A 975,175-nucleotide genomic window follows, 5' to 3' on the forward strand; every position below is an offset into this window, starting at 1 on the left:
TGCTCAAAGCGCCTCATTCGGTTAGTCCTTAACACTCTCCCATCACCCCCACAATCAGAAGAAGAAAAGGAGCCCCATAGCTATCACACCCCCATTACCTTCTAAAAGCCTCTCGGCTCAGGGCTGAGTGGCTGAGTAGTCACTTTTGATGTAGTATGGTATTGCCGTAGATACTCTGCCTCTTTGCTCTCTTCTGGCTTCTTGGTTTCAAGTACCAGAGATACAATCAAGCTAGTTGAAGGAAAAACAGCACTGGGTTACATGGAACATAGAAAATAAAGCAAACAGGAACCCTTAACCGAGGGTTTTATTTGGGTGGTACAAATAGAAGGAAGTGAAGGAGAAAGTGGAGAAAGCACGTGGAGGCTGGTGGGCGTCAACAGACAGGAAACACTACACTCCGGACATGGGCGCTCTGATGCGAGCACAGCTAGGCAGTCAGCAGGTCCTGTGGCTTCAGACAGGTGATAGTGAGCACTGCATAGACTCCAAATAGAGAGTGGTTCCTCTGCCTGGCTCCCTCCTAACTAGCGTGGATCACAGCTCTCTCCACAGGGTGTTAACTCCATCTCACTCTCCTACATCTGCAGTTTGCTTAGACCTTTTCAGTAGTGGCCTGGAGCATCCAAGAAGGCCTCCCAACAGTCAGGACTGTCTGGCAGCTGAGAAGAAGCGACAATCTGAGGAGGCAGATGAGATTTATGTTACAGTGACTTTTCTACCAACTGCTAGAATTGGATATCACAACTTCATCAAAATCCTGTGAGGTATCTATGAGATTATGACTCTCCAGTTTAGAGGTATAAAATTAAAATAAGGAGTAGACTGAGATTCTATGGAGGCCTTTGTACCTGAGAGGCTACGTTTTGACTGGTATATTTTGATTTTGAAAGCATTTAGAGAGTTTAGATTGGCAGTTCTCAACCTTCCTAATGTTTCAACTCTTTAATGTAGTTCCTCATGATGTGGTAACCTCCAACCATATTTCATTGCTACTTCATAACTGTAATTTTGCTACTGTTATGAATAATAACGTAAATAAATATCCATGTCTTCTAATGGTCTTAGACGACCCCTGTGTAAGGGTCCTGTTAACCCCGAAAGGGGTCAAAATCTATAGGTTGAAAACTGCTGGTTTAGGAAGCTTAATAAAGTTGATAAAATTCCAGAAAATTTTTTTTTCTGGAAAATGTCTACAGTGGACTGTAGACAGTAGTTTATGTCCTTTCTTGTCCTTCAAGCATTCAGTCACGAATAAACACATAGAGACTTATATTAATTACAAATTCTTTGTCCTCTTAGCTCAGGCTTATTACTAACTAGCTCTTATGACTTAACTTAGCCCATAATTCTTATCTATGTGGCTTGCCACTTTTTCTCAGTAGGACATTCTCATCTTACTTTCTCTGTATCTGGCTGGTGACTGTCTCTGCCTTTTCTCTTCCCAGAATTCTCCCAGTCTGGTTGCCTGCCTATACTTCCTGCCTGGCTACTGGTCAGTCAGTGTTTTATTAAACCAATATGAGTGGCAAATCTTCACAGTGTACAACCGCATTATCCCACAGTAGTGGACTGTCTTGAGAAGTAGGGCTGGACATTTCCCCTGGGATCCTGGACAACTGATGTGGGGGTGTCATATATCAATCTGTTGATTTCATTGGTTAAGCAATAAAGAAACTGCCTAGACCCATTTGATAGGCCAACCCTTAGGTAGGCGGAGTAAACAGAAGGGAATGCTGGGAGAAAGAAGCTGAGTCAGGGAGTCCCCATGATTCTTCTACCCCAGGCAGATGCAGGTTAAGATCATTCCTGGTAAACCAGCTCGTGGGCTACAGCAGATTATTAGAAATGGGCTAGTCCAGGTGTGAGAGCTAGCCTAGAAGAGGCTAGATAGAAATGGGCCAAGCGGTGTTTAAAAGAATACAGTTTCCATGTAATTATTTTGGGTAAAGCTAGCCGTGGGGGCGGCCGGGTGCCGGGGACGCAGCCCCGCTGCTCCTATTTCAACAGACAACTGTACAAAGTGTTTATACTTTCAGGGCATCTCTGTTGGTAGCTATGGCACAAACAAAATGAAATTCTGATAAATATTATAAATGAATTGATTAGAAACTATAAGTAGACGGCAAAACATGTATCAGGGAATGTGGGTTTCTGGAAATTCTTAGGAGCACGCTATGTGTGTACCAGCTCTGGAATGTTCTGTTTCTGTGTTTCCATAAATTCAAAGCTGCAGGAAAGAGGGCAGGTTGTCTATGAGTTATCGAGGTGCTGGCTTTTAGGTTGTAGGCAGTAACAGAGAAATCAGTCAGAGGAGTCTGGAGTAATGTCTGGGTTTGCTTTCCCATTGCCATGTACCAGAGAAGGCATAAAATTACATATAAGGACATTAAGATGCTGTAGGGACTGGGATGAATACTGAGCAGACACAACCACAAATGTTCTCATGCCCTTTTTATCCTTTCGCTTACCACAGCACATGGCTCATCATTCATTGACTATTTTTTTTATATTTGCACCATTCTAATTCTATAAAGATGCAGCCAGCCATAATGCATTTCAAAGTAAAATATAAATGACTTTTAGGTCTTCTGTTCTGAATTATTTATGGCATGACTTCCTTCTTTTTGAACAGTCCACATCTGATCATGGAAAATGGCAGTATTATAACCTTCTATCAGTCAAAATGTTAGCTTTGTATTTCTTTATTTACAGACACTATGTGTGTGTCTGTCCTGTATTTACCATTGTAGTGGGTGCTGTGGGAGACAGCGGAACTCTGTGCAAGATGGCATTACTGTAATCTAGTTGGTAATGGATGTAGGGAAAAATAAACTAGAACAGATAAAGGTTTATAAATTACACAATCAGATAAAAATATGTCCATGTGAATAAAAGTAGTATGGTTGATAGTGTAGCTTGTGTTAATATGTGGAGAGTTAGATACAGAATACATAATTAGATCTGAAAGGATATATTTGATCTGAGAAAAAGATAGATTTGTGACTGACAGCTAGTTGACCTACATCTAGACTATGTTCATCTAAATGACAATTTCTGCTATTCATTTGTTCCAGGACATAGGACAGAGATTGATTTAGACATCAATTATCCTTCAGTGTGTCATATAAAAAATTGATTCCAGGGTCATTCCCCTTGGCCATCGTCCTGGTATGTAGCCTAGCAGAGAGATGCTGTTATTCTGCCCTTTGTCGCCATTACAGACTTGGTCCACCTGTCTACAGCGATCTTACCACTTGTTAATGTCATGAAGTGCCTCTGGCAGCATAAATAACTTTACTACTAAGCTGTAAAGTAGAGCAAGGGATTAATATTGTATGGATTGCATTCCATTCAATATTTTCCCCTAACAGGAAGAGACCTCAGTCTAGTCTAGAAAACATATCCTCAAAACTGCTGAGTAGCATGTATTGAATGAACTCCATTAGCAAGCCCCACACCTACTGGCGATTTTGATTGCAAGGTTGTTTTTAATAAATTCAGGTTTGCTTCTGAGGTCCTCATTTTCTTTAGGAATTCAATTGATTAAGGCAGCCTAACTCTCAGGAGGAACTACAAGAAATTAGATTTGGCTATGATTTAGCTTGCTAATCTTTTAGTTATGAAACAAGACCTTTCCTTTCGTGTGCAGAACCGTCTGGTCTGATCCTGCACTTTCTAGCTTGTGATTTCTTGAGAATGGAGCCAAGATATAAAGACGCTTGCATCCAACCCTCATAGAGAACCTTTCTAGATGTTTAGGCTTGTCTCCCCAGCTGAACACAGTGGGGTTTCCTGAGATCCATTTGACAGGCTTGTTTGGTCATCTTTGTTTGGTGTTATGATTTCCCATTATGGGGCTTTCCCAAAGCTTTCAGGATACATTTGGCAAGAATCAAACCTTCATTTCTGCCACACTCACTTTAAGATGTAATGGAGTTGTGAACTTAAGACAACTGGTAAAATTGATGATACAATGTGGGAATAAGACAGTAGGGCTGAGAAGCAAACATCTCAAAGGGGTAAATGAAGCAGGTAGCTGCTCTGAACAGTGCCAGAGAGCCACCATGGTTACTGTGTCCTTGGTGTAAGCCGATCTTTGAGAGAGTTCATGAGAAGCAGCATTTACTGATCTGCTGACTTGGTTTTCATAAGTGTAGCATTCTGCCTTTGCATTTTCATTTGTGTGGGAAGGACAGACACGGCCATATAAGGACATGCACCACAGTGTGGTGGGCTGTGGTAAAGACATGGGGGTAAAGAGAAAGGAGACAAATTGGAGCTGCTGCTTAGAACAGCAAAGGGTTGAAGGTTCTGGTAACAGAATATTTCAGATTTGAAGCCTCTTCCAGTTGTCCAGGGGTCCAGATTATTAAACACCAAGGAAAACATAAAGTTCTTTAAAATTGTTGCATATTGTAGATGTTTAGATCAAGATCATTCATACCTGCCAGATGCTGCTCATAAGTCACCAAGGACTTTATTTCCAAAAGCCACCTAAGCAACAGGGCTCATTGAAAAAAGCATGAATGATGAATACACTGTAGAATATTCATGTGGTTCTATGAGTACACATTGTTTGGTGATAATGCCAGCATCCCAACACTGAAGTAATTCTAAATGCTAAACTGTGGCCAAATGGTTTTCTTCCATATGAGCTTCCACACTCATATGCACTTGGATATGGCATGTTAGGAGGAAGGAAAAGCAACCAGTGTGGAAGATATACATCCTACCTCATGTGTGTGTGAGTGAGAGAGTGTGTATGTTTTTGAGTGTGTGTGTGAGTGCGAATGTGTGTATGTGAGAGTGTGTGTGTGTGAGAGACAGTATGTGTGAGTGTGTATGAGTGAGAGTGTGTGTATGAATGAGTGTGTGTGTTTTAAAGTACTACAGTGACTAAACCATGGGGGAAAGTGAAAAAAATCATGCAGCACCTTCACAGAACTTTAGAATAAATGTAGCAGAAAATCCAATAATTCTCCTTCCCGAGAAAAACAGCTGGCAATGAGCAGGCAATGCTTGCAGTTTTCCATTCTTTATATTATTTTCGTGTCCGGCTGTTGTCTCGTCTCAAGGCACTGAGTGACCTTAGAAGTAAACACCAAATCACTGTTTGCCCATCAAACCAGATAATAAAACACTGGAAAATGGCCTGAGTTGAGGAGCTTGGGATGTTGAAAGATTTAGCCTTAAAAATGGAATTGTGGCTTATGTTAAACATGAAAAATGTTGAAAGAAAATACCCAATACAGTAGGTTTGCACGAATTCTGACCTAAATAAAGTATCTTAGTATCCCACAGACTCGGAGAGCTTCTGCAAGCTCCCACCTCCATCACTCATCACGACATAGTCTAAAGGGATTTGGCCAGCAGTGACTCTCCCTCCTATGCACTGTGCTTTTGCCCGGCAGGTACGGCTCTCAGTGATAGATGTCATAAACATGCACAGCCAGCGTGGACATAAAAAGGCTGTGGTGTCTCAGAGGAAAAAAATAGCAGGGAAAGTGATAAAATGTGATGAACAAGCCTATTTTCTCACAGTTGCTAGCCACTTCACTCTTAAAAGGAAAAAAAGAATTGTATGTTGGGAAACATTATTAGGAAGAATAACCTTTAATTGAGGGTGATATATTTGACAGTAAATTGTGGGTGGGTATTTAAGGGGATTGAATGCCATTTTAATGAGTTCCCATAAACTGGGAGGAAAGAATCATGAAAGAGTTGACAGTTATTCCAGCATGACAACTTTCCTTTTAGCCTGAGTCACAGAGTTTGATTCTTTGGGCTTGACCAGGCACTGACAGGACTAATGTGTCGATTTAACACAATTGACTGAGTGGATTAAAGAAGATTCGAAAATATAGTTGGCATGTCCAAAGGTCATGCATACACAAAATTTATTTGCAATGTTTATTTATTTATTTTTTGATAATTTTGTTCTTCCTATGGGTAAAAGTATTGACTTAAGTTCTAAAACTACAGGACTGATTATTGATCACTCGTGTGTAATAAAATCAGAAAGCCAGTACAAAATTGTAGATGAGGTAGAAATGATGAAGTGTGAAGATCACACTGTGAGATGTAGCATTAACATGTAGATTCAGATAGCTGAGGCTGGGGCTCAAGAGATGCAGTTGCACACCTGCCCTCAGTATGACAGTTTGCTTCAAGCTGAGAGTTTCTGATTCTGCCCAGTTCTGTATCTACTCTGCAGCCTTGTGTTTGGATCCCCAAATGGCGTGAACGGAATCACAAAGAAACATTTACATTATGGATGTGTTTCCTTTAGTCCTATAAGTTTGAAATCATAGCTCTCATTGAGGTAATGCATCTTTAATGTTGAATGAGGAATTGTATATTGCTGCTCATAGATGGACTTTATAAAGTAATCCCACACTAGTCATAATTGAGTATAATAAAGGATTCTTTATTTAGGGGTAGACTCACAGATCACAGTCCTCTGCATGAGCCAGGAACAGAAACCTGAATCCAGAAGTCAAGAGAAAGAGAGACGGCGGGGGGGGGGGGAGGGAGCATAACGTTTACATCAGTATTTATAGTACAAGAAACAACACCCAAGTGGACTGGTATCTTAAAGGTTATTGGCCAAAGAAGCTTCCACAGCATCTCCCCATTTTGTCTAAATAAGAGAGTTCTAAGCCGGAAAAGAACCCTCCATCTTTTCATGATGTTCTGGAGAAAATTTGGTCAACTAAGTTTAAATAAATTATCTAGAACTACAGTAATTTGTTATGAACAAGGAAGATAATGGAATAGGATTTCATGATCCAGGCATGAACATTGTCATTAAAACACAGGTAACAGCAGTTGGGGACCCCCATGAGTCAAACAGCTACTCTTAAGTGGCGATGACTATAGATGCAAATATCCTTGGGATTTGAACCCCAGCTTTGAGCTCCTCAGATCTCAAGGGTCATAGACAAGTATTAAGTCTAAGAATCCAGCAAATGAAAATGTGATTACTCAGAATTGTATGGGGAGTTTCTGGAAGAGATGAAGCTAGACCCACGTCTATAGCACCATGATACTTATTCAATACAATAGATTTATAATTCTATTGGTGCTAAAATAATGCTTCAAAATGCAACAAGTCTCTTCATCATCCTAATTAATATGATGCTCTCCAAAATAAAAGCACACTTTTTATTGGTCATGAGGCACGGCTACAGCTATTTGATCCTTTGCTCTGGAGCTCATATTCAACCAGCAGTCTGTAATTTCCTGAGGCACTCCCTTTTCCTTTCTATTGGGAAGGAGAAGCATTTCCCTTATTTCATCTTCAGAGATTTTTTTTGTGTCCTTTATAATTCTTCAAAGTGATTGAAGAGCGCTCTGTAGTGACAGCAGTAAAGCAATATGTGAGCCTTCAAAAAGATGTAGCTCAAGTAAAATTTATTTTTCTGTGTTAACAAAGTAACACATGATATCTAATATATCCTGTCCAGGTCCTCCTATTCAGAACTCTGGCTTTTCCAGAAAGATGTCTCTGAAAGTGTGTATTTAAAATGTGAAAGAGATACTGGTAGCACTAAAGAAAACCTTTTTTTATCCCTTTCTGTAAGAGCTAGTAGGATTATGAGAGCTATTGGTTGGGTGTACTGGTCCCACACTAAATATTGCATTTCTCTTTTTGGGTCTCTATCAAGACCCTGGTGAGAAGACTTTGCAATTAACAATTAAGAACTCTGATTTGGCATAAAACATTAGAGTAACCATTATCACACATGTAGACTACCCCATAAAATTACTGCAACAAAAGAGAGTCCTTCAATGAAAAAAAAATGGTGCAAAGCTGTAATCCTAGCAGGGGGTAAACTGAGGCAGGAGAATATTAAGGTCAGGGCTGTTGGGAAGTGCTACTGATCAGAGGTTGGAGTCTACAATGGCCTGGCAGCTCTGTTGTAGGAAATCATACAGCCAATAGCCTTTAACCCAGGGGGTGTGGCCTCTTATACTACTTATGCCCATGTAAAGCATGTGTCCGGCCTCTTTTCCGGCTGAGGGATTGGTTTCTGTTCTCCGTTCCAGCAGAGGATTCTGATCTGTGAGTCTACCCCTAAATAAATAACCATCTATTATTCTCAATTCTGAGCGAGTGTGGGATTTCTTTTAAGCGTCCTTCTTCATCAGCTCTCTCTGAGCTTGGTGCAACATGGAGGATTCCCCCCCCCCCCCCCCCCCCAGTAGAGGCTCCCTGCTCTATCCCTGACCTTATCTGGAGAATGTCTCTAGGACTGAATGCCTGACTTATCTCAAGAATGACCCTTGGGGACCTCAGCTTGGACATGGCGAACAATGAGGGCTGATGAGACGCCAAGGACAATGGCACGCGGTTTTGATCCTACGCAATGTGCTGGCTTGGTGGGAGCCTAGCCAGTTTGGATATTCACCTTCCTAGATATGGACGGAGGGGGGAGGACCTAGGACTTACCACAGGGCAGGGAACCCTGACTGCTCTTTGGACTGGAGAGGGAGGGGGAGAGGAGTGGGAGGAAGGGGAGAGGGGTGGGAGGAGGGGGAGAAGAGTGGGAGGAGGGGGAGAAGAGTGGGAGGAGGGGGAGGGAAATGGGAGGCTGGGAGGAGGTGGAAATTTGTTTTTTTTTCTTTTCTTTATTCTCCTTTTATCAATAAAAAAAAAGAAAAAAAGAAATTAGAAAAAAAAAAAGAATGACCCTTGGCACAGTTCGCTGCTGAAGCATCCCCTGCTGGCCATGTTAGATATTGTGCTAGGAGCTTTATGATAGGCTCATGCTTCCACATGCGACAACTAAGACTTGTACTAGGAGCCTTATGATAGGAGCCCGCTGTTTAATGCAGATTAGTTTGTGCCCCAGACACTGCCCTAACCCTGAATTTCTGCCCCCACTCTTGAATAAAGTTGAGCTGTAGTACTACAGCAGGGTCCTGAAAGGCTCTTTTCGTTGTACCACAGGCAGGACAACGTCCCCACTTGTTGCTTCTGCATTCTGCCCTTGTGGCCCGTTAGCCAACAGACCATGAGGAAAGAAGGAACCCCCAAAGGGCCATTTTGGGATATGCATTGAGACCCCTTATCAAGATATAATTGAACAAGAGAAGAACTTGGACTTCCCACAGGACAGGGAACCCTGATTGCTTTTCGGGCTGAGGGGGGGGGGGACTTAATTGGGGGAGGGGGAGGGAAATGGGAGGCGGTGGCGGGGAAGAGACAGAAATCTTTAATAAATAAATAAATTTTAAAAAATAAAATAAAAAATAAATAAAAAGAAAAGGTATGCTTTATAATCTGTCTTCCTCCTTCCCTTCTTCCCTCGCATGTGTGTGTGTGTATGTGGTGTATACGTGCACATCTATACAAGCATTCCAGAACATGCATTTTGATTCATGATATAAAGTATGCTCCTTTCAAATGGGGCCCTATGAGCTACTGAGAGGTAAGGAACTCAGGAACTTGTCGGACAGGAACTTCCGTGAAGGCACAAATTCTGCCTTGTTGGAAGTGAGTATCTGATTGTCATAATCATAAAGAAAATTTTGATTTCTACTTAAAAAATTTTAGCTTAGTTTTAACTCTCCTCTGGTGTTTCTTCCTAGCATCCTGATCTCCACAGGAAGGCCTCCAAATAATTCTTTATCTTCCAAACTTAACTGGACACAGTTCTTCCACATATACATTGTCATCCCACCCCTACACAAGAAAATCTTTTGAGGTTTTCAAGAATTAACTTGGGCTGTTCTATCTTTACACCATCCTTCAGCCTAACTAAGTCCTGAGAAAGAGAGATGGTAGAGGAAGAATTTTTTTTTTAAACTAAGGAATGGTCCAAACAGACTCAGCACATTAGGGGGTAGAGGAGAGAGTTATGAAAATGTTCTTTAGCTTTTGGGGGCTCACTGATCTCTGCCTTCAGAGAAACTTGCTGTTCCCTCAGGGACCTGCTCAGGCCAGCATCCCCTGGATTCGGTGTTGGCAGTCTGCCATTCAGCTGGCCCTCTCTGTGGAAATGTTCTCCCCCCATTTAAATGGAGCGGAGAAACAAGACAGTCTGCTTGAGGGTGGACATAGAGCACGTTGCTGGAGCTGGCCGCAGCAGAGCACGAAAGTCCGCAGGTGTCCAGACAAATTATCGATTCCAGTTCACTATAAATATGCCACTTGATTCAGGGGACAAAGTTATTGCTTTTTGAGAATAGTCTCCTAGAGGGAACACACCATGAGGGATTGGCTTTTCAAAGACAGATATTAGAAAATTCTCCAGGGTAGGGCAGGGATGTCTCCCTTAGGAAGCCATTACTTCCAGGTCGAGCTATCAACGAGCTATTCCGGGGCCTTAGTCTAATTAAAGTGTCCACATTTTAGGGGTGTAAAAGAGAGATGCTGACATGCCAGCACTTATGCTGCTGACACAGATGTTCTGAGTGTACTTGATATAAATGGTGCTGACATAGGCCTTCTCCTTGAGAACAGCTGCTGGAGGTGCCTTCTGCCCAAATCCCTCGGGTTAGCTCAGAGCATTGTCTAGGCTGAAAAGGGGAGCATCATCTACCAAGAGTTAGTCCCTAGTCTGAAAGTTTGACCTACTGATTTCTCAATTACTTAAATTGCTCATATTAGTGAGTTCTTCTGTTGGGGCCTGGCTTCTCTTGCAGTCCACCCTTAGAGGAAGATACTCATTTTCTTCACACAACAGACTTCTTTTTTGAGAACTTCAAAGAGTTTGGGGTAGAAAAGGAAGCCGTGATTATTATTGTGAAAAATATGCTATTTTATGCAGATTCACATTACTCTCATTTGAGATCTACCATGTTAGCTGACACATTAGCCACCATTGCCGATAATTTAGCAGATAATGAAAGATTAAGATATTTATAGAAACTCACAAACAGCTTCACTATAGTATACACTTAGACAAAGGGTTTAAGACATTCTGTCCCTGTGAACAGATCATGAGCCTCCTTCATTGATCCATTGTGTGACCAGAACTTGTGCTTGACCGCATTGGAAGCTGCAGTGATTTTTCGAAAGTGACACCTTCATCCACAGTGTTTTTCTTTAGTGCCTCTCACTGATAAAGCACAAAGATCTCTGTATGTTCCATGCTTGTCTGGAAGAAGCTCAGACGGAGCATAATGGACTTGAAAGAGCTGGACCCAACCCTGTCCCCATGCAGGGTCTCTTCAGGAGATTCAGGTAGTGGTCTCTGAGGCCACCAACAGGGATCTTTCCGTGTACAAAAAAACAAAACAAGACAAACAACAACAACAACAACAAAATGAACTAGAAGTTCCTTTCCTCTGGCCTATCTGTTGTGCTACTATGGGGCCATTAGGAGTCCATCAGGCAATGCTCTGGGGACAAGTCATGGAATATTAAATGTATGGCTTTACTTCTTATCTCTTTCAGAACAAGATCGTAGCCACGGTGATTGTTTTGTAAGGAGGGAGAGCAGATGGGCATTATCCACAGTTTGGGTAAATCCTGAGACAGTATATAAAGTTAGATGAACCATAAACAACCAAGAGCAAGAGGCTGTGTGCACATTCTCTCCTGCTCACTTCCTGAGGGGAGGATGGGTGCATGGAAGACCCTCTTCTCTGAGCAGGGCAGCAGTAAATGAACCGCTCCCTCTGAAAGTCAGGGAGAGATATTACAAGCACATGGTGTGGGGGCAGAGGGAGGTGTTCTGCGAAGGGGAAAATGGCAACAATGGGAGGAAGCTTTAAAGAGAGGTTTTCTGAGCAGGAAAATGTCAAACTTGTAGAAGATGAGAATTCTTAGAAAAATCACTCACTTGGGTAACAAAACTATGGGTCGGGTAATGTGCCAAATACTGTTGTGGGTACTTGGGGTAATGCAGAAACAATGCAAAGATTCCTTCCCCCAGCAGCTTAAGTTTTAGCAGGGAGACACTAACATGTACATAGGCGTTATAAAAGACCCACAGGTAACCTATCCTAACAAGTTTCACATAGTTTTTTTTCGGCAGGTCTTTTGGCAGGAGTGCCTCATGTGTGATCACTGGGAGCCAAGTCTGTCCCCAGTTCCCCTGGCTCCTCTTAAGGTTTTCCCTGAGTTTCCTATGGCTTCTCCGGGGAAGGACTCACCTCAATTGCACAAGTTTATCAACTGTAATTTCTAGGAAGTCTCTGGCAGAGTGAAATGGCCCTGGGTATCTTATTCAGTTAGTACATTTGATCTCTGCTAAAGCCTCACATTGAATTGGATTTTAATTGTCTTTCCCCAAACTGTTTCAGAGGCTATATTTAAAATGACATAATTGACTATTACCAACTCAAAACACACCAGTCTTTAGTGGTAAATTTAATGGAATAAGTCCACCAAGATGGCAATGTCACTAGCTAAAAAGAGTCATGAGCTTTCATGGCCATGACCTAAAATGCATATATCTCTTTGGTAATAAATAGCAGATGACACAATAAAACGTCTTTAACTGCAAGGATGGAGACATACCAAGCCTCCCTTTACTGCACTAAACAACAGCCCATGATCTTTGTTGACAGGAGGAGAAAGCCACATGTGACATAAAGACTTTAAGTGTGAAGGGTCACAGTCAGACCCTGACCCCAGCTGGAGCAGTAGACATATATAATTTTTATTAGCTTTAGTGATAGTCTGTGTCGGTGTTTCTTTGGAAGGAATTTTCTAAAGATCTCCTTGGTTTGTCTTTGAGTAAAAACAAAACAAAGCACAAAACAGAATAGCCAATTCATAAGAACTGTGACATACTTTAAAAGGGAGCAAAGATGGCTAGGGTGGTGGTTGAACACGCCTCTAATCCCAGCACTTGGGAGGCAGAGGCAGGCAGATCTCAGTGAGTTCGAGGCCAGCCTGATCTACAAAGCAAGTTTTAGGACACCCAGGGCTATAGAGAAACATCTCAAAATACCAGAAAGGGGGAGGACCTAGTATACTAGTAGTATCTAGTATAGTCTTGTAGTCTTGGGCTGGGAAAATTGAGAGTTCATCCTCTCTGTCTGTCTGTCTGTCTGTCTGTCTGTCTGTCTGTCTGTCTTGCCAGCAATGATCTCAGGACATGGAATACATCAGCAAGTGATCTGTCACTAAGCTGTATCTCCAACCCCATAGATTATAATATTTAATTATGTAATAATAATTACATTATTAATTTCTTAGAGAAGCAAAACTTAGTAGCTCTGAGCAGTAGAAGCTTCAGATGGAGCTTGACTACAGTAACTCTCAATTATAAGATGGTAGAGGTGACAAATTACAGAACTTAGGGTAACACTGCCCATGCCTGTTACAACTACTATTCTAGGAGCAACCACCCTCACCATCTTTACCCTCCTCCGTAGCTCTTCTGCATTCTGCCCCATCATCTGGTGAAGCTGCATTTGTGGGGGTCAGTATAATGAGGTCTCCTTTGCTCTTCTTTAGTTTGTACTCAACCTTATACAATTTTGGTCTTTTTTTCTGAGATCATATGACATCCCATGTTCTTGGAGCACGTCATTGGTTTCTTTTCAGATCCCTTCACTTCCTTCTCACCAGCCCTTTACTTTTTACATAGAGTAGTATCCTGCCTAGTGATTGCCACATTTCTCTTTAGTAATCTCCAATAACCTCCACTCTGTAATTTCTACTGCCATGCCCTTAGAGTCTATAGCATTTCTGAAAGCTTCAGCTTCAAATACACTACTGTTTGCTAACTTCTGTCAATGGAGATCATCTGCTTATCAGTTTTAAAAGGCCAAAGCAGATTCATGTTCTTTTTCATCTGTTCTTTCCATGTTTATTATATCCTATAGATTTTCTTAGTCTTTTTAGCTAGGAAATGTGGCTATAATCATCTCTCAGTTATTATTATCTCTTGTTCTATATTTAATAACTCAGCTAATTGAATCTATTGTATAGTAATGATTTTACATTTCACCCATAGTTCCACTTTCTGAATTTAGGAAGACTGGACTATCACAAAAGCCTGTCAGCTAGAATCTCTCCTTTGCATGTTTCAGGAAATGTTAATCTATTTTTTACTATGTGCCAACATTGTGCTAGGAGCTGGGGATACTGGGGATATAAAAGGAATTAGTCCAGCCATCTAGGAATGCACAGTACTGTGGGAAAGAAGGATATAAGCTACGGTGAACATCAGGCATATGGTTCGAAGTGAGGAGTGGTTACTTTTGCTTGCAAGAGGTAGGCAGAAGTTAACCAAAGCTTAAATGGAGAAGGTGGTTTAGAGGCTAAGGGTTTGGGCCACACAGGGTTTCCTAAGGTAGAGCGATAAGAAAGGGCTTTTTGGTTTGGGGATATATTACATCACAAAGACTCTAAGATTTGAGGAATGCTCAGCTGTCCATTGATCATGTATGTAAGGCAGATAATAGATAGAAAGGAGGTTAATATGTGGTATGGACCAGATAGTGAGGTGCTCAACAAAATATGGGGGCTATGCTTGACAGAGTTGGAATGATCAATTTCAGCTCTTACATTGACCAAATATTGATGGTTCAGTAGGTTCAAGAAACTAATATTCAATGCATTTCCTGGTCTGAACTTTAGCCAAAGTCCTTCTCATAAGAATGAACAAATGCTTATATCTCACCTCTACCTTTCTTACCAGAAGCAAATAAGACTGGCGATACAGGATGTATGCAAACATCTTAGAGAATAATCTCTGAATACTGATTTCTTTTTTCATTTTTACTAAGTTCCTAATAAATCTTGGTGTCCGGCCTTTTTGCTAGTTTGCTGTTTTAGTTTGGTTACTCGGCAGTGGTAAGTGTCTTCAGATGGGACTAGCCTTAGGTAACATTAGTGGTAAATCATTTTCTTCCATATAATGGAAGTAGTCAGAACCCTCATCACTGGACTCGGATGTGGGGTGTCAGCAAGCGAAGTTCTCCAGTCTGTCAGCTCTGTAGGAGTTCCTGTGTCTCATCAGTGGGTCAGCAGCAACTCAAACTACTGAAGTACTTCACACAGGAAAGGGTGTAAGTGCAAGGCTATAGATACCTACCTATTGGCTCAAGTGGAAAATGGGCAGATTAGTATGGAATTGCGTAACAAAGTTTTTATTGGGTTTGGAAATGTTCTTTTGTGTCTTACAGCTTTTTGCTCACATTGACCCAAGCATATCACATAGACTTTCTGTACTCTGCCCCCAGAGATGTAGTAATTGTGTAATTTGAACCTCTCTTGCTAATTCTTGACATGTCTTTTGTGGAATCTACTGATTGATTTCTGAAGGTCCTCAGGCCTCCTGAAGTGGATGCTCATTTTGAGTAAAATGTACATCTTAGTAATAGCTCCATATTTTTTTTTAAATCAAAACTCAAGTGGATTTTTCAACTTACTAGAATAAGAGTCTTGATAAATGTGCTGAGAAGCAGGGTACAGATCATTAAATCTCATAGAATAATACACAGAGTAAGAATGGATGATATTGTAGAGTTGGTAATAAATAGAGAACTTCATTTATAAAATGTTAAAACTGAGGTCCAAGAAATTGTAGTGATTTTCCCAAGGTCAATTATACATGGAACAATATAATTTAGATTTAATTGTATATTATCTTCTTTGTCAAGTTTTCTCTCACATTTTCATGTTTAATTTTAACATTTTTAAATTGATTTTTATTGAGCTCTACATTTTTCTCTGCTCCCCTCCCTGTTTAAACTTTTGAGTTAAAATTACATCATTTCAACCTTCCTTTTCCTCCTTCCAGCCCCTCCCATATTTCCTCTTTGTTCTCTCTCCCCTTTAAATTCATGGCTTTTTTCTTTAATTATTATTATAATAACAACAATTCTTTAGTGATTCCTTGGAAATTTCACATCATACACCCCAATCCCATTCGCCTCCTAGTTCCTCCGTATCTGTCCCTCGATCCTACAGCAACCCCTTCTAAACAACCTCCCCCCAAAATTAACAAAACAAAAAAACTTGCTTCTCCATCATTTTCCCCACATATTGAACCTCACATGATAGTGATTCTTTCATTTTTGTTTTTATTGTGCTATACATTTTTTCTTTGCTCCCCCTCCTTCCTCCCCTCTCCCCTTCTACTCTCTTCCATGAACCCTATGCTCCCAATTTACACAGATCTTGTCTTTTTCTCTTTCTTATTTAGATCCATATATGTCTCTCTTAGGGTCCTCTTTATTGTGAATTGTAGGCTTTTTCTTTGCTTTATGTCTAAAAGCCACTTATGAGTGAGTACATTATTATATTTATCTTTCTGAGTCTGGGTTACCTCATTCATTGTTTTTTTTTTCTAGATCCATCCATTTGCCTGCAAATTTCAAGATGGCTTTCTTTCTTTCTTTCTTTCTTTCTTTCTTTCTTTCTTTCTTTCTTTCTTTCTTTCTTTCTCTTTCTTCTTTCTTTCTTTCTTTCCTTTCTCTCTCTCTTTCTTTCTTTCTTTCTTTCTTTCTCTTTCTTCTTTCTTTCTTTCTTTCCTTTCTCTCTCTCTCTTTCTTTCTCTCTCTCTCTCTCTCTCTCTCTCTCTCTCTTTCTTTCTTTCTTTCTTTCTTTCTTTCTTTCTTTCTTTCTTTCTTTCTTTCTTTCTTTCTTTCTTACTGCTGAGTAGACTCATGTGTAAATGTACCACATTTTCTTTATCCATTCTTTGGTTGAGGAGCATCTAGATTGGCTCCAGATTCTGGCTATTACAAATAATATGGCTAGGATCTTAGTTGAGCACATAATCCTTGTGATATGAATGAGCTTCCTTTGGGTATATACCCAAAAGTGGTATTGCTGTGTCTTGAGGTAGATTGGTTCCTTATTTTCTGAGAAATCGCAATATTGATATCCAAAGAGACTGTACCAGCTTGCATTCCCACCAGCAATGGAAGAGTGTTCCTCTTATCCCACATTCTTTCCAGCATAAGTTGTCATCAGTGTTTTTGATCATGGCCATTCTTACAGGTGTAAGAAGGAATCTAAGAGTTCTTTTGGTTTGCATTTCTCTGATGGCTAAGGATGTTGAGCATTTCCTTATGTCTTTCAGCCATTTGAGATCGGCTGTTAGTAGCTCTCTGCCTAGGTCTGTACCCCATTTTTTAAAATTAGATTACTTGTTCTTCTGATGTCAAGTTTCTTGAGTTCTTTGTATATTTTGGAGATCAGTCATTTGTCTGACATGGGGTTGATGAAGATATTTTCCCATTCTATAGGCTGCTGTTTTGTCTTCTTGACTGTATATCTTTCCCAACTCTCTAACACCTGTTCATTTGGCCTAGTGGCATTGGGAGGTTCAATATGTCACAAATATCTTTTTGTTCAGTCAACCCCACCTACAAATGTTTATTGCAATGAGTCATAGGTCTGGTTCAAGACCTCAGGCCTCTGACATACCATTAATACTGGACTCTCACCAAAACTCCTTTTGGAATTCCTATTGTTGCCCAGAGTCAAGGAGATCCCGTGGCTATCGTTATGTACAACCACTCCTTTCACTTGCTCCAGCAAGCCATAGATGGGGTAGATGTTAGGGAATGTCAACCCAAGGCCCAGTATGTGGGTCTGGGTAGTAGCTGAGCGAGTCAGTCTGGGCCTCTGGGACTAAACACACCCTCAGGCGACAGGGAGGAGCCAGCTCTCCTACACCCTTGGTGAGGGGTGGGATCGTCTCTCCCCAGTACAGGGAGGTCTAGCTCTCCCATCATGGGAGGGCCCAGCTCTGCAGGTGTTGTGTCAAGCAAGGCACAGAGCTGTTATCCCAGTGAAGGGTGGGCTGGCTCAGCATGGCCCTCAGATTTCAACATGCATGATTCCAATGGGCCCCTGTGGTAACATGGACATCAACATAGACCCCAGCTTCAGCAGGACGGCAAATGCAGACACAGCCCTTGGCAGCAGCTTGGGCCTGGACATCTCCATAGCCCTGGTGGCAGCACAGGCTACCTACCCAGATCAGTATGGCCCCAGCGGCAGCATGGCCTTCAGATACCAATATGGCCCCAGGTGGGTGGCTCAGATTCCTGGCATTGGCATGGCCTTAGATGGTTCCAGGAGCTATAGACATCAATCAGCACAGACCCTGGCAACTATAGGGCCACTGACCCAGACATGGCCCTTGGCAGTAGCCCAGGCCCAGATGTCACCCTGGCCCTGCATAGCAAGCAAGCCACCCACATCAGCCTGCTCCTCACTGCCTTCGCTTCTTCAGTTCTGCCTCTTTCCACAGCACATGAACCGCTCTTCTCTTTTTCTTCCATTTCTCCACCATATATTTGCTCACCATAACAGCACCTACCCACCTGGCACTGCAAAACCCTGGGTGGGCCTGTGTATGTGTTCAGCTAGTCCAGACTCTTAACTGTTGTTACATGTATATGCATAAATATATCAGTACAATCCCATGAGCCCATATAATATTGCTGGTGTGTAGATAACAGTAGAATAGATTTGTAGGTGGTACAAGGAAGTGCCTGTTCCATAAAATAATGATTAATGAACAAAATGATAAAGAATGATTCTAGAGGAAAATAAACATTTCTACATTCAGGCCAAACATTAGGAGTGTCAAACCAAAATAGAAAAAAATATACTCTGTTACTTACCATTACTTCTTATGCAGCCAGAACATGCAAATTATGTCTTCAAATTCTGGATAATGGGAATGTCATGATTAGTTTTTGTCGCTGTGACACAAACCTAGGGATACTTACAAAGAGGGAATCTTAAAGGAATTGGTTTTATCAGTTTGGTGTGTGGGCACGTCTGTGTGGGCATTTTCATGATTGCTAAGTGACACAGAAGAGGCCAGCCTAGTGTGGGTGGTGGCATCCCTAGGCAGTTGGGACGAGGCTGTATTAGAAAGGGAGTTAGCAAGCCAGAGGAGCAAACCAACAAGCAGCATTCTTCCCTTAGATTCTGCTTCCAGCTCCTGTCTGGCGTTCCCTCCTTGACTTCCCTTGATGATGGACTATAACCTATGAGCCAACAAACACTTTCATCCCCAAACTGGTTTTGGCACTCTTTTATCACAGCAAGACACAACAACTAATGAGCTTGCTTATTTTTTTTGTTTTTATTTTATATTTATTTATTTTGCTGTTGTTTTTTTCCGAGACCGAGTTTATTTGTGTAGCCTTGGGTGTTCTGGAACTTGGCTGTTGTGGAACTCGCTCTGTAGACCAGGCTGGCCCTCCAATTCACACAGATCCACCTACCTCTGCCTCCCGAGTATTGGGACTAAAGGTGTGTGCCACCACTATCATGCTCAATCTTACTGATTTAAATCAGAAACATTTAGTATGCCAGGCAATTTTGAACTGAATGTGAGGTTTTTTTTTTTAATGAAATATTCTTGAAATGATGGAACCTCAATTTGTAGTCCTTAGAATAATTTTCCTTTTTCTTCCACAGGGCAGCCAATTTTCTTATAGGCCTGACTAAAGAAAGATACTTCAGCTAGCCTGAGCTATTTTTGCTTTGGCTACAGCAAGTGAAGAATCTTGTTTTATATCTTTCTTTAAGCCTACCATGTTGTCCAAACTGTATCCTCTATTTTGCTGATTTACAAGATTTTGTAGCAATTTTGTTAGAGAACTAAAGTGCCCTCTACTGTTTATTTCCTATCATTACAGGTCATTGTCTGGTAAAATCATTTAGATGCTCTCTAGAAATACAGCAATGAATTTATTTCTGATAAACTGTAACGATTTGTGAAAAAGGAAATTACTAACTAGCGTCATGTGAGTTATTTATATCTTATAATTTGATCACTAAATAAAACCCAAGTATTTGCCTTAGTGATGTATTTAAAATTTTTACATTATAGTGTATACAAATAATTTCATCTTTTACCATCAATTTCAATTCATTTTATAATTTGGTTTTCTTTCTATGCTATTTGAAATACTTTAAAAATGAGAAAACAGGGGTTTCCAATTTAAATTTCCCTAAACATAAAATTGTGAAAGGTTAATTATGACATTCTCAATAGAAATTATGAAATTTATTGAAAAAAGTCTTACAGTGACACATGGTTCACCAAACTACAGAAAATCAAGGAATACCAAGAATTGGAGAAATAGTCTCCCGAGGAGGGCACATCAACATTCCAACCAGCACTTGAGTTGGTTATCCAGTTCCAAATGGTCAGCCCTGAAGAAACAGAAGCAAGTAACATCATACAGACTGATCAGGATGTACTGTGCATTGAGGAATACATGTATGTATGTATTAATATATGTGTGCACACACATATATGTATATAACAACAAATGAAAAAAGAGGCTATAAATTTTAAAGAAAGCAGCAAGGTAGGTATATGGAAGGGTTTGGAGGGGGGAAGGGGAAGGAGAAAATGATATAATTATATTACAATCTCAAAACCAAAAAGTTTCAAAAGAATGCCATGCAATTGACATTCTGAATAACAGAATAGCCTTTCAAAGTTATGTATTTGTTCATTATAAACATTTTTTTTTTTTTTAGCCAATAGTATTGGCTGCCTCTCTAAAGGATCCCGAGTAACTTCAGGTTTATATTGTCTGCACCATACTAGCGGCATCTTGTAAATAAATATCCCCTGGCCTTAACATTTCAGCCAGCTAACACTCAAAGGCCCAGGCTCATGAGAAAACTTTCTTTCAGAAGCTCATAAATCTAATTCAGAGGCCTTCTCTCTTTTTCACTCTTTTCATACGACTCTTGCATCATTGCCAAGCATTTAAAGTTTTTTTTCTAGCTTTTTAGTTCCTCCACAAAGAGACAAATCTTGGCTGCTGGCCTTTTGGCACTGCTAATATTTTCATAGACCTAGACTGAACTTTCGGTCTGTTCCTGGAACTTCGGAGGTTGACAATAGAAACAGTGTCTATTTGTCATTTTCACCCATGATTCCAATCCCTTTCACAAGCCTCTTGAAAGTACAGTAAGAGAAAGTTGAGGGACAGAGGCAAGAAAACCTGTGTCCACTCCTCAGCTGAGTCTGCTGCCATTTTATCCAGAAAGAAGTGAAGCAAATAGGCATTATAACTGGTAGTGGCAAATGCATCTGACTGGACTGTCGTCTGATGAGCCTTGATCTCATAATGTAGTCACTGGAGCCTCTTTCCTTGTGCCAGTTACACTGCAGCAGCAGCCATGCAGGTTCACGGAAAGAAGGGGTGGGTTAGCAGTGCATGGCAGAAGCAGGAGGTGCCTTACAGAGAGCAGGGGGTTCACATTTAACAAAACTGTAGGGCTCAAAACTCCCTTGATGTATGGTCTTTCTTGGGCCTTAAAACAGCACTTTCACTTTTTCTTTTTCTCAAGCCCAGGAAAAACAGCTTTAGGTGCCTTTCCCTTAACCTGCTGACTCTTCTCCAGCGGAAGAGGCACTGGCTGCCTAACTGCTCTGAACTTTGGTTCCAAAGTTCGATCCTTCTGGACAAGAGCTCAGCCTTCTAGAAAGGCTTCAAGGCTATCGGCCTTGTATGGCTGTGAATCTGGGTAACAGCAACTCCCTCCAGGCAGGTTGCACTATCATGGCTACCTTTCTAAACTGTAGTCATCATTTAAACCCTACTGGTCATAGAAATGTCAGATGGATAGCTGGAAGATCACAAAAGGATAATTTATTGTAAGCGGGGTTTTTCTGATAGATTTTCATGCCCAGGTTTTTATTGTGACACAACCTAGAGTCACCTGGGAAGAGGGAAGATTAACTGAAGAATTGCCTAGATCAGATTGGCCCATGGCCATGTCTGAGAGATTGTCTTGATGATTGATGTTGGAGGGCCTGCCCACTGTCGATGGCACCACCCTAGACAGGAGGGTCTATGCTGTCTAAGACTGAGCATGAGTCAGTAATATTCCTCTATGTTTTCTGTTTCTGCCCTCAGTGATAGATTGTGACCCCGAAGTGTGAGCTGAAATAAACCCTGCCCTCCCAAAGTTGCTCTTGGTCATTGTTTATCACAGCAACAAAAAGCAGTATGGAATAGTTTGTCTAGGTATATTCTTGGTTGCTAAGTCTCAGCACATCCACAGTGCAGACAATCTTGAGTTTTCCAGTGAGCCGTACTGAGGTAACTCATCCTGCTGTTGCCTGACATTTTGTGTTCTAGGAAAAAAATAACTTTTATATTAGTTACTTTTCTGTTACTAAAAATATTGACAAAAGTATTCTAAGGCTGGAGGGCTTTATTTTTGGTGCAGTCTGAGGGTATGGCCCTCTGGAGCATGGAGGGCATAGTGGCAGGAGCATGAGGCAGCTGCTCACACTGTGCTGTCAGGAAGCAGAGGGAGGTGGACGCGCTTCCCTAGACCTCTTTGATATAGGTTGGGTCTTCTATCTATCTATTGTTTCACTGGTTAATTAATAAAGAAAACTGCCTGGCCTGATAGGTCAGAACATAGGTAGGTGGGGAAGACAGAACAGAATTCTGGGAGAAAGCTGAATCAAGTAAAGATTAGAAATAAAACGAAGTAATTGTGGCTGGTTTCTAGGATAGAAAGGCAATGCCAGTGTTAGGAGCCATATGAGCAACCCTGAATTGCAGAGTCTGATTTTTAAATTCCTGGGTTTTATGAGGTTTATAGCTATTTTATTCCTGATTTTGAAAAGCTATTTAATCTCCATACAAGTTGAGTATTGTGAATCACTGAACATGACTGCAATTTAATACAGCCTTGAAGAGACATTGTTTCATTGTTATTCCCACTCCCTGTTCTACAATTCTCTCTTAGGATGCCCGCTCCCTGTCCCTGACACCTAGGAAGGGGAAAACATGACACTGCCAAGGAATTAGGAGCTGAAAATGACCTGCTGCCACCATCACTTTTTAGATTATTGTATCTCTCAGCAATGTCTACTCATGACTGTATCAATAAAGACAACCACAGCCAGGGGATCTGAGAAGACTGGAGGAAGGAAAACCATAAGCAGAATATATTGTATGAAAAAATTCTGTTTATTCCTATGAAATTAAAAACAAAAGAAAAATTAAAATCAACACACACATATAAACTACAAAGAAAACATTGAAAGTAAAATAAGAAAAACTAAATATAAGGGAATGAAGAAGTACTAAATACAAGTAATGACACAAATTATGAATGAGGATATAAAGCTAATAATAGTTCCTTTAATTTTATGGACTTTTTGTTTTTGGTGGTGGGTAAGTCCACAAAATATATACAATACTGAAAGTTATGAAATATAATGTAAAGTTCTACAGCTTCAATTTTAAATGTCATTTCTAACTGTGTAAGTTCATAAATTTGTATAGTTTGGTTACTTTGGGTGTGTTTTTTGTATATGCAAATATTTTATAACAAAGTTTACAGTATTAAAAAAAGACAACTACGCCAGGTGGTGGTGGTGCACACTTTTAATCCCTGCACTCAGGAGGCAGAGGCAGGCGGATCTCTGTGAGTTTGAGGCCAGCCTGATCTACAGAGCGAGTTACTGAACAGGCTCCAAAGCTACAGAGAAACCCTGTCTGGAAAGATCAAAAAGAAAAAAGACAACTGCAGTCTACTGTTTCTGCTTTGGGGGTGGGTGGATATACACCAAAAGGGCTCCTAGCTGCTATAGAAGGCCAAAGGGAAAGGGACCAATCCCTTTACATTACAATATAGTAATTCATACGGGTTTAGATTAGGATAAGAAAATCTCAGTCTAATTTCACTTCCTTCAAATATTATTCCAAAATAGTACATGGTTGGTTGGGCTAGAGATAGAGCTTGCTTCCCTTGTGTGTGAAGCCCCAGGTTTGACACCATCACTAGAAAAAAAAAAAGAAGTCTAACGAATACAGTGGCAATAATATGCTCAAGCACAAACATACCAAATAGTTGATCAATAGGACTGTGAACTCCACTGGCAGTCAATTTGAATTAATGCAATTCAAATGTCACATCAACACAGATTTTAAACTATGTGGTTATGAGAAAGCAACCAACTGTCTCTTAAAGGTGGAACCTTCCGTCAAGAGATATTGCCCTGAGCACTGCACAACTTGTGGACAGTTGAATATTTTAAGAGTTATGTGAATGTCTTCTTTTGTGAATTATTATTTCATGTATCTGTTAAAGTCTGTATTGTGGCAAGAGTCTTTCACACACTGCTCACTTTCTCTTTAAGTGTCCATATTTGTCTTCATATTTTATCCCAGTATGTAGTATATTCATCTACGCCTATATGGCTCTTTATTGTAGTTTTAAAATCTCTTAACACTTGCAAGTTTTCCGTTTCCAAATAATACAGATATTCCACATTTGACCTTTTAAACATTTCACTCTTCAGTATGTCAGTTGTCACTTTCCCCATTGAAGCTTATACAATATTCTACGTCCCGATCACCGAGAATAAGAATGCTAATCGGGACACTATATTATCCACAAATCAGAAACTATTGGACACTAAGATTCATGAACGGTGGTATAGTCACATAATGATGTATTTCTGAGTAATCAGTATTGAACTTTTAATTTTCAAATACAAGTAGATTTCTGCCTTCAGGAAGTTTCTGGTCTGGTGAAGACAACTTCTGTGCTTTTTGCTAAATATATGCTACAGTGAACCATGTAAGATTCTTCATGAATATCAACTTGGCTCTTTGGCCAGGGACAAGAATTGAGGCTCCTGTCCCTATAACCCTGTCTTCACCAGAATCTGATCAGATTCATGTGTGGGTGGTGTGAGTGTATGTATGTGTATGCGGGTGCATGCCTGCTCACTTTAGAGGACAGCCTTGACTGTATGTGTATGCGGGTGCATGTATGTGTATGCGGGTGCATGCCTGCTCACTTTAGAGGACAGCCTTGACTGTATGTGTATGCGGGTGCATGCCTGCTCACTTTAGAGGACAGCCTTGACTGGCAGTCTTCACTTTCTATCTTGTTTGAGACAGGGTCTCTTGTTCACTGCTGCCTTGTCTATGCTTCCCATCTTACCAGGGGAACACTGGGATTACAGATACCCACTACTGTACTTGGCTTTTCTTAGTTCTAGGGATTTGAACACAGGCCCTTCTATTTGTGAAGTAAATGCTTTGCCAGCATAAGCCATCTCTCTAGCCCCAGGATTTAGAATCTTAATGTCAAGTCAATGATAAGAAGCAAGCCTGGCTTCTACTATGGCATTAACAGTCACCATAGTCACCAAAATCATAGGAGACATTACATTCCAGAAGCCTAGATGGGGTCCATAGCAGATAATTGTGACACTTACTGTGCAGTGCATATTATCAATGTGGTAGATGCCATGGCTCAGCAAAAAAGTGGTGGAGTGGATTGGGATGGTACAGCCCAGCATAACTGCCGACTGCAATGCAATTAACCATGTCTTATCTTTACCTTTCCACGCAGTGCAGAAACATGCCACTCCCTCACCCCCAGTCTTGTTTGTTGTTTATATTAATCAATGCCAGAGTTACAGATACTGTAATTAACCTATTTATTATTTCAAATTAAAGAGGTTGATTATACTCAAATTGAGAAATTTAAGTCAAACCAGTTTTGTAGACATAGATCGCCTCTAGACATACAATTAATGGATTAAAGATTTACTCATTTAAAACAAGAGATAATTGACAGATGAATGAAATATGCAAACCACTTATTTTTATTGAGTTTTAAACAATAGTCTTACAATAAGTTGTTGATTAAAGTTTGTTTTATTTTTCCAATAAAACATTACCTTTATTTGTAGTTTATTCTTTTAAAGTATTTACAGCATTTTTAAAAGAATATATACTTATGTGACAATAAAGCTACAAATTTGAAAACAAAGGTTCAAAGTAATTAAGTTTACTTGTACAGTTACAATATTTGCATTTATATTACATACACTAAATTTAATACAATTTTTATATAACTGGTTGACAATATCTTTTCAGCAAATACATGTGACATGTATATATAATACATAAAAAATCCCCACTGACCTCTAAGCATGCTTACTTATACAAGTGCCACGTCACACTCAGTACTGTTACAATGAGAACCTAAGAGGAAGAACATGGTTTACTCCTAAAGGCAGACCTAGAAAGGTTAATGACTCATCCAAGCTGAGTTGCTTATCTAGTACTTCAACAATGTCCATAACTGATTCAAGACTAGTTTGTCTAAATTCTTCTTTGAACTCTCATACTAAAGTCACTATATTTACATACATTTTTACTAGACCTACATGAAGCAATGCTTCTTAATGTCTTATATGCTACATTTAGGGATCAGGGGAAATAAAGTATTCTAATATATTTAAGGCAATAGAATGTCTCTTAGTTTAAATGACTTAAGTATGCTAGTATACCAGTTATATATGTAAACAAATATGTACAAATAAAATTTAACATAAATTAAGTATTTTAACCTTTTAAGATCTTGCTGTATAAGAACACACTTTATTTACATTATCTCTAAAAAGACTTTTTTGATATTGATTAGAACAAAAGCAAAACTTGGGCTTGGGATGTAGTTCAGTGGCAGATGCTTGCCAGGATGCCTAAAGCAAAAGATTCATATTTTGGAGAAGTCTAAATTCTAGATGAAGTTAAATGACTTACTGGAAAAAGAATCAGGTTTCTATTTTTCAGGTTAAAATTGAACCTGGATGTTAGTTCTATAGATTGATTAATTCTCTTCTGATATGTTCTCCAACTGTATCCCACAATCCTAATTTTTCTGGAAAAGTATAATTATATTCTCTTTAAATAGCAGGCTTTAGTTGTATTGTTTATCATACCATTCTTTCTCTATGACGATCTATACTGACTCTTCCCTGATAAAGTAACAAGTTCCAGACATCATAAAAACATTCGGTGTATAAAATGCTAGCCAAGTTAATGAAAGACTGGTGGGCTAATGTGCAGGCATTTAGTGTTTTATTGCTTTTATACAGCAGACTACCATAGCAAACCATGAAATGAATACGGGTTAACTATTATTTCATCTTATGATTCTATAGTAATTTTTTATGAGATAAGTTTTTTTTTGATATATCCCAGGCTAACCCCAGGCTAGCCTAGAATCTGACATAGTAGCCCAATCTGGTTTTAAATCACTATCCAATAGTCTCAACCTCCTAAGTATTGGTATTATAGGGACATACCACCAAACCTGTTCTTCTTAAAGAGTTAAAAAATAACCGATCTCACAAAGTGTCATGCATTTCTTACCATGAATGAGTTAGTTCACCCTGTTTACCTCTTAGAGTTGATCTCATAACAGATCAGTGATAAGATTAGTTATAAGACACAGGTCATCTAAAATTCATTTCTCTTTAGTTGATTTCCAAGGCAGAGAGAGTAAACAGCCTTCTCCCAGCTTTCTTACTTTTCACAGCTGAGAGTGTAGGATGTTTACAGTATCTGTCACTCAGTGCTCTCTAGAGCAGGTTGGCGGCGAGCAGCACAAGCCTCAGGAAGCCCAGTAGCATTTGGAGAGACCATACACAATGCATTACAGCAGAAGTGCTTCTTTCTAGGTCTGGAGTTGGTGAGAAGCTGCAGACTGCCTATTTCCCTGGAGACTGCTCAGTAGTTCCTGTTCTGCACACACCAGGATTTTCCTGGGATCTCTTGGTTTGGCCCTAAATACTCAGGCATTTGACTAATTTTGAAATTTAATATTCTATGCTTTCCCAAAATGATTTCAGAAGGTTCTTTTCTACTAACTACTATGCTTTCTAACTACAGGAAAATAAGTCCGCCTTCTCATTGTCTTAGCTATCTGACTTTGTTCTGCTTTACTCCTGCATAGAACTGAGAACAACTGTTCAACTCTGTAGACAGATGACCATCCAAAGGTTTAATTACTGATAGCCAGTTATCGTAATTATGGGTTATAAACTCATAAATCAATCAAATGAGCAGAGTAAAGATGTTGTTGGGATACAAATTGCATGTATTAAAATGGTACACTAAATATCCTAATATAATGCTGGAAATTTAAAGTCTTACATGTAGAAGGAAACAAATCTGTAACTGGAGGCATGCACATAAATAAAGCAAGTCAATTCCTAAGTCCTTCTCTAAGAATGAATGACTCAAATGGTTCTTCGAGTTCGTTTGCTAAATTGATCTGTGGGATAGTGAGGAAGAAAATCATCACTGATACGATACATTGTAAAACAAGCCTACATGATGAGCCAGAGTGGTGCACAACTCAGGAACAGACACAAATCATTCATTCGTGCATTAGACAAAACATTTATAGCTATCTGTCACACACCAGCAATGCTATAAATTGCTAGGTAAGATGTGAGGACTATTACCAATCTTGTTCCTCAAAACACAACCTCATCTGCAGGACATATGCAACAATCTCGGTGTAGGAGGTACTGTGATGGCTCAAGGCATACTCCTGAGTTAGATGATAACTGAGACAATGCTGACTATTAAATAAAGTTGTTCAATGGAGATGTGTTATGGGGACTTGAGAGGGCTGCACACTGAGGAGAGCATATGTTGAAATTTAATAGAAAAAAGTCATGGAAAAATAAAAGTCTATATTGATACCTTCCAAAATTCAGCAGCTAGATGAGGGGTAAGAAGTGAGGCTGGTGAGACAGAAGCTAGGGAAGGAAGATGGGTTACATAAATGTCAGGCTGTGTAAATGAGAAAATGGCATAGTTTGTGGTTATTTTAATACTAAACCTAGAAAGAACAAATATGAGAACATACAAAGAGAAAGCAGAGAGATGGGGAAATCAAGTTAATTATTCACATAGGTTTTAGTGATAAGGCTTTCAGGAAGGAGAAGTGTTGAAAAGTCACATATCAAAAGTGACATCCCCCGGAGTTTGGATCGAAGGCTCCCAGACACAGCTTGATGCATGTTGGATTCTGTTGCACCTGAAGGAATGGCATCTCAAAGAACTTCAAGAAGCCCATTCTTCATTCAACCATTTTTGCACTTTTGATCACCCATCTAGCTAGTCCCATACCGTCAGATCCTAACTCAAGCATCTCTCTTCCAAAGCAGTCCCCACTGACCTTTGGCTAAATCTGTGCCCTGTCACCCTGGAGGAACTGTCCATTCTGTCCTTGCCACATCACTATGCTCTGCATGTTTGTCCATCACTAACTCATAGTTCATGACCATCATTACTATAATTTTCTATCTCTTTGTGAAACCAAGTTACTTAAGAAATTTAGTTAAGTTTCATTCAACTTCATTCTATTTGAAGAAAATTCACAACACATGGAGTCAGGGTTAATTAGGTATAACCAATACATATTTAAAGAATAAATATATGAATGTTGCCATCTAAAGTCTAACAATTTAATGACTTCAAGATAATTATTTGATTTTAAATTTCTTTTAAAAAGAACCTAAAGAAAGAGAAAAGCAACAACAGTTTCTGAAAAATTCTTTTTAATTTCCAAGTAATTCAAAGTACAGCTACTTTAGGTTTCTATGGCACTTGTGGCTAGGAGGAGAACTGACCACATCATAATCAATCTTTCCTTAAGTGACAGCAAGACCTTGTGAAAAGTTAACATTCCAAGAGTCACCTGACTTTTAAATTTTACTTCTGTAATAGATTCCAAGTGAAGAAAAGTTAGGATGAAAAATAACTTCATAGAAGCAGTCCATGTAAACAGTTTAAAAATGGAGAATGAAAGGAAATGGCCTTAACAGTTCTTGATACTGAATAATCATTTAAGAATTTAGAAAGTTCTAAGTCTAACAGTCACTCAGTAACAACTAAACACAGTTCTGAACACAAGTTCTGTTACAGTAACAAGGAATCTGGTCTGTATACTTCACAAAAGCATCCTAGAAACTAAAACTTGGCCATTTTCAGTTATAAATAAAAAGATATTCTGGTGCACATTAAATTGAGTCACATTTGATAAGATTCTGTATTCCTTTCTCCCATTCCCTGTGCTCACAACTAGAAAGAGATTTTTAAAAATACATCCTCATGAATATTAACCTTCATCAGGCGATAAAAGGAGACAGAGACAGAGGAGCACGGGACAGAAATCTCAAGGTCCAAATCAGGAGCAGAAGGAGACGGAGCACGAGCAAGGAACTCAGGACCGCGAGGGGTGCACCCACACACTGAGACAATGGGGATGTTCTATCGGGAACTCACCAAGGCCAGCTGGCCTGGGTCTGAAAAAGCATGGGATAAATCCGGACTAGCTGAACATAGAGGACAATGAGGAATACTGAGAACTCAAGAACAATCGCAGTGGGTTTTTGATCCTACTGCACGTACTGGCTTTGGGGGAGCCTAGGCAGTTTGGATGCTCACCTTAGGAGACCTGGATAGAGGTGGGCGGTCCTTGGGCTTCCCACAGGTCAGGGAACCCTGACTGCTCTTCGAGCAGATGAGGGAGGGTGACTTGATCGGGGGAGGGGGAGGGAAATGGGAGGCGGTTGCGGGGAGGAGGCAGAAATCCTTAATAAATAAATAAATTAAAAAAAATAAAATAAAAATACAAATGTAGCATGCTGTCTTCCCTGAAGAAAACACACACACACACACAAAACAATAAACTCATTTTTGGACATTATTGGATTTTTAAAAGTCCCAGTAGGATACAGTACACTTAAAGTTTCAAGATATATATATATATATATGCGCACCCTTTCTAATTCTTATTTTTACACTTCAACTACAGCAGACTTAAAATAGGTATACATGTTACACAAGAGAAAAACATGGTTAGCATTTTGAAGTTTGATGTATCTTGTATACTAGGACTTAGTCATGAGTAATTCCTAAAGAACCTCCCATCTAGATGGACAGTAGCTTCTTTGAATCAGATACCATGGGCATATCTCCCAGCTACTGCACCTTCTGCTCCTTTTCTTTGTATATACCTCACGTAGGCTAGGTCGCCTATCATCTTCTATTTCACTTCCGTCTTGACAGTATAGAAAAAGAACACTTGGGCTAGTAGGATGGCTTAGTGAGTAAAACTGATTACTACCAAACCTGAAAACCTGAGCGCAATCCCCTGGACCAACATGAAAGGAGAGAACCAACTCTAGTAAGTTATGCTCTGGCCTCCTCATGTGTGGCTTAGCACACATGTAACCCTCTTAACAACAAAACAACAACAACACAGAGAGAGAGAGAGGGAGGGAGGGAGGGAAGGGAATCATTAGCCCCTCGTTGTAAATCCAAATGTAACAATATCTCCGAGGACAATGAATTACATGGCTATTTCCAGGGAACAACTATGAAGAAATCACAAAAAAATTAATAGTACCCATTCTATTTAACAGTAACTTCAATTGTCACAATTTACATCTAGTTAGACGTTAACTGAAGTATAAATATAAAGCACCTCACTACAGTACTATGTGTGCATAATCAGCAGCATGCCACTGTAAAGTGATTAAAAACAGTATTCTTACAAAATTCACAGAGCTTTATCTTACTCAAAAGTTCCTGGGTTTAATGAAAATACCCTTTGTTCCAAAAACAAAAGTTTACTGTTTAACTTCTCATGTTCATCTCAAAGAAAAAGTTCCCTTCTCCTAGTCAGATGTGTTATTTACTCTGAACCTGTTTGATGTGATTTTCTGTCTAGATTCTTGCTATAACTGAAATCATCCTGTTTAAACCCAAGAGTTAGCAAATAATATACTGGAAGGAATAGACAAAGTCTTGGCATCTTTCTGCGAAATGCCGTGAACACATTCAAATCAGAAAGCCATCATTTTGATGCAATATATCTGATCACATTTTCCTTAGCCTTGGGCTCTTGATTCCTTCCTGTTTTTTTCTCTTTTATGCTTAACTGTTTGAGTTATGCTATTGTGCTCAGAAGAAAACAATAACAAATGAACGTGTTATAACTGATTCATATATATTTTAAAATTCTCTATTGGTGTTTTTAAGTGTGGAAAATCCAAGTTACACACACAAACACACACATTTTTGGGAAACTCACAGTACTATCAATCTTTTGGTTAAATCTTGTACATTAACTACAGGCATAGTGGTGCAACTTTAGAAACAACTGTCATTGTGATAGAATATCAAATTGTTAGTAGCATGACTTAGGATACTGAGATTACTCTGTCTCTAGTGAAGGCTTTAGTACAAAGTAGCTTGTGTTTCAAGTCTACAATCAAGCAACCAAATAAGTGCATGTGCACTTACAGAGAAAGAAGGAAGTACTGGGTCAAGATGATTTTAACATTGTCAATATTAATTTTTAAAAAGAGAATCTATTTCTGCAACATTTATACCATTTTAAAAATTGCATTAGTGAACTGGGATTAGTGAACAAACTCAGGAACTTTTGAGTAAGATAAAGCTCTATGAATTTTGTAAGAATACTGTTTTTAATCACTTTACAGTGGAATGGATTCTCCAGCATTCATTTGAAAACTCTGGCATCACTGGAAATGGAGTGAAACTGCTAAACCTGTCTTTGAGTAACCTCAGATGCTATAAAATGATAAAATAAGATGGTGACGTCTTAAGATGTGTCAGGCATCTTCTCTCAGAGTATCTACCCTCAGAAGCATTTCCTATGATACTAGTAGTATACAGGCATTTCCAGCTTTAACACACAACCATGTCTTCATTCTGTTGTTCTAATCCTCTCTGTAGGAAGAGGTTAGATCTTTCTCTCAAGATAAATGTAAAAACCAAATGTTGGTTGTTGCCTCCAGCAAAGCTGGAGTGACAGAGAGGCCTTTTATGATATTCTAACGGATTAAGTGATCCTTCTCAAAAAGTGGTCTTTCTAAAGAAAATAAAAAACATACCAGCAGGTGTCGCTACAACCCAAAGCACCTCTGCTTCTCCATCCTACAAGGAGGGAATGAGCTAGCTCGACATTGCAGAGAGGAGCTCAAGCAGAGCTTCCCGCACTGGTGGATGACACTGCCACACAGTGGCTGCGTAATCCAAACAGGAGAGAATATGCAAACCTCAGGTTAAAATACTGCACAGTAAAAAAGGAATGGATGCTATAAATAATTTCAAATACATTAAGTAGATCTTTTTGGAGGTTAAGGACTTTGGAAGCTCAGGTTTGTCCTTTTCATAGGCAAACCTGAGGAATTACTGTATGGTGATGCTTGATGGAGATAGATTTACAGGATTTATTTTAGAGGTGAAACTACCCAGGCATTTAGTAGCATTTGACATTTTCATTTAAATTCCTAAAAGCATACAACTACCTACAGAAATGTTTGTAACACTGCATTTTGGGTTTTAATGTAGATGTAATATAAGCGACAATAGCCACACAAAGGAGTGGCAAGGTAAAGCCACCTGTATGTAAATGCAAATAATTATGTGTATATAATTATTTTATCAGTGTTAAATTGACAATGATTTTAAATAGTCTCTATAGTGACTATTATAAAACTGCCAGGAAATATAGCACTAAAAATGGTAACAGAAATAAAGTGCTATGGTAAAAATAATTTAAGATTTTTTTTAAAGGCAGTTAGTGAGAGGGCTCAGTAGATAAAGTATCTGTTGTCCAATCCTAATGACCTAGTTTAATCCTGAGATACCATGTAAAGTTAAAGTAGAAAATCCACTCTATGAAGATGTCCTTCACACACATGCTGTGGTGGGCATGTCCCCCACTCAGAGTAATAATACATAATGATAAAGGGCAGGAAAGGAAGGGCTGAAGAATGAAGAAAAAATAAACAGCAAAGCCAAAGAATAAAAATCAACACCACTACTTAGGGCAAGTCTAACCCAAAAGAATAGATGTGGTTGCACAAAAGCTAGACTTAGCTACATGCCTCCTATGAAGAACACACTATTCAGCCTCTGGTCCATGGCTGCTATATTTCCTTTTGTTTATGCTTTCATCTATTCAGCTTACTTTTCATAATAGCAGTTTGGTTCTTATCAACTTGTGAGTGACAAAGCAACTACCTCTGTATTGTACTGGTTTTTAAATGTTAAGGTCACAATGAGCAACAATCAAAGCTTGTTTACTGCATTAGATGCACAATCTTCTACATGAGTAGGCATTGCACGTACTTCTCAGGAGATCATTCAATTGTCTTTATAAACTGATGCCAATCAATGTTACCACAGGCAATTGTGGAATCAAGAATGCCTGCTGCTAGAGCTATAATATGACTTACCATAGAAGAAAGTCAAATAATAAAACACAGATATTACTAGGTTTTTGTAGTGATCAAAACTGAGGTCAATAAACATTCTGACTTAGTATTTTGTAGCTAATAAATTATATATGATGCTGGCATGGCTCACAAATTTGTTATGCTAAGCAAAGACCCCTCACCTCCAAAGCAAGAAAAGAAACAGTAACAACAAAACCCCCTATTCTTGACTTGAATATTTCAAGATAATTTATTAATAAAAGCAAACTGGTAATAACAAATATCTACATGAGAATTTTAGTCAAAATGAAAGCAATTTCGTAAGCAATTTGGCATAATGTATCGTGCCAATGTAACAGTTACTTAAGTCATCCACATGATATCCATTTGTGATACTTTTTAAAATATACTGTTACTTTCAATATAACACAATTGCATGGTTACAAAAATGGGCCAGTATTGAATTTGTAAAAACATCAAACATTTATGTTTGAATAGTAGAATGGTAAAGCATTTTTCCTTTGTGGACTTTTTGTTATATGTTCTCAATGTTTCAATAACTTTTTATGACAAAGAAATACTGAGATCTCACAGACTCACGAAGCTGAGTCTATGATGAAAATTCTTTTTCAGGAGATGAAGAAAAGGCGTTTGCTGCTGCCCAATAACCAGCTGCTTTAAAACAGCGGCAGCCATGCACACATTTCTCAGGTAACCTACTATGTTTACCTGGAAACAGAGCAGAGGGCGTGTTATACTTTAGGAAACCTGACAGTGATCCTTGTCACAGCACCAAGGGCAGGATCCCAGGGCAGAATTTTGTGGCTATTGTATATTAACATGACACAATGTTTTCTTCTGATGAAAAACAGAACCGAGGAGAACCAAGTGAAGAAAAACATGCTAGGCTTATACAACAAACTAGCAGTGAAATACTTTGGGCACTGTCTCAGTGGGGAACTAATTTTTAAGTCTTTCTCATATGGACAAACATCAGAGCTACCAGTTTACCTTTTCCATTATATTAAAGTTGGAAACTCTTCTTCCTCTGGAAAAAAAATTAATGAGGAAAGGTACTGTGGCAAAGAAACAAGATTTTTATTTTCCTAAAATCAAAACTTCTAGCCCACTCCACTCTTTTTCCTCTTCATTTAAAAAAAAATAGAGTAAACGGTAATCCTGCCACTGAAATTCATGTCAGAACTGTATGTTTCCTTTCTAGTCCATCAGAAGATGGACAAACCCCTGCCTGCCTCAAAATCTAATTGCTTAAGCCCAGTGCTAAAGTGTCTTTGGGCAGACACTTGAGAGGATGTAAGAGCAAACTTAGAAATAAGCAGGCTGTGTGTCCCTCCTTACCTCTTCTCCCACAGAGAAGAAAAGAAAAACGAACATCTTCAGGAATGTGCAATTATCTTTAAAGTGGGCTAAAGGAAGGAACATATAGTCAAACTGGTTATTTCTTTAACTGGTTGATAGTGAAGTATAGGGTTGGAGAAAGGAGACTGCCTGACTGACAAGAGATCTCCAGACTCCTCTAGGGTCCAACATAGTTGGTGTGTTATCCTAGCTTTCTTTACTGATACAAGGCTGACACACTTCAGTAAGAGCTGCTTGCGACAAACCTTGATGAATTTCCTTTATGCTCATTTTATTTCCACATCTCTATGTGACATCCATACGTGTGTATGACATATGTATATATTAGTAAGAGATCGAAAGGAGTCCAGAAGCAAACACAAAGGAAACATCAGGAAACACAAAGGAAGAGTAAAACATAGCAGTGTTAAGAAAAGGAAACATTTATTTTCCCTTGGGCAACTGGGTCACACACAGACCTTCTAAATCCAAACAAAAATGCTCTAGCCTAGGATCCACAGAAGGTGCCATGAGAGCTGGGAACCTAGAACCTAGCTACTTCAAGCAGTAACCTCCAAGGGACCAAAGATTATTCTTTTCTCCAGTCTTTTAAAAGGGTTACAATGTTTTAGACAAAAGAATAAGCTGTACCAGATAAGGGAGAATGAACTGAGAGATACGTTAAATATGAGTCCTGGCCAAAGTCCTTGTGGTTTTCCACCCACAGACCTTTTGAGACCTGTGAACAGGACTGATTAACTCAGAAGTCAGCTCAGGTATAGAGTGCACCTAAACAAAGAACTTTCAGAAGATGATTAATATGACCCCTTTGAGGCAACAGTGAACAAACTGGTATTGCATAAGCAATTCTCTGAACACTCTCTAAAGAGCATCAGACTTGGGCAATGTAGTAAAAGATTGACTCATTGTTCTGCTAGGATTTTTCCCCTTGGTTAAAGAATCAAAATTTATATATAGGAGTTCTAAGTTTAAGAACATTTACTCCACACGGGAGTGCCACTTTTAGAGCATGTGAAAGCTATTGCTAGTATGCACTTGAATTACTGATATTACTACTAATCTACTAATATTACTAATAAATGTTTTAGAAAGCAAGTTGCTTCAAATTCCAGTTTCTTGGGGTTTGTTTCACAGTTCTACCAGCTACCCAAGTTGTTTATTAGACCTTGACATGACAGTTAATTTTAGACTCTCAGCAACTCAAATGGCTTCCATTTTAGCATATACAATTCTCGTCTCTGGTCTGTCCACCACCTATTCAGCAACTGCTTCTTTCCCCTTGGTAAAAGAATCAAAATTTGTATATGGCAAATTTATTCCACACAGCAGTGCCAACCTTACAATGTCTGGCAGTAATGAACAAGAGGAGAGGGCAGAGTGCCTGACTTGTTCACAGAGGTACCAATAACTCTTACCACAGAGTCCTACTTAAGAGGAAGAGATTGACAAGTATTTATGAGTGAACACATATCTGACATCCTCTGCCTTGGAGCAGCAATTATGGTTTTATTTTTAAGGTATAAGAGAGAAGGTAAGAGGAATTTATGTAATTTGGGTATTTGGTTTTTCTTTTTGCATACGATTAGTAGATAAAGAAAATGTGTTATACAACACATATTTGACCAAGTCCCTCAAGATGTCCTTGTGGAGAAGTTTAGTTTGAACTTTAACAGTTAGGGAGAGTCTAAGTGTTGCATAAATGTGTCTGAAAGGAAGTGATACTAACAGAAACCAGCCAAGCAGAGTGTTGAACTCTAGTCCTCATTGACTGAAATTAGTCTGGATATCTCCTATGTAACATGGCAACTTCTATAAGATTGACAACTAAACTAGAGAATAAAGATTTCTTCAAATGGACATACACCAAAAAAAAAAAAAAACCCAAACTTATGACTTTGGGTCTAGAAAGACACAGACTAAAGATTAGCATTGTGAATCAAATTAATGCCACTAGTAGGCAGTGTGTTCACGAAACTGCCTATGCACAAATTCTGGTAATGGAAGGACAGAAAAAGATGAACTGGGGCAACAGGGCAATTTAAGTGAGAATAGGGTGGTGTTTTTATTGCTATTAACCCAACCGAAGTAATACTCACTGAAAAAGGCAAAATTAAGGGAGAATCATGCTATTTTTAGAAATAAACCAAATATTTATGGAACCTATTCTGGAACTTTTCTAGTGCTGTGGGGATAGAGAAGTAGCAGGCACAGCCCCAGGTTTTAAAGACATAATTCCGTCATCATAGGAAAACTAGCAGTTACAGTTCCAAGCATCAGAGACCTCGATGTATTCAACAGGCACAGCACAAGTGCTGTCTATAATCACAGCCTACATCTACTACATCTACCAAAATACTCCCGAGAAAGGGGAAGGGGATCTATTTTTTTCTTTAGAGAAATCAAAAAATGCAAACATACTTAAAAATTATCTTATTGGTTTAGTTGTTTTAGTTTAAATGTGATATAATTCACTTATCCAGAAAATGAAATTATGGGGGTTAATCCCTTCTTAAAAGCACCCTCCAACCAGAATCAAAATGTACAGGCCAATCTACAACATCTGGGAAAAGAGAGAGAGATAGATAATGGTCAAAGATAAAAGGTATTCTAGATCTTTTGTAGATATGAGGGCTTTAAGGTCATGGTGCAAGCCGACTCTGTAGAGATAAGACAGGACCACAGATATGGCAGATTATCTCATAAAACCCAACATTCTATTATACTTAAGTGAGATCTTACCTTAAGTGGGGTTCCCAATATATAATGTTTTTCTTTTTTGGTGCCTTTATTTGGATTTTATCTTAATACTAGAAAAAAGCCTCAAAATGAATATATGCCCCCCAAAATTTGTGACCCTCTAGTTGGTCCTCAGTGAAGCAAAACATCTTTCATAGCCAGTTATGGTCTCTATGCCTTTCTGAATCTATGCCTCTTCATTCTCTTCATCCCCTTTAGCCGTGACCTCCCTCATTTCCTGTTACTGACAAGACTTACTGGCTAATGAAGACCTACATCATTCTTGTGTCCCAAACCTCTAACTACTTAGGTCTTGGAGAGAAAGGACTCACCGTGTTTCTTGGCAGATATCCTTTGTACTACTAACCAACTCTCTGGTACTAACCCTAAGAAACTTGTGTCTACAGCTGCCTTGTAGAACTTAGGTGACTGGGGCAAGCAGGAGACGTTACCAGGAGTTACCTTTGCCTCCAGTTTGTATAATTTTAAATTTTAATATAAAGCCATTTTGTACAAAGCTTTTAAAACTACCAGGTCTTACAGCACATCTGTGAAAGAAAATAACTCCATTGTTTTTGGCTTAGCTGAAGACATTTTAAGACCTGTGGTTGTTCAATAAAATCACCTTCCTAAGAGACAGTTACTTCCTCACTAATTCTCCTTAAGCAAAATATTTGAGATCAGTACGAAGAGAATACATACAGCTCTTTTTTTCTACCAATTCCCTTTCATGCGCATGACAAAATGGAAAAAAATATTACACAAAGTTGAATAAAGGAGGCAAATGCTCCCAAGTCCACAGACATCCTCACTCTTAAGTGCCCTCCCTTTACTGGGGGAAGAAAAAGAAAACTTCCTTAGATCCATTCAAATATAAAAACACTCATTACTACATTGAATTTTATAAAATCCCATTGTTAAATACTTCCTGTCTAACTCTTGCCAAATGGGAGGATTACTGCTGAAAGACACAAGGCATTATGTGACCTCCTCCCCCTCCCTGATGAATGTCAGGGTTACACTCTGGCATACATACAGCTCTATTTTCTACAGAGGATGCAGCTTTCCAGAGATGTGAAGGATCTGGAATGAAAACACTGGCCTTCATCAACCCACTTCCTCTATTGGAAGGGAGTCTCCCAAATAGCCACCTAAAGGAAACACTGAAATGAAGTCACCACAGTTTAGTCATGGAAAAGTAGACTGATGATGTGATTGTCTGACAGCAGTGACTCAGGTCCAGCAGTTAGACCTACACGAAGAGTCTCTGTGATATTTATTGCAATATCTGGGAATGAACCTTGTATACTCTAGACACAGACATTTACTAATTTTAGATGAACACCCGCACAAGTGCATACAAAGTCGGACTCCAAGTACTACTTTAAAATATATATATATTTAAAAATAATAGGAAACATAATAATGACTAGAAAAATATAGTAATTATTTGTTAGAGTTGAAAATTTTTCATTTAATTAAAAAGGTATAAAGTTATGTAAAATTTTCTAGCAAATACGGTTGGAAGCCACATTTATTTATTCAGCAAGAGAGTACCCTTACTCTGCTATGCAGTGCCAGGGACAGTCTATCTTAATGACTACTATGTTAGAAGAACAAATGTTTATAACTACAAAAAAAACCCCAAAAACCTTCTGAAACATTCCTTGAATATACAGCATTACATGTCTCTGAGATCTGTAAAGCATACAAGAGCCTTATTAATTCAGAAATGAATTTGACTGAGATGGCAACAGAGTACCTGCAAACATGTTAAGCAGTATTTTCAAGTGACCCGTGTGTACAGCCTCCATACTCTAATTTGAACACATCCTTATAAAATCCTCAGAGACAAAGCCATGGAAAGCTTGCACAATATCCTTTCTGACTAGGGTGCTTCACTCTGTATAAATATTTTTCTCATCACACATTGAAATTAATTCCCCATCAGAAGGAATGTAAAAGGAAAAAGATTGTGAAAGTATTCCTATATTACCATAGTTTTGAAGGAGATGTATGATCTGTGATGGTTAATCCTGGCTGTCAACTTGATGAATTTAAAATAACCATAGAAACCTCTATGCACTTCTGTATGGGATTTCCCCCAACTAGATTTGGTTAAGAAAATGAGAAGACCCACTCTGAATGTATTTGGTACTGTACCATGGGATGGGGTCCTGAACTGAGTAAAAAGAAAAAAGTAAGCTAAGGTGAGATCTAGGATTCATGTCTCTACTTTCTGACTGTAGGTATAATGTGACCAGCCTACCTCATAACCCTGACAACATAATGATGGACTATGTTCTCAAACTGTGGCCCAAAACAGGACCTTCAATTTGGTACTAGTTACTCACACTTAATTTTGCCAACAGCTAAAATGTTTAAATAATAAACAAATGGCCATTTATGGAAGAGCCATATGAAATTAGGAATACAAATAGAAAATAAAGACTAAAAAAGTGTAACTGTATGTACATCGTTTATAAAATACCTTTGCTTCCTGTACTCATCTTCTGATTTTATGTTTAACTCTGAAATATAACTTAATTGGTTAAATTAATACTTTACTGGGGTTTAGAAAAAAACATTATTTTTTTTTACACAATGGGCAGTCAAATATATTTACCAAATATTTTTCTTATGGAAATGTATGCAGAAATAAAAACCTGAAATTAATTTTTTCAGTGCAAGAGGAAAAGAACTACATGCTTTCATTGCAGAGGAGCACTTAACACATGAAAAAGCCCAAGCTTGTTAACTCTTGTGCCTGGACAGAGCTTGTGCTGGTTATGTCAACATGGAGTACAGGAGTGGGATAATTGTCTGTATTCTGTATTATATTTTAAATAAATGCTGATTGGCCAGTAGCCAGGCAGGAAGTATAGGCGAGACAAGCAGACAGGAAGTAGAGGCGGGTCAATGAGAACAGAAGAATTCTGGGAAGAAGGAATTCCTATTCCACAGTCCTGGCCCGGACACAGAAGAAGCAAGATGTGACTGCCTCGCTGAATAAGGTACCCAGCCACGTGGCTAGCACAGACAAGAATAATGGGCTAATTTAAGTTATAAGAGTTAATAAGAAGCCTCAACTAACGGGCCAATCAGTCTATATTATATTAGGTCTATAACTAATGTAGACCTCTGTGTGATTTTTTTGGGACTTAATGATTGCGGGAACTGGTCAGGACAAAAAAACCTCAGTCAACAGAGTTCTTTTGTTTCTAGCACAAAGCACTAGCTATAGCCACCAGTTCTATCAAGGAGGCAACTCCCACAGAACCCAGCCCAGGGCAGGTAAGCAAAATGAGAAGCTACTTCATGGTGACACCAGGTTTACCTTTCTAAGAACTAGAGGAAAGCTATCATCTCAAAGAAATATTTAAGGAATACTAAAGGTTAAAGTTTGAATTCAGGGCTGGGGATAGAGTTGCAATATACAATACTTGTGTACTGTATACAAAATCCTAATTTCAATTCATAGTACTGAAAAGAGAAGTTTAAATCCATGTAATAAGAGATGGGAAGGCTACATGCCTACCCAAGAAACTACAAAATAGGGGTGCAACAGAGAAACATCTTAGAGGAGAAAATGAAGTCTCATTCACATCCTTTACTCAAAAGTCTATGAAGGTCAAGGTTCTGAACCTGAAAACTCAAAGTTCATGCACAATTTTATATACCATGCTTTGTTTAAAAAATGTTTTAGAAAAACCAAATGAGTTCCCCTAGAATTTTTTTTAGAAAACTTGGTAAAGAGGGGAGTTATGGAATAGAAAAATGATACCCACTATCATTGTCCAAAGGGCCCCTCTCACTGCAGGTCCTGTCTGACCCAGTCAATTTGGCCAGTGAGACTTAGAAGTAGCCTGGTGCTAAAGACACCAAGGCAGGCAGGAGATGATGGTAGCATGAGAAGGTTCTTACTGAACAAAATATATAATTTCATTCAACAGCTGCTGAAACTCATTAACTGTGCTGGCATGAATGATTCTTTACAACTACAAAAAGAACAGACAGCAGCCTATTTACAGATGCAGTAAGAGTGCTGTCCCTTGTTTGGAGCTTTGAAGGGACACAAAACAAGTCTGCATAATAAGTTTAACCTATAATTCAACACTCTTTAAAAGTGTAGCTTGCCATTAAGTTGAGAGCTATTTTTGCACATTCTCATACTTTACAAATATTCTAGCTTATTTTCTCACCATACTGCTTCCAGACATCTTCTTACTTGCAGTAGGCCATCCAATTTAGGCACTCTCTGCAGGTAAGCACTCACCTTGCATGCCAACATTTCTCTCCACACCTTCCTTGTATTTCATTTTTTCAACCCGGGGAGAGTATGCTTCATATGCCTTCCCAGCCCTTTCAGCTCAGACCGGTTGGTCTTTATCGTGTGAGCCTCAGTAACTTACATTCTTACTTTAGATTCTGACACTTACTTAGAAGCTCTGAGTAACTCAACCTGTCTGGATCTCAGTTTCTTCATTTGTAAAAATAAAATTCCACTTATTTCACAATGCTACTGTGCTAATTTAGCTGTGACAGATACAACAAAGCACTCAGAACAGTGCTTGGCACATGGCATCTACAATTTTATTAATGCCATCAGTACTCCAGGGCACCAGGCAACAACATACTTTTGTCATAATCACTTCTATGTCATCACAAGGAAAACCCCCAGAGGCAAGTAGTGGCACTCGGGAGAAGTAAAGGTGTATGTCAGCATCTTTCCTTGCCTTTCTTTCTCCCCGACCCTTTCTTTCCTTTCCACAGCCTCCAACCCCAACAAACAACCAGAGGAGTGTGTCCATGGTAGGCTGGGTAAATGAACACTGAAGGCTCAAGAACACATGGACATTGTCCTTATCTCTTTTGTACAGAATTCCTCAATGATGCTCTTCTGCCTAAGTGGATTTTTATTTCCCTTTCATTATCTAAAATGCTTTCTTGTTCTTTAATAGTCCATTTACAAAGTGAAGGAATGTGAAACAAATTATTCCAACCTGTCTCATTTGCTTAATATATTGGGGTTGGAAAAAAAATGCCCTGCTTAGTGGTGATAGTTTATTGTTTTTCTTCTTCTTAGCATGGAATTCTTGTCGGACCTTTTCTGAGAGGACTGATTAGTCTCATTAGGATTCAGGCAATGTTGGCCATTGGTCCACCTAACACTGTCTCACTCCACCTATTAGTACCACAGGGGGAAAAGATTTTTTTCTAGGCATATTCTCACTAGCCTTCCTACATGTGAGGCATTTACGAAAGCAAACTGATAATCATTAATCTTTTTTTTTTTAAGTCACATTTTGGTAGAATTGAATTCTGTGTCTAAGGTTTTATTAAACTAAATTCAAAGTATGTTTCATAGAAACAATATTAATCTAATGTCAATTAGTATACTTTAACTGACCACTATTTCCTACAAGGATCAGGCTGCTTCTTACTTCTGGGACTCTCTTACTCACTGTATCCTTAATTACTTTTCATTTTTCTTATTGACACAAATGACCATTTACTTACAGTTTCCTCTGAATTTCACATGTTGAACAGCAACTTGTGGATAAATGAGACTACAGTATGAAAAGGAGAATAAAGGAATTCTTCACCAGGGAAATTATATATAGAACCAAAAACAAAGTATGAGTGTGCATGCATGTGTGCAAGTAGCAAGGACATTATGTGTTTGGGAGTAGCGATTGGTTTGGAATAAGAACATGCATCTGTTCAGAGGAAGGACACAGTGGACTAGTGTAGTTGGGGCTTAAGGAGGTAAGGATAGCTGAAGATTAGTACAAGCCAGATCAGACTTGGGGCTCTCAAAATGATGTTGAATAGTATTTACGTGTGTTGGTATTGAATGGTCTCAATTCTTACAACTCTAACTTCTCTGGCTCTAGTTCTACTACAGTCTCAGAGGATAACCTGAAGGATAATTTTAAAGTGGCTTTAATTAGCTAGTCAAATAAAACATTCAATAATAATTAAATATATCAACAATGTGAACAGATTCTACTGTATAAAAAAGATAAATTATGCGTTAGTAGATTGCATTCTGATTAACTGAAGTTACACCAAGGCCAGCTGGACTGGGTCTGAAAAAGCATGGGATAAAACCGGACTCCCTGAACATAGCGGACAATGAGGACTGCTGAGAAGTCAAGAACAATGGCACTGGGTTTTGATCCTACTGCATGTACTGGCTTTGTGGGAGCCTAAGCTGTTTGGATGTTCACCTTACTAGACCTGGAAGGAGGTGGGAGGTCCTTGGACTCCCCACAGGGCAGGGAACCCTGATTGCTCTTCCGGCTGATGAGAGAGGAGGACTTGATTGGGGAAGGGGAAGGGAAATGGGAGGCGGTGGCGGGGAGGAGGCAGAAATCTTTAATAAATAAATAAATAAATAAAAAGGAGAAAAAAAAGTCTCCTTAAATTTTAAAAAATCCTAAGAACTTACTATAATTTTTTAAAAATTATTTGTAGATTTAGACTGAGTTGTAAGAAACCAATAAAATCAACCTAGAATCTAAAGCTATATAGTGTAGAAATTTGGAAGATTGTTTCAAAACACAGTTAGACATTATGAGCAATCCATGCAGTTTTTCTACTTCTAGTTCATTTTTAGACTGTTGGAAACTATTTTAAGTAAAATACAGGTTTACTGATTAAAATTACATAGCTGATATGACCAAGAAAGCCATCAAAAACAAAATATATTTATAAAAATTCTATTTCCTAGGTAGACAGTCCATAATTATTAATTTCCAAATAATTTTAATATAAGGTAGTAATTAAAAACTAAGCAATTTAGCAAAATGACTTCCTTGATATGTATTTAGAAAGCTCTACTATGTCAAAACCAGATTGCTCAACAACAAACATTTGAATTTGTAAATTCTACAAATTCTCTGACTCATTTCTGTACAGTTACAGTAAGATCAAATATTCATCTAAACAGGACCAGGATATTTTGATGACATTAACTCACATATCCCGCCAGTTAAATAAATACCTACTAACTGGGGAAATCATGACTACAAATGACACTGTTTTATGACATTGGTTATTTATTTACATATTCACTGGTGGCATTTCTTAACTTGTTTATGTGAATTTTCTTTTGCTTACAGACTTCTCATTTGTATTTTTCAAGAGTTTCACTCTTTGGCTAAAAATACACCAAATCAAAAATATAGCTATTGTCGTCAGTCTTGCAAGAAATCACTGAGTGTAACAACTTAAGATACAGTACCACACTGTTTTGTGTTTTCCAACAAGAAAAATTCTGATATTACCCAGAAATGAAAGGGAACTTTATGGACTTTACTCATTAGTCTTGGTAATCATGGGAGGCTGTGAAGTCTATGGAGACAATAAGTTTACATTCAGAAATTGTGCTGAATGACTCCCCAGTCTACTTTGTTTTAATTTGCATTTTGCAACAAAAAACCCTTCATTCTAACAGTACTGCATCATTAAGCTTATATAATAATTAAATCTACAAACTAGAAAGGCAGATTAAGTATCACTTGGCAACACTAACTTGATCATCACATTCACAGTGCCAGACTTTAAGTATATATTAGTGACAGATAACTTGTCATGAATAACCACTAAGGAAGTCTATTAAAAATATCCAATTCATTGAATACCATTTGCAAGATGCAATTGTCAGTGGATTAAAAATTCCTTTTCTTAAATGTATTGACTTGTGAGTCCACAAATAAATGTTTATTGTATGCAGTCTATAGTCTGCATGAGGAACTGAGGAAACAACTGTAGGAGTCAGTTCTTTAGTGAAGCCCACAACTCAACTCAGGTCATCAGGCATGGAAGCAATCACCTTTACCCAATAAGCCATTTGGCTGCCTCCAGATTTAGTAGATTTAAATAAACAAAAGAAGCACCACCACCACCACCAAAATACCCTTTTAATTTACTGAATTTCTGCCAATAAGTGTAATAAAAAATGAAGAAAAATAATAATCATAAAAACCTCAATCTTAAATGGCTCAGTTCTATATATGCTTAGCCAGGCATACAAACTATTATATATATATATATGTATATATATACATATATATATTACATCACTAAGCTATATATGTGTGTGTATATATAATATATACATATGTAATATACATACTAACAAGTCTACTTTCCCATCTATTTAGAATCTCTAGTACTTGTTCTGTACTATTTAAAGGGCCATGTGAAAAAAATTTTTATTTCCTTTAGCAAGTCTCTTAAGATAGTTCACTAGAAATCATCTTTAGGATTTTATTAAGACACATCAAAAGTTAAAAGAAGTAATTAACACCTTATTACTTTCCCAATAGACAAAAATATCTGGCAACTTTAAATTAGCGTTATTAAATCATTAAAACCTGGTAATACTTAGGAAAGAGATTTTTCTTGATAGGTAACATTTAGCTAATACTTAGCATAAGAAAACAACACATTCTAACAGCCATGCAGGCAGATGGGGCTTAGAGGCCCAGATAAGAAATCCACATGGACCTGTCAGGTTCAGTTCTCTTGTCATCACAGTTCTCACAGCCTGCAGCTCTCTCTCAGAGAGGAAAGGAGTTACACGTGTATGCTATTTATAGAGACATTCCTATAAAGTGCAGGTTCGAGTCAGAGTTCTAGGGTCAGGAAAAAATTTTAAGTAATGTCACCTTCAGCTCTTATATTCCCCCCTTAGAAATCTCCTTTCAAAGGATGTTACAATTTCTGTTTTGGAAAATTACAAATAAAACTAAAATAAATATATACTACTTAGGGTTTTTAGGCATGCTGTTCACTCTTGAACCAACTGAGTTCATTTTCTCTAGCACCAAGGACGTTGTTTTATTCTCAGTAACTGACCGGCTACAGGCTACCTGAAGACTCCAGTGTGGCAGGGCATGTACTCAGTTTAAGAACCCTTGCCTAGCAACCACAAAGTCCAGCAGGAAAGAAGCAGGAGGAGGAAAAGAAACACTGTTTTATGTTATGGTTCATGTAAGATCCTTTATTGAGCAGAATGGATGTGAAATTGAGCAGAATACATGTAAAAATAATGAACAAGTTAATTTATATAAACTGATATGTAATCTTACTTAAGTGCACAGTAACTTTGACAATATAAATATAAATGTAATATTGCTGTTTTAAACTTAAGTTTATTTTTATAAAATGAAGGAAAAAAATCCAGATCTTATTTCAACTATAAATAGCACATTGTTGATATTCTAAAATAGCATTTTAGATTATTACTGTGGAAATGAGGAATACAAAACATAACAGGTATTAATTTCAAAATTTACCAAAATAGCTAATGGAGGTTTATATCTGCTGGCTTAGGGAATATCTATGAAAATTTACAAGTTAAAAAAATTTCATTAAGTAATTATTTATTGAAGGAAATAACCAAATAGAAGTGGGGAGTGGAAAATTTAGAAGTCAATGAAGCAAGGAAAGGAGTGTGAAATAACACAGGGGAGAATATAAAGAAAGTGAAGGTCAAAGAATTTCTTCAAGCCTAGACCATTTCCCTAGGAAAGACTACTTGGTTCCCTAGGACATAGCTGAGTTACTTAACACTAAATGTTTCAATTTACCTATTAAATCAACATTGCACTCGGTTCCAGACCCCAGGGCTCTCTAGCCAGCAGCCTGTGTTCCTGAGGTAGTCAACTAACTCCTAATGCCTGGTATGACTAATTAAGTTTTCTCACGTGATGGCTTTATGTATGAGGGAAACTCACTTCTATACACCCATCTCTCCATCCAGACAGCAACACAGCCAACACTTATGAAATGTAGCACAGTCCTTCAGTGTGTCTTCCTTTAATAAGATCAGTGTGTTAAATGGGAGAATAGAAGCTGTAGTATAATGAAAATACTATCATTCAAAAAGAACTTATGTTTTAGAAGACAAAGTTACTGCCTACTTCTCTTTTTATGGTTTCTCATTCCCACAATTTAACCTAACAGTCACATTAAGTTATAAGAAGAAAATAAATTTACAAAAAAAGCAAATTAGGAACTGTGTCCTTCAGAGATGTATGATAGGCTTCCCGTTCAGAATATCTTCATAAAGAATGGAATTTGATACACTGACTATTTTAAAGACAGATGGCTACTATATCAGTACAACTAAAATAAAAATCTCAAACAAGATCACACAGTATTTTTGACCAGCAAAACAAAGTCAAATATACTTTTTAAACATTTCATTAACTTAAAGATTAAATCAAGAAGGGATAGGTGGTTTAATTCAAGTACTATGAAGCAGTAATTAATTCTTTACTTTGGATTTTACTTTCTCTTTTCAAATAATTTAGCTACATTAACAGAATATTTTATGAATGGCTCTAAAAATATCTATTCTGAGATTTAATATAAAAGTAGTGAATCAAAGAGCCCATGCTTTAGAATGGTTTTTTTGAAACACTGTCCTAGTATACTCAAAAAATAATAATACTACATAATATCATACATTATCTCAAGAATACTGTTACTTTTTTTAAGTTCATATATTGCATATTCTAAGCACAGGAAGAACACTTCTGTGGTTTAGAAGTTGCTTAATTTATATCTTTTTCACCCAAGCTTTGTAAAAATAAATCAAAGAAAAAACAAAGTATTGGTTTCAGCCAACAAGATAATTGCTCCTTGAAGTTGGAGGCAGTAGGCAGCTGCAAACATCCGACTGAAAGCCCATTTGTGGCTTCACAGCTTCCAGTCGAGGATGTTTACAGTCGCTCACTGTCAACAGATATATGCCTTCTTCAGCATTCTGTCTCACTGACCAGAGAAGTCCCTTGTAGGTATTTCTGAAACATACAGGCAACATTTCTGTCGAACTGTAAAGCCTTGTTCACACAGACAGGCCCTAGAAAATGACTGCAATTCCAAACAGATAGATGATTCAGGAACATTTACTAAGTGTCAAACACGTTTACTAAAACAACATATGTAAATGTATTTCATCCACTACTTTTGCCATAAGAAACAAACAGGTAAGTGGTAAGGTGACTTACTAGGATTACAACATGTATAAGTTCATCAAAATCCTTCTTTGAGCAAACGTAACCAAGAAAAAGTTTAATTATCTACACAGCATAAAGTGCACATTCAACATAAAACACTGAAGTAGAGAAGCTTAGTCTATCAAAACCAGCAAAGTTTTAACACACAAAAGACTTACGGGCTGCTTCTTCTGAAATCTGCTTCCATAGGGGCCTTGTACAGTCAGCTGATGTTTGAAAGAGTAAGCAGTAATCAGGAGAAAAGCGAAAAAAAAGAGCAAGGAGGTGCAGGTCCACACGCTTCAGTCTGGGGATCACAATTTCCCTCTGGAAAAACACAGAACCTATTGCTGGCAGCAGGGGCTGGCAGCGGTGACGCACATTAACTCCACATCTGAATGCTCTGAATTCCACTCCCATTCTCTAATGAAAATAAATGAGGAAAACGGAAGGTTAAGCTCCATCAGTCACTACTTTTCCTGAAGTAATTCAAAACCCTTCTGAGTCTAGTGAAAGATTAAGCTGATAGAGAAAAGTAGGTGTGCCTTTCACTGAGATTGGTTTTAGGTCAAGTTGCCAGTGCTTTGGGATTTTATGATACAAAAATCCCCACAGAGATCTTCATGTTTGTGGAAAGTAACAAATGTGATGAGTTCCATAAATTTCCTTTTCAAAACAAAGGGTAGTTCAATCCCATTATGGTTAAGAAAGTTAATCTTCGAGGCAGCAGGTGAAAACAAGCTGAATTATGTTGTGGCCATTCTCTTTATTAACTAAACACTTTGAACTATTAAAACTTCCTAGGGAACCACAATTTCTCAATGGGTCAAGTCACACAGAGGAACAAAGCAAACTCTATCAGTGCTGGCAAGTCTACATTCCAGACATTCTTAGCACTTGGCATTCATATACCACTGCTGCCCAGAGCTGAGTCAATCCTAAACTCAGCTACAGCCACCAACCTCCTGAACTTCTCACCAAGACACCCACTTCTTTTAAGTGGCCCACAAATAGAGAGGCATGGTGCTCTTTAATTAAAACATCAATAGCAGAGCTGGCACCCCAGAGGATACTGTACATCAGTAACTATTTACAAAAAGAATTTCACTCCCATAAATTTTTCTCAAAATGAAGGATCTCAAAGTTGCCTTGGAATCTGTTCACTTTTGAGTAGTAACTTTAAATTAAAAATGATAAATCATTAATTTCCTAGTATACACTAAGCAAACAACTTCTAATAATATGGAAGAAACATAAAACTTCAGCAACACTCCAGTCTTTTGCTCAACACTTTTGAATAAACATGAAAATATTCTTTAAAACATAAAAGACTAAGATCCATAGATACAAAAGCTCAAAAATGCAAGAGCATTTAACAAGTATCAGTCTAGTATTTCCAAGCTTATGAGTGCAGTTTTTTTTAGCAAGAAGCATAGCAAAAATTCCTAACAAAAATAAAAAGTTATTTATTCAAATAAATTAGATAACTTTGCCACTTTAGGTGAAGCTCTGAGTTATGTAGTTATTTTATTGACTTAGGATTTTGTGTTTGCTGTTGAGCAGCAGAGACTTCACTTGGAACCATAATTCTTAGAGGGATGAGATAAGATAGATTATCTATTTGGTTTCTTCTAACCCCACATACCTGGATTTCATTTTGCCCCACTAATTCCTCAACTCTTACTCAAAAAGATGGGAAACTGCTGGGTGTGTATACCTGGCAAAAACTACCAAATGCTTCTGCTATACCTTTCTAGCAGAGAATCACTGACCTCATCTGAACTAAGTAAGTTTGCTTTTGACCAAAAATACTTGCCATTATCTGGAAAATATTAATATCTGTTTCTTAAAAGTATGTGTTAATAAATGTGAAGAAATAAGATTCAATTTTGTTCAGTATATCAGACTCTGATTTGTCTTACACAACCCTACAATACAGAAAGGAAACTTCCAACTTCAAAAGTATAAGCACTCCAGAGAGTCAGACCTGGGAGTCAAGGTCGCTAAGTCTACCAGCCCCAAAGTGTAGCTCTAGTGTCTTGGAATCTTCCTCCCATCCTTTTTGTTCTGGTGATTAACTCTGAGGATTAACTCATTCTGATGGAGGAGACTTTAAGCCTGGCTCTATAATCTTTTAAAAACGTTTTCTGAGCTAGTAAAGGAAATGGAAAAGTACAAAGTGCCCTGCCTCTCCAGAAAATACTTTTCCTTCCACCTTTCTCTTCCCTCACCAAGTAACTTCCCAACTTCAGGTTTGCATGTTTATAGCGGTATTCTAAGAATGAAAGTCCCCTTGTAGCACAGGGTCCAGTGCCCAGGATCTGCATCCTTCTGTCCTTGGAACCCTAAGTCTAGGAAGCTGCATGCACAGTACTGGTATTTTACCTATCTTGTTTTGATGTTGACACACCTGTAAAGAACAAACACCAACTGTCTGTTTCCTCATCTGAAACATAATAACTAAATGTAGAAACAGAATTCCGAACTTTAAATTCAATTTCCACCTTCTCCCACTCATTCTTCTATGTCTAGTTTTCCTCACAGTTTTAGTTAGTCTAAGGGTTTGTGTGAATCCTCATTACATTTCCTGCTAATCACGACACAAATGAATCTTCCTTGACTTTATTGCTGTTGGAAGCACTAATAAAAACCTACCTGCTATCCCTTGTTTTGTGAAAACGAATAGAACCATGGGAATTTACTAGGAACATGAAGTTTGTTCATGCAAATAACTGTTAAGAAACTCAAATTCTAGGAAGAAAATCATTATCTTGGATAATAAAGAATTTAAACTTATGAAGACTAAATCCTCTCCTAGTCTGGAAGTGAACATAATTATCTTGTTCAATTATCATTCTTTACTAATATGGCAGTACAAAATAAATAATTAAATGTATATTCTCAGCTTTATGACTTTTTAAATTTTGGGGTGTGTGCGGGTCCTCAGGTAACCTAAGCTGGCCTCGAACTATGTAGCAGAGGTTAACCTTGAAATCCTATTCTCTTGCCTTTACTTACCAAATGTTGAGCTGTGATTATAGGCATTCATCACGCTTAGTCTTGTACACATTTATAACCTCAGTACAACTGAGGCTCACCTAAGTATTTATCACATGTCAAGCATTATCTACCATGCCACTTTCATCAGATCCCTGTCATAGCATGATAAAGCAGCTACCCAGACAAATACATTATCAACATAATGCTGATGATGACTCCAGACTTGCAGCACTGAAATCACATCCACCATGGCTTACTGCTCACTCCTCTATTTTGGTGTTGTAGATCATTTGAGGAGAATGGGAAGGTATGCATATAAAATAAACAACAGCAAGTTAACAGCTTAATAATACTTGTATTTACATTATAAAATTAACATAAAATATTAACAAAAGAAAAGAGTTAAAAAACACCTTTTATGATGAAATAATATTGGTTTGCTCTCCAAGCCAAGTTTTCAGATATTCTCAAAGGCATCAGGCCTTAGTCTCATCATTCATTCTCCACTGCCAGTAACTCTCCTCTGTTACTTTCTCTGGTATTCCTACTAAGGTAGAACATTCCAGAAGATCAGGGCCTCCCAGTCTCCAGGCTAAAAGGGGACATTCCCACCCTATTCTATCTACCTCAGCTCCCTCCTTTTACCTCCCTGTCAGCAATTTCTGCCTGGGCAACCTCCCTCAGACCACAGGCTGCTGGCTCAGCTCCTTTCCACTCTTGCTCCATTAAACTTCTTCCAAAGACCAGAAATACCCTCCTGCTTCTGCTGAAATACATACAGCATGCTTCTAAAGGAATATTAAGTACATTTAAGTTTTATTTTAACAATCACATGACAGAAATGAGCTCAAATACTGAACTACTTTAAAAAAGAAACAAACTAAAGCTATAATTCCCACACCATAAAAACTCAGTATGATCATTAGTATTATTCCTTCAGAATAATATATTGTTTCAGATGTGCACAATTTTATAACAAATGCTGCCTTTTAAAAAAATATTTATCTTACCAGGCATGGTGAAGCACACTTGCAATCATAGCACTCAGGAGGCAGAATCTGAGGCTAGCCTGGCTACAAAAAAATATATTGAGTGTTTCAGGTCAGGCAGAGCTACACAGGGGAACTGTCTCAAAAACAAGTATATGAGTTGGGGCTGCTTAATACTTGTAGTTTTAGAAGGACCAGAGTTCAAGACCAGCATGGATAACGGAGTAAAACCTTATTTCAAATAATAATAATGATGATGATGATGATGATGTCTGTTAACCAAGATCAGTAACTGGAAAACATCTATTTTTTAACTTAGGCCATTTGTTCGGAATTTATATATATATGTGTGTGTGTGTAAAATAAATTGACACATATACACATATACATATAAATATGTGTATATTTATATTAGTAAATTAAGTAATCTGGTATTGTTAAGTAATCTGGTATTGTTAAATATTATAGAGTAGTCTACTACTTAAACTCATTTTTGAAAGTATTTATAAAGCAAAGTTAATTTAGAGGTTTTTGTTTTATTTTTTGAGACAGGATTTCTCTGTGTAGCCTTGGCTGTCCTAGAATTCAACGTTTTAGACCAGGCTAGCCTCAAACTCACAGAGATCTGCCTGCCTCTGCCTTCTGGATGCTGGGATTAAATCTGTGCACCACTACTGCCTGGCATAATTTAGTCTTTAATAATAATCAATTGCCATAAAATATCCAGAATGCCATTCTTCAAACTGATTCATTCTGTGAGTACTTATGACAATGCTTTCCAAATTATGCAGTGACACAGTATTAGCCATGTTATCAAGTTAAAAGAAAAGTCAAGACAATAACCAAGTCTGTAAATATTACTATGTTAAAAACTCACTTTCCTGCTTTTCTATATGGTGTACATGTACATGACTTTAATATGAACTTTAACACAGATATTTAGAAAGAGCTAACCAATTTCATACATAGGGACTAATATCTTTCACACCTCCCTACAAAGGCAAGTCTCTGAAAGGAAAGAAACTAGCTTTAGTCTCCCTTCTATCTACTGCATTTACTGAAGAGCCCCAAGAGGTGCCCTGCAGAAAGTGGGTGCTCGGTATATGCTGGCTGGATCTTCAAGACATCAGTATGAGAATCCTTAAAATGCATCTTAATAACAATTAGCATCTTTTGAGAGCTTACAACTCAACAAAAACAGCCAAAATCACAATATGAAGATGATGTTCCCCACTCTGTGTCCTGTGAGAATTCTCCAACACCAGCTGGTGAATCTTAAATTACAGGAAGACAAGGGGACACCAGGAGGCTAGAGGAGACCTGTAACTTTAAGACTGAGCTACATTTTCTTTCTTTTTTTTTTTTTGGTTTTTCGAGACAGGGTTTCTCTGTGGTTTTGGAGCCTGTCCTGGAACTAGCTCTTGTAGACCAGGCTGGTCTCGAACTCACAGAGATCCCAAGCTACATTTTCTATGAAAGGCAACAGTAGTACCTGCTCCTCAGACCCTCCTGGAGAAGTGACCAAGGTGTATGTAAAATGACAAAGGATATATGTTCCTACTAGATATTTTCCCATACTATCATATTTTGGTTATTATGGTTATTAGGGAAGCTTATATAGAACAGTATATACTAATGGAAACAAACTACTAAAATGTTATTTGGGCTTTAAAACCAGCTGATTTAGACCAGCTAATTTAAACCTGATTTCATTAACTACACTGGATGTCAATTTTCTCAGTAAGAGGGTTAATAAAATTTTCTATAAAATCCTTATAGCTATAAATTGCCATGATTAATTTCTTGATTTTTTTTAATTTATGAGATACAGTGGGAACAGAGTACAGGAGGGTTGAAAGATTTTAAAATTAAAAATATACAAATCATGGAGGCAGATTTTTTCTTAACTAGTGATTTTTTTCTCTTAATACAAAGTTACCAATTACCCTGAATTCATTCACCATCACTTTCCACACCCACATTTTGTTTTAAAATAGCAGCATTACACAGCTGTTTCAAAGTATAGTTACAGACACAGCACTTAGAAGCTAACTTATAAAGCTTCCTGTAGAAGAACTTATCTACAGTGCCATTTGGCAAGAAATACGGGATGGAAACAGTGAACAAAGGAGGATTACATACCTTATGCTGAAGGTAATTAGCAATAAAGTACATAGAAAATCAGGACAAAAGTCTTATTTAACAGAGTCCAACCTTTAAATCAGCTTTCACAACTATATATCATTTCATAAGAAAATAAGCAATTAATTGGAAATAGCTCGCTTACCTGAAAATTAGACTTTCAGCAGAGTTTTATAGGAAGTTAATACTTGACTAAAAATGTTTATGGTTATCTAAAGTTCTGTGGCTCAAGTAAGAATTTTTAAAATATTCAAGAATTATCTATAAATCTGCAAGATAAAAAAAAAAACTCCTATTCAAAGAATAGTTGTCCACTTAAGCACTCAGTGGATTTGTGATGAATGTGAACTGAACCACTAGGGATGGCTGACATTTCCAGTGTGACTGGCTCAAATTTCACTTGTAAAGTTAAGCATTAAGAGTGGAAGTTAAAAAAGATAGTGCAGACCAAGTGAACAGCACAGACACAGGAACAAACAGCAGCAATAAACACGCTGCACTTGTACAGCTCATGCTTCTGGGAGGAGAGTCCAAGAAAGCATGGGACCCTTCTACACGCTGGTAGGCCCAGGCCTAATGTGGAAAAACTGGGCACAGTGGCGTCTAAAGTCTAATGAGAGCAGTGTCAGAGGAGGAGAAAAGTTTCCATGACAGTAGCAAATAATGGACAAGTACAAGAATTAGATACAAGGAAAAATAAGAAAGAAAATCTCCCTGCGCCTTTCTGTTTCCTAGAGTCCATGAATGCTTGAACAGAATGCCAGGGCTATGCAATGACTGGAAAAGCATTGTTAATTCACTTTATTTCATGGATGGGGAATTAAAAAAAACCTTGCCCTGGAGAACAAACAATCACTTAGAAATTACTTTCTCCAAATCAACAGTTTTATGATTTAACTCAAAATTTGGTAAAAGGGACTATTTTTTCATAAATATGACTAACTTATTTTTTATTTTTTATACAACTAGTCAGATAAAAAGTGAGGGAGAGACATAAAATTGAGTTACAGAAAGTTTAAAAATAAGACTGACAATGTATCTTAGATTGTGTGAGTTGGTCACAATTAATTCAATTAATCTGTCCTATTACAATTATATATCAGGAAGAAACACTTTAGGACACATGATCTGATCAAGGGACCTTTATACATGACCAAAATGGAATTTAAAAATAGGACTAAAATCCCTCCAAATTCTTTCTAACTTTAATCTTATATTCTGTGGAACAAAAGTGCTGCACTTTTGCCTAGACAATTAAGAAGACAATATAAAAAAACTACTTTACATTTAAGTTTTTAAAATGTTGGACCCTAATTTATACTCTCTGAAGAAAAACTTACTTGGTAGTCAGCATTTAAAAAAAACCTAAAACTTAATTTCCTTTCTTCCTATTTTACTAAAGCTATTCTTAAAGTTGCCTCTGGTGTTTTCTAAAAGTGCTCAGAAGTCTTACTGCTCTGGCAATTTTTTAACTAGTAAAATAAACAAAGCAATGGAGTACCTGCAGTCCTTCTAACAGTATTGTTTGTATTATAAGCTCCATCCACAAAGGCTACACAGAAAATATTCAGTATAAACAAACATTACTTAGATACCAGTGACATCTTAGCAGCACACCCAAGTCTCAAAATGCAAAAGGAAGAAAATTTCCACTCCCACGATTCTCAACTCCCTGGCTCAGCACATGTCATGCAAAAGAAAGTGACATTGCCTATTACTGTGAATCTGGGGAGGAGGTGTGGGTGTGAAGCAAATCAGCAATTCTCTCCTTTCATTTCCCATCATTCTCCTGCTCCCAATTTATCTCTTCATTTCCACAGTCTTTCTTTTCTTCCTTTTTTCTACATTTAACTGCTCTCTCACCTTCTCTTCTGAATTCAAACAGAAAAGACTGCTCTGCCTTTTAGTTCTGTTACTATCAATCTCTAAGTTTCACATAAGATGCACATATAAGCAACTACTGAGTACTGTTTTCCTAGGAATACATAAGCCGCAAGGGGAGAGTAAATTGGCCTGAGGTCAAATCTGGCAGAAAAAAAAATCCCCTATTATTTCCAAAGCCCAGGCCGACAACTGAGGGAAAAGGAAAACCCTCCTGGGGCAAAACTGCCTGAGTCAGCCAGAAAATGCCAGGAGGAGAAAGACATGAGGGCTCCTGCAGCCCTAGAGCAGGAGCCTTCTGCACCAGGCAGGCTGAACCTTCAGCTGAAACCTGAGAGCTTTTGCCCTATGCTTCCAGGGCCACTGGAAGGAGGGCATGCTACTCTTTATACTGGGCCCAGTTCAGTCCCCTGTCCTTCCCTAATAGACCAGTCTTTCTCCAGACCCTGCACAACTTTCTATTGCTCCTGAGTACCAAACTCTTAGCTACTTTTCTTACACAGCTGTCTTCCCAACTAAAGATATAAATTCTTGCACCATTACCTTCTCACTATAAAATGAAGACACCGTTTTAACATGGAGAATATTAAGTAAACTAACAATGATAGAAGTGTTTAGGCCAGGGTTTAGTATGTGAAAACACATAAAGTGGTTAAATAAACCACCCGTGAACATCTCCAATTCTGAATGACAGAACATTCCTTATAACAAACAAACAAAAAAAAATAGTAAGTATTTATTTTGGTGAATGTATCACCCGCTCAATACACTTACCAAAACTAAGAAAGTTTTCCGAGGAAACAAATCTTTATATTAAAATTATATTATTTCTAAATTTAAGATATAGCTATTGATGCAGCGATATGCTGAAATCACAGCATAGAAAAAAAGGAAGTTTGAGATGAGTATCCTTACATGACTGTTCACCACTGCACTGATTCAGTCTTTAGGTTTTATTGAAATAATATTATTTAGTCTGTTTCACTGTATATCCCCTACTCCCAAAAGCGAGAGTCTGAAGGGATGTCTAAGAGAAAATGATTACCCTTTTATTTGGAGGAGGTTCTATCAGCCCTAGTGGAGGACAGGGAAAAGCAGAAAAGATAAGACAAAATACAGGACTGATGAGAAAAGAAGATCAAATTTTGTGGCAAGGTAAATGTTTGCTTTACTCATATTGTAGACATAAGTAGACGATATAACGGCATCAAAATTTATAGTAGAATGCATTTCAGATATGGAGGCACATATTTACAAAGTATAAAATTATCTCATGAAAGTGAAAAATCCAGATTAAACTTCAATTTTCTTATTTAATAGCTGTTTTAAGGTAAAAACATTCAAAAATATATATGGAGCCTCAAAGATAAAGTATCAAAAATGGCAGGTACATGTTAATTTTTCAATCATAATTTAGCAAAAAGTTAATATTTCCATAAATATTAAATTATTAATTTAGAGACTGAAGAGATGGTGATGATATTCCAGAGGCTTGTTCTATTCCTATTACCTACATGGCAGCTCACTACTGCGTAACTTCAGTCTCAGGGGATCTGATACCCTCTTCCAATCTCCACAGGCACCAGACACATATATAGTACAGAAAAATATGCAGGCAGAATGGTAGTACATACACCTGACGCTGCAGGGTCATGATTTCAAAGACAATTTAAGTTATGTGAAGATATTCCAAAGGAAAGAAAAAAAAACACGTCAATTTAGAAGTCATTTGAGCTAACCATATCAAAAAATACTTCCATAGACTATTTTCATAAATGTAAGTCCCAGAAATCTTAAAATCTTAAAGCAGTTCAACAGATATTCTCTAGGTAAAGCAACAAAAGTTATCCTTAAAAAAAAAAAGATTAGATTTTTTAAAAACCATTTGAATTGCTGATTTAAATCCACAATAGAATCGAAAGGCTCTTAAAAAGTTTGTTGAAAAATATACAATTTTAGGAGTTAAACTTGTTTAAATTTTAACACTGTATCTTGAAGAGCTCTAGTTTATGTATGAATCACTTAGGCAAGGAGTTCCCATAACTTGTGTATGAAAAAGCAATACCCCACACAACTAATGACAGGAAAAGTCTTAAATTCAAACCTCTAACATTACTTAGCCTCAAGTAAAGCTTAAGAAAAACAACCAAACAAAACACAAAACTCACATTTTCAGAGAGAAGAAAGGAAACTTTATCTAAATAAGTAGCAATTATGCCAGAGAATTTACATGCTAAGCACGACTAAACGTAAAAATTCCAGAGCAGTCAACCATGGCTTTAGCACTTTGAGTATGATTAACAGAATGAACCTTCAAAGGTCAATTAAATGTCAACACACTTTAAAGAGATAGCCCTAAAGTCTGGTCAATGTATAATAGATCTTATAATTTCAGAGTATCCTTAACTTAGGTGTATGTGCATGCGATGTATGAACATATAGATGCAGTCTACAATACTCACCTGCCAGAGGAGTGGAAATTCACCAAGTATTTTTCACTCTAGTCTAGAGTTTTTCTTTCTATGACTTTTAGTTATACAATGATTTAAAAAAGGAAGTCAGGCAATGGTGGAGTAAGCCTTTAATCCCAGCACTCTGGAGGCAGAGACAGGGGGATCTCTGTGAGTTCAAGGCCAGCCTGGTCTACAAGAGCTAGTTCCAGGACAGGCTCCAAAGCTACAGAGAAACCCTGTCTCAAAAAACCAAAGCAGGGGAAAGGAGGTATATAAATACCACTGGTTTTCACGTGACATTGTAGTTTCTGTGAATCAAAAGTAAGTGTGTGTGTGTGTGTGTGTGTGTGTGTGTAAGCGTGTGCCAAGCTCCATGTCACATGTCTCAGAATTCCAGCATTTGGGAAGCTGAGCTACACAGATTATAAATTCAAGGACAACACAGACTACATTGTAAGGTCCACTCCAGCCTGGGCTAAAGCAACACATTTTCTCAATAAATAAATAAATCAAATAAATAATTTCACTTATGTTAAACGTGTACAGACTTTTTAATCTTGTCACTGTTCCCTAAACAATACAATACAACAACCACTTACACATCGTCACATTATGTTAGGTCTAAGTCATATAGAGAAGCATCAAGAGTACACAAAATGTGTGGGAGTGATGTTCATATACTCAATTAGTCTCCATAAAGGATTTAAACAGTCACAAATTTTAATATCTACAGAGTGGTGGATCCTGGCATCAATTCCTTCCAACCCCAAGAGATAGCGAGAACTCACACCTACTATTTTACCATATGTGGGCTTTTTAAAAATTTTATCTCTAATACCTATCAAGAGGCACTTAATTTGTCCCCCAACTAATCTTTTTGAATTCTTCTGGTTAAAAGGCTTTCTAGAAAAGGCATATGGAATTTAAAGGCAACAACCTTATATTTATAAATCTCTGGGCTAGAACAGGTCCTGACACATTCAGTTCTTATAACATTTGTATCCAGGAATACTCAATCCCATCCTACCTATGCAAGGTCAAAATGTGCTAGAACCTCAGAATAAGAAAGTTGGCCGATGCTCTGTACTGGCAGATCAGGAAAGTAAGTAACCTGACTTGGCTCACACAAACACTGTTAAAGTCTTCAAACGTACTCAGTCCAGTGCTTTCTCTTATCAAGTACACCATATACCATTTATTTTGCAGTAAGACTTTATAACTAGGTTATAATTGGCCAAATGGTTTTGGCTAACAAATGAATTCAAGGAGGGTGAGATTGTTAAGAGTTTAGGAATCTGGGAACAGACTAGGGAGGATTAGAAAGTGAACAATGGACAGATTCTGGTTGGTGCAAAAGAAGACAACACCAATGAGCTAAGCTACAGCAGTTAGTTGTCCCTGTACCTATGAAGACAGGTACTTTAGAGCAGAACAGGACTCCTTTTGTGAAGCAGCAATGAGAAGAAAAATGAGGAGAAAGGATTTGAGGGGCTTGACTGGCATCTGTTAACTTACTATGACAGCATTTTAATGAGCAAACCAACTAACGCTAGAGAAAGTACTCTGACATATCTAAATGCTAACCAATGGACACGGAGTGTTAAGTCCTCGGGTAGGAGCCTCTTTGACCAGAACCCATTCTTTAGTGGCAAATGACTGTATGAAAAAGTAACTCCTAAGCTGAATTCTGGATCCATTCCTAGCATCATGGGTAGAAATATATTCCTTTTAATAATTCCAAGAGCTAGACCCCCATCTACCTCCTCACAAGAAAAAGAGCTGTTACCCTTAGCCCAGAAAGTTAAGAATCAGTGATACTAAAATCTAAAGCCAAGGTTCAAAATTTGATGCGAACCACATAACCAGTGCTTCACAAAGTGAGTGGAGAAAATATATGACTAAGTGCTAACTATGATGGCACCAAAGGAGATGAGGGTAAACAAAGTACGTGAGCCAGAAGGCTGGATCACAAAACCCAAGATATTATAGCTGGCACTACAATCTATCTTTCTCCTGCCCTCTTTCCCTCTGCTCAACAATTACTACTTAGGAATGTGACCTTCCATAGTGTTCAGATTACTTAGCTCATTCAGTGTGTACTTCCTCTTTTCCTTCTTCAGTGACTCTCCAGGGCTAAAAAGGAAAAATGAAAAAGTTACAATTAAAAATTACATCTACTTTATACAGTATGCTCATATTAGTAGATGGTATTTTAATGTATAATCTTGCATAATTTTCAAAACAACTCCTGTGAGACAGGCACTATTATCCTTGTATCTGTAGTAAAGGAGCTGGAGCATAGGTGGTCAGGGGTTCATCTGAAGTCACCTGGGCAGTAAATGTCAGCTAGGATTGGAATCAGGTCTGGTAGACTACTCAGCCTATTCTATGAACTCTCTTTTACATTCCTTCTATAATGTTTCAATAAACATGAAACTCTTCACAAGTTGGAAGACATTTGAATAGAGCTTACAGAAGCCCTTACATAAATCAATGGACAAAATGTGATACAATAAAAGGCAGGATACATGGGTATACCCACATACTGCATCTAAATCTTCAAATGTGAATGTTAAAGGGTAATAAATGGACACCTCTCTATCGAGTATTTTTGTTCTAGTCTCACAGGCTGCCATCCAAGGGTCCATTTTCAATCTTAAGCCTAAAATTTAGTTAACATGGTAAGTTCACTACATTACTCCCACAAACAGAAAGAAAGGAAGCGTCTGTGAACTCTAGCTATACTCTAACATGTCTTAACTTGGTTGATATGCAAAGACAACAGATGAGAGATGAGACTATGTTTGGTGTCACACGGAAATGGTTAGGCACTGAGCCTCTGAGAAATTATCTTAAAAGAAAACACTAGCCTCGATAACACTGGCAAGGGGAAAAAAAAACCCACTAATGCTTACAATTTTGTGTGACTAACTCTCAAACTGAAAGGAGCTTCAGAGTACAGATTCAGATTCCATTCCCAAACACTCTGATTCTCTACATATGCAGATGCTCAGGAGAGTGAAGCTTTGCTAGCTCTGCAAGGGAATTTTGATACCTGTCCATAAAGAGCACACCTTGAAATATATTGTTCCCACCTCTGGCACTGTTACACAAATAGGAAATCTGAGACAAGAACACAAATTCTACAAAGAAAGCTCCTTCTTACCAACGTTAGGTCCAGGTTGAGTGGTCACCTTGAAATAAAGCCACTCGACTTTTCCTAAGCACCTCACCTTCCAAATCGTAAGGCCTTACAATTCTCCTGACACTGCCATTACTACACAGAGCAGGTGGCACTGTAGTCCACACTGATCTTTCCTACACCCAGTGCTGTCTGGGGCAAAGACCTTTTGAAAAGATGCCATTTCTGGCATTTCATTTACATTTGATATTAGGATGGAAATAATTTTTCTCACTGAGGATTTTCTTGATTTTAAAAATATTCCTTCATACAAATAAATTGAAAGCTTTCATGTTATTTTCTAAATGAGTTTTAAAATGAGGCAGCACTCAAATGAAATATTACAGTTATGATTGGGACATTTAATTACACACCCAATCAATGCAAACAGATACTGATTATTTAAGAAACACACCTCTTCAAAGGCTCAAGCTCAAATAAAACTAGGTCACGAAATGTATTATGTTAATTCAACATTGTTATCATTCTCCTAGAAACACTACCAGTTGTCTTTGTCTCTAAATACGTATCCCTATTTTAAGCTATGAACTTTCAGGCTAGATACTAGAATTAAACTTACTTTTTCTGTAAATTCTTTGATATCTCCCTTCTTTCCAGAAAAGCATGGTGATAATTCTCTTTAATACATAAAGCGAATTTTTAATTATTTTTATCTGGACACTGGGCATCTTGTGAGCAAATATTTGCTGAATAGCTAACTTCCATGCTTGCATTGTTTGTAAGCTCCATGGTGCAGAAAACATGGCAGTGGAGCACCTGACATCTAAGAAGCACTCTCACCAAGTGAGAGCACGGTGGTACTTGACATTGACAGAGCAAACAGTTCCATTATACACTGCTGACAAAGTACATATGCAGTATGTACAGCAGTTCTGTTCGTGGAAAGGTTGGGTTTTAATTTGATGGTAAAATGTAGGTTATCGCGATAGCCAAAAGTTAAGAATTTCGTCATTTTCCACATCAATCTGAAATGACAACAGTTCAATGACAATGTCAGAACAAACGTTTTAATCATTCTTCAGAATTCTTCGCGGCACTCACACATCTCAACAATCTCAACAAAGAAGATTATGTAAGTGAGCTGACTTGGCGTCAGTGATACGAACACAGTGGCTATTTTCAATCCTTCATTAAAATTAGATCAAGATGTACTAGCACCGCTACTGTGCCCGCCTGCCCGCCCGCCCGCAAGGGAGATTTACATTACTTTTAAGATTTACTTGGATTACAGATAAAGTTTTCTTTTCCTTCTTTGTCACAAGAGAGCCCCCCTCCATACACACACACACACACACACACACACACACACACACACACACACACACACACACACACACACACACCGTACCCTTCAGCAAAACTTTTCAGCAGGAACCAGTAACACAGAAACCAAGGCCACAAACACAACACCTGCCCGGTTGGCTCTTCCCTTTGCATAATAAATACTTCGTGCTTCTTTTGCACCGAGCGCAGAAGGGCTTGCAGGGGGCACCTGCCACTTCACCCTTAGGCTGGCTTCTGATCCAGGCCAAGGACTTCAAACGTCGCAGCGAGGGAGAGGAGTCTCACGGATGGCCGATCAAGTAATGGACACCTCGTTTTCACTCGAGACAACCTCTAAGGGCCGGTGCTTGTAAGCTACCCGACTTAAAAGTTACTTCGGGAGTCAGGCTGGAGGACGAAGCCCGGGCGTCGGGAACCACGTCCCGGCCTACCCACTTCACAACTCCCGCAGCCCGACGAGGCTGCAGGAGAATCTCCTCCACCGGAGACTCTCGGAGCGGCTGTCGCCTCCCTGGCCACCCCGCGGTGGCTAGCCAAGCGCTGAAATCATTGGTCCAAGGTCAAGCCGAGCCGGTCGCCGGCAGCGCAGCTCGGCGACCTTCTAACCTCTCCACCCCGCCCCCGCCGGGCCCAGGGGCAGCCTGCGCCCCCGGAGGGTTCCCACGGCTACCGTCCCCGCGACCGCGGCACGCCAGCGCCTCTCGCCCGACCGCACTTGTATTTGTTCTCCCCGCCCGCTCCAAAAAAAGTATTAAAGGCTCTCTCCTCACGCCTCCGGCCGCGCAGGCGCCCGAGCTCGCGGGCCCCGTCCCGAAGCCGGCTCCCCCGGCCGCGGCCCGGCCCCGGCTCCGGCCCAGCCCGCGGAGAAGCCGCAAACTTTTCCCGGCTCCGCCGCTCGCGGAGTCCCGCCCGCCGCATTGTCTCCGCGGCCTGGGCGCTGCGGGCCCCGGGCGAGCCGCCCCGCACCGCCGCCACCGCCGCCGCGCTCTTTGTGTGTGTGGCGGCCGCGGCTGACAGGACGGTGGAGGAGGGCTCGGCGCGCCGGCTGCCGGCTCGGTGCCCGCCGGCCGGGGGCTGCGGCGAGAGGGGCTCGCCCGGGGCGTCCGCCGACCCCGAGCTGCCAGCCGCGGGCCCGCCGCCCTCGCCGTCCGCCCGCCCGCACCGCCCGCACCGCCCGCCGCGCTCCCTACCTCCGCAGCCCGCCGCGCAGCCCCACTCCCGCGCCTCAGCCCCACTCAGTGGCCCGGCGCGCTCGCTCAAGAACCCGGGGGAACGCGCTCCGCCCCCTAGGCTGGCTCCCTCCAATGAGCTCAGGCTGCGGGGAGGCGGGGCCGTCCAATCAGATGTCGGGACTCCCGGCAAGGAGGCCAATAGGAAGCGACTCCGGATACACACCCGCCCTGATCCTCCCAGGAGCGAGCCGCTTAGAGGCCAGAGGTGGAACCTGATCCGGCCGCCCTGAGCGAGTCCAGTCCGGCCAGAGCGGCTTCGCCGCGGAGGGAGTCGGCCTGGGCAGCTGCAGAGCCTGACTGCCCTCTGGCAGGTGACGCGGGCGGGCTCTGAGGTTCAACAGAATCCCCACCCTCAACCGAAACTCCGCCCCTGCCAGACAGTTGCACGCATAGGTGGAAACCTTATTAATTTTTAAAGTTAAGTCAGGCCTTTCCCCTTTCCAAGACTGCATAACCAGATGGCACTCAAATCGGTGTTTCTGCAGTCTTGAGCATCTGTGGTCTTAAGGAATGACCCAGACCACCAGGTATCTCAGACAGGTTAGTTTCTGTCCGGAGACCAAATCCCAACCATCAATGGCATAGCAATGATTCCCCCCCCCCCAAAGGAAAATCGCATTTAAGATTGAAAAGTGACTAAAGTACTTAAATCATTTTATTATGAAACTCATTGTTATCGTTATGTTGTTGTTTTGAGTTAGGGTCTTCCTGTGTAATCCTATCTGGTTTAAACCAGTATCCTCCCTCCACCTCGAGTGCTGGTATCCTAGAAACATCACAGTGTCCAGTTGTGAACCTTGTTTCTACAGTAAAGTTGTACAAACTACCTTCAGGGCAACTTGAGCGAAATATCCGAACTGAAGGATATAGATAGAGTAGACATGATCCTAAGATATTTCTAGCTACCTGGAAGAGGCTTGAGTAAACCGTGAGTTAATGATGTCCGTCACTCTTGCAATAAATAGAGGCTGCATAGTTATTTGCATATTTTACATGAGCCCTGTGCTTGCGGTAATAAAACACCATGACCAAGGCCACTCACAGATGCAAGGATTACTTTGAACGGAGTTCCAGGCGGATAAAAGTTCCTGACGCTAGAGCGGAGGCAGCAGGTGGCAGGTTTGGCTGCAGGAGCAGAAGCTGAGGCTGCAGGCACATCTTGAGCCATAAGTAGGAAACAGAGAGAGGGAACTCATAGAAATAGATCCTCCAGTGGGGCCACACTTCCTAAGCCTCCCCAACAGCATCACTCGCTAGGGAACACGGTTTCAAATGCTGGAGACTATGGGGAACATCTTGTTCAAACCACTACAACCAGGATAACTCGTTTTTCATTGTTTCTGTGAAGTTAATAATTGTATTTTTGAGTTCCTTTCTGAAAATGGACTACATGGTGATGGAAAAGGTATTTGGTAACACATATTTACACATTTTAGAATAAAACTATCTATTTGTATACTTCAAATAGCTGGCATGCTCATTTTATTTCTTTTGGCAATAAACTGCATTTAGGGATATTTTTACATGCGACCTGTTCCTTTACATAAATTGTTTTGATGACTGGTGTCCTTTCTGAAAGTACGATTTATAGAGTGGACGAAATGGAGAGGAAAGGGAGGAAGGGAGAGAGGGAGGAGAGAGAAGAGAGAGAAAGAGCGAGAGAATAAATGCCAAACAAGAAAAAAATATATTCTCTAGCTACCCTTATTCCATACCTGAAACTCACCATGACTGGCTTGACGAGAAAGAATGATGTCCATGATGTCCCGAACTTAGATTAGTCAAAAGATCCAAGTTCTGGCCTGATTTGGGGCACACTGGTTAATGACTAACTCTGTAACACGAGAACAATATGCCAGGCTCTGCCTGCCTCGCTGGGTGAGATCCAGCCAAGATAGTTGTCAAGCACTTTGTTTTCTGTAAGATCCTGTGCCAAGAGCGAAGCAGCCTAAAGTGTGTTATTATTCTCGACTTCCCTGTCAAAATGCTTGCCCACCAGCAGCCGATGAACATTTCCTCAGTCTTCGTGGTTTTTCAATCTAAATATTTTTGAACACATCAGTTTTTCTCTTAAAATAGATACGAATTAAGCTTCTGCCTACACGTTCTAGAAAAAAGCAGTACTTCTGTGCTAGGTGCTGCAGCGTGAGCCTGTTGCCCCAGCCGCTCTGGAGAGGAAGGGAGCATCTTGTAACTCTGCAGTTTGAGGATGATTTGGGCACCATTGATTCACCTCAGTCTCTCCCTATCTCTGTTCTCTCCTCCCTCCTTCCTTACTCTCTCTCGAGAAACAATCAGAGCATTATTTCTAACAGGTTTTTCTTCTTTTTTCCCCCTCCATCCCCACTCTTTTGAAATAGAAATGCATTAAAAGACAAGAATTAAGTCTGGAAGAATAATGAATGGAAACCTTAAGAAATATTCTTTACTGATTGCTCTTAACATACGTCTCAAAGCCAAGATGCATCATAATGTCCAATGCAATACTGTTCTATTCATAATATTTAAAAATTCATGAATTTTTCAGCATATCCATATAAATTAATATATCTTATGCTTGCTAATGTGCATAGCTTTCCATGGAAATTATAGTGGTTGTGCTAAATTTATGCCTGTATAATCAAGTACTGAGTTATTTTTGTAGGTATTTATTAGGGATTCACTTGAGGCTTTTGTGCTTCATTTTCAAAGAAGAAACCAACATTTAGATATATGTCCATGTGCTGGAATTGGCTAACTTTATTTCAAAACATGCAATCTAGTATAAGAAGCTTAATTGTTTCCTCAAACAGACATACATATGATAACTCTAGAATGTGAAATATACTAAATTTAATTGACTCCCCAGTTAATTTCAGCTAATTATCTATATGTGTGTGTGTGTGTGTGTATAATGTATATGTAATATATATGACTACATGCACATAATTTTCTGAGTGGAAATGATGGGAGAATTGGTCAATATAAGTACACTACACATGACTTATATATATCAAGGGCAGTGTTTGGTAATGTCTTACTAATCTATAAGTACACACATCATTTTTATAGGCAGTAACCCTTACATAAGTTCTCTGAGTAATTCTTGTGGTTGTACTCAGGTGTTATGTCATTTACAAAGTGGGATTTTGTACTTCAGTGACTTCCATCAGTTGTCCACTATGGAACAGGAGAGTTGTCAAGTGAGAGAGAGCTAGTGGCTTTAACATACATTTAAATGTCTATTATAAAAATTGTGACTTTCAGATTAGCATTGGCAAAAATGATTTTAATACATAAATAAAGATCTTTTCTAAGTTGAGTCACATGTTGGTAGTAGTATTACTAGCCACAATATTTTGTGTAATTATTTTGAATTTAAGGTAAAATTTTCTTGGGACTGCATCGTCAGTGAGCATAACAAACAACTGGATTTGGACTTTCTGGATCCTGATTATTGAAATGCCTCTGAGATTTTGTGTCTTGGACAAAGCAGACTTCCACATGACTTGCCTTCAATTCACTGAATCCAATACATTCATATGAAAATGATGTTGTTAGTAAGAACGAAATAATATCTATAGAGAGAATAGAAAAATAATTAGCGCCATTTTTCTTTCTATTTCTGACATGGAAGAAGGACAATTGCTTTTGTGAGGCATAGCACCAGATCCTTCAACTCTCTCTTTATGAAACTTACATTTTTCCCTGAATTCTTCAGTTTATTCATGCTGTTTTCTCCACTGTATGATGTGTTTATGCGGATAAATGGACAAATAACAGATTTTGAGCTGCATATAACACCTGGGTATGGTGAGCTAAACACAGTTTATGTGCAGTGGCAGCAATATTAAGGCTTTTTGTGGCTCTTCTTCACAGAGGTATAGAAGTCTGATAGGTAAGGTATCACCCCTCAAAAACCTTCTCAGAGGATCGTGTCACTCTGTCTGAATTGTAGCATTGACTCCTGGAGGGAAGAGGAAAACTCTAAAGATTCAGGAGTCACTGAAACATACAAGACTCATAAGCCCCCCAGAGATGATATAAGCAGCAAACCTTTGCTATTAGGTAGCAACAGTTCTATGGAACAGTTGCCAGCACATTCTCTGGGCGGGGAGCTCATTGACCCAGCTTCCATGAGGCATTATGTCGGGGTGGGCTATTTGATGGTGAACAACCTAAAATTATCTATGCTTGCCATTGGTAAACCAAGCTAGATGAGAGAAATCATTTATTTGGTCTGTTGTTGCTCCTTTATTTTTCCAATAGATGTTTATTCTTATTTCCCCAGGGAGAAAGATACCACATAATACAACCGATACCCAAACAGACTGACAGAGCGATTCTGTGCCCCATAGGGTGAAAAGACATCCAGTAGAGACTGATCTATCTAAGGCTGGCATACAAGAGTGGAGAGAGAGTCCCTGAAGGGCAATCTTCCTTGCTGTGCTGAGAAATGGTGTGTCTCCTTACTGTCCTAGTGGCTGTGTAGTGGGGTGGGCTTTTATGTGACACAGGAACCCAAGTCATTCATTGCTTCTTACTAGTTCATGAAATCAGACCGAGGTGGAATAGTTTCCGTGCTCTGTAGCGAATGGCCTTTCTGGGATGAGTAGATGTTTGACCATGCCTCTCCAGAGAAAGCACTACAACAGTGGTCCAAAAACAAAACAAACAAACAAACAAAAACCAGAAGTGCTAGACTAGAAGAAGGGTATTAAAATGAGTTTAAAAGGTTTCTAAAGTGACCTTAAAACACTTCAACTAAGTATGATAATGACTTAAAATGTTACAGAACTTCAGCTTATAATTTTTTGTTTGTTTGTTTGTTTTGGCAGTCATGTCTTTTTTACCTAGAAGTTGCACAAGGAAAATGTCAAGAGCTCCTAGGGAATAGTTTTTTCAAGGATGCCATTTGCTCTCCAGGTCAGCAGATCAATATGCAGGAAGATGTAGAGAGGGTAGGTTTCTATCAGAAGGGATAGAAAACTTAATATCACTTAAATATTAGAACTAGTTTGTTACATCACCAATTGGAGACGAAAGAAAGGAACAAAAGTGAAACAATGGGTAGAGGCAAGATTAGCTCACTATCAAGAAGGGCTGTCAAGAAAGCAACTGAAGTTTCCTGGACACGAAACAGAAATATACCAAATTAGTTCTAGATTGCAGCCATCAATCTGAAAATAAAAATGTGTTTAATGAAAACACCAATTACAGATTTTCTAAAGTGAAAGAACCATCTATACCTCACTTTATACAGCTGATGATCAAGATGATAGATGATATATAGAAATAAGGATAGAAATGTAGGGTAATTTCATCATTTAAATTTCACTTCATTTCAAAACATGCAATCTAGTATAATTTCAAATAGCAAGTCTTCTTTAGCTCTTTACATACAGAAACTAAAAGCATAGGTAGTTGAAAGATTTTTTATTTGGGAAAGTTTTTTGTATTTGAATAAGAGGAAGGTTGTGATCTTGTTAGATTTTTGTGTTATCTTAAGGAAAAGATATTTACATGAATTTATTAAAAACTAAATGTAGAATATAATATATGCTGTGAAATCGCAACTGTAGGACTGCAGTACGAAAATATGAACATGAAGAATATAGACAATGGTTTAAAAAACACCAACATAATAGATATTTAATAAAATTATTTTATGCACTTTACAAACAATTTATAATAAAGATGTGTGTGTGTGTGTGTGTGTGTGTGTGTGTGTGTGTGCATTTGTACTAGAGAACAACTGTGTCCTTGGGTCCCACAGACTTCAGGGCAAAATGAGGATGGGGAAAGTGTTTGCTAAATGCCTATTTGTTTTTTGATGAAGCGATTGTATCATTTAAAACTGTTTGACTCAGCATACAGGAAAACTCAATTGAAATTTTGCAAAGTGTGAGCTTTATGGCTTGAGAAATGAATGAAAATTATGGAGAAGATTCTGTGGAAAGTTACAAAAAGAATTAAAAATCTGGAACACAAATGGTATGAGAAATTGTACTTTTTGAGCTTCTGAGCCTCCAGATTTTCAGATAAAATTCATTGGGAAATTGCTATGCAAGCAAAGGAGACTGTTGTACCCCTGTACAATGTTTTAGGGTCCTAGGGGTTATGTTAGAATATATATGTGTCTTCGATGGAGGTAAATCAACTGTTCTGTTGGTGTGCATGCTGTGTTGTGAATAGTCAAAGGCAAAGCAAAGCAGCACTTGTGGAAATCGTGTAGTTGTGTAGGTGTGTGCACGTCTATGTGTCCATGAGACTGAGCTGAAGACTCTTTGAATCACTGTCAGTTGACAAGAAACAGGAGGGGAAATAAAGCAAAACTGGAATAAGCAAAGAAGCATGGTAGAACTGCAAGCGTGCTGTCAACTGTGATGTTTAACCCTGGCCTGTAAAGTTCTGCTATGTAACATACGTCATGTGGAGACAGAATGTGGAAACTAGATTAACCTGACTCAAAGCATTCGCATTTGATTGGATATCCTCAAAGTAGTCTAAAAATTAAGTCAGCAATGTTTCCTGTTGTGTGGTGGTTTATTCTTTTAGTTTTTTTGGGGGGGAGGGGCACCACCCAGCTCCCAGGACCTTATTTTTTACTTACAAATGCCTGCTAGCTCAATTGATAGAGCATTGGACTCTTAATACCAGAGTCATGGGTTCAAGCTCCATGTTGGATACCAAAATGTTGTGGGAAGATGTTTTCTCTTTTGGCTTTTTTGGGGGTCCACCACCCAGCTCCCAAATAAATCATACTGTGGCTTATTGCTACTTATGAATGCCTAGATTTAATTCGGCTTGTTTCTTGCCTGCTTTTATTAAATTATTCCATCTATCTTAGGCCTCATGACTTTTATGTTTCTCTGTTTCTGTATACCTTTTCTTTCCTTTTTATTTGGTGACTGACTGTGTAATTGAGTGGCTGGATGGCTGGGTGGCTGGCCCCTGATGTCCTCCTCCCCTTGTTCTATCTGCCTCTCCTTCCTCTGTTCTCCTATTTCTACTCTATGACTACCAGCCCTGCCTATCCTTGCTCCTGCCTCGCTATTGGCCATTCAGTTCTTTATTAGGACCCTCAGGTGTTTTAGTTAGGCATAGTAATACAGCTTTACAGAGGTAAACAAATGCAACATAACCAAAAATAACACAGCTTAAAATAATATTCACCAAAAGTTTCCCTTCAATTATTTTTTAATTTGGAAAGTACCTTCCTATGCATAAAGACATTGACTAGTCAGAACTTTCTCCCATGAAGAAGAGGCAGTTTGGTGTGATGTTTAGAGTCAAATAATGGTTGAGTTCTCCTATTTCAATGACAAGCAAACAGGCCACCAGTTCCTCCAGGACATTAAAGAAGTATGATAACAGTTATGGATGCTGTGTTTCTTTCTTGCTACATTAAGGATAGAAGCTCTTGTTTTTGGGAACACACTTTGTAGATGCTATGTGGGTTGCCAATGATCTTAGTTAACAAGCTTTATTTGCCATTTTGTGTGGGTTAATGGAAAGGAGATGGTATGTAAAACCAATTAACCAAGTTAGATAAGCCTCAGTCTGTTGCCTCAGGTCCTTATATATCCTAATTATGAGCCAAGTGTTCAACATACTGCTTTGAGCTATACATTGAGTGATGGTCCATAAATATAGAAGTTGGACTTGATTGTGATTACTTCAGTTTCTCTTTTGAACTAAACACCTAGGTTAGTTGATTACCAGAATCTCCTGGCTGTAACCCTTACAATAATTACATGCTTGAATCTCCATCTCCCTAGAGGTCCTAATTGCTCTTCAGGGTCTGCAGGCAAACCAGACAATGATTTGATAGCTCTGTGTAGAAAACAGAGAAACTTCCCTTGCCAAAGAAGGGCAGAAAGAAGAAGGACAAGAGGATCAAGGTGATGATTTAAAGTTGGGAGCTCCAAACCATGAAACAATCTATGAATATTTCCTAAATGTGGAGGTGGAAGGGTCACGAGGAAAAAAAATTAAAGTTCAAGAGCAAGCTCTTAATGAAATCTCCCAAGCTGTGAAAAAAGACTAGCTTGAGAAAATTAAGGATATTTATCAACTCAAATTTTGATTTAATATGCCATTCAGCAAATAATTATGTTTAACATATGAAAAGGGGTAGAAAATATGATTTCCCAAAGACAGAGGATATATAGATGTCCTTTCCTGGAGATTTCTCTTTATATTTTTTTTGTTTATTTTGTTTCATTTCATCAGGTTCATTTACAGCACAGGAAAATAAGAGGAGATTGTGAAAATGTAAACACTTTCCTTTCTTCCTTTAAAATCCTAAGGAAAATGAGCAAATCTTTGCGCCTCTGTTTCTAGATGACATATAGAATAAAATTAAAACAGAAAGCAGGACTGGGCCATAGTTCATTGGGAGAGCACTGCCTGACCTATGATAACCTATGATCCCCAGCACAGGGAGAGAATAATAGTTAATGGATTAAAATCAAGGTTTAGTTACATTTTTTGATACTCTTATCTTGCTATTATTAATGACAGAGAAACAGAAAAGTGCAGTTTACAGAGGGTTATGGCACAGAATAATTTGTTATGTGCTTTGTTGCTGTACAGTTGCTTAAGAAAGAAATTTATCATTGAAAAATTTGATCTGTATGTATCATTCATCAAATGTTATGTTTCATTCTTGTGGGATAGAGTATAGGTTGTTATTTGGCAAGAATATAGTATAGGATACATTTATATGAATCTAATAAAATCTGAAAACGTGTAATTACACATTTTTCTAAACTTTCTGACACGTTTCAAGTAAATCTGTTACAATTAAAATAATCACAAAGATGTTTTAAGGTGTGGGAAATCTACTCCTCCTTTGCTACATGGTAATTTAAACTTACAAATAAAAGAATATTCCATGATATTATATCACACTAAAAACTTCTTGCCTGAACTTTAAAAACAAAAGCTTAGTTGTACCTCTCTAGCTCCCTCAGGACTCTCCAACTCATCTTTGTTCCAATTTCATGCCCTCTACTTACTTTTTTTTCCCCTTTGAACCACTGTGTCCAGTTAGTGCCATCATATATACATGAGTGCAGGGCCAACCATGGAGTGTTGGAAACCAACCTGTGGCCACATCCCCTAAGAATGAATCTTCCACCATCAGCTACCAATGCCTGTAACTCCCCAGTTAGAGGTGGACTTTATGAGCTCCTCCCCCATATGTACTAAAATTCTGACTGACTTGATCTTTTACAGATAAATGCAGCTGCTGTGAATTTAAGTGTAATGGCCAAGCCATGTTCAGAACGCAGTATTTCACAGCTCCTCCCTATTTTCTGGCCCTACATTCTTCACTCTTTCTTTTCCATAAATTTCAGTGAAGGTTATCATACCTTATCCTTTTTCTCTAGAAACAGGGTATTGACAAGACTGATTATAAATAAGACTTATGTGCTTTTCCTGGGACCACACCTTGGCATCCAGCACTCCAGGTTCTGGGTCCTGTGTACTCTGTGCGTGGGTTAGTGCCCAGCCTAGCAACATTAAGGGGCTCAGCGCTGAGATGCACCCAGTTCCTGGCATCATGGTGTGGGTGCCCGCTTCCCCTCCCTGCATCTTGCATTTCTGGCTTCCTGAGGCACAAATTGAATGACATGGAACCCCATATCTGTTAACTTCACAACCTGAAGAGCTGAGGAGGCCAAATAGGCATGACCCTTGTGCCTTGAGCATCCAGGTGACTTCAGATAATGATTGTTGGACGTTGAAGAATATAAATAAGAATTATGACTTAGCTAAAGTATACTGATTTGTCTTTTACTACTCTTTTTCTGAAAAATATGATACATTTCATGAAAGATGGACCGATATTTAATTATTTTATCATTTATGTCTAATAAATAATTCTTTAAAGAGTCACAAAGATGTTTTGAGTAGGTGAGATAAGGACATGCTGAGGAAGGACTTAATAATACTTCTTTTGCAGTATGTGATAGAATTGGCTTCAGGAGGTTAATCAGAAAGGCATGTGTCCTGCTTAGTCTTCTTGTCAACTTGTCACCAGCTAGTGTTAACCTGAGAACAGGAACCTCAACTGAAAACTTGCTGTGGGTAAACCCATAAGGCATTTTCTTGATTGATGATTGGTATGGGAGGGCCGAGCCCACTGTGGGTGGTGCCACCCCTGGGCAGGTGGTTCTGGAGTCTTGAAGAAAGAAGGAGGATCAGCTCATGGAGCCATCTAGTAGGAAGCACTCCTCCAAGACTTCAACTTCAGTTCCTATTTCCAGGTTCCTGCCTTGGAATCCTGCCGTGCCTTTCCTCACTGATGGAGTGTGACCTCCAAGTGTAAGATGAAATAAGTCCTTTCTTCCCCAAATTGCCTCTGGTCATGGTCTATCACAGCGATAGAAACCCTAACTAAGACAACATGCAGACACTCTGGTAAATATTATGCTTTAACTGGTGTTGGAATCAAAAGAGAAAAAGGATTGCAGAGTTGGTTTGTGAATTCTTGTTTCCTTCTTTACACTTTTACGGTATTTTCCATTAGTAATACTTTCCTTCTAATCATACAGTTGATAGTTGTTCACTACTTATCACTTGAAAGATACAAAAGAAAAAAGAAAGAAAAAAACAAAAAAAAATTCAAGAAAATACAAAATGAATCTTTTCCCTCAGAGGACACCATTTCCAACATAGGTCACTCACTTTAAGTTCTTCCTTAAAAGACGGGTCAGTCTGTGCCTAACACTGACTTCAGGGCCCATCACACTGTGCAAACCATTTACCTAATCCTACCATCAAATTTCCTCCAAACCTAGGTTCAGCAAAGCTGTGCCGTGCATCTTATGTGGTTCTGGCTTCTTCTCTCACAACACAAGGAAGGGAAACTCTGCTTTGGTTACTAGGCACAGTAACCAGAGGGCACAGCTCCCTTCCTATCTTTTTCACCTGTGAAGTCTATAGTAGCAGGAGAAAGGAGATAACAACCTTCACTAGACCCTAACTTATTGTGTGACGTCTGGTTTGCTATTTTACTACTGGTGGTGACAACTTATACAATACACCTGACAGCTTATGCTGCAGAGTTTTGACATCTTGGGTTATTAACCCTGAGATGAATTAATACAGTCATAGCCCAGCAGTGGATGTAGGTCTGTGTCCTGAAAATTTTTTTTTTTGCTCCACCATAAGTTTATGTAACCTATATCATTTTATTTATTTATTTACTTACTTATATATTTGGATCTGTCTGTAAGAAATTTACTGACTTGAAGGTCACGGCACAGACTTCCAAACTTGTTTTACAGAAAAGCCCCAATTTCAAAATTGACTGAGTTAAGTGAAAAAAAAATACAATCTAAGAAAAATATTTCCAGACGCTTATTTTTAGTTTTCCTTCTTCTCTACTTCACTTTCCCCCTCCCTATCTTTCTTTTTCTTTCTGTCTACCTATATCCCTTGCCACTTTTTCTATTTCAGTTTTGAGACTCACACAGGCTTTTTAGATATTAGTTTATTATACTGTTAATTATAAATCTCCATCAAATACTTTCCTGTGTGATTATAGATTACATCTTCCCCAATGAAGATGGGGGTTTCAGCTTGATTTTTGTTGTTTTTTCTTATAAGGAAACTTAAATTTTACTCTCTATTGTCAAATTTATACTTTTGGAAAAAAATACATTTTCATTTCCTTATGTGCATATCTGTATGTATGTGAGCATCTTCATGGAGGTCAGAGGACGTGTGGGAGTGGAATCTTTTCTTCCACCACAAGGGTCCTGGAAATTAAGCTAAGGTTCTCAGGCCCGGCAGCATGCTCTTTACCCACTGAGCCATCTTGCTGGCCTGGCAGTATTTTCCTTTCAGAATCTCTTCCAATGTTCTCACGTTTAAAGAAATGTTCTCCATCCCTGAGATAAACTTGTTTTAGTCCTGAGTGTCTAGGTGCTTGGTTTCAGTTTTTAATTTTAAAAATATTTAATCACTCTATCATTATTTTTGTTTTTTATTGTGAAAAATGGGTGGTGCTATTTTAATTGGTTTGGGTAGGTCTTTTTAAAATTTATTTATTTTTATTTTGTGTGCATTGGTGTTTAGCCTGCATGCATGTATATATGAGGGTGGTGTATCCCCTTGAATTGGAGTGGCAGGCAGTTGTGAGCTACCATGTGGGTGCTGGGAATTGAACCCTAGTCCTCTGGAAGAAGAGCCTGTGCTCTTTACTGCTGAGCCGTCTCTCTAGTCCTTTATTTCAACCCGTTAAATAACTGTCTCAGACCATTTATAATGAATTGTCTTTTATGTCTTGATTCCAGTGATTTCACCTTTATTTTAGAATGAGCTTCTTATTTTTGTTATTTTGTTTCTTAGTCTAGTGAAATTGGCTTGTTGCGCATCTTTTCTTTATCACTGCTAAATTTATTTTTATATCCCACTGAGAAGGTTCCCTTTATTAAGATTTTTGTTTTTTGCTGGTTTATCCCTCTGATAAATTTTTGGATTATTTTCAAAATGCATTCTATCACACTCATTGTCCTAGAATTTATTTGGAACCTTTGATGGATTGCATTAATTTCATTTCCTCCCCGTTCAGCAGCAGAGAGCCTCTTGACGTGAAAGTCTTTTAATTTCCCTTGCGGTATTTTATAATTTTCACTGTTAGCAAAACACAATTATTTTAAAGATCAATTTTCTAATTGTGTGTCTGGTATTTTTTTTAAAATTGTGAGTGAGTTTTACTGCATTTTGGTTGAATGTTATTTTAGCAATATTGATTTTTAATTTGATCACTTAATAGTAGAGCCACTAGTCCTAGTGATTCCCGAGGTCATTTTAATTTCTTTAGATTACTTAAGTAATATATTATTTGAAAATTATTTAATCCAGCCTCCTGTTTTTTTTTTTAATTAATGAATGTGCCTTTTGCTTCTGGGTATATTTGTGTATATGTCTGTCTTGCTTGCCGTGTCTAGAATATTTGGAAATGGTGGTAATCAATAATGATAAACACTGGTTTCTTTTACATTTTTTAATTTAATTTTTGAGAATTTTACATGTGAATACTGCATTTACATTATTTCTTCCTCCCCCCATATCCTCCTTCTCAAATTCATGGCCTCTAATTCTTGTTATTGTTACACACACACACACACACACACACACACACACACACACACACACCACACCACACTTCCAAATACAACGAGCAGAGTTCATTAGTGTTGCTCATGTGGATATGTGTTTAGGTGTTATTCTTAGGATGGGATAATTTACCAGGGGCTCATCCCTGGAGAAGACTGAATCCCCCTCTCTGAGCAGCTGTTAATTGCTTATAGCTCTTCATCAAGGAGTGAAGCCTTGGGAAAATTCCTCCATGTTAAGTTTATTTCCCCGTGGCTTGTAAATTGCTATTGTCATATTTCAAAACTCTTTAGGCAGCTATATTATTGAAATGTCATGGGTCTGGCTTTCTTGTCATATACAGAAGACACCGTCCTATAGCAGACACCCCGGACCTCTGGCTCTTACCATCTTTCCACCAGTGTCTCTTTTCCATCAGCCTTAAGTGTAGGACTTGTGCTAAACATCTACCAGTTGGGGCTGAGCATGCTGCAGTCAAAATATTGACTTCTTCATAATGTATACAGAACACTACAGAATGAGATGTTGGCCATATGTCAACAATAGATCAATTTTCTTTTTATTTCTTTTTTTTATTTATTTACTTATTGAGACAACATCTTACTATGTAGCCCATGTTGACTTCTTTAGAATATGCATATGCAAATTCTTATGATAATCTTTAACTATTCATCATAAATTATTATTTCAATTATTCCATTACTTATCCTATAATGGTTGGATTACCTATGCTAATCTTTATCTAAGTTTTGAATTTTTACTAATCATTTTTAGCTTTTGCTTTTTACATTTGGCCTACAACTTTTTCATTATTGTCTCTTTCATTTGATTTTCATTATGAAGAATTTAAAATGTATTCAGGTAATTTATTTTAATACTTTAAAATTATATTTTAAAATAATATTTATATCCATTATCAAGTCCTTTCAAAATTTTATGTTCCTTCTTATTTCTAATTAATTTTTTGAGACAGAGTCTCTCTGTGTAACAGTTCTGGTTGTCCTGGAACATGCTTTGAAGCCCAGGCTTGCCTTGACCTCATAAGATCTATTTGACTCTCCCTCCTGAGTGCTGGGATTAAAGGCGTGTACCACCATGGTCCAACCTTATTTTTAATTTTATTTGCCTCCTTTTTTCTTCATGATTGTATTTACTAACGATTTTGTATTTTTTGTTCTTGCTTTTAGAAGTTCCATACTATAGTTTATTTACCAATTGCGTGTCTGTGTTCGCGCGCGCATGTGTGCGTGCACGTGAGAGCGTGCACATGCGTTTAAATGTGTACATGTGTACACAGAGGTCAAAGGACAACTTCAGGTGTTGTTTCTCGGATTTGTCTCTATCTCTTCAGTACTGTGATTACCAAATGCACCACCACACTGAGCCGTTTTACCGGAGTTCTGGAGAGGGTCATCTTTTTATGTGATAACCTTCACCAACTGAATTATCATCCTATTTGCCAATTTTACTGTTTTACACTTTCTTTTGAATTAATTTCTATATTTATATTTTACATGCTCTAATTATGATTCTATTGACATCCCTATGTTCTAACTTTTTCATTAAAGTTGAATTCAATTAACTTTTAAAATTTGAACAATAATGTTTCAGGCTGGGTTTTTGTCTTTAGATACATTTCTTTTAAACCTTGATAACGTGGGTCTGATTTTCAATACGTTAAAACAAGTTTGTAATTCTGCCTTTAAGCAGATATTTCAAAAAGCATTCAGAATTTGCAAAATGTGTAAGTCTTTGGTTGCTGCAATTTGTTGTTTGTTTGTTTTTTCAAGACAGGGCTTCTCTGTATAACAGTTCTGGCTGTCCTGGAACTCACTTTGTAGACCAGGCTTTGCCTCGAGCTCAGAGATCCACCTGCCTCTGCTTCCTGAGTGCTGGGGGTTTAAAGCCTCACTCCAGGTCTAGCTTTCTCTTTCTGCTTTCTGTATTTGGATGATGATAGGATCTCTCCATCTCCTGAGCAGTCCACCTGCTTCCATACCTTCCTTGCCCTTAGATTCTCCCTCTGGGACCAAAAACTAAACTAAACTCTTCCTTCATAGGTTGCTCTGGACATGGTATTTTATCACAGGGGGAAAAAGTATCAACACACTTGCCTTAGCAAAGAGTCATCGGGATTTGCATTTTTATTCACCTGATGCTGAGTGCTGCTTCTACTTGTGGTCCTCAGTAGGATCCATTTATTGGTCAATAAAGTACAGCCTTAATGTTTTCAAAAGCCATATGTCAGGGGTTTATCTTCTGAATTCTTGAAAACTTCAAGAATATCTCTTTGGTGCCTTTCATACCTGGAAGTCATATTATCTAGGATAACATTCTTAACTTCTGCCTCTGATTCTCCCCTTTGAGAAATATCCTGCCTTGTTTTCTATAATATTGGAGACAGCAAGTGCTTTGGTTTTTTTATTCGAAATCATTAACCCTTTTCCTTTTTAGATATTTGATCTGTCTTTACTATTGAATTATTCTCTCCCAGAACATAGCTTGATGTGGTTTCATTCATGTTTTTTATCTCATAGATTTTCACCCTGAGTATTGCAGACATGTTTGATTTTCAAGTATGTACATGAAATGGGTTTCACTGATATCTATGTGTGTGAGGAATTTCAATCGTATTTACTTATCTATTGCCCCTTTTGCCCTTTTTTTTCTGCCTCTTCCCTTCCATACCCTTAACGGTTCCTTTCTTTTCACGTTCCTGGCAGCTTTGGATTCCACATATCTGAGAAAACAAGTTGTATGCCTGTTTTACTTAGCACAGTATCTCCAGGTCTGTTTGTTTTCTGAAAACATCGTGATCTTGTCCTTCTTTATGGGTACATAATACTCAGTTGTAAGCACTTCTGTTCCTAGTGCAAATAGTCTTTTATTGATTCTATTCACAGAAAGTGTTTCACTTTTCTCCCTTTCTGGGTCATCATTTGTGTTCACAGCTGCTCTGATTGTGTGTCTTCATCCTGGCAGACAGGTGACTGTCAGGAGTTCTGGTTCTCTGTCTTCATGACTGCTCTTCTCTTGGGGTTTCCACTTGTTCATCATATTCTTTCCTTCCTGGGAAGCTTCAGGTGTGCAATTCAAACTCTTTCATAATGACTTTTAAGAATGAAGTTGCTGGGCCTTGTTGGTTTATTATGAATTTGAATTCTATCCATGTAGTATTTAAGTATCAAAACTCTTCATTTATTTTATTATGGCAGTTAAGCTACTATCAAACTTTTGCCAGCACAAATTTCTCTAATGTAAGTGTTCATACATGTAACTTCTAGGTGTATCTAGATAGGAACATGGGAAGACTTTCTCTAGGGGTACATGGCTATACATGGAATTTCTGACAATAATTTTCATTTTTATATTCTTCTATGCCCTTTTATCATGTTTATTTTAATTGTATCTCGTTTTTATCTCACCATGTAATCCAGCCTGTCTTGGAACTCAAGATGGATCTACCTCAACAGCAAGAGAGCTGTTATTGGAGGGGGAAGTAACCATGCCTGCCTGCTTTTATCACTTTCTTTAGCTTTAATCAAATTTGGGTGAGAAGTTGGGAAAAACTTCTTAGTGGCCGCCTGCCAGGTTCCCTGAAGTCCTAGTGCCTTCATTCTGGAGTACACGCTGGAATTTTATCTCCACATTACAACTTACGCTATCCATGATGAGAATGAATAATTCAAAAAATTGATTACATGCATGCCAGTCGTTTGTGTTTTTCTCAAGCTTGGCGATTCCTGCTGACCCACTTAGAAAACAACACACTTTCGTGCTCAAGCAGATGTTCCTGAAACTAAGAAAGTGTGCCCTCTGCTTCTGTGCGGGGTGTGTTCTCCAGACTCAACTCCACTCATTCTGTGGAACACAAAGCACGTCACAATTTTATGTCATTAAGTCCCCCCCCCCCAATATTTCAGATACAATGTATGAACATTTCAAAGCATTCTCATCTTACAGAAAACCAGAGCAAGGCAAAAAGGACTGACTGTGATGACAGGAAGTCACTCAGAAAAATCAACAGTGTAATGTAATTTTGATTATTTCTGGGTAGGCCATTTCTTCCTAGCATACTTTATTTGGGAAAGGGCACTTGTGGCTGCTTGTGGAGTGCTCCTTCTGAGGTGAGTCCATGCAGGCATACCACTGTAGGTCCATCCAGAGGAGGGGGCAAAGGGAAGAGCTGCTGCTCCACTAACTAGGACACCCCTAAACTCAGTGTTGTCTTCAGAATCAGTAACACTGGTTAAATATTTCCATTCTGGAAGCTGGGAAGCATGTTAATGATCTTGGAATACTTATTATATTTTTTTTCATTTTTCGAGACAGGGTTTCTCCGTAGGTTTTGGTTCCTGTCCTGGAACTAGCTCTTGTAGACCAGGCTGGCCTCGAACTCACAGAGGTCCGCCTGCCTCTGCCTCCCGAGTGCTGGGACAAAAGGCGTGCGCTACCACCGCCTGGCTTGGAACACTTATTTTTATAATTGCAGAATTTTCAGTTGCTCCATTAGAGCAGTTTGCTTGTCCAGAAAATTAGAAAATAGGTTTAATGAGGATGTGTTACCTTAGAGGGAAAACGCACGTGGATATCTGGCTTCCATCAGTGCTTCAATGGTTCTAGCGACAGGACGAGGAGAACTACATATGGCTGTAATATCTTACGAATTATTCACAGGCTGCGTCGCCAACGGGTCATCGCTCTCTTCCTGTAAAAAAGAGAGACATAAGAGTGATGCAAATAGTAATAAAAACAAGAACAGTTTACTGTTTTGTATCTTTATTATTTTCAGATTCTAATCTGCCCATAGGTCACTGACTCCTCAATCTTGTTAATTAACATTATTATTTTTGTTGCTATTCTTGTTTTTATTTTGAGATGGGGCCTCGTTGGCCTTGAATTCACGATCTTGTGACCGTGACCTCAGCCTTAGCTGTAGCTGGGATTTTTGGATACTCCCAACTGCAGGTAACAGCATTAGCTTCATTTTGTAAATGAGAGAACGGTCATGACAGGAAACCTTCTGAGGACCTCATGGCAGCTTTGGTGGAGCCAGAGGTCCCCAAGCAGTCTGCTTCGTACTGATGCCAATGTACTTCCACCCAGCCATCCAGCCATCCAGCCGGCCAAGAGCTCTTTCAACCCTGTTTTGTAAGTGAAGCTGTTAAATTTAGTTGTGGGTGAAACAACTGTGCAGATCATAAGGGAGAAATTAAGAGACTCTTGCCCTAGAGGGGAAGGACTACAGAAAAGTAATAGTGTTAAATGGACATGCTTGAGGGGGTGGTTAATGCAAAAGATGTGTGTCTTTGCGTCATCTTTCCCGATTCTTCTATTTGTTTCTGTCCATTGGGATCTACCCAGCCCCCAGTTTAACCTTTGCTCCTTTGTCTGACTTAGAAGCTCAAAGTGGGAAGTGTGGAAAGGAGCATTAGTGTCACGGTGTCACGGCAGCCAGCAGGCAGGGGGATAGTCCGGCCATATCACTGTCCCCTCCCTTCATAGCTTTTTACTTCAGTTGCTCTTTGGGATGCACAAATCCAAAACTCGGTTGCTTATGTGCACTGGGATGCGTGTGGGGTATTGGGAAAACTGTAACATCCCCAATACTCAAGCATAGCTAACTGGAGTTTGACGCTCATGGATTTCAGCAAGCGGTAGCAATTGAGAAAAATTCTGACAGTGCCTGAGTCAGAGGCTGTTGAGCAATAAAGTTGCAAGACTGAGAAAGAACTATCATCTCCTTTTCTGTGGCTTTGGGGAGGCAGTGGGCTAAAGGCTACAGAACAAGCCCCAGACACAACCGCATTGTATTGAACAAACCCGAGCTCAGAACTGCTCTGTGACGCTGGAGGGTCTAGGGAATAAAGTCAAAGCCTGTTACTTGGTATTTGAAGCATTCCGTGGTCGGATCAATCCCGCCTGTCTAGTTTCATCCCTCAGACATGCCGAGCTGTCACTCAGCGGCTGCACACTTCCGCTGCCCCATCACTGCCCTCACATACTCCCAGTGTTTGTGCTTTGATCAGGGTGAGAGCTCTTTGGTGTCACTCATGCATGCTTCATGTCCTCTGCTTTTAGGTGAACCACTCTTCATGGCTGCTGCTAGATTGTATACGTCTTAAAAAATCATTGGTTCTTTCTTATTCCACTTCCCACTTCCCACAATGCATAGATAGCATTGTGGCATTTCTGGAGGCACTAAATACATTTTTAATGTGGACTAAAGAATCACAAATGCTGGGAAAATATTCTCTGTTTCTTCTGCTTCCTTGAAAAGGTAAAACAGCTGTGGGCGACTCTCGGGGAGTGGAGGGTGAAAGAGGGGAAGACACGTGGAGCAGGAAGACTGTGAATGTCGCCAATTCTTTGTAAAGGATTTCTGGAGACTGTGATAAAACAGAGAAACTTCAGAGTGATTCTGTGCCCTAATGGCAGGGAGAAGCGAGAAGCTCAGAATCTCAGCTAGATTCTAGAAAAAAGTGGAGTAAATGGGCCAGGGAATAAGGAAAAACAGACTTTGGGACTTGGTGAGTGAAAACTGTCTAGGGGTTTGTACACAAGATCATTGTGTACATTGTTGCTTCAGCCTCAGGAGAAAAAAAAACCCTTGCCTACTGAAGAGTCAAGAATTAAAAAAAAATGAGTAAAGACACTGGCAGATAATAACAGCCCTTGGGAGACAATGGCAGGAATCTAAGGCCATCTACAGCTCTGTAGTAGTTTGAGAACCACCTGGAGTGCATAAGATTCTGTCTCAAACAATAAAACAAAAGAACAACAACAGCCACAAAAATAAATGAAGGCAAGTTATATTTATTTAATATTTATTGATACTTTCTAAAAGTATTTTAAAAGTCAACCTTGTATTTTTATGCCAGACTTCTTGTATTCAAATTTTGGTTCTCCCACACACAATGCATGCTATCTGCTTAACAGGATGTACAAAACAAAGGGACTGTAAAATCAAACACTAATCACTCGTAGAGTGCTAATAATACAGGCTAAGGCACAGAAAACAGCATGCAAGCATGTAATAAAAAGAACTGTGAATTCAGTTTCCCAGATAATCTTACTTATGAGGCACTATATGTAATCCACTGTAATTCTGTTTTGCAGCAACTTCAACATTAATGGTAATAGATGTATACTGTGTAGTTGAAAAGTTCCTCCTTTACACATCTCCCTAACTAAAATGTTAAAATACGGTCACTGAATGTGTCCCTATAATGTCTGAGACAGGACAATCATAGTAATGTGGTATGGTGACCCCAAACTAGAAACTAGAGGTGTCCTAACAGTAAAGTGTTAAGGCCATTGCTTTCTAGACACATGCAATGGCATGCTAAGTGTCAATGGAAATACAGTATCTTACTTTACTCGTGAAACTATGGGTGAGTCTGGAAAACACAGAGAGTGAAAAAAACAATAATACAGAGAGTAGAATTCCATTTAAATGATAATCAAGTTATAAATAAAAAATGTAAAAAATCAAATATCACTAAAAAACCTCGTAATGTTTTAAGTTTTTGGTTTTTGATTGCGCTGTATCCATAGCCATCCTTGGCTACATATGGGTCATGGGCCAAGGGTTGGACATGTCTGGAGCAAGCTTATAGCTCTGATAAATTCATTACGATGAACATAAGCTTCAAGCATAATGTGAACAAAATGTCTAGTTATATTGTGAGGAATTTCCTTTAAAGTGATTCGATTTGTGGTTGTAGACACATCTCAGCTCTTCTAGATAACTAGCATTTGGAAAAAGATGTAAAAGACCCATGTGAACACCGAAAAGTTGACAGCCCCCCATTAGCATCTCCTAACTGGTAGAGCAGACGATTCTGCATTCTGTGACATATTTTACATATTTAAACAATCCTTAATTCTCCTCTCTGTTAGATTTTACAAATTACTTTTTACTAAAGAGAAAAATCAAGATTCAGTAAGTAACTTGCACAGAATATAGCTCATTAATGCAAGAAGTAAGATTAAATGCATGTCTATATTGTTCAAAACTTGTTAGTTTCTATGATACAACACTGTCTGTAGATATAGTCAGATGAAAGATTACACACAGATATCTGTATCCTAATATAGAACCCCAAATTAGAATAAAAACAAACAGGTTCTTTATTATGTAGCAAGCAAAATAAAAATGATGCTAGACAAAGCATATTCTGAACCGGGTTGAGTAATAGAACATGGCTTATTTTTACAATCATTAAACTGCAGTCATTCCATTGTGATTCAGATTGTAATTGAGGCACAGTGGGAGTTGAGAAATTTTGGGTGGTTCATTTCATTTATCTCTTTCTTTGTAAATTCGCTGGTTCCTAGGAAGGATTCCCTTGTTTACACACCCCAATTCCTTTGACACCATGTCATTCCTACGATGACAGTGGGGGGGGGGCTCTTGATGAGATCTTCTTTGCACTTTTATTGTCAATGGAACTTAATAAAACAACTCTCTGGCTTCTTCAAACATAGTCTCTCAACTTCAAACGACTTCCAAGTATGTCACTACTAAATCGAAATTTCTAGGGAAAGAAATAAACCGTATGCTGCTTTTCCCCTCAGCTTATTCTAACCATATGCTACTAGGGATGGGAATGCAGCGATGCTATTAATTTAGACTCCCTGTGCTCCCAGTGCTACCATTCCCCAGCTAATTTAAAGAAATCTTTTCTATTGGGCTGGGAAAATATTGTCTTTGAAAAAAACAAGAATAGGATTAGTAGAGACCAATGGGACTGAAAGTTGTCCTCCTGTACAAGTGGCCCTAAGAACACCACACACAGAAGACCAGAGTTCACAGGGTGCGCATTACTACATTGTGATGGTTGGGATGAAAATGTCCCCCTTGGGCTTGGGTGTTTGAACACCTGTCCCCAGTTCCAGTTGGTGGCACAGTTTAGGGAGGTTGAGGAGGTGCAGACTTGCTGTAGGACATAAGAGTTCAGAGCTTTACCTGACTTCTAGTCCACTCTCTCATCTCCATGTTTGAAGTGAGGATATAAGTGTTAAGCTTCTGGCTTCTGATCCTATACCTATAGATTGCTATGCTTCCCTACCACGCTGGACTCTTACCCTTTTGGAACCATAAGGTAAGCTAAACTTTATTCCATATGATGTCTTAATCATGTGTTTTATAACACCTACAAAATATAACTAATATATGAATCTTGAAGCTTCATTTGGAGCTGTAGAACTCACAGGTTGGCTGTAGAATGAATAATAAAAGCCCAGAGACAAATATAGGAGTTCAACCTGGAGATAAGAAAAGCAAAGCAGGCAGCCACTGGCTCTTACCTCTACCTCCAACCAAAATGGTGATCCTGCCTCTACAAGTCCTCTACAAATCTCTTCCTGTCTTAAATTCCTCTCTAGTGCTGGCATTAAAGGCATGCACTACCACCACCTCTATGGTTAACTAGTATGACTTCTGGGATTAAAGGTGTGTGCAACCACTGTCTGAGATGTATGGCTGACTAATGTGGCTGCTTTGCACTCACCTTCAAGCAAACTTTATTTATTAAAACACAAATAATATACCACCATAGTTAGCCTTTTTGTCTAAAATAAAAAGGAAGGCTATAACTAATATAAGAAAACTATATGCAATAAGTACAAAAAGTATATACACTATTTACAGGCAATAAATATGTCAACAATGTCTAGTCTATTTGTATTGACAAATTCAGAGAAAATACTCCATTATCTATCTTATCTTGATGAGTCCAAAGTCTTGTACCTAATTTACTTTCTGTCATAACTTGCTTTCTGTGTCTAGTAAACAAGGACAACTATAACAATAGCTATCTGGTCTTCAATTTCCTCAAAGACCCAAGAAGGAAATAATATTAACTGAGTAAGCAGGAAGTGTGAGCAAATGACTTTCAAAAACCATGAGAGATAATAGAAATAGTTGACTGCCTGGACAGTCACCCAAAGTTCCTCTACAGGGGCATTTCTCTTTGGCCTAGGGGCATAGAATATCTGACAGACTTTTCTATAAAGCAGGGTTTTTGAAGGACTGTTCAGCCTTGTCTGGGCAAAGTTTAGCAGTCTCTTTTGTTCCCTGCTTGTCCAATTAGGACAGCATAATATCAGTAGTTGAGACAATGGTAGTTTCTTGTCCAGTGATTTACATTTGCCACGAAGAAAGTAAGCTCCATGTGGAGTTCCATTGATACCCATAATCTTTTCTGAATTAGATTGTTGCTGTGAGGAGCAGACTTATTTCATTGTCATAATAAAAAAAACCCTATGTTCTTAAGACATCTTAAATACCATATTCTGAAGATCACTGAAGTGTTTGAAGATAACCTATCTAAAATATATCTTTGTTTGACCTTGAAAACATACCTAATATATATACAAGAGTGATTATAATAGGTAATTAACTACTAATCTGCTTTTCCTTATTATCCTAAACAGTTGGTAATAATAATTTTCAAAGACTAGAAATTTGCATTACATTGTTAAATGAGTTGTATAGGCGATTCTTCTGATATGAGACAAAGAATTTGGATTTCACTTTAATAAGCATGCTAAGGGTTTAGAGAAAAAGAGACTCACACTCCAACTCCAAAGTCAGCTTTAAGTTTTAATTAGACTGGGACTACAAAAAGACCATTTGCATTATATGTCTGTAGAGAACAGCAGAAACAAACATAAGGGAAGATTTATGAAATTTTATCCTGTTGGAAATATGATATACCAACAGGCCAATTTACTCTTTTTCTTGAGACAATTTTTTTCTGGGTAATTTGTCCATTTTCTTTAAATGTCTCATTTGTCAAGTTGTCTTCAGATACCTTAACTGGATAACTTTATTTTGAATAAACAGAAATGAAACCCTTCCCCAACCCTTTTTGGGGAGATTCCCTTTGACAAGTTGTATTTGATCAAATAAAAAGCATTTGTTAGTTTTCAAAGTTAGTTTAGATTAAATGGCCATGATGTTTGATGAACTATATCTCTTCTAAGTAAGAGATGTTTCTTGTTCAAATGGAATCTTTATCAATTTTGATGGTGTCCATTGCTTTTCTTCTCCCGTGGAAACAAAAGCGAAATCACTTCCCCAATATAACACATTTTCTGATTTCCATCCTGAGGTTAGTATATCTTTAAAGTATATAAGCTGATTAATTCTATAGTTTTTCTACCATCCAATGTCTCTCTGAAGCTGTTGCACCTTGCTCATTAGCATTCAGAAAATTTAAAGTTAGTAAAGCGTTATGCACTGTATTTCTGGGGGTATTTATCATCCCTGTCTGTTTATTTAACATATCCTTTAGTGTGTGATTTGATCTTTCTATAACTGCCTGCCCTGTAGGATTGTATGGAATACCTGTAATATGCTTTATATTATAATAAGTAAAAAGCAGTTTCATTTTCTTAGGCACATAAGCTAGAGCATTGTCTGCCTTTTTTTGTACAGTCATACCATGATGACCATAATTTCTAGCAAATGTGTGATTACCAAATCAACCTTTTTATAACTCAGAGTAGTTTCCCATTAAAAACCTGAATAGGTATCAATGGTATGTTGTACATATTTTAGTTTTTCAAACTCTACAAAATGAAACACATTCATCTGCCAGATTTATTCCTTTGTGTATCCTTTGGGTTACTTCCTGCAGGCAGTGGTGTTTGGTTGTATAAAGGACAAGTAGGACATTTCCTTACAATTTCCTTGGCTTGTTGTCTTGTGATAGAAAAGTCTTTTTTAAACCTTTGCTATTGACATGTTTTTATACGAAATTCTGAGGCCTTCAGCATGATTCCAATCAATAATTAATTGATTTCTATATTACCTTGTGCTAAAGAACCTGGCAAACATGTATGGGATCAGATGTGTGTTATGTATATGGAATAATGCCTATTTCTGATTGTGTCTTGTAACCGAATAAACAATGAATCCAACTCTGTATCATCTGGTATAAAGTAAGTGGTTTCCATATGTAAATCAATTCTTTCTGCATATTGTAAATTGATAACTATGTTGAGAGGTTCTTTAAAATTCCTTAGGACTATGAGAATAGCATGTAATTCTGACTTTTGGACAGAATTGTAAGAGCTTTGATCCACTTTACTTAAATTTTCCGATTTGTAGCCTTCCTTTTCTGATTCATTTTCATTAGTATAGAATGTAGTGGCTCCAGCTTTTGGTGTAGCCCATACAATGCAAAGAAGAATGCAGTTAGTTATTTTTAGAAGTTGAATTCTCTCGATTTTGGGATAGTTGTCATTAATCTCTTTCAAGATCTTTGCCAGAGTTCACTTTCTTCCCATAATTTGTCAATTTCACTGAAGTTGTAAAGTTGACTTACCCCAGTTTCTTCACTATCATATGATAACCTTTTAGAATCTACTCCTTATTTATATGGCCACCTCTCTCTCATTTTTATATTGTTTATCATATCAGCTCAGTTTCCTGAGTAACTCTGGAGGCTCTATCTAGTTTTCTTGATTCATTTTGACGTCTCAGCTTAGTTTTCTAGTGTTTTCTCTTATTTTCATTGTTCACTTTCTGCCATTTAGCTTTATAATGTTGTTCTTTTGTTGTGTTGTTTTAAGTTGAACACACTTTGTATGTTAAGCTTTTTTTTTGTTTCAAAGCATGCCTTTAGGTTTACCTACTTATCCACAAATATTTTCTAGATTAATCACACACATTTTATATCTATATTTCATCCTCTGTGTTTTTCAGGTCTCATATCAGCAGATTCAATAAAGCATGGATCAAAAATATTCTGAGCATCAGGAGAACATGCCATTTAACCTGTAGTGACCTTTTAGTCCTTATTATGCAAATAATGAAGTGTACTAAAAATTTAAACATCATTTACATTATCCTAATTAAGGTGATTTTAATATAAGAAATTGTTATGCTATTATACACGCGAACACAATGCCAGTTAATATAATAGGTTTGCGTAGCTGTGACTTTTGTGTTCTGCTTTGGTTCTAAAGCTGATCCCTGTACAATATCACTGTAGTATGTGCACATTATTTTTAAATATTTTGTGCTTTCTAGTATAACTTCTTATTTGATCCAAAGGTAACTTGGAAATATTTTTGCTGATGATACACATACACTTCATCATAATTTTATTGGTAATTTACAATTAATATCAAGAACATGTTCTATATAATTTCTTTGCGACATATCGATTATGAATTTGGTATTGTAGATGATATTCTGAACATTATCTAATTTTGAATATATACTGATTATTTTATCTGCATGTATGTTCAAGGATGTTGTATATGTACATGTTTCCTAACTTTTTTTTTATATGTTTGCTCTTTTTGTCCTGTTCTCTCTATTTTTAATAAAAGTGTGTTAAATTTTTGTACTATGGTAGGGACCAGGAGAGTTCCTGTGATTCTATATGGTTGTTCCATTACCGCTGATAATTTTTCTCTATCATTTCAACTAGAGTTTCATCAGAGAATCAGAAACAGTATCAATAATGGTGAAGAAATGATTATTACGGGGCCATGTGTATGCAGTTATAGCCCCTTATGACATGGCGGCCTCACATTGACAGCACACACATGCTTGCCTGTCTGTATGACACCATTTATCGTACCCCATCTGAAAGAGGCATGCCAGCAGTCAAGAATGAGAATGGATGTAAAACGGGAACAGCAAGGAGGAACCAGAAGCTGGGAGGGCAAGAACAAGATGTCTGTGTCTGTCCACTGACTTTATGACTTTATCTCCTTGATTGCAAGCTATAAAATATATTCACATTCTTTTAAATGTTATTGCTTAATATATTTTAGGTACAGTTCCTTTATTATACTTATGCAAATGTGTGTGGTGTTTTGTTTTTATTTTTTTCTTTGTTTTTTAAACCAAGATTTTTCTGTATTGCCCTAGCTGTCCTGGAATTTGCTCTGTAGACCAGACTGCCCTCAAATTCACAGAGATCTGCCTGATTCTGCCTCCTAAATGCTGGGGTTAAAATGTGCACCACCACGCCAGACTATTTTTAATTTTTAGAAGTTTTCTTTGATAACTGTTGACATGTGTATAATGCATACTGACCTGTCTCTCCCTCTGCTACCTCTGGTCCCCCAAATACCCATTTATGATTATTACCCTACAAATCTATTTCTTACTTTTATGTTTATTTTTATTGTCTACTGAATTCAATAATTTTTTTATGGCTTTTGGGTTAGGAATAGCTGTTGGCAATTGATGGTTGCTGAAGGAGGGACAGTCACTTTTCTTAAAGGAAGTGACCTCTAGTAGGTTTGTGTCCCAGTGGGAGCGCCTACACCCACCTGCATATTCCCAGCACTCTGGAAGTTATTAATAGTAATAATAGTTTTAAAAATGAAGCCCACAGGAGATATGCCACATCCTGCATGGTACCAGGGACAGTCCTACCTGGGGTGACAGCCAGACACATGTACATACAGAGAAGCTGGAAATGGGTGGAGTGGGTTGTTGCTGACTGCTGATTAAGGAGTCAGAGTTATTGTACACTGTCGAACAAGGAGGCAGGAATAGTTAATGTCAGTAGGAACACCCTCCGTAGGGAGCAGTCGCCAGGCCATACATATCTGGGGGGAGGAAGCTACAGTGGGCATTTTCTTCACACACTATCAGTGTCCACACATGGACCTGAGGAGGTTTGATCATTGCTCTGAGTATTACCCCATCTTCCCTGGGTGGGGGGCAGTGTCATTTTCCCATGGGTCTGTCAGGGTCCTTGACCTGGCTGGCTCACCTCACACTTTCACTTAGGACACACTCAGGGCTTCCCTGGACCTCACAGAGATGGGTTTGGAGGTTCCCCATCAAGTTGGAAGAAGGCAAAGAAGGTATTTTGGTGTGGTGGGTATGGTAAGAAATACACTACACACATTTACGAAATTTTCAAACAATAAAAGAATTCTGCAAAGCTTCCCTTCTCCCCTCTCCCCACTGCTACTCCTCCTTCTTCCTTTAAAAGGCATTGATTTTCCTTTGAACTTTGTGTATTAATGTCTGTCTGTGTGTGTGTGTGTGTGTGTTTTGTTTGTTTCCACTTGGTTTCCTTTTCGCATCTCCAGTTCCTCTTGCATTCTGTCTTATCTCACTACATGACATCATGGGTCATGACCTCAGGAGTCTGCATACTATGGCCAGTGCTCCATATCTGTCTCTCCCTCTGCTAGCTTCTGTGGAAAGGTTTCCTGGCATGCAGCCATGCCCACTCAGTGGCATGCTGTCTATAGCTGTTTTCTTGCAACCGCAGCACAACTGAGCAGTTGTGCAAGAGACTGTATAGCCAGGCAAGCTAAAAAATAGTTATTACTTGGCACTTCACAGAAAAAGATTTATACTTACTTTAGACAAGTTGTAGTCCTTCACTTTTGGTTTCTGACAATTTAATATATACTTAAAATTATTTGTACAGCGTGATTTCTTCTGGAAGGCTGCCTGTTTATGAATTGCATTTTTTGTGTACCTTAGAACCTTGGGTTGCAGACTCATTTTAAAGAGAAATATGTTGGTTTTAAAACAAGTGCTTTTCATTTTTTCTTTCTACCAGTGTTTCTCTTTGCCAAGTCATCTTGTGGGTACCACCTTTGAGCCCCAGAGCTATGGCACAGAGATTGGTTTACAGTGGCCTTTTGTAATTTTGATCAATGAGGCTTTCTTTCTTGACCATGGGATACTTTTCAGTCTCTTCATCAAACATGGGGTACTGTGTCAGTTAGTTACAAGACCACCTTCTTTCAGTATATTCAGATTCTCAGCTTGCCTTGTCTCTTAGCCACTGGTATGGTGAGCAGTATGTTCCTAGACTCTTTAGTACAGAAGACAGGTCCACAGTAGCTACTAGCTTCCACTCATATCGGTTCAGATTTTTGACACCATGAGGAAGTCTGTGCCTATTTCATGTTTACTTTTGAACCAAAATTTGGCAGGGCCTATAATTTACACCTGCTCATCTTTTTCACTTTGGTTGTTTCTGAACTACAGAATTGTTTGCTATGTTTTAAAATCCGAGTCTTTTTTTTTTAGCTCTCTTTTTAAAAAATTAAGTACAAATACTGCTGTTGTGAGTTGAGTTAGAATAACTCCGACAGACTCATGTATGTGAACTTATGCTTGGACTCAGGGTGGTAGACTGTTTGGGAAGGATTAAGAGATGGGGCCTTGTTGGAGAAGGTGTGTCACAGTGGATGGGCTTTGAGGATCTGAAAGACTCATGCAATTCCCTTTGTTCTCTCTCTCTCTTTCTGCCTGGTGGCAGTGGATCATGTTATGCATTCTCAGCTGTTCCTTCACCCTGGTACCATGGCTCTAACTCTCTGAAATCAGAAGCCAAATTCAGTTCTTTGATTTATAGGCACCTTGCTCATGGTGTTTCATGACAGCAATAGTAAAGTAACCAAGACAATTGCATTTGGAGCAGAGGGACACATCATATCATGAACTTATAGCACTCGCTTGACTAAACATTGCCTCTTTCCCCCGATGCCCCCCCTGTATGTGTTTGCATTGTGTTGTGTGATAATATATTAGTCTATACTTACCTTATAATTGAAATCTGTGATCTAAAGAAACTTACTCAAGTGACTTATGAAGGGGCCATTTTAATACCAAGTTAAATCCAAAGTAACTTTTCTTGGAAATGTATCATATTTTTTAAATTATAGTATTTAAATAGAATTACTCCAGTAATTATAGCATTTAAATTGAATTAGTCAAGTAAATCAAGTTTCTAATTCAACATAACATCAAAATAATTTCATAGCAAATTATATGAAACTGATTTCAGTAGAGAATCTTGGCTCTATATTAATATATGCCAAAAAATACAAAGTCGGTTTTGTAAAGGTAAAGAGGCATAGGGAATTACATGGAGAATGTATATGCTCATTCTGATTTATACAGCTAACAATATTCATTAAGAGGCTCTTATTGGGCTGGAGAAATTGCTCGGTGGTTAAGACCACATAATGGCATTGTAGAGGACTCATGTTCAGGTCCCAGTACTCACAAATACTGTTAACTCCAGTTCCAGGACTGACAACCTATTCTGTCTATCTCATGCACAGGCACCCGCACACATAAACATAAACCTATACATAGACGCACATGTATGCACAGCTAAATATAAAGTAAATCTTTCAAAATTAGTTTTGCATGTAATCTAAACAGCTAATTTCATAACTTCAGCTTAATGTCTAGCTGTTAGGCTATTGTTTAATGTGTAAGGAACTAAGTAAGCATTCATTGTTGGGAAATTGGTTATTATTTTATTTTATAAATCTTTGCTCTATTTGATTTCTGGATGAATCTGCTAGTATCTGTGAAGATCTATAAAGTGGAGGAGTCTGAATCATGAACCACTGCCTGGCTAGACACATCCACATTGGACTGCTAAGAGTGAGATGTGACTTGTGTTGCTCCAGTAAGACCTGGTTGTTTGTGGTATTGTCATTAGTGTTATTGTGATGGATGCAAAACTTCATGCTACACTGGCATCTTACACTTATTCTAGTAGCAAGTAAAAGGTGAAGGGGTTTTCTCTTTAAGCATAGACCTATGATTTTCTATAACTCTTATTAGTACATGTAAGAAGAAAGCAGAAATTTTGTTATATTCATGAAATGTATTTCCACACGATCAACTCCTATGTTTTTAAAACTGAGAACAAGCTGTACTTTGGTAATGGAATTCTAATTTTATTTTCCATTAAAGTAAAATAGAATATTATTTAAATATTTTCTTGGTGATTTGTTTCTGGTCGATGACTGCTCATTTAATTACTTAAACTTGGTCTCAAAAGCTGAAATGAGATTTGAATAAAGCTTATGAGAGTCTCAAAGTTTTCATTTAAATGAGTATATGATATAGCATACCAAATCTTAAGCAACCAAGATAGAGTTCTTGAGAAGAATTATTGTAGAAGTAGTAACATAAAGGGATTTCAATAATTATGTAAACAATTTACACTAGAATTTCTTGAAATTGCTATTCCTTTCTTCTAACAGATATTTATTGAGCACTTGCCATGTACAAACTACCATGATAGTCCCTGTAGGCAAAGACGAAGAAATAAGAGCCATTGTTTCACAGCTTGTGCCCTCTAAAACCTTAAATTATGAGACAAGATATACTTAAGTACATTATAAGAAACAGTGCATGACACCTACCAAGGGTTGTAGAGCAATAAATCAGGTTGGGTGTAGTTGGCATTTTCTTTGGGCCACCAACCAGCTCCCAAATGAAGACACAGAGACTTATTGTTAATTATGAATTCTTAACCTTACCTTAGACTGGTCCCACTACTTCTTTTAACTTAATCTAACCTGTTTCTATTCATCTACATTTTGCCTTGGGGCTTTTTAATTTTTATTTCATTCTCTATCTTTTACTATCCTGCTTCTTCTGTGTCTGACTTGCTGGGCCCTGGTGTCTTTTTTTTTTCTGCCCAGAAGTTCCACCTATACCTTCTCCATCACTATTGGCTGTTCAGCTTTTTATTGGACCAATCAGAAGCCTTAGGCAGGCAGGCAAGGTTAAACAGCAGCACATCTTTACATAGTTGAACAAACATTCCAGAGAAGTAGGGAACTGAAGCAAAGGAATGACGCAGAAGCTCCATCTGAGGTAATCAGAGGGAAGTTAACCTTAGAGGAGAAATCTTGGGTGCATTTTATAGAGAAAAAGGAAGAGCGCGTATTCCTGAGAGAGGTTGAGCAGCTAGACACTAATGCTTCAAACTCAGCAAGATCATGTGGAGCAACGTTTTCCAGATTCCCAATGCCAGAGGTTAAGACATTCTCATCACATTTTGGAGAAATACAATGCTGGGGTTGGATGACAAATTCATAATCTGTGAAAATAATAAATATTTATTTGCAATTCCTCATTGAGTCAGAATAAAAATCTTTTTTGCATTATAATGAGAGGAACCAGTCTACATTTGGTTTTGGAAAACTTAATAGTTAGATTATCTATTTGTTTGTGTAATAAACTGAATTAGTAAATATTGCTGAATCTCAGCTTTTTATGTTAATTGAGAATAAACATGTCTCATTTTTTTAATGGAATGATGGATCAAATAAGAGCCAAATGATAATGTGTTTGGTGAGCTATAAATGCTATGAAATTGTACAAAGGTAAAAGAGGCATGGCAAATAAAGGATAAATGTTTATTGCAGCATATTTATAAAAGCTAAGCTGTAGAATCAGTCTAGGAGTTTATGAACAGAGGAATGGATGAATGAAGAAGATGTGGTGTATATACACAGTGTGACTTTTCTTCAACTATAAGGAGTAAAGAAAATTTGTCATTTTTGTAAGAAAATGGATGAAACTTGTGAAAACCTTACTCAAAAAAATCAAACCAGTCTCAGAAATACGGGTATTATATTTTTCTTTGATTTGAGGTTCCTAGATTTTATGTAAATACATAAAAATAGCATGTGACACGAGAGTAGAGAAAGTAGAAGTGAAACAGTTTAGTGGAATGTAGGGGTCTAGTGGGAGGGGAAGGGCAGTGAGAAGAAGGGTAGGAGGGTAGGAGGAATGTGCTAAGCAATTTGGGGTACTTCTTGGCAAACGACTCTTCAGATGTTTCCTTTGTTGCCTTCCTTTGTGTGTACACAAGGATTCTCACACAGGACATCTGACCATAGCTACCAACAGGATGGACATGTTGTGTTCTTTCTTTCTAGTCTAATTTCAATTCCTTGACAATTTGGAAAATTCCAATACATTTACCTTTAAATTCATTGATCCTTCCTCTTTGTACATGGTATAAAACAAATAAAGCAAGTTCTTCATTTTATTCCCTTATATATCAAAATAGCATTACAATGTATTTTAATCAAACTCAACCCTTTCAGTTCTTCCAAGATATCCACTCTCACCTATATAATCAACTGATTTTGAGTTTCTTTCTTTCCTTCCTTCCTTCCTTCCTTCCTTCCTTCCTTTCCTCCCTCCCTCCCTCCCTCCCTCCCTCCCTCCCTCCCTCCTTCCTTCCTTCCTTCCTTCCTTCCTTCCTTCCTTCCTTCCTTCCTTCTTTTCTGCCATTGAATTCTGTGTGTATTGCAACTACTTTTGGAAGTACATCATGTTCTGGATTGTAGTCAACCTATCAGGGGGTCACACTATTAAAGAAAACCCTATTTTCTTCTCCTAGAAGCTACTAAATGCCAATAACTAGTGATTGGATATATGTCTACCTCTCCAGACACACCCAGTTTCCATGTAAGTTCACATGTTCATCTACCCTAATGTGTCTGTAAAAACAGTTTTTTAAGGTATCTATCCCCTCTGACTCTTACAATATTTCTGCCCCATCTTTCGTGAACATTCCAAAGCTATGTGTATATGTGTGATATGTATGTTCTATTTAGAGAAGAGCTCCTCATGGTTTCTTACTCTTGGAAAACTGAACAGTTGAAGGTCTCTGTGTTAACTGTCATCTACTTTAAGAAGAATTTTCTCTGTAGAAGGTGGAGGGTTGTAGTGATCTATGGGTACGGATCATTATGAGTCATTTTTTAATACTATATCCATTTAGTAAAATAAGAATTTAAGGTTTTCCACTAAGGCCTATAGTATTCCTTGCTAGGGAATATTGGCCTCATTAACAGTGCCAGGTATGGAGTAGGCCTTTGGCCCAATTAGGAAGTGACTGGTTACTCCCATGGCATTTATGCCACTATTGCATCAGTGGGCATATCTTCTCAGGCTAGACATTATTCTAACTTACAGGGTTCTTCTCTTGGTGAGATTGATAATTACTTCTTTCCTCTGGTAGAATGCACAGCACCATCTAACTTATGAAATGTAGTAGTAAGAATTAAGTTTCTAGGTTGTTACCAGTTTGATTTCTCCATGTTCTGTAAGTGTGTGGTATCTTCAGCAATATGGTCTTACCATCAAGTCTTAGAGGATGCTTTTCTTTGCTTCTATGTTACTAGAGCTCTATTGAAATGACATTTCTCACCCATTTCTCCACGTTAATTAAGTTTTCCATAAGTTTATAATAACGGTTTTATTCTTTGTCCATTTCATACATGTGATGTATTCTGCTTGTGTGCTTGTCACTTTACCCTCTCTTACTACCTCCTATTTCTACTGAAGATCCCTCCTACTTTCATCTCTTATTTTGGGAACCACTGAGTTTAGTTATGGCTGCTCGCCTGAGTAGGGATGAGGACATTATTTGCTAGAGCATGGGCAACTTAACAGTGGTTACACCAATGAAGAAACCCCAGCAATTATTAACTGCCAAGAACTCTTTCAGGGACAGATGGGGCCACATGAGGTCCTCCCCATCCACGCTGCAATGTTAACAGATTTGATCTTGCTCAGGTTTTGTGTAGGCAACTACAGCTGCCGTGTGTTCATGAGTGCAATGCTGTGTCATATCCAGGAGACAGTGTTTCACAGTATTTTTTCCCGTCTTCTGGCTCTTACCCCTTTTCTGCTCTCTTTCCCATGGTATTACCTGAGCCAACAGAGGTACCTTAGATGGGTGGACAGTGCTGTTCCCAGAAGCCATAGGTTACTAAATGAAATCCCAGTGAAATACCTCATTGTGAGTTCTTGGACAGAGAGTGCCCAGATGCTCACTAAAGAATTCATGCTATTCGCATTGTTTCTCTTTCCCATAAGAAGTATGTAAGACTCTATTACACCACATACATTGGCTGCAGGACATAGGGAACTCAAGCTGGAATTGAGCTCCTTCCCTGCTGCACAGCTTCTGTAGCACCAGCAGGTAGAGCGCAGGGCTGTTAAGGGAGTAGCTGTGAATTCTGTGGGCTACAGTGCCAACATGCCAAGCAAGATGTACCCACTGATACCACAATGGAATGATTATTATGAAGGTAACCAGGCCATTTTCTGATTAGATTTGATACCTACTCCATAAAAGGAATTCATGCATCGTATTGTAAACCCAGCTAAGAGTCCATGGCGAGGGAGGTCATCGGCCTCGGGAAGAACAAACAGCCTCTTTTTGCTAAAGGGATAGGCTCTCACCCTGCCTTCTGAATATTGATGTTTATATCCACAGCTTAGTGCTTTCTTCAGCCTTGAACAGAGAAACATCTCTTCTCAGGAAATAGTAACTAACGAAGAGCCTCAACTAAGTAAAGTGTTGAGAAGAAGTGACTGTTGAGTGCCCAGTCCTAAGCAGGACACACATATTACCAAGTTTTAAAAATTAGGATATTTAAATATTTTTTTGCTAGTTCTGACATTTTGGCTAAGTTTGTATCTATGTCTACAGACTATTTACTGTCATCATTATGCTTGATTTCATTCCACGTAATTCTGAATTGTGTGTCAGAAATGGTGTAGGGAAGAAATATGAATAATTCCTTGTCCAAGAGCAAAGTATGCCCATGCCTCTAACAGGCTATGTATAATGAAACTGAAGTAGTCTTATATAAAATGGACTTGGCTCTCTGAGGTTTCTTGCAGCTTTTGTTAGATTAAGCTTATTATCGGTTTCAAGTGTTTTATAAAGGGGTTTGAGACTTGTTTATCTGAGCACTGGTATAATTCTGAAGATACCTTCAAGTCTTATTTTTCACTAGCAATCCTTTGATACTATCCTAAATTTTCAACTTTCTGCAGTGGTGTTTGGCTTGATAGCTTGTAAAGATAAGGACTTCATCTGAAGCCCAAGCTGACACTGATCCTGTCATCTTCCTGTCTTAGATTCTCTAGTGGAAGAATGGCAGTCATAGACTACCATGCCTGGCTCCTTTGTTGTTCTTCTGGTTCTTCCACTTTGAATCTGACCATCTGAGCTTCATTACAACTACCAAAATCTACCAGTCCTTGGCTGCTTGGCTCTTAGCTTTTGTCATACTTCCATTCGGCAGCCAGGTGGAGGCTGAGGTGGATATGGGGTGGCTTCTCAAATGTATTCCTATGCGTCCAGTGTTTATTTGCTGCATATTTAGCCCACATCTCAGTGCATCTCTCAGCAGAACGAGGATCAACACTTTCGTGCCTTCAGTCATGTGGTAGGTGTAGGCAACTTTTGCTGCCCACCTCTTCTGCCTCATACATCTGTGAGCTGTGCATTAGAAAATGCCTTCTAACTGGACTTCCTTGACACGTTTCATTCAACATGCCAGCCCCCATCATCATAAGATTCTGAACATAAAATATTCTTCACCTGATAGAACCCATCTTCTCATTGATGGAAGGTAGTTGATTTATCACTCATTCAGTCTGGGCTCAGAGGAGAGGAGACAAGGCATTTGTTCAGTAAAGGATGTGAATTATAATATGATAAGCCAAGCTGTGGGACATTGACTCAGTGCTGCTTGCCTTGTTCTTGAACACCACCACCACTAGCCATTGATATAGGAGATTATGCTTCCTTAATGTCAGGTTTCATCATGCGAATAGCATAGATCAGTGAAAAGTAACAATGACATGTCTGTCCCCATTCTGGCCAGAAGTTTTGGAAGTTATTGTATGGCTCTTCTCCTGCCCTCTTCTTCCCTATTATAAGATTAGTTGAGTCCTTGGTAACAGCAGAACCATGAACCTTTTATAGAAAAGAAGACACATGGAAAAATATCTATTAAAATCTAATCAGAAAATAAAGCACTGTTATAAGCAACTAATATTTTTTAATTGTTGTGGCATAATTAAGTTAAATTTTACTTTTAGTAATAAGGAATTTTAAGGGTTCTGAACTGTACATTGTTTAGCTGCCAAAGTCAGCATGAAGTACCATTTCTGGAAAGATTATATTACTATAAATTTCATGAAAATATATTTCTTATAAGACTGGAGGTGGAAACTTCTCTACAAACTAATTCCTCTGTCTCTCTAGACTTATCTAGATGAACTTCTTCATCTACCCTTTTCTCCTCTTCCACTTCATCCTTCTGTTTTCTTTTCCAAATATAAAAAATATTATTTAATTACTACTCATATTTGTTTGTAGGCACAGTGTCTAGCACAGCATTGAGACCACAACTTGAGCTCATACATGTTTATTCTTGTGTATAAGTGGGTCTATAATTTGAGGAAGCCGAAGTAATGTGGGATTCCCCTCTGTATGCTGTGAATTTCACTGGTTAATAAAGAACTGTCTTAGGCCTGCACAGGGCAGAATAGAGGTAGGTAGGGAAAACTAAACTGAATGCTGGGAGAAAGAAAGCAGAGTGAGGAGAAGCCATGTAGCCCGCCAGAGAAAGACACTGGATGGAACTTTAGTCAGTAAGCCACAGCCATGTACCAATACACAGATTAATGGAGGTGGGTTAGTTTAGGATATAAGAGCAAGCTAGAAATATGCTTAAGCTATTGATCAAACAGTATTGCAAACGATATGGTTTCTGTGTGATCATTTTGAGGCTGAACAGCCGGGAACAAAACAAGTGACCTCTTACAACACCAAAGTGACTAATTTGCAGCAGAATTTGACATTTTTTGACCTCATTTGACAACAGAATTTAATATAATCAGATTTATTTATATATAGCACTTAGAATGAATTAGCTCATGTAAAATGGACCTTCACAATTTTTTTTTGTGGTGGAAAACAAATTTTGTGGTAAGGGACTTATATACAATTTCTGGGATGGTAGATTACACGTTATATACATTGCTTTGCATCTCTATACTCTGATTTCTACTGGTCATCTAGCCACAACTGTTTAAGATGAGACATTGTGGGCCTCTGTCACTAATGAGTTGTGGAATGTGACTAGTACTTTTCCCTCACTGCTCATGTCATAAGTACCTTCATATTTTATTTATATGGATCTTCCATAACCGTCTTGAATACATGTTCAGCTTTCAGGAGCTGAGCACTTGTCTTCCAGAAAAGAATTGCACGTTTTCAATTGCAGCATCCATGGTGTGATTATAACAGGTCTCTCCTATGATTCAGTTGTAGGTGATACCGACTCTTGTTTGGAAAATTTGCCACTCCAGCATCAAATGATACATAGAAATATTAATATGATACTTTTCATTTGCAGAGTGACTTCACTGATTAAAAACTGCCTAATCTGGGAATTTCACAGAAAATTTAACTGTAAAGAAATACTATTTCTTTGAAGTGATTCTACTTACATCAGAAATAATCATGGGCTAAGGATTTAGCTAATTTACAATCACACAGTAGACAGCAGAGTCAAATCATTATCCATGCTTATGCAAGGACAGGAACTATGTGTTCCCTTGCATAACCCAAATAAGGATGAGCATCTATGCTACAATGTAAATAAAAAATTTTTTTCAAAGCTTTAACTGGCATGGTTTAGTTAATGCTGGTCATGCTTAGTCTATAGAGAATTATGTTTTTATCCATGTGTTTAAAATTGTATTCAATCACAAGTAAGAGGAGAATAAGATATACCCCACAAGTTTCCTAATGAAAAGCATGTCATCCATCGTTTTGGATAGAACCTGCTTTATATTCTGATTATGTTGCTGCTATGAAATGAACAAAGAGTAACATGGAATTTGATAAAGACAAGAAAACTTTTATTAAACTTTTACAACAGTGAAATAAATTATTCATGCAATTGCATGAATAATGGTCTCCATGCTGATTAAATCAGCCAAGAGGAGGCAAAATATTCACGTGCATGGCATGAGCTCCATTTTCAAACAGTTCTGAGATGAAAATGTAATATAAAACAACTCAGTAGTTGGTCCTCAAAAATGGAAAGAAAAAAAAAAGGTGGAGTACAGTATTAATTCAAAAGAGGAGGGAAAAGTTTAATGTGCCCACACTTCTGAAATCCGTGAGCCAGAAGGAATTCCTCAAAGACAGAAAAAAATAATCCTCAACTTCAAAAGAATTTAATGAAAGAGAGAAGCAGCAACAATGACTAGGGTGTAAGAGAAGCAGACCCAGGGCTTAGTGGAGGGAAAAAAAATGGGCATTTATCCAATGACCCATTCATTGCACATCCCATCTGGGGTTTGAGTAAAATAAGATTCTCTTTAAATTGAGCTGTTGGGCACATGCCAGCTTGATGAGGTGCCTTGAGAAAGGATCTGCTGCTGCAAAAGGTGTCATCCATGTCCCTTTGCCACCTGTTTTAAGATTCGTGTCTATCACTTATCCTTTCATCAGAGTGCTCACAAAAAGAAGTGCCAGGGTTTGTACCTCTCTTTCTACACCACTGAGCCTATGAAATGGAGGAGAAAAACCCCTGCCACCCACAGAATTCCAAAGAGCTGACTGAATGCTGCACAACACACTAAGTGGGAAGATGGAGGAAAATATCTCATTAATGAGGCAAGCAAAGAAAAGAAGAGGAAAAGGGCAAAGCGAGGAAGGAGACTGACCAAAATGCCAAAATGGTAGCAGTACTACCGGGAGGTATAGATCCACCCACCTTCAGAAAGAGTCTTCCCAGAGGCAGAGGTGGAGTGGGGCAGGTAGGATGTGATCTTCACTTCTAAGCAGTCCCATGGGTTAGGAATTGAGAATGAGCCAATGAGGCTGAGGAAGTGTAGCTCAGTGCCCAGGCTCTGTGTTGCCCCACTAAACCATTTCATCTGCCCATTCTGATCATTAGGCTGGATGTTTTGACTGGGAAGTCAATGGCATGTCATCTGTCCCCTAAAGCAACTGTCACCTTTACTCCTCTTTCTGGGTGCTGATGTTGCAGGGTGTTTCTGCTGTGTGTTCCTCCATGTCACACTTTCTTATTTTTCTTCTTTTTAGACTAGATCGTTGACTTCCCTGAGGCATCTGCAAGCATAGGAGACTCATAGGCCTGCCTCAAACTCTTGTGGGTGGTTCCTTCAGTATCTCTGCCTTGTTACATTTCCATTGCTGTAAAGAGATACTATGACCAAGGTCACTTCTAGAAGGGGATTACAGTTCCAGACAATGATAGTCTATGATGATCATGCTGGGAGTATGGCAGCAGAAAGGTGGTCATGGCACTGGCAATTCCAGGTTATCTTGGACTTCATAGAGACACTGTCTGAAAGCATCAAAAGTGTGCTGACCAATGAGCATGGTGGCACATGCCTGTTACACTAACAGTGTACCCACCTACAAACTAGCCCAAAGATTTTTTCCAGCCTAACTGCTACTATTCCTCTAAGTTTCCAAACACAAAAGCAGTATATGTAACCAACTAATCAGATTCATAGGATGTGAAAGGGCATTTGTTAGTATTTAGTGGACACACACTTCAAACTTTCCTGGACATCACCTCTCCAGCGTCTTCCCAGCTGTGCACAGAAGAGTGTGCATTCCTGTCAGTAGCTCCATCTTTAGGTTCTCATCCTAGAACACAGAGTCCTCAACACCCATGTCTGGGCCTATAGGAGAAAGAAAAACACATTGCTGAATATTATGATAGTCTCAGAAATCTCACCCACTCTCAAGGAAATAAAGATTAATTAGAGACAGATGAACAAACAGTGTATTAAATATAAATCCTTTTCATAAGTATGATGTATTGATGTTTTACCACTCAGGACTTTCCCAAGAACAGCGGTGATGATAGAAGTTATAAAATAATCCCATGCTTTTTTGGCAAAGGTTTCTGTCCAGCCCAGTGCAGCAATAAACACACAGAAACTATATTATTTACAATAGTGTATGGCCAATAACTTAAGTAAGCGTCTGTCTTACTCTTATAACATAAACTAACCAGTCTTCATTAATCCGTGCATCACAATGAGGTCGTGGCCTACCAGCAAAGTTTCAGCAGGTTCCAGCACACATGTTTGTCCCTGGCAGTGGATATATGGCTTCTCGCTAACTCTGCCTCCTCTCTCCTCCTCTATCTGCTTGGAACTCCAGTCTTCCCACACCACATACTAGCTCAGAATTGAGTATAACAAAGGGTTATTTATTTAGGGGCAGAATCACAGATCACAGTCATCTGCACAAAACAGGAACCAAATCCAGCAGCCAGAAGATAGAAGGAACTTGCACTTTACTTAGGCATTTAAAGTATAAGAGGCAATGACAAGTAGACTAGTATCTTAAAGGTTACTGGCTGAAGGAGTTCCTACAGCTTCTCCCCCTTTTGTTTAAATAAGAGAGTTCCAAACCCAATACAAAACTATATACAATAAGAATTGATATCAAGTATAAAAATTAGAATTACAATAAGCATAAACAATATCAAGCAAGAAACATATGCTAAATGTTTCAATAATTATCCCATACTAAGGAGTCTAAATCTTGTATTAAAAATAGTTTAGCCAAGTCATGAGAGGGAGGTAACTATGACCATCTAGACTTCAATCCAATCGAAGACCTGAAAAGGGAAATAACATTCTTGAGTAAATAGAAAGTGCAATCAAGCAACTTCGAAAATGTTCAATAAATGTCAGAGACAACTGGCTACCTGGGCAATCACCTAAAGTCTCATTTGCAATGTTGGAGCAACCAACTTTGGCTAGGGCCTAGAAAAACTGACAGACCATTTACAAAGGCAGGAAATTTTTCAAAATTGTCTTATCCTGTCTTGGAAAGATTTGGCAGTCTTTTCTCTTGTATCCTGCTTGTCCTGTCTAGACACTGTGCATTTTGTCAGTGGTTGAGGCATGGGCCAGTTGTGCCAAGAAAAAAACAAGCTCCAGGTGGAGTGTTCTTGGTACTCAACATTCTCTTGGGAATAGGTCAGTGTTACCAGGTGCATTGTGTCTCATGTCAACAGAAACTCAAGTTATTTAAATGGCATACTCTGCAGTTCTTTGAAATGGTTGAAGATTACCTATCTATACAGACTACAATCTCTATGCATCCAAAGAACCTGATTAGTCTAACTATAAGTATGATAAACACAGTATAATTCTTAATGCCTATATAACTTAAAGATTAAGACTTCATATTAGAAAATTAAACAAATAATTGTGCAACAAATGAGGAAAATGACCTTACAATGTAAACACTGTATAAGTATTTGATCAGAGGCATAAATGTATAGTGCAATATGATAAATATATCCTAAAATTGTATCAATATACAAAATGTCTTAAGCAGAGGTAGAAGCATGCATACATACAATGACAAGATAACTTTGTCTAGATGTACAAATATTGTAAACAGAAATAGGAGAATATTAAATATAACATATATAATTTGAATTTGTATTAATATATAAGAATCTATACCAATGTAAATTGCCTATAAATAATAGCTCACAAGTATTCACTCAATTACTCACTATTATTATTAGTGTGAGTAAGCTACCTATTATCCCACCCAATCCCCCCTTTTTTCAAAGAGATCCCTGAGTCTGCATAAATTCAACCCGAACCCCCAACACTACACCGGTTATAATCAACTCCTAATTGATGCCCCTAACACTGAGGGCAAACTTTGTTGGGAGATGGGAAATCAACTTCTAGAATTACTTCCAACTGTCATGGAGACAATGTGCTTTCTATAGGATTCTGTAAAAATAAAATGATGGTTAAGTTACAAGATTACTGCCTGGTATAATTGTAAATATTCTCTGAGTATTTTATAGTTTTTTTTTCTGAGGTTCCTATTTGAAGTTGTGGCCAGAACATTGGAAGAAGGTGTACTATTTAAGCTAACCAAGTTGGAACCATTTTGAGCAGATGGTACCTAAAACTGGTCTTATAGTAGCACTATCAGCATCATGCCATCAAATCAACCAGGTGGAGTCATTGTTGTGGGGCCCAACCTTCTTCCTGGAAACAAAAACTTAAACATTATTTATATGGACATATTTTCAGCAAAAGCTATAATAAAGACAAAAATAAGTATGGAGAAAAGCAAATTTTTTTCTAAATTCTTTTTTCTTTTTGTCCCATACCAAATGGTTCCTGATATGAGATAGAAATTGAAATGTTCTTTTAACAACATGCTTTGATTTAGAGAAGGATAGAGCCATCATCCAACTCCAAAGCCAGCTTTGATTTTTAAGTGAATTGTGACTCTTATTCTACCAGGCAGCATATATATATGTGTGTGTGTGTAGAAAGCTTTTCTTCTCCTGTGGAAAGAAGACCGAAAGCTCTTCCCCAACATAGCACATCTCCTGGTTTCCATTGTGAGGTCAACACATCCTTGAAATACACTGGCTGATTCAATTCAGGTGTTTCTATTGTTCAATGTCTCTCAGCTGCTGATGTTCCTTTCTCATTAGCATTAAGAAAATTCAAGGTCAATAAAGCATTATGCAATCTATTTCTGAGGGCATTTTCCATCCCTGTCTGTTTGTTTAACATATCCTTTAGAGTGTGATTTGATCTTTCTATAACTGCCTGACCTGTCTGATTGTTTGGTATACTTGTAATATGCTTTATATATATGTAATATATACTATTTCATTTTATTGGAGACATATGCTGGGCCATTACCTGTCTTTATTTGTACAGTTATACCCATAAAGGCCATAACATCTAATAAATGCATTGTTACTGAATCAGCCTTTTCTGAGCTCAAAGCAGTTTCCCATTGAAAACCCGAATATGTGTCAATGGTGTGGTATACATATTTTAATTTTTCAAAACCTGCAAAGTGGAACACATCCATATGCCAGATTTCATTTCTTTGAGTACCCTTTGTGTTATTCCCTGCAGGTAGCAGTGTTTGGTTATAGAAAGAGCAAGTAGGACATCTCTTTATAATCTCCTTAGCTTGTTGCCATGTAATAGAAAATTCTTTCTTTAAAACTTTGCTATTGACATGATGTTTCTTATGAAATTCTGAGACCTTCTGCATACTTCCAATCAACAATCGGTCAATTTCTGCATTACCTTTTGCTAGAGGACCTGGGAGACCCACATAGGATCAGATGTGTGTTATGTATATGGAACAAAGCTTTTTCCTAATTATATCTTAAACTTGAGTGAATAATGAAGTTAATTCTGTATAATCTGGTTTAAATTTATTGGCTTCAATATGCAAGATAACTCTTTCTCCAGATCACAAATCAGTAACTATATTGAGAGGTTCTTTAAAGTTCTTTAGTACTACGAGAATAGCATGTAATTCTGCCCTTTGGACAGAATTATAAGGGCTTTGTTCTATCTTACTTAAATCTTCTAATTTGTAGCCTGCCTTTCACATTTTATTTGCATCAGTGTAGAATGTACGGGCTCCAGTGATTGGTGCATCATGTACAATGCAGGGAAAAATCTAAGTAGTTTTTTAATGAGGTTAATTTTATCCTTTTTGGGATAATTGCTATTAATCTCTCCTAAAATATTAGCACAAAATCTTTGCCAGGGTTCATTGTCTTCCCATATTTTAAACATTTTATCAGTAGTAAAATGCACTCTAATCTCTTTTGGGTCTATTCCTGCTAGTTGACAAAATCACAAATTTTCCTTTTATAATTAATTCAGAGACCATTTCCACCTAAGTTTTTTTTTAATTTTTTACTTGGTTTATGTGGTAAAAAAAGATTCATTTTAAGATAATATCTTCCACTTGCATTAAAATTCCTGTAGGGAAAATTCTGAAAGGTAGTATTACTAGAATGCAATTAAGATTTGAATTTACCCTATCCACATGTGCTCCCTGTAATTTCTTTTCAATGACAGTCAATTCTTTCCCAGCTTCAGCTCTTAATTCCCTGGTGACTTTTTCACCATCTAAGGTTTTTGTTTAAATAAATTATTAGATCAGGTGTTATCCCAAAAGCCAGTTGTAGACTGGAAATATCTTCTAACAGTCTTTGAAAGTCATTAAGAGTCTGCAATCAGTCTCTCCTGCTCCATGTCTTTTGTGTTCTAATTTTCTGTAAACCTATTTTATAATCTAGGTAATTGACAGAATCTTCTTTTTTTACTTTTTCAGGAGCAATTTGTTATCCCCATTTAGGCAAAAGTTTCTTACTTCTTCAAGCATTATTTCTAAAGTTTCTATGTTTGAATCAGACAACAAAAATGTTATCCATGTAATGGTAAATTATAGATTTAGGAAACTGTTTACCTATTTCCAATGGCTCACTTATAAAGTATTGGCACAGGGTGGGAGTGATTGAGCATGCCCTTTGGGAGGATTGTCCACTGGTATCTCCTAGTAGACTGAGAATTATTATGAGTAGGCACTGTGAAGGCATTTTTGTCCTTTCCTTATAAAGGTATGGTGAAGAAACAATCTTTTAAATCAATAAGAGGCCCCCTTTTGTTTATAAAGAAAATAGAGGTATTCCAGATTATAGAGTCAGCATAGTTGAATTACCTTGTTGACAGTTCTTAGATCTGTCACCATTCTCCATTTTGCAGATTTCATTTTAACAACAAATATAGGAGAATTCCAAGGGTTGGTTGATTCTTCAATATGGTAAGCATCTAGTTGCTCCTGTACCAGCTATTCTAAAGTCTGCAGTTTGTCTTCTGTTAAAGGCCATTGTTTAATTAGTTTCTCAGTTAACCATTTTAAAGGTAGGGCCATTGGTACCTCTAAAGGTATGCTAGTTGCTTCGTGTTCTTATATTGCCTGAATGGCTAGTGACCTTTGTGTATAGTACCGTATAATATCCTTCCCAGAACTATGAGTTTCTGGGACTTCAGGAATGTTAATCTGGATATTCCATTGCTGCACCAGTCCATGACCCCATAAATTCAGTGCAGTATTAGCCACATATGGCCTCTGCTTTTCTCTCTGACCTTCTGGTCCTATACCTTCAACCCATTTTGTACTTTGTTTCACTCGAGATAGGGTTCCAATTCCTAAATATTGAACATCTGCTGCTTGAAGAGACCAATTTGGATGCCAAGATTTTGAAGTAATGATACTCACCTCTGCACACATGTCTAGTAATCCCTCAATTACAATGTTATTTATATGCACTTTTAGCTTTGGTCTTTGATCATTTATAGAAATTTGCCCAAATATATGTTTCCTATATCCTCAAAAAAAAAAGAATTTTTGAGTTTTCCTCCATGTTTATTCCATCTTCCAGATCAGTATAATTTTTTTTTTGCATCCGGCGATAGATTTTTTAAATTTTCTTGGTAAAACATGTCCTCCACAGTTACTGGATATAACTGGACCATGTTTGACTTGAAAGCCTGCAATAGGCCCCCACAAGGAGTTTCCTGATGGTATTGGGTTGCCTTGTCTGTCTTTTATTGATCTATATTCATTGATCCAATGTTGGCCTTTGCCGCACATTCTAGATAATCCAGAAGGTTGATATCTTCTATTTTTCCCATTCCCAGAGAAGACATTATTTCTAGGAATGCCTTGTCTAGAATCCCTTCTCAGATGTCCTATTCTACCATAATTAAAACATTTGGCATTTTGTTGTCTAGTGCTTGCTTAATTTCTTTTTGATCATTCATACCTTTACATTGACATTTATAGTATAAGAGACCATACCAAATGGGCTGGTATCTTAAAGGCTACTGGTTCAAGGAGTGACTACAGGACAGTCGTTAAACAAATACTGAGATAAGATCTCTGCTAAATAAATATTTTGCAACATGATGCTGAAATAAAGCATTAATTAAGGGCTGTATGGGACTTAGAGAGTTGGCCCAGTCAATAAAATGCTTCTCTGTAAGATTGAAGACCTGATTTTGATATCCAGAACTTATGTGACAATGCCTAGATTGATAACATACATTTACACTTTCAATTCTGGGGAAGCAAAGATAGAAAGATCTTTGGGGCTCACTGGTCTATCAGTTTAGACAAGTTTGTGAGCTTTAAACTAATGGGAGACCCTTTCTCAAAGGAAATGGATGGTGTCCCTGAGTATGACAGCAAGATTTTTCTCTGCACACAAACTCACACAGGTGCATATATACTCTCACATACACACATTAGCAAAAGGCAGTTGATCTCTTCTCTTCATATACCAGTCTGCTACAGTAGAAATGGCTCAGTTACATAACAATGCTGTCTTTATATAAAGGAGAATGCCCTGTACAACAAAAATACCACAATGAGAGCAACTTAAGAGACAAAGGGTTTGTTCAAGGGTACATGGTCTTTATGTCAGGGAGGTCACTGCAGCACGAGCATGAGACAGATGGTCATGTCTCAGCAGTCTAGGACAGAGACCATGAATGCTTGAGCTCAGCTGTCTTTCTCTTTTTATGCAGTTCAGGGCCCAAACCCAAAGAATGGTGCTGTCCCATTTTAGAGTGTTTGTCCCTATCTCAACCTAATTGAGATGTGCCTGGAAGCTAGGTGATCCCAGAGATTTCCAAGTAGACAACCAGCAGTCATTATTGCAGTGTGTTCATGTGGTATCATGCTGAATTTGGTGAGTATAAGGCTGAGCAACCAGCAACATTTCCATCATCCTAAACATATCAAGCATTGGGCTGAATGTTTCGGATAAGTAGATGATGAAAGTAGGCTCATCATCCTTGAGTTCTTCCACACATATAGTACACAGTGTCAGTAATAAAAATTCATGTAAGGTACAATGAATCCTGGCAGAAGTGAGCTAAGGAAAGAAGAAGACAATTCTCCCCTGAGAAGGTCATGTTTCACTTGAATGTTGATAACACCCAGGCAGATAAAATTAGGGGCATTAGGGATGAATTGGTAGTGACCTTTCAAGATGTATCTGGAGGGATGCTGTGATAAAACGCCCATGCAAGTCCTTTCTTGACTTAGCCCTTGTGTCATTGGAAATTACCACTTTAACTTAGTATTTTCAAAGCCATATAAGACTAGGAGATGGAGCGACAATAAAGACCAGAGCTTTTTTCTTTTTCTTCTCTTTTATTCCTTCCTTCTTTCTCCCCCCTCCTTCTAATCCTCCTACTTCTACCTCTTCTCCCTGCCTCCTCTTTTTCTCCCTCACTCCTCTCTCTTTTTGAGATGAGATCTTAGCATGTCTGTCTAAAATGAACTCCATCCTATCTAAGCGACCCAACTGCCAGAATTTCAGGCATGTACTATCACACTCATCTTCTATGTTCAAATATTAATTCAATTTTAGATGGATGTTCAGTATTTGTAAATGTTAATTACCTGAACATCAAATCTTTAATGAAGCTGGAGAAAATTTTAAGTCTGTTAACTATGTCAGTGATAAATCTATATTTGCTCAAAAAAGACATGGTCAAACTGCTTGTCAAAGGGCACAAATGATAATTAAGTTTCTGATCTCAGAACTCATGCAATGTACTATTTGATGAGCTGTATAAAACTTTTATATGAGTTCAGAAAGGGAACAAAGTTGAATCAATCCAGTATAATTTTACAGATGCTATACAGATTGAAGTATGTTTGAAAAATACAAGAAGACATGTGATAGAAAAATCCTAGTTGAATATATCAATACATTAAAGTTTAAACATTCCTTTCTTATGGCAGATGGTCACAGGAGATTGTAGAATGTGCATGGATTGAGAAAGACTGTACATCTCCACTAGATATAAATGTTATTGTTTTCTTTATCCCTATCACATTTTCTATCTTGGAGGCCCAGCTTTGATTAGCAGAGAAATGAATATTTCTATAAGACTTAACTATATATAAAAAGTATATAAAAAGAAGGGCTTTTATGGTGTGGGGAAACATATGTAGATATGATCGAGAGTATTCATGCGTTTGACTTGTAGAAGCTGGGGTTGATGTGATGTCCACTGTCTTTCTCAGTTGCACTCTATCTGCTTTTCTTTCCCTTTCTTTCTTTTTCTGTCCTTCCTTCTTTCCTTCTCTCTCTGTGTCTGTCTCCTCTCTCTCTCTCTCTCTCTCTCTCTCTCTCTCTCTCTCTCTCTCTCTCTCTCTCTCCATTCCTTTCTTTTTGAGATATTGTAATTAGCTGTTGTAGCTGACAAGGAAAGCCCTGATATTTGCCAGCTTCCCCCAGTTCTGGGATTATAAGCATTCACCTCTCCATATACTTTAAATATAGGTGGTGGGATCTGCACTTGGGTCCTCAAGTATGTCTGGCAAGTGCCCACTCTTCCAGCCTGTGCTCTGAAGTGTTTGAATGCCAATTTTATTTTTTTAGCTGTGAAATTTTGGTTTTAGGCAGCAAGGTGCTTGTGTTTAGCTGTGACTATAGCAGAAGATTATGAAAAACAGTCAAGAGAGAGACAATGTTTTGATTCTGCAAGGCGAACTGCTTGCTGAGCAAACCTGATGGCCAGATTGAGCCCTGTGACCCATCTTAAGGAGAGAATCTACTTCCAAAGGTATCCTCTGATTTCCTCGCACTGACCATGGTGTGTGTGTGTGTGTGTGACCTTATGTGTGCAGGTGCCCACAGAGAGGAGGGTGTCCGATCCTCTGGAGCTGGAGTTGCATGTGGTTATGAGCCACCACTGTGGGTGCTCGGAACTGGACTTCTGTACCCCAAAAGAAAAGAAAATATGCTCAGCTGCCAAGCCGTCTCTCCAGCCCTCAATTTTAGTTTGACAGACTCTGAAGTAGGAATTAAGAGAGATCTGAGAGCACCCTGCCTCCTGTGCTTCCCTGGGTTGTGTTGTCTTTCTTCCACTGTCTTTGAGCTATTCTACAATGACAGAAGTTGCGAGAAACTGATAATGAAAATCACTCTTTCCATAGATATAAAAGTTGTGTTTGTTAAAAGGCTATTGACCGTTTTCTATGGATAGACATACTTTTGTGTTTATTATTTTACAATTTCTAATTAACATATAATTATGCTATTTCTCCTCCCCTTTTCTCCCTTTAGCTCCCACATAGCCCCATTCCCTGTCAAACATTTTTCTTATCAAAGGTGATTATTATACATATGTAAATATATACATATTATCTAAAACTGTACAGATAGGGGTAGGAGATCAAAGAGCTAGGTGAGTACTTATTGAATTTCTTCCTTTTGAAAATGCCAACTTAGAGTGGAAAAAGATACATAAAAACTATTGAGTCTAGTTTTATTGCTTGTATGTATATGATTTCAGAGTTGACCCTCTGTATTGGATAATCAGATAATAGAGGACTCATTCTTTACTCATCCTTTCAATCAGTTGCAATGTTTTACTCTTTTTCTCATTAATTAATGAGTAAAATAAAATGTGATGTGGATTCATTATAAATGTATGAGTCATCATTTTCCCTTTGAAATGTATCTTTTATCAATTTCATTTCTACTACTAAAACGTGTAAAAGACCTTGAGATTTCTTGTGCTTATTCTTGTTGCAAGTGAGAAGACATTTTGGACATTATGATAAACTGCCATGGAGCCACATATGTGAGATTATGACCATGTCTAGCAGAAAGAACACATCTGGATGAAACATGAAAACTCCAAGCAACCAAAACTCAGACAGTTGACTCTCAGCAGACAAAACATCTGGACTTTGAGAATTGATTAATTTCCATCTGTCTCAACTATTTAGTCTTCATTCAGATGCAGCTCTTTCCCTAACCCTAAAGTCTTTCTTGGCACGAAATAATTTTATGTACTATGTAAAGCAGATTTATATTTATTTGTTACTTTTCTCCTTTCATTCATATGATATACACAATTGTAATTTTGTTTTTACTTGATAGTTACTTAAGCTATTATTTAGTGCCATCATTAAGGACAAAGGAAAAGAAAGAGCAGCTTGTATTTAGTGCATCTGAGCACCAATCATATCCTGGTCTTTGGCAATAATTGATAAATCATTTATTTATTTTCATTTATTTCTGTGGATTTTTTATGTGAAAGCTACAGACAAAAATAACGTTATTTTTCTGTTTTGAACTCAGTGTCACACATTTGGAAGAGAAAAAGTAACAGGGAAAAAAAAACCTCCAAACATTGAATTCTTATGACATTCTTTAAAGAGATTTAAGGAAGATTCCTAGACATATTCCACAAAGTTACAAGAATGACTAGAAAAGAAGTTAAGAGCCAAGGAAGTACAATGAGCCATGCACTTCAGCTCCTTAAATAGAGATTCGAAGTAGTGAAAGCCAAGTTGTGAAATCGATAACTTTTGCTTTTACTTTCTATTACCGATTTGCCACTTGGCCACCCTTACAACAACAAGGGGAGGGGACAATGAACACAGAAAAAAAAAACTCATGCAGTGGGTTGTCACACTTATATTCAGTTCCAGTTTATATTCAGTTTTGTCAGTTTGACCTTCACAGGTCTGTAATTACTGTAATCACAGCTTGCTGAACATGCTAACAATCAAAGCATCCCAGTTTGAACAGTTCAACAATAGCCTTTTTAATAGGAAGAAAACGGTGCCAGGAAGGTTGCTTGATTTACTCCCAACCTTTCTAAAAACTCTGGAAAATGGGGAACAGGTATCAAATAATTAATCTTTAGAAAAAAAAAACCACAAAAAGTACTACACAGAGCGTATCTATAGCTGTCACCATTAGGACCACTATGTGGTTGGAGAGAGAATTGCCTCCACCCCTTCACAGCTCTTGTTCTCACTGAAGTTGCCTAATGAGGTACACAGAAACTCTGCAGTGCTTAAGATGCCTGAAAAGGTCAGCAAGTACCAGGGAGACAGGGGACATGGCTACTGGTGTGGGTCCCTCCTCTAATTCCAGAGTGAGAACTAGGCTGACCGATAAGCATCCTAGCCTCACACTCCTGCTGCCTGGTTTTCTTTGTTGTCTTCTCACTACACTCAATAAGCATATTTACCTGGAGCTTCTACATCTTTCTCAAGGCCCTCCTAGAAAAAAAATATATGAACACTGAAAAGAGTCTAAGATGAAGAAAACAGTATTAGGCAGTGAAACAGTTTGCTGTCCATGTTTTCTGCTGTTTTATATTTCTCACTAGTTCTTATAGGAATTGCAATCTACAAATCTTTTTATGTGCATCTCTAGAATGTCAAGATTCAAGGGAGATTAAAAACATCGAGACAGCATATTTACCCAGCCCCCCACCTCTGCCAAAGGATACTTACATCAGTAGAGAAAAGTGAAGCTTCTAGTCCTACCTGCTCAGAGGCTCCTTCTTCAGCCTCCTGCTATCCTCCTTGAGCATAAATGAGCTCTAGAGGTCTATGGAACACAGTGCAGAATTTAATGGCATATGATTTCATCCAAGGTTCCAGTGCCTAGAGCTATGGAAGTGACTTAGCCAAGGTCATTCCCAACTCTCTGAGTCACACTTGTCTGACCAGCTGAGTCAACCAGAAACAAATGCTAAAAATATCCTGGTAAGCAATTGCTTGTCACTCTGAAACATTTTCCCATTGCCTCACCAAGAAAAATCAAGTACTTTCTCAGGGACTTTAGTGGTAGCAAAACCAGTCAACGCAGCCGTATAGGCCAGTGTCCACTTCCTAGGACCAGCCATGAGGCAGGTAGCACCAAATAGCAGCCAGTTTTCATGTAGGATACACAGTGCACACTTAGGGTGGGATGCATGTGCCCGCTGAGAAACACCTCCTTGGAGCCCAGCCCCTCTATGCCAGAGTGCAGACTGTGCTGGGCAAATGAGAACATTGTAAATGTTCTATTTTCAATGCCTTTGTCTGAGGGTATGGAAAATTACCCTGATTGTTTGAGCAGCTCAGAATGTCTCTGTTGAAAAGTCTCACCAGCCCTGAAGAAAGTGATCAGAGACTCAACTCACTGGAGGTCCCCATAACTTTTAATCAGGATTTTCTCCTTAGTTACTAACAGGAAAGATAATGGTTGGAATCCACTTAGAAATTAAAGTTGTGTGTTGGATCATTTCTGAGTTCAAAAGAGCCATTAAACTAGAGCAGACACAATATATTAATTCTAAGTTATCAGAAGAGGCAGGCTGAAGAAAGTTTATTGAGTTGCTACTGTGTTAACCCTTGCCTTCATATTCTTTATGACTTATAAAAATCCCACTATAAAAAATACTACTAAAGTCCAAAGATGTTGACAGAAGTTTCATTCCTCCCTGTCCCCCAGTCATTCAGTCCCAAAGAAACACACAGAGGCTTTTATTAATTATAAACTGTTTGGCCTCTCAGCTCAGGCTTATTACTAACTAGCTCTTACAACTTAAATTAACCCATAATTCTTGTCTATGTTTAGCCAAGTGGCTTGGTACCTTTTCTCAGTGAGGCATTTTTATTTTGCTTCCTCTGCATCTGTCTGGTAACTGTGTCTTAACCTTTTTTCTTCACAGAATTCTCTTAGTCTGGTTGCCCCACCTATACTTCATGCCTGGCTACTGCCCAATCAGAGTTTTATTAAACTAATATGAGGGACAAACCTTTACAATGTACAATAACATTATCCTACAGCATAAAGACACTGACAACAGGGTCACATACTAAACCTATCAAGGTTCCAATGCTGTCTGCCAACTTAGGCTACAAGTATATCATAGTATTTCAATGGTGGGATTGGCGTTGAAAGCAGATATTGCTTTTCTAGAACAGCTGAGCTTCCTTCCTAGCATCACTGGGCAACTCATAAACACCTGTAACTTCAGCTCCAAGGTGACCCAAGCCTCTAGCCTCTGTAGGCCATTCACAATCATGTACAAGCCCCCAACACACACACACACACACACACATACACACACATACACACACACCCATGCACACACACGCCCCCCATGTACATATTTTTTAAATTAAACTTACAACGTATTTCAATGGTAAGCAATTGAGTGATGTTAGTGATTTTTTGGGGGGGGTTATAATTTGCCAACTACAAAGATAAATTTTTGTAAATCAGCCTTGTTTATCTCAAGAACACGGCAACTTAATAGAAGGCATAGGAGTTTGTTCCTCAAACAGAGCATACTATTTATAGTAAGATCCATGCAACCCCTATGCCTCTCCTTTTTTTCCTTGCAGAATGAATGAGTCCAGAAAAAAATCTGTGATTATAATAAATAAAATTTTTAAGAATGTATAAACTGGATTGAAAGTGAAAGAATTCCCGCCAGTTTAACTCATTTTGTTTACTCTAAGTAGAGAATATGTTTTAGTTATGCTAAAAGGAGAAAATGGGTATGAATATCATTTGCCATGTTCCACCCTGTATCTACCCCTACTGGGGATTGCATTGTATGTCTGATTTCTCAGAGTGACAGACAAGTGGCCTACAGAAATGAGGAAAACTGATGTACAAAGCGAGGAAGGAAAATTTAAGACAAAGCAATTTCACTAATAAAACACTCAAGTAGTCTGGAGTAATTTGGGTACTTGGTGAATCATTGCTTAGCAATTCATGAACACTGTGGGTGCCTGGAATGCAATTCCATTGTCCTCTATCTGAATTGCTTTGGAAAAAAAAAGGTCACATGAGCAGGAAAGGAAGTTTTGACTTTCACATGACTGTTATTGCTAAGGAAACCACTTCCTCGGCATTCACGTATTCAGCATGTCTCTGCTTCTGGCTTCCACACAAACTGCATTTTGGTGCTGTGTTAAGAAATCAACAAGGGTGGGGAGTATTTGAAAAGCTTTACTCAACTTGGACATGTTGGCAGGACAAAAGATGCCCTTTCTTTTCTGAAGTTCTCGGGGTATCCTTGGATGGAGCCTCTCAGACCTAACAGGATGTCTGAGATCCGAGGGAAGTGGCCTGTGATCTGCCAGTAAACAAACGAGAACGGAGTGCAGCTTTGTTGTATCCTCGGATTGGCAAAGGCTCTGAACTATCTCCTAGCTCTTGGTGCAGACAAAGAAACAGGAGATGAATTACCATGTTCTGGGACTGAGTGTTCTTTTCTAATTCAAACTGCAATAAGAAATAAAAATGATTAGACATCCAGTGTGTGGATTATATAACTCCCTTCCTCTTTTTTCCCCTTTGTTTTGTTTTGTCTTTTAAAGGAGAAAAAAAAGAATAAAGCCGAGTTATCTTTTGAAAGACTAAACATATCAAGGACCTTCTTAAACACTCAACTGGGCTCTTATCTGAAGTGGCTATTTTTACCCAAGTGGTCTCTACTATTTGATGTTATTTTTATTTATATTTTTAACCTAATAGAAAGTGTGTGTGTGTGTTGGTGGGTGTGTGCTTGCTCATGCGTACTGGGGAGATGGCTCACTTTACCAAACTTGCTACAAGCATGAGGCCCTGAGTTTCATCCTTAGCCCCCACATGAAAGCTGTGTGCAGCTGTGTGCAGCTGTGTGCAGCTGTGTGCAGCTGTGTGCAGCTGTAATCCCAGTGCTGGGAGGGAGAAACAGGAGGCTCCAAATACATCACCGGGTAGCCCATTGTTGAATCACTGAGTTCCAGGTTCAGTGAAAAACACTGTCGCCAAAACTCAGGTGGAGAAGCCAACTGATGAGTCAGTTGTTCAAACAGCTTGTCACAGAAGCTTGATGAACTGTGTTTTGTGCCTGGAATCCAGGGTGGAAGGCAGGAACCGACTGTCGAAAGTTGTCCTCTGACTTCCATGTGCTAGTGATTACATGTACTCATGCTTGTACGTGCACAATAACAACACATTAAATAGTTTTTAAAAGTAAGTGAAGGGGTGACGGAAGAATGCTACCCGATGTCACCTTGTGGCCTCCACACAGGCATGCACACATGCACACACAAGAAGGATCTTGTGTAAACAACCTCTTCATCCAGCAGTCTCTAAAGGTTTCTGGTTGAGAATAGGACACAGACCGCAGTTTTGCTAGAGATGTCTGGTTCCCTAATGGCTAGGCTCCATGGTTCATCCTCTACCTCTCTGTAACAAATTAGTTCATGAATCTTAGGTACCGAACCCAACTGCTCTGTTGGGAAGAATGATTTGCAAACAACGAGGCTCTGCTGAATGCTCGCTTGAGATGGCATGGGGCCCGCTGTGGAAAGGGCAACTCTCCACCGTAGTCAGGCTGTCACAGTGCTAGGAGAGGCGCCTGGAAATCCCATGTGAGGGAACAAAGTGGTTGATGCTAAGTGGTTAAAGACACTTTGCTTCAGCAATCATGGGTTTCGTTTTGATTTTTAGCATATAAAAGAGGAATATATTTCTACAATGATGATGATTGCTTACACATAATCCCCATAAGTTTGAAAGAGTTGATAGCATAAAACGTTTGAAAACCTGCAGCGCATTTTGTTTTCAGTAAGCACTCAGGTGATGATATTTGATGTGGAGGATTGTGGTAACAATAACAGAAGTATCTAATATACACTGAGAATTTACTATTAGTCACTGGAATGAACATTTTGTGTGTTGCTTCACTTAATCCCTACAAGGACACTGTGATGTTGAATCTATTATCATTCCTGACCTTAGTATGAAGATTGGAGGCTCACAGAGATAAATAAATTCTTAATTAAGTTCACTCAACTAGTAAGGGGTTAAATGTAAAAGCTGGTGGCCTTTTCTCTCAAAGTCTGAGCTCTTTAGCTAATATGTCTCTAAAGAGAAGGCCTTTAACATAAACTGGTTTAAGATGCCAAAGGGCTAAAAAGGAAGGGAAGGACCCCACCCCTTCCTTCCTTCCCCGCTAAGCACATAGGCACAACTCTTGTATGATTCTTTTGAACTACAAGAGGTAGATAATATAGTTCCCTGGAAAAGGAGGGGGTTGTCCCTGTCTCAGTCATTCAGGAAATGGAGGCTTCGACAAGAAGAAGGGACATTTATGTGCCAGGCTAGATGAGAGCTGAGGTCTTGACCTGGAAAGCTGGAATGTGCTTGCGTTAAGGCACCGACTGTCTTCTAGCATCTGATAATACCTGCCTCCTAGGGGTAGACTAGAATTTCAGAAGAACCTTGTGGTAGTCAGCCACGCTGAGGGAAAGCTGTCTTGTTGATTTCTCACATCTCCAGTAATGTAATGCTTAGTAAAATAAGACATGTTTGAAGACTACCAAGGGAAGGTTTACTGGCCATGTTTGGATTATTAACTAAAATTACAATTTCTCTCTCTCTTTTTGTTGATTCTTTGAACCCAAGGGAAAATTTGGGTAAGGGAAGGACAAATCACGTGGTAAAACATGAAAGCCCTGAGGGCCGATCCCAACCTGTCTTGAGGAGATCCACCTGTCCATTTCAAATGAAGAGAGCCAGTTTTCTTCCTCCTTGCCCTCTTCCTCTTGTTCTGTATGTGTCTGTGCATATTCATGCGTGGCGCATGTGCACACATGTACAGAGGACAGAGGTCAACCTTGGGTGCCTTTCTTAAACATACTCAACCTTAGTTTTTAAGACAGGCTTTCTTACTGAGCTTGGAGCCCACTGATTGACTAGCATGCCAGCAAGTCTCAGGAATCCTCCTGTCTCATCTTCACACACCTAGATTTTTATACAGGTTCTGGGGATCCAAACTCTGTTCCTCCAGCTTGTGCGCTAGTAAACTATGCCCAATTCTTTTTTTTCTTCTTCTTGAAGGGATTTTTGATTCCACAATGTTTCAAAAACTCTCCTACTAGATTTGTATTTCCCCAAGGACTCAGAGTTCTGGCTTAAGACATTAAAGTCATAATTAAACGCAAATGTTGTCCACACACCCTAGCTGACATCTTGCCCAGCTTTGTTAAAGAGCACCAACCTCCTTTCTGTTGGTGAAACCAAAAATCTCGAGTGATTTCTAAACCTTTTGTCCCTAAATTCAATTACCATTAGAATGAGGCAACTTTGCCTTTAAGAAAACTGAGTCTGCTACTTTCTTTTCACCTGGGTTGGGACAGCACCTAGCTTAGCAGTCCAGATGCTTCTCTACTTGCCTCCCTGCAGTTCGTTTTCTGTCTATCAGTTAGGGAGCAGCTTTTTCACAATTCAGTGTTTATCCAAATGTGTTGAAATGTATGCATTTCAGAATAAATCTCTAGCTTCTTTTAATCATGATGGTTAGTGCCACTTGGACCTGCCTGTCCCTCAAAAGTTGCATCTCTTTACTCAGCACCTCATCTACCACGCTCCAGTCCAAGTTGAGTGTATTAGCCACTTTCCTTGATACACGGACAAAAGAGCTACCCAAAGTAACTTGAGGAAGGAAGGCTGATTTTGATTCCTAGGTCCACAACGGAGAAGGTACTGCTTCCAGCGTCTGTAGCCATCATGAGGAAGTAGAGCGATATGAATACAGGGGCTGTGCTCACTTTCTCATTTTTCTTTGTTTTTTTGTTTGGTTTTTGAGACAGGGTTTTCCTGGAGCTTTGGAGTCTGTGCTGGAACTAGCTCTGTAGGCCAGGTTGACCTCGAACTCACAGAGATCCTCCTGCCTCTGCCTCCCAAGTGCTGGGATTAAAAGCATGTGCCACCACTGCTTGGCCCACTTTCTCATTTTTATTCAACTGGGGACTTCAACCCATGGAATGATAAAGCCACGCATGAACTTCTACTCCTTCGTCAAGTCAAGCTTTCAGAGTTTGTCTCTTAGTTAATTCTGTATGTGTCAAGTCAAAAACTTGACATTTGAATAAATTATTTTAAGTCATACCATTTCACTTCTGATACCTATAGGCCCATGATTATCTCATAATGTAAAATAATCTTCAGTGTAACTTCAAAAGTCCCCACCTCTTGAACAGTTCCAACATTTTTCGAAAGTGTAAGCTCAGTGTGTCTCTTCTGAGACTCGGGTAGTCTTAATAGTGACTGGTTGTAAAAACTCGAAAACAAGTTACATAGTTCTAATATACAACGATGCACAACAAATATTCCCATTCCAAAAGGGAGGAATAGAGGCATAATAAGTAAAGATCTGCCAGGGCAAACTCAAATGCCAGCAGGGAAAAACAGCAATCCTGCAATGTCACGTTTGTTATCTGGAGCTCATGATGGAATCGTGTAGTCTCCAAGAGTCCTGGGTCATGTACTCCCAACTATGCTGTCTATAACGCATGTATCCTCTTTCTTGGGCTGGATCTACCCTACACAAACCAACAGGTTTCCTTCCTGAATGTCTCATCGTTTTGGCATTTCTAGCATCCTAAGGTTTCCATTGCAATTATACTATACCTTCCCAGACCTATGCAGTGCCATCTAAGGGTTTATCACCTCAGATTTCCTGGTGCCTTCAGTTTTCTGTAACCCTAGCACAAACCTTTGTGATCCCCGTGGCCCTAGTACAAGCCTTGGTGACCTTTGTTCTGTTGACTAAGTTTTCTGTCCTGCTCTGTTCCCACAGTTGTTAAGTTCAAAAGAAATACACAGAGGTCTACATTAGTTATAAACTGATTGGCCCATTAGCTCAGGCTTCTTATTAACTCTTATAACTTAGCCCATTATTCTTGTCTATGTTAGTCACGTGGCTCAGTACCTTTTTTGGCAAGGCAGTCACATATTTGTTTTCACATTAATCTCTTATTATGGTTTTTATTTTTTATTTTTTACAGATATATATATATATATATATATATATATATATATATATATATATATATTAAAAATTTCTGCCTCCTCCCCCATCTCCCTTTTCCCTTCCCCTCCCCCAACTCCCCATGGCACTGAGTTTTGATCCTACTGCATGTACTGGCTTTGTGGGAGCCTAGCCTCTTCGGATGCTCACCTTCCTAGACCTGGATGGAGGGGGGAGGACCTTGGACTGCCCACAAGGCAGTCACGTCTTGTTTGCTCTGTGGCTGGGGCAGGACTGCAGAAGGAACTTTCCTATTCCTAGAATTCTCATAGCCCTGTCCATACTTCCTGCCTGACTACTGGCCAATCAGCATTTATTTAAAATATAATTGACAGGATACAGACCATTGTCTCACACCACGGTTTTACTTTGGTTTTCTCCTGCTGTGATAAACACTATGGCCAAATGTAAGTCAAGGAAGGGAAGAGTTTGTCTGACTTACACTTCCAGATAACAGCCCATCACTGAGGGCAGTCGGAGCAGGAACTCATGCAGGAATTGAAGCAGATACCTTGGAGGAATGCTGCTGACTAGCTAGCTTCCACCTTTAAAAGGACATAGGCAATGCTTTAACTGACACTCCTCCCCTCTTCTCAGGTGACCCTTGGTGTGTCAAGTTGGCAGCAAACCCTGACAAGACAGCCCCTTTCACTATTGTGTCTTGCATGTCTGCGCAACCAGTGCCACACAGATGACGCTGACAAGTTCTGTGGAAGACAAAGCCGAACTCTGCAGGCTACAGCTGTAGAAGCCTCTCCATGTGTAAATGGGTGATCTGGGAAAATTACTTTCCCAGGCGGGGAACCTCTATAGTGGGATTCTTAATTTATGCTCTCTCTTCTCAAAAGAATGTACATGTTCCACAAGATGAAGCCTTTGATGACCTGGGCTTGCCTTGCAGATACCTTTTCTATTCTCCTTGGGCTGGTTTTTTTTTTCTCTCTTTCATGGCACACGTGTCTAACACTGCAACTTGTTTTTAACCCTTCTTGTCTGCATCTCTCAACTCCCTCACACGCTTTTCATCACCAAACCATATACCTTTTGCATCCTTGGACCCACTTGTACTCTTTCTTGTAGACCGAGATAAGAGAAGCTGGCAGTAACAACACCCCAGCCTGAATGGCAGTTTGTCTTGACCTTTCCTCTATGAAATTAATTAATCCGGTGCTTTCGAATTCAGCCTCACTCAGCTTCTTAGGATAGGAGCAGAGTTCAGGCAGATTATTTATCAGAATTGCTCACCACTCACCAAGGGCCCTGAGTCCAGTTCCCTCACTCTTTCTGTAACCTACGGCCGGTGTTTCTCTAGGCATTCTGTCTTCTGAGTTTTGAATTCACCAGAAAGGGCCATTAATTTCTACTTACAGCACTTTAGGGGTTCTTTAGATTCACGTTCCAAATTTTTCCACGTTTCTCCTAGAAACCAGATTCAAAGGCCTAAGAATCACAGGACCTGACATAGCATGGTAGTGGCCCCAATTCTCACTACCAATTTTCCGTATCAGCTACTTTTGTAGTTGCGTTGCTGTGACAAAGCTTTGGCTCGGGACTAATAAAGGTGACATAGAAATACAAGCTAGCAGGCATCTCCAAGAAACAGACTGACTCCCTAATCAGAACGGAAGGGCTGCTGCAGTCTCTCCATGGGAGTGGAGACGGTGCACATGACCCAAGCCTTTTAAAAGATGGGAAGCAGCTTTGGGGTTAGAAGATGCCATTTTCAGTTCAGTTCTCCTCTGCTGACTCAAAATGGTAGAGACCACTCAAAAAGGCGTGTAGATCTTCTTAGATGAATCATCCATAGGTTGTCAGTGAAATCAAGTTTCCTGTCCAGAGCGTCTCAGTCCACCTGAGACTTTTAGGTCATTAACTCTTCACAAAATAGTTGACCAAAGTAACTTAGAGAAGGAAAGAGTTGTTTGGGCGTACAGTTGAGGATATAGTGTATCAAGGTCAGAGGGCCTGGTGGCAGGAGATGGCATTGACTTCCCCATCAGGAAATAGAAGGAGATAAATGCTAGCATTCCATTATCCTTCTCCCTTTTATTCAGTCCTGAGGTAGTCACTCCATGGGATGGTTCCACCTACTTTTTATGGGGACGTCTCTCCTCGAATAAACACATCTAAAATTTACTTAATGGTCTATCTCCTAGTTGACCCTGAATCTGCCATGTTGACAGTCATGGTTGATAGTTACATGGATCTTTGGATTGCCAAACCCATTCCTGTGTTAGAGCACTTTGCACAGTTTGATCTCTTTACACTCTTGTGTTTGCTTGTCTTCTTTAGCTGGGTTTTTTGTTTGTTTGTTGATTGGTTGGTTCGTTTTGCTGTTGTTGCTGCTGTTATTTATTTTTTGTCTCAATATATCACGTCTTTGGAGAACAATCCTCCAGACATCCTCAGGGATATTTTGGTAGCCCTGCCACTTATTTTATTACATACTAATGTGGGCTTCGGAGAGCATGGACTTTACATGACTTGCTCACTGTAGTGTGCCTGAGGGTTAAAAAAAATGTGCAGACACAGGAGATGTTAGTGAATACTCAAGGAGAAGCAAACAGTTAGAACTACCTAACATGGTCCAAATCAACTCACATTACAACCTCAGTAACCTTCAACTCCAAGGAAATCCAGGAGAAAAGTGATTGGACATAGGTTGAAAAGAGACTGGAAAGGACCAGGCTGCTTCTGTGTCTCAGTCACCACAGATGAGCCTGAGGAGCAGCAGTAGAGAAAACAATGGAAAGGATTCGAAAGTTATTGTGTCCTCTTGAGTGGCTCATGCTGAGTAAGCTGTTCAGTGTCTATTCTAACCAGTCAAGATTGGCTGGGGTAAGAAGATATAGTCCTCCAAACACTCAGCGATTTCAAACAACCAAAGTCTGCTCCTTGTGCATGATCTCCTTTCATCACTTCCCTTCACCGTAGACCCCTACTCACCCCATCAGAAGGAGCTGACAGATTGTAGACCAGAAAAGGAGAAAAGAGAGTGCGATAAATTATAGGCTGCTTTTAGCACTGCCACCTAAAAGTGAAATATGTTGCATTTTATTTGTTAAAGCAAGCCATGCTACCAACTAAATTCAATTGGATGGGGAAAAAAACAGAAGAACAAGAACATATCTGATGTCTGCTACCTGCCAATTATCTGGTTAGTAAACACTCTGTTCTTTTCTCTTCCCACACAATATGTACGCTCACTGCCCTACTGAAGAAAAACATCACCTACATGTTATCCTGCCACAACAATGGACGTTCAGCGTGGTTTCTTATGAGCCACAGAACTAGGAACTATAAAAACAAGCTGCCTGTCCCCTGCACTGCTGACATAGTACATGGTATAATGATAAACACCTATTCAAAACTGGAAAGAATGGAAGTCACAGATAATCACCGATCCAGAGACACTGTATGAACCCGCTGGGTAAAAGAGATGGTCTTTGGGCGGTGGGAAGTATTTGTTTGATTAGTTTCAAATTTTTCATGCAGAAGTCATGAGAAGTTTTTCAGCTTTTGATGTGTGAAATAACAGGGGCCCCAGGGTCATCTCAAGACTTAGTGACTTCTTTAATCAAAGCCTATTCTTTCTTTGGCAGTATAAGTCTGTAAAGATTTAGTAAATTTATATGTCAGTTATTTCTTTTTCTTGACTATGAAGACTGTTCTTTTCCCACCTTCCAGTGTGTGTTCTGGTTTCTTCTGCTATGATAAAACCATGACTAAAAGCAACGTGGGGGAGGAAATGGTGTATTCCACCTTACAGGTTAGAGTCCATCATCAAATGAAGGGAAGGCAAGGCTTCAAGAGGTAACCTGGGGCAGGGACTGAAGTGGAGTAGATACTGTGGAGTGTAGATGGATTTTTCTGTCCCTCTTGACAGTTCCCAAATCACAACAGAGAGGCTTATTAATTATAAAAGCTTGGCAGAGAGCTTATGTTTGTTCCTAACTAGCTCTTATAACTTAAATTAACCCATATTTTTTTTATTGATCTACGTTCTACCAAATTACTTTTACCTCTATCCTATTTGTGTGTCCGACTCATTTAACATCTGTCTGGCTTCTCCTGCAGCTCCTGGTGACCCTGCTCTGCTTCCAGAGTTCTCTCTGGCTGGCTTTCCCACCTATACCTTCTGCCTATCTAATGGCCAGTTAGCTTTTTATTAAACCAATCAGCAGGCAACTTGGCAAAGAAACATCTTCACAGTGTACAAATAGTGGAGAGACACTGCTAGTTGTTTTTTTTTTTTTTTATACAACCCAGGACCACCTTCCCAGCCACGTTACTACCCACAGTGTGCTAGGATACCCACATTAATGATTGATCAAGAAATTTCCCCTCTGCCACACCCATACACTAATCTGAAAGAGGCGGTTCCTGAGCTAAGGATCCCTTTCCCCAAGTAACTCTACTTTGTCTAGTTGACAAAAACTAACCTTCACAGCTCATTCCCCAGGGTCTGACTTTTATAATTCACATTATTCAGACTCGCTTATCCTCTGGATTTTGTTGCTTGGTAAATGGGAGACAGCGGTGATAAAAAAAAGAAAGGGGAGATGTGAATAGAACTCCCTAGTCCACTCTTGCAATAGCCTTTGCTATGGCTGCTTTCCTCTCTTTCTGGTTCCTGGTACCTTTTGGTCATGGCTTCAGGAATCCCATACATCTGTCACTCAGTTCTTTCCCTTTGCCAGTGATTCCTGGAATGTGAAGCCCCGTGGTTGATGGTTCCTGAGAGACTCATTGTCCCTAAATAGCAACTTAGCACTGGCATACCTCTGTAAGCTGCATCATTGGTGGATGTTCTTCAGTTAAATGATATATATGCGCTGCTTCCCATCAAGCTGTTGCACACAGCTGTTTGTCCATTTGATTCAGACAGCTAGAAAAGTTTGATATGTTTTTCAGGCTTTTCTCTTTTTTGAATTAAGTTTGAAAACTCTTAGGTCTGTGGTATCTGATCAGCCTGGAAAAATTTACTATTCTTTCTAGCATACTTTCTTCCATTAAACAGTAATATGACCATTCCCTTTAAATGAATTGTTAGCAGAGGACCCTATGCTGGTGGTATGAGTGATATGCGATCCAGGGCTATCTATTTATCTATCTGCCATTAATCTATTTAATATCTATCTATCTATCTATCTATCTATCTATCTATCTATCATCTATCTCTCATCTATCTATGTGGATATTCTTTTTATCATCAATCAGTCTATCTATATATATCTATAATATCGTCTATCTATCATCTATCTATATTATTATATATTATAGGGAGATACCTAGCTATTTATAATCTACCATCTGTTTATTATCTATATGTCCATCTATGTTAATTTATCATATATCATTTATATCCATCTATATACCTATTTATCATCTATCTATTCTATCTATCTATCTATCTATCTATCTATCTATCTATCTATCTATCTATCATCTATCCATCTATCTATCTATCTATCTATCTATCTATCTATCTCCATCTGAATAAGCTAATACAAAACAGAAGATGAGAGGGTTCACTATCTGCCATGGAAAGGTGCAGTCTCAGGAAGCAAGTGGTCCAAGGTAATCTTTAATGAGTCTGTGTCTGGAGAGCTGAGAACCAGGAGAACAGATATGTAAACTCCAATCCCAGAACACATGACAGATATCTTAGCTTGTTCAGTGAGCCTCCTCCTCCTTCTTCTCTTCTCTGTTCTATTAAGGCCCTTGGTTGATTTGGTTCATTCAACTACATAGGAAGAAGACAGTCAACTTTGCTACATCCATCACTTTAGGGTTAATATCATTTTCTAACCCTCTCATATATGCAGAATTCTGCCAACTACTTAAACTGGCACCTTAGTTCAGTCATTGTTACATCGGGTGTTTCATCTCCCCTTGTAAAGGCATATTGGATTCTGTGCCTAGTCATATTGGACTATGACTTCATTTGAACTCAATCACCTTTACAGAGGCATTCCCAAGTAGAGATATATTTTGAGATCTTGGAAGTTAGCATTTCAATATGTACATGTCACGGCAGTCACAATGCAGAGTATAACCCAGTGATATGCCCTTTGAACAGTACTGTGTGGCTGTTGTCTCTAGGACTTTAGTTTTACCTTTTGTCTGTTAGGGAGATGAAGTTGCCTTCTGCTTCCCAAGAGGTAAAAATCTGGATAATTTTCATTTTATTTCCTTGTATATCATTGTAACTGCTCTGGCTATTTCTACCATCATCTCTTTCTGGGGTACCCTGTCAAATCAAAAGAATTCTATTCAATACATACCATCAGCAACTTTCATCCCTCCACTCTACAGACACCTGGTATTCGCTACCACATTGTGAGTACCGCCATCATTCTAGGCTCCAGGGACACTTGCTCTCTATGACTCAGCCCTTAGTGACTGACACCATCTCAGGATTATTCACTGATGACATTCATGACTAGCTGCTACTTTTTCTTTATTCAGGTCTGGCTGGTTCTACTGTAAAACAGCACATAGGTTTGTTGTCTGCACTCTGTACCTACCCATGTGTCATTGGTTTCTCGTAGACTGAGCATGCCCACGCATCAGGCTCCAGGGGCAGGGAAACCCCTGAGTCTCCGAGAGGGCTCCTCAGCTGAAAGTGGTGGTGGAGGACTGGGGAGGTAGAGGCAGAAGGACCAGGAATTCAAAGCCAGTTTGTGTTACGTGAGACCCTGTCACAAAACAAACAAACAAGCATTCTTTACTTGAACATATCAAACGGCTCATTTTCAGTTTATTTATCAAAATGAATTATATGGTTCATTTTGACCAACAGGGACAGGAACCTTTGGGGGAGAGAACCCAAAATTTATGAACAGCACTTGATGTGGGAGTGTCATATATCAATCTGTTGATTTCATTGGTTAAGTAATAAACAAACTACTTGGGCTCATAGCTTAGAACATAGGTGTGTGGAGTAAACAGAGCAGAATGCTGGGAGGAAGAGGAAGTGAGCTCAGACGGACAGCCCTGTTCTCTGGAGCAGAGACGCCATGCTCTTGGCTCCTGGGCAGACACACGTGATGAAGCTCCAACCCAGGATGGACGTAGGCTAGAATCTTCCCGGTAAGCGCACCTAGCTGTGCTACATAGAATATTAGAAATGGGCTAGTCCAGGTGCGAGAGTTAGCCTAGAAGAGGCTAGATAGAAATGGGCCAAGCAGTGATTAAAAGAATACAGTGTCCGTGTAATTATTTTGAGTAAAGCTAGCCGTGGGGGCGGCCAGGTGCCGGGGACACAGCCTGCCGCCCTTATTACTACAAGCACTAACTGTTATCATGCAGGATTAACCATTAGCAATCTGTATTTGGTTCTAGAAATTAAGGGGAAAAATGAGGGAAAAAGCATTTTTGATCATCTGTAAATCTGGCGTCCATGGCAGCACCTTTGCTTTCTGGATGCTGCACTGCCTTTCTCCTCCCTTCTCCCTAAGATGCTCATCCTATTCCCTAAAGCTACAGCTACCTGTGGCATGCCATGTGGTTGTTTCCCCACCTTTTCTTTCTTTCTACCAAATAGTCCAAAATTCTGTATCAAAAGAGTCATGTCTTTTATGCTTATTGAACCTGTGATATTTTGTGATGTAGTCTGTGTATCTTATTCTCTTTCAGATGCATTTTGAATGTGAAGTCATATTTAAATTTGTCATTTCCAAACACGAAAGGTATTATTGTTATGCACTGCCAAGCAGACTGGCAGATGTCAGCAGCAAATGCTAAAAAAATAAAAATTCTTCTAGGGCTCATTATTTTCATAAAATGAGTGTTTTTCAGCTATTATTTCTGGCACAGAATAGAAAGCCAACTGCAAATGGCAAAGCGGTGCAGTGGCCATGCACTCACCCCACTGCAGTGAGACATCTTTAGGAAGTTAAAGGATAAGTGTGGTTAATCGCACTACCTCACAGTCTGAAAGGATTCTTGATTCAGGGGAGCCAATTAGAGTGGTCCAGTTTAAAATAAATGTCTGCAGTGGGAATCGCTATCAGTCAGTTAAAAAAATGGAACCAGATACAACGTGCACAGTGGAAAATGTCCATAAGGTTAGATTGTTCTGATTAGAGCAGACCTTTCCTCCATACCTTCTCGAGGAATTAATTATTTTGTTTAAATCCTACCCCCATTATTTCACTCTTGTCTCTTTTTCTAAATGATTAACAAAAAATACAATTTGAATCTTGTCACCATTTTTCTACTTAAAGGTACTGTGTGTGGAACTAAGGTATCAACAGGAAAGGGTCCTCATTCCCAGGCTCCAGACAGCTTAGCATCACCTCTCTTTGTCAGCTCATTACTGGCAGTTCTGACCTAGTGCTCACATGCTTCCAGATTCACATGTAGGTATCTTAACCCAGAAGGGAAGATGTTAATATAAATGATGCCTTTGAGAAGCCCATATGCCATGAAGGAGATACATAATGGAATTATTCCTCTTACAGAAGTTCCCAGGAAGCGTGCTTTTCCTTGCTGCCACGGGAGGATATCGAGAGAAGCGGCCACCCACCAGCTAAATCCTGGCTTTCATGATACCCAGAATCTGCCATTGTATTTGTTTTGTACTTCTAAGCTTCTGTAACTGGGAAAATAATTTTCAGCTGTGTATAAGCTGCCTAGTTTGTGGTATTTTCTTACAGCAACCTCGCCAGGCTGATACTCTCCCTGCTAAAGTTCTGTCCCAGGTCCTCCTTGGAGTATTTGCCAGTCAGTCAGAACTCTGCTTGAATCTTCTCTCTGCTCAGCTGTTCTCATTGTTTGTAACTCTTGCACGGTACATCTGATGCACTCACTATTCACTGCATGTGATTGTCCTTTTCTCCCTTCCTAGATTTGGAGCAGAAATTTAATCTTATAAAAGAAGCGTGTACCTCATATTGTGACACCTGGACCTTGTGATTGACACATGGCATCATTGCTTTACAAAGGCTCCAAGGAGAACACAAGCTTCCTCATTTCCCTTGGTTTTGTGTCCTAAGAGAACTACATATGCTTTTTCCCCCCACACAATTTAGGTCATAATTCATCTACCTTATAGACAAGAAATCAGTTATTTCACTATTTTAAAGTATCTTACAAGTAATTCAAAATTATTATTATACTTGTTGTGACACACAGTTGAGGTCAGGTATCCAGAAACATTAAGCTTGTGTTTCATTCTGTGGGTTGGTGATACTTTATCTTCCCAAATTAATATCGCCAGGTAGGCTGTACACAAAAATATTCCTGAGATACACAGCTTGTGAAGTGACTCTATTTCCTGTTATTGTGAGTGTTGGGTAGTCCGAGAAAGCCTACCAGGAGGCACAGTTTCAACCTCTGCAGATAAGAGGGAAATGGTTATTACAGCCAATTCAGATTTCATAGTTGACTTTTTCAATGCTATTCTCAATCCTTTCCCTCGTTATTCCACAAGCTTTCTACACCCTCCTAGATTCCCAGGCTCCCAATCCCTTGTCTAATTAATTCTTAAGCTTCTTAATAGAAAATCAAATACATTTTCTTTAAAAAAAATACACACACACACATTTGAAAACCAGCCTTGCTTGGCCTTCCAATTCCTTAGTCTTCCACATTTGTAAACCTGTTTATTTTGTGAGAACTTTTTGTCCCACAACTGCATATTTGCTCTAAGTTCTGGTCTGGGCAAGCTCTGGCTGCTACTTGCCTTCCTGGCTGCTGACTCATGAGTTTGCTCCATCCTTTTGGGTGTGGAAGCCACTGGACTCCAGAGCATGCAGTCCCCAGCATCACTAGCACTACCTCCATCAGTACGTCGCTGGTCCTCCTATATACTAAAACAGACACACCTAATCTGTTCCATGCCTCCTCAGTGGTCCTCTACCCAAACACTAACTCTCATTATCTAAATCAGCAATCCATTTTTTTTTTGCATATGATCAGGTTATAAATATTTCAGGCATACATAGTTTTGGCCGCATAGTGTTTTGTGCTTTTGAAAGCAAATGCTTAAAAGGTCTTTGCTTTCTTAGTTTCGGAGCCTTATACAAAGAGCTTAGAGGCGGCTTTGACCAGCAATCTTACCTAACTGAAGACACGGTAGTTCTGAAGGGCTATGGGTTAATCTAAGCATGGCTCTCTGTGGAATGCCAGGAGGCAATTACACCTTATTGTCCTAAGGCATCCATTGTGTGTGATGAAGCAGCCCTTCTTGTTTGGATCCAGGTTGGTATTTTCTCCGTGCATACTTGGGATACTTGAGTAAATGATCACATGCATTTGGTGGTTTGGATGACAACCCCTGGCTGGGAAAAGCTTTGGCATACATACACTTATCCACTCAACACCCATTAAGTCAGCAGTAACTGTGTACTCAGGGTTGTATTACCCATTGTGAAATTAGCAATAAATGAGATGTGGGCTTTTGTTTACCTCAGAAGCATCATGCTCATTGGACTGTAAGAAATGATGGAAATAACTTAATTTCTCAAGTCATGCTCTAGCAGACGCAATGTGAGGACTCTAATGACTATTTCCTTTTCACCCGTGTAATGGCTGTGCCGTGGAAGGGGAGCAAGACTTTCTTTATAGGGCAGTGTCTCTGTTAAGCAGACCTGTGGATATTGGCTTAAGACTTGATCAGCAGTACCTGCCCATAAGTAGACAGAGTTACAAGTAATCTCTGCCTCCCATGGGCTAAGCAACTTTCAACAAGTGCTATTGTTGCATGAATTTAAGAGAGATGGGATGTGCAAAACACTCAGAGGACTGAGTAGCCAAAGCACAATGGAAGCGAGGCTTGCTCTGATATCAGGGCCTTTAGAGACGCATTGTTCATATCCAATGCCAGCCATGTATTTTAACTAAAAGTCCTTGATGGCAATAACATACCTATAATATTATCTAATTGCCAATGCAATTAATAAACAATCTATCCAATAGGTTATCCACAAATCTTGGAAACGTGTCCATTCTAAACTAGCTGTCTTCATCTCAGGGAAAGAAACTGGCTGCAGTAAGGGAGGAAAGGGAGAAAGGGGGAGGCGTCGTTTCAGCAAATTCCTGATTTAAACTTCTTTTCTGTTTCTTTCCAGTGCTTCTCTTGAGCAGAGCAGAACTATGAAGGTCTTCCAGTCTTTGGATTCTGAAGAAAGAATAAAGCTGGGCTCTGTATACTTTCACGTTCATAGAACCTGTGAGGCAGGGTTCACAATGTGTAAATAAGATATCTGTAACACTGTCTATGACTTGACCAAGTTCTCTTGGCTGGTGTAACAGCAGCCAGACTGTGAACACACGTGGATTTACTTCAGAGTCTAGCTTTTAAATCTTGTCCTCTTCACTTTTGTGAATTGAATATGCAATTTGAATTTTTCTTGTTTCACACTTTAAAAAAAGAAAGGTATAATGTTTGGCAAGCTGGCACATACTTTTCATGACTGCACCAGGGAGGCAGAGGCAGACAGACTGCTCTGAGTCTTCAGGCCCCCTAGGCTGCATAGGGAGATCCTGCGCAAAATGAACACCACCAAAAATAAGAAATAGAATTCAAGAAAAGAACAGGTGCAAATTAACAATTTATTTTATTCAACCACTTATTTCCAAATGTTACCATTTCAATGATTAATCATATTTATTATATTGATTTATGTTCTTTGTTTTCACACTTAGTTTGAAAACTGACGTGTAATTAACACTGCTTCTTGTCTCAAGTGCTAGCCTGAGCCGCCACACACAGCTGGAGGCTTTCGCACTCGAAACTACACCGCTAGTGATGACAAGCTGGAGTTTATATGTCTTATAAGCCATTTTAGTGTTCTTATGTTATCTTCAAAAGTAGGCAGTCCATGAGTATTAAAAGTGAAAGTAAATACGGGAAAAAGAGGAAGAGAAAAAGCCAAACAAAGAGAAGTCATATTGTCATTGTTTGGGGCTCTGAAATAAAGCTGATTTTCTCAAGTGCCTCCCATCAGATTTCTCAAATATTTTGAGTCCAGCAGCATGCCCATTTAAGAACATAAGGTTCATTTACCATACTTCCCCCCTGGCCAAGCAGAAATCTAAAAATAAACCCTTAAGCTCTTAGGTCTGACCTAACTCTATATAAATATCCATTTGCAGTTGTTACTGTACCAAAAGAAAAATCCAGGGCCCTAAGTCATTTCGTTGTAAAAACTGACTCTGCCCTGAACACTTCCTTCCTCCAAATCACACCAAAACCAGGGGTGGGGGATGGGAAGAAGCAATGTTAGATTTCGAATGTTTTCCCACAAGGGAGCAGAAAGAGAAGCCTTCCACGGAACATTACTTCATCGTCTTCCTTCTCATCACTAATTGAAGCAATGATTAGTGTGTGAAAACTTGCTCCCCTGCTATAAAGTTTTCATCTATAAACTCTGGAGAACTTGGGTCAGGGAAGCAAGGTCTTCTCTCCAAGTATGGAAACACCCTGTGGGAGACTCCACGCTGTACAAGTGCCCCTGCTGGACCTTAGCCAATGTGTCCTCAACGCTGAGCACAGGGTGACAGCAACAAAAAGGAAGTGCTGTGGCAATTAATTTAATTTATTCCATAAGATTAAAAGCAGATTTTATACTCAAAGTTTTAAAGGGAAAGGAGTGCATTATTTTCTAATATGATGGAAATATTTAAGGCAGGCCTTATGGAGTTGAGGGAGAGGGAAAGAGAGAGAGAGAGAGACAGATAGAGAGAGTGACAGAGAGAGAGGCAGACACACACACACACACACACACACACACAGAGAGAGAGAGAGAGAGAGAGAGAGAGAGAGAGAGAGAGAGAGAGAGACTGAGACTTAAAAAGAAGAAACAGCTGTAAAACATGGTTAAGGCTCCTAGACTAAAAAAGTTGCTGGACATCTACAGTTCCCTCTTTGAACCTGCCCTTAAGTGATATTTTAATATGAACAGAATGTGAAAATGAAATGCAAAAATAGAACCAATACAATAATATTATTATGCTTTTGATCAGAAGGAGAGACGTTAAATATGGCAGAAGCTTAGAAGACATTATCTTTAACTGCATATATTATTTATACAAAAGCACAGATATAGAAAAATATATTCAATAAGAATGCTATCAGAGGGCTGATAAAGGGGCACAGGAGTATAATCCGGTGTTAGATAAATTTATTTTTAGAATGCACAAGGCTCTGTGTTCAATTCCCAGGTCCACAAAAAGGAATTAGAAAAAAATGTCTGGTAATAAGTCTTGTTTGTGAAGATCCATGTGGCTTGCAAAAATAAACTGAAAATAAAGAAAATAAAAATGGACAACAAATATCCTGTTTTTTATGAGTGAAATGAAAAGTACAAACTATACAAAAATTACATGGAAGTTTTCATCCCTGCAACAAACGTGAACACAAAAAGGAAAAGATAGAGCTGGAGCAATGACTCAGCCAGGAATAAAAAGTTCTTGCACAAGAATGAGGACTGGGATTCTGATTCTCCAAACCCACATATAATTTGTAAAGATAGGGAGGCAAGGTAATCACCGAAATTCCCAGAACTAGGGAGGGAGGCAGAGACAGAAATCCCCAGGGCAAGCTAGATAGCGAGAGTGGCTGAATCTATGACCTCTGGACTCAGTGAGAGACCTTGCCTCATCAACAAAGCAGAGAGCAATCAAGGAAGACACTAGATGTCAACTCCAAGTTGATACCCATGAACACCTGCACCTGTGTTCACTCACACACGTGTGTACCAAACAGAGATGCACATACAAAGACAGGCAGAAAGCAAGATGGAATAAGAGAGAAGAGAAAGGAAGGGAAGAAGGGAGAGAAGGAGGAAGGGAGGAAGAAGGGAAGTAAGGAAGTAAGGTTGGAAAAGAGTGAGGAAGGGAGGAAGGAAGAGGGGAAGGGTGGAAGAGAGAGAGGAAGGGAAGAGGAAGGAAATCAACACCTTCCAGTACTGCTGAACTCCGTCCTCTCCATGACTTCTGGGAGAAATCACCCTAACCCTCTTAGAGGTTACTGGGAAGTGGCGATTGCAACTTAAAACGCAGAAATTCTTTTAGGCAGCTATTTCAGCGTTGCTTACCAGTGCATCAACAAGTGTACCACACTATTGAATATAAACATTCCAAGATGGCAGGAACCTGCAGTGAGCAGCTGAATGAGTTGTGGTATGGCCACAGTATGGGTTACTATACACAGTATTGGAGTTAAGATTTATATGCGCCGTACGGGAAGTCAGGGCTCTGAGCCTCTCCTGGATTTCCTCAAATACAAATTGGGGAAGGAAAGGGTGATGCTTCCTGTTGGTGCTTCACCACGTACACAGAGCCTTCTCTCCTACCCAGTGGCTGTGGTCAGCTGCTTCATCTGAGTTCCAGCAGTAGCAGGGTGTGGATTGAAGGCTTCTTTGGGGATTTCAGGACTGATTGTGCCATAGATCCGAGAGACAATGTGCAGGACGCCCGGGAAGACCTTCTGGGTCTGCATGAGAAGGGCCCTGACACGTGGTGGAAGAGGACTATTTAGGGACATGCAGCCTGGTTTTCCCATCAATTTTCTGGTTTCAGTTAGGCTGAGTGCCTGACACTGATTAGGATTCTGTTGTTTCCCCCTTTCACTTCATGCATTTTCAAACCACAACACCAATTATTATATATTTCCAAGTATCTTTCAATGCTAATTGCCTAGAAAATTGTGCGGGTGTTTAATCTAGCTATATTGTTTATTTGTGAGCTAGTAGAAATACAAATTAACATGATTTTTTAATAGTAGAAGATTTAAGAAATGTAATATAGTATATGCTGTTATTTGATTCAGAATACTTATGGAGGATATTTGTTGTAAAAATGGAATTTGAAGTGAATATAGCAGCCTTTATGGAGTGTCTACTGACTGGTATCTATAAATAGCAGCTATGCTTCTCTTCTTTGCTCAAGACAGTGGGATGAAGGATCTCTAATGACCATGTGAAGGCAAAATAAAATTGCATTCCTTGGACATAATGAGATATAATTTATGTATACTTTAAGACCCAAAGTAACATTTATTATCTCAGCAATTTGCTTTAGGCAACAAACTTAACTTTCAATGACACTTGGTGACTTCAATTAAATTCTTCCTTCTGGGTCATCTGTTTGTCATCATTCCAGAGAATATGATGCTGACATTGAAGGATAACAAAAAAAAAAAAAGAAGAAGAAGAGTTCTCAAAAAATATTTGGGCAATATTAGCAATATTAGTATAGATCAAATTAACACATCACCTGTCTACTCCAGTTGAAACATTGGTCATTTATATGTGTGAATCCTGGCACGCTTTTAAAGATTAGTGATGCTGTTGTCTAAGAGATTAAAGACAGAGTAACGAGTGGTTGAAGCAGTTTCGGGGTTGGGAACTGCATTCTCTGGCTCCTCGGGTAGTGAGTGAAATAGTACAAGTTCTAATGGTTCTGGGTTGTTAAAATCCCCTTCTCTGGCCTTGTACCAAACACCGGGCCTGTGTTCCTTTCATTATTCCTGTGCCCATGCACGTTTTCAGGTCAGCAGCTAAGTTCTTTCATTAGCTCATTTTCACCTCATTACAAATAGAACACTATAGACAAAAATCTGCTCTCGTTTACTTCCCAGCTGTTACCTTCCTGATTCCTTAACATCGATTCAAAGCAGATAATGTTTTTCAATAAAGATGAAAAATGGATATTTTGAGGCTATGGGGATGGCTCTGTGGTTAAGAACATTTGCAACTCTTCCAGAAGACTCAAACCCGGTTCCTAGCAGTCACATCAAGCAGCTCACAGCTACCTGTAAGTCCAGCTCCAGGGGATCCAATGCCTCTTCTGGCCTCCACATTCACCACACTCACATATCACATACACACAGACACTCATGTGCACATAAATATAATATAAATATATTAAGACATTTACCAAACAATGAATTTTTTTCCATATTGTTCAACCAGAGCCACTGTGTCCATCCTGCAGACTAGGGGTAGTTTGCCTGACGCTTCAAATGGCTCTGCGCCATGCTTGCCTTGTGTACTGTAAATATTTCCCATCCTATGCTGTGGCAGCTCTCTCCACCTACCATTATTTACTGTGTTTTATGTCCAGATCTTTAGGGATTAAGATCAAAGGGGGAGTTCGCTCATGGCTCCTACTAAATACTATGTCCACAGTATTTCAAGAGTAACTTGTGCCCGAGGAAATTATTTTAATAAACTGCGAGTCTACAAGGCAGTATTAATCAAATATTAAGCTCTAAGAAAATTCCACTTTGTTTCCAAAAGAAGAATCAGGAAGCCAAAGCACCAACGAATACATGCCAATCAAGGTACCAGTTGTTTGCTCTTAAAGAAAATGCATGCGAAAATGGATGGTGTGCAGAGAGATTTATATCCATGGAAAACCTTTTGATTATTCCTACATGAGCAAAGGTGTCCCAAAGCATTCATTCTGATTCAGGGCAGTACCCACCCTCCTTTGTAGGTCACTGACCTAGGTAAGTTCATGACCAAGGAAGACTGGTTTAATTTCAAGCCAAAGTTGCTGGGTCTATTTCCTTTCGCTTTCTCATTTGCTGCAGTAGTCTGGAAAGCTGGGGGCTTCAGATGACTTCAGGTAGTCTTCCAAGAAGACTTCCTATGAGCGTCCAGATTCCTATGAACAAAAATGGAAACCACTTTGTGTTTCAGTGATGAGGTTTGAGGGCCAATTTGCAATCTATTCTTAGAAAAATGACCTATGTCACTCTAACTCTATTTTTAGAGACATCATATAGTATTTATTAAATGATCTGTGGCATGGTACATAGATTCTGAGTGCAGTACAAATTTTCACATTTCCAAATTATTATATGACAAATAGCTATTCTTTTAATTATAGTAACATGTTAAATTTATCATATATTTTAGATTCTGTGTTGTAATTTATCCTATATTATAACTTCTAACTTTCAAATATTTCATATCTAAGATTGCATTTACATATGATAAAATAAGTATTGAAATTTAGTTCTAGGTACATTTGGATCTTTCATCAGGTGTGGCTCATGATTCTATAACTAGAAGCCCCTATTCCATTTTTAATCATATTAGTTAAATGAATGCCAGTCACAGTTTCTTTAAGGTATATCTCAACCTTCATGCTGTTTTATACACATTTTTCTAGAACACTGTTTTCGCTAGCATCTCCCCGCCACCACACACATACTCCTTCTTTGGATTTCTGGTTTTATTAAATATTCTGCCATTTTATTTTCTCACTATGTTCCCAACCATATCTTCTGCAATAGAGATGTTTATTCAGTGACATCATATATTGGAAGAATGGAATTTGATTTTAGGTTTTATAAGAGTTTACAATTAATTGATGGCCTTGGGTCTCAGAAAAAGTTTTGACTGGAATTTAAAATGCTATTGAGACTGTCAAAGATTATAGAGACTTCTGATCTTGGGCTAAGTGCATTCTGTGAAATGATTGACCATGAGCCAACAGGGGATGAGGAATGGAATGTGGTGGTTTGAATGAGAACAACCCCTATAGACTCATATATTTGAATATTTGGTTCCCAATTGGTGAAATTGTTTAGGAAGGATTAGGGGTGTGGTCTTGTTGGAGAAAATGTGTCATTGGGGGTGGGATTTTGAGGTTTCAAAAGACTTGCACCATTATCAGTGTGACTTTCTCTGCCTCCTACTCATGGTTCAAAAATCTGAGCTCCCAGATGTCCCCGCCACCATGATTTGTGACACTCTCATGGATTATATCCATCTGAAACCGCAAGCCCAGTTAAATGATTTTTTAAATAAATTGCCTTTATCATGGTGCTTTATCATAGCAATAGAAAAGTAAGACATATCTTAAAATTTTGTATTCCACTAGACAAGAAATAGATACATTTCTAGATACATATGGCCCAGCAGAGTTAAATCAAGGTGAAATAAATAGCTGAGACATATAAGAAACAGTGATATTTAGCAGAAATTAAAAATAACTCATCTAAAAAAAAGGCCAGATCAAAATGTATTCTGTGCAGAATCCCACCAGCCATCCAAAGAAGAACCAAGACCCATACTTTTCAGTAGAAAAGTAACATTTCTCAATTCTATACAAAGCCACATTATCCAAGTTCCAAAACCAGAGAAAAGCACAACAATAAAAGAACACTGTATATCAAGTTCCCTAATTGTAGATGCAAAAATTTTCAACAAAATGTTCCCAAACCAAACTACAAAAGCTCATCTAAAATATCATTTGCTATGTGTCTTAGTTGGGGTTTCTATTGCTGTGATGAAATGCCATGACCAAAAAGCAAGTTGAAGAGAAAAAAAGAGTTATATTCTCAATGAAGGAAGTCAAGAAGGAACTCAAACAGCAGGAACCTGGAGGCAGGAGCTGATGTTGAATCTATGGAGGGGTGCTACTTACTGACTTGCTCCCACTGTTTTGCTCAGCCTACTTTCTTATAGAACTCAGGACCACCAGACCAGGGATGGTACCACCCACAATGGGCTGTTCCCTCCCCCATCAATCACTAATTAAGAAAATTTCCTGTAGCTAAATCTTATGGAGCCATTTTCCCAATTGAGGTTCCCTTCCTTTCAGATAACTCTAACTTGTGTCAAGTTGATATAAAACTATCCAGCTCACCATGCTCAAACTGGCTTCATTTCAGACATTTGAGGATAGCCCAACACACATAACTTAGTAATTATAATTCATCATATAAATAGTATAAAAGACAGAATTCAAAAATCATCTTAATAGATATAGATTAGTCTTTGCAAAAACACAACATTCTTTCTAATAAAACCCCAGATATATAAGAGATGGATGGAGTATATCTTAACTTAATAAAGGCTATATGATAACCCTACAGCTAACATCATGTTAAATGAAGAAAAACTCAGAAAATTCCCACAAGGTCCAGTAACAAGGAAAGAATGCATACTGTCCCCAAACCTATTCACTGTTGTGTTTGAAGTCTTTACTAAATCAGTAAGATGTGAAATAAATGGATACTAGTAGGAAAGGAAGAAATTGATGACTTCAATGCATTAGTAAGGTTAATAGTATGAAAATTATTATCCTACCAAAATTAATGTATAAATTTACTGCAATACCCACCAAAATGTCAACTCAATTCCTCACAGAAAAAGAAAAACATACCTTACTTAAAGTTATACTACAAAGCCATAGTAATAAAAATAGTGTGATACTGAAAAAAGACACATAGATTAGTGGAAATCTAATATAAGACACAGGTACATGCCAATGCAATTATAGCCATTTGATTTTTAATAGAGAAGCAAAAAAATATACATTCAAGAAAAGATAGCACCTTCAACAAATAGCACTTGGGAAAACTATGTACATAGACATAGACGAATATAACTAGATCATTTTTTCTCATCTTGCATAAAAAATAACTCAAAATGGATCTAAGACCTCAATGTTAGACTTGAAACTACAAGAAGATTAAGTCATGAGCATGCTTAAATATATAGGCTTAGTTGAGGACTTTCTCAATAGGATTCTGATTACAGAAGACATGGGTAACCCTCAGCAAGTACGAACTTATGAAATTAGAAGCTTCTTCACTGCAGAGGAAACTGTTAGTTGAGTGAAGAGGTAGATTACAGAATGTCAGATCTCTGCCAGCTATACATATGATCAAGGAATCATGTCTAGGAGATATGATGGGCTTATAAAGCAAACATCTAAAGAGCAAAAATGGTCAATGAAACTGAACAGACAGTTCTCAAAAGAAGAAACACAAACAGATAAAAAATATTTTAAAATGTGTTCAGCATCTTTAGCCATCATAAAAACACAAACCAAAACTATGATGTTAACTCGTTGTATTCAGATTGTTTATTATAAAGAAAAACAAACAAAGAACTAAAAATGCTGACATGATGTGCATAAAGCAGATTCCTTATTCACACTATTGTGAATAAGAAAAGGAGAAGTAACCAAAAGGAAAGATATATATATAAAAAGAAACCATACATGTTCCTGCAATTTTATAAGGACATTAACAGTGTATAAACTAATACAGTCACTATGGACACCAGTGTGGAGGTTCTTTAAAAACCTAAGACTAGAACTGCCATATGATATAACTGTACTACGCCTGGGCATATACACAAATTATTCCATATTCTACAACATATGCATAAACTTCCATGTTCACTGTGCCTCTATTCACAATAGTGCAGAAATGGAACCAGCCCAAATGCCCATCAACTGATGAATGAATGGATAATAAAAACTGCAACACAAACACAGAGGAATTGTATCCAATGGCAAAGAATAATGAAATTATGTGATTTATAGAAAAAATAGATAAATGCGGTAAATATACCAATTGAGAAAGACAAAAATTACTAGTTTTCCTTCAGATGTGGATCCTTGCTGTGGGTTTTTAGAGCAATAGGCTTAACACTGAGTTCTGGTAAAAGTCAGAAAGGTAGAAATAGGTTATTAGAGAGAGAAGGGAAGAGGCAAAGAGACTTTAAGAAGGGAGAGTAATAGAACATGTTAATCATTAAAATGAAAAGAATACTGGGTGGGGGATTGAAAAGTCTAAACAAGTGGAGAATGGAGGGAGAGGGAAGAAAATAGAAAAGGAGAAGTAACCAAAAGGAAGGATATATATAAAAAGAAACCATACATGTTCCTGCAATTTTATAAGGACATTAACAGACATATAAATTATATAAGGAAACATGATATAATTGTATATGTTCATCTATATGTATATGAGTTTAAACAAAGATAGTCTCCATTGGTGGACAATTGTTGGAGGAGGCTGCTTGTTCATTTCCTGGCCACCCAGACTCCCAAAATAATCACACAGAAACTATATTATTTCTAATACTCTTTGGCCAATAGCTTAAGTGTATTGATAGTTAGCTCTTACATCTAGAAGTAACACATTTCCATTATTTTATATTTTATAATGAGGTTCGTGGCTGACCAGCAAGTTTCCATTTGGCAGCTCATGTCTTTCCTCTCTGGCAGCTACATAACATCTCCTGACTTCGCCTTCTTTCTCTCTATATCTCTTTCTGCCTGGCTTTACTCTGTTAAGGCATTTGCCAAAAGCAGCTTCTTTATGAACCAATAAAAGCAACACATAGACAGAAGGACTTCACACACCATTTTCCCTTTTCCGTTTAAATAAAAAGGAAGGTTTTAACTTTAAATAGTAAAATTACATATAACAAAACAGGTATCAAACAAGAATTACAGTGACAATATTTATATCTACTTTATCTTTTATCATAACTAAGGAAAACTATAACTATCTATTCTTCAACTCCATCAAAGAATCCAGAAGGATATAATCTTACCTTAGAAAACAGAAGGTGCATTGTAAGAACCTTCCAAAACTCTAGAATTGACAGAGACATCTCGCTGGTTGGACAGTCAGTCACCCAAAGTTCTGTAATGTTGCAGGCACCCATCTTCAGCTTACTGGCCAATAATATCTGGTAGACTACCAGAACATGGTGATAAGACTCCACATATGCTTTGGTCACAGGACATAGAGAAATGGAGCAGCTAAGCAACAGTCTTCTTCTATCTATCTTACCCCTTTCAAGGCTCAGCAAACATCACAGAATATGAAACAGAAAGAATTTAAGAGCCAGAGGATGGAGATATGTGTAACAAAAAGATGCCTTTGAAAAATGCCATAACTATTGTTCTCATGAACTCACTGCATAAGTTATCCATATAAGACTTGTACAAGATTGGGCCAGTCAATATTTCATCATGAATTCCTCATCATGAATGAGGAAATGACTCATTAGGACTTATCCCTTCCTTCCTTATATCCTGATAAAGAAAACAAAAACCGTGATGACTTTTAAGGTATGAATTGTGTCATTTTTTTTTCAGTGGTATAGCCATTGATAAATTGTTTTTAATCTAGGAAATAACCTTGCACCCACACTTGGGCAAGAGACTCTAACCAAACTCTGTGAGGCACACATAATTAAAAGGCATTAAAATCGGAGGGGGACTTCCTGAGAATAAATGTTGCAGTAGAAATGGAAGAAGGATGCGAGAGGGGAACTGGGTGTGTGTGAAACTGACTAAGATTCATTGTGCAAATGTAATAAACTATATAACTACAAAAATAATTGGCTCTATAGAGAGTTCATCTGCCTGTCTCTTCTAGGGCTTCTCAGGCCTCTAGACTCTAGGTTTGACCCAGGAGCCAAGCTCCTCTGTAATCAATAAGCCCCTCCTTGCTGTCTCCGCTGTCATTCAACATGAAATCTCAGCTGTCTGGGTTAAAAGGTGGTAATTTCGATAGGGACAAAAACACATCATCATCTTTTTGGCGAGAGTAAAACTTAGTCAAACACTGTAATATGTTGAAAATTCAGGGAACGCTTAGACTATTGAGCAATTTTCACAAATATCATCATTATTAGTGTCTAAAATTCCCAAGTAAACATTCTTGAAAAGCCTTGTTTAGAAGTTTGTTATTAAATTTAGTATTTAATAAAGTAATAATAACAATGGGAATATTTAAAGAACATATTCTGTGTATCAAATATATATATATAATAGATGATAGATAGACGGTAACTATATAGATGATAGATAGGTAGGTAGGTAGATAAATGATAGTTAGACTAATAGAAAATTATCTACCTAAAAATGTGACCAAAACTGTATTTCCAGGACATACATAGTCTTAATTCTTTAACTACTAAGCAAGGAAGAGCAGTAATCTACTTCTTCCAAATAGCTAGAAGATTTGAAACTAAATGGAGTTAAAATATAAAATAATTAAAGATCTACAAAAATCAGAATTTGATAATTCATAAGAGAAAATAAATTCAATTTAGTTTCATTTAAAAACAATATATTACAAAAGAAATGTGTTATTAATAAGCATAACTTTAACTTTTATGCATAGTTTTATGAACTCACCAAGAGTGCATGGAAATCACTAGCTCTGAGATCCTGTAGGAAGAAATTGTTTCAAAAGGGTAAATTTTCTCCTTTGGAGAATTAGGATTAGTTATCAATAATTTGTATTCTTAAAGACATGGCAGTATTTGTTTTCATTGGTGACAATAAACTAAACTAGACCACCCCACATCCCAAATGTATATATTAGTGCAAGAAAATATATGTTTGTACACTTTGAACTGAGTTTTTTAACTTCATGAAACCATGACAGTGAAACCTAGAAAGATAAGCCAGGTATGGTGGTACACACCTTTAATACCAGCAGGCAGTGGCGTGTGGGTCTCAGTGAATTCATGGTCAGCCTGGTCTACATAGAGAGTTCTAGCCAGCTAGGTTTACATCCTGTGACCCTATGTAAACAACAAGGACAGCAAAAACTGACTAGAAAGACATTGCTCTAGTGCACGGAAAGCATGAAATAATGGTAAGAAGAGGGGGTAAGTGCAGAGTTTTCTGTACCTCGTGGTTAAAATTGAGATCTCAGCCACAGTTGTAGAGTGGGTAGCCGCTTTTAAGTCATGTTGATAGACATACTTTTTATTTTAGCAGACTGACTAGGGAAGGAGGGTTGGTGGAGATTTTATTTCTTTGAAAACTCCGATGCCACTTAGAGACGTGAACATGGTGGAGTTCAAGGTTAGTCGTGATCACTGTGGCGGTGGACACAGGGTTAAGGAGAGTGGTGAGGACACAAGGAGAGCATCGTGCCACCAAGAAGTCCACTAAAACAGCAAGAGAGAGCGAACCATGGTCCATGAGCTCTTTGCAGACGCACTGATAGATGCTTGGGTGAGGCAGGAGAAGAGGTCAGTTTGAGTACATTACGTAGCAGAGAAATGTCATTTGGATTGTCTTCAAATGCAGTCTCTTCCTAGGCTTTTGTATAATTTACAAGCAATTGTGCCAAGTTTGGACTGAAGCTGAAAGAGGAGAATCCAAATACACAAGTTAAATAGCATGTGTGTGTGTGTGCGATATAAAGAAAGTGGAAACTTCCTGTTTTGTATTTTGAAAAAGAGTTTAAACAATCTCAAGTAACCATCAGTAAAAAGTAAGGCCAGAACCCCATCTCTGGCAGCTGCTCAAGCTGTGGTCAAATGGCTGTGACTGGACAGTGACAAGGGACGTGATGGGCAGTGAGATGCACGTGGTTTCTGAGTCAAGGGGGGAAAGCCTGATTCTCTGCTGCAGCTTTAGAGAGATTACTTTCTGAATGTGGGCTAGGGAAACAGGCACCAGCATACAGGAAAACACAGACAGCTGAACTTAGGTCCCAAAACCCTGGGAATCCCAACGGCACTTTGAAGTTGAAGGGTATTTGCCTGTACTCGAGTTGGAATCTGCTATTGCCAACTTCTGATGTGCAATCTTCCCCAGATTCCGTGAGTTTCTTGCATAAGTTGTCTTCATCTGCAAAGAAAAATAAAACAAAGCAAAGCAACAACAACAACAAAAGCAACACAAGAGTGTTAAGGGTTGAATGAGATGGTACACAAGAGCAGAATAATTTTTAGCAAGCAAAGGTTAGCCAGAGGGTGCTAGAGACTATGACCACAACAATGATCTGTGTGTGTATGTGTGTGTGTGTGATGAATTTTCCACTTTTCTACCTTTTTGAACAGAGAGAGAGAGAGAGATAAGTTAACGAAACAAACAAATCTAATCTACTGATATTTTTAGAAGCTTTTAAAAATATTTCATTTTCCCGTCAATACCAGATTTTTTATGCAAACTAGCTGCCCAGAACAAAGGTATAAAAGTCAGAACTGGGGCCAGAAATACAGATTTCACTGTGATATCTGCTTGAGCATTGAACTCACATGAGGCTGACCTGTTGACTCACATCTGCTAGCACATTGCAAGGGAAAGAACTGTGTACTAGCTAGGCTTTCAAGCCCCTCTGAACTCCAGAGAGGCATTGCAGTGGGACACTCTTCACTGACTGCGAGGAGTGAGGAGCTGACTGAGGAGTGAGGAATAGAAAGACGATGGAACTGTCTTCCTTCTGTGTGTCTCTGAGAAGTTTGGAGGTGATGTGATGGGCAGAAAGACACCTGGGAAAATGGGGGGAATTTAAACACTGGGCAGAGGCCTGTAGTAGGGATCCAACACCATAGTGATTACTTTCCCTTTGCTATTTGAAATGTTGTTATTTTTATATAAAAACTGATAAGACCCAAGGACAGGCAGTTTTCAAGGATAATTAGAAATTTATGAGATGTCTCATTTCCATTTGAAAAATGAACGCAATGCCTACTGTGTCATACGCTGTTCTAGACACTGGGCATACGATCAAGAGTCACGTAGTCATTCTGTGCTGGACCGCACTTGTAAGAACAGCGAAGGGCGCTGCACCCAGCTCATCTTCTCTGCGGGCGGAAGTAGATGATGGCTCAGAGGAGTGACAGTGAGCTCATGAGCTGAGGAACAGCAAATAGTGTTTTTTGTGTTTTAAAAGTTCTTCAATATTTTAATACTTCTTTTAAAATAAGTCATCACACATTTTCTTTCCATAAACAAATGGAAATCTTGGCAAAAAGAACTTAATAGCTTTCTGGAAAGAGCCTCATGTTTTCCTCATACACCAAGTAAATTAAAAATCTCTTAATTCTCCAACAAAAAGTCTCCATGACTTCGTTCCTGCACCACTGCTTACCCAGCCAGCGGCTTCCTTTGCTCATTTCCCCTCCTCTCCCTCCACTTCATTCTGGGCTCATTTTCCTTTGAAACAAAGGTTTGTTTGTTTGTTTTTTCAAATATCACTTTTAGCATTTTTTGAAAACATTAATTTGTGTTAGGGGAAAATATTTTTCTTTTAAAAAAAAGGTAGATCTGTCTCTCTTCCTTGCAGTATCTTGAAAATGAAGGAAATGAAAATGGTCATGGCTTTAAGGTGTGAGTCAAGTTCCTACCTGAGGAACTCAAAAGGAGACAGTGAGTCAGTCATGGTCTCAGAAAAATCTGGAAAAACTAGGTTCAGATATTCAGGTACATTCCAGGGGAAGATGAGCATGGATGAGTAACCTCAATTCATTCTTTCACTGCATACATACATACACACACAAACACATATGTACTATGCACAAGGAATCAAGATGATGGACATAAAATGTCCCAAGTTAGTCTCTGGACTGACTACAGGATAAAATGTCAAATTATTAGTAAATGCAGACCATGCTATGAACCCAAACAGTTAGTGATATCAAACTTTCTCTCAGGAAATGATTATTTTCTATTCATTTCAATGTAACTACAATGAGTGGTCTGTCTCAATGACATGTATGTTATTCTCCTGGCATCATAAGAGATATCTATTGAAGCCGGGCGGTGGTGGCACACGCCTTTAATCCCGGCACTTGGGAGGCAGAGGCAGGAGGATCACTTGTGAGTTCGAGGCCAGCCTGGTCTACAAGAGCTCGTTCCAGGACAGGCACCAAAAACTACCGAGAAACCATGTCTCGAAAAAATTAAAAAAAAAAGAGCTATCTATTGAAACGCAGAGTTACAAACTGAATTGACAGAACAGTCTCACACGCTACTTGCATGTTTGAACTGAGGAAGTTCTTAGTGATTGACACAATCCCAGACCAAGTTCTGCCCAGCCCAGATTAGAGGCCCCAACAGTGGTTGTCGCTAGGGAAGTGGAACTTGCGAGAATGATTGCAGAGTAGAGAGTGAAGTCAAAGGACACAGGAGAAATGATGGCGGGGGACGGGATAAATCACACAAATACATCATTGTGCATATCTCATTCGCTGTGTATGAAAACCTGTTCTGTCTTCTATATATAGTCCCCCCATATTAACTCTTGAGCCAAAAAAATTGCCTCACTTATAAAGTCTCAATATTCTATATTTAAATAATTTTGAAAAGTACAGTATATTTTATACAAAAATCACCATGTGTGTCATCTCTGCTAAAGATGTGTATTTCTGTGAAAATACTACAAAATTTCAATATGGAAAGAATTAATTAAAATATAAAAAGATTGCTTTAGTGAAAATGAATTAAAATGCTTATGAATTTGTAAAAATTGTGACCTTCGTGGCTGTATGATACACGGTGTTTAAAATTTAAATTTTTTGTACCTTTTTGGCTTAACATCTTATTAACAGTAATTCTTAACCTTAATCACCCTCTTAGCAAGTATAATTTGCCAAACTCGGTATATATAGCTTCCAACATTAGCTTAGTTTGAGGAACATGAAGGTGTATGGGAATGCGCCAAAATGGTCTGTTAATTGGATTGTTGGACACTGTTGGTTAGGGTCTTGACAAGTAATATTAAAGTTAACAGATGGAAACTTAACATAATTTCAAAGTTATAATTTGTACTTAATTGAACAAAATTCATTCTGCTTCCTGACCCTGAGAAAGAGCATTCTATTTATAATTCTGGAGCCAGGCGATTCTTCCAGGCTAAGGAGATGGGGGCTGTGAGGACTTAAGGAAGAACCAGAGGACTTCTTTACAAATGGAGCACACAGCTGAGATGACTGTGTCCACTTTCAACTTTAATTCCCCCAGGGAAAGGGACAAAAAAAAAGGACGGGAAGATGTTGAAACGCTTAGGAAAACCCCTCATCACAGGGCCTAGGACAGCTGAGAAAATGTGTTTCTCTGTAACAGAAATAACTCCCTAATCCTATGGGACTTGCTCTTTCAGCGTTCTTGGTGGTTCCAGCACGCCTTTCATGGTGGCTTTGAGGGATTAAGTAAGCATCAAACATGGAGGATGGGCAGTACCATGCAATTGGTAGCCCTGCTCAGCCCTGTTGTTTGCTTTTGGGTCCCACATCCAGAGCTGTCTTAATGTGCTGCCATGTTTGTTTTTAGCTGATTATAACTAGCTCCGACGGTCAAGAACAATGACAAACAAGCCCCAAAGACCCTCACCCTTCAAATGGTCTACTTCTGCAAACAAATCAACGATACTTCTCACTCCCCAAATGTTTGTTCAGATACATCCCTTACATCACTGTCTGGAACTTCACACCCGAGATCTCATTCTAAACAGTGAAAAATGGTGCAGGTTTCCTAAAAGCATGGGAAATGGGGCATTCTGATGAAATTAAAACCCCAAAATTCTATTAAGCATTAACTTTTGCATGTCTTTTTGTTTTCATATCTGTCCTTCCCTGTGCCTCCCTTTTTTGCCTGCATTTGCTAATCCTGTGGACTACTATGATGGTCAAATGAGTTTCAGTAGGCCCCAAATAAGCTTGCTTTTCATTAAACAAAAAGTACCAGTAAGAGATCTCAAATGTTAATTGTTTTGACAAAACCTACACATTTTCAAGAGGGTCCTGAAGAAACATGGACCTGGCTCATACTGCTACCTCGTCCTTGTCGATTTCCATCTGTTTTTAAAAACAAAAGCTGAGAGAATAAAGGAGATTTTAGGAGCTAGAAGTTTTAGTGAGAGTCCTCAGTATTTGGTGATTTGATGGCCCTTGAAGGAGGCTTACAGTGTAATAGACGAGACCATTCTTGGCTGAGGTCCCTGAGTATACACAGGGCCCCAGGGAAACCAAGCAGAATTTCAAAACAAGCCATTATTTATAGTATCCACAAGACACGGGTGACCTGCAGTTGGGGCTAGTTTCCTTTTCTTCATATAAAGGTGCAAGGGTGCCCTCTTGGGCCCCTGGCTAAAAAAGAAAAAAAAATCTCACACATTCTTGAATTTTCTGGGCCTTTAAGACAGGAACCTCAAAAGTCTTTGACAATGTTTTAATTAGTTTAATCACGGAGAGGTGATTGAAACTGGGTGATTGAATCACTTTGCTTTTAATTGCTATCTCTATCCTCGATTGTCCTTTGGGTTCTTTCTAGCAGTGTGTGCCATCACTGTGGGCTTTCCCCATCTCTTGATCCAAAACTCCTTGCTGATGCTGTATAGACAGGGTGATTGCACTGCAAGTTTGTCAGTCATACAGTATTTTTTATATAAATGGCAATAACCTTGTTATTATTTCTTTCTTCTTAGCAGTCTGTAAAGGATGTCAGAATATTTTCTGCTGAAACCATAGACACTTGAAATTCTGGGGCTTAAAAGAATGTTGGTTTAATCTATTTCTTTCTCTCAAAGAGTAATGGAAGATTGGGATTAACATATCACACGTTTGAAATCCCAAATTTTGAATCTAGAATCTACTGTCTTGAGACCAAGTTGAAGCTGCCATTTCTTACAACAAATTTTTACAATTCTTACAACAAATATATGGATGAGTCATAATAGATATTATGACCACTAATAGGTAAAATAATAGATGTCACCGAGACTAAGTGACAGAAGAGGCATATGTGACAAAGGTGGGTCAAAACCAGGAAGAGGCTCTGTCTTTTATGGTTGGCATTTTTTGCAAAGACATATGGAAATCAAACCTGGAAAACTGGGCCCAAATTACCTGCTAACATGGTAGTCAATGACAAAACATTCAGTCTTACTTCCTGGTTGGAGGGCACTCTATGAATAGAGAAAAATCAGTGAACTCCAGGGTGTGGTACTGAACATCCCACGTGCATCCTCCCTCAGTGGCCACTGAATGATGATAGTCACATAGTCTAGTCTCTTCTCTCTTCGACTAGGGACCTTGCTAGGATGACTGTGTGTTACGGAATAAGGTTAGAACATAAAACATACTGCGGTTTCTTGCTCACTTTCTCTTACAGCACGTGTCCTTTAAGAACCTAGCTGCTATATTGTAGGACTCTCCTAGCAGCTATGGAGGAGCCCACGTGGTGAGAAACTGTGGGCCAGCGTAACCCTGACAACAGTGCGTATCCATTTTCTTGAACCCAAGCCTTCAGAGGACTGCAGACCTGGATGATCTCTAGCTGGAGGCTCAACTAGAACTCTGATCCAGAATAATCCAGATAAACTAGTCCCAAATTCCTAGCGCAAAAATTATATGAGATTAAAAAATGCTTGCTGTTGCTTTAAGCAAGTGCTTCTCAATTCGTGAGAAGTGGCTGTGACTGCTTCAAGGGTCAAATGACCCTTTCACAGGTGTCAGCTAAAACTATCAGTAAACACAGACATTTACAATACAATTCATAACAGCAGCAAAACTGCAGTTATGAAGAAGCAACAGAAACAATTTTGTGGTTGGAGTTCACCATAGCATGAGGAACAATATCAAAGGGTCAACACATTAGGAAGGTTGAGAACCACTGGTTTAAGCTGCTAAGTTTGGGAACATTTATCATGAAGCAATTGATAACCAACAGACAGAAAATGATAGACATAATTCCTCAGTAAAATAGTTTCAAGTGTAAATATCAAAAAAAAAAACCAAAGTCAGACAAATATGTGAGAGGCATGAGGAAGATTCCTCTGAGAAGTTACGTTTGGGGAGAGCCAGGACCGATCCTGAAGAGGCAGCCATGGAGTTAGTGGGAGAAGGAACTCAGCATGGAGCAGGAGACCAAAGTAAAACAGAAGCATGTCTGGAATTAGAAAGAAAGCAAACGTGGTGACCAAAGGAGAACGTTGAGAAAGGTGAAGGAAGATAGACTCAGGGCCCCATGACAAGAGGCCCTGAAGGTTGCAGCAAACCTTTGGCGAGTTTTGAGGTGGCGAGTTTTGAGGTGGACTGATGTGGGAGTGTCATATGTCAATCTGTTGATTTCATTGGCTAAGCAATAAAGAAACTGCTAGGCCCATTGGATAGGCCCACCCTTAGGTGGGTGGAGTAAACAGAACAGAATGCCGGGAGGAAGAGGAAGTGAGGTCAGACTCCTCAGCTCTGCTCTCCGGAGCAGACGCAAGAGAGACGCCATGCTACCTGCTCCAGGGAAGACGCACGCTATGAAGCTCCGACCCAGGATGGACTTAGGCTAGAATCTTCCCGGTAAGCGCACCTAGGGGCGCTACACAGATGATTAGAAATGGGCTAAATTAATATGTGAGAATTAGCCTAGAAGATGCTAGGTAGATGAGCCAAGCAGTGTTTAAAAGAATACAGTGTCCGTGTAATTATTTCAGGGCATAAGCTAGCCGGGCAGGCGGGTGTGGGGATGCAGCCCCGCCGCGGCGCCCTTATTACTACAGTGGACCTCAGAAAGGCTAATCTGTTTGTCAGATGGGCACTAGGTGGGTGGAGGGTAGGAACGCACACAGGAAAATCAATGAGAAGCCCCTGGAAGAGGAACAGCTGCTAACTGACCTGAGTGGCAGCGGTGAAAGTGAGGAGGGTTGGCTGGAGTTTGGCATATTTTAAAGGCATCACTGGGAGAACATCTTACAGAGCCTGGGATATAAGGGAAGATGCTCAGTCGTGAGACTTGGAGCTGAGAAACCTGTTCGGCCTCACTTTGTTATTTTGTTGATGATTTTTTCATGTTCTTTTTCAAATGACAGTGCCTCAATGTGTAATCCAAACTGGTCCCTAATTTACAATCTTCTTGTCTCCCCATCTCAAGAGATAGGATTAATAGCTTGTATTATTGTGCCTGGATACCTTCGGATTTTTATATGGGGCAGGGGTGACCAAAGAGGTTAAAAACTGGACATATCCTTGTAGTCTAACATACTCTGTGGGAATTTATTTAAGAGCCATTCAATATTCTATAGCTTCAAGGAGTTCTTACTATTAATGACCTCTCTCAAGTTCATAAGGGCTGGTCTACTTTGGAAAGTCAGCAAATACCGGTATAGACTTGGCTGGCGGGCTGAACTCATGAATCAGAAGGAGTCTCTGCCAGGGAGCGCACCTTGTTAACCTCTCCACAAAATACATTGTCCCCAGGGGCCACAGGCTGGTGGAGTCTAATTCCAGCATTAAGAATGCTTTCCGTAAAGGAGAAAATAATTTTCAGATCACTAATTCCTTTACTACAGAAGAAAAATTATGTACAGTATTGCAACTTATGTGGACGTTCTTTATTTAATATTTTGTGTTATATAAACTCAAAGTTTTCTGGAGCCAGTAGGATGGTTCAGTGGGTAAAGGTGCTTATGGCCAAGGCTGAAGACCTGAGTTCTAGCCCCACGACCCACATGGTGGAGGGAGTGACCAAACTACTAAAAATTGCTGTTTGATTTATGCACATGCGCTCTGAGGTATGCATGATCATTCCCTACACAAAATAAATAAATAATGTAATTTAAAAACAATTTCTGTATATTATCTACAGTCAATGATAAGAATTAACAAGTCGTCTAAGACTTGCATTCCTTTCCCATGGGCAATACAGTTATGATAATACTAAAATCAAAAGGCAGTTGACAGTATAATAGAAACTGTAAATAACCTTCATAATTAAGTGCTAGACAGGCAGGATGGCTCATTGGATAAAGGGGGTTTCCACCAAGCCTGATAATTTGTGTTGGAATCCAGGGACCCACACGTTGGAAGAAGAGAACCAAGTCCCGAAAGGTTTTGCTCTGACCTTGACAAGTACACACACCCCAACACATCCACACACAGACAAATACATAAATACACGTGATCAAATGTTTTAGAAAAAAAGAATTAAATACCTATTTTAATGCTAGTCGTGACTGCATGAATAAAACATGGTGATTTGCTAAGACACACACCTCTGCGTACTGTTTATGCTTGGGATTTATTTAGTAAAGAATTCTGGATCTATTTAGTAAAGAGTTCCAGATCTATTTAGTAAAGAGTTCCGTTACGCTTTACCCCACAGACGAGGGTCATCGGAGGTCACCGTGGCGTCTGTCCTTCAGTCTCATGACAGTCTCTCTCTTACCATCTACATCCAGCCCCTGCCGCTTAACAGTCTAGCACATTTTGTAAAGCGAAATGAAAATTCATTCGAACACCAAACAGATGTGAATAAAAAGAAGAGGGTAGTTTAAAAATATTTCTGTTGCTATCAGCAATTATTCTGTGCCATGAATGGCACTGGCGATTGGCACGGAATGTGAATGAAGCTGTCTGGTTACCGAGAAACTGGAAACAGCAAGCCTCCGTTTTCAGTACATGAGGTTTCTGCTGGGAATTCAATAGACTTTCGAAACCATATTTTAAAGAAATCATAAAGTTTACATAAATCATGATTTTTCCCCTGTATTCTATCACAGATATGGCTTACACAAAGTGTTGCAAAAGCTGTTTCCTAATATACTTAAAAAATATTTCTAGCCAGCGTGATGGCACTTGTCTTTAATCCCAGCACTCAGAAGGCAGAGGCAGGCAGATCTCAGCGAGGACTGGGCCAGCCTGGTCTACATGTGATTTCAAGGACAGCCAGGGCTCTGTTACACAGACAAAACCTTTCTGAAAAAGCCAACATATATGATATATATATATATATGTACATATATATATGCACATATACACACACATATGTATATATCTTAGAGTTGGAGAGATGACTCAGCAGTTAAGGGTGCCTTCCATTCTTGCAGGAGACCAGAGATAGATTCCCAGAATGCATGCCAAGTGGCTTGTCTATAACCTCCCTCCACAGGATTTGACGCCCTCTTCTGGCTGTTGGAGACACTGCACTCATGCTCACAATTGCACACATAATGAACAAGGAGAATAAAGGCTTTAAAGAATATTACTTAAACCTTAGAGTAACTGCATCCCTGTTTTTATTGATGCAAAAATGTTCCATTCCAACAGACACTTCAAATAAAACAAAAATTACTTCTCTCCTAACTTACTACAATGTTACCATTAGTGCATAGGAAAATAAGGAACCATAAATATATACCGCAAACTGGTTACATAGGTCAGTTATTTGGTGACTGAAGGTAACATGAGTAAATTTTATGGGGAGAAACAAGGTTTTTTTCTGCTTTCTTGAAGACGGATGTATCTTGTGAGACTGCAGTCGCACCACTAACAGTCTTAACACTGCCTAGACTTGATAGCCTTCTCACAACTCCGAACCTGAAATAAGGACCCATAACTAACAGGTGTGGCTCAGGTTTCTGCTGGAACTGTTCTGAGGGTACTGCATTAGTCAGTTAATGCAAAAGCACCACTGTTTCTGGTTTGAACCCAAAATACTACCATAGGACAAGTCTTTTTTAAAAAATTACTTACACTTACAGGGGCTTTGAACAGTGATCAGGTTGGGTAGTGATGGCATGTGCCTGAATCAAGAGGGTTAGAAGTTTAAGGCCAGTCTGAACTATACAGATTTTGGAGCTTTTGTCTGAAAAAGAAAAGGAAAAATAAAAAGATCAATTTCTTGATAAAATTGAATAAAATCTAGTAAAACTATCACTTAAAATGCGAAGGTTACTTAGGACACGATTTATATAGATAATGCCGAACCCACTGAACTCTCAGCGTCTCTTCGGTACCAGGCCTTCTATTTCTAGACCGTTGTTCCATTTACCCATGAGCTCAACAGTCAGTCTCACCCACCCTCCATGTATATTAACCACCAGTTACTTGTCACATCTTTTTCAAACAATGAACCTTTAAATGGAGATGATGAGGATACCTAGAGAAAGCAAGAGATTCTTAGTGCATAGTGTCCAAGGGAAATCTAGTTACTGGTAGACAGTGTACTTCAGCTCTGGGAATGGCCAGAGACAGGATCTCATTCATGGTTTGTAACTTAGAGAATTCTGTGTCCTCGCTTTATACACAGGTGTCATGCATGATACACACACAAGTACGAAACTCACCTGCAGAATAATCATAACATATGGCCCTTCAATTAATTCAGAAAACTCATAACAGGATCGATGTGAGCATAAAGAGCTTAAAAGGAGGGCCAGGCAAGTGGAACGTGAAGCTCTTAATGAAGTATAATGAGCAATATTGGAAAGCAACCACGACTTTGTTTACTTATTGATTGGTTTACTAAAACCATATCTTTTGGACACATTTAATGTAGGAATTTGTATACTGAAATAATGTATTTTGCAAAATTGTTTCCCCTTCTTTGGAAGGAGTCATGAGTTCTCCTTGGCTCTAATGAGAAGGAAACAACCTGGGTTAATGGAAAATCTTTTAACATATTTGCATAGATTTGTTTCATGGATTGCAGTAGCTGCCACAGAGGAAGGCAGGGTTCAGGAATGTCTGAGCACAAAGTGCAGGGTCCCTCTATATTTCTATTTAGATCCATACAGAGTTTTTCTCTTTTGCAAAATTTTTCCCTTTATCTAATATTCTGCACAATGATAATTGTTTTTGTTTCCATTTGCTCTTATCCTTATAAAAATAGACCATGTTGTTTTCATTTTCTCACAATGAATTTACTTTCAAAATTAATTTATGGACTTTGTAAAGAATTATAGTGGTCATTGTTATAATGAAATATAAGTAACATGAAAGATAATTAAGAAAAATCAGAACCCTCGTCTAACCTTTCCACTTTTCAAATCTATAATGACAAAACACAAATATTATTCAACAGATGCTTAATGTAGAGCAAAATCCCTCATTTCATGTATTCATTAGCTTCAACAATCAAACACGCACAGAAAACAACAATCACAATGAAGACATGGTATATTCTCATCATGCCTGAAAGAGTCTGCTTGTCCTTTGGTGTTCTATTTCTTCCATCACCCCTAACCTCGGGAGATAATTGATCTGGTGTTGGTTGAGGTTGCTTGATTTGTCTCCAGCTGCCCTAATCTGAAATATTCACACAGATACTGTATTAATTACAACACTTCTTGGCCAATGACTCTAGCAGATTCCTAAAAGCTCTTATATCTTAAATTAACCTATTTCTATTATTTTATATTTTGCCACAAGGCTCATGGCTTACCAGCAAGGTTTCAGTTGGTGGCTCGCGTCTTCCTCCTCTGGCAGCTACATGGCTTCTCACTGAATCCACCTACCTTCTCCCAGGATTCTGTTAAGTTTTCCCACCTAGCTCTATTCTGCCCTATTACAGGACAGCGCAGATTCTTTATTTATTCATCAATAAAAGCAACATATATACAGAAGGACTTCCCACACCATTTCCCCTTTTCTGTCTAAATGAAAAGGAAGTTTTTAACTTTAACATAGTAAAATTACATATAACAAAACAAGTATCAAGCAAGAATTACAGTTACAATATTTATATCTACTTTATCTTTTACCATAACTAAGGAAAACTATTATAAGTATATATTCTTCAATTCCATCAAAGACCCCATAATAATATAATATTACCTAAGTAAACAGGAAATGCATAATAAGCAACTTCCAAAAATCTAAAATTGACAGAGACTTCTAGCTGCCTGGACAGTCACCCAAAGTTCTTCTGTAACATTGCAGGCATCTATCTTCAGCCTACGGGCCCATAGTATTCAGCAGACTTTTCCATGAAGTAGGAAATTTCAAAGACAGTTCCATCTATATTGGCAGTTTGTCAGTCACTTTCTTCTGTATCCTGCTGAATGTCTTGTAGACTCTTTCATGAAGCAGGAACCCTGAAGGAGTATCTCACCTTTAGGCAAGTTCAGCAGCCATTTTTCTGTGGGTCCTGCATGTCCAGTTCATACAGCACAACATCAAGCAGTCCAGGTAAGAGCAGTTTCTTGTCCATATGGCTAACAAACTCCATAAAGAGTTTCATTGATGCCCATCATCCTCTTGAAGTAGATTGGAGCTGTCAGGAGCAGATGAGTCTCATTGTCACAAAAAGTCTTAAATTCTTAAAAAATTTTAAATGCTATATTCTCTTAAGTCCTTGAAACATTTGAAGATTATCTATCTAATTGAAATATAGCTCTACATATCTAGAAAACCTAACTAACATGACTACAAACTTGACTTTTATAGATGACTATCTATTAATCTGTATTTCTTATTTATATTATTATATATAATTACTTATACATTATATTTTTAAATGATCTGCACAAACACAATACCTTAATAAAGAGCAGAAATATATATGTAACAAAATTGATCTAAAATTTGTATCAATAAACCAAGATCCATACCAGTGCAAATCTCTATAGTAATCTGGTTGTTTTATTTCGTTTTTAGGTTTTTTTTTTTTGCATTTTGTGCAAATGCAATCATGGAGTATGCAACACTTTGTGTCTTAAAGAGAGAGATTTCTATGTATAGCCCTCAATAAGTTCCAATCATTTCCCTGTGATGTTTTGTATTTTTTCAGACCCCAGTGATTTTTCTTTCAGGTTGTCTTATTTTTTAATTTTTTATGCAAAGAAAAATATCAATTTTCATTTTACATACCAATCCCAGTTCCCACTCCCTCCCTTCTTCCTATTCCCTCCACCTTCCTTCCCACTTCACTTCCATCCACTCCTCAGAGAGGGTAAGGTACATTGCTTTGGGGAAGGTTCAAGGCCCTCCCTACTATATCTAGGCTGAGCAAGGTATCCATCCAAAGAGATTGGGTTCCCAAAAAGGCAGTATAAGCAGTAAGGGTAAATCATGGTGCCTCTGCCAGTGGCCCCGCAGTCTGCCCCAGCCATACAACTGTCACCCACTTTGGTGCTATGCTGGTTCCTTCCCTGTCCAGCTGGAGTTGGTTAGCTAAGGTAGACTGTTTCAGTGGGTAAACTCATCATGGTCTTGATCTTTTTGTTCATATTCTCACACCTCCCACTCTTCAACTAGATTTTGGGAGCTCAGCCCAGTTTATATTCTTTCAGTTCTGCTTTGGCAAAAGTATTCTTGTTTTATAATCATCAACCATTGTATTCCTCTATGACTACTGAATTTTGTCTGTGTGTGTTTTGAGCTCTGCTATTAGCACATATACGTTTATGGTTGTCATATCTTACTGGTAGATTTTGAGCTTTATGGAAAATCTAATCTTCCTGATCAAATAACTTATGCAAAATCTTTATTTTGCATTTAATACTATGCTTTGTCTTAAAGACTAAGTTTTCATTGTCTTGTATATAATTTCCCTTAAGCCAAGTAAATTATTGTTAGTATTCTTTTTGTATATATTTGGAGGCAGTAAGTTCTCTTAGGATTTTTGTTTCTTGTAAAATTTGGAAAACTCTTTATTTTGCCCTTTTTTGCTGAATTTAGAATTCTAAATCAATAGTGTGTTCAGTTTAAATAAATTAAGGATGCTAATTTAATTTTTTTCTTTTATTTATGGTTTCTATTGTAAAGTATAGGGTCACTTAAATTGTTTTCCTGTCTGTAAAACACCATTTTTCCTGTGTCTGATTTAATGATGTCCCTGTATTTTGTTTTCAGCAGTTTGACTGTGATGTGCTTAGACATGGCTGTGTTTTAACTAATCAGGTTTGGGCTTCCATAAGTTTCTTGGACATTCAAATTTATAGTTTTTCTCAATTTTATGCTTTTAGATTATATCTATACACAGTTTGTGCTTTACGTTTGAAGATGTTGAGCTTCTTCCTCTCTTTCCTCTCCAGAACTTCCATTTTCCATATAGATGTTTGAAATCATTCCTCAGCAGATCTCAGAAACCTTGTTTTGCAAAGGATCATCCCTCTCCCCCTTCTTTCTCCTTCTTTTATTCTTCCCTGTTTTCCCCCTCCTTTTCTTTTTCTACCTGGATGATTTTTGTCAATTCACACTTGAGTTCACAGACTCTTTCCTCTGTTGCTTGCATTCTGTTATGAGGACCGACAAGTAAACGTTTGCTTTGAGGAGGTTGAGCAGAACTACACCTTTTGTAAAGTCTGCATGTGATCATTGCTACACTTAGGTCATCTCAGAGTAGACATTTGTCTTTTCCCTTGGCAGTCGATCACATTTTCTAGACTCCTTGTTGGATAATTTTGGGTTATGGATATTGCGAGTACTGTGCTGTGCTGACACTGGGCTCTGATACAGTTATTCAAAGAAGGTTGACATTACTGTCGTCACCGGTAATTGACTGACTAGATGCAAATCCTGTACTCAAATGAATGCAGTGATTGTCACCTGAGATGGCGACTCACTGTTGGCTGCCATTTTCTTTTCATCTTGTCACCACGTGGTTGAGAGACTGGCCAGAGCTTTGAAGGGGTTTTGCTTTTCTCTCTACCTTTTCTCGGGCCACCCAGTAGAAGACATTGTGCTCTGAGGCCCAATTCCTTGGCTTAAAGGTAAGACAAGTGGCTGAAGGAGTTTCTACCACTTTCCTGGTCATTCAGGTTTGATTGTCCGTTCGTTCACTGACAACTTTTCCCTCACGAAAACCATTTGCATCTGTTTCACAGGTACGCAGCTATGATTTTTTTCTCATCAGATTCTCTCTTGTTGACCCACTGTGTGTGTATGTGTGTTACAACCTCTGTCATGAGTCGCATGTGAAACTTGCAGCATCGGGATTTTCACTAGAATATTTTCGATGAGGTTTCTTACAAGGATTTTTTTCTTCTAACCATTCAGAGGTAAATATTTCCTACCCTGGCTCTGGGATATTAGCGTGTTGTCGAAGCTATTGAAGGGTCTGGAAGTGCAGCTTTTCTCATCCCTGTCTTGCTTATAGGGCAGCTGCCTCATTCTTTGCTGCATGACAGGAGTTCAGTTCCTGCCCTCAGTGAGTTTTCTCGATAGTGTTGTCATCCGTTTTTAAAGGATCCCATCTTTAAGTAAGGTTTTCCATTCACTTCCTGTCATCAGCTTTAACTTTGAGTTCAACTCTGGGTTTAATTTTATGGTTTTGGGTGTACTCAGTGGTTAAAACAAGGAAAGAATGTTTTACTTGGTGTCTTACTCTGTCGGGTCAAGTAGAAGTTTTTATTCTTCCACTGCTTGTGGTCTATTAACGATGCTTTGGCTTTTCCTCCACAGCTGTCATTTGTCTCTCTCTAGTCCCTGTTCTCTAGGTCCCTCTTTAGGCTTTATTCAGCTTGTTATATATTGGTGCATTTATTTTCTATTTTTTTATTGCCATTGTTTCATTTCCAAATTCATCTTAGAGGCTGCTGTCTTAATATTTGTTACAGAAACTGGCCTTGATTCCGGCGCTAAACACATGGAAGTGTTTAGTGGCTCCTCAGTGCCAAGAACAAACTTTGCTTCCAAAGTAACAATGACTTAAACCCTTCTACCTATTTGTGCTGCTATTCATAGCATGAGCCCTGGGTTTCAGGTGACGTCTCTGCACTCACTGTCTCTTTAGTTGGTCAACTTCCTCACTGCTTTTTTGTGTTATTATAATAATGAGAAATGTCTTTTCCTAGTGTAAGTATGTTTTCAAATAATATATTTCCCCTCAGACAGAGTTAAAGGTCTCTTGTTTCCAGGAACAGGGGTCCATGGACATTTAAATGTTTTCTTTGTAGGTGTTATGAGTCCCTTTCTTTCTTCTCCCTCCCTTCTTCCCTTCCTCCCTCGGTCTCTTTCTCCCTCCCTCCCTTCTTCCCATCTCTTTCCTTTTCTTTCTTTGTCAAATTTATTTTTAAAACTTAATTTTTCACAGTTAAAAAGTGCTTTGCATACCAGAAGGAGAAAGTAAATTCTGATGCAAGAGAGGGGCATAAACAGAGACAGGAAGTAAAATCATAATTGTCCCTGACATTAAGAGGAAACTTGAGAAGAAAATTGAAATCCAGCCACTTGATTAGCTATTGTGCTCAGGACAAGCCTCAGTAGCCCCATGGAGGAGCAGTTACTTAAAGCTAAACACAAACAGCAAAGAGCAAAGGCACAGCTCAGTTCTCATGCAACTGATAAATGCTTTTTTTTTTTGAGTTGTGATTTGTTTCAAGTGGTTATTGCTTTTGTTTATCCTCATTTTTAACTCCCTTACATAAAACAAGAATGAACAACCAAGAGAGTTTAGTATTGGAAGTGTATCGTGGCTAACACAGTGACATATTTTGTCTGTCAGTCCCTAGTCCTTCCTAAAGCACAGTTTTTAGCTCTGGTGCCAAAGGCTTGCAAGCAAGTCCAGGTCTCAGCATACCTCAGCTTTAGCATCAGAACCTAGGAGAGTGTGACCAAATAGGAAAAAATAATCATACTGCACTGAAGAATTCATGCTCAAATCCTTGAGAAAAGAAATACTTTACATTTCACAAGAGCTACATAGGATTTTTATCAAACTAACTTGATCCAGAATCATAATCATTTATAGTTGAACAAGTTTCTTTGAAATACAAGAACAAGGAAGGTGGAATTTCTCTCTAGTCTTCAGTGTTATGGTAGAAGCTGGGACTCATCTGTTTCCTTAGTCTAGAGTGTTATCTCCACTGACTATGTGTCCCCACTAAGAACTGGCTCCTACTGGATGTATGTAATTTTCCATATCATGGATGATGAAAATATTTCATTTATTTATTTTGAAATGGTGTCTCACTATACAACCTGGCTGGTCTGCAATTCAGAGAGACCTACCTGCTTTGTCTCCTGGGTTTTGAGATAAAAAGCCTCCTTGCCCCACCAAAATCTTTAATTGGGTGTTTTGCCTTCATATATATGAAGTGGGATGTCCTTCTGAATATGCGGTATTTTTATTAGTTGATGAATAAAGCTGTTTCAGCTAGTGGCTTAACTGGGTGGAGGGGGATATGATATAGAAATGAATTCTTTACACTGGTGTGGACTTTATTGATACAAATTTAAGGTCAGTTTTGTTGTATGTATATTCTACTCTTATTTAAGATATGTTTAAACAGCTCACTTAAAAATGTACTGTATATCCCAGGCTTTTTCAGATCCAGGCCAGCTGGCCTTGGTGAGTTCCCGATAGAACATCCCCATTGTCTCAGTGTGTGGGTGCACCCCTAGCAGTCCTGAGTTCCTTGCTTGTGCTCTCTCTCCTTCTGCTCCTGATCTGGACCTTGAGATTTCAGTCCAGTCCTCCAATGTGTGTCTCTGTCTCCTTTCATTGCCTGATGAAGGTTAAAACCGGACTCGCTGAATATAGCGGACAATGTAGACTACCAAGAACTCAAGAACAACTGCAATGGGTTTTTGATCCTACTGCACGTACTGGCTTTGTGGGAGCTTAAGCAGTTTAGATGCTCACCTTACTAGACTTGGATGGAGGTGGGTGGTCCTTGGACTTCCCACAGGGCAGGGAACCCTGATTGCTCTTTGGGCTGATGAGGCAGGGGTACTTGATTGGGGGAGGGGGAGGGAAATGGGAGGCAGTGGCAGGGAAGAGACAGAAATCTTTAATAAATAAATAAATTTAAAAAAATTAAAAAGAATTAAAAATTAAAAAAAATGTACTGTATAATTAAAATTACAGATTAATAGTCATTTATATTAGTCAAATCTGTGGTCATGTTAGTTAGGTTTTCTAGATATACAAAGCTCTATTTCAGTTAGATAGTTAATCTTCAAGATGTCTCTGTCAATTCTAGAACCTTGGAAGTTTCTTACATTGCATTTCCTGCTTACTTAGGTAATATTATATCCTTCTGGGGTCTTTGATGGAATTGAAGACTAGATGGTTATGATTACAGTTTTTCTTAGTTATGATCAGAAAGAGATATAAAACTTTAGACTCACAAAGAGAGGATAAATGATTTTTTCCTTAATTTGCCAAATTTAAATGGACTAAATACTGTAACTATAGTTCTTGCTTGACAACTGTTTCGTATATGTAATTTTACTATGTTAAAGTTAAAATTTTTCTTTTTAATTAGGCAGAAAAGGGGAGATGATGTAGAATGTCTGTCTGTATATGTGTTGTTTTTATTGATTAATGTATAAAGCTGTTTCAGTCAATGGCCTAGTAGGTTGAAGTCAGGCAGGAAATCCAAATATATATATATATATATATATATATATAGAGAGAGAGAGAGAGAGAGAGAGAGAGAGAGAGAGTAGGTGGAGTCAAGGAGACTCCATGTAGCTGTTGAAGGAGAAGGATACAAGAACTTTACCCAACGCCTGGCTAGCTCAGTCGGTAGAGCATGAGACTCTTAATCTCAGGGTCGTGCCCCACATTGGGCGGTTCATCTTTAACGGTCGGAGAGCTGGCTGACGGGATTGGAGCACCGCCTGCAGTGCCCGAGGTTCCTGGTTCAAGTCCCAGGTAAGTCTGTACTGTGTGTGTAAATGTGTCTGTCTATGTGCTGTGTATGATTGTGTCTGAATGTCTCTGTGCTCTGTCTGTGTGCTGTGTATGAGTGTGACGTCTGCATTCATAATTAATCGGAAAAAAATAACTTTACCAGTAAGATACAGCCTTGTGGCGATACATAGATTAATAGAAATGGGTTAATTTAAGATGTAAAAGCTAGCTATGAATATGCCTGAGCCATTGACCAAACAGTGCTGCAATTAATATAGCTTTTGTGTGATTATTGAGGTCTGTGTGGCCAGGAAAATGAAAGAACAGTCTCCACTTACTGAATATTTGCAGCACATGCCTGCAGTACCTGGGGAGTTCAGAAGGAGATACGTGTACCTATGAAACTGAAGTTACAGATGGCTATGGGTTGCCATGTGCGAGCTGGGAACTGAACCTCCATCCTCTGCAAGAACAGCCAATGCTCCTAAGCAACGAATCATCTCGCCAATCCCAGTGACAACAATTCAAAGAAAAGAGAACAGAAGAAAAAGGTTAATTTTCTTTTCACAGTCCTCTTACTAGTTTCATAAGTCAACCCTCATTTTACACACACACACACACACACACACACACACACACACACACACACACACACACACACACACCATGCTTATACACCAAGCAAATTAAATTCTTTGTTCCACATATGAGAGAAAGCATGTAGTATTTATCTTAGAACCTGTCAACTCTTTACCCCTAGGAATTGTACAGTTGAGTCAAATGGATCTATTTTTAGCGTCACCTAGAGACCTCCATAAGTATTGCCACCATCTATCCACTTTATTATCCCATTTCTTTGTTGGGAGAGCTGAGCTATTTGGTATTTAACTTTAGTAGTTATGTATATGTTCTAGATATGTATATGTCTAATAGATATGTTTCTGTTTTTTTTTTTTACATTTCCCCACGCTATTCTATTTTACCTGGGCCTTTCTGATGAGATGTTGTCATGTAATTTGTATCTTCCGTGTGTGTGTGTTTAGGGTACACCCAACTGCTGTGATAGGCCGATGCTGGGCACACGTCCTGGTGCTAACTTACAGGAGGAGACACTTGCGTAACTTCACTTGTGTTCTTGATAAAATGGCACTACAGCACTGACTTGGGAAGATGTAACAGGCTTTTAGGAGTAAATATATCAGTAATTAAGCAGGGAGGTGAGGAGGAGATTGGGAAAAATTTAAAAAAAAAAGAGGAAGTTAAAAGAAAAGAGGAGTGTATGGCCTCGAGGTTGGATAAATTGTACAGAAACCATTGTTATAGAATAGGTACAGAGAAGCAGAGTTAGTTGAAAAAGCCTATTCAAAAGAGATACAAGCTGACATAGAACAGCTAAACAAGCTGTCAAAGTCCAAACAAAAATAAACTACAAAGGAGCAACGAACTATGAGGGACACCCTTAATCAGTATTGCTTCCTAGTCGGGGTGAACTCGGTTTCTCCTGCCTTCTCGTCGTCTTTGGTAGTAGTGTTTGCAGGTGGGTTTGAAGCGCCATAGAGGCTCAGAAATTCACACTAGCTAAGTGGGTGTGTTCCTCTTGCTGCCAGAGGATTCTGGGTGCGATTCTGCTTCTGCTCGAATTCCCTAGTCCTAGACATCCCTCCCCCACCTTGTCAGTTACAACGTCCTTTCTGTTTGGGGGTTCGTGGGTTCCATTCGAGGTTCCTATGACTGACACTGGAGGGTAGGGTTAAGAGGTCCACATTAGCTGCTGGGCGTTCCCCATTCTGAATAGCACCTTTACTAGAACGGCTTGAGGAGACTGACTGGCATTTGCCCCTTTATCATGTTGTCACACAGCCCAGGTGGTGGTCCGAGTGGTTTCTTCTACTATTTACTCCAGGGTATATGTGTCTCAGGCTAACTGGTCACATTGCTCCATCCATCTCTCCTTGTCGGTCCTGGCTGGGCTCTCTCCAGATAGCTGTTCTTGCAGGGTCCCCAACCAGGAGAAAGCAGGGCTTCAGCTAGGGCTGCTCCTGGATGCTCTTCTGTGGAATAACTCAATGAGGCTTGGTGTTTTGGTCATCAGCTCCTCGCTTAAGAATAGAGTATTGGTTTTTATTCTATTTTCGTTTATTGTGTTGCTCAGAGGCAGTTTCTAATCTACTATTTTATTCTGAAGGCCTAGATAGGAAATTAATAGTTAACTGCAGATTAATACATACTAGTGTTTTCAACAGATTTTTTAATAAAGGAAACTATGAACATTTATTTTCCCTAATCATTGCATACCATTTCTGCAAAAATAAGGTTTTAATTATTCTGGTATACTACTTATATATGCACTTACATAAAAAGGAAGAAAATTTAAAAAGTTCTCTTTAAAACCATTTTCTCCTTTGCAGATAATATCTTTCCCACACCTACTGAGAATTCCAGACCACCTCTGACAAAGGAATTGTTTCAGTAACAGCGATGACTCTCTTTAAGATGAGTTCCCCAGGAGATGGTTGCCCAGACACCCACCAAACGTATATCCATACATGTGAATCCTGTGTAGGATGCAAATTGTACAGCTGACTTCTGGAAGATGCAAATGATTTGCTCCTGGAATACTCTTCTCTGGCTTCTTTCATATGAAATCACACAGTTCTTGCCATTTCCACATATTGTGTCTGCCTTCTTTCTGTGTGCTTCTGTGGCGAGTCTTATGGGGTTCCATCTATGAGAGTCTGCTTGCCCTTCTCCATGCATGTAACTAATTGAACTCCACTGTTATTTTTATGGATAGAATTTCCTGTTTGACCCTGACCGCCCGTGATCCAAGTGTGTACTTCCAAATGCAAAGGTGTCTGTACTTAGGTGCCCACTTGTCTTCCTGCTTAAAGGAACCTAGCTTCCCATACCAAGATTGGAATTTGTCAAAGTCACAATCCATGTGACCTGCCTGGAGCTTACAATACAAGAATACCAACCAGTGATCATAAATGTTTCACAATGGTTGACATCGCTTTCTTGTGGTTATTAAACATCCAGGAATAACAGAGTACATGTGAGTATGCCTTGAATATTTCTTTGTTCCAAAATCTTTTTAACACTTTCAGGTCATCTTTCTCCATTTCTTCTTTTAATCCTACATCACAAAAGTCTTAATTTTTCTTTAGTAATGAGACTTTACTTCATGGAGGTTAGGGAAGGGAAAGACTTTGAAGGTTCAATGTTGTCAAACTTTTCACCAAGCAGGGGCCAGCAAAATGCTAGACAATCTCATGTACCATTTCCCATCAATGTTTCTATGTCTATCACCTTACAGTGATGGGTGCTACTCCTTTCTTTGGTCGTCTTTTCAAGTTCTTCTTTTGATCAAACCCCTGGCACTCACCTGTTGGAGTAACTACCAGTAGACACACCCCTTTCTATCTCCCTCCAGAACACTGATGACTTGTTGGTATTGTTTTATAGAGATCAAAGTCTACTGTACTGATAGGCTCTGGTCACAGATAATTCGACTCAGACATTAACTGGATCAATCAACCATGAAAAATTTTTTTGATACAGAATAGAAGTTCATGTGTGCATGATTATTGATCCGGCAAGCCTAAAAATATGACACTGGCATCCATGCTGCATCAGAGTGTTGGGTCTGGTGGTACCCTGGCACCTGGTGGGGGCATCATGTGTTGACAAAGAGCAAGTGAAGCAGCTTGTGTCTCCTTTCTCTGCTATAAACCAGTATATAATATAAATTAACCACCCCCAAGAGTCAAACCTCCAAATACCATTCGATCCAAATTTATAGGTTATGTTTCCAACATATGAAGTATGTTGAAATATGACATAAGCTTTGGTGGGACACACATAGACTGTGACTCTGGGTTTCAACACTTGCCCAGAACTGTCTCTAGCAGCTCAACTCAACCTCTTACCTAGCCTCCTGTCTTCTCCCTTCCCCTTAACCATCACTCTTGACTCCATGACCAGTAACTCCAGTGTTATTTAAAAGGTAAATTGGGCTGGGCTGGGGGCTCAGTGGTGGTCTACTCTCTAGTATTCATAGCCACTGGTCCTTTTCTTTGTTTCTTTTCATATCATATTATTTAAAAAAAATTGTATTTCAATTTACATACCAACACCAGTTCTCTCTCCTTCCTCTTCTCTTGTCCCCCCACCTCCCTCCCTTCCCATCCCCCACTCATCCCATTCATTTGTCAGAGGGGATAAGGCCTTCCTTGTGGAGTTAACAAGTTCTGGCATATCAGCTTGAGGCAGAATCAAGCCCCTCCCCCACATCAAGACTGAGCAATGTATCCCACCATAGGGAATGGGCTCAAAAAGCTAGCTCATGTGCCCAGGATAGATCCTGGTGCCACTGCCAGGGTCCTCCCAAAACAGATCAAGCCACATAACTGTCACCCACATTCAGAAGGTCTAGATAGGTCTCATGCAGGTTCCTCAGCTGTTGGTCCATTGTCTGTGAACTCCCACTAGCTTGGGTCAGCTGTCTCTGTTTTTCTCCATCATGCTCTTGACTCCCTTGTTCATATGATCCCTCCTCCCTTTCTTCAGCCTAACTCCAGGAGCTCAGCCCAGTGCTTGGCTGTGGACCGCTGCACCTGTTTCCATCAGTTACTGGATGTAGGTTTGTGTTTGTCTTTCTGGGTCTGGGTCACCTCACTCAGGATGTTTTTTTTTCTAGCTCCATTCATTTGCCTGCAAATTTCAAGACATCATTGTTTTTACCGCCGAGTAATACTCATTTTCTTTATCCATTATTCAGTTGATGGGTATTTAGGTTGTTTCCAGGTTCTGGCTATTGCTATCACAAATAATGCTGCTATGAACATAGTTGAGCAAATATCTTTGTGGTGTGATTGTGCATTCTTCGGGTCCATGCCCAAGATTGTTGGGTCTTGAGGTAGATTGGGTCCTAATTTTCTGAGAAACCGCCATGCTGATTTGCAATGCATCTGTATAAATTTGCACTCTCACCAGCGATGGAGGAGGGTTCCCTCTACTCTGCATCCTCTCCAGCATAAGTTGTCATCAGTGTTTTTGATCTCAGCCACTCTGACTGGTGTAAGATGGTATCTCAGAGATGTTTTGGTTTGCATTTCTGTGGTGGCTAAGGATATTGACAATTCCTTAATTGTCTTTTGATCATTGAGTTTCTTCTGTTGAGAATTCTCTGTTTAGATCTATACCCATTTTTAAATTTTATTTCTTGGTATTTTGGTGTCTAGTCTCTTGAGTATATATTGGAGATCAGCCCTCTGTCAGATGCCCACATGGAGAAGATTTTGTCATTTGACCATATCCTTTGCCTTACAGAAGCTTCTTAGTTGTAAGAGGTCCCATTTATTGATTTTTGCTCTGGTGTCTGTGCTACTGGGGTTATATTCTCCTGTGCCCTTGTGTTCAAGCCTACTTCCCATTTTCTCTTCTCTCAGGTTCAGTGTAACTGGATTTATATTGAGGTCTTTGATCCACATGGACTTGAGTTTTGTACATAGGGATAAATATGGATCTCTTTTCATTCTTTTACATGTTGACATCTAGTTATGCCAGCACCATTTGTTGAAAATGCTTCCGTTTTATTCATTGTACAATTTTGGCTTCTTTGTCAAAAATCAGGTGTTCATAAATGTGCAGATTAGTATTAGGGTTTTCAAATTCAATTCCATTCATCCACATTTTTGTTTTTCTATAGCTTTATAGTAGAGCTTGAAGTTAGGGATGACAATGCTTCTGGAAGTTTCTTGCACAGGATTGTTTTGGTAATCCTGTTTTATTTTGTTTTCCCATATAAAGTTGAATGTTATTCTTTCAAGGTCTGTGAAGAATTGTATTGAGATTTTGATGGGGATTGCATTGAATCTGTAGATTGCTTTTGGTAAGATTGCCAATTTTATTATGTTTAATCTACCTATCCAAAAGCATGGGAGATCTTTCAATTTTCTGATACCTTCTTCAATTTCTTCAAAGACTTAAAGTTTTTGTCATAGTCTTTATTTGTTTAGTTAGAGTTACCCCAAGATATTTTATGTTATCTGTGACTACTGTAAAGTGTAATGTTTCGCTGATTTCTATCTCAACACATTTATTATTTATATACAGGAGGGTTATTTTTTTTTAGTTAATTTTATATCCTGCCACATTAGTAAAGGTGTTTATCAGCTGAAGGAGTTCTGTGGTAGAATTTTTGGGGTAACTTATATATACTATCATATTATCTGCAAATAGTGAAAGTTTAACTTCTGCCCTTCCAATTTGTATCCCCTCAATTTCCTTTTGTTGTCTTATTGTTCTAGCTAAAACTTTGAATAGATATGGAGAGAGTGGATAGCCTTGTCTTGTTCCTGACTTTAGTGGGATCACTTTGAGTTTTTCTCCATTTAGTTTGATGTTGGCTATTGACTTGCTGTATATTGCCTTTATTATGTTTAGGTATGTCCCTTGTATCCCTGCTCTCTCCAATACCTTTCTCATGAAGGAGTGTTCAATTTTTTCTAAGGCCTTTTTAGCATCTAATGAGATGATCATGTGGTTCATTTAAATAGTCTGTTACACTGACAGAATTTTGTACATTGGAGCATCCCTGCATCTCTGGGATGATGCCTACTTGGTCATGTTGGATCATTTTTTAAAATGATTTCTTGTATTCAGTTATCAGTATTTTATTGAGTATTTTTGCATCAATGTTCATGGGGATATGGGTCTGTAATTCTCTTTCTTAGTTGTGTGTTTGTGTGGTTTGTGTATCAGTATAACTGTAGCCTTTTAAAAAGAGTTTGACAGGTTTCTTCTGTTTCTATTATGTAGAACAAATTGAGGAGTATTGGTATTAGATCTTCTTTGAAATTCTGGTTGAATTCTACACTGAAACCACCTGGCCCTGGGCTTTTTTTTGACATTTGATGACTGCTTATATTTCCTTGGGGGCAATAGGTTTATTTAAATTGTTTATCTCATCTTGATTTAATTTTGGCATGTGGTATCGATCCAGAAAATTGTACATTTATTTTAAATTTTCCCAGTTTTGTGTAGTACATGTTTTTGAAGCCTGGCCTCTTTGGATTTCCTCAGTGTCTGCTGTTATGTCCCCCTTTTCATCTCTGATTGTGTTCATTTGGATATTCTCTCTCTGCCTTTTGTGTAGTTTGGATAAGGGTTTGTCTAGTTGATTTTCTCAAAGAACCAACTTATTGTTTCATTGATTTTTTTTGGTATTGTTCTCTATGTTTCTATTTTATTGATTTCAGCCCTCAATTTGATTATTTCCTCTCATCTACTCCTCATATCTTCATTAGGAAGGGTCTTCCTCCCTAGGGTTTCTATGTGGTTTGTAGGATTTAGTGTACGTTCATCACTCAATTACACCACCCTTAAGGGTCAAGTGGAAATCCTAATTATCTGGATTTTCCAAGACCCTTTGTTCCTCTTTTAGTACTCATAGCTCTGATGGAACCATCAGGTAAAAGAAAACTCTTACAACTCCCATATTTCTGTTCATTCAGCTACCATTGGAACCCCCATGCCTTTCTGTGACCACATTCCTTACCTTCACTCAGTGTCTAAAATCCCCCCACCATCTGGGGCTCTTGGACAGTCATCAGCACAACTCCATATCCTCATCACTTTTCTGAAAATTTCATAATTTTTTTCTGACTGGTGTAGTTTCTCCAGAAGTCACATTTTATCTCATATCCCTTCTGGGAGGTAGACAAACTTCCTTCTCCTCCTTGCTGCATTCAGAGCCTTGGCTCATCCTCTTTCTTAGAGCTCTCTAAATCTTGCTTCCCTCTCGGATCCCAATATGCATGCTGCTTCAGTCTCTCCTCCTTCTGAGACTTCTGGATTACTGCGCTGCAAACATACAGCTTAATGATTTCAAAACCCAACTCTCCCCACCCATTTCTCCTCTTCTCCTCCCACAAAGTGCCTTTTTAAAAAAAATCTTATTTTCCTCCTGTTGGTAAAATAGATGTAATGAATTCAGCTCAGGATTTCTGGGGGAAATTATTAAGTGATGTTGAAAAAGCAGGCTGTATAAAGACTACCTGAGGTGCCTCTGAATAACTTAGCATTTTAAATTTGGAAACTGTGCCTTAAATAAAAACCCCATGGAACAGGCTAAAACATGTAAATGTGGCGCTGCTTTTGTTAATATATAGAAAGGTGATGAGGATGGAGAGCTCTCTGGAATAAGAGCAGGTAAGCCTGGAAGTCTTGCGATAGAATTTCTGCTGGGACCAGAACAGTTAGAAAACCATAGGGAATGTGGAGCTATCTTGTTAAGTAAAGTTCCTGCCCTGAGTTTGTATCCCCAGAATCCATATAAAAAGATACAGGTATGCTGGAGTGTGTTTGTGATCCCATGCTGGGAGTATGGAGACAGGAGGGTGCCTGAAGATCAATAGCCAGCCATCCAGATGATCTTCAGGTTCAGTAAGAAACTCCAATTTAAAAAATAAAAGCCCCCCCTCTGTCATCTATCTATCTATCCATCCTCCTATTTTCTATTTGTCTGTTTATCTATTTATCTGTCTATCTATCTACCTCATCTTCCCATCCACTCTCCTATTATCTATCTACCTATCATCTATCTATCTATCCTCTATCTATCTATCTATCTATCTATCTATCTATCTATCTATTCATCTCTATCATTTATCTATCCATCCTCTTAATTCCTATTTGTCTATCATCTATCTATCTATCTATCTATCTATCTATCTATCTATCTATCTCTATCATCTATCTATTTTCTATTTTTCTGTCGATCTATCTATCTATCATCTATCTATCTATCATCTATCTATCTATCTATCTATCTATCTATCTATCTATCTATCTATCTATCTATCTATCTATATCATCTTCTGTATCATCTACATATTCCTATAGCAGAGTTCATTTCAGCTATCTGCACTCACAGAACAGAGCCAATCCCCACCCCACACTCCCCCAAAAATATTCACACAAATGTGAAGCTGGAAATCCACAAGAATTATGAAACCGACAAAAAATCAACATGGAGCAAATTTGAGAAGACAACACAACAGAACTATAGAAGCTTGGAGAAGAGGAACAACACTAGGCTAGCGATTCCATTATCATATATTGCTGCCTGTCTCTTAGTTCCCCTACAGCTAGCTATTCCTGAGCTACATAAGCTCAAGGTCAATGGAGCAACGTTGCTCTGTCTGCTCGTGCTTTTTAATGCTTTTCATTTTCTTTTGTTTTTTTTTTTTACTTTCCTTTCTTTTTCTTCTTCCTTTCACATACACTGTGTCTTTCCTCTTCCAGATACTTCTGTTTAAGTACAGTATCTAAGTATCTTTCTCTGCTCCTTACTATTTTAGATGACTACTAACCCAAACTCCCATATCTCCTCTCTTTTGCCAGGGCTTGTTTGATAAGGTAGAGGAACTGTTAGTCAAGATTAATGCTAAATCTTTAAAATATATAAATGGAACATGCAAGAATTTTGGGATTCCACAGATTGTGCACATAGGAGAGAAAAAGTTCATGCCAAAAGTATAGACAATATTTATAATAAAATCCTAGAAGAAAATTTCCCAAATCTTGGAAAAGAAGAGGATTTTATTCAAATGCATAGAACACCAAGCAGGAAGAAACTCCTTGTGCCACACTGTTGTCAAAACAGTCAAGCACAGAACAAAGAAAGTATTAGATGCTGCAAGACGGAAAGGCAGAATCAAGAGAATAACTACTGACTTTTCTATTGAAGCATTAATATGGCTTAGAATGGTTCATTCAAAGTCTTTGAAATATATAGCTGCCAACTCAGCTTAACATATCTGAAAAACTCTCCCTCTCTCTCTTTTTTTCAGAGAAACAAAAACTCTCCATGGTAAAAACAAGATAAAGGAAATGTGTCCACAGGGCAAGCCTAAAGAAAATACTAGAGGGAGCTCTTTAGACTGAAGAGAAAGATAAATATTGCCATGATACTTCAGCAGAAAAAAAATGATTCTAATACACTCATTAGGCAAAGGAAGTTTAAGAAATCACAAAAGAAACACTATAAAATAAAAACAGAATATCAGGAATCAATGCTTACTTTTCAATAGTAATTCTGAGTACTAGTTATCTCGGTCCCCCCATCAAAAGACAGATAGAACTTGGGTTGGAAAATAGGATCCTTCTTTTTGTTTCCTCCAAGAAACAGATCTCTTCAAAAACAACATGATTGTAGTGTTTTGGATAAGAATGAGCTCTATAAGCTCATATTTGAATATTTGGTTCCTCTTGATAGAACTATTCTTGGAAGAGTTGGGAGGTGTGGCCTTACTGGAGGAGGTGTGTTAAAGGACTACTGAGATTCCCAGTGCTCTCTTGCCTCCTGATTGTGACCTTAACTGCACTCTCAGGCGTTTCTTCACCCTTGTATCATGAACTCCAAACCTCTGAAACCATGAGTCAAATTAAACTCTTTTATAAGGTATGGTGTTTTATCAAGACAATAAAATATAACTAAGGCAATGATTTTTTTCATTATGCCTGTTATATCACACATTTTAAATGTATTTATGTTGTCTTAATTAGGGTTTCTATTGCTGTGAAGAGACACCATGACAGCGGAAACTCTCATAAAGGAAAAACATTTAGATGGAATGGCTTACATTTTTCGAGGTTTAGTCCATTATCATTATGGTCGAGTCATGGTAGCATGTAGGCAGATATATTGCTGAAGAAGTAGCTTAGCATTGTACATCTTGACCTTCAGGTAACAGGAAGTGGTCCGAGACATTGGGTGTTGCGTAAGCACACATGAGACCTCAAAGCCTGCTTTCACAGTGACACAATTCTTCCAATAAGGCCATACCTACTTCATCAAAGCCACACCTAATAATAGTGTTATTCTCTATGAGCTTATGGGGGCAATTACATTCAAACCATGACATATATTGTATAATTGTAGCATTTTTGTATATGTACTCTTAAATTTAGCTATTAAGAATTTTCTTAAAAACTTTTTGTGTTCATGGAAATTGAACTGTAGTATTCTTCTTTTAAAAATATTTAATTTTGAGATTATTGCATCATTTTCTCCTTTCCTCTTACCCCTTTTTGTAAGTGCTGCCATGTGCCTCTCCTTGTTCTCTTTTGAATTCATGGCCTCTTTGTTCATTAATTGTTGTTACATGTATAATTGTATATGTATATACATATATATTTCTAAATATAAGCCTCTCAGTCTGATTAATGTTGCATGTCTGTTTTTAGGAATTACCATTTGACATTGGATACTCCCTGGGGAAGATTATGCCCCTCACTGTCAGCATCCCTTAGTTGGTCTACAGTCCTTGGTGTAGGGTTGGGGCTCATGATCATTCTCTTTTACAGTTCTTCCTCCTCCTGCTTTTCAGCCTCCTCCTCCTGCTTTTCAGCCTCCTCCTCCTTCTGATTCTTCTCTTGAATCCCTATCATATTTTGATGTAAGGTAATGTTAGCGTTGGAGAATAATTAGATGGTGTTCATTCCTTTTCTAATTTACAAAATTGTTTGTTAGTTGGGCAGGCGTTCTCATCTCCCTGACACTCTTCAGATCCAACCCTACTATAGCTAATGCTCAAACTGGGTGATGTCTTCCAAATATATTGTGAGCCTGGGAGGGAAATACAGTGTCAAGATCTTTAGAAGCAGAGGACCTTTCAAGACTGTTTTAGAAAGGGTTCTATTGCTATGAAGAGACGCCATGATCACAGCAACTCATACAAAGGAAAATATTTAATTGGAGCTGGCTTATAGTTCCAGAGGACTCATCAGTTATTGTCATAGTGAGAAGCATGGTGGAATGAAGGCAGACATGGTACTGAGAGTTCTGCATCTTGGTCCACAGGCAGCAGCAGGAGGCTGTGTACCACACCGGGGGTATTTGGAGCATATGTAGATGTCAAAGCTCTCCTTCACAGTGACACACTTCCTCCAACAAGGCCATACCTCCTAAGAGTGTCACTCCCTATGGGTCAAGCACTCAAATACATTAGTCTATAGGGACCATACCTATTCAAACGACCACAAAGCCCTCCAAAGTCACTCCCTATGGGCCAAGCACTCAAATACATGAGTCTATGGGGACCATACCTATTCAAACAACCACAAAGCCCTCCAAAGTATTCATCGCTCTGCTTGAGAGATACCAACTGAATTGCTGGAGCTGCAGAGTTCTAGGGTTCTACAGCAGAAAGGTGCCTTCACAATTTACTATGTTCACTGACCCCAGGCTCAGAATGATCAAATTCTACACCTATTCTCAGCTGTTAAGATCTGCTCTGTGTATTTTCTTTTATTATAATTATTCTCCTTCACCAGGACATACAGGTGCAGCTTCTAGTCCTCACTACTACTTAGAGGTCTGAGGCTAACTATACTTAGCCTATACGGAACCCTTTCTCTCTTTTTTTTTGTTAGTTATGTGGAGGTCTTTTTAACTGGCTTTCTTTTCTTTTTTCTCTATTTCCACATATTCTTGTTTTGGTTTTACTTTTTAAATTTGGAGAAAGGATCTTGCCATGTAAATCAGGCAGGCCTTGAACTCATGATCTTCCTGCCTTAGACTGGAGGGACTGCCCCTCACAGCTGTGTGTGTCCTTGCATCTTGATAATTTTAGTGACATACCTTAATGTGAGCAATTGACATCTTTTTATTGTAGTAGAAAAAAAACCCTGTAGATTGTTGGTATTGTTCCTTATACTTGAATCACAGACTCAAGAGTCTGAGGCAGGAGGATTGCTGAGTTTGAGGGCAGTTTTGACTATACAGTGAGTTTCAAGTCAGCCTGGACTACAGAGTGTCATCCTAGCTCCCAAATCTAAAACCAAGCATAGGCTGAGTCAGAACTGTTATTACCCAGGAGATTAAGATCATCATGGTATACATGGTGAGTTCCACCTCCCCTACCCCTGATAAAAAGAGAAAACATAGGGAAAATTGAATTATTATGGAGTTTTAAAATACACTAGCACTGAGTTTTCAATTTCATGGACAGGGAAACAAAAATGATTGTTATGATAAATAAAAAATAGACACATAGAAGAAAAATTTTAACATCTAAAGACAAGTTTTTCCATAAAAATTTCTATAAAAGTAACAGAAGCAATAGGTTACAATTAAGCAATATTTGACTTCAAACGAGATAGCAAGGATTGATCTTTTATACTTATTTGAGTCGATATATATTTGGCTCATCTCCAGAAAGATTTTGGCTAGAAACAAAAACCTACAAAGAGGTCTATGTTTAAATACCATGGTTGTGACATAAACTGACAAATGCCTGGCCCTTCTGTCTGTCACTCTCCGAGGCAGAGAAAACAAAGCAGGGACCCAAGGGAAGAGTGGCACGTCCCTGGGAACACACAATTTTCTGGCTTTTGTCATTATGTCACACGTTGTTTTTCTTTTAAGATACGCTCTTTATATTTTATACAAACCTCTCACGGATCTGAGGGCAGGTGACAAGCAGTCTAGAAAATAAAAAAATAGGAAATAAAGACAGTGATGAAATTTAAAAATATATCCCTTAATCAATCACATTGTGTGACATGAGACCTGTCAGTGTGGGCAGAATGCTAATATTGCAAGAGAGACTCGGAGAGGCGTGGAAAACTTCAACCTTTAATGGGTGGTACTTGGGCTTTGATCTGGTGGAAAGTAAAGGCAGGTTTTGCAGCTGATCTCTATTTCGCTTCCATTTGTAGCTGATAACAGATAAGAAACAGGAGGAAGAGACTGAAAAAGACAAAACAGTAGCAAATAGTACAAAATATTAGCTGTTTCATCCAGGGTTTCTTCAAAATGTTTGAGGAAAAATTGTTAGAGTTGGGTAGCTGTGTTATTGACCCTGGAAGGACAGAAGTGGCATTACGCCAACCTTCACCAAAGTGCCCTTAGGATTTGATCACTTTGAGACCCATGGTCCAACATGGAGCAATGGCTGTGCAGTAAAGGCTCAGTACATATCTGGATGAAGCGCTCACCTGGTCTTTGAAATTATTAATGCATCTCTAAGTCTGTGAGATGAACTAACTTAGGATGTTTATTGCTTCATCTTTTGAAAAACTTTAGGTATCTACAGCCAAAAGCAGATACATTGCCAAATGGTGTCATTAAAAGTCTGTTTTTGTATCTTTTGGTCCTGCTTTTCCTTGTTTCCCATTTTGGCAGACAGTTTTCCCCTATATAGTAGCAAATATAGTAACTAGCAGATTCAGGATCATATCTTAACAGTTCATTAATCCCAGCGTTAAGAGACCTTCTCTTTCTAAAATTTCTAGAAGAAATTTTCATTTATCCTTCTTGAACCAGTAGTCACTAGAAGAGGACGGAAGGACTGCTCGCTCAGGCTGTGTCCAGTCACTCAGTCACTCACTGTTTCAGGAGTTAAGGTTGGCATGGATGTAGGCCCGGGACTTTATCAAACCCGCACAAACAGCATGCTGAGTGCAAAGGGCCTAGTATGCCTATGGAAAATGATAGGCAGAATCATCCTGCCTTACCATCTCTGGTACTATCCATACTCCTTATTGTCAAGATGTCTCCAGAACTATGAGAGGAAACACATTTATGTGAATAGTTAAATATGGAATTATAGTTAGAATGTTCAAGTAATGTCTTCAAGGTTTTCTCTGAAAACATACAAAGACAGCACCACAACCATTACCATTTGCACAAGTCTTATCAATTGTGCATTAGTTTCTACTCTTCAAATTAAAAAAAAAGTGTTTAAAAAAGTTAGCAGAACACAGAACTGTATGACCAGACCACCTGTAACACAGAAACTGTGAGGGAGAGCTAGTGTCCAAATACATGGAACAGATTGCTTTCTGCAAACATTTTAACTGCAAAGCATAAAGGTCTATCAGTGTTTGCCCAACTTAAAACAGGGCAATCACACAATAGGTTGAATAGGGAACATTTAGCGTAAAGAAATTCTAACTATGGCAGAGGTTAGCATTTAAGGGATAGTCAGTAAAAATCAGAAAGACTAAAGGCTGGAAGCCTAGCATAGGGAGCAGTCTCATTGCACTAGGAATGAGCTGGAAAACTCAAGGGGCAGTGCTCTTCAAGCTTCATCGGGAAGGCATCATGTCCTGGCTCCCTGGATAAAGGAGAAGTCACTATGCTATCATCCAACAGAACTTGCTAGTGACAAGCACTTTACAGAGCCAAGGAAAGTTCTTCATAAAGTCTCTGTTGTGTAAGTTTCCTCAGAAACTTAACAATTCAGAAGCTCCATAATCAGGAAAGTAAACTACACAAAATAGCTTCAGGAAGTCCCTGAAACTGACAAGATTCACTAGGTCCTTCCAGGTCAGAATAAGTAATAAAAGCTGAGAGTCTCTCTCAGGTAAGACAAACTGCTAGGAAGATTCTGGAACCAGCCCAGCTGCCTGAAAGAAGCAGACACCAGCAGAGCTGCCTGGAACAGGTTAGACCATCTGAGGCACCTGGAAGGACACTCTCCAATCTGCTAAGCTGCCTGCAGGCTGTACAGTGTGTTCCAGGTTTCCCAGCTTTTGTGAGCTGTCACTTATGCTGGAGTGGGATTTGGTGACACCACTGTCTTTGAGTCATTTCTGCTCCTGTAACTTCTTACTCATACTCCTGTAAATAACCCCCCAAAAATCTCTGGTTCACCACGTTGGATTTTGGTGGTATCTGTACTTTGTTCTGCGGAGGGCTCCCTATTTGGCATGATCTCCCCAGGAAAAGGCTTGCACACATCTGTCTCACAGGAAGGACCCCATATCAGAAGCACATACTGGGGGAAGAAGAACTTTCTAGTATCATTGTCACTTTGCACTTCCGGAACGGGACATGGCAGATGCCACAAATGCTATAGGAATTAGATTCCTTCTGCCACAAATAATCCAGAAGGGTTGGAGAACTGCAATAGGATCTACTCCCTGATGACTGCTGAGCACTCTGCACAGTAGAAACTGCACACCAGCCCTGCAAGCCCTTGGGAATGGAGCAGGAAGCTGCTGAGTGTGAGACCTGCGATCAGGAGACAAAAATCCAAACAGGAGCCACATTGCTGTTAAGAAGCCACATTGCTAGGCATTGTCATTAAGTCTCCATACCTTAACAAGCATAAGTTTCTGTTCCCTGAGCCTGATGTGTCTTGCAAACCATGTTTTCAGCCTGTACTGAACTTGTAACCTCATGATTTATACCCACTCCTTTTGCCTTGTTAAGCCCCTGAACAACTGTGACGACTCCCCTACCACATGATTTATTCTTGTACTTATCTCCCCTCCAGACAGCCTTGAGACCCGAGTGCCCCCTCTTCTGTCCAGGTGTTCCTATAGCACAAATTTACTCCACAGACAGCCTTGAGCACTGAGTCCCCCATTCTTTAGTCCAAGTGCTAAGAGTCAATTATCTCAGAAGCTGTTTTGAGGTCCCATAAAGTGGACCTCAAAAGCAAGAGGGACTGCTCTCTGAAATCTGGACTTGGGAGGTGAGCAAGGTGGACTTGGATTGGGCAGGCAGCTGTCCAATCTCTTTTGCACTTTTAAATACAGTTTACTTTAATCAGACAGTCGTGGAAATGTCTGTTTCCGCCCTAGAGTCTAACAGAAGCGAGACTCTTATCTCTTGGTGTGTGTCTTCAACATTTCATTCCCACAGAGCTTCAAAGATGAGAAACATATTTTAAAAGACTTAGATCCATTCTCATAGAGCAAAAAGACAAGGTGAACTTGTAACTGAGACTCCATACAAACACATTCAGAAGCCTGCATGCATTTCAGTGCTGTGTGTAAACACACCAGGTTCACATCCATTTCTTTCTTTCTTTCTTTCTTTCTTTTTTCTGAGCTCTCTCTTCTGGTAGAGATGGTAAAGGGTGGACATTGAGTTCTACCTCTCAGTGGGTGGGGCGAACCCTGCTCTTCTAAACATCACTGGACCAGCTAGCCATAAGGGATGAAAGTGAGAAATGACCAACCAGAATGGATTTCAGAAGCAGGAATCAACTTTCAGTTATTATTTATTCTGTAGAATAACTTTAATAATAATGCAAGGGAGTTATTTACATGTTACCGTTAGAGAGACTGGCTTTGAGTTAGCAGGAATGGCTCTCTGGCAAGCATGCAGACCTGAGTGTGAACCTCCAGTACTAACTAAAAGCCTGACATGCTGTTTGTGTCACTAACTCCAGTGCTGGGGTTGGCGTGGGGGCGGGGGTGGAGACAGGCAGACACACACAGAAGGTTCAGCTTGGAAGCTTTGGTTTCTGCATTAGAAAGTGAAGTGGGTTTTCCCTCGCTATAAGAACAGTCCACTCATTCCTCAGGGTTACTTACCTCAGAGAAGCAATGATAATAAGATAATAATAATAATACCGATCCCATGGGCTTCTTGAATTACTAAATAGCTTATGTTGTACTTTATATTTTAATTGGAGATGCATATTCAATAAGTTGATTCTAATTATAATACTTTGATTAAAATAGTACTGGATTTTTGGTTTTTTTATAACAGATATGTTTTGAGATGACTAAACAGTCTTATAAGTTTCTTACACTACATCTTCTTAAATTGCAATAAAAAATACAGATTATTATTTATATTCTTCATGGAAAAGACTCACCACAAGTAGAAATGCTAATATTCTCTATACTAAATTTATGTTATAAATTCTTCAGTATCTTTACCTAATTGGGCATTTTCCATTAGAGTTTTTTTTTTTTAAAATCATAGATGGGACTAGGAATTATTACTTTGGCCACCAGATGGAGCCAATATTATTTCAGAAATGAGATAGATACCCATAATTTTCATACTTTTCTGTTGTCTATTAATCCAAAAGTTTTATGAGATTGGTGAAGGATTTCAGAACTAGAGTTCATTAAATAAAATATATTCTCATTAACTGATTGCTATGTTCATCAATTCCTACAAAGAATCATCTAAACTTCTTAGGAGTAAAATGAAGGTACTAAGAAGACATGAAGTGGAATTCTGTAACACAGGCTGGGATTATTCTGTCTATGCCGCTCAAATGTAATTGTGGCATCTAGAAATCATTCTTTGGTGTTTCATTTTCCATAATCAAAGAATTCAATGCTGTTGCTACATATGAGAATTAAAGGTATATTTTAGGAACAAGAAATATTAATGAAGGTATCAAAATGAGATTCAACGGAGTCTTAAAATGGCTTCTGTTGTGAAAGCCTCCTGAATATCTGCACAGAGGAATGCTAAAAAATGTTGACTGAGACAATGCAAATGTGTGTGCTTGAGAGGGGAGTCTGAGGACTCTTCAAGGTCTGAATAACCCCAAGTCAGTGCCCATCAGGCAGACCTAGAAGTTTTCACAACTGTTAAAGTTCTTTGTAAAAGTTTGGATACATAAAAACTATAATGCTCTCAAATTAAACTTCTAAAAATGTGATATTCAGGACAACTTTTAGTATGTAGAAGAAGACATGCACACACATGTAGTACTAAGCATGCATTCATGAATGTTTCTATCTTCTGTTGTTTTGAGTTTACCTTTGTTTTTATTTCTCAGCAACTTTCAATATACTATGTCTTCTAAAATTTTATTCATACATATGTGCATGTATGTGTGTATATGTGTTCATGAATGTATTTCTATGAATGTCTACATGCATATATTCTTGTGTGCATGCATCCATGTATGTGTGTGTATACATATATGTTTCATGTTCTATTCACACACTCTGACCACATCAGCACAAATGTCCTATATGAACATGGTATTTCCGATATGAACACAGCATTACTGGCGAAAAGGACATTGGTATTGAACACAGAGTGGCAGGAGGTGGTTAATTTAAAACAAGTCTGAGGTGTCATCTTTGGAAGATTGTATGTGCTGGTGGCCCGTGGTGAGGAGCTCAACAACCTTTCAGAGCAGTGGAATGCACACAATTAGTGTAAGCCTGGAGTGTGACAATGGACTTGACAATGAGTTCATAGCTAAGAGGACAGAGGGTAGTTGTAGGTGAACAGTAGGGAAAGCTGGGTGTTTGATGTATCAGCTTAATGGGCATAGATTTGAAGCATCCTGTGGTTCCTAGGTGACTATCAATTATAATGTAAAAATAGGGGTTTGCTGTTGCTAGGTTTATATCTAAATAGAACTGTGCATTGATTGGGCTAATGGAAAATAAACTCCATTCGGGAAGCCCATTCTACAAATGTGAAATTGAGGCAAGGAAAATGATAAAATAAACAAAACAAAACAACAGCAATAACAATAGCAAAACCCAAGGAAATAAAGCCAGTGGTTAAGAATATGGACTCAGGAGTGAAACTGAGTTCTTAGCCAACACTGCCCTTCCTCAGCTGTCTTCATTCAGCTCTCAATGCCTACTAAAAAGTAAAAGTGATATCACTGAAAGAAGTTCTGAGGAATGATATCCAATCTAGGCTCTTTCTTACAGGAGATACTTGAGTACCATGAAACAACAGAGAGGACACCTCAGAGCAGATAGGTTTGTCCTCTTGAAGAAGGCAGTTAGCATTCTATGTTTCCGTGCTAAGTCTCCTAGGAGAAAGGTGGAGAAAACAGCCACCTTCCAGACATGCATTGACAAGTGGCTTGCTGAGGTCTTGCTGTTCAGTGGCAGGATCCTTCAAAATGATACTTTAAAATGGAATTGTGGATGAGAGTCTGTCCCGCTACAACTTTCTGAAGTCCTCTTTCAGAGACAGGATGCCTTTGTGAAAATTTCCGTGATAAGAATCTTTTATCTTTCATTTGTAGAAGAGACTTGCAAATTATCTGTTAGAAATACAACTATGTTACAAACAGGATTTCTGAACATTCTTGACTCATCACAAAGATATTTTCTTTACTTAGAAGAAACAATAAAAAATGATTGGAGGTTTCAGGCTTTGAACAGATAATATACTCTGGACAATGATCAGATTGTAAATATGGTTAAGGGAAGGGTGTTAGCAATGTGGTATCGCAGAAATTGCACATATGGCCAAGTGTATGAGCTAATTTGGATAGGAGTTCCTGAAATGAAGTCTTAGTCTTTAAGAAATATGCAAAACCTTATAGTACCATCTTGGAAACAGGAGATTGAATTTAGGATTTTAACATAAAGAATATACTTTCCAATATCAAAATGATCATGAGCAGCAACCCACTGAAGTCCCGTGTCCTTGAAACACATTGGGGTTTCTCTGCTCTCATAGAGAAACTTCAGAGCACCTAGAAAGCAGTTGATTCAGAACCCTGGACTCAGATGATAGAAAACTCAGGATGAGCAAAGGGCCCCGTGTAGTTCTAAAATGCAAGAAATCTTATTTATTATTATTATTTTTTTTAGGATGCTGAGCATAGGGCAAAAGAACAAATCAGAACCCTTAATGGCACCATTTTTTGACCAAAATGATAATATGATTAGAATGAAAGGAAATAAGTGACCAGTCCATGAAAATTCAGAATAGTAAACATAAAGGACAAAAGTCCAACAAAGAAGACAGAAAGTATATTGGTATGTGCTTTGTTTTTCTGTTTTGGTTAGTAGAGAGTATCTATCGATCTATCTATCTATCTATCTATCTATCTATCTATCTATCTATCATCTATCTACCTATCTATCTATCTATCTATAGTGTATATAGATACAATAATATCTATAATATTTATTATAGATAAATAGAAATTCCTCTCTCTATATATGTAGATATAATGGTTTTGTTATAAATTTATAATCACATAGATGATGTATTCCTTATTTTGTGTGAGCAAACTAAATAGGCTTGGCTATGAACTTTTGGTGTATTTTGATATGCTGAACTGCCCAGTCAATTGTTATCCCACATGAACCAGAAGTGGTGGTCCCCCCAATGATCAAGTAGAAAGGTATCATTGCTGGTAGTGTTAGGACAATCTAACAAAGCACATTAGGTAGCCAACAACACATGGTAGCAAGTGCCATGCCTTGTCTTCTAGGAGGGGAAAGGAGCGTTTCTGATAGCATGATTGTAACAAAGCATATGTGAGCTTCTGATGACTTAGCAGGCCAGTTCAATACAGCAGGCTGAGGTGACGTTTAGTGAACGTGCTAAGTTTTAAACACTAAGCAGAGTAATTCCCATTGTAAGGAATGGAGGAGAAAGCATGAAATTTAAAACTTACAGTGACTTTAGATGTAAGCCTTAGGTATATTTCTTAAGACGAGCCTCTCCACCTATACAAATAATTTCAATCAGACAAAATTTGACCAAATGAAAAATGCCGGTGTTTAACGCAGCACTACTGGGTGACCCAAGAATTCAAGGCAAGGGGAAGAGAGCAGGGAAGACCATAAGAAACCAGAAGACCACATGTTCCTTTTCTGGGCCACAGTCTAAATAGACTATGGGAGTAGTCCACCACTTGGTGGGCTTTTTTGACCCTCCCTGGGGAGGGATCATGGTTTGGTGGGTTTTCCCAGAGGTGGAGTCTGGACCAAGGCAACTCCCAGGGGAGGGGCTTGAAATGGAGCTTCCTGCTCCATTTATGCTCCATTGATGCTCCAAGGATGAATGCCAGGGGCTGGAGTAACACTTACAACCCAAACATTCCAGAGTCCTTGGATATAATGGTGTCAGGGGGCTGAGATCTCACTTTTGACCAAACATCCCAGAGTCCTTGGATATAGGGGCGTCGGCTCAAGTCTGGCTACTTCCTGAGGGCATGAGGCAACATGGGTGGGGGGAAGCTGGGAGTTGTTGGGCTCACTCTCAGGGAGAGGTGTAGCTGGAGTGGCATCCAGTTTACGGTAATCCTGGAGTCCTCAGGCAGTTGCTTTTTGAGGGAGATGAGACGGCAAGTGGCTAGGAGAAGAAAAATATTGTTATTATTGGCAAAATATTGTTAATATGGTATTATTGTTATTATTATAAATGGGGCTAGCCATGGGAAGTCATTAACTTCCAGAAAGAATGGGACAGAGAAGTACCCTGGTTGTACAGGTGAGGCTCGGGTGTATACTTGGGACATAATAGCAGATAAAAGCAGATTTTAGTTGGTAGGTGTCCTTGATCCAAGAGAGTTGGTACCGACGGTGAAATCCCAGGAGCTGGTGCAGGTGTTGGAGTTGTCTGGAGAGCACTTTGTAAATTAGTCTTGGCCCAGACAGCAGGAGTTACCTGTAAAATATGCTTGAAACTGGGTGAGGTTAAAATAGGCTCTGGAGACTGTTAGGTTTTTTGTTTTTTTTTTTTTTTTAGATACGCCTGAAACCTGTTGTTCTTGGACTATGAAGCCTGTGAAAAAGGCACACCTGTCTGTATTTTAGCAGCAAGCTCAACAAATGAAGTAATGATCTACCAGTATCTTAAGTCATCAAATGCCAGTGGACAAATCTGGGAAGGATACATGAGCAGAAAGGAGACAGCTTTTTTAGCTATGCAGGCAATCCCAAGTCTCTTCCTAGTCCTTGGAAAACATCATCCTAGAAGCAGTGCTTGCTGTTAGCTGCTGAGTACAAGAGGCCCAAAGATTTCCCTGTGTTGGGGAAGGTTTAGTCTACTTGTCTCGGTAGGATGAGAAGATCGATTCCACAGGTGGCATCCAGGCAGCTGAAGAGGTGAAAGGCTGCTATTTGCTGTGCGGGTGGCTTTGCCAAACGAAAGGCAAGCCTGGAGGCGCAAGGTCTTCTGTAACCATGCATCTTCTTGGAAAAGCTATGGGATGCTGCAAGAGCTGGTGTATCGTTGTGTTAGAAGGTCTTTTGTTAAATGCCATACTCTCAGATCTGTAAAGGCACTTGAGAATTGGGTACATTACCTGTTATTTTAAACTGAGCATATAAGCTAAATTTAGATGTGTATTTTATCTAATTAGTTATAGTTTACCAATGCCAGTAAATGTAAGAAGATTAAAAGGAATATTTTAATAAGTCAAAGAACACTAGCACATGTGGGTACTCTTACCCAAGACGTCGGAGAGGTCAAAATGGAGGTTACCCACGTGTTTGAATTTTTCCAGAGCTGTATTAGTCTAGAGTTATAAATTTTACCAAACTTCAAATGAGCACATATACACACAGAAACATAAATTGAGCATACTGTGAAAATATACCCACATTCTTACAGAGACATACTGTGGGCACATTATTCTAACAGACAGACAAGTAAAACACTCTTAGAAACCTGTGTCAGCTGACCAACTTAAAAATCACATGGTTGTAGTTATGCGGCAGAAACGGGGGAACCACAGAGGTGGCCCCGTTAATGACCAGGTTAGCAGACGTTGTTGGGGGTACCTGTGTCAGCTGACTAATTTAAAATCCTGGTGTCAGCAGGTGGCAGAAACCAGGACAGTGGAAGGATGTTTTAGAGAATTTTAGAGTGAGACAAACAGCAAACAGCAGGGAGGGGGCGGGAGCACGAGGCAGAAACTATTGGCTTTTGAGGGGGGGCTTGTTTGCATTAGATGTTAGCCCCAATTTAAAAGGATTTTTGTGAAAGGCAGCCCAAGAGTGTTTAAGGAATCAGCTTTGAATCACAAGAACCCATTTAGAAGCCAGTGCCAAATTGTGGGACTCAAGCCTGTTGCATTGCAATCACCGCACAGTGCTCCTGAGTCAAAAACTGGGTTCATGAGAAATGAGTGGCAGATGCCTCCAAACACCCACGTCTTGTCTCGGCGAGGCCTGGCTCACCACGTGTGTCGGACTTTCACGACACAACTGTGACTTCAATGGACAAAAACAAACGAGAATGGGTCCCTTAGCCCTACAGGCATAAAGCAAATAAAGGGGAACTCACTGAGACAAAGCTGATCTTAGCCTGGCGGAGAAGGGCGATTTCCAGCATGCGGTGCTGGGCCGTGGGAAAAACATACCTCCTCGGTGGAAACCTCCATATATTAGGTATATTTCTTAAGATGAGCCTCTCCACTGACACAAGTAACTCCAATCAGACCAAATTAGACCAAATAAAAGATGCCCATGTTTAATGCAGCGTTCCCAGGTGGCCTGAGAAAACATGGGGAAGGGAAGAGAGCAGAAAAGCCCATGTGAAAACAGAAGACCATGTGTTCCTTTTCTGGGCAGCAGCCTAAATAGACTATGGGAGTGGTCCCCTACTTAGCGGGCTCTTTTGACCTTCCCTTTGGAGGGGTCACTGTTTGGTGGGCTTTCCCATAGGTGGAGTCTGGACCAAGGCAACTCCCAGGGGAGGGACTTGAAGCGGAGCTTTCTGTTCCATTCCTGCTCCATTGGTGCTCCAAGGATGGGTGCCAGGGGCTGGGGTGATGCTCCCAACCCAAATTGTAAAGTCGAGATTAAAACAAAACAAACAACAACACAAAAACCCAAAGCGCTCAGCTGACTGACAGTTTGTAATCCTTTCACTTTGGCAGAGGCCGTGAGATTTCTCAGGCCAGGTTGACTGTTTGGTTGCCAAATCTTGGCACATCAATACCCTGAGGAATTCATGGGGGTTAGAAAGCAGGGTAGGTCAAAAATGCCAAATAAAATAACAAGGAAATATCAAATAATGAAAACATATTGAGTAAAACAATCCAGGGTCTTAATGCTTGCAAAGTAAGCAACAATATAGAAACAAATAATATTTCCCTGTCTCTCTATATATTGCTTCTCATTTTTGGAGCTTAAGTATATTCAAAAATTATCACGGTAGATTTTTGATTATTATTTAAATGATTTAAGAGATTTTGATGAAGACTTCAATCAGTGTTTAAGTGTTTAATAAAATTGCTTTCCCCAAATAAAATTTCAGACTATTTTCCAAAAATAGTTTTGGTGATCAGGCATAAGTTTAAAACACTTGACACTAGATGAAACAAAAAATGATGGTGGATATTTCTTCTTAAGGAGCAAAGAACCTTTCCAGATATTAATTAACCTATCTAATAATTAAGTTCACAGAAGCGCTGGCTTGGAGACTAGTTCAACTCCAGCAACATAGGGCTACAGAGTGAGGAGGCCAGCTGCTTTTCACGTGTTCATTTCCTGCTTCTCTTTCTTCCGAATGTACAGAATGTACAGAGTGATTCTTATGGGACTGGGACTTTCCTGCTGGTTGTGTTGGGTAAGGGAGGAAGCAAACAGGCGGCTCAGCCCACTAATGGAGGCTTCCTCTGTGTACTTGCATTTTGTCTCCTGTTCCGGAAGCTGCCCATATTCTGCAACAGCCGCAGAATTTCATTTGCATTCCAAAGCTAAGTTTGACTCATCAACCCAACAAGCAGCATTTTTACTCTCTTTCTCTCTTTTTAAAATCCTTTTCCTTGGAGTGCAAAGACTTTCAGCATTGAGCACTGATTAACAAGGAAATTCTTTTGTCAACTCAATAACCTCATTTTCTTGGGAGGAAGGGGCTTCTTTTCTGATCCCTCTGGGAAAACAAGCAAATGATTCTCTTTTTGGTATTGTTTCCACAGTCATCACTGCAGTTTGCTCACCTGAGCTAGTTTCAAAGAGTTAGAAGTTATTTTCAATAAAGGTAAAAATATTTTTACTTTAAGTCTTTATTTGGCCAAGGAGACAGTTTTGCAATGGGTACCTGTAAATCCTGTGTGCTGCAGAATATATTGAGGAATCTTGGTCACTTTGGTGTTTTTTTTTTTTATTCCCAGGGTTCTAAAGTCCCCAGAGGAAAAAGAGTAGATCAGTAAACAGAAAGTAAAAATAAACATTTACACATTCATGGATAGTGGACAAAGTTAAGCCAAAGAAAACAAGCTAGCCACTAGCCTTCTCCCCGTGAAACACACCATCAAAGGGAAACACGGGCAGAGGGAAAAGAGAAGCCACTAACTGCTGGGTTGCAGTTTCCTCTGAGATAAAAAGTTCAATATCGAATGGAAAGCTCTTTAAGACTCTGGTTGTTCTAAAGGAAGGCTCCTCAGGAGTCAGGAAGTAAGCAATTCAAAAGCTTCAGGAAGTCCCTGAAAGGGAGCAGCTGCACTAGGCTTTTCTCTCCAGCAGCTTAAAGCAACCAGCAGGGAATGCTGAGAGAAGCTCTCAGATAAGCAGAGCTCCCTTGGAGACACTAAAGCCAACTAAGCTGCCTGGAAGACAGAGCCCAGCCCAGCTGTGTGAAAGGGGCTCAGACTCACTGAGGGGCCTGAAAAGCACACTGCACTCCAGGGTTCCAGCATTCATGAACTGTTATCCATACACAGTGTGTTTTTGGAGACTCAAATCTATAAGCAGCAGCTCCCCTATATTCCTGTAAACAGCCCCAGTAAAACTCATGGGTTCGCCAAGTCGGGTTCTCATGGTGCTATTGTTACTTTGGTCTGTCATAGTTTTCCTGTCTGGGGAGGGCAGGCATTTGTTTACATCTCCCTGGGAATTGTGTCACAGGACACCACCAAAGCATGTCCCATTCTTGGGGTTTGGATATCTCCTGCCAAGATGGCGTAGTAGGGCTTTTAAAGGTCACATGAAGATCAACTGAATGAAGTTGTACAGCATACAATGGCTACTATGGTACTCAGTATAGTAATTGTTAAATACATGGTAACTGCTCCTGTGATTTTCATACACTCAATATAAAATGTTCTTTGTCATATAAGCCTCAAAAAAATAAAACTTCTTCAGGTTTTTATGTTAAAGAACACAATCAGTGCCTCCAAGTTTAGTTTGCTAGAAATAAGTAATACAGTTGACTAACCTCCAAATGTCTAAATGAGGCCAATTTTAGATGCTACTATAATTTGATTATGTAGGAATACTTGAATACTTGGTTAAGTCAGGGTACATTTACAAAGGACTGGTCATCCACTAACAGGGCCTTAGAAGTGGCTGTCTTTGTGGAAATTATACCACAGTAGAAGCATAGGTTCAGTGACCCATGTCTGGACCACTGAGACTGGACACATCTGTGCTGAGGTGAGAGTGTATGCTTTCAGGAAGACTCAAGTATAAGACAAAAAGAATAGCAGATTTACAATGGGCACAGTTAGTTTTTATCTGATACAACCTTGCCCTGAAGCAAACGTGATAACAGGCGAAACCTAGTCTACTTTTGGCTTGAGTGGGAATCAAAGAAAGATAAACAACTGGTAATGGTGACCTCTTTGGGGACTGCTGGGTACTGGATGTTGAGGAACCAGTATCTCACTCAGTAAGTAGGTTCACTAAGGTTCTCCATGGTCAGAACCATCTGAGGCCAATTTTATCCTGGAGGAAACTGAAGGCTAAAGTGGCTGTGGAGGAAACTTGGCTACTAAGAGGGAGAGCCAGGTGTTTTGTGCTGTTTTGTTTTCATGATTCCTCTATAGTCTCTCTCCTGCGCACTACGCACATACGCACAGTCTTTAAAAAATCTTTTCTAGACCTTCACAATACCTCCAGATTATAATTTTCGAGCGTCCCATTTCTATGAAATTACCGTGAAGCCACCGTCTTGCACTTGAATTCCCAAATCACCCTTTTAGCAGACCGTAGCTGATCTCCACTGTTGATCTGGTTTCTTTTCTTCCTTCTTTTTATGTATTCTGTGACTCTCACTTCATGCATCTCCATCCCATTCATTTTCCCGATCCTTTGTATCTTCCCTCTATCCTTGCAACCTCCCACCCAAATAAAGTAAAATTTAAGAGAAGGGCAAGAGAGGAGAGAGGGAAAGAGAGGGAGGGAAAGAGAGAGAGAGAGAGAGAGAGAGAGAGAGAGAGAGAGAGAGAGAGAATCAATCTTGTCATGGAAGCTGTAGTGTGACTTAGTGAGTCACACAATAAACCTTTTTATCCACGTATCTTTACTTGCAAGTGTTCATTGCAAAGAGTCATTGGTCTAGTTGAGGGCTCTGGTTTCTGCTACACTATCAATGGAACTCCTCTTGGTCCTCACTGGAACTCCTCTTGGTCATCCTGCTGCTGCACCATGCTGTGGAAATCCTGTAACTTTGGGTCTGTAGGACTGAACGTCCCCTCACACGCTCCAGATGGTCCCCAGTTTTCACTCCCCTCTTACCCTGGCCTCCATGGAATTCCCTACACATTTCTATAGTTACTCAAACCATGAACTGATTTTTCTCCGGATGGAGGCCTGCAAATTCTCTTAGTGCCTCCACTCACTTCTCAAATATCATTGCATATCAAAAATGTCTTAGCCATTCAAGTTAATAATGTCCTACCTTTGGTGGTTTGGATGAGAATGCCCCTCATTGGCTCAGACGTTTGACTACTTGATCCCCAGTTGGTGGTGCTGTTTGAATAGCTTTAGGAGGTATGGAGATTTTTGGAGGAAGTATGTCATGGAGGCTGGGATTGGGGCAGAGTTTGTGGTTTCAAAGCCCCACACCATCATCAGTTTACTTTTTCAAAGCCTTGTGTTTATAATTCCAGATGTGAGCCCTCAGCTCTAGCTGCTGTAACCAAGCACTATCCACCATCATGGATTCTAACCCTTTGGAACCAAAAGCTGCAATAAACTCTTTCTCCTATACATCGCCTTCACATTGGTGCTTTATCAAGCAGTAGAACAATAACTAGTACACTACCCTTCCTCAAAAACACCCCAATTATTTTTAATACAATATCTGTGTTCATTCCTTAAGAATTTACAGTGTATTTTGATAATACCCACACTCCCCCCAACTCCCCTGAGATCTATCCACCTCTCTCCATTCCTCCCAACTTAGTGTCATTCCTATGTATGTATGTATGCCTGTATGCACGTATGTTTGTATCTTTCACTAGATCCAATTTGTGCTACTTTAAATACTCACAAGTGTGGGGTCATCCACTGAACCATGGACAACCTATGAGAGGTCACGTCCCTGAAAAAATAATTGACTGTTTCTCCCTTGGAAGTAAGCCCCTTTCCCATGCACACTAGAGGGGTAACTGGATTCATCTAGTACAGGTCTTGTGTGGGCATCTACATCTACCGTAAGATCATGAGAACAACTGTCCTGTCACTTTTAGAAGACACTATTTCATAACAGTTCTTCCCAATCTCAACCACCTAGGAAATCTTTCTTCACTTTCTTTTGTCATGTTCCTGGGACCCTGTGTGCTCCCACTTGGAGCCAAGAACATCTCAACCACTTCTTATTTGCACCCTGGCTAGCTGTGAGTCTCCATGTCAACTGCCATCTACTGTGAAGCCCCCGCTGTGCTGTGTAGTCACCACCTCAGTACCAGAACCTAAGGGATCGGATTGCTGCGCAAATGGCCTATTTCTCCACAGGCTTCTCAAATGACTAAAGTGAGGGCGGTGTTCTCATTTCTAATCTTGACTCCATGATTTATCTTGACAAGCTCTCCACTGATACTGAGGAAAGCCTTTTATATAAGAGACGATTCTAGCATACCTAGAGTCAGCTCTTCATGGGTGAGTTCTTGTTTTGCTATGTTCTCTGAAGTCTTATCTTACACTCCAGTTTTTAAGGAGGGCCACACTTCACAGCATTTTATGAACAGCCAATATCTTAGTCATCACAAACTATGAAATCTGATGATATCCTCAGCTTTCTTCAGCCAAAATTTCCTGATATCAAGACAGCATTAATTTTGCTTTGATCAAAATTTTGTCCAGATTTTGGATTTGGCAAATGGAATTATTATATACACTAGTGACAATGTGATTGCTATTGTCTAATTGTATATTTGGTATACAATATATTGTCTAATTGTTTAGTATTTGGTATATAATATATTGTCTGATTATATATTGCCTAATTGTATATTTGGTATAGATAAGATAAACACTGGTTCCAAAAGAAGCATCCCAGACTACAAGAAAGTGGTTATATACCTTAACCAGTTAGGGTCTCACTGAAGTGAAGAATCAAAGATAAGACAGGCTTACCTGCCACCACCACCACCACCACCACCACCACCACCACCACCACCACCACCACCCAGATGTGAACTAAAGATCCTACTTGCTTTGTTCTTGAGAGCATAAAGGGCAACACCAACAAAGATTTCAATATAACCAGGAAACATTTTATTTCAATTCTGTTTTCATTTTTCCCAGAGTCTGCTTTGATAAGCAAGGGAAGTCATTAGGACACAGTAAAAATATCTAGGCAAGTTCAGTGCATACCCGCTGTTTGCTTTCCTATGTCCTGCACCCTTATTTTAGACAACACACAAGAATGCTGAGTGTGTTGTTCTTTTCCATCCAGGGAGGAGGTGACATGTTTGCACTGTGTAATCAGAGTGTTATTTTCTCCTGGACACAGATTTGCCAAGTTGTTAACATGCAAACCAAATAAACCCAGCATCCACCTGACAGACTGATATGGACATTGTGGAATGAGGTGTGTTGTGCCCATCTGGAATGCTAGATGTGTTGGGGAGGCCTAAGGTTGATGGGACTGGGGGGTGCCTTCTCAGATGAACGTGGAGAAATGCTTCAGACTTAAGCTGTCCCTGAAGAAAGCACACAAAGAAGTCAGAATGAGGAAAAGTTTTATCATCTGAATTTCCAGAGTTGGCTATGGTAGAAGTCAGCCAGCTCCTTGAGACTAATTATATGAGCCAATTGAATTTTCCCCCTCTGTCTTAAATGGCTAGTATGATTTGGAATTTCTTACTCTTTTGACTGAAAGAGTCCCAACTAATGAATCAGAGTTTCACATCTCCTAAATTATTTGAGATCTTATTCAATAACAACTAAAATTAATGTGCAAAATCATGACCTGACATTCTAATGAGGAAATTCAAATATTCTTAACTTCATATTTTTCCTTATTTTCCTCTCCTCCTTTTCTGTTTCTTCCTTCCTTCTCAGCCCTCATCTTTTTCTCAGAAAGTCCTAATGAGCTATAGGTATTGAATCAGAAGGTAAATGTTATAAACACACATTCAATAGTTAAACTTCACATTTTATAAACTTCATATTTTATAACCTCCATTCTTCTTCAAACATCAAGAAAACTAAATAAAGGAGTATTTACCCTTCAAATGCTCTACTACTTGGTTAACATATTTTTTTCTAGAAGACTGAGTCGCTTTTATGTGGTTTTTGGTTACTTTGTGTTTGCCTAGTTATACTTTCTGATCAAATTATAGCCTTTCTGAAAATTTATTTTATTATCTGTAGTGAGAACTATGATATCTTATACAAGCATGTAAAATGAATGCTACATACATGTATACACACATTACTTGCACATATATACACATATGCGCATACAAGCACACACACTACTTACACACATACATGAACACATATTGCCTCCACACATGCATACGTGTTTACTGAACACATACACATATGCACTCACTGCTTATACATACATATGCATGCACACAAACTACCTATACACATGCTCACATACTGCCTACACACATGCACACACTGTCTATATACATACACACACATACATATTTATTGCCTGCACACATACACGCTCACGCACATATCTTTACACACACACACACACACACACACACACACACACACACGCTGCCTGTACTAGGAGCAGGCGTGCAGTAAATGGTAGTTATTTTTATATTATCACTATCACATTACTTTCACCCACTATTTTTAGACTCTGGAAGGAGAATGGCATAAAAAGGTATTCTTACTCAGTCTTTAAGAATAGCTAAGGAAAATAGGACATTGCTAAGTAAGCAAGAACATTTGTGTCTCCTGCCTACATTTGCAATAATATGAATAGTCAACAAGAATAAGTTTCTTTTATGGGACTCTCCATATTTTCTCTCCTTAAGTCAATGACTTCTTATTTTCTCCACTGATTTTAAAGAGCCCAACAGAAAGATAAAGCCGTTGAGGTGTGTGAGCACCAGTCTTAAAGTCCTACGTAAGGGAGAACCTTCTTACCCGCAGGTTGAGCATAACTTTCTTAGAAGAGAGCAAAACAAACTTTCCTGGGTTAGCTGCTCATTTGGCTGCAGATGTCCTGTAAACAAGATATTTTTACTGGCTCTGATAAAAGTATATATTACTGTTTCATCATTTGAATTTGGAATAAATATATTTTTCCAGTGACTTAAAAACTCTACATGTGCAAAGTACAGAGTCAGGAAGGATGAGAGGAAGCTGGAATCAGATGGATGCAGGCCGCATCATCTAACGTTTTATCAGCTTTTCTTATGCTGGGCACTTCTGGTTTGCTTATTATTTCAATGATTTAATGACAGATAACTGTTCATGCCCATGGCAATGTTGATCCTTAAAAATAACTCAGTATTTTAAAGTACAGAGGCTTTTTGTAATCATGTACCATGGCCTTGAAATAACCTTTTATCTTTCCCATATTAGGTATTTAAACAAAAACAATGTGTTCTTTTGCACGGGTTCGGGGCTTTATAAAATGCTTGTATGTGCCTCAGATCACTTTATCTCCCACAAAGCACTAATTGACGGAGAGTTTGTGTTCACCTCGCTTTCTATTTTAAATCTGTAAAATTTGTGAAGCTTTGCGAAGTAGTTTGCCAAAGCCCACAAAGTTGTGAAAGGAGACAGTCAGGGAGAATTCGTGCAGCATTTTCTGCCATGTCAAATTTCAAGTACGGTTTTTGCTGTTGTCACTTCTTTGTTTTAAGTTCTTCAACTTGAATGTCATCATCGGGTTAAGAAGCCTTGGTTTTACTGAGTGTGGGACAATCGTCATTTTCATTTGACAGAAGAAAAGTTGATTAACTTTTCTACTAGATCTGGCTCCTATGAGATTCCCATTTGGCTCACTATCATGTAATAAGTAGAAACTACATTGGCATTAGTAACATTTCATAAATGAAGTAGGCCTCTGTCATGGAAGCATCTCAAGTAAATGATCTGTGGGCAAAGATTTGCTTGGGCCCACTCTTTCATCAATAGTCAGTTGACCTTTGGGCCAACTGAGGCAGAGCACCGTGGTGAAGAAAATGTCATAGAACAAAATGTTCTTCCGTAGCATTCAGGAAGCAAAGAGAGAGGACAGGAAGGAGTCATGGGTCCCAATTTTTCTTCAGTATAAACCCCCATAGCACAACATCCTCCCATTGTTCTCCTCCTCCTACCTCCTGAAGGTTTTACCATCTTCCCAAAGGCTACACCTGGTGACCAAGTACATAACACACAGGCTTTTGTGGTAGTCCAGATCAAAACTATAGAAGCTAGCTTATACAGTACACTTCATCTACTTTTCACAAGCTAAAATCTCCAACTTATAGATGGTGGAGGCATATGGCTACATAATAACTCCAGCACACTCTTAGTATATGTGCTTTAGAGTGGCTGCGAATGAGGAAGACCCATGAATATTTTTGTATCCTAAATAATTATAAAACTTACTAAGGTGGTAAAAGAAAACCATTCTAAATACTCATTACTTCTTTATCTTTCCTTCTTTTTCTCTCTTGTTGAGTACTGATAACAACTACATAATAGGATGCTATGCTGAACTATCCCATTTGGGCAGAATTGCTTATAGGTGATGCTGGATTGAAAATATAAAAGCTGATATTATTTCATGATTCAATTTCTATATAATTCCCCCAGAGTTCTTTGTCCCACCTCACCATCTTTTCCAGTATCATACCTTCCTCTTTTTTTTTTTTTGCTATTCAATTTCCATTTATCTCACCAGAAAAAAAAACACTAGAACTTTTCCAAAGTAAAATCTACTTACTTATCTCCCAGACCAAAGATTCTGAGGAGTTGACAGACCACCTAGGGCATACTGCGCTTTTCTCAGCTCAACCTCCGGCACTTGGTTCAGCTCTGTTACTCTCGAGTTTTAAGTGGAAACTGCTACTCTACCAGGAAACACATGGAGATGTGGCCATGGTTAGACTTAGCATTTGATGACTGAAATTTCAAATGTTGAAACAGGAGGATTCTCTGTAGAAATAACCACCAAAGGTAAAGGTTCAGGAAATGTCACCCAAACTGGTGATAAAAATGATGTCATATATAAAAATGGTTAAAATCCCAGATGAAGCCAAGAAAAGCAAGCATTAGCAGATATAGAACTGGTCTCTTTGATGAACACTCCATTTTCAGAGTCCTGTATTTCAACAACATGTCCTTGGTCTAACTGTCCATCTACTGTGAACCATTGACTTCTCTCTGCCCTCCTTTTTGTCCCTTTGCGTCTGTCTCATTGACATTGTCTTCTACCTGTATTTCCAGTGTGGATGTGTTGAGTGAGGCATGAAAATAACTCTAATTCAGTGAGCTACCTTTGTAAAGAGCTGCTCTCAGGTAGCTGCTCTTGAGAGACTGGAAGTCTCATCTGCATCAGCACCTCCCAACGTCACCAGGTTCTAGATTTACTTCATGCAGGGACAAGATAACTTGTGGAGTTCTTGGCAAGGAGGGGACGTATTTTATACTCAAAAGATAAAGATCTATACTGCCAAAGCCAGGCTTGGAATACATTTTTATAATAATATTTCCCAACAAAAATGAAACCTCCTATTTTCTAGGCACCTATTTTTTTTCTCTCTCTCTCGTTTCACTGTGAGATTGGTTGTATTTCTGGCCAGTGGCATATCAGCAAACACCAGGTGCCTACTAAAAGCTTATCCCTCGATGCCTGTGCTCTTGTAATGATTCTTTCAAATAACATGACGCAGAGGAGGACAGCTCTGGTCTGGCCATCCTGCCATCTTGAGCTGTCCCCAGGTACCTGGGAAATGAATGCAGCCTTGTGAGACTCAGCAAATCAAGTATTAAACAGTAAACCCACAGGATGGGAAATAACAAAGTATTATGGCTTAAGCAACTACATTTCAGAATGATTATTTAATCAATATTACATAAATGAAATAACAATCTATAGTCCATTTGAAAAAATTCACTCCAAAATGCACTTACATAAGAGAAACCAGCTTCCCAGTCAGGAGTGATACCTTTCTTTAATATATGTCTTAATTAAGAGAGGTAACAGGCCTGCATTTATGCATGTAGTTTTGTAATGGTTCAAAGCTCTTATAAGCAACGTGAATTTTAGACATTTCAGCAATCTTTGCCTCTGGTTATTACTAACTCTACTTTAAGAAATGTGAGTTACTACAAAAAATGAAAAAAAGGAGAGAGAAGAAAAAAACCAAAAACATCCTAAAATGGTCTGTTATCTTGGCCCTCCATTTTTCCCTGCCAAGTTTTTAATATCTGTCACCAACAAAGCTGATTATATTTATAATGTTTCTATGTACTTAGGAAAAGTTTCTTTTTAATACAATATAGGATCACATTTGGGGAACAAAAGTATTTTGGGAGCAAATCAATAGCAAGATGCACACGCAAGGGAAATTATGGGTGAGGAAACAGGATCACTTTATAACTATTTGAAGTACTTCCCAGGTTAACTCTCTGAACTCTTCCAATACAAGGAAAAATACAAGTCAAATTATATAACATAGTTTCTTAGAATTTCATGCCTGGGTTACTATCAAATATACAGATAATAGGATTCTTCAGACAAATGAAAATGCGATTTTATTAACTCAAATTTTATTAACTCACCTTTTTATACTTTAAAACAATGTGCAGGTACCAGAAGTGAATTTCACACACTTAATATTGCCCTAGTCAGCAGAAAGACAAGAATCTGCCTTCATTAAAAGCCACATCCAATGTCTCTGTCTTAGGAGAATTTACCCTTTAAAATAATGAGAGTGAGAGAAGCATTTTCCATCAGCTCTGACCTACACAGAGCTTGGAAGTCACTGCAAACCTTTGGCCCCCTTTCTCATATATACAAAATGAGAAATTAAAAATTAATTATCTTCCAGTACCTAAAATTCTGTTTCTTCCAGAATTTGAGTCAGTGGGTGCAGCAAAAGTCCAAGTATGGCTTGCCTACTTTTAGCAGAAACTTTTGGAAGGAACACATCAAAGGCAATTTGAGTGAATAATACAAGTTATATCTGGATACCTATGAGAGTGAGATGCTGATGAAATCTGCATCTCCATCAGTGTCCTCAAGAATCCTTTCAGATTCTTATGATAGAAACCCAGGGAAGTCCTATCATGGAATGCTATCTAAGTCCAGATCAGGGAAAGCCTAGAAGAGTATCATAATGAGGTGTCTTTTTTCCCCCTTTATTCTTCTCTCATATGAAACATCCTGACCACAGGCTCCCCTCCCTTCCTCCTCTTTTCTCAGTCTTCCATCTCCCATCTCCTCAAAAGTCTACTGATCATCCAAAGTTTCCCTTAAGAAAAGAATAGGACTCCCAGTAGGTGTCTCAAAAAGTCAAATATATTTCTTACAGTTCTTCAGATTGGATGTCCGAGGACAAGGGCCAGTGTGGGTGGGCTGTATCAAGGGCTCTCTTCCTTGGTTGAAGTTTGCTACTGTTTCCTATGTCAGGGAGAAAGAGACAGAAGGAAAGACTGGAGAGTGGGAGAAGGAGAGAGAGGAGGAGAAAGAAAGGGAGGGAAGGAGGAGAGGAGAGAGGGAAGAAGGAAAGAGGAGAGGGAGAGGAGAGATAGGCAGGAGGGAGGAGAGGATAGAGAGGAGGGAAAAGAGTAAGAGGGATGAGGAAGGAGAGGGAGAGGAGATATAAGGAGTAGAAAGGAAGAGGAAAGATAGGGAGAAGAAGGAGGGAGGATAAGGAGAGAAAAGATAGGGAGTGGAGAGGGAGAGAAAGAGGAGGGATAGGTAGGAGGGAGGAGATATGACTTTCATATCTTTTCTTGTAAGGATACTGATCTCACCAACAAGGCCTCATTCTCATGATATCATAGAGCCTCAGTTAACACTTCCTAGATACTCACTGCCTCCAAGTAGCATCACATTAGAGAATAAACACATGACTTTTACAATGTCGATAAGGAAAAGAAGCCAACAACCTAATATCTAGAAAACAGATTTAGATGTTATTATATTTTTTTTAAAAAATTACTTTAAATGAGATTAGTCTAAACACACAAAATAAAAACATCTTGTTCAAGGTATGGTACCTATTCAAGTCACTTGACAATATAATGCAAATTTCTAGCCCTTAAAAATTATTATTGCCAACTAATATATTAAGATAATAAGAAAGTACAAGTTAGCAATTAGTTACCTGTTACAATTGAACTTGTAGTCACATTAGATATATTTTCAAGGTCAAATAGATATATTTTAGGAAGACAGGTGGTTTTTAAGCACTTCAGAGGTCTAGAGAATATGGCATTAAAGATATTTTAATAACACAGGTAATTTTCTCTTTTTTTAAAAAAATGACAATGAGACATGTCTATTCCTGGCAGCACCAATCTGCTTTGGATAAGATGATGGGCATCAAAGAAACTCCACATAGAGTTTACTTTTTGTGGCAAAGGTTAGCTACTGGGTAAGAGAAAGTGCTCTTGTCTCAACTGCTGACAGTATGCTGTGCAAATTGAACAAGCAGGATACAAAAGAAAGGACTTCTAAACTTTGCTAAGACATGGTAGGACAGCTCTTCAGAATATCCTGCTTCACAAAAAAGTCTGTCAAATATACTAGGCCTATAGGCCAAAGATGGATGCCCAACATTGCAGAGAAACTTTGGGTGGCTGTCCAGGCAGCCAGCTGTTTCTGTCATTTCTCACATTCTTTTGGAAGTTGCTTGCTTGTGGTTCCTGCTTATTCAGTTAATATCATTTCCTTCTCAGGTCTCTGATGGAATTGAAGACTTTAGAGTTATAGTTTTCCTTGTTACCAGATCCAGAAAAGAAATTCACTAGAGAAATGTTAAGTGTATAAGGTTGAGAGACAGAAAAGATAGTTTTAGTAATGTAAGTTAGAATAGAAAGTAAATTGGTAAAACATTTGGACTTACCAAGAAAGGATGGATATGGAGTATCTTCTTTGAATATCTTTATTGTTAATGGACTAGACATTGTCGATGTATTCATTGCTTGTATATATTATATATAGTTATTGTACTTATTGTATATACTTTTTCTTATATTAGTTATAATCTTCCTTAACTTTTAGACAGAAGGGGAAAATATGGAGATACCTTGTTTGTACAAATAAAACTTGCCTGAAGATCAGAGGGCAGAGCTAGGCACTAGCTAACCATAGAGATCTGGAGGTTCTGTACAGACAGACAGGAAATGGCTGGCTGGAGAGAAGAAGTGATAAGGTGCAAGGAAACAGGAACTCAGTCTCTTTATGGCTGGGAAGATGAGAGGTAAGGTGGCTGGTGGTTTTGATCCTCTGTCTCTCTGATAGTCAGCCTTTTCCCCAATATCTGACTCTGGGCATTTATTATTAAGACCTATTAGAACTTGTGCTATACCCACAAGCTTGGATCAGCTGTTTCTGTGGTTTTGCAAATCAGATCTTGACTTCCCCCCCATTCATATGATCCCTCCTCCCTCTCTTCAACTGAACTCCAGAAGATCAGCCCAGGGCTTGGCTGCCAGTCATTGCACTTACTTCCACCAGTTACTAGATGTAGGTTCCTGCAACCAGGCAGCAGAACCTTCTCCCACCAACCATCCCCTACTGCACCAGGGACCACTGGCCCCATCGGCAGCTTGGTTCTACCTGCACCTAGAGGGACAAGTTCTTAATAAGCTTTTCATTTATTTCAGGTGTTACTCATTTGCAACACAGCAGTAGCTTTCAGAAGAAAGGCTCAAAGAAAAACCTCTGACATTTATTTTTCCGTGTCCCAGTGATCTAAATTCTATTGTATATGGTAATTCCTTTACTTCCTGTCATGCAAATTCAGTGATTCACATTCTTAATGCTTGGGAATTTGGTCATATGCCACCTACTTGTGTCAGTAAAACAGGTAGCTAGAGTGCACTGTGTGCATCTTACTTCCTACAATAGTTTTAAATTTTTATCTATAATGATTTTAAAATGTATATTACACTGTTCATTTATTTGCATGTATAAACATGCCTGTCTCTTTTTGTGGCATGGTAAGGGTACTACATGTAGTACAATAGTTGATTCTTTCTTTCCACCTTGTGGGCCTCTGGTATACATCTCAAGTCATCAGGCATGGTAGCAGTGACCCACTGTACGCTCTCCTTGGCTCTGTCAGTTTTTTCTTTTTATCTTTTGAGATAGCCCTGGTTGCCCTGGAACTTGCTTTGTAGACCAGGCTGGTCTTGAACTCACAGTGATCCACCTGTCCACCTGCCTCTGCATCCTGAGGGCTGGGATTAAAGGCATGCTCCACCACCACCTCGCTTGTCATTAAGTTTTGAGAAGTTTCAGTGCCCCACTGCAAGACCATGTTGCCTGGCAGAACAGATAGAAGAACAGTAACTGACATATGCCAAGGCCTAGGTCTCACAAAGCAAAGCCTAGAAGTGAGTAGTAACAGAGTATAGAAAGGAGATAAAGGGCTGGAGAGCTGAACATATTTCCTTACAGATGTAAATATTTTTCTGAGGTCATTTAGAAAATTGAATTGATAGTTTAGGTGTGATGGAATGATCTTTATTAATATATCCTATAACTGTAAATTTAATCACTATTACATCTCCTCAGTTAAGAAATATAAAAAAATAAAAATTCAAGCACACATAGTTACCAACCTCCAGGAAAAGACAAAATATAGAACATCCTGATGTTGAAGAATGACATCATTTCAATGAAACCTTTGAAGCATTTTGACATTTTAAAGCTAAGAATTCATAAAAGGTCAAAGGATCAAAAATTAATTCTAAATAAAGGTTGGCTTATGCATCTTAAGGCAGGCCAGCTTTATGTAACGCTACTGTGGCCACTCAAGGCTGCTAGTGCTGTGGGATTGGTCTTTCCAGAGGAACAACTTTTGTCTGTGTTTACTCAGAAACGTTCATAATGTGCTGCTGTCTCCTCCTGATTTCCCAATTCCTGAGTTTTTGTACTGCCCTAGGACTCCCCAAAGCAATACGTCATTGACATTTGTCAGTTGCCTCTTATGCTTTTTATTCCTTTATGTCTAATGGAACTGTGTTTACAACATTAAAAAAGATCAAGAGAAATTGACATTTTCAATCAAGAGGAAGGATTTGCTTTCTGGCCTAAACAACAAATGTACAACATAAATAACACAGTGATGTTGGGCATCTGGGGACGAGGCACATTGCTTCTGGAGATCAAGAATAAGAGGCAGTGAGGAACATGTCTCCACTTTGACAGACACTGAAGATGGATTCCAGGTCAGTGAATCACATGTCTGCACCATGTCTGTCCCCAGGGAAAAGCCATGGATGAAGCTGCCTTCATGTTGGTGGGCTCTGCAGCCCAGGGCAACCGTAAGTGCCAGAACTTGAGCCACAGGCCTGGAGAGTAAAATTACTAAGGTTGCTGGACAGAATGCTGCATGGGAGAATCCTGTGCACTGAAGGAGCTCTGCAGACATTCAAGGCACCCTTTCAGTATTCAGGGGAGTGTTGGCAAGCAACCACACAAGAGAACATACAGTAAGGCTGGAATGCTAGGAATCACAAGGCCACGGACAGTGCCAGTTTCAACCTGGCAGACTGCAAAACTGCATAATTAGTAGGTACATGGAGTCTTCCATTGTGGTGAATAATTCATTTTAGACTGAGTACTGCTTCCTTTCCTCCAATATATCTTAAAAGCAACAACTGAAACAAGTTATCAGTGTAACTTATGCCTTTCTTAGAACAGAAGCCAAGAAAGTTTATAGTAATCCAATACTGCTCACAGGGGCAAGACAGGACATGGCATCTGTAACAGTCACTGATGTACATAATATTATGGGAAGGCTATATTTCCAACACTGATAGGTCAATAGTTATACATGCTATGTCAAAATTATATTATATTATTATATAAATTTGACAGTGAAAAGCTATATATAGATCAATTATAGATTTGTTATTAACATTATTAAATACTCTGGAGGAGGCAGTTTTGCATAAGAATTTATAAGACTGGTTTCATGTTTCAAACCACCTGAGTTTTACTCCAGGTGTCAGGACTAGATGCTGGATGAACTGCCATGAATACAAATATTCCTCTTGCCTCTCCTCTACCGGCCCCCTCACCGGGGTCTTCCTTCCTCTTTTCTGCACTGCATCACATGGACTTAACATGGCATCGCAGGGACTAATTTAGCTTTTCCGCAAACATTAGGTCACCCAGTCTCTATTTCTGGCTCCTTTTGTAAGTTGCTGCAGTTTTGGCTTCTGTGAGTCAAGGGGATTGGGCTAGTTCACTGAGTGTTTGCTTCTCTCAGGATCCATAGGGTGTAATCTCAGCATGTTTTCTTCTCTCTTCTTTTCATTTTTTTGATGTTTTTTTAAATTCTGAACCCTCTGAAACAATCCACAAATATTGGTCATTTGTCCTCTCACAGAATCTTCTGCCATATTTTGTTTTTCAGAAAGTATGGCTCATAGCATATATTTAACTTGGGGACAAATCAAACTCTACAAATTGTTTAAAAAGTTAGAATCCAGATGAAGTTCACTTGAATATATCTGGTATTTTAAGTTAAAGATAGACGATGTACTCTTTCAGTAGTGAAATAGTTTTATAAAATTTAATGAAGTGCTTCTTCATACTGTATTTGAATAAAACATAATTCTGGCAGTCCATCCTCTCTCTCTCTCTCCTTTCTCTTTATCTATTATTATATCTTTCTGGTTACCTAATACATTTCCTTTCAATGGTGAAAATTTCCTAATTAAATGCCTTCCTATCTTATACATGAATAAATTCCCTAACCCGAGAGATTGATATAACTATCTACCCATCCATCGATCCATCGATCCATCCATCCATCCATCCATCCATCATATTTCTATCCATTAGTCTCCTTATATACTTACAGGCTTCCATATCCCTAGCTCTTGCATCTTCAGATTCACCCAATCTCATGAAAAGTATTTTTTGAAAATTATACTGTACGATATTTTTCTTATAAATAAATAGATATGCCAATAGTTTGCACTGCATTTACATTAAGCTGAATATTAAAAGTAATCTAGAGATGATTTAAAGGAGTCAGACAGGTTTGCACAGGTTATACACCTTCTTATAAATAGGAGAATGTACAGGGAGTATTGAGAACAATTCCTTGCCCCCCGTGCACAAATATCAATAAATCTGAAAGATTTACGGCATGAGAGGGACTTTGGTGGGTCCCATGGTGGTTGTGAGAAACAGAATACGCCATGCAGAGAGAATTTATGTATAGGGAGATTATTTAGAGGGAATTAGGAGGGTAGAAGTGGGGGGAAGAGGGAAAAAGAAGAGAGAGAGAGAGAGAGAGAGAGAGAGAGAGAGAGAGAGAGAGACAGAGAGACAGAGAGAGGAATGGGGAGAGACAGGGCAGAGAGAGAGAAAAAAGGGTAGAGAGCTTAGATCAGTTTGCCTGGGCAGAGGGAGCAACTGGGAGTGGGCGGAGCTTATCTCTTAAAGGGACAGGATACTGACAGGGAAGGCCCGTATAATCATAAGACTACATGTGTGCATTCTGTAACATCAGTGATAACTCTTGTTTCCTTTCATCATGCTCTTCAGCTGTCAAGTTCCTTCCACTATTTTTAACTTTACCTCTTTCAGTTTTATTTTGAACCTTCATTTAAATGTAAATAAGATATGTTAATAAAACATGATCTTCAATAAATGAAGTATTACCAATGTTGTGTTCACAGACTTAAGGTAGCCTAATATTGCAAAGGTATGTTGTATGTTGAGTGAAATAAAGCCACTTCGAAATGTGCACAGACTCACAAAGAGTACAAACTATCTTGTCATACCAAGATAGGGTGCTGAGCAGGAGTTTAATAGCTATATTTTGTGGTTTGGTTTCCCTCTTTGCCAGTAACCTACCATAAATAATTTAATATTGTGTCTCAATCTCACACTTGTGGAAGAAACTCAATATCAAACCTGTTTAAACTGCAAGAGGAGTTGTTGCTGCCCAACTTTAGAACAGACGAACCACGTCACTAGGAGTCCTTCAAACAACTTGAATCCTTTAGCATTATGTCTGGGTTTAAATACTTATTTTCTCCAAAAGATAGATCATTCATTTGTTAGCTACATACTAGGGGTGCCAATGAATACATATGCTGTCGGGAGCTATCTTTTTGGGGTGACTTCTGCCACAATCCTAGGCATGGCAGGTTCATATGTTCAAGGATAGGGGCATGAGTATTAGAAACATTAGGAGAAACAGAAACACAGAGACATAAGATAGTATCAGGAGGACAATTAAGTGAATACAGAATGATGAGTTTAATCTTCCATAAAGTTTTATACCCCAATATAAAAAGGGGGAAGATGACAAAAGATTGCTTTAACATGATACAAAGGACAACCAGAATGGTCATTTGCCCCATCAAATCAATATTTCTTGAGAAAAGCATTCTGTTGTTTAGGCAGTGAACCCACTGTAGACCAAGTATCCTAAAGGCAGCTACACCCTAAGCCAAACCTCCAATTTCAAAAGAAGAGGCAGAAGTATTCTTGAATTCTCTGACCTTTGGTCAGGGGGGATCTACCTCCAAGGGCCATCTTAATGTCCAAAACACCAAGTAACCACACCCTAGTTCAGGGTGTGGAGTCATAGTTGTTGTCAAATAGCTTTGAGCAAGTTCAAACTCTCTGACCTTCAGACAAGGTGGGACGGGATAGGGTCACATTTTTGGGTCTCCACAAAGAAAAATATTGAGGACAAATGTAGGAGACAAAAGTATTACCTAAATACACCATGTAACCAGACAGAAAGATCTGTGTGCCTCATCATTGCTATTGAGTTCTAGAAAGTGAAAAAGAAATGTCTCAAAAACAAAACAAACAAACAAACAATTTTACTCTTTGAATAGCAGCCTAAGCAGAATAAATTGAAGTGGCAAATTAAAAGAGTGAATCACCAAATATTAAAAGTTGTGCCAAATCCTCAGGTAATATTAAACCTTTCTAAAGATACTTCTTGAGAGTCTGTGGGTTGTACTTTGGGCTCCTGACAATTTACTTTCTAAATAGGGATGTTTTCAGGGTGAATGGAGGATTACTGATTATTCTAGATAACAAATGTAAACTTCAACTCTATTGGGAAACTGGGAATGTGGTATTGAGTGTCAATAACAGATTTTTTTGTTGCTTTTTTTTAGATAGAGTTTGATTATGCAGTGGTGCCTGGCTTGAACTTTTCTGTGTAAACCGACTGGCTTCAAAGTAAAATGGTATATCTGGAGATTTATCCATGCTTGCAAGCTGACAAGTCAGCCTGTTAAATAATATATATGTATCCATAAATACAAGGATACATATGTTTACATGTCCATTTGTATACACAAATACACAAACTCATACTAACAGAAATACAAAATTTCTGTGTGGACCAAGATAGGAGTCTCCTATTTTATCACAAAATATTTCAAGTCAGCTTCCCATGCCAAGACTTCCCATATGGGAATTCTGTAAGAGCTGAGCATAGCTGCACAGGAAACATAAGAAAAGGAACACCAGACTGGAAAGCTCAGAACTTGCAAAGGGTAGCTGGTATGCTTGTCTACCCTCTTTTCTGGGTGTGTTTCGGGACATGAGGAATATGGTCAAGATATATTGTATACATGCACAAAATTTACAAAGAATAAAAAAAAATGAAAGATGGTCTTGGCAATATGATTAAATGGAGGTAGGTATATCTTATTCAGAGGTATATATAAAGCCTGTCTGGGAGAAGAGGGACAGTGGCTGCTTTACCACTCTCTCTGCTCTGGATATAAATGAGTGGCTCTGGAGAGATAAATGTGTCTTGCTCTCTGGAAGTTTCTATCATTAGTGTTATTTGATGATCTTTTAACCCAGGTGCCAGCGCTCTTTGCTATAAAAAACTTACAGTATTCAGAGTCTATTCTCTATTGCTCCCTAGACGATTGACAATGGAGTGTAGGACTAACTTGTCAGAACTAAGGAAAGTTAAGGTCAAGTTCAGAGTTTTCAGTGTGAGATAATATTCTCCTAAATGTCTCAATGCCACTGAGGCCAAGTACATACGCTTGTGTTTGATTTGTACACAAAATGAAGCCAGATGGGTTCTACACAAACTTCTTGGGTAAGAAATAGAAGCATTATGTCTGCTCTGTCGTGGCCTATGAAAATCCGCTTGAACTAGAATAAAGAGAAAGGGTTTACCATGTGCCCACTGGGTGTCTGTCTTCATGTCTGCCCCCACTGCCCCCACTGCTGTGATAAGGTGTTTTGACCAAAGCAATTTAAAGGAGAAAGGGTTGACTCTGGCCCACTGTTGAGAAACTTACTCAGCTCTAACAACCTATTCTTTCAGAAACACTGTTGTTGTTAGTGAACCCTGGATTAAAAAAAACAAACCTATTAAGTCCTTGATGTTTTGTAAAATCCTTTGATCCTCTATAGTTGTAGGCTCTAAGCCTCCATTTTCATGGCTTTAAAAATGGGAATGTTGACTCTCATTTGAGAAGTGTAATGAGACTCAAATGAGTCTGTAGAACTGAAAAAGTTTTGAGGGGCTGGAATAGGTGACTAGTCGGTCAAGAGCACTTGTTGCTCTTCCTGAGGACTTGAGTTCATTTCCCAGGACCCAGACTGGGTAGCTCACAATCACCTGTAATTCAGATCCAGGGTATTTGATGCCATTTTCTAACCCCTGTTGGTACCTACATACACATGGCATACACTCACATGAATACACAGATACACATAAGGAAAATACATTTTTTAAAGTTTTGAATTGAAAGGGTAGGGGTTGACATTCAGAACACTATAAGCCTAGATAATATTACGTTGTATACCCCATGCTATCTGAATGCTTCGACTCTAAAAATCTTTCAGCATTGCATTTTAATTAGCTATATTAATTACTCTATAAGGTATATATTATTACCATTCCTGTTTTTAGATGAATTTTAATTCACCCTAGGGTTAAATGATGCAAAATTGCTAATAACATTCATCTGTCTTCAAGACTCTAATACATTTCCGTGGTAACAAACAGTATCAAAACGTGAATTCCTCCAGTGGGTAGAAAACTCAGCTCTTCATACTGTTTTGAAGAGCTAATAATAACCTTAAAGAAAACCTCTTGTGCACAATGGATCTGGCCAGAGCTTCACCACTTGCTGGTTTAACAAGATCGCTCTCATGTACTCGGTTATGCTTTCTCATCCTTTCCCATCTAGGTGAGAGGAGCTCTCTAGTCATGTCAAAGAGCCCGTGGGTGTTGCTGAACTCTGCTAGGTATATTCCCGGATACAAGAGGTGCTGGGCAAACAAATTAAATCCTTTGATCTTTTGTAAAGAAAATGCCCTGGTCATTGTCAACTCTTTAAACAAATTTAGTTCCTATCTAGCAGGCGGGATCATAGGCCAAAGCAAACGCTGAAGATTTCCCTTGTTAATACTTTGATGTATGTGTATAGATTCGAGGGGGAAAAAAAAAGATGCTGCTGCCCAGAACTAGTTCTATTAGAGTTATGTAGCTTCTGTAACTGAAAGATTAGATGGGCCATTATTTTGTTCATCTCATTTGCACTTAGATTTAAAAAAGAACTAGATGAAAGAGACATTAATAACCAGCTATTTTTAAATTAAGAATCTAAAGAGTCTTCATTTCCTGCAAATCTGTGGTCCTAAGATGGGAAGACATACGACCACATTAACTCACTCTTGTTTTAGTCTTAGTGTCTAATGGCTGCCACAGATTTCCTGGTTTAGGAAGTTTTAAGCCCCTCACAGGTATATTTGACTTAATCTCTGCAAGTCTACATGTTCTGTCTGACAGAGTTTATTGGTTTTTTTCCCCTCCAATTTATATCCTCTCCTTTTGCTAAAGCAACAGAAGTTTTAGCAAATCGTGTGTTATCTTTTAAAATTTGGTATGGTCAATGACTAGATTCTGGCCAAAAAAAAAAAAAAAGAATAGAAGTGGTATGTGTAACTTCTGAATTAAACCTATAAAGGCAGGGAAAACAAGTTCTTCCTTTTCTTATTCTTTCCTGAATAGGATATAGACTTAATGGTTCCTGAAAGAGAAGAGATTAGAGCAAGGCAAAAAGAGCCCAAGACTACAGAATTGCGCTATCACCTTCTCAGCCCTCAATATTGCCACTGGAGAGGAACAGTGAGTATTATATTCCCTCTGCTTTAGACAGTAGCTACTGTTCCTGCTTTGTTTATGCATCCAAGGGAAGACCCAGAGTGACTGATGTTATTTCCATCCTCATTTGAAAACAGGTAAGCAGAGATACACAGAAATTAAATGATGGAGTTGTAGAGCCAGAATTTGAACCAAGGAGTCTGCTGCCAGATTTTGCCTTCTTAAACAAGTACCCTTCTATCAGCATTAAAGTATCATATTCGAACGTGTATGTATACATATGCACACACATATTTATAAACAGTACTTAATTAACACATGAGTTATTGTGGGGGATGTTTGTTTATTTATTTACTTTCTTGCTTTTCACTTCCGCATTTGAGAGCACATAGGAAATACGGCTGAAATTACTTTGAGGGTGGCCAGATCTGTGTAGGAAGTAGAGCAAGGGTGATGCCAGAAATCAGGGAGAAGCCTGGAACGGGAACCGATGAGGTAAAGAACTGAATGCGATTCAGGAGATCCAATGCCTGCATGACGGACAAGGTCATCAAACAGGACAGCGCTGTGATGAAGAGGAAGTAGATAATAAGTGTTTTCAGAGCATATGTCAGCGACACTTCACAATCAGGGGAGCTCGACGTCTCACTGTTGAGACTACCAGCTGAGTTCCACTGCACAATAAATACCATCTTTTCCAAGGGCAAGAGGGATACATGGTGGTCTTAAAACTGAAGCTTTGCCAGGCAATGCTGGCGCATACCTTTAATCCCAACTCCCGGGAGGCAGAGGCAGGTGGATCTCTGTGAGTTTGAGGCCAGCCTGGTTTACAAGAGCTGGTTCCAGGACAGGCAGGCTACAGAGAAACCCTGTCTCTAAAAACAAAACAAAACAACAACCAAAGCAAACTGAAGCTTAAATGACCTTAGGTCCTTGTTTGCTTTCTATTGCAGTATTAAATTGCAAGACCAATAGCAATGTAGGGAAGAAAGGGCTTATTTCACCTTATGACTTATAGTTCATCAAAAAGAGAAATCAGAACAAGAACTAAAGGCAGGAACCTGGAGGCAGGAGCTGAAACCAAGGCCATGGAGAAGTGTTGTGCGATGGCTTGTTTCCCAGCATGCTTTCTTGCACTACACAGAACGACCAGCCCAGGATTGGCACCAACAATGAGTTACGCTATCCTACACCAATCATTCATCAAAGAAATGCCCTCATAGACTCGCCCATAGGCCAATCTAATGGAGGTATTTTCTCAACAGAGGCTCCCCCCTCCCAGATGACTCTACCTCATGGCAAATTGTCACAAAAGCAAAGAGCACAGCCCTCACCACAATGGCCTTTGGCTTAAAATCTCGGCTTCCTGGCAGGCACCAAGAAGAATAATGGAAACTTCAGGTTTCCACCTCGGTTTTCTTTGGCCTCTTCTGTCAGATTCTTGACAGCAAGGGCTGGATAAACTTTAGAGCTAGAAAGTTACCCTCCCTAAAATTAGTAGGCTCTAGCAGTGCTTCAGCGTGACCTGCTGCTTCCCACATCAGCTGACCTAAATTCTGTGTCGGAGCAGAGGTGTTTCCTCTTGCCACACTCCTTCACACCTCTGCATCTCATTTTCTGCAAGTGTGAACAGCGCCTTGAACTGAGCAAGTGGTGAGGTCATCTGCAGGAATAGCCAGCCTTCCATGGCTTTTCCTCTTCAGGAATGGTGTAAAAGAGGTCACTGCCATATGGTTTCTCCAGTATATCCCTATCCTTCCCTTCTCTAGTTACTTAGGTAATGGGAAGCTTTATGCAGTCCTGCCTTTGTGTAAGAAACCATGAAAAAGGGAATGTCTCATTAGGAGAGGGGACTTGCTTTTGCTTAGTCTGTGACTAAGGCATACAAGAATTCCATCTTTATTGACTCAGGGATAATAACAGGAAGATTTATCCAGGCCCCATATGTCTGCCGTCCATACTTGCCTCATCTCTGAAAGGAAATTTCTCAACTTCTAACTTTACAACTGTTTCTCGAGGAAAAGAGTACCAATGGCTTTCACTGTCAAAGAGTGCAATACAATTTAGAACAGGCTTGGCGCAAACTGTCATACTGGTAGTGCTCTCTGCTCTGTCTTTGGAGCAACGCTCGGTGTGAGGCCCCCTGTTCAATGTGGGTGAGATTCAATGAATTAAATATGAGCCTGTTCAAAAGGGGTCCATAAAGCTAAGGCAGAAAATAGACATATGCATAAATAATTCCAACTCAAGACACATCCTGATATGTGCTTGAAAAGAGGTACAAAAGAAACGCTAGGAGAACAGCAGAGAGGAAGGTCACAGCCCATAGCTTCTAAATGAGACCGCCTTGAAAAAGTGAGAACTTGTCAGCCCGTTGCTGCCAGCAGTCAGTGCGAAGGTTGGTTCTGATTGTCAACTTGATGGAATCCGGAATCACTCGGGATGGTGACCTAAATGAGGAACTGTCTAGTTCAGGCGGGCCTGAAAGCATGCCTGTGGAAAATTTATTTAATTGAGTTCCCTGAGCTGGGAGTACCCACCCTGAATGTGGGCAGCACTGTTTCGTGGTCCTAGACTGTCAGAAAAGGAAAGAGTAAGCTGGACACAAAATAAGGTGAGACTTGATTTGTGTATATGCATGTGTGTACGTGTCTGAGCATATGAGCACATGCGTGTGCAGGTGCCTGAGCAGGTCAGAAGAGGAAGTTAGATCCCCCAGAGGAGGAGTTAAAGGCGTGTGTGAGCTGCCCTACCTGGGTGTTGGGATCTGAGTTCCACTCCACGTGAGGGCCATCATGATAGTTGCTGAGGCATCTCTCTAGATCCATTTCTACTTTTGGCCATAGAGACAATGTAAGCAACTGTCTAAAACTCCCTCCACTGTGACTTCTTCAAAATGGTAGACTGTAACCAGTAACTGTGAGCTAATATAAACTCCCCCCCCCCCCAATACAGTAGTCTTGGAAAAGCCAGCAAGTCCTGAAGCTAAGCATCTTGGTGATGAGCATCTCCAAACATATCTCTAACCAATGCCTACTGGGCATAGAGTAGACAATAAGAAAAGGGTAGTTACAGAATAGGAGAGGGGTGGTATAGAGGGTAAGTCAATAGAGAAAGTTTCCAATTTTGGATCAATTTACCTATGTACTTTGATGTGGACTTAAGGATGTAATAAAACAAATAAACAAAAATGGAAATCATTGGAGTTAAGAAGAAATGTGCTAGGGGAGAAGAATCATCAATAGTGCCAACAGATCTCTTCTCTTTTATTTATTTATTATTGTTTGTTTGTTTTTCGAGACAGGGTTTCTCTGTAGCTTTTGGAGCCTGTCCTGGCACTAGCTCTTGTAGACAGGCTGGCTTCGAACTCACAGAGATCCAGTGCCTCTGCTTCTTAAATGCTGGGATTAAAGGTGTGCGCCACCACTGCCTGGCTGGCGAAGTTTTGTTTTGTTTTGTTTTTTTCACTTCTCTTATTTGTTCCTTCATTGATGAACATCTCTAACAAGGAAATTTTCCAAAAGGAAATGTGTTTGTAGAAGATTTGAAGACACTAAGAGGTGGAGTGGGATAATTTGTAAGTTGATTTCCCTTGAGCAGAGACCACGACTATCCCTGCTTCTTTCCCATTTCTGACTGATGGATGGGGAAAACCCTGTTCTCAGTCTTTTCCAGACAGATGGATCCAGTATGGCAAAACAGCTCTGTTCATCAATATGTTATCTTTTCAAAATCCATCCCTGGAATAATTTTGTAAAGGATCTCAATCAAAGCAATGGAGACAAAAGTTTGTCTTTATTCCAGGAATTTATTTATTTATTAAAGATTTCTGCCTCCTCCCCACCACCACCTCCCATTTCCCTTCCCCTCCCCCAGTCAAATCCCTCTCCCTCGTCAGCCTGAAGAGCAATCAGGGTTCCCTGCCCTGTGGGAGGTCCAAGGACCACCCACCTTATTCCAGGAAATTAATAGATATAAAATATATTTTAAATGTTATAGTCAAATAAAATCTGAAAACACTTGGATAAAAAGGAATTAAGCACATTTTTCCTTTCCTTAAACACTGTTTTAGGAAAATTTTGCAAAGTCCGCTGGGAATCTCCAAATAGGATGAGAACATGAAATGTTCCCTGAAGGCTACTAACTCCTTTCTCGGTAAGCATTTTATGAACCTAGTGTTTTTATCATAGACAGATATTTAAGGAAATGCTGATCTAAGGTGTTTCGTCTGATCTATTTAGTAACGTTTTACTTTAGAACTACTTTCTTATGGTTAACCAAAAATCTCATATTGGTTTTGGATAATTGCAGGTAAGATCCACAAAACACTTTAATTAAAATATAGAGAATTATAATTCCAAAAAGTCTTCAACTCAAGGAAAAGAGGCAGAATAACCAAACATAAGTAATTTATAAATTTAGAATAGATGTGTTTTTGTTTTCTCATTTTTAAAAATTTTATTTCCAAATGAAATGAAATTTAAGAATGTCTTTATTTAGAAATAGAAAATAAAATAAAAAAGGATTAAAGAGCTAGGAGAATAAAAACAAGAGAGTAGGGCACATTTTGACGTTGGCTTTCTTTTATAGGTTTTTTTTTTTTTTTAATGACTGAAATTATTGCAGTCCGTGTGTCTTGAAGTTGTTTGCGGATACCACCAGGAAGTAGGAAGGGCTCTGATTCAGACTTTAGAAGACTTAGTTTTTAATCCTGGCTCCTCCGGGGAAAAAAGTCCTTTAGCAAGATGAGTTTATGTGTGATCAGTCTCTCTTAAGTTTCTTCACTAGAGTCATGAGACGTAAGATGCTAGGAAGCCGTTTCATCTGGTCTTCCCAACAGTTCTTCTTTGTAAACATTTAATTTGAAAAGCAGTTCTATAAAATCAACTTGGTAAACGGAAGTCCATAATGGATGTTAAAACATGCTTTCAGCGTAACTATAACACGCGTTTGTTATAGAAAACATGGAACGCAAAGGAGACTGCTCAGAAAACTAAATATCCCCGTGGCCTGTGTCACACCCCGTTTGCTCTTCTGTTTCTCTGTTTCTGCTTTACAATGTCCGACCATTGCATTGTGGTCATGAGGAAGGAACCTGCCTGCTTTTCTTCTCCTGTGCCAGGCGATAGAAGAAACAGATACTTAATATATATGTTTCATAGACAGGATGAAAGTCTAGCTTTTATGCTGTCTCCTCTCACATTTTCCTATCTGTGTCACGCTGCTTCTCTCGCTGGCCTTGAAAATAGGCCCTCTTTAAACATAGCCTGCCTCACTTTTTCAGGGTTTCATTTTGGCTACCACCTGGCTTTTCAATCATCTTCCGAGGGTTCATTGATCCAGGACAGACCTTTTTCATGTGGACAGCTCAGGAGGAATGTTGTGTTTTTCTCTATGGTTTTCCATAAAAGAAACCCGAGACAACCGAGTAAATTTTCCCTAAGTAACAACAGTTGTTCTGAGTTGAGACCCGATTCACCTTGAACCTCTGATTACTGCAATCCCAGAATGCAACACGGATAATCTGATGCTCTGTTTATTCTTGAGATCTTCCTGTGTACCTGCAGAGGAGTTGGCCTGAGGAGGAGTTATATTTCTATCCTGATTCAACTTTGCTGATCCAAAGAGTGATTTAGGTTCTGCGAACACCCTTCCCTGCTGACACTGCAGAGAAGAGCCCAAGGGGTCATCTGCACACCGGCATCTGTGGACTTGAGTTTCCTCTCAGAAAAGTCTAACTTGCTTTGCTAGCATGCTTCCTATCTTAACTTATTAACAGAGTGTTAAATGCTCTGTTACATAAGGAGTGAGCAGCATCTCTCTCTCTCTCTCTCTCTCTCTCTCTCTCTCTCTCTCTCTCTCTCTCTCTCTCTCTCTCGTGTGTGTGTGTGTGTGTGTGTGTAAGAGAAAGACAGAGAGACAGTCTAGTAGTCTAGTTTTATCAATTGAATTTCCTACGAGGGAGCAAGCTAAAAGAACAAACACCAGCCATTACTGTATAGGAATTGGTGAAAGGGATGGCCTTTTTTGCTTTCTTTTTTACTACTCCCAAAGCTGCTATTAGCACTTGAACGCACCATGCCCACTGTAACAGAATTGGATGGTTTTATACTCATTAGTGTTAGTTTGGTGCACAATGTCACAAAATTCTTAAAATTAGTATTAAAAGTTTGTACATTGAACAATAGAGACTGATGAGACATAGTTTAGCCTGGAATGTCAGGGATACTGTACTTTACCTGTTCACCTTTCATTTTCTGTCCACTGTTCCTGTGAACTCTGAGTTGTCAAAGCCCAACTCTCCAGATCAGGAGTGGCTTCTCTCTGCTCTCCCTGTCCCCTCTTGCCACCTAACTCACTGTACAGTATGGGTTATAAATAAACCATACAGAAATTTGTGGAGAATCTTATTATAAACATCCCTGTATTTCTAACTCTTTGAAACTTCATAGTTGCCTGTCTCTTTTGTTTGTTATTGTTTCTTTACATTTTCCTGACAAACAAAATTGTGTCTTTACTGTATATAGCATTTCTTGAAATACATATGCATGATAAAATGACTGAGTCAAGTGAATTGACACACTTGCTTATTACTCCCATGCTTATTAATGTTGAGTACACTTGCAGGTTGCAGGTGACTTTCAAGTGTACAGTTCATTGTTGATAACTAAAGTTCTCGCTCAAGTCAGTAATAACCTGCTGTGTGGTACAGGACAATTGTCTATATTCTGTCAATTATGTTTTAAATAAACACTGATTGGCCAGTAGCCAGGCAGGAAGTACAATCAAGTAGCTTCCAAAGAGAGCAATATATGACAGAGACAATTAGCTACCTGAGCAATCACCCAAAGTCTCATTTTTGCATCGTTGAAGCAACCAACTTTGGCTATGGCCTAGCATAATTTTCAGAGGCAGGAAATTTTTCAAAACTGTCTTATCCTGTCTCGGCAAGATTTGACAGTCCTGCTTATCCATTTCTGGATATCATATACCTTGTCAGTGGTTGAGCCATTGGCAGTTCCTTGCCCAAAGGCCAGTTTTGCCAAGAAGAAAACAAGCTCCAAGTGGAGTGTCTTCGGTGCTCAACATTCTCTCAGGAATAGATTGGTTCTGTCAGAAGCAGTCATGTCTCATGTCAACAGAACCCTAAGTTATTTAAATGCCATGTTCCACAGATTTTTGAAGTGGTTGAAGATTACATGTCTGGACAGAATAAATCTCTGTGTATCTAAAGAACCTAATTTATTTAACTGTATGTACAGCAAGCATGAACAACTATTGACCTATAATAATACCTGTATAACTTAAAGACTAAAACTTCATGTCAGAATATTAAATAATCTGTAAACAAATGTGCAACAAATGAGGACAATGACCTCAAAATATAAACAATATATAAGTACCTTGATCAGAGGTAGGAGTAATATATAATGCAATATGAAAATATATCCTAAAAGTTGTATCAATATACAAAATATCCTAAGCAGAAATAATAACATACAGATATTCAATCTGACAAAATAACTTTGTATAGGTGCAAATATAATTTAAATTGTATCAAAATACAAAAACTATACCAGTGTAAAATACCCATGAATAATAGCTCACAGGTGTTCACTCAATTATGCACTATTACTATCCCCCCTTTTAAACATAGTTTTCACTCCAACTCTCTATCTAATACAAGTAATAATCAACAACCCCTAAACAGTGTTCCCAACCCTATGGGAAGCTTTTTTGGGATGGGGGCATCATCTTCTAGAATTGCTTCCTGTTGTCATGGGGGTGATGTTTTCTTAATGGGGGCCTACAAAATTAAAGTGATGGTTAAGTTCCAAAATTACTGTCTAGTATAGTTGCAAACAATTTCTAAGCAGTTGATAGATAGTTTTTTCCCCCCCCCAACATTCTTATTTGGAGTTCTGGCCAGAATGTCATGAGATGGTGCAACATTTCAGCATCTGGTACCCCCACCCTCCAAAAAAAAGAAGCGGTCTTATAGTAGTACTGTCTGCATCACTATGTCATCTCAACTAGGTAGAGTTGTTGCTGTGGGGTCCCATCTTCTTCCTAGAAACTTCAAAGATTACTGCAGGAAAAGGATCTGTAGGAAAATCTATTGTTCATGAAAAACTTAAACATCATTCATATATACATACATTCAGTGAAGAATATGATATAGACAAAAAAGACATGGAGAAAGTAAAATTTTTCCTAAAGTCTTTCTTTTGTCCTATACCACATGGCTCCCGATATGAGACAGAAACTCTGAATGTTGATTTTAACAACATGCTTGGATTTAGAGTAGTACAGAGCCATTGTCCAACTCCAAAAGCAGCTGAATATATATATATATATATATATATATATATATATACATACATATGTGTGTGTGTGTAAATGTAAGTGCAACCCATACCTGGATTCATAAACCATATTCTGTTTTCTAGATGTTCCTTAGTGGATAGTTATTTTTTCTTCTGTCAGCATTCAAACATCCAGGGTCTCTTGAATTTTTGATGATACGTATTTCCCTACAAAGATAAGAGCAGAACCCTGCTCCAACCCTATATGGCTTTCCTTACCACCTGTATGGTTGTCACCATTGTGGATCAGCTGTCATTTCTCTGTTTCAATAAGGTTTCTCCTTTTCAAAGTGAATCTTTATTAATTTTGATGGTATCCATAATATTTCTTCTCCTGTGGAAACAAGAAAATTAGAAGTAAAAATAAAGGAAATAGAGGTTAAAATAAAGCCACGTAAAAATAGAAAATACACAGAAAATGTATGTTATTATGATGAGGAAGGAACAACAGCAGCTAAAATATATTTGTTTATAAATGCTGCTGAATTAATACAAGATAGGTATATTGAAAATACCTTGACTTCAAAATTGAAGTCAAAAGGTATGTTACTTTGGAGAAGAGGATTTGCTTTTGTTTCCACAGGAAATGAGAAGCTATAGATTCATTTTAAAGTAAGAAAAATCAGGTTTGATCAAGTAAGACCACCCGAGAAATCTCCTGTAGGAGCAGATTGCCCAGATGTCAGAGTTCTACATCCAAAACAGATACAAGACTGTTGCCTGAGGTGATCAAGACTCACAGGATATTCCAGTCAGGACTTGCTCATCATTCTAAATTTTCTTTAGGTCTCCAACCAGCAGGAAGTAGCCTGGAATACTATGCCCACGTTCCCCAAAAATGTACTATGGATATTCTTGTGTTTTTTTTTAAAAGAGGGGAAAGTGGTGCAAGACAATTGTCTATATTCTGTCAATTATGTTTTAAATAAATGCTAATTGGCCAGTAGCCAGGCAGGAAGTACAGCCGGTACAACCAGACAGGAAGTAGAGGCAGGTCAATGAGAACAGGAGAATTCTGGGAAGAAGGAAGTCCATTCCTCCCTAGTTCTGCCCAGACACAAGGCAGAAGATAGGTAAATGTGACCTGCCCCACTGAAAAAGGTACTGAGCCATGTGGCCAACACAAATAAGAATAATGGGTTAATATAAGTTATAAGAGTTAATAAGAAGCCTGAGCTAATGGGCCAATCAGTTTATCATTAATTTAGACCTTTGTGATTTCTTTGGGGCTAAATGGCTGTGGGACCTGGTGGGAGGACAGAAACAAGGCAGGACAGAAATTTCTGTTAACAGCTGTGTAAGATCTGGTTTAGGACAGCCTTAGTTCTTCAGCTTAAAGACATGGAAAACAATTGCAGCTCTTTATTGGTATTCATGCGGCCACAAAGAATTCAGTTATGGGAATTCATGAGGCAGGGAAGGCAAAGGCTCCTCCACAGAGTGAAAGAATCATACAGGAAGGTCTTCCTTGCCATTTAGAGGCTATCTGGGCTTTCACAAAGTTCTAAGACACCAGGTGGATGGGGGGAGGGGTACAGAGAGACATGTTTTCCCTCCTCCGCTTCCCAAAATTTCCCTGAACTGCCTTGAAACCACCCACCATATATACTTATTCAAGTCAAGTTTATAGATTAGATGTCCTTGTGTCTAACCTAGGAAACAATTGCGCTTCACTTGGAGAAGGCTGCCTCTTGAATAAATTAAATAATTGTGTAAATAAGTTAAGCATAAATTCCCCCTGCTTCTCTCTGTACCTCTCTCTCTCTATTCATTTCTTCTTTGGCATCAAGGCTTGGGGTGGTGATAAGGTTGAAGAGGAAGAACATATTTCTACTGCAAGAGAAATATTTTGAAATATTTAGATGTCAAATCTCCTTGGCTGCCAAATTCTTAGTTCAACTATCTTTTTATTTTCCCTAAATTTGAAGGTTTTTCCTACAGACAGAAAGCAGACTACTGCCTGCCTAACATGTAGCACTAGAATTCTGTGCTGTTGGCCCAGGGCTTAGGTTAAAACAGATTACATTTTGACCATATGGTTGCCCGGGGGAGGGAGAATCGGTCAAACTTAGTTTCTGGAAAGAAACAAAAATTGAAATGGGGTTGGGGAAGTGGGGGCTGATGTCAGATGGGAATGCACACTAATTCCCAAGTAAAATCTGCAGTGAGACTGCTGGGTGGATACGGATACTTGCCTCCTAAATGTAGGCAGACTGCTGCGTGTTTTAGATGCAGGGATTACACAATCTGTTACAACATAAGTGGAAATCAATTTTAAGCTCAAAATGGATTTTCCTGGTGGGGCATGTGTGAAAGGCTCCTTCCAAATGAGGAAAAAAAAAAACAACTGTGGCTATAGTTAACTGCAGCATATTTTAGCTGACTAGAACTCTAAAAAGATTGGTTCAGGTATGTTTCTCATACAGCTTGTTTTCCCCAAAGAAGAATCGAAACGTGGGCTAGTGAGTTGGCAGAGTGGGTAAAAGTGCTTGTTACGCAAGGCTGGAGACCTGAGTTCAATTCCCCTAAAGTCACCTAAAGGAGGAATGAGAGAACTTACTTCTCAATGTTGTTCTCTGAGCTCTGTACACATATATTGCACCATCTCCCCCGCAGTGTGCATTCATGCAATAGCGAATTAAAACACTTGCCAGATTTAATTTACACACAACACATAATACAGAAGAAATGAGCGCACTATCTGACCAGCTGACTGCTCATTTGCAAAGAAATGATGGAAGAGTTTCGGCCCAAATCCCCAAAATACTGTTTTGCTGCCATTTTGAAGTCTAAGCCCATCTTCTGCAAAGGCAAAAGGCTTTTATAAAGACCTTCCATGCTCTCCTACAGCAGCTATTCACCAAGAGAACTTTGAGGGAATGCTAACTAATTTATAATTTCCAGCCACATTTAATTAATTTTCCACCTCATTGCTGTTTACAAATGCTATCACACATTGAGTAATGACTCCGTGCTTGGTTGCTGGGTCTCAGCATGCTGCAAAGGAAAGCTGAAATGCAAGAGTTTAAACTATGGTTTAAACCACAAAGAAATGTGAAGACTTGCTTACCTAAGGTTCCTAATCACACTGCTTTTATACAAATAACAGTTTCTGATCTGTGGAATATAGATCAGTTTTTAGGCTGTACAGTGTCTGCCAAATTTCTGATGTGTAAGCATGCAAATTCTATACTGGGTTTTGATTTCTTGCGTGAGATCTCTGGTTGTACAGAAACTAATATAGAGTAATCAGTAACACCAATTTTAAAAAAGGTGCAAATACTATTTTTTAAATGTTTATTTTTATTTTATGAGTGTTTGCCTGGATGTATGTTGACTGAGGTTTCTATCCCACCCAGTCCTTCAGTCATTCAGTCCCAAAGAAACACACAGAAGTCTACATTAATCATAAACTTGTTGGCCTAGTAGCTCAGGCTTCTTATTAACTTTTATAACTTATTAGCCCATAACTCTTGTCTGTGTTAGCCACATGGCTTGGCACTTTTTTTTTTTTTTTTTTGGCAAGGCAGTCACATCTTGCTTCCTCTGCATCTGGGTGATAACTGCAGACTGACTCTCTTCCCAGAATTCTTCTGTTCTCATTGCCCCACCTTTACTTCTTGCCTGGTAGCCCTGCCAACACTTCCTGCCTGGCTATCGGCCAATCAGCATTTTATTAAACAAGTACAACAAACAAATCTTTACAGGGTAAAACCATTGCCCCACAGCAGATGTATGTATGTGTACCACGTGCTTGCCTATTGACTAGAGAGGCCAGAAGAGTACACTGAGTCCCCTGGAACTGGAGTTATAGACAGTTGTGAGTCACTATGTTGGTGATGGGAACTGATCCTGAATCTTCTGTAAGAATATCAAATGCTCTTAACTCCTCAGTTAGCTCTTCAGCTCAAACTGACTTCCTTTTTTTAATTTTTGCTTTTTTTGAGAGGGAGGGGCAGTGAGGCTGGTACTGAGGACTGCACCATAGTTTTGGTCATCCAAGACACGGACTCCATCAACTAAGCTATGTCCCTAGCCATATGAATGTTAATTTTAAGAAAATAATAAGCAAATGAAACTACAGATAATCATAAAAATAAGCATATTTTCTCCAAATGTTAAGTTAAGGATATATGAAATCATTTCTCTTAATAAATAGTCCTATAAGTTTTACGGGGAAGTATTCTGAAATTGTGTCAATAGGAGATTTGGTCATTGTGCGAACGTCATGAAGTATCCTTAAACCTAGATTATATAGCTTATTCATACCTGTACCAGATGCCATAGCTTACTGCTTTGAGCCATAAAAAACAAAGCAACACAAGATAACAATGCTGCAGTGTGTCCACTAGTGACAAGAGGGAAGGCCAAAAGAACAAAGGATGAGTAATCTTCCTGGGCCACGCCCCTTCTCATCTGGGCTGCTACCAGGTAATCGCACTTGGAGTAGATCCTCCCACATCAACTAAGGCAACTGGGACAATTCCTTGACTGAAGTTCCCTACTAAGGTGATTCTAAATTGTGGCAAGTTGCCATTAAAACCAATCATCACACCGAAGTTTTGTCATGTCTCAGAAAAAAATGAAAGGATGGCTGCCTTCTCCAACAAGGAGCCGGTGCTCAAATATGCACGTGAAATAGAGATGTTGGAAAAGTGGTCAGACAATTTGCATGTCCTTATTTTGTTTTATAAAATTATAGATTATGGTTAAGTCATTAATCTGTCAGGCACACTGGTGTGCCTCAGGGGTGCCAAAGCAAATGTGGGAATCCTGCCCACCCTACTCTCACAGAATTTATATTCCACGAAGAACTGTATATCCAAGATCTAGGCTATGGCTTTTATGTATAGTAGTTTGTACTGAATATTGAAAGGTTGTGATATGACAATAGCTGGGCTTTTTGGATATGGTATACCACCTCCTTCTGCCATTAGCATCAGACAGAGAGTCCGTGCCTTTCTATTTGTTTGTGTTTTATAAAAGTAAACAAATGTTACCTCTTGGGGACTACCACGATTTTTGGTATGTTCTTCTTGGACAGTTTTGATGGGCTTTAAAGGGAGTTGTAGAGGAAAATTTAAATATCAATGAGTAGACATTGACAATATTTTTGTCTAATTTGAGGTCCCATGACTTTCGACAAAGTCTTTAATTCCATATTGGCTTAATACTCTTCACATTTTAAAATGAACAAAAAATATCGTGTCTATTCACATTATAGGATTGTGATAGATCTCTGAATAATTTAACAGGTTTATATTGATGTGAAATTGCTGAAGACAGCAATCTGTCCTGCAATTTTATTTTGCTTACTTATAGTTTTAGATTCTAGAAAAACAATCAATCATTTATAATCCTTTCTAAACTGGAAATTTTGTCTCGTTTTTTTCTTGATAAAATGTCACTACTCTGAGAAAAACTGATTAAATATGGAAGCATAAAATTCTCTTTATTGTTTGTTTATACGTATAACTACAGGGAAAAAAGAACATAATTGTGTACTCTTTTTTTAAAGTAGCAGATCAAGTTACAATTTCCATTTTGTAAGTGACAGCTATGTAAGTTTTGTGGAATTTAAAGAATTGTGCAGTTGTCAACCAAATCCAGTTTTTGAACACCACGCCTTGCCCATGATTGTTAGCTTGACTGCATTTAAAATCTCCTGGGAGACACAGACCTCTCAGTGTGCCTATGAGCTGGGTTCCTGATTGTCAGAACAAATAGGGCCCACCCTGAATCCAGAGAAAGGGAGTTTCTTAGCTGAGGACTCAGAGTGACCAACGTCTTATGTTCCCAAAGACATGATTTCCCCACCATTGTCAACTAAACTCCTAAACCATGGCCTTCTTAAGTTGTTTGCCAGATATTTTGCCACAGTTATAGAAAGATGTCCACAATACATCAATACTCCTAAAATATTTCTCAAACACATTTATTTTAAGTCCCTTCTTCCAGCTTTCACTTTTAGGGAATTTGCTCTGAGGCACGATTAACTAAACCTCAGAAACAATTTGGGGTTCAACCTGAAGATTCGAAAAGCAAAACAGCCAGCTACTGGTTTACCTCGACCTCATTCTGAAATGGCAGTCCTGCCTCCAGGAATCTCAGAATCAGACTGAGACCGAGAGCTGGCTCCTCCTGTTTTGTAATCCTCCCTAGTTCTGTACTTAGAGGCATGTAACAGAAATGGATTAATTTAAGATGTTAACCAGATGGCGGTGGTGCACACCTTTAATCCCAGTACTTGGGAAGCAGAGGCAGGCAGATCTCTGTGAGTTCGAGACCAGCCTGATCTACAGGAGCTAGTTTCAGGACAGGTGCCAAAGAGAAACCCTGTCTCACAAAAGCAATATATTTCAATATATTTCAGATATGAAGCCAACTTGGTCATGATGGATAATCTTTTAGATGTGCTCTTAGATTTTTTAAAAGTAGTTAATTGAGAATTTCTGCATCTCTCTTCATAAGGCATACTTGTCTATAATTTTCTTTTTGTTTTGTCGTGTCTTTTGTGGTTTTAGTATCAGGGTAATTGTGGCTTCATAAAAAGAATTAGGAAATATTATTTCAGTTTCTTTGTGCAGAACAATTTGAGGAGTATTGGCATTAATTGTTTTTTGGAAAATTTGTAAAATTCTCTGCTGAATCCATCTGGCCCTGCGCTTTTTTTTTTGAAGACTTAATTATTGCTTTTATTTCACTGGGTCTGCTTAAATTTCTTATTTGATCTCAACTATGCTTTGATAGTGTGTGTGTGTGTGTGTGTGTGTGTGTGTGTGTGTGTGTGTGTGTGTACATATCAGAAAATTTATTCATTTCTTTTTAGGTTTCCCTGTTTGGTGAAGTACAGATTTTGGTTTGTAAAGAATGCCCTTATGATTCCCTGAGTTTCCTGTCTGTTGTAATATCTCCCTTTTTATCTCTAATTTTACCAATTTAGATCTTCACTCTATATCTTTAGTTAATTTGATTAAGGGTTATCAAACATTGATTTTCTCAAAGACTCATATCTTTGTTTTATTGATTCTTTGTAATTTTTGTTTGTTTATTTCTATTTCACTGATGTCAGCCCTGAGTTTGCTTATTTCTTCACATCTACCTTTCTTGAGACTATTTCTTCCTGTTGTTTTAGGGTGTTCAAGTGTACCACTAAGTTACCTATATGAGATATTTCTAGTTTTTGGTTTGTTTGTTTTTCATGTAGGCAGTAATACTATCAACTTGGCTCTGAGAACAACCTTCATCTTGTCCTGTAGATTGGGTATGTTGTGTTTTCATTTTCTTTTGATTCTGAAAAGCTTTTAATTTCCTTCTTAATTTCAGTCTTGACCCAATTTCATTTAGAAGTTAGCCATATCATTTTTTATTAGTTTGCATATTTTTGTTGCTTCTATTATTAATATTCAGGTTTAATTCATTGTGGTAAGACAGGGTGCAGAATGCTATTTTGATTTTTTTTTATTTACTTATTTATTTTTATTTTTAAAATCAATTATTTTTCTTTTATTATTAAGAATTTTTTAAATACATTCTTTTCTCATTTTACATAGCTATCCCATTCCAACTCCTTCTCCTCCTCCTGTCACACCCTTCTTATTCTACCACCCATCTACTCATCAGAAATGGTAAGGCTTCCCATGGGAACTCCACAAATTCTGACACTTCACTTTGAGGCAAGGCCAAGGCGCTCCTGTCTGTATCTAGGCTGAGCAAGGTATCGCTCCAAAGAGAATGTGCTCCAAGACGCCTATTCAAGCACTAGGGATAAACCCTGGTAACACTGCCAGTGGCCCCACAAATTGTCCAAGTCTTACAACTGTCCCTCACATTCAGTGGGCCTAGTGTGGTACTATGTGTGTTCCTCCGCTATCAGTCCAGAGTCAGTGAGCTCTCACCAGCTTAGGTCAGATGTTTCTATGGGTATCACCATCATGGCCTTGATCCCTTTGCTCATATTATCACTCCGTCTTCTTTTGGACTGGTCTCCAGAAACTCAGTCCAGTACTTAGCTATGGATCTCTGCAACTGCTTGCATCAGTGGCTGGATGAAGATGCTAAGACTACAATGAATGTAGACATCAGTCTGATTACAGGGTATTTTGATTTTTCTTATATCTGTTGAGATTTGCTTTATGTCCAAGTATTTGATCAATTTTGGAGAAAGTTCCATGAGCTGCTGGGAAGAAAATAAACATACTTTTGTGTTGGGTAAAATGTTCTGCAAATATCTGTAGGGTCTGGTTGATTTTTGACATATAATACTAACTCCAGTATTTCTGTTTAATTTTTGTCTGAATGGCCAGTCTATTGGTGGGAGTGTGGTGTAGAAGTCTCCCACTATCGTTGTGTGAAGGTCAATATGTGATTTTAGTTATAGAAATCTTTCTTTTAGAAGCTTAGGTACTTTCATTCTAAGTGAAGAAACATGAAGAATTGCAATATCTTTTTGGTGGATTTTTCCTTTAATGGGTAAACAGTGTCTTTCCCTATCTCTCTTTTTTCTTTTTTTAAATTTATTTATTTATTAAAGATTTCTGTCTCTTCCCCGCCACCGCCTCCCATTTTCCTCCCCCTCCCCCAATCAAGTCCCCCTCCCTCATTAGCCCAAAGAGCAATCAGGGTTCCCTGCCCTGTGGGAAGTCCAAGGACCACCCATCTCCATCCAGGTCTAGTAAGGTGAGCATCCAAATTGCCTAGGCTCCCCCAAAGCCAGTACGTGCAGTAGGATCAAAAACCCATTGCCATTGTTCTTGAGTTCTCAGTAGTCCTCATTGTCCGCTATGTTCAGCAAATCCGGTTTTATCCCATGCTTTTTCAGACCCAGGCCAGCTGGCCTTGGTGAGTTCCCGATAGAACATCCCCATTGTCTCAGTGTGTGGGTGGAATTCCCTATCTCTTTTAATTAGTTTTGGTCTGAAGTCTATTTTGTCAAATATTAACAGGGCCACACCTTTTCCCTTTTTGGGTCCATTTACTTGGAATATCTTCTGCATTTTTACCCTGAGGTGATGTCTTTTCTTGATGGTAAGGTGTGTTTCTTGGATGACTCTGTCTTCTAATTCAATCTGTTAACACATGTCTTTTCACTCATCAAATGAGGCCATTAATATTGAGAGCTATCGATGAGAAGTGTTTATTGATTCCTGTTATTTTGTTGTTATATTGTGTTTCCTCCCATCTTTTGAATTGAGAGATTGCTTAGTCCTTGTGTCTTATATGGTATAGTTAGTTTCTTAAGACTGAAGTTTTCCGTCTACTGCCTTCTGTAGGGCTAGATTTGTAGATAGAAATTGCTTAAATTTGGTTATATCAGGAATATTTTACTTTCTCCATCTATTGTTATTGATACTTGCTGGGTATTATAGTCTGGATTGACATCTGTAGTCAATTAGAGCTTGTAGAACATTTGTCCAGTGGTTCTGGCTTTCAGAGTTGCCACTGAAAATTTGGGTGTTGTTCTAATGGGCCTGCTTTTATATGTGAGTTGGTCTTTTTCTTCTTCTTCCAGCTTCTAATATCCTTGTCTTGTTCTGTACATTTAGTGTTTTGATTTTTGTATCTTGTGAGATATTTTTCTTTCTGGCGTGTCTATCTGTATGCTTCTTATACCTTGTTATGTATCCCCTTCTTTGAATTAGGAAAAATTTCTTCTTTGGTTTTGTTAAAAGCTTTTTCTGTGACTTTAACCTAAGATTTTTTCCCCTTCCTCTATCCCTATTATTCATAGGTTTGGTCTTTTCATATTTTCTTATACCTGAATCCTTTAAGATATAACATTTTTTTCCATCTGACCTATCCATTTTTTTCTACCTTGTCTTCAAGATCTGAAATTCTTTCTTCCATATCCTTTAATCTGTTGGTGAGGCTTACATCTGAAGTTTGTGAATGACATCATAAGTTTTTCATTTCTGTTTTTTATTCCCATCTGAGTTTTCTTTATCTTATTTTTTGTTAAATTCTACTTTTGTGTCTTAAAGTGTTTTCATTCAGATATTTGTGTTTTCAAGATGTTCATTAAAGCTTTTATTCACAACCGCTTTTGAAGTTGTTGTCTTGGCTGTTCATGTTTGTGCTTTTGTGCTGGAATCCAAGCATATGAAGTTATAATACCTGAAGTGTTTCTTGGTGTGGATATCTAGTCTTCTCTTTGTTGGGTGGATGTTCTGTTCTTTGGTTGCTGTTTTCCACTCTGGATTCCAAGAAACTGTGGTTGCTATGGGGTCCCTGACAGGAAGTGTTTCTGCTGGTAAGTGGGTGACAGAAAAGAATAGAGATAGGCTAAGAGGAAAGACTGAGACGGGTGTTGGGAACAGACCACAGGTCTGCACCTACAGGCAGAGTCCACAGGCAATGGGGTAAAGTGGCAGGACAGGCTCCTGCAGCAAGACTGCAATATTTGCCTGGTTTTGAATTCATATTTTGTTGTATTAAAATTCAGGATGTTTTGTTATAGCTTTAACTTCATTATCAGATATACAGTTTAAAAAAATAACTTCTGTGGTTTGTCTGTTAATTTTTAAAATTTGACTTTTATTTCTTTAATTTTTCTTTTTTATTTTGAGGTATGTGTGATTCTGTGAGTATGTTTCGATTTTAAATCAGCTATTGAAAGAAGAGTGGTATTTGCCTATAATTTTTTCTTAATCCTGGGGATTAAATTTAATTTTTTTCTTAGAATTTTTATCTAAATGTTTGTATTTTTTTCAATAACCTATTTTAAGTTAATTTTTGCATGTGAAAGGTTTACAGAAGTTTTTAAGAGGAGGCTCCTAGAGAACCAGTTGTGTGCTTACATAAATCTCATCTTTTCTGTGAGACAACAAGAGATTTCTTTTTACAAACAGTTAGGAGGGTCTTCAAGGGGGACTTCTGCATGATAAAGTTGCAACAGTTGGGACCAGATTTATTTACCAACCTTGTACAACAACAACAATAAAAAGCAAACTACATAAGTAAGGATTGCCCAGTGTTTGGCTGTGGATCTGGGCATCTGTTTCCATCACTTATGGGATGAAGGTGTATGATGACAATTAAGGTAGTCATCAATCTGAGTATAGGGGAAGGGCAGTTAAGATATCCTCTTCACTATTGCTTAGTTTTCTAGCTGGGTTCTTCCTTGTGGATTCCTGGAAATTTCCCTAGTGCCTGGTTTCTTGCTAACCCCACAATGGCTCCCTCTTTCAAGGCTTCTCTTTCATTGTTCTGCCTCTCTGTCCTTTACCCAACTTGACCTTCTTATCACTATTGTTCTCTTCCTTGCTTCCTTTCTCTCCTCCCCACTCCCCTACCACTCTTTCCCCTTTCCTCTGCTGCCACTTTACTAAGGAGATCTTATCTACTTCCCCTTCCTAGTGGATCTATGTATGTCCCTCTTCGGGTTTAGTGATATTATGACCAAAGGGATCAAGGGCATGATGGAGAAACCCACAGAAATAGCTGACTCAAGCAAGTGGAAGCTCACTGACTATGGACTGACAGCTGGCGAACCTGAGTAAGACTGAACTAGGCCCTCTGAATGCGGGTGACAGTCATGTGGCTTGGGCAATTTTGGGGGCCACTAGCAGTGGAACTAATATTTATCTCCAGTACATGTACTGGTTCTTCGGAGCCAATTCCTTATGGAAGGATACCTTTCTCAGCCTAGATTCAGCAGGGAGGTCCTTGGTCCTGCCTTAAGTGATGTGATAGACTTTATTGACTACCCCTGCAAGGCCTCACCTTCCATAAGGAGTGGATGGAAGGGGGTGGGTTGGGAGGACTGGAGGGAGAGGAAACTGGGATTGGTATATAAAATAAGATTGTTTTAAAAATAAAAAAGAAAAGAAAGAGAGAAAAGATTGCTTTTCAATTCACTAGAATCCAGGCAAGGAAATACAGTGGCCATTGAGAGTCAGGAGTGACATTGCTGGGAAATGAGGTTTATTATTGCCTAGTTAATGCATTGAAGAAAATTCCAGGCATGGGGTAAGGATGTGTAGGCCAATTGGAGCCCAGAAAACTTACAACGACTACCTAGATCCAGCAGATCAAGGCAATTAGAATTCTCAAAGGACTGTGCACTGTTAAACATGAGAGCTACTCACAGACAATTCTAGGTATTTGGAAGTTGGCGGGGGTCCACTATGGTGTCCAATTGAGTATTTTCAGTGTATGAATTTTAAGAGACTGGTAGGACACAGAGAGAATCATCTGGTAAGATTAGAGGTGAAAAGTTCATGAATGTGGATGTGCCCCTCTTTTCTCTATTTCTTAAGATTTTTAAATTTTATTTTATATATATGGATTTTTTTTTCTTGCATGGTAGTCTGTGAGCCATGAGTATGTATGGTACAGGCAAGAAGAGGGCAAAAGATCACTTGAAACTAGAATCAGAGATGTTTGTGAGACACCATATTATATGCTAGAAATGAAGCTGGGTCCCCTGAAAGAGCAGCCAATGAACTTAGCAGCTGAGCCACCTATCCAGCTCTCTTGTCTCTGTTTAGACTACCCACTCATAATTCTGCCACTTATGTCTTTTATTCCTATAGAACTTTATTGGACAATTCCTGTAGTGAGGTCTGAAGGTGGTGAATTCTTTCATAATAGGAAATCCCTTTCTCCTGAGAGACAAGCTAAGGGCTTGTTTTAGTATACAGTTTGCTTTATATATATATGCTTGCTAAAAACACAATTTTCCAAGTTATTCTCCCAAGGAATTTTCCTCATAAATTTTCTAAATGGAGTCAAAACATCTTTTCTATGAACCCTATTGATCCGTTTAAGAACATAACAATTTAATTGATATCATCCCTTTTTAGTACACAGTTTTCAATTAGTCCTGGCAGCTTCTCTCGTTTCTTTTCTCCTTGGTGGCTGAGTTGAAAGGCTAGCACAGGACTCCACTTCTTTTTATCAAAGATCCTGCTGAAGATAATTTTAGGGGACTGATTAGTCTAAAGATGGCTCCTTCTCACTGTATCTTGAAGTGTTTGGCTGAAGAGAGACTAATTCGTTTCTGCGACAACTCAGAAGAGGGCTAAGGTCAGCTGCAGCTAATCCTGGTAAGATTGGAAGTTCAAAAGAAATGAAAATAGATTTTCATGGAGAGCCCTTGGATCCTTTCACATCCTTTTCCAAACTTAAAACCCACCTCAGGAAACCATTTTCCTGTCTTGTTTTGAGAAGGTGAGAGTTTTGCTAATATCCATTTAAAAATATTTTCTTTCTTGACATGTCTATTCGTCCATGGATTTTTGTGAGGATTATAGAGATTTTCTTGTTGTTTCTCCTTTTGTAAAAGATGGTAGAGTCTCTAGAGGAAAGTAATACAATAAAATTCTTGCGTGAAGATGCATAATCTAAAGGAGATCTGCTGGGGCTGGAGAGATGGCTCAGAGCATTTGCTGCTGGTGCAGGTGGCCTGGGTCCGGTTTATAGCATCCCCACTGTGGCTTGCATCAGCTTCTAACTCTAGATCCAAAAAATTCAACACCCTCCTCAGGCCTCCATGTCTACCAGGCATGGACATGGTTCACACATACACATGCATGGAAAATACTCATACATTAAAAAATAGAATACAAATTTAAAAAATAAAATAATAGGTATTTGTTGAAGAAGGTTATACAAGAAAGAAGGAGAGAAACAATACATACATTAAAGGTTCTTGTATACGAATGCACCCATTCAGTTCCTGGCTTAAGAATGACCGACCAACACATTAGACCTGCAATAGAGACCTTGGCCTGAGAGCCACATTGCTTGAATTTGAATATTGATTCTTCTCCTTAAGAACTGCCCAGTCTTTGCCAAGTACCTGACTTCTCTGAATCTTTAGTTTGTCAAATACAAATGGAAAAAGAATATTGTTCATAGCTTGTTATAAGGATAATTCAAGTCAACATTTATAAAGCACTTAAAATTGTTACTCATGTGCAGAAACTATTACATAAATGTCACCTAAAATATATATTGTAAATATATTTAGTGGGAAATTTTCTGACCCAGGAATCACCACATATTAATAACGATCAATTTATGCAAATATTAGAAAGGTTGAGTTTTAGTGGAAAATGTAATTTAAATATCTGTGAAGTAATTTTTATAGAGAAATCAATTGTCTCCAAACATGGTAATTTAATATAAAACATGTTTCTGTCAAAAGTGTGTTATGCACTCCTTGGGCATTAAGCAGAATGCAGTGTGTTATGAATTTAGATGAATTAGACCTCACTCTTATTTAGGGAACACTGTAGTTAATGGACCAATAAATGGATCTTTTAAAAAGATTTTTAAAAAATTTTTAATCATGAAAGGAGTGTGCATGTTAATATAATGGAACTATGGAGGCCAGAAAAGGGTGTCAGATCTCGTGGATCTAGAGTTGTAGGTGGTTGTGAACTATCCTACCTGAGAGCTGGGAGCTAAGCGTGGGTCCTTTGCAGTATCAGCAAATGTTCTTAATCTCTGAACCATCTTTCCAGTGCCAATGGATAATTTTAAAACAGTGTTCCTATGAAATATCAACACTGTATTTAAGGAGTCTGAAGAAGTGGCTCAGAGGTTAGGCACACTTGCCACTCTTGGAGAGGAATTGGGTTCAATTCCCACCACTCTGTTCCAGTCACCTGACACTCCAATTTTAGAAGATCTGATACCCTCTTCTGGTCTCTGACATCACTTGTATGCATGTGATGCAAAAAACATACACATAAAAAATAAGTCTTTGAAAAAAGAGAAGCTCATTATCTGTCTATGGAAGACCCAAGTATCAGTGTTAACACATAACAACTAGATTCCAGAGAAGCTGATATTTAACAGATGTGGTATCATGGATAGATACAGAACTCTAAATCTTGATTAATAATAGTTAACTGAACAGACATTCAAAGAACTTCCAATCCCTTCACTCTGTTCAATGTATTTAAGAAATCAGACAAGAAGTCAGAATGTTAATTGGGCGCTGGACTAAAAGCCATGTGCCCTCTTAAAGGATACTCCCATCAATCTAGATTATAAAGGACCTTCTTGTTTTCTAACTTAATGACACAGATTGTTCATTTTCTGGAGACAGCTGAATAGTTCATGGAGTGTTTTGTATTTATTTCGATACAGGCCTATCTTTCTCTGATATTATTTTCATTATTTATTTTGATGAGCTTGGCAATAGCATTCCCTAGTATCAGATTCATATTTATGTATATGTGGCCATCTTTTTGGTCAGATGTGGTGAATTCCTTTTAAAACAAAATTGTTATAAGCCTTTATTTATCACTATAAGTTACTTCTACCATGTTAATAGCCTTTATAACTCATAGAGTTGTGTTAGGTTTCAAAGAATAAGTTTTTCTTTACCTTATCTCTCAATTTGGATGTTTTTAGTTTTTAAAACTTCTTTTGTATCAGACTTAATGGGTTATGGGTTAATGGGTTTAACTACACTTCAGCCTTGAATAAATGATTAAATCTTGCATCTCAGGTAAAAAGAAAGCTGAAAGATAAAAACCAAAACACCGTGAAAGTGAAAATTATGACACCTTATTTTTAAACTTCACAAGCATAAGAGAAACCCAAGGATTCCATGTATTTCCACTCCTCAGTTCTTTCACCTTTGGTATGTCATTCACGCAAAATTAATACCTCAGCATCCTCAACACCTTCGAGTTCTTTTCTGGCCCATACACTTATTGAACATTTTCTCATCTCCTCTGGATTTTGTCTTACAGGGGATAGTCATCAGTGATTACCGCAGTCAAGCACAATAGCACCTACCATATGGGACATAAGTTATCAATAATATATCTAACTCCCTTTCACTAAATATCTCAGGTTGTCCAAAAAATAAAATCTCATGGATGAAAACACCAAATGACTTTCAGATTAAAAATCAGCATATAGAAATTGTCTTACTGGAAAATTCAATCATTTGATAATTTGCAAAAAACAAAACACAAAAACAGAGTACAACAAAACAGAGAGAGCTGTGATGGTGGATTGTTTCCGGTGAGATATGTCATGACTACTGAAGACTGGATAGGCCTATCTAGAGGAGCTCCAGGAGACAACACAGAGAAGGGAAGGGGGAAAGACGGTGTACGTGCAGCACCATCTATTCATTTCTCTCCTTGATTTCTTCTTGTTTAACTCCGGGAACTAGGCTGGGTCTAATTTCTGTGGCGTTTTAAGTGGTGAGAGTAATGAGGGGTGACTCTTTGGCGAGCCGGGGAAGGGAATGAATTTTAGCCTAGACACCTGGAGGGGATAATTTGTTGCTTAAAAATGCATCACACTCACTTCAAGGCTCATCTGCCCTGGCTGAACCTAGAAATATTCCATCCCTTTCTTACCTTAGTCCCTGGCTATGGGCTGAGTTTTGGTGGGCTGAGTACAACAGTGTATTTGATAGTTTTCTCTTCCACCTCCATTGGGCTGTTAACTAAATACAATCACATTACAGGTTTCTTTGAATTATTTGCACTTTTAATTTCTCCCCCTCAACTTTCAATATGCTTTGACACTGGGAATTCCATAAAGCAATGTAATATGTCAAAAAAAAAAGGTCTAGGAAGCGAAACATTTTTCTTTTGAATTCAGCATACAGCAATAGTTCACTAATTTCTGACTTTATCCAATATAGACAATCATTCTTTTAAAAGCGGATAAGTTCTTTGAATTATTTAAGTGCCACAATCTCTCAATTTTTTTGAACAACAACAACAACAAAATAAGTGTGTCTTTGGCTAATATATAATGCCCAAACTTGAAATTCAATGCATAGTATTATTGCCTAGAGTAATTAAATTAGTCAGGGTTTAGTCATATGGAATATAGTATAATAGCTGTTTTTAATGTCCTTTTCCATTAATTCTGTAATCTGTGATGTTTTGTAGGCTTTCTAGTAATTGATTTTTCCCCTTTATAATGTGTTATATTTTACTACTTTTTTGTATAATTGTCGTTTTTAGCTGAATGCCAGATGTAAATTTTATTCCATTCAGAAGCAATACTTTTGCTTTCCTTTGGATATTATCATATTTTATTTTGAATTAAAGCTAATTTTTTTAACTATCAAAATATCTTTTAAAATATTTGTTTCTATCATTACCTTTTGTATCATATCTCCTTCTGTAACTTGTTATATTTGGAGATTACTCTCCCTGCTTCTTTTGGTGGTTCATTCTTTGCTTGGGATGGGGGTGGTTCCTGACACACACAATTGCCCATTTGTACCCAGAACCCTTCTGCCAATTTTTGGAGTACTCCCCACACATTTCCATCTATCTGCAACTTTCTTATTGCCATGCATTTCTCTAATCCCTTAGAATCCCTCTCTCAGCCAATCCTTTGTCCTATAAATTCTATCCACCCTGCATCCCTGATTTCTCAGACCCATCTCTTTAGTGCAGTAAAGTTAACAGACACACCTATGGTACTCGTCACCAACTGTTATCCAATGTGTGGGAACTGCTGTAGCAAGAAAAAAAACAGGGAAGTATTCTACATCAGAAATTAAGGAAGCAATTGAACCTTTAAATTTAAGGGTGTTACTATTGTAAACATTTAAACAAATTTAGAGGTATAAGCATTTTGATTTGCTTTTATAATGAACAATGAGGCTGCTTTCTACAATTTAGTTTGGTTCTCAAGACAGATCATGTTTTAATAGAAATTTTATCTAAATGCAAATAAATAAAAGAAACAAAATCCCCCCCCCTTTTAAACATATTTTGGCTGGAATTCTATTTGTATAAGAATGGGGTATAAATCCATTCCCAATCATTTGTCCTGTTTGGATTTGAAAGCTCAGATATTAATATTTTATACTTGTCTAAAGGAAGATAAAAATCTAAAAATTTGTGGTGCTTGCAGCAAATTATGAGAGACTTGCTTGTGCTTAAAACTGAATCTGGAATCCTTTAGGAAATGTTCTGGAAGCTCTGCAAACTGAATGTGGATCTTGTCCAGATTCTCATTATATCTCTTCACAGCAAAACTGATGCTCCAAAACCCCGTTGTCTTATGCATTATTATCTTTGTAAGGAAAAATCTAAAAAAAGATTCCTGGGCTAGTAATCATGGAAGTCTATTAAGCAATTTTGGACCAAAATAATGGTATGCATTATATATCTTCACACGTTTAGCTTTGAATGTTGTTAGCTTGTAACTGACAACAATATGTATGTATATAAGTAGTGAGCACTGTGATTTCATCAAATTTTTGGTTAAATTGACATCCATTTTATACATTTTCACCTATGATGAGATTTTAATTTTATTTTACTTGATAAACTGAGAGATTTTGCTATAATTTGGTATTTTCCTATACATCTCTGAGGCTAGCAATATTTCTTGATCAAAGTGTCGAGCCTCAATTATCACTATATAGAACTCTCTATGTGGTCAGTGTAGATTCACTAGGTCTCTACTGTCAATATCTTGGTCAGAAAGTTAAATATAGATATATTTGAGGGTGATAGCTGGCATATAATTACAAGAATGTCTCTGAAGAGCCAATTGGGAAGGTTGTGGCTGATAGAGGCTTGACAACCAAGAACCAAACAGGAGTCAACAGGTAGAAAGGAAAATATGCTCACAAATAGAAGAGTGTTCCCTCTCAAGCAGAATGTGATTTGGATCAGACTGAATTTAAATAGCATGGATATACAAGTGGAAATCTGAATTTTAGATTCTAGAGGAGATTGTGTAGGAGGGATAAGACAGACAAAAGTCTGTTCTCCAAATATCTGATGGCCTGAGTAAAAGAGACCTAGATAGCAATAGGGATAGAAGGTCATAATAATAGAAAGCTATTGGCTAAAGGGGTACTTGTTACAGGGCTGAGAATGTAGATGCCCACAAGCACTTGCCTGTGACTATGGTTCTGTGCTGCTTACTTATAACTGATGGCGAATCTAAGACTATGAATAGTCTTAGCTGTAGAGTGCATTGGGAGAGTCTTCCGAGGGAGGAGAGAAACAGATTATTGTAATATTGGTGAACATAACTTCAACATCATTCCACAAATACACACTGGGGGTAGCAGTACTGTTGGAAGCATGCCGCACTCAGAACCGGTTCAGATTTCTTCCAGCCTGCTCACAGCACTCCCCTGCATCAGCACTCCTATCAGCTCCCAATCTTTCAACCATACTACATACTTCACATTTTTCTTTTGGTGTTGGTTACCTTGTCCCCAGTGCAGGTTCCTGTTTAGTCTAGTCTTTCAAGCATGGATTGATTATTGAATCAGTTCAGGTGTCCGTCAATAAAGGAACAGAAAAGGAAAATGTGGTTTACATAAATAATGGAGATTTTTTCATATATGAAGAAGAATGAAGTTAGATCACTGGAAGAAAATGGATGCTATTGGAGGTGCTGATATGTCAGTTGTGCCAGTCTAAAAAAAAAACACATACTTTTTCTTATTTATGGGCCTTATACTTTATAGATACATAATGTATATACAGAAAAAAAAGGTGAACTAATGGGAGAAGACAGTACGTAAGTGGGAAAGTAGGGGAACACAGAGGAGATAGATAAATTCAAAATATACTTGCGTGAAAATGGCCTCACATAAACCTGGACAGTAAAATAGAATATTGTTAAAAACTGCTGTGTCTCATAGTATTTGGCTTTGCAAACTCACTCCCTCATCCTCTTTATATGGTGAACTTTGCATGCCATCAAGAACTCTAGAAGAATGAAATGCTGAACCCCTTGAACCCCTTGACCAACGGACAGTCTTGACCTTGAATTATATTATAGAAATGATATGCCTAAGGAAATCTGTGATGTGAATTTTATTTTGTTGCAGTGGTTCAACACAGTAAGCATTTGCTGTGAGGCAAGGCACTGGCTTGCACCCTTGGAGCTACCAAACTGAACAAGTAGGCTGGGCCTTTGCAGCCAAACAGGCTGGGCTTGCCAGAGGAAACATATAGATAGCAGATAATCACATAAAAGTGTGGTGAGTGCTTTGAAGAAATCTAAACGTGTATTTTCTGAGAGTAGAGGGACATTTAATAATGAAAAAGAGGGCATTTGTCTAGTCTTCACACTAAGGGACTGCCTGGGAGACAGAATGGACAGGCATTGAGGTCATTCTTGTTTGCAAAGCAAGATCAAGTCAACCTGGACCACACAATACCTTGTCTCAAAAACAACAATCAAACGGAACAAAAGTCAAGGAAGTTTAGAGGCTGGTGTCATTTGTTTCATCTTAGCAAAAATGATGAATATGCATCCTCATATTAATTTTTATAGAGCTACTGATGAAAAGATTCAAGAGAAAATTTTTTATTGTACAATTTTTGGGTTATAGTTAAAACCTAGTTTCAGGAACTAATTATCATTTATGGCTCTGGATATAATTCATCTGGCTCTGCCATTTAGTGGCAGTATTCTCCCTCCTAGTTGGTGACTGTAGAGAACATTTACTTTGTAATAGTATTAGTTATCAATTCTTAGTTCAATATTTCCTTCAATATTTGTTTAATGATAGAATTTCTAAATTGTTTCTCATTTAAGTTGAACATAGTGCTAAATTTTCTTAAGAGGATACTGCTGAGGAGAAGGTTCCTGAAGTTTCTGGTATGTGCTGCGGACTTGCGCAGTTTGGGTGTGAAGACCTTTGATAGAGCTCATTCCAGTCAGCAGCCCCAGAGAGAGTTGCCTATGATCTTACCTCTACACACACTGCATAAAGCCATAGCTGTTCAGAGCATCCTGTACGAAGCAGCCATTGCTTCTGCAAACTCTTTTATTTCTTGCACTCCGAGGGCCGCTTCCCCAGCCACCGATTGCCGTTCACCTGCCCACTTCCTGCATTCAAAAGAGTGACCTGTCATGTACCGAAAACTTCAGATGAACTCTGCCCTGAGCAAGTCACCCACTTTCTCTGCAGCCTGATGGTTAAACCTATTCCCTGAGCACTTTCTAATTTGATTTTTCTTGAGTGCTTTCCCAGTGCCATATAGTACTGCACTGAGTTTTCGTCTTATAATTGCTGTTTGTGTCACTGTTTAATTGCCTTTTTATATTCCACTGTGTGATCTCTCTATCACCTGACGGCACTAATTGCTACAGTAAGCTTCATATAGTGAAGACTATATGAAAAAAAAAAGGAGAGGACAACTGGGACCAGATATAGGTAGCCTTGTTTCTCTCCTTCAAACAAGTTTCCTTATGAAATATGCATTTAAGAGCTCTGTGTGTGTGTGGTGTGTGTGTGAGTAGTTGACTCTGTGTGCACATGTCTATGCATGTATGTATGTTTGACTCTGTGTGTACATGTGTGTGTGACTCTGAATACACATTGTTAGTTGTGCTTCTCCTGTAGTTAATAAGATAGTCATTAGTACAAGAAATACAGATTTTATTGATGAATTTTGCATCCCCCTAGCTCAACTAATACAAAGAAATGAACAGGAACAGGTACTTGCTCAAAGTCACACAATTAATTCAGGGTGAGACCTGTGTAAAATTCTCCTGTGCTAAGGACCTGCCCAGGACTTTCTCATTAGGGAACTAATTCTCTATGAATGTTTAAAGTAAGTTTAATATAAAGTAATGTGTCTTTTCCTAAGGCTACCATAACAAATGGCCAGAGACTGGATGGTTTATAAAGCAGAGAACTTTTTATTACACAGTTTGGAGGTCAGAAGGTCAGCATCCAGCAGGGCTGTGCCCCTGGTTAGGGACTCAGGAAGACAATCTTTCTCTGCTTTTCTTAGCTTCCAATTTTAGTTCAAGGCCACATAATCAATTTAAGGGGAGATATGTATAAAAAGTAGTACCTGCCCCACCTCCACTCCCTAGCTACCAGAATTCTGGTAGCTGTTTCCATTCCTGGCTTGTGGGTGTATTGTTGACCCTTTTTTCGTATTGCCTTCTTCTCCTCCTGCCTCTTACAAATGCGTTTGTTGGATTGTCTATACTTATCTCCCTCTCAAGATTCTTTTTATTCTTTGTATATTTTTTATTTTGTTTTATTATTATTATTATTACAAATTTTCACCTTCTCCCCTCCTCCCATTTCCCTCCCCCTCCCCCCATTCCCTCTCCCCCTTCCTTTCCAGTCCAAAGAACAGTAAGGGTTCCCTGCCCTGTGGTTAAGTCCAAAGACCACATACTTATAGCTGCCAAGCTCCCTCTTCCCAGCATTCAAAGGTATTAGCTAGTGGGGAGTAATTTAGCCAACTGCAATCTAAACAATACATTTTTTTTTAGATATCTAAAGTTCTATGATTCAGTACTTAGTAGACTCAGTCAATAAAATTCAGAAATTATTTTCTAATGATATTTCTAATTATTTCTAATAATATCCATGGGAATGTTATCTGTCAATGTAATTTACTTACATTTGTAATAGCAGTTATGCTATGTGGATTTAACTTGGAAAATATTGGTCTTTTTACAGTTACAGGGTGTTGTGAACCACCATATGGTTCCTGGAATTCAAACCCAAGTCCTCCATCTCCCTCTACTTTTGGTGAACTTTGTACTGATTTCCATATTTACTGCAATAATTTATGTTCTCACTAACAAAATTTTTCCATAACCTCATCCATATTTGTTTATTTTAATGATAGGCATCTAACTGGAATGAGATGTGATTGCAAAGGAGATTTGTTGCTTTTGTTAGGGTTTCTATTGCTCCTACAAAACACCATGACCAAAAAGCGAGTTGGGGAGGAAAGGGTTTATTTGGCTAATACTTCAGCATTGCCATTCATCACTGAAGGAAGTCAGAACAGGAACTCAAACAGGGCAGGATCCCAGAGACAGGAGCTAATGCAGAGGCCATGGAGTGGAGCTGGTTACTGGCTTACTTTTTGTGACTTGCTCAACCTGCTTTCTTCTAGAACCCAGGACCACCAACCCTGGGCTGGCATCATCACCATGGGCTGGGCCCTCCCGCATTGATCACTAAATGAGAAAATGCCTTGCAGCTGTGTCTCAAGGAGGCATTTCCTCGGCTGAAGGATCTTCCTCTGATGACTCTTGCTTGTGTCCCGTTGACACAGACCCACTCAGTGCACTTGTATAAAGATGATACACAGTATCTAATGTTCTTATTGGCTCTTTGTGCCTCTTTGGGGACTTTCTATTCAATCCATTTGTACATTATTGATTAGATTACTTGGACTTTCTTACATTTTACTGTGTGTATGTGTATGTGAGAGAGTGTGCGCGCACGTGTGTGTGTGTGTGTGTGTGTGTGTATGTGTGTGTGTGTGTGTGGTATGTACCCCTACATACACGTGGAAGCCAGAGGAGGATATCTGGTGCCCTGCTCTATTGCTCTCTGCCATATTTCTTTGGGGCAGTGTATTTTTTTAACCTTTTTTGATTTTTTGTGGATTTCACATCATGTATTTAAGTCTCGCCTATCTTCCCATTTCTTTTCATCTGCCCTTTGCAACCTGTTTTCCAAATCAAAACCAGATTTAAAAGAAAACCCTCAAACCAAACCAAAGACACCAAGCAAAACAAAACCAAATACAAACAAGCAAATAAAGCATAAAATAAAAGATTAAGAAAAAATGAATTAAGAAGAATATGTTGTGAAAGGTGTAGTGTGGCCCATTGAGTCACACAGTTTACTCTTTAATCCCTTCAGCTTTAGTTTCAAGTGTTCATTGCCCTGAGTCATTGGTCTGGTTTGAAGCCTCTGGTTTCTGCTACACTACTGATAATTGACTCTCACGGGATCTTCTTGGATTTCCTGTTGTCCTGTGTCATGGAGATCCTCCTGTTTTGGATCCGTAGGTCCATCCCCTTCACATGCTCCAACAGTTCATAGATTTGTTGGATACTGGGGTGGGCCAACTCTAACCATGGTTCTGGGACTGGGTGCTAGCTGCATTGGGAGGCTGGATAATTTTCCTTCATTGTTACTACTGGGTGAGCTCTCCAGCACTGCCTAGCCTACCTCACATGATAAAGCCTGCTGCAAAGAGTGAGACCAGTTCTACTGCTCTCAGACCCTCAGATTTGGGTCCCCCTCACTCATATCACCAGGGCCAGGTTTATTGTTTTGCCAAAGCAAGGTGCAGGACCCTATCTCCTAATTGTTGTAGTAGGAATACAGGGCCAGGAGGGTGTCAGCTCTCCTACTCTTATGTCCCCAGGGCCAGCTCACCTGTGACTCTGACAATGGAGTCAGTTCTAGTCTGTATTCCAGGTGGGGTGGAGGGCCTGCTCTCCTGTGCACTGCAGCTGGTGAGGGTCAGGACTAGCTCTCCTACTCTTGTGATCATGGGGCCAGCTCTCTCACCTGCCACAGGTGTTAATCGGTGGGGGGAAGGGCATCTTTCTCTCCCCCATGCCTCCATATGGCAGATGAGGGAGGGTAGGGTCAGCTCTCCTGTTCTTATTCTCTCAAGGTAGGCTCTCCTGCCTCCAGACCACAGGGTCAGCTCTAGTGTGCTACCCAGGGGAGGTACATGCCTATGGTGAGGGGTGAGGTCATCTTTCCCAGGTGCTTGGATATTTCTTCCCCTAGGGGTAGGGTTAGCTCACCTGCTACAGTATCCAGTGAGAAACAGGGCCAGCCCTCCCAGGGCCAGCAAAGAGTTGAGGATGACTCAGCACAGCATGGTTCTAATAAACCCTGTGCTAACAAGACCCTGGACATCATCACAGATCCCAACTGCAATAACGGCTCTTGACAATAGCTCAGGCCCAGACACCACCCCACAGCCCCAGCAGCATGTCCCCCAGGCACCAGCATGGTCCAAGGTGGCTGGCTAGACCCCAGGAATCCACAGAGTCTTCATTGGCAACTGGACCCAGGCACACCACCCCAGACCCCAGCCTCCACAGGGCAATAGACCCAGACATTGGCCTGTGCCTAGACATCTCCATGGCTCCAGGTGTGATGTGGGAGTGTCATCTATCAATCTGTTGATTTCATTGGTTAAGCAATAAAGAAACTGCTTGGCCCTCATAGGTTAAAACATAGGTGGGTGGAGTAAACAGAACAGAATGCTGGGAGAAAGAAGCTGAGTCAATGATTCGCCATGATTCTTCCACTCCAGGCAGACGTAGGCTAAGATCATTCCTGGTAAGCCAGCTCGTGGGCTACACAGATTAATAGAAATGGGTTAGATCGATATGTAAGAGCTAGCCAATAAGAAACTGAAACTAATGGGTCAGGCAGTGTTTAAAAGGATACAGTTTCCGTGTAATTATTTCGGGTAAAGCTAGCCGTGGGGGCGGCTGGGTGCTGGGGACGCAGCCCTGCTGCTCATAATACAACACAGGTGACAGCATCAGCCACCCAGATCAGCATGGTCGCAGGCATGACATGGTCCTTGGACAACTACATGGTCCTAGGTGTCCAACTAGACCCCGACCATCAGCATGGCCTTCAGTGACAACAGGAGCCCTGGATATCAACTCAGCCCCTGACTGTTGGTGGTTATTTGGGAGCTGGCAGACTATATAGAAAAATCTGCCTACACTCAGATTGGCATGGCCCCCAAGGTATGTAGATCTTGGATACCAATGTGACCCCATGTGGCAACCCATACCAGAGGTCCTTGCATGGCTCTTAGCAGTAACAGGAGGCACAGACACCAACAGAGCCCCCCTAGGCTGCTCCAGTACACCAGATCAAGACCCAGCCCTTGATCATAGCCCAGACCCAGACATCTCCCTGGACTTAGATGGCTACCTGACCATTCATTTCAACCCATTCCTCTCTACCCTCACCTCTTCAGATCCACCTCTTTCCCCAGCTAATGAATTATTCTGCCTCTGCCTCTTTTTCATCTTCCCACCCTATATTCTCTCAAGGCTGTTGGTTGAGTCATAGATGGCACTTATTTGAGTACAGGGCAGTATATCTTATTAAGCCTGGAGATAATCTGATAGCCAGCAAGAGCCAGCAACTCCTTGTGGCCAACCTTGACAGTGTTGATGTTACAAGACAGAACGCAACCCACTCAATTTCTTAAAGTGGATTCTCAGGATTTGAGCCCAGGCACTCACACTTGCACAACAATCACTCTTACTAAACCATTTTCCACCCTCTTGCTTTTTAATTAAATTTTTTAAAATAAATTTTGGATATTAATGTCCTTTCAGATGAATATCTGGCAAATATGTTCTACCATTGTATATGCTACATCTTTGCTCAGTGGTTTTCTTTGGTTTGCAAAAGTCTTTAATTTCATACACCCTCATTTGTCTATTCTTTCTATAAGTTCTTGAGTTATTACAGTCCTTCCCAGAAAGTCCTTGCTTATGTCCATATCTTGAAGTGTTTCCCTCTAACAGTTTTGACATTTCAGGCCTCACATTAAGATCTGTGATACATTAGAATTTTTTTTGTTCATGGTGAGTGATGAATTCACTCCTTTAATTGTAGATATCCATCTCATGAAGAGACTAAGGTTGGTTTTTTGTTGTTGTTGTTGTTTGTCAGGGTTTTTTTTCTCAATTCTTTATCAAGAAGTCCCATGGCTCTCACTATGTAGGGTATATAGCCTAGAGAGGCCCCAGACTTGGGTCCTCTCACTTATCCTCCAGAGTGTTCAAATTACAGAAATGCAGTACCATGCTTGCCCAGACACTTCCTTACATTGTGACTAGAAGGGTGACTTGTGCATAGCTAAGAAAATTCAAACATGTAAAATATTAAAGTGGTCCATGACATTTGATGTAATATCTGGCTTTGTGCTATCTGAGATAAATATTTACATGTACATATTTTCATTATATTCTTAATCACAAAAATAGAAACATAGCCTTAAACATAAGTTATTAGATTAATATGCTATGAAATAGCTTCATAATTACTAAGTATGCACAAAATAAACTGTATATATTTAGAAAAGGTAAATGTTTAATGTAAGACATTAAAATGTTTACAAAATACAAAGTATAGTTTTCATATACATAAAAATTACTGATAGCTGAAGGGGTAAAGGGAAAAGTCAGGCAAATTTAGGAGTGTTTTTGACAGAGGTTTTTGTGCTTCTCAGTCCCACAGCTGTTCAGTCCCAAAGAAATACACAGAGGCTTACATTAACTATAAACTGGTTGGCCTATTATCTCAGATTTCTTATTAATTCTTATATCTTACATTAACCCATGATTCCTGTCTGTGTTAGCCACATGGCTTGGTACCTTTTATCAGTGAGGCATTCTCAACTTGCTTCCCTCTGTGTTTGGGTGATGACTGCAGACTGAGCCTTCCCTCTTCCAAGAATTCTCCTACTCTGTTTGCCCCACCTATACTTTCTGCCTGATTACTGGCCAATCAGCATTTTATTAAACCAATACAAGTGACAAATATTTACAGGGTACAAGACCATTGTCCCCATAGCACTCCTCCCTCCACTTTTTTCTTTTTAAAACAAGACCTCTGAATCTGATCTCCTTTGTTTAGCTTTTTTTCCTGACTTTAGTTTATTTCTGACTAGCTCTTATATCTTAAATTAACCTATTTCTATTCATCTGTGTATCGCCACGTGGCTATGGCTTACCGGCAAGTTTCAGGTGCCTTTGTTTCTTGAGAGCAGGTACATGGCTTCTCCCTGACTCTGCCTACTTTCTCTTTGCATCTCTGAATTTCCCACCTGGATTTACTCTGTTAAGCCATTGGCCAAAAGCAGCTTTATTTATTAACCAATCAAAGAAACATGTATACAAAAGGACTCCTTATGGAGTTCGCTAGTCATTTTGCAAGAAACTACTCTTGCCTGTACTATTTGATGTTATTCTGTATGAACTGGACATGCAGGACCCACAGAAAAATGACTGCTGACCTTCCCTTAAGGTGAGATGGTCCTTTGGGGTTCCTGTTTCATGAAAGAGTCTGAAAGACATTGTGCAGGACACAGAAAAAAGTGCCCGACAAACTGCCAGTATAGATGAAACTGTCTTTGACATTTTCTGCTTCATGTAAAAGTCTAACAGATATACTGGGCATGTAGGCTTAAGATGAGTGTCTGTAACATTACAGAAGAACTTTGAGTGACTGTCCAGGCATTGAGATATCTCTGTGAATTCTAGAGTTTTAGAGGTTTCTTATAATGCACTTTCTGTTAACTTAGGTAATGTTATATCCTTGTAGGGTTTTTGAGGGAGTTGAAGAAGAGATAGTTATAGTTTTCCTTAGTTATTATGAAAGATAAAGTAGATATAAATATTGTAACTGTAATTCTTGCCTTATACATGTAATATGTAATTATACTATATTAATGTTAAAACTTTCCCTTTTATTTAAACAGAAATGGGGAAATGATGTGGGAAGTCCTTCTACATATGTGGTGTTTTTATTGGTTAATGAATAAAGTTGCTTTCAGTCAATGGCTTAGCAGAGTAAAACTAGGCAGGAAATCGAAACAGAGATGTAAAGAGAGAATAGGCAGAGTCAGCGAGAAGCCATGTACATGCCCTCAGGAAACAGAGGCACCGGAATCTTGCTGGTAAACCACAGCCATGTGGCGATACACAGATTAATAGAAATAGGTTATTTTAAGATATGAGTTAGCCAGAAATATGCTTAAGCTATTGGCCAAACAGTATTGCATTTGCTATAGTTTCTGTGTGTTTATTTCTGGTCTGAGTGACCAGGAAGCAAATGAGCAATCTCCCACTACAGAGTGTGACTTCCTCATATTTTGTCGAATTTTCACATTTAGAGTTTGACACATTGTCTCAGAAGTCAGGAAGAAGAAATATTGCATTCTGTAATGGCCATTCATCTGAACTTACAATAGAAATCATTTTGCCCTAGAGCAGCACATCCTTTTAGATGCTAATAAATTATAAGTGTTTTGCTGTTATTGCTGATAATAACTCATTATAATAATTCTCCTTTACATTTCCTCTTATATCCTTCTTTAGTGGCCTTGTTCTTACAATTGAGTTTGTGTGTGTGGTTGGCTCCTATTTCAACCATGTATCTTTTAATCATGAATAATTGTCATTTTTCTCTTCCTGTTTACAAAGTCAGACTTCTGCTCACTCTGAATGTTTGCTTTCAGACCTGTTTAATTCTCTTGTGTGTGTGTGTTTTCTGTTTATTTGGAGAAGAGAAGTTGTCCTATCTAAGAACACTGAGAAAAGCCTGAGCTATTTACTATATAGCTTTTATGTTCTCCAGTAATTGTTTCCCCTATGTGACTGGCAGGCAGACCATGGTTTTTCTCAGTTATTACCCCTTTAAGCATTGCATTAAAAATAAATGCAGTGAGGTGAAGAAAGGTGAAGTCCGAAGTGAAAGAAAACGTCAGCCACGGAGTTTCCAGAGCTTCTGAAGACAGATGCAGCGTGGTCTACATACTGCTTCCTGCTTGGTTCTTCTGCATGGTCCTAACTGTGACAATGTTCACTTTTATAATAGATGTTACCAAGCTCTGAAGTTATTCTGCAAAGTAAAATACCATCCTTCGAAATATACCAGAAATAATAACAGCACAGGTGCTCAGCATGGTACATGCTTTTAATCCCAACACTTAGGAGACAGAGGCAGTTGGGTTTGTTAATTTGAGACCACTGTGGCTGGTCTAAAAACCGAGTCTAGTCAGTGCTGCATACTGAGATCTGTCTCAAAAATAAATTGCTGAGGGAAAAAAAAATCTAAAATCAACACAGGTAACATCAGAAACAAATACTAGAATGTAGGTTATATTTAGCATCACCAAATTATTGATTATAATTGCTTAAAATCAACTAATTTATACATTTATACTCTTACTGATATAATTTTAATATGACAAGATTTGAATTCTTGGTTTTCCTTCACAAACCTACCAGTGTATCATCTGTCCTGTCAAACAAGACAGTGAAACCAGGTGGCTGTTCTCTCACAATTTTTTTTTTATCAAATCCCTCACAAAACCCTACGATTTTGGTTTCAAATACCTCCTGTAAACATTCACTTCTTGCCTCTGTCACTTCTGCAAATATGATCATCCTTCTGACAAGTTCATTGCCACTCTTGGCCTTCAGCATACGGGGACAACATTAACATGGTTGTCCACCCTGCTGTGTTTATATCCCACTCCTCTTCCTCTTGCTGGCGCTTGGCCCGGAGCACTCTGTGCTCTCTCTACCTCCCCGCTCTGCTGTGTACATATGTTGTTTGTTCTGCCCAGGGTACAGCGTGCACACCATTTTCCTCTGAGCAGCTCCTACTCAGCCTTCAGAGTTGTGTGCAGCAGACTTCACTCCTACCCTGTGGGCAGCCTGCTCAGTGCATCCCTTCAAGGGAGTAAAGTCTTTATTAAATGCCATTATAGATCCATCCTCTTTTCATTTACAGTGGGATCTCTTTGCAATTTCCCATTTATTTGTGAATTTGATTAGTTTCTTATTCCCATCAGACTATAGGCTCTTCTTTTTTTTTTAACTTGTAGCATATAGAAGACACTGTAACCTTTTGTAGAATGGCTGAATCAATGAATGTGTATTTAGTATTCCACAAGTGTTACCTTTATGTCACATAGACTGCCTACATTTTCTTCTTTTGGTGCTTCTTGTTTATGAAGAAGTCTGGCTTCCATTTAAAAAAAAGTAAATAAAGCCATTTATCTTTTAGTTTTAGAGAATACTAGAGAAAACCAGTTAGCCATAGGGCTGATGACCCACAAAATATACACAATCAGAGCTCAAGAGGAGAAGGAGTGACCTATAACCCTTTTTGGCACACACTTGTTCAGCAATGTTTGCTTTTCACTACAGGAGCTCTTCCAACTCTAAATTGTTCTATTTATCATGTCTACTTCATCACATTGCCTTCGTCATTCTCAGCTATATGTCTCGCACCTGAGAAAATTGATTCTACCAAGAATCAAATCATTCCCTGTACAACACACATCTGCATCATGTCTGCCTTCGTTTATCACTCCCATATGAGACCAGTTGATGACTCTGTGTTCTCAGGCCCAGACCTCCTCTTCACTTTAGGGTCTTGCTCAATAAGTTCACCTACCTGTCTTTCCTTTTCCACCTTCTTAAATTAATCCTACCCTTTAAAAATATGTAGTTATCAGGCAATGTGTCACAAGCAAACTGTAACATAGTCAAAACCCAGGAATACCTGTTTGCAAAATGTGAGAAAATTAGATGTATTTATTCTAAAACGTATGTATATTTGAATGTAGCCAACAATTTGTGCATCATCAATGTAGGTTATATTTTCTTTCTTGGTCTCTCCAACTTCTCTTTTACACTCCACATTATGATTAATTAGCTTTACTTCATCTTTCTTAGACATACCATCAAAATAAAATTTCTACAACCTCTACCCAGATAGGCTTTTCTTCTACGTATCTTCTGTGCAAGGAAAGACTTGAATCTTCCCCATCTTGGATTTTTTTTTTTAAATAAAATTTTGAATGTCTATATTTGTTAATTTTCTCAAAAGAATTACATACACAGTATGCCCTTTTTTGGCAAAGTTTCTCACTATATAGAAAAACAACTGCGGCCTCTCAGGCTTAAACTTCACCTCCACATAAGTAGCTCTTGTTGGGACCAGTCCTGCCTTCTGCTTTCCTAAATTTCAGTTTCACTTCTCGGTCCTCATATCATTAGCCTACTAATAGGCTTCTCAGAACTGATCTTTCTCTCCTGCTCCAGGTATTTGGTCCACCTTCCTCCTAATATACTTACCTCTTAGAAGCTGCTATCTAATGCTTCCTATCTTAGCAAGTGACTGTGATTTCTGCAACGACTTAATTTAATGACCTTAATTCCAGCACTTGGAAAGCAAAAGGCATTGGATCTCTGGCAGTTTGAGGGCAGCTTGGTCTACATAGTAAGTATCAGGTCAGCCATTGCTACAGTTTGAGATCCTGTCTCAAAACAAACAAACAAACAAACACACAAACAAACAAACAAACTTTAAGGCCCAAACCTTGTTTCCCTTGACTTCTGTCTCTCATAATGCCTTATAGTTCATCAATTTTTTTAAAAAAAGTTGAGAATTTCATATGAGTACTGTATTTACATAATTTCTACACATTCCTCAATGCCTTCCCTCTCCTCCCATGAGCTCCCACTCCCTCTCAAAATCATGACTGCTCTGTAATTATTGTTACGTGCATATATTTACAAATATACGTGTACATACATAGTAATTCGGCCTGCTGAATGCATTTGCTCTTGCTCATTATGTGTATGTGTTTAGGTTGGACTGTTTGGGTTTGGATAGACTATTAGGGGGCTGGTTCCTGAGGAAGACTGGTTCTCCCTCTCTTAATGACCATTAATTGCCTATAACTTTCCATCTGTGGATTGATTTTTATTAGATTTTTTCCGCCCGTATTGACATGTCAACCAGTTTTGTCATTTTTTTATGCCTTCTTTAAGTGACCATGCAGCTTCCCTGTCGCATATAGACAGACACACTATCTCCCAGCAGGTGCTCTCTCTCCATTCTTTCTCTCCATTCCCCCGTGATGCTCCTGAACCAGTTAATGTTCCATTTGCTTTCTGAGTTAAATGGCGGGCCTGTGTTGTGTATGTACCAGCTGCGGTAGGGAGAAGATACTATTGGAATATTTATATTGTGTCTATTATTTTACCATAAGCCTAGGGGTGGGAATGCATACGGCTATAATAATAACATTTAATATTAACTAATCTTAATATTAATTTCATGTTAATCAACCATTGCCTCTTTTAAATTTGCTATAGGCCACATCCTGTAATTTGGAAATACTGCTCTCAGTTTACAACCTGATCCCTGTCCATGAAGCATTGCTTCTCCTAGTTCTACATGGTAATGGGTTATCACATGCTCCACCCTTCCTCTTAGCTGGACTTAACAAGCTGGTGGTTTCTATAGTTCTGCACATGTGGGCACCTCACTGTTTCCCCAGCTCTTCACTGATAAATCCCACCATGGCAGGCCCCAGCAGGATCCGTGTCCATCAGTTCTCTCACAACAGTGCTTTCCGTAAGCTGAGTATTAAACATTACTCAAGCGCTACCCTGTTCATCATCCCCCTAGCTTGCATCTTCTCACAAAGGTTTCCTGATCTTTACCATCCTCTCCAAAGACCATGTCTGTTCCATCTCTGATGAGGTCATCTCTTCTTTTGCCTCAGTTACGTAAAGACCAATTCCTTGATTTTTTTTCTAATCTGGAAAAGACTGAAAACTTATCATCTTGTGACGCCTATAATATTAAAACATATCCTTTTAAAAGTAAGGGTCGGCACCCAAGAGATAAACCCTTCCACAGAGGTGATCTGTTCCTATTTCAAACTGTTGTACTGTTTAATTGGAGGTTTTCAGGTGGGTGTATCTGGCTAGCACCGATTGGGTTAGAAATAACAACAGCAAGACATTCAATATTACAATACTAGTAGCTGTTAAGAAACATTTTGATGCTTCCTGATATGGGCAAACTAGGATGCGATGGAGCTGTAGTTCACAATTGCCACGCCATGTGCAGGAAGCTGCAGTATCTTCGACTCATCACCTGCTCCACACTGCCTAGTATTAGGCTGTTACAATCCACTTTTATCACCGAGGGAGGGACGTAGTTCTAAAAAGATTTGGTGATTTCTCAAGGCCACATAGAGAGTAACCACAGAGGTGGGGTAGCAAACCAAGAACAAGATGGGAAGTGGTCATCCACCCTGCCCCTGATTTAATTCATTATGCTATGGGAGGTGCTTCTTATGGGGGTTAGACATGTTATCAAAGCTTACAGAAACATCCACCCATCAGGGATGTATGCTATATTGAATTCCCTTAAACTGATCATGTTCAGATAAGCAAACCCAAATTCAAAATAAGGAAGATTACTAGCAGCTCTAAAAGTTCAAGTTGTTCCCACTGTCAAGACAAACTACAATCTTAAAACTTTTTATTCTATGTATGTATGTATGCATGCATGTATGTATATATGTGTATGCACATACCATTGTGCACATATATGTATATATGTGTATGCATATACCATTGTGCACATATATGTATATATGTGTATGCTCATAGCATTGTGGATATTGGGGATGCCGGAGGATAGACAGCTTGTAGAAGTCTGTTCTCGCCCACTGTGCCACTCCCAGGCATCAAATCCGAGTCATCAGGCTACCCAGCAAATGCCCCTCCCTGCCCAGCCATCCCCAGCATGATGTTTAATAAGGAGGTTTTGCCTATTTGTGCTTCTGATAAATGTACTCTGGCTATGATCCTGTTTCACTAATCTTGCTTATTAAATTTGGGAGGCTAATCCGTATTGCCTATATTCACTGATCATTTAATTTCACTGTGATTTTTTTCTTTTATATTAAGTAAAGGGACAAATGACTGTTTCCTTTCCTTGACACAGGAAAGTTTGGTGTTTCAAATAGAGTTTCCAAAAATATTACCAAGTATGTTTAGAAGTATTGAAAAGTATGATTAGCCTGTGCAAGCTAGAACTCAACAGAGTGAACTTATAACAGTCCCAGTGGGGGATTCTACAGTTGATTTTAAAAGTTCAAAGAGTTTACAATTGCTTGTAAATAACATAAACATTTGTAATTGCTTGCTTTTCATAACTAATACATATTTATTTTGCTTAGAGAGGATGGCTTATTCACTCCATTTTTGAAAAGAGTCTTCATATTCTTGATAAGTCATACGTGATAGAATGGAAACCCCAGAAGCAAAATTAATTATAAATATTGTCATGTTAAAATAAATCTTACATTCATATTTACAATAATAATAATAATAAATATAGGTTTGAAAAATATTATGCTGTCAGAATTTTATAATTTAAATTATTATTTATTAATTTAGGTTTTTTTCTCTTTAATAAAAAGTGCCTTCAAATAGCCCTTTCACTACACAAACAAAACCCTGGGGGAAAGTACACTTTTATATTTCATCAGCAATTCAATTTTTATTTCTTCAGATGTCCTCTGCACTAGGCTTTCCATGGTATTCCTGTAGCTCCCTACGTTCCAGCCGTAATTTGAACAAGGCAATAGAGAAACCAAGCTTCCATTCGACTCCTCATTCAAATACAGCCCCTTCCCCATAATAAATACTAAGACACGGAAAAGCTTGGCACACGGTAATTGTTACTGTGGTCGGCAGGGATTGCTGTCTTCGCCTTTCTGGGGCATGCCCAGGCTGATTCATGGAGCTTTTCCTCCTTGTCCCTGTACACAGCTGAGCCTGAGTGTGGTTTGCAGAAAGGCCAGACCAGGTTCCTACTCTTCTCTAGTGTAGCATTGGTTCTTGGGGGCAAGAAATCCCATCTCTGCACAGTCCATTCTTTTACTCCAGTGCTATGTGGAACATCTTGACTATACCTGGCTTCCTCTGCTCGGAAGCTGATAGGCAGTAGATGTTTTGGTAACCAGCCTAGGAGTGAGTAGGCTCAGGAAGAGTATTAGGGTAGCTGTCCCACCCTAAAGCATAGCTTTTCAACTGTTTGGTGAGTCTTTTTAAGTTTTGAAGTTCAGGTCCTGCTTCTAGAGATTCTGAATTAATCAGCATGAGATACAGCCTTTATGTTGGGGGTTTTAGACACATGAAACATGATTGAGAAACATCAGTCTGAAGTTGTAACATTTACCTTCCTCTTTCCTCTGAAATCCAGGGTATTCAAACCATGGGACTCATTCCTCCTCTACTAAAGCCATTCTGCTGGTGCATCTCCCCACTCCACCCCATAACTAAATTTCCTGTCTAATTCTAAGAAGAGCACACGTGCCTTCTCGCTTGGGTTTTGGTCCTGTGTCTGTCTAGCTGGGAAGAGCAGCAGATAGAAGGTGGTCAAGGAGCCGGTCTGAGAATGTCCCTGCTGGAGGCCAGAAATGCCAAAGAAGTTCCAGCTCTTCTTCTTTTGTTGGCTTCTAAATGAGCAGCTGTGCCTTCCTACATTTCTGAAAGTGAGAAGGCACAGCTGAAAACCACGTAGGCCAGGTGGATTGACTAATTCACCCTTCCGTGCCCAGGGTCCTTCCAACAGCCTCTAGACTAACAACTGAATAGTGCCCTATTTCCTGGGACTCTCTCTGCTATATAGGAGCTCCGCACTCTCTCTCTCTCTTAGCTTCCAACTTTGAGTCCACAATAAACTCTCTAAAACTCACCCTCTGGGGTCCGTGAATTTTCTTCTTTGAATTTGCTATACAAAAACCCAAGAGCCACAGGCTCAGGGCACCTGTGACTGTTGTGAAGCTTTTGGGGACCCTATACCCCTTGAAAAGACTTCACTGTTTTCAAAGACACTGCAAGACACATCAGTGGGAATTCCTCCTCCTGCCTCGTTTTCATGGTAGGACCTTCTTTACCACCACACCTGGATCCTCTCAGGACCCGGTCAGGAGAGTCCCATCCCTGATATCAGTATCAACCAAGCCTGAGTCCCATAGCTTTTCTTCTTCTGTGAGCCTTTGGGCCCCATCCACCTGTACAGCCATCTCCTCTTATACATGCCAAACTGTAACTTTCTTCTCTCGGTTCTTGCTTCCTTCTGAGCCTTGTACCTTTGAAAGGAAGAGATGTGGAGTTTGTGCAGTCCAGGGCAAACAGTAAGGGGGTGTCCACGATAAGGGTTTCTCTGTGTCAAGCAGTGTTTGTGTCTGGTTGCTTGGCTTTTTAGGTTATTGCCTTCTTTACGTCAATACATTTACTCACTGAGTATCTAGTGATTATGTTTTTCGTTGTATAAAGTAATAAAAGGTTAATATTTTGAGCCTATTAGCTAAATATTTTATCTTCAAGAAGTAAGAAAGTTCACAGTAGATAAACAAAACATCTTTTTATGGTCATTTAGCCAACTAGTAGCATACAGATATGATGGGAATATTCCATAATATTGTTGACACTTCCCAAACATATTCTAAAATCTATTTTTTTAAGCAGAGGAATAGTTAATAGTAATACAAAAGGAAAATTACCTCTAGAGATTAGTTCCTTATTCCATGCAATAAAAACTGAGTGTTTATTGTATCATAGACATATAGTTGCCCCGAGGCTATAGTTTGATGAAATAGACAGACCTTTGACTATACAATACATGCGTATAAGAGAAGGGGATAACAGAAAATGCGATGGAAACACGAGATCCACAGGCAGTGGAGGCATCGTAGTGAGGAAACAAGAGTTTTAAATTGTGCCTTGAAGTGTACATAGAGTTTTAGCAGATGCAAAGGCGTACGGACATTCCTGACACAGGATGCCAAATAAAAGCACGCAGCACAGTGTAAAGACCTGTGAGAGAATTTCATTCTTTACAAAATTAGCTTCATTAACTTGAGAGGTCTGTGGGCACAGTAGATACCCGGCCACCCAAATGAGGGACTGGTAGGAAAGATTCGTCGAGGAATTCACTAGGTGGCGCTCTTTCTTCTTTGGCAGTGGCTTCACAGTCATGCCTGAGTATTTAGAATTATTGCTGAACTGAGTTTCCCAAAGTATGACGTCATAGTTACACTGTGAGAAAGCGCAGTGTTTCTGCCCGTGCCCGTGAGGACAGTCCAGGAGTGGTAAGAATGATTCTCACGTTGCATGAAAAACACGGAGGGAATAATTGAGACTCTGGCAGGCGTGATTGCTAGGAATTCTTTTTGCATGGATACATTTTTGCCTTCATTTACAATTCTCCCACTTTATTTCAAAAGTTTTTCTGCTCCTCGGAGATGATCACCTCCTATGTATTTATTTAATTATTTATTGTCTTTCAAGGCAGGGTTTCTCTGTGTGTTCCTGGCTATCCAGGAACTGGCTCTGTAGATCAAGCTGGCCTCAGACCCAGAGGAATCCATCTGCCTCTGCTTCTCAAACACTAGCATTAAAGGTGTGTGCCACCACCTCCAGGCTGATCATGGCTTTTCATAACTTGCGTTTGAAAATCTTTTACTAATTCTAGAATCAAAACTTGTTTTACTTTTCATTCGGGCAGCATGAATAATAAAGTCCTAGCTTTGATAACCTCCAAGCCAAACAAATGAAAATACAATATGAGAGGCAATGGTTTTACAAGTAAATAACTAGACAAAATTACAATTAATTCAGCCTTCAGAATTGAAACATAGACTTCAAAAATAAAATTATGCTATGTACTGAATACTTGGTGACTTCAAAACATGCAGCGCTTCAATCAATTCATCAGGAATTATTTTTATCACTGCTTTTGACATCGTTGGAGAGAGATTGGCAGGTATTTGAGTAACATGTTCAGTGAACTGGCAATTTAAATTCAGAATTCTCCAGAATAATCACACTTCCAATTACCTTAATCGTGTTTCAGGTCACATTTTGTTATTGCTGCTTCTGAATGAAACGAGAAACATTGTCCTGGTGTACCCTTTTAAAGATGTTCATTAAAAGAAAAAAAAACAAATAGCCTATATTTGTTTAGAGAAAAAATTAAAAGTGTTTTAATAGAAATTCTTGTTGGCAAGGTGATAATTTTTATAGACTTCTAACAAAAAAATGACAGCAAAGTTTCCTAAGTTTCTACGTTTCCAAAGTATTAGTCAATGTTCTCGTAGAAGATTAAGGAAAAAAAATCTAGGGAATGAGAAAGATTTATAAAATAAAATGGAGCAAGAAAGTCAACAGTGCTGGAGTCTATGTATGCCCTGTGTGGTCTGTTTATCACATACAGTATAATGTAATGTGCAGCCTGAAAGAACAATAAGCGAACAAATTAAAACTCACCCCGTGTGTACCCCAGTGGCCTTTGAGGCTGATTTCTGGCTTGTCTGGAAACATGCTTAAGATGAAATATTTTAAGAAGCCGGTGTCCTCACCTTTGGAACAGCGCAGCTGACTTCCTCATTTCTGCCCTTGCCCCGCCCTGCATCTACATCTCCCTCATGATTGCTGGATCCCCGGTCTGTGAATGCCAGCCGAGGGCATCACATATACTGTTATTGAGGCCCAGAGTCCCTTCCTGACTGCCTACTAAACTGCTCTTTAACGCTCAAGCTGGGTATCACTTTCTTTTAAAATATCCGAGTTTTCTCTCTGTTCCTGCTCTGCTTGCATCCCACTGAATTAGCTGTTTGCTCTACAGGTTGATTCTTCCCAACTTCCTGGCTTCCCTTCTTCTCAGAGAACTAGCAAACTTTCCCCACCTCCAAGGAGGTAAGAGGGTCATTTTGATTCGAGGCAAGTACGTGTGACAGATAGGCCCACATGTTTCCTTGCATCACAAAGGGCTTTCACCCAGTTTCACCCTCTTTGGCCATGATGACTTTAAGGACTTTTACTCTGTGAGGATGGTGGAGTTACCTGGTGAGCAGAGCCTTGTTCCTATGTCACAGTTTGCACTCATTCTACTGTGTAGAAGAAATGAGGTTCAGTGTCAGGCCATACGCTCGTCTGGACTTGTCTATTGCACAAGTTAGTATTGTTGGCGTTCTCTTTTGCCCTCACTCCACTTCACATCAGTTTCCTCTGAAGCAACATTAAGACCCTAGGTGTGCTATGTATGGTTTAACACAGTGGACCACTTCAGTGGCTAAACACTTTCTTGAACACTCCATGAATAACACTGATACTAGCTAGTTTTGTCAACAGGTGGATTTGTGGGCATATCTACATGGGATTATCAAGATTGTTTGATTTGGTTTTATTGTTTATTTATTTATATACATTTTTTAAGGTTTACTTATTTATTATGTATATGGTATTCTGCCTGCATGCCAGAGGAGAGCACCAGATCTCATTATAGATGGTGGTGAGTCACCATGTGGTTGCTGGGAATTGAACTCAGGACCTCTGGAAGAGCAGTCAATGCACTTAAACTCTGAGCCAGCTCTCCAGCAATGGTCAAGATTGTGATGTGGGAAGGCCCACCTGGATGGAAGGAAGGATTCTTTCATAGGCTGGGCCCTGAATTATCTAAGACTGAGAAAGCTAGCTAAGTCTAAGCAGCAAGTGCACATCATGGGTGTGATGTGACGGGCTGCTTCACGTTCTGTCTTGACTTGGACCTTAACCTGAAATTGTAAACCAATGAAACGTTCCTCACTTAAATTGCTTTGGGTCATGGTTTTAACCACAGAAACAGAAACAGAGCTAGAATGTCACCTAGCCTTGTTAGTGAGCGTCACACAAATACATGAAGTACACCATTTTCAGCGACTCTCTGATACATAGCATGCCTTCAGCTTCTTCCTCTCCTGACCTGCTTCTCTCTCTGGATCCCTACCTCAACTACTAGTCCCACATATTCCAGCTAGAAATTTTAATTTTTCTCCTATATTAGTCCCCAAATTTTGTATAGGCATTATCAATTACTCTTCTGAGATTTTCTACATACAGTGACATTCTCCCATGCTAACAACCATCACCCTAGCCCACATTACCAGTTCCTCTCCCTGGACCAGTGAGGTTAGCTCTGATCTAGTCCCCAACATTCAAGCCGGTCTGTGTTTTGTTCCCAACCAGAACTTCTTTGATAATGTACCACTGCCCTTAGGAAAAGCACAAGCATTTTGCTGGCCTTAATGAGTCGCTCAGATGTGGTATCTTTTTAGTCTACCAGGCTGCCTTTTCTCAGCGTAGACGTCTAAGATAAAAATCTTCCTTAGCTTTTATTGTGTGCTGACTCTCTCTCCAAACTCTCATTTACACACATGCCAACTTCTTTGCTTCAGTTCTGACAAAATACTACCATTCTTTAGATAAAAGCTGATGATAATGTCTTTGTGTATGTCTGCCTGGTGTTCTAGACATTTCCCCTATTCAACCTGTTTCGTGAATTAAGTTTGTATTGTTAATATTTACATAGATCGTGACTACATCTCCAGATCTTTGTATGGTGGTTGGCACACACATAAAAAGGATTAGCAAGTTTCATTACTTACCAATCAGTAACCTGAACATTATTTTCATGCATCGTTTACTGTATTTAAAAGCTCTTGAAAACAGAGAACAAAATTTCTGCTGTTAGTGAAGTTCTACCACAATAACATAAAAATGGCTGGATTAGAAAGAAGGGCATTGTTTATCCTCTGTACTAAGCTAAAATGCATGAGTCCAATGCTATTGGTGTTATCAGGTGGACGTACAGTCTCAAGAGTCTGAAATATGTCTGTGGTCATCAGTGTGCATCTTCTCTAGAGCTACAGGCATTGCATATAAGAATGGAACATACACTACAAATGGATGCATACAGACAGGTGTTTTTTATTCTGCCTCTGAACAGGCAGATGAAGGAAATGGAAAGTGGAGGGAAATCTTGCACTGACTGCATAAGAGGATCAGCTCTTGGTGCCACACTGGAAAGGAGATGTGAGGACAGGAGCTTTGGGACAGATGCAGGAGCAAACCATGTATAAGAGGGTGGTTTGGAGGGGGAGGGTTCTGCCAAGCTGCTAATTGCAGACTCATGTCAACTGAGGAGCACATGTAATGTCTTTCCTTATCTATCTATCTATTGACTTATTTTTGAGATAGGGTCTCATTGTGTCAGCCCTTAGGTGGCCTGGATTTTGCTATGTAGGCTAGACTAGACTTAAAATTATAGAGATCAGCCTGCTTCTGCCAGGCTACCATACCCAGCTTTTATGTAGGCGCCTGGTCTCTGAACTCAGTTCCTCATGCTTTCGTGGACAACCCTTTACTGACTGAGACATCTCCCCAGTGCCCACAATATGCTTTTAACAAGTGTTCAGGTGCTTTAATTGCTACAGTTCTTTAAAAGCCAATCTATGCGGAGATGGGAACAAATAGAAAAGAGTTATTTAAGTAAGAACAAAGTTTATGGTATTTTCACCTGTCTGTCTCATTCCAGTCTTCACTGAAATCTCAGGAGAGATTTGCATTATGATAATAATTTTACACACAAGAAATCAAGACTCCGATAATGGACCTCAACAAATTCATAGCTAGAAGATGAGAAAGCTGGAATATCAGACGGGAACCCTACTTCTTCATACCACACGGTCTCCATTGTCCTTTTTAAGATACCACTGGGAGAAAAGGACATGGATAGTTTTATAAGTAAACTTTAAAAGTAAAAAATAGAAAACTAAAGACCCATTAATAAAGTATGCTTGTTTTAAAGAGCCTTGAAGAGCAGGAATCATTTTGGAAGAGTGGATAGGGAGTACGCTGTGAGATTGTGTATTCTAGAAATGTCAATAGCTATACCCACAAATTCTCACTAGTGTAACTTGCTTAAACATAAACTTAACAAGGACAATAACAACAAGCATGTCAATGTGTATGTGAGCAGAGTGGAGCTAAGGAGACCTCAACCCTACGTGAAGAATGACTGGTAACCAAAGAATGCTGGTAGATGAAAAAAATAAGTCTTCCTCAGGGAAGAACACACCAATTGGTTATCCAGATCTAAATGATCAACCCTGAAAATGTATGTACAACTGATAAGATCATTATATCAAAAATTAATATTAAAAGAGGCCTTGATTTTAAAAAAGAGCAAGAAGGAGTATATGGGAAGGTACAGGAAGGAAATGGGAAGTGATATAGTTATATTGCTTTAAAAATGGCATTCTTTTCTAAGGCTTATAGTGGCTAGAGAGATAGATAGGAAGAAAAGAGCACTTTGCTCTTGAAGGAAGCCCAAGTTTACTTCCAAGAATACATGGAAGCTTATAACCACCCATAATTTGTGTTTCCAGCTATCCAGAACTCCCTTCTGCCCTTCATAGGCACCAAGAATGCATGCAACGCACTTACATAAATGCAGGCACAATACTCATACATATAAAATAAAAATAAATACTTTTGAAAAGCATTATAAATTGTAAGACACAAATCTTGTCTTCCATATATTTTAAATAACAAACTTATGTGTTGACGACATAAAAGCCTATTTTTATTTAAGCATGCTTCTTCTTGTAGGCTCCAAATCAACTGATATTTTCTTGTTAATTAGTAAATTAATTTATTAACCCAGTCATGTTTTCAATTAACGGTTATGAACACCGATGGGCCAACAGCCCAGAGACTGAAATATAGATAAAATGGAGTCCTTGTTCTCAAATGGTTCATTCACAGTGGACAAAAGGATGTGGTGAGAGAAAATGAGACTAAAATAACAATAATCTGTTGATAGAAAATGGACCTGGTGTTCAAGAAACACACAGATAAGTCAAACAATTCAATTTAGAAGGAAAAGTGTAAAAGCTTTCTCAGAAATAGACCTGAATAGAGACAGGCTAAGAAAGGTTTTCAGTCAGTAAAGCAAACAAAATCATGGAGTGTGGAGGAACAGGAACAACACTTTGATTGGTAGCTTGACCATAATCAATTATATCTCTTGCCAATCTATTTTATATCTATATTTATAAGATAAGGCATAAAACTATTTTCAATGAAGGGTCTTCTTTGTTGTATGTCAAGGAGTTGCAACATTATACTATGAATGTACTGTAAAGGAATCAACTAATACAGGCTGTGATTAAAACTAAATTCAGATTGATGACCCTAGTTATTTAGCAAAACATGGTTTTGAAGAGCAAAAGATGGTAACTACTCGATCATTATCTATGGGCTAATTTATTCTTTGGAAAGCATGATAAATTTCACTCATATGCTCATTTGAACGGAACAGTGGCAGAAAACCTAATCACAAACATTACAGGGACATAAAAAATTCACATAGTCCTGTTTTTGTAGCTATTGAACAGGGAAGATTTCAAGAATTTGGGTTCTTGGTGTGTATTTCAGGTGCACAATGGTAATAGTATTGTAACATAACAAAAATATTCAGCAATAACACCACTAAAAGTTGACACAAGGGTCTGGGAAATAAAGGAATGGGTGAAACTGTGCCTACCACTAAACCTAATTAGCTGAGTTCAATTAACTCCCAGGGCCATCAGGCAGAGGGAGAGAACCAACACCCACCACTTGTCTTCTGACTTCTATATGTACCATGATACATTTTTGTGAGTGGTAGTGTACATGTACACATGCATACACAATATAAAATGATAAATAATCAGCTGCTCAATATGGAAATGATGCTTTTCTGTACACATGTTTCTGAAAACTTGAGAAGAGGAATTCATGAGAAAGATGTTGAGAACCTAAGGGATGAGATGACGAGCAACCAACAATGACAGATGAGAACATACGAAGCGTGTGTAACATCTGAACAACATGACCCTTGAAGCTGAAAACAAAGTTAATGTTTATTTTATTTCTGATTATGCACAAGTAGGGGGGGGTATGTGCATGTAAGCGCAGGTGCATATGGGGACCAGCAGAGGTTGTTGAATCCCCTGGAGCTGGAGTTCCAGGCAGTAGTGAGCTACCTGACATGGGTGCTGGGAACCAAACTTGGGTCCTCTGTAAGAGCAGTGTGTGCTCAAAACCACTCAGTCATCATTCTAGCCTTGCCCATGTTTACTTCTGATCCTCAAAGAAAATTCAAGCTTCACCCACACAAGAAGATTGAGAAGCCTGTCAGTGCTTTAACACCTGAGAGCCAGCAGTCGTTGGTCAAAGTTACGTTTCTCTTCTATTTTTCATATATAAGATGATGAATAGAAATACCTTTTAGAATTTACATCCTACAACGGATCTGAGCTGCTGCATTTGCAATGACAAATTGTTTGATATTGATCAGTGTATCCAGAATCAGGCAGGCTGGCAGGAGGGAGGATCAATTTCAGGTTCCAGGGCTAAGACTGACTCCCTGCAAATGGTATTAAATATCTTTGTGATAGATAATAGTCCCTCTATTATTAAAAAGTGATACTACTGAAAATAGCCCACAAAGATAAAAAATGGTGACATTTTTTTTTCAAGTTTTAGCCCAAGAATAACTGCAGTCCTCCATCACCTGTTGGGCTATTGTGAACAGAACTGTAACCTTCATCTAGAGCGGTTTCCAGAGAGTTTTCTCTCTGCAAGTTCTGTGGCCAGAGTCAGAGCTCTGAGGAAACAGTTTTTATTTGAAGTCATTGCTAAAAGGAAAGCAGGGACATTTTCTTTAGAACTAAAAATGTTATTTATTTAAAATTAACATTTTAAAAAGTCAACCATTCTGCTCACTCTAATTGTTTTGAATTTTGTATGACACAAGAAGCAATTGAAGAGTTTGTTAAGTAAACATTCCTGAGCTTTGATCCAAAACTACCTGGTCAGATATTAGGGGCTGTGTCAGATGAAGGGTGTGGTTTGTGAGATAAAAAAGAGGACTACACGTATAGTTGTTTAACTTCAGAGTTCAGGCTTCCAGAAGTGTAAAACTAGTCACAGTAATAAATAGTTGTGATAACCTGGGAATCGAAGAGTGGCACTTTGTAAAAATCTGGATCAGAAGTGGGTGAACTGGTTATAAACTTGTACCTTTGCTTTGGAACAGCTAAGAAAAGGAAAGGAAAGAGGAAATACAAACTGAGATTGTTGACAGCGACATGCAAGTGAGATCAGGGAGATGTCAAAGGTTACTGAATATTTGGTCATCACTCCCTGAGTAATACAGGGAAGCACCCAGCATCTCTTGCTAATACAAACCTCTGGGGTTGCAAATGCTATTGCAGTTGTCTATTATTTCAAAATGTTCTATATCATAGTAAGTTATATGGTTTGGGAATTTTTCTGAAGTGTTTGTTGTTTTGTTTTGATTCTATAATCAGTACATGCTCCATAAACAAACATTCAATTTTTTTTGTTTTAAAAATTTATCTTACTTGCACTGAGATGGATTAAAATCATCATTGATTTTGTAGTAATTTTTTGTTAAGATTAATTGTCTCTGGACCTTTAGAGCTTCTGGTCCATATCATGGGAAGCTAAAAAGAAAAAAAAACTTTAAACAATCATGAAATTATGAGTTCTGTACCTTTATTTGGTTTTAATAAATATGCACATTTGAACATCAGCCGTGTGCAAACCTCTGTTCTTTCTCCGTGTAATCCTTGACCAAGATTGCATTTGTGTGATATCTGTAAGATGGAGCAAACTGATTAAAAAGGAAATGACACATTTTTTCAGAACACTCTGTCATGGCCTGTGAGCTGCAGAACATCACGCTTGCTTTCCACAAGGAAAACTTTCATATCCTGTATCAGGAAAAAGAAGACAACAGTATGGTGCGGGCAGAGAAAAGCCTTTAACGATGCCGAGATGACCTCTGTGAACTTGTAAGAAATATGTTATAAAATAAGAAATGAAATGCATGCAGTTTTATGCCATACTTTGTTAACGAATGGTGCCAACACATGCAGGATTTAATAATCACAATTTTTATCTCTCTTCACAGCTCACACAGAGGGTAAGAAAAGAATCCAGGAGGATATAAAAACACGTGACTCCATCTACACAAAGGATGTACCTCTAATTTGCAGCGTGTTCTATTTCAACCCTGAAATAAGGGACACAGTCATTTCAGCTCTGTGCATCCTTCCTGCTTTGGCAAACCCTTCCTAGTCTCCGTCTGTTACTCACTTGGCTGACCCATGATGGCCACTCACTCATAGCTTCACGAATGGAACAGAATTTGAAGTGGTTTAAGCCTCTTGCAAATGCCAATGTCAGAACAACACCACTGATGGAATGACAACCTCTGTGGGAAGATGTAGTGGTCAGACATGAGGAAGATTTTAGGACGAAGAGACTGAATCAAAGGGATAATTGCCAACTGGTGAGAACAACCATGAAATGACCAGCCCACAACCACAGCTAGTAACATAATCAACATATCCCTTGAAGGACTTGCACCTTTGAGTACTAGGATTCTGCATCGTGTCTAGTAATTGTCAAACACACTCCTCTTCTGGAATAAATATTCTGGTGAAAGGCGTCTTATTTTGATTTATTATCAGCAAATTTGACTCACCAAATTTCACAGGTTTAGGATTTACCTATTTCACAAACAACTTTCAAAGTAAAGGATAATGGTTAAAGAGCACACAAACTAAGCTGTATATTCCTGCTGTGAGTGTGAGGGTCTAAAACAAATCTACTATAGCACTAGCTTTACTTTGGGAGGGAGATGTTAACATCAATTAAGTTATAGATTCATTCACTTATGGGGTACGTACTGAATTATTTATGAAACAAATATTTATTTCTTACAATGAATTTTGTATAACAAAATATAAATATTTGGTGATATGGAATAAACACTTGTCTATCTTTAATAAAAAGCAGAGCTTTAGATTTTTTAAATGGAGAGTTAAAGGCTATAACCAATATAAAAGAAATTGGAATAACGGCTATATTATTTTTAAAATGTAAAACAAATAAATAAATAACAAGGACACATATAATTTAGTTAATGAAGAAAATTGCATTAGGTCTTAGCAGAATTCAACTGTTCATATATTATTTTTGTTTTGCTGATGATATATTAATTCTGCTAAAGACGCAGTTTTGTTTCTTAATTTTCCCTGCCCATATTGCTTTTGCTATCAGATCGTATTTTACTCAACGTCTAATTAGAAGATTCTAGTTTATCTCTTCCTTTTTAATTATTTAATATTCTATGTTCACATTATCTTGTTTGTTTAATTTCATTTTTCTAAATGACTCTGGCACCCAGAGATAAAAATGATTTTGTATTTAGCCTTCTGCTAAATTCACTTATTAATTATAATGGTTTGTGGATTCTTTTGAATTTTCTATGCATATAGACCTATGTGGAATGATAAAGCAATTGTTTCCATTCAAATTTATAGAATTTTAACATTTTGTTAATCTTACCGCACTAATTAGGACACCAAGTATTTTGTCAAATAAAAGTACTAAGAGTCTGTGTACTTTATATGATGTTTATTCTTTGACTGTTTTGTGGGAACCTTTTTCTTTCCCACATTCAGCATATTTTAGAAAATTCCCTTCAGAGGTTACTTTTCTCATGGTTTTGTGATAACTAAAGCAATTATTATTATTTTTTTGTTTGCTTGTTTTAGAAAGGTGTAGTGGTTTGGATAGGAATAGTCCCTGTAGACTTAGGTGTTCAATGCTTGACTCATATGTGGCTTTGTTGGCTTTGTTGGAGGAAGTGTGGCATTCTGAAGGCATGCTTTGTGTAGTGCACCGCGCCTGTCTGCTGTCTATGCAAAGCCATACAGTTCATGAACCGGGCAAGGGGCTGGAGATTGAAACCCACAAAGACTCACAGACAGAGACTCAGGTTGTCCTTGATGCCAGAATGCCCCTTTTATTGTGTCCAGAGGCAGCTTATATAGGGATCCTTAACTGATAGCCACGCCCCCAGCCAAACCCACCAGAAATTACTCCCCTGCCATCAGGAACTCCTGAGGGTCTCATGCTCAAAGCAGCAGCAAGCTGTATTAGAGCATAGGAAAACAAGTTGTTTACAAGAAATTCAGAATCTGGGGGTTCACAGCTCCCAACATCTTTGAGGTCTTATATGCTCAAGCTACATCCAGTGTGGTACACAGTCTCTCGTTTTGTTGCTTGAAGATCTCGATGTAGAGTTCTCAGCTCCTTCTCCAGCACCATGTCTGCCTGCATGCCATCATGCTTCCCGCCATGATGATAATGGACTAAACCTCCAAAACTATAAGTCAGCCTAAATTAAATAATTAAATATTCTCCTTCATAAGAATAGCCGTTGTTATAGTGTCTCTCCAGCATAATTTGTCATCAGTGTTTTTGATCTTGACCATTCTTACATGTGTAAGATGAAATCTCAGAGTTTTTTGATTTGCATGTTTCTGATGACTAAGTATGTTGAACATTTCCTTAAGTGTCTTTCAGCCATTTTATATTCCTCTGTTGAAAGTTCTCTGTTTAGGTCTGCACTCCATTTTCTTAAACTGGATTATTTGTTCTTTTGATGACCAATTTCTTGACTTATTTGTATATTTTAGAGATCAGACCTCTGTCTGATATGGGTTAGTGAAGATCTTTTCCCATATGCTGGTATTGGCATAAGAAAAGACAGGAGGAAAAATGGAACTGAATCAAAGTGATATTAATCCACACACCTTCAAACACCTGGTTTTTGACAAAGAAGCAAAAAATATCAAATGGAAAAAAGAAAGCCTATTTAACAAATGGTGCTAGCATAACTGGATATCAACATGTAGAAGAATGAAACTAGACCCATATCTATCACCACGTACAAAACTCAAGTCCAAATAGATCAAAGACCTCAACATAAAGCCAGACACACTGAACATTCAAGAAGAGTGCTCTATTGTTGAAGGTCTGGGAGTGATTAGACCCCTCTTCATGTCTCCACAGAAAACTGGACACCTCTTAAAATTTTTCGTTGTAAGGGAGTTTGCTTGTTGATTTCTGGCTGTTCCGCCCTGAAATAATCACACAGAAACTGTATTAATTAAATCACTGCTTGGCCTATTAGCTCTAACTTCTTATTGGTTCACTTTTACATCTTAATTTAACCCATCTCCATTAATCTGTACATCGCCTTGTGCCAGTGGCTTACCAGCTAAAGTCCAAGCATCCGTGTCCGGTGGGCTACATGGCTTCTCTCTAACTCCTCCTTCTTTCTCCCAGCATTCTGTTTAGTTTTCCCTGCCTACATCTATTTGCTGTGCAGGCCTAAGATAGTTTCTTTATTAACCAATGGTGTTCACAGCACAGAGAGGGGAATCCTGCATCAAGTTTCCCCCTTTTATAAGTTTACTTTTTTAACAAAGAAAACAAACTATCTTTTTTTCATTATACATACCAATCCAAGCTTCCACCCTCTACCCTTCTTTCACTCCCTCTATATACCTTCCATACCTCATCTTCTTAAAATTTTTGAAAAAATATTATGATTTTTTTATTTTTGAAAGTAAAATATAATTGCATCATTTCTCCTTCCAATCTTTCTCAAACAACATACCCCTTGCCTATCTTGCTCACTCTCAAACTCAAAACATCTAAATCCTTAATAGTTATCCATCTATCTATCTATCTATCTATCTATCTATCTATCTATCTACCTATCTATCTATCTTCTACCTACCTTCCTACCTACCTACCTTCCTACCTACCTATCTTCTTAAGTATATAAATGCAAACTGCTTGACCTGTATCAAATCACTTGTGTATGTAGTATTTCTGGTCTGAAGGCTTGGTTTTGGATAACCAATTTGTGGGGCTCTTCCCTGGGAAAGATTATCCAGCTCTTAGCATTTCTTGGTTGCCCATAGTTCTTTGTCTAGGGTTGAGGCTTTGTGAACTTTTCATTATTTGTGTTAGCTTGTCCACTTACGTCATCCTTGTTCTGTCTAGCAATTTTTTCTAATATTTATATTGAGGCTACTTAAGTAAATGTATATACATTCACAACTTCCTCATCACAATAACAGAACACTTTTTCATTGGGGTATATATTTGATATGTATTAAATTCTTAACTTCAATCTTACTTACTTTCTGTGACATGACTGCAAACACCAGCTTTACTTAATATGTTAACATCTACTTGTTAAATCACAATCGCCATTATATGGACATGCGCCTCATTTATTTTATGTTTTCTTTAATTTATTTAGGACACTTAAATATATATATTATATATATATAAAACTATGATTATATTTGAATTAATGATTGTTGGTTGTATTTTATTACTGTATTCTGGTGTCTGATAAGTTCTGTTCTTTCTTTTTCCTCTTATTTTTTTCTTCATCATCCTCCATTTTCTGTTTCTTCATATTGAAATAAAAGAATTTATCCTTCTTAAAACTATTTAATCAGCTTCTTCCTTTTATCTTCTTTTAGGGTTACCTAAAGACCACTTGAACTACCAGAATATGGTAAAAATGAATATACTTACTGGCATATGGAGTAAGAAAAGAATGGTTTAAGTCTAGAATTCTCCCATTTGGGGAGTTGATCATGGTTGTGTTTTCTTTTCATTCAATGTATAATTTAAGCCACGCCAGAGAATTCTTTCACTGCCACATAGGCAATATGTTGGCAAATGGGTGCAACATTTAACCATTCCCACTCTTTTATGAGCTCCCCTACATTTGCCATCTTTTTTTTTATTGAGAAAAAGAAAAAAAAAGTTTCCACCTCCTCCCAGCCTCCCATTTCCCTCCCCCTCCTCCCACCCTTCTCCCCCTACCCCCACTCCTCTCCCCCTCCCTCTCCAGTCCAAAGAGCAGTCAGGGTTCCCTGCCCTGTGGTAAGTCCTAGGTCCTCCCCACTCCGTCCATATCTAGGAAGGTGAACATCCAAACTGGCTAGGCTCCCACAAAGCCAACACATTAAGCAGGATCAAAACCCCTTGCCATTGTCCTTGGCTTCTCATCAGCCCTCATTCAGAGAGTCCAGTTTTATCCCATGCTTTTTCAGTCACAGTCCAGCTGGCCTTGGTGGGCTCCCAATAGATCAGCTCCACTGTCTCAGTGGGTGGGTGCACCCTTCGTGGTCCCGACTTCTTTACTCATGTTCTCCCTCCTTCTGTTCCTCATTGGGACCTTGGGAGTCAACCTGTAGAAGAATGAAAATAGACCCATATCTATCACCATGCACAAAACTCAAGTCCAAATGGATTAAAGACCTCACTATCAGTCAGAACACATTGAACCTAATAGAAGAGAAAGTGGGAAGTACCCTACATCAGATGGGCACAGGAGATCGCTTCCTATGTGTAACCCCAACAGCACAGACATTAAAGGCAACATTGAATAAATGGGACCTACTAAAACTGAGAAGCTTCTGTAAAGCAAAGGACACTGTCACCAAGACAAAAAGGCAACCTACTAACTGGGAGAAGATCTTTACCAACCCCGCAACAGACAAAGGTTTGCCATCTTTTGATGAGCTCCATTTTATTTTGCAGACAATAAAATGGTTTCACATTGTTCTTACTGTTGAAGAATCATCATAGTTTTTTTTTTCATTTTTGCTTTTACTTTCAGGTACTGTTTTCAGGTTATAGAAGATCCAATAGTCATTTATTTTATTTAATTACTTTAATGACAATTTTCTATTTTCTTTTTATGATATAATTTCTGATGAAAAGATAAATTTCAGTATTAGTGTTTTTCTTTAAAAAAAATTTATACACCTTTTCCTCTTACCTGTTTTAGTTGAACAGGAGCAAGTAAGTTCCTAAGATCAAACACAGGTCTTTTCACATGCTAGGCAAGTGTTCTATCACTCAACTAAACCTCAAGTCCTTTGCATTTTTGAAACAAGTCTTGGGTATATTTCACAGACTGGCCTGGGGTTAAGGATCTTGCTATCTCAGCCTCTGGAAGACTAGGGCCAATCAAAAGAAGAAAAAGTTTTTGATTTTTCAGCAGTCAATTGGGATATGATATAATTATTTAGAAAACTTTAAAATAATTATTGTGTGAATGTGTAGGCATGAAAAGTATACCTGTGTGTGCATGCATGTGTACACGTGTATTTATAAGCTCATGTGCTATTGCATGCATGGGGTGGCCAAAAGACAACTTTGGTAAGTTCCCTCTGATGGGGAACCTCCTTTAGCCAATGACCTTTAAGAGGCTGGACCAGTTTGGAGTGTGACTTTTGGGTACCCAGAGAAAGCCGCCAGCCCTTGTTCCCCTGCTCCACATTTTGTGGTTGGACCCCCGTTCCTGTTCCATGAGTTTTTCCCTTAAAATGAAGAATAATCTAAAATACTCTTTTGGAGTTAGCTTGGGATCATTTGACTCACAATTTTCCTCACTGGATGTGTTCAGCTTTATCCCTCTTTTCATCTTTGCATGAGATTCGATCCAGTGATTGTACTTGGGTCATCAGGATGAGCGGTAGGCACCTTTTCCCCACCGAGTCATCTTTCTGGCCCCTGGTTGTTTTATTGTTGTTGAGCAATCCTATGAATCGACGTTCTCTAGTCAGTGACTTGATGTTTTTCTTCACTATGTAAAGCTGTGGTCGTTGTCTCTGTTGTTTTAGTCATCATCTTCTGTTGCCTTTGCCATTCTAAAACTTAAACTGTATTTATAATAAAACGTGTTACTATGCTTCATAATAGTTTCAGTTATTTTCATATTTTTTCATGCTTTAAGTTTTAATCTGGCTACTTTGTACTGATTTGTCTTGCATTTGACATTCATCCTGTTTAGGTATCTCTAGACTTTTCACATTTTTTAAAATGGTCTTACATTTTTACATTTAATTTGTTTTACAATGACTTTTATAGATTTTATTAGATTTTTTTCATGTAGCCCATATACTAAAATTCTGCATCTTTTCATTTATTCTTCTAGTATCTTCATCGCAGTCCTGTTAGAGTCCTTGTGTAATATGTCACTAGCTATAGCACTCAATATTAGAAAGTGTATTGTCACTTATTTTGGTTTTTCCTTCCGCTAGACTTTTATTTTTCTTGCCTGTTGCACTTTCTACAATATTTACAATACCATACTTAAGGTGGATTATGAGTATGAGAAAATATCAAGGTGATTTTGAGCCATCGTCTGGTTCCATCTTCTGGAAAAGAATGTAGCTTGCTTTCTCACAGGTGGTGTGGTTATGTTGTAGAAACTAATTTAGATTTGTGAGATAAGGTTTTTGTTTGTTTGCTTTTTCCGTTTTATCTTCGTTGTCCCTTCTGCTTTTCCTAAACAGTGGTGCATGTCCATGAACACTGAATAGAGTTTCTTTTCTCTCAAGCATTATGTGTTTTTCTAGCTCTCTCCATCTCTGCCTTGGGATCTTTTAATGTTTAAGTAATAGCACCTTTATTTCATGAAATTCTGATAGGATACTGCTTCCTCTAAGCATGTCCTGCTTCTGTGTGTGCTGACCTCACTGTATGCTTGGCCTACCTTAATGCTCTGAACATCAGCTACTGCCTCCCTAGCTTTGTGGTGCTGTTAAAAGTCGGTCACTGATCCTATCTATTAGCAACTTTTCTGCCTTTGAAAAATACAGCAAATTCCTCCAGTGGGAAAGTAAGAATATACTGCTTTCCTCAATGTGTTTTCTCCTCTCTAGAATTCTGCTCCTGAGGCTCTGTCTTTTCTGGTGACTTGTAGCTTTTTTTAAAGAGTTGGGATTCTGCTCTTTGGTCTCTGTCTCTGTTGGAAGTTCAATAATATTCTTGAAGATCACTGACTCTTTTTGTGGTTTGATCTGACTTTTGTTCGTATTCCTGTTAGGGAAACATTGGTCACAATCAGCCATTCTATCTTTATTAAAAAGGAAATTTTCCTTTCCTTTCTTTTCTTTTTTTTCTTTCCTTTTTTGCTATTGTATTTTAAATTCTAAAATTTACATTTTAGTGGTTTTTCTTAACATCTTTTTCTTCAAAACATAGCTTCTCTGGTTTTGTTTCAGGGGTGTTTATAGTTAATCTTTAAAGCTGCTTTAAATCTTCTTAGGTAATTCTGATACACATGCTTGTTGAATTTTTGTCTGTTTGGTGATTTATTCATTTAACTTAACATAGACCTAGTTCTTAAAATGACATGCTATCTTAATAGTATGTAGATTATCTTATTCATTTAACACTAGGCTGGGAGGACAGTGAACTCCAACTCACAGCCCCTAGTGACACCTACCAGTTAAGAGGCAGCACAGTTTGGCTTAGCTACTGTGGGGTTGTAGGGATGGTAGTTTCTACTCATCTGCCTTCTCCATCCTTGCCATTCTAATTGGAGTGAGATGGAATCTTGGATCGGCTTTCTCTTGCATTTTCCCAAGAGTTATTCTTTATTGTCAACCTGACTACCCTTAGGAAAATCTTGAGAACACACATTTAGAGATGTCGTTGATGTCATTTTCATTTAGGGTTAACAGAAGAGGGAGTACTTACTTACTCTGCATGCAGATGCTGCCATCTCAGGTACAAGGGTTTTGGACTTAATAAAGAGACAAACAAAGAGACTATGCACCGACAGCAGCATTCATCTTTCTGCTTTCTGACTACAGATGAAATGTAACTCATGGCTTCATGCTCCCGCTTGACAGCTCTCCCCCACCAGGGCTTCTCTTCCATGACAGACTATATCCCCTCAAACGGTAAGCCAAACTGAACTTTTCCTCCCCTACACTGATTTTGTCAGGTGTTTTGTCAAACAATGACAAAAGTAACTAATACCAAAAATGGGTTCCAAGAAGTGGGGTTGTTTAAGCCATAATCTAATCTTGCGGTTCAAAGGCTTTGGGGAGTGTTTTTCTAGGAATGTGGAAGAGTTTGTAGCTGTGGGGATTAGGGAAATCCTGCAGTATAAAAGGGGCTTGATAGATCATCTGGTGGGAATATCGAGGCCTAGAATGCCCAGATAATGACCTTCAATGCATACTTAGATCATGAAGTTTCAGAAAGGGACACAGACTTTATGAAAATCTGTGGGGCTTTTTTTTTGCTTGTTTATTTGGGTTTTGTTGTTGTTATTGGTGTTGCTGCTGTTTTACTGGCAAAGACTATCTGCATATCCTGAAGATTGCGAATGAAGCAGAATTAAAAAGTGATGGACTAAGTGCCTCATCAGGAAATTTTAGAACACCACAATATTCGGGTTGTGGCATGGTTACTCCTCACCGCTCTCTGTCAAACCTCCGGTGATAGAGAAGAAAATCATGCAAAAAATGTGAGGAGAGAAGCATGAGCAGGTGTAAAGGCTTAGGCACCGAGGTGCTGGATAAGCAGCTCCAGCTGTGAAAGGGGTTAGCACCATTAAAGGCAAGAAGCCCTTGACTTAGTCAGCATTGCTATGGCTGTGGTAAAACACCACACTAAAGCAGGTTGGGGAGGAAAGGGCTTATTCGGCTCACACTTCCACATCATAGTTTATCATCAAAGGAAGTCAGGACAAGAACTCAAACAAGTCAGGGACCTAGTGGCAGGAACTGATGCAGAAGCCATGGACGAGAGCTACTTACTGGTTTGCTCCTACAGAACAGTCCACTGAGTTGCTTTTCCAGTGTGAAGTTCCAAAGTCCTTCAACATGCTTCCCTCATGAAAATCTCAAACTTATAAGACTTCAAATTGATGAAAGGGAAGAGCTTGAATTGAGAATGTTGCTCAGGATTTTCTCTGATAATAATAGTAGTAGTAGTAGGTAGTAGGTAGTAGGTAGTAGGTAATAGTAGTAGTAGTAGTAGTAGTAGTAGTAGTAGTAGTAGTAGTAGTAGTAGTAGTAGTAGTAAAATACTGCCTGGATGTAAGGAGCAGAAGAAGCTCTGAATTAATGCATATTATTGACATGTCAAGGACTCCAATACCTCAGACCCAAAATGGCAAAGCCTTCTCTGCATCAGGCATAGAAAAGTGACAAGGCTTTTTCACAAACCATGTGAAGAGGCTGACAATGTTTGCAGAAATTCTCAACTGTAGCATCCTCCTCCTTCATGTTCACAGCCTGAAATTTCTTCCCTACCAAGACCCCAAGCTGAGATTAGCTAAACCTGCCTCCTTGCTCATTTGCATACATCAAAATGCCACCTCTAGTCAGATGTATAAAATAAACACTCTGAGTTTCTGGGCTGCTCGTTTTGCTTCATCTTCAGAGTGCATGGCCCACCAGATCCTAGCTGTTCTGTATATGTGGTTGCCCTTTCTTCATTCCCCATCACCCCAGTTAGATGAATCCCTAAACGAATGGGTCATGGAAACTGGAGAAGAATCTTCTCAAATTCAGCCAGTAAGGTACACAGTTGCCACTTCCAGTTTCAAAATTTTAGGTCTTACATTAAAGTATTTGATTCATTTTTAAATGGTATCTGTTGAGGGGAAAGATATAAATCATGTTATCCATTTTCATATAAATAGGCAGCTTTCTCAATACCTTTGTTGAAGAAACTGTCTGTGATGCATGTTTTTGAAAACTTTGTCAAAAATTAAGTTGTTGTCACTTCATAGGGTGTTTTTTGTTATTTATTTATTTAGTGTTTGGATGGGGGAGCAGGCCCTATTTTCTGTTCCATTGGCTTACATGCCTAGTATTTTTGTCATTGTTTTGTTTGTTTGTTTGGCCAGTACCACACAGTCCTGATACTGTTGCTCTATAGCATACTTTCAGATTAGGTATCTGTAACACTGTTCATCCTGTTAGGGATTGCTTTGATTATCTGCTGTCTTTTGTGCTTGTATTTGAATTATAGGATTGATTTTTATGGATCCATGAAGACAATAGTTCAGATTTTCATAAGAAATGCGTAGGACTCATGAATAACTTTTGCAGTATAGTAATTTTCACAATATTAATTCTGCCAGTCTATAAGCATGGACGGTCTTTCATCTTCTAATGTCTTCTTCATTGTTTTCTTTAATGTAATTTTATTTTTATTGGAGAGTTATTTGACTTCCTTCATTAGATTTATCCCTGGTGTTCCTTTTTCAAAATTTGAAATAACAGTTCTTGATTTGGGAAATTATAATATAGTTACATCCTTTTCCCCTTCACTTTCATTTCTTCTGCCCATCTTATGCATCCCCCTTGTTCTATCTCTCATATGTATGTTGCTCAGGCCTTGTTTAAGTAGACATGTTGATGAGACTTCATGGGTATTGTTTGTTCTCTGATTTCTTCAGTGAAAGCTTCATTATCAGTATTTAAAAGCCATTGATTTTATATATTGATTTAGTATCTTGCTGCTTTGTTGAAAATATATCTAGGAGTCCTGTGAAATCCATAAGACCTTTAAGCGAGACCATCACCTCACCTTCAGAAAAGAATACTTTGACGTCTTCCTTTCCTCTCTGTGTCCCTTTAATTTTTTTTTTTTGGTCATCTTATTGCTCTAGTTATGATTTCAAACACTATGTTGAGTAAGCATGGAGAGTGGGCACTTTTGCTTAGATGTTACAATAAATCCTTTCCATTCGTTTTCCAATTCAGTACATCATTGGCTATGCATCTGTCATGTATGATTTATTATGTTGTGGCATGTTCCTTCTATTCTGACTTCTTTCAGGCCTCTTCTCATTTAAGGTTATTGAACTTTGCCAACAGTCTTTTTTGTACCTATTACGATAATCATATGACTTCTGTTCTTGAGTCTATTTATTACATTTATTGATTTGTATATGTTGAATTATCTTCACAGCTCTGGAATGAAATAAACTTGGTCATGGAATATTATTTTCTTAACATATTCTTGTGCTCTGTTCTTCACGCCTGGGTCCTAGACTCCTTAACTAGGGGTGATGAGGGGATGAAGAAAAGACAGGCACATGTAGAAAAGCTGTCGTCCGGTGGGCGATGTGTGCTCAGATGGAGCTGCACCTAGCACATGCAGCCTGGAACTTGAGTGTGTTTATCATACTCTGGCTAGTCAGTCACAGTAGGAGGTCTCTGAGAGTGCAGTCTCAGGCTGCAAACATTTGTGAGGAAGAAACTGGAGCTGCTAGTTTTGGTATACATAATCATTTACGTTTGAATTTGCACCAGAAAGAAGAGCCTTCTAACACATATGGGGAAAGGATTTGCCAATTTCCCATGGGCTCAGGGCCTTAGTCCTTGTTATGGCTGTGCCCACATCAACAGTGTACGTTTACTTAGGACTTCAGGCATACTCCCTACCTTCTTGAATTCAGTTTGCAAGACTTCTGTAGACAATTTTCTATCCAAGAGGGTTGACAGGCAGCCTACAAGTGTCTGGAATGTTTGTGGTAGATGTATTGAAAAGAATAAGAATAAGAATAGGAATAGGAATAGGAATAGGAGGAGGAGGAGGAGGAAGAAGGGAATGGGGTATCTCCCTAAATCCTTAAGCTATAGAATCCATTCTTATGGAAAAGCTCACATGTAATTTGGAAAACATTCAGTTGTGGTCTCATCTTAAACAATATTGTGATAGTTGTCACCAGAAAATTTTCCCCAAAATTGTACAGTTTTTAAATATGTCAAAAATGAACTGGTCAGAAGTTTAAACCAGCACCCAAACACTGGCTAGCTAAGTTGTGTTGAGCCAGATTTCTTTCTGGCCTCATGCTAGCCATGGCATTTGGGGGGACCCCCTACACCACACAGTATCAAATTCCTAAACTTCACACTCCTCTTTAGTTTCTACCACCTCCAAGTTCCCTTGCTAGTCAATTCGTCAGAATATTTCAGTGCACCTGCGTTTCCTCAATCAGCCCTTTGTCCATTGTGGTCAAGTCTACCTCTAATTAGCATTTCAGTAGATTTTGGTATTTCCAGTCTTCTTTCCTTATTTTCCCAGTAAAATAAAAATTGTTGCTTTTTTTCTCCAAGAAGACATCTAAATTTTAAAACTACATCAGAAACGCAGCTGATAGAAGGTATTCAAGATAAAAGTAACACCTGCTTTCCTTATCCTCTGCCAGTGCACTGCGGTGAGGGCGTGGCAAATTTTCTGGAGAAAGTTTAACTCCTGAGAACATTATGTCTCCTACTATAATATTTTGACTTGCGTAAAACCCTTTTTCCAGTTCACTGCAGTTCTTTTATTGACATCTGTCAGGTCCCTTCAGGCAATGTCAGTGCCTCTCTTAAGAGGGTGAGAGAAAGCAGAGGCTTGTCAAAACGATTCTTCCACTCTCAAACTTTCAAACAGGCTGCGACACTTTATTAACGTCATAGCTTTGAAGAGAAAACGAGATACTGAGCTCTGACTCTGTGCTATCTGAGCTATGGCCTACCTTCATGATTTTTGTCTCACATTCGTAGGAGTTGAGTGATTCAGAAACCCTCGAGTCAGCCCGGCACCTCACTCACTTCCACTGTGTTAGCAACAGCGCTGAGCATCACAGGGTCATCTCACATCTCGCATCTTCAGTACCATTGTGCTACTCTGAAGTAGCAGACTCTCCTGTCTGGGTTCTCCAGGCCTGCAGGCATTGCTCTATGTTTCTTGCTTTCCTAGGTGACTCATTTCAGAACTACTTTAAATCTGCATTTAGAATCCCGCTTTTAGTAAAAGGCGAAAGATTTATATGAACTGGTCTTTGATGGCTGCCCTAATTGTCAACACAGCCTTCTTCTAGGCACTGAGGGAAGCAGATGCAGAGATCCACAGCCAAGCACTGGGCCGAGCTCTAGGAGTCCAGTAGAGGAGAGGGAAGAGGGATTATATGAGCATGGTGAGGGGCACAGGGGGAGGTTGAGGTCAAGGTTATGATGGGAAATCTACAGAGATGGCTTACCTGAGCTAATGGGAGCTCACAGACTCTGGATAGATAGCAAGGGAACCACCATGGGACCAGCCTAGTCCCTCTGCAATTGGGAGACAGTTGTGTAGCTTGGTCTTTTGTGGCGCCCCTGATGCATGAACTGGCTCTTTGGAGCCTATTCCCTCAGGTGGGATGCCTTGGTCAGTCTTGATACAGCGGAGAGGAGCGTGGTCCTGCCTCAACTTGATATGCCATGCTTTACTGATTCCCATGGGAGGCCCTGCCTCATCTGAACGGAGACAGAGGAGGAGTGGATGGTGGGGGGCGGGTTGTGTAGAGGGAGTTGGAAAAGGAAACAGGAGGAGAAGAGGGAAGAAAAACTGTGGTTGGTATGTAAAATAAATAAAAATGCTAAATAAAAAAGAATTAAGCTTTTAGAAAATAAGTATTACCTTATTTTAAAGACTTAGAACTCATAAGAAAATTCTCTTTACCTTGGAAATGGTAAGGAAAAAATGGCTGTAGTGACCCACAGAGTGCCTCAGTTCCACAGTCGCTGCGATAAAAGAAGAAAGATGATACCGTTATAGAGAAGTCTACAGTAATGGTTGTTGGAGGAGGGGCATTTGGTTCCCGGTCACCCTACTAGCTTAGACCCAAAATAATCACACAGAAACTATATTAATTAAGCCACTGCTTGGCCCATTAGCTCTAGCTTCTTATTGGCTGTTAATTTATCCCATTTCTATTAATCTGTATATCACCATGTGGCTGAGGCTTACCAGCAAAAGTTTTAGCATATCTATCTCAGACGGTGGCTCCACGGTGTCTGCAACTCCGCCCTTCTTCCTCTCAGCATTCAGTCTAGCTTTCCCTGCCTAGCTAAGTTCTGCCCTGCTACAGGTCCAAAGCAGTTTCTTTATTCATTAATGATAATCACAGCACACAGAGGGGACTCCCACACCAGATGGTAGTAGAGATACTGAGATACCTGGAGAAAAGAGGGGCATATCAGTTGACTTCCACCTGGACTTATGGCCATCGGCTCCCTCTTGTCCCACAGCTGCATGTGGTTTGAGGGGTGCTGGAGATATTGGAGTTGTAAGGCTTACTGAAACTGGTACCCCACTGCATCAGCTTTTATGAGGTAGCCATTCATGCTGAGATGGAACTGTACATTGATGAAGCTGCCCTGAGTTTGCCATGTTCCCGTAGGTAACCCCACTAACGTCATTGCTCCGTGATGGATTTCCGTGGAACTATTTCTATTGTCTGGTCTCAGCATCCTATCTGAGGTTAATAAACATTTCCTCCTGACTTCTTGGGGGGGGGGGGAAATCAACGTAAAACAAATACATTCATTTTACATAAGAAGTGAATTTATTAGTAAAACATGGCAGCAAGAATACAGTTGTGATTCTTGCTTCACTTACTGTAACATGGCCATCTGTGTGCCTGCCCCCATAGGCGGTTTGGAGGTTAGTCTACACTTAACGTGCTTTGAAGGGAAATGATAAGGAGCTGGATGTTGACAGCTGTGAGCACACCCATCAGCCTTCCTATGGCTGATGGCAGAAACCAGATTAATGAGGTGACTATAGAAGAAAAGGCAGAAGTGCAGAGCGTAACAGGTGAGCAGCTTTTAGAAGCTGCTCCGACTCCCGATACCTAATGGGATTTTATCCCTTTAAAGTAAGTTTTACCTCATAACTATTCTACTCCCCAGGCCAGAAAAATCAAAACACCTCTTTTTTGAGATTACGAACTTTTCCTTGGAATGAGAACAGAAGACACTTTCAACAAGTATTTTTCTCATGTCACCTAAAACTCTTAAATTCCTTTTCTTTAATAGTTATATTAATTTATTATAAATGAAAGATAATTTATTTAATGCCTTGCTGATGTTCAACTGACTTTTTTTTATTATAGACATAGAGTTTTGTGCTTACAGATCTTTTTGTGCATTTTAATGTATTCTATATGAGCAGGTATTGGAGTTTGGTGGGCACTTCTAGTGGCGTTCCAGGTTCTCGTGAACCCGGTAAGGAATTGGAAGTCACTCGTTCCTCTATTTCCCTGCCTCAGTTTCTGTATAATCTTTGAATGAGGTCCTGGTTCAAATATATATATATATATTAAATAAAGTTACTTATAATATGGCCAAATTATCTAAATTGCCTTCTGGAAACTTTCTGTTAATTAAAACTTCCATTAGAATGGATTCAATTTCTTAGCTTTAATTACAAAGGGGGAAATGTCTTGGGGAAAGACTCTGCTGAACAGGAACTCAGACCACCCGTTCTTCCTCCTGTACTTTTCCATCTCCCATCTACAATGGTGCTGAGAAGCCCCCATGTGATACAGACTTGGGGCACCACTTGCAGAGACTGCAGTCTTAGAGCAGCGACTGACTCCTGGTACCCTGATAACAATATTGATGTTGCTATTTCTATTTCTGTCTGATTCTGGCACAAATGACAGCCGGTTCTGCAAACGCCGGAGCTGTTTCCCACTGCCAACATGTACTAACGATCGCTGCAAAACTGCCAGCTGCAACTGCGGAGGGACAGATTTTTCTGATATTCCTGTCTTGAGGAATGGGGAACAAAAAGGAATTACTAAATGGATGTGGATTGGAAGCCAGTAACACAGAAGGCTGAACATTTCCAGTCCCTGCTGCTTTCTTCCTGAACTGGAATCCTGCACTTCCCGGGTACGCTTACGGTTTGCTCTCTTACCACGTCTTCTGTTTACACTGTAGACATCACATCACATTTTTAAAAACAGTGAGTTTATTATTTGTCTTAAGAAACCAGAAGACTCCCCATCTCCTGAGCTGCCCTGCTCACTTTCTTTCTTTGAGGTTTCTGACAGGTTTACCCATGGAATGGGTACTCCCGACAGCCTCTGCGTTTGGCACGCTCTTCTCTGTAGGTGGTTCTAACCAGAACCACAAAGGGAGTGGAAAAGCTGCTGGGAATTAGCAGTCAGAACCAAACTCAGCCAGCGACAAGGCAACTGCCTCTCTGGGGTCCTAGGGAGTGGGAGTGGGCAGGTTAATTGCACTCCACACTTCCCAAGGCCACCTGGCCGCGGAGTTCTCATTTATTTCTGCCGTGGCCCTGTCAGGTTGATTACATACTTGAGGACGGAGCTGTTCTGCATAGGTTTGGGGAGCGGGTCAGCTGCTTAGCTCTTGGGAAGCATTAATGACTGGGAATTAGAGTGTCAGGAAAGTTCCAGGCTTAGTTGCCTAGGCTTCTGAGCTCCTGGCAGTGTGTGTTTGTCTTAAAGAGGAAGTGGCAAGTGGGAAATTGGATAGTGGCGTTTCGTCTTAAATAATAAATGTGTATACCACTCCCCGAGGTCTTATTTTAGAGACCTTGAACAAAATTGCCTGCAATTCTCCAAACCTTACCATGTAGCTATTTTAGTTTCTATTTATTTAAGGTAGAAGATGCTGAGGACTTCAGGGATTTCCTCTAGAACACTCAGCTAAATCAATGAAAACCAAGATTTTATTCAAGACTGCCCCATGTCAGACCCCGGGCTCTTTCTCCCAGGAAGCATCTTTCCACAGCCTTCATCATCAGTGAGAACATTGGGTATATCTTGTCTAATAACCGTGGCCACCATGGTAGAAGAAAGCACAGCAATTTGAGCAAAGACAATGCCAGCTAGGTATGTTAGCATATGGAAAGAGATAAATCATTATTTAGCGAGAGATGCCAACGTAAGGAAGATCATTATACTTGAAGCTATTAGAGCACTGTGGTAAAGATCTAACCCTCTTTTCATTCCTGTGGGCTCCGTGGCTATAACTCTTGTCGCTCCTGGCTGCATTACCAAGAACTTAGAAACCAGACTGCGTATTCTCTTATCTACAAATCTTCCACACGGGTTCCCATCGCCTTGGTGATTAACCCCAAACTCAAGCAGCAAATTGAATTCTCCCCTTTCACTTTCCTTCCCATCCTCTCTTAATCTACCCTTCCCTTCCCAAATTGTATGGAGTCCCTGAGCAAGTCCCGCTGCTGTTGTCTCTGAGTCCTTTTGCATGCTGCTGCTTCACAGAGCATCTTCTCTTGCTCAGTCCATCTCCCGAACTCAACTATTTGCAGAAGCATTTCCTGCCTAGTCATCCTCATTACTTTTCCTGAGGCTAAGAGTTCTTTGTGTTACTCTAGGTTGGCACTGAGTGTGAGTTGCCTGCATCATGCCAAGATGTGACTCTCTGGAGAGACCGTTAGCTCCCCTTTTTACTCAATAGCACAGGTGAGAGAGTTAACATATGCTAAATTCAAAGACTCAGAGGAAGTTTGAGTGGGGCTCTTTTAGGTTACTTCTATAGTCTTCCCTTTCTTGGTACAGGAAGCCAAAAGGCTGATGGATTACTTTGCTGGAAAATACATAACTGATTTAAACAAAGATCCACGTTCAAGTATATAGTGAACGTCTCCTTCAAGCTACTCTTGGAGACTTGTTTTTAAAAGTTATTGAAGAATTGTGCATACCCCACCTGTACTCTTTTCTCAATTTTAGGAACTCCTTTCATTTAAATTAAAATATAGCTATAATCATCTCCCCCTTTCCCCATTCAACCTCTCTAATATACTATCTCCTTACGCTGTCTCAAACTGATGGCCCCTGACCTTCTTATCTTTAATATTTTATACAGATATGATATGAAGTACGCTTTATGTAAATATACATTCCTAAATATATAAATATAATCTTCTTAGTCTACATAGTGCTATTTGTATGTACATAATTTCAGGACTGACCATTTATATTAGACTTCATTAAACAGGAAAATTTAGAAATGGATGGGCTGCTAGATTCATCCAGAGCATCAAAGTTAAAAAAGAAATCAAAAACCTACACAGACCCATAACAAATGAGGAAACTGAAATAGTAATAATAAAAAAAAACTTCTGACAAAAATAAAAAAGCTAGGCCCAGGTGGATTCACAGCATAATTCAACCAGATTTCCAAAGAATATCTATATCCAGACCTTCTAAAATTATTTTTTAAAAATAGAAGCAGAAGGAGCCCTGCCAATCTCCTTTTATGAAATCAGTAGTTCTCTAATTCTAAAACTAGGTAAAGACACAACTACAAAGAAAATGACAAGCCAGCACTGCTGATGAACATAGATTTAAAAAATCCTCAATAAAATACTTGTAAGCCAAATATAGACACAGACATGATTATCCACTGTGCTGACTAATTTTATGCCAATTTAACACTAGCTAGAGTCATCTGAGAGAAAAGAACCTCAATTAAGAAAGAGTCTCCAGAAGATCAGGCTGTAGGGCAATTTCTTAATTAAGGTTGATACCAGAAGGCCCAGCCCATTGTGGCTGGTGGTCCTTTGTTCTAAAACAAAGCAGGTTGAGCAAGCCAGGGGAAGCAAGTCAGTAAGCAGCACCCCTCCATGGCCTCTTTATCAGTTCCTGCCTCTGGGTTCCTGCCTTGTTTGAATTCCTACCCTGAATTCCTTCAGTGATGAACCCTGATATGGAAGTGTAAGCCAAATAAACCCTTTCCTCCCTAAGTTGCTTTGGTCATGATTTTTCAGTATTGCAATAGAAACCCTTATTGCTAGCAAGAATAGAGTATTGCTGTGGCAGACCTGCCCATGTTGTTTGTGTGAGAATTGTGAAGAACATTGAGTGAGAAAAACCATTGATTTATATAAAGTTCATGAGCTGCTCTGTGGGAGCTTGGATGCTGGGAGCCATCCCTGATGGTGGACAGGTCCCAGTAGAGGATGTAGGGAGTTGGCAAGGGAGGGTGGCAGCCAGGCCGTGATGGTCGAGAATCTTGCAGCCTGACTCACTCCTTCCCTGCCAACTCCTCACATCCTCTGCTGAGACCTGTCCACCATCTGGGATGGCTCCCAGCACTTGGAAGATAGGAATGTTGAGGGTAATGCTGACAGTGAAAGCCCAGGCTGTGAAATTTCAGAGGGACTTTTGAGAGTCAGTTAAAGACTCTCTCAGGGTTGTTTGCTATTTTGTGTTAATTACCTGTGGTTCTTGGGAGCAGGGGTTGAAGAACCAGTTGTTTTTCTCAAGAAACCAAAACAACCGAAGTAAAACCTTTGCTTTACTGGGGTAATTGATTCTGGTTATCTGGAGTTGAGAAATCAGTGGTGATTAAAAAGGGACCATCATCATCGACACAAAATCTTCTGGGTATGTTTCTTCAGAGTCAGCACAGGCAAACTGTGTTCAGAGGTGGCCAAGGCTGAACCTTGGACTAGAACCTCAGGCAATACTGTTTTTGAAGGCAGGAAGGAGATATGGAGATTAACCGTGGTTTATACTGTGAGGCCAAGAGAGACAATTGATAAAGGTGTAGCCAGAGGCGCAGTGGAAGCCCCAGGATTGAAAAGGTCACGAAGAAAGCTGAGGTTTTGTATCCTGAAGAGAGCCCGGGAGATGGTATTGGTGAAAATGCAGCCCAGTTGCAGCAGAGACTTCAGTATTTTGGAGATGCGAATACCATGGGACCGCAGCTATGGAGTGGAGCTGATCTGAGCCTTGGAGGCAATCTGCGTGTTGCTGAGGTTGGAGCTGGAGAAGCGACCCAAGCCCTTTGGAAGAACCCGGGAGATTGTGAGTGAATTCCAGGTATTAGACACTGAGTTATTAATACACAGTTCAGTCTTGCTTTGGTTTGATTGTGACTGTGTCCTGGTTCTTCCCTCTTGAAGAAAGAAAGTATTTAACTTACTGTGTATTTAACAGGAACCCACAGTTGAGGAACTTTGGACTTTTACAGTGATTTTGCAACTTTACAAAGACTTTGGATTTTAAGAGGCTGAAATTTTAATGAGACTGATTTTTTCGGTTTTTACATTTTTAAAGATTGTGGGACTTTTAAAATTAGGAACGTTTATATCGTAATGTTGATATTCATGGATGACTTGGGGGTTAAACAAGAAAGGAAAGATTCTGGATTAACAGTGATACGGATCAATTGTGCTGGTTAGTTTGAAGTCAGCTCTCACAAGCCAGAGTCATCTGAAAGGAAGGAACCTTAACTGAGAAAATGTCTGGCTTAACTAGTGGTTAACGAGGGCAGGCCCCACTCCATCACCAAAACCCACCCCAGCATAAGTGCCAGCTCACTAAAGCTGGGAAAGGGAGCACACTGCATAGCTGATGACAGATCAGCAGATTAGAGTGTCCTTTCCAAGTGACTCTGGTTGAAACCACTTCCAGGCAGCTCAGCTGGTTTTCAGGTTCTTCCAAGCCGCTGGTCCAGGTTCAGACTAGTTTCTTCATAGCTTGACTTCTCTGAGAGAGTTCCTCATTAGCTTTGCTTGTTTCAGGGACTTTCTGAAGCTACTTCAAATTGTTTACCTTTCTGCTTAAGGAGCTTCGCTACTGGGTATGATTCAATCTTTGAGGAATCTGTTTTATATGTTTAGCACAAGACTCAAGACCCGATTTAGTCTATAAAGCATTATATTTGTTACTAGGTATAAGAAGTAAATGATACCATGTCCTGGAGGAGTGAGAAATGAAAGTCAGACCTGCTTAAATATGCAATTCTGCATTTGGAAACAATATGGGTTTGTTGGCCTTCATGTGTACTTTGCTTATGTTTTTAGAGTATAGGAAGTTAGAAAACAAGGCTGGTTTAATGAAAATGATCAAGCTTGTGATTAATATGAAATAATATCAATTTCTTCTTCATGAAAAATGTTCATAAATTCTGTTATCTGTTTAGCAAGAGTGACCAAAAATATATGGATTCATGTGTCAATATCAACCAGAAGTGTCTGAACCACAGAGCAATTCAGGAAGTCTGGATTCTCAAAACAGCCTGTCACGACTTCAAGGTCTGTTCGTGGAGTTGAGGCTAGATGCCTAATGGACTGATGAGGACCGGCGAATGGATGGGTCTCACGTATTCATGTGCAGTCCATTAAATCATGTAATTTATAATGCATGATTGCTTATATTCATTTAAGAACTACTCTAGCTGGGTGGTGGTGGTAGAAGCCTTTAATCCCAGCACTGGGGAGGCAGAGGCAGGCCGATCTCTGAAGATCTCTATAAGTTTGAGGCCAGCCATGTCTACAGAGTGAGCTGTAGGACAGGCACCAAAGTTACGCTGAGAAACCTTGTCTTGAAAACACAAACAAACAAACAAAGCATTACTCCTTTAAGTGGTTGGAAAGATGGTTCAGAGGTGAAGATCACTGCTGTTCTTGCAGAGGACCGAGGTTTGGGTTCCAACAAATTACACAGCTTGTCAAATCTGTACATAACTCCTTTCCAGGGGATCCAATGACTTCTGACCTCCATGTGTGCAGTGCACAAGATACATGCAAGTTAAACACTCATATACATAAAAATATCTTCTATTTTTTAAAAGCAGACCTCCTCTTTTTTTTAGCATAACTCTTTAATGCAGGACAAAATAGTGTATTACACATGTCTTTTTAATTTTCAGAATGATTTGAAAATAATGACATACTAAACTCTATGTCTGTCTGTTGTTCTGTGTGTATATGTATGTGTGTGTACATACATACGTATGTATTACCTGTACAAATATTCATGTCTAAGATTTGGGAAAACAAACAAAAAGAGCAGAGTTGATCAGTATGGTCACATAGTAATGACCTTTACGAGGGTTAAATGACTTATTTCTACATGGCTTAGTAAATATTCTTAACTCCTTAAAAGCTGATTCCAAAGCAGTTAAGTGGGTTCAGTCCTCGCAACTTTCCTGCAGTTTGTATTTATGTGCTTTGTGTCTTCACTGCCTAGCTGGTTTGAAAAGTGACGTGTTGACTCGTCAAAGCCCAGATATTAACCTGCACTTAACGAACCACGTGACTTTAAAGGGTGTGAGTGGGACAAGAGTCAGTCTCTGTCAACGGCTTCAATAAATGTCTCAATGTGCAGCAGCCCTACAGACCTTGTCCTGCCGCTACAAATGTCCTGTAGAGAGGACCAAATGCTCAGCCTCCTAACACTATGTGTCCTAGGAAAAGGCAGAGTTCAGGGATAGGAAGTTCACTCAGACTGGTCAGCTTTCCCTTTAATTACAATAATATATACTTTGCTTCAGTAAATGCTTCTATCAAGTCTTGAGTCCACATAAAACTTCACTTGAGAATACAGAAATTTATTTGTGTGTATTTTAAAGTAAAATCCAACAAATTCTTAAGTTCTCTACTTGGAATTAGTTACAGGATGAAACTTCATTCAGCCTAACTTAAAATAGCTAATAATTGTGATTAATATTTGATATTTGAGAAGGTAAGTATTTTAACCTTCTAGTCCTTGGGGGCTTTTAGTTTGGGAATCTGTTTGCCGTTTCATTAGGTGAGCACTGCAATCAGACACCCATAGTAGCTATAGAAATTGCTACGTTTAATGATTCAGGAATTCCCCTGAAGTGAAAGTAATAAGCGGACTGAATAATCTAAATTGATTAGTTTTGTTGGTATCATAACATCTCTTGAGACCACAATATTAAACTTATCACTTCAGCATTTTCCATTAATTCATTTCATGTCTAGTCTGGTATCCAAAGGCAATTCTGCAAATGCAGTTTAACATTTTATTATTTTTTAAATCGCATTTAGCTTTAGTCTTTGGAGACTTTCAGTACTTAGAATTCAAATTCATTATGTCAATCTCATAATGAAATCAAGAGTCATTTCCAATATGAGGGCCATGTCTCTTGTTCTTGAATTATGGGACGAACTAGTAGGAACCTTGGGCTGACTTCTGTCAGTAAATACAACAATGGCCTTTTCTTCAGGAATAAAGTTGTTTTGCATTGGGAACGACAAGATTATATGCATGTCCTTAGGGAGCTAACACACTTCGATCTTGAGAAGAAAGCATACAAAATGATGATTTTTAAATGACATGACAAATTAACAATATTTAAAAATGAAATATAATTCATGTATTTAAATTTTGTCTCCTAGTAACTGTCAGCCACTTAGTACTCTGTCAGCTGATTCTGTGGATCATGTTGCAGCATAGTGATTTTATTGTCATTTAGATTTGTTTCCAAAGTGAGATAGAAAGTGCACAGGAAGACCTCATAGTGACGTGTTTTCTTTAAACCTGAAGATACTGGGCAACTTGAATTTTACTGACTTTTGACTAATTTTCAAATCACATTTTTTTTCACAACAAGGATACATTTAGCATGTTAGAGTATAATGCTATCGAATTTCAGAAGAAAGGGGTTCAGGTAGCAATCAAAACGAGGAGGGAGGAGGGACAGAGGAATGGGAAGAAAGAGGAGGAGGAATAGGAGGAGAAAAAAGAAAAAGAATTACAGATTACCAAGGGAACTGAGAGTTTAAATGTCAATTGAAGTGTTCATGGCCAAAGACCCTCAGGGTAGGGGCCACTCATATGAGTCCCAATCGTAAAGCAATCTAATTTGAAGTTTTGATACCTGTGGTCAGATAAAGATGTAGCTCCTGCTCCCATAGAAATAGAATTCACTTGCTTGCTTTTTGTTTTGTCTAGATCACATCAGAGTAGATGGTTCTTACCTAGACTATATGAGGGTACACATTCCTGATTTTACTGAGGAAGACATTAGCATCACCTGAAAATGTTCCACAGACACAACCAGAAATACTGTTTTACCAGCTGTGTGGCTATCCCAGCACTGTGGGAAGTATCACACCAGTCTGGGTGCTATAAAAAAAAGCAATTGAACAAGCCATGAGGAATAAGACATCGAGCAGCATTCCTCTGTGGCCTCTGCACCAAGTTCCTGCCTCCGTGTTCCTGCCCTGCTTAAATCTCTTCCCTGACTTCCTTCAGTGATGAACTGTGATGTGGAACCATAAACAGAAACAAACACCTTCCCTTTCCAAGTTGCTTTTGGTCATGGTGTTTTATTACAGCAATAAAAATCCCTACTATGACAGCATCTAATGAAGTTGACACCTAAGCTAATCACACAATTCAAGTGATTTTGTTTATGTGAAATGTTCTTAATAGGTTAATATATAGAGACAGAGAATAGATCGGGCGCTTTTTGAGTGCTGTATGATACAGGAAGATGTGGTGACAGCCAGCAGATGAGACACTAAGGGTGATAAAAATGTTCTAAAGTCCAGGTGAGTGTGCATACCTGCAAGTGTGTTAAAACAAATGCAGTATATGTGACTTGCATATAGATTAGTCACGTGACTTGTGTGTCAGCAAAGCTAGTATTACAAACAATATAAGAGGCCAGTGTGGAGAGCCCAAGTCTTATGATCTGAATTCAATCCCTGGGATCAACAAGGTGGATGGGAAGAACCCAGGAGTTGTCTTCTGACCTCCACATGCATGTCATGACACACATGTCTAAATAAATACATGTAGCCTAAAAGTATAAGAATAAACAAATGTAAGAAAAAACTTCTGATCTCTTTTGGAAACCAAATCTGAGTTGGTCATAATGCTGAAGTTTCTAGAAATCTTCTGCATAGTGTTCCATCTTCTCCACCACACACATAGATGCACACATGCATACATGCACACCACATGCACATACACACCCTCACACACATAGGCACATGCACCCTCATACATATATGTACACATATAAGCACTCAGGCACACACATACTCACACACACGCACTCATATCTACATGCACCTATGCACTTCCACACACACACACACACACACATGCACACTTACACACATACATCACAGGAGCATAGCTATACCCATCATCTTCTCTCCTTTATTCTGCTTGATGACAGTTTCCTTCCTTGCCCTCAGGCCACAACTTTTGGACAGCTGGCGTATTTATATTTGAGTGTTTGAGTCCATGCCCTCTCTCTTCCCAGGGTGAAGAGCAAATTGAGAATTGTTGTACATGTAGCTTTAATGTCTAGCATCTGGGTCTATTTTAGCTCATGAAAGAAGTAATCATTTCATTCAGAGACACAGAAACTGATCTATCCTTCAGAAAGATAAAATGAAAAGGGAAGGTTCAAAATAATATTTTGACAAAGAAAATTTACAAGGCGTAAGACCCTTGTTAATTTACAGATGAATGTGATGGAATTGTAGAAGAACAGACAGGACGAAGACCATGAGGGCTTGTGAGTCCGATGCTTTGGAGACAAAGATATCTGTCTTTGACAACTGAGGCAGTTATAAGACAATTTTTCTTCTCTTTCATCCCAGCATCTCTTGATGGCTTCCGACTCTGATCTATATTTTCAGCGTAGGGTCAGATAAAACTACTCTTTCCTCCAAACATGATTTCATGTTCCAACACAGTCATTCACTTAATTTCCCACCACTCTATTGATAACCAAGAATCATAAATATACCACCACTGTTATTCTATGTTTTTTGTTAAATGTTAGATTGCTAACACGATTGTGTTACTTCACAAACATCTATAATTTTTGCTTGATTTGTAGGGAAGACTATAAACAACTTAAAAAATTGTAGCTGATAGACAATTTGCATGAGTTGGGGAGCATGATATAAAGTAAAGTCGCCATGTGAAACTAACACAATAGTCTTAGGCATCACATTGATTGGATTGTTAGACTGTTAATTTGCATAGGACAGCAACATCAGCAAATGGCTTTTAGTTACGGGTTCCTGTCACACTTCACCTGACACCATTTTAATAAGATTCTGACAGGATCCAGAGAATCCGTTTTGTTCACTGCCACTCAGCTTACCTTTCAAGCATTGAGGTAATTATTAGGTTAGCTACACTAATTATTATCATGATATTTACAAGAAGTCTCAAGAACAGTCTCAAACAAAAGTGGTCTCTACCTCTGGGTAAACTCCAGTATTTTAGTCGTTACTGGTACCCGTGCCTCTCTCTAGTTATTATGCCCTTTGTTTCTCTCAGTATTAATACATCACTTATTTGTAGATTTGTGATGCTAAAGGAGCACAGGTGAAAAAAATGAATGAAAGACTAGTGTGCTGTTTTTCTCATGGACCCCCTTTTATTTTATTTTTTAAACAATTCTATTTAGTTATTGAACTTTTTTTCTCAACTTTTTGATCTCTCATTGGGTTTCTCTGTGTAGCTCTGGCTTTCCTGGAACTCACTCTGTAGACCAGGTTGGCCTGAGACTCGTAGATCTGCCTGCCTCTACTTCTCAAGTGCTGGGATTAAAGGTGTGCACCACCACTGCCTGGCATGCTCCCCCTTTTAACATACTGCTAGCTCTGAATGGAGAGTCCTGTAGAGATGATTAAGATGAGGGTGGAGAGATGACTCATTGGCTAAGAGCATACACTGCTCTTACAGAGGAGAAAAGTTCGGCCATGCTGGCCAGTTCACAGCTTCCCCTAACATTAGCTTCAGGGAATCTGGTACACTCTTCTAGTCATCATAGGTACCTGAATCATGTATACACACACACACACACACACACACACACACACACACACACACACTCAAACCACCCAGTGGGATTTTGAAACCTCAAAGTCCACCTTCAGTGACACACTTCATTCATCAAGGCAATACTTCCTAATCCCTTCCCAAATATTTCCACTCCCTGGTGGTTAAGTATTCAAATATATGGGCCTATTGGGTCCACTCTCATTTAAAACATCACAGTCTGGATTTTCTAAATAAACAAAGTATACTTTTATGATTTGAAAAAAGTTTTGTTAGGGCTATATTGGATTGTTATTACTAAAAGAAGGGTTCCTTCAAATTAAGCTTATATATTTATCTATGTGGTCTTTCTCAAGTCAAAATCATATGTAGACTTTGGTTATCAATTTAAGCAATTACTTATTTTATGCTGAATTAGAAACTGGCTAATTTTTCTGCTTTCAGTATTTACAAATCTCAGTTTCTCTAAACAGCGATGGTTCATAATATGACAGCTTAGGATTTATAATGGATGTGGTTGTTTTTAATGCATTTATTGTCTCATGTCACAGGTGAGAAGTGTGATTTTAAAATGTTTTCTGAAGATTTTTGTATAACATGTGCTGAAATAAAAATCTGATATGGCCATAATTGGTAACAAATCTGGATCATAAAATCTTATTGCTACATTGATCTGTTGTCTAACAGAAGGAAGCAAATTCTAGGCCTCTACAAACTTCATCAAGATTCAGCATGTAGCTTGGGTGCCCCAAGGGTTTCTTGGCTGGTGAATAAACTTGGCAGATAGAAAAATATTCCTCTAACATATTGTGGGCTTTTTAAAAATAAATTAAATTAATCAAAAATAGTAGATAATTAAAGACAGATAAGTCAGTAAAGATATACTATTATAAAGGAAAACAAATCTTGTCCCCTAGCAACTCTGGAAAATAAGAAATGCAATGGTATTTCAGGGTAAAGCAAAGAATTTGAGGATTCGGAGGCTGAAATAAACAGCAAAAAGAATCAATCTTCCCTGAATGCTAAATCAAAAAAATACATCTAAAAATAGCTAGAAGTGACAGGAATTCAAATTCATCTCTGAAAACAAACTGTAATCTGTTTTGAGTTAGATTTATAGTAGCAAGATATGGTGGTACAACTCTCCTTAAATGTAGCACTTGGGAGTCTGAGGCAGGAGGATTATGGGTTTGAGGCCCTTCTGGGACAGAACATGACACAATGTCAAAAGTAAAACAAACAAAAGTTTTTAAAATTATAGCAAAATAATAATAAATATGAGAAGGAGCAGCAATTTGGTTCGCTGAGATAAATGTATTAAACCAGAAAAAAAAATAAAAGGAACCTTAAACTTTAGCAAAGGTCTGATGAGATTGTTCAGTGAGTAAAGGTCCTTGTCTACAGGCCTCAGCTGATCCTCACACCCCATGATGTGACCGGAGTGAAGCAACGTCCAAGAATTGTTTGTATTGGCAGAGATACTTTCATACACACATGTACACAAATACACAAATAAGAATATAATTGGATGTTGATGAGTGTCTTGGTTTTTTTTTCCTGTTGCTTTAACTTTAAAATATCTCATCAAAAGCAAGTTCAGGGAGAAAGGGTTTTTCTTAGCTCATGGTTCCAAGTGACAAGCCATCATAGTAAGGAAGTTGAAGTTGCTGGTCCTGGTGGAAATTAATCACATTGCCTCTCTACTCAAGTACCAGCCCGTGAAATGGTACAACCGCATTAAGCTGGGTCTTCCCATCTCTACTACCGCAATGAAAAAAAATGTCTCATAAGTTTATCCACAGATCAAACTAACCCAGACAATTCCTCATTGAGACCCTCTTTCCAGGTGGTTCTAGGTTATGTTGACAATGAAAACCAACAATCATAATAAATACACTCATGTCATTGTGACTGCATAGCACTTCATGTTGATATTCTATGAAGGCTTCTTCTTCTTTTTTTAATCTCTACTGTGGGGCCAGAAAGATGGTTTAACAGTTACAGTTGGTTATTGCTCTTCCAGAGAACCTGGGTTTGGTTTCCAGCACCCACATCAGACAGCCCATAACTGCCTGTAACTCCAGTTTTAGAGACTCCTACACTCACTTCTACCTTCTATGAATATCCACATCCACGTGTTGCAGATAAACTCATACACATAAAAAGTATATATTTTGTTTTTTTGGGGTTTTTTTGGTTTTTTTTTTTTTGGTTTTTCGAGACAGGGTTTCTCTGTGGCTTTGGAGCCTGTCCTGGAACTAGCTCTTGTAGACCAGGCTGGGCTCGAACTCACAGAGATCCGCCTGCCTCTGCCTCCCGAGTGCTGGGATTAAAGATGTGCGCCACCACCGCCCGGCTTAAAAAATAGTGTGTAAAATAATTAGCTTATTCACATCATTTCCACATACACATGTTTAAATCTAGATTCTTCCACTGAGAACAATATTGCAATATTCATCTTTCTGAGTCTGTCTTGTTTTGTTTAACATTCTATAGTCTGCCAATTATGTTTTAAATAAACACTCTTTGGTCAGTAGCCAAGCAGGAAATATAGGTGGGACAACCAGGCAGGAAGTAGAGGTGGGTCAAAGAGAACAGGAGAATTCTGGGAAGGAGGAAGCCCATTCCTCTGTAGTCCTGCCCAGACATGGAAGAATAAAGATGTGACCTGCTCTGCTGAAGAAGTACCAAGCCATGTGGCTAACATATACTAGAATAATGGGCTAATATGTTATAAGACTTAATAAGAAGCCTGAGCTAATCGGCCAATCAATTTATAACTTATGTAGACCTCTGTGTGATTTCTTTGGGACATACTGGCTGTGGAAACTAGGCAGGACAAAAACCCCAACAAGCAGGCCCTCATGTTACAATGATGACTTCTAATTTTATACACGTTCCCGCAAATGTCATAATTTTATTCTTTATGGTTGAATAAAGCTTCATTTATAATGTCTGCCTCATTTTCTATATCCATACATATGTTGATAGACATCTAGGTTAGCTCCCTATCTTGGCTATTGTGACAAGTGCTGCAATAAAAGTGGTTGTGCAAGTAGCTCTGTGGTACTTGGAGTCTTAGAATAGTTAGGTCACAATTTACTTCTATTGACACTTTTTAGTATGGAGCTTCCATACTGATTTCCAAAGTATAAGTATTGGTACTTCACATAAAAGAAAAGTAATTAATTTGGACATGAATGCAATCCCAACATAATTTCACAAATTATGTCTAAAAATGGACTCTCCATTTAAGGAATAAGTCAGGGTTTTGGCACGTATACAAAGCTAGTGTCAGCTGTTCACCACACTTCCTTTCACTGTCTCTTCCACGGCTTCCTGTCTTGCTCCTTTGCTCGGAAGATGCTGGCTGCCTCTGAGCTCTTAGTTCATCCTTACCACCTCTCTCTGCATAGCTTTGTATCCACTGTACCTTCCTACTAAGATTTTACCCACAAGTTTTGCAACAAGTTGTTTGTTGCCTTAGTTGTCTGCTCAAGTGTGATTTTTATTACTGGATACTCTCAGAGGTCGGTATTTACAATAATATATTTTTTCTTCCCTTTCATAAAATGAACTTTGTTAGGAGGGAGATATAACCATGCAAACAACTGAGGCTATGATTGGACCACGAGGAGAGCATTATGAAGGCAACGCCCCACATCAGTGGTAACACGATGGGCATGGGGTGGGAGAACATTATAGATGGCCATAAAGCCATCAGGAAAGTCAGCTTAAGGTAAAAGAACAGAGGAGACAGCACCGTGGACAGCATGGTGGGGCTGGATGGGGACTTGAAGAGCGGGAGAGAGGCAGAGAGAAAGGGTGCTTGGGGTATGCAGCCATGGAGAGCTAATACAGCCTACTCTCTACCCGTTTGTATCCCTTTGCCTTTCTTCATTTCCTTGTAGCATTTATGGCTAGCATTATGGCTCTAATATATTATATACTTACATATGCTTATCTCTAAGGATATGAGCTTATCTCTCCTTGCTCCATGAGGTCATAAACATTGTCGCATCATTATAAATTTGGTGTCCGAACAATGTTTAGAATATGACAGCAGATTTTTGATAACGATTTTCCAAATGAATAAATGACAATCAGCAGCGGCATGTGTGCCTATTCAGTGGGAATATTGATTTTTTTAGCTTGTCATAAAATAGCTATTATAAAGGAAGAATTTTTCTTGCTTAGTCATGAGAATTTCAGAATGCAAGAATAGTGGGGTGTGTGTGTGTGTTTGCGTGTATGTGTGTGTGATATTTATCTCTAGCAGCTGGCATTGCTAGTAAGAAAGCAGAATATATTATACTAGCAGACAGTTAAAAGCAAATGATCAATAGAGGGAAGAAACAGAGGCACAAATAACCCCAAAGAGCAAGTAATGCCAGAATCTTTGGACTCATGTGTAGACACATAAACACACACACACACACACACACACACACACACACATTGCAAATTGTGCCTTTGAAAGTATAGAGCACTTATACTTTCTTCTCTTCTCTTCTCTTAATGATGATCACAAATTGTGTGTGTGTGTGTGTGTGCGTGCGCGCTAGGGAGGTAGAATTTCTGTTTTTTGTTTGTATGTTTGTTTGTTTTCAACATTGGCAAAGTCACTCAGAGCCTTCTACATCCTAGACAAATGTTCAAACAATGAGTTACTCCCCGCCCCCCCAGCTCTCATTCCAGGTATTTTAACAGGGACATAGACAAACTAAGTAGCCAGTGAGACTCAATATTCTGAACCATACTTAATTTCCTTCAGACTTTTCATTGAGGTTAATTTTCACAGAGTGTATCCTATAGAGAGTAATCACATCATATAACAACAAGAATGGGGTAATTTTCATTAAAACAAACAAACATTGGGGGGGAACCCTAGGTTAACCAAAATTGAACCACGTTTTATCAGAGGAATTCCTAGTACATTTAAGGTGTGTCTCACAAATGAGGGGAATATATACCAGGAAACCCAGGGGTCCACACCATCCCCACAGCTGTGGTGACTGAACACTAAGTGTACTGCCCTTCAGATTCTCCTTCTAGTGATTGTAAAATGTCAGGACTGAAAATTACTGTGTTTTCAGCCTGTAACCTGCACGAAGGAGTTAAGCTAATGCTGAGCAACCTTGCTCTTTCCCTCATCTTCTGTTTTCAGTTTTTTTCCTGGTGTTTGTTTTGGTAATGAAGTAGTCTATATTACCACTTTTAAAAAATTATAAAGAAAATAGCTCGTATTTTGTGATCTTGGGTTTTGCAGCCACCATTTTGACCAGTCAGATGGAAAATTTGAAGAGAATCGTGTATCTGTACTGAACATGTACCTTCATCGTGACCCATAAATAAGGCAGTACTGCAGCTAGTCACATGCCCTTTGCATTGTATTACATATTACTAGAGATCTAGAGGGGACTTGGGAAGACCTGCTTTTGTTCACCGCAAACATCATGGCATTTTATATAAGGAACCTGAGCGTGGGACAGATATTTATGTCTACAGGAGCCCTTCCATGATTCCTGACGCAGCAAGGGAAGTTAAAGAGTCTGGGGAGAAAGAGACAAGAGTAGTTAAAGAGATGAGAGGGATAGAGAAAGGTTGGTTGGTGAGGACTAAGCGGTGTAGGCATATGAAGCTCTGATGTGTTATTGCAAAGCAGAGGAACTGTCGATAACATGTAATGTACTGAATCCAAATGCTAGATGTTCCATCTAATGTAAACACTATGCTGTGTGTATGCATGTCAACATATTACATGGAACCAGTCTTATGTATGTATATAATCCTAACATAATTTTAACTTTTAGAAAGTCTAATATATAATGATGGAAAACTTTTCCCAGTGAAGGAGGTGGTGAGGCCACAAACCTCTGGAAAAAGATAAAAATTGACAGGATTTGCGGTAAGTCACCCCCATGGCAATCAGCACTAGCAGGTTTTTGTGTCTTTCTTTTCCTCACCTTTGCTCACTCGTAGGTTATGTGACGAGGAGACCCGAGGCTGCTGCACACCTCTCTTCCACAGTATAGAGGCCCCCACTAGATTAGCATGTCTGGCTCCAACCTCACCTTTTACTCTGTTCCCCATGAAGGAGGTGTGTGCCTTATGGGAGCTGACAACCTACTGAAACACCTTAGCAGAGGAATCAAATTCTTCTTCTTCTCTTCAAGTTCCCAGAATGAGGTAAAGATCTAAATGATTGGATTTGTTTTTCAACCACGTTTTCATAATTACCAATCCCGATTTCCTGAGAAAAATTATACATTTCCTGTCATGAAAGGAAAATGTTATTCTGATCAACTGAAAAGAATAATTTTATGAAGAGTTTTAAGTATATAAAATGTCACAGTTCCTTTTCCTGTTGCTGTTATAAAACACTGTTGCAAAGGCATTCTGAAGGGAAGGGCATCAATCTTCCGGGATTCAAGTTCAGTTCCAAGCATTTACTTTGGGCAGCTCACAACTACCTAAAATCTTAGTTCCAGGGAATTTAACACCTTCTTCGGTCCACACATGACAGAAACAGAGATACATGCATAAAAAAGATGTCTGAAACATAATTAAGGGAGAAAGTGCTTAATTTTACCCACAGTTTAAGAAATAGGAACTCATAGTAGGAAAGTCATGCCAGCAGGAGGTGCAAGCCAGTGATCACATCAAGATCCAGAGTCTAGAACTTTATCCAGAGAATGGTGCCATTGAGAGTGGATGAATTTCCTCTTCTCAGTTCAAACAATCAAGCCAATCCTTCACAGGATTGCCCATCTCCCAGGTCATTCTAGAGTCTATCAAGCTGACAACATTCAACATCACACAGGAAAGTCACAATAGTGCAGAAAACCCATAAATTCGCATCTGGTTGCCTCTCATTTTATTACAAGAGTAGGGGTTTCCTGCTGCAACTAGTGTATAAACAATGGTCATGCTATTACCCATAGCTGTATCCGGAGGCTGCTCGTTGGTTTCCCAACTGCTCAGACACAAATAATCATACAGAAACTATATTAATTACAACACTGTTCTGACTGTTACCTCAGGCTTCTTGTTAAATAACTCTACATCTTATATTAACCCATTTCTATTAATCTGTGTATCACCATGAGACCATGAGGCTGTGCTCTACTGGTAAGGTTCCAGGGCGTCTGTCTCCTTTGGGAGCAAAACAACATCTCTTAGACTCGCCTTCTCCCTCTCTCTCTCTCTCTCTTCTGATTTCACACCGGATTTACTCTGCTAAGTCATTGGTCCAAAAGCTTTATTCATCAGCCAATAAAAGCAACATATACAGAAAAACACGGCATATCACATAGTCTAAGTACTACGCAGAGATACTTAGGTTTTTACATAATGCCACTTTTCTCCCCCCATAAGCATACCATGTTACATTTTGCCACTTTCCATTCCTCTTGATTATGACAGTTTTCAGATTTCCTTTGCTTTTGAAGACCCTGGGAGTTTTGAGTAATGCTGTCATTCTGTCTGGATTTTCTGATATTTTTCTCATGATTAGAATGTTTTGGAGATGAAAAATAAAGATGAGAATAGCTATTCCTTCCACCTCATATAAAGAATACATACTAACAATATGGCTTTTATTGCTATTTGGTTTTCTTCTTTTGAGAGAGTCTCATTCTATAGACCAAATTCGTCACAAACTTATTTTTTCATGCCAGTGTTCTTGTAGTCTTCAGGGTGCTAGGATAACAGGTGTGCACCATGCCTGAACCCTCAACATGATTTTTCATGATTGATGTTAATCTTGAGGTAGGGTTTGTCAAGTTTCTCTTTGTCCCCTCTTTTAATATTAATGGAAAGTAATTGCCATGTACAGTGCACGATTCAGAATGAGGCCCCTCCCAGAAGCACTGAGCATAATCTGATCAATTTTAACCATAGACTTTCCTCCATGTGTTCATTACTGAACAGCATTTTATAGAGGGAATATGCTGTTCTGTTAATAAAGATATTTATGGCTTTAGAAGGTAGCTGACATAATATTATGGTTTGAGCAAAAATATTTCCCAAAACCCTGAGTGAAAAAAGTAAACTTGGTACTCTGTGAGAAGTACTTTGAGATCCTAGTCTCAAATCTGATGTTGTGGGTTTCAAAAGTTTGCTTTCAATTGCTTCATAATGGAACATAATAAACATAAAATGGATTTTTAAACAGCAAATAGAGACTAGGATACATCTGAAAAAATTATTGAGAGACACACCAAATTTGTTGTCCAGCATGGAGATAAATTTCCACAGAATGGTGTCGTTTTCCAGAATAATCTACCAGAAATAGATACCATGGGCAGACTGTTCAAATATTTACCCTTTGATCCCATTGCTGCCTTTAAAAAACTGACATGCTCTTCAGTCAGCCTTTATTGGTGAGTTCCCACAAGCTCTGAGGAGAGTACAATTGTCTAAGACATATGTGAGACAGGCAATAAAATTGACTGAGCTGGTGAAAACACACCCTTAATTTTATCCGAAGGACTTTTGCACAACCTGCCAAAGTTAATTCATCTAACCTCCATTTGGAATAAAATAATAATTTTTCTTCATTTCTTTAATCCCTAACTGGGGCTTTGGATGTCCTGGTACCACCTGAGTAAGAGCTTCCCAAAGGGTATTTCTAACTGCTACCTGACAGAATGTTTAAAAATGGTGCAAAGACCATAATTTTCATAGTTAATTAATGCTGAAGTTTGTGGGTTTTAGTGACCTTAATGTTTATTTCCACTTTATTATTAATTATTCATGAAATGAACATATCTGAAACCCAAAACATTGTAACAGAGTTCCAAATAGCTTACCTTGCCCTTCTTCCGCGTTGGCAGGGTCTGATTTTGGTGTGCAGCCTTGGTCAGAATGACTCCAGGGTAAATTGTTAGTGTGACTAACTTAACATTAATATCTCACTGCTGTCCTGGGGACTTGTCTAGGGTGCACACTTTCCCATTTCTTTCTTTTTGGTTGTTACTGAAATCGCTGGTGTTTAATTTTCCACACACTATTATATCCCAATACAAAAGAGGGGAGAAGGCAAAAAGACTGTTTTAACATGATACAAAGGACATTTAGAACAGTTGCTTGTTTCAATACTTAAGACATCAAGTTATTAATCCTTGAGAAAAGCATTCTGCTGTTTAGGCAGTGAAACCACCCTAGGTCAAGTATCCTGAAGGCAGTTACTCCCTAGGTCAAACCTCTTAATTCAAAAGAGGGAGCAGAAGTAACCTTGAATTCTTTGACCTTTGGTCAGAGTGGAGAGGATCTACCTCTATGGGCCATCTTAACGTCCAAAACACCAAGTAACCATGCCCTAGGTCAGGGGTAGCCACACTTGTTGTTAACAACTTTGAGCAACCTCAAACTACCGCCATACCACCCTGAACGCGCCCGATCTCGTCTGATCTCGGAAGCTAAGCAGGGTCGGGCCTGGTTAGAACTTGGATGGGACACACTTTCCCATTTCAGACTGTGATTTTGAAAAACTTCCCGAGAGTAAAAAACTGAGGAATAAAACCACATGAGGAAGAGACATTGCAATTCACTTGTGGATCTGGATCAGCACCTGGCTCTGTTCTGAGCATTTGTGAGACTGCCAGGTGCGGCTTTGAGCACTCCGAAGGTTAAGATTGGCAGGACAGAAAGATAAAAAGAATTTTGCTTCCTATAATAACACTGAGAAACTAAATTAAGAAATTTGAAGGCATTTATTTGTTAGATAAGCACCCTTGCTTCTGATTGTTCAGGCTTTTAAACAAAAGTTATTTGTTATTTGAAACTCAATGACTGAATGAAACTCAATACATCAAAAAAAATCATGTGAAGGAATTTGGAACTTTTAAATTTTTTTTAAGTTTTAATTTACTTTTAATTGGTGTCTGTGTGTGTCTGTGTGGGGGAATGTGCCCATGAGTATATGTGCCCACAGAACCCAGAAGAAGAGGCCATATCCACTCTAGCTAGAGTTACAGGCAATTATGAGCTACTTGATGTGGGTGCAGGGAACAGAACTCTGGTTCTCTGAGAGAACAGTAAGTGCTCTTAACCACCAACCCGTCTCTCCAGTTCCAATTTGGACCTTTTATTTGGAGTAGGAGGTGGTGGTGGCAAGTATAGTTTATTGTCTTGATTGTGTTGTTTTATTTTATTTTGTGAGACAGGGTCTCATGAACTCAGGTTGGTCTTGAGCTCCCGATCCTCCTGCTCTCTTTCCTAAATGCTGGCATCACAGTTATGTATCACTAAGTCTTTTACTTGATTTTTCAATGTGCGCTGGCTTGCTTGAGAGCAATTCTTGTAAACAGGCAATTCTACTAAATGGGTTTTAGTAATTTCTTCTTGTTCTACATATATTTGAGGTACTGTCATAAGCTTTATTTTCTTTTCTTGGAATTCTGCACTACTCCATAATTGTGGGCCTCGTGTGTCTTTGGTCTTAACCTTTAGGTATGGTGTATGCTGAGTAGATACTTGCAACAAGTAAGATCACTTTTAGAGACTTAAAGGATTTGTGTGTTTGAGGTGTAACTCAGTTGTATTAAGTTCTAGGTGACCCTTATGGTTTCAATATGACATGTCCCCTCGAAGGCTCCTATGTTACTGGGTACAACTGTGCTTAGTAACAGAGCTTTTGGTAAATGAATGGACCTTAGAGTGTCTGGTTTTTTATTGTTTTTTATTATTGATGATCCATTGAAAGGTAGAGGGACCTTGGGAAGTGAGCACTAGTTGATAGATGGGTTTCCACACTTCCCCTTGAAGCTATATATTGTCTCTGATTCATATTGTCTTTCTCTTCAACCCCAGCACCCATGAGGAAAGCAGGTTGCTTCTTCATACCCTCTCCACCCAGCTGGCTTGCCTCACCATAGACCCATAAAGGTGGGGTCATGTGAACATGACCTACAACTTCCTAACCCATGACCTCATACACACAGTGTTGGTCTCTGTCAGGTATTGATCACAGCTGCTGAGCCTTGTGCATACCAAACAAAGCAAGTTTCAGAAACAGAGAACAATTAAGGAACACCAAGCAGAAATAAGAGGCCCTGTCCCTCTGGAGAGACAGAAAGTCATTTTCTCTTTTAATTATTTGGCTTCTGGATCCTTTCGCTTCTGATGGTTGATCTTTGGTTCCATGGGTTATGTTTATATTTGCTAATGTTTAACCCCTTTGTTGAAAGAAACGGAAAAGGTTTATGTTGCTTGAAACCTTTAAATACTTGATAAACATAACTGTGAATAGAATTAGATTCAGTTGGATTTGATTTTTTCTGTAATATTACAGCAATGAAAAATTTTCAATAGCACTAATTTCCATCTGCATTGAATTTGAACTACTCAGTGACTTGTGTAATCTATTTTATTAGTGTGTAATTGGTAAGAGCAAAGATTTTACTTATTCATTTCTTGAAATCTACTAAATCATGAAGTGTTATACTATATCCATAACATGAATTTAAAATATTAGTCGAAATAAACATGGTCTGAAGAGGAGATAAGATTTTTGCAATCTGAAATAACTTTATTTAAAATATTTTAAGAATATCCCAAACCACTGAATAAAGACATAGTCAAATAAAAATAACATTGTTTATCCAGTTATTGAACAAAATTAAATTCCTTTTTAACAAAAATCAACACTTACTGAGAAATGCTTCAAAATCTCAATGGATTCCATTAGACGCTTTCTGCATAATGCTGATGATTAGGTAGTTCTTATCCATACAAATGTGTTTCTTTCTAATTAACTTGAAGACAATAAATTTGAAATGGGATTTTATTGGCCATGATTTTAGCACTTTTATCAAAAGGATGCATTGCTGTAGGGGCTCTGATCACTTTTCCCCAGGCAGAAGACAGGTTGGGCTACCCTCTTAGGATAGTAAGCACCAAAGGAGCTCTTTAAAAATCCTGTGACCATGTCTTCCATGTTTGTTATAGCTCCCTAGGCTTGAAAAAGCTCTAGGCCTACTTATTTTCAATTGCAGGCCCCACCTCCCTTTAAATGTAACCGAGTCTTCCCAAGCCACAGAGAAAGCAGAAGCTAGGCCTTGCAGGTGGGAATGAAGGAACCTAGCCCCAGATTGTATCTGGAAGAGACCAGAGCCTTTCAGGCTTACCTGAGGTAGGAGCCTAACTTCCTCCAGCAGATTGCAGTTAGAAACAAAGTTACTTTTGTCTGAAGAGAGAGAGAGAATCAACTCTCCCTTTTTATAAGGCCATGTGCAAGTAAATATTCTCAATTACCCGCCTATCACTTTCATCTCTGTCTCCAGCTCATAAAACTTCTCACCATCTGGGCCTTCAGCACAAGACGGACACTTCTCAGACATCAAACCTTTAGGATTCAAGAGTCTGAATTTCTGGCCTCTCCAGCATGAGACGGCCATTGTTTGACTACTCAGATCACATCCTGTAAGCTGATTTAATGAGTTTCCTTTTGAGAGGGAGAGAGACAGAGAGAGAGAAGGAAAGGAAAGAAAATCCCAAACCTGTTTTGTATTGCAGAGCTGAATTTCAAAGCATAGTTTAGGCTCTCCTGTAGTCAAAGGATCAACGGAAGCTTCCCTAGGTGTCTTCCTCGGTCTTGTGGGTTTGTTTTCACAGTTCCATAAGAGAAAAGATAATTTTTCTCAGCATTTATAACTGCTATTGGAAAATTATCATCATTAAGTGTTTTCCATTTGACAGTTTTACATTTACATAATTTACTTGCAACATGATACTGCAGGAAGGATATGCTGCTAAGCTTTACAACACAGCCAAGGAATACCCGACTCAGATTGCATTTGCCAGGGTGGATTGGGGCGCCTTTAATTCCTGGCTGGAGCTGAGCCTCTAGAGAGCCTGTCGTTTATTTCCAAGATTTGGGTTGCACTTAACAATGACACTTCTGTAACCGGAAGAGTTGTCCTGTTAGAACTTGTGACTCCATGTCCTCTCAGTGCTCCATTCTTTTTTTTTAAATTTATTTATTTATTAAAGATTTCTGTCTCTTCCCCGCCACCGCCTCCCATTTCCCTCCCCCTCCCCCAATTAAGTCCCCCCCCCCCTTCCTCTGCCCGAAAAGCAATCAGGGTTCCCTGTCCTGTGGGAAGTCCAAGGAACCCCCACCTCCATCCAGGTCTAGTAAGTTGAGCATCCAAACTGCCTAGGCTCCCACAAAGCCAGTGCGTGCAGTAGGATCAAAAACCCATTGCCATTGTTCTTGAGTTGTCAGTAGTCCTCATTGTCCGCTATGTTCGGAGAGTCCGGTTTTATCCCAGGCTTTTCCAGACCCAGGCCAGCTGGTCTTGGTGAGTTCCCAGTAGAACATCCCCATTGTCTCAGTGTGTGGGTGCACCCCTTGCGGTCCTGAGTTCCATTCTTTAACAAGCTCACTAACAGACATGTCCTTCTGTCTTAATGATTTTCTCCCAGTTTGTTAGGGACATTTTTTAAGGGGAGTAGGAGCATATTAGGGAATTGGGTAAGGGCTAAGGTGTTTTTCTTACTTAGAAATCAGAGTTCCCTCTTCTGTGGATTCTGAGAATTTACGAATGGACTCAGGGAGGTGCAGAAGTCTTTCAGGCTTTAAGAGTGCTCTCTGCTCTTCCAGGGAACCTAAGTTTAGCTCAAAGCATCCACACCTGGCAATTCACAGTCACCCTGTAACTTTAGCTCCAAGGAGTCTGATGCCTCTTCTGGCTTCCATGGGCACACCACATATGTGCCTCATACTCACATACACTCACATAAACATGCACACACTCACATACACATACTCACACACACAAGCATACACACACAAGCATAAACATACACACACACACACACACCTTTCTCACACATAGGCTCGTACATATAAATACACATTTTTTAAATCTTAGAAATGAGCTCAGAAGGAAGCTCAAGAATCAGGTTATTTGGACTTGAGAGAAAAGAGCAGGGCAGATAAGCTGTAAATCTTGGTGGTTCCCGAGACAGGGAAAGGGAGAGGGCAAAAATGTCAACTTTGAAAGTTAGGTATGGAGTTTAGTTCAATACACAGCTGTAGAAGTAGAATGTGATTGCTTCAAAGAAACAAGAACAAACATGCTTAGGAATTTGGAATATATATGTGTGTGTGTGTGTGTGTGTGTGTGTGTGTGTGTACAGATATATACACACACACAGTCAGTCAGAATAGAAGTAGAACTCGGGAAGCAAGCAGGCTGAGCAGTGAGGTTCTGTAAGGCACTGCCGCATGGGTGGGCCAATGGGGCTGACAAGTGTACTACCTCACTAAGAAGATATTTGTGAGCCACCATGTGGGTGCTGGGAATAGAAGCTGGGTGCTCGAAAAACAACCAGTGCTCTTTACTGCTGAGCCCTCTCTCTAGCCTGACAGGTCATCTTTTAAGTAATTAAAACTACCACCATCTCATTATGCATTAAATTTCTCACGGAGCACCAATTAACCCAAATAAAGTTGATGATAAATGGAAAGAATTTCAACCCAACTGTTGGGCGAATACTACTTAATTAAAATTTAAATAAAAATTACAAAACATCTTCGGTAAATTATATTCAAAAGTGATGGATACCTGATATTTAGGAATGTCTAATAAATTAGTTTGTTGAGTTTCACGTTGTTCTTGAATGCTGAGTTAGCTACAGACTGATGCAACCAATGTCAACAGATAGCAACCTTATATGGCAATAATGTTTGCCCACCTTATGAGCCCATGTGTTCTTCCTCATAACTTTCATTTTTATAAAAACAAAATAGTTTTTTTAATTTTTAGCTTATGTGCATGAATATTCTTTCTGTTTACAGGTGTATCTGTGCATTATGTGCCACAGAGGCCAGAAGAGGGGGTCCGATCCCCTGGAACTGGAGTTACAGATGCTTGGGAACCACCATGTAGATGCCCGAAACTGAATCTAAGTTCTCTGCAAGGACAGCAAGTGCTCTTAACCACTGAACTATCTTTCCAACCCCTAAAGATATTTATTATCAAAATTCTTAATTTTCTTGGTCAGTTTTCAAGACCAACTCCAAGATGGAACTTCTTCCTGTTCCCCTAATGAGTTAAGGGGAAATCGTCTCAGAGGGAAGTTGAAGTAGGCACATAGGGATAGCCTAGTAAGCTATATGGCGTTATTGCTCTGCTTGGCTTGAACTAGACACACACACACACACACACACACACACACACACACTCAAACACCTTTCCCAACAAGGCACTTAGCGACCTGAGAACCAACCGAATCACATGAGCTTCATGAGCCCCTCTCCAAGCACAGGCACTCCAAGCACACTGACCACAGCTCCCTAGCAACCCTTAGTAACTCCCTTTTTGTAGCAAAGCACATCCTGAGATTTATCTAGGAACTGGGGGAACTGGGGGACTCTAGCCTAAACTGAATGAGCAATAATGACATTGTATCTTCTTCATGGACTTCAAGAAAAACTCCCTCTTTACCCACATATGCCTATGCATAATTGGACATGCATATAATGAAAACCAGATGCATCATGATCCACTACATGCATAATGAATCAAAACAGCAAAACTCTGATAACTCACTACTTAGGAGTCAAATCCTCCTCTTCTAGGATCCCCCAACAGCCCTAAATTATGACAGGAGCTCTTGAGTAAACCTTGCTAAGAGCCTACAGCTCTTTTGGGGTGTTGTCTCACCTGCACTCCATTTTACTTCTGAAGAATAGTCTTGCTGCTTTGTGATTTGTCTGGGCTTCTTCAGTTCCTGGAATTAGATGCTTAGAACCTGGAAACACTGGGTCCAGACAGAGACACTGGAAGTGTGTTTAAGTGAATCAAAGATACCCTCTAGCCACAACTCTTGTCGTCTATGCTATTGAGTACCATTCTTCTCATCCCCCCCCCTTTTTTTGCCAGCATGGAGAGGACAAACAACTCCACAGTGCCACACTCAGAAGTCTGAGAATGTCCTCGAAACCCTTGGAGGTCAAACCAAGATTTCTAACTTCTACACTGAAAAAGAATTTCAGGACTAATCAGTTTCTGAATTAGGGTTAGAGATTTCATTAAACACCATTTAATACAAGCTTAGGCATTGGGGTTGAGAGAAAGAGGTACTCAGAATAAAGTAAAGATATGCCCGAGGGCATAACAGTGGGCTTCTCAAGGGAAGAGTTAGAGAAAGTTAGATATAGTCAAGTACGGTGTGGCTCCTAGTGGGAGCAGCTAATTGTTTTAGAATTAGCCATAGTCCTGACATTTTGTGGGCTCTCAGGTTAAGCCCTAAAGACTGTACAGAAACCCGGGCCTTTTCCTTTGGATTCCATAATAACTCGTGTAGGTGAGATGGATCTGGAGGAGCTGTGGGTGGAATTCACATACGATAAAAATAAAACCAGAAGCCACTAGAGCGTCACATGTCCTTTCTCTGTAAACCAGAATTTAAATGTGACTTTTAGAACATAGACGGTTACAACTGAAGAGGGAGAGCGGCCTTCATCATCAACTTTATTTGGGCTAATTGCTGCTCCACAAGAGATTCTATGCATAATGGGATGATTAAAAAAATGGCTGGAAAGCTGGCTCAGCAGTTAAGAGCAGTGGGTGTTTTATTAGAGAACCCGACTTCAATTCCTAGCAACCACATGGTGGCTCACAACAGTCTGTAATTACAGTTCCAGGGCGATCTGACACCCTCTTCTGGCCTCTGTGGGCACTGCAGGCATGTGGTAAGATAGTCCTGCTGACAAAATATTCAGACACATAAAAATAAAAATAAAGAAAAGGACTGAAAATAAAAAATTCCATGACTTGTTTGCTGGGTCTGACCTAAGAGAGAAGACTGATTAAGCAATGAGTGGGCCCTGAGCTGTGTCTGTAGCAGGAACAATGTGGCTGGAAGTCCTCAGGGAGAGGGAGCATTAAACCTGTGTCAATGAGATAAATTGACTCAAATCCAGCAGATCAGCATGGCAGAAGAGGAGAGGAAGGAAGTATACCTGCTCAAGTGTGTGTGCACAGTTAGTCCTTTGACTTTGAAAGCTTCAGCAAAAGATGCTGGAAAAAATCCTTAGGAGACACTAGGCTTGTGCTGCTTGGCCTGGGCATGGTAACATTGGGCCCAAGTGTCTGATGAGGGCCACATCTGGGTCTATGGTCTTATTGCAGCTGCAGTCTGTATTGATATCTGTTGCCTGTGTTAACACTGGGGCCCATGCAAATCACGAGTATTAAAGTCTGAAGGCTATGCTGAGCCAGCTCCACCCCTCTGGTGGAGGGAGAGCTGGCCCCAGTGACCCCAACAGGGGAGACCTCCTTTAGTGTTTCCAAATATTAGAAATATTTTACTTCAGTGCTTTTATAAATTAAATTTTTGAATTTTATACTTTCTAAATAGTGTATACTCTATTGATATAGTTCAAACTTCATAACACATATATCTCCTAATCTACATTTGAAGGGAGCAACCAAAAGCACCTTGGCCTAAGTATTGCCATTTTATCTTCAGACTCCATTTTACCTGTAGGATGAAATAAAGTTTGGGTTCCCAAGCCCTAGAGGAGCTGAGAACTTTCTAATTGGCTGATCAATCTTCTCCCTATCTATAGAAATAGTCACCATACAGCTTTAGTTCCTTAGAAACATCATGGCTGTTTCAAACAACAGAAGAAACAAATGAATCTCTTTGGTTGGACTTAAAAATTTGATTGTATATCAAGTTGTATATCAGTTGATAATGATGGAACATTCAAGGAGGCCCTAATTTCTAAATCCAGATTGGTGAAAAGTATACCTCAGCAACAAATGTTTGTGATCTTTGTGGTTATAAACCTCATTTTCCCTCTGCTCAGGGTGATGTGGGATGTCCTTTTATGTGGGTTGCTTTTATTGATTAATGAATAAAGCTGCTTTGGCCTATGACAGGGCAGAATATAGCTAGGTTGGAAGAGATATAGAGAGAGAGTAGGCGGAGTAAGAGACGCCACATAGTTGTCAAAAGAGGACATGCTGGAACCTTACTGGTAGGCCACACCCTCATGATGATACACAGATTAGTAGAAATAGGTTAATTCAAGATATAAGAACTAGTTAGAAATATACCTGAGTTATCATTAGAACTATGTTGGAGTTAATATAGTTTCTGTGTGATTATTCGGGTCAGGGCAGCTGGGAAACAAAAGAGCTGTCTCTGATTACGTCCTACAGCCCTGATCTATTAGTGAGCCACTTATGTGGTGATTTATCCACATCTTTGGATCCGATAAGTGTTGTCTCTCTCCTTCCTCGTGGCACATAAAGAGCTTGGTGTAACAAGTTCATCCATATATTGTCTTTCTTTTTAATTAAAATACATAAATATAAAGAAAACTTTAGGGAATATTTACTTTTTTCTGCTGCTGCGTTTGATTCTAAAGCATGCTTTGTAGCAAACAAACAGGGACTGAAGTCTTCAGGAGGTTGCATCTGAGCCAGTCACATGACAGTTACCTCTTAAAGACTCAGTGTTGAACTACTTCGGCAGATACAAATGAAAGGGCAAGTCAGCCTGTGCACTCTGGTTCCTGCACTAAAGTGTTGGCTGCCCAAATTCTTTACCTAGTCAGGATCAACATATTCTATTGATGTAGCTCATATGTTATGGTTTGTTTTATCAATTTTATTGGATTGAGCGAGTCTAGAAGGTTTGAGGACTCCTCTGGGCGTGTCTGTCGGGGGTCATTTACAGGCAAGATTAGAGCAAAAACTCCTGTAATGGGCAAGTCCACTTATCAAGATTTGAGTAGACTGATGGGTGATGGTGGAATTGTTGAAGATGGGGCAGGTTGGATGCTGTGGATCAACAGGAGTTTGACGTTGAAGGTTTATCTTGGTCCCAGCCCTTTCCTGTTATTCTTCTTTGCTTCCTGTACACTGAAAAATGACATGAACGCTGACACATCATTTTGCACATTGAATGAGATGGCCTGCTCCATCATTTTTATAGACACCGGCTAGACATAAGTACACGAACGAAGCTTTATTGTCATAGACATTGGTTATGGAATTACTCATTTAATCACCTAATGTCTCTTCAGCCTCTCCTCTTCTGGATGCAACGGTGGCAGAAATGACATCCTCAGATTGCTCCTGAGTGAAGAGACACTGCATGACAATGATTAGGAGCCAGTCCAACCTGCACACCAACAGAAGAATTGCTGAAGTGTGGTTTAAGCACAAAGCAAGAAAGCTATTTAGATGCTGAGCGGATTGGGAAAAATTCCGACTAGCAACGTTTCTCACTCCTTACTTCCGAACCAGAGCTTTCCTTTAAAGTGTCACAAAGAATTCCAGCAAGGGCTCAGGGGCGGGAGCTTCCCTGATAACGCAGGTAGAGCGTGTTAGGGCATGCTATTTTTCTAGTAAGTTAACAAACATTAGCGGTAACATACTGGTTACAGAGCTTGGCACCTAAATTTCGGATTGGGGGGAGGCTTCAAAGCAATCTGCTTCAAAATGAAGCCAACAAGGTATTTCTGCCAAGACAGGATGGCAGTATTCTAAATGGAATCTTCTCATGATGGCACCAAGGTTTTTGAATTTTTCTCCCCTTTATGTCCGATCCTGTTTGCAGTTGGTTAGTAAAATATAAATGCAATTTTCTTGTGCACCAAGACTTTAAACAGCACTGTTTCCCAGAGAGTTTCATCTGGGGTATGTTTGACACACGTTTATTTATAGGGTGCTGCGACCCACCTTGCATGCTGCTGGGATCTCCTAGTAACAGAGCTAGTGTGCTTTAGTCAGGGCTTATGGAAAGCATATGTGTACCTGAGCAGCTGGTGTGGCTACTTATTTCATAATTTGCATTTTTTTTCGAAACAGGGTTTCTCTGTGTAGCTCTGGCTGTCCTAGAATTCACTCTGTTGACCAGGCTGGTCTAGAATTCACAGAGATCTGCCTGCCTCTGCCTCCCTGCATACTGGGATTAAAAGTGTGTGCCACCACCACCTGGCTATGATTTGCATTCTACAAACCAATCAAAGTATCCTGTCCAAGCCTAAAGACCCTAAAACCAATAACCAGAGATCTCCCCTTTACAAGTCAAGGCCAAAGAAATTTTAGACAGGGAGAATTTATAGACATGTAAATATTTGAAATTAAATAGCAATAGTAAAATTTTTGATTTTAAGGGGATTGAAGAAGTAGCGTGGAAAAAGCCAGTTGATGGACATCTATGAAGGGGGGTATGTTTTAGTCTAGGATTCAAAACCATGATTGAGAAGGGAATGTTTGCCTGCTCAAGAGAACTCTGTCTACAAATGTGTTTCTTGCTGCTTTGGTGATAGTGGGTGTCTGCTGCCTGTCTGTACTTTCATAGTTGGAGATTTAGTTTAGCTTCCTGTCTAGGGTCATTTGTTGTCTTCATTTCGTCAGACTAATATCTCTGGGCAAGTTCCGGTATTCAATATCCAAAATTCAGGAGGCTCTGGAAATATTTGTGAGTGCCTAACTGAAAAACATAAACACTCCCAACTTGTCCTTTTGCGTCCTTTGTCAGTTGACTAGTGTCTCTGTTAATATCTGTGGGGAATCTTTCTTCATTCACTGTTTTGGGTATATTTTTATTTGCCATTTATAGTGTTTCTTTTATATGTTGCTTCTTTACCTTTTGCCATTTTTCGCCTTGATAAAAATATATAAGAGGTATATATTACCCATATGATATTTTATATATAATTGTAACATGCCTGTCTTAATAAATGTATATTAATTTTTCTCTTAATATGTATATTACAGAAATGTTTCTAGGTGCTAATTGCATATGTTTCTATGAAAGGTGGGGCATGTGTAGGCTTATGTTCCTGTTGAGCAAATAGGAAAAGACATCATATGGCATATTCTACTGATAGAGAGGGAGACCAAGAATAATTGGCTTCATTGGGACATCTTGTTAAAACTGTAACCAATTTTAACCAAGTTCCCCATTGGCATTTCCTGTTCCTCCTTGGTCCTCTATTTCACAATTCAAGCTTGAGAATTATTCCGAACTCATTGCATTAAGGAAAAGATACTGTCACAAAAGTAGCAGAGGAGTCACTATTTCTGGCTTTTAAGTTTCCAGAACTCAGAACATGCATGTATAGGGGAGACTAAGGAATCCTATACTAGCCCTTCTATCTCCAAAACGTGCAGGATAGTACTCCTTGACTTTGGTGAGTGGCCGAAGCTTACTCAGTAGGACAGTGTGCATGAACAGAGGAGTCCTGGACCTCCCTTGTCAAGAGTATATTCAGGACAAGGATGATAAAGTCTGATAGAAGAGTGATTTTATGGTCCTATTCCACAGTAGCCCCTTGTGTCTGGGGCAAGTCTCAAGAACATTTTTCTATATTCCGTCTAGGAAATGAAGGTCCTAGATGTCCTATAAGCCTAGTTATCTGAACGAGTTCTTTATTATTATTTATTTGTTTCAAAGTTTTTATCATTGTGTGTGTGCATGATGAGCGGGGTGGTGGCGTATGTCCCCAGTGCCTGTGAGGTGCTCAGGGGACAGCTCTGTTGCGTCACTTCTCTCTTTCTGGTTGCCTGCAGGTTCTAGAGTTCGACTTCAGGGTGTCAGGCTGTGTGACAAGCACCTCAGCCCGCTGAGTTACCTCACAGCTCACAAGCCTTTTTTCTTGAGAGTAGAGAAAAACTATCAGAGGTTGATCATGAATCTGTAGAAAACTTACGGCTATCAACTCAGTGGTTAGTTAATACAGCACTCAGGGATCCAGGCTCCTTGCTGTTCCTTCACACTAGGTCTTCTGAATGTGCAAACTTGACTCACCAAATGAATCCCAAGGAGGCCTCAGGAATACGGCAAAGTGCAGTGTCAAAAAAAAAAAAAAAAGGTAGATCAATTTGATTTCTAAAAACAGAAAGGCATATCTTGCACATGCTCACTCTGTGTCCAGTGCTTCATTAGATAAGATGTCCAGTCGGGTCTTTGCAGGGGGAAGAGCTCACACACATACGGTGGCCTTCTGTGACCTGGAGGCCACAGTGGAATCCAGGTACAAAAGGGAATCACATCTCTCAGCAGCATCCTCAAATCTAGGACACTGTGTTCCCCTCCCGATCACCCCAGGCATCAGGCAGCTTTGTGTTAGCTGCCTTGCAAAAGCTCCCACCTCATCCTCTGTGGGAGAGGCTAGAGCACAGTTTTTGCTGAGGAAGGCAGGGAGCCTGTCTGCTCTCTTACGCCCATATCTGGTCCTGTGCAGCCAGCCGTGTATTTATAAGGCAAGCTGCTGGAGCTCCCGCTTCATCTTCTTTTAATCTGCTCTCTCGCGGACTCTCTTTAAACACTTCTGTGATTCTACAGGGCAGGCTCGCTTTAGCTGCTATTGCTCACTGACCAGAGGCCATCTTTCCAGCTCCTTTATCTGGGCTATAACTCTGCCAGATCCGGGCTCGGCAAACATTCTCTTCAAAGAGGAGACTGTAAATATTTTAGGCATTCCAGGCCATATGGTCCTTGATGCAGCTATTCAACTTGGCCACTGCCGCATAAAGCAGCCACATAAAATATGCAAATGATGAATGTGATGTGCCCCAATAAAGCTTTATGAATTAAAGTCTTCTGGAAAGATTTGACCAGTGGGCTTAGTTTGCCAACTCTTGCCCGAGTCTGCTGTTTTCTGGTTCTGGGATGATCTTGTATAGTTTTATATAGACTGGGCACATGGTGTGTACAAATATTATTTAGCATAAACTGTGAGAAGTAGGTTGAGCCCTGGTCCCAGGTATAGGAGGCAGATAGATCATAGGAGTGGGAAATGAAATTTTGGAAACTGCAGTGAATTTTATCTCATCCTTGGCATAAAGAATGGTATCTCTCTTCTTGGGATGTGAACACATAGATGTTGGGCTTAGGGTCTGTTTTATCCCTAGATCCTGAGGCGTGAAGACTCATGAAGATGTGTGATCCTGCCAGCAACCAAATGAGACTCTTAGACTGAATGCTCACTGTGGCTATTTGCACAGTTAACAGATTCATCCTGGACTGAACCTCCCTTAGCCCCAAGCAACTGGAAGGTGTGATTCTTTGAATAGGAATGGCCTTCATGGAGTCCAATATTTGAATTCTTGGTCATGTTACTTGACAGGGAGTAGGTGTGGCCTAGTTTGAGTACATGTGTTGCTGTGGGAGGGATTTGGGGTTTCAAATGCTCAAGCAGGTCTCGGTGTCTCTCTCTCCCTGTTGTGTTGTGGGGAGGCTACTTAGTCATTCCATCCTCTAGGCAGCTCAGACACGAAATAACAACACAAAAACTATATTATTTAAATCACTGCTTGGCCCATTAGCTCTAGCTTCTTATTGGCTAACTCTTACATCTTAATTTAACCCATTTCTATTCATTTGTGTATTGCCACGTGGCTGCAGCTCATGGGGTAAAGTTCTGGCATTTGTGTCTGGCAGGGCTACATGGCTTCTCTCTCACTCCTCCTTCTTTCTCCCAGCATTCAGTTTAGTTTCCCCACCACTTGCCTACCTCTATTCCCTGTGCAGGCCCAAGACAAGTTTCTTTATTAACCAATGGTATTCACAGCATACAGAGGGGAATTCCACATCACTGTTGCCTGTGGATCTGGAGGTAGAACTCTCAGGTGCCTCTCCAGCACCATGTCTGCCTAAGTGCTGCCATGTTTCATACCATGACAATAATGGACTAAACCTCTGCACTTGTAAACAAGCCCAAATTAAATGCTTTATTTTATGAAGTTGCCATGGTCATGGTGTCTCTTCACAGCAATGAGACAGAAGGTGTCAGTGAGTGTCCTGCTACTTGGCCTGGCAGATGTATGCAGAGGATACAGTGTCCTCCCCACAGATCAGAGGAATTTCAATGATGGCCATTGAGTGTTTGAGTATCTAAAGGGGTCAAGTGACTATAAGGAGGGAGCTCCTAAAAAGCTAAAGGTCTTGCTTGGAACAGGCTCCCAGGCAACACCAGGTTCTTTGTAAATAGAACCAGCTGTGGGAAGATATTTCTATGGGTCTGGATAATTGAGATCTACAAGGAAATGTAAGCCCATTTCAACTCTGAAGCTAGTATGGCCACTAAGATATTGGGTCAAGAGTTATTTCTGCATCATACATGCACACTTATCAATGCACAGACTGTAGACTGTATTCCAAAGTCCCTTTGTTGCTTATCTCTTACAGTGGGCTTCATTTGCTAATTTCCCTAAACATTTGAAAAGATACATGCTTTTCTATCTAGCAGTTTTTATAACTCTTTTTGAATATAGTCCTTAAACGACTTTCTGCAAATATATTCCTAAGAGATTTTCTGAGTTAAATTTCGTGAGCACTTCAAGATTCTTGGTATGTATTAACATTTTATATCCAGTAGTGTGTGAAAGTACCTGTTTCCTTTAGCCCAGCATTGACATAAGCCATTGCTAATTCAATAGATACTTGTTCTTGCTTCTTTGATCACTAGTAATGTTGAGCATTTATGTGTTTATCAGTCACTCATCTATATTTTATCTGGTGAACATTTTTACCTTCTTTCTTCAGATGAGGATCCTAAAGTTGAATGTTTCTGCAAATTGCGTGGAATCTGCTGGAAATACTAAGACCTTTGACCTCATTCCACTTTACAATAACATCGTGAAGGAAGGAGAACTAAGGGAAGCCCAGCTTTCTGTTCATTTTGGATTTTCTCAAGGCATTCTCTCTCTCTCTCTCTCTCTCTCTCTCTCTCTCTCTCTCTCTCTCTCTCTCTTTCTCCCTTCCCCTCTCTTTCCTACTTTCTCTTTATTAATTTCTGGAAATTACAACTGACACCAAAATCTCAGGAGAAATTTATAATAAGAGCTCACAAAGTCTTAGTCAAGGATGAAGGTCAACAGAGACAAAACAGGCGCAATTCCAATCCGTTTTAATGAATTAAGACTGATGGAAGAAAATCCCTTCTGTGCAAGGGAGAAATAAAACTATTACTGACATATCCTCTCAAAAGAATATTTGCTCAGTCTTTGACTAGCCTAAAAATGAGCATAATATTTCAAGGACAAAACACATTTTTCCAGATGTAGCAACTTCTTTTCACTTGAAATCCATACTTATTTTCTATTTAAAATTAAATTTGTCAGCAGTAGGTATGAGGTTATTTTAAACGATAGGATAAAAGACTAAGAAAATCTTGGAGCAGATGTTTCTGGAAGAATGATTTTGTGTGCAATCCTTGTCATTGTCCACTATAAAATCTTTCTAAACTTTTAAGCCCCTGAGACTTTTGACCAATTTTTTGTCTTACCCACTGATACTTCTGTCTTATACAACTCTTACTTCCTTCCCACTATAAATTTCTCATACTTGTTTCCTCTAAGATTTTTGTGTATATGAAGGGTATACAGGCTGAAGGAGGCACCATTGTGCTGGTTAGTTTTAGTTGTTAACTCAGTAGGTTCTAGAATTCCGCCCCCCTTCAGACAAGCCTTTGAGCACATCTGTGAGGGATGACCTGCTTAAAACTAGCATCTGAGAAGGTCTGTGAAGGGCCATTTTGAACAGCTTAATTTATGTAGGGAACCCATTTTAACTATGTGTTACCCTCTTTTGATTTTATCACTTTGGGTGGGGATCAGGGACTGTATTCCATGGGGAAAGCAAGCTAAATACCAGTCTTTATTTCCACTCTGCCTTCTGCTGCCTCAAGCTCCCGCTTGCTGTCTTCCCCACCATGGCATTGTGAGTGTGTATCAACTTTTCTCCCGTAAGTTCTATTTTCCAGGGAATTTCAGTACAGAAACATAAAAGTAACTGTTACAACCACAGAAAAAATGGTTACTACAGTGAAGAAAATGAACATATCTATCATGTCCCATAGTTATTCATGCATCCCTTTTAATTGCCATATAATAATGCTGTCCTGGTTAGTTTATTGTCAACTTGACACAAGCTAGAGTTATCTGGAAAGAGGAGCCTCATTTGAGAAAATGCTCTCAGTATATGGCCTACAGGCAAATATGAGGGACATTTTATTAGTATTATTATTATTGTTATTATTATTGTTGTTATGATTGATTGATTGATTGATTGATTGATTGATTGATTGATGGATGCAGGGTCCCAGTCCACCTTGGGCGGTTCTGTCCTAGGGCAGGTGGTCCTGAGTTGTGTAAGAAATCAGGCTGGGCAAGCCATAAGAAGCAAGCCAGTAAGCATTGCTCCTCTGTTGTCTCTGCTTCAGTTCCTGCCTCTAAGTTCCTGCCTTTACTTACTTAATGATGGACTGTAATGTAGAAGTGTCAGAGAACTAAAACCTCTTCTGCTTTAGTTGTTTTTGGCCATTGTGTGTTAAAAAAGTATTAGAAATGATAACATGAAAACCCATAAATAATCCTTTTCAAATGTTTTTTAAATCGGGTATCTGTCCTAGATGCTTTTCCAGTTTATTCCATTACAATCAATGGTAGGAACTGGCTTCTACAAGACACTGCTGCTGAAATATCCGGTTTTCCTGAGACTTGGATTTCTTGAACACTTTTTTTCCTCGTGCTGAAACACATTTTCTTTCCAGTGTCTTTTCTTAAGTAGTAGTCTACTTGTCTACATTGGAAGGCTTGGGGGCATGGGGCAATGTGTAGATATGATTTGGTTTGTAGGACTTCAGTCTCTCAACAAAGAGGAAGAGTAGTTAGTAATGCCCAAGAGAAACTAAAACCTTGACAGCACCCAAACTTTGTTTGAATTTAGTATAAAAATACTGTGGATACTCATGTTTAGGCTCTTTCCAAAGGAGTGAAGCCAGGTGCAAATTTGGAACCATACCAAAGTGAGTGAGAAATGACTGCTTGGGAAGGTGGACTTTGCACATAATAGGAAGATATTCACTATCTAGGTATCTGGAAGACACTTTCAAGTGTCTCCTACCCATGAAGAAGATTTTTTTTTGAGGAACATGTAACTTTTCACCCTGCTTAAGTTAGGAAGAATTAAAGGAGGGTCATACAGGTATGAAATATGTGAGTGTATAAGTATATCTTATATATGAAGAAATTACTTTGCAATTAATATTGAATATTAACTGTGAGAACCAATAAAGCAGTAGTTCTTCAAAAACATCATGAATACAAATAAATTTTAAACTCCAAATTATTAATTAACCAGTATATTTCGCTAATACATTTATTATTTTATAGTTTCTTGTTTCCTAAACTAAAACTTGAAGTTCTTAATATAAATTATCTCTTTTATATTTCAAAATATTAAAAGAATCTTCTAAACTCAAATTCTGCTTTGTATCAACTTAGATTATGCTGCTTATTTCCTGATAGCGCTCACATGTATGCACATGCTCAAACTTTATTTTAGTGCAAACTTTTAATAGTCTAGACAGTAGATATTAGTTTATTGAATAAATTTCTCCTTCCTTAAAGAGAATTTCAATAATATGTAAATAAAAGTATAAAATAAAAATTAGTATCAAAATAAAGACTAGCATCAATATTAAGGTTCAAATTAATGAATGGTCCTTCGAACCCATCTTTAGTTATTTGGAAATAGCTAAGTTATTTTCACTTTGTTACTGTTGAAAAACAACAATCCTAGCTACTTTTTCTAACTCTATTTTCTTTCTTAATTGACGTATGATACTTTTAAGGTGAAAGTATTTGAGAAAGTGGCATTCTTTAAGACACTGATAGCTGTGTATTCTCAATATTTGTTTACACCTAGAACTTTCACATGGGGCTGCTCTGCATAATAAAGTTCCTATTGAGGATGAACTCTTCCTCGTTGTAGTCAGAGCCATGTGATTTCACTCTAATTTAAATCGTATTTAAAAAGGTCCCTCTGAATGATGAGTCTTCTTAATTTAGCAGTTCCCAGCATCAATTAAAAAACTTCTGACTTTCTACTTATTGGTTTCTTGATGATTTCTTTAACTTAAACAATGAAATATCGATTTCATAATTAAGGGAAGAAGTCCTGAATGTTTCAGTTGGTAATGAGGAAAGAAGAAATGCTTCCTAGTTCATAGAAGACCATCAGGAAACATTAGAAGTGATGGACAGGGGAGATCACTGAGAGGTGTCATCACTTTGGAGTTATGAGTAACCCACCACCTTGTTATTGAACAGACCAAGGGCTGGATATCACTTTGTCCTTCATCAGCTGGGTCTCTCTGCAAGTCAGTTTAATTCACTGAGACTCAAATTTATCACCATAAACAGGACGCACAAATAGTCTTCAGAAGAGTTCTACAAACTTTAAATGTGATAATGACTATGGAATGTTATGATCTTCATATCCTAAACCAGGCATCCAACAGCTGACTTAACTTATCAATACAGAGCCGGGCGGTGGTGGCGTATGCCTTTAATCCCAGCACTCGGGAGGCAGAAGCAGGCGAATCTCTGTGAGTTTGAGACCAGCCTGGTCTACAAGAGCTAGTTCCAGGACAGGCTCCAAAACCACAGAGAAACCCTGTCTCAAAAAACAAACAAACAAACAAAAAGTTATCAATACAGTTATTTTGTCGCAAGAGTCTATTTCTATCTTACTAAATGAAGAAAGTGAATTACAAGAAGGCCAATGGCATGCCCAAATTTCTGCAGTTTATGTTTTCATTTGACAATAGATTTAACTAATCTAATCTGGTTATTTGAGGGGGAAAAGGGATTATATCATAAACAATGAGACATTTCTTGACATCTCTGTTGGCTAGTCTGATGTCTGCTTGATTCACAAACTAGAGGTATCTGAAAGGATGGAACTTCAATTGAGAAAACGCCTCCATAAGATCCAGCTGTAAGGTATTTTCTTAATTAGCGATTGATATGGGAGGGCCAAGTCCAATATGGGTGGTGGTATATCTGAGCTGTTGGTTCTGGATTCTATAAGAAAGCAGGTTGAGCAAGCCATGGGAAGTAAGCCAATAAGCAGCTTTCCTTCATGACCTCTGTAACAATTCTTATTCTCACGTCCTTGCCCTGTTTGAGTTCCTGTCCTGACTTCCTTTGATGATGAGTAGCAATATGTAAGTGTAAGCCAAATAAGGCCTTTCCTCTCAAACTTGTTTTTCCATCATTGTGTTCCATCACAACAATAGAAACCCCAATCAAGACAACATCCCTCTCTGTTCAGAAACACAAAAATATAGTTGAAGGAGGCAAATGAAACCATAGTGCCATAAAGAAAACATATATTTATTTACATTCACACAAAGAGAATCAAAACATATCCCATACTTATTTCCAGTGTCGATTTAGAACTCCTAAGTCCTGCATGATCAAGACAATGTCTTTCTCTTTATCTTTTGGAGCATTCTGCCCTGGAGAGATCAGCAAGTCCCTCAAAGCTACAAGAGCTGAGTGCTTGGAGCACCCATGATTTAGGTGTGATTTTCCTGTAAGCTATGTGACAAGCGAGAAAAGAAAGCATTTCAAGGGGCTGTGTATATTTCTACATAAATACTAATGGCTACTTCTTGGTACTATGATGGTTTCAACTCCTAAAACTGAGAGGGATTAGTAAACAAGTTTTACAACTCAGTAGCTGGAGGATAATCAGGAAGGTTCATGTGAAAACGCTTCACTTAGCATGATGGAAAGAGTGCATAGGTGCTGGAGCGGAGGGAAGATAATCTATAAGATTACAACTTTTTATTTTATTCTAATCTACTTTGCTACTTGTTATTGTAGTAATTAAGTCTGATTTTCACCTCTATAATTGTATGCTGTTTTATTTGCACTTCTGGTTTTTGAGATAATTTTATGTTTGGATTTAAACCAACCATAGAATTTATAGTTAAACATCAACCAATTCAAAAGGGGAAATATGTCAAACATAGTTTAAAGAATAGAAAAGGGAATAAAATAATGCTGCCTTAAAAACTGGAAGTGGAGAAGGTTTGAGAGGACAAATAACATCCTGAATATTTTAGTGATACCGAACTGAGTTTGTCATCTCATTGGCCACAGAGATGAAATCATTTAGTTACTGAGATCTGCATTATGCTTATTTATTATGAGGGTGTTAAATGTTTATGATAGCTAATCTTGGCTGGCAATGTGACTACATCTGGACCTAACTCACATCAAGCTGGTGGATGTTTCAGTGATGGAGTTCCTTAATCAGATTATTGAAAGCAGGAACACTCACCCTAAATCTGGACCACACTATCTGGTGGCATCCTATATAAAAAGATGTAGAAAAAGGAAACTTCACTTTCGCTTGCTTGCCCTCACTTTTGCTAACAAGGTCACCCGTCCGGTTAACCGGTTAACTGTGAACAGTATTAAATCAAACTTCTTCTAGACTCCAAATAGACCAAAGACCAGGAGCTTTCCAGGAATCCTCCAGGACTCCAGTGCCACATGAGGTCTGCCGAGACATCTAGCCTCAAGAACTGAACTAGATTCTCTGATTTTCCTTCATAAAATAGCCATTGTTGGACTACTCACACCACATCCTGTAAGTCAGTACATATATACATATAACATCATTATATATTATATACCTCATATAATATATATGTATATATAATCAGCTCTGTTCCTTCAGAGAGCCCTGACTAATACACTATGATTATAATAAATCACCCACAGCAAAATAAGGTCAGAGAGTGGGAACAGGAAACATCATTACTATGGAGTTTCTAGGCAATAATGAGTGATGAGAGAAGATAATCATGGCAATTTCGTTAGTAAATCCAAGGCAACAGTCAGGATGTGGAAACTGCCTGTGAAAGGAAGAAGACTGGGGATGGAGACAAGTCAGGAAGAAAAAGATGTGGCTGGATACAAATGTGCTAATTTAAAGGCAGGTATTTTCAGAATGCTTGGAAATCCTCCCGTTGTGATAAAATGCATCTATCTGGAGAGCAGGCAAGCCGAAATAGGGAAAAGAAGGAAGGGATGCATACAAATGACATCCCAAGCTAAGTCCCTCCACTAGATTAACTCTCGTTAGTATTTGTGAGAAAGCACCAACACACAGAAAACAGAACCTTCGTCGGCATTTTTCTCTTGTTTTCCAGGAAGATACCTTAATGAATATATTTAGACTTGACTCTGTGTATTTATAGCGGCATGTTTAGAAGCTTTTAACATTTGTAAAAGGGCTACGTTCTTAACGAGAATCTGCTAAACAAGTTCATCAAAATATTGTGCATGCAACAGGAAGAGATTATATAATAGTGTCAAGCCTGACAGTAAGATGAAATGCCATGTGTTTCCAAGGTGTTAATTGGCATTCTCAGAAAAATCACAGCATATTGGTATTTGGATTATTTTCTATTCGATTATTAAAATATCAGGCTATAGAAAATGGCTCCCAAATGGCGAAGATGCCCTATATTCAAGAGCTGCAATTTTGATAAACTTTTTACATGAATAAAACATGTTAATGGTTTGGTTTGTAAAAGCCATTAATACATGAAACATAACATTAATGAAAGTACGACATAAAAATTTATTGGAATTCATAAAGTACATTTTATTTTACATATAAATTTGTTAAATATTTATTTTACATATATACATTAAAATGATTGCTTAACAAAAGTGAAACAATTAAAAATATTAATTTGTAACAGTAAAAACAGTCCCAAAAACAATATGAAAATTACATAAAATTAAACAAAAATAAAGTCAGCAAATCACCATTTATCCATTCACTCACCATCAAGCCACGTGTCCTCAGCACAGATTGGAGGCAAGCTCTGTCCTGTGTACACCAGTAGATCCAATAAATATACTCAGTTTGAGGACACGAATAATCATCAAATAGGCATGCCAGGTAAGGGACATGGTGAAAATTTAAGCAGAAAAAAAATAAAGAGAGAAAGGGTTAGAAGTAGTATTTTATATAAGTAGTTAATGAAAACCTTTCTAAGAAAGAAATGGTAAGATAAGCCAAAGGCAACTGGAATACGATTGGAATATTCCAGACACACTAGGGAAGAATGGAATGCAGTGAATGAGTCTGGTGGGACAAGAAGGAGATGGGAAGTCAATTGAGCGAGAGAGGCGATGGGAAAGGCTAGGATTTATTTATTTCAAACTGGTAGCCATTGGAAACGTTAGTTTAGGAAGTGACATGGTGTAATATATTTGAGAAAGAGTCCCTTGGATCTTGTGTGGAGAAGTGACTGGAGGGGGACAGGTGGAAGAAGGCAGACTTAAAAAGTAGGATTTGAAAACAGTGAACAAGATTTGCCCATTAATTCATGAAGGGGATGTAGATGTAGAAGGAGCTAGTGAAGCATGATTTCAAAGCTTTGAACCCAAGCAACGGGGTAAATAAATACCAATCTCGGAAACACATGAGCGACGGTGGCGGCGATGTGGTTTCGGGAGTGCCGGGGATGCACCCAGGACTGAGTCCACGAGCAAGGTCCTGAGTGCCGATAGAAGGGGCACGAGTGTACCAATAAGAAACTGCGCACGTGGCTAAAGAGAAGTTGTCTGAGGAACCCATCCCCCCAGCGTCTTAAGGAGTCTCCTTCCACATTGCAGTCGGAAAATGTGAGAGGATCAGCAGGAGCAGTCAATGGGCCAGGAGATAAGGATGAGTTTCCCACAGGGAACAGTGATGGGTCAGGTTGAGCCACCCCATGATTGTCAGCGGAGAGGGGAAGAGAGCCTCCCTGAAGAACGATGAAGAGACAGGAGTGTTGGAGAAGTTAAGAAAGGAGCATCAACTCTTACTCATAGTTTACTGTGCAAGGAGGCAGTAAAAAGGGGACGGATTTTTTTTTTTTAGAGCAAGGTATAGGGAAGGCTGAGTTTAAGTCACTTATAATTACTCAAATAATACGTATGCCTGGGAGAGACAGTATATGAAACCTAGCTGCATTATTTTCAGTTATCCCAGGTGCTACATTTGCATATCTGAAAATAAATTTATGTTTTATGCACACAATTATGATTAAAATTCACTGGGAAAAAAAACTTGCCCAAAGGTCTGACAGCTCCTCTGTTGTTTTCAAGCCCCTCTCCTGAGCTCTTTGAATCTAAATATTACACATACTCCAGACTCGTTACAGGGAGTTACTTCATTTGCTTTTGCCAACACAACCCATCTCAATTTTTAAATAAGATTATGGTAGACATGGTTGCCTGCCTGCCCAGCAGCCACGCTCCCTTCTTTCCTTCAGACAGAACTGTATTTTAAGGTAGAATGAGAAGCCGTTCACTCCCACCAGTGCGGGCTCCCCTCCCCTCTCGGGTATTATGTCTGAAGTTGTGGTGGCCATCTTCTGATGAGAAGGATAAAACGTTACTAGTTGAGGAGAGCAGAGGAAGAGGAGAACCTTGGTGTTTGGTGACACTGGTGAGCGCCTGCCACAAGCCAATAAGCCTCCACTGCTAGTCTTCTTATTGTCTGGAAACTAATTAAATGTATCATTAATTAAGTCAGGTGTATGTGGGTACGCTGATACTATTACTAGTAACTGAAAGCAGTAATAGTCATTTTTGTATTTTAATTGGCGGCTAGAATTTGGAATCTCACTTACTCCCACTGAGGTAGGAGGCTATAATGTTATTAATAAGCATGCTATTATTAGCAATAGCTAATTGTTGTGCACACAGTATTTATGCACGAGCACTGCTCTCTGAACCTGAATTGGATCATTTCATTTATCCTAATAATGGAGGTATTATTATGTTTTTCTTTCTTTTTCATTGAGTTTTAGATCTGGAAACGGATGTTCAGAGAGATTAATAACCTCCCCAAGGTTTCGCAAGTTGTTATTAGCAGAGTTGGAATCAGAACCTATGATCTACCTCCAAAGCCTGTACTCACGCCAAGTCTCCCCGGGGCTCTCAGGAAGGTCTGACTTGGCTGTTGCATTAGCTGCCCTCCCAGTATTGTGCCTTCAAGCTGAACAAGTCCTTAACGGTAGATATTCTGTCTTAATTTGTTTTTTAAATTTATTTTTTATTTTATGGATATGGCTGTGTGCCTGAGTATACATTAGGTGTACCAGAAGAGGCCACGGGTTTGCCTGTAGCTAGAGTTACAGATCCTTTTGAGCCAACCGATGTGGGTGGTAGGAACAGAACCCTGGTGCTTTGGAAGAGTAGCAAGAGCTCTGAAGTGCTGAGCCATCTCTCTAGGCTCTGTCTTAGTTTATTCTTCCTTTTTAGTGAATTGCATAGACTCACACAAAACCTGAGTCCCCAGAAGAGAGAGGTTACTGAGATCATCAAGTCCCTCTTCCTCCTGAGTATTATTACAACTCTGCTTAGAATCTTTCCTCCCCTAGCTGTTTTCTGAGATGATCAGGCTTCATTTATCTTCCTTTCTTTTAACGAACAGCTTGTTTCCTGAATTTTATCAAACATCTTTGCCTTCTTTCACTGTTAACATGGGGTTGTGAAAAATTCATAGACTATTTCTGTGCAGCAGGGAAAAAAATAATATCTGCATATACCCACAGCAGGTCATAAAACACTTCATGTGTCTGGATGTCAAATAGGAGGGCTCAATGAGCATTGATAGAGTCCATAAAACATACTGATTGCCATCATCATCATCATCATAATATGTGATCTGCACACATATTAAATAGTTTGTCTGCTGATTTTTGTGAAATTGATGTGTCTAAACTACATTTTAAAAAGGTTCCAACAGGATAAGTAACTTGTCCAAGTTCATTTTGTTAGTGAACAGATGTATCATCTTAACACAAATTCTTTTGCCTCTCCTCCCTTGAAGTCTTCAGTTGTGATATAGATTTCTGTTATGATCTTTGATGTCCTTTTATGTTGCTTACTATTTTGTTAGCAACAATTAAAGTTAATGACTGACTCATAGTAGCTACTCATGAAATAATGAGAAAGTAATTAAATTCTAAATTTATACTTACAATGTTACTAATATTCTTGAATAAAATGTTTAAAAATATTGATGCCAAACAAGATTTACACAAAACCCAGCTTGTTTGTTGACCTCCTCTGAGGGAGGTGATACCTCCGACCCTCACTTTATACCATGCTGAAGTCATCAGCCACTGGATCTGCTGAGCCCTCAGAATTATTCAGGAGTAAAGATTTTAAGCAATTATAGCAAACCAACCACCGATGACTGGGATATAAAATGTATTTGCCATTCTGGATCTGAAAGACAACAAAAGAGTTTGTCCTGTTCTAAATTGGATTTGTTTCTGCCAGAAGCTATATTGATACAGCAGGGGAAGAAGACCAAGGATGTCAAGAACAATTATCTAACATCATCACACTTGCTCTCAGGTTCTGAGAACGAAAATTTATCTGTCTAAATGTCTGTCCTGGTGCCTAGGGTGGGAGAAACGAAGCCCATGTTACCCTCTTAGAAAAATTTCCCAGAAATCTCTCTTCTCTGTACATATTCCAGTCCATACAAAATGGTACCCCTTCACCTCCAGTGAATATGTCTGTCCGTGAACTTGTCTTCTCAGGGAAGCTGCCATCTCACTAGACTTTTGCATCGCACGGTGATTTATCTTTTATGGAATATTACCTAGTATGTTGGTCCTACATTTATTCCCTCTTACAGACAAAACCCTAGCTCAGAGTGGCTGCCAGGCTCACAACTCCCTGCTACAAAAACCTGAACATTTCCTCATGAGAGAAGCTGTCTGGTCCATGCTACCTCACCTCCACCCTTATCACAGGTGATAGAATTAAATGGAGAAATTAATGGAATAAAAGTATGGTTACAGGTTTGAACAACTGAACCTGATTTAGCTCAGAAAGTTCAGAGGAGTAGTGTTCAAAGTAAAAAGAGATGCCGAAAATGCAAAGGAACACAGAATCAGAGACAGCCATGAGGAAAAGAGCCTGGTAAGAATATAGCATTATCCTTTAGTTGCATGCCTGTTCAGAAAATAAATATTCCAAGGTATGCATGTTTATATTGTTCCAATAAGCTAAAAATAATGTTGCCTACTAATATGCTAAGGTGTTTTATGCAAAACCAATATGCTTTTTTAATAATTTCTTAATGAATTACTTTAATGATCTCCCTAGTTCTAAAATTAAAATACATTTCTTTATAAATTCCAGGTCTGGATCTTTTTGCTCTTCCAACAGTTAGTGGTAAATTGTTTTGTATTCCTCAGAAATTCATCAATTCTGAGAACTCCTCTTGTATAGCTTCCATAGTGCCCTGAAGGATAGCAAGCCAAGTGTTTAAACTGGCCAACAACGAATGAGAAAGGATTTCCAGTAGTTTAGGAAGGGGAATGGGAATGGGAGAGATGCTGCCACTCCTGTGAGAAGAAAAGGAGAGGGTCATTGGTTACTATGGGATGAGAATGGGATTTGGCATTTTCTGTCTTTATAAATAAACCAATAAGGAGAAGCACACAGATGACTTCGAGCTAGCATTTCCATCAGCAGGGTAACTGGATATTAACAAGGGGTAGCTTCAGCCTTTCAAGAAATGAAGTATGGCCTTATGTAGTATGTTGCTTTTCCTGAGAAAATACATGACTTAGTTCAGGCAAGTCAGGAAGTAGTCGCAAACCATCTCACAATAACAGAAGATGCTTGAAGAAGTTATACTGAAACTTACTTCTTTATAAGTTCTCTTACTTTTTAAAGGGAACATTATGTAGGAATGAATATCTGGCTACTTAATCATATTCATTGACACTAAAATATTATTGCTTTTAGGTCTTTATCAGTGAACGTAGTTAAGAAGTATAGTTGCTAATATATTGATATTAATGGGAATATGAGTCCACATAACTACTTGCAAATATGTATTTAGAAATATATAAATATCATCATTCAACCTGATGCCCTTGGTCCTAATCTAATTCCAGAATTTATTCTAGCCTTTTCTATTTGTAATCTATTATCTCTGACAATGAAAAATCTATCTTATGTATTTATTCCCAATTCTGATTGTATCAATTACTTTTCATTTCTATGAGAAAATACCATGCTCAAGGAAACATACAGATGCTTACTTGGGCTCACAAGTTCATGATGGGAGTTTCTAAGGTCATCACATAGGCAGCCAGTAGGGAGAGAACGAACTGAAAGTGGCCTTAACTGTGAATTCTCAAAACCTACTGAGGTTCATCTAGCAAGGGTCTCTCTCCTAAAAGTTTCTTGACCTTGCAGATAGCACCACCAACAGTGAGGAAGTGTTTAAATGTGGGAATCCATGGGAGGCATTCCTCACTTAAATCCCTTCCTCAGACAGAGTCACTGTCAGAATTGTCATCTTCTAGCTCCCTGAAATATCCAGTACATAGGTAAAGGCCGGTGTTAGTAGGCTGTGATGCCTGTGTTTTGCCATGAATATATTGCCAAGTGCATGTTCCAAAAGTTGTATTGGCTGTGTCCTTCGTCCCACTCTTTACGTATGGTAGTTAGTATTGCTCAATTGTATTTCCATCAGCTTCATTTTTAACTGTGACTTTTCATTCTGTGTTTTTCCTGAATCCTGCTTGATTTTTTTCCCCTTTTTATCTGTTTTTCTTTCTTGGGAATTCTAGCTCTGTGTGGGGCCCACCCAGACAATTCAGGGTCATCATCTCACCTCAAACTTCCTACTCACACCTGCAAAGAACCTTTCCCCAAATAGGGTAGCATTTCTAGGATGTGGGAGTAGGGTGTGAACTAACGTAGGCAGTCATTGTCAGCCTGCAAAGCTGATACCACTAGTCTCTACTTCTCCGGGAAGTTCCTTCAATGAATGAGCATGCACATTTACATTTTCTTGTGTCATTTGCTTTTTAACATACAAGTTCACATACATTGGCTCCGTGGCTAATCTTTTCTACTCTGTCTTTATTTCACAGCATATTCACAAAACATATCCTCTATCCATTCATAGAAACCAGTCCATTATTTAACAACTTATAGAACACTGTGTGTATTTATTCTATAACTTATTTACTCACTCTTCATGAATATGAGCATATAGACTGTTATTAGTAATTCTTTATTTTAAATGGTAGTTTATGTGTGGGTGCATATGTGTATTTACAAGTAATATATAGTGTTTATTTTACTACTGCTGGAAGTGTAATTTCAAATATGTGTTTCTAAATGCCATGTGGGAAGATCAAGAGACAAATATTGACAGAAATGAGGAGGGCGATCATAGGAACGACTCAGCAACCTAGGCCCTCAGTGACTTGAGCTACACAGAAACTCTTTCTCAACAATGCACTTACACAGCTGGGATTCCCAACCTGCAGAGAATTGCATGCACACCCCTTTGGAAACAAAGCAGGTCAGTCACTTAGATTGATAGTTCTACAGAAATTTTTAGTAAATCCCCTTTTGCAATCAAATACATCCGGAAACATGTCTTCATCCGAGGGGCAGTGAAGTGATCCAACATGAGCTTTTTTGGGGTGCATACACAGTAAGGCAATCAGTGTCCCCAGAGTGACTTTTAGGGGACCACTTGTTTATCATCTTATATCTATGCTGGATTGGACAGGCATATGATCAAAATCAGATGCAACATGGGAGAGGACACACTTAGTGCACAGACTTACATAACCCGAAGTGTCAGTCAATAGAGGAAGCCACCCACACCCTACTTCTTCCTAAAAACTTATCCTTCCAGGCCCCATAAGACAAGGCCCTATAAGCAATCAGATATTCTCAGGCATCTTGCTCAGAGCCTGCCGCTCCCTTGCAGTGGATCTAACTTGTACTTTTACTCTTCCTCGGGGTCAAATCTCTTACTACCTTGCTGTTTGTATGTGCTTCTTCACTTCTCTGAATAGGAGGACCCCAGGAATCCAGAAACACCCAGTCCAGGCAGAGACTGATAGCAATAGAAGCATCAGTGTCTTTGGTTTGCCTCCAAAAAGGGCTCATGCGGCTTTGCACTCTGACCTACCATGGCAGTTTGTGCTTCCCACTATCCTTGTCAGAAATACCCTGGCTGTACTTTTCAAATTTTCCACAAGCATGGTTGATAAAAAAACTTTAAAAATTTTTGTTCTTGCAACCACGAAAATGATTGGGTTTTGCTTCATTAGGAGACATTTTAGTGTCTTTTAATTTGTAACTATGTTGTGTGGATGAAGGACATTCTGTGATTATGTAAATTGTGCCTATATATAAATATAAAGACATAGATTAATAAGTCACTGTTTATTCTCTTTTAGATTAGAAATAATAAGATAGCTTTATGACTAATTTTATTCAACACCACATTCATATGCTGACTAGTAAAGTAAGTCATGAATAAAAGTAAAAGATTAAGAAGTAGGAAATAAAGGCACATTATTTATAGCTAATATTACTGTCTATGAACAAAAATACAAAGATCCCAGAGTTAACACATTAGAACTGTTGAGATTAAATGGTGTCATTGATTAATTGCATTCCACAAAACATAACTAGTAATTATGTGTGGCATGCTTGTCATTATTTTAAAATAAATCTGACAAATACCTGAAAAAATACCATTAGAAGGGAAGGTTTAATTTCTAATCACAGGTCTAAGAGGGCTCAGTCCATGGTCTCTTGACTCCTTTACTTAAAATAGTTTTAAATGGGCACAAGTTATTGCTGCAGAGATTTCCTTTTGAGCTATATATTCTAAAGAAATTATTTGATGTTTGTATTCTGAAATGAGAACAATACTTCTGTGGCCATACATCCCTGAATGTGCCCAGTTTCACCTGAAATAAGTGCAGCCGCGCTCTGAATGGCAGCCTCTGTCAGACAAAAGCATTGCCTAGGAACGCAATTTCAGGCCAAAGATGTGGATCAGGGGTAGACTGCTGTCTTGCGTTCACCAAGCCCTTGGTTTCTCTAAACAAAGTGAAAATTAAGAAAAATAAGCTAAATTTCCACCTACAGTGGAATAAACGGCAGCAGGCATAATGCTGAGTTTTGAGGTACACTGTGGTATTTTCTCAAGAACAATCTGAGCACAAACAGGACTTTAAAAGTGCACATACTCTATTGAGTTTACAAGTAAATAAAACTGAAGACTGTGTTTAGGAATGTGCTACATAGATTATATAGTAAAATTAATTTTGAAGTAAGGATTTAATAAAAATAAAACCTTTATTATAGTGATACTGATATGTGAGCTGGGATCATATACAGACTTAAGGCTACAGTCTGTTCTCAGCATGGGCTCTTTAGCTTAATTTTCTTCTATTTTGGAACTGAAGGAGAAAGTACAGATCTTATGCAGGCTAGACCTTCCACACATATCTATGCTGATTAGGTTTTTTGTCAATATAATACAATCTAGGTTCATCTGAGAAGAGATAACTTCGATTGATGAAAAATGCCTTCATCTGATTGGCATGTAGGAATTTTTTATTGTTGATTGATGAGGGTGGCTCCAGTTCTCTGTGGGTGGTCCAAGCTTGAGGACCTTGAGCAGGCTGTCTGGAGGTGTATAAGAAAGTGACTCAGCTGTTGCAAGGAACTGATTGTTCATCCGACCACCTAGAACTGAAATAATCACACAGAAACTGTATTAATTAAATCACTGCTTGGCCCATTAGCTCTAGCTTCTTATTGGCTAACTCTTTTTTTTAGCCTTTTCATATCTTTTTTTGATTTTTTTAAAAAATTATTTATTTATTAAAGATTTCTGCCTCCTCCCTGCCACCGCCTCCCATTTCCCTCCCTCTCCCCCAATCAAGTCCCCCTCCCTCATCATCCTGAAGAGGAGTCAGGGTTCCTTGCCCTGTGGGAAGTCCAAGAACTACCCACCTCCATCCAGGTCTAGTAAGGTGAGCATCCAAACTGCCTAGGCTCCCACAAAGCCAGTACATGTAGTAGGATCAAAAACCCATTGCCATTGTTCTTGAGTTCTCAGAGGTCCTCATTGTCCGCTATGTTCAGGGAGTCCAGTTTTATTCCATGCTTTTTCAGACCCAGGCTAGCTGGCCTTGATGAGTTCCCAGTAGAACATCCCCATTGTCTCAGTGTGTGGGTGCACCCCTCGCGGTCCTGAGTCTTACATCTTAGTTTAGCCCATTTCTAGTAATCTGTATATCAACATGAGGTCATGGCCTACCAGCAAAGTTCCAGCATGTTTATCTCTGGCCGTGGATCCATGGCATCCCCTGACTCCACCCTTCTTTCTCCCAGCATTCAGTCTAGTCTTCCCTGCCTACCTAAGTTCTGCCCTATCAACAAACCAAGGCAATTTCTTTATTAACCAATGAAAGCAACACATAGACAGAAGGACCTCCTACACCACTGAGCAAGCAAGTAATCAGCAGTTCTCTGTGGTCTCTGCTTTAGTTCCCGACTCCAGCTTCCTGCCTGATTTTCTGCCCTGACTTCCTTCAATAATGTGCTGAGATGCAGAAGTTGAAAGCTAAATAAATCCTTGGCTTCCAAGGTTGTTTTTGTTCATTGTGTTCATCATAGCAGTGAAAGCAAACTGGGACAGCTTCATATATATAACAATGGGGAAAAAAGTGGCTACATCATAGCTCACGTAGGTTTAGGAAATTGCTGCTATGGGTCTTGTTTTGCAGGAATGGGCACCTTCTGGGCCCGTGCCATTTACTCTTAGCTACTTGCCCACCTCTGGATATTTTGCCTAGACTATCATTCTTCACTACGAAAATCTCAGATACAACTTTTTCTATATCTCAAGGTAAGAAAAGTCCCAGATACCCTGTAATATTTTAACAGAGAGCAAGCGACTTTCTCAAGGAATAAAGAACTGAGGGAGTCATGTTAGATGAGCTGAGAAATGAATGAACAATGGTATAGTTCATTTTAAACAACTGGTTATGGGAAAGGCTCTGAGTCAAACTCAAGAAAAGCAAAATGCTGTGAGCTGCTGGAGAAGTTCATACATATCAATATAAGTCAACTTATTATGAATTTGATTTCTCATAGGTAAAGAAAGGGGTTAAGACATTTGGTTTAAAGAAAAACAGATTTCGATTAGAACAATAGTGGAAGTATTTGTGAGGTGCGCTTACTCTCTATTCTGGTTAAGAAAGGTCTAAGTGTGACAAAGAAAGATGAAGCCCCCGAGTTAATACACTGAGATATTGATCCGAGAACAAGGCTAGGGCTACCAAGGCAGGCTTCATGCGTGTCGGAAATGTTCCCTTGGGTACTGAACCTTCTGAAAAGAACTTCAGTGCACTTTGCCTGTGAGCAGGCAGGAATGGAGCCAGGCTTCAGGAGGGCTTGGGAGCTCTAAGGAACATAATGGAGCATTCAGTTCCAATCAGGTAGAGCCACTGCTGGCTAGACCCTTTGTATGGCTGTGAAGGCAGCACTGGGCCCCTGTTCTGTGGAATTATCTATTCGATCCTTTACTTTTCTCCAAGTGCAGGCATTCTTGGCCTGGCCCCTTCCTCTTCATCAATCACTGTCACCGCTGTGACAGCCGTGCCTGTTCTCAATACACTACTTCTCAGGCACTTTGAAAAGTGCCCTTAAAAAGAAATGCTGTTTTGAGATGAAATAAACCTCGGGAAGTTTCTACCAGTTGGAAATTAAACTGAAGTCTTTGAACGATTTTGCGTGCTCCTAGTCAGCTGTTCACTGTGATTACATCACAGATGCCATATTATGAGAAGTCTCTTTCTCAATTAATTTTGAGAGCAATGTGTTTGGGGAATCCTGGGACCGTTCATCATGCAGGTCCTCCTGGTCTTTCTACCAGAAGGTCCAAGTTTACTAGGAAAAGTGCATCATATTGTCCACATACATGAATCACGTGGGATGTTTGGGTGTCTTCCTCTCTACATGCCTTCCTTCCCAGCCATATCCTTCCTGATCATAGGAAAGCAGCCCTTTCCTTCTTGTTTTTAGACTAGAATTGGGAGTTGTTTGTAAAAGTTGCTGTGATATTTATTGGATATACACAAAACAAAAGAAATAATGAAAATGTATTGGATAATATTAGAATATTCTATTTACCTTCAGAAAAGACTAATAGAGAAAGATTTCTTGAATATAGAAGTGATATGTTAAAGGAATGAAAATTATATTCATTCAGAAAGCACAGGGAGGGGGCTACTATTTTAGGGTAGGCATTGCATATTGCCTAAACAAATTAAAGGTAATCCTAAAAGAGCTCATTCGCAGCCCTGTGGGGACTTGGTCATAAATGCATAGTGCCCTGAATATGATGGAGGTGTGTTGTGACACCTCTGGAATACACAGAGGAAAGCACACCTGAGCAGATTGTCACTTCTACTTAGATTCTTGTCATCCTCAGGTCATATTGTTAGCAGGATTCATAGGCTGCTCAAAAATATGTTCCCAATATAGCTCTTCATTCTTTCTGCCAGTCACCCTTCGGACCTTCACAGTCTTCTTTACCTAACCTCGTGAATGTTGTCCATATTCCACCAGTAAACTTGAGGCAAAAATAAAGAACGTTTTATCATTTGAGGAGAAATTTCTCTCCACCTCCCCCAAAAGAACACAAGTCCTCCTGTTCCGTGACACATATGTCTCTGTCTCTTTAATCTGGCAGCCAGTCCTCTTGTTTAATCCTAGACACCATAATGTTTCCTCAGGAATGTCTCAGTAATCTTTGAGTCTCTCTGTCTCTCTCCTCCCTAACCCCTCTGTGTGTGTGTGTATTTGTAGTGTATGAGTGTGTGTGTGTTTGTAGTGTATGTATGTATATGTGTATGTTGTTTGTAGTATGTGTGTGTTTGTAGTATGTATGTTTGTGGTGTATGTGTGCACATGATTGGGTATGTGTGTGGGTTCCGGTGCATATACAGAGCCAAAATTGTCAGCAGGCACTTTCCCTCGTTGCTCTTTATTTTCTGTGGCAGTCTGCCACTGAACCCAGAACCCACCAATCCAGCTCTCCTGGCAACCAAGCTTGCTATGGTGTCTCGCTGTTACTGCCTCATAAGGAGCCACCCCCAAGATTCTTGGGGTTCAAACTCTGGTTCTCAGATAAATGCTTTCTCGACTAAGTCATCTCTCTGTTTGACTCCATTCTTTGAAAACTCACCGCTTTAGCATCTCTATCTAAATGTAGTTCTCTCTGAAGCTATAATTTTATGAAAATGGACATAAAAATGTGTTTTCCTTGGGCCTGGCGGGTAACTGAATAAGTAAAATAGCTTGCCATCAAACCTAATATCATGAGTCCTACCCACCATGACCCACATTCCAGAGAGAATCGATTTGTTTAAATTGTACTTTCACCTCTGCATGTGCACCATGGCACATGTGCACACACGCACATACACGCATGCACACGCACACATGAGCACACACGAGCATGCATGCATTCACACACATGCATGCAGGTACACAGACACAGAAAAATGTTCTAAAACCATGTTTCCCTCGACTGCCATGGTTTACTAGTCCCTGGATTCTCATAAGGTGAAATTGACTCAAAGCCCCTACTTAGACCTTGAGAGCTCTAGCTTGAGCTGCCGACTTCAGTGTACCTCACCCCATTACCCCCGTCATTTACGCTGTTATAATCAAACATGATTTCTGTTTCTCCATTGCTTGTACTCTGCCCTGTTTGATTTGATAACACTCACTGTTTACCTTTCTTGTTCAGATTTACCTTACAAGTAAGAACCAAACTCTTAACTGCTTAATTAGATCCTCGCTCAGCATCCTGTACTTCCTTCCAACTGTATCCAACCATCATTGTGTCCTGTGGACATCTGTGCAATATATCCCTCCCCTTGTCCCATGAAATTGCACTTGATTATCTAGAGCTTACTAGTCAACAGTGAACTTCTTGGTGATACCGTCACATTATTTTATTTATTCCTCCACAGCATTCATCATTACCATTATGGCTTGGGTATACTTACTGGCTTCTGATTGTTTTTTTCTACCTGCTTCTTCCAGAATGGCTGCCCCTGTAAAGGATGCACTTTGTCTATTTTTCTCCATATTTACTGCACAAGCACATACTCACTGAATCCACAGTGAATGGAAGTGGTCATAATGAGAGGCTTGAGTACATCAGTCTAGTGGTTGATTTACCAAGGCAGGAGCAACAATGGGATATACAGTAGTCCTTACACACTGATGGTCCTTTTATACCAGCAATGTTTCATGTGCATTGTCTTCTTAGGTTTCTATTGTTGTGGGAAACACCATGACGGAGAGCAACCTGGAGTAGAAAGGGCTTACTTCATCTTCAAACTCTCAGGTCACATGCACCACGTGGGCAGGAAGTTGGGCAGCAACTAAAGCAGAGACCATGAAGGTGTGGTTCTTAGTGTCTTGTTTCCCTGGCTTGGCCAGCTTGCTTCCGTAGAAAACACAGGACCACCTGACCAGGGTGCACAACCCAGAGTGAGCTGAGCCCACTCACATCAGTCGTTATTGGAGGAGACTCTCCCAAATCTTCTCTACAGACCAGTCTTAAGGAGGTAGTTTCTCAACTGAGGTTCCCTCCTTGCAGATGCTTCCAGTTTGTGTCACGCTGGCAGGAATACCAACCCTTGTACACGTCATTCCCCCTAAGATTTTTAATAGCTTTGTGAATTAGTGACTACTGTGGATGATGCAATGCGGTTAGGAAGGCTAATGAATTTGTCCCAAATAGAACTGACAGCCAGAAGAGGAGGAATTCCAGCTGAGGCCTTACCTTAATATTTGTGTTATTGATGCATTTTAGCTGAGCTTCCAGAGAAGAGTTGAAGACAGCAGAGAACTCCATCAGCAATGTATCAGACTAGTGGTTATTTCTGCTAATTTTTATGCAGGTAGGACTTTCGGCCTTTTGTTTTTCATTTTATTTTATTTTTTTTAATTTTTTAATTGAAAATAGAATCTTCTCTCATACAATACATCCAGGCCACAGTTTCCCCTCTTTCTTCTCCTCCCAGGTACCCCCACCCAGCTCTCATTTTGCCCAGATCCACTTCTCCTCTGTTTCCTCTTCATAGAAGAGCAGGCCTCCAGAGATAGCAGCCAAATAGGGACAAAACTAGATCCAATAAGACAAAGCAAAAGCCCTCATATTGAAGATGGATACAGAAACTCATTGGAGGACGAGTCTCAAGAGCAGTCAACTGAGTCGGAGACACACACACTCCCACTATTAGCAGTTGCACAAAAACATTAAGCTGACTACCATAACATATATGTGAGGACCTGGTACCGACCTGTGCACTCCTGGGATTGCAACTTCGGTCTCTGTGAGCCCATGGTAACACGTTTTAGTGCATTTGTTGGGCCATGTTCTCCAGGTACCCTCTATCCTTTTGATTGCATAAATGGGGGATGGTACCACACTTGTTAAGATAGTCACTAAACTAGCTCACTTATCTAATTTGTCACTTCCCCTTTCACCCTATATCCAATATTACCCAAAGACAAGGAAAACAGGGGTAATATTATGGGTTCCTGATAGCGAGCCACTGAAAGGTTTAAAATGTAGAGATTTACATGTAGAAGTATGTAAGCACTGAGAGATAAGTGGGTAAAATTCTGTCGCTTGATATAAACATATTTCCACAAATATACACTTGGGTTTCCATGTTAAAATAACACGACCACAGATTCTATAGCAAGAAGAAGCCCATGTGAAATTACGCTGTTCTACTTCCTACCTACAGCCAGCTGAAATGCTGCCTATACTTGGGCAGTGAAAACTCAGAAAAATTCACTGTTTACCCATGTCACTGGAGAGAGAACCACATCTAAAGGAAGCCATGCTCTAGTCATGTTCTGTGCACTGGTTTGCAGTGAGATACAGAGCATGGGGTATAGTCCCTCTTGCCTAGATGTCTGTCCTAATCCCCAGAGCCTGTGGATATGCTATGTTATGACAAAAGGAGCTGGGACTGGGGACCTTGAGGTAGTAACTCTGCTGCATGGCCCAGGTGGGCCCAGGCTAGTCAGCAAAATTCTAGCCAACTGCAGTGACATCTGCTTTCCTTCCGAGGTGGAGACAAGCCTGCAGTATGCTAAAGAAGATACACAGTGTTTGCCTTTGATGATGGAAGGAATGGCTTTTCAGACATAAATACGACCAACATCTAGATGCTAGAGAAGACAAAGAAGCGATTGTCTCCTAATGCCTTTGAAACTCTAGTAAAGCCTCCAGATACCTTGATTTTAGTTGAGACAATAGGTAGCCAGCCAGGCAGGCTTCCAAGGCATAGCATACTAAATTGATGTTGTTCTATGCCAACCTTAAAATTAACATTTTAATCTTTGATTTAAATTTTATACAGAGGGGCTTGAAATAGAGTACATGTTAGTAACAGGTTGAAAGTTCTGTTGGGGCAGTCTCATCTTTTCATTGAGCACTGGTTATCTTTGCTTTTTAAAAAGAACCTGTTTGGCTAGCTTTCAAAACCCACTACCCCTTCTTACACACACACACACACACACACACACACACACACACACACACACACACAGCCTTTTTTTTTTCTTCATCAGATGATGGGTAAAATTTCATGAGAAAAGCATGTAAGGGCCCTGAGACTAACCTAAAGTTTATTTTATTTGATTTTTTGTTATTATTAGCTAGAATAGTATATCCTTATTAATTTGGAATGCTCATTGAAAATTCAGTGTTCTTATGTCAATAAAAATAGGACAAAAAAAGTTTCAAATGCAATGTGAGGTTTTCAGGAGCTACCTGCTTTGCCAGTTTCTGGGTGGTGTTAACTGTGTGGGAGCTATTGTTACTTTGTCTCCTTCATTACAGAAGGTATAATCTTCTGGTTTATGATTCATCTTGCTTCCTCCCTTAGAAGAAAATAGAAAGCAGCTATACTGGGAATTAGAACTGTTATCAGGCGCAAAACACTTAATTAAACAATTCATTTGATTACTTCTAATCATGTTGAATTAATCTTCTTAGTTCTGCCCTTATATTAGTCAGGAAAAGTGAGGTTATGATGGGGTAATAAATTCTCAGTTTAACCAATTCTCTGTGGCTACACCAGCCCAAGTTATTTCTCACTTAAACTCTGAAACTTTCCGAAATTATGTCTTCATACATAATGAGTAATGCAAGTTCGTTCTAAAGTATAGCTTGGTCTCTCATTTTGAGGCTTTTAGGTATTCTTATGTAACAGAAGACAAAAAACTGGGTCACCCTAGCAGATCCACATTTAAGTGCTTTGGGTTAAAAGTGACCTTGTTATGTCTGCCTTAAAAAAAATGGTCATAGGGATTTTCTAGTTTCATGGCAGCTAGAAATTTATAAAGATCACTAGATATTCAATTAAAAATTTTACAGTTAATCTTAATACCCAGTTTTACCAGTAAGTTCCTTGAATGTGTAAAATGTCCACTAGCAAGTTAAGGAAAGAAAATTGTTTGAGCTTTACTTTCTCATAAGATGCCAAGTTGGCTTGTTTTACAGTAAATTTCAAATGCAAGTAGAGAAAGTAAAACATTCCTGCTGAGAAAGTTAGATAAGAGATCTCATTAGTAGAAAACACTGGATGGTAGTTGCAGAAAGATAACTGTGAGCAATCAGTTGCTAATCCGAGCTCTAGCATATTGTTGATTGGTGAACATTTACATTTATGAATAACTATTGAGTGAATGATAAAAACAATCTAAATCAGCCACTTCAATATATGTTTTTAATTAAAAAAATAGATGACATTGCTTCCTCCCATTCTTCCCTCTAGCTCCTCCTAGCTACCCACACTCCCATGTCCCCCAATTTATAAGTTAATAACCTCTATTTATTTGATTATTATAGTTATATAATAGATATGTAACCATATGTATGCATATATATATATATATATATATATATATATATATATATATATTTGTGTGTGTGTGTGTGTGTGTGTGTGTGTAGAATATATAAATACAATCCACTAAGTCTGTTTTTATTGTTTGGTTTGTGTGTATATAGTTTCAGGGTTGACCACTCTGCCCTGGACAACCAATAAAGGGATTCACCTTTGAGAGAAGCTAATTCTTCTTTTCCCAGAAGTCATTAATTGCCAGTAGATTCTTGTCTAGAATTGAAAGACCTCAATTTTCCATGCTAATATGTCCATTGACATTGTCAATACTCTGGTCTTGTTTATGCAGCCATTTCTAGGAGAGACTGTTTGACATCAGACTTCTTCAACCTTAGCCCCCGGTAAAAGGCCAATTCTATGTCTATTCTCTACAAAACGAAGTTGGTTAAATGACTAGACAGGTTTCAAGTCTAAAATTTGAGGAATCATAGAATTACAGCCATACAAACTTCAGTGTAAATAATCCTAATTGTTTAGTTAAAGCAAATATTCTCCAAGTGTAATATGGGAACCCTTTGGAGTCCCTGAAGCTCTTTCAAAGAGAAATTCTGCGAGGTCAAAACCGTACATGAGGGAAAGAAAGTAGTGAGAGATAGACTGACTCCGTTTAATATCATATAATATGATAGTGAGAGATAGGCTGTTGGGTTTAATATCATATAATAAGAATACTGATCATTAAAGTTTCAGATGCATAATTCAGATAGTCTTTAAAAGATTGCATATTACTTTTGAATATAGTATTAATGAAAAACATCTGGATTACTGGGAAGAAGTCTTTTATGACTATGTACTTGTGGGAGACAGATTTTATTCATATACGTTAATAAAAGCAACACATTGAAATGGTTTGAATGATGTAACAATCTGTGAAATTCAGCTGTGGTCTATTAATCCAGGCATGAGCAAGATTAGCAAAAGTATAAAACAATGCTGTTTTTCCCACTATAATTTTTGAAAATATACTTATTTTTTATAAAAAAGAAGCTAGCTGCATTAGAATGGTTTATTATTTTTAAATTATGTGTGAAATCATTCCATTTTGCTAATATAATATAGTTAGTGTTTAGTTATCTGTTTTCTAATATTGTGTATATAGCAGTAGATATAATTCACATAAAAGATTCATGGGCTCTTCAGTGATGTTAAAAACTGTAAGGCTAGTCTGAGATTTAAAAAATAATGGCTAATTTAGAGAGTAAATATAGCATTTGACTTTGATATAATCTACCCTTCCATTTAAATAGTTTATATATACATAATATATGTAATATATACATCACAGAGAGAGAGAGAGATATAAAATTAGAGGTGCATATTTTTAAGGCGTGCCCTGAAGAGAACAGCCATGCTATGAATATATGGTTATCAGTAGGATGCTTTTCCATGTGTCTGATATTGTTAGCTTCCTAATATTCACATTCTTTTTCTTTGACTACTAGTTTGTTGGGATTTCTGCTAAATGCAGATGCTAACAGCTGAAGCCCCTTTGGTTACTAGTCAGTTCCAATGATAGAATTCATCTAACTGGAAACTACTCCACATGGCTTGGGAAGGTGTTTGTAGATGAACAGAATGTCAAGTACTTCATTCTTCACTCTGGCTCATGGTGTTCTTTTCAGTACCTCTCCTTTTCACCCTAAGTAGATTGATTGATATTATCCTGAACTCCCAATACAAAGGCAAGTTTCATACTGTCAAAAGGGGAGAGTAGCTAGCTAGATTTGGTTCTTGATAACACAGAATCAACAGGATCATCTGGGCCAGCATTATCAGTGTATTTTTCTTGCTGATGTACGTGGGGGTTTTCGATGCGTATAAACAATTGTGAAATTGACATCTAGAGTCTTCCTCCAGAGTTATCTACTTTATCTATTGAGATAGCTACTCACTAAACCTGGAACTCACTAATTCAGGCTAGTTTATCTATGTAGCTTGCCTCAAGGGCTTTTGCCTCTGTCTCCCCAGAGCTGGAAATAATTGTGGCTGCTATGCCTTCCTGGTGTTGGATTCTAGAGATCTGAACTTTAGTCTTCGGGTGTGCGCTGTCCTAAGTTATTCTTGAGTTGTTTCCCAAACACATTGGTCTCCTTTACTGACAAAAAGTTATTGTTATGTTGAATCAAGTCCAACTGAATGATCTCATTTGGGCTTGATGATTCCGTAAAGATCAAATTTTTAAATAAGGACACTTTTTGCTCTTGGGTGTTAGGACTTCCATATATATTTATGGGAGTCTCAATTTTCAAATCATGATAGCATCCAAACTCACACAGAAGTTAATTGGCAGCATTCAATACTCCAGTATTTCAATTTTTTCTCCAATTCATTTACCTCTCTAGTAATGGTTTTGATTTTAGTAGATAATCTAATTGTCGAAAATATCATTATTATATCATAAGAAAATGTCATTATGACATTTCTTATGTCATTTTTATATTCATTTTTGCATATATAGAACTATCCTTTTATCTTTGCTATAAAGCCTACTTGACCAAGGTGAATGTTGTTTTTAATTTTTATTAGTTCTTTTCAAATTTCACACAATACATTTTGTTCATATTCTTCCCCTCCTCTAACTCCTCTCAGATTCTCAGAAAGACCCCAGCTTCCTTATTTATCCAAGTTTTGCCATATTCTTTTTCAGCCCATCAAGTTCAATTAATATTCCCTATGTATTCTTGCTGTGTGTTCTTCACAGCCACTTCACTGTTGGCTTATCGGGGGCTATACTCCTTCTATTTTTATTTTTAGATTACAATACAATTACACCATTTCTTGTTTCCCTTTCCTACTCCAAACCCTTTCATATATCTCTTTTTGCTTACTTTCAAATCCAAGTCCTCTTTTTACATTAATCAGTATTAATATGCATATATGGATATTCATATTTATGAATATATATATTTCTGGATCTAGCCTGCTCAGTTTGTATAATGCTACTTGTATATACGTTTTCAAGGCCCAGCATTTGATGTTGGAAAGGCAATTGGTGTACTCTGTCCTGGAGAGACTTATTTCTCCTGCTCTCAGCATTCCTTAGTCACCTGCAGTTTTTTGCAAAGGACCTTCTGCTCTTTTTACCTCACCAACCCTGGCCTGCCTGTGGTTCTTGTTCAGCTCATGTTACTAGAAACCATAGGATAACAATGAAAAGGTTTAGTGCCAATAATAGGCTATCTCTTTGGAGGTCTCAAAAACTCCCGTACATTACAAACTATTGCCAATGCTCTCAGTTACTCACAGAACTTAATGCTAAGACTCCACTGCTCAAGCAGAATGTGAAAATATCAAGCTAGCACTGATCTAAAAGCTCTATTCCTAGTTTTCATAACCCTGGAAGGTGCTCTGCAGTCTACTGGAAGTAGATGATTTTTGTGATGTGTGCCTATATTTGGTTTGCAAAAATTTCATTGATAATTTTTGCATCTATATTTCAGTTGAGATTTGCATTGTACACTACTATTTGATCTGTTTCAGAGAAACATCCAGGGAACGTGTATTTTGCAGAGTTTGAAAGGAATATTATGCAAACTTCTGTTAGACATATTTCATCTCTGATGTTATTGAGCTTCAATGTTCCCATGTTTAATTTTTTTTTTGTATGACCAACCCATCAGTGTAAGTGGGATGCTGAAGTGATTGACTACTGTGTGTTGGCATATTCTGTGACTTAATGCCAAATTGGTGGGGATTTTTGGTATAAAATTGGATGCCCTGGAGTTGATACATATATGTTTAGAATTGTAATACCGTTTTTGTTGATGGTTTTCTTGATCAGAATGAAATGACTTTCTTTCTCTTTTCTGATTAGTTTTACCTGGAAGTCTCCTGTAAATATTAGAAGAGCACTGACTCTTTGTTTCCTGATCTGATTTGCTTAAGATACTTCTTTCCATCCCTTCACTCTAGGGTCGTGTCTGTCCTTAAAACCGAGATGTGTTTCTTGTAGACAGCATAAAGGTAGATCATATTTCTAATCCAACTGGTTAATTTGTGTCTTTTAGTTGTCAAATTTAGGGTTTTGGTATTCAAACATATTACTGAAAGGCATGTAAAAATTGATACCATTTTATACATTCTTGTGCTTTTTTTTCTTTTTACAAAAAAATAAAAGTCCTACTTTACAAAGCTACTTTCCTGGATTCATTTACCACCTCCACCTCAATAACCCCTTGGGTCTGTTTATCCTTCTCTTCGACTTAAAGCAATCCAGACAGTGTTCTCTGTAGGGCTGGTAAGGTGGTTATGGATTCTTTTAACCTACTTTTTATCATGGTATTTTTTTCTTCTTCATCAATTTTATGCTGGTTCATTTTGCAGAGTAAAGCACTCTGGCTTTCCATCTGTACTCTTTAAGAATTTGAATATTGTTGCTCTAAGCTCCTTTGGGTTTTACAGCTTCCATTCAGAAATCTGTTATTCTGATGGGGCTTCCTTTAAATGCAACTTGGCCCTTTTCTCTTGAAACTTTGAATAGTCTTTCTTTGTGCTGCATATTAGTGCTTTAACTACATGTCATGGGAATTTCTTCTCTGGTCCCTAGGATTTATTGTTCTGTGTGTCTCTTATACCTAAATGGGAATCTCTTTCCCTTGAGTAGAAAATTTTCTTTTATGATTTTATCGACAATATGTACTATGCTTCTGACCTTCTTCCATGCTCATAAGTTGTAGATTTAGTATTTTTCTATGTCTCAATGTTCCTACATATTTAAACCATAAGGCATTTTAAAAATTTATCATTTTAGTGAATGATTCAATTTTTGTGCATTGTCTTAAACCCTGATATTTTTGTTCTTTATATGATCCATTCTGTTAGTGAGGTTTTTAGTAGATTACTATATTTTTTATTTCCAGCTTCATTTTAGTTTGACTTTCCTTCAGTATTTCTATCTTTTTATTGGAATCAAGTTTTGTATCTCATATTGCATTCATTAATTCATTCCACCATTGTTTGTATTTTCTTAGAGTTCTATCAATTTATTCCTCTCCTTTTAAAACTTCTTCAGGTGTTTATTAGTGTCCTCTTAAAATTACCCGAGTTTTTTGAACATGTTTATAATGATTCTCTTGAATTCTGTGTCTTGATTTTCTTCTAGGTTGTTCATTAGGAGATTTTATTTATTTGTTTTCTAGACAGAGTTTTTCTGTGTAGTTCCGGACTGTCCTGGAACTCCTTTTGAAAACCAGACTGTCTCTGTCTCCTTTCATCGCTTGCTGAAGGTTAATATTCAGGAGGATGCCTATATGTTTTTCTTTGGGTTCTCCTTATTTAGCTTCTCTAGGATCACTAATTATAAGCTCAATGTCCTTGGTTTATGGCTAGAAACCAAATATGAGTGAGTACATCCCATGTTCCTCTTTTTGGGTCTGGCTTACCTCACTCAGGATAGTGTTTTCTATTTCCATCCGTGCACCCACACACTGAGACAATGGGGATGTTCTATCGGGAACTCACCAAGGCCAGCTGGCCGGGGTCTGGAAAAGCCTGGGATAAAACCGGACTCTCTGAACATAGCGGACAATGAGGACTACTGAGAACTCAAGAACAATGGCAATGGGTTTCTGATCCTACTGCATGCACTGGCTTTGTGCGAGCCTAGGCAGTTTGGATGTTCAACTTACTAGACCTGGATGGAGGTGGGGGTTCCTTGGACTTCCCACAGGACAGGAAACCCTGATTGCTTTTCGGGCTGGGGGGAGACTTAATTGGGGGAGGGGGAGGGAAATGGGAGGCGGTGGCGGGGAAGAGACAGAAAACTTTAATAAATAAATAAATTAAAAAAAAAAAGACAGAAATCATGCTTGGCACTGGAAATCTAGCCAACTACTCAATGCTAATAAAGACATATATCATGGAAAAAAAAAAAAAGAATACCAGACTGGCCTCAAACTCAGAGATCTGTCTGCCTCTGCCTCCCTAGTGCTGGGATTAAAGGTGTGCACCACCACCACCACCTAGCTTATATTTTGGGGTTTGTCATTCTGCTTTTGTTTTTGCAAAAGGGTTCAAGCAAAACACTCAAGTGTCTGGAGTTAGGCTGATGGATGTTTTTTAACTAATTATGTATATCTATGTATTTTGCATGTGGGGAAGTATTTATTTATGTTTATGAGCAGGGAACTTTCCTGCCAAGGTGCAAATGTGTAGATCAGAGGAAATGATACCAAATACGTTTTCTCCTTACACCTTGTGTGTGTGTGGGGGGGGGGTCAAACTCGGGTCACACGACTTGTTGGTCAGGAATGTTACCCATTGGGTTAACTTGCTAGCCTTTAATAGGAGTTTTTAGCTGGCTGGGCATAAGGTGGTATGGTAGTTTTTGGTAGTTTGCTGGAGTCCTGAGAGAGCAAAGCTGAAAGGCGCATGTCTGTTTCCAGGGCTGGGTGGATTGCTTGTGCAAGCCTCGTTGTCAGGCAGAGGGCTGGGCAGCCAGAGTGGAACCTAGAAAGGAGGAGATGAAGCTGTGGAACTGAAGTGGTGGAAGCTGGTTTCTTATTCTGTGTTGGGGACCATGTGAGCTTGGCACCTGGATCAAGACTCCTGGGTCAAAGTGGGAAGAGCTGAATTTTATCTTTTATTTTTATTTTTAGGATGCTTTAATTTTTATTTTATGTGTAAGTGTATTTATTGGCACATATGCATGTGCACCACTTATAAGTCTGGTGCCCACAGAAGCCAGATGAGGGTGTATCAGAACCCCTACATAAAGGTGTCATAGCCCCTAGAACTGGAATTAAATATAGCTGTAAGCTACTCTGTAGGTGCTAAGAACTGAACCAGATCCTCAGTGAGAGCTACAAGTTCTCTTAACAGCTGCGACATCTTCCTAGTCCATGAATTATATTTTTTAACTATGATACTAGATAGATAACTTTTAGCAAAAGATATTTTTAAAACTTTTTTGTAGTAACTCAAGTGGTTTATTCAAGGAATAAATCTATTTAGTCAATAATAAACTACATGGAAAATTGGTTTTGAATCCTCTAAAAGGAACTTTTGATACCATATAAATTATAATCAGGGTATAGAATTCTATTATCTGTGATCTCTTTTTTCAGTATTCTTTTTCAAAGTTAAATATACAATTATTGACAGACAACATGACTTCACCTCTAATAATAACTTCTGCTTTATTAACAAGATGCTTTTTGGAGCAGTTTTAAATTGTACCATCACATTATACACAGAGTGGATATTATGTATAAATAGTCGTGCTGAATAATTGATCCAGATTTTTCCCTGCAAGAATATATTATTTATAATAATTGTCACAGGCTTTTATTTCATTTTTAGGATTTCTTTAAGCAAACAATATAAAAACTGACTTGAGAGATGCAATAGTGTAAATGGAAGATAATACTAAGCCTTGGTCTTCAATGAACCTTAAAGTAGCTGGAATTGGTGTTCTTGTTCTGTGAGATTCTGAAATGCTGAAACATAGTACAGCTGAAATGATAGCAAACATCTCCAACCATATGCATACTATTAGACCAGTCTCGTCATCAGTCAGAGCACAGAAAAAGACACTTGGGTTGGCTAAAATCATTAAGAGAAAATAGCCAAAAGCTCTGCATTCAACTTTGGGTGATATTGATTTCTACCTGTATTATTGGAATCAATTCAATATTGTACATAGTCTAAAGAATAATTTGCGGACATGCAGTAGGCTCAGTCTTTCATATTCAGCAGGCTAATTGATAAATGCGAGTAGAAAAATTGATTTCTACAAAAATGTGTTCCGTAGCGTATTGTATAGAAAACTCTAATAGAAACCTCTCTCAACAGTATGTGTATTTTTTTAAAAAAAAAATTAGCAATTTATTTTTAAAAAAATACCACATTTATCATTAGGAGCTTTTTTCTATTTTTTAATTTATTATTTTACATACCAACCACAATCTCCCCCCCCCCAGTCCCGTCCTCCTATTTCCTCCCTCTTTTCCCCTTTACCCCTCCCCCACCCACTCCTCCTCCATTTCTATTTGGATGGGATAAGGTCTCCCTTGGGAATCAACAAAGCTTGGCATATCAAGGAGAGGCAAAAACCAAATTCCTCCCATCTGCATCAAGGCTGATCAGCGCATCAGACCATAGGGAATAGATTCTAAAGAGCCAGCTCATGCGTGTGGGGCAGATCCTTGTCCCACTGCTAGAGCCCCACAAAAGATCAAGCTACACAACTGTCCCCCAGATGCAGAGGGTATAGGCTGGTCTCATGCTGGCTTCCTAGCTGTCTCTGGAGATTTACCCCACCTTGCTCATATAATTATTCCCCTCTCTCTTCAGCTGGACTCTTGGACCTTGGCCCAGGGCTTGGCTAGGGATCTCTGTATCTGCTTCCCTCAGATACTGGATGAAGGCTCTGTGATGACATTAGGTAGTCACCAATCTGCAGGGGAAGGCCAGTTCAGGCACCCTTTCCACTACTGGTAACCAGTAGCCTACATACTGGGAAAATATCTTTATCAACCCCACTTCTGACAGAGGACTGATCTCCATAATAGATAAAGAACTCAAGAAACTAGACATCAAATACCAAATAATCCCATTAAACATGGAGTACAGATTTAAACAAAATTTCCAAGAACAGAAGAATCTCAAATGGCAGAGATACACTTAAAGAAGAGTTCAGGATGTGTATTTTTGACCTTATTATTCTTTGCAATAGCTAAGTTACCTTCCCCCATGTTTTTTATCCCCAAATTTGAGTCCACTAATGTTATTGAAACATTGTCCAAATCATCTTTCTTGTTGCGTTTTAGAGAAATAATACAGAGTCCTCTGGAAATTTAATATGCTATGAAACTACTAAAAGCATCTTTTTCTATTCCATAAAATGTTCTGCTCTATTCAATGTAATGAATTAAAATTTTGTTTTCTTTATCTGGTTGCCCTGGAACATTAAATGTTATTAGGGTTTTTCTTCATAGACATTTTAATTTTACATACTTTAATAACCAACATTTTAAGAATATCCAACCCTTTAGTCTCTAATCTTTAACCAAAGATTTCTAAATATGTTTGATAGTCAACACTGATACTATGGAAAAGCACATATTGTCTTTGCTATTTTAAAAGCACAGATATTACTGATGTATTTGGCTGTATACTATCTTCTTTTAATACCATTGGTGAATAAATGGAATATGATTTATGATGATTATATTAGCTTATAAGACTATGTGATTATTATTGATTGGCCATTAAATTGTATGTGTTTTTCTGTGTAATCATCCATGTGTGCGAGTGTAGAGGCCAGAAGTTGTCTAGTGTCTTCCCCCATTGCTGTCAGCCTTATTTATTTTGGAATAGGGTCCCTCACTAAACCTGGAACTCATTGTTTCACAACTAGCCTAGCTGGCCAGTGAGCCTCTAGGAATCCTCCTGTCTCCATGTTTCCAATGGCTCTAGACAGTGCTATGCCACTGCACACAGTTTTTGTGCAGGTGCTATGAAAACTGAACACAGTCTTTCATATTAATAAATCAAATTATTTCCCCAGAATGCTATTTATTCTACCCCCATTGCTACTGAATTCTACTTCATCCCTCTAAGCTTCAATTTTTGAGGTAGATATTGATTTTTTATTTGATAAAAACACAGAAAAGATTCATTTGTATTGTACAATTTTGTTATGTTAGTGTCTTGGTTATTTTTTACTGTCAACTTGATATAACCTGGAGTCTCCGAAGAACAGCCTCAATTTTATTGGCCTGTAGGCATGTCTGTAGGGTACTGTTTTGATTGGGGATTGATGAGGGAGGCTACAGCCCACTGTGGTCGTCACCATCTCTAGATAGATGAACCAAAGATGAAAAAGAAAGCTAGCCAAGCATGATCCCTGAGTTAGCCAGCAAAGTTTTCTTCTGTGGTTTCTGCTTCCAATACCTGCTTAAATACCTCCCTAAGTTACCTCTGTGGTGGAAATATAAGCTGAAATAAACCTTTTGTTCCCTAAATAGCCTTTGGCCAGAGGTTTTTTTTCTTTTTTTTTTATCACAGGAACAGAAAAGCAAAACTGTTGCAGAAAGATGAGTATTGACTATTTCTCCCTGTGCTGGGTATGGTGACTCTTGCCTGAAATCCCCAGCATTTGGAAGGCCAAGTCCAAGGAATCACAGAGTGAGAGGATCGCCTGGGGCATGAACCAAGACCCTGGCTCCAAGATTTTTTTTTTAACCTATCGTCTTAAAAATAATTTTACCTCATTTGATAGTTTCCACAATTTTTGGAACAAAATATTTGTTATAACATATATAGATCTAATCTACATGGGTAGTAGAAAAAGACAAGATCTCCTGAGTAAATTGGGAACATGGGGACCTTGGGAAAGGTTGAAGGGGAGCAGAGAAAACTGTAGATCTCAATAAAAATCAATAAAAAATAAAATGAATTTAAATATATGTCCTTTAGATAGTTCCTAAACACTACTGAAGCTCATATTAGTTACTTAATTATGAATTTCAGGAAGTCATAAACTGTACCTTAAAAATGTGTGTGTATATCTGTGTGCACCTGTGTGTGTGTGTATGTGTGTGCGTATCCAAAGGAAACTGCTCCAAATTTGATCCCAACACTTTGAACAACAATGTAAGTAAAGTAGCATTATTATATAGCTCAAAATATAAAATTAATACTTTGAATTTATACAGGTATAAAAGACTTAATAAATAAATTGAGGATAACAGAAAAACTAGGTCTACAAGAAAATCCCAAATAATGTACATAGAGGGAGAAAGAGAAGTAAATTTGTAGTGGAAAAATCTAACATGATAGTATGCATTTAATTGATAGGTGTAAATAGTGACAGACCTCTGAGCTGGCTAGTTTTTATGTCAACTTGACACATGGTACAATCATTCAGGAAGAAGGATCTTCAACTAAACACAAAGACTTGTCTATGTTCTTATGCCTCCTCCATAGACTTGTCTGCAGGTGAGTCTATAGGGTATTTTCTTGGTGAATGTGGGAGAGTCAAAACTAGAGTGGATGGTACCACCAGTCAGCTGTGGTCCTGAAAAAGAAAGTGTGTGTGTGGGGGGGGGCAGCAGGCTGAGCAAAGTATTGGAATCAAGCCAGTAAAGACTGCCGTCCATGGTCTCTGCTTCAGGTCCCACCTCTAGGTTACTGCCCTTCTTGAGTTCCTGCCCTCACTACCATCAATGATGTACATGCAATGATGTTTTAAGGTATAACAACCTTTTTTCTCTTCAAGTTATTTTTGGTCATGGTGTTTGATCATAGCAATATAACTCTAGCTAAGGTAACCTCCATGCTTTCTATGGTCTTTCTTCCCAAAGCATGAAATGCCAGTACAACCATGGGCAAAAACATTCTAATCCCTGTGAAGGAGTGTCTTATAACATTATAACATGCCTGAGAACGTCTTAAAACCTTCAAATATATAAATATATGTGTGTAATGTATATATATATATCAGAGACTGAGAAACCATCATAGGTAAGTAGGCATGACAATTGAATGTTATGTGGTATTCTCATATTCTCAGTGAGATACTGAGAAGATATAGTCCATTATTATTATGCATTAACTAAACCTCACTCTACTTTATATTTTTTAACCCAATCTGATTTAACAAATGAATCATACTGGTTAAGAGTGTTAATAACAGTTAAAATTGGCACATGGTAATCTTATGAACTAAACATATACTAAAAATTTTAAAATATATTTTACTACTCAGCAATAAAAAACAAGGACTTCATGAATTTTGCATACAAATGGATGGAAATAGAAAACACTATCCTGAGTGAGGTAAGCCAGACCCAAAAAGAGGAACATGGGATGTACTCACTCATATTTGGTTTCTAGCCATAAACCAAGGACATTGAGCTTATAATTAGTGATCCTAGAGAAGCTAAATAAGGAGAACCCAAAGAAAAACATATAGGCATCCTCCTGAATATTAACCTTCAGCAAGCGATGAAAGGAGACAGAGACAGAGACCCAAATTGGAGCACAGGACTGAAATCTCAAGGTCCAAATCAGGAGCAGAAAGAGAGAGAGCACGAGCATGGAACTCAGGACCGCGAGGGGTGCACCCACACATTGAGACAATGGGGATGTTCTATTGGGAACTCACCAAGGCCAGCTGGCCTGGGTCTGGAAAAGCCTGGGATAAAACCGGACTCTCTGAACATAGCGGACAATGAGGACTACTGAGAACTCAAGAACAATGGCAATGGGTTTCTGATCCTACTGCATGCACTGGCTTTGTGGGAGCCTAGGCAGATTGGATGCTCAACTTACTAGACCTGGATGGAGGTGGGGGTTCCTTGGACTTCCCACAGGCCAGGGAACCCTGATTGCTTTTCGGGCTGGGGGGAGACTTAATTGGGGGAGGGGGAGGGAAATGGGAGGCGGTGGCGGGGAAGAGACAGAAATCTTTAATAAATAAATAAATTTAAAAAAAAATGTTCATATAAGAATCAACCAAATATAGTAATTAAGGCACTGACTGGGGGTAACAAATACTAGCTTTCCAATCCCAACCAGAAAGAAACCTGGGACTCTAACATTGACTTGTGCATCTGCATCTAACAGACCCTTAATGAATTTGTCAAGGATAATTAATGAACATGCTATTTCATGCTGTGAACCTAAATAGAAGACCTAGTCCTTACAATCTTTGTTACTGTTTTGTTTTCGAAAGTGTCATCCTAGACGCTTAATTATTTAATGATCACATCAAGCCCATGAGAACTAAGCTTTTTTTTTTAAATGGAAAATCAAGCTAAGACAGGCAAGGGAACACAGACCAGCTGCTCCTAGCATGTGGAAAGTAAAGGCAAGAAGATCAGAAAAAAAAAATCTAGGATCTGAAACTCCTGTTTGTAATAACTGGAACTGTCATAATGTACCTCAGACTGGATAACTAAACAACACAAATTATTTTCTGATTGTTCTGGATGGAGGCTGAGATCTGGGATCAAGCCATTGACAACATTGATTTTTTTTGATGACTTTTGTTTGTATGCAAACACTAGTTACATTACATCAGAGCACACATGAGTGACCCTGTTTCAACTTTATTAAAGAATCTATCTCAAAATACAGTCATATTTTGAACCATCAAGAATCAGGACACTAGCCTAAGATGGGAGTGGGTAACAACTCAGCTGATTTCTGCCCTGCCATCTCCCCCAGCGATGGAGCTATGGTTTTCCCGTAGGTCTTTATTACTCTAAAGTCAATGCTTAATTCTCTTTATTATCACTGTGTCATAAGCTACAGATGGTTTATGTCTCCTGTAAGAGCTATAGAATAAGCTAAATTTGCATAGTTTTATCTTCAATTGTTTTTGCTTTACCTGTTAATCCATAGACAACATTCTGTTTTAAATGCGATCTAGTGACATAGTGTTATAGAAGATTTCATTCAGATAGACTTTGGTTTATGCAGTTTTCTACTATTGTAGAGCTATGCCTCTTCTCCCAGATTTGGGAATATGTTAAATGACATAATAAAAAAAGACATAATGTCTGAACCAAAATACCATGAGCAATGTCATATTCAGAGAGGACACTATCATATAGTTTTGTTTTGAAATTAAACACCAGATAAAAGAGGAAGGGTACAAGGAGGTGTTTCTGAAGCAGGAGACCTGGTGGATACTTGTGGTTTATGCTCCTGCTGACAGGAAAGGAGAAGGAAGCTGCTTCATCAGTGGTATCTATGACTACAGACTTACAGTTGAGTGAGACATAAAGGCTTCTGTAATACTGCCCCACCACTATCATCCCCCTCCACAAAAGTAACAATCTAGATGGAAGCTATCAAAGAGAATGCTTAAAAATTGTGATAAGGATGCTGAAGTATAGCTCTTCACAATAAATGGCTACTGGGAGGACTGTAGCTAAGGAAGGACTAGAAGAAGAAGAAGAAGAAGAAGAAGAAGAAGAAGAAGAAGAAGAAGAAGAAGAAGAAGAAGAAGAAGAAGAAGAAGAAGAAGAAGAAGAAGAAGAAGAAGAAGAAGAAGAAGAGAAGGAGGGGGAGGGGGAGGGGGATGGGGAGGGGGAAGAAGAAGAGGAGGAGGAGGAGGAGGAGTAGGAGGAGGAGGAGGAGATGGCCACTGGGAGTTTGACTATGCCCTCCAGGAACTGTATGGACAATACAAATTGGACTTGGTAGTTTCTTTTATGGGAGAGGCCACAAGGTACTCCCACTTTTTTGATTCATGACCTTAATGGAAGATGAGACTATGAAGGGTAGAAAAATGTCATTTCTTTGTCTATTCTAGGTACAAAGCCGAGGCTATTAGAAGACAAGTTAATAATAAGAAGGTCATAGATGTTCAAACATAATTTTTATTTATATATTTATTCATTTATTTTTCTGAGTCAGTGTCTCAAGGCCCAGCTAACCTTAAACTCACTGCAACAAGGACCTTCTCTCTACCTCTCCTCAAAACCACAGGTCTCTCCTACACCACATCTAACCTTTCCACTCAGTCAGGCCTCCCCCAACATTCCATACATGCACCAAGAAGCACAGACCCGTACACAAGCCCAGTTCCCTCCTGATTTCATTCCATCAAGCCATTTCCAACCTCTAGATGGACCTGCTGGCCCATTGTCCCTTTTCCAACCTGCTCTGATAACAGCAAAATTAAAATTATCAAAACAGGTCCACATGCATAGATCTCATTGTAAAAATACCAGCAATGTGAAAGATTTTTCTCTCCAAGCTCACCAGTCCTGTGGAAATGTTTTCCAAAGAGTTTTACCCATATAAACCCCAGAACACAGAACTTAAAAGAACAATCACAAAATCAGTCAAATAATTTAAGGAGTTTGAAGAAGACACAAAGAAACAGCTCAAGGAAATGAAAAAGAACGAAGGAACTTAAGAATAAATGCCTGGGTGATGTCCAAGGCAACACAAAGGTGTGGCTGATGAGTATGACAAAGGCAATCCAAGACTTAAGATGGAATTCATTAAGGAGACAGAAACATTGAAAAGGACTTATGTTTAAATGAAGATGGAATTAAAAAAACCAAATAACTCAACTAGAAAATTCAAGGAAAATCCTGATAAGTTGAATGAATCAAGCAGAAGATAGAATATCAGAATGTGAAGTAGATGATCTAGACCAAATAAGAAAGAATAAAAAGTTAAACACATACACACAGAGACAAAGACAAGAAATACCTAGAAAATGTGGGACAATATAAAAAACAAAACAAAATATCCGAAGAAATCTTCAAATTATAATAATAGATGAAGGAAAAGACTCTCAAGTCAATGACATAGACCTGATTTTCAAGATCATAGAAGAAAACTTCCCCAAAACATCATTGACCTCAATTCTCCAATCATAGGCACAGACTAATTGGATGGATCAGGAAGAAAAATCCATCTATCTGTTTTCTTTGGGAACCATATCTTAACTTTAAAGACAGTCAGCATCTTATAGTAAATGAATGAATCAAAGTACTCAAATCAGATGGGACCAGGAAGCAAGCAGATGTCAATATCCTAACACCTGACAAAAAAGACTCTAAACTAAAACTAATTGGAACAGATGAAGAAGGACACTTCATTCTAACCAAGGGAACAGTTAACCAGGAAGACATTACTATCTCAAATACATATGCCCCAAATTCTGGGACACCCATAAAAATTGTACTACTGGATTTAAAGACACAGAGTAACACTATCCATTAATAGTTGGTGATTTCAACATCTCAATTTCCAATAGGTATGTCATCTAGACAAAAAAATAGAGAAACATAAACATTAGTTGACATCTTCTATCAAATATACTTAACAAATAGCTATAGAATATTCCACCCAAACACGAAGAAATACACATTCTACTTAGCACCATAAGAAAACATTTCCAAAATAAACAACATCCTAGAACACACACACACAAAAATACTTTACAAATTCAAAATTATTTAAGTTAATGGATTCCAATGAATACATCTACAAAACACTTCCCACACCCAAGGCGGCAAGAGTGGCTGGAAGAAGAGGCAGGAGCTCAGGGAGTTTGCCGTGAGACTGTATCTCCTAGTAACGTCAGACATTACACCAACAAAGTCTCACAGACAACATGAGCTGAACAGGATGAGAACAATAGATATGCCAAAGTGGACAAGGGAAAGTCAAGGAGGCCTTAATCCTACACAAATAACTACAGGCAAAGGTGAAATGCTGAGGGCTGGAGAAATAGTCTTCCCCAGGAAAGAGCACACCAGTTGGTGATCCAACAACAAATTGTCTGCCCTAAAGACAAGCATGCAAGTAACATTAGACAGACTGAGAAGGTTATATTTAGATGAATGTGTGTGTATGCGTGTGTGTTCATGTGCACATGCATAGCAACTGATCAAATTAGGGGTCATGAATGTAGAAGAAAGAAAGGATGGGTATATGAAACAGTTTAGAGGTAGAAAACTGGTGAGTGAGAATTGTCTGTATTCTGTCCATCATGTTCTAAATAAACGCTGATTGGCCAGGCAGGAAGTATAGGCGGGTCAACCAGACAGGGTGATGAGAACAGAAGTATTCTGGGAAGAAGGAAGCTCCTTTGCCATTCCTGCCCAGACCACCAAGAAGCAACATGTGACCTGCCCCACTGTGAAAGGTACCGAGCCATGTGCCTAACATAGATAAGAACAATGGGTTAATATAAGCTACAAGAGCTAATAAGAAGCCTGAGCTAATAGGCCAATCAGTTTATAAGTAATGTAAGACTCTCTGTGTGATTTTCTTTTCTTTGGGGCTTACTGAGCAGCTCAGAAACCCCAACGAGCAGCCCTTCATGTTACAGAAAAGGGTAGGGAAAATGATGTAATTATATTATAATCTCAAAAAGACAAAAAACAGATGTCTCTGTGGAAAAAAAAAAGTCAATGTGAAGTCCCTGCCTTTCTCAGCCTACTTTAAAGAGGTGACTAAGATAAACGTTACCCCACTTGCTTAATTTCAACAAATAAAATCAAATGGCTATTTAAATTATGAGCTTGTGGAGGGAATTTGTTGGTAAAGGCAAAGTGTGTGCCTTCTATAGGAAATAATTACCCTACCAAGAAGCACTTGGTTTGCTTTATGAAGTCTTAGAAGCCACTTTACAATTACACAGCAAGCCGACCTACTTTTCTGTGGGGTGTTTAGGAATAGGAATGAACCGGTGGGATGTCTTTAGTTTTCCATGTCCAGACAGAAGGGTACTATGAATAGAATGTGGGGAAAAAAAAGACTAGGGCTCAGCGAGCCTGAAAATCTTGAGTGGTATAAAGCAAGCCGCTTGCTATTCTGACCTTATGCTAAAGCAGGGCCGTACAGCTCTCACAAAGGTACCAACAGACTTTCTAGACATCCATCATTAACCAAGTCATTAGTGGGGTACACCATTTATGTAAGCACTGGGGTTGACCCACATTCAGTTCTAGAATGTATTATAGAAGGGCTGAGCTCAGAAACCAACCACACCTAAGGGCACCTCACAGTGGGTTACTCCACCATAGCTGGTGGAGTCCAAGCCTGTCGCTGAGGTGGGGTGAGTGTGGCACTAACTACGGGACAGCAGTGGAAGCTGAGGTCAGAGGACTGGTAGAGCAGAATCTGGGTGGGGGGGCAGCTGTGGCAACAAACACATGGGGCTGCTGTCACAACAACACTGTGTAAACACTATTTGCTTATTTATTTTCAATTATGTGTATGTTCACGTGTGAGTATATTGGCATAGGTACCTGTGGAAGCCAAAAGCATCTATCTGAAAATGCATGCAGGGAACTGAACTCAGGTCCTCTGAGAGCACAGTATACACTGCTGAGCTATCATCTCTTCAACCCCCACCAACTGTTTCCAAAGCTTCATCTGGCTTTTCACCCCCAGGGAGCTTTATCTCTCTATTATAAGTGGTCAAAGATAATTTATCATCTTCACCATCCTTGATTTGCCTTTCTTACTACCATCAGGAGATCTGAAGAAAGTTCTGGAACATTGCCTAAAGATTTAGGTTTGGGTGTTTATCCCAAAAGTCCTCAAAGTTAACAATCATTTGAAAGGTATGTGGGCAATCAGCGTGCCCTAATTTAGGGTAGAAAGCATAACTGAGGAAACCAACTGTCATACATAAATTCATCTTTAAAATCACTGATAATAAGAAGTATTTCAATATCGGGGTAGATCAGTAGTTCTTACCTAAGAGAAGTGTTGAGCTCCAGGGGATAGTTAGCAATCATGTAGATGTTTTTTCTTTTTGCCACTTCTGACGGTGCTTCTGGCATCTAAACAGTAGAGGTCAAGAATGCCAACCCCACAGCGTGGAGAACAGAATTGTCCAGTCACAATATCAGCAGCATTGTATCCTGCTGACCAGAGTGGCCCTGAATTCGACTATATTTCATTTCAATTATTTCAGTGTAGTTGAGGATGCAGAGAGATGATTTGAGAAAGTTTTACGATAGAGAAATTATACCTAAATTAGGCTGTCGGCACATATGCTGCAGGATGTGAGGGAAGAACCCTGTCAGGGCCAAATGAGATGTGCAGCAAAGAACTCAGGGAGGAGGTGAGGCTTCATCCGGGCTTTAAGGATTACATAAGCAGAGAGGAGTCGTTGCTATTGGAGAAGAGCGCACTTCACAACTAGGGAGGTTCGCAGCTATGCAGCAGCATTCCACTGCTCTAGTTCCATGCAAATCACAGAGGATGGGGAGGCTTCAGTATTTAAGGGAGAACCAGAGTTTCCCTCTCCTCTCCCGTTTCTTCTGTATCCAATGAAGTGCATTCTGATGGTCAGACTTGCAGAGAGGAATACTGTGAGAGGACTTGCCAGTTGTAAGTAGAAAGTGTAGGAGTCTCAGGGGCTTCTGTTATGGTGGCTGTGCTGGCTGGGTCTATGTCAACTTGACCCAACCTAGAGTCACTTTAGAGGAGGGAATGCTAATTGGGAAAAGGCCTTCGTAAGATCAGGCTGTAGACAGGCGAGGCTATAGGACATTTTATTAGTTATTGTTTTGGTGTGGAAGGACCCAATTTATTATGGATAGTGACACCTTTGAGTTGGTCCATGGTACTCTGAAGAAGCAGCCTGATCAAGCCATGGGGGGGGGCAGTATATTGCACTCCTCTGTAGCCTCTACATCAGCTCCAGCCTCCACACTCCTTCCATGCTTGAGTTCCTGCCCTGACTTCCATCAGTGATGGACTGTGACCTGGAAATATAAGTAAAACAAATACTCCACCCCAAGTAGCTTTTGGTCGTGGTGTTTCTTCACAACCATAGAAACCCTAAGTCAGACAGTGGCTAGGCAGGGATTTATTCTGTAAGCACTGGGCCAGTGTATCCTAGTTCAGCTAGCTGGTTCTTCATAACAAGATGCCGTAAGCTGAGGCTTATAAGAACCAGGAATTTATTTCTAACATCTTGAGGCCAAGGAGTCTGATATTGCTGTGCTGGCAGATTAGGTGTCTGCTGAGTGTCCACTTGCTGCTCATAGCCAGGGTCTCCTCCCCTGCCTCACATGGCAGAAGGGATAAAGGTCATTTTCTAAGTCAGTAATGCTGCAGGAGAAGGTTCCACCCTTGTGACCTAGACCTCTCCAGAGGCCACACCTCCAACTTTACTTTGGGATCAGATATTAACATGGGAATTTTAAGAGGGCCTGGGTCTGAAAAAGCATGGGATAAATCCGGACTAGCTGAACATAGAGGACAATGAGGAATACTGAGAACTCAGGAACAATCACAGTGGGTTTTTGATCCTACTGCACGTACTGGCTTTGGGGGAGCCTAGGCAGTTTGGATGTTCACCTTAGGAGACCTGGATAGAGGTGGGCGGTCCTTGGGCTTCCCACAGGTCAGGGAACCCTGATTGCTCTTCGAGCAGATGAGGGAGGGGGACTTGATTGGGGGAGGGGGAGGGAAATGGGAGGCGGTTGTGGGGAGGAGGCAGAAATCCTTAATAAATAAATAAATAAATAAATAAATAAGAAAGTAAAAAAAAAAAACATTAAGTCTGTACTAGTTAATCTGTACTTCAAATTTTCCATTCCTTCAGAATGTCCTGTAGTTGAGAACATGGGACTCTTAACTCATTTGAGCTTATTAGCAGCATCCATACACATCTGTCTACATCTCTCTCTCCATATATATATAGCTTATTGCTTAGTAGCAAAAACTCTGTGACTCCCAATAATCCTGACATTTCAACCTGCTCAAAGACAGAGGACTTCCCCACTTTGTAACTCGTACATGTGGACACAGCACGGTAGGGACAAGGTTGGGAAAAGGTGCTTTTGAAACTGAGAACAGTGATGAATGTGGCTAGCCTTTTGCAGAGGGACCTCACCATAGAACACAGTGGTAGTGACATTTTCCAACTTTTTACTTATTAAGCCAGAATGGATTTTTCAGGTAGAAGGGTTTCATATCAGCAGTGGGATGAAACTTTTTTTCTGTAGCTGGTTTGGACTACATGAATATCATTAAGTTTCTGTTTAGTGGTTCCAATAGTAATTGGATCATAGATAATAGTAAATAGTAAATTGGCTGTCCAGAAACCAGTGATCTGTATGCCCACAGAAGTGAAAACCAAAAGACTTGGGAGAGTAGGGGGAGGTAAATAGATTAGTAATTCCTGTTTCTTGACTAGAATGCTCTGATCTCAGAAATCCATTACACATTCTGGAATTCAAGTAGGGACAGCCACCCTAAGAAAGGGAAACATCTGCTCAGCTTTTTGTACCTGCCTCTTTCCTCTTTTCTCTGATGCTCCTCTCTTTAGAGATCCTCCCATTTTGACTGTGTTCCTGTCAGGCCTACCTGGCAGAGAGAAATGCCCTGTGTGTGATAATGGGCCTTGGCTCTCAAGCTGAGAGACCATCACTGTGAGGGCGCTGCTCTTGTGGTGTAGCTTAAGTTCCCCAAAAGATTCTCTCGCACAGATGTGCGTCCGTGGTACTTTTTCCTTTCCTGACACTTCGCCTCCGCCCTCCTTTCACTTTCTGCTGCTACCATTTCTACGGCTTCTGTGACTTTGGTTTCCATTCAGGAGCATGGTGAGTGAGTCATTTTCTTCCCTTACTCCCCAGAGCCACTGGGGATGACATCAGAGATGAGGGGGAGAGAGACAGTGGCATCTCCAGAGACATACTTAGCAGAGGAGGGCATCCTCCACATATAGCCTGCCAGGAAATGAAGGCCTAGAAATGAGCATCAGAGTGACGTGAGGCAGTAGGGATTGGGGGACTTAGGCTGACCTTGTTCTCTTTGATGGACAAACTGCTGAATTTGACTGCTTTGGTGTTATTTATGATTCTGGAATGAGGGACGTGAGTCTGCTCAAAGAGCAATGAATTCTTTAAAGATTCTAAGGTGACTATTAAACCACCCCGTTGTCATCACATTTAATCAACCAGGTATAATAAAAATCACTGCCTACCTGTGCTGATTCCAATGAACTATTCCAATTCTATTGAGAGGGTGACAAATACAAAACACTTTTAGAGAGGGGCTTATATTTTTCCCCATCTTCTAGTATCTCATATATATGTGGCGCTAAATATACTAACACATGCTGAAAAAAAAACTACAGAAAATTCTATTTGGTAACTGTAGATTTAATCACTCCTAATTACCCATATCTAGTTAGTCAAATAATTCATTGATATATAAGGAAAATTAAACACTAACCTTAATTTTTCAATGTTCAAAATTAGACGAGAGGTTTGGGAAATTATCGGAGTGCTACAGGGTCTGTGGTGAGGATAAAACCTTCAGGAAAGGAAATCCCAGCTTGCTACAAGTTAATTACTCTTTCTTACTTAAACCTGCTAGCTGCGGCCCACCCTATCTCCACATTCCCAGGCCTCGCTCCAGAAACGCAGCTCCGCAACAGCTCTCCCTGGCGAGTCTCCGTCAACAAAGCCCACCCCAGACCCCCACTCTCAGGCCTAGCATCTAACTCAGCTCTCAAGCCAGCATTCTTGCTGAGTTTGCTCCCAATCAATCTTGCCGGTGTCATCTTCTTCCAGTCTCAGCACCGGTCACACATCTCGTGCACTCGTCCAGCCTTTTCTAGGTGACACATGATTGTTGATTGTGATGTGCGCAGCTTCCCTGTCACATAGAGAAGAAACTATCTCTCAGCAGATCCCATGGTCATCTGACTTTCTCAATCATTTACCCCTCTCTTCCCCAGTGTTCTTTGAGAATTGAGCACAGGGGTTGTGTTGTAGATTTATCAGGTGGGGTTGGGCAACCTGCAGTCTATTGTCTGCAGTTTGACCAATTGTTGAGGTCTATAATAGTCACCGTATACTGCAGAAAGAAATACCGTTGATGAGGAGGGGAGAGCCATACATTCTGTGGGTATTTAGAACGCAGTTAGAGGTTTTTTTGTGAATTCCCAAAATGTTAAAAATAAATTGACTATATCATCCAGTTATACCACTACATTAGGAATGCAAAAAAAAAAAAAAAACCCAACACCATGTGGGAGGAGAGAAGGATCTCTGGAGAGGTGGTTTTTAGGACATGGTGATATGATGGGGGGAATGGGGGTAAGAGGACTTAGCTGGGAAGAGAGGTCATCATACAGACAGAAAGAGGGAGATGGAGAGGGGGAGAGGTAATTATCACCATTGATGCATGAAAAAGCCATAGAGAGAAGCATTATTTTATGTTTACTTAACACACACACACAGTTTGTTCGTTTTTGTGTTTGTTTGGCAGAATTTATGCCACTAGGGAAGGCAATGACAATGCCCCCACCCCCACTAGCCATCTTACAAAAACCCCAGTCATTGGCGCTCCTCCGTTTGAGTTATTGTTTAGCTGAGTCAAACAGGCACCCACAGTCATACTGGCTGTTTCCATTGGCCTCCGTTTCCTCCCAGAACCAGAAGGTAAGATTCTGTTGCTAAAGACAACATACACTTCGAACACATGGTGTGGGGTTAAGCCAGTACTGACCTGGAAGCATCTGCCTGAGGACTGGCTGGAGCTGAGATGCAAGCTGCAAGTGGAAAAAAAATCAACAGTTCAATCCAGCCATAAAATCCATGAGAAGTACAGCAAGATATCTTTAAAGGGGCAGTATTGGTACTTAATGTCTTCAGGATAACCAACAGCCACCTAACTGGACATAAGAAATACCACAAAAGGAGAGTATTCCTGTTTATACTGTAAACCAGCCGATTACCCATGGCTGATGATGCCATGCAACCTAGAGGAGACCCTACTACTGTGATTTCCACATACCACTATAGTTTATAACTACAGTCTAAATACTTATTTTGATACCCAAAGCTACTTATTTTTGCCCCATATCAAAAAAAAACTTTTTATGGAGCAGATGGAGATATTATAGAAAGCTCCAGCTGATCAAAATGCAGGGGACAATTGCTTGGTGCCCAAGTCCCCCAATTACATCTGCAACATAACCTCAGCACTTTAGGCTCACTTAACTTTAGGAAAGAAGAGGTGAAAATGGAAAGATCCAAAGGAGCAGGATTTAGACTATGAGATTGTGCCTTCTAGCTGTGACACGGAAGCTACATGCACGAAATCTCTAACATGGCTGCTTAAGGAAGACCTGAACATTTCCAGTAAAAGTGGACATCTCAAGATAGAAGAATCCCACGGGGTCTCTCTCATAGATGAAGACTATAAGCAAGCAGTTAACAATTGCCAAGAGAGGGAGAATCAGTCTTTCTCTGAGACAAGCCACCTGATTGGTTATCTAATACTAAGTTCAGTTAGCCCTAAACTAGATGGACTCGGCAGGCGTGTGTGTGTGTGCGTGTGTGTGTGTGTGTGTGTGTTTGTGTGTGTGTGTTTGTGTGTGTGTGTGTGTGTTTGTGTGTGTGTGTTTGTGTGTGTGTGTGTGTCCATCCAAGAATTTGAGAGGGAGCAGGACAAACACCAGAAGAACTGAAGAGGGTTGGAAACAGTATAAATACAGTAGCCATGTTTGAAATTCTAAAAACAAATTCATATTTAAATCACAAACCAAAACAAAACTGATGCCTATCAAATAACACACTGGTCTAACAGCTTTAAGGAAAGGCACGTTTCTTTAAGGCTATAGATGTGTCTTCACATACAATTTCCCGTCACCTGGTTTCCACGCCAGGTGACTCCACTCCGTGTTTGTTTCTCTTCTCAGTAGGGGGAGGGTTGCCAAAGCCAAGTGCTCATTGCATTTTTCACAAAGCACCGCATGCCTCTTGCTGCTGAACCGCTGGCCATGCTGCAGGATGCGTTCTGTCCCTTTCACAGTGAGGCTCTGCAGAGTGGGGTCAGTGTGAGGATTTGCATCAGTAACTTGTGAATGCGTACCAGCCTGGTGTACTGTGTTTGCGTGTTTGTTTGTTTTGCTTTCATTTTCTTTGACAGAAAACAGAGCAGTGCTCTGAAATTATACGCTGATAAGCCTCCCAATACCCCCTCCCCATATGAAGATGGGAATTTAGAAGCCTCAAACCGAAAAGTAAAATGTTAAGCTACTCTATCAGTGTTTGTTGTCTAAATTTAGTTTCAGTACATGGACAGGTTTTTAATTAGAAAAGTGTGAAAACAAATGGATCCTAAACAAATTTCTTATTCGGGGGTAGTCTTGTGACTAGAGCCTGAAAAGCTGCAAGATCTTGCCTTACTTCTGCAAAACGTTTTCTAATAGAAAAGAATTAAGAAAGTGTTTCTATTTGTAATAATGCATGTATGTTTAATATCACAGAGTGGGCTCAACAGTTACTGTTTGGAAGTGGCCTAGTCTTGCTCCCGGTTTCATTCTGGATACCCTTTCAACTTAAAGTTGTATACTAACTTTACATGGCTTCCTTTTGTGAGATGGGAGGGGTGTTCTCTAAAGATCTTAAATTCAGTTCCTGACATGATCCATTATTTATGGTTTCTGTTCCCCTTGCCTTCTTCGTGTGAGCCCCAATTCTGTTTCTCTGCAATAACTCAGACTGAGTTTCAGACATCCTTCTCAATACATCTGTCTATGATATCTAAAGGCAGAGGTTCCATGACATACTCTGCCCTGGTTCACTTTTGTCCTGTTTTTCTGCAGTAGACATGGGTAGACAGCATGGACTGCTGCTTGCTGACTCTGGGCACCTGCTCTTTCTCTCATTTAGGACAATAAGAAAGCTGATACCTGGAAGGTACTGGTTTAACCAAACTGAGCCACGTTTTCCCCATTGTTGACAAAGATGTCTGGTTCCCATTTTCCGATGTTATCTGACTCCCCAGGAGTCTGGAGAGATAAACAGAATCTGCCTGCCTTTCTGAGACCCTAATTACTGAGAACATGGTGGTTACATGAACATGGTGGCAGAGAGGATGTGTGCAGGAGCTGGGACAGTTGTCAGACTGACCCAGTGGCTCATACAAATGAAAAAAAAAAAACAAAAGGAAGCTAAGTATAAGGCAGAGCCCACCTCTTGCTTAAGTATTCTTACTTGCATGTCAAAATTCCTACTTTACCCTCAATCTAGGAAAGTTCACACTGGGAGCTCATTTAGGAAGCATGGCTTGTTACTGATCCCTAAGCATCCACCCTAATACACCTTTCCTAAAAGTTGATTATGATTTATTATGTACATGTGCTTGTGAGAGTTAATGTGCACTATATACATGGCGAAGTCAATAAATGTGGTTAGCAACAAGCAAAACAGAATCATAGTGGTATACAAACATTTTTTAAAAGTCAGATGTGGTCACCTTTAGTAATAATATGCTTTGGGAAACAATGTATTTGAATATCTCAGAAAGTTAATAAAGAGTAGCCATAGAAAATATTGTATTCTCTTGGATAGAATCTTAAAATTTTTGAAATGATAACTACACACCATAATCAGTTATAAATTCTAAATAATTTCTTTTTTAGCCTTGACTTCACTTGGACGCATTCAACTGAATTCAACAGAATTTAGTTTAAAACATCTTAGAAGGCTCATAGACAATATAAAAATTAAGCTATATGTTGCAGATTCCCATAGTAAATCTTTTTGGTTTCTTGAGACAGGGTTTCTCTGTGGTTTTGGAGCCTATCCTAGAACTAGCTCTTGTAGACCAGGCTGGTCTCGAACTCACAGAGATCCACCTGCCTCTGCCTCCCAAGTGCTGGGATTAAAGGCGCGTGCCACCACCGCCTGGCAGTAAAATGCTTCAAGCACATGTATTTATTCTATTTGTTCTGCTTCTCCCTTCGTAATAGACTCAGATTCTTTGGCTAGGAGGCAAGACCTTGCACATCTTTGTGAAGAACAGATTCCAGGATCTGGATCACAGCAGAAACTAGGATGATTTACTGATAAATGTTGACTTTGTGTGTGGGGGTGTTTAGATTTCTAAAGTTTAAACAATTTTTTTTATACTAACCAACCTCACTTAGCCTGTTAAGAGAATAATAATACTAAACCAGTATCTTCAGGTCTTCTCTCCCTTAAACCAAGGATAACATCTAAAGGCAATTTGTTTCTTTAACTATGCTCTGTTGACAATGAACATCACCCCATTTTCTGTTCCTCCAATCACAGGTCGTCCATTCATGAGGACAAACAGCAAGTGACCGAACAAGAGATGTGATCCCCAGTGCCTTGTTCAATTGTCATCAAAGAGGCTTTCTCTGGCAGCTAATGGGAGCAGATGCAAAGACCCACAGCCAAACACACAGCAGAGCTTGGGGAACCCCACAGCAGAGGGGAGGAAGGAGTGTAGGAACAAGAGGGGTTGTGGACACTAGAACATGACTCTCAGAATCAACTAAGCAAGTCCCATAGGGGCTCCAATCCTGAAGGGGCAACCATGGAGCCTGTATAGGTTTGCTCTAGATCCTCTACATATATGTCATGGTTTGTTTGGCTTAGCGTTCTTGTGGGAATCATAGCCGTGGGAGTAGGGGGTGTGTCTGACATTTTTGCCTACTTTTGGGACCCTTTTCCTCCTACTGGGTTGCCTTGTCCAGTCTTGATATGAGGGTTTGGGCCTGGTCTTACTGCTGTGTTCAGTTGATATCCCTGGGAGGCCTGCTCTTATCTCAAGGGTGAGGGATTGCATGTACACACTTTCCCATCACCACCTCCCCTTTCCTCCAGATCCACTCCTCCTCCCTGTTACAAAGAGCATTCAACTAAACACATTAAAAATTATAATTTGACTAAGTATTTTTAATTAAGATTCCTAAAGTTCTAAAACTGTGCTTGACTGTTGTTGACCCTAAATTATCACTGACAGGTAAAGATACGCTAATAGTGTCATCAGAGGGAAGGCCTCACGTATAATTTGATAATCAAAATTTTATAAAATATCAAAAGTGGGTGTTAGAAAACATAGGTGGAAAAATACACCTTGATAAATGCACCAAATAAGGTACTCTCCAGCACTAGGATGTGGGATGCCGGTGCAGTCCTCTTGCTTTTTGGGAACTCAGCCTGTCCATCTGGTCATCTAATGGGAAGCCTGAAGTCTGTGGGTGATCTCACCGACCATATGTGCCACAATACCTAGAACAACTGGGGCTTGGGTAATGACACAGCAAGAGCCTAAATTTGGATTTGACTTGTTTGTGTCGAGCGGAACCTAAACCTCACAGTTATTTTTTTGCACGTTGCTCACTTTGTTTATCACTAATGTTGAAGTGGGAATGTAAAAATATATCCCTTTCCAACAGTGGCCAGCTGCAAGCAACCCGCTTTAACCAATACCGTGGTTTTGGTTCTGTGGGCTTTTTTTTTAAGTGGAAAATAATCTTGTAATTATCTTTGTACTGGGAAGTCATAAGGCCAGAGTCCATTGGGGGTTGGCACGAGAAGCGTAGCTATAAATGACCTGGACAAGACTGCCAGCAAATCTCAGTGCTGAGATAAGAAAGCAAGACGACACAGTAGCTGGAATGTGGCAGAAGCCTATAGGGAGTGATTAAACATGGAACAGGCGTAAAGAAATTCAAAACAGATGGGAAATCAAGACCTAGTGTGATGGTCTTCGAGGCTGTGGGCTAAGTGAGCTCATTCTGTTTCCTCCTCCTGTGCGTGCTCTTTTGAAAGACAGGGTCTTATTTAGATGCTGCCATCTTCACGCACACTGGCACCGTTTGTCAATACAGTGTCCATCACCGAGGAATTTGGCACTGGAGACAGCAATGTAAGAGAGTTTTCTGAACTTTGTGTCTTTGTCAAATCTGTTAAAAAATGCCAATTAGTAAATGTGTTTTATCTACAATTTCATGTTTTAATCGAGAGGCATGATTAACAAATTGCCAATAATACAAATAAACTTAGATTTAAGATTGTTACAGCAGTTACAACGATGACTCTGTCATTAAGAGCACTTTGCTACTTTTCCAAAAAACCAGAGTTGAGGTTCTTTAGCACACAGGTTGAGCAACTCTCAGCCACCTGCAACTCCAGCTCCAGGGCATCAAGCCCCCTCTCTTAGCCTTCACACCTGTAAGCATTACACACACACACACACACTTAAATTGTTTAAAAGGATCGATAAAGATTATGTTATAAAATGAAGAAAAACAATCTTTACATGGAAGGCAAACAAGGAAGTATCTTTAAAATGGCTAATGTACTCATTGTGAAAAGAATTTCGACAGCTCCGAAGAGAGAGATGGGATGTTTTCCATCTGGAGAATCATTTTCCATCTCAATATCTTTGTGAACAATTTGCACTGGATTAAGAAGCATTAAGTCTGATCCTCCCTTCTTAGACTTCACATACCAAAGAACTACATCTGATTGTGTAGAAGCAAATTGAAAGTCCAATTAAGCATTATGTAAATACCAATGTCTGGGGGTTTTGTTTTGATTTTACAGGTTAGGAATCAGAAGAATCGGGGACTCCCCTTTCATTTCTATAATGTTGCTTTAAGTTCTAGGCTGGCCTGGTTTCTAATCTAAAACCTGGCTAATCTGGCAAGGAGATGTTATATTTACTTATATGTATGTTAAGGTGGTTAGGTTTTTCCTTATTTCTTTTCCTGAACAGAAGTAAGAACATTTGGGTAGCATTAACTTTTATATTTAAAATCTACATGTCACATTTAATGATGATCACAAAAGGAGGCAACTCATTCCTTGGTGTTTAAAAGCTTCTGAGCATGTTAAACACTGAATTCTCTCAATAAATATTTTCCAGTCTTAGCTATTATATTCCCATTATAATGATTTTTTTTCTGTATTTCAGAAAGTGATATGGGAAAGAAAACTTAGCATAGACCTGATTTATTTATGTAGCAAGGGTGTCAGCTGAAAAAGGTGCTTCTGAAACTGGCTCCAGCCCTCAAAGACTGTATTTCATACTGAAAGAGGATTCTCTGTGTTTTAGGTAAGCAGCATTGGCTAAAAGGACAAGATCATACTTGAACTCAAGATGGATAGGTGCAACGGAATGGACAGTGTCTGGGAGATGGCGCGATCAATAAAGAGCTTGCCTCACATACATGAGGGCCCAGGTCTGGATTCATTGGTTCAAACTGGCAGAGCTGTGCCATTACATGTAATCCCAAGACCAGCGAGATAAATCTCAGGTTTACTGGGAGTCAGTCTAGACAAAGCAAGCCCCTGGTTCAGTCAGCGTCTCTCTCCCAAAAATAATACAAAAAGCAATTAAGAGATACTCCTGATTTTGACGTCTGACCTCATCACACAGGCACATAAATCCCTGTGCACCTGTACCACACTCTGCCTAACATGTACACACACACGCAAGCACACACACAGAGAGAGGATTAAATAAAAAATAAGTGACAATGAGTAAGTATAAATATGAAAATATGGCCAATGAACCACATGTGCAAACAAAGAAAAGACTCCAGGATAAACACTTCTACACCAACCGTACTATGGCATTTCTCTGAAGTTTGTGGCAGAATTCTAACAAAATAAATTTCTGGATGCATTCACAGATATTTACTTTACTTATTAACTAATAGCCCAGACAGAGAACAGAAATCACCTGAGTCATTTGAGTGAGAAAATTTAATAAGTAGCCAGGTTTGCAGACATTAAGTAGGGTCTAGTTAATGTCACAATTACCACAGTGAACATCAAGGGCAGAATGGAGCCCAATAAACTCAGATATAAAAAAACTTTAAAGGGATATTTACAAAGACATGATTGCCCCAGAGGCAGGATAGATTGGAAGCTAAGTTTTGTTAATTCATGTGACTCAAAGAAATTCTTCAAACGGGTGTTTAAAGACCGAGACAGAAACTCGGATGATTGATAATGGACTCCAATCTAAAGAGCAGGCCTGTTGCACTGTGATGGTCAGAGGTAGGGAAAACATGCCATACATTTGCCTACCAGACGCGTCCTACTTGGCAGAAGCAGAAGAACAGGGAGCATGTGAGAGCTTGTCACAGCATGGGTAGGGCTCAAAAGAGAGGGAACATTATAAACCAAGCTGTGGGACATGTGTTATCCTGCCGCATTTTCAGTATATGTTAAAACATTTTTTCCAGAGGAGATTTATGGTGGGAAACATTCCTTAGAGAGATAACTTTTGTGAAATGGACTTCCCAGAGAAACACAGTCTAAAATTTCACTTTTTTCATCTTTCCCAACATTCCATCTTTTCTTTATTCTGTAAATTTCATTAACCTATCAACAATGTATATAGTATATTTGGTGTATTATCTCACTTCCCTACTTGCATAGCCCCATTCTCTGCTTTTAGGCCCATCTCCAGGACCCAAATGCTTATTACCACCCATACGCTATATATATTAAACAAAAAAGCAAAAATATAATTGACAAGGCTGGGGGATGACGCAGTAACTAAATCCTTACCACAGAAGTATGGGGACCTAAGTTTGATCCCTAGCCTAAGAACCCGAGTAAATCCTAACCTAATACCCACCTAGAAGCCAGGTGAGCCTGGAGAGAGGATGATCCCTGGAGCCTTTGTGGCTAGATTGGCAAATTCTTGGCTTAGTGAGGGATTCTGTCTCAAAAATAAGTCAGGAAGAGATTGAAGGAACCACCTTATCTTTCTTTAGGTGTTTGCTCATTCATGGAAAATATTTGGAAAGTGAAGGAGTAGCTGGGATCTTTGACTCCAGGGACTCGAAGATGATACGATGATTGTGGAGTGACTTGTTACTATTTTTATGATCTTATTATGTCTGAGGAGTGCATGCCAGGAAAATCTTGCTAGGGCTTCGTTCTCTTTTATAGTAGTATAATGGGTTTTTGCTGAAACATGTTGATCTCTTAATAGAAATCCCAAAAGAGACATATGCCTACAGTCTTAGCATTCAGGAGGCCGAGATAATGAGAGTGTGAGTTAGAGGCCAATCTGGGTTACAGAGTGAGACTTTGTATTCCCCCAGAACAATAATATTGTAAAAATAATAGAAAATAAAATGGTAGATCTCCTGCAGACTTTTAACATGTTTCATAGATGCACTAATGCCAGAGAGCATAGTTGTAAATTATTCAAATCTCCATCATCAACAGCATGAAATGCATAGTACAGGTGTCAATGTGGCAGAAATGACATTCAGTAAGTGTGATTAGAAAGGACATCCATTTCAGGAAGAGCCAAATTCCCTGTAAGAGCACCTTTTTCTAAGCCTGTTATTTAAAGTGACAGTGATCTAAAACACCTTGGTGTTGACTGGGGAAGAAGTCAACACTAACAGCTGAAAGAATAGGCAACAGCAGCTTTAAACCTGCGTGCCTAACTGCTTCATGGCCAGTCTGTAATTGGCACATGCTTTTGTGCAAAGCATGAGGCTTACATTCAGGTTGAGCACCAGTTGTCTTGGGAAATTTTCAAAGCTACGATGTCCATACTGTATAGGCACAACAAGTCAGAAGCTTGAGGGGTTAAATGAAAGCATTCAAATTTTTTTAAATCTCAATATAATTTAAATATTAATCCCTCCTTCATGGGTTCACAAAACACGTTAAAAATGCCATGTAATATAGAAAATATATCTATTTTCTCAGTTTAATCTTGAATAAAGGTGCTCTTTATGTAACATTTGTACCTTTTCAAGAAACATTGGTATCATATTAGTATATGTTGAAAACATTTGTGTGGATAATTTATGCCAAACCTCTCGTGTATGGCAATCTGAAGGGATAAATATAAAATCACATCTCATTGCCTTTTTTCCATTTGTGTTTTCTTGTTTACTATGAAGTGAACATCTGTTTGGATGGTTATTTAAAGGTCAGAGAGCAGGCTTGTTCTTAGTGGTTATGGATAATTCAAATCAACGATTAGGGCCAAATGCCCTAAGAGGAGAGGGTAAAGGCGTTTGGGGAGATGAGTCACTTTTAAGTAGAATCTCGGGTTTATCTGCTCTCATTGTGGCCTTGTGCTTTGATTTCAAAGTTTACTAAGGTAGTGATGTGGACAAGTGTGATTCTGGAATTTCGAAGTCTAGGGAGTCAATATTGACCCTGCTGTCTTTTCTGGAACTGTCCTCCTGGTCTGTCTGTTCCTTGTGCATTTACAGTCTGTACACACTTGTGTCTCTGCTGTTCTTATGTGAACACTCGTAAAAGCAGCTCAGGACCTATTCATTTTAACTTGACTCTGTTTTCAAAGACTTTAAAAATCTTAAATATAGTCACAAGTTAGGTCTCTAAGAGATGGATTAAGATTGGAATGTAGCCAGCCACACTAAACCTCATAGAAGAGAAAGTGGGAAGTACACTTGAATGCCTTGGCACAGGGAACCACTTCCTAAATATAACTCCAGCAGCAAAGACACTGAGAGAAACAATTAATAAATGGGACCTCCTGAAACTAAAAAGCTTCTGTAAAGCAAACGACACAATCAACAAGAGAAAACGACAGCCTACAGAATGTGAAAAGATCTTCACTAACCCCACATCAGACAGAGGTCTAATCTCCAAAATATACAAAGAACTCAAGAAATTGGTCACCAAAAGAACAAATAATCCAATAAAAAAATGGAGTACAGACCTAAACAGAGAATTCTCAAAAGAGGAATCTAAAATGGCTGAAACACACTTAAGGAAATGTTTAACATCCTTAGTCACCAGAGAAATGCAAATCAAAACAACTCTGAGATTCCATTTTATAGCTGTAAGAATGGCCAAGATCCAAAACACTAGTGACAACTTATGCTGGAGAGATTGTGGGGAAAAGGGAACACTCCTACATTGCTGATGGGAATGCAACCTGGTACAGCCCCTTTGGACATCAGTATGGCAATTTCTCAGAAAATTAGGAAACAACCTTCTTCAAGACCCAGTAATATCACTTTTGGGTATATAATCCAAAGGATGCTCAATCGTGCCACAAGGACATGTGCTCAACTATGTTTATAGCAGCTTTGTTTGTCATAGCCAGAACCTGGAAACAACCTAAATGCCCCTTGACTGAAGAACAGATAAGGAAAATGTGGTACATTTCCACAATGGAGTACTACACAGCAGAAAAAAACGATATCTTAAATTTAGTAGGAAACTGGATGGAGCTGGAAAAATGGTTTCAGTGAGGTAACCCAGACACAGAAAGACAATTATCACATGTACTCACTCATAGATGGTTTTAAAACATAAAGCAAAGAAAACCAGACTACAAACCACAATCCCAGAGAATTTAGACAACAATGAGGATACCAAGAGAGACTTACATAAATCTAATCTACATGGAAAGTAGAAAAAGACAAGATCTCCTGAGTAAATTGAAAGCGTGGGGACCTTGGGGGAAGGTTAAAGTGGGGAGGGGAGAGGCAGGGAGGGGAGCAGAGAAAAATGTAAAACGCAATAAAAATCAATTAATAAAGATTGGAATGTAATTCAGTAACTAAACAATCACCATTCCCTACAGGACCTAGAGATGGCTTTGAGGTTGAAAAAATTATTTAGACTGAGTTTTTATGAACATTACAAACTTGATCTCTCTCTCTCTCTCTCTCTCTCTCTCTCTCTCTCTCTCTCTCTCTCTCTCTTTCTCTGTGAGTGTGTGCGTGCATGTGTGTGTGTAATTGCACTCACATCTCATATGCACATTGGATGCTTATATCCCAAAGAGAGATAAACTGCAGAGAGATGGCTCCAGGTGGTGGAGACATTTGGTCAGCACAGGAGTTACTAAATCTGAAGGAGATTCACATTTCTTTTCTTATGCTTAGTAATTCTCTTGAAGCATTATGTTTTGACTGAGAGGCAATCAGAAAATGTGAAATTGTTGATTGCCCATCCTGACCCAGACTGCCAGTAACACCTGTTCATCATTCTTAGTTTAGTAAATATACCAAATCAGTAAAAAAATTTTTGTGCTTCTTACTCTGGAATAAGCATAATTATACTTTTAATTCATTTCTGACCTAGAAGTCACCTGTCTTTTGCCAGCATCAATACATTGGTCTCAAGCAAGCTTGTTACCTTACAAACTGAGTAAAATTTCCCTTGTAATATTTCCTAATTCTATTACAAACATTTTGAAGATAAGCTCATCTAATTAATGTGCGAAGAAAAGTTTGTAGTAAAAAATTAGAGGATTTTTATTTCATAAATGGTCTGTATACAAATGGTTATTTAAATGCTGTCTCTATTATAGCAAGTCATTTAAATGTTACTATGAAGACAAAGAATATATAAAGATAAAGCCAGAGAGAGCCAAGAACCACTAAAGAAAAACAGAAAAATCAAAGTGTAGATATGCTCCTCTTAAAAAGTGTCTTACTGGGGCATGGAGGGACGGCTCAGTAGCTTAGAGTGCTCACTATTCTCTGAAAATACCTGGCTGTGTTCCCAAGGCCTTCAGGACTACTTACAACTACCTGTAATTCCAGTTCCAGAAGTTCTGACATCCTTTTCAGGTCGCTATGGGTAACCACACACCAATATAAATTCACACAGACGCATTTAATTAATTAATTAAATCTTTAACTGGCTTGCTAGAGGACTAGAATGGGGGTCTTTTATGAGCTGTTAGACACAAAATGCCATGAGGGGACTAGGGAGATGGTCCAGTGGATAACAGAATTTGCTATTATGAAAATACTTGAGTTAAAATCTCCAGGACATATATAAAAAGCTAGGTGGAACTGCACTTGCGCATTTGCACCCCCAGCACTGTGGAATACAAAGACAGGATAATATTTAGGCTTGCTGGCTCTCGACTCTACAGTTTTTTTGACGGACCTTGTTCTTGTTTTGGTGGGATAAGGCAGACAGGGATAGAGCCAGACCCCTGATGTACTGTTCAGGCATCTGCACACATGCCTCACTGATACACCCACAGACAGGCAAGCACGTACAGCACACACACACACTCACACATAAGAGATAGCACAAGGAAGCTAGACAGAGGCAGAGGACAGTAAGCGACAGTGAATAATGACACAGGGGAGTATCTCCTACTGAAATCCAACCACTTTTAACTTGTCTTTTTATGCCCAGAGCAAAACACATACACTTAATCACATCTTTTTAAAAATTTAAAAGAATTTCATCCATGCCTATAATGCTTTTTTATTAAGTCCACACCTATTTCCTTTTCTTGAGTTCCTCTCCTAACCTCCTCACCACTATTCTTTCCTGATTTTATATTTTCTACATCTAGCCCACTGGGTCCACTTAGTTCTAGAAGCCCCTCTGTGCATGGGTATATGGCCCTCTATTGGAACATGGCTAGCCTATCAGGGGCCATGTCCTTGAAAAGGCTGACTCTTCATCTCCAAGCATCCAATAGCTCCTCAGCTAGAGGTGGGACTTCATAACAAGTTCATTCCTCCATGTTGATATTTTTGTCTTATTCATGTTGTAACAGGACTGGAGACATGGCTCAGTGGTTAAGAGCACTGTCTGTTCTTCCAAAGGTCCTGAGTTCAATTCCCAGCAATCACAGGGTGGCTCACACCATCTGTGATGAGATCTGGTGCCCTCTTGAAGAAGAGATCTAGTCAGTCATCCTAATCAACTTAGACCATGAAATCTAATATGGACAAGTTCAACAGAACTGCCATATATGGACTGCCCATACATGCTTCAGCATTGCCAAGGCACAGATTGCATTTCAATTTCATTCTCATGTTGTAACAACCATTGTGAATTTTTACATGCATTTGCCCTGTTGTTTCAGGAAAACACTGCTCTGCTGTGGTCATCTACGATCTTTGCCTTTTGTACTCTATCTGGTCCCTCTTCCTCAGTGATCCCAGACACTTGGGAGTACAGGTATAATATAGATGACCCATTTAGGGCTGAGTACTCCTCAGTCTTTTATACTCTTCATGCTGACCAGCTGTGACCTCTTTTTGATTTCCACCTGCTGAAAAAAAAGCTTCTTTGATGAGGTGATGTACTGATTTCTCAGTATATAAGAGGAAGCTATTACAAGTCTGTTACATGGTGACTATTTAGCAGAATACAGTAGCAGTTTCTCCCCTAGGGCCTGTGCTCTACCTAACCATGGCAGCATCCTTTAAGTCATATCACATCATGTTTTGTGACCCTCATAACATTTGTACCACTGTTGCAAAAGTGGGTGTATCTTCCAGACACATCCTCATGGGAGTTCACTAGTTCACAGCTGGGTAAGACAGATGACTGTCTTTCTCCTTAGTAGTGAACGTAGCACCACTCAGCACTATGAAAACTAGCATGCAAACAGGGAGTCTCGTGGTTGGCACCAGCTTGATTTTTCCCTGTCTGATTTCACATCCAAGATGTCTTTGGCAGTCGAACCTTATCGTTAAGTTCTGGAGGATAACCAAGAACCAAGGCCTGTAAAGTTTGGAGGTCTTTGGGACCCCAATGACCAACAACTCCAAAGGAGTTATCTAGCACTGGATTTTTTGTTTGATAACCTATGGCATCTAGGAAAGGAATTGTCTCCTGGAGAAGCTACACACACACAACACACACACACACCCTACTTATACAACGTGCCTTCAGTGGTAGATTTCAAAGATCTTTAGTGTTAGCTACCTCTCCCAATACCCATATCTTAATCTCCTACCAGTAATCTGAAATCTGAAGGTGTACTATTAACCTTACTTTATATTCCATGTTTCAGTTTTGGTTAGTCTCTTTCTAAATTGAACATTTAAATATGAAAACCAATTAATGTTAGTTAATCATATTTTTTTTAAAAAGAACTTTCGGATATTATCATAGAAGTTTTTAGCCTGTTCTCGTCCCTTTAATTTATTGTTCACAATTTTCATTGTAACTCACTTAGAGATGTCTTTTCCTGGTTACTAATCCCTTTAGAGCTGACAGATGTATCATGAGTACCAATTCCATGATTATGATACACTAGTGTGTCCTTCGGGAGAGAGTAGGAGAGGAAAGGCATCTAGATAGTTTCTCTGGAGTGAATTCTAAATATATTATGGTCAAGACTAACGAGATGCAATCAACAGAAATTTTATCTCTAGACTTTTCATAATGCTAAAGATACTATTTGGTTGGGAACATGTTAAAAAGCTTTAAAATATATAATTTAGCCTAGAAGTTTACTTTTATCATTAAAAGATTTTAAAGTACCCCTAGGAAAACAAACAGAAAATGCAATTCGGTGGGTTTGTGTTGTCATGGATGTTGTTGGGTCTTGCCATGTTGTTCTGGCTGATCTTGAGTTCTGGGATTTAAGACATCCTCCTCTCTGGCCACACCCCATGAATGCCATGAAAACAGTTTTACATGTCTAGCTATTCACTTATCTATAAGAGTTAACTTTAAATTGCAAGAGAAACTCTTAACTGAGATACTATTTGAGTTAAATGTAACCCTATGTTATGTTTAAACAAGCATGCACCTGATTCTCTTAAAATGATTCCTTGACAATTTTATACATGTATATAATATATGTTGATCATAAATACCCCAATTGTTATCTCTTATCTCTTACCAATTACATGCCCAGATGCTTTTTTTTCACATGGTTACTTCCTGCTTTCATATATTTTAAAAAAATTATGAATCAGTGCTGAAAATCACAAAGCTATCAAGGTTCAGAATGACCATTTCAAAACTATACTGCTACAAAATACCTAAGAAAATGAATATAAGCAAAACTTCTGAATAAAAGTAGAGTTGAGGGGTGCATATGATCAGAATATTTTGTATGTATTTAAGACATTTTAAATGAATCAATTTAAGTTTTTTTAAAATTGATTTTCTTTTGTCTGAAAAGGTACTGATTTTAATGACACAGATTTTTTTTCCCAGAAAACCACTTGAATTATTAGCTTTAACCACTTGCCACTGTACAAAAAAATTTTAAAGACAATTTGTGAAAAAGACCAACTTCCATTAATACAAGATATAAACAAATGCTCATGGCCAGGGAGCCTGGAAATGGAGGCGACTCTGTTCTGGCCGGTGTGCTCCATCATGTACCCTCAGTTCTAGGCTCAGATGGAAGCAGGGGCAGTGCTGGTGTGGAGAGATATAGGTGTGTCCATGTCTGTCTGTCTGTTCGTGTGTCCATGTCTGTCCGTCTGTTCATGTGTCCATGTCTGTCCGTCTGTTCATGTGTCCATGTCTGTCCGTCTGTTCATGTGTCCATGTCTGTGCGTCTGTTCATGTGTCCATGTCTGTCCGTCTGTTCATGTGTCCATGTCTGTCCATCTGCTCTTTCGTCCTTGTCCTCCCACCTCATGCTTTCTGGGTCAGCCTCAGCAAGGGGAATGCTACTTAGCAATTCTTAGCAACCTGGGGGTAGACCACGCAAAAGGCTCTGAATATACCTGCTTTGGTTTCCACTCTATCTTCCTTTTTTAAAAACCACACTCATCTATTTTCAGCTCTCATTTTTTCTACTATGGGATTGTGTAGTTTGTTAAATATAGGAAAACAAATCTTTGCTTGACATAGGGAAGACAGAAAGAAAAAAATTGGATAATAGGAAATTTAAAAATTTGTGGCAAAATCATAATGTAAAACACACTCAGGTCAAATAGTGTGTGTGTGTGTGTGTGTGTGTGTGTGTGTGTGTGTGCGCGCGCGCGCGTGTGTGTGTGTGTGTAGTGTAATTGCTACTTCTAGCTCTGTCTCCATTTGAATCATTCCACTCAAGTCTCTACTACTGGTCGACCTTTACCTGTTGACAACTTATGATGTATTTGTGACTATCAAATGTTGAGCTATTTTTCCACTTTCAAGGGATTCGGCCTTTCTACAGATATTTGATCTCACTCATTGCAAGTTGCATGTCACCCAAGGATAAAGGTCATGAACTACTTCTGTTCACAATCGAAAAGAGAAGGTAAGTCTCCTGCACATACTAAAAAGTTCTTGGATAAGTTCATTTGTACAGAAATTGGAAGGAAAATCTATAAATCTGTTCTTCCAAAATGGCTTCTAAATTCACCTTTAAAATGAGAGTCTGCATTAAGCATAGAACAGCAGCATATGTATAGTTTTTCCTCAGCAACTGGACTTGTAAACTCTTTCTGCAAGTGAACTGCATCTTCTTTATATTACCTAATTGCAGTAAATGTCATCTGTGCCCGACAGATGTTGCTTTTTTAAAAATCTGGTTATAGGTGCTGTTAACTTCTGCTGCAAGAAACAGAATTCCAGATATAAAGCTAAAGAACAAATATGAAATCTTTGCCCAGAGATATTAAAGAAGAAAGAAAAGACCAAACATTGAAAAGGTTAAAGACATGCTGTGTTGTCTTTGAATTAGAATGATTGAAGATTTTAATATTATATGTCTCAAAATAACTTATATGTTCAATGGAATTCACTAAGAATCTTCTGGAGAAAAATTGATGATAGACAGCCAGTTCAAGAGCTAAATAAATGCATTTTAGAAACATAAATTCAAAGTTCAAGTTTATTATTACAAAAGAACCACAGATTTTTTTGACTATGTGTCATGACTGTGAAATATCCTGCTAAGCATCCAAAGTTAACTAAAGATATATTGAAAGGGGATACAGAAAATTGATATTTGCTAAGATAATCAAAACAAAAAGTTCTTCAAAAGGAATTTGTATGGCGATACTCCACGTGGATGGATAAAGCTGCTACAAGAAGTCAAAGCTTATTCACCAAAACCCCAGTGTCAAGTATAACCTGCATTGTTATGAGTTTTTGGTCAGAGGGGCCCTGAAACTTCAAAATCAACACCGACATAGGCCAATGTTTGTGATGATCCTCCAGAAGTGGTTGGTAAAACCTATAACTGAATATGGTATGCATGTTGGTTCTAGGACCCAGACAAGTCAAGAAAGAACTGGGGTAGAGTCTTCTTCCTGCTAGCTAGCCCGCAGAGAGCCAGGAGAGAGTTAGTCGACTACTGGGAGCACGTTTTCATCCACAGTCCTACTCAGAACCTGTGTGTGACGATACCAACCAGTCAGGGAAGACAGGGACACTGGTGCCATGGTGCTACGTCTGTTATGAAGGTTACTAACCCCCTTCTGACTAGATTGGGTGGCTATTCCATGGGAAGGTGTTCACATCTGGTACCGTAAATCTGACCAGCGTCCATAGCTGGAGAGTCAAAGGCCCACGTAGGAAAGCTACTGCTGCTGTGTTGTCAAATGGGCATTGTGTGCCTGTCCAGTTGCTATTTGAATGTTCATGCCAGTAGAATCATCTTGCTGCTAGCTTTGATGAGAGACGCCTCTTATTTCTTTACATTGAGCGGTCAATGGTAACTCCAGAGACTTAGGGCTTGTCAATAACAGGGAATAAATAACTATTATATGACCAACTATAAATGGGACATGTATAACTATTAATTTAAGACCCGGAGAACACTGTAAAAAGGACAGAAAGAATGTAGGAACTGGAGGAAAAACGGAGAGTAGTATGAGAAAGGTTGACTTCTGGACACGTTGCTCTACTGAGCTCACAGCTGCTTGGATTGCTTGCACAAGAGCTTCACAAAACTGGGCCTGTCAACATCCTGTCATGGAGTGGGGAAGGGCATATGGAGCCCTACCTCTCCCTGAAGATTTATATACAGGCAAAAATTGGTGGATGAGGGAGAGACTTTTCCTTCAGTAGTGTGGCTGCCAGTAAGATGCACAAGTTCTTGTAAAGAAATTCTCATACTGCAATAAACAGCCAAAATGAAACACACTGAAACACACACACACACACACACACATGTATACACATATATACAAACACACACACATACACACATGTGCACACATACACTAAACACACATTTACACACATACATACATATATACACACATGTGCACACATACACATACACAAATATATACACATATACACACTCGCACACACATATGCACACACATAAGACATGAAATTGGACTTGTTGTCAAGAGGGGACTAAGAGGTGTGGGAGGTGAGAATCCAGGGGTAAAGATGATCAAAATCCATTATGTACATAAGTGAAAATATCCTAGTGAAACTCATTATTATGTATAACTAATATGTGCTAACAAAATACTAAAATTTTGAAAGTTACATTGGTTAGAAAGGGGCTGTTCGCAGAAAACATGTAAGAGAACGTGAGACAGACTATACAAAGACAAGGTAGAAAACCTATAATATCATATAGCATGATATCCCAGACCATTTTGAAAAAAGTCTCATCATCCAACCTGGAAATAAGTATATGATTAAATAATCACTTCTTCCCAATGTTGTTTTATTACAATGGATTTCAGAAACTTTAAATAACTGAATGGGGACTGGGGAACAGCTCTGTAAGCAGAGGGCTTGGCTGGCATCTGAGTCTGGAACTCCAGAACTCACATTCAGAAACACAAAATGAAAAATCCTGAGTTCACCTGCAAGTACCTATGAGATCCATGCAGGGGAATGGAGGTGGGAGGACCCCTGGGACTGGAGCCAGCCACTCCAGCCAAATCCTCAGCTCCACGTATTGTGGAAAATCAGTCTCAAAGAATGAGGTGAAGATCAACTGAGAAAGACACCTGATTTCCACTTAGGACCTGTAGATGCATGTGTACCCACGCACACATGTCTAAACATACATGGACACAACACACACACATAAAATAAAAATAAAAGCTAACTGGAAGACATAGAACTATGATGGAAAACAGAAGCAATGTGGAAGGCTGTTTTACAGATCATAAATCCTTCATAGAAAACCATAGTTGTCAGCAAATGGCTATAATCCTAGCACATGGGAAGGAGAAGTAGGGAAGTCAAGCCTTGGCTACTTAGGAGTCTAGAATCAATCCTCGGGTATATGAGACCCCGTCCCTAAAATAAATGCAAAAAAATTCAATAATAAAAGCACTTAAAAGAAGTGTCATATTTTTATGAGTTTCATGTGTTAATACGTTCAAAGGTAAACGATGGTGTATTAGGCGACATGTTATTAGCATGCACAAGGAGCTTTTTGTCATTACTATATAAATAGTTAATAGCCAAAATTCTTAAATTTTGCAGGTAAGGTAAGCAAAGGATGTCATCACAGAGACTGCCAGCTGGGAAAACATTTCATCATTTGCTCCAAAAGTAACGCAATTGTGTTTGAATCATGGCTGAGTCTGTTCCAAGCCCCTTCTTGGTTCTAGAAAGGTATCTCTATAAGCTCCCCAGGGTAAGAGAGACAGAAATTAGCTATTTTTCTCCCCCAGTCTTCCAGGTTTTGATGGAGTTTGGGAGCTGCTCCACCACCCACTCCTGACTACTGAGGATCCTCTGGTAATGCCCAGCCTCAGCAGCAACACTTGCGATGGTAAAGCCACCGAGATCAGAACCCTGATTTCCTCAGCCTGTCTGCATTTTTGCACCGCCTGCCAACTTTGCTCTTACTAGATAATCCAATGATAATTCATTTCAGCCTTGGCTTGGCCACCACCTGCCAGCTCAACCTAATGCACAACCCACAATGCTTAAAAAGGGGAGCACAAATGAATAGCATTCACACAACGAGTATTCATCGTTAGGAAGAATCAAGAAAATCTAGAATGATGAGATGTACAGATTTGGCCTATCAAATATTATTTATCAACCCTGTAGTATGAAATTAAATAAAAGAAAAATGGCTAATTTGTGGCAAGGATTCAGGGAAATTACCATTATTACAAATGGCAACTGAGAATACACATCAATACCTCATCAATAATGTGTAATATGCATTTTGGCAAGTCTTTGAAAATTTTCATTTTTAATCTAATAGTCAAAGTAAACAATGCTGACATTAATGTATAAAGATTGTCATATACAGAATCTGGAAACAACCTAAATGCCCTTCAACCAATGAACAGATAGGGAAAATGTGGAACATTTACACAATGGAGTACTGCACAGCAGAAAAAAATAATGATATCTTGAAATTTGCAGGCAAATAGATGGAACTAGAAAATATCACATTGAGTGAGGTAACCCAGATCCAGAAAGACAATTATCATATGTACTCCCTCATAAGTGTTTTTTAAACATAAAGAAAACCAACCTACAAATCACAATCCCACAGAACCTAGAAAACTATGAGGACCCTAAGAGAGACATACATGGATCTAATCTACATGGGAAGTAGAAAAAGATAAGATCTCCTGAGTAAATTGGGAGCATGGGGATCATGGGAGAGGGTTGAAGACGATGGGAGAAATAGGGAGGGGAGCAGAGAAAAATGTATAGCTCTATAAAATTAATTTTTAAAAAAGATGTCAGCTGCAATGTTCCATATGGTAAAAATAAAATTTGTAAGTAGATGAATGCTCTCCAACAAGCTAGATTCCTAACCTTTAATGTAATCTTAATTATAGTCTCCTTTCAAATTGTGTTTAGAAAGATTTAAACATTACATTTAACTACTCATTAAGTTTAATATAAAGTAGTAGCACATGAATGGAGTATAGATAATTCATCTAGTCTTTGAACTAAGGAGTATAATTGTAGGTGTACAAGTACATACAACTTTATATATACACATTCAAAAGGATATGCCTCAAAATTATACTTAATATAAAACTTCCATAATCTTCCTTTTATCTTCTTCAGCTTCTAGAATTCTTGAAGAAGACATTCACTCAATCTATAATCAGAATAAGAGTAATTTTGAAAAGGAAAAGTGGGCTTTTGAAAAGCTGCAGTAGTTTTTGGAAATTGTATTTGTTATTACAGCAATCATTTTAACAATTAACTTAAAGCATGCTGTTATTTAGTAGACTGCATTGATTTTATTTTTGGTCTCTGGTTATGAAACGTTTTCCATTTTTAGTGCTTTAGAGAAGCTGCAGTTTCTACAGAGTAGCACGAAGCCAATACTTTGAGTGCTAAATCTTTTGGAAACTTTCAACTAAGGGTAGTGTGCACACAGAAATGTGTGCATTTAAAATGAACAGTTTCATAAATTCTCCCAAACTGAAAAACCCATATATAAGTGAAGGAACTGAATGCCATCAGCAATTAAGGGTGTTTCTTATATACTTAACACACACAGGCCAATTTGATACACATTTGTAAAGGTATGAACTGCATAGTACATTTTCTTTGACTTTTATGACTCAACCTTTGGTACACTGAAGCCACCCGTGTGCCAGCCCTTTGTTTTAGTCTGATATTCATTCTCGTTGCTATGTGGGATTCCATTCCAGAAGTTACCACACTTATTTGCACACAGGGCTGTGTAAAGTGATGAGTTCTTTTAATTTAATTTTGACCGTTGCAAATAATGTCTAGAAAGTTTTCACAGATAACTTTTCTAAGATTAAGCATATTCTTCAGTCAAGTGGTGGTGAAATGGTCTCAACAACTTGATTGTTGATTTTGTGTAACAGATGCTTGCTTTGGCACTCAAGTTTGATCGAAAATTTTTTTTCCCCATACACAATGAGCTGCAACTTAGTAAGGTGTAAACACATTGTAATCTACATTTGCAGCAGGGAACTAAGGTCCAGCCAGTGTCGAGCTGACAACTGTTGAAGACATAATCAGCTAACCGACAGCTGTATGTGCTCTTCCTCTGTCTGTCTGTCTGTCTGTCTGTCTGTCTGTCTTCCCTCTTCTCTAGCTGTTAGTATCAACTTCTCATGTGGTGGAACAATTTTTGGTGAAGACAGTTGTCCAAATCTAAAACTGCAAAGCCATTTAAGACATGTAAACCAGCCTACCAATAACAATCCCAGACAACAATGAGGACCCTAAGAGAGACATACATGGATCTACTCTACATGGGAAGAAGAAAAAGACAAGATCTCCTGAGTAAATTGGGAGCATGGAGACCTTGGGAGAGGGTTGAGGGTGAGAGGGGAGAGACAGGGAAGGGAGCAGAGAAAAATGTAGAGCTCAATAAAAATCAATAAAAAAGAAGTGTAAACCGAATTTGTTGTCAAAATTTCTTAACTCAAATACTCTTCTAACGCAAGCCAACCAATTAACATGGTTTGCTACTACATTTCTCTGTGTCTTTTAAGTATTTTCACAATCATATAAAACTGTGAGTAGATCCTGATTTTTAGAAATTTCAAAAACTTTAGTGAATTATTTTGGATTTATTTTACTTAAAGGCTTTTTTTTTTTTATCAAAACACAATGTCTATGTGGCACTTTGCTTCTGTGGAAAATTCCTCAAAGCTCAGAAAAGATGCTTTGCTCCTACCAGACCATTCTGTAGGTAGAATGGTTTCCATCTCACCAAAGCCTTGCCTCATTTGAACCCTGTCTCACCAAGTATAATCTTTCAGTTCTGGTGTCTCTCTTTTAAAAAAAATACTTTTCTGCTCATAAATTTTATTACTTAGCATGTGCCTGATTGCTCCTAGAATGAGTACAAACACGGTCTTTTTCCTATTTGTGGTCCAAAGTAGAAGAAACCAAGTCCCCCAGAGTTTGTTTCTCAAACTCCATGAGTGGCTATTTTTTGTGCTCTCTTAAGCACCTGCCAGAGTTTCCAGATATATGATATTTCTGAGTTTTTTTTTAAGAGCTGCAAAGTCTCTCTTTTGAAAAGTTACTAAGCAACCTGACTGTTGTCAATGCTCCTTTTCCCTTTTGAAACACCAGAAGAGCAAAAAGTAGGAGAACCATTAAGGTTCAGTAGAGATTATGGGATAGGAATTTTGAATTTTGTCACTGGTAAACAGAAAGAATAGATGGTCTACTCCTTCACACGCACATACACCAGATGAGATCACTTTAATATGAAAGTCCCTACAATCTTAACTAAACAAAAGCAGATGATTCGTTTAGCATTCCAATGACACTACTTCTCCTTAAGTTTCTACACTCTTATGGAAAAGTATCATCAGAGACTGAAAATGGAGAGGACCCCAGCTTTAATCTAGGCTACAGGCAAGTGAGTTTGGAGGCATAAGATTATATACTATTCAGTGTTCTCAAGACTCATTGTTATCTAACATTACTTCAGTTCTTTCTTTTATGATTTAGTTAGTCATTTAGAAATTCCTGAATCTGAGTCTTTGGCTCTTCTTATTTGTGTGTGTGTGTGTATGTGTGTGCATATCTCTCATCCCACTCCATAGGCATACAGGTATGTGTGTATTAAAGACCTTTATATATGATATCTAAGGTAAAAATCCTAAAATCATAAAACTGAAATTTAAAATTACATGCTAGAAATAAATATTTGAACAACAGCTCATTTTATTTGAAAATCTATTCTCATTTTATACATCCATGTGAAGGTGAGGAAACACTGCCAGGCAGCCAAAAAGAGGTAAATCCAAGGCTAAGCAACAAGGAGACTATGAAGACAGGCCGAATGAATCTTCTTGTCCTTGTCGATCCAAGCATAAAAGTTTAAAGGCAAGTCACCATATCAAACATAGATATTAATGCTAAATCAGAACACGAAGAAAAAGACATGTATTTTATTCATGCAGGTTTGAATTTTAGCAGGTCATATCTCTAATATTTATGACTCATTCCAGGACAAGAAACTGTGATTTGTGAAGCTCAGTTACCTAATCAGTAATATTAAAATAATAAAACTCACAGCAGTGGTGTGCTGGAGAGCATTTAAAATCGGTTCTCTAAGACTGTTAGCATATTTATACATGCATGTTTATTATACAAATTTAGACAGTTTACAAATAATAAGACATATAACATTCCTTTTTGCAAATTAAAAGCAACCGTAGTAATCTTTATATGATTTAATATTTCTTTACAAATTCATCATTTCTTTTTGGTAATCCACAATGCTGCCACAATTTTAGACCCTGTTTGATTCTAATTCAGCTAAGAAGCAGTCCATGTTTCTGATATGAATGATTATTATCATTTTTATGCTCATAAGAAGACAAAAAATGAGACAGCAAAGACAGGCTAGAATCTCATTTATTCATCAGTGAGGTAACTTTTCAAACGCTGTAAAAATACATTCTACGTTTTTGTTCTATTCACAATCTAGTAGCTATTGGCACATAGAAGCCATGCATGACTTGTTTAGTGTCTTAGTGAAACAAAGAGAAGGGTAGCCAAAGGCAGCTTTAAACTACACCAATAGCATCAATGTCTTAGATCTAGATGATCAACAAGCTGCTATATTAGAAATGATTTTCAGCAAAGCTCATTTCCACACTCCAAAGACTCCCGTGGTGACAGACTCGAATCTCCCAGTGGTGTTACTGAACCCAGGAATAGGAAAATAATTATGGCAGCACACTCTGATATAGTAAAGCCACTTCGTGATAAAAGAATTACAAATAACACTACGAACCCAATTTATAGAAAAGGTATTCAAATCACTAGAAGGCATTAAGTTCATAGGTTTCAATTTTGGATAATAATAATTTTAAGTGATAATAATAATTTAAGTGACTGAAAGTATCCTGAATATTTAAAAATTTAGTCTCGAAACCTGGCATAATATAGTTCCAACACATGTTTGTTTAGTTACAAGACAGGAGATGTGCTTAGAAAATACATAGACAGGTCTGAGAGATGGCTTAGTGATTAAAGCATCTGACATGCAAGCATCAATCTTGATAGCCCAAGTTCAGGTCATTAAATTCCATATATATTCCTGTAAAGCATGGCTGTCCACACCTCCAATGAAAGAAATAAGAAGGCAGAAACAGGATCTAACACACACACACACACACACACACACACACACCTTTTAACAAAATGGCTTTGGAGAATGGTTGTACTTGAGAGCTCTGGTTCAACCAAGAGATCCTGCCTCTAGTTTGTTTCAGGTTCTGACTATTACAAATAAAGCTGTTATGAACATGGTTGACCTTGTGATATGACTCAACATACTTTGGGTCTATGTCCAGAAGTGGTATGGCTAGGTCTTGAGTTAGATCAATTCCCAGTTTTCTGAGAAACTGCTACAGTGACTTCCAAAGGGGCTGTACAAGTTTTCACTTCCACCAGCAGAAGAGTGCTTGCCTTGCTCTACATCGTCACCAGCAGAAATTGTCATTTGTGTTATTGTTCTTAGCTATTCTGATATGTGTAAAGTAGAATCTCAGGGTCATCTTGATTTGCATTTCCCTGATGGCTAAGGATATCGAACATCTCTTTTTAAAGGGTTTCTTTCTTTTTTTAATTTATTATTTATTTTTTTAAATTTATTTATTTATTAAAGATTTCTGTCTCTTCCCCGCCACCACCTCCCATTTTCCTCCCCCTCCCCCAATCAAGTCCCCCTCCCTCATCAGCCCAAAGAGCAATCAGGGTTCCCTGCCCTGTGGGAAGTGCAAGGAACCCCCACCTCTATCCAGATCTAGTAAGGTGAGCATCCAAACTGCCTAGGCTCCCACAAAGCCAGTACGTGCAGTAGGACCAAAAACCCATTGCCATTGTTCTTGAGTTTTCAGTTTAAAGGGTTTCTTGACCAACTGAAACTCTTCTGTTGAAAAGCTTCTGTTCAGATCTGCACTCCATTTTTAAATTGGGTTATTTGGTTTGATATGTTTAGTTTCTTGAGTTCTTTATATATTTTGGAGATCAGCCTCCTGTCAGACGTGGGGTTGGTGAAGATTTTTTGCCATTCTGCAGGTTGCCATTTTGTTCTATTTAACAGTGTTTTTATCCCTTACAGAAGCTTCTCAGTTTCAGGAGGTCCCATTTATTGGTTGTTGCTCTCAGTCGCTATGTTACCGGTGGTATATTTAGGAGGTGGTTTCCTGTGTCAATGCATTCAAAGTTACTTCCCATTTTCTCTTCTATCTATGTATTTATGTTGAGGTCTTTGATCTACTTGGCCTTGAATTTGTGCAGAGTGAAAGATATGCCAAGGAATGGATAAAGAAAATATAGTACAGCCAGGCCGTGGTGGCACATGCCTTTAATCCCAGCACTCGAGAGACAGAGGCAGGCGGATCTCTGTGAGTTTGAGGACAGCCTGGTCTACAAGAACTAGTTCAGGCCTCAAAGTTACAAAGAAACCCTGTCTCAGAAAGAAAGAAAGAAAGAAAGAAAGAAAGAAAGAAAGAAAGAAAGAGAGAGAGAGAGAGAGAGAGAGAGAGAGAGAGAGAGAATATAGTACATTTACACAATTATTACTTAGCTGTTAAAATCAGTGACATCATGAAATTTGAAGGCAAATAGATGGAACTAGAAAAACGTCATTGTTGGTGGGGTAACGTAGACCCAGAAAGACAAACATGGTATGTTCTCACTTATGAGTGGATAGTAGGTGTAAAGTAAAGGATAACCATGCTACAATTCACAGACCCAGAGAGGCTATGTAACATGGAGGGTTCAAGGTGGGACACCTCATCTCCCTGGAAGTGAAAATAGAGGAGCTCTCATATGTGAATTTGGGGCGGAGGGGGCGCAGGTGGAGATAAGAACATAAGGTGTTGGGAGCAGTGAGACCTCAGATCCTGAATTTCTTGTAATCCCCTGATCTGAGTGCCTACAGCTGCTCTGAGCACGAGACCTTCAGGAGTTCCTGATGGCAGGAGAGTGGTTTCTGGTGGGTTTGGCTGGGGCGTGGCTATCTCTATATAATCTGCCCCTGAGCATTCTTGGGGAATTCAAGAATGGCCTGTGTCGCTGTCTCTCTGTCTGTGTATTTTAACCTCCAGCCTCTTGGCCAAAGCTCGCGAACTGGGTGCCAGTGCACAGAGCACAGACATGGGGGCGCGGTGCGCGGCATTTGGAGGTCTCCACAGAGATATCGGCATAAGGTATTGGATCAGGGGGTCAATGGAGGTAAGAGTACTGAAAAGTTGACTGGAAAGGAGGCATTTAGGGGTCAGGTAGAAAATTGGTGCAAGGAAAACGCCAAGGAATTCACAAGGATGACTCCAGATAAGACTCCTAACGATAGTGGCTGAGTGGCTTTAAACTGGCCATCTCCTCCAACCAGGCAAGACTTCCAGTGAAGGGATTAAGATGCTGGCCCAGCCACAGAACCTTTGACCTACAGTCCTGCCTATGGGATACTCAGGGTACCGGTTGAAAGGGTGACCTGGAGACTGAAGGAATGACCAACCAATAACTGGTCCAGCCTCAGACCCAAACTACAAGAATGAGTCCACTTCTGACACTGCTTGGAGTGCCAGAACCCAAAGGCTAGATGGCCTAAAAAACCTAGAGTAGAACCAAGCACAACTGGAGAAGAAAATGAACAAAGTGATGCTTAATGATATTCTGCTATACTCATAGATTGGAGACTCCCCCAACTGTCATCAGAGAGCCTTCATTCAGTAACTTATAAAAATAGATGCAGAGGTTCACAGCCAAGAACTAGGCTGAGCTCAGAAAATCCTGTTGAAGAGAAGGAGGAAGAATTGTATGAGCTGGGGGTCAAGAACTCACAAGGAAACCCACAGAAACAACTAACCTAGGCTCAAAGGAACTTACAGACTATAGACTGACGGCTAGGGACCTAGGTGCATGGGACTGACCTAGGCTCTCTACATAATGTGTGACAGTTGTGTAGTTTGGGCTACTTGTGGGACTCCTAGCATTGGCATCAGGGATTGTCCCTAATGCTTGAGTTGGCTTTTAGGAAACTATTTCACATGCTGGGTTGCCCCTCTCAACCTCAAAACAAAGGAAAGAGCTTAATCCTATCTCAACATGATAAGCCATGCTTTGTTGACAGCCATGGGAAGCCTGGTCCTTTCTGAATAGAAACGGAAAAGGAGTATATAATGTATGGGAAAAGGGAATGGGAGGAGAGAAGAGAAGAAACTGTGGTTAGTATGTAAACTAAATTAATAAATTTAATTAATTTTAAGAGAGGGAGAGAGACATTGAGAGAGAGAGAGAGAGAGAGAGAGAGAGAGAGAGAGAGAGAGAGAAAGACCCTGCCTCACCACTGAATAAGGTGCATAGGGGTTCTGGGAATTATTCAGCATCACCTTTGGACTTCCACTCAAGTGCACATGGGTGCCTATATACATGTGAGCAAACATACACACACACATGCATACATTGCACATATACATGTTAAAAAATAGGTAAAGTTCCTGCCCAAGGAAGATAAATATGATCACCAGAATTATGTTTAATTTATAGCTAAAAGGATGCTATGTTGGTCAGGCATTGGTGCACCTACCTTTAATTCCAGCACTTGGGAGGCAGAGTCAGGCAGATCTCAGAGTTCAAGGTCAGCCTGGTCTACAAAGCAAGTCCCCGGGACAGCCAGGACTGTTACACAGAGAAATCCTGACTCAAAGAAGCCAACCAACCAACCAACCAACCAAGCAAAAAAGTATACTATGTTGTGAAACATATCTGTGTCTGTTTTGGTGCGAAGGCAGAAGGTTCAGAATTGTTTGCAGGCCTAAAACTGTTCCCTGAGACTCTTGGTTTCTGCTTCTGTCAAGTCAGCAAGCAACCTAACATGCATCACATTCCCACTGCAAATGTGAAACACAGCAATGCATAGCATCTGCAGGGCAGTGCTTCACAGACAGCTCCTGCACTGCATTGAAGAGATACATAGCTGCAGAGCTAGCGAAGCTACTCAAAACTGTCATCTCTAAAGGAAAATGTTCCTGTCTCTTAATTTGTACTGACCCCTCCCACCTCCATGACAATTCTGCACTCCCTCCCCTGTCGCTGCAGCTTGTCCCTGAAGCTTTAAGAACATCTTCCAGACTCCTTCCTACAATGTTTGGACATGCTTATATTTGGGAGAAACAAGACATAAACAAATCGGCATCCACATTTGTGTTCTAACACTTCTCAAACTGTTTTCCCCAGTAGAACCACCCCCATTAAAATGTCACAAAGCCTATATTTGCTGTTTAGATTAATTTTTACAATTTGACTTGGTACGATTTTTTCGAAATTTACAGTATAGTCATGAGGAAAGTGAGAACACTCCCAGTCAGTGACACAGAAACTTGGCACAGGAATTAGAGTGGACAGCTTGATCTAAGCATTAGAAAACAGGGTACAGAAAGGACTGAGCATTTAGCTACAGCTCTCCACCACAGTGAACCGAGTATGTACCTTCAGTGACAGTGCCAAAGGGAGCTGAAGTAACTTCCCTCCTCTCTGAAGCCCTGTGTGGGAGGCTTAGGGATGTGGCACATGAGGAAGAGAAAGAGGAGATAAACTAGTAAATCTTCCCCATCCCCTTCTGGGGCTTCCTGGGCAGTTAAGGCAATGTATACACAACTTTCTGTATTCCAAATCTGATTTTAAGAGACTCAGACCTTCAGCAGTTGGATAAGAAGGTGGGAAATGCTAGGAGATCTCCTGTCAAGGGGCTTGAAGCGGGAAGTCCTTGCATGTCTGCAAACAGTAAGAACATCTAAGACATATGATGGTCTTGGGGACAGTAAAGATGGCTTGTCAGCCTCTTAAATCATTGACAGACAAGTGTAGTTTATGGATGGTATTGTGCTGTAGGTTTATGGATTGGTTGAGCTCAACAGTGCACACTTTATTGTTTTTCTCATTGCCCTGAAATAGGTTCCGCTAGATCTCATAGCACCTGGCTAATGTTATCATATTTGCCTCTTTCTTGTATAAGACAATGGATGCAAATACAGAGTTGTTCATATTTAATTATATTATCACCAATTGAGAGCCCACGATTGGTACATTGGGATAGCAGTAAGAACAGGGATGAGTTTTAGTTTTAGCCTTCATCTTTTCTCTTCTTTGACTCCTGTGCACTGTGCTGTTTTGCTGCTTCCTCCTACTTTTAAGAAAGATAGGCGGGAAAGAGGAAAAGGGAAAAGGAAATGGACAGGTGGAATCACTTTTTAGTTACCCAATCAGCTTGTGAATTCTCCTGCACACTGGCAAATCATAGAAGGTAAACACATAAGAGTTCTGGAAAGATGCCATCTGGGACTTCCCTACTGTGATCTTCCCCAGTATGAGTGATGCTCTCTTGCTGGACACATAATCTTCTGCCTTAGGTAATACATCTTGGCTTTTTTCCACTGGAGTCTTCCCCACTTCCCAAAGCATTGCCCATGGGTCACTCTAGGTGCCTTGAGGCAAGTTAAATGCTGCGGTGTATTCACTTGACACCAGATGAAATCAGACAACACTCTCTACAGCATCTTTAAAGTTTCTGAGTGTTCTTTAATTAGGATACAAAACAATGCATTTTCATACCTTCTTTGTTCCTGTTGGTCCTCACCCCTGTCCCCAACCCCTCCTCATCCCATGGTCCGCTTACCACCTTCGTGTTACATGCACTGTGTTACACCCCACATCTCTTTTTTCTTTCCTGTAGTCCTCATTCTAGTTTCGTGATCTACACCCTCATATATGTGCACATGTGTAAAAACTTACACATTTGCTATTAATATTCCTGGGCACAAGCTTAGATTCTCTCAATATTGATCTTGCTTTACTCCAAATAGTTTATGAGAAGTTTCCAGTTTCTGCAGTTCATCAGCTCTTTGGAGAGGTTGTACCAGTCAAGGACATCTTCCCATGTGCAGGATACAAGGAGCAAGATTGATATGGAATACCCAAAAATAAAAGTAAAACTGAAAATTATTTGAAAATTCTGACCAGAAATTGGTTATTCTAAGCAATGTCAGTGATAAAGCATTTTTTTTTTCGCAAAAAATACTTTGTTGGTCTAAGCTCTAAATAATTGCTACATTTCTTTTTTAGTATTAATTACACATGGTAGGGTTCAAATTAGCATATTGTGATTACTTAGCCTTCAGCAGACATCCTATTCTCTGAGAACATGAATTTGGAGAGCTTCAGACTCTACAGTTGCCCTCTGGCAGACATAGATTTCTTTTTGAGAGTAACTTCACGGGAGTTTGCAACGGCAGGACTCGTTTCAGGTACGGTTTGTATCTGTCTCCAATGGGATACTGTATATTCCCGATTTAAAGAGTAAATTGAAATAAACCACAGCACAACCATGACCATACAGGTTTTACACAAGAGCAGAGTTGGAACTGCTTCAATCTTTGTGACTCACTGGGATTTTAATCTGTGTGTAAAGTTTAAGACAGTGAAGCAGATATAAACGGAAGGCACACATTTTAATGGGCCAGAGGTGTCACAGCTGGCTACAAATATTAATTGCTTCTGTCTCTTGGAAGTTTACGTAGTTCTTTATGGTACTATGGAACCTAGACTACTAGAAGGAGGCTTTTGGGGTTAATGACTCCCATGATGAGGAATCTATAAAGGTCCAGTAGATGGTGGCAGTACCAACAGTTGTCTAAGTGGACTTATGTTTACTCAACAGTAGGGGAACCACGACTGGTACTATAAATCTAGACCACTACTGAGGCGTGATTTATAGACTACTGAAGTCACAGACCTTAGAAGAGAATTTACTAAGGCTACGCGGACAAACCAGTATTATTCCTTAACTACATTCTAAATATTATTCTTATACTGAAATATAAGTATAGCTGTTGCTCCTCATCGAAGAAGTTTCTCTACAGCAAATGGAAACCCTTTTAGAAAACCAAAAGTAGACACAAAGAAAAGATCAGTGGAATTGTGGGGAGCATAGCTTCAGTGTATGCATCTGCACCACAGCTCCTGTGGGGACACTGACTGACAGCAGAGGTCTGTGGAGAGGTGGGGGCCAGCAAAGCAGGAAGTCTGTTGTGAGACTGTCTCTCATAGAAACGGTTGCATAAATAAGGCCTGAACCAGGACAATACCAACAGTCACACATGTAAATGGCGACGGGGCAAATCTCATGGGGTGCCAACATCTAGACCAAGAACTACAGGCAACTAATAGTTATTGCTGAGAGAAGGAGGATTAGCCTAACCAGGAATGAGCATACTGATCAATTACTCAACACAAGGTAATCCACCTTGAAATCATATACAGACAACAAAAAGGGACTCAGCAGTTTGTACTTATATACTTATACATATATGTAACAATAATAATAAAAAGAAAAGACACCAATTTGAGAGTTAGTGACATAGGAGTAGTTGGAGAAAGAGAACTGGAAGCGTCTGAGTGACAAAAGGGAAGGATATAATTGTATAATTATATTTAAATTAAAGTATAAAAAGAAACACATAATTTCCCTCATTCATGAAATACTTTACAAACCTTTAATAACTGTATTAAAATTCTATATTTGGGCTCAGTGGTTAAAAAGCTTATGTCCAAGATTAACTATTAAAATCCCCAGAACCTAAGCAAATGCCACGTGGTCATGGTGACCATGACAAATGACACTCCAAAGGGAGTCAACACTCACAGGAAGACATGACATCTTGAAAAAGGTGTTTCAGAGAGATTCCAGGTCAAAGAGAAAAACCAAACTTTCTATTGTCTTTTCATTTGGGAGAGGGAGCAAGCAGCTGCTAAGAGGCTTGTGGATTACAGCTCTGTTCCACTAGTGTTGGCGATTTACGATGTACTGGAAAGGGAGGAGGTTTAGTTCAATGTCATAGATACTCCCTTGTGTCCTATATACACCACAAAGAAGGCCATTCATTCTGGTGGCTTTTGTCCATAAAAGTCAGCATGAAGGTGACATTCAAGTATAAATTATTTCCCACATAGCCCCTAAAGTCCTCTGTTCAGTTCCAGTGAGCATTCTCCAAATCTGACATGTGATGTTTTAAATTTTATTTATTTTCATTCGTGTGTATGTGTGGGAGAGCCTGCACGGGTCTTTGTGTACCCCTTACACACAGGAGCCCAAAGAGGAAAACCCTGAGTTGCTTGGAATTAGTGTTACAAGTTTTTGTGAGCTGCTCTTGGGATCCTAAGAACCTGACCCAGGTCAGGTCATCATCAAAAGTTACAATTGCTTCGTGTAACTGCTGCACTGTCTCCGCAGTCCCCACATAACATATTTTAATATTTTATACTTTCTTGTTAAGTGACTCTCATTCTCTGTTTGAAATCAAATGCCAGTTCATTACTTAAACATTATAAACCCCTAAATTATCTACATTTTTACTGCCTACTCGTGACATTCTGATTCCATTTTATGTCATCTTTATTTAACTCTGAATTGTAATTGATTATTTTCACAGCTGTTCTCCTCACCAAACTTTAAACTGTGTGGTGTTGGAGTTCATATCCTATGCACTTCCATACTTTCTCTTAATGCATTTAATAAAATACATTTAAAAATTTCTTCAGTGTGGCTGTGGAGACGTAGCTTAGGCAGTAAAATGGTTGTCTTGCAACTACAGGAACCTGAGTTCGAGATCCCATGTAAGAACAGACAAGAGCTGGGATTGGTGGTAAATGTTTATAATTCCAATGCTGGCATTCAAAGACCAGCATCAGGCATGTTTACCAGCCTGCCTATTCTCCTTGGTGAATTCAAGACCAGTGAGAGAATTCATCTCAAAAGAATGATTTCTTTACAAATCAAAGTTGTCATCTGGCCTTCACATCTATGCACACATATGTAGACATGAACTTGTCCACACATGTGTGCTCAAACAAATGAATACACACACGTGTGTGTATGCATGCATTATATATGCATTAAATTCCCCAATTAGTTATCAATAATATATTTGAGGAACAGTTTGAGGGAATGACAAAATAAAGACTATGTTGACTAGTGGTACTACTATAATAAACAGTAGCAATAAGGAAACACTAGGTTTCTGAAAAGTCTTTAATCTTATAGCAGTTTTACTTATAACACCCACACAGAATTTTAATGAAAAGAATGTGGAAAGAGTTTTGCTTAACTTCAAAGATTCCAGCTGTATGAGATACTGGAATGGAGTACTTAGATAATAAATGTGTCCTAGTCTGTGCTACGATAACAGGATACCTGAGTCTGGATAGTTTATGAAGACTAGAAAGGGATTTTTCTCAAGGCTCTGGAGAACGAGAAGTCCAAGACCAAGGTATTGGCATCTTGCTACTTTATATCATGGTCAAAAGCACCACACAGGTGAGAGGGAGAGAAAAGTGGTAAATCTATGACAACCAGTCTAGGCTCACAATGATGGCCTTTTTATCCATCTCTAAAAGTTGTACTAAGCCATCAAATTACCTCCCACCAAGCCACCTTTCCAACCACTGCATTAGGGATCCAGTTGCTGGCACTACACTTTGAGAGATATACTCAAGCCACATCAGAGAGGTCCCTTTCTGATGAATCACAGGAATTGACTTAATTAATTTATTACAGGCCAAAGGTCAAGAGTCCTCCAAGGCAACTGCCACACTAAAGTCTCAAACAGGAGTCAGAATCAGATTCCATCTTGAGTTCCAAATCAGGTCAAGGAGATTAGGGAGTAGAGGAGAATCAACCCAGGGAAAAGCTGACCCAAGCCTGAGACCAGGGCAAGTGGGTGGGACAGAGGCCATCTGGTTCAGCCTTACTGAATTGGCACTGGCAGGAGAACAGAGACATCACTGGGATAGTACGTACTCAGTCCACGTCTCTGTTTGTTTTGGCTACCTTTATCTCTCCTTTAAAGTCTATCCTCTATAAATTCCTATATATATATTTGGTACAGATAAGTGCATATACCACTTCACTGTCCCCTCATTTGACGGCAAGTGTTTTCTATAATTGTAACATGAGGGCCGGGCTTGTTGGGGTTTCTGTCCTGCTCAGTCCCCCAGCCGTTTAGTCCCAGAGAAAATCACACAGAGAGTCTGCATTAATTATAAACTGATTGGCCCATTAGCTCAGTCTCCTTATTAGCTCTTGTAGCTTATATTAACCCATTATTCTTACCTATGTTAGCCACGTGGCTCAGTACCTTTCAGCCTGGCAGGTTACATCTTGCTTCTCGGTGGTCTGGGCTAGATTGGGAGGAATGAGCTTCCTCCTTTCTAGCATTCTCCTGTTTACTTCCTGTCTGGTTTACCCACCTATACTTCCTGCCTGGCCAATCAGCATTTATTTAAAACATGATTGACAGAATACAGACAATTCTCCCTCACCATTTAATCAGTCTCCAATGCAGTTGTGTCTTGTTCTGTATTAGAGAACTGGAACACTCAAGCAAAGGTTCAAATTCTCAGTATGAGAAACAATTATATACTTTATAAAGAAATGTATTTAAGACATTTATACTGTAACTAATTCTTATTTTCTTTCACCAAAGGTATATTGTTTAGCTTTTATACCATTTTAGCTTACAGATCTTCACCTAAGTACACAAAGATTTTCCCAGAGTAAAATTTGAATAAGATATGAGACAAAAAAATTAATGCAGCAGATAGAAAACTAAGCAATTGAATGTTCTTTAAATCCAGGATCTGAGCCACAAGATGGCTCAACAGGTAAAGATACTTGGCGCAAGGCCTGATGCCTTCAATTCATTCAGCACATAGGACTCACATTGTGGAAGAAAAGAAAGAACTACCTCTTAAAATGGTGGCCCTGTGACCACCAAATGCACACTGTACTAAATTAATAACTAGAATTGTCTCAAGTTATAAAATCCCAAATCAAATTTTACTCCTTTAACGAAGCCTTCCCATTCCCCAGTCAGAATCTTTTAAGACATTAATTAGAAATAATATTTGAATTACTGAAGCAACTGATAGACAAATACTTCTGAATATGCCATAAAAGCAGCTATGTACAACTTCAGAAGCAAATACAGCATGTAAGTTGTATATTAGTCTGCCTTCTGCAGTAATAAAACAATAATATTGTGTCCTTCAGCATGACCGATGATGTCTGACACACCAGTATGTTTGGGCTCCAGCTTGAGTTATTCACTTACAATCAGCGCTACACTTAGGGCCTCACTCACAGGCTCACAGGTGTGACATTCAACCTCTCTTTTTTTAGAAAACAAGCTAGAATCTGACAAGAAAGCACTGAATTTTTAAGGAAGGATCTGAGCCTTACAGCAGGCTTTTTTTGATTTCAAGGTTGGTAAAAAAGTGAGGAAGTCTGTTGGCCATTCTGGGGTGTGGTTCCTTACTGGTGACAGCCCAAGGAACTACTTCACACAACCTCTATGAACATGTGAAGATAGCGTATAGGAAGCCCACTGTAGCTGTATTTGCCAGGGAATGCAGGTCAGCAAAGCTCTGCCTGCTTGGGTTTCACTTTTGTAAAGCATGTTAGGCAAGTCTACTCTTTAACTTGCGATTTCCAGAAGAAAAGACTGAAAGCACTGAAGAATGGTGTGAAGCGTGTAAGCCAGAAAGGGGCATGTACTGTAGTGTAGCATGGATGGTTAGTAGCTGGGAAGAGCTATGTGTAGATCTAAAGGGTCTAGGTAAGGCCTTCTAGCCTCAGGAGGCGCAACGTGTAGATAGATGGATACATAGTACTAAGTTTAATTACATCATTTAAAAAATTTGTTTGTGATTCTCTTCCCCCATCTGTTCTATAACCTCCTAACACACCATTGTACCCTTCCATTCTCTCCACGTCTTCCTGTCTCCTTTTATTTCATGTTCTGCTAACATCCTCTTTCCCTAACACTTCTCTTCCCCCTCTCCAGGTCTCCTTCTTGGTTTTATAGTCTGCATGAACTCATCTTACTAATGCACACATGGATGCTGCAGACTCAGATCCACATCGGCCAGAACACTAACCTTTATCTTTCTGAGTCAAGCTTATTATTTACTTCATGTATTTTCCAGGTCATTAATTTTTCTGAAAATTTTATTTTTCTTTACCAGTAAATAAAATTCTATTATGTCTATATAATACATATTTATTAACAGTTCACCTATTTATTTACACTCCTACTAATAGTAATAAGGGATCCTCTTTTCTCACATTCTGACTAGCATTTGCTGTCTCTTTCCTTCTTGTAAGAGGTAAACAGTATCTCAAAGGAGACACTAGGAAGCTCATACATTATGATCAGTTAGGTTTCATCCCAGGGATGTAAGTCTGAAATCAATTAATATAATACACTGTGTAAAATCCTCCTGGACATAAATTACATAATCATCTCAGTAGATGTAAGAAAAACATTTGGAGAAGTTCAACACACCCTCACAAAAAAAGGTTTGGAGAAATTAGGAACAGATTGAACATACCAGAAAACAATGAAGACTGTATGCAACAAGCCTATACCCAATATTATATTTAATATGGAAAAAACAGAACATTCACTTGAAAAGCTGAATAATGCAAGGGTACTTGCTCTCTTCCTTATTCAATATAGATTTGAATTTTAGATAGCATTTAAGATAAAAGACATGAAAGAAATAAAATCAGAAAAAGGAGAACTCAAATTAAAGTTGTTCACAGATTGCTGGTCTCTCTGTACTTCCACCAGAAGCTCTTAGTTCCAGCACACAAAATCTGTATTTGTAAAATGGAGGACTTAGCATAATGTACTGTGAGAGTTTCTTTGTTCTAAGACTGCCAGCTCAGCTTGTGTGATGTTGGCTTGAGTAGTCTCTGCTTTATAACCATAGCTCCTGCATCCTCTTCCTCCTTCCCTCGTCACTCTTTCAGCATTTTACTTAGCCCAGGTTAGCCCCAGTTTTCTCCATAGTTGAAGATGGTCTTGGATGTTAGAGCCTTCCACCTGGGCAAGTGTAGGAATTGTAGGTGTGAGACTCCATGCCTGGTATGCTGGTTAGTTTTTGTAAACTTAACCCAAACAAGAGCCACCTGGGGAAAAAACAAAATAAAGCAAAACACAAACGATCCTTGATATCCTTGATTAAGGAAATGTCCCATTGGGATTGATCAGTGGAAATGTCTGTGACACATTTTCTGAACTACCAACTGATCCAGGGGGCCCCTCCCACTCTGGGTGTTGCCAACTCACAGCAGGTCAATAAGAAAAGAAGCTGAGCAAGCCAGGAGGATCCAGCCAGTAAACAGTGTTCCTCCACAGTCTCTGCTTCAGTTCCTGCCTCCGGGTTGCTCCTGTCTTGGCCTCCTGCCCTGGCTTCCTTGGATGATAGATGTTAACCCGCAAGCTGAAATAAACCATTTGCTCCTCAAGTTGCTTTTGGTCATGGTCTTAGCATAGCAACAGAAAGCTAACTAGGACACCCAGCTAAGTCACTTATTTTCATGCCTCTACAACCATAAAATCTATTTTTGTTTTTATATTAAAATAAAGAGTAAAATTGCTTCAGTCTGCCATGTGCCTGTTTTATTTTGGGTCAACTACCATGTTCTATATACAAACTAGCCAATTATTGAAATAACACAAAACTATCAACATAATACTTACCTAGCCCCACCCTCAATTCTTTCCTGGTTAACTCACATCTCTGAAGGTCATAGTACCATATGGAAGGGAGTGAAAATGACTTATCAAGGACTATTAATTGAATGTGTGAAGTCAAGGTTGACTCATGATGGAAATGTGAAGTTACTTGAAGCGTCAAGAGGCTACTGGGGGCTACTGGGAGGCTACCTTTGCTGTCATGACTTGATTACAGTAGTTATGACTTCTTTTGAGAGCTGATGAGATACCAGCCCTGGGTGCTGCCCAGTGGTTTTGTTTGTGTCGGTTACTTTTCGTGCTGTTTATATTTTTTTTTGGAAAGCATCCTCTGTGCCTAAACTTGCCATCTCATTTCTTCAGTAAGTTTCTCTAATTTATATTCTAAATTTTTATCCTTCATTTTCCAAGAAATAGCCAACCTTTTCATAAGTTTCCAAAGATTTCAGATATTTTTGTAAAATTTCAATGAAATGAAATAGTTGAGCTATATACTCATGTAAAGTATCCAAGAAGCAGATTTTGCGATCACCTTTTTGTGAGATATCAAAATATGTAAATAAGAACATCTCCGATGTAAAGGAGACAAAATATAACCTTCTGACCCACTACAGTCCTCCCATAAATAAGGGCAGAAAGCTCCTTAGATGCTTCTATTTTATAATTTGAGATGACACGGAATATCTGTCATTAACACCCAGATATGAGAGGCTTGCTCAGCGCTTCAAGATGAATGGTCTAGAGAAAGCTCCCAGGAAGAGAATGAGCCTCATTGCAGAGCACTAGCAGTGAGCTGAAGCCAGCCCCAAGCTTCGACGAACATCCCCAGCAAAGCAGAGGATCTTGGGAGTGCTAAGACTCTCTGTTTGTCCAGTCTTCTCTCATATCTTCAGATAATCAATTCTAAAAGAAAAGAGGAGAAGGCACTGGACAACCAGAGATATACTCATATAAATAGACCATGAGTTATCCCCAAACAGAAGCCACTGACTGTGCTCTTACTCCCATAGTCCTCTTTTGACATTAGTTCATGTAATGATAGAAGGGATTTTATAGTACACCTCTGCTTTCACCAAGATTGCTTATAAACAAAACTAAAAAAAAAGAAAGAAAAACAAAAACTGTCTTCTGTATGCGACACGGCAGTGATGCCAAAGGAACTCACTGCAGCTGTGGTTATCTATACAAGACCTGCATAAGATTGGACTCATTTCACTGACAGTGAGGAGAGAAATCATGAGGCCTCGCTCCTCCCAGAGGGATTATTGGTAGTTTGGGGAGGAGATGTCAGTAACTTCAGCGGTGTGTCCATTGAAAATCAAGCAATTGAGCTAACTCCACTGAATATTCTCGCAGCCATACAAGGAAATTACTCAGGGGCTACACACAAAATGGAGATATGAGAACAGAAGGGGGGCTTGTTGAGAAGGGTGACAGTGGGAGAAATAGAGACTGAGGGGAGGGTACAAGACATGAAAATGACTGGAGTCCACTCTATAAATGTTTGAAACAATCAAGCAGTTTAAAAATTTAAGATCACTTAATGAAGCAAAACCATTGAAAGCCCAAACCTCCTTCTCCATGGACGCATGCGTAAATCTAGGATGCGGGTTTCAATACCAGCAAACTGCAGGCCCCGAATGACCTCTTCTCTGACATGATTTCTCACAATACCTGTAAGTATTCATGATATACAACAGATAACTCCAACAGGTAGCTTTACTTCTATTTGTTGAGAAGAGAAAAAACAAAACAAAACAAAAAACCAACCAATCATCTAAACAAACAAACAAAACCTTCAGGAATTGATTATAGTAAGACATTGAGAAATGGATTTGTTGATTTATTTTTTCAGTAAATCAAAATTCTGTATAAAATATCAGTGGGTATTCATGAAGGAGATTATTAGTGTCCCTGATAACCTGTGGTCAATGTGTGAAACAAAAGAGTGAAATAATAAAGTAATGTAGTTTGTCTGAGAGTAGAAATCTGGTTCAGAGTCATTGCCTTTCCCCCTCTCTCCTCTCACACATATGGTTCCACTCCAAGGCCCATCTCACAGTGTGATCTGGTTACAGCAAAGATATTGACGTTGAGGCTGAGAGTTTATGGCATTCCATGAAAAACTTTCAGATGAATTTCTTGTTTCTTTGAGGTTCATGTCTTCTACTGCCCCTCGTTTGTCCTGGGAGGTTACATTCACCCTGCTCTTTTCATAATTGGGTCTGTCATTGCCACACATGTTTGGACCTTGCAAAAGTAGTGCACAACACTTTTGCACAGCTACACAGGGCTCATGTTGGGAACAAGACATTTCAGGTCTGTCGTGGTTTGTCTCAACTTGACAGGAACCTACCTGAAAAGATGGAATCCCAACCGACTAATTGCCTCCTTCAGATAGGCTTGTACGTATGTCTGTGGGGCATTTTCTTGGTTGCTCATTGATGTGGAAGGGCCCGGGCCACCGGGGAAGATAAGTATTAAAAAAGGTAGCTGAACAAGTCAAGAGAAGAAAGCCAGTAAGCAGCATTCCCTCGTGGTCTGCCTCAGTTTCTGTCCTGAGTTGCTACCTTGACTTCCCACAATGATGGACTGCACAATGTAAGCTGAAATAAATGTTATCCTTATGGCTTGCTTTTCTTGAGATTTATCATAGCAACAGAAAGCAAATTCTAACAAGGTTGCCATATGAAATAGAAATTTCTTTTGCAGGGGGGCTGAAGGACTCATTTGGAAATTAGATGTTGTAAGTGTATTGCTGTGCTAGAATATCATTATCATTGCTAGTATAATTCTAAGTATATCCTTCTGGAGCTTTGATGGAGTTGAAGAATTTATAGTTATAGTTTTCCTTAGTTATGATAAAATATAAAGTAGATATAAATATTATAACTGTATTTCTTGTTTGATACCTATTTTTTATATATAATTTTAGTAAGTTAAGCTTGAAACCTTCCTTTTTATTTAAACAGAAAAGAGGAGGTGATGTGGGAGTCCCCTCTATGTGCTGTGTTTACCACTAATGACTAAAGAAACCGCTTTGGACCTACAGCAAGGTAGAACTTAGGAAGGCAGGGAAAGCTAGGCTGAATGCTGGGAAAAAGAAAGGCAGAGTTAGGGAGATACCATGGAGCCACCAGAGTCAGACATAGCTAAAGTTTGCCAGTAAGCCACTGCCACACGGTGATACACAGATTAATGGAGATGGGTTAAATTAAAATGTAAGATCTAGCAGATAAGAATTTAGAGCTAATAGGCCAAGCAGTGCTTTTCAATAATATAGTTTCTGTGTGATTATTCCGTGTCTAAGCAGCCAGGAACTAACTAGCGGCCCCTTCCTCCTACAATGCACCATTTTTGGTTTTATTCCACTTAAAATAACTTCACTTTATTTCTGTATTGGGGATTAATTCCCAGGCTTTGTGGATAACAGGTAAATACTTTACCACAGTGCTTTCTCCTCAATCTAACTTCATAGCATCTTTAATGAAAACTTAAAAAGTGTTCTGCAAACTGACACATGACTTAACACACTGGCTTCTAAGCGTCAGTCTTGGACTGCCCTCTTGATCCATCCTTGACTTTTAAATCTTTGGACCCATGCACATTCAACTCTTACTTTTCATATTTTCAGCTAGTATTCCCATCCCACTATTTATTTATTCAGAGAGTTCACCAACCGCATTTTATCTGGGGAAAAAAAATGCTGCTGACAACACTCCAGCTCCGTCTTCCGTACTTTGACACATTCCCCATCAGGGTAGACCAGTAATCTGTGTATTATGAGTATAGCTTTGGGAGCATTGCTTTTAGTTAGCCAACTGTGCCACACCATAATTTGTTTTCTTACACCAACTTTTATTATGCTGAAATTCGAACCCGGTTTGCCATCAGATTTTTTTTCTGGGCAGAGATCACTAACTTTACAGTTCTATAATCACTTCATGTCGTTTGCCATTCGGTTTCATTTTCTTCTAGAGACTTCTTTTGCAGGTCTGGGTCCTCTACTGCAGTGTGGATTGGTGTTTCCCTGTGTGTGCTCACAGCTCTCATCTTGTGATATAAACAACTGCAGGATTCCCTTTGCCTCAGTTTTGGGTGGGGCCACCAAGTGCCAGTTCCATGCATTTTTTTTTTTTTGATAACTTCTTTACTTTGTAGCTCATATCCTTGAGTAACTTTCTTGGAAAAGACACCCAAAAGATAGAAAATTGAAACTTTATAGATGTAAAAAAATCCTTATTCTACTTTTATATTATTTAATCAATGTTCTGAATATATATATATATATATATATATATATATATATATATATATATATAAATTTGAGATGAAAATTATTTCACTAAGACTTTTGCAAGTAGTAGAGCCTAGAGAGATTTCTCAGCAATGAGGAACATTGGCTGCTTTTCCAGAGAATCTGAGTTAAATTCCCAGAATCTGTATGGCAGCTCACAACTGTCTATACTAGTCCCAGAGGATCCAATGCCATCAGTTGCCCTTCAATGGCAAAGATATGGTGAACAGACATAGATGCATATAAAACACCTAAAATAAAGAAATTACATATAAAATAAGTAAATTAAAATAATAATTTTGCAAACATGTCTATATTGCTTTCTGCCTCTTAATGTAGATGCTATAGGCAGTCACAGGATGAAACTCAGCAATTCAGTAAAAAATTTTAAATATAGACTTAAGAATAGAACTTTTAATAGGAGACACAATAGTCAGTGCTCAGCCAGGCAAATGTAAAAATGAAGAGAGCAGGTAGCCCTGGGAATCAACACTTGAGAGGTAGTTAGGAAAAGGATTCTCAAAATGGATGTGATCAAGAAATGACCAGGAGAGACCAGCACTGCACATTAAGCTCTGGTACCAAAACACACTGCCTTTCAGCAAATGAGCAACATCCACCACCAAAGAGATGCCAATGAACGTGAGGGCTAAGTAGGATGAAACTGATAGACGTGTAGGAGCTCCGGCACAGACCAGTTAGAGATCGGTCGAGTGTGATCAGAGTTAGGAAAGTTTTCTCGAGTTCCTGATGTGTGCCCCCAGGTCAACAATCACACCGTTTCCTGAGATTAAGATAACAGGAGAATGCTTGATCTTGGGAAGTACAGTTTTGGAGAGTTCAAGGTACCTCTCAGACACCCAAAATCTTTCTTAATTAGCGTGATTAAGGAGAGCAATCTTGATTCCTTGGGATGGAAGAAGATAAAGAGTTTCTTCAGCAAGGAGAAGCGGTCCTTTGATGAGCACCAAATTTTAGTAATCAGGAGGAACGTTGGAGGGGATGACCTGGGGGCAGCTGGTCTATGCCACAGGCCGGCTATTTACACCCCACCCTGCTTCTCCTCACCTCTGCTCTCCCAAGCTTTTCATGAATTTCTGATCTTAATTCCATATTCATATAATATGGTAATTTCTTTACTCTTAACCTGAGAACCTCTAAAGCTACATTGGTATAATCTCTATTTTCTGCTTTACTAAGCTGTAAATAATCTAATGAAATATGCACAACTGCAGCTGGGGATTGATTCATTTTAAATATCCCACCAAGTCTGCTTTAGTTCAGATGTATTACACTACTTTTTTCCCACACTTATATCATGAGTTATATTATTCTGTGCCTTAATATTTCTATAATTCTGTTTATTTTCTTTTACTAAAAGTCACTTTTACTTAAATCAGAAATGTCTATCAAAACACTGTTAGAAATTCATGATACAAATTTGATATATGAATTAACTTATGGTACATATTAAAAGCCATGAGACATTTGTTTTGTAATCAATAAGGCAGGGAAATTACTCATTAGTAGTCTTTTTAAATAAGCTATTAGTTCTGCCCTTTTATCCTTCTTTTTTTTAATCCTTCTTCTTCTTAATTCCAGTGAAGATCATATTTTCATTTCAGGGATTTACTTTCTGGGATTCTTCAAATACTCCCTAAAAGTACCTCTCCCTGGGTATTACCTTTGCTAGTGTTGGCATCTGTGTGATAGACCCCAGCAGCCTGACTTATCTTCCTTACAAATGGACCATGGATCCAGTTTTACACTAGACTTCCTTTTCTACAGTGTGGCACTTGGTCCAGTTCTGAACAAAAATCTTGTTTTCTCAACACCACCCATTTTAATTTGCTCCTGGCTGCTCAATGCCAGAATTGCTATGACCCAAAGACAGACGTACTTTTCTCTTCTTATAATTTCTTCATGCAACTTTAACTTCAGAAAACCACTGACCTCAGGAAAGGAGAGGGGACCCTGTTAGCATTTTCTGGTTGAATTTGGTAGAATTCATAGGCTTTCATCTTTACAAATACCTTGTAAATTTCTAGTGAAAATTCCTAAACCTACATGTATATGTGTGTGTACACACGCTCCTATGCATATGTATTTGCATATGCATATTTTCTCATGTATGTGTGTGTGGACAAGTTTTAATTTCAAATTCAATTTACTTTATAGACTGCCATTTAGAGTATCTATTTCTTTTTGAATGGGCTTGGGTTTTTTGGTTTTTAGTTACATAAATCTATATGGTTTTCATGTCACTTGGACAAATTGTTGACTTTGTCATTATAAAATAAGGTTATTTATTTTCAGAATAGCCTGTGCTCAGAATCTCCTTGGTCAGCTATTAATATGGCCACTACAGTTTTTTTTTATTACAACACCATGCTATATCTTTTCAATCATTTCTATCTGACTCATCTCTATGCCTTTGTAGCTAATAACTATTTGTCCTATGTGGTGCATAGTTGGTTCATGATATTTTAAATTTTTACACTTCAGAAATCTTTCCCAAGTTGATGTTGTATCGGGTACTTTTATGTCACTGTGAACAAATACCTCAGAGGGACAGGGAGGGATTATTCTGTCTCGTGGTTTCAGGGAGTTTGGTGCATAGTTGGTTGGCTAGATGCACTCACACAGAACTTCAGGGTGACTGAAGTATGTGATAGAGCCTGCCATATTCTAGCTGGTGGACAAGAAACAGAGTAGGGGAGGCATATAGGAAGAAGACAGTAAAGATACAGTCCTAAAAGCATAGTATTCGTGATCCATTTCCTCCTGTCATTCCCACCATGCAGAAGCATGTCATCACTGGTAGAACATGCTGCAATATTTTAACAGTATTGAAATGCTGATTATGGTAGACACTTCAGGGTCTGGTTGTCTCTGGAAAAAAAAAAACAACAACAGCACAGACTCATCCAGGATATACTACACCAATACCTTAGAAATTTCTTAATTCAAACATGAACTTGTAAATCAGAAATAACTAGAAAACATCATACTGAGTGAGATAACCCAGACCCAGAAAGACAATTATCACATGTACTCACTCATAAAAGTTTTTTGAATATAAAGCAAAGAAAACCAGCCTACAAATCATAATCCCAGAGAGCCAAAACAACAATGAGGACGCTAAGAGAGACATATATGGATCTAACGTTCACAGAAAGTAGAAAAAGACAAGATCTCTTGAGTAAATTGGGAGCATGGGGACCTTGGGGGAGTGTTGAAAGGGAGGGGAGAGATAGGGAGGGGAGCAGAGAAAATTCTGTTTAAAAATATATAACTCAATAAAATCAATAAAATTGTTTTAAAAATAACTACTACCTGAGACTACCTATGTTTAATTTGGTTGTAGATTTGATTAGCTGTTCATCTACTGTCACCTATTTCTTTTCCCATTGTCTGATTGATTATATCATTTTCTTGATCTCTGGTATTTTGATGTTATCTGCTGTATTTCCTTTGGTACTATATTTGGTATAATTGATTTGTCATTTTCTTTGTTATCTTAGGGTTTGTGGTAGAGATTTTTAGCTTACCATATTTCACGTTCAAAGATGCACCGCTTCACATGTAGAATCAGAATCTTACTTCCATTTCCTCCCTTTTATAATCTTCATGATATTATTGTCATGTACTTTAATTGAACATCTTATGAATGCTACAATAACTTATTGTTAGACAATCAGGTATCTATGGGCCTCTTGAAAAATACTGGTAATGTCAGGCATTTAGGATTCGGAAGCTGGAGGATCCCCAATTAGAAGACGACTAGAGCTGCCAAACCAGTTCAAGACCAGCCTGGATGACTTAGCTAAACCCTTGCAAGCATAAAAAGTGGGGGAAGAGGAGTTGGGAAGATATTATGTAGTCGTATGATAGAGTGCTTGCCTGGCATATGAGAGACTTGGGTCCAACTCCAGGAAGGGGAGGTCAACAAGGTATGTTTAACAGGTTTAAATAATAAGAGTATCCTACTTAGCTAATGCTTTCATTTACATATGTATGTTTGTCTGGTTTCATTTGCCCTCTGCCTGGAGAGTGTTCTGTGACCTCTCTTTCAGTAGTAGTTTTCTTGTGACAGGTTCGCTCACCTTCTCTTTGTCTGCAGCTTTGCTTTTAAATTTATTTTTTATAGCTAACAAATTTCATATTGGCGGTATTTTCTTTCAGGATTGTCAATGTGCCCCATCACTGGCATATTTATTAGCTTGAGTTGTTTCCAACAAGAAATCTGCCATCAATATCCTCATTCCTTTTAACACAGTGTCTCTGTTTTCTCTGAATGCCTTTGAGATTTTTCTTTTCGTCAATAACTTTGAGAGATTTGATTAGAAAGACATGGATATGATCTCTTACATCTCCCATTAAGATTTATTTAGCTTTGTCTGCCTGTGGGTTTGTAATTTTTATCAACTGTGGAAAATTTTGGCTGTTAATCTTTAGATTTTTTTCTATACCGTCTACTCTCATGTCTATTTTGAAAGTGTGTGTTGATAGATTATTGAAAGATAATAGATAACAGGTAGGTGATAGACAGATATATAGACAGATGACAGATAGCTAATAGAAATAGGTAGATAGATGATAGATACAAGACAGATTATATGTATGATAGAAGATAAATAGATGATAGAAAGGTAGATTTGTTAGACAAATACTTTACATACGCTATACAATTTTTAAGTTATTTTTAAGTTTTTTCTAGAATTATTAGTTTAAAAGTTTTTGTTAGTATTTTATGTGTGTGAATATTTTGTCTGCCTGTATGGACTAAATGCATACCTGGTGATCTTAGGTGCTAGAAAGGGGTTCCAGATTTTCTGGAACCAGTTATGGTTGGTTTTGAGTGCTGGAAATTGAAACTGGGTCTTTTGGAAGAATGTCTTAATTAGGATTTCTACAGCTTGAAGAGACACCATGACTATGACAACTCTTAAAAAAGAAACATTTAATTGGCATAACTGACTTACAGTTTCAGAGATTCAGTCAATTATCATCACATCAGGGAGTGTGGTTGCATGCAGGCAGACATGGTGCTGAAGGAATAGCTAAGACTCTTGCATCTTGCAGGAACAGAAAGTCAACTGAGACACTAGACAGTATCAGCATAGGAAACCTCAAAGCCCACTCCCACAGTGACATACCTCCTCCAACTAGGCCTTACTCACTACAACAAAGCCACTCCTCCTAATGCTACCACTTCCTGTGAGATTATTGGGCCGATTACGTTCTAGCTACCACATTGAGCAACCAGTGTTCTTAATGAGGGAGACATTATACAGTTTTGAGATTACTAGATTTAATTGAAAATTAATCCCAATCCTATCTACATATTTGACATTTGTCAAAAGAAGCTTTAATTTTTTAATGATATATATGTCACTCCTTAACTTTTGAATTTGTAAGAAATACATTTAAATGTGCCACAATTCACTGCCAGCAATAACAACTGAATCAATTTCAATAGATTCGATTTCTACCTTATTTTGGGGTCCTATTTTCCTGCTTATTACTATGTCTACTGACTTTTGATTAGATACCAGATGTTGTGAATTCTACCTTGTGTGATTGACGTGTGGTGTGTATGTATGTGTGTGTGTGTGTGTGTGTGTGTGTGTGTGCTGTATATATGTGCAAGTCTATATACTCACATGTGGACATATAAGAAAGGGTTCTGAGATCAGAACTGGTAGTCTTTATAGGATGGCTTTTTATATTTTGAGGCAGGGCCTACCACTGGACTTGAAATGTATTGCTTTGGCATAACTGAGCAACCCACTGAGCAGCAGGGATATGCCTGTCTCCCTTTCCTCCTGAGCAGTCCAGGGCATACATGTTCCTGTAGTGCCCGTGGGACTTTTGCATAGGTTCTGGGTACTCATACTTAGTTCTCCTGGATTTCAAGTCAGGTACTTAAACGTTCGAGCCTTTTCCCCAAGCATTAAAATATTTACCTAATTATATCCCTAAATTATTTGGAATACAATGAGTTATGCTGATAATCCTTATAATGCCTCTGTTTGCTTGGTTTGGTGTGGGAAAACTCTTGAAGTTAAGATACTCTTTTGCCTCCACCTCTTGAGTAGCTGGGATTATTCATGTGCCAGTATGTCTGGTTCTTACTCATTTTTCACAGTTATATTCAGTTATCTTGTGTGTACACTCACCTAAGAATTATATTCTTGCATGCGGGTGTGTGTGCAAACCACAGTGCACCTGGGGAGGCAGTGGATAACTGAAGTTCGTTCTCACTACCACCATGTGGGTGCCAGGATTGAACTTGGACTTGGCAGCAAGTACCTAAGCCATTTCTCCAAGACCGAATAGCTTATTTTTAAAATTGTTTTTTTTTAAGTAACACAATAATTTTGTCTTTTTCTACACAGTTCCTTTCCACCATGTCATTTTTGTTGTTTGTAATTGTCTTTTAAAAAGTCTACATTTTTAGTTAAAATAGAATCACATTACTTTTCCCATTTCTTTCCTCCTTCCAACCCCTCCCAGGTCTCCATCCTCGACCTCTTGCATAGCTCCACCTACTGTCAATTGAAACTTCTTATTCTTTTATTATTATTGCTACATGCTAAGACAGCAGGTAAAAGTTTTCTCAGGGCTCCACCCACAGACAATGAATGACAAGCAGCTTCTGACTAGTGGAAGAGGGAAAATTAGCGTCTCCCAGGAATGAGTCTCCCTATCGCTTGCAGTACAAAGTAGTCAGCCCTGAAACCATATACACACAAACAGCAACAACAAAACAAATTCAGCAGGTTGTATTTATATGGGTGTGCTTACAGTATGCTTTTTACAGCAAATGATAGTAGACTCAGTTTATCCTTGTAAATCATTGATACATCTTTTCTCTCGGGTTATTTCCCTTTACTATTATATTTTGACATTCCCATCCAATCATTTTCTGATTCAGAGAAAAGTATTTGTATAGAGTATAATTTTATCATAAAAAACTCCTTGGAAGTCTGAATATGACTACCTCCATCCACCTTTTCTTTTAAAGTTTATTTTACAAATTGCATAGCATACTTTTGTTATTTTTCTTCTGTATTAACACCAGCATAAACCTTGTAATAATAACATGCTGAGCACTGATCAAAAATGGGAGTAGCCATTGACTCCTACATGTAATTTGTTATTAGTTATTTTTTATTTTTTCAGATTTCTTTTTTTTAATTGATTTTTATTGAGCTCTACATTTTTCTCTGCTTCTCTCCCTGCCTCTTCTCTCCCACTTTCAACCCTCCCCCAAGGTCCACAATCTCCCAATTTACTCAGGAGATCTTGTCTTTTTCTACTTCCCATGTAGATCAGATCTATGTAAGTCTCTCTTAGTGTCCTCATTGTTATCCTAGTTCTCTGGGATTGTGGTTTGTAGGCTGGTTTCATTGCTTTATGTTTAAAAATAGCCCATAAGTAAAGTACATGTGATAATTGTCTTTCTGTATCTGGTTTACCTCACTCAAAATAATGTTTTCTAGATCTATCCATTTTCCTGCAAAATTCAAGATGTCATTATTTTTTCTGCTGTGCAGTACTCCATTGTGGAAATATACCACATTTTCTTTATTCATTCTTTGGCTAAGGGGCATTTAGGTTGTTTCCAACTCAAGTCCAAATGGATAAAAGACCTCAACATAAAGCCAGCCACACTGAATCTTATAGAAGAGAAAGTGGGAAGTACACTTGAACACATTGGCAGAGGAGACCACTTCCTAAATATAACCCCAGCATCACAGACACTGAGAGAAGCAGCTAATAAATGGGACCTCCTGAAACTAAAAAGCTTCTGTAAAGCAAAGGACATGGTAATCAAGACAATGGTGGCCTACAGAATGGGCAAAGTTTTTCACTAACTTTGGTCTTATCTCCAAAATATACAAAGAACTCAAAAATTGGTTAACCAAAAAAAAAACCATAATCTAATAAAAACATTGAGTACAGACCTAAACAGAGAATTCTCAACAGAGGAATCTAAACTGACTGAAAGACACTTAAGGAAATGTTCAACATCCTTAGTCATCAGAGAAATGCAAATCAAAATAACTCTGAGATTCTATCTTACACCTTTAAGAATGGCCAAGATCAAAAAGACTGATGACAACTTCTACTGGAGAGGTTGTGGGGAAAAGGTAACAATTCTGCAAGCTGGTAGAGATCCTTTGGATGTCAGTGTGAGATTTCTCAGAAAATTAGGAAACAACCTTCTTCAAGACCCAGTAATACCACTTTTGGGTATATATCCAAAGGATACTCAATTGTGCCACAAGGACATCTTTTCAGCTATGTTTATAGCAGCATTGTTTGTCATAGTTATGTTTTTATTTTATTGAGTGATAATAAAGCTATTTTATCTACAATAATATTGAATTTAATGCAAGTGAGGAAGTTTTGAAAAATATCTATGTACTCTAATTAAAAACATGTTTTGCTCTAGATTATGTGTTTATGAAAGGAGCTATTTCCATCAAGTCTTTTGTTTTGTTGCAGCTGGGGTGACTCAGGGAGAGACTTCCCTGATGACAGCTACCAATCCCCTGCCTGGTAACAGTGGAGATTGTATTCATAAGTAGGTATGCCATAGGAAAGTAAAGTTTATCACATATTTTTATTGATATTTAATGATGGAAATATGCAGTGATATTTTTATCTTTTATGTTACTACATTTTTTTGTCCACAGACATATTGTAACTGCTTCTTGGAAACAATATGAAAAACAGATGGAATCGTGTTTCTGTATTGTTAGACATTTGACACTTTGGTAATGGCAAGTTAAGAGATACTCAGGTCTTTGGTGTTCTTTCATTGATGTCTTTTGGTGTTACGAAATTGAAGGCAGAGCATGAGTCATCCTTCTCAGAATGTCTGTGTCCTTTTTATGGTGCCAGTCTATATTTACTATGGGTCAAGCTTCTAGATCTTTGCACATTCAAGTGCTGATGTCTGCTTTTGCCAAATCATCTGGAAGACCTGACCTGCAGGGCAGCTCTCAATAGCCATTGCTGTAACTTTCACACGTTCATCTATGCTCACTCATCCTATTGTATCTATAAGAAACATGTTAAACAAAATATTGTGGAGGACAAGAGAAGAACTATGGCTCTTCAAGTACGAGAACAAAAACCCTACATCTCAGGATCCAACAGGAATGGAGCTTTGAATGGATTCCAAAAGACCATGCCAATGTGCAGTAATGCAGGAAGCACGGCACTGACCTCATAGACAGATGATGTAGTTGTGGCCCTGCAGTGGAATTTGTGAACCACAAATGCTATCGTTTATTATTATTATTTTTTAGTTGTATATGCTCTCCTACCTCAGAAGGTGATGAAGTATCTCTGGTGCATCCAGAATCCCATTTTTGTACTTATGTACTCCTTCATCTATGAACTGTGTATTCATGGACCAGCAAAAGTATTATAAAATGCCAAGTCTCATCCTTGGGAGATTTGCAGGCCATTAAACAAGACTGAGAACTTTGGTTTAACCTGCAAATTGGAAATGGTGAAAAACTAAGTTCTTCAAACTTTCAAAGTTCTGGAATATTAAATTAGAGGAAAATATTTTAGATGTTCTTACACAATACTAGTGAAAATTGTGAGAAGGCCAAGAAAATTGGCATATAAAAGGAATATAGACAAAATGAATATGCCACATGCCGATATTGTCAATTTGGAATACCTACTAATTCCACCATTCTAGAATATTCAGATAAAAGTATTTCTATTTTGCTCCACTCAGGTGTGCTTATAATTCATTTATCCTCTCTGTAAGTTTTCATTTCCCCATTCAACAGCTGTGTCCCTTTATATGTCTGCTGTAAAATGCAGCATTCATGTGTCATGGCAGACACTCTATGCTTCAGATAGTTTTCTACATGTTAATATAACATGTAGAAATGTGAAAAGTCTGGACTGAGTTTTCTAAAACATAGGAATGACTCGGGTGTTTAAAAGAAGATATTCTGCCCACTACCTGGCATCATCCCTGTTTTCACCTGCCCAAGGCCTCCTGGCCAATCTTTTGAAGGTTTTTTTTTTTTTTTTCAAAAACCTGGGTATAATTGGGGAAGGTAACTTAAATTATAGAGCAGAGGTTTAAAGAGACAATATTGGCATAAACTCTTGAGTCTGGCCCTCTATTTCATCAGGGGACAGATGTGAATGCTTCCAGAATATGACATGAAGAAACCCAAATAAAAATATTTATGTTGCATAGGTTTGTCCTTATGCATCTAGAAATAACTCTTCTTTCTTTGGTGATAAAAGCACAGCCTGAATATGTGTGTGTGTGTGTGTGTGTGTGTGTGTGTGTGTGTGTGTGTGTGCAGTGTAGGCGCCCAGAATTTTGATCCCCACCACCCTTTCCATATGGAATAAATGTCGTGAAGAGCTAAAATGTTTTGCTTTATGCCATTTTAAATTTTGTGACATTAAAACATTTTATTCAATTCACCACATTCATGGTAAGTCTTCAGTTTAAGAAAATCCATGTATATTGAACAGTAGCACAAGACCTAACACTAGAAATAAATGTATGAAGTAATATGTTTTAATAAGCTCAAAATTCAGTTCTTTATGTCTAAGTTTTGGAACCCAAGAATTTTTTTTAGGTTCCTCCCACTCTAAGGCTGTACATTTGTCATCTACATTTCATTGTTTACATGTTTATTTTGGGAATGCAACATTTAGAAAACTGGAATCTGCTTTGGGAATGTGATATGAGAATTCCGTCACAAAGTAAACACTGAAGTGAAGTGCCATTTATTATTCACACATCTGTTATTGAATTCTCTATTTTTGGATATTACCTTTTAGGGAGTTTGCAATGACAAAAGAAATTCATGCTTTAAATTATGGTAAAAGTTTGAAAATTAGAATTGATTTTACATAGTCTTAAAATTTTTATTAGTTCTCTGACAATGATGCACAGTGTGTTTTAATCATATTCGCTCCTCCTATAGTTCCTCCCAAATCTACTCTCGCTTCCCTTCCCATTCAACTTTATATTTTCTCCTAAAAATCAAATAAACAAAAACCTCAAGTACAGTTTGTGTTGTCCATGTATTCTTTGATATATGGCGTTCTGTTGAATGATGGTTGACTTACCAAGGGCTATACTCTCTTTTTCCTAATTTTTTCTTTTTTTTTGAGCTATATATATTTCTTTGCTCTCTCCCTTCATACCTTCTCCCCTTCTACCTTCTTCCATGATACCCATGCTCACAATTTACTCAGGAGATATTGTCTTCTCCTTCCTCTGTAGATCCATGTATGTCTCTCTTAGGGTTCTCTTTGTTGTCTAGGTTCTCTGGGATTATGAATTGTAGGCTTGTTTTTTTTTTGTTTTTTTTTTTTTTGCTTTATGTCTAGAAGCAAAGTAAGTATATATTATATTTGTCTTTCCGGGTCTGTGTTACCTCAATCCATATGATTCTCTCTGGATTCATTCATCTGCCCACAAATTTCAAGATGTCATTTTTTTTCATTTGAGGGGCATTTAGGTTGTTTCCATGTTCTGGTTATGACAAATAATGCTGCTAATAAAATAGCTGAGCACATGTTCTTGAGGTATGATTGAGCATCCTTTGGGTATATATCAAAAAGTGGTATTGATGGATCTTGAGGTAAGTTCTTTCCTAATTTTCTGAGAGATTGCCATACTGATTTCCATAGAGGCTGTACCAGTTTGCACTCCCACCAGCAATGAAGGAGCATTCCTTTTACCCCACATCCTCTCCAGCATAAGCTGTCATCAGTGTTTTTGATGTTGGCCATTCTTACATCTCAGAGTTGTTTTGATTTGCATTTTTCTGATGGCTAATAATGTTGAGCATTTCCTTAAGTGTCTTTTAGCCATTTGGATCCATCTGTTGAGAGTTCTCTGTTTAGGTCTGTGCCCATTTTTTATTGGATTATTTGTTCTTTTGATAACCCATTTCTTTTTTTTCCATTTTTTATTTTTTATTTTTTTATTGAGTAAAGGAAGAAAAAAAAAAACAAGTTTCCACCTCCTCCCAGCCTCCCATTTCCCTCCCCCTCCTCCCACCCTTCTTCCCTCCTCCCACTCCTCTCCCCCTCCCTCTCCAGTCCAAAGAGCAGTCAGGGTTCCCTGCCCTGTGGTAAGTCCTAGGTCCTCCCCCCTCTGTCCATATCTAAAAAGGTGAACATCCAAACTGGCTAGGCTCCCACAAAGCCAGCACATTGTGTAGGATCAAAACCCCGTGCCATTGTCCTTGGCTTCTCATCAGCCCTCATTGTTCGCCATGTTCAGAGAGTCCAGTTTTAACTCATGCTTTTTCAGTCACAGTCCAGCTGGCCTTGGTGAGCTCCCAGTAGATCAGCTCCACTGTCTCAGTGGGTGGGTGCACCCCTCGTGGTCCCGACTTCTTTGCTCATGTTCTCACTCCTTCTGCTCCTCATTGGGACCTTGGGAGCTCAGTCCAGTGCTCCAGTGTGGGTCTCTGTCTCTATCTCCATCCATCACCAGATGAAGGTTCTAGGATGATATGCAAGATATTCGTCAGTATTGCTATAGGCTAGGGTCATTTCAGGTTCCCTATCCTCAGCTGCCCAAGGAACTAACTGGGGACATCGCCTTGGGCTCCTGGGAGCCACTCTAGGTTAAGTCTCTTGCCAACCCTAAGGTGGCTCCCTTAACTAAGAATTGTGCTTCCGTGCTCCCCTATCCAACCTTCCTTTATCCCAATCCTCCTGTTTACCCAAGTTCCCCCCATCCTCCCCTTCTCCCTTTCCTCTCCCCATCTCCCCTTACCCCCATCCCACCCCACCCCCAAGATCCCAATTTTCTCCCCGGCAATTTTGTCTACTTCCCATAGCCAAGAGGGTAACTATATGTTTTTCCTTTGGTTCACCTTCTTACTTAGCTTCTTTAGTATCACCAATTGTAGACTCCGTGACCCTTATTTATGGCTAGAAACCAATTATGAGTGAGTACATCCCATATTCATCTTTTTGGGTCTGGGTTACCTCACTCAGAATAGTGTTTTCTATTTCCATCCATTTGCATGCAAAATTCGAGAAGTCATTGTTTTTTACTGCAGCGTAGTACTCTAATGTGTAGATATTCCACACTTTCTTCATCCATTCTTCCATTGAGGGGCATCTAGGTTGTTTCCAGGTTCTGGCTATTACAGATAATACTGCTATAAACATGGTTGAACAAATGCTCTTGTCATATGATAGGGCATCTCTTGGGTATATTCCCAGGAGTGGTATTGCTGGGTCCAGGAGTAGGTTGATCCCGAATTTCCTGAGAAACCGAAACACTGATTTCCAAAGTGGTTGCACAAGATTGCATTCCCACCAGCAATGGATGAGGGTACCCCTTCCTCCACAGCCTCTCCAGCAAAGGCTATCATTGGTGTTTTTGATTTTAGCCATTCTGACAGGTGTAAGATGATATCTCAAAGTTGTTTTGATTTGCATTTCCCTGATCGCTAAGGAGGTTGAGCATGACCTTAAGTGTCTTTTGGCCATTTGAACTTCCTCTGCTGAGAATTCTCTGTTCAGTTCAGTGCCCCATTTTGTAATTGGGTTAATTAGCATTTTAAAGTCTAGTTTCCTGAGTTCTCTAAATATTTTGGAGATCAGACCTTTGTCTGTTGCGGGGTTGGTGAAGATCTTCTCCCAGTCAGTAGGTTGCCTTTTTGTCTTAGTGACAGTGTCCTTTGCTTTACAGAAGCTTCTCAGTTTTAGTAGGTCCCATTTATTCAATGTTGCCCTTAATGTCTATGCTGTTGGGGTTACACATAGGAAGCGATCTCCTGTGCCCATCTGTTGTAGGGTACTTCCCACTTTCTCTTCTATTAGGTTCAATGTGTTCTGACTGATAGTGAGGTCTTTAATCCATTTGGACTTGAGTTTTGTGCATGGTGATAGATATGGGTCTATTTTCATTCTTCTACAGGTTGACATCCAGTTATGCCAGCACCATTTGTTGAAGATGCTTTCTTTCTTCCATTGTATACTTTTGCCTCTTTTATCAAAAATGAGGTGTTCATAGGTTTGTGGGTTAAAATTCGGGTCTTCTATACGATTCCATTGGTCGACTTCTCTGTTTTTATGCCAGTACCACACTGTTTTCATCACTGTAGCTCTGTAATAGAGTTTGAAGTCAGGGATGGTAATGCCTCCAGACAATCCTTTATTGTATAGGATTGTTTTGGCTATCCTGGGTTTTTTGTTTTTGCATATAAAGTTGATTATTGTCCTCTCAAGATCTGTGAAGAATTTTGATGGGACCTTGATGGGGATTGCATTGAATCTATAAATTGCCTTTGGTAGAATTGCCATTTTTACTATGTTGATCCTCTCAATCCAAGAGCAAGGGAGGTACTTCCATTTTCTGGTATCCTCCTCAATTTCTTTCTTCAATGCCTTAAAGTTCTTGTCAAATAGATCTTTCACTTCCTTGGTTAGAGTTACCCCAAGATATTTTATGCTGTTTGTGGCTATCGTGAAAGGTGAAGCTACTCTGATTTCCCTCTCTGCTTCCACATCCTTTGTGTATAAGAGGGCGACTGATTTTTTGGAGTTGATCTTGTATCCTGCCACATTACTAAAGCTGTTTATCAGCTGTAAATGTTCTTTGGTGGAGTTTTGGGGGTCGCTTATGTACACTATCATATCATCTACAAATAACGAAAGTTTCACTTCTTCCTTTCCAGTTCGAATCCCCTTGATCCCCTTATGTTGTCTTATTGCTATTGCTAGAACTTCAAGCACTATATTGAAGAGGTATTGAGAGAGTGGACAGCCTTGTCGTGTTCCTGAGTTTAGTGGGATGGCTTTGAGTTTCTCTCCATTTAATTTGATGTTAGCTGTCGGCTTGCTGTATATAGCTTTTATTATATTTAGGTATGACCTTTGTATCCCTAATCTCTCCAATACTTTTATCATAAAGGGATGTTGAATTTTGTCAAATGCTTTTTCAGCATCTAATGAAATGATCATATGGTTTTTTTCTTTCAGTTTATTTATATGATGGATTACATTGATAGATTTTCGTATGTTGAACCAGCCCTGCATCCCTGGGATGAAGCCTACTTGATCATAATGGATAATTTTTTGGATGTGTTCTTGGATTCGGTTTGCCAGTATTTGGTTGAGGATTTGCATCGATGTTCATGAGTGAGATTGGTCTATAATTCTCTTTCTTGGTTGAGTCTTTGTGCGGTTTTGGTATCAGAGTAACTGTAGCTTCATAAAAGGAATTTGGCAATGACTCTTCTGTTTCTATATTGTGAAATACATTAAGGAGTATAGGTATTAGGTCTTCTTGGAAGTTCTGGTAGAATTCCGCATTGAAACCATCTGGTCCTGGGCTTTTTTTGGTAGGGAGGTTTTTGATAACCTCTTCTAATTCTTCGCGACTAACAGGTCTATTTAGATTGTTCACCTGGTCCTGGTTTAACTTTGGTATATGGTATTTATCTAAAAAAGTGTCCATTTCCTTTACATTTTCCAGTTTTGTGGCATATAGGCTTTTGTAGTAAGCTCTAATGATTCTCTGAATTTCCTCTGTGTCTGTGGTTATGTCCCCTTTTCATTTCTAATCTTATTAATTTGCAAATTCACTCTCTGCCAATTGATTAGTTTGGATAGGGGTTTGTCAATCTTGTTGATTTTCTCCAGGAACCAGCTTTTTGTTTCGTTGATCCTTTGTATTGTTTTCTGTGTTTCTATTTTGTTGATTTCAGCCCTCAGTTTGATTATTTCCAGTCTTCTACTCCTCCTAGGTGAGTCTGCTTCTTTTTTTTTCTAGAGCTTTCAGGTGGGCTGTTAAGTCTCCAATGTGAGCTTTCTCTGTTTTCTTTAAGTGGGCACTTAGTGCAATGAACTTTCCTCTTAGGACTGCTTTCATAGTGTCCCATAAGTTTGAGTATGTTGTTTCTTTATTTTCATTGAATTCCAGGAAGACTTTAATTTCTTTCTTTATTTCTTCCTTAATCCAGGTATGGTTCAGTAGTTGACTGTTCAGTTTCCATGAATTTGTAGGCTTTCTGGGGGTAGCATTGTTGTTGAATTCTAACTTTAACCCATGGTGATCTGACAAGACACAGGTGGTTACTAATATTTTTTTGTAACTGTGGATGTTTGCTTTGTTACTGACTATGTGGTTGATTTTTGAGAAAGTTCCATGAGCTGCAGAGAAGAAGGTGTATTCTTTCCTATTTGGGTGGAATGTTCTATAGATGTCTGTTAAGTCCATTCGATTCATTACCTCCATTAATTCTCTCATTTCTCTCTTATGTTTCTGTCTGATTGACCTGTCCATTGGTGAGAGAGGAGTGTTGAAGTCTCCTACTATTAGTGTGTGCGGTTTGATGGCTGCCTTGAGTTTTAGCAATGTTTCTTTTATGTACATGGGTGCTTTTATATTAGGGGCATAGATGTTCAGGATTGAGACTTCATCCTGATGAACTGTTCCTGTTATGAGTATAAAATGCCCCTCTCCATCTCTTCTGATTGATTTAAGTTTGAAGTCAACTTTGTTAGAGATTAGTATGGCCACACCTGCTTGTTTCTTAGGTCCATTTGCTTGATAAGCCTTTTCCCAGCCCTTTACTCTGAGTAGGTGCCTGTCTTTGTGGTTGAGGTGTGTTTCTTGTAAACAGCAGAATGTTGGATCCTGTTTTTTTTATCCAATCTCTTAGCCTGTGCCTTTTTATAGGTGAGTTGAGTCCATTGACATTAAGTGATATTAATGACCAGTGGTTGTTAACTCCGGTCACTTTTTTAGTCGTAGAGTTTGTGTGTTTCCCTTCTTTGATTTGTATTGGTGAAGGGTCTCTAGATGTCTGAGTTATTGTGGTCATTGTTGGACTCCTTGGTTAGTGATTTTCCTTCTATTACTTTCTGTAAAGCTGGATTTGTGGCTGTGTATTGTTTAAATTTGTTTTTATCCTGGAAAATTTTATTTTCTCCATTTATAGTGAACGAAAGCATGGCTGGGTATAGTAATCTGGGCTTGCATCCATGGTCTCTCACTTTCTGCAGTACATCTATCCAGGATCTTCTGGCTTTCATGGTTTCCATGGAGAAGTCAGGTGTAAGTCTGATAGGTTTACCTTTATAAGTAATTTGGCCTTTTTCCTTTGCTGCTCTTAATATTCTTTCCTTATTCTGTATGCTTTGTGTTTTGATAATTATATGGCGAGGGGATCTTTTTTTTTTTTATCCAGCCTATTCAGTGTTCTGTATGCTTCTTGAAACTTCATAGGTATATCTTTCTTTAGGTTGGGAAAGTTTTCTTCTATAATTTTATTAAATATATTTTCTGGACCATTGAGCTGCACTTCTTCTCCTTCTTCTACTCCTATTATTCTTAGGTTTGGTCTTTTTATTGTGTCCCATATTTCCTGAATGTTTTGTGATGAAAGTTTGTTGGACTTGCTGTTTTCTTTGATCAGTGTGTTTATTTTCTCTATGGTATCTTCATAGTCTGAGATTCTTTCTTCTAACTCTTGCATTCTGTTGGTTATACTTGTTTCTGTAGACTCTGTTTGTTTACTTAAATTTTCCATGTCCAGCCGGCCCTCTGTTTGTGTTTTCTTCTTTGCCTCCATTTCAGTTTTCAAGTCTTGTACTGTTTCCATTATCTGTTTGATTGTTTTTCCTTGGTTTTCTAGGGTATCATTCACTGATTTATTCAATTCTTCAAACTTTCTGTTATATTTCTCATCCATTTCTATAAGGGCATTTTTTACATGCTGTTTAAGGGCGTCAATCACTTTCATGAAGTCAATCTTTTCTACTTCTTCTTGATTAAGGTGTTCATGTCCTTCCGTTGTGAGGTCGCTGGTTTCTGGTGGCTTCATGTTGCTTTTCAGCTTGTTGGGTGAATTCTTGCCTTGGTGTCTGCCCATCTCTTCTTCCAAACGCTCCCTTATGGATCTTCTTTTACTGGATCAGGTCTCCTTGCCTACCCAACGCTGGCTCTCCCCAATGTTGGCTCTCCCCAACGCTGGCTCTTCTGGCACCCCAATGCTGTCTCTCCTGGCACCGAGAGATCAGGCCTCCATGCTGATGGGGCAGCTCACAAACAAAGCGCCTACCCTGCTTGGTGCAGGCAGTCCATAGAAGCAAAGGAACTCCCACCCGCTTGGGTGCCCCGAGGATTCAGACCCAGTGCCCAGACAGGCTGGGCTGGGTGATGTTATGTGCCGAAAGAGGGCGGTGGGGCCGAAGTGGGGAGGGTTCTGGATGGAAGCTGGGTGGGCTAGGAAGAAAGAGGCGGTATGCTGGGAGTAGAGGCCCTGCAGAGAGCCCACGATAACCCATTTCTTGAATTCCTTGTATATTTTGGAGATCAGCCCTCTGTCCGATGTGGACTTGGTGAAAGTCTTTTTCTGTTCTGTAGGCTGCCATTTTGTCTTGTTGACCATGTCCTTTGCTCTGCAGAAGCTTCTCAGTTTCAGGAGGTCCAATTTATTAAGTGTTGTTCTCAATGTCTGTGCCAAAGGAGTTATATTTAGAAAGTGGTCTCCTGTGCCAATATGTTCAAGTGTACTTCCTACTTTTCCTTCTATGAGGTTCAGTGTGGTTGGTTCTATGTTTGATCAATTTGGACTTGAGATTTGTGCACAGTGATAGATATGGATCTATCTTTACTCTTCTACATGTTGATATATAATGTTATGCCAGCACCATTTATTGAATATGCTTTCTTTTTTCCATTTTATATTTTTTGCTTCTTCATAAAAAATCAGGTGTTCATAGGTGTGTGGATTGATATGTGGGTCTTTGATTCTGTTCCACTGCTCCTCGTGTTTGTTTATATGCCAATACCAGGCTGTTTTCAGTACTGTAGCTCTGTAATAGAGTTTGAAGTCAAGGATTGTGATACCTCCAGAAGTTCCTTTATGGTACAGTATTGTTTTGACTATCCTGGAATTTGTGTTTTTACATATGAAATTGAGTACTGTTCTTTTAAGGTCTGTGAAGAATTTTGCTAGCATTTTGATAAGCATTGAATCGAATCTGTAGATTCCTTTTGGTAAGATTTTCATTTTTTACTACATTAATTCTGCCTACCCAAGAGCATGGGAGATCTTTTCTCCCTTGGGAGATTGCTGGCTCAGGTCTTCTCCCATGGAGGTCACTGGTTTGTGCCTGCTTCGGCAGAAGTCACTCCCTCGAGGCTGATCTCATGGAGGTTGCTGGCTTGGACCAGCTTTGGTGAAGGTTGCTGGCTTGGACTTGATCTAGCAGAGGTTGCTGACTTCAACTTGCCTGGTCCCACAGAGATTGCTCACTTAGGCCTGCTCCCACAGAGGTCATCAGACTACACTTCTAAAACCAAACAACATCATCAAAAACAACAAAAAACCACAACTGACTCTCCTTCTTGCCAATAGATCCTTGGGTAGAAATGAAGCCTCATGCATGCTACTCTCTCCACGTTAGGATGTGAACTGAGCTTGAGAATTCACAGGTCTTGTGCATGCTGTTACAACTACTGTGAGTTCATATTTACAACTGTCTTGTATCTGGAAGACACTATTTCCTTCTAGTCCTCCCTTCCTCCATTCCTCCCTCTTCCCTTCCTTTCTTCTGACTTCAGATAATAAAGCGCTGATTGCTAAGAAAGAAGAAGAAACTTTTCATCCAAAACAAAGGCTGAATATCCTAAGTTGTTTATGTGGTAACTTGTGGGTAATTTGTGGTGTCATGACTTATTTAGCAACTGTATATTATAGTAAGTGGAGGGACAGCTCAGCGGTTTATTGTTTCTCTTTTACAGAACTCAGATCAAACTCAACATCCACAGGGTAGTTTACAATCAAGCATGACTCCAGTTCCCTGGATGTGCTGCCCTCTTCTGTACTTTTGAACACCAGGTATGTGTACATGTACACAAAACACTCATAGACAAAACATATATAGAGAACTTAATACATGTGTAAGAAGGTATTGAGTATAGGGTAAGAAAATAGGTAATTTCCAAATGGTTATTTAAAATAGAAAAATAATATAATAGAAAATAATAGACAATAGAAAACAGAATTACCTATGCAATTCTAATAACTTGGTTATTGATAAAATATCAGTTACTCAATTCTTTATTGCTTTTGTAAAAAAAATTATGGCCTTTTTTATGGTTTATAATTGTAGCATTGAACAGAGTCTATCTACAAAGGTGCACTGAGAAATCAATTATACAGAGTTCACATCACAAAGAGGCCTCAAAGAGGAAACTCACTCTCCCGGTGATCATTTCAAATCCAGCTCAAATAAAACACATACTAATAACAATGTCTACCTGGAAACAAATGGAATTGAGGGAACTACTTTTTGACAACTAGCATAGCATGCCAGCATCTTATATTCTTTACAGTGTATTGTATATTGCTATGCTTTGTAGTGCATTGTATGTTGCAAGCCCCCACTGAAGTGGCTGCTGATAAATATACCCTCAGTTCCATGCACCAGTTCATTCACAAATCACAGTCAAGCATTTCTAGAAGATGGAGAAGGAGAAAGAAAATGAGAAAGAAGGAAAGAGGGGAAAGATGGGGACAGAGAGAAGGTAATGAAGGAAGGGGGACAACAGCAAAGGAAGTAGAAGAAGAACTGATGCAGTTTTAGAGGGTGTCGAATATCCCCTCTTCAACTAGTTTGATAGATTAGCTCTTTGAACCAGCTGTACTGAAGGGTAGATCTGAACAAGTCCCTGTGTCCTACAAACTGAAACATGGATATAACTCAATTTGTTTTCACAACTATTACTTAGCGCAAAGCTTTCCCTGATATTAATAATGACTGGAGATTCCTGAACAGAAACAAGAGAAACTTGAATTATTATTCTACCCTCAGGTTTCAGATTTATAAATAAAACCTATGTAAGAACAACTTCCCCTGGAAAACTGGATAGAATGGAAAACCAGAGAATCATTTGAAGACAAAGAGCCAGGGAATCAGATGTGTGAGGAGGAAGCATACAGCACTTGAATAACAGACATTTCAAAACTGTCAGTCACGAAGTTGTAGTGGTCTTGGTAAGCAAACATAAAACACAAAATGAGCAGAGGGCAATGGTAAATAGAGAGAAGCCAAAAACTCAGTCAGAATCCTTACACTTGAGATGCAGCCTTGGGATGCTAAGTGACAACGTGTGAGACTAGAACCAAAGGGAGGCCAGAAGTTGTAGAGAAGATAGACAGGAAGTTATTAGGTCTCTGCTCACATCCTTCTGTGGGGGAAGTTACATGGAATGCTTTAATTTTTGTCATCTGTTTGTTTTCCAAAAGACTGCTCTGTTTTATATCCCTATGATCTTATTGATTTTGATGAAACCAACCATTTGCCATTCAAGAAATTGTGTTAGACACGTTATAAAACATCACGCTTCATGCTCTGACTTCTAAGTCTGTTGACGTGAGACAATAATGGCTGTTCACTCCTTAGAGTTGGAAGTCATCTAAGCTGTAGAGAAGAGGGGCTGGTGGCCTTGCACACAACAGCCAAATGCAAATCACAGTTAAGGGCCGACCCCATGCCCAGCAGTAGGTGGACAACACAAAATGAACTCAGTGATACATTTGCATGGTTTTTGACTCATAATGCTTTGTCTGGGAATATTTTTTGAACTTAAGTTTTTTTGGTTTTATATGATAGCTTTCAGTTTTGCAATTTTATGAAATTTCTTTGTGTGTGGGTGTGTGTCTTTGTAGCTATATGTTTCTCATGCTTTCTCTTTGGCATTTTTTTTGTTTCTTTGTTTTGTCCTGTTCTAGTTTGTTTATTTTTATTTTATCTTACACTATTATTTTTTAGATGTCTGTTTATTTTCTAATAGAGAAAGAAAATGTGTAGATTTGGGTAAGTGGGGAGATGGGAGCATCTTGGAAGTGTTGGAGGAGAAGAAACCGTAATCATAATATTCTGCACGCAAAAAAAACCTATTTTCTTTCTTATATATTTTATTTTTATTCATTTTACATACCAACCACAGTTTCCCTTCCTATTCCTTCCCTCCTGCTCTCCCCCCAATCAACCTCCATCCACTTTTTCGAAAGGATAAGGCCTCCCATGGGGAATTGACAAAGCCTGGGACATTAAGTTGAGGCAGGACCAAACCACCTTCCCATTCTTGTGGTGGGGTGCTGAGCAAAGCATCCCACCATGTGGAGTAGTCTTCAAATAGCCAACTCATCAAAGGGGGCAAAGTCATGGTTGGGAAACCCACAAAGACAGGTGACTAGTCTAGTGAGAACTCACTAACTCTGAACTGATAGTTGGTGAACCTGCATAGGACCGAACTAGATCCTCTGAAAGCTTGGGCAGTCTGTGAGGTCACTAGTTGTGGGACCAGTAGTTATCCCTAGTGCATGAACTGTGTTTTTGGAGTCCATTCCCTGTGAAAAGATACATTGCTCAGCCCAGATACAGGGGGAGAGACTTGGTCCTGCCTCAACTTGATATACTAGACTTTGTATACTCCCCATGAGAGACCTTACACTTTCTGAGGAGTGGATGGGGGCATTAGAAAGGGGGGGGTATGAGGAAGTGGGGAAAGAAAGGGGATCTGTCGTTGGTATGTAAAATGAAAAAAAAAAACTTAAGAAAAAAAGCCAGCTCATGCACTAGAGGTAGGTCCTGGTCCCATCTCCAGGGATCCCAAAAATAAGCCAGACTACAAAAGAGCTGCCCACTTGCAGAGGGCCTAGTTCCATCTCATACAGGGTCCCCAGGTGTCAGTCTAAAGTCAGCGAGCTCCCATAAGTTTGGGTCAGTTGTCTCTGTGGGTATCCCTGTCAATAAAAAAAAAAATTCAAATCTGGCCTTAAGTCATGAACTGACTGATCCTTTTGAGCGGCCATCTTCTTTTTCACAGCACAACCAATGAAGCACTAGATTTTATATATGTGTATTTATAATCTTCACAATCACCTGCTAGAATGTTAGCTAAAGGAAAGCAGAGTGGTTCGGTTTGTTACTGTTGCTATGATAAAATACTCCAACCAAAAACAGCAGAAGGGAGAAAGGTCTTAATCTCTGCTCACAGTTCCATGTTACAGCCCGTCATACATGGAAGTCCAAATGTTAGGAGATCCAGATAGGCACATGATAATCACGACAGAGAGAGCTGTGATTTCTGCATTCTACTGCCAGGAGCTCCATTCTAGGGAATGGTGCCACTCACAGTGAGCAGTGTATTCAGTTTACATAAATAAACCATTTCCCACAGGCGTGCCAAAGCCCAACCCAATGTAGATAATCCCTCAATGAGACTATTCCCGTGGGATTCTGTGTCAAGTTGACAATTAAAGCCAGCCATCACACAGGGTCTAGCCCTTTTTATGTACTTCTACACCCTTGTAAGTTTAGACTTCAGCAGTTGTTAAATTTCAAAAGAATATACAAATAAATGAACTTCTTTATTAGATATATGACATCTACTATTTTTAATTATAAGATTACTTAGAATGTCACATATAAACAAAAAGTTTATAAGTAAAACAGTATCTTAAATTCACAGGGGAAATTGAGTCCTCCAGCAATCTTGCAACATGAAGAAATGTCAGTGTATAATTAAATATCTAGCTCTTTGCATTGATATATAAATATGTCCTTAATCTATTTATGTATGTTTAAAAGATAATACCTACAGGAAAATTATTCAATGACATTATTTTCCGTGACTTTATTATAAAAGAAATTCAGGCGAAAGGAAAAATGACTAAAGGTTAAATTAAACTCACTAAATTTGTAAATTCCTAAAACTAATATTATTTTATTTCTCTAGAATGCATTTTGAAGATAAGACATTTATGATACAACATAGCATGCTATCATGTAAATGACTTACCAACCATGTTTCTCCTTTGGGAATACAAGGCAGTTGGGCAGAGTCGGTGAAGAATGCTCTGGTTGGCAAAGTCCTTCCCTAGCTGAGCACTTGGCGCAGCCATTCAGGTCGTCTGTGGGAATGTGGCTTTGTCCTTTCCTCTCACGTTTCACATTGTCTTCTTTTCTGGATCACTCCCCACACTGTGTGGTTGTGCTAGTCTCTTTCTACTGCTTTCTGAAAGCCAGGGCTCCTCCAGGAATCGGTCTTCCTTTCGTCCTATAATTAGAACTTCTAAAAGGGCAATTCAAAAGTTTCAAGATGGGATAGCATCTGATTTCCTCACTGCCACCCAGCAGGAACCTTCTTTCTCTGACCCATAATTACTAAGTAGCATATAGGACAGTGGTTTGATAAAGGGGCCCAAAGCCCAACAGCACAATTGCAGATGCTATAGCATTTCGCCCTTGCTACTATGACATTCGGGTGAGTTCTCTCATTTTTAGTGTTGTAATATCTTCATTCGTGTAATAGTTGTAATTATTACACCCCACTGATATGATCGTTTTAGTGCTTACATGACAGGCTTTGTGGAAAGAACATAGAGAAGATACTGCCCATGACTTAGGATGCTCTGAATATTAAAAGTTCTTAGCTCGGATTTTTTCTAAACCCATCATCTGAATACTCCCCCTGAAAAGACTGTGTTTTGTTTATCCCACTCAATCCCATTGCATGACTTACATCGTGATTCAACCTCAGAACCCCTCCCCCCATTTGGAAATAGCACATATGAGTATATTGATGATGCCCTTATAATTGAAAGAAATGTGTAGATCTTTTAAAAATATTCTTCCAAGAAATTAAATACCTTGGCGGTCTGAATTTATCTTTCTTCTGATTTCATAATTTGAAAACAATGCCCATATCCATTCTAGCTGCAAAGATTAAGCTATGGACAACCTTCACATAGCTATCTCTTGAGGCCCAAGACTTCCAGAAGAGTGGTCTACTCACACAATAGACCAAGTATACAAATAGTATACCACTTCAACAGTATTCTGTGATTATTGTGTCCATGAACACTAACAATGGACATCTGCACAGCATTCAGGAAATATCTATGACATGCCTCTACTTTTCTCTAAACTTTTTGAGTAGTTGGGCTTTGTTTTCTTCTTTAAAGATGAAGTATGATTGCTCTAGGGATAAAACATGATCTCCTTAATACACAAAAATATTAAGGTACAAAATACCAAACTTCAGAGCTGAAAAATAAAATCATCCATCTAATTCAAGAATTCTATTGTACTTCATTGTAGAAAGTACATAAAACCCTTCTTGAATCCTAACCCTATAGCACTCGATTCTTGCATTGTAAAACAGAGTGCTTTGAAATTGTGGAGCAACAAAGAATACTAAAACCAAAACATAATCCTTTGTGTGGAAATTCCTTTTAAAAAAAAATAAAAACAGAGAAACGTATAAATTCTGGCATACTAATTATTTGCAGTAATCATGAGTCCATATTTTTGTTATATACTGTGTATATTCCATACGGTGCGTTTCTAGGGGAACAGAAACTTTAATGCATCAGCTCAGATCACTCACGTTTATCTTTCTTAAATTTCCTAAATAAAACAAGGCCAAGCTAAGACGATTTACAACCAGAAAACTTGGGAGAAGAACATCACACAACTGTTACTTAAATCCTCTGCTACAGGCTTCAGTGTTATACAGTAAATGCTTAGCCATCTTTTCACGAACGACTTGCCAGAAACAAGGGATCTGGTAAAGGCTAAGGCAAGGCTTTTTGCTGTTATTGCTTTGTGAAAAAAGTATCTGTCCTTTGCTGTAGACTTTTTTGCTGTAGCTAACTCCTTTTCTGTTGCATATTTGGGGATTTAGAACAGTTTCCCACTCCTAGGCCTTGTTTCTCTCTCCTAGGTAAGCACAGAGATCTGCCTTCCTGCAATTATCTTTACCAGTAGGCATTTGGTCAGTGCTTAGGGTCCAGGCAAAAAGCATCCCATCTAAGGTATTCACAGCTCTCCAAGGACATAGAATTACTACCAGCTCAAGCTGCTGTTCTGGTTTTACATCACAACCAGAATGGTTGATAACTGCAAAGGCGGGAACTAACAATTTAGAGGCTTGGGTCCCTTTCTTGTTTCTACCCCCTAGAGCAGTTATGTCTAACTCCAGACCTAGGCCCATAGAAATGACAGCATGTGGTGTATGTGCTATCTGGTCAAGAGCCATCAGCTTATATCTGACTATTAGCAAATTGCTTGGTTACCTGATTGTACGCATGCTGGGAGAGGAAAACAGTGGTATGCTAGAAAGTAATGTTTTAGCCCTTTATTAACTAAACACCAAAAAAGAAGAAAAGAAGTATAGCACACTATCCTTCCCCTCTAGAATTTCCCAATGATTTAATTCCTTTTCTTAACTAACTTTCTCCATTAAGGACACCGGATTTGTACTAGCCACTCCTATGGATTTCTCTCTCTCTCTCTCTCTCTCTCTCTCTCTCTCTCTCTGTGTGTGTGTGTGTGTGTGTGTGTGTGTGTGTGTGTGTGTAAACTCTTATCGGATTTTCTATGGGGCACAAGAGTTCTGTCCCTGGAATCTGCGAGGGCTGGGGAATTACTGGTTCTAAAGGTATACATGACTGGGAACATTTGTAATGAGGAAGACAAGAAAGAACAAAGAGCTAAGAACAATGTAGAGCAAGGAAGACCAAGAAGAAACATTGAGAAATGATGGATTGAAGAGAGAAGAAAAAAAAAACATGGACAGATGATTCCCGTTGTGAGTAGATTTCTTATCCTTCAGATTTTAACCTTCAAATTTCTAATCCCCCTTTAGCTATTTGTGGTGTCTTTAATTGACCCTTGAAATGGAGTCTTAAAGGCAAAAACTTTTAAGGCTCTCAAAAATCCTCCTTTTGTATTTGGTGGCATTTTCTGTAAATCTGATTCATTTGTCATCTTTAACATGTAGATACCCACTGTGATGGGCTAGCCAGTGTTAGAACATGCATTCTGTTCCATTCCTCTGCTTGGGGGCCTTCAGCATATATTAACGCAGTAACAGAGTAGAATGTTAGACAGCCTGGCTCAAAGACTTGTGAACATAAACCCGGAAGGCCCCTAAAGCTCAAAATATTACCTATTCAGCCATGCTTGTTTTCATATTATTCCAGCATTCTACTGAAGTATTGTTTTGCTGTTGTTGTTGTTGTTGTTTACACAAACCCTTACAATTTTGGCTGATATTCTCTGTTTATTCAAGTGAATTTTATTTTATACTTTTCAATAGTAGATCTTTTTAAAACAACTCTAAACTTATTTATAATAGCAGAATATAATTGTATACAAGGTGACTTGATAAAAATAATGTGATATGTTTTTTAAAAAGTGCTTCTCAGGGTATGTGAAATGAACTGACAAGGGAGTGATAAACTTTTAGCCCAAAGTCTGAAGCACTGAGCATGCACTAGACAAACATGGTTAGCTATGCTGAACTTTCTGTACTTTTTTTCTTTTTGAGATAAAATCTCACTAGATAGTTCTAGTCAGCCTGGAACCCAATATGTAGACCAGGGTGGCCTTGAATTCAACCTTCTTCTTCTCCTTCAACTTCTAGGATTAAAGTAATATTTCACCATTACATGGCTTGCCAAACTTCCTATACTTTTGAGTTTTCCAGTAAACCTATATTAATCAAATTTGTCCAAGTAAGAGTTTGAACATAAAGTTACAAAGAAACAGTTGTTGAATCTCAAGTTAAAAGTATGGACATTCCATTTGGGGCTGGGGGGGGCACCAGTATAAATTAAAATGTTACAAGGGAAAAATTTAAGTTGATACTGTAGAGTCAAGCTAGTTAGTGAGGTTCTAAAAAGGGTTAAATTGAAGAGTTTGCTTTTACAACATATGAAGTCCAGAATCTGGGGATGAAGCCTAGGCAATGAACAATCAGCTTATCGCTTGGTTTTATTTTGAATGCAATGGCTGCATATAAGCTTTATTTCTGAAAAATATTCTCACTGGTTATGTACATCTGAATAGAGGTTACTATTGTGTCTTAGCATTTTATTACCATCTTGATCTCAATATCACTCTTGAGAAGTCACATGACAAAAGATCAAGATTTCTTTCATTTTGAGTTATTTTAAAGGAGACAAATTAAAAAATTTTGAAGACAAAAAATGGCCCTTGTGTTAATGTAAGAATAATGGATTACAAACATGAAGAAAACTTCTAGTTTTAAACCTTGACAATGAAAATTCACTTATGATTTTTAACTCTGGATGTTTTTCACCAAGGCATGATAAAAAGCGTCCACATGTTAAAAAGAGAACAAAGAATACAGCTAAAAATTTCAAAAATTATTCTTAGTCGGAAATATTTCTAGGAAATTACAGGAATAATACCAAGTTTCTCTGAAATGATTCATATACATCAGAAAAATATTCACTCAGATAGAAAATATGAAAAAGACAAACTCAGAGTAAAAACATAGAAGAGAGAGGAACATACTATAAAGATGAATAAATACTAAAAACTCAGAGACATAAATGTTGCAAAACCTTCATATTATGAAGTTAATATTCAAAATCGTGATCAATATGTTTAAATAAATAAAAAGAAGAAATTTAAAATGTTTGCGACATAGATACTTTTGAGTTAAAGTGGTAATTAACACACTGAAATGGAAACAATACATCCTTATACCTACCTGTAGTCCAAGAGGGAAAGAGATAATACATCAAGACTGTAAAGAGGGTCAGCTGAGGCCAATCTATCACATCGTGAATACTTTTTTTTTGCTTTTTAGGCTTTAAAAAATATCCTAAAAAAAGTTATACCAGGTAACATTATCACTAACTGAAAAGCATCAAAGAAACTCTGATGATCTTTTAAAAAGACTTTCAGATGTCATGTGACTCCTCTGTTGCAACATTGAGAACAAGAAGGCAATGGAATACTGAGAGAACACGAAAATAGTAACCTTGATGCAGATTTATATACCCAGTGCGAATATTTTTCAGACATAAGGCTTATATGAAGACATTGCATACAAAATAAAACGGAGCAATTTGCTACCAAGAGACACTCATTAAAATCAACTCTATTTTTTGCCATTGTGGTAAGAACACTTAATGTGAAATTTCCACTCTTAACCCTTTTTAAATGTTCATCAGAGCATTGTTAATTACAGGTGCAGAGATCTATAGTTACTCACCTTATTCCTCTTGATGAAGAGGAGTCGGAACTTTATATCCATTAAACTACAACCTCCAATTTTCCCCACTGTACACTACTCTGCCTTCTATGTCTATACGTTTGCCCCTTGTATATAACATATCTAGGTGGATTATGCTGTATTTGTGCTTCCATAACTAGATTATTTTACTTACTCCGAAAACAAAAAGCAGACATCACACAGAATATATGTGTGTATATGATGTATAATATGTGAGTATGTGCATGATATATGTCTGTATATATATCCCATATACATGTGTATAATTACATACATGCACACATACGTGTAGATATGGGCATGAGTAATATATGTGTGTGTGTATATATATATATATATATGCATGTATAAAACAAGAAAATCAGAAGCCTACAGACATGTCAGCATTTATGTATTCATTACAGCGTTATCCACAGTGTCCAAAAGCCTATAGATTATTTTTGACATTTCTAAGAGAAACAATCTCACAGTGATCTACCTGTTCCTCTGGATTTTGCAACCTTTTCATAAAGTCTCACCATCATAGCCTGGTGATGGTGGTGCACACCTTTAATGCCAGCACTTGGGAGGTAGAAGCAGGCAATCTCAGTGAGTTTGATGCCAGCGTGGTCTACAAAGTGAGTTCCAGGGTAGTCAGACCTATTACACAAAGAAAGCTTGTCTCAAAAACCCAAAAAAGAAAACAAAAGAAACCATCATAGCTGTCTAATCATGAGTTGAACACGTTTAGACTTCGTCAGCTATAAATAGGGAAACAAAGGATTTGAAAGCAAATTTTAAAGAATGATCAGATGACTTGAAGAGGAAAGGTCTTTGTTTAGCTCTGTGTACTAACAGGGCAAGATTACGTATCACTTGAGCTTACTCAGTGTGACTCTAAATGTACCAGGGAACCTTCTGGTCTACCCAGAGCTCGCATATGGACCGTGAACTTGTGCTCATCTTTCAAAAGTTGTGTCATGAAGATTAAAATTTGCTTTTGCATTTGTTTTAACAATCTGACTACCTGGGTCACTAAAAGCCAGCCAAGAATTAATATATGACTATCAAAAAATCTCCCCTATCAGAATGTACCCACAATGTCAATGTTATCACAAGAGAAGTCCTAGGCAAAAGCCTTGCTAACCCTAATTAGCTTATATCTGAATTAGGTAATGTAATGGAAATAATACAGCACAAACCCTTTGAATGTACCTGCCAAATGAACCAGCTCAGTGGAGTATTGAACCATAAAGGAAACATCTATGCAATACTGTGGAAATAAAAGCTACTCAACCTTGTGATCCTACTGTATCAAATTCTGACCTTTAGCGGTTAAAATTTTAGTAGGTTGTGTGTGTGGAGGCAGGGTACCAATAATCATTTTGAAAGGGGAGATTTTGAATTTGAGAAGGAGTGGAGGGGACAAGAGAAGAACTGGGAGAGGCTGGTGGGAGTGGTGTAGACGGTCTACCGCTCATTTGTGAAGGGTCCAAAATAATTTTTAAGTGTTAAGAGTTTTAATTAGTTTATATCGTAAATTATAAAATCTTTGTAACTTGAGTTCCCCAAATTCCATAGTCTGAGACTACTAAGGGCTTATTTAGGTAGTTTTCAGTTTTAGAAGATTGGCATTTACACTCTAAAGAAATAGGAAACATTTGCGTGCCAACTAGAGACAGAGTTTCTGAGTGCTGTTGAGTCCGAAGTCTTAGTGCTAGTGCATGATTAGGATTTTTATCACTATTGCTCTTCAAAGTGCCTTGCTTAGACATTTTTTTAATTCTCTATTGACTAAAATGTAATGATAGAATATATTGCATATCTATTTATATGCTATATGTCTATTTTCATTTCATAGACATAATAATCATAACTTTTAATTCAAAGGTGGGTTTAAGTTTTAAGGTAAAAACACGAATTAAAATAATAAATACATTAGTATTTAACAATTTTATACTATATTTGTTAACTTTCTTGGATATATATATATATATATATATATATATATATATATATATATATGGTGTAGGTGTATGTATTAGTTTTTTCAGTGGAGACATCAACTATTTCCTGTTAAAATAAAAATTATGGATGAAAAGGTTTTGCTTGTTCTCATCTTTCTCTAAGATATGCATTCAAATTTAGAAAATGCAACCATACAGAATAGTAAAAAACTAATTTAGGGCTCAAAAGTATGTTTTCAATCTTGTTTTTATTTAGTTTTTGATTATTTGTTCGTTTGTTTTTGCATCACAATCAAAGTTTTCCCTCCTTTCCCTATCCCATTTCCTCCCTGCTCCCCTCTACACCTCCCCCCCCCCAGTTCATTCCTCCTCTACTGTTTCTTTTCAGATAGAGGTGGGGCTCCTGTGACTATCATCCAGCCAAGGTTTATCAAGTTGCAGTGACGCTGCTAGAGGCTCCTTCTCTCTGTTAAGGCTAGAAGGGGCAATCCAATAGGAGGAATGAGTCCTAATAGCAGTCAACAGTGTCAGAGACAACCCCTGCTTTCACTGTTAGGAGTCTAACAAGAAGACTACATGCAATCATATGAGATAGTAAGAATTGGGATCAAAAATATTTAATCACTACTTTTAGTATAAGTACACACCGACAGGTAAGCTAAAACCATTGCTTATTGTGTTTTCATTTTTGCTTCTCCTTCCAGTAAGTCCACCTGTATTTAGGGATTGCCCATGAGTCGGAAACAATGCTCATGATCACACAACCTAGTACTGACTTAGCAAGAATCAACCTGATTCAGGCATCCAGTCTTTGTCCAGAAAAGATATTAGTAAAGGATTTTGTTTTTGCATCCCAATCAAAGCTGGAACAAGGATAGGAGAAATTTGGCCTGCCAATCAAACTCATCCACCCTCTGCTTTTGTATCACGGGTGAGCGTACAACTATCTCCTTTGTTTAAATGATGGGGGTAGGAGTAAAATGAAGACATTTTTATGTCACAAATATTACATGAAATTCAAATACAAGTGTCTGTAAGTAAAGACTTATTGGGACACAGCAACCACATTTGACTATTTGTAGTCTTCTATCTCACTGATCATGAATCTAGAGCACTCAGTTTTACACCAAATTAGATTTAATGAACCACTTATGCAGAATCATTTATACTTTAAAATGTTTTAAAATGCTTTTTTCACTCGTACCAAAATCACATTGGACCCCAAAATTTTCCATATGTCCTTACAAATAACCATATGATGGAAAGAATTTTATGAGTCCCATTACTTAAAAAATAAATAAATAAAGCTTTCTTGGGTACGTTAGTTAATTTTTTGTTGCCATGATAAAACAAAATGGCAAAAGGTACTTTGGGAATAACAGCTTACAGTTCCAAAGGGATGAATCCAACCCCTATTGGGAGTTGTTCATATTTGTCACACAGGCCAATTTTGAAGGTAGGGCTCTTTGGTACTTATTTCTGTCAAGTCGTGGTTTATCTGGCATTACTATTACTGTATCTCTTACTATTTCACATCAGTTATGTAGCAAGCTGACTGATTAGAACAGCCAGGGCAGTTAGTGGCAGTCTTGGCAAGGAGAGTAAGAAGCTGAGAGATAAATTTTTAATTTCAAGCAAAAAGCGGAGAGAATAAACCAGAAAGAGGGTAAAGTTATATATTCTTAGAGCCCACCCTCACTAATAAGCTTCCTCCAGCATGGCCACATCACTAAGCATCTTTAAATAGTGCCACCAATTGGGAGCCAAGTGCTCAAATATCAGAGCCTGTGAAGACATTGCTTTTTCAGCACACCACATGGAGTAAAACTGTAATCATTTGGGATTTTAGCACTTACGTTTTAATTATAAAATGTTGTTTTATTTTGGAGAATATTTAAGTAAAAAGCTTCAGTTGTTTGTGTAAGTAATTTGAAATTTTGTTTTGGATTTTGAGTTTTCTGCATTTGATAACTATAAATATAACTTCTAAGAGGGGAAAAGGCTCAAATTATATTTTCAAGAGTTTAACCATTTTTTCCCAATGGTAAATTTAAAAAGTTATATAATGTACTTAATAGGGAAAGATCAAAACATATAAACACTTTCCATTTTTTGTTATTTTAACTACTTACAGTCATACAAAATAAAATGCTGATTCTGAACCAGCAAACTTCCATGTCCTCAGAAGGTTGAGACAACTGGGTGTCAGCACTCCATAAGATGCCACAATAAAAGTGCTGTTCTGAATTTACTAAAGATTAGAAAATTTGGTCTTCCTGATCCTTTCCCCTCTCCAGTCATCTTCCTGAAAAGTTACCCGAGTGAAGTGGACTGACTAGCTTCCTGCACCAATTAGAAGGCACATGGGAATTAATGCAGCTCGCGTGCTGAGGGCGACATGGGGCGAGGAGGAGGAGCATGAGAAGGGCCCAGAGCAGCCTGCAGATGCTGTTGGGAGTTGTCTGCATCTGCGTGTGCTATGCAGGCCCCTTTTAAAGGTGGAACTCTTTGAACGTTATTCCAGAAGAGTCACTGTCGACATGGTATGTGTATGAGCTTCTTATGATTATTTCACATCAGGTATCTGGCAAACTGATTAATCAACATAAATCTCTCAGACTGAGCACACTTGTTTTAAGAATGAGGACAATGAAGTAATTGCTTATTATGGTAATTTATTGTGTCAAATGGTAGAAATTCACCAATTCTGTAATAGATAGGCGGCAAAAGGCCAATCCTTGGTTCTCTTTTTTTGTACATGTTCCAGTCATTTGATGACCTATTAAGTCTAAACCAATAAATTTGTGACTTTGATTTCTTTTATATATCCATCACAAACCTTCTTTGGGAACTGCACAGATATGTACATCCAACTGCCTGGTCAGTATTGCCATCAAAATACCTGTGAAAAATCTCAAACTCCATGTTTCCAAAGTCAAAATTCTGATCATCACCCAGAAGGTATTAGTGTCTCAGCAAACTTCTCCTGTGCTCAGACCGAGTGCTTGACTGCCCTCCTTAATGTTTCTCTTTGTCTCTGACTCCCAGTCGAATTGGTTGGGAAATCCTAACATCTCCACCTTTAAATGACAGCAGAATCTGTTTATTTCCCATTGCTGGGTGTCGGCCACCGTCGGACCCTGGATGGCAGCAGCTCTCACTGAGAATGTCTCTCTTCCCTTTTGTGTTTACTCTGCACTTAACAGCCACAAGAATCCACTTTGACCCTGTCAAATCACATTAGCTCTGGGTTCAAAACCTGAAGTTCTTCCTTTCTTCACTCACTAGAAACCCGTTCCTCACAGAGGCATTCAAGAACCTTTAATGACCTCTCTCCCATTCTATTTCATTATGTTAGTTTTTTCCATTTAGCCTTTTTTATTTTTAAAAAAGAAAACAAACTATCTTTTTCCACGATACATACCAATCCAAGTTCCCACTCCCTCCTCTCCTCCCATTCCTTCACACACCCTACCGCTCCAACCCCATCCAATCCTCTGAGAGGGTAAGGCACATTGCTTTAGGGAAGGTCCAAGGCCCTCTCTACTGTGTGTATATATATATATATATATATATATATATATATATATATATATATATATATATATACATATATGTGTGTGTGTGTGTGCTGAGCAAGGTATCCATCCAAAGAGAATGGTTTCCCAAAAAGCCAGTACATGCAATAAAGATAAATCCTGGTGCAACTGCCAGTGGCCCCTCACAGTCTGCCCCAGCCATACAAATGTCAACCACATTCAGAGGAACTAGTTTGGACCTATGTTGGTTCCTTCCCTGTCCAGCTAGAGTTGGTGAGCTCACATTAGCTCAGGTAAACTGTTTCAGTGGATGGTATCCATCATGGTCTTGACCCCTTTGCTCATATTCTCATTCCTTTTGCTCTTCAACTGGACTTTGGGAGCTCAGTCCAGTGCCCCAATGCGGATATGTTAAATTTTTATTTACTTTCTACAACAAACTTTTTGCAATAAGCTACCCAAAGTAAGGTGCCTTAAAAATCACACAACTTTATTTTTCATGTAAAATGCCACCCATGACCAACAGTGGGCCTCCCTAGATTGAAATCGGGGCTTTTCCCAGCTTTCAGAGGCTGCTGTTTTTCCCTGGCTCGGGGCCGTTTTTTTCAGTGTGCAGGTCAGTTTCACATCACGCCACACTCCTCTGCTGCTTGAGAAACTTGATGCTTGCCTCGGCTCACCTGTGTGACTCTGCCCCCGTTTTACAGTTTGCTGTTTAGAAACTTTCATTTAATATGCAGCCTGAATTAATTTTTGCCATCTAGTATAATATTCACACAGGGAATAGGACACAGTCATTTCAGGGGGCGTTAAAATATTTGAATTACCATTCTACCTTTACCCTCATTCTTTGTAGACACACCACAAGTGTTCTAGTCCCCTTACCTGCTACTGGGTTCCTGTACCAGTGATGGGTTACTTCTCATAGTCACACATGCAATCTCTGTCATTTTCTTGAAGGCTTTTCCCTGGCATGCTGCCTTAAGTTACAATCTACCTGGCCTCAATTCTATAGCACTCACCACATTCTAATTCATATTTTGGTTACAAGTGTTTGTTATCTGTCTTATTTTGCACTTGATATCTGTCTGTTTTATTTTCTTCATATCCCTCGTTTAGAATTCTGCTATTTACAGAGCCGCCCTCAGTCAATATCTGGTGAAATGAATAGAGGGGTATTTTATTGCTATAAAGCTTTAGTTATTCTGAAATAATGTGTAATTATGACATCATGATTGTGAGGCTTGTGGCCACCCTGAAGCTGGGGCAGAAATTTTTGATTATTCTTGCCATGTACTGAAAATTTCTATTGAAAATATAATTGTGCACATTACAAGAATTTAATTTATTAGACTCACCACCAGAGCAATTACTCAGCTTTGTAATTAAGTTGGGGCATGTATGCACTTGCTTTTGTGTTGAACATAAATCACAGTCCACCAGCTTAGCTGGGCAAGTCACTTTCTGTTCTTCCTAACTCAAATTAGTATCTGAGTCCAAGACACCAATAGACTAAAGGAGTAGATAACCAAATACCCGTCTGCTTAGATATAGTTCTAAGATTTTTATACAAAGCCAAGACATTTCTGGGAATGAAGGGGATATGATTTAGTCCATCCTCTTGGTATAACAGACGCAATGATGAATCCTCCTTACTTGGCCTCATGTCTTCTCTTCTAGAGGTGGTCTGCTGGGATCCAAGGATCTCTTGCAAGCCCATGACCAAAGACATCTCTTGAGAAGGAGCAGAAGGATTCACTTTTGTTTTCCTTCCTTCAGACCCATAAAACTGACTGTTGGTTCCACCTATGGAGCTGGCAGGAATCTCCACGTGATCTGTGTGTGTGTATATTGTGTGTGGTTTTATAGACATGCTGGATCTTCAAGTACCTTTCTCCAGTGTGAGGGCTCACCTCACTTGCATTTAGAGCATCTTTTCAGGTGCTAATCAGGTCCCACATCTTCTCTTTAAATATATGGTGATGTCTATTGCTTATTTTTCAAGCACATTTTACTATTTTAAATTCATATTTCACAACGAATTGAGGAGAAAATTGTCTTAAGTACTATATAATGCTGGGATAAAAACACATGACCAAAAACAACTTGAGGAGGAAAAAGCTAATTTCATCTTACGATTGCCAGGTCATGCTCCATTACTTAGGGAAGTCAGTGCAGGAACTGAAGGCAGAGACCTGGAGGAGGCTGCTTATGGGCTTGCTGAGGCTGCTTGCTTGAGTAACTCAGAACAACTTGCCCAGGGATGGCACCACCTGCAGTGGGTTGGCCCTCCCACATCAATCTTAAATAAAGAAAACACCTCATGGGCTACGTGTCATTATGTTATAGGTATTTTCTCAGCTGAGGTTCTTCCAAATAACCTTAGCTGTTTCAAATTGACAAAAAAAAAAAAAAAAAAAAAAAGCCAACCAGGGCAAAGGACAAGAATAAATGTTTCTGTACATTCTACCTCAAAATTCATAGCACCCCAGTCACAACCAAAATCCTATACTAGAGCAGTAAGAGTAGGTTATTGATTGTTTGATTGGTTGATTGATTGATTGATTGATTGTTTTACATTGATGAGGCCTTGTCTCTCAAAATGTGTGATTTATAAGACAGTTCTCTCTTGGTATTGCTCATTCCTCAGGTTTTGAGAAACGTTTAATGTGATGTATTTACCATTATGCTATCACACACAACAGCTTCACAGAATAAATCATTCTCCCTTCAACCATCGCAAGCATGGATAATTCATCTTCTCTGTTAATTTTCATACAGTATATAGGGTTTGCCTCTTAGAACAAAGATTGTCCTCTTTGAACCCATAATCTGCAGTTAAGTTTCTTACAAATCTTCTTGTCTTGATGATTTATGTCCCTTGAGAAATGTTCTTGAGAAGTTGAAAAGATTGCTCAGTGGTTAAGAGCACTGATTGCTGTTGTTGTCTGAGCTCAATTCCCAAACCCACATGGAGGCTTACAACTGTCTATAACTCCAGTTCAAGGGATCTGACACATTCTACTGACCCCTGTGGGCATCAGGAATACATGTGGTGTACAGACATGCATGCAGACTAAACACACATACACATAAAATAAAATTAAATCTTTTATATTTTTATTATAAGTGTTTGTGTATTTATGTAAATATATATATATGGTGTGTGAGTGTGTGTATATGTGTTATGTATATGTGTATATGTGCATGTACGTGTGTGTGTGTGTAAGCACATATATCTACTGAGACAGGTCAGGAAAGGGCAGATCTCCCACAAGTATCAACAAAACATGTCTTATCAAGATTAAGCCTCTCTCCATGAATTGGGGCTCATAAAGGTGACCCAGTAAGAGGAGTAGGGTCCCCTAAACCAGTAAAAGTGTTGGAGACAGCCCCTGTTCCCACTGATAGAAGTCCTATAGGAGAACAAGATACACAACTATAACATATATGAAGAGCGCCTAGGGAAGTTGCCCATGCAGGCTCCCTGGTTGTTGGTTCACTTACGTAGAATATTCTATTTACTGAATATACCACAATTTATTTATTTATTCATCTGCTGGAGGCCATTTTTAATGTTTCCGAATTTGGGCAATTAAGATTAAAGCTTTGAAGCACATTTGTGTTCTAGGTTTATAAGGACAAACATAGTCAACTCCTTTAAACATATACAAGTGATGAAAATTGTGGGTTGTGTGTCATTTATGTTCAGTTCTTCAAGCAAATGACAAACTGTCTCCCATAGTGTTGCATCGCTTTGCATTCCTATCAACAATGAGATAATTCTAGTTGCTCCTCACTTCCCCCAGGACTGGATGCTGTTAAGACTTCAGCTCTTTTTTTTTTTTTTTTTTTTTTGCTTTCTAATAAGAGTTTGGTAGGATCTAGTCTGCTATTTCCTCAGCACATGTGATGATGAACACCTTTTTGTTATGTTATTTAAAACCAGGTTATATTCTTCAACAAGACAGTGTTCTACATCCACTTTAAATGGCTGCCCACTTTCTCATCTGAGAATTTTGAAAGTTCATTGTAAATTTGGATAGCAGTATTCGTATATATTTTTCAAATGTACGTGTATCTCCAAGTTTGTTTCTTGTACTCCCATTTCTCGGCAGAGGTAAGTTATCTTTTTTTAAAAAAATGAGGAGTTTTTAATTTTCATAACATTTAGCTGATTGATTCTTCTTTCATGGTTATGCCTTTTGGTATTGTTGTCAGGCCCAAGTTACTAAAGTTTTAGCCTATGTAAGAAAGGTTTATAGTTTGACACTTTTTCATTTAGGTCCCGGATTTATGTTGAGATAGTTTAGGGAAGGGGTATAAAAATTCACTCTCTTCATTTCCAATTGTTATAGCTCTGTTTGGAATGTCTACCTTTGTTGTATTTCATTCTCTTTGCTCTTTTGTCAAAGATCAGACATTTACGTGGGCCTACTTCTGGGTCTACTGTTCTAGTCTGTTGACTTGTTTGCCTGCTGCTTGACTAATATCATGCTCTTGTGATTACTATAGCTTCATAATAAGCTTTGACACTGAGAATGTTTATCTTCCAACTTCTTCAAAGGCTGGCTAATCTAGATTTCACTTCCTTACATAACTCCAATCTAGTTCATTAATTACATGCAATATCTTTCTAGGGTTTATTTTCTATAGATTTATTTGTTTGCATTTTTTTATGAGTTTGAGTGTTTGTCAGCATGTATGTATGTATGTGTACCATATGTATGCCTGGTGCCTGTGGAGGCCAGGAAAGGGTATAGGATTTCCTGGAATTGAAGTTACAGACAGTTGTTAGCTGCCATGTGGGTACTGGGAATTTAACCCAGGTTTTCTGTAATACTCTTAACTACTCAGCCTTCTCTTCATTGGGATTTAAAAAAAAAAATCTGTCAGTCAAATTGGAAGAAGTAACATCTTGAATCTTCGTATCCATAAAGTATCACCACTCTCCATATATTTATTTGATGTATTTCAATATGTCTTATGCAAATTATACCTATCTGTTGATGATTCCATTAATGTCATCTTCCTTTGAGTTGTATTTTACCCCCCACACACATTTTTCTTTTTTTTTTCTTTGAATTTCAGTTTGTCTGCCTCTGTTACCCATCAGTCCTTGCAATTGTGTTATCCACTGAAGCCTTCTCAACAGAGTCTGTGCCACACTAGTTCCAGTGGTGTGAATGAGAATGGCACCTACGGGCTCATATGCTTGAACATTTGGTCCCAGTTGGTGGAACTGTTTGGGAACAATTAGAAAATGTGGCCTTGCTGGATGAAGTATGTCACTGGGGTAAGCTTTGAGATTTTAAGTCTCACACTCTTTTGAGTTAGCTCTCTCTGTCTCCTTACTGGAGTTGGAGATGGGAGTTGCTCCTGCCTTCACTCCCATGCCTGTATTCTGCCATCTTGGACTCTAATCCTCTGGGAGAAGGAAGCAAAATTGCACATTATTTTATATGAGTCACCTAGGTCATGATGTTTTATCAAAGCAATAGAAAAGCTACTAAGTCACTAGTCATATACTTCAGTTTGATGTTTTAGGGAATTCGTGTTTTAGCAGCTCAGTGCCTCATGGAACAGTGCTGAGGGTGTTCAGTTTAAAAGATGATTAGTCCATAAGAGTTCTGTCTTTAGTAAATGAATTAGTTTCTTTATAATGAGAATAGATTGTTTGTCCTAGGAGCAGCTCCTCACTAAAAAAATGAGTTTGGCCTTCTTCTTCGCTTCTCAAACACATATTTCTTATCCTTCCACCTTTCTCCATGGTATAGTATGACGAAGCAAAAAGTCCTGCCTTCATCAAATCCAGATATCTTGGTCTATGACTTCTAAGCTCCCACAGTTATGAGAAATAAATCTCTTCATCATAAAGTATCCATCTAATAATATTCTAGAAAGAAATATAGTAAGCTAAGTGTGATTGTTTTAAATTGTTAACCTAATAATTTTCACACCCATGTTGTATCTGAGGTTAGCTTTTATTCTTGCTTTGTTTCTTTAAACTGCATTTTTGTTGTATTTTTTTTAACCTTTTGGCTTTTTGGAATCGTGGAGTTTGGATTTTTTGTCCTGGAGGGCTACACCAGGAAGGAAGGGCAGGAGTAGAAGATGAGCTGCAGTGATGAGTGGTGAAGGAGATCTTCTGTCGTCTTTGATGACATCCGAAGTCTTTGCTCCTATACTGTGAGTTTCACAACTGCATTCTACATTTTCCCTCATTGAGATGAACAGGTTGACTAGAGTGGACTGACATTAGCAATTTTGAGTCCTCTACATGGAAGGCTGAGTGGAATATAGTTCAGTGATTCCCTTGCCTGAAGTTGGTGAGATTATGAATAAACCTATATAATTGAAGAACTTTGGAAATGGTTTGCTTTGAAGACAGCCTTAGGAATGCAAGCTTGCTTTACTGTATTGCATGTGATTTTCTTCCTCTCTTTTCTTCAGCCATGTGAGAGGAAACATGGCCAGTTTTCACTGTGAGAACATAGACAAGATTCTAGAAGTGATGATTGTGAAAGCCAGAGCTTTCTCATGCTCTGTCTGGGGTTCCCTGGAACTTTTAGCTCTCAGATTTATCAGATTTGAGCCTGAAATCATCACACTGGCAAGTCTTGGTATTCACTCAACAGTCTTTCTGTTTGGCTTGTAGCATTTTGCAGCCCCTCTCACGCCTCTTCAGGATCTAAGAATGATGTGCAACTTTCCTTGTTTGTTCAGCTTTGTCTTTACTAGGAAGGACAGAGAATGAGATCCAACATCCTCACATGTTAGATCAGAAACCCGAAGTGTCTTCTTTGCCTATTCGACTTTGGAGTTTTCATGAAATTTTTCTTTCTCACTTAGAGTCAAGGTAGGCAATTAGTGTGTTTCTTGTAAGAAGAGGTCACAGTTTTGCAGGATTGTTTTGCTTGGGTCAGATAGCTTGTGCCACTTTAATTTAGCTTCATACACCTTTACCCATTAGCTTTAAACCACCCTATAGCTCTTAGTAAAGCTAGAGTATTTGTTTTTTTCCTTAAGTTTGGGAAGTGATTCACGCTAAGCTTTGAGATTCGAAAGTTGCTTGTAGAATCATCATCCTCCTGTTACTAATTTTGCCTGTCAACAGTATGACAGAGAGCCACAAAGTGTGACTTGTGTTAAAGAAGCAAATTCCCCTCAGTATTTACACCCATCTTCCATTTCCCCCTCCCACCCCACGAGAAGACTAAAACATCAATATTTTATTTAAGGAGAGATGGCTCAGCAGTTAGGAGTACTTGCTACTGTTGCAGAAGACTGATTTGGTTCCCAACACCCACATGGAAGCACCAAACCATCTGTGACTCCAGGGTCAAGGTAATCACACTCTTTTCTGACCTCTGTGGGTATTGCATGTACGTAGTGCACAGATACACATGCAAGCAAAACACCAACACATAAAAAATAAACACTATACATGTATTTTATTTCCATATCATCTATCTTAACTTTCCACCTGCATTACATTTCCGATTCACAAAGGACAGCCACCCCAGCCTTAGGCAGTCTTTTTCTTAAATCTGACAAGTCTGCAATGTGGGACAGTGGTATTCCTAACAAACACCAGCATTCTCCCTGTACCCACAGCAGTAATTTACAAATAATGTGGTAGAGTGAGCAAAGCACAAATGCAGGGAAACAACTGGATTCAGGATTTTCTAGAAGGGCTTCATAATCCGTCCTTATGTTCCTGCTTATGTGCCTATGTAGCGATATCATAAAAGTACTTTTAAAGCCCGCACAATACCGTGTATATCACCAGATGAGACAAGGAACAAAGATGCAAAAGAGGTGTGGTCTTTGTTTTCCTTCATCTCCTGTCATTTTAACCATCAACTCCTCTTGCCATATATGCCCAATCTACTTTAAAGGTATAATCTAAGAAAATTTATAACACATTAAATGTATGGTATATAAAATAAGTGAGAATTGTCTTGGTATTAAACCCTATTATGCCCAAATAGTTTGACCTTAGAGCAATTCTAAGCAGATTCTTAGAACAAGTCTCCTTCCCACATGCACTTTGGGGTGTGTGCTTGGACATCCGTCTACAGGTACTAGCTCTTCTAAGGATACTCCCTCTTCCTGAAGCCCTTCTTTAAGGAGGGTGGTTCCTCCCTCCACCTTCTCCTAGGGCGGTAACATTATATAATCCTATGAGGCTTCTGTTTCACTTTCAGGACTCTATGAATCTTAATGCCTCTCATAAGAGCCTCCCCAGGTCTCTCTAGAACTGAATCCAAGCTAACTGCTTTTAGAAAGAAGCCCCTCTCTTGCCTTGACATTTGGTTACTGTTGCTGTGACTATATCACAGAATAAATCAAGGCAAACCATGCTAATAAACAATTTAAAAAGAACTGTAATAATGTAACCATTACTGAACTGCTGTTTAAATTATTCCCACATCAAATACAAAGCTATGGCAGTTAACTCTAAGGCATAATAATTTTCTCCTTCTTCAGAAAAAAAGCAACATACTAAAACTGTCATTATATGCTAAGGACCATTTCCCTAAAAAATAGGGGTGGGGGTGTGATGTCTATCTGTAATTATGCTACTTTCACAAAACATTTCTCCAAAGATTCAAGTAGCAGTATTCCATCTGGAAAAGCAGTCATTTCAAATTCAGTATTTCTGCTAATTATTATGGTTTAGGCCTCCCAGATATAATTTAAGGATTCCATAAAGCTAGCTTTTTTCTAATGATAAATTAACTATGAGTATTTTTGTTCATTATGTTTCTAAATTATGTTGTACCCATCTTTTACTTTCATAATTACTTGAAGAAATACAATACTTCAAAATAAAGATCCTAATCCAAGCAAGCAACATAAAAGTGAAGATGTATACTATAATAAATGATATACTTGTAATATATACCATCCAATCATTACTTACAGTGATTGCACAGTGACATATATCTGTAATCCCAGTTCTTGGGAGGCAGGAGGATCATAAATTTGAGGGCAGCCTGAGCAATATAATGAGACCCTGTACAAAAAAAATAAAAAATAAAAAAAGAAGAACTCCATTGTTGCTTTTAATTGTAGGTGGCCAGGGCTGATTATCTGTCATATATAATGGAAAGAAATACACATTATTCTTGCCTCCCTCTGCAACATGTCTCTCTTGTTATTAACATAATTGTGTCCATAACCTACATTTGTATTAGCACAAACCTGGGTTTCTATTTCACAGTGCAGATTTGGGTGAGGCAAGGAATGTATGAAAGAATAAATTGGATTTTAATACTTGTTTGTCAAAAACCCACAGATTTTTACCTCCTATTGTAGACCAAAGATACAGTACATTCTTGCTGAAAGAATTAAACCTTCCAGCTTTAAACCTATACAACCCTTTACCTTTTCTCTTTCTGGGTTAACAACACAAAAATGGACCCCAAATGCGGGTGAAGTTGGGAACACCAGGCGTTCGTGATGTGTGGCTTTCACTGGTGTTTTGCCAGAATCCTAGTTTGTATCCTTAGCCATATCCACTCCCCATTCCCACTCTTCTGCCCTCATTAACTAATCCCAAGAGATTCTCTTTTCCTAAGCTAAATAGGCACTTTCTCAAAGTCTACCTTTTCCCCTCCAGCTTGTACTAAATCTTTGTAACCCAGACAATTATTATCAGCTCTTCTTCCATTTTAAGACAGCACAGATAACACTGTCAAATCAAAACTCACTTGAGACAGAGACCTTACCCGTTATAAGGCTTGCTCAGGTCAAGGATCTAAGTGACCAAAGAACAGAAGAGATGAAGTCAAGAGGTACATGTCCACCTCTGGGGCTCTCCACAACCCAGCGTTTAATGTCTGAAGCCTGAAACCTTCACTGTGTACCCAGGGCTTCTGAGTAGCCCCCCTCCTAACTTTTCTTCTGTGTAATGGTGCCCCGCTATTCATACAAACTCAACTTAGGCACTACTTCTTGAAATAATCTTTCCCTGAATCCCTGTCAAGACAGACGCTTTCAACACGTTTCCATGTAACCAGGACTTGGTTGCTTTCATTGCATTAGGAGTGCTTTCTCATCTCCTCTGGGGTGGCAGCTTTAACAAGAAACTCACCTGTGTCCTTGTCTTCCATCAGGGCACCAGCAGCAGATCAGTTGTTCAATAACTAACTATTAGAAGTCGAAATAGCGATTCTCTCTGTCCTTTGATACACTATCTATTCAGAGGGACGAAGAAACATGGGAAGTGATTGTGGTGCAGTGTGACAGGAATTGAGAAAGATGCAGAAAGTAGGTGGAGGGGCACCAGAGCATCTTCTAAATCTGCCCTCGGCAGTGAGGATTTTTAAAAGGCACAGAATAAGGGAACTTCACTATGACAAGAAAACAGATTTTTTTTTCCAACTAGAGCTGAGGAGGATGTGTGAGCAGAAAGCATACGACATCTGAAGTCACGATTATCATTCTGCAAATCCTAAATAGAAAGATGAAAATTAGGTACCTCGTGACAAATTATTCAAGTTTTATGCTTTTGTTTAGTTATAGAAAGCATCTGGTAGCTCAGTATTTACAAAGGAAGTGGATTTAACCTAATGTTAGCATTATTAGATGATAAAAAGTATTTTTAAAATGATTGCATAATTTGAAGACAAGTCTTGGGTTGGTCACCGGTCATCACCCAGGGCTTATTAATGGGTGAACTGCAAATTATTGATTTGACAAGCAATTTAGTTTGAAAATTTGTAAAACCGGATTCATAAGCACTTCATTTATTTGTGAATCCTGCATATGAGTAAGCACTCCAGTTACTTATATGTGCAAGAGAACAAATATTTGGAATAATGCAGCATTTTCACACCAAGTTCCTAAAGTTCATAGTGACCTGAGAGCATTCAGGTGGAGAGTTGCCTATGAAAAAGTGTTCTGCAAAAACAAGTCAGCACGCATACACTGGTGAATACAGTTCGTAGCGGCTGACACAGATATCAAAATCCTGCATGGTTATGCATAGCAAGCAGTGATTTGCATTAATATTCTCATTCCTCAGTGGCTGCTGACATTATCATTGTTATTTATTGCTCATCCTCACTTCTGTCAAAGTTTTGAGAATAAATAACTTGGCAGAAGGCACAAAGGACACCTGGAGACGCTGAAAGTGTCTGTGCCCTTAAGTATTTACCGAGCAAGTTGTGCACTGTTTCTTGGGTCTCAGGTGACAAACAGCATGGGACTGACTCATCAGGATATTTACAGACGATGGAGGCCAGACTCTGCCTACAGAGGAGTCTACTTTCTATATCCCTGGAGAAACTAGATACGAACATATACAATAAAAATTCTGTAGGATGGAAAAAGAACCTATAAAATGGTGACTTTTAATTAGGCATGTATTTGTACACACACACACACACACACACACTCACACACACACATTCCTGCAGCAGATTCAGAGCTATGTCTAAAATATTTTTAGTTGTTACAAATGGAGGATGCTATTGGAATTTAACAGATCATGGCTTGAGATAATACTAATCACTGTATAATGACAATACACTTACTCCCTACAACGAAGAATTATCCATCTCAAAATGTCAATAGCGCCAACGTTAAAAAAAGTCTACACCAGATTGTCATTGATTGCAGACATTTTTTAAGCATTGAAGAGCAAAGGATACGGGTGTCATAGTTTGAATGTGAAATGCCCCCACAAGCTCATGAGTTTAAACACTGGGTCACCAGCTGGTGTTCTTCTCAGAGGTTCTGGAAGTGTTGGGACTTGAGGCAGAGAAGGATTGCTGGAGGTAGGCCTTAGAAATTATATACACCTCTGGTTCTAACCTGAGGTCTCTATACCCTCATCTGCCAAAATTTAAGAAACTTCTACCATGAACCCCGCCAGGATGCAGTCCTTCAGGCTCTTCCCACCATGGTGTGAAATCCTGAACCAAATCAACATCTCCTCACACAAACTGTTTCTGTCAGGGATTTTGTCTAAGAGGAGAGAGAAGTAGCTATCGTAAGGGGCAGGCAATGATTTAGCATCCCCTTTGAGATTACAAATGCAAAGAGCTTTAGAATGTATGTGAAATGAAACTTTGTGTGGCATATGCAAAACAGTAAAGGGGGAAAATGAGAATAAAAGTATTCTGTAATTATTCTACGAAGAGGGAATCACCATTAGATGTTCAGATTTATTCCTAGTCGTTTCATACAGATAAATGGGAAGGATAGAACTAACCAGATACGTTGGAGGAGAGTGTGCTATCAAGGTTAATTGATGGAAATAGCATTTAAGAAGTGAACAGGTCAATGTGAACTTGTGAAGAGGCAAATAAGGAGGAAGGAAACTTTGCATGAATTAAACAAAGAGTGGTGACTCAAACACCCTCACCCTTCTCTCTGTGGGTCTAGCAATCGGGCTAGTATGTGATAATGACATCTGGTTAAACAATAGAAATAAGTCAAATATACACTTGCAATGGAAATAAAGAGTAGAAGTGGGCAACATCTTTTCTGGCAGGGCAGAGTGTCAGAGTATGACATCTTGAAGAAATACTTTGCATTTTATGGAATCTTTTTTCAGAAAGACCTGCCTGGAAGAGAACATTGGGTTATGACACGCGTTTGTTTCTTCCAGCAGTTTGTCTCAATCATTGCCCATTACAGTAACAATTAAGAATTCATATATTTTCATCTAGCTCATTGCTGTTGTTGCTGCTCAAAAGACTTTGCACTAGGAAGTAGCAGGATGTCATTCTCCATGCTCTGTGTCAACTGGTTCAGAATCAGAACTGACAGAACACACTTCTATGACCTAAATTTACTACATAAGTATTAGGAATACTTTGAAATGTTAGTAACATGTTCCATGTGCAAAAATTATATCCTTTAAAAGTTTGAAGGCATAGAGAGTTAGCAGTATTTGAGCTTAGTGTATACCGTGAACATTTCCCCACACTATTAGTCTTCTATACATGATTTTATCATTGTCTTAGTTATATAGAATTAATCACATGGCTCTATTATAATTTACTAGCCTCTTTTGTTGAACCTATTAAGCTGCTTATAATTTTTCTCATAGCATAACCCTGCACCTAGTATCATTATATATTGATTTTTAAAATAATATATATTCTAAAATAAATTTTGTTGGACAAGCAGTACTTTATACTTTTCTTTCAGTAACAGTTTTATTGAGGCATAATTTATAGTAATAAAAGTCACTCGTTTTGGGCTCAGGACCCAATGATTCACAGTAAATTTACAAGCAATGCACAGCACCACCGTCATTCAACCATTCAAGTTCAGTACAGTTTTATCATTCCAAAAAGAATTCTCATGACCATTTATAATCCTTTTCCATCCCCTACCCTCCCTCTCTCACCTTTCTCTGCCCAGTCATAAAAGGTGATCATCAATTGGTTTTTCTGTATCTGTATATCTGCCTGCTTGAGATGCTTCATATAAATGAAACTATGCAGCATATGTTTTTCTGCGTCTGACTTCTTTTTACTAAGCATGATGCATCTCAGGGCCTGCCAATTTCATGTCTGGGCTGGAGAAACGGTCATTGTTCAGCCTATATATTGCTTTTCCAAATGTCTAGAGTTCAGTTTCCAAAACACTGGATGGCTCATATCCACATGTAACTCTCTAGAGTACTCAACGCCTCTGATTTCCATGGGTACTCCCACTCACACGCGCGCATATGTGCAGGCACACACACACAGACACACACAGACACACACACACACACACACACAGACACACACACCACATGAGAGGGGAGCCGAGAAACGAAAATAAAATAAATCTTTTATGATTTTTCATTTTGTACTGAACATTTACAGTGCCTTGTTGTCAAAATAAATATTTCTTCAGTTAGTTGACCAAGAAACTTCTGATGTATCTTGTTATCTCATTAAGAATATTGGTAATCATGTTTTATTGTCTTTATATATGATCTCCTGTCTCTTACATACATAAGGAATATAAGATCTTTAATTCAATATTTAAATAGAATTTGGTGTCTGAAAATCTCTTTGTTTTTATCAGTTGCAATAGTAACAATTTCTTGTCTTTCCTTTTTCTCTCTTTATATATGTCATAGTATAATTGTGTTAGATCTAGTAATTATTGATCAAAAATACATTTGTTTAACTTTTAACTTGAGTCTAGCTAATGGCATTTTTCAGATAATTAACCAAGAAGTGGATTTTCCAGGGTAACAGTAAAAGGCAATGCATTTTTCAAAGAATGTGTCTGCCAAACTTTGCCAAGACAAAGTCAAAGTTTTAAGACAAAATAGGACAATCCTTGAAATTTTCATGCTCTGCAAAAAATTCTGCTAGATATTCTAGACCTATAGGCCAAAGATGGATGCCCCAGAATTGCAGAAGAAACACGGGGTGACTATCCAGGCAACCGGAAGTCTCTGTTGTTTCCATAGTTTTGGAAGTTGCTTGCTCTGCATTCTTGTTTACTCAGGTGATATTATATTCTTCTAACATCTCTGATGGTGTTGAAGATTAGTTAGTTACAGTTACAATTTTCCTTAGTCATGATATAAAGTAAAATAGATACAAAACTTTGTACTCATCAAGATAGGATAGATAATGAAGTTTGCCAATCTCTGAATTTGCCAAATGCTAATGGACTGGAGAGTATGAATGTGTTTCTTTCTTTTTAATTGTTCTTATCATATATAATTTCATTTTATTAAAATTAATACCTTTCCTTTTTATTTTTTACAATACCTGACAATTTTCTTATTGTATATAGTTTTACTATGTTATAGTTAAAAGCCTTTCCTTTTTATTTACACAGAAAGGGGGAAATGTTGCAGGAGATTTGCTTGTGTTATCACTCTGAGACCACCAATGGAGTGGACCATAGAGTTCTCTGCCTGACTCAGGAAGAGAGAGGGACACAGAGATAATAAGGAGGGGCTTACAAGATGTATGGTCTTTTTGATCAGAGAAGGTGGGGAAGAGGGTGAGGTGATCATTTCTCCGTCACTTTGTGGATCAATTGGGATTACTTCCTAATATTTAACTCCATTGCTTTATTGAATAATAAAAAATTAAATAAGTTATAATGACAATCTCTAGAATAGTACCAAGCAATTGTAAGCATTCAACAAATTATGGAAGGTTGCTATTAATTATTGATACATATATATAGAGAGATAGGTAGGTACAGATATAGTCTTGCCTTTTCAATAGTCTAATCTTAGTAGATTTTATTAAAACTGAAAGTTGGTCCAAGTCACATTTGTTGATGCAAAAGCACAGCTATAAAAAAAGATATCACTAATTTTGAGCCAAATGATGAGTGATCATGGCCTAACATCATAGATGCAATGTCATGTTCCAATGTGATAATAGTTTCATTTAAGTTTTATAGTTACATAAAAAGAAAGCTACAAAGCATGGCATTTTTCAATAGTATTAGTGGGAACATCAGGTAGGTTATTATAGCAACAGGCAAAATCCACCTATTAGTTTTTAGATACTTTCTAATGTTATTCAGGGTTGGTGAAAACTCATGGTCTGTTAAGATGTTCCAAAAAGATTCACCTAGTACTCAGAAGGATATTGGGTCAGACATAAAGGTGAACAATGAATGTCTATTAAAGGGGCTAGAGATAGGCCGAGATAAAGTGGCTCCAGATCTAGAACATCCCAAGCATCCACAGTCATGGAAATCTCAATCAGTAAATGTCTTTAGTATACTTGCATGAGAAGTATAGAAAGCAACTTGGTAATGGTGGTTAGAAGACTCTTGTCCTTCTTAACAGGATATCGACAGATTGCTAAGCAGCAATCAGAGAAACCAGGGGCAGCTAGGATGAGGGGGTCCTGAAACTCAGATGCAGCAAATAAATAATGAATTAAATTTTCATAAAGCATTCTGAATACTTATTCTGCGAAGAGCGTTCCTGTAAAAAAAAAATCGTACTGTGGTCTAGGTGCCAGGCAAAGTTGGAGTCATGTGATTCAGTATTCAGGTAGACAGACTAGTTTATGTTTCAGAGACACCTTTGATTGTGGAGAATTAAGTTCACCTGCCGAGGAACCTCTTGTTAATAGCCTCTATACTGAAATAGACAAGTAGGGGCTAGAGAGTTGACTCCACAGTTAAGAACACTTGCTGCTTTTGCAAAGAACCTGGCTTCTGTTTCCTACATGGCCAAGTGTTACCATCTCTAACTTTTCTTTGGGGATCTGATATCCTTTTCTGGCTTTTATGGATGTTATAAGTGTATATACATGATGACAAACATGCTTACGCATAACAATAAAAGGATTGTAAAATAAAAGGGTTGTTTTTAAAGAGTTGTAATTTAAATTTAAAGAAATGAAGGATGCATCAGTTAGGTTTTGTTAACGTGACAGAAATTAGAGTCACCTGGGAAGAGCAGATATCAACTGAGGAAGAGCTTCTCTCTGGTTAGGCTATAGGCATGACAATGGGGGCATTTTCATGACTAAAGATTGATGTGGGAAGACTCTGCTCACTGTAGGTCACACCACTATTGAAGATGGTCCTCAGTGTGAAAAGCAAGCAAGCAGAGCAAACTATGGAAGTGAGGCAGAAAGCAACACTCTCCCATGACCTCTGCCTTAGTTCCTGCCTCCAAGTTCAGTTCCTACCTTAAATGATGAAAGTTTCCTTTCCTCACCAAGGTAATTCTGGTCAGTGTTTGATTACCAGATCAAGCCAGCAGGACAGTGAGTGGCAACTTATTCATTGTTAAATGGCTTGGGGGTGTTCTGGTTATTATAGTAGAGAGAGCTGTGAACCTTGGGCATCAGCACACAAAGCACAGTTAGGCTACTGTGTTCTGAATTAAAACTTAACTAATGATGCACAGTGCCCTGCCCCCAAGCCTATGCAGAGACATAGCTACTCAGCAAGGTGTTTGTCCCAGGAGCAAAGCCTCTTCTGCTTCCATCCAATTAACAATTAACTCAGCAGTATTCCATAACACGTTAGTGTTTAAACTCTGAGACTAACCTCTTACTCTTTTTCAATTGGAACATGAATGAAGTGCAACAATAGTTCAACTAAATGTTACCTTTTCTGTTGTGTAAATTAAAGGTTAGAGATAGCTGTATTATGTTATATAGAACCTGTCTCTTTCTGTTGTCCTTACCATGTGACATTCTTTCTCTTAATTACACTATGCGAACTGAAGCTTAGGCATCATGTCCTTGTCCCTTTGGGATCTTAAGGGGGAGGGGTAAACAAAGGGAGATGCTAGCAGAGACTGCCTTGTATTATGAAGTAATCAAGTCTTCCCTTAGATTTCTGCTGATCTCTCACTGCTTAGATTTGGACCACAGGGCACTCCTAGAAGCAAGGCAACATTAAGGCATTTTAAATGGGGATTGTCTTCTCCAACAAAATCAGAGTTTGTAGCATAAGGAAAAATATGAAGAATGCCATTAGCTAAGTAAAAAAAAGCAGATTAGGACACGCCTGCTGCTTCTCCCTTACTTCTCTCTCCACAGTATCCACAGCTCTGCTCCACTTGGTTTTTATTAATAGTTTTTTTTTAAATTGGTTCTTTGGGAAGTTCACAAAATGTGCTCACATCCGACCCCCACTCATTTCCTAGTCCTTCCATGTCTGCCTCCATCCTTATCGCCTCCCCTACAAAAGAAAAGAAAAAATAATTAAAAACAACAACAACAATATCTCACTCCTGTGCCTTTCCCAACTCTTCATCATATATTCATTAGTTGTAGTGGCCTTAGTGACATACAGTATACCCTCTTGCCCAAACAGCTTTACTAGAAAATGTTCACTGCAATTGAGTTGTTGGCCTGGTTCAAGGCTTCTGACTTCTGGTACACCATCAATACTGTGCCCTCACAGAGACTCCTCTTGGGTATCCTGCTGTTGACCCGAGTCATGAAAATCCTACAGCTATGGTTCCCGTGGACTGGTTCCTGCGCCCAACATGGTAGGTCATAGAGGGGAAAGATATTGGAGTGTGCCTACTCAAAACTCTGGATGTGGGCCCGGGTGGTCCAGCTCCCCCTTGAGGATGGTAAGGGGTGCGGTCAGCTCTCATGGTGCTGCAAGAGACAAGGGAGTTGGTGGCAGTTCTTGCAGGGCCATAGAGGGGCAAGACCAGCTCTCCGGTGCCCAGGCTCTGGGAACCAGCTCTCCTATGGCCGCTGGTGGTAACATAGGCCACAGACATCAACAGACCCTGGCTGCAGTAAGACCACATACCCAGAGGTGGAGCTGGCCCCAGCTTGGGCCAGGGCATCACTATGGCCATTCAGATTATTATGGTCCCGGAAGCAGCATGGTCTCAGATGGTATTGTTTGTTACACTTTTACTCATATTTTTGTCATTGCGTAAGACATGGGCTAGAGATGTGTCTCCACTTGGCCTCACACTGCTTTCCAATGACCCACTTCCTGTCTTTCACTCAACCAAGAGCTCTCAAGTGTTAAACAAAGCTCTCCTTCCCTATTCATGTATCCAAGGACCTCATCCCAGCTACAAGGTATCATCCGCTACTCCAGATAATACAAGACATTCTCCAAGCCAACTTGTAGTGTTGTCTTCCTTCAGATATTCACTGGGTTTTCCATACAGCTTGTGTGTATATGCGTGTGCATGTTCCTAGTGTGTGTGAGTACACTTGCGTGTGGTAATGCTCACACATATTTGTGTGCATGCATACGGAAGGCAGACAACAGTTTCTGGTGTCAGGTAGATTGGCTGGCTAGCAAAGTCTGGCAATTTGCCTAGCATTGCCTCTCCACAGACAAGCTTATAATCATGTGCCACCACGTCCAGCTTGTCATACATTTAATCAGACTACTTCCCACTTGGAATATTTCAGTATGCATCCTTCACTCCAACTGTGACGAGAATTCGCAGTTTCGCTCACATTTCTTTCCTGCCATAATGTACCCATAGTGTTCTCCAGTTGGAAACTTTCTCCAGCTGTTTCTCTTCTGGGGTTCACATAAATTTAGCACTCTAAACTCCCTGGATCTAACTTTGATTACTTTGTGTGTTCTATCCTATCTCACAGTATTATGATAAAGGCCATGCAGTTTCTTTTAATAGATTCTACTTTTAAGACAGTTTTAAACATAGAGTATTTGAAATTGTAATATAATCTCAAATATATATATATATATATATATATATATATATATATGTCCTATGCTGAGCCTACTGTTTATAGCATCTTATAGCATCTTACATTGGTGGGCACACTTACACTTGTTACAATTAATTAGTTAATGTTGATACATCTTTCTAACTGCAGTTTACATTTTTATGAAATTGCTCTTTTCCTTTCTCACACTGTATTCTTTGGAAGGAAGCCACTGTATACAACTGACAGTTGAGAGAATTTTCTTTCTCCTCCTTGAGGTTGAAGTAACCATAAGTTATTGTTAGATTTCAGCATGGTATATTGTTTGTTCCTCTACTCATTTATTGTATGATTTTATCATTTGTTTATATCTGTATGATCCATAGCTATTTTGTTTCATACTTTATGATACAATCTTACAAATGATTGAATATTGTTTCTCAACATCCCTTTATTAAATCACTTTTTCTCATTTTAATGGTATTTTTTGGAGGCGAGGTCTCTGAGAGGTAATGAACTTTGGAAGAAGTTATGGAAGTTTAGCCCCGTGATAGGTTTCATGTCCTTACCACAAGGAAGAGAAGTTAGAAACCCTTTCATCTCCACCAAGAAAGTACACAGTTAAAGGTGGTCATCTGTGATCTAGGAAGTGGGGTCTTAAAAGGAACCTCATGCAGCATCTTGCTGTTTGAATTTACAGCATCAAGAACTGTGAGAAATGAAACTATATTATTTAAATTAGAGACTACCGTGTTTTGTTATGACAACACAAGCTGATCTCAGATACTTTATTTCATTGTTCAGAATTTCAAGCATTCTGCATTAGAAACTTGTTGCCTATGACTCTTTTAGACATGGCACCATAATATGGGTTCATACTGTAGTTGTTGCTACTGAGGATGTTTTTCCTCTAGTAATAACTGATCTTGTTCCTTTACTGGTCTCAAGCATTCCTCAGAATCTCAGCTGGGTCCGCAGCCGTAGTCGGACCGGCAAGGCGCAGTGCTGAAAGGGTACAGTCCGCGCACCCAAGGAGACCTCCAGGGGGAGGTGCCGCTGGGAGCAGTCACCCCCAGGAGCCTCCGATTTGGGGCGGGTATCCGCAAAGCCCCACGTTGGGCGCCAAATGTATTGGCATGAATAAATGCAGGCAGATATTAAAGAATATATACAACTTTAATGATTAAATAAACTTACAGAACCGAGGTTCCCGCGTAGCACAGGAGGTAGGAAAGAAAAGGGCCGAGCCACCTCCCGCATGCCCGATTTATCCATATGCATTCGCCCGAGGCAAACCCGCCCCCTAAAGGGGCTGGCTTAACCCTACATCTAAACAGCTCCACTTCATTTTATTAGGTAATGGTATTAGAAGCAAATACCTGAGTCCTAGATGTTATCATTGCTGTTAAGACATTTTATGACCATTGTCACTCAGAAGTTATTTCTGTTCTCTGCTGACCAATAAAATGTATGTGTGTTTGCCTGATGTTGTATAGGCAGACACACACTCAGAGAGAGAGAGACAGAGAGAGACAGAGAGACAGAGACAGAAAGAATAAAAACTTCTCTATGTAGCCATACATGTTTTTTATTGTTTTTATTGGGCTATACACTTTTCACCACTCCCCTTCTTCCGTCCCTTCTTGCCCCATACTCCCAATTTACTCTTGTCTTTTTCACTTTCCATGCATCTCCATGCATGTCTCGCATAGGGTACTCTTTGTTATCTAGTTTTTCTGGGGTTGTGGCCTGTAGGCTGGTTTTTCTTAAAGTCTAGAAGTCGAGTGAATGTACATTATATTTGTCTTTCTGGATCTGGGTTACCTCACTCAATATTTTTTTTTTGCCTGTAAATTTCAAGATGTCATTATTTTTTTGCCACTGTGCAGTGCTCCATTGTGTTAAAGTATCATATTTTCTTTATCCATTCTTTGGAAGAAAGGCATCTAGGCTGTTTCCAGGTTCTGGGCATTACAAATAATACTGCTATGAACATAGTTGAGCACATGTTCTTGTGGTATGATTGAGCATCTTTTTGGTATATACCCAACAGTGGTATTGCTGGGTCTTGAGGTAGATTGTTTCCTGAATTTCTGAGAAATTACCATAGTGTTTTCCAAAGTGGCTGTACAAATTTGCACTCCCACCAGCAGTGGAGGAGCATTCCCTTTACCCCACATCATCTCCAGCATAAACTGTCATCAATATTTTTTATCTTGGCCATTCTGATAGGTATGTCATCTCAGAGTTATTTTGATTTGCATTTCTCTGATGGTAGTCATACAGTTTTATGTTAAGCTAAACATATCACCTATCTCTTCTGTGTTACAACCTATCCAACTTTAATCCATTACTACGTGGATTATGGATTATTCTACTCTTTTCCTCTTGCCTCTCTAAAAATATGTGTGTCAAAACGAAAGACCCTATTTTCATATTTTGCTATCCAGTGACTTTATTGTTCAATATTATATGCATACACGATACAGGTACAAACATGACAGAGTTAGAATTGCTAACTTGTACTCTTGTGGTCTCCCAGTAGCTACCTCCTTGATGGCGAGACTAGAAATGCCAAGTCCTTTGAAAAACTGGAGAATGTAATACATGGGTGGAAAAATATTCATCTGGTCGGCTAAAGGCTATCACATGAAGAGGGAGAGGCCTAGTCAGTCATCCTCATCAACTTAGACCAGGAAACCCAGTATGGACAAGTTTAACAGAAATACCTGGGTTAAAGTCCCAGAGTTTGACAGTGCCCCCTTATCTCCATATCCTAAGCAAAGGACAGATAGTGCTTCTCTCATAAAACCTAAGGGGGCAGGAGGAGAGCGAATAGAATTGGACAGAAAAGGTACTTCTTCATGCTGAAAAGAATCACCACAATAAGGACTTGGAATGTGAGAACACTAAACACAGTTGGGGGAATAATTTTGGATTGGCAAAAACACATAGGACATGAATATAAGAACTTGTAGTAAAAAGATGCTCGATTATAAACTCAAGTGGAGAGGGAAAACACAAAGCAGGTGTAGCTTTAGTCCTATCCAGTTGCTCCAAAAAAATGCATGCTCGTGTATAGACCTGTAAATGACCGAAATATAGAAGCCAGATTTCAGACAATGACACATCCCATAACTATCATACCTGTATATGTATCAACAGCAGAAGCAGAAGAGAGTGTCATCAATCATTTCTACACAGATCTACAGAATTAGGTCAGCAGGGCGCATAAGAATGACATATTAATTGTTACAGGGTGACTTCAGTGCAAGGGTAGGATCCAGAGAGAGAGAATGGACTGTAGTGTCATGGAAACATATGGATTCAAACAAAGTAATGATAGAGGGGAACAACTGCTTGACTTTTGCTATGCGAATAATTTGTACATATACAACACAAAATTCAAGCAGGCCAAACTGTCAAGATGCTGGACATGGGCATCTCCTGACAAATATGCACACAACCAAATAGACTACATTCAGCAGGAAACGCTTATCTAGCATCCAAAACAACCAATCATTTCCTAGTGCTGACTTAGAGTCAGATCACCAACTTGTCAAGGCAAACATTTAACTTAAACCTAGGAGAGGCAGGATGGGTAAGATGAACCAGAAGATTTATAGTGAACAACTGATGAACCCATCTCTGTGGAAATAGTATGAGAAAACCACTGAAAAAAATGAGGGAAGTCAGTAAACAATCCTTTACAAATATAGAAAGCAAATGGGAGGAAATCAGGCAGGCTTGTGGGAAATTCTCTTATCAGTTAGAGGATAGCATTTATGTGTTGAATTTCTTTTCTTTTTTCTTTTTTTAGTCTTACAGACTCCATCCAACTCTAAAACTACCTACACCCACATCTTTACTTTCCCTCTTTCTCCCATTTTTAGATAGCCTTGATGGTAGTTTTGAGTATTATTGATCTTCTCAAAGAGCTAATTTGGGGAATCATTAATCAAACTTTCCCTATTGTTTTCCATTTTATTGTTTTTTTACTCTAATTTTTATTTCTTTTGTTCTTTTTGCTCTAGGCTTAAATTACTCTCTATTCTCTAGTTTCATAAGAGGTATGCTTAGCTGATGTTATTCATTATGGATATTGGTATTTTAATAAATATATTTGATTCTATAAAATTCATTTAAGCACTACTCTGTTGCAGCCCACAAATTCTAATATGTCACATCCTCATTATCATTGATTCAAAATACTTTTTACATTTTCTGTTAAAATTTCTTAGAGCTATCCACTATATAGAAGTATATTATTGAATATTTAAATATCTAGGTATTTGCCAGGTATTATTGATTTATTTTAATTGGATTGATGTGTAAGAATATTCATTGCATAATTAGTATCCATTTCATTTCTATAAGTGTATATTGTGTCCCAGAGAATGATTCATCGTAATAATCTTTCTTATTTTGCTATCATTGAGATTAATCTATGATTGCCAAATTGGCCAAATTAATAGTGTTGTTCGGTTCAAAAATATTTTTACTATTGCTCTCCTTCTTTGATGTAAAAGTTTTCTGAAGTGAGTCTATTAAATTCTCCAGTTATGATAGTGAATTGATTGATTTCTTGTTGAAATTGTATCATTTTTTCCTCCCATTTGTTTTGATGTTCTGATGTTAAACTCATCTAGGTTAAAACATATTATATGTTTTAATAGTTTATGATCGTATTATTAAGTAATGTTTCTCTTTGTCTTCTATAAAGTCTTTAATTGTCAGCTATACTTTGTAAGAAACTAAGATAGCCACCAGTTTTCTTTGGAGATTAAGGTAGCATATGTTTACTTTAAATATGGGTGATTATATTTCTTTTTTGTTTTTTCAAGACAGGGTTTTTCTGTGTGGTCCTGGCTGTCCTGGAACTCACTCTATAGACCACATTGGCCTCAGTCATAGAGATCTACTTGTATCTGCCTCCTGGGAGCTGGGATCAAAAGTTTGTGCCACCACTGCCTAGCTAAAAGTGGTTCCTTGTTGTTACTTGGTAGTTAAGGTCTTTGGGGGACGGGTCTTATGTTGTTTGTTTGTTTTTACTGTCTTTTGGGGGAAATTCTATTCTTTAACTGATATAATTAGAGCATTCACATTTGGAGTTACTGATTGATGTTATTGACATAGCTCTAGTACATACTCCAATTTTTCTTTACATTTTAGTTTGGAGGTTTTCTATTGGACAGACTTTCAAATTCACTAATTTTCTCTTTATGTCTGTCTATACTACTAATTTGTCTATCAAATGTTTTTATGTTACCTTTTGTTTCTTGAGCTTCCTTTTTATTTGGTTTTTTTTCTTCTTTAAAATGATCACATTTGTTTAATTGTTTGCTAATAGGGTAATCTGTAAAGATTTGTCACTTGTATGGGTTTAATAAAATGCTGATTGGCCAATAGCCAGGCAGAAAGTATAGGTGGTAGGGCAGCCAGAACAGGAGAATTCTGGAAGGAAGAAAGGCTCAGTCTGCAGTTGTCACACAGCTGTAGAGGAAGCAAGATGAGAATGCCTCACTAATAATAATAATAATAATAATAATAATAATAATAATAATGTGGCTAATACATACAAGAATTATGAGTTAATTTAAGATGTAAGAGTTAGTTAATAAAAAGCCTAAGAACCCACAATCAGCAGAAAGTAGCCTAGAAAACTACACCCACATTCCCCCAAAATGAATTATGGATCTTTGTCTTTGTTTAGAGTGTTGGTTACAAGTTGTTATGGATAATGATCAGGAAAAAAAGCTAAACAAAGGAGATAAAATGCAGAGTTCTTGTTTTGAAAAGAAAAAATAAGGGAAGTACTGTGTGACAATGGTCTTGTACCCTGTAAAGATTTGTCACTTGAATTGGTTTAATAAAATGCTGAATAGCCAGTAGCCAGGCAGGAAGAGTAGGTAAGGTGACCAGAGTAGGAGAATTCCTAGAAGAGGAAAGGCTCAGCAGTCTTCACACAGATGCAGAGGGAAGCAAGATGAGCATACCTCACTGATAAATGGTTCCAAGCCATGCAGCTAGCACAAATAAGAATTATGGGTTAATATAAGATGTAAGAGTTAGCTAAAAAGTATATCTAAGCTATTGGCCAAACAGTGTTGTAATTAATATAGTTTCTGTGTCTGGACAGCCAGGAAATGAACAAGCAGTCTCTACTTACAATAAGGTACACATAATGGGTATTCAACAAATGGCTTATGGGAAGTGTTTGCCTTCTTCACCTTGTGGGTTCCTGGGATTCAACTGAGATGCCCAGATTTGGCAGCAAGCCCCTATTCCTGATGAGCTATCTTGTCAGGCTTTTCTTAGACTTTTCATCCTCCTATTCATATATGGTTTCTATTGTTCCCATAAAGATTATTTTATTTTTTTCCTTTTTTAGATTTTATTTTTTTAAAAAATGAAAACAAACTATCTTTTTTCACTTTACATACAAATTCCACTTCCCACTTCCTCCCCTCCTTTTATTCCCTCCATCTCCCCTCAAGCTCCCATCCACTTCAGAGAGGGTAAGGCACATTGCTATGGGGAAGACCCAATGCCCTCCTTACTATATCTAGGCTGCGAATGGTATTCATCCCAAAATAATGGGTTCCCAATTATTTTCAATTTCCCATGAGATTCTCTAAGCTGGAATCATAGCTGATTCTGGTTAGAATACAGACAGATATTTTCCTTTTATGTCTTTGCTTCTTGCTCCTTTAGTGGGTTTCATTTCTTTTTTTTTCTTCTGCATATTATTTTTATTTTTTTTGGAAAGTTTCATGCATAGGTACTGTATTTACATTATTTTGATCTGTCTTTTCCCTGGTTCAAATCCTCCCATTCCCCCCTGTTATGAGGAAGGGGCCACTTGTTGGTTCCTAGCCAATTAGTCCTAAAATAATCACACAAAACTTTATTAATTAAATCACTACTTGGCCCATTAGCTCTAGCTTTTTATTGGCTAACTCTTACATATTAATCTAACCCATTTCTGTTAATCTGTGTATGGCCACATGGCTGTGGTTTACTGGCTAAAGTTCTGTCTGGCTTTGGTGAGGCTGCATGGCTTCTCTCTGACTAGGCCTCCTTGCTCCCAGCATTCCATTTAGTTTTTCAGGCCTAGTTCTGCTTTAGACCCAAAGCAGTTTCTTTATTAACCAACAATATTAATAGAACATAGAAGTTAATCCCATATCACCCCCCAAGGGTTTCTGACCAATTCTTAAATATTGATACCTACACACATTTATATAAATAAAGCCTACTCAGTACATTTAGTGTTGTTCATGAATGTTTACTTATATATGTGGTATAAAAAACTAGGGGAAAAGCCTTTAGTTGTTTATGCCTTTTTGACCAATAGTTGAGCTACATGTTCCTTTTGTAGATTTCAGAATGCTCTAGGGTGTTCCTTTCACATATCTTATCTTTGAGATTCCTTAGGAAGACCCTCTCAAATGGTGTGAGTGATCTCTGAGGCTTTCTCTGCTGTGATTTATAAGCCCATCATTCTGGAGCACTCTTGATTTGATAATGAATTGTAGAAGGGAGTGCTCTCTATAGCTTATGATCAAGTTCATCTTTCATTGAGCCTGTTTCCCTTGTCTGTAATTTCCACAATAGTGTGCTGCCTCTTGGATGGGAGAAAGATGCTTTGCTCTGGGTGACATAAGGCTTCAATGTACCTGTTACTCCTAGAAAATCATCTCTTGTAGAAGAGAAGAAAAATCTGGGTAGTTTTCAATGTTTACTTGAAATTTTTACCCTTTAAAACAAGAGAAGATTTTTTTTTCTTGGCTTCCCAATATCAGAACCTGGTGGAGACCATAGAGCTGAAATGATAAAATGTAAGAAAACTGCTAAGAATTCAGATCCTAAGAGCCCTGCCCCTATGTTTATACTAACCAGTACAGTCTCCAGCAGTCTGTCAATGCTACCATTTGCTTGTTCCTACCAGCTATTAGTTTCAGTCACCCTACTCCAAGTGAGTTGATCTTGACTACGATTTTCTGAATTCATCTGTCTCTCCAAGTTTTAGGTTGGTGATGTACTCATAGGTCTTATATATAGAAAACACTATTGGTTTCTATTTCTTATGTTTTTTCTTCATTGAGAGGAAGAGGGTGATGTTGTCTAAGTTCTTTAGATGTCTAACTGAAAAGTCTCTGTAAAGCTTTTAATCTTTCTATTGATTGCCATTATGCATTATCTGTCCAGTGACATCATGGCTCTTCAATTAATATTGATGAAACTGAGTCAGGGACCATGTATCAATTATTGTAAAAGGCAAAGTGCAGACTGCATGGTCTCATTTTATCCTGGTTTCTTTTCCTGAACAAGTAGGACAGGACAGGGTCCTATTTTTGTGGTCAGGGGTCTTTTGTTGTGATAATGCTCACATATCTTCATTTCATTATTGACTTGTGATTCTGCATTGACTAAACTTTATGTGTGAACAGCAAAGGAATTTTTTTTTTAAAAAAAGCATCTACATACCCAGCTCTTTGCATTAAAGTATGAGCTTTCTTATAGTTCCTAGAAAATGCTTGACTCGAAACAGGGAAGATTTCTCTCCTGGTCTGGAAAACCAAGTCTATTATGATGCCACAGTTGCATGAGAGGAAACTGTAAGTCAGTTCCTTTCTTAGAAGTTCTACAGTACTGTTACTTGCTGAGTCCAGAGACATTACCAGGAAAATGATATTTGGGACTTTGTAGTCTGGGTATGCTGTTATTATGAGGATTTTCCTTTGATACAAGTAAATAGTCTACAAGATTTATTCTAATAATTTGAGTATGACTCAGCTTAAAGGCTATATTTATCTTAAAGTATATCATGGGTAGATTAATATGTCCCAGTAATTAAGCATTATCTCAGGAATGAATGGTGTTATGTTTAACTAAGGTTACTAATTAGAAAATTATTCCATTTTGAGACAAGTCTTAAAAATAGGAAAAAAACCTGGAAGGAGAAAAGAAAGTCAAGTAAGACAGACAGACAGAAATAAAGAACATGAAATGTAGAAAGGCAAATTCTCATAGTTTGAGCTTTGAAGAATAGTGGATCAGAGTAAAGATGGAGACATTTTAAAATGAAATCTTAGATTGGGAATATAGAGATAGCCAACTTGGTACACAGGGTATCAGAGGACGCTGGAGGCCCAGTATAAGTCTGTTGCCTAACCCTAAAAAGTAGAATTCAAAGGTTTAGGAGGGACTGTGGCCTAATTGAGACAAATGAGACAATGAAGCGAATATATAAAACATGACACAGTTTGCAAGTACATGTATAGTCAGCCTTCTGTATCTGTGGGGTTTCTATCTTACCACAGACTAAATGTATAGACAATTTTCGTATTATCCCTTGAATTATAGAATAGATTAACAACTTACATAGCATTCACTTTGTGCTAGTTGTTGTTAAGTAATATACAAGTGATTTAAAGTTTTTGAGATTAGATCACATCCAATATCATGCCAATTGCTATGAGGGACTAGAATACATTCAGAATTTAGTATATGAGTTAAGTCCAGGTACTAATTTACCACTGAGAAATAATTTTATCTGGCTCAATGGCTTTTCTTCTTTAAATTATTGCATGGTGATCCTTAGTGAAATCTTTGTACAATATAAGCTATCCATGTCACTACTACCTGATATTTTTCTATGACTGCCCCTCCACTTATTATAAAAAGCAATAGTTCTTCATGTTATCTACAGACCTTGGCTCTCTGGCCCTAACTACTTCTCTAGTCTCATCAGACCCTCTGTTTCCTACAGAACAATCTAGCAGAATGTCATTACAATCATGGTGATATTCTATTTCTTTGGTGCACAATATAAATGCCAGTTGTGACACATCATTAAATTTGAGGAAAAATAATTACAATAAAACAAAATTTAAATTTCAGATCTTGAGTTTCACTAGCCACGTCAATTACCCAACCACAGTGCCCAATGTATACATTCAATGTGCCATCAAGGATGAAGTCCTATTGGGCTGACTAAGATATACTCCCATTATTTCAGTTCCTCATAGATCCTAAGTTCACAAACAGAAAGTTTTCTGGGTGTCTTCTCTGCTCGACACTCTTTGGTCTACCTATCTCCTACTCATTTGAAAGGAAGATTTTCAGCATAAATTAGGTATTAGATTTCTATATATTGCCTCCCATAATACTTTTAATAGTTATAATTGCTAATTTGTTGATTATTCTTAACTAAATTGTAAGCTTCATTTGACAGAGATCATACCCACATTCCCAGTTCTTACATAAAATATGACAGTGGATAGCCATTAAAATTTTATCTAATGAAATATATAAATGAACAATGAGTAAAAGAAAGATAACTCCATTGAACTGAGGATATTTCTGCTATGATTGTAAATCTTTACTGCCAAAGATTTGGGGTCACTTAGGAAACATACCTCTGAGTGTAGCTGCGAGGGTTTCTCTAGAGGAACTTAACTAAAGAGGGCAGACCTACTCTGCATGTGAGCAGTTGCCATGTCAAGGGCTAGACACAGCACTGAAAAGAAAGGAAAACAAGAGAACCTGAATTGGGCATCAACATCTAGTCCATTGCATAATAATGATAGTCTGCGTGGGCCAGCCCAATGAAGCATTTTGTCTAGATGGGACATTGTTCAATACTGCAGTCATTAGCACTGTAGTTGGGTGATTGGCATGTGGCTAATAAAACTAAGAATCTAATTTTTGTTTCTTATTTAAAATTTTGTTTCATTTTAATTAGTTTTAATCAAATGTAACTGCTTGTGGAAATTGGATATTACATCATGACTGTCATTCCCGAAACACTGTCTGTTGTTTGAAGTTTTCACTATCACCACCATCACCACCACCATCACCACCACCATCACCACCACCACCACCACCACCACCACCACCACCACCACCACCACCACCACCACCACCAGCAAAGACCATACATGGAAACTATGAGTCTGAATGAGCTCTTTTTTGCCTAAGCTCCCTTTTGTCACAAGGTTTGTCACTTCACACCAGCCATGAAAATTACTTTTTTATATTTTTTTACTTCTGTCCTTCTCTCTTCTTCTTTCCTCCCTCTCTCTTTTGAGCAAGCATGTAATGGCCACAGTGATAACCTGATAGAGTGCAGAGAGGACCTAAGAGTCAGAAAAACATGTTTTGATAAACAGTTTAGTACTTGAGTGATATTTGACATTTACTCTTTGATGCTGTGCCTTGCTCAATGAACATGGGAACAATTTTTTGGGGAAAACAATTGGGTCAGGAAATGTTGATGTCTTTTCCTTGAATGCAAAAGCTAAACACATAATTTCATCTTGGGCTTCATGACATTCAGAACTGTGATAGATTGATTTCTCTTGTTTATAATTTACCCTGAGTATTGCATTTTGTTATAAAACCATGAGTAAACTAATGAAAGAAACAAATAGGTGAGGAATGTATGTATCTCTCTATACATGAAAGAAAGATTCTAGCAACTAGCTCCCACACTCCCCGCATTCTGTTCTGTAACCTCATAGTGATGGATAGAATCAGTTACTCACCATTCACTCGGTATTCATATTGCATTCTGGAAACTGATACCTCATCTTTTATGGTGTGCTTCCTTCAGGTTGGAAACACATTCAAAAGTCTCTTCCATTACTTTGTTGGCATCATATTTTGGATGATAGGAATACATTGCAAGATAATATTCTTACTGATTTTCTTAGTCACTATTCCATTACTGTAAAGAGATGCCATGACCAAGACAACTTAGAAAATATTTAATTAGTAGCGTTCTTGCAATTTCAGACCATGAGTCATGGCCATCATGTTAGGGAGCATGGCTGCAGACAGTCAAGCATGGTGCTGTAGGAAGAACTGAGAGCTTACATCTGATGCATAAACAGGAGGCAGAGAAGGAGACCCTGGGTCTGGATTGGGCTTTTGAAGCCTCAAAACCCTTGCCCAGTGACACACTTCTCCAACAAGGCCACATCTACTTCAATAAGAGCACACCTCCTAATTCCTCTCTAAATCACTCCACCAACTAGGGACCAAACATTCGTATGCATGAGCTTTTGGGAGCCATTCTCATTTAAACCACCACACTGGCTTTCAAGTATGTTGGTCACATCTCAACTTGAAAAACCCTGGACTCTCTTGTGTAATTTATTTGCTGGTATTAGTATATGGTTCATTCAAACCACCATACTGACTTTCAAGTATGTTGGTCACATCTCAACTTAGAAAACCCTGGACTCTCTTGAGTAACTTATTTGCTGGTCATTGGTGTGTGGTTTTTCCTTCCATGACCCAGGTTTCTAATCCTTTTCAGTTCAGATCTGATCTTGGCATAGCAGATATGCTGAGACCTAGAATTCAACCACTTACATAGTTTTTCTGGGTCTGAATCATATCACATCTTTTCTCGTCTCTAGCTTTCCTATATTCTGCTGTCTTAGTCTATTTTGTGCTGCTACAGCAAAATACCTGAGACAAGGTAATTTATACAGATCAGAGATTTATTTACTCACAGATCTGAAGGATGAGAAAATCAAAGCCATAATATCAGCAAGTTTCAATATCTGGTGAAAGTTGTTCCTTGAATCTTTACAGAGAAGGAGCCCTATAACCTTCCACGACAGAAGGTACAAGGACAAATTAATCAAATGCTATGTGAAGCTTCTTTTAAAAGGTCTTTAACCTCATATTCCAATTACATCTTAAAAGTCCCACGTAATCCCTTTGTTATCAAGGTACTTTGAGGATGGTTACTTTTCAGCCATGGCAACCAGAGCATCTGGCAGTGATGCTATTCAACACCTATGCCTGAAATTTCATTAGTGACTAGTCACTCTAAGCCAGTCAATGTTTCTTGTGTGTCTGTTTCCAATGCTTTGATCAACACTGACAGCAGCCATCCAACAGCATAGTCCATAATTATACTTCTTCCGTAACTCACAATACCTGGGATACTGTAATTGTCAACTGATTTTCCATGCCAGTTCACTGTAAGGAAAAATTTTGTTGCTTGGATTGCTGCCAAGCAGCAAGGGTTATATATTCTAAGCCTCACAGTTATGGTGTCTGCATTGCTAGTTGTATAGCAGATGGGTCAGCTCAAGTATCCCACTCTTGAGTGCACATTCTTAGTTCACTCTGGGAGCAACAGATGCAGCTCAGGTTCCCTGAAAATCAAAGTCTAATACATTATGATTAGCGTGTGAGAGTGTGTTGTGATGTACTTCTGAGAATACCCGGGAGGGAATCAAGCATCAAGAAAGGATTGATGGGAGTAAGTGAGGAAGTTTAAACTCTTTATAGTTAAATTAATTTAGTTAAATTAATTAAAATTAGTTAAATTAATTCCATCAATTGCATAAAGATCTCTGAAGTTAAAATATCCATTCTTTAATCAAAATAAAGAGGTGAATCTTTATTTCTCTCCCACAGCATTGAACAGTCACTGAATGGAGCCTCTCTCTTGATAAAGAATATGAGGTGAGTTAGCTTCTTAGCCTTAGGCCACAGCTGATCTGTGATCAGCTAAACTCTTGATGTCAGAGGCAGTTAAGCATCTCGGTAGGTGCAACTTGAAAATGCTTGCCACAACACAAATTCCACTGAAAAACACGGAAAACACTGTATTCCAAAATTCTGTTATTTGTTGAAAATACAACATTTGTTAGGTCTGGGGATTGGTAAGAGAAGCAGGAACTTAAAAATCAAAGACAATGGAGAAGAGGTTTAATCACGCGAACCACAATTCCTTTGGACTAAATAAAAACAGTGATTTTGTGGTTTTTTAATTCTACTATGCTTGCCTTTATCTTCAAGAAGATTCACTAACCATACTCACAGCATATGCTGTAACACTGTCACAGAGAAGATGTAAAATACACAACTATTGTGAGTGCTCTCCATCACTGCTCAGAACTTGAGGGTAAGACCTTATTGCTGAAGACAACACATAGTTGAACCATAGAACATGCTGTTTTTATGTTTAAACTTAATATTCAGTGCCATGAAATAAACAAATTAGGTGTTTAACATACAGTTAGGTTAGGGTAGAACCCTCATGAATGAGTTCAGTATCTTCTACGAAAGAGGATCTTGGAACCTTTTTCTTTTCCTTTGTCTGGATGTTGAAAGAAGATGAGTTCTATGTTGTAGCAAAGAGTTCTTTCCAGGTTTCAATTCTATCACCTTCATATATCATAATTATCAGCCCATGGGACTGTGGACAGTAAACTACCCCATCTATTAACAACTCAAACAGACTAAGATATCAGTCTTGATGAAGCCCTGGGAATTTACCTATCTGTGGAGGTAAAAGAGAGAAGTAAGGGTCGTGGGTAAGTGCAAACTTTCCCAGCTTTCTGACTCTTCCACTCTGATGGTTCTGAAGCACTGTAAGGATGGTGCTGGAAGCTGGAAATCTCTTAATTTCATCTGGCCTTTAGAAGAAGGTACAGTTGGTCTTGGAAAATAGAAGAAAAATATGCCAAATGAATAGCAGGAGAAGGTAGTAAAATTTAGAGAGCAAATATGAGACAGCATACTCTGCTCATTTCATCTCTCAAGCATGCTAGAGGGAGATAACCCCATGGATGGGGAGACGCCTGATCCTTATATTACTTAATAGGTATATTACTTATTCAGGGATCATTGCAGAAAAGGAGGGTGAAAACATTATAAGAGCAAGAAGGTCAGGGAGTTTGCTATGAGATTGTATCTCATAGGAATGTCAGAAGCTACATAATTAAATTCATCTAAACATGAGCTGAACAGAGACAGCAACAGACATGCTAAAGTGGATGGAGGGACAGACCATGAGGTTTTACCCCTACATAAAGAACTGCAGGCAATTAAGGACTGGTCTTCCCTAGGCAGAACACATAAGTACAAACTAATGAGCCCCGAAAACACACATACAAGAAACACAATGTAGACTGAACAGATTGAATTTATATATTTAGGAATATATACGTACCATCTATGGGGTATTAATAATGCTGTCCTTGAGTGCACATAGATATTAGGGTCCAAAAGAGGAGAGAACTGAGCATAACACTCAGGATTGAGGGAGAACAATCAATAAAGGAGGAAATAAATGGAAGAATAGGAGGGAGTTTGCTGGTTGGATGGAAAATAATTACCCGAAAGCTGTTCTTGAGGAATCAAAGAGAATATTATCTGTACCATCTAGTTGGGCTTAATATTGGCCCTAAAGATATTACTACTGCATGCCCATTATTTAAAGAGGAGATATGATAATTCATGTAGAACAATTAAAACAGGATTGGAACATGCCACAGACTCAAGAAATATTACTACCATACAAATGTTAAGAGCATTTATAGAAGATAATTTGACTTTCCCTTATAGAGATGAAGAAATTCAAGTTTATGAACATTCAAAGTCTTGTTTAATCTGTGGCACTCAGGTCTGTGGGGCCAGCACAGGGAGCCAAGTCTGTATTTTAATAGGTTTCCCGCTTCCTTGAAAGAATCTTGGCTACATTAGTAAAAGTGATTGTCTACTCCAGGACAGGCATTGCCAGCATTTGGTGCCCAAATCACATCCAAAAACAAAGGAAGGACCATTTGTTTCTATTTTATTTTGAGGTGTCTCTGTTGAAATAAAATGTTATTTTAATATAAATCAAGTCAAACAAGTCTAGCAAAATAATTTTTAACTTGTTGTAATGTAGTCGCTTACATAGCAATCTGTTTGTAGGAATTATTATCTAAATCTTTTCTGTTTATGGTGCTTTTAGATTTTTAGGTAGGTGAGATGTAACAATTTGTTTTAAAGTTAATTTGCAACACTCTTTAAGAGAGAGATCCGTCATAATTGGGAAAGGCAACTCACAGCTTGACTAGATTGATTGACATTAATACGTTGTCACTTCTGTCCACTTAATGGAAAATTTCACAAGGCATTCTTCAAAGAATGATGCTAGGAAACTGTTAAGGAATCTAAGATGGAACTATTCATAACACATAATACCAAAGCTAAAATTATTCAGTGCAAAAACAGAGTTTGGGAAAGATTATATTGTGGAGAAATTATTCTAAAACATTGCCATTTAAGCTTTCTATGTTTGGAAAGGATGAGGGTGAGCCGCCTCTGAAGGGGGCAACAGAGGCCATGAACTATGGTGGCAAGTCAGAAGATACGTACGAAATGGAGAGAAGTGAAAGAGAGAAGAATATTAATTGTGGAATGGCCTGCCAGAAGAAAAGAAGGTAAAGCCCGTTTTGGTCCTAGGGCAGAAGCATCTCGCATTTGAAATTTCTCATGAAATAAAACGACAATAGTGGAGCCTTACCAAATTTTAGATTAAAATATGTATTTGCCTGAATTTGAGCCCAAATCTGATATTCAGCCCCAGCCAAACACTTTCAGCAGCATCTCTTGCGAGCCAAACGTTCTTTGAAGCCAGAAAGACTACAATTTAGCAAATTATTATAACTGCATATAAATAAAGTGACTTTTAATTTACCACCCAAACCAGGGCATGGTTAGGTAAATGGCATCCACACCAATGACAATAGGATGGGAGCACATGCCGAAGTCCTTTGAGAAGCTAGGGCATCTTATCATTTCCCATAAAAGCCTTTCTTGTGTGGTAGATCGTGTTGGCGTTCATGGGAATGGTGTAAGGTTACACAGCAATGGATGTGAAAAGCCTAACCTCTAGGAAGAAGTCCACCTGCTAGCCAAGTTCCATGTCAGCATCGTGCTTGACGTTCGAAAATAGTGTTTTACTTGAAAAAAAAATTTAGAAATCAAAGCTAAATAATTTCAATGTATGTGTAGAAAATTGAACCAACCAAGAGTCTACTACTTATTTGTCCCTCAGAGAAGTTGCTGACTAGTTCTTTGTCCATAGACCCTCTATGAGTAGGCATATGTGTGCTAACTTCTGTTGATTGACATTAATGGAATCTTCACTTTTCTCATCATCTTAAGAATAACAAAGCCCCTTTGGCTCTCAGACCAACCTTTGATAGAAAAACCATTGGGGACTGGAGAGATGGCTCTCTTCTAGAGATAAATTCAGTTCTCAGCACTTGCACTGGAAGACTTATACCCAGTTTTAACTTTAGCTCCAGGAAATCTAGCACCCTTGTCTGGCCTCCTTTGGCCTGGTACCTACTTGTCATGCACTTACACACACACACACACACACACACACACACACACACACACGTGCGTGTGTCTTTAAAAACAAAAAGGAAAACATATGTTTAAGTTTTAGAAAAACATTTTGGATAGAATGATCGATTGCCAATTTAAATTTGTTTGTATCCTTACAACACATGCCCTTCCTGGTCATACACACATTTCTCATATCAGTAATAGATCCACAACCACTGACTTACACCTTAGGCCGAAATGGGAATCTTAATCATTCCCCTCATCACATAGTCTACGTTCCATCTCTACAGACCTCCAGATCCAGGACAGAAGGCACATCTTGAATATGTTCACACTACTACTTCACATTACTCCAGGACATTTTAATTTCCTCCAGCCAGACGTCCTGTGCCCACTCTCCCTTGTTGCCGCCCATTTCCCTGCCACCCACAGGTAATCTTTTAAAAATGTAACTCCTTGCTCAGTTCTTTATTGGCTCCTGGGTGCACAAGGATAAAATGGCACTCCTTGTTCTGCTTGACAATGTCCTATCGGAGATCGTCTCGTCCCCCTCACAGTGACCCTGCTTCGCTGGCCTACTTTCTGTTCCTCCAGGACTGGCCTTTCCTGATTCAGGACCTCGTCCCTACCACATCTATGATGATAATCTGTGCTTACTTCTCCTCATGTTGGTTCTTTTCATCCCTCAAGTATTTCCTTACAGGACCCCTACCTTAGGAATAACAATTCCTATTGCATGTGGCACATTACTGTCTTGGTTAATTATCATGTACCATTCTTGTGTGTTTGCTCAAGTTTGTCTCTCTCAGCAGCATTGTGATCATCTAGAGTAAGAGTCAATAATCTCTTTTCATAAAGAGGTGGAAAATAATTATTTTAAGCTTGGTGCACGTGGGCTATGCTGCATCTGCTAAATTCTACCACTGCAGCAGGAAGACGGGCCCAGATAACACATGAAAGAAACCATGTTGTCTGTGTTCCAGTAAAACTTTATTCACAAAACAGGACATGGATTTCCTGTTTCTATGGCCACCATTTGCTAATTCACCACGGTTCCCTATCACACATTCTCTTAGCACTGCACACGAAACAACTCCTCGGTCAATGAACAGTAAAAGAATAAAAGAATTATTTCTACGTGCTAGGCACTGTGTACATGTCTACTATATTTTTTGCTCACTGAAACTCTTGAAGGCAGATGTTGTGCTGCTTAATAGTTAAGCAAAATAGAACTCAGGGTTATCTACTGATACATCCAAATATATATCGCTACTATACTGTGTGCTTGGGGGTACTTTATAACAATGCTACAAACCATGGCTTGAAAGAATGGGCATTTATTCTTTCACAATTGCAAAAGCTAAGACTATAAAACCAAGTGGTTAATCAGGGCAATTTTCCTTTTCTGAAGTCTCTGGGATTGGCTCTGTGTTGGCTGCTTCTAGTTTCTAATGACTCCTGGCATTTCCTGTCTCGTGGCAGCAGGATTTTACTCCCAGCCTCTGTTTTCTCATGGACTTTGTTCCCACGTGTGTCTCTGTGTCTTTTTACATGGCTTCCTTTTTCCTGGGTGTCCGTGTTCTCGTCTTTTATAAGGACACCTAATCCAAAACGACTTCATCTAAGCTAATTTGGGGATGAACCTTTCCTAAATAAGGTCACCATTTGAATTTTGGATGATTTGATTTTGAAGGCAATAAGACTGACCACAGCTTTCAAAGGGTAATGAGGGGCTCAAACTGTGTCAGTGATTTTTCTACTCTATCGTTAAAACCTCAGCTAATTGAATTAAATTAATAATGAACTTCAGTGTCCAATTTTAGAGAGATGATGATTTTGAGAGCCTCAGTGGAAAGAATAGCTTCGGTTAGTTTCAGACTGTTGTTCAAAACAGTGTTCTTTTTGCCTTCAGGGACATTTGAAACATGTCTTGGAAGTGGGTAATTTTGATTTCTTTTTACTAATACTGGTCAAACAAGGAGAAATATATCAGTCCTTTCATGCTCTTCTAATTAAGGTCTGTAAGTCAAGTTTTCCTCCAAACCTTCACTGAAGCATGTTTTCCCATCAGGAAACAATGGCCCAATGCATTTGGGAAGTGGCAACCCACCACATAAAGCAGGTTTCCTTACTGCAGCAAATGATTATACCTTAGCACTTTTCTATTTGTTAATGTGCCTTGTGAATTTCTGGGAGAGAACTATTGTGCACATTTCCCCAATCCTTTGAACGTGTTTGAGGGGAGTGCTCCAGGAACCAACTAGCTGTGCTGTGCACTTGGGAAATTATAACTTACCTGTTTGCTTGCTTACCTAAGTATGGTGAAGTTCTGTTTTTCTGCATGTAGATTAAAAAAAAAAACCTATTCTTTTGTGCTCTCAAAATTTGCTTTGGATAAAGAAGGAGAAACACCATGTGCTGTCATGTATACACACACTGACATTTATTCCCTTAACTTATTTAACACTCATGTTAATGGCCTGGTAAGGTAGCTATGAACAGAAGTATATTTGAGAAGCAGTTTTCTTTGTATTGCTATTTAGATAATATAGGTAAGCAGTCAATTAATTCCCCAAGTAATTCTGACAAATTTCTATGTAATGAATTATATTTTCCCCAAAATTTGTCATGAAATCCTCCAGTTCTCCAGTTCTATTAAATACAGCTATATACAGAGACAAGAGTCATGTTTTTGTTTGTTTGTTTATTTATTTGCATTTATCTATTTGATTGTGTGATTGTGCATGCTGGTTCTTGCTTTGACCATGTTGGTCTTGGTTACCAAACTCAGGTTGTCAGGCCTCATGGTGAGTACCTTTACCTGCTAAGCCATCTTATCAGCTCCCACAACATCTAAATTAAATAGGTAAATACTGTTAAATGAGTTTATAAACATCGGGTCTTAATCTAGTAGGAAAAGTGTTCATGCCTGTGGAGGGAGAGACACCAAGGATGTATACATACAGAAGCCATCTTTAAGCCTGCTGACATCGTGCCTTGATTTTTCAGCTTCTAGAACCTTCAAATACAAATTTCTGTTACATAAGCTACCCCACCAGTGTTATTTTATTATAGCAACCAAGATAAATTAAAGCATCATTATTGTTTGCTAAATCGTTGTCGCTGTCGAGTGTTATTCCGCCAAGTCTCATCTTCACTGAGGCTTTATAATCCCTTTCTTTATATTTTAGAAGAATTTCCGGAAAACCAACGTGGATGTGAACCTCCTGTAGATGTGGCCTTTGTCCCTGGCCTATTTGCATTTCCATGTTGATTCCGCAGAGGTGGACATCTGGCCTGGTGACTGAGCTGTCTACACCGCAGCTCCTTCTAGTGTCTGAAAAATAAAAGTATTTTTCGGAGAGATAGAGAGAAAACCCAAAGCATAGGAAGTGGTTCTCACAGAGATAAAAACGCTACAAATGTCTTATCATACTCATCATCCATTCTGAGTTACATACATCTATTACATTTTACACAGACGCGGGGACGGTCACTTGTGCAGGCTCCTACTGTATGGGGTAGAGCCAGAATGCCAACCCAGGCCCGTTGGTCTTCCCATCTTCTTAAATATGTAATGGACGGGGAGACACAAGCATTTTTTTGTTTAGCGAAGAAAAGATGCTCCTCAGAGTGTTCTATCAGCTCATTGGAGGAAAGAGTAAATCTGGCTAGACATCAGCACTTACGAAAAATCAGTGGAAAGCTTAGTGGACTACACACTTCCTTCAGTGATAGCCTCTTAAGTGACATATATATATATCTCCCAGTATCAGGTGGCACAAGTAAGCATGATGACTCTAAGGTATTAATAAACACTTAGGAACCAAAGATTGTTCTTGCTTATAATACTCTTGATAAGTATTTGAAAAGGAGAGAAGGGGAGAGAGAAGGAAGACAGTGGGCACAATAAGTGTGTCCAAAGTCAGACACCTAGAAGGGCCAGAGATAGAAACAATACTGCTGCATATTGCTAGCTGGGTAAGCTGACTATATTCACTCTGGGGAAGACTGAAGCTGACCGGGTCACTGCTTCAAATAATTCCAAGAGTTCTGGTTAGAGAACGATTTAGTTATTCACCAAGTGAATACAACAGGCAATGAGCATTTGATGACAGAGAAAATTCAAATACGTGTGTCCACATTACAGGCAAAATCAAGTAAATTCTAAGGTCTTTAAATTGGAAGATGTTAGTGCCACGCACTCCGCTACTGCTACGCCAGCAATTCCTCTTCCTCCTACTCACAAAGTTAGGCTTGGAGAAGGAGCAGAGTACTGTCTTGCTTGTGGAACTCCAGAAAGACTTCCCCAGGAGAGCAGCCCATCAGCTCTTTCATCATCATGGCTATGAGAGCCTTACTGGGAAATGGCTCAATTTGAGCCCTTCTCTCTATCGATTCTTTTATAATTGCATTAACAAAATTCAGTCGCCAGGTTTCAAAGCCAGTAACATGACCCATTTTGAAAGAATTGTCTATTAATTTTTGCCTTTATCAGCAAGAGAAGCTCCTCCTTACTACCTATAGTTGCACCAGGCAATGAGCAGAAGCTTCTAAATACGATGGGATAGGGGCGGGTGTTTTTCTTCCCCTGGCATCAGTCTTGCTGAAGAAGTACCCACGGAGGCTGAGAAGTGAGTACACGATGCTAGCGAACACCACTGGAGGAATTAGAGTAGATAATCCACTGACAAGCACCAGCGAAGTGCAGTTCGGCGGTCTGATGGGGCTACCCAGTGCCCCAAATGGCAAATTAAAGAGTTACTGTGTGGTGGGGAGTCTTGAAGGGGAAATGAGGATACATAGCAGAACAACTCTAGAGAGAACCCGTCAAGAAAGAGATTGCCTTGGAGAATATGACAATTCAGGGTTCATGTTGTTGGATGTGTGTATGTGTGTGTACCAAAATTATCCAGAAAACCACACACTACTGGGGCTGTGCACACTTGACGAGTTCAGGAGAACGACATGGTGGCAGGAAGGGAAAAAAAATAGATCTAGAGGGTGTTCCATTTTGCCGTTCCAAACACTGTGGGTGCTCAAATAACATCAATGATGAAGACTGTAGCGAGGATGAAGATGATTAATGTAACCCAGGGGAAAATAGGGTTGAGAAGGATGACATGGACCAAGACCTGGAGAGGGAGGATGACTCAGGGTGAGGGGTACCTGGGGAGAGACCAAGCAGCAGAGTATGCACGTTGGCTAGCGTGGGGCTGAGGAGTGGGGGTGAGCGGCCGGGGCACGCGTGGCTCGGACCGGGGAGTGGGTGGGTGGTGCCCGTGGGCGGAGCGGCTCCGGGACTGAGTGGCTGGCAGCTTATGTCTGCGAGAGCAGCAGCATCACCCGGGAGCGAAGCTCCGAGACTCCGCCTAACTGACACCCAAACTCTCCCTCTCCCTCCCGCAGCCCCAAACTGGAGGCAGCAGAGCCCGCGAGCGAGCAGCGTCGGGTGGCCCCGGCCCGGCCCCGCCCCCGGCCCGCCAGCCCAGCCCGCGCCCGGCCGCGCTCGGGAGCCCAGCGCCAGCCCTCGCCCCCTCGCCGCGCCTCCGCCTGCCCGCCCCCGCCGGCCGAGGCTGGGTTGCGGGAGGCGGCCAGGCGGCCCCGAGCCTCGCCAGGGCGACCCAAACAAAGGCAGCATCCGGGCTCGGCGGGAGGCAGAGCATCATGAGAGACTGGGTCCTCTCTGTCCCCGGCTCCGCTGCTGCCGCCGCCGCCGCCGCCGCCGGGAGGGCTACGCTGTAAGCTTGGAAAGCAGGGGCGCAGCTGCGGGGCGTGAATCCGAAAGGTGAGAGCGAGAGCCAGCGAGCCGAGGGGGCGGGCAGGCCACGAAAATGTCCTCAGCCGTGGGGCCCCGCGGTCCTCGCCCACCCACGGTGCCTCCCCCTATGCAAGAACTGCCTGACCTGAGCCACCTGACCGAGGAAGAGAGGAACATTATCATGGCAGTGATGGACCGGCAGAAGGAAGAGGAGGAAAAAGAAGAGGCCATGCTCAAGTAAGCCCCCCCCTTCCCCCCCCCCCCCCCTTGTAAGGCGCGCCATCCATCCCTCGGTGGTGGTGATGCCTTCATCCGTCCATTCACCGCTCACTCACCCGGTCCTCTTGGCTGAGTGTGGGGGAGGGGCTGCCGAGGGTGCAGGGGTGCGGGCAGAGGTGCCCACCTTGGGGCTAGGGTCCCCGGGCTTGAGCAGGGTAGAGACTTGGGAGTCCGGAGGAAGGAAAGGACCCTACAGAGCCAGGAAACCTAGGACCCCAGGAGGATGGCTTGAGACAGGAGTGCCTAGGAGGACTAGGTGGACAGGGCTACCACCTTAGGGGGAGATATGCAGAGCTAAGTGAAGCTGATCCCACCCAATGGAAGGGCCCTGGACTGAGGGCAGATTAAGGGACTAGGGGATGAGTAGAGAAAAGGGTGGTGGTGGAGGTGTGGGGTGCGGAGGGCAAGCTCCTCTTTGGAGTTGTTGAGCCGATCTGAGTTACAACAGTGAACGGTGCTGGTCTTTATATAATAAAAATGCTTATTTTTAGAGTTCGTTTTGGTACTCATTCATTTACAATGCAAGATTGGGTCTTTTTTGGGCAGTTGCCATCTTTGGTAACCTGCCTTCCTGCTCCTCTTTAACCTCGTATTCCTAGTCTTCAACACAGAATAACTGTACGAAGACACATTTTCTTATTCATATGTAATGCCACTGGCAGTCCAAAGTTTTTGATAATGACAGAGGCTGATTGACGACTCTGGTCTGAATAAAACAGGGTTTCCTCATTATTGGCTTCCAGGAGACCTCTGGGGCCTTCTTGGTTCCCGAAGGATGCCGACAGGGATTGAGAATCGCACAGCCCTGTCTTTAGAACCCACCAACCCTGCAGGGACCTCTGCCCCGTGCCCCATTTTCCTGGGGATGGAGAGAGGCCGGGGTTGGTAGTTAGTGGTGCGGGAGTCTGTGACATAGTGCTGCTGTTTGCTTCAGATCTGCTTGCAAGTACTGCCATCCAGGCTGAGCTTTGCTTGCGCCTTAGCCTCGCCCATGGAGTGAGGCTAAAGGTGATTTCAACTCTGTCTTCCCTTGGGAAGTCCTCACAAATTGAGTAAAGTTTTTCTCTCTGGGGTGGAGGTATGTAGCTCCCCTGACTGGTACTGATGTCTTGGTATGGCCTGCTTATGCAGAAGGTGTGTTTGGGGCAGGCCATTGGCGTGAAGAGCCAAAGGGAACCTGTTGCATCTGGAGTTTGCTGTTTGCAGGGAAGTGTAGCGAGGGAGCAGGGGGTGACACCAGGGCACAGAGCACACCCGGAGTGGCCTTTCTCCCACTTCCTAGAATTGCCTGCTGAAGGGAAGATGCTGTCTGGGTAGGTGTCTCCTTCCCTTCAGGAAAGCAGAGCCACACAGGAGAACAACCGGACAAGCTGCATTCAGGCTATGGGTCCCCCAAGCAAAAGCAACTGCAGTCTAGAGTAGAGAAGGAGGGATGTGATTGTCCAGCCACTGCATAAGAGTAGAGATTCAGTCATTCTTCCTCGTTCACTGTAGACTCTGGAAAGATAAAAGGCCATTAACTTAGAAGGCCAGAGCTGGCCTGGCTTTCCAAGAGCAGCAGGTTTCTGAATTCCCTGCTCCTTCTCATCCAAAAAAACAAATACTTTAAGCCTGCCAGCTTGAGGGAGGCAGAACCCTTGCTAATCTGCTTCCTGTCCCTAGTGGAAGAATGACGTCCCCTGTGCTGCAGGCTTCCCCTCTTCTGAGCCTGGAAGTAATGGATGGTGTCTAATGGTGCCGCTGTCTGTCCGTGTGGTTGTTAGTCCATCTGTCCTCACTGCTGCAGCCCCTGCCACCTGTCCTGGACACTATCCTGTTGGCTAACATTTGCCAGATTTGCTGCTTGCTGCAGACAGCAGGTAGATGGAGGCCCCCAGCAGCTAGTGATTAATATGCGCTGCTGCCTGACAGAGTCCAGCTAGGAAAGGGAGGCAGAGTGCAAGCCGTGGCCACAATGCTTCTCCATTGGCTGTTGCAAGCATTGTGGAGAGTGGTGGAATTTCAATGGGAGTGGATGAGTTTTAGGACAGAATTGCAAACCTGCTGACTATCTAGACTCAATGATACTATTACCTGGGTTTACATGGACAAACAGAAATTAAAAACTCTGTCTGGTCGCTCATGTCTGGCATTTTCTTTTCTGGCTTTCCACGGGCTTGCCAATACTCTTCCTTTATGGCACGGTTTCACATAGTATTGCAGCATGTAATCCTGTTATACAACAGCTCCGGCTAATCCTGGACTTCTGCACTAACTTTATCAATCAGCTAGTTCTGCTAGTGCCGTGGCCTTTTGTGCAGTGGTGGGTTGGCGAGTGTTTGGGAATGCTGGTGTGCTTCCATGTAAGCCTGTCATGGTGTCTGCAATTAGTGAGACAGTGCTGTACTTTCTTTCCTAGAAGGAACTTTGTAGCTTAGAAACTAGGCATCCTAGGAGCCATTCAGATGCTACATATGTAAGGGGCACGTAATGACGTCTAGTCATGGGTGGTGGCCTTTTCTAAACTTGCCAAGGAAAAAGATCAAAGAATAAAATGTTTTTCACAGATCTTTGAAATACTTGCTAAAAAAAAGAAAGAAAAAGAGTTTTAGGGCAATACTTAATCCAACATATCACATATTTTTATGAAAGACCCAAACAGAACTAAAGTTCTGTGAACAGAGAAATTAGATTTTAATTTTGTTTTTGTAATCAGTAGAAGAGAGTCACTTTGCAATGCTCACTGTGTTTTTTTTTTTCTGCTTCTCCACAAGGTGTGACAGCGAACATTCACGGAGAGAATGAGAAAATGCATGAGTATTGTAAAGCCATCTTACAAAGTACAAATTAGAATATATTTGTAGAGTTAGCCTTGATTGAAATTGCTGCTTGACTCTAGATTTGACAATGACATTAAATAGGTATAAATAGAAAAAAAATCGATCTATTTTTAAAATGTTATATGAAGTTAGTTGGAAGGGCTTCATCATTGTGATCACATTTTTTTTCTGTAAATCTTCTAATTTTAAGTAATATTGTTTTATAATTAGAAAAAAGTTGACTCTGGAAAATTGTATTTTATGTTTGATGTATGTGTTTGTAAACAGTTCTTAATTTTTGATTCTCTCTCTCCTCTCTCTCTCTCTCTCTCTCTCTCTCTCTCTCTCTCTCTCTCTCTCTCTGTGTGTGTGTGTATGTTCTGGAAAATTCTGAAACCTCACTTTGTCAATGAATGCTCTTTCAAGTACCTGTCACTAGGCATTATGGGCCAATATATTATATAGATAGAAAACTGTGTTATCTGGGACCTAATCAGAAAAGATCTCATTAGAGGTAAAATCTTATTCCTTCTCTTAAATAAAAGCTTCCAAGGGAAATGAGCTTCAGAAAAATGAAGAGAAGAGAAAAAGAGATAGAAGTAGAGATTAAGGGGGTGATCCAATGATGTAAATTAAAAACCATATTGAAAGTTACTGAAATTGGCTAACATCTATTCTTTATTGCTTGCCAGCCATTACTCTAATTGGTCGTGCTAGCACATGGCTGACCTGTACTGACTTATCATGTGTGCTCACATCCTCACCGTAGCCTGTGGAGAAGACATGCCAGGTGTCACGAATCTCAGTGTTACCCGATTCTGAGGGTTTCAGGGGTATCCAAAAATGATTGACAGGCACGGCTCAACCAGGATGCAAACCCAGACCTTTTACAGCTGAAGCAGCTGTTTCCCCAGGCACTACGTTGTCTCTCCAAAGAGAGGCCTCTAACGTTTGTCTTTTCCTTATATGAATTTCTGGTCTTTCCTGCAATCCAGAGAAATGCTTTGACAGATTAAGGACCTAGAATATCAGCTGCTGGTCTTAATGGAGCAGGGTTGACTTTACTTACACTGGTTTACAGAACATCTCTGTGGATTGAGGGGAAGGGAACTGCCTCCAATTTAAAGATAATAAAAAATGTTATAGTCATAGTACAGTGGAGAGGCCTTTGGAACCTTACACACACACACACACACACACACACACACACACACGATTTCTATTTCTTCATCTTACTGTGTGAACATGAGTGGGAGCATTGTTAGGCTTTCATGGATTTCCATACTTCTTCTCAAGATGTGAGTTGGTCTGCAGAGACAACAGAGACAACTTTGGGCATCACTGCCTTCTTGCTGGCAATTGGGCCTTCCATTTTTAAGAATCTGTCAATATAACCTGCTTGGGGAAAAGAGATGAAGTAGAGGTTGTCATTACATTGGGTTTCCTGCTCTTCCTCTGTGCGCACATGCGCCATATTGTGCTTTGGAAAATATTAAAAGGACTCCAGAAAAAAATGTCAATCAAGAAAAGAATGAAACATAGATTAGCGAGATTAGGGAGGGGTGATGATAACGTAGGTCTGTTTCTATTGATGGAATATTTCACATGTCCTACCCAGGCACACTCGGTCCTACAGTTAAAGCAGGAATGGGTGAGAAGGAAAAGGATGAGTTGCAAAGAGTGACAGTGGCTGGATTGTGGGCATCTGAATTCCAGATGTTCTGTTAGGCAGAAAGGACTGTCGCAAAGCACACTTGCTGGCATCAGTCCCGCTCCACACTGTCAGTAAGTGGGGCCAGAGCTCGGGAAGGCGAACCCTGAACTAGGTAGTGACTTGTTTTTCACTTTCAACAAAAACTTGTCTAAACAAATGTACACACAGACACAAAGAAGTTCACAAATGTTCATGGAAAAAATATAGAAAAGAGAAGTTTAGGGCCGGGCGGTGGTGGTGTACGCCTTTAATCCCAGCACTTGGGAGGCAGAGGCAGGCGGATCTCTGTGAGTTCGAGGCCAGCCTAGTCTAGCTCCAGCTAGTTGCAGGACAGGAATCAAAAAGCTACGGAGAAACCCTGTCTTGAAAATCCAAAAAATAAAAAGAGAGAAGTTTAAAAAAGTTGGAAGAATTGTGATTGTGTTAAGGATAATAGAAAGATACAAAACCATTGGGTTTTGGTTGATCTGTGGTGGTTTATTTTTAACTTGTGTGTATTCTTTCTTAATAGATTGCTGCCATCTATGTATTTACATGACCAAATTTGGGGTACTTCATGGTATGCAAATCAGGGTGACCACTGGGCTACTGCCAACTTGAGTAATAGAAACACAACCTCTTCTGAAGGTTGTTTGTTCAACTTGTTCAACAGGAAGTCTGGCTTGTGTTAAGTCAGTCCAAAACCTCCTAGAAAGATACCAGTGTGAATTCCTGAAACACTCTATTCTCCCACGTCTATAAGAAACATATGGAAGAGCTTGTTTTGCATGGATTATAAAAGTGCCATTGTGTTGAATTTCATTTACCTCAACGGTTGATGTTCTGTTTTTAACCAACTTTGAACATTGGATCTTATGAACTGAGTTTGGATATTCTAGATTTGGTCTTGGGAGTTGAAGAAAATTTTTTTTTCTGAGACACAAAGCAACTAGAGTAATAGAACCTCAAACTCCTACACAGTGATTCCAGCCTAAACTGTTTACTAAAAGTCTATAATAGAAAGTGTGGGTATTATAAACTCTTGGTGTTGGTTTGTTTTCTCATGAGAGAACTTTTTAGGATTTTCTGGTCCATTGCTTATAGCATTTGGTCTGAGAATTCGGAGAGTAAATCTTCTAAGTAGCGGATCATTGCATGTGGCTGGTGGGGTTCCCTATGCCTTTGTGAACATATACATGTTCTTAACTTTTGTTTTCCTGACCTACATGTTCTATCTCACACAGAGGTCTCCTTAATACAGTAACATTTTGCAACTTCTCACCTTAACTGCAAGGCCCTCTCTTCTCAGTCGTACTGGTCTGAATTTTTTTTTATGAAGCAGGATATTTCTATTCATAGACTGGTGATAGTTAATTCAACAATACGACTGCATATTAGAATTTCATGTTTTAAAATTGGGACCAAGTAATGGGCTGTGTGGGTAGAATAAAACACCGTTCTTATACCTTGTTTTTGGTGTGGTTCCTACCACATAAAAACCTCTGAGCTCTGTAAGGTTGGCTACTGACCTGCTGTATAGAATACTGAGCTAGGTTTTAGTCTTGTTTTTTATTGTAGTTTTTGTTTTTGCCTTTTTTTGAGACCGGGCTTCTCTGTGTAGCCCTGGGTTCCCTGGAACTCGTCTGTGGATGAGGCTGCCCTCCAACTCTAAGATCCACTTGCCTCTGCCTCCTTGAGTGCTGAGATTAAAGGCATTCATCACTAAACCCTACTAGGTGTTGGTTGGTCTTTTTAAAATTTGATTTTTTTAAAAAAATTCATTTTACATTCCATCCACAGTTCTCCCCCATCCCTACTCCAGCCTCACTCCCAACCTCCCCCCAGCCTATGACCATTCTACTCTGCCCAACAGGTAAGGGTTCCCATGGGAAGTCAACAAAGTCTGGCACATTAAGCTGGGGCAGGACCAAGCCTCTCCCCACCTGCATTAAGACTGAGCATGGCATCCCACCATAGGGAATGGGCTCCAATAAGCTAGGTCATGCACCAGGGATACCTGGCCCTACTGCCAGAGGCCCCTCAGATAGTCCAACCTTCACCACTGTCTCCCACATGTGGAGGGCCTAGTTTGGTCCCATGGAGGCTCCACAGCTGGTATTGGTCTTAATGCTATCACTTTCTATAGGTATAAACATTATCAAGCCATTTTATGCAGTTTCTTAGCTTGCCGTATGCAGTGGGATTTGTAAGGTCTGTCCCTGTAACTCACAAGGCTTTAAGCATGGTGATGCAGGAACACATTTAAACTTCAAATTCCTGGGCCCAAAGAAACTGCTCTTACTGCCTTTACTCCTTGAAAATATAGCTGACACTCAGATGCATCCCTTTTTGTGGTTTTTGAAGATTTGGGGCTTATGGGGAGAAAGTCTTATTGGAGATGGCCCCACCCAGAGTCTCCTGAAGGCCTTGTGACCAGGATTGCAGTTACACCAACGTGGGAATTTGACAAGGGATTAAAAAGTAAAATAATCACAGAGCCTGACCTCAAGTTATAATTTTCATTATTTCTCATTAAATAACTCATAAATATTTATAGCATAAAAAGTAATGGGAAAACAGCAAATTTTGAAATAACAGCAAGGCAAACCTAATTCAAAATGAAAAGAGACATTAGCTTAGGGCAATTTCACAGGGTAGTTTTCTTATGTTTTACTAAAAAACAAAAGAGCGTTAACTTCTGTATCATGGGGTGTAATAAATGAATGTCTCATTTTTAACATTGAATGAGGGACTACTTGTCAAGTAGTTTATCTTTATAAGCTTTTGGTAGGATAATATAATAACATGCACATTTAACATGTTTAAATTTCAGTACTAAATGCCTTATGTTTTCTGCATGTGTAGCCTCACATTCTTATATCATGTTTACATGAATTTATTTTGACCTAGGTCAAAGAGTTGACAGCAAGGGACAGTACTACAAAATATGCTTGGGGCTTTCCTACTTTCGTTGCTATTTTGTGAAAGTTTCATATACATAGAAATGTTTACTTAAAGAAAAACTAGAATTGCTTTAAGGGAGAGTGGCTTATATATTGATTTGCCTTCATTTTTATACAAATTTCTTGCTATGGGTAGTGTTTCATACTGTCAATTTTAAGTATCAACTTAGATGAAAAGTTAGATTATCATTTCCGCTTTATAGATTTTTTTCCTGCACCAAATTATTTGCACCAGACCACCGAAAAGCAAGCAATTAAAAGTCTTAAAATTTATCAGAGCAGTATGCAATGCCAACAAGGAGTATCGAATTTTAAAAATCATTATTTGACTAACAGTAATGATTTCCTGAAAATGAGACGCTGCACTTCACAGAAACTCAGTGGACACCTCTTTTATGGCAAGGCTGAACGCAGTTTTTGAATCATTTCTCAAATAATAGTCGTCAGTTACAACTGCATGCAGGACTGTCTGTGAAAATTCTCCGTTGAGCCAAGCAGAAGTACAGCCTTCAGTTTAGAGACCATATCCCTGGAGTGAGAATTCATTTAAATAGATTTTAGAATGTAAAGTTTTGATAATCCCTTTGAAGTATAAGTAGTAAGATAATTTAATATTATTGAAAAGAATCTTATGTAATTTGTAAGTAATTAAGGCATTTAATTAGAATATTAGCTGTTTTAAAGAAGCATGATGAATGAGATAATATAGATAATAATACCCAGTTTAGGATTTATAGATTGTTTAGTACCTTTTTATCACTCTTCCTTAGGTTACTTGTCTGGAAGATATTATTATGTTTATATAAAGAAGGCATGTAAATTGAAAACCAATTAAAGTGTCTATGCTGCCATGTAGATATCTTATGCTATTTAGAGTCTTTTAATGGGCTGTCATATTTAATATGGATATATATTCACAAGTGAGACTTTATAGTGGCCTTTACTGAGGAAGGTTCTCTGCTCTACCATTTGTCTCACATTGTTTAATGTGAAGTATTTCACGAGTTGAAATACTTCCCAACTAGTATATCTGTACCTGAAGTATTGTTCGTCGATCTTTGAAGAATACTCTTAATTTCAAGAAACCAAATGGTCAATCTAGGTTTTGGTCCACTTGACACAATATAGGGCCATCTGGGAAGAAGGAACCTCAACTAAGAAAATGCTTCCATGAGATTTGCCTGTGGGCAGGTCTTCTTGTGGGCAATTTCTTGATTCATGAATGGTTGGAAGGGACTGGCTCATCATGTGTGGTGCTGCCCCTGCCCAGGTGGTCCAGGGTTGGATAAGAAAGCGGGGCGAGCAAGCTATGAGAAGCAAGTCTGTAAACAGTGTTCCTCTATGACCTCTACTTAGTTTTTGCCTCCAGAGTTCCTACCTTGAATTCCCTTCTTTTTTTCTGATATGAACTGTAACCTGAAAGGTGAAATAAACATTTACCTCCCCAAGTTGCTTTTGGTCATGGTGTTTATCCCAGCAATAGAAATGTAACTGCGATACCAAGTTATTTTAAAGTTGTTGGCTATTGGTGCATAATCATTTTGTTCTTGTCATTTATTCTTATTTTAAGATTTATTTGCTTCTTACTTTTATTAGTAAGTTCGTATGATGCCTGAATGAACATGTGTGTACTGTGTGTGGGTAGGTGACTGTAGGAACCAGAAGAGGAAGTTGGGTTCTCTGGAACTGGAGTTTTATGTAGTGGGTTCTGGCAACTAGACCTGGGTCCTGTATAAGACCAGGGTCTTAGTTATGTGAAGAGACATCATGACCATGGCAACACTGTCAAAGGATAACATTTTTATGGTGGCTTGCTTACATTTCAGAGGTTCAGTCCATTTTCCTCATGGGAGGGGGCATGGCGGCATGCACACAGACATGGTGTTGGGTACACCTTCATCAGAAGGCAGCAGGAAGTGGCCTGAGATGCCAAGTGGTATCCTGAACACAGAAAACTTCAAAGTCAGCCCCCACAGTGACACACTTCCTTCAACAAGGCCATACCCATTCCAACAAAGCCACACCTACCTATGAGGTTATGGGGGCCAATTATACTCAAACCACCACAAACAGCAAATGATCTTCACTGCTGAGCCATCTCTCCAGCCCCTGCTTCTTGTCATTTGAAGAAACGAAATGAGAAACTTTTTAAAATGTTAATTTTGTTTTCATTTTTCTTTTGCAGCTTTTATTTTTGAAAAAAATGGGCTATTTTTTTGTATCAATGATCCGTATAAGTAAAATATCACTTCTTTTCAAAAATATAGTGTAGTATATATAGTAATATATATGGACTGTTTTTTTTCTAAATATGAGGTAGTTTATGTAGACATTTAGAGGTCTGCTAAGGTCAGAAAAATTGCTTAGTATCTGCATAGAAATAGAGGAGAAGAACAGTAAGGTAATTCAGTGGCTTTCCCTTTTTCTATTTCACACAGCTTAGCAGATTTATCTTTCTTGGTTGTCTCTGTATTGTAATATAGTGGAGCTTAAGTATTCTTTACTAATCTCTTCTTTCTGAGGGAAAAAAAGGATAGATCTTACATCCGGGTATTTGAAGTGGAAGTATATTGAAATAAGCAATCTCTTTTATATTGGTTACTAAAACTTAGTCAAAGCAAAAGTTATAAATAGCTACTACTCTGATGTTATATCTGAACATCATGACTGTTTTTCATGAAAGCATAATTTAAAAGGTAAAATTTTATACTGGTATTATGAATTGATAGATGGTTTTTGTATCCTAGGCCAAATATTACCATTTAATATAGCAATCCCAGATAAAAACTTGATGCGAGTGTGGAAAGATCTGAGATCTGTTTAGACACTGGCATGAGGAAAGACTTTCCATGGAGTTTGGCTGTCCAACATTTTCAGCTAGTCTACACAGAATGCAGTTATGATTGATACTGAGTACAGTGGCTAGTTTCTGCATTCCATAAAGGCAGCATAGTCAACAACTCTGGGCCCTGCGTACAGAAAACCAAAGCCAGCAAACACATCCACTTCTGGACCGCAAGACATAGATACTGTATAGTTGGTAAAAACTTAGAAAAATAATAAGAATAAGGTGAGTGGTAATTGTAAAGTAAAAGCTGAAGGTCATTTTGAAGCACCCTCTTCTCTGCTGTCTGCATTTCCATTTCCTTCTAATTTGCCTTCAATTTTTCTAAATGTCTCTACTCTGCCCCATCCTGAATCTTAAATATTAGCCTTCTTAAAAGTTCTACTATAGCCTATTATCCCTTTCTTTCAGCTCCTGTTAAGTCTCACATGGTGGATTCAATTGCAAGGACATGCCAAAGATTGAAATATCTAGGGCTATACGTTCTGAATTCTCTGGTTAATTCTGAATTCTCATTGCAACATCTTTTTGATACCTCCTTAACTGGATGCCTAGTGAGCACTTTGAATTTATCGCCACCTAGCATAAATTTCTTAGCGTTTTGCCATATATGATGCTTTGAGCTTCACAGGTAGCATCTCTTCCATATCCAGAACAAGGCTGGGACTTTAAGGTCTATATCCAGATCATGCTGTCTTTCGTTTGGTCTACACAGCCCTGACTTCCTTCATCTTAGCTGATTTTCATTGCTCCTTCACTACTTGACGACTCCACTCACGCTTTACTCTTGATCAGACATTTTCCTTTGAATCTAAATTTATCTTGGCCTTTAAGATGATCTTAAATGGTACCTCATCTGCTGCGTCGTCCCGAACCTCCCAGGCTGGTTTCAGTGCTTGCCTTCTGTGCATACATTTTTCCTACCATTTCCACTCAACATTCTCGTCTCAGCACGGAATACGCTGCCGAGGGTGGCATCAATTTTTGTTGTATTCATCATAAGTGCTTATAGCAGGCGCCCAGTTATTTGAAATGCTGTATATGAATGAATGCGTAGATTCAGAAGGCGTGGACGAGAGTCACCTAAGGCTGCTAATGAGATGCGTGGGAGGACACAGTGGGATGGTTATTCTAACCATGGAAATTCAGTCAGCAAATTCTGAACGCAAAACTGCTTTCCTTTGACTAGAGAGAGAAGCAGGTTGACCAGAATGTCTGAGGAAATAAATGTTTGGCACTGAACTTTACAAGGTAAAATTAAGATATATATATTTTTTGGATGGCCTATTGTGCTCTTGATTTATCATTCATGGCTTTCTGAAAGACAGGATTTTGAAGACATTTGATTGTCAGTGTAGGTGGACATAAATAATGGATTTTTTTAAAGGTAACTCTCTAGAGAGGCACCCTTAATTAGGGATGTTTTAATGAAAGCATGACTAACTTCAGTCGGAATCTAAAGCATAACACATGTTCTGATTTGATATTTACAGTTAGACCAGACGATCACAATGTACTTATATTGAGTTTATTTTTAATTAAAAATACTTCCCAGTTAAGCCATCTTCTGTTCATCAAAGCTCCTTGAAGGTGGATGTCATCGACTGATTGCCTTTGGATTTGCATTACCTGCCCTGTGACCAACACATTATAAGATCTCAAAAGGTGTTTCTTGAACTATGTGCCACAGTTGACGTCCTAGACACAAAAGCAGATATCTTTGTACTTTGAAGACGGGATGCTGTTGTTTACAAGTGAGTGGGAAGTTAGCAACTGTCCAGTCCTAGACTGGCAAATACTTGGTTCACTGTGGCAAAGTTCAGCACAGAACAACATCGGCGACGAATGCCAATATTCTTCAGAACCTTTATGAACATAGTGCTTTAAGGAAGGGGTCAACCTAAGGATTGGCAATCGAGACAGCAGTTGACATGTTAGTCACTGAAGATCATTCCAGCTCTCTCAGGCTTTCACTGCTAATTAGTGTTAAGACCTGTGCATAACACATCCGCTAACTCGTCCTTGGCCTTCCACAGCGCTTCCTTTTGTTTGCTTATTTTTACCTTCTTTTTCTGGCATTACATTATTAGGTGGCATCACACCACTTGGTTTCAGCAAATTTAAACGAAAGTTTTTAAAGCTGATTTGATTTGCTTTCTCTCCAGGGTTATATTTGCTATAGCAAACCCCAAGGGAATTCTACCAGTTTTGCGTGTTTGGAATATCAGTGTATGGAGTGTTATTTAAAAAAAGTCGATCGTGAAAAGGGATTATGAAATAGGAAATGATTTCCTTTGCAGCGATACTTATCATGTTTACAGTCTATCAATATTTCGTAATTGTGAGAATTTTATTTACAAATTTTAATTCTTCTCTGAGATACATATTTTCAGTTTAGAGTAACTTATGATTTCAAATAGCGTATCCTATTACACTTTCGAGTTATAAATGCGTTCACATAAGGTTTTTGAGACAGGGTCTCACTATGTACCAGGCTGGTCCAGGAGGTTATGAGCCCTGTTTCCTTCAGTGCCCTAGTGCTAGAGTTAGAGACTCACACCACTATAGCTGACTGTTGTTTATTATTTATATTATTTGTTTTACTTTAAAATTGAAATCCCTTTAAGATTTCAATTACTAAGGACTCCATTAGTATTTTCAAAACATTACTCCAGATGCAGTATCATGAGCACGTTGAATGAAAGCCCGGAAAACACTTGTATAAAAATTATCTATTTTTTCAGAATGAGCAGACTTTCAGACGAGAGATACTGAAGCGAGGGTTTGGTGGTGGTGGGGAAATGTTAGGATTTGAAAGACGTTTCTGAGGCTGAAGGTGCAGCTCTTCTTCCTGATGGGTTGAACTTTAGTTGACTTCTGATTGGTACCAGCCAGTACCAGGATTAGGTGGAAGACCCTATGAGTCTCCTCGGTCGTTTGGCTTTGTGATAACTTTAAAAACACCCAAGGAGGAATCAAGTAGGTTTTGTGTCAGGAAACTGGACGAGAGATTGGTTTGCAATGTAAATATGAGTCTGGTGCCTTATGGGTGGTCATTGAGTTGTACAGTTCAGGGGAGGAAAGGTAAAGAAATAAGACTTAAGGAAAGTTCATTTTTGAGAGTTGAAAGAGGACAATAAATCGCAGTGACGGGAGATGGGAAATGAAAACCAAGAGAGTTATTATACGTACATGCATATACATAGAAATGTATGTGATATGTATGTATATATAATGTTTTACACATACATTCTCTGTGCGTCGTTTTTGAGTAGCTTAAAACCTGTGGCTCTCTATAAAGTTCTTCATACATATGTAGGTTTGAGTTACTCCCTTTCCCCAATCCCCATTTTTAACACTGAATATTTTCCCTTTCATATGTCCACTCAACTATTTTCTACTTTTTCTTCTAATTTAATTTTTCTTGGGGTGGGAGCATATATGTTTCCATATAGGGATTACATGCACACTTCATTTTGGCAAACACCTTTCACCAATATCTTGTTCCCTCATCTCCTGCCCATTGTCTCTGCACTTTTCTGCCCCCAGTATTTCCCTCTCTCCTTTGCTTTTGCCTGGTGACTTCACTTTAGTATAATTGTTTTCCAGTTTCATTTATTTACCTGTGAATTTCATCATTTTATTTTTCTCTAAAGCTGAGTAATATTGCATTGTGTATATGTATGTATGTGTACAGCATTTTATTTATTAGTTGATAGATATCTTGGCTGATTGCATTTTCTAGCTATTGTAGATAAAGCAGCAGTGCATAGGTTGTGCAGGTGTCTGTGCAGTAGGATGTGATGTCCTTTGGGTATGTGCCCGGCAGTGATGTAGATGGGTCATATTATAGTTCTATGTCTAGGTTTTTGAGATGCCCCAGACTCATTTCCACAATGGTTGCACTGGTTTAAGCTCTCTCCAGCAGAGCGTAAGCATTTCCCTGTCCCCACATCTACGGCAGCATCTGTTGTCATTTGTCTTCCTGATGTTGACTGTTTTGACTTGAGTGAGGTAAAATCTTCAAGGAGTTAAATCTGCCTTTTCCTGATAACCGAGGACACTGTGCAGTTTAAAAAGAATTTACTGCTTATTTATATTTCTTGTTTGAGAACAGTTTGCTTAGCTGTGTAGTCTACTTTCTATTTTTATTTGAAAATATCTTGAAATTAAATATAATTACACCATCCCTTTAGTCCCTCTCTTTTCTCAAAACCTTCCAATGGTTCCATATTTCCTCTCAAATTAATGGCCTCTTTTTCTTTTATTCCTGTTTTATAACAAATGCACACTACACACATACGCACATACACACACACATAAATGCAACATGAGTCCATTAGTGTTGCTTATGTGTATATGTTTTCGGACCTGACCACGTGGTATTAGATAACCAATTATGAGGCTCATCTTTGGGGAAAACTAATTTCCGTTCTCTCAGCAGTCATTAATCATCTGTAGCTCCATTGCTCATGTTTTCAGTTGGGTCAGAGAAACTTGAATTCTTATTCAATATAATGCTATAATATGGTATAACCACTTTATAAAACTGTCTGTCATTGCTATTATCCTACTTCATAGGAAAGAAAATAAAGAAATGATTTCTAACAGGGTGACACAGCAGAGTAGCCAATGTTCCATGGAAATGACAAATAAACTTGGCTGTCTTTATAAATTAATAGCATCATGAAGATAATAAAAAGAATATTCTTAATGTAAACTGTTGCCACTACTAGTGATTGTTATGAGATATAGGATGAAGTGGGAATTTCAGAATGAAAGAGGCCTAGGTTTTAATTCAGGGTTCTACCATATACTATGTAAATGCTTAGTGGAGTAAGCTAGGCCTCTGTTACCACCATTTTCTTATCTGTGGAATAAGGATAAGAAATAAGAATAAATAATAAGGAGTGGTCAGTGAGGTGGCGATGTTTATACAATGCACTTGGTACAGCTTTTCATTCCTAGGCAGCCACTTTCGACGGCAATGCTATTTTATGATGGTTTGGCTTTAGACTGTACTGTGCACCCAGTATTGACATTCCTTAGAGTATAAAGTGGGTACATCTACTCTGCAGGAGCCCCGTTCTAGCTTACAGGTTGAGGACTTGCTGTGTTGATTCTATATGAAGGAATTTGGGTCACAGTTAGAGTTGTGTTTCATTGTGCTATGTTAGAATACTCTTATTCATTGTTGTGACTTTAACACAATGTGGGAGCATGGAGAGGAAGCTGGGAACTTTCTTTCGAGATAAGGCAATAAGCCTTATTTTAGCAGAATGTCAAAATAAGTTTGCCCTGTATTGTGTTTATAGATGTAATTCTTCATATTTCTTATTTTGGCAAGGAAACGGTGTGGCTCACCTCTTCGGTGTATCATCAAAGATGAATGCATGGGCATTTATGTACATATTTCACATGGCCTGTGTGCATTGGAGAAAATATGCCATCTTCCGTTTGTAGCATGAACAATGCCTCCAACGGAGAATACTCAAAGTTTTTTCTCAGGGATTCATTATTAAGATTTCTCTAATCCATAGTAAATTAAATTCCTAAGTACACAACCATAGTATTTTCTAAGTGAAATATTAAATATAAATATTAAAATGAATTTTATGGGCTAAGTTTTCTGTGTGAGAATGATGGCCAGAGTTTGGATGCCCCGGAATCCATGTAAAGCCTTCTATGACATCACCTATCTGGGTGTCAGTGATTCTCTGGTTAGATGGCAGCAGAGACAGGAGAATTCCCAGCTATCCTGCTATTTGAGGCAGCAAACAAGAGACCCTTTTTCAGTTAAGGTGGAAGACAGACTAACACTTGAAGTTGCCTTTTCACCTTTCCATGTATACCCATATTAGTATGCACACACACACACACACACACGCACGCACGCACACACACACACAAACACACAAATGAATACACACAGAAATACACAATACACACAAAGATGTATTTAAAATGCTGTTATTTGAAGTTGTTAGGAGTAGCTAATGCCTTGTCTTCGTTAGTGTTTTTTATTGCTGTGAAATGACACCATGACCATGGCAACTCTTACAAAAAGAACATTTAATTGAGGTAGTGGCTTACAGTTTCTGAGATTGAGTCTGTTAGCATCATGATGCAGGCAGTAGTGCTGGAGCTGAGAGTACTACATCTTGCAGGTGTGACAGGAATAGACTGTCACACTGAGAGAAACTTGAGCGAGAGAGACCTCAAAGCCTGCCCCCACAGAGGCACATTTCCTCCTACAGGGCCACATTTACTAATAGTGCTACTGCCTTTGGGGACCATTTTCTTTCAAACCACCACACATTTATAATTTCAGCCCTTTGGTAGGCCGAGGCAAAAAAACAAAAAATTGCTGTAAAATTGAAGTTACATTGGGCTACAGAGTGAAACCCTGTCTCAAAAAAGTAAATAAATAAAAACATTTTAAAAATATGTTGCTAAGCTAGGCAGTGGTGGTGCATGCCTTCAATCCCAGCACTTGGGAGACAGAGGCAGGATGATCTCTGTGAGTTCGAGGCCAGCCTGGTCTACAAGAGCTAGTTCCAGGACCAGCTCCAAAAGCTACAGAGAAACCCTGTCTCGAAAAACCAAAAATAAATAAATAAATATGGTGCTAAGGTATATATCTACTGTGGATTTAGACCAAAGAAGTATTGGCATGTGTTGATATTTTCATGCAAGATTAGGAAAGATAAGGATATGTTTTAAATATTTTAAAAAAATATTCATTATAGTTCTGCATTTGCTGAAATCAAAGATATAATAAAATAATAAAAAAATCAAAGGATATATAAAAAACATTCAACATTACTACCCAGTTCTAGCTAGCTTAGTGTATGTGTGTGTGTACATGTACACATATATGTGTCAAACTGCTTCTAACTCAAGAAGACTGAATGTTTCTAATAGAAGTCTGTTTTGCTGATGAAATCATGATAGAATATATATATTTTTTCCAGACATGGTTTCTCCTGTAGCCTCAGCTGTCCTGGAACTCACTGTGTAAACCAGTTTGGCTTCAAACTCAGAGATTCACCTGCTTCTGCCTCTTGAGTGTCGGGATTAAAGAGAATATATTTCTATTTATTTATTTATTTGTTTGTTTGTTTGTTTATTTATTTATTAAAGATTTCTGCCTCCTCCCTGCCACCGCCTCCCATTTCCCTTCCCTTCCTCCAATCAAGTCCCCCTCCCTCGTCAGCCCAAAGAGCAATCAGGGTTCCCTGACCTGTGGGAAGTCCAAGGACCACCCACCTCCATTCAGGTCTAGTAAGGTGAGCATCCAAACTGCCTAGGCTCCCACAAAGCCAATATGTGCAGTAGGATCAAAACCCAGTGCCATTGTTCTTGAGTTCTCAATAGTCCTCATTGTCCGCTATGTTCAGCGAGTCCGGTTTTATCCCATGCTTTTTCAGACCCAGGCCAGCTGGCCTTGGTGAGTTCCCAATAGAACATCCCCATTGTCTCAGTGTGTGGGTGTACCCCTCGCGGTCCTGAGTTCCTTGCTCGTGCTCTCTCTCCTTCTGCTCCTGATTTGGACCTTGAGATTTCAGTCCGGTGCTCCAATGTGGGTCTCTGTCTCTGCCTCCTTTCATCACCTGATGAAGGTAAATATTCAGAAGGATGCCTATATGTTTTTCTTTGTTGGGTTCACCTTCATATTTAGCTTCTCTAGGATCATGAATTATAGGCTCAATGTCCTTTATTTATGGCTAGAAACCAAATATGAGTGAGTACATCCCATGTTCCTCTTTTTGGGTCTGGCTTACCTCACTCAAGATAGTGTTTTCTATTTCCATCCATTTGCATGCAAAATTCAAGAATGTTTTTTACTGCTGAGTAGTACTCTAATATGTATATATTCCATACTTTCTTCATCCTTTCTTCCACTGAAGGGCATCTAGGTTGTTTCCAGGTTCTGGCTATTACAAATAATGCTGCTATGAACGTAGTTGAGCATATACTTTTGCTGTATGATAGGGCATCTCTTGGGTATATTCCCAAGAGTGGTATTGCTGGGTCCAGGGGTAGGTTGATCCCGAATTTCCTGAGAAACCGCCACACTGCTTTCCAAAGTGGTTGCACAAGTTTGCATTCCCACCAGCAATGGATGAGTGTACCCCTGAGAATATATTTCTTATGCCAGTGGTCTGAAATTTTCTGAAAGAGAAGGTATTTTCTTTATCTTTGTAATGGAAATGACAGAAGACTCTTAATAGCCTTAGAAACCCATCCTTACTTTTGTCCTCAGCAATGAGATAAAAAGACTGGCATTTGCCCTTATCACACCAGGTGCAGCTACATCTCCCCATAGGATCCATAAGAAGATTTGGGGGATATGAAAATGGACATGTTCCTTTTAGCTTTTTGGACTCTAGATTCAAGAGAGACTGGTGCCACTCCATCCTTGCCCCAATTAAAAAGTGCCTTCTTTGATTTACAGTTTCTGATTTTATGCTTTTTTTTCCAGGAAGAATTATTGGGTAATTTGGGGTGCTTTGGGAATTTTAACTTCTTTCAACCCTTCTTTCTTTCTATCCCTTCACATTTCAGGAGACAGAAATATGAGAGTTTTTCTGGTGAATTTTCCCAGAAGAGAGAAACACCCATGCTATAATGCCAGTCATTTCCAGAGAGGAGTGATTTTTCTCTCCTTTGGCCCTTGGGCTCTCTCACTCCTGCTGGGAACATCCAACTCTTTGCATCCTCCCCATCAGGGCTGCTGCAAAGGGAGAGGTGCTGCACAGATGTGCGTAGACAATACTTGGCGTGAACGTCCATTCTAAAAGAGCTGGCCTTCCAGGGTGCAATCAGCCCTTCTCATTTTGTGTGAGTGGCTGCATATAGGTTATTTAATTTACTTGTAGGCTCTGAGGAGTTACAGACCAAACGGAAACTATGGATGAGACAGAAGAGCATATTTAGAAAGGCAGAGGATGCTGCGTTGGCTGTGCAGTAATTGGTAAAGTTTGAGCACCCCTATTATTTTCCCTTCAGCACGATGTTACAATATGCTTTGTTCAAGCCTAAATGAACCTTTTCATCTGGTAATTAACATTTTTACAGTGTCTCTCTTCCACCATATATTTTTGTTTAGAAAATTAAGACCCAGAGCCAAAGTTAATGAGTAAAATGTTTGTTTCGTAAAGATTGTGTTTAAACCCGCAAGAAATGATTAAAGGGCAAACAAGAGAGTTAGAAATTGTTTAATTTCAACTTCCTTGATTTCTACCATCAATATTTTGATCCTTTTCTTGTGTTTTATTTTACAGTTGATATTTATTTTAAAAGTGCTTCTGAACTGTCTTTTGTTGATAGTAAGTGATAGAGCCATTGGGTGTTTTGTGGCCCCTGCTGTGACATGGATGTTACCTGAGAGTTTGTAAGGTTTGAGGCCAGCTGACATTCCTATCACAAGCTCTTTGAGGAATTGCTGGATTCTGGTTATGGATTCCATTTTCTCTAATCCAACCCTCTAGGGTCTCTGGGTTTTTAAGAATGTTTCATTCATTGTAATTAATCAGTTGCTTAATTAAGATAGTGTTTTTGCTCTGGCTTGCACCAGGAAATACAGAGGTGCAGTAAAATTAACTACAATTATATGATTCTGTAAGTTATTGCCAAGTTTATTAAACTCTCAGGAAGCTCCATTTTTAATGTACATGTCATAGTAGTTTTTAATTTATCTGAAGTGGGTTTTAATTATTGGTAATTCTGATAATAAAATTTATATTGTTTGGATCAGATAAAAAATCAGTATGGGCTCAACCTTTGATTAAAAGCAATTTGGGCTCCCAAATGTTCTTCCTGGCACTCCCTGTATTGTTGATGCTATCCTCATGTCCCAGAACACAAAAGCAGCCTGGATGAGGAGCGAGTCCACCTCTTTCTAATCACAGATGAAGTACTATGAGGGGGATGGTCAGACAGTGTCAGCATGGTTTTTCAAATCTGTCTTTAGACTTCTAAAGGCGACAGGGGAGAGTTACTTTAGGCACAGTGAAGAACTTTTAAGTAGGAATGTTATCGGGAAGGCTGTGAGAATCGGAGAATGACACTTCTGTGCACACACTCTTACCCCAGTCAAGAGAAAATTAAAAATAACTGTTCACATGACCGAATGCCCATTAACTAAGCTGGTAGCTCACTGTTTAAGTGAAAGTACAGATTTTATTTTAAAGTTCACTATCTTAGGAGAAGGTGAAGAAAGGAAGAATTATAGGTTTCATTTGCCTGACTCTGGAAGCTTGGAACATACTGAAATATGATTTCCTCTTGGATTGGACCTATTTCTGTCAATATGCTGACTGTGGGATCCTTGACTTACTACTGGGTCTGGCATTGTTAGTGGTGTCCAGTTGGTACACAGTGTTTACTCCGTGGATACATACTGGGACATATTATGCCTACCCCTGTCATGGGATATAAAGGTTTTATAATTGGCCTATGAAGTTTTATGTTCGGTATTGATAACAATGATTAATACTGTCTATATTTCTATGCTTTAAGTGGTATTTGAAAGTTACAAAATGACCAATATATTTATTAGTGCCTGCTTGGCGAAATTCATCTGAATACTTGCTACTGATACTTCAAACTATTGTCTAAATTTTATGATTGGAATTATTCCTTACTGTTCATGTCACTGATGTGATAAGTACCTACCTGCTTAATTGTATTTCGTACTTTTGTAATCCAGGATGGGTTTTGGAGATACTATGCTGTGATATGGCCTCAAAACTCGGTGACGTGAGTTCAGTCCCTGGAACCCACAGAGTTGAAAAAGATAACTAATTCTCATCCATTGTATTCTGAAGCTCACATATGTTGCCATGGCCCAAATAAAAAATGAAATAAATTAATCAAAAATAAAAAGTATTTAGAGATACTACACATTTGCTTTTGGTATATGTGGCAGAAAGAGTAATGGTTTGGGGTGCATGCGTGCTCCGAGCCTGTAGTACAACGCAAAGGCAGGGGTGCCAGGTGATAGTTGAGAGTATTTCTGTGTGAAATCGAGTATTCCTGGAATGTTCTGCAAAGATGTCCCCCGTAGTTGAGACTTTACCCTCATCCAAAGGTTAATCGTTTACTGTCCTCTGGTTGAATAAACAACAATAGCAGAAGGAGAACTCAGGGAAGGTTTACAGCTCCCGATAGTGGGACAAGATCCCTCAGTCTGGCTCTAGTAGGAAAATTAGGTTTGAGGGAGAGGTGGTCACATCAACATGGGGATTTTCTGAAGTTCTGCCAGGGTCAAAGGAGTCAAATCTCATTTCGTCATAAGGTTTTAAAGGAAAAAGGATATACAGTGAGATTTGAATACGGTTGAATTTACCTTTGAAAGTCCCCTTGGAAAGAATCATATTGCAGTTTCACACAAGAAGTTGATTCTTCAGCACTGAATTGGATCCAAAGTAATCTTTGTGAGACTGGATTGATGGGATACTGTGAAGCCACTCAACTGGGGATATCTTCTGGGGATAAAGGAACACAAACACTACTTGAGGAGTAAGAGGCTCATGTATAGTGAGAGCATTGGTGTTGAGTGGCCCCATGCCCATTCACACTGTCTAGATAACTATCTGCCATATGACCAGAAGTGAATTACTCTAAATAGAACCTCCCTTAGTCCCTTACACACAGAGGTGCTCGTGGGTTTTATACTGAATATTACACTCAGGATGAGAAGTTTCTCTTTGTGGCCAGAGAGATGTCTTAGTGGTTCAGAGAGCTTGATGCTCTTCCGGATTACAGTTTACAGTACCCACATCACGCAACCCCAATTGTCTAGAACTTGAGTTCTATAGGATCTGAAGCTCAGTGTTAACCTCTGTGGCAATCGACATGCTTGTGGTAAATTTACATGTGACTGTAAACATATATACACATAAAATTAAAAACAACAAACAAGAAACAATCAAACTTAAATCCTTAAAACTTTGTTATTCCACCTTCTTTAATATATGTCAGTCAAAGGTGTATGTCATTAAATGACACTTATTACGCAAGGCCTCAATACCACACAGAGAGCTACAGGCAACTGTGGAACCCCAGGAGTGACAGAAACCTTCATCCGCGGGGAAGAGCGTACCAGCTGGTTATTCAGTACCAAATGGTCAACCCCGAAAACATACACATACAAGTTACATTGTACAGACTAAGCAGGATTTATTTGCCTATTTTGGAATATTCATGTATTCATATACATACACAGTGATAACTGATTTTTAAAAAGGGCATGAATTTGAAAGACAGCAAAAAGGAGTACATGAAAAAGTTTTGAGGGAGGAAGGGGAAGGGTGAAATGATGTAATTATATAGTTATATTATTTATTATTATTTATAATCTCAAAAATAAAAAAAAATAAAAGCCAATCACTGGGCCTGCAAAGTAAGAGACATCTTTGCAGTGAGACAGAATTTATCAAAGGATACTTGTTTCAGGCTTTTGTGAACTCTGATTTGAATTTGCTTTTGTTCTGATGTAGCTATGTGCCTAGAAGTCCATTGGACTCATCGGATCTGTGAGCTAATATAAAGTTGGAAGCCCCCATTTTCAACTCTTCCCGTCTATGTAAGCATACAGTAGTCCATTAATAACTTAGGTTTATATTCAGAAAGAAGTCTGTTGAATCAAGAACAAATTCTAGACTTTCATCTCATTGGAAAGATGTTGGCCTAGTGAGTGTGAATCCTGAGGTTCAGTCTTTGGTACTGAAGTGTGGGTGGGGGAGAGGGAAGAAGGGGCAAGAATTTGGATTAGGTAGGTATAGAATGACTTCACAGAAGCAGGCTGAAAACTAGATCTCTGTTGCCTGTTCCATAACCAACGAGTTATATTAAAATGGAATACAGAAATGGACTTTAAAGCCAGGGAAGCTCGATGCTTCTTCCTTCACAGGACATGCGTGTGTCGTTGTCATTGCAATCAGTCTGCATGTGTGATTCATTTCAAGAGTCTACTTCTTGCTATGTTGTCTCCAAATGACCCTATGCACTGAGAAGAGAAGTGCTAGAGCAGACTCTAAATCTTCTACTTTTATTGCTTTTTACCTCTCACATTTCTTCTTGCTTAGTAATGATTTTATCCACAAAGTACATACGCCTTCAGTGACTCTCTTTGGACACTAGCCTATCTGTTGAGCATGTCACAGGGTTCCTGAGTGCGGTTCCCTCACAGCAGTGACTTGCCCCAATGATACTGGTGCCACTTCCATGGTAAAGAAGATGTTCAAGAAGCCCTTATGAGACACTGGCCAAATATTGGGCTTTAGTAAAGAATACAGGCTTAAAAATTCAATTTAATCGAATAAATATTTACTGAGCAGGTGTTATGTATTAGGTACTGAATTACATCACCCAACATAAAATCTATCAAGAGAATAAATAGGAGTTTTTTTAAAAAATATTTTCAGTCTAAACTCAGTGGTATCAAAAAGAAGTTGGTGTTTTGGCTTTATGTTGCACACCAAAATCCTTTATTGCAAGAATGGGCTTCATGAAAGCTTGTGATAATTTACATATTCTTCTTTGTTCTCAAAACAGTTGACTGCAAGTGGTACAGATTAAAGTTTTTAACAGAAACACCACAGACTCACTCTTTCCTTGTTTGACCAAAGATTTCTTTGATCTTCTTACTAAATCTACTGTGTGCTGGTGTCTAAACACTGATCCAATATTTTTAAATTCTGTTGTGTCTTTTTATCAAAAAATTTTTTATTTGAGCTGTATGAAATAGTTGTTAGAGATTGGTAGTTTATGTTACAAAATATTTTAAATGAAGTTTGTATTCAAATGTTCCTTGTATGTGTCATTGGCTTATCAACTGATAGACAAGCGGACATAGATACTGAGACCTGGATGTATAGTTAGTTGGTAAACCAGTGAGTGTGTTTTGAGAAACACTAAAGAAGTTTTGGAGATCATATGTTGTTACGGGAGATCATTCTATCTTTTTATGTTTTGCAAGATTAACTCTGCTTACAGAATAGACTCACTGTCACCCATCCCTGGTTCCCACCACCCTATCTCCCTTTTTCACAATGTAATGTCTTGATAAAATTGCATCTAATCCTACTTCTAAGGAAATTTAGGAGTTTTGACTCAGGGGCTCCTTTGAAAGGGTAAATAAGAAAAAGGTTTTAAAAATTCCAGTGAAGATGTTGACACGTAAACTTCTGTCAAGTAGGTCTCTGGCATTCAGGAATGTAGGGTTTTTTCTCAATCTGTGGAGTCCCTACATTCTATAGAACACTGTGTACAATCTCCCAATCTCCCAAGGACTAACATGGGAAACAGGTTTACAAAGCAGAATTAGAGCCCTGTTTCCTTCTTCTGCAATTTGGGTGTGGTTGAAAAATAACCATAGGAGTCAATCTGAAACTGTACTGACCAGTCCTTAAGAAGAGCAGTTATGCTATTGTGTAGGGATAAGATCACCAGAAAAAAATGCACTCGGTTCTTTAGTTCCTATTTTAGGAGACACACTAGGCTTTCCACATTGCCCTGGATGTCAGGTTTCACCTTTTCATTTCTGGATGAATGCGTGATATGATACGTATTTTTAGATTCATCTGTGAGAGTGACTTGTATATTACTTTTTAACAAGAAACATATTATTCCAGGTTGATTATGCCTCTACAGTAAACAGTGCTTTTCATTCTTTTACTCTTTGCAAACATTCCAACATTTAGTTGATGACACTCTGAATTCTAAGCCAGGTATCTTCTCACAACCAGGAATGCACTTGCAGCGTGCAGAATGCACAGAAGTGCTGCTCCAGATCAAAACAGGACCATTGCACAGAGGAATTTTACTTAGAAGTTCTTTTTTTAAAAAAAAAGGCAAATTGGCTCTCAGAACTAAAGATGGAACTAACAGGAAATTAAATAGAAATGCTAGTAATAAAGATGACAAATTATTCTTGAATACTCTTGGATACTTCTTTAAAGAGGGATTTGTGCATTTTGTAATTTGTTTCTAGAATAATTTAGATGTGCATATACCAATGGGAATGAATGTTTGTGGATTGTAAGATGTGGATTAATTTCTATAAAATTGTCTAAATCAAATTGTAAATTGTTAGTCTCCATTGCAATTAGTTAAATAATTTTGTGCTTTCTCCAAGACACTATGGTTTATTATTTACTCTTTGAGGAGTAACCTAAACTCTTTAGGGTGAAATGACGGCTGATGGCAGCCTTTCAAATCCAAAAACAGAAAACCCATACTATGAAATAACCATCATGCTATAAATTCTTAACGACTTTTGATAGTCTGGCTGCCACAAGAGTTCTCTTAGATTGATGGTCATTGTGTTTACTATATAATTCTTGGAGTTAATAATCATAGTAGAAGCTCAGCAAATATTAGTTGTTTGGGTAAGTTTAAATATGTGAGCACATACACTACTTCAATTTAATACCATGGGAGGAGCTTGCTTTTTATTATGCTGAGACCAATTTCCATGAAGTAGCCCCTCTTCACCCAAATGATACCTGTGAGACTAAAGCCTCTCCCCTTGCATATGGATTATCTGCTGTTTTCCTGTCACTTCGAAACAGTGTATTTTGGTCACATATGTATATATAATGTTTCCTATCCAAACTTATTCTTTGTATTTTCCCAATCCTGATGCTTATACTATTCATCTTTGCCTTCATTTTCTTTCCGACTATGGTTAAGTTCTTCAGAAGAAATCAGTCTATTTGGCATATGAGAGAGTCTGCCCTCCCTCTAAACAGACCTGGATGATGTTCCTGGATGCAGCAACCAGAGTTATAAAATAAACTTGCCTAGTGTAGGTGGTCTGAACTATTACCCAGTTGTTGATACCCCTTCTATTGAAGCACCTGTGAGCCTTCTTCATTCAAGAGCGCTTCCACCTGCTGCTCTGTGGATTTGCTGCTGCCTCCTCCAGTAAGAACATGGAGTGATGTAACAGAAGACCATCCAGCTTTTCTGTACTTGAGCTAGCACTCCTCATAGAGGTGTTTGGAGAATGACATGAGTTAGTATTTATAGCACACAGACAACAGTTTTAGGTATGTAATAAGAACCACTAAGTCATTTGACAAATAAAAATAAAGAGTGTGGAGGGAAAGGTTAGTAATGGTGATATTTAAATAAACTGGATGGTTTCTGTTTGTTTGCTTGCTTCTAGGGCAAAGATTTTTTAAAATAATAATGTAGGTTAGTGCTTAGGAAAGTCTCATGGGTTCCAGGGATACCATTTCAGCCTAATAGTTAGCGTACTTCCAGAAAAATCCAGCAAGCGTCATTAGCATTCAAAAATATTATTTCTAAGATTGGAGTAGTGGTTCTCACCCCACCTGTGGGTCTTGACTCTGTTGTGTTGTTGAAGACTGAATGTCCCTTTCACACGGGTCTCCTAAGCCCATTGGAAAACATAGATATTTACATTATGATACATAACAGTAGGAAAATGGCAGTTATGAAGTAGCAGTGAAAATAATTTTATGGTTGGAGGGTCACCACAACATGGGAAACTGCATTACAGGGTCACAACATTAGGAAGATTGAGAACCACTGAATTGGAGTGTCTATGCTGTTCCTAAGGTCCGAGTGTTTTCTAGCTGACCCTAGAGCTAAGCCCATTGTCCTACCAATCCTGAAATTTACTTCTTTATGTTTCTTCAAAAAAACCACCGTCTGCTCCTTTTCCAGTGGCTAATGGGTCATTTAAACCCTTTTGTATTTATATGTCTAAGAATTCATCCTAACTTTGTGTAATACTAAGGTGACTAAATAGTATTAATTTGTTAACAGTCTTTCTAGAATCATGAGGAATCATGACTTAAGCCTTTTAAATATCTTGTTAATGCAAAAGTTTTTTTTAAAGGACATATTATCTAAAGGGTTTCTGGTTTCACATGAAACCTATTTATTCTGATCTGTGTAGGCAATGAAATAATTGCTTGAGTTAGCTAATGTTATAATTTGCTGATAGAATGATGAGGTTGTGGGAATTCAAAAGAGACATCTTAACTTCTCCACCTCCATCCAGTACTTACCTATGAGTGTCCATAATGTGGGTGACAGTACAGTAATGGCACCCCAATTCCTATGCTCCTTCAGCCTAGATTCTGGGGAAGCAAGTGTACAACACAGTGGGTTAGTAAGTGTATACAGTTTAAAGTTTGAGTACAGAACTACATTATCATTCTGCATTCGCTATGTGCTGATGTTAGATTTTTAACCTTTCTACCATTTCAGGGTCTCCATATGTGATGTGAAAATAATACAAGTACAGTATAGGGCTGTTGAGTTAATATATTCAAAGTGCTCAAAGAAGAGCCTGGTGCATATTATTATTATTGATTAGTTGTATAGCTTCACCTCGAGTAAGGGTATCTAAATAGGGAGGAAAGCAGAACAAGAAATTCAAGAATGATAAAGCTGCAATTTCAGCTAGGACAATAAGGTGGCTCTCCCTAAGGAGGGGATAGTTAAATTAGAACCTCGAATAAAAGAGAGAAATAAATAATTCTAACATCAGAGGAGAATTTCAAGCAAAAGGAACAGTCAGGGACAAGGTCACAGGGTGGCACAGTGTGTACTTGTGCCATGTTGCATGAGTCTATGGGACAGAAGTTCAGGGAGCTAGAGAGAAAGAAAGGTCTGGAGAAAACGAGGGAAGATTGTGTAGGTCTTCAGAAAGCAAAACGTTCAGCTATGGATTATGTCCAAAACCATGAAAAGCCAATGGGGCATAGTGTGGTGGTTTGGAAGAAAATAGACCCCCAAAGGAGTGGCACTATTAGGAAGTGTGGCCTTGTTGAGGTAGGTATGACCTTGTTGGAGGAAGTGTCACTGTGAGTACAGGCTTTAAGGTCTATTTCACTCAAGCTCCATACAGTGTGATGCTCAGTCTACTTTTCTGAGTGCAGGATGTAGGACCCACAGCTACTTCTCCAGGAAATGTCTGCCAGCATGCTGCCATGTCCTACTATGATGATAATGAACCAAACCTCTGAAATGTCAATGAGCCGCCCCAGTTAAATGTTTTCCTTTGTAAGAATCACTGTGGTCATTGTGCCTTTTCACAGCAATAGAAACCGTACCCAAGGCGGATGGAATCTGGCGAGAGAAGATTCTGTATAACAAACATATATTGAGAGGTCCAGCATGGAGAGGAAGAGACTGGATTGTTAAGGACTCTATTCTAGAACTCATTGTAGCTCAAGACCCAGCAGGACCAAGGATATGGTGGCACATAAAAATTGAATATAAGATGCATTTGAAAAGCAAAGCTAACAAGATCTTCTTAGATTAGATTAGGGTGAATAAAAGAAATCACTTCTGTTTCCTTTAGAGGGCTGAGCATCCTGGTGATTGCTGTGCTCTTTCCTGTGATGGTGTGTACTTACAGAGGAGGCCCAGTCAGACCAGGGCTTCATTGTGGGGGATAAGAAGTAAGGTATCAGCTAAGAGGTTTTTTTTTTTTTTTTTTTGTTGATTACACAGTGTGGGAGCCAGTCACACCCTCATCCAAAACATGCTTCTTAAAGAGTAAAATAAAACAAAATGTCCAAAATGTTAAACAGAGAGGAGGAAAATGCAAGGATGATTTTTCTTTTGAAGAATTTTGACATAAGTATAATAAAACATGGAATATCACTTGAGATCATGTGTTTTTCAAGATAAATTAAATCATAAGTTTATGCACTATTGGGAAAAGGTTTATTAAGGGTTTAAAATATTTTGTTGATGTGCAGGAGTAGGAATAATTTCAGGACTGAAATATTTGCGTAAGTAACAGCGGGTAAGCTTCAACACAAAGAAAAGTGTGGGCTATAGGGATGTTTGTGTACTCTTGGAAGTAGGTTATTTGTAGCTAGAGAAAAAGTGATAGATACAGAGGTTGAGAAATCCAGGAGAATTCTCTTTTGATTCGTTTTCTCCTCCAAAAATAATGACAAGCTAAGACCAATGTGAACATATGTCACAATAGAAGGGGGATAATAAGAAACAGTAGCTCCAGACAATGAGTAGATGAATTGAGTTGTCAGCAATACTAAGGATTTATTTGAGGCATGAGACCACACTTTTAATTTGAATATGTGTGTATTGCATATGGTGTGTTTATGTTTTATATACACACATGGGGGGTATGCATGCTCATTTCATGTGTGAAGACCAGAGAAGGGTGTGGGTTGGCCTCCTCTGTATCTCTGTCTTATTCTCTTGAGATGGGGTCTCTTGTTGAACCTGGATTTGGCCATTTCAGCTGGACAGACTAGCCAGCAAACTCCAAAGGTTCTTCTCCTTATACTTTACACAGTGCTGGCCTTATAGGCACATGTATATATTTGAACTTAGATCCTTAAGGTTGAAGAACAAGTGCCACTACCCACTGAGTGGTCTCCCCAGTTCCATGTTTTGTTTTGTTTTCATCAGTGAAGTTTAGCTGTTTGTGTTTATGTATAGGTCAAGTATGTAGTTGGCTTTAGCCAGAGCTGACAATTGGTCAAGTGGACACACCGAAAGGGAAGATGTACCAAGAGCGCATGATGTGCTTGATTCTACGGAATCACCACCAAGAGAAAGTGGAGTCAGGGAATTATAGATGCTTTTGGGTTGAAGGACTGTGTGGGGTGGATTGTTGTGTAAGTGATCAGAATAAACAAAAATGATTTTGAGAAAATAGAACGTTTACAGTTGAAAATTGACAACAGCGAAATCTGGCAGGTGACTGCCACGTGACTGACTGTGTTGCTGCAGTGGACTAAATTTCTAGAAATAGATATTTGCCCCCAGCACCTGGAAGTCAGATGATTCACCCACACATGTCTTCACACAACTAAGGGTAGTGAGAAAAGAAGCTGTAAAGAGAAAGTGAGTAAACATCTGGGTTGGGTCAGTTGCAGAAAAGGCTAAAGCAGGTGGGGGGTAAATGGGTTCACCTATCCATTTTGACCCTTTCAGGATTTCCTAAAAGAAGACAGTATAGCACCTACAATACCAGGGTAACTTTCTTTAGGGTATCAGAAGTTGCATCAGATAGCTGTTACAAGCAGTTTGAAGTCATTTTATATGGAAGATGAGAATCCTACAGAATTAATTTAAAATCATGGTAACACCTTGAGGCGTCAAATTATAGAAATATACCCGAAACATGAGGGGTAAGCCAAAAAGTTACTTTCAGATGAAGAATCTAGGAATTGCCTTGTATGAAAGAACTGGCTTTCAGTAGTGAAGAAGGAAGAGAATTCGAGCATGGGAGGGCAACTTTATACACTGGAAAGAGACTCAGTGAAGAGATGAGTGAAGACTTACGAGAAAACAGCAAGGAGTTCCTTTTTGTATACAGTATGTAAAAGAAACTAAAGGGAGATCTGGAAAATCTACCTGTGGTCAGGTAAGGATTTGAGTGAAGGCCTTTTGCTCTTAGGTGGAAGAAGTAAGGCAAGAATTAAAAACACAGCAAAGGATTTGAGAAAAACCATGACATGGTCGAACATGGGCTTTAGGAAGATAAACTGCAGCCACGTGTCCAGCACGTGGAGGAGGAGGAATATGAAGAACAGACAGGCAGTCTGGGTGTATGTTATATTAGTTAGACAAGTATTTTGTTTCTGTTGTTTTACAGGTTGTAAACACCAGCATGGCTGGTGGTAATAGTGACAACAGCACTGAAAAGAAGTGGGTGGGGACAAACTAATAAAACCAATGGATTGTTCCATAGATGCTCTGTTGATTGGAAGTGACACTGACTGAGACAAGGTCAGATCACTATCAAGGGAGTGAAAATGTTTTGACCTTGACTGACTCTGAAAAATGTGTCTTAAGGATTAGTGCAGGACATAGGAAGACCAAGATAAAATATGTTTCGAAAGATTATGAGTCTGGTTTTGATATGTTGAGTTTGAGATGCCTGTTAGCATCCCAATAAAGTTTTTGGACACGCGGATAGGAACTAAAGAAGTTAATGACATTGGTGATAGAGTCCTGTGGCATGTTTATTCTGTACGGAGCAGAAGTCACAGTTGAGGACAAGGTTAGAAAGTGCTGGTTGGGAAGCAAATCCAAAGACTACGGTGGTAGCCAAACCAAGAGAAAATGAAGGATGCAAGTGATGTGTACTACTGTGAAAAGATCCATCAAGTCTAAGAACAAAAACTGCAAATAATGCAGCTGGATCTTGTACCTAGAAAGTCAAAATTGATGGGAGGTAGCAGAACAACATCAATGAGAACCGTGGTAGCCTCGCCTTGTTCATTGAGCAAAACTTGGGATCAGAATAAGAATATTTCAGCACCAGGAAGGATACAGAGAGTATGCCATGATGAAGATGGGTGTGTACTTGTATTTCTGATCTTTTGTAACCCATTATCATAGCGTTCAAGGGTGCAACTCATTCAAAACAGCCTTGATGGAAAGAGTAAATTATGGCTTAATATAAAGGATGTTTGTAATACTGGAACATGAGTCATTAAGACAAGATCAGTTCACACTAAATATACTTAGTTGAAATATCTGTGTCACTGCATGCAACGTGGGATTCTGAATTGGTCCTAGAATAGTAAAAAGATGTTAGTAGAAAAATTGATAAAACACAAGTTAGTTTTTAGTTACACAATAGATTTAATTCCTCAGTATAGTGTAGCATATAAGATTTGTTAAGAGAGAAAGCATGGAGGCCAGGTGGTGGTGGTGCATGCCTTTAATCCAGGCACTAGGGAGTCAGGTAGGTGGATCTCTGTAAGTTCGAGGCAAGCGTGGTCTACAAAGTGAGTTTCAGAACAGCTAAAGCTGTTACACAGAGAAACCCTGTCTCAAAACATCAAGAAAGAGAGAGAGAGAGAGAAGAAGAAGAAGAAGAAGAAGAAGAAGAAGAAGAAGAAGAAGAAGAAGAAGAAGAAGAAGAAGAAGAAGAGAGAAGAGAGAGAAGATGGGGAGGGAGAGGGAGAGAGAGGGAGGAAAAGAGGGAGAGAACATTACTTGTAATGGAAATGCCAAACAATTTTTGTAATATGTCTTAAATAATATCTCAAATTTTAAAGCAAGTTTATTCTTCAGAAAAAGACCCCTACCCCAAAATCCCATGATGCATGCAATGTGAAAAATATTCTTTACCAAATAATTAAATAGAAAACGTGATCTCATGTAGAGTTAGAGTTCAGATCTTAGAAAATGTTAATTGTGAGAACTAATACATTTCAAAGGTACTTGTGTATAAATGAGGCCGTATTAGAGTTCTCTAGAGGAAGGACAGATAGAATAAATTTATGCCTATTAAATGGAGATTTATTAGATTATCTCACATTACACGATTTGGATCCAATTATGTTTGTCTTTATCTTGGAGAGGCTGTGAAGCTGATAGCCATTTAGTTCTTGAGGCTGCATGCCTCGGCAGACCCAACTCGGTGCTGAAAAACCTGGAGGATTCCTGGAAAGCAACTGGTCCACAGTCTACTTTGGAATCCTCAAGAATAAGAGTTCATGTACCAGTGAAGTGTTGCAGCACCAGCAATGGCATCCACAGTAGGGTTAGATGAATTCACAAGTGGGGTAGATGTACTTATCAGCAAGAAGCAAAGGCAATGAGGCAAAAAGCAAAGCTTTTTTCCTCTAGGACCTTTGATCTGGCTGCCACTAGAGAAATGCTGCTTGCCCCCAAATGATCTGATCAAGAAAATCTGTTACAGGTAAGCCTTACCTGTTAATTGATTTCAGATCCCGTTAGTTGACAAACAGGATTAAACCTCACCCTGGTTCTTATAAGGGCACAGTCTCTTTCATGTGTCTGTGTTCTTTTGTTGATTTCTATAACTTCAGTAGCCATATCAAGTTATCCCCTTTGCAGAATTAAATCAGTGTTTCCTTTTTATTTCTATTTGCTCATAAAATATTGTCATTGTCATTTTACTTGCTGACAAGATCAAAAGGAGGAGTAATGCCTGCTGTTTATGAAAAACTTACTGGTGTATCTCAAACAAAAAAGTAATTATTATTTCACTTTAAAAAATTAATAATGATTTCATTTTAGAAGATGATGTTTTGCCCAGATAACTCCCCTTATAAAACACTACACCATGTTTTGGAAGTCCTGGATATTAGGATGCTGTGTAGGTGAGATAAGAGTTTCCATCTCTAGCCTCCTCTCTCTGGTCTTACCTCTGGTCCCTCCAAGATTGAATGATTACAGAACGTCCTGATACATAGTCCTACCTGTTTTCATATGCTTTCGGTGTAGGCAGTGGAAATTGATTCTGATCTTCTCTTCATTTTTGTTAATTAATCATCTGCTTGTATTCTCAATAGAAGACCTTTCTCAACTGCCTTCCCTTGTCTTGTATTCTTTTACTCCCTCCTATTTTATGCTTAAGTGTTCATTGAACTGAATTTTGTCAGGTTAAATGCAGTTCATAATTGATATGGTTTATTTTATTATTGGATTAACTTGATCATCTACATATTAAGTAGTTGAAAACTAGGTTAAGGCTTCTAATAATAAGAACAGAAAACACATCTAATATTTTTAGTGTTCTACAAACCATTGATAGACAGTGGCTAAAGAGACATTCATCACAAAGAAAGCTGTTTCCATCTTGGCCTCCACAGGAAGCAGACCTCATTGACTCAGGAAACAGTGTAGTCGTGTTATCTGCACAGCTTCATTCTTGGGCTAGTTCCTGTATGGGAATGTAGAGCTATATAAAGTTTGTGGCACTGAGGTCATCACTGAGGACATCAATTGCTCCATTGTTGTATTTTCCCTTTCATCTGTTTCATGCAAATAAAAGTATTACCGGAAATCTTTGGGAGTGTTGCCTTTATGATAGCACATCTCTTCTTACCCTAATGTGTTATATTCGAGTCTGAGATCCCCAAGGAAGGTAAGGTGTAGCCTGTCTTGATTTGTGAAATGTTGTCTTGTAGACTTCTAATGAGTGCTCGTGGGGGTCTGTGACAAAGTCCGATTAATTGCTTATGGTGTTTTCTTATAACTTCAAGAAGATTAGCATGTTTTTTTGTGTGTGTTTTCCTTGCTATCTTTTATTTTGGGATGGTCATACTTCTCAACAGTCGAGGAGCTGGTGTTGTGGTAAACACTGTTCACCATTCTCAACATTTGGGAAACTAAAGCATCAGGATTTCATGTCCACAGAGTAAAGAATCTGCCTCCCACCTAACCCCTTAAAGATGAGATCAATTTGAATAATTGAAAATGCATGTGTCTGAGCTAATCCACGCATTGCTCTGCTCCCTGTCTGTAAATATTTTAAAATCAATGTGCTCATGTCTAGTTCGTAGCCCCACCTCTTACTTGTTAAAAGCAGATTTAAAATAGTGTTTATGAGGAAAGAAGCAGGAGAGGGTGAGGCATATATAAGTGCTGTCCTTCTTTTTTTATTTGAATTAGGATTTGTAGGGAGAATTCCAGTGGGGCAAATAGTCATTAAAAGTCTGCAAAGCAGGTAATTAAATATAAGTGCGATGGAGGAAAAGCACGGTAATAGATAATCAGTGTTTATTAAGTTGGGCTATTTGTTTGTTGTGGTATGTAAAATTTGGGTATGCAGAGAAAAATGTCTTACAACAGTCTTGCTTATTAATATAATAGCCCAAAGTGGTCCAGCTTTATAAGTGAATGCCTAGATTACTGGTATGTTGCTCCTGGAAGTAGTGCAGTTTAGTTAAAATGAAAGCATTGCCAGGACTTTGTCAAAGCTTTGAAAATTAAGAATAAGTCATGGTGATTCTTAGTGTAGGTATATATAGCCACTTTCTTGTCTAAACCTGTGATATTATTTTATACATATTTGTCTAGCTTTAGAGGATATATATGTGGTATGTAGTTATAGGAATCATAGTTTCTGTTGTGTGTTTAATCAGTTAGGTAGAGGGTTGGTAGTATCTAATTGATTCAGTTGATTTAGATATGAACTTCATATGATTAAAGTCTTAACCGCTTTCTTCTTTTGAAACCCTTTTTCTATTTAGTTATGCAAATATCGCCCATCGTAGTTTTACATGAGGCATGTAGGTACAGATGCAAAAATCCAGTATCACCAAGTATAAAAGCTGTAGCATATTTCAAACATCTTCAAAAGTCACATGCAAAGTGTGATCTTTAAAAATACTTTTTAAATTAATTCTTTGATAATTTCATACAATGTGTTTTGACCATATTCACCCCCAAATCTGCTCCCCCTTAGCTCCTTTCAGATCTATCTCAATCATATATATATATATATACACAAACTTCCAGTCATATATATATATATAATATATATAATATTTCTGCATGTGGAGCCTTTCAGTGTAGCACAGCCTACTGGCAAGAGGCAATACCATTAAAGAAAAACTGACTTTATTTCCCCAGAAGCCTTAAGCTTTCCATAGTTTTCAGGCATGGGTGGAGGCTCATGAACCCTGTCTCTCTCCATGCTAGAGTTTAATCTTGTGTGCATAACGGCTGCTGCAGGTTTGGGAATACAACGGGCATGGCATGGCGAGAAAACGCTGTTTTGCCCATCTTCTCTGCCCTCTGGTTCTTACAGTCTTTCTCACACCCTTGTGCATGAGGGAACTTTTAATGTTGGGGATGGGTTGTGATACAGATGTGCTGTTTATGGCTGAGCACTCCACAGACACTTATTTTCTATAGCTTTCCAGTTGTGTCTACATTAACCAAAGAAACGTCACTGTTGATATTTGAGAGATGCACTAATATAGCGGTAAAGAGAGATGATTTTTTTTTTATCTTTTTGATGTCTACAACTTTTGCTCCTCCACAGTGTACTAACACACCTGAAGCATTCTCTGATTCCTTACCAGAATTAAAGACCAAGTACTGTTGTCATTCTAAGGATGGGGTTGATGTTCCTCAAGTAATTTAATAAGCACACCTATTACAGAATTCAAATTTAATACACACGCACACACACACACACTCTCTCACACATATCCACATGCGCATATATATACATACATACATACATAATACACACACACACACACACACATATATATATATATATATATGATTATTTTTGAGACTGGGTTTCTCTGTGTAACAACCCAAGCTGCCCTGGAACTAGCTCTGCAGACCAGAATTGTCTCAAACTCATAGAGATTCACCTGCCTCTGCCTCCTGAGGGCTGGAATTAAAGGCGTGCACCACCACCGCCCCGCCCCATCTAAATATTTTTAATTAAGCAGGTATGAGCCTGATTACTTTTATGACCTTCATGATGTGCGTTTTAACTACATACATACATTTCAAATTATCACTTATGAGAACAAGATATCGTGTTAAATGCCATTTTAACAACTACAGTTCATGGGCATTGTTGCTGGCATATATGTTTCATGTATTGTCATTATTAAATTCATTTCAAAGAGTAAAATAATTGTATTTTTAAAATACTCAATTAATTGAAAAATCAAAATATACTCTAAGCCTGTTTAAATCTGAAGCAATGCCCTCTTTACTTTGCAGCATTGTCTTCCCAAGATAACAGCATTAAAAAAACTAGCAGATTCTGAAATGATTATAGGTAGAGAAATAAGACAGAATAAAATTTTAAATAAATAAATTGCAATAATATTTAGCTTTTCTTGAATAGATTCTTTTTAAGATGGTGAGAAGTTGATAATGCTATTCCTTGGTATTTTGTACTATCTTACCCCTAGTTTTAGAATCTTCTATTTTAGACCAATAGAGTTACTCTGAAGTATAAAGACATTTAGACCCTAACAACTCAGGTTTTTTTTTTACTTGTTACTGCTACAATGTTGTGCAATGGTTTGTAAAATTATTGCAACTAACTGCCTAACATAATAAAACTCAGTGTTGAATATGGATTAGTGTATCCTGTGAAGAATTAACAGTTACAGTGAATTCAAGGTGAAAATTTAGTTTTCGGTGAATAAAAGCAGATGACATTGACTGCTAAGGCAACATCCATCGAATTTCCAAAAGGTGTGCAGTTAATATCGTGAACCTGAACATGTATCTGCTAGGTCATTTTTCATTACTTATATTATTACACCATTGAATGGCACTAAAGGACAGTATTTAATTGTTAGACAAACTGCATTCCCTAAAATTCTGAGTATATACCAAGTAAGAGCTTTCATTTTGAAGCTTACCAACCATTTTAAAAGGGAATATTTTGGCATTACCATCAGAAAACTGCAGTATAACGATAAAACTCAATTGAAAAAATAGCATTTCAATGGCCAGGTAATAGAATGTGGTTATAAATTTCCTCTTGAATGATTTTTTGCAACTAAAAATCACACAGGGTTTTACCAGAATTTTACACTTGCTTCATTATTGAAGTCATAGAAAATTCTTCTTGTTTTTTTTAATGCAGTAAAAAGTTACCAGATGCCACAGAGATTGTGAAGATAAGTTCCCAACTTCTTCAAGTAAGAAATTTGTGCCTCAGAAGCACCTAATCAGTATACAAGTACATGTGTTAAGAATTCACGTCTGCACGCCAATCAGATTCTGCACAAAAGTGGTGCTTACTGAGTACATGGTCCTCTTTGCATGCATAAGCCAAATTTCGAGTGTTTTATGTATGTGCATTTTTGTGAACACATGCAGGCACATGGGAGAAATCATTTTGTTCAAATTGTTAAAATTCTGGTCTTATTATTCTTACCATTTATATATACTAATTTTTCATTCAGAGTATAGGGAACAGCATTGTTGTTTTTAATGACATCTCATTTTATGCATATACACTATTTGGTTGACCAATTCTGTGTTGATAGTTTCTCCTTTTCTGCATTTAAAATAATTCTCAAAGAACATCTTTCTTCATATACTCTCTAAAGTGATTACGTTCAAATTGATTTTCTACAGTTTTATTTGATTATCCTATATATAAAAACTAATGTGATATACTGAATTATGGAAAATTAGGAGCAAGAACATGCATAAATGAAAAGCTACCCATGAATAGCGTACATCTATTTTGATTCTTTATTAGTCTGCCTTCCATACTGTAACCCGGTGAACCTCCTTATTTCATTATACAGTTCTGGCATTTCTAGAAAGCGCTGCAGAGAACAGTGCTTCTCAATCTCAGCAGCATGTTAGGGTTATAAAATTTTGATTCTACACTGCAGCAATTAAATCAAAATCTCTAGGGTGGAGCCCAACCTTGGTGAGGCACACTAGATGATCCAGATGCAGCAGATGCTGAAGATGCCTGATTCTGAGAGTGTTTCCTGGGGTAAAACAGATGCTTAAGACAAAAATCGTCCAATAAATGCCAGCAGAAAAAAATGCCAGTAACTTAATCGGTCATCAGAAAGTTAGGACACGTGATGCACATATCTATATGGTGCTTTTTCAGAATCAGAAACTTCAGGTCTGTATTTCTAGGCTGTTTGGCTGGTGGAAATAGACGGAGATGTGGTAGAGTGTTGGTATTCCTCTTGTTCGCTGGCTCAGCTTGTGGCACTTTTTTGAAGTATTTGTCTTAGGTGCAGGTTACATGGTCTTTTGATGCCTGTCACTCCTCAGTCTGTGTTTCTCTCCCGAGGCTCCTTCAGAACCGACTCCATCCCTAGAGGTTAGGTGCAGTGCTGACACAGTTGGCATTGCCTCAGTCCTGGCCCTGTGAATTAATGATTAGCACTTTGAGAGGTAAACGGAAATCTGGGGCTAGAGATAACAGCATGGAACCAGACTATTCCTGGTTTTGCCCTTTTAAGGCTCTCATATGCCAATGTAAAAACAGAGTGTGTTGGAGTTGGAGAAATCACAAACTATTTCTGTTTTATTTATATTTTGTACAGGGAAACACTTTAAACAGTTTGGGGTAACTGTGAATTTTCATTGATTTTATATATATATACATATATATGTGTGTATGTATATATGTATACATATGCATATGTATATAGAGAGAATAACAATAGCAAAAAAGACTATCACAGAGAAAAATACATTTAATATACTAAGAAAATGTATTAGTAAGGCAAAAGATCATGAAGTTTTTTATTTCCAAAGCTGACTTGATATTTCAAACAACAATTCAGAAGAGATCTGAATCTCATAGGATTGAGAAAGCTGGTAAGAGATACACTGAAAATGGAGTGTTAAGTCTCAGCTTTGGGGAGACATTGTCAGAACGCTGTAAGAAAGTATTCTAAAGATATAAAAGTTATCATTTTTATCATGTAAAATCTAGCAGGTCTGGTATGGCTTGAGAAAGAATAAGAAATTTTGAAATTATGTTCAAGGTAACACTACAGTGTAAAGTAGCTATTCCAATTACTGACTGAAGCGTGGAGTATTTCCGGGTATTTTGTGGGTTTTAATCTGTACATTTGAGGAAATGAAGCAATGGCCTATGTTTCGTGTGCAGGTGATTACAGTTCTTGTCAGATTTAGCAGTTACGACGCCTAGCAGCAGCTCGCCAGCACACAACACACTCTCAGAGTCTTTGTAGACATTTTTTTCTCCTTTTCCTTTTTGTTTGTTTTTGGCACTGTTTTTATCTTATTGGTATTTTGTTTGTATAATTTTGTTTCTGTTTCTGTGGAATTTATGTGTAGGTATAGGTGTGTTTCTTTTATTTTTTTATTTTGTATTTATTTTTTTTAATTTTTTTAAAACTTATTTATTTATTAAGGATTTCTGCCTTCTCCCCGCCACCGCCTCCCATTTCCCTCCCCCTCCCCCCATCAAGTCCCCCTCCCTCATTAGCTCAAAGAGCAATCAGGGTTCCCTGACCTGTGGGAAGCCCAAGGACTGCCCACCTCTATCCAGGTCTCCTAAGGTGAGCATCCAAACTGCCTAGGCTCCCCCAAAGCCAGTACGTTTTAAAGAGAGAAGAAAAAGTTGGGCGAGTGCGGAAGATCTGAAAGGAATTGAGGGAGAGGAAACAGGATCACAGTATAGTGTATGAAAAAGGTTTTTCCAAAAAATAAGGAATAAACTTTCCCATTCCTCTTCCTCTTTCCCAGCCACATCATTTTTTGCCTTTTTATTTCCTTTTGTTTTTGTTGTTGGCTTGCTTTTGGAGACAAGGTTTTCCTTGTGTGACAGCCTTGCCCGTCCTGCAGCTCACTTTGTAGACCAGGCTGGCTTGAACTCACAGATCCTCTTGCCTTTGCCCCCACAGGGCTGGGATTAAAGGTGTGCATCACCAGACCCAGCCTGTGTCTCCCCTTTCTTAGTAGTGCCTGTTGAACCAAGGTCACCTTGTTCCTGACACACACATTTATTCTACCACTGGCTGAAGTCCCTGTCCCTTTCAATTCTAGTTTTAGATTCCAAAAGTTGCCCTACTAGGCCTTGAATTCCCCGTCACTCAGACAGACCTTCAACTTCTGTTCCTCCTGCCTCGGCCTCTCATTGGTTGGTGATTGAATATGCAAAAAAATAAGATAAAAATAAAAAAATAACTTTTCTCCCCCTCCCTCTCCAGTCCAAAGAGCAGTCAGGGTTCCCTGCCCTGTGGTAAGTCAAGGGGAGAGGGGTGGGAGGAGGGGGAGAAGAATGGGAGGAGGGGGAGGAAAATGGGAGGCTGGGAGGAGGTGGAAATTTGTTTTTTTTCTTTCTTTTCTTTATTCTCCTTTTATCAATAAAAAAAAATACATAAAAAAATAAAAAAAATAAAAAAGGTAAAAATATTGGTTTTCAGTTAATAATCATTTATTTAAATAAATAACTTATTCCATGTATTTATATGCATACTTTTAGATGTATACTTCTAACTTTTTTTTAAATTTTCGTGAGAAGAAATCAATCATAAAATAACTTCATGAGGTCATATTCATATGCCCTCTCTATAAAAGAATGAAGCTATCTTTGTGCAGGTTAAATTTATCCTTCATTTCAGTATTTCTTCTTTGAGCCTCTTCAGTGTCCTTGTGTTGTCATTTTTACACTGACTACAATTCTGTAAAAGTGTCACTTGGAAGCTCTCTTTCTCTCAGAAGAAGAAAGGTGATATTTGTGGTGTCAAGTAGCCATTAAAGCAGAGTGTATAGACAATACTGGCTTGTTGAGACTAATTTTCTTAAACAAATAAGCTAAACAACCTATTGAAATATACAAATACATACACGATTTAAATTCCGTAGTTTCAGTTAGATAAATGACTTTTTCAAAGACTCAGTTATGGAAGACCTATTCCCCAGTGCAATGTGCAATATTAAGAGGTGGGACCATTGCAAAGTAATTGGATTCTGATGGTCTTGTCAGTTGCTGGTTTCATCACTGAGTGGACTGTGGGAAGAGCGTGGGAACTGTAAGATACAGCCTGATTGGAGATTGAAGATGGCTGGGCCAGTGCCTCTGGGGGCTGTGTCCTGTTTCAGGCCTCATTGTCTCCTTCTGCATCTTCGCTGCCATGAAACGAGCAGATTCACCTACATCCTCCCATGATACCATTTGTCTGTCAGCCCAGCAACACCCGGCCATGTGACTGTAGATGGAAGCCTTCTAAGCTGTGGCCTAAAATAACACTTGTTTTAGCTTTGGCTTTCTCAGGTGATTTTCACAGTCTTGAGCAGCTAACACATACATCATGCATTTTAGCATGTGTTCTAATAATACCGCTTCTCACTTTTTGACTATAGAGCAATCGAATCACAGTGCCAGATGAGTATCATTCAGAGATGTGGTCTAGAGTTATACAACTACAGTACTTCTATCCTAATTTTCGAGTATTTCATGAGTTGACAAATTTAGGAATAATAAATAGTATCTTCTTAATAAACTTTAAATATAGGGAAAAATAGTATCATTTTTTATAAGGACAATATCACAGATTTTATAAGATTTAGAAATATCATTAAAGCAGAATTCTGTTGCTGGTGTACTGCCCTTGAGATTAGTCACCTGTTCTCCCATTTTACAGATGAAAACTCTAATCCCGAGAGCTAAAAGAAGGGTGAGCCATTTACAGACTCCAGAGTCTCTACTCCATGTTCACTGAGCTTTTAGTTAATCAGGGTAAAATGTTTGTTATTTATGATTTCCCTTTCAAGTGGCAAACTCAGAATTTATTTTTCTTCAAGAAACCCAAAATTATGCTCTCCTTGTACTCTGAAGCTGTCCAGGGGATTTAGAAATGGAAATGTTGTTAACACAGTCCAAATCTGAAGATACCTGGCCCAAGTATTTAGATTATATTAAGGTAAATGTCATGTCTAGAAAAGAAAGCATAGGTTTTTGTGAAACCACTGCAAGTACGAACACAGCATCCCCCCAAATACATAAAGATGGCCACAGACTGACCTTTTTATTAAGAATCCATTCAAACTAGATAGAAATAATACCTGTGTGGTTTAGTTACCTATTTTCTGCTATTTTTATTTATTATGTGTGTGTGTTTGCATGCATGCGTGTGTGTGTGTGTGTGTGTGTGTGTATGTATGTGTTTGTATGTGTGTGTGCATGTGTGTGCATACATGAGACAGTGCACACGGAGATCAGAAGACTGCTTAAAAGAGTCAGGTGTGTCTTTCAACTGTGGAGGATTTGGGGTTGAACTCAGGTCCTAAGTCTTGGCGACAAGTGGCTTTACCTTCAGTGAGCCTCTCGTGAGCCCTAACACACTTATTTCTGACTTTACTATTTTTACCACCAAGAGTAGATTTGTGTAATTACAGCTTCAGGCTTTTACATATAACTTCTATTCAAAACCTCAAATACATTGACCCTAAGGAAGTTAATTTATTATAGTTCAAAATCAGGGAAGCCCGAATAAATTCATGAAAAGGTTAGTGTGCCATGTGCCTGCATTTAAAAGGGTCATGGGAGACCTCGGGAGAAGTACTTGCTTAAGGTCATGTACTTAAATACGGGACATTTATATCAAAACTCTAATTTACATATGCTTATAAGATATAAAGAGAGAATAAGAAGGAAAACTGAAGGGTGATCTTAAATTATCCAAATAAACGCAATGTTATTGTGCATTAGGCTCTCTCAACTAAGAATAGAATCTAAGAATAGACTGCTAGGCAAAATTTCATAATGTTATCACCTAATAATAATAAATTCATTATTACTAGTGACTAATGGATATAATTTTAAGGCACGGTTTGATATTGAAGTGTTTCACAGCTTGTTTTTCTACCCTCTATAAATGTGAAGATCCCAAATTAAAAAAGAAAATGATAGTGTGAGTTTGAGAAGAGTTTGGGAAGAAAAGACATTGTATAGAAGTGGTGCCTTCGAATGAAGTTATGGAAGGATGTAGTGGGGGAAAGATTGAAGAGTCTCTATTGGGCTTCTACTTCCCTTTTAAACAGATCGTAATCGTTTATGTCCTTGTGAGCCAAGCAGCACCCACGCTATTGTAGGATCTAACAATGACCCAAAATGACAGTGTTCCCTGCCGCCATGAATCTTGCTTGTTGGCGGTATGTAGGCTACTACAGGCAACTCATCAGAACAGGATAGAGGGGGAGAAGGAAGTCGTAGAGAAAGGGGTGCAGCAGGAAGTGTGAAGGTCTGCTCTGGGTGTTTCTGTGACTCCATCTCAGGCATGAGCTGTTGCTTCATGTACTCCTACAGCTGGGTCTGTTTACTTCTGCATTCTGTAGTATCACGTCATTCTGATTTCTCATGTTAAGCCTGAGTTAACTTATCCTCAAATGAGTTCACGGAGCCAGATTTCTAATGTAAAGGGGTCTTTAATCTACAAACTCAAGTTTGGACCTCACTTACTTTTCTAGCACCCCAGCATGATGGTTACAGAAAGTGTGGCAGTGAGCCCTGGGAGGGTAGGAATTTAAAGGGGAAATGACATAATTAGGGGAGTTCATGTTGTCACCTTGGGTTTGAGTAAGGAGGGCATAGGGCAAGGTAGTTTCTGAAACCATTGATCAGTTTTTGGGCATGAAAACCCTAACAAAGAGCCATTAATAACTGACAGGTACCTTCAAGGACAGGATGCCTCTTAGGAACATCGGGACCTTGTTAAATTTTATGAACTCACTCACTCCCTAGCTCCTTAATTGGCTATTTTCGGGGTATCCGTTCATATTCTGCTATCACTGCACATTTCTGGGGCTGAGACCAGCCCACACTCATTATATGGCTTCAGATGAAGCCCCTTCATTAAAATGGAGTTTGCAAAGTCTGATCCTTACACTCACAGGTGGTCAATCCCCTACTCCTTTCCCTCTCGTTGATTCTGGTCAGTTTGGGTCACTGATCTTTGCATCTCAGAGCTCATTGTGGTCCTGATCTATGCAATGGTCTATCAATGAGCAGGGATCACAGTTTTCTGGAAGTTAAGATTAGTTATTTGGAATCAGGCATCTTGGGACTGACTATTCTACTTTGAAAAGTGAAAATGGAATTTGCGGTTGGTGTATGATTGCCTGTTAAAAGTGATACTAGAACAAGAAAACAGTTTGCAGAATGAAGTTCCTCCACTTCCCCCAAATGATATCCCTCATCTTTGAGCTCTGCCTTTTATGAACTCAGCTTCAAATACTTCATTGTCAAGACATGAACTTCCATAGGTCTATCATCTCATATCTTTATTATAATGCAGTAATTGCACAAATATGATCAGATTAATAGCTATTTTAGATCCTTTTTAAATTGTAGGGGAATCTCACTGTAATTTTTAGATGTTTTATATAAACATATTTTGAGTCACAGAAGTTTGTCAAAAAAACTGCTAGCTTTGTGGGTCTTCTTGGACATTTAAGGGAAATTCCTACACTTGACGTCTATGAGTATAAATATTCTTGAGTTAGAGCCTGGAGAACTCCTCCAGATCCTCCAGTTTCCATGACAAGTACCGCTTCAAGTTCCTTCAATTCCCTGCAGATCTGTAGTGTGGGAGTAAGAGAGTGAGCATCCGTGTGTGCTTTGTTCAAACAGTTAAAATTAAATCCCATGAGTTCCCTAGAGCAGTCTCGCGCTTACTCAACCCAGCGTCACCTCTGGTATTTGCTTCAGCAAAACCTCTTGAAACACAGAACTGCCGTGTTTATTTTAAAAACGTGTATGCAGAGTAGTTTGAGCGGTATTGGCACCTACAGTAAAGGCCAGGGATGAAAACGGAACATTCTAACACTGAGTATGGGCTCTGATGAAACACAGTGTGTCAGCTCTCATGTATTGTAATCTTCCACCTAAAGATATCCAACTGTACCGTCACCTCCCCAAGCTGTTTGCTCTGCTAGCCACTTAAGAATTTAGCAGAGCTATGTTTGTGTCTGCTGCCACATTGCCACTCCTCAGGACTTTTATGTAGCAATTATTTTAATTACCATATGACCTTCTGAGATAAATATAATAGTTCAGTAATTGCACTATTGCATGTCAGAGTCGATGAAATTGCTATAGTATCAAGATTTGTCACCATGAGCATTAGTGCTACCCATGTCCATGGAGTTATGTTAGTGATGGATAACTGAAGATGGAACTGAAGAGACAAAAAGTAATAAGGTAGACTTTGATTCAGTCATTCTGAGCATTTCAGTCACAGTCTTAATGCCACACCCGCCTTAGTGTTAGAGATCACAAGAGCCCTGCTACTGTGATGTGTTCCCACAAATAGCTACAGGATAAACATTTGTGCTTTCGTGATCATGGGATTGGGGTGCAAGTTAGTCTGGAATGTAAAAAGAATGAAGCAGAATTCCGTATTTAATCTTCCTAAATCTTAAACTATAGCTCACACTGAGTTATATATCTAACTGTAGTTAGAGTGCAGAAAAAAAGATGTGTGCAGAGGGAAAGAAACCAAAGCGAGTAAGGCGAGTCACTTTCCTGGGAGGTTTTCTTACATTTCTGAGTAAGATAAGAGATTGACAGAAAGAACTAACCCTTGTTTTTCACATCTTGGAAAAATGCTCAGTTTGGTATTATACTGAAAACTCACAAGCTCAAACAACAATGTGGAATGAATATTTTATAGAGCGACATGAGTTTACTAGTCAAATAAATTTCCTTTCCACAGTCTCTATAGTTCATTCTGTAAATCAGAAGAGAATAACTTATGTTCCAATTAACAGTGTGTCAGAGAACAATCTTACCCGATTTAAGTATTATGGATTATTTGTCTAACTTCATGTATTTCACATATGCACTGCCTTAGCTGTGAGAAGAAAGAAGAAAACATCCAGGGACCATGCATAATCATATAATTAATCTCTGGAAAATATTTTGAAAAGCATATAATTTTTGCAACAAAATAGTGCTTTGCCTTGCATATTTCTTTTACAAAGAGCACCGTGACTGGGTTGTGATGGCCGAGTAAACAATGCTGTACAACTGGAGGGAGAGAAGAGCGAGTTGGGGAAGGCATGTTTCCTCTTCGGCCAGTTTGCTATTTGCTGCTCCCCAGTTGATTGTATTCATCCTTTCTGGGTTGAGACACAGCCCAAAATGCCACCCTCCCCCCAGAAACCTGAAGAAGTGACAGCCATGACCCATGGCTGTAGGAATTGGCAGGACTTTGTCCTGCCCTATTAAAGCCATGATGATTTCAAATGTTTAAAATAGAGTGTAGACACGAATATGAATGTAGTTTTGAAGTGTCCCTTCCTCAAATCCTCCTGTCTTAGATCTTACCCAAGCAGAACTTTCTTGATGTAATCCATTCTGAACACCAAGAAATCAATCACCACTGGATGATTGAGCTATTGAAAATTAATCATCTTTATTTGTGAGGAGGCTGACCAGGTCACATCTCCAGTTCATCTATCAGGTTGAAAGGATGGGGAAGACCCAGCATCATATACTTTGGGTTCTGCTAAAAAACAATCCTGAGCTTTAAGGAAAGGAAATAGTGAGAATGGATTATGATCTGCTTACTGAAAGCTATGAGTAGATGTATTTTGGTCTGTTAATGAACTGCCTATCTATGACTCCCAAAGCAAAAATAATCAACAAAAGAAGGAAATAACATAACATATTCAACTCCACCCTTTAAGTGGAGACTGCTTTTGCATTTTCCAGCTGCCCAGACCCAAATAATTAAAATACTCTTTGGCCAATTGTTCAGGCATATTCCTTGCTAGCTCTTACATCTTAAATTAACCCAGTTCTATTAATCTATGCATTGCCACAAGGCTGTGGATTGCTGGTAAGGTTCTGGCATCTGTCTCCTTTGGCAGCTACATGGCATCTCCCTGACTCTGCCTTCCTTCCTATATCTCTGTTTGGATTTTCTGCCTTGCTGTATTCTACCCTGCCATAGGCCAAAGCAGCTTCTTTATTAACCAATGGTAATAAAACATATTCATAGCATACAGAGGGGAATCCCACATTACCACCCCTCCCTTTGGAAAGAATAAGCTAGACCAATGAGAGACTTACCATGAGAAGGAGCAGAGCTTCCTTTATGGAACTTGTCCTAGATTTTTGTAACTGGAATTAAATTCATAAGCAGTTGGGATTCGAGAATTGGAGACATACTGGAATAGTCTCTGGCTTTGGGGAATCACATGTCTTTACATGACTGTTCCTCTGATTAGCTCTATATCAATTATGTAAGACTTGGACCAGTAAGCTTGGTGAAACCAGCTTTCTGTCTTCCTCACTTCTCTCCACAATAACAGATGTTTAGCATTTTCCTGTTAACATCAATGTCTGCATCTCAGTTTAGCCTAATTCGTAGTTTTAAGGGAAACAAGAACTTTCAAAGTCAAACTAGCAGGGACTATTTGATAACACTGCCATTTGCACCTCAACATCAGTTCAAACATCCCAGGTTTTAAAAACAATAACAGGATACAAGTAGAGCTATTGGACCTGAGGCTGTGTGTCCTGTGTGCTCATAAGCAACCATGTAAACTTAAGAAGGGTGATACATGAAGCCGCCATCTTGTTTTTTTCCTTAACCTATTGAATGTAAGTGGCATGGTTGCTTCACACTGTGTCTTCTTCCTAATTTATACTCGAGTAATCATCATTGCTCACTGACCCTAGAGGTAGGTTGGTGGCCAGAAAGCTTCAGGGATCCTTACTTCTCTTTCTCTACCCAATCACTGACTTGGGCTTTTAGAATTTGAACCTAGGGACTATATAAAACATTACTACCACCTCAAAATGGTGCAACTAAATGTGAGTCATTGTGGCCTGGGCATAGGGTTCTAGGTCAACCCATGCTCCTTATTCCAAGACATTGCTGGATTGGTGGAGTTTTTATAATAATAAAACAAAGGAAATCATAAAGCAAGGTGTTTTTTTTTTTTTAAAAAGAAAAACATTAGTGAAAATGTTAAGTAGGTTGGTAAAGGCAAATCCAGAAAATCTCTGCCGCAGGTATTCTTAGCCATTTAGTTGGTAGAAACTACATTTTTGGTGAACATATGCTAAAAGGCTTTATCTGTTAGTTCCAGGATTTGGGCGTGTTGTAGAGGTGTCCAGGTCATGGTGGTTTAGTGGGCTAAAGACAGTTTAAGATTAACTATGGTTTTGCTGTGGACTCTACAAGTACCAACCTCTTCGCTTTCTCTGGAATTCTACTCAGCTAATCAGTTTTGCAGAGGTTTGAGTCAAGTGGAAATTAGTTTCTCTTTAGGACTTTTTCTCAGAGACATAATCACTGCTTCTGAGCTCAGCTCCTGACGGAAATGTGGGTGAGAATGGCTCAATAAGTAAAGGCACTTGCTTTCAGACCTGACCATCTAAGTTCTAATGACCTGATGACCAATGAACCATGAAGAAGAGGAAGACCCCACAGTGTATGTGTGGACACCACATAACACACACACACACACACACACACACACACACACACACACACACACACACACACTCACACACACACACACAAAGAACAGCTAAATGTATTGTTATTAATAAAAATGGATTGAAGTGTGTGCTTATTTCTTGGATGACCATTTTCAGTCTTGTACATCTTATGCTTTGGAACATTTGACTCTGTATTACATACAATCCTAGGCAAGCCAATGCTTCTTGTTCTGAACACAGACCCATGAACACAGAGGAGCTTGATACCACTTGCCCTCAGTACTCGTTCTGAGTGTACTTTTAGGTTCTCTAAACTTTTCTTCCAGTTGCCAACCCTCCCTTGAAATAATAAGTTCTTGGTAGCTTTCTGTGAAGGCACTGTTTGGTCTTTGGGGATTTGTGATTATGATTCAGATGTCTAGGGAAGAGTGGGCACCACAAGTGTCAGGGTGTACTGTGCATTTATTTTGCCACACAGGTCTTTGTGGCCTTCTTGCTGGAATAATAGTCTTTGCACAGGAAAGTCATTTCCTGTGTCTGTATGGAAGACACAGGCCACTCCACTATGCTCAAAGTTCAGACATATTTGCAGCCAGTTCTGTTTATTGCTCTGTTATTAATGTTAGTATTAAAAATAAACTGTAAAGTTCTGCTTTTACTAGACTCTATAAAGAAACTATAAATGCCATCTAAAAATTAACCCCACTAGATTTAGTTTATGCTGTTTTTCCTATACAATGTACATATATTCTAGTAATTGGAATTTTTTATTTGGTCTTGAAAGCATTCATAATTTTATGATTTTTTTCTAACATAGTTTGTGTGTCTTGTATATATTGTGATAACTTATATTTAATTGTAATATCTGTTAAGCAACAGGAATATAAAGATGATGTCTGGAAAACCCTTGAGATATTTTTTTGCTCGTTTCTCCTTGTTTTTAAAACTGTAGTCTTCTATAAAATAATAGTAATAAAAACTGTAGTCTGTTGCTATATTGTGAAGCATTATCTGATATTTTGTCAAAAGATGTTGGAAATAGCAAGAAGTAACTTTGAAGGTAAAAGGAGAGTGTGTCGTATAAAAATGTGATGCTTGTAAATTCTAATTTGGTCAGAACCTTTCAAGATTTTTTTCTACATCCACTTACAGTTACTTACAGTATCACTAATGTCAGATTTGCAGAAAAGTAGATATAAGTTTGTCTAAGTGATATGCAAGTCTGGTGAGACGGTGTGACAGCTCAGAAGGTGTGTGCCCTTCACATGAATGGGCAGGTCTGTGACTCTAGTGCTGGGGGCAGAGGGCAGGCAAGTCACCAGAGATCGCTAACAGCTAGGTGATGGTTGCCAGGTCCAGAGAGGGATCCTGTGGAAAATGACCAAGGAAGACATCTAGTCTCTGGCCTCTACATGCAGTGGGACATATGTGCAAGTGTGCCTATGGGCATGTGCATACACACATACTATACATATGCATACATTTAAGCAGAGTGAGTCACGTGAACTAACCATAGGTATTTAAAGACTGTGTATTAGATGGAGAATGTGTGTAGAAGGAGCAGCGGGGCTGCATCCCGCCACCCAGCTAGCTTTACACCCGAAATAATTACGCAGAAACTGTATTCTTTTAAATACTGCCTGGCCCGTTAGTTCCAGCCTCTTATTGGCTAATTCTCACATCTTGTCTTAACCCATATTTAATAATCTGTGTAGGACCACGAGGTATGGCTTACCAGAAAAGATCTTAACCTGCGTCTGTGTTGGGTGGGAGAATCATGGCAACTGCCTGACTCAGCTTTCTTTTTCCCAGAATTCTCTTCTGTCTACTCCACACACCTAAGGGCTGGCTTATCAAAGGCCAAGCAGTTTCTTTATTAATTAACCGATGAAAGCAACAGATAGATGACACTCCCACATCAAATGTGTGAGTTCAGAAAGGAAAGGCAGAGACTGCAAGATCAGGTCTGAGTGAAATACAACTGGAGGTAGCATTTTAAAGGAACAAGATATTAGATTGTTTGGGCTTTGTTTGTTTGCGTTGTATGTATTCTCACAATACTGCAATAATAGTGGCATGCATTTTGTTTTAAAAAAGACAAAATATCACTGGGTTGTAAATAATTATATTTCTGCCTTGAGCTATCTGCAGGTGACATCATAGCTTCAGTTTTAAACTATAAATGTTGCGTTTCCCTATGGGTGTTTTCTGGCTGAGCTTAATGGTATGAAACCTGTAATTTTTGAAACAAATAGAGCAAATTCCTCTAGGCAATACTGCTTTGTGTTCTGCTTAAGATGGTGGAGAATGCAGGAAGGATAATTTGTTATCTTTTTCATGGGATCACTACAGATATTGCTTACCCTATGGCACTTTTGAAGGAGCCAACTTGCAGTTTCCTTGAAAACAAAACAAACACATGGATTGAGTAAAGACCAGAGCATCTTGATGTGGAAAAAATTTGCACTTAAATATTTTCAGTTTAACCTGTGATCCCAATTATTATTGCTTTAATTGACTCGTGGTGCTTGTTATACTAATTGTTATACCAATAGTTCTGTGCATATAAAATGGCTGAATCAATCCTTTCTCTCTCTCTCTCTCTCTCTCTCTCTCTCTCTCTCTCTCTCTCTCTCTCTGTCTGTGTGTGTGTGTGTGTGTGTGTGTGTGTGTGTGTGTGCCTGTTTGACCATGTGTTTGTAGGTGCATGTGTGTGGGGCCAGAGGATGCCACACATCTTGTTCCCCCTTTGGCCATGAGGCAGGTCTGTTTCTAAAACCTCCCCATTTTTGGCTAAGTTGATAACCAGCAACTCCCGGCTATCCTCATGCCATCTTCTCCTCCCTGAGTGCTGATGTTATAGTTGCATAGTTAGACTTAGCTTTTTACATGGGTAGTGGAAGTCCAAACTCAGGTCTCCACACTTAGAAGTGCTATTACCACAGAGCTATCTTCCTAGCCCCAAGGCTAGTCTCTTACTGATATTTAAGAACAGTGAAACTTTGTCTGACACAAATAACATATAAGTAATAGGAAACATTTTCCTTCTCAAAAGTAGTGGTTAATTGTGACACATGCCAAAGTTGTGGCTGCCATTGCTGGTGACCTCTCAGATTGTTTGAGCCTGCTAGATGGAGTAACTAAACACCAAAGCTGTGACTGTTCTTGGAGCTGCAGCCCTCACATGTAAAACTGGCAGTTCATAATCTTAAATCTCTAAGGAACTGAGCAATACAGAGCTGCCATTGATGGATACAAATTGTCTCCTATTGCTCCATACTTGAAAATAGATTATTAGTTAGAAACTTTAATTTACAATATAGAAATTTTGTTAAAACTTTTGATTAATTTAAATTGTGTTTATTTTTTTAATGCAGCATTCCTATATTAAATTCAGGGCATATAAGTGAAGCATTTCAACTCTATAAACATTATACAGATTAGTAAACTCTCATAATTAATATAAATTTGAGAATTTTCAGGCTTTGGATATTTTCAGATGTGACTATAAAATGGCAAGTAATAAAGTGGTCAATTCCTGAGACAATGAATATAATATATACGTATACCTCGTTATATTCTTCAATAATTCTAAGTGAATTGTTACACACTTCACAAAAGAAAAATCTCCAGTAAGCTTATGTGTAAATATATAGCCAAAATTTGGCTTCATACAGAAAAGTCTTAACATTAAAAACTCTTTTATTTTATGTTATGTTTATTAGTGTTTTTCCTGAGTGTGTTTCTGCTTACCACATGTGTGCAGTGGCAGCAGAAGGAACAAGAAAGAGATAGCGCCTCCAGAACTTGAGTTATTGTGAGCTGCCATGGAGGTGTTGGGAATCAGCCTGTGGGTGGTGAAAGAGCAGGCAGTGTTTTTAATCATTGAGCTGAATCTCTATCTCCAACCTGGAAATGGGAAAGGCCTAACTTCTAAAGAACATATATCAGAGTATACTACATGAACATTTCCAAGAATTCTAACTGAATTGTATCCTAAGTAGTACTTTCATAGGAATCAAGGGGCATGATAAAACGGATCATTTAAAAAGATTTTATTAAAAGACTAGTTAAAAATGTGAGCAGTGTTTAGGATAGGCAACAAATGAGGAAATAATTTAGACCAGTAATAGAGAAAGACTATGGCTCCTTAAGCTTGAAGAATGAGAGGAAGATTAACACGGAAGGCCAGAAAGAAAGTCACAGCTGAGAGACTGTTATGGCTTGAATGTGAAGTACCTCCCTCAGGTTCATGTATTTAAAAATTTAGCTCCAGAGAGTGGTGTTATTTGGTGAGGTGGTGGGATGAATTTATATCTGTCTGTTTGTCTGTCTGCCTGCCTGCCTCTCTCTCTCTCTCTCTCTCTCTCTCTCTCATCTATATATCTACCTACCTGTCTACTACCTAATCTATCTACCTAATTATCTGTCTATCTATCTATCTATCTATCTATCTATCTATCTATCTATCTATCTATCTATCTATCTATTGGACCTAGCTGGCAGATATAGTCCAAGGGGTGGGGTTAGTGTCACCCCCATTTTAGCAGAACAGTCTGCTTCCAGGAGGGCAGCATGTGGCAGGCAGCTTCTCCTATGGACAGAGGACTTCTGTTGTGCCTTCTGCGCCATGTTGGACTCTAACCTCCAAACCCTAATTCAGCATAACTTCCTCCTTCAAGTTGCACTGTCATGTGTCTAGTCATAACCCAAAGGAAAGTGACAAACACAAGGGTGTCATGCTCAAGGGACACAGGAAGGTACTGTGGAGTCAAGTCTCATCCATCTTCTACCCCAGCCTTCCAGCTCTCCTGTAGCTGCCATGTATTTGCAAGGCAAACCCAGACTAGAAAAGATCGCATTGATGAAGTTCAAATTGAAGCGCCTGCTAGACCCCGGTGTACCATGAATAGGAGTTGGAATTGGGTCTCTAAACACTAGGTCTCATCTCTCCTCGCTAGATGCCAAGCACAGCCTGTTACTCATCAATCACTCACAAATCCCCTGTTGTAATTGCTATCGTATGTTAATTTTACCTAAAGCTGTTTAGATCCTTATAGAGCCTATGCTTATCTCCTTTCTTTGTGAAGAATCTCATCAAACTTATTCTCATGGCCATCTCTAGCTCTTTAACCATGATATCTACACATGATACCCAGTAATTTGTTGACAGAATAAATGAATTGTTTATTAGACAAATATAAATTTAGAAAGACAAATTTATAAATTTACAAATTTAGAAAGACAAATTAAGCCAAAGTTAGCAAAAGAAAGAAGTAGTAAAGAACAAAGGACTAAAAAATGATTAGAGAACAAGAGAACAATTTTAAAAAATCAAATGGTGTTTTTTCTGGACAAAATTTTAACTAAGGCATCAAGTAGGTGTATATGTGTGTGTATGTGTTACAAAATCAATAATAAAAAGTATGAAGCGAGCGAGGTGGCTTAGGTTACACAACTGGGTTTAGATACTAAGCACAAGCATATATGTCCCAAAATACTATGCTGTGACATACTATAAATCATAAATATGTAACATTTTGTCAATTAAAAAAATTTATAATATACACTTGTACAATTGTATTAGATTATAAATTTGATGCACACATTCATAATGTCTATAAACCTTCTTACGTGTTTAGTAGACCAGCATTTTAATTTGTAACGAATATCAGCGTACTTTTTGGCAAGCACATTATCTCTGAAAAATAGCTCCTCATTAAGTTCATTTTGAAGAACTCTGTGTCAATATATCAAGATGGAAACAGTGACTGTATACATGATAGGACTGCAAATAAGGAGATTTAGTTCTTATTACATCAACTGAAGCTGATATTAGAAAATCCTTACAATGCAGTTCATTTGCTCGTCATCCTCAAGTAGCTTTCACGTGTTATTATAGCTGGAGGACATTAAGTAAGGCAAACATTAGTGCTTTCTTCCTCTGGACACTTGATAGGATTATTATTATATGAGTCCTCAAATTATGCATGGCCATGTTAACCAAGCAGGTATAAAGAGAGGTGATACATTTCTGAGAACCAGCAATTAGGAATCACATCCTCTTCATGCATCCTGGCAGTTTATGCTATAGTAGTGGTAGGGGCCTCATGGAAGGAAGATGAGGTAGAACAGAGTCCCTGCCTCCCTGAGATGAACTATAAAGTATGAGAAGCACTGAAACCACTAAGACTTAGTTCCCATCCGTCTGGTCTCTGTTGCTTGATGGAGCCAATGCGAAGTGATGCAGGATGGGTGTGACTAAGGTGGCTCCTCAGGAGTCTCAGCAGTTTGATTCTGCCATGAAGGAGACAATCAATTATATTTATTTATCTTTTTGCTGCATTGCCCTGGCAGTTCTGGAACTTCTGGACTCCAGTGATCCACACACATAGCTGAGAAAACAGGTGTCTGCCACCATGGGCAGTAACAGCAGTCATATGAGTGGATTGTCAAACAACCCAGCAGGTGCCCGCAACAGCTGTTAGCATCTGCAGAGAACAAACCAATTTGGTGAGGTTAGGGGACAGATCCGTATGGAGTTGACACTGGGATTTGGTCTTGAAGAGGACATTAATAGATTTTCAGTCAGAACACCCTTAAAGAAGCATCCTGAGAAGAACAGTAGCATGGGCTTCGGCAAATTGGCAGAATAACAAAAGACTCAATTGGCACCATATTTATACTCACAATAGATATTTGGATCAGATCCAAAAGTGGTGGTTGCACTAGAGTTCCCATGATGGATGTGAACACTGACTTGCTATCTGGGCTATCTTGAGTATGTTACAACACCGTCTACCACTCAGTTCCATTGGCTGAAAATGAGGGCGTGTGAACCGGTCACCTGAAGTGGCCGTGGAGGTTACAGGACATGAAATGTCTTATGGTGTAACAAAATGCTTTTCACATACGATGTGACCTTGGAATGTTCAAAGCATGGGTCTTACCATTATCGCTGCTAAAACTGTACAGGTCCTAACTTCAGATGAGGAAACATCTGAATAATGACACAGATGGAGGAAACTTGGGCAATAAAGACATACGGAATTGACCAAGAGGAGCAAGAGTTTACAAAACACCTTGACCTGGGAACTCCTCTGAGCAGCCAGACGTAGGATACCCTGAGGATTAGAAAGATTCTGGAACAGTTTATGAAATGATAGCCAACCAAATTCTATCTAATTTTACTCTTAAGACTATAAATAAAGGGAGTGCTTAAGCGAATCAGTCCCCCAGAGCCGAAGAAAGGGATGATGATAGGGTCCCAAGTATCCCTGTCACATATAGAAGCCTGCCTTGTCCTTGGCAATCAGACAAAAGTGCATTTTAAACTTCCTGAATACATTATTGCAGTAGAATTTGTCTGTTTAAGTGCTTATGGGTGTAGTTTTATGCCTTTCAGTGCAATATCTTAATGCAGATGCAGGGTATGAGTAAGATAGGATCAGAAGAATGAGCATGACTTGCAGCTTTGAACTCTGCACCATATAGCTAGGTATGTTCTGTTTTGGAATCATCTCCCGTGTCTCTGGGTCTGGGTATCACAGTTAACAGAAAGACCTCCAAGTAGATCATTATCTCCTCTTCTTTGTCCAAAGACCAGGAGCCAAGTGGAAGAACAGCCGTGCATGCTGTTTACCATGCACGGCTAACTACGCTTTTGTAGGCAATCAGCCATTTTGACTACACACTGCAGTGGGCTTTGGAATCAGTACCTTGGGTGCTGTTAGAAAATGTTCACCTGTGTTAAAGGCTATGTCAGAAACAGAGTCTTTCTCATCTTCAGTGCTCTCATCTAAAAATAAAAAATGAAGATACTAAACATATCATCTTTGAAGCAACCCTGAAAGGATGAAATGATGAGGCAAGCTCATAATCTCCCGAAATTATTAAACAAAATTAAATGTCTTATTTGTCAAGTCATCAATATGGGGTTTCATGTGTGTTGTGAGAATTTCCTCCTCAGCAGATATAAACAATGCCTGACCCCTCCTTCTACGGTCCCAGTGACAAACCAAAGTAGGATTCCTCCAGGGTTCACCCTTGAGACCCAAAACGTTGACTAGGCTAACTTACAGAGCACTGAGCTTATTAATGGAGGTGGTATGGACTGGGGGTCATTGACAAAAGAAGCATGAGCAACCGCAAACCAGTCACAGTGGAAAGTCTTCCCCCAGTTTAGATGACAGCTCTTCCCATGGCCAGCAGCGCTTCCTTGTTCACCTTCCTCTGCCTGTGTATTCTAGTACCTCCCTGAGGCACATAAAATGTGGTCTTTTTTGCAAGTTAATTGCTAGAGAGAGTGTCTGGGATACTCAGGTAAGGGTCTTATTGCTGGGTCCTAAGGCTCTTCTCACCCCTCCTTCTACTAGGCATTGCCAGCAGCTGACTTATCATAATGGACACTTGCAAGTAGACATATCTGATCTTCTGGAGATGACAGTTGTTTGGCTGGAGGAAAAAGTCCCCTAGAATATGCCACTCTTTCCTCTGGATCTTAACATTCTTCCCGACCTCCCACTTCTGAAATTGTTCCTGAGTCTTGGAGGAGATAACATAGATGTCCGTTCTCCTCTAACTCCAGTGGGGAACTGAACCCTTCATCAGTCTCTGTCTCTGGAATTGGAGAGTCTTGGAGGAGATAACATAGATGTCCATTCTCCTCTAACTCCAGTGGGGAACTGAACCCTTCATCAGTCTCTGTCTCTGGAATTGGTGAGTCTTGGAGGCAGTTCTTCTACTCTAAAACACACGTGATCTAAAGGATCAAAACTGGAGACAGAAAAATATTGAAATAACCTATGAGTGCTCTCAGCCGTTAAATGTGAAGTCTTTTTGTGGAGTTTAGGTTCAAACAGATAATGGGTTTTATCCTCAACCATTCATGTCACTATTGCACTGACTGGCACATTTGGCCTGGTATTTCTATCCCATAGCCTGTGGGATCCATATATCAGTAGGATTTTGGTGGGGATTACCCTCAGCAGCCTATATAGCACCTTCTAACACTACCAAAGCTAGACATAGGGAATTCCTGGCTGAGTCCTAGTTCTGTTCCTACAAGCTGACCATAAAGCTCCAAGAATTTCACACATATCCATGGCCCCTGTACTTTTAGCAAAGTGATTGTTCCCTCTTACTCCTTCAAGTGTACTTGTTTGTCTCTCGAGGGGGCTTCCAAGTCTGTAAAATCATGTAGAGGTTGACATTATGCCAGCAATATTATGGAACAGTCTTACAGAGGATGGGCAGAACTGAAGCACAATATCCTAGCCCACCATGCCGCTACAGATGATCGGCTATGAAGATCACCCTGGGGAGGCATTCTTAAAGTCAATCTATTCCATCTATTGCCATGCATTCCAAAGAAGTGATATCAAAGGTTGATGACTAGGGAGATACTAAGGTCAAACAGAAGAAGGTCTAATAAGGACTGAAAAGATTTTATCTCTCATGGTTTTGGTCTTCTCAACATTACAATGTTTGCTGCAGTGGCATTTAGTGTTATGTAATTCTTAGTTATTCTCACCCCCCTTTTATTGCAACAAGTCATATATAAAATTCACATATACTTTGTATATGATTAGTGGTTGCCAGGAGAAATGAAAATAATATCTTCACAAAGACCCTTCTTGGATATCCATAACTACTTTTTTTTTTATAAAGGGCAACACTGAACAAAAGAAAATAACATGGTAAGCCAATGTGTAGTTTGTTCTAAATTCCAAAGACAGAGCACCAATGAACGATAACTAGAAATCAACTACCAGATACATACAAGAGTATCAAAAATGTAAAGTTTAACATGGCCAATGCAAACATCTACATGTCTTGCAATACCATTTAGTTAGTGTGTTGTAGGATATTCTTCTGTATTCTCTGAAAATATGTATTGTTACCATTGGTTAATGATAAAAGATGCTTAACCAGTAGCCGAACAGGATAGGGTTAGGTGGAACAATTGAACTGAGGATTTGGATGAGGAGGGGCAGAGTGGAGAGAGACTTGAGCAGCTGCTCAAGAAACAGCATGACAGCAGAACTATAAAAGCCACCACCACATGGCACTACATGGATTAATAGAAATGGGTTAATTTAAATGTAAGAGCCGGAGAGTAGTAAGCATAAGCTATAGGCCAGTTTGTAATTAATATTAAGCCTCTGTATGATTATTTAGAAGTTCAGGATGGGTCAGGAAAGTGAAACCACTGTTTACATTAGTGTTTTAGAAAGTGAACCTTGTAGAAATTAAAACAGACATCCATGATGATCATGGGGTCTAATGGGAGAAAGATAGGAGAAGAGCTTCCTGAGTAGCAGAAGTATCCCACATTGTGAATGTTGTAGTTACCAGGTTGTACACACGTGTCAGAGAATGTGCACTGGGCATGAAGGAGTTTTATTATATGTAATTTTAAGACCTAAGCAAAAGAATTGCTATTCCTAGAATGAATATGAGACACTAGATGATGCCACACATTTGCACATACAGGTAGCAAAAAGGACTCAGCAGGATGGACAACTCGAGGTTCAATTGAGAGACCCCGCCTCAGTGGACCGGGTGGAGAATAAGAAAAACTCCCTACATCTTTACAGAATGCACAAAGACCACACGCATGTCCCCCACACATGCAATACCGGTACCACACAGACAGACATATTAAAGAATCCTCCAACTTCTAAAATAATCTATGTAGAAGAAACCATGAATCTAGATATTAATTATGTAGCCTTCTTAATAATACAGATTTGCATATTGGAGCCTGCCACGTGAATTTGGTTATAGAGAAGCAAGACAAAATGTGAAATGGAAACAAACAAGTTGTTAGGAAGGTCGCACGTGTAGATTTACCAGGGTCTTTTTGCAAAGCTCTTCCACAGTATGTTCATATGTCCTGGGAGCTAACATTTGTCCGAACATTTTTTGGATATACTTTTCAAGTAGCTTGCAGTTTTAGCATATCACAGAAATATTTTTTCCCTCAGATTCCACCTTTATAGCTGTGTTTTAAGTGCTTTAATACCGATACATTTTTGTCAAAAGTGACAAAATCATATACATTTTATCCTAAAGAAAAGACAGCTCTAGAGAGAAGAGCGTCTGTAGCTGGCCTTTTGTGTGTTGTCTGCTTGTCATGTTTACATATTATATTAAGCTGCTTTTACAGAGAAAGCTAGTATTCAGAGAAAAGATAACATTTAAAATGAAGAATCATACAAGAAGGATCTGCAAAACTTGACATTTTAATTCTTTTTAAAATGAGCATGCAAAAGTCAAATACTGTATTGGTTAGCACACCATGGAACACTTGAAGGCATAAGAAATCAAAATTATATACATGAAGGTTAGAACACTTTTATCATTTTTCCCTTGTGTCTGTAAGGCCTATTTGGATCATATGTTCTATGGTGGATTGAACACATAGTAGAGACATTTTTCCTTACTTCTTTGTATTGTAAGACTCATCTTGGCTACAGCTTGTTTAGTTGTTTATAACATGCTGTTTTGTTTGGGCTGGGGGAGATGGCTACGGGGTTAAGAGCATTTGGTATTTTCCAAAGGATGCAAGTTTGGTTTCCAACAGCCATTTCAGGAAGCTGGAATAGGTGTCTGGCTCCAAAGGGGATTCAATGCTTCTGTGCTACAGGGCACTTACCTTCATGGGTACACACACATACTTTTTTCTAAATTAATTTTCAATATATTTTGTTTGTCTCACTCTCAGAACCATTGCTGACATCACCATCACATACTTGGCAATATGAAATTTGTTGCATTTTTACATTCAATGATATTGGAGTCTTTTTTTTCTCAATGTAGTATTTTAAAGCTAGTGAAAGATTGCCTTTAGAAAACAATATAACTGCATGATGTTTGTGTGTGCGCAATAGTCTATGCTCAATATAGTTCCTTCATTGCAAACACTTTTCCAGAACAGAGTTCAGGAATCCATCTTTCCTGTTCTGATGAGAATGAAGAAGAAGAAGTTGTTTACCTAACAGTGTCCACCCAGGGGTGTGCAAACTCTCCCTCAGTCTCAAGCCTTGTGACTTCTTGTCTGGCTGCTTCACCCCATTACTGTTAGAAGAAGGTATCCCTCCTTTCTAGTAAGATGACAGTGGGACTCTGAGGTTTGACTTGTGGCTGTCATGCTGTTGCATGAGTTGAGGATAGACACAGTGTTAAAAGAGAGGAGCGGAGTGGTAGCTCCATGGAAACCCACCGTGGGAGGACGCAATCTCAATTCCTGATGAACAATGATAATGTACAGAATCAATGTTGTGTGCAGTGGTTGGGGACCTATATGCAATGATTTATGAAAAATCCAGAAAAACAACAGTTTTATTTCCTCATCTCTAGTTTTTACACTATAGTCCTTACTCTAACTCAATTTCAGTTTTTTTGCCATTTTGGTGACTATATTAAAGAATGATATAAAATATATTCTTTATATCTATTAGAAAAAGACTTCCGCATATTTACTTGTGTAATCAATACTTAAATATTGTGTATAATGTAGTCAAGTAGTTAGAGGTGAGTAACATAAGAAACAAATGACAGCCCCTTCATGGAGTTTTGGGTCATTCTGATTGATAATTGTTATAAATTTGCTTCTCCCTAAATGAATGTATTTTGTGAGGACCTTGAGGTTAATGGAATCAGTAGTTAATAGGGAGAATATGTTCTGTCCTCAGAGAATCTGGGACTTGGGTATTTTGAGAACATGCTAGGTAGGTTTTGAACCTGCCACAGTAAGAAAAAAGGTCTACCTTGAAGCTTTACACAAAACATATTCCCATGGGCCAATCTATGACTCCCAAGGAGAGAGCAGAAACGAGTCCTACAAATTATCAGGTCATAGTATTTATTTCCCTGGTGCCTGTGTGAGGCTGAAGTGTCCCTGCTAACTGCAGCTGGACTTCCTCATGCTTCTTTGGCTTGGCGCGGTGATGTGATTTATCTGGGGTTTGGCAAGAGCCTAGCTTCAAGCTTCAGGTTGGGTCCAGGTTTGTTCCGTAGCTCTCAGGTTTGATTCACAGTAATGGCAGTTCGAGAGGGCAGGCTGTATGTAACGCTAGAACAGGTTTGCAGCTTCTCCTTGTATTATACCTGCTATCACTCCATATCCAAAGCAGGTATCATGACCTAGCTCAAATCAAGGGCAGGAGGTACTTTAGCTACCACGAGGCTACAGCAAATAGGATAGTTAAGCTGGGTAAGAAGCAGAGCGGTGAGGTGGGTGAGAAAGATAAATATTTAAACAATAATTTAATGGAAACAAATAGGAAAACCAAACTTTAAGAATCATACTATCCGATATACATTGTTTATGAAAGCATGTTAAGATTCTGGCTTTTTTACTCATTATTTTGTCTATCATCTTATAATCTCCCATTTCTGCTGTCCTTTTCCCTTTCAGACCTGGTTTCCTTCCGTAATACAAAACCACACTTCTTAGACAAATGGTACAGTTGAAATAAGCTTATTTTAGTGACTCCCAGCTGAATCTCCAGGATTCCTAAGCCAGTTAGGGCTGACTTTCCATTGGGGAAGCAAGCCTATGCAAGTGCACCTGCTTGTCTGTTGATACCGTTAGGTTTCAGCAGCTCAAAGGACACAACAATTATAGTGCTGGGACCGTCTTCACGCCTCTCCCCAGCTGAACAGACTGAAGTTCAAGATGTGTTTCTGCGCAGTATTGCCTTTTAGAGCCCTGTTTATGTGTATGCAAAAGGCACATGAAAGAGGTTCAGGATACAGTTATGGATACTCACTATCACTGATAGAATTTTAAATTTTGTTTATTTGTGTGTGTTTGCATAAATGTATACAAATGCTAAAGTATGCATGTGACTCAAGACCTGAGACTTGACAGCAAGCACCCTTAGCTACAGAGCCATCTTTCTGGCCACTGTTTCTGGAAGTTTCCAAAGTAACAGGTTAGTTGTGACTTTTCATGGTATTATTTATTTCTAGTATGTTTACAGCAAAAATAACTAAAAAATTTTGGTATGAGATACTGATCTTAAAAGCGACTAAGGTAAGAATTTCTCACAGTAAAAGCATTTGCTTTATCATCTGTCATAAGTCATGTTTTCAATATTACAGAGATTATATATTGATTTATTCAAATCTCTTTTCAAATAGATATTTCAAGTATATATTTTAGTACATTCCCAGAACTATACGGTCTAAGTAGAATTATGCATTTTTAAAAGAGCCATTTTATTTATGTGCTTGACTGCTCTGCCTACGTGTATATCTTTCCATGACATGCATTCCAGTTGCCAGAGTAGGTCAGAAGATGGCCTCGGATCCCCGGAGCTGGAGTTATGGGGAGTTGTGGGGCTTTTGACAGCGGCCCGATGTGGGTGCTGGGAAACAGCTCAGCTGCTATGCAAGAAGTGCTCTTAGCCACCAAGGCATATCTCCAGTCCCAGTAGTATAGTTTGTAAGAAATATTTCCTGGGGAATACTGTATGCAAATTTACCATTTAAATAATCTGCATATATTTTGCCAGAGGGAATGCTTTTTCTTCTGTCATGCCACAGTTTGCCCTCTTCCTGAACTCTACTTAGAAAGCTCCTTGAAGATTTTCATGTGTATTTAATAATTCATCACGATGAAAAATTCTTCTGCACGATATACTTTCTTAGCTTCAAGTATATTTACATTTACCTATCGGTCGCCGATTGTATAGAAAGGAAAACATTGTAAATTTGAAAAAGTATGTTGTTTAACTCTCATGTTTTTCCTTGGGATGACTGTTTTTTGATGAACATTAAATTATATTCTACTTCTGTGGAAATGTCATGTTCTTAAATTGTGGGGATTAGTCATTTCCTTTGTGTTTATATTTTAATGACACATGACTTACATATAATACATTTGCAGATCCGCCATGCTCAGACTGATGAGTGTTGACAGTTGGGTACATCTAAATCCACACAAATCATACAAGATCCAAAAATCTCCTTACCTCCCTAACAGTGTTCACCTCCCACCCAAAGGGACCTATTTTCTGAGTCTTTTTACCTGTACTCACTTTTTACTGCCTTTTGGACTTTATGAAAATTAAATTATACCTTAAGCAGTCCTGTGTCTGGCTTCCTTTTTAAAAGTGTTTTTGAGATTCATCCACATTGTCACCTGTCATAGCGTATCCCGTTATTTGAACACACTACTGGTCTTACATTCCTGAGCACCTGGGTTCCCTTCATGTTTACTGGCCACGATTAAAACTGTGATGAGCATTTTCTATAAGTCATTACATATGCATGCTTTTACTGCTCCAGCACAAACACCACTATTGACCACCTTTTATTATGGAGTTATATAGCTTATTTATCTCTTCTGTTTCTTTGGTGAGTTGGTATTTACTGTTTATACATTAAAAAATACTTATCTGGGAGCTTGTGTGCTGTTTATGTGTGAAGTTAATAAATAACCCTGGAGGAAAACATACTTTAAAATGGCATTTTCTGAGAATGAGTATCATATGTGTTGAGTTTTGCGCCTCTCTTCTAGACTCAAAATGTTTGTTTCTGTTTTTACAGACAGAACCTCTTAATGTAGCCAGACTGGTCTTCATGTAAGGATTGCCAATATGTCTTAATGCTCTGAACTTTGTTATGGTATAGCATCATTTGTCACAATTTACCAAACAGTGAGTTGAAGAATCCAAATATCTCAGGGGGTCCAGCACTGTCCCATCATTATCCCTGAAACTGAACACCAGTCTCTAAAAACTGCTACATGTTACACATGTATTAACTACAGTTTATTAACTTCTTTAGCAGTCTTTCCCATATCGGTCCATGGATACATTTTCTATGGTGACACTTAATTTGATCATAGGGAATGTTTCCATGACTTAATCTTTCGAAAATGCTAATCTTGTACTCCATTTACTGACTGCACTCGGAACGTTTATCATTCAGTATAGCTCTACTAAGTTTTTAGGATATTGTGACAACCTTAGCAAAAACTGGACTTTTAATTTTTTTAAAAAACATTAAGAGTTTCTGAGGTTCTTCTAAGATTAGCAATTCTTTATCTTTTTCTTCATATTATTCTTTTTTTTCCCTGCAAGTATCTCACATAAAAGACAAGGTAAAAGATGTTGACACTTAGTGTTTGAAGGCATGAGACCAGATCCCAAGCCAGCACACACACATACACACACACACACACAAAACAAACAAACAAAAACAGAACAGCAAAATGAATTAACAGTCATGACTAAGAAAAACATGAAATTTTAAAACACACATCTGTCAACAGAGTTGACATAAACCTGAGTTTTGCTCTGCGTTTTCTAACAGAATAATGCCTTTTTCCTACTGCTACATAAAGTGATTAATATGGAGTTCAAGGAAACAAAATCCAACTGTCTAATACTTAGTGACCTCACTGAGGGAGAAAATGATACAACAGCTTTTTCTTATAATGACTGTCATAAAAGCTAAGGGTGTAACATTAAAATGCAATTGAGAGAAAGCTGCTTTATGGGAGACTGTGACCATGTGGTCCAGGCTACTGAGATTTCTTATGGTTTCATTTCCTTTAGAGACTCATACATTCTAGTGCAGAGAATGTAGGGCTTACTTCTCACCAGCCTTTCCCAAACGCCGGAATGACACATTATAATCAAATGGTGAGCTAATAGGATTAAAATTCCTAAATCCAAATTCCAGCTTTTTCAGTCTGGCTTGGGACAAAGAGGACAAAGAAAACCCCGTCACAGGATTCTAATGTATAAGAGTCTCAGGAAGTAACTGATTTCCTCTAAATATTGCTTTTGTCTGTTAGTCTTTGTATGTGACCTGGCCATTATAAAATGCTGTAAAATTTGTGTTTGTATTCCTCCTGTGGACTCAGAATGACAATACTGTTCAACAAAGGATGTTACCTTTTAAGAGACTAGTTAGTTGAAAGAACTGTGCCTAGAATTTAGGTTTCTGGAGTACTTGTTTAGTGAGAAAGAATTGAACGACTGATCAATAACAAGAGAAGAAACAATAAAGGGGAGCTAAGAGCCCCAAACACAGGAGTGTGCAGGCCATTGTGTGACAAAGCCTAGCCCCTCCATGCAGCTGTTCATGTAGGATTCCTGCAGTCAGTAGTGGGATCAGTGTCCTCAAGTTACATAGGTCAGCCTTCCTTCAGCAAACACTGCGGAAGAACAATCGAGCAGTTGGAGATATTTAACTAGAGAATTAACTATGTCAAGGCAAATTCTCTGTGGCTTTAGGTTTGCTTGGATAGAGAAGAAGACAAACTCCAATCTTATCGTTTTATAATCTCCAATGCGTTTCTGCATATGTGGATCTATAACTGGGAGCTGGGCACCCAATGAGCCATAGAGTTAGTTATAATTCTACGAGTCCTGCCCAAAAGCAACATGAGCGTTAGTCATATACACAATAGTATAGTTGTGATTATAACCTCTGAGAACATTAAGTCACTCAACAGTGTACAGACATTTTAAAAGAGTAAGAAACTGGAATTTGATTTTTATAAATATACTTTATACTTAACAGATGGTTGAAAAAGGCACAGTCTTGACTGCGTTCTTAAGTCTATACTTAAATATTATTTTTGTGGGTGCAGTGAACTTTATTGGTGGTATTCAAGAGAGTGGGCCCCCCTAAGCCCCTCCCATTCTCCATGGGGTATGGGATAGAAAGAGTGAGAGGCAGTGTTGGAGGCTGAGTTGGGACAAGACTCCTCAGTAGCTGAGGGTCTTTGTCTTCCTCTCTGTTATTGCTGAAGTGATAGTCCAGGTCTTCTTACCTCTTGGAGGTTGTGAGATCCACCACCCTTTGCTGTAACTGTATTTGTTGTCTTACCAAGAAATTAACTTTACAAAGTTGTCATTCAGAGCAATGCCGTCCTCAGCATCAAAGGCAGGAAGAGTGATCATCACTTCTGAAGTCTCAGATGACAACTTGGTCCTCAGTGTAACCCAGGATGCCCTTTAGTGGACCCTCCAATACCTGCTTTTCCACCTTCTTGATGTCATCAGGCACCTTTCTGAAGTCGGCATGTCAGAACAAGGATGGACACATTGGAGATAGAACCATAGAAGGCCTTGTCAAGTTCCTTATTCAGCTATAGGAAGACCGTGCCCACAATCTTGATAGTACAAGTGGATGCAGAGATGATGTCCTGTGCAGCCCCATGGCCATCATGCCATAGCTTCTGAAAGTGGCCATCTACAGTCTTCTGAGCGGCAGTGATGGCATGGCCAGGAGCATTAAACATTTGATGGTGCAGGAAGCACTGCTGACAATCTTGAGTTAGTCGTCATACTTCTCATGGTTCACACCTTTCACAATCATAGGATCATCAGTAGAAGGGACAGACATGATGACTGACCCTTTGCCTCCCTCTTTAAGTGAGCCCCAGCCATCTCCATGGTGATGAAGACATCAGTAGGCTCCACAACATATTGGGCACCAGTATCATCCCATTTGATGTTGGTGGGATGTTGTTTCTGGAAGATGGAGAGGGCCTTCTTGTTAATCACAAGTTTCCCCTTCTCAGCCTTGATTGTGCCATGGAACTTGTCATGAGTAGAATCATACCAGAACATGTAGACCATGTAGTTGAGGTCAATGAAGGGTCATTAATGGCAATAACTTTGGCAGAGTTGACATGCCCAATATGGTGCCTCAAAGCTCTTCACCCTGACCTTCACCATCATGTCTCAGAGTTGAGACTGACACTACCTGACAAGATGCACTTGTCTCTGAGTTAGGGAAGAACAGTGCACCCTTAATATTATCTTAATTATATTTGAAGATAGTTTTTTTAACATTTTTTTTATTGATAAAAGAAGAATAAAGAAAAAAAAACAAATTTCCACCTCCTCCCAGCCTCCCCTTTCCCTCCCCCTCCTCCCACTCTTCTCCCCCTCCTCCCACTCTTCTCCCCCTCCTCCCACCCCTCTCCCCTTCCCCTCACTCCTCTCCCCCTCTCTCTCCAGTCCAAAGAGCAGTCAGGGTTCCCTGCCCTGTGGTAAGTCCTAGGTCCTCCCCCCTTGAAGATAGTTTTTAAGTAAAATTTAAATAGCTTCAACAAAATAAAATACTATAGCAATATAATAGGCATCTACTCATTCAACTAACACTCTGAGAAATCTACAAAACAGATCAGTGTAAATGTCATGCCAAGGAGTGGTTTCCTATCTGCTCATCACACGGAGTTGGTGTCATGATCAAATGAGTTAGCGAATGCAAAGTGAATTAGCAAGTTTCTATTATAAAAACTAGACGGATGTGAGTTATTATTATGGTCATGGCTGTGACTGATGGGCAGACTAACTTGCTTGCAGGTTGTGATTATAGCAATTGGCATGGAGTGTGGTATAGAACAGGTGTCTCTAAACATTCATTGTTCATCAGTTACACCAGCCTTTTGAAACAACTCATACAGATGTCATGATTGCTTGGGCATTCCAGTGAGACTTTAGAAAACCATACTGATTTCTGTCCTGTTTTCAAGTAAAGATTTTCAACTTCTTCCCAGTATTTAGGCTTATTTTATTAAATATAATATTTCTTGCCTATATATGATCTGGGTTTTTAGAAGATATTTGTAAAATATTAACCGGAGTGCTAAGGTTGGAAGTCATCATGGAGTTCTGGATATCTGAGTTGACTTTTGAGAAAGACTGGAAATTAAGAGACAGGATGTGACAGACAATTTGATGGAAGGGAAATGGAATATGGGAAGGAGATGAATGTACTGAGCACGCTCTAGAAATGTAAAGCTGACTTACCTGGGTTGGTGAATGACCTATGTTGGGAATTAAGAGGAAGAGATGGACAATAAGTGATATATATATATATATATATATATATATATATATATATATATATATATATAATCAATCGATATAGATGAAACATCCCAAAACAAGACAGTTGTGAAAGCATTGTCCATGGTAGGGAACATGAAGAGCTTTCCTGGACTCTGTGAGAGGAGAAAAACATGTCTGAAGGGAACGTTCCAGCCTTTCAATTGAGGAAAAATAAATTTGGAATTTCTAGCTGTAAGAATGAGTGAATTTGGGAGATCTTTCAAGGAAGAGTCACCATTTGAGAGCCAGAAAGAGGGCATCACAGCAGCACTGAGATTGTGAGCATCAGTTGTTTGCAGCTAGAGCTGGCGGCGGGACTGGGAGAATGAAGCCAAGTGAGGAACACTTAAGTCTCATGCAGTGGCAATGACCATCTTTATTGAGAGCATCAGACAACTTATACCCTGAGGGTTGAGAGGAGTCACGAGAGTAAAGTCTACAATCGGAAGGGCATGCCACACGTGGCAGATAAGCCACACTCTGCAAACAAACAAACAAGCAAACAAACATGTTTTTCCATAGAGGCAGATAAACAACTAGCAATAGTCAGTTGTAATAAATAATCTGAAGTCAACCCACTCTAATCTGCTACTCCTGGGAGGGGCACAAGAACACAGTCTAAGAAAAAAATTTGTGTTTTGAAGAAACTGAGATCACAAGACACTTGACTTGCTTTCTTGGAGTTTTCTTCCAAGCAGTCAGAATTCTCATAAAACTCCATTTCTGGACTGTGTTCCTACAACCAGTGACTTAATGGAGTTCCCTGAAGATCTTGGAAATTGTATGCAGATTTCAGCGGAAGACAACTAAGATCATTCTCTATTTCTTTTATTTTCTGAGATTATAATATAATATAATATATTATATATAATATAATATATAAAATTATATACTTCTCCCTTTTCTTCCTCCAAATCTTTCCATGTACCCCTCCTTCATCTCTTTTATTTCATCATCTCTTTTTTCATTAGTTGTTGCTATATGCATATACGTACATACATACATATACCTAAATACATAAATACAACCTACTTTGTAAAATGTTACTTGTATGTATGTTTTCAGGGCTGACCATTTGGCGTTAGATAATCAAGTGGTATATTCTTTCTTGGGGAAAACTACTTCTCCCACTCTCAACGTTCCTTCGGTGCTCGCAGCTCTTGTGCAGAGTTGAGGCCTTGTGGCCTTTACCCTATCCATGTTACTATGCTATTTTTTTTATCTTTGTTCAGCTCATGTTTAGACAGCCATGTTAGTGAGACTTTATGTGAGAAGCTTCTGATGTTCCTAGGAGACATGATTTCACAGCAAACTCTCTTCCTCTGGTTTTTATCTCTCTTTGCCCCTTTCTGCTGGAACTGTTTATGCTCAGTGCTTCAAGTTTGAAGCAGATGCAGATTTGACACCTGAGCGACGTGGAGTCACCTCTGCAAAGCCATTGGCTTGATAGTTCTGCTATATCAAGAAAAGGCAGAAAGCTTGGAGGATGTACCTCGGTCCCAGTGAGTTTGAGGAATCTTGTTTTCTATGTATTTGATCATCTTAAATGAATATTTCCTAAGTGACTGGGGATAACTTCATCAGCTTCTGTGAAAGGGATACAAGAAAAATTTACAGTATTTATTTGCTTTTCTTCTAAGCACAAAAATCACACAAAAAGCAATTATATTCAAGCATTAGAGTTGCTACCAAAGTGTCAAGCTGAATTGTTTTGTCCTTTTATCATATTCAGGTAAAGCAGGCATTGTGGTCTCTTGACAAATTAAATTATCATTTATTTACAACGAATGAATAGTGTCTGTTTCTTTCTAGGCACGTACGCATTCACACGCATTCCACAGTGCGGCACACATTCTTATCTGATGGGCCCCATTAACTCTTTAATTCTTAAGGCAGGTGAATCTGCTGCAAAACTGGTTAGCATTAATTGAATGTAATGACTGAAATATTTCATTAATGCCTTTGTAAATTTCACTTTCCAGCTCATTTTGTCTATTTAAAAATCCACAGAAATCCCACCAGAGAACTGTTGAGGACTCTCTGAGTAGCTATTTATTAGTCATCTGGCTGCCAGATGAGAGGAAAACGAATGACTTGTGGCGAAGAGGCATTCTTAGAGCCACACACCTACCTTAAAATGTTTCCTAAAAATCGGAAAACTTGTCAAATAACTCCAGCATTTTATTTCCCTGCTGTCCATTTTCCTTGTTTTTACCATCAGATTTCATAGGTTTGGCATAAGCACGGAGACGACGGCAAACCGTTATACAACTGTCTTTTGTTCTCGCACAGCATCCAAGCATAGCCAGACCAATCTGCTAAACATCAGTGCCTACAACTTGAAGTGCTCCGTTATAATTATAGCTGCTGGACTCGGAAGGTAGCTCATTTGGAAGAGTACTAGCCTAGCGTGCCCAAGGCCCTAGGTTCAATCCCCAGTACCGCCCAAAACAGGTGTGGCAGCACACCAAAATTCTTGCTAGAGGATTAGAAGTTCAAGTCCTGGGGAGCTTGAGGCTAACTTAGGCTAAATGGGGCTCTCTATCTAAAAAACAAACTATATTCAGTGGCTATTACTAACAGATAAATTACAAAGAAAAATATTTCACAGGTATCATGCGCTTTCCAAAACTTGTCCTTCTGAGAAGGAGTTGTGTTATTTTACAAGTCAGTTTGTAACTTGAATATCGCTGGTTTTGTTTTCCTCATAAAACACCAAGTACAATGTATAGTGTCTGATTGGATTACCTGACTGAAGAAATGAATGCCATGCCCTAAGGTTCACTGGAAACATTAAGGAATGTCAGCTAGTATTCTTAACTGCTATTTTCTAGTTATACAGTTCTTCAGATTTCACATCTAAATTCATCCCAGTTTGCTGAGTTGCCTTTTCAAGTGACTGAAGACAGTTTTAAGGTGTATACCTCTCTTTGAGACTGTTGACGTTTCTTTTTAATGTGGTGCTATTGGAGAGAAAAATGTCTTCTCTTTCACTAACTCAGTGGTGGTTTCAGTCCAATGGTGGTTTCTATAGGCCACGCTCTGGCTCTGCTGGATCACAGCCAGCAGTTTAGACCCCCGAGTCTCAACAAGGCAAATAAATCAACTGGGAATATACTTCACAAATGAAATGAAAACACTAGAGACTGTAAACTGTTTTGTCTTTAAGATAACTGATGTTAAGCCCATGACTCTTGCAATAAGATTGTGTGGTTTTATACCAATATATTTTCTTTTATTTAAAAAAAAATGTATATGGTTTTCTTTGAGTGAAGATGTTTCTGTGAGTGAATGTGGGTATGACAGGTAGCGGTTTCCAGATGTTTCAGTGGACATGAATGGGCGGACCTTAGGCTTGTGCAAATGGAGTCCAATGTGTTCTGCACAGAAGCATGATCTCCCCTGGCTTCCAGAGGAACACAACAAGTCTAGCCAGCTGGTGCAGACTCTCTCCTCCATTGCCAGATGAAATAAGATGTCCTTTAGTTGTTCCTGGCTTTCTTCCTAAATACTATGCATTATGACTTTTCAGGTTAATTTTTTTCCTTGACAAAACAAAACAAACAAACAGAAACCCCAACAGTTTCTTTAAACCTCCTCAGAAGTCTCTAGATAGACTTTGCCTCGATTGCTCCAGTGGGTTTATGAGGAAGAATTAGCTGAGGTCAGAATGCTGTTGAACATGCTCACATGAGCACGCTGAGGGGGTGGGGGCTTACCATAGCAAAATGTGATCTAGAAGGTAAAAGGTTTCTCTTGTGTGAAATAAAATAGGAACCTGCTAACTTCTTCCTGATTTCCAGACTTAAGGGCCGCAAACAGTACTGTTTGGGAGCTGCAGCTGGGAGAAGAGGCAGCCCACAGAGAGTTTCTTGGGCCTCTGGCACAGGTCAGCCGAGATGTTGTTAGATGGAGTTCTATCCCTAGGAAGTGAGAGCCATGTGGGCAAGTGGGGATGTGGTTGCACTCTCCATACCTTTCCAAAATGAATCTTACCAAGTGTTGTCTTCTAGGACCATTCTGGAAGAAGTGGAGATGGTAGCTATAGTTCAATCCAAGATTGATGGTTGATAAAATGATTACCTCTTTTTGCTGTGCTACCTCCCCAACCTCCTCAGCAACATAGTTTCTTTTAAAAACTCCTTTGTTTCTCCTTTTCTTTATTTTGCCCAGCCCTTACCCTCCTCTCTTCCTGCTTCAATTTTTGCCTTGAATTTTCCCCTCTCTCTTCTGCCATTACCTCTTTTCTCAATGCAGATTTTCATCAAATTATCAACACTCACCAGCTTCATTATTACAGAGCCATTTTTTTTCCTTCTGAACCCACTGACATTAAATTGGCAGGTTCTATCTATTCTCATCTCAAAACCAGTCTTGAGGCCTCAACATATTGGATGCTTCCCCCTGCTCCATTGACTCTTAATGCATTCACATGAGTAAGAAAATGCAAATGAGAGGACATATGTGTGGGGTATGAAATCAGATGAAATTTGTACTTGACTATAAGATTTCAAGAATGGTGAATGGGGAAATACATTGATTTTGTTAAAATAATAGCTTGGATAAAAATAGGCTGCTTGGGAGACTGGAGAGATGGCTCACTATTTAAGAGAACTTGCTGCTCTTTCATTGGGTCAGAGTTGAGTTTTAAGGCCACAGCTTCAGACTTTTTATGCCTTCTTCTCACCTCTGCAAGCTCCTGTGCACACGTGCGTGCGCACGTGCATACACACACACACACGCACACACACACACACACACACACACACACACGCACATACCAGCATTAAATCAATCTTAAAAAAGAAGTTAATTGGAAATGATGCTGATATCCTTTGAACAGAGTAGGATTTTGCAGGATGGAACTTGTTAGAATAGTGATGGCTCTTAGGGCAGGGCGTAGAGCAAAGACTTAATTCTTATTATTTTCTTCCCTCCCTTGTCTTTGAAAACAAGTTTTATTCTTCAAATGTTTCACTATTATATTAATCTCAATAGCAAATAATCTCTTTTAGGAGCCTCTTTGTCTAGTTTTCTGAATACCAATGTCTTGGCCTTTGCTGGACAAGGTCAGTACTCTTGGGGCTCATTGTGAAAGATGGCCAGATGTTTTGCTTTCTTGTAGTTAGAAATCAGCTTCACCTGTCTTTGTGGTTTTCTTAAAATAAACCCCATGTGGTTGTTGAGAATTCCCAGAAGGTGCATCCGTGGCAGAAGAGACCCTGATCGTTTCTAATTCTGTCTAGCTTCTATCTAGCATTTTAAACCCCTACATTCACATTCTCCTCTTGATATAGAGTTTCATCTGCTCCTTCTTTATCTTATGGGGAAAACCCATCATTCTCATTTCTTCAGCGTGGAATTGACACCATTATGCAAATTTTAATATGAAATGTGATTTAAGATAATACTTTTGAAGCTTTTCCTCTTTTAGAATTTGTGAATGGGAATGAAATCTCTTCTGAAGGCTTTTTTTTTTTTTGGTTGCAAAATGTGTTTGAAGTGATTTTTATCAATTGTACTCTGCCTTAAAGTGACTGATCTTTTATCTTTGATAGATTTTTGTATAAATCTTTCTTTATGTCAGATGAGCTGCATTGCATATTAAATTTTACAGTGTTCCAATTGGATTAAAGTCACTTTATATTTCTACTTAAGCTAATATGACCTCTTGCTGTCAATAATACTGTGATATTTGAAGAGTATGGTCTTGTGAGCAATGTTTTGAGAACACACACATTTGTGGAATTATTCAAAAGCTTTCAATAGTGCACCTGCATCATAAACTACTGATTATCGGAAAGGTTATTGAAGTTAAAGAAAAGGTTGAAGATGTTGATCCTCTTCTTCTACTGCTTGGGTCCTCCTTCTATTCATCTTCAGGCTTGGTGGCAATCTCCCCAGGTCTAGAAATGAAATGGTATCTCTAAAGTATTCAGCTTCTTTTTCTAAGTTCCCTTTTCTATCACACCTTTTTATAGTGATATCCACACACCTTTTTATAGTGAAAGATGAAATGTCTACACTTTGGTATGTGATTAATGTTGAATATGAAGTTCAGATCCTGTTTGGAAAAAGAACAAGCCAAAAGATCCATTCTTTCTTAACTAAAAGATATTTTCTTAATCACAGTTTTAGGTGTTATTTACTAAAATATGTTGTATAAATATTTAAAGCAGGACTTGGTCATTGAAGGGTTTTGTTTCTCCCATGGGATGAAGAGTTGGCTTGGTTGGCACAATGCTTGATGTGATAGCATGAATATCTAAGTCCCACTTCTGCATACACATAAAAAAGCGGGGCGTGGTCCTGTGTGCCTGTGTCCACCTGCTCGGGCACTGCAGATTCCTGGAGAGCACTGCCTAGCCTGTGTAGCTGAATTTCAGAGAGAAACCCTGTCTCAAAACTATAGTGAAGAGTGATTGAGGAAGACCCCTGATACTAATGTCTTGATGATCACACACACACACACACACACACACACACACACACGGACAAAAGGGGGAAAACAGAGAGGGAGGGAGGGAAAGAGAGGAAGAGAGAGAGAGAGATTTATTCCCATTTACTGTGTCATATGCTAAGAAATATTTTTGTTCAGAAAGAGAACTATATCAAAGCAAACAGTGGTGCTAATTCAAATAATAATGCTGTTCACTATAAATTATATTTTGAAAATATTTGACAGAAATTTGATATAATTTCAAAAAAAATGTTCTATATAGTTTATTCTGAGTCATATACTTTAGCGTGTTAACTTAGTTACTCAAGTTTGAAATCTATAGCGCCTAAAAAAGTATGCTGGAAAAGCTCTACAATTGAGCAACTCTTCATTTTAAGCAGCGGGAACCATGAGATATGAATTTCGTAGGGTAGGGAAATGAGGAGGATGCTTGGGAATATGTCAGTGTGCTGAGGGGGAGCACACTATAGAAGTGAGAAGACTTAGTGGGGTAGGGGACCTCAAAGACTGACACTTGAATCAAGTTATAGAAATGTAAAAGTTTAGTCGTATAGGAAAGAGCATTCCAGATAGAGTTAAAGACTGGTGCAAAGAAGGTAAGATCATTGTTGGAAAGGAGGATATCTGGGATATAGAAGGACAGAAGGTGAGCTCCCAAAGTTATGATTGGCTAGAAGATACCTTAAAGACTCGTCATTTTATCATAAAAAGACTGGGGTGCTAATGCAGAATTGTGGGTAATGGTGTCATATATGACTTAGTTTTTAAAAGAATCTGAGTCTGTGCTGAGAATAAACTCAAAGACCAGATCCAGGGTAAAGACTGAGTAGTCCATCAAAAATCCATGGGTAGGGTCAGTGAGACAGATCAATGTCTAAAGGTGCTTGCTTTCAAGGCTGATGACCTGAATTTGATGTTCATGACCTGTATGGTGGAAAGAGACAACCAACTTTAACATGCTGTTGTCTGACCTCCAAATGAATACCATGTGCTCAGAATTAAAGTAAAATGATGTCTGTAGAGTAGAGAAGATTAGATACAGATTGTAGACTCATTTTGAAAATGTAGCTGGTATACTAGGCATAGAGTGTGAGAAAAAGAGAAGCAAAGTCCAAAGTTTGGACCTAATAGCTAGAGAGAGATTTTTACTCCTAGCAAAGATAGAAATACTGGGGAATCAGGTTTGGAGGAATGACGTATCACTTAAGAGACGTTGCCGCTAAGTTGCCTGTAAGATATGCAGTGCCAGAGAGGCAATTGCATGTATGACTGGGATTAAGAAGGAGTACCAGCATAGAGATAGGAAATTTGCATATATTTATGTACTTAGTGGTAAATGATGTGATTGAGAACAACTTAGAATATTCCGAGGATAAGAAGGAAAGGAAGGCAATGAAAATGCCTCTGGCCAGCAAATGAGAAGACTGTGTTTTTGAAAGATTTAATTTTCTCATCCTTACTTTAATATTCTTATGCATTTAAGGCAAGTGTAGGTTAGTCCAGTAACCTGTCCAAAGTTGGTATAAACTTAACCTATTTCTCCTGTGCTGTTTAACTGGAATTGTCTCCACCAATAACAAGAAAATCAGGTGACTAAAACCAACATGTCAACAGCTGTAGTCTGTTAGCAGCAACGTAGAGCACAGGGAGTGGCTGCTTGATGTTAGCTATGAAACATTGAACAACTTAAAGTTTAATGTGGATAAAGCTTTATAAAGTAGTCATGGTGGTTTTATGTAGAAGCCTGGTTGAAGGTAGTGATTGCAGGCACCAAAATGGGAAGTCAAAGAAGGGTGTGGGGCAAGACAGGGACAGAGAGGGAAGGAGGGAGGAAGAAGAGTGAGAGAGAAATGATGTAAATTTGTGCTCTTTGAAAGCATTCAGAATCTTTAATTCACATACTCTAGTATCTGAAAGTACATTCAGCTGCTGTGTGGAGACATGAGAGCCTTTCCTTGGTCGCATCTGCTGGCTTGTGGCAGTGTGAGTCTTTCTCCTGTGTGTATGTGCATGCAAGGGCAGGAGTGGTTGAGTGGGCAGTTAGTTGGCAGCCATTCCTTGAATTGATTGCAATCATTCTAAAACCCAGCAGTGCTGAGGGTGGGGTCAGGAGGAGCATTCCCCAGGGGTAGCTGCAGAATGCCTTATTTGCATAAGGCTTTTGTGATGCTTAAGGCATAAGCGAATGCTTACATACAAGGTTGTAAGAGTTCAGATCTGATTTTTTTCACCATGTAATTGAAGACATTACAAAGAGTTAGAGGTCAAATGCCTCAAAATGTTGCTCAGACTATAAAGATGAAAGGAAGTGAACATCATGGCAGGATTTGTGGTCTCCGAATATATAGTTGAAGTGAATCATGGAGAGAACATTAAGAAACTGAACTACCATTGAATTTCTTAAAAAATGAAGGAACCTTATCATTATAATGTGTCTAATGTCTTGAGCTAAACAAATTCCATACACTAGTACTGTGAAAAATATTAAGATTTTTAACTCTTTAAACTGAGATTAATTTGATCATAATTTTAAAGGAATGTTAAACCTATAGGCTAACAAAAACCTTGAAAATATTATTTATTCAGTATGTCTTGTTCTGAGCATCGGATATTTTTTTTCTGTTGTTATGGGTAGCCCATCAGAGATGACCACTCAAACACAATTTACAAACTATGTAGCCCACTCAAAGTCTTCATTTCATCCAGCCGGAACTACACTCAAGTTTTCGGACCTACACATAGCCCGAGTGTCAGGAGCACAGAGTTTTTGAAGGCAAATACACATCCTGGCATCTCACTGGCAGCTGCAGGGGGCTTTGCAGAAGCAAACAGTTTAACAGAGGCTAAATTAGCTGTGGCATCCTGACCTCGGCTTCCTACAATAGAGTTTGGCCATTTTCCATGGGATTCTTCGTTGAGATGATCACATTCGAGTTAATCAAAAATGGACTCAGCAAGAGTGGAGGAACCTCTGCACGGTCTTGTTTATCACACTTTCTTGTATCTAGAAGCTACTTTGTCTAAAACTATTTCAGATTAAAAAATATAGAAATATATGTCATCATGACTAAGAGTCCTTTTAATCTGGTTGAATGATTAGCAATCTCAAACAAATAGTTTCTTCTCTCAAAACTCAGATTTGGTAACTAACTCTATCAGTAGAAGGAATGTCTTGTGAGTAAAGATGAGTATGGAGATGTGGTGTTGTCTTTTTCTTAGGAGTTATGTCTGTTAACTTTGTTTAGTCGCACAGGTCTCTAATCCCTGCTGCTCAGGAAGCCGTGATAAGGTAACAGGTTGGAGGGTCACCTGGTTTACAGAGGGAGTTCAAGACTAGCTTGGGCAATTTAGTGAAAAGCCAGGTTGGGATTACAGCAATGGTGGAATGCTTGCCTAGGCTTAATCTCCATTACCAAAAATAAACAAGGAAATAACTTAAAATGTACTCTATATTGAAATCAATTCAAAGGGTATTGTGTTTGTAGAGGGTGTGTTTATTTTTATGACTTAATGAAGCTTCAAAATTCAGAAATTCAAATCAAGTTTTTTCTCTTCCAGAAAGGTTGAAGTAGCAAGTGCAGATGGAAGAAATATGCCCCAAGTTTTAAAACCAAACCATGGGGTCTTGACATTGTATGACAGTTTTCTTCTAAAAGCATGGCTTTGTAGTTTTTTTTTTTTTTTTTTAAAGTTTGGCTTAGAAAACTACCTGTGGTGTATAATATTCTGTGATTCTTAGAAAACAGTCACTTCAAAGAGTAAGAAAATCTTCATGTGGCAGATTTATTTCAAAGCTTTCTACGAATACTTGATCCTCAAGGGAGAAAAAGCAGAATCTTGATTCTCAAATTCTTCAAAAATTCTCTAAGTTGGTGGTATTTTCAGAAGCCAGCCCGTGTAGATCAAATGGGGTGCATATGGTATTTTGGGATGAGTGAGAATTGTCAAAGATTTTCCCACTGCTATGAAATTTAAGTTACTGGGCCTTCTACCTTGTGAAAGTGAGACGAAGCCCCAAGGCTAAGAAATTCTTCTCGATGGCTTCTAACAGCTGTCTTCCTGCAATGGCGCTACATGAGTAGCTTCTTCATGAAGCCGTGACAATAACACAAGGCTTTCTGGTTCCTGGGGATATTTCCACTGTTCTCTCTTGACCATCTATTGGGCATTCAGCGAGCCCAGATTTAGCCTTCATCCCAGGAGGAAAGTGTCGAGGTTTTCACGTGACTCCTTTCTTCTCTCACCGTGTTTGCATACTGATTTCTGAGTGTTCTTGCTGGTGGGATGAGCAATGTGTGTCTGTGTGTGCACATTTTGTGTCCACGTCTACTTGTATGATATCTTTCAGAAGTGGAGAATTTTGCCACGCAGCTTTTCCTCTGACAAAACAGTTTATTACCATGGCCTCACCAGAGATCTCTTGGCATTACATAATTGGCCTTAATTTTGAGTAATGTAGCCAAATCTCCAAGAAAGTTTTTAGGGAGGGACAGGGCTCATGCTAGGGGGTCCTAGAACCACAGGACATTTATGTCTAGAAAATTCTATAATGTCAGGCCTCAGTATTTATAATCAGGCTTCTCTCTTTAAAGCTGTGTTTGATTTACAGCTTTGAGAAGTATCTAAGTCAGTTAAGTACAGTCTCAGCTGGAGGCATTTTCTGATTTTGGTCAATGGATCCCTTCGGTGCTCTAAGCCCTGTTAACATGAGAGTAAGAATATCATCAACTCCTGCTGCCCTTTGGAGCTTAGCTATCTTGTCTACCTTCTACATTTATTTTATGATGAAGGGCTCAAGGTACAGCGGCTTTTCAAGATTTATTGCACATGAATCCGTACACACTTCCCGTGTAAACCTGCCCTTCATTTCTTCCTCCTCCTCAGCTTGAAGGGAATTTGGAATATGGGGGCGGGAATCTAGAAGCCTCTAAGATTTCTTTCTGTATGAGCAGAAAAACATATGTGGTGGTTGATGATGTGAAACGAGAATCCGTATCTTCTAGTGAGACAGCCAAAGCCACAGAAAATTCTGCTTGATTTTTTTTAACCTATCCACACAGCAGCGGTTCCTATTTCTGAGCTCTCATATGGCTTCACATGGTGAGACCAAGACTTTCAATAGCTTTTCTGCTATGGGAAAAGCTGCTGACAATCATTGCATTGATGCTGAAAGGAAAGTCAGATATTGAGGCCAGCATAGAATTTGTGTGGGTGTATTTGGGCCTGTGGAAATCCAAGGAAAAGAATTCCACCTTACAGGGTCTTTTCGGGGCCCAATGCCAATATTGAAGGGGCTCACAAGATTTGCCTTTAGCTTGTGTTTTCAGTACGGTGTTTAATTGCCAGAAATGCTCTTCACTTTTATAATTAATAGTGCGTTGTGCTGTCTATCATACGCCCCAGGTGTGTTGTCAGGGACATGGCGAAGCCTGCTGCCTGCCAAACACCAAGGAACGCTGAAAGCCAGCCCCCTCAACCACCACTGTAAGTATGGCGTTGGTTTTGTTGACTGAAAATGTCACCTCTTACTCAGATCACTGGTTACAGATTTATTAATGACTTTGCATGTGGGAGTGGATACACTAGTTTCTCTGGTATATGTATAATAGAAAGACTACTGCTGTTCACTTAGATGAAATTATCTGTAAACAGAAGCTCTGGAGTAAGTATCCTTGTTAAATGATGTTTCTAATATATTGGAGGAAGTAGACTAATTAGAAGAGAGGGAAATGTATCAGCAACTCTGAGTTTTGTTTCCAGTTATTATTATTATTTATTATTATTGGTTTTGGAATGCATAGGGCCTGGATTATTAGAATCCCAGGAAGTGTGGAATCAAGGTATAGGTGGGGTGCCAAGTAGGGACTGGAGTGTGTTAGAGAAGAAATGAACAGTAGTCTACCAGCCAACCCTCACGCTATAATGTTCAAGGGTCATGGACACTCTTCAGAGACACACTTGTCTCTCTAGTTTCAGCTTTATTATTGCATTCTTAGGTGTGGGTAGAAATGATGATTAAATGTGAGCAACAAAGGGTAACATCAAGGGTGGGAGAAAAAAATCGAATATGTAAACTTTTAGTTTCCCATACAGAGTTTGAGGAGTTTTTTTAAAAAAAAAAATGTTAGAATTCTGCAGAGTAACACGACGCACTCAATCCTCAGAATATAAGTATTCTCCTAGTGAGAATAGATGAAAATGTCCTTAAAATGCATGATCAGCAGCAACTTCCTTAGCAGAAGCATTTACAGTGAACCAGATACTACTGGGAAATGTCTCCTTCCAATGTTTATAACAAAATCCTTTGAAGAAATGTGTTTTCAAATCATTTTAAAATATCTCTTCAGCTATCGTAGAAATATTTTTTAATGCAACGTCAAAATTACCTGAAGTAGTAAAAAGTCTCGGAGGAGAAAATTAAATTCTTCTATTTCTTTGGAAAGTTTGTATTAGCAATGACGAAAATTAAACAAAACCAATGTTTTCTTAGAGCAATAAAAATCTTTTCTAAGCTTTGCGTATGCCATCATACTCCGCAAGCTCTTTATGTTTTACTAATCAAAACTCACAATAACAGGCGGATTTTGAATGTCTATCTATTTGATATCATCTCTGCTCTGAACTTTTTCCTTTAGTTTGCCATTGAAATGCTTATGTTTGGTATGTTATATACAAGAACAAATAGTTGTAAGTATTGAACTTTAGGGTATTAACATTTTACAGGAAAATTTAGGACACTTAGTGTATATGTTAAAGATTTTTATCTTGATAATAGACTTGAATATCAATTTCTGCATAATCAGTGTTTCCAAGAAGTAAAATAGTTTTGATTTAACCATAGTAAAAATGATTTATAATTACTTTGATAAAAGTAAAAATTCATCAATACAATAAATGATTATGCCATGTACTTACTTTATACATAAATATTAGTGTATGTTATATAGTATTTTATTACATATATTCATATGGGAATATCATTGTTTTTCAGGCTTGTCTGAAAATCCTAGTCTTAAGCTCTCCTCCTGCCTCGGTTTCTACAGTAGAGAGACAGGCATGTGTCACCATGTATGAACTTTTTTTTTTAAAAAAATCCTCTTACTGTAAAGAGTCTTTTCTTATGATTAGTCATGATAATTCCCAGAAAATTTCTGCTCTTCTCTAACTATCTTATTTTTAAAACTAAATGTTGATGTAAAATGTTTAGCTCCACACACTGAAATAGCTTTATTTTATTTTATGTGTGTGACTTCAGATGTACACATTCCTATTTGCATATGCAAGGGTATATAGATATTTAAGGGCATAAATGCTTAGATCAGAGTATGATATCAGGTGTCTTTTGCTAATGATCTCTACCTTACATTTTTTCTCTCTCTGGGGTGTGTGTGTGTGTGTGTGTGTGTGTGTGTGTGTGTGTGTGTGCGTATGTATGTGTGAGTACACAGAAACTTGGAAAGATCCTAGTGAGTCCCTGCTCTATTCTCAGCTCTGTCTCCTTGAGACCAGGTCCCTCACGAAGCAAGGTGCTAGGCTGGTAAGCAGTGAGTCCGAGTCACCCTCCTTACTCTTTGCCCTTTAGTGCTGGAGTTACATGGCCTTGCCAGGCATTTTCATGTAGGTGCTAGGAATCTGAACTCTCCCCAGCCCATCTCCACCTTCCTTTTTTTTTTTTTTTGAGTCATGGTTTCTCATTGGCTGGGGGTCATTGTCTGGACAACAAGCTCAAAGGAGCCTCCTGCTTTGTCTACCATCACTGGGGTGTCACAAGCATCCAGCTGAATCTATTTGATGTAGGAGCTAGGGACCCGCCTCATATCCTCATGCTCATGAAGCAAACACTTGATCCACTGAAATGTCTACAGATTGCCTCATTCTATTTATTTTAGCACAGGGGAATGAACCCCAGCTCTGCACATATATTAGGCAACCACTGTATTACAGAGCTTCCTCCTAGCCTGCACAATGCCATTTTAACTGGCTTCACTCTTTCCAAAGTTCATGCTCTTCTGGATGTTAGGCACAAAGTAACAAATGTTGTCCTGTCCAATTAAGCCTTAGATTTTTTTTTATTACTGAGACAGAGATTAAGTACCCCTAGATGTTTTGAAGTTCACTGGGTAGACCAGGTTGGTCTCAAACTTACAGTGATCTGTTTGCTCCTGTATCCCCTGGCATCTCCTCAGCCAGTGCTGAGATTAAAAGTGTGATCCAAAGCTAGAAGATGATTACATTATTGCTTTTAGTTATCACTCTTTTTGAAGTCATTAAATTTGCTTATACAGCTATAGTTGTGGAAGTCAGTCGTAACTTGAGTTGAACCTAGTAAAATGGTGCCAGTGGTGTCCCTGGCTTTATTGGACATGAAGCAACAGTTGTGGACTCCTGGTATCCTTCTTCCTAGCCATGTATTTACATTGTAGTCCTCTGATTAAGAAAGTAGACTTTGTGGATTAAATCCTCTGTGGAAAAAACAAAAGCAAGTTATAAGAAAGACAGAATTTAGCTATAGATGAGTTGAAAATAGTGAAGTCATGCTGTTAGTGGGTAAAATGGACAAATATCAGTGACCAGATTTGTTGTAAAAGTGTGAATGGAATAGAATAGAAAATTATCTTAGATGAAGATTTGGAGACACACTTTATTATTCAAGATAAATGAGTCGAGATATAAATTTTAATTTTCATTGCATTAAGTTATGAGGCTTTCATTAATAGAGTTGAATTAGATTAGCATAATCAGATATGTGTATATATGAAATTGCTATTGGTAGCAGTGGGGAAAATTAAATATGAATGTGACACATACTGAACCAATGTCTAATCAATCAGCAACCTTTTGTAATAGTTCAAGGAGAGATGCAGAGGCCTAAGAGGAGAAGTTCAGAACCTGAGTCATTTCACAGCTAGAATCTAGTACATGTAGATAGTACTTTCTGGTCAATTAATTGTATTTGTAAGGAAATAATTTAGTGGACCCACCCTGTTCATGCTTGAGTGATAGACAAATCTAGGATAGATGAGCAGTAGAGAGTTGAGTATAGACTGTGATTTTGTGGTACGTGTAAATTATCCAATTTTATAAATTTAACATACACTCCCACCAGCAATGCAGGAGTGTTCCCTTTACCTCACATCCTCTCCAGCATAAGTTGTCATCAATGTTTTTGATCTTGGCCATTCTTACAGGAGTAAGATGGAATCTCAGAGTTGTTTTGATTTGCATTTCCCTGATGGCTAAGGATGTCAAACATTTCCTTAAGTGTCTTTCAGCCATTTTAGATTCCTCTGTTGAGAGTTCTCTGTTTAGGTCTTTATTTTATTTTATTGGATTATTTGTTCTTTTGATGACCAATTTCTTAAGTTTTTTTTTTTTTTTTTTGGTTTTTCGAGACAGGGTTTCTCTGTGGTTTTGGAGCCTGTCCTGGAACTAGCTCTTGTAGACCAGGCTGGTCTCGAACTCACAGAGATCCACCTGCCTCTGCCTCCCGAATGCTGGGATTAAAGGTGTGCGCCACCACCGCCCGGCTCTAAGTTTTTTTTTTTTTTTTTTTTTTTTTTGTATATTTTGGAGATCAGGCCTCTGTCTGATGTGGGATTTGTGAAGATCATTTTCCATTCTGTAGGCTGTTGTATTGTTTGTTGGTTGTGTCGTTTGCTTTACAGAAGCTTTTCAGTTTAAGGAGTTCCCATCTATTAATTGTTTCTCTCAGTGTTTGTGCTGCTGGGGTTATATTTAGGAAGTGGTCTCCTGTGCCAGTGCGTTCAAGTGTACTTCCCACTTTCTCTTCTATGAGGTTCAGTGTGGCTGGCTTTATGTTGAGGTCTTTGATCCATTTGGACTTGAGTTTTGTGTGTGGTGATAGAGTGCAAGCTGGTACAGCCCCTTTGGATATCAGTATGATGATTTCATAGAAAATTAGGAAACAGCCTTCCTCGAGACCTAGGGTGGAGCTAGAATGCATCGTATTGAGTGAGGTAGCCCAGACGCAGAAAGACAATTATCATATGTACTCACTCATAAGTGAATTTTAGACATAAAGCAAAGAAAACCAGCCTACAAGTCACAATCACAGAGAACCTAGACAACAATGAGGATCCTAAGAGAGACATACATCGATCTATTCTACATGGGAAGTAGAAAAAGACTATCCTTTAGTTAGCCTGGTTATTTTCCAAATCAAGCTAATTTCTACACAGGCTGCCACATACACAATGGGGCTGATAGAACACTGTTATGAAATTAGCCCCATCAGAAGTCTGTGCAGGCTTGTACACATGTAGGGTTTTCAGGACAGCTCCTGAAGAACATCTTTTCTTTTGGCCATGGAAAATTATTGTTTTGTGTAAAGTTGCATGAGGAGAATGGGAGACTGCCTGAGACAAAGCTTGGGCATCAGATTCAAAAGTGGCCTGTGTGTGTGTGCTCACTGATGGCATCAAGGGAAAAATGAAGTCCAAGGGGAAGAGAAGATACTCTACAAAGTAACAGAGACATTTGGGCTCAAATGTTCTCTACAGAGAGACTGAGATAGTAAGAGATGATGACCCTGAGAGACAGCAATAGAGAGAGACTGAGGGATGGAGAGCTGAGGCAGACAAGCCCTCTATCTTAAGGGTCACCGTTACAAGAACTACCCAGAACCATTAAAAGATGGCCCATTGGTATCAACAAGGCAAAAGTACTAACCAGCTCATGGCAACTCCTAGCACTTTTATAGAACCAAAGAATTAATATACAAGAAATTAAATAAGTTATTTTCTGCTGCACATGCAGAAGGAAAGAGACCCAGGGCTATTATTCACAGAGTGGCATCAGATAAAAGGGGCTCATGGAGACTTGGTGAATAGGCATAGAACGCTGTGCATTGGCCTGCAAATCACAAAAAGAAAGGAAGACTATGAAAGCCACACATTTTTTTTTAAGTTCTGTCACTTTCTAATTATAACTATGAATTGGAAATGTCAGTGTTCCTCGTATTCTTTATTTTCAAGTTACTGGCTGTTCTGATTTCATTCTAAATGACAAAAAAAATATATAATTTTCTACTTGGATCTCTTATTGCTTCGAATATCAATAGAAATTTTATATTGATCCCTACTGCACGTGGTATAAGAACTGTGACACTTATTATCCCACATTGTGCATAAAAAATGCCTTATGATTTTGACAAAAATCTTTGACTGAAAATAATGCATGAAAAATATGTCCCTGAAAAATGCATTCATTTGTGCTAGAATATATGGCTAAAAAATTTTCTGCTTTTGACAGACAAGTAAAACAAATATCAGTTTAAAGTAGAAATACTTTATCTTGTATAAATTATTAAATACTTATTTTCTTAGGAGTATTTAAACAATGACAGAATTATTAAATCTTCTGTCTCAATAGAGCAACATGGTGGGGAAAAAACACAAAATGAAACTGTTTAAAATGGAAAAAAATCTAATACTTTCTTTTTTATTTATTTTTCTATCCACACATATTTTGTTAATCTGCGAGAATGAAGTTTAACACTAAATTCCTGAAGTAATACAAATAAGACTCCTAAAACATTTAGTTCCACGTGTGTTCTACATTTGTGTGGATGTTTACAATTTTATGAGGAAATATATCAATGTAGTTGTGACTCAGAGAACACAAGGTACTCTAGATAGCACACTGTGACTGGAAATCCCCTTCCCAGGTTCTGCTAATCTTTAAGATCAATTTGACACACACTAGAGTTGTCTGGGAAGAGTGAGCTTCAGTGGAAGAATTACTCCATCAGAATGGCCTGTGACCGTGTCATCAACGAACTGTCTTGACTGGAGATTTATAGTGGACAGTGAGTGGTGTGGACCCTAGGACGGTAGTCCTAGTGTGTGAAAGAAGAGCAGCGGAAGTCGGGTGTGGTGGCACACGCTTTTATTCCCAGCACTTGGGAAGCAAAGGCAGACAGAGCTCTGTGAGTTGAGGCCAGCCTGCTCTACCAAGTGAGCCCCAGGACAGACAAGGCTGCTGTACAGAGAAGAGAGGAGGAGGACGTGGTACCAGCGGCAGCGATGAACATAAACCAGTGACCATCCTTTCTCCATAGTTTCTGCCTCCAGGTTCCTGCCCCTGAGTTCCTGCTTAGACTTCACATAATAATGATAGATAAGGAATGAAGTATTAAGTCAAGTAAAGCCATTCCTCTTCAAGTAATTTTTGGTCATGGAGTTTACCACATCAGCAGAAAAGCCAACTGGAACACTCTTTCTATTTCATTGTTTGAACAGTTTCTTGACTAAATTCCACTTGCTTCACCTTATCTCTCACTACAACTCCACGATAGTGTCCCCAGGACTACTTTACCTTCTGACAGCCTATTTGTGACTTACACTGTGTGAGGATTCTTCCTTCTGTGACTAGTTTCTCAGTGAATACTTTCCACAGACTCAAAGGCCTCCGAGCCCTCACTATAAGGCTTGCTTGTCTAATCCACTGCTGTCCTTCTTGCTTTCATATGTCTTGCTTCAACTTTTTAAACAGATACTGTACACACAAGAACTCTGGAGAGGGTGCTGTGCATGCCTTCTTCTCTGCCTGGAATTCCTTTCCCCGAATCTTTACAAGGTTGACTTCTAGTTTCCAATTGTCTCTCCAAATGCCCACCACCTTTTAGAATCTTCTATGAGCCACCTCTCTAAATAACCACCCAGCATTGCTTTCTATGCCTTCGCTCACTCAGTTGAGCTCTGTAATACTTTATGGTTCAGATTCCCTCCCACTCTCCACACTCTGCGATGACCTGGCCAATACGTAGACGCTGACATTATCTATGCAATCTGTGCAGCCAGGTATTCTCTGAGAGGAGGATGAAGAGGCCAGTGCATTGCAGAGGAAGTGGTGAATTGCTTATCCTACTGCACACGCCGCTGCCAGCTGAAGACATCCACTTCCCTTCCTCTCAATGACTCTTTTGCCTGAAAGCTGATTTAACACGATTTAACTGAAGGGGTGGACCGCATCTGTGCCGAGATAAAAAAAAAAAAAAATCAAAAGTGTTTGGGAAAAGACTGAGCAGAACATTTGAATAATTTCAGGGGTAGAAAAGATGACACAGCTCAGAAAGGACAGAGGGATGAAGGCTCTAAAAATAAGGAACAGTGAAATTCCAGTACTAAAATGGTAGTTCTGAGACTCTGGAAAGAGTCACTGTACTCACGAAGGGAAAATGTCTATAGACTAGCAACGTACCAGTGGCTTCGCCGTTCTTCTCTGTGATCCATTACTATAGCAAGGCTTAGCTCTGAGCTACTGACCACGTAAACTAAAGGTCATGTGAGATATGCAGAGCTTTACGACACAGTGATAAGGATGCCTGTCTACATTTTGGGAGACATTAGGTTTTAGTTACAGAGTTATAACAATGATGTTAGGTATATGATTTTAAGTGCATAACTATAAAACACACACACACACAGTATGGGAATAATGCCCGGTGTTATATTTTTAGTGTTTTAGGTTGACTATTTTAAAAGTAGGTTAAATATATTCTTCTGTAATTGAATCTAAATGATGAAATTGGTTCTGGACCCATATATGTTGGTCCTCAGAAGTTTCTGTGTTATGATTAAGTCTTCACCAATTTTGCTATTGCTGAAAAAAGCCATGCCCTTGAAAGCTGAAAAAAGCGAGCCTATTAAAAGAAAACGGTGATGGCGGCCTTCTCATCACTTCAAGGCTGACTCATCTAAGGCACTGGAGAAAGGGAAGGACGCGTGTGGCACACACGCCTGTATCAAAGTCCTCATGCTGGTGCTACCTAGAGAGAAAAGTGGAAAACCTGTGCTCTCAAGGTGATTTCTAGAAAAGAGTAACAGAGAGAACAAAGAATGGCCACAGGAAATTCTGAGACCATATAAATGGATTCCCTAGGAGAGGGACACTTGGTCACAGATCATACATTTAGGATATGAAGAATCCCATGAAAGGCTGGACCACCAGCCCTATAGCTCCATCCGGCCAGGAAAAAACTTTCAGTCACTCCTAAGAGCAACCTCAAGACAAAGGTGGAAAAAAAACACATAGCATTTAGTCATGGGCTCCAGCAGCGAGAACACATTCAAAATTACCCCAGTATTGCTTGATGCTTTGAGAAGCTAGTCTCTTCCCAAAAAAACACCAACCCAAATTTTCCTAACTACTTAACTACTTAAGTTCTTATGAGCTATCACAGGCTCTTTAAACCCATCCCTGGTCAAAATAAAACAAAAGGGAATAGATCAGTGGTTCTCAAGCTTCCTAGTGTTGCAGCCCTTTAATATAACATCTCATGTAGTGGGGATCCCCAATCATAAAATTAGTCCATTGCTACTTCATAACTCTCATGCTGCAACTGTTATGGATTGTAATATAAATAACTGATATGTAGGCTATCTGATATGCCATCCCCTCCAAAAGTGGTAGAAACCCCCAGGTTGAAAAGCACTGGAATAAATCATTTCTTTTCTTAAACAGATTTCTAGACTAGCAGTTACCAAGAGGAAGAATAGTTTGTTGGATTATGCAATTTCTTCCTCTTCTCCAATTTGAAAAGAAACCCTTTAAATAAGAATTCCATCTTAATTTTACATACATACCTTATACCCAAGGAACAGTGGATATACAACTTAATTTGTTGAATTCCACTAATATTTTGATATATTTGCTGCTTTGACTAAATGTTAACTCGTGTAGCATTCTTAAAACATGATTGAGTGACATTTCCATAATATATTAAATGAATAGTTTACAAAGCTATCAAAATATAAAGCATGCTGATATGTGTCTCTGCAGGTCTTGAATAAGAGAACAACAGACGTAGAGCACTCTGCTCCTGCTGATCAACCACACAGACACTAACTCTCTTGAACACATTTTGCTCGCAGGATAGTGTGCTGGAAATTTCCTCTTCATATACCATCTTCTACTTCTAGCTTCTCATTTTTTTCTCAAACCCTAATAAATACAGAATGTCTGTCTGTGTCTGTCTGCTTATTATGGAAGACTGCTACATTGATGCTATTAGTCACTTGTATGTGACCCAATCCATGGTGCATTTTTTAACTCATGTGGTTATTTCTTGATTTTATATTTCATGAACAAGTTGAATGAATCTTATGAGTCTCTGTACTGCCTTGCTTCTGGATATACTGTTTAGTTAGTCTGTGACTTCTCCACTAAACTGGATATATTCTTTCTTGTCTTATTTTAGTGATATTTTCTTACTCAAATCTTTCCTCCTGCTTTTTCTCATCTTCCTCCTCTCCCTAATTCTTGTTTTTTAATCCAAAGAACCTTTGTGATGTTATCTACTACTGTACTTACTTGAGTCCTTCAGATAGCCTCAACTATATATTAATATTTTTTCTTTTTTAATTGATTTTTATTGAGCTCTACACTTTTCTTGGCTCCCATCCCTTCTCTCCCCTTCCCTTCAACTCACTTTCATAATTCTCATGCTCCCAATTTACTTAGGAGATCTTGTCTTTCTCTACTTCCCATGTAGATTAGATCCATGTATGTTTCTCATAGGGTCCTTATTGTTGTCTAGGTTCTCTGGGATTGTGAATTGTAGGCTGGTTTTCTTTGTTTTATGTCTAAAAACCACTTATGAGTAAGTTCATGTGATAATTGTCTTTCTGGGCTACCTACTCCATGTGATGTTTCCTAGCTCCATCCATTTGTCTGCATATTTCAAGATGTCATTATTTTTTTCTGCTGTGTAGGACTCCATTGTGTAAATGTACCACATTTTCCTTATCCATTCTTGGGTCAAAGGGCATTTAGGTTGTTTCTAGGTTCCAGCTATGATAAACAATGCTTCTATGAACATAGTTGAGCACATGTCCTTGTGGTGCAATTGAAAATCCTTTGGATATATACCCCAAAGTGGTGTTAGTGGGCCTTAAGGAAGGTTGTTTTCCAGTTTTCTGAGAAATCACCATACTGATATCCAAAGGGGCTGTACCAATTAGCACTCCCACCAGCAATGGGAGAGTGTTCCGTTTACCCCACATCCTCTCCAGATTAAGTTGTCATCAGTGTTTTTGATTTCGGCCATTCTTACAGGTATGAGATGAAATTCAGAGTTTTTTGATTGCATTTCTCTGATGACTAAGGATGCTGAACATTTCCTTAAGTATCTTTCAGCCATTTTAGATTCCTCTGTTGAGAGTTCTCTGTTTAGGTCTGCACTCCATTTTTTTTATTGGATAATTTGTTCTTTTGATGACCAATTTCTTGAGTTCTTTGTGTGTGTGTGTGTGTGTGTGTGTGTGTGTGTGTGTGTGTGTGTGTGTGTATTTGGTTTTTCGAGACGGGGTTTCTCTGTGGCTTTGGAGCCTGTCCTGAAACTAGCTCTGTATATTTTAGAGGTCAGTCCTCTGTCTGATGTGCTGATGATCTTTTCCCATTCTGTAGGCTGTCGTTATATCTTGTTGACCATGTTCTTTGCTTTAAAGAAGCTTTTCAGTTTCAGGAGGTCTCATTTATTAATTGTTTCTCTCAGCATCTGTGCTACTGGGTTATATTTAGGAAGTGGTCTCCTGTGCAAATGTGTTCAAGTGTACTTCCCACTTTCTCTTCTCTGAGGTTCAGTGTGGTTGGCTTTATGTTGAATTTTGTTCATGGTGATAGACATGGATCTGTTTTCATTCTTCTACATGTTGATATCCCTTTAGATCATACTCATTCTTCTTCATTATGTGATACTCTTGCCCATGTTAGGATACAGCAAAAATTTTATCAAATCTTATTAAATGCTAAATAGATGAAAGAACTATGTTCTTGGGTATGTTAACCTTTAGAATCATAAACCAAATAAATTCTTACACTTTATATGTGACATGGATTCTAGTGTTTTTTTGCAAAATAGAAACTAAACCAAGTCATAATCAATGAGAAAAAAATTGGTTTTGTTTGTTTTGTGAACTAATGAAGAAATCTTTGATTTAAATTTAATATATATATATTATTTATTTTAAAAGATTTTACTTTTAGCCAAGGGTAATGCTGCATGCCTTTGATTCCAGCATTTGAAAAGTATGAAAAGGCAGATCTCTGAGTTTGAGGCCAGTCTTGTCTACATAGTGAGTTCCAGCACAGCCAGAAATACATAGTGAGACCCTGTCTTTAAAATATATAGTAATGTTGACAATGATGATGTTGATAAATGATAACATTCTAGATTTTTTATGTGTGTGAGTGTTTTGCCTACATGTATGTATTTGCACCAAGTCCATGCATTATACCCTCAAAAGTCTGAAGAGGATGTTGGAAACCATTCCCTGGAACTGAAGTGATGCATGGCTATGAAATATTTTGTGAGTTCTTGGAACCAAACCTGGGTCTTTTGTAAAATCAGTAAGTGCTTTAGGATCATATATATTATCACTTCAACAGAAGATTGTTATCTAGATAATAGAAAGAAAATTAATGTCAATCCATTTAAATTTTGTCAATGAAATTAAATTAATATGTATTAAAATGTTGAGTTATATGTTTGTAAAGCCCTCTATAATATTCACCTGTTCTTCTAAAGTAACAGTAGACAATCTCTACTAGTTTATAATCTCATTCATTTATCAAGATTTTACCCAGATCTTAAGTCTTCCCATACTGGCATAGTTTGGAAATAATATTTAACCAACTCAGTACAGTGTAGGTTTTGCTTTTCATCTTCGTATATTCATTATTGAAAGTAGTGAAGTAGACGTCATAGGGACAGTATTGAAAGGCATGACTCATGCTGTTGTATATCAAATTCTCCCTCCTGCGTGCATAGAGAGTCTAGGAAATGGGCAATAGGGAATTTTTCTCTAATGATTTGGGCATGCCTTCTTGATGCAGAAAAATTTATATTTATTATGATTAATTAAGATGTATAATAATTCCTTGAGTAAAAATTAATATGAGCACCACTGAACTGGACTTTATTTTTAAAACTCTTGGGCAGAGGCTGCAAAAAGTGAAATTAATATTGGCGATATTATTTTTATTAGAAAGTAATTGAGCCTCAGGGCCCAGACTGGTTGCTCTGTGAATCACAGCTAAATCCGCTGTGCCTCTACAGAGTCATTTATGCAAATGTGAACGGTCTGCCTGTGCCAAGAAAATAGATGTTTGTTGTACAAAAACAGGAAGCTTATGGCAAAAGGAGAATCTGTACTCCCTGGCTGATACTGAAGTGGCCTTGAGAAGAAAGTGAGAAGGCAAAGGAAAAGATCATCTTAGGGCCACACGCAAGTGTGCAGAACATCATTATTTGTTTAGTGGAAAAGCATGATGATAAATAGACAAATGCATTCACCTATTATGCATGCAATAAGTACATTGCAAATGTATCTGAACTCTTCATTAAATATAGATACCATTATATAGATACATTTAATTGAAATCATTGGTTAAATAAATTCAAGAGATAGAATGCCAAAGCAGATCTTTTAGGTCTTATTTAGCTTCCCATAATGTTAATTCCCATTGTTTTCCAATAACCTGTATATGTAGGATGTATTTTGATATTCATTAATTTTTATTCACACGTATTAATACATATGAAGAGCTATATCTTCCATTGAGAAACAAATAAAGAGACCATATAAGCATATCTCAGCAAGGCTAGGAAACAGCCTATGGGGTTTCAAGAAAGCATAGAAATATAGCATCCATTCTAAAACTGTAGATCAAGGAAATTTTCTAGGGCCAAGAACACATGGTATTTTGCTTCATACATTCTATGAGATATATTGTTTGACTTTTTCTTTAACTATATGAAATATAAATTTTGTACATAACCTATATTCTAGAACTATAAATTACAGAATGAGGAGATGAAGCCTCCTAAAATAATAAAAATATTTGCTTTGCCTTTAAGTAATTTATCATCATATTGTACAAGATTAAAAATGGTACAATGGAAAAAATGGGTGGCTAAGTATATGACTAAGTAGTTAGATAAGATAGAAATTGTGCTTTGTATTATAATAAAAATATCATGTCATAATATAAACACAAACTTTACTTTAATAATGAGTCATAATCACATAGATAGGAAAAATGGTGGAACCCTTGGCTGAGAAAGTAATCTGAGCACAAATCTGAAGTGTGAATGAAGCCTCCAGGCAAAGGCATCCTGGGTTCATGGTCTTGCTTACAAACATGCTGAAGTCGGTTGGGACCAGTTTATGAATGTCCTTAAAGTCTAGCCTCTAGAAATTGGTTGCATTCAGAAGGAGGACATGAAAGTGTGTGAACATGGAGCTATCCTCCTGAAAGGTCTGCCTCTGGATGATGAATCTGTAGGAAGTATACATAATGGATGAGGAAAGGGTATTCCTGGAGAGAAAGGGGCCAATTAGTAGATGATTGAAATAGACCAGACATGGTTATTAATAGGAAGGATAATGACAGTGGTTACGGAGAAGATGGATGAGCAAGATCTGAAAGGAGAAAGTGCAGACCTTGGTGACAAGGGAATGCTGCCATGAAGAAAGTAGAGTAGGCTCAGGGGATTTTTATGAGGTTAGGGCTTGGTTATCCTGGGAAAGACACTGAAAAACAAGGCGGTTCAGGAAGTCTTGCAGAGAATAGTGTTCCCTCAGAGAATTGTGTCTTTTCTTATCCTTTGAAGAGATCCTCTAGGGAGGGAGAAGATGGCATCGTGGTGGGAGGAGGACAGAACACACCTTAGCTGGCCCAGCATGACACCAGCTGAAGGTGTGAATTAGGATGGTAGCAGGTGAGCATCCAGTCTTAGCCCTGGGCTATTGAGTCTGTTAATGGGAAGTCCACCTACAAATTACTCAGTTTCAGGTACTGTCCATGTAACTCTCACAAACATTATCAAATGCCACCACTGTCTCTGTTTTCCATATAAGGAAACTGAGGCCCAGAGGTGTGATTTGCTTGCCTGTGTGCATCCACCCTCTAATGGTGAGGGTAGAATTTGAATTCAGGTAGGCTTATTCCAGAGCCTGTGCTCATATTTCAGACGTATCCCTACAGGTGATTCACTTAAACTTTCCAAGTGAGGAGCCACAGGTGGCTTCTGACTCCTTAGTCCAGGGATAGGAAATAACCAAGGTTAAAAAAAAAAAGTGGTCTCCATTTAAAGGGCCATTCTTTAAAAAAAAAAAAAAGTAGTATTAGTTCTTTTGCATTTCCTACAATTTTGATCATATTCACCCCCTTCCCACATATCTTCCCAGACCTACTCCTCTTCCCTACTCGTCAGCTTTGTGTTTAAAATCAAAACAAAATGAAAGCTTTCAAGAGTAATTTATTCTACCCAAGTATCCCTGCTTATGGTCTCTCATCCTTGGATGTCAGCTTTAAATCTTTAGTTAAATGTTATCTTTAGCTACATTAGCTACATGTTTCATTTAGAATGCCCATAGAGGTCAGAAAGTTCCTAAGGGGCTGTGATGAAGAACTATAAAGGAAACAGAGTTGCAATGCCCTGGCCTGGGGCAAATGAGAATAATGGAATAAGAAGGGTTAATACGGGATGGGGAGTAAAGGGTAGGATAGAGAATGGAATGTGGGAAGAGATAGACTGTAGTAAAGACATTTTGAAAAGAATATATGAAAACCTATTAGTGTAGAATCTTCATATATATACTCTATACACTGTAGAGAATATTCATCTATACATATATATATGTATATATACACATATATAAATTAAAGTGGTCCTACCCTATAGCACAACACTAATGTATTACTAAATAATGCCCACTAACTCTACTAAATAAAAAGCCCAATGTCAGCAATCTGTTCTTTTGGAGTTGTTGACCACTGCATTCCCTTAAGCCCCCAAGCATTACAGGCTATTGCCTGGGTTATTTTGGTTACCCTCTAGAATGTGTTGGTAAGATCCCATTGCAAAGGACGCCACATACTAAAGCCATAGATGAAATATATGAAACTTGATGGAACCAAGCTGGTTCATCCCTACTGGTTAGCTTAAATCGTTCTGGAAGGTGCTATGCTGAGGAGCATAGTAACTGTCAGTCATACTCAGAAGTGAACCCTGCCAGCTGCAGTGGTGACTGGCCTGGAAGGTCATTCCAACAGATACAAAACTTTATTCTTACGTTCTGACAGAGTGTAGAGTCAGTGAGGAAGCCCCTCTCTCTGCAATATTCAGCCCAAGGAATAGTGAATTCATAGAAGATGTGCCATCTGAGAGATGGAAGTATATAAAAGGTTTTGACTTTTGCCACATTATCTGGGACTTTTAATGAAGTAAGCAGGCATTTCTTTCTTTTTTTTCTAGGTGACAGGGGCATTACTCTTTAATCCTAAGATACTTACTCCAGTTATTTGGTAACATCTAGTGTACCACTCTGCAACATCTTTATCTCTAAGAGAATTTTCTGGAAAAATAACTCACGTGCCCACTTGTATCTTGTTCCCTACTTGCAATACGAATAATTTACATTGTGTGGAAGTCTTTGGTTTGCTCTAATACGAGTGTAATGTATGCTACACCATTGAGGTTGGCACAAGTAGTTTTTCAAAATTTGAACCACGATGTGATTAATGGGTGCCAATTTACAAATGATTATAACATAGATTCTTTTATTTCCCACATGAATAACAGCAAACAGAGACTAGGAGGATAGAGAGGAGAATGAAAGGAGAATAAAGGGGGGAATGAAAAGAGGGCAGAGAGGAGAAGGAAAGCATCTTTCCTTTTTTCCTTTGATTTTTTTTAAAAAACAAAACCCTGCCTACTCATTCAGTGAGGAAGAACTGTTTTTACCATCTGTTATCTATGAACTGGTAGAAACCTTAAAATACACATAGGAGGGCTTGAAGAAAGTAATGGGGGGGGGGCTAGAGGGAAAGGGGAGGGAAGGAGTAATGTAATTATACTTAATTAAAATTAAAAATGTCTGGAATGGATTTTGACCTCTTTGGGAGCGCTCAAGAAATCCTCCCATTTCTGAGAAAAGTTCAGACTTGAAAGAAGTTTGACTTGAAGTCTCTCTCTCTCTCTTTCTCTCTCTCTCTCTCTCTCTCTCTCTCTCTCTCTCTCTCTGTGCATGTGTGCATGCGTGTGTGTGTGTGTGTGTGTGTGTGTGAGAGAGAGAGAGAGAGAGAGAGAGAGAGAGAGAAAGAGAGAGAGAGAGAATAAGAGAGAGAATGAGAGAGAATGAGAGAGAGGTGCGCGTGATGGAAAACAGGTAAGCTTTGTGCACTCAGGATTCGAGAGCATTTGTTCGTTTTCAGCACAGTGAAAGCTCTCATGCACCACCCTGCTCCAGACAAACCCTGCCTCATCTATCAGTGTGCAGAAACACCTGATTTGATCTGCACAGAACTGAACCCAGTATCCCTTAGCACATCACACCCTACAAACGCGAGCTCAGTCACACATGCATCCTTCTGCACCTTCTGTCTCCCATTTGTGACATTTCCCTTCTCTAGTCACTCAGACAGAAAAACCCCTGAGTCATTTCCAACCTCTCACTCCCTTAAATCAGTCGCTATGTCCTGTCAGTTCTAATTCTGAATAGTCACTCACATCTGTGCCTTCTGTCGGTTCTCCCTGGCATTCCCTTTTCCGCACCGCATTTCTTCTTCACACAGAGCTGGAACTTAATTGACCTTTCTTTTCCTATCCTTTCTGCTAGTGTAATCCACGCCCTTCCCCAACCTCCAGGTTTCATCAGAGCGACTTCCTGATTAGAGGACTTTAGGCTGAGTGGTCCTGTGATGCCCAGCACCTGGGTTACCTCTTTTCAATAAAGCTTCCTTACTTTTAACCTGCCCAGAACGACCTCACCCAGTAGCCTGTGAAGATGCCAGCCACTCCTTTTAAAATTCAATTTTAAAATAGGTATTTTATTTTGGGCAAATGAGTGTCTTGCCAGCATCTGTGAAGATGCACCGTGTGAATTTCTGGTACCCTTGGAGGCTGGTAGAGGAGGTTGGAGCTCCCGGCATGTGAGTTGGGGATGGTGGTAAACTGGGACCACACCTGTCTTCTGTGAGAGCAGTGAGTGCTCTCGAGGACGTGCAAATGCACAAAGCCCATTTTGCTCCTCATTGGCACCCTAACTTTTGTGGAGACAGTCGCTTGTAATGACATGGAACTTCACACCAAAAGCAAACCAGCTTCAACTTAGGTATTCTCTTCCCTCACACATTGTGACACTAACTGTAACTCTTTTAGATGTTACATATCAAGATTCTGGGTCTCCAAGGGAAGGTCCCACCAGTGCAGTGCAATCAGAAGATAAGAACTGTTTTTATTGATATGGACTTGGTTTTTTTTCTCCTTTTCTTCTGTACTGACATAAAAGTTGACATTTGATTTCTTTGTGAGAGAGTTTCAAATTGTAAAGCTAGTTTAGTAAGTTCTTAGATAAAAATGTAAATACATTGTTAAATGTATTAAAGTTATCATAATTATCATCAACACTTAGATCATCAGAAGACTGATGTTCAGTCTCACAGGTTGTTTTTTGTATTTTTGGCAACATGTCAGTATTCATAAAATAGATTAATTTTGCCTGGTAATTAACTGGTTATAAATTACTATAGTATATTATTTCAACAGCTATGACTAGTTTGTTTTAGAATAGAAACCATGATTTTCAGTTTAATACTGGTTTTCTGTGTTATGCTTATACCTCAGATTGAGAAGACTAAAGGACAGAAATATCTTTTTATTTTGAAATGCTAAATATTTCATAGAGGTTATAGATGGAGGGAGAAAGGGAAATGGGAGACAAAGGCCATGGAAATGCCTAGAGGGACTTAAAACCAATTTTAAGAGGTCAATCCGCAGAAAACCAGCAACAGGAAAAACAACTATTGCTGAACCTACAAATTAAGAATTGAAGTTCCAAGAATAAATGATCCAGACCCAAGTGGTTAGCCTCAAAAACCTATGAACAATACTAAATGAAGTCAGCAGGTTGTATGTATAAAGTTTATTTGTGTACAAATGTAATGGTAATTATTACGAGTAAGTGGCCATGGATTTGAAAAAAGGAATGAAAGGCACAGGAGGAGTTGGAGGGAAGAGAGGGAGGCGGAAATGCTGTAAAAAAATCTCTGTATGCATGTATTGTATAAGAGAAGAATAAAGAAAAAGAAATAAAGAACCCCCTAATATGACTAAAGGGAATTTATAGGTAGATATTGTGTGTTCTTATGTGTTTGTGTCTACGTCATTCTGTAGGTGTGTGTATCAGACATGTAGGGAATGTCTCTGGCAGAGGAGAGTTTGGTCATAGGCAGGCAAGAATGATTTGCACTCACACACCGGGACATATTTAAGAAACCTGCTTGTTCTCATGAAGAAAAAAAAAATGATCAAGAAATAAATCAAAAGAAAACAACACAGAAAGTATGAAAGGTAGAGACTGTTGATTTCCAGTTGCCATAATGTGAACAGCCCTTTCAGGATAGAGTTCTCATAGCAAGTGTAGTGCTACTTAAGCATTCCAAGCATACAAATTCAACACAGATGAAATCACTAGAGAGCACAGATAATGACATCTAGAAAAAAGATAAAAACTTAGGCCATGGTGAATTTTGAGTATGGAGCCTTCCATCCCACTCCTGCCATTTCCCCTCCACCTCCTCTCTCCCCAGATACCTCAGTGGATGTCACTCATTTTCAAAGACTTGGTAGACCCTTCAGATGGAGTTTTCTCAATTAGTGATCAATGGGGGAGGGCCCAGTCCATGATGGGTGGTGCAATCCCTGGGCTGCTGGTCCTGGGTTCTGTAACAAAGTGGACTGAACAAGCTATGGGAAGCAAGTCAGTAAGCAGCACTTCTCCACAACCTCGGCATCAGCTCCTGACTCCAGGTTCCTGCTCTCTTTGAGTTCCTGTCCTGACTTCCTTCAATAACTAGCAGCAATATGGAAATATAAGCCAAATAAACCCTTTCCTCCCCAGCTTCCTTTTTGGACAGGGTGTTTGGTCGCAGCAATAGAGAAAGTTCTAACTTTGCATCAAGAACTTTAAGGATTTTAAGGTCCTTGGCTCACAGATAGTTTTTCAAAGAAGATATCTTTGCCATGGGAACAAGTGATAGAATATGCAGAATAATTGGAGAAAAATAATGGGCAATATAATAGTGTTCCTGGAATCACAAGAAGAAGTAAAAATAGTCATGCAGATAAAGACAGAAGTTAGAATTTAAAATCCTACAAGTTTTGATGAAGATCAACTATATTAGAATTGATGCCATATGAACTATGGAGCTTCTGAAAAACTATTGATTTAAGTGATAACTTAGGGGGTAGTTTATTACAATATCCACTTAGCAGAGTAATAGTATTAGGCCTTTTCTAGGCCCTGTGACTCAGCCTGTCACAGGATTTTTTTTTTTTGGTCCAATTACCAGCAGCAGATACAGGTTTCATTCAATGAGTTTTAAATCCAGCTAGAAAGTAGTTGGTTACCCCATATCTTTCTAGCATGGACCAGGGAGGTGTGCACCAAGTCCTATACATAGCTAAGAAGCTGTTAGCAATTGATGCCTGATGAGAGGAGAGTAAATTATTTTTAAGAGATGAGGCCACTGAAATGCTAATGGTGCTCCAGTATGTGATCCTGTATCCACATATGAGCAGCCAAATTAGACTGGCTGCTGCTCCTCCTCCTCCTCTTCTTCTTTGCCTGGGCCGGGGTTGGTGGGGGGGGCATGAAGTTGTAACCGAGTGTAAAAGGGGTTACATAGGTGGTATAGGAGAGAAGAGACTAGGGGTTGATATGATTAAACACATTTTATCATGTATGATAATCTCAAAATAATTTTTAACATTTAAAAAATAAATATTGTCTTCGTTTGTACAGTATAACTGTAGTAGTTGACTTACTAAAGAAGCAAATTAACTAACACGAAAATGTAATGTTTACTCTTGTCCCAGATGCTAAAATCTGAGCTCAGGGCACTATCATAGTGGGGTTCTGGTGGAGGCTTTCCATCCAGCATAAGGCTATCTGGTGCCTCTCTTTTTGGGAGAGAACACAAGGCAACTGATGCAAATATTTTTTGGTAATTTTAGAATAGGAATAATCCCGAATATCAGAGATTTACCCTTATAATATCATTTATTTCCAAGGGCCCCATCTTCCCAAACCATGACACTAGGGATAACATTTGCACATAGTAATTTGAGGTGGACAGCCATGGTGGGTACCAGTTACCACTACCATAGACATCTGGAGACCTGACTTTCCTTGCTACGGCAAGAGCATCTACTGGCTGGGCAGACTGACTCGCTAGTGACAGAGTACTGTTATCACTTCAGGAGGTCTGGTAGGACCCAAACCAAAAATATCCAGAGAAGAAGGAGAGGGACATTAATAGACAGACACTCTAACTTTACTGGCCCAGCAGTCTTTCAAAGCTTCGGTCTGTGAAGACAAGAGAGGGCTGGGAATAGGAAGCTGCCTGTGGTGTACCATTGATTGTGTCCTTAGAGGGCTTTTGCTGTTGTTATATTTCTCAAAGTTGATAATAGGAGCAATTTTGAGCTGATGAGAAAGCATTTGCATTTGAACAGCGAGAGCTGTTCTAGTTTTGTTACTAAGGAGTTCCTGAGGAAACTCAGACTGCCGAAGTCCACATGGTCTAGCAAAGAACACTGTGCTCAAGTGTGTGCAGGTCAGCAGATCACAGTTTAGGATTTTTTTTTGAAAGGGTGATTATTCATTTCTCCCATTATTGGAAATATAGCTATAATAATAATTATAAGTATTTCTTGCTTCCCATGGAAGAACATCTAAATTTTTTCAGTAAACATCAAGACCCAGGCTAGCCTACCAGCAGTACCCCATTGCTCATATCTAGATGCCCCCAAATTATACCATCAGCTTACAGCCTGAGTTTTTGATCGACACATGGGCACCTCACATCATCTTATGGGCTGTATCCTCGCCTATCCCTATCGACTACTTTCTTTTCTTTGCACTTCCTTTATTTTTTATTTTTTAGTGAGAATGTTTTTCATTATGTAGCCCATATTGACCTTGACAGAGTAAACAATCCCCCTGCCTTCTGTGTTTTGGAATTATAAGCATGCACCATCACTCATGCTATCACAAGTGTTTCTCAAATTTCTTAAATTTAATTTAACAGAATTTCTTAAATTCTGTTTTGTTTTTCCTGAAAGTTTGTCGCAAACAATGAAACTAAGTTACATATATTCCAGATCGTATTTTAAGAATTATCTTAAAAAGCTAAAATATTTATTCACTTTAACTTAGTAGTTTTATTTATAGGAATGTTTTAGGTAGTAATAAAGCACTAATACATAGCAACGTGTGTAAGACTGGTTACGTTGATGAATTATAAATCTTGGAATTACCGACAGAAAGGTAGCTGAATAAGTGATGATAACACTTTTCTGTGGAATCCTTTGTATTCTTTATAGCTGTGGGAGAGAACAAAATACCTTTACTTCTCCAATAGGTAAGTCTTGGAGAGTTGTTGCAACTGAATTCTAAATGACTTCCTGAAAAATGGCAACAAAGATCAGCTATTGCTGGGCAGGGGTGTGAAACCCCTGCACCATGAGAAAGGGTTTACAGCACCATAAAAAAATAGAAAAGGGCTGAAGAGATGACTCAGACGTTAAGAGCATTGCCTGCTCTTCCAAAGGTCCTGAGTTCAATTCCCAGCAACCACATGGTGGCTCACAACCATCTCTAATCGGGTCTGGTGCCCTCTTCTGGGCTGCAGACATACACACAGACAGAATATTGTATACATAATAAATGAATAAATAAATATTACAAAAAGAATAGAAGAGAGAGGAGGTGAGGGAGGAAGAGAGAGTTTAGCCTTTACTATTGATATCATTCCAAGGAAATCAAGTGTAGGGTTAAGACAGCCCCTTTAGGGGGCGGGGTTTGCCTAGGGCGAATGCCTGCCAATAAATGGGCACGCAGGGAGGCGGCTCGGCCCTTTTTCCTTCTTACCTCCTGTACTACGCTAGAACTTCGGTTCTGTAAGTTTATCATTAAAGTGGTAAATATTCTTTAATATCTACATTGCATTTATTTATGCTGATACAATCAAGTAACAACATGAGTTTTAATAAAATCCATTTATTGATATATAACATATTATGTGTGTATGTACATAATGGAACATTGATTGAAAAATATGAAACATTTGGAATCCTATAAGCTTATGTCCAGCAAAAGGGATACTGCTCTGTGGAACTCAGTTTATTACAGCAGAAATAACTTGCTCAATAACAGCTCAGTTTGCATAAAGGGTGGCAGAAGTATGGAATTACATATACCCCTGACATTAGTGATGATGGTCACCCCAGTTACCCTGTCTTTGATGGAATCACTAAAGTAAGATTGTATTATTTTTGTAGCTAGGGAAACTGAAATATAAAACCAACAGGTATGTAGTATTTGGCCAATATTGTCATCATTGTGACTGCCTTAAGGTGAGTTGTCAATATTTTCCCTAACAGCATCTACTCTAGTTTCTGCATTGCCAAGGCACTAATATATTACAGCTTAATTATATAGGTTATATGCCATACACTCATCGTATGCTATACCCTTACCTTCATTGAAGCTCTGCTTTGTCTCGAGTGGAGTTACTTTTTAATATGAAATCATGCTTTATACTTTATTTGCTTAATTTATCATCTTCTATTAGGAAATTTATTATGAAATATTGGCAGATATTGCTCAGTTTATTCCAAGTTGCTGAGATCTATTGAGTTATATTCTTGATTACCTTCGCTAGTAATTGTTGATCAATTGATTTGTTGGCAGATATCTGTTGAGCACTTAAGCTTAGCAATCGTCAGGCTGCCAGAAATAGAACAGCGGCCATGCAAGCTATGGGCCCCTCATTTTGGCAATACAAGGTGGTGACACTGAAATAAAACAGACCAACATTGTCAGTTTCTTAATTGCCAGTTGATGTGGAAGGTTCCAGACCACTGTTGGCAGTGCCATCCTTGGCCAAATGTTCCTGGATTGTGTAGGGAAGATAGCTGAGCAAGCCATGGAGAACACAGCAGTAGGTGGTGATCTCCCACAGTGTCTGCTTCCGTTCCTGCCCTCGTTTCTCTCAATGGCGGACTCTAACATGAAAATGTAATCCTAATGAACTATTTCATCCCCCAAGTTGAGTTGCTCAGTATTTTTCTTACAGCAGCAGAAAGCCAACTAGGACACACTGTGATGGGAATTAGGATTGAGTAGGTTCAATGATAAAGGATACCAAAGACTCATAATTCAACTGGGAATCATTAATGGCCCTCTGTGCAAGAGGAGAAGCTAAAGAACAAGAGCTCACACTTTGCGACAAGCTAGGATGTGGGTGTTGGTGGCTTGGATGGAGGATCAGGCAGAGGTGAGAAGGAACATGGCCTCGAGGAGGACAGCATAGTAAAGGTCAATGTGGCCCAAGATGACTGAGGAAGCAGGCTTAGGCCCAGCCATGAAGGGCTTAGTGATGACTGAGTTTTATTCCATGGTTGAGAGTGACAGCATCATCTATGCAGAAGATCAGATCTTAGCCTTATAGGCTTCATGAAGCATACTTTACAAGATTAAGATACAGTGTATCTCAGAGGCTTATCATTTTAAGGTGTTTCAGTGTATTAGGTTTTAGAATTAAATGATGCTTCAAGAACAAAATGAACACAGCAAGACAAGTGAGTCTTTTGCAAGGCCATAGTTACAAAACCTCTACTATATTCTGTCCCTTTCATACAGGACTCCTTCTGTAAGTCATCCCGAAAGTAATAGAATAACTGCTTTCCTTTTGCAAATTCCTTTAAAATGCAGACTCTAGTTCTGAAATTACTTCATAATTATGAGCCATTTGGCTTTTAAATAAAAAGTAAATGAGTTTTAAATTTTTGAGATTATAATATAATTGCATATTTTCCCCTCCCTCCTTCTAAACCCTCCCAGGTAAGCCCTCCTTGATCTTTTTCAAATACATGGCATCTTTTTCTTTAACTGTTGCCATATTGCATATACAAGTCTCTCTCTCTCTCTGTCTGTCTCTGTCTGTCTGTCTGTCTGTCTGTCTGTCTCTCTCTCTCTCTCTCTGTAAATACAACCTGCTCAATCTATATAATACTTGTACCACCTGGTTAACCCAAACATTATTTATACAAATTTAATTATATCTTTTATTTTTTATATAATATAAATTACATTATTTATCTCTTCCCCTTCCTTCCTTCAAATCCTCTTATGTATTCCTCTTTGCTATCTCAAATTCATGGTCTCTTTCTTCCTTTATTGTTCTTACATACATATGTGTGTATATTCCTAAATACATGTATGATGTTACTGAAATGTATATGATTTAAGCACTGACCCTTTAACTAGATAACCAGATGGGATGCTCTTCCATGGGAAAGATGATTGCTCACTCTCTCGTCATCTTTAATTGCCTGTGTGTGTTCTTTGTGTTATGTTAAGGCCTCCTGTGATTTTTCAAGTCCACTTTGGCATGTCTGTTGTTATGGTCCTTGTTCAGCTCATATTTAAGCAGTTATGTTAGTGAGACTCTTGAGTATAGCTTCAGACTTTACTAGGAGGCAGTCTCATAGCAAACTCTTTGATTCTCTTGCTCTTACATCTTCTTCCTCTGTCATCAGGATTCCCTTAGCTTTAGGTCGGGGAGTTGGATTGTAGATTTATCCATTAGAACTGAGATCCATAACTGGTTTTTTGATTGGTTGTAGTTTTCTGTTGTGATATCTATCTGTTGCAAAGAGAAGTTTTCTTAATGAAGGGTGAAGACTAAACTTATCTGTGGACATATAAAGACAAATATTTAAAGTTGAGATAAGGATTATGCTGGTTTAATAAAGTGGCAGTTGTAAATAATCCTTCAAGATCCAAGACTGGATCACCAGTCCTGTGTAGCTGGCTAACTTTCCAGTATGAGGTGTGGCTTCCTTTATGTTAAATGGGTCTTAAGTTCAATTAGAGAGTCATTGGTTATAGCCAAGGCATATGTGCCATTATTACACTCAGAATTATAGTGCCATGCGGATCATTGTGGTTCATATGTGTCATAGCTTGGCAAGACTGTTGATTTCTTTCCTCCTTTGGAAGTTTATATATTATCTGACTTTGTACCATGAAAACTGATCCTCATGGAGGAGGCATTCAAGTCAGTTCCAGCTCAGGAGCCTTTGGGGCCCACGTCTTAAGTTCAAGGTGTCTTCAGCAAAATGAATATACCTTTCACTTCTGGGTACGGTGCAGGTAGGGAACTGAATGAATGGTGATAGTTTCTATGTTTTGGTAGTGTCTTGGACAAATCTCACCTATAACTAAAAAAGGTCTTCTCATGCCAGGTTGTTGGGGGTTTTGTCAGATAGTCTTTGGCTGGTAGGGAGCATTGTCAGTCCAGATGAGAAAATTTTATTTAAACTATTTTTGTATATTTATACTCAGATTTACATGTATTATAGGTCTGTTTAGGAGGATTGTTAATAACATGATTCTTTATGACTTTTTTCTGATATCCTTAACGCTGTTTCACCCTCTTCCCTCCTTCTTTTGTATTTATTTTCCTCATGCACTCTAGTTAGACCCACCCACCCTTTTTTCCCATTTCCAACATCAGATTCCTTGTATCCCATTATTCCTTTCTCTATTGCTTCCTTTCCTCAAGCTTAACCTGGGCCCTGGCCCCCTTTTTACTTTTCTGTTTTCTGCAATTAGTCCTGGAAATGTACTCCTATCTGAAGATTTGGAGCCAGGGGACTAAGATGAGAGAGAACCTGTGATATTTGTCTTTCTGGGTCAAGATTACCTCAATAGATATGATCTTTCCCAGCGTGATCCATTTACCTGAAAATTTCATGACCTCATTTTTATTCACAGCTGAATAATATTCTGTAGTGTCTATGTACCACATGTTCATTATGCATTTGTCCCTTGGAAGACATTTAGATTGTTTCTGTTCCTTAGCTGTCATGAGCTAGGTGGCAATGAACATGGTTGAGCAGATTTTTTTATGGCGTGGGATGTCCAGACTTTTGAGGACATGTCAAGAATTTATTTTCTTTAATAATATGGTAGGTTGATTCTTAGCTGTTTATGAATTTGCCACACTTATTTCTGGAGTGGCTGTACCAGTTTGCAGTCCCATCAGCTGGATGGGACTCTGTTTCCCCTACGCGCCTGCAGCGTTTGTTGTCAGTGAACAAACACTTTGTTCTTTGTTTGATCTTTGCCATTCTGACTGAAGTAAAATGATATCTCTAAGTTATTTTGGTTTGCATTTTCCTAATTACTAGAGACAGTGAACATTTTATTGAGGTATCTCTTAGCCTCCCTCCCCCCTTTGTCTTTTGAGAATTTTCTGTCCAAGTTCCAGATCCAGTTTTTGAATTTGTCATTAAAACAAAAACACAAAACAGTGTTTACATCAAATTTCTCAGGCTGTAAGAACATACCTTTGGGGAAAAAAAAAACTAATGCTATACAATTTCTTTTGTGATTTGTTTTTCAGGAATGTTCACTTTATAGCTGCACATTCCCCCTAGACCTAGATCCTCTATGGTATTTAGGTCAAATGAAGAACTACGGCTTCAGTGAAAAATTCTGAAGTTCAGTTTTGTTCATTAATTATTCATGTGCTGATCAAATGTGAGCATATGCTATGCATGTCAGTGTACTAAAGTCATTGAAGGATATCCGACCGATTCTTTTTAGATGCTCAGTTCAGCAGCAAGCAGTCTGTCCAGCTCTCAAATGATGAGTGTAACTTCTTCTAGGGGGGTAGGGGCATGCCAGGGTGCATATGTGGAGGTCACAGCACAACTTTCTGTTCTCTCCTTCCACCGCGTATGTCTAAGGGCGGAGCTCTACTCATCACACTCAGTGCCAGGTGTCATTTCCCACTCAGCCTTCTCATATCTTAAGGGTGCTTCTAGATGTGAACATATTTATGACACAGAAGGGCCGAATATGGCACTGACATTCAGGGAAGGCAGTGATCAGGTGGAAGGTAGACATAAATCATACTGGCTGTTCATAGAGCAAGTTATAGTCACTTGAATATATACAAAGGTATAGCAATCTTAAAAATCACATAGACCAGAGGGCAAGACTTTGAACCTGTAAGAGGCTTAAAGAATCACTCCATCTTACCTACTTGCCAGAGACAGAATGACGCTAAGGTTCAGCGAAGTCAGCTTTAAATTCCTGCCCAGTGGTACCCACTGAACTCACAGAGGAACCTAGTGGAATCTCTGCCTAGTGCAAGTCTTTATTGAGTCCACTGTGTTAGGACCGCTGGTGTCGTTGGCAACAGTTGTTGTGTGTGACAAGCAGCGTTAATCCAGAGGATATGCTTTTGTCTTTTTTTGTTTTATCTCAAATAATTGTATTTTATTTTCAGCACATTGCTAATTAGAATTTAAATGAGCAATTGCTTTAAAACCAGATTCTTTTTGTCTAAGCAGAGAGTTAAGGAAAAATGAGATTTAATAAAATTAGTTGCTATGTTAATTACTCATGGATACAACTACTTAAGAAAAGATTTAAATTCTATTTATTTGTTTTGTGTGGGGTGCAGGGGCAGCACATGCATGCCATGGTGCATGCGTGGGGATCAGAGACCAACTTTGGGCTTTCTCCTTCCGCCATGTTGTATGTCCAGGGATGAAACTCAGCTCATCCGAGTCAGGGCCAGGTGCCCTAAGTGGTTCAGCCATCTCATCACAGTTTCTTCTTGATGTGATTATTCCCATATTCGTGACACAGAACAAGACACTCTGCTAAGGAAAAAGTATTTTCAATTAGAAAATAAAATAAAAAACAAAGGTTTGGATGGAGATTTCCAACTTTTTTTTTTTGGTATTACAATGTGTCTCTTTCTTAGTTCTGATCCTCCAGCATCAGCCTCCTGAGTAGATGAGATTATAAAACATGCATAACTTTCAAAATGTGAAAGAGAGACAGAGAGAGAGAGACAGAAAGAGAGAGAGAGAGACAGAAGGAGAGAGAGAGAGAGAGAGAGAGAGAGAGAGAGAGAGAGAGAGAGAGAGAGAAGAAAGAGGAGGAGGAGGAGGAGTAAAAGAGGAGGAGGAGGAGGGAGGGAAGATAGACTAAGACTCAGATATTTACTTGCCACAAGGTCTCTCTAGGCCTCTTTGTCTGCGATGTTTAAAATCTGTTTTGTTTTTTTGTTCTGAGCTGTGAGAAGAGCACAGGCTCCAGGTGGATTCTGTGCTGTGCTGACATCTTTTTGTTCTCATGCCCAGAGTTCACCGGGGCCAGAACAGAAGCACAAGGGACAAGGCGCCTTGCTATTTTTGTGTGATTGGCCTCTCAACTTCTCGGTGAATATTTCTCACATGGGAGACTTCCTGGGAAGAAGTCAATCACCGAGTAAAAGGTCTCTGTTTCTCCTTCCGATCTGTGGTCCATAAGGACAGACCAGCCACCGACATTAAACAAAACAGCACAAACGCTCTATTCCTCCCCACCTGCTGCATCGAATGTTAAGAACTTTACAGAAGTTATGTGACGAAATTATGGAAGAAGTGGTTTCCCAAGTTTATAATTACACAGAAATTATAAAGTTTACACAGTTTTGGGAGAGCATCTAAATTTTTATATAATGATGTGGGAGAGGACTATTTCCTTGTACATTTACAACTGGATTCATTCCTGAAACAATAGCTCAGTCAGGTACATAGCATGTTTTCATGGCCAGTACGTGCCATACATTGAAGATCTCTTATCCATAGCATGTTTTCATGGGCCAGTACGTGCCATACATTGAAGATCTCTTATATCACCATCAATTAAATGAGCACCACCCAAGAAGTCTTGATAGCCAGCATCAGCGCTGCGCGGGTCTCCCAAGTGCTTCCCTTTGTAACCCTGGACTCCCAGGGGACCACAAGCCAAAGACCTTAAAACTAAGTCAGCACAGCGACAGTGGTGAATGATCACTGAGGCTTGCGGTTTGTTTTATTCCAGCACTTTGTGGAGGACAGAAATGTGAATTCCCCTGTCTCCTTTTGTTTACTTTTATCTCCCTTGTCACTTTTAATACAGAGGATTTATGTGGAGAATTCGGTGTTATTACTTTGAAATTGATCTTCAGAAAGATAAACCAAAATCATTTGGGGGTTGCTAACATTTTATTACAAAACAGAGGAAGTGTCTCCAGCAGACTGTGTGGCAGGAACCCTCTTCGCTCCTACCTTGCTGATCAGCCAACTCCTGTAAATCAACAGGTCAAACGGGTTAGGGAACTGCCAAGAAACAGGACTAGGAAGGAGAGTTATGCCAACAGTACTTGCCTTAAACCGCATAAAAGTAAAACTGAAATATGGTATTAGTGTAAAACATTTCAGCAATATTCTTCATTTAAGACATTTTATGAGTATTGTGAGGATGTTTTGCCACATCCTGAACATGGTTTTGTAATTGTTCAATACACAGGCTAAATCAATATCCTTATGCTCTTCCTAGGTCTTGCCCCATTTAAGTCTAACCAAATGGTTTTGGTTAGGGGATTCCTTAGAGTCTACTAGTGTACCATCCTAACTCTTCAAAGTCAACACTGGAAATATCAGCCCAAGCATTTTCTCTGATGTGGAGGTAGCATTTTGACCTGTTCAAAGTTTGTGTGATAATTTCTCTTCAGCACTGTGTTTGTTGCCCTGGGGGCTTTGGTCACTACAAATGAAGTATGGTGTTTCGTGACCAGAAAAGGACAAAGGAAGAGTAGTGCCATCATGAGAAAAGGTCTTCTTTCTGCCTTTGTATCTCAAGCTACATCTTTTATAGTCTGAAGCAAAGAAACGATTTCAAACTGTAACTCTCATTAGAATGGAAATGGTACTCTACATTATCATAGATCCATCACATTTCAGCCATTTAACAGTCATACTGGGGGTGAAAACTTCAATCTATAAAATGTATTAATATCAAAAAATTCATCCTGTAACACCTTCAAAATGAAATTTTGTTTTTAACACATCGGTCTATATCATTTATATGTGCCAAGGTTGGCTATAAATAGCCTGTTTACCAAGTTCATAACTATATTAAAGTATTAAAACCTTGACTTTGGTCTACTGCTAAGTACTTCCACCTTCTGCCTTGAAACTCTACACTTCTATGATTATACTTTTTCAAACCTTCAGCCAGAAGAATCCATTTAGAATGTTTTACTAAAGGATTTAATGGAAGGACCAGGGGCACCTGACTCATGAAATATTATCAGGGTCTGAAACTCTTTCATGATCTGTTCCTACTGTATGTTTTCTCACACTGCAGAAAGCCATAAACACATCCATGAGTGCACATTTCCAACCAGCTGGTACCACAGATCACATAACAGAGTTGCTATTTGTGTATATTGGGATGGTCAGAGTATGGAATGAGGACCCAGACTGAATGAAGCCTATATGTGGATAAAAACCAAATAAAATATGGCACTTTATTTTGAAAACCAATCATGCTGTTGTGTTTCATGTATGTAAAAGCCAATGCTGCTTTGTAGTCTGTGCCTCAAAATGAGAGTGGCTTTTGTTAATGATACAGTTCAATTGATAATGAAATTAAGTTGTAGAGTGTATAATTGATAACCAATAACTAATCAGAGGTAATAAGTGCTTTATAATCATAAATAAAATTAAAGTTTTTATATGGATTCCCAAACCAATTTCATCAGTGTAATTTTATTTGAACTTCAGATTTGGTTGACAAATCACTTTGTTCGTACAGTAATAGCAGCATTTAGTCTGAGGTATTTCTCAGTGACTGTTTTGCAAAGAATATGCAAGACTGGAGTCAACTAATTGCTTTCAGATGGAGACAACGATCAGTTACATGTAATTTTAGGAAAACAATAAAATAAACTTTTTCAACTTAATGAAGAATTCCATAAACGATTAAAGCTAAAATGATTAAACCGTGATGGGAGTTTTAAAAATTGAGCCTCAAGTTTGCATAATAGAGAAGAGAATAACACATTCATAAGCTGGAGGACACTTAGGTGGGAAAAGATTTCTTTGAAGAGAGATTCAGATTTCCTAGTTATAAAAAGCAAGCCAGCTAAAATCCAAAAGGAATGCAAAAGCTATAAAGTAAAATAGCCATTTAAAATATTTAATGAAGTATGAACAAAACCCATGTGTTCTAAGTAGCTGTGCCTTTCATTGCTTGCTTCTCTGAAGCCTAAACAATTATGCCGGGATGTTAAAAATCATCACAAAACTAAAGTAGCACTTTGGGAAATGAAGTGTTTTAAAGGCAGTGTTACTACATAAGAAGTGCAAACATGAAAATGATTTTAGCATAGATAGAGAAGAAGGTATGTCTTCTATTGAGAAAGTAATAAGAGAAGAGGGAAACTGTTCCAGTATTTGAAAGCAAGAACCCTTACACATGTGCCTCACCTTGTTGGCAAAGCTGGTATGTGTGATGTATGTGTAATTTTATGTGTGAGTGTGTGCACATGTGTTGCCCCAGCATCCATGTGGAAGTTAGCGGTCTTTGTCTTCCACATTGGTAGAGGCGGGATCTGATTTTTGTTGTTGCCATTATTTTGTTTTTGTTTGCTTGTTTTGCTACTGCATACTCCAGGCTAAGCCATGATCCTCCTGTCTTCACCTCATCTCTCTCTGTAGGAGCTCTGGGATTATAGTTATGTGCTACCTTTGGTGCTGGGCTTTATGTTGCTTCTGGAAATGCAAACCCAGGCCCTCAAACTTGCCCAACAAGCATTTTGTTCACTAAGCCATCTTCCAAGCCCATCTCAGAAGTTTTAAAGTGCTAAATCAAAATTGAGATGTAATCGAGATGGGTACAATATATCCAATAGCCTCTTCAAACTCTCAAATGGCTAGTGTTGTGCTTCTCTCTCCTAGGAAAAACAAAGCTTGCTCTATCTGGACCTTCCCCAGTTTTCCCTTGTGTGTCGTGTGCACATGTGTATGCATGGGTTTCCCTGGAGGTGAACACTGTGTAGGGAGTGCATGCATTAGTCTTCATATACATTTGGAGACAGACATCTGGTCCTGCCCGTCATGCCCAACGAATCTTCCACTTTAATCTTCTAATCAACCTTAGACCTTGCTAATGAGCCAGTGTGCTTTGGGAATCTCTGCCTCCACTTTCCAAGACTCGAATTAAAGGTGGGCTGCATGCATGGCAGCCCACAAGGCATTGACAGAATTTCTGGGGACCAGCAGGTCCTCACGTTTGTGAAGCAAGTGCTTGGCTCCTGAACAATCTCTTTAGCCCCCTACCTGGAAACTTCTAATAGTGAAATAATGCAGACTTGTCTAGGCATTGAAAGATGCCATTTATTTGAATGTAGAGTTGGTGAAAGACATAGTGTCTTCAGTGCTTGAGAATCCATTGAGTAAGTTCAGAAACGTCAAAATCAGAGGGAGATGTTTCCTACTCCTGCTACCCCTTTCCAATTTGGTTTTATGCTAGAATACTGCTCAATATTTATTATTCAAAAACATTTCTCCATGTTGTATGCATTTTAAAGATTTTTTGGTTTCTTAAATTTAGATATTTTTGCATTGAGTTCTGATGGTTCTCATTATTGCCCTTCTGTCCCGGCCACTCCTGGACCTTCTGTTGAGGTCCTTCAGTTAGAAAGAGCTTTTCTGATATCTGTGTCTAGAGACATTGTTTTCAACCTTCCTAATGCTGCAAATCTTTAATACAGTTCCTTGTGTTGTGATAACCCCCAACTATAAAATAATTTCATTGGTATTCCATAACTGTAATTTTGCTACTGTTATAAATTGCAACTTGAATAGGTGCCATGCAAGATATTTGATATGCGACCCCTGTGAAAGGGTTAGTTGACCCAGTAAGAGATTGAGATGCACAGGTGGAGGCTGCCTTTGGAGCTTTACCCCCTTGCCTTTCCTCCTGGGCTGTGGCTTCCTTTTTTGGCATACTTCATTGATGTCAGGGCGCTCCTAAGTTTCTGGCCTGTCTCCTTCATCAGAGTGAGTTTTTAGACTGCAAATCTAGCCTTAATCTCTTCCCACTGCCCTTACCCTTCACCAGAAACGAAGCCTCCCAAGGTCACCTCCCAACACCCTCTCTGAGGGACAAGCTAAATAAGTTAAATCTGTGTTTCCCTCTTGATTTCAACTCTACATTTGCCACATGGCTTGGTGTACTTTGATAATATACATTTTTTTCATTTCTTATTTATTTTTGGTTTGGTCCATATTGTCTTAAGGATTAATACTTGAGACAATATTTTATACCATCATAAGCAAATAGACACCCATTTCTTTACTATTTTAGATGTATTTGAATTTTCTAACTCATTTTTCCAGAATGGGGACTTTAGAACATTTTTGGTCATATTAAAATGAAACTTCTGTAATTATTGCTAAACTTTGTGAGATTAATGCTAAAATTATTGGTAAATTTCCACCTTTCAAGATGAAGACTAATATTAAACTCAGTTATGTTTTATTTTCTCAAGTGCTTTTTTTAATTTTTGGAAATTTCATACATGTGTATCTTGATCATAGCCATTCTTCAACAACTTATCCAAACTTCCTCTAAATTCCTAAAACACATCGCCCTCTCAGCTGCATGGTCTCTAAAATGAATAAATAAAAAAACAACCAACTGAGTCTAATTAATGCTGCCTATATGCACAGGTGCTGTGGGCCATCCGGCAAGGTGTGGGCAATTTACCAGTGGCCACACCTCCGAAGAAAAATTGCTCTTCTTCCCTCCCCTCTCTCTTTACTTACATTTACCCCTATTTTTCCTTAAATTTCCATAGGATCACTTTTTATAACACTTTCCTCATTATAGTAGTCCTTTCTGCATTTACTTTTACACGTGTATGTGGGGTGTGTATGTGTGTGTCTTCAGCTGTATGTGTACTTTTGCTCTTGAATGCAGACAGAGTTCACCGATTTGGATAGTCAGGTTAGCAAGCTTGTCCTAAAGGTCCCCTCTCTGCCCTCTGTGTGGGGAAACACAGTTGGGAAAGTCTCCAGCCCAGCATTTACTCCGGTGATGGTCCAGATTTCCGTCCTCTTGCTTGTGTGGCCCCTTTCTCCCCACTTGACCTTCTCCTCCACCTGTTTGTTTTAGACTTTCATGCACTGTGGCTGAGCAGCTGATCCATCGCTCTTCAGACTGCCAGTTAACGTTTGTTTGTAAAGTTTTCAAGACAGTCATGCCAAAGTTTCACTTCCCTTTTTTCTGATTTTTTTAAATTTAATAATATTTAAATAACACTTTTATTTAAATGTATGGGAAGGACGTCTCAGAACAATACCAGGTAATGGTCATGGTGAGGATTTGCTTTATTTCCTCATGATGTGTGTGAAGAAAGCCACAGTGTTCCTAATATACATGGTTCAGCCAGTTGGTTGTTCTGATAAAGAGAACTACTGCCATTCAGATGCGGGTGTGGAAGCGATTGGTTAATTTTGTTCTGTCAGTCATGTAAGTGGTGTTCTCTTTGTTAAATTTTCCTTTCAGGATTCTTTAAAACAAACGGCCTCGGATGCTCCTCACTTCTCAGATGGTTTTCATAGCAAGCGCTGTGACAGGTAGACATGGTCAGGGTGCAGCAGCATTCCTAGGGGACCAAGTAGAGTTCTGTGAAAAGCTGTTTACATTGACTGCTTTTAAGGACTGTCTTGTGAGCCATTATGGAAGTGCAAGGAAGTGAACATGAAAAAAATCAGCAAATGATCTTAACAATTGAGACACCCCTCTAGCTGACCATTAATATTATATATTTAAATTAATTTCAGAAAAATATTGGTATTTCCTAGAGTAGCATCAAATGGCACCACTAACTTTTCTGTTGGTGTTGAGGACTGGCCTCAACAAAAATCATTTGTTGCCAGAGTAGAGGCATGGGAATTGAAGAAATATAAGTGAAAGATATGAAGACGCATAAAATAATAAGACTGAAAACAGGAGGGAGTTTCTGGGATTACTCAGATCCAAAAAAAAAAAAAATCACCCATGTTTATTTTTCCACATTTTATAATGAAGGCAAACTGGGGGAGCAGGTAACAAAAGGCTTCATTAACATTCTGTTGCCTAGGTAGCTGGATGACTCAAATCACATTTTATCACCTTCACTTGGTCACACAGGCACAAATCACCTCCCCAGGTGACCTCATAGTCACAACGGAAGGAGCAGAATCACATTAGCATATCCTGACCACCTGTCAGGATGACTCTGAGTTTCCTTAGCTTCAGAAGAACCAGGTGACCCCCTCCTGTGGAGAAGGTGCAAACTGCACCTGTTAGTCTCTCAAATTCTCTGACCTCCAAACAATGGTGAGAAATGGGCCTGCATTTCTCGGCTCCTACAGTTGGTTCCATTGGTTAATCGTGGGTCAGTTTGTCTTTGTGTGTTGTATGGGATGTGCATGTCTGTGTTATATGTGTGCTGGTGCGCATGCACGTGTGTTTACACAAGCTCAAGGTTGACATTAGCTATCTTTCCTGAGTTCTTGCAGCTTTTATTATTGAGCCGAGGTCAATTGTTCTTCTTTTATCTTAAAACATGTTGTCCATTTGGAATGTATGAAAAAGCACTCCTAAAAATATCAAAATGCATTTCAAATATTATTTCATTTCCCACGTAAGCATATTGTCCTCTTTCAGCCCTAGTACTTGATTCATATTCCATTTGAAAGCTACTTCTACTAGTGTTTATTGTTTCTAATGCCTGGGTTCCACCTTGTCTCACCCACTCTCCTAAATTCATTAGACTAGAACATATTCTTCTTGAGGACAAGGATGATAGCTAATGGCATTATGTTTTATAAACAAGAGAGGATTCCAAAATGGGCAATTCAATAAAGAAGGGTAGAGAAAAGGCAATCAGACAAGTAATACAGTCTAAATCTTTGACTAACATTAACGTCTCTTATATAGTTTGTTATGATTGTCTATACCAAGTTTCTATCAAAGTAAATAGTTTTCTAGGCAGGAGTAATTTGTGTGCTTTGAGATTATCAGACTGTTGGTAACCAGGAACATTGCTCTGGCATTCTAGGTAATGGAAGGATCTTACCCCTACTGAAAATGTAGCTCTGAAATTTCCATTAAATAAGTGAGTAGCTGAAGAGTTGATGAGTCTGAGGACACAGAAGCCTTAAAAGGAGATCAAGACGAAAATTGTATTATGTTAAATCCATGGGCTTTAAGCTACACAAATAATTTGTAGAAATCGCTGAAAAGTTAGTGAAAACCAAAAATACCACATGGACAAATCAGTTAACGTTGCCCACCTGTGAGCAGAAGGTTTCAGGAATGTGTGGAAAATCTGTGTCCTCTCCCAAGGGAAGTCCATCTTACTGCGCTTTGTGTCCATTGTTGTGACCCATAGAAAGTTCTAAGAGCCGGCTAAGTATCCAAAGGGAGAAAATGCAAACCTGTGGAGTGTCAAAAGGCTTTAAAAAGTTCTTTGAAACTTAGCTAACTAGCTAAGACTTCCACAGGAAAAAGAAATAATCTTATTATAAAAAAGTTTTCAAGTGTACAGAGTATGAAGTGTGATCCAGCACCCCTGGCACCATTATTGTAGACTTGGCAACAGTTTCCTCGAAGTCTGTGAAATGTTGCGGTGGGGGTTGAAAATAGCATCCTAAAGATAAAACGTTTAAAAATACCTCCGTGGGACTAGTGAGAACAAAAGAGCAAAGTCATACAGAGGTGGGGGGGGGGATGCACAGGAGATGCCTCAGCATACATCAGGCAGGGAGGCATTGGTGGCAACCTGAGGAGGTGGCAGAGATAGTGTCAGATTCCAAAGAACAAAGGCAGAGAAAGCCATTGCATTCAGAAACAAGATCACTAGAAACTACTGCTGCTCCCACAGGACTTGGGGAACAGGTAGCTCAGGTCAGAATCAGGTGGAACATAACAAAAATAGGATTGGGTAGGATAGGATTGCTTAGCAGATCAAGAAGCTGAAAGAGCACAGGGTAAAATAGAGCTCACCTGGAGTGCTGTTCGCCCTTTCATCCTAGGAAAGAAAGGGACTAAATCCCTATACGAAATCCCACAAAGGATAAAGACCCAGTGCAGTGATTGTCCCCCACACAGAGCCTAAGCTGTTGGTTTCCCACCTCCTGCCTCTGTTCCCTGCACCAGTAGGGTTGTGGGTGTGCTTTCTGGAACCTAAGGAAACATCTGATATGATTTTATTTTTCCTCCACAGCAGTTGGCTTACTGGGTAAGCAGATCCTGAGAAACTCAGCCCTCAGGGGTGAGGAAGGCTAAAGTAATTCTGGAAGAGATTATGGAGGGAGTGTGGAGGAATAATCTCAGCCACACCTTGATGAGATCTGGGCCTTGCCAAGATTCTCTCTTTGCTTTATTTAGTTCCCACTGATAGTTCAGCGGCACTTGACATCATTACTTATCCTTATTTTATTCTCCAAAGCACTTCATAGATGGAATGTCTACCTAGGTAGATGCATGAATGAACAAATGAATGAATGTTACAATTCACCTGTTCTGTCCACTGTCCAGTACTTAGTATTGTCATTGGCTGTTAATTTTGACATTACTGAAATGACTAAATATACAGATTTGTTTGTGTATACTTAATATGCATATTAGTGTATGTGTGGTATGTATTGTGTGTATGTATGTTAAGAATTTACTTTTACCTAAATCATATATATACATATATATATATGTCTCTAACATCTCTAACAAATATTTTCAAATGTTAGTTAGACATAACTATCTACTCTCTAATTGACTATCCATGATGGTTGTTTTCCTCCTTCAAGCATATTTTAAAGGAGTTCGAGTCAGTCTTTTTTATTTCTATCTGTTAGGATCTAATAAAGAGCTGATCTAATTTTACTGATTTAAAACTTCTGGAAGACAACTTATTTCTTTTAGATAGAAATATATCATTTACCACTTGAAAGGATTTTACCTGCTTTTCCTTAGTGCTGAACTGTATACATACCATAGCCATGAGGGAAAAAAAACATATCATATCATTTGTCTTTACTGCAAGATCATCTGGAACTTGATGGCTGGTCTTCTGATAATGATGGCTCTTTTGGACACAATGCATTTGTTTTACATCTAAGAAATACTGAGTGTCTACTCAGAGCTTGCTGCTAGAGTAAATAAGGACTTAAGTAGACTTGGGATCTGCTGACGTGGACCTTGTAGATCAGTTGGAGATAATGAATTAGGAAAAAGATAAATGAGATATATAAGGAAGTTCAGTGTCATGCTCATTAAGAATTTAAGACAATAGGTGGAGTAACTTCATTTGGCAGTTCATGTGGCTGTAGCAAAATACCTTAGGCTCGATGACACACACCAGCCAGCCAACCACCACCACCAGCAGCAGCAACAACAACAAAACAATTAGAAACTTAGTGCTTACAGAAGATGTTTGACATCAAGGCGACGGTGTGATTGGTTTTGAGTAAGAGCTCTACAGGTTATACATGTTTGCTTCTTTACTATCTTCTCTCATGGTGAAAGGCCAAAAGAGACACATGTCACCTCTTCTTTAAGGACAATCATGCCATTCTCAAGAATGTCTTATTATGTCTTGCTTACCTCCCCAGTGCTCCCCCTCCTTATTCCATCTTGTTATACAATGAAGTTTCAATCTACCTATTTATGGAGGCATGGAGAGAACCTGATTCCTGTGGAAACTGAGAGGAAGCACTTGTGTTTGGTCCATAGCTGTCAGGAGAAATCGCGATGCAAAGTGAGGCTGGAGAGCCACGTATACTGCAGTTACAATAGTACTCGGCATTGGTAATAATCTACAATCATTTACAGTGGGGCGTGAAGCCTTTAAGGGAGGGGTATAGGGAGAGAGAGACAGACAGACAGACAGACTATGTGATGCAAACCATGTAATTTCCCTTTTTCAAACATATTTATTTGTTTTTCTGTTTGTTTATTTATTTATTTTACATTCCAGTTACTGTTTTCCCTCCCTCCTCTCCTCCCAATCCCTTCCCCACTCACTTTCTATTCCCACCTCCAATCTATTCCCCCTCAGTTTCTGTTTAGGAAAGGGCAGGTCTTCCATGAGTATCAAAGGAACATGGCATATCAAGTTGCAGTAAGACTGACCACCTCCCCATGTATTAAGGCTGAGCAAGGTGTTCCAGTATAAGGAGTAGGGTCCCAAAAGGCTGGACAATAGTTGGAGACAGCCCTGCTTTCACTGTTGGGAGTTCCACAAGAGGACCAAGCTACACAACTGCAATATATGTGGAGGGCCTCAGTCTCATGCAGGCTCTCTGGTTGCTGATTCAGTCCCTGTGAGCCCCTAGGAGCCTGGGTTAGTTAGTTGATTCGGTGAGTTTTCTTGTGTTCTTGATGCTTCTGGTTCCTACGATCCTTTCTCTACTCAGTCATAAGTGGATATTAACTATACTGTAAAGGTTAACTATGCTACAGTTCACAGACCCGTAGAAACCAGGTAACAAGGAGTATTCATGGGGGAACGCCTAGGTCTTCCTGGGAAGGGGAAATGGAAGAGATTTCATGAGTGGACTGAAAGCAGGTGGGGATGGGGACATGTTAATGGGGCTAAGCGGGGAGAATACTGAAAGAGACTACTGTAAAAAGAGGGATACTTCGGTGTCAGACAAAAACCAAGGTAATCTCCTAGGAATCTGCAAGGGTGACCCTAGCTAAGACCCCAAGCAATGGCAGATACGTAGTCTGAACTGGCTGTTTCCTGCAAACCATGTTTTCAAAGAGATCTTTCTGTTATACTTCAGTTGTCATGGTCTATGATAATATTTTGAAAATGTTCGGGTTTAGTTGTGTGTGGCTAGCATACCCACTGAGCATTGATGCATCCCATGCTTATTTAGGCTCAGAACATTGATTCCATTGTATATGTGAGCTCTGCTCACTGCCATGACTTTGTAGGAAGAACAAGACTGAATATATGACCCTTCCAACTCCCTACAACAATAAAGACAGATAAGGAACATAGATGCTTATATAGTATTAGGTTGTCATGTGAAAGTAGTGACTGAGCATTTGTGACTTCAAGACACATGGAAAGGGAGTGTCATTTACATACCTAAGCTCATCATTTTTACTTTTGGTCCAATTTCTCCTTTTCATGTTTGATGTAGTAAAAACCCAGTCTCAAAACTGTTTTTTTTATTTAATTTTTTGACATGTATTGTATATTCTTGTAACTCACCCTGCATAAGTATATAATTCAACTACTAGTATTTTCACAGAATTTTGTAAACATCATAACTGTAAAATGCCATATTTCCCATAGCCCTAAATAAAATGTAGCTTTTATCAGCCACTGTCTATATAATCTGACAGATAACTATCGGTGCACGTTTATCTCCTTTTTCCTCTTTATTGATTTACTAAATCTGAATTTTTCATATAGACAGAATAATACAGATGTAGTTTTTATGATTCCTCATTTCATTTAGCATATTTTTTAGTTCATCCTAACTCTAGTATGTGTCTATATTTTATTCATTTTTATTTCTGAATCCTATGTCATTTTATGTTTATGGCACTTTTATTTATGTGGTAATCAGTTAACAGAAGTTTGAGTTGTTTCCAAGTAATCATTATTCATATGGGAATTGTGGATATTTGTGTGTGAACACATTTCTTTACTACATATATAACTATATAGTAGTTCTGTCTTTAATGTTTTGTGGAATTGGTGTTTTAGTTTCTTCAATCTTACTATTGCTAGTCGTGCTTTGACTATCTTAGAAGGTAGAAGTTACACTTCATTCTAACTTTGATGTACAATAATTATGCATGAATAAAGGGGATAGAACAACTTTTGTGTGTTTATTGACCATTACATATGTTCTGTTTGCTTTGTTCCATTCTTCTGGCTTTTATGTTAGTTGACTGTTGTGTATTGAAACTGCATTGCATAACTAGACTCAATGATTGTTCACAATGGTATATAATCTTCCTTGTTGATTTTAGGTTCAGTTTGTTAGTAACTTGATGATTTTGGTGTATGTATCCATGAAAGATATTGACTTTTAGTTTTCTTTAGGTGTCATGTCTTGTCTGCTTTGGATGTTAGGGTGATATAGTTTCTGGTTTCTCACATCATTGGATGCCTCTCTCATCTTATCTTTCTATCGTTTGATTTGCTCTTGGTTCCTTTTATGCTTGTTTTTCTAACAACTAGATCCCCGACTTCTGATTTTTATATAGACTTTGTTTCTGGGACAGATGATTTTTGCAGACTACTGTGAAGCTTGTCAAGAAATGAAGGGAGCAGGGCAAGTGACAAATAACGTCAAGCAGTGGTTCTCAACCTTCACAGTGGTCTCCTGAGATTGTTAGAAAACACGGGCATTTACATTGCAGTTCATAACAGTATCAAAATTACAGTTATGAAGTAGCAATGAAAACAATTTTATGGTTGGGGGCCAACACAATGTGAGGAGCTGTATTAATGGGTTGCACCACTAGGAAGGTTGAGATACAACCATTGCCATAAAGCACACTTTTCCATCCAGGATTGAGTCCTTTCCTTTAATCATAATTAATCAAGATCTGCAGACTCACTGTTGTCAGAGTACTATGGTGAGGATTTTCCAGATTGCCCACTGTTCTCAGTGCTTTACAGACGTTCTGAATTTTGCTGTCCACCTTTGGAAATGCTTCTCTGTAGTTTATATTAACGGTATTTGAGAGGAGAATGACCCGTGAAAGTTTTAAAGAGACATTAGTTGTATGTTCCTGTGAAGGCGAATTAGATGCCGTTACTACGCAGATAGTAATTAAAATTGTTCTCGTGTCTATTATGGGAAAATGTAATATTGACAGAAGGTTGGTGAGTATGTGCCAGTGACATCTGTCCCTGACATTGTCTTAAAATGAGAGTTCTTATTAATGTTGCTACAGTGAAGAAATTGTATAGTGTTCACAGACTTACTGAAATACTTTCTTTTATTCACTCATTGGAGTCCATCATTAAAAGATTACCTTTAGAAAGGGCATGTGCTCTAACACACACTGTGGTGGAGTCCTGAAGGTCTGTAAATTCTCCGTGGACATGTGAAGATGCATTGGCCCCGCATGATACAATAACAACCACCTCTCTTTGCTAACATTTATTATACATTTAGCACTGCTATATACTAGTATTTAATTTATTTATTGCCAGTTTTACTCTAATGTGAACACACTAAAGCTGAGATATATTGCCTGTGAGACCAAGTACTACACATGATTCCCCCCCCCCCCCCCCGTGGCTAAGTGCTATGTACATAGTCCACTAGGGTTGCAGCGTGCTTCCTGAGATCTCAGATCAGTTGTCTTCAGCTGTCTCCAGATGTCGAGACTTTTGTTTCTCCATTTCTAAAGGGCTGCGAAAGAGCCTCAGTGCTTTGGTTGTATAAGCAGACCTATTAGAAAACTTGAAAACTGACCTTAAAAAGTAATATTTGAAGAAATAGAAAGAGGATGCATGTAGCACAATATTGAACTGTCAGTGTGTATTTTTTTTTCCCAGCACCCTCCCCAGCTGGTCCTTTCACTCGGTTCCATTTCCAACGCACCCATGCAGTGTGAATTTTTTATTAAAATTATTTCATATAAATATCATATTGAGTGAAGTAACCAGGACTCAGAAAGACAAATGTCACATGTTCTATGTCGTCTGATGCTTCTAGTTCCAAATCTTTAAATGTGAATACATATCCTGGATTAACCTGAGAAACCAGTAAAAAGGAGCCCTGGCTGGGGTGGGTGTGGGCATAAGAGAACAATAGAGAGGGCAATGGCAGGGTACCAGTGGATATGGGGAAAACAGGAGTAGACTCTAATTAGGGAGGGAGAGACAGATGAATACCGAAGAAAAGACCAATCAGGGTGTTGGAAAAGTCGTAAGGAGTGATACTATTCATCATTTACTGCAAAAAAAACCTATAAGCACATAATCTGTATTTTCTCACGTATTCAGACAATGATATTTCCAAGAGCCAAAGGACCACCTAATCAAACCCGCCAGCACCAGGCATGAGAATACTTTTTTTGAGTTGTTGGTCAGATTGTCTAACAAACTCCCAAAACATATTGGGTGTTGCCATTGCCTTTGGGTTCCCCCTAGAAGTGCCAATCACATTCCTATTCCTGAAGACATATCCATTTTAGACACAGAACCCAGAGGCTCTTCCTTGAGACTAACTTTCGCAGTACCAAAAAGTGCCATGAAAACTTTTCAAGTAGGGAACCAACAAGGGGCCTTACATTGCTAAAACACTAATGAACCACAACAATGACCAGCAGGACAGGGTAACCCTGAAGGTGCAGGAGTACAATGCAGTAATCAGTTTCTCTCTACTTGGACTTAAACCTCTCTCAACATAGGGAAATCATGCCTGGTGCTGGAAACCTAGCTAACTGTCCAGAGCAAGTAAAGTCATGGATCTTGGAGGATAATTCTAAACCAGCACGATTACTAATTACACTTCAAATATTTGTTATATTCATAGGCAAGTGTAGTTTTCACCTTTCATCAAGGAAACTATTCTTTGCAACTGATAGAGAGTATTACAGAAAACCCGGTAGAGCCAGGTCCCAGTGGATACATCTACAAAACAATTCCTGTACTTAAGGCTAGAGAGGAGGTGAAAGAATGTGAGAGCCAGAGGATCAGGAAGTTTGCTGAGAAACTGTATCTCCTAAGTAGTAGTACTTGAATCTACACTCCTAGATTCTTACCAATATGACTGCATAACCTTAAGCTGAACAAGAACAACAGTTGATATACCAAAAAGGATGTGGAAAAGCCCATGGTGCCTCAACCCAGCACAAACTAATGCAGACAGCTAAAAAAAAGGCTGAGAGAGGGTGAAATAGTCCTCCCAAGGAAAAGCACAGCAATTAGCCAATATGAAATGCTCATTCCTGAAAATATACATAAAAGAAACATTACACAGACCAAGCAGTTTGCATTTAGGAACACATTTTTATTGGCATACCTGTATATGCATATAATAATATTTTTAAAAGTCTGTGAATGTGAATGAGAACTAGGAGAGGTATATAAAAGGTTTGGAAGGAAAAAAGGGAAGGGAGAACTATTATAATTTCAAAAATAAACAAAAGTAACTATTTCATATATTCATATGTTACGCTACTTGTCAGAAACGTCTTTATTCTAAGGGCAGAGCAGTGAGTTAGAATCTCTCTTTTGTTGCTTATATCCTCTTAGAAGAGACTCACAGTAAAATAGTGTGTATAATATTTTCTTAAAGCTCCAAAAGAAACCTTAAAAAGAGAAGAGGGGCAGGATATGCCATGGTGAGATGTTGCAAGTCTTAAGAAATGGCATTTCAATAAAAGCAAGACAGATTACGAATCTGATCCATTCTCAACACCAGCAAGAATAACATCCCCTAAATGGAACTATGCCAAAATGTTCAAGAAGCAGCAGGGAGGCTTAAGTGCCTGCATCAGAAGTCCAAGGCAAAGAGGTCCAAAATGGCAGATCTTTATCAGTGCGTGGAAGATTTTTCAATTTTGCTCTGGGTTAATGGAGGAACATTACAGAGTTTGGTCAGGAAATAAGATGGTCTAAGATACCTTTCCTCCCCAGGTCACTCTACATGCTGTGCTAAGCCTGGCGTATATGTACACAAGGGTTAAAAACAGAAACACTGCTTGGCGCCACTGTCATAATTAGGTGAGAGCTGGGATAATAGCTGAATAGGTAGTAAGAGATAGGTTGATTAAAGATATAGTTATATATCTATATAGTTATAATAGAGCTGAAGAATTTCATAACTTATAAAATATGGTAAGATATGAGTCAAGCATGATCATTTTTGGTTTGAACACATATACAAATGGAGTTTTCCTTTACTGATAATACTTATAAATGGACAGATTTGTGTGTGTGTGTACGTACGTTAGAAGAGGAGAAAGTAAGAAACTCTGTTTTACACAAGGTAATTCTGAACTCCCTATTGCCAGAATGGTTCCTTTAGGTACATAAGTCTAGGCTTAGGGACACGTTTTAGGTGGAAATAGATTTTGAGAGTAAAAGATTATCAGCAAGAGGGGGCTGGAGAGATGGCTCAGTGGTTAAGAGCACCGCATGCTCTTCCAAAGGTCCTGAGTTCAATTCCCAGCAACCACATGGTGGCTCACAACCATCTGTAATGAGATCTGTGCCCTCTTCTGGCCTGCAGGCAGAGTACTGAGAATACTGTATACATAATAAATAAATAAATCTTTAAAAAAAAAAGATTATCAGCAAGGAAACTGCAACTAAGTATGTGAGCTGGATAAGATCACAAAGGATAAGGGCAGGGATAGAAAACCAAAGGTCCTAGCCGTGGATATTTGTCCGTGTGAACTAAAATAACAGCAAGAAACCCAGACAGAGTGATATCCTGAACCAGCTGAAGAGGAGCTTGATGAAGACAGTGAGAAGGTTGGGAATAAAAATGGGCCATTGGATTCAGCAGTATAGGGGATGGGAAGACAACTTCATCAAGAATGAAGAACTTAATATTTCAGTGAATCGTGAGCTGTACCTTAGACAGTTCTACCGAACATTTAAATATAAAGTACAATGAATTTGAATTACTAATCACAGCTACTTAGACCTCATGAGTAGATAAGGGAAAACACAATAGGGGGCCATGCGATTCATGCTCTGGGAGGGTGCCCTGTTGAGTTCTAATGTAAGATGCGCAAACAGCTACGGCTCTTTGTATAACTTTATAACGAAAAGTCTCCTTTGATTGTGTAATTCGTGCAGAGCTTTGAGAACTCCGAATTGATCAGCTATAACATATTGCTATGAATTTTAAGTGAAATTGGATTGATGGGTGTTTGAGTAGACGCATGTTTGCTCTCAGAATGCTGGCCTTTACTTTTGAAGTTTAGCTGAGCATTAAACTATTATTCTATCTGAGATTCCTTTAGAGTACAGTCAGCGAAGAATTCAGAAAGCAAATTCATGAGGCCATGAATCCTTGCTGTTCTGATGTTGCAGTATAGATCAAATGAGAAAATTAAAAGAGAAAATATGTACACCATTATTTTGTCAGATGAAAAGACCAGAGCATGAGCCATTGTGACTTTTATAGCATGCCACGATATTTTCCTTATTGAGAGAATCTGTAATAAAGGTAATATAATCCAGTACTAATCAAAACTTTAATTTTTAAAAATTTTATTTGTTTATTTTACATTCACGACTGCTGTTTCCCCTCCCTCCTTTTCTCCCATTCCCTCCCCTACCTCTGCTCTGCACCTCCCCAATCCACCCCTCCTTCATTTCTGTTCAGAAAGGGCCTGGCCTGCCGTGGATAAATTTTAAGTTTGTTATTAATTTTAATGGATGCAGGCCTAATAATCTGGATTATTATTTTACTGTGATAACCTGGCATCAGAAAATTAAATGTATTTTCGCTTTCTTGTATTCTTTGGTTTCTATTTAGGAGGATATAAGCTTTGGTTGTGAAGTAGATGAATAGTTCTTTGAAACCTAGTTTTTTTTTCTGTTTTTCTTTTTGGTTATTATTTGATTTTTTTTAATTTTTTTCCTCACAGATAGGTATGCACATTTGGGCACATTAGTCAGCATTTGTTTTGAGTTTTTCAGTCTGTAAGATTCTTCAGAGAAGAAGTAAATCTTCTGTGTCTTGTTCTCCCTTATTGATTTTTATCATAGGGATTTTGACAACGTTGGTGACTTTGAAAACCATTGTAAGAAATTATCAGAGTGTAGACTCAGAAGGTGTAAATTCATAAATCGCTGGCTCTGTGATTTTTTTTCACACTCACTCAGCCTCTCAGAGACTTTCTTACTTACAGACAACACTTAAAGATAATTGTGTTATTTGGAAAAAAACACTCAAAATAAGTTGTCTTTATTATATTCAAATCTTTATTCATGAATTCTGATTAATTAGTATTAAAAATTTCTACCATTCTGTTTTAAAAACAGTCTATGAAACAACTGATAACCTCAATAGACAAGTTGTTCTTCCAAGGCACTGGGAATAAAAAAAAAGTCTGCCCTATAAAATTCTTTTAAATTAGTGTGTATAATAGTCAGAAAGCTTTTCACAAATCAGAAAACTAGATTTCACTGTTTCAAACCTCTGAGTAGTGTTTTGGGGCATAATAAATCTTCAGCTCAGGTGCCTGGGCTCTGAGCCCAATGCCTTGGCCCTTCAGCTCCTTCTGGGCTGTATTTCAGTCCCTCTGTTGCTGTGTTTCCTTCTGGCAGTGAAGTCCTTTCTGCTGCAGGGAAGGCACTGCCTCTCTGTCTTCCCTCCTCTCTCTGGTCTCTAACACCTGCCTTCCCCTGATTCTACTTCTCAATAATGCTGGCGATATTCCACTCTCACTGGTATGCTGTGGAAATCCGCAGGAGGACTGGAATCTTCCGTCTATGAATTTATCAAGCAACAGTAACATAGCATAAGACAATGGACTGCTCTCTTCCTTAAGATCTAGGTTGTCATCTCAAGAGAGCTTTGATAAAGCCAATAGGCTTAGGCTAAACAAGGAATGGAAGAAGATGCCTAGAAATGATTCTCATTCGATTTATCCTCAAGGAATGAAAGTGTCCAGCTTGCTTGTCCTCTTAACATCTCATGACAGTACGAAAAGCCATGACACGTCTTCTCAATGGATGAGACCCGACAATGTCATGCCATCAAATCCACTGGCTTCAAATTGTGCGAAAGAGGGTGGGTGAGTAAACAGACAGGCGCTTTCCTTTTCCCTTCTAACAAAAATCTTCCCCTTGCCTCCCTAATGGATTATTCTGCTCTTTATAAAGGTCTTGGTGACATGAATGTGGCTAGCCTTTAGGTTAGCTACCACAAACACTACCTCCAGATTTCCATAGAAACTGAGTCCGTTCGGTGGTCTTGCTATTTCGTGTATTTTAATGGGGACGCTACTAAGGGCGCTGGGGTTTTCTGCTAAGCTCTCTTTAGAAGGGCCCACTTTCCCCCCACATTTCTTCTTTCTTTAGGGAGCTTGGGAATCATCTGAGTGTTTCCCTCTCTCACCAGGGAACCTAGAATCCTTCTTTGCCACAGGGCCTCACAGGAGAGCTAACTAATCAGAACAGGGTCAATAAAAATTTCCTCCCAAAGTTGATACCAAAATGAGATAAAAGGATTTTTATTAGGGCGAATGTGTCATATGAGAGAAAACAGAAAAAAAAATGATGGAAAAAGGCAAGAATATTTCTCAGCTACACCTCAGGCCCATAGAGGAAGGAACAGTGAGAAGAAAATGTCTGTAGTTCCTGTGTAGGCTAAAGAAGGTTTGTCAAGGTTGTCAGAGAGCTGCAGATCCAGTGTTGGGGGCCAGGTGAGTGAGACTCTTTTCCTCCAGGTGTCCCTGTCCTGCTCAGGGATTTGTTAGAAGTGGCCTAGGGGACAATAGGTGGCCATACAGCAGTGCTGGACTTTTCAGAGCCTTCAGCATAAGATTCTCTGATCCGTTTACACTGCCTGTTAAAACGCTTGCCTTAAAAAGTGCTAATAATGAGTGTGAGCTCTCTGCCTCCTCTATTGTATCCACTTAATCCCTGCTCTTCAATTTAGGGGTTGCAGAGTTGTAGGGTCCTAGTCTTTTTACCTGAGAAGTGAGGATGTTGCCACCGCATCTCTAGGCAAGTGTCACAAAGGCAATGGTCAAATTAAATGAGATAGATTCATGGAAACTTCTAGAATAGCTATCCTGGCACAAGGTAACCAGATATAAGGAACAGATAACACCCAGTGCTAATGTCAGCTGCAACAGGAAGGACAGCAGCATCCCTACACAATGTCTCTTTTACACAAACATTTCCTAACATTTCCTATGCCGTTAGAATAGTAACCACTTCTAAAATTAACATTTGCTGAGCATACACTTTGTGAAATATTGTACTGAGTATTGAAGACGGGTTTCCCTTCAATACCAAGCTATTCCATGTCTACTTTCTAATTAGAATTGAAGTGAATATGATAGAAATGATTAAGCCTCAAATTTACTACCCTTGTCCAAGCGTTTCACAGATACATAAATGTTAATGTTCTTGCCCCACGTTACACCAAAAAGACTGAGCTTAAATTAAACTGGAATTGTCTTTTAATTCCCCATCCAAGAAGGATTTAAATATGAGACTATTTTAAAATAATTTTTAAAAATGGAAGCAGTCAAATATGTAGACCTATAGAAATTATTTCTTATCAACCTACTAGAAATTTTGAGGGTATTACAGAGACTTTTAATGCTTAAGTTAGTACATTATTTTATTATGAACAAAATTGGCAGTAATAGATTCAGTATATTACGTAAGGAACATTTTCAAATTTTTATCAGTTCTATTCTATTTCCCACATACCTTGAGGAAACACAAGTAAATATGACATAGTTCCTCTCCTTGAGATCCTAATATAGATAAATTTCCACAAAAACAAATACATAGGAAGTGATTTGAGAGCCTTAAGAACAGAACATCTAGTATACAAAGAGTGCAAATAACATCCACTGAGATTATATTAACCAAGGAGAAATAATAGTAACACTGCAAATAAGAAATCAAACTTTAATTTTTCTCTCTGGTCCATAAATGACACGATCATCTACTATCTACGGATTCATCTTTTTTAGAGGCTTCTTCCTCGGTATCTGTTTTCTGTGTGTAACTCTCACTTCCAAAGTCACTTCTTGTTCCTGGTGGTCTTCTGTGTTCAGTTGTGTGTGCACCAATCAGGACAGCAGATTTGAGGAGGGAAGGCTGCTCTCACATGGAATGGTAACCCCATGAAGTTGTGCATAGGACATCCCATTGACCCAAAAGTGTCTACAGGGAGCCATGGATACATACAAGAAGAATATGAACTTATCCAAAGGAGCAATGTGCCTAGGGGAAAATGAAAATACAAAGTAGGAAAATAAAAGTACTTGAGGCCCACTGGAAACTCTGCCATGGACCAAACCCAGTTAGAAGTAGAAGCAGGAGGTGGAGAGGCAGTTCATGTTAATGAAATATTACTGTGTTATATTTTAATTTCTAAGGTACATTGACTTTCAAAAATATTTACAGGAAATTGTGACCTAATTAAAAGCCAGTGATAACAAATGTGTTGCCATAGCAGCAAAATTCTTCTGTTGTTTGTAAGTGAAAGTGGCGGGGTATTATAGAGCATTCTCTAGGAGGACCATAGTAATTCTTGCCACAGAAACAAATCCTCCACCCACGGTCCTCAGACTTGGGCCTCATTGTTATTATTCTGTCAAACCACCGTATTTAAATGCTTGTGTGAAAGTGGGAAAGGCTTCTGAGGAAATGCAGAAGATCTATCTCTCTACCCCTTCACATTCCTGTACTTTCCAGTGCTAATGTGTTGCAACGTAAATAAGAAACATGTGTCATACTAGTATTTGGAGTATTGGTGCCCTGTTGCTGACTTCAGACAAAATACCTAGTAATGAGTTTATCCAACATTAATTAACTGGATAATTAATATCCAACGTGCTTACGTAGAAATATTTAAACACATTTCACTCATATTTGGTGAAATTGAGGTGTTTAGGGATGGCATAGAATTATTTACATTTTTTTCCATTTAAAATACTGAAAATAGGGCCAGGGAGAAGGATCCATTTAAGAGCACTTGCTGCCCTTGCAGAGGACTGGGCTTCAGGATCTTGGCCCCACACAAGGCAGCTGAGAGCCATCTATAGCTCCACTTCCAGGTATCTTGTGGTCTCTTAGGGCCTCTGCAGGCACTGGGCTTGCAAATGGTGTTCAAGCAGGCAGACTGTCATATGCATAAAAATAAATAAATATTTTTAAATATTGAAATGTAATCTAATGCTACCTCAAATTCTATATACTGTGAAAATATAGATAATGAGGATTTTCTTCTAATTATTTAGGGAACCAGACACACACAGTAGACTACAGATGCCAGAAAGGCATATTCTTTCTTCTGACAATGTGTTACAAACATAGGGTGAAATACTATGTTTTGGGGGTTTTGTTTTTGTGTTTTAATGACTCAAGCACATAGATACATGTAAAGCTGCCCATTTTAGTTCACAGCTCAGTGATTTTTGCCAGCCTGTTTTCTGATGCTTCTGTTCTTCACCTGCAGGAATAGTTGAGCACTGCAGACTGATTTCATATAGCATAGTTCAGTTTCTAGTGATTTTGCATGACTTTGCGTTCAATAACAACAACAAAAAATGTGTCAACATAGAGACAGGAAAAAGATAGCTTAATGTTACTCAGGCAGCTTTCCAAGTGACCAGAGTAGTCCAAAAACATGGAAACGTTTGGAAAGAACAATGAATGTTTTACTAAATGTCAGGGCTGTTAACCGACACAAAAGTATTAGGTCCAATTCATGATATACAATATGGTTGTGCTTATGTGCTGGAAGTTTATAGTGGAGTATTTTTAATGTAATGAATGTTTTCAGAATCAAGAAAAACATTCTAATATTCTTATGTTATTAAAATAGGGGAACACAGATAAAGTCTTGGAATCTTTTTTACTTTATGCTGGACAGGCTTCTGTTTCCACTCAACACTCATCTCCCCCCCCCCCCCCCGCTCTCTCTCTTTCTGCCTCCCTCCCTCTCTCTCATACACACACTCACCCACAAACTCACCCACATAGAAACAAAACCCATTTCTTATTAAATGAATAATGAAATATATTTGTGTATATTAAATATATTTAAGTAGCTTAAGTGCAATTGAACAATTTCACATGTTAAGAATATGATGTTTCAGGCAGTATACTGAATATTCTATGTTCATTAATTTCACTAAAATAAAAAGAATATATTTATCAAGTCACAACATGGTAGAACTAAAATAACTTAAGAGTCAAGCAGCATACATGAAGAGCCGTTCTGTGTCATGTGGTCTGTTGGATAGGGTGGGGTCCACGCATCTTGTTTATCTCATAATGCCTCCTTTGTGTGAAATTCAGAATGAGTAAAGCATAAAATGTTCCACAATCCATCAGTGATGGGCCTGAGCTTTGAAGAAGGCTTTCCTTAAATCCATGTTCTTCTTACTCTTGGTCCTGGCATGTATTTTAGAACAGTGCGTACGCTTCTTCCTTACATTTTTTTTTAACCCAGTAATGGTGAGCAGGGCACCCGCAATATGAAGTGTAATGACATAGGCAGGTGGCGGAGCTGAAATTCAAAGCACATTAATTAACTCACATGCTCTCTGTCTGTTGGTTCTGCCAAGTAAAGATAATAGCCTCACAAAACTTTCTTATATCTCCAAATGATAATTTAATTGGAAGGTACGTGTTCCATCATGCGTATTTATCCTGTGGATACTAGAATGTGTTTAGCATTACTCACAGAAACAAATTTGCTATTCACAAAATAACGTTTTCTCTCGAAAATCTACATATTGAGTTTCTACTTAGGATTTCTTTGTAGTATTTATTGATTATGCCCTGAGATTTGGTATCGTGAAGCAAATATAGGCATATGTTTTTTCTCTGATGCTGTCTGTGGATCAAGAGTTTGAGAACAGTGTTTGTGATTACTTGAGGACTAAATTTTTCCATGAATGTAATCACAGGTTGATATCACTGTACTAATGCTTATTAAGAACTCAGGATCCAGTTCCAGAGACTCACAAGAGCTGAAGCTGATGCTAGCAAGCATGTTTTCTTCTAAATGGGGATCTATCCATAACACTACTTGCGTGTCCTTGCCAAGTAGTAGCTAGCCTCCACCTGTGAGGAATCTAGGGAACTCGAGGGGCTGAAATACTTATGTCCTTAACTAAAATCACATGCTTGCACATTCTTCATTCCTTTTAGGTCTAGAAGCCGACCCTGATTCACTGGGGAAGGGAACTACATAGCAATGATATGGTTTATTGATGGGAATTTGGAGACTGTCTACCACATATATCAAGAGGAATCGCAATATTTTCCCAGTTATTCAGCTTTGTGCTTTGAAGTGGTATTTTATGCCTGAGAGAGTACATATTTTGCAAACTGACAACTGCATTTTCTATATCAGATTTATCCTATAATAGCCAAATGGACTCTTCTCTATTACACTTGAACCCTTTTGTGCTTTGACGACAAAGCCTTGCAGTTCTCTCTTGTAACATTGATTTATGCTGGGTACGGTAATGAACACCTTTACGTTCAGAACCCAAAAGACATAAGCACAGGCTTATGTGAGTTTGATATGCATAGCAAGTTCCAAGTCAGTCTAGACTACGTGAGATCCTATCTCAGAAAATTATTTCTTATTGTCTGTGCATGGTGTGTTTGTGCGTGCCCATGCACTGAGTATGGGCATACACATGTACCTGCCACTGTGCATACATGGAGGCCTTAGAGCAATTTTTTTTAACTTGTTCTCTTTCCACCATGGGTTCTTGGGGTTCAGCTAAGGTCATCAGAGTTATGAGTCAAACACTTTTATCCACGGAGATATATATGTCCCAGGCTTAAAACCTTGTGTTCTCAATTGCCAAGTAGACAGAGCATAAATATTATAGCTTGGCATTGAAAGCTTTCTGAACCTTTGTTTCATTTATTTCTCTTTTTATTCCCCACTATTCTTTTTTTTTTTTGTCAATGAAAGAGTGTACTTACCTGGGAATTAAGGAAGTCGTCAAATTCCAGAACGTGTATTAAACCGTATATTCAGGAGTATAAGAATTCTTTCCTCTCCCTGAATGCCTCCTAGACCTCCACATCTCCCTACCCACTCAACTTCATGTTCTATATCTCTCTCAAACAACAAGAAACGAAAATTAAAAAAAATAAACAACACCAAGAGAACATGCCACCACAGCCCCACAAACACCACAGAATCTGTTTCGTGTTGACCAACTGGTCCCGTGAATAAGGCCTGCACTGGGATATGGTTGGTCCATTCAGTGACACTCTGCTGGAGGAAACTGATTATCTTCCCTTTCCCAGGAAGCTTCAGTTGCAATAGCTTCTGGCTTAGGAGTGTGACTTTATGCCCACTTCCCCTCCTAGGTGCTGAGATTTTTGTCCAGTTGATCCCTGCACACATAGTGTGAATGCTATCACAGTCTCTCTGGGCTCATATGCACATCTCTCCTGTCATTTCTGGAAGACAGTTTTCTTGGGTCATTCACCTTCTCTGGCTCTTACAATGTCTCTGCTTCCTCTTCAGCATAGATTCTTTTCAGCCTGGATGGGAGGGTTTTGATAAAGACCTATCACCTAAGATTGAATGCTCTAAAGTCTCTCACTCTCTGCCCATTGCCCTTTTGCGGGTCCCTGTGTTAATCTTATCCACTGAAAGAAGCTTCTCTGGTGAGGTCTGAGCGATGCACTGGCTTTTGGGTATAGAACATGTCACCAGAACTCACGGGATTGCTATATTGCTTTAGCTGAAAAATAGAAGCAGGCTTTTCCCTCAGGTCCTTGACTTATCTAGTCTCAAGTTCTTCATCACATTAGCTGTATTGGGTATGGATTCTCTCTCACTAAGTAGGCTTTAAATAGATTTTTAAAAAGTAATTGTCTGCTCTCACGTTTGTGCCACTATTGCACCAGTATATGTTGTAGACATGGAACTACTGTAGGTCACAGGGTCTATCTAGGTGATATTGATGATCACTTTCTCTTTCAGTAGCATGCAGAGTATCTTCTAGCACCATACTGCTAGCCAGTTAGGGTAAAGCTTCCAGCTGGGCACAGTCTCTATTTCTCCATGTTTGATGATGTAAGTAAGTAAAGTGGTACCTTGCTTCAGGAGAGTTAGATCAGCCCTGAAAGGCTAAGGCTCACAACCAAAGTATCCAATTAATTTTAATTCTCTCAAAGCACCAAATTAGTTTAGTTCTCTCCGGACTTCTATTTTTTCCAAGAAAGTAAAATATGTTCATAATATGAAAATTTATAGTATGAAAATATTATCTTCTCTTGTCTCCTTCACTTTGAACTCTTTAGATCAATGAATATGTGAATATATTAATTTTTACCACTCATACATATAAAGATCTGTTTGTTTTACTATGTAATATTTTGACCAGAGAAGTGTACTTCGTTGTTATAAATTAACTATGTTAATATTTCCTTTAAATATTGTGTCTTAATACATGCATCTACTTAGAAACCTGAAACTATATCTAGAGAATTGAGATTTCACATGTAATAGGGGAATTTTCAACCTCATGGAGAGGCCTCCAATGGAGGTTGAGTAACTTATGGAGGTCTCATCTTACAAATGACATTTTCAATATATCAGAAAATGAAACAAATGAAACATTTCTTTTTCAACTATGGCATTATCCTATTGATGATGAGTCAACACATTCTGTCAAGTCTCCTAAAAGGGCAATTTAAATTTGAACAATTTTAAAACATTTTAAGTGAATTTGCTCATATCAAACTAGGTTTCTCCTATAAGTATGTTAGAAATGAGGGTCTTAGAGTTAATGGGAATTCATATTTATTTTTCTAAACATTCATATTCTTAAAGGTATTTTGGTGCTGGAAGAAGACTTGAAATAGAATGGAGTTTTAGTAAACATCTGTATATTATGTGTCTTCTATACACCTTTAAAGCTGTATGTCTGTGTAAATCCTGCAGAACCAAATGACTTGTTTTAAGTGCAGTCAGAATTATGCAGTTGTAGCACTGAAGCATTGAGGCTGGTAAAGCTCTTATGGTTTTATCTTCTCACAAATGGACAAAAGCTTTTACTGAAATATCTAGAATAACATCTTTAAAATGTTAATGAACAGATGGAGTCTTCCTTTGTATGTGCTGATGATACATTTGAGTCTACCACATTTTTTTGGTGCATTTTGTACACAAGATTCTCATTAAAACTCTTGACTATTTGGCCAAATATTGATCAAATCCAAACAAAAATAACTAAAAGTATTTCTCTCTCTCTCTCTCTCTCTCTGTGTGTGTGTGTGTGTGTGTGTGTGTGTGTGTGAGAGAGAGAGAGAGAGAGAGAGAGAGAGAGAGAGAGAGAGAGAGAGAAAGAGAGAGAGAGAGAGAGAGAGAGAGGTAGTTCTCTGTGTTGTTTTGATGTTGAGTTAGAAACAATAGCTTTATTCAGTACAGCAGTGAAGTCTCAAGTGATAAGACAGAGATGAAAGGATGGCAAAATGTCTGTTCTAGAGGCCCATGTGCTCTAGTTCCCAGCATCTCATTCATTCCGGAGTTGAGATTTTATTTTAGAACATACAGTTTTTGGAAGTTACCATTTTTGTAGCTTTTCTGGCTTTAGGCAAGGCAGAAAATATGCAGAGTCCCATTGCTCCATAAAAAGGGGAAATTGGGAGTGGATGTGACGGGCCTTGAACTGGTGCATTTTGAACAATGGCAGGATGTGTGCAGTGAGTGAGCTAGGTGATGCATGTTGTCCTCAGCACACATGGGTAAGTAGAAACTCGAGATGCCTCCCAAAGTTTACATAGGGACAGGGGTGCCCTAGATGTGTGTTCATGACTGACTCAGTGACATCAGCCAGTACTTTAAGCTTTACACGAACTGATTTAAACTTTTGTTCAAGTGCAGAATTTGATTTAATAGCAACTGACGGTGCCCAAGCATGTGTTTCCAGGAAGAATCATATGGTCCTTGGATCACAAGTTATAATGATGACCGCTTGTTACAATTACCTTATTTTGATAATGGAAGATTTTTCCATCTATTAATCACTATATATGCAGCTCATATACTTTCCATACGGCATTTATATTATATTAATTGCTACAACATTTTCACAAATTTAGTCATTTGCTTATTTTTATGTTTTTGGAGGGATTACCACAGTTTCTGTCTGCACATCAATACATTCAGTCCCCAAGAGGCCAGAAATGGATGACAGTTTTCTGGAACTGGATAGAGTTGACAGCAACTCTGTGGGTGCTGGGATTCAAACTCAGGTCATCTAAAAGAGCAACAAGTACTCCCAATCACTGGACCACCTCTCCAGACCCTCTTTATATGCTGTAATCTACCAAGTGTTTGATTGTCACTTACACAATTCCTCCGTAGTAAGAATTTCAAGACATACCGCACTTATACTTGACTAAGTTTATGCTTTAGTTTAAATTAAATCTTTAAATATTTATTTCAAGTTTTGTTAACACCTTAAATGATGTAAGACCCTTGTAAAGGCAGAATACAAGTGACCTTATTAACTACATAATACAGCTAGACAAATAAAACTTTGGAGACTTTATTTCATGGTCCAACAACTGCTTCTGTTCATATTTCTACCAAAATAGACTGTGGATCAAAGTAAGGGAATCTAGCTCAGACTGGTTTTTGTCCAACCACTTCATGCGGGGAAAGAGGACAGACAGAGTAAAAAACACAGATCCAGCTGAGCATCTCTTAATATGGTTTCTTAACCTGATTACGTTATCAACTGTCCTTCTCTAATTGTAGTAAAGAGGAAAATAAATACCGTGTGTGGACAAATGATTTTGGACTATCGAGGTTTCCTTTGCCAACCTTCAAGTTACCTGCGATCGTTCCCCTGTGACCAAAGATTACAGATAGGTCATAAATAGCAGTGAGAACAAACCACAAGATGACAGCTGGAGGCTACATTAAAAGAATCGCTAAAAGGGGAGCGAGCTATCACCTCCACTTTTCTCCCTGGCGGAAGTGTGGAAATTTTAGTTCCAACACTTCCTATATATATTTAGCAGCATATAAATGATTAAACAATACTTCCGTTCGTCAGGCCCGTATCCTATTCTTTATTTCAATGTAGCTACTCAACAAAGAATTTTCATTTACAGCCCAGAATAGTGGCTTATGTTTGAGTGTAATTTACCAGCAGTTCCAAAATAGGAGGCGTTATTTTTATAACTGGATTAAAAATATAGAAAATGTTCCTCAGTATGGAAAGGTAATTACAGAATTTAGATGCTTTTGGATTGCTGTAAAGTAAAATCTGAGGAGGGGACATAATTGGGCAGGGGAAAGCAACACACTGGTAACCACAGAAGCATCAATAAACACAAGCTGCAGCTTGGTGGCCAGGCTTCCAGGCTGTGAGGTGGCTATTGCCAGGCAGACACAAAAGCAGCTCTCAATGTCATTAGCATGAATTTGTGGGGGAAATCTGTAAGTCTTAGAATCTGTTTATTTCTTTTTAGTCATTTATTTATTATTCAGATGCTTATTAATGGCACTTATTATGTGGGCGCCAATGTGCTGTGTGTTATTCATGAAGAGAAAAGAAAGTCCTGGCCTTTGAAGCTACGGTGACAGAGGCAGGAAGAACAAGTAGGTAGACATAAAAGAATTTGAATACAAGAGCAAATACTTGCGGATAGAACTCAAAAGTTTGACTCACACATGGCGAGGACTGTGGTCAATGTAGTCTTCCTCTGAGGGGTCATATTTGGAATCAGGGATGCACGCATATCAAAAGCAAAGGCCTGGTGATGAATTCAGGGTCTATGCTATATTGGGAGGGAGATGGGGGAGAGAAGATGGAAACTGAGTATAACCATAGTTTTAGAGGTCATGTATTTAGGGAATAATTAATAATTAAGACTACATATGTTATTTAGATCTGTCACCCATAATTTACTCTTGGGAGACTTTCAGGGCAGGAACAAATGGAGTTGTTGTTGTTGTTTTTTTTTGTTTGTTTTGTTTTGTTTTGGATTTTTTGTTTGTTTTTTCGAGACAGGGTTTCTCTGTAGCTTTGGAACCTGTCATGGTAATAGCTCTCGTAGACCAGGCTGACCTCGAACTCACAGAGATCCATCTGCCTCTGCCTCCCAAGTGCTGGGATTAAAGCTGTGTGCCACCACCACCTGGTTCATGAATGGAGTTCTTAAAAGACACATGTCCTTGTCTGGCCACATATTGTCTCCAGGGCTGCCAGCAAGAGGGGTATACAAGATGTCCCACTTTGATTTGGAACCTTCAGAATCATGTGCCAGAAGGAGCCTGTTTCTTTATAACTAAGTCTCTGGCACTATATTACTGACAACAGAAAATGGAGGAATGCAATTTGCTTGATAAGAGGGCCAAAGGCTGTGTGCAAAGAATTTGTGTGCAGTCAAAGAAGCAGCAAGTTATCCTAAATTAAAGAGAAAGAATAGCTTAATCATAAGACTGCACAGAAAATACAGCATAAACTAGACTTATGGTCCTTTAGAGTGGCCTCTGGTCTTCATGGCTAACTCATGGTCATCCTCTGCTGTTTAATGTGAAGATATCCAGATTCAGTAAGTGACTTCTCATGTCCTTCAGCTCTTAGTAGTACTCACCTCACATCAGTATTTGAGTGTACTGTCTGGCTTCTAGAATTCCAGTCTCTTTCACATTAGCTAGCAATGGTTTCCAGAAGGAGAAAACAGGCTACCCCAAGAACACGGATTTATATTCATTCATGACTTAAGAAGACTTCTGTTTGTGTAAGCCTTCTGTAAATAGAAATACTTTGCTGAATTTCAATCAGATTTCACCCTAACTCCTTAGGACGCACTGTACATTTTCTTTTTTTTACATAAAATGTGTAAAAGAAATTCATTATGGAAAGCAGCAGAGCATGGAGTAATGGCAGCTGAGTGAAATGCCTCGAATATCGGATTCTGTGACTCACGTCTGATTATTTCTATGCTCTACCTCACATGAGCATTCTCATTCATTTATTCAGAAAGGTCTCAGGGATGCTTAGGAGTGCTCCAGTTCTAATCTAAAATGGACTTTGCTTTGTGGGAAGGAGATATGTGGAGCTCTGACTTAACACGATGAGGTGCGTGCTAGGTGAGATCATCTTGAGAGTCCTTTAAAAGTTTGGCGATCTAAAGGAAGTAGGTGGCCAGGCTGTGGAGATCTGTGTAGATGGCATGACAGAAAGCTAAGGATAATACGCCACAGAAGGAAACTGAAGCTGAATCCTAAGAAAATCAGTTTGCGTTTTCTAGGAAGTGTAAAAAGGAAAAGAACTTCCCAAACTTTCGAATATTTGTATCAGGTTGTTACCTTTTTTTTCAGAAGTCTTCTGCTTTCCTTGTGTGTCATAGAACAGCAGAAACTGTTTTCTGTCGAGACTGCCCAGTTACTTCCTGTTCAGTAACCATCCAGATGGAAGTCCCACAGACAAGCCATAACTTCTGTGTTGACTTTCACAGCAGTGTGGGTTGATCCTTTGATCTCTGTGCACCAGTCAAGCTGAATCCTATGGGTTTCTCTTTCTTGGCCAAGTGATAGTTTTGTAATGATAACTGTGCTGTGTCAGCTGGATTACTATTACTGGTGTCTGTATTTAGGATCTTACTCTGCCCCATGCCTCTTTCCAATAACAGATTTCAACAGTCGTTCTCTAACTCCCAAGCTGTGAGATCCTCTGTCTCTTGTTTTGCATGGCAACTTAATTTCTACTATGGTAATAGTCGTTAAATAAAAGTAATTTGGCAATCAGAAAACCCTCTGTGATTTCTGCCTTAAAAAATGACTTTTAAGAAGATCTTGCTTCCCATGTCATAGTTAAATAGTATCCAGAAATATAATTATTCATTTCCCCATAAATATAATAAATTTAAAATAAATATAAAGACAAACATTAAATATAAAATAAATGTGAAATAATTTGCTGTTGGGTAGGCACAGATATCTGAGGGAAGAACAAAATAAGGCAGTACCCTGGCTAGCAAATTCCAGAGTCATGCTCAGTAACTCATAATTATTTTCTTTTGGTTTGTGTTTTTTCAACACATGGATGATTCATTTATCAGTAAGTTATCAAATAAAATACAGGTACCTAGTTAAATTTCAGAAACACAAAGAACTAAATTGCAAAACTGACTAATTTTATTATGTCTCAATATATTAATGTATGTATATTAAAACATTGTATATACCTTATATTAAAACCTTATACCACTAAACAACTTACAAACACGTCATTTTTAATTTATCTGATATTTGCATTTAAGTACTTATCCTCTATCTTTGTTCAATCTGACAAAACTACATATTAGTGATTAATGCTTAAGTTTCTCCTCTGTGGGATGATTGACAATTAACAGGCATATTTGTAGTATACAAGTTGAGATTCTTTTGAGTCAGTATTTCTCAGACTAGGGAACCAATAAGATATTTTTGTTTGGCTCTTAGATAGCTCTTTTCTGGGGAACTGCCCAGTACCAAGTCTTTAAAATACCCCGGGAAACTGCTAAGTTACAGAACTGCCTTTTCATTACCTGAGTCAGAATCAAGGCGGGGAAAGAGAAATATCAAGAGACTATAAAATTCCAGGAATTTGAAGCTGATGGAATTTTAAATACTACTTAAGTCAAAGTGAATTTTTTATTAACATTAAAGAACTGAGTCATAGCATTGATAGTAACAGAAGGAACAAGTTAATCAGCTGAGACCGGGCCTGCCTCTTCCAGCTCCATGTCTGATGCTCTACAGGTATGTACAATTGACAGGGTGTGCTTTCTCTGCTACAGGGCAACTAAGATGCATAATTGTTAGGTAATTAAAAGAAAGAAATTAATTCAGTCCAATAACTCTAAAGTGCACTGTGTTGGGCATTATGGACCGTAACTAATAGCTTCCTGTAGCCTTCATTGGTGACCGTGTAGACTGCCTACACGGTCAGTCTACAGCAGCTAGACAGCATGCTGCTTAGCCCTTGTCTTGTCGGCACTGACTGCATCCTCTTGGCCAACTCACCTGTCTACCTAGGTACGACTCAATGTCTTTATCCTTAAAAGGGGGGTTGGCGATTGTAATTACATCAAAAATTGTGGTTACATCTGAGAGCATGGAAAGGCTCAGTGAAGATCTCTGTGAAGAATTTCTAAATATACCTGACAATAGTAATGGTCCTGTAGGAGTTGGTTATCAGTATCTTTATTATTAATGCCCAAGGTGCTTAAAAGTGGTAAGGGCTATCAATTTTGTATCCTCCATCCAAGTAAATGTGATAGAATCTACTTGTGTAAGTTCTGTGATTTCAAAGATTCAAGAGAAAGTGTGTGTCTTATTTAGCTGCTGCTTTAGGGATTTTTCCAAAGCAATGGCTCCTCCTTCATTTCTGCCAACCAGAGACAAATACCCAGAGTCCTCTCTTATTCCTCAGTCATGACATTCCTGAAACTGGACACCAAATTTTTCTCATCTTTTAAAGATGAATTGAAATTAAAATGTCCTCCATTGGAAGTTAGTGTTTGGATTTGTGAGGGGTTGAAATAAGTGTAGAGACCATAAACAGAAGAAAAAACCACCTGGTTGTGTTCAGCTTCCATTTTCTCAAGTGACTTCCCAAGAGGTTCAATTCACTTCTGTGAAGAAGAGAAAATTCAGGTTTTCCTTCCCACTTCAATTTTGATAATTCCAACTAGTGATTTATTATCAGTAAGGTTTAGGATAAGTTCCCAAATTTAGTAACTTTGGCGTGTTAAGTTTCCAAAGAGCTATTGAGGAATGGGCTATACTGACCTCAGAGACAACTTTACATAGCAAAGTCCTAGGAAGGCATTTACTTTTTTTTTTCTTGAGTAAGGGAAAATCGTGTTTCTTTTAAATTTAAACGAGGAGACAGCTGGTGTGCTGTTACTCAGTGGATTCCAACCCATTATAATATCCTGAAAGGCACAGGATAGCTGCAGCTTCATTCCTGAAATACTCAGATTCACAAAATCCTGCTAGCAATTTATGGCAACATGTTCTGGGTCCATTTCCTTCCTGTGTGGTTAATGGCCTGACTGTGGTGCAGAGTGTGGGTTCCTGATCGCCAGTGAAAACCACAGCCCACGTCCGAGCACCAAAGTCGTCTGAGCATGAATTCCTAAATTTGTTCTTAGGAGGCTTGCCCTTAATTTTCAATCTATCACACTAAATTTTAGTTTTATAAGTACTCAAGGAAAAAGGAATCAAGGAAAGCAACCAAGGCAACAGTTTTCTTATTTTTCAACAATATTAGGCTTATCTGTTTGCTTATTCACAGATCTGTGTTTTCGCTCATGCATTTCTGCCTTTCCCCATGTATTCATTCATTAGGGCCCCCAGCCATGCATGACTTGAGGACAGCACTGTGTTCAGGACTTGAGTAACAACGACTTGGGTAATTTCTAAATTTGAAGAAGCCATCAAAATCTTGGAAATGGAATCATCAGAAAACTGGTCCTCTCTATACTAGCACTGCAGCTTCTGCATGCATGGCAATTGGTAAACAAACAGTTGTTCAAAGGACAGATGAGTACCTTACTCTATTCTTCATAAAGGAGCATAGCTTTTAGGCATAAACAAAGTAGGGCTATCGAAATTAAGGAGCTGCTTGCTTTATCACTTTTAGGAAACCTTCTCAGGCTTTACACGGACGAGAGAAACATGGCTTTTTCTAATGAAGTATGGGAAGACATAACCTTTGCATTTGCTGTTTGATCAATAAATGCATCTTAGCCTGAGCTTTTCCTGTGGCTGCTGGGTCTATGATGAATATCACATTTACCCTAGAAACAATTCTTATGACTTGTACAGATTCAGATGATGGATTCTGAGATACCTGGACCAGTACCCTCTGTCCCAAGCCCCTTTGTGGTCTCAGTTGTGTATAATTGGTTTCCTTATTTCAGCTGTGGTTTGGAGGTTGAGGGTGGGGGTGGCAGGCAGAGTTCTCTGTTGGCATGTGGCTGAGGTGACAGGAGGATTTTAGAAGCTTGTGGGCGGGTGTTCAGAGAACAGGTGGTACTGGAAGAAGGAAATGACTGTCAGGATTTGGTGGCATTTTGGGGTGTGTATAGACAAGCATTTTTGGAAAGTGGGGTATTCTTTTTCAAAGTGTAAAAAACACTTCAGTGTCCTCATGATGAGAGCTGCAACCCGGAGTTTCACGTACATCAAGGCGAAGACTGTCAGCTTGTCAGTCTGTAAGACCCCTAAGAGTTAGTTAAAAAAGGAAGAGCAGCTTCATCGAAGAAAGCTGTTCTCATAGCAAATGAAAACTAATGCATATATGACAGCTCCTGCATCTATGGCCCAGGAAATTTCATGGAAGATGGGGTAGAAAGACTGTGAGAACCAGAGCACCAGGAAGTCTGCTGTGAAAGGCTGCATACAAAGACAAAAACAGTAACAATATCAATAGACATGCTAACTAGAAGTGTGGGGGGGAAATACAGGTTCCCACCCCCTACACACAGACCTATAGGCAAATGATGCCTGATGGGAAAAACAAGATTTAGCTTCTCTCAGGGATGAGCCTCATTTTGGTTTCTTCAAAGCAGAATGGTTAGCCCTGAAGCTATCTATATACATGCAAACCAAACTAGAAAGTGGACTCAGGAATATATGAATGCACATGTGTGTAACAATATCAATCATAGAAAAGAAGCTATCAGCCTGAGAGCGGGGGCATGGCAGGGGTTGGAGTGAAGATTTCTATGAGGGCCTAGAGAAATTGACAGGCAGGGAGATGATGTACTTTGATATCAATGAAAAAGATAATTTAAAAAAAAAAGTAAGAGCAGTGAGCAATGCACAGGATGTAGCAACGGTTGCTCTAAGGTTGTGGTTTGTTTTTTAAACGGTTTTATTAAGGTCTCATTAACATGCTGAACATCAACCTTGTTTAACATCTGCATCTCGATGGGATCTACAACATGAGTACCAGCATCAGGGAAACTAACCACTCAACCCCTCGGGGTTTCTTCAGGCACTACATGTTCTGGGGTGGGTTATTTTAGCCCTTCCCCCTTGGGGGTGGCATGCAGAGGATGTTTGTTTTGAGGTAATGCTTTAGCTGTTCACTAATGGGCCTTTTTCTGTTCCTGTTGTCTCAGGGAGTAAACAATTTTCACCTCACTGCTGGTGGATTTGGGAAGTACCACTTGACTCTAACAAAATGAAGCTGTGGCTGTGTATTGCTTGTGGCCCGCAGATCTTCAGTTTTGTCCAGGGTTGTTCATCTCCTATAAAATGTGAACACTGGGACGCACAGTGGAAGAACTACAGCTATCAGTAGCCAAGGCCATCCCAGCTTCTGTAGGATTTGGCAGGAATAAAAGTTCTGATGCACTTTACTATTGAACTAACAAAATACTCCCTGCCGTCTTCTGAGTTCCAGAAGACAGTGCTGGAATCTTTAATATGGAAGGTTATGTAACAGGAATGTAAAGATCCTGGATACGAAAGCCACAATGGCATGGTAAAGATAAAGGAGTTAGGAGTTAATAGTTTGATGTAAACATTAGCATATCAGAGCCATTAATAAACAAACAGACCAAAAAGAGTATTAAAACATTTTGAATAAGAGGGGTTTTTAATTTTGGTTTTTTTTTTATAATTCAATATAATGTTTAAATATAAGTTCAGCCCGGAAAATGCACATTCAAATAGCATTATGCAGAGTATTCAGTTTATAGTTAGGAATATATATCTATCCCATCTACCTATATAAATGTAACAACAGTTTTTAAAAAGCTACGAATTTGAAAGAGAGCAAAACGGGGTATATGAGAGAGAGGAACAGGAAGGAAAAATCATGTAATTATTTATATCTCAAAAATTAAAGCAAATAAAAAAGAAGTCATGTAAATATTCAGCTGAACGCATGATGGGGCTAAAATCCCTAAATGTGAGGGTTCAAGTTGAGAAAAGAACGTTAGATTTTAAACAGTCTACATTTACAAAGTCACATTGTAAAACAGAAAATGGAGCTTTTTCATTCGCGCTGTAGTGTTTCAAACAAGGTCCTGTGTTGGGGCCCATTTTAGCTTCGCACTTGGGCAATCCTCTGGCCCACACTTTCTAAGTAGTGGGATTCCAGCTGTAAATTTCCATACCTGGTTTATGATATTTTTCTTCTCTCCCTCTTTTTTGCAAAATAGTGTTTCAAAGCACACTTAACTTAAAGCATGTGTAGACCAAGCATCTGAAAGGGGAACACTAGAGGCTGGGGACAGAGAAAATCCACCGTGGTGTATGTAGGGTTGGCGGTAGAGTCCCTACAGCATATTTTATTCCTCCGGGGAACAGTGTTCACACTGTGAGTATATTGGAAAGAATGAGGGCATCACAAGCTAACATGGCCTTTAGGGAACCTCCTGGGAAGGGAGTTTCTATGGGTCTCTGACAAACTTTGCATTGGGATTTCTTGAGGGTACCGATAATGAGGTGTTTTCCTATTGCCAGGAGCTGACTGGGCTGTGAGTAATTTTAAATAATTGTCTTACATTATCTCTTCCTTTAGTCTCTTTAAATATATTTTATCACTTAATAACTGATATCCTGGAAAATAATTTCATTGTAAATTCAGCATGAAAATGATTTCAACTTGACTCATCCTGAATCCTTCAATGTATTACAATGCCTTTTTATTTGTATCCATTTATTCCCTAGAAACCATTATCATTGCTTTCTAATAAGCAATACCAATGTTTTTGTAAGTGCCAATTGAGCTAGCAACGCTCCTCTTTGAATAATAATTGTTTCCCAGCATTGGCCCTACAGTGATTTATATCAGACAGGCATTAGGAAAGCCAATTTAACAAATTGTATATAGTTTTATATTCAGTGCATTATTTCTTCATCTCACAAAGAGAATGAGAAAAATTGTAACTGACATTCATTTTACCAATCTCAAGAAACTATGAACCCACTGATCAGAGTCTGTGGACAAGGTGGTCAATTTTATATGCTTATTGATATTCAGCAAAGACATTATTAGAATGTTAAATATTGTTACAATAAATAACACTCTACTACCATATAGCATAAATGCATTTCACTAAATGCTCCCAACATGCCCAGCATCTCCTATCCCAGGACCCACTGCAATACAGATGTGGGAGAAACTTTTTATATAATTAATTCTAGTTCTGTGATTTAAGTAGCTGTAATTTTACATTTAAACTTCATATTTAGGAGTATCAGTGGATGGTGATCAGTTTCAATGATCTAAATGGTTTTAATGCCGTGCTCATTTTCCAGGTAACATTCTTCATACCTATACAATGATGCAGCAAGTCCACAGCCCTTTAACAACTGATATTACTGGTAACAGGTTTTGGTATGAAGGTACTAAAAGGAAAAGAAACACTAAGTCACATAAATGGTCACCGTACGTCGCATATTAAAACTGTGTACATTACACATGTGTGCATGCATGTGTGTACTCATGTATGCACTTGCCATGACTTGTGTATGTAGGTCAGCAGACAACATGATGGTGTCTATTTGTTCTTTCCACAGTGCAAGTCAGGATAGAACTAATGCTGCCCGGCTTGGCAGCAGGCTGTCTTTACCCATTCAGCCATAGGCTGGCCCTTCCCTAACCTTTTCAAATTATTTCTGGTTTTGAATGCTTTTATACTCAGAGGCTGCAAGCCAGTACTGTTAATAGCACAGAGCTCTTATTACTAGCATAAATATTTTAAGGTAGTATTTACAATTTACTCCTAATCACTGTAGGGTGTGAAGTGTTGTGTACTTGATGCTTGTGGACTTGAATGTTCTCATCTGCAAAATGATACTCTAGCAAAGTTATATCTGCCTTCCATTGTTTGTGTCCTTTATTGGTCATTTCCCTTTTGTGTGGTTTTTACCATTAAACTACGGAGCGGTGACTTGGGGTCCACTTATGCTTCGTATGGATCTGTTTTGAGGATTCAGGGACATACAGCTGTGACAGCATGGGACAGGCAGCCAGCATGGACTTCACCAGGCAACAGTGATAAGAAAAGAATGGGTAAAAATGACTGTGTAGATGCTGAATCCTCACAACCATACTGCCTGTCGTAGTTTACAGATGAAAACCATTGAGCACTCAGTTGGGTCTAGAGTAAGTCATGGAGTTCCCTAGGCTAGAATTCAGCGCTATGGAGTAGCATTTTTGGCAGACATAATAACAGTTTTGAAAGTGGTATCTACAGTGTTTTCACCTATTATTAATTGTATGTAATATTTTCAGGTTTTTTTTTTTGTCATGGAAAGTTTGAGAATACCCTTGAATACTGTTAACCTCCTCACCCACTGTACCCTGGAAAGTAAAAATGAATTTAGTAAATAGTGGATTGTTTTGTTAAAATTCATTGTATTGTTTGACCTCATAGTTGTTTACATACTTTGATACTTTTCATTATTACACCAAAATACTTGACACAAATTGTTTATAAAGAAAAGGAAGCTTACTCAGGTCAACATTAGGAAAATCCTAAGGTCAAAATTAGGCATAGAGCAATGATTCTTATTTGAATTCTGGAGCGAACAAAGGCGTAGCATCATTATGGGATTATCTGAAAAACAATCAGGTCCTGAGCCCCGCTGAGGATAGGGTGGTCAAGGATGTGACTTTCATAACAGCCTGTCTTCAAGAACTACCAAAGAGATCTTGCAGAACCACTGCATGCCCCGTGACTTAGCACCTCTCCTTAAGGCCCACCCTCTCAAATGTCACCCAGTAGCAATGCCACCTCACAGCAGACACCACCTCAGCTTCATGGGTCTAGGAAGACACTGAAACAGTATCCAGACAGTAACATTTGTAAACTATCTAATCTAATCAAATTTTTTACTGAAATTCATCTTTAATTGCAGATGTGCATTTTAGGTGTTGAAAATATATGATTCATTTTATTAATGCTACTTAGTTTAATCTCTTAAACAAACCGTAACCCTGTTACCTGTTGGAACATTTAAAATATTTTAAGTCATTCCTTGCTGCCGGCATAAAATAGCCTTCACTGTTTTGTTTTGGTTTTTTTTAAGATTTGGCTTGATATCATGATCTGTTATTTCTTCGTTCATTGTGTGTATGTGAGTGTGTGTATGTACACAAGCATTATATAGCATAACACCAGAAAAACTGCATGTACATGATTTTTCAGTGTTGGAAACAAAACCCTACAACGGTTCCTTTAACCTGTTTGTCTGATTAGACTCACAGTCACTGAGAAACAGAGAGGGGCTTCTAGGTGTTAAAAGAAATCTGAATATTTTTCACACCTGACAAAATCAGCAGGTACACTTTTATCATCAGTAATGAAATGATTTTTTTCTCCTTATTTTTTGTATACTGATACTAACAAATGACACTGGATTTCTCAAGAGTTTTGAGTAAATCAGAGAATTTTTGGAGTTATATAGCATTATAGGAAAATAATTTAAGTGAAATCCTACTAAGTTGTCTGAACACATTTTCCAACTGACATTAAAAGTAGTCATTTTTATCTTAATGCCTTACAATGAATGAGGGATACTTACCCATTAAAAATCAGAGAAATAAAATTCAGCATTTCTTTATCAGGTGATAGTGCTACCTAGCTTGATGGAGGTTCATATTTGTGAATATCTGCTGCACTACCATATTGTAAACTGCTATTGCCGCTCTCATCAAATAAACTATGGTCTCATTCAGCTCCTCCCCTTCTGCAACCCAGGAAATAATTGAACGTGCATTAACTGTTGCATGTATATACGTTTTTCAAGGTACATAATTCCCACCTTGTGTGTATGTGTAATTATTTTTCATTCTTCATTGGACACACAGTTATAGAGGCATAAAACATACATCTTCTTTGATCTTCCTTGTTTTTCCTCATTTAACTCACAACAACCCTGTGTGAAAGTACTTTTTTTATTATATATTTAATAGATAAAGATTTGAAGCATAAATGATTTGACCAACAAAGCCTTCGCCTATTCAGGAAAAGTTCTTAATTGGCAGGGCACTGACTCAAATTGTGGCCGACCTCAGTGTTCAGAGTTAATTAAATATGCCTGGCATTGTAAAAATACTTACATAAGCCAGAGTATTTTAAGATGTGAACATGTATAATTCTGTCATTATTCTCATCAAAACTTTACCAGATGTTCACTCTGTCAGTGCAGGCCATATGCTGAGTAAAACGCTAACATCTTAGCAAAGTACAGTTTGCTGTGGCATAGCCCTACAGTTGAGCCCTCCCCATTAATCCCCTGATGGTGAGAAGGATTATGCAAAAGATATTTACAGAAGTGGAATTGTAATAAATGAACCTGAAGAAATGTGCAAGTTTGTGTAAATATAATATGTTCATTCAAAAGTAAGCTCTCGTTAAGTAAAATCATATTATTTTAAAATTTGATTCTAATTCTTCCTTTACATATAATCAAGGCAAATTCTTCATGACATGTTTACATTAGTAAGTGTTCTTTTTGCCCTGCTTCATTTAATGTTTCTACAACATTCCGCTGTCAGATATGTTATAATTTATTTAAATATTCTAATAGCAACAGACAGAGAATGTCCAAGTTTTCTAAATTATTAATGACACCACACAAAACACTATCGTATTTTTCTCTGCATGCTCCACTCTTCTCCCTTTACCTCTGCTGAGGTTAGCGTATTTTGCTTAGGGATTAGACATAATGATCCAGCCTAATCTGTCACTGTTTCTGGTGTGGCTGCTCTCTCCTTCACATGACAAACACTATTAAGATGAAAAGAATAGCAACATTCTTCAAATGCCCCCAGTATTTCAGTAACTGGAATTTTAGTAAGGGACGAGATAGACATCTAAAACACTTTGTCAAAGATTATTTTGCAGGATTAATGAGTGAAGCACCCTCTTTTAATAATAAAAACACTCAAAAGAAATATAATTTTACTAATCAGTGATCCCCATGGGGGGAGCCTCAGGCAATACTTGAACGGGGGTTGAACGTTATTTTTACTTGTCTTTGCTTTGTAGCTATTATTACACTTGTTACAAATTATGTTTATGTTTAATTTTTCATAAAAACTGTGGTATATAGTATATTAGTCAAGAAGGAACACACACACACACAGAAAGTGAGAGAGAGACAGAGAGAGACACACACACACACACACACACACACAGAGAGAGAGAGAGAGAGAGAGAGAGAGAGAGAGAGAGAGAGAGCACTGACTTATGTCACTAACACTGAATGCAAAATGGAAATGCCTGAAGAGGGAAGCTCTGCCCCAGCAAAGCCGTCACTCATATAGGACAGGAAAAGGGAGGTGATAAGAAGGTTGAAGTGTTGAATCTAAAAAAACACTGTTTCCAAATATATGTATATAGAAAACTATTGTTCATGAATACTTCACATTAATTATATGCACTATGAAAAAAAAGAAAACATCCCTCCTAGTTGAACATGTGAACAGGGGAAGCTTAAACTATATCAACATAGAAAGTGCATGTGATCGCAGAATAGAATTATGTGCCTAAATCATCCATTGACATTTTTAAAGGTGTGTGCTCCATTGAGAACATTTGGGTTAACTCTAAAACACTGAGTCTGTTCCTTCAGAGTACTCAATTTAGCATCACAGTTGTCAAATGTAGTCTGATGCTGGTTTTAATACTGATAAGCTATTAAGCTGACATTTCTTCTCTTTTACACATATTATTCCGTATCTAAACTTTAGTTATCAATGTAATTATTTCCCCTTCCCCCCATGATTTAGAGACAAAAGTCTGAGGGAGCATTAAGTCAACCATATAAATAAATAAAATATATATAAAAATCCTTCTAATTTATACCCATTTGAAAAGGAAAATTCACAGACACATAGGAAATTAAAATCACCCATGAGGTAGCTCTTCCCTAAAATGACTGCCTTGCAAACATGAGGATATGAATTTGAATTCTCTGAACCCACGTGAAAGTGGGGCATGTTGGCGTTCATGTGTAACCCAACCCCAGGGCAGAAGGTAAGCAGAGAAAGGCAGATAGCCAACGCTTACAAATGCAAGCACATTTACCTTTATATTCATATGCATACATCCATACTCCTATGAATAGATAGCACACACATAAATGAACACCTACACATACACACAAATGAAATAGTTCATATATGTTCAAAATAGTAACTTCTGCAGGTATGCATTTTTTGATATGACCTGTGTGTACACAATCCTTTGATTGTCTTGATCTTCAACATTTTGATAGACACTTCACCAGTTATCATTAACATTTTAATGCATTGTTCAATAAAAGCATTCTCCTAAAATCAGTGTGCATTTCTATACATTATTAACAAATGTTAAAGACATAAGTTTATTAAATGAGTATGAAAAACTTAAGCAAAGTGGTCAGTACTGAAACTAAATATACAAGCCACACTAAATGCACTCAGCATGATCTATTTATATGTTGATGTTTACATGTGTGTATATACATACACACTGGCATGCACAGATACATGACAATAGTAATCAAGGAAAAGAAACCAACAACTTAGGAGCATGCAAGGGGAAACAATGGAAGGATTTGGAGGGAGGAAGGAAGTGGGGGAAAGTGATGTAAATATATTTCAACTTTTAAAAATTAATTTTGAGCCGGGTGGTGGTGGCGCACGCCTTTAATCCCAGCACTTGGGAGGCAGAGGCAGGCGGATCTCTGTGGGTTCGAGACCAGCCTGGTCTATAAGAGCTAGTTCCAGGACAGGAACCAAAACCACAGAGAAACCCTGTCTCGAAAAACCAAAAAAAAAAAAAAAAAAATTAATTTTGAAAGTGCCAACTTAAGTCATTAGTGAAACAACTGAGCCCCTATTGACAAGCGAATAGGCTAATTTACATCTCTATTTGATACTATGCATAAAAATTAAATCAGGATTACTAAAAACCTAAATAAGACTAAATCCAGTAAAGAAAATAATTTGAAGAAGACACAAGAGAATATATTTTGACTTTCAATTAGGCAACAATTTATTGGAATGGACACAAAAATGTTGAAACATTAAAAAGGAAAACAACTGATTAACTTCATCAAAACTAAAACTCTGTTCTTTGGATGACACTGTTCAGAAAATGACTGCAAACCACAAAGCTAGCCAAAACAAAGAAAAAGAAAAGAAAACATGATAAGACACGTTTCTAATGCAAAAAAAAAGAGCACCAAAATTGACTAAATAACAATGAGCCAGCAAGCATCACTCTATAACAGGCAAACTATTTGAGCAGACTATTTCTTGAACAAACAGGAAATGGGAAATCTCATGTGGAAAGATGTATAGCACCTCTGTCACTAATGAGATGGGAGTCAAGGCTAAAGGGTTACTCACTAACCCCTCCTCGGTATAAAACATTGAAAGAAAGGTACCAAGTGATGCTACTAAACGCATTTCAGGTTGTGTATCTGCATATCTGAAAAGTATGTTTGGAAAGGGCAACTCTGTGCTTGTTGCATCTCTACTAGGAATATAAATGAACCAGGGATGAAGGAGAACATTCCTAAACCTAAAAATATGCCTTAATGTTTGTTTCAGGCCAATGAATCACATAACATACATTTCTGACAATTCTAATGATTTCTGTTATTATGTTTGTATTTTCTATGCTCTTGCACTCTGCTGCTTCTAATGACTTGAGTCCACAGATTTTTTTTAAAGCCAGAATAATGCAAATACATTACTCAGAAGAGTGTCTTCAGCTTTACTTTAGGATATCAATGTTGAAGTCATAAAACTCAAGAAAGAAAAGAATTATTGAATAATTCTCTCACACATTCCTAATCACTCCAGGAAGACTGTATGTGCAATTAGCAAAAAAATATATGTATAAACCCAAATGTAATGTTTTATTATTTACACTGGACTACATAAAACATAGTTCTGAAAAACAATGCAGGTCTCCAGTTTTAGCCATTCTTGTTGTTTTTTTTTTTCACTTGATCCCCTAATTGCAGAAATTGATATTTGCTTTGTGCTTCCCATTGAGTTCCAAGAGTCTATGAATTGGCTCATCAGACATAAGCACTTACTAGAGTGTTATTTCTGAGAAGGGCCATTGTGAGACTCATCAATTTCCAATTAAATCTATAGCAAACTGTGGAATTTTCAGTTTCACAGTTTGTTTGAAACTTGATAAACAGCAACCTAAATTCTGTGACAATCTGTCCTCCATGGTGCAAATGTGTGTTCTGTCTTAGGTATGACAATATTTTAGTGATGACTGCCAGTGGCACCATATGGATACTGAGAGTGTCTTTGGGGTTGGGGAGATAGCCAGATGGTTCAATGCATGAGGACCTTGGTTTGATCTACAGAGTCCATGTTAAATGGCCAGGCATGGGAATGCACACGTAAATCAAATTCTGTGGAAGAGGGGACAGAGGAGACTAAGTTCACATACTAGCTAGTCAGTTTTCCTTGATAAACTTCAGACCAATGAGAGAGCCTTTCTTACAAAGCAGGATGGGTGGTGGAGAGAAGCTCAATACGTAAGAAAGCTTTTGTGGACAAAGGGAATTTGGAACTCAGCACCTAAATCAACCCCTTATAGGTACAGCTTCAGGGATTCTGATGCTTTGTTCTGGTCCCTAGAAGTACTGTACGTATGTTCTCACACACTCACACATATACACATACATAGATTTTTTTTCAAATAATATATTTTTAAAAATCCAAGATAATGGCTCACAATGATTCACATATATTCACGATTACACTCCGGCCACCACTTGTGTACACACATGCACACATGCACATACAAACACACTACCTTCATTTGACTCTGTAAATATGCAGGCCTAGATCAGTGTTTGAGGAGTGCTTTCATCTAAAAAGAAAGGATTTCTCAGCTAGAGACTTTCATATACCTAAGCACATTTGTGACAGAATGTAATCTTTCCTCTCAGGGTTTTGCTTTTGCTGGGCTTAAGCAACCTAGACTTGTTTCTATTTGCCCTAATGCTATGACATTCTCCGGGGCCTTGAGACTGCAGCATATTGTTCCTTAAAGTTGACACTAATGCTTTTTCTAGTCATCGGGGACTTTCGGCACGATGCAGTCTAAGTGTTCATCTCCCAAGAGTTAGATGATAGATTTTATTTGTCCATGTTCATAGAATTCAGAACACAAAACGGAAAAAAGTGTGTCTATATAGCTGAGGAAAATAAAAACAAAAAAGCAAGCCATACTTTCCCAGACTCTATATAGTATTGTAAAGAAGGAACCGGGCTGAGGAGATAAAATGTATCAGTACTCTGCTGGGAAATGGCACTAAATGTAAGAATGTTAATGAAAATGATATTAGCATAGCAAAGTTATTTTAAATACCTTCTAAATATTATTTATGAGAAATAATGTGAGAACAGCAAGTTTATTAGTCATGGGTAAGATTAAGCAGTCTGATTTTTTTTTACTGGAATGAAAATATTCAAGGAAGCAGTCACTGAACTAGCATAAACAATTTGACCTGCTAGCCTCATGCTGCGCTTACCATAGCTGTCACATCAGGTATTGGCCAGTGAACCAAGAAAGAAAGTGTGTTGTTGCGATGAAAAGGGAGTGACCCAACAGGAGGGGTCAATGAGTAGTGATGTATTTTTAAGCCAAGTGATGTAACTTCAAGCTCTGGAACCCACTTAATGATGGAAGAAGAGAAAACCTCCTCAAAGGGATCCTCTGACCTCCACATGCTTACTGTGGATTATGTCCCACACATACATCAAGTGCCCTAGATACATCACAAAGAGCATTAACAGCAAAAAGTGAGCATAGACTGTAAGGGAGAGTAGTAGGGTGAGCTGCAGCCTCTGCAGATGATGCAGGATGTGCTAGAAGCAAATGCTAAGCCTCCAAAAGACCTATGCCTATACCTACACCAGACCTACACATGGAAAGGATGTGGTGCCAGAAAACACACCTTGGACACAGGATCCAGAATTAAGATAAAATATTTAGGAAACAAGAGTATGTGAGTACCAGATACCAGTAGCCTAAATTGCATAAAGAACACACACACACACACACACACACACACACACACAGGAATCTGCTTGATGGGGGAGGGAGAGAGTAAGAGAGAGAATGGTTGATTTATCAAATGTTTATTAACCATATAGGAATCAGCCTCACAATGTCAGAGACTGTGTCTGGGAATGGAGCACTTCTAATGGTTTGATGTAAGGGCAGAAATGACTTTATTACAGAGGAATAACTTCTGCAGAGCTAATTATAATTCATTTGAATATAGTGCAGTTAAACAACAGAAAGCCATGGACCATTCTATTGGCATCAGGAAGTCGGAAATCAGGAAGTGTGTATCTTTATGGATACAAGTACAGCTGTGTAAAGTTAACCAACGAAGAATGGTCTCCCAGATTGTTCAAGTTTACATAATACTGGGGTATAGTATAGAGTTGACTGACTCTACAAATGGAAATATGTTTATACTCCACTCCTAAGGCCAAAATACTCCTCGGTGTAATGTTTGCTAAAAAGTACAGCCTTTGTTTGGGGGAGAAATAGAAAGTTTTAAGAGGATATTAAAGAACAATATTAAAGAATATTAAAGAGAACAATATTAAAGGATAATTAAGGACATTGAATATATGAAGTCATAATTTCTCAGAACTATCCTTATTGATCCTTGCTGTCTATTTGCAGCAGTTTCTTCTCCTCCTCCAGTTCCATTTTTAAAGAAAGTGCTTACTTCCTGCTGGGGATGTTAAGTTAGGTTCCATGCATCCCGAGTAAGTGTGTGCTGGTCTTGTGTCTGTTACCCTGCTGGTTTGAGCCTTCCTACCTACCTACATGAGGTGTCCACATTGAAGGCATGCTCACAAAAGCTAAGGAAAATCCTGTGGCTTTACTTCCCAAACTTAGACAGTCATGTAGGAAAAGGACCAAAGAGTGTGCTAAAGGATACGTTGCTAATCAAGATTTTACAATATTTCTATTGTTTTGCCCAGGGATGATCTGGAGTACAACTTTGTGTAAGTAACAACTATGGTAGGCCTCTGGTTTTCTTTTCTTTTTTCCTCCCTTCCTTTCTCTCTCCCTCCCTCCCTCCCTTTCTCCCTCTGTTCACTGTTTTTCTCTTTTGTTAAGAATCTGTTTTGATTGAGAAGTTTCAAGTCAAAAGCATGAAATTTCACTTTATTCTTCTGTTTCATGTCAAAACTCCCTTCTTGAGACTGATGAACCCTGCAGCTATGAGTTCATCTCTCTGGTTGTGGTCCCTGTCCAGATTTCACTTTTCAGCTACATTCGTTTATGAGATAGCTCAAATGTGAGCTGAACAAGGATGACACCAATAGGCCTTCCAAAGTGGATGGGAGAAAAGCTCAAGTGGCCTCAACCCTACACAGAGAACCATAGGTGAATGAGCAAAGCTAGGTATCAGAAATTTGGTTCTCCCCAGAGAAGAGCAAACCAATTCAAGTGCCTCATGGGCAGCCCTGAAATTATGCATACAAATAACATTATATGGATATAGAAGTTTATGTTTAGGAATATATGCACATAAATATACATACATGCATGTAATAACAATTAGTGGAAAAAGAGGCAATGCATATGAATCAGAGCAGGGAGGAGGGGCATGTGCAAGGGTTTGGAGGAAGAAAAGAAAGGGAGAATATAGTTATAATCTCAAAATGAAGCAATTAAAAGAGAGAGAGAAGACTAATGTTCAACCTGTATGTATCCTTCAATGTTTAGTGTAACATTTGGCTCCAGATTCTTTGGCTTTTTGCTGTTGCCCAGTATCCCTAGTGTAGGACACAATGGCCTAGACCCTCTGTCTAGAGTGTGGGCTTTATGATTGATTCACCGTCTGCTCACATACTCTTAGCTACTTCCATATTGTGCTGGCACTCAGGTGCTGAGCCCCAGGGTAGGAAAGAGAAGAATCTTCTTGAGGCATCCAGAGTACAGCTGCCTGCTTTTGGGATTCTTCCTTATTTCTCTCTCCCACAATGGCCACCCTTCAGCTCACTCAGTGGGTGGGGGAAGAGAACGGCTTTCTCATGGGACTTTGATAGCAGCTTCTTAGGAGGCCCAAGGGAACCTGACATTTTCAAAGTGCTCTGCTGTGAAACATTCATCTTCTTCCCAACCACTGGAATACAGCCTGTCAATACTTTTTACTGTCTATTTATCTGGTGACAATGGTATTAGGTCTTCCTCTTCATTGGGGATGAGGTTTAGCTATGTAGACCAGGTTGGCCTCAAACTCTCTTGTGCATAGCTTCCCAAGGACGGGGGTTATAGAAATCTAGTATGACTCCGTCTACGGAGGCATTCATCTGTCCCCCGTGGATAAAGCATACTCATTTTAAGGAAAGGGAGTAGGAGAACAATCCCCTGGACATCCCTACTTCCTCTGGAAGTCTGTCCCTTCTTTCTGGACCCCTCCTCCCTTTTCATTACTTCACTCTGACAAAGGCCCAAACAGGTCTGGCTTCTTTATTTGATAATAGGAGGAATAGAACCTGCTTTGCCCTTGGCCTTGCATGTTTCAGTTTCTTTACTCAAGGCAATATCCTTGTAGTGTGTTCAAGAATGAGAAAAGAATGAAGAATGACACATTGCTTCCCCAGCAGCGATGATGTCTAGCATGTGTTTGGAGGTCCCGTTATAACGCCTTTGAAACAGAGCCCAAGGAAAATTAAGACACGTCTCAGAGGTTAGTCGGTAGTATGTGGCAGAGCCTAAATTTAAATTTGAACTGGCTGGTGGCAGAGACTATCCTCTCAACCCTGCCTCTTAGGGCTGGTAAGATAAGATGCCCTATGGTGATTTGTGGATTGTGAGGCAAGTAAACTGAGATGCCTAGCTACGATGTGTGGAAGCAGGACCCTAAGATATTAGGCTATGGACCTTTGCCAACAAGCCTGAGAAAAATCCTTATGCAGGGTGGAGCTGAAGTTTGCAGAGCTGTGGGTCGCATTGAAGTTTCTCACCTGCTGTAAAACAGAGGTGAACATTTACCTTCGGGATGTTCAGCGTCCAAGTTTAAATAAAAATTTTATTGACAAATATAACCATCTTTATCAACTCTGCCCTGTGAACTAATTAACCAAAAACTGGTTCAGTTTGTAAGTTAGTGCCCACTGAGCTGGTTTTTCACTTTGTTCTTTAGCACAAGTGAAGACTCTTCTTTGCATTTTTTCTTCCTCATGTTTCATGAGCACATGTATCTATTGTAGTTTATACAGACATCTTTGTGCCGCAATTATCTCCAGTATGAAAATCTAGAGGGTATATCTGCACGACCAGTTTAACTTGCTTTTGTACGCCTGTAATTCTCAACCAAAATCCAAACCTACAAAGAAACATCCACCAGGCATAGTGGCTTTGATATTTTAATCCCAGGATTTGGGGAGATGGGGCAGGAAAATGGATAGTAAATGTTCAGCAAAAGGCGATGCTATAGCCTAGGGTATAGTGAGACTGAGTTAATAAGGAAAGAAAGGAAAAAAAGGAGGGAGGACATAAGGGATGGAGGGAGGGAAGAAGTGAGGGAGCAAGATAAAAGTACATGGATAGCAGGGAGGAGAGAGGAGTAAAAGAAAACCTGATTAATAGGTCCTTGATTGTTGTGGAGAACTATTACTTTTCATGAATGACTCCCAAAATCAGTTTCCATAGAATTTCATAGACACAGATTTGAATTCTTTCTTAACAAGTCAAGCTAGGCAAGAATGAAGATTACAATGAGCAATACCTTGACATTATTCAGAGTGTTTTGGAGTCTCTCAGGGTGGCTTGGTTTTGCTGGTAAAGACATGAAGTCAATTCCTTCTGGGTGCTGTGACAAAAACTCCCCATGAAGGCACCTTAGGGGAGAAGGAGTTTATCGTAGCTCAGAATTCCAAGTTACTGTCCTCACTTCCAGGAAGACACAGCCAGAGGAGGTAGAGAGCTATACTACATCTTCAGGGAGAAGAAAGCAACAGGTACATGCTTGCCAGGACTCAGCTAACTCCTCATCAGGTCCAGGGCCCATTTAGTCCATGAAATGGCATTACTCATTCTAGGCTGAGACATCCCTCATCCATCAATCAATGTAATCAAGATGAACACCCCAGGCCTCCCCACCTGTCGTAGACAGATTCTTCATTGAAACTCTTTGCCCAGGTGATTCTATACTAAGGAAGTTGACCATTAATTAAGCATTATGGTATTATGGGATAAATGTACTTAATGCTTTCAAATGGGGTCATTTCATCCGTGTGTTTGTATGTGTGTGTGCGTGTGTGTGTGTGTCTGTGTTATAGTTGCATGTTTGAATTTGGTAATTGGATTTGCCCTCCACCTTGTTGAGACAGTATCCCTCTTACTGTTTCTGTTGCAATATGGCATCCTAGTTCATACTAGCTAAACCACGCTCTTCTTGTTAGAGATACTCCTGACAGCACATTCTACTTCACCACAGGAGTGCCGGAATTACAGGCGAGGACCACATCATCTTGCTTCCAGGGATCCAGCCTGGTCAGGTTTAAGTGGCCAGTGCTTTTATCTGCCAAGACCTCCATCCAGCTATTTATTAAGTATTTTGTATAATTTATTATTTATTTAATATTATCTATTTTAGTGTTTATTTTAGTATTTTATAATAAATTTTAACCCATCCACATAAAATATTTTCCTATCAAATCTATCATTTGAAAAACAATTTAGTTTCTCTTTTTCATTATAACTCTTGATTTCATACAAAGATTTAGAAGAGTTTTGGCAGTTTTCATGTCCTGTTACTCTCTCTAACCCCTCCCTCTTCTGATCAGGAAATGTTTAAGACCTACAAAAAGGTGTAGTTGAATGTCATAGTGGGTGGCAGTACATACGTGAATACATTTACTACTTTCTGTAAATGGACTTAAGAAATAATGAATAAAAACTGTTTCAATGAGTATTAAATGCAACCCTCACATTTTAGAGGGGAAATGTGAGAATTGAAAAATTCAGAGGGCTTGGGACTCTAGTTCGTGTGAATGTTAAGTATTTTGCTTGTTTATTTATTTATTTTTTTTGCTTTTATTTTTTACTGTAAACATAGAGTCAAGAAATCTTTTACAGGTTCTATGTGCAGTAAATTCAGATTCTTTGATCTGTATTTAACTACTACAGAGATAACCTATCTAGTAAAGATCAAAGGTTCCAAGGTTACATAATTTATCGGGCAAATGGGTATCTATTTAAAAAAAAAAAAAACTAGCAGTAACGAAAAAACCAAAAGTAGCAGAGTCAATTTTTTACAATTTAGGAGCTAGAGCACCGGTATGAGTAGTTAGTCTTGGCAGGTGACAGTCTCAAGGGTGACTGTTCCTCCTGTAGAAGTCCAAACTTGCATCTTCACAGCCTGTGTAGAATTGACTGCACTTGCCCTGCACTGAAGAAAATACAGTAGCATTTCTTGCAGACTTGTTTCTCGTGGATGCTTTCTGGATTCCTGTGATACTGAATATTAAGTTATAGGGAAACTGCCTGGTTCTCAAAACAAAAAAAACAAAAAAAACAAAAAAACAAAAAACCAAGCAACTACCAAGTTGATCGTGGCAACTCACCTATAATCCTAGTATTTAGGAGGCCGAAGCAGGAGGATTACCATAAACCTGAGGCCAGTTTGGGGATATATAGTTAGTTCTAACCCAGTCTGGGCTTCATAATGAGTAACTTTCTTGAAAATAAATAAATAAATAAATAAATAAATAAATAAATAAATAAGAAACCAAAAGTACAATTAATCTGTGATCTTATAGAATTTATACAGAAGAATTTCAGAGCACGATTCCTGAAACTGGTCTTTCTCTCCATTACTTCCTCACTTTTGGAATCCCCAGACTGGCCTAAGAAAGATTCAGCAAAGCCTGGCTGTTACAATGATCTTCTCAGAGTAGGCCCTTACCTTAATTATTTAAATAAAATTCCACATGGGACTCAGAGATCACAGATGGGAAATGCAAAAGGTGACAAGTGTCTTGCTTACCTGCGTTGCTGAACAGAGTTGAGCCACCTTAAAGCCCTGCTCAGATTTGGCAGCTTGCTGAGCCCCTGGTTATCTCCAGCTGACTGAGTCTGTCTTCTTCTCCCTTGCCTTGCAGGAACATTTTCAGATGTGTCTGTGTTCCCCGAAAGCCAAGCAGCGAAGAGGGAGGCCCAGAAAGAAACTGGTATTTCCTCTCCTTCCTGCTTTGGTCTGCTTTTAAAGTTCTGTTTGTGCCTGCAAAAGGCCTCCTGAATGATATGGGTCCATTCAGAGGAGTCCCGTGTGTCCTGTGTCGTCCAAAAGCCTCCTCAGTCTTGTAAATACACAGTGATTACTAAAACAGAAATTCCTGAAGACTGTTTTGTTTCATAGACTATATTGAAACATCACACTTTGACCAGAAAATACTTATTAAAGCAGCTCTGTTTACCCTCCCTATCTCTGTCATGTGACCTGAGATATTTACATAATTAAAACTGACTAGAGGAGGGGAACAGCTTCCGGAGAGTTTAAAGGATTAAAATTGAGCTATTAATTTTATTACCCATTTAAGTATGATAATGGTGATGGCAAAAGGAACCCTAATTCTGAATGGGCTTCCTACCCACACAGTTTTCTTAACTTAATAGTTCTTATTTTAAGTGTATACGTTATTTAAGTGTATATGTTATTTTAAGTGTATTTTAATGTATACCTCTGGGGGCAGCTGTGTGGTATATACCTGGCACATACCTGTGACATGGTTCCATTACTTGCTTTTCATACAGAAAAATATATGTATTTTCATAATTCTGTTCAAGTGTGGCATGTTTCTACTGTGTATTTAAAACATTTCTGAATCATATTGGTTCAGAATTGTTAAATAAAATATATTAAAAGCTAACATTGATTTAGCAAGAGGAAAATAGATAAACATAGAATTATGTCACTGTCCAGTTCATAGCTTTTATTAATTTGTCTCCAGAATTCTCCAGTATTATTAATGACGATCTTGTTGAAAACATGCAGCCTGCTCAGTGAGGCCGTCGATAAGATGATTCTTTTGGTAAACTTGTGCCTATAATTTGGGACCCAACATTTGATGAGCTACTACAACACATTTCTTTGCTTTTTGGCCTCCAACAAGACTCCATTTTGCAGTTTTCTGGGCCCTGAGTTTGTGGTTCATAGTCTAGATGCCACTCAGTGCAACTTATACTCTACTGCCAAATTTAATCTGTGCCTGGAAGTGTGGAGGTTTTCGGTACCCAGCATCCCTGAACCTTCCCCGGTGCCTCCAAGGCCTTGACCTGGGCTTTATGGCGTCCTCATGCTGGCTGCTGCCTGGGTTTTGCTTCACTTTAGTTCTACCCTGTTGGATACCACTATTTTAGACAAGTGGGTTTGCTTTTTACTGGATTGCTGTGTGCTTTTACAGATCTTTGCTTTCTGTTTTTTTCCATTCAAATTCCTGCTGTGTTCATGTGTAGAAACTGTTCCCTCCCTTTTTAGTTTGATGTGTTTGTCAATTGTATCTTCTCTGAATGGCAAAGTTAGTAATGAGTGATGAATAATTCTTCTCTCTTCTGAAAAACTCCAATTTTCAAATTTCCAAATATATATTGTATTATGTTGAAACAGCATGCGAGCAAAGATTATTCTACCTCCAGGATATCTGAGAGTGGTTTACTGTGAATCCCCAATATTCTTGACACAATTTCATAGATCTATTAGCCAGTAAGTAATTCTTTATTGAATGATAATTTTTTCTTCCTTGTTCTAAAATACACGATGTAACGAACATCTTCTGGGATATACAGATGTTGGTATTTGTATATTTATTTTATTTTAGTTAAGCACATGGCAGATTTATTTGAAATCTGGATCTTGGAAAGTGCATAATTATGTAGAATCCTAGAGCATTTTGTATAATCTAATATTTGACCTCCCATTTAATCATTATTCTTCTTGTTTTTAGTTTAGTTCTTAGGAGGTCTTAGTGCTTAAAATTGAAAAAAAAAAGATCAAAACAAAATGAAACACCCCACAATGAAATCTGGGATACCTGTGTTTTATTTTTATCAGTATCTTAAAGGTATCATGTACAAACTTAAACAACAGTTGTTGCCCAGCCAGGTAGTGGTAGTACATGCCTTTAATCTCAACATTCAGGAGGCAGAGACAGGTGTATCTCTATGAGTTCAAGGCCAGCCTGGTCTACAGAGCAAGTTCCAGGACAGACACCGAAGCAACACAGAAATCCTGTCCCGAAAAAAATAAAACAAAGCAAAACAAAACAAAATTGTTTTTCTTTTTTGTTTTTAAACTACAATGTAATATTACAAAAAATAAATGTGGCCAGGAGGTGGTGGCACACCCCTTTAATCCCAACACTCAGGAGGCAGAGGCAGGCAGATCCCTGTGATCTTGAAGCCAGCCTGGTCTACAAGAGCTAGTTCCAGAACAGGATCCAAACCTACAGAGAAACCTTGTTTGGAAAAAAAAAGGGAGGGGTTATAAGTGAGGCTTAACTGGAAATTTGCAGGTCACAGAAGTCTACAAGAATACTACCAGAAAATTTTAATTACAGTTTCTACTGTGGTCACTACTCATTCTTACTAAATATGTACTTTTATTTGGCAAATACTACATTTAATGTCTGGCCTTTGGGTGGGTGTAGATCCCTGGTGGAACAGTTGCTGAGCATACACAATGCCTACCCTTTGATGCCCAGTGCTACGAGATCGGTTTTCCAATGTGGGCTGGTGACTTGTGTCCTCTAGGAGGCTGCTACTGCTCTCCTTCCTGAGTAACAGCAGTAACTCAGGTGCCCTGCACAGGCAGCTCTGGCACTGACCCGCTTCTTGCTTTTCTTCCCTTTCTTCTCAAACTTGTGTCTGGATGTAACCAAGTTGGCGGCAGGTGAAATACAAGAACAGCTCTGGGCTCCCGGATGTACCGCTCTCATTTTTCTGTAAATAAGTTTCAATATTTCAGACAGAGTAGCAAACTGCAGAACAAAGAGTTGCCAAAGGGGCTCAGTGCATACATTGATCAACTTCAAGTCAAACTATTTTTCTCCTTTAAAATTTTAATGTATTACCAGTAATTTTCAAAGAGATTTACAACACAGTAACATCTTCATTTTTACCCTTGAGGGATTCTTTTTTTTGAAAGGCAAAAACAATTGCATTCTTACATACATTAAAACGTGCACAAATACAGTTATTGAGTAGAGTGATGTTGGCAGAAGCTGTCCTGTGGCTTGTCCATGAGCTTTGCTCAGTGTAGGAGTAGCACTCTGATTCCCTGCTTTAAATAAATAGTCTGTTGAGGAACAGACTATTGCATGGGCTTGCTGCTTACAATGAGGAATACTTAACCTTATGCTCTTAAACCATTTAATATTATGCAAAAAGGTTTATCTTGATTTGTTCTGTCCATATCTTAATAATGTTCCTTATTTTATTAAAAAAAACTAAATTAAACAGTGAGGTGATTCTGATCCCATAGCACAACAGTAAATTGAACTTTCCCATGTATCAGATTCTCTGTTTAATCTAGATTTGTTTTTCATTTACCTGTTTACATGTGACGACTACATGTATCCTTGCAGTCTTTGCCTTATTATTTTTATTACTTCCTCCTTTTCCTCCCACCCCATTTTTTCAAATCCACAGAGAATATTAGACTAGTTAACAGAAGTATTAAAAAAAATAAACAAGGCTAGAGAGATGGCTGAGCAATTAAGGCTGCTTTTCCAGAGGATCCAGAAATTAATATAAGGCCGGGCGGTGGTGGCGCACACCTTTAATCCCAGCACTCGGGAGGCAGAGGCAGGCGGATCTCTGTGAGTTCGAGACCAGCCTGGTCTACAAGAGCTAGTTCCAGGACAGGCTCCAAAACCACAGAGAAACCCTGTCTCGAAAAACCAAAAAAAAAAAAAAAAAAAAAACAGAAATTAATATGAGAACTCACACGGTCACTTCCAACTAGCTTATACTCTAGTCTCAGGGGATCTGATATTCTCTCATGACCTCTTTGGGCACCTGGCATGCATGTGATGTGCAGACATACATGCAGACAACACATAAAGTAATAGAATAAACAGCAGGGGGCTGATTATTTCTATAAAAAGACATCAAACTCTATTTGGAAAATGTATTTTCATCATATAGTAATCAGAAACATTCAAACACATTCAGGCATGGTGAGTGGTACTGTTAGTGTAAATTTAGTGGGAGCAGAAGAATTGCAAGGTCAAGGCAAGCTTGAACTACAGAGACAGATCCTATTACAGAAGAAAAAGAAAAGAAGAAAAGAAGGAGAAATAAAAATTAAAGTAGATCAGGTACAATTAGTTTATTGGAAAGGCAAAGGAACTGTGAAAGGTAACAAGAAAATACGTCTTTTAAATGAGGGGAGAGGTAAACTTAAAGTATTCCCAAAGATTATGTGCCCTAAGGCAATAGTAAATCATTGCTTTACTGTCCTGCAGGCTGGGAGTCAGGAACGAAGGCATCAGCAGCATCATGTTCCACTGGAGGCTCCAGGGAGGCGCTTGCACATTGCTTTTCTAGCTTCTGTGGCTCCCACCTGCCTCTTGCCTTGGAGATGTAGCTCTGCCTCCACAAGATGCTCTCCCTGTGTGCCTTCACACCACCTTCTCTCTGTACGCATTGCCTCTGTGGCTAAATTTATCCCCATTTTAAAAGTCCTTATGGATTAAAACCCGCTCTAGAAGTCTCATTTATCTTGATTAGTCTACAAAGGCTGTACTTTCAAGGAATATACTTCTTGGCACTGCAGGTTAGAATTGCAATGTGCTTTCTTTGGGGGCCCTAATAAATACAACGCATGGCACCAGTAAGGAGAGGAAGACAAAGGCTGAGAAACTTCATTCCTGCAAACCCTGGGGACAAGAATGAAACCCCGTCCTCAGGTATCCCACTCAAACAGAAAGCCTGTGGCAGGCAGTGTATATTTATAAACTTCCACTAGTCCTAGTCGAGGGACTGTTGAGTCCCTTACTTCATAAATGTTCTGCACTTCATGCAAACAGTCTTCAATGCGTAGAGAAAGCTGTGAGAGAAAGACCTGCAACGTGGTGGTGGATGTTGGAAATTATGGACCACACTGGATATAGGGAGGAAAAATGAAAGGTGTGAACGCCAGTGTCCGTGGAAGGACCTGTGAGAGTAATGAAGCATGGGACTCAGCTATAAGGTCAGTAAGAAAGCATGGGAGCCAACTGTGCTAACAACTCCCACGGCAAATTACAAACCAAGAGCAGGCTTGGTTCAGTAGCTAAGAGTATTCACTGCCTTCGAGGGGACGAGGGTTCAGTTCCCAGCACTGAAGTCAGGGCGCTCAGTGACCTGGAACTCCAGCTCTTCTCTGGCTTTCATAGGCATGTGCAATCTTATATGTGTGTTTTTATAACTCAGCCATTGACTATTTCTCATATATCATATTTCTATTCACTTTTATTGCTCCCATTTGTAAGATCCAAAATAGAGATGAGTTTTCCATGAGTGCTATAACAAATACAGAAGAACAGAATTTTATTTGCTCAGAGTTCTGATTACCTTTGTGGAAATTAAAAACAATATATATTTTGAAAGATGCTGTTTCTCAAACATGGTCTGATTCTGAGATTATGACCAATAAATAGGAAGTTTGTAAAGAACCTGAGTAAGCCCATACCCTTTGGTCACTTGGAATCCACCACCTTCTCAGATATCAAGTTACAGACACATCATTATTAAATACATCATTTTTTAACCTCTAAATCTTAACCCTTTTCAGCACCAATACTAAGTTCTAAACCTCATCTAAATAATATGTACATCTGTAAATGGTAGGACTTGGGATTTAATTCTTGAAACAAAATTCCTCGGCATTTGTTCTGTTCCTCTGAGAGATACTGGTCTGCCATCTTGAATTTCCTTCCGCTCTCTAAATTGTCTGCAGGTCTTGTTTTGTGCACAGTCCTCTCTGTCTACTTAGGACACTCTTCATGCTCTTGGATCCTTCATTAAGCAAATGTCTATGTGGTATTTCCTCCCATGTGATCTTTCACAGTCCCTATTTCTTCCTTGATTCCTCAAGGCCACAGTCATCTTGCTGTGATGTCACAAAGTGAACCCTATTTCAAGCCTATTAGAAGTGATTCAGAATCCAGATAGGAAACTAAGGACATGGACCCCAGGGGTTGATCTTGCCACCACTGTATCTCTGGGATAATCCTAGAAATATAGAAAGAGGACAATACATTCTCATAAAGAGTTGTGGCCTGGTGCAGGAGAGCTGGCCTAGGGCTTAAGGGTGTTTATTACTCTGCCAGAGGAGGGAAGTTGTCTCTCAGCACTCAGTTCTGGTGGTTCTCATCAACCTGGAACTCTAGTTCCATGATATGTTCACCTCTTCTGGTCTCAACATGTAACTGCATGCATGTGGTCACATATAAGCGCGCACGCACACACACACACACACACAATGAGAGTGAAAGCAAAAGGGAGGCAGAGAACGAAGGTACAGAGGGAGATGGAGAAGAGAGGATGAGAGGAAAAGGGAAAGAGCAGAAGGGAGAAAAGAGAGGGGAGAGTAGAAAGGGAAGGGAGGGAAGCAGAAAGAAGAGGGGAGATAGAAATGAAGGGAGTGATAAGGATAGACTGACTGAGAAAAGGAAGAAGAGGCTGACAGAAGGGAAGCAAAGCGTGATATAGAGGGGGGATGGAGCCAGAGAGGGAAGGAATCAATGTTGCTTTCTATAAAGGGAAGAGATGAATCCCTTTGGGAAGGACTTGTAAATGCAGGATGATGAACTTCTTTTCCTTTCCTGGATGTTAAATTATATGTGTGTGTGTGTATGCATGTATGACTGAGGATATATTCAATGTTATAGCAAGGCTCTGAAGGACCACCTAGGAGTCTGTTGTTTAAATATAGGTACGAAGTTTTGTTTGAAAGGAAGTTAAAATGATGAATTGGTTTAAGGCAACTGTTTAGATATTGAAAGCCTATGCTGTGTTCTTGTTTGTACTAGTAAATGCCTTTAGTAGACCTGTGTTTGTTGTAACATGTGTGAAGTATATCATTAATACCACTGTCACTTTGAAATTATACTAGTTCAATATATAGGCAAAAACACTGTTGTAAGGATATTTATTTCAGATATTGCTTAATATATCCATTTATAGTTTCAATCTGTTAATAGTCTCTATTACTAATTATTGGTCACTTTTTAGTGAAAGGCCAAAGATCTTCCTCTGAGTTTTTATGGGATAGAAAGACCCAGGTTTTACTTCCAAACTGAGCCTGAGAATGACTTTGTGGTGTCAAGTTAGTACCAAACTCTTGCTAATGCTCATATCTCATCTTTACAAGATGACCAGTAAATTATCAGAAAGAACAGTTATTGTATGAAATGTTGCATCTTCATATCCACAAAAATACACTGAAAGACCAGGAAAATGTCAGTGTTGCTTAATTTTATAAATAAAAATAGTGAGACCCATCTTAAAAAATCTGTTTAAATTATATTTCAAAAGAATGTTTGTAATGTTAATTTTAAAGCATTTTTATAATGTTTAGTTCTTTGAGAAGCTAATACAATGAATTTTGATCATATTTACCCAACTCAACTTATTTCAGATCTACCCTTTCCATTCTCACGTTTTTACCACCTCCCTCAGCTTTGAGTTTCTTTCTCCTCACCCACCTCCTCCTCTTCTTTAAACACGTTAAATCTAATTTGAGTTGCCCAACTACTTGGGTATGAAGCCTGCTCTGGAATCTAGTCAGCTGCTCTAGGGCATAGTACCATTCCAAAGTCTTCTGGCAGTTACCAAATGCCAGTGGCTCCCCAGCTCGTGGTATGGTTTTTGGTCTACCTCCTTTCCTCTAGACTGGAATTGCTTTGGCTTGAACATACATCCATAGGTCTTGTATATGCTGTTATAACTGCTGTGGGCTCATTTGTGCAACATCCATGCTGTCTTGAAAGTACCATTTCCTTGATGTTATCCAGCACCTCAGTCTTCCACAATCAGGCTCTTCCGTCTTCCACAATAAGCCCCGACTCTTGGAAGGATGAGGGGTGATATAGTTGTCCCTTGCAGGGCTGAATACTCCACAGCCTCTTCTTCTCTTCACAGCAACTAAATGAGGGTTTCTGTGTTAATGGTCTTCTACTGCAAGAAGAAACTTATCTGGTACCAGCTGAGAAATGCTCTGATCAATGGATTGATACAATTTGTTTTTTTTTTTCTTGTTTCATCATTTCCTAGAAAAGAGAGAGGGAAAATCTTTAATTCTAAGCACATATGGAAATAATAGTAATAGAATAATGTCACACATTCATACAGTTTACTCTTTATTTCATTAACATTTTTTCATTTATTTTGTATACCAACCACAGTTCCTCACCCCTCGCCGCTCTTCCAGTGTCCCCCTGCCTCCTGTCTATCCCACTCTGTATCCACTCCTCCTCCATCTCCATTCAGAAAGGGGCAGGCTTCCCATGGACTTGAACAAAGCATGGCGCATCAAGTTGAGATAGGAACAAATCCTCCTACTGCATTAAGGCTGAACTAAGTAATCCAGCACAGGGATCAAGTTCTCAAAAGCCAAATGAGCACCAAGGATAGGTCCAGTTCTCACTGGTAGGAGCGTTAAAAACAGGCCAAGCTATGCAGCTGTCATAAATATGCAGAAGTCCTAGGTTGCTCCCATGCAGGCTCCCTAACCGTTGGACCAGAGTCTATGAACTCCTAAATTTACTCTTTTTCTATGTACTTTTCAGGAAAATAACCCTTTATTATTTAAATTAATGCTCTTATCAACCTTATGATAAGGATTTGGTGCTTTTTGTGTCTTTGTATGTGGCATATAGTATAGATATTATGATATTCATTTGACCACAAAAGAAAAGTGATGGAACTTACATTGAAGCTGAGGTTATCTGAGTGAAGAAATTTTGCTTCCATCCACCAGACATGGACATTTGTAGTTATTGGTAAATAAGTACTTGCTGAATAGGAATCAGAAGTCATGCTCACAAAGTAATAATAGAATGGGCACATAGTGAGGGGTCCTGGTGCTGATATTGATAATCCAACTGGATTTACATTTTGCTGGAAATATTCCAGGCTTGTGTAGAGGAATAAGAAATAATTTTAATCTGAAGGCTCACTTTGCATATCCTGGTGAAAACCTTGGAGAGACTCAGATAAGGGTACCTTAAGAAGGCAGATAACTCTATTCCTTGAGGCATTTGTGTGTGGCTGAGATATGTAATTGTATGGCAAATGATTCATTATCTTCTTGTATATTTGTAGACTTCTGTGTTCCCTTTAAGTCGTCAGTTACCCAAGATAACAGTATTTGGCTTCTTTAATTATCTTTAAGTTTTTCCAGGTATCCTCTTGGCAGATGGGACCTGTCCAAGTACCCTGGCTTGGTAGAATTTTTCTTAGTATTTCAGTGGAGATATATTTATATATGTATAAAATCAGTTTCTCTCTCTCATTATATCCAATTCTATATTCAGTTATCAGTTAGTACCAAGATAGTCTTGACATTATACATTTGCAGGCCCCTACTTGTCACTAACTGTATGTAGATTTATCCCAACAGCTAATTTAATTCATCCGTAAGTAAAACTACTAATAAAGAAACTGCCTAGCTCCTTCTTTTTTTGTTTTTTTTTTTTTTTGTTATGGTCTTTCTCTGCACTACAAAAGGAAAAAAAATCATTCTTATTTTCTAGTCCTGCTTTCTCTTTTGTAATGAATTGTTTTTCAATCTTAACATTATAAAAATTAAATAAAATTTAAATATATATGCTTGTCCACAACTGATTGTTTGAAATATCAGTTGTCATACATAACTACTTACTCAACATCTCCATTTAGAGATCATGCAGGCATCACAAACCTAACATATTCTCAATGCCTGCCTTAAATTATTTATTTCAAGTAAAATTCTTTCTTGACTTTTCAGTACTTAAAATGTATCCTGATGCTGAGGTCAATATTGAATGAGTCATTCTTCTATCTTCTCTTCTTTCCATATTTTGCATTCATTATTTTAGTAAATTCCGTGACTTCTATATTTTTTACTTATTTATTAAAACTATCTGTTTTTTTTTATTCTACACAACAATCCCAGTTCCCTCTCCCTTCTCTCCTCCCTCTTCCTTCACCTTCCACCCACCCAGCCTCCCATACACTTCTCAGAGAGGATAAAGCCTCCCATGGGTAGTCAACAAAGATTGTCACATCACTTGAAGTAGGATCAAGGTCCTCTCTCTAGTATCTAGGCTGAGGAAGGTATCTCTCCATGGAGTATGGGTTTTAAAAAGCCAGTATGTGCACTACGGATAAATACTGGTTTGACTGACAGTGACCCCAAAAACTGCCCAAGGCACACAACTGTCATCTACATTCTGAGAGCCTAGTTTGGTCCTTTGAAGGTTCCACATCTGTCTGAAGTCAGTGAGCTTCCACTAGCTTGGGTCAGCTGTTTTTGTGGGTATTCCCATCATGGTCTTTTTGCTCATATCATTGTGCCTCTCTCTTTGTAACTAGACTCCAGAAGCTCAGCCCAGTACTTAACTGTGGACCTCTGCATCTGCTTCCCTCAGTTTCTCAATGAAGGTCTATGATGGCAATCTGTCATCACTCAGTCATCAGTTTGATTACAGGGGAAGGGCAGTTCAGGCATCCTCTACTCTATTGCTTAGATTCTTAGCTGGCGTCATCCTTGTGGATTCCTGGGAATTTGCCTAGTGCCTGGTTTCTTGCTAACCCCATAATGGCTCCTTCTATCAAGGTATCTCTTTCCTTGCTCTCCCTCGCTGATCTTCCCCCAACTTGACCTTCCAGATCCCTCATGTTTTCCTTCCCACTCTTCCGCTCCACACTCCCTTTCTAACCTCCCACCACACTCCAAATTTACTCAAGAGGTCTTGTGTATTTCCCCTTCCCAGGGGATCCATGTATGTCTCTCTTATGGTCCTTGTTTCCTGGCTTCTGTGGGGTTGTAGACTGTGGGCTGATTATTCTTTTCTTTATGTCTAATAGACACTTATGAGTGAGTACATACTGTGTTTGTCTTTCTGGGTCAGATTTACCTCACTCAGGATGGTATTTTCTAGTTCCATCCATTTTCCTACAGATTTCAAGGTGTCATTGTTTTGTTTTGTTTTAATCACTGAATAATACTTCATTGTGTAAATATATCACATTTTCTTTATTCATTCCTTAGTTGAGGGGCATCTAGGTTGTTTCCATGTTCTCGCTATTACAAATAATGCTGCTATACAAATAGTTGAATAAATGTCCTTGTGATAAGACTGAGTGTCCTTTGGGTATGTGCCTAAGAGTGGTGTTCCTGGGCCTTCAGGTAGATTTATTTCCAATTTTCTGAGAAACCCACCATACTGATTTCCAAAGCAGCTATATAAGTTTGCACTCCCAGAAGCAGTGGAGGAGTGTTCCCTTTGCTCCATATTCTCTACAGCATAAGCTGTCATTAGTGTTTTTGATCTTAGCTATTCTGACAGCTGTAAAATAGTATCTCAGAGTTGTCTTGATTTGCATTCCCCTGATAGCTAAGGATATTGAATAATTCCTTAAGTGTCCTTTGGCCATTTTAGATTCATTTGTTGAGAGTTCTCTGTTTAGTTCTGTTCCCCATCTTTTAATTGAACTATTTGGTTTTTTGATGTCTACTTTTTTGAATTATTTGTATATTTTGGAGATTTGTCAGATGTGGGGTTGATGAAGCTATTTTCCCATTCAGTAGGCCGCTGTTTTTGTCTTGTTGACTGTATCCTTTGCCTTACAAAACCCTCTCAGTTTCAGGAGGTCTTATTTATTAATACTTGATCTCAGTGTCTGTGTGATTGGTCTTATATTCAGGAAGTGACCTCCTGTGTCAATGCATTCAAGGCTGCTTCCCACCTTCTCTTCTGTGAGGTTCAGTGTGGCTGGATTTATGTTGAGGTCTTTGAGCCATTTGAACTTGAGTTTTGTGCATGGGGATAGATATGGATCTATTTGCCTTCTTCTACATGTCAACATCTAGATATGCCAGCACCATTTGTTGAAGATGTTTTCTTTTTTCCATTGTACAATTTTAGCTTCTTTGTCAAAAATCAGAAGTTCATAGGTGTGTGGGTTACTATCACTGTCTTTGATTTTATTCCATTGGTCCACCTGTCTGTTTTTGTGCCAATACCAAGCTATTTCCATGACTATAACTTTATAGTAGAACTTGGTATCAGGGATGGTGATGCCTCCGGATGCTTCTTTATTGTACAGGATTGCTTTGGCTCTCCTGGGATTTTTGTTTTTCCATATGAAGTTGGGTATTGTTCTTTCAAGGTCTGTGAAGAATTCTGCTGGGATTTTGATAGGGATTGCAATGAACCTGTAGATTGCTTTTGGAAAGATTGCCATTTTAATCCTGAATATGATCTTTTTTTTTAATTTTCCTGGATAACAGCCTATTTCAAATCTGTTCACCGGGGAAATTCCTCTTTGGTTTCCCTGACCTGACTTCTGGACACAAATTAATGCTTTTGTTTTTGTTTTCTCCATCATCAACAGCCAAAGGCATCCTGTCTATCTCTTTCCCACGCGTTCCTCCAATTAGAGACCTTGGTTAAGTTCCATCTCAGCAGTTATGAAATCCATGTAATTTACCATCAGGAACGAGCTCTGCAGTGCTAGCCACATGGTACATCTTATCTGTTTTACTATGCTGATACTGCTCCTATGACCTTGCAGATAACCGGTCACATTCACCTCATATTTGCCAAAGAATCAGAAAAGTTGCACCTACTTCCTCTATGCTTGGGATTTTCCCCTGTGGATATTTCTATGGTTTACTGCTTATTCAGTTTGCTTCTCTGATAAAATTCATTTGCTTATGTAAGGGTAAAAGTTGATTTTTAAAGAATAATTTATCTATAAAAGCCCTCCTACATACCCAGTGGTGTTCCAACCTCATTCTTTGCAACACTAGCTTTTATTGTTTGTGATGCAATATGTTTATTTTTTTATATACACTTTCCTGATGTGTATTCCTTAAATTTAAGTATTTTGTTACATCTAACATGGTATCTCTGGTGTCTGTAGTCATCCCTGTTATACAGTACATTTTAAAAATGGTTTAATCAATAAAGAAATTGATTGACAAAACAATCTAACATAGAACTTCAATGTACTGAATGTTTATGTGTTGATTATTGCCACTATGCCCTCTTTCAAGTTTCACATTAGAAAATCAGCACTTATAGTATTCTACATTGATATGAATAAAATGTATTTTGAAGTCATGTGCATGTTCCCCATGAGATGAAAACTCAGGAAGAGTATGGGGCCATTCAAAATCATAATATCATCAAGAAGCTGAAGAGTTGACCCAAATTATATCTCCAATTACCACCTCCTACCAAACAGCAATAGGAGGTGTTTTAAATTAAACTACACCACTCATAAAAAGATAAACAGTTGATTTGACTGATATCATTGCTTTGAATGTGACTCTTCTCATGACTGCATAGCATTCATGCATTCATTAAAAAAACCTGGAAAAAGTTTTTTTTATTATTATTTAGATAGACCAGGGGACTATTTCTTGATTTCTGGTATCTAATATTTTAGGGTCAACACATTTTAACATTTAGTGATATTTTACTGTATTCCACTTGCCTGCATTATTATTGTAAAATCTCTTTCCTCATTGTTTTCTTCATATGAGATTTTAGGGTTTTTTAGTTTAATTTTTCCATTTACAGCCATGGAAACTATACAAGACAATTTGAAATAATTTTGCTCCCCCAAACCCTTCCTTTATTCTTAGCCACTAAATGTAGACCTGTTCAGTTGCAATTGGAGACAGAAAACTGTTTCAGGAAAGCAAGTAGATGGCAATAAAAGTGAGAGAAGGGGAGAAATGTAAAAAGCAAATCATGAGAAACAGTTCACAATGATGAGACAACTGAAAGGCGGCGTCCAAAATACAGCAGCATCATCCAGATGAACAGGAAGAAAGGGAGTTTGCAACAGAATTGGGAGATACCATGAACCACTGAAACATTAGAAAAGTCTGAGCTGACATGAACAGAGAATCAAGAAGGTTCTAGAAGTAATGGCTAATAGAGAGAGCAGTGGAGGTTACTCTAGACAGTAAAGTTTTTGGAAGTAATGCATTAATGGAGTTCAATAGAGGTTCGCCATGGTTGTAACAGATAAGCATATAGTGTAATATTGACATGCCATAGTAGAAGTCTGAATTTAATACTGAAGTGAATTATGGGGGAAATGTGAAGCTGGGCTTAATTTTCCATGCTGTTGATTTTACTCTTCAGACAGATTCATGTGGCATCCTCAGTTTTCTTATAGCTCTGGAGACTGTCCTGGCACTTGCTCTGTAGATCAGTCTGGCTGCAAACTCACAGAGATCCACCTGCCTCTGCCTCCTGAGTGCCGGGATTAGAGGCACGTGCTACCGCAGCCTGATTGGTTCTTAGTGTTCTTAATGACACTGTAAAGGATGTATTTGGAACAGCCACAGTTTCTTTGCTTACATTATAAAAGGGAAAGACAGTTGAAATCCAGGTTCTCGGATACTTTGGCAAATTTTCCTAGTTGAACTCTTGTAGTAAAATGTGTATGGACCAACTAAACCACGCCTGTAATAAAGGTCAGATTGTAGCTCCCTGAGGACACGCTGCGGTGAGGACAAATGAAAGCTATAGATCAGTCTTTCTCAGAACTTTGTGATTGCTTTTATTTCTTTCACATCCAAACCTTTGTTCCACATCTTTACCCATTAACAGAGACCATCCTTTAGTCTGTGCAGTGCAGCTCAAAACTGCCACTCTCCCTGATGTTCAGCAGAGATGTGGTTCTGTTCTCACAATATCTTTGAGCCTGGCACCGGCCACGTGATTCAGTGCTTAACAGAGTAGACTGAAGCATAGAGTTGAAAACATCATGCTCAGATCACAAGATTTTGGAATCCAAACATTCTTCTGTTTTTGAGTCAAAGTTCATTTATTGTGGTCTCATTTGTCTGTGTTCAGGCAAGGTGGGCATGCAGATATATGTGCAGAATCCTGAGGATTTTGTTTTGTTTTGTGTTTTGGTATTTTGAGACAAGGTTTCTCTGTGTAGCCTTGGCTGTCGTATAACTCTCTCTGTAGACCAGGCTGGCCTTGAACTCACATAGAGCCACTTGCCTCTGCCTCCCCAGTGCTGGGATTAAAGGAGCATGCGACCGCCGTCCAGCCTGATTATTTTTAGTTTTATATTGATTGACATTATTTCAATTTTTATTGTAGATGATATGGTATTAGCCCTAGGGTTTAGAGTTGACTGAGGGAAAGCTATTCTTATAAATGTATTTCACCTCAATACAACTCCATGGAAAAGTGTATTAGGGCAAGTGAATTTCTTACTCATCATTGTGTTCTCAACACGTAATTAGAAAGGCAGTGAAGTTGTACTTTGAAAGAAATATATACATTTTTTTTGTTACCAGAAATAGAGTGTTTGGAAATTTGTGCTGTATGTAAGAAACATCCAAAAAATTAACATTTATGAGACACCTGAACCACTGACCTAGTTTTGGAGGATTAGTACTCAGTATTTATATTTTAACCTTTCTTAGTCAATTTCCCTGATAAGACCTGATTGTGAAGGGTTGAGAATAAGGCAGGTTTCTCAGTGCACACCAAGGACCTCTGACAGAGTTCACAACACTGGTAATGACTTAGAGTTAGCACACTGTGTCCCCTGTGCCAAATCCGGCCATTACCTGGCTTGTGCACTTGTGGGGCATGGGGAACTTTTATATTTTTGGACTTTTATATTTTGAAATGATTGAAAAATATCAAGAGGAGGATAACACTTCTTATGAAAGTTACATGTTTTTAAATTTCATTGTGTTCAAATGAGTTCATTGGAACAGGGCTGCCCTCTGTTTTGTGTTAAAGTGGCTGCTTTCCTGTGACAATGGCAGATAATCAAGAGGGAGAGATAATGGTCTGCAATCCCTACAACATTTATAAGGTCACCTTTAGCAGGAAGCGTTTCTGTTTCCCTGCAACAAGGACATAGTCACTGTATTTTCACATAAGATGGCTCAGAATTCATTGAGGTTTCCATAGTCATTATCAACAATCTTGTTGGAATGAAGAGGTAGACAGTACCTGGCAAGATAAGATGTGACAACTAAAACAGCGCCATTGTATATGATAACCCAAATAAGACAATCATGCAATTATGAGTAATCTAATTTTTTAGACATCTGAAAAATGATAGAAAGGATTTAGTGATAGGGATAGTAAGTTCAAGTATATGTCCACTCTATGATTCTGATTAACGCAAACTAATGTGATATAGGGCTATAAACAGAAATATGGCATATAAAGTGTGGAATAGGAAGGATGCACTTTAATAATTTATTCCAGTGTAGGCTGTCCTACTTTCATAATGGAATAGATATCTGAAGCATTTCTAGAGAGACTATCAGGATGGCGAAAGGATATGAAATCATGCCAAATGACAAATGACTTAGCCTGAAGGGAAAGAATGTTTGGAGGGGTTACAGCAACGAACAGTTTTCAACTCTTTGGATGAATGTCATGTGAACAAAGGCTTCAGTTTATTCTAAATGAGCCAAAAGGTTAAGGCCATTTATAGAGATGGAGAGTGTAGGGGCACTGCTAGGCTTGATAGAAAAATGCCCACAGTAATGACTGTAAAGAGTAGAATTGCGTGCCGGGCGGTGGTGGCGCATGCCTTTAATCCCAGCACTTGGGAGGCAGAGGCAGGCGGATCTCTGTGAGTTCGAGACCAGCCTGGTCTACAAGAGCTAGTTCCAGGACAGGCTCCAAAACCACAGAAAACCCTGTCTTGAAAAACCAAAAAAAAAAAAAAAAAAAAAAAAAAAGAGTAGAATTGCGTGCCTTAGAAGATATCCTTATAACTTCCGGGAAGCCATCTGAGGAGTTGAACAAAACTTTGTTCAGGGTGTTGCTGATGCATCTCTCTCACTATAACGTGTAATTGAGAGAAGTTTCATTCAGATGTGCACACTTTTAAATATTTAGTTAACATCAGCTGTTTGCAGACTAATGCTTTTAATCTATGTATGAAAGATGAAAAGAGACCCTTTCTCGGAAGGGACAAAGGAAGTTTGTGCACAGTATATCAGAGCATAAAACACAAGGGTGAATTATGTATACACTTAAATTCTATTGTCATGAGGAGATGGTATCAGTGGTCATGGAAGATCATAGGCTCTCCATGGAGCTTAAAAGAGTGACTTAAATTTGAGAGTTGAGATGAGGCAAAGGGGATACAAATTGCAAGCAGTGTAGGTATCAGACAACTAGACACTAGAGACAAATGATGGAGACAAAAGAAATACTTGCACGGGCAACTCATCCATTATTCATGCAGCACTGAAGGACAGTCTACTATCAGAAGCCACAACTTGAAGCAAGGTAAAAAGGGGTTGCAGATTTGAAGAACAGAATTCCTGCCCTGAAGGAACTCCTGGTCCAGTAATGGGAAAATCAATGACAACACCCTTGTGCAGTAGCTCAATTTCTGAGCAATTCCTCAGAACAACGAATTACTGGAAATTTCTTGGCCTATCGTCATCTCATTTAAAGGGTTACTAACATCCATTCAACAAATACCGTGCATATGCATTGTTCTGCCAGGGTGTGCAGTAAACAAAGAACCCACACTGAGCCAACAAGAAGGCAAACACATCTTTGTTGTTGCTGTTGTTACTTGTTACCTTCAGACATACAAGGCAGTAGTTATAATCTGAACAGCTCAAGAGGGCTAAATCGAGACAGAAATACCTTTTAGGGGTTTTCAAAGAGTGTTTGAGAGTCCTGTCTAGAAAGAAAATGCCTTGAGACGCTCTGCGGTGCCTCTTGAAACCTGGGCTGCTTTTGAGTTTCTGTTTGTTTTGCTTTTATGTTTTAGCACCTGCATAATTTAAACTGGAAATCTCATCCTTTGTGTCCCTGCTCTTGTCACTCTAAATGTCTCTTGTTGTGTGAATCAGTATTGGTTCTTCGCACAAATAAAATGCAAATCATGTCCTTCCCAGTGCTAAGCACTTATCTCGACGAAATCAGAACAAATACTTGAAGGTTAAAACCGAGATTCATTGCTAGCAGAATAAAGAGCAAAACACTGAATGCAACATGAATTTTCTACTGAGATGAATTCAAATTACCAGCCAAAAAACCCCCATAGAGATAAAAATACATCTCATGCCAAGTGATGGATGTTTGAACTGCAAACCACATAGCAGACGTAGTTCTCAACCGTTTTTCTTCTATATGAAATTTAAAACTGAGCATCTGATTGCTTCTCACTGTTAAAAAATTCCCGTATTTGATTTCACCAAGAAAGCACATTAACTCTGGTGCCCAGATCAAATGACTGTCTTAAAGTAGGGTCTTTCCCTATCAGTCACACAGAACCCACGAGTCTACTACTCAGGGAGTGTCCTGAGTGTATTCAGTTCTGCCTCTTTGGTGCATTTGACTTCTCTGGAGTACAGTTTACTCTTCTTTTAACTCTGCGAGTCTATGAATACTGCTATATTCATGAAGTTGCTCTGGCTCATACAATAAAAACCAAGTTCCATATTTTTCTTAATGCATTGTTCTCTCTTACATCTTCAGAAAGGTAAAAGTGACTCCACATAAAAAATGTTTTACAGAATTCTCCCATAAGGTCTATTCTTTTAGGCTACACTTTTAAAATATCTGCACAAATAGGGGTGCAGGGATAGGAAATTTAGGCCTTTTTTCCAAGGAAGAAAGAAATAAGCAACAGTTTGAAAAAAAAAACTCAAATTAGTGTTGCTTACTTTTAATGTTATAATATCAGTAAGATACATTTTTATAACTGTTCATATGAGACCCTTGTGAGGCTATGACCCAATTGTTCAATAAATGCTCCCAAGGGAGACTACCTACTAACATTGTGACTTGAGGTTTTGGTGTACAAATATATTCTGTTCCTCTCATAACTATCCTAGGGTGCATTGATTTGCGGGGTACACGTGGTTTGTAGGCTGCAGGTTGGACACACCTGTTAGACACTGTACTAAGCCTGTCACTTAGCTTTTTTTCATTTAATTCTACAATAATAGTGATATCACTGCCATTTCACAGATGAGGAGACTCGGGGCATTACCTCAAGGCTTTCATAACAAATTACCATCTATCTCCTAGTTCTGGAAGCTCCCGCAGTCTGAGATCAAAACTGTAAGAACAAGGAGACCACCAGCTTTGTTCCCTGGTGATAGTTCTATTTGTAGCTTGGCAAGAGAGCATCAGCTTCTCATCCGGTGTTCACACAGGGGAGAAACAGAATCCTGGTTTCTCTTTGTATTATGTGAACTCATCCCACCAAGGTAGGCAGGATGCTCATATCCGACATCCTCTCAACCTAATTACCACCCAAATGCTCTGCCTCCAAGCACTGTAACATTGGAGATTAAGGTTTCAGCACGCAGCTTTTGGGAGGGACAAACATAACAGTCCATAGCATCAGAGTTTAACGAGTTAGAATAACTTGCTTAATGTTGCAGAACTAATACTGGTTACAGCCAAAGTATGCTCCAGAGATGTGCCGTAATAATTCTTTTCATTGGTGCAGTGGCTAAATATATCATCAATTGGAAATTCCTTTTACCGTATGCACTCTTTCAGAGAATTAGTAGCTCCTGTTTCTCCTGGTCTACTTAACTGGTAGTCTGTTCCCCCACACAACAGATGGGTTTTTTTTTTTAGCTCTCAACCTCATCATTCCAGTTTGTCACACACAACCCTGTGGTGAGCGTCCAACCCACTTAGGGGAGAAATCAAAAGTCTCCATGGTTCCTGACATCGTTTGTCTGTGATCTCATCTTCACTCCCTCCCCTCTCTACCTTTATTTTGCTTTTCTCCAAGCTTTACTTCTGCCCAGACTTTGTCCTCACCCTTTTGTCTGCCAGTAGTCTTATTTATAAGGCTGGCAAAAGCACATTTATTATTGGTCTTTAAGATTTCACATTGTTCTATAATTCCCCATTATCTTATCTATATAGGCTTGCCTACCTGTGTCAGTAACCGGCTTTCAATTTTTTTTTCTGTTAGTCTCATAGCCCCAAGAGCTGTCTGATCTTTCTCTGTTGCATGCTCTTTCCTTAAACATGCCTTAGCACTTGCCAATCATCGTTGAATACAAATTTTCCTATGAACAAAGAATTCCGTTTTGTGTTTATATAACCACTTGGCATGGAGTAGATGCTCAGTCATTATTTATTGATTCTGTGAATTAATAAGTGATAGCTCTAAGTGGCCTAACTCTATCCCTTTTATAAAAATAGAGGAGCTTGACGTAGAGATGCCAAGAAGTTTCACAGTGTGAGGCAGAAACCCATGACTCAAAGTCAGGTCTTCCACTTTACGGTGGTATTTCACTGTTCTGTTTTATAAGGAGAACCCATGTTCTTTGGAAAGAAGAAGTGGGGAAAGGACACTGAGATTATTGAGTGTCCAATATGTGGCAGATTGTGCACTAGTGTTGTCCATGTTCCTAAGGGGTGGCAGTTATTATTCTCAGTTTATAGAGAATGGAAACAGATCTCGGAGAGAAGACACATTTTTCTCATCATACCCAACCATCTACTAACAATCGTTGTTCAGGTCCTGCTGTGCTGCCACTGGGCGCCATGTTGGCATCTGTGGCCCATGTTGCCCTAGGTGGCCATGTTGATGTCTATGGCCTATGCCATTGCAATGACCCACGATGGTGTCCCTAGCCCGTGCTGTGGGTGAAGACCATGTTGATGTCTGTGTTCTGTACTGCCACTAGAGACCATGCTGAATTCTATGGTCCTTACTGATGTCGCAGGCCATGTGGATCTCATAATCTCAGTGGTCCGTGTTGTCTCAAGAACCTATGTGTAAGTCCATGCCAGGGTAGGGGTGGCGAAGGACTGTTTGATTTAAGGGACTGATGACTGGGAGTTTGACCATGTTCCAGTGAATATTGGCAACTCAAAAAGCACGAAATGGACTTGGTATTTTTTCTTTCTTTCTTTCTTTTTTGTTTTGTCTTGTTTTGGTTTTGGTTTTTTAGAGTTTATTTTTTAGTTTTTATTTGTTTGCTTTTTCAGGGGAAGAGGTCGCAATTGTGAGGGGGTAGACCTGTAATGACTGGAAAATGAGTGTGATCGGGGTGCATTGTGTGAATTCCAAAATAATTAATAAAAGTATTATGTTGGATATAAAATGAATTAAGGAAAACTTGCCTCTTGTTTGGTAGGAATGTCCTCGTGCAAGGCATAGTGAACCCAGAGCTTTGACGAATTAGTTCTCTGGGCAGCCGTTCTATACTGAAAGGAAAAAGATGGCTTCACTTAGATGCTAACAGAGTTCTGTAGAATTTTCATTAGACATTTTCACCTTGCCTGCTGCCTTTGCTGATCTGTTTACTATGGTGGCTTTCAGAGTAAAGCAACCCTCGGAGACCTGTGTTTTGAAGGAAATCTGTTTATGAAAGCTATAATAATTCATGCATCTTCCCCTAGAGCAGAGGGCATTTCTAAATGAAGACTGCAATCTGATCAGTTGGTAATGCTCAGATGGTGTGGTTAGAGCAGCCTGTAAAATGTCTTCGCACAGCTAATCTAGAAAGGTGACCAGCGGGATGCATGCGGGGACAAATCAGCAGTGCTCCAAGCCAGGCTATTTAAATTATTTTTAGGCAGGAGACATACTGAACACACCAGGTTTTAGATGTGAGTAATTAATAAGAAATGTTGCCTCTTGCTCTGCGTGTACTTACACCAAGCCTGCTCTTATTTTCCCTTCCCTCTTAGACTCCATTCTTGGGGCTGTGCCTACCATCCCTATTACAGATAAATCTTTTTATCATGAAAAGACTTCCTTGCTAAGTTGACCAGGCTGCATCCCTGACTTTAAAGAACGGGGCATTGGCCGAAACGGTGATGCCAAGCACTCACTATGTAGGGTCGCTGCCTGTCTCTGATGCTACCCCTCTGAGATTGAGGCTCCCCTAGTAGGATCTGGCAGGTGTTTGTTCAGATTCACCAGCACTGCTATAGACAAGAAGGTTGAGACAGAGTGCTATGGCAGAGCTTTCTGAAGTCAGTAACCTGCTTCATACGTGAAGTGGGAACTTTCTTTTAAACTTAAGAGAGAGCAAATTAAATGAAACCGAACAGATGAACAACCCGAAAGAGAAGAAGGCCCTGCTCATCACAGAGCATCTCCTCGGTGTCTGATCATTTATCACTCCTTCCACAGCTGTGTTTGCAGCACCAGATTGTGAAAACTTACATAAAAATCAGTAACATGGATCAAATATACACACACACAAGCACACATGCACACACATACTCACACACACACATACACACACATGCACACAAACAGCTAGCACTTCCTAGGGTATTTTGTGTCTCCAAGAATTAAATTCAGCAGGACTTCACAGTTTCAGTTTTTGTAACCAATTAAGGGAAGAAGTAATCTATTACAAAACAAATAGAAAAAAAATAGTCTATGCAAATAGATGTTACAGTTCTAAATATTTCTGATTTTGTGTTGTTCCGAGGTGGGGTCCTGCTATGTAACCTGACTGACTTGAATCCCCATATGCAGCCCCAGATGGTCTCAAACTCAGAATGCTTCTCTCTCTTTCAGTTTCCTGAAGTTAGCACTCATTTTAAAACTTCTGAACAGAATTTCAAAAGATTTTGCTAGAATCTGCATTCTAAAAACTAATATTTCTACTTTTCTTGGATCATGGATTCAAAAGTTGTGGCCAGTGTGGTTGTCATTGGTAGAAACAGTATTGCCCTTAGATTGTCATATGTGGGATTACTGCATGTTTGTGGTGTCTGCTTAGTATTAACCTCGCACATATAAATAGATGAAACTTCTCGAACTTTATTGATACAGGTGTGCCTTCATGTTATGGTTATTGCCAAGCTTTAGAAGTGTAGTAGGTGATGGTAACTTACACTGCTCTTGTATCTGTTTTTCTCTGAAAAAAGATGTCATCATTTTCTGCATTCCCTTCTGATAGAGATGATATTCTTGTGTCATGGCACCCGAGGAAGCCTTGTTGGGTGCAACAGACTGTGACCGCCTTGGTGTTGAGGAAGGAAGCCAGATGCCAAATGGTAAATGCAGCCCAAGAATGAAACTTCAAAGGTCTATAGTCGTCATGACCATAAAAATTTGTCTGTATGCATGGGTTATGTAAGACCCAAAGCAAGGACCGTGCAGAAAGAATAGCTGAATGGTTTCCCACGGCCACACATCTTTTCTAACCCAGATGCTCAGAGAGCTCATGACTACCATCTATATCTTCATTCCTATCCTCTCATAAGCCATATGTGATTTCCACCTCCCATGATAGCGTGTCTGTTATTTATATCTTCCTTGTTTAGGTCTTATTTAGGCATCCATGTTGTGGAGACATCATGGCTGTGGCTTCTCTGAAATTCCTAGGAGACTTGATTTCACCACATTTGAGTTGGTTGTAGTTTTCTGTAATGGTCTTTATCTGCTGCAAAGAAAAAAAATGTTTGATGATGATCGAGAGCTACACTTTGTGGGTATTAAGGATGAAAATTTAGAATGCAGTTCAAAATTCTTGTTGGTTCAGTAAAGGGGCGATTATAGGTTACTCTCCAGGATTCATGACCTCATGAATCATGTAACCCTAGACAGAAATTGCAAGCAACTAAGGAACAATGGAGAGAGAGCTTTTCTTCCCTAGGGAAGGTACCACCACCACCCCAGATTGATAATTTAGTACCAAGTGGCAGCTCTGAAATAATTTACATCAAATAATGTTATTTGAATTAAGTAGATTACACTAACATAATATGTGTGTCTCTCTGTGTGTAAAATGACAATTAAAAAGAAGACATCGATTTGAGGAAAAACAGAAATGGGAGGGTACATTAGGCAAGTGAGGGGATAAAAGGGATGGGGAAAATGATGTGATTCTATTTTCATCTCATTAAATAAACAAACAAATAAACTCCAGAGCTACTGGAATCTAGTGAACATAGAAGCTCACTCATCACATTTTCTCACTCAAGTTCTTTGTGCTCACCAGGTGTGAGACACAGTACTGTGTGGTGGTGGGCTGTGAGCTCTGCACTCCCTGCCTCCCTCCTCCTTCCTGCTCTTACCTGCTCCTACCCCCAGCTCCCACCTCAGTGTTCACTCTTCTCGTCCCTTTGCTGTTACACCCTTTATTACTGGTTCTCATCTTCTTCGAGTCTATGCTCAAGTTTTACTGATGTGGTGTTGCCTTCCCAAATACTCGCTCCATTCATGCTTTATAAGACATTCCTAGAGTAACAATAGAACTGCTTAGCATTCGGAGATCTCAGCTGACAGCAAGTTATGTTATTTCCTCTACAAAGTTTAAATAATTTCCTTATGCTACTTTATTTAATCCTAAAAAAGACAAAAGTCAATCAAACTTTAGAGGATGAAGGATAAATAGATTTCTCCTTGTCAGAGTATATTCCTGGGTCACTCTACTGAATAGTTTTCAATTCAGTTCAATTTTAAATATTTGCTGGTTGACTGTTGGATAGGCCTTATGCAGGAAGATGGAATGGGACCCACGCTTTAAGGTTACTCTGGCAGTGAGAAATAAAGTACTACAGAAAATGTGTGGTACTTCTATAGGATGGGGTATTGCTTATAAGTAAAATATTGCAGTGTTTTCTTTGTGACTAACTGCTACAAAATTAATGACTTTGTTGATTTCAAGTTTGGCCATGCTTCTTGTAATTGGTTCATAACAGTGACAGAAAATGAAAGTGTTCTGTCCAGACTTGTCGACATAGTCTACTGAATTAAAAACAGTTCGTATTCAAAATAGCTTGATACCACTTAAGGTTTTGTATAGGAAATGCAATAGTATGAAAAGCAAAAATGGAATATTCCTAGCTTCGTGTGATTAATGAGAGCTGGATATGACACATTGTTAGTGTCTAAATATAGCATAAGATGGCATCATTTAAAAATAGACTGATGATTCCTGGCTATGGCCGGAAGGTAGAAGAGGTTGTCTGGAGTTGATTAGAGAGGGTTGCATGTTCTAGGTCACATGAGACAGGTATGAATTATGTATACATATGAGGACATTAAAAGCTGTAACATTATTTCAATATTTCTTTTCCACACTTGAAGTATGAAATACTTGGTTTATCATTTCCTTTCACGGGTATATAATAACTCAAGTTATTTACAGCACCTGTTACATTACTTAGATGATAGCTGGTCTTATATGCATATTAACAGTATGTCTTAATGAAAGGATGAAAACAGATGCCAACCATTAGCAAATATAATGGGAAGGAGATTGTGTCTTGTCACTTGTCTTGAATTGCACTCTGGAATGCCTGAGGAGATACTGTACCTAATGTTGGCTGACTAATTCAGTACACTGTGCAGGGAAAACCCAGGAAGCTTGCATTTCTCCGCTTTAAAAATGAAAAAGAGGAAGCCTTTTAAAGAATAAATTTCTTATTCCTCTGATATTTAATTTAGGCTCTAAAAGTAGAATGTTTGAAGAAACTGCTTTTCACGTTCTGATTCAATTTAGATAATTTATTTCATAGTACTTTGTCTTAATGATATGCTTCAATCCATTAACAGGTTACTAGAATGGGACAAAACACAGGTTCTGATTTTATGTTCATTATTTCCCATGCATTTCATAGCGGCCAGTATTTGACTGACAGCTTAGTTATTGTTCAGTAACTTCATTCTGTGTAATAGCTATTATACTTCTTATGGAACCCCAAAAGTTGGCAGGGATATGATGATGATGATGTGTACAGATGAAGTAGCGATGTCTTAAAGCCTTGATACACTCACTTTTTGGTGTGAGACAGGGGTAACACATTTCCTTCCTGTGTCCCGAAAAAAATTGGTCTGGCTTCATCATCCACCTTTAGAGAAGAAGGGGTGAGGCAGAACCTCTGTCCAGACCACTCTGCAGTGATGGGGTGAGTGAGTGAGAGCCAGTAGCTGGGATCCGCAAATACGAACTTGACCAGGAGAAGACAGGGTCGTGGAAGGCAGGGTCATCAGAAACCCTGCAAATAACTCATCGTAGCTTGTACTTAGTCCTGTACGTCTCTGTTGCTCCTCAGAAACAAAGCTCAAAGAGCTTCATGGGGCCACTACTGTTTGAAAAAAAATATTGTGGTCTAGTAATGAAAAAAGAAGTTACCACTTTGCCAGCTATCACTAAAATGTCCTTGCAGCAACCTTGTTATAGATAATAGTTTATCATGAGAAAGAAGAAAAACAAACAAACAAATTTGCTCAAGTGCATGTGTGTAAATTTGAACAAACTCCATGTGTGTAAATTTATTCAAACTGAAAGCAGCAAGTGTTTGATATGTTACCAGTTTTCCAATTTTGTTACTCCATCCATAATTTAGAGAAGGCAAGATCTATCCTGTGCTTGGCCTTGCAGAAGTTACCCTTATGAACACGTTACTTAACACTTTAGCTTCATCATCTCTGTGACGCCACCATTCGCTAAATTGCCGGTACATAGAGCTTGTCAGTGAGTGAGGTAGTTTGAATATTTAAGTTCAAAATAACCCATTTGATAATATATTCAAAAATACTAGATCTTACTAGATCTTTTTATTTTTTTTTTATTTCTTTCCCTCCTCCTTCCTCTTCTTCCTTCTTCTAATTGTGTAGTAGTAATAACCATAAAAAAATGCTAGGAAATTTTTCAGAAAGTATTTTTGTTTTCTCCCATTGGCTGCAGCTCCGGGGCTTTCGGCAGGACCACTCAAACTAGTGGGTGTGTCTTCCAGGCTGACTTTTGCCTGATGAAATGCCCTTTCTGGCCTTTACATTTGGTCTATTGATCAATTATCTAAGTCACTTATATTGATACCCATATGCCAAGAAACCCTGCCAGTCATAGATGCTTCCTAAAGTTATCAGCTAAGTGTATTCTGAAACGGAAAAGCAAAGTGCTTTCTTCCCTCATGTATTATCCATATCCATGCATAATAATAGCTCATATGTACGGAGCTTTCCCATGTTCTGGACATCGTATTAAGCACTTAATATTGATTATCTCCACTGGCTTCCTAGTGATTCTTTCTAGTCGCTCACACATGGAGAAATTGAACATTGGGTTTAAATTATTCTTCATAGTCACAAAGCTAAGAAATAGATAATGCAGATTTGTTCCCAAGGAAGCCAACCTTAGGTTTAAGTTAAAAAAGATGGATATATTCATTTCCAAAGTGTCCAATTGTGTAATTGGTTCATTCATTTATTTTTTTGTACTATAGCACTGCAAACAGTAAAAGTTGTGAAGGATTCAGCAAAGGCAAGGTTTTTGCTGTGCTTGGCACACAGACAATGCAGGCAGGAATTGATTACTCACCACTAGGTCTTGATCATATTTGTGACACCACTGTTGACTAAATTGCCAGTAAATGGAACTTACCTGTTAGATTTCCTTTAACGCATCTATCATACAGTTGATACTAATGTACTTTTACTATTATTATTTTAAGGACTCTTATGTGTATGTGTGTGCGCATGTATAAAGTGCTTCTGTGTTTTATCTACATGGATGTAAGTGCACCACATTCTTGCCTGGTCCCTGAAGTGGCTAGAAGGGGGTGGGGGGGATCAGATTCCTTGAAACTGGAGTCACAGATAGTTGTGGGCTACTATGTGTGTGCTGGGTCCTCTGCTAGAGCGGTAACCAGTCTTAATCACTGTGCCATCTCTCCGGCCCCTATTATGATTATTTTATTAAAATTTGACATCATTCATTTATTCATTTTTATTAATTCCTGTGTAATGGTTTCTCCTTATTTTACATCGTTTTCTTTTTCTCTTGAGTGTAATGAACTTTAGCAAACCTGTTTGCCAAAACTTTAAACATTCCCCATTCTTATCCCAGTTTTCAGTTTTTGAGCTCTGTTATGTTACAGGTGACATCATGACATAACCCAGACGCAGTGTTTCTGAGATCTGTCACTGAAACCTGCTAAGCCTCACTACTTTCTGGAGCACAAGGGCAAACCATAGAGAAAGGGAAGAGAGCAAACATGCAAAGGCGTGTGAGCAAGGCTCCCCGTCCTGAGAAATCTCCATTTAATGCTCACTCGGGAGTGGCCTCCTCTGGTAAATTGAAAACGGAATTAAAAATAAATGCTTGGCCGAAGTAACAGACAATAAAACACTAATAGCTAATCACCGGTTCGGCTCTTGCTTGCCCTAAGTGTCATCGCTCAGTGCTTTCAGAACGCTGTGGGACACTGATTGGCTGATCTTTGCCTTAACAGTGCTAAGTGGGGGACGAACGATTGACATGAAAACTCATTGGCAGTAAAAAATATACATCAGACCCCATACTATGCCAAATATAAGTGCATGTGTATATATGAATGTAAATATATGTGTGTTCATATGTGTCCGTGTACACATGCCTGCAGGCCTGTATTAAGTCTACATAGAAGGAAAATCCTCTTTAAAAGAGCAGAACAATGCCTCTTGTTCTTTTGCAGTCACCTCTAAATACACATATTTCTAATAAGTTACACCCCTGCTGATTTTACTAATTTTCTTTAACACATTAGATGGTTTTAAGAAAATTAATTTAAATAGCTGAGAACTAAATATAAAAATAAAAGCCGGTAGTGCCATCTGCTGGACACTTACATTAAGCAAAAATCATGTTTGTAGGTAAAGGATAAAAATAGTTTTTGAACTATAGTTTATAACTTTAATTATCAAGACTTGGATGTATTTCATTATCTGACATACACAAAGCCTTGTTGGACCTCCAGAGCCAGAAGAGAAATGCCGGAGTAAATATGACTTAGAAATATCATTTGTGAATTTTTGAATTATTAAATGCTTTAAACAATACATTTAAATCCATGCATGTGGGGCTAGTGTATCATCTATTACATATATGTTACACACACATACACATATGTCATAATATTTGAATTTTTAAATTTATTTTCACAAAGTCAGTGTTCAATGTTTATGATTAAAATATAGTTGTTCAATTATGTTAAGGAAATGAAAATGCTGTTAACATATGTATCATAGCTTCTGCATTTTCTAAATAGACTAGAAACTTGAAGAAAACAAAACAAAAAGAAATTACGGATTTATTTTCACAAAAATATAATGTTCACATTTTAAATAGTATGCCTTCAAAATGTTAGTCAAGTAAGGCATATTCTCTTAATCATTGTCATGTCTTACTCGTTGGGCTTTTGCTATGGTTTGGGGGAGCTTTTAATTAGTGTGACAATACTAGAAGATTTCTCTTGTCCTTAATCTCTAAATCTTCCATTTCCTGGGCTCTTGATGGTGTTCACTTGCCCGTATAGTAAAGGAATACACAATAATTTCTATCTATATGTTTTTTCTGCAGTGGAGAAAGGAAACATAGTCCATACCTATTGTTTTCAGGACTCACACTCAGTCACCATTCCGCACACATTCCACACCTGGTCTGCTGCATGTAGATTCCCCTGAGCCCCATTCCTCCCTTAATCTTGGGGCAACTGTCAGTTTCCCTAAGTACCCACTTGGAAAGCAGCACTTACCCATCCCTCCTCTCCGATGGTCTAGTTCTGTGCGCCTAGATTTTGTAAAGGCAAGACATGAGAAAGATGTGGTAGTCTTCTGATTTCTCTGTGGATGGGAGAGTGAACCACACAACAGAGAAGTAAACTTGTGAGGACCTGTGCTAACTCCAGAGCGTTCTCTGAAGTGCATGCTTAACAACTGTTCGCTATCATACCAGGATGTCTTCCGGTATATAATTTAAAGTATAAACCATTAATCACTGAACTGATTGCTTCATCCCTGGAATCACAGAGTTTCTTGAACTGAATGCATTTATGGAAATAACTCAATGATATTATATGGTGACAAAATAACTCCCATACAGAAAATTTTAAATTTTAATACCATTGTTTTTATACTACATATATATATATATGTATATATAATTGAAATCTGTGATTTTGCCAATCTTGCTAATCAATAACAATATGTCAATTCAATATTAAAGACTACAAATAAATTTCACAGAAGCTTTTTACAGTCGCAGACTCATTTGCTGAAATGCCATATAACAAAATATGTATTTTCACTCATTATTTGTGGTAGAACACTGTCACATATTAAAAATGGATTTAAGTGTTAAAGCAACAGATGCAGAAAACAAAAGTAAATGTGCATGTTATTGAAAGTTTCACTACCAGTATTTTGGTCCCAGAATTTGATTTCATTTTTAAGATAGTGTCTTGAGAATATGAGATGTGAGAACATTCTCAGAGGATTGTGTATTGAGGAAGGTCATTAAGATTGTGCTAAGAGACCAATTGATTAGAGTATTACAGGTTACGGAGCAGTTTTGAGGGCATGAGCATGATGAATCACTTCCCTCTCTTATATCCATCCATCCATCTCTCCTTTCTTCTTTCTTGCTTTCCTTTATAATAGAAAGAAAGTCAGTGAGCTTAATGGGGACCAAAGTTACTGTGTCTTTTAGTAGTATATAAGGGATTTACCTGCAACTAAAGGAAGAAACGTCAGAAGAAAGCAGTTTGAAGGTGTAATAAATTTTCAGCCAGAGCAGGATCATAGTCTTTGCCTTCTTGGATGTTTAGAACCCTTCTGTGAACATGACCGATTCTGAATCCATTGCTGTAACACATACGAGATGAGTTAAGATGGATACAGGCTGCCTAGGGCCAGTAGACAGGAGGCCTTGATAAAGTATGAATGTTGCCTTTCTGGATGGGTTTCTGAGCTTTTGTGCAAAGGACGTGGGAAAGAGCTATCCTGATCCTTTATGTACCCACTCTGGGAAAAGACACTGCACCTTGCAAGTACCCTCACTTCTCCAAAGGAGAAAATAAGACTGTAGATGCTTTGACCTCACACGTCCATGGAAACACCTCCTTTTCCTAGTAAAACACTTGAATGTGTTCGGTCATGAAAGAACTAATAATATTCACTTCTTTGTCATGATCTAAGAGACCACATAGTGTAAGAAGCAAAAGCATTCACAAGAGTAGATCCTGGGACCTCAAACCATTAAGATCAGGGTTGTAGTTTGGAAAAGAAAACAGTATCTTGAAGTCAGTTTGGTAAAAAGGGAGTGTGGGGACAAACGCTATTCATCACCGTTGTATTTGCTTTTCCATTATCAGGTTTTGTTCGTATATTTCACCAAAGGTTCACTTTGCTTGGTAAATTCACACTTTCATGGTTCCAGAAATGCTTTAAGTTACAAGTGGCATCCACATTTGTTGTCTCCCTTTCTGTGAGCTCGGGAGAAGTTCTTAAGAAGGTGAATTTAGAATGGTATGTCAACACAGAAAGTTAAAGTCTCAGACAGATGTTGGTTTTCCTGTCAATAAAGTGGAAATGGTGTTGTCTATTTCACAATGTTATTGTAGAGTCAAATGTTTGTATTTCTTCCGAAAGCTAATTAAATGGATTATCAGTTCTTTTACACCTTTTCAATATTATTAAATGCGTTTAGCTCTATAATTCTGTTGAGTTCATTTGCTATTCAGTGGTATTTGATAAGCTAGAATCTTTTCCTCTTTAATATGAAATGTTTCACACACACAAACACAGCACACACAGACACATATATACATTTATGTATGGAATGTGTGTATACATACATATATATTATACATGCTGTTGTATATATTATATATGTGGAGAAAGGGAAAGAGGGAGAGCAAATATCATGAACTAATTCCACCTCAGCATTAAAAAAAAAACTCAGATACTCCTGAGGCATAGAACTTTCTACATACTTTGAGAATCTTCATATATGAATTTAAGCAATATAAAAGGGAGAAACAGAGAGAGTCTTACACAGATTGATTAATGTGCTTGATGAAGAAATTTACACACGTTTGTATAGCACAACCCATGTGCATACATTTCATATGCATATATGCTTCTGTATATTTGTCCATTAGAGTACACTTTATATTTATCTGACATCCTCTATTGTGATGTATTTTTATCTACAATAAAAGGTTAAAATTTTGAAGATGAATTTTCCTATTCTTTATATTTTATTCAGTTAAGTTTAAACTGAATTTTGATGAATGTTTACGTAAACATTAAATTCATACTTTTAGATAAGAGACTATTTTTATTATCATTAAGTGTGTGTGTGTGTGTGTGTGTGTGTCTGTGTGTCTGTGTGTGTGTGTGTGTGATGAGGTCTTGACTTATAACAGAGGCTGGCCTTAAACTCAATCTGCATCCTTCATCCTTCAGAGTGCAGAGCATATACCTGTGAACCCTCTACCTGGCTTAGTAATGCTTTCTGAGTTAAATATTATACTTTATTTTATTTACTCAGGCTTTTTTTTTTGATTTTTTACTTTTTCCTTGAAATATCTTTTTTTTACTGTTATTGCAAATATTCTGTCTGTCTGTGTTTAATGTAAATAACTCACCTCATTAGAAATCACAAATCATGCTATGTTTGAGTCTGTCTTTTCTAAGCCTCATTTAACTAGCATTTTAACAATCTGGCATGGACATCTTTGTCTGGTACTGATGCTACACTGCATTCTACTTATGATTCCTAATGAGTTCATTATCTCTGCTATCTCCTGCAACAGTCATTAACCGTTCTCTCTCTGTAGTTTCGTGGTTTTATTATTAAATTAAATCTTTTGCCTTTTTTTCTTGAATTTTGTATTTTTCCACCACTGAGTGGAGAAATCATATGTTTTATTTCAAGTATTTTTGTTGGCTGCCTATGTAAAGCATTTAGTTTCACTGTACAACAATTAAAACAAAGTTATTGATCACCGAGCCTCAGTGCCTCCTCCCAAACAGATCTCTTGCATCTGAGTTATGTTACCTTGTCAAATAGTGTCCCTATTCCATTTTACTCGTTATGGACTTTGCACACTTTATTTCCTGCTCCAACGTTTATTTTAAACTATGTTGAAAGCATTTTGCCAGGATTTTATGATTTTATGCGAGTAAATGAGGTCTTTCAGAAATGTTGTCATTATCAACTCGTTTGTTAATTATATGTGTTTCCCCTCAGTATGGACAATGAAAATTATAACTATATTTAAGTTTTATACATATATATATATATATATATATATATATATATATATATATATATATAATGCATGTTGGTTTTTCATTAAGAAGATATTTGTCTTCATTATTGGCCAAATTCTTCATCTCTTATATTTACTAAATGGTTGGAGACCAGTATCATATACAGAAATAGTAATGACACATTATTAAGAAATATGAAATGACTTCTGAACAAACACATAAAACTCCATAATATTGCAATAAAAAAGGATTTTATCTTAGTGGCCAGAACCTCACGTGTTACATATTGTACAAATTTTTTTTTGAGGGCTGCATGTGTGTTTCAGTTTTAAAATGTGTACTTAGTATGCACAAGGCCCTGGGTTCAATCTCAAGAACCATACATACATATACTAAAAACAGAGCAAAAAGATAAAATCCTGAGATAGAAACCCTTTGGATTGATCCTAGTAAAATGTATAGACTTTCCAAGTTTAAATTTTAAAATGTCAAAAGAATTTTGTTTGGAAGCCATTATATCTTAGCATAAAACAAATCCTAAGTGAAGAATTGAAACACTGGCCCTTTAGCCAAATGTAGCCTGCTGTGTCTATTTTCATAAATAAAAGTTTTATTAGAATGTATCCACAATCATTCACTTCAAGCCTATCTATGGCTCCTTTCCTAACAGAACAGTGGAGTTTACAGCAAATACTCTATTTAGTCGTAAAGACTAAAATATTTATTGCCTGACCTTTTGCTGAAAAGTTTACTAACACCCATACTAAATCATACTCTATATTATAGAATAAATTTATAAGAAAACTCTTTCTTAGCCTGTCTTCTGAAACAGTTTTGATTGCTTGTTGATTTGACATAGTGGCCCTGATGGTAAAGGTTTGACTTAGGGGCTAGATAAGTGTTTGTTCTTGATTCCCCTTATGCTGAAATTTATTTCTGTTTATTCAATTGGGGTTATTTATTTTTCTTCCATCCCTCACAATCATCCTGTTTACTAGAAGGTATTAGACTCCCAGGGCTATTTTGTACACATCCTTAGAAATAATCGTCATCCCTGATAGTTTCCTACTAACCCAAACTTACATTGATGGCAAGATGTGAAATGGTGAGTGTAACAAACAATTCATTAACAAACGGACCAGGTATTTGTACATTCATTAAGTTAAAATGCCACATGCATTATTCTTTTATAAAACGAAATTATCTGGCTTGTCAATTGGGAATGCTGTCCACAGCATAATCAGCTGTGTTATATGGGAGTTTATACACATTCGCTTTACGTATGGATTAAGTAGAAAAAGTATCAGTTGGAAAGGAGAAAGTAATGATTCAAGTTCGGCTCAGGAGCTGTTAGAGGTTAAAAAGAAACACATACCATCATGAACCCCCAGTTCAGAAGCATTACTGAGCATGGGCCTGGCTCACCACCTTGTATGTCTGGGGAGTGCAGCTCTCACGGCTCCGTTCTGTGGACTGAAACGTTAACTGCCAGAACTAACAATGTCATCTGTGCATTCCCTGTTTTAGGGAGCACTCAGGGCCAGCCCACTAGCTCAAACGCAGAGATGACTTTGATCAGCTGTTTCCCAGGATGCACTCCTGGTGAGGTGGTCCAAGACTGTCGACTAGTCTTGGTACAACCAACACTCTTCATTCTCATTTACAATGTGGAGAAATCCTTAACCTGGGAGACTCTCTGTAGGTTGGAGGGTTTTCTTCCAATCGATCTGTGTATAGCAATTTAAGACGGAAGGACTTGAATTGATGAACTGAGGAATTTAAGTCTTACTGTAAATGTTCTTTTGGGAAAGGGCTTGCCTTAGCAGCTGTGGATGGTACACACCAGAGTAGTAAAAGTAGAATCTCTTGTTAAGATCAAGTCAGACCAGGGTTTGTGTACCCCCGGATAGATTGCCTGTTTCCACCTTTGTGGGCAAAGTAGATTTGCACGCGCTGCTTTTCCTCCAACAGCTTAACTTTAATTTTCTTTAGGAAAAATTGTTGCGTTGTCTATCTTCCTTCATTTACTTAGTTTATTCTCTTGTCTCTTTTGCCCAGGAGATTGCATCAACAGTTTGAAAGCTATAAAGAACAAGTGAGAAAAATCGGAGAGGAAGCACGGCGGTACCAGGGCGAGCACAAAGATGATGCCCCGACATGTGGAATCTGTCATAAGACTAAGTTCGCTGACGGATGTGGCCATCTTTGCTCCTATTGTCGCACCAAGTTCTGTGCACGCTGTGGAGGCCGTGTGTCTCTGCGCTCGAACAATGTGAGTGTCCTGTGAACGCACCAGGTGCCCACGAGCTGAACAAAGCCACCGCGTTTGCCAGCATGTAATCACTTGCATGGGCTGAGACTAGAGCATGCGTGCAATATGAGCAGGAACACATCCTTCTGCGGCTTGTGTTTTATAGTGATGAACATAGCACCGAATAAGATACTTTGCATATGTGGGGCTTTTTATTTTTATTTTTTTTATATTTATTTATTTATTTATTTATTTATTTATTTATTTATTTATTATGTATACAATATTCTGTCTGTGTGTGTGTCTGCAGGCCAGAAGAGGGCACCAGACCTCATTACAGATGGTTGCGAGCCACCATGTGGTTGCTGGGAATTGAACTCAGGACCTTTGGAAGAGCAGGCAATGCTCTTAACCTCTGAGCCATCTCTCCAGCCCATGTGGGGCTTTTTAAATGATTCCCATCTCAATCCAAAACAATACCTGTCCAAAGCACTTAATTTTCGAATTTTAAACTTAGTATCACTAAGGATTATAAAATCCTTGAAAGTAGCTATAATATATTAAGCAATGGTTAGCTACCATAAATGCAATTTAAGTTTTACTATCAAGACAAATGATTACCACCATATTCATCTCACAAGAAGTGGTAAGATATTCAAGGAAGATATGGAATAAGCCATTTCTATATGCTAGGATTTATGAGATGTATTTTCACCTGAAGAAATTTTCTAATTTTGCTCAAATGAGACCACTGTATTTTGCTGTACCATAGCTTTAAGTTAGCACAAATATTTTCTGCTTTAAGATTCTAAACAAAGAATAAGTAAATTTTAGTGGGACAGACTCCATCCAACACTACAATTTGTGAAATTCAAGACCCTTATTAGCAAGTATCTACTCCAGAATACATTTAAGTGTAACGCGCCTCTTACATTACCCATGCTAGTACAGTAGAATTATATGTAGAAAAATTCAAATAAATTATTTGGCTAAGATCTGTGGTATAGCATTGAACACTTGCGATGAACATTGCCTTAAAAATTTACCAGTATTTAGTCCAAGTATTTATCATGTTGTCTAGCTATGTGCAAAATGTGACATAAACATGTTTTAAATTATTAAAACTTTAACTACTCTTGAAGTTCTTCTAATTTGGAAAAATCAATTAAGATTGAGAACAAACTTCTCAAGTGACCATATATTAATTATTTGGTCATCTGAATTTTAGTAGGATATTCTAGAATTTCTTCCAGGGGTATTAAGACACTGAGTATAATAAGCACATTTTATAGCTTAATGTAAGGCCAGTGTCATCTCTAAACAAGTGTTTCCTTAGCTATAAAACAAAGGCTAGTGATCAACTTTTATACTTGTTATCAGAGTGAATTAAAAAGAATTTAAGCGAATGTCCATGTAGAGAGTTCTTAAGATGTATTTGTTAGTCCCTCATCCAATTTTTAGCGTTTGTAAGTGCGTCCTCTGGGACGGGTTTTGCAGGTGGGTCCTGGAAGTGATTCCAATACGTTCCAGTCTGAACTCTGTTGGCAATACAATTAGTGCATGCCAGCAGCGGGTTAGTGCTGCCTGAGTACCCACAGCTGCTGAAGCTGTTAACTTCCCACCATAGAGTTGAGGCAAGCCAGCTGCCACACAGCTGATCGCTGGTATATTAAAGTTGATAGGGTCAAATTCAGGTTGTTTAAAGAAAACTGAGCTAGGAAGTGCTTCAATTCTTTGATACAGATACGGACGCATGCTTTAGTCCATTGCTCTTACACTAAAATTACCCCAACTTGAAATAAATATTTAAAGAAGTAAAACTAAAGAAGGTGCAGCTTAAAATTTGTCTTATGGGTAAGAGAAAAATAGCATTTAAGACTGTTTTCTCTTATGATAAAATATTGAAATACATATTAATAAATACTATTTTTACTGTTATGGGATAAGTCATCGTGCCTAAAGTACTTGTATTTCTCCAATTTTGATATATGACATTTCATTAGATATTCTTATAAATTTTGTCTCTAACCATTTTCACTGTAATTTTAATAAAATTTTGGTATTGTTCTATGTGTTTAATAAAGTATTTTCAATAATAGGAGGTAGCATGTGGCAAACTGACATTTTTTTTTCTGAAGATTTCCTTTGTTTTTGCTTTGGAGATACTGCTTGCTCTCTGAAGCATATTGCTGTTGATTGATAACAACTTTGGGATCTTTCGGGCCCAGCCTCCTGAGAGCTAGGATTGCAGATATATATCAGGATGCCTGACACCAAGTAATACTTTAAATGTAGGACTAGTCTGAAATCTAAAACTCAGGAGAGTGGGCTCAGTTCTCACATCCAGCATGAGCTTTCTGTGTTTTAACCCTGGAGAAATGTATTTGTTGCATTGACATCACTTTATTAATGCGAGGCTCATTCTTGTTTCTCTCTCTTTCTTCTCTCCCTGCTCTGCTTCGTTGGATGTTTTCCCAAAGGAGGACAAAGTGGTTAGAATCCATGCTTTCTTTTCTATGATTTAATATACTGTATTTTTTTTGTGAACTTGATTAAGTGACAGTTGCATATAATTCTGTCAATCACAACATTTCACAACTCGGTTTTACAACTGGAGGAGCTCATCCCTAGTTTTCATGAAAATGAAACGGAGATGAGCATCCAAGAGCCCAACAGAATTTTACATTTGTATATCAAGTTTGGAGAGACGGAATTCATGGAAATAGTGAGATTTTGCTATATCACCAGCCCATTGTCCTTAGCTCCAGGATTTTGGTGATTATTCTGTTTTAGGAGCTGTAAACTCTAGAGGGCTTTCACCTCGGAATACCTCTTAGGTGTGAAGGCTGGTGATTTGAAACTCCACTGCAGAAGGAGACGAGGTACACACACGTGGTACAGACAAGAGATAAAATGCAAATCAAATATAAGTCAAACCAAAATGGTGTTGCTTTTCAAGAGAACACATGACATGAAAATTGTCAGGCTGAGCCCCATCCTGCCCCTTTCCTCACCCTTGTGCATAACAATTGCTTCTTGAGCCTAGGAGATCACCTTTAACTCCTATTACTGTAGAACTCACAAAGGCTCTTTGTCTTTGGGAAGTGGAGTTCAAGTGGCATCTTCCATCAGCATCACCTCTGTTCTGTAAACCTCCCTCTCCTGTCAATTATAACTTCCTCGGGGCTCATTAGTTTATCCAAGTGACAATGAGGCGATTAATACTTTGGATTAAACGTCATTTCAGCTGCCTTTGTTAATATCTTTCTAATGTAAGTGATATACAACAGTACATGATGAACAAGCTTGACATTTAACTGAACATTAATCTGTGTCTGGCCATCAATTTTTCCATACAAAAGAAACCACTTTGAAAATTTATTCAGCACAGTAGATTTTCACTAAATGTTTTGCCTCGGTTATTGGTGTGTGGGATCACTGCTATAATGAACGATACATCTCATTAAGCAAAATAACTGGATAATCATACACATAGAATTTAATAAATGGTATCACGTTGGACAAGTCGACATTTAAAGTGTAGACTTGAATTACATCGGAGAGTAAAATGGTAAGTTTGTAATCGTCATGTTGTTCAGACTTGATATAAGACCTGGCCAGGAGCATCATCATCCCTTCGACCTTCTTCCTTGGTAGGTTGTTTTGGACTTGCTGTGTTTGCTGTGATTGTTGTCTGCAGAAGATAATCCAGGCAGGCTTTATGGTTGCAATGGAAATACTGTAAAATACAACCACCTAAAACTATCGTACTCACTTCGATTGGAGAGTATACATTAATTCACCTGTGTTTAAATTAATCAGTCAACATTACTCTGGACACTTTCAGCCTGTGATCCACTGATTCGGTGGATCAAATGAGCCCGTCTCAGGATAGCAACACCAGATTTTGTCCACAGGCATGTTAAGGAGAATAGCTGAGTGTTTTTTAAAGATTTATTTAAGTTTGCGACTGTATACGTGTATGTACATACATGTGTATTCATGCACACATGTACAAGAGAGCCAAAAGAAGCCAGAAGAGAGTATCAGATTTCTCTTGGATCTGTAGTCAGAGAAAGTTGTGAGCTGCTTGAAGTGTTTGCAGGGACTGAGCTCTAGTCTGTGTAAGAGCAGAAGCATTCTTAACTATTCTTAAGTCCAGCTAAATGTTAATTATCTTAATTTCCCCATAACTATTTGAACTATTGTTTTAAATATTATCCTTAGCCTAAGTCACATGTAATGGTAACTTGGAAAACTGAATTATGTAAAAGAAAGAGCGACGATACAGAATGACTTTGATGTGGGCCTGTGTAATAGCTTATAATACAAAATGATTTTGTGCCCATATATACTTTCATTGGCAAAATTAATATCATGCCTTTATTTTGTTGAAAACCAACGCTCTTCCAAATCTAAAAATTAGTGATATTATGAAAAATTTCCAGAGCCTGTTTACATAAATTTTATGTTTGTTTTACTCCATTTAGTAGCAGAGAGTGGAATTTGCATCACTCCCTTGATACTCACAGTGTCTGCTGGGGAATCAGTGGAATGATTCATCTGCACTGAGTTCCCTTGTGGTTTCCTCTAAATCTCCATCAGTGCTCTAGTGCGAAATAGTGGGTTATGAATATAGTAAACAAAATGAGCTTGTTCCTTTCAAGTTCATCCAATTTTCCAAAAATGTGTCAGGCTTTATATTAAGAATAATTTATAAAAAAATACATTGGCATTGTTTTTGGTATTCTCTCAAAATGTAAAAGCATAGCTACATATCTTCTAAAATGTATATATTAAATTACTTACATATAGTGCTTATTATAATTGATACTATATAGCATATATAATTATATTGTTATGTACTATAATAGTTATAATGAGATGCTATGCTGAGGAGTCACAATTTTTAAACAATTCTTTGTATTAAATTTTCATTAGTATTTATAAAAGTTATGTTAAAGGTTATGTTGATGAAGCAGATGTCCTTTTGTTTTCTGAAATCCTTATATTAGTAAGGTTCACCTTGAAATGGGACAGTAACAACTTAATATGAAGCTAGCTTTATCATGAGGTCTCATTTAAAGGATGGGTAATTCTTAAGAGAATAGAAACGACCCTCACACAGATATCCACACAAGCACTCTGTTATTTAAGTAGAAAATAAACAACTTCGGAGTTTTCCCCTTGCTAGAATTAAATGCAAGCAAGCCAGAAAATTGCAACTATTTTAAACAAGTGATATGATTTGCATGATTACATTAAATATTTATTACTGTGAAAATACACCCAGAGTTGTCCATATTTAGTCCATAGGTGACGAGACAGAGGCTTGTCGTATACAGCCTTCACTCATTTGAAGAAGATGATTTTCAAGAATTTACTTGAGATCTATTTATTTCCTAGAAGCTTTGTATTTTGTAACATTTCTCTTAAATGTATCCCCCCCCAAATACATATATACAGAAGATATATCAATAAAAATCTTAAGTTATACGAAAGGAGAATTTATACTGTGCAAATCAGTTGGTTAGAGTTCTCAAGTTTTGTCTGCTTTTATTGAAGTTACCCTAAAGAGAAAACAATACATACATTACAAATATTTATCTAGAAGAGGTTTAGGAAAGCAGTGAATTTGCATGTGTCTGTGTTTGTGCCTGCACACTCATGTGTCTACGCATGTGTTTGTATGTGCATGTGGTGTCCAGAGGTCAGCACTGGATGTCTTTCTCGGGTCCCCCTTTGTTTTACTTTATTTTTGATAGTGTCTCACTGTGTAGTCCTGGCTGCCTGGAATTCTAGACCAGGCTGGCCTGAAACTCACAGAGACCTGCTTGCCTCTCACTCCCAAACGCTAATGCTGAGATTAAAGGTGTGTGCCGCGGTACCTGGCTCTAATTTCCTTTTTGAGGCGCAGTCTCTGATTAGATTAGATCTGATTCTGCTAGACTACATAGCCAGCAAGCCTGAAGGATCCACCTGTGTGTATATGAGGAAGAGGATTACAGCCACATGCCACCACCCTGGCTGTGCATGTCCCTATGTTTACGTGGTAAGGATTTTACTGAAGGAACTGGCTCTCCAGCTCCCAGTATCTAGTTCTCATATTGCATAATACAAATATGTTTTAATACTTTGACTCACTAGAGGCTGCAATATAGCTCAGAAGTTAAGGGTACTGGTTGTTCTTCCAGAGAAAGTGGGTTCAATCCCCTTGCCTGCCTTACAGCTCTCAACTGTCTGAAGCTACAGTTCCAAGGGACATATCGCCCTCTGCTGGCCTCTGTAGGCACCAGGCATACTCATGGTAAAAATAAATGAGTTTGGTTACTGTTTTTTTAGTTTTTAGTAGTTCACACTCAATACCACTATTCTGGAAATATTTGATAGTATTCAAAAAGCATTAGGAGTTTATTGGCTTTCTTAGTTTTAATCTTTCTTCCTTGATTTGTCTTTCAATAGTACAAAATATGTTTCCGAAAATTATAAAATTCCATAGTAAGACTAGCAAAGCTATACCAAGCTATAGAAAATGAAAACTTTCTAGTATAAAGAAAGGAATGCTAACAATTTTCACGGAGCTAAAAACTAAGCTGGAAAAACGACTGAGTTTTCTCTTATGATGTTGCCAAATTTCTGTTTCTAACCTGGTTGTAGGATTTTTGGGTCTTAAGATAACTCCACATTTTACTTCTTGAGAAGTTCCAAAACTGTTTCCCAGAGAAGAAAGTTGTCAATTAGTCCAGTTTTGGTCACTGTTTGTCATTATGTTACTATTGTTCTCTCTCTTGCTCTTCCTCCCTCTTTCCTTCTCGACGCCCCCCACACTGGTGTGTGTGTGTGTGTGTGTGTGTGTGTGTGTGTGTGTGTGTGTGCAAGCGCGCGCGCGCGTTTATGGGTATTTATGGGTAGACCTCCACGTGGAGGATAGAGGTCAACTTCAAAGATACTTCAAGAGGTGAACACCTTGTATTTCAAAATGTGTCTTACTGGGGTCTTGCCCATTATTCGAGGCTGGCTGGCCAGTCACCCTGGGGATCAGTTTAGTTGAGTCTCCAGAGGACACCATGACTGACATTTTTACAGGGGTTTTCAGTTCAAGTACCTTCATGCTTCTGTGATAGATACTATAGTGACTGAACCATAGCCTTGGAGCCCTGGCTTCTTTTTTTTATTATTTTCTTTAAATTAATAACATCATGTATGAAGTGAAATTATATCTCATTCTTGTTTTCATAAATCTATTTAACCATAGATACATTAGTTTGATAGCTGCAATAGTTCAATTTGATAGTGCTATAATTTTCTGCTAATATGTTTCTGAGTTAAAAATTCCTTGAGCACATTCTTTTCAAAAGGCTGACATATTCGCTGCACTGGGAATTGGTTTCTTAGTCAGTGGAGTCAGGTACCTGTTATCCTGGCACCTAAGGGCTGAAGCAGGAGGACGGTGACTGAAGCAAGAGCTTCTGCTCTGTTGAGTTTGATGCTGTCCTGAGCTGCAAGAAAAAATCTATCTGCCCCTCCCCATCAAAATCACTTTGTTCAGAAAAGTTTCTGTTGAATTTGTTAGATCACCATTTTATAAAAGCTGTTCAAGTAGACTTTTCATAGCTCTGTGCTAATTCATTTACCCTTGTATTCGCTTTTATTCATTTGTTTATTTTTTATATCGAGTCATATTCCTAATTACTTTTTAAAAAAATCATCTGTCTTTTCAGTAAACATAATTTTGTTGTTTATGCATACCAATATGCTTTCTGATCAGTGTAGTGTAAAAGTTATTCATTGTTAAAAGAATCAATTGCATCCCATCACTAAGCTTAACCAAGCAGCCCAGAAAGTAATTATGATGATGAGGAATAAAGTTCTTTCCCTAGGTAACATGCACTCAGTCATTTACTTATTTATTCTAGGACTTGCAAAAGATTTTTTAGCATGAATTGTTAAATTCGGTATTTAATATAAAATACATAAACCCTTTAGTCTACTAATGTGGTCTTCAGTTAATGCAGCTTAAAGGTGCATATGTATATGACGTGTGCATTTGACTGACATTAATCATAATATTTATATATTATAAATTTTTGAACTATTTTACTAAGGACAAATTATGTTTTCTCACTGATAGTGTGTATGTTGATGATGATTGAACTGCACCTTTAATCAACATTTCTGAGTACTCAAGCCATTCAGTACCAAATGTATCTTTTACCCATTTGCATAGAAGCTGTAAGTCTGATAGCTCATGACCTCTCCTGATAGTGTTTATTACAGCAGTTTTAAAGATATTCCTAAGACACACCAACACTGTGTTTGCAGAATATAGTCTAAATTTCCTGCAATTTGAAAATAGTTTAACTTTGAAAGACGTGCTCAAAATCTCATTACTATTAACTTGGAAGTATATTTGGAACTTAATATATCCTTGGTTTCATACATTCCATTATAGTATTTAGCAAACAACAGTATAAATTAACAATTTATTTAATTGTGTAATTTGTCTTTCTAATTCTTTCTGCATATAGAAATCCTTCCATAGCAGGTAGTATTACAAATCTTTCATTTACTTTGCTTTATAATAGTAGAGAAATAATTTTGTGTGTTTAATCAAGAGCATCTTTGTTGTGAAATAATTTATCTCCATAAAATTAATCATGCTTTTATTGACACTAAAGTGCTATTGCAGCAGATTACTCGGGTAAAGGTAGAGAAATACATCTTCCATGGAGAAACATGCTTTGTCAGTCTTCAGTTAATTCCAGGGATTTTAACATGTGTGTGTACTTTAAACTACATAACAGTTGACCAACCATGACAGTCATTGAGCCATGTGTACACTTCAAAAAGTCAATACAAGCAAGTGTGCATATCATAGTCACAAGAAAATACCACTCAGCATGTATTTGAAACCAAGGTGATCTTCAAATGAGTGCATAAAAGTAGTCAATTCAAACATCACTGGGACATATGACTGTAGCACTATTTTAATTTACTCAAACTAAGACTTTTTACTTTTAAATCTGATTGTATTTTATTATTATCTTATTAATTTGTCAAAATTAGTAATTCCCTAACAGTCTTCCTAAGTCTGTACATTTCATTTCTTTTTGATATTTACAATTCCTATAGACACCAAAATTATCATCGTCCATCTAGAGAACATTTTGAGAGTCACTTGTATGGATTTATTCATCAGTTGGTTAGATTAGCTGTCAGCTAACAACTACCAACGTCCTTGAATTTATATTGTTCTTTATTATTGCTGCCTGGAGTATCAGCCTCCCCACAGTATAGGACCTGATAGAAATCCATGACATTGGTGTATAGTAGACTTTTCTACCTAAGAGGAACAGATACATACTCTCTATGGTTTCCTTCAAATATTTTCTTTATTCATCTTTTGCATTCTTCATCCCTTCTCTCATTCTTGATGGTTTTTTTCTAACTCTGTTTTTATTCTTGATGTTTCTCCTCTAATTTTCTCATTCTCGATGTTTCCGTTGTAATTCTCACATATTTGATGATTTCTTTCTTACTTTTTCATTCCTGATGTTTTCCTTCTCTCTCATTCTTTATGTTTTTCTTCTTGCCCAATTTAACTTTATCTAACACTTCTACTCTTTTTCTTACACCTTATACACCCCAGCAAAACCTTTCAGGCAATATAAAAATTACAATGTAGTCACATTTTGTTTTTCAAGTGAATGATTACAATGAATACAAAACAAACAGTAAAAAACGCACTATCTTATATCCCTTAAATGATTAAACTGTTTAAATATTATAGGTGAAAACAAACTGTGCCAAGAACCTATGTACATTCATACCCAAGCAACTTGTTATAGATTAACAATGTAGGCAAGCAAGTTATTCTTCCCAGTCATATCTTTTACTGGCAAGCTGCATTTTACAGTTACAAAGAAAGGGCCAATTACTGTGTTACTTATCTTGAAAGGTAATCTTATAAGGAATCTTAAATGAATCACAAATCAAAACTTATTTTATATGAAAAAGAACCAGTCAGATCTACTTTAAAACTTTTGGGTGCATACCTACTCATCTGATTTTTATTGAGGGCAGAAATGGGTATAAGGAATTAATCATCACATTTTAACATCAACCAATCATAGCAAGGAAAGTAAATCAGCTAGTAACACTTGGGCCACTTTGTGTTTTGTCCTCAGCTATCTGTTCTTGTGAATTTGAGATTGTTTTTTAGGGTTCTTCATCTCTATTATCAAGATATCTAATATAACCTGAAGGTATTTTAAAGCTTTGTTTCAGCTGATGATGCACACCAGATCCTGTGACTGTTTCTTTCAGCATTAAGAGAATTAGAGATAGTCTGGCTTCAGGGGAATCATTTTTTTTCTTAATCATTATCTTGGGTTAGAGCCTATACAATTCCTTAGATGAAACTCATAGGCCCTGGCGGTGTAGTATTTCCTTGTATTTATTTTTATTTATTAAAACTCTGTATAAACTAACATTATTATTATCAATTAGATAGCACACCTTGGGGAAGAATCATCTTCTTGATGATTGACAGATAAAGTGTCCAGTAGAGTGGGATTTTTCCATGAGATATGCACACTACATTACAGGCAGTGGGGAGTCTCCCCATACTCATTCAACCATGCCAGATACCAGAGATAGGTAGCAACAGCAATCCTATAAATGCACAGCAGAAGCAAAAGACATTCTGGTGTAGAAGGAGGCAGTTTGTTTGTTTCCTGGCTGCCCAGAAACTGAAATAATCACACAGAAACTATATTATTTAAATCACTTCTTGGCCCATTAGCTCTAGCTTCTTATTTCCTAACTCTAACAATTGATTTAACTCATTTCTATTCATCTGTATATCACCTCATGGCTGTGGCTTACTGGCTAAAGTTCTGGCATCTGTCTTCGGCAGAGCTACATGGGTCTCTCTCTGAATCTGCCTCCTTTCTCCCAGCATTCAGTTTAGTTTCCCCCACCTACCTAAGTTCTGCCCTATCAACAGGCCAAGGCAGTTTCTTTATTCACCAGTGGTATTCACAGCATACAGAGGGGAATCCCACATCATTCTGGGATCTGTGGTCTTGAGACCTTTCCTAACCAAGACTGACCATTCAGAGAGTCTCCTTCTGGTGGACTGACACCTTGATCTTCAGTTGCCACCTGCTGCTCCTCTAACATGGCCACCTGCACTTTCTACTTTAATAACTTCTGTAGCTCCATTAGCGTTAAGATGCTTAGTAACTGATCCAGCTAATGAAAGTCTGATTACAATGCAACTTCAGTGTCCTTCCCCGTGTGGGATGCTCTCAGAGTGTCTCACAAAACTAGTTCTCTCCATCTTTTCTATTTATTCCTTTACAAGACATTTTACTCCTGTTGGGAAACCTTTGCAGGTTTGTATTCCATGATGAACATGTCATTTGACACACCATAGCTAAATTGTATTTCTTGGACAATGATAAATAAATGATGTTTATACATGTGATAAGTGTTAATATTACTAATATCTATTCGACTATTCTTCCTGACAGCACCTCTACTATCATCTTATTTAGGTAGCATATAAATATTGTCATCTGAAGAGGTGGCATTTCTATTACATGCCAGGATACAATTTTTTTTTTGATTCTTCAATAGCTCTGCCTATCCACATTCTTCTGGATGTGTAGAAACCAAAACATTCTTCCCCATTTGTTATTGGTTAGCAAGTACATACTTCTCATTTTCTGTCATTTTTCTCTTTGTTTTGTTTTTCATCTTCTGTTTGTTTCCAGTGTTTGATAACCTTAAAGGTAGAATATTAAGTGTATTAAATATTATATAGAAAAGGTACCAGGATGCCTAAAATAAATCAAGAAATTTTATAACCAATCCACCTGAATTTTTATCTTTTAAAAAATACCTTTTTTAAAAAAACAAAACATTTTTAAGACCTTTAAAAAATTGTTTATCTTCATGATAACTGGGCATAACAAAGCCATAACCTATGCTTAGCCTTTGCTGAATAAAGACGTGCATCCAGTGCTCAGCTGAAGTGATTACCTTCTTGGCCATTGTTGGGCCTGTTGGTACTCTTAGTAGGTAAGATTAGGATTAGCGGTTAGGGTTTAATGTTCGGGATAGTATCAGGGCTTAGGGTTAGGGGTTAGGGGTTAGAAACAGGGTTTAGGGTTAAGATTTGAGATAGTGTTAGTACATAAGCTGAGTTTTCTATGTATGTCCATCCTTCCTATCTTTTTCTTTTTCTCAGCTTTACCCTTTTTCTCAAACTTTCAAAACTGGCTTTTGCATGATTATCTTTCTCAGTGCATTCTGTATCGTCTGAAAGCCAACTTTTCTTACATCAGATTTTCCTATTTTTATGAGAAAAAAAGTCCTTCCAAAAGTTTCACAGATTTTATTTTTCCTGGAAGTTCATCAGATATTCTTGTGAGCATGTAATGAGTAGTACTGTTTTGTGGGAAACCAATTGTTCCCATTTTCATTCATGTTTCATCTTTGAAATTTGAAAGTGTCCTTTTTCTAAATTCCAGTTCTAGACAAATAAAAAACTCATTTTTTGTGTGAGTTCCATTCGTCAACTTCCTGAAGAATGAGAAAATGGTGCCATGGAAACGAGCCACACAGAAGGAACCAGAGAGCAAATCTCTTGGTTCTCACTGTCTCTTGCTCTAGCACTTCTGTCTTCTTCCCTGTTTGTGTGAGTGTATTTAGTTCACTCTCACGGCTGCGTTAGTAATGCTTCCATCCAGCTACTTGGAGTGCCCCTTCCCTCCTAATATCTCTAGCACTGTTGCTAAAAGAGGACACCAGAAGGCCTCAGTCTGGGCATCTAATGAATTAGTTGACACTCAGTAAGCACCTGTGGTGACTCAGTTGCCAAAATGCTTGCTATGCAAGCACAAGAGTCTGAATTTCATCTCCAGCCCCCTCATTATAAATAATAAATAGGGAAATATGTGTAGCACACACCTATTAATCCCTGCACTGGGAATTGTATGGTTTACCAGTCTAGCTAAATCAGTGAGCTCCAGAATCAAGAAGAAACCCAGTCTCAAAAACTAATCTGGAAAAAAAAAACTAATCTGGAGAGTCGTGGAAGAAGATTCCTGACCCTGACCTCCACACATGTAGAACAACATGTAAAGACACCTTCCTCCACAAATATGTACACAGACAAAAACGTCACACCCATACATGAACACTATGTCACACATACAATACTAACTCTGTTTCTTACTATAAACTCTGGTTCATTTTATACACTATTGTGACAAATGTATAGTCTATGATATAAGATGCACAAAGCAAAGGAATGCTTGAGTGTATAATCCAGATGATATAGTATCTTCTCTCTTCCCTCAAATGACCTTTCCGTGACATTAAAATCATGACAGTTGGACTCTCCACGTTTTGGGTGCCTTATCCACTCTAAACATCTCCCATCTATGTTCCTCCCATGCCCATTGCTGTTTGTTCATCCTGTCCATCCTTTCCTCTAGTCATACTTAACATAAATATGACTTTTATGAAGCAAAGTTCTCCTCTTGAATAATTTTAGCATTTCCCATTCTTAAACTGTCTTCAGGTCTCTATGCAAGCATTGCCTTAAAAGGGCCTCTATCGTTACTCCATTTAAAATTTTAGCCACCTGTCATAAAACATCACTTTGTATTTGTCATATTTAAATTTTCTTCAGAATAATGCCTTCTGAAATATATAGTTTATCTATCTATCTGTCTACATTTGTTCATTGTTATCTTTATGAAGATGAGAACTGTTTTACTGCCATGTTTCCAATGCCAACAAAGTTACATGGCAGGGGTAGACTCAAAAATTGTGACGAGTACTGAGGAATTCCTAAGCTCGAGGCTTATAGATTCAGCTTCATGTGGCCAATGAAATGTATAATTTACCAATTGCTACAACCTTCGTTCCTTGAGAAGTCCACTAGCTGTGGCATTGTTGTATTTTTTTATTCCATGGGCACTGTTAAAATAATGAACTTTTTAGCATAGAGCAGTATATAAAGGCATACCCAGCTATGAAAGACTTTTTGTTATTTCTTACCAATTGTACCCTATTTATCCTTACTCTAAGATCCCGTATTATTCATCTCAGAGCTTTCTGAAGAACCCCATTTACTTCACTGGCTTTCTTTTTTCATCTTCAATTACAGAGTAGCTATTGCTGATTTTTAATCTACATTATGTATAGCAAATATTTATCATTTTTTGGCTTATTAAAAATACCAACCAATATTCTGTTGACTGTATATACATCATATTCATTCTTTTTCTTGTTTTCAAGCTTTTCAAAGATTAAAATATTAAATTTTTAAAGTAAAAACTTAGTTCTGTCATTTTGAAAATATTGAACTTTGGATAAATAATTTAATATCTGCATTTACAATAAATAACAGATTCCTTCCTAATTTAATGATGCTTAATAACTGAGTTTATATGATGATGTTCTACATTAAAAATTAAAATTTTGTATAGTCAACAAAAAGTAATGACAAATACCTCTTTTGCAGACTCTTCTTTAAAATTGCTTTCATTTAAAATAGTATCAAATGAACCTAATTGAGTTCTTCATATTTTGTTTTGTATTTGAGACAGGGTCTCATGTATACCATTCTGGCCTAAAACTCTAACAACTCTGGCCTTGAACCCCTAAACTTACTTCCATTTCCTCCTAACTGCAGTGAGCCACTGTTGCTCACAGATATGAACCCCCATGCCCATCTTTCCTCGTGAGTTCTTAGTCGTTTCCTGTCTTGCTAAAAATGATTGGAAGATTAAGAATGTAGTAATCAAGTAGATAGTAAGTAAGTAGATAATCCATGTATTAATGGATCTAGACTCTAGTTTGTGTAGTAGAAAAAGTAAATGCTAAGTATGAAGAAGATATTAAAGTATCAGAGAAAAATTTGAAGTCACATAGTCATTCGTTGTTGTACCAACATATAATTTATGTAAGATATTTTTTGGTCATTTCACTTTAGATCAGAAACCACAGAAATAAACAAAATGATGTCATTTAAAATAAGCTCATTTTAAAATATTGAAGTGGTTTTATAAACTATTACTATTCCAGGCATCAGTGTTGTAGGAAGCAGTTTGTTTATTCCTGGCTGCTCAGCCCCAAAATAATCATACAGAAGCTGTATTAATTAAATCACTGCTTGGCCTCTTATCCCTTGCTTCTTATTGGCTAGCTCTTACATCTTAATTTAACTCATTTCTATTAATCTGTGTATTGCCATTTGACTGTGGCTTACTGGCAAGGTTCTGTGTGGCGTCTTTCTCTGGCAGGGCTACATGACTTCTCTCTGACTCTACCTTCTTTCTCCCAGCATTCAGTTTGGTTTTCTCCACCTACCTCTGTTCTGCCCAGCTATAGGCCTAAATCAATTTTTTTTTATTAATCAATGGTAATCACAGCATAGAGAGGGGAATTCCACATCACATCAGTGAAGGCTTGGAGTAAATTTTTTTCAGTGTATCTTGAAATCTTTTGAAAAGAGAAGAATATTGGAGTTACATAAACATATTCCTGAACTCTAACTACTTTTTCATTGGTAAAGTAAGCTGTTTTGATAACTGGATAAAATTAGCAAGTGAAAAGTTTAAATGGCACAATTTAGTAAATATACACCAACCCAAAAGGTCAGCCTTGTGGTTTATTTTTAAAATAGTATATCATTTAAAATGTTTTCAGAGAACTTTGCAATATGCATTATTCTCTGAAATATTCCTCACACTGTTATCATGCGGTCAGTGCTGATCAGAGTCTTTACAGGCAGAGATGAAAAGCCAGGCTACAGCTTAGTAATTTTCTGTCCATCAAACTGTTGGCAGAATGTCATTGGAAACCGAAGGCACTGTCTGAGGTCTTAAAATGTTAAAAAAAAAATATGATTATTGGCAAAGTCTTCTGAGACATTCTCATTATAGACTAGCCTATGCCATTTAAAACAGATTTAGAGGAAATAATAAATATTTCATTTTATATGTGAACATATTTTAATCTCTTCTTTTTGTTTAAATTGCTTGATGGCAGAGATCATATTTTGTTTGGTTTGTATTCACTGAGATGCCTTGATTAGTGTTTATCTATTCTGTCAATTAAGGTTGCATTTTCCTTAACTTTAGTGCTTGAAACTCTTAAAAATATGTTTTTGTATTTTAACACTTATCTTACCTCAAAACAAAGCATGTTTTTTCTTCTTTGAGGACAAATTTATTATAGTTTTTATTTTTTTAAAAAAAAGAAAACAAAAACAACAACCCAGGGCAACCTAACTGTAAATCTGAGGTACTGCATGGAGTCCAAGAATGGAGGGGAGAAGAGTGAAAAAGTCATGACATGTAAATTGGTATCAATGTAATCTGCATAGGAGACAAGCAGGCATGTGGTAGGCAGGGATCTTTAGAGACAGCTTAAGTAACCCAAAATATCAGGGAAAAGATGCACTTAGTTTATGACCATTATCTAAAACAAGAAAAAAAAAAGGAAAAGAATCAGAAAGGTGGTTGTGTCCAGCTGAACCCTTGGCTACTCAGTATGTAGGCTCTGGCCTTAAGGGTGGGATTCCGAAGAGGAAAAGTACAAGTCAAAGTTTAGCTAAACCTGAAAACATGTTCTAGTGATTGGCCACTGACTTAGACTATCTTTGTCTCAAGTCTTTCACAAGGGAGTGGGCAGTTCCTAAGACCTATTATCTTACAGCTTGACTTGGTCTTCAGCAGGACCTTGTTATGTTAGTAACAAGCATGAGTAAGATGTAGTTAATACAAGTGTTCAGGAATAGAGTGTTGTCACATAAGAAAGCAGTTTGGGGTAGAAGTAGAGAAGCACTTAAAGCAATATCAATTAAAACTAGATTGAAGGACAGTTGTCAGTACCATCCCCATAAACATGCCAAAACCAAAACTACACTTTGGAGACATTCTTCTGTGCAAGGGTACACTGTGATCAATAAGTACATCTACATTGTAATTAACACATGTCTCAACACTTGCATAACAATGCATCTGCACTGTGATGCGACACACGCATCTACACTGTGACATAACAGTGCATCTGCACTCTGATGTAATGCATGCATTGACACTGTGACATAGCAATGCATCTGCACTGTGATGCAATGCATGTATCTACACTGTTGCATAACAATGAATCTGCACTGTGATACAACACATGCACCTACACTGACATAACAATGCGTTTGCACTTTGATGCAACACATGCATCTACACTGTCACATATTTGCATCTACACTGTGATGCAATGCATGCACCAACACTGTGACATACCAAGGCATCTGCATGCTGATATAAAGTATGCATTGATGCTGTGACATACCATTGCATCTGAACTGTGATGCAACGCATGCATCAACATTGTGACATCACAATGCATCTGCACTGTGATATAACTTATGCATATACACTATTACACTACATGCATTTCCAAGAATTCTATCCATGTCACCTATTCTGTTAAACTACCACTTCATTGCATTGATGCAACTCTTTAATCTTCTGAATCCTAGTCTCCAGTGGAAAATTTATTTTTGTAAAGTAAAAAATAGTAAATATTTTAGGCTTTGTGGGTCTTACAGTTCATTCCATAGCTATTCCAATCTACCATTGTAGTGTAAAAATAGCCACACACAGTAAAAGTGGGCGTCAAGTTGAGCAAGTATAATTTTGAACAACGACATTTTATATAGCACTCATGTCTAATGAAATCAGATCTTTTAGTTCTTTTTTTATTCTTTGACAATTTCTTACATTTATACAATATATCTTGATCATACTCACCTCTCCCTCCCTCAATTTCCCGAGACGCCATCAAATCTTTTTCTCAGCTTCATGTATTCTTTCTTTTTTATTTATTTACATGATATTTTTGTTTATTAATCTATTCATTATTTAACCCATTGAGTCCAGCTAGTGCTCTGACTATGCGCACAGGTATAGAGTCACTCACAAGGATATGGACATTCTTCCAGTGACCTCTTTTTTTAGTAGTAGTAAAACCTTTATTTAGTGTATGTGAACCTAAAGGTTCTCTCAATAAATACACAAAACATTAGCAGAGGACATAAAAAACAAAAATAAATTTTAAAGATTGCATATGTGGAACACACATTGTTATTATTAATAAGAAAATTATCCTGAGCAAAATTATTGATCAGCATAATTGCACATCTTATGACAGATGAAATATTATTGTATATGTATAGAAATGTCGACATGAAAATTAGGTAGATTGTGGTGAGCTTGCTTGATCATTATTAAGGCTAATGATTTGGAAATGGATGGCTTAGAACACACCACAGAAAGTCACAGAGATTCTTAAAAAGTTGCATGATTCCAAAAGAGGACACTCTTCTTTCCATTTAAGTAAAATCCCAGGATGTACTGAGCAGTCCTTCCTAAGAAATAAGAGCTTAGGTATGCTACCAGCAGCGACAAGGTGAGAAGCTATTTGAAAATCACCAACAATTTAACAGAATCACAGCTGCTTCAACTTCTAGAAGTCATCCCATCTTTTTCATTAAAGTCTTGCAATTATCATCGACAAAACTGAAAAAGAGACTTTAAAAAGCGTTTCTTTTAAGCCTATCTACTGTTTCTCTAACATACTTTTAAAATTGGGATAATATCTGTTTCACAAGGAAACATTCAATAGTAGACGCTATCTCTTAGTGGCTTCTTCTTAAGAGAAGTTTTCTTCTTTTACTTCTAAAATATTATTCTTCATAGCGCAAGTCACAGCCAGGAGAAGTGTCTGCCTAGCACGGGTGAGGCTCTAGGCTCTTTAACTACCATGCTTTTTCACTTGTGGGCAGTCCAGAGTGGATGTCAGATGGAATTGTCTCTCTAGACCTCAAGTTGCTGACTCTTGCTGTATCTACCAAACAAAAGGAGGAGTGTCACTGCAGAATTAATTTTACCTAGTGTCTGCTGCTAAAAGAATGCATAAGTGAATGATAATATCCTGTCATTAAATGAAATGATTATATAAAACAGCAGTTATTCAATAAACTGTGCATTATAATTATGAAACAGTACATATAATATTAATGTATGCAGAATAATTTATAATATGTGCCAAAGTAATTTTCAACCATTAATACATGATATGAATTAAAGAACTTATGTGCATATATATGAATATGGATATGATGTGTGTATATCCTTTTGAATATATCATAGATTTCTAATTTACCATCCAGAGAGAGTCTCTTTTATTAGCCATAAAATGATCCTAAGATGTTAATATGTACATTTAAAAGCCAAATAAAGAATTATCATTTGATAAATAACAGTTGATGCCATTTAATAATAAACACATTTCATTTTTGTACTCTGCTTAAGAATTGTCTATTTTATCATAAAAATAAACTAGGAACATCTATTTGATTATGTATTAAAATGTGTATCCCTGGCTTTTACTCTTAAATTACCTTATTATTGGAACTTTGATAAATTTTGGCATCATTTTAGAAAAGCAGAAAGAGATTGAGCCCTCAGCTACATTAGGAAAGATCTTTATTTTCTTATTTCTGGGACTACAAAACATGAACTTATAAATGCTAAGCTTACTTCTGTCTCTTTGTTGTTGTTCTCTATAAAATTTTGATGGTGCCTTTCACATTATAGACACATATGCTAACACTATGCTGTATCCTCAGCCCCAGATGTCTTTTTTTGGTAGTGGGAATTGAGCTCAGGGTCTTACGAATGCAGGGAAGCTCTCCACCACCCAAGCTACCACTAAAGACTTTGCTTTTGTTTATAAAGTCAGAGTTGCCTTTCAGTGACAGGAAACTTAAAAGTAAGACTAAGTATCTAGAATCCCATCAAGTTCATTGGCCACCAAGTTTGATCAGTGCAGAATATCTTGTCAAAATCATCATACTGATATTTATCAAAAACACACTTCTGTCTGACTTGTTTGTCCTTCCCAAAACTTCTCTGATAATGTCTCCTCTATCTCTCCCACTGAAGAGGAAACTCTCTCTCCACACCTGTCTCCATTACCTGAAGTATTTGCCCACATATCTCAGTGTTTAGTGGTATTGTTGAAACCTTTTATTTCTCTCTTGTCTGTAAAGGAAAATGTTTCCATCTCTCTTCCATGGTATCTGCCTCCTTCCATTGTGTGGACTGATACTAGAGCTGCTACACAGGCTGTATTTTTCTATTAAACTTTATTCATGGTGTCAGATATTCTGCTCAAATGTATTCTACTCTTAAACTGTCTAATTGAGTCAACTTGGGTGAACGCACAGCCACTGGAAACATCGTCTTTTGTTTTTAGCTTATTATTACAAGACTCTATACTTTGGGGAAAGTAAGAAATGCAGTCTTAGTAATTAATGAAGTTTAATTCCCCCAACTTTATGTTTTCTACAACCTCCAGAAGTGTATCGTCTGTTAAAGCATTATAAAGTCATCTTCAGTTAGCAAGTCTATCCTGGCTAACAGGTAACTCCCTAAAGATTATGCGCTGTACTTGGTCTCTGGAGGATGTGTGTGTGTGTGTGTGTGTCTGTATGTGTGTCTCTGTGTGTGTATGATATGTACTTCCTAATGTGTGTATGTGATTTAAGAATGCGTGAATATGCATGTGAGTGGAAAGCAGAGGCTGATGTTGGATGACTTTCCTTGATTGCTATCTAACTTCAATTTTTGAGAAAAACATGCATAGAGCCTCAAGGCTTTTTATTTCATTATGTTGCCTGAACTCTGAGTTTCAGGAATCCCCTGACTCTGCAGTTCCCACAACAGTGAGGTTACATACGTGGTCCACTGGGTCCAATTTTTCCTTGGGTTCTGGGTGTCTGAGTTCAGTGTGTCATCTGTCTCCCTAGTGTAGCATATAGCGATCTTTGATTAAGCTGAATTCTTGCTCCTCTGGTCCAGCTTTTGGGCTTTGAGGAAAATAGATTTTCAAATAAGGTGTCCTAACTAGAAGTCCATTCCATTAAAGTAGTCAGGAACAATGCACACTATTAAGAAATAAGCATCAAATCAGGGTGAAATGTGTGTCCCTGGAACTCACTGCAGAGACAGAAAGAAATGGAACCTCTCTGTAGCTAAGCGGATATGGCACATTCCATACACCTTTTCATGATGAACAATAGGATGCATTCCGGTAAGAGGACTTACCTGCATCCTTTCACCCACAGTTCATTTTATGATAACTTATCAATTGTAGGGATGAACTTATTTAACCTGGCAAGTGAAGGGATGGACTAAGTTAACCTGGCATTGGAATGGCCACTTGAGTTCAATCACTGTTTTTACAGAAAAGAAAAATGAGCTAGCTTCCTCTTTTTTGATAAAAGCTTCTAGCTGAAAGTGAGGTGACACCTGCTAAGGTTAGGCCCCTGACCTTCAGTAAGTTAGGGATGTCTTCTTTGATAACTGCATTTCAACTAGATGAGCTCCACGCTTCAGATGTCAGGACGTAGCCCAGTTCCTACAGAAACCAGGCAAGTCTCCACTGCCTTAAGAGTAACATCGTGATCTTTATAGCTATGTGAAGTTTACTTAATTTGAAAAAGATTTGCGTACATAAAAGAAGCAGAAGAGCCGGGCCGTGGTGGCGCACGCCTTTAATCCCAGCACTCGGGACGCAGAGGCAGGCAGATCTCTGTGAGTTCGAGACCAGCCTGGTCTACAAGAGCTAGTTCCAGGATAAGAACCAAAACTACAGAGAAACCCTGTCTCGATAAACCAAAAAAAAAAAAAAAAAAGAAGAAGAAGAAGCAGAAGAATTACTTAGAAATCCTGAATATAAGGCTGAAGATAAAGCAGGGGTGATGGAGTTGCCATAGCAACAATGTCTCCTATTTCTCTTCTGTTTTTTTTCTTCTGTTTCCTTGTCTTAACATTTTCATCTGTCCTTAACATAGTTCTCCCAGCCACTCCTGCACAACACATCCATCTGCTTCAAGGTCTGACTCCCATATCCATGCCTTACTAGTCAGCCAGCCCTCAGTAATTCCCTAATCTTCCTTGGCTGTCAGACCATGGCTTCTCCAAGACTGGAATATATTCCAGGATTCCCCTCATAAATGCTTTTTATTTTTTTTAAAGAGTGATTGAGATAAATAAATAGAGAGTATTTCACCAGGTATTAATATTATTTTCAAAATGAAGAAATAATGAGCAGGTTACAGTCTTCAAATACCATATCACAACTTGAAGCATGATTAATAAAAGCTCAGGGTCAGAAAATGGAGTTCAACCTGAAGAAAAAAAAACCAGCAAGCCACTGGCTCTAACCTTGACCTTGGTCTGAAATACTGATTCTTCCTCCAGGAATCTCAGAATGAGACGGTCTCTGAGAGCTGTCTTGCCCTGTTTTATATTCCTCTTTAGGACTGGGATCAAAAGCATGCACCATTGGGATTAAATCACCACCTGATTTCTATGGCAGCTAGGGTGGGTACTGGGATTAAAAGTGTGTGCTATTTTGGGCTACTGGGATTCAAGGTGTTACCATAATCTGGTCTGTAAGGCTGACCAGTGGGACTGTTTTACTCTGAAGTCCTCAGACAGTCATTTATTAAAATATTTTTGAAATGCCACTACAACAACTAATATTAAATGTATTCCTTAAACTCATTTTTGAACTGAACAGACTGTATTAACAATTGCAAAACGAAAGTCATTTTCTGTACTTATTTCTTCATTCCTTAATATTGCACTATTTTCTGGGATCTTTCTTTTGTGGTTATAACATTCTATCTTTAATATTATTACATTGAATGTAATCATTCCTGATCATCTCATGAAAATAAATTAATTCACTGGTATATGTAACACTCCAAAATTATCAATTTCACAATACTTATAGCTTTAAAACTTTTTTTATAGATGTTTCTCATGTTTTGGAATATTTTCAAATATGTTTCAGTATTGATTTTTAGCTATTCTTTGCTTCGGGAAGTCAGTACCTTTATTCAATCTTGTTTTAAAGTGATCTTTGGAAAGTTAAAATTTGCCAGCAAAAAGCTCAGAGGGCCTAAATAATTTATTGATCTGTCCTTTAAACATATTATCAATGATGAATCATGGTTATCCATAGGTACCCCACTAATATGTGATTCTGTGTCGAGACATTGTCTTAGGTCCACCATATGACAGAGAAATGACTTCGTGGGGACTTCATTAGAGACAACTGTGCTTGGGATGATAGTAATGGTTTTACAGGGGAGACTGGAACAGCATGGAGCTTATGACTGGCAAAAGGTTACTACTTCTCTTCCTCGATTATGCTTACTTGTAAGAAGTGGCACATGGCCAGGCTTTGCAGCAGAGCACGAAGTACCAAGGTATCTTAGTCAGAACAGTGACTTCTCCTCTGAAAATTTGCGAAGCTGTGCTTCACTCATTTCAAATTGGGGAAACAAAAGGACAAGCTAGATGCCAGCCTGTCGTGACTTAGTGACATGGTAAGTGCACCCAGACACGACATCGGAGCTGCCCGACTCTATAGTTCCTAGTATCACCCATGCTTGTCATGAGCAACACGTGACCTGGAAATTTAAGTGGAAAAACGAGACTTTTCACTCTTCATGATTTTTAATCATATAAATATCTAACACAGAATTTTCTGCATTTCCTTCTACATTTATCTTTCTCTACCCAATGTTTTTCTCGTGATGAGATTGCTTTAATTCTTGGAAAATCACGAGAAAAAAAATGAAAAGCCATGATCACCAGTCAATTTTAATTGCTAGAAGTTTAAATAGATTTTATTTCCTGGCTCTGGGAATGCAATTCTTTATTGCTATACTGCTGGCTGTTCTTAAATTGAAATTATTTTTCACTCTGTCTGCACCAATTTTCCGTATAATTCAAACCCCTTGGCTAGGTGATTATTTCAGGAACTGTGTTCTTCAATTCCAGGGTGAATTTCACTTTTGTGGTATATAAGTCATTTTTACAATTTTGTTTTGAGTTTATTATTTTTCATCCCAACTTTATTTTTCAAATAAAAAGCATATATTACCTTATTCATATATTAATTCCTTTGCTCTGGTTTGATTATTTTAGGTCAATATTTTATTAACTGCTTCTGTTGAGCAGCTAGGCATAAGTAATATATATTCCACATCCATCTTAAAGCAAAATATCAAGGAAGGAAGTGATTATGAAAGTAGGTTATAATGATGGATAATGTCCTTAGAGGAGTGTTTTAGAAAAATTGTGCCGTTTGATCCACTAAATTCCATGACTGCGGCTTTAATGTTATTTTGTTATTATATGTGGTCCATCTTATAGTCTTTATTTTAGCATTTAACCTTCTACAAAAAAATTATTTTAAAAAGTATTTGGAACCCATGTATAAGAGGCATTTAGCATGAAGAGAACAATTCAGACTTTATGGAAAGTTCACAAGGCCAAAGGTCTGAAATTTTAATGTTCTTTGGAGAAGTGACTATTAAAATTTCCTATTAATAAATGGAAAGTTGGGTGTGATGCTGTATGATGGAAGAAGGAGTTTCAGAAACTCAAGGTCATCCTCAGCTACATAAGGGGTTCCATACCATAGGACTACATGAGACCCTGTCTTTACCCACTTTCTCCTGTCCCCCAACAAAAAGCAAAAATAGAAAAATGGGAAGTTATTTTTTTGTAAAGCAAGTGGTTTGCAAAATATTTTTATGATATCGAGACACTCATGAGGATATATGTTCCATATTATTTCAGGAAACTGCAACAGATCAGAAAGAACAAAATTAAAAATGAGAGGTTATTCTAAGACACAAATAGGAATTGATCAACTTGGCTTCTCAAGGAAATGATGAATTACCTGTGATAGTCTTCATATATCTCTGTGACTCCTGCTTTTATTTTGTGGAAAAAGAACTACTCCCTACATCTGCTGATAATACAAATTGTGATTAGCAAGGAGAAATTCATCAATCCTCGTTCTCTGGCACCAAGGGAGTTATTAGCCCCTGATAATGAGTAGAGTAAAGTGGATCAGTTTCTCCCTCAAGATAAAAAGGAATAGGATGCCCTAAATACGGCCAAATTAGCAGTGGTAACAATTAATGCCAATAACATCAGACATCTAAGTATCAAAAACACCTCATTAGAAAATATCACAAATTCTAGGGCATGCATCTCTGAGCCTGTGCTGAGCACACAATGCTGTTGCTGTGAGTATTCTCACTTGTGGCTATCCATCCATGGACTTTATTCAATCATCAAAATCTAATTATTTCTTCCCATATGACAGGATGAAGAAATTGAACTGCAGTACAGTTGTTTAAGGTCATGTGTTGCATGCTTCCTTTAGAAAAAAAATAATGCTTCTTGTGTCTAGTGACCTTAAACTCTGCAGGAATGCATGCATGTTACTTTAAAGTTGCTGTTTTATGATTCTTATATTTTTACCTGCAGATATTATTATTTAATCCCAAGAAATTCCATTTTTTTATATTTCCAATGATGTTAAGGGATTGACAGTTCTAAACACCTCTGGCAAACCCGCCTTGTCCACAGACTGTCCTTGGAGTGACACGGGTCCAATCTACACTAAGTGTACTATGCAGTATCTTGTCACATCCTTGACAGACTGTGGTTTAGTAATAAAGCAATATATCTTTTATCTAAAACCCTGCCTTCCAAGTCACCCTCACCATTCAGAAAAGTGGTTGAGAAATATCAATGAGGCAAAAATACAATATGAAATTTCATAAATAACCTTCCATATCTAGACAGTTGAATCTGTGGTATCCATTTCACAAGTGCTTGGTATACTCATGTGTGTGCATGTGTGTCGTGTGTGTGTGTGTGTGTGCATGTGTGTGTGTTTGCATCTCTGAGGAAGTAGATTTTGCTGTTAGACTTGAATCCATAAATGACTATTGTGAGGGGAAACAATGAGGAGATCTTCCAGTTAGTAGGTGTTCTGCATGAGAAGCCTCTAAAACTTTCAGAGAAAAGTCAAAACAAGAAGAAAGAAAGAAAAAAAAAACTCAAGTTAAAACATGTAGTTTCAGGCTATAATACTGACATGTAAAAGGCTCGGCATATCAGTTAGATTTTAATTGCAGTTCTTAGTGATTTCAACTCACTAAATTATGTCTATTCCTGAGAGTGGCAGCTCTTGGCAGAGAAAAGTGATTAGAATGTGATGTCAAGTAAAATAGCTGCAAATTCCAGCTCCTCTGCTTGCTTTGTGCAGAGGGCAGTTGGTTTTCTGCACCTAGGTGTTCTTTAAGTTGGTTTTCCTCTCCATGAGGCATACATAGAGGCCACCTCTATAGGTAGGTAGGTCTATTTTGTTACTTAGTACATGTTTCAAATATATGGCACGCCATTGCTATTTTCCAAGGACCTCCACTCACATATTGGCTGCATACCTACTAGATGGAGAACTTTACACAAACTACATTAATGCTTGGTAACTGGTTTCCCATGTAAAATGGAAATAGTCATATTTACTTTTTTGGTCACTAGAAGAATTGCCAATACTATTTCTTCCTGGTTAGATCTTCAATAAAAGGTAATTTTAAAGACAGTATTTTGCATTGTCAATATCTTACTTTTTTGTTTTGAAAAGATACCACCTTTTGGCCAGCAAGAAATTAGCTCATTATGTCATTGCTGCCATATCTGTCCAGTGCAGGACTGTTCAGAATGGAATAAAATGTGTCTTGACTTATATTTTACATCTTTAGATAATCAGGCATTTGAGACCATCTTAATTCTTATTTACAATTTGATATCTACGAATTATCAAAATGCGCTCTCAAGTATAAATTGCTTTTATTGGTATTTTGATATCAATAGATACTTATCTTTGGGTGTGTTGTTTTTTTTTTGTGGGATTGAGATGATTGGGAGAAAGTGTTGCAGTATTAAAGAGTCTCTACAGAGAGCAAGGAAGCTGTCTCTCCTTCCCCAGTACTAAGTTACCAGCTGCTATGTCATAAATTATCTATATTTGGGTGTCATAGTTTCAAGATTGGTAGCAATATTCTGGAGTGGATGATTATGTTTCATTGTTCTCACAAGTAAAGTAGCAAATTATTGGAAATGATTGCTAGAGTCAGCTATCAAATATATTGTTGACTTGGATTTGTATAAATGGAGACTGCATGTTCATTTCCTGGCTGCCAAGACCCGAATAATCACACAGAAACTATATTAATTACAATACTGTTTGGCTGATGGCTCAGGCATATTTCTAGCTAGCTCTTACATCTTAACTTAACCCATTTCTATTAATCTATGTATCACTACAAAGCCTTTGCCTAACTGTAAGTTTCTGGTGTATTTCTCCTTTGGCAGCTAGCTACATGGCATCTCCCTGAGTTCCCCTTCTTTTTCCTTGCATTCAGTCTAGTTTTCCCACCTTGCTCTATTCTGCCCTGCCATAGGCCAAAGCAGCTTCTTTATCAACCAGTGGTAATAAAACATATTTACAGCATACAGAGGGGAATCCCACATCAGACTTTTGATTAATGATAAAATTAAAACCTTCCTTTTTAATTTGACAGAAAAAGGGAGATGATGTATCTATATGGTGTGAATATATTTTATTACCTTGGTTTATAAAAAAAAAGCTGATGTGGCCAATAGCTAGGCAGAATAAATCCAGGCAGAAAATCCAAGTAGATATACAAGAAAAAAGAAGGTGTAGTCAAAGAGATGCCAGCAGCCACCAGAGAAGCAGGATGTAAGGTAACAGATAACAAACCTTGTGGTAAAATATAGAATAATAGAACTGGATTAATTTAAGTTGTAAGAGCTAGTTAATAAGCCTGAACAATAGGACAAACAGTTAGCAATTTAAAAAAAAAGATTCACTAAGAACTGTCATGTTTTAAGAATATGCAGCAAAAATGGTAGAAGGGGAAAGTAATAATTTTTTGTACAAATGGAAAAGTTATACTACCTATGACCAGTGAACAATTTGTTTGAATAGAAAATAACTCAAAACATCTTCAACTCCATTGCGATTTCCTGTCTCATGCCCCACTCACATAAAGCTTAAATACTAAACATTTGTGTGTATTTAAGTCAGGTGACCAGAGGATTTTATAGTCTGCTATTGATATACCCAGTAACTTAGACATAGCAATACAAAACAACAACAGCTTTAAAGATTTTCTTTTCTTCCTGGGAGACTCTTTCACTTCTTCCACTCTCAGCGTTCCCCAGGTGCCCCTAATTCTTTGTCTGTGTTCAGGCCTGAAAACTTTGTTTTTTTCCATGTTAGCACATCCATTGCTATAGCTGTCATTTTGGTCGTGTGTAGGCAGTCATGTTAATGAGTTAGAGAATTTCCATAGAATGAACCTTGAGCAAATTCACCTTTCAACTCCCACCCAATTTGTAGATTTCTTTTTTCCTTACCAAGTGAAGGCTTGATGAGATTAGGTCCTGCCTCATGTGTATTGCCAGCCTACTGGGGGTCACAGCATTAAAGAAAACTGACTCTTTCTCTCCCAGAAGCCATTATATGTCAGTAGCTCCTCACCTAGTTGGTGGGTTTCATGCCTGCCTTCTTGCCTCTATGCTGGGACTTTTGTTAGTGTGGCCCTTGCACAGGTCTCACTGTGACAGGTGCTGTCATAGTCACTGTGAGTTCATATGTGCTTCTGCTTTGGAGGTTTTGGAAAACAGTTTCCTCAATGTTACAGAAAACTTCTAGTTTTAGAACCGTTTCATCCCTTCTACACAGAGCTCAGAACCTCGAGGGAAGGGTGTCATATGAGGTCTCAGGTAGGGCTGAGCTCTCCTCAGTCTTGTATTCTTTTCACATTGGCCAGTTTGGGGTACTACATTTGAAAATACGGTTCCCCCCAGAATTTAATGTACTTAGACTACCGTTTAACTGAACAAGGTTTGTGCCAAAAAAAAAAAATGAACAGCTATCTGATTGAGTTAAAGTGTTCTTTTCTCACCTCTGCTGAGCTGCTCATCAAATGTGTCACAGTGGTGATTGATGATAAGAGCAGCTTATTAGTTTCCTCTGTGTTCTAACATTCTATTAATGAAATGTTTATAATTTGCAATATATGTCTTATTTCTAAAATCATTAGTAAATTTAATGTTCTAAACCTAGTGCAGTGTGTATGCATTTAGTCCAGTACTCAGTGGGCCGAGAAAGGAGGATTGTGAGTTCAAGCCCAAGCCTGGGCCACATAGTGAGTTCCAGAATAGCTTACTCCACATAGAGCGGCCCCACTTCACACAGCATTTGCTTTAGTTCTTTATGTATATTTAATTTTTAAATGACTTATAACAAACTATTTTAAACCCCATAAACTAAGTGAGTGGAAATAGTTTACTTAGCCTTCCTTTTATTTTCAAGCACTATATGAGACACCGAACATTAACGTTATTTCAACTAAAAGATTAACTCAATTATTATTGTCTTCTCCCTATTGAGAGGGAAATATAAGCCAAGAAAGGTAGATTGCATTTCCCAAAGCAATAAATCTATCATGCTACTCTACACTATATTTTTCTTCACCACAACATTTTAAATGAAAATAGTTTTTTTTGAGCAAACTATAAGATACTTTGCTATCATTTTAAAATAATTTTTCCGATGGACAGCAGGGAGCAAAAAATTAAACAGTATATATTTTAACAGGTTGGAGAGTAAACTTCTAGCCTATACAATGACCTCTTTTCAATCCCTTAGTGGAAAAGCAGGCAATTGCTCATACATTGTTTCTTAAATCTATCAGTTCGCTCCTGCAGATCATAGATAATAAGATGGAAAAATAGGTTTTTATGACTGGTTGTGGATTTCTCTCAGCATGATATCTCTGTCAAATAACATTTCCCATTATGTATACAGAAATGAGGTTAAATCCAGCTTAAAATTAAGCAGGCGTCATCTCACACTGACAGGTGTTTCTGCTATGTTGTGATACCATTTCCAAGGTAACTAAACAGAGCACTATAAAGGAAGGATTATGTTAGCAGGTGTGAAATACTCAGCAGGGGAACGCTTTACAAAAACTGTTCAAAACCTTAAAAATAGATGGCATTTTTTCATAAACACTGCCATCAGCATGAATGCATATGGATTTAGGGAGGGAAGCAAAATGTTAACTACTATTGTGGAAGAATCTGGTGAAAACCAGGCCAATCATGTCCTAGAAACAGAAGAACAAGTGCAGATAGCTTTCACTTTGTTGTAGTTCATTAGACAAGGTCTTTCTGGAAGTTTGTTGATGACCATGATCATGCGTATTGCAATATGCTAGTATGAAGTGAATAAAATTATTTCCAGAATACAATGCTAGCAGGGACGAGAGTGTTTGTGTATTTTTCTGTTTTGATAGATGCTTCCATTTACTTTCAACTTTGTAGGTTAGTAATGGAATTCTCTTGAATATGGTTTTTATTTCAAGACTGTGAGCAGGACAGCAGATAAATTATTTTAATATACAGTTAGAAATATTTCTTAGTAGGGAAAAACATTTTGAAACAAACATAAGCTGCTCTTGCTTCTGTTTCAATAGTAGGGAAAATAAAACAGTAAATTGTTTAAGTATATTATTTAAGGGGAAAGAAAGTCAACATTAATTATTCTGTGGGATGTGGAACAATAAAGGAATTCCAGTGAAAATAATTTGTTTAAACATCTCAGCATTACTGGCTGTGGTGGCACACGCACCTCTGGTTCCAGTGCTCATGAGGCAGGAACAGGTGTTTATCTGTGAGATCAAGGCTATCCTGGTCTACATAATGAATTCCACACCTTCCAGGACTAGAGGGTGAGATTCTGTCTCAAACAACAGCAAACCAAGTAAGCAAATAATTAAAAGGTATTAACCGTATAGGCATTTAGTTGAAAAGTGGCAGATTCAGAGTATAGGACATCGTAGAGAAGGTAAGGATGGCGTCGCAAGGCTGTGGCACACTGTGGAATCTGTACTTCACAGCTTCTGTAGACACAGATTATACTCTTTAAGAAGTGTGAGCAAGGCCTTTGAGTAGGACCTCAGTGATGAAGAGCTTGTCTTCCTTTGTGCCGAGACACGCTCATTGACGGCAGCACTGTTGATGATGACCAGAGTCCAGCTTCAGCAATAGTGGCTTTCAACTGTCAACAGAGACATGAAAAGTAGCCCAACACAGTAAATATTTCTACATGGTCATGCTTCTATATCTTGTTCTCCAAGAATCATGACACCTCAACAACAATTTTTATATTATTGAATAAAATCTTATTTATTAGATGCAAACTTCGAGCAATCCATGGCATTTTATCAATTAAAGGACAGCAAGTGAATCCTAGAAGTGAGGGGCATAATGACAAAGAGTGAAGAAAGCAGATTAGATATAGTCAGCACTTGGTGGAATTCAGTTTTCTAGTGACTGATTAATAGCTTCCCGTGTCTTCCTATACAGTGTCTGTTGCAGGATTCCAACATTAGCGAAGTCATCCACCTATATAAGACAACAACATGAACAAACAATCTAGCAACTATTTTCTGTGCATTATCAGTTGTTAACAAGGTTTTATTTATTTATTTATTTTTTGTCTTTTCTCTCTTGCTCTCCTGAATAGTTTTTTTGAGATGGAATCTCTTGCTTAACCTGGAACTCATCATATTGGCTAGAATGACTGTCCAGTGAGCTCCATAGCTCCACCTGTCTTTCTGTGGCCAGAACTGGGGTAAAGTTACATGCTACTATTCCTGGCTTTTCCACGACTTCCAAGCACAGAAATTCATGCTTGCACACCAAGCACTCTACCCACAGAGTCAATTCACAATCTGCATATTTTATCATGTGGAAATATTTGAGGCTAACATAACCATGAACATTAACCTGAAGGATGATCTAATGTCACAACCCAGTTTTTCAGTAATGGATGTTAAAAATATTTTTTGAGATATTAACTACCTGTTGCTTTTCTTTGCTTGATGTTATTTGCATTTCTCATATTGCAAGCCTGACCTTTTCAAAGTTAATTTAACTTACTTTGCTGGTATTAGCATTAGAATCTAGGGCTTTCCTTCTCTTCCTCCTCCCTCCTGCTCTACTTCTTACACTTCCATCCATATTCCATCTTATTAAGGACATTAACTCTAAGTTAAAGGGATCATGGCCATCAGACTCCTCTTTCTGCTTTTAAATCTTTAAACTAATACTGACAGCCTGAATTTGAGTTGTATTATGTCTAATGAACCTAGAGTCAGTCATGAACGTATCTGAAATAATTTGTTCAGCATTTGTGAGAGCATCTCTAACTTTAAGCTGGAGAGGTACTCTTACTGCTTTAATGGAAAAAATTCAGTTGTATGAGGATAGAAGTCTAGAGATGATATAGAGGGGAGAGTTTGTGAAGGTGTCTTCAGAGCCTTTCTGTGATCTCTTCTATCACAACCTCCTTAAGTTAGTACACAGAAAATGATTTATAAGCATGAAAAACAGTCCTTATTTCAACTAAACTTCTTATTCCCAGTTAATTATTGTATTAAATGCTAATGCTTGCCATGGTATCATGGGGGGTATTGTCTTTAATTTTTTACTTCTCTTCCCTCCACCCCATTCCTTTAATTTCCTAACTTCTTTCTCTTCCTCTCCTTTCCTTTTTCTTTCTTGTCCTTGACATGGCATAATAATATGCTACTGCCTATAAAACATGAAATTTACTTAAGGAGAAGTAGCCTGGATTGGATGGAAAGTGTTTATTTTTAAACCTCACAGACCATTCTCTTAACCTTCATCTATATAATGTTTACAACGCATCAGACATTATTCCTAGACCTTCACTAGTGTTAATGTGCAAGGGAACTGGTCCATAGAGAATTTGGGCAGTTTGTCTGAGACCATAATGAAAGGTTAAGATGATTATAATCCACTCTTATATGCTTCCTCACAGAAAACTGTTTTTCTTCCATCCTTAAGGAATCTTTGTCTCTATTTTGAACTTCATCACCAACCACATATATTATACTACATACTTTTTGAATATTGTGGGCAAGTTTCTCTACTATATTATGCACTTTTATGTATGCTTGGTGTGTGTGATATTATCTGATCACTTAATAGAGATTCTAGTATTGCATTGCAAATTAGGAAGTAAAACATATATCTTCTCTAGTTTGTGACAAATAAAACTTACCGCTTGGGACAAAACCTTGGAACATTTAAGATCATCCAAAATCAATTTACATAGAATCAAAGAAGGAATTGAACGCACTGATTTTTTCTTTAAGTTTTATACAGAACTTGAATACATATTGATTTCTATAGGTTCAGTATGGATCTTTTGCTTCCTCACAGTGACATTTGAAAGAACTATATTCTCAAACTTGAATACATTTTTAAATTTGCAGAAAACACACAACATATTATTTTCATAAATTAACTTCTTCCAGGGATTAACTCTTAATTATTTACTCAACACAAAATTGTCAAGCATGAAATGATTTACACATTGTATTTATATACCCGTGAATATACATATACATTAATCAAAGAAAAATAGGCTATCAATTTAAGAGTAGGAGGGAATTGAAAGAGATTAGAAGGAACAAAGAGCAAGGTGGAAGTGGTGTTATTATATATTTTAAAGTTTTTTTCCAAAAGAAAAATGATAATAAAAAATAAAACCATCACATTAAAGCTGACTAAGGTAAATCAACAAAAGGAAAATGTCCCCAAAGAAGTTACTAGAATCAGAGGCCCACTCATCCACATATTCAAGAGTCCCATAAAATACTAATACTAAAAGCTATAATCTATATGCAGAGGATGTATGCAGACCCATGTCAGTCCTATGTTTGCTACTTTAGGCTCTGAGTTTATATGATCCTGTCTCGGTTGATTTAGAGAGCCTTGTTCTCCTGGTGTCCTCCATTCCCTCTGGTTCTTAGAGTCTTTCCACCTTCTTTTCTGTGGAGTTTCCTGAGCTCTGAGAGGAGAGAGCTGATAGAGACATCCCACTGAGAGCTGTGTGTTCCAGGGTCTCTCCCTCTTTGCATAAAGTCTGGCTGTCTTTTTCTGTATTTGGTCCTATTTGCTGCCCCACACGTGGAAGCATTGATTGTGAATCTATAAAACCAATGGGAAGATAAATCAACAGCAACAGTTATATGGTGAAAACAGACGTACTTTAAGGATTTATTGATAGTAGATATAGCAACAGAAATGGGGCTCAGGAAGCAAGAGATGAATATAATGACAGACATGGACTGATAACTGATATGAAAAGTTGAAGAGAAAGACCCCATTAAATAGAGGGAAATCAGTGCAACTTGGAGAACAAAAATTTGTGTCAATTCCTCAGAAAGTTGGCTTGCGGCCAATACTGACAAGTTAAAGATGTTCAGGGTAATTCTCAAGTCTTCCAGAGAATCTAACGCATCGATATTCAGGGGTGATTGGATTTTAGAGGCTCAAGATATGTCTAGCTGCCTTTCTATAAGCCTTTACAAGATATGTTTCTACCGCTTTGTTTCTCTGATTCTTGACTTGCTTCATTCCTACTGTTGTATTGACAACTTTCTCCACTATACCCTTCCATCATGTTACCTCAGGCTCTTACCAGACTCACTGCAGTTAGTCAAATAGCTATGGATGGAAATTCTGAAATGCTGAGCCTAAATATACTAAGAAAAGGTAACTGATACTTAACAAAAACAACAACAATATTAATAATGAGACAAAGCAAATCTACTGACTTAGCCAAAATGCCAACTGTGTGTGATGAGGAAATTGTTGTCTCAAGTAAATACTGTTAGAAAAACAAGATTATCCACAATGAAAAACCTGGGGTCTTATCTCACATATAAAATTGGACTTTAAATAATAAAAGAATAAACCACAAGACTCAGATTTCCCACAGGAAATAGTGGTAATTTCCTTGACATTGATACAGGAAATGATTTTTTGCATATGACATTAAAAACACAGATTATAGAAGCAAAAACAGACAAATGGGATTACATTAGACCATAAGTATTCTGCCAAGCAAAATAAGCAAAAAAAAAAAAATGAAGAAATAAACCACAGAATGGGACAGAGGAGTCAATGGGAGATAATATCATAACATATAAGGAATGCCAAAAGCTTAACGGAAAAATCAAAAAACACAACTCTAAGTCTCAGTAGCTGGATTTAAAGGTTGTCAAGAATGATGGTTAACTTGAGTGTGTGTGTGTGTGTGTGTGTGAGTGTGTGTATGTATGTGTGCGCGTGCACTTGTGTGTACAGGCACATGTGCGGTATGTTGATTAGGGGATGTCTAAGAGGAAGTTTCTAGATTTGTTTAATTGATATAGATAGATCAATCCTAAATGTGGGTAGGGTCCCAGGATGAATAAAGAAGAGGAAGCTACCTGAGTATCAGTCATCATTCTCTGCTTTCTTACTCCGGGCACCCAGTGATGACAAGCCTCTGCCTGCATGAAGACTATACCAGAAGGAACTGAACTCTGGAAAGGTCAGCCACAATAAACCCTTTCTGCTTGCGGTGTCTATTTTGTCATAGCAAAGAGAAAAGTCATGACTACACCAATATGCTTATTTAACTTTACTCAAATGATGAACTACCAATGGGAAGCAATTGTATGGAAAACAACAAAACTACAATGAGATTATTATCTCACCTTAGTCCAAATATTTTTTCAGAAGATATAAATATTAGAATGTGGTGAGGAGGACCTAGAGAAGGGGGATTCTTTTAGATTACAAGCAGCAATGCAAATAGTATAACTCCTGGGCATCCTGGTAATGGGAATATATATTTTTGAAGATATCTGCACTGCAGTGTTTATTGCAGCTTCACTTCCAAGTGTGCTGGAATGCAAATAACCTTAGTGTCCATCCTGGATGAACTGCTGGAAGCAATGAGTCATGTGACAAACATTGTTCCTCTATAAAACAGTGACATCTTATCATTTCCAAGAACTTGGTTGGAGCTGGAAGTTACTATATTAAGTGATATTAGCCAGACACAGAACAATAAATATGGTATCATCTCAGTAATATGTGTAATCTTAAAATTCTCATCTCAGAAATTGAGAATGAGGTAACGTCAACTAAAGACTGCGTAGAGCCAAAAAGAGGAAGCCTGGAAAAGGGTTGGTTAGTGGGTATCAAATTATAGTTAGACAAGAGCAAATTCTGGTGTATTCTTTTACTGGAACTTAAGTATGGAAGACAGTTATTGTAAATTCAAAAAGTTACAAGAAAGCAACTTTGTTGGACCATGAAGAAATGATAAATGAAAAGATGGGAATGTTTTATCAAGTTTTAAATGTATGTGATACATGCATTTAAGAAAATAGCAATATGATACCCACATCAATATGCACATATTCATTTTCCATATCAGGTACAAATTAATTTTTAAAACTCCAGTATGATATTTAAAAAATTGAACGTTTCACTTGCTTGCATCTTGTGTAATTGGCACTATTTGTGTTTAAATTTATAATTGTAGTTTATTTTTTGGGCATCTTTATTACTTTCGTTTGAAATAATTATATTTATCATCCTGTGTCTCCATTAGTATGTCAATAATACATTCTTTTGCAATTCTTTTGTTATTCATAAATTCTTATATGATCAATGTTTAATGTATGAATATATTTACTACTTCCTGGAAGATATAAGAACTCTATGATGCATTAATTTATTGTCTCTAACCTTTTATTGCACTATGATTTATTCTTTATGATAAATACTTTATTTCTATTTATCATTAATATTCATTTAGACTTACTGATTCTTACTGTAAGGAGAATCACTAAGTAAAAGATTCTTTTATGTCTGTATCTATTTGGTCTTTTTCTTTCTTCTAAAAATGTCCTTTAGTATTTTCTTTCCTATGTCATTCACTCTTCTTATGTCATTCACTCTTTGGTTGAATCAAAAATAACTTTGTTTTTAAAGGATATTTTTTTTTTTACTTCCATGGAATTTCATTTGATGTCCATTCACCCAAGTATAGCTCAACTTGCTTCTCAGTTGGCTTTTGTTGAGTTGTCTGTTATCCTCATCCCTATATATTTTTGGAAAAAGGGAACTTTTTATTCTGGCTATTTTCAAGTTTGTCCTCGGTCTTATTGCTTTGTTAGAAAGCACCAAGGTGTTTTGTTTGTTTGTTTGTTTGTTTTGTTTGTTTCTCAATTTCAGAGTTTTTGACAATTCTTAAATTTATAACGTAGTTCCTTTTATTGGTGTCTTGGTTTAGGCTGTAGTAATAGAGCATTGTAGACTAGGTGAATCTAATGACAAAGTCCAGTGTCGGTGTGAGAGACAATGTAATGTTGGAAGAGAGCTGACATCCTGGCTTTTCAGGATGGCGGGGGTCAGATGGTGGGTGAGAGCAGTGTGAGAGAAATTCTACCTGGATTCTGTCTAATTGCTCTGTAAGAGCTTCATCAACATGGCCTCGTCTATGCCTCTTTGCCTCTCCAGGTGCCCCAACTTCAAATGCCATCATATTAGAGTAATATTAGGAGAGGAGCCTACGAGATCATGCCGACACCGCCTATTCAGTTCTTCGCAAACATTCTGAAAAACTATACATTGATACTGCTCTGTTTCACATTCTGCTATATCTTCAAGAATTCCAGTAACACACCTTAAACTTTTCCATCATTTACTATTTCTTAGGATTATCTCTGTTTTTCACTTTGACTTTATCTTTTCATACTTTTTCCAAAATTGAGTTCACTTAGCCTATTCTCAACTTGTGTAATTTTGAAGTAAGCCAGTGTCCTGCCTTCTTGATTATTTTAGTTCATTAATTTTTGGTTCTAAAATTTCCTTCTAGCAAAGCTTTCTGACTTGCTGCCTAATGTACTGATCTATGGGAGCACATATTGAAATGTGTCGTATGAGGCAACTACAAGATCTTCTAGGCATTTTGTGCATGCTGTCTCTCCCTCCCTCCCTGCTTCCCTCCCTTTCTATACTATTTTTCCTCTGCTCTCTCTCCCTCTCTTCTGTCTCTCTCCATGTTTTTGCACTCTTTGTCTCTACCTCTTCATGCAGTGATTTATATATGATGTATTATATTTTTCATGAAATTTGTTGGTACTATGATGCTCTTACACTTATGTCACTCATCAGAGACAATAGCAGTATAGAAAGGTGCAGATTCCTGGGATCCAGTCAAGGCTTAACTGGTAGAAAGGCAGAAATACACCTAGTTCTAGAGCAGTGGCTCTCAACCTTCCTAATGTTGTGACTGTTTTATAAAGTTCCTCATGTTGTGGTGACCCTTAACCATAAAATTATTTTCCTTGCTACTTCTTAACTGTACTTTTTCTAGTTACAAATTATTCTGTAAATATCTGATACGTAGCATATCTGATATGCAATTCCTTTGAAACAGTCCTTTGATTCCTCCAAACGAATTGCATCCTGAAGATTGAGAACTACTGGTCTAGAGGAATAAGAGGTAAGAAATGAGTTTACCTGCCCACAGGAACATAAGGTAATGAAGATACCCACACGACGAAGCATAGGATGAAGTTATTGTCATAACTATCAAGGACTATAGACAAAGAAATACCTACTTTTTTTCTGGCCTTGGGAATCCTATTTTTGTTGCCTTATTTAATTTTTTAAATTTTAGTTAAACTACAATTGCATCATCTCTTCCTTTCTCTGTCTTCCCTCAAACTTTTGCTGAGACCTTCTCTCCAGCCTCCATTCCCCAACTCCTCACATTTATGATTTCCATAATTATAATTATTTCATCCTTGTTTTCTATGGTTATTACTACACGCACGCACACACACACACACACACACACACACACAAAGCACACAAATGCATAACCATGTCTGTTTATGTGTGTTTGTGAATATAAAACTGCAGCCTATTGAATTCAGTTAATGTTGCTTGCATGTACATGATTTCAGGACTGACTGCTTGGTGTTAGCTAACCAATTAGTGAGCTCATCACTGGAAAAAACTAATTCTTCCTTTCTCCATTGTATCAGGTCCTGTGAGATGACTCGCATGTTAGCATGTCTATTGGTATTGCCACTTTTCAGGTCTTGTTTAGATAGCTATATGATTGAACTATCACAGGCATAGTCTCCTTATCATTTCTCATCTTACACAAGAATTCCTAGTCCACTGGCTCTTACAATCTTCATGGCCCATTTTCCTTTATGATCCCTAAGCATTAGGTATAGGAGTCACACTGTGTATATATATATGTATATATATGTATATATATGTATGTATATGTATATACACACACCCACACCCACAGGCATTGGGCATGGTTAGTTGTTTTCAGTACTGTGATCAGTTACTGTTTTCTGTTAGGATCTCTGCCTGCTGAGAAGACTAACGTCTTTGATGAGGATTGAGAGCTATTTTATCAGTTGGCATATGGATAAGTATTTAGAAAGTAGTTAGAAATTATGCTGCTTTAGTAAAGTGGTGGTAGCAGACTCTCCTCTAAGATTCATGGCCTTGCTAGTTCTAGGCATGTGGCTCAGTCTCTAGTACCATGCTTGATTTCCTTTCTGTTGAATGAGCCTTGCATCTGAGCAATACATTTATGATGGTGTGTATGCCTGTACTTGGTGTTTATATTTATATGCTTGTAGTGGAAAAATATCACAATCTGTGAAACTTATGCAGCACATGTTTGTATATCTCTATTTATAGTTTTTAAGATTGGAAAGACTATTTCTCCATTCCAGCAGTGAAGGAGCTCTTCCTGACTCGTAGCAGACCAACATCCCACTATTCCCACAGGGCCTTCTTAGTCTCTGCTTGAAGATGAGTCAGGGAGTTATACATGTACATGTGGATGTAAATGTATATGAGAGAGAGAAAGGGAGAGAGAGAGAGAGAGAGAGAGAGAGAGAGAGAGAGAGAGAGAGAGAGAGAGGAGAAAAGCCCTGACATTAATTCTACTTTATTAGAGCTTATTCCCTATAACTGTATTCAAACTAAGTTACTAAACCTCTCCCTCCAAAGCAATCATAGTGTGGGTTAGAATTGGGCTATTAGAACAACACAGCCCCTCCATAGCCATCTTTATACGCTTTTTAAAGCAATAGTTTGTAATTATACTGAATTCCTGTAAATATTTTCCTAAATTCTTTAAGCATTTCTAACTTATTTAAATAAATTATATAACAAATCAGTCCTTCAAGTGCTTTGTTAGTGAATGGAAATAAAATTGATTTTTATATTAAATTAGAATCTTGTTTATAAGTAAAATCATTTATTAGTTGCAGTAGTGTTTCATAAATTCTTTCAAATTTCTTTTGTATAAGACAGAAACTCCTTAATGTTTTCTTCCCATGTTTATAGTCTTCAAAAAATTAAACTTCATTATCTTTTTTCTTCTTTTTTATTAGTACACCAAGAATTCGTACAATGTATTTTGTTCATATACTCTACTTCCCCTGTCTCCCCCTAGGTAATCCCCAGTTCCCTACCCACTCAACTTTGTATTGTCTTTTAATTAAAATATTAAAAATTCATAAAGTGCAGTTTATGCTCCCCATGTACTCTTGGATGTGTAGCCTTCACTGAAGGGTGACCCATCGACCAGACCCTGCAGTTTCTCTATTACTGAATCTACTAAAATAGTGCATGACAATGCAGTGCAGCTGTTGGTTATTTATGTCTTGGGTATCAGGCTCTGAGCCTTTCGTTATTAACTGTCTTGTTAGAAGCAGTTATTGGAAACACCTTACATCATAGTTAGGACACGATTGAAATGTGTTGCTATTTCTATTTTGTGAAGCTTTTTTTTTATCACTAAAAGGTGTTAGATTTTGTCAAATAGTTTCCATGCATGTTTCCTAAATATTTTATGTGTCTGAATCCCATAAATATTTTAATGTATAATATCATATGCAATGATCAATCCCACTCTGTTTTTGGTGAATAATGATTTATGTAGCTGGATCAGTTTGGTTACTTTGAAAGAGCCTGGTTGGATATGGTATGGTCTCTTAATTTAATTTTATACAAGTTTCCTCATATCATGATTTTAGTCCCGGAATTAAGTTGACAAAATAAAAGTTCAGAAGTAGGAAAAAAAAATTTTTTTTTGGTGTAACTCAAAAGAATCATGTACCAACAACTCCATTTACTTCTTAGACAATTTTTATGAAGATTTCCTGTGAAAAATAATCTGGTTCTGGGATTTTCATTATATGGTAAGCCTTTAAATATGGGCTTAACTTCTGAATCATCGGGGCCATTAAGTTACTTTACTTCCTTTTGTGTCAGTACCAGAGACTTTAAATTTTTTTTTTTTGCAATTTCTGTTTCCTGTATGCTCTTCATTTTGTTGGTAAAAGTTAATACAATTTTTTGTTTTATAATTTTAATGAATTTTAGTTTTGGGACATTGTCACCTTTCTGATAGTTTCCTTTCTTTTTTCCCTTGATCATACAAGAAAGAATTCATCAGTTTTAGTAATCTCTGCAAAGAGATAATTCTAGTTTCATTGAATTTTATCTTTGGCTATCTTGATTTCTAATTTATTGTCAGTTTCCATTGTCATCTTTTTTACCCCTTTCAGTCATTTACTCTGAACTTTTTTGTAAGGGAATAACTTATGCCATTGGTATTTATAATTGTAATTGTTTCCAAAATTCCCTCAGTTTGCTTTTTCTTTGCTGATTTTATTTCCAATTTCAGGTATTGAAAAGTTTTATTCATTTCCTTACATTGATTGTTTGTGTCTTCCTGGATTTCCTTAAGAGATTTATTCATTTCCTCTTTAAGAGAATCTATCATATTCATAAAGGCTATTTTCAGGTCTTTATCTTGTGCTTCAGCTGTCTTGGAATATTCAGGAATTGCTGTGATAGGGTTCTAGTGGAAACATATTGTCTTGACTGTTATTGTGTTTTTATGCTGGTGTCTAGGCATAGGTTTGGGATGACCTAAGTCCTGGGTAGTGGATTCTGGATTTGTCTTTGTTGGGTGTGTTTTTGTTCTTTGGTTTCTGTCTCCTCTCTGAGTTTTTGGAGCCTGTCATGGGTGTGTGTTGCTTTTTTTTTTTCCTGGCCTGCTCAGCTGGTATATTTTCAGGGGATTCCTGCAGTGATGGACGCTGGGATACTGGGATGAGTTGGGCAAAGATAGGTTGGAGAAGAAGGTGTTCGTGTTCCACTGGGGATGGGGTCAGAGAGGAAATGGAGGCCACGCCAAGTTTTCCTGCTACAGTGACCAGGATGAGACTGGGGGGATTGGGTCTTAGAAGCATTAGGAGAGGTTTGACTTTCCCTTCAACCTGCTTGTTGCCCTGGGAGGAGCAGCCCTTGGGTTAGCAGGGGGTGTCTGCTGGAGTTGAGGGTCTGGGTCAAAAGCAACAAGTAGGAGACAGAGATATGGAGGGGGAGGTCTGTGGGATCCAAACTAGATGTAAACAGGAGGGAAGAAAGGCTCCAGCTGATGTTCTGTTGCAGTGCTAGTGATGAGCTTGGAAGATTAGGTCTGGGGGAACAAAGATAATGAAGAAAGTTTGCAGGCAGCCTGTCACCGTATGGAAGTTTTATATCATCAATGTACATATGAACCATTTTTTCAGATATAAATAATGATATAATTATAAATTGTATATAATCATTTTGGAAATAATCAGAAAGTAAGAGTACTATAGGTTGACAAATATTATACACCTGGCATGATACTTATTCAGAACACCAAAATACACATGTGTGTGGTATGTTGTATGTGTTTGTGTAGGAAACATATTAGATTGGCAGAGTTGGCAAGAACTACTGTGTGTCAAAGGGTTTTAAATCTAGGTTCAAGGAAGCAAGTTTAGAAGCTGAGGCTTAGAGCAGGACTGCGGAACATACATGAAGCCCAGTTCAATGCCCAGTACCACCATAGAAGACAGGGAGATAATTTTAAAGTTATATCTGGAAAAGGTATTCAGGATTTATTTAATAAACAACGAAAGCCAGAAAACTCAGTTAAGACACTGGCTTTAGAAATTTTGGTGGAGAAAGATGATTGTTTTTACGTTGTCAGTAGAAACATGAGGCGGTAGATATATGGGACAGTCATGATTTTTAGGAGTCAAAATTAAGAAAACTTGATGAACAGTTAAAGACAAAGTAAGCTAGGATAAGTCTCATATTAATGAGTTGGGTTATTGTGTGGATTGGACAGGTAATTCATTTTGTAGAAAGCATAATCATGTCTCTTTTGTACATTTGGAGTCTGGAGGTTTCTGTCATTCAAATGGCCACATGTTACAAATGACAGCAAATGGGCTTGAGTATTTTAAATGGTGACTAAGCTGGAGGCAATGATTTTAAGACATTGGTTTATATTGAAAGGTAATCTGTTTGAATAACAAATATAATTAAAAGCTTAATTATACTTTATCTTATTAAATTTCTATTGTATATGCTCTATAATGCAGATGTCATGTTTGCATAGTAGGCATGGATATTATTTATTAATCAAATATTTATTCATTGTATAAATCCCCTAATGTACATTGCTTTCAAAGGGATCATGGTGAAAATGGAGACTGTTTATATTTCTCATAGAGCCTATTAGGATATAAAATTAAGTGAACAATAATGAAATTCCCTGTGCAACCTCATTTAATATGAGTGAATAATAAAGATTTTAGTCAAGGATGAGTGAAGAGGCATATAAGGCATGGCCTGAAGAAGACATTGTCTTTGCATTTTAGAAAGCAGCAAAGAAAACGGGTCAAAGCATTCAGGCACTGAAGAAGAGTTCAGTAACGGAGGAAGGTGGCTAAAATTTTCCAAAATGGATTATCAGTGTTAGAAAAAGACAAAAAAAAAAGGAAATGTCATCATGAGGATGGCCATAGGCTTCCAGAATGTGAAAAACAAATGAGGCATGAGAAAGTAGAGCTGGTATGAATTTAGGATACTCTGAACTTTATCTTTAAAGGGCAGAGAAGGAAGTGACTAGAAGGACAATAGTTTGAAAAGCAATTTCCCACTGGAAAAAGTTTTGATGGTTTTGTATAGACCTTGGCTATTCATCAAGAGGAGCATAGCCATGTAGCCAACTTGAAGACATGGGGAAGTGATGGGGAGAAGCTTTCATTGGGCAGAGGGATGACATCAATGAGCAGCAGATTCCATTAGTGTCGATGAGTGGGTGGGTACCTTGTATTGTAGACAAAACAGGAGATAAGCGTTGGTCTAAGTTTAAATGCTGAGAAAGTACAAACTCTGGTAAATAGTTCAACTTTGTGCTGTCTGTGAAAACGAGACTGGAAAAGATAACTCAAAAGGCTGGGACATATTGGTCAAAGACAATCCAAAAATAGCAGCGTCAAATCCAGTTTACAGAACCCTCACGTTTGATTCCTCCCATTTGATCTTCACTGCAGCACCCAGAGGAAGCCTGTTAAACCCCGAGGTCTATCAGACCTCTGCTCTGCTCCGAGTCTTACAATGGCTCCTCATTACTTGCTTCATCAAAGCAAAGGTCTGTTGCACAGAGACTGATTCAGTTTGAAACAGCTCTGTGCCACCTGGCCTGTCACGTTAACCTGTCTCAGCTCTTCCCGCCCCCCCCCCCGGAAAAACCCGGGTCAGTCCCCTGGCTCTGTTTGTAGCCTGAGCTGCCTTTCCGTTACATGCATAGCTTAATCTTACTGATCAGCTTTCTCCAATCAGTCAGTTTCAGACTCAAGCCCCCGCTTCAATGGAGTGACTTTTGTCCTTTCTCTAGCCACTTGCGCCCCATATGTTTCTGTTGACCACTTTAGAAATTATGTTTGGTTCTCTCTGTCATCTTTTAATTTGACATAAGTTCCTGGGAAGGCTCCCCCCAACCCCATGTTCAGTGCTTTGTTTCCGGTGCCTAGAGTAATGCCTAGCATTTAGCTGAGACCCAAAATCATTTGTCAGAATTACAAATTAGTAGCGCATGGAGCATTTCATATCACAAAAATCATGAAGATATGTCTGTGGCTGATACATATGTTAAGTAACATAAATATCAGTATTTACTATGTCACTTGTATGTTTTCTCCCATATCTCAGAGAGATTTAAGATGCAGGTTACATTTATTTATTTACTTACATTTGTGTATTGAGATGGGCACATGGCAATGGTGTAGTTGTAAAGATGATAGGACAAATTGCTGAAGTCTTTTCTGCCTTGTGGGTCTTGGGTGTAACCCAGACCATCAGGCTTGGCAGTGAGCTCCTTTGCCCATTGTGACTTCTCACCATTCCTTGTGTTAAACGAGGAAGCTGAAACACAGAGTCTCACAGTCTGTCCTCAGGAGTTTAGTGAAGAGGTTGGCATAAGGTAATCAGGTCCTGGCGTCTACCTCTGGGCCTGCTTCAGTCACTCTCATTCATAATGGCAGTATTGCCTCTCAAGTTTTATGATCTATATAGATTCTAGATAATGTAAATTTTAGATGTTTACAGAGCCATGAGCAGAAACACATTTGAAACATTTTCAGACATTATATAGCAATAGATGGTCTATTTAAAACCAAGTGAATATCATACAGACTTTGAATCGTTAATGTAATATAATTAACATGATCAAATTGGTAGGTGAATTTACATGTTTGTACTTCTATGGAACAAATTAATTGTGTCTGTATCCAACCTGCTTGACATGACAAAGAATTATACTGCATAACAATTAATAACTGTAACAATTAGTTATCAGTCATGTGGAGATAGTAAGCATCTTAGAAAAAAATAATAGTACAGTTCTTCCCAAACATCAAAATCAATGCTGATTGATCCACTAGAAAATACGGAATAGCCATCTACGTGCATGTGGTGAATGACATTTAAGGCGGCTATATGAGAAGGACAATATGAGAAGACACAGAAGAATTCTGGTCTCAGAGAATAACAGAGTGAACATTTTTCTACTTTGAATTCACTTCTCACCTTGGTCCTAACAGTTGCCATTTCAAATCTAGAGATCTTTGTGTTTTAAAATTGACTCCCTCTTTTAAAGAAATATTTTCATTTTGTTTGGGGTTTTTTTTTGTTTTGTTTTTTCAAGACAGGGTTTCTCTGTGGCTTTGGAGCCTGTCCCGGAACTAGCTCTGTAGACCAGGCTGGTCTCGAACTCACAGAGATCCGCCTGCCTCTGCCTCCCAAGTGCTGGGATTAAAGGCGTGCGCCACCATCGCCCGGCAAGAAATATTTTCATTTTATGTTTGCAAGTATTTTGCTTTTTTTTTGTTTGTACACCATGTGTACATAGTGACATTGGAGGCCAGAAGAGAGTTTTGGATCCCCTGGACCTGGAGTTAAGATATTGTGGGTTGCCCTGTGGTGCTGGGGAAAACTGCATCCTTTGGAAGGGCAGTCAATACTCCTAACTCCTGAGCCATCTCTCCAGCCCCAAGCTCTATTCTTTATAAAAGCCCTTCATCCTACTACTTTTTTTTCCATACACTGAGCAACTCCAAAAATTTGTTACCACCTTTTTCTTGTGGAACTCATGGTTCTGTTGCCTTATTTACTATTATTTAGATGAAATCTCATGGTGTTATTTTAAACAAGGAACATTTCCAGGATTCTAGGAAGTGAGCATTACTAAAGTGCTGAAATTCTAAAACCAGAAATTCTCCAAACCACTTTTGGGAAGTAAATTTGAAAAATTTTAAAATTAAAACCTTAACTTTGTAGTGTTTGGAGCGAGAGAACATTTAACATGTATTGGGTTTCACCAAGTAATTGCTATCTTCCATTGTTCTCTTACAAATAGTCTTACGTATAAAAAAGGATTTGATCGATAGGGTTTCACTGCAGAATTCTGCTTCATGTAGGAAAATATAAGCAGTTAAAAGGTAAGTCAAATGCTGTGCCTTATTTCTATTTAATAATGTCAAATATTATGGAATCATGTAGAATTGCATGAACATACTTATGCTGCATTATTAATAAAAATAATATATAAAATTACGCTAGAACTGCATGTATTTTAAATTGCATGCAAAATTAAATGAAAACATTCTCAGTGAGTAAGTGAAACTCAAAGTGTTCTTTTCATTAAAAAGAAATGTTCTAAATAATATTTTAATTATTAATTCACCCATATTATTGTGTAAACATTTCCAAAGGGAGAACATAAACCTATGAAAATAGGACAATAAAATAGCAGCAGATTTTTAAAAAAAATATTTTCCGTGTATTGATATGTCATCACACAATATTTCCTACTGTCTCATGTAGTTTTCAACATACTGAAGTGCTGACCTTATAATTTGTCCCCAATTTATACTTGTCTGAATCACAAGAAGAAGGAGAATTTGAACAGTTCAGCAATATAAGAAAATTTAGCAACTTTGATATATATATATATATATATTTGTTTTTGAGGCAGGGTTTCTCTGTGTGGCCTGTTCTGGAACTAGCTCTTGTAAACCAGACTGGCCTCAAACTCACAGGAATTCGTCTTCTTCTGCTTTCTGAGTGCTGGAATTAAAGACATGTGCCACCACTGCCCGTTGTTCATATTTTCAAAATATTGGAGTGATATTTCCAAGTACTATACTAAAGTAAATCATAAAAGTTATTTGTAAAGATACATATTAGTTTTTAAAAGCCTACAAATGTATTTTTGATCAAAATCAAAAATTAAAATAGATTTCATAAAAAAAACCAGTACCATTAATATATGTCCAGATTCATTGTGGATATCTGTAAGCATACTGTAGCATGCAGTCGTCGGGGGATGAGGTAGCCTTTGTCTTTTTGAGGCGTCAACAGCTTTGATTTCCTGAAGGAGATCTGCATGAGGTTGTGCCTCTTGGTCATGGAAAAGAGAGTGGATTACAGGTCCTCCCTGAACCCCATTGCTTGATAGACATTTTTTGGACAATAAGGGTGTGTTCACAAGACTCTTGCCCATCTGCATGGATTCCTTGGTAGTTAAGAGTTACTGGGAGAGGAAGACATTTTCTTCAGTCTTGTAGTTGCCCATACATTGTACATGTTCCTGTAAGTAAGCCCTCACCCACCTCCAGTAAGTAACCTCAGATAAAATTGTTTCATTAGCTAGACTGAAGTGGAATTCTTTCTTTCTTTTAAAACTGGTGTCCGGTACAGGGCATTTCTTCCCTAGCAATAGTGCACACAGTCTGTAAACACATCATGGAATAGCAAGCATAAAGAACTTCCTACATCTGAACATGTTCATATTTCTACTGAGCATGTAGTGTGAGCTATGAGATTCCTTGTCTGTACTGTAAGAAGTGCTGGGATTTCTGTTGTTTAGGTAAATGTCATATTAATTTTAATCTGATCTATTGTTTGCCCTCGTGATTAGGTATAAAACAAAATTTTAGAACCAAATATCAGTATATAATTTCTGTTTTTCCTCCATGTTTTTGATGCATATCATGGAGTTTCAGAAGCCATGTTACAACACAAAAATCTTTCATTCCATTTTGTAATTGATCGCTAAAGATCTGAGAATTGTTAAGTTAGCTACAACAGAGGCATTCTTTATTTTAGATTTGCTTGGATAAAAATCTTAGGACACTAAACCAGGATATTATCCTGCATGGTACTATCTCTAAAAGGAGTGTGCACTTCTCTCTCCCCTCTCGCTCTTTCTCTCTGTATGTGTAAGGTTTGTTTTTTATAATTGTCTTATAAGAAATCTGGTGCAGAGTTATCTGCACACCAGTTTTGAGTATTTATAACTACAGACAAATTTAGTTAATACTTGAAAATCAAAATGGAATATCTTACATGTACATGGTATGTTGTGTTTTACTACCTTGATCACTTTGTGGATGGGTCTCATATTTGATATAAAATACATGTTTCTGCTTTAATTTCATAACTTCTATGTATCTAACACATTCACACAATTAATTTATTTTTATATTATCAAATATTTCATTATTTATGAATAATTTATAGAACCAAAAGTAGAGATTGAGCATTACTATTTTTACTAAAATAATTATATTAGTATATTTTTATAGTTAATATTATTTCACATGACTGAATAATCTCATCCCACATAGGAAATTCTGAAACAACGGTTTTGACTTATTGTGATAGAGAAGGAAATAAGACATTGGAGGAATTTTGAAAAAGGAATATTTTCTCTAAGAGTTATAAATTGACAAACATCACAGACACTAGAATTTAAACAAAATATTCTTTTATGAAAATAGATTTTTCTCCCAGACAAACATCCTGACCATAGTTTTGCCTTCATCCTCCCCTTTCAACTCCCACCACTCTGACTTCCCTGCTTCCCTGGAACCACTCTCCCTCTGTTTTCTCTTCAAGAAAGAGCAGGCCTCCCTCCAAGAGATGATATCTAAACAGCACAAATACAGTAAGACCAAGCAAAAGCCCTCATATTAAGGCCTGTCAAGGCAACCCAACAGGAGGAAAATAATTCCATGAGCGTGCAAGAGAGTCGGAGGCAAACCTACTCCTACTGTTAGGAATACCACAAAAACACCAATCTTACAGCCAGAGGACCTGGTCCAGACCCATACAAGCCCCATGCTTGTCACTTCCATCTCTCTGAGTCTATGTGTTCTCTGCTTAGTTGATCCAGTGGTCCGTGTTCTCCTGCTGTCCTCCCACCCCTCCCCTCTGACTCCCACAGTCTCTCATTTTTCTCTTCTGACTGGTTTCCTGATGTCTGAAGGGAGGTACTCTATGGAAACGATGGAGACCTCCACATTAGACTCTTTCTCTGGCTGTGGACCTCTGCACCTGCTCTCATCTGATGCAGGAAGATGCCTCTCTGATGATGACCAAATAAGGCACTGATCTATGAGTACAGGAATCATTTAATTGATTTCTTTCTTTTTCTTTTTTTCTTTCAGTCATGAGTCATGTTTACCATTTTTTCCCCCTACACTAGGACTCTGGACTTTCTAATCTCCCATCCCAGGCAGCATAGGACTTGTGCTCCCTCTCTTGGTGAGAGCCTCAAGTTAAAAGAAACATTGGTTGGCCACTCCCAATAGTCTTGTGTCACCATTGCCCCAACACATTTGGCAAGCAGGACAGATTGTAGGTGAATAGTTTTGTGGCTGGGATATTGTCCAGGATTTTCTTTTCATATCCTATGGAGTACCTTCTCGTGTCATAGAGAGTTGAAGGCAGAGGTGTAGGCTCCTAACTGGCACCAGTTAGAACTCTCTACTTTCGACAAGCTGAGGTAGATGTTGTCCTCTGCAAAGGGCCTGCTTTCAATTTCAAAGAATGACTTTGTGTCCTAGCATCAGCCTGGGCTGTTTAGGGATCTCTGTGGTGGTACCCTCTAGGCAAACAACCCAACGGAATGCCATTACTGGAAGCCTTCCCTGGCTATAAAAGATGGCAAGTCCAAACTCCATACCTTCCTTTACTAGGAGTCCTCACTAATGTCACCCTTGTGATTCCAGGATGTTCCCACTGCCGTTAGTTTCCACACATACCCACAATGCTCCACAATTCCAGCTGTCTCTCCAAACCCTCTCTTTCACACATGTCTGATCCTTCCCATTCAATTCCCTACGCACCGCACAGTCCACCAACGGTGTTTATTCTATTTTCCCTTCCCGGGGTGGGGGGGTTCAAGCACTCCTCCCACCCCAGAACCTTCCTCTTTAGTTAACCTCTCTGGGTCTATGGATTGTATAGATTCATTATCAATTATCTAACAGCTAATACCCACTTATAAGTGACTACATACTATATTTGTCTTCCTGGGTCTGGGGTATCATCTAAAGTATGGATATTACTTGCCCAGCAATTATGACATATTTATCATTAGAAACTATGTTAACTTAAATGGGATATAAAACTTAATTTAAATAGATATTGCATTGTTCAGCATATATTCAAAATCTGAATTCTCCCCAAATTTGTCAATTGCCTTTTAGTGACTAGTTTTTAATGCTTAAAATCAAACAACACAAAGAAAACTGTAATGGCATTCCCAGAAATTATCCAGTGAAAATCATCCTTTCTGTCGGCATTGCTACTTTCTTTCCTTTTGTGCAATATTATTTAACTGAAGGCCATTTTGTTAGCTCTGCAATAGTTGTCAAAAAATGATCTTGAGTGAAGTGTGTATTTCTCTCTAAACATGGTTTTATTTTGTAGAAAATGGCCCTTTCTTAATGACTGCTGAGGAACTGCTGTTTGCAAGTTTAAGATTCTCTCACCCAGTATTTACTTAGGTGCTGTAAAATGAGAAAGGTTCCTATCAGTCTTCGTGAATCACATGATTTCCGGTCTTATAGCTCAAATGGCCGTAAATGAGTACCTCACTCTCCCATCCTGCGAGCTAGATAGCGGGAGGCAGAAGTTGTCATGGGAGTTCTGGTTCCAGGGTGTATCCCTTATTTTGTTATGCTCAATACATTCATAGAATCAGGCCTGAGCATCTTTATTTGTGAGGTTTGAAGAGATGAGGATACAGGGTGCCACTCACAGCCACCTGGCTTACCTTTTATATTGAGGCTGCAAGGTGTCCTAACTATTTTGGTCCAGGCTTATGCAGAAAGTTGCTCATCCAGTGTTTTTTTTTCACGCATTCAGAATGATGGTTCCTAGAAACGCCATCATCTGTCTTTGCCCTCAGTGCTAGTCATTGCTCACATTCTTCATTATTTTTGTTAGGATTGGTCCTTGTGACTGTATTAATTTTAAATGTCATCAAGAGTAGCAAATTAAATGTTTATCTTAAGTGATTATTTATCATTTATTAATTTAAAAGGCTGGTATCAGCTCAAGATCCCAAGAGCAGGTTCTCAGCAGAAAGATTTATTTGCTCCACAGAGACAAAGGGAGGGGAATAAGAGACAAAGACAGGAGATAGAAAATGAGGAAGAAGGGAAAGGGAACAAGGGAAAAGGTATTTGTCCCAGAGGGGGACAAAGGATAAGGAGGAAAAAGAAGACATTTCCCATAGGCAAATGGCGGTTTATAAAGGTAAAAAGAGAAACTCTGCATTAGAATGAGGTGTTTAATTTTTAACTGGGAATGTTAATTAGGTGAGCAAGATACCAAGATCTGTTCCTTATTTGGCCACTTCCTCCTCCAGGGCTGACTACCAAGGTTGAGCTCTGGAGGAGGAAGTGGCCAAATAAGGAAACAGATCTTGGTATCTAGCTTTAGTAGTGTAATTTAACTGTTTTAAACAGGCAGAGGGAATATGGGAAGGGCCAGGCCTGCTGGAGCCATGCTGCCCTGCTTGGACTGGCCAGAGTCCCTTCAATCAACATGTATGTTACTCAGTGTTCTTGAAGAAACACTGTTGTCACATATTAATAAACCCAGTCTCAGATGCGTTGCCGTAGTAAATACGTGCACAAATACCATGTATACCATAAGGTGAACTTGAGGTTAACACGTTGTTGAGAAACCGACGGAAATACACATATTTTCATTTTGTTTTGTTCGGTACTTTTTTCCATATTAAATAGCTTTCATGAATGATTTTAATAATAGATTTATTTCAGAAGAGAGATATCTATAAAATCCTTTGAGATACTGAGGTCAGTGCATGGAAGTATTGATGTTAGAGCTCTTTACAATAATTTCTGATCAATTATCTGCCTCACCTAGAGCACTTATGCTAACAGATATTTTAATGAAACATTAGAATCAATTATACAAAATATGACAGGCATATGGTGAAATGACCACAGAATCATTAAACTAAAATGAGAAGAAAATTCTGCCCTAATTGCTCAGAGGCACTCTTCAAGCCCTGGCATTGATATACTTGACTGTGTATTGTATAAAAAATTATGAGGAATGTTCAAGGCTATATAGAAAGATGAAGACATTCTTAATATGAATTTTAATAAAGTATTTGTACATATGTGGGAAGCTTTTTTTTATATTGCTCTTTCTCTCCTTCAAATAGGTTATGTGGGTATGCAATTTATGTCGAAAGCAGCAAGAGATCTTAACCAAATCTGGAGCATGGTTCTTTGGAAGTGGCCCTCAGCAGCCCAGTCAGGACGGGACTCTGAGTGACACAGCTACAGGTGCTGGATCTGAGGTGCCGAGAGAAAAGAAAGCGCGACTCCAAGAGCGATCAAGGTCTCAGACACCTTTGAGTACGGCAGCTGCCTCGTCTCAGGACACTGCCTCCCCTGGTGCACAAGTGGACAGGAGTAAAGGGGCAGAGCCCTCACAGCAAGCCGTGGGACCTGACCAGAAGCAGACATCAAGGTCTAGAAGTGAGCCACCAAGGGAAAGGTAATATTCACTAACACTCTAAGCAAAAGTCCAGGGCTGCCAGAAAGCGCACCTGTTACCAAGACCCCGGCATGTATTAGGAGGCGTATGTGGAAGGATTACTTCTTAGGCCCCATGGACAATGCAGCAACAGGCCTGAGATTTCTGTCTACATCTAGAATATGTCATACCGTAAGAGACCTGTTTTGAGAAGCTTGTCTTTCATATCTTGCACAGATGCCAGTGAAAGATATGTTATTTGAGTTATAAACCTCCAACTTTGAGCTGAGAAAAGCCTTTAGAAACACTGTTATTATACGTTTAGCACGTTAGCAAAAAGTGTGCCCCTGAAGCATATGAGGCACGACTCGGCCTACTGAAAGGCATGGTGGGGCATCAGAGATTGCTTTTCTGAGTATACTTTAAGCTGCACTATAAAAAATAATGAGGAATTTATGAAGTGAGGTTAAGGATGACGCAGTTGGGTATCTACTTAGGCATGTGGCCTAAAGGAAAGATTTCTGTTTGAGGTCTTTCTAAAGGTACCACTGGCTAGAGTAAAGGTAGCCAAGGAAGATAGAAGAGAGGAAGCTGGCAAGGTTGTAAGCAAAGGGGTCAGCTTTCATATATTTTTATCCAGGCATAATGGGAAGCCATTAAAGATATAAGCAAGGGTTACTATGATCAGATAACATACATCGACTGTTTCACTATCCATCCATTTATCTGAGTTGATGCTGTCCACTAGCAAACAGATGTCAAAATGGTGCTGTGTTATGTGAGCCCAGACTGGTTGGAACTGACCAGGCTAGATTGCTTCTGTTCCTGTAACTCTTATTTATGGCACTAGGTAAGGAGTAGTCTCCACCCATGGAAGTATTTTGAACGTCATTTTCAAACAAAATTTACAAAAGATCAATGACTTCAAAATAAAGTGTGTCTGGATCACAGTCCTGATTCTGCCATAAGAGGCAGCGATAGCATACTTTGCAGGGGTGTGCCAAGTATTAGCAGCCAACACAAGGTCCCAGGACGCCATGTGGTGCCAACCTAACTAAATATGGCTGTGATTTCAGCCAGCACTCATGAAACAATCACTATAATTAAATTCAGTGCTAGGAACAAGAGGGAGCAGAGATGATGAGGACATATCCCATTTCTCACAATATGGGCAAACAATATCCCAGGGAAGATAGACGCCTAGGCAACTAGTCAAGATGTTAATTGATTTATCAATGCTAGAACATATGTATAGTACTTTAGAAGCTCTAGAATCAAAAGAAATGGCTTTGAGTTGAGCCGTATAAGATTCCAGGAAATAGACAATATAGGGGAGAGAATGTGTATGCAGATCTTTTTTGAAAGAAGATAGGAAGGGCATCAGAAGTACCGTAGTGACAATAGAACAAAGCTCACTTGGTGGTAAAATGTAATGAATTAAGAGACAAAAATATTAAAGATGAATTTTGGGAATGATCAGCGGATGGTGCTTTTAAATATGACAAAGCTGGTAGAGCTGTCGTTAGTAAAGAAAAAAATAATGAAGTTTGGTTTATGGTGAAAACCTAAATAAAATCCCAAGGAGTGTAGAGACATGAACACTGAGAAGATAAAGTGAGAATACTGGAAAATACAGCATGAACACCGAGAAAAGCAGTGGTCTATAAATAGATAATGAAGACTTGTGTGCTTAATCAGAAGGTGGCCAGGTGACAGTTAGGACTCAGATGACAGTGTGGATTTGGGCAGCCATGGAAAATAGATTGAAAGGATGACTAGTTCCTTGATCGAATGGATGACTGGTTCCTTTATTGAAAGGATGACTAGTTGCTTAGGTTAAAAGGATAACAAGTTCCTTGATCAAAAGGATAACTAGTTCCTTGATTGAAAGGATGACTAGTTTCTTGATCAACAGGATAACTAGTTGCTTAGGTTGAAAGGATGACTAGTTCCTTGATCGAATGGATGACTGGTTCCTTGATTGAAAGGATGACTAGTTGCTTAGGTTGAAAGGATGACTAGTTTTCTGTTACTGAAAAATACTTGACCATATTTTGAGCATTAATCAGGAGCTAGTGAAAACAGAACAATCAAGTTAGTAATAAGAAAATAAATATCATTAGTTGAGCCCCAAACACAGAATGGAGAATCCTACCATTTGCATGATAGCCAACCTCACTTAAAGCACCCTTCCTGATGGGTCTCCTTTAATTACATCATGAACTCTGCATGGTAACCAACTGTTAACAGCATCTCCAAAAGAGTAAACTGTTTTGACATAAACTTCTACCAAGTGCAAGAAAAAAGAAACTAATTAACTATTTGTAAACAATACAGTCATGGCATCTTCGAAAATTGTAATACTAACTACCAATCCGTGGTGGTGTTAGATCCCTTCCAGTGCAAAATTGCAACCCCACACTTTAAGGTCCACTTTCAGGTTCACGCCCTCTTCGTTTTATAGTGCCATGGTGATATAAATACCTCGAGCAGAACTCACCACGCTTCTTTTTACTCCTTGTCACCCATTCCCCTTCTGTCCTCAATAGTGTCTCTCCCTCACCTATCCCAACCCCACAATGTATCTTAGCAACTACACTTTGCTATTCCATCACAGAAATAACTAGCTTCCCCATTTTCATATACATACACATAGGTGCATACACACACACACTTTTTTTAATTGTGAGCAAATGCTGCTGCCCTAACCAGATTCCCCATGGTCCTTAGAATTCGAAAGCAAGTCTGGGTAGTCTCCACTTTAACTGCACATTAGAATTAGCACAGAAGGCTTAGCCAGGGCAAGAGTGTTTTCCAGCCACTTCTGGAATAACATCAGAGACATCCCTGACCAGGTGCTTTGTATGGAGAAATACTGAAGAGGACACTGAAGTATTCTTTTACAGGATTAAAAGACCTGCCAACCCCCTTTCCTTTAATTTAATCTTTGCCTGCAAGAAAAATAAAACTTATAAGGAATGAAAACCTTAAAACTAGTTTCTTCTTTGGGACTTTTGTTCTTTTGAAATAAAAAAGCAGGTTCTTGGCATGAAGTCCTAGTGCTGTAAGAAAAAAAAAACAAGTAAATAAATATCAGTATTTCTATTAATGGTAGCTGAGAAAGTTAAACAATAGCTCAGCCATTGTTTTCTGATTAATGCTATGATATATAAAAGAAAGGCTTGGGTGTCCACAATCAAGTCAAAATGAATTTGCCCTGTTATCAGAGTGCTACCAGATTGGATTTCTGAAATAAGCATATTTGTAATTATGAAAGTTTCATTAATTAGTCAAGAATTGTTAAGTACACAATGCTCATATATGCGTGTGTGGAAAACGCATTTGATCTTGCAGTGATGTATACTGATCTTTAGGTCTTATGTTATTATTGTCCATATTATTTCTATCTGCATCATTTTAAGTCACAAGGGAAGGTAAGCATAATAATGTGCTTATTGAATTAATGCTCATGATTTTTAATTTAAATGCAACTTTAAAGGTGAAAATAAATTTTTAATCCTAAAGTCATGCAAAGGGTTCACATTTAAAGTTTAATCACTACATAAATTTAACGCCGTTCTTTACTTCAAATTTTAATTAGACACGGGATTCTAACTAATCATAGGAAATTATCTATTTAAGCCTGTATGCTGAGACAAAGAAGTTTCTAGGTGTACTGTTTAAATTTTATCAACTATTCTTTGCACATCACAGGAAGAAGGCGCCAGGGCTTTCGGAGCAGAATGGCAAGGGAGGGCTGAAGAGCGAGCGCAAACGCGTGCCTAAGTCCGCGGTGCAGCCTGGGGAGGGGACCGCGGAAGAGCGGGAGCGGAAGGAAAGGCGGGAAACCCGCAGGCTGGAGAAAGGACGCTCCCAGGACTACCCGGACCGGCCAGAGAAAAGAGAGGATGGCAGGGCGGCGGAGGACGAGAAGCAGAGGAAAGAGGAGGAGTACCAGACCAGGTACCGCAGCGACCCGAACCTGGCGCGCTACCCCGTGAAGCCGCCTCCCGAGGAACAGCAGATGCGCATGCACGCCCGGGTGTCCCGCGCGAGGCACGAGCGGCGCCACAGCGACGTGGCCCTCCCGCACACCGAGGCTGCAGCCGCGCCGGCTGAGGCCACGGCGGGCAAGCGCGCGCCAGCCGCCACCAGGGCCTCTCCGCCCGAGTCCCCCCGCGCGCGCGCGCCTGCCGCCCAGCCTCCCGCCGAGCACGGCCCGCTGGCTCCACGGCCAGTCCCGGGTCCCGCAGAGCCGCCCGAGCCGCGCGTCCCCGAGCCGCTCCGTAAGCAGGGCCGCCTGGACCCGGGCTCGGCCGTGCTCCTGCGCAAGGCCAAGCGCGAGAAGGCAGAGAGCATGCTGCGGAACGACTCGCTGAGCTCCGACCAGTCCGAGTCCGTGCGACCGTCCCCGCCCAAGCCGCACCGGCCCAAGCGGGGAGGCAAGAGGCGACAGATGTCGGTGAGCAGCTCGGAGGAAGAGGGCGTGTCCACACCGGAGTACACCAGCTGCGAGGACGTGGAGCTGGAGAGCGAGAGCGTGAGCGAGAAAGGTGAGCGCGGCTCAGAGGTGAAGATGCGCGCGGGTGCCTGGCGCGGAGATGCTGGGGCTGGGGTAGCATTGTGCCTGGCGCACCTGCGCCTGAGAGATGCGCTGGGATGGGGATGCCCGCCGCGGAGATGCTGCCCTCCTAGGTTCCTGTGTACCAGGCGCACAGGAGCCTCCATTCGCCTTCAGGCAAGTCTGTGATGGGCGCTTAAAGGCGCGTGGCCCAGGGTGGATGCATGCCTTCTGGCTTTAGAGGTCCACCTGCTGAGGTCACAGTCAAGTGAAGGTGTTTGTGTTCCTAATTTAGAGGTGGAATCATAGAGCATTCTCAGGTGGAGACGCAGGCAGTGAAAGGTTGTACTTTTTTTTTCTCGTGCCTTTAATAAAACCCCACTGTCAGCTCCAGTTTTGAATGAGGAGAGTTTCTTATTGATTTTGTTTCCTGTTATTCAGGGAACTAAGAGTGCAGTCTTATGTTTTGAAGTCATTATTTGGGGCTGTATTTGTTTATGGGGGGGTAACTTATTTTTTTTAGAAAACTAAACTGTATTTATAAACGAGTGTCTATGCCGTAGAAAAACAAAACAAAAATTCATTTGTGCATATTCGATCCCTAAAGGTAAATTTCTTCCGATTTCAAATTGATCTTTCTCAAAATTTGTAAGTAGATTCTAAATGATCTCATTTGAGGTCTTACACATGATGCCTAGTAACTTTGAGGCGTGAAGTTCACATTGGAAAGTAACTGAGACAGTATGATAGGCTTTTCTCTCTAAAGTGGTATTTTACAGTTTATTTAGGCTTAAGTTAACTGAAGTTAAATAAATGTAACAGTTCTGTTCCTTAATCTCACCAGCCACATTACAAGTGCTCACACAAAAAAAAATCTATTAAAAAATGCTGGCCTAGGAAGTGCTTCAATTTAAAATTAAAATTACATGCCTCTCTTGGAGGGTATTCACATTTTGATGCTGTTCATTGAGATAAAGCTGACTGAAATTCTAATTTTGGTGGTGAACACCTTTTTTCTGGTGGCTCTGTTTGGGGTTTCTGTGTGTCTATTAATATGTTTGTATTTGAGTAGGGCTATTCTATGTACCTCCTTAATTTATAACTTCTAGTTACATGCTATAGTATATTCTAAACATAATTTTATTTAAAAATAAGCTTGTTTTTTCATCGTCTGACTACTCTCCTTTGATGACATCTCTTAGTGCCCACACAATGTAGAACTTTCTACAGAAACAGTTGATAAACTTCATCCTCTCATTACTGTTACTGCAAACCACCTTGGATAGTTGTCTTTGGGATTCGCATGTGTCTAAGTTGAATTCATCTCTTTTAGCTTGCATTCACATGGCATCTCTTTGTAAGGTGCATACTGGCTGCAAACTTTTACTGTCAGCTGATGAACAGTATGGTGACTGCTTTTGATTTCCTTCTGAAGGAGTATAGTAGGAATTAAGTACATAAACACTGTGTTTGACAGGTGTGTGGATAACTACTAATGGAGGGGTAGACATGTATAATTTCCTTAAAGGAAAGAATCTACACCATCTCTTAATCAGTTTATGCTACATATTAGGATGAGTGTGGACTCTGGTAATCACCCCCCCTCCCACATTACTTACAATAGAAAAAAATTATTTAAGGAAACCCAACAAGATGTATGGATAATCAGATGCCAGGCATGGTGTGATGTGTGGAGTTTGTTATCTCCACAGACAGCCTTCCCTGGGACTTCAGTGACCTCTTGGAACAGACATAACCTCACAAGCCGGAGTGCAAGCTCCTCTTCTAGAAACAGAAGAGGAGCATCTACAGGAACATTATAAATCCATACTTTCTAATTTGTGCTCAATCTCATTTTCAAGTGAATTTTTTAAATTCCCCAGCCCCTAAATTCTACTCTGATATTGTAATCCTAAATTAATCACTACAAAATGAAATTGTTAAATGCATTATAAGTAACCTCTTAGTAGTACAGCATAGATATTTTCTTGCTCAGACTTTATTTATAAGTGCTCTCATACCGTACAATTCCCTAAGGACCGTCTCGGCAGCCATGACAGTCTGACCTACCCTGTGACACTGCACAAATTGCCTAACCTTCACGTGCCTTCATTTTCTTACTGGCATGAGTGTCTAACTTGTAGGGTTGCTGAATGAAAGATGATGCATATGTATCAAAACCAGATGTTAAATTAGCATTCTTCCTGCCTTGATTTTTTCCTGTGGTGTCAGCCCTACAGACATCTGTGTCAGGTTTTTTATTTTTATTTTTTTGTCACAGTGACAAATACCTGAGATAAGCAACTTGAAAGCCCAAAAATTAATTTTGGTTCTTAGTTTCAGAAATATTCTCTATGGCTGGCTGGCTAAGTTGTTTGTGTCTGCAGTATGTAGAGTACCATGTCTGAGGGAACATGTCGCAGAACTATCTGCCCCATGGTGGCAAGAAACAGCAATAGGAAGGTATCAGCATCAAGGGACATCTTTGCAAGGCATGTCTCCAGTGACCTGTTTCCTCCCAACTAGAACCTACCTCTTGATCTAATTTATATCACATTTCAACAATAATTTTGAATTTCAAATCTATGAGAATAGTAGTTGATAGAGGTATTTTCCTTATGATCCAGTACTTCCCCAAAGCTCTTTCCTGACACTGTTGAAGTTAGAACCAGACTTTAAACAAGCCTCAGATCAGTACGATGGCTCCTGTCTGTCATCTCAACTTGTTCAAGAAGCTGAGATAGGAGAATTGCCAAAAATATGATGGCGATGTGGGCGACATAGTGAAGAACAATGTGCAAAAGGCTCAGGCCTTTTGAAAGGGTAGATTTATGGGCAAACTGTAACAGTATCTAAAGTAGTAGTGACTGTGACAAAATTACCTGTGTCTGACATGCACAGAGGAGAAAAATAAGGTGCTGTCTATGACAAAGGCCCCCATGGGACAAGCAGGAGATTGGCTGTTTGCAAAGAGGCTTCTCGAAGAACAATGGAAGCCATGTTATATATTTCAGAGTCAGAGGAAAGTGACCACCATAGTATATGATCCAAAGGGACAGTGGGAGACACAGCTGTAGTTAACTGTATGTGGGTCATTGTCTTGTCCCATTTGTAAATTTCCCAATTAAGATAAATATTTAACACGATACCTACTGTATTGTAACTACTTAGTATATTGCCATTAATGCTCATATATAAACACACTTATGCGTTTTTAATTTTTAGCGAATGTATAGTTAGCACATGCTATGGCTATACCAAAGTTAAAAAGAGTACGTATGTCCCCTTTCTTCACAGAGTTTACATTCTTTTGAGAGCATGAGCAATACATAGTTATAGTTGGCTGGGTTGATTCACCACTGTAGTCCTGGTACTTTGAGGTTAAGATTGAAGGATTGTGAATTAAGGCTAGCTTAGCCTAGTCCATATAGAAAGAGCCTGGCCCACCCATGCTACACAGTCAGACCCATTTTCCCAAGAAGGGGTGAGTACGTATATAGGTCACTCCCTAGTATTCTCAAGGCACTGGGTTGGTCCCAGCACCACAATAGTGATAAGTCTACCATATATTATGTTACAATTATCCCTTCCTACTATCCTTAGATCCATCCACTCAAATTTGTCATACTAGTGTTTTCTCTCTTCTCTTCCTCTCTTCCTCTCTCTTTCTTCCTTTCCCCCTCCCCTTTCCCCCTCTCTCTTATGTGTCTGTCTCTCTCTTCCATTTACCACCCTCAAAATTAGTAAGATAAATATCAAAAACAAAGCAAAAAGTACACAAGAATCATGGAGTCAGTGTTTTGCTGGCCAACTACTCCAGTGTTGGGCATGCCCTAGACTGTGGTTAATATACCCAGTGATACTCGATTGGAAAAACACTGATTTTCCCTTTCCCAGAAGTTTTCAATTGCAAATACCTTCTTGGTTAAGTGTGGGGCATTTTGTTTACTTTAGCCTTTCAGTGCTGGGATTTTGTCTGGGTGTCGATGGTGTCACAGTCTCTGTGAGCTTCCACGTGCATTACCCTGCTGCACCTGAAAAACGATCTTTCCTTAAAGTCATCTACCACCTCTGGCTCATAGAATTTTTATAGCCCTTCTTCAGCATATATCCCTGGGACCTGACTGGAGGGCTTTGATAAAGACATTCAAGTTTGGTCTGAGAGCTCCAAAGTATCTAACTGTTCACGTTTTAGCAAGCAGAACATTTATGTACCTCCTTTCTCATAGTTTATGGATATTAACAAATATAAGTATTTCTTCTTAGAAAAGAAGAGGTAAACAGTAAACTAATCTTGATATTTAGATTGCTCTTAAATTTAAATGAAATGTGTAGTATAATCCCGTGTCTGGAGCTCAAATGAACATTTGTGAAGAGGTCTATGTGTAGAGGAGCCAGGATGGTGCCATCTCTGAGCAAAGAAAGAAACAGAGTCAGTTTGGGGATGAAAAAACACTGCTGATTTGTTCCAAGGAATGAAGCCACTTGTCCTAGCAAGGAACTTACTATGGAAGTTCTAAGTCATGAGGAGCTGGAAAAAGAGGCTTGATCTCATTTTCCCTTTGGGTGAACAATACATCCCATTTCTTTATTCCTTTGAATGTGTGTTTTTGCTATAACAAATAATGCAGAAAGTGCCCGCCTTGGATGAGGGAAACATAAATATGATATGTCTTCCTAACCCGTCCCAATGAATGAGCAGTGATTTTAGATGTTGGATGCCTTGCTTAGAGGAGGGAGAGGAGAGGGGTCACTGATAGGCAGCTGGAATGGGAGAGGTGGAGATGTAAAATGGATATGGCATTGGCCTCAGCTGCATAATCATATGTGAAATTTAAATATTTGGAAGAGATTGAGAGACCATAACCTTGTCTCTTACTCCGCCCTTTGCTGTTTGACTGTCAGTCTGCCTCTGTCTTTCTCTCCTGTGTAACACGATATCTAATTTCTAATACTACCTTGAGAAAAATGTGTTACTCGTAAAGAAGGCAGACTTTTAGTTTCAGATTCTTCCTAATACATTAAGTGACTGGAAAAAAAATCTCCTTGGTTCTAAAATCAGAGTTACGAATAAAAAGAAATTCTATAAAAAGGAAAGAAACCCTATAAAAAGGAGAGAATTTGAAGCTTTACATCTAACATAATTAGGTTCCATAATATTTCTTTCCAAATTAGTCCTCAGCTAGGGATATTAGTCATTTGGTGGCATCTGATATGAGTTTCCGTTCTTGACTCAGGGAAACTAAATTAACATCTGCACTATGTCCTTAAAAATAAACATATAATATTTACATGTGCTATGTGATAACTGTATCTGTACAGAACATCTTAAAAATAAGTAACTACCAGTCATTTGAAGGGGAGTTATTTGTACTCCCAAGTCCATTGAGAAAAACATTTGCAGTTGAAGATTTTACTGTCACCTATTTTATCTCAGGAAGGTTTTCTTCAGAATCCTTGCAAAATGCAGAATCATACTGCAGTGTTCTGACCCATTTTATCCGGTGAAGGAAAAGGTTGTCCTTACTTTTGGTTCAATTTAGCAGAATCACAAGATCTCAGAAACGAAAGATAATCTCTCCATTCACACCCTGCTGGACAGAGGAGGGGATGTGGTGGTCACAACTTCCCGGTTCCATGCCCTTGAGGCTTCTTGCCTGTCCTAGCTCTTCAAACATGGAACACATCTTGTTCTAGTGCTACCCCAAAGCTTTGAGAAGTGTGTATTATCAGTCCAACTGCTTGCCCTGCTTGTCCATGGGGAAGTGCACCTCTCTTGTTTCTAGTGGACTCCTGAGACTAAGTATGGAATTTGATTGAACCTTATTCTGGTCCTTACTCACATGAGGGACAGGCTTGTGTCTGACTCTGTTCAAAGCCCTCTAACTGAAGTTTGCATGGCTTGCCATCTAAGATTCGTGTATAGGATTGAGAGGCTCCTTCTCCAACTCTTGTCAGCCACTGATGGGAATTACCATACTACAAACCCAAATATACCTTCCATTTTGTTCTTTGTATACTGAGTGGTATACAAAGCTCTGATTCTCTGTCTTTCTGGATTTAATGTTTATTGCCTATGCCCGTCATCTTTGCCTGTCTTCTTTTATCTACTTCCTACCTATTGGTGGCAGTACTTCTTCCTTCTGTACTCCAACAGACATATCTAAATTTAGTTTCAGAACATTGAGGCTGCTATCTGCAAGATGACATCGAGGTTGTATTAGTCTCCTAGAACTGCACAGAAGTATCATGGATGTGGTGGTTTAAGCAGCAGAAATGTATTTTCTCACAGTTTTGGAGGCCACAAATCACAGATGACAGTGAAGATAGGGCTGATGTCTTCTATGTTTTCCTGGCCTATGTTTGACTCTTCCTATTTTACTTTCCTCAGTGGGTATCTATAATCTTTCTTTCCTTTTTCCCTAAAGACATTAACCACAGTATTAAGAATCCTTCATGTTGTCCTCATTTTTGATTTACTCTCTTAAAGATGCTCTAAGATACTGCATTTGGGATTTCAGTGACTGTGGACAGTGAGCAGTCCAGTGACAGAAAAAAAAAATACTTGAGAAAAGCAGGTTAGAGTTAGGAGTTATTTTGTCTCGAGGTATCAGTGGTGTCACTCAGTCTATAGCCCCAGGTCTGTTGATTCTGGGCCCCAATTTAGGGAGAGCTTGTTAGCAGGGACATGTAGCAGTGGCTGCTCCATTCCTGGCAATCAGGAATGGGCAGAGAGAGAAAAAGGCAGAGAATGAGGATGAATGGATATTTCTATTACAGATTTTTCTTTCTGCAACGCCCATTTTCCATCTGAGCCACTTGACCAGGGGACACTGTTACTCATATTTAAGACTGGTCATCTCCCTTGGTTAATCCTCTGCAAATACCTTCAGAGACACAACTAGTAGTGGGATTCCTAAACTCAGAGATGCGTCTCAATCCAGTTGACAACCAAGGTGTCTGCCCATTTGTCTGATACTCAAACATATTTACTTAAACCATAACATTTTAACACTTGCTCGCAAAAGTTCCATGTCCATCTCATTATTGTAAAATTTATTTATAGTATATCCAAGAGTTCCTTTGTTGCTTTTTAAAATACTGGTGTATGTATGTATGTTTGTGTGGGTGTATTGGTCATGGCATATATGTGAGGTCACAGGACATGGTTGTGAAATCAGTTCTTTCCTTTTTCATTTCTGCGGGTTTCAGGTATTGAACTCAGTTGACAAGCTTACTTGATAAGTACTTTTACTCAGTGGCACTAGACTTGAGTCCCCCTTATGCTTAACAGGTTCTCCATTGTTCAAAAGTTGAAAATCAAAGTCTCCCCTGAGCCTAAAGGCAAATGCTTGTGAGACTCTGCAAACCTAAAACAAGTTACATACTTTCAGTACATAATGGCACGGAGTATGTGTTACCATTCAACAATGGGAGAATCATTTTATATTTGAGTCGGTGCTATAGTTTGGCTGTGAAATGTTTTCCCATAGGCTCAGACAATAAAGCTGGGTTCATGAGATTATTAAGCCTTTGGGACTGTGCTAAGAGAAGTAGATCATGAGAATGAGCCCTGAAGACTATAGTCGCTCTGGTTCTAACTTGAACTCTTTGTTTCTCATCAACACCATATCTTACCACAGCCTAACTTGAGACCACATTGTGTGTTCCACATCCTGATAGATTGTAGGAACCAAGTTGGTTTTTTATTCATAATTCTAGTTACTTGGCCAGGTATTTTGTTACAGGGTTGTAAAAGTAACTAATACTGTGAGTTTTCTTTACTATGACCAAATATAGTAGGCATAGCTTTAAGACAGAATTCCTTCCTGTGGCTCACAGATTGAGATGTTTGGGTCATTATTGGCATGACTTAGCTATACTTTAGACATGAATCAGGGTGAATATTGAAGAGGTAGGAGCACATAGCAGAAGTTACTTCATGGAAGGTAAAATATGGAGGGAGGATCAATTAATTGATCATTCAATTAGAAGAGAGATCTAATAGTCTTTTTTTCATTTTCCTTTTTGTATTCATATTAAATCAAAAGTGTGATTCACTATATTGGGTAAGCATCAGTCCAAACAAGTTCAAAATCAAGGACAACTATCACTGTATCATAGTAAGTTTTTCTCTTTGATAAATATCATACTTATTTAGAAATTTACATGCCTGGGGAAAGGATAAAAAAAATCAATCAGGCCGGGCGGTGGTGGCACACGCCTTTAATCCCAGCACTCGGAAGACAGAGGCAGGCGGATCTCTGATGAGGCCAGCCTGGTCTACAAGAGCTAGTTCCAGGACAGGAACCAAAAGCTACAGAGAAACCCTGTCTCGAAAATCAAAAAAAAAAAAAAATCAATCAAACTATGTTTGGGAAATAAAATAGAGGACAAATATCCATCTATATTTTTCAACTTCAGCCCAACACTTGGATTTCATTGCCTAAAAGATTAGCAGAAGTGAATTCTGCCTAGCGTGGCCTTGCTGTTCTTGAGACTTCGCAAAGGGCACTGAGGAACAGAACAGAAGCCTTTAAAATGCTTGATACAGGGATAGAAAAGATGGCCCGGAGGTTAAGAGGTTAAGTGGTTGCAAAGGACTCCAGTTCCATTCCCAGCATGTTGAATGACTCACAGAAGCCTGAGTCTGGCTTTGGGAGATCTAACGCCCTCCTCTGTCCTTTGTGGGAACATCATACGCACATACTCAATTTTAAAGTTTCAAAAATATATTTTAGGAGCAGAAACTTTTAAGTTATCCAACTTTGATGTAACAGTTGGAAAATATAGAGTCTCATTCAATACAGCTGGGCTTATTGTTCTCACAATGTATCATCCCAGTTAGTTTGGAGGTAGGAATCCTACTGGATAAAATCTGACCACCAGTCCTTTATCTCTCACCATAGTCCAAGCCTGTCTTGAGCCTCACCTTCCCTGGCATTCTGCTCTTGCTGACTGATTTGTAGTCCTTCCCTGACTTTCACATCGATCACCAGCTTCTCTGACTCGATTTCTTGACAGCATTCTGCCCCTTAAATGCCTCCAGTGCCAGGGCATTCATTTCCTACTCCTTATTTCTTTTGAAGTATCCAGTTTTGTTTTGTTTTTTTCTTATTTTGTGGATGTTTACGTTCCCAGATGGAAACATATCATAAGTTTGAGTGGGTGTATTATTTTTCAATACTTATGTTTAGTTTTACTAATGAGACAACTGAAAGTAACTTATGTGGAGATACAGTTTTCAAAGATGAGTTCATTTTTAATTCGTAGAGGTACACACTTGAGTAAAGAGAATATATACACTAAAATACTACTGTAGATAACTCATTATGAAAATAATAGTGTTTCCTATTTTCGAACTCTTTGTGTATCTCTGCAGTTTATTGTTTTAATGCATTCAGAAAAAGCACTGCAGACAGTAAGTACCAGGATGTTGAATTATAGCAAATTAAATTTGGGGGTGTTGCTCAGTGGTAAATCATTGCTTACCATGTGGGAGTCCTTACTTTCTAGTTTCACAGTTGTGTTTCTTTATTTTATAACTTGGAAATCAATTTTTTTTGAACCATAAAGGAGCTCTGATAGTTCTGCCATTAAATATTTACTTAGTGAATATTTTAATACTGTAGAAAAATTAAATATCCCCAGGTAAATTTATGGCATGCATTATAGAAGAGAATTGCTCTTGGAATCAGAAAGGCCATAAACTAGCCTTAATAACATAATACCAAAAAGAATAGTAAAACACACAATGTAGTGTAAACTTCCTCAAACTAAATGGTAAGAAAGAAAGAAAATGGGAAATGAAATTGGTCTCAGACCACTAAAGAATAGAAAGCAGACATTAGATTTGGGGACTGAAGAGTATTGCTTATTTGGGAAATTATGGATTACTTTGGAAACTAAGGACCTTTAGGAAGCCATCCATTAAATTAAGCATGTAATACTGTGTATTTCTCAATAAAGAGGAAATTGAAATTATCTTGGGGATTGCTAGATTCAAGTAAACTTGATGTTTGGAACTTCCTTTAAGGGTCATTTTTCTCTTTCATGGACTGCTTTCCCATTTCCCGACATCTTCTGCTACTTCTGCTTCCTAAATATTCATATATGGAGATCAGAAGCTAGGCCCTACATATTGAAAGAATATACACTATTTGTCTTTCTGACCCTTTGTCCTTTACTTAATGTGAGATTTACAGTTCTGTTATTATAACTACTTACACCTCTCTTTTTCCAACTTTATTCTTTGAAGACTATGAACTGTATTCTTCTGGTGAAAGGCTAGGGATAGTAAAATGGCATTGATTAATTTTTATCTTTTAAGTAATAGTGTCTTGGGGCTTTATAGTCAGTGCTTTAACTGTTCCACTGTTTCCTGTATGACGTCACAAAATGCCAACACAGTCCTGGGCGATGAACATGAGCTTCTTCCAGCCCTGTTGAGTGGAGGAACTTTGGTCAGGCATAGCATCCCATTGCCCGGCTACTCACACCTGTCTCCCGGTTTGTGGACCACTCGCACCATTGGCTTTTCTCCAGATTTTAACCCAGTATCCATCTTTCTTATAATCTTTTGAATGACAGTTTGTAAATATGCTTTCTGCTTAGAGTAGAGAAGAAATAATTACATGTCCATTTATATTTTGAAAACCTCACCATTTTATCGAGAAGAAAAATTTAAAAGGTAACTAAGAGAAGAATAAATAAAACACCAGTTCTCCCCCCCCCCCGCCACTATTTAGACTAGAATAAGCCAGAGGAAACACTGCTCTCTGTTTGATTTACTAGGCAGTATCTTAGTTGATTTTCCTATTGCTGTAATAAAATACCCCGACAAAAGCAATTTAAGGGAGAAAGGACTTGGTTTTAATCGCAGTTGGAGATTTCAGGCCATCGTGCAGGAAAGTTGCAGCAGCAGAGCTTGACGCATTGAGTTCCAATGTACAACCAAAACACAGAGAGTGAAAGCTGCTGCACAGCTAACCTTCTCCTTCTTGTTTAGTCCAAGGCTCCAGCATAGAGAATGATGCTGCTCAGTTAGGGTGTGTCTTCCTGCCTAAATTAACCAATCACAATAATCCATCACAGGCATGCCAAGACATTCATCACTTCTAGACTATCAGTAATAACCATTACACCAAGTCAATTGCTGATGACTTGGGGTATGTATCAGCCACTTTTTTTTTGTCCTATGTCCAATGCAACACAAAGAATGGTAGTTTACAGTTGTGGTTTACAGGTCCAGAGAGATCTGAGTCCAATGCCATTTTAGCAGAGAACATGGCATCAGGTAGGCAGATGTGGTGCTGGAGTTCCAGCTGTGACTTCAAATCCTGATCCACAAAGGGGAAGCAAAGAACACAGTGGGTATGCACTGAAACCTTAAAGCCCACTCCCCATGATGAGCCTCCTCTTCACAAATACTCTCCTAACTCTTCACAAATCGTTTCACCAACTTGGATACAGTATTCCAACCCATGGACTTTTGGGAACCATTCTCATTCAAACCACTGTATTCTACTCCCTGAACTCATCAGGCTTGTGGCCATGTCGTACTGCAAAATGCACTTACTCAACTTCAAAACTCCCCACAGCCTTTTAGACTTACTGGTGCTTAAAAGTTCAAACTTCAAAAGATCTGATGAGAATCAAGGCAGTCTCATAGCTCTTGTCCCCATGTAAAAATCAAAAAAGCAAATCACATACGTCGAACATCCAGTGATGCAGCTTGTACAACACTGTTCCAGAAGAAACTAGTGAGGACATAGTGAGAAAATACTGGCAGAAAGCAAGGCTGAAGCAACAAGAAGACTCCAAATCCTTAGCTCCATGTCCAGTGTCTAAGGGTTTTACTGGCTTCATCCGTCTTAGCTGTGCTGCATACAACATATATCCCTCCCTTGATGTGGTTCCACTCACTGTGTGCAGCCCTCATCGGTAGATACTCCATTGGTCTGGCACCTCTTATGTGTGGTTTGAGCTGTGAGCCCTCAGCTGTACCTGCTACCATGAATTTAGTTCACTATCATTAGGGTCTCCAGTACAATCCAGGCTTCACTTTTCATAGCTTTAAGCAGTGGCTTTCAGAGTCTCTTGCACTCTCGGGAATTTCATGCAAGAACTACCTTGCCACACATTACCTGACCTCAGTGGCTCTCCTTATTCATTGAGGAAGATTTCATAAACCTTCTTTTCTTGTGTTCTTTGTGACTCTAGAGCCAGAACTATATGGGCGACTTTGCTAATTTTGGCTGCCTACTTCAGTTGGGAGGCTGGTCCTTTGAAATAAATTGTTTTTAGGAGTAGAAATTTTTCATAGCCCTTTGTCTTTCACATGGGAAGTTAAGCTGGGAGGGGGGCGGTGACCTGAAGTCACCATTTCTTTTGTTTCAGTGCGGATCTGGACTTCCCTTAATATCCATATGTACTTCACCACTTAAATTTCCTGATGCTCTTTTTCTCTTCAAACTAAACATTTTGTATTTGTTTTTGCCTCTTTTTCTCTTATTCAGTGTTGGATCTACATAATATGAGTAATTATTAATAACCATGCCACAGAGTCAATATTAGGCCTTCTTTAAATTTCCTCCACCAGAGAAATTAGTCCCATTACTTTATCCTTGGGTAAATTCTTAGGACAAGGCCAGTTGCTGTTTAAAGTCTTTGCTGCATAGCACAAATAATAAAAACCTAGAGACAGATATTGGGGCTCAGTCTTAAGATCAGAAAACAAAGCAGACAAGCCACTAGAGAACTCTTCTCTCTGTGAAATCTTCAGACTGAAAGAGAGTGAGTTCCTGTCTCATCCTGCTTTATAGTCCTCTCTAGAGCTGGGATTAAAGGCATGCACCAGCGGTGCCTGGACTCTGTGACTTACTAGTGTGGCTGCTAGGATTAAAGGTGTGTGCCACCTCCTGGCTTGAAAGGCTGACTAGTGTGACTGTTTTGTGTTCTGATCTTCAGGCAAGTTTTATTTATTAAAATAAAAATGAAGTATAATTATATTTCCCCCTCTTGTCTAAAATAAAAAAGAATGCTATAACTAATATAAGAAACACTATGTGTAATAATTGCTAGAATACTTGGCAGACATGTATGGGATCAGATATGTGCTACACATATGGGATGATTCCTATTTCTGATTGTATCTTGTAACTGAATAAGCAGTAAAGTCAATTCTGCATCATCTGATATAATTCAGCAGTTTCAATATGCAAAATAACTCTTTCTGTACTGTGAATCGGTATCTATGATGAGAAGTTCTTTAAAATACATTAGTAATAGAGAATAGCATAGAATTCTGACTTTGGGACAGAATCATGAGTGCTTTGATCACTTTACTTGAATTTTCTGTTTTGTAACCTGCCTTTCCTGATTTATTTACATCAGTATAGAATGCAGGGACTCTAGTTCTTGGTGTGTCCTTTACAATGTGAGGAAATGTCAAGTTAGTTCTTTTTATAAGTTGAATTCTTTCTTTTGGCATAGTAGGTATTAATCTCTCCCATTAAAATTACTATAAGCTTTGCCAGGGTTTACTTTCTTCCCATAATTTGTCAATTTTATAATTTCATAAAAAGGTATTATAATTTCTGCTGAATCTATTCCTGCTAATTGATGAAATCTCAATTTTCCTTTTAGAATTAACTCAGCAACCTTTTTCACATAAGTTTTTAATTTTTTACTTGCTTTATATGGTAAAAATTTCCATTCTAAGATAATAGCTTCCCTTTGCATTAAAATTCCTGTAGGGGAATGTTTAGAGGGTAATATGCAGTTAAGATTCAACTGGACATGATCTATATGTGCCTTCTGTAATTCATCTTCAATTAAAGACAATTCTTTCTCAGCTTCAACTGATAATTCCCTGGGACCATTTAAGGTTTTGTTTAAATTAATCAAGTCATCAGTACCTATCCCAATAGTGCATAGTACACTGTAAATGGGAACTGTCTCCTAGCAATGTTTGGAAGTCATTAAGAGCCTACACTCAATCTCTTTTAATTTGCAGCTTTTGGAGTCTTATTTTTTGTAGGCTTATTTTATAGCCCAAATAATTAATAGAATCTTCTCTTTGTATTTTTAGGAGAAATTTATAATCCCCAAGAAGGCTAAATTTTCTTTACTTCTTCAAACATTTTTTTCTAAAGTATCTACATTTGAATCAGATAGTAAAATATTGTTCATGAAATGGTAAACTATAGATAAAATAAATTGCTTATGTATCATTTCCAATGGCTGACTTAAAAATATCGGCACAGGGTAGAGCTATTTAACATTCCCTGTATGAGAACTTTCTATTGCTATCTCTTAGCAGGCTGAGAATTATTATACGTAGGTACCGTGAAGGCATTTTTTTTTCTGTCATTTTCTAGTATAGGTATAGCGAAGAAACAATCTTTTAAATCAATAACTATAAGAGACCATTCTCTGAGCAATAGAGAAGGCAAAGAATGCCAGCCTGGAGGGAGTGCATAACAGCTCTTACACTCTACATTTTTCAGATTTCTTTTTAAAAACAAATACAGGAGAATTCCAATGACTGGTTAATTCTTTAATATGCAGAGAGAATCTAGTTGTTCCTGTACCAGCTCTTCTAAAGACTCTAGTTTCTCTATTGTTAAAGGCCATTGCTTAACGCATACAGGATTTTCTGTCAACCAGTTTTAAGGCAGAGCTATCGGTGCCTTTGAAATATCAGCAGTTGTGGTGCCCTGTTCTTGTACAACCTGAATGATTAGTGATTGTTCTTTATAAAGCCTTCTAATGTTTTTCCCAGACATACATTAATTTATGATTTGTTTCTAAGATTGGGGGAATGTTAATCTGAGCAATTCCATTGCTGTAACAAATCACATCCCCATAAATTCATATTTCTATGTTTGTTATATATTGTTTTAATATTCCTCTCTCTCCTTCTGGCCCATCTTTTGCTCTGCTTTACCTGAGATAAAGTTCCAATACCTAAAAGCTGAAAATTTGCCTTCTGAAGAGGCCAATTTTGATGCCAAGTTTCTTATGAAATTATTGGTACATCTGCACCTGTGTCTACTAGACGTTCAATGACAATGCAATTTATTCATATTTTTAATTTTGGTCTTTGTTCATTTAGAGAACTTTGCAAAAATACTTTATGGTTTCTCCTAAAATTTTGTTCTCTTTTATATTTATGTTCAATTATCCAGAGCTTTGTTGTGTCTTGCAATAGGAATTAGGTTTTTTTCAGTTCTTTAATTGCTCTGGAAGGAGAGTTCTTTACAATGATAAGAAACCACTGAACCAGATTTGGCATGGGGCCTGTGAGACGCCCCTCATGGAATTTCCTGATGGCAAAGGATTACCTTGAATATTCCTTGTCAGTTTACATTCATCAGTCCAATGCCTGTCTTTGCCATACTTTCTGCATAATCCAGAAGGGAGCGGTGTTATCTCAATGGATTATTTTTAGGAAAAAAAAAACATTGTTTCCAGGAATCCCTTTTAAGGTGACCTTGGTTGACACATTTGTAACATTTGACATTTTGATTTTTCCTCAAACTTCTGGAAATTACCTCTCCTATCTATGTATCATCATGGTCATAAGATTCAATATTAATTGTATCTCAAATTCATTCCTCCAAAGGTGCTGACCTTGTATTTAATGGCTTAATTATCTTTTTGCAAAGAGAAATGGCATTTTCAAAAGCCAGTGATTCAATTATTATTTGTCTAGTTTCTGAATTTGTTATCATTTTTTTTTTTTTACTGCTCATGTTGATCTTTGTAAGAAATCCATGAAGAGTTATTTGGGCCCTGTACGACTTTAGTAAATGATTCAATATTTTTTCCTACTTCTTCAGTTTTGTCCCTAGCATTCAGTGCTGCTGCACAGCAGAATGCCAGGATGTGATCATCATATAGAGATTGCCTTTCTATAATAGCATAATTTTCTTCTCCAAGAATTTGGTCTTGGGAGATGTCTATACTTCTAGCTTTACTCCACTGTTCAATAGTCTTAGCCTGTTCTCTGAACTAGCTACTTTAATATAACAAATATTATTTGAATTTCTATCAATAAACCAGAATCTATACCGATGTAAATTGTCTATAAATAATAGCTCACAAGTATTCAGTCTATTGTTGTTATTATTATTATTGATTAGTGTGAGTAAGCCACTGCCTGACCTCTATGGTGAATTAGTATGGCTTCTGGGATTAAAGGTGTGGGCCACCACTGTCTGGCCTGTATTGCTGACTAATGTGACTGTTTTGTTTTATGTTCTGATCTTCAGGTAAGCTTTATTTATTTATTTTGGTTTTTCAAGACAGGGTTTCTCTATAGTTTTGGATATTGTCCTGGAACTAGGTCTTGTAGACCAGGCTGGCCTCGAACTCACAGAGATCCACGTGCCTCTGACTCCTGAGTGCTGGGATTAAAGGCATGTGCCACCAACACCAGCTTATTTATTAAAATACAAATGAAATATCACTACAGCTTCTCACATAATTCTCACCACTATGGTTTTCCTAAGCCTGTAGGATGGCCTATTAATTTCTGCTTGCTGCATCTGATTTTTTTCATCAAAAGTCCACAAATCTTCCACAATTATTAAAACAAAAACAAAAATTCACCAAACAAATAAAATAAAAAAATAAAAAATAAATAACTCCGAAAAACAAACATCAAGCACCAAAAGCTACACAGTCATATCTGTAACAACAATTCTGTATCAGCATCTGTACTAGTTACTTTCCTGTTTCTGTGATGCAGCCCATGACCACAGAACCTCATTAAAGAGGTTTGATTGAGTTTTCAGTTCCAGAGTTGTGAGAGTCCTCTACCCTTATAGGGGGCCACATGGCAGCAGGCAGGAGCTTGACAGAGAGCTCATACCTGACCTACAAACTGGAAGCTAAGAACACATTGGAAATCACCCATATCTTTAGAAATTTCAAAGCCCACCCCAGTGATGTACTTTCCCAAGGCCATAACTCCCAATCTTTCCCAAACAGATCCACCAACTGGGGACCAATTATTCAAGCATAGGAACCTATGAGGGTCATTCACATTTAAACCACCATGGGAGAGTTCTATTCTGAGAAATCACTGGATTTGATTTACTTTGTTGAATGCTTAAAATATTTTAATGAGCTTCAAATAATGAAGGTTATAACATATATACAAAAATAATAAGTAGGGAATGAAAATACTGTATACAGATAGTGAAAACCTGCGTTTCCTTCCATGCAGCAACAGAATAGTCTAATCCTCTTGCTTACTGTCTGTTTTCTTTATAACTTACTATTTGAAATCTGTCATATTTTGCCTAACACACATCTTTAAGTTTTTAAATTTGTTGTTTCCTTAGTGAAGAACAAATTCTGTCTGTGACTATAGTAACAAATGTAATAGCTGGGTAACACAGTAATAAAGAAAGTACCATTGATCCAGCCAACATTGCTTGAATTGTAACCCAGCAAAGACAAATGCATGTATCCCTTTAATGGCTTTCAAACATACAAATAACGTTTACAGATGCCGATATAACAAAGAGAAAAAGCTAATCAGGGCACCATTTGAATCTCTTTATAGCTTATAAGAATATGGTTGCCTAAGATGGATAAATCAATAACAAAGTAAAATTCCCCTGCAGAAAAATAAAGGGAAAGAGAAAGATGATGTTTAAAAAGACATTGTTGAATTTGTTTGAACGAAAACTTTCAAAGATACAAAAATGAAATAGAAAACAAAAGTCAAGAATATGTGGGGTAAAGTTTAAATATCTGCTTGTGGGTGAGTCAATGCCTACAATGGCTAGGAGCTTAGGACTCAAAACCACATAGGGCCAGAAAATTTTGCCCTCCTTTGTGTGGGGACAAAATGTCTGGGAAATGAGACAAGCATTTCATTCTAAGTCCAGGACCATTAAAAATGCTTTTTCTATAGTGGAAGGAAGATACCTAGTAAAACTTCACAGACATAAGATAAATGCATAATCTCATTTCTCACTGAGCCCTAGGTAAAAGACATCAAAACCTCATTCTTTTCCCACAGATTGGATTTATTATGTAGACATTGTTCTATAATACTAAGACAGGATATGTATGCTTGATTTGACTTTGGACTGGTGTTATCTTGTTCTGTTGTACCTTTCTGATCTAGCCCTGAGGATGAAATGTTTCCTGTTCTGTTGATGTTACAGAAAGTAGGCAAGATGCCCAGGGATTTATTTTATGGCTTTGTCAATTGGGCTATCTGAATGCTACATATGCTGTAATTATTAAAACTAGACTACAATTCACACCCAAGTACATTGCTTTCAATTTGAGAGATGTGGGAAAGATTTCCTGGGTGGCATAAATTTTTACCTTTCCTAAATTTTTTCAGGCTAAAGTCTATAATCAGATTTGCTTCTAGTGTTTAAATCCCCCTTACGATGAACATAACCTGAACTTTGTGTCTCAGAGAATTCCAGATATGAACAATGCTCTAGATATCAAAAAATTGAACTTGATATGTTATTTACCCAATTCTCAATTTCATCCTCCTGTCTTCAGAACTAAGGTTGCCTTTTCTCCTGCTATTCTACAAAATGCTGCTTTGAATGCTGGCCTAAATCTTTAGACATATTTAATTTGAACTACTTGTAGTGTGTCAGTTTTTCTTTCTTTCAGTAGATGCTTTATTTTTTTTATAGCTTAGACTCAATGCAGTTATGTCAGTGGTCATGTAGTATTGAATAAAAAGAAGACATGAATGCCAACGTATGCACATGTGAGCCAGGATGCATAGAGCTGGACTGCTACATTGGAAGCATGATCACAGATGTTCCCATGACAGCAGGACATGTGACAATGGCTGCTCTTAAAGAAACCACTGCAGCATGACCCTGGACACCACTTCTAGATCAGTTACAAACAGAATCCAGTTCTTCCTTGTCTTTCTTGTGAAGTGCCACATGTGTAATAATTCAGAAAAAAAGTATTAACAATGCAAACATTTCCCACCTGCTACTAATATAAACCAGTTGCCAAAAGAAAAAAAAAAGATAAGCATGTATGATCAAGTTTGTTTGACTAGTGTTTATGGACTAACAATGTCCTTGATGTGGTATTCTGAAAGCCTGGGTGTCGATGTGCACTGAAACTATTTTATAAACGAATCGAACATGCAGCCTGTTCCAAACACAGTCAAATTGAGCTACTTTCATTTTCACTTGCACCCCTGTTTCTTCATAGACCAGGGTTATGATATCACAACATGGCGGTATCGTCACTTTCAGGGAAGACCTAAGTCAGTAGCATATAGTGTGTTATGTTTCATGGACATTCTGTGCTTGAGTGATAAATATCTTAAGAACACAGTCCATGTTGGACATGAGGTAGAAGTTACTCTTCAAACCTAAGGCAATTGTGAGCTAAAGCATTGTTAGCATGGCTGGTTGTTATTACCGTTGAATTCAAACTCTGCCTGTGCCATTGACTTGTTATGTGTGCCATCTGTAATACTGAAATATTATTGAATGGTCCAAAGCAAAAAGCTTGGTCTGGATACTTTTTTCTCTTTACTCTAGGGCCTAAGATTGCGAATATTCAAACTTTGGGCTTGATGAAAGGTACCTATGAGACACATGCATGCAAAGAAAGTTAAAAAGACTAAAGAACAGTGTCCATCTATGTAGAACTTTCCTTTGAAGACATCCAGAGAAGCTTAAAAAATGAAAAATATCCATGTACTTTAGGTTTGTTTAGGGAAACTAGCTCAGAATAGCTACTGGGAATTTGAATTCATTTTTCTATATAATTTTTATATGTATGGTGTATATTGATTGTAAGTTTGTAATACAACCAGTACGTGTTGACTGTAAAGATTAACTATGCTGGTATTTCTAAGGAAATCTGGTGCTAACACAAGTGCAGATTCAAGGACAATATATTTATGCTTCTCTAAATACAGTTTGTCCTGCTGCTATCTCTTAAGTGCCAGTGTGCTAATGTAGTATAACATGGCATAAAAATAGATATAGCCAATTAATCATTAGCAATGTGTTATAGCTGAATGACCAATCGAAAATTCTGTATCCCCACAATCAGATTCTTAAGTTATATTATCTAGGTACACTCATTTAAAACTGCCTGGCAATGGAATGGAAGCTGTTGAGTTTCATATTAAAAATTTCACTTTTAGTATTGAATATATTTTATGTACTTATCTATCCACCATCAAAAAATACCCATGAAAGAATTAGAACTTGAAAACAATAATTTTATATACTCTCTCATAACTCTTATTCATTACCTGCAGTTTCTCCCTCCTCATTCCCTTATACCTAGCCTTCTTTTTTGTCTTTTTCTTTGTATTACACTATCTACATGTGTTAACTTTTCACATATGTACACATATTGTTAGCTATATTTTTATATGAGAGAGAAAATATGGGTTTTTGTTTTTGAGATTTTGTGATATCACCTAATATGTCTTCAATTTTTAACCTTCATTTTTCTTTAGGATTGAGTTATGTAGGCTTCCGATCTGATTAATTTTTGTTTGTGGTGTTTTTATTTATTTGTGAGTTTTTTAGTGATGAAGTTTATAAAAGTGAAGATAAACTACTGAAAGAAATGAAATAATTATGCAGAGATAGTTTTTTTTAAAAAAAAAAACTGTTCTTTGTCTCTAAAGGAGAATCTTTTGCAAGAATTGATTGTAATCTGCAGAACACTTTTCCTGAGTCAGTTAGAGAAAAATAGAGACAATTTTTAACTTTTAAAGATATTGGGGCAATAGAAAGTAATTGGTATTTGGGGCTCATTGCTTTGACACTACTATTTTCAAGACTTAGCTGAACAGTACTGTACTTTGATAGTTACCTTAAATTGCACTGGGAAGATATCTGGGATCTGGAAATCGGAGTTCTTTAACAAGTACAAAGATCAGCACTGTAGCAGTAAAAGAACTAGGATGTGGTTAGTATATCAACTTTTAACACAGTGACTTTTGAGAACGTATAATAGGCTGCATGTGTGCTGTATAGCTGTCAAATTTGAACTAAAATTTGATTTTAAAAGGAAAAGATTCATTAATTACTTGTGAATTCAACTTCTAGGATCATAGAATTTTGTTATAGGGCTATAGAGGTGGCTCAAGGGTTAAGGACACTTGCCCTTCTTTCAGAGGATCAGAATTCAGTTCCCAGCACCCACACTGGATCACACACAAACATTTATAACTCTAAATGCAAGGGATCTGGTACTCTCTTTGGGCTTTTGCAAGCATCTGCATATACAGTACACATATGCTCACATTGACACACAGAGACAGACAGACAGACCACACACACAAGAAGAAACAGTCTAGACAGGAAGCCATTGAAGAGAGTCCTTAAAAATTGTGATAAAGATGCTCAAGTGTAGCTCTTCACAGCTGATGTCTTCTGGAAGAGGGCTGGGGAAGGACTCAGTGACCACTGGGAGTTTGACTAGGCTTCAGTGAGTATATGGGCAACTCAAATTGGACTTGCTGTATTTTTTATTTTTTCTCTCTCTCTTTGGGAAAGCCACAGGGGTGGGATGGATGGGAGACAAGTGTGATCATAATGAATTGCAGGAAGTTCCCAAATAATCAATAAAAATAGTATGTTGGGAAAAGGAAAAGGAAGGAAAGAAGGGAGAGAGAGGAAGGGAGGGAGGGAAGGAAGGAGGGGGAGACCCTGAGAGCAGACCAGCTTCATGGAAGAGGTTTATACCAGCTGTGGCATCTGGAAAGGACACTTTCCAACCTGTTGAGCTGCCTGCTGGTGGTGCAGTGTGTTCCAGGTCCCAAGCTTTGTGAGCTGTCATCCATGCTGGGGTGGCCTTTGACAATGCAGCTCTCTTTGAGTCATTTCTGCTCTTGTAAGTAACCCCTCACTTGTATTCCTGTAAGTAACCCCAATAAAACTCATTGGTTCACCAAGGTAGACTTTGGTGGTATCCATACTCCAGATAGTCATGGAATAGATGTGTATTTCCCCACTCCAGGAAGAGTTTTGTTACACAACTCTTCTTCTTGGATGCTTTTCAGACTTACTATGAAATACATGAATATTCTTTCTTTCTTTACTTATTTTTAATTTATTAGATTTTTAAAAAATATACCAATCCAAATTCTCACTTCCTCCCCTCCTCCTATTCCCTCCACACACTCTCCCACCCCTCCCCCATCTAATCCTAAGAGAGAGCAAGACACATTGCTTTGTGGAAAGCCCAAGGCCCTCCCTACTTTATCTAGACTGAGCAAGGTATGCATCCAAAGAGAATAGGATCCCAAAAAGCCAGTACAAGCAATAGAGATAAATCCCGGTGCCACTGCCAGTGGCCCCTGTATCTGTCCCAGCCATGCAACTGTCAACCGCATTCAGAGGGACTAGTTTGGTCCTATGCTTGTTCCTTCCCAGTCCAGTTGGAGTTGGTGAGCTCCCATCATATCGGATAAACTCTTTCAGTGGATGAACTAAAGAGGTCATGGTCTTAACCTCTTTGTTCATATTCTCATTCCTTCCACTCTTCAACCGGACCTTGGAGCTCAGTCCAGTGCTCCGATGTGGGTCTCTGCCTGTTTCTATATGTTGTTGGATGAAGGTTCTATTGCATGCAAATGGATGGAATTAGGAAACATTATCTTGAGTGAGGTAATCCAGAACTGAAAAGATGAATATTAGGAATGTACTCACCCATAAGTGGATACTAGCTATAAACAAAGGACATCTAGGATCATTTGTTCATGATCCCAGAGAAGCTAAGTAGTAAGGAGAACCCTAAGAAAAACATATACAAATACACCTTGAAACTGGAAACAGACAAGATCACCTGACAAAATTGGGAGGTGGAGGGAGAAAGGTAGAAGGGGAAGAGGAGGAGAGAAGGGAAGGGTTGAGGGGAGGGAATGGGATAGTGGAGATGAAGAAGGACAGAGATACCTTGATTGTGGAGCCATTACAGGGTTAGCAAAAACCTGGCTCTAGAGAAATTCCCAGGAATCCACAAAGATGACCCTGCCTAAGACCCTAAGCAATAGAGGAGAGGGGGCCTGATCTTGACTTACCCTGTAGTTAGACTGATGATTACATAAATATTCTTTAGGAACAATGAAGTATATTCAACCACAAGAGGTTACAGCATTTTAGCTTCTATAATACCTGTAAAAAAAGTCAGAAGTAGTGTCAACAGAAAAGATACTGAACATCATATACAGCCATTTGTTTTGGTGAAGTAAATCACAAGGAGAAAAGTATTTTTTCATAACTTGGGATCATAAATATCACTTATCTAGGTATCAAAATTTTTCATCTTGAAATTATACTACTGACGCATATAACATCAAAACTTCTAGGGACATATATTTTTGAAGATCCCTCTGATAGGCAGACAAAACAAAACAAAACCTATTTTATATATAAATAATGAATAAAACACTATATATGAAATAAATAGCAGATAAATTACCACTTAATTTCATCTATTTCTTCAGGAAGTAATGCAGACGTTTTTCTTTATAAATCTAATATAAAACCATAAGAAATGTTTTCGTTTAATGAATTTTAATAGTACCGAGCAAAAACTGACAACTAGTGCTTCCAGAAATTATCCAGTGGGCTAAAGGCCATTTCATTGTCATAAAAGTCCTTTATTTAGCTCTCTCTACAAATAAGCTCACAGCGGGTGAAAGGACGCTAGTTAAAGTAATGTGGGCGATAAGTAAGCATAAGGAATGGCTAGGAGCATAGTGTCATCTGGCAGAGAGCTTATTTCCTGAATCCCGTGGATCTGCTTAAAACCCAGCAGAGATGCCAATATGCTTCTCCTTGGTAAATGCTACCAGCCTTCACAGCACCAGGCCCGTGGAGGTTTGCGCGCGGTATTTCATCCAACCAATCTTTGGGGTAGCTGCAAGGTGCCTGCAGTGACCTGAGTCAGTCATGCAAGGAGACTTTCCCATGCTCACACCAATGCTTTCCTTCAGTTTGCATTTCCTGTTGCTCCTCTCGTTCCATGGTAGAAGCATGGTGAAGGAGGAAGCAAGACACACGCTTCGCAGATAAGATCTTAGGCAGCAGAGAGTTGCTGTTTTTGGACTGGATTTCTTTGCAAGGTTGTTATCATGTGTGCATCTGGGATACCTGTCTCCTCGGACGGGTGGGAGGAACTGAGCTCTGTTGATTCGGAAATGGAAACAAGGGAGATCAGACAAGCAGGTGCGGGTGAGTCTGGGAAATGGCCATTCTGCCGTATTTTCTTTCTGGTTGTTCCCAAATATCTATTCAATACCCATTGTATCCATTTTCTTCTGGTCTAAATATTAATGTGGTTTGTATAGGGTACAGAGCAATTTTGTTGCATTTTCTAAATGGATCAACTTTTCCAGGTGTTAACTTTATCTTTAATCTGTTTCTCTGAACTGATATCATAGGGTTTTACAGCATAGCTGGAAGGTTGTAAGAAGCAATCCTATTTATGATTTCTGTTCTTCTGAACTAGTCAAGTAAAGATTTAAAGATTAGGAAGTCAGTGTTCTGTGAAACAAAAAACAATAATAAATTGCTTAATTGTGCGTGGGCTTTGTATTTCCGTCGATGTGTTCATGCTTCATAATCTCCTGCGAGTGCCAAGGCCGAGGAACGTGACACGCCGGTGTCATCACTCACAGAAATCAATTCAACAGTAGGATGTTTGTGTCGCGGTTTCAAAATAATGGATGCTGGATTTTAGAACAAAAGAAAACGGAAACCTTAGCAATCTCAGGCCTTCACACAGACTACAGGGCCACTAGGTTCCATACTTGGAGAGCTGCTTGCTCAGAGTTGCTGATGGCGTTAGTATGTGTCTGTTCTCTCAGAGGAAATCAGTGTGCTGGGCTTTGGGTAGCTGTGGAGTCACAGGTGAGGGTTAGTCTGCCTAGTCTGTCACCCAGAGGGATTCTTGTCCCTCCAAGTGGGAAGAGTTGTTTCAAGTAAGAATGATTTGAAGTGAGTAAATATTGTTGGTATGAGTTTCTATATCAATACAATCATAAGGGAGGGATTATTCCTACTTACGTGTTGTCGGTCTCAGGGAATGTCATCTGTCACTCTGCATGAGATCTCATGGGGGATGCACTATCCAGAAATGACTGAATGACTGTTTTACAAAAGGATCAACAATAGGTTTTCTTTAATATAGATTCTTGGTTCTTACTCTGTAAACTGGATCTTGTGCATACCATTTCAGAAGCCTGTTTGCTTTAGTAAGGTTTTTTTCTGTTAGAAACCAAATTTGTTATCATTTGATAAATTTGCTTAAGTCAAGACAATTTAGGGAACTCAAGGAAACTATACACAAATAATATTAATGTATGAGACAGAATGAGGAATAAATATCCGATTAATACCCTTGAAACTTGGTTGATCATTTGAAGTTAGCACATCCTAGGAAGTACATAGGGTGAGAGAGAATAGGAACACAGAATTAGCTTTCGCGTAGACCAGCATGAGGCTGTACATGTTGTTTAATTTGTTGACTGGGCTTGTGAAATGCATGGAAAGAAAACCTCACGAATGTTTTTAACTACAGAAAATGAATAAATTCCTGAAAGTTTTGGCTGTCGTCTACTCCTCATGCCTGGCGCTGTCCTAAGGTCTTTCTGTAGACTGCCTCTGTTGGTCCTCTTTAGGACAGTAACATAGCAAAGGAAGCCTGAGTTTAGTGAGCACAGTCCCCCATCTCCACTAACCGCTCTCAAACCATCTCCACTTGAGTCAGGATTGGCGTAGCAGATGTGCAGCCTGATAGACCCCACCAAACCAACCGGTTTCCCAGCAAGCTACTAGCACACAATCCGGGGCCCCACTGGAAGTAAAGATCAAAACCTTATACAGTCGCCATGTAGGTGTAGGTCCAGTGAGATTTTATACGAGGTGAAGCCAAGTTCAGATTCCAGGGCACTACATTTAAACCATATGACCTTGGGCAAATGAATAAGTTTTGCTAAGTGTCACTTGTTGTGGGTAATGTAAGTTTATCATAACCCTATAAAACAAGTGAATTAAATAAAGTTATGATAGTACTGTGTTTGCTAGATAAAAGGCCTTCAATTAATGTGTATTGCTCTTTTTTTTTCTCTTGCTGCTATTTGATTAACTTTTGCCTAATGTCAGTTTAAATTGTACCTGGAAGTTTCTGAAAAGAAAAGGAAAATTTCCTGAGGATCCTGTGTGGGCTAACCATATATTCTTTACGAGGGGATATGTATCAAGTAGCCAGCTTGTTAGAGACTGGTGTTTTTAGTTGGTTAACACAATTATCAGTTCAGTGCTGATACTTTTTTCAACCGGTAGGACTTTTTTTTTTAAAGGCAAGTTCACACTTCTTAGGTAAATCCAGTACAATAGTGTTAAATTAATGGGGGTTTGTCCTGTTTCTCTCTGTGTTATCATTTACCAGTCCGCATTATGAAAGAAAGCTGAAGTGGCCTCTACGTGCTTCTCCAGACCCTCTGGTGTGGGTTAGAGGAGTGTCTCAGTATTTACTACTGCTTCTTGAAGCTGAATATTTTACCATGATTAAATGTGGCTAGGAATTTTTTTTCAACTCATTTCCTTTCTTTTGATAATGTTATTATTGTTCCTTAATACAAGATATGATATGGCCAGAGTAAATGAAGGTGAATTGCTAATAAAATGATGATTTTTGCCTTAATGACAGCTCCGTTACACTACAAATTATAAGAGCATGGTCACCTGTCTTTTAGTATCACAAATATAAGCCAACCCCATCTCTGTTTCTTGTATTTACGATTGTCCTTTTGCCCTCTGGAAAGGATCCATCAGCAGTAGGTTGATCATCCAGGAGACTCTGAACAAGCAGTTTTCTTCTGTTCCCAACAGTCCCTCCCAGCTTCAGCTTTATGTGCCCTAGTGCAGTTGTTGCCACTGGGTGCCGTTCCTCATTTAGGAAAACTGCAGAGGAAATGATCTGTTACGTTGGACTTGGCAGGACCATTTCCAGGGGTTGATAATGGGATCGAATTATTTCAGGTGAGTTTGGAGGGATTTAAAATCAGCAAGGGTCTGCTCTAGTCTGTCGCTGTAGATCACGGTTATCACAGTGAAGTAAGTGTCCCTGCGAGAGGAACAGGAGATCAAGAGCATCTGCCTGAGGCTTTCTCCCTCACTAGCTTTCAGGGACTTCAGAGATTTGTCTCCGGCTGCAGGGGAGTAGCAGCATCTATGCACTGTTTTAGGAAATGGTTAATTGTGTGGCGAGAGGGCTCTGCCGTCTACTGCCGTGAGAGTCACCTCAGTACAGCGCAGAACGGCATAGATGAATGCAGTAATCAATGAGGATCTAAATGCTGCAGGGATCTGAGCTGATGACAGCAGCACTTATGGCCTTGTTTAATGTCAACATTGTGTAATGTTGGGCACTGCAGGCTTTGGAGCGGGGTCGTTGAGAATGCAAGGACTATGGGAAGTTTTATTTAAAATTTGCACGTTGGTAGATTTTTTTTTTTTTTAAAAAACTGTGTTGTGGGCTTCTGCCATTCCTAGCTGGAATTTAATGACTTGGTGTCTGTAGTGCTTACTTAACCAGTCTGATGCTGCACTTTGACCTACTGCATTTCTGCAGTTTCTACTACTTCATGCATTGCATTCAAGAACAGGTAAACCACACTATGGTATTAATCATAAGATGAATCTAAAGCTAATGGGATTCGTTGTTGAATTATTCAAAAGGGGGACATATTAAGATGCATCATTTGGATTCTATCAGAGAGTAAGGAGTACTTTACTTTGAAAATGGAAACTACATCAATATATAATTTTCAAATGGAGATGATCATCCGGTTGCATTATATGTTGTTTCTCAAATTGTGAATGTATATCTGAAGTGCTCATTGAGTTGTATGTTTTTCAGTATTCTATTTAACTCACAACCTGATGTATGTATATAGTTAATTCAGGGTGCATGCCTGTTTCCTTTTCCGATTAATCAGATATTTTATTTTCATTGTTTACTGAATTGCATAGACAGCTTCAATGTTCAGTCTTAAAATTAGAAAAACTGAAGCTGCATGCAGATTGTTCTTTTCAAAGGCTTAGACCGAGGCTGCTGAGGCCTGCTTTCTTCTGATGGCTAGGGCAGACTGTAGATCACTTCCGTAGCCATGCCTGCGTTTTGTGTATGGTATCAGGCTGTGCACTGAGAATGATGATCCTGTAAGGGGACAGAGAGTGCAGACACTCAATGGAAAAGAACAGCATCATATTTGGGGTCAGAAATGTGAAGGTGTGACCTTGGGGATAATTGAACACCAACCTCTTCTGCCCCTGCTTCATCTTCTGCACCCAAAGAACACTTTTCTGCTTCAGTGCAGATCCATAGCAATTCTAAGGTGTTCAAGGCTGTCATATGGTGATACCGGTGTAGAAACAACACTGCTTTCAGACATTTAAATGGATGGGGTTTCCTTAGCAACCCCCCACTTCATCCCTTGGTTTGTAGCACTGTAGCCTGTGAGATTTTGTAGAGGTTGAGAATAGCTTTTTAATAGTTAAGCTGGCAAATCTCTTGGCGCCATTGTAACTACTTTTCCCAACAGGGATTTGTGGTGTCCTGACATCACTTTCTGTTAGGCTGCACTGCTTGCGGGGAGAAGACATCACATGATTTGCTGCAGTGCTTTGAGGGCTGAGTGCAAACAGCACAGGAGCCATCCTAGCACCTGGCAGGGCTGCATGCTCCCTGGATGCTTTCTTGCTCCCTCCCAGGCTCAGTGAGTCTCTTATTAGAGACTGTTATCTCTTTCTAGCATCCTGCTAGGGGCGATCTCAGAATCCAGAGGATCCCAGGCAGGTAGGAAGGCAGTAGCTATATTCCACTCACCAGGTTCAACTAACCAAATCTGTCCTTTTGAATGAATGTTAAGAGTTTATTGAACCTGGAACTACATACTTGTAGACTGTCTTATAAATTGCTTGTTGGTAAAAGTCACACATGTTGTGTTCACGGCCATGCTCACGTCATGTTACTCCTAGACCTTTACCATGATGAAGGCAAGCCTGGAGCAAAGGAAGACTCGTGGTTCTAGCATGTATGCGTGACAGAGAGGAAAGCAAAAGGTGATGGCCAGTGGCCTGCCAAGCTCTGTGGAAATGGAATGATTTATAATTTCTACTCCTAAACTCAGGAAGTTAGCAACTTTCTTAGTGAAGGGACTCTTCCTCCTTGGAAGTTATGTGCTCCCCTATCTTTCAACTTCTTGTTGTTTTATGTGGTCCTATTTTTGAGTTGTTAGCAGGATCTTTGAGAAGAAAGTGATGCTTTCAGTTAGAAGTACTGGGGACTATGAAGAATGGCGGAAGTCATTTGGAAAGAGAAAATGAAATAAACAGAAGTGTTCCTATCCTTCCTTGTATTTCACCATATACATAGATACTTTGAGCGAATGAAACAAAGGCATGTTGCTCTCAGCTTTCCAAAGCCAAAAAGAATGGACAGCAATATTCCAGCTCATAGATGTAGAGCAGTGAATGAAAAAAAATGTTGGTTATTTTATGATATAATTATTTTAGAGTGTCTATAAATACTACTGTCTATCTATAATTTCTAGGCTAGTTGATGCATTCAGAATTTGTAGATAACCTGCTTCAAGTAAATTGTGGAAGGGAATTATTAGAATCATAGGGTAGATTGTTTGCCAGAATATAATCACAATACTGAATGCCTAGCTAATTTGAGTAATTATTTGGGGGAATGTACTCCATACATTACATTTTTAAGGACTTGTGATATAAATTCTTACAGTGATAAGCCGCAAACATTGAGTATATTTCAAAGCCAAATCCAGAAAGGTTGGTTATTAAAATAGTTGAATTTAACAGACATGTTTCCAATAATATCTACCACTAATTGGGATTCAGTGACAGTTCAAAAGGGGCCAGTTACATTAACAGGCAATGGTACCAGGTTCCATTCCTGTGTTCAATTCCCAGGTTCTACAGTATGGAAGGAAGAATAAACTCCCTAAAAGTAGTTCTAACTATGGCATCTATGTGCCCTTGAATAAATAAATGTAATTTTTAACGAGTTTGATTTCCTAATTATTATTTCTAATAACTTATTTAGAAAATATTAAGGTCTTACCAATCATTTTATAAATTGTTCTGTGTAGCATGTATTTCTGAAATTGTTGAAGACGCTAATTGTGACGAGATATCAACACAACTGTTTCCAGTGTCATTCTTGCCTTAGCGGACTTCTAAGGCTTATTAGAGGCCACATTGTTGCAGGTACTTTCTTAAGTGAGGTCCCTTGCTTTCTGTATGTATGTCCAAGATCATTTTACTTGGGTACACTTTCTTGGATTTCCTAGGTGTCTACTTTAAGCAGGAATCTTACTGAAAACATACCACTGGGGACTTGCAGTAAGTGGTTATTTTAAGAAGACACCAAGCAAAAAGAGCAATGCCTCAGTCTGTTACTTTTTCATCCAGAACCTTCCAATATTTATTTTTACTTTGAGAGAAATATTAGAGAGGAAACAAACATTCAGAAGAAAAACACCAATAAACATAATATTTTACCTACAATTTTACAGAATGCATGATTCCTTAAGTGTGCTATGGACAATGGGTGAAAGTAACTTGAGTTACAGTCATTATCTTAATGGCAATAACAACAAAGTGCTGGTATTCATTGGTAGAAAACATACTTGATACATACATGAAGGCAAGTCATTTCTCCTTTATCCTTGGGAAATAAATCAAAGACTACCTTAAAGTTGCCCTTGCTTTGAAAATACATTTGACATCTTACATTTTCATCTGTGATACCATTGTACATCGATATATCGATGTAAGTATGTGTTTGTGTGTGTGTTTGTGTGTGTGTGTGTTTTCAAAGCTTCAATCCAAAACATGAGTAAATGGTGGTTACATGCATTTAAAGCTTTAATGAAATAGATTAGGAATGACTGAAAAGTCAAAAGTAGAGTGATTTCTAAACAGGTTTGCATTTATATGGAATGACATTATATCATCTGTACCTGAGAGCTCGTTGTGGGCCTCTTTTGACCACAGGTACTATGTTGTAATTCCTTGACTTCAGACACTGGTTTTATTTAAAGAGCTGACATTTAGTTTAGTGGTTATTTCTCTTTTGTTTTTGTTGTTTATTTATTTGTTTGTTTGTTGTTGTTATGTTTCTTCTTATGTGGGATTTTGCTGTGATCAGAACTATCCACTGAAGACATAAAAGTCACACATAAGTAAGGCACAGAATAAGAAACCCCAAATAGCTATTTAATTTGAAAGTTTTTAGAGCATTGAATTAAACAAATGGTTTTTAATAAGAAAATAAAAGATCTGGAGTCTCTGTGTGTGTGTGTGTGTGTGTGTGTGCACGTGCGCTATATTTTGTTATTGAAGTGTTAATGCATCACTTTAAGAAAACAATAGAGCTGTAAGTTCTTGGTGGAGACTATAACAACTATCAAGTTGATACCTTTTATTCATTTTAATCTCTTTAATAGTAAAGAATGAAAACTGTCCAGGCTAGCACAATATCTAGTTCAATCAAAGTTTAATGTTTAGACATTAAAATAAGTTGAAATTCTTTACAATTACATCCCGAAACTGGATCACAAACATTCTACGCTAAAAACTAAATGGTACTCATGTTCCAACTAGTTAGAATAAATGATTTTGTTTAGGGTACTACTGGTTGGCTTTTAGTTTGAAATTGAGATCAGTCTTTAATTTTTTTCTATAACTGTAATGTAAATGTTGAAATGGGCATTGGGGGTTGTGACTCCGGGTAGAAGGCTTGCTTTGCATATGTTAGACCCTCTTTTGAGCCTCAGTGTGAACAAATGCCATAAGAAAAGGTCTAGGTTTGTTTTCAAATATAATGGTAAATTAATTTTTTATTATTGGGTTTATAAAAAATACTTACTCATTATAATTTAGTATGTCTCGTGGCTTTTGTATTTCTAGGGCTTATCTTGCTTTTAGTTATTATATCTAACTTTAGGAAGTTGGACACAGTTTATATGCTTAGTGGACTTGTTAGGTCAAACGACATGCATATTTTATTAGGAAATTAGCTAAATGTGCCATCTTTATCAATAACCACGGTGTATCTCCCTTGAGAAATATTTTTAAATGGAATTTTAAGGCTTTTATCAGCAGAGACATCAAATGGGTATTGTTCATAGCACTGAATTAATACGCAATTCAATGTTTGAAGAAGTAATTTTAATTTCACATTTAATGCCACTGAATGTATTAGGAGGCATTGCTGACACTGCAATTTCAGTCACTTTAACCTTTCCCCTAGATTTTGAGCGAAGATGAGATTGTTTATTTGGTTTGCTTTTACTGGAGAGGCATTAAGTTTGATTAAGAATCTTTAAAAGACACTTTGCTTGCTGACAATGTATGGCATTATGTAGAGAGCACTTATGCCTGTTTTCCCTATTTTTCACACTTCTTTCACAAATGTCAGGAAGTAGAACACTCAGTGGGAGAAAAATAACATGCGTGCATTCAATTTTTTAATGAGGGATGAATCGATTGTGGTGTGTTGAGGAATAATTACTTTTAGGATTTTAAGGTATCTCAATCCTCAGGATTGAGAGCTGGCTTTTCTAAGTTAGTAATCATTTTGCCAACTAGTGAGTTACTGTCACTATTTTTTAACATTATTTTAATTAACATTTTCTCACTAGAGCTGTAAATTTTTCTACACCCATAAGGAAATTCATGTGTTTTCATACATGTTATGCTCTTTTTAGTTGTCATCTGATGGATGCTGTTCTAACACTGCGCTTCCACCCAGCTGTGTCTGTACCCAGTTGTTGAGACAATATCATCCATGTTACGTATATAAAGCTAAGAATAATAACAATTTTGAAGGCAGATAGGCTTGTAAGCAATTTAGGTTTCTGTCTTCTTTTTGTTTTAAGTGTCTTTGTCCCTTCCTAGTTCATTCTTTTAGTTGAGAGAATGCCTTTCTGTGCTCTCCCATTTTCTCTTCTGTAGGATGCAGCATCAAGGGTCGTGCTGGGCAGAATACCAAAAACTGCAACCCAAGTGGGGCAAGCCTAATGGATTTCCAAGGAATAAAGCCTAGGGAGTTAGAATTTGTGATGTCATTTTATCCCAGAAGGGACGCCTTCCTTCAACGCATTTCCCCAAAAGTTGCAGAAAACTTGATTATGGGATTGTGCTATTTATATTATACGTAAATGAATACTTTCCCATGAATTCCACTCCAATTGTTTTCCGTTGAATCAAAGACATTTTGAGATTTATGAATTGAAAAAAAACTTTGTTGTTTTTGCAAAAATAAGGTTACAACAAATATACGAAAGTACATTTGTGCATACTCAGTGAAACAAATTTAACTTCTGACTTTAAAATTTACCAAGTTGCTAGATTATAACTAAATAAAGTTCTAGGAAAGAAATTCAAAATGAATAAAATGTTCACTTGGGAAAATCAAGGTAGAACACTAGGCTGCAAACTTAGCCATAAAAATCTAACACATTAGCTTTCAGAAAAAGTGCTGTGGATTACAAAACACACAGCTTTCATAACAAAAGTAAAGCATTTGTTCAAACGCACATATGTTCTTCCTGATGTTGATGCAAGAGAGCTTTGCCTTCCACACCATTTCATAATGACAGGGGCAATTACTACACATTTTAAGAGTTATATCATCCCCAGGATGCTGTGAAATGCCTGGTGTGATAGTGAAGTATAAGAAATAGGGAGGCATAAGACTCACAGGTGTACTGCAGTTCAGATAAGTGGCCATGTAATGGGGTGTGATTAATTCAGGTATATTTTATAACATCTAAATTGACATTCTGTATATGTCTTATACACATATTATTAAACTAAGTATTAAAAAGACTAAGGGACAGTACAATAAATAATAGAGTTTCTAGGTTGTTTTCTGGAGATCACTGTAGCTGTGTGTTGTGATTTGTGATTTCAACAGACTGAGGAACTGGAGCTATGGCTGCCAGGGTTTTTGAATGAAAGATCATCTCCTCCCCGAAGAACAACTAAACAGAACAGAGAAACTAACTTTGAGCACTTTAAGTCTGGTTTAGTGATGTTTTCTGGTTTCTTTCATTTTTATTTTCATTGTTTTTTTTTTTTTGGACAGAGTCTTATAGCCTGTCTTATAGTCTTATATTCCAGGTTGCCCTGGACCTCACAGAAACCCTTCTGCCTCATTTTCTTGAGTACTAGGCTACAGGTGTGCGAAGACATGCAAGGCCCAGTCTTCTAATGCTTTTCTTTTAAAAATCAAATCTCAGATGAAGTGTTAAATCTCTGATCATTCTTAGGTTAGGAGACTTTATAAGATATACATACACTTGGTATGCATTCATGACACTCTGTGTGCATTTGTGACCATTATTTCTTTGTCTCCATTTCTTGTGTGCCTTGATATATCAGAGGACCAGCTGAAAGAGCATGCTCTTATAGGACTCACCACTTTTTCAGTCCAGCAGCCTTCGGCCAGTGACCTTGCAGTACTCTGCAGCCCTACTTTCTCATCCTACAGTTTAAAAGTTGTGTGGACATGAACACTTAGCAATTTTCTCAGGAGCAGTGATGATGCATAGAGTAAAAATGTCCTCCAAAGTTCTCACACCTAGTGATTTCCTTTTGCCAGCCAAGAAGCTGCCAACATGAAGAGATATGGTACCCTTATATATCTAGAAATTGTTTGCTACCCCCCACACACAAAAGGCAGAAAAATCAAATTAACATATGATGGAGATAAATGAAGCATAGAGGCAAAGAAAAAGACTTTAGGGGATGGCTCTGGCTTCAAAGTATGTCTTCTATCTGTTTGCTCCTGATTGAACTCATCCTTTGCTTGCTATAACTTAGTGTGCATTTCCACTTGTTTTGTATGTTCTTAATATTTATCTGTATCCCACCAACTGCTCTTCTTGCTCTTTACATCACTCACAGTTACTGACAAGGTCACAGTCTCTCTACTTTCCATTTCCGTGTTTTCAGATGCAGAGGCAAGCAGCATTCAGTTTGACACTCAGAATATTGAACATTAGTGCGTTTAGATTGGGCAGCCTGGGTCCAGACAAACACTAGCATTTTTCTTTATCAAAGAGAGTCTTCTAGAGTACTTTTTGTATTGTTACAATGCTTCTACTGTGAACATGTCCAGCACTACAGTGTCTTAAACCTGTGGTTTACAGCCAGTCCCCAAACAATGAAAGCAAATAAACCCCAATTTTTTCCACAGGGTATCCTGGCTGGTTATTCCGAGGCTTTGCACGTCACAACCTGTTCTCCCACGTGAATGGAATGCTCAGTATCAATGTGGAAGCCTGGTCAGTTGGAAAGTTGCAGTGTAATATTTTCCTCCTGGGTACAGCACTACCCAAAATCTGATGTGTTGAGAATTGCTGTGTTAAAAAAAAATTCCCCTAGACTGTCATTTTGTGATTTGTTATCCAGAACACCCCACTATTCAATGTTTAGATTTGGGGGGGAGGAGTAATTTTAAGGCATTGCATCTCATGCTATATTTCCACATAAAATTATTCATCTCTAAACCATTATACAAGCAATGCCTTTGTTCCGTAATCAGTGGCCTTGGCAAATGTTCTCAAACAGCTTTTATTGTCATTTCTAATCATATGTTGCAGATTAACTGAAAATCATGAACAAATTTACTTCATAAAACTAAGTCACAGAGCTGTATGTGTCAATGCATGGATATCTGTGTATTCATACATAGGTATATCTGTGCGTTTTTTGTTGAATGAATTCCAGAATTTTAATTGATTAACTTTCTCTAAGTCCACAGCTCAGGGCTGAGCAGACACAAAGGGCAAAAGCTCCTTGAGCATCATGGCCTTTAAGGAGTATATGTGGATTTTGAAACATTTTCTAGTGTCAAAAATCTAAGCTTATGTAAATTAGTATTGCTTTCAATAGAGGAAAACACAAACTAAAGAACTTTGTTTAATCTCTCAAATACATTTTAATTTCTCTAAATCTACAAGTATTTAAGATAAATCCCAGTTTTTCTGTGCTTTCTCATCGCCTCATCAAGAGGTGACATAGTGCTACATCTTAAAGTCTTCAGTGACTGTGGGGACAGGATGGTGGTGTGTGTACACACTTTTGTGGGTATGTGAGTGTGATTGTGGAGGACAGAGGTGAATATCGTAAGTTTATGAGTCATATTCCATTTTATTTTGATCCACATTCTTTAACTAAGCTTATTGATTTGGCTAGACAGGCTACCTAATGAGTTCCAGGAATCTATTTTCAGCTCCCTGCCACTGTGAGTTCAAATGTACCTTGCCACCCCTGGCTCTGATGTCTGTATGATGGGGATCCAAACTTAGTTCCTCATGTTTACATGGCGAACACTACCACCTGAAGGAAGTATCTCCCCATGCACCTCCATGATTGTCTTCTTAACACTTAATTCTATTATTGATTAGATGATATTGTCGGGCTTTTCGTTTAGAAAAGGAACTCTTATGCATGCAGGTCATTAAAAACTTTACCGAGTAACCATAAAATGTATTTGATACCAAACACGTTCCCTACTTAACATTAAAGATATTATTAAAACTATTGAAATATTGTTAGCCATCTTTAGTAATAACGTTTGATAATTTTATAAGCAGAAAGGATTTTAACATTTTTCTAAGGTACATACATTTCAGTAAGTTGGAAGCTGTTTCCCAGTTAATCTTATTTCCAACACTGTTTCATGTTTTCAACACCATTTATGCAGCTACTATACACTAAACTTTACTTCTAAAATTGTTGGAAGTTGAAAAAAATGATGTAATTTGTCTCAAGCTCTTGAAACCTTTTATGTGCAAATTAGGTTATGCCTGATATATAGAAGAGGATAGAGTTTGTAAAAGGTGGATAGATATTATCAAGAGAATGTACCCAATAGGGTTAGGTTTAGAATTACAAGTTCCTGATTTTATGGGCATTTCTCTTTTTACTGTAAAATGGATGTTCTTTTTAAGTGCTATATAAAGAAGTAGAAACTCAAAAGATAAAATAATGTTAATAGATAAACTGAAAGATAATGAGATTCTGAGGTTATTCCATTTAAATAAAATAAATAAATTAAATTGATTTAATTTAAATTAAACCGTGAGGCAGAAAAATAGTATTGTTTCATAGTTTTCATGTTAGTAGGAAAAATTGAAAAGAATAATATACATATATATGTATAATTAGATATAATATATAACATATATAACTAGGTATAATCATTGGAAAATGTTTGTAGAAATGTTTATATTGATGTCCATGACCTCCGTTTACCTCTTAAAGGACAGCAGATGCTCTAGTGTTTATGTGAGACTGAGGTCAGAGTTCAGCCAGGAGGTCTGTGTTTTTCAGAGTTATACAGAGCATGATGCTGACGTCCTTCCCAAACCCTCTCAAAATCACCCAACACTTCCTAAAACAAGGAAGGGGTGTGTTGAAGCCTCTCCCTTACTAAATGTGTTAAAGCACTACACTCTCTTGGACCAGTTTCTGACCCACTTTCATGTGTTCTAAAAAATTACAAATCAGAACTGCACTGAAGGCCCTCAAACAAATATTTGATCACTGTCTAAAGTCTGTTTGGCTTCAGAGAATCTGTGGATTATAAATAATTTTTGAATATAAGCTTTGAATTTGACACCTCATTAGAGTAATCATTAGTAATTGATTCACTTATTTGAATCATCTTACTAATTTATAATTTAATTAAATTTGAGTTTATAGTCCAATGAGGAAGAGTAATATTGATTCGATGACAAAAAGAGATTAAAGGGGAACTTAAAAATTCAATTTTTGTTTCTTACACCACATTATTGATTTATGAAAGCACCATACCTGTTTATTTTATGCAATTTGATGAGTCTGGAGTTATGTATTCCTTGTGAAACTGTGACCAAAATCAGTGCTGTGAACCTCTTCACCTCCTCCATCATTTTCCGCACTTTCTGAGACACATATTTAAAAACTAAGCCATAAGCAGTTCTCTGAGTATACACTGCAGTGCTGTTGACTTTGTTGACTCTTGAACAGTAAACCATCTCCCCCTTGCCAGCCCTTGGAAGTCATCCTGTTACTCCCAGCTTCTGTATACGACTATGTTGATTGGCATATGGAATGATATACCATGCACATATCTTTCTATGTCTGACTTCTTTCACTTAACGTAATGTCTTCTGTATTCATCTGTGTTTTATTCGCAAAAGCAGGTCTTTCTACACTGAAAAAGTTAACATTTTCTTGTATGCTCATATGCATTCTCTTTACCTCTTCACCTATATTTTTGGTTGTGAGCCTAGCCTTTAACGGCTGAGCCATCCCTCCAGGCCTTTTAAACTGTAAATAAACTACCTGGAATCATGCTTCACACCTTAATTTGTAGTTTCTGTTTTTAATTCCTTTCTATAAAATGAATGTCCTCAAACAAATGTTCCCATAAAACATTCAAATATATTATTATCATATACCTCAAATTATCTTTCCTCTTGTCCTAGCCATGCATTTGGTATGGAGAATTCCATCCTTATCACTGTATTGCAACCGATATATATGATATGCACACATTTAGAAAACAAATTTTATTGAATATTTAACTTCTAGCTTGTGCTATATTTAAACATTTTTACACCTGATTTTGGTTGATTCAACACATATTTTTTAATAGAAGAATAAGCAAAAGGTGGAACAGTTTAAGGGATTTAGGAAATACCTCGGATGTACTTTTGATTTTAAGTCTGTGCAGTTTTCATTGTATGTATGACAGTCACATAGTCTATTGAGGAAGAGTGGTTTGTTTCTTGAGATGGTGGAAAGACAGTTATAAATATGTATTGAAAATCATGCAGAATTACTGAGAATCATTAAAATTTGTATGGGCTAATATAATTCATTTTGATGATGTCAGAATATACCTTATATGTATTCTTGAGATGATCATGCACTTAGCCTTCCCTAATACTTCTCTAGTGCAAAACTTTGTACTTTTTCTTGGATTCTTATACCTCTTATACTTGTACACTGTGTACATACTCAACTTGGGCAAGCACCTATCACATAAATTATTAAATACTTACTAAATGAAATGAGAAGTGTGGTTCCTAAAATAGTTTTCATGTACATGTGTAATCAAGCATTCTACTTGGAATGTATTTATGTCTAATGATAAGGATTGGTTTTATTGGCATCCATGGTGCTTTCACACCAGAAATCAAACTACAAAATATGGAATAAAAATACATGTTAATACCTTATTATAGATCCTAATCATGCTGAATTATTTTATTTCTATTTACATAAGTTTTGTGTTCCACTTAAAATAACATGTATATTATTCAGCATTGAAAATATATTTGTACATTGAGATTTCATATTGTATGAAAATTCTTGCAATGGAAACTTGATGCTTACCATCTAAAGATAGTAATTTTAATTTGCCTGCTATTTTCAAGGTGTAGAGAGCTAGTCTGTCTGGAAATGTCCCACAAAAATAAGCTAGGAATTATAAAATTACTTTGAACATAACAATGTATGGATTTTCGATGACAACTGATATGATTTATGGTTCTGTATTAGTGGTAACAGTGGATTAGATCTTGTAGAGGTATATTGAGTATACAGTCAAATATTTGCATTGTTCTGCAAGAAAATTCATTAAATTTATTATCATTTTGAAGCTCCATAACCTAGCAATCAATATCTTTAATTATCTACTAGTTGTCAAAGTAAATACATAATATAACATGTGCTCACTCAGAAGTAACTTCTAGACATAAAGCAAAAAAAAAAGAAACAACCTACAGTCCACAACCCCCAAAAACCTAGACAACAAAGAGGACCATAAAAGAGACATACATGGGTCTACATAGAAAGGAGAAAAGACAAGATCTTTTGGTAAATTAGAAGCATGGAAGTCATAGGAGAGGATACAGGGGAGTGGGGTAAGGGAGGGGAGTAGAGAAAAATACATAGCTTAATATAAACAATAAAAATATATTTTCATCAAGAAGTATTTTTCAATAGTTTAGGAGCAAATTTTGTTGGATTTTTCTTAACTATCAATAACAAGGGAATTTAAGTAAAAAGAACAATTGTAGTATTTAAAAATTTAGTCTCTCATAAACTCCATAATTATATATAATTATATGTATATATATTAAAATTACATGTTATTTCTTTATTCTTTTTTTAAAATGTTTAAGTAAAAATGTGGCAATTTAATGGATGATCATAAAACTATAAAAAATGTTCAGAATACAAACGGGTTTGATGCATTCTAAAATAAATTTTGCGTGGTACAGTATTGATCTTTTAATTCTTCATGTTCCATTATTACTAGTATGTGTCTCTAATACCATGTATAAGCAAATGTTGCCCAAATATCTGTCCACTAATTCTGTAGCATTCATATGTCATAAGACAGGATAACTAGTTAGGAATTACTAGACACACTTTTAATAGTATGCCTGCCTATCTGATTGTCTCCCTATTTGGAATACTCAAGTAATTTATCTAACCTCTGTTCAAGATGTTTTGCCTAAATAGCTTGTAGCTGATAGAAAACTATTGATTGAAAGGTATGTTTTCATAATTTGAGGAGTGTCATTGTTGAATTTTATGAAACACATTAACATTTTAGTTCTTTGCATTTGAGGAACACTTTGCTCAGAAATAGTCACTGTATATGAGTGTTTAGACTTATTTCAGAAAAGAGAAGTCAAATACAAAGCTGAACCAGTGGAAGAGAAAGGGAGAAGGTAGAGAAGGAGCTCAAGTGAATAGATTTGTGAAAGTAGCTATCCCAGCAAGGACTATGTGTAACTGAAGGTTTCTCTCTTGCCCACCAGTTAGTTACCAGATAACCACTCTGAGGCTCAATATTAATTACAAACCATTTAGTCTATTAGCTCAGGCTTATTATTACCTAGATATTACAATTTAAATTCACCCATTTTGATTATTCTATATTTTTCCATGAGGATTGTGGCTTGTTACTTCCCATCTGCTTCCCTGGTAACTGCTAGCATCTCCCTCCACCTCACCTTCTTTCTCCCTGTATTCACTTTGGCTTTCCTGGATAGATATATTCTCCCCTGCCACAGGCCAAAGCAGCTTTATTCATCAACCAATAAAAGAATACAAATTTGCAGCATACAGAAGGGCATCTCAAATGATCTCTCCTTTTCTGTCTAATTAAGAAGGAAGGTTTTAACTTTAACATTATAAGATTGAATGTAGCAAAAACAGTTATCAAGCAAGGATTACAGTTTCAATATTTAGTTTATTTGTATTTGATAAAATGAAAGAAAATTCTCTATCATCTATCCTATCTTTATGAGTGTAAAGTTTTATATCCAATTTATTTTATCATAACTAAGGAAAATATAATTATCTAGTCTTTAACTCCATCAAAGACCCAAGAAGGATATAATATTATGTAAGTAAACAGGATAAGTAACTTCCAACACTTTAGAAATGACAGAAATATGGCTTCCTGGACAGTCACCCAAAGTTCTGTAATGTTGGGGCATCCATCTTCAGCCTCCAGGCCCATAAGTACCTGGAAGACTTCTTAGTGAAGCAGGAAATTTGAAACTGACCCACCTATATTAGCAGTTTGTCAGTCATTTTTTTCTGTGTCCTGATGAATGTCTGGCAATTTCTTCCATAAAGCAGGAACCCTGAAGGATTGTCCCATCTTGTTTTGGCAAGTTCAGCAATGAGTTTCCTGTGTATTTTGCATGTCCAGTTTATAAAGCATACAGTCAAACAGTCCAGACAAGAGAAGTTTCTTGCCCAAATGGCTAGCCTTGTCACATTGAAAACAAATTCCAATAAGCAGCTTCTTTGAGCCCATCGTCCTCTTGAAGCAATTGGTGCTGCCAGGAGCAGACATGTCTCACTCTTGAGAAAAGTCCAAGTTCTTAAAACATTTTAAATTAGACATTCTATAGATATTTGAAGTGTTTGAAGATTACCTATTCTTGTGAAATATATCTTTGCATATCTAGAAAACCTAAATAACATGACTGTAAATTTGATGATTATAGATGACTAATTATATATCTTAACTACATAGTGCATTTTTATTTATTTTTATTGAGCTCTACATTTTTCTCTGCTCCTCCCCTGCCTCTCACCTCCTCTCCTTTCTCCTCCCACTTTAACCCTCCCCCAAGTTCTCCATGCTCCAAATTTACTCATGAGATCTTGTCTATTTCTCCTACCCATGGAGATTAAATCTATGTATGTCTCTCTTAGGGTCCTCATTATTGTCTAAGTTCTCTAGGATTATGATTTGTAGGCTGGTTTTCTTTGCTTTATTTTTAAAAAACACTTATGAGTGAATACATGTGATAATTGTCTTTCTTTGACTGAGTTACCTCACTTAAAATGTTTTCTAGCTCCATCCATTTGCCTGCAAAATTCAAGGTGTCACTATTTTTTTCTGCTGTGTAGTACTCCATTAACACATTTTACTTATCCATTCTTTGGTTGAAGGGCATTTAGGTTGTTTCCAGGTTCTGGCTATGACATTTTTAAATGAGCTATATAAACATAATACCCTAAACAACAGTAGAAATATACATATAGTATAACAAAATTGACCTTAAATTTGTATCAGTAAACCAAAATCCATACCAATGTATTTTGAGATTAATAGTTGTCTTTTGGATTAAAGTAGATATAATAATCTTCCTTTTATCATTTCTATATAACATCCCCCTTTTTTTCTTTAGAAATAGATTGAATATGACCATTGACTATATATAACCAATCCTTCTTAAATTCAAACATACATTTATAAACTCTATTTTGGGAATTTGGGCGTAGTTTTTATAGTACTCTCTGCTGATTGGGTGTGCTGATAATCTTACGGAGATTCTAAGAAAATTTAAAATTTTGGTTAAATCTTGGCTTCAGCAGTCTATGAGGCTGCATTGTCTCAACCAGTTATCTTAAAGCTGTTTTGGATGTTTTATCACCTGGGCCATTGCCCCCATTGGAGACCTCTCTGGGTGTCTTGCTCAATCAAACCATATTAGCCTGGAAGGAATCCACAGGTTCTCATTTTCTGTGGAAGCATAAGCAGAACCTCTTTTCAAAAGCAACATATCCTTTGACCCAAAGTTTGAAGGCAAGATACCTTTATATTGGTTTAACTTAGCAGCCCCCACAATCAAATGTCTTTCTGTAGTTAGTTCATTGATAGTCAAAACTTAAAAAAATAAAATAGTATACATAATTCAGACTGTCTGTGTATTTTGCAACTTGATGTGGCTTTTTATTTTCTATTACTTTTTTACTGTCTCTTTAAAGGCTAGTTGATTTTTTTAATACTCTTTATTTATTTTTATAACCATCATACCTTTTTCTGTCTCCCCAAGCCTACATATATTTAAACACACTGTGACCTGTTTAGAGGTGTGATGTTTTGTTTTTTATTTATTTTTATTTTTTTTAAATTTATTTATTTATTTATTATGTATACAATATTCTGTCTGTGTGTATGTCTGCAGGCCAGAAGAGGGCACCAGACCCCATTACAGATGGTTGTGAGCCACCATGTGGTTGCTGGGAATTGAACTCAGGACCTTTGGAAGAGCAGGCAATGCTCTTAACCTCTGAGCCATCTCTCCAGCCCCCTTGTTTTTTATTTTTGTTGTTCTTTTTCTAATTTCTTTTTTTTCTTGTTTTTTTTTGTCTGAATTTGTCTTTATTGCATATTGGTAATCATTTTATGACCAGGAAAGTTTTTGGAATGTTGAGCAGGTGTGGCTGAACCAAAGCTGCAGTTTGGTTCCACCCTATTTAACTTTTCAGCATGACTGAGGCACTTACAAGAGTCATGCCTACCTCCCCAACTCTGGAGAGCAGTACTAAGTAACCTGCAGCTGTGCTGTGCTCTCCAGCCTGCAGCTGTGCTCTCAACCCCGCAGGCAGCTGCTGGGAGCCTCTTTACCTTAGTGAGAGACTGTCGTAACTGGTTATGCTGCTCAGCCCATGGTATTTGGTGGCCAGCTCCATCTCTTGGGCAGTTTTCCCAGAGATGCATCTATGTGCTCTGCCTGGCATGAGAGACTAAGAAGCCCAGTGTGGCCCTGTTCCTTTGTGCTTGGAAACTTAAAAATGTTTTAGGTCTTATGTGGATTCATGCCCCATATTGGGCACCATTTGAAACTAGAGATTTCTCTTCTGCCTGCCAGTTCCCAGTAACCACGTGAGACTTAGTTTTAATTACAAACTGTTTGACTTATTAACTCAGGCTTATTATTAACTAGCTCTTACAACTTAAATTAACCTAATTCTATCATTATATTTTTATCACAAGGCTTGTTACCACACATCTTGCTTCTCAGGCAGTTGTTGGTGTCTTTCTTGACCCTGCCTTCTTTCTCCCTGTATTCACTTTAGTTTTCCTGCCTGACTATATTTGTGCCCTGCCATAACTTAATTCATTAACTAATAAAAGCAACACATATTTGCAGTGTACAGAAGGGTATCCCACATCAACTAAGATTCCTCTACATAGCCTGGCAGTCTAAGTAGTTCTGTGAATATGAGTCTTTAAAGATGCCTTAGAAACTAACTGCTCATTGCTAAGTATATGGAAATTGGGGAGAAACACATATTAATAGCAATAACCATTTTGTGAATAAATATTCATATTAGTACTTCAATATTCATATTATAGTTTGTTTTCCGAAAGGGATTGAAGATTAGCTACTTGAAATTAAACTTGGGAAGTTCTACAGATAATAAACATAAGATGCAAAAGTCCTTGTTTTTGAAATTCATTTTTTTGAAGTTCAAAAAATGATTTCTGTAACTGGAGGTGTTCTGTAGATATTTATAAATTCATAAGTTGATATTGGACCATCTGTGCATTCAAATACATGATTTTTGAGAGAGATTTGAATACCAGGTGAAGTGATGGCCTCATTTCTAACATTAATAACTACACAGAAACCACCATTATCATTTTGAATATTTAAATGACATTTCAATATTTATTGTAGCATTTATACCATTTTTTAACTCTAGGATGTGTAAAAGAAATCTGCAGAAAGCACTGAAGTAGAAATGTGTGGATTTTATGACTAAGGACTACTTGAAATTATTATGTATTGCATTTCTCCAGTTCCCACGTCTCCCATACTTTCCACCAATGAAAATGTTTTTGATGCTAAGATACAATTACAAGCCATTTTTTTTTGTTTTCCAGTTAGCTAGTTGTGGCTGTGTGCCTTGGGATTAGCTGGCATCGTTTGTTAACTCTGAAATATTTTATTCTCTTTGGAGATCCATGGAGAGAGAATTGGAAAAGAATTAACCTGGTATTTAAAACATGAAGGTCATTTGATTTTGACTTTTCTTAAAAAGCTGTTCTCTCCAGTCTTTTATCTCATACAAATACTGCAAACATTACTATTTCCTTTATATATTTTACCAAATTTCTTTCTTTGGCGTTATGATAGAAGTAAATATTAAAATATTCTTTTTAAAATAAAATCAATATTAAGTTAGATTCATGCGTACAGTACTAGAGCTTTTTAAGTTCCTTATGGCTCTGGTACTACTGTTGAGTACAATGTCATTTGCTTGCAGCCTTTGCTAACTTTTTCTCGGTAGTTTTTTATTGTTCAGTATTAGGTATGTGTGCCATATTATCAGTTAATGAAGGAGGATATAGATCATCCTATGACTTTGAAAAATAGGAGATAGTGCAGGTGAGTTCCAGAGAGCTTAAATTTAATATTTCTCAGCTAGTGGATATTATTTGCCACTAGATGGCAGGCTGTCGCCTGCTGTAGAGTTTTTTTGAGGCAGACAGGGAGGGAAAATCCTGTGGCTTCCACTATTCTGTGTCACTGTTTCTAGCGTGACTGGTAGTTCTTGATTGCAAAGGCGCATCTGTATCACTCGTGTCCGTGATTCAAGCCTTAACCTTTACGTGTCAATTGCATATTAGCCTGGAGTGCAAACATACAAGATTGTAGTACCCGAACACTTACTTCCTGGGTTTGAAGAAGTGACGCTGAGATCGGTGCTTCACTGCTGAAATCTCCCACTTCAACCTCTTTTCACTCTTTCCCACTGCACAGGTGACTTGGATTATTACTGGCTGGATCCTGCGACGTGGCACAGCCGGGAAACGTCGCCTATTAGTTCGGTAAGCTCTCTTGTAGCCTATACAAGTCAAGATTCATAGGTGGTATTCATCATCTTCAGTTATGTGATCAATAATCGTCTTCCTGGATCAAGTACAGACTTTATTACACCCATTATTTACTTTAGAAGGGGCACTTTAAAAGAACGGCGTTATCTTTGAAAAATTGTAGATAATCATAGAACTCTACCAGCATCTGCCTCCCAAGTGCTGAGATTAAAGGCATGCCTCACCACCACCCGGCCTCTTGAAATTATTTTGTAAATGAAGAATACTTAAAAAATGTTCCTCAAGAAGTCTGACAATGTTTTAGGTGTCCACACTGAAATGGCTTTTCTCCATAATAATAAGACACTTCTATATACCTCGATAGTCTGTATTTAGATGTCAAGATTCAGATTGTGAGGTCAAAGTAAGATAACAGTGTTGCTTACACAGTTTATCTTATGAAAAGTAAACAGTTAATTTGGTTGTTTAAAGCAAACAGAGTGAAATCAGTGACTGTGACAGACAGGCACGTCTGCCGCTATAATAATGGTTAACTAATACGACGGCCTCTGGTTTAAATCTAAGTGCATGCATTTATGTTTGCTCCACAGTTGAATTTCCATGCTCAGTTCCCCATTGCATGGAGTTTGCAACACCTGTTCATAGTAATGCTTAGACAAATGAGAAATGAGAGTAGTCCCATGTTGAGGTCCTGCATTAGCCTGGGTGACATGACTTCACTTCTGTAGGTACAGAAGAATGGTACTGCGGTGATGAATTAGTTTGGCCTCTTCTTATTTGAGTATTTTTATAGAGCACTGAGCTTTATTGGAAAGAGTTTCATCCCCTCAGTTCACACACACACACACACACACACACACACACAAGCACAAAGATGCACACGTATCCAATGCACAAATATGCACATAAACACACCCACAGACATAACAAACACAGAGAAAAACAAGCATGTACAATGCATACAAATACAGACACAAACACACAAGATTCATATCCATTGCACTGAACATGGCAGGTTTTGCTGTTAGGCCACACAAGTGCTTAACCTAGTTTTAACTTCTGTAGAAAATATTTTTAAATGCTGGGGGAGAAATCTTTGAAACTTTTAACATCATTTGACTATAATACAAGTTCAAACAAATATTTGAAATTTAAACATTGGGAATTCAGTCTATGCTGAGGTTGAATTGAACCAACCCCACCTTAAAAGCCAGGATATGTCTGCCATAGCTACAGTGTTGACCAATATATATCTAAAAAGATGTAAGCTTCCTAGTGATGTTCATACTCCAGACAAATATATTTTATTTTGACTTTTCCTTTCTGTTGTGCAGAATATTAATCTTCAGTGTAATATTTTCATTCTTGCATATATTCTTTGATTCTATTCAGACGTACATTCCTACCTCTAACTTCCTCTACTTCCTGTATCACTTGCTTTCCATTTTTCTGAACAGTTACACATCCATGTCACCACTATTATTTTCTCTAGAGCTCTTGCATGTGAGGAAACACAAAGAAAATCATTCAATAATGACTCCATTTTATGTGGGTAAGGCTGAAATATTTCAGGTACTCCTAGAGTTACTATACAATGAGATTACATCCTACTTAACTCATTGTAAATTAAACGTGTTTTTGAATGATAGACTGCAGGGTGGCTCAGCAGTTAAGTCACTTGCCATGAAGCATGACAACCTGACTTCAATCCCTAGAACCCACATTATGAAATGAGAGAACCAAGTCTCATAAGTTGTCCTCTGAATCCGTGTACATCGTGACATGTGTGCTTCCTCACATTAATTAATTAAAAATAATATATTCTTATTGAAATGTGCTTCATACACGTGTTCTATTTAATCCATCACTTTGTAACACAGTACAATGTAGGATGCTGATTGTTTACAAATTGCATGAATGTCTGGACCTGTCTCACTGCCCTGTCCAGCATCCTGAGAGAGGAGAGCATACATAACAGAAATGTCACAACTTGACAAAAGTTAAGATTCATATGGTATCTGCTGAATGTTAATACCTTTATACAACTGTAAAGTAAAATTAGATTGTAAGATAAACCAATATAATTCAAGAGCTATATAATATATATAAATATATCTATATATACCCATAGGTATACTATATATACACCACATATATAGGATATATACCTATACCTATGATATATATCACTACATCCATAGGTATATTATGTGTATGCTATAGGTATATATAGTATATCTATATGTGGTATACCTCTATATAGTATATACTATTTTTATATAGTATTTACGATTTTTATATAGTCACCAGTATATTATCACTATTAATAACTAAAATGTGGTGCTCTATGTATAGTAGAGATTATTAAAATTACACTTAGTTATATTTCAGAGTCATTTCTGATACTTTTTAGTTGCTAACTACTTTTAGAATCATTGAAAATAAACTATAGCTCTTATTGAAAAGCCTTATAAGCCCACAACAGAGCGCACCTAAAGAAAGAGTTCCCAATCTAGTGTCTTTTAGTTCTCCCCCCCCAAAATAACCTCATGCTACAACTGCTGATAATTTAACTACAGAAAATAAAACAAGCCATTCACTTTTTATTTTTATGTTTCTTTGTATAAATCATGCCATTATTAGTTGTTACTTTAAAAATCTTTTATTCATTTTACATACCAACCACAGTTCCCTCTCCCTCCCCACCTGCTTTCGCCCACCTCCTTCCCTCCACTCCTCTGAAAGGATAAGGCCTGCTATGGGGTATAAACAAAGCAGAGCACATTAAATTGAGGCAGGACCAAGACCCTCTACCCTGCATCAAGGGTGAGCAAGGTTTCCCACCATAGGGAATGAGTTCCAAAAAGCCAGCTCATGCACCAGGGATAAGTTCATGTTCCACTGCCAGTGTCCTCAAACAAACCAAACTAGACAACTGTTGCCCACATGCAGAGGGCATGGTTTGGGCCCATGCAGGCTTCCCAGCTGTCAGTCAGGAGTCCCCAAGTTCCCATGAGTTCGGGTCCACTGTTTCTGTGGATTTCCCGTCTTGTCCGACCCCCCTCATGTAGACCCTCCTCCCTCTCTTCGACTGGACTTTCAGAGCAAGGCCTGGTTGTGTATGGCTGTGGATCTCTGCATCTGCTTCCCTTGGATAAAAGTTCTATAATGACAGGGTATTCACCAATCTGATTACAGGGAAAGGCCAGTTCGGGGCACCCTCTTCACTATTGCTGGGAGTCTTAGTTCAGTTCATCGTTGTGGTTTCCTGAGGATTTTCATAGCACCAGGTTCTCCTAACCCCGTATTGACTCCCTTTATCACGATCTCTCTTCTATTGCTCTCCCATTCCGTCTCTCCCCCAACTCGACCATCCCATTCCTTCATGTTCTCATCAACCATCCCCTCCTCTCTACTGTCCCCACCCTCGGTTTACACAGGAAATCTCATCTGTTTTCCCTTCCAATGGTAATCAATGTGTCCCTCTCAAGGTCTTACCTGTTCTCTGGCTTCTCTAGAGCTGTGGATTGTGGTCTGCTTTATATCCAGTATCTACTTATGAGTGAATAATATTGTGTTTGTCTTTCTGAGTCTGGCTACCTCATTCAGGATGATTTTTTTCTAGTTTCATCCATTTGCCTGTAAGCTTCATAATTTCATTGTTTTTTATGCTAAGTAAAACTCCATTGTGTAAATATACCACCTTTTCTTTATCCTTTCCTTGGTTTAGGGGCATCTAAATTGTTTCCGGTTTTGCTTATTATGAATAATGCTTCTGTGAATATAATTGAACGGGTGTTCTTGTGATATGATTGAGCATTCTTTGGGTATATGCCCAACAGCAGTAATGCTGGGTCTTGAGGGAGATTGATTCCCAGTTTTCTGAGAAGTTGCCATACTGATTTTCAAAGTGGCTGTACAATTTTCACTCCCAGTACTAGTAGAGGAGTGTTCCCCTTAGCCATTCTGACTGCTGTAAGATGGCATCTCAGAGTCATTTTGATTTTTTGTTTTCCTGATATTGAGCAATTTCTTAAATGTCTTTCGACCATTTGAGATTCTTCTGTTGAGAAGTCTCTGTTTAGATCTGTACCCTATATTTAAATTGGATTGTTTGGTATTTTGATGTCTAGATTCTTAAGATATTTATATATTTTGGATCAGTCCTCTGTCAGATGTAGGGTTGGTGAAGATCTTTTCCTATTCTGTAGGATGCCATTTTGTCTTATTGACAGTTTTCATTGCCTTCTAGAAACTTTTCAGTTTTGGTAGGTCTTATTTATTGATTTTTGTTCTGTCTGTGCTACTGATGTTATATCTAGGAAGTCATGCCATTCACGTTTTAAACTTTGTGTTTTAATAGCATCCTGTAACGTGGCAGCCATCAAAAGAGGGAGACCGATTAATTGGCCGCGTTATTCTTAACAAAAGAACAACCATGCCCAAAGAATCAGGTGCATTATTGGGTCTAAAAGTAAGTATACTGGTTCAAAATGCCTCCTACAGGATAAAGTACAGTAAAGATAGCATTCACAAAGTTTGCAACAGTTAGTTTTAAATATTTTCCTCTATTTCTCAAAGTAAATAATATCCACAGAATTTAGTTAATGACAAATAGCGCATAGGTGATCTTTACAATAATGTTAAAAGTGTAAAATGTTTCTTTTAAACAAATAATGTCCCCTGATTGAAATAAGAATATGTTAGCTACACAGAGATATTTCTATTTTATAGAACAGTGTATATGTGTGCACATACATACATATCTTGCATTATGTATATCCAGACACATGATTTTGCTGGCGGTTTCCTAAATTAATATTCCAAGATTTTGCTTTAAATATTGTTGTTGTGTGTTATCTCTTGAGAATTGTTGGCCATAAATTTATGGAATATGTTCAGTTACCTGTAGAGTTCTTGCCTGGCATCCATGAAAGCCCTGTGTTTGAGTCAAAGGACAGCCAAGCAAAAATTAATTCATGCACTTATTTGTATTTTGTTGATTATTACTATTAATTAATCTTGCTATGAAATAACTCTGGCAGCCTGTGTTAATAACTACGTTTCTAAGAACTGTGAACCACTCTCACTATTCAGTATTATTATTTCACCTGCCTTTTCTTTTCTCCACCCATCTTTAATTGTGCATATTTGAGACTCCTGCATATTGTAAATTGAGCCTAGAGTTGTTTTTCAGATATATTGACTTTGGGTAAAATGGAAAATGTCGAATTTTTAGCAATATAATTCAGGCTTGAGAGCCAAGTGTTCATAGCTAGGTAAGGGAATGACATTTTCCTGAGGTTTTGTTGTAGATGTGCTGTAGCTATGATACTTGTAGAACAGAATACTTTGTACAGTGTCACTTCCCCCAGGAGGCCTTTGCTTAGGTGGAATCTTAGAATGTATGAATTCAGGTCTACCATTCTACCGCAGTCATAGAAAAGGGGCCGAGATTTGAAATGGACAGTGGGGCATATCTTTATGCAAATAAGCTGATTCACATGGTAGGCATGATATGGAAGACCAATTAACTCAGTGCAAACTGTGCCAACCACTTGATGAATAACCATGAATAGGAACTTGTTCCCCAAGGTCAGTACACAAACTTCCTTACACAGCCAACCCAAGTATAGTGATTCTTAAAAATAATAAGTTACTACTATTTACTTCTGTCAAAAATGAAGTTCATGTATTGTCAGCATGTCAGAAGACAGTGGACCTTTAGTTCTGCTTACCTGTTTATTCCTGGATATCACTTAGGAACTCATGAGTTTGTAATTATCCAGGTGGTTGGAGGAAAAATGACAGACTTAGGACGTCTTGGTGCTTTCATCACCAAAGTGAAGAAGGGCAGCCTGGCAGATGTAGTTGGACACCTAAGAGCAGGTAACTTTTCTCTTTTCCGTATAACCAACTTGTTCTCACTGTATAAATTGATGGGTTTCAGTTTGTGTCAATAGTTTATATGTAAATTGTCACCAAGTCATTTTAAAGCATGGGTACAGCTCTTTTCCTGGTTGAAACGGTCTCCAATTCATTTATAGGGATCTGCGCATAAGCAGCAATTAGGAGATAGTAAGATTAGTAATCGTTTTAATTAATAAAACAACAGATAAAAATGAAAGAATGCTTATTTCATAGATGACTTTAGAATATTATAGCAGAAATATAAAGTGGATTAACATCGCAAAAAATGCATTCCACGACATTGTCTTTCATAATCTGTCAAAACACTAATTTAGGATTAGCAACTGCTGTTTGGCATATAGCCCAATGATAATAATGATTCCCAAACAGATTATTTAATGAATTGCAGGTTAATTTAAGTGTGACATATTAACCGCTTCTATAGAAATTGGGAGGTTATTTTGCTCTCTATAACCTCAAGTGACATAGTAAAAAATAATGATCACTGAATGTACTGTAAATTCAGTAGCAATGCAACTTAAAATTGATATTGATGAATTGTTCATTTTCAATTTTAGGTAAACTATAATAACATTTTTAGTGGATTTCACTGTAGTTGATGGGTAATTGTGCCAATAAAGGTGATTGTTGACACAAGAATAAATCTAAAAGTATGTTGGAATCCCAAGGTAGCCAAAGCTAGCAAACTTTAGCTACTCATTTTATTTCAGATGAGAATAGTATAACGGCTTTTGAATTCAGGTGTGTTTCCTTTAATGGTTACTGAAAAAGTGAATGAAGTTATTGCTCGCTATAACATAACCTGTTATCTAAAATAGATAAGGCACAGCTAGAATAATTGCAAAGCATACAAGTATGCTTTTTACTTTAAGCAGTTTGTACAAAATAAATAGACTCAATGATAGAGACAAATGGATATATATCTCAATCTACAAACTGGCTTCTCTTCTATTTTTATATAACAGCCTTAGCTCATAAACATCACCTGTGACATTATTTTTGACTTTTACTTGGGATTTTGGAACCTTTCTTCCATCTTCCATGGATTCATACAGACCTTTCACGTCAATTCAGTTTGCTGTTGCTTTGTTTAACCATCCGAAACACAACACCGACACACTCACGCTTGTTACTCTAGGTCCATCTGTGTCTGCTTCTTGTTTTTCTCCAACTCAAAGCTTTGTAGCTCTGCCCACTGTGAGCCTGCCGAGCTCCCTGGGTATGTCACAGTACCTGTGTCCTGGCCAGCTTTCTCCCTGCCCGCTACAAGACTTGATCAGCACCAGCTGTCAACCTGCTCTGATTGTTAAAATCTTTTTCATCCTTCAGTGCTCATAATTCAAATGTTTCTTGATAGCTCACCTAGAGCAGTGACTAATTCCTACCCTCCTGCTACCACCTGGCTCCACTTCTGTTCCTCATTGGATGCTCGTGATTGCAGGAAACACATTGTTAAAAGATTTTTGCACTGGTTTCTGTAGTATATTTCCACCATGAAATATAAAGACAAAATGTTGGTTTTTTTTTTCTTTTCCCCCCTCATTTACTACATCTACTGAGGAGAAGCAAATGGTTTGAATGATATCAAATACTTTCTGTATTCAGTTTTATAACACTATAAATACATTTAATCACTGTCAGTTTAATATTAAAAGTTATGTGTTCAGATTACTGTCAGGTATGGAGTAATTTATAATGCATAACTTGCAAAACAATGGTTGCAATCCATTGTTGAGTATTAAAGTCAATCTATTTATATTCATCGTTTTGCAAAAAAAGTGATAGAACAAAATGCAGTAGGAATTGTCAGGGTAAGTACTCTTTTATAAAAGTATTTTCTTATCATAGGTGTGAATATACACATATTTATACATTAAATATATGTCTAATGAACTATGTCTAATTATATATAATTCATTAGATATAAATATATGTCTAATGAACTGTAATGTTAAACTTTATTTCTTTGTTCAAAAAACTTTTTGAACATTGCTAACGTATTGTGAAAATCAATTTATTTTCTTTCCTTTCTTCTTATCAGCGGAGTATATCAGTGAAAATCTCTCTAGGTATCTTCTTAGGTCAACTTAGTAAGACTTACTTAATCATTGTTAATAACCATATTAGTAATGAAACTTAACCAGACTCATGCTCTTTACTTTTAAGGAAAGAAATTTTTAGAAAATAAGAATTACGTTAAGATTTTTTTTCTATCTAATATAAAATGACTTGACTTAAAATCTAAGAACTTGGTATTTGTATCTACCTTTAAGTGTACAATGTTACTGATTAATCACTGATTTTAGTTATGTCCTTGATTATTTTAAGACCTAAAATGGTAAGAACAGAATAATAAGCATGGGCATGAGGAAAATAAGCCACCTCAAAGAATCACTAATGTAGAGATATCTCACCCAGATCTACCATTGTGAGCTAGAAGGCCCTGTCAGAAGGCCATTTAGGCTCTAACATATTTATGAAAATAAATCTTTGCCTTCAAATCATCTGCTCTTAAAGCTGGTGCTAAATGTCAGCCATCAGTTGCCCTACTTTATTCCCATGGGACATCATATTTCTGTCCTTCATTGATCTTAGATTATTTCACAAAGAAATCAGTATGATATGAATTTTCTATTGCTTTCATCATGTCCTGCTGTGACTTTAGTCCTCACTACATGCTCTGTGAAGAATGCATGTGTGGTGAACATCTGGAAGGGGGTTAACTGTCATGCAACAGTTTTTACATCTGCTTGCTTTGTAACTGCCATGGCTACCTATGTTACCTTACCGACGGATATGAATTCAGATCCTTTCATGCATTTTTATTCTGTTGTGCATCAGGTGAAGACATTGGAGCCTGACTTAGAGATGGAAAATTCATGCTAGTAAATGTTTATTGCTCTTTTTACCAAAACTAAAACAAAAGTTCTGCTTACTTAATAAGAATCTATCACATGCAGAGCCGCCTGCATTTATTATATTACAGGGCATGCTGCTAACCATTGGTTTTAATGTTTCCAAGTAGGCTGTGCTAATTTCCATTCCATAGCATGAGATTATTTTTATATTATTTCTGGTATATTTAAAAAAATAAAGTCAGTTTTGTATTGGACGATTTTCAGTGACCAGTCATATTCGGGGAGGAAAGTAGAAGAAGAAAGTAAAGGTGGTTAGCAGAACCAAATAGCCGACATTATATAACAAGTCATTTTGCTTCTGAGAGCGAAGCCTCAAGTATTCAATGATTGGTATATGGTTTGCATTTCTTTGTTAAAAAAAAAAAGAGAAAAGATGAGAAAAGTAAACAGAATATATAAGGTAAAAAAATACCCTTTTTTTTAAATTCAAGGGGATGAAGTTCTAGAATGGAATGGTAAACCCCTGCCGGGAGCAACAAACGAAGAAGTTTACAACATTATTTTAGAATCAAAATCAGAACCTCAAGTTGAAATTATTGTTTCAAGGCCTATTGGGTAAGGCTAAAAACACTTACTTCTTAAGCTTAGTGAATGACATGTATTACCAGGGTTTGACAAAGAAGTGTTTACATTCATACAGTACATGTGAACATGGATAGCTTTTTTTCATCTATTATTGGGCATATATAATAGACTATAAATCATTCTTAACTTAAAATTAGAATAGAGATTTTCTTCTCTATGTATTAGAAGCTCCACACGGACCAATACAAAAATATCAATATATATTTTTCAAAATAGCAACTTGTCTTTTAGCGATTAACTGCTGATGTTTTTGTAATTTCTAATGTAATTCATGGTGTTTCCTTTAAGGGAATAACCAGCCAGTTCATCCTGTGACATTTAAAGTATTAAATGAGATTATACATCTCCAATAACTTCTTACTCTATCAAGAAGAAATATTTTTCCATATACTGACAAACAAATGTTTTCAGCTTTTGTTTAAAACTAGGCAGGGAATATCGAATGTTTAGATGTTTGAATCACTATAATATATGGTATTTATAAAATTTCAGTTTTAAACATGATTCAGTAATCTGTAGACAGTAGAATATTTCTCTGTTTCTGTCTTCAGTTTCCTGTAGTATTATCTTTTCCCTACAAACTCACTAAGTCCAAAATCAAACTACATTTGCCATTCTATAAGTTTTAGTAGACATTTGGAACTATGTCATAATAGTGAGCTAACTATATAAATTTATTCTTGGAAATAAATTTTATATCTATTTGCCAAACCAAGATATTACAGAGCTCTGATTCGAGACATCTTGTTGAAAACTGTTTTCTTTAATCATCATTTTTTCCATGGGTGTTTATCAATGTAAAACACACAAGAAAATATCCATCCTAATATTGTCAGAATGCCAAAGGATGATCATATTTCACAGAATATTAATATATAAAACTCTAAAACAAAGCTAAGTTTTCAATTAATTTTAAGTGGTGATAAAGAATAAACATTAAAGATATTTCCAAAAATACTATATATATCCATGTAGGCTTTTAAAATAACACCACAATTTATGCTAGTTTCATGTGATATATGTTTTAGTTCTGAGGTACATATGAGAATGAAAAAGAGGTAAGTAAACTGGGAAATAATTAAAAATATAAATATAAAATTTATCCTTGAGCCTTGCATACATAGCCAGATATTTTGTAGTTATGTAGCGCTTCCGGAGTCCTGGGTAAAACAATAATTTACCATGACTTAAGAGAACAGACAATTAAAGTGGACTGGAAAAACACTAGAATCACCGTTGCCTCTGTCAACACATTGCTTTGAAATAACCATTGGCAGCTCCAACCCCTAGTCCATCATGGAACATGGAATTCAGAGGGGTATGACTTCAAAGATTATGTCTGAATAAACATCACAGCTATTGTATACATCATTAGAATAATTCTGGTTATATTTTCAAAAATATGTTAAATGTTGTTAATATTTAATTGGTGGACATAATGATTTCAGGAATCTTTGTAGATATAATTTGTAACAATTGATTGATACAAATTAAAAGCTAAGTTCCTTTCAGATGTTTCGGGAGGCCCTTGACTTTTCTATGCTCCTAATCATTATTAAAATTATGGATCACAAGACTTGTGAGTAGAAATAACTAAGAAAACCAGTGTTAACAAATGGAACTGTATGCATGGGAATCTTACAAAAGCAATTAGTGTTGAATGTTGATCCAAAAATGCATGCAGAATTTTAAAAACAACTTCCTGCTGGCTCTCCTTTCAGGAACACATACAATATTTCAGAGTTATACATTTTGAGTTTTTAACTGGATGTCTAAGATTGTCAAAGACTTTTACAATTTAAAATGTCTTCATCATAAATTCTTTCCATTTGCTCAGATGAACAGTGAGGAAATTGTCACTGTGAAAATAGTTGGATTTTAGGAATTATAAAGTAATCTCAATTATTAGTTCATGGAAAGTATATAAGTTGGTAGTTATATTAAAATTTATGATAAAATATATATAAAATGGGCAGCATGAGGTCTTACTGTTAGTAGAAAAATTTGGATGTAGTTAATTATAAAGTTAATATTAATTAACACAAAATTGATGAGGCATTAAGAACAAAAATAGAAAAATAAGAGAAAAATAATCCAAGTGAATTTAGGCTGTAAAGTAAGTAATTAAAATAATTAACTGATATGCTGAAAATTCTATTGACAATAACTCCAGTCTGCTTTAATATGTCATATTAATACTTGCATATTATTAATCTTAAATTGCTACTAAAATAGTTTTGAAAAAGGTGAGGCAAAATAATCATATACAGTATAATGCCCAAAGCAAAGTGGCCCAGGGTTCTTATGGGATAGTAAGTTCTCAGTGGAAAATAGATTAAACTGAAGTTATCTTAAGTATTTTTTCAGAGTAATTTGTGAGCACGGCAGGAATGGTGCTCTCATAACTCACTTTAACCATGTACTGCAAAAGCCATGTACCTGGAAAACTTTAGTAGAGAGATACAAATATCTATCAAGGGCATTTGTTTGCATACATATTATATGTGCCATGTATATATTACATGCACATATATGAAATATTTTGGCCTTTTTTTGTTGCAAGCTTGCACCATATTAATTTCCAAAGCAATTCATCCTTTTAATTTCCTTAACTTTGCCCATGATCTTCATCGTCTCATTTAATTATGAAGAAATATTTCCATCTGTTTCACTCAGTAAACTCTTTCAGATGTGTTTGTAAAGCATATTACTGATTTGTAAAACTCTGTGTCATTTTGATTTTCTAGACTTAAAATAAAATATTATCTTTAACATTTTTTTTAATTTCCAAAACCTGCTGTTTTGGTAGTAAAAATATTGTGGTGACCTTATCCACAATATTAGTGTGATTGTTGTCATGTTAGAATGTTTTGCTATAAAACGATATAAAAACTTCTTTTTTATTGCAGTTTCTTTTATGTGGTGTTTGGCATTCATACACATCAGTAGTTACCTAAATAGTATCTCTCCTTCATTTCTATGCCCCAAAGGCCCCCAAAGGACTTTTGCCTCACTGAAATAAACTGGGCTGTGGTTGCCTCAGGCAGGGTAGTATACCTGATTGGATTTTCACTGTACCTGTTTCTTTTAGTGACATCCCCCGGATCCCTGAGAGTTCCCATCCTCCCCTGGAATCCAGTGAGTAATAGAATTTCCTTGTTATTAACATATATTAAAGTAACTTAGAAAAGAAGATCTATTGTTTTCCTAAGTCATTTGATATAAAGGACTGTCTTCACTAATATCAGATGTTGTAAATAACTAAAATTGGCTCATTTTTGTGACCACACCAAAATCTTCATTTCAATATCCTTCTTTATAATATAAAGTTGGAAGTGTTATGTGTGGGGCAGGTGTTTTGAGGGAAACTGAGACTGATGACTAGGGAGTAAAGAGTTTATTAGAAAACTTACTAGCTCTATGAAGAGACAGCAGGGACCTCACAGCTTGGTGAGAGCATTACGGAGAGTTGAGACCCCAGTAGCAGAGGCAGATGGCAAAGCAGGGACATATGCCAGTGTCAGAACATGGCAGAAGTTGGGGAGAGTGGGTTTTTTAGTTCTTAAAACTTTCTGAGGATGGAGGAGGTCTCAAGACCAAGAGCTTGCAGCCAGGCCCTCTGATTTCTGGTCAAGATACAAAAAAAAAAAAAGACAGTGTGTGTGTGGAGGGGGGGAGGCGCATATGGATGGAACCAATACCCCCTTTGATGTTAACTAGCTCTTCTGGTAAGAAATCCTGGCACCTGATGCCCTTTTGTGACTGTGAGCCACGACCTTAGCAGAGGCCCGATTCTGGCATTGCACAGTTACTAGGAGTAAAGCTGTAAACTGTACAGAAAAAAAAAATATTGTGGGCTGGGTGTTATGACACAGGTTTAAAATGTCATATCTTGAATGGCAGAGGCAGGAAATTGCAGGTTTAAGACTAGCCTGTGCTACTTGGTGAGAATCTGTCACAAGAAAACAAAACATAGATAGGTAGGTAGGATAGATAGATAGATAGATAGATAGATAGATAGATAGATAGATAGATAGATAGATGATAGATAGATGGATAGATAGATAGATGATAGATAGATAGATAGATGATAGATAGATGGATAGATAGATAGATAGATGATAGATAGATAGATGATAGTTATAGTGAAACTCAACTATTCAGATTGCTTGATGAGCAATCTCAGAAACAGTTTAGACTAGTGGTTCTCAACCTGTGGGTCACGATCCATTCGAGGGTCAAATGACCCCTTTATAGGAGTCAAATAAGACCTTCTGAAACCACACGTATTAACATTAAGATTCATAACAGTAGTGAAATTATAGTTATGAAGCAGCAACAAAAATAATTTTATGGTTGGAGGTGAGCACAACATGAGAAACTACACTAAACGGTTGCAGCATTAGGAAGGCTGAGATTCACTGGTCAAGACACAATAATAAATAATTGTCATACCACCACGTGATAGTGCCACATGATATCAGGAGTCCATGGATGTAATAGAGGTCACTGATGCGGTGTGTGACAAAACTGTTAGTGTACCATGGTGAAAGAAATTTCTGAATAATAAGTAGAGTCACTCAGGATGGAATAAGATCATATTTTATGTTAATGATACTTGTAGATAATGAAATTTTGTTAATAATCTGGAAATTTTTGGCATTCAGTTAAAACAAGGGCTTGATTCTTTAGGTATTATTACAGAATTATCCTATAAACTTAAGTTGGTTTAAGGATAATTGGTGTTGAGAAGGGAAGAAAAACATGATCATAATGGAGAAGGGACCAGTGGCCAAGTTGCCATCATGATCCCATACCTGTTGGAGCTGGGACCAGACTCAATTTTAGGCTTTCTGATGACCAATACTAAGAAATACATGGATAAAGTCTCATAAATAATAACAGTCTAGATAAAATTAAAAATAAACTCATTTTTATAAGCTAGCATTATCATAAGAAACATATTCTAAGACCTAAAATGGTTAGTAGAATTAGACTAAATAGACCTGATTAAAGAGAAATTACATTTTATAGCTGTATTCCATGTAATTAAAAGTTTCCTTTTCAGGGCATAAAATGATGGAAGTGGCCTCACTGAATCCTCATTTTGGAGTGGCTGACAAAAAACACACTGCTCTCTTCTTACAGGGAATAGGGGATAGTTTATTCTGGAGCCGTTTTTAGTGAACATGGCTAGGAACACAAATTTAGGTAACCCCAAATTCCATGTTCCAACATGGAAGCACTTTCCTGTAGTTGTATAGATTTATAGAACCAAGAAAGTTAATAAATTATGAAAAGTTTAAAATGTATAGATGGGAACATAATAGAGGTGGTTACAGCAAGGTGGCGGAAGCTTTTCTATAGAGTTATGATGCCAATGGCATCAGGATTTATCCCTATTGCTTGAACTGGAATTTTTGGAGCTTTGGATGGATACCTTGCTAAGCCTAGATATAATAGGGAGGGCCTTGGTCCTTCCTCAAAACAATGTGCCTTACACTCTCTGAGGAGTGGACGGGAGAGTGGAGGAAAGGATGAAGGACTGGGAGGAGAGGAGGGAGTGGAAGGTGGCTTTTGGACCTGTAACATCCCTACCCCACCACATCAGTGCAGTCTCGACTAGTCTTTGTAGATGGGAGAGTGGAGGAAAGGATGAAGGACTGGGAGGAGGGGAGGGAGTGGAAGGTGGCTTTTGGACCTGTAACATCCCTACCCCACTGCATCAGTGCAGTCTCGACTAGTCTTTGTAGATGGGAGAGTGGAGGAAAGGATGAAGGACTGGGAGGAGGGGAGGGAGTGGAAGTTGGCTTTTGGACCTGTAACATCCCTACCCCACTGCATCAGTGCAGTCTCGACTAGTCTTTGTAGATGGGAGAGTGGAGGAAAGGATGAAGGACTGGGAGGAGGGGAGGGACTGGAGGTAGCTTTTGGACCTGTAACATCCCTACCCCACCACATCAGTGCAGTCTCGACTAGTCTTTGTAGATGGGAGAGTGGAGGAAAGGATGAAGGACTGGGAGGAGGGGAGGGAGTGGAAGTTGGCTTTTGGACCTGTAACATCCCTACCCCACTGCATCAGTGCAGTCTCGACTAGTCTTTGTAGATGGGAGAGTGGAGGAAAGGATGAAGGACTGGGAGGAGGGGAGGGAGTGGAAGTTGGCTTTTGGACCTGTAACATCCCTACCCCACCACATCAGTGCAGTCTCGACTAGTCTTTGTAGATGGGAGAGTGGAGGAAAGGATGAAGGACTGGGAGGAGGGGAGGGACTGGAGGTAGCTTTTGGACCTGTAACATCCCTACCCCACCACATCAGTGCAGTCTCGACTAGTCTTTGTAGATGGGAGAGTGGAGGAAAGGATGAAGGACTGGGAGGAGGGGAGGGAGTGGAAGGTGGCTTTTGGACCTGTAACATCCCTACCCCACTACATCAGTGCACTCTCAACTAGTCTTTGTAGACACCGCTTCCATTCACAGACTATAGAAAAGAATCGCGTGGGTAACGTGCAATTCCACAGGATTTCTCAATCAAGCACTTACTGAGTTTTTGAATATTCGAGAACCTAACAGGATAATTGCGCTTCCTAGCATCCCGTTTTTCTGCATATGCCTGAGCGCAGAGCAACAGCAGCCTCCACAGAGGTTTCTGTGAGAGTGAAGGGGATCCCCTGCAGTAAATTAATAAGAAATACTATGCTCAGAAGTTTGAGAGATTTATTTGTGACATAAAATTTAAGAGATATAATCCTTTTTAAAAGAATGTTGAAATCTAAATTTAAATGTGGCTCATAAACTCTATCAGTTTGTCACTGGAAACAGTACATAGCAATGTTCATCAGGGACGATCATTAACACAACAGGTATCATCTTCTTGGTAATGACATCAGACAACTTGTTCAGTGATGTCATTTATGACAGAGCTGATAGTGAACAATTTCCTTCAACATGTGGATAATATCTTTTATGCTGAAACAAGTGAATACAGTATCATATTATATCATTTAAAGTAGATAGTTAACTAAGGAAGATGAAAAAGAGCATTCATTCTCCAGCTATCCCATGAAAAGAAAATCCCACATCAGATAGTATTAACTATGTCTTCATTCAGATTACAGGTACAACTATCTTTTGGTTCAATAATGTATTCCTTACACTAACCCTTGTTCATTTTTATTCTCATTTTAGGTTCAAGTTCCTTTGAATCTCAGAAGATGGAAAGGCCGTCCATTTCTGTTATTTCTCCAACCAGCCCTGGAGCTCTGAAAGATGCCCCACAAGTCCTACCTGGGCAGCTCTCTGTATGTACTTTTTATACTCAGTGAATGGCATTAGGATGTGTTCTTTGAATCGCCTGGCTTTCCAGAGCCTCCAGTGAATACATAGTCATTTGACACTATCATCCACTTCACCATTGTGGGTATATTTCTCCCGCTTTTCCTCTAGTTACATATATTGGCGTACAAATATTTATTGGATGTTTACAATGTGCTAATTGCTCTAAACATTCATTGGTAAATGGTAGCATCTGGAAAAATATTCATACTTTTTGTATGTTACATCAATGCTCCATGTTAAATCAGTAGTCACATACATTCATAGAAAGCCACATTCAATCATCTTAACCACTTTATGATCCTAGACCTAAGAAACTTAAATTTTAAAAAAATCTCATTATCTTCTTAGGGCATTTGTTTGTGAACATACAGCACAGATGATGTTCCAAAACAGTGACCAACATATTTTCTGTGGGTTTACTCTGGAGAAACCTGGAAAAATAAACTGACCAAGTGTTATAAATAGCTCATAGATTAAAAATAGAAAGTGACATATTTGTATTAATAACTAAGAAGAAATCATGCTTCAGGTTGTTCTATGAGCAGTTGAGTTTTTAATCTTTAGTGCTGTGTGACTTTCTCTACTCCCTCTTGATACTCTTTTGATTGATAAGTCAAAAGAAATAAATTTATAGTCACTGTTGTTCCCAAATCCTCCTTATAAGAAATAGCATAACCTGTTTTGCTTAGCTGCTTGGACATATTTTTTCATTGTACTTATCCCTGGCTCTTCACCTACACCATTAAAGGTGGCTAAAGCCTAAATTGGTTCGTATAAAAAAATCAAATGGAGGGTTGGATTCATGCTTCCCCAGACCCTTGTTCTGTTCATTGCAGCGATGAAGTAGCTTCTAGATTCAAAGACAGAGTGTAAGTGAGCACCATGAGTTTAGAGGCATGTTCTTGCTACCAGCATGAACTCTGCCCTTTGTGTTCAGATCCAGTTTGAGTCACCTTTTGTTTCACCATTTGGCTGCAGCATGAAGAATTCATTATCAGAAGTGTTACTCAGACTTTATGATATCTGAAGTGTCGCTTATGTGTTAAGCCTTCCCTTTGATTTCCCCTTCTCTCGTAATAGCTAGCTTATTACAGAGAAAAATGTTAGTTAACAGCAAACTCTTCCTGGTGCAGTGTGGGCCTGTGGTAAATACATTCCCTGACTCTCTTAATCAACTCGTATTTCAGCTACCCTTAGAACTAGAAAACACTTTCTTTAAATATTTTCATTCTATTTTTGGTGTTATAATATGATTATATAATTTCTCCTTTCCCCTTCCTTCTTCCAAACGCTCCCATTTACCTGGCCTGCTCTTTATAAAGTACAGAAGTACCAACCCTAAAATAAAAGCTTTGATGATTACCAACTATTGTGTTTGATATCAAAAACATTATGATGACTTCAATATTTCTAAAATTAAAAAAAGTAAGATTATTTGTATATATAGACTTTTCTTCTGGGCCACCATCCAGCTCTTAAGTCATGATAGAGACTTAATATTAGTTATGAATGCTTGGCCTCTCTTAGCCTCATTTCTGGCTCTTTATTTTAACTTAAATTAACTGTTTTTCCTTATCTACTTTTGCCTTGGGGCTTTTTACCTTTCTTCCTTCTGCATACTATGCTTCTCATGTCTGTCTGGCAGCTGCTGGCTTCTCGCCCTGGGCGTGTCCCTTTCTTCTCCCCTCTTCTCTTTCACTCCTCTTTTCTAGATTTCTCCTCCTATTTGTTCTACCTGCCTGCCAATCCCACTTATCATTTTCTGCCTAGCTGTGGCCATTCAGCTCTTTATTAGATCAATCAGGTACCTTAGACAGACAAGGTGAAAAAGCAACATACATAGTTAAACAAATGCATTGTAAACAAATGGAACACCCCTTTACACAGCTGAAGTAATATTGTAGCGCATAAACAAGTGTGACACATCTTTGCCTGGTAAAAATAGTATTCCACTACAGTTGCATTTTCACGCCGAAGATGGCAGATTTGCAGATTTTGAGTTATACACAAGATGCTTACTAAAGGGAAACGTTACCTTCTCGATGGCTATGGTTTCAAATCACTGTAATTCCAGGACACTTCAAGTCAAAACATCATTTTTAAATAGAGTTATGCAAAATTTCTATTAGCTCGTGATTTTGAATAATAGGAACGTTTTTGTGCATCTCTCCTAGGTAAAGCTGTGGTATGATAAAGTGGGACACCAGCTGATCGTAAATGTTTTACAAGCAACAGATCTACCCCCTAGAGGAGATGGGCGCCCCAGGAATCCCTATGTAAAAATGTATTTTCTTCCCGATAGAAGGTAATGTATGGTTTTTGGAAAGTTTACTAGGCTCGGTATTAATTAGAAAGATAGGATTTCCTTTCTGGGATGTATTTTCTGATTATATAGTAAGTAATCCCCTGTAGGAATTAAACTGTCTTGTCCCTGAAGACAATGTCTCAGACCTTTTACTTGAAGACAATATGGTACTTTTAAATATGCCCATTAGTAGAGACACTACATTAAGAATGTACCTTATATATCTGACCTACAATCAGAACCATTGATGCATATATAATTGGAATTAGTTCTATTAAGTAATAACAGTATTATGCCCCATGGGATCATTTTGAATTTTGATGTTACAAAATAACCATAGGAAAAAATATGTGCTATAAATAGAGTTCAGTGGCAGAAGACTCCTCTCGCTTGATGACGCACTGGGTTTGAACCTCATCTCAAGACACTGATAATAAATGACAACTCAGTTGTTCAGCCATTACAGGACAGTCATACAATCCCCTCTAAGGCTTGTGGAACATTGTAAAATAAAGCAATGCAAACAATGCAAAAGATATACATAGATATGTTATAAAACTCCAAATTCTAGGTGAGACGGAACATTTTTTTTATTTTTTATACTTTATATTTTATTGAAAATTTCCACCTCCTCCCCTCCTCTCACTTCTCTCCCCTCCTCTCTCCCCTCCCCCCTCCAGTCCAAGGAGCAGTCATGGTTCCCTACCCTATGGGAAGTCCAAGTCCTCTCCGCTCCCTTCAGGTCCAGGAATGTGAGCATCCAAACAGACTAGGCTCCCACAAAGCAGAGATGGAACATTTTTAATCATGAACTCAAAGAGTCTGAGTTTGCCTTCACTGTGCACACACAAACATACACACATGCATTCAGGGCAGATACAGATGCCACACACACATCACTCACGTACCACACACACATACACGCACACAACACACATGCATTACAGAGCACACAGACACACAACACACATACAACATATACAAATGCTTACACACAGCACACACATATAAACACAACACACAAAACACACACATACATAGATAGCACACACACATACACATGGAGGGAGATCATTCATCAGCCAGGTATGGATTGGCGCTCAAGGACTCTATTCTTCATAGATGAATTATTTGCTACAGAAAGATTTCAGATTGGCGAAGTTTCCTCTTCAGTTTTCTGCCCTGTGGGAGCACTGGCCGGTGGGTACAGCGGCAGCTCTGGTTAAACTCAGGAGGTTCTAAAACAAAAAGTCACAAATCTCAGAAAAGGACATGTAGGGAGTTGGGTGGGAAGGTTTACAGGGAATGGGATGAGGTAAGTGGGGGGAGGCAGATAGTAAACAGAATGCCGTACCTATGTGAATGAAGTTATCAAAGAATAAGCTTAAGACAGAGAAAGAAAAGGGAGAAGCGTGGAAATCCTGACTTAAATGACACACGACTGCACTAGAGAGCAGCACGTCCTTGGTTTCACTTGCTCACTTTGGAAACATCTTTATTTCTCAGCGACAAAAGTAAAAGGAGGACCAAAACCGTAAAGAAAATTCTAGAACCAAAATGGAACCAAACATTTGTCTACTCGCATGTACATCGTAGAGATTTCCGGGAGCGAATGTTGGAAATTACTGTGTGGGATCAGCCAAGAGTCCAAGAGGAAGAGAGTGAATTTCTTGGAGAGGTGATGTTTAGAGTCAAGTCAGCTGCGTGCTGCGGCTTTTGACATCTATTAGTCGCAAGACCTTGCGGCTTGTGTTTCATTTGAGAACTGCCTTTTCAGATCCTCATAGAGCTGGAGACGGCACTTTTGGATGATGAGCCCCATTGGTATAAACTCCAGACACATGATGAATCCTCACTACCTCTGCCTCACCCATCGCCGTTTCTGCCAAGGCGGCATATCCACGGAGAGAGCTCCAGCAAGAAGCTGCAAAGTAGGTGAACCTCAGTTTAGTTGGCAGACAGTGATGGTGTTTCTGGGTTCTGCTCAAAAAGATAGCTTTGCTAAAGTTGTATGGTAGAGCAAACTAGTGGAGAATTGCTCATCTCTCTATAAAAGAGATTTAGTTGTGCTATTTTCTACATGTCACAATAAAATAATATATGAAATATAGATTAATGAGAGATGAAAGCTGCGAGTCTCCCAGGGACCACCGTGGACATTGAAACATTGAGGGGCTGACTGATGGAATGATTCTCTTTTTAGTAGTGGGTGGCTCCATATAAAGTTGTAACAGCTTTATCACGTTTAGGTTATTTTAATCTCATTGATAAGAAAGATATATATTTAAGCTGTGATATTATTATAAGTTTATTTCTCTGCATGTGGTAATTAGGAGGAGTCATTTTCTCTATAATATTTTTGGGTTATCACGTAAATAATCGCTGCAACAGATGAAACTTAGAAGCATTGTTTTGGTCACCTTGATTCAGGTTTTTGCCTTTTTGTTGAATATAATATGTCAATAGTTCCCTGACCAATAATTTCCTCAAAATTAATATTCACCAGTAGCATGGCTAACAAACACGTTTTAACAATGGGCTTGATGCTTTTGAAGCATCCTGAGGTGTGCCAGATGGCTGACAAGGTAGGTCTTTGAGGCTGTGCCCTCAGCCTCACTCTTCTCCCTGCAGGGCAAAGTGTAGGCACTTCATTATATGCTGTCAGTGCAGCATTTAAAATAAAGAAGGATATGAATAAAATTATATTCCATAAGAGCCCTTCAGTGAATTTCGTTTGGAGGAAATTCTAAAAGCTGTTGTTTTTTTTTTAAAGCAAACTTGTTTCTCGACAAACCAGACCAGTGTTTACTTTGAATTATTCTTGTTCAACTATGTCCTTTGCATGTTGTAAACCGAGTAGACACAGAGGTCTCTGTTTGCCTTACTGTTGTGCAGGATCTCAGCGAATCAGTGATAGTGACATCTCAGATTATGAGGTTGATGATGGTATTGGAGTAGTGCCTCCAGGTGCGTGGTGAAGAGCATGGCTCTGCTTCCCTCTGTCCGCTTGATTCCGCTGCCCACTTCCAGGCTCCTTCCGGATGCTGAGCTGGAGGTCTTTAGTGCAGAAACATCAGTGTTTTGTTATTCCATGGTGACTTGAGTTTCAAATTGTTAACAATGTTTAAAATGGACGAGCATCTCCGAATTCACACTCTACTTAATTGACATAGTCAGGTTCCCCCGTAAAAATATGCCTATGTAGGATAAACAGAAACCACTATTTCCCAATACTCTGAGCATTGTGGAAATGTGGATTTCATTATGAAAGGATATTGTTAATTTTATTACATCCAATTCCATTCTCCTGTGTTTTATATTGTATTTCTATGATTTTCCTTCCCCCATTTCTCAAAATACCATAGCCTTCCATGGAATATACTGAGAAAGGTGCATGGCAGGGTTTAAAATTGCATGTGGCATGGCTGTAGCTTTTATTGCTTTTGTGGTGTGCTCACTACTTATACATATGTGTGTGTGTGTATGTTTCGAAGTAAGACAATGTGCTAGAAAGAGTCACTATTCCTTTGAAGTGTTTGTCTTCTTGTCTTTGTATAAGTTGGCAAAAGTTTCGTGAAATATGAAAGCGTAGATTCACGTTTTCCCCTCTGAGTTGTCGGAAAAGCACTTAAAATCAAGGAACACTCATGTTCTTTGCATTGGTCCTGTTCGATTCCCTCTGTTTAGTAAGGGGGAGCAGGCGGTTCCACTGAGAATGGAAAGAGAGATTGCAGCATATAGAAATGAAAGGTAGTTGGTTAGTACAGGCACGTGTGCCCTTTGTTTATGCAACGTCTGCCGCTGGGTGCACTTAGTTCAAGGAGGAAGGTCTTAATAAATTGGTAGAATCAGCACTAGGGGGAGAGTTCATGCTTTTGGAAAGGTCCATAGAACTTTATTCAAGATATGATTAAAAATTTTCTAAAATCACATATTTGCTATGTGTCTTTCAAAGAAGGTACTTATGTGGAAAAAGTAAATATTGTTAAATTAAACAGTTCTATGACTTAGACTAGATTATGAATGAATAGTTTTGGATAATAGTGAGTAACATTTTCTATTTGCAGATTTTATTTTTAAAAGATTATAATAATTGTGCACATTCTTAAAACACTATTTCACAGAATAGAAAAATCATAAAATTGAATGAAATCAAATTGTTAAAATGATTATAAATTTAAATCTATTGACACATTTAAATTCATATAATGAATGAGAGTATTGCTGTAAGAAAGTAATCAAATATTTATTGGGGTTGATCAGCCTTAAAGTTATTACAAACTTACGTAAATACAATTTGCTACTATGGGTGTTTCCCATGTTATACTCACCTTTCTCCCTTTTTAAAATGAGGCAGCAGAGGATGAACGAATAGCCAACTAAAAACACTTATTCAAGTGGTGGGCTCCTTTTCCTTTCTCTGAGATAAACGTGTACATCATACATCGGCTCCTGAGAAGTCAGCATGGGTGATGAATCCACTACCTGTGAGATTATGACTTGGACACTTGTATAAAACACTGAATTATAAATATACCTCTGTCCACTACTCAAGTGTATTATAGTTGCCCTAGTGTTTGGTAACACATAGAATCTTTATTATAGAAATCTGATGCTTCAAATTGTGTTTCACAGTATCTAGCTCTGTAAATTAAATGACCACAGCCTGAGAGATAAGAATTTATATAACCAATACGTGACAGTGTATGTTTCAGATCTCATTTTATTAACTAGTGAGCAGAATCATCAATTTCCTAAAAATTTCAGACATCTACTTCTTTGATCCAATATAAAGATACAGGGACCCTCTAAAGATACACGGAACAAATATAATTTAGTAAAGATATGTACATTATGAATCAATACACATAATAGTTCTAAATAGAAGAAAGATGAAGCATTGATAAAATGTAGATAAGTGAGCATGAAGAGAGGGGATTAAGTTAATGAGTACAATGTGCTCCTGGTACTTCTGGGTGACTATGAACTTGCTCTTGCATTTCTAACATCCTGTGTGAAGACAGAAGGGAGTTGCTGATTGTAGATGGCCTGAGGAAGCTTGAGCACTTCATTCACAATGTGCTCCTGGTACTTCTGGGTGACTATGAACTTGCTCTTGCATTTCTGAAGACAGAAGGAAGTTGCTGATTGTAGATGGCCTGAGAAAGCTTGAGAGCTTCATTCACAATGTTCTACAACAACCAAGTCTCATACTTCCTCATTCCTCATGTACTTAATAGCTACTGCAATCATAGCCCTACAGCACGTAATCCTATGGTTTTGTAAACTAAGTAGTTCCAGCTGCTTAAGAAGAATGAAACCCATATGCAAAATGCTGTTATTTGAAGGCTGGCATCCTCCACTTTTGGAGCATCTTAGTAAGTTCAGGAAATAAAAATAAAATTTCTAATTTATAGCTGAACAAATGAAAAAATTAAGATGCGAGTTAGCACTGCCTCTTTTATTTAACTCATCACTTAATACTGTGTGCAGCCAATAATTCAAAACCAAGGATTCAAAAAGATAAATTAAGCAAGATATGACGATTAATCTATATATTATTTTATATAACTAATGTGACTATACTACAATTAAAATTAAATTATAAATAATTATTAATATAGGTAAACTTTAATGTAAGTGATATATAGATATAGTAACTTTAAATATAGAATCATACTTTAAAATGTTGATGATTCATATAATATTATGCAGGCATAAATTAAGTATCATGTCTTTTCACCGCACATTGTTTTTTATTTTCTTTGCACTAATGAAAATTAATGACCATCATAAAAACATAAAAAAATACCACTTTTAAATTGTGAGCTGTTTTCATGGATTTTAGACTTTTCCGTCTGAATCAAAGCAGAAATGACACAGATATTTTTTATCCCGAATACATCACAATTGGCGTTTTTGTATAGTGGGGTTAACTGTGTTCATTTAACGATGGTTCATGAACACAACGAAGGGCTAGTTTTACATATCCTAGATAGGTTTGATGACTTCAAAGTCTAACAGTCTCTGTTTCATTGCCATCAGGTTCTCTGCTCATACACTAGTTCCTTTGAAATTTGCATTTATTGGCTGCAAACCTCACAACCAGTGTTTGTCATAGCAAAGAGCAACTGCTCTTCTTTGTTCATTAAAATGAGTGCGGAATGTCTTTATAGCCAATTAAAAATGGTTAGAATGCTTTTGTGATGATTGCATTTGTAATATGACTAAGTGGTTGATCCTTTAGAACAATTCAGGGGTTGGAGGGATGAGTGAGTCTGTAAAGTTTGCAGCACAAGCCCAGACTGTCATGGTGGCATGTGCTTGTGAACATAACGCTGAGACAGTGCAGACAGGAGGATCCGTGGGGCTCACTGGCCAGGCAGCCAAACAGAATAGATGGTCTTCAGGGTCAGTGAGATGCCTTTTCTCAATAAGGTGAATCACAGTAGCAGGAGATATTTCATGATGACCTCTGGGCTTTCCATGCCCACATATGCTCATACATGGGCAGCTGCACACACATACACACACATACACACATTAACAGGCACAGATGCACACAAAAATATATACCACACACAGAAGAAAAGAAAGAAGAACTAAAATTAATTAAATTTGAAGATACACCAGGTCTAATCATTGGCTTGTGTATTGACTCTAGTTCTCTCTCTGCTTTGTTTATGTTGCTGAAAAGTCACTAACTCATTCGTTTTTTTTTTTAAATTAGAATTGTGCCCCAATTCATCATAATGTCTGAGGCATAGACCGTCATGTTACTGTTTAGTATCTTCATGGTAGCTTTGAGCCTAACTGTAATGTGTTCTTCTGCATGTCTTAGCTTACACTTTGTGTATGTAGATGCAAAGCTTTGGGCAGTAAGACTAATAATACTGATTGCATGGCGTTTAACATTAGAAGGTTGGTGGCTGCTTGGATATAATTTCATCATTTCCATGTTAATTTATGCCATACAAAGTCCTAACAAGTCTTTTTCTCCATATACTTTTGTCAGTGGGTTATAGATCTAGTGCTAGAGAGAGTAAAGCCACAACATTAACAGTGCCAGAGCAGCAAAGAACCACTCATCACCGCTCACGTTCGGTGTCTCCTCATCGCGGCGATGATCAGGGAAGGCCGCGTTCACGTTTACCAAATGTGCCATTACAGAGGTAGGTGGGGAGCAGGTTAAAGTCCTCGACAGCTTTCTTTTCTTATATTCCAGTGGATTTTACTCTAGATCAGTAACTGCAATGAAATGATGGTTTAGCCAATCAAGTTAAGGAATTTTGCTGTTTGTTAGCAGAGACCTAGCTCATCCCACATGGGTTCAAAAAGTTTAATACTGAAAGAAAAAAAAAATGAACAACAGCAGTTTTCTGAAAGGAGAATATATTATAAAAATATACAGTATTATCTCTTTGAAGCGGTTTAAGTGCTGGAAGACTCTCTCTCTCTCTCTCTCTCTCTCTCTCTCTCTCTCTCTCTCTCTCTCGGTGTGTGTATGTGTCTCTGAGTGTGTGTATTTTCTATTTCATCTGACTCTGAACATACTTCTGAAGCTGTAACTATACAGATAAAATCATGGGCCTTTTTATACAGACATAAATCCAAGTTGGGAAAAATGCAACAGAGGCAAAATTGAGAGTCTGTTCTCTTAGTTCATCGAATAAAATTGGCTTTGGTGTTATGTTAGCATCTTTAAAGCATTTGTCATTTGTTAGCCAGTTACAGTCCCCTTTTCCCCCCTTTAGTCTGTTGATAGTTTGGGAAAATACTTTGTCACTTGAATTTTTGTGCAATATTCTAGGAGCTTAGATGAAATTCATCCAACACGAAGGTCACGTTCTCCAACCAGACACCATGATGCCTCCCGAAGTCCAGTCGATCACAGATCCAGACATATGGAAAGTCAGTATTCATCGGAACAAGACAGGTACTTTTCTAAAGTATAATCACAATTCTGTAATCTTTCTATGTTCTGTTTTAATATATACAAATATTGCAGGATGATATATGAAAGAGTTAAGTTGCATCATTCAAAGCTGAACTCTCCAACAGTTTTGATAAACATATGCAAATCTCAAAGTTATTCAGTCAAGGTTATACTAATATTCATATTTTTAGTCATGCTTATTTAGTTGTGACGTTTCATTGACTTGGATTTTGACCTAAATTTTAGAAGAAAGGCTACGTGAACAATTTTGAATAACTTTTCTCCATGGGTCATATTTGGATTGTTGTATTTTTGTAATTATAAAAGTGACATTGTTTCTCTAATTCAAGTGTTTTTGATAATGGTCACCTTAAAGGTTGTTTTCACTGCAGACTCTGAAAACGTCAATAATGTTTTGTTATATACCACTTTCTTATCACGTGTCTTCTCATAGGCCTCTGTGAAATACTACATATGCAGATAGATTATTATATGGGTGTGTACATTATGAGTTCTTCACTTATTAATGAACAAATAACCTGTGGAAATTGTTAGTTGGAATCTATATAATAAACATATTTTTCTTCATGCCCACAGACATTCTCATCAAAGTAACCACATGGATGTGCTGGATTAGCCTAGGGGTAGTGCAGGATTGGAGTTAAAGTGGAATGGAACTCACCTTGTTGAATGTTCTCTTCTGGTGTTTTGAAGTGGAGGAAAGTGCAGGGAGGGCTAGAGCGAGGAGAGTGGTGTGGAATGACGGAGGTGAAGGACTCAAGGACACAAAACCCAAGCTGAGCATCTTAAGTTCCTATGGGAAGTGCTGCTGTGACCTTCAAGTGTGAATCACATTGGAGACTGGGGGACAGAATTGCTCTAAGGAATAGTATTTCTTACTGCTCAGTTGAGTGAGTGAGTGGGTCCTGCATAGCCAGCTCTATTCTGGGTCCCGGTGAGGAGTGGTGGGACCACAATCAGCAATGGGCTACATGGCTAAGGAAACCGACATATTTAAAACAATTTGATTATAGAATAAAAACCCTAGTTAAGAAAAAAAACATAATATGATACACATTCTGAATGGCTACTAATGACTAGGAAATGATCATGTTGCTAAGTTTCTAAAAAAGAAATAAAGCCAATTATTTTCCATTAATATCTGAAAGGTCAAATTTATGCATTTTAGTTACTGAAATAACTGTATTGGGAAATGTGTTCCTATACTTTTTGGGGAAAAGGCTGTTTTTCTAACCTTTTTATTGTTTCATAAAATTGTTTTGAACCACTAAGTAGTCAGTCAGCAGCCATTAGGACGTCAACCATAATGTTTGTTACTCTATTGTTTGAATTTTTTAACGCTGTCATGTTTATTTTTTTTTTGTTTAACCTCTCAAGCAAGTACGCTAGTGCAGACGATCTGGTTTCTCCCCCTTTTCATGTTTTCATTGGCATACCATTGGCACAACCCATGTCATTTAATGCCTCATGATTTATCTGTCTCACCCACCACCCATCCTGTCTGTGCAGTGAGCTTCTCATGCTGCCCAGAGCAAAACGAGGACGAAGTGCAGAATGCCTTCACACGACCAGGTAAATACAAGGATTTGGTGATGCTGACTGTGTGTGATGATTCGCTTCCCATTCTGCTATTCCGTCTCTCCCTTGGCAGTATTATTCCTACACCGTAGAATTCCCCAACCATTCAAAAGCGACATTATTTCATATGGAGGTTAGGCAAAGATTTCAAAAACATTTTAATCAAAGCAGACCACTTCGACATGAGTATATTTAAAAAAAAATTCAAGACTGGTGAGCCTCGTTGGAAATATTTTCACACCCATAAAAAAAACGAGGAACCAGTATCTCCAATTTTGATTGCAAATGCCCATTGTGAGCTCCGCCTCTTCACACGCGGACTTAAAGACCTGTCTAGTCACAAAAGCTCTGTTCTCCCGTGCGTGGCAGGTTTACTGTGTTCGTGATTGTGGTTTTGTTGCTTTAGCCTTTCAAACGCTTCCTTTTGGAACTTGCTATCCTTTATGTTCTCTTTTTCTTTCTGTTTTTATTTAAATGTTTTCAGTTCGTTTTTAATGGCTTGGCTTCAGGTTCCTTAATGCCCCTGCCCCTACTAGTTCAGCAACTTCCTTATGAGGACATGCATACGTATGTGTAATACCTCTTAAAGTTACTTAGAGGAGAGAGAGGACGGTATACTCCTTTGCTTAAAGCATGATGCAAAATGTTAGGCTTGTATCTTGAGTTTCAAATCTGATAAAAATAACTCTTTAGCGATTACTAGTAGAGTCTAGCTAGCTAATCATTGCTGTCAGTTTGTAGTCAGCGGAATGTTGAGAAGCAGAGGAGTGAAAAGAGCCCAGATTCTCCCAAGTGTGAAAAACCCAAAGGAAAGAAGTACAAAGGCCTCACCTGCGATACAGAGAGAATTTTAGCATTCATTGTATTCCTGCAGGACTCATGGTTCTGATTGAATATGTGATCATGACTGGGCTAGCAAGAATTATTTGAAAAGTACTCATCTAAAATTATCCAGCTGCTAATCATTATTCAGATTATTTTGTAGGGCCACAGGATAAGTGAGGAAATTGTTAATTCTATGTATCAACTGATGTTAAAGTAGAAAATCATGAAGGTTTTTAATTACCTCAGATCATTTATTACACGAAACTCCTCAGGCTCCCAGCAAATGTTTCTAAATAGCATTGAATTATTTACAAGTTCTGTACATTTTCTTCGATTGCTGTCGATTTCCTTTCCTAAGAAAGGAGAAAAGATTCATACATACTTTCCTATTTACGGATCTAATTTGTGCCTGGATGTACAGCAGTCTAAATAAAATGGTTTCTCTTCATTTTTTATCTTGTACTTATCAAGGTGAAGTATCCTATCAGGGCTTTTAAAAATGCCATGCCTCTAGTTGCATCATTTAATATAATCTGATTTTTATTACAAACGTTTCACAAATTATTCCAAATTCCATGTATCTTTATTGTTTAACGGATAGGATCAACTAATGATTTTAGAGGTCTTCATATAGGTAGTCAGTCATCTTCATAGATATATATGAAAATTTAATAAATGTCAATCTGTGACTGATCAAGCCCATTGACTGACACCTCCACAGATGTAGAAATGCTAGCATTTTTTTCCAAATGTAGAGATGAGAAGAAGCAGTTACAGCGACTTCTCTGCCTCTTATTTTTATAATGGTAGTGTTGGTCTCAGTAAAACTGCTGACTGCATTTTTTATTGCAGCTGTATTGTTTTATTCTAGAGTTTTCAAAAAATTTCCCTTCCTTCTACCCCTTAATACTTATTACTAAATTTCTAAGGTCAGAGAAAACTTGAGTTCAAATGTATGTACATGCATGTGTATTTAATTATCTCCTCTTTTTGAACCAGGCATTTTAAAATTATTTTATATATTTGTATAAAGATATATACAAACATAAGCTCATTTTTGTATGGATATACCATATAATTTTATTTCATATAAATTTTAGAAATTTATTAAGAATATCCTTCTATGGCCAAATTGTTAAATAACACTTTCAAAATACTAAAATTACTGTAATCTTATTTCAGAGAATCTAACAATTCTCTGAAGTATTTGTACTAACAATAGTGTGTCAGCTGAGACTGAAAACTGCAAATTAAAATCATTGTTCATATTTTCGAAAACATATTTAAAAACCTATCTCATATTAATCAATTTGTAACAAACTATCATAAATCACATTGTTAACGTAAAAGTCCTCAGGTGGCATAGTGTGCCGGAAATGCTGTACCTGCCTTAGCATGTCCTAGATACTTCATAAATGTTATCCATTTATTTCGTACAGCACCCTGCCTCACTGATGATATTTCTTCCATTTGGTTTATGTAGAAATCAACTTAAAGTCTTGACCTGCATTGTCTAGATTTCAATCAGTAGGTTGCAAAGTCAAGATGTTTATACATCAAATTTTATGTCATTTTCCTTTTGGCTTCTGACTTCATGTAGATCTCTATTACCAAGTTCATAAAAATAAATAAGCAAGTTCTTTGAAAATTTTTATAGAAAACTGTCATTAAAGTGTCTTTCCCACGGGCAGGAGATGGCAAGAATAGAGTTTTAAGGAGGTTGAATATTTCAATATTGCTTTCCCTAGTATGACTGTAAAAAATACTCTTAAGACGTCATTAAATTGAGGCTTCAAAAAATTTCCTCTGATATGCCCATTAGTGCCATCAGGGTTATACAGGGAGACTGTTAGAATTTAGAGACTTTGGTAAATACATCTTCCCTCCATTTGTCATGCTTTAGTATTAACTAAAATGGATGGTGCAGTTTTGTAGTTAACATTACTAGATTATCAATAAAAAAACTATTAATTAACTGGATTCACCTTGCCCCTTATAGGATAGTGCAGCTACCTGAAAGGTTTTGTACAAACTTGGGCAAATTTGGACCTTGTTTCTGCCACTTAATACCAATTAGTGAATTAATTGGCATTAATTCCCTGCATCAGTGTTTCCTGGTTAAATCTTTGCTTTTCAATCGCAGTTTCCTTTAGTCTTATTTTAACTCCGGAATGACATCTATTAGTGCGTTTGTAGTTTCAACACTGAGCTGTTCTGCTTTACATAGGAAGTATATATTTGACCAGGGAATAGCATTGGTTTGTAGTTCATAGAACCTATCAGATATTTTCCCAAAGAAGATGATTAAATTATAACTTAAAGTAACATGAAATAACATGTCACTTTATATTTTATTAATTCTGATTTTTCCTTGAAATAACTTTTGTGACTTCTCTATGAAAACTAGCAGAACCCCTTTGACCTAGCTTTTGTCAGGCCTCCTACTTCCCTAATGCCGTAGTTAAATTTATTTCATATTTTTTTGTTTGTTTTCCTGCATGCTTGTGTTGCCATGTTCCAGACATGTTGTTAGGCACTCTAAATCTTTACCACCCAAGATGCCTTTGTTACAGAACAACTGTCGTTGCATCAGCACGTAAGAGGCAGTGCAAGGTGCTCTGCTTGAACTAACCCCCAACCCCAGCCAACGAAAACGGAAAAGTGACGTCCTCATGTGTCATTTACCTTAGGCTTCGAGTTAATTGTCCAGGAAGCTGTCTTTCATTAAGACTATCTGATCCTGATTTAATTATAAACATATATTCTAAAACAACTATCTAAGCGAAACACAATTCAGAAGGCAGAATTCTGCTTACTTACCATTTCCTTGTTGGTTGCAATTGTGGTGATTAATTTCGTTTCCTTTTATTTGTGTGACTTTGATTTGTGAAGTACAGCTCTGCCTGCACACACGTGGACCAGATCAGTGACTAGACAGGACATTCCCCTTCAGCCTGATTGCTGTAAATCGAGAGTGCTGACGTTTACTGATGTCTATTAGGTCAGAGCATCAGGGAGTGAAGACTGACTCTCACTCCCCTTGTCTAGTGCTGTGAACCAAACTAGAACAGCTGTACAGTTATTTCTCCGATGATGTCCTTCATTTTGTTTTGGTGTGGCATCTGTCCTTGGTAATACAGTTTTAGGCATTTTGTTTTAAATGCTTCCTGTATCCAATTTGGTTTTTTTTTCATAAGTAGGTGTGATTTAGTGTCATATTTCAGTCTGAGATTCTTTTCTATTTTTTTAAATTATGCAACGCAATTTAAGCATAATATTTGTTTACTTTCTAAACAAACGTTTACACTGTCATCCCGTGGCTCTCTCACACCCTTATGAACTGAATCGCAGCGATTCGACATTCTGTGTAATGAGAACATTATTTTATGCTTTCCTCTCTAACGTGGTCTTCCTTTCTTTCCTTTGTCTTTCTCTTCTCCCCTGGATGTAATGCCCTGGCACTAGCGAGCTGCAGCCCTCGCTTGGCAGGGCTAAGAGTGCTAGTACCAACTGCTTGAGACCAGACACTAGTTTGCATTCACCAGAACGAGAAAGGTATAAAATAAAGACTTTCTGAATTTCTTATCATTTGTACAGTGACTTTTTTTTTAAACCACTCTGTTTTGTTTCATGTGAGTCTCATAGACTTATCCACTCATGCCAACTTTCTTGCTGTCTTCATTTTCCTCCCTCAGCACGCATCTGTGTAGGGATATGTGTATGTGGACATGTGCGAAACACACATATGCATATTTCTATGAATGTTGTTGCAAATGGTTTGATGTAACTTGTAAATGCTTCTGGCTGCTGCTTCTCTTTTGTTTCTGTTCAGTTTTCGTGTTTCTGTGATTCAAGGAGCCTTCAGTATGCTGATAAAGCCATAGGATAGTGAGTTATTGGAAGGGTTGAATATTGTTTCCCCATTAGGAGTGGCAATAAATAATATTTATAGATCTCATAATAATTTTTCATAAAGTCAAAATAAAAATTCTTTTGATATAAACCTTATCTTACTGGGCGGTGGTGGCACACGCATTTATTCCCAGCACTTGGGAGGCAGATGCAGGAGGATCTCTGTGAGTTCGAAGTCAGCCTGGTCTACAGGAGCTAGTTCCAGGACAGGGTCCAAATCTACAGAGAAACCCTGTCTTGAAAAACATTAAAAAAAAAAAAAAAAAAAAAAAACCTTAGCCAGGCAGTGGTGGCACACGCCTTTAATCCCAGCACTCGGGAGACAGAGGCAGGCGGATCTCTTTGAGTTTGAGGCCAGTCTGGTCTAGAAGAGCTAGTTCCAGGACAGGAACCAAAAAAGCTATGGAGAAACCCTGTCTCGAAAAATAAAAAAACAAAAAATAAAAAACAAAAAAACACAAAAAACCTTATCTTTAGCCCTTTTAAATTAACCTACTTTTTAGATAAATTATGTTAAATTTTATTTTGTAAAAAAATTTCAGATTTCCTGAAATCTTTCAAAAGTAAATATAATACATATAACATGTATTCTCATAGATCATTTTTGTTAAAGCTTTTGTATGATTGATGAACAAGTACTAATTTTATCTAGATGCAGTCAGTAATAGTGTATCATAGTGTCTTCTAAACGTGAGTGAAACAATTGTTTCCTTATTAGGAAACTTTATATTCCTGCAAACTTAGTTGTAACTGATGGTCTTGGTTATAGTCACTGTCCTTGTTAAGTTAGATGCCGTTCACAGGGAATTTATAAGTGACTTCTGCAATCTCTGATGAAAAGCATTTGGTTGGACTAATGTAGCCCTGGTCATACATTGTTTAAACTTTTTTATTACTAATCTTTATAGTCTATGAGATGTTTATTTCTTGGGATTAAACAGTAGATCTTCAGAAGATTATGCTACAAACCTTTTTTGCATTATTAGGTATAAAATTTAAAACAGGAAAAATGAAATCACATAATTATGGTTTCTATGGCTGTCACAAAACACCATGACCAAAAACAAGTTGGGGAGAAAAAGGCGTACTTGGCTTACAGTTAGTGGAAATTGCTGTAGACCGTTCAAAAACCGTGGTTAGTCTTACTTTTTATTTTTTTTGTATTATCCTACCCCCAAAATAATTACAATGATACCATCAGGTAATTCTAATATATTTCATATTATTATTTGTTTCTTATTTATTATACATATTTAAATGGGTGTAGAATTATCAGGTTAGTGAAATTTTCAGACTGTAACAGTCCTCTGTCATTTTTAATATATAGACGAATGCTTGCTGATAAAAAGACAGTTGAAGTCATGTGTGTGCACTTTTAAAATCTCTGTAGTCATACTAAAAAAAGTCAAAATAAAGCCTAGCCTAGCATTAAATACATTAAATAGCATTATGGCATGTCGGTAATAGCTGTGAGGGGTGAGGGAGACAGTGTGTATTCTTCTTTGTATGGTAAGTCATGAATATTTCATTTATAGTACAGCGTAAGTCTCACATATGTGCCCTTGAGACACTGAAGCCAAAGAGTTCACAAATCTGTGTTTCCATTCATTTAAATTTAAATCTCTCAAATAACACCATTAATGTGGGTCAGTCTGTATACAAGAATGCTAATCATAATTATTACACGGGTTGTTGTGAAATCCAAGTACCGTACCCCTTTTAGTATAAGACAAAAAAAATAGGAGATTAAAAACCTATACTCCTGTATGTTGAGTAAGAAGTAAATTTCCATTAAACCATCTAGAGAGGGTAGCTCAGCACTGCTTCTCAATTTAATGAGGTCACTTGGCTGCTAAGAAAATAAGTAAGATTTGTTGTTGTCATTTGTCAAGGAAAGCGTATATGTGAAAGGCTGTAGGTGAAAGTTGTTTTAAAGACAGGACCCTTCTATATACATCCATGGACCATTCTGAAGCGGGCGCACCCGTGTGAAAAGTGGTAATTGTTCACTTTATAGGATGCTTCTAAAGTTGTTTGAAATATAGAGCAAGGGAACCTTAGAAGCCTTTGGATTCTTCCTCCCCTTTGTTGATTAAAAGGCTTATTATATTAATTTCCAACATGCACCCATATATATATGCCAAACATGTTTTTAAACTTTAATTTCATTTTCTCAAGATAGTACTATTTTTTCCATAGTCTTTTCATATACAGTTTTAAAGTTTACAAGTTAATATTCTGACTCATTTTGCAGTTTATTATAATAACTACCATTTCTTTAAGCACCCTCCCTAATTTTAAAACAAATTATGATTGATATTAGTTAACATGAGGGTGCAATTGTCAAACAAACCCATTATCTAACAGCAGAATTTACTAGGCTTTTAAAGGAAAATCAGTTCTCTCTCTCTCTCTCTCTCTCTCTCTCTCTCTCTCTCTCATTTCAGCCCATGCCATGGGCATTTTGAGTCCCCAGAGTCCTGCATATAGGAGTGCTGTTCGGGAATAGAGTCCTGTCTGGCTAGAAGCTTCTCCCTTGCACCTTGTCAGATAAAAGCCAGTTTTCTTGTTTCCCTGATTAGGAGGAAGTTACCCTGATGGATCTTAACTTTTTCTTTACCAGATTTAAACAAGGGTCTTATATACTCATAGACACTGGTGCTGGGAGAGATGGAAGGGTGCTTACTTTTTCTGGAGGATGAGGATTACCTATGACCTGACTTCATAATCACTACCTTACTTCAAGCTTGTGAAAGTGTTTTCTACTTGCTACCTGCATTTTTAAAGCCTCCCCCTGGTAATCGCTGTGTCAGAGGCCCTGCATGGACTATGCTATTGCCCTGGCTCTTAAAACTCATCCTCCTTGTGTTATCCAGTCAGTTGAACCTGTGCTCCCTAAACAGCTCCTCATAAATGGCTGGTAGACACAGACCCTTCTGTAAGCTTCTATGCCTTCTATATTGATTGATAGAAAATCCCCACCATGTCTCTTCCCCTTTTTCTACTCATACTTTCCCTTGAATTATATTTATTTCAAAGATTCCACTCTGCTGCTTTTAAAGACATGCTGCTATGTGGTTTGACAAGACACGTTTTCTTTCCTAAGAAATGAACTCGAACTTTTAAATGATGTCTGGAGACTCGGTATATCAAAATGTTTAGCTAACCTTCATTATTTCATCGTTGAGTTCTATGTGTTCTTCCCATTTGAAGCATGTGATAACACAGCTAGCTAGATGAAGTGGTTCAGGCTTGTCATTCCTTAACTTGATTGGATGGAGCTGGTGAGGGATGAATTTGAAGCCAACCTAGGCTTCACAGCTAGTTAAAGACCACAAACAAACAAACAAAAAGAATAGTAAACAAGGGCTTATAACTAACTTCTTAATTTGTAAGTATTTCTCCAGCCCTTGATTCAGAGAGCCAGGAGATGACACTGATTTCACCGGTGTATACTCTTTCCCTAACTGAATGCCCCTCTAGTTTCGCTCCCAATCCTTCCCAGCCCCATTAACTCCCTAGTCTGGCTTAATCGTAATGTGTATTGTAATGTTTTATCTCTCAACTCTCCCTTTCAGATTGAAATAAACTTTTGCTTTTGTTGTCACTTTAACAATTATTTTATTCTTTATAAGTTTTTCTAAGACCACTATGGTTGGTATGTAAATTGAAAAAAAAAACTTTTAAATAAAAAAAGACTTAAATTTTTTTTCTAAGTCTTCTTCCGTTACTTCTCCCCCTCCCACACACTAATTAATTTTTGTTTCTGGTCATAGCTGTTTACCATTTTCTGGGTCCACATGTATTTTTCTTGGAAAACTAAATCTGTCCAGATATGGTGATTTATGCAATAATTACAGCACTTGGAAGGTGGAGGCAGGTAAATCTTTGTGAATTTTAGGCCCATCTATTCTACAAAGTGAGTGTCAGGCCAGCCATGCCTACATAGTAAGACCCAATCTCAAAAGAAATAAGGGGAGGGAGAAAAAAAGGAAGAAATAAAAAAATAAACACAACAACAACAACAAAAAACCCACAACAAACTCTAATCCTGTATTTCTATTTTAATTAATCCACTGTTATCTTTATCTAGAAACTCTGCTTCTGTGATGTTATAAGGCTTGGGTCAGAGAGCACATGATACTTGTATTTTTTATATCTGCTAATAGTATTATTCTCTTCAATTTGTGTGTAATTTGAGTCATAACACTCTCTATTCTTTCATCCCTAAATGTGGGTCCAGTTGAGAATTAGAACCAAGGAGGTAGGAATGGGTGTGATCTAAACTATTTCCATAAATACAATGAGGAAGTTTGCAGTCTGTTGCCATAGGGTCGTTAGCTGGTAGAGAAGTCGGAAATTCACCAACTCATAGAATCATGGGATGCTTCCCTTAGAAGATGAGGTCCTATAACTAATGGCAGCTATGAAGGTCTGTTTACGGGCATGTTTGCTGTTAGCAGCCAGCCTGGTTAGAAAAGAAGCATTCAAAAATGACTAAGTTGCTGGTAGCTGATCCTATAACTTGGAAGGTAGGAGTTACTTGAATGAAATCCAAGGGAAAGGAAATTACTACCAAAACGTCAAGCACTATAAATTGACATGACTCTTATAAATCATCAGAAAACGTATTTAGTATTGAAAATATATGTATTAATTTAAAAATGAAATTTAGTTTAAATCAAGATTAGAAAAGTCAGTATAGAAGGTTATGAATAATAAAAAGTTACAATGAAAACACATATTTGATTAATCAATTAATTCACTTGGCTTTGGTTTTTATTTTAATATCTCAGAAATGGTTTTCATGTGTGTTATTTATGGTATGAATAATATACATCTCTGTATCCTTTTTATAGATAATTTATAGATAATTAAGATATTTTGTAATGTTCTGCTTAAAAATATGCATTCATGGAAAATTGTATGCATACAAGTATGTGTGCTAATTATACAGTGAGTTACACACAATTATTCCTTGTACTACTGCAAGAGAAAAATACCTTAACAATAATTTTATTCTTGTAGAAGTCTATTAAGTCCAATTTCTTTATATCTCGTTATGAAGTTCTCTTATATATGCATCAGTCCCTACTTATGTAAGGTACTCATTGTTTGTAATCTAATCATTAAGCCCAGAACCTTTTGTACTTCCTGACTCCTAGATCTATAAAGATATAACTGGAGAAGGAGCCATACCTGGAGAGTGTACTTGACCACAAAGTTTAAGATCTCCTACTGCTTATTAATTCCATGTTATGTCTTCTGAAGCTGTTGTAGACTATTAGAAAATAGCAATCCTGACTTTTTGTATTCACAATAGTTATATAAAATATTTGTTCAACACATAGATGCTCTTACTTTGGTGAGCTTAGAGTACCTTGTAAAAGATACTGTAATTTCCAAAACATGAAGCAAATTTAAATAGGCTATCCAAAAAAAAAAAAAAATGAAACCAAGAAGAGGCATATTTACTTCAATTTGATATTTGAAATCTAAAATTTCCAGACTTAGTAGCTTGTGACATGAAACTAGAAGTTGAGATTTGTTTCTTAAAACATGAAAATAGGAAAAGCATGCAGAAATAGATCTTAATTGTTTTCCTGAAAAATTACAAAAGACAAAAATGGGCTAGTCTATTTAAAACTTTTAAATATGTTACATCAAAAAATAGTATGTATTTGGGGGTTAAAATGTGGATCTGAATTGATCCTGCTTTTTTCCATATTCAGCAACGGAAGCTGGGGAAGGACGTTTGTGATAATTATACCTATCAGCATATGCAGAAGGACTCTGAGAACTAAGAAGGACGTGTGTCATGCTGTCTCGTTTGAAGTTGCCTCTTGAAAGTTGCATTCACAATTGCTCGTTCTAAATGTACAGCTTTCTCCATCACAGCTTTTCACGGCATGTGTCATGGTTATTTTATTTTTCTTCATTTTTTTTCTCTTTACTTTTATGTGTAAATAAACATAGGGACTGGAATTCCGCCTTCAGAAGCAGGGTCACTCATAATCCTGTCAACTTAAAATTACGGCATCAGAAGAAGCTGTTAACTCTATCTTTATGTTTCCAATCGTCACCAGATGCTTGAATACAAATTTGGATATGTAGATATACTCTAGGTATAGATAGTGTTCATGTTTCTTAAAATAGCTGACTTTAGTTGATCTATGAAACAAAGCTACTAAGTTGAAAAGAAGATATTTAAAAACACACAGGCTGGTCTTGCTGAGACCGTGCCTACACACAGTAGGTACTGCAACACCTGGACCCCTCTTGCCTTTGAACTCTTATTCTAGGTGGCATTATGCTAGAATATAAACTGTAATTTTTTGCTGCCTCACTGAGTGCCAGGGTCTGCAGACCAAGAACTTCTTCACATGCATTTATATACTCCTTGAGGTGCATACTCTGAATAAAGGAATAGTTATAGGCTCATTTTACAGTTGAAGAAACTGTAAATATAAAATAACTGGAGAAGAGCCGCAAATGGATCATGAATGCATTTGGCCACAAGGTCCAGGATCTGATGCTGCTGATTAATTCCATATTGAATCTTCTGAAGACCATTTTACAGTATTAGAAACTAGGAATCTTCACTTTCAAAATCTTCAGTAGTATTAGAGTTTATCACTCAGTAAATATATGTGATTTAATGTGTTGTCTCTTTTATATGTATTCTGAAGGTTTTTATAGGGACTTTAAGTTGGGTATGACAATCCAACTTTCTTCCTACCTAGAGAAAGTGATGCCACTCCACACTGTGGTTACTGAATACTTCAGTAACATATGCTGTGACTTCTTTCTTATAGAAGTGTACTAACTTTCAAACATTTCCCTTAAAACAAGGAAGCAAAAATAAATAAATAACTACCTGCCAGCACTCTGCCTGGCATACTTGGTATCTATAAAAGTAATCCTTATACATCTGAAAGGGTAAATTTCCATTACTTGGAAATTCCAAGCAACAAGGGATGCCTTGAAGTTCCACTTGCTTTGAAAGTTACATATGCTGAAGGCAGACAGACAATTTCCTCAGCATACAAAGCAAAGAGAGTTTGTGCAACTCACTTAACATTTTATATCAACCCAATCCCAGTTTCCAGTGATTTCAGTGCGAAATAAAATATCAAAGGATTTGTCAAGCAGAGATCAGATCTCACCTTCCACCCAAAATAAACAGCCTGGAGTTTTTTTTCTGGAATTGACAAAAATTGTAAATTGTGAAACAGGTTTACCAAATAAATCAGAATAAATTGACAAGTTTTTTGAATTACCAGTTGATTAAGTAATTAAAATTGGCTCAAAGTATTATAAATATAATAATCATTCTCCAAACGGTAAATGGCACATCGATTTTTCTTCAGTTTATAACCTGTTTTTTTATGTCGGCAAAGAACAGTTGAATAATGCTATGTTTTTCCAAGCCTAATGAAATAAAGCTGCCTGTGAGGCTAGCAGTCATCAGTGTCTGTGAACCTCAGATGTCCCAGTCACACACTGATAAATTTGCTTCTTGTATTCAGATTGTCAAATAAATCAATAAATGTAAGTTAGGCAGCAGGAATGAAGACTTTTTTCTAATTCATCTGCTACATTAATTTCCTTTCTATAGTTATAAAATCTTTCAAGTTAGTCCCTTAATGCATATGAGAAAGTCAATATCCAGAGACACATTCTGCTATAATATTGATATCAGACTTAGTATATGAAATGTCTAAGCCTGACCTGTTCAGTTGCTTTATTTCCTTTAACCATTCAACTAGACTTTTTAAATGATTGTGCATATATATAATCTGAATCTTGAAATGATTTAACAGTAAAGAAGCTTTTGTTCAAGTACTTGCTCATGAAAATGCTATTATAAATGCTGAAATAAAAAGGAAGTATTCAATGAAATATAAGACACACTTGTAAATACAGATTAGCAGAACTTTTAATGTCCCATTTCTTTTTTTCTTTATTTTTCACTTTAATTTGTTGGTAATTGATTCTGTAGTTTTCTACAAGAAGCTTGTTGAAGACACTATCAGTAGCTCTCTTAAGATTTTTTTTTATCTTATAGTTTTTACACTAAGTAGGATTTATATTTTATCTTACACATAACTTGTACCTTTGAATTAAATTTGCATACTTCATCTTGTCACTATTTCAAGGGCTGATGTCAGTTACCGTGCGTGACACATTCAACTTAGACAAAAGTGAATTCCTTAAATATTCATCTTTTCAAATTTCACCACATTCATGCTTATATTTGTATAGATATATAGATACATAGACACATTTCTGAAAATGAAACACCTAATGAATATGTTCCAAAGTTTCCAAAATATTTTGTCAACCCACTTGAAAGGTTTCAGATTTCACATTTTCATATTATTTTAACTTACCTAAGTTTATATAATATTAAATTACCGAACAAATAAGGAACATTTTGACTTCTGATGGCATTATTCCAGTCCTGTTGTTCCGTATATTATTTTATTTTAAGAGTTACTAAATGTCCTGTTTTTTCCTGTCTTGTTTATTGGGCAAGCAGGGGTAGATGGTCCCCCTCCCTAGATAGGAGGCGACCTCCTAGCCCCAGGATTCAAATCCAGCATGCATCTCCGGAGAATGACAGGTACTAGTCACATCCTCACAAACAAGTGGCATTAGCGACTCAGAAGCTACAGAAGGAAGGAAAAGGGGTGGGATGTTGGCAATGTCATTATTTCATTCAAGAGCCAGAGTCAGATATGCGATTCCTCCAGTGACTGCACACAAGTCTGAGAGAGGGCCTCACAATATTGATGGGAACAAGGAAGGCATAGAATATGGTATTTGAAATACCATCAGGGTCCAGTGAAGAGAGATCTGTTTTGATATGGCTTCATTTTAGGATTTTTAATTTTTAAAACCATTTATGGATCATTTAGGTCTACAAAGGGATATGTAAGGAATTTTGCGTGCATCCGAATATATTAAGACTATGCCACAGAACATACTCATGGTCACATTGCCTTTAATCTCAGCTAGTTTGCTTTATTACCATGTATACTTGCTGAGAAGAAATTGTAAGATTTGGGGTGTATTTCAAGCATGGTGCAAAGAAGGACACCTGGTTCTTGTACTTTTTGTATTGTATTTGAAGTATTCTCAAGAGCTAGGGTCAGTCAGGTGGAAACATTTTCAAAACAAAGCCTCTCTGCATCGAATCCACTCCATGCTGATCTGTAAAAGTATCACAGTAGGTTCCTCCCATCGTCACTGTTCTCAGTTTGACATTCTCATGTTTCCTGATGTCTAAAAAATATGCATGCCTATTATTTCCATCTTTCAGAGTTTTCCTACAAATGGTCACAAAAGTGTTGAGATGTGTGAGACATTTCAGTAGAAATTCAGCAGACACATACGTAGTATTAATTAGACAGAAGCGTTCCGAAATGCAGCTAAGTAGCAGAAATAGTTTTACGAATACACCTTTTTGCATTAATTATATATGTATGTCCCAGTAATTGTAGCCTTATCATAGTGGTAATGTTTATTTTCTGTATATGCGCACAATTTGTATTCTGTATATGTCTTTACAATTTGGTATAAAGAATATCTAAATTATGCAAGATAAATTTGCATCATTAAACAATGGTGAGAAATAACATAAACTGGCATTATAAAAGTTCTAAAGTTATTCTAAAACATCTACCTCTTTGTTTCATTGATTTTTATTGAGCTCTACATTTTTCTCTGCTCCCTTACTTGCCTATCCCCTCACTTCCAACCCTCCCTGAAGTTCCCCATGCTCTCAATTTACTCAGGAGATCTTACTATGGTATGGATTTACATATTTAGAACTTAAAACTAATCCCTGTGCTACTTTTAGATTTCTAGAATTGAATTTATGGATCTAGAATTAATAAAACTTTCAGTCTACATGTAAGCAAGTTCATTTAAAATAATAAAAAGTAAATTCAATAAATTCTCTACCCACACTGTGTTCTGATGGATGAAGTCAGGTCAGTGATTATGACAGCGAAAGCAATGGCCATGAAGTATTTGACAATTTCAACTTAGAACAAAAGTCTTTGAATGTATGCAAAAAAACAAACAAACAGTGATTTAGTCTAAAGCAATGACGGATGCTTACTCCGATTATAATGAGTATAAGTGTACTTTTATTAAGTACACTTAATAAGTGACATTTATTAAACCAAATACATAAAATAACAGCTCAGATCTTAGCATACACAAGATCTCATGACTTCCAATTAACAACATATGAATCTGTGATATGACTACACAATTTCTGTATACGTAGGTGCAAGATAGATGTTTGGGAATGAACTTTACAAAATTTGAGCTTGGCTTTTGCTTCTCTGTAATGATATATTCACAAATAGTCCCTCTATATAACTATAATAAATGGATTTAAAATAATACAAATATTATTCATTGCTATGGAAAACGAAAATATTTTAGAGTAAACTTAATTCAGCTACAAAAGATAATATACATCCATGAAAATGAGAGAGTAAATACAGTTAACTAATGACAGATTTGTAAGCATTTGTGACAACCTCTTGACGAAGCTTAATAAGCACAAACCACCTCACATGAGTGTTACTTAATCATTTAGAGTATCCTAAAAATGTCCAAATAAAATGAGTATAACATTCAATTTAAGTAAAATGAATTATTGGACATGGGCATTAGTTTACCTTTCACATTGGTAGCCAAAAGTACTCTTAATTCAATAGTGATGTATACAATTGGGACTAGATGTTTCATCAGGGTGAAAGAACACTTCTTTGCTCTTTTTTTTCCCCACAGCAAAATTATGGGCATAAATATGTGTGGACATACATGCAATTAGCTTTTAAATGAACAATGTCTACATAATGTAGTGTCAACAAGAGTCATGCTTCATGCCTTTTCAGGTGATACCATACACTCGGATTGAACATGGTCAAAAAATAATTCTGGATCTTGTAAAGATACTTAAAATGAAAATAAAAAAACTAGTTTTGACCCTTAGGGAACATTTCTGGCTTTAAAATTGTAAAGATTTCCTAGAGGTTTTATTAAGTTAGTAGTTCCAAGATTTGTATTGGAATGGTTTCACATTGGTATATCTGGTACTTTGAATGTACCGGAACTTATACTGACTCTTTGAAAGAACTGAAAATATTTGACAAAAATCACTATTTTCTTGAAATTTAGTCCAGTGGTGTCAGTTGAGTTTTTCAGCTGCAGCAGCTCTCACCTGTTTTACAAATAACCATATTTTCTTTCTTTTCCTCCCCAACAATTTTTACTTCTCTGCAAAATGACCTCACCGATCGTATCAAGTGATTCATTTTGACTTAAAATGAACTTTATTGACTATGGATATTTGATGGAATCAGCAAAAATCTTGCTGTTTTATTCACAAACACACATCAGCTGCCGTGCAAAGGCAGCTAGTATACAACTACTCACCAATGAAATGTGCTGTTGTTTAGTCTCTACTTACTTTGCTGTGTGTATCAACAAGGGAATAAGATGTGCCAGACACTGAAACCTTAGTGTATGCAGTGGCTATATTCCCCATATAAAATCAGGGCCATACAAAAATGTGAACATATCTTAGTCTCATGCATGTATATGTTTATCACTAATCTTGCTTGAATTTATAATTTCTTCCCAAATTGATGAAAAAGTAACATGGTAAAGGTAGGCATTCCACTTTCAAATAGCATAAGTAATCAAAAGCTATATACAACATAAGCACCCTGAACACACAGAGATTCATTCTTACGCCACTATTCTATATAATGAAAACAGCCACTGGTAGATTTATGTTACATTTTATCCCAAACCAAAACATGCTATATTATGTCAAATTTCTAACAAATATTATTAAATAATATAACATCTTTGGCAATTCTTTTGTATACTATGTGTATCATTTTATTATTTTTATTACGCACACATATAATAATTTGGTGATGTCTTTAGAAAATATTTTCTTATTCATAACATCATGAAATTGAATTAATTATAATTTAAAAATAAAAATGAAGTATTCCCCAAATAAATGTTAATTATTTCCTGTTTCAATTATACACTAAAAACGAGACTGCTAAAAGTACTATAAATAAGAATAATATTTCAAAGGAATTTCAAAATTGCAAGTTTGATTAGAGATAGATCCAGTCTTCTAATTAAAGCTTTTGCTTCAATTCAACCATAAAATAATCGCGTACTTTATTTTGGATGTGTCTTTACGGCTTTTAAATAACTTGATCTCCACCATGTGGTTACAGGATTTTATATTTATGAGCAATCATGAGGCCAAATTAAGTATTAATCCTGAAATACAGGAAAAATTCAAGTTTTAACTATTTTTAATTTTGATCCATGAAAAGATGAACAATGTAATAGTGATAAAGATGACTAGGTCTTTTTGTAAAGCTGAAATCATGAAAACGTGGTTGTTGTGCTAGCTCATTAAGCCGTGTGGTACACGGGCTAAGTCATGTGACATTTTGTAGCTTTTTTTTTTATTTGCACATTTGGCTAGTTGTAAATGTGGTAGCTGAATTCTCATGTTCTGTTAAACTCTATGAGTGAGCCTGAGTCCCTGGTAACATTGTGGTAAAACATAGGCTACTAACATAAAATAACTGATGATTACTTATGCACAAAGTATTAATAAGGCAGAAATCATGCTTTATTTGTGGAATTTTCTGTTTTTATTGAAGCCCAGAAAACAGTTCATTTGAATTATTACATGTGTATTTGATGTAAAGCAGAATATATTTTCAGAGTTACTTCTTTTTGCTCAGTGTAAATGTGGACTGTCAAATTACACTAAATATACAAATAACATTCTATAATCTTAACTACTATATAAAGGCATAAACATTGTATATATAGTTTGGGTACCATGCAATATTCTGTTTGCATGTATCCATTATTGAATGCTTAAATCAAGGTCAATAATACATCATTATTTCAGCAGGGAAGATTTTCTTGTCTCTAGATTTCAGATATATAAAGTATATTATCATAATTTTTTCACTCTTGTTAAAATATAGCCTACCTCTTGATTTATCAATGTATAACTAATAATATTGATCATACGTCCCCCTTCTCCCTAAACCCTATAGTTAACCCGCAGATTCTGGCCGAATATTTGTTGCTGCAATTAATCATTAAAAATTTAGTCATTGTAGCAACAGTTTTCAAACAAAAGATTTAACAAATAGGAAAGACATTTTGAAAGAATAACATTACAGTCAAAACCCATCTATACCGAAGATAGTGACAGTAAAACCTTCAGGTGGCTGATGTACAGCATGAAGTCTTTCATGCCCCTGTGACCTGTTTTCTGACCTCTGAACAGTAATTTTGATTGTATACAATATGAATAACATTTCTACTGTGCCCATCTTAACCCTCTGTTTATATCAATGATGGGTGTGATTACATATACAATGTATCCATAGCTATGAATATACATTGACTCTGAATTATATACCAATAGAGTAGGTGTATTTGGGGCCAAATAAATGTTATTACCATTTAATACTCTACGGTTATAGCACTCAACATTTTCTTGATCTCAGAAGTGCTTAAGCAACCACAAATAGAGATTCTGTGGAATACTCCAAAACTACCAATACACAATCCAAATGCTAAGTAATAATTAATGTATTTAGAATCCATGTGCTTGGGGGTGGCAGTATTATTAAGTGTAACTTTGCATGCAGAAGGAAATGAGACACATGGAGGTCAAGTACCTTGACCCAATTTACTTCGTTAGCCAGAACAGCTGAGTTGAAATTTTGTCTGACACTACAATTCACACTGTGGGCTCCTCTGTTATGGTTAGGTCATGGCAGAGACTGCTACACTGCGGTCATGGACTGTCTGCTTGCCTCCTGGCTTCCAGTGATGACTTTCAAAAGCAAAGGAGCTAACATCCCAAAGCCTCAGTCTAAGGATAAAAGAGCTGTGCCTCTGTTGTACTATGTGTGGTGGGGCTGCATTCTGGCCGCCCCGGCTCCCGCATGGCTAGCTTATGCCCGAAATAATTACACAGAAACTGTATTCTTTTAAACACTGCTTGGCCCATTAGTTCCAGCCTTTTATTGGCTAGCACTTACATATTGATCTAACCCATTACTTATAATCTGTGTAGCCCACGAAGTGGCTTACCAGGGAAGATCTTGTTGGGTGGGAGAATCATGGTGACTGCTTGACTCAGCTTCTTTCTCCCAGCATTCTGTTCTGTTTACTCCACCCACCTAAGGGTTGGCCTATCAAAGGGCCTAAGCAGTTTCTTTATTAATTAACCAATGAAAGCAACAGATTAGAAAGAAATCACTCCCACATCATGCCTTCCCTTTTTGATAGGTCAGAGTAAATGACGAAATAAAGGCGAAATAAATGCTGAAGTCTTTGTAAAAACCATATATCCTTAATATTGCCAATGTAGCTGGCATCACCTTGGGAACCATTCTGCTGCATGACCTCACTAAGTTTTAGGACATGAGAAGGGGAAGAAGAATTAGAGAAATTCAGAGATAAAGTATAATTTCATTTAAGGCTAAAAACCTTAATATATTTTGTGAAGGACAAGGAAATTGGGCAATTTCTAATAGATGTTTATAGCTTTTTATTTTTCAACAACAGATCTCATTCTTCTCTCACCTGAAGATCAGAAAAGGATTCTTTGTCCTGATCACTGCTGGGACTACACAAAAACTCTCCATAAATCACGCATTACATTTATTTTGATCTCATGCCCTTCAACCTGATTTACTCACCTCTCCCTTCCTTACCCTTCACTTCAATCTGTGTTGTGGCCTCGGGCATGTCCTTTATTTCAGAAACAAGCATTAGTGCCTAGTCAACATGACCACTGCCTCCCCTAGATTCAGGCATGTGCTGCATGTTCCTCCAGCTGAAGAACACACCTGTGTTAGAGAAGTAAAAATGTATGAATACAGCCGTAGAGGTGGAAGAGGGTGGATAAAGAAGTAAGGAAGTGTGTCCATTTGAGAGAGAATACCTGTGGGTTTCTAGTGTCCAGGGGCACTTAATTAAGACGCGTGAAATTCTAAGTAAGAACAAATACATCCCTCAACAGTTTCTGAAGGTAGGACTTTGATAATGCAATAGGCATAAATTATAGAAGATTCAGTGATAACACAAAAGTACATATTCTTACAATGTTTGAAATGTATGTGTTTGTATGCCATGATGCTTTATATTATTTGTGTAAAATATGTAGTGCTATGAGTAACTATGTGAAATCATGTTTGACTTATTCAATTGTAATAGCCATTTAGATATATGTGCCTAACATACACATATTTTGTCATGTTTACACCTTAAATACAAAGCTATCATAAGTTTTATATACAGATATACATTATGAATGCCCACACATTTTTAAGTGATTTTGTTCACATAATAGTTCAGGCATTTAGGCTAAATAAGTATATGTCAGTTACATTAAGGAATATCTTTCACTCTCACTTTCTCTATGAACATTGCTTTTGGGAGAAAATTATATCTTAATTTCCAGATGTTAAGTGTTACGTGTGGTTTCTGAAAGTAAAATTGGAGGTTGTATTCTGGTATACAAGGTGTAGCTAGCATTTATATCTCTCCCTACTTTACCTAGGCATTTTCATTATTGATTGAAAAGCAATTCTCATGATTGGATTAAATGTTTTCACTACTGTCTACATCTTTCATGGTTTTCTTTTTATACTTTGGTGGTGGAAAACAAAATTTCTCTAGAGCACAGAGTTTCAAAATAAATGGTCACTTAGGCCCCGTGTGGTGTTTCAGCACCAAATCATTACCACTGTAGCACTTACCATCATAGATTCCATCACGTTTTGTTTTATTCATTGGCGGAAGTAATGTCGCTGAGTAAGGGTCTACACCAGATCATTGCTGTAGATGTACTCATTTAAACGAATGTGGTGTCAGCTTCTCCTGTCTCCCATCTGCCACTGTGTCCTCCACCCAGCATCCTTTCTGATTTCAATATTTGATTTATTTAATTTTTTTTTAAATTGTGAAAGTGTTGACTGACAGAACCATTTAGGTAAGCTAAGTTGTCATTGTTCATGCCTTGTTTTTCTTTTTCATTGTTGGATGTGACTGTAGCTCTATTCATCATCTATTTTGTATTTCTTTAACATTTCATTCCCACAGGCACTCCAGAAAGTCTGAAAGATCTAGCATCCCAAAACAGACTAGGAAATGCACAGCCTCTGATGCAGACAGGTAGGCTTGTTGTCGTGCTGTGCCGCCGTCTTCCTTTTTACGTAGACCCGGGAGTGCCCTGCCTCTCCCTTAACATTCCAGGGTACAGACACAAACTGTGATGCTTGACGTGTCTCACGGAAACGACCCGACAGCTATGTGAGGAAAGTGGCTGAAGAGAAAGACAATGTCACTGTGTGGGCTGCTCTTAAATAGTAGGTGTTAAGGGACAAGCAAACATGGTGTTTCTTCATGATCAATCTCATTTCTATAGAGGGCTAGACACATACTCGTTCTTACACATGTATTAGAACTTGGGTGTTTTCCTTCTGTGATCACATTAAATGCTTTAGTGAATCGTAACTGGGAAAGTGTGGACAATTTGAGTGTGTGTTATATATTTGAATAATATTTTTAAAAAGTCTCATTTTCTACAAGGGTGTAATCTGATTCTTGGTTGTTTTTTTTTTTGTAGCTGTACTTATTTGCTGTGTTCATGCAAAGAAAAATCTAAGGAATTATTGATGATTTTCAATTTCTCCAGTTTTAAATGTGTTGTGTAACTTTAGGTAAAACATACTGACACTTCTTTTGACACATCCACAGAAAGACCTAGAAAGTCATAGTAATGTACATAGCGAATAGTTGGCCATTAGACAGAAGATCTTCAAAAGCATGGATGGAAACAGGTGAATGGGTATGTTCAATATCAGATGTATTTCAGGCATAGTGAAAACAGAGGTATGAATAGAGCATCTGGAATTTGAAAATATTCAACACACCAGGCTTACTCAACTAAATCAATAGGTAAAACTTCATGTAAATTTGAAACGGGAAAATATAAGAAAACATGGAAAACTAGAAAATAATTTTTTTTTAGCTTAAGTACCTATTCTTGAATGGAGAATGGAAATCAGAGGACAAGACAAAGAAAGGAAACTAAAATTTGAACTGTAGACTTCTTGAGATTTTAAGACTGGCATGACCATGCCAAGTTAATGTACTAAAGACTCTCTGTTTATGATATGCTGTCCTTAGACCCGGGCAGTGGATGTTTGATTTTGAGTTTCAGAAATATAGATCTATTTGGAAACAGTTTGGCGAGATTGAGAAATGATTGAGAAGTTATTAGCACTGACCGTTCTTCTAGAGGTACTGGCTTCAATTCCTAGCACCCACATGGTTGCACACAACCATCTATAATGAGATCTGGTGCCCTTTTCTGATGGGCAGTCATGCATGCAGGCAGAACACTTTACATAATAAATAAATCAATCTTTTAAAAAAAGGAAAAGGGAGAAAGAAAACCGTTTGGAAGATGCATCAAAATATCTAAGAGTAGATGATGGAAGACACCATGACTCAGAACCTGTGCAGTTCAGTGATTTATTCAGCCCATAAACTCAGGCCACCTTGAGTTCTGGTGTAAGGAATAAGTAGTGGTCAGCAAAAATGGAGGCATTTCCTTTTTGCGGAGTTTAAATCTGAGAAAATAAGAGGAAGGATGCCAAAGGATTAGTTAATACAGAGAAAGGGAAACACGGTTGAATCTATTAATCCAAAGAGATACTGATCGTTTAGATACACAAGAATATAGGGGGACTCAAAAAGTATTAAAAGAAAGAGCAAAACAGTAATTGGACTGCGAGGCAGAAATGGTTGCATTAAACACTACAGATAGCTGTTAGCAATGAATGCATGCCGTTCCAGCCTTCAGTCTTGGCTTAGCTGCAAACACTGGCCTCTGATATATGTGTGGTTTTCTTTGTTAGTGATTAACATCCTTGATTGATTTTTATGGGAATCTAAGTTATATGACTAACTTTTAAGGAAACTGTTGAATGCTCGGTACAAGGGAGTTGACCTGTGTGTTCTAAGTCACATTGACAGTAGTGACTGCTAGAGCTCTGAGCTAACCTGTACTTAAGGTTAAGTAATTCACACTGTGAATGTTTTGTGCATTGATTTATTTTAACAGTCTTATTTTACATATCAACCCAGTTCTCTCTCCCTTCTCTCCTCCCACTCTCTCTCCCTCCACTTCTCCCCACCTCATCACCCATACACTCCTCAGAGAAAATGAAATCTCCCACTGGGAGTCAAACAAGTCTGTCATCACTTAAGGCAGGACCAAGGCCCTCCCCACGGTATCTAGGCTGAGCAGGTATTCCTCCATAGGAAATAGGCTCCAAAGAGTCAGTTCATGCACCAGTATTTATCCCTAGTGCCTTGGCTCTTTTTCTACACCTTTCCCCTCCTTTTTCCTCCTTTCTTCTCTTCCTCCTTTCTCTTTCCTCCTCTCTTCTTCCTCCCTCCCTTGCTTCCTTCTAACTGCTTCTAGTTGAAACCCAAGGGCATGTCATTGTTAGGCAAACAAATGCTTTACCACTTGGCAATACCCCCAAATTGAAAATTGACCCTTGACCTTTAGAAGCTAACAACCGTACACAGAAACCTGTTGTGCAGTTATCTGAAACATGTTGCTGGGAAATTATTGTGGTTTTAAGTTTATCTGAAGCCAACTTGCCGTTGGGTGGAAGAGTCTAACAAGAAAACCTTGTGAAATATACTGTGACCTGTTAGGGGTGGAAAGCAGGTACAGCTAACTCTGTCTTCTGCTTCCCATCACTCTGAGCACGGCCCTATCCTCTCATCCTCTCTTTTTATCTTTTATATAAGAGACTGTTTTTCATACATCATAGTCAGATTAAGCTTTCTCCTTCCCATTCCTCCCAATTTCTCCCCATAGTCTTTGCCGTCCAAATGCATACCCTTTCTTTCCTTTATTAGAAAACAGCCAGGCTATTAAGGAATAATACTAAAATGAAATAAGATAAATAGAAAAGCTAACAAGTTGGAATATGACAAAATGGCAAAACAATAAAAAGAGCCAAAGAGAATGATCTAATAAAATAAAGTTTCACTTTTCACCTCCATGTGAGTTCAGCTGAGAGCAGCCTTATTGTTATTATTATTATTATTGGTATTATTTTACTATATCCTGAGTTTTGCCTGTTGGGTGTTTTGCTTATCATTTAGATTTGCCTACAGATGTGCTATTTTATCGGTTGGAGCAATGGGAAGGAGCCTTACAGGCCTGAAAAGGCTATCCCAGAAGAAACCGTTTTGGAATTTACATGCTGTGTACATTCTCACCTCTTCAGCAGGTCAATAAAATACAGAAATACCAAAATCTTAGTTTAGAGCCTCAGCTGGGAACATCTGAAAAACTAGAACTGTCTGGCTAAAGAGCTAGGGTTTTGCAGTGAAGTGCGTTTAGTTCAACTTAACACAGTGGAGTTCAGTGAAGGAAGTCAGGCTGCGATTGAACCCAGAAGTAAATATTTAGATACACACTTGCAGAGGTGAGCTATTGCATACGTGTATGTGTATACCTATGACAGATTATACAAAGCAGACTTATTAAATGTCATTTGCATACATTTTATCCTGTAAACTCTGAGACCATGATTCCTTTAAGCCATACTAAATCATTCAATTTTTAGATGTATATCTGTATGTTGTTGTAATTTTTTTTTTTGTTTTGTCCCTCTGTATTGAAACAAGTCCTGTTACAGTAAATATTGTCATGAGTAAAATTTCCATCTAGATGCTGAAGCCTTAGGTTCAGGTATTCAGAACAAAAGTCAAGAAGAAATCGCACACACCTGTCACCTGTCAGAAAAGAAGGCCCCTGTTGGTTTTCGGCAAACCTGTGCAAATCTAGCATTTTTCTCTCATTGTCTCTGTGCAAGTTACCAATGGGCCTCAGATGTATTCATAAAACAGTAGTGATTATGCATCAAGGGTTACAGCACAAAAGTTCACAGATACATGCACATACGTCTCCATGTGAATGCACACACACACATTCAGAGCATGTATGTCGTCACCATACCAACATTAAAGATCTTATTGTTATCCCATTGTTTCTTAGATCTTGTTTCTTCTTTCTTTTATCCATTCTTGGTTTCCTTCTCTAACACGTTCATTCTGAGGCTCTCCCATCCTTTTAACCTCCTTTCTTTCTATTATATCCCGTTCTGTTAAAATGACCAAGGCTCAACAGCCTTGATTCTCTCATCTCTCTACTGTTGTACCTTGAAATTCTTGACCAGGTCTCCTTTCCTTCTGCCTAAACAAACCATTCTTAATTCCATTGCCTCTTCTGTGCAAAACTGTGTTCAACTCTTTACAAGTTCACCCTCCTGGAACTCAGTGACCACATCCCTCTCTTGCTCTGAGTGACTTTACCCATCCTCTGAGCTGTACTCCATGATTGACATGTAGCAAGAACTTTTTTGCTAATGGGACAATGAAGAGTTATTTTGTGTAAAGGAAAAAGAGAACCAAAGGTTTTTGTGAAAAATCTTGAACTTGGAACAAGTTGGGCTCTTTTCAGATTCTGCCAACCTCCTTCCAGCTCAAACATGGCTCTCCAAGTCACATATTTTAAAGCAGTAAAGTATTCACCCTGAATCTATTCACGTCTTCTGAAAATGGTTGTTAAAGCATTTTAATATTACTGGCTGAAACATAAAGTCCACCCTAATTATTCTTATCTAAAGTCACACTCAGGTTGTTCTTCTGGAGTTAGACATTTCACTAAGGGATAAAGTAAGATTATCATAAAATTGTAGTGCCCAAGAGACACTCCATTGCTTATGTGAAAATTGCACAATTAAAATTTCAAAGCTCAACCAATACGTGTATTTTGAACAATCTGATTCTCATAGTAATGACTTATAAAGGGTAAATAAAACATTCTTTAGGGTTGGAAATATGTCATAGAAATTCTTCCCATCTCAGTTTGGTCTAGTTAAGCTCATGAGCAGGTCAGTTAGAATAGGTGAACTATTTTAATGTGTAGAATATCAGAAGATTTTTTTTTCTGTTCTAAGTGGCAATGACAGGTGAGGTTTCGGAGCAGGACTCAATATCTAATAAAGCCGTAATCTGCAGCCCAAGAGGATAAAATGTACCTTTATTCCAAGTGTAAGATGCACTTTCTTGTTCTCGGAAAACTGATATTTTTCCTTTTCACTGTTCTGAAATGAAAGACATAGCTTAAAGCAAAAATCAGGCTTGTTGTAAAGAATATTTTACTCAACAGGAGTATTGAGCTAATGGGGTAAAGTCTTCATAAGTACACGTTGGGTGACCAATATGTGTTATTCTCACACTTATGAACAATAAACTCATTTCCTATGATTGCTATGAAAGAATGAGATTGTGTCAAACTCTTGTCAATATGATGCATAACAGGAATATTAATGATCACTTAATTAAAATAATACTAATATGATAAAAGGATCAAAAGCATTCATCTGTTTTATGGAGATATGCACATGTATGTATATATATATATTTAATTCTCAGTATTTATTTTAGAAAATTGTTTCGTAATTGTCTTGAATACCATATGAAGATAACTACCGTTATATTCACAAAGACATTTTCAGATACTCTCACATCTAAGAGAACCTGTTTTACACACACCTACCATTTGTGCTTAATTAGGTGTATAAATTAAGTACTGTTCAAGCTTTATTTTTATTTCTTAATGTTGGATTTAAGATGAAGAAGCATGTTCTTTTGGTTTTTTGTTTACCATAAAGTTACTTCTTGCACTGTAGAACTATGAACATTGTAAAAGCATACATACATTTAGATTTCACATTCTTATAGACTATCATGGCGATACCGCAGTATTCATCATTCTAATTTCAAACACTCATTCAATCAAGAAATCTTTATTTTTGTCCCTGTTTTCTATTATCCATTTTTTGGCACACTGGACATAGAATTCAATAACCCCATCCCTCCCAAAAGAAAAAGGCTGAGTTCTTTGATTCTGGGGGGTTCACGAGAATTTGATGATATTAGGGCAACTTAGGTTGGCCCTTTATAACACAGAGATGCTTGGATAACAGTGATATTTCCATCGCAATAACTGTGGGACGAGTGTTTCTCTTGTACTTTAGACTCACTTTAAGAGTATCCAGGTTTTCCTTGGACGACTGTGTTGGAATGAAGTTAATGAAACCCGCTGACTGAAGATCTCTTTTGGCACTAATGTTTTAGGGTTCTCCCATCATGCCTTTCTAGAAGGGGATACGCAATCCCAAGAGCAGCTGATCAAGCAGTCGTTAGGGGAAAGCATCCCACTCGCTCGCGGTCGAGCGAGCGCTCTAGTGTCAGAACCCTGTGTTCTATGCACCACCTTGCCCCTGGAGGCTCGGCGCCACCTTCTCCGCTCCTGACAAGGTTGCTATTCAGTGTCCCGCCCAGCATTCGTGTCCTGCTGCCGGGTGTTGGTGTGGTGTTGTTTCTTCCTGAGCACTCGAAGCTTATACCCATTATGACATCATTATGACACCATGGTTCCTACTCTTTTCCTTGTGACCCGGTCCTCACCCACATCCTCTCGCACTGGCATCTCTCTTCACTGTGCTGGCAGAGTTCTCCAGTTCCTGCCAGTTCGCTGCCATCGACAACTAAACCTGGCTGTGTTCTGTCCTTTCATCTGTCCGTGGCATATCATATATACTCTACCATGTGAAATGCTTCATGAGGAGTTTACTCACAATTAAATATGGATTTGTTTATTAGAGCATCAGAGAATTTTATAAAGTAACCTTCTATATGTGTTTATAGAGCCATGTAGTGTTTAAAACATCCTCAGTTACATAAAGCGAATGCCAGCAGGTGGAGGTCAGCTTTATCTGGGTGGGAATGAGTATCTGCATGCCTCTCATATTCTCATTCCCAACATTAATCCTCACATCAGGACATCCTGTAGCACGTGTCCAAGGTCATTTGAAATCCTTTTCAAGGTTCGTTGCTCGTTTCTATTGAAAATGAATGCACAACCTCTTGGTAACTAACAGTTGGCTGTGCATCGAGAACTTACTATTATACATGACTCTAAAGCGTGTGTGAGTTTAGCTGCAGCTCTCTGGCAACATGCCAGACATGTAATTCCTTACATACATGTTTATATAGTTTAAGATCCAGAGGCTGTGGTCAGTTCTGTCACGGTACTAACACAATGGATGTCTTTAAGAAAGCACGCCTCAGAGCAAGTCGATCACATTCTGCTTAATTCAAGAATCCACTCTAGAATGTGTACGTGCCTCCTTCAGCCTCATGTAGTGTGTCATTTACAGTATTGAATTTGGCTTCCAATAACCCAGTTAGGTGTTTTCTGCCTGTTTTAGTAGTGACTGGAAAAAGGCAAAAATGCTTTGCCAGACTGTATTGGAATTTCACGCGCCCTTTGCTGTTTACCTACAGAACGCACCGACAAGGAAGCCCAACGCGGTCTCCACCAGCGGACACATCCTTCAGCAGTCGCCGGGGAAGACAGCTTCCACAGGTGCCAGTTCGAAGCGGCAGTATAGAACAAGGTATCCAAAAAAAGAGATCTTTGTCCAAACACCTGGAGTTGATAAACTTCTCCTCTTGCCACTTCCATTTATGAAATGACACAGTTTGGGTCATACACAACATTAAGTTTCTTAGAATTTTACCCCAGCACTTGGTTTCAGTGGTCCATGCCACACGGCAACTCAGCGTTTGCTGAGTGAGTGAGTGAGTGAGTGAGTGAGTGAGTGACCGAATTTAGATGAATGCTTAAGAGTGGGTGGAGTTCTGAACAGTTTTGCAAAGTCATAAAACTAGGTGATATACATTCTGAAAACCTCAGTACTGTCTGTTGTTTTATGTGCTGAAAAAGGGCTTATGTTATTTTTTTTAAAAAAATTAAATATGATCATTGAATGTTCTCCATTTTAACGTCATTAACTATATCTTGAGTTTTAAATAATTTGGTGGTAAAAATTACTCAGAACATGTATTTATCATTTTACTATGAGCCACATTGTCTGGGTTCCTTACATTAAATATACATGGGTTATTTTCCTAAAAGAATGGCCATGTATGTGTTTGGGGGAAGGGGGGATTTGTTTTGACAGTAGAAACCAAGATTAAAGGATATGTCTTAAATGTTTGAAATGTTGGACTAAAATACTATTTCTCCTGACCCGTTTCTTAGTAGGTCAATGACATTAGTATTTTCTAATGCATATATTGGCAGTGACTAAACGCATTACTGATTTTTTTCTAGTTCAGGGCTGTGGTTCAAGAACAATGAACATAGTAAAACATCCGTTGCCACTCTGCATCCCCATGAAATAGCCTGATGGTTTGCTTCCTGAGTACTTCTCCAACGCTGTTAGTTGCTGCTGGTGTAAAACTTGCATTTCCCCACAGATCGCATGGCTTCAGGGATCGAAGTGGCCTGTTTGACCATGCGAAATACTTGATAATAGGAACATTAGCGTGAATAAGTGGTGTTGACTTACTAACTCAATACTGCAAAGGGTACCATAAAAGCTATACGAACAGCCAGATTCGTGTCTTTAAAATGATGTTTCTTGTGGGTACAGCATGCTTTAGTGGTCAAGGATGAGGTAAATGTATACATTTAGTCAATTAGCAAAATGTAGTCTTGGTGAAAATTCTTTCTAAAATACCAGACTTCGATGGTGGAATCCACATTTCTAATAGGTGCTTGTTTTTTTTTTCCTGAAATATTTTGAGATGATTGAGGGAAAAATAATGTTATTTGAATGATACTTATACTAACAATGCTTCTGTCAAAAGTTTGATTTTTTTAAAAAATAGATGATGGTGTTTTAAGTTACTCATTCATGAACTCTTGTTGCACAACTGAACAAACTGTAAATTTGGATGCTTCACTAGCAATCCAGTGTTGCTGATCACAATGAAACTCAGCGAGTCATGTGTTTCTTGAAATTCTTTGCATTTCCTCCAGTTGCAAGTAAAACATTCCATGCGGCACTATAGTAATCTTTCTGCAAGGTCAATTGGACTACCTGTTTATTTTTAAAATTTATGTTCCTTTGTTGATATCTACTCTTTATGATATTCTTATTCACAGCTGTCTTTCAGAGAAAACAACCATGTGTAAGGATTGGATTGAGGTGGGAAGAACGGGATGAGTGGGAATGGCATTACTGTGATATTAATTATGGCAAATACTTTAGTAAACACGGTTTGTCGTTGAAGATTCTGATATAGACAAGCCTGTAAATGCATTCTGAGGTGCACTTCATGGCACTGGGACATGCTTTGGGGCTTGTGGTAAATGGTAGCAGTGTCTCCTGCCATCTTCTTAGGGGTGTTTTCATACTGAACAGTTCACGCGACGCATTTGTCCCTAATGGGTTTCTGAAGTGATTTGATCATGGGCTAGACAATACTTAATGCAGTTTATTTATGATGAATTTCACTGTTCTAGAGGTGATATAAGTATGTCATTAATTTCCTTTTTGATGAATTTGTTAGACAGCAGTCTAACAAATTTCATGTGGGAATTAACATCAGCTGAAATTTATTTGTGACTGCTTAAGCTCATTTGACTTTTGTTTTCTTCTTGTTTAATCTCTTAGAAAGGGCTGACTTAATGTTTTTAAAAGTAATTCAGTTAATAAACAACTGATTGGTAAGAACAAAGTCCTTTCAGTGGATGAGTTTCCTAGACAGATATACAATTTCTTGATATAATCATAAATTAATTTATTAATACATTTTCTGTATATAATTACCTATATTACTGTTTTAGGGTGACTACAAAGATAATTTGATTTGATGGATATTTTAAAATTTTTTATCAGTGGTATTTATTGTATCTTATGTACTATAAACCGATTTTCCATTTGTAAAGACTGTCATTTTAAAGGATATATTTATTGAGTATTTGAAAATTATTTTAAAATTTCCCTTAAGAAATATAACTATGAACACAATATGTGAAATCTGGGTATATAAAAGTAGGCATCCAGAAAAATAGATTATTACAGTACATACTTTGACATAAATGTAGATTAAAATATAGTGTATACTTTATTCTTAAAATGTAAAAGTTGAAAGTAGAGAGTTCCTTGAAATTTTTTGATTACATGGCAGTATTGAATGTAATATAGTATATTTTACATAGAGTAAGGAGGAGGCAGCTATAAGTGTTGGTTTAAACGTGTGATTTTTCTGAACAGGTCAGGTAGTTTTGCTTCATTGAGGCCTCTTAATGAAGCATGTAAAGATCATTCATGAAGTCAAAGGCAAGCATGTGGGTCTGTGGAGACATCATATGTACTGCTTAACACATGAGGCCATCCTGACACCTCCCTTCTGATGTGACAGCCAATTATTTTTCAGTAAATAATATAACAGCAAAGAGGGAAGTCTAGTTTTATGAAATATCTCATATATGCAATCTGTAAAAATTGTTAGTAATTTTGTCTTGAGGTATTTACTATAAATTTGAGGAAAAAAGAAAAGATACTTATATTGGGATATATATATACATATATATATGTATATATATATGTATATATATATTTCACACAGAAATGCTACAGAAGTGTTTCCATGCCATAGGTTATATACTTTGTACTCAATAGAGGAAAAGGAATTGATCACATGGAATTTCAAATCATAGGAAATGGCAATTATACAATTAAAGTTTCTATGTAGATTAAGTATGCTTTCAATAGTGTGAAACAGTGGTGGGTTTAAATTGTAATGTTTTAGTAAAATTGTTGCCAAACTATAGAGTTCTTAAAAGTCAAGAAAAGATATTGTAGCATATGCATTTGGAATATCAAGCAAGTTATTTTCCCGATATTTTTGTTTTGTTTAAATCTTTGAATTGCTGTTTTCATTTTTGAATTAATTTCAATGCCATATGTAAAACTTCCTCGTGGTTTATCATGCAGTTTACCATGTCACCTTATGTGTTATGCATTTTAGTATTCATGCCATTTTCTTAATTCACATTTCCATGTCTAACTATAAATTTGCTGATTTCTTTCTTTTGTTTCCATCATTATGTGCATTTAATTCATTGAAGAACAAGAAAAATATAACTCTTCTACTAAAGGTAAATATTAATGTAACTTTGAATCATTCATACTGTATCTTTTATGATATGTAAGAGCTATGCAACCATTAGTATAATGATCAAAACAATTTGACAGTTATTTCTCTGGAGGGATTGTGTCACTTGTCGGTTCTTTCATGGTCACAATGTGTAGATCAAGGAGGAAAACACCCTAAAACTAAAAATAGTTTGATGTAAAATTCATATATCTATGTTGATAACTAAAACATTTCTATAAATTAGCAATGTATATCTTACATGCTAATTTTTATTTTATCATAGGAATTGGTGACATGTTCTTTATTTCTTGCTGAGTTTCCTTGGGTTGATTCTATTTTTTTGCTCTCGCAGATAAAGGATTTGATTCTGATTTCCCAGTATCCTCTCTGGCTAGCATCTACTGTGCAGAGTGGAAAGTCCCTACACTTTGTTGTCTTGATAGCATGAGCTTCATGAACTTTCTAAATTTCACTGTACTCATGCCTGTTTAGAGCAGTGACCCATAGTAATGCTGTGGGTTTTAAGATTGTTTTATTAATCATCCTGTCTACCTGAGAAACACAGGAAGCAGAATTCATTCAGCTCATTCTCATGGGAAGTCTCTGACCTTTACTATGACTTTTTAATCAAAAATTATTTTTGATCTTTTCACTTAAATTTCAACTGAGTTTCTGGCTTCCACCTTTTATACTCCCACATCAATTATTTTTCATAATTATACCTGGCCTGGTTATTACATTTTTGAATATAAGTTTATAAATTATAATAATAAAATCTTAATAATACTTTAACCATGTTATGTTCATACGTGTATTTATCAGATATTTAAAAGCAGCTTGAATTGATTTGTTTATTTTAGTATCTCTCAGAGCTAGTCCTGTTAACAGCTCTATCCCCAGTCAAGATCTCTGTCTTTGGCGTTGGAAAGAAGTCTCAATGGTTAAGACTACTTCTTGGTCTTGAAAAGGGCCTGAGTTCACTTCCCAGCACTCACATCAAGCAGCTCAAAATCTCTTATAAGTCTAGTTTCAGGGGCACAGTTCTCTCACCGGAACCCTTTGTGTAAATGCACACACACATAGACACACATAAATCTTAATATTCCTAGCATGTGTTGTGACCCTCAGTATGGGAGATTATGTACGATTCTCTTTAGTCTGAAATTACACAGAATGGAATTATGTGTCAGACACATAAAGGGCACGTCTCAGCAAATACTGTTTGACATACTAGGAGCAAATAGTAACTAAAGGAAAAGGCCCGTCAATGAAATGAATAAGCTATTGCCTTAGGTTTTAATAAGCTCATGACTACCTTGTATTCTTAACTTAGGTATCAGAAACAACCTTTTATTCAATAGTACAAAAATAACCGGTGTGTTTTTTCTTAGATTCAGAAGAATATTGCTTGATTTGGAAGGTTAACAGTGTGGTAGACTCCTTTGAATGTTTCTTTAAACCTTTTATTTGTTTTTGTTAACATTCATTTTTATTATTTTTAGTGATGTGGGGTGTTCACATGTTTGAAGATATCCTTGGAGGTATCAGATTCCTCAGGAGCTGGAGTTGTGAGCTCAAATGGTTGTGAACCAACTGCCACAGGTGCTGGGAACTGAACATGGGTCCTTTGAAAGAACAGCAAGTGCTCTTAACCAGTGAGCCATGTCTCCGGCTCCAAAATTGGAGCATTTGGATTTTATATTGGAAATGAGTCTCATTCATTTTCCAAAAGATACAGACCAACAATTACTTAGAAGAACATTTAATTAGAGGTCTTGTGTATATTCTTATCAACCAAAAGCCAGGTTGGCTACTAGAAAATCTCTGTGTAATACAAAAGAAAGTTTGTATGCAGAATCCACATTTAAACCACATCAAATATTAAAGTTTTCATAGGGGGGTGTTACACTCACCCAAGTCTTTGGGGCAGGATGTAGATACGCTTCACAAAACAGACATGGAACTGGAATCAACACAGGAGACAAATACGAACGTTCACCCAGCAAGACTCAGCAGCCAGGATGATGTGTTTTTCTTCTAGGGTTCGAACCAATATAACCACTAATAGTCATCCTCACAGCTTAGAAGGAATTAAAGCAAGTTCAGATTTTTTTTCAGTCATCTTAGAAGCTGAAAATGAAAGACGTATTTAATGTAAAAAGAAGTCTCATAGCTGTGAGCTGCAGAGCTCTTCTATAATCTATGATAGGGAATTTATGTAGTTTGAATGATTGCTCCCTGAGAAAATGAGCAAGAGAACTGACTGATCATAGAGGCCAATAAGCTCATCAATTTGCCTTTGTTTTGATGACAGTATATAAAATTATCTCACAACTAAGGACTCCAATTTTCCAAGGATTTAGCACTGTGATCACTAAAATTGCAACAGATTTTGGAAAAACAGTTGGTCATTCTACCTATAGAGAAATAGCCTGGTTGGGTTCCAGAGCACAATTCATGATAAACAAAATTCATCATTCACTGTGTATTTATCACACAACTAAGGGTGTTGTGCATTATCTCATATTTTCATAACAACCCCAAATTTGAGTATTAATGTCCTTTATTTCCTGAGACATCTAAGTTCAAGAGATTGGAAACCTGACCCCCTTGTCAGTCACTCAGTTGGTAAGTGGTAGGCCCTCCTCTAAGGACCCTATTCCAAACCGCTTTGTGGTACAGGAACTCAGCGCCCTGTGTTTTATTGATGCCTACTGTGCATACGGAGTAGCATACAGGGTACTTATACTATATAGAAACAGAGCCTTAAGGCTTAAGTTGGACTGCCTCGGGTGCTGTAAGGCAGGCCTGGATTTTGACCATGTAGTCTGTGTTCTGTCCTCTTTGACCTCAGCATGCAGCAGAGGCTTTCATGACACAGTGATCCTGGAGAGGGCTGCTTAGTTTTTATATAGCCACCTGCTGACACAGCTGTGGGCCACGCAGCTAAATCTATACCTGGTTTTTCGTTTAATAGCCCATGCAACGACAACAATAACAAAAACCAGGTTCTTTCTATGTGACCGAGACTTTACAATCTGGGGTTGAAAATCCAGGTGACGAATGACAAAGAAATGTTCATACAGCTTATTTACCTTTGCCTCTTTCTATGCTGAAAGCTGAGAGATGATAGCATTTTAGGTTACACAGACTGCTTTTTAGGCCTATTTTTTAATCATTCATTCTAAAAATAAGCCACTTTTTCCCTCTCTGCTACATTTCCTGGACAGTTTTAAAGAGCCCATGAATGTAGTTTGGGGGCCTCGAAATAATGATATAAGAAGATCAAAAGTGAACCAGAAATTAAATGACTTCAAGGTGAGAAAAATGTTATTGTCATGATACATTTCTCTTTTCTATGCCTTTAGATATTTCCTAACTGCATTATCTCTGGCTCCTGGGAACAATTTTGAATCATAGCGGAGCACATGACGTTATGTTTTCTACAAATATGCTGCACTCAATTATAAAACATGTAATTTATGCACCTGGATAATGAAAGACATTTCGAGTCCAAGGAATTAAATTATTTCAAAGGAACAAAAAGCAAATGGCGTTTTGTTGCTTTTTGTTTTCTACCTTACTAATGGAATGTATAATAATTATTGTAACAAGATTGTAAGAGCTGATTAAGGCATGCCTCTAGTCAGCTGCTCTTTTAATCTAACTTCTAAAATAAATGGCAAAGCTTATTGTCTGTTTTCTTTCCTGCTAAATGATGACAGAAGGAGTTTGAGTGTTAAGTGGTACAAAGTAAAATTTATGCGAATATGACATTAATCTTAATTAGATTGAAATGATATAAAAGTGAAAGCTGAAAATTTTCTTACACTCTGTTGCATTAATTATAATATAGTTCATTAATCATTTATAATACTAGTAAACTAGAGTGGTAAAATGGAAAGAAGTATGCTTGGAGTTCCATGTTTACCGATTTGTAATTTTAAAATTCCACATTTTCTTAATTGTCTTTAAATAGTAACAAAAGATTGTAATTATTTTTTTTCACAAGCTATTATTTAATAGATAGCATAAGACACCAGGTCAGTTATTTCCTGTTCTTGTAGGTTAAGATTTATGATACGTAGTATTGAGATAAAACTCTATGGTAGTGTGATTGCTCAGTGCATGAGAAATTCTAGGAGAGCAACAGAGAGCTGAGGGAGGGGCAAAGACAAGCCAATGGAAAGAGAGAATATTTCTGAAGGTTCATGTTCCTTAATATTCTGGGCTGAATCATTCTGGTGCAGTATTTTTGCTTGAATATATATATCATAAATAATGATTTGAACTTTCTGTATTCAAAGGGTGTTTAGTTGATCATTGCCTATATATTATCCTAGCATCTCAGAGAGTCACACCACATAACCAAGAGGATGTGGTTTTGACCTCCCGTTCTGTTCAGTTGAGTGTATTTACTAGCAAAGATATTATGATAATCATTAAAGCTTCTAGATATTTCACACATCACAGTCCTTGCAAGCTATACCTAACTGATCAAAGACTTTCTTTGATGGGTGCATTCCTCCTGAGATTTGTAAAGGAAGTGAAGAGGAAAATAAAATTAAGCAGGTGTCCAATCATGGATGGTCTCCGTCTAGTTTATGACCTTCAAATAGGCAAACATTGTAAAGAGACTACGCCAACCAGCTGAGTTTATCAAAGTTAGATCACATCAAGTCTGCCAAAATAGAGTCCAGTTTATATTAGTGTTGTTACAACAATGAGTAGGATGGCTAAATATTAGAGGTCACTTTTGATAAAATAAATGTTCTCCAAAGACTGGTTCTCCTACATTCCAGAGGGCTAATTCCCCCGGCAGGCCTTGGCCAAAGGATCAAGGGTGCCTATTAAGAAAGAGTACTGTTCTAAAACCTCATTTCTTCCTGGCAGCTGTTTGACCTTGAGCAGAGCAGAGAAGCTTGATAAATGATTCTTCCGTCAGCCGCTGGCCCTGTCTGTTGAGGACAGGTGGTTTGGTGTGCTGGAACTTGCAGGTTTTCACCTGGGCTTGGCTATCTGGAGGTCTGTGGGCAGTCTATTGGAAATAAGCATACAAAAACAAAATGTGAGGCCATGGGACTGAGGTGAGATTGAGTAATTATTTATGTAAACAATCTTTTTCTCACCCATGACTCTGTTCCATTTCATTTAGTTTCATTTGGTCACATTTAGTTTTCCTAAAGCCAGTGTGGTATTTTCACTCCACAGGTGTTAGTTCGCTTGTCACTGCTTTTGACTCATGTGCTGGATAATCACAAACTTTTACTGTCTCCATTAATGCTGAATGCTAGTTAGTATCTAAGAGCACTGGCAAGTCAGTTTCTTATTAAACCAACCCGGGTGACATTGCTTTGCAGTGGACAAGAGGATTATTTCACAGCAGTCCAAGGACAACTAAAACATTGCTGGACTTGCAAAGAGGAATGCATTTTATTTAAGGCAACTCACTAGGATTTGGGAACTTGTACAGAGTGAGAAAACTTTCCAGATTTTATTTTTACGTATAGTGGGTATGAGAGTGATGATGTGAAAGTTAAGTAAAGATCTATCGACTCAGTAGCTCGTGTAAGCTTGAAAATAAGGTTGGTCATCAAGGGAAGACACTATCTCTTCATTTTAAAACACAACAGAGATAATAAGGTAGCGTTCAGCTCATTTTTCTCATAACACCTACAGTCTGGGTAAGTTGGTAAATTAAAATATACTGGAAAGAATGTAATAGAGCCAAAGAATGAGTCATTATAGTTTTTGTATTACAAGTGTGAAGATAATATTGCAAGAGAGGTTTTCTGAGGACTCTCTTCACTTTACAAATAGAAACTCCGAATAGATGCATTTTAGGAAGCGCTGAGCTGAGAACAATGAGTCAGCTTTAGATTTAGTCAGTCCTTCCCCAAACCCCCCGCCCTTTCTTAACTCTCTTCCTATATTGCTTCTAAGCAAGGAAGAATACTTAAAGTATTTAAAACACTTAGAGTTCTTAAAAATTCAAGTATTGCATTTTAAATCATCAAATACCATCCCATTTACCTGGTAGACTATTTTGAGATAAAGTTTATATTTAAAATGTCTTTGTATTCAGACTTTGTATCATTTTTCCCTACTGAAGTTCAATTAGCAGGATCTTCTTGATGTTTTACTACTTTCTATTCTCTGTCTTTTGTTGCTGTTTGTCTCTTTCTTACTTCTTGAAATACAGTCCTTGAGAAAAATGAATTCATTACGCTGTTGTCAATACCTGAGTGACTGTAGGTGTCAACAGTTAAGTTACATTATATCGGACAACTTTCCGGTATGTCATTTACCAGCCATACCGTAACTATGTTGCCATGTAAGGAGGAAGCAGGAATTTCAATTCTTTCAACTGTGAAATATGGTAGCACATCAAAGTGAACTCAGTTATCCTGAGAGAGGTTATTGTGTTTCAGGATTGACTCATATAAACTGGTGTTTGCAAAAAAATGAATGTTGAAAATCTTTTCTATACCAAGAAAGTTAATGTAGAAAATCTTTTCAGTACCAAGAAAGTTAATGTTAGAAAGTTAATTATAGAAATTCACTTTGTCCATTTAAAATTAAAATTGTAGTGTGGATGTTTTACCTTCGCCTATATTTACGCATTCACTACATGCATGCAGTGTCCACAGAGGTCAGAAGAGGGCGCCAGGGGCTATGAACCGGAGTTACAATGGCCAGCAATTGAATGGGGAATTCTCTAAAGAGCACCAGGTGCTGTTAATCTCTGAGCCATCTCTCCAGACTCAAATATCAAAGTTTAAGCGTGCGTTAATTTTTAGCTTTATAGATTTTGAAATTGGTACAGATTCATTTTTACATGAATGTAAATTCATGAAAACTTTAACTTGGATTGCTAATAAATCACAGATTACTATAATATCAAAAATATTTCAGAAATATCACCATCTTTGGAAACGACATATAAAAATTACAGTACTCAACAAATATTAAGAACTTTTCATCTTTTTCAATAGTACTTTTATGAAATAAATTTTTGAAATGGAAAACTGTACAGTTGGGTCAGCATTTAATGGTGCTGGTGGCTCTTGCAAAAGAATTCACTTTGATTTCCAGGTCATAACTGTCTATATTCCAGCTTACAACTTCAACTCCAGGGGATTCAGTGTTCTCTTCTGGCCTCTCTGGACACCTGAACATATGTGCGTGTACAAACACAAACTCACACATATCTACACATAATTAAAAATAAAATTAAACTCAAAATTTGTATCCTTGGCTTTTAAAGTAATACGAGAGGCAGATCTATTTAAATACATAAAGGTAAAAGCAGAAATTCATAAGTAGATTCACAAAAGCCCGAACCCTTCAACTATGCATCATTATCAAACTATGAATGAGGTGAAATCATTTGCACATTTTCAATGGGTTAAGAAATGTGGGTCCAGGAGATGGTTCAGTATATAAGGTAACGTGACCACAAACTCACACCCTAACCTGAGTTAATCCCCAGGACCCCTATGCTGGAGAGAACTGAATCCAGTAAATTGACAATTGTCCACTGTCATTTATTCCTAGGCCTTTGTCACGCATGTGTGCACATGTACGTGCTCGCGCACACACACACACACACACACACACACACACACAGAGAGAGAGAGAGAGAGAGAGAGAGAGAGAGAGAGAGAGAGAGAGAATATAAACAAATCTTAGCAAAGTACATAATATGAAGAGGAATGTCTTTTAACCCAAGACTTTATTTTTAGTACCCTAGAATATTTTCCATTAGACAATTATACTTAGTACTTTGTAAGTTACAGTTACTAATCTTACCCTATGTGCTCCGATTGGAATTCTTTTTGTTGCGTTTTGGAAGGAGAGAAGCCCTAAGGGTGGCTCCTAAAAGGAAATTCTGCTCCTGTCCATTCTTGACTATACTTTTTAGAAGGAACAAGACATTAGTGTTAAGGAAAAAGAGATCTCTTTACTTACAGTTCTGCACATTAGCATGTGCTTGTGTTGAGCCCCAGTTTATCCAGCATAGCTACAGCACTGAGGCTGTAGTTTCTGGGACAGATGTCAGCCTTTCAGCTCCTCAGAAAAACAATTTATAATAAAACTACAATGTTAACTACAGTAGGTGAATTATTTAATGTACTGTAACAAACTTTAGTTAGCTATCTACAATTATATTTAAAGTAGTCTATGGTATACAAGCTAAATTGTTATTAAAACTAAATAATACTGTTATTGTCAGAATTATTTGATTCTAATATATCACAGGGATACCTCTGAAGATCTTAATTTTTTAAAATCTTTTTGTAACTAAATGGCAGTTTGCCTTCTAATCCTTGTGTTAATTTGAATTGCTACAAACCATGACAATGACTTAATATATAAAATTAATGCATGGGTCTCATTTTGTTCTGTTAAGTGTTTTATTTCACATTTAAACTTTGCTATTAGAGTTAAAATTGGTAAAAGAGTAGAGCCCTTTAAATGATAAGGAATAATTGTTCTTTTCTAAATAAGATATTGGAAATTTTGATATGTGACTAATTGGGATATCATTCCAAGGACCGAGTTTGCTTGTGATTATTTCTGTTGTTCTTCCTATTAATAACAGATATTAGTAGACTTATATTTTAGGACTGAAGGTTTAGAGATTTAGCTTTTCATATCTAAAATCCATGTAGAATGTCATTTTATTTCAGTGTGCATTTTAATGAGAAATACAAGCATGTAGAAAAGTTAAATAGCAATTCACACCAAGGGTGTGGTTATAAAGTAGCCTTTCAATGGCAAGTGATAACTTGTACAAACAACTGCTTCATAATATTAGGTTAATCATAGCGCTATCAAAAGAGGACACAAAAGGGAGTCTGAGCAACATGATGCGATGATACAACCTTTTGATTGCTCCGGGAAATGTTCAGGCTTACTTCAATGTGGCTTCTGTTTGGAATCTGAGCTCAAGCAAGGAAGATGGCATAACAGTTGTATTGGCTGGAAAGTTGAGTGGATCTACTGGTGATCTTGGGTTTAATACTAATTTGGAGATTGCTTTCATCCTGATGATATGTAAAAGCTGCTTTGTTAGCCTTTCTTGTGAATAAGTGCAGTATGCTGAGAAGTTTTGGAAATTAGGAATAAAGTCCCTGAAAACTGGACATTCAGATCACTTATTACTGGTATGTTAGTAGGGTATAGCTTTGAGTTTTGCAAAGTGAGTATTAAAATGCAGATGCCATAAGGTAATGGAACCCTACTTAGAGAAGGGGTGGAATGGCGAGGTTCACCCACTATGACTGTTTCTAGGTGTTTTGGGCCTATATTTTCTTGGAAGGAGTATTAAAAACTGCACAGGACTAAATGCAAATATTACAAAGTTTTGGTCTAGCAAGTGTCATAATGCTTCTTTAAACATTAATGTGTTTGACTAGGATGTTAAACTACCATTTAATTATTTATGAAATTGAAGTTACAATGTATTGCTTTAAGCTTTACTTATACATTACAACTACAGATTTTTTTTAGCTCCCTTAAAGCAAAAAACAAAATGAAAAAAATGGTACCGAGATATTTATGACATGTGGAGTACAGAAAATAGATATATTTACATATGACTTTCCATACTGTTTATGGCATTCTATACATAAAAATCTTAATTTTCATAGCTTTGTTGCAGTTCCTAAGAGCTGTCTTATTGGAGCTTGCTTCATAATGCTACCTTTGGCTCTGTGTGCTGTCCAGTAACTAACAAACCTTTCAAGCTGTTTGTGAAATGTCTCCTAGTTAAAGGCAATCACCATGTATTGTCTCTTAGGATAGCATTCAAAGCAAATGTGTGTCGTGCTTAATTTTCAGAACTTTGCTGTAATAGAATGAGTGTCTCTAGTATACTAAGTTCACTAAGGTAGAGGTCAGAATGGAGCTGTCTGGCGTGATTAAAATTATGACTCAAGTACAGAAGCTGAAGTTTCAGACATTCTCATACACGCACACATACACACATGCATGCACCCACACACACTTTAGTATGTGTTTTAAAGGCCGAATGGTACGAAGGTCATGTATACATTTTGACACACACACACACACACACACACACACACACACACACACCACTTCTACTTTATAAGTCCAGTTAAAACTTGTTTGAGAGGTTAAACACTCTAAGAAATCAATACTAGCTAATTGTAAATAAAGCACTCAGCACAGTTATGAGCTTTTGAATGATTTACACACAATTATAGCCTTGGCTCTTTCCCCTCTATATGTGAAAACACAATCATCAGAGACAGAGTTTTCAAGCTAGATTGTGATAGATTCTGGCTTTCGTCAGCTTGGAGACGATCTTGCTCTTTATCACACCTGCTTCTTATCACATAAAGCCTAAAGTGGAATACGTTTCTGTACATGCTGTATTGTAAAAGAGCTAACAAGTAGAGGTTATCATTTTCAAAATTTATGAGTTCATGCAAGTCATAAAGAGGTTGGAATTTTTCTTTTGTCTAAATAAATGCATTGTGATAGGCAACAAATAGTGGTCAAAAACTGTTGGTCAGAATTTATGACATAGGAAGAATACCTCCAAAGAACAGATGATTATTAATAAAATAGTTTCAAGAGACTTCTCTTTAGCTGAGGATACCAAGTGGGTGTGCATGCATGCAAGCATGTGCATATGTGTGTGGCGTGTTTGGTATGCAGATTTGTTCATAGCCAACCACCAGCAGCCAGTTGAATACACAGAAAACACCATTTCACAGTTAAAGTTGATTCTGCATAGTGACCTATGACGAGAGTTGAAAATATTTCACATCAGATGAAGAAGTAGTGTGCTTAATTTTTGTTGCTAACATTTTGTGTTCCCCATTCTGTGTAATTTTATCATTTTCACCTGTAGATTAACAATGATCAGTGCCGTCTTTGCTGCTTTCTGCTTAATTTATGAATTGTGGTTTATTTCAAATTTTGTCTAGTTTGAATCGTTTCACAAGCTTTGAAATCTTAAACCAGCCATTTCCTTTAAAGGTGCTTCCTGCATTTTAATGGGCTTCCATTATGTGTTTTTGCAGCAAGCTTAGTAGTGGAGGAGCGAACAAGACAGATGAAAATGAAAGTTCACCGGTTTAAGCAGACAGCGGGGTCTGGGTCTAGTCAAGAACTTGATCGCGAGCAATACTCCAAGGTAAAATTTAAAGTGTCCTGCCAATAGTATCGCCCTGAGAAACAGGCTATATGCACTGGGCATATATGTGTATGTGTGTGGATATATTGCAAAACTAGAGAGCACTGAGACATGGAAAGGAGATTGTCGTTAAATATTAGTCTTGCATCATAGTTGTTCATACATGAAATTGACAAATCTCTTCCACACCTTTATATTTTCAGAAGGTAGATTACATTACTGAAATATTATTTATTACATTTAATAATTTTTCCAATGAGAAAAATAGTGGTATTAAAGATGAGGATTGTCCTTAGTTGTATTAACAAAGTAAGCAGGGTATATAGAGACATTTGTCAATGAAATAGTAGGATGGTCATTTATTATTAAATGTATTTATTGACTAGTGAATTAGTGACAATAGCCATACAATCTGACAATATTGCTTATTTACTTATCTGTCTTTGGTAAAAAGCATGCTGTTTCAATATCTCAGAAAATGACGTAAATGCTAATAAGCATTTAATTTATATTTCATTATTTTATAAGAATATACTAGATATCCATAAATGTAGTGGCTAAAGTTTAATTAAAATTTACAGCCTTATACTATATGAAACACACATCATTATCTATTTTATTTTAAAATTTCTCTCAAAATAACATTAGGTTCTACTTCATTTCAAATTGATATCAGGAAGCCTTTTTTGTTGTTGTTTTTGTTTGTTTTGAGACAGGGTTTCTCTGAAACTTTGGAGTCTGTCCTGGAACTAACTCTCATGAACCAGGCTGGCCTGGAACTCACAGAGATTCGCCTGTCTCCGCTCCCCCCTCCCCCCTTATGCTGGGGTTAAAGGCGTGTGCCACCACCGCCCAGCCTCAGGAAGCCCTTTTAGTAATAATGACATTTCAGAAACTGAAATAAGTACAAACTACATCAAATCAATACATTAAGTTTAAAATAAAACCTCAAAGTTACTATTAAAAATAATAATAATCAAGTTTGTTTCATATAGAGCCAGGGAGTCAGTGGTTAATACAAACAGTAGAGGCAAAAACAATATATATTTTGTCACCTCTACTATGCCAGCCGGGCAGTTGGGTACAATGTATCATGTTATAAATTAGATGCAGAAACCTACATGCAGCAGAGAAAGCCCATTGATTCAGGGATGCCACAAAGAGTTTGAGACACCTTTTGAAAAGGTAAAATCAGTAAAAAAAAAAAAAAGAATGAATATACATATACATACACACACATGCATGCACACGCCAAGCAAAACCTTGACTACCATGGAGTGGCTGGATCCAGCTCCGCACATCTGTCTTCTGGTTTGTGGTGGTGTTCTCAGCTGAGCAGTGTGCTAGTCTTTCTTTGTGAATAGCATCATGACTTTAGTGAGCTCACACTGAAAATTCACTAAGAATGAGACAACAGGGTAATTTTCAGGGTAAAGTTTTCTTCACAGCTTTTGTTAGTTGAAATTAGGGGAAATGCTACAGTTAATTCAGAAATCTGTTCTTGATTTCGTAACCTTCTTCTAATAGTTGAAGTCAAATAGAATGAATAGGGTGGGGGCCAGAGTAGGCTGCAAGAAAGAGGTAAGAATTGGAATAAAATACTAAAGGCCACTGGGGTCATTGTGAGCCAGGCTTCTAATTATTAATCAGCCCATCAGAAAAACCTGTGCAGTGAGCTGTTCCACGCATCTGAAGTGTGAGTGTTTTTGTAAACCAGGTAACCTACCCTGCTGAAAGATCTCAAAGTTTCTGCTCAAAGCAAATTAGGTCCCGAAAGGACCTGTCTTCTGTTTTAGTGTCAGTGAAATTGCTCATTGAGCAAACGTGCCTGCCGCTAATTCTAAGGACCTAAACTCAGTCCCCAAACATATTGGCATAGGGAGAAAATCAACTGCAGGCTGTCTTTTGACAGCCACATACTTGCATGCCTGTGCGCGCGCGCGCGCACACACACACACACACACACACACACACACACACACTCACTCAATATAAAGCAATGTGGAAAATGTCCTATTACAGCCTGAACACTTACATTGTGAACCCCAATACTCAAAGAAACAGAATTTATTTACCAAAGTTAGTAGACTCTGTGCAGTGACTCGAGGCTTAGGTACCCCTCGATTCTGTTGTCACATCACTAAGGACACACTGAGGTGTAGCCTGCCCCATAGCCTTGTGTCCTCAATGGCTTTCATTTGCATTATCTATTAATGTTTTCCTCTTTATTTGTAAAGACACCCCTTGTCCATATTTTGTTGAATTTGAATATCTTAAAAACAAAATTATTTTGGGGTGGAGAACTGGTTCCGTGGTAAGACCTGAAGCTCATACTGTTCTTCCGGGGAACCCAAGTTTGGTTCCCAGCACCCTCCTCAGGCAGCTTCCAACTGCTGAGACTCCAGCTCCGAGAGGCATGCGGAGCACTGCTGGCCCCCAAGGGTACGTGCACACATGTGCACAAACCCACACATAGGCACATACAAACACATAACTAAAAATAATTTTAAAAAAGAACAACTTTCATTTTTAATATTTTAAGTTATCTTCAAAATGGAATGTTTCATTGTGACCCAATCATACACATACATCAATGAACTAGGCTCACATTCCCATGTCTCCCCATACCTGTCTCCTTCCTTCTCCCCAAGGGGCCCCTGTGTGTTTTCATTTACTTACGTATGAGGTATATGAATCTATATAAGTGTGTTGCGGCACGCCTTTAATCCCAGCACTTGGGAGGCAGAGACAGGTAGATTTCTGTGAGTTCGAGGCCAGCCTGGTCTACAAGAGCTAGTTCCAGGACAGGCCCCAAAACCCTGTCTTTCAAAACCCTGTCTTGAAAAACAAAACAAAATAATAATAACAATAAAAATAAATAAATAGATAGATAGATATAAATGAAAAATATACATCTAACTTTTGATCTGCATGTGAAAAAATATGAAAAACATGACCTGCATATAATATAATTTTATTATTAAGAATAGAATTATACAGTTCAGTTATAAATATATAACCAAAAAACATGAGATCAGAGGTGTGGCATTAAAATGTTTAAAGAACATTATAAATGAATTTGTGTGAAGCAAAATAACAATTGCTGCCAGTGTTTTTTATGTATCAAATAAAAAAAATTATATTCATCCCAACTAAAATATTTATATTCTAGGCCAACGTTTCTAACAAAGTTGTAATTGAATTTATTATACGTAAAAAAAATCATTGCATCTGGGAGTAGTGGATAGTAGCTGTTTCAATTAGTTCAAAACTCTTTTTTATATTTTCAGGTTAGGGTTATCTTTTTAATCAAAAACATTTTAATTTTCAAAAAACTTCTATTGCTCCAAAATAGTGTCAGTATGTAGTATATATGTAGTATATATTAAATTTTGAACTTTCCCCTTACAGTATTTATGCACTTAACATATTTGATAAAATAATTAAAATTCAGTGCTAACAAATTTGACAAATAGTTGAAAATTCGACCGTATGAGAAATGAGGTGACCATTCTCAGAATCTTTTTACTTGCCAGCAAGGCTAGATTATGTTTGTCATGCTAAAACATCACCAGGTGAGTACAATCCCCCCCACCTTTGTCAGCTGGTCTTTCTCTAAAGGAGCAAATGCTCCTACTCCTCATCCTGAGTGAGGAATTCCCACTGGCTTGCCTGCGTTCGAACCTTTAAAATGCATCACTGTGCTTTTTATTTGATTGTATTGTTTGGAGTAAAGGCCTCTCTGATAAGTAGACTTTATAACTGGAGGATAAAGCCACGCTTAGGTTTTCACGTTTTAAAGGATTCTTTGTCTATAATCTCGAAGCAGCCATCAAGATCACGGCAAGGGTTGGTGAAGATGCCTGCAGTGTTTATTATTACTGGCCTCTGAAAACTGTGATCCTATAATTAAGAGCTTCCTCTTGGGGAAGGAAGCTAGACATACTTCCCTGAAGCATGGCCGAATACATACCCCTGAGGATACTTTATTCTTTAATGTATAATAAATGTGTTTGGATGAAAATATTAAAATGTTAAAGAGGAAATTTAACAAATAATTATTGTTGAAAAAAAAGTAGAGCCTATTTAAAGGTTAACATGTTTTTGAAAATCAGTAAAAAAATTATAGTAGTAAAGAGTAAATATAAAGTCCCTCATTTCCTTCAGTATTGTGGGAGAAATTGTAATCTTAAAATAATTATGGTATTATTACATTTCCCAGTAGAGTAGAACATATGATGAGATTTTCATTCTCTGTTTTCTAAAAGAGCAAAGGTCTCTATAGAAGTAGGCTGGGCAAGGGAATTGGGCTGGGCTAGAGAAGTTGGCTGGGCTAGAGAAGTGGGCTGGGCTAGAGAAGTGGGCTGGGCTAGAGAAGTGGGCTGGGATAGAGAAGTGGGCTGGGATAGAGAAGTAGGCTGGGATAGAGAAGTGGGCTGGGATAGAGAAGTAGGCTGGGCTAGAGAAGTGGGCTGGGATAGAGAAGTAGGCTGGGATAGAGAAGTGGGCTGGGATAGAGAAGTGGGCTGGGATAGAGAAGTGGGCTGGGATAGAGAAGTGGGCTGGGCTAGAGAAGTGGGCTGGGCTAGAGAAGTGGGCTGGGCTAGAGAAGTGGGCTGGGATAGAGAAGTGGGCTGGGATAGAGAAGTAGGCTGGGATAGAGAAGTGGGCTGGGATAGAGAAGTGGGCTGGGATAGAGAAGTGGGCTGGGATAGAGAAGTGGGCTGGGATAGAGAAGTGGGCTGGGATAGAGAAGTGGGCTGGGATAGAGAAGTGGGCTGGGATAGAGAAGTGGGCTGGGATGGAGAAGTGGGCTGGGATGGAGAAGTAGGCTGGGATAGAGATGTCAGCTGGGATAGAGAAGTGGGCTGGGATAGAGAAGTCAGCTGGGATGGAGAAGTGGGCTGGGATAGAGAAGTGGGCTGGGATAGAGAAGTCAGCTGGGATAGAGAAGTGGGCTGGGATAGAGAAGTCAGCTGGGATGGAGAAGTGGGCTGGGATAGAGAAGTGGGCTGGGATGGAGAAGTGGGCTGGGATAGAGAAGTGGGCTGGGATAGAGAAGTAGGCTGGGATAGAGAAGTGGGCTGGGATGGAGAAGTAGGCTGGGCTAGAGAAGTGGGCTGGGATAGAGAAGTAGGCTGGGATAGAGAAGTGGGCTGGGATAGAGAAGTCAGCTGGGATAGAGAAGTAGGCTGGGCTAGAGAAGTGGGCTGGGATAGAGAAGTGGGCTGGGATAGAGAAGTGGGCTGGGATAGAGAAGTCAGCTGGGATAGAGAAGTGGGCTGGGATAGAGAAGTGGGCTGGGATAGAGAAGTAGGCTGGGATAGAGAAGTGGGCTGGGATGGAGAAGTGGGCTGGGATGGAGAAGTCAGCTGGGATGGAGAAGTGGGCTGGGATAGAGAAGTCAGCTGGGATAGAGAAGTGGGCTGGGATAGAGAAGTGGGCTGGGATGGAGAAGTGGGCTGGGATAGAGAAGTAGGCTGGGATAGAGAAGTAGGCTGGGATAGAGAAGTGGGCTGGGATGGAGAAGTAGGCTGGGCTAGAGAAGTGGGCTGGGATGGAGAAGTGGGCTGGGATAGAGAAGTAGGCTGGGATAGAGAAGTAGGCTGGGATAGAGAAGTGGGCTGGGATGGAGAAGTGGGCTGGGATGGAGAAGTCAGCTGGGATGGAGAAGTGGGCTGGGATAGAGAAGTAGGCTGGGATAGAGAAGTAGGCTGGGATAGAGAAGTAGGCTGGGATAGAGAAGTGGGCTGGGATGGAGAAGTGGGCTGGGATGGAGAAGTCAGCTGGGATGGAGAAGTGGGCTGGGATAGAGAAGTAGGCTGGGATGGAGAAGTGGGCTGGGATAGAGAAGTGGGCTGGGATGGAGAAGTGGGCTGGGATGGAGAAGTGGGCTGGGATAGAGAAGTGGAGAAGTGGGCTGGGATGGGGAAGTAGGCTGGGATAGAGAAGTGGAGAAGTGGGCTGGGATGGAGAAGTGGGCTGGGATAGAGAAGTGGGCTGGGATAGAGAAGTGGGCTGGGATAGAGAAGTCAGCTGGGATAGAGAAGTGGGCTGGGATAGAGAAGTGGGCTGGGATAGAGAAGTGGGCTGGGATAGAGAAGTGGGCTGGGATAGAGAAGTGGGCTGGGATAGAGAAGTGGGCTGGGATAGAGAAGTGGGCTGGGATAGAGAAGTGGAGAAGTGGGCTGGGATGGAGAAGTGGGCTGGGATAGAGAAGTGGAGAAGTGGGCTGGGATGGAGAAGTAGGCTGGGATAGAGAAGTGGAGAAGTGGGCTGGGATGGAGAAGTGGGCTGGGATAGAGAAGTGGGCTGGGATAGAGAAGTGGGCTGGGATATAGATGTCAGCTGGGCTAGAGAAGTCGGCTGGTATAGAGAAGTAGGCTGGGATGGAGAAGTGGGCTGGGATAGAGAAGTGGGCTGGGATAGAGAAGTAGGCTGGGATAGAGACAACTTGTTTACAACTTGCTTACAACTCTTCATGCTACTCTCCGTATGCTTCATACTGCTAGCTGTTTGTTCTGGCTGACAAAACAGTGGAAGAGCATGCAGGATACCTAGATAAAGTCTCAGGGCATTGGATCTCTCTTATTTCTTGTCTTAATATTTGTAGATATAATGAATGAATAGATGATGCATCTTTGCTCACAGTAGTTCAATTTAGGAATTATGTTTAATACTCTGCTATTGTTCAATCATCATTATAAGTTTCCCTATAAATCTGTAGATTAGAAATTGTTCTGAATAAAATGAGTTGTATTGGACAGAATCATCTATCAGGTATGGCAAGAGTTTGCTGGTGAACTGAAGTACCACATTGCATGGAATACATGAGTCATATGAATTTGAGAGTAAATACTAATTCGGCTTTATGTGAATATCCCTTATGTCTTAGTAAGATCTTTGGCTTTCAGAGGTAAACATCATTGTGATAGAACTTTAGAAAATTTATTTTGTAGATATACCATAAAATGTATATACTTTTCAGGATACAAAATTCATAGAAAAATTCATACACATAAGAGGCAAAGACTTTAAACGAGATTGCTTCAAGAAGAAAGTTCTCTCACATAAGGGATCCCAAAATGAATGTGAACACTATCTGTGGAATTACTTGAATTACTTCTTAAATTCAAGGGTTTTAGAGTTCACTAATATGGTATATTTGAGAAAGATAGTTCAAATTCACCAAGATTCATGCTCCAAAGCATTAGAGGACAGGTGACTGTCCTAAAGACCAACAAGCACTTTTCCCATTTATTGTTCACAGTCTAACATTCACTTGCTTAGTGGGAAATAATAGGGATTGTTATATTTTATTTTATGTAAACAAATGTAGTTCTTTGTTGGAGGAAGGGGCTGCTTGTTGATTCTCTGCCGCCAGGCTAGCTTAGACCCGAGATATTCACACAGAAACTGTATTCTGATACCAAGAAAACACTTACTTAAATATTGTTATTTATGGTTGGAAAAACTTGTCGCTTCTATAGTTATAACATAATATATTCACCATATATTCCATCCCAATAGGACAATAGAAAAGGATTATCTCCTTTGTAATTTTGCAGGGTGTCTTATCTGATGATTTCTGAATAATGGAAATAAAGCCCAAAAAGTAAAGATATGCAAGATAAGAATCTGATGAAACGTCAGTTTAAGAAATGAGTAACGCAATTCCAGGTTTTCAGCACATACAAATGATTCTTAGACATTTTCCGTGCAAGCACTTTAATTGCGTGCTCACTCTTCACAAGCCATATCCCATCATTGAAAAGATGTCTGATTTTTATTGAGATTTACAATATTAATGCTGGCCTGGCCATCAGCTTCCATTCTTCCCTCGATAGAGGTAATCTTTGACTTGTTTTGTTTAGGCAGTCATTGTCCTCGAGGTCACTTGTTTCTGTTCCGCGATCCGATGGTGGCGCTCATCCTCTCTTGTTTTTAACCTTCAGTATAACATACATAAAGATCAGTACAGAAGCTGTGATAACGTCTCCGCCAAGTCATCAGATAGTGATGTCAGTGATGTGTCCGCCATTTCCCGAACCAGCAGTGCCTCACGCCTCAGCAGCACAAGCTTTATGTCCGAGCAATCTGAGCGCCCCAGGGGTAGGATCAGGTGAGTTGGCAATGCTCTTTATCTTAATCATATCTATATCCATCTCCATGGTATGAAAGTCATCTAGCTTCCAGAATATTTTTTTGGAGAGTATTGTTTAGGCCATGTAATGGAAACATCTCATTATAACGGCTGGGGGGGGGTAAGCGTGTACAACCCATTCTATATATCACTAATAGAGTATTTGACACTGTTCCCTGTAAACTTAATTTAATTACCATAGTCAAAACTTTAGAAGTTGCTCAGAGTTGCAATTGAAGGGGGTCCTCATAATATAATATGATCAGGAGTGCATCTTTTATTCCAGCATTTGAAAGTTTTTTCTTTAAGAGATCATATAAAAAGCATTTTATGGTTTATAGAGAGTATGTGTTATAACTATTCAACCATATCATCAGTGTGAAAGTCTGGCATATAAGCGACTATGGATGTGTGTGTACATGTGTAACTATGTATGTATGCATGCATCTTTAGCCACTTTTATAGAAAAGTTACAAACTCTTTATTTCCCTAAGGACTATAGATTTTATTTTTCCTTAACTCCTACTTCAGTCATAATAATGGGTCTGCTTTCAAGTTTCGAGCATAGCAGATAGGAGAAACGTACATCCCTGATTCTCGTTGTCTGAGTTGTAAAACATGTGCACCGTTTGTTACATCACCAAGTGTTCTTTTGTTCTTATGTGACTAGTACCCTGAAGAAAGCCATGTAGAAAGAACTTCAGACATCAGGCGCTGTCCAGCCTGAGCCTTGTTTTTGGAAACAGAAGTTTATAGAAGCAATCTGGGGAGTAGAAGGGCTTTCTAACTAAATATGAATGCTAAAAATAGGGACAAATATTTTTCTATATTTCCTCTAAATATAATTTAACTCTAAATTCCACATTTTGCTGCACATTAAATTGTAGCCTGAAATTTCCCCTTGGATTTCCAGCCCCATTACTTCCATGCTGAAGGAAGAACCATGATCTTGTTAACAGTTTCATGATATCATGATCTAGATGAGCAATTGCCAGGACTTAATCAAGACAGGGGAGAAAGGAAAAGAAACTGCAGGCAGCTTAACGGTGGACTGTGATTTGCTTTTTCTTTTCCTTTTAAATGTTTTATTCATTTTACATACCAGCCACATTTCCTCCTCCCTCACCTTCTCCTGCTCCTCTCCACCTTCCCTAACCCACCCCCATCCACTCCTGAAAGTGTGAGGCCTCCCATTAGGAGTCAGCAAAGCCCCTCCCCCACCCCTGCATCAAGGCTGAGAAAGGCATCCCACATAGGGAATGACTTCCTACTAAGAGTGTTAGGTGGGAGGGTTGATAGTGCAGCTGAGGGGGAAATTCCAACCATAAAGGAAAACTGAGTGCTTGACTAAGCAAAGAGTAAAGGCACAAAGATCTGTTTATCCTGACTCCTGAGCTTTCTGATTTGAAACTTGTAGGAAGAAGGCTTCCTCTGAAGAGCTCATAGAAGACTTGCTTCCCTGCTGCCCATCTAAGCTTCCTGTTTCTACCCTTCCCCTGATCTGTAGCTTAACACCCTTAGTTACTGGAATTTTTTTTCCAATTATTTTTTTTTATTGATAAAAGGAGAATAAAGAAAAGCAAGAAAAAAAACAAATTTCCACCTCCTCCCAGCCTCCCATTTCCCTCCCCCTCCTCTCATTCTTCTCCCCCTCCTCCCACCCCTCTCCCCTTCCCCCCACTTTTCTCCCCCTCCCTCTCCAGTCCAAAGAGCAGTCAGGGTTCCCTGCCCTGTGGTAAGTCCTAGGTCCTCCCCCCTCCGTCCATATCTAGGAAGGTGAACATCCAAACTGGCTAGACTCCCACCAACCCAGCACATTGCGTTTGATCAAAACCGCGTGCCATTGTCCTTGGCGTCTCATCAGCCCTCATTGTTCGTCATGTTCAGAGAGTCCAGTTTTATCCCATGCTTTTTTTGGTAACAGTCCAGCTGGCCTTGGTGAGCTCCCAGTAGATCAGCTCCACTGTCTCAGTGGGTGGGTGCACCCCTCGTGGTCCCGACTTCTTTGCTCATGTTCTCCCTCCTGCTCCTCCTTGGGACCTTGGGAGCTCTATCCAGTGTTCCAGTGTGGGTCTCTGTCTCTATCTCCATCCATCGCCAGATGAAAGTTCTAGGATGATATGCATGATATTCGTCAGTATTGCTCTAGGATAGGGTCATTTCAGGTTCCCTATCCTCAGCTGCCCAAGGAACTAACTGGGGGCCTCAGCTTGGGCACCTGGGATCCCCTCTAGGGTCAAGTCTCCTGCCCATCCTAAAGTGGGTCCTTTAACTAAGAAATGGGGTTCCGTGCTCCCCTATCCAACCTTCCTTTATCCCGATCCTCCTGTTTCCCCAAGTCCCCCCTCCTTTCCTTCTACCTTTTCTTTCCCCATCTCCCCTTACCCCCATCCCACCCATCCCCAACATCCCACTTTTCTCCCTGGAAATTTTGTCTACTCCCCTTATCCAAGAGGATAACTATATGTTTTTCCTTGGGTTCACCTTCTTACTTAGCTTCTTTAGATTCGCCTATTGTAGACTCCGTGACCCCTATTTATGGCTAGAAACCAATTATGAGTGAGTACATCCCATGTTCATCTTTTTGGGTCTGGGATACCTCACTCAGGATAGTGTTTTCTATTTCCATCCATTTGCATGCAAAATTCGAGAAGTCATTGTTTTTTACCGCAGCGTAGTACTCTAATGTGTATATATTCCATACTTTCTTCATCCATTCTTCCATTGAAGGGCATCTAGGTTGTTTCCAGGTTCTGGCTATTACAAATAATACTGCTATGAACATAGTTGAACAAATGCTTTTGACATATGATAGAGCATCTCTTGGGTAAATTCCCAAGAGTGGTATTGCTGGGTCGAGGGGTAGGTTGATCCCAAATTTCCTGAGAAACCTAAACACTGACTTCCACAGTGGTTGCACAAGATTGCATCCCCACCAGCAATGGATGAGTGTACCCCTTCCTCCACAGCCTCTCCAGCAAAGGCTATCCTTGGTGTTTTTGACTTTAGCCATTCTGACAGGTGTAAGATGATATCTCAAAGTTGTTTTGATTTGCATTTCCGTGATTGCTAAGGAGATTGAGCACGACCTTAAGTGTCTTTTGGCCATTTGAACTTCTTCTGTTGAGAATTCTCTGTTCAGTTCAGTGCCCCGTTTTTTAATTGTGTTAATTAGCCTTTTAAAGTCTAGTTTCTTGAGTTCTCTATATATTTTGGAGATCAGACCTTTGTCTGTTGTGGGGTTGGTGAAGATCTTCTCCCAGTCAGTAGGTTGCCTTTGTGTCTTAGTGACAGTGTCCTTTGCTTTACAGAAGCTTCTCAGTTTTAGTAGGTCCCATTTATTCAATGCTGCCCTTAATGTCTGTGCTTCTGGGGTTATACCTAAGAAGCGATCACCTGTGCTCATCTGTTGTAGGGTATTTCCCACTTTCTCTTCTATCAGGTTCAGTGTTTTCGGGCTGATATTGAGGTCTTTAATCCATTTGGACTTGAGTTTTGTGCACGGTGATAGATATGGGTCTATTTTCATTCTTCTACAGGTTGACATCCAGTTGTGCCAGCACCATTTGTTGAAGATGCTTTCTTTCTTCCATTGTATACTTTTAGCTCCTTTATCGAAAATGAGGTGTTCATAGGTTTGTGGGATTAAATCCGGGTCTTCTATATGATTCCATTGGTCGACTTCTCTGTTTTTATGCCAGTACCACCCTGTTTTCATTACTGTAGCTCTGTAATAGAGTTTGAAGTCAGGGATGGTAATGCCTCCAGACAACAAGATTGATAAACCCCTATCCAAACTAATCAAACGGCAGAGAGAGAACACGCAAATTAATAAGATCAGGAATGAAAAGGGGGACATAACCACAAACACAGAGGAAATTCAGAGAGTCATTAGATCTTACTACAAAAGCCTGTATGCCACTAAACTGGAAAATGTAAAAGAAATGGACACTTTTTTAGATAAATACCATTTACCAAAATTAAACCAGGACCAGGTGAACAATCTAAACAGACCGGTAAGTCGCGAAGAATTAGAAGCTGTTATCAAAAACCTCCCTACCAAAAAAGGCTTAGGGCCAGATGGGTTCAATGCGGAATTCTACCAGAACTTCCAAGAAGACCTAATTCCTATACTCCTCAATGTATTCCACAATATAGAAACAGAAGGGTCACTACCAAATTCCTTTTATGAAGCTACAGTTACTCTGATACCAAAACCACACAAAGACTCAACCAGGAAAGAGAATTACAGGCCGATCTCACTCATGAATATCGACGCAAAAATCCTCAACAAAATACTGGCAAACCGAATCCAAGAACACATCCGAAAAATTATCCATTATGATCAAGTAGGCTTCATTCCTGAGATGCAGGGCTGGTTCAACATACGAAAATCTATCAATGTAATCCAGCATATAAATAAACTGAAAGAAAAAAACCATATGATCATTTCATTAGATGCTGAAAAAGCATTTGACAAAATTCAACATCCATTTATGTTAAAAGTCTTGGAGAGATTAGGGATACAAGGGTCATACCTAAATATAATAAAAGCTATATACAGCAAACCGACAGCTAACATCAAATTAAACGGAGAGAAACTCAAAGCCATCCCGCTTAACTCAGGAACACGACAAGGCTGTCCACTTTTGCCATACCTCTTCAATATAGTGCTGGAAGTTCTAGCAATAGCAATAAGACAACATAATGGGATCAAGGGGATTTGAATTGGAAAGGAAGAAGTTAAACTTTCGTTATTCGCAGATGATATGATAGTGTACATAAGCGACCCCCAAAACTCCACCAAAGAACTTTTACAGCTGATAAACAGCTTTAGTAATGTGGCAGGATACAAGATCAACTCCAAAAAATCAGTCGCTCTCTTATACACAAAGGATATGGAAGCAGAGAGGGAAATCAGAGAAGCTTCTCCATTCACAATAGCCACAAACAGCATAAAATATCTTGGGGTAAATCTAACCAAGGAAGTGAAAGATCTATTTGACAAGAACTTTAAGGCATTGAAGAAAGAAATTGAGGAGGATACCAAAAAATGGATGGACATCCCTTGCTCTTGGATTGGGAGGATCAACATAGTAAAAATGGCAATTCTACCAAAGGCAATCTATAGATTCAATGCAATCCCCATCAAGATCCCATCAAAATTCTTCACAGATCTGGAGAGGACAATAATCAACTTTATATGGAAAAACAAAAAACCCAGGATAGCCAAAACAATCCTATACAATAGTTACTGGAATTTTAAGTAAACTCATGTGATAGCTAAGAAAGTTTCCTCTGTAGCTAGGATGAGACCCACTTTTCTACCAATCCCATGTTTTGTGTCACAGTCTCCTGACTCGCCAAAGCTAGAAAATCTTTCATATATTATTCTATATTATTTCCCATATGTACCTACATAAATGCAAAATACACATGGAACTGAAGAAGTGACTCGGACGTTAAGAGCCTTGGCTACCCTTCCAGAGGGCCAGGATACATTTCCCAGCCTCCATATGGGGGTTCCCAGCAGTTGGTAATTCCAGTTCCATAGAATCTGATGTCCTCTTTTGACCTCTGTACCTAGTGCACAGTCATTTGTTTAGGTGAAACACCCATACCATAAAATAAAGTGAAATAGAAAATCAACACATACATAGAGGCCCTCGCACACCGCATCACAGGACACCACATTGTTCTTTGCTGCCAACACCAACCCTCTCCAAAAAGCTTGAGATGGCTGAGTTTGTAATGCAAGGCAGTTACTAACCAGGGTAGAAGTAGAAGAGGCATGGGGTGTCCCCCATTGAAAATACTCTCTCCGCTCTTATTGCAAACTATGAATGGTAACTGTTGAGTCTTCTTTTCTTTCTATTCAGTAGTTAACATCTTCATGGATTGTTAAATACTTTATGTTTAAAGCCACTATTGGAAAAAAAAGACAAAATCGATCAGTCTCAGTGATAGAAAGTATTTAATATCAACATTTTGAGTTCCTATTATATGTAAGGACTTTATTCCTCTAAAGAGTGTATTATTGTGTAAGACTTAGACCAAGAACTGAGGGGGATTTTAAATTTTTATGCCTAATGTTTGAACACTTACCTTACATTCCAGAGACCTGTGTACACCCCCTGCCATTCTAACACGATGTAAACCATTGTCTTATGTGCTGCCTCACGTGGTCTTCACTGGGAGAGCTAGCAAAAGAATTCAGAGGACATTATAGGAGTTCTTAAAAGTCAATTTATTGCCCTAAAAGTCACCCTAAAATCTAATATGTCAGGAAGGTCTATAAATTGAAATCATCTAACATGGCCTTGATTTTTTTTTATATAACACAATCAGATATTGTCACTTAAAATACCAAATTTTTCCCAAACCTGACTACTGCATGTTTAGCACGCAGGAAGTACTCCATCCATAGTTGATTCGGGGATTCATCTGGATATGATCAGGCAGTTGCACGTGAGCTGAAAGAGATCGTGCCTTCCTCCAGACATGTCCACTTCTCGTGTGCTCAATCTGAAGTCCTCTTGTTGTTTTCCTCTCCTGACACAGTAAATATTTTATTCAAAACAATGCAAAGCATAGTTCATGTTTTCAATTTCACTTTCTGGGAAAGTGCAGAAAGAAGAGAAGCCAGACTGCATTATTTGTCTTAGGGTAAATATTTTGAAGATACAATTACCTAAAAGTTGTAGAAATGGGGTACAGACTGTTCACAAAGGTGAAGATGTTTTGATAAGATAGAATCAATACTTAATACCCCACATAATAGGCATCAATGCGGACTTGACTTCTAGTATCTCTGAGGCATTCTGTGTATACTTATATTTGGAAGCTTCTTTGGGCCTAACTTGTTCTCAAAGATGTTTCTGTGTCTGAGTACAATATATGATTAGTATAGACAGGAGTATGTATCATAATTAGTAATAAAAATGTGTACATTAATGCTGGGGAAATAGCTCAGTCAGTAAAGTGCATGCCATTTGAACAATTGGACCTGAGTTGGGGTACCCTGAAGCCAACAAAAATGTGGGTGCAGCAGTGTGTGCATTATTTCAGAGCTGGGAAAGCAGAGACAAGAAGATCCCTGGGGATTATTGACCATCAAGTGCAGTCAAAACAAGAAGCTCCAGATTTGATGACTAATCTTATTCAGAAAAGAAGGAAGAAGGAATGGAGAACCAGCTCAGTGATTAAGGGTTCTTTCTGTCTTGCAGAGGATGAGTGGGTTCCCACCTCCCAACCACTTGTAACTGCAGGTCTTGGGTATTCATCATCTTCATAAGCTACTGTTCTCATATGTATGTTCCTACACACAGACACATACCCAGAAAAATAATTAAAAATAAGAAAAACGGTTGGTCTGTGGTGGCGCACGCTTTTAGTCCTTACACTCGGGAGACTGAGGCAGGCAGTTCTCTGTGAGTTCAAGGCCAGCCTGGTCTACAGAGCAAGTTTCAGGACAGGCAGCACTGTTCCACAGAAAAACCCCATCTTGAAAACTATATGCATGTGTGTATGTGTGTGTGTCTATACTAAAAATGATTCCTTTTTTAAAAAGCAGAGAGTGATTGAGAAAGACCGCTGACATTAGCCTTTATCATCTACCCAATCATACAATCTATACTTATCTTGAACTCATAAACACACAACATAATACATTTACTAGAAGCCAAACATTTATATACTTTCTGAATTCTCTGTCTTCATCTTTAAAAGGAGGTCAGTTTTCATGGTTAATTTAAACATGTTTTCACCTTTATATGCATCCCTTTCATTCATGCCAAAGAAATTTCAGTTGTTTCCTATAACAACAAAATCTAACAATAAATATAAGCATAATATTAAAATATCTTTCAGAGCTTACACAATTCTATATTTTACTTTTTTCTTTGACAATTTCATGCAATGTGTTTTAATTATAATCAACCCCTACGCGCAATTCCACCCTGATCTACCTGTATTCCCTACCCAACTCTGTGTCCTCCTTCCTCTTTATAACTTAAGTCCAATTTATGTTGCTATACTATTAGATGTGTAGCCTTCCAATGGATATGATTGACTTACCAGAGGTTATACTCTTTTTTTAATTAATTTTTTTTCATTTATTTTGCCTACCAACCTCAGTTCCCCTCCCTGCTTTCTTCTGGTTCCCTCCCCCTGTCTCCCATATACACTTTGCCCATCCACTCCTCCTCTCTTGACTCCACTCAGAAAGGGGCAAGCCTCCCATGGACTTGAACAGAGCATGTCACATCCAAGCTTCTCCCCCTACATCAAGGCTGTGCAAGTTAATCTAGCTTTGGAAACAGGTTCCCCCCAAAAACCAAATTCAAGCACCAGGGAGAGGTCCTGACCTCTCTTCTAGGAGCCCTACAAACAGACCAAGCTACACAAATGTCAAACACATTCAGAGGGCCTAGTTCTATCCCATGCAGGTTCTCTAGGGACAGAGTCCTTGAGCTCCCACAAGCTCAGGTCAGCTGTCTCTGTGGGTTTCCCTTGACCTTGGCTATACTCTTAAAGAAAACAGATTTTCCCTTTCTCTTCAGCAGGCAATTGACAATAACTCCTCGGCTAGGGTAAGACTTTGTGCCCCCCTCCCCTCCCAAAACTGAGACTTGGTGGTCTGTCTTCAGCTGTCACCACTGCTGTGAGTTCATATGTGCAACTGCTCTGCTGTTTCTGGGTGACACTGTTTCCTGTTGTCATCTCTGGCTCTTCCCTTTACATCCTCTCTTCCCCAATGATCCCTGAGCCTTCGAAGAGGGTAATATGATATAGGTGGCCTGACATACTCCTTATGGCTAAAAATCATTAGTTTCTTATTCTCTGCACCTTGGCTCCTTATTAGTCTCTGTGTGAATGATCATCAGCTGCAAGAAGAATCTTCTCTGATGAGGGTTAGGAGATGCAAGAATCTATGGTTGTAATGATAAATCAAAAGAAATTGGTTTAATACTGTGTCCACTTAGAATAATAGTAGTAGTTTCTCTTTAGGTGCTTGACCTGTCTAGCCATAGGTTCTTGGACCAGTAATAGTGCCAATTATGGGTTTCATCTTGTGGGGTAGGATAAATCCAATAAAAACACAAGTTGGTTGCTCACAGATGTTTGTGTCGCTTTTGCAAGCAGTGGGTACGTCTTCTTAGACCAGTCATTATTGCAGCTGGCAGAATTCACAACTGAGTAAGAATGATGTTTGCTTTCTCCATGTTCTATGACTCAAGTACCTCGTGACTACAGCAATAGGGTTTTACCTTCAGCTGTTGGAGGGAAACTATAGCATGGGCAATAGCCTGTAATGTATGAAAATCTATGAGAGGGACCTCCTTGGCCAATAGCTTTCAAAGAGGTAACCAATCCCTATCACTGAGCTTTTTGTATATTAGCCTATGGTGTCTGGTAGGGACACTGCTACCTCATAGTAGGGTATCTGTGTGTATGTGTGTGTGTGTGGGGGGGGGGTTCCTTATGACTTTTACAAAAGATCTTCAGTGTTTTTTATCCATCCATGTAGTTTCACTAATACCCTGCCTTCCCAATCAGCCAACCAAATTTAACCCTTTATACTGCTACATTCTATCTCTCTCCTCCCAATGGTACAGGCAGTTAGCATATAGTACGTATGCAACATTACACAATTTTAGAAGATTTGTCAAAGCCAACAATTTCACAGCAGCAAACTTTATAGTCTGTTTTCTCCTGACTTTATCAAACTTGACATCGCATTTCAGGATGCATTGTTACAATCAAACTGACAGAACGGTCTGATGCAAACAAATTTTTGTTCTTTTATCATCCACTTCTGGAAGAGTGGTTTTTATTTTCATTGAAAGCAATTATTTCTTGGACTCAGATTTTGAAAGTTATAAAAGGATTTAAAACCATCATCACCCATGGTCAAATAGCTATCATAACTTTACATTTACAAGTTTGTTCTTTGATATTAGGAAGGTTATGCAAAGGAGAGGTGGATTCTTGTATTTATTTGTGGCTTTTAAAAATGGTAACAAAAATTGCTAACAAATTGGTTCGTATTTCTGGAAATCACAACAGTTATGCATGCAAATCGATACAAAAATCATTTCAAAATCTCCTTGTACCCTAATAGATTGTTCATTTATTATAGAAATCTAATGAAATGGTCCTTAGGGTTTTTAAAAATTGCATATGAATGGAAGGGAAACTGTTTTAAATATTTCATAAATAGATAAAACCTTTTTTGCTTCCAGTTGTTTTATCTAATAGAATTAAGAGTGAGTGAGAGGGACTTTTATTTTAGTAATCCCAAATTTAATTTTATATGTCTAAAACATACTAATAAGCAATTAGATGAAAAAGAGAGGATAAATTTGTACAGGGAAGATATTAGATATGGCACATATGAGAAAAAATTTTTTCCTTGATTTTCCTGTCTTCCTCCATAGCATCTTCTGGGTTTTAGCAGTTCATGGTTGATAAGTTATTATCAAGTTTATTCCATAGTAATAAATTCAAGCTGTGAGGTAGAGAGAATATTCCATCTGCTCTCTAAAAACCACTTCACCTGCATAATAAATAAAGTAATAACCTATTATAGCATTCTTCTTTACCCTATGAATGCTGCAATTGCACCACAACCTAAATTATTATGTCCTGTCATCTAATAGCAAAATATTGCAGACATATGACTATAAGTAAGCCACAGTCTTGACAGTGACCAGTTGCAGAATGTTTGGGGCGAATGGGTAGTTGTTCTGCTAGGCCTTCCTTGCAGATTAATGTATACTTTGAAACAAAGCGAACACAATAGAGTTCAAAACCAATCTGTCGGCGTTAATGTTACCTTTGTGTTCTACCAGTTTGTGAGAGATTAACCAGGTTGTCTTGTTGAATTCTGTACTGTTAGTGACTGCCTGTAAAATAGACAACAAAACACTCAGTCACAGGTAATGAAATTGCCAAACTTTGAAACGACCCAGGAATATCTTATCAGGATGAGATATGTTTGTGGAAATGGCAATTAGATCTTAGTGAGTGCCCTAATTACTCTTCATTCCTATGACTGAATACTCTGACAAAAGCAACTTAGACGAGAAACTGGTTGTTTTGACTGACATGTTGACGGGGGATCCAGTACATCAGGACAGGAAAGGTATGGTGGCAGGAGAGTGAGGTTGGCCTGACAGGAAGCAGAGTGGTTACATTTCATAACTACAGAGGAAACAGAAAACCAGTGTGGGAGAAGGAGAAGGAGAAAAGGAGAGAATGAATGATTGAATGAATACATGCATGAGTGAATGAATGCAAACGAACAAGGACAGATGTAAGGCCTGGCTGTAAACCTCAAATCCCACCTTCAGCAAGGCTCCACTGTGTCCAGATTCAATAACCTCCCAGGACAACCCCACCAATTAGGGACCAAGTGTTCAAACACACAAAACTCAACAGACTGTATCTAAGTTTATAGAAAATAACGGTACAGAGGAATTTTATACCTTCACAAAACTGGTAGAACTTTACCTCCACATAGCTGCGTTATTTTTTGTAACAAGTCCGGTTTTCCTTAAGCTAGCTATTTGTTGTTTGATGTAGCTTTGCACATCTTTAACATAGCTGATCTGTGTGGTGACTGAAGCAAAGAAAAATGGTTAAGAAAGTAGCATTTAAGGAAATGTTCATGTTCTTTGAACGTGAATGTATATATTTTCATATTTGATCATTGCTGATTACAGTACAGAATAGCACTAGTAGCTCATTATTTTAATGAATCCGGGCATGAATTATTATCAGTATTGAATATTCATTTGCTTGGCAATAAAATTCTTATTTAGTAGCTATTTACCTGTTATGTAGAATGGTTACATTGTTATTCTTTCATTTGGACTCATTGCTTCACAAACATCACACTCTTCATCTATCATATTCATAATTTGTGATTCAATCCACAATGTCTACATTACTATACACATGACTTAAAATTATTTTTATTAAGTATGTTTTTCTACAAAATCTATGTGGCGAGAGAGAGAGAGTGTGTGTGTGTGTGTGTGTGTGTGCGTATGCACTTGTTCATGTACTAGTGTGTGCACATGCAAGCGGAGTGCAGGGATCAACCTTAGGTTTCCCTTGGGAGCTACCCACATTGGTTTTTGAGACAAGGTTTGTCAGAGAGACCCAGGGCTCAAAGTTTGTTTACTCTGGCTGGCCGTCTAAGTGCAAGGATCCTTTTCTCTCTGGGTCCCTGAAACTGGAATTAGAAGTATACTATATCTCATGCATCTTTCTATACGGATGTTGGGGATTAAACTTGAGTCACCTTGCTTGTACTCGATATTCTAACAGATAAATTATGTGCAGGATCACTATTGCTATGATGTAATTGTTAGTAATATCATTTGAAAAAATAAACATAAAAGGAATTGCAGCCTGTTGAACTCATGTGATTTGTAGAATGAAGGAGTAAGAGACATAAGCTCAAACTGCAAATTATTTTCCTCCATTTCACCTGAAAAGATAATTTACAATATAGTAGTTAAAATAAATATAAGGTATTATTAATAATAAATGTCTATACATACACCAGCCAACAAGCTTAAAAATCAGTTATGATCTTGATGCAAAAAATAACAAATAAAATAATGGCAAATCGAATCCAAGAACACATCAAAACCATAATCCACCATGATCAAGTCGGCTTCATCCCAGAGATGCAGAGATGGTTCAACATATGAAAATCTGTCAACATAATCCACTACGTAAACAAATTGAAAAATAAAAACCACATGAATATCTCATTAGATGCTGAAAAAGCTTTCAACAAAATACAACATCCCACAAGGACATGTGCTCCACCATGTTTATAGCAGCATTATTTGTCATAGCCAGGACCTGGAAACAACCTAAATGCCCCTCGACCGAAAAATGGATAACAAAAATGTGGTACATTTACAAAATGGAGTACTACACAGCAGAAAAGAATAACAACATCTGGAATTTTGCTGGAAAATGGATGAATCTAGAAAACATTATTCTGAGTGAGGTAACCCAGACACAGAAAAACAATTATCACATGTACTCACTCATAGGTGGTTTTTAAACATAAAGCAAAGAAAATATGCCTACAAACCACAATCCCAAAGACCTTAAACATAAATGAGGACAGTAAGAGAGGTCTAATCTACAAGGGAAGTAGAAAAAGACAAGATCTCCTGAGTAAATTGGGAGTATGCGGACCATTGGAGAGGGTTGAAGTGGGGATTGGAGAGGCAAGAAGGGGAGCAAAAAAAAATGTAGAGCTCAATAAAAATTAATAAAAAAAATCAGTTATGATCATGCTAGCTACATTCCTTTGGCACCCACCCTACCTCAGCCCCCATACATGTGACTTGCCTCAGCATCTGAGGATTCCAGTGGCAGCTCTCTGATTGGCCAGGTCGTCACCATGCTCCAGCCATTGTGTTGCCAACATTTCCTGTGTCTCATGTCTATTTCTACACCAGTGTTCCATTATCATAATCAACATAGTTTGCTGTAACTGTATGACAAATATCACGGGAACATCTCCTGGCTTCATCCTTAGTCTTTGTCAGTAGCATCAAAATTGTTTGTTGCCTTTTTCCCTACATATTAATTTTAAAATAGGTATATTCCCTGCTTTAAATGACACCTTGTGATCTATAGTAAATATGAAAATTGATTTGAGAGAAATTGGAGCCATTAGCATATAGAATGCTCCATTGTCAACTTCTGAATTACTTTCATACATACATTTACAGCATTCTTTCAGTGATCAAACATATTTGTTTAATCTTGTGAACTTTTACTCTTTCTCTACATCTTGACTTTCCCATCATTTAGTTTTCTACCATCTATTTGTTTATTTTGTGGGGTGTTTAGGGAAAAGCATACATTTTCATTTCTGAAAGATTTAGAATTATATTTACTATCTTATTTTCTCCTTTTAAATTTTAATTTTTCTACTTTCATGGTTAGTTTTAATAAAGTTATTTTTATTTCATTTCCATTCCTGAATATTCTGCTAATGATACCATTTTTGCAGCTTTGGCGGGTAATTTAGTGTTTAATATTTTGTTAATAGCAAATTTAAAGTCAATAACCACCTGTACGTGCTCATAGGAGGGTCCAATGGGGCTGTCTTACACATTAGATTCAGGAGCACCTTCCTTACTTAAATAAGTTATGTCATGTTTTTATTATATTGATTCTTTTTCATTAATTCATATTATTTCCTATTAAATACATCATACTGACACCTCATTTTCTGACAGTCAGTTTTCATACCTCTTAGATCTTCATTCTGGAATGTTTCTTGAAAAAACACTCACTAGAAATGGTGGCACAGAGTACCCTTAGCCTGAGGTGCATATTCTTTCATATTTTACCTTGCTAATCCAGAACAACCTTTGAACATTTTCCTCATCTGATGGCAGGCTTGCGTTTGGCTCTCTTTTGAGCCTTTGGTAATGGAGACACCAGAATTTATCATGAGCTCAGCTCTATGCTTCAGCTCCTCCTCCTCGCTGCATCCTGTCATTTCCAGATGTAAGGAGATGAAGTAAGCCTACATAATATCTCCCAAACAGTTTCTAGAAAGGGGTACATATGTGATGTGTCACGGTTTCCACCATTTTAAAGCAGTTGCACACAAAGTTTTAATATTAAAAAAAAGAAATTATAAATTAGAAAAACATATACTTGCTCAGAATGAGAAGAATCCATTCTCAGGAGCATTTATCCCAAGAAGGAAACAACAGCCAGGGCAGAGCTCTATTGCATCCTGAAATGGACCTTAGGGTTTAAAAAACTAACCATCAAGAACATAGAGGGTGAAGCTGAAGGGAGCTGAGGCTGGAAAACACTAAGGAAGGAAAGATGGCAGAGCAGAGATGGGAAACTGAGTCATGAGAAGATGTAATGTGAGGGATGGGGACAGAAGGAGCTCGTATCCAAGTGAGGAAGTCATTGTGGAACAGAGGGGAGTTCAGTACAGAGAGGATAGCAGACATGAGATAGTAACGGTTGAATAAAGAGGACCTTGTAATCAGAAGTCCCATGACGAGACAGCATGAGGGCAGCCAGCCTTCCCCACGGTCTGCTTTCTATTCTGACGTTAATCTCCAGCGCTCATCTTGGAACTGCCGCTAACTGATAGTGAGAGTGTTAACTCATTAGCAATTTCCGTGTGCCTCATTTTTTAGTAGTTTAGTCATCATTTGTTGACTACTTCTATGCAGATATTATAACTGAAAGTGACTATCCCAGGACATAACAAAGCTGACATGATCCTGAGCTCTACGGAGTCATGTGTATTTTCTTTTCTATTCTTATTGCCATACCTAGCTGCTGTTTCTATCACTCTACTGTGTTCTATCACTTTCTAAGACTATTCTGTATCTCTCCCTAGTAAGAAGCAATTATCACCTTATGGGGTCCATGTTGTTGCTTTTGAAATACAGGTGCAAATAAGTCATCAATGTCTGTAATTACATAAATATACCTTACAACTACAGATGTAAAGTTAAAATGATTGATTTTTATTGGGTCTCTCTAATTTTATATTAAAATACTTAGAACTTAATCTGACATGAAACTGAAAATAACCACATCACTAAGTTAAAAAAATAAAGAAATCAGCTTTCAAATTTGACAAATTGACATCAAAATGAGCAGAGATGTCAGGAGTGGATGGTCTAAACAGGTGTTAAATAAAATTCAATTCACTAAATTGAATCTCAAAACTGAAAAGTCCAACAAAAGTATCTTGCTGGTGTCTGACACTAACAAACCTCGGAACGATGCCTTACCCGTAATAGTTACAGATTTGCCCTCTAGTGAAGCAGGGCAGGTCTGACATTCTGTGCAGAATCAGGATACCCTGGTGAGAACAACTCAATAACAATTGCTGAAAAAGGAGGCCATGAATGTGAAAGGGGGTGGGGAGGGTTGTGTGGGAGAGTTTGGTTGGAAAAGTAAGCAAAACATGGCAAACAAAAGGACAGGAAGGAAGGAAGGAAGGAAGGAAGGAAGGAAGGAAGGAAGGAAGGAAGGAAGGAAGGAAGGGGAAGAAGGGGAAGGGGAAGAAGGGGAAGGGAGACAGCTATTGCTAGAGCCTGACTGTACAATATGTTTTCACTACTTAGGATCTGGAATATTTCATGAAAAATGCAGCAAGAAGGAAGGAAGGAAGGAAGGAAGGAAGGAAGGAAGGAAGGAAGGAAGGAAGGAAGGAAGGAAGGAAGACAGCTATTGCTAGAGCCTGACTGTACAATATATGTTTTCACTACTTAGGATCTGGAATATTTCATGAAAAATGCAGCTGGAAGGAAGGAAGGAAGGAAGGAAGGAAGGAAGGAAGGAAGGAAGGAAGGAAGGAAGGAAAGAAGGAAGGAAGGAAGACAGTTATTGCTAGAGCCTGACTGTACAATATATGTTTTCACTACTTAGGATCTGAAATATTTCATGAAAAATGCAGCTGGTCTAATAATTCTGCCCTTATTAAAAATGAGCAGTGTAATGTATGGCCCAGTCTACCCCAGGGATGACAACACAATTTGAGGCAGAGTACTCAAAACTGTAAACACTAAACCAGAGCAAAGAAGAAAATCTGGCAGAATTTGTAAGCAACAAAATAGTAATTTGAGATTCTCCAAACACTGGAAGAGAAGGGAAACACAAGATAAGTGCCACGTGAACCCCACTTTGGTCTGAGGGTGCTTTTCAGTGTGGGAGCATGGGAAATAGCACCTGAGCAGAGAGCCCTGGTGTTATGGGGCTGAAGAAATGGCTGTTCAGTTCAGCAACTGATAGAGAAAGCGGGAGCTGGCAAGTGAAGCGTTTCAGAGTTTGCCTTTGATTTCCTCTGGCTAGTGAGTTAGTCATGCGGAAGGAATGTTTTCCATAAACCAAACAGATGCAGTCTCTGAAAAGCAGAAGTGCAAGTGGAGGCTCCGAGCCCTGCTGTGTGCTCTGGAGACAGATTGAACTCAGGCCCACAAAGACAGACAGGCTGAGATAATGCCTGTGTTTCTCTAGGAAACTAAGAAGAGTTCGAAACTGGGGCAACACAGTCCTAACGTTCTTGTCTTCCAAGCAAGAGGAGCTGAGTTCAAACAACATCACCTTTGTTAAACTCTGGGTATTGAAAAGGACATGGTGATACTGTTATGCCTATGTCATGGGACCCCAAACAAGGCCATCACTAGCTGGTATCTGATGCAAACACACTGGGGTTTATGGATTACAAATTAGCTAATGGGAACTGTAATCCATCACTCCGACACAGCAGGTGGAGGAGAATGGCCATGAGCTCTCAGGATAATGGGTTTTTAAAGGGCAAAGCTGCAAGCGGAGTGGCACAAGCCTTGGCAATTTAGGAGTTGGTAAAAGTATACAACTTTTGAATTCGTTAGTTGGGGTATAGGGGAATTTCAAAACAGTGATTAATCAGACACCTACAAGGAAATTTGAAGTAAGTAGATGTAAACAGATGTTTGGACACCCTAGCAGATCACTTTGACCAGGGCTGGCACAGTTTCTTGGGAATGTTTATGACGTTGCTGGTCTGCATTCACACACACACACACACACAGAGAGAGAGTTAGGTCCTATCTAAAATGGAGTTCTTTCTCAAAATGGAGTTTGTTCTGCTCTTTCAACACATGCGTTTAGTCCCAGCCTCAACTACATAGCGAGTTTTAGTTCCAGACAAGCCCAGTCTAAAAAGGGAGAGCCAGTCTTTAAAAACAAACACAACAACAACAACAAGCTGGCCATGGTGTCACACATTTGCAAGCCTAGCTCTGGTGAGGCTGAGGCAAGAAAATCCCAGAAGCTCTCCGGGCCTCCTGTGAGAGATCCTGTCTTAGAAAGTGTCAGACCCATGCTCCCCTCCCTGGTGTGTGTGTGTGTGTGTGTGTGTGTGTGTGTGTGTGTGTAACTATTGCACTTTCATGTGTATGAGAGCAGGGGAGTGAGTAAGTAAATGTTAGAAGACAACCTCAGGAATGTGTCTGATGGTCACCCCCTGGTTTGACAGAGGGCATTCTGGGCACTCTAGTCCCACATTCTTTGTGTCTTCAGTCTTTTTCTTCCCATCGCTATGAGTAGGGAGTAATGGCGTTTCCTTCCTGTGTAGTGCTTGCACAATTCTGAAAAAAGTAAAACGTATCATGTGAAGAAGAATTCAGTAAGTCAGAATGCATATTTTAATCATCAAAGTAGGAAAACCTACGATCCAAGTACTAAGAGTGAAACAACTGTGAAGGAATACAATTTTGACTTTAAGCAAAAAGAGATGTGGAAGAATAAATGAGGAGGACATATGAAACTTAATGGGCAGTAGTAGACTTTCCTCATGCCTTCAGTTTTCTCAGTAATTGTGACAGAACTAAATACTTAGGAGTGGGGTATAGCCCAGTGGTAGAATGCTTGACTACCACATATAAGACCCTAGGGTGAATTCCCAACATTGCAAAAGAAACAAAATTATAAAGAGAGGGGGGGCATAAATACAAATAATTAATATGCATAGCATGAGATGAGAAAAATTAATAATAGAGATATATACATATATATTGTTAATATTATAAAAAATACTTGATGGCAGTATATAAATAAATATATGCCAGTAATATTATAAAAAATACTTGATGATGTTTACAAATCCAGTCAGGAGAATAGAGAAGAGTGCAGCTAAGTCTCTCTCACGGTCTTGTGTATGAGTGGATGCTACAGAGTTCTTTTGTTTTGATATTTCCTAGAACACACATGCACACACACACACATACACAAATGTGCACATGTTCATTCAGAGCAAGCCACAAATGGACAGATGCCTCAGGGTGGAAGAGCAGCAAAAGTCAATGTCCCTGACTATTTGAAAGGTCAGAGCTTTTGTGTGGTTGGAGGTAGAATGGATTCCCTTTCTTTATGGAAATTGGCTGTGTGTGCCATCAGACAGATCTGGCTAATCTAGATAAAGATGGGGAGAAGGGCTAGAGAGCCAGAGATAAAGGACAGAATACATTAACACTAAATACAAAATTGCATTAACATTCCATGTAATTCACGATGAAGTTGAAAGAAGTCAAATGATCATCTCAGTGGATACCCCCTGCCTAATCAATATGGTTATCAAAGAAGTATACATACAAGTTCAACACACATTTGTGATTAAGTGAAATCTGACAGCTAGACTTGGATCACACTGATAATCCCAGAATTCAACACTTGGGAAGCTGAAATTGGACAAATATCAAGAGTTTAAGGCTGCCCTGGGCTTCACATAGTGACATCTTGCTCATTCTGGTTTGCAGTGTGAATCCTTGTCTCAAAACCAGTAAATAAAAAACACCATCTTAACCTACTGGGAAATAGTGTTTCTTACTCTGAGTCTAAGTGTTAATGTGAAATAATTCTAATAGTACCCAGAAGTTCAGCATGGAGCAGTTCCTCCCCGGAACCACGCACACCACTACTGCACAACAGTATTCAGACTCCCCTAGCCATTGTCATATATAGACAAGGAATAAACAAAAGCTGTGGAGATTGGAAGTCAATTAGAACTCTTTGTTTCTATGTTTATAAATGCAGAAAATGCAAGAGAATCAGGAGAATCAACTGGTATAATTAATATGTCAGTTTTAGCAAAGTCATTGGCCAAGGTCAATATACAAAAAGGAGTTGTATTTTCATATGCTAGTAGCAAACATTGGGGGGATAGATTTCATATTGCATCACTACATATAATACTATGTAATATAAAATGCCTAGAAATGAATATAAGATTTAGGAACAACCTAATAAACAGAGTGAAAGACTATAGCTCTGAAGATGTCTTATACCTCTCTGTTATCAACATATATGTGAATATGTATGAAGGTGAGATAAATGGATACTAAAAGGCCATTGTGTCTGAAGAGTGGTCTATTTGAAAGGCTTGAATCTAAACTGATCTGAGTACATCCCCCAGTTACTATTCTGAACCGACTTTCTCAGAAACTTTAAGGAGGCACGTTGATATGTGTGGCTTATCAAGCATCTTTCCACATGTTGTATCTTCTGGAATTTATCAGTCAGATGCCTGGGTGTGGCATCTGGATATTGATCAGCAGGTCCTATCTCCCGTATATGATTAAGGATATAGAGGCTTTATAAATATAATGTAGGACTTAGATAATTTTACTTATTGAATTTTAACAACATTGTAAACAGTATTGTGGACATATGTCTAGGACAAATTTAACTGTTTATTATGCCTTGTGTTAACTGCTCTCTGTATTTTATTATGAAGTCACAATGAACTTTGGTCTTTCATTGATTCATATTTCTGTAATCCTTTGGAGAGATGTAAGAGAAGTTTCATGTGTAAATGTTACTTCTATAGATTAGATATCTGTTATTCATTTTTTCTTTCTTACAGAATTATGGTTTAATTTAGGTATTTCCTATATGTTCTATATGACCTTTATTCTAAACATGCTGCAAACTTACAAACAGAACTATTTTTTCTTCATTATGTGTCTTAAAGCATCATAGCTTCTGAGAGGAGATTTTGGTTCCCTTTTTTTTAATCTGTCACAAATGTTTGCACCAGCCTCCTTACACTGGAAGAATGCAGCAAAAATCTGTCATGTAAAGTTATACATTAGATTTTCTTATGTGGCCCATTAGTCTTTTTTTCTCTAGGGAACAAAATGGTTCTCACTTACATTATGGACAGTGAGTTTAGGATGTTACACTTGTACTTTTGTTTATCTTAAAATTTAATGTTTGGAGTTGTTCTTTCAATTGTACATTCATTGTTATTTCTTTTATAAATTTAATGATCCATAAAACTATGGATGGTATCCTAGAGTTTAATTCATAACACTATTTTCCTAAAAATTACATAAAATCATCCTGTCAATACTAATGACATTTTCCATTTGATTAAATGTGTACAGATTTTATACTAGTCTTGTCATTTTATGTTTACTTATAGCATGCCAAATCTCATCTATATGCACACATATATACATGTGTTCATATGCACATTGTCTTACAGTAGGAGTAAAGCATTATCACAATGAGCTTCTCTTAATGAAGATCTAAAGACTCTGATACGTTCCAGGCTGTCCTTGTTCCTGCCCATGGTTCTAAGTCCATCAGCCACAGGAGGAATAGGCCAGTTCCCTGTGATGGCTTTCTCGCTGTTGGTTCTGTATATGCTTACTTATTTGTGTTCTACTGATTATCAAAGGGTTTTATTTTTTACCACACTGAAAGCACAAATTAGATTCTCATTTTCCATAATTCTGAAACATTTTTGGAATAAATACTAATTGATTTAGTAAATAAAGCTACTGTATAAATGCTTAGAAAGGAATTTCAGAAAAAAAATCTTCTAAATTTCTAAAATAACATTATATACGTATATGCCCACTAGCAAAATTTAGGAAAGATACAAGGCTGTTTATTTTAAATTGAGGTGTTATGAAATTCATTCTGAAAGTGTACATCAGTATTTGGAGTGCATTCACAAAGATAGACAAGCAATCCTCCTGTCTGATAGTATTTCTATTATATCCCAAGTAAATTCATACAATACCAATGGTTTACCAAATCTTCTTCCATTATGTAAAACCAGTGATATGATGCCTTTCTTTATGAATTTCACATGTATCTATTTTACAGAGATGAATTTTTGCAATGCATGGTCATTTTCCCTAGTTTCTTCCATATAGGATGCTTTTGAATTTTTTGTATTTTAACATCAGTCAGTATTTCATACTTTTTTGTAGTTACAATACACTGTTGTGAGTACACCTCATTTAAATTTTCCTTCAGATGGTGGTCATTGTCATTTGAGTTGTTTCTACTTGAGGTTTTTTTGTTTTCTTTCTAATATTTCTTATATACTCATGTATGACTTCGTGTGAATACATTTTCATTTATCTTTAGTGGATTTCTGAGAATGAAATTACTGGGTCTTATGGTAACTTTGTTTAACTTTTAAGTGGATTTTTTAATTTATATGAAATTCCAAATACAACTAAATGACAAAGCATTGTTTCCAAAGTACTATTATCGTTGAACATTCCCACTATCAGTGTTAAATTTAAAAGATTCTCCAGATTCTCATAAGTACTTCCTGATGCCCATTTTGATTTTTAACTATCCTCTTGATGTGATCTGAAATCTAGACATAGTTTCATAAACTGGACTTTTTAAAAACATTAAGCTATTTTGACATCTCCACTTTGCAGATTTCAATCCTTGTATTGAAATTCTTCTGAGCCAGCAATTTCTCAAGAATGAATTTTTACTTTTAAAATATTCAAAGCATTTGAAGTTTTATCTAATTTCTCTATGCAGACTCTTCAGATTTTTATGTTGGAATTATAGAGATAGATATTAATTTGTATAGATTACAAAACAACCTCAGTTAAATGTAAGGCACCTTGCTCTCTAATATGCTTGAATAGTATCTCAAGGACATATATATTGTATAGCGATTTTATCAACAATTAAAATTATTTCTCATTGGTGAAGAGCACTAGCTGTTCTTCTAGAGGACCTGGGTTTGGTTCCCAGTACCCACGTAAGCAGGAAATAATTTGTAAGTTCAGTTCCAGGGGACCCAACGCCCTCTTCTGTATTCTGAGAGCACTAGGCATGAAAATGCATAACACCCTGCAGGCAAACACGCATAAATGAAAGATAATTTTTCATGAAAATAAAAAGTTTCATTTTTGTCACATATCTGTTATACCAAAGCCCAACATCATGCTTTATATTTATATTCTCTATTCAGTGTGTACAAGATGGTTTTCTTAGTGATGTGACTTTTTGCTAGTATGTAAACAAACAGACCAACCAGGAAGTCAACAAGCCTGATTTTCCATCATCTACTAACCAACCATCAATATATCCTTGCTGTCTGATACCCAAAATTCCTCATCTATATATAGATACACTGTTGTCACCACAAATTGAAATGTTACTACTAATCTAATCTAAAATTAGAGCACCCCCAGCCAATAACTAGAAATTAAAACAAATTTAAGCCAAAGTGGGAATGAAAGTCAAAGTTGGTTAAAGGAAAACAGAAGATTCTATTCAATCTCAGCACTAGATGGGGAGACTAAAGGAAGACAAGGCTAGGGTGAGCAAACTCATCAATGTGCCCTTCTTGGACATCACAGCTGATTTACCCAAGTATTACATTTATACATTTTTGATGGGGATTCCACACTTTTTAAAATTGAATTTTATTGAGCTCTACATTTTCCTCTGCTGCCCCTCCTGACTCTTCCCTCTCCTTCAACCTTCTCTCAGGGTACCTATGCTCCCATTTACTCAGGAGATCTTGTCTTTTTCTACTTCCCATGTAGATTAGATCTATGTATGTCTCTTTTAGGGTCCTCATTGTTGCCTGTTTAGTACTCTATTGTGTAAATGTACCACATTTTCCTTATACATTCTTTGGTCGAGAGGCATTTAGGTTCTGGCTATGACAAACAATGCTACTATGAACATAGTTGAGCACATGTCCTTGTTGCACAGTTGAGCATACTTTGGATATCAAAAGTAGAATTATTGTGTCTTGAGCAAGGCTGTTTCCTAATTTTCTGAGAAATCGCCACACTGACATCCAAAGGGCTTGTTCCAGCTTGCATCCCCACCAGCAATGCAGAAGTGTTCTCTTTACCCCACATCCTCTCCAGAATAAGTTGTTATCAGTGTTTTTGATCTTGGCCATTCTTACAGGTGTACGATGGAATCTCAGAGTTGTTTTGATTTGCATTTTTCTGATGACTAAGGATGTTGAGTATTTTTTTTCAGCCATTTTAGATTCCTCTGTTGAGAATTCTCTGTTTAGGTCTGTACCCCATTTTCTTATTGGATTTATTTGTTCTTTTGATGACCAATGTCTTGTGTTCTTTGTATATTTTGGAGATCAGTCCTCTGATGTGTGGTTAGTGACTTTTAAAACAAATTTTCAAGATGAGGATTTCAGATAAGGAAAAGCGGATGAAAATACCAGTGCTTTCATTAGCTTGTCAAAGAGAAAAAGAACAGAACGGCAGCAGGCATTAAGGATGATCTCAGAAACTTGTGTAATTACACACGCAGGCAGACATGCACTCATGTGTATACAATCATTGCAGAAAATAAAGAGGATGCCTGGAGTGAGAGAATGATTGCTGATATCAGTTCAAATCTGGATACTGTGCTCTAGGTCAATAAGAACCTGACTTTATGTGTTACAGTGGTGACTTTGCTAGCCAGTTCTTGCAAAGTAATAACCAACCTAACACAAATTTTCGGTTTGTAAAATGACAAAAGATGAGGAAGAGGTATAGAGGACTTCTGGAAGAAAAAAAATAATGAACTTAAGAAAAAGCACAATAAACTCACATAGATGCAGAGATACACACATTTTCACAAACATATGTCCTTATATAAACACAATAACAAAACCATAATATATACACAAAGGACCTGTAAAGGGGGAAGAACCCTAACAAACCATTATAAAACAACCTCCAAAAATGTCATTGAGTTCCTTTTGTGTTGTTCATCTATTGGTAGGCATGGAGCCTGCCCTTAACAGTGGTTTGTATGCCCAGTGAGATTCCCTTGAAGTCGTTTTTCAATCAAAGTTAACTTCTGTGTTAGGGACAGGAGGGGAGCTTTGTCCACTCCACCTCTCAGCACTGGGACCCTATCTGGCCCAGTCCTATGCATCTCCTATGCTTGCTACCATGGTCTCTATGAGTTCATATGTGTCCTTCTGTGTTTCTATGACCTTGTTGACCCAATACCCTCTTTCTGCCTCCTCTTCTTACAGGGTTCCCTGAGGCCTGAGGAGAGTGATTTGTGGAAGACATCCCAGCTTCTTAATTGAAAATACATTTTCAATTCAATGAACTCAGTCAATTAAATCAATATGTATATGCATTCACCTTATTATGTCCATAAAATGGAATTCTATTATTGCTCTCAACTTTCATTAAGGAAATAATGCATCACTTCTCAGCCCTTTGAATGAGATCAAGTTTTACAAGTTCTGAGCGTTCCACGGTCTCAGACTCTCTGCCCATTGTTCATTGTGGGTGTTCTTCTTAGTTCTCATCTAAGGCAAGAAAACGTCTCTTTGAGTATGACATTGATCTGAATTTGGCAGAATGTCCCTAGGAATAATTTTATTTCTATGTTCTTTGAGCAGAATAATAGTATTTGATTTTCCCATATGTCCCTGTCTATAATAGCCTCAGGTTCTTGGTCAACTGAGTATGTTGGGGAATTAATTGTCTCATGGAGTGGGCTATAAATTGGATCAGGTATTGGTTACTCCCACAAGTTTTTTTGCCACTGTTGAACTAGTGCATCTTGAAGGTCACCATTGTACACCAAAGGGCTTGTTGCTGGGATCATGTAACTTTCTCCTTTGGTAAAGTGCAGAGTAGCCTCCAGTCACATGACCACGAGTCAGTAGGGTGAAGGCTCTAGGTACACACCAGCTAGACTTCTCCACGGTCAATGACTTTTGTAATCGTTGTCTTCAGTAATAGGGGCTTACCATCATTTTGTGGAGATCTATAAAAGCAGAAGTAATGAATTTAAGAAGTGAGGCTGTGTGTTGTAGAAAGCATATTTCTATTAATACCCTAAACTTGTATTCATGAATCTGACTGATTATGTTGGTAGATCAGTAGAACTGAAAATGCCTGACCTCTCTCATGGAACAGCACAGGTGTGCTAAGACTTTTAGAGAGATATAGACATTTTTATATAAAAATTACTGTAAGCATCTAAGCAAATACTTCAGATTTCAAGGAGAAATAATTTAAATTTTTTTATAGAATTATTTACAGTAACTTAAAAATGTAGACCTATCAAATGGTACCATTGCTACCCAAATTTTTGCTATTCCAAAAACATTTGTCAGCATGGTGAAATATTTCATTGCTATAATAAAATATTCATAAAAAGTTTTGAACCCTCCCAGCTTATCCTAAATATATTTCACAATATGAATATGGTTAGAGGCATTTGACTTAACTTTTAACTTCTCTCTGGCTTAAGGGAAGATGCTTTGAGTTTCACAGTACTTCTGATGGTGAAATGACATTTTGTAGTTGATCTTAGCCAAAAGGCCAAGGAGTAATGAAATTATATTTTTTAAAAGATAAGTTGATAGCAGTAATAGAATTCCATTTTTGGATATAATAAAGAGAAATCACATACATGTTCATTCCTTACTATAATTATTTGCATACACTTTCTACAGAACTGAAAATAATTAAAGAGAGACTTGACAAACCACTGGATATAATGTATTTAAAAACAAACAAACTAAACTAAAAACTAGTGAGTGATTAGGAAGGTGGTTCAGCTGATGAAGTGGCTGACACACAAACATGAGGAACTGATGTTGATTCTCATCACCTGCATAGGAACCCAGCAAGGCATCTTTTAAATCCCACAATTTGGGAGGCCTAGTCAGGCAAATCTCCTGAGCTCTCTGGCCAACCAGCTTAGGCTAATTGGTGAGCCTCAGACTCCAAGGAGAGACCCTCTCAGAAAGCTGAGTAGAGAGCTCCTAAAACAGTAAATGTAAGGTTGACTCCATACACATGCACACACATACACATAAACACACACTCATACATGCACATGAACACATGCACACACTTATATATTCATACATATATACACACCTGAAAACCTATATGTATACACACATAAACATACACATGTGCACACATGATACATACTGATGCACAAATGGACACACACATGCATATGCATATTAATGAACACACACATGAACAATGGTAGATGCAATGCTGTTGATTTCTTAGTAATAAGTTTAAGGTGCATAATTTATGATCAAGAACTTGAACAAGCTGACACTTTATATCGATCCACCACAGAATTGGGCAAGTCAAAGACAGGATAATAGGAAATGGAGATAGCAAGAGTATGCCTAAAGAGGATATAGAATTATAATCCATTCAAATAAATTAATGAGGGCACCATGGTAACATTTATTAGAAGATTAATTATTGCTGTTGTTGTTATTTTTTCATTCAATATTTTTTTCTTTATTGCAAATAGATTCTTCTCTCATGCAATATATTCTGATTATAGTTTCCTTTGCCTCTACTCTTCCCAATTCCTACCCCACAACCCCTCCCCTCTGGATTCACTCACTGTCTCTCATGAGAAAAGAGCAGACTTCTAAGAGATAACAACAAAACATAATAAAATAACAAGATGAAGCAGAAACTATCATATCAATGTTGGACAAAGCAGCCCAACAGAAGGAGAAAAGTTCCAACAGCAGGCACAAGAATCAAAGACCCACTTATTCTCAGAGTCAGGGGTCCCATAAAAATACTATGCTAAAAGCTGCAATATATACACAGAGGACCTTGCACAGACACATGTCAGCCCTGCACTTGCTGTTTCAGTTAGAGTTACTATTATAGACCACATACAAGTCAACTTTTGACCATGCACAAGTAGTTCTCACCTCATCAATGTTTTGAAAAACAAGGTACAAAAGTAGAAATCTGCAAATGGTTTAAAACTTTAAAAATTTTGTTTGGAACAAAACTGGAGATAATTACGTCATTGCTGATTGGGGGTGAGAATAATTCAGTGGTCTAGCATGTCTGAGGTCCTGAGATTGACCCCAATACCTCAAAATGTCTTCATATTGCTTAATTCTGATGTTGTCCTGTGAAAGTAGTGCAGCTAAAGCTTAAATATTTCAAACAGTTCATATCAAAAGACAGTTTCGTGGGCAGTGGTGCTACATGACTTTAATCCCATCACTAGGGAGGCAGAGGCAGGCGGATCTCTGTGAGTTCAAGGCCAACCTGGTCTACAAGAGCTAGTTCTAGACAGGCTCCAAAGCTACAGAGAAACTCTGTCTTGGGGGAAAAAAGTCATTCTCAGTTATTAGTAATTCGAAAGCCCCAGACTTTCTGATCTTTCTGGTCACTCCCTTCCATCTTCCTGAAGGCATATTTTGATAGTTTCCCTATAATTTAAATGACATCATGTAGATATACACAAATAAGTTACAAAGCTTCATAGAAAGACTAGGATTTGTTATTATTAACATAAAATGTAGGTATTTATGTTAACTATCCCGTGTTACTTCTAATGTGGACTTTGTATTGCAAAATAAGAAGGAAAAAATGAAAGGACTAATATGTGATGGCCAAGTTGGTCTTTGTCACATCACATTGTTAGAACCCAAAAGATTTAGAATATTATGGGTTGTTTACTCTTTCCTAGAGACAGCACTGGAGATATTTCTCTTTCCTGTGTTTAAAAGTCTATTACTTTGAGTCAGGCACTGTGGTGAATGGTCCACAGCTTTAATCCCAGCACTCGGGAGGCAGAGTCAGTTGGCTCTTTGTGAATTTGAGGCCAGCTTGGTGTACTTAGCAAGTTCTAGAAAAGCATGGGCTACAAAGTAAGACCTTGTCTGAAAAAGAAAAAGAAAAGGTAGAAGGAAGGAAGGGAGAAAGGGAGGGAGAGAAAGAGGAAGGAAGGAAGGAAGGAAGGAAGGAAGGAAGGAAGGAAGGAAGGAAGGAAGGAAGGAAGGAAGGAGACATGCCATAGCTACTTCTGTGTTTAAATGTCATAGCTTAATCTGTGCCCTGCAATCATCTTAAGAGAAGTATTGGGACTGTAGACAGACGTGGTTCCGCAGTTATGAGCTCTTACTGCTCTTGTCAAGGACCGGACCAGATTCAATTCCCAGCATTCATATGACAGCTAACAGCCATCTGTAACATCTAGTTCCAGAGCATCTGATGCCCTCTTCTGACTCCCATGGGCTCCTGATGCACACACAGGTCTTCTCTAGCCCTCACACATGCACATAAAAGGAATATTTAAAGAAAGAAAAGTGATGTCATCTTAAAACTGACATAGTAGGGCTACCACTCAGCTGGCTCTTTCACCTGAAAATAAAAAAAAGATGTATCTGGATTACTTCAAAAAAAAAACTTAGTTTTATAGTTTCAGTTATGCTGACCTGTAATTTATGGATGCATATATGTTTTTACTTTGTAAATATAGTTCATTTACCCCCAAAATGCAAGGCAGACGGATGGGGACTTCAGGAAGAGCCATCATCAAGAGCACCAGTGTAAGTGGAGAGATGTACACACTGGAGCATAATGACGGCAGCCAGTCTGACACAGCTGTGGGGACCGTTGGGGCAGGCGGAAAGAAGCGGAGATCCAGCCTGAGTGCCAAGGTGGTTGCCATCGTCTCTCGAAGAAGCAGAAGCACATCGCAGCTCAGCCAGACGGGTGAGTAGAGTGCTCTCCACCTCGCACATGGGCGTTGTGCTGGAGATGCCCAGGTTGTGGTCTTCATGCCAGGACTTGAGACAGGATTTGTGTGTGTGTATTCAGTTTTCTCTTTTCTGTGTCTGAAAAATCTGCTAAATGCATGGTCTTAATTTTTCTTCTGTGCAGCTCACTGAAGAAGGTATTCTTTGTTAACCTGTAAAGTGATTAATTATTTTCCTTTAAGTGAAAAAAATAATACTAAAAGTCATGTTTGCAAATATGCAAGGAAATGCAAAGAAGTGTTTGACATCTAAATTGGTTCTTATACAAGAAAAGCAACACAATTCTTTGTTTCAAAATGTTCCATAATGCACTTGTGTGCCTTTGAGGCCATGGATGCCTGTAATTTTTTTGTGGAAAAGGTCAGTTGTGCAACTTGAAGGACAGTCTTCAAGGTTCTGTGAGGATACAATTGAGCCCTGTTTGTTACTGTTTCAATGCAAGTAGAAACCCAGAGGCAGTATTTACTTTAGAAAAATGGGTCAGTGGATTCATCCAAAAGATGTTTGAATATAAATGTGTGTTTCCAGCAATTTCTATGGCTTGAAATCTTAAAAGAATTGTATCCTGAGGGTTTGCTTGTATGTGCACACACCCAAACAAGGGGCATTGATGACTTTTTCATTTCAAAATACAAAAAAAAGCATGGCTTAAAATTTCACATTTGATTTTTGCATATTACATAAACCATTACTATGCTCACTCAATATTAAGTCAAAGCAATGGTAAGAGAAGTTGTGAAACAATTTAACTTGACAGCCTGTTTCTCCTTCTGTAATTGTAATTGTTTCTCCCATTTTTCCTCAATAACAATAACTTGTGGTCACAATATTTACTTACGTAAGAAGTTTTCCATGAAATTTTAAAGCTCATTTGGCACTCTAGAATATTTATGTTAAACAGCATATTGTTGGATTATGTTGACAAATAAATTGGAAGACTTTTTCAGCCATTTAAACATTGAACTAGTTGCATGCAACGTATGGGTAGAAGGTCTGAAACTCTCAAGAACATAAAGAACCAGATTGCTTAGCATCCTGGTGGATTAAGTTGCTCTTCTCTGTGTTGTTAAGAATGATCACTTGTCTTCCTTGGTGTTTGATGTCTTAAGAGGAGTAGAGCAAGCAACAGTTCCCCTATGTCTTATTTTCTAGCAACTTTTTAATGGTAGTGTTTCTTCCTTCCTCTGTGTACTTAGGCTTTGTAGGATAAGGTTTAGAGAAAGGCTTGACTTTGATTATCAGACTTCACACTCGGGGTGAGGGGATCCGCTGATGTAAAGGTACTGGCAGCCAAAGTCTGATGGCTTGAGCTCATTCCCCAGTATGCATATGGTGGAAGAATAAGACCAACCCTCTGGTTGTTCTCTGACCTCTACTTACATGCCCTGGCATGTGTGCATCTGTGTGCATGTGCATAAACACACAGGAACAAACAACAATAAGTACGATTTTTGAGACAGAGTCTCTCTACATAGCCCTGGATGCCCTGGAACTTGCTATATAGAGATCTATATAGTAGATCTAGAGCCATGTCGCTCTACTTCCCAAGTGCTGGGATGAAAGGCATGCACCACCCACCCAGCTACAACTTTTTTTTTTTAAAAGAAAAATGTTATCACTTGGATTAAGTGAAAGTGTTATTTAATGCCATATTAAAAAAAACCTGTATTTCCTATATGAAATGCTACAGGTTGGAAATATTCACATTCTCTGTCTCTGTCTCTCTGTGTGTTTGTGTGTGTGTGTGTGTGTAGCCGTCCCCTGACCCTCTCTTTACTAAACTTTGCCCCTGACCCCCTTTTCTCTGTGTTGCTCTCCCTCCTCCCTCTAGTTAGCTCCTTCACTAGCTGAAACTTATTTTCTTAAATTTCCATAGAACCTATTAAGATGCATCTTCCTAGGTACTAGGTTTAAATAATATAGAAACACTTGCTTTACTAGTTTAATTTGATTCTAAATGTGGTCAAGTATTTACTTTCACCTACCTTCCAAGAAACACTTATTATTAATAACTTCTATATATAGTACACTGCTTTAAGAAATTTGGTTGCAATAAATAGGTGCAAAAAGCATATTAGGCTATGAAGACAAGATGGCAAACTTCTCTGCCTTCATGCCTCCCTTACTGACCCTTTTGCTCCAATCACCAGCAGTGCATTGGACTGGGCATCCTCCCATGCAATTCCCAGATGTAAAATGTCATGATTTTCTTAAAGAGGGTTACATGAATTAATAAATATGTTGACTCTTGAATTGTGCTATTAGTGTGCCCTTAGTCCCATATTGACTTTACTAAACAATTGGTAAATGTTGGTGATACTGCTGCCTTTCCTCTGACCTCGGACGAAGCCTATTTTTTTTTCTCCCATCCTGGGCTCACGGTTTCTTCTCCCTCAGTAAAGATAGTTTGTCACTCGTGTTTTAATTTACTGAAATTTTAAGCAATTTCTTTATTTATGGTTTCATGGTCTATGATCACCATTTGATTCATATTTCTGGGTTCTTCCCTGCCCCACAATTACTGTTTTGTTTTAGTTTCCCCCTTGTACCAGCTGGGATTCCCACATCTCTCAATCCTTAGCCCACCCTTTGTGGAATATGGCAACTTTTGTAATTAAAATCTTGTAGAACACCTTTGTCTTTTTAAGGTTTCTTCTAAACACTTCTCTAGGACTCTTATTTCCCATTCCTTACCTAGTATGTATCAAGTCTAGTATTACTGACTTAAATTTTTCTATAAAATGAAACCATTAATATTTGACTAGACATGGATTTCAGAGAGACTTCATGTAAAATAGTCATAGAAGCTTTTGTAATGGTGTGAGCTGATGGTTGTAAGGAGACAGTGCATATTACTAATACACTGAAATAACCTAGAACTTATATTCAATATAAATGTCTAATTGTGTTTACCATAGAACTCAGACTTAGTTTAGGACCTCTTGCAGTGAACCTGGATTGCACTTGGCTTACCTGTACTGTCACAGATGACAGACAGTTTGGAAAATAAGATGCATTCAGAAATGGACTTTAGGTGGGGCATCTGGATTTATTGGTTTAAGTGCATCATTTACTGGTTTTGCTTTTACAGCAGCAAGTATACACATAAAAGTATTTTGAACCTTTGTTAAAAATCATGTAAATAAAAAGATATATTTTTATGTAATTAACAATGTATAAACTTTAATTACATAAGTACTTATTCTGATAGAATGTTTTAAATTTTTAATCACATTAAAATTTTAAAATAATCCCTACAGCATTATCCAATATTAAGGTAGAAATAAGCTTTAAGAGCACAGTAGCTTTTTTATTAGACAAATATAATAGTGTATAAACAAGGAAAATTTCAGTGAATTTAAGTACCAGTAATGCTTAATGCCTTCAACTAATCAAATATAGCTAAAAACAAATTTTCAAGCAATTTTTAAAAAGGAATTAATATGATCAGGATAAAGCTCTTGGTCCAACCGTATCTAAATTTGAATGAAGTGTGTAATGAAATGAAAAAAAGCAGATGTTTCTTAAAAGTTTGCTTCCTTGCACCTGTGGTGTCTCTTTTGTCATTCATGCAGGAAGGCATTACTGTCAGACCACAAATCTGTGAAGATTCATACTTGCACTGTTGAAAGTATATTAATGAATCTCGTGAGAATGCCAGCTGTTGGGGACAGGGGAGATGGCTCGGTCAGTTGTTCTCTGTAGAAGCATGGGGACCACCTGGAAAGCTATGCACAAGGTTGATTACTTGTACTCCCAGCAAGGGATCAGGGGACATATTACAGGTCAGCCTCGCCCAGGTCACATGAGAGTATGGGCAAATAATCCCTATGGTACCTAAAACTTTTTTTAAAAAAAAAAAACTCTTTCTTTTATTCTAATAAGATACTTCTTTTCAAGAAAAAAATGTTAGGTTGTGGGTCAAATAAGAATCATACTAAGTGTATGATTTATGAGCAAGGTATTATTTAGTATTGTAATGTCAGGTGTAATGGGTATTAAATAACACACATACAAGAAATATTCTATAGACTGGGCAGGTTATGTATAAGAATGCGTATGTATATAGTGTACATATATGTATGTAATGACAATTAATGAAAAAGAGACCATGAATTTAAAAGAAAGAAAGAGTAGTTATATGGAAGATTTTAGAGGGGAGAAAGGGACAGTGGAAATGATGCAATTATTTTATAATCTCAAAAATAAAAAGAATGATGAGAAAGGGAGAATGAGTAAATAATAAACACAAAGACAAGTATCCTGCTCAGAAGGAAGTCATACAGATGTCACACACATGACTTGGGTGTGTAAATGAGGAAGTACTCAGTGGTGTCAGCCATAATGTCCAGCTTCATGCCTATGTGCTCTCAAAGGAAAGGAGAAGGCACACTGGCAAGGCTGAAAGGACACGGGATGGATAAATGATTGTTCCAGCGCTCAGTATAATGGCCGTCTGTTTTGCCATTCACAGCTGAGAGGTCCTCCTTAAATTACCATTTGTCCGTATTCTAAGAGGATGCTGTTCTTTGTAGGTTAATGTGGAAATATTGCAGGGCTTGATCATTATGCTATGATTTCCACACACCCAGGAGTCAATTCCAAGGTACAAATGACAATGGACTAAAAATTATCTCTGTGTTTTTTTCATGACAATTTTAATGTTCTGCTTCCACAGACTTTTTTCTCGTGTTGAAATCATTTCTTTATGACTCTGTTCAAGCCCCTCTAACGGTCCTCGACCACCATCGTCTCAATACTTTGAAGTGCCTCTCTTCCTTTAAATTCTTACCATGAGATTTCTAGCATTACTTCCAACTTACAACAAACCCAGCATCTGAGGCCCAATTCTAAGAGTTAAAATAGGATGGGTCTAGATGATGAAGCTTAAGGTGATGTTTTTAAAGAAGTTATGGGCATAGACCCTAGGTATTTGAGCATGCTAAGTGGATTTTCTATCATTCTACACTTCCAACTTGACGTCTAGACTCTTGAACTTACTTTGCAAGTTCATCTGTTTTGGGTTGCTATTTACTATTTAGTTTGACTCTCAGTAGCCAAAATATTTATCTTACTGGAGAAAGTCAGTGTTCTTCCCTTGGCTGCCTATTTTCCAATCCTATTTTAATGAGAAAATCTTCATTCATACCTTGAATATGATTTTGAAAAACTTTATCTTTATTTTTGTTAATTTACCTCTGTGAAACAAAATAATCATTTCACTGTAACCCAAAGAATGAAACATTTCAGGAGGTCCAATGGTGGAGTAGAACAGTAAGCCCTGTTCAGTATTCTACAAGAATATTTTCAGCCAAAAAATAAGTATTTGAGGGAGTTCTCTATAGATTTATGGGTATTTTATTTCAAAATTGGTTAATCAGGCTTTCTCATTTCCCATAGCATGGGGTGACCACTGAAGATGAAATTGTAAGTAGGAAGTAACAAAATTGCGTGTGTTCTACCCACTGGAAATATAATTCACACCCCACAAAACTGTGCTTGAGTTAGTTGATGTCCGCAAGAGGTCAGGGGATCATTTTAAGAGTCTCGCTGTCCCTAGATGGAAATTATATTTAGAAAATGTTAAGAATATTAGATCCCCTTCTACTCATCTTTATTCAGTTTTCTTCCCTAGGGGAAGAGAAAGCAAATCTTAAAGTAAGTTGTGTGAACTCCTGACAAGACACACTTTCCTTACCTCAGGGAAATAAAGTACTCCCCACCAGACTCAGGTCTTCAAAGCATCCTAGGCTAACACACACTGTCTGTCTTAAGTGCAGTCCTGATTTGTGGTGATGCTCTGTCTTTATTTTTTTACCAAAGTAAGTTTATAAGTGCTGGCAAGAAAGGCTAAAGTAGTCTCTGGGGGCTTTAAAGGAAAAAAAAATCTTCTTGAATCCAGTTCTTATTTACAGAAGTGGCCAAAAGCACTTACAAAATAAAGTATAAAAAAATAAACAGAAACTGGAAGCTACTGTGGATGAAAATCTCACTTAAATTTAAATTCTTTTAACATGCCTCATTTGTTTGATTCATGTTACTGCACAAGGCAAACATTCTAAGGAACATACTGTTTTGTGTGCTTTGTTTCCTGAACGGGGAATAATGGTGCCAGAAACACATCTCCAGTCTGCAAAACCATCAAATGAATGTAAGCACGGGTTCCTTTATTTACTGTTGCTGTCTGGCTCGGGAATTCACTACTGTTAATAGAGGTTCAATTCTGCTCTAGTAACTCATCTTCAGAGGAGATGTCCTAATAAGGAGTGGTAATTTCAAACACACTCCCACTGTTCTATTTTTGTTCTTTTCCTTGCCCTCAACTATAAATTTTGAGTTTGGCTAAGATGTAGATCGAGTTTTAGATTGGCTCGAGAGAGTGAAAAGGAACTGATTAGACTAGGATTGATTTCTATAGTGAACTCGTTCCCGAGGAGGCTGAGGATGAAAGAAAATTTGTTAGGTGCCTTTAATGTGCAATACTCAGAAATCAACCAGTTGTCTGTGGTGACAACCATTTCAAGTAGGTAATTTTTTAACATGAGGTCAGCCTCAAGCTGGACATGATCCTTTGGGCAGCTGAAGAGGGACTGAGAAATTTGGGTGTCATATTTAACTAGATGAACAATTTTATAATATTTAAGTAGATTACCAATATTATTGCATTGGCATTGAAAAGCATGATCTTAAAGACAGTTTTATCTACTTATTAATGTTTACATCTTAAAAACAGAAAAGCAGAGTGAATATATAGAGAGTATTACTACTTATTAAGTATTTGGTATGAATATATGTTGCTAGTCAATCTTTTTATGAGTTGGTGTGAAAATTGATAAAAAGCCATCAACAGTAACTAAGGTTTACTGAGTATTCACTATATCTATATTTGTTTTTAATTTCTCCACTTTTATTAATTTATCTCATCTCAAAACATGGCTCCAAATCCCCTGTTAGTACGATTCGATTACCATCCTACAGGATCCAGGGTCTTGTCCAAGGTCACGGTTCCCTAGAGATGCAAGTAAAGTTAACCACTTCACCAGACTCCCTTTGAGTGTTTCTGCTCACTGCAAAACTTGTAAATCTCTCTTTTGAACAACTGTAGACTAATTATACTCAGTTTTGTCCTTTTATCTTGTGGTTCTTTAAAAACACAGGTTGTTTAAGATTACTTAGGGCACCATGTGCCAGGGTGCTTTGGGGATGAGTTGGACAAGTCCATGACAGATTGGGGACTTAGAATAAAGCCTGGTGTCTGAGAGCTGTTAGGAGGGAGGCAAGAGGCTAAAAGGCAAAGATGAAAGGAAAAACTCATGGTGCTTACTGGGAACAAGCCATGTTTATAAATCCTGGTTGTGTGGAAATGTAGTGATTTCTTGGACAGGTTTTTAGGGCTATTTAAGGACCACCTGCATGTGAGAAAAAAAAATAAACAAACAAAATCATTAAAGTTGTTTTTGTAAGTTTAATAGGTATGGAAAGAAGGATCTAGGAGAAGCAAAGAAAAATAAAAGACTCTTTCAAGGAGAGTTTTTCAATGGTAAAATTGAATAAATGCTTTCTGTTTCAGGAAGCTGGAATGAGGATTAAATGGAAAGGTTTGTTTACAAATGAGCAAGGTGCCTGACACATAAGTGTGTGATGGTAATGATGACATCACCTTCTCAGGATCCAAATAAAAGAGCAATAGTTGAAAACATGTTAGGGTTCGTGGCCTCTGAGAGTCCTTCAGGAAAGGTGACTTTGTTTATTGGGGTGTGGTACCAATTTCAGATCTAATATTTGAGTGTTTTTCTTTTTCAAACCAAGTATTTTAAAGTTCTTCCAGTCCAGTTCACTTTCGAGATCTAGTTAAATGTGAAGCCTAGCCTCAGCCAGTTGTCCTTGCTTGTTTGTGGTACCCATTACACATACTGGATGAAATACATGGACTCCTTGAAGTCTTGTCTGTGTGTCAATTAGGATAACTTGCAAGAGAGTGACCTAGGCTATCTCTTTACTGACTCTCTCTGCTGCTTCCCCCAAATGTACTGTCTTAGGTCATATTGCAGCAAACAGGTTTAGTATTTTTTTGTGTGTCCATGAGGTATGCACAAGTTTATGTCTTTAATGATTGATAGCAATTATAATACTTTGTGACACATGAAAATTTTATGAAAATCTTTTTTGGTATCTCGAAAGAAAGCTTTACTGGTAAACAGCTATGTTCTCATTTACATGAGAATGTTAGCTGTAGTTGCTTTCATGATCCATACAGACTGTAGCTCACAAAACCAAACATACTTAGCACCTGGTCTTTTCATAAAGTTCCATAGCCTGACTCTAGACCAGGAGCTTAGGGCCTGGAAGTAGGAAACCCGAGTAAGCAGTGATCATTTCTGTATTTTTTTTCTTTCTCCATTCTTCACTTTCGTGAGCAAACCCTCCAACTTCCATGATATCTTAAAAAAAAAATACTTCTCTAATACTTTTTGATTCATGCTGTGTCTATTGATACCATCTCTTGATTAGTTATAGTTATTCTCCAGAATGAGGGCTCCCCTAATTGAGGACCTTCAGGCCTTTATCTTTGACTCTTAGAAGGTTCACAGAAAAGTCAATAAATTTAAAATTTTAACTTATGGTATTTTCACTTTTTTTATAAAACATTTTTGTTTGGTTGTTTTTTTTTTTGAGATAGGGTTTTTCTGTGTAACAGCCTTAGCTGTCCTAGAACTTCCTTTGTAGACCATGCTGGCCTCGAACTCACAGCCTACTTCTATCTCCCGAGTGCTGGGATTAAAGGCGTGCACCACCGCCACTCAGCCTTGTGGCACACACCCTAATCCCAGGACCCAGGAGGCAGAGGCAGGCGGATCTCTGTGAGTTCAGGGACAACCTAGTCTACAAGAGCTAGCTTCAGGACAGGCTCCAAAGCTACAGAGAAACCCCGTCTTGAAAAACAAAAAATAGATAGATAGATAGATAGATAGATAGATAGATAGATATAAAACATTTTTAGTTGAAAATTTGTTATACATTATATTTTGATCATGTTTTATCTTCCAACCTTTCTACCTACGCAACTTTGGTGTTTTCTCATTCTCTTTCTGTAAAACAAAGCAAATAGAACAACAAACAATAATAAGAAATACACACAAAAAACCCACAAAATTCAAAACAAACAAACAAAACAAAGAGACAAAACAATCCCAAATAAACCAAAATAGACAGAAGGTCTATAAAAATACAGTTTTGTTTTGTATTGCCATCTCCTGCTTGACATAGAGCCTGCCTTGAGATGTGGTTAAAATACGCAATAAAATTCCTTGGAGAAAACTTATTTTCCCTCTGTCAGAAGATATCAGTTGTACATGGGTTCTGGATTAGGGGATCAGAGCCACCAAGCATTTCTTCCTGTCAGCTCTGGGACCCTGTGTAGCTTGGATGTATGCAGATATCCCATGCATGCTACCACAGTCTCTGCAAGTTCATTTGAGTGTCAGTTCTGTCTTGTTTGGAAGACACCATTGCCTTGGTGTCATCCATCACCTGTGGCTCTTACGATCTTTCCTTCTTCTTTTCCATATAACTTCTTTTTCTTTTTTTTTTCTTTTTTTGGTTTTTCGAGACAAGGTTTCTCTGTGGTTTTGGAGCCTATCCTGGAACTAGCTCTTGTAGACCAGGCTGGTTTCGAACTCACAGAGATCCGCCTGCCTCTGCCTCCCAAGTGCTGGGATTAAAGGCGTGCGCCACCAACGCCCGGCTCCCCAAATAGCTTCTTGAGATCTGAGGGGATAGATGTGTTGAAGACATCCTCTTTCAGTCTCTGAACATTTTCCATCTATGGGTCAATCCATTAGTTCCCTTCTACTGTAAGATGACCTGTCTTCGATGAGAGCTGAGAAAGGCATGTCTAGTTGGGGATTTCTCCTCCCTATTATCTGGTAACTGCATCTATATTCCTTACATATATATTTGTAGGGTTAGGTTTTGATATGATTTTTCAATTGTCATTTACTGTTAGTTGTCCCTTCCCATATACTTTCGGTACCCTTTTCTTCCACTTGCTCATTCTCCTCTTTTAGTTTTCCCTTTGTCTTTCCATAACAGTGTATTCTAGTTCCTCTTCCTTGAGAAATCCTCTCCTTCCCCTAATCCCTTCCTAGATACCTAATCTCTGTGGTGACTGAAATTGTAACCCACCTAGCAAAAGGCTTAAAACCTAACATGCAGATAGAAAGATATATAAACATACAGTATTCATCTTTTGTAATCTAGGTTATCTCACTCAGGATGATTTTTTTTCTTGCTCCATCCGTTAACCTCCAAATTTTATGAGTTTATTTTTCTTCACAGCTGAATAATATCCCATATTTTATTATTCATTCATCGATTCATGAACATCTAAACTGTTTCTAAATTCTGGTATGATCAATAGCGCAGCAATGCACAGAGATGAGCAAGTGTTTCTGTTATAGGACTTAGAGTCCTTTGGGTATAGATCCAAGATTGGTATAGCTGGATCATGAGGCAGCTTGATTCTCAGCTTCCTAAGGAACTGCCACACTGCTTTCCACAGTGACTGTGCAGTTTGCACTCCCACAAGGAATGACTAAGTGTCCTCTTTCCCTATATCCTCCCAGGGTACAGTCATTTTTCTTCTCTTAGCCATTAAACATATGTGCAACCAATGAGCACAGCAAACCAGAAAGGCCACTTTTTTCTTTAACCTCTGCAAATGATTCTTATTTTTTCTCATCTTTCACATATGTACCTTCATTTCTCACAGTGTATCAGCCAAATTTCCCTTCCTCGGATTCAGAAATCACTCCTTAAAAGCTTCATTTTTTACATCCACATAGTCTTTCCCTGGAAAAAGGTCTGAAATTATCTCAGTTTTCACTCTCTGTCCCCTGGTTCTAGCCTTTTCCAAATTTCTATTTCCGATTTGAGTCATTTTTTTCAAATTTTCTCTAAGACAGTATCTTTTCAGTAGTCATGTGATGTTGGTTTTTGCCTATCAATATCTGCAGAGGTCTTATCAGAAAATGAATATTCAAGTTATCCAAGAGCAATAGCCTTGAATTTGGATGCTTTTTTTTTCTTGCTCTTGAATAACGTGCCTAAATCCAGTGCATTAAATATATGTTGGAAGCGTGATCCTATCTGGTTCAGAAAAATCACCCTGCACATTGGTGCAGTGTGTAAAAGAAGCGCTTGTGGTGCAAGCCTGGTTGTCCGAGCTCGATGCTGAGAGTCTATGGTTTACTAAATGCCTCTCATAGTTATCCTCCGACCTCCGCATGTGCTCCGGGGCACATGCTAACTGCACTCACACAGGTATGTGCACAAGCATGTGATAATATTTTCATTTAAGAAATAAAATCAGTCCTAGGTGACAGTCACATCATTGTGTATAATAATGCGAAATACAACATATACATACATATATATATTCTTCTGGTAAGGAGACATATATATGAATTTTTTTAATTTATTACAAGAATCTTTTAAAAGTTTCTCTCTGTAGGAATGTGTAGAAGTGTGTGTGTGTAGACATACGTTTGATGACTTTTCTCCACATTCACTAAGGAAAGGTTTGTCAGTCAATCCGGAACTCAGAAATATAACTAATCTTTCTAGACATCTTTCCTGAGGATCCCCCCATGACTGCCTTCCTAGCAGGAATTACAAGCGGACTGATCGCCATGCGAACCTGGCTGGTTTACTTGGGTTCTGGGAATCAAACTCTGGTTCTTCTATTTCTGTGGCAAGTTCTTTAGTCACAGAGCCATCCTCCTGGCTTCTTTACTGGGTAAAATTTAAAGTCCGTTTCCCTTCTGTGCTCAGTTGTGTTCCTTAAAGGAAATGAATACCTTTAAGAATATTTTTAGGGCAGAATTTGTTAGCACATGCCTTTAATTCCAGCACTTAGAAGGCAAAGGCAGGCAGATCGCTGTGAGTTTAAAGCCAGTGTGGTCTGTGTAGTGATTTCTAGGCTAGTCATGGCTTTATAATGATATCCTGTCCCAAAAATACCCCAAAATTATTTTCAGTAATTAGAAGTGATTTGTCTATTTTTTTCTGAACCCCATTATCCCTTTTTTCTCATTCTTTTTTGTATACCACGTTAAAAGCAACTGCACAAAGCTCCAGAATTCCAGAAGAATCCGCTGTCCATTCTACCATCTCACTCATAGCTACTAACACTTATACAAACAAAAGACAATAAATAACACCATCTTTCTTGAGGAAGTAAAGACATTTTTGCTGACCATAAAGATTTAACATTTTAAGTAAACGTCAAAGCAACATTTTATTAGGAAGATTCTGAAGAAGTGTTTTTATTTATGAGAAATATTACATATATATTAAATATAATATGCATAATATGAATCATAATAATGATTTATAATATATTAATCTTCAAAATCTTGTTATAAAGATTGCTTAATTTAATAGCAATATAATTAACCTCCTTAAAATAACCAAGTTTGTAATACCCTTAAGAAAGTACTGTTAACCTTAAAGACATAACAGTATTAGACATAAGAACATGCCTATGATGTGACTTTCATTGGGGTGAGGAGAGAGTAGAGATTTGGAGTATGAATGAATAGAAGCTTTTCTTTAATTGGCTAATAAATTCAAGTTTGAGGGATAACTTGTCCAAACAGGCCAGCACACTGTGATACTTATTGAAAGTCATTTACATTGTAAAAATTCATTCTTTGGATCAAAAATTGTGATGTACACAATGACAGACCCTAGTGAGACCTAAGAGACTAACTGATCTAGAAGTAAAGTGCAATGAAAGAATTCAGCACTAAAATGCATAGCCTGGGAACCCTTGCCTACATGAAATTATCATATTTTTAATTTAATTGTTTTAAAAATCCAAGGTTGCTAATAAGTTACAAAAAATAGATAATCAGTATTAAAAAAACTTCATAAGCTTATAGCTGTATTGAGACATTTGTTAATGCCATACACATATAGTAATTTAGAAATGTAAAAATACCAATTACTATCATATTTTAATGCATTTGCTCATTGGTAATTTGCCTCTGAAAAAAAAATAGATCTTTGATTGCCAGCCTTCACTGCAAAAGTGAAAATAGATGCAGAGCCTCCTGTGAAACAATATTCTGCAAAGGAAAGGATATTGACTAGAAATCTACAGGAAAAATTGAAGCCTAGAGACGATCAATACTTAGGTGCCACCCCTTGCTGCTAACATTGACAGTTCCCATTTGCAGCTTCTACCTCAAGGAAGTCACTCAGATAATTATTTAGTCTTTTGTAAAATGAAATTTGAGAAAAATACCAAAAATAGTTACATAAAACTTCAGGAGGATTATTTGTAGCCTGGTATAGGATACAGGTGTGGAACGGATTCTGTGCTCCTCAGCAAGTCACTGAAGAAAAGGAGCAGATGGCATCTTTATAGGAGTTTGAGAAGGATGATGTAAATAGTAAGATCAGAATAGAAACAACTTATTCTTAAGCTAAAGCTTACCGTAGTTCATTTCTCTGGCTTCTCTGATGCTTCATAACTACTTTGCCTTCTCAGGCACCATTCTGGATCATCGTTTTCAAAACACAGAGAAGCATTTTCATAAATCGTAATTATATTTTTATGATTACAAAATTAGATTATATTTTTTGTACTAATTGTGTTGGCTAGTTTTGTGTCAGCTGGACACAAGCTAGTCATTATAGGAGAGGAAGCTTAAATTGAGAAAATGCTTCCATAACCTAGGGCTGTACACAAGCCTATGATACATTTTCTTAATTGATGATTAACGTAGGAATGACCAGCTCACTGGGGGTAGAACTTCCATTGGGCTGATGGTCCTGGGTGCTATAAGAAAGCAGACTAAGCAAGCCATGAGGAGGAAGAGAGAAAGTGGCATTTCTCCATGGCCTCTGCATCAGCTCCTGCCTGCAGGTTCCTGCCCTCTTTTGAGTTCCTACCTGGCCTTTCTCTGGTGAGAGATGCAATGCAGAACTGGAAACTGAAACAAATCCTTTCTTCCCCAATTTGCATTTGGTCATGGTGTTGTATCACAGCAATAGAAACCCTAACTAAGACACTTGGATCCAGATGTTCCTTCTTTTAATCTGCTGTGGACATTTTCTTTGTTGATGTCCCAATGACTCTGATTTGGGTCATGTTGACATAAGTCCTGCCAGCACACCATGGCTTTGTGTTGCTTTAAATGCTCTGATCAGGATGAGAAAACAATGTTTTTTCATATTTGCTTAAGAACTGTCAATGAAGGTAGGTCCTGGCATTTTCCAAATTTTAATTTACATATCATACTTTTTTACATATTTATGTGATGTCGTCATTCAACATATGGATATAACATGTAACGATAGAATCAGGGTAAGTACAATTTTCATCTTCCTAAGCCCATACAATATTTTAATAGTGGGTCTCCTAATTGTTTTATGTGTATACGTGTGTTTTTATAAGTGGGGCTTAAAACCAAGGCCTTGTGCATTCTCAGCACTAACTCAACGATTGAGGGGGACTCCAGCCCAAAGTCCTTTTTTCCCCTGGCTCTTTATAAAACCTATGGACGTTATACTGACTTCATTGTACATTTGGTTAATCATGTATGACTGTACTGTGAAACACTTTCCCTTTGTCCCTCCATACATTCTCACTTCTCCTTTTTCTGAATTTGAGTCACCGCTGTGGTTCTTTCTGTTTCTCTAAGTCACCAATGGTGCCATAGTATGTCCCAGTTAATGGGTGCTTTTCCTTCTGTTTCTTTATCTTAGTTCCAGCTCTGTTACTGTGAATGGCCAGGTTCTACAGAAATTATTACCTTTAATCAAGATTGCTTGTGACTTGAATGAGTACGCCTGTTTCCAAGAAATGTCACAATGATAGAGTGCCATGTCTCCCTTCTGCAGATGCCACTGGGGACAGATGTGCCTCTCTCGGAGCCCTTTTGTCCTCATATCCAGGATGCCCTACATTTCCTGCTCCAGATAGCGCAATTCAGCCCACATCTTTTTCTGCTCTCCAAACAAACGGCTTAGCAGGGCTCCCGAAAGCAGTGCTGTGTTTTTCTGTTCTTTTGTTCTGTTTTTATAGATATCGCGTATTACATACCTTTTAGCTGAGCATTTGAGAAGAGCCTGTGCCCTTTAAAACTCAGCATTGAGTTCTCCTTGTGGAACACAACAGACAGAAAGCATTTCCCTTACCCTGGAGTTGTTTACAAGCCCATTTCCTAAACCACATAACAACCAACAAAGAACCACTCTCTTTTTATAGAACTAAATAGTTTATGTAAAAAAAAAAACTTTCTGTGCGTGATCTTTCATGTGCATGATCTCTTAAGTGCAAACCAATGGAAAGACTTTAAAATAAGAGCCAAGTCCAATCTGGAAAGACTGGGGATGCATTATTAAGGATGGCTCCTCGGGCAATGCTTTTTAGAGTCAAATGTTTATGTTGTACATGTATAATATTGCTTCTCAAACTTTCTGTAAGAGTTAATGTGTTCTTAATGACTATTTTTCTTCCTCTCCTGACTCTTGTGGTAACTGCTCTTTCAAAGGAGCAGGGTTACTTTAGAGTTCACACCTATGTCATCTGTAGTGTTTTAAGCCTTCTCGGTGGCAAATTACATAACATTTCCTTTCCTTACGAGTTTTTAGTTACATCCTTTCTACCTTCAAAATAATACTCATTTTTTTCCTTCTCTCTCTCTCTCTCTCTCTCTCTCTCTCTCTCTCTCTCTCTCTCTCTCTCTCTCTCTCTCCTGCTACCTGATACTACTAAATCTTAAATCATTTTCCCCAGTAAACTTAAATAACTAATGCTGTTGTTCCAACACTTCGCTGACAGTAATTTGATGTAATATGCACCATTTATATTGTTCCCTCCTTAGATATTTGAAGGACAGCTAAACACAGTTAATACTCAGCAGGGTGTGGTCACAAATCCTCTAATGCCAGCACTGGGGAAATGGAGGCAGAAGGACCAGAAGCTAAAGCTTAAGCCATCCTAGGTTACATAGTTCAATATTTCTGGGCCAACCTGGCCTATATAAGATCTTCAAAAAGAGAAGAGAAGAGCATTTGCTGATTACTGTTTATTTGACCAGCCCATACTTTGTGAGCAATGATGGTAGTAAAAGATGTGGTATTGCGTTTATCCCTCTCAACAATCCTATTAGCTTGCGGCAAGACATCACAGCATAATACTGTGTTTCGCTTGGAATTTCAAGTAAGAAACAATGCTAAATATCATTTCACCAAAGTCATGGAACTGGAATTTGAGGCTTTACCTCCAAACTCATTCATTCACCACTCTTTGATGGTCTGCATATGTTTAAAGTGCTATCACATGTTGTCATAGATGCAATTATCTGTAAAAATCCAGAATGTTTAGTGCCAGTGTTTAATAGTTTATCATTTCCATGGAAAGTTTCTAAATGTGTGAAAATATGCAATTGGTCATGTTTGTCTTACAATCAGAAAATTAGAAAACTTGTCTCCACAATTTCGTACCCCAAGTCTAAAGACTGAAACATACTGCTGTTTTTCTTCTTTAATTATCTGGCTCACTTTGTCACTCTGGCTTGACTCATTGGGAAACTAAAATACAGAGATGTTAAGTAACCTGCTTGAGTTTATGTAGAAAGACAGGAGCTGGAACTTGAGCCCAGCTGTGCAGAGGACTGTTGAGCTGCGTGCTCAGAAGGCTGTGTTCTCAATGTCCAGAGAAACGACAGGTCAGGCAGGGTCTGATCCTTTGACTCCTGTGCTATCGACCACTCCAGTGTTTGGCTGGACCAGCTTAGCACATGCTTTTGAAAAATGGACATAGACTCAAACACAGCGTGATTTTGTTTCATACTCATATAGTACCGGTGATTTTGTTGGATACCAGTAAGTTTAGTTAAATGCTAATAGGATTTCCTGCAGAGATGAGATGGTTTTTATAGTTTATTGTTTCCTTTTATTAAAAATAGAAAATTGATTTTTTTCTCCTGTAATATATCCTGATGACAGTTACCCTTCCCTCTGTGCCTACCAGTTCCTCCTAACCTCACCTTCCATCTATACCCACTCTCTTTATCTCTTATTAGAAAACTAAGAGGCTTCTAAGGGAATATAATGATGTGACATGATATGATAAAAAATATGACACACTGGAATTGGACAAAACAAAGAAAAGGAAAAAAGATCAAGAAAATACAAGAAATAAAGATCCACTTGTGGGCACAATCAGGAACCCAATAATAACACAAAACTGGAAGTCATAATATATATGCAAAGGACCTAACCTAGACGTGTGCAGGTTTCATGTGCACTGCTTCAGCTCTGTAAGTTCATATGTGCATTTATCATATTGATTTAGCAGACCTCATTTTCTTGCTGTCTTCCATTCCTTTCTGGCTCTTAGACCTTTCTCCTTTCTCTTCTCAAGGGTTCCCTGAGCTTCAGGGTGAAGGGCCATGGGTTTGATGGAGACATCCCATTTAGGACTAGATGTTTCAGGGCTTCTCAATCTCTGAAAAAATATCTGGCTTGAGTCTCTGTATTTGTTTCCATCTGCTGCAGGAGAAAGCTACTCTGACAATGGCTGGCTGATCTATGAGTATAGCAGAATGTCATTATGAGTCATTCCTTTGCTTTGTTTTTGTGTTGTTTGTTCTAAAATGGTAGTATTTGGTTTTACCCTAGGGCCGTATGTTATCTAGGCTCAGGTTCTTGGTCACTCGAGCAGTGCTAGGTATGGATTTTATCTTATGGAGTAGGCCTTGAGTAAAATCAGATATTGGTTGGTTATTCCCCCAAGTTTTCTGCCATTATTGCCCTAGCATATCCTACAATTACAGAACATTTTAGATCACAAGGTCCGTGGCAACATGACTGTTTACATTTTTCTTTGGTAGCTTGCAGAGTACCTTCCTGTACCAAAGGTACTAGAAGCTAGAGATAATGGCTCTAGGTCGGTAAAAAGCATGACTTCTCCGTGCTCGATTAATTGTGTAGTTGCTGTCTTCAGCAAAGGCATCCTCAGTTTGTAAAGAGCAACAGTCTGACTTGTTAGTGTATTCCTCTCCCGCAGCCTCCACGTTTGATCCTCACATCTCCCCCCCTTCAACCATCCATGACTGTCTATTTCCCTTTCCCTGGGAAATCCACCTCCCATGCTCCAGCCCTTTATTCTATATCTAACATTTGTGGTTTTACAGAGTATAGCTTGGTTATCATTGTAAGTTAATAACAACATGTAAGCAAATATATACATGGTTGTCTTTCTGGATCTCGGTTACCTCACCCAGGATGACTTTTTATAGTTCTATCCATTTACCTGACAATTTTATGATTTCCTTTCTTTCATGGCTGAGGTATCCAGGTATTCTGGATTTGGTTAACTGTCCTGTTTGTGTGTGTGTGTGTGTGTGTGTGTGTGTGTGTTTCCATATAAAGCTAAATTTTTTTTAAGATCTGTGAAGAATTGTATTGGAATTTTAGTGAGGATTGCATTGAATCGTAGGTTGCTCCATTATATAAATGTACCACATTTTCTTTACCCATTCTTCTGCTGGGGGACATCTAGGTTGTTTCCAGTTTTTGACTATTATGAATAGAGCAGCAATGAACATGAATGAGCAAGTGTTTCTGTGGTAGACTGGAGCATCCTTTGGGCATATATAGACCCAAAGGTAGACCAGGCTGGCCTCGATCTCAGATCTGTTCATATCTGTACCCCATTTTAAAAATGGATTGAATTTTGGCATCTATGTTCATAGGGAAATTAGTCTGTAATTCTCCCTTGTTGGGTCTTTATGTTATTTGGGTATTAGGGTAACTGTGGCCTTGTAAAATAAATTGAGCGATGTTCCTTCTCTTTTTATTTTGTGGAATGAGTTCAGGAATATTGGCATTAACTCTTCTTTGAAAGTTTGATAGAATTCTTCACTAAAACTGTCTAGCCCTGAAGTTTTTGGTGGAACAAATTTAATGACTACTTCTATTTCACTAGGGATTATAGGTCTGTTTAAATTGCTTATCTTATTTTGATTTAACTTTGGTAAGTAGTATTCATCAAAAAATATCCATTTCTTTTATATTTTCCAATTTGGTGGCATACAGGCTATTAAAGTCTATTCTTGTGGTTCTCTGGATTTCCTCAGCATCTGTCATTATGTCGCCCTTTTCATTTCTGATTTTGTTGATTTGATTAGTTTCCCTCTGTCTTTTAGTTAAGGGTTTGTCGATCTTACTGATTTTTCTCAAAGACCTCTTTGGTTCTTTGATTCTTTGTATTTTTGTTTGTTACTATTTTATTGATTGCAATCCTAAATTTCTTATTTCATGCTCTCTTCTCATTTTGAGTGTTATTTATTCCTTTTGCTCTCAAGCTTTCAGGTGTGCTGCTAAGGTCCTGGTTTGATATCTCTCGAATTTTTATATGTAGGCACTTAGTGCTATGAACTTGCCTCTGGGATCCATCTTCATTGTGACCCACAAATTTGGCTATGTTGTGCTTTCATTTTCATTCAATTCTAGAAAGTCTTCAAATTCTTTTATTCTTAATTTGTCTTGACACATTATTCATTCAGTAGTGAGTTTCTCAGTTTCCATGAATTTGAGTATGGGAATTCATAAAGAAGAGATAAAATCTCAAGTTTTTCTTTTATCAAAGTGGTAAATGATATTCTGGGCAACCTGACTTCCTCCTGCGCAAGTAGCCACTTTTGTAAGAATAGGGGTGTCCATTAACAGAAGAAAATAGCTTCCTGAGATAGCCAGGAAACAGTTTGAAAGAGGAAGAGAAGGATGCAAATATTAACAACTTTTCAAACAAATAAGAGACTCTGCTGTTTGATTCATGCTATCTGAACCATGTGTAGTGAGACTACTGTTTCTATAGAAGAAAGGGTGTGGGTAAGGAAGCTTCATGAAGGTTTCCACAATTAGGTTGTTACAGTACAAATCAAGAGCAAGCTAGCTGTTTCAGAGTATCTTAGATACGAGGTTCCTATTTCTGTGAAGAGACACCATGACCATGGCAACTCTTATAAATGAAAACATTTAATTGGGGTGGCTTCCTGACTGTTTCAAAGGTTCAGTCCATTATCATTATGGTGAAAAGCATGCAGGCATGCAGGCAGACATGGTGTTGGAGAAATAGCTGAGAGTTCTACATCTTATAGGCTACAGGAAGTCGACTCAGACACTGGATGGTATCCTGAACATAGGTAACCTCAAAGCCTTCTCACACAGTGACATACTTTCTCCAACAAGGCCATACTCCAACAAAACCATAATCCTAATAGTGCTACTTCCTATGAGATTATGGGTGCCATTAACATTCAAACTACCACAAAAGGGAATGGTACAATTCTAAGGTGAACACTGAATGGATTAAGGTAATTTTAACCACTGGCACCTGTTATGCCCAAATCCACGAGGTCTCCACAAAAGCCAACAAAGAAATCGAGTCCAGTATGTAAAAGCAAAGAGCCTTTATTTTAATCAAGTTTGCAAACTCGGTCTCTCCCGTGTCCAATGTATTGGAATATCCGGAGAGCAACAAGCTCAATTAGAATTGGGTTTTTATAGTAGTAAAAATGGGGGTGAGGGGTCTCTGAGGTTCAGGACCCCTGATTGGCTGACATTTGCCTAAGGGTGTGCTGGTAAGGTGCACTGGCAGGTGATCCTACCTACAGCTGTTGGAATATTAGGCATTTCCTTTGAATGCCTTTTCCTGGGTGGTGGTTGGGTTACTCAGCTTGTGGTTCCTCCTGAAACCAGGTATTGCCTCAGGGTAAACTACTGAGACTCAGACCTCTTATTAAATTTTATGAGTGCATAGAGTTCTACTCTGGCAGGTGATAATGTTTGGAAATAAAGAACTTCCTTTGGGTGACCTGTTCATACTTAGTTTATCATGGCTAGCCCCCACAGCACCTAGCTGGTATTCTCTCTATTCATTTATCAGAGTTAGACAGCATCTATTGATGATAACCAGGTCTTTCTCTGTGTGTAACAGTTCTGGTAAATGGCATACTGTTTTTGTTGTTGTTGTTATGCTTTAGTTTGGGTTGGGTTGTTGAAAGCAGGGTATCACATTGCCAGGGCTGGATTTGAGCGCTTTATCATCTCTATGTATATAAGGCTAGCCTTAAACTCCTGCCTCTATCCAGTGTTGGGTTACAGGTATGTACATTATTTCATTTTGAAAATCATAATCATTTTCATCTGTGGATGATACAAAGAGAATAGACAGAATCAGATGAGAATGAAAAATTATATCTCACCTTAAACCTTATTACTGAAGCATCTCTTGACCTGTCAATGTTTTATTAGGGGACCGTCAAATCACATGGCTGCCTCTGCTGAGTGCTGGAGATGAGAGCTAGAAATATATCCCTGGTTTTTAGCCACTTACCATTCTACACAAAGCAAGGAACAAGTATTAACTACTACTCTTATACACTACTCGGCCTTAAATAGTTCATTGTAATGCATCAGTATCTGAGCATTTTAGTAATTTTGAATCTGAAAATAGTTGTATCAATATTATTATTACTGTAAGATGTTGGAATGTCAATATAATTGAGTGGCCTCTTTACCAGAAATTCCAGTCCTTACAAACTCCAAAACCAATGCTGAAGTTTTCTCTTCACTCTTTCATTTACTGTTTTCCTGGTCCCTTCTAATTCTTGGTTGGAGCCTAGATTCCTCTTTTCCATACCACACAGACTGCATGAAGTTGTATTTCTTTTTAAAGAAAATTTCAAGATTGTTTTCTGCCTGCGATTCCCAAGTTGCAAACACCTGGATGGGCACCCAGTAGAAATGGGGAGAGCAGAGGGAAAGAGACAACTAGGGACTGTTATGGTTTAGAGCACACAGTCCTTGCCTGTCTCTATTTCTCTTCCTTCTCACCGCTACTGCTCCATTGTTTTCCCTGATTGTCCTTTTCTACAGAGACATCAGTTCTACGTCACTCTCATGGTTGTCCTGTTTCCGACTTACTTAACCTTACAGCAGGCCAATGAGAAGCTCCCTTGGCCTTTCTCCCCTCACCAGATTGAGGTACAGAGCATCTGTCATCAACAGAGCTTTCCCTGAGAAGCGGGCTGCTGAAGGGGCAGCACCTGCAGAGATTCCAGCTAGTAATGGGGCAGGGCTTTCACGAAGGATAATCCTGTGTCAGCATGTAAGTCAGGGCTATTGTTAAATTTACCTCTGACACAATGCCAGTTTTTAGTTTATCTCATGTCTTCTGTAGTTAACATAATTACAATAAACACACACTACTTCTTTGACAGAAAACTAAATTGTGTTTATAATCTAACATAGAAATCTCTTAACATTTCATGGCTTAGAAACATTTCAGGGTTTGTGCCTGAGAACGGGAGCGTTTTAACTATTTCGGTTTGTTCATTTGTTTCGGAAGCGTTTTAGTGCAATCTAAAAGAATGGCTATGTCGGTGTACATTGAGTGTCATTCACACTGCATTTGTACGCACTTGAAATCTGTAGCCATTGCTAGACCTTGTAGGGGTGGAACTAATTACACCGTGGCCGTCTGAGAAGTAAACCCAACTATCATTTGTAGCCTGGTAAGTGCTTCTGTGAGCATGGAGACCAGCTGTCAGCGTGACCTTTGTTCGTTCTTTCTCCTCCTTTGTCTTTCCCTCCTCCACTCAGTCTGCTTTTCCCTCCTTTCTTACACCCTACACCATCTTCCCCTTCTACCTCCACCTTTCCTCTCCTCCTCCTCCTCTTCTTCCTCCTCTTCTTCTCCCTTCCCCTCTCCACCTCTTTATTTTTGTATTCAGTGTTAAGTTCAGATATTAAACATGTGAGAAATGCTCATAGACTTATATGATCGGATTAGGATGGAGAAACCATCGTGATTTGTGCTGCCAAAATGTCACCAAGCGTTAAGAACTGTACAGTATGAACAACCGAGGGAATAGATTTGCATATATTGCTATATTTTGTTTTTTCTAACAGTATTTGTGTCACTTTATATTTTTTGACAAAATATAAGTATGTAATTAAAACTTCATGCAGTTTGTTTAGTCATCTCATACATGTTATTTATGTGGTCTATAAAGTTTGCTTATTTTAATACTATTGCATAAATCTTTTTGTCTCACTATCAATTTATTTAACCTTACAGCAGTCCAGTGAGGGGCTGCCTTGTCGTTGCTCCCCCTCACCGGTGTGGAAACCAGGTACAGAGCTATGTGCTTGTCATACTGAATGTCAGATTAGAATGTATCTTTCCTTTTTGAAAGAAAGATTGATCATGAAACATTCGCTTTCTATCATTATTATGACTAAATTGCAGCTTTGAAAAACAGGAAAGTATCTGTCTTCACGTACTAGTCAAAACCAGACAAACTAGTGTTGGGGCTATGTGAATGGCTTAGTTGTAAAGTCCTTGTCAAGTCATCCTGAGGACCTGAGTTCAGATCCCTGGCATCCACCAGATGCTAAGCATAGAACTGTATGTCTGTAACCCTAATGTTGATGGTAGGAGGCTAGCTTTCTGTGTTCAGTGCCTTGTAGAAGAACCAGTTCAGCTGCTGAGCAGCACAGGAAAGAAGAGCCGGCTCTGCTTGGGTTCACCCTTATGGGATGACTAACCCAGGTATAGATAGCAAACTTGTAGAAATGCTTTGTGTGTGTTTGAGTTAGAGTCTATTTTCTACTGACATCCACAAGCCTATAGTGTAGACTTGTCTGTCACATCCACCTCTAGACTCAACAGTATGTCCCATCTTCCCAGCCTGTTTCCTGAGCAGTGCATAATAGGTTTATAATGAGCACGAGTATTTCTACACTGTACTCTCTACATCTTGACTTTAAAACCTTCTCTAATTATGTCTATGTTAAATTCAAACTTTAACATCTTTGTAAACTGGAAACTAAATCTCCCGATACTCTATCTCCCATGCTTTCTTGAAACTGCTCATAACAACCATTAAGCTGACTTTTATTTCTAGATGTAAGTCTATAGGTTGTGTCCAGTTACCTGTAGAGACAGAACAAGAGGAAGAGGAAACCGCTAGTAACTTTCGCGGAAGGCGATGCTCCACTCTTCGGTGCTGCAATAGGACACTGCTTTGCCTTTCCCACGTGACAGACAGATTTCCTGGAACCACATCTGTCGCCTGTTAGGAGCAGCTTGTTTTCAACAGTACTACCCTACCACTGTGTCTGCAGAGCACAGAGAAGGGGAAAAGCTTTGTTCAATGAATGCATTTGCTCTTTTGCTCTGTCCTTCCTGGCCATATGAACAAGAGGCTGCAGTGTTTCAGAGCAACTGCTGCTCTGATGGAGGACAAGGAACCCACATGGAGCTTACAGACCTCTGTAACTCTGGTTCTAGGGGATCAAGTGCCCTCTCCCAGCCTCTGAAGGCACCAGACGTGAATGTGGGCAATACAAACATATAGGCATAAGATGTGTACATGTAGAAATAGACTTTTAGAAGCAAGTGAATAGACAGAAGAGAGAAAAGACAGCATTGATATGTAAACATACAATTCAACAGAATGTGACTGAAGAGAATGTTTAAGAGACAAGGTCGGTGAATAACAACAAAATCATATCGGTAACATTAAAGTAATTTTTTTTCTTAATTCAGGGAAAAGCAACACGTTTCTGTGAAACCTGAAAGAGTACTTGGAAATTACTACTTTTTTATTGGGGAGGGGGGTTTGAGACAGGGCTTCTCTGTGTAGCCCTAGCTATCCTAGTACTCATTCTGTAGACCAAGCTGGCCTCTAACTCACAGAAATCCACCTGCCTCTCTGCTAGGATGAAAGGCATGCACCACCCCTGCCCTGCAGGAATGACTTCTAAGATGCCAGACTTTCAATTAACAGAGTCGACTAAGATAAATTCAAGGGAAATTTATGTTTACAAAATATTCAGTTCATTTCAGAGTGTATGGGGACAAAAGAGAAATTTTTATCCAAGTGTTAATCACAAGGATAACTGGAGAGTGCTCCTAAAATATCCATAGATAGGTTTTCAGATGGCATATCATCTACTTGTTGGAAGGAGGCCGCTTGTTGGTTCCTGGCCTCTTAACCCCAAAATAATCACACAGGAACTGTATTAATTAAATCACAGCTTGGCCTGTTAGCTCTAGCTTCTTATTGGCTAACTCTTACATCAAAATTTAACCCATCTGTATTAATCTGTGTATCACCAAGTAACAGTGGCTTACCAGGTAAAGTTCCCATTGTTTGTCTCTGGCAGCAGCTCCATGGCTTCCCTCTAACTCCACCCTTCTTCCTCCCAGCATTCAACTTAGTTTTCTCCACCTAGCTAAGTTCTGCCCTGCTATAGATCCAAAGCAGTTTCTTTATTCATTAATGGTAATCACAGCATACAGAGGGAAATCCCACATCATCTACCCCCAGAGTGCATAGCAGAGCCCAGCTAAGAATGCCAAATGAGACATCCAAGGGCTGAAGAGTTGGCTCAACTCTTTAAACACACAGGACTCTTGCAAAGAACCAGCGTTCCATTCCTAACATCCACATCAAGCACTTCACAACCACTTATAACTTCAGTTCCAAGGGATCTAATGGCCCCTTCTGGTCTCCATAGGCACACACCCAAACACACATGTTCATATATTCACTAATACTCCCAGAATTTTAGATGTCACAGCCTTAGTTTGGATCGAGAGCACCAACATAGTGATTGGGTATGCTTGCCTGAAGCTCGGTCAGTCAGTATAGATGAAACAGAGCTGCAGGTTCAGAGACACTGTCTCAAAAGCCAATATGGAAAGCAATAAATAAATACACATAATCTCTGGTCTCTGCACATGTTTGGGTACACATGTATACACACAGACAAACACACTGTCCCCCTGTGCTATTATAAACAATTTCATGGTCGAGATCAGTAAGAGTATGGCATTTTCATCACTGTAAAATGCTAGTCAGATTGCTAATAAAAAACATTTCTGCTCTTCCTCAATATTGGCTCAACTAATGCTATCCATTTTTGGCAAAACAGAATAAAGAGGTTCACTTTGATGACAATGTTGGTTGGTTTCCCCTAAAAGAGAAACTCAATGATTTGTAGTGGTTTATTCAAGGCACAATCCAGGCAAGTATACACATGACACATGTCAGTCAGGCAGTGAAGTGGGAAAGGGAAGGCAATATTTAGCATGTACTTTACAGATAACCTTAGTAGGTAGTTGGAACATGATACATCAGAACTCTCTGGAAGAACAGGAAGCAGTTGCTGCTGAGAGCAGGGAACCTATAGTATTCCTCCAGTGGCTGCATTTGCCAGCCATCTGCCCAGGTCTGCTTTGGAGCCACTGACTTTCTGGCACCTCAGTAGATAGAAATTTGCACACTGCTGACCCCAGGAGTATAAGGAGCCCTCAGTAAAAACTCACAGGTGCTTACAAAACAACATTGTTGAGAACAGGAAAGTAAGACCTAAGAAGATTGGTCAGGATCCCAGAAGTATCTGCCTGTAATGTTGGAGTCAAGTTCTGTGTAGTCTTATGGTTTGCGTTCAGGACAAAGGTACCAAAAAGTAGGGGAAGTCAAGCACAAAAGAGTTTCTCCTCCCCCTCATCCCACCCCTGTGGCAGGGGAACAAGATATTGTGGTCTCCTCTCCACTCTCTCTTTCCTTCCCTTACTCTCTCCTCCCCTCTTCCTTTCAATGTTGTTTATAGCTCACCTTTGTACAAATGCCTCGTATCGAAGGCAGTAATAGGCATAAATTGTGGAGTTAGCCAGACTTCCATCCCTTGTCATTTCAATTAAATTGTGATTAAAATTCCAGAATATCACTTGTAACCACGTTGAGGCAATTTTCATGCATTATTCTATCCTTCATATGTACTATCCTGGAAGACGAATAGGAAACCACCAAGTATTTTGAATCCTAATCCCTCTGATTCCTCTGTTTCATTATGGAGTGGGAGGCAGCCACAGGAGGGAGCTCTGTTAAGGAGAAATGTCCATTGGGCTGTTCTTTTTTTTTTTTTTTTTTTTTTTGGTTTTTCGAGACAGGGTTTCTCTGTGGCTTTGGAGCCCAGGCTGGTCTCGAGCTCACAGAGATCCGCCTGCCTCTGCCTTCCGAGTGCTGGGATTAATGGTGTGCCACCATCGCCCGGCCATTGGGGCTGTTCTTTATCCCTGCGGCAGGCTACCTCACAAGAACTTCAGGAGTATCCGGAGGATTTAAGCAACTGGCCCGAGAATATGCATTATTGGAGGGAACTCGTGTTACTTGGTGATGGTAATTCGTATTCCTAAACTTCTTGAGCCTCCCCAGCCAGACTTGGGTACTACAACAGACTATGGTACTCTGGTGGTGGTCCTCGGAAATGTGTCTGAAGCTCAGAAAGCAGAAGGCAGGTGCATGAAAATGCTCAAGAGAAGCTGGGCCCCCGCCTTTCCCCTCCTGCTTGTTTCCTGGCAGAGGACTTGGCTATGAAAGGGTCTGAGAAAAACAGCCAGAGTCTAGGAGTGTCTACTAAGTACATCTTAAGTATTACGCTATTGACAATTTAAGTCAGAATAAGTTAAATCTGTTTCGTAAGTACCAAGTGGATTTGATATTAAAAAGGCAAAATAATAATAATAATAAGGAAACTTCTGTCCCCTGTGAAAATCTTTCAGACAGGTTTATACTAGAAATCGCACATTAGTTCTGAGCTCTGCCTCACTGCTTCGTATGTGCTGAGAGACACTTAAGGTATTTAGTAAAGCAGGCAATATACTTTAAATTAATTTTATTTACGTGTGTCTTCATTGCATACCTTGTTTAAGATGTGACCGCATCATGGTTTTCAGTTCTTAGCTGTTGAGCAGTTTTCCCATGTACTTGTTTGATAACATAGCAAATTGCTCAATGATTTTCTTGTACTTCATGGCCTTATTCCATAATAAGCTGTAGAAAAGCATTCTCGATAGAAGCAGTTTGATCGTGCTGTGTTTCTGTGTGAGAAACGGGGAGGGAGCAGGAGGGGGAAAAGGGAGGGAAGAGGAGAGGAGAGGAGAGGAGAGAGAGAGAGAGAGAGAGAGAGAGAGAGAGAGAGAGAGAGAGAGAGAGAGAGAGAGATCCCTGAGAGGTCTGATAAGTACCCACACAGACTCAGAAGCCAGGTCAACATTTCTTCACTGTTTGCTTTTCCCCCTGGGAGGACTTACTGCTGATACTTAATTTGATTCAAGAGCAACAAGGTAAGTCAATGTTCCATGTTTGTATTTACTAAATCCTAACAGGAGCGTGTGGGTTAATTTGTAACTTTCCCCTAAAGCTTCAACTGGAAGTCAAATTCCTGTAATTTCCTAAGTCCTCCAGTGGCGTAGAAATGTTTTCAAAGGTGCTGTTATACTCAAGGTCACCAGACTTAATGAAAAGAGAAAATGAATATACTATGTTATTGCATGTCTGAATTACTGACGGGGGGACGTTGCAATGTTGCAATAGCCAGTCTGCTTGATTAAGCATACTTGTCAGGCATGCTTACCTTTCAAACTAGAGTCAATGTTCTTGAAAGCTGAAGTTGAAATGTGCCTTCCGCTCACTGCTGCTCTTGTACTGTCCCAGAGTTAGCAATGTTTCTGTAAAGCAGTTTTATTTCTGTTCAGACTCCTCAGCTCTATTACATGTAACAGAGTCATTTTACATACAAGTGAATGTCACTGCTCCCTATGGGCATTTCTTTTCGAAGTCAAGAAGTGTATTTTACTTTGCATTTTGAAACAAGAAGTCACATTTTCCTAGCTGGAGTCCAAACTATCCTTTGGTTTTGTTATGCTCAGGCAAGGAGCAGAGAAGTGCAACTTGGCAGATCACAAATTAACAAGCATGTGAATAGTTTGACGGAACCCTAAAAGTGGATTTAAGGGACATTGTCCTTGGGGGTGGGGAGGGATCATAAGGTGGGGTGAGTGTAATCAGAAAGTATTACCCACATGCATGAACTTGTCCAGGAATAAATTTAATAAGAATTTATTTTTTTTGTCCTCGAGATAATGTACACAGGGAGGTAGACTCTGATAACTTTATCCTGCTTCTTCTTTTGCGCGTTCATATGCTGATGTCACAAACACTGGGAATGAAATTGAAAGCATCTTATTGTCATCCCCAGCGCCTGTGCTGGAACCATTCTGAGAACCCTCTTTTAAAAAGGCAGTTTCATATCTGTGTATGCGAAACCAGTGCTCTTCCCTAACAGCTAATCTGCATGGTAACATCAATATTTACCAGCAGCTCCCTTCATTGCTCTTACAACTACTTTAAAATCAGACTCTAATGGGAGATGCTTTGCCTATTTAGGGTTTTATAACGTATTAAAAAGGAGTCTTCTCCAAGCAGCTTCTATTTGTTTATACTTCTGATACTCTGACTAATACTTGCATGGAATTAATTCACAATTTTTAGCTCAACATTTAACATCTACCTTCAGAAGTAGGGATTATGCGTGGAATGAAAGCATAAATACACTTAGGATGGCTGTAATACGTTTGGGATTTATTCGTTCCCTCCCCTAATTCCCAGTGTAGTTCCAGGCATCTGTCTTGAAAGGAATCCTAACATCTGTTTAGTTTTACACCATCTTTGCCCTTAGCCAACCCGGTGAAATGCCTCTTGCTTATTATCTGAGCTTGCGTATAAGTAGCAAGCAATTCTTTTTTCCACCTTAGTGAATAGGTTCCTCTTTTTTCTCCGTCACATTATAAACTTGGAGTAAGAGCAATAGTATAGAATCAGTGCTGTCTGCATTTTTTTTTAATCCTAAGTGAAAGGTAGTTGCCATGTTTCACTCCTCTGAGGAAATTACAAAAACAATGCTCTTTGCTATGAAAACTGGAATCTAGTCAGTTAGCTGTCTTATTTGGGGTTTCTTCTGCTGTGACAAAACACCATGATCCAAAGCAGCTTAGGGAGGAAAGGGATTATCTGGCGTGTGCTTCCCCATCACTGTTCATCACTGAAGGAAGACAGGTTAGGTACTCAAACAGGACAGGAACAGAAGCAGCAGCTGATGCAGAGGCTAATGGAAGAGCATGCTTATTGGCTTCCTCAGGATGCTATCTTCTAGAACCCAGGACCACCAGCCCAGGGGTGGCACCACCAACAATGAGCTGAGCCTTCCCCCATAAGTCACTAATTAAAAAAATGCCCAATGGATTTGCCTACAGCCTGGTCTTAAGGAAATGCTTTCTCAATTAACATTTTCTCCTATCCAATGACTATAGCTTGTGTCAAGTTGACCTAAAACTAAACAGCACAATTAACACCTTGTCAGCTTGACACACAAACACATCACTTTAAATCCGCAGCCATTCCTTCTTACTCATCTCATTAATATTTTTTAAGGGATTTATTGGTTTCTTCTAATTTTTTTGTCTTTTCCTCCATTTCTGTAAAGGATTTCTTTTTCATTCCCTTTTTAAAGGTCTCTATCATCTTCATAAAGTTATTTGTAAGGTTGTTTCCTTCTGCTTCATCTGTGTTGGGATGTTCAGGTTTTGCTATTGTAGAACCACTAGTTTCTGGTGCTTTCGTATTGCTCTTTATGTTGAATGTATCTGTTGTCTACCTATCTATTCCTTCAGCGGTGCAGGTAGAGCTCGGGCCTCCAGGGGTCACTCTTCCTCTAGGTGCAGGTGCAGGCAGGCCTGTGGCTCCAGGGGTTTCTTTTCTTCCAGGAGGAGGTGGGGCCTATGGTGCCCATCTCTCTGATGCAGAGGGGGATGATTGAGGGGAGGATGCTGTTGCCTGTTACTGGGACTATGGTAGGTAGGAGGGGGCACAGTTCCACTGAAAAATATGTCAAATAGCCAATAGAGAAAAGTCTTTCATTGACAAGATAGAACCTCTGCATTAGATGTGAATTTAGCAGAGAAAGCATTCTTAATGAGCAGACAAAAGGAGAATTAACTAAAAGCAAAGGGGCAGAAGATCAAATATCTAAGAAAGAAACGACAATAGAATATAGTTCTACCTATCTTTCTCTTTGCCATGTTTCCTCACTGGCTGAGATTTCTAATTGTTGCTCGTGGTTCCCCTCCTTTCCTCCTAATTTGACAATGTTGCTGCCAGATTACCAGACAGATTTTTTTTTACTGAAAAATAGGATAGTGGTTTTGTCTTTTAAAAATGATTTCTTTATTTTTGTTTATTGTAAATTTTTATTAATATTTTAATAAAAAATACATCACTTCCCCCTTTTTCATTCCTCCCTTTAGTCTAGCTCTTCTCAACCTGTGAGTTGTGACCCCCTTGGGGGAATAACAACATCTTTCACAGGGATCACCTAAGACCATCAGAAAACACAAGTATTGACATTAAGATTGATAACAGTAGCAAAATCACAGTTATGAAGTAGCAATGACATAATTTTATAATTGAGGGTCTCCACAGCATGAAGAACCGTATTAAAGGCAGCACAACAATAGGAAGGTTGAGGACCACTGCTCTAAACCTTCCGATGTACCATCCTTCCACGAACGCTCATGTCTTCCACACTCCTCAAATGGATGTCTTCTTTTGGTCTGAATATTATTGTTGCTATGTATGCATAAATATATAAACAGCCTCCTGAGATTGTTAAGTGTGGCCTGGGTGTATATGATTTCAAGGATGACCAGTTTGCATTGTGTAAGTAATTAAGAGGCTTATCCTACTCTAGAGAGACTAATTCTCCCTCTCTCAGTAGTCAGCAGTTGTGTGCAGTTCTTTGTCTAGGGGTGGACCCCATGAGACTCCCCACTTCAGCATTAGCATATCTGTTGATATTGTCATTGGTTAGGCAATGATATTATTGAGGTTCATTGACATAGCTTCCCTGTCTTCTAGGAGACAATATCTCACGCTTCCCGATCTTCTATTTTTTTTAAATTATCTCTTTTACTTTTGGTATTATAATATAATTAAATTATTTCTTCCTTCCCTTTCCTCCCTCCAAACACACCCATATACCTCTCTTGGCTTTTTTTTTTTTAAATTCAAGACCCCTTTTTTCACTAATTGTTGTTACATGCATATGACATATGCATATATATTCCCAAATATAACCTCTTAAGTCTGTATGTTACATGTATGCATGTTTTCAGGGCTGACCACTTGATAATTGGATACCCAGTTGGTATGTGTTTCCTTAGGGAGGACTGTTTCTTGGGCTTTCATCATTCTTTAGTTGCCTGTAGTTCTTTGTGTAGGGTTGAGGTCTCAAGGTTTTCCCTTCCACTCTAGCAGGTCTACTGCTGATGTCCTTTTTCAGCTCATGTTAATGCAATTGTGTTGAGGAGACTTTACCGGTGTAGCTTCAGACATTAAAAAACACAATCTTACAGAAAACTCCATGGCTCTCTGGCCCTTACATTTTTTTCGTACCCTCTTCTTGCAATATTCCCTGAGTCTAGTGATGTGGTGGGTGGTGCTAGGTTCTTTTCTAATCCCGTATCCTCACCAGCTCCAAGTAGTTGGTTAGGTTTCTGGTACCAGACGTGATTCCCTCCTGCTGAATGAACTTTAAGTCCAATTAGACAGCTGTTGGTTTCCACCAACGTGAGTATCACTATTGCATCTTTGGGAATTTCTTCCTATGCTGTTCATTATTATAGTTCATAGGTGTCGCAGCTGTGTCTGGCAATGATTTCCTCCCTCCCTTATTAGCTTACATAGTCCTTTCTGTGGTATGAACTATAACAAAATATACTTTCTATTATAGTACTGTGAAAGCTAGACATCAGGAAGGAGGTTGTCAGGATAGACTCTGCTCAAATGTTCTGAGTCCTATGTCCTGAGTATGCCTCATCTTCCTCAACAGGAATGAACCTTCCATGTCTGAGAGGCAACCAAAGCCAATAGCAATAGCCTGTATCATGTTTGGAGTCATTTACCCTACCCTGAACAACAACAAGCATAGATGTTTCTCGTGCCTGTTACTGGGACTTCTGTTAGATAGTCTGTATCACTTGTGGGGAACATTGAAAACCCAACTGACATAACCTTGTTTAATATGTGTGTGTGTGTAATACACACACACACACACATATATAGGTGTGTGTGTATATATACATGTATATATGTGTGTATATCATATATATATAATTGTATTGTAGATGACTTTAGATAATATAAGATGATTCAATTCCTTGATGATTCATCAAACATGCTTAGTTTCTTTGTCCCATTCTTTTTCATCATGCATATTAAGAGAGAGATACATGTGACTGCAGTGCCCATGAAGACCATAAGAGGATGTTGGAGCCTGTATTGCCATGTACAAAATCACCACAGACATCTTTACACACACACGAGTTAGGAACAGATCTTGCATCCTCTGCTAGAACAGTATATGCTCTTACCCTCAGCACCATCTCCAGCCCCTAAAGCAGTAGTTTTTACTATGAACATGGACAGTGCAGTTGAATGATCAATAAGATGACTCTAGATGGCGTTTGAAAACAGAACAAATAAAAGAAGAGGAGCTTTTATTTGTAGGACCGCACTACTTAACCAGAAAGCTCGCCCTGTTTTGCCAGTCCTCTACCATCCTCATCTGTCTAGCAATTTTTTGTTTGAATTTTGCTCCCTAGAAACCGGACAAACATCTCCATAAGAAGTTCTTAGCCCCAGCAGAAATGCTAACATGGCCCTTTGTCCACTAAAGACAATTTGGTCCTACTGAAACAGAAATTTTTACCTGGTTTCCTCCCAACGTGGTCATCAGGTCTCCTTATCCAAATCCATTAGGCTTATAGTAACAGTGTATGTACCTGTTTGTGTGCATGCATGCATGTGTGTAGCTGAGTGTGCATGAATGAAGCAAAGCTGTGAGGCAGAGACAGGAGCAGAGAAAAAATGTAGAGCCCAACAAAAATCAATTAAAAAGAATGAATTGAGTAAGGTCTTCCTTAGGATACCAGAACCTTGGAGGAGTCTAGGATCAAGCACAGAGGAGGGAGACATAAATTTACCTACTGGAGGTATGCACGTTCTGAACCTCTGGATGGCTTTCAAGGGGCAGTCAGAGGCGTGGAGCAGGATACCAACAATACGCAGACCAATGGGCCCATTAGAAGCAGCCTGTCCAGGGCTCAGTAAAACAGCAAATAGTATAACTTAAAATCACTGGGTTTGAGTTTTAGTTCTGCCATACACCTTGTGACTGTGACAAAATCATCTAAAATTACATCCTCAGTTTCTTTATCAGTAAGCAGAAGTAATTTTTGCAAATAGCAATGTTCTGTATAAACATACCAATTTTGGGATGGGCAATGTACCCAGGGTGTAGTCTAGAATGGCTTGAGCTCACGGTTTGTATGCACATATAAGAATAAGGAAGTAATTGAAATAGTTATTTAAAAACAAGCATCAAAAATGTCCAAGCTCAGAATTATAAGTCCCCTGGCTCTGGAAGGCAGCAGAAAATGACTATATTGGAGCTCCGGGCTGGTAGTCATTGCTTCCCACATCAATACTGCAAGGCACTGAGAAGGGATATCAAGAATAGAGCTTCCTACTATAGTTCTGTTTCCCTGGTGTTTAACTTTTGCAAACTTAGCCACAATCTTTTATCAGAATTATTTCACATATTCCCAAGATAGTTATTTTTCAGTGTGTGTGTGTGTGTGTGTGTGTGTGTGTGTGTGTGTGTGTGTGTGCAGGCATGTGTGTGCAGGCACGCACAGGTCTGTGTCTGTGTTTAACCTACAAACAGTAGATAGTGATTTCAAATGCAGGAAGAAGCACCTTTTGTTTTCAGATTGATTTAGATGAAGGCCACTTATTTTCATTTGAACAAATGTAAACTGATATTTGCAGAAGAATTTCTTTGATCGGCTTGCCTAGAATCAGCTTACCCTCACAGAACTTTTATTTGTTTTGCAGTTTCTAAGGGCCATTTCAAGAGCTTAATTGCTGCTAACTTTCCTGCTTTCTAGTTTCTTAGGAGGACAGCAGAGCCTAGAGTGGCTTCACCTGTCGGCAGTGTTTTCCGGCGGCCAGGCTGCTTTTCATTGTGGAGACACTATCTAGTACCGTAGTGAGCTAGTGCCACTTTTTACTTAAGAACTGAAGATTCGAGCTGCTGAAGTCCTTGACTATTAAACTTATCCTAATAAAGTATGAGGAGATGGAGGGTGACAGTGTCTGAAGACCATGCAGTATGCCTAGGGAGAAGAGAAGAACACGGACCTCTGTTTTCATTGAGTGTGGCTGGCCTGCATTTGACATGATCAGCTGCTGTTTTCCCTGTAGTGGTAAGGCTTGCTGAGATCAGAGGCTTGCCACCACTTTGTCTTGGGTTCTTTAAGTGAAATATCTACATGTGGACACTTTTTTTTTTGAAGTTTTAGGACTGTTTCGGATCTATCCTAAATTAGTTTAACCCACTTGTCCATTAACATTTCAAGGCTTTTCAGCTCAGTATCAATCTTCAAAGTGTCTTATTAATACTGCAGGAATCTTAAAAATGCATAAAGACAAATAGTTTAATATGCGTGTAGATTTTATTCTGTTCTAGTAACAAGGTGTCACACTTGATTCTAGCTTGTATGATAGTCTCTTCCTTCTAAGAACAGCTTCACCGTCTTAACTAAGTTGATTGGTTCCCACTTGTTTAAGTGCAGCTAAACCAGACTACATTTCTATGTGGTTTACAGAGCACGTCTCTAACCCATCCAACTGTTAGAACTCTCTTTGCACACAGCAAAGTTAGATGTGTCTTCAGAGATGTCAGTAAAATCTGGAAAGCAGAGAGACAGAAATTAATGGACTTTCCAGGGATGTCAAATTAGCCACAGCAATGTGTTTGCCACTTAACCGTTTATATCCTTGTATTGTTGGTATTTTCAGTATGCTAATGCTCATATGTCTACTTAGAAATATCCATCGATGTCCACAGAATCAATCAGCACAGTTCTTGGCTCGGTGAAGTTAATTCGCTAGCATGCAGGAACTCTAGTTCTGGAAAGAGGGAACTATCAATCCACCATGGTTTCCTTTAACATTTTACAATAAAAAAAAAGAAAGGAAGAAAGAAAGAAAACATTTTCAGCATTGCATATTTCAATTTATTACATAGGTCTCAAAAAATGAAGTAGAATTATGTAAACATGTATGTAAACACATGATATTTTCTAATATTGAAAACTGGTGTTATTAACTTTAACCTTATTAGCTGTTTAATCTTTAATTCTGTATGCTAACAGTATTTACCACTAAATATTTTCATTTTATTTCCTGAGTTTTCTTCCAGTCTTGGGATAGGCAACTGCATATTTTGCTTTTTAAGGAATAGTCAGGGAAGAAGTAGTTTCCAGTAGTTTCTTATTTCTCCTAGGAAACCAAATACAGTACAAAACAAAATTTTATTTATATCATCCCTGGTCATAGTCTGTCAATTTTCCTAATTGACACACTTTTCAGATTGACCATCTTCATGGTCAGAAAGAGATAACTTTTTACAGATGCTCCCTCCTTGTAATGTCACCTTGAGCTGGGGGGTCTAATCTCAGTATCATTTTGAAATTAAGTATCGAGAATATTTTACTGTAAGAGGGTTCATTATCTAGAATCACTCTAATTTGACTGTGTGTGTGTGTGATATGTGCAGGTATTTGTGTGCTTTTGTGTATGTGGTACGTGTACAGGTATTTGTGTATGTGGTACATGTACAGGTATTTGTGTGTGTTTGTGTGTGTGGTACATGTGCAGTTATTTGTGTGTGTTCATGTGTGCTAGTGTACTTGAGGCCACAGGGCAGTAAGACTGCCATACCACAAGAATCACCTCATTTATTTATTTTTTTCTGAAGCAAGGTTTCTCACTGAAGCATAGATCTGATTTTGCATTCAGGCTCAACTCATTGGCTTGGAAGCTTCAGGGGACTTCTGGTCTCTGTTTCCCCAGGCCTAGGGCTACAAGCCGTGGCCTCCAACACCAGGCTCTTAGGTGGGTCCTGGGAATCAACCTCAAGTCTTCATGCTTGAACAATGGTCATTTCCATGCCTCTACGCCAGGCTCTTTAGGTGGGCACTAGGAATCAACCTCAAGTCTTCATATTTACACAACAGTCATTCCCATGCCTGAGTCACTCCTCCATCACATCTTGGGACATTGTTGCTTCCTGAATCTTCTGACAGATACTCATTATTTTACATGTCCTGTAAACTCTCTAGTCTAACTCTTGCTTAAGGTATACTTGCTCCCTTTCCCTTCTTCCAAACTCTAAATTATCTTCCTGATCACTCAGAAAATAGCTTAACATTAATCCTCATTCCTCAAGAATAAAATTGTCAAATGAGTGTTAGAAACTCTGTTGCAACTCTGGTTGCAACCACATAGTCTTGATAATTTTAAATTCATATGATCCCCCAATTGTGATATTGCAAATCATAGTGAATGATGTCCAGATGATAATGTTTTCAGAGTGATGAGCCACTTTTCACAGTTGTGTTTGCTTCTGCCTTCATCTCCTACATGGTCTGCAGGTGAATGATTTCATAGCTGGAAAGGGTATAATTTATGTCTAATAGGGTTGGCATGCATCAGTTTCGGTAAAAGCACGGTAGGCAGCCTGGCTATGAGAGGAATGGGATTTCTCTAGGACTTTCCTGTTTACTGGACATTTGTTAATGATAAGGTTACGATTTCTGCTGACTTGAAAGCATTATGCCGGTCACTGAAGTCCCTGATTTCCTTATTAATAAATAGTAATTGAATTGTGTTAAATATGTCTTTCTGAGTACCTGTACTTCTTACCTGTTGATCAAATGTTTTTAATGCATCTGAATTTACTTTCTCTGAAAACTTTAGAGTTTAAAAATTACAATAATATCTAATTCTATAGTTTTAAAAGAATTGGCCCTACTTCCTCAGTTTACTTACAATCTTTACTTAAATCCAGTCTTGCTAAAATGCACCAATCTTCCATTAAAAGTATTTAGGGAAATAACTAGGTGAAAATTATAAAAGAGTCTTCACATTGTGGGTCTGTACATCTTTTCTTATTCAGGGAAGTGTTAGTTGTGTCAGACCAAACCTCTCTCTGCTCTACTTCATAGCCTGCATCCCCCCACTCCCAATGACGAATGGTCCATCCAAATCTGTTTTTTGTAGCTCTGATGGCAGTGGCCTGAAGGTCATTCCATGAGAGGCAGGAGTGAAGATTGGGCCTTCAGAGATACACATGGCCTGTAGAGCTGGTGACATTTATACATCCCCTCATTTCTGCATAGCTTCCAAAGTGTTCTGAACTGGAGGAAAAGCTCTGAAGGACCCTAGAATTTATGATCCATGGGATTTTCCCGTTACTGTTTTTTCTAATCTTCAGAAAGTATTAGAATGTTTGGCCTTATACAATCCCCCAAACAACACCTAACAAATTTGTTCTAGTGTTACCATCTTCTAGTATATCAAACAATGGATTTGTGTTACTATGAAGCATGGTGGAACGAGGCAGTTCTACTCAAAAGAGCTTCTGAGCTTACCCATGACCTTAAGCAATAAATGAAAGCCCACACACTATCAAATGCCAAAACGCATTTGGTTCTCTCCCTAACAAACATCTGTGTTCACACCGTCTTCTCATAAGATCCATTATCTATCCTCTTCCAGATCCTATGATTGCATCATCCCATTAAAGGATATGTTTTCCAGCTTTCTCTATGTGTACTTGAACTTCATAGTAATGCACGCTGGTGGTATGACTTACCCTTGGAAGGGTAGACTACAGGAGGATACTTAGATTAGGCATGGTCATGAATACAGAACCACTTCAATCAGAAATTTCTCAGTTCCTTGAGATCTAGAGGATAATTCTTGAGAAGGACAGAGAATCTGCATAGATGCCTTTTCACCTTTGCTCTTGCTTCATGGGGAAGGAATAGCTGCCTGCTATGTAAAGATGGGGACACAGCGGGTCCTAGAAATATGGAATAACAGGACACCAGACAGAAGTTAAATGTATCATTGAGACAGTATTTTATAGTATGTGTGTCTGTGTGTGTGTGTGTGTGTGTTATGAGACAGGATTTCATTGTTTAGTCTGAAATAGAGTCAAACTTGTGATCCTTCTGCCTACAGCTTCCTGAGTGTTGTTCACTGCAAGCATACCCCATAAAATACAGCTTCAAAGATGACTAGAATATAATACTTTCTTATTATCTATTGATTAAACCGTTGTGATTTGATCTCTGGGAAGTTTGGTTTACACGTATATACGTACCTATACTACTGTATCCATCCAGTTTATTAGAAAATCATAGCCAACACCGATATGAAAGATGAGCTACTGAAAACATTGTAGGAAAGTCACACATTGCTTTTCACAAGAATTTTGTCTCTCAAAGATTGTCCAACACACGTTATTCTGTCATCATAGCATTAAACAATATCAAGTGGATACTCAATCTTCTTCCAGTCATTATCTTCTACAAAGACAACTGAACATTCAGTCAGTCTCCCTTCATTGGACTTGGAAAATAAGTCCTCATAGATTCTGCTAATGATTAAAGATACTTTGAACCTCCATTCCCCCACCCCACAAAACAAAGCCATGTACCTACCCGTAGGAATCCAATCATGTGATCTCTTGACTTTGCTTGATGGAGGACAGTAACTTTTAAGGTGCAATAAACTCTTCGTTGCCCAAGTTAATTTTGGTCATGGACATAGAAATCGAAACTAAGGCACTCGTCACTATTCGGAATAGACAAATGAGCTAATAGCTTCCCCTTCTGTGGGTTAGAAAAGGGAGACATAGGGGCCTGGAGAGATGGCTCAGTGGTTAAGAGCACTGTCTGCTCTTCCAAAGGTCCTGAGTTCAATTCCCAGCAACCATATGGTGGCTCACAACCATCTACAATGAGGTCTAGTGCCCTCTTCTGGCCTTCATGCATACACACATACAGAATATTGTATACATAATAAATAAATAAATACATAAATATTAAAAAAAAGAAAAAAGAAAAACAAAACAAAAAATACAAAAAACAAAAGAGAAAAAGAAAAGGGAGACATAAAGAGGATAACTGGTGACTTGAGACATAATGAGTAAGAAAGGAGCTGATTCCAAAGTTCCCCATTTCCCACTCTTCTACTACTTAGAATGTCAGACTGTGTTGAAATTGGATAGACATAAAATTCCCCTGCATAGTAATTCATTGAGAATATTTGCTCTTAAAATACGAAGCAGACAATAAAACACTCACATCTTTCTGTATTTCAGTCTGGAATACTCTTTTACTTTATCGCCGTGATAGTGGGTAGAAGAGAGATAACATGCACTTCTATTCCCAAGAAATTGAGCAGCCCCTGAGTAGTCTGCTTAGCCTGAAGGAGAATAACGAAGGCACTGAACTAAATGGGATAGTTTTATATAATCTTTACTAAATGGGACAGTTTTATATAATCTTTACAGCAAGTTCTTTTTTTTTCCACCTCAAGAGTTAATGCACAATTTGGGCATGCTCACATTACCAACACTTGCCAGCCATTTTAATCACAGCAAGCTGAAAAACAAGTCTATCCTGGCACTGAATGCTCAATCTCATCCTCAGACTGCATGGTTTAAGTCGAATTTAAATCATCACCTTTGTAAATAAACTGAACGCTTTAGAATGTGAAAATAATAATCCATTCTTGAGGTCGTTTGTTGTTACAAAGGAATACAGTGAGTGACTTAAGCCCCAGAGTCTCAGTAAGAGCAGATGATGGCAGCGTTGTTCTTGTTGTTGTTGTTGTTGTTGTTTTCTGGAGGCCTAAAATTAGTGGCCCTCTCCTGCTTCCTTCTGGTGTGACCCATCTGCAAAAGTGCTAAAGTATCTCCCCTTCCCTCTCCTCTGTTCTCCTTCCCTCTCCTCTCTTCTCCTCTTCTCTCATCTTTTCTTACCTTACCTTCCCTCCCCTCCTCTCCTCTTCCCTCACTTCTCCTCCTTTCCCTGTCCTTACTTCATCCTCTCACCTCTGATCTAACCTTGTCATTATGCTATATTGAATTATGTCTATCCTAAAGTACATGTTTTGATTTTTCAAATACGGCACATTGGAAAGTACTCAAGTTTTACATTGTGCGGGAGTCACAATTCACACCATGACATTGGACTGTCAAATGTCCAGTTCTACTCACGAGAGCTTCTGAGCATACCCATGACCTTAAGCAATAAATGAAAGCCCACACCCTATCAAATGCCATAACTCATTTGGTTTTGTCCCTAACAAATATCTGTGTTCACACTGTCTTCTCATAAGATCCATTATCTATCCTCTTCCATATCCTATGATTGGCATCATCACATTAAGGGATATGAAATCAGTCAGTTTACACAAGGGTGTTCAGCATTTGACTCTTCAATCAGACTGGGCTATGGCCAAACCAGTGTGTGGTACAGGTGTACAGGTGTGTGTGTGTGTGTGTGTGTGTGTGTGTGTGTGTGTTACACTCTTAAATATTGTTGGGCAGGGCCTTCTAGTTTAATATGCAGGTTGATTATCATCCCTTGAAGGCTATCTTGAACTTGGTTGTTTACAATTTGCCAACTAGGCAAGGGGAAGGACAATGAGGGCACTTCGCTGGAAAGACAAGTGTGATAGACTGATGATGTAACAGACAGGCATGTGTTCCAAGATGTAACAGACAAGGCATGTGTTTAGGAGAGAAGAGAGATCAGGTGCAAGCAAGCTGAAGCATGCAACCATTGGTGTTTCGCAGAGGGGAGTGCCAGTCTCAAATTGCATCTGCATAGAATTAAAGTACCAGAGAGAGAGCAAAGAGGAACATTTACCTCTCAGGGTTATGAAAGTAGAAGAAAAAGGTTAAGTACATAATCACAAAATATTTGAACTATTCTTTGGAGGAAAGTATTGCCTAGGGGGCTTATTCCCTCTATCTTCCAAGACTATATCAAATAATTTCATTTGACTCTACTACTGCCCTGATTTTGTTATAGATTTCTTTGGAAAATGAGTAGTTAAAAAAGCAATAGTAGACTTCTCAGTTTGTTGAAATAATTTGGAGAATAATTAGGCAAATGGGAATACCGAAAAAGTTAGAGAAAGTCAATTTTCCAAAATAAGCCTCAGAACTATGAAATTTTTACAAGTAATGCTTATTCGCCTGAAAATAGAATGTAGCTTTAAATAAACCTTGGCACAACTCAAAAAGAATAGTTTTGTTATTTGTTTAAAAACTAAAGAATATTGTGACACTTTAGGGCAGTCCAGCTAATAGAAGTCTTTACTTGACCTGTAGGGCAAGGCAAGCATCTTCCATCACAGCTGGGGAATATTCTGTTCCTAGGGCTCCAGTTCACCTTGTCTTCCCCCATCTATCCGTTTCTCTGTCCCTATCCTCTCCCCCTCCCCTCCTTCTCTAGAGTCTCTTTTCTTTCATCTTCTACTTCTCCCCTTTCTGTACTTCCTCTCCCCCTTTCTCTTCTCTTTTATTCCTCTCTCATCTTCACTCTTGTTTTCTTTTTTCTCCTGTCTTTTTTCCTGAATTACTTTATGGCGATTTTACATTTAGTACTTAAAATTACCATATAAATTCCCAGGCAGTGGCTCGATTGATAAGTAAGCTTGCATCCCAAACCCCAGGCCTTGATTTGATCCCTATCTCAGTGTAAAAGGGAGGAATGGTGGTGCATGCCTGAGCCCTCCTCTAGGGAATGAGGAATGGATATAGGATCTGGGAGCCTTGCTGGCCAACCAGTCTAGTCAAAAGGGAGAGAGCCAGATTCAATGAACAACTCTCAAAATCTAAGACAGAGAACAATACACGAAGATACCTAATAAAATCTGGCCTCCCTGCGCAGGCTCACACACTTGCACACACACACAAACATACAATTGTATAGACTAATGTTAGTCCCTTTATAAAAAATTAACATTTAGTTAGCATAAATTAATGGTTTGCATAACTACACATTACTCTATTCATGTTTGTGAATTCATCACACAATACCATGTGTCATCTCTTCTCCTTCTACTGACCTCCTCATCCCCACCCCGCCATAGTGTCCTTTTACTTTTATATCTTATAGATTTGTTTGTGGCATGAATATACTTGCTTTTTATTTAATAAGTTTTAAAATTAAGTTCACCTATGAAATAAAATATGTGCTGAATGTCTTTCTAGGGATCTGGCTTATTTTCTTCCCTTCTGTTATATATGAGAAAAGTGAGGCAGAAAAGAGCCTGTGAAAGTCTGCAGATATAGTCCAGTGGTGAGGAATATTGTCTGTTCTTCCGAAGGACTTGGGTCTGATTCCCAGAGCCCATATGGCAACTCACAACTGTATGCGCCTCCATTTCCATGGGATATGATATCTCGGGATATCCCAAGGATTTTATGGCCTCCACAGACACTGGGCACACAGGTGGTACGCATAAATCATGCGTGGAAACTCTCACACATACACACTTGTTTTAGAAGGTATCTCACATAGTCCAGGCCTGGCCTTGAACTTATTAGATAGCCAAGGATAAACTTGTGATTATTCTTCCTCCACCTCCAGAGTGTCAGGATTAAAGCACATACTATCATGCCTGAATGACTCTTTTTTTTGTTTTGTTTTTTGGTTGTTTTTTTTTTTTTTTTTTTTTTTTTTTTGGTTTTTCGAGACAGGGTTTCTCTGTGGTTTTGGAGCCTGTCCTGGAACTAGCTCTTGTAGATTAGGCTGGTCTCGAACTCACAGAGATCTGCCTGCCTGTGCCTCCCGAGTGCTGGGATTAAAGACGTGCGCCACCACCGCCCGGCTTTTTTTTTTTTTGAAATTGTAATTTAATCACAATATTTCTTCCTTCTGTTTCCTCCCTCCAAACCCTTCCATATACATTCCCTACAGGTCCTTTCTGCGTGATTACACTTAGAAACTTAGACTTGCACTTCCTCTATGTGTTGTGTCTTGTCCTTCTTTCTGTCTGTATTTCTTATGGCTCTCACTCATACATAAGCGTTGGTATGCTCTACCCTGTCCTGTTACTGTTGTATCGGCACACCAGAGCAATGCTTGGCATAGTATAGCTTGTTTATATTTAAAGAGTACGTGATGAATTAGTGAGTCAATAAGTGTTTGTAAAACATACGTATTCAAATATGCAAAAGGAGTTCACATGCCAATATGACATATTTTGTAAAGCCCTTTGAGAGACTGTTTGCTTTACAACAGCATGATGTTACTTGAAGTATTACATATTTCACTAATTCCTCATGAGTTAATGGTTTATATGAAAATGCACTGTTTTCTAACCTTTACAATTGTAAAATACTTAGAGCAGGATTTTCAAATAAAATCATGCCATAATTGCATAAGGTGACTGCATGTCTTTACCAGGTGAATAATTCCTCATTAGATGTTAATAGTGACAAAATATAATGTATGGATGTTATCAATACAGATGATTGAATGCATTTATGCCTATGCAGATTGAGACTTTAGCAGGTTCACAGAGGAATATGGACATACATATATGAATTAATACAGAAAACTATCTACAGCAAAACCATTTATTGTTTACAAAGCAGGAAAGGCCAGACTTCATGCTTTCCTAAACTGTGGTGTGACAGAATGTTCACAATCCTGAGATTCCGAGACCTGGGTTTCTAGCCATACATTTACTGCTAACTCCAGTGATTTAAACAAGTTGCTGTGACTTCTAGAACATGTGCCCTGTTAGGACCAGGTTCTCTCTCTTGATTCATGGCTGTATGCCAACATCGAAAAGAGACTGGACCCAGAATAAATGCTGCACAGTGTTCTTGCCTGGATTACCTTTCTGTCTATTTACAACCTCTTTACACATAAGACAATAATCCCTCCAGCTCTTACATTCTAAATTAACATTAAGCCCTGATAGCCCTTATGAATTTGAACAAGGCAGAATCAAAGCTGAAACTGCTTATTTAGCTTCTAGTCAGGCCTTTCTCAGGCTCAGTCCAATGGCATCTTTTTGTTGATATTTGTTAATCTAAATAAGTCAACCAGTGGGTGTCAGTTATTGGCTGGCTTCCCGCCTAAGAATTACACAAGACTTGAAAATTATAAAAGCATTATTCGAGTTTACAGGATTGGGTGAATATAAAAATTTAATAACTTACCTCTTAAATGTAATATTTTTCTTTTTCCAAAGTTTATAGTATATAAATGTATTTATACAATATTTATTTCATATTTATACAATATGAAAATTATTGAGTTTAAAACAGCCCTAAAAGTTTCTAGAGTTATGCCCTGCTTTTAGAAAAATGGATATGTCAGTTTAAAATTGGAAACAAATTAGAGCTGGAATGTGGCTCATCAGTAGGAATTCACTCTAATCTTCTAGGAGACCTGAGTTGCTCTCCCGACTCTTATATCGTCACAACTGCCTGTAAATCCAGTTCCAGGGATTCTAACTCTTTCCTCTGACCTCTGTGGGCACTGCACATACATGACACATACACTCAGACACACGCATGCATAAAAATTTGTAAGTGAGAGTACAAAAAATAAAGGTTATTCATTTTTAAAGTTTTTTTTTTCTTTCCATCTGCCAAACAAATGTGTAACAGGTGTTAAATATTTAAACCTATGTTTAAGTAGTTTAACCTGTGTTTAGTAGACTTTTAAAAAAAAAAATCAGGTTTGGGCTCTCAACAACGCGGTTACCTGGATAATCAGATACACATGGAGTCCTGAGATCTGTGGCAGCAGATCTCTGGGCCAGAGTCAACATCATCACGAAAAGAGGACTTCAGGGACCTGAGAGCTACTGTACAAACCATCTCTGCAGACTGCTCACCGGCGTGCTCAGCCTCCCCGTCGCTGTTTCCACGACCCACCGTACAGCATGGAACTTCCCTTCTCCTTCGTGACTTTGCAAATGAAGTCACTGCTGCTCCACCCCACTGCTATCTGTATCCTTACTCTGTCCAGTGTTTAATTCACAGCACCTACTACCTCCGATAATATATCTTGGTTGTTTTCTTCTCTTGTGTACGCAAAGTACAATGTAATCTTGATGGTAGCAGAACATTTATAGTTTTAATATGTGTCTCACATCTCGGATTGAGCATGACCATAGAAAAGTTTTTGTAAGCAATTACTGATTGAAGGATGAAAGAATGAAAAATTACAGTAACCTGAGACTCCCAATATAATCCTCTTAACAGTTTTTCCTCCAGCTCCCAATAGAACCTTACCATTTACAGTCTCCACTAGGGCTCTATTTCAGTATGAATTGGTACTCCACCCTGGCCATATTACCTCACAAGCCCTTGGTAAACAATCATCATAACTTCACTTCTCTTGACACTTTGATAATACAGACCAAACATCATTCATATAAGGTGTTTTGTTTTTACACATTTTGTGGTTTTTACAAATACATAATTAGATCTTAAGGGTGGAACTAAGTATAAACATGAAATTTATTCATGTTTCATGTACATTCTACTCATACTCTGGAAACTTTAATATAATACTTTAAATAATTTTTAAGAAATTCATATATGCATACAGTATATATTAATTATATTTACCTCATATTCCTCCCCATATCCAAATTCATATTTTCTCTATTTTTTTTATAGCCCACTGATTTCTTCTTTGGGCTATTCATATGCTCGTGGTGTGGGCTATCTTCTGGAGTTTGATTGACATACCAGGGACCAATTCTTGAAGAAAACTGACTTTACCTACCCCTGAAGCCCTTTTAGTCCACCTCTATTTTGATTATGCCCTATCACATAGGAATTTTTTACTTGTAACATCATATCAGCACCCATAAAGCTTGGGAGTTTTGAGGTGGTTATACATTTTGGACTAGAATATTCATTCAACTTGTATGCCCATGGCTTTCTCCTATCTCTGAAGTGGAATCTAACCAATTCATAGGCATAAATGAGAGATGTTCTAACAACACCCTAATTTTTTAAATAACCACACCTAAGAAGTAGGCATGGTATATAAACAAATGAATGCCAACAGTATTTACAATGGCCATGAATGAAGTTCCTGTCCTCAGTTAGTAGACATGTTCTATAAAAATAAGTCACGTGGGAATAAACAAGAGACTCAAAAGGGGAAATAAGAAAAGAACTCCTAAGTCTCAGGTGGGAAAATTGGGACATGGCTGTGAGTATTGGTAGCACTGTAAATGCCACGTCCTTTCTTGAAGGGCAATTCAGAAATTACAATGGAGATCACTAGCATTTCAATTCCTTGTGGTTTATACGGTAAAAACTTCTCTATCATAATGGGAATGCCTATAAGTGAAGACATAGTTTAGTTTGAAATCTGCATTGCTATCTAACACAACCATGCTAACATTTTAATGTGTTATATTGGCTGTAATGAGAAAATGGCCTGCTAGAATGTGTAATAGCCCATTGTTGAGTTTAAAAGTATCCTTCTTGACAAGAGGGATGGCAGTGAGCAACACTCACGTATCATCTGCACTCCCAGATATTGATTTAACTGCAGAATGACAGCAAGTAGACGGAAGTTTTATGACGGATACAGCATGAGAGAAGAAGAATCCTGAAGTAGGACAAGGAGATAAAGACCATCTTCAATGTTTGCTATTTCTGTAATACTTAACACTTTGTAATATACATACATTCTCTTTAGCAAAAATAGCAATAAGAAGGTGAGCAGTAAAAAAATGTAATAAATGCACCAAAAGCATCTATAAGAATATGTAGTATACTATATAAGTGTTATATAAGTTTATTTTATATTTTATAATACAAAATGCTAGAGACACAGTGACCAAAATGAGAGTGTAAATGTTACCATTTATGTGATGTATTTAAGAGTATACATAAATACTCATATTTGTGAAAGATAATGGCAAATGAGTATTTTCGTATATACGCATATCTTATATATGAAAAGTACTTATATGTTTCTAATGAGTCTTAAATTATACAACACGAAATGGTAAAGCAGAAATGTAAATGGACTTTGTCTATGGAAAAAAAAGCTTTGTAGTTTGTCTTACCTTTAGGCATTGATTGTATGTATAAAAAGTAAACATTTTAGATGTTCATTGTCAAGCTATGAGTAAAATACTGGGTATTGCATTGCACAGGGATCAGAGACATTGCTCTGAATTTAGTTTATGAACAACTGAAATGAGCCTGGTGTGGTGGCACATGTGTAAAATATCAACATGTGGTGGCTGAAGGAGGAATGTTGGGAGCTCAAAGCTGGTCAGTGCCACCTCGGGACTACAAAACCAACATGAGCTATACAATAGAACGCTACCTTAGAAAAAATGAAATGGAAATAAGCTAGTATACAGTTCAAATGATAACAACTCCCCCTCGATGCCAGGCAGGTCATAGGGCTGAATCAGAAAGCTGGAGAGAGTCATGATTCTTTAGAATGAAGATAGTTTACACCTGTTCTACCTGATTAGGTAACCCATATTCCATCCCAGTTAGATAGCCTAAATTAAGGTAATGTAAAAATGAAACCGAATAATTACTATTTCTTTATATGAAGGTTCTTGGTACACGGATGCTCCAATGCTATCAAGTTTTTCATTTTGGGAAATCTCATGTTTGTAGGATATGGCCTTTCTTTAGCTCGACTTCCACACAGTTGTACTGTTTCAGTCTAGGAGTAACCTATGAAATTGCTCGGTATTATTTTCCATGTAGCAATCCAGTGCCAGATCTATTCTTTTCAATGAAGTTGCCATAGCAGTACTACAGTAGTTCACTTCCGTTCCCAGGGTCAGAGATGCTAGCGGGACACGCCTGGAGCTGTGGGCTGTTGTACCTACTGCTAACCTCCCAAGGAAAGAACTCTTCGGAGAGAGATTTATTCTCTTAGGTCACGGCTGTTCTTGTTAAACTTTTAATGCTAATGAAAAGTAACTATCACTTTCACAGAGTCAGTTGATATTCAGGGAAAAGCTGGCTAAGTAAAACTTGGTGCTTGTTTCCATTCTTTCCGACCAGAGTCGGGCCACAAGAAGTTAAAAAGTACCATCCAGCGGAGTACGGAAACGGGAATGGCAGCCGAAATGCGGAAGATGGTGAGACAGCCGAGCCGAGAGTCCACGGATGGCAGCATCAACAGCTACAGCTCCGAGGGGAAGTGAGTGGCATCTTGCTGCGTGGCACCTAGGGATATGGATTGCTTAGGATTTCCTGCTGTGTCACTTATTCTCATAACCGGAAGTTTCGCCATCTGTTTCTAGCCTGACATTCTATAAACACCAGCGGACACATTATCAAACGTATCAAAGGAAGAAAGTGCTGTCCTGCACTGAACAGACAGTATGGAACTGCCACATTTAACGACTTTTTTCATATAGGAAACATACGGCCTAGCTCTGCCACCAGAAGCAGAATGAATATTTAGATAGGAGAAAGTGATTTCTGAATCCCCAATTTCTCTCCAAGCTTTTCTGAGCTCTATGATGCTGTGAACCTGACGTGTTTTTACCTAGAAGAATTTACAGTTTCCTGTTTTTAAAATGACAATAATTCATTTTATCTCAGTATAAAAGAAAAAGGACTCTACCTCATTTTTCCCAATCAAAGCTTTTTAACTCTAAAATTGGGTATCTCTCAAAGTGTATAAGAACATTTTTTTTTTATTTGTGAGAACGTTTACTAAGTTGTGTGGTTACTTAACAAAATCAGCATTTGCACATGCTTAAGAACTTTGGGGTTAGAACTATGTGCTTTAGTCACTAACGTTTCGTGAGATTGCAAGAGATGAACCACTTACAAGTTTTTCATAATTATCCAGTCACCAGCATTTAACCCCCTAAAAAAAAAACTCAAATTTGATAAATTACAGTCTGTAAGGTAGCTTTGTAGGGAATACATGTGCCTTATGACCTGAGTTTGAAGGTGTAAAGGAAGAGCTGGTTTCGGAAGGTTGTCCTCTGACCTCTATACACAGCCACGGCAATGGCATGTCCATGCCTACATTCACACACACACACACACACACACACACACACACACACACACACTAGTAATGATAAGTACAAATTTTCAAAATTGAAGGCATTAAATGTTTTGATTGTAAAGAAGAATATTTACTTTCCAATAATATTTATTAAATATACAAGCAGCTGTTTAAAGATTTTGCATTCACGTCTTCTAATGCTCATGAATAAACATGTGAAGCTAATGATATTAAATTATAAATATCTAGAATAGTTGACATACTAAAAATTGTTAGAGAGTGCCCCTGAATGGAGCCGCAGGCCTTAAGGTGAAATTCGAAAGCTCCCTTCAATAGCTCTTGAGGCTCATCTGCTTGACTCATAGGTATCATGAGTAAATAACCGGGGTATATCTGCTGATCAGAACTGTTTACAAAGTGCCAAGAGGAGAAGTCTAAATTATGTTTATTCTCTTTCGTTTGCTGTAGCTTAATATTCCCTGGAGTTCGAGTAGGACCCGATAGTCAGTTCAGTGATTTCCTTGATGGACTGGGGCCAGCTCAGCTTGTTGGCCGCCAAACCCTCGCCACGCCTGCCATGGGTAAGGATTATTCTTCTGAAGTTTTATAGTTGACAAGGTCATTTAGAATTGTATAGTAGTATTACAAATGAAAGTTTACTATTCTCAAACGTAAGGCATACATGACATTGAAGGAATGCAATGCAGTTGTGTGTTAGGATTCACAAAACACAAGCTTAAAAAGTAAGGAACAAAATCAACAACCAGTGGTTGAAAGAAGTATGTTCTGGTGACCACCCTCTTCCTGGTTCAGATGAGATGGTTTGTCTCTACTTTAAAAATATAGGCAAGTTGGATGTAAAATGGGAGGATATTTAGAATTTAGAAATGGGGAATTAGAATTACTTAAACCATTCACTAAACTGATCAGAGATTGCACACAGTTTATGGAAAAAAGTAAATAATTTCTAAAAAAATGATAATCATGATAACATATTTTTGTGAAAACAATATTGTAAATACAATCACCAGGTATCAAGCACAGATAACCAGACAAAAATAGAAAAGGAAACATTGCTTTTACATACAAAAGCAGTAGAACATAGATGTCAACTCAAACCGAATCCGTATATGAAAGTTAAAGAGGTAGACTGAAAAAATTAGAGAGGGATGTCAGGGGTTAGAGCACTCACTGCCCTCCCAGAGGACCCTACTTCTCAGAACCCATATTCTGTGGCTGTAACTGCAGTTCTAAGGGATCCAACACATTCTTATGGGTTCACAGGTCACAAGGCATACATAACTATAACCCCACACAGGTGTGCACACATACACAAAGTAAAAATAAATCCTTCAAAGATTATATGGCTCAAGGAGTAAAGAATAAATTTGAGAAATCTTATTATAATGAAATTATTTTTAAAAAACTGAGTTTTCTAGAACTAAGAAATGTAAGTAAGTTAAGAATTGAAAGATTGCATTATTTTAGAAAAGCCAGGAAGAAAAATGATTAACTGCAGGATAAGCCATAAGAGGGTATCCAGAATTAATTGGAGAAACAGGAGAATGAAAAGTATAACTAGAAAGATATGGAGAGGGAAAAAATAATTCTAAAGTTTATATAATCATTGTTCCAGAATGAGGGAAGAGAGCATATGATAGAAGCCATATTTTAAAATTCAGTGATTAAAAACAATTCCCAAACCAGAAGTCTGATTTTAATTGATAATAGATTCTTCTCTCATGCAATACATCCCAAAGTAGTTTCCCCTCCTAACTCATACTTCCAAAAAGTCTCTACAAACTCAAACAACACAAATATGTTAATATTAAAAGTAATAATAATAAACCAACTTCTTATCACAAATGCATGGTTGATTTAATACCTGAAAAAAGAATGTAATTAACCTCATTAATCAAGAAGAAAATACCCATATTAACATATAGAAGCACATTTGATAAAATCCCATATTAATTCACAGTTTTATAAAACTTACAATAATTTTGGAATAAAGAAAAGCGTACTTAATTTGATAGCTTTACAAAATATGCATCATATTAGTCCCCAACATTTAGATGCCATACAGTGCTGGTAGAAGTTTGATACCAGTACACCATTGGCTGGGATAATATATAATATATACATTATATATTATTATATTATATTATAATAATATAATATAATATGGTGGTGTTCATATTAACCATCCCAGAAATCACACTTCAGCATCTACCAACGTTCCTCCATTTTTTTTCCTTGTTTCATGATTTGAACAGAACCTGCGATTTTCTTGTGTCTTCACTTTCAGGTGATATCCAAATCGGAATGGAGGATAAAAAGGGCCAATTGGAGGTTGAAGTTATCAGAGCCCGGAGCCTTACACAAAAGCCTGGCTCCAAGTCTACCCCTGGTAAGGAAAAGTAGCACTGATGTGACTGGGCTCTTCTCAGGTGTGTTTATTTTAATGTGCATGTTGATTTGCATACACCTCTGTACACCCATGCAGTGCTCAGAGGAGCCAGAAGAGAACGCTGGACCTCCTGGAACAGGAGTTACAGGTTGTTGTGAGCTGCTCTGTGAGTTCTAGGAACTGATCCTGGATCCAACTGCAGGAGGAGTATAGATTGTTAACTATTGAGCCATCTCTCCAGTCCCTGGGCAAAGCTTAAATATGGAAAATCTTGAAAATTTTGTTGCATTTTGCTTTATAATTGATCTTAGCTAAAGGGTGAGAAAATAATGCATTTGAAGCTTGATTTTGCTTTAAGCAATCATTTTCCTTAAAAAGCAATTTTCTGTGATATTTGATTTTATAAAAAAGGATCTGGGTTTTGTTTTCACAATTACTTTGTTGAAAAGTACTAGGAAAATGCTGTTATTTTCCAAAAGAAAAAATTGTAATTATAGCCATTCTTTGTGCTACATAGTTTTTCTGCATACCTAAAACCACAAAAGAAAACACAAAACATTAAGATTTAAGATGTTTACCTGCACTGTAATGCCAGCCCTGACTTAAGTAAATGAGTCAAGACCACTGAATGGACATTTCTTTGAAATGAGGAAAGACACAGTAGTGGTGATGTATGTATGGATTGTAAGGAGTAGAGTTTTTAGACCTATGAAAATGTCTATATAATAAAAGTCTCCAAGTCTCCAATGAGGCATCAATTCATAAAAGCAGAGCTAGTTCGAGCAATACATTCTTACATGTCTACTCACCTTTGTTTAGCACCCTATGTGAAAGTCTATCTTTTGGAAAATGGAGCCTGTATTGCCAAAAAGAAGACAAGAATTGCACGGAAAACTCTTGACCCTTTGTATCAGCAGTCCCTTGTATTTGATGAAAGTCCACAGGGTAAAGTTCTTCAGGTCAGTAACACATTTCTTGGCTGGTTATGGTGATATCTATTGGTCTAGCTAAAGATATGGGTAGCACTGAGGAGAATCAATTCAATAAAGCCTAATTTACCAATGTCATTAGGTAGACATATATAAACTGGTCAATTTATAATGCAGTATCTATAGTGTTATCAATATGTGATATATGTAGTGGAAAGAAACAAAATTAATGTTTTCTCTCTCTTTGTCACTTTTTTTCTTCTTGATACATAGCCATCCTGAAGATAGATGATACAGAGTTGGATAGTAGGTAATATTGATGGTAGATAGGCTGATGATAGATGGGTTGATAGGCTGATGATAGATGGAAAGATGATGAGATGATAGGTTATAGATAGATGATAGGTAGATATAGAGATAGACATGGATGGATGAATAGATAGATAGATAGATAGATAGATAGATAGATAGATAGATAGATAGATAGATAGATAGATAGATAGATAGATTGATTAGATAGATGGATGGATGGTAGGTAAACTTAGATATAGATGACAAGTAGGTAGATAGATACATAGAAAGATACCATGGCAAAAATGATAATAATAATTGATTTAACATTACTCAATATCAGATATAAGCCATAAAATGGAAGATTGTAGAAGAAAAAGAATAGAGACCAACAAATAGCTGTTGTTAGGTACTTCCATATATACCTCTTTTAAAGGTTCTAACACCTTTGTTCCCTAAATATCATTATTTCTATGGTAAAAGTATCTTTTAGGATCACAGGAATTAAATAATTTGTCAGTGTACATTGAGAAAGCAGGGTTCAGAAGGGGTAAATGGTTTACAACCAAACATAGATGAGCCCAAAATTAGAATGCAGAACCCAAGAATGTGTGTACTGAAAGGCTTGTCTGACACCAGTGTAGTTAATAGTAAAAGTGTTTAGAGACTCATCATTATTTATTATATGAAAGGGCAGTACTGACTTAAACATATGTGTAGATATTTGTTTGCATGCTTTCTCATAGCCTTGTGTCTTAACGTTTAACTTTTCTACACTTTTACAGAATGAGAGATGTGACCCTCTCACATGTGGAGAAAGGAAGTTCAAATTACATTGTGTTTCTGTCTACAGGTGATCGTCTGGGGTGACTATGGAAGAATGGACCACAAATGCTTTATGGGTGTGGCTCAAATCTTGTTGGAAGAACTTGATCTGTCCAGCATGGTGATTGGATGGTATAAATTGTTCCCTCCATCATCACTGGTGGATCCCACCCTCACTCCCCTGACCCGTCGGGCTTCCCAATCATCTCTGGAGAGTTCATCTGGGCCTCCCTGCATCCGATCATAGTAAACTCTTACCCTTCCAACCAAACTTCACATTTCAGGATAATTATCAGAACCAGATATTTCATGATCAAGAGCATTGTTGGAGACAGACAATCAACTTGTGTTTTGCCTGTAGTAGTTTTTCGGTATTACATCCCAATTGTTGTTTAAAACATGGCTTCATATGACAGAACAAGGCAGTCATTCAGGTTACAGAGAGAAGACATGCTAGTGAGAGTCACTGATGCTTCCAGCAAATAGGAAAAGAGGAAATGTCCAGTTCACACACACACACACACACACACACACACACACACACCAAATAGAACAAACTGGAAACTCTCACTCTGAAAAGTTATACGTCACACGTTTCCGCACAGACCACAAGCAGGGTTACTTCCCTGGTGTTTAAGGTTGTTTAGTTGTCTGTGTGCTTTAGTTACCTGTGTGCTGTTTGCTAGTTTCTTTTCTCCCCTTGTCTTTGTTTCTGTCTTCATTGTCTTTGTGGTTTCTACTAGTTTGGGTTTTGTTTTTTGGTTGTTTTTTTTTTTGGTATTTTTTTCTCCTTTGCTTTGTCATAACAGGGTTAGTGGTGATAACAGAGGCCCTTCCTTTCTTTTTCCAGAAGCACCAAAAAAAGGGCTGAAGCAGTTTCTGTAGCGTTTTCCCCCGGATGTTTTCAAAAGCTGGGTGAGGTGAAGCCAGGGAAGGGTATCACTGGCAGTCAGTTCTCAGTTCTTCCAAGTCTTGTATGTACAACCCCTCCCCACCCCCCAAAAAAGAGCTCACCTTCCAAACTGGTAGTCACAGAATCCCATTTCAGTGAAGAGCATATCTGTTTGCATTCCAGATACTTTGTTCATGTTTTCCATTGTTGACATGAAAGACTTTCAAGTCGATCTGCAGCTACTGCTGGGGATGAAGGCTAGCCACATAGTATTGCTTCAGAAACCATTTTGCAATGCCTTTTACTTCCAGATAACAAAAGGAAAAAATGCTCACATATAGGAACCATACTCTCAACTTCCCAAAATGGTGACTAAAAGTGGATTTGAGCCTAAGACACTTTCAGCTATGCCCAGGCTTCTCAGCCATGCCTCAGTGTAGACTCTCCCCTCTGCCCTGGAAAGAGCATGGTATGAGCTGGTTACTATTGCCCTGGAAATTCCAGGTCATATACTCTGCACTAAACTAATGTTCTTATTGGATTTTAGTTTATATTTCTTTAAGGTCAATGCAAGCACAAAGCTTGATTTTTTTTTTTTTTAATGCACACGATTTTACTTTGGGGGAAGCAAAAGAATACAGTCCAATTCCAATTTGCATATTCTTCATTTGGGTTTTCTTGGCCTTGGACCCCCCTTGTGACCCTCTGTGTATGTGCTGCAGGCGCCTGGCCCTGCAGCTACATCAATGATGCTCTCCCTCCTTTTATGAGTCGTTCCAACTTTTGTGATTTCACAGTTAGAGCAGCATGACTTGGAGCTGTTCAAAGCTGCATGCATATTTTGTATAAAAAAATGAAAAAGAAAGAAAAAAGCAAAGAGACAAAAGGTTATTTAATAATGTATGTTAGCTCCACATAGGCCAGCTTGTATGTTGCATGTACTTGTACAGTTTGCTTGTTAATTAATATACTGAACTAATCAAGAAATCTAAGCCATCCATTTTTGTTACAGACATTTTGCAGGTTTTAGTCAGACTCAGTACGTGGGTCTGGGGTGAAATGTCTATAGACGGATCTTATTTTTTACCCTCTGGAAAACGTGATGTAGTACGGACCAAATTCCTTCTAATAAATATTTTGGTGTAGATTCCTCCCGTGGGGCTGTAACACATGTAGACACTGTGTACACACTAGGTTTTAATATCCATAGACATACTGCCTGCACCAAGTGAATTATTTATTATGATTTCCACATGTCAGAATTACCTGCCCATCATTCCACAGGGCACAGATTGACCACCACTCACCATGCTGTGCAGGAAGAACCGAAGCAATTGGTGCACCTCTACTAGATTCCGTTCTGTCTTAGTGGCTAACGACCAACTGATTATAATTGGGTAGAATCTTTCTATTTGACCACTTGTCTTAACACTCCCCTGTGCTTTTAAATGAACTTCCCACTCATGTATGTAAACATGTTTAATAAAATTTACTTTTCATGTCAGTCGGTAGCCATCTGTGTTCTATGTTTGGCCAGCTTTCCATTGTGGATTCTTTGGTGCAAAATGAGAGCCAGTTGGTGGGCAAGGGAGGCTGGGGTTTGCTGTCTGCTGCGGGCGTTTGATTGACCTGTCACTGCACTATATATGTCTTAACTTATGACCTGAGAGGTACTTTGCATTACAATATGAGTATTCACTTTGTCAGCCTGTCTAAGTGAGCACATGACGATACTTCTGAAAAGTGGCATTATTAAAAACAATAAATCTCAGTAAGAATCAAATAAAGGTTGTTTTCTCTGCTGCTGTTTGAATGTGCTAATAAAAGAGGCAACTCTATTGTCCAGTTGACAAATCATTTCAAGTTAGATGACATATTGAAGTATCAATTCTTGCGCCTCTTGTCATAGTGTCTTGCGCTCTCAGTCTTTCCCTTCTAGCCCATTACCTAGCTTATGGGACCGTGCCTAAAATAGGCTGACTTGAAATAAACTAAGTCTGCGTTGATTCCATCACTAAAATAATACCTTTAATATTCATATATAAGATAATTTGTATGTTAAAAGAGACTTAACTTCTTTGCTTAAACTACACTGACTTCCATGTAATTAGGAAAAATATACACTGTGGTATCAATATCATGTCTGACATAAACAAGCACCTTAAGATATCATACCAGCATTTGTCTGTGATTTTAAAATAATTGGCTTTTGCCCATGGAGTGATTAATTGATTGGCCTACAAAGGAGGAAATTACTTATTATGTTAGATTGAAAGGAGGCTGAAGCCATATTCAGTTCCAGTGACAACAAACTATCAGAGAAGCTGTTTCAAATGTTTTTATTAACATATGGCTGGATGAGGGTGGATGTCAAACATGCCATCGACACCAGAGGCAGCTGAAGGTAGCTTTAGGATTCTTTGTCTAGACCAGAAGAGAAAATAAATCTCTCTTTTCAAGTCAGAAAAAGCCACCATGTCCTATTATTTCAGGTTTACACAGATGGAAAAGGGAGCATGAATTTGAAAGAGAGTTCAGGAACATATTGGAGTCTTTAAAGGGTTGGAAGAAAAGAAAGAAATAATGTAATTATTTCAAAAAGTAAAAAAAAAATCGAAGCCTTTAAAAAGCACACTTGTTAAGATTTAATGGTTTTTTTGATGGCTTTCTTAAAATTTCAGGCTGACATATATGACTTCATAATTAGTGGACAGATAGTACTTAAGTTGTAAAAATAAATATTTGGAATACAAAAAAGAAAACAGTGGCTTTACCTCAAAGAGTTACCGTCTATTAAAAAAATGATTGCATAAACAGCCAATCCTGGTGGCATCAGTTTATATAGAAAGGGATCCCATGACACTGTGCTGGGCTCTCACGGACATTTTATAAGAACTACTATGACTCCTGATTGGGACAGCAAGCTCTGCAGGTTAGATCCACTAAGAGCAGGAGACGATGCTGCTGATTAGTAAAGAGATCAGACAACATCCAAACTCAAGACCAACTCAGGCTCCCACCACGATAAACCGTTCTTCATTTTGTTAGTGTCCCACACTGACTGCACTTGACCTCGATCTGCTTCTTCCCAGGCAGGAAGGACCTGAAGCCAGCTCATTCTTCTTTAAAACATTCCTGTCCATCTTTGCTTTCTATATGCTGTTTACATGACAGGGGCTACTATGGGAGTAATAAGGAAAAAGCCCCTTTCCAAGGCTTCACCTCTCAACTGTCCCTCCCTCACTCTGGTCAGCACCTGCATTTTGCAGCTTCTTGAGTAGATGTATCACGTACAGCTCTCAGGAACAGTTTTAGTGATGGAGATATATCAAAATTTCCCCTAGCTAGGTCCCAGTCTTATCCTTAGTTTTAAACTTAACTCTTTTTTTTTTCAGTACTTGTCTCTAATCCAACAATGGTCACTCAATCTTGCATCAGCCATAAACCTACATTATGGAGTTGAGTTGGTCATTCTAGAACCTTGCATCTGTAGAGCTTCAGGGTGCTTCATGGGACCTAAAATATAAGTTATTTCCTCTCCAAACAAATTCAATGACTATTCTGTTTCCAGAGCACTGTCTCTTCTTTCAGGCTTGGAGGTCATCGGGGCTTTTCACAACATCCATTCTCTATACAGTACTTCCATCCCAAGTCGAACCATTCAAAGGAAACAAAAATACTTCTTTACACTTCTGAAAAGTAAACCAAGCCTGATCAACTGGAACCAGTTTAATTATTTAATTGTATGTGTGTGTTAGATATAAAGTCGCAGATTAACAACAACACAGCAACACCTCAGTGGCTTCAACACCCCCCCCCCTTTGACTATTTGACAGATTGTCCAAACCAAAAAATAAATAAATAAACAGAAACGTTGGAATTGATTGGCCCCATAAATCAAAAAGACACTTAAAGAATACTCTATCCAAACACTACAGATTGCACATTCTTCTCAGCAGCCCATGGAGCATCCTCGGAAACTGATCACATATTGAGACAGAAAGCAAGCCTCAACAAATATAGAAAAACTGGAAAAAATCCTTTTATTTTATCTAACCACAATGGAATAGAGGTAGAAGTCAACAACAAGAGAAACTACAGAAAATACCCGAGGTCATTGTGAGTAAAGAATACATTGTTGAATCATTCGTGTGTCATTGTAAAAATCAAGCTACAAGTGAAAATTCCTAGAAGTGGTTGAAAGTTAAAATACAACATGCCAAAGCATATAAGATACAATAAAGGTAACTGTATAAGGGAAGTTTATAGCTCCGAGTACAGACATGGAAATATCAGGGAAATCTCAAATAACTTGCTGACACAGCTTAAGGCTGTGGCAAAGCCACAACAAACCAAACCCAAAAGCAGCAGGTGGAGATAAGTAATTAAGATTATGGCAGAAATTAATGAAATAAAAATGATAAAATAAAAGGAATAAATGAAAGGAAAGTTCTTTATTTAAAATATTAACATTAATAATTAATCTCATAGCCAAAATAACCAGAAAAGATAAAGAAGACTGAAAATTAATTAAATTAGAGATGAATAGGGAAACATTATGCTGGATATCAATGAAATTTAAAAAAATTCTCTAGTGCATATAAAAGAAACCTGTATCAAATTGGGAAATACCAAATTGGAAAAAGGAGTGAATACATTTCTAGATGAATATAATTCTTAGCCAAAGTTAAAACTTGGACAAGGATGAGACCAATAGACATGCAAACGTGAAAGGGTGAAATCTTGAAGCTTCCATCCTAGACAGCACTACAGGAGATTAAAGGGTTGAGAGTGAGAGAATGAGACTTTTCTAGGGAAGAGACCCCCAGTTTGTGATGAATACCAAGCCCTAAAATCATATACATACTGATACATATACATAATAGCATAATCATAATACAAATTTATCAGAATATACTTTGTATGTTTAGAATGTGTGTGTGTGTGTGTGTGTGTGTGTGTGTGTGTGTGTGTGTGTGTGTGTGTGTAGCAATTTAAGAAATAGAGGCCATGGATTTGAGTAAGAACAAGGAGATACATGGGTAGGGCTAGAGGGAAAAAAAGGAAGGAGAATGATAAGTTAAATTTTAATTTCCAAAAATAAAAAATGAAATAAAAACTTCAACAGATCTATAGAAAACAATAAACTTGAAACACTAATTATAAAAACAAAACAAGATAGCTGGACAGTGGTGACGCACGCCTTTAATCCCAGCACTTGGGAGGCAGAGGCAGGCGGATCTCTGTGAGGTCGAGACCAGCCTGGTCTACAAGAGCTAGTTCCAGGACAGGCTCCAAAACCACAGAGAAACCCTGTCTCAAAAAAAACCAAAAAAGAAAAAGAAAAAGAAAAAGTTCAGGTCCTCTGCCAGACAAGATATTGTCTTGTGTAATTGTGGCATAACAGCTGGGAGAGTAGTCAACCACATTATAATTGGATATGTGGCCTGCTCTAGAGGAGGGAATTCATACGTGGTCCCAAACCTAGCTAAAAGTCCATATAGTATGCATCTTTGAGCTTTTGTCAAAGAAGCGTCTTTAAACAGTGGGCAGCAGCCAATACCAAGGCCCATTAGCCAGTCAAAGTGTTAAAATAAGTGAATGTTGAGGCTCAGCCCTAGATGAGACATTATGATATTACTATCATTACAAAGACTCAGGTGACCTCATGGAAGAGGTGACAGAAAGAACATGGGAGTTAGAGGAGAGGAAGAATGCTGTCTTCCACACATGACATAATCTTTTCACACCTTACTTAGAACAGCTGTCGTACTTGCCTACACAACCTGCACACCATCAAATCAGTCAGTATTCCAGCCTTGATGGGAGAGCAAGTAAGAAGACTCCACCCCATCTGAGGAACTGTTGGCAATTGATGGGTACAGGAGAGGATGTCATATTTCTTTAGGGATATGGCTACTGCTACATTGTCCATGTTCTGGAGAATGGCTCTACACCCATAGACATCCAGGCAGCAGTAACTGAACTCATGTTATAAGAAGAAAAAAAGGACAAGAGAACATGGAAATGGAAGGTAGACATATTAGGGTTATTGGTGGGAGTAGGAGAAAGTGTTTGTGTGGGATGATATCAAGATACATTATTTACATGTATCAAATTGCCAAAAAGAAAACCTGAAAATATTTTTTTTTAAAATCCCAGGTCCTGAGAATTAATTCACTGCAGAAGTCTATCAACCTTTAAATTAGAACCAACACCATGACTTCTAAAATTATCCCATAAAACACAGAAAGGAGGAAACCTGAACTCTTGTTCTGAAACAAGTATCCTCATATTAAAATGAGATAAAAACACAACAAAGAAAGTTATACACTCGTCTTCCTAATGAACATAGATATAAAAGTTCTCATTAAAATACTTGCAAACTAAATACCAAAACATATCAAGAAGACTATTTATCATGATCGAATTGATTGTATTCCAGAGACTCAGGAATGGTTTGACATGCATATATCAAAAAGAAAAATTCATAATATAAATGGATTCAAGAAAAAAAGTCACATGATCATGACAGTAGATGCAGCAAAAGCCTTTGACTAAAGCTATTTCATCTTCATGATAAAAGCTGAGAGGCTAAGGGTGAAAGAAACCATCACAGAATAAGGATGGAAAGAATCTAAGAACTAGAAAATGGAAATGGGTACTGTGAGGAGAAGGAGAGCTGTCTCCTGAACACAAAATATCTGTGCATCCTTGAACTCACAGCACCAATGACCATCTTCACAAGACCATGCCTATCAGTATTCCATATGGAGGATGTAGGGATCATGAAACCAGACCTCTTCCTGGGAAGCTATAGACAACTAATTATTGGGAGGTTTGAGCAGCGTGCAAAATTCACGTACCTCATTGATATCCACAGCAAAGTTGCCCTTGTTAAAGCAAATCAACCCTTACTAATGCTCACGCAGATAACCCAAATTAAGTGCAGTGGGCCAAAAACACAATAGGCATGAAAATAGGATGGGTGTTTGTTGGAAAGAAGAAGGTATTTGGTAGGAGGGCAAAGTAGATAAGAGAGGATATTGGTAGAGAATATGATCACAGTACATTACAGACATGTGTGATAACATTGTAAAAAATTTTATAAAGCGAAAAGAAATGATACGGTCATGTGTAATAATGTTACCATGAGTTTACCTTATTCAGGTTATTCTAATTTCACAGTATGGATAAAGTCTTCAGATATTAGAATGTTTTGATTGTGTTTCAGATGCTATACACACGTGTTTCCAATTATAGATGGCTCCCTGTCAGTTAATCCAGTGTGGGCAATCTCCTTCATACACATTCCCATGTGTATGAATCCCTGGGACTCTGGTAGAGTGGTCAGGTCTCCACTGCTAAGAGAATTTCCAGTTTGCCCCTCTCCTCTCCTCATCTCTAGTCTCTCAAAAGTGGTCTTCTCCTTCCTGCACCCTGAGCTTCACCTGTTCTTCTCTGGTTTCTCCACCTTTAAGTTGTCAGATCAAACACATGGCGCTCAATTAACTCTGAATTAAATAAACAAGGCATGTTTAAAATTAAATGAATGATTTGCCTGCTTATCTGAAATTAAAATGTAACTCAAAATTGAGTGTTTTTATCTACTAACTTTGGCAATCCTATCCATATCATTGCATCTTTTATACCTCCCAATATTTTGCGGAAGTATTCTCTGCAGTTGTACTTAACCACTTGAGTTCCAACAACCTTTTCTCAGTAATCTCATCGTCTACTATTGAAGATTTCCTCCTTGGAGATTTGCTTCTCCTGGTGGTTGCATTTCTCTAACTTTGAGTGAGATTTGATTTTGTTCTCTACTATTGCCAAGTAGCTTTGCGATGTGTCCAGAGTAAGCTGGGCACAAAGAGGAATGAAACACATCTGGAGTGTTTCTTTACTTTGTGCATGCCCCATGTTTCTGACCTATTCCTATTTGGTTTTGCTCTCTTTCCATGATGTTATCCTTCAAGTACTGTCTCCTTAGTATCACTGGACATTTGACTAACATGTCTAAACTCCAAACCAATTCCACAGCACCTGTTCCAGTGATCCAGCTCCTCAAATCAAACAGATTTAAAAAGCTAGTAACCAATAGAAACCCAAAACCATTTTATTTGTTTGTATAGCTTCACTTCCTGTGTTTCAAAATATGATCATGATCCACAGCACAACATTTTTGTCAGCAATGAAGTGCATATACAATAGTAAGAACTATCTAATCAGGTGTGGATTAAATGTACATCTAGATTAGTGTAGGTACATTCTATCTTGTTTGTAATTGCTTTCATCTCAATCATTAAGTCACGTGTGTTTGATTTAGTCTTGAAACTGATAATGAAGCTAGTGAGAACATAATTAAGCAAAGTCAGGGATAGAGGGCTATCAGATGTAGAAATTTGTTTAACTATACAAAGATGTGTTGTATTTGCTTATATTCCCGAATATTTGCTTAGCTACGTCAAGAGGTGTTAATGTTTCACCTTGCCGGCCTAAGACACCTGAGGGGCCTAATAAAAAGCTGAACAGCAAACATTGAGGGAGGAGGTATAGGTGGAACTGTTGTAATAAGAGTGGCGGGACTGCGTCCCCAGCACCCCGGCCGCCTGCTAGCTTATGCCCCGAAATAATTACACGGACACTGTATTATTTTAAACACTGCTTGGCCCATTTCTATCTAGCCTCTTCTAGGCTAATTCTCACACCTGGACTAGCCCATTTCTTATAATCTGTGTAGCCCACGAGGTGGCTTACCAGGGAGATTGTAGCCTACGTCCATCCTGGGTCAGAACTTCATCGCATGTGCCTCAGAGAGCAGAGCTCTCACGTCTACCCAGAAGAGTGGAGCATGGCGTCTCCCTCCAGAGAGCAGAGCTGTCAAGTCTGAGCTCACTTTCTCTTCCTCCCAGCATTCTGTTCTGTTTACTCCTCCCACCTATGTTTTAACCTATGAGGCCAAGCAGTTTTTTTATTACTTAACCAATGACCTTCCTCCATCATGGAACTTCCAGACAGGATGATTAAGTAGGAGGAGGAAACTAGATTCAGGATGGAGGGAAGAAAAAGATATGTCTGAGGCCAGAGAGCCAGAGACAGAAGAAGCAGACAAGCAGGACACACAGAATGAGAGAAAGATAAAAAGCCCCGAGGCAGTGTTTTCTATTTCCATCCATTTGCAAAATTCGAGAAGTCATTGTTTTTTACTGCTGAGTAGTACTCTAATGTGTATATATTCCACACTTTCTTCATCCATTCTTCCATTGAAGGGCATCTAGGTTGTTTTCAGGTTCTGGCTATTACAAACAATGCTGCTATGAACACAGTTGAACAAATGCCCTTGTCATATCATAGGGCATCTCTTGGGTATATTCCCAAGAGTGGCATTGCTGGGTCCAGGGGGAGGTTGATCCCGAATTTCCTGAGAAACCGCCACACTGATTTCCAAAGTGGTTGCACAAGTTTGCATTCCCACCAGCAATGGATGAGGGTACCCCTTCCTCCACAACCTCTCCAGCAAAGGCTATCATAGGTGTTTTTTATTTTAGCCATTCTGACTGGTGTAAGATGATATCTCAAAGTTGTTTTGATTTGCATTTCCCTGATCGCTAAGGAGGTTGAGCATGACCTTAAGTGTCTTTTGGCCATTTGAACTTCTTCTGTTGAGAATTTTCTGTTCAGATCAGAGCCCCATTTTTTAATTGGGTTAATTAACATTTTAAAGTCTAGTTTCTTGAGTTCTTTATATATTTTGGAGATCAGACGGAGACAGTGGGGCTGATCTATTGGGAGCTCACCAAGGCCAGCTGGACTGTGACTGAAAAAGCAAGGAATAAAACCAGACTCTCTGAACATGGCGGACAATGAGAGCTGCTGAGAAGCCAAGGACAATGGCACGGGGTTTTGATCCTACTTCATGTTCTGGCTTTGTGGGAGCCTAGCCAGTTTGGATGTTCACCTTCCTAGACCAGGATGGAGGGGGGAGGACTTTGGACTTTCCACAGGGCAGGGAACCCTGACTGCTCTTCAGACTGGAGTGGGAGGGGGAGAGGAGTGGGGGGAAGGGGAGAGGAGTGGGAGGAGGGGGAGGGTAATGGGAGGCTGGGAGGAGGCGAAAATTTTTTTCTTCAATAAAAAAATAATAATAAAAAGCCCTGAGGCAAAACGTAGATGAATAGAAACGGGTTAAATTAAGTTAAAAGCGCTAGTGAGACAAGCCTAAGCTAAGACCAAGAGTAGTGATTAATAGTCAGTATCCATGCCTTCATTTGGGAACTGTTTGGTGGTCTACAGAAAAATCCAGCTACAGCTATGAGAACCTGCTGTGTTTAGACAGCATCGGCCAAGATGGCTAATGCTGAGTATTGGGGCTGGGGAACTTGAACTCAGCAAAATAAAGTTGACATTGATTGGGAACTCCCCAAAGCAAATAATTATATAACCAGTTATCTAACTATTTGGAGTGGAATAACACTTTCGTGTGAGTTTCATATAAATATGTTTTTGAGGTCAGTAGCATAAGTCGTGTTTGGATCTTTGGCTTCTATAGGCCTATATGTCTACCTCCAAATAACCCGTGTTCTGGCCTTCCTGTACACGATGCCTGCCTGTGTGCAATCCACATGTGTTGGTCCATGCCTGGGTATTTGCCAGAGGCTACCTGTCTGTGTGGGGCCCCTCATCAAAAATCAATAAAGTGTGTCTTAACTGCCTGTGACTTCTCCAAATCCTTTCAAGCTCTTGGTCTCTGCTGAGCTCACTGCTTTTCCTGCGCATTGGAGCTTAGACCTTGTAAAAATTCATGAGAATTTGGAGAACAGTAGTTTTCGTTTTTACTTTATTTGTTTAACAAAGACTTTAGAGTGCTTTGGGTTAGTTAATCACCAGGCAACAACATATATAAAGGAAAATAAAAGTTTGCCTACCCAGAACCTGTGAATTAGCCTGAGTTCAGAGACGGGTGTGAGCATAATATGAAGGCTTTCCTAAAGAAATAAGATGCCTTGTACAGCACCAAAAAGAACAGCAATGCCACAGACTGGCTAAGTATCAGCTGGCCTCCTAAACCTCTGACCTTCCTCATCCTCTCCCTCCAGAAGCGTGTGTGCCGAAGACCACAGCGCACTAAATGAGCAGAGACTAATAATCAAGTTGAAATTCTCATTATGTATTCTCCTCTTTCAGGGAGGCAGAGCTATTTGTGAATTACCAGTAATTATTAGCAGTTGTGTTGTATTGTTCTGCTCGATAGCCAACTAAAAAAGGAAAAGAGATGCTGCCTCGTCCTGCCATGCCAGCTGAAGGACAGGAGTTCAGGATGATAACCTGGATTTCACTCTCAACCCTTGCTCTCTGTTGGCAGGAGACGATTGGGAAACAAACTAGTGTAGTGGAGCACAGTTGCCACACGATGGCAGCAGAGCCGCATGCAGCGTAGATGACCTTTTGAGGGCCTTGCCTGGGAAATTTCCAGAGCCTTAACAGCCGGAATGAACCAAACTTGAAAGTTTGAGGACAAAGCTAGACTAAGTTGCTGTTTCATTACATAAAAATATCAAAGTTTTCCTTTTGTAGTGGCATTTCATTTGCATTTTAAAAAATAAAGCTTGCCTAAAGATCAGAAAAGTAGAACAGCCACACTGACCAGCCTTACAGCAGGCAGCGGTGACACCTTTAATCTCAGTAGCCACACTAGCTTGCCATGGAAACCAGGTGGTAGTGGGGCACACCCTTAATCCCAGAACTAGAGAAGACTGTAAAACGTGAGGAGACGGCTCTCAGTCTCATTCTGAGGTTTCCTGGAGGCAGGATCATCATTTTTGGACTGAGGTCAACGTAAGAGCCAATGGCTGCTTTGCTTTGCTTTTCTGGACTTCAGACTGAAGACCAGAATCTGTCTCTGAGTTTTTACTAACTGCGCTTCAGTTTTTTAACCGTAACTATTTCATAATTTTAACTACATCTCAATATTTTTTATTTATTTAATACCAAGTTGTCTTATCCTCAGGATCAGACTATAAACAACCCCGAGTGCCCAGATTACATGGCAGAAACACCTAGGAACAAGGGGAAACAGCCCAAAGCCAGGATGGTAAATGCTTGAACGCTTAGAGGAATGAATGAATACATCCAAAACTAGACTATGTTAGATGTTGGTAAGCCGAATTTTCTAGGTCTGCCACACAAATTATCACAGAATGAATGGCCTAGCATGACAATAGCTGTCATTTTAAAGCTCCACAGGTCAGATGAAACCCAAGATACAGGGAAGTTCCTTTCAGGCCCCTTCTGGCTTCTGATGCTCCAGATGGTCCTGGATCATGGCAGAAGCTCCAGTCTCTGTCACCACATTCCCTTGCCATTCTTCCCTGGGTCCCTGTCTCTTAGGAAAGACTTTGTCATTGGAGTGTGGGCATGACCTAATCATGATAACCTCATCCCAGGATCCTTAACCATGACAAAGACTTCCAAGCACAAGTGCGTTTTGATATTAAAGGGAGACCTGTGTCTGAGGTAAGTGACATCATCAAACCAAGTTCAGGGGGAGGCAGATTATCTTCTGTTGTCTCCCTAGTCCCTTCTTCATGACGGACTGCCAGTCAATCTAAAAGAAGCCACCCCGGAGCAGATGAAATATAAATGCCTTTAACTATGGTAGTAGAATTTATGGGAGTTTGTCATTGATTAAAAAGACCAAACAAAACACTTATTTCAAGATATCTCTGAAAACCCTTTGGCGAGCCTGTGAAATAACTTGCTATATGTGTGTTATTGAGAACTGATTGCTGATAATATTCAATTTATACTGCTACAATGATAAGAAAATATTCAAATTGGATTAGTCTTTTTCAAAGATTTATTTTTAATTTTTAATTATGTATATTCATGCATGCCTGTGTGCGGTCATATGCACATGTGTTCAGTGCCCACAGAAGCCAGAAGAGGGTATCAGATATGTTGGAGCTGGAATGACTGGTGATTGTGAGCCGTCTGATGTGGATGCTGGGAACCCAATGAAGGTCTTCTTTAGTACCCACTCTGTCTCTCCAGTCCCGGATTAGTCCTTTTTTCTTCTCATAAAATTTTTAATTGATTCTTTGGAAATTTCACATCATATACCCCAACCACACTCATTTCCCAGTCCTTCCATATCCACCTCCACACTTATAGCTCCCCCCCCCCCACACACAAATATTTTACTCCTCTATCTTTCTTGCCTCTCCTTCATATATTCATTTGTCACAGTGGCCTTGGGAGCTGTGGTGTATCACACAGTGCACCCTTTTGCTCTATCACCTTTGCTTGCAAGTGTTCATTCGAATAATTTGGTTTACCTCAAGGTCCCTGACTTCTGCATCAATCCTGGACCCTCACTGGAACTGTTCACAGATATCCTGCTGCTGCAACTGACTCATGGAGATTCTGCAGCCAAGGTTCTGCAGGACCAGACCCTTCATGCACTCTAGAAAGTCAAAGATGGGGTAGATGTTGCCATGGACCTACTATGGAATCCTAGATGTGATGGTCCTGGAAGGTAGCTGAGTTGGTTAGTCCAGGCCTTCCCCATGACCATCCTCCTCAGGCTTTGCATCACGCTCAGCTTTTCTGTTGCTGTGGCCTGTGAAGGGCAGAGGCAATTCTCCTCTTGGGGCTGTTGAAGGTTTGGGCCAACTCTCTTGGAAGGAAGGAGTATCTCTTCCACTGAGGTAGCCAATGAAAAGCAGAACAGTTTCTCCCCATGTTAACACTAAGGCCAGTTCTACTAAGGCCCCTGGTGGTAACACAATTCATTGACATCAGAAGAGACCCTAGCAGCCTTAGGATCCTGAACCCAGACATAGCCCTCAGTTGCAGCTTGGGCCCAGATGTCACCATGGCCAGCAACACAGGCTACTCACATGAGATCTGTATGGTTCTGGAGGCAGCATAGCCCTCAGATATCAACACGGCACCAGGTGGCAGCCCTGAACTCAGATATCCACATGGCCCTCAGTGGTATCATGGTCCACGGACATCAACAGAGACCCTAGCTAAGGTAGGGCCAAGGACCCAGACACGGCCGTCAGCAGCAGTACAGACCCAGACATATCTGGCCCCAGATGGCATTTTAGGGTTGTTGGTATAGGCCATGTTCCAATCACCTTTGTGTCTTCAGTTCTGCTGGTCTCCATAGAGTATAAACAATTCCACTTCTCCTTCTCTCCCATTTCTCCACCGCGTACCTGCTCATCACAGTGGCACCTCGGGCAGGCCTGTGACTGGCCTCATAGATTAGTCTTTCTGTGACAGGTTTAAACAACTGGATGTGAAATCTCATTAGCTTCCTGTCATTGCACAGAACATAGACATACTATTAGCCACCCTTAATATCTGGAAGGAATGTGTGCCAAATCATTCTTGGTCATAGAAAAAGAAGCTATGTGAGAATGGGCCAAATACTTTCCCTTGTCCTCCAAACCCAGCACATAGAGAAAAAAGTGTGGATGCAAATACAGAGCCAGAACCTTCCACCTCAAAGGCTGGGATTCCCACCTAACCATCAGTACAACTGGAGAGAGTCTGTCAGAGATGAAGAACCTTAGGTCCTACCCAAGACTGAACCAAAGATACTTTTTGACATAATCCCTGGGGAGGTATGTAGACACTAATCTTGGGGAAACTCTGACCTATCTGACCTTTGTATAACATAATTATTTATTGATTCTTTGGGAATTTCACATCATACCACAATCCCAGTCCCTCCACATCTACCCCTCACTCTTGCAGCACCTTCCCCAAGAAATCCTCACTCCAAAATTAATTAAAAACAAACCAACAAAAAACACTTTGCTCCTCCACCTCTTCATTCATCCTAGTGGCACTGAGAGCTGCAGGGTGTCACACAGTCTATACTTTTGTCCAAGCAGGCCCACCCACCCACAAAATGTTCATTGCAATAAATCATTGGTCCGGCTCAAGGCCTATGACACATTACCATCACTGGACCCTTGCCAAAATTCATCTTACATATTCTACTGTTGCCTGTTAAGTCATCGAGATCCTGCAGCTATTGTTCTGTAAAACCAGAACGTTCACACACTTCAGGAGGTCGGATAGAGTAGATGTTGGGGTGGGCCAACTCAAGTCCAGGATGTGGGTCTGAGTCTGGGTGACTGGGATACCTCTACACCAGAGGCAAGGGGCAGAACCAGTTCTCCTAATTCCGTGCCATCAGGACTAGTTTCCCCACATTTGTGGTGAGGGGTGGGGACATATCTCCTGAGAGTGGAGGCCAATTTTCCTATCAGGGGCAGAACTAACTCTCACACTACAGTGTTCAGCAAGGGGCAGGGCCTGCTATCCCAGGACCAGCGAAAGGAAGGATCAACTTATTATGGCCCTGGGATTTCAACACGCATGGTTTCTACTACCCATGTGGTAACACAGACCATGGACGTCAACACAGACTCCAGCCACAGAAGGAACACAGACTCAGACATGGCCCTCAGCAGCAGCTCAGGCCAGGACGTAACTATGGCCCCAGTGGCAGCATAGGCCATCCAGATCGGTATGGTCCCAGCAGCAGCAAGGGCCTCAGACACCAACATAGCCTCATATGACTGACCAGACCCTAGGCATCTGCACAGCCATTGGTGGTAAAAGAAGCCATGGACTTCAACTCAGACCCTAGTTACTGCTGGGACACAGACATGGCCAAAGGCTGTAGCCAGACAGAACCATGATTCCAGATAACAATGCAGGCCACTCAGATCTGCATGGCACCAGTGGCAGCATAGCCCTAGGGTATCCACACAGCCAGAGGCTATGGTGCAGATCCCTGGCATCCATGAGGACTTTGGTGGTACCATGAGCCATGAACACCAACCCAGAATCCAGCTGTGGTAGGATCATGGATCCAAATATGTCCCTCATCAGCAGACCAGACTTGGATATCACCATGGCCCCAAGGGGCAGCACAGGCCACTCATGTTGACATTGTCCCCACAACAGTGTGACTCCTGGACACCACCGTGGTCCTAGGTGGCAACCCAGATTCCTGGCATCAGCATAGCCTTAGATAGTATCAAGAGCCACAGACATAAATACAGACCCTTGCTGTGGTAGGGCCGCAGACCTAGACATGACCCTAAGCTGCAGCCAGGGACTGAATATCACCATAGCATCTTGTGGCAGGTCAGGCCACCAGAGATCTTTATGGCCTCAGATGCAGCATGATGCTCAGACACTCATCTACCCTCAGGTATATGACCAGACCCTGGTCATCTGCATGACCTTCAGTGGTTTCTGACGCCATGGACAGCAACACAGATCCAAGCTATGGTAGGATCATGGACCTATACATGGCCCTAGGCATTAGCCAAGGCCTGGATGTCACACTGGTCCTATGTGGCAAGCAGGTACTGGGCAGACCTGTGGATACTTTCAGCCAGTCTAGACTGTATCTGTTTTTCTTAAGTTTAGGTGTGATTAGGAACAGCCTCCAAAGATAAGTAACTTGTTTAAGGAAAGAAAAAGAGTGATTCTGAGGATCCTTAAGACATGAGACTGGGAACCCCAGTAGGAGCAGCTGATGAAGACACTGGTCGTGCTTAGTTCAGATGACTGGACAACCAACAGTATTGTGCCAACTAAGGAGCCTACGGTCTTTGATCTCAGTTCCTGCCTTTGAGTTTGGTATTTCCAGAGGCAAGTACAAGGTTTAACAGTAATGGAGTACCTGGGATATTTCTTAAGGAAAAAAACTATAAGAAGTAAAGGAACAAAGATTTAAAAAAAGCAATAAAAGGAAGGGATGAAGGAAGAGGGCAGGGGAGTAAGCACTCTACTGGAGAGTTATCCCCCACCCTCCTCATTTCTGATTCCATATTGGAACAGTGTGACTAACGCTAACATTCATCTCAATAATGTATGACCCAGTCCTGCTTTGAGCTGCCCAGAGGAAAGGTGCTCTACAGATACAAAATGATGGCATCTGGGTTGGCATTTGAGCAAGAAAGTATCTCAATGTCAGCCTCTTATTATTTAAAAGCAGAGAGTTCCTGACAGAGCGGTGGGGCTTCACACAGTCCCAATGTGGGTTGGTGAGCTTTCTGGCAGGGCCATGGTTGCCAAGGAAACTGCTGCAGGAAAGACTGGGGCCATGGGTTCTTGGTTGATTGGTGAAGCTTAAAGCAGAATACCACATAGAAGACAGACTTTTAGTGACCAGGGCAAAAGCAAATGATGGTTACTAGAAGTAGCCATATCCATCTTCTCTCTCAGAGCTCAGCTGGTTGACAACTCCTAGCTCAAAAGGATGCAGCCTTCTCTAGACCAATAAAAGGGACTTAGAAGCCAGGAACATGGACAAATGTGCCCCATGAGAAGTTTCTTTACTTCGTTGTTCTCAAAAGTCTTTTTAATGTTCTTGCAGGCACACTTGAGGATGTAATGACTAGACCAGACTCTGGAGTCCTTTCCTGTGTTTGTACTGTTCATGAAGAACCAGAAGAAAGATTGCCAGCTATGCCAGTTTCTCCATGATGGGGATGTGTGTGCAGGATTAGAATATGCCACTAACGTGTTCTGCTCACTGCACTGCGTGAACTTGTCTTGACTGTTCCCCAGTGGAATCATTTCTTCCTCTCTGGGAATGACATTAAAAGTTTTTATTATCACATTCTATTGCTATTATTTGGGGGAATGTCTATATTTTTTGCATGTCTCTTACTTTTACTAGCCAAATAATTTTCTTCACGTCAAGGATTACATTTTTTTTGCATCTCTCTCAAGTGGTCAGGGAAGTACGTGGACAAAACAGATTCTCAAAAATTATTCAAATGATCTGTTCTTCTGAGGTGAAAGCTAAGGGGAAGTGGAAAACACAGCCAAGCATGGAATATCCCCATGAAACAGAGAGAACATAATCATCTACTCAGAGACCTTTCCAAGTTGCAAGCCATTTCTATAGTTAACACACCTAATTTTCATCATTTCTTCTACTCCGTAAGGTAGGTGGTGCTGCTCACACAGAAAAGAAGCTCAATCCAAGAAAAGTCAAGTGACTTCCAGGAGATGACAGGAGATGTTACAACTGAGCCTACTAAATTTACCCCATACATCTCTTAGCCATTGTGCCACCATTTTAGAGACTTGTGATCTATTTTGCTTAAGGTCTTGCTTAAGGTAACCCTCGGGATCTGAAGGACACAGACCTCTCATAGTAGTGAAAGCGTCTTTGAGGAGAGACAATGAAGTTAGACTCGACATTGGCTGGAGTATAACTAGGACCCGGCAATGTGTGTATATAATACTGTGTGTATGGTATAATGATGCCAGCATAATAGAACAAACAAAAAAAAACACTAGAAGTGAAACCTAAGGTCCAACATTTCCTAGCCCTGGAAAGGTTTTCAAGTGATTTAAATAAGTTGCTCTTCGGATCCTTCATCTGTAACTAAGGCGAGAGATGTGGCTTTCCTAAAAGAAGATGCAAGAATTAGACAGTACGTGCTGTGTGCTCAGTATAATTCCAAATATAAGCTAAATACTTAGTGAATTGCTATCAGTTTTATTACTAATACCATCATTGTGATTATAGATGTTATTGTTGTTATGAAAATTGTGGTCTGGGAATCATTTAAATGATTATTAAGGGATGGGGATCTAATCAAGAGCTTACCCTTGTTAAACAAGTTCTCTACCACTGAGCTATATGTCCAGCTTTGAGGATTTTTTAAAGAAGCTATTCAATTACTTTTTTTTTAAATCAGGGACTTGCTATGTCATCCAATCGGCTTGCACTTGCTTCAATCCTCCTGTCTCAACTTTCCAAGAAATGGGATTACAGGATGACTAACTACGCCTGGTGATAGTTGTTCACATTTGAACATCACTTAAATATTATTTAAAAACCTTTGCTTTTTTCAAAATTTAGTGAAGACCAAAAATGGTGCTACTCAAGAAAAGACGATGGATTCTATTTGGCCAGTTGATATTCTCATCATAAGCAGCAAGTTACCCATTGTGGGATTTGATGAAGTCATGTGAGTGAGATCTTCTTCATGTTTGTAAAAGAAGATAGTAAATGCAGAAACTAATTTTTGGAAATACTTTGCAAACTAAACTCCATGACCTCCTGAAACTTTGTTCTTAACTACAGTTTATGGAAATGGTCGTTTACTATGCAATTATGTACTGACTAAAAATTCTTTTCCTTTCCACTGCCCAACTGTCTTGCCAGAGTCTCTGAAATGCACATTTTTTTCCCCCGTGGAACATGTGCCTACACAAGAGCTTCCTAAGGGCATGGTCTGATCATTCTTGGTGACTTTCCTTCTTCTGCAAATTCATTGTGACACATTCATTCATATTTTCCTAAGTCGGTTTTCTCGAGCTAGAGGAATCATTCATGAGCAATTCACCAGCCCAGGAAATACGCTTTCTTAGCTTTCCCATGATTACCATCTGCCGGAAACCATGACCAGATTTCATCGGGAGCCAGTGAGCCATGGACCCTGACTGCCAGGGTGTAAAATTTGCCACCAAGTCTCTACTTCCACTTTGCATGAGCATCTCAGCACAAGCTCACATGTCCAGCAATGCTCAAGCTGTCAACGTTCTGACTGGCATAAGACCAAGGTGCTATACGTGCTACTTCCACTGCATACTTTACTCGAGCTCACTGGGAATATTAATAGAGACCAATTTAACCCCTGTTGCCGTGGTGGTCTCCTGACAGCTTCATGGCTGCCCCTGTCCCAGAGGCTACTCTTTCTTAAGCATTTGCACTTCAGAGGATAAGATCTGTAAAGAAGTATGGCAATGCTCCATGCATTTATCTCAGTTAATACAGACATTGCCTTTGGAGTTAGCCCATTGTCAAAATTATAGCTTTACTTGAGATTCCTGGGTTGTTTCCAGAGATAATTCCAGAAGGATTTCAGTCACAGGCAATACAGCCTGAATGTGCTCAGCACACTTTTGAATCAAACGGGCTCATCTGCATCTCAGTTTAGTTTAAAAAAAAAAGAAGCCACAACTAGAGACAGAAATGCAGTTAACGTATTATATTTAGCATTGCATATGCCTGGGTCAAAATCAACTCAGAATAACAGTGCTAGAAATGAAGTCAAACTCCCTAAATGTGATTGGATCTTAGAATGTGAATGTTGAAAGAGTTGTTGATTTTGTTGCAGGAACATGGCCTAGGAATAAGTGTCCATCTACCTCCTGGTTAGTGGGAGGGCCAGGACCGGCACTTAGTTATTACACCCAATACAACTCTACCTGGGACCTAACTCAGTCTTGTCTTTTGGGGATATGCTTTAAATGAACAATATCGTCTGTTCACAGACATTATCTCACTTGATTTGCACATACGTTGTATTGACTCTCATGTAATGATCTATTAAATTGGGAGGGTGCCTTCAGAGCATATTTACAATGCCACCTCTGCTGCCACTGAAGTTCACCTCCTCTCAACTGGAAAGATCTCAGTTTGGATGCATTCTGGACATGTCAAGACGCCAGGAGTCACGGTTCTGTGTACAAAGGTAGCTTTGCTCTCTTGTCTGTTCTCGACAGCTGCTCGGGGATTCAGTGTGACACAAGTAAACTCAGTAAGAATAATTCAGTTACAGCGACACAAAGGGAACAAGACAGAAAGAGAGAAAGAGCACACGGGAGTGATTTGCTTTGGAAGAAACTCTTGCTTCTTTCTATCTCCTAGTTTCTGCCGACATTCAAAGGGATTAAGACAGGCAGAAAGAAAAATGACTAACCCAGCAGCCTGCTCACCTCAGAGCTGCAGCTCCTGTGGGTCCCTTCATGGCAGGGGGTGTGAAGGAGGAAGAGGAAGCAGGATACATAACTGGGAGTTCAGCCAGAAGAACTGCA

General features: G+C 38.5%; 1 protein-coding gene across 47 annotated transcripts; it reads left to right on the forward strand.

The window, feature by feature from the left end:
* The first annotated feature begins 487,076 nt into the window (after positions 1 to 487,076).
* Rims1 (regulating synaptic membrane exocytosis 1) lies at positions 487,077 to 955,802 on the forward strand. Of its 47 annotated transcripts, none has more exons than XM_075980581.1 (33): positions 487,077 to 487,240; positions 568,011 to 568,091; positions 650,417 to 650,485; positions 685,581 to 685,794; positions 688,254 to 688,265; positions 738,643 to 738,980; positions 742,674 to 743,512; positions 789,698 to 789,765; positions 794,135 to 794,245; positions 795,561 to 795,660; positions 799,052 to 799,175; positions 802,297 to 802,343; positions 806,392 to 806,504; positions 808,716 to 808,846; positions 810,353 to 810,524; positions 810,624 to 810,777; positions 811,742 to 811,813; positions 815,862 to 816,018; positions 816,657 to 816,782; positions 818,313 to 818,375; positions 822,672 to 822,761; positions 831,661 to 831,744; positions 839,319 to 839,390; positions 845,454 to 845,636; positions 846,666 to 846,778; positions 861,395 to 861,507; positions 869,463 to 869,629; positions 898,754 to 898,989; positions 947,988 to 948,126; positions 949,420 to 949,532; positions 951,260 to 951,361; positions 952,181 to 952,320; positions 953,435 to 955,802. In XM_075980581.1, exons 1-33 carry the CDS (start codon positions 487,077 to 487,079, stop codon positions 953,651 to 953,653), a joined length of 4,926 nt encoding a protein of 1,641 aa, XP_075836696.1. In that variant the 3' UTR covers positions 953,654 to 955,802. The 47 variants fall into 47 exon arrangements, with proteins under 47 accessions (XP_075836696.1, XP_075836698.1, XP_075836704.1 ...); XM_075980583.1 differs by having other exon boundaries at positions 898,781 to 898,989; XM_075980589.1 differs by lacking the exon at positions 845,454 to 845,636.
* Positions 955,803 to 975,175: the final 19,373 nt, after the last annotated feature.

The sequence above is a fragment of the Microtus pennsylvanicus genome, chromosome 7, assembly GCF_037038515.1.
Source record: "Microtus pennsylvanicus isolate mMicPen1 chromosome 7, mMicPen1.hap1, whole genome shotgun sequence".
In the NCBI taxonomy this organism is placed as follows: domain Eukaryota; kingdom Metazoa; phylum Chordata; class Mammalia; order Rodentia; family Cricetidae; genus Microtus; species Microtus pennsylvanicus.

Coding starts and splice junctions, on each gene's coding strand:
- Rims1 (XM_075980581.1), top strand. CDS start 487,077: ATGTCCTCAGCCGTGGGGCCCCGCGGTCCTCGCCCACCCACGGTGCCT. Junction 568,092..650,416: donor CAGCCCCCTCAACCACCACT/GTAAGTATGGCG, acceptor CTTGCCTTGCAG/GAACATTTTCAGATGTGTCT. Junction 650,486..685,580: donor GGAGGCCCAGAAAGAAACTG/GTATTTCCTCTC, acceptor TCTTTTGCCCAG/GAGATTGCATCAACAGTTTG.